Source organism: Caretta caretta, chromosome 14, assembly GCF_965140235.1.
Source record: "Caretta caretta isolate rCarCar2 chromosome 14, rCarCar1.hap1, whole genome shotgun sequence".
Classification (NCBI taxonomy): Eukaryota; Metazoa; Chordata; order Testudines; family Cheloniidae; genus Caretta; species Caretta caretta.
The window spans coordinates 19545667-20699099 of record NC_134219.1 but is presented as its reverse complement, the minus strand read 5'-3'; the positions used below and the strand labels follow the sequence as shown (position 1 = coordinate 20699099).

Genomic DNA, 1153433 nt, shown 5'->3' with positions numbered 1-1153433 from the left:
GGCGGCAGCGGCAATTCGGCGGCGACTGCTTGGGGCGGCAAAATTGGTAGAGCCACCGCTGCTGGGGAGCACTGAGCGGAGTGGAGAGCGGCACTTCCTGCCACTCCCAGCATCGAGAAGATGCAGAAAATAGATGGGTTGCAGAGCCTTAAGTCCAGCTATATCAATCTACTGGCCTCTGAGCCAGCGAGGATGAAGGTGGTGAGTAGCATTATCCCAGAAAGAGGAAGGCCAACATTTCCAAACTGGGATGCCTAGTGTGAGGCACCTGCATCTATATAACAGCACCTATATGTTGACTGTTTCTTTCCAGAAATGCAGAGCATCTCCAGTTCCTGTGGAAGGCCGTTCAGTGCCATCAAACTTTGCTCCATGTCACTGGCTCCAGAGAGAGAGTCAGAGCCAGATTAGAACTCAGGGGTTTCTAGCTCTCACTCCAATGGTCTGGCTTCCTAAGGGACAATGCAACATGCATGTTCCAGCACACAGGGAGAGTGGCTAGCACTTCCCATAATAATCCCCTGTAGAACTCCCCCTGGGGTGGCCCAATTCACTACCACATCACGTGCATGAGCCAGGTCAGTCACATATTCTGGCCCTCTGAGTTATTATTTCTCCTTCTCTCCACATTATAGTAAGCCCTTTCCCTCCCCAAGCTAAAGAAATCAGGGCATTGCTAATTCAGCTGGGCCTGCGTGTTTAGAGAGCTGGTCAGGACATGATAGTTTTCACTACAAAAAACTCCTCCCCCCCCATCAAATTTTGCTTAGCAATTTAGTAAGAAAAAGATTTAATTTTTTTGTTATGCAAATGGACATTTGCTACCAGCTCCAGTGAGGTAGAGGTGCAGCTGGTTTATAACTGTGCAGTACATTACCCTGCATTTCTCTCTCCACGATCCATTATTTCAGCTCCTGCGACTGCATCTTTAAGATCTGACCTGCCCCTTTAAATCCATGCTGCTCACTTTCCCATTGGTCAACACTTCTAAATACAGCACATTGTTCTGGTAACTCAATCTCCGCCAGCACAAACAACTTTTCTTTTTTAATTTATGGAGGGTCAGGGTTGTAATTGTGCCCCCTTCTTTATTCCTTCCTACAGATAAATCATGTACATGACAGTTTAGCAGAACGCTGGCAAATTGGACATGACGTTCTTATCACCACCAGTGTAATAATGTAACTCAAAGGGGGAGTTGCTGTATTGCATGCTGGGAGTTACAGGAAGTACAGTAATGACACCCTTTTCCAGCAGAGTTGTTCTGAATGCCATGGGCACTTTGCAGAGCCAGCCTTGCATTCCTGACTTTTGTTTTAATTTAAATATTAATTTGTGCTCATAAAAGTGCCAGATCAACTCCCCCATTTCCCCCACCCCTGCAGAAGAAAAGCCTGCTTAGCCAGTGAAGGGGTAAATATGAGCACACACTGTGCAAACCTAGTCCAGCATCCACTGAAGTCAATTACTTGGGCCTTGGACCCCAGTTCCACAATGGGAGGACTCCAACAACCTCACTGAAGTCAATGAGACTCCATGTGGGGCATCTATACAGAGTTCATTGCAGGGTCACGACTTTACACTGGGGTGGGAGGGCATTGTAGCATTCTTGACCCTGCCCTGAAGGGACCATCTAAAGGCAAGGGGAGATGAAGGTGCTCAGCACCCTGCAGGATCATGCCCATTGTTACCATCTGATGGCTCTTCAGAGGAGTTGTTGGTTTCAGCCCAGTTACCAAGGGACATCACCACCCTCACGCCCTCTCCTATAGCCGCCAACTGGCATCGTCATCAGTACAGAGGGCAAGGAAACTCGCCCTCTTGCTGCAGGAGATGGTACTTCTAGGCCAGGTGAATCATAGTGTGATGTGTTCACAAATGTTGCTTCCTGTGGCTCAGCAGAGGTCGCTCTCTGGAGCTCTCCATCCGGCACTTTTGCCAGGACCAAACTCCCGTTTAAAAAAAGCAAACCAAACTTTTACAGGTGACACTTCAGAGTGCACTCCCTCCCCAGTCCAGGACAGCTGCTCCCCAGCAATCGGATCCAAAGCAATGGGAACCTTCCCAATCATGTCAGCGGACTTGTAAAAGAAGACACCAGCTGGTGCGTGCTTTGTGGCTGCGCATGGCATCGCAGGCTCTCCTTGTCTAGGGCCCCCTGACAGCTGACCTGGCCCTGCAGCAGTCTGCTTTGTCTCATAGCTCAGTCCTGCAGCCAGGTCACATTTAGTCCCACCCCTCCCAGAGTAACAGAGAGTCCAATAAACTAAACTCAATCAAACATAACTCACCCCCCCTACCTGTGCTCTGCAGGATTATCCTCCTGCTGTCATACAGGGCAACAGCTCTCAGGGCATTCTCACGGGAGACCTGGCTCTAAACTCAATAGTCCTTCTTCCCCTTGTTTCAGGGGTTTCCTCTCCACATTTTCCAGTGGAGGAACCCAGAGCCGTCCCACTCCCTTGAGCTCCAGTCCAGCAACCCTATAGTGAGCATCTCAGATCTTCTCCTCAGGCGCCTCACTGTCTCCGTGCACTTCTCCCTATGTTGGCCTTCCTTCAGGGCCTTCCCCCGGGCCCGGGCTGGGCTTACAATATGCCTGCCTCTCTCTAGGCCTTTCCTCTCCAACAACCAGAGAGGGTCTACAGACTTCTTCTATTTGTAGCCCCTGCCCCTCTGGGCTTCCTCCCTTTATACTCACCACCCAGCTCCTCCCCCAGCTGGGATTCATCTTCAGTTGGGCCTGGCCTACCCTCCAGGTGCATCCAGGTGCCTTAACTGAGCTCCAGTTAACCCTTTTGTGCCAGTGTGGAGTATATGCCCCATCACAGGGTCCCTGAAAGGTCAGGGCTCAGAGTCTAGTTAAAGACTGGGGGGAAATCTTCAGCACCTGCCATAACATCAGCCATGTCCAGTGCCAGGTGGACCATGATCCTTGTTTCAGACCAGGTCATTGTGCTGTTCGTGTCACAGTTAAAATGAATTTTATTTTTATTAGTTTACCCATTGGAAAGAAAATGGTTCTTTGCCTTTCCGTGAGCATAAGGACAACTGGGGTTGTAACAAGAACATCATCAATGAAGGGGCAGCTGGAGGTCAGATTTGACACACAGCTCATTGCATCCCTATAGTCTCACACTGAGTGTTGTCCACATGATCCTCAGGGGCACTTCATATCCCAATAGGGGGCGCCGTGGGAGGGAGCAGAAGGTCACACAGATGTCAGGAGACAAATCAGAAGAAAAGCACCACAGACGATTTGCTGCAAATAGGTGAAAATTGCCCATCTGTTTGTCTCCAAGTTCCCTCCTTGTGTATTATGTCCCTGAGCTCAGATCCAATTAGCTGTGAAAAATATTTGTTTCATGTGAGAGACTTTGAGAGAGGGGATATAGAGAAGAGGCTAAAATAAAATACATAGAGTCCAGGCATTAAGAAAAGGGGGAAAAAAGAGTAGTGTGTGAGTGTACACATGTGGGTGGGTGTGTGCATGTTAATATATGTCTGCGTATGTGTGAGCATTTGTGCATAGACACTGCCTGTGCCCCTTGTTTTTCCTCAGGCACTGTTGGTGGAGGAGAAGTGACATACAGATGGATTAAGATGACAGGAGCTTCATGGTTGTTGGAGGAGGAATGGGCATATTTAGGCTATGGCTACACTACGAGGATTTTAGCGACACAGCTGGGCCACTACAGCCGTGCCACTAAGAGGCGCACAGTATAGGGGCTGTTTGTCAGCAGGAGAGCGCTCCCACAAAGCCAAGTCAGTGGATGTCTAATTGCAGTGTAGACACACTCTTAGTTGTCCTCTCCCTGCCACCACACAGTGTTAGTAACAAGGCTGGTACAGGACGGCACATGGGCAAACTGTCCATTAGGTGGCACAAGCTGTTCAAGCATGGAAGGAGTATGTGAAAGGGTAACAAAAAGCAGAGTTGTCACCTACTCCCTGTCACCAGGACAGTGATGCTTTCTGAGCCCCAGCCATGTGACCCTCAGGAAAAACTGCCCCAAGCAGTAATTTATTAAGGTGATATTTAAACATCCAGAAAATTGCTCATGCTACTTCTTAGAGCACCTAAAATCATAGTCTGATGGGCTCCAGGGAACCCCTTTGCATTTTGTAGCAGGTAATTGTCCTGCAACAAGGCCAAATGTCCTACAGCCCTCCAAGCAAGATGTATTTGGCTAAGATGCTGGCAGGCAGGGAACAGAAACTGTGCTTTGCTAGCAGAGACCAAGGGATTTTAACAACTTGAGCAGTTCAAAAAATGGCAGCTAGACAACTGAATTCCACTGCAGACAGCAAGCAGCCCCAGTGTTCAACACCCTCTGAAGCGCGGAATCCAAGGGTTGGCGAGCTTTAGAGATGAACAAGGATCAGTCTGTTTGTGGGATATGTACAGCCAGCACCAGTCATGCAGACATCTTTTTTCTTTGAAAGACATATGGGAGGAGAGGCAGCTAGAGTTCTAGTCTATCGACAAGGGGCCACAGACAGACAATGTCCTACATGTGGAGTTTCAACAGATCCCACACTACAGCTGATCAGTCTCTGATGAACCATACAAATGGGCTTACCATAAGAACGGCCATAAGAACAGGTCAGACCAAAGGGCCATCTAGCCCAGTGTCCTGTCTTCCCACAGTGGCCAGTGCCAGGTGCCCCAGAGGGAATGAACAGAACAGGAAAATATTGAGTGATCCATCCCGTTTCCTATTTTCAGCTTCTGGCAAACAGAGGCTGAGGACACCATCCCTGCCCATCCTGGCTAACAGCCATTGTTGGACCTATCCTCCATGAACTTATCTAGTTTTTTTTTTTTTAACCCTGTTCTAGTCTTGGCCTTCACAACATCCTCTTCTCTTCACAACATCTTTTACTACTCACTCTGCTGTTGGGATATAGTATAGAACAGTTGACCTGAGAGAGGGAGAGAGAGTTACACACAAAAAACTATGTTATAAGAATGTTAAGGTTGCAAAGTTAAGCACTCAGAAGTTAGGAAATGCCAGAATTAGGATCGCTTCTGCAACCTCAATTCTGCCCCACTGTGTGTGTACATTATGATACAGTCTTTTGTTACAGGATCAAAGTGGACAAAATTTTTTAAAAAAAGTTAGAGAAAGTAGATTTTTTCCTCCACCAAAAGGAAACTTTGAAAATCAAATTGAAAATTTTCATTAAAAAAAATTGACCAAAGCAATTTTTTGTGAAAATTTAATTTTGGTGGAAAAGGCATTTTTCTGTCTTAAAATATGATTTATTCAAAATATTTGATCAGCTCTTAAGTCAAGAGACCTGGGCTTTAGTCCTGACTCTGCAATGACCTCCTCTGTGACCTTGGGCATGTCACTTCACCTCTCTGAGCCTGTTCCACCTTCATCCTATCCTGCCTATTTAAGTTGGAAACTCTTTGGCTATGGCACTGTCTTTTACTATGTGTTTGCACAGTCTCTAGCACAATGGGGCCCTGATTTCGACTGGGACCTTTAAGCACTAATCATGTAAACAATAACTTTGAAGTGTGCACAATCCACTCTGAATTTTACATGTCCAGCAGCACTCTAGTATGTTCAACAATAGACATACGAGAGGAATAAAATAACCCTCTTCTTGGGTGGTTGTAGGGACCTGGACTTTGGCCTCCTAGCTCCTGATGCTTTTGAATCCTACTCGTCCACCTGGTATAATCACACACCTTGCCATGTGTTATTGCTGCCCTGTACCACTGCCACAAAGACATGTCAGCAGAGAGGCACGCATTACAAATGAAGTGAAAAAAGAGCCAAAGAGTCTTTCACTGGATTACTTGCAGCCTTCTGCTGATTAGGTGAGAGGTGGTAAAACAAGCCCCTGCTATCAGCAAAGCCAAGGGAATGTAAATATTTGCAGGTCTAGGTCACTGGATCATTATTTACTGCTCAGTCAAATGCCCCAAGTTTTGACTGAAGCCTCATTTCGCTATGAGTGTCACTTGCTTTCTTGTCAATGAGGTAACTGCAGAAGGGAGGGCAGCTCTTTAAATATCCCACACATGCCAAACAATGATGCTACTATGAACCCAGCTCATTAATTACAGATTGCTGGGTGACATGAGGTGTTGGGTGCTATGAACCAGAAAGAAGTGGCCCTGCTTTCTGTGCTCCCGCCCTGCGCACATACACCTCCATCACAGGGCAGGGCTGCCCACTCTCTGCTATTATCATCAATGATGGGGCAGACATCAGCTTTGCCTACTGATGAAAATCTAGGTGAGAGTAAGAGAGACATCTACTGGCAGAACCAGGCAACTTGTCTCTGAGGCTCAGCTTCGGGAGCCACAAGCGAGCTATGATCTGATCTCTGAAGGGCTCCTGATATTCAAACCCACACACTTACCTTCCCTATAATTTTCAAGCATGGATTATTCTGAGAAAACCTCCCCCCTCCTTCAGTGGTTTATTCCTGTGCCTTCCTTTCTCTCTTAAACAGGAAGTGAAAAAAACTTACAACTTGGATGCAGAACTGTAGACAGCCCAATTTTTGTGAACGGGGACGTTGCCCGGGCGGAGGAAATGAAGTTTAGTCTAACTAATATTCATTCTACATTATGGGGACACTTAACCGTTCTGGTGACCACACGCCATATTTGGCAAAGATTTGCATCAAAAGAAACAAGATGCACTCCATAGACGCAGGAGAATGAAAACCAAAGCACCAAGCCTCGCTGTGGAACCAGGAAACTAGAATCGGAAGCAGCCAGAGGTTTGGAAATACAGAAACAGAAACACCCTATAAAACTGGGAAAAGGGAAACAAAAGCCCCTTATGGAAATTATAGCCCTCACCCGACCCCATAGGCTCATGTTATTTGAACTAAGAGTCCTGTAGAGAATCAGAATCATAAGCCTTTTTAGAAACTAGAGGCTCCATGGTGGAGTTTGGAGTCGGGTTGTTTAACTCTATCAATGGCTGCATTAGGTGGGGCGGTCACATACACAGCAAGCTTGCCACACTCATCGTGACTCTTACACTGCATCTCCAGAGATAGCAGTGAATTGTCCGGAGGGCAGCAGAGGACTTCTGGATCTAAGCACTTAAACAGCCTCTGCAAGCACGGTAGGCAGCTGGTTCCACTTAACTTCAGTGGGCTTTGGATCAGGCCCCTGTGAGGGGAATCCACCATCCCTAAGTACCCACGGTAGACTGATAGATCCCATAGATGGACATCAGATTATGACTTGCTCACATAGCCACAACCAAAAGTCAAATAAGACCCCTCCCGGTATTGAAGTGGTCGTTCTAATTAGGCCAAGTAAGGGGCATGCTAAGCTTCTCTGGGCTAGAAGTCACTCATTTACAGGTACTGAGCCTGCAGCTTCATCACTTTCTTGAAGACGTGGCCATGTGCAGACTGCATGTCTCTTAGCTGCAGTTTTCCTCCCGTCAGTTTTCCTCCCTCTCAGTCCAGTTTTCCTCCCGTCAGGCAGTATGATGATGCCATGTTTTCAAAGTTACTGATTAAACACAAATGTTATAGAGGGGCTTCCCCTCCCCCAATAATGTGCGGCATGTGGATTACAATCCTATCTGGATGCAGGCCTCGTCCACAGAACGCTGCATTAACCCTGCCCTGCTTTCTGCCTAGATCTTAAAAAATAATAACTTCACAAAACTGCTAAGCGATTAGGTATGCTTGAAGTCCTACCCTCTGCTATTTCCCATTTGCTTCAGACAGCCTCTTTAGATATTATGTCAGTCACAAGCAGACCAAAAGAATAAGACATCTTTGCAGTTGGCATTGCAGGAGGTAAAGCCTCAGACATCTAGTGCAGAAGCTGACTATAGGGGCAGTCTTCAGCGGCCTAGCTTGAATGGGGAGTTTGTAACTAAAGCCGGTCAGAAAGTGAGAACGAGTGTGGTTCTTTATGATAACTTCCTACAAAAACACACCATTTTTCATTTCCACTGGAAATTTTTGACTTTTTTGTCGAAAACCCCAAAATCTGAGGGGGATTTGGTTTTCTGAAGAAAAACAGAAAATTTCTGAGGGAAGCAGACATTTCCTGTTAGCCCTTTCATTGAACTGGAAGCCCAATTTTCCACTGGAAAAGTGTTTTGACAGAAAATTTTCCACTAGCCCTATTTCCAACATTCTTATGAACACCTTTGGAGACTCCTCGGTAGCTCTTTAATGACCTGATCCTGCTGTCATTGAAGTCAATGGCCAAACCTACCATTGGATTAAATGGTGCAGTACCGAGGCCTAAATGAACAAGAAATAAACAGGGAAAAGTCAGGTATGAGGGTTGAATATTGTCTGCTTGAGAGCCTAGTCTCCAGCCTGAGCCACAACATCAAAGCAACACCCACACAGCTATTTTTAGCATGCTAGTGCAAGCCTTGCTAACATAAGTCTGTGGACCCAGACGGGGAGGCTTGCTTTTTGTAGGCCAGGGAAAGACTGAGTTTAGGTGATAGACATGAAGGGCTGATTAGATCGTCTGGTGTGACTACCACAGGCTGCAGAATTCTACCCACTTACCCTGCACTGGGCCCAATAACTTGTGTCTGACTAAAGAATACCTTCCACAAAGGCATCCAGTCTTGATTTCTGATTTCAAAAGATGAAGACTCCACCACTTCCCTTGGTAGTTTGTTCCAATGTTTAATCATCCTCCCAGTTACAAATGTGTGTTTTATTTCTAATTTGAATGTGTTTGATTTCCGCCTCCCGCCACTGGTTCTTGTTATGCCTTTCTCTGCTAGGTTAAAAAGTGGGTGTAGTTATACCAGTATAACTCCCCAGGGTTGACATTTTTATTCTGGAATAAGAGAGTCCATATGGGATACCAGTATAATTATATCCGTATATCCCCATATAGAATCCCTCAATTGAATCCTCAAGTTAGGTACGTGGGCATCTAAATGGCCTGAACTGTGGGTGAAAATAATTGCAAGCAAAAAACTGCATCCAGAACTTTTCAGATGTATAAAGGGAGGTTCAGATAAGGTCAACCTAAAAGTCAGACCCTAAATATTCATTATTATTTGTAAAGCACTTTGAAGATGCAAAAGCGGTAAAGAGTCCTGTGGCACCTTATAGACTAACAGATGTATCGGAGCATAAGCTTTCAGTGTGTTAAGTATTACAGTAGCATGGTAAATTACACATCACAGGAATCTCTCTTGGTAAACATCTAACCACATGCACACCTTGGGTACAAATATGGATACTACTGTAATATGCTGGGGTAGATGGGTGTATATGCAACCACTGCACTTTGCTGGATTGACTAGAAACTGCTCAGCTCTATGTGAAGGACTACTAGCTAATGATGATTTACCTTTTGATCAAGAGTAAGGGCCTGTGTTTTTAGGGCCAGGAGGGTCTGATTTCTATCCCCATTTGCCTTATACCTTATAGTTTCAAAAGAGGTCATGAGGTACAGTCTACTGGTAATGAGTAGGAGGTCAGGGTATTTGTTAAAGTCGTTTTCTGTTGATGACACAAGCAAATGCAATATTACCAAGAAATGTAGTTTCACGTGCTACAAGGGGCCATGCTCCCTCCTAAAACTGGAGCAGTGCATGTTGGGAATTGTAGTCTCTGTGAAAATATGCTAATAAGTATTAATATAATATGCTATGAATATATATATAAATATGCTATATGAATATATAGAATATAATAGAATATATAACAATATATGATTAGAATAGAATATGCTATGTATATATATAATATGCTATATGAATATAATATGCTATGAAAATATGCTAATAAGTGTGAATATAAAGTAACTGGAATAGGCTTCATGCAAAAGGTCTCTTGTAAGGTATCATTACAAAGCTTATAATCTACTGAGTGTAGTCATCCAATTTATATAAATGTATCATTCTTGTATCTGAAACTAGAAATATGAAATATAACTGAGGTCCTACTGTAATTATGCAAAGTGCGGGCCTTTAATGGTGACTTGGAATCTTGATGGCTCCCATCAACTAGGACAATTGGTTGTAAATGGCTCTATTACCTTGCAAGCCTTCCTGTGAGTCAGGCCAGGAAGAATGAAGGTTTGAGGTCTCACAGGACATGTGACCATGTCACCTGGTACTGGAATCCATCTTAAACCTGGTGCTTTTCCATTTAGAAGGAGGGGTGGGGACCCAGAGAGACAAAAGATTCCAGCTTTGTGCCAAAGTTATATAAGGGGGTGGAACAAAACAAGTGGCTGCAGTCATGAGAAATCTCCTAGCTACCACCTGAGCTGGAACAAGGACTGTTCCAGGGGAAAGGATTGGGCCCAGACTAGAAAGGAGTCTAGTCTGTGAAAGAAGCTTATTGGAACATCTCTGAGCGTGAGATTAATCTGTAATCAGTTTCTTAATGCATCCGATGAAGTGAGCTGTAGCTCACGAAAGCTTATGCTCAGATAAATTTGTTAGTCTCTAAGGTGCCACAAGTACTCCTTTTCTTTTTGTGAATACAGACTAACACGGCTGCTACGCTGAAACCTGTCATTAATGTATTAGCTTAGACTTGCATGTTTTTGTTTCATTTTGATTAATAACTTACTTTGTTCTGTCTGTTATTACTTGGAACCACTTAAATCCTACTTTTTATACTTAATAAAAACACTTTTGCTTCTCATTGAACCCAGAGTTAGTAACTAATATCTGGGGGAGCAAACAGCTGTGCATATCTCTCTATCAGTGTTATAGAGGGCAGACAATTTATGAGTTTACCCTGTATAAGCTTTATACAGAGTAAAACGGATTTATTTGGGGTTTAGATCCCACTGGGAGCTGAGTGTCTGGGTGCTAGAGACAGGAACACTTCTTAAGCTGTTTTCAGTTAAGTCTGCAGCTTTTGGGGGACGTGGTTCAGACGTAGGTCTGTGTTTGCAGCAGGCTAGCATGTTTGACTCAACAAGACAGGGTACTGAAATCCCAAGCTGGCAGGAAAAACAGGCTCAGAGGTATTCTCAGCACATCAGGTGGCAGTCCCAGGGGGGTTTCTGTGACCCAACCTGTCACAACTTCCTCTCACTATGTTAGAGTTCCCCACCTGAGGCCAAGAAGCAATGTGGCCTGGTGGACAGACCCCTGCACTGGGACTTCAGGAAACCTCAGTTCTATTCCCTCCTCTGTCCTTAGCCTCCTGGGTGACCTTGAGCAAGTCACCATACTTGTGCCTCAGTTTCCCCACCCATTAAATGGAGATTATACTAATTACTTAGCTCTGTTGTAAAGTGTGTTGAGATCTTCTGCTGAAGAGCTAGGTGTTACCTGTAAATGGGTACAAATAAAAGGGTGACAATGTCTAGGGTGCAAGAATTTTGGAACAGGGACTCTCTTAATTTACAGTCCCTAAAGCAATGGGACTCTGACCTCATTTGGGGCTTCTAGGTGCTATCATCATTAGTTCTGTGCCAGACTTTGAGGTTTCTGTTTGTAAGAATTTAATAGGTTTCAGCTCAGGTGGGTTCACACCAGCTAGCTTTTGGGTTTAGCTCAGTGGTTCTCAACCTATTTACCATTGTGGGACACATATGCAGCTCTCTGTGTGTTATGTGCGCCGCATCCACACAATATATACATATATGCATATATACACACACACACACATATATATATATACACATACATACATACACACACACACACACTATCTATATGGCCCTGAGGAGGTCACATGGGCTGCAGCTGTGTGCTGATTGAGCCGCAAGTGGCTCACAGGCTGCAGGTTGAGAACCACTGGTTTAGACAAACCCAAAAGCTCAAAGCTAAATTCCCTCCTAGTTCAAGTCCACACTGGGGGAGTCAGATGGATGTGTGATCTCCCACCACATCAAACCCAGCCCAAGATCACTGAACAGCCTATGGACCTTGCAGTGAACCTGTCCTGACTCTGGGGGCATGAAATGAATCCCCAAACCTCCATGCACATGTGGGTCTGCTATCTTCAAGCAGTTCTTGTAACACTTCTGCTTTGCATAGGTCTGATTTAATTGCCTTGGGAGCAGAGCATGGCATTTCATTTTCCCTCCTATAAGGATCACAAAAATCAGCAAAACAACAAAAATCACAAAAAAGCAAGCCACTCAAAAGACACCAAGCTCGTAGGGCATGGCAGGCACAGGAGAAGGGCTTAATTTATACTGCCTGGAAAAAGAGAAGATTAAGTGGGCTGCCTGATAACTCTATAAATACCTTAAAGGAAATCCCATCAAAGGAGGAATTGGGATGATTCAAATGATCTGTAAGTGGTAAAACAAGGAGCACTGTGGCCTGAAGCTATGAATAGAAAATTACAGACAAGACATTAAGAACAAGTATTTTAGCAATAAGGGAGATTAGGCACTGGAGCTGGTATGGCCTTATCAGTGCAGGTATTTGAAGAGGAGATGAGCATTAGTGGGAAGGATGTAGGGAAATGTCGAAGGAAGGGGGTCAGATTAAATGACCTAAAACAGGCCTTGGGCAGGATTCCATGTTCTCTCTCATATAGATTACTTGCCCCTTTAAAGCTTACAGCAGGGCCGCTAGCTGAACCTTTTTTAAAAATCTCATAAATCTCATATAAAAATCTCATATACCAAATTCATGGCAATCAAAATCATGTCACAGACCATGAAATCCAATCTCCCCTGTGAAATCTGGCTAGTGGCGGGAAGGGGCAGGGCTGGGAGCTCTTACCGTGAGCTGGTCTCCAGATGCTCGTCCCAGCTGGGCTGGGGAGGGACAGGACTTCCTCTTCCCCTGCAGGGGCTGTTCCTAGGGCCGAGTCAGACCCATCTCCGGGAACCTCCCCCAGCTGCAGGTAGCTCCGCAGCTGATGGTTGGGAGCCCTGGTCTGAAAGCAGTGCCACCGCCAGCAGCAGTGAAGAACTAATGGTGGTAATACTGTGACTCCCCTACAATAGTCTTGCGATGCCCTCTACAGCCTCCTTTTGGGTCAGGATCCCCCATGGTTACACCATGAACATTCAGATTTAAATATCTGAAATTGTGAAATTTATGATTTTTAAAATCCTATGGCCATGAAATTGACCAAAATGGACTGTGAATTTGATAGGGCCCTACTCATATAGTTTTTAATCAGTCACCAATCATTTGCACACCAGGCAGCCCTCTAATATCCTGCTGTACTGAACAGCAGCAGTGTCACCTAGTGGGCTGAGCACAGAGCAAGGCACTCCTGAGTTCTAATCCTGCCTCTGCTACTGGGGCTGTAGGTGAGTTTGTGTAGGTCACTAAACCACTCTGAGCTACTAAACCACTCCCATCTTAAAAGATGGATAACAACCCTTCCCTGACCCACAGGGGTGCTGTGACAACTAATCGGGTGCTGTTCGACCATTGCACTGTTAATGGAGAGCATGCATTAGCTAGAGAGAGGTCCAGAGCCCAACATCTCAGAATTCGAGGTGTTTTGAATCCAGCCATTGGCCTAGATCCAAGTTTTAATGCTCTAGGTTAGTTCTTTTTTTTTTTCTTTTTCTTCTTTTTTCAAGTGCAAGAGCTACTTGCCAGATCAGAAGAATACTGGGAGAGGGGTTGCATCATTACCCGCCCCCCCCCCCCACTTCAAAACTCCAGGACCCCTCTCTCTGATGGTCCCAGCCCAGCTTCCATTGCAATCAAGAGGGCTTTTGTCATTAACTTCAATGACAGCAGGAGCTGGCTCCTAAAGTGACAGGCCATAAAAACTGCTGATCGGAGCTGAAGCTCCAAACCTCTCTGGAAGATCAGCTGTCGCTGGCCAGGCTCACTTTAGCTTAAAAATGGTGTTAAAATGCATCTCATTCATAATCAAGACTTCCTGTATCAAGCGCATAGAGTTCTAGGCTCAGGAGCATCTTCTGCAACAACCCAGGACCATAGGTGCTGGAGGCAGGGGTGCGGCCGCACCCCGGGGCTGAAGGGGATTCCATTATATACATGGCTTACAGTTTGGTTCAATGGCCTTCAGCACCCCTACTATACAAATTGTTCCAGAGCCCCTGCCCAGGGCCCACTTCAGTCCAGTGTACCTTCACTGATGGCGTAACTCCATCACAGTCACATATTCTTGCTTTGTCCCAAAATTTCTATTACTAACAGCCCGGGATATCTTCCAATTTGTGATATCAGCATCTATCCCTAAGTACCATCTCGTTGTGTATTATAGCACCACACAAGGCTGCAGAAGCCCTTGACCTACAGGTTTGTGTTATGTAGAGCTGAGCTGAAAACAGTTTTCTCATACCATGACAATTTTCAAGATTTCGAAAACGTTCCTGTCCCAATCTCAAAGATTTTTCATGAACCAAAATACAGGGGGAAAAAACCCAGTTCGGGCCAATTGAAATGTTTCATTTCAATAATTTTGAAATATTTCATTTTGATTACAATCATTTTAATTTAAAAAAAATATTTTACTACAGTTAGCTTATGCTTCAAAAGAAAAGTCATTTCAAAGCAGAAAACAAAATTTTGTTTTGAAAATGTCAATCAAAATGAAATGGTTTATGACACTTATTTCCAACTTTTTTCAAATCCCAAAAAGTGTTGGTTTAGATGAATCTTCATTTTCCAATGAAAAAATGTTTTTCAAAAAATTCCCAACCAGCTCTAGTGTTACGTAGCCTTGTATTAAAACAATCCACCTTCCATGAATAATAAAGTCTGTTCGCCTGCGTGGTCAGGGCAACTAAGAACAGCAGCACTGGTTGATTGAGGCCTATTTATATTCTGGGTCACCTTGGCTTACGCAACAGTTCCTGACTCCCCCCAAGATCCTGGTTTGCAGTTGATGACATGTGATCTGTAATGTTGTTATGAATCCACCCTAGGTCTGTTACCACCACCACCACCACCACCCCCCCGCCTCTCTCCTTCTTTAGCTCTTCTTCCTCATCCACTCTCGTTACCTCCAACATAGCAAAACAAAAGCCTCTTAAGCTATGTGCAGATTTTTTTCCTTATCCAGTGTGTCATTCCACAAAAAAATATTCCAGCCAGCTCACGACTGTATGACTTGGCAGGGCAGCGGAGCCAGCTGATGAGTAAAACTGAAGCTGGCTGTGTGTAATTAAAAGCAATATATTTTTATATGTAAATGGTGAGTTTTCCATCCCAAAGGCTGATAAACATCTGAATAAAAGTTTTCTGCAATCACATTTTATGTAGCAGTGGAGAGGAGGTGAGAAGCGGGGAAATTACAGGTTTTCCCTTCTATTTAACAGGCAAATAATGTAAACACTTTTCTGCTAAGAGGAAAATTCCATTTGATTTGCACTAAGTCCTCAGTGTTAAAAGCCATCAGCTCCAGCCAGGAGCCCCAGATACGGACATGGACTACAGCACCTGTTCTGGGAATCTCCCACTATAGCTTGCAAGGTAAATCAAAACAAAAACGAGCAGAAGCCAAAGGGACATGACTTTCCCTTCCATGGGCAGCAATCAATCTAAGTCCCATGTGTTTGCTAACCAGAACAGCCATGGACTGAAGTCCTGTGACTTCCTCTAGAGGCTGCTCACTGTTGCGATGAGACAGGGCAGAGCCTGATCGCCTCACTTTTCCACAAACTGGCCATTCCATGTAACTTCCAACTGGGGAATGAGACTGAACACCAGTAGCAGTCAAGTGGGGATGGCTGACATGACTAAATGCCCAGCCCAATTTCAAGTTACACAGTTTCTTTAACCTTTGGAGACTGGGGGCATTGGGGAGGAGGGATCTGTAGCCCCTGGGTTTGCAACATGTGTCCTTTAACTAGTAATTAATCATCACTAAGTGAACTCTGGTCTGGTGACACCAGTTTGGCTGCAGCTGTGCTGACAGCAAATAGCCATGTTGTGCTATTCACAGCAGAGTGGCAAATTGATGCTCAAGTTTTAAACCAAAATCTTGGCATGGTTAGATTGAGTTTCCTATAAATTAAAGGCTCTGCCTCTTCCATATGTAACCCAACAAGAACATCTAGTATCACTTTAAAGAGCTGCTGATGCACTGCAGAAATCTCGGAGACACATTCGTTCTCTTCAGAAGGGATTTTGTTCTGTGACTTTCTTCCTGGCCAAAGACTTCTTCTGCCTGGACACAGGATTACTGCAGTTTAAGAGTTCATATCCTTCTGGTGCTTTTTCTTCACCTAACTTTAGTGTCCAGATGAGAACAGGTCAAAATTGCTTGAATATAAAGCTTTTTGGGGGTTTGTTTTGTGTGTGTCAAAAAAAGGTAAAAGAATTTTTCCCCCAAAATATTGTGGATTTTGTCAAAACGGTTCATTTTTCCATGAAAAATTTGGTGCTTTTAAAAATTTGTTGTTTACATTTTTATTGAAGATATTATGGAAAGAGTTATTGACATACTTCTCCAAAAATATTGATTTGCTACTTCAATAACATTTTCCACTGGAAAAAAAAAATCCAAAATAAAGTTGGTGAGAAATTGTGAAATGGATCAGTGCCATGTGAAAACATTCAAAATGTTGACCTTTTTGGCAACTTCTTTGGTTTTTGTTTTTTAAATTAGCTCTAAAGCTAACTATAGTTTCTGTGTCTGATATTTGTACTGCTGTGTGTGCTTAGCTGAACTTGGCTCTGAAAAATCTTAAGTGGCTATTTCTTTCTGTGGCCAGCCTTAACACATGCAGTACAGTACCCACCTACCTGACCTCTAGTTCCCTAAAACTCTGTAACTGAAGCCTGGTTAGGTCTCCTGTGGTGTTTAGGGATCAGTCAGCGCTTGCAAGAGAGCTGCTTTATTCTGTGTCTGATTCCAAATGACTGTGCATAATAGCAAGACCTTCATAGCCCCACCTGAGATCTGGGAAGCTCATCCCTTAAAGGCACAGACTTCCCCCACCTCCCAATGCCACATCCCCTGACAGCAATTTGTACCATACATTACTCCCTGTATTATTGAGCTTGGCAGAGCAGTGTGGTCTAGTGGTCCAAGCACAAGCTGCAGCACCAGCAACTGATGAGTTCTAATCCTAGTGTGGGTGCCGACTCTGTCTATGGCAGTAACCTCTCTCTACCTCCACTTCCTCATCTGAATAATAAAATTTACTCCCCTCCCGGGGGAGGATTGCTTAAAGGGCTCATGCTCTGCACCAGCTGTGCTCCCAGCCCAGTGCAGCACCATAGCAGGTGTGCTGCCTGGGACTTGCCGCCATGCCTGGGAAGGAACCGTCCCTTAAGGGTGGTTTCCCTGCACAGAGGGACCTCTGCAGCTGCCCACAGTCTGAATTTTCATGAGTACTCTCTGTAGGGTCATTGGGAGGATGAGGCATGTTTTGGGGAGGCAGCTGTTCCCCACTTACACCCAGGCAGAGGGAGATTAGTGTACTGGGGGTCTCCTCTGCACATGAGCCTGTGGGGAACAATAGGGTCCATATTCAGTGAAGGTCAGTTCATGATAGCAGTGAGCCATGGCGCTCTGCACTGACTTCTTCCTCTCAGGCTGTGGAGCACATAAAGAGGTCCAGCCTCCCCTTTTCCCCACCTCCTTACCCCCCCCCCCAATGATTGTTGCCCTGTGCTGGGTTTGTTGGGCTATCGTTCTGGGACAGCACAGCCACTGGGAAATTCTGCTGTAGCCCATAACACCCATAGGACCCCAGGAAAGTCGTGGGCTTTTTCTGTCTACTGACAGCCTGTATTGCAGTCAACGGGAGAACCCCGGTGACCCTGGATCAGACCTATCGGGTGGTTTTCAGCCTCTCTCTCCTCATTATATAAATGTATTTCAAGGGGAGCTGGAAAAAGAATTTGGGCATTTTTTGCTGCAAATATTAATACCTCATTCATGTATACCATTTTTCATCGGTACATCTCAAAGCACTTTACAAAGGAGGTCAGGATAATTAAAACCCCTGTTTTACAGATGGGGAACTGAGGCACAGAGTAGGGCAGTGACTTGCCCAAGGTCACTCAATAAGCTAGTGGCAGAGCTGGGAATAGAACCCCCATCTTCTGAGTCCCAGCCCACTGCACTAAGAATCAGCTCCTGAGGCCCACTAAGCCCCAGTGCCACCCTGACTGAACTGACATTCTTCTGTCCATTCTGTACAGTGCTTAACACAGTCCTGTTTCTTCAAGGATTGTCACAGCTTTGGTCAAGATCATCATGGTTCCTTGGGGCCCTAAACCCAACAGGCAGGTGGACATAAGGGGCTCTGAGATGCGGAGGCAGAGCTGTCTGCCCTAAACTGCTGATGCTGTGCAGGAATTAAGTCACCAGTTTCCACCTCCTCCACCCCACCCAAGCCGTATATCTAATGTTGTTCCTTCTCATCTCCATTTTTCAGCCTGGCATATAGTAAGTGCTCAGTCTGCCTGTCTTGCATTGCTCACTAGAAACCTGGATGGCAGGGTAAATCTTGGTTACTATTTATCTGCAGCAGTGCGCTATTCAAAGCATGTTTCCCTCTCAAGCACAACACTGGCTGCTTTTAAGATGCCCACATATGGGGTGGCATGTGTTTTCACCCTTCTGTTTCTATCAATCAGACACTAACAGCAGTGTTTGCAGAATACAGCACAATCATTTCCTTAGAAGAATCAGCGTGGCTTCTGTGATACCTCCCTAGTTCTGTAAAACAGAGACAAAGTTGTACCCCATCGTCTAATCAGATGGACCAAAAAAAAAAAAAATCACTGCCACACACTGCTCCACACCTCTGGCTCTCAGTCTATAAGATTATTATTAATTAGCTGTATCTACAGGCCCCAAGGGAGATCAAAGCCCCATCGTGTTCGGTGTGTGCGCATACACATTGTATGAGACAGTGCTTGTCCCAAAGAGTTTACAGTCTGAACAAAGAAAGGAAGGGCCATCCCCATTTTACAAATGGGGAACTGAGCCAGAAAGGGTTGAAGTGATTTCCCCAAGGTTACATGAGAAACCGGTGACAGAGCCAGGAATTGATCCCACCTCTCCTAAGGGCTGTGGCTACAAGACCATTCTTCTTCTCCTCAACACTGACAAGCCACAAATCCCTCCTTAAAATGAATCAATGTTCCATCTGGTCTGGGATTGCAACTTTGGCCATCTCTATAAGATGCAAAGTAAGATATAACCCCCCTGCCAAGGCACCTAGGTACATTATTCTATATTAGCCTGGAGGAGATTCCTTCCTGACTGCTACTGGTAATCATCTTATGCCTTGAATCATTAGGATAGATCCTGTCATTTTCATTTCCCTTGTGAAACTGCAGCAAATGCTAGCCTGGCGAGCTGCAGCAAACACAGCGTTCTTTTTTCTGCACAACACAATCCTTTGTCAACTGTATCTGTTTGTCTGCACCTATTGCATTGCCTAACCATGATTGCAGCAGTGCATTCTGGGAAAAGTTGGACAGTTTTCCCATAGTGCTTCAGTGGGATAGAGTGCGCACAGGGGGCATGCAATGCACTCAGGGCATCCTAATCTACAGAGAGCAAGTAGGAAGGCATCCTAGTCAAACAGTGCACAGACATGGTTTGGTGCCCCATTGGCACATCAAAAAATGGTGTTAGCACCTAGTCAAAGGAAACTGAAAGCTGGCAGTCCTGAGCAGGCATAGCTGGCTCCTACACTCCCTTCCCTGCATTGCAGGGGGCACACTGGGTGCAAGGAGGAGGACCCAGAGATAGGGTAATTTCCAGCTGGCACAGGTTAAAGGTAGGGTGACCAGACAGCAAGTGCGAAAAATCAGGACGGGGATGGGCAGGTAATTGGCGACAAAGACAAAGCTCCAAATATTGGGACGTCCCTATAAAATCAGGATATCTGGTCACCCTAGTTAAAGCAGCCCTGGGCTGCTCTAAATTGCAGTGGGGCTGAGCAAAGAATGAAAGAGCTGTAACCATGTCCCAGTGCCCTCCCCTTTCCTGCGCTGAGCAGATCTCAGTGCAGGAGAGGATCAGGGCCACAGACAGCTTTTTAAGCAATGTTTAAGCCTCATTATACCATGTGGCCTGATTCTCCTCTAGTTCTCCCTGGCATAAGCCAGGAGCAACTCCAACAAAGCCCTGGCTTATGCATGAGGCCTTAGCATGAGGCCTGGCCTAGGCAGGTGGAGTGAAATCAAGCCAAATCATGTATTGTGCTTTCCTGATGAGGCCGACAGCCTTAGGGGCTGAAATGAGACCATCGGACTGTGTCTGTGTTAAGGGAGAGAAAACTGGACTCGAGGATGAAGGCATAAAAGCAAAAGAGCTTAATGCGATATTCACTGGCCAAAGGAGTCCCCTCTGCTCTGTCTTCACATGAAAAGGAATGGTCCCGTGTTCCCCACATACCTTGCCATTTGTTGTAGGATGAAGTACCTTGTAACCTGCTTGTGGTGGGCCCATGCACAGGAAAACTCCATTTCCCAGCACTTGTGGGTGCAGATGGCTATTTCAGAGCTAGGTAAAACTCCTCCCTCTAGGAAGTGCAAGAAACAGGCTTCATGCTCACTGGTTTTCAGTGCACTCTGGGTGAGCAGCAGAGCACTTGAACCCTTCTGTCTGTGAAATCAGCATGTCGCCTGGAGAAAAATGGTGCGGCCACCCACCGCAGCATAAACCTGGAGTAATGCCCCTTGTCTCTCCCACCAGCACAAGTTGGTCCAATAACAGATAGTACCTCACCCACCTTGTCTCTTTAATCCCACTGAAGGCATTCAATTCATTTCACTGTGAACCAGGGTCTGAATAAGCTCTCCCCTGCCATCCACTGATGAACTGGGGGAAAAGACCTCAGGAGCAGACTGTATTTGCATAGACACCCCTACTTTGCCTAAGTAATCTGCAGATAGATCTGCTTTGCCAAAGGGATCAATCTTTGTAGAATCATAGAACCCATGGAAGCCTATTTGAGAGCTTAACTACCCTTAGAGTTAGAAAGTTTTTCCTAACATCTAACAGAAATCTTCCTTGCTGCAGATTAAGCCCATTACTTTTTGTCTTACCTTCATTAGACATGGAGAACGATTGATCACAGTCCTCTTTATAACAGCCCTTAACATATCTGAAGATTGTTATCAGGTCCCACCTCAATCTTCTTTTCTCAAGACTAACCAAGCCCAGGTGTTTTTATCTTCCCCATAAGGCAGGTTTTCTAAACCTTTTATCATTTGCGTTACTCTCCTCTGGACTCTCTCCAGTTTGTCCACATCTTTCCTGCAGCATCGTGCCCAGAACGGGATGCAGTACTCCAGCTGAGGCCGCACCAGTGCTGAGTAGACCAGGACAATTATCTCCCATGTGTTACATGCAACACTCCTGTTACTACATGCAAGATTAATAATAGCCTTTTTCACAACTGCATCACATTATTGACACATTCCAATTGCGATCCACTATAACCCCCAAATCTTTTCAGCAGTACTACCGCCTAGCCAGCTATTCCCCATTTTGTAGCTGTGTGTTTGATTTTTCCTTCCGAAGTGAAGTACTTAGCACTTGCCTTTATTGAATTTCATCTTGCTGATTTCAGACCAATTCTCCAATCAAGGTTGTTTTGAATTCTAATCCCGTCCTCCGACGTGCTTGCAACCCCTCACACCTTGGTGTCATCCACAAATTTCATAAGCATATTGTGTCCCTTATCCAAATCATTAATGAAAATATTGAACAGTACTGGAGCCAGGACTGTCCCCTGTGGAATCGCACTACATTCATCATCCCAGTTTGACAACAAACCATTAAGAACTCTTTGAGTACAATCTTCCAACCCACCTTATAGCAATTTCATCGAGACCATGTTTCCCTAGTTTGCTTATGAGAGTGTCATGCAGGACTGCCAAAAGCCTTGCTAAAAATCAAGATGTCACATCTACTGCTTCCCTCTATCTACTTGGCCAGTAACCCTATTTTGATTGTTTGAGGCTAAATTCACTTTAAATTCACTCTGAAACACAAGGTTAATGACTAATGGGCAGCAGAACTGTACTTGATATGCCCTAATTGGGGGGGAGGCCTAAATATAACCTCACTAAGCAGGAGTAGTAATGCCAAATCCAAGTGAAAGTCAGAGGGGGTGGAGATAGCATCCACACCTATGAACATCTGTTTAAAGCATCCTGTGTACCATTTCAGCCTCCCCCTCCAGTGTTCAAAGAACCAATCGGACTCAGTTGAGAGTCCTTGTTTCTACTCAGTGATCACTAGAGCTGAAATCAGTGATGAGCAGGTCCAGGGGGCTGAACCTTAGACCTGGTGTGAGGACAGCGTTGAGGTGAAAGAAAACCCAGAGGATGCAGTAGCAGTGAGGTTCCATGCTACCCAGTGAAACCACTAAGAGCTATAACCACTAGGAACTGGGCTAAGTTGTGGAGCCTCAGAACGCAGCATTGCAGCTAGAGGCAGAGGTGTCAGCGAGTGGCTAGCATAGGCAGAGACAACTGTGATAGCCGTGAGCAGCAGCTTCAGAAGCTTTCCTTAACGGGGGTGGGAAGTGAGCCCATATGAACACATCCCTGAATTATGGGACTTTGCTGGCCTCGGACAGCCAACAGGGAGGGGGATGTAGCACAGGAAAAAGGGAGCGATGTGTTAAAGGGACATTTGTCCATCAGATTTCACACCGAAAGGAGGGACACTGAGGCAAAGAACTACTGCCCAAGATGCTGTGGGGCAGGTACTTACTTGTGGTTTGCATACTTTTGAATTATTGCTGCCGTGTTTTCCCAAATTAATGCCGAGTTTCCTCTCCCTTTTAATAAAAGTTTTACGTTGTTATACACAGGCTCAGTGCTTGCAAATGGGGAAGTAATGCCTCTTGGAGGCACCAGGGGTGGTTTTAGTTTTCATAGAATTGTAGGGTTAGAAGGGACCACAAGGATCATCTAGTCTAACGCCCTGCCAAGATGCAGGATTTGTTGGGTCTAAACTATCTGAGATAGATGGCTATGCAGCCTCCTTTTGTAAACCTCCAGTGAAGGTGTGACATTCTATATCTTGGGGGAGCGTACTGCATATGAAGTTACGAGAATTGTGTTGTATGGTAGTAACTAAAACATGCTGTAAATTGGAGAATCAGCCAGATATTAGCTCCCCAGAGGCAATAGCAAGGAAAGTAACCAATACCTACTCGGGGTGTCAAACAACCCATCAACAGCCATTGTCCAGCAAGGGAGCTACGATGCAATGACTCACCTGCATGAGGTCACACCAGAGGAATTGCTCAACCTTGCTTGGAGAGACTCAGCAATGCCCCCCAGACATGTCTGGACTTGTGCTCCCCAAGCACATGGACTTAGGGTATAAAACAGACAGAGTGGACACATACCAGGCCCTTCTTCTGCCCTCACCTTCGCTGCAAGTAACTAAGACAGTGAAAAGAAGACAAGACTCCAACAGAGGAGATTGGCCCAGGTTTAAGGAACAAACCTGTATATTAAAGACTGCACTATCTAGAGGGGTGAGAAAAACTGCTTAATCTAGATGTTGCCCAGTCTAATAGGGTTGACAGTTTAGACTGCATGCTTATATTTTATTTTGATAAGCACTCTGACTTTTTGCCTATCACTGAATATCATGTCAAATCTATCTTGGTAGTTAATAAATCTGTGTGTTTATTTTACCTGATGCAATGTGTCTGGTTTGAAGCATGTCAGAGACTCCCCTTGGGATAACAAGCCTGGTGCATATCCATTTCTTTGGAAAATTGACAAACTCATATAAGCTTGCAGTTTAGCGGGCATAACTGAACACTGCAAGACGGAGATTCCTAGGGTTGTGTCTGGGACCAGAGATATTGGCTAGTGTCATTTGGTTGCACAAAGAGCAGCTTACATGCTAGAGGCTGTGCATGAACAGCCCAGGAGTGGGGGTTCTCACAGCAGAGCAGGGTAAGGCTGGCTCCCAGAATCAAGGATTGGAGTGGCCTAGATCACCAGTCCAGATAACAGAGGGGAACATCACAGAAGGAGTTTCCACAACCCCCCGAGGCAATCTGTTCCATTGTCCTACTGTTCTTTCACGTAGGAAGTTTTTCCTGAGATTTAATCTACATCAGTTTTGCTCTAATTTGAGCCCCTTTCCTCTTGTCCTGCCCTCTGTGGCAAGAGAGAACAACTTTTCTCCATTTTTTTTATGGCAGCCTTTCAAGTATTTGAAGACTGCTATGATGTCCTCCCTCAATCTCCTCTTTTCCTAACTAAACATACCCGGTTCCTTCGGTCTTTGCTCATATAGCTTGTATTCCATGCCTTTGATAATCTTCCCAGGAAATAACAGCAGACTCCTTCCCCCACAGCTCCTTTCTGCTTGCAGCTTCCTGGTTTTATAAAGCTGTCCCAACCCACCCCCAGCTGGACTTAATTCTCAATTAACCTTGGCCCGCCTTATCTCAGGTGATGCCAGGTGACATAACTGGTCTCCCAGGTCCTTGTTAAACCTCTCAGGGCTGATGTGGGGCACAACCCATCACAGGCCTAAAGCAGCCAAGTTTGATTCTAGCCCTAGAGTGGAATTATGACCCCCTCAAAGGCATTCGGCGGTGTGCAGATCCAGGGGTTCAGCTTAGCCTGTTTGAAAGGACAGGCCGGTAGTTAGTGAACTAGTCTGAGACTTAGGAGATCTCATTTCAACTTAACACTCCACCACAGCCTACCTGTGTGACCTCAAAACCACAAGAAAGCCTGCTTCAATAAGGGTGGGGGGGAGGACCCCTCTAACCACACAGCCCTAGTTGTCACCTGTCACTCCACACTGGAACCCACATGGGGCATCAAATAATTACAACCCATTCTCAAAGAGGACCACATCCTGAAAGAAATCTTTCCTGACCCCCGTCTTCCGGCCTTCAAACAACCCCCCAACCTCACCAAGCTCATCATCAGAAGCAAGTGCCCCCCGAACCAGGACACACCAACTCAAAGAGGCACCAGACCCTGCCAGAACAACAGATGCACAACATGCAGACATATCTCCAATACTACAATGATCAACACCCCCCACACCACACCTTTCAAGATCCACAGGTCCTACACACACCTATCACTACATGGGGTGTACCTTATCCAGTCACTAAATGCCCCAACAACAATTATGGGGGTGAAACCAGACAATCACTACACTCTCAAATGAACTTGCACAGAAATATGATCAAAGGCCAAAACACCCTGTCACCTGTGGGTGAACACTTTTCACAAAGCGATCATTCCACATCTGACCTCTCAGCCCTCTTCCTCAAAAGAAATCTGCACAAGACCTTCAGAACCTACTGATGCTAAACAATCTGTTCCACCTTGCATTTAGTAGCGAATAGGACCCTGTGAGGTGGGAGGGTCCCAGAGCTCAGTCTGCAGCTCGGGCAATTGAACAGCCCCTTAGCCTGAGCCCTGCAAGCCTAAGTCAACTGGCATGGGTCAGCCACAGGCTTTTAATTGCGTAGTAGACATGCCCAAAGTCTCTGGCCCAGATCCACAAAGGGACTTAGGTTCCTAACTTCCACTGATTTCCTAAATACCTTTGTGGATCTGGGTCTTGGAGCCTGGGTTTCCCATGCCCTACCTCACTGGGGTGTGGTGTGGATAAATACACTAAAGTGTGTGAAGTGATCAGGTACTGTGGTTAACGGAGCATAGAAACACAAGACCCAGATTCTAAAGCTGACTGGGACCATTGTCACCACATCGTTCAGATATTATAGTAACGAGGATGGTACAAGAACCTGTACAGCACAGAATCTGCTTGGACCTCCTGCCTAATAGAGCGCATAGCATTCCACCCAGTAATTCCAGCATTGGAGAGGGCTATAATTCCCACTACAGAGAGATGCAGCAGCTGTGACATTTGGATTTGTATGTGGGTTCGGATTCACCCAAGGTTCAAGGGACTGTACACCCAGGAGTGTGGGTTAGACCCAACGCTAGTGAACAAATAGAAATCAATAAAAGAAAAAAGGGGGAAGAGGGGGAGCAGGGAGGGGGGCCATTGCTGGCCTGTCAAGGACTGCCTGGTGTTTGTCCCTACCTTCAGCAACAAGCTTATCATCCTGTAACTGGAACATTGCCCCAGTCCATCATATAATAGCACAAACACTCCAGCCAAGCGTGTTTCAATCAAGCTGGGATGGTAAATTACAGTTTAAATTAAATTACCGAGTGAACCACTGATGAAGGCTGTTGGGGACCAAAATCCTGATTTGGCCAAGTTGTGCTTCAGAGCAGAGATTGGGCTTATACAGCATTAAAAAGCAGCTGTCTTCATAAAAGCTAATAAAATACACTGGGATAATTAAAAGACTTAATTAAAAATGCAAGGTCCAAATAGTCTTATATTACCTCCAAAACTTGTTTAGGTGGCTGAAATCACTGCACAAGCTGAATTCCCTGGTATTCTCTCCAGGCCTTAGAAGTTTAGCTGAAAATGCTTCCCCTCTCAGTTCAGTAGTGTGATATTTGCAGGGGATGTGCAGTGAAACTGAGGTGGTTTGTTTTATAATTTAACTTTAAACAATTACAATCTGCCACATTGATAGGCTCATTTGCATGGCGATACCCAGAATGTTTTTTTGTGAACACATAGCAGGGATACACTGCCCTTGCATTCTGGGAATAAAGAGATTTCTGTGCACAGGCAGCTGAGCAGAAATTAGAGATAAGCCCCCAGCCAAGACATTCAGCTCCAGTCTAGGGTGTGATTTGACTTCACAGAGTCAGAGATCTTCAGAGTCAAGATTCCATTATAGAAGCACAGCTCCATTGAGCACAGTGGGACTGCACCCTGGGATAAAGTGGGGACACGACCGAGCCCATAAATCCTAGGTTCAGGTCTAGGTTTGAACCCAAGTTCTGGCCTAACTGCACTTGGGCCTCTCGCTGCAATAGCACTTTCCATTGAAGTAGTAGGGAAGGGTTTGCTCCACCTCAGTTATCACACATTCTTCTCAGCGTCTGAGTGGAACCTTCATTCCATCATCAACTAACTGAAATTCTGTTTCTCTGATGGAGAGGCTGAGCCCAAACAGGGTTAAAACTAATGATGTTCATCCAGGGCCAGGGAGGAGGCAGTTTGCAACTTCCTAATTCTAAAGTTATGGGAGACGAGTTCAATCCCCAGTGCTGGTTCTGCCCTTCCGTGGCTCCTGTAGGTTTTATGGCACTCGAGGAACAGCTGGGGTAATGAAATGCTTTGACCATGCCCTCTCCTATGCTGGACTGCCCCCTGAACTGGGAATCCTGTGCTGGGGTCAATCCCTGGATGGAATTTACAGGCCCTTTGCAATAGCTATGCTAGGAGTGAATAGTTCTGAGATACTATTGTGATGAACACCACAGAAATATCAGTCAGTCAATCAAATTCTGAGGATTCATAGATTTTAAGATCAGAAGGGACAATTATGATTGTGATGCTGACAAACCAGGTGCCAGCTCTCGCCAAAACCCCTAGGTGTCAACTGAACACTGACAAATACAGAGCTGGAACCAGTCTGGCTCACCTGTGTGTTAATATTCTTAAAACAGGCATTAGAGTTAGAAAAATGTGTTTTGTGTTTAGACTTCATGAAATGCTTATAAGTTGCTGCCTCCATTAATCTCACTTATAATACCTGTATCCCGTGTTATAAGGTAATATTTAAGTGTTTGCTTCTGTAACTATAAATCACAGCAACACCAGATGAACCACCGTGGAACTTCAGAAGATGAACGGGTTTGTAGATTGTGCCCCCCACCCCGAAGAGGCGATGTGCAACTGAATTCCTCCCAAGAGCTGAACTTGCAACTTGAAGCAGAAGGAGAATCTGTATCTTTTATGCTGCTTGGACTCTGAGGGGGGCAAGAATTACTAAACCAGCGATCCCCAGGGCTTAGCCTGGGATAGCCCTAAAGGACATATAGAGCTTGCTTACTATAGAAGTTTCTATTACCTTTTGAAACTTAAGACTAACTCGTTGGTATGGGTATGTTTATCTGCTTTAACGTTGTAACTAACTCTCTTATATCCTTTTCCAAGTTGAAACATATTTAGTTAGTTTATTATAGGATTGGCTACAATCATTGTCTTTGGTGTGAGATCTAAGGAGCAATTGACTGAGGTAAGTGACTGGTCCTTTGGGACTGGGAGTAAGCCAAATATTGTGATTTGTGGTGTAAGGGACCATCTATCACAAAGGCCGGCTTGCCTGGGTGCCAAGATAGATGGGAGTAACCAAGGGGACTGTCTGTGACTCCATGGTAAAGCTGTTATAATGCTTGCTGAATTCACCCTTGTTACTTGGTGGGTGAAATCTAAATATAGAACATGCGGCCAATTCCGGTCTGTGCCCTGCTTCTTAACAGTCTGCCCTGGGGTTGCTACTCATGCTTTTGAGCCACTGCAGGACAGCTTGACAACAATCACCCAGGCCAACTTCCTTCATCACACAGGCCAAGCAACCTTACCTGAGCTAGAGCATCTTTTTTTTACAGAGAGAGATTTCGAGAGTTGGAGAATCTACCATGTCCCTTAGAAGTTGTTCCAATTGTTAATTAACCTCAGTGTTAAAAACATGCATCTTATTTCTACTCTGAATTTATTCGCTTCCAGCCTCTGGATCTCATTATGCCTTTTTCTAAAAAAAGAAAAGAAAATTAACTTCAAAATGAAACAAAACATTTTGTGTTTCCGTCCATTTCTCTCTCTCTCTTTTTTTTAAAGCATGAAACATTCTGACAAATAAAAAAATAAGGCTTTTGGTGGGGAGGGTTCAAAAATTTGCATAAAAATTAAATGCTGGTTTTTCTACCTGCCCTGTTGTAAAAAGGATCTGAAGTCAGGGTCTTTTCTCCATGGCAATTCCTTGGAGTCTGTGTTCAACTACCTCCCTCCCCCAGCCAGCTAGCTTTCCATTCTTTTCCTTGCCTTTCCACCTTAGGTTTTGACACTCATCTTACTCAGTGAGGTGACTTAGCAGGTCAGCTCTCAGGCTGGATGTTTTCAGTCCAAAGAGGAGCAGAACTCTTCCTTCTTTTAGGTAGTGTGACCTAGAGGATAAGGCACTGGACTGGGACTCAGGAGCCCTGAGTTCTATTTTTGGCTCTGCCCCTTGCCTGCTGGATGCCATTGGGCAAGTCACTTCCCCTTTCTGTGCCTCTATTTCCCCATCTGTAAAATGGGGATGATACTGACATCCTTTGAGATCAAGGGATGAAAAGCATTAGATAACAGCTAGGTATTCCTGCTCTGCTTCTCAGGCCGAATCCTTAGGTGTGGTAAATCTGTCAGCACTGATGTCAATGGGGCTCCAAAGATTTACTCCAGCTATGGATCGGGTCCATCCATTCTGAAAAGCAGGCGGGGGAGGGACTCTCGCTGCCCTTCCCAACCATTAGCAAATGGTGTTGGCCACAGAAATGAGGGCCTTTGCCAGGCTCCCTTTACAAAAGACAAGGCCAAATTATCACACAGCTGCTCCTGGAAAAAGCCATCTTTGCAGGGGTCCTCCCCACACACACCTGCCCCATATGGCTTCTTATATCTATGCTCTGAAAGCTGCGCTCAGTAATAATTCCTTAAGGCAAAAGGAAGTGGGGGGAGGCTGGGTGACAGGTGGCAGGTTGAAAGATATCACTGAACTGGAGAAAGCTGTCAGCCCGGCTGCTAATTAGCATAGGGCCTCCTGCTAGGTGGGAGGGCCAGTGTGCCTCAGTCAGGCAGCCTGTCAGGAGAACAGGTTCAATTAGCCACAGAGGGAGGGGAGGTGCCAGGCTTGCTGTACAATTAGGAGCTGATGTCTTTGTCCCCTGGGAGGTTTCTGGTAGCACCCCCCTTGGTTCTAAAGAGGCTGAATATGAGGGCAGGGAGAAGATAGGAAGAAACCTGCTGGGAAAGGAGCATCCTGTAGTAGCACACTTTAAAGTGATTGTATCATGGTACTGAGGGCTTGGGGCTCAGAGAACTGGCAGCTGCTCAGAAGGCCTCTGGGGGCATTAGAAGGCAGCCAGGGGACATTCCCAGTGTCTCAGTGTGCCTGTTCTCCCCCAGCTGATGGCCTTCATGCTCAGCTGGCCTTTGTGTTCAGCCATTGTCAGATATGCAGTGAGGGACTCTGTTGCCCTGTGGGAAGCCCTGCTGTGGAATAGCCCTGCGAAGATACTGTAGGATTTCCCCTCACTGGGTCAGACAGCTGCGTAGGAATTGCCCAACTGGATCAATGGCCCATCTAGTTCAGTATTCTGTCTCCAACGGTACCCGCTACCTGCTTCTTCGGAGGAAGATGTAAGAACCCTGCCTAAGGCAGTGATGAAATAACCCGAGCCCAGGGGAATTTTCTTCCTGACCCCAGGGAGTTAATGGTTTGCTTATGACCCGAAGCATGAAGATTTATATTGGTCTATCTAGTCTGGTATCAGGTCTCCAGGAGTGGCCTTCATGATATCCCCCGACAAATTGGGCAATGCATAGACTATGTTCCCCCACATCAAGAGAGGCAACTGGGTTATCCCCATAAATCTGAGACCTGCTTATCTTCATTACTGACTTTGAAGCACTCCCTTCTAGCTCCCAGCCTTGCTGCCTTCATCAAGTCACATTAGTAGGCTGTTTTCTCTCCATATTTCTGTGAAGGGTTTTCCCTTCCCAGGAGCATTTCAAGACCTTTTTCTGTTGCTGTGGGAGGAAGGTTTCTATGCAATTCCCAGTCCACTCTCCCAGATCCTGTAGAGCTGATCCCTTCTGTGCCCACTAACTCTGCTAGTTCAGCCAGAGAGGACTGCTGGGGTGTGACAAAAAATGCTCGATTGCTCAAGGAGGAAGCATGTTAACTCCACATACCTGCTACCCCAGAGAGTTGGTATTCAGCCTCTGACCCTCTGCATGGCAGCAACATTGCCTGGTCACTGAGGTGGTGCTGAATATGCCCTGGAGACAGTTTCATTTAATGAATATGCCCTCAGTTCTCTCTGACAGCAATGACAGCCCCTGTGCAACCAACACAAAAGAGAAGAATCTAGCCTTCATTTCTTCCTGCTTTTCTTGCCCCTGCCTCCTCCTTTTATTCTCTTTGTTCGTCCTTCCTCCTTCTTTCCTCTCCACCTTTCACACCCCTAGTACTCAAATGCCTCTGCATTCCCTGGGCAGGGAGTGAAGTAAAGTCACAGCAGAACAACCCAGCTGTTGCTTTGCTGTGGAGCTGCATGATGAGGTGGGGGGCTCATTAGAAGTGCCGTGATTTCTCCCCACCCCCAATCTATTTTTGCTAAAATGAAGCTCTTTTGCTAATGAAAAATCTGACAGCAACAGAGAAAATGCCAGCAAGAACTAGACGCTTTGAAGAGAGAGGGAGGCACAAAGCAAATGATAAACAGTTTGGTTTTCATGTGGCACTTTGAGCTGATTGTCTTATTCCATTACTGGAGACAGCACCTAAGCTTCCTGCTGAGGTAGCCCTCACAGCAGTCAATATCAGCCACATTCAGCCTTGGTATGACTCCACTGACTCCAGGGATGCATTTGGCCCCAGGGGGTCTTGCAGGGACTCCAAGGACTGCGTGGCAGCATCAAGCCCTTCAGTATTGCAAATGTACAGCATTACCATCACTGGTCTGATTGTGCAGCAACCTCCTGGTGGGACATTAACGTATTTTGTTCAATGGGAACAGCGTACAAATAAAACTATTCCTTTTCTGGGCTTCCCTCTGCCGCTCCACCAGTGCTCCTCCGTCCTGACCTGCAGCACCCCTGCTAGTCCCATTCTGGGGCCCCGCACAGCTCTGCTGAAGCGCCTCACTCGGGACACGCCCCGCCTCCTGACACACTAGCCCTGAGCTTCCACACAGCTCTGCGGCTGCTCCTACAGTATTCACTTCCTCTCTAGGCCCCGTTCCTCTAATGAGCAGGAATCCCCAGTGGTATCAAAGTTTACTGCCTTTTTTCCCTGCTGTGCTGTGCTACCCCATAACTCGCAGGAGGCCTGCTTTTCATGTGGAAATGTGACCCAGATAGGAACCTTGTCCCCCACAGGCAAACACACTGACCCTCCACACAAATTCCTTCCACAGTGACAGGCTTTCAGGTGGATTATTTATCTATTTTTAATCCACACAGTAATTTACTTGCTCCCACAGCAGCAATGGTAGCTTTGTTGTGGGAGAAGAGTGCCCTCTTGTGGCACCACCTTCCTTCTAATTCCTCTTTTCCACTCTCCCCTCTTTCCCTATTAGTCAGGATCTCCTTTGTATTCCCTGCTCCTGCTCGTCATTTCCCTGGGGCATGGGGTAGGATTTCTTTTTCCCTCGCCAGGCTTTTCTATCAGCTTGCTTTTATCATTTATTTATACTGCATTCCATGATCTATATATACACCGGGTCATGATTTTATCACTTGGATCCTTTTCCCTTTGAAATTCTCTTCTATTTCCTTCCCCACATTTTCACTCTGTTCCAATTTCATTTTCTCTTTTATTTCCTCTGCTCCCAGTTTCCTCCCACCCACTCCACTCACCCCAAACCCTCTCCCCTCTGCTTTTTAACCTCTCCAATTCCCGCTGCACATCAAATTCACTTCTTTGTGCTGCTTCAGGATTCTCCCCACCTTTGCACCATCATCACCCCATCAGTCCCAAGCCTTGCTTCTGCTGAGCTGCAGTTGGTACAGGAGTTTGAGAGGTGGGGGGGCAGCCTTTCTGCACCAAGAATCCAAGCACTGGATTGATCCCCTAGGTCTGGGGGTCCCGAGACCTCTATCTAAAGAGCAGGTGCAGCAGAGAACATTTAGTACACGTCTCATCTGCACTGCCTCTCTCTCTGCCCACAGCTACAGCTGCAAGGACCACTGCTTGAGCTGTGAGAGCAGGTAGTTCAGGACTCCAGTTTCATTCAGCCCTGGCCTGTCAACTAGGATTTAGTGTTGGCTTTGTGAAATGGACACTTGCCCATAGGGATAGTACAGAGACCCAGACACTCATCTCCCCCCATAGATCACCAAGTAGTCACTAGATTCAGGCTGGCAGCCTAGGAGAGGAAGGTTATGGATTCCAGGCCGTCAACAGAGGGGATTAAGAAATAAATCTCACACCCAGGATGTGAGTCATCTTTGAAACTCTTTCTCTGTTCAGTGGTGTTTATCCCACGAACCAACCTCTATCTGTCTCTGTATTTCCAGAGCTCCTTCCTTGGTTTTTATATGCAGACCATTTGTTCCTCAGACTGTGCAGTCAGTGCTTCATTGGCAGGGGACTGTGGGATTATGGGTGCTCACCCCACCAGAGATAGGTAGTGGTTTTTACCACTCATGTCCCTATGCTACGTGGGCGAGTTACTTTGTGCTGAGCGCAAGGTCCCCTAGAGAAATCAAGGTGGCTTCCTCTTTGCCATGGTCCTGGCTGGGGCATGTCACAGGCTCCACATGCAGAAGCCAGTGTTGCCAACTCACATGATTTCATTGTGACTCCTGTGATTTTTAGTGTTTCTCTTAAAGCCCCCATCACTGGAAGCATGATTTGCATGAAAGCCTCAGCTTTCATATACAAATAAAGAAGCATCTAGCCCTGCAGTTAGCAGAGCAAAGCTTGAAAATGTGAAGCAAGTGTGCCCTGAGCATTCAGGAACCAGGAGGTAAAAGAAAAGACCCCAACATTCATTATTTTAAAAACATGATTTTTTTAAGCCAGACTCATGATTTTTGAAGGTTTGTAGTTGGCAGAATGAGGAAACCCCACATTTCCCCTAATTTACAGTTACACCCCAATGTCCCTGTATCAACCTGACCTCTGCCCCTACCCCTCTGTCTGGAATAGGGGCAGGACAGGAAGGAGGATCAAAGGCAGTTTTACAGCTTGCTGCCGGAAGGCCAACTCAGATGGTAACACGGTGTATGGAGGGGGGGGGCACTGTGCCTTGGGTTCACTAGCATTAGTGGAGGAAGGGTGTGTCTTGTAAAATGACTTTGTCTATATCAGGGTGTGTGCAACAGAGGACTCACCGCTGGGGCTGCCCCTCGCAGCCAGGCATGGGAGAGCAGCTCTGTAGTGTCCCCATCAATGGTCTGCCTCTTCTCATAACTCAGCACTGCAGCATGGTCTCGGTTAGCCTCACCTCTTCTGGGCTAACAGAGTCCAACAAACAATTCCTTGTCACGTCTCCGGCTCCTGACTCTGGGCCCAGTGGTTTGAACACACCTCTCTCCAGAGTCTGACCTGTCCTTATCCCCCTACATCAGAGGGGAATCACCCCACCCTCCCACTAGCTGGTCGGAGAATCCAGCCCCATGCTGGGTTCCAGTCCAGGGAACGTAGGACAAGCAGCCAAGGTCTGCTCCATCAGACACTTGCTGCTGTCTCTCAGGACTCCTTCCTACCATTAGTTTTTCTTTAGGCCTTTTTCACCAGTCCCTTCCTGGGCTCTCTGTAACAAGCAACAACCTCCCAGGGCTTCCTCCTAGAGGCCTGGTTCTTGCCCTTGTGTCAGGGTCAACCGCAGGAGCTTGTCCCACTCCTCTGTCTTCTAGGTATCTTCCCTCCTTGAGCTTCCTCCTTGCCCTGCAAGCCTCCCTGTTCCCCACAGCACTCTCCCCTCTCTAGGGCCAAGAGAGTGGCTGGTGAATTCTTCCCTCATCCCCTGCAAGCCCTTTGCACTCCAGTCCCAGACACCCCTTAGCCTTCACTGCCTCCAGCTTCCTTCTGGCTCAGAACAACCTGCCACCAGATACCCAGGCTTCCTCCTAACTCAGAGCTCTCTAATTCTAGCCCCAAGCCTCTTTCTGCCTTTCCTCTCTTGGGCTAAACACCCAGCTACCCCTCTGCTGAGTCTCCTCCCTAGTTTCTTTCCCACTACCCTGAGCTCCTTCCTTTATGAAGACCCAGCTCCCTGTCAGCTGGGATTGCTCACCAATTAGGCCTACCACCCATTCTGATGCCACATAATTGGGCTCAGGCTCCTGTTAATCCTTTTGTTACCTGTGTGGGGTACACCTTCCCTCACACAGTGCTTCATAAAGTACCAGGTTCATGGAGCAAAACACCTTATGATGTTGGCCTGTATACTGGTACAGCCTTATTGAAGTAGTGACATTCTAAGGGAGTTCTGGAATTATTGTGTATAACACACCATACATTTGCATGGCACCCTGCAAATGTAGGGTAAGATACAATGCCTTCCCCAGGGTGCTTCCCCTCACCAATAGAACAAAGACACAGGACAACAGTTCAGGCGGAGAGATTTTTAATGAGGACAACAAGGTAGGCATGTTTCAGGAAGAAGAGGGTTTAAGGAGGGTTTTAAGTATTGTTGGAAGGAGGTATTTGGGGGACAGGATGTGGAGATTTGTTCCAAATGTAGAAGAGAGCATGACTGAAGGTACAAAACTGGCAGTGGGACAGAGAGAAAAGGAGCAAGGAGAAGACAGGATAGGGAGTAGAGGAGGTGGAAGGGGAGTCGAAATTCAGAGTTTTAGACAGGAATAGGATTATTTATGCTTTGTTAACAATTGTGAAGGCATGAAGGCAAAGACAGAGCTTGGATTAGATGCAGTATGAAATAGGAAAGCAGCACACATGTTCTGGGGCAGGCCTGAGGTGATGGGCTGAAGCGTAAAAAGAGAATGGTGGTTTCAATAGAAGGCTAGATTAAGTAGGGAAGACTTGAGGGACAGAGAGGAAAAGAATAATAATATTTAGTTATATAGCAATGTAGCACTGCCCCCCTTTTACAATGGTGGGCAAGCATCTTTATCCCCATTTTACAGATCAATTAACTGAGGCACAAAGATGAAGGTGCCCAAAGTCACCCATCAACAACTCAGGAACAGAACTCCGCCCTGCCAGTCCAGTGTTCTACCTAGGGTGCTTAAGCACTCATTGCTGTAGTCTCTGAGCATCTCACCATCTTTTGTGTGTTTATGTTATACCAATAAAATAAAAACCAGCAGGATCTTATTAAAGGGAAAAAGGCAAAATGCCACATTTATTGTGAATACAGAAAGAATCATAGTAAGCAATTAGTTATAGCTATAACATTCCATTCAATTTGATATTTATTCACATATTTATTCATACACACACAGGTTCTGCAAGGTTATTATCATAATTACCAGCCTCAGAGTTGCTCATGCCAAGCCACTGGCCAGGTGGCCTGGACATGAGGGAGCAGGGCCTTGTCAGATGCTCGTCTGATGCTCCTGGAAGTTGGTTTGCAGAATCAGACCCCAAAGTTCTCACTTTCTAGAGTCCATTTTTATAGGAATGTCTTCCTATGCCAGGCTATGGGAATTGCTTCATCATGCTGTTGCTGAATCAATCAGCAGATGGCACATTCCTGATGGCTCCCTGCTGCCAGATGTTATCTTGTTCTTTGGTTCTCCCATTCTTGAGGCTGTTGGGTGGATTCCAATCTGCCCTCCGGGGGTCCTCTGGTTATTTCCACTTGACGCCTTCTTCAGCCGATGGACACTAGATTCTTAGGCTGGCACCTCCCTGATCATTCAGTTATTATCCACACACATCCTCGATCTCTGTTTTAATCACAATTGTTAACAAAGCAAGATGAATACAACAAAAGGGCAGGGAGTCTCTGGGTGCTGTTTCTGTTGTTACAGAGTATTGCTTTGAGTCTCTCTCTGTGTGAGTAGTTGTTGTTACAAAGAATTGCTTTGAGAACAGACTCTATCTTAGAATGTACTAACACAATTAGCAGCTTGCAAGTTTCACACATAGAGGGAGAGAAACAGTACCAAAAACCAAGAGACCTCTTAATTAGTAATACCCTGGAATTTAAACTATGGGGAATCAAACTAATTTGTGATTTTAATAAAGAACTTCTTTAATATGATCCAACAATGGACCCTCTTATTAAAACCTCAGTAGCATGTATCTCCTTGCTGCCCCTGCTGCCACAATACTAATATTGATCCACAACCTAAATACTGGCCAATGCTTCCACCTCAGATGCTGAATGTGTGTTGGAAGGAGCAGCTTCCTCTGAGGAAGCAGAAGAGGCAGGAGTCTTCTCATCAGTATCCTCTGCTTTGATTATTCTGATGGAGTTTTCTTTCTTCGAAAGCCAGAAAGCAGGGTAGAGCGGCTCAGCAAATTCACACTCAAACTTGTGTAACAGAGTCATGGTGTCCAAGGTGACACCATAGAAGGACAAAGTGCCCTTGGGGTAGTCCAGATAGACCCCTATCCTGTTGAACGTGTCTGTTTTCAGTGGCGTCTCCACATCACTGTGCCACACAGAGAACCCCTTGCCATGCCACTGGATGCTCCAGGAGAAGTTATTCCCCGAGATACAGCTGTTGCTTTCTGACCCCTTCCGGTCAATGCTTTTGTATGTCATACCAATGTAAACGCCGGCTCCGCTTATTTCAGCCTCAAAGTAGTAGCGACCCATGTACAAGCTGTTGTCTGACAGCACCTGGCGCCAGTGCTCAAATCTTTCAGGGTGATCTGGGTAGGAGTGTTCCCAAGGCGTGGTGTTAGTCACTTTGTGGTTGTCCTCCAAGAGCCTGAGATATCTGTGGGCTGTGTCTGGGTCAAACATTAACGGGCAAGTGTCTAAATAGAAAAGAAAATTGTTACTGAAATGGCTAACGTGGCCTCTCCAGTGAACACTCTCCATGTTGTTTAGCCCAAGATATGAGCTATGGATCCTACTCCACTACTATACATAGTCCATTAGCTGAGCATCACTGGGCAACTGAATACCTTTGTATAGCCCAGGCGATTGTCACCGGGATTGAAAGAAGCTGTGGCCATGCTCATGTTTCAGTCGATAACAATTAAGACAACTGAGATACAGATAATCCAAGATAAACTACATAACCAGGTCGCTCTCTAGAAACCTCTTCCAAACTCCCATTCCCCTCTCCCCCATGAGCCTCATCTGCTTTAGAGTCATTAATTCCAATACTTACACTTGAGAAAGTCACTCCTAGTCTCTGGATCTGGAGCTGATATGCGGTGCCTGGATGGTACAAGTGCAGACACCATCGTTTTGATCCCACAGTCCTCTTCAACAACAAAAAGACAGTTAGTAGTCCCACAGACCACAGGTTGAAAACTGCTGTTCTGTGGTAACAACAAACTTTCACGGATCCCTTAGACACACTCTGCAACCCACCCAGGGGTCCGCGGGCCACGGGTTGAAACCCACTGCACTGCTGTAACACAAATGACAATCAATAATAATGTCAGTGTGAAGCTGGCGTGGATGAGAATCAGGATGAGGCCCACTGAATCCTGGCCTCCTGGGACTTTGTGTAAGCAGTGAAGGGAAACATGGTGTAGAGAAGTCAAGCACAAAATGTCACCTGTGGAGCCCTCCTAGGCGGCTTGCAGAGCTACATCGGTCTCAACTATGGCTAGGGAATACGTCTGGTAAGTTACTCCAGCCTAAAAGCAGTAGAAGGGCTGAAGAGCGGATTGGGTATCTTAGTGCCTCAAACCCACGAAAAGGGCTGCGCTTAACCCCACATCTCCTCAGACGTGCCTAGTCTTGGTGCCTGCCTTGCCTCTTGCACTCAAGTGTCAGGGAGTAGGGGTGAGGTGAAGCTGAGACTTATTCAGTGCAATGGTCAATGCCTGGTGCTTGATTGTATTTGTGCAACAGTGCAACAGCCTCGCAGTTCCTGCTGCACACCACCCTAGGAAGGGCACTCTTGGCTGGCGTGGCACAGTCCCGGTCATTTTTAGGGCTTTGTGATGCTTCTCTGATCAGCTAAACTCAAAACACAAGACCCACTCTGTACCCTAGGCAGCTGTTTCCTGTCCTTCCTTGCCAGGTGTTTCTCTGGCATAAACCCAATCGTACTCAAGCGTGCAGAAATGGGAGGGAGAACAAACCCAGAGAAGAACAGAATCAAACTGCAAAGCAACCGGTGGAGATGAGAGCAGTCAGGGCTGCAGGTCAGTGCCAATAAAAGTAAAGTCCTTCATTCAGGGAGAGTCAATAAACAGCAAGACAGAAAACAGGAGAGGCGAGACTATAAGAAATCAGCAACAGCTATCACATTGTACCTACTAAAGGGCAGGACTGAAATCACGGGGCAATGGGAGAAGCAATAGCTTGAGATGACAGAGGTAAATTTCTATGCATGGGCTAGGATGGGTGTGTCACCAGCTCTATGCTATTACTAGTATGAAAGGAATCTCCATGTGACTAGTTAAGCTGGCTTTCTGGCTGCTTTGCACTGCCAGAGATAGATAGATCATGGAGGTTTTAGAGTAACAGCCGTGTTAGTCTGTATTCGCAAAAAGAAAAGGAGTACTTGTGGCACCTTAGAGACTAACCAATTTATTTGAGCATGAGCTTTCGTGAGCTACAGCTCACTTCATCGGATGCATACTGTGGAAACTGCAGAAGACATTATATACACAGAGACCATGTATTGTTTCATGGTCTCTGTGTATATAATGTCTTCTGCAGTTTCCACAGTATGCATCTGATGAAGTGAGCTGTAGCTCACGAAAGCTTATGATCAAATAAATTGGTTAGTCTCTAAGGTGCCACAAGTACTCCTTTTCTTTTTTAGATCATGGAGGATAATTGTGGGCAATGTTTATAGAGCATTTGGAGATCCCTGGATGGAGAGCAGTAGAGAAGGACAAAGTATTATTATAAAATTGCAGTACTCATTTATTCCAGAAAAAAACCAGATTTGCTGTAAATGCTACAACTTGTATGGAGTTAAAACCAGCTAAATCACCATGGATTCCACAGCTCCCTCCTCTGTCCATATGTTTCTCAAGGAAATAACTTCAGTCCTGAGGTGGCTGAGTTGATTCTCATCAGGAAAGAGCCTGGTTTCCTTGTTGTCACCTCCAGCTCATACCTGACTTTGTGTCAAGACTGCCAGCAAGGCAGGATTGATGCTGTGACCTCCATACATGCTCTAAGCAGGCAGAGATCGCACTAGCACCTAACAGCAAATAGCCTTTGCTTTACTGGGGAAACCAGGAGTGACTACATATAAACAAGTGGAACTGACTCAGCTGATAATGTTAATGCATGGGAGGGCGAGGAATTCATCTGGATTGTGTCAGACTCATATTGCTTATCAGATTTCTATTGTGGACTAAAAAGGCATTTGGATAGCAACCTAGGTAATATCCAGGCCTTTTTACACAGTAAATCATTAACTGCTGATTGAGGTGGATTGATCATTTGAAAGAAAGAGTGGGACAAAGTTAAATAGTGAGGAGAGGGGGCAATACCTGGAATGTTTCTACATTCTGCTTGCTCTCTTTTCTAATCACAGTATTGTGCTTAAATAGAAACATCACCCCCAACACACACACCCCTTAATCATCCCACTTTTCCCGCATGCTTGGACATCCAGTAAAATCGCAATCTCTACATCCCAATCTGTTACCATAGGAATCAGTGTGTGATGTTGCAAATCCAGCATGATGATCTCATTGCACACAGGAAGGATTGTCTGGTGGGTTTCTATTCCTGACTCTGCCACTGTGACCTTGGGATTCTCTGTTTCTGGGGGCCCGGGAAGCATTTTACAATTTATTGTAATTTACAATTTACAATTTATTGTAAAGCATTTTACTTTATTGAAAGAGGATAAGAAGACACTACCACAGGGCAGGTTCAAGGTGGAAGCACAGCAGAGGGCATTTCTGACAGTAGCAGAGCACAGTTCCTTGCAAAGCACTGGTGAAATAGGGCAAGGCTCTGAGTGCAGACAGAACGGAGACTGCCTTGGTGAGTCTGTGTAAAAAATGCTGATGGGTGTGCTGTACACCTTAACCAGAGGGAGAATCCAAAACCCCCTGGAGCAGGAGTAGCTGAACATCATGGCTTGGAGACAAAGCAAGAGTTCAAGAAAACACAACCAGGATGCCAGGACAGGAACATACACCCACAAGCAAGGATTAGAACAGAGCTTCCTTATTTTGCAGAGAGTCTAATGGAACAGTATGAAGGTAGAGATTAAATATTGCAAAGAATCTGTACAGAGCATCAGACAGTAACAGGGGATGAGGGATTAGTATAAAATGGGACTGAAGTACAACACCGAGAGCTACTCAAATGCACTGTATGGTGTATTCAAAATAGAAGAGTTTGCCAAAGATGGTCCAAAGACATTTGGCCCTTCAGAGCCCAGGACCGGCTTAGGAGGACAGTCCACGCGTGGCACAGAGAAGCATCATAGAATCATGGAATATCAGGGTTGGAAGGGACCTCAGGAGGTCATCTAGTTCAACCCCCTGCTCAAAGCAGGACCAATCCCCAACTAAATCATCCCAGCCAGGGCTTTGTCAAGCCTGACCTTAAAAGCTTCTAAGGAAGGAGATTCCACCACCTCCCTAGGTAATGCATTCTAGTGTTTCACCACCCTCCTAGTGAAAAAGTTTTTCCTAATAGCCTACCTAAACCTCCCCCACTGCAACTTGAGACCATTACTCCTTGTTCTGTCATCAGCTACCACTGAGAACAGTCTAAAGCCATCCTCTTTGGAACCCCCTTTCAGGTAGTTGAAAGCAGCTATCAAATCCCCCCTCATTCTTCTCTTCCCCAGACTAAACAATCCCAGTTCCCTCAGCCTCTCCTCATAAATCATGTGTTCCAGTCCCCTAATCATTTTTGTTGCCCTCCGCTGGACTCTTTCCAATTTTTCCACATCCTTCTTGTAGTGTGGGGCCCAAAACTGGACACAGTACTCCAGATGAGGCCTCACCAATGTTGAATAGAGGGGAATGATTATGTCCCTCGATCTGCTGGCAATGCCCCTACGTATACATCCCAAAATGCCATTGGCCTTCTTGGCAACAAGGGCACACTGTTGACTCATATCCAGCTTCTCGTCCACTGTAACCCCTAAGTCCTTTTCTGCAGAACTGCTGCCAAGCCATTCGGTCCCTAGTCTGTAGCGGTGCATGGGATTCTTCCATCCTAAGTGCAGGGCTCTGCACTTGTCCTTGTTGAACCTCATCAGATTTCTTTTGGCCCAATCCTCTAATTTGTCTAGGTCCCTCTGTATCCTATCCCTACCCTCCAGCGTATCTACCTCTCCTCCCAGTTTAGTGTCATCTGCAAACTTGCTGAGGGTGTAATCCACACCATCCTCCAGAACAAAACCAGCCCGAGGACCGACCCTTGGGGCACTCCACTTGATACCGGCTGCCAACTAGACATGGAGCCATTGATCACTACCTGTTAAGCCCGACAATCTAGCCAACTTTCTATCCACCTTATAGACCATTCATCCAGCCCACACTTCTTTAACTTGCTGGCAAGAATACTGTGGGAGACCGTGTCAAAAGTTTGCTAAAGTCAAGGAACAACACGTCCACCACTTTCCCCTCATCCACAGAGCCAGTTATCTCGTCATAGAAGGCAATTAGATTAGTCAGGCATGACCTTCCCTTGGTGAATCCATGCTGACTGTTCCTGATCACTTTCCTCTCCTCTAAGTGCTTCAGAATTGATTCCTTGAGGACCTGCTCCATGATTTTTCCAGAGACTGAGGTGAGGCTGACTGATCTGTAGTTCCCAGGATCCTCCTTCTTCCCTTTTTTAAAGATGGGCACTACATTAGCCTTTTTCCAGTCGTCCGGGACTTCCCCGGATCGCCATGAGTTTTCAAAGATAATGGCCAATGGCTCTGCAATCATATCCGCCAACTCCTTTAGCACTCTTGGATGCAGTGCATCCGGCCTCATGGACTTGTGCTCGTCCAGCTTTTCTAAATAGTCCCGAACCACTTCTTTCTCCACAGAGGGCTGGTCACCTCCTCCCCATGCTGTGCTGCCCAGTGCAGTAGTCTGGGAGCTGACCTTGTTTGTGAAGACAGAGGCAAAAAAGCATTGAGTACATTAGCTTTTTCCACATCCTCTGTCACGAGGTTGCCTCCATCATTCAGTAAGGGGCCCACACTTTCCTTGACTTTCTTCTTGTTGCTAACATATCTGAAGAAACCCTTCTTGTTACTCGTAACATCTCTTGCTAGCTGCAACTCCAGGTGTGATTTGGCCTTCCTGATTTCACTCCTGCATCCCCGAGCAATATTTTTATACTCTTCCCTGGTCATTTGTCCAATCTTCCACTTCTTGTAAGCTTTTTTTTGTGTGTTCAAGATCAGCAAGGATTTCACTGTTAAGCCAAGCTGGTCGCCTGCCATATTTACTATTCTTTCTACACATCAGGATGGTTTGTCCCTGTAACCTCAAAAAAGATTCTTTAAAATACAGCCAGCTGTCCTGGACTCCTTTCCCCCTCATGTTATTCTCTCAGGGGATCCTGCCCATCAGTTCCCTGAGGGAGTCAAAGTCTGCTTTTCTGAAGTCCAGGGTCCGTATTCTGCTGCTCTCCTTTCTTCCCTGTGTCAGGATCCTGAACTCAACCATCTCATGGTCACTGCCTCCCAGGTTTCCATCCACTTTAGCTTCCCTACTAATTCTTCCCGGTTTGTGAGCAGCAGGTCAAGAAGAGCTCTGCCCCTAGTTGGTTCCTCCAGCACTTGCACCAGGAAATTGTCCCCTACCCTTTCCAAAAACCTCTTGGATTGTCTGTGCACCGCTGTATTGCTCTCCCAGCAGATATCAGGGTGATTGAAGTCTCCCATGAGAACCAGGGCCTGCGATCTAGTAACTTCCGTGAGTTGCCGGAAGAAAGCCTCGTCCACTTCATCCCCCTGGTCCGGTGGTCTATAGCAGACTCCCACCACGAAATCACCCTTGTTGCTCAGACTTCTAAACTTAATCCTGAGACACTCAGGTTTTTCTGCAGTTTCATACTTGAGCTCTGAGCAGTCATACTGCTCCCTTACATACAGTGCTACTCCCCCACCTTTTCTGCCCTGCCTGTCCTTTCTGAACAGTTTATAACCATCCATGACAGTACTCCAGTCATGTGAGTTATCCCACCAAGTCTCTGTTATTCCAATCACATCATAATTCCTTGACTGTGCCAGGACTTCCAGTTCTCCCTACTTGTTTCCCAGGCTTCTTGCATTTGTGTATAGGCACTTGAGATAACTTGCTGATCGTCCCTCTTTCTCAGTATGAGGCAGGAGCCCTGCCCTCTCGCGCGCTCCTGCTTCCTCCCGGTATCCCACTTCCCCACTTACCTGAGGGCTTTGGTCTCCTTCCCCCGGTGAACCTAGTTTAAAGCCCTCCTCACTAGGTTAGCCAGCCTGCTTGCGAAGATGCTCTTCCCTCTCTTCGTTAGGTGGAGTCCGTCTCTGCCTAGCACTCCTCCTTCTTGGAACACCATCCCATGGTCAAAGAATCCAAAGCCTTCTCTCTGACACTACCTGCGTAGCCATTCGTTGACTTCCACGATTCGACGGTCTTTACCCAGGCCTTTTCCTTCCACGGGGAGGATGGACGAGAAGACCACTTGCGCCTCAAACTCCTTTATCCTTCTTCCCAGAGCCACATAGTCCACAGTGATCCGCTCAAGGTCATTCTTGGCAGTATCATTGGTGCCCACGTGGAGAAGCAGGAAGGGGTAGCGATCCGAGGGCTTGATGAGTCTCGGCAGTCTCTCCGTCACATCGTGAATCCTAGCTCCTGACAAGCAGCAGACTTCTCGGTTTTCCCGGTCGGGGCGGCAGATAGATGACTCAGTCCCCCTGAGGAGAGAGTCCCCGACCACCACCACCCACCTCCTTAGACTAGACACCTCCCCGAATGTGCTTCAGGTAGTGGGTTTTGGGCAGCAGGCATTTTATCAGGACCTCACTTTTGCCATCTGGTGACAGCACTAAAGTGTTCACAGAGAGAGAGAGAGAGAGAGAGAGAGAGAGAGAGCTCTGCAAACGTACACTTAAACAGCTGCAAGGCAGAGGATGAGACTCACCTGCCTTTGCAAACTCCTGGAGCTTTTCCTTATAGGTGGTTTGTACAAGCTGTAGCAAGAGTTCTGTTGACTCTGAGATGACCCTTCTGATCCCTGACAGTTTATCTTTGAGTCCAATATAAACACTGGGAAGCACATCATCCCCTGTGTTCTTCTTGAGCTCACAATATTCCTGCCAAAAAAAAAAACAGTTCTGTTTAGGCTCATTTCCTCATATGTTTGGCTGATTTTGTACCAGATCCATCTCACCATGAAGTTACTAGCAAAATCCAAATTGACTTTAGTGGGAGCAGACTCTGACCCTTTCCATTCCATTGAAGCCCTGAAGAACTTAAACTCATCTGATTCAGGAACCTATATTATGGGAGATCCTTAAGATCAGGCTGAATATGAAGTTCACCAGATAAACTTTATGATTGTAAAGCTAAAGCCAAGGAACAGCAATCTCTGGACCTCACTACAAGCTTCCCTGTACTCTGAGGGCATTAGAAAAAGAAGACCAGGGTCATAAAATAATGAAGGAAACAACACACCCAGCATTTATAATGAAATTACAGTGTTGTTGGCTGTAGGCTAATAGTGCATCTCAGTCAGTTCCAGGGAGAATGAAGAGAAGTCTTAGCAACTTCTAGAGATAAAGGTGTAGGGCAAAGTTCTATCATCTTCATCCAGAGCTTTGCACAGTTTAGGCTCAAACAATGTGGCCTTTAGAGATCTGAAACATTTTCCTTCTTTAAAAACAAAGGTGAAAAAATCTCACCCTCTCTCTCCTCCTAGATTTCAGAGCACTTTAGGGCTGAGAGGCACTTTGACAATCTCAGTCTTACACTCCACAACTCAGGGAGGGTCAATCAGTTCTGAATTTGGAGTCAGAATCTTCATTTCAGGTTACAGGAGATGCAGGCCGGTTCTAATGTTCTTAGAAGGCCTGGCACCATTTTTCAATTATAAAATAGCGCAATGCAGTCTGATTGTACTGCACACTTGACCTGAACGCCACAAACCAGACACTTATCTACAGACACACCATCCCCCAGGTCTTTATAATGGAAAGGCAGAGGTGAAAGTAAGCCGGTACGGTCCAGTACGGCGTTCCGGCAAGAGCCAGTATGCCGTGCCGGACTGGACCGACTTCCCCAGGCTGGTGCTTTAAAGGCCCTCAGGCTCCCCGCAGTGACAGGAGACCCAAGCCCCTTAAAAAGCCGCCCGAGCCCTGCTGCCGGAGCCCCAGGGTAGTGGCAACAGGGCTCCGGCGGTGATTTAAAGGGCCGGGAGCTCTGCTGCGGTAGCGGTGGCTGGAGCCTGGGGCCCTTTAAATCACCCCTGAGCGCTGGGGCTCCCAGCTGCCTCTGCAGCTGGTAGGTCCCGGGGTGATTTAAAGGCCCCAGGGCTCCAACTGCAGCTGGGAGCCCCTGGGCTTTTAAATCTTGATTTAAAGGGCCTGGGTATTTAAAGGCCCCACCTCTTCCGGTTGAGGCCACACACCCCTGCTTAGGACTCCAGAGTACCAGTAAGTCCTTTAAGTTACTTTCACCCTTGTGGAAAGGCCTTGTCCTTCATGCTACCTTAAGGAACAGGATGTCACTGGTGTGGAGGGCCATCTTCTCCAGCCTGAGTTTATTCTCTTCCATGGCAGCATGCTTGTGCTCCAGATGGATCTTTATCCCGTTGGCTTGATTCACCGCCACGTGCTCCTTCTCCTCTAGAAATGCCAGTACATCCGAGTGGGCCATCTTGACAGCTTCCAAGAGCTCCCCAAACTGACCGGACACCAGGTTTTTCACTTCGGAAATAGAACTCTACAGGGACAAAAGCCACCGCTGTTGCCTTTTCCAACCAGCCTCGCCGTTTCGCCATTGCACCTTCCTGGCAAATGCATCAGGATGTGCAAACAGCATTTTCTAATCACTGTGGAGATGCCTCCACAGCACAAAGGCAGTGACAGCAACAGCTAATCAGTAAATCCAAACCAAGGAACTGGAACCCATGGCCTGTTTCCAGCAGATCCTGGTCTCTTCCCCTATGCCCCAACACACATACATACACACAACCTGAGAGCAGTTTAGGGCTCTTAGGTTTTGACTGATTAAGAATCATAGCCAGGGAAATACCTTTCTGTGACAGAAAGGTTAAGTTAATTGGACCTGTGGAACTGCTGGATGCTGTTAAAAGGGCAACCTGTAATCCCAATCAAAGTTGTAGGAGGTGGCGAGTTGACCCAGGAAGGGGATGGCATTTCTTTTCAGAACAGAGAATTGGAAGGATGAAGGAAAGCATGCCCATGTAGCGCTGTGTCTTCCTTTTCATTGTGTTATGGGGTTAGATCACAGTGAACCATAGGCCTGAACCAGTTATGCATTGCCCATACATAAGAAGACCAGCTATCTCAGCACCTGGCTATGGAGGGATTTGACACCAACAACCCAACAGCAAGCCTTCTGAATGCACAGTACTGATATCCCAGTTAATCCTCATCATTTATTTATAAGTCGGCATGGAAGGATTCGATTTTTATTGGTAGGTGTCAGTAAAGATTGATTTCGCCGTACGCACGCAAACCGGCAAAAAAATATTTCCATCAACAGTAATCAAAATTCACAGTCAGGCACAGGAAGAAACATTCTGCCTGAGCACGTGGCAGAGTTTGATTTGAGGATATTGACTTTGGCTATTTTGAGATGTGATGCTGACAATTTGTGTTGTAATGGTTATCAAGCTTTCATTTTTTGAATCTCAACGTCCACTGTCATGAAACAATTATTGTTTGACCCTCCCCATTGATGGACACCCCCATAACTTCCCACAACTGTGAACATTTAAATGAATAAAAAATAAAAATGCTTAAAAATAAATATGAACACAGTCAGCTGAAATTATAAAAATGAAAGTAAAATTCTGCCAAGCCTATTTATAAGGCTGGTGGCCAAGTTGCAAAGCACTGAGACTTACTGTGGAGAATTGGGCAGTTGGGGGGGGAGGGGGGCTCTCAAAGTACCAACAGAGAGGGGAGAAAATCCACAGGAGTAACACCTCTGTTCCCACAATGAGCTTCCCATGCGACAAAGCACAGCACACACAGAAACGGACATGGAGGCACTTCCAATGGATAATTGAGAAGGTAACACAGTCATAGGCACCGACTCTGTGGGTGCTCCGTGGGTGCTGTTTGGTGGTGGGAGGTACGGGGGAGGAGCAGGAACGTGGCGCGCTCAGGGGAGGAGGCAGGGAAGAAGCGGGGCTGGGATTTGGGGAAGGGGTCGGAATAGGGGCAGGGAGGGGGTGGAGTTGGGGTGCGGGCTTTGGGGTAGGGGTTGGAATGGGGGCGGGGCTGGGAGCAGAGGGGGGTTGAGTAGAAGTTGGGGCCTATGAACACAATGAGTAAACAAACAGGATCTCTTCTCATTATTGAAGTAGGACAGGTATTGTATGGCACAGAGGATGCAGCCCTGCCTGCACTGGGGCTGGAGCCCTGCTGCTGGAAATGGAAATAAGGCGTAACTTCAATGAATCACAGGGTAAAATTCCACCCTGATTTCTACTCAACAGTCCCTGGGGGGAAAGTACCATGTGGCCTCATGGAGAGGTTACAGGATCTCTCCAGCAGGATGGCTACAACCAGGCTGACTTGGATCCTCTCCATACTTCCTTGTAAATCAAACAAAAACCCTCATTCTCCCAGATTATCAGAGTTGAGGACTGGCTCCTCAAAGGCATTTAAGCCCCTAACTCCCATTTCTGCTCAGACTGCCTACAAAGAGGTGAGTCAGAGCCAGTGGCTGTTGATCTGAGAATTCATCCAGAAATAGAAACTGGACTCAGACCAGCAAATTATCTCACAGAGGCTATCAGGAGGTAACGACTTTCCCCTAGATTTGAAGCAGCCACCTAGAAATGAAGGGCTTCATCTCTCATTAGCCATGTCCTGAGGGTTGGTTCTGGAATTACCATGCAGAAAAGTAACATCCTATCCGAGGAAGCAGCTGCGGAGGCTGTACCATGGAGTGAAGTCTGCGGGTTTACGTGAGTATTATGGCCACAACACAGGACAATTTCAAAAGGGTAACAATTAATATGATTAGTCCGCTTTTCAAACTGTTGAAACGTGACACTGCTCTTTGGAAGCCCTGTGGAGATGTGACTCACCAAAGATGCTTCACATAGGCAGCTGAATGATATCATCAAACAACAGTTCTGGGTGGATTCTCCACAACAGAAGCCGGCACAAAGCTGACCCTGCCCTGGAATACTAAATCTTTTGGCATTTGCAAGTGTTCCCTCACGAGATGAACAAAGCCACTTGGATTAAAGGCAAAGCAGCCCAAAAATCTCCCCCGCAATTCAAAACAAGCCTGAAATTTGGTGGAGTTTTTCAGCTTTTGACAGTCGTGCATTTTAATTGTCACGTGGCCTCTGGACGTTGTGATTCTACCCAGGCTAGGACCTCACTGTCTTTTTATAGTCACTTTTCAGGGTAATACTGCACTGGAGGGGAGTTTGAGCTGTGAAGTTGAGATGTTATCTGAGATTGTCCAAAGAATTTGGGATTCAGTATCTCAGTGTAACCCCTAAGTGAATGTTTGCTACAGGTCCCGTTCTGTGAGCAATCTGCAGAGGAAAAGAGTTAGTTACAGCCCCATGTAGGAAGCTTTAGTTGAGCTGCTGCAGCTCTCTGAGCTCCCAGTTCAATCTTTGGTGTCAAGCTGTTTTTTATGTAATAGTTAGTGGGCTTGATTCTCAGTGGTGTAAATCTCTCTTTCTGAGGTATTTATCTGGTCCCCATTACCATCATGTCTGAGCACCTCACAATTTTTAACATATTACTCTTCACAACACCCAAGAGGCAGGGCAGTGCTATTCTCCCTATTGTACAGGTGGGAAATGGAGCCAGAGGGAGACTAAGTGGTTTGCCCAAGGTCACACAGGAAGACTGTGGCAGAACAGGGAATTGAGTCTCGGGTTAGTGTCCCACCCACCCTTCCATCCAACCTGCCCCATTGGCATGTTATTGTCTTGCTTCTCAGGGTTTTTAATGGAATGTGAGTAGCGGCTTGTGACCAGAGAGGGGAGAGCATGCCAGCGGCATGGAACAGGCATGGAGATGTCTGCAGATGACAGAAACATGGAGGCTTCATACACTTCACACATAAAGGATTGTAAGACCATTATCCAGGCTACCATTAAATATCATACAACCATTTTCATTCCATTATTATGGGTTCAGTTTAATCTGAGGAGGAGAAATAACCCAAGTTCTGTCCTTACCACTATAGACTGTGTATTATTCTGCAGCTTGACAATTGCGTTTTCAGTGGACTTCAGTTTCCAGTCGTACTCTGCTTGAGTCTGCAGAAGTTCTCTCTGTGAATGGATGAAGCAGGTGTTAACAATCCACTCTCTCAGTGACCAAACAGGATAGCAGAGAGAGGGTTTTATGAAACTCTATAGCTGATTTTTGGTACCCAAAGCAGCCAGCTGGAACCCGCTCCACTTCCCACAGACAAGAGCAATCCACAGACTCACAACACTCTGGACATTTTTATTAGCTTCTGTCTGATCTGGGGAGTGTGTCATTTTTTCCAGCAACACAATAAATTAGAAAATTCTGTCTCTGCAGCTCCTGCTACCTCTAGCGGCTGGGAAAGCCTATGACAGCAACAGAAACAGCAAATAAAACATCCTTGGTTACACATGGCTGCAGTAAATAAGCCCTAAGAAGGTCAGTCATCCAGAGCAGTGGAAGGGATATGTCAGAATCCAGATCAATGAGTGGGGAAAATACAAGAGGAAAGGGTCTGGGTTTTGCCTTGATCTTTCATACAAAGACTAGGAACAGATGGAATGGTTAACAAACGTAAAACCAATCCCTCCAGCCCACCCAAATCTTGGAACATTTCTAGACCCAAATTTGAAGTAAAAATTTTCAAGGTTCTGAAAAAAGTTTCCCTCTCACTTCTAGGGTCTGAGTCTGCTCTCATTTATACTGGTTTTCACTCCATTAACTCCATAGGGCGCCTATGTGACTTGGAGCCAGAGGTCCCAGTTTCAAAAGTGACTCATGGTCAGGTTTTGAAAGATATTCAGAAACCTAAAGGGGCAGGTAGGTTTAGTGGAATTTTCAAAAGCACCCAGGCACCAAACTCCCACTGAAATCCCCCCAAACAGCTATCTGCATCTTTAGGCCCCTAGATACCTTTTAAAATTGGGCCCTAAGTCACTTTTGCAAATTGGACTTGGGCTCCTGAATCCCATAGGTGCTTTAGAAAATTTTACCCATGACAAAAAGACCAGAGTATTAACATGAAATGGCCCGTTTGATTCTCACATATCATGCCAAAGCCGGGTTGTTGGGGGGCGGGGAGGGGACAGGTTATAGGCACAACTGGAATTCCCATTATAAAGCATACAGCATTGAGAAACGCTGTTGGCTCATTTTAAACCAGGAAATCTTTAGTCCATTCACAGATAAATCAACAGCATTTTTAAACAAACCTTCTCGAGCAGGTACTGGCAACAGAAACCTGGTCCTGGAATGGAGCCCGTTTCCGCCCCCAGCTGGGAGTGGAAGGGAAGGTAAACACAAGCTGCAAAGGGCACAGATTTGTATCTCGCTCAGTATAGGAAGAAGAAATGCAACTATATACTTCCCAAACCAGTCTTTCACTGCTACACACTACACAGTGGTGCACTCTAGGGTCAAATCCTGGAGCCTTTACTCAGTCCTTACAAAGACAGTGGGCTCGACTCACCCCCTCACTGGGTTTTACTCCTTTGTGATTCTGTTGAGCCCAATTCTGAGCTCAGAATCAGAACAGTAGTGATTCATATCCTCTTGGCACAGGGGGAAGTAGTGACACACGGTCTCAGGCCCTGGGGAATCAGGCCCATTGGTATTAATGAGGTTACTCCTGCTTTACACCAATGTGAGTGGTGGCTTTGACAGGGTAGAAACTGAGTAAAGACTTGAGGATTTGGCCCACAGCCAGGGACAACAAATCCCTCTTTGATATAAAGTACAAGTAACTCATTAATGAAACCAAGAGCCCTATACAGGCTACAAATCAGACAAGACCTAGGGCTCCTCTCCCTTATCACAGCTTCAATCAGGAGCAAACCCACTCATGCCAAATCCTAGTATAAGAGTAAGACGAGTGTATAACGGTTGTGAGTGAGAAGGCCCTGGGCCCCACTCTGCCCCTATGCCCCTCTGCATCCTGGATCACTCTTCCCCAATGAACACCAATAAATACCAGGCAGTGACACACCTCATTGTCCTTCCTGGCTGCCTCACAGGTGAGCAAGTTGTGCCCCTTGTGCTCTTCGGCCAGGCACTCCTCACAGACACACACCAGGTCGGTCTGGCAGAACCACCCCAAGTGGCCTTTGTGAGTCTCACAGGTCTGCAGATCAATGTCCTTCGCGGGGTCCATCAGCTTGTGGCTCCGCAGCTTGCTGTTCTCCAGGTGAGGCCGGAGGTGGTCCTCGCAGTAATTCACCATGCAGGTCAAGCAGGACTTCACTGCCAGGACCTTCTGGGCCATGCAGAAGTCACACAGGATCTCTTGCCCATCCTCCAGACCGTTCCCCTGCTCCAGAAGGCCAGGCTGGCCCGTTGCCATCTCAGAGCCATGTACAATCAAACTGCCCTGCAGGTCAGGTCCTGGGCTAGTGGCTTCTGGGCTTTCATGGCCACTCAACTCTTCACCTTCAGTTTTCTCACCTGGGAAGCCATTGCCCTCACAGACCTGGTGCCCTTTTGCCTTAGGGACAGGGTCACCTAGTACCAATTCCTGGGGCAGCCTGTCTGGAGCAGTGGGGCCACAGTCAGCCATTTCTGAGTTCCTCTGCCTTCCAAGGCATGCACACTGTAACTGCACAGCAAAGGGGGAATGAAAGAAAGTGACACACCTGAACTCACCCAACTGCCTGCAGCTGTTAACTCTTTCCAGCCCCTTTCAGGAAGTAGGAGTGCAACCAGAGCCAAGAAGCAAACCGCAAGTGAGTTTGTTCTGTGAATGACAGGTTGTGTGAGCTGTAGATAAATGCTGCTCCTTAAAAGCTGTCAATCTTGTCACTGTCCCTCTGTCTCAAATCTACAACCTTCCACCCGGACTTGCTGTCCTCTGTACTTCCAGCTACAGTTGGCTGGAAAGTTGTTTTTTTCCTCCCAAATGGAAAATTTCAAATTTTCATCAAGAACCAAGAAAAATTCAGCTGAAAACTACTGAAAATAAACAAAAAATTGGTTTTGGGGTTTCCAACAAAAAATCAAAAATTGTCAAGGATAGGAGACCCCTTCTGCAGAATTTTTCATTTTTTTCACATACCCAGATTCCCAATGAAAAAAAGTTTTGATGAAAAATTTTCAACCAGCCCTCCCTGTAGCCTGATGAAATGTACTATTAATAGTGAGCCAAACCCTCATGTTCTTCCATGGCACACCTGTTGAACGGTCTAAATCTTGATGCCCTGATGAGTTTTTTATTCAAATGGAATTGTGACTGAGCCAGGACTGACTACAATCTGAGTGAGACTGCCAGGACTTGGCCCATTAGTTATATTTAATACTTGTAGGTAGGCACGCTTTTCATCTTGCAACAACCACTGAGCTAGTTCTCTCTGAGAGGCTGAGTTATGGGGCAGAGATTATTTAAATCCACATGCCCTTTGGAAACTTTCTGCACAAAATATTAGCTCATGTTCTTCATTTTGGCTTTTCGCCCCTCCTTTGCTCATGGGAAACACAGCCGATACAGTTTAAGTTCCCAGTTTTATCATGTGAGCACTGAAGGAATTTGCTGCTCTAAATGCAGCTTTTCTCCTGCGTTCCCCTTCCTCTGTTCAGAAAGGCAAGGCTGAAAAAAGTGAAACTGGTTCTTCCAGTGGATGGTGGAGTTGTGAAATAAGAGAACTTCCACTCAGGTGCCATCCCTTTTTTGGCATCGAGGAAGAAGATGGTAATAGGCATCTTTGGTGACTCCAGGATGGTTTGCATCATGCCTCTATATCTGAGGCAAAATGATTTAGGGGTTTGGGGAGGTTACCCTTTGCTATTGTAAAAGACTCGTAGACTTTAAGGTCAGAAGAGACCATCATGATCATCTCGTTTGACCTGCATATTGCAGGCCGCAGCACCTCACCAGTGCCGGGTTTACAATGGCACCAGTGGCACCATGGAGCCAGGCCCATGCTCTGCTTGCACTGTGCCCCAAGACCCTGCCAGCCCGCTGGTTCCCCCCCACCCACCATTTGCTCCTCTTGGTCTGCCCGCCGGCCGGCCAAGGGCTCCTCTCCACCCCCTTGCCCCACCCGCCAGCTTCTCTCTGCCTCCTGGCCGGACCCCAGTGCACCTCCGGCTCCAGGCAGTCTCTGCTTCCCACCACCTGTGGGGCCCCACCTGTCTCCCCGGAGCTGAGCCGCCTGGGACTGATGCAGAAGCCTGGCCAGTCTTGCCCAGCTGGGGGGAAGGGCAGTGGGGGGAGGGGGGGCTTGGCTGGGCCCTTCCAGGCAAGTAGGTCCTGACGGAGCCCTGGCTGCATTGTCAGCTCAGCCTGGCAAACACAGTAGCCTCCCAGCAGGGCTGGTGAGTGCGTCTGGGAGGCAGGGCATGGGGGAGGGGGTCTCTGGAGGGCCTTGGGGGGTGGGTGCTGGGCTGTGAGAGGGCGGGGAAGATCTCCGTGTGTTGGGGCACTAAGTAGAGGGGGTTCTGTGTGGGGTGCTGGGCAGTTGTGCTGTGCAGGGTACTGTGCATTTGTGGCAGGGTCTGGGAAGGTGCTCGGCATAGCGGGTCCAGGGGGGCTTTGGTCATAGGGAATCGGGGGGGGGGGGTGTTCCAGTGTTGGGCAGGGGGCTGTGTGGCACAGCATGAGCCCACTCCCAAGGGGAAGGGGCATGCTGGCAGCACAGGGCCAGGAGGGCCATTGTGCATCTGGCAACTGCCAATTTGTAAATAGTGCTAAGATATAATATGATGCCTCTCGTAGTGGCTTGTAAATATTTTATATTAAACTTATACACAGGGATCATTCATCCATCACCAACATGCAGCCACCTCTTGGGCATAGGCGCCGACATTCCAACCCCTTCCCCAAAGTCCCTGCCCCAACTCCCTCCCCTCCTGCCCCCATTCCAACCCTTTCCCCATATCCCCGCCCTGGCCCCGCTTCTTCCCTGCCTCCTCCCCTGAGCGCGCCATGTTCCTGGCCAAGAAGGCCAATGGCATTTTGGGATGTATAAGTAGGGGCATAGCGAGCAGATCGAGGGACATGATCGTCCCCCTCTATTCGACATTGGTGAGGCCTCATCTGGAGTACTGTGTCCAGTTTTGGGCCCCACACTACAAGAAGGATGTGGATAAATTGGAAAGAGTCCAGCGAAGGGCAACAAAAATGATTAGGGGACTGGAACACATGACTTATGAGGAGAGGCTGAGGGAACTGGGATTGTTTCGTCTGCAGAAGAGAAGTATGAGGGGGGATTTGATAGCTGCTTTCAACTACCTGAGAGGTGGTTCCAGAGAGGATGGTTCTAGACTATTCTCAGTGGTAGAAGAGGACAGGACAAGGAGTAATTGTCTCAAGTTGCAGTGGGGGAGGTTTAGGTTGGCTATTAGGAAAAACTTTTTCACTAGGAGGGTGGTGAAACACTGGAATGCGTTGCCTAGGGAGGTGGTGGAATCTCCTTCCTTAGAAGCTTTTAAGGTCAGGCTTGACAAAGCCCTGGCTGGGATGATTTAATTGGGGATTGGTCCTGCTTTTGAACAGGGGGTTGGACTAGATGACCTCCTGAGGTCCCTTCCAACCCTGATATTCTATGATTCTATGATTCCTGCTCCTTCCCCCCACACCCCAGCTTGCTACAGCTGTTTGGCGGCGGCAAGCACTGGGAGGTAGGCGGAGGAGCGGGGACTCGGCGCACTCAGGGGAGGAGGCGGAGATGAGGTGGGGCAGGGGGGCAGGGAGCTTGGCTGCCAGTGGGTGCAGAGCACCCACTAAATTTTCCCCGTGGGTGCTCCAACCCCGGAGCACCCACAGAGTCAGCACCTATGCTCTTGGGTGAAGCACAGCAGCTGTTTAACAGCTGCAGGCCAAGCCCTGGTCTACACTAGGACTTTAGGTCGAATTTAGCAGCATTAAATCGATGTAAACCTGCACCCGTCCACACGATGAAGCCCTTTATTTCGACTTAAAGGGCTCTTAAAATCGATTTCCTTACTCCACCCCTGACAAGTGGATTAGTGCTTAAATCGGCCTTGCCGGCTCGAATTTGGGGTACTGTGGACACAATTCGACAGTATTGGCCTCCGGGAGCTATCCCAGAGTGCTCCATTTTGACCGCTCTGGACAGCACTCTCAACTCAGATGCACTGGCCAGGTAGACAGGAAAAGAACCGCGAACTTTTGAATCTCATTTCCTGTTTGGCCAGCATGGCAAGCTGCAGGTGACCATGCAGAGCTCATCAGCAGAGGTGACCATGATGGAGTCCCAGAATCGCAAAAGAGCTCCAGCATGGACCGAACAGGAGGTACGGGATCTGATCGCTGTATGGGGAGAGGAATCCGTGCTATCAGAACTCCGTTCCAGTTTTCGAAATGCCAAAACCTTTGTCAAAATCTCCCAGGGCATGAAGGACAGAGGCCATAATAGGGACCTGAAGCAGTGCCGCGTGAAACTGAAGGAGCTGAGGCAAGCCTACCAGAAAACCAGAGAGGCGAATGGCCGCTCCGGGTCAGAGCCCCAAATATGCCGCTTCTATGATGAGCTGCATGCCATTTTAGGGGGTTCAGCCACCACTACCCCAGCCGTGTTGTTTGACTCCTTCAATGGAGATGGAGGCAATACGGAAGCAGGTTTTGGGGACGAAGAAGATGATGAGGAGGAGGAGGTTGTAGGTAGCTCACAGCAAGCAAGCGGAGAAACCGGTTTTCCCGACAGCCAGGAACTGTTTCTCACCCTGGACCTGGAGCCAGTACCCCCTGAACCCACCCAAGGCTGCCTCCTGGACCCAGCAGGCGGAGAAGGGACCTCTGGTGAGTGTACCTTTTAAAATACTATACATGGTTTAAAAGCAAGCATGTGAAAGGATTACTTTCCCCTGGCATTCGCAGCTCTCCTGGATATACTCCCAAAGCCTTTGCAAAAGGTTTCTGGGGAGGGCAGCCTTATTGCGTCCTTCATGGTAGGACACTTTACCACTCCAGGCCAGTAACACGTACTCGGGAATCATTGTAGAACAAAGCATTGCAGTGTATGTTTGCTGGCGTTCAAACAACATCCGTTCTTTATCTCTCTGTGTTATCCTCAGGAGAGTGAGATATAATTCATGGTCACCTGGTTGAAATAGAGTGCTTTTCTTCAGGGGACACTCAGAGGAGCCCATTCCTGCTGGGCTGTTTGCCTGTGGCGAAACAGAAATGTTCCTCGCTGTTAGCCACAGGGAGGGGGGAGGGGGTAGCCACGCAGTGGGGGGAGGCAAAATGTGACCTTGTAACAAAAGCACATGTGCTATGTATGTAATGTTAACAGCAAGGTTTACCCTGAAAGAGTGTAGCCACTGTTTTATAAAATGTGTCTTTTTAAATACCGCTGTCCTTTTTTTTTTTTCCACCAGCTGCATGTGTTTCAATGATCACAGGATCTTCTCCTTCCCAGAGGCTAGTGAAGATTAGAAAGAAAAAAAAACGCACTCGAGATGAAATGTTCTCCGAGCTCATGTTGTCCTCCCACACTGACAGAGTACAGACGAATGCATGGAGGCAAATAAAGTCAGAGTGCAGGAAAGCACAAAATGACCGGAGGAGAGGTGGCGGGCTGAAGAGAGGGCTGAAGCTCAAATGTGGCGGCAGCGTGATGAGAGGAGGCAGGATTCAATGCTGAGGCTGCTGGAGGACCAAACCACTATGCTCCAGTGTATGGTTGAACTGCAGCAAAGGCAGCTGGAGCACAGACTGCCACTACAGCCCCTGTGTAACCAACCGCCCTCCTCCCCAAGTTCCATAGCCTCCACACCCAGACGCCCAAGAACGCGGTGGGGGGGCCACCGGCCAACCAGCCACTCCGCCACAGAGGATTGCCCAAAAAAAAGAAGGCTGGCATTCAATAAATTTTAAAGTTGTAAACTTTTAAAGTGCTGTGTGGCATTTTCCTTCCCTCCTCCACCACCCCTCCTGGGCTACCTTGGTAGTCATCCCCCTATTTGTGTGATGAATGAATAAAGAATGCATGAATGTGAAGCAACAATGACTTTATTGCCTCTGCAAGCGGTGATCGAAGGGAGGAGGGGAGGGTGGTTAGCTTACAGGGAAGTAGAGTGAACCAAGGGGCGGGGGGTTTCATCAAGGAGAAACAAACAGAACTTTCACACCGTAGCCTGGCCAGTCATGAAACTGGTTTTCAAAGCTTCTCTGATGCGTACCGCGCCCTCCTGTGCTCTTCTAACCGCCCTGGTGTCTGGCTGCGCGTAACCAGCAGCCAGGCGATTTGCCTCAACCTCCCACCCCGCCATACACGTCTCCCCCTTACTCTCACAGATATTGTGGAGCACACAGCAAGCAGTAATAACAGTGGGAATATTGGTTTCGCTGAGGTCTAAGCGAGTCAGTAAACTGCGCCAGCGCGCCTTTAAACGTCCAAATGCACATTCTACCACCATTCTGCACTTGCTCAGCCTGTAGTTGAACAGCTCCTGACTACTGTCCAGGCTGCCTGTGTATGGCTTCATGAGCCATGGCATTAAGGGGTAGGCTGGGTCCCCAAGGATACATATAGGCATTTCAACATCCCCAACAGTTATTTTCTGGTCTGGGAATAAAGTCCCTTCCTGCAGCTTTTGAAACAGACCAGAGTTCCTGAAGATGTGAGCATCATGTACCTTTCCCAGCCATCCCACGTTGATGTTGGTGAAACGTCCCTTGTGATCCACCAGAGCTTGCAGCACTATTGAAAAGTACCCCTTGCGGTTTATGTACTCGGCGGCTTGGTGCTCCGGTGCCAAGATAGGGATATGGGTTCCATCTATGGCCCCACCACAGTTAGGGAATCCCATTGCAGCAAAGCCATCCACTATGACCTGCACATTTCCCAGGGTCACTACCCTTGATATCAGCAGATCTTTGATTGCGTGGGCTACTTGCATCACAGCAGCCCCCACAGTAGATTTGCCCACTCCAAATTGATTCCCAACTGACCGGTAGCTGTCTGGCGTTGCAAGCTTCCACAGGGCTATCGCCACTCGCTTCTCAACTGTGAGGGCTGCTCTCATCTTGGTATTCATGCGCTTCAGGGCAGGGGAAAGCAAGTCACAAAGTTCCATGAAAGTGCCCTTACGCATGCGAAAGTTTCGCAGCCACTGGGAATCGTCCCAGACCTGCAACACTATGCGGTCCCACCAGTCTGTGCTTGTTTCCTGAGCCCAGAATTGGCATTCCACAGCATGAACCTGCCCCATTAGCACCATGATGCATGCATTGGCAGGGCCCATGCTTTCAGAGAAATCTGTGTCCATGTCCTGATCACTCACGTGACCGCGCTGACGTCGCCTCCTCGCCCGGTATCGCTTTGCCAGGTTCTGGTGCTGCATATACTGCTGGATAATGCGTGTGGTGTTTAATGTGCTCCTAATTGCCAAAGTGAGCTGAGCGGCCTCCATGCTTGCCTTGGTATGGCGTCCGCACAGAAAAAAGGCGCGGAACGATTGTCTGCTGTTGCTCTGACGGAGGGAGGGGCGACTGACGACACGGCTTACAGGGTTGGCTTCAGGGAGCTAAAATCAACAAAGGGGGTGGCTTTACATCAAGGAGTATTTCAGGCAGGACTTCACGGAGGGTTCCAATAAGAAATGGTGCACCTAAGTTATTGTTCTTATTGGAACAAGGAGGTTAGCCTGGCCTCTGATTGACACATGGCTAGATTTACCTCGCTGCACCTTCTCTGTGAGTGACTGCAGTGTGACCTAGAGGAATGAGTCCCGAGACGGGGGAGGAGGCAAATGAGTACAAAACAAATCTGGTCTATTTCTTGTTCTGACCCACTCCATCTATCTTTTACATCTTTGGCTGGCAGCAGACGGTGCAGAAGGACTGCATGCCATCCACATCTCATGGCTGCTCGGCAGAAGATGGTACAGTACGACTGCTAACCATCCTCATCTCTTGCCTGCCCGGCAGAAGATGGTACAGTACGACTGCTAGCAATCCGTATTGCCTGCCTGCTCACTATAAGACGGTTCAATAGGACTGACTGCAGGACTAAAGAGAATGACCTGGTCAAGTCACTCCAAATTTAGTCCCTGCACCCATGTCTGCCCAGGCGCTCCCAGCCGACGTGGCCAGGGGCACCTCGGACATGACGAGGACGGCTACCAGTCATACTGTACCGTCTGCTGCCACAAGGCAATGGGTTGCTGCTGCTGTGTAGCAATGCAGTACCACGTCTGCCAGCACCCAGGAGACATACGGTGACGGTTACCTGAGCGGGCTCCATGCTTGCCGTGGTATGGCATCTGCACAGGTAACTCAGGAAAAAAGGCGCGAAACGATTGTCTGCCCTTGCTTTCACGGAGGGAGGGAGGGAGGGAATGGGGGCCTGACGATATGTACCCAGAACCACCCGCAACAATGTTTTAGCCCCATCAGGCATTGGGATCTCAACCCAGAATTCCAATGGGCAGCGGAGACTGCAGGAACTGTGGGATAGCTATCCACAGTGCAATGCTCCGGAAGTCGATTCTAGCCTCGGTACTGTGGAAGCACTCCGCCGAGTTAATGCACTTAATGCACTTAGAGCATTTTCTGTGGGGACACACACACTCGAATATATAAAACCGATTTCTAAAAAAATGACTTCTATAAATTCGACCTTATTCCGTAGTATAGACATACCCTAAGACAGGAAGGGATGAAGAATATTGAATCCTATGGAAAACTTCCCTGGGCATTCCAGGAAGGAAGAATGTAGCTACCCGAGCTGGAATCTGGCTGAGATACTGGAGTTAACAACACTTCTACTCCTGAGAAATGTGCCATGGGGCTGGGGCCCGGTCCTGCCAAAGTGTGTCCAAATATGCAATACCTACCGATGGCTGAACTCCTCAAGGGATAGGTTAGATTAGAAACAGAGGGGCCTTAGGAGAGTATGAAAACCAGGCATAGCTGTGCCCTTAATGGGGACCTCCCACCTACCCCTATATGGGCACAGCTATGGATTTCCCCCGGCCCTTCTGTCTGTTGCACCTAATTCAGTGGGGGGGGGGGGTTATGGATGGGAGCAGAGGTGAGGAAAGCCATTAGTCTCTAAGGTGCCACAAGTCCTCCTTTTCTTTTTGCGAATACAGACTAACACGGCTGCTACTCTGAAAATTGTGGGTTCAGGATACAGTTGTGCAGCTCATCATACACTGTGATGCTGGGGCAAGGCTGTGACTTTTCTTGGCATCAGTGACTCTTTTCTTTACAGATGTTCACTGAAGAGGTACTACGGGGGGCTCCCAGCTGAGGGAGAGGAAGAGCTCCCCTTCTTCTTCCATTTGGCCCAGGAGGGAGTGAAACACAAACCCCCTTTGCACAAGCAGAAGCTCCAGGCTGTGGGGAGAGTGACCCTGCCTCCTTTTCACCCTAGGAGCTGCCGGCTCTAACATGGACTCTCTTCTGCTGAGTGTTGCTCAGACTCAAAGCCCAGGCTCTTGCCTCAGGGGAGGGACCCGGTGAAATGCTGGGAGAAGCTGTGGGACTCCACCGAGAGACAGGCCATTGCTAGAGGTAGCTTGGGCCCAGGAATAGGCTCAGCTCTCTTGAAAAAGCTCTGGGTATGTCCACACAGCAAAAATCCCCACGGCAGCGAGTCTCAGAGCCCGGGTCAACTGACGGCTCACAGGACTCACCCTGCAGGGTTAGAAATAGCAGTATAGGCACTTGGCTCCAAGATCCTTCCCCTCGCCCGGTTTCAGAGCCCAGGCTCCAGCCAGACCCAAATGACTACACTGCTATTTTTAGCCCTGCAGCACGAGCCCATGTCAGTTGACCCAGGCTCTGAGATTAGCTGCCACGGGTCTTTGTCTGCTGTGCAGACGCACCCTAAGTCATTGAGCAGAAATGGGACCATTATTAGGTCCCTGCTGCATTGAGTTGAATGGCTATATAAGCAACTCATGCCCATGGACCTGTGTGGCAACAGTGGCACTGGACTCCTTGGCTCTGCTGGCCCCTTTCAGAGGTCTCAGAGCCACCATCCTGAGGCTAGAATCAGAGACAGGAAGGCAGCTCACTCCCTCTTCCATGTAGCCAAAGGTCCTGTAAATTACCTCACCAATTCTTTGCAATTCTGCAGCTGGCTGCAGAGCAATGGAAGGAAGAGCCCTCAAAGATTCTACAAGCAACATTCACAAGAGCGAGGATTTGGTTTCAGGGACCAGTGCCACAGCAAGAAAATGCAATGCACGGTCTATGTCCTCACTCCCTACAGAAAGAGGAAGGCACGTACCCACATCTGCCATGAAGTCTCTTCTAGATTGAGGGAAACAATATGAAAGCACAAAAGCAAAGTCTCCATGAAAGCATGTGGGGTGTGTGTCTCCTCTGAAACAAAGCACCAGAAGCACTGAGAACAAGATGGCTGCTGAACTCTGCACACAGTAATTTGAAGGATGCAGTACACAGGAGACAAAGAGGCATCGTTTTTTCCTAACTGCCTACGTTTCAGATTACTTATTGTATGGCACTCAGAATCCTCTGGGTCTGAGTGTTTCAAAACCATGATTATGATTATTACAGTCCATGAGAACCGCAATCAGAAGAGCAAGTACGAGCAACCAAAGGGAAAATATAATGCTGGAAAAAGCTGAGGTCAGTTGCCAATAGGTGAATGACTCATTTTTCACTTCCAGAGACCTCCAGAGCATCACCCCAAACCCCCAGTGACTAGCCTACTCCACTGCTATTCCAGCTCATGCATTCAGTTCAGCACTGGGAGTTGAAGAGGGGGCAGCTAGGATTTCTATCTTCAGATCTGAACCATTCCCAGGGGATTGCGCAGTCCCCACCCACTCTCATCCATCAAGGCAGATGATAGAGATATTTGGCTAAGGCTTGTGCTGGAAGGAATTCCAATTTCTTGCCAGCTGTGTTAGCTTTAGTGCCTGCCAGATACATGGTTGCTTAATTAGGAAAAATGTAGCCCTGAATAACACAGGCAGTTCTGTCTTAGTGTGGTTCCCCAGAGGCTCCAGCTGGAGGGTTTGCCTGTATATTTCATGACCTTTACCCAGGATAGAGCAGAAGCTAAGTACAAACAGAGTGGGAATGTTTGCAGAAGCTCAGGTATGATCTCACTCTCCTCACCTGTTGTAGAAACATAGAGACAGATCCTTTCTACCAGTATAAATTGCTGGAGCTGCATTGGCTTCACCAGTGGAGAGTCTCTGGCCCATGTGCTACAGATGCCCACGAGCCATTTGATAAAGACAAGAAGAAACATTTCTGTGATTATTTGTTCCTGGATCAAGCACAATGACAGAAGTTCTGAATCCCTCCTAAAGAAACCAGCATGCTCTTTCTTCTTTGCACTATCCCTGCTGCCCCATAAAGGGCTGCTGGCTGCTCTCACAATATTATTTGTTCTGGCTCACTAGGCCCGGCAATTGCTATCAGCCAATATCTACAGGTAGAATGCAAGAAGGAATCAGTAATATCAGTATAACACACTGGACAAGTGTGTCCTTGTCCAGCTCCAGTGCCTGGACCATGGGGATAGTTAACATGTCTGTTCCTGCCTTTAAGCTAAGGGACCTGATTCTTTAGTAGAGCTGGGCGACATGCAGAAATTCACTTCCACAGGAAATCTTGACATTTTGAAATTTCTATTTGCACCAAACTGGAACAAAAAAAAAAAATCAACATTTCCTGCTGAATGCGATTTCCAAACCAAGCGAATTTCAGAAATAGCTGAATGACTTTAGCAAAATGTTTTGTTTCAGTGAGGCTAAAGCACTTTGTTTTGATTTTAGCACTTTGACTTTTATATGACATACTTATAATATAATAAATATAATATACAATGTCAAACCAAAGTGCTTCGACTGTATCAAAATGAAATGTTTCAATAATTTTTCATTGAAAATATTGATGAAATTAGTATGTTCCTGTGAAATGTTGCAATTTCATCCAATCAGCATTTTCCTAAAGAAAACTGTTCCACTGGAAAATTTCTGACCAGCTCTGTTCTTCGGCTCAGGTAGGGAAGGTTCATGTTTTAGCTCCAGAGATCGTGAGTTCAGCCTCTTGATGACCCAGCCAGAAGTGTGATAAGAACACCATAAAAAGATACATGAACACTAGCCATATGCAGATGGCATTTGTCACTAAGATGGATAGTGCTGAAGGTCCACAGGCAGGCTACACAAGCTTCATACCTGAAATGTTTGGATGGAAACTCTGCCAACTCCATGCTCTACATCTACAAATATCTTGTGTTAGGGAAAAGGAAATCTTTCCCATGCAAAGCAGACCAAATGGTGTAAAGGGTACGATCAATGAAAACTTCCTTTACACATGGTCTGATATTCCCCAAGCACAAAATGGACTAATACCCCATTCATTTAGTACATAGCAGAAGGTCATCCAGGTTTGGCTCATCCTGTACTTGACTCCACCATCTAATCTGGGAGTTCATTCTGTCTACTCTCCTCTCTGTGAAATGACTCTTTCTAAAATTCTCATTACATATGTACTCTCTTAACATCTAGTCCCCCTGATTCTCGTCTATCCAACAATCTGAACTAGGTCAGTGACCTTAACTGGAGGGACCCCATGGGAGTTTTGCTATTAACTTTATTGGGAGTATGGCAAAGAGCTAAAGAGTGCTTCTAGAATATGCAGCCTGAGTTTCTCCAGACAATCAACAGAAGATTCCAGGGCACCTGCCCATTCAGTTTCACAACTCACCGTTAGGCAGGTGCAGTGTCCAGGAGGGGAAGGTGATGGGAGAGGGATGGGATCTGTAGAACACAAGTGGGAAATCTGTACACAGACCTCCTGCTTGTGCTTCATTTCAGAATATGTTAGCCCTTGTTTGCAAATGAGAAAGCCATATCCTCTGTCAGCTCCTCCACACCATGTTGCCCAGTCCATGCATCCATTTAGGAAGGGGGAGGACATGCCCAGCACCCAGGCCCTCCTAAGTGTCCTACCCCTCTTTATAGATAGCTTTCAAGGGGATTTTAATTCTGATTTAGCTGCCACTTGGGATTTCATTTACAGTTCTTACCTAACAGCAGGTGCGGTGTGAAAACTGGAATGAGCATTGCAGCATGCTCCACACTCATCCCTAAGCCTTGCAACTGTCCGCAACTTCCTATTATTTCCACTGGAAACTCAGGCTCCCAAATAGCCCACAGAGAGTACTTTACAAACCTGGATTAATTAACCCTGTCTAAATGGGCCATCTTGATTATCACTACAAAAGTTTTTTTCTCCTGCTGATAATAGCTCATCTTAACTAATTAGCATCTCACAGTTTGTATGGCAACTTCCAACTTATCTGTATGTGTGTGTATATATATATATATATATATATCTTCTTACTATATGTTCTATTTTATGCATCCGATGAAGTGGGCTGTAGCCCACGAAAGCTTATGCTTTAATAAATTTGTTAGTCTCTAAGGTGCCACAAGTCCTCCTGTTCTAATGAACCCTTGTAACTCCCCTGCGAGGTAAATGAGTATAGCTACCCCCTTTTTACTGATGGGTAAGTTGAGGTACAGAAGGCAAGTGACTTGCTTGAGAGTATACAAGTCAGTGGCAGATCCAGGAATAGAAGCTTGGAATCCCAGTTACCAGCTCTAACTATTAGATCATGCTTCTTCCCTTCAACCAGTGAATACAGCCCAGCACTCACATGCAACTCTCTTTTTAAAACACCATATTGGTTTACTTTTTCCCCTATGTAGTTTTCATATCTTCTGGTTCAGGTGCCAGAGCAAAAGAACAGGTTCAGAAGGAGTTGGTCAACATAATTATGAAAGGTTTCAGAGTAGCAGCCGTGTTAGTCTCTATTCGCATTTATTCTTTTACGTAGAGACTGTCCAGTTTGACCAATGTACATGGCAGAGGGGCATTGCTGGCACATAATGGCATATATCCAATGAGAGACTGCTGAATTGGAATTAATTTGCAAACTGGTTACAATTAACTTAGGCTTGAATAGAGACTGGGAGTGGATGGGTCATTACACAAAGTAAAACTATTTCCTTATGTTTATTCCCCCCCCCCCGCCCCGTTCCTCAGACGTTCTTGTCAACTGTTGGAAATGGCCCACCTTGATTATCACTACAAAAGGTTTTCTCCCCCTCCCCCCCCCCCTCCTGCTGGTATTAGCTCACCTTAAGTGATCACTCTCGTTACAGTGTGTATGACAACACCGCATTGTTTCATGTTCTCTGTGTATATAGATCTCCCCACTGTATTTTCCACTGAATGCATCCAATGAAGTGAGCTGTAGCTCACGAAAGCTTATGCTCAAATAAATTTGTTCGTCTCTAAGGTGCCACATGTACTCCTTTTCTTTTTATAATTATGAAAATTCTTCATTCTTGCAGCCTTGTGAGGATACATTTATTCCTCTTCCTTCACACCACTAGGTGTCAGCATAGCAACACATTTGGCATTATGTAGTACTGTATTGCCTGCCATACAAAGTTTGGAGGTGGAAGTTTCCTGTCTCCTACCTGTGGTAAGTTTCAGAGTAACAGCCCTGTTAGTCTGTATTCGCAAAAAGAAAAGGAGGACTTGTGGCACCTTAGAGACTAACCAATTTATTTGAGCATAAGCTTTCGTGAGCTACAGCTCACTTCATCGGATGCATACTGTGGAAACTGCAGAAGACATTATATACACAGAGACCATGAAACAATACCTCCTCCCACCCCACTCTCCTGCTGGTAATAGCTTATCTAAAGTGACCACTCTCCCTACAATGTGTATGATAATCAAGGTGGGCCATTTCCAGCACAAATCCAGGTTTTCTCTCCCCTCCCCCCAAAAAAAAACACACACACACACAAACTCACTCACCTGCTGGTAATAGCTTATCCAAAGTGACCACTCTCCCTACAATGTGCATGATAATCAAGGTAGGCCATTTCCAGCACAAATCCAGGTTTTCTCGCCCCCCCCCCCCCCCCAAAAAAAAAACACACACACAAACTCACTCTCCTGCTGGCAACAGCTCATCCAAACTGACCTCTCTCCTTATAATGTGTATGATAATCAAGGTGGGCCATTTCCAGCATAAATCCAAGTTTAACCAGAACGTCTGGGGGGGGGGGGTAGGAAAAAACAAGGGGAAATAGGCTACCTTGCTTAATGACTTAGCCACTCCCAGTCTCTATTTAAGCCTAAATTAATAGTATCCAATTTGCAAATGAATTCCAATTCAGCAGTTTCTCGCTGGAGTCTGGATTTGAAGTTTTTTTGTTTTAAGATAGCGACCTTCATGTCTGTAATTGCGTGACCAGAGAGATTGAAGTGTTCTCCGACTGGTTTATGAATGTTATAATTCTTGACATCTGATTTGTGTCCATTTATTCTTTTACGTAGAGACTGTCCAGTTTGACCAATGTACATGGCAGAGGGGCATTGCTGGCATATGATGGCATATATCACATTGGTGGATGTGCAGGTGAACGAGCCTCTGATAGTTTGGCTGATGTTATTAGGCCCTGTGATGGTGTCCCCTGAATAGATATGTGGGCACAGTTGGCAACGGGCTTTGTTGCAAGGATAGGTTCCTGGGTTAGTGGTTCTGTTGTGTGGTATGTGGTTGTTGGTGAGTATTTGCTTCAGGTTGGGGGGCTGTCTGTAGGCAAGGACTGGCCTGTCTCCCAAGATTTGAGAGAGTGTTGGGTCATCCTTCAGGATAGGTTGTAGATCCTTAATAATGCGTTGGAGGGGTTTTAGTTGGGGGCTGAAGGTGACGGCTAGTGGCGTTCTGTTATTTTCTTTGTTAGGCCTGTCCTGTAGTAGGTGACTTCTGGGAACTCTTCTGGCTCTATCAATCTGTTTCTTCACTTCCGCAGGTGGGTATTGTAGTTGTAAGAATGCTTGATAGAGATCTTGTAGGTGTTTGTCTCTGTCTGAGGGGTTGGAGCAAATGCGGTTGTATCGCAGAGCTTGGCTGTAGACGATGGATTGTGTGGTGTGGTCAGGGTGAAAGCTAGAGGCATGTAGGTAGGAATAGCGGTCAGTAGGTTTCCGGTATAGGGTGGTGTTTATGTGACCATTGTTTATTAGCACTGTAGTGTCCAGGAAGTGGATCTCTTGTGTGGACTGGACCAGGCTGAGGTTGATGGTGGGATGGAAATTGTTGAAATCATGGTGGAATTCCTCAAGGGCTTCTTTTCCATGGGCCCAGATGATGAAGATGTCATCAATATAGCGCAAGTAGAGTAGGGGCATTAGGGGACGAGAGCTGAGGAAGCGTTGTTCTAAATCAGCCATAAAAATGTTGGCATACTGTGGGGCCATGCGCGTACCCATAGCAGTGCCGCTGATCTGAAGGTATACATTGTCCCCAAATCTAAAATAGTTATGGGTAAGGACAAAGTCACAAAGTTCAGCCACCAGGTTAGCCGTGACATTATCAGGGATAGTGTTACCTGTGGTAAGTGACAGTCACAGGGAGGATGCCATTGTAGTTTTCCACTCCTCCCACTGTACACTAACATAGTGCCATGCATGCGTATGTTGTACGTCCATGCCTGATAGCCTCCAGGTGTCACCTCTGTGACGGCACAGCCCCAGAGGAGTGGAGATCTTTGGAGGGTGTATGGAAAACTGAACTAAACTCAAGCACTCAGCCCCGTGCTGGATGATGGTAGACCCATTTCTAGGGCTCTGTTTATCCAGTGATCTCCATGTGCTTTACATGAGGGGAGATGGTTTTACGGATGGGGAAACAGGGAAAGTGACACGTAGCAATTGGTAGCTGTCAGGAAGGGAACCCCTCTCTGCTTTAGCCAATAGGCCCCACTGCTTCTCATCAGCCAGATCCTCAGCTGCTGTAAATCAGCACAGCTCCCGTGAAAGCAATGGCACTATGCCCATTAGCACCAGCTGAGGCTCTGGCCCAGTCTGTGTCGGAATGTTCTGTAACTTGAGTTTTGAGATCCTCATGGAGCCAAGATCGCACGACCTTTTCCCAGGTCAACTCCTTTACAAGGCATTCCTTTGAAAGGCTCATGTTTTAACTCACCACTGGCGGAGCTAGGGGGTTGAAGCCAGCACTGGGCACAATATTTGCATCAGATTAAGCTGAGGTTTGAGATTTAGTATGTGCCCAAACCAGGTCACACAGCCACATCTTCAAACAGCGCTCCCTCCAGCCAGCCGCTCTCCTAGGCCTCATGTGCTCTCCTTTATCTCACATCCCTTCAGGAAGGAGGCCAGAGCTTGCTACAGTGGAGAGGGGAGAGACGTTTGTGAAACTGGTTTGCAAAAATTAGGTCACTTCTGATCCATTGGAAGGCAACTGCACTGCAATTAATTCACAATACCCACTGCCAACCAAGCCCTGCAATGTTTCCACAGCCCTGGCATTAACCTCTCACATTAACACACACACACACACACACACTTCTCCACCATGCTCTTAGGACATGTTTGTCTTCAAAGTGGCCACCCCACCCTGCCCAAAAATTACATCCCACTGCCAATATAAACCAGTCTGTTCCTTTCTCAGCTCCCACAGGGGTCTGAGGAGGCTGCACTGTATTTGAAACAAGGCAATGGGTGGAGTGAGCTTTTGATCTTCATTAATCTTCATCAGACTGGGAACTGATGATGGAGCCCCTCCCATTACAATGCCCTGTACTACCTACGCTGGTTTCATTGCTCAAAGAGGCACTTCTCCTTGGGTGGAGCTTGTCCTGTCTCCACTGAAGGTCTTACGAGACCCCAAATCTGGCCCCGTTCTCCCACTGCCTTGGCAATGCTGCCATCCTCGTGCTGACCTGATCTTACAAGTGTCACCTACATGGGGAGCTAACAAAATTGAAGCATCTAGTGTCACATGCCATGGTGCTGGAAGTGAAAAGAGCTCAGATGCAGCCAGCAGAGCAGGGAGATGCAATGTCTATAGCATTTTCAGGTTTCTGAACAAATGCTTCAAAACGTGCTTTTCCACGTGTGAAAATACAGCTAACCCCCTGCCTATGAGACCTGCATTAGGAGGCCTTGAGTCATTGTCCCTTCTAGTGACTACATCACATGAAAGGATAAGAGCCTACTAGGGCCAGCCAGAGTGAATTAAGCGAAATCAAATTAAGGCCACTTGAATTCTGACTGAGAGCATTCACACAGAGGATTAATGCTATTTAACTGATCTACTTTAAGAGTTAACTTGCATTAACTTTCCTGAGGATCCCCGTGTAGATAAGCCCTCGGGTATGTCTGCACAGCAGCTGGGAGCAATCCTCCAGGCCAGGTAGACAGCCTCACATTAGCAAGGCTCCAGCTCGTGCACTAATAAAAATAGCTGTCTGGCTGTGGCAGCTTGGGCTCTCAAGCCCACCCAACCCCCTGGGTCTGAGTTCGGGTGACTAGCCCGAACCTCTGCCAGAGCCACAGCATCCACCCAGCTACCAGAGGGCTAGCTTGAGCCCTGCTACTGCAAGTCTGTCTACCCAGGCTGGGAGGCTTGCCCCCAGCTGTAATGTAGACACACCCTTAGTGTCTTCTTTAACAGTTCGGAGTGATGTGTTGGGTGCCAGCGATCACTAGATGCCACTAAAAGGAAAAGAAAGGGGCAGAAAGGAAAAACTTTTGGGCAAGTTTGACCTGGCAGTTTCTGATGCTGATCAATTTGCAGTTGCACCAAGCACATTAGACAGCAGAGGGCAGCAGGAAACCGCCTGGAGGAAACACAAAGCAAAGTTTCTCTTTGTAGCATTGCAGATGCCTTGTGTGTACACAAAAGTTGTGCTGTTTTAACTATACCAATAGAGCTAAAGCAGTACAACCCCCCTCCTGGGGGCACAGCGATACCACAGAAAGGTGCTGATAGCAGGATAGCTTATTCATGTACAGGAAAAGGCATAAACTCTCCCAGCATAAAGCACTTTTATACCGGTATAATTGTGCCCACATTAAGGGCTGTTACAGTATAACTAATATTGGTAAAAAAATTACACTCCTAACCCACATAGTTATAGTGATACAGACACTGAGCACAGAGCAGGCCTAAGACTTCAAAGGGGTGTGCTCCTGTGTCAAGGTGTTACCTGGCCCGCACCTCCACCTTTCAGATGTACAGCCAAGGCCCTCCTGCTCTCTGAAGGCCCCTTTCTACCACAGCAGGAGTGGGCATCATGATGTCCTGGGAAAATTCCAATTCTGCCTCCCTAAAACTGCAGTTTCAATCAGATCTCTGTAGGGCGAGATCCTCTGCTGGTGTAACTGAGATAGCTCCATTGAAATCAATAAAGTTACACCAATTTGCACCAGTGGAGGATCTGGCCCATTGGGCATAGTATCACTGTTAAACAGCAGCTGTGTTTCGAAATCCAAAGGTGGCTGCTCTGGGCCCTGTGTGTCAGTTTGCACACTCTGATGAATGTTTTGAGATCTCTGGCGCTGGAGAAAGTAAAGATCTGTCACTGTGGCAGATGTTCCTTTCAGTCAGAGGCCTAACAAACACTTGTGCACACTACGAGGTACCAGCCACCATTTCAGAGATGGGTCACCAGAACATCTCCTCATCTCTGCCCCCCAGCCTCTCCCCTCGCACTCCAAATCACCCTCACTCTGGAACGAGTGGCCAAAAACTCCTCTTCCCTCCTGACTAATCCCCTTGAGAGTGATGGTTTCTGAAGTGCATCATAACCGATACTTCTCCCAGGCAAGGGGTTTCTTCTTTCCCAGGCTCTTGGATTTCAGGCTCCCTTTCTATCCAATCCAAGGTGTCTCCTCCACACTGACCCTCCAGGATGCAGTTCAAAGCCTCAAAACAGGATAAGCAGGAAAAGCTGCCCCAGCTCTCCCTCCGTTGACATAGTTTCGGTCTAGTTCTTGGTGTCAAAGAAGGTATTCACCTCGCCAGCAATTTACAGGCCCTGTGTGCTGTCTGCTGCAGCTGCTGAGGGGCCCTGGGAGGGGAAGAGAGGAAGGAAAGCCTCTGAGATGTTCAGGTGTGGCCTCCATGGCAAACAACCCTTTTCTGTTATTCTGGAGACTGAGACCAGCTTACATCCCTGCATCCAATGGTAAATCACTGCCAGGTTAGGTTAGAGGGCACCATCCCTCTCCCTGGGAGAAAGGAGCTATCGAAAGGCAAATTCCATGTTTCAATTGATTTCAGTATTGTTGCAGCTGTGTTGGTCCCATGCTATAAGAGAGACAAGGTGGGTGAGGTAATATCTTTAGCTGGACCCACTTCTGTTGGTGAAAGAGACTAGCTTTTGAGACCTGAAGAAGAGCTCTGTGTAGCTCAAAAGCTTGTCTCTCTCACCACCAGAAGCTGGTCCACTAAAACAGATTACTTCACTCACCCTATCTCTATATATTTTAATTGAGACATACTGAGGCAAAAACATTTATGTTCCCCTTTAGGCTCAATGGGAACAACACAGCATGTCTTAGGCCGGCTACACAGACGGGCTGTGAGCCAGGGAGACACAGGGAATCATGAGCAGCATTGCTGACGGCCAAGGTAACAGCAAGCAAACAGCAGGGGATTCAGGGTGTGAAACAGAAGTACCTCCTGGGATTTAGGCCAGGATATAATGACTCAGACCAGCCGGTACATCAATGCTTAGGAAAGCAAGCAGCCCTGTCACGCTCAGCTTCACCTACAAAGGCCCCCAGCATTGTTCCTTGGACCAAGCCCTCTCTGTAAGGCAAGATATACAAGCCAGAGGCCTGCATTGCTACATTGGCACACTCCCAGTCCAAGTGCTGAGTGAGCACTGGAACTATGAGAGCCTCCCCATTTTAAATGGCCTGTCAGGAGGGGATCTAACCTGATGGTCTCTGGGGTATGGTTGCCAACCCTGCAGGAATTAAAGATTAATCTTTAATTAAAGATTATGTCATGTGATGAAATCTCCAGGCATTCAGCCAACCAAAGTTGGCAACCCTACTCGGGTTGCAGGTGGGGGTGGGGGGGACGACTCTGGATTCAGGATCCCTAGTTCGTTGTTCCTTCAGAGTGCTGTGGCAGTAGAGGCCTCATCTTGTAGGTGATGGGCCTGAGGCCCCCTCCAGCAGACTTGAGAGCAGACCATCTGCAGCTAGACCAATGTGAGGTTTAAGGAAGGAGTATCTATCGAGGATGCTGGGATCCTTGAGAGGAGGATGGGCAATGGAGCTCACTGCGTGAAAAGGACCTGCAAGAGGACACTCCCTTAGATGGTCTCTAACCTTCTGTTTGGGCTGCTGTGTGCTACTGAAATCCTATGGGGGCAAGAATGGAAGATTGGAACTTAGCTGGTACTTCCTGAGCTCTGCCCAAGTCCTTCTCCACATGGATCCTGTTATACCCCTCCCCCACTGCTGAAACCAGGCCTATTCTATGCCCCCTCTTCTGCTTTGGGCAGCATGCCTGTCCTTGGTATTGCTCCTCAAAGCCCTACCCAATTTCACCATCTTTCCCATCTGGTAGCCTGCCTCCCTGGGCACCCCACACTCGAGCAGTCACCTCAGCTTTCCTCTCAGCCACCATCCAGCATGCCCCAGGAAAAGCAGTCCAGCACATTCAAACAGCCACGCTATGGCAGACTTGGGGGGGAGGGAGGGTGAGAGGAATGCCCTGCTGCCAGCTCTCTCCTGTGGGTAGAGGAGAGAGCCGCTGGTTCAAGCAGGTGATGGGGCTAGGTGTGCTGAAGAACTGGATTCTGAGCCGCAGCCAAGAGCCAAACCTGGGTGCCAAAACCCCAGAAAGCTCAATGCAAGCAGAGAAGCACTGAGAAAGGGCTGGAGGAAATGCCAGGACTGTGTGCCAGAGAGTCCTGAATGCCAAGGCTGAGCACTGCAGCACCTAGCTGGGATGCCAGGTGACCTGTGACATGGGTCCCTGTAGTACTGGAAAGCTCCATATGTCTCCAATACTGTTTATTATTAATAATATTACCTAGAAGGAACACTGAGCTGCACCCACCAGTTGCACTGTGGACATGCTGCTCCAAACTACCCCACCAATGGCAGCAGAAGGAGCTGTATCAGACAGCCTCAATGGCAGCAAAGCAGATAAGATGTAATTCACTAGTACAGGGCATATGAAGATAAACTGGAGTAGGACAGTGAGAACAGCCCCATGTTTCTTCTCCCAACAGATTGTGTCTGTGCTTTGATTTGGAAACCTGTTTCTATTCCCTCACCCCGCCCGCCCCCAAACCAGGTCTGTCACCACCCAGGAGAACGATGATTCCAGACATCTCTGTCATCTCTTCATTACTGTCAGCAGTAACAGTCTATTAACCTCCTGCAGCCCCACCCAGGCCTCAGGCCAAGAGGTGGGAGAGCAAGTTATCCCCAGATGAAAGGAGATTGTATTTCACACTGAACAGGTTGGGGCTGCCCTGTGTATATCCCTGAGGCATGGACTTGCTAGAATGTGTGGGGCAGTGTCTTCCCCAAACACCTGTAGAAGGAACACAGGGGGAGGGGAGCTGGTGTTTACACTCATTTGGATTTTGCAATAACTACGTGACAAGTGGTTGAACTGCTGCAATTGGGTGTGAGGGAAGCTGTGAGGGGAGTGGCACTGACCATACCAAGCCATTCCTAGGGACTCATTGAGGGCGTCCCAAAAAGCTCAGCTCCCAGCTTTACGGCTCAGGGCTTGGCTACACTTGCGAGTTACAGCGCAATAAAGGGTGCACTAGCTCACTACCCATCCACACTGGCAAGGCACGTAGAGCGCTCTGACTCCGCAGCTACAGCGCTGCTGGTACTCCACCTCGGCGAGTGGAATAACGTTTGCTGCGCCCTCGCTGGAGCGCCATGGCGCCAGTGCGAATGAGGTGTTGCTTTACTGTGCTCTGATCAGCCTCCGGAAACGTCCCATAATCCCCTAAAGTCAAGTGGCCACTCTTGTCATTGTTTGGAATCGGCTGTAGGAATGCGGAAATGCCCTTTGAAAGCTCCGATTCTGACATTCGGCTGCTTATCTGCTCCGAGACAAAGCAACCCTTAGTGTGGAATGCTGTGTGTGAGAGAGAGAGGCGGGGTGGGCGAGGGGGGTCTGCTGCTGTCTGAATTTACAAGACAGCATGCTGACATGCTCTCAGCCCCCCGAAAACCCACTCTCTCTCCCTGCACATGCACACAGCACACTCCCTGTCACACTCCACCCCATCCCACCCCATTTGAAAAGCACGTTGCAGCCACTTGCATGCTGGGATAGCTGCCCATAATGCACCACTCCCAATGCTGCTGCAAGTGCCGCAAATGTGGCCACGCCAGTGCACTTGAAGCTGTCAGTGTGGACAGACTGCAGCGCTTTCCCTACTGCGCTCTACAAAGGCTGGTTTAACCCAAAGCGCTCTACATCTGCAAGTGTAGCCAGGCCCTTCACCGTGATTTTTGTGTTGGTGCCAGCGTGATGGATCTGGAGCCCCTGTTTATCCCTCAGAACAGGGACAGTAAGGGCAGGCGTCCCTCCTGCCCTCACATCGCCCTATTAATTAAAGGGGGACTGAGACCACCGGTTCCTCTAACTGTGTCACGGAACATGGTAACAACCCCCACTTGCTGCCAGCCGCAGCCAACCCGTGGAGCTGAGACCTAGAGGGGATGAACTGTCTCCTAGTACCTGCCCCACCCACTCACCTTTTGAAAAGGAAAACACAGTAGTTACCCCACCACCACCACCTCTGAATCCCAGCCAGTCTCCTTGAACTCACTTAACTCTACTGCTCTGCCTGACATCTAAAGACCAGCTCAGGTCCCTCCCTAATACACTCAGACCGAGATCCCACCCTGCTGGGCAGCATATCATTTACACCAGGCATCTTCAGTCTTAGCCACAAGGACCCAGCTCATGCTAATTAGAGATGGGCGCTCTGCAGGGCACGTGACCAGCACAGCTGCTGAGCAGAATGGTTCAATAAGCGCCTTTGAAGAGCCTCAATCCAAGTACTAATTTTGGCTCCGCACACACTAAACCACAGAAAAGATTTTCTCTAACGACCTCGTCTGGCAGGATTCTCACTCTTGGTTCTTAGCTTCCAAGCCCACAACAGGGAAACTCCCTGAGTGCTAAGATTTTAACTCCTGAGGGCAGATGTAGTGTGGAGTAGAGTGCATGTTAGGCTCCTTACTGTGGAGGCTTGTGCATGCCGCACCCTACCTGTCTACCAGGTACAAATTCCACCCTCTCAATGTTCTAGTAGACTCCTTCTTGGCTGCGGGGGGGCAAAAGTCCAGATCTCCCATTACTTTAGCCCTAGCATCTCTTCCCCACTTCTCCTTTCTGTGTCCTCACTCTGTTAAATGGCTCTGTGGGTGCTCAGACTGTGAGGCCCTTGCCTCAGTGCAGGGGTGCACTTTTTCTTTGGTGCACTGGCATGCACCTTAAGTGCTTCAATGCTCAGCCTTGGCACTCTGGCATACCACCCTAGTGTTTTCTCCCCACATCTTGTGCTCCTATGCTCGAGTCCAGCTTTCTGGTCATGCCCACACCTCATCATGTCATCCACTTAGGAGTGAACCCACAAAGGTGCAGAGCTTGTCTACAGCTGTCACCCCACATGCTCAAAAAAGTGGGGACCCCCTCTGCTTCCTCCTCAACACACCCCAACATGAGGCCAGCCCCACTGGTGCAGACTCAGCCTCTCTCTGCAGGGCACAGCAAGACAACACCATGGCCTTTACCACTATGCGACCTCCTTCTAGCAGAAGAGTGCCAAGAAGGGATTCACTAGCTGGCTGTGCTGTTCTGTCGGTCATAAAGTGACATTAGCAATGGCTAGTTTCTGATTCCCATGGGAACGTGTTCTCATTTTGTTTATCTTGAATGCAATAAAATGAAATTAAATTTAAAAAAAAAAAGATGGGGCATTAACAGTAAAGTAAACACACCTATCTCCTGGTTCTCATCATGGTCTGCAGTCAAGCAGCTCAGGTACCGAACTGGTCATCTCAGTGGGATTAAACTCAGTCTCCACCCTAAACAAGAACTGAAACCAAAACGTAGTGCTGAAGTCTTTAGACAAAATCCATTAATCCATTTCACAGTGGCTAGGGGGAGACATTACCTTGAGACCTAGAAGGGCCCTGGCTGATTTCCTTGTTCTGCCACAGACTACCTGTGTGACCCCAGGCAAGACACTTGCTCTCTGTGCCTCAGTCCCCCACCTGTACAATGCAGATAACAGCACTGCCCTACCTCACAAAGGGTGTTGTGAGGATAAATACATTAAAGTGTGAGGTGCTCAGCTACTACAGGAATGGGAGTCCCATAAGTACTTAATCTAGATCTGCTAAAGGAGCCAGGAAAGGCTGTTTTCATGGTATTAGCCTGCCAGACTAAGGCTATCTGCACTTTGCACTGGAGGTGTCAATTCCAGCTCGAGCAAACATTCCCACACTGGCAATGATCAAGTCAGCGCACTAAAAATAGAGCATAGCTGCAGCAGGGTGAGCAGCAGGAGGGGCTAGCCAGTCCCAGGACATACACATTTGAGACCTGGTTTTACAGGGAGGGGACCTGGTTTTGCTGGATTCAAAGCCCCCCATGTCAGATGGGGGATGGGGGGGTGGAAAGAGATACAGAATCTGGTGTTCACACGGACCCATGCCTAATCTGAGCCTCTGGGCTCTTATCTGAGCCAAACCTCAGCTGGTTTACAGGGTAACCTGTCACTCCCAGCTGCTGTATGAGGAGGGCAGCTGTGGATTATTATTGCAGAGACGGAGAGAGGTTTTTAAGGGTTTTTAAAGACCGTTTATTGAAACCCTACTAAATGGGCCTGGTGTTCAGTTGGAAGGCTTTGTAAAAATACCCTTTACATGATCTATTCTCACCACCCCACTGTGCCGGGGGTTAAAGATTAACAGAGTCGCTTTATTACAGCTACTGAAGAGCCCAGAATGGCAAATACTGTAAACATGCCCTGTGCTACACATTTGTAACCCACAGTTGCTCCCAAGGTGTTTGTATTCGCCAGCCCCTCAGCGCTGCTCACCTGCTACCAGCCTGGTGAGAGCGAGAGTTCTGGGAGCATGTTTTATGTATTTAGGGGAAGGGAGCGGGAGGGGGAAAGGTAGCAGAACTCCTTTGAAAGGCTCAGGCCACTATTCGTGTGTTGATTTTCCAGTCACTGACCAGCTCTAAGGACAATGCCTTGGTTTTCATTAGAACATGGTAGTATTTCTGCTTGGTGGACGTACTTGTATTTCAATAGCAAGAATAAATGCCGGTTTATCTCATAGCACGTTGGCTCTTGCATGGCACATTGTAGGTAACTTGCTTGACTGAACTGCAGAAACGGTTGGACTGTGAGTCTCAAGTGGGCTAAGAGTCAAGATGGTGTAACCCACATGCTAGAACACTAGTGTTCAAGCTCTGGGACGTACCCTCGGAGGATAGGGACAATAACATTACCAGGCGGGCAGGGAGGGAGGCAGAAGGTGAAGCCAGCCAGGTATCTGGGCCAGGACAGTAGCAGGGAATTCTCTTTATTTTGGCCATAAAAAGCTTTTTGATCAAATGGTAATATTCAAGAAAAGTTTCCAGTTTTGTTTATTTTTTTTCTGCTTTACATTGGAAAAAAAAGCTAAAATAAAAAGGGGGAAGGGGAGGGCTAGCAACCAAAAGTCAAAATGTTCAGCTAGTTTTTCATTTAAATCCCAAATCTTTAAAAGAATCACAATTTTTTTGTTTTTGTCAATTTTTCACAGGTGGAGAGCAGAGGAGAGAAAACCCTTTTCCAGCCAGTTCTATGCCCCTTAAACATCCTTCCCAGCAGGTGAAATGAAGGGAGAGGGCAGGCGTGGAATGGCTAGTGACTCCCCTGAGGGAAGGAAAGTGTTCAAAAGGCAAAATACTGCTGGCACAGCAGAACCTGAAGAGCCAGTAAACCCTTTACCAGCCATGCTTTCAAAGGTCTATTTAAATCCATGGCAACACAATTGTACTGGAATATGTAGGGACCCTTGTAGATCATTGATTCCTTCTGCAAAATCAGCAAACATCTCCTATCACTCCACAATACCGAGGACTGAAAAACGTATTGCTGGAAGAGTTATGGGGAAGCCAGCCTTGTATATTAGCAGTAGCAGTCAAAGCAATGCCCTCTCCAAGGAGTCTACAGTCTAAGGACTTATCCTCTTCCTTGGACCATGCTGCCTCTTATGGTTTGGATTAATTCTGATAAATTCCAAGTCTCTTGGAGCTTGCCCATCTCTAGTAAGAATAATTAGGGCATAACCTCCACTTGTCCAAGTCCTTAGGGAGCATCAGTTTATTCTCCCCACGCTGGCAGATCAGTGCTGTAACAATCACAGAAACATATTTCCACACTAATCTCCATGCTAAGAGTTAATTTCCATGTCAACATTTCCCTGATGTTCCATGGAAGAAAAGTGCAGAATTGTTTGTCCTTCTCGCTGCAGGGCACGTAGAGGTTGTGAGAGTGAAATCAAGCGATACAGCAGCATGTCACACGGAGGTAATAAAAACACTCCTCTGAGAAAGGTCCACTGATCAAACAAACATGGTTATCATGTAAATATTAGGCTGATGAGAGCCATGGAAGTGACTCTCTGCCGAAGTTTGGGCAGGTAGCAGCATCAGGTTCCAAACTGGCGGCAGCTGAGGGAACAAGGTCCCCTGGACGATTGTTCTGCTGCTGCTCTGAAGATTCCTCCTCATCTTGCTTTGCTGCTCTCCACAGTGTCTCGTTTTCCCATTTTGCCCACGGTGTTTGCACATGCAGAATCCCTGCTAGTGTTAGGCACCCAGTGCTGAGTAGCACTCATGCTGCATTGCCTGTACAGTTTAAATTTGGTATCGGTAGCATGTTGCTGAATGTCACATTTAATTTGCAGAGAAGAAAACTGGGAAGCAGTCATCCACATTTGGGATATCCACCGCCATCACCTCTCGGGCTGATTATTAAACTTCCTGATCCTTGTCTCAGATCCAGAGCAGGACACAAGCCTGAGCAGCAGGACTGGGCAGATGCCCAGGAGATAAGGAATCCATCTTGAGCACAGAGAGCTAGGGAGGCTACTTCAGCCCAATGACTGGGACAACCTCCATGAGCCTTATGCAGCCAGCCCTCCTGCAGGCTACAGCAGAAAGATACATGGAGCAGCTGATTCTCTGAGCCTTCCCCCTCTCCCACTCTGCCCATGCCTCAACCCCACTCCCCCCCCTACACACACACAGACCATTCCTTCTCCCTCCACACCAAGCTGTGCTCTGCCCCCAAGAGAGTTTCACACCACATACGTGCACACACCCCCCACCGGTGCAGCATTCCCATTATGCAGAACCATGGCAGTGCTACATCCTGGGAAGTCTCCTCACCCTCAGAGGAAGGGTCCGGTCTCACTCCTTTATTTCTGGTCAGAAATACCTTTCACCCGAGTATCACCTGCTCTGGGATATCTGCTGCTGGATTTCATCATGTCTGCAGGGACTGAGCAGGGGAGGAGCTAATCTGGCCCTGTATGATGGCTTTAAAGTCCATCTAAAAGGAGCACATGCAGGAACCCCCCTGGCTTTGCTGCAGCTCCAGCTTGTCAGGCTGCCAGCAAAACAGCACATTAACAGGAAACACAGAAGGTCCATACCGCTTCCGACACGAGGTTAAGGGACAATGAAAATCATTAAGACTCTTGCCCTCGATGCAACAACTTTAATTCCATTATGGGATGGAGGAGCTAAATCTGTGTAGTAGGGCAGTTACCCTGGCGGGAGAGAAATGTAAGCGTGGATACTCCCATAGTTAGGTCGACGCAAGGCAGCTTACAATCTACCTAACTCTAGTGTAGACCAGGCCTAAGGCCTTCCCCCTCTCCCACTCTGCCCATGCCTTAACCCCATTTCCCCCATATATGCCCCCATTACCATAGCATCTCACAGCCTTTAGTGTATTTATCCTCACACCACTCCTGTGAGGCAGGGAAGGGCTATTATTCCCATTGTGCAACAGGGAAACTGAGGCACAGAGTGTCTAAGCGACTTTGCCCAAGGTCCCACAGGTAGTCGTGACAGAGCAAGGAACTGACCCTACGTTTCCTGGATCTGAGGCTAGCACCCTGACCGCTGGCTCATGCTTCCTACTGAGACCTAGGGCCCCCACATGGTTACACTTCCGTGCTAGATATCCTGCCTCTTGCTATTGGAGGACTGGATGAAAAGGCAACCCTCTGTAATCCCTGCACTCCTCCTTCATTGTCCAGGTGTGCAGCAAGGTGCCGAGGGCTGGGCGCTCCATTTCTACAGCACTCCCAGCTCATCACTTTGTCCTCAGTAATCATAGGCTGCAACGGACGTTTGAACCCAAGTATCCTGTTTGGAGCGGAATTCATTTTTGGAAGCAATTGGTCCAAAGTACAAGTTTTAATTTTCAGTGTAACTCTAAGGAATACATTAGCCCCATCACCTTGTGGATAAAAGAAGCACGGAAAGTAATCACGAGGTGTGGACAGCTGGTTTTCCTGATTCCACTGGCCATGCTAAAAGGGAGGAGTCATCCTGAGGAGCAGAATATAAGAATGTGAATGAGCAATGCCCCCACTGATGTTATTTGCTAAAAACAGAACCATGTTAGAACTGCATGACCGATCTGCTGTGTATCCATGCAACAGTCCTTTGCACAGTCCTTAAAGTCACATAGCCCTGAGGCAAAGTGATGCCACACACCTACGACATGTGCCATCCCCCTTGTCTGCAAGCCACAGAGAAATACCAAGCTATTGTTTCCCTTTCCCATGACTATAGTCCTAAGAGAATCATAGAAAATACATCCCTGATGATAATTAATGGGAAAAGAAGTCAGGAAACACCGATTAAACTTCTTCTATCGCAAGGGATCATGGATAACTGAACAGATAGGCCATTTTGTAAAATTGGCAGATAATCCCCTGTGTGGGCTAGGAAGAGGTCTAGGCAGAGACAGAAACAGTTTATTATGAACCACGATCTCCTCACTGGGCAGTTGACATCCAGAATTCTCCCATGCTTTGGGGGCACGGTCCCAGTGCAAATAACAAATTAAGTTGGGGCTTGGGTTAAAGCTTGTTCTTTAAAGTTGGATGTAAATTCCACCTTTCAGTCAGGACGAATGTAAAGAAGTGACTGAAATAATAGTCTCCACACCCAAAACACAGGCACATGTCCCTGCCCAAAACAAAGACAAACCCAAGGTTGCCCAGAAATGCGAGCTGTCTAGGGGAAGAGTTTGCTGGGTAGTGAATTACTGGCAGGAGGGACTGTGTAAGAGAAGCAGAAGCCAGAACACAGATGGCATGTTTACACTGTGATACAAGTCCTGGGGCATGGCCATGGCTGGCCCTGCTCAGCTGACTCAGACTTGTGGGGCGCAGGCTGTGGGGCTATAAAATTGTAGTGTAGACATTCAGGCTAGAGCCTGATCTCTGGGACCCTGCAAGCAGGGAGGATCCTAGAGCCCAGGCTCCAGCCCAAGCATTTACATTGCTATTTTTAGCCCCACAGCCCGAGCCTGAATCAGCTGACCCTGGTTCTGAGACTCAGTGCCGTGGGGTTTTTCATTGCCATGTAGACATACCCTGAGACAGACAACCTAGACAAGCATGGTGTGTGATCCTGGGAGAAGCCAGAGACGGGGCTTCTGCATCTGGTACTGGCTGAAGAGGTATGGGGATGTAAGCCAAGAAACTTTCTCCTGTTCTTTGGTTCCTCCTGTATGCAGGGAAACAGGACTGCAGGTACATTCTTTGTAAACACACAAGATTGCACTACAGAACATACCTGACTATCATCAAGTTTTCCTCCTAACTGGAACAACCTGTAACACCCTGGATTTCACTTGGGGTGATCACTCAGGTCGGAGGGGTAAGACCATCACTACCAGCATTCAGACACACCCTTGTCCTGCTTTCAGAGCTCTCCTCCTGCAGCTTTCCACCTGACGGGGTCCCTAATTGGCCAAGGAGATGCTGGACATAACGATCCACTAGGACAGTACCTCCCAGCAGTGTCTACTCTGACAAATAAAGAACATGAGTGGGACTTTTAAAAGTGCTCAGCATTGGCCTAACTCTGCCCCCAATGAAGTGAATGGCCATAGTGGAGTGGGGGTAGAGTAGGCCAATCCTGAGCGCATGTGAAAATCCCTCTTGATGTATAAAAAATGAATAATAGTAACCAAATTAACGGTAACCAATAGATCACTTCAGAATGCCTGTCGTGATGTGTCTTCTCACTGGACCCATGTATCTCGTATAACTCAGCTTCATTTTGATGGCTGTCTCACATGCAAGATAGGTAGGTACCTCAGCGATGTGTGTCAACTGCATTACAGAATGCAGGGTACTGGCATGTTAACCATATGAACACACGCACAGGACCAAAATTCACATACTAAATTGATCCTACTTATGGCAGAATTTAAGGCTATTACAGCCATTGACTCCTATACAAGGTTGCTTAGCTAGTGAGTCAGTCACTAGATTCTGTTGCATGCATAATTCCAGCACGGCAGATCTGCAGATGGCTCTGATTATATTTATTTCTGTTGGCACATGAATGATAGTAAATATCCTTTAAGGCCATATTAAATGACACCTTTTATTAACCTCTCAACACCTGCTTGAAATATAATCTGACAAAGCCCATAAATCTCCACACTCTGTTACTGAAATAACATTTGCCAGCATTAGAAAGAGGTTTCCAAGTAGATGCTACACAAGGAGATGCTCTGCAGATGGACAGTGGGAAATCCATGCCAGTTTAGTAGCTTGCCACACACTACATAATCTTGGAACTCAAAGAAATAGGCCCCTGAAGGATAAGAGCCCTGGAATTATCCAGCAGCTGAGTAATGGGGGATAACCCCACTCTGCCAAAAATACAACAAACCAACTCTGGAGGAACAGAATATTAAGATCTGTCAGTAAAAAGATCCTTCAGTTGAGTGAGGTGAGCTAAACTCTGGAAGGTCACCAAGAACCAAAATGCCAAGGCAGTGGTAATGCAATGTGCTGTCTGATGACATGGGACAAGGACAAAAAACACAGGGAGGATCAAGAACCTGCAACCTGAGACCTGGCATGGTATCGGGACACTAAAGATTTCAGTCTTCATGCTCATGCAAGGTGAGGAGGTCGGTTCAAGCCAGTTCCATGAAGGTCTTTGAAGCTGACCTTCCACAGCAGCTATATTCCACTGGAACGGTCAGCCAGAAAAGCTGGACTCATGCATGGAGGACAGAATTTTCTCAGCAACTGGCTCATGAATACAGAACTTGCTGCTAGAAGAAATCAGATTCCTCAAAGCAATGGGGGTGAAGGATTTACTGAAGGATCCTTCAGTAAATGGGGCTGAAGGACTTACTTACTCTTTACTGAAGGATTTCTGGCAACTTCCTCTGAAGCAGCAGATACTGACCACTATGGGAGAGAAGATACTGGACTAGATGGACTTATCAGATCTAGTCTGGCATTGCCGGTGTTCCTAGGCTGAGCATGGACCTCAGCACCAGCAGAGCAAAATGCAAACCCACTTTCTTGACTTGCCCTTTCCACAATAATGACAACAAAAATTCCAGTCCCTGGAGAGTAGAGTGGAGAAAAAGAGTGAACTCTATCATTATGTGGACAGTACACATCATTTTGTGAGGCACTAAGACATGATGGGTGCTAGACAAGAAGCTAGTCTTCATGCAAATCTGACCCCCTGTTACAATTACATATACAGTTTAGATCTTGTCTTTGAAGGATGATCATGTTTCCACCCTAGTAGAGTAGATTATGGATGAGTGGCCTTCTTCATGAGTGCTGTTACTTAGTCAAAAAGAGCTAAGATCTGGACTGTCCACTCGCTTTCTGCTCAGACACACTTCACAGCAAAGTGTTGCACTGCTCCTTGTTTTCCTTCATTCCACTTTCTCACTTTGCTGGTGTGAAGGTAAGATCTCCATATTGAAGTTTGCAGGTATCTAGAATAATCAATATATTTATCTTCATGCTCTCTGCAATGCTCAGTTAAGCTGAGCTCACTGGTATTTGGTACCATGGTAAACTTCTTAATGGGTTATGCTTTCCAGAAGTTGCCTTGAAAATGAGGAAACATTGCTTTGAACTCGTTGAAGTCAAAAGACATTTTTGCCTACATGTGGACCCTACTCTTACAAAAATAAATGCTGCAGAATTCCACAAAGTTGACCCAAGGGTCGACAGTCTAGAGATGTGATGGTATGGTAGTGGGGGTTATTATGGTACAATATTTATTAACTGAGATGGGTTTCTAGGATAGAACATCTCACAGTGATGCTACAAGAAGAGTCAAGACATGTTTAGACATTTAGACTAAAGCCATTTGGCCAGATTAGCTGATCAACCTTGCATAGGAGTCACTGGCAGCAATGGTTTTATTCTCCCAGGACAGATTCTCAAATGGTGTAAACTGAGGCACTGACGTGATTGGTGCTCCACTAATTTACCCCAGCCGATGATCTGCCCCATAATGCCACAATTCCACCACAAGCACCATAGCAAGTGTCTTTGAGATGAATAGTGATGCAAACTGTAAGGGGATCAGAATCCAGGTGCAATTCAGCAATCCATCCATATTCAGCAAAGCACTTAACTTCAAACACGTTCTTAAAAGGCTCTGCTGAACCGAGATGGGCTTGAGTATGTGCTTTGCTCAGTCGGAGTCCCAGGGCTTGCTATGTTTCTTCCTGTACGTCTATTTTGCCGGAGTTTGCGCTTTAGAGTACAGTATTCTTTAGCAAACAACAACAATCTGTTGGAACAAAATCTAAGCTCAGCTGCCCGCCTGAGGTTTGAAGAATGCTGTATGGGTACCCACACAACTTACTTTCTGATTAACTTTCCCAGTGATAGTAGTGGCACTGAAGCAACCAATTAGTAACCCATCTGCAACTGCATGTAATCCTTTAAGGATAATTAGTGAATCTGCAAAGATTTCCCAGTGAATACTCTCACTGCCAAAATGCCCAAGGACTATATCATCCCTGGTCTGGCTATGGTTTTAGAAGGGTTTTCCTTTTTTTCTTAAAGATCAAAAATTTAGAAACCGAAATGGGATTAGCGGTTAGAGGGGGCAGTGTTTTAAAGCTGTGCAATCAAACGGTTTACTGAGGTTATATTTCAGTCTAATGAAATAAGGTAACAATGGCATTTTGGTGATGTGATGCCATTCACCTCAGCAGATGAGCTCTCCATATATGAAGACGGGGGGCAGGCTGGGGGAGAGAGAGAATTAAAGTTCTAGTTCAGGAAAGTCTGCCACTTAGCGAGTTTGGAGAGCAGGATGAATGGTCTAAGCAGAGTTTAATTAAAGTTCCTTTCTGTTACTGAAACACCTTCGTCTGGCACACTGCTACCCAGGATCCTTCAATAAAGGACTCCTGAATCTGAAAAGGAGCATATCACGGACTGCTTTCTCAAAGAAATAACCAATTATGGAGACGTTTTTCCTCACTATCTGCTGAGGTTCTTATTCCACCTGTCCAAGAGAAGGTGTGGTGCAATGACTGGGATATGAGCCTAGGAATCAGACCCAGATTCTGGCCCTGTCACTGGCACTATGTGTGACCTTGGCCATGTCATTTAATCACTCTGTGACTCATTTCCTGTCTGATGAGAAATGCTATACAAACGCAAAAAGAAAAGGAGTACTTGTGGCACCTTAGAGACTAACCAATTTATTTGAGCATGAGCTTTCGTGAGCTACAGCTCACTTCATCATCACGAAAGCTCATGCTCAAATAAATTGGTTAGTCTCTAAGGTGCCACAAGTACTCCTTTTCTTTTTGCGAATACAGACTAACACGGCTGTTCCTCTGAAAGCTATATAAACGTTAAACCTTATTATCTGACCTCTTGGGGCTGCAAACTTCTGGAAACCTCACAGGCACAGGTTCACTTTCACTTGGGAATAGCCTCTCTCACATCATCACCAGTTCTGTGGTCCTACCCAGAAGTACAAATACACCCAATATTGGAGACCAAGATCCATACCTATACAAATCAGAGCCTTCACGTTTAGGCTTGAGTTTGGCTCTAGGAATGAAAGAAGTTTCAGCAGGAAGAGAAATTGGTATCGGGGAAGCGGGGGGGGGGCGGGAATATATGCTGTGAAATGATTTGTCTATCCCTATTAGTGGTTCTGGTCAGTTACATATCATGTGCATCATGCATATGTGAAGTGCTCCAAGGAGCCAACGCTGCTCCAACTGAGGTCAATGGGAGTTTTGCTGTTATTGAGCAGAAGCAGGATCAGGCCTCGAGGGAGTGACTGTCACGAGTACCAGGACATCTTCACTCCCCCTCAAGAAAGGAATGACAAGACTGCTAAGTAAAGCAGCAGTTGGGAATCCGAGTTACCGCCCAGGCTAGAAAGTAACTAGATTGCTCCTCAGGGTCATATTTGACCTATGCAAGCTGTTAATCCTTCATCTTGCCCATTACAATGGCGCATCTTAGTGGGAATAAGGAGCAGAAGCCAGCCATGCAAAAATCCTTCTTCTCTCCACCTTATATTTATTTTAAATCCCTCCCAACTGCAGAGTCCTCCTCCCACCCAGTCCCTGATTCCATCTCTATTCAAAGAAAAGGAGTACTTGTGGCACCTTAGAGACTAACTAATTTATTTGAGCATAAGCTTTCGTGAGCTACAGCTCACTTCACGAAAGCTTACGCTCAAATAAATTGGTTAGTCTCTAAGGTGCCACAAGTACTCCTTTTCTTTTTGCAGATAGAGACTAACCCGGCTGCTATTCTGAAACATCTCTGTTCAGATGATTATTTCACTGTGACAAAGACAGACAGACAGACATCTACCACCTACCATCCTGCAAGATCCTGTGTTTTATATCTACATTCAGCACCACAGAAATGCAGCCATTTCTCAGGTGGAAAGTGGCAGCCAGGCAGACACCTGGCATACAGCACACTGCAAGGCCATGGGAAAAAGGAAAGGGGAAATTTTCACCAAGTGCAGTGGGGCAAAAATGCTGTAGAATATTGAATGTCCACACACGTGTAGCGGAGGAAATCTTGGTTTCTAAGCATTCATCTACATGTCCTGCATAGAGCTGCATGAAACTCAGTTTATCGGTCAACCCCACTGTAATTTGAACCTATGGTTCCCAAGCGTCCAAACATTTCAAACCTGAGACTTAGATTACTAAGCAATCCAAAAAAGCATAAAGCTGCTGTGAACCCAGCTTCACTCCTCTGGGGGGGATTTCCCCTGTGAAGAGGAATCCTCCAGTGCCATTGGGCCACAACAGCAGCTTCTATACAATCCTCTCTTGATCATTAGCAGAGGGGGCATAACTAGACACAAGTGGGCACGGCCAGGGACCCCCAGCACCTGCAGCTGCTGGATCAGCTCATTAGCTATTCTTATTAACCTTGGGACCAGCCTGGCCCCTGGACAGCCCAGGCCTGGAGGAGCTGACGGGTGGCTGAAAAGTCAGGTGCAAGGTAACTTAAGAATTAGTATAGGGGTTTTATACGGCTATTGTTTTCGTTGTTGCTAGTTACTCAAGCACAAAACCACACAGACACAGAATTTACAGGCCAGGCTTTAGACAAGACACCTTGCGCAATGGCAGACACACAGATGGGATGAAACCAATGGGAGGGGAAATAGTAGAAGGGTGATGAAATAATACCATGCAATTAATCATGGTTGCTCTCAGCTTGTTGTGATGATTCCAGTAACTAAGCTAGTGAGAGTGTGTGTGGATATGCAGTGTGTGGACACACATGTATGCTAACTCTTGGACACCGTGGCACTCGGCCTTGCACATCAGGAGAGTCATGGGGGGGAAGACCTATACAGGGTTCGGTTCTATAAAACCGCAGAGATCTCTTGTCTCTTTTCAGAGCTGTGTCTGTGAAAGGATGTGAATGCCAGGCTGGACTAAAGGAACCATAAGATTAAGGCTATATAGTAGAGACCCCAGGGACATCTCTGGCTCCAGCTGCTCAGCCATATGATGCTAATGCAGCAAGCGACTAACTCACCAAAGAGCGTGTTAGCCCTAGTTCCAATCACATTAGTGATTTTCCTCGGCAACAGCCAAGGGCAATATTAGTATTTGGTCTGAAGTAGAAATGACTGAAGCAGCTGGGATTATTTTTAATGTACAGGAGTTTTGTGCCAGAAACAGTAGCATATTTTTGGGTAGATAAATATACAATGTCTTAGTATTAAAACAAATCACAATGACAATGATCACATAGTTCAGTTTGTGAGGGGTTGAAATCTCTTCCTTCATGGGACATACTCTCCTCTCAGTGACCCTGGTGTAAGTCAGGCAGAATCCCATTGAAATCGGTAAATTACAGTGGTTGAAGCAAGAGGAGAACCTGACCTCGTTCTTCAGTGCTTGTCTCTGGGCCAGAGCCTTAGCTGGAGTAAACCAGGGTAACTCTGTTCTCCTCTCGCTGAACTGCTGTGGTGCATCACGCGAGCCCTTGTCCACAGTGTGCCAGGGGCGATGCAGTCCAGATGAGGAACCTTGCCCATAGAGCAGAATGTTTGCATGCCTCAAGCCTCCTTCAGCTCTCCAGGGGCATTGGGACGGCATTTCCAAATTGACACTTTTCATTTTTCAGATGTTCAGCTTGTCATCGAAAAGTCCAAGCTTGCTGCAGAAAGCAAACACTTTTCATGAAAAAGTTTGTTTAGTCGAAAACCAAATTTCCAGCTAAAAAGATTTTTGGTGGAACATTTTTGGACAGCCAAAGTTGGGCCGGACTTGAGCATGGACTGAGCTCCCCCACCTCCAGTTGAACTCAATGGATGTTGCAGATGTTCTGAAAATCAGACCCACAATGTCTCAAATTGGATGTTCGGAGTCAGTGGACACTTGAAAATTTAGGCCTACCAGACTTGCCCAGTTTCACACAGCTAATCAAGAAAGAAGAAAGCCAAGGAACATTGACTCTCATTCCCCCATGGTTCTTCCCTCATGTTGTTTTTTCTCCAGTACTTTCCTTCACAGGGAAGCTAATATAGCTGCACAATGCGGAAAATTCTCTCCTGCTCGGTGCAGAAGAGCGGCAAGGCATCAGGGGGCCAATTCTGAGAGCCCGTCCTGGTCCCAGCGGCTGAAAAGCTGTTGCCTGGCTGCTCTAAACTGTGCTGCTGTTGCAGGGTCCTTGAACCTGGACCAGAGGACGACTGCTTTAGCAGAGCAGACACCCTCTGGCTCTAGACATTGCCTCCTCCTGTCCTCAACATGCCCCCTATGCCAGGATGTCAAGATGGGGGCAGACACAGAGACCCACCAGTGGCACAGTGTTCCCCAGAAGTGAGTTCCCCTGGGCCATGGGAATTCTATTGAGCATTTTCAGCCAGATTAAAGCCTCCTTACATCAACTGAGCAGCGCAATGGAGCGGTAGAGAATCTGGCCAAATGGCTGAACCATCAAGGCCAAATTTTCAAAGAGTTCAGCCTCCATTAGATCCTCCATTTAGGATCTAATTATGGGCCAGATTTTCAGGTGATTTCAGTCCTGCAGCTCTGACTGTGACAGTGAGGGCCAGATTTTTAAAGAGCACAGCACACAGGGTGAAAACTGGGACCCTGGAACTAGCTGCTTGAGAGTATTAAGAGGAACAACTTGGAAACTGCAGCACTGAAAACAAAACACCTGCCTCTTCAGCAGGAGATGAGTGGGTAGGCGTCACCCAGCTATGACAGAGGCAATTACCCATTTGAATCACTGGACAATTTGTTTACTACAACAAACACTGCAGGGTAATCAAGCAACGGGGCTCTAATGCTGCCTACAAAACAGATTCAAGCTTCCTTTTGGGTTCATTATTTGGGGGGCTTATTTTACTTCCAAAAATTCTCCTCTCTGGTGCAGGGCATTTGTTGGTTTTGGCTTTCTACGTTCAAATGGTGAGGAGAGAGAAAAAAAAAAGAAAAGAGTGAAAAAACGAATTGCAAAAGTGGATGCTTTAAAAATGGAGACGGGTTGGTCTGAACTGCTCCCAGAGCCACAGCTAGGGACCTGAGACCTTCCAGAGGACAGGGTATGTAGGTTTTTCAGTCAGTCAGGTCCCCTTTCAGTCAGGAACGTAAATACCTGAAGTTTGTGACTCACCTAAGAATTTACAAGTCACATTCCTCTGCAGCCTCCTGTTCATTAAGCTCTGGCATGGCTGTCAGCCCTAGGATAGACACCCTTCCCTTGTGTACAACCCACTTCCTGGAACAGTCTGAGCCAGTTCAGGCACCCAGCAGGAACGACCCTTACCCTGTAGGTATGTGAGAGAACCTTTAGCCACAGAGCTCCATGGTCTAGTCTACATGCAATTTTTGTACCATTATCTCTACTTACTTCCTAGTTCTGGGAATAAGCTATAAGCACCTTTATTCCAGTAATAACTGCACTGCATCCACATTAAGGGGGATGTATTGCTTTAATTGAGGGCTTATCTACACAGACACTTTACAGCACTGCAACTTTCTCACTGAGGGGTGTGAAAAAACACCCCCGAGCGCAGAAAATTTCAGCACTGTAAAGTGACAGCGTAGACAGCGCACCAGCGCTGGGAGCTACTCCCCTCGTGGAGGTGGGTTTTTTAGAGAGCTGGGAGAGCTCTCTCCCAGGGCTGGTACCGCGACTACAGCACTGCCATTGCTAGTGAAGACATGCCCTTCGTCAGTTGCTAAGCCAGTTTCGCTGCAGTCATACAAAACCTGTGCATTAGACCAGCCCATAGTGCCTGATTCTCCGCAGCCCCGGCAACCTGTGGTGTCATTTACGTCAGTGGAAAAGCTAGGTGTAAAATACAACCATTCTGATTGGCTAGCATTTTACACCCACTCTGAACAGGTGCCAGTGATGACACATGCAGGAGAATCCAGTACAACCTGCTTTACCAGCAATTAAGCCTCACAGCACCTCTGAGGCAGGCAGAGCTCCATAGCACCTGTTCTACACAGGAATACATTGAGAGCACAGATAGCTTGTGATCTGCCCCAGGCCCCACAGAGAGAGCCAGGAAGAAAACCCAGCAGTCCTAACTACAGCAGCAGCATTAGGCTGCCTGTTCTCCCTTCTGTGATGTACCAGTAAGCAGCACTGGACTGGATTCAACACGTTGATAAAGACCTGACGTCAAAGTGAGATTGCCAAATCAGCTCAATGCTCATTGAGCACAGTGATTTCCCCCCCCCTTCCTTTAACATACAGACAGCAAGGGCATAGGTGCTGGAACTAGGGGTGTTGGCTTGAAGTGGTTTCCATCATATGCAGGGTTTACAGTTTGGTTCAATGGCTCTCAGCACCTCTGCTACACAAATTGTTCCAGCACCCCTGCGCAGGGGGATTTGTAAGAGTCTGGAAACCTCCCCCTAGCTAGTCTATCAGCATTTTCCACCGCCACTGCAAGACACAGACTGGATTCCATCTCCTAAATGCAGGAAGGACTGTATTTGAGCTCATGTTACTGAGCTGTTCCCAAGATGCCTGTTTGCAAAGCTAGCTGTAGGACATTTCCCCAGACCAGCCAGTAGGTGGGGATGAAAGAACAGCCCAAGTACTTGATCAAGCAGAGATTGTCTCGGTACAATCTGACTCTCCTCTGGTCTCCCACACAATGGATCAGACCTTTCAGGAGTTAATATGATATAATCCTGTTTCTCTGGCTGCCTATGTATCATCTGACAATCCAAGAGCCTGGGCATGGTTTAGAGACAACAGGGATTGTGCCCCTGGGCCTCAGGTCTCCATCCTTAGGGCGCTGAATCATAGGTGGTAGACTCTGAACTAGTTTTATCAGGTTATCCTGTGGTCCATTTCTCAATCCTCCTGCCAATCCAGGACTGATGAGACTCAAAAGGTTAAATCCTGGAACCAGTCTGCAGCTTGACTGGCCTGTGTGTTGGGGATCACCGGGGGAGCAGTCCTCTCGCTGTAGACCAGTTGCAGAGCTGCTGCGTCTCCCATGGCCAGTGTGTTCTCCCCTGCTGGGGAGAATGGCCAATGGATCCAGCTAGTCACAGATCCCCCAGCTCACCCATGCCTGCCCCCCAATCTCCCTTGTACCACTGGGGTGCATGGATTGCCAGTGGAACAGGGCTTTGTAGTAATGCAGACTTCCCAAAGTTGGTCTCTACCACGTCTATCCGTACCAGTCTCATTGGGAGAAGGCCCAAAATGGCGCGGACATAATTTAGCCCAGAAGGAAAGAGATTCAGACCTGGCACATCTGAGGCTACAGTGACAACTTCTGCAGCATCAAACATCTCTCCTGAACTGAGGGCTTCTCTGCCATGGATGATTTGCTGCGACAAATTCTCACCTGATGTTCTTACTTGGATAATTACCGTGAATCAGAGGATAAAAATGGCTAGGCCATGAGACTTTCCAACTGACCAAGGGACTTTACTCCGTCCCCGAGCTTTGCAATGTCAGGGACCCTCATTATACTGGACCGTAAAGCTTTCATGAAAACAAAAGTACAGTAACAAATACACACAGCACTAGCATGAGCATTCACACCAGAAGCCTGACTCCTAGGCCTTGTCTGCACCAGCAGGACTACAGTGACATAGCTGCACTTGTGCAAAGTTCAAACTTTGGTGTTAGGCACACTGCAAGTGGGTAAAAAGTGACTTGCCCTGGGTGCAACTCACCCCAGTTTGAAATCAAGCTGAACTCAACAAGTGCACCGTGTGCACGCCACTTTTCACAACAGCGTAGTTTGCCTTGCACTGGTTCAGCTACACCGCTGTAGTTACACCAGTGCAGAAAACTCTGATGTAGACATGGCCTCGAACTAGAGCGAACACTCATCCAAACAGGAAACAGAAACAATACCCCATGATTTACGGGTTTGCGTCCATTCAGACATTGAACGTTTAAAAAGCTCCAACAAGGCCTGAAATATGTAGAGCTCTGAAAACGGCTGTGGTGCATCACCCTCTTATACGCTCTGCTTTGAGATTTAATATGCAAGATGAAACCTCCATGTCCCTAGACACAAATGGAACAGTTCAGAGAAAGAATGTTCCCTGGAACTTTCGCTGCTCACCACATTCTCAACATATTCGCAACTTGAGAGCAACAAAACTAGTGAAGGCCGCAGCCAAAAGGTTCTAATCTTATAACAGCATGGGAGGGCTGGCTGCTGGCTGGCTGGGAGGCTTGCCAGTGGGCCTGTAGAATCTCCCTCCTCCATCCCATCAGTTCAAGTCCAGACTAGCTCCTTCATTAGCAAAAATGGTTATTAATATTTGTATTGCAGTCACTTCTAAAGGCCACGACCAGATTGGACCCCACTGTGCCAGGCACTTACAAACATAGTAAGTCGGTCTCTACCCAAATTTCAACCAGAATAGTTTTGGTTTTCAAATCAAACATTTGAGATTTGGTGGTTTTGTGTTTGAAAAAAATTTCAAAGAAAAATGTTGACGAACAATTTTTTAAAAAAACTCAATTTTTTCCCAGAGGGAAAAAAATTCCCAAGCAGTTCAAGTGGTTGTTTGTGGATGCTGCACTGGGACCCCTCAAAGAACACGGGCCTCTATAAAGCAGAAAACAACTTTTAGATTGTAAGTTCTTTGGGCCAGGGTCCATCATTCTGACAGGTTTAAGCAATTTGCACAACGTCACAAGGAGTTTGTAGAAGAGTTGGGAAAAGAATCCAAGAGCAGAGCTGTACAAACAACAGATGTTTCAGTTTGCCAGCAGTTCCAAAAAATTAAATTAAAAAAAAAATTCCTTTAGGTTGAATCAAACATTTTTCAAAAATTTTGGTGAACTGAAAAGTCAGAAGGAATTTGTTTTGGGTCAAACAAAAGGTTTTATTTAGATTTTGAGCATTATTAACAAAATTAAAAAAAATGTGAAGGAATTTTCAAAAGGAAAAGTCATTTTGGTGTTGCTGAATCTGCATTTTTCACCAAAAAAAGTTTTGGTTGAAAAAAAGTTCACTCAGCTCTTCAAGAGTCCTGACAAGATCCCCAGGCTCTTGCTGTAACCACTGGGCTTCCATGGACTCTCTCTGTAGACCCAGGGTGCTGGAACAATGTTTATAGTGGGGATACTGAGAGCCATTGAACCAAACTGTAAACCCTGTCTATGATGGAAACCACTTCAAGCCAGGGAGTGCGGTAGTACCCCCCGCACAGTGAGGTCCATCACCTATGCTGTAGACTCTGATTACTTGATAGACAGATGGATGCCTCCTGCGCTCCAATGTCAGTGATTTTCTGGTGTGTTACAATAGCCCTGACTTCTAGAACACTCATTTGAGTGGACACAGTAAGAGGCAGTATTTTAAGTTAGCTTTGCAGAAAACATTTGCTTGAAACCGGATCCTGTGTGAAACTCTTGATCTCCCCTTTGCTTTCAGAGCTCGGGGGGCGGGGGGAGGAGAGATAATAAATATATATATTTTTAATTCTGCTGCAAATGCCAGCTGCGCAGCTCTGGGGTGCATTGTGGTTCAGCTGCACAAAGCCAAAGTGTGATTCAGAAGCTGACAGCCTCTTTCTCTGCACCACACCCTAGGAGCTCAGAAGCTAGAATTGGGCCAGAGCTCTTGGATCAGACCCAGGGCACAAAACCACATCTCCCATGTGTCTCTGTCGGGGAGCTGGCCCACACGCATGATGTCCTAGTGACTCAGCCTGTGCAGAAATCACTGGCCTTTGCACACAATGGGGAGGACTCTCAAAAGCACATTGATGCGTCTCTCTCCCCTTGCAGCTATTAAAGGGCCACGCATGGCTCCCGCTCAGGTGTCAGAGGCCAGCCTCCCCCATGGCACTAATCACACTGGTAATGAATGGGGGTCGCATGGGGATGAATACAGATGCAAACAAAATATTTGAGAACCAAGGGCCTGATCCTTCCAGACGCTGAGCACTTCCTGAAAGCTCAGGACTGAGACCAAGGTTAAGTGACATTTGCCTGGCACATGATGCTGTAGCTAAACCCTCAGGGAGCCATCCTTAAAACTACACTGCTCATGTTCCTTTAAGATATTGCTAATCTTTGCAGCCTCAGTTTCCCTTTAGTCCTCCCTTGGTCCGTTCTGTACCAGTCTGGTTAGTCTCCCCTCGGTAGACTGGCACCTGTTGGGAGTCCCCTGGCCCTGACTGGGCAAAGAAATAATTCAAACCCCCTGAATGCAAAGGCCATCCCACCCCTGCACTCTGTTTAAAGGGTCATCAGTACTAAGTCAGAGCGCACCAGCACTATCTTCCAAATAGCGTTTCAGGGCAACATCACCTCTAACCTTTCCACTGGGAACCAGAGGAAGGCATCTTGTTGGAGTTCTGTGGAGTATAGCATCACACAGCTGCTGCTCTCTGTTTGAGCTAGTTACCAGCAAGCCCTGCTATGTGATTTATTCAGTCTAATTAATTTCTCCTTCCCCCCAGGGCTGACTTCCTCCACGACCCAAGACACAAAAGGCTCCTCTGATTTACTAAGTTTGCCACAGAACGGTCTGTTTGAGTGGCCATCTTCTCTTGTGCAAGAGCGGCACTGTGTCCCTTTGCAGAAAGGTGGGTCAGCTTATCTGCCCCAGTTCCCTACAGGACAAATGGGTATTAAAAACACAGATCTTTGCCCCTCCATTGAGATCAGGGCGGATAAAACCCAGCATATGGGGAACTGAGAGAATGGCCAAATTGAACTCTTGCCCCTCTGTGAGCTTTGTGGGTGTTTGTCTGTTGTTGTGTTTTACTTTTAACACTATTAATTATGGAAACTGAAAGGGTTTTGTTTTCCATCTGATTTACTTTCCCTCCCCCTACTTTAGTGGGTGTGTCTCCTTTCTGTGCCTCACTCAGCATGGTTGCTTTTACTCCTGCTGCTATTGTTCATCCTCTAAAGTATTTGCAACTTGCCAGACTCTACAGATGGGGAAACTGAGTCAAAAGAACAGAAGGCCAACATTTTCATTGTCAGCCATTGATTTGGGGTGCCCAGCATGAGACCCTTTGGGCCTGGTTCTTCATCAGCGCTAAACACCCCTGACGCCAGCAGTAGTCAGTGGGAGCTGCAGGTATGCAGCGGCTCCAAAAAGGCAGGCCCAAGTTATCTCAGAGTATGTACCCAAAATCAGCAGCCACATTTTACAGTTTGGGTCTGAGTGACTTGCTTGGGGAGCACTTTGGTTTAGTGCATGAAGCACATGGCTAGCAGGCAGGAGACCTGGGTTGCAGTGCTGATTTAGACATTTAGGCCCAGATCCTCAAAGGTATTTAGGCTCCTAACTTCCATTGAAATGAATGGGAGTTAGGCACCAAAATATCTTTGAGGATTTGGGCCTAACTCAATATGGAGCCCTGGGCAAGTCACTTAACATTCCTGTGCATCAGTTTTCTCACCAGTGAAATGAGGATCAGGATATCTGATCACCTCAAGAGGCCTATTAAGAGGCCTAACTAAATACCATTTGCAGGGCAGTGAAAAAGGAGCAAACAGAACTCCAGACCTTCCTGGTTTCTAGTGCTCATTGCTATAGGCCAGGAGAGAAGAATAAGAGTAGGAGGTATTTTAGTAGAGACCCCCCAACCACTATATCAGAACCATGTACTTCTTAGGAGCTCCCCAGGCTGTTTCTTCTCCCTTTGGAGCTCCTAAAACGCCTCTGTATGCAGCCATATTTAAGTTGGCATGGCAGATGCATGCACTCATTGCCCACGTGCATGCATCACAGGTCATTCATGGCCCCGATGCAGACTTTGAATATGTATAATGGTATTAATAACAAAACAAGCCTCTCTAAACTAGTTACAAGAACAAGAACTCATCAAATCTAACATATTAAGAGTTTGGAGTTGCAAAGTGAAGTTACTTTGGAGACTTGATGAGCCAAACAAAAGGTATCGCAGAAATGAAACCCAGCTCAATGACTGGGCCTCACAAGCCTCCTAAATGCCCAGTCCAGTTCACACCAAGCCTTCCAGAAAATATCTAGCCTTGGCTTTGATCACACTTGTCAGTTTGCTTTTGGCAACGTTGGAGGGGATCAAAATCCATTTTACAAAGAGAAGCAAACTACAGAGAGACTAACATCCCTCTATATATGCACTGAACAGGACCCGCTGGTATGTCCTCAGGATTTGAATGGTGTTACAGGGTGGTGATGCATTAGGGGAAACATTCCAGGCATGTTGTTTTTATCAGCTTTATGGAAAGCCAACATTTCATCCTCACAAACAAATGGTAGGCAGCAGTTTCAATCCAGCCCTGGTCAGTAATAACCAAAAGCTGTTCCCATCTGCTGGCAGCTAGATAACCTGGCCTGAGCGCTGTTCCCAGGGGAGGAGGGTCCCACATCACAAAAACCATCACCAGGAGTAGACAACCCTTCTTAGCCGGCCGAGGGCTGAATTAGGAAACCAAGCTGCTCAGAGGCAGCACAAGTCAGTGGATTTCGCAGAGAACTGGGACTCAGAGCTGGGTTCCATTCCATCCCCACTCACCTACTGTGTGATCTTCTGTTTCCGCTCTCACTCTTTGTCCATCTTGTGTATTTAGATCATAAAAACGATGGGGCAAGGCCTGCCTCTCACTCTTATTTGTGCAGCCCCCAGCACAATGGGGCACCTCCAGGCCCAGACTGAGGGGTTCCTTGCAAGGCAGCACCTGTCTGCACAAGCAGTGTTCTGCATGTAGAAGATTACTGGTTCAAGAGTGCTCAGCCCAACAGCATGCACCAGCGCTAAGAATCATGATCAGATTTTCAGATTATAGAACCATCCCCCCAGCACCTTCCATCAAATTACAATTGGGAGGGTCCTCTTTGCAACACTCACTGCAAAAGACTCTCTTTCCATTGGTTCCAACTCTCTAGGGCCCTGTCTACACTTCGTGTTTCGTGAAAGTCTCCCACCATTGTTGTAGCACAAGGGCCATCTCACTAATTCCAGCAACACAGGGAGTGCTAGCATAGTACACCCACCAGCCTGCTAGCTAGATGTCACATGCAGCCCCGGCCTAGCTGCACTGGTGCAATGGTGGGGGAAGATTTTCACAACAAGCTCAGTGTGGACACAGCCAAGGAGGCTAGATTCCTGTGGGAGAACTGGAGCCAGTGCTGTTTACAGCTCTCAGGTGTTCCAGTGTAAACACTGCAAGCTGTCAGCAAACTGCCTGGCAGCAAAGCAAGGGATTTGGCCGGGTGGGTGTGAAAGAGTGTGTCACAGGCCATGAGATTAACAACTTCACCTAGGCTAGAGATTTGAGGGGAGGAAAGGTTTCTGATTTATTAGGGCTTGCTGAGCACGACTAGATGCCTGTTTCTAACAGCAGCGTTCCCTCACTCCTTGTTGTCAGAGCTATAAATAGCTACATTCACTAGGGAACCACATACTATTATCCATAAAACAACTCACCCAGGAAGTCTGGCCTGGCTGTAGGGATCCTTATCTCAGACACGGGGCAACAGAAAAACATTACTGCATCAGCAAAGAATTCAGTTGTTTGATATTGCATGTAGCATGCTTGGTGGGGAAATAAACATGGAAGAGGCTTTATGAAGTAAAGATTAAAAATATCATCATTAGAGCTGAATGAATTGTTAATTTTTCAGTTTGGTGGCTAAACCAAAAAAATTGATTTTACTTTTCATATTTTCTCATCAAAATGAAAAAGTGAAAACATTTCATTTGGGTCAAATGAAACATTTTGACATTTCCAAAACAAAAAAAAATTTTGGCTGAAACTATTCACTGACTTCAACCCGAATTCACAAACAGTTTTGGTGTCCTGAGAAATGCATTTCTGGCAAGCTTACTATTCACCGGATATTTTTTGCCCACCTCTAACGATCACTGTCACCAGGACTGTCCCTCTGCTGGAAGGGTTGCATTGATTCCCCTTTCCCAACAGGTAAGAGGCATCATCACTGAGCAAGAGGAACAGAAATTGCCACCGCTGCAGAATTCCCAACCCGTAGCAGCTCAGAGAACTCAAAGCAAGGTCTGAGATTCCAAGCATGGCTCTCCTATTTGGTCAGGGCACAGAGCTTCGAGGCTGCCCAGCCAACCCTTTGCTTTTAAACGTATGCACCCCAATTGTCTGGTGTTTGCCTTCAGACACCTCAGAGGGCTGGGGCCTTGCTAGCTCAGAGTCCAGGTTCTCTCTCTCCCCATCACCCACCCCAAAAGCTGCATTCATCAGGGGCTGTATGGTTCTGCCAGTGACCATGGAGAAACTTGCAGGTGTGGGGGTGGGGCGCTGACATTCTTGGCAGAAGGATCCAGGACTCCTTCCAGGAATCAAGTGGACCAGAACACCTTTCAAATCTCACTCCTTTCCAGTAACCTTCTCATGACAATGACCCAGAGGAATGACTCAGTGACAAACTGCAAGGGGAAACCCATGCCTAAGCTGCAGTGTCATACTTTTAAGCCTGTTTTCCCTTGCTAACGGCTTTACCAGCAGCCGTACATTTCATCAGACCTAGCTTTGATGGCCTCCCTTTCCTATCCAATACCTGCTATTCTAAATGTAACAGGAAGCCAGACAGGGCACTGAAAGCTAAAGCAAGGCAGCTGCATGTTTGCAACATGAGTGCCTTCATTGCAGGCCAGCCACACAGAAGCTAAACGCCCCTTTTCATTGCACTAGTCAGCTGGCGGCATCAGTGGCTGTAGATTCACTGTGCTGGAGGCACTGGGAAGAGGGAGGGGTTTGCCAGGCACAGAGTGGAGAGCCATGTTGAACACAATGAGCAGGAAGCAACTTGGAGCAGTGGTTCTCAACCAGGGGTACATGTATCCCTGGGGGTACACAGCGGTCTTCCAGGGGGTACATCAACTCATCTAGATAGTTGCCTAGTTTTACAACAGGCTACATAAAAAGCACTAGTGAAGTCAGTACAAACTAAAATTTCATACAGACAATGACTTGTTTATACTGCTCAATATACTATACACTGAAATGTAAGTACAAAATTTATATTTTAGCTGATTTATTTTATAATTATATGGTAAAAATGAGAACTTAAGCAATTTGTCAGAAATAGCATGCTGGGACACTTTTTGTATTTTTATGTCTGATTTTTAAGCAAGTAATTTTTAAGTGAGGTGAAACTTGGGGATACGCAAGACAAATCAGATTCCTGAAAGGGATACAATAGTCTGGAAAGGTTGAGAGCCACTGACTTAAAACACCTTGGTCAGTCCCCTTTCACTCACCCCAGCGATCTCTGGCCCAGGTCAATTATTTCCATTTGATAATGCGATGAAAGATGAAAGGATGGGGCAAGGACTCGTCCACTGAGAGGCCAAATTCATTCAGGCAGAAAGACCCAGTTCAAAGGGTCATTATTTCTAGTCTGTTGCATTAGATGCCTATGCTTCTGCATCAGCTCAGCTCCCAGGGGCTTCGTAATGAATTTCTGGTCAGGTGACTGTCTTGCGGTAAAGCCCATACAGCTGGGTAGGTGGGCTGAACTGTCCCGTACATAGCCGATTTAATTAGCGTCAGTGACCAGGGCAGGCATTTGGTGCAGAAAACTAAGGCATTCCAGGGCATCATAACTGGTACTGCCCTCCAGACATGCCCAACAAACAAGTGGGTGGAGTAGCCTTTGCTCTGGGGTTAAGGCACTGACTGCACTGGGACTCAGGAGGGCTGGGTTCAATTCCTGGCTCAGACACGGACTTTCTGCGTGACCTGGGGCAAGCCACTGAGGGTCTGACAACACTGCACTCGGTACAGCTCAGGTAGGCCTGCTCAAGTTCGCTCACTTTAAAATAGCAGTGTAGCCAAGACAAGCCACTGAGGGCCTTAAGCAGGACGGTCACAGAGTGGCTAGCCTGTGCTGCTATAGGCAGCTATTGTTAGCGAGTTAGTTAGTACATCTACCCACGCTGCAATCGCACCTGCTGAGTGCTGTGTAGATGTGCCCTGTCTCTCTGCGTGCGTCAGTTCCCATCTACAAAATGGGAATAATACTTCCTTCCTCCTCCCCACTGTCCATTTAGGCTATACACTCTTTGGGACAGAAGCAGTCTCCTCCAATGTGAACGGATAACATCTCACAGGGTGAAACCCGATCTCAACTGGGGCCTCAAAGAGTTATACATGTACAAACAATCATATTCCCATTGCTCACAACTCTCAGCCAGCTCTCCTTTTATATTTGTTTGCACTTATAACACCTTCCAGACCTAGAGATTTATCTGGGTGGCACTCAATCTGCAAGGAGGCTATGTCCCTTTGGGATTTGCCATGATCACAGTGCTGTGTTTGAGTTCACCTTTGGCTATGCTGGAACGGGGGGTCCTGCCCTGGTCCTTCACAGTGGGCCACGGGCATCAATTTAGTTTGCCCTCCTTTTGTTGTCACAGTTTCAGAGTAACTGCACCGTACTCCCCCTCCATGGGCCCTTGAGGACACCTACTTAAGGCTTCGGTGGAGATGCACATCTCTCTCACTCTTAACTGGGGGCTTTCATAGAATCATAGAATATCAGGGTTGGAAGGGACTTCAGGAGGTCATCTAGTCTAACCCCCTGCTCAAAGCAGGACCAATCCCCAACTAAATCATCCCAGCCAGGGCTTTGTCAAGCCTGACCTTAAAAACTTCTAAGGAAGGAGATTCCACCACCTCCCTAGGTAATGCATTCCAGTGTTTCACCACCCTCCTAGTGAAAAAGTTTTTCATAATAGCCAACCTAAACCTCCCCCACTGCAACTTGAGACCATTACTCCTCATTCTGTCATCTGCTACCACTGAGAACAGTCTAGATCCATCCTCTTTGGAACCCCCTTTCAGGTAGTTGAAAGCAGCTATCAAATCCCCCCTCATTCTTCTCTTCCCCAGACTAAACAATCCCAGTTCCCTCAGCTTCTCCTCATAAGTCATGTGTTCCAGTCCCCTAATCATTTTTGTTGCCCTCCACTGGACTCTTTCCAATTTTTCCACATCCTTCTTGTAGTGTGGGACCCAAAACTGGACACAGTACTCCAGATGACGCCTCACCAATGTTGAATAGAGGGGAACGATCACGTCTCTCGATCTGCTGGCAATGCCCCTACTTATACATCCCAAAATGCCATTGGCCTTCTTGGCAACAAGGGCACACTCATATCCAGCTTCTCGTCCACTGTAACCCCTAGGTCCTTTTCTGCAGAACTGCTGCCGAGCCATTCGGTCCCTAGTCTGTAACGGTGCATGGGTGCAAGGACTCTGCACTTGTCCTTGTTGAACCTCATCAGATTTCTTTTGACCCAATCCTCCAATTTGTCTAGGTCCCTCTGTATCCTATCCCTACCCTCCAGTGTATCTACCTCTCCTCCCAGTTTAGTGTCATCTGCAAATTTGCTGAGGGTGCAATCCACACCATCCTCCAGATCATTTATGAAGATACTGAACAAAACCAGCCCCAGGACCAACCCTTGGGGCACTCCACTTGATACCGGCTGCCAACTAGACATGGAGCCATTGATCACTACCCATTGAGCCCGACAATCTAGCCAGCTTTCTATCCACCTTATAGTCCATTCATCCAGCCCATACTTCTTTAACTTGCTGGCAAGAATACTGCGGGAGACTGTGTCAAAAGCTTTGCTAAAGTCAAGGAACAACATGTCCACTGCTTTCCCCTCATCCACAGAGGCTGTACACTGCCTTACACTGCGATATTCCCAGCACCTGCTCTTTGCTTTCTCTCAGAGGGCTACCAACAGCATAGGCCAGCAGCTACAAGCTACCAGCTTTTTTTTAAGCAAGCACATTTATTCCTAAGGTGAAAGCTTTACAGAGAAAACATGTTAAAAAAAAAATCAATAGACATTCCTATATGCATGCTAAAGCTTACTAGAAGTCACCCATCAGTTTGATGGGGCCCTACCAGGTGAAAGACTTTCCAGCACTTCTGCAAGGGTTGGGGCCCTTGGACAGCGGCTCCTGTCCATTTGCTGGATCCGAAAAAAGGTCCCGAGTCAGTTTAAATGCAGCCTTCTAATGCCAAAAGCCCTTTCTTGGTCTCCGTAGTCACTGGAAATCCAGTCTGAACCAGAATATGCAAACTTCCCCAGAGAATGGTACTTCTCCGGAGGTGTTTACAATGCGAGTGATTGACATAATCACTCCCCACTGTTTTAACTCCTGACAGAGCTGTGGTTACCCTCCCACATCGGTAAAACACAATAATACATACAAGTCCACAGTGATATGTAAACCTCATACAATATGTTCCCCCAAACATACCGCAGACAGTTGCAAAATTGTGACAGATCTGCAGCACGGGAGACTACAACTCCCATCAGCCCTCTTGGTTGCAGAGAAAAAGCTTGAAAATGGGACCCAAGAGAGTACCCTAAAGGCTCAATAAACAGAAGGTAATTAAAAAGAACCATGTTTTAAATCTCATGATTTTTTAAGCCAAATATCCAGGATTGGGGGGAGGGGAAGGGTGACTGATGCTTTTTGAACACTTGTCATTAGCAGTATTGCAGCTGGGTTTAACTTCATCAGGTAAAGCCATGCGAAGCTTGGTAGCTTCCAAGAACAAAGGCTTGGGTGAATTTTGTTTAATTTCTGCTTGTTCAGGTTTACACCCCCCGCCTCCCCGAGTTTCACAGACCAGGAGCCACCCAAGGTAAGCCCGTGCCGCAACCCCGAGCCCCCCCCCCCCAAACTCGGAGCCTCCTCCTGCATTCCAAACCCCTCATCCCCCGCCCCAGCCCAGAGCCTGCACCCCCAGCCCAGAGCCCATACCCAGTCCTGCACCCCAACCCTTTGCCCCAGCCTAGAGCCCCCTCCCACACCTTGAACCCCTCATCCCTGGCCCCACCCCAGAGCCCACACCCCCAGCCCAGAGCCTGTACTGCCTCCTGCACCCCAACTCCCTGCCTCAACCCGCAGCCCCTCACACAGTTCAAATCCCTTGGCGCCACACCCCGAGCCTGAAGCCCCCTCCTGCGCTCCAAACCCCTCATCCCTAGCCCCAGCCCAGACCCCACACCCCCAGCCCAGAACCCATACGCCCTCCCAGACCCCAACCCCCTGCCTCAACCCACAGCCCCCTTATAGAATCATAGAAGATTAGGGTTGGAAGAGACCTCAGGAGGTCATCTAGCCCAACCCCCTGCTCAAAGGAAAACCAACCCCAACTAAATTACTCCAAATCATTCTTGCACTCCGAATCCCTCAGCCCCACCCCCCAACCTGGAGCCACCTCCTGTACCCCAAACCCCTCATCCCCAGCCCCACCCCAGAGCCCGCACCCCTATGTGGAGCCCTCAGCCGTTCCCGCACCCCAACCCCCTGCCCCAGCCCAGTCATGGTGAGTGACGGTGGGGGAGAGTGAGCCACTGAGGGAGGGGGAATGTCGTGAATGGGGGGGCAGGGCCTCAGGGAAGAGGTGGGACTAGGGTATTTGGTTTTGTGCGATTAGAAAGTTGACAACCCTACAGCCCCTGGCAGCCTCCATCAGCTCTGTTCCCCTCCTGGAGCAGCAGCCATAGAGCCCCTTGTTCCAGGGACCCACCACAGGAGTTAGCTCCACTCCACTGTGGCTTTCTCCCCAGGGCTCAGCCTCTCTCAGTCTTTCCTCCTTCCAGCAGCCCTTTATAGGCCCAGATGTTGCCCAGCCCTCTTGAATTGGCTGAACTGGGCTCACCTGCTCCAGTCCAGGGGCACTGGGTTCAGTCAATCCACAGAGACCAGCTACCCTGTGGCAGGCCACCATTAACATTATCTGAGCAGTGCTATTATCCCCATTTTGGAGGTGGGCAACTGAGGCACAGAGAAACTAAGGCCCAGATCCACAAGGAGTCTTAGGCACTATGATCCACAAAACTGCCAACAAACCCTATAGGCACCTAAACTCACTTGCCATGCCAGAGAGCAAGTGAGAATGACTCCGCAGTCCAGCGGTTAGGGCACCAACATGGGAGACCCAGGCTCCAGTCCCCCTGCTCCAATCACTCTTCCATTATTTATCCACAGTGGGACAGCTTCATAGGAGAGGGTGAGGGAGCCCCACATCAGACTATCCCATACTCTGTGGTGAGAGCTCTCTCCTGAGAGGTGAGAGAACCCTGTTCAAATCCTTTCTCCCACTCTGGCAGAAATGGGCGGGGGAACTGAACCTGAGTCTCCCACATCCCAGGCAAAGGCTTTAACCACTAAGCTAAAAGTTACAAGGTAGGTGGCAGCAGCACCACCACCTCCTCCTGCTGCTCTTATGTGTGGAATGTGGTTGGTGCCAAACTCATTCCCTCCAGAAGTGGCTTAGGTGCCTAAGCTGCCTTGCTCCAGGTTCCCGTTCATGGATCGCTAAGTACAGATGGCTGCCTCTCTGCAGCCTGGACTTTGGTGCCTGTCTCTGAGATAGGGGCCGGGGTTAGCACACACACCTGCCATTAGCATATCCCATTGGCTAGCTGAGGTGGCTCCTCGCCTCGCATGCTGGCTTGGGTGGATCACATTCTTAAGCGCCTCTCTCCCCCCTGTCCATTGTATAGGGCACTTAGGGGCCTAACTCAGCTTTGTGGATTGTGCGGTTGTCCCTGTGGTTTTCTAGGTGCTAGGACACTCAATGTTGCAACATTTGTTAACAATGTTAAGTCCCTTTGTGGATCCCACCCTAAGTGATTTGCCCAAGGTCACACAAGTAGACTATGGCAGAGGAAGCAAACCCAGGTTTCCTGTGTCCCAGGCTAGCACCTTAACCACTGGACCTTCATTCCTCCAGCAAGCTTATATAGAGATCTTTGGATAAAGAATATTATAGAAGTGCCGAGAGTTATAATTATAACTATGCTGGTCCCCATTGCTACTCTCCAAGGTCAGGGAAACTCTTAAAGAAATGATGGCCTCCCCCTCCTTTCCCATTTCTCCTCACTGAGCTCAGAGACATGGGCCGGGCTAGCGGCTCCTCAGCACCACAACACCCTCCAGAACCCCACGCAGTCTGTTAGCTAATCACAGAGCACTTCAGCCCCAACACATTACATGGGGATGAATCACTCACTGACCTCTGCCTTCTGGAGTGTTCAGTTTCTTCTAATTTTATGGGCTGTATCAACTGGGTTATTGAATCCAGATGTCTGCAAAATGTGACCGCAAAGCAGAGAAACCCAGAAGGAGTGGAGTCAGTGGCAGGAATCGGAGCTGGTAATCCATTTTTCATAAACAAACAATGGCCTAGGAGGAAGAGAGCCACCTAGTCTCCCCACTCACTACCCACTCACTACCTTGGATCCTGAAGGAGCAAGCAGCAGGTTATTATCCCCCCAAGCAATTCCAGATTTCTCACAATAACTATCTTGTCCACTCATCCTTTCCGAACAACTCAAACACTGGAGGCATAAGCCGCATGGTTATTCTCAGGCTCAGACTGTGATGGCTCCCCCCTGGATGATGTCCTGAAATGGCAGCAGTACAAGTGTGGACCCAGCTTGGCTTTGGTGCTTCATTAGGGGCATCAAACCTTCTACGGGAACAGCAAGTGGGCAGGAACAGAGCCTCAGGGTTCTTGAGTTGTCTCCTTCTGTACAACTGAATCATGGCACGAGTTGGCCAGTGACTGGTATCAGCTGACAAGCTCTAGCAGGAATACATGGTTCCGGTAGAAATGCAGCTGGGTAGGAGACAACCGCTGTGTAGTTGTCGCAGGGAGCCAAGCATTAATACACTCAAGCCCTACTTAAAACTACAAATAAAAGCATGTTTGTGACCCCTTTACAACATGGTTGTCCCCAGATACGGGCCAAATGTGGCACCATCTTTGTAGCATACATGGGATCTTGACTATGTCCCTGACCCATCCTAAAGCCTTGGAGAATCAAAGGATCTATTGTGGTTCAGGGACATGGTTAAGGTCCTGTCTACATGACAAAATTAAGCCATGCTTTACCTGTGTCAGGAATGACTGCTGTAACCGAGTCTCCAGTAGAAGTGTATTTACAATGTAACGTAAAGAACTAACTGCTTTGCTGTTCTGAAACATGGTGCTTGACTGCTGTTTGGATTCTGATTGGTAACTTTTTTTAATATAAGGACAGAACACTATTTCACTCTGGCCCTTGTTTAAGGCAGCAAAATTACTTGAAAAATATAGCACAAATTTTGATGGGGCTCACAGCTGTGATGGCCGAGTGGTTAAGGTGTTGGACTAGAAATCCAATAGGGTTTCCCTGCACAGGTTCAAATCCTACTCACAGCAAGGCCATACTTGCTAACCAGGGCAATACATCTCTACAGACCCCTGAGATGCTCTCAATACACTCCCCACCCCAAGTAAACCCAGTTCTGCTCCTTGCATAGAAATGCCTGGGATGGTGCCTCACGCTGTGTCCCTGAGGTCCGAGGCAAACTCTCAGCTCCCGAAGCCTCTGCCACTCACCTTGGGGGGAGGGATAGCACAGTGGTTTGAGCATTGGCCTGCTAAACCCGGGGTTGTGAGTTCAATCCTTGAGGGGGCCATTTGGGATCTGGGGCAAAAATTGGGGATTGGTCCTGCTTTGAGCAGGGGGTTGGACTAGATGACCTCCTGAGGTCCCTTCCAACCCTGGTATTCTATGCTATGTCTGTAACAGTCGCCCCTAGGAGCTCCAGTCAAAGATCAGAACCCCACGGAGCTAGGTATGGTCAAGTAACAAAGAGGGGCCCCCACTCCAGAGAGTGCACAATCTAGGTATCAGACAGGAGGAAGCAAATGGACGAGAGGCAAACGGGTGCGAGGCTGAGATAATAAAACAGCATGAAAGAAGACGTCTCAGCTCCCCTCTTGTCCAGCCTAAAACAGTGTTATTTAAAAGGGCCAGTACTTGGCACTGTGACGATCTGAATGGGAATGCATGTACAGGGAAAGTTGAAAAGTTCCTGGCTGGGTGCACCCCAACAAAGGCTCCTATGGGGGAGGAACAGAGAGGGTACAAGAAAGGTAGGACTGAGGGAGGGAAAAACACTTATTTTTTAAATAGATCCCTGTCCTTTCCCTTTTCTGAAGCTTTGGCATGATGAGCTGCTCTGAGACTATCTTAGCTGGGGATTTCAAAGAACTGTCTACAGATTCCATGTCCCCTGAGAGGGGATTTTTCATCTCATACATCACTGACAACTTTCCACAGGGATGCCAGAAAGCCTGCACAGGCTGTTTTTATACTGAGGACAGAAGGAGCTTCAGGAACACTGCAGGCTGCATGTAGGAAAGGAGTTGTAATAATTAGGCCTCCAAGTTTACCCTAATTGTGAGCTCAACTGTAAAGAGTAAATGTAAGTTCATAAGATGTCACATTAACCAATAATACGTTAATAGGAAAAGGTGCACAAGTGAGACAAAAGGACTAAATTAGTCCAAACAAAAAGGCCTATTGATGTAACTCAAGGACTGTGTTAAAATCATGCCCAATAAACAAAAAGGAGCAGAGGACCAGAATCAATTAATCAAAATTGGTGTGTCAAAATTGATGGACAAACTAATAATGGGATGGGCTATTCTGCCTTTTGGGGTCCTTCAAGAAAGAAACTTTGGGAGAAAAATTGGCTACTGGAGCAAACTTCACTCATCTCCTAGGGCCCAGAGCCTTTGTCACCATGATCCTGAGATATGTCCTCATCAGACAGGGCATTGCCACCTTAACCGGCTCCAGCCAAATCCCAACCACCACTTGGGATGAAACAGGATTAGACTTTAACAACAATGATAGCTCCCACCCATTTCAACTTGCTTCTCTTTTCCCCAAAAAGGACAATTATCTTTTATACCAATCTAAGACCGTCAAACCCAGGGGGGTTTCTAAAAAACAAAACAAAACTCTACAACTAATGGGTTTGTCCTCTCGTTTTCACACACACCCCTTTTCAGTGGTAGAATGGAAAAAGGAAAAAACAAAAGGGGGAAGGAAAACCCCAAAAAGCCAAAAAAAAATTAAATGCCTATAGGAGTTTTTGTGAAAACATTCAAACAAATAACAAAATATTCATTTTCAAAATCTGGAGCATGAAAATAACTTCAAGAAGTGCCGACATTTTGGGGAATTTTCTTTTTCAGTTTCTCAGCCAGCTCTACTGATGTGTAAGCCCCACAGGGGATATTCACCCCTGTGCAGACACAAGGCCTATGCACCACTGCAACCCTGGTGGCTTAAGTGGGATGAAAGTGAGGCATAACACTTGGGGCTGGCTCGCTGTACAAGGGTGAATTTCCCATGTGAAGCTCCTTTTCAATTTGTTGTGCAACCGCTATGCAATGTTATAACACCAGCCATCCAAACTGTACGTCAAGGAGGAGTGTCTCAGGGTAAGAACCTGTTAAATTGCTAACTTTGCATTCCAGTTCATTCAGCACTTGCTGCTCAGAGCAAATGTAAGTTGCCTTGTGGTAGATGAGCCCACAAGATGTTTCTCATTTTCTGTCCAGTCCTTGGAAAGAATAAAGCACAGTATGAAAAAAATAAGGAACAATATGAGATACAAGCTTTGCGTTCGTACTGGAGCTCATTTTATTGTACCTGGGTGGCTGAATCGTTACTGCGCTTGGCTTTTCCTTTGGCTACCTCTGCATTGTAATAATGTCCCATTGTACTGGAAACTCAAATTGTGATTTAAGACGAACTTTGTATCTGAGCCCATAACTCTTGTGCAACAGCAGCGTGTGCATCAAGAAATGTTCTGAGGACACGAAGGGGGATAAGTTTTACATATGCATGTCTTCATGCCAAGGTTCAGCCTGATGTGAATTGAAACAGCTGACTTCTAACACCCCCTCAAAAACCAGAGCTTATTGGAAGGGAATCCCTGCCAGAAGAGAAACTATAGCAACCGCTGCAATAAAATAACATTTCTGCATACAGCTATTTTTACATAGCAGTGCCACTCCTGGCATGACAGTTTAGAGCACCTTTCTGAGCTTTGCTGCCAGGCTTAGCTGGATATCATAGTAGAGAGACAAGGTGAGTTAAGTAATCTCTTCTGTTGGTGACAGAGACAAGATTTCAAGTTTATACAGAGCTCTTCCTCAGGTCTGGGATATGTACCTCTGTGTACCTTGAAAGCTTGTTTCTCTCACCAACACAAGTTGGTCCAATAAAAGATATTACCTCACCCTCCTTGTCTTCCTAATATCCTGAGGCCAAAATGGCTACAATAACACTACATACAACAATGGATAGTATCATAGTAGTCAGAGGCAGAAGAGCCTATTAGATTGTCAAATACATCCTCCTGCAAGGGTAGAAAATACTGCCCAAAGAAAATGATTAATCAGACGTTAGATTTATTCTAGGCTTGATCTTGCCCAAAAGACATAGAACATGTTAGGGCCAAATTTTGAACCCTCTAAAGTCAATGGGACTTTTGCAATTGACTTCAGTTGGACTACCATAAACAACCCCACCATTGGACTGGCCCTAAAGCCTGGAAAAGAGTATTTGTGCCCTGTGGAAAGTAGAGGGTGATGATCCATGGTAGAGATATTGATTTAGGGTCCATCTTGGCCCTATTTAAGTCAATGGAAATTTTGCCATTGACTTCAGGGGGGCCAGGATTTCACCCAAAAAGTGAACCCCTCTGCCAGCTCAATTTCTAGGAAGGACTGACTTCTCATACCCTTTCAGCCTATGGACCACATATGTGCTGCTTTGGCCTCTTTTGCATGAAACAAGTGTCTCTGAGTATTTACCATGGCAGAGAAGACAGATTTCCTGAAAAAAAGTATAATTCTTTCTACCTTCTTGCTAGTATTTCTGATTATGGTTCTCAGGTTGCATTGTGACTCTAGAGACTAGGTAATATTCAGGATCTTATGTTGGACAGAAAACCAAGAGAGGACACTACAGACAAAAACCAACAGGAAGTGAGTGTAATGGCTTTTAGAGGTAGAATCTAACCACAGGTGCCCTGAAAGAATCTGACATGGCACGTTAGCAGGGGTCAAGTCCTAGAATCCTGTTAGTGGACCTCAGGTGTTTTGAGATAAGCAGTGCTGGGCACTATGCATCTAAGCTTAGGATCCATCCTTTAATGGACAGATAAGAGGCATGTAGTATGATTCAGAAGGCCCTCCAACTTTGCTATGCCCTTGTGGTGGGGTGTACCAGGCCCTCTGAGACACCCTGATAGAGGCCTCACGGTTCTACCACACTCCGCCCCAGAAAAGCAGTTAAGGTAGGTCCTCCAGGCCTGCCTATAAAGGCTGCAGGGAAGCAGCCAATCAGAGTTCAGCAGGCTCAGATAAGAAGAGCTGCAGGGTCTGAGCTAGTCAGTTGCTGTCAGGAACCAGAGGAACAAGGAAGATGCTCCTTGCTGGAGCCCAAGGGAGAACCAAAAGATGGGTTCTGGTGACATTGGCATTGCATGAGGAAGAAATTCAGCCCTGAGGTCGGGGTGAAAAGGAAGGGGCTATGTGGGAAGTGGCGCAGGGAATAGCAGGAGAAGCTGCAGCAGTATTCACTGCTTTTTGTAGGGTCCCTGAGTTGGGACCCAGAGGAGTAGCAGGGTGGCCTAAGCTCTGAGAAGGGAATAAGGCTTGTTTAGAAGCCCAAATTAAGAGCAGGACTTAGTCTCCAGGGAGAAAGCACTGGGGGCGGTCCTCTATACCTGGACAGACATAGACTTCAAGCTAGCCCAGAAGGGCGTGAGAACTGAGGCCAAAGACAGGGCTAAAGATGCCAACAAGGGCACAGTGATAGGTCCTGTTGGACTTTTGTTACCCCAGAGGTGGTTCCTTCATGTGATGAGACTCTGTGTGACTTGGCCAGAGGGCTGAGCCACTGAAGAACCACCTGACGAGGGTAACTGCCAACAGTGGACACTGCGAGCAGAGAAATAGAGAGTGCAGGTTCACACACACCCGACAGGAGGTGCTCACGAGAGATGAGTGCACACAGTCACAGTCCTTTACATGATGGAGAATACCTGAACTCAGTTAAAAGAGCAACAGTTATTTCAGATCCAATACTGAGTGCATGCTAGACTATTTGTAGAGAATTATTCTTTCATGCTAATTTGACTTGCATGAACTTGGTGCCTCTGTGAATGTATTGGGCAGATAGCACTGACTAGAACAAGGCAGAGTGCAAACTTGAGATCCTGGTGGTGCCAATGCTCCTCAGCCATGACCCAAAGCATCCCTGCTATTCCAACTTTACACTCCTGACCTATAGCTTTGCCAATTCACATCACTTGTCACCTGCGAGTCTATTCTTGGGCCCAGCAGACCTCTGCCAATGTGTCTCATTCCTAATCCATAATACCCTCTGCCGAGAACTAGGCTCCTACTTTGTCAATGAATCCTGACCTGAAGTGACTTCTGTTACAATAGCCCCAGGCTCCAACACTACTTTGTTGGTTTACATGCTGTGCTGCATGCTATTCCAGTTATGAGTCCCGTGCACAACTCAATGCACCTCGAGTAAAATGTATCCCTGCGCTGAAAGCCAACATAAGCGTTATGCACCACTTAAGTCTCCAAAGGACAGTTTAAGTGGGAACTAAGTGTTGGATAGACCTCTGGATGGGGTGAATTTCAGATTTATTGAAGCTATGGACGATTGTGAATTTATAGCTCTCTCCTTTTTTACTACTTATAGTACAAAATGTGTGTAAACCCTAAAAGAAATCAAAAAGGTAGCCAAATTTTGCCAAGAGATTAAATCCGAGTTTTGTAGGATTTCTTGAGAGGGTAAAAGTAAGGTAGTGCTCTCCACAGTTTGCAAAATACTCTGTGTTTGAGATCTGAAACACATTGACTCCAATAACCTGCTCCTTGTGGAGTCACGTTGTCTGTAAATAAGCACACCTTAGTTAGACTGTAGTAAGCAAACCTTGTGAGCTCCTAACTTAATATTTAGAAAAGATGTATATATCCCACCCTCTTAAGCAAATCTGTTTGTCATACGCCTTTAAGAAAAAGAACGATAGAGCTTCTCTTTGGCGAAGTATTTACCAGAGTCATTAGTGCATGACTCTATTAAATTAGCTGCACAAAACAACCAAATTCTCCAGGGATATGCAGGTAGGGGATGATCCATGGGTTCAAAGTATGTGTTGATGATAGGGTTGCCAACCCTCCAGAATTGTCCTGGAGTCTCCAGGAATTAAAGATTAATCTTTAATTAAAGATTATATCATGTGATGAAACCTCCAGGAGTATGTCCAACCAAAATTGGCAACCCTAGTTGATGATTCAAGCTATTCAAGATGCTGTAAACTTCCTGGGCCTGATCCTCCATTGCCCTGTACCTTCTGTCAACATTTATACCAGCACGAAGAGAGAGTGAAAGGCCTCCTGATCAGAAGGGAAGCATCTTGCACTCAGTGGCACTGGCATAAGTGACCGTACAAGGTGCCAAGGATACCAGGCTCCCTGCCTCTCAGGCTAGTTTTCAGTAGGGCACTATGGCATTAAGGAAAACAATCTGATGTTTGGAAGTTTGACATTGGATCCAAAGGAGGCTGCTCAGGTTGTCTGGTGCAATTTTTAGTCAACATTCCTCAGTAAGTGTGTCTTAAAATTTACCTGAGGAGAGCTGGGTACTCTTGGGCATGGGTAATTGACATTGCTGACTGAAACTAAGCTGGACGTGGTTGACCCACCTGAGCACTGATCTACCAGCTTGCCCCTTACTGTTCTGCCAATCCATCTGTCTTAATCCAGACTTGTTCTCCCATTCTTGGGCCTCTCCTCAGCAGATACGAATAGTCAGGCCAAAATATTCAGCTGTGGCCTGTGATTCTGGTGGCCTCGGGTTTTGGGTGCCCAGCTCAACATATTTGGGGCCTGATATTCAAAGGTGCCAGATCTTATTGACTTCAACTCAAGTGGCAGGTGCTCAGCCCGCCAGAAAAATAAGACTCAAAAACAGAGGCACACAGAATTAGAGATCACTCTTGAGAAGTTTGGCCTTACTGGGAACTCAGTGAAAGAGGTAAAGTAGAATGTGGATAATCAGTCTTGCCTGCTTCTCAGGGAGTTACTTTGAGGATTTATCAGCCAGTGCTTACACAGTGCTTTGAAGAGGAAAAGTTTTATTATGTGTTAAATTGAAACATGATGCGCAAGACTTCTTGGTGAGAAGACCCCAGAGGTTTAAGCTACGTATCTAGCACTATATTAATATGCTACATAACTGAGCATATAAACATCAAAATGCAAAACAAACACTGTGGGGTCAGGTCTCCAGCTGGTGTAAAAGAGCAGTATCAATCCGTGGATTTCAATGGAACTATACCTGTGTACACCAGCTGAAGACATGGCAGTGTCCAAAAAATTGGGCTTGTTACTCGGTCTTGCTAAGGTACTTATATGGCCCCCAGTTACCGTTATCTGAGCACTCCCCAGAATCCTGTGAGGTGGAAACTATTATCCGTATTTTACTGAGGCTGAGTGAAACTACGTAACTTGGCCCAAAGTCACAGAGTCTGTGGTAGAGCAGGGGTCTCCCAAACTAGCATCCTAATCACTTTCTCTCGCTCACACACACGCTGATTTTACATGGTGGTAACTTCGCTGACTGACTTTTAGACAGAGTAAATGAGAGCAGAATGGGGCCCCTTGTTTATCCATGAAATGTAACTCAGCACCCAGGCAGTTGGAGGGAGAAATACATTAATCAAATTAAAGATTACAAAAGACAGCTTCAATATTGACTTACGCAAAGTGAAAAAGAAAAGGTGCGTCAGCCCAGAACTCAAAACTGTGGCTACAATCGAAAGGCAATTCTCCCTGCTCCCTTCTCTACTTTTCTGTGGTTTGCAGTATATTATTTGCTGGATATTTTTCCTCACCCTGTTTACCTCAATCTGCAACTTCCTGGCCTTTGTGTGAATTACTCCCCCACCTAGAATGTCACAGACGAACCATCTGTTTCACCCAAATTTGAGCTCAGCTGTATCCCACTATAGCCCCAAACACCTGGCAATTTCAGTTCAAGAAAGGCCCAAGACTAGGACTACTAGGAAATGTTTCAAGTCAAAACTATTATTTAGATTGGAAACTCTTCAGGGCGGGGACCATCTTATGGTTCTGTGTTCGTACAGCACCTAACACAATGGGGTCCTGGGCCATGACTGGGGCTTCTAGGTGCTATGATAATACAAATAAATTGTTATAATGAATTCTAATCAGACTAGAGTGTGCTGACAGAGGTGCATTGAGAAGGAAGTTTGCACACCACCCTCCACATCATGTCTGGCTCTAGCCAGGGCTATTTGGCCCTCACTTTCTTGTGCACTAAATTCACTCACTAATTTAAAAGAGGCACAGGAAACAAAGGCAGAGCTGGAGTCACTGTATCCTCCACCTGGGAGCAGCAGGGGAGAGCTGTCCTGCCAGGGATTATTTTAACCTTTAATATTTTTGGCAGCAGAATGTCAGTCAAGTGTTTCCTACTGGGTTTTGAGTTCTATTGGTGTGATAAGCTGGCAGGCCCCAGGAAGATCCTATTCTGGGAGGGAGGCAGGTTTGTTTTCCATGCTAATTGGCAACTAGCCAGCTAGCCAGCCAGAAACAGGGGAACTTTCCCTCTCCCCACACCCAACCCAAGGAACCTCCACACACAGAATGAGGTACAGGGGGCTCAACTCCATGTTTCACCTCACAAGAGGAAGGGTTGCAGCTCTGAGCTGCTCTAGGGGATCAACTGTAAATGAGATCAACCTGATGGTTAAACAGATTGAACAGGAGAAGGAGCTCTCACTGCACCAGCTGGGAGGGGCAGTTCTAACTCGGACTGTAGCAGATGTGGAAAAGCTGTGTTCACCCCATCCCACCTCCCTACCCTTTTTATTTTATCCCGTGGAACAGCCCAGGTTGCTGGCCATGGCCCAGAATAATAGGCAGAGCCCAAAGTGTTCTGGTCAAGCCCCCTTTCACCCTAACCCCTCACCCAGCATGCCCCATCACTAGGTGCACCCCTGGTTGCTGGGAATAGAGGATAATGCTTGCTAGTTCTTTACAACTACATCCATCCTGACTGGAGGTCTGGATAGCACTGACGGAGGACTCCCAGCCTGCTCTCAGGACACTGGTTTCTCCAAGGGCTAACAGCTTAGGTTGGTCCAAAGCCTAGCTCAGGAAGCTGGAAGGGAAGGTAGGGGAATCCTTCCAGGGTGTTACATGTATAGCTCTACAGGAGGTTTTCATCTTCAGTGGCAATGGCAGACTTAGTGGAGAATGGTGCCAGCTCTTCCTGTGCCTAGGTTCACAGGACCGGGCTGGAATGTGGTTTGGGGCACAGGATGGATAACAGCAATTTCAAGGCATGTGAAAAATAACTAAAGTGGTTTTTTGTTTGATTGGGGGGGTTCTGGGAGGGCGGGGGCGGGCCTTTATCTCATTATTTGACTCCAGATGCTGACCTTGGCTCTGGGAAACTCATTTGTCATGACTTCCAATTGGGGAACTTTCTGAGCCAAAGGCAAATGTCTATAGATTTATGCCATTTGGAAAAATCAGACAGTTGTGAGCCAAGCCACTTAACATATAAAACAAAAAGTCAATCCTGCAGGGATAATTCAAAGCTGACTCCAGAGCTCTGAAACGTCAAGCCAGAGATGACAGGAGTTGTAATTTGCACCATCTCCTTCTAGTTCACGAATGCCAGAATCTGCTGGATGCTCAGATCTGTGTGGACTATGGAACAGGGAGAAGCCAGAGGGAGACATTTCTTTTCTTTTCTCTGGGCTGTTTGTGCTAATTAAGGCAAAGGGGTCTGGCAGGGCTGGAAACAAACTAAGTTATCTACATGGCCAAGAGCTGCAAAGACAGTCATAGTCCATGTTTTTTCCATTGCGTTCTGCCAAAATACCCCATAGTACTCTCTAGAGATGAGACACAGTCCAGTCTTCCTGCTACAGCAGCTCTGTTATAGGTCTTTGCTTTTCCCCAGAAAAAACGGTGATCAGCAATGAATCGTTCTAAGGTAATTAGGGCTGATCTGGTTGGTGTAGTCTCTAAGCCACAAGCCTCTTAAAACTTAGGTCTGCAGGCTAACCCCACTCAACTTCCCAGAGGTAGCCCATCTGTGCAGTGTTTTTAATTTGCAAGACTCCCTACTGGCCAGGGGACTAAAGGCACCATGGAAAAATGCTGGACACAGCTTCTTTCAGCATAATCACCCTGATGTTGGTGTTCGTTCTGTTAGCACAATTATCAACCCGGTGCAGCAAAAGCAGCAGTGATGGTGCCCTTTAAAAACTGCTGAAAAAGGCAGAGATGGTGAAAGGAAGTTGATAGTCCAGAGACGGGTTGATTGGCTGAGTTCCTGATAAATAGGAGAGCTGTTGGGAGAACACGACAATGCAGCATTTTACTGAAGGGATGCGGGTTTTCATGGTTTTAAGGGAACCAAGTGCTTCTGAAAGGTGCCACACTGATGCCCCTGCAACGTTCACAGTGTAGCTTCACAGAAGAACCATGGCAATGCAAGCCTCCTCATGCTGCCTCACCAATCAGCTGGATTCCCTGCTACCTGGTATTTGTGTTGTCATTCACACCTGTGCCAAATGAGTGCAAGGCCTCCATTCTGATTTGGTAGCATGTTGGACAGGTCTAAATGACGACACAAGGTACAAAGCAGTAGAGAATCAGGCCCATTGTGCTTGATCTCTGATGGGACAACCAGTTGAGGCAATAGGGGAATTTAGATTAGGGGGACCATCTTCGGTCACTGGCTTTTTTGCCCAGACTCCCAGCAATCTTGTCTCTGTCTTCACGAACAAGGTCAGCTCCCAGACTGCTGTGCTGGGCATCACAACATGGGGAATAGATGGCCAGCCCTCTGTGGAGAAAGAGGTGGTTAGGGACTATTTAGAAAAGCTGGATGTGCACAAGTCCATGGGGCCGGACAAGTTGCATCCGAGAGTGCTAAAGGAACTGGCGGCTGTGATTGCAGAGCCATTGGCCATTATCTTTGAAAACTCGTGGCAAATGGGGGAAGTCCCAGATGACTGGAAAAAGGCTAATGTAGTGCCAATCTTTAAAAAACGGAAGGAGGAGGATCCTGGGAACTACAGGCCAGTGAGCCTCACTTCAGTCCCCGGAAAAATCATGGAGCAGGTCCTCAAAGAATCAATCCTGAAGCACTTACATGAGAGGAAAGTGATCAGGAACAGTCAGCATGGATTCACCAAGGGAAGGTTATGCCTGACTAATCTAATCGCCTTCTGTGATGAGATTACTGGTTCTGTGGATGAAGGGAAAGCAGTGGATGTATTGTATCTTGACTTTAGCAAAGCTTTTGACACGGTCTCCCACAGTATTCTTGTCAGCAAGTTAAAGAAGTATGGGCTGGATGAATGCACTATAAGGTGGGTAGAAAGCTGGCTAGATTGTCGGGCTCAACGGGTAGTGATCAGTGGCTCCATGTCTAGTTGGCAGCTGGTGTCAAGTGGAGTGCCCTTGGGGTCGGTCCTGGGGCCGGTTTTGTTCAATATCTTCATAAATGATCTGGAGGATGGTGTGGATTGCACTCTCAGCAAATTTGCAGATGATACTAAACTGGGAGGAGTAGTAGATACGCTGGAGGGCAGGGATAGGATACAGAGGGACCTAGACAAATTGGAGGATTGGGCCAAAAGAAATCTGATGAGGTTCAATAAGGATAAGTGCAGGGTCCTGCACTTAGGACGGAAGAACCCAATGCACAGCTACAGACTAGGGACCGAATGGCTAGGCAGCAGTTCTGCGGAAAAGGACCTAGGGGTGACAGTGGACGAGAAGCTGGATATGAGTCAGCAGTGTGCCCTTGTTGCCAAGAAGGCCAATGGCATTTTGGGATGTATAAGTAGGGGCATAGCGAGCAGATTGAGGGACGTGATTGTCCCCCTCTATTCGACATTGGTGAGGCCTCATCTGGAGTACTGTGTCCAGTTTTGGGCCCCACACTACAAGAAGGATGTGGATAAATTGGAGAGAGTCCAGCGAAGGGCAACAAAAATGATTAGGGGTCTGGAACACATGAGTTATGAGGAGAGGCTGAGGGAACTGGGATTGTTTAGTCTGCGGAAGAGAAGAATGAGGGGGGATTTGATAGCTGCTTTCAACTACCTCAGATGTAGTTCCAGAGAGGATGGTTCTAGACTATTCTCAGTGGTAGAAGAGGACAGGACAAGGAGTAATGGTCTCAAGTTGCAGTGGGGGAGGTTTAGGTTGGCTATTAGGAAAAACTTTTTCACTAGGAGGGTGGTGAAACACTGGAATGTGTTGCCTAGGGAGGTGGTGGAATCTCCTTCCTTAGAAGTTTTTAAGGTCAGGCTTGACAAAGCCCTGGCTGGGATGATTTAAGTGGGGATGGGTCCTGCTTTTGAGCAGGGGGTTGGACTAGATGACCTCCTGAGGTCCCTTCCAACCCTGATATTCTATGATTGATTCAATGGGGCCAAATTAGTGAGGTTCTCCCTTCTGTAGATACCTGCTGACTAGGAGTCTTATTAAAACAACGAACCCATTCCACCTAGGCTGTTGACTGTCCATCAAAAGATGATGTTCAGTAAACACTGATCTTGGCTTTATTGGAACCAATGACCTAGTAGCCAAAGGTTCCATAGCCCATTAATAAATTCATGAGTCATCCCATTCCATATATATCATCCCCCTATGTTCAATCTCTCCATCAATTCTTATTGCCCTTTCAAAAAAAAAAATAGAGACCAAGTGTGAATGTGATAGAGTGACATCAACTTGGAGAAATTCTCGGGGAGGAGGGGAGTCACAGTTAGGCTACTTCTAGCTGAAGCTGGGTCACCATAATGCGGGGCTTTGAGGAGTAGTTCTTGGATGGAACAGTGGGTCACCAGGTACCAAAACAGTTGGGAAGGCAAAAATGTGACAGATTCCACATTGCTCTTTGCTAGGGTGACCAGACAGCAAATGTGAAAAATCAGGACAGAGGGTGGGGGGTAATAGGAGCATATATAAGAAAAAGACCCACAAATCGGGACAGTCCCTATGAAATTGGGACATCTGGTCACCCTACTCTTTGCAAAGTCCATCCAACTCTCTGTGGGCCTTCTTTATATTAAGCCCTTCAATGTCAGCAGCCCAGCCTTCAGATCCCTGAGAAAAGGTTTGCTACGGTAATTGACTAGACACTGCCGTATAGCTTCTGTAAGACCCACTCTATTTGCCAGTGCTCTGTGGCTGCTTTGCACAGCTCCTGGAGGAAAAGCTTCCCTAAAGTGAGTGGGGCCAGCCACCACAGGATGCTCCCAGGATAGGGGAATTCCCAGGATGCACTGAGTCATGATGGTAACTCCTACATCATCATGTGACCAGAGGGCATGGCCAATGAAACGAAGGCCTGGGCAAGATATCCCTGCATCCAGCTAGTGCTCAGCTGCCAGAATGGTTCCTGGGTATCACTGGCACCCAGCAAAGATCAGTGTAGCCTTCAGGCTGCTCTATTTTACACAGGGCAACTGCCCCATTGGTCAGGGTCCTCCTGGATCCACCTCTCCAGACCTGATGAGCACTCCTCTGGCTAGCTGGAGAATCTAGACCGTAGTGTCTAGACCAACACTATAGTACTTCCTAATAAAGGAATGAGGAACCTCATAGTATCAAACTAATGTGCACAGCCCAACACCCACAAGTATTCCCTCCCCCTAAACCCCTGAAATAACAAACGTATGTGTGTGTGTGTGTGTGTGTGTGTGTGTTCATTCACACCCATTGGATGGAAAATAATTTAGATAAGGAATAGGTTTTCATTTCAAGTCGCTAATGGCCTTCAGGATCAAGCTTCTATAGAACCGTGAGCTAGCAATCTACAGCTGTAACTACTGATTAGGATTTCTGATCATCAGCATGCAGCTCTTGAAATTATGATTGTTACATTACCATGCATGCATCATGCAAAGCATGAGTGGCTGAGATCACCTCTTTGTTAATCCTCCTCTTCTCCACATAAGTCCATTAGCAGATGGTAAGAGCCTGCCTGGGTTTTGCTGATTGCTAGCGATGAGAAATTCTGAGCGGCTGAGCTTGTGACCGAGAGCCATTGCCAAGTAAAATATTGGATTTGATGATGTCCTGACTATACAAAGTAGTCTACACCATAAAATAAATGATTGCACGTAGCAAAGCGAAAGGGAATTTGTAACAACTGAAGATTTCAGCAGAAGTATTACTGAGCCTGTCTGAAGTTAAAGGCATCTTTTATGACAAAAACAGGTGTGAACTGTCAATCTTTCCATCACCTCCCCAGCTCCAACCAAGAAAGGGAATTATTAGTTGCAATCAGCCAGCATAGCTGGATATTTTTTCCAGGTTTCATAAATTGCATTTAATAGTCAGAAAAAATAGAAACAGTGAAAATATGCTAGAGACATTCAGAGCACCCGTAAAAGTACAAATAGTTATAAATGTGGACATGACAAAACAGGAAAATTAGAGGTTGCTCCTGTGTTCTGCTAATATGTCAGGAGAAAACTGTACTTAGATCGTAACTCCAAAAACCAAAATCTCCATTTCAAGAACCAGCTAAGGTTACCTAGGACAACAGTGCATTTAGTAATCCCATCATTTACAAAACACCAGCACATAAAAAACAAGGAAATAAATAGCTGAGTATGCCAAAAAAATCTTACACTGCCCACATAATCAACAGAAGCAGATGATTCTCAGGGGGTAGGATTTTCAAAAGGACCCGGTGGTTGGCCTATCTCTGGCTCCCATTGGAGTCAGGTAAAATTCCAGCTGATTTCACTGGGAGCAGAATTGGCCCAACACTGAGCACTTCTGAAAAGTCATCACAGCATAGCCACTGTAACTCTGAGTTTGTCAGCACTGGGACAGAAATCATGGCTTCTACTGCTTTTTTCATAGGAACACAGGACTTGCCAGACTGCATCAGACCCGAGGTCTGTCCAGCCCTGTGTCTTGTCTCTGACAGTGGTCAGCACTAGATGCTTTAGAAAAAAGTGTCAGAGCACCATAATAGTCCTATGCAGGGATCTGGCCCCTACTTAGGCATCAACCTGGCTTCTAATCGTCAGAGATTGGCTAAAGCTCTGAAGCACAAGGTTTAATATCCCTTCCAGAATTTGTTGTAGTTAATTATGACAGCTCCTGATCTCCATAGAAAGAGGCAATCTTTTTTAGAATCTTGTAGTCATACAAAGCCACAGCCTTCCTCACCCAACCCAGCACCCTAATCAACATGCCTCCATGTGGTTTTTTTTGTTAACTGGGCTCTCTATATACCCGGCAAAGTAGAGTATAGACTTGAGATGGTTGTAAACAATTTTTGCTGTAAAAGAGTATTCATTTGACTTCTCATGATTTCCGAGGACAAACAAGATTACAGTAATGATACATTATGTCCAATGGCTTCTCATTCTTTAAAAGACATTAAATTTTTGAACCCGTGAATGTTTGCTATGATTAAAATGCATCTTTTCCTTTTTTTTTTTTTTTTATGATGACAAACTATAAGCCTTACGGACAAGATGGAGGTATATTCACAGCTCTGCTGCCAGCTTCCTATGTGATCTTAAGCCAGGTATGTGACCTTCCTACGTGACTTTCTAGATTTTATGGCCAGAATTTAAACAGAGGTCAGCAGCACCCACAACTCGGGCCAGCACCCAACATGCACTTCTGAGCCCTTTTGCAAATCTGGCTCCTATTTAGGGGCCTAAATGGGAGCTAGGCTCTTTTGAAAGTCTGGCTTGAATTGTGGTTTCTCAGTACTTGAAAGCTCAGCCCTCCTGAGCTTTTTTGAAAAATTGACCCTATGTTACTCAATCAGACCATTTGAAAAATGAGCGTAGCGATTTTGCTCCTTCCCTTTGGGCGTGGTAGAGGCTCGCATTAAATAAGGATTGTGAAACAGGGTACATCTAATCTGCGATAAAAGATCCATGGCAAGGCCATGGCTAGCCTGGGTCAGCAGACTTGGTCACAGGGCTACAAAATTGCAGTGTAGCGGTTCAGGTTCAGGCTCAAGCTAGAGCCCTGGATTGGAGACCCTACCCCATGATGGTGTTTCAGAGGCTGGGCTCTAGCCCGAGCATTGACACTGCGATTTTTAGCCCTGTAGCCCACACATGAGTCAGCTGACCTGGGCTCTGAGACTCATTGCTGTGGGGTTTTTATTGCAGTGTAGACCTACCCACAGAGAGATTTATTCAGGCTCTTCTCTAGAAGAGGTGGACCTAGAGCTCAGAACCTGCATACATTCCCCAAGGGGGCATTTCGGTAATGAATGCAAGAGCAGGAGTTCCTTTTCACTTTTGAAAAGCTGCCCAGGTTGTTTCAAAGGTTGACAATGAAAATATTCCCGTCTCTTGCCTCATCTGCTTGATGGCGTTACAGATACAGAATCAGGTCTAGTTTTCAAATAGCTGCAATTTTTTTAAACAAATCACTATCCCTGCCATTGAAATCAGCCTGTTGAAGAGCAGACTCACCACTGTGCACGCTCTCGTGGTTGGATGTGGCATAGCCTGGTGCTTCTCCTTTGGCACCACCCACGAACAGCCGCTCCAGTTCAGTGGTGATCTACTTCTCCTCATGACTGAGCCCTCTGGCCAGGCATCTATGGCCGCCCCATTCCAGGGTGACCATACGTATGTCTTGTATGTCTATTACCCAGCAGCTTCACACGGGGTCTTCAGCTAAACTACAGACTTAAGTCCTTTCCAGACTTTATTTCCACGGCCTAAACATCACCTTTGTCAGGGGGCCTGGAGGGAAACCCAGGTCCTCCCTCTGCTCTGGGTTCCAGCCCAGCAACCCTGTAATAAGCAGCTAAGTGCTGCCCCACTGCTTCCTACCACAGCCTGTCTCTAGACCTTTTACCAGCCCCTTCCTGGGCACACTCCTCCACAGATTCCAAAAGGAAAGCCCACATAGTCCCAGGGAACAAAGTATATTTAGGAGCCTCATGCCAAGCTTGCCTGTCCCTAGGGAGGCTCCAGGATCTAGACATCCTCCAGCTCCAGTGAGGCATTCCTTCAGGTAGTCCTGGGATATACCTGGCATAAGAAGACCTCCTCTCCTCCCAGCCAGCCCCCGAGTGAGCTGGGTTTTTCCCTTTTTAAACCCTCCCTTCAAGCTTGTAATTTGGAGAAGGGCAGGGCTAATTGAGCCACAGGCTCTCATTAACCCCTTCCTGCCTAGTGTAGGGTGCATCCACCCCATCCCACAGCCTCTTTCATGAGACAACATCAAAATCTATCTCACATTCAGGTTTCGTGGTGTAAGCTAGTTCCTTTTAGCAAACAGAGGGACATGAAGCCAAGTTAGACCCTTTGCAAGCATTTCAAAGACAAGCACTTTAGTTTATTCAAGCTAATCAAAATTTTCAGAACACTGTTGTAGTTGGCAATTCCTGGGGTCACAAAAGAAAATAAAATCAGCCTTCAACAGCTACCAAATGAACCACACTCCTGCAGAGCCAAGCGTGAAACCTGAATCCTCAAGTTCCATGTGCATATGCTCAGAGCATGCATAGATGACAAGTGTTTGCCAGTGCTCCGACTATACTCGGTCTCCAGCCACTGACCAGTAGTTCCGTTGCTGGTGAAACAGTGGGAAATCTCCTCCAAAAGAGAAAGCCCCACTCACCTCCCAGGTATGAGGCATTTTGGTGGGTGGTTGAGATGCTGTGTGCAAAGTTTGTTCTGTCACTGCCTTGACTGTACTTCTACAAGATTTCCATTTCGAGGGCTGTCAGCTTTTCATGAGCACTCAAATCAATTTCCAATGTCTGTTGTAAAAGCAAAGTGACAACATGTGAGGGCTGCACTGTTTACGTTCACTGAGTCTGAAATAACTGCTTTTTTGTGCATTTCAAGATGCTTGAAGTAAGTAAAAGTGTGACATGGCTCAGAATGTAAAAAGAGTAACCAGAGCTTTAAAAGGCCACGAGGAAAACAATTAAAATTGTTCCCTTTCCTGAGCTCAGGCAGATGTTTAAAATTATGTCAGCGACCCCCAAGCAGTAAACATTTCTCTGGAAAATGTAACTGCGGTTTGCAGAAAAAGAGAGATGTGTCCAGCGTAAAGCAAAGTTCACTGCTAAGTGAGCACTGGGAATGTCAAACACGCTTCGCCTCCAAAATAGCAAATAAGCACATTATAAACAATGTGATTAATACACGCTGCTCTCGCTTAGGACTAGGAGCCTCCGTGTTTGTTTAACATAATGCAAACTGGTTAGACTGAAAATTGTTTCATGGCCCAACAATATTAAAGCAGTATGTGGAATTTATTAATATAACTTCCTACAACGTTTCCAGGACACTGCAAGTTCTAGGTGGCATAGTTCCCTTCTGGAAGCAGGACAAAGTGATGCAAGCCACAGACATTTGTAGCATCATGATTATTATTTTTAACATATAGATCTTTATATAGTACCTTTAATCCCAAAGCACTTGAACCATATAACCACTGAAGTTGTAGGTCCCATTCGATAGACATACCAGTTGATACCATGGCACAACAGTGAAGGAGAGAGGACATTTCAGCCCAAGATACTGGGGCAAAAGCATATGAAAAGCACCAGAGTCTTTAATGTCATTCAGAGAAGACAGAGCCCCAGTTTCTAAGATCTCCTCCAAAAAGACCAATGGACCAGATTCTTACAGTGTAAATCTGGGGTGACCCCACTGATTCCGGTGGAGTTAATATGGATTTACAGCACAATCCTAACCACTGATGCCAATGACAAAACTCACATTAGTTTCAGTATTCAGAGTAGCAGCCGTGTTAGTCTGTATTCGCAAAAAGAAAAGGAGGACTTGTGGCACCTTAGAGACTAACAAATTTATTTGAGCATAAGCTTTTGTGAGCTACAGCATTCAGGATTAAGCCCTTATAAAGTGCCAGGATAAATCAGAGCAGAATCAGGCTCCATTAAAGACTGAAAGGGCTGGTCCAGTTTGTTGTGGCGCTAGGGAATCTAATATTTCAAACTGATGCTCAGGCCACTAAGGCTTCCCAAGTGACCTTGCTGTAATGATCAGAGAACCAGACACTAAGAGTAAGGAATACCGGGACTCAGACTGAAAATGCATTAGTTCAAGACTTAATGCCAGTATAGAAGGAGAACGCACAATGGAGGGAAACAAAATTATAAACTATCAAACAGCCCGTCTTTCTGAGCAAATGAGTTATTGATGTTGGAAAACACAGAGATGAAGAAAAGAACCAATGAACAAATCAACAGTCACAGAGAGCATCAGAAGGTAGGAACTAAGAAAGAAAGATTGTCTGGTGGTTAAAGCACTAACCTAGGACTTCAGTAAACCTGGGTTCACTGCCTTGGCACAGACTTCCTTTGTGACCTTAGACAAGTCATTTAGGCACTTAACTCCCATTGATTTCAATGGGAGTTAGCACCTAAAGAGCTATGTGAATCTCCCCTTTAGCCTCTCTGGGCCCAAGTTTTCCATCTGAAAAATGGGGATAATAGCTCTCCTCTATCTCACAGAGGTGTTGTGAGGATAAATATATTAAAAAGACTGTGAGGTGCTCAGCTACTTCAGTAATGGGGACCACATAAGTACCTAAGATATGAGAAGGATGTGAAAGTTCATGGACATTTTGTGTTACACTGTTGATTTGATTACTTTGAAGGATTCCCCATATCTAATGAGATGCCTTCAGTTTGGACAGATTTTCTGCATCAGTAAAGTCCCTTCCACTTACACTCCCATGACCTCAATTTTTATCACCCTCCTTCTCTTTTAGCTACAGGGGGGGAAAACCTGCAACAGACTAAACACCTCCCTAGTCACAGAGACTGAGTGTTGCAACCGGCTCACCATAAAAAAAAAAAAAAAAAAAAAAAAGAATCTGATGCCGAGAGCATCCGAGGAAATGAAAAGCAGATGAAGCTACAGCCTGCCAGAGCATCAAATACATTCAGAAAGGCATGTGAAAGGCAGCATGATGTGGAATCTGGGAGAGAGGACAATTCGCAATAGGAACTGGGATTTATATGCTGTATATATTGCACTTTATTAGAACTGAGGGCTAAACTTTCCTTTCTGCAAGCGCCATTCAGTCACTGAAATTTCCTTCTCTGAGCTCTCCATCTGCTGTTGTGTTAATAACAAAGTTACAGGGAATGAAGTATGTGCACTGGTGTAAAGAAAATAAACAGGGGAGTGCAAAACTGCTAAAAATAATCCCAGGAGCTAGGGAATTGTGGCTTATGGAGGAGAACACAGATACTTATTCCTCCCCCTCTGTCCACTGCAATCAAGGCCTTGTCTGAACAGGTGGTGGGTTTTACAGTAAATCCTTTAAAAAAGAAAATTTCCTTCTTAGTCACTGCATTGGTCTGTCTGTCAACTTGTATCCATCTAGGTTCTTGTTAGGGGCAGTTTAAAAGAGAAAGAAAAAAAATCAAATGTTTCCTAAATAATTTCTGTTTCATTTTCCAAGCTGCCATGCAGGGCATTTATTATAGTGAAGGAAATCACCCACTCATGCAACCCTAAAAATCCAGGAAGATGATGGGGGAGTCCATGTCCCAGCAGGCAGGCAGTGGGAAGGGAGACTGGCTGGTGAATGTACCAGAGGAAAGGATCCGTGAATGGAGCAGAAAGCTGCTGGGCAGGGTGAAGCCTCCTCTGCTGGGGACCTTTTATGGAGAAGACTTCACCACCAAGGGTCCAGCAAAGATGGGAGATGGGGTTGAGTTTATGGGCCCAACTGTGGGGTCCATCAGATCAGCCAATGCACATATCAGTCAGTTTAAGCAGGGAGCAGGTGGGAGGAGGCTGTTCCTGACAGCAAGGACATCAGAAGTAATGGGAAGAGGGAGCTGAGTTAATAGGCAGCAGGTTTAAAACAAACAAAAGGAAGTATTTCTTCACACAACGCACAGTCAACCTGTGGAACTCCTTGCCAAGGATGTTGTGAAGGCCAAGACTATAACAGTTCAAAAAAGAACTAGATAAATTCGTAGGTCCATCAATGACGATTAGCCAGAGTGGGCAGGGATGGTGTCCCTAGCTTGTTTGCCAGAAGCTGTGAATGGGCGACAGGGGATGGATCACTTGATGATTTCCTGTTCTGTTCATTCCCTCTGGGGCACTTGGCACTGGCCACTGTGAGAAGACAGGATACTGGGCTAGATGGACCATTGGTCTGACCCAGTACGGCCGTTCTTATGTCTTTGATGTGACTCCAGAACCAGCAGTGATTCCAGGCCAGACAAGCCAACGGCTAAGAAACTTGAGCACTCTGCTGGTTTTTCTAACTCTGGACTTGAGGCTCGGTGTGGGGTAAATTTCAGAGGAAATCAGTGTGATTTGTGTGTGTTAAGAAATAGCCCTTGCACTAAAATGTTTCAAAGACCTCTTCTGTTTATTTGACTTCTCTTCTAATTCACATTACTCAAATCCAAATATCACTGAGTCTTTCACAAAATAGAATTCCAGGCAAGTATTTCTCTCTCTCTCGCTCTCTCTTTTTTTTTTAAGTCTATACTTAGATTTCTCCTTTCATGCTATTCAAGTTTAAAATTTGCTATAAGAGATTTTAAGGGCTAATTTGGCAATTTTTTAGCTTGTTCCCTGATATCACAAAGCAAATTCTTTTGCAGAAAAAAAATAACTAGGAATGCATTTTGGTTTTCTGTCCCTGATTTTCTAACATGCAAACTTAAGATCGGACCCAAGTGGGGTAATTCTCCATTGTCATGCCCCTTGGGTCATCATTTACTCCTCTACAAAGTGAGTGCAAGGTAGGTATAAAATGTAGCCACTGTGATGTGGTAACATTTTAACCTGTTTTGCACAGGTGTACTTGACTTATATGTCATCCAAAAACATTTACTCCTCTACAAAGTGAGTGCAAGGTAGGTATAAAATGCAGCCACTGTGATGTGGTAACATTTTAACCTGTTTTGCACAGGTGTACTTGACTTATATGTCATCCAAAAACATAGGTGCTTAAAATTAGTGGACACTTTTGAAGGCTTGAGCCCAAATGGACTTGCCCAAAGCTTGAAGTGAGCCTGGGTTCCCAACTCTCTCTTACTTTCAATTCAAAGTTATTTTTCACATGCTTCCATGTGGAAAACATTCCAGTCTCCCAAAATTCAACATTTAGAAGGTACATAATCACACAGCCTGTGATGGTGGGTGAAGAATTCGTCCGGCTCAGTACTGTCCACCCAGCAAGACCTGGCTGTTATCTGCCTAGACAACTACAAAGCTACCTGCTGTTCATATCACCATCTTCCAACACAGGTGGGGTCAGAAAAGTGACTGAAAATAGCCGAGAGTTGCCACACACATTTGCTCACTATGGGTCAGACTGTCCGTTACCTCCTTGCCTGGGGGGCTGGGATGCAAAGAGCCTTTCTCCACCCCCACTCCACATCCCATGGCTAGCCAGGAATTATTGCAGCCATTGCACTTGGGAGAGGACTCAGACAGCTCCCTCCATGCACTGCAGGGACTCACGCCACCTTGAAAGAGGGTGAGGAGAAAATAGGGACTGTGTCAGAAACCCTTCTCTCCACTGGCCTGCAGAGAAAGCTGGCTGCACTGGGGAAGAAGAATCCTAAAAGATAGTGCAGACTGCTTGCCAGGATGGTCAGGTAGGGTCTGTGCATCTCTCAGGTACAGTCCATCCCTAACACACCCTGTTTCCATCCCCCAATGTGGGACTGCAGCTAATAAGCACAATGTAGCCCTGTGTGTTTTCCCATCCTTGGCAGCTTAGTTTACTGATAAAACCAAGCACTGCAGAATCAACCCTGCTGCATTTTAGGCTGTTTCATGCATTCTCAGCTAAACTGCCTGATAAAGGGCGCATACCAATGTATGAGACAATTTGCAATCACAACTTCCTCTGGAGCGGTGGGAATGTCATTGATCAAAGGGCCCTGCAGTTGTATTGCAGGTCTATCAGTTTCATTACTCTTGGTAACGATGAGGTACTCAGCAAAAGGAAAATGGCTGGTTGGCTTATGCAAGGTTGGCTTTGTTGCTATAAAAAAAAAATCTTTAACGTGAGGAAATGTGAGACAAAAGCTCTTGAAGAGAATAAATAATGAAGATCATTTTGTATAACTACATTTTTGACCATATTACCTCATCTCTAAACTAAGAAAAAAAATCTAGCTCACAGCTGGACCTCCAGATTTCTTCTTCCTTCAAAATTATATCCAGATCCCCATTAAACTTGATTTAATGACCTGCTTTATTGGTGATGTTGTTGGCAGTTCATTTGCCATTTTACATCAAGAAAGTCAGCCTGAAATTGCTTATTCCCCTCCCCCTCACAACTCATTTTTCTTTTATAAGACACCTGGTTGTAGCACAATGATTTAATAAGGATGGGCGTGGGTCCGGAACATATTTAAAATAAAGCCAGACCCCTTATTCTCTGTTCATGTCAACCAGTTTTACTGTAGTTTAGCTCCATTGACTCAGTGGTGTTACTTCTGATTTACAATGCTGCAAGTCAGGTCAGAAGCTGGCTTCATAGCTTCCTGACACTTCACAGAATACAGAAACCAGTCTCTAGCTTGGTACCCCATCCTTGTTTCTTGCAGAACAAGGCAGTGACTTGATTGACCTAGTTCTTTCTCCACACAACAGCTGATCACTACTTGGAGTTTTGGATAGTTCTCTGCCATTGTGGGAGATCATTTTGTTAAGGGGTTAAGGCAAGCATCAAACAGAAGCCAGTTAACTGAGCTCCTGGACAGAAGCTGTCACTACATGGCTCAGTTCTGCTGCCCTTACTCACACAGAGTAGCATCTTACTATGTGAGTAAACCCTCCATTGAACCACTTGCCCCAATAAGGTAGGCCCACCCTGAATTCCAGAATGGGATTGTAAATCTTTCAATCCCTGAAATTCCTTGGTAATTACGAAGAAAAGCTGATGCTTCTCACTGGAACTGTTCTGCTCTTAGTGGCAGCTCACACAAATGGATGTAGTGCTAATTTAAGACTGAAATACACTATCTACACTGGAGTGGGAGGTATAATTTCCCACACTAGCTGCAATCCAGCTAGCACACTAAAAACAGCAGTGTAACAGCCTCCATGAGTACAATCCCATCTGAAACTCCAGGTGAGTAGTCTTAGTGGCTAGGCTATGCCATGTCAGTGGCTACACTTCTAGTTTTAGCACACTCACTCAATCAACTACATCTCCAGTTCTTGTGAAGATGTATCCTCAGATACATAGGTACAACTCCTGGTGGACGTAGTGAAGCTTCCATTAAATTCTCTTGGCCAACTTCAGATGTGGCTTAAACAGGGTTGTAAATTACACATCAAGCCAAACTCTGCCCTGCTGCTATATGCTCCAGTGAGTGGTACTATGCCATATTTATAATCATGTAACAGGCAGAATTCAAGCCATATTGTGATCTCACTTACCCCTGTTAACTCCAACGGAGTTACTCCAGGTTTATTTTGGTGCAAATGAGATCAGAATCTGTCTCATTGACTTGGAGTGGGAGTTGTTTGCATTTGAAGCATTATTTGTCACAACATTATGAGATTAAAAAAAAAATACATTTGCAGTCCTTTTTATTTGTCTTCTGGTATTTGAGTATTTAGGGTGCCCTTGGGTCACATTTTCAAGCTTTCCTCCACAGCCGTGAGGGCAAGAAACACTTTTCTTTTCTTTTTTTTAAGTTCAGATTCTCAACTAATCACAAAAAGAAACTCACAAAAGCGTATGCTCAAATAAATTTGTTAGTCTCTAAAGTGCCACAAGTACTCCTTTTCTTTTTGCCAATACAGAGAAACACGGCTGCTACTCTGAAACCTGTCAACTAATCACATGCCTTTAGAAGCTAGGCTTTAAGAAAACCATCAACTATTGCAAGGTTCGTGATATAATCTTGAGAGTTGACCACACTGTGTTAGCTTTGTGTGTGAGAGAAGCAAGACAGACAATGGATATCAACACAGATAGGGAACAAAACCTAGAAACAATCCAGCACTGAAGTATTTTGCTTTCCCCTGATGTTTATAAAGGAAGGCAGGAAATGTACAAATGCTGACAAGATCTAGTGGACAAGCTAACAAATAGGGAACTTCTAAAATGTCACTTCCTTTGGTACAGAGAAAGAACAGACAACAAAAAGAGTCAGTTCTGGTGAAGTCAATGGAGCTGCATCAATTTACACCAGTAGAGGATCTGGCCTGAAGTTCTATTTGTGGTGAAAAGCCAGGCATTGAACCGGGGAGTGCTCCTAATTCTAACCCCGTCGAAGATGAAGGAGTAAAACCTAACTTCAGCCAAACTCTGTGGGCTGTAGGTGGGAGGGTTCTAACTGCACCTGTGTATTTGATAATGCAACAGTCCTGAAGTGGAGCAAGGTCAGGGTGCTGGGGAGGGGGATTTTTCTGTTTGTTTTCTCAAAGCTTTTCTTTAAGAAACCATGGCCTCCTCCCAAAATAACAGTGTTTTTACCAGGCTGACAAAGTGAAATAAGGAGTTTGGCATTTTGTACTGTCTGCTTCCTTGCTCTGAGTCATGCGCTGTGAATTCTGGGGGGAGAAGGGCAAGCGAGGGAGGTGTGCCTGTGTTTGTCTTGGAACACTGCTAATAGGCCCAGCAGCCATCTCCGCTCAACAGAGATGGACTTTCTTACCCTAAACAGCAATCAGAAAGGAACTGACTGATCTTGGGCCCAGAAGCAACCACTGCGCGACAGATATGGTCTTTCTTACCCTCGAAGGCAGGCTAAAAGGCACAGACTGGCTGGCCGTGGCTTTGAAAGTTTCATGCTGCTGGAACAGACTCCATATTTATCCAGGTCTAGGAATAAAAAATTAAGGATTCACTAGAGATGTGGTTTGTAAAAGGAAGAAAAACATGAAATTCAAGGAATAAAAATAGTCAGAAGCCTGCTTAGCTCTTCCAGCACAGTTTGGGCCAGCTGGGATTTCTTCAGGGTACGTTTACATGCTTGGAGGCAAATTCAGACCTGGTGTAAGTAGGTGGGACTCCATGGGCCTGGAGTCACCTGCCACTGCTGCAGGGATGTGTACTTTGTATCAGACACTTAGATATTTCGGGACAGATTCAATGGGAGTTGGGTGCCTAAATACTTTTGAGAATCTAGGCCACAGATCCTACAGGGATAGACATAATATGGGTATATGGAAAAGTAATATGACTCCATATGCTTGTCTCAAGAGCAGGACAAGTGGCATTTCTAGCACCACCCTTAAGGAGGGTTGCAGGAGAAGAAGGAAGTAGAAGCATACTCAGGAGTTCTGGCCACCTGTTATAGTTCCTTTCCCCTCCCTCATGGAGCTTCAATTCTGGCCCCTACCCCTCCCCAGCAGTTATACCACTGCTGGGAGCCCTGAACTCCTCAGGAGTGCATTTAGCCAGGTGGCTTCAATGAAGCTGGCCTATTTAGACCAGATCCAAATTTGGCCTTAGGACTTGCTGCTACTCCCAGTGAAGCCAGTGTCCCTATACATAGCTAGTGAAGTGTGAGTGTAAGTCTTCGCAGGCTCAGGACCCACGGGCGTAACCAGCCCTCTGTTCTCAGATGAATATCACTCCCCATTAGTACAGACAGAGATGAGACTATGCCCCAGGAGCTGCTGGCCCTTACTCTGAAATACCTTTGAAACAAATGGAGATAAAGCCACAATGAGCTGCAGAGCTGAGGCTCACAGAGAAGTATTTAGATTGCACAGCAGCCAAAGCAAATACATTTGCACTGCAAGTTATAGAAAGCTGTTAATCAGCCATGTAACCAATTGCTTTAAGCCAAAAATTATCTTCCTTCTGCATCCTGGAGCCAAAGACCTAACATGACCCTGATCAAGCTAAGCACTATCTAAGGAATTACACTATAACAGAAAGGGAAGGGAAAGATTTTAAAATATTACCAAAAATGTAACCAATTCGCATGGCTATTTGTTTTCACCCCATCAATGTTTATTGTTTGCCTTTCACTGATTGGATTTGGGCCCAGTTTTGCTCACAAGAAACTGAGGGCAGATCTGCTGCTGCTCCATTGATTTCAATGGAGCTATGACAATTTATACTAGGTGAGGATCTCCCCTCTAGTTTCTGCACGAAACCATCAGTTAGTAGAGAAGGTTCAGCCATAAACTGGACCCAGGTTCTCCAAAAGGGTTGACAAAGCCCAGCGATGCTTTCATAGCACCTTGGCTGAATTTAAAGTTCATACCATGAGCTGAAATCAGGCTAAGCTATCTGGGCTTTGGATTTTGTAAACTAAAGTTTTGTGCAGCCATAATAGAGAAGCCCAATCTACTCTCTTATTTCTACGAATTAATCCCTCAGGGTCGGGGATAAGGTAATCAGCGAAAGGTTGTTTCAAATGCCCATGCTAAATCACTTCTTCTGGGGAATGAACAGTGCACTGGGGGTACAACTATACTGGAATAAAAGACCTGCAGCATAACTATGGCTGGCCTGGGTGAGCTGAATTGGGCTTGTCAGGCTTAAAACCTGCAGTGTAAATGTTTGGGCTCAGGCTACAGCCGGAGCTCTGGGACCCTCCCCCCTTGCAGAGTCCCAGAACTCAGGCTCTAACTCAAGCCCAAATGTCTACACAGCAATATTACAACCCCACAGCCAGAGGCCTGCAAGCCCAAGTCAGCTGGCACAGGCCAGCCACAGGTATTTAACTGCTGTGTAGGTGTACCTCTAGAGACCTGGTTTCAATTCCTCTCTCTGCCACAGACTCCCTATGTGACCTTGGATGAGTCACTTAATCTCTCTGGACCTCAGCTCCCCATAAAATGGGGATAATGCCACTTCCTTGGTCTGTCTTGTCTCTTTAGACTGTGATCTCTTTGGGACAGGGACTGCCTCTTACTGTGTGTTTGTACAGGACCATGTCCCCCAAGGTATTTAGGCACCTAATTTCTATTGAAATCAATAGGAGTTTGGTGCCTAAATACCTTGGAGGATGCGGGCCTACATTGCTTAGCGCGACGCTGGATGCTGCTGTCATACAAATTATAAAAGCTTGAAAGTTTTCTGCCTCCTCTTTTTGGCTCTTTACAGTTAGCAGGGAGCCTGACCATTTTCTTGCTGGGTTTCTCATAGAGCTGAAGCCAGTGCTTGCAGGTCCATTTGTTTGCTCCATTCAGTCTGCATGTGGGCACCAATGCCAGTGCCACAGCACAAACAGGCTTAGCCCAGTGGACAGGATTTGCTGCCTCAGTTTCTCCTTTGTGGAATGGGAGTAATAATACCTACCTGGCTGGGTGGTGGCGAAAAAAATCAATCAAGGTTTACAAAGAGGATAAGCCCTAAATGCTGTTAGTTGTATGCATCATTCGCAACATTGACACTAGGCTTAAGGGACCATGGGCCAGATTCTGCACTGCATCTCCTAAATGACATAGTGCAGGGAAGGCAGAAGGGCTTCTCCAACTTACAGCAGTCTATACTAGGTTGCCTAGGGGCTGAGGTCTGGCCTAGAGTCTCCATAGCACCAAGCACTATGGCTACTTCCCTTCTGTAGCTCCACCTCCACCTGGTCCTCTATACCCAGGCTTGCAAGAGGGCAGCATGGAGCTACTTATGTTGGCCCTCTATTGCTCCTAAACAAGGGCCGTTCTCCCTCAGGGTTTTGCAGCCAGGGGTGGCCCTAGACTAAATGGCACCCCCCATCCATTTGTTTCCCATCAAATTGCCCCTTGCTGCAGACTAGATTGCAATTGAGCTTTTCACTTCCTATACTGAGCTCCTGAAGGCTTCTTCAGGGTCATCTTATTTTCTATGCGGGAAAACAGACAGTATTAGGGAGAACAAAAGCTATGTTCCACAGTCTTAGAAAGTCATCAAACATTATGTGTCAAGCATGGCAAAAGAAGTAACAGTATTTCTTTTAAATTGTTGCATGGATAGGTGTTCGATAGATATCTCTGGTGTCTCCTTAAATATGTCCTTTATTAGTTGCCTTAGACTCTGCGAGTCTTAAAACACAAGTACACTTTCACAATTTACACAATAAAACAAGGTTCACAGTATCGCAGCTGGGCTCTCACTTCACTTTGTTCTTATATCTCACTGAATGACGGGTGACACCCCGCCCCTTATATACCCGCGAGGGCATGGCTGACAACATTCTAGGAGGTTTGAGAAAAATGTAGATCTCAGAAAGCCGGGAAGGTTTCACGAGATTCTACAAAGGTCCAGAACATTCTAGGAGGTTAGTGAAAAATGAATCTACATATGAAATACTTGAAAAACGTTACTTCAAACATTCTATTTTCCCTTTTGTCCCTAACAATGAAAACAGCACCCCCAGCCTGGTGCCCAGCACCTCAGATGGTTGCCTGGCTCACCTGCCCATAAATCCTGCCTTGTTTGCAGCTCATTTACAGCCCACCTATGTCACTGGACAGCATATAAGTGCCTATGAGGGGCCATAATTTATCCCTTGTTTTTATTGAGCACTCTACTTGGCATTGTCTTACGTTCTCAAACTGGGGGTCAGGACCCCTCAGGGGGTCACGAGGTTATTACATGGGGGGTCGTGAGCTGTCAGCCTCCACCACAAACCCCACTTTGCCTCCAGCATATATAGTGGTGGTAGGTATATAAAAAAAATGTTTTTAATTTATAAGGAGGGTCACACTCAGAGGCTTGCTAAGTGAAAGGGGTCACCAGTACAAAAGTTTGAGAATCACTGTCTTACAGCCAGAGCCTGAAAATGCTGAATACCCAGCACAGTGCTCTGTCCCATGAGGAGTTCCCTTGAAGTCTCATCTCCTGGGTACTCAAGGGTTTCATGGGATAGGTGCTGATTTTGGAGTCAAAAAGCAAATACAGAATCACAGCACCTGTTTCTTGTTTTACACTCACTGCCATTTTTAGGGATTGTCCCAGTGTAACAGCCTCCAGTTTCTTTCATTCATTGCTTACAGCACTGTCCGTCTTACAGACAGCAGTGAGAAGTCAGGCACTTTAGTCTTGTCTCCAGCTCCATCAGACTCCCAGAGGCTCCCCACTGCCATGGGCGGTGGGATGCTGTTGGGGTCTATGAGACTTTGCTAGTTAGCAAGCGCGGATATCTTTTGTAAGCGTTTGCAAGTCCCTTGTTCTGAGGTCCCCCTAGTGGAAATTCCTTCTGTCCCAGAGCTTGGTTAGCATCACAGTCCCTCTTTTATCTATACCTCGGTGTCAGTGACCCTGAAGTCACCCAGGAGGGCGGGTACCAGTGTCTGCTCTTGTAAACATGTGTAGGAAATCTCCATTCATCACTCCCACTCCCCCTCTATTATTGTGCCTGTCTTTTGATGCCCCATTCTCTAGTGTACTGCCTTTGTCCTGTTAGCCTCTTGCCGCCAGCAACAGTGGGAAAACATTGTGGAGTTAGATGCAGCTGGAGATGAAGCTAATGATAATCTCTGTGCTTCCCTGTTTGTCTTTCCACAACCGTCTGTGAGGGTACGTCTACTCTGCAATGAAACACCCAGGGCTGGCCTGGGTCAGCTGACTCAGGCTCATGGGGCTTGGACAGACAGCAGGGCTGTAAAACTGTGGTGTAGACATTCGGGCAGGAGCCCAGGCTCTGGGACCCTCCCCTCTTGCAGGGTCCCAGAGCTTGGGCTTCAGCCTGAGAATCTACACCGCAATTTTATAGGCCTGCAGCCCAAGTCCCGCGAGCCTGAGTCCGCTGACCCAGGCCAGCCATGGGTGTTTAATTGCAGTGTAGACACCCCAAGAGAATCAGTACCCCGAACAGCAAATGAGACATGTTTTACCCTGTTGCATGGTGAGAGGGTCAAAGTCATTGATTTCCTACCCACTGCCACGCCTGCCCAGAGGCCAGACATAATATGGCACTGCTCTTGGTAAACACTCTCCAGGAGTGCCAAGGTCTCCAAAGGCAGGGCCAGGGCCACACACCCCTCCCCCCAAGGCAGAAGGGAGGGGAGCATAGGCTGAGCTCTCTGCTAGGGTGCCAGAGCTGACACTGCTGCTTGTTCTCCTCTGGAGCCTCAAGAAGGAGTTCCCGCCCAAATACCTTCTGGGATTCCCACTGCAGTCCAACCCCTCCTTCCCTCCAGCAAAGTGGTGATTTAAAGACACGAGCTGCCAGCCCTTGGTCACAGTGGCAGAGCCAGTGTTAGAAGTAGGAGCTCTCGACTTCCAGGTTTTTCCCTCAGTCAATTTCTCAATGAGGTTTTTTTGAGCTGGGCCCCCTGCGGGCTGTGTCACCACATGCTGCTCTTGAACCATGCTTGCAACTTCCACTGGCACCAGTGGACGCTTTGAAGCCAGACCGAGGGCAGGGTATGGTGCCGAGTGTGCTGCAGGGATTGGGGTCTGCTAAAGCCACACCCTATGCAGAAGGAGATGCATGGACTGCTTTGAGAATTTGACAGAGCTGGAAAAACATTAATAGTAATTGTGCTTATGACTTAGGTCTTTTATCTTCAAATTACTTAGTCACCAGTGAGTCGAGTTTAACCTATCACTCTGGCCTCTGCTCCAAGGCTGTTGGCACTTAACTAACCCTAACCCCCAACCAAGACCAGGCCTCCACTGAGCTAGGTGCTGTACAAACATATTAAGCCAGTCCCTGCCCCAAAGAGCTCACAGGAACAATAATGTTGCAGTATCCCTGGGCTACCTGTTACAATGGAGGATTGTGACCAGAGTCACAGCTGACCTCCCAAGTAGCCTACAAGCCCTGCAATCTGTAAATCCATATGTTGTGTCAGAGGGCCTCTGATATATTTGTATAAACAATCCCTGTGCCATGTGCTACTGTAATAGCAGCCTATCTTGTGATCCTAATCTCCATAAACAAAGTTCTAAATGCCAACTCACATCTATGCGGAATCTTGCTTGCTGAAACCCATGCTCCGTGTAATTAGCAGGCAGAGCATTTTTACACCGCATATAATGGTACTCACTGCTACATGATTTTGTTGAGACTAATGCTTGTCAGGATTCAGAAAGGAATTTATATGGATAATAAGAACATCTAGGGTAACATTCGATAGGATCCAAATTTATGAGGGTTGTAAACCCTCCTGGCTTCAAGGCATAAACCAGCCTCTAAGTATCTGGGATTAGGAAGAACCTTCCCCAAATGGAAGAATATTCCACAGTTGCCAGATGGGGTTTCTTCCACCTTCCTCTAAGGCATCTGGCCACTGTGAGAAATAGATGGACTAGATGGGCCCTTATTCTGATCCACTGTGTACCTAGGGTAAGACAAGTTAAAATCATGAACTCTTATTTTTGCTCTCCTTGACAACAGGTGCAAATAAATGGCAAGTATTGCTCTACAACAGTACAATATGGACCACATAATGAGATTTTATTTATGGACCACATAATGAGATCTCCTAGGTGCTATGGGGATAACAATAGTGATATTCACAATAAATATGTGTTTACTGGTATTACAGTAGTGTCTAGAGGCCCCAGCCATCAATGCCTCAAATTTTGCTCAGACATTTAAGGGTGTCTGGGGATAAAGCTATGTACAATACCCAGCATGCAAGCAAGGCATATTGACATTTTATCCAGCTAGGAAATGCTGCTTCTAGTACCAGGGAATAGATTGAAACTTCATAACAGAAATATATATGAATAAATTAGGGGATGTAAAGTCTACAGAAAATGACACGGTCATGGAGCGTAGTCAGAGACTGACAACTGCCTATATTTTAAATGCTCATCTGGTGGAAAATATCCTCCAGGATCAGAGTCTATATACTTTAAAAATACATAGGGCCAGATTCTCAGCTGGTGTAAAACAGCATAGCTCCATTGAAGTCAATGGAGTCTTATTTTATACTTCAAGAGAGCTACGTCACTTTACACCAGCTATGTCCGTCTCCCCCCCCCCTCCCTTTTTTTTTTTTTTTTTTTACACACTGAATTTATATGGGGCTGGCCTGACGACTCAGGGGAATGAGGCAGTTTACCCATGGATGAAACTGCTGTCCTGCTCTTCCCATGTGCTACTGCTTTTATCCAGCCAGAGTACTTTTAGGAGAGAGGTTGAACACCAATTTCCATGGATAATTCAATCCTTGGGTCTTCTGCATAGCCTGCCAAGAAGGCACTTAATGCTAATTGTGGGAATATGGACACTTCTGTACTGGCAACTGCACTGAATCTCACCAGATTTGTTTTATAAAGGCTATCAAACAGATCCCAGATGGTGACGAGTTTGGGTCATTACTGATCTGGGACAAAATCCTGCAAACAAACATGCCAGTGAGTAATTTTGCTTGTGTGAGTAGTCCTGTGGAACTCAGAAGGAAGGAGTCCATCAGCTCAAAATCCTAGAGAACATCATAACATAAGTCAAACTGAGAGGATATTCTTTTATGGAAACTAAATTAATGACAAATCGCAATTAAAATGGAGGGTCCTGGCAGTTTCCTCATATGCCTCATAATGTTGCAAAACAAAGTCTCCAGACAGGGAAAGTCTCTGTCCAGAACTGAAACAGTAGTGGTTGCTATAGATAAAGAGTGCGGTAATTTGCTAGAGCTCTGGAGCACAAGCATTGAATAGCAGGGATGTGCTGCAAGGCTAGAATGAGGAGCATTGCCAGAGCTGTGTGTGGAAAGCATACAGACTACCATCAAAATCAGGGCCCAATTGCGCTAGACACTGTAGAAACGCATGGTAAGAGACAATCCCTGCCCCAAAGATCTTACAATCTACATAGCTCTGTAAAGAAACGTGAGGGGAAACAGAGGGTTGACATGACTTGTTGAAAGTTACACAACTGGTCAGTGGCAGAGCCAGAAATAGAAACCAGGGGCTGTATCCTCCAGCCCTGCTCCTTTATCTGCAGTGCTACTAGTCCTTTGCTTTCACAAGCACTAAATTTACACTACGGTTACAAAAATAATAAAAACCAAAGCAATTTAACTCAAAGTAGGTACACCATTGCATTCTAGGCCATCAAGGAGGAGTTTAAAGGGGAGAAAAAACTCTACAGTCATTAAGAGAGCATGAACACTCAGCGGCAACCTGCATATCCAGAGAATGACAGAAATACCCAGTGGTACTGTACATGTGTGCACAAAGGAGGAATGGGGAAGACTGCCCTACATCACAGACTGAAATTATTCAGAGGGCAGAACAAGAATTGAGAAATAGAAACATACATCAGAAACATTTATCACAAGGTTGAAGGCGCCTCGAATTAACAAGGCAGTAGATCAGGAGAACATATATTTGATCTCCCAGAAACAGGAGATGCTTTTGCAAGTTCAAGGGAGACCCAGAGGCCTTGAACACAGTCCACATAGCTCAGTAATTTAACAAAGTTCCAGGGACACTACAGAACAATGTATAGAAAAGGCACTTTGACACAAGCTGCAGGGCAAGGGGGAGAGGGGGTGTTGCACCAATTAGGTAACCCAGTGAGAGGATTTAGCCTAAATGGAGGGATTACAGTTTCAAGAAAGTGGTGTTGTGCCAAGGAACTGATTGTATCTAATTGGAATATTTTAGGCAAATGAAAGAAAAATCCTATTGGGAGTTTCAGAGTGTAAAGTTATCAGACAAAAAAATTCCCATATTTTGTCTGAAGAGGTAGCAAATGAAAGGCAGCCAAAAGCAGGAGCTTTTCAAACCAAAGGCCAGATGTAATACAAATTAGGCCTGGGGTTTGAGCTACAAAAGCCAACACAGACCTTGGGAACTAGACTGTTCAGGGGACTGCACATAACACAGAGCCTTGTGCTTCTAGGTCACCAGGCCCAAGTTAATAGGGACTGAAACTCGGTGATCCCAGCCCAGTTCCTAGTGGACAGGTGCCTACACCATACAAACAAGTATTGCAAGGGAAGTTTTGTTGACAGAAGCCACAACAGGATAGACATGGCTGGGATCAAGGTGTTGAGCTCACAATGGCTTGGATTAATCTTTTCTTCAGTTCTGGCTGGTTTAGGCTGGAACTCGAAACTCACTGGAAAATTCCATCAACAGCTCAGCATTAAACCTGGTTTCTACACAAAAGTGAGTCCCAGAGGTTCACTCCAAACTGAGCCTAGATTTCCTCAGAAGGTTTGCACAGATGGTGTGGGCATAGCTTCCATCTTATACCTGTTCTGGAGACAGAGCACCACATTTATTTAAGCATACCCCTGGCTAAGCCACAGCCTAAAAGCCATTGTGTAATGATGTGCTGTGGGGATTCCTTTTGTTGAGTCCCTCTTGATGTGTCATGCAGGAAAATAAGTGGGAAAGTGACTTGAGAACAAGGATGAAAGCAGGATCAAGAATAGCTTGACTCCAATGACTTGCTGTATTGTCTGTTGAGTTTTCCAAAGCAAATAGAACTCCAGGAGTGTTACTTTTGCAACCACACATGGTCCATGAGCACAAAGCAGGACCCAGGAATGACTCATGGGCATTTTTCTAAGGCATCTTGGTAAGGTGGGAAATGAAAAGAAAACAAACAATGTTATGCCACTCAATAGTTACGCTGAACTTCTGCAAAGGCCATCTGGGCTCCAGCTCTATGTTATCACATATATCATTTTAGGATTCACGATTGCATTCCTGAAATAAGACCCTCTAGCTCTGCAAAGATATACAAATACTAAGGCTATTTTAGGATTAAGAGCAAGATATTAATACAAATCAACACAAACAAAGTAAAGGTGCAAGGAGCATCCTGCATGCAAACAAAAACAACCAACCACAAATGTTCTATTTTGAGGTACAAGCGAGAGAGTCATAGTGGCAGAGATAATTCTGTCAGCCTCTTGGACGCAACCCAATGTAAAGTAGAAATTCAGGACAAACACACCTGATTGTTTTTATACTCCCAGAGTATGGGGTGCTGCTGCTTCTACTGTAACTGAGAGTCTTACCAGCATAATCTGCAGGGACTCAGTTCAGATTTGATGGAACTGTAACTCAACTCACATACACATTTCAATTCCAGAGTGGGGTTCTTAACTTACAAAACCCACATCAGACCCTCAGTTGTAAGAGCCAGGGTAGTTCCATATTGATTGTATAGCTCCCAAGTGAGGTTGTGGAATCCCCATCATTGGACGTTTTAAAGAACAGGTTACACAAACACCTATCAGGGAGGGTCTAGGTTCTCTTGGTGCTGCCTCAGGACCGGAGGCTGGACTGGATGTCTCTGAGGTCCCTTCCAGCTGTACACTTCTATGACTCTATGATTGCAATGGAACTGTGCAGGTTTACACCAGCTGAGGATCTGGTCCTCTAAATCCAAATTGTCTCTCTAATCCAGGGGTGGCCAACCGGAGTCTGAGAAAGAGCCAGAATTTACCAGTGTACATTGCCAAAGAGCCACAGTACTACGTCAGCAGCCCCCCTGCCAGCTCCCCCCCCACTCCCAGCACCTCCCACCTACTGGCAGCCCTGCCGATCAGCGCCTCCCCCTCCTGCCCAGCACCTCCCGATCAGCTGTTTCGTGGCATGTAGCAGGCTCTGGGGGTGAAGGGGGAGGAGCAAGGAACGAGGGCTCTGCAGGCTCTGGGGAGGGGGCAGGAAGGGTTGGAGTGTGGGGAGGGCTTGTGGCAGAGCCAGGGGTGGAGCAGTGAACACCCCCTGGCACATTGGAAAGTTGGCGCCAGTAGCTCCAGCCCCGGAGTCGGTGGCTACACAAAGAGCCACATGTTAATTTCTGAAGAGCCACATGTGGCTCCGGAGCCACAGGTTGGCCACCCCTGCTCTAATCTGTTTATTCTCATCCCTTACTGCCCCAAGTGGTAGCTGCAGTCCTTTAATGCTAGTGTCCACACTGGGCAGCATTGTCTCAATCATTTAATTTTTTTCTTTTGGCCCATCTTGCCCCAGGGTGGCATCTTGGCAGAATAAAGGCAATACACGTGTTATTGCTTTTTACCATGAGGAAAATTAACATGGGGATTAATATAGCTGAGAGCCATGTAAGGCTGCTACATTCCACCCTACCACCTAGGAATCTTTCCTATGGTCAAGAGAAAGCTTGAGCTGTTAAAGTCATTGGCAATTTTGCCTGAGTATTAACTACAGGACCAAGTCCTTGTTGATGTTTCTTGATGGGAGTTTCAGTACTCTTTGAGGGAAACTCAGTGAAGACATGGCTGAAAGATATCTACCAAAATGAAATCCATTCCCTTCATATGCAGATCCTTTGTTCTGATTTCATTTCTATTTTTGCCATAGAAGAGGAAAATCAAAGGGGAAAACCACTGAGTTGCTTAGTAGATAGAGCACTGGACTGGGACTCATGAGACCTAGTGCCATCTCTGTCCTGATGGAGGACCTTGAGCAAGTCACTTCCCCTCTCTGTACCTCAGTTTCCCCATCTGAAAATGGAAATAATAATAATATTGACCATCAGGGGCCAGCTTGTAGCAGAATCATTCTCCTGGCAACCTAATGAGTGCAGCTGACCCTGGATTATTTAGTTGGTGTTGGTCCTGCTTTGAGCATGGGATTCGACTAGATGACCTCCTGAGGTCTCTTCCAACCCTAATATTCTATGATAGAAGCTGTCTGACTACACCACCTAACTGGCTGCAGGAAACAGCAAGCTGATATTTAAGCAGCAGTTCTGCAACAGCTCAATATGCTTCTTGCCTGCAACTGTTCATGGTCTTGTCCCTGCCTCTGCTATCCCTAATCCTGCTCTAGTCCCAGCCTGTATCTGCTCCTGCCCCAGCATCCATCTCCATTTTGACTCCCAGCTCAGATCCTCAGCTACATCTCCTGATTGTGACCCAGGTTAACCCTTTGGCTTCAGACTCCTGGCTCTGACCTTTGCCTTCACTCCAGGACCTGCCCTTACTGGATTAATCTCTAACTGGTAGGCTGGACTATTGCTCCAACCGTTAGGCCAGACCAGCCATGACTCAGTCACGGACACTGACCTCTTTTGTAGAACAATTTCAGATCCATAGATGATAAGTGATAGGTATTATAGCGAGGGTCAACTGGCCTCCACTAATGCACCTATTTGTATATGCAAGAATCCTCTTTGGGCAGGCACATGCAAATCAGGTCATTAGACACACAGTTACCCAGCCCATATGATTGCTTATGAAGCTGTGTGGCTTTAGCAACACTGGATGGATCCAACTGCATACCAGCACATGGAGGCTGGTTTTAAAATGTCAGGGGGCAAATTTTCAATCTACAGCATAAAGTCCATGTGTCCCCTGTAAGAATTCTAAGAACTTTGAGGTGTGGTGTGGAATTGAAGTGAATTGCAAGACTCCCTTTGGGAGAGGAACAGAACTTTACTGAGAAAAGGCAAAACCTTGAGAGATCCTGAGAAATCCTAAACCCCGCTGAAATCAATGAGTTGTGGGGGCTCAGCTCTGCTCAGGCTTTATAGAATCATAGAACTGGAAGGGACCCTGAGAGGTCATCTAGTCCAGTCCCTGGCACTCAAGGCAGGACTAAGTATTATCTAGACCAGTGGTGGGCAAACTACGGCCTGTGGGCTGGATCCGGCCCCTCAGGGCTTTGGATCCGGCCCACAGGATTGCCCCCCATGGTGCCGCAGGCCACACATTGCTCTCAGAAGCGGCTGGCACCACGTCCCTGAAGCCCCGGGGGGGCAGAGGGCTCCGTGCCTTGCCCTTGCCTCCAGACACCGCCCCCCCCGGAGCTCCCATTGGCCGGGAATGGGAGCTTTGGGGGAGGTACCTGGAGGCATAGCCAATGGGAGCTTTAGGGGAGGTAACTGGAGGCGTGGCAAGAGCAGTGCGCAGAGCCCTGTGCACTCCCTCCCCCCCCAGGGGCTATGCAGGGACGTGGTTCCAGCTGCTTCCCAGAGCGGAGCGGTGCGGTGTGGGGCCAGGACAGGCAGGCAGGGAGCCTGCCCTGGCCCTGGTGCGCACCGCTGCCACCTCAGAGCCGCTTTAGGTAAGCGGTGCTAGGCCAGAGCCCGAACCCCTCCTGCACCCCCATCCCCCAACTCCCTGCCCTGAGCCCCCTGCTGCATCCTGCCACCTGCCCCCCAATCCTGCCCTAAGCCCCTCGTGCACCCCAACTCCCTGCCCTGAGCCCTCTGTCGCAGTCCGCATCCCTCCTGCACCCCTGCCCTGAGCCCTGTCTTGTACTCCACACCCCTCCTGCACCCCAACCCCCTCCCTGAGACCCCTCATACACCCCACACCCCTCCTCTGCCCCAATCCCTTGCTCTGAGCCTGTTCCTGCACACCGCACCCCCTCCCACAGCCCAATCCCCTGCACCAGCCCTGCATACAATTTCCCCACCCAGATGTGGCCCTTGGCCCAAAAAGTTTGCCCTCCCCAATCTAGACCGTCCCTGACAGGTGTTTGTCCAACCTGCTCTTAAAAATCCCCAATGATGGAGATTCCACAACCTGCCTAGGCAATTTATTCCAGTGTTTAACCACTCTGACAGTTAGGAAGATTTTCCTAATGTCCAACCTAAACTGCCCTTGTCCATTGCTTCTTGTCCTATCCTCAGAGGTTAAGAACAACAATTTTTCTCCCTCCTCCTTGTAACAACCTTTTATGTACTTGAAAACTGTTCTCATGTCCCCTCTCAGTCTTCTCTTCTCCAGACTAAAAAAACCCAATTTTTTCAATCTTCCCTCATATGTCCTGTTTCCTAGACCTTTAATCATTTTTGTTGCTCTTCTCTGGACTTTTTCCAGTTTGTCCACATCTTTCCTGAAATGTGGTGCCCAGAACTGGACACAATACTCCAGTTGAGGCCTAATCAGCACAGAGTAGAGCGGAAGAATTACTTCTCGTGTCTTACTTACAGTACTCCTGCCAATACATCCCAGAATGATGTTTGCTTTTTTTGCAACAGCGTTACACTGTTGACTCATATTTAGCTTTTGATCCACTATGACCCCTAGATCCCTTTCTTCAGTACTCCTTCCTAGGCAGTCATTTCCCATTTTGTATGTGTGCAACTGATTGTTCCTTCCTAAATGGTTGACCCAATGTGATAAATTTTCCTCAATGACGATTGACCCAACGGCTGAAAAGATGCTTCTCCTTCCTTTCAAGAGGCAGCAGAGAGATATGATAATGTAACAGGCTGCAGATTAGACTTTCATTGTAAACATCAGACCTTTGTGGCCATTTTCTGCTTGCAGTTACATTTGTGCAACCCCATCATGATCATAAGAATCCTAATATCATGTAAGAACACACCCAAGGAGCAATTCCTGAAGGTATTGTCTGAAGTCTGGGATTTTGGGACTCCAGGGAGGGAAAAGAGAAAAATCATCTCTGCCATAGGTTTTAATAATAGTGAACTGTGCCCCTGCTGGCAGACATTGTTTCTATAACTTAAGAGTGGAGAGCGTGCATGTGTGGATGCATGCGCACATGAGCAGGTCAGACTGTTTGAGTGATTGGGTTTCCTCTAGGGGTCAGGGTTAGTTTCTGTACCAGCCAGAGAAAATCTCCTACCTCCCAGCCTGAAGGAGCAAGTTTACACATAGGTCTCCATTTCTGATGGAAAGGAAAAACATTGCAGATTCTCCTCTCATTTATGCTAGTATAAATCTGGAGCAATTCCTTTGAGGTCTAGATTTACAGTGGGGTAAATGAGAACATAAATCTAATCCCTTGCGTCCTCAGCAGGATAAATCTCACTTTATGTTCAGGGTCCATTTATAAATAGTTTTTAAAGGGTTAATAAACAATTAATAGATTTTTTTAATAAGTGGTTTAATCAACTTACTTATTGTTATGGAGTCTGATAAGTTGCTTATAACCTTATAACACTTCCTATTGAAGTGTTTATAACCACCTATAACACCCCTGCTCATGTCTATAACATATTAATCTTTTATCAACCCTTCATAAATGGAACCTTAATAAAATTGCTTATTCTTTGGGGAAAAAGATAACCAAAGTATAAATTGGAAACGAAGTGGGGGGCGAAAGGAGAGCGGCCACACACACACACAGAGCAAGTAAAATAAATCAATCTACATAGAAACACAGGAATTGCCTGACCAGGTCACCGCCTTGGTCCATCTAGACCTTTATCCTGTCCAAAGCATAGCCAGTAACAGCTGCTTCAGAGAACATACATTATGAGGTATTCATCCACCAATTATGGAGCAACAACCTGAAGCATAGGAGTTGTATCTCCTGTACTTTTTATCCTCTCATAGAGCTTTGTTTTTCTTATTATCCATATAAAAGTCTGTATCAGTTTTTGAACCCTGCTATAAACTGTTGGCGTCAGTGATACCCTGTAGCGGTGAGTTCCATGAGTTGTGTAAGCTCCCCCACCACCCACCCCCCAAAAAACCCCAAACACCACACCTCATATTAACTTTTCAAAGAAAGAATTAGGAGGTGCCAGATTCAGATACCCTGACTCATGGTGAGTACTATCTGACTCGTTGAGCAATTCAGTTGATTCAAGGAATAAGGTTCTACCTAATGTGAATAACTGTGTCAGAATCTGGCCCTGAATATAGAAATGCATGAATAATGGCATTTTGCTGATAAGGTGCATGGCTTAAACACTGGCCATAAAGATGCCAGCCATAGACCCTTAGATCTGACACCCAACATCCTGAAGACATTTATCACTCAGCTCCCTTATCATGGTTTTAAATTCCTAAAGCCCAATGCAAACAACTTATTGGTTCATTTTTCCATGCTTTTGTACATTTTTGACTGTCTCTCTCTTTCCATCTATTCAACAGCCTCAATTAGTTTCTTCACTGATTCCAATCTCTGTTGCTCCTATCAGTGCCACCATTGTTTACCCACAATACCTTTGGTGTCTGCCCCGTATAGGCATGTCCATGCTCGGTTCCCATCAATTCCTGTGCAACTTTAGTGGTGCCATCTCATTCACATCTTTTATGTATTCTCTGATGCAGAGGCCCTAGTGAGTTTCCCGGGATGCCTTAGCATTTTAAGCAGCTCTTCCCAGAGCTGGTCAGCTGAAAAGCCCTTGCTTCTACAAAAGAGGGATGACATCAGCTAGTGCAGAATCACCATGACAACCGTCTGAGATCAGCAGGCCCACAACATGTTGTTTGAATAAGTAAGCAAAGTTTAATTCTCAACAAGTTTTGGACAGGGCCTCAGGCTTTAATTGGCAGAAATGGCTCTCTCTGTGTTCCCAGACATTTTACCTCCACTCCTGTCACTATTTTTATGAATGAAAAAATTTTCTTTAGATGTGGAGAAGGGGAGAATGTTTTAAAAATGGCATTTGGAGTTCAATCCAGAGGTAGGGCCAACATGTAAGCACCAAGTTACACTGAGACAGGAGGCCAGATCCCTTACTCAGCTCTCACTCGGGCAAACTGTCACTGAAATCGCTCAGTCGGGAGTTCTGCCTGGGAGAAGCATTGTGGGTTTGGCATATAAGGCCTGGTTTGACATTCCATTATGGGGAGTCAGGCCCACAATTTATAATCACCTAGGATGAAAGTAATGAAATGAATATAATGAGTGTTAAAACCCTCAGGTTCTGAAACTATTGTGAATGGATTCTGATCCACAGCAAAATTGTCTCCAAAGTGACCTTTATAGGCTAAGCATTCCACATTTTAATCACACACACACACACACACACACACACAGGCTATATTGTGATAAGTAGAACTGGGAAGGAAGATATTTTAGATCCAGGAGGGTAATTCTCCCAATTTTTCAGTTTTAAAATGTGATTACTTTCTGGAAAGCCCCACTCTGTTGTTTGCATCATTGTTGCTTTCCAGCATATAAACTCATTATTAAATTGAATCATGCAAGAAGATTAGCTTTCTGGATCCAGAATACTGTACTTTCTGATTCTTCATATTGGTTAGTTATAAAACATATGTATCCCATTTGGTGTGATTTAAAGTTTGCGTAAACCATGAATGCTTCATTAAAACAGCTGCTCACAATCTGTTAGTATACATATTTTCCACCCTTATACTAACCATGAAAAGGGGCCCAGCCAAACAAACACCCAGCACTTTCGGGGCATTCACAATTTTGGCCTGCATTCAAATTCTGGAGCTTGATCTTATTTTTCATGCTAATATTCCAAGTCTTGGGTCCGCTCTGGCTGCTTTGCACCACTCTGGGTCACAGGGTGTGCCCATGGAGGCTACATCCCAAAGAGGTGAATGCAAAGGGGAACCTCGCAGAGTTTCCAACATGGGTGTTGCCATGTAGGGGTTGTTCTGTGTTCAGTATCAGCTCATTATTGAAAAAGGATGTTCATGCTGCGGAAGGCTCTCAGACACACACATCTCTTCTTGGAAATATAAATCCATTAGCCCTTGCCTATGTCTGTAATAATTTCACTTGAGGTGTTGGATAATTATCTGAGATCTGTCTCATTTTCTCTGACAGCCCTTATGTACAGGGTCCTAAAATCCAGGTTCCAGCCCAAGCCCGGGTGTCTACACTGTAAATTAAACAGCCCCTTAGCCTGAGGCCCGCAAATTCGAGTCAGATGGCACGGGCCAGCCGTGATTTTTTAATTGCAGTGTAGACATATCCAAAGAGTCTAACCCAAAGTGTTGAAATCTCCTCCCTTCTGCCTGATCTCTTCCTCAGCACTGATCAAAGACTTGTTTGCTGGCCCGCAAGGAATGTTTGACTTGGAAAGATTCATCATGCCAGGATGTCAGCCTTCTTGGCGTCAGCAGGCCTAATTCTGCCTTTAATCACCCGGGTGCTAATCTGGTGTAATTCCATTGGAATCAGTGGGGTTACAACAGATTGGTACTGGTGTGACTGAGGACAGAATTTGAATTCTAGTCTCTGATCATAGCTGTCTCCCTACACAAGTTCAGAGAGCAGGATGCCTCCTTATCCGACTTCTGTATCTAATCAGGAAACAATTAAACAGGATTAAAAAACAAAAGACAAAAAACAGCAATTTGGATGACTCAGTCATGCCACTGTCCTCAAAAGAAGAGTTCCTCCTCAGACCTGAGCCCCAGCTTGTATCCCAGTTGACTTATATTTTTGTGCACATTTGCTCATGTCTTTATTTTTATAATAATTGTATTCTTCTAGCCTGACTTGAAGCAGTTCTTCGGAAGCTCCACAGCAAATCAACTCCTTTTGTACAACATCCATCCATCTTCTTCCAGCCCTTCTCAAACTTTGAAGGGGAGGTTAATACCCTATTTCCTACATATTCTTCCAATCTCCGTTTCACATGCCCAAACCATCTAAGCCTGAATTCCCCTCCGCTTTTCTATAATTGGTGCCACCTTCACACTTACCCTCATTCATTCATTCTGAACACGGTCCATCTTTGTAACTTCAAGCATCTTAACATTTTAATTTCCACTGTAGTGAAGATCTTCTCTCGTCTCTTCCTCAGTGCCCAGCATTCGGAGCCATTCAAAAGGGCAGGCCTAATTGCCATCTTGTAGCTCTTACTTTTCAGTATGATGGGAGTGCTCCACTCACTTATCTCCATTTAGTTCATGCCTTTCCTCTTCTGCTTATAAGTTCATCAGTGAGATCATCATTATCCTGTACTATCAAACCTGGATACTTGAACTTCCATATCTTGATAGTGGCTGGCCTCCCAGACTTACAAATCTCATTAGATTCAATGGTACCTTGAAGGAAGACAAAGACAATATACTGTTCTAGATCTACTGATTTTCATGCCATTTCTTTCAAGTACGTGCCTCTATTGCTCTAAAACTTGTTCCACTTTCTCTTTGCTTTCTACCACCAGCTCTCAATCTGCAAAAAGCATTCACCTGAGCACTGTTCCCTTTAAGCTGTGCACGTGTGCACGCGCACACAGATCCTAAACCCCACGCCCATGGCAAAACACCACACGCACAAAAATTTGCACAGAAGCACAACAATTTGCACAGAAGAAATTTTTTGCGCACGTGGCCTGTCAAAAATTAGAGGGAACATTGACCTGAGGGGTGCTACCCTCTGCATGTTTTCCTAGAAGTTCATTGAGCACCAGCATGAACAAGAAGGGCTAAGTCCAGAGCCGGGACATACTCCAGCTATTTCTAGATACTGTTCATTTTTCCCACATAGCCTTCTAACTGTGGTAACAGAACCCTTGAACATGTCCTGGATGCACAGACACCGACTCCAGGGGTGCTCTAGGGCTGGAGCACCCAGGGGAAAAAAATAGTGGATGCTCAGCACCTACCAGAGGGTCCCGCTGATCAGCTCTGCCCCCTCCCCCTCAGTACCTCCCACCCACCGTTGATCAGCTGTTCAGTGGCAGGCAGGAGGTGCTGGGAGGGGAGGGAGAGGAATGGGGGCAGGAAGAGGTGGAGTGAGAGTGGGGCAGGCTCAGGGGAGGAGGCAGAACAGGGAGGAAAGAGGCGGGGCAGAGGTGGGGCCTTGTGAGAAGGGGTAGAATGGGGGCAGGGCCTGGGGCAGAGCAAGGGGTCAAGCACCCCTGGGGAAATGAGAAAGTCAGTGCCTGTGCCTAGATGAGTCTGATATAAATCTTCAGGTATCTGTTTCATTCGTATATGCCACCGGATGACTTCTCTCAGAACATGGTCACAAGCCTTCTCCGGGGTTCCACACAAGGCCTGTGAGCCAACAGTTGGTGCCTGCACACAACACCGCCCATATTCCCTGCTTTTCCATTTCATTACAACATCATTCACACACTCCAATGCTAGCAGGGGTCACACAGATCCTGACTTATCCACCCTTGATACCAACAGCTAACAAGTCACTTTCTTTTAGCAGGTTTCAGAGGAACAGCCGTGTTAGTCTGTATTCGCAAAAAGAAAAGGAGTACTTGTGGCACCTTCTCTAAGGTGCCACAAGTACTCCTTTTCTTTCTTTTAGCAAAGAGCATTGGTAGTGTGGGAGTTTGGGCGAGGAAAGCCAGTATGATCAGAAAGAATGAGCCAGTTCCTCTACGTGCATGTGTCTCTTTCCAAGCTCTTTAGTAGCAAAGGGACATAACACTGAGATAAACGACCTCTTCTCTACCTTACAATCTTCCAGTCAGAGCAATGAGAAATGTGGCAGAAAAATGTTTGTTTGATTCCATATTGGTTCACACATGTGCGCACGCACGCACACACATACACACACACACACAGCTTCTAATTCACAAAAACCACAAAGCCCACTTTAGCCAAAGCCACCATATTTTCCTTGATTTGAAGTCAAAACTGGCAAGTTCTGCTTGTTTTCCTCCTGACACTATCTATCAGCCTCCGCCTCACTCTGCCACCACCTCAGTTTTGCTGAAAGGTTCAGAGACCTAGCACGAGTTTTGGATGTGTGATTAAAACGGTCAGATCTCAGGTTTGATTTATGAAAATTTTCATACCGCAACATTAGCACTTAGAGCTGCTTCCTGTAGTATATGTGGCTGTGGTTCATAGTGAGAAATTGGCCAGAAGGAACCATTATGATCTAGTCTGACTTCCTGCATAACACAGGCCAGAGAATTCACCCTGTGATTCCTGCACTGAGCCCATAACTTGGACTGGAGATGGATCATGTCTTTTTGCTGCAAATGTTCTGAGATTGCTCTCTGTGTAGTGCACCTTTAAATTTGAATGCACCTACTCTCTGCAAAAGGCTGCTACCTCTGGGGAAGCAGAGTGATGCAGATGGTCATTATGGGGGAAGGACAATTGCCAGGCTTTCCCTTTCTGTGGTTAGTCATTTACTCCTCCATGGCATTCAGCAGGGGTGCTAAATGCTGCTGGGAGAATGTACGAAAAGGCAGGATTTTGTATAACTGGGCTTGGGGTATGGAGACCCGTGGGTCTTGTAACTAGAAAAGGGCCTGGGGAAGACAAGCTTTTGGCTTTATACATGTAATCACGATATAGGTTTGGTTTTTAGCTGTAGACTTTAGTTCTATTCAGTATGATCATGACCCTTATTCATTTTAGCAACATGCCTTTCTTTCTACACATTCCCCATTTACCCTCCCCCTGAGACCTGACTAGCACACACAGACTAACAAAGGCATGATGCTGCACAGAATTCCTGATGCATTAGTAGAACTCTGTTGGTTTCAGGCACCTCCCTTCTCAGGGTAGAGGTCATGAATGCTAGTGTGGTTCACCAGCATTTGGGCTAACAGCCAATGCACTGCTAGAGAGGAGTTGTGTGTTCTACAGTAATAGGAGTTGTTAAATTTAGATTCTATCTGCCCATCTCTTTGCTGTCCAGGTGGCAAGTCAAAAAGCCATAACATTACATTTTGGTTTTAAGAATGGGGCATCCTGGCCAACATTCCTTCCGTCAATAAAGCTAGTCTCAGGAGCCAAGCTGTGTGGGAGCTATTTCTGAGCGCACTATGGCTATTCTGTTTGCCTACACAGTCACTGCAAAGCCAGGATCTAACTCATAGATATAAATTTGTGCTTTTCAAAACCAAAACAAAATAAGAATAATCCCACAAGGCAAAATACTCCACTGCACGCACGTGCGCACACACACATCTCCGCGAGAGTGGAGGAAAGAAAGAATAATACCTTTAGTCACTTCATGAACTACTGCAAAGGCACACAGTTACTACAGTGATGAGGCTAGTATGAAAACTTATTTGGAATAAAATAGCTTTGTAAAGCACAATGGGAAAACTTGAATATGCAATTGTGATCCAAATGCTGTTCTAACCATCATACTAGGGGGAAGTGCCTGATGGTTGTGTGCTGCAAAACATGCACTGCTAAGCTCCTGGGTTTGGACCCCCTCCTCTTACAGCCAGTCTCAGAGTGATCTCATCCAGTCACATGCCTTCACCTAACACTGTCTGTCCACTAGCCCAATGACTGTCTCTCTGCTCCTAACAGTTTCTAGAGCTGGCTGAAGTTTTTTGTTTAAAACTTTTTTCCCCCTTCAAAACTTTCACAAGTATTCCATTTTCCAACATTTTGGGGAGTGGGCATAGAGGTTGGACTCACCACCACGGTGCTTCCTCGTGGTCAGGTATGACTTAACAATGCTTTGGTCTCTAGTGCCCCCTGCTGACAGTTGTTCCAGTCCTGCAAGTGGTATGCCTCGTCTTGTGACTCAGCCCTCCAGCCAGGTCACTTAAAAGTCTTTCCCCTTGTGGGGTAAAGAAAGGGTCCAGTGACCTAAACTAAAATGAACATAGCTCCTTGCTCCCACATGGGCTCACTCCTCTGCTGATTCTTCACTCTTTCCTGAGCACTGTGGGGTTTTCCTTCTGCTCTTGTGCAGGGCAATGCCTCCCAGGGCTTTCTCCATAGAGGCCTGGCTCCACACTCAATAGTCCTTTTCTCTCCCTTGTGCAATAGTATTTCCATACCACTTTTCCCGGTATCCTGTGGGGGAACCCAGCCTGTCCTTCTCCACTCAGTTCAAAGCCAGAGACCCTATGAAGAGCAGCCAAGGTCCTCTTCATTAGATCCCTTGCTGCTGCCTCCCTACTCTCCTTCCAGTACCACAGGCCTGTCTCCCAGCCTCTTCCTGGGCTCTTTATAAGGATCAGCACCTCCTCTAGCTCCTCCCCAAATATCTGGTTCTTCCCTTTGTGTCAGGGTCAGTCACAGGAGCTTGTTCCAAGCCTGTGTCTTCCAGGTATCTTCCCTAACCACCCTCTGGACTTCTTCATTGCCCTGCAGGGGCCTTCCTACTCCACATAGGTATCTCTATAACCCAGAGAGTGGCTGCAGAGTTCTTCCCTCTCTCTCACTGCAACTCCTTTCTGCTCCCCACTTCCTCTCTTTGTAACACCACCCAGCTCCTTCCCAGCTGGGCTTCATTACCTCTTCCACCACCTATGTAGGAGAGACATAGGGGGTTCACCAAAAAAATCATACTTTTTATACAGCATTTTTAAAAACAAAAAAAGTTTCAAAATTTCCCAAATGTTTCAAAATTTGACTTATTTGCATTACAGTGGCACCTAGAGGTTCCAGCCAAGACTGGGACTCTAATGTGCTAGATACATACCCTAATGTACATACAGGTAATGAGAGACAGTCTGTCACAGATTATTAGCTTCATTTTATAGATGGGGAACTGAGGCACAGAGAGACAAAGTGACTTGCCTATGGTCACAAGGGAGTCTGTGGCAATCCTAGTCCAATGCTTTAACCACAAGGCCATCTTATCCCTCAATGTGTGGTCAAATTACACAAACTGATATTTGCATTATGGGTTAATGTTAGTTTCTGAGACAGATTAGGGCTAGTGCGTAAGAGAAAGGAATAGGAAACAGCTACCTTTTGTCTCTGCACTGCGTGGCAGACATAAAACCGTTAATTTCTTGCTTTATGAAGTGGCCTTTTTAAAAATTTTAAACTAATCCCACAGCAGTCAAAGGCCATCTGCATTGATCAAGGGCGATTTACTGCCTAGGTTTCAGGAGCTGTCCTAAAGGCCCAGTTTGCAAGTTATATCAACACATTTTATTCCCAATGTGTGGGGAAAGGGGGTTGTTTAGTAAGAGACGGAAGTAAATGCTGGCAGTGAGTCAGGTGGCATAGATTAGTGAGATAATCAATAGAGATAACATACTTGGAAATTGTTTTGCACTGTGGCTTCCGTTTATAAAGTTTAGGTTCTTCTGTTTGGAATGCATGCTTTCCCATGATGCTTTGGATGTCTTACTCTAAAAGGCACGTGTACAATCTCAGGATAAAAACATAATACAGATTAACTCAATTTTATTCTTCTACTCATCTTGGATTAAACTCCTGACTGTATAGAGCATCAGTACAAGGCCTGTGAACCATTTAATTCCCAGCCAAATCCTGATTTGAGGCATTATAGGGTTTTAAGTGGTGCATATGCTTCGCAGGGGCTTTCTGGAGGTGGGAAAAATTCACCCTTTCAACAGGAGGATTCAAAATGTATATATTCTTGCAGGCGGTGGTAGGAAAAATTACAGACTGGAATGTCCACAGAGATATTTTATTTATTAATTTAGATCACAATTGTCACCTGTAGACCCAACATTTATTTCCTGAGAAGATGTGAAGGAACAAAACTTGTCTCCTACAAATGTTTGCCGTAATACCATCCAAGTGAATTCACGATTTTTATTACCATGAATGTCTGATGCAAATCCTTCCCCCCCCCCACATATTTGATACAGTTCTTCTGCTAGGACACCTCCTGGTGTTTTTGCTACATACAGTAGTGTAATATACTGACTGGTCAATATCATCTCATTGTGTTAGTGAAAAACTAGAATAACACAGCCCCCAGAGAAATCAAGCAGTGCTCTTCACCAGCACTCCTGAGAGTTTGTTCTCAACCTGGCTACCTAGAGCAGACTATCAGTGCACAGAAGAGCAGAAAGCAGCTGAAAGGAGAAGTCAGGAGATAATCAGCATTTTCCCTGCACCACAGAATAATTCAAATTATGGAACAAAAGCTGGGCAGGATCTTTTCCCCCCCTCACAGAAAACAGTAATCATTTTTTTAAGGGGACATGGTCCTGATGTGGCAAAACACTACTCCTGTCAATAATCCCATCCTTATTCAGCGAAACTGGATATCATAGAATCTTAGAGTTGGAAGAGACCTCAGGAGGTCATCTAGTCCCAAACCCCTGCTCAAAGCAGGACCAACCCCAACTAAACCATCCCAGCCAGGGCTCTGTCAAGCTGGGACTTAAAAACCTCTAAGGATGGGGATTCCACCACCTCCCGAAGTAACCCATTCCAGTGCTTCCTAGTGAAATAGTGTTTCCTAATATCCAAACTGGACCTCCCTCACTGCAACTTGAGATCGTTGCTCCTTGTTCTGTCATCTGCCACCACTGAGAACAGCCTAGCTCCATCCTCTTTGGAACCCCCCTTCAGGTAGTTGAAGGCTGCTATCAAATCCCCCCTCACTCTTCTCTTCTGCAGACTAAATAAGCCCAGTTTCCTCAGCCTCTCCTCATAAGTCATGTGCCCCAGCCCCCTAATCATTTTCATTGCCCTCCGCTGGACTCTCTCCAATTTGTCCACATCCTTTCTGTAGTGGGGGGGCCCAAAACTGGACACAATGCTCCTGATGTGGCCTCACCAATGCTGAATAGAGGGGAATAATCACATCCCTCAATCTGCTGGCAATGCTCCTACTAATGGAGCCCAATATGCCATTAGCCTTCTTGGCAACAAGGGCACACTGTTGACTCATATCCAGCATCCCATCCACTGTAATCCCCAGGTCCTTTTCTGCAGAACTGCTGCTTAGCCAATTGGTTCACAGCCTATAGCAGTGCATGTGATTCTTTCGTCCTAAGTGCAGGACTCTACATTTGTCCTTGTTGAATCTCATCAGATTTCTTTCGGCCCAATCCTCCAATTTGTCTAGGTCACTCTGGACCCTATCCCTACCCTTCAGCATATCTACCTCTCCCTGCAGCTTAGAGTCATCCGCAGACTTACTGAGGGTGCAATTGATCCCATCATCCAGATAATTAATGAAGATGTTGAACAAAACCAGCCCCAGGACTGACCCTTGGGGCACTCCGCTTGATACCAGCTGCCAACTGGATCATCGAGCTGTTGATCACTACCCGTTGAGCCTGATGATCTAGCCGGCTTTCTATCCACCTTATAGTCCATTCATCCAATCCATACCTTTTTAACTAGCTGGCAAGAATACTGTGGGAGACCATATCAAATGCTTTGCTAAAGTCAAGGTATATCACATCCACCACTTTCCCCATATCTACAGAGCCAGTTATCTCATCCTAGAAGGCAATCAGGTTGGTCAGGCATGACTTGCCCTTGGTGAATCCATGTTGCCCGTTCCTGATCACCTTCCTCTCCTCCAAGTTCTTCAATATGGATTCCTTGAGGACCTGCTCCATGATTTTTCCGGAGATTGGGGTGAGGCTGACTGGTCTATAGTTCCCCGGATTCTCCTTCTTCCCTTTTTTAAAGATGGGCACGATATTTGCCTTTTTCCAATCGTCAAGCACCTCCCCGATTGCCACAAGTTTTCAAAGATAATGGCCAATGGTTCGGCAATCACATCAGCCAACCCCCTCAGCACCCTTGGATGCATTGCATCCAGCCCATGGACTTGTGCATGTCCAGCTTCTGACGTTTCAGTCCATATTCTTTATGAAAATATATTCGTGATATGAATCTGACATAACAGATGTACTTTAGGCAAGACGGGTCTTGTAAGATATCATTGGAAAGATTATAATTTACTGAATGTGATTATCCAATTTGTATGCCTTATCATTTCTAGATCAGAAGTTAGGAATATTGACTATGTATCTGTATTTCAACTATGCTACTTTGGGTGACTCCCACTGCTAACACTTCAGGTACAACAATGGAAAAGCCAAACAGGGCTTATGGCCCATCAGCAAGGACAATGCACTGTGAAAAGGCTTGGCCTTCCTGCAGACTCTCCATACTGCCACTGACTCATGGACACTGATACTACAGATTCGGGTGGTCTTGTCACTGATAGTAAACATTACCTGGAACTTCTTGTAACTTTCCACTGGAAGGGAAGGGGTGGGACGGTCAAATTTGGGAAACAAAGGGATTTCCGCCTTATGTAAATCCTATTTAAGGGTGAGGAGGAAGGCAATTGGGACTCCTCCTCTCCATTGCCTTGTCTGCCCAAGAAGAAAGACTGCTAAAGCAACCTGAAGGGAAGGCAAGGGGGGAGTCCAGACTGAGCCAGGGGTCCAGTCTGAAAAGAAACATTACTGGAACTCTGAACCACAGAAATTTTGCAATCTGCCTAAAACAACATTTAAGGTAAGAAATTACATTTTGCATCCGACAAAGTGGGGTATTCACCCATGAAAGCTTATGCTCCAATATGTCTGTTAGTCTATAAGGTGCCACAGGACTCTTTGCTGCTTTTACAGATCCAGACTAACACGGCTACCCCTCTGATGCTTGATTTTGTAACCTGTTTCATAAGTATATTGAGTTTAGCTTGCGGCTTTTTTTTTTTTTTTGGTCAGTAATCTGCTTTGTTCTGTCTGTTTTCTCTTATATTCACTTAAAATTCACCTTTTGTAGTTAAAAAAGTTATTTCTTGTTTATTATATAACCCAGTTTATGTAATTTCTTACTGGGGGGTGGGGGGAGAGGCAAGAAGTTGTGCATATCTCTCTCCACATTGAGGGAGGGTGCAAATTTCATAAAACATTTGGGTTTGTACCCCTTAAAGGGAGTGGGCACCAGAGCGTTGGGGCAAGCCCCAAGGCTGAATCTTTCCAGAGTGGATCTCTGTCTCTGTGCAACTGGGTGTGGCCCTGCCTGTGTGCTTGGCTGGAAGAGGCTTGTGAGCCTAACCCAGCAAGGCCAGGTAAAGGGGACCCAGGCTGATAGAATAGGCTGACTCAGTGGCATCCCAGCACATCAATGGTCACCCCAAAGGGCCCAAACCCATCACACAGATTTTCTAAATAGTCCTTAACCTGTTCTTTCACTGAGGGCTGCTCACCTCCTCCACATGCTGTGCAGCAGTCTGGGAACTGACCTTGTCTGTGAAGACCAAGACAGAAAAGCACTGAGTACTTCAGCTTTTTCCACATCATCTGTCACTAGGTTGCATCCCCCGTTCAGTAAGGGACCCACACTTTTCCTGACCTCCTTCTTGTTGTGAACATACCTGTAGAAACCCTTCACGTCCCTTGCTAGCTGCAACTCCAATTGTGCTTTGGCCTTCCTGATTACATCCCTGCATGCTTGAGCAATATCTTTATACTCCTCCCTACTCATCTGTCCAAGTTTCCACTTCTTGTAAGCTTCCTTTTTGAGTTTAAGTTCACCGAAGATTTCTGTTAAACCCAGCTGATCGCCTGCCATATTTGCTATTCTTTCTGCACATCGGGATGGTTTGTTCCTGTGCCCTCAAAAAGGCTTCTTTAAAATACAGCCAACTCTCCGGGACTCCTTTCCCCTTCATATTAGCCTTCCAGGGGATCCTGCCCATTAGTTCCCTGAGAGAGTCAAAGTCTGCTTTTCTGAAGTCCATGGTCCGTATTCTGCTGCTCTCCTTTCTTCCTTTTGTCAGGGTCCTGAACTTGACCATCTCATGATCATGGCTGCCCAGGTTGCCACTCATTCCTACTTCCCCTACCACTTCTTCCCTGTTTGTGAGCAGCAGATCAAGAGGAGCACGGCCCTTAGTTGGTTCCTCCAGCACTTGCACCAGGAAGTTGTCCCTACACTCTCCAAAAACTTCCTGGATTTAGATATGATTGTAAAATATATGCTATAGCTCAAGCAGAAAATGCATAAATTATTAAGCGAGGTTCTAGGGCCTGTGTTATGCAGGAGATAGAATTAGATTATTATAATGGCAATTTTCAGCCTTATTTATGAAAACACATAACCATGTGCTTACACTACGCATGTGCTGAATGCTTTGCTGAAATGGGGCCTTTATGCATAGTTCTAACTTAGCTGTACATTGGTCCAGTGTCAATACTTATATTCCAAGGTCCATAGCATATTCCTCATTCCTTTTGTAGCTTTCTGAACTAGCCGTGAGCCAAAGAATTTTACATTCTCTATGGTTCTGTGCATAAATTCTGTGTTGCAAAAAAAAAAAAAAAAATGCTGAGGTTGATGGATTTCTTTTTCCATATATCCATCACCTTAAACTCTCTAACGAGGTCATTTCTGAAATCTGTAAAAATATAAGCAACATTTGAGGCCGGGGGTCATGTTGTAAATTATATCTCCACAAAACCAATGGAGGTCAAAAAAAGAACTTGGATTGAATTGCAGAGCATCTCTGATTCCTTGCCACACTTGTGTATCTTTGGGCTTTTAAAAATATACAACCCTGCTGTTACAAATGGAACATTCTTTTCTTAAGCAAAAAGTTCTCAAAGTCTAGAAAAACATTTTTATTTATTTTTGTTATTGTTAGTAAATTTCTTATCCCAGCAATTAGGGTGAACTAAGCTGGGACAAGTGTTACTGACATGGGCAGCATTTCACCATGGCTATTTTTATATTATTAGAGGTTAAGAATAACATCAGTGTTACTTCCTTCGCCATCTGCTCCAACCACACAGCACTGAGAGTCCATTGAGCAGAGTTCATCCAGGAAAAGAATAAGATCAAAGTCAAAACAGGAAAATAAATTGAGGGGATACCCATGAAATGTAAAAAAGGGTTTCCACTAGAGTTTCATGAACTTAAATGCAGGATTTGGGATTACATTATACTTTGATTCCCTCACCAGACAGAAATAGCAACCAGAAAACTGCTCAGAGATATATAAAGGGATCATGGACCCTATATATAGAGAGCTAAAATATTTTCACTTTCATCAATGCAATCCCATTGACTGCAATGGGATTTCACTGGAGTAACAGAGCAACTTAAACCACAGGAAAGTGGGTATACATTTCTATTTTTTTTACAAGAGCTGTTAGTTGCTTACTTGCTGTTCAGCAGAGCACTTACTTAAAGTTAGGTTTATTTGTAAATCCCACTTCAATGGGATTTACGAAGGCATATGTTTAAGTGCTTTGTTGAATCAGGACCCTAGGTGTTCATGGCAGGGACTGTATCTTCTGACATGTGTACAGTGCCTAGCCTTATGGGGCTGTGATCCTGATGCTATTGCAAGACGAGATCAAAACAGCTTATGGATTTCTTCCTTCATCAGGACACTTATTCAGGCTCTTGGAAGAAAGTAAGGGATTATCCACCCAGGGGTAAGTTAAGAGAGGCAGAAAGAATGATTTCTAAGTACACCATGGTATAAAAATTCAAAATGCTGTCAATAGTTGAGGTGCCACAAAGTTACAAGACAACAAGGTTAAGCCACAAGGTTAAGGGTAAGAGATTTTGCATTCAGGGAACAGGCACCTGGCCATGATTTGTGGGTTTGGTAAGTGTGAAAGTCCCTCTTCCATCTCCAGCACTAGGGTGATATTTTTTTCCAACTGAGATGAATGGGGAAAACAGTCAAACCATGGTCAGCTCTGTAGCTGACTTTACTGAGTGTTGGAATCTTGGCATTAAATCCAAGGTCCTGCTTCTGGGTTCCCTCTCTCCATTTGTTGAAGCTTCACTCTGAGAAGCCAGGCCCGCTGTGAATAAAGTCAATGGTTCCAGTTGCCTGGATGTAGGGCAAACAGGACAACAATCAATTTGTGCTACGCACAGTTATAGTTCTCTTCCCAACCAGACGGGCTAGAAGCTTTAGATTTTTAACGAGCTTCAGTTGTTCCAGAAATCATCAGATCTGCAAACAGAACCTATATCTGCAACACCTAGAGCACTTTAAAAAAAAAAAAAAAAAAAAGTCCTGGCAACCTGATCCTGAATGGTGGGATTTTCACACTGGTTTGTTATTGTAGGGTTGCTTCTGTGCTGTTCACGGTGGTTTGTTATTGTAGGGTTGTTCAAGAGGTTTGGCTGCTGGCATGGTCTTTGGGTTTGTTTGAGTGTTTTTAGACTTGCACTGACGACTGAAGAGAGAGAGAGAAAATTGTGTGACTTTAGAAAGCAGATGAAAGAAGTAAAAGATTTGGTCTCTTCCCATTCTCTCAATTGGTAGAGTAGCTGATGATTTGTAGGCAGACAACAGAAGAGCCACTGCTGTGCTTCAGTTCAATGGAATCCTTCAGGGAGAGGAATTTTAAAAGTGAAACCCCTCCTTGAAAAGCAACAAGAGGATGAACTGTGACATCTGTAGAGCTGTAAGTTCTGCAAGCCCCTTTTAGCACGGGCAAGAAGTCAGTGAGATTTGTTTGGGGGCTCTGTTGATCTGTATCAAGCCCTGAGTAGAGCTGGCTGAAAATTTTTAGTCCAAAATTTTTTTTCAACAAAAACTGACCTATTTGGTAAATGGCAAATTTCACCCCAAACTGTTGAGGTTTGATTGAAAAACTGGAAGATTTTGAAGAAAATCTATGTTTATCTAAGTTTTTGGCAGGAAAAAAATAAGTCGGCTCTTTCCCTGAGACTTCACCTTACTTTGGTTGTACTGTCCTTTGCAGACCTGGGCTGGCTGGCCTCTCTCTCCACCAGGGTGCTCACACACCTCCTTTTCTCAGCCTTTCCTTACCATTTCCGCCCCCTCATACTGTGACTTTTCTGCCAAAATGAGGAACAAACAAAAGAAGTTGATTTCTCCCCTTTCTGAAGAAGGGATTCAACATGAGATCAAAGTACACAGTCATTTAGCCCACAAAGTAATAAACGTCAGTGAGAACAATGTGCTGCTGATGGAGGATTCATGCTATCCAGCAGTTCGGAAGAAAGGGAAATGAAGCCTGGAAACTATTCACTGAAACTGAAAAGATGAGGCAGCGAAAGGGGGCTGGGGATTGTGGGTTTGGGTGTTTTTTGGTTTTGGTTTGGTTTGGTTTTAGAGGGAGGTTTAAAGGAGATTTTATTTTAAAAGGGCTCATGGTTAAAAACCCACAAAACCTACAATATCAACATTTACTGGGACAGATTTGGCAGTCCTTTACTCAAGCAAAACTCCCATTGACTTTAATAGGTACTTGGCCTTCCTAAAGATTGCACACCCATTATTATGCTGTTATGCTTTTTAAAATTAGGTTTCCATTCCCTGATGCTTTCTCCCACTTCCTGTTTTTTTTTCTCCTGCTAATAGCCCACCTTAATTGATTGGTCTCATTACAGTTGGTAAGGCAACACCCATTTTTTCATGTTCTCTGTGTATATATATATATATCTTCCTACTGTATTTTTCACTCCATGCTTTCGTGGGCTAAAACCCACTTCATCGGATGCTTACGCCCAAATAAATTTGTTAGTCTCTAAGGTGCCACAAGTACTCCTCGGTTTTTTTCCCCCACTTCCTGGTGATTCCTGTTCCATAGTCTTTTGCCCTTCATCTCAGAGGACTCCTGGGTTCTATTCTCAGCCCTGCTATTCATTCACTGTGTAGCCTTGAGCAAGCCTTATGCTTCACCCATCTTTGCCTCAGTTTCCCCATCTCTGAAACAGACACAACAATATTTACCTAACTCACAGGACTGATTAATGTTTGGTAAAATCCTGTGAGAGCCTTGGATGGTAGGAGGCAGGGAAATGTGATATCCTGTATTAATGGCTACATTTCCTTTGTGTCCCCATCAATGCCAGCAGATGGCTGGTCCATTCTGATACTCCTTTCCCTGGATCACCCAGTCCTGCGGTATTTGCCCTGGGTCAAACCCCTGACCGTTCCAAACTGGAATCAAATAGATTTACAGTAGCCAGAGAAGAAACTGAATGAAATCAGTTATAGTTACATAACCCCCAACACTGCCCTCCCATAGGTAAGAGAATCAAATTGCATTGCACTGTTAAAAATAACATCAAGTCAACAAAGAGAATGACTCTTCTGTCCCCATCTCCAGCAAATGGTGTCCTCTCAGTTGTAAAGGGTTAACTCCAAATGACTTTATCATATCTTGGGGAGGAGGAAGGGATGATTATTTTAGAGTTATCAATGTAAGCTAACAGCTGATGAGTTAACAAAGCTTCCTCTGACATTGTTAGGTTGGGATAAAGAACCCAAATTAGTCTTCAGCCTGCCATAGATTCCAGAGCTTAATTGTCCCAGAGAAAGTTCTCTTGTGTTCACCTTTCCACTGCAACTTGTCTTGCAGTCACTCCAAGCATGTGGGGAATGGGGCAAGTAAGCAGAGCTCTTGACGTGACAGCCATAGGCTAAAGGGTGATAATTAGATCAAATTATCAGCATGCACATTCCTCGCAGGGTTACAGAAACAGCTGAGGCGTTTGGAAATGAAGAGGGAAACTCTGAGGTAACTCAAACATCCATCCTATTTGGGCACAACGAATGTTGCCTGGTGCCCCGGTGCACCGCTTTTGCAGATCCAAACCAGTGCATTAAAATATATGAAATAGGTAGTGTGGTGTGTGCGTATAACTCACATTGATGAGCCAATGCAAATACTTTTTGTGCTCTGTGAAATAATCCAGAGCTCAGGTTCCAAACACCATCATTTTGATAGAAGGTTGGAAGCACAAATACCAAATGAATCCCCATGTTTGGCTTTGTTTTATGATTTGGATAGAATTCAAGCAATTTCCCATTACACCCATGTGGAGAGGAACAGACGATTCTGACAGCAGCTCAGCAAACCAATGCTATTGCTAATGCCACTCACGCTTTGCGATCAATGTTCGGTTCCTGGTATGGACAAAAGCATCTGGTTTTGGCTAGATCAGATGAAGTAACCTGTCCAAAGTTGAACCAGGCTCAACCCAACACTTTTCTGAGGTTTGAAAATGTCAAGTGAACATTTCTGGCCTTGTTTTATTTCAACATTTTTGCATGTCTCTGAATTTCTTTGGTTTTGGCCAGTACCTGAAGTAGTAAAACCAGAAGAGAAGCGGTTCTCATCATAGTTCCACTGTGGCCAAACCAAAGGAGTAGGGGAAATCTGACATGAGAGGAATCTAATTTTGTGACATTTCCAGATCTCTTTTCATAGTAAGAGCTTCTGATGAGTTTGGATAAACTCTGGATAACCCTTCGAACTTTCAAGTGCCTCAGTAAACTGGAAGCAAAAGGTGGATCCTGGGACTTTCAAAGGAGCCAAAAGGAGTTAGGTGCCCATGAACTTCAGTGGGAGTTGGGGACATCACACCTTTATGATCCTTTGAAAATATCAGCCTGAACCTTTGAAGCTTTATTCATCACCAGTACTGACAAGGGCAATAGGCCAATCAAGTATCTTTCCAGAAATAGTGACCCAAATTCTCCTACTATATACCAGCATAAACCTGGAGTAACTACAGTGAAGTTATACTGAGAGCAGAATGGGGCCTAACAGGTTTAAACTAGATGGAAAGTTGAATGTCAGTTCCCTTGTTGAGAGGGAAGGGTATTAACTCCTCATGGCAAAGACTGTAGAACTGGTTTGTGGCTTTTGACTCTGAGCACCATAACACTGCTTAGTAATCAGGTGGTGTCTGGTTTCGGTGAGGTCATGAGGCTAAGCATGACTATGCCTGTCTATCCCCTAAAGACAAGTTTGCCAGAATAGAACATGATGTAAGGATAGCGCAGGGAGTTGTAGAAAAGAAAAACCAAACACACTGGAATGTTGCATGTGGCTAATTAAGCAACAAAGCAGAAGTGTATTAACCTGACACAGGCTTGGACGTTTTCCTGCTCAATAGCCTCAAATCCTTGTACTTTGCGGGAGAAGGAAATCCCACTTTTTAGTTTCACCTCTTCTTAAAGGTCCAGGTCAATAGGTAGCAATACTCAGCAAGTGTATTCAGTTCTGTACTAGGCACCCATCACCATGGTATCTGAACACCATGGGAACTGGGTATTTAATAGTTAGTGATACCAGAGAGGGAATAAGAGAAATAGACAAATGTTGGAAGGGTGACAAAATGATTGGATTGTACAAACATATGATACAGAAGATCCAAATACCACAAAGATCAGGACAGGCTACCTAAATGGATTGAATCTGTACGGCTGATACTTACTGATATCTCAGTCATGAAAGGAATAATTAAATATTTCAGCTGTTGGATGACAGGATAAGCCATTAACAGAGGAACAGTGACAAAGGGCAACAATCATCTATCCCATCAGTCAATCAGGGCGTAGCAGATTGGATGGGGTCTTCCATTCTCATTTATGCAATCTCCTTTGAAGTCTATGGGAATCTTTGTGTTGACTTCAATGGGCAGTGAATCAGGCCCTGAATGCCCAGTTCTAGGTCAATAACAGTACAGCATCCCTGCACTGTGTCTGGTTGAGACAACTGGATTTTGGTACAACTGCCAGAGACAAGGTTCATTAGGGTGAGTCTTTATCAGGTTAGAAAGTGTTGTAAAAATTGACAGCTATGAGTTTTCGGGACCTGCATTTAAAATCCAGTATCGTAGCTCTTTTGTCAGCAATGGCAAAGCACACAAAGTACCAGGTATACTCTGCACTGAATGCTAGTACATTGCAAGCTTATTCTCAGAAGTGCAGAGTTAAAGAGCTGTGGGGTGTGCATAGAGAATGGGCAAGTCCCAGGAGAAATGAGTTTAGCATGCCAATTAGGTGCTTAGCTAGGCACTCCCGTTTTAATCCTACTAGCAGGTAGGAATAACTTTCCAGCTGTTCAGCATCCCTCTTGACTCAGGATCAAGTTCCTCCACACTCCCTGTCCTCGTTGGCACTTTTGCCTTTATGCACAATGCTCCACACCTCTGTTGCATAGGAACAAACCCTCTGTCTGTTTCCTGTGGAATCATTTGAGATTACCATGCCTTGACTCATGGGCTTCTTACAGGTTGTTGGGCAAGACTGTCCTTATATTTGAAATTGGGACAAAAAGAATATGGCATCATTAATCAAAGGCCTATTGTTGCAGTATTGTTCTCCTTCTTCCTAGGCATTGCCAGCTTCGCTGTCAACAAAGAAACAAACAAGTGATGCTGTGTGTAGCTTTGTTTATATGCAAGAAGAATCTAAAGAACTCCTTCTGTACAAAAATATGTTGCCTTATGCTTCCCCCTTCCCCATATCTGTGGCTCTAAAAGCCACAGATAATCACTGACATTGTGCCATGAGAGAGAGGGGATCAGCAGACCAGCCTCCTAACTGCATAGAACCCAGGCCTTCACGGGAATTCAGCTTTATATTCAGTATGGCATCCCAGTCCATTTACTTTACATGTTTTTTTAATGTGCATATGACTCGAGAAAAAATTGTGTCACCAAAAAATGGAAAATTTGACTTCCCTATTTAAACATGAAAAAAAATCCATCCAGAGTTAGGCTGGCTCAGAGAACTTGCAATACAATATGGAGCTATGACCCTATTGTCACTGGTTCAAATCAAAACCTGGATTGGGAGTGACTGAAAGTTATCACCATCTGACAGATGCTTGGGGACCTTCCTGAAATGAATTAGTGGTTTTAGCACAGATCCTAGTATATAGGAGTCATACATCATAACTGGCAGCCTGGCGGAGAATTTGAACTACTTCTTAAGAGCACAGAGCCTGGACCACTCTGTGGACCTTAGCAATGGTTCCTGCAGGCCAGGATTGAAGTGTTCTGGTCCCAGCAGTCTGGAGATGCTTGAACTGCATCTGCTGTGAACAGTGGCCTTAAGGCCTATCAATGTGACACCTTTCTCAATTCACTCTTCAGACATTCCACTTAGCCTGACTACACTACTTCTTAACCTTCAGGCCCCAGAATTTTTAAATGCCTGAAAAATAAACACCCAAACCCAGGATTTATAATGATAAACCTTTTGGTTATGGCACTAGTAGCATGATGTCATGAGCTATAGACACCAAGCTCTTTGAAAGAGAGACCTTGGCTTTCTAGTATAGACCAAGTCTTAATGACAGCGTTTAAAAACCCTAGCAACTGCCAGGGTCTTGTCTTTTCTAGCGGTCCCTGTGCTGCTGCTGCCAGCAGTTGAGCTGCCCAAGGGACAGTAAAGACATTTTTTGCAGATCCTGAGCTGGACAGTGCCAGTGGACCTAGGACAATCTGCACCAGATAAGGCTCTTCCCCTAAACTTCCAAGGTAGACAAGCCTGCATGAGAAAGATGAAGAAACACCTCAGAACCACATTCCACTAGAATTTTCAAACAAATTTAAAAGAGTTAGGCGTGGCCTAGCAGAGTTCATAGAATCATAGAATATCAGGGTTGGAAGGGACCTCAGGAAGTCATCTAGTCCAACCCCCTGCTCAAAGCAGGACCAATCCCCAATTTTTGCCCCAGATCCCTAAATGGCCCCCTGAAGGATTGAACTCACAACTCGGGGTTTAGCAGGCCAAAACTCAAACCACTGAGCTATCCCTCCCCCGTATGTTGTGTATAGACCTGCTTCTGCACTTCCTGCTGGCTATGTTTGTCAACTAATCAATCAGTTATGACGATAAATAGGCACGGCAGTTAAAATTGCCACTACGATTATGTGGACTGAAGCGATGCATGGAGCACGTCCATTATGTGCTGGTAAAAGGTGGCGCCTGCACTCCATCAACTTGGCCACCCTCCCACTAGCATCCTTGCATATTTCATTCTCACTGCAGAGGGTTATAGTTTATCAGCATCCTTAGTTACAAAGTGATGCTCCTTGCCAGATGGTGGTGAGAATATACAGAAACCTGCACTAAAGCACACCTGTTTATCTTATCAAAAAGGAGATCAAGAGGTGAGTTGCTCGCAGTGGATAGGTATCTTAAATGGGGGGAAAAATACCAGCTACTAAAAGGCTCTTTAATCTAGTGGAGAAAGTGAGAACAAGAACCAGTGACTGGAAGTTAAAATCAGACCAATTCAGATTAGAGTTAGGCACAAAATGTGAACAATGGGGACAATCAACCATTGGAACAAACTCACAAGGAAAGAGGTGGATTCTTTAAATCAAGACTGGATGGATGCCTTTCTGGAAGGGGTGCTTTTGTCAAACACAAGTTTTTGGGTTCAATACGGGACATCCTCTGAATGAAATTTTCCAGCCTGTGTTGTACAAATGGTCAGGCTAGATGATTTAATAATCCCTTATGGCCATTAAAAAAAAATCTCTATGAAACCTCCCATATTAGAAATGAGTGAATAATTTGCAGTAAGCAATTTAGTTCTTTTTTTTTTTTTTTGCTCACAGAAAGTCTATGAACAGATGGAGTAAATCCAAAAATTCAGCATTCACAGTGATTCACCTGTTTGAAGGGCTTATTTATCTGTGGATTTGATCATGAATAACAGAACTGGGTGAACCCCACAAACAATCACGACTAATACAGATTTGAATTAGAAAATAGTTTTCATATTTTCATTTTGCTCACCTTTGCTTGGGACATGCTCTTAGAAGCTAGAACGTAAAATATTTCTGTACTGATTTCACCCTGTTCCACTTGCCAAGCATTGGTCTTTTTCTGGTTTTTTAATGGAGTTTGAAATGAACATGGCTTCTTGTTTATGTCCTTATATGTGCGTCAGCAATGATGACAACACAGCTGTGGAAATAGGGTCAGGCAATTAATTACTCCTGCAGAACCCTAAGAAAGAAACATCTCTGGTTTATGTAGGTTTTACATAAACATTGTTTTTTAAAATTATTTCATCTTTTCCAAAACTGCTTAGTGCTGGATAAATGGTGTTTAAAACCAGCTTATACGGCTGGATCCTGAGCTAATGCAAACTGGTATAGCTTCACTGAGTGGGCGGAGCTCTGCTGATTCACACCCAGCAAGAATCTGGTCCTATGTGTTTAGCTTTAAAGTCTGCTCTGATTTACACCCCAAATGAAATCAAAGGATCAAATTCATCTTCCTGGTGTAAATCCAGAGTTAACTCCATTGTCACTAAGAGTTACCCCCACAATGAATTTAGCCCGATAGGGCAGAATTTGACCTTTCAAATCTAGATGCTATTCCTCACCAGATAAATCACATTTGTATCGGACACTATCACACTTTTGCATTTCCTGAATCATTTCTCTTTCACTCTGACAAACCATGACTCTGGATTGCAATTTACACATAAAATCCTACATGTAAACCCACCCCTTAAGGAACCTCCTAGAGAGGGGGTGCTGTTTGTTTTAGACTTGCAAATGCCATGAGGTAAGAAGGTATCAGCAATTACTGGTTAAAGACAAGAGCTTCATACAATGCTATAGAGGACAGTCAAGTTTCAAAAATGGAATATGAGAGTTCTTTGCAGTAAAAAGGTCAAAATGAAAAAAACCCAAAAACCTCCTGTCCCATTTCTCAGTGGAAGCAAAATATGATTTTCATCCACAAAATTGTTTAGCATCCAACATTTGAGCTACTTTGAAAAGCTGGCCATCCTTATTTTGGTGTCTAAATGGAGCAGAGCTATTTTGCAAAATTGGCCCATACAGATCTAAATGCTGATTTCTTTGATTTGGGCAAAACTCATTATGTCACACTACATCACCTGGAGGAGCATTTATCCAACCTCATCTGTGCAACTGTTAAAAAAAACTTAGGCTTTTTTTTTTCTTTATTACTCAAAATGCTGTCAAATGATTTAAATAAATGAACTGTGCGTGGACCCTCTATGGCAACAGGGTTTCCATGGAAAAGCCACAGTTTTAACAACCAGGCTCCTGAGTCACTTCTTAACACAGAACTGGCAGTTCCCCTTGGGCAGCCACAAGGCGAGTACAATCACCACTTTCTTGCTTGCCTTCCCTTTCTGATTCTTAGAGGTTTATTTTCCTTGGCCTATCCCAAGTAGAAATCTTTCACTCCTGATGTTCTTCACACTTAGGCACTCGCTCCTGCAGCTGTTAGAGGCCAGTAGGAAAATTGTATCAAGTGCCATTTCAGATGGTGAGTGCAAGAAATCAAATAGTTTTCATTGCTTGAGCCTCTCCATATGCAAAGATTTACTGCTGCTAAATACTGGCGTAAGCAGCCCACAGCCTGGCAGGTGCTTCCTGCTGAGGGCAGCACATTTTTACTATAATCTTGTTCCTTTATTAGGCTTAGAACTATGTTTAAAATCCAGCTGACATGACTAGATTATTGATTCCACGTTGAGGCGTGGATTTATAGTTTGTGTTTTGAGAGCTGCAGAAGCCAAGTTTAATGTGCTTTTTAAATGTAATATATAAGAGCTTTGAAGATTGCTGTAAAGCCAAAAAGTCATCTTTTCCCTCTGGTTTTAAGGCAGGGAGAAAACACAATGCATACTACATGACACCTATGAAAGAATTCATATAAGGGAACTTTAATCTCTACTCTAGACCAATGGTAAGGGCGGAATCCTCGGACCAAAGTGCTGCAGCAGGAAGATTCAACTGCAGTGGCTCTTGTATTCCCAGTGCATGGAGGTTCCCAAACCTCTGCTTGGAGGGCTTAACCCCAGTGCACGGGATTGGTGCAAAACAAAGTGAGGAAAGGGGAGAGGCTCCATTTTAGCCATGATTAGTGTAAGGCTCTGTGATCACAGAGGGAGACTCCTACCCCTCATTCACCATGGATCACGTCATAGTCCATTCACTTGGGCTCTGCCCAGGTACCAGGATTTGGCCCATGGGTCAATAAAGTATCTGAGCTTTTCTTCTGCTGTCTATTGGCATAATCCTACATCATTGCTTCCTCCTCCTCCTCCACAAGGGTCCCGACTCCCTTTGAAATTGCAGGAAGTTTTGGGGGCTCAAGAAATGCAAGATCAGGCACCAAGTCCCCTTAAGCCATCGATGGCAACTGCTCTGCATCAAGAGAACACTTAAACTCAACCATCTGTCCTCTTCTCTCCTCCTTCCCAGTACAGGTGAAAAGCAACCCAGGCAGATGCCTACCCCCCACCACTGATAACTCTGCAAAACTGAGGTCAGGAACAAACTGGAGCACACTTTCCCTATTTCAGCAGGGATCTCAAACTAACAATCCATGCGTTGCTCTTATACGGCAACCCCCGTCAGAGGATCTCAGCACAATTGCTAAACATGTAATTATCTTAGTCTCGCAATATCCCTCTGCAATAGGTAGGAATTTTCATCCCCATTTTCCAGAGTCAAAATGTAGACACAAGAGACGGAAGAGACTTTCCCAAGGTCACACAGGATGTCAGGCATTGGCAGAGCCAGGAATACAATCTGGGATCTCTTTTGATGCCCACTCCAGTGCTTAACCACAAAGCTATTCTTGCTCTGTGAGCACCCACGTCTTGTAATGCAAATAATCAATGTCCTCTCCATGGTAAGGAATCTATCCTTTAAAAGTGAAAAATGGCACTTTGCAAAACCAGAGGGGAGCCAAGGCCTTAAACCAGTATTTCTGTCCTGTGTGCAGACCTTTCCACAAAGAGACCATTGGATTAGTCTTGTAACCACTGGGTTAGGTTAGCATTAGAAAGCAGCAAGAAACATTCAGCCAATAATAATAATGCTAAGCAATTATATAGTGCTTTGTACTGAACAAACACAAGCTAATTCATCACAGCCCTAGACCAGCTAAGTCCACCTCTTCTAAAACAGAATATGAGACGCCTCAGGCAAAGACTGACAGAGAAACCGTCAGAGAAAGGAGAAAAGGCTGGGGCTGGGGAAGGGGAAGAATTGAACAAGAATGAGGGTCTGTATTAAAAAAAACAAGTCTTAAAAGCAAACGCAGTGCAGGGCAAATCATTACTCACTCTGAACTCCCGTTGCAGTCCCTGGGCCAGATTCTGCTCAGTCATGCTGGTGTCAACCAGAGTAACTTAATTGACTTCAGTGTAACTGAGTGCTGACCCAATAGCAGTTTTGCCTGAATAATGACTGAAGGCCAAATTGTGTTCTCACTTACAGCTGTGCAACTCCATTGATTTCAATAAGGTTCCACAGGCGTGAAAGGAAAATTTGGCTATGAAGTAGAACTAGAAACCTGTATGAATACACACACACTTCTCCCCAGCCCTTCTTCTGTTTTGTCAGTTTAAAGCACAAGCTCTTTGGAGCAGAGACTGTCTTACTCTATATTTGTACAGTGCCTACCACAAGGAAACCCAACCATAATCAGAGCTCCATACAATCAATGGGAGTACAAATAACAATTATTACTGTTTATATACACAAATAATACTGCATTGGGTGAATTTCACTAGGAGTTGGACAACTAATTCCCTTTGACACCTTTGAAAAATCCTAGCTCAATAGCACCAAACACTACAGTTTGCAATAAGCTATTATTGTAGCAATTATTTTTTGATAAGGGACAGGACTTGTCCTGGGACCATTGGAATATATTTTAATTACAGATGGAGAAATTGGTCTCGGTACATAAAATCCTTTGCCCAAAACTCAAACTAAATTATTTCTGAGACTGGAGGATGTTTGGGTCACATTTTCTCCCCCCCAGCAGTTTTCATTTTGGTGACCTCTGCACTTTTCTAACTGTGATCTGAGCAGAAGCAGAAAGTTCCAGAAATCTTTTGAGGCCCTGTTTCTTGCAAGGCTTCAGATTTTGCAGACTCCAATTCCATAAGGACCAGAGATTCTGGGTGCTTATCCAAACTGCACCTCCACATATTTAGGTTCACTCATTGCAGATTTCAGTGGGATTATAACATTGTCAATGACTAACAACTGAATGATTAGGTGACTTGTTCACCTTCCAGCCACTAAGAGCTATGGCTTGGCTTCACATTGTGGTTTCATACATGCCAGCCAGAATGTTACGTGGCACCTTATAACTCAGCTATGAGTACCTCCAGGAACCTAGAACTGCATATTATATGGCACAGGGAGAGTTGCTGTCCTTAACCATTTGGTTTACATCTGAGCTTTCAGCTAAAACAGAAAAAGAGAATCATGGGATTTTTTATTTTATTATTCATTTGTTTTTTTAATTGCTCCTTTGGTATTTCATGTGTTTGATCATATATCTTTCGAAGTAAATACACACTACCTCATGGATTTCCAGAGGAGGAGGGCACAGGGAGGAAGGGGACTATTTTCTTTCACCATATCAGTTTTCAATGTGACACACAGTTCACTGCAAGAAACAACCAGCCCTAATGAGAACACTTTCACAGTTGTTGTACCCAGTGTCAGTTACTTGGCTCCAAACCCCTCTCTGGAAGGTCAGTGTTTAAAGGAAAACTTGAATCAGGACGCTTCCTTTGTTGCTCATGTTCACTCCCACATCAGTAGCAAATTGAGATATTGAGCCCATAATTTCTGCACAAACCCTGCAATTACTTTTACACAGTAAGGAACTGTCATAAATATAAAGGGAAGGGTAAACCCCTTTGAAATCCCTCCTGGCCAGGGGAAAGCTCCTCTCACCTGTAAAGGGTTAAGAAGCTAAAGGTAACCTCGCTGGCACCTGACCAAAATGACCAATGAGGAGACAAGATACTTTCAAAAGCTGGGAGGAGGGAGAGAAACAAAGGGTCTGTGTGTCTGTCTATATTCTGTCTTGGCCGGGGATAGACCAGGAATGGAATCTTAGAACTTTTAGTAAGTAATCTAGCTAGGTATGTGTTAGATTATGATTTCTTTAAATGGCTGAGAAAAGAACTGTGCTGAATAGAATAACTATTTCTGTCTGTGTATCTTTTTTGTAACTTAAGGTTTTGCCTAGAGGGGTTCTCTATGTTTTGAATCTAATTACCCTGTAAGGTATCTACCATCCTGATTTTACAGGGGGGATTTCTTTATTTCTATTTACTTCTATTTTTATTAAAAGTCTTCTTGTAAGAAAACTGAATGCTTTTTCATTGTTCTCAGATCCAAGGGTTTGGGTCTGTGGTCACCTATGCAAATTGGTGAGGGTTTTTATCCAACATTTCCCAGGAAAGGGGGGGTGCAAGTGTTGGGAGGATTGTTCATTGTTCTTAAGATCCAAGGGTCTGGGTCTGTAGTCACCTAGGCAAATTGGTGAGGCTTTTTACCCAACCTTGTCCAGGAAGTGGGGTGCAAGGTTTTGGGAAGTATTTTGGGGGGGAAAGACGCGTCCAAATAGCTCTTCCCCAGTAACCAGTATTAGTTTGGTGGTGGTAGTGGCCAATCCGAGGACAAAAGGTGGAATATTTTGTACCTTGGGGAAGTTTTGACCTAAGCTGGTAAAGATAAGCTTAGGAGGTTTTTCATGCAGGTCCCCACATCTGTACCCTAGAGTTCAGAGTGGGGGAGGAACCTTGACAGGAACTCACTCTGATGTCACTTAAATCAGTTTTACACTGGTATAACTCCAATGACTTCTACATTTGCATCAGAGAAAATGAGATCAGAATCAGACCTGATGTCTTTACACCTGAAACAACAGCACAGATCTGGTCTAGATAAAACCCTGTTTTCCAAACCTGGTTGATATTTGGAAGTGACAAAGCTCAGGATGTAAGAACGTTAAGATCTGAGATCAGTATAGAGTGCTCTGCTGTGTCTCCATTATGCCCTGCAGCCCTGACTTTCAGTAAGACAAACTGGTGAGAGATGTCCCAGGAAACATTCAGTGTTTGAGCTTGGTTCTTATCACTCAAAGGTTGTATGTCAATCCACCAAGGTTTAGCTGGACTCTCCAAATGTGCAGAAACAGGCTGGAAATCCCATGGGAACAGTCACATGCAGTGTGCCTGGTGTCTAGCGGTGCCAGAAACAGCAGGAGAGAAGCCTTTTTGGCACATTGGAACCCAAGAGTGAGAGAGCTCAGCAGCTAAACCAAATGAAAAAATAGTTAACCAAACGTTCTTGAACCCCACCACATATTCTATTTGGGTTACATTTGAGTTTTGGGTCAATGTTGGGTGAGGAGAGTGGGGAGGGGTTCTTTGGGGTTTTCTCTGAACCATCCCTGACACAAATAGCTTCAATGGACAGACTAATCCAAATAGCTTTGCATCCATCCCATGGGTGAGAGGGGAGTGCAGCCTCCAGATCCCATTCATTCCTTGGCTTCACTGCTGCATCTGCCAACAAGGAGGCCAGTTCTGATCATGACTTTTATGCTGTGGCCCCCTTTCCACTAGGACCCAGCAATGACTTATTATCATAACTGGACAAGCCTTTGTTATGTTCTCATTTTAAGTGTTAAGACTATCGAGGGTGCACAGTCCCTTTTTGTCTTTATTATGACTATTAGTGCAAGGAAGGTTGGCCTGGAGGTTACGGCGTTGGGCAAGGCTGTAGGCAACCCACGTTCAATTCCTTATTCCACCATAGACTTGCCTGTGTGATCTTGGGCAAGTCATTTAGCCTCTCTGTGCCCCACCTGCAAAATGGAGATAAAGCACTGCCCTACCTCACAGGGGTCCCAGAGAGGAAACAGGCACCATCCATTGAAACTTCATGAAATGACACCCTGTGACTAAGTCAGTTCTGGGATACATAAACATTATTAGTGGTAGAGAGGCAGTGTAGCATCATCAGAAGTGGAACCAAAAAACAAAATAAACAGCAGGGAAAGAAGGTGAACAGTTACTTTTCAGCTTCTTTCCCTACTGTTCATTTAAGAAAGGACCGGCTTCACCACTGCGTACCTCCAGTTTTACCCCAGTGTAATTTGATTGATCTCAAAGAGTTTACATAGACTGATGTAAAATCGGAGGAACTCAATAGCAAATCAGGCTCTCAAGTGACCTTTATTCCATTCACAATCGGAAAGCAAAAATCCTGCTCCCAGACAGAAATGTGCTGCTTTCAGAGAAGTCTACAGGAGTCATGCGTGCAAAAACAGGATCTGTCCCAAAGGGCCTCAGATGTATGTCCCTGTTTTAGAAGCCTTAACTGTAGTGATCTGCATGGAACTTGGAAGGATGATCACAGGTTGCAGGAGGGAAGAGTTTGGAGAAAGCGTCAGGAAGTCAGCTTGTGTGCACATGGCTAAAATGCTAGCTGCAGCATCTCTGTCAATAGTTCTCTTAATAAAGATCCAGTTTATTTTTAGTAATTTGGAGTCCTCACCTGTTATTACCCACAGGAAACATTCAGAAAGTTAAGGATAATAAGAAAGAGAGAGAGAGATAAGCTCTCAGGGCCCAGTTCAGCAGTCCCTCCATACAGCAAGGCTCTTAAGCATATCTAATTGCCATGCTAAAGTCCCATTGACTTGAGAACATGCTTAAAAGTTTTGCTGAATAGAGATGGATTTTAGCTGATGCTTTATTGCTTTGCTGAATTGGGGTTTCAAAGTAGAGCACAGCTAGGAAAGTGCAAGTTGAGGAATCATTCAGTTCTATCTTAGTCTCATACTACAGCATTAACCTGGCTCTTAAACCCACCATACTCTTTGGCTTTCCCAGCCTAACAGACCCAAGTAAGGCAACAGAACTGGATCTCTCTCTCGTTCTTGCTGCAGCAGGGTCAGAGTTCATTCTGTTTGCTTTTCTATGCCTTTTCTTAGACAGAGCTCTTTTCACTTTTTGGCCAACAATCCCCTGTTCTAGTTTGACTAGGCTTATCTGTTATTTCCTTATGCATCCTTGCCTTTTATTTGCCCATCAAGGAGCTGACTGTCAGATTTCAGATTCCCCTCAAACCTGTCCTGAGGCTTTGAGAGTCCCCATTGATTCAAGGAAGGATCCCAGGCTGGGAAGACCACAATCATATCCTCATTCTTTATCTAGTTTAATTTACTTCTGACACCAGGAGTCTTAAGCTTCTCATTTTACCCTCACTGTGGACTCTGACCACTGCAACAGCCCTCCACGGCTTTGCTTGCACTAACAGGGGGGGAATGACATCATGAGAAGCAGTTTCCACGGAGACAGACAGTGGTCATTACTGGTTCCCATGGCAGTGGGTAAGACATGCACTAGTGTGAAGAATACACACCCGCCAGGCTATTTGTATCCCATCTAATCATCTTAGAAGTTAAACAGTTTGCCTTTATTCCCTGTATTTTCAGAGTCTAACGGACACAGATGAGCTAGCAGAACCAGTGGGACTGAAGGATTCTTTCTTCCCAGTGCTTTACTGTGCCAACACTTGGCTATGGACAAAGAGCTGAATAATTCTGTCCTGACCAACCCTGCTGAAGACTTAATGAATTCACTAGAGTTGCTCAGGTGTGGCCAAGGGAAGAATTTGGCCTAAAGGGGCTCCCTTCAGCCTGCCAACTAGACCATGAATTTAACAACCCTGTCTCCTGGCAGTGCAAGCCTGGCTCCTGTAGTCTGTGAAGTTACCATGCATTAGAGTAATGTAATGGGCTGCACCTTGGGACCATTCAGAAGCTGAAGTGTGTCCAGAATGCAGCAGCCTGTTTAAGAAGCTGAACTTTTCATGGGGCTCTGTGAGGTGTAATAGTGGCAAATGGGCTTATGGGTGGATTCCAGGTGTCGGTTCTGACCTTTAAAGTTCTAAATGGTTTGTACGCCCGTCACCTGCAAGACAGCCTCTCTCCTCGCTCCATACTACCACAGCAGCAATCTGAGGAATTGTCTCAATATAGAGAGGAGGGAGTGTCTGGCAGGGCATCCTCTGGAATATACTTCCCCAGGGTTCCTTGTTGCTCAGATTTGTTCACCTTCCAGACTTTTCTTTGTACACAAGTATTTGAAGTGGGAATGGATGAAGGCAGGATCAGGGGGTGGGAGTGAGTTGTTAATGTATGGCTGGTTAGAGGTGGGTTTTGGAGGTCCAAGATAATTGCTGTTTTTTGTGTTGTTTTGAATCATAGGACTGGAAGGGACCTCGAGAGGTCATCTAGTCCAGTCCCCTGCACTCGTGGCAGGACTAAATGTTATCTAGACCATCCCTGACAAGTATTTGTCCAACCTGCTCTTAAAAATTTCCAAGGATGGAGATTCCATAACCTCCCAGGGTAATTTATTCCAGTGCTTAACCACCCTAACAGTTAGGAAGTTTTTCCTAATGTCCAACCTAAACCTCCCTTGCTGCAATTTAAGTCCACTGCTACTTGTCCTATCCTCAGAGGTTAAGAAGAACAATTTCTTTCCCTCCTCCTTGTAACTTTTTATACTTGAAATAGTGGAAAGGGGTACACATTAAAGCATGAGATGGCCACTCCCAGTGCGTAAGCATTATGGATACATAGTTTAAATATAGCTACCTTACTGGCAAAGGAAGCTATATTCATTCCTGCTAAGAAGCTCACCATAGCCCTGGAGACTTTTTATTCTCTAGAGTGATCGGTCACAGCCTCGGATGAACAGGGATAAGATAAATACTGAGCCTGCAGAGCTCAATACCAAAGCGTTATGATAACAAATAAAGGTTTGTATTAAATTAAAATAAGAGGAATATGGCATCCCATTTGCTCACCAGTTCAATTCCAGACCAGGTTGACAGCAACTGGAAGTCATTACCATTGGGATCCTGTTTGTTGGCCCGTATGAAATAATTGGTGTATACTAGCCTTTTTAGTTGCTCTCACTGTGCAGCCCCAATGAATAGCAAGAGCAGGAGGCTAGTGTAGACAAGGCAGTGATGGCTGCTGACATTTCAAATACCAGGTCATCTAGACCTGCTCTGACACAGTGATCAAAACAACAGTGACTGTTCTAGTCTAGTCCTGCTCCCACTGATGACAATGAAGGAACTGCACTGGTTCCATGGATGATGGGAAATTTTAGGGGGGGAAAAGGCCAGTACAGATCCAGCTTTTCATTTGGGCCCTAAACCAGGAATAGTATTTTTCATTAATTTAAAAAGTTTTCTCCTCTAAACTGAGCCCTTCCTTCCTTGGACTTTCAGCCTCTCATCCCCCCACAGTTCTCCCCACAAGTGGTGGAAATAAGCTACATAGGTTCAGCCTATCATAATTGAGTGATGACTGCAAGAAGATTAAAAGAATTAATCCCCATAATATATGGAAAGGATCAGGAGTGTTTCATCTCCTTTTCCCTTTACAAACAATCTCAAGTTTCTTTGGGGGAGGGGAGGATAATGGAAATTCCTGTGGATCATTCCTAGGGGGTTGGAGAGATTTTTTTTCAGCTTCTCCTGCCCTCCCGCGTTGCAAAAAGAAACAATCTTTGCAGAGCATGTAACTCACAATGGGCTGAAACATTATCTCTAAAACTATTTGCCTGCTTCCTGCTAATGTAAACATATTAGACGTGTGTATATATTTCTTAAGCAGCAAAAAAAAAAGTAAATGGAGGTAGATGGTCTTTCATGCTTTTGAGCAGAATGTTGTTATAAACTTGGGTCATATTTACAGCTGAACACCGCACGAAAGTGTGCACAGGCTGCTATACATTTGTTATTCGGTCCAATAGTCTTTTTTTAACTGCAGCAGGAATTTGCGTTCCGTTGCCTTTACCATGAGACACACCGCAGCCTTCCTGGAGAAGAAAGAAGAGGCACCAAGGGTCAGTCTGATATCTCAGCACTTAATACACTTTCACAGTACTCGGGGTCACAGCATACCAGGAGTTAAATCCCCACCCTAATGAGCTGTGTGGGGTTAAAGCAGAGAAAGCTGAAACCAAGGTTAAGGAAATGTTTTAAACCACCATCACCACCCACGAAAAAAACCCCAAAGTCACCCTAATTGTAGAATCATCTGAGCTGGAATCAGCTCTCCTGGACCAACTCCTGTAACAGCAACACTAGCCCAGGGGTGGGCAAACTTTTTGGCCTGAGGGCCACATCGGGGTTCCAAAACTCTATGGAGGGCCAGGTAGGGAAGCCTGTGCCTCCTCAAACAGCCTGGCCCCCGCCCCCATCTGCCCCCTCCCACTCCCACCCCGTGACTGCCTCCCTCAGAACCTCCAACCCATCCAAACCCCCTGTCTCCTGACTGCCCCCCAAGACCCTCTGCCCCTCATGCAACCCCCCCCGCCCCCACTCCCCACCCCCCTTACCATGCCGCTCAGAGCAGCAGGACTGGCAGTTATGCCACCTGGCCGGAGCCAGCCACACTGCCGTGCAGTCTAGCACACCAGGGCTGGCGGCATGGTGAGCTGAGGCTGCAGGGGACAGGGAACAGCAGGGGAGGGGCCGGCAGTAGCCTCCCCAGCCAGGGGCTCAAGGGCTGGGCAGGACAGTCCCACGGGCCACAGTTTGCCCACCTCTGCACTAGCCCAATGAACTACATAATACACTCCAGAGTTTGATTAGAACAATACCCTTCACACTCCCATGGCGCCTTTGATCCAAAGATCTCAAAGTGCTTTAACCAATGGGTTGGTGTAATTTTCCCTGTTTTACTAATGGAGAAAACTGAGGTCTAGGTAAGTTAAGAGTCCTACTCAAGGTCAACCAGTAAGTCCGTATCGGAGCTGGTAATAAGTCTTCTGACTCCCAGTTCCCTACCAGACTGAAGTGGCTGCCTCGGGGAACAGAGGACCAAATGCAGATGTATGCAAACTGGTAACCAGCTCTTCCTGCAAGCCCTCAGTAAAGCATTCACAGTTCAACACCTCTCTTGTTGCCTTCTTGAAAAGGATGTTAAATCTTCTTGCACTGTGGCAGCACTGACTCTATGCAACATGCTGAACGTGGGTCGTTGGAACTGAACATCAGCACACAGCTGAGCGTTGGTGTTCTCCGTACCTGGCACTGGTTTGACCCACGGTATCTGATCCAGGAAGGTGCCTGTCTCTCCCTGAACCATACAATGTAGTCCCATTATTCCAAAGACCATGGCTTTACAGCCCTAGCCTGCAGAGACGTAATGTGAAGAGCTCAGTCATGCATATATAGTATCATTTGATATGACTGGGGGAGCAGCTCCATTAACAGATGCTATTCTGTGCTGGTTGTGAATGGGGAGTAGCAGCCTGAGGCCTTGCTAGGCTTCTCAGCCTCTGAACATGCATCCCGATGTTTCTATGCAGCTAATTCAAGGGAGCCAGATAAATTAGAGGGTAAGAACTACACCTTGTCCCCTGGGACATGCCTGAGAAACTCAGGGACTGGAGGGAAGGAATTCACTGCCCTTCCTTCAGGCTACTGAGCAATTGCTACTACAGCCTTAGGGAACCCCTGGGGCTCTTGCACTCTCCGTCTTAGGCCTTGTCTACACTGGCAAGTTTGTGCGCAGTAAAGCAGCTTTCTGGGCTGTAACTCCCGAGGTGCACACCCTGCCACGCCACTTAGTGAGCAGAAACTGCGCCGTTGCAGCACTGTGAAAACACCACCCCGACGAGAGGCGTAGAGCTTTCTGCGCTGGGGGTACAGTGCCGTGGTGCCAGGTAAGACACCCTGGTCCATTACAGCGCTGCGATTGGCCTCCGGGAGGTGTCCCACAATGCCTGTTCTCGCCTCTCTGGTCATTGGTTTGAACTCTACTGCCCTGCCCTCAGGTGACCAACAGTCATCCCACCCTGTAAATTCCTTGGTAATTTTGAAAGTCCCCTTCCTGTTTGCTCGGTGATGCGTGCAGTGGTGTCTGCGCATCTTTCCAGGTGGCCAGGCCTGCTCCACGCACCAGGCGATCCCCCGTTTGGAGCAATGCCGAGCGGCTGGACCTCATCAGCATTTGGGGAGAGGAGGCTGTCCAGTCCCAGCTGCGCTCCAGCCGTAGGAATTATGATACCTACGGACAGATTTCACGATGCATGACAGGAAGGGGCCATGACCAGGACACACTGCAGCACAGGGTCAAATTGAAGGAGCTGCAGAATGCCTACCGCAAGGCGTGGGAGGCAAACCGCCGCTCTGGTCCTGCAAGTAGAACCCATGAGCTGCCGGTTCTACAAAGAGCTGGACGCGATACTCAGTGGAGACCCCACCTCCATTGCAACGGCCATTGTGGATACTTCGGTGGCTCGCATGCCAGTCAACAGTGGACCAAGCCAGGAGGAGGAAATCTTGGATGAGGATGTGGTGGGGGTGAGGGACCCAGAGGCAGAGGACAACTCGGAGGTCAGAGATGCATGCAGCCAGGAGCGCTTCTCTACCCCGGAGAAGGCTACCCAATCACAGCTGTAGGAGCTTGGCGAAGCGCAAACAGGAGAGGAGGCCTCTGGTAAGTGGCTTTGATTTTGGGAATTGCTGAAGTGAGTTGTTGGAGGAAGAAGGGTTGCAGAAAGCAGGCTTGTGTCTGTATGATGCACATACCTCCACATGTCTAGTCTGAGCGGCGGAACAGGGTGTTGATTGACTTCCTCACTTCACAGGAATCTGCCTCAGGGATCGCCAGGAAATTTTCAGGAAGATACTAGGCAATCCACTGCTGCAGGTTCTTTGGCAGAGCTGCTTTGTTTCTTGCCCCATTAAAGGTAACTTTCCCACGCCATCTGCCATCACTGGGTAGGACCATTGCTGCGCACAGGCGAGCCACATAAGAGCCAGGGCGGAAACCGCAATCTTGGAGAAGACCCTCCATTGATTCCCTGCTCACCCTCAGCAGCGAGATATCTTCCATAATAAACACAGCCTGGGGAAAATGTGGGGACAGTAATGATTATAATGCAATGCCCCCTACAGTGCTGGCTGTCCCCAAGAGCCACATGCCAGGTGTACAGTACAGTCCTGGAACACTGATTTCCCCTGCCCCTGCGGCTACTCCAACCTAGACCTACCATTTTGGGGGTCTTGTGGCTCATGTGTGCTTGCCTGGGGTCAGCCAGTTAGTGACAGGTATGTGAATAGTGGCAGTGTTTTAAATCACTGAATCAGTGGTCTATGTGTTGCTGTCATAAATATAAAGGGAAGGCTAACCACCTTTAAATTCCTCCTGGCCAGAGAAAAAACCCTTTCACCTGTAAAGGGTTAAGAAGCTAAGATAACCTCGCTGGCACCTGACCAAAATGACCAATGAGAGACAAGATACTTTCAAAGCTGGAGGGGGGGAAACAAAGGGTTCTCTCTGTCTGTGTGTGGCTTTTGCCGGGACCAGAGCAGGAATGCAGGGTCAGAACTCCTGTAAAGGGTTAATAAGCAATCTAGTTAGATATGCGTTAGATTCTGTTTTGTTTAAATGGCTGATAAAATAAGCTGTGCTGAATGGAATGCATATTCCTGTTTTTGTGTCTTTTTGTAATTTAAGGTTTTGCCTAGAGAGATTCTCTATGTTTTGAATCTGATTACCCTGTAAGGTATTTACCATCCTGATTTTACAGAGGTGATTCTTTTACTTTTTCTTCAATTAAAATTCTTCTTTTAAGAACCTGATTGCTTTTTCCTTGTTCTTAAGATCCAAGGGTTTGGGTCTATGTTCACCTATGCAAATTGGTGAGGATTTTTATCAAGCCTTCCCCAGGAAAGGGGGTGTAGGGCTTGGGGGGATTTTGGGGGGAAAGATGTTTTCAAGTGGGCTCTTTCCTGGTTATATTTGTTAGACGGTTGGTGGTGGCAGCAGTAAAGTCCAGGGACAAAAGGTAAAATAGTTTGTACCTTGGGGAAGTTTTAACCTAAACTGGTAAAAATAAGCTTAGGTGGTTTTTCATGCAGGTCCCCACATCTGTACCCTAGAGTTCAGAGTGGGGAAGGAACCTTGACAGTTGCAAACAGTACTGCTTCTGTAAAATGTTGCATTTTGGCTTCACAGATCTGACCTTGGGAGCCCAGCCTCCCTCTTTGTTATCGCTGGCTGAACAGCTGTGTAGAATTAGAAAGCAGCCATGAAGAACTAAAGAGGACTTTCTGCGTGATGTCATGATGCACTCCACGACCAAAAACCAAGAATTGAAGGGGTGGTGGGACAGCGAGAAGAGGGACCGAACGGAGAATGCGGCGCGGCTCTTAAACGTTATGGAGCGCCAAGCGGACACGCTCCAGGCAATACTAGCATTACAAACTGAGAGGCTCTGCACCCGCCCTCCCCTGCAGCCGCTGTCGCAAAACTCTTTCCCATGTGCCCCTCAGTCACCGCCAACACACTCTTATCAACTTCCTGGCTCCAGTCTGTACCCGCTGCATTCCACTCCTACCCCCATCAGTCCAGCCCTGCGGACTCCCAGTACCCACTGCACTCAACACCCGTCCCTCTGCAGTTTAGCTCTGCAGAAGTACATTACCTGCTGCACTGTACGCTAAAGGAGAAGGTTGGATATTATACCTGGACATAAGCAAATCTTTAACCATCCCGGGACCCCACCTCCTCCTGGGACCCTCCCTTCCCCCATCCCGCTCAGTGCTGATGTGTTTTTTTATTTGTCTCTCTCCTCTGGTTGTTCTTTTCTAATGAAAGAATTGTTTTGGTTTGAAAACAATCTTTATTCCATTAACTGAAAGCAAACAGAGCCCTGCAAAGCAACAGGCAATTTTCTTACTCCTTCATAGTGCATCGTCTGCACCAATCGCAATCACCTCCTAGCATTACAAGCACTGCACTCCCGAGCATAGCAACAAATATCAGTGGCTTTCAGCTTCAAATTGCTGTCTCAAGGCATCCCTGATCCTTATGGCCCCGCACTGCGCCTCTCTAATTGCCCTGGTCTCTGGCTTTTCAAATTCAGCCTCCAGGCACTGAGCCTCAGCAGTCTAGCTCTGAGTGAAGCTTTCACCCTTCCCTTCACAAATATTATGAAGTGTACAGCACACAGCTATAAGCATAGGAATATTGTCATCAGCCAGGTCCGGCTTCCCATAGAGGCAGCGCCAGATGACCTTTAAACAGCCAAAAGCACACTCAACAGTCACTCTGCACTTGTTCAGCCTGTTGTTGAACTGGTCCTTGCTGCTGTCAAGGTGCCCTGTGTATGGCTTCATAAGCCACGGCATTAAGGGTTAGGCAGGGTCTCCCAGGATCACAATGGGCATTTCCCCTACGGTGATCTTCTGGTCCAGGAAGAAAGTCCCTGCTTGCAGCTTCCTGAATAGGCCAGTGTTCCGAAAGATGCGTGCATCATGCACCTTTCCGGACCAGTCTCCGTTAATGTCTGTGAAACATCCACGGTGATCCACAAGCACCTGGAGAACCACTGAGAAATACCCCTTCCAATTAATGTACTCGGTGGCTAAGTTATCTGGTGCCAGAATTGGAATATGCGTGCCATTTATCGCCCCTCCACAGTAAGGGAAGCCTATTTGTGCAAAGCAATCCACAATCTCATGCACGTTGCCCAGAGTCACAGTCTTTTGGAGCAGGATTCGATGATTAATGGCCCTGCACACTTCCATCAACAAGAGTCCAAAGGTTGATTTTTCCACTCTGAAGTGTTTAGCGACCAACCAGTAGCAGTCTGGAGTAGCCAGCTTCCACAGTGCAATCGCCACGTGCTTCTCCAATGACAGGACAGTTCTCATTCTCGTGTCCTTGTGCCGCAGGGCTGGGGCGAGCTCATCACACAGTCCCATGAATGTGGCTTTCCTCATCTGAAAGTTCTGCAGCCACGGCTCATCATCCCAAACGTGCATGACAATTTGATCCCAGCACTCAGTGCTTGTTTTCCGAGCCCAAAAGCGGTGTTCCACTGTGATCAGCACCTCCATGAATGCCGCAAGCAATCTCGTGTCGTAGCTACTATGTGCGGTGAGATTAATGTCGCACTCCTCTTGCCTTTGTAGTTTAAGGAATAACTCCACTGCCACTTGTGATGTGTAGTTAGAGCGAGCAGCATACTGGTCAGCAGTGCGGGATCCGTTCCTGCAGCCCGAAGAGGCAGACTGCACAGTACACAAACCATTGAAAGGTGGCACCAAATGCAGATAGAAGCACAGGGATTACTGAGATGCGAAGCACTGCATCACGGGGCATTGGGACAGGACCCAGGATGACCAGTGACCCCCTCCACCTTCCCACAACTCTTAGTGGCAGAAGAGGAAGAGATGTTCCACAGATTCATAGATATTAAGGTCGGAAGGGACCATTATGATCATCTAGTCTGACCTCCTGCACAATGCAGGCCACAGAATCTCACCCACCCACTCCTGCGAAAAACCTCTCACCTATGTCTGAGCTATTGAAGTCCTCAAATCGTGGTTTAAAGACTTCAAGGAGCAGAGAATCCTCCAGCAAGTGACCCATGCCCCATGCTACAGAGGAAGGCGAAAAACCTCCAGGCCCTCTTCCAATCTGCCCTGGAGGAAAATTCCTTCCTGACCCCAAATATGGCGATCAGCTAAACCCTGAGCATATGGGCAAGATTCACCAGCCAGATATCCAGGAAAGAATTCTCTGTAGTAACTCAGATCCCACCCCATCTAACATCCCATCACAGGCAATTGGGCCTATTTGCCATGAATATTTAAAGATCAATTAATTGCCAAAATCATGTTATCCCATCATACCATCTCCTCCATAAACTTATCGAGTTCAATCTTAAAGCCAGATAGGTCTTTTGCCACCACAAATTAAAACGTTCCGTGAGATAGCTTCTTAGAGTGCACTGCTCCGAATACCGCTGCAAGCACCGCAAGGGTGAACACGCTATTGTGCAGGCAGCTGACAGTGTGAACACACAACAGCGGTTTCCCTTCAGCGCTCTCTGAGCAGCGCTGTAACTCTGCCAGTGTAGACATACCCTTAGAAGGCAATGGCCAGCAGATCTACGGAGCACTGGATCCACACTCAACCGCTGGCCTGCACCTCCCCTGCCTATACCCTATTTGCACAGGAGTGTGCCCTGTGTGGGCCATTTCTGCTGCACTGGGGCAGTGGTTCTCAATCTTTCCAGACTACTGTACCCCTTTCAGGAGTCTGATTTGTCTTGCGTACCCCAAGTTTCACCTCCCTTAAAAACTACTTGCTTACAAAATCAGTCACAAAGATACAAAAGTGTCACAACCACACTATTCCTGGAAAAGTTGCTTACTTTCTCATTTTGACTATATAATCATAAAACAAATCGATTGGAATATTAATATTGTGCTTACATTTCAGTGTGATACTTGAGCCTGATTTTCACTTGTAAGCCAAAACTGAAGCCAGAGCCCTGGAAGGTAGAGTTGAAGCCTGAGTCCTATCGCATGGGGCTGAAGCATGTAATTTACCTTCGTGGGGCTCCCTGTGGCATGAGAACCCAGGTAATTGCCCTGCTTGCCACCCCCTAATGCTGGCCCTTCACTTGTGACCCCCCCAAACTCATTCCATGACCTCCCTGGAAGTCACAACCTCCAGGTTGAGAAACACTGGTCTAGATGAGTTGAGTCTCCCTAGAAGACCTCTGTGTTCCCCCAGGAGTACAGATACCCCAACACTTGAGGCTTTTAGCAGCCTTGACAGAGGAGGATTTGCTCCCTCAGCCTTTCTCTTGTCTGTACCTTGTGTCTCTCAGACTCCCATTCACTGGCTGGGAGTTGCACAGGGAAAGCAAGGGCATTTTCTGACAAAAGCCATATTGCTTGATAGGAGTCCAATGTTGGTATCTTGTGAGTCATTAATAGAGCACAAACCAAGGGCCTTAACCCTGCTGCCCTTGAGTTATCCCATTAGCACAGAGGTACTGATGTGAGCTGTACTGATGTGGGCTGCTCGTGTCCGCCTTGCTTTATGAAACCATTCTACTCATAAACCTCCTAGGGTTTTGCAGCATTTGATGCACCACAAATTAAAGCAATAAACAAAAATTCAGAGGGAAGCCATCACTGCCAATTAGACCGTCTGGATTTCATTTTTATCCAAACCAGACTGGGATAAAGATAGAACTCTGGACACAAAGGCAAACAACACTGTGACTCCACCTCTGGCTCTTCTCCAATTCCTTGGCCCGTGGCACAGAGAGGCAAGGCCTGACTTGGCATCTTTTCAGCCAGATCTAACGTATATTAACCACTCTCTTTGGAAATAAAATACGCGCCAAGGAAGCAGCCACAAGACTCCCCCCCCCCCCCCCCCCAGGCCTTGGCACGCTCTCAAGCTAAGTAACTGTGATGAGTCCTTTCACACTACCATCAGTCTCCTCACTTTATTTTGCAAAGAACATTTAATACCCACAGGTCCTAGCAACATCTGCAAGGTCTGCTGTCCCACAAAGGAGGGGAAACGTTGAGAGTTTCAACTTGCAGAATTCTCTGCAAATTCTCCTCTCAGGATTTGATCCCCTTCTTCCTCTCCTGGAAGTGGCTGAGTATTAGACATTGCACCCAAAAACCAATGGATCCCCAAAGGCTTTGGGCTTCCACCCTGCCTCTTGGCCTCCTCTGCTAGCCCAGTGCCTCCAGTCACTGCTGCCAGACCTCACAGAAAAGACTCCGGGGGTGTCAAAGGAAGATAGAGAAGGTCTGTGCCATGGAGACAGCACTCTTCCCGTCTTCTACACTCTCCAGTTGGAATTCACTGACTCTCTATCCCCTCATTTGTGGGATCTATTACCCTATGTAGTGACACTGGGAGATGGGTGATATTTTTTCAACAAATAGTAATTTTGCCCCAAAAAAATGCATTTGGGAGGCACCAAAATTATTAGTGGATTTGGCTGGGGGAAAAAAAGAACATAAAAAATTTGGAAATGTCAAAACAGTTTGTTTTGAGGGGGGAAAAATCTAAATGACCCATTTAGAGAACACTGATTCAAATCGACATTTCAGATCAACCTGAAAGAATTTTTTTCTGGTTTTCATTTCAGGAAGAAAAAAAAAACAACAATTTTTTTTTCAGTTCAGCCAGCAAACCTGCAGGGAGGAAGGGAGCAGGGAGGAGGCCAGTCAATTATTTGTTCAGCTCTAGTGATGCTATCATTATATAGTGACTTTGATAGACTTAAACCAGGTGTGCCTCCAAGTTTAGATGCAGTTTATCGTGGTTCACGGAGCAAAATAAGCTATCCTGGCAAAAGCACTTTTATTGCATCTAGACTAGCACTTTTGCTGATATAGAAATGTCAACCCCCACCCCCACAAGTCACACTCCTAACCAACATTACTATACTGTCAAAAGTCTCTAAGTGTAGACCCTGGCCCACATCATCACCTTCTCATATCTGAGTGCTAGAAGATCATTTTGAACTAGTATTATCATGGCAGCCAAATCCAAAGCAGCAGGCTCAGGCTACTTATTCCTATTTGGTACCTGTCAGTCCTTTCCTGGTAATTCAAACAGTTATTGGCAATTAATTATGTAAAACAAACAAAGTTCAGAGCTGTAGAGCATTCCTCCTAAATGCTTCTAAGGTTGCCTGTATTAGAACTGGAGAAGGCCTCCTGAGTGGTTCTGCCATTGTGAGATAGAGCCACTTGCATTATGCTCTTCCCTATCATGAAAGGCAATCACAGTTTCATTGTCTGGTTTGGATGCTGATTTGAACCTGTGGAATTAGCCCCTCCCCACGCAGCTCCCTGACAAGCATTCAGTGTGCTATGGCAAAATTCAAACCGCTCAAGGTCTGAATTTGTGTCAGGGTTCTGGGTATGGAGTAAAAGTCAGAAGAATCCAAGTCAAAGCCAAAGTCAATGCTGTGAGCTCAGGAGCGGAATCAGTCATGGCAGTTCACTGGGGATCCACATTGTTGCCTGAACACTTCCTGCTATGTCCAGTTGGCTTATATGGGATCAAGTGGTCAACTGGGAACCTTCAGGGCAGCAGCCAATCAGGTCTCTCAGATGGGAGTTCAGTGTACATCTGCTGCGGTGTGCAGATCATAGGAAGCAGCTGGGTTACAGCTCGTGGTATGGTGGTGTCTATTACCTGATGGCTCTCCTGACCTGTGTTCAAGTCCTGTTAATCCTTGTGCAAGCCTGTTCTCCACAATTACCAAGGTCCCCCAAATTTTCCAAACCCTTACATTTGAAAATTAGTGGCAAGGCCTAGCAGGACATTTGCAGGGCTTTGCAATGGCTTCTTTCAACTTTCCCAGCACAATATCTTTCTCCCAAGCCTGTATTTAGGCTTGGAATGATTAGATTATTGGTAAGTGTCAGTAAACATTGATTTCACCATACACACATCAACCACCAAAAAAATCTTTCCATTGATAATGATCAAAATTTATAGTTAGGCAAAGTGAGAAAAATGCTGTTTGAGAATTTAAGAATAAAAATCCAGGGATTTTTACTTTTAAATTAGGCTTGTAACAAATGGGCTAGCGAACAAATAGTAAAGACTGGTATGAGGTACTGATTTAAGGATATTTGCTCTGGATATTTTGACATGTGATGTTGGCAATTTGTGTTTTAATGCTTTGCAAAGCTCTAACTTTTTGAATCTCATGTCTACTGTAATTAAATAATTGTCTGATTCCTCCCCCCATAATTTCCTGCAACTATGAAAATTTAAAATCTATAAAATTTGAAAAAACTGCTAAAAACAAACATTGATATTAGCTGTCAAAATTATTTTAAAAAATTGAATTCTGCCAAGACTACTTGTATAGCATGCATCTGAAGAGTCGATGCAAAAGATCTGAATGCCCTTTATAGGTTACTGTAGTCTTAATTGCAGCCAAAACTGCTCAAACCACTGAAAGATAATGAGCTATTTCTGTAGAATTATCCTCTTCCCAATGCTAACTCAAATGCACGCTTGTGGGCTAGGATGACTATTATAATCCAGGAGCTTGTTATCCATAATTAGCCATTCCAAGTCTCTGAAACACAATGAATGCATTAAAATTTGGGCCAGCAGCCTTGTATAACAGTCTGATTAACCTTGCACATAGCGGGGTGCAGAAATGGAATTAAAGCTCTTTGCATAAGATACAGAGATTTCCCACCATTTTGTATGTGTAAAATTCATGAGTTTTTGTTGAAAACATTTTATTTTATTTGTTACATAAACCAGACTTAGCCTATGGCTTCCTCATCAGCTATCACACCTCCTAAGCCCACCTGCCTGCCTCTTTGAAGCTCCACATAACGCCACCTTCATCCATGTAAATGTGCTTGGGATCAAATTTCCTGCCGAGGTTGCAGAATTCCAAGGAGCCCAAAGATTGTGGAATGAAATAGACTTTTACACTGGAGGTGTAAGATCCACTGAGCAATTTGGGACCACAGTATTTCTGTTGCCTGAAAGGACAAAAGAAGAAGCTCACTTATGGCCAGATCCAAAGCCCACAGTAGTCAATGGGAGTCTTAAATTGGGATGTATTGGGAGGCTCACCAGTGTGAGTAATGGGTGGTAACTGGGAGACCTGGGTGGCAACTGTCCATTCCTTGGGCATGGGGAACTGTGGAGGGAAAAGACAGTTGATCTACACCCTTCTCTCATTCAGTTTGCATCACTGTGGCTTTAGAAAAGGCCATGTGCCCAGTTCTGCTCTTGATGTTATGCAGGTGACCCCACCAATCGTAATTCGTCATCCACACATTGGCCAGTCTGTTTGTCTGACAATTGACCTCAGCACAGTAGCATCTGTGTAACCGAGAGCAGACCATGGCCCCCTTCCATCTAAGGGAACACGGCAGTAGGGACTGACGGGGATAGATGGAGGCCATAGACAAACAAGTGGGCAGACCTGGCAACCCCAAGGCTGGGTTCAGCTGGGTGCAGAGGGCCAGCATGGGGCCGATGACCCATTTACCACCCATCTACCAGCAGAGCTTGCTCCTGTGTTGATACTAGGATCAACACAGGGCAGCAGGCAAGCTGCTGGAACATGCTCTATTCAGAGTCTCCCAGTGGCTGGATCAGCCCTTGGCACAGGCTAGGGTAATTCTGAGAGTTGTCCTAACTTGTGCCGTTACTGACACAGTTTGTATCAGGCTTGCAGCAGCAGGGAGTTGCCGGACAACAGGACCTCACTAGTCACACCTCTTCCCACCCCTGGTCTGCTCCCACCCTAGATCACTCTCTGGGTGTTTCAGCAGGCGTGGTGCAGCACTGGTGAAATTGTGCCACTGCAGCATATCTGGCGAAGATGCTCTAGGCTGACAGGAGCAGCATGAGCTATGTTGGCAGGAGAACTCAGCCGCCGACAGCGCTGCGCACACAAACGCTTATGTTGATGTAACTTATGTCGCTCAGAGGAGTGGAATATTCACATCCCTGAGCGACGCACGTTTTGCTGACATAGGCTGAAGTGTAGACGTAGCCTAAACCAGGGGTGGCCAACCTGAGCCTGAGAAAGAGCCAGAATTTACAAGTGTACATTGCCAAAGAGCCACAGTACTACGTCAGCAGCCCCTATCCGCTCGCCCACCACGGCTCCCAGGACCTCCCACCCACCGGCAGCCCCGCCGATCAGCGCCTCCCCCTCCCTCCCCGCACCTGCCGATCAGCTGTTTTGTGGTGTGCAGGAGGCTGTGAGGGGGAGAAACAAGGACACGGCAGGCTCAGGGGAGGGGGCGGGAAGGGGTGGAGTGGGGGCAGGGCCTGTGGCAGAGCCAGGGGTTGAGCAGTGAGCACCCCCCGGCACCTTGGAACGTTGGCGCCTGTAGCTCCGGCCCTGGAGTCGGTGCCTAGACAAGGAGCCGCGTGTTAACTTCTGAAGAGCCACGTGTGGCTCCAGAGCCACAGGTTGGCCACCCCCGGCCTAAACCAATATAAGATGGGTTTAAACTGTCATTACAATCCACTCACAAAGTTGCACCAGTTAAACTAAATCAGTTTAAAGTCATCTCTTTAGTTAAACTGGTGCAGTTCTGTGCATAGACCAGGCTGTAGGAAGTACATAGGCCTCATGCAGGCCCTCTGCAAAGGGGTGAATTTCACCCTAAAGAAGGATCAATGCATTTGGGACCTTCTTCACTGGAGTTTTGTAGAAGGAAAGTTACCCTATTTGGTGTTCTTCTGGGGTCGTTTCCTGGAGGTTTCTATTTCTAACTCCCAATGACTTCTTGTGGGGAATGCATTTTTACAAAAAGGTCTGTGCTCATAGAAGTTGACAGGATTGGAAACAGAAGGTCTGTATGTAGCAACAGGCCAGGTACCGCATGGAGAGCAGCAATCGCACAGGAGATAGTAACACCTGAAAAACACAAGAGGAAAGGCTGTTGTTTTCCCCAACCTGAGCATGGTAGTAGGAGTTGTGTCTCCTGGCTAGAACAAGAAACAAGAGCCTCCAGGTTTTGAGCCCTATTCCTACCTCGTGGTCAGAGTAAGAAAACTGACTCCTGGGTTCCATTCCCTGATCTTGTGCGACCTTGGGCAAGCCACTTGAAACTCTCTGTGCCTTGTCTTACCAGTCTGTACAATGGCTATAATCATTCTTACCTGTCTCACAGGAGTGTTCTGAGTCAATAAGTGTTTGGAAAGTGTTCATGGATGATTTAATTGGGTATGGGTCCTGCTTTTGAGCAGGGGGTTGGACTAGATGACCTCCTGAGGTCCCTTCCAACCCTGATATTCTATGATTCTATGATTCTTGGGTGAAAGCTGTTATAGAAGGGCAAATTATTATTCAGTGAAAGGTACAGAAACTTCTTTACTACACTTTCACAGTTTCCCCATAAACAAAAACACACTGTTGCAGCTTCTTCAGTTTCTTTAATCATCTCCTCTTAAAGAATGAACTGCTGGCATAATTCAGAAGGCGCACGCCTTGGAAAGACAGAAAATGTATGGCATTGTGTCCAGTCTGTGTTTGAAATGGTAGAAGACCTTGAATAAGCTTTTTATGGTCCCCACGGCTTTGCTTGACCATAATGTCAGCTTGTAATTAGCAACAGATACCACATCTGTCACTCGAGATGTTATCATCAATCTTCTTGTGTTTCAAAGTGAGGAGAGGCATGTAAATTATGGGCAATTAGGTCTCTGAAATAGGCTTTATGGGGTTTGAAATATTTGCAGAGGGACTGGGATGCCTGGAGTCTGTTGCAAAGATACCAGTCGAGAAGGCAGCGAAACAGATAGTAGAGCAGCTCTGAAACTGGTGGCAGGTCTCTTATAGAAAACCTACTGCCTCCTTTTAGGCCATTGAAGTAGGATTTCTGTAGCTTTGCAGGTAAGATTTAAGAGGGTCTGTACATTTTCAGAGAAGGAGTGAACGGACAAGGCAGTAACTGCTTTCCTGATTCTGTAACATTAAGTGGTTTGCTCAGATTCATTCATAAAGCAGAAATACAGAAATCAGAAATAGGGAAAGACCAATTACCTCATACAGCTGATTGCAGCCAATGCAGACCTGTTTTTTATTCCACATTTTTCTAGTGCCTAGCTAGTTTTAAATATCCCAACTAAGGCCCGTTGGAAATATTCTGTCTGAAGTTTTGTCGATGGAAAATTGGATTTTCAATCAAATGAATATTTTCATAGAAAGTGTCTGCTTGCCTCAAAAATTTCCATTTTTTCATCCGGAAACCAAAACCATTTGTTTTCAGCCAAAAGTTTTTCTGGTTCTGGTCAAAAATGACCTGTGTTTAGCCATATATTTGAGGTTTGGGGGTTTTCTGTCTTTCAGCACAGTTGAAATTTTCCACTGAAAATTTTAACAAAAACAAATAAAAATCATTTTCAGCAAAATTTTCTGCAGAAAAAGAACATTTTCTGACCAATTCTAATCACTTCCCTTGGGAGCCAATCAGATTGCACTCTCAGAGTCAGGTCCATATATCTGATTTCATATCATTACAAAATGCTCTGTTCCTTCCTTGTCTTGGCCTCCCACAAAGAAGTCAAGTTGTCCCCATAACATCACTTCAGTGGGACTCCCCAAGATGCCAGCTAGAACAGAATTTGGCCCCATACTATCTGTGTGGTGTTAAATTCTCTCCTTTCATTTGTTGAAAGAATTCAGACCTTGCTCGTCTGCTCCAATAAGGCATCCACCGCTGGTAAAAACACAGCCAAAAAAGATTATCTGCCTTCAAACGAAATTAGTGTATGTTTAGAAAAGGTTAAATTTTGTTCCCTTTATGGTTGCAACCACATCTTCCAAGCTGTTAACCTGGAGCTGAACTTCAGATAATACAACCCTAACCTTGCTCCTTTATAAAAGCCAGCAGTCAACTGCTACTTTGTGTCCTCCCCAACTCTATAATGTCTTGTTTTTCTTTTCAAGGGGAGACAGCTACTAAATCTAAACTCCCTTCCACTCCTTAGCACTCTTGGGCTTCTCCCCAGCTGCAATGCTTTTCCATCGTCCTTGCTCTCGGTTAAATAAACATTATGACACTTACTGATTGCTTTAACAAACTTCACTGTTCCATGTTCTCAAAAAAGCATGATTATCTTTTTACAAGGAACATTCTTTTCCTGTTGCTATGCCTACTTCAGCATCATCCAGCATTATAGCCAAGGTTTGCAAAAGTGACTAGCGATTTTGAGTGACTCCATTCTTGCCCATCTTGAAACACCTTGAAGAGGGCCTGGTGCCAAATCCTCAGCTGATGTAAATTGTCATAGCTTCACTGACTTACTGGTGTACAACAATTTACACAAGTTGAGGATATGGCCCCTAATTTTCAGAGAATGAGTGCTCAGCATTTTCTGAAAATCTCCCTTTGAGATGACTCAAGTTGGGACCCAAAATTGACAGACAGACAGACACTAACTCCCATTATAGTATCAAGAATAGCAAAGGAAGGTTAGTTAGTTTTGATCCCAAATCCAGGATCCAGATTTGGTTTCCTGTAATTTGCAACTAAATTGCAGAGTCCATAAATATTTCTGGCAAATAAGTTATTTTAACAACCATTCATCAACTTCATATACTATTTCCTTAAGATGATAACCTGTGTTTTAAAAATTGCATGGAGAAGGGAAACTGCAATTTGCTTTAGCCAAACCAAAATAACATTCAGCCCAGCCATTTGGCATGTGTTGGCTGCTTCCCTGCCGATAAGTGCTTACCAGGCCAGCCTGTGAAATACACAGGCTCAGAGACAGAGTGTTTTATCATAATTTATCTTATTATTGCAAGAAATGAGCTTATTTTGATTCCCCTAAAACATAACCGCTTTTCTGTTGGTTCAAACCTGGTGATGTCTATCATCTTTTCACTTTTCCATTCTACTAATCACATCAGAACAACATGATTTCTTTTAATGACAAAAGTCCTAAGAAATGCTTAGTTTTCTCACTTTTCTCCACTTACAATTTTATTCGTGTTTTTCCCCTATAAATAACAGGCCAGATCCTCAACTGTATAAATCAGCAAACGCTCTATTGAAGTCAAAAGAACTATGGCGATTTAGACCAGCTTAAGAATCTGCCCCAGTAATCTCAGTTCATATACAGCATGCAGGACAGCACAAGGAGATGATCATAAAGATAGAGGGGTACTGGGCATCTAATCAGAGAGAAAGTATATTCTATTTATCCAGTTATCAATCAGGGCACTTATATGGTCCTCATCTTCATGGCATCTGAGGCATGGATCCACAAAGGTACTAAGCCCAGTTTTTATACGTTCCACTGAGATCCACAAAAGCCCCTTCCAGTCCAGTACCCTATGATGAACAGCCACCATCTGCTCCATCAGTAACCTTGCCCCTGCTTACCTGGACTCCTTCCTACCATTAGTCTTTCTTCTGGCCTTTTCCCCAGCCCCTTCCTGGTGCTTTGTAACAAGCAACACTACACAGGGCTTCTCCTGAGAGGTTCAGTTCCTACCCTTGTGTCAGGGTCAGCCACAAGAGCTTGCTCCACTCTTGTATGTTCTGGTTATTCTTCCCCTGCAGCCCTGGCATCCTCCTTGCCCGGCAGGAGCCATTCTGTTCCCCACAATTCTCTCCTTTCTTTAGTACCAAGAGAGTAACTGCAAAGTTCTTACCTCTCCCCCTGCAGCCAGCTTCTGCTAACAACTTCCTCTCTTTACAGCATCACACAGCTCCTCCCTAGCTGGGCTTCATCTCTAATTAGGCCTGGCCCACCATCCAGGTGCAACCAGGTGGGTTAACTGGCCTCGTGCCTACATTAACCCTTCCACCGCCTGGGTGGGGTAGACACCCCGTCACACTTGGTTTACAGTTTTATACCTCGCTACATTAAATTGGAATTTTCTGTGTCTTTGGAGGGTAAAAGAAGCATGGCATGAACAGAGAAGAGGATTACAAAAACGCAGTTCAGTGTACTGTCTGAAGCCCTGACTGGGTATCCTTCCCCTTCTGTTTCATACAGAGGGCCTAAGTCTCACACATGGCCAGCACAAGATGGGAGCAGGAGAGAGCAAAAGTCACTTTATGCCACCTCTGCAGCTCTCCTGTTGTGCCTCATGACTTAGGTACAACTGCCTATGGCCCCAATGGGGACATGGTGGCAGCTGGGAGAGCCACAGCACCGCAGAGCTCCATGCCCCATTTTCTAGGCCACGCTGCCATTCAGGGGACATTCTACAGACACGTTACACAAGTTCTGTATCAAGCAAAGGCTCCCACTTCATCAGGGGACTTCCACAGCAGCTGGACCCACCAGTTCCATGGGGCCCTTTGTGCCAGGTTATAGCATGACAAGCAGTCATGCCTAGAGACTGTAAAGCATCCAAGGTTTGGACTGAGAAGCTCTAAATACAGGGACTTGAGGCCTGCATGATCCAAGAAGTGGAGGAATTGGAGAGCTGGAAGATTCAAGGTATGGAGACAGCAGGACTGGAAGGTGAACTGAGGAAGCCTTTAAGAATCTGGGTATTTGAACAACATGTGTTGTGAGTGCTGTGTCTTGCTTTGGTCTCTGTGAATTAAAAGTTGATCTTTTCTTGTGACTCAGAAGGGACTTTTTTGGAATAGTCTCAGTGGATGAGTTGGCTATTTACCCCAGAGTTGGGGGTATAAAACATCTTGAACATCAACAGATTATTTCCACTCTCAACTCTTTGCAGGTTATAACAGTTATGTTTAAAGTGCCACATCCTTCGTAGACATTTGCTTTTATTAAGAAGGATGCATACGTGCACAACCAGAAAATCCTACGCTTAGATGGTATACTGTGGGTTATATAATAGGCTCCAATTCACCTTATGTGAGAACTGCATATCCAGTGACTTTCCTGATATAGCAGAATAAATTATTTCTTTGAGATTTAGCCATTCATGACTACCAGCAGGACCAATCTCAGCAGAACTGAAAAATAGAGTTAGGTGGGACTATTCCAACAGTTGTTTGTTTGTTTGTTTTAAATCAGAAAATGCGGGTTAATCTAAATAGATACTGTTTCTGGGATAGTTTGGTTTCAACAAACCTCCTGATTCTAAAAATTATTTTTCTCAGGTTTTGAAATTGCAGAAATGGGATGTTTTGACATTTTCAGAAAGAAAAGTTTTGGGGGTTTGTTCACAATGACTTTTTGTTTAAAATTGTTAGTTAATTCATACGAAAGATTAAAAAAACAGATGTCAAAATCAAAACAAAACTTTTCAAAATTATTGAGACAAAATGTTTTGATTGACCCAATCCATTTATTTTTGTTTGTTTGTTTTCTTTCATTATGATGATTGGTTTGTGAAACTTTTTCAAGATTTTGACTTTTCAACTCAGTTCGGGCTGGGAACAAATTCCAAAATTCTTGTGGGACAAGAAAACCATTTCCCACGCACCTCTACCACAACAGGATCTTTCTCATCACACTCAGTCTACTAAGCTGTGGTCTGATTGGCTTCTAAAAGGGAACAGTGTAATTATCGACAATTTATTATTAGCATTACAGGAGTTTCTAGAAGCCCTAAATGAGAATGTGGCCTCATTGTGCTGGGTGCTGTACAAACACATGGTGAGAGACTGTAAGATGTTCACAGCAAGGACTATCAACATAGGCAAGACAAAGTGGGAGGAACAGAGGCAGAGAGGGGTGAAGAGGTTTGCCCATGATAAGCCTTTCTGCTGGACCTCGGCACTGAGATGCATTTCACACTTCATACTGTTCTGCTCTGTAGAAATGGCACCTTAAGGATCCATATTTATGGTCCCTCCCTTACTCCAGAGCAAAGCTGTTCATCTTAAAAGTAAAAAGAGAGTGATTCTAATCTCCTGCCCCGCAAACTCCTCCTGGAATCTGAAAACCAAGCAGCATTCCTTCTGGCTCCCACATCACCAGCAATAAAGATTTGGGGTGATCTGCTTATTTAAATATCTACTGATGATGCTCAAGCTGGAGTGGAATCTAGCCCCCTCTCCTAGGGATGTATTGGCTCTGAGCTACTTACTAAAACTTATTTTAGCCAGTGAAGTCAGCAGGACTGACGCTGAATATCCACAAGTTTGATTGTGGATATTGATTAAGGTGTCATTTTTGCATAGTGACTCTTTAATCACACTTTATGTTAAGATCCCACTTCTAAATGGTTAAGGATTAATAAATGATTACTATATGTTTAAATAAATGGTTAATCGATTGTTATAGAGTCCGGCAGGTCAGTGATTTGCGTATAACCATGGCTTATAACCATCTCTAACACCTTCTATCCAAGTGTCTTTAACCATCAACAACGCATTCTACTGATGTCAATGGCATGCTTATCACATCTGTTGATAATTTATTACCCCTTCGCAAACTGTTTATCAATGGAATCTTAATGTAAAATCCCATTTTGAAAAGTGAATTAGGCAGCTGGGGTGGAATTTTCAAAAGCATCTAAGCGAGTAAGGTGTTTAGCTCCCATTGGAAGTCAGTGAGATTTAGGTGCTTTGCTCATCTACATGATTTTGAAAATCCCAGTAGGTGCCTCTCTGCATTGTTACATACCTTTAAAAATATGGCCCTTCCTCATTCCACCATCAGATCATTAAAGTCTCCCCTTCCGCCTTTTGCCCCTCCCTTTCACCCTTGCAAATTGCTTACTTTTCTAAAATCATTTGTGCTCTCTTGTTTGTTCTGCATGTGGAACAAAATTTGCCTTTGTTCAGTTGCCCTCACCAATTTACGTCTACACCTGATATGAAAGATCAAAGAAAACACTGGGCTTCAGCGGCTTGGCGTCATGTTGCCAAATGACTTGAGTAACCCTGATTGCCATTGACAAGGCACTTGCACAGGGAAATAGAGGAAGTTTGTTTTCAAATATTCTCATTTTGAATTGCACGTAGTTAATGAAACCCCTTACATTTTATCCAAAATGTCCTGTGAAAGATGCATTAAAGGAGATTGCAATGGCAAAGACCAAGTGTGCTGATGCTCTTGTGTCCACAACTTGAGGTGAGCCAGATATTCATACCAAGCGACACCTGGTTAAGTTTCACAGCTATGCAAGTTCAGCCAATCAGGATTCAAGCATCCCATAACTCAGTCTCCCATCAAATAACCAGCTGAAAAGGCTTTTTTCCAAAACTAAAATGTGTGTGAATCAGTGCTTATAAAGGAGCCAGTTACCAGCTCCAGAGACTGAAGTCTTCTATTTAGCCCTGGAACAGACACATCAGCAGTAGCAAGACAGATCCTATACGGCCCCACCACTGAGCCTTGACCGTGTCCTGGAGGGACCATGTTTAGGACTGGGAAAGGCATCTATTCTTCCTGTCCATGTAATCAATCACTTCTCTGCCAATAGGGCACAAATAGTGGAGGTGGTGGGGTTCGGGAGGAATGTAATAAAGGTAGGACACAACGGTCTTTTGCCAGCAGTGTCTCTTGGTTCAGCTTTCGTTGGGTTTGTTTAGTTTAGGTGTTGTTTTGTTCTGGGGGAGTCTTTGCACTACTATTGCGCAAAGGCTTATATTCACCAATGGTGTAGCTCTACTTCTCATCTGAGATGAATTTTGTCCCCCAAATTTAAAGAATAAAGATGGCAGAGGAGCCACCAAACTATTCCAGACATGGAGGGGCAGCTGCCTTTATTCCTTTTCTTAAAAACAAAACAAAAAATCAGAGCCACATTTCAGAAGGCACAGAACACTAAATGATCCTTTTGGACAAAATATACAAACAGGTCAGTCTTAACATGTCTTAACAACAACAAAGCCATATGAGAAACTGGGGAAAAGCTTAACAAATGTACAAAGCGATTGAGCAATAAATGAGGTCACATCTATGAAGCAATGGTGAACCCAGTAGAAGAAGCAGACTGTTTTTTGGCTTTTCTATCCAGCAAGAAGCAGGTTGCCAGAAGAGTCATGTAAATAAAATCCATGAAACTGAATAAAGTGGTCTACCAAACGAGAGGAAAAAGAGGCAGTTGCTTATCAAACACAACCAACAATTGCATACTGGTGAACCTGCCCTCGACAATCAGTCCTGGAGAATTTCTGTGGCGTGAATAACTTCTCTCTGTTACAGATGCTCCAGCAGAATCTCTCAGATGCCTGAGTTCAGACTCCACGTTCCAGAAACAATTAAATCACTTCAAAAGAGACGGGGGGAAGCCAGGCCCTGACAGCTACACGTTGGATCTTTACAAATCTCTTAATCCTGGGACCAGTAGGCAGCCAGAATGGCTGATGCTGTGACTCCAAATGCCAATGGATAGAGACAAGGTAGCTAAAGAATGGGCTACAGTGCTGCACTAGCCCCAGTAGCTGGTGATCTTCCCTCCATGGGGGGATGCTTGTTTGACACACATAATGCAGCTTCATTGGCCCTGCTCCTCACTGGCTGATGCCCCTATCCTATCCTCACCCTCAGCAACATGCTGTGGCACTGGGAGCCCCAGAAGAGCAGAGCTGCATCTTCCACCAGGAGGCGAGGAACCCTTAGCAGGATTCACCAATCCTGCCATTCTTCAATGGGCCCACATTGGCACCTCTGGATCAAGGACTCCATTGTTCTGCAGCCAGGGAAGAATTTGGTCCTTAGCACAGAAGGCAATTTCTTTCATAGTAAGCCCAGAGCAAAAGAAACTGTCCAGCATGCAGCAGTGTCAGGGTTATCATTACGTGCATTGACGTTGGTCATAACAGACAGAGAATCTGTGTATCCAGTAGAGAGAATGGCATGACAACATTCATCCCTGCTCATCCTTAGTGCTTCAGGGGCATGCTAAGGGCAGAGCCATGGACTTGTCCCCTTCTGCACCACTGTGAGTATTGTCCCCACGCACCAGGAGCACTTGCTGTACCCTATAAAAGCGTGCCAGAGGCAGCACAAAGTTGTGCACCTCCGCACCTCGCATGCCGCGGGGCTGTGCCTTACGGCACAAATTGACCGAGTCATAAAAGCTGACGTGTAAGTAATAACAGAGGGGAATGTGGCCAGTTTTAGCTCACGTGCCGTTAGTGTGTAGTGAGGCACGAGCTCAAAGGACAAAAGACCCAAGAATGGCCAAGAATGGCCCATCTACCCAAGAATGGCAAGTGTTCCCAAGTCACCTTGCCTCCTGGGATGCATTATTATTGGTGTGATTACAAACACGGCTGGGGAATGAGATGGCTACAGAGCTATGTGGCTCAAATAGACACCTGCATGTGCTAACGCCTTTATAGGCCAGGCAGAGTCCTCCTTTCCACCAACCCATTTTACTACTGTTATAGGCGACAGGTGCACTCCCCTATCAGATTATTTATTAGTGGCTGTTGCTTGCTCCATGGCAAGAAAACAAATGATGGTAATTTGGGAGGATTCCATAGGATTTTACACTCTTCTCAAGAGCGCCCCCTTTTTTAAGTCAATGGATGTTGAAAAGAGACTTTAGTGACTTACCTCTTTCTAACATAAGCAATGCTTCATGCATCAGGAAAGGGAGCTATCAACATATGCCTGTTCCAAAGTAGCTTCTCAATTACAATGGACATGGGACTAGAGACCATGCTTACTACCAACCTCCTGGCTTAAGAGACCTCCCCGAAGTATCCTCAACATATGAGTTACAATTATGTTCCACCTTTTCTAGTAGAGCATCTCTGTTCAACCAGTTTGAGTCCATCCATAGAAACACAGGAAATGCCAGACTGGATTAGACCTGAGCTCCATCGAGTCCAGTATCTTGTTTTCCACACTGGCCAATAACAGACATTCCAAAGGAAGATGTAAGAATGCCGCAGTAGCAGTCTGCATTCTACATTGGGTCTCATCCTATTCTCTAATAGTTAGAGACCAGCTGAAGCCCTAAAGCAGGAGATTTAATATCCCTTCCAAATATTTTCTAGCATTAACTACCATCCCTCTTGATATTCTTTTTATCCATATAAATGTCCAACCTCTTTTTGAATCTTGCTAAGAGTAGTCCCTTGAGTAGTTGCTTAAAATGGCTCTCAGTGTACTTAAAACCTCCATAAAGGGCCTCATCCCACATTGCCTGTACTCTAGTTATTTACTCACTTAGCCCTTACCCGACAATCAGACCAGTTGAAATCAGTGGAAATCTTCTCACTGATTTCTCTGGGAGCATAATTTACTGGGAGCAAAGACAGTTTAGGCTCCATCCTCAGATACACAAAGTTTCTGATGCCCCAGTCTTGGCCCAGCCAGGAGATGAAATGGACACTGGCACAGCTTAGAGCAGCTCCAGGACTGCTCTAAATTATACCATTTGAAACCAGCAACTGGAGCAGCTGAATGTCTGCAAGAGCATCCTATGCTCTGCAATGCTCCCTCCTGCCTCTGGCATGCCACTTGGTGCAAGGAAGGGGTGGGTGACATTATAGCCATCTATACCAGCTTTGTGCCACCCAACGATTCCCTTGAGATAGGGAGAATCCTTGCCTGCCCTTTTAAAGCAGCTTTACCACTACTTTTCACAGCTTCAGAAATATAAAGCAGCCAGAGCTGGGTCCCATCCTTAGTGCTTCAGGGGCATGTTGAGGACAGGGCCCCATGCCTGAATGGTATTTGGGGAATAATACAGATTATTTTTGTATGGAATAATTATTTGTAGCATTAGGCCCCATCAAATTATTTTCTCAAGTGAGACACTCCCATTTTATGTTTGTTTTTAATTTGATACAATACTGTAATCTTCACTTTCCATAGGACAAAGTTCTCCTCGGAGAGAGAGAGATCATCCCCACAGATCTGATAGAGTTATTGCTCTCAGATTGTGAATGTCATTGTTGCTGCAGTGTCCCCTTTAGTCACTCAGAGACAACATTGTTCTGTCACTTTTTGCCAAGCCAACAAAAATACATAAAGCAAGACTGAAAATCTCTGGATGATCATGAAGCAAATACCACATGCATCTCAAAGGAAATCACATTTTACATTCTACAATAGCAGGAGGCTCACCTGGTTTTGTTTAGTCCCAGTAGGACTATATGCTATTGGCTTTCCTCCAATGTATCTCTTTCGATTTTTGACTATGTGCAAGTGGTTCTCCTTACTTATCTAAAGCATTCTGCATGTTTGTTTTTCATTTAGGAACCCTGTTGATTTTTTTTTTTTTAAACATCTGTTGTAAAAGCTGTAAGGGAAGTCAGCAGTTCATGCATTCCGATCTCTGTCCCACAACAAGGTGCTTGAGATAAAGAAATTGGCTTGATGTAATTATTTGATACGGGAATGAAAGATTATATAGGCACTGCACATCTGTATCACAGCTATAGTTGATGGCTCTGAGTGTCGATTCATGTGCCAGGAATCAGGTGCCAAGGAAAATACATACTTTTTTTTAATGTATATCCCCAACATATGCTTATATAAGCCTTACCTAGTGTGCAAAGAAGATGACTTGAAAAAAAAAAACATTACAGTGGTGGAATAACACAGGAAATTATGCAACTGATACATGAACCTGAGAGCTGCAGATCCCATCTGGTAACGTCTATCTTTTTACAAAGCTTTGGTAAAACAAGACAAATTATCCTCGTTCTCAAATCCAAACTTGTTGCTGTAGATTCAAATGGATTTTGCATTGACACAGCACACTGCAGTCTATACAAGCTGCACAAGGCGCCAGTGATTCACTCCTCATTCTTATCTATTGATGCAGGCTGAAATCCACCCCGGTTCAAACATCCGGCTCATGGCCTCTGCATCACACAAGACCCACTGAAATCCACAGAGCTTAAACTGGATTTAAGTGGCACATATACATTGTACTGTCCTTCTGCACAAAGGTTCTGACAGCAAGTTGCGACCTGACGTGGTAGTCACCGATGAGGCCCAGAAAAAGATCATCCTCGTTGATGTCACGGTCTCCTTTGAGAACAGGACCCCAGCCTTCCGCGAAGCCTGAGCTCGTAAGCTGGAAAAATACGCCCCCCTGGCCGACACCCTGAGAGCGAAGGGCTATGAGGTGCAGATGGACGCCCTGATCGTCGGAGCCCTGGGTGCCTGGGACCCCTGCAACAAGCGTGTGCTGTGGACCTGTGGGATCGGTCGACACTACGCATGGCTCATGCAGCGCCTCATGGTCTCGGACGCTATCCGATGGTCCAGGGACATCTACATCGAACACATCACCGGCCACCGACAGTACCAGGAGGTGTGAGCCGGAACGACATTGTGCATCAACTGTGAGAAAGGGACTGAGAGACTTTTTCCATTGGACCATATGAACTGGAACCATAAACTCACTGAACATTAAATCTCACCAAATGAGGGTAAATCCATCCTCATCATCGTATCCATTCATTATATTCCACACCTGAACATAGCCATTATACGGACAACTTATCCTCATATCTCAATTTCTGTACTTTGACCCGTTAACCTTTTACCCCCAATTGGGGATATTGCAGATTATGTATTCCTTATGCCATCCGATCCTAAACCGAACTTTGCACCCCTTGATAATCTGTACCTTATTCCCTGATAACCAGAAACTTCTATGCTTAAACACTGTACCGTTTCTTTTATTTTAACATCATCTTAATAAAATTATTAAATCCTTCTGCACAAGGGTTAATTTCACCCCTTTTGTTTAGCATTCAATCAGGATGGATAAACCAGGTGGGATAAAATCTAAGCTGAACTTTTGACAAAAACTTGAACTGACCCAAAGAAAGATTGTTTTTGAGAAAAGTGCACATATTTTCCCCATGTTATTTTCCATGTTTGCCTTTGAGGTATAGGAGGGTTGCATCCTGCTCTCTCTCTTCTTCAAGGAGTAGTGTCCTGTACTGTGATCTCTGATTCACGTAGGTGACAAGTGTCACAAGACCAGGACATGGGTGATATATGCCTAGTGGTTGGAGCAAGGAATCAGGGTCAGAGCCAAGAGTCACAGCCAGAGCCAGAGTCAGAGCTGGGGTCAGAGGCTAGGTCCATGGTCAAAGGGAGAGTCAGCGGCCAAGTGCCAGAAGCAATGGTCACAGCCAGAGTCAAAAGTAGGGTTGCCAACTTTCCGATTGCAGAAAACTGAACACCCCTGCCCCGCCTCCTGCCCCACCCCTTCCCACGGCCCTGCCCCTGCCACGGCCCTTCTCTGAGGCTTTGCCCTCGCTCACTCCATCCCCCCTCCCTTTGTTGCTCACTCTCCCTCACCCTCGCTCATTTTCACCGGGCTGGGCAGGGGGTTGGGGTGCAGGAGGGGGTGAGAGCTCCAGGGTGTGGCCAGAAATTAGGGGGTCGGAGTGTGGGAGGGGGCTCTTGGCTGGGGCAGGGGGATAGGGAGTGGGAGGGGATACGGGCTCTGGTTTGGGGATGCGGGCGCTGGGCTGGGGCCAGAAATGAGGGATTCAGGGTGTGCGGGGGACTCTGGGCTGGGGCAGGAATGTGGTGGGGGGGGTGAGGGCTCTGGCTTGGGGTGCGAGCTCTGCTGTGGGGCTAGGGCTGAGGGGTTCAGAGTGCGGGAGGGGTGCAAGCTCTGAGAGAGAGTTTGGGTGTGGGAGGGGGCTCAGGTCTGGGACAGGGGATTGGGAGTGGGAGGGGGCATGGGGTGCAGGCTCTGGGAGGGCGTTTGGGTGCAGGAGGAGACTCAGGGCTGGGGCAGCTGGGTGGGTGCAGGAGGGGGTGAGATGTGTGGGCTCTGGGAGGGAGCAAGGGTATGAGAGGGGGTTCCAATCTTGGGCAGGGGGTTGAGGTGCAGAAGGGGGTTTGGGGTGTGGGCTCTGGGCAACGCTCACCTTAGATGGCTCCTGGAAGTGGCCGGCATGTCCCACTTCTAGACACCTGCCTTAGCCCTGCTGCGGCGCCAACTGGACTTTTAACGACCCGGTCAGCTGTCCCTACCGGAGCCTCCAGGGTCCTTTTTCGACCGGAAAATCAGACGCCTGGCAACCCTAGTCAGGAGTCAGAGGTCAGGATCAGAGCTGGAGTCAGAAGCCAGGAGGCAGCATCGAGGGTCAGATCGGAATCAGACACCAGATACCAGAACCAAAACTCACATCTGAAGTCAGAAGTCAGGAATCAGAGCCCAGGGTCAGAACCAGCTAAGTTGGCGGGGAGAGGTAGATACACTGGAGAGCAGGGATAGGGTCCAGCATGACCTAGACAAATTGGAGGATTGGGCCATAAGAAATTTGAGGTTCAACAAGGAAAAGTGCAGAGTTCTGCACTTAGGACGGAAGAATCTCATGCACCGCTACAGGCTGGGGACCAACTGGCTAAGCGGCAGTTCTGCAGAAAAGGACCTGGGGATTACAGTGCACGAGAAGCTGGATATGAGTCAACAGTGTGCTCTTGCTGCTAAGAAAGCTAACAGCATATTGGCCTGCATTAGTAGAAGCATTGCCACCAGATCGAGGGAAGTGATTATTCCCCTCTATTCGGCACTGGTAAGGCCACATCTGGAGTACTGCATCTAGTTTTGGGGTCCCCACTACAGAAAGGATGTGGACAAATTGGAGAGAGTCCAGCGGAGGGCAACGAAAATGATTGGGGACCTGGGGCACATGACTTACGAGGAGAGGCTGAGGGAACTGGGTTTATTTCGTCTGCAGAAGAAAAAGTGAGGGGGGATTTGATAGCAGCATTCAATTACCTGAAGGGGGATTCCAAAGAGGATGGAGCTCAGCTGTTCTCAGTGGTGGCAGATGACAGAACAAGGAGCAGTGGTCTCAAGTTGCAGTGGGGGAGGTCTAGGTTAGATATTAGGAAAAACTATTTCACTATGAGGGTGGTGAAGCACTGGAATGGGTTACCTCGGGAGGTGGTGGAATCTCCATCCTTAGAGGTTTTGAAGGCTTGACTTGACAAAGCCCTGGCTGGGATGATTTAGTTGGGGTTGGTCCTGCTGTGAGCAAGGGGTTGGACTAGATGACCTCCTGAGGTCTCTTCCAACCCTAATTTTCTATGATTCTATGAGTAAGGCAAGGCAGGAGCGGGGCTGGGACAAAGTGGGAAAGGCAAGGACTAAGCAGGTGCAGGAGCTGTCACGGTTGAAGGTAAATGCTTTGGGCTGATTCCTGAACTGCTGCTGGGTTTAAGAGCTGATCTGCTGACTCTTCCAACCAATCAGATGTGTAGCCAATCTGGCAGCCTGCTACAGGCCAGCCACGCTCATTAAGAAAAGGAGTGCTTGTGGCACCTTAGAGACTAACCAATGTATTTGAGCATGAGCTTTCGTGAGCTACAGCTCACTTCATTGGATGCATACTGTGGAAACTGCAGAAGACATTATATACACAGAGACCAGGAAACAATACCTCCTCCCACCCCACTCTCCTGCTGGTAATAGCTTATCTAAAGTGATCATCAAGGTGGGCCATTTCCAGCACGTATTTGTGCTGGAAATGGCCCACCTTGATTATCATGCACATTGTAGGGAGAGTGGTCGCTTTGGATGAGCTATTACCAGCAGGAGAGTGAGTTTGTGTGTGTGGGTTTTTGGAGGGGGGTGGGGGGGGTGAGAAAACCTGGATTTGTGCTGGAAATGGCCCACCTTGATTATCATACACATTGTGAAGAGAGTGGTCACTTTGGATGGGCTATTACCAGCAGGAGAGTGAGTTTGTGGGGGGGGAGGGGCAGAGGGTGAGAAAACCTGGATTTGTGCTGGAAATGGCCCAACTTGATGATCACTTTAGATAAGCTATTACCAGCAGGAGAGTGGGGTGGGAGGAGGTATTGTTTCCTGGTCTCTGTGTATATAATGTCTTCTGCAGTTTCCACAGTATGCATCCGATGAAGTGAGCTGTAGCTCACAAAAGCTCATGCTCAAATACATTGGTTAGTCTCTAAGGTGCCACAAGTACTTCTTTTCTTTTTGCGAATACAGACTAACATGGCTGTTACTCTGAAACCACGCTCATTAGGTTGCCTGGAGACTGGCTCTGCTGCAGGCCCTGACTCCTGACAACAGGTTCTTTAATGGATCTGGGCATCATTTCAGAAAAATTCTGGGGAGAGCAAAGTGGTGTCAGTATGTAGAATATTATATGTGATTATATTACATCCTGCAGAGTTGTGGAGTAGGAGGATTGAGGAGGGAGTTGGAAACATAATGGAGCATATAGACCTATGAAAAGTCAGGGGCAACTGCTCCCCTTACCCCATAGCAAACAATCCCCCCTGGTGCCCAGAAACTAACCTGAGAAAATAAGTGAAAGTCACATGACATCCACACTTATCTACTAAAAGTCACATGTTCTGCAACTAGCCTTGTACAGCATGATTGTGGGGGACAGTCTAGTCATGGCTAGACAAGGCAAATGCATAGCAATCCACTGCCTAAAAAGCCCCACACCTCCTACTCAGAAGACATTCATCAAAGGAGGGAACACATTTATTGTTCACCATCCGCAATCAGACACCAAAGTAGCCAAAATGTTGGAAGCTTTTGTTTTTTGTTTTTTAATGTTGATCATTCATTTCATGCTTGCAAAATGTACCAGATGGAGAAGTGAAGTCTTTAGGGTTAACCCAAAACAGCACACTATGGGCAACAACCGTGCAAACCTCCCCCATCCAACCACGTCCATATGTCTCACTCCTGACTTGGAGGGACCAACTGTAGGAGTGAGAAGGGAACTAATTTTCTTCACTGAGATGGCAATAAAGGATGCCAACTGCAACGGGGATATCCGTCCACTACAAATCATTTCACACAGGCCACTGAACAGCTGCTCAGATGGTGATTTCTGGTGGCTACCAGTCAGGGTTGGATTCAAGCCAGAAGGCTAATGGTGAAAGGTGATGTAATCTGTTAGCAAGTCCTGGAGTCATCTAGTCCTCTACAATGAGCCTACCCTGAGGAAACTGTTTTGTAATGGAAACTCCCCTCCCCACCCTTTTTCTGGATGTGGAGGATGTGCCCAAAAATGTTCTTTGGCTGAGACAAGCTTAGCTGTACAGTTCCTATCGGCTTGATCAGACAGGCTTGTACAGTTCACTTGGTAGAGCTGCTGACCATAAGAGCCTAGTTTCAGCATGAGCCTTGTCCATTCACTGGCCAGCCAACACTGCTGATGGGTTAAGTCTGCTCTAAGCATCTGGTGACCAATTGGCTGCGGTAGCAGGAGGGAAAAAGAAGGATGAGACACATGAATCTGGTGGCCCACGCATATATCAATGGGAAGGAATGAGAGAGACAGGACCAGAGAGGTCTGCTTGCCCTGAACACAGTGTTTGTCCCTGTTTCCTGAAAGAAGACATCTGCCTTCTGAATGCCCTGAATGTGAGAATCCCTCCATTAATATCACTATCTAAAGGATCCAGCCAGAACAGTGTAGGTTTGCACTGTAAGGACTTGATCCAAAGCCCATTGATGTCAGTGGGAGTTTTCTCAATGACATATTTGCTAAGCATCTGGCAGGCTACATATCTTAGGTACTCCCTCCATTACTGTAGCACCTCAAAATCTGTAATGTGTGTATCCTCATGACACCGTGTGAGGTAGGGAAATGTTATTAGCCCCATTTTACAGAGGGGGAACTGAGGCAAAAAACAAGTCAGTGACTTCCCCAAGAAGATTGCGCAGGCAGCGTTTGGTAGAGCCTGGAATCGAACGCAGAAGGAATCCTCCTCCCTGGCTGCAGAGCCCCATGGTCCTAGGCCATGACAACTCATGGGGCTCCTGCTCCCTTGTTCTGCAGGGAATAGGCCTGAAGGATCTCTGCCCCCACTCTCATTGCCCCCAACCCTGCAGAGGCGGCCTCCACCAGTACAAGAGTGTGCACAGCAACCCGGATCCTGCCAACCCCCGGACCCCAGAGTGAAGCCACATCAGTTTTGCACTGTCTGGGGCCCTCCACATGAACTCAGAGGAGGGAGCCAGATGGGAGCCTTTGCGCTATGTAGACAATAATGAAGGAGTTCTGGGTGCCATCCATTCAGAGCATCTGAAGATAATAATGTCAGCTCACGAAACAAAGCACAGACAAACCCTGAATGTATTGACACCCGAGACAGAGAGAAAGAGCCAAGGGGTTGGGAGAATCCTCAGCCATGTCTAGGAGAGGTGAGGCACTGCTATCTAATCAGATATGTCGGCTCATGCAAATGGAAAACAGATGAAAAACAGCTGAATTTCAACAACTATTCTCCCATTTAAAAATCAAAAACTCCTTGGGAAGATTCACTAATGAGCTGTTATCTGAATTTACTGCCATCATCTGACTCACAGTGGTGTCTTTTCTCCTCCTGAAATTTATGACCTGGTGTCTCATCATGCCATGACATCACCCAGTGCAATGGATTTTATAAAGACACACACAGGTCTCCCTGAAAGGACATGCAGCCCACACCCCAGCACTGGTCCCTGGACTTCTGCATTTCTGAGAAATGGGTTGGCACATCTGTGACAGATACGACCAGAGAGAGCCATCCACCTCCCAAGTTTGTACTGCATTTAAGACAGCTTGAGAGGGATTTTTATACACCACCAATTAAAAACAGTATTCACCCTTGTGTCCTCATGCCCCACCCTGACTCTGCACTTTTCCTCCAAGGCAGCTAGACAGTTTTGGGCTCATAAGGATGATTTATGTTGTTTCTTTTGGCAGTGAAATATATTAAATCCTTCAGATACAGGGCGGGACTCAGAACTGCCTTCTCCATCACTTGATCCAAGCTCCAAATCAAAAAGCCAGTGGCTGCAGCATGGAGTATCTAACATATTCCTCAGTTAAGCTAGTAGGATGGGCCTTAAATGAGACAGGTCAGTGGTCTCAATGGCCACTGAACTGGCCAGAAGCTTGACTGCAGCTCAGTAAAGTTTTCTGTGACTTCCTGTATCTGGTATAGGGACACTGATAAAAAAACAGTTGGAACTCTTATGTTTTTATGGAAATATCCTGATCACTTTGGGTCCTTTTGGTTTGTCTGCCTGGAGGTATTCTGCCTAGGCTTCATTTGGTATAAACCTAAAACTGTCTTCGGAAGGGCAAGTTCCACCTGAGTGGAAGGCTCAGCTTGATAGACCAGCAAATGAATGGACATGGGGACCGGACTTCCCTCCCAGGTGGTGGTGGAACCAGTGGAGACACTGTCAAAAGAGGCCAAATTCAGACGCACGAGGTCTGTCTTTATGTGGGGAATTCCTCCCCCACCCCCAAAGTTCTAACTGGTTTTAAAACTGGTTCAGCTAAAATGGTCTGAAAACTGATTGGAGTCATAACATAGACCACGCTTGGGTGTCCCAAACTATTTTTGCTGAGCTGTAACTGAAACTGTTGCAGTACAAATAGTTCAAGCCTGCTCAAGCCTGGTCTACACTAAGTCTCCAACTGCTTTTAAAATTGGTTTAACCGAACCAGTTGTTACACCATTTATGTTTGGGGGAGAGGGGGGAAATCTCCCCACTGTAGATATGTCTGAAAAGACATGAAGGCAGGCAGCCTCACTGTTTTTGGAGAAAAGGAAGAGAAAAGGTTATTTTTTTTGTCTTTATAATGACATTTACAAGGAAGTTCTTGGTACAGATGGCCGGAGGGGATCAGAATAGGCAAGGGATTAGCTCAGATACTTCTTCCAACCATAGACACAGGCTTTCAAAGGAGTAAACTAACACAAATAACAATGTTTAACACTGTTCACGGGCAGATCACAAAGTCTCTTTACCCACATTTTACAGATGGGAAAACTGTGGAAAAGAAAGCTTAAGTGACTTGCCCAATTTCATACAACTAGTCAGTGACAGAAATGGGATTAAAACACGTATTTCCTGAGTGCCAGTCAAGTGCCCTAACCATTAGGTCACACTGCTCCCCTGCAATCACACCTAGAGGTCTTCAGTATGGATTACAATTCATTTAAAGGAAAACAAGCTTTTTAAAATATAAAAGAGTCAATTTGACATTAGATGTAAAAAAAAAGCCCTGGAATAATATAATAGAATGTGGGTTTAAATCTAGCTTTCATACAGTGCTTGGGGATGCCCTGAGTATCAAAGTATCAGGGCAGATGATGCTAACTGTTCTGTAGATAAATAAAAGATTAAATTCTCTAGGACCCTCAGTCTGACTTTGATCACTCAGTAATGGCACATGCCCAGCTTTGCATAAAAGCTCTCAATAAAAATAGTTAAAAAAGAAATGTGGACCAGGCCACTGGGTTTATGCCTTTATTTTTTGAAAAGTACCACATGGGATCTTTAACTTCTATTGGATATCCATCATCAGTTTAACATCCCATTCTGAACTACCTCACCACCATCACCACTACTGGAACTTCACTGATCTATCAGCATTGGGCTTGAGTGTAAATTCTGGTGTTTGATTTGAATCCCTCAGCCTTCTGGCCTAAATTTAAGAATTCTACCAAGCCATTCTCTCTGAGGGTTTCTGAACAAAATGAGCCAAATTCATCCTGATGTAATACCCCCAAAGTCAATGGAGAGGTGAATCTGACTTCAGCAGTCTGGCAGAAATGTTTGTCATATGGAATTCCTACATAAATATATGTAAGGCACCTGGAAGAATTTCAAGACCACAAAAAAGTCTTGTTCTCCAAGGTCTTCAGAATGCAGAGCATAAGAAAATTCTCTTTTAATTGAAGATCTGCATGTCAGTTTCAGAATTCCCCACTCAGTTGATGAGATATAAAATGTGTCCTGGCAGAGGCCAGGCAACAAAGAATTCAAGAAGCCAGAGAGTGAAGGTTATCTATGAACAAGCAGAGCAAGAGCAGGGATTCTTAACCATTTCCATATTATGACTGTCATGCTGTCTGGAGTGGCTCACAACTGTAAGTGCCAACCTCAGGGCACACTGTCCTGAAGCAGGGCAGAGACCCCAAACTGCCTATATGTTCTATAATTAGATTTCACAAACCCAGTAACAAATGTGAACTCCTAAAGCATTACAATAGTCTCGCCATGCAGTCACAGACACTCCCCTTGTGCATTCCTGTCTATCTTGCCACCCAGGCAAGCTGGACTTAGTGACAGCATATGACAAAGATATTATAAGTGGGATTAATACACGCAGCAATTTACAAGCATTTCATAAAGTCAAACACATTATTATAAGATCAATACCCAGCTTAACCATTCTGACACACAGGTGAAACAAACTGTTTTCCAGCAGTGAATTTGTCAGTGCCTGGCAGAGTCCTGAAGCCTTGGTAACAGCTGGCACCTGGTCTGACAGCATAATAATGACCCCCCCACCCACCCTTTTCATAAAAGGACCACCTCAGGACCCCTTCCCTCCTAGACAGGATCTAGCTGGGACATTCCTCCGTTTAATAATATGGGGAGCACAGTGTGGTCACAACCCTCTGACACCTGTTCATGATCACCATGTTGACAACACCAGGCATCTCCGTCCCTGTGGAGAGCAGATGGACATTCTCAGAAACACATAAACCTTGGCCAATGGCTTAAACTGAGCTACAGGAATGTTGATGAATCCTGAGCTGCACCTTCCGGCAAAACTGGTGTTGCTGCCATCTGCTCTGTTCTGTTGGTTGGATTTCTTGAACTGAGGATCAAGACAGACATGCGCTCGAGTGCTGGTGATTGTTTCTGCAGTGTATGTGACTTTGCCTCAGTGCAAGGATCTCTCTGTCCTGTCATATTTGCTGGAGAGTTTTGCAAACACCTCACAGGCCATCCTAATGCAGTCATTGCTGTACAGAAAATCCACTTTGCCTGACATCCTTCCCTTGCACAGTCCTGTCCCCATGGTGTCTTGACAAATAATTTTCAGCCCATGTGCCAATTTGCAACCCCAGGTTTTAATAAACATCATTACATTTCAGCAGAAGACCCCATCTATTTGAGTGAATTCTTAACTAGTGTTAGACCAATAGTGTGACCTAATATACTGGCATCATTTCACAAAAGCCTCATTTTCTCTTAACATTTGGTGCCCAGTCAAATTCAATGGCAAGCATCATAGTACGTATGCACTTTGGCTTGCTCCTGAAAATGTAAATCTCATCAATGCAAAAAAATGTAAATGTGCATTTCTCCACAGCGTCTCCCGCTGCCAAGCAGATAACAAATTTATGTAGGTTCAGAAAAAATTCCCATTTGAATAATTATTGTTTTCTTATAAATTAGCTCCACAGAACTGCACCACATGCAGTAAAACAATCTTACATTACATGGGCTTAAGCGGCAGAACTGGTATAATAAATCCTATGTTGAGTCACCAAATTCCTTGCATTCTTTGACTTCCCATTCTGTGTCAAATGTCAGATTTCTTGTTGGGGTAACACAAGCTACAGCAAGAAGAAAAGGAGGACTTGTGGCACCTTAGAGACTAACAAATTTATTTGAGCATAAGCTTTCGTGAGCTTTATCAGATGCATGAAGTGAGCTGTAGCTCACGAAAGCTTATGCTCAAATAAATTTGTTAGTCTCTAAGGTGCCACAAGTACTCCTTTTCTTTTTGCGAATACAGACTAACAAGGCTGCTACTCTGAAACAAGCTACAGCCAGACCCAGGGGGTTGTGTGGGTTTTAATTGTAAAAGCAACATTCTCGCAGAGAATGACAAGTTCATAACCCTAATCCATGTCTTACTTGTCCTCTGGATGGACTGAAGTAGCTGGAAAGTCTTGTCATCTCTACATGGTCTGGTTTTGTGTTTAAGCTCCCAGAGATCTAGCTGAGGGGGTCTTAAAGACATGTAGTACCCAGCACACTGGGTCCCTGATCCTGGTTGGGACCTCTGTGTGCTACTGGAATCCAAATAAAAATAATAATAATAATAAGTTTGAACTTACTGACCAGGTTGAGAACATTCAGAAACTTGGGGGCTGATTCACCCAATCAGAATGGTAGCATTTTACCGCCACTTTGCATTCACTTTGTACTGGTCTTGAACAAAGGTGAACTTAGTCCATAAAACTGGGTTAATGAATTCCATGTTTTATTTATTTACTTATTGTGACAGTCTGCACCATTATGTTCACCCTTTTTACAAGACTATGATAAATTGTGTATGCCTTGTGAGAGATCATTTAAAACTCACAATCTGCTGAACATTATTGTCCTGGTAAAATATGTGTGGCAACATTGTATGTAAAGTTATAAGGCTCTACTGTATAACATTGCTGTAACATGTTCCAGAGTTAGAAAAGCAGGTCCAAACCAGTTCTTCAGAGACAAAAGACATACTGACACCCACCCCAGGTACCAGCATAATCAAATGGACTATTAGGGACTATCACCTAGTTAAGCAGCCATTCTTTGGGGAAAGGTTGTGAGAGAGAATTTTACATATGGACAATTGAACAACTGGGGGTTTCCGTATAAACAGACTGGCTCTTGCCTGAACCCCAGCTGGAGATAATCCTCAAAGAGAGGAGAAGGGTATAAGAGTGAGAAAAAGAGGCTCCCAAATCACTTCTCTCCTCTAATCTCTCCTCACAGCAGCTACAACGCTTGAAAGAAAAAGGAAACATCATTTAACTGGAGGTCCTGGCTGAAGCAATCCTGACAGACTGATGTAAGCTTATGGTGAGAAAACCCTTTTTGCTTTTAAATTCACTTAACTTGTTAAGTTAGGTGTTATCTTGTGTTTTATCTTTCTATTTTCTTTGTAACCAATTCTGACTTTTATGCCTCATTAATTGCAGTCCCTTAAAATCTATATTTTCTAGTTAATAAACTTGTTTTATTATTTTATCTAAACCAGTAGGTGTTTGGACTGAAATGTTTTGGAACCACCACTTGAGATGACAGTGTTTGTGCATATCATTTTTCTTTGATGAAATGACAGACTTTCTATGAACTTGTATTGTTCAGAAGGAGAGAGCTGGGCAGTATAAAGCGCACATTTCTGGGGATAAATCTGGGACTGGAAGTTGGCTGGTGTCGCTCTGCAGTGTAATTCAGGAGTGGCTTGCTAGAAGTATTCCTATAATTCAGCTGGGAGTGATTTTGCATGCTAGAGGCTGTGTGAGCAGGACCAGGAGTGGTTGCTCTCAAAGCAAAGCAGTGTAAAAGGCATCCCAGACAGAAGAACTGAAGGGGCACAGCTGTTCAGCAGTCCAGATTGTACCCTAGGTAATGTCACACTTATTTATGTATTTTTACTTAGATTGTAAGTTCTTTGGGGTAGGGACCATCTTTTTGTTCTGTGTTTGTACAGCACCTACCACAATGGGGCCCTGGTCCATGAACTACTGTAGTACAATAAAAATAACAACTTTATTATTATTGTTGTTGTTACCACACTTCTAGATCCTCTGGATTTCTATGCTATCCTAGTCCTTCTTTCCTCTGTTAAACTGCTTTGGGTACATTGAAGCCATTCAGACCATGCGGCTTCTGACCTGTGGCTCCCTTGATACCTTTGCATCCTCACCCCCATATGAGGCTCACAATGGGTGAAATTCACCACAGTGTAGAGAGCCAAGGCAAGGCCTAGGGTCAGGGCCATCCCTAGCTATTCTGGGGCCCTACGGGAAGAGGCGGGGCAGGGGCTGGAGCAGCACGCAGCTGTGCAGGGCACAGGAAAAAACATTTACTGTTGCCCTATGCAGCTGCGTACTTTGCGTATGGGTAAGGACGGCCCTGCATAGGGTGGCCACTGACACATTCCCAGAATACCAGACATTCTGGTACTTCCAGGAAGGGCATGGGCCCACCCTACCGGAGTGACCCAACCCCCACCAGCATGACCTTGCACGCATCATGCATGTGATGTCACACCATACAGAGGATGCCATTTTGAAGAGCAACTCTGCCCCCTGCCAGTGTGACTTCGCACCCCAGCAAGGATGGAGTGGTGCACTCTTCAAAAGAGTGCCCCTATATCTGGTTTTGTCTCAGTACCGGATGGGGGACAAAACACCCAAGAAGAGGACTGTCTGGTTTATAATCAGATGAATGGCAAGGCCTATTCCAACTTAAGTTCCAGTTAAACCCTATTTTGAGGACATAAGTAGGATATAAGTGGTGCTTAGGACTGTGCTAACCCCTCTGCGCCTGATATAATTATTTATTATTTATTCCTGGCAGTGCCCCTAGGGTGCTAGGGGCTTTTCTTGCGATCCAAAGATCTCTACAGAGCCGATCTGTATGGAGCATTCCACAGTCTCAGTCTTCTAAAGATGGAGCATGGCAGTTCAAGAATCAACATGGAAGCCTGAAGGCACAAACATTTCATGATGCTTTACAACAAGCTTGAGTTTTTGGAGAGGAGCTTCCACTGTCAGAAATTGAGATGGCACAGAACTGAATTATGCTCCTATAACCGCCACTTGGAGTTTGCCAACTCATGAAACCTCTGAACTGAGCCTCTAACAATAATGGCTACCAGAGCCCCCTGAAAACATTTCCCAGCAGGTTTGGAGTCAGACGTGAGGACAGAATGGATTAGAAACTCCTGCTGAAGCCAGTAGGGAGGATTCTGCATGGTGTAAAGTGGACTGCCGGTTTGCTAGGCCAACGATGAGCTGGTGCTGCTCAGCCCCTCAGTGGGAGGGGACAGCCTGACTCGGAGGCAAAGAGACTCATTTTAGTTTCAGTTTTGAGCTTTGAGTTTGGCTTGGGATCTGAGCACAGCTCAAGGAGAAGCTAATTAACTCCCCCTCTCCACAAAGGGAGTCTTTGCACTGCTGTGGGATCTAGTGAATGGGTCAGGCAGTTCCAGCCCTGCAGAGACCAGAGATCTGACCCAGCATTGGCTACTGAGAGCCAGCCAAGACCTGCACAAGACTCCAGGCCAGGGAGCCAGGAGAGGACCCTGCCCCACCCAGAGAAGTGACACTGTAAGATGACCCTTTTTGTTTGTTTGTTTGTTTGTTTGTGCAAGAAAGTCAGCATTCACAGCTCTGCACTACTTATCTCTGGACTCATCCTTGGGGTACCATCTGCCTGGGAAGGTGCCAGGGAGGGAGCTGGGGGTTGGAAAGAGTTGTGAGTGGTGCGAAGCAGAGAATTGGTTGATTTGTCAATGGTGCTAGTACCTCTTAGTTAATGCTAACCCTTTCCTTCCCCAAATCCTATTCTACTCCCAATAAGTACTGCCCTTGTCATTTCTGAGTGTGTAATTTCTTGCCTGGGGTTTCTACTGATGTACTTTATTGTTTCTTGTGTACGGGGCTATATACTCCTTGCCAGCAGCAGTAGCATTATTCATTTTCCCAAGGGACAGCACCCCCGTATGTCTTGGGCACAGTGAGGAGTCACCTTGGGTGGAGGCACCAGGCATCCCCCAAAAGAACGCAGACCCCAACCCTGCAGAAAGGGCAGAACCCACTGCAAGTAGAAGCCTCAGGGCGTAGGGTTGAGCCACACCTCAGAGGAGGGGTGTAAAATTCCATGAGCTATGTCACACCTGTAAACAAAAAGCCAAATGGCTCTTAATCAGAGAGTCTGCCTTGGTTCACTTCTGCTTCTGGTTAACTTTGTTCTAGGCCTAAAAATTGCACATCATACACACACACACACACACACACATCAGCCAATCACAGGCCAGGACTTTTCATGTGTTAGATGATAGAGATAGTTCAGCCAATCACAGCACTGTTAAGTTGAGTCATACTGCGAAGCTGGGACTCTGTTACTATAAGACAGAAAACTACACTTGTAATATACTGCAATTGCGTGGCTTCTGCAGGCATGAAGATACATCAGTTTTCTTTTTACTTTCGTCATCCCCAGTCTAATAACTTCCTTCTCCCACCCATCCCTAAAGCAAAACCTCCCAGTTCGTGGTTAGACTACGATTCTTTAACACCAGACTCTGAACTTAGATCACATTCTTTTTCATTAAACTGTAATAGAGGTAGATCAGGTAGAGCTGATCAGAAATTTTCAGGCAGAATTTTTTTCTGTCAGAAACTGCCAGTTCATCAAAATCAGAATGTTTCACAGGACTGTGTCAATTTTGACAAAATTCTAGTGGAAACAAGGCAGGTGTTCTGCCAGCTTGCCTCCCTGGCTCCTTGACAGCCCAGCTCTCAAGTGCCATGAGCTGCCTGGCTCCCCACCTAGCAGGCTACTGAGGCCCTGGGAAGCTCAGGGAGCCTCAGAAATTTTTCTGTGTGAAAATTGTGAATTCCCATGTCACAGGAATGTTGGAGGGTTTTTTCTATTTCAGAATGATGTTTTTTTAATTTCACAATTTCCTGTGGAATGGGAATTCCTGTCTCCAACCAGCTCTGGAGGTATTTAGAATTGAACCCTAAGATGCCTGATTCCTGATCCATCCACCAAAGAGACTGAGCACTCTCTCCCCTGACTGGTATCCAGCATATGGGGCCCTCGTAAGACACCTTGTAATTTAACTTTAAAGGCCTTAGAATCACATAGAGTGCAACAGAATGAGCTCAGAAGAGCAAGTATGACACAAAGGCCCCTTGGCAAAAGGTCCCCTGTTCTTTGCAAACATCTCTCATCTCAGACCTGACAAACTCACTATATCAAATACATTGCTTACAAGACATTTGTCCATAAAGAGCAACGTGTAAGGTCTCTACCTAAAGCTTGCAACTTGTCGCTGTTCATAATCCTGGCATGACATGTATACAAGTGATACTTAAGGAATAATGTAACTATATTGAAGATTATGACCCTGGAGTCACCAGGGAGTAATACTACTTGATGACGGTCTATTCATTCAGGAGGGCTTTGCCATGCTTCCCCACCCAACGCCCCAATCAGTACCAAGGTAATACCAGCTCAATTGTCTATCATTGCCCCATCACAGAACAATTCATAGAAAACCATCAAAGACAACTGGGAACAACCAAAACACCTTGGAGGTAAAAAGGAACAGTGTAACAGACCGGGGATTGCCCTGCCTGGGAATAGACAAAAGACTGATTCAGTGTATGAGAGGGCAGAGAAAGATCCTCTGCATCCATTCACTGAGAAGACGTCTTGTGAGTAGGGTGTTTTGCAAGAAAGATTGGATCCATCCTGTTTCCTGGGAAGCCAGCCAGATCTGCAACACATTGAACTTGGGGGGTGGGGAGGAGAACCTACTTTAGTGGATAGGAAAGGTGACTATCAGTAAATGTAGGCCCTAGTTCACGTTTTATGATTTTGTTTTGCACTGTAATAATCTGTTTCCATCACTCTCTCTTGTTTTTAGTGAAACCTCTGTTCTTTCTTAAATAAGCCTTCTTTTGTGTCATTAGACTCATAGGCTCATAGACTATCAGAGTTGGAAGGGACCTCAGTGTGGTGTGTTATACAGGAGCAGTGGTTTAAGGTAAACCTGCTAAACCAGGATACACTGCACCAGTGGGGGCAGAGGATCTGGGATTTCTGTAATTACCAGGGCCAGGGGCTGGATATCATAGGGGAATGATTCGAGTGGATCAGGTACTGTGGAGAACCTTTTGTTAACCTGCAAGGCACACAGGGCTGGCACCGCCTGGAGGAGAGTGGCTGAAAGACTGCTGGTGTTTGGGAGCTAACCCTCAGATACCACAAGCAAGACTCCCTCATGCTGGAGGCAGAGGGTAACAAGGTGACTCACAGTTCTGGGAGCTCAGAGAACCATCACAGTAAGTCACACATGCCTACCCCTGAAAGAATGCAAACTGGAAAAGAAAAGTACCTTACTTAAAACTGACGCTGGTTGTTGATTGTATGAGTGTGCTCGCATGCGTCTGTATGTGTATGCATGTGTGTGTACACACAGAGATGAGCCAGAGCCAGAATAATCAGATCCAGATTCCCAACCCTTTCAAGGCTTGGGACAATCACTAATCTAATATTCCAGTCTACCATTTCAGAAGGGAACGTGACACACAAAGCCGCAGTGGAAGACATGCAAATTCCACACTTGCAATCAAAGTAAAAATACCCACAGTGCTCTGGCAAAACAGCCTGTTCCATTTCAGGTTCAAGTTCTTAACTCCAAATAAAGCACAGGGGTGCCTCTGTCTCCTCTGCAGGCTGGAGAAGGGCCGTTTGCACCTGTGAACGTTTTCGTTTTCATCTTAATTACATGGCCCAACGCCTGCAGTTTTCCAATGCTGACAGAAAGTGGTTTATGATGAAAGCAAGTGGAGCAGTTACAACAGGATCCAACTCATTCCTCCTGTGACCTCGCTGTGGCTTGAACCTACTGTGTTGTTCCAACTGGTCTGTATTTTAGCAGCTTTGGCACAGGCTCAGGAAGGAAAAAACCTGGTATCTTCCAGGCAGGAGACATTTTTAAAAACCCGCAGAGGTGTGGCCATTGTTAGTCACTTTTTCTTTCATTGTTCCTTTTCAAGGAGAGGAAGATAATATGAAGACAGTGCACCAGATAGCCTTAAGCACCAGAGGCTCCTGGACTGGAGAGGATCTGTTCCCTTTCTTTTTTTGAGTCCCACTGTTCCACTGCCTATTTTGCAAAAGCAGCCAATACTGAACTTATTCTGTACATTAGTCTGATTCTGACAAGCCAAGGAAACCACAAATAAAGCACATGGATTTCGAGTCTAAGGACTCTTCCCAACCATGACCAACAGAAAACATCTGTGGAGAGAAGGAACTGTTCATTTACTATCTGAAATGTCAGTGAAACCCAGGAGGAAAGGAACTGAATACAGCAATTCCATAGACCTTGCATAGCCCCTGTTGCAATAATTGAATGTAGCTAATTTGGCCTGATTCATTGCAGCCTTTTCATTCTAACGGAATAGAAATGTAATGAAAGCAAGGGGAAAAACATCACCCCACATGATCATGTTCTTCAGGGGGAGAAAAAACCCAGCACCATTTGAGGAAGAATCCAGCCTAAAGAGCAGGAATTAGAAAAGCTCCATCATTACAGGCAAATACAACACACTCATGTTTCATCTGGAGAATGAATCATAAAAACAGGGCTGTCAAACGATTAAAAAGATTAATTGCAATTAATCATGTGATTAAAAAAATTAAACTCGATTAATCACACTGTTAAATAATAATATAGTACCATTTATTTAAAATTGTTTTGATGTTTTCTACATTTTCAAATATATTGATTTCAATTACAACACAGAATACAAAGTATACAGTGCTCACTTTATATGTATTTTTGATTACAAATATTTACACTGTAAAAAACAAAAGAAATCGTATTTTTCAGTTCACCTAATACAAGTACTGTAGTGCAATCTCTTCATCATGAAAGTTAAACTTACAAATGTAGAATTATGTACAAAAATAACTGCGTTCATAAACAAAACAATGTAAAACTTTAGAGCCTAAAAGTCCACTCAGTCCTACTTCTTGTTCAGCCAATCAGAAAAACAAGTTTATTGACATTTACGGGAGATATGCTTCTTATTTACAAAGTCACCTGAAAGTCAGAATAGGCACTTGCATGGCACTTTTGTACCCAGCATTGCAAGGTATTTACATGCCAGATATGCTAAACATTCATATGCTCCTTCATGCTTTGGCCAACATTTCAGAGGACATGCTTCCATGCTGATGACACGTGTTAAAAAAAAAATGTGTTAAATAATTTGTGACTGAACTCCTTGGGGGAGAATTATATGTCTCCTGCTCTGTTTTACCCGCATTCTGCCATATATTTTCATGTTATAGCATGTTGTTGGCTCTAAAGTTTTACATTGTTTTGTTTTTGAGTGCAATTATGTAACAAAAAAATCTACATTTGTAAGTTGCACTTTCATGATAAAGAGATCACACAACAGTACTTGTATGTGGTGAATTGAAAAATACTATTTCTTTTGTTTATCATTTTTACAGTGCAAATATTTGTAATCAAAAACAATAATATAAAGTGAGCACTGTGCACTTTGTATTCTATGTTGCAATAGAAATCATTATATTTGAAATGTAAAAAAAAATCCAAAAATATTTAACAAATTTCAATTGGTATTCTATTGTTTAACAGTGCAATTAAAACTGGGATTAATCACGATTAATTTTTGTAATCATGATTACTTTTTTTGAGTTAATCGCGTGAGTTAACTGTGAATAATCGACAGCCCTACATAAAAGATTCCCATAAAGTTCTGATTTAATAACAGCAAAACCCGGTGCTGTCAAGGAGGCCTTCTGCCCCTTTACCTGTAGAAGAAACCTCCAGTTTTTACAGAGTGGAACAGCAATAATGACTTGATATAAACAGTATGCTTCCCAGTTAAACTTCCCAGTGAAACAGCGCATCCTGTTATCGAGCCTGGGAACCCCCAGAAGACACAGTACAGAAGACACACCAGGTGGAAAGGTTCTGAGCCACCTTGCACCTTCCAGTTCTGGGCTGTCGTGCGGGCCTAGAGTGGCCACTGACAGGAGCCCTACTCAGTACCTGTGGCAGAGGAATTCTCCCCCACCCTCTGCCTCTCCAGTTATGAATGTTAACCAGCTGTTTGTGTAGCCTCCTCTCTCCATTCCCTCCCTGCTTCTTTTCTTCCTCCAACAATTATTAAAATATTTAAAAATCAAACAGAAAGCCCAGCTGTGCCTGGTAGCCCCCCATGAATCGTGAGCTGGGTGAGGTAGAGCTTCCTCAGGGACCAGGCAAAGGAGTCTTTTTTTTTTTTTTTAGTTCATGCAGGAAGATTGAGGATTTCAAAAAAATAAAAAAAAAAACCTTCTGTGTCCAAGGCTCATATTTTTCAGCAGCTGCAATTGTTTCTGATTCATAATAAATCAGGTTGTCCTGGACGGCCAAGCTGCACAGCATTATTATTGTCTCAATACGTTTGTTGAAAGAAAAATAACACTGTGGCTTTGTGGGAGTGGACAGGATCTGCTCTTCCAACAGGTTTGTTGATATTAGCCCATGGTCTTGTCAGCTTCCATGTATATTCTGGACTCTAAAAGCTTTTCTGCATTCCCATCACTACGATACAGGGAGTCACCAAACCCAAATATTACTCCGTGCAGCTCAGACCTTGAAGGGTCTTTCTTTATTTTCCTCCCCCTCTCTGTTTTCCATTAACTCTTCTGCAGCATTTGTGTACACTGAGTTTACAGAGTTAAGTAGCTGAACTCAGGTCCAGGGTGAGCTATCTCACATCCATCTAAATAACAGCAAGTGTTTGCAATATGCACAATTTACTCTAAGAGAGATTTTCCACGGGTACAGGAGGCACAGATCTCTCTGGCTCAGGGGCAGTGCTGGGCCGCTCCTGAGGGCTGTACAGATCCTGTTTTGTGAATAAGCAGATGACTTTGTTACAGATTGGCCTGAAAATTTAAAGGTTGCTACCTCTCTATGGGGTAATATATGGTAGTCCTGCTTGTACATACATATCATTTATTTCTGCTGGAGCTGCTGCTCCTTCAGCTCACACCTAGGGGCAGCCTCCCCCTTTACAGCTGATCAACCTGAGTTCTCCCTGCAGGGATGTAGTGAGCTGACACCAATGGTGTCCATTTATCTTGATGCTGCGTTTCCATCCTTAGTTACACAAGGGAATGAGTCAGGGGGGTTGTTTTTTAACACTCCCTCTGGATTCCAGGAGCTTTCTCTAGTGTTTCCAGGAGGCATGGCTGAGCCATGACATTTCAAGGGAAACTGTCTCTTATGTAAGGAAAAGAAGTATGTACAAAGAAGCACCACTGAGAGTAGAGAGCAGAGAGTAGAGAGTGGGTGAGATCTTTCTGCCGTGTGCGTGAGTGCTGCTAGTCTGGGGCAGTATCGCACACCAGTCGCTATCAGTTTCTATGTGCAAAGCTAGACATGTATAGACATGTACAACACATACATATTGTGTACATATATATCAACCCCATATAGGGCGGTCATGAGGCCCAAACTGACAAGGGTTTTACTTTCCTTGTTCCCAGGCTTCCATGGATATATCTCTCTTCTCAGCGAATAATGTTGTGTCAGTTTGAATTCTTTGTCGGCCCTGTCAGCCTCAATCACACATTCTGCAGATTTTGCAATATTTTAAGAGATGGATACCTCAGCTTGTCCTGCTTTGCTAAATGCAACGCCCTCACCTCTCAAAAGCTGCGTGGAAGGTGAGGCAAGTGAAGGCTTAATTTTGAAAACTCATCTCATGACTGTTTTGTTCTTTGAAGTGCAATATAAAGAGCAGCTTTTCTCCTTAGTTTACTTCTACTACTTCTGCAGTAACTTCCCCAAAATGGGCTAATTACACAAGCATTGCTTAACATCAGCTTCCCTTCCCTGCTCATAATATGTCTTTATGTTAAGATTCAGCAGCTAGAGCCAACATCAGCCCCAATGAGAGGAGGGGGAAAACTCAGCTGACCTCTGTAGAAATGCACTCTCTAAGTAGGTACCTTTTCTACTCTGCTCTGTTGTGTCCCAACTCTCCCTTTCGCTAGGTTTTCGATTTAACAAACAAAACAACAAAATAAAATAAAGATCAAGCTTTCTCCAAAAGTTTAGATACTCCCAGGGTTCCTCTGTCAGGCCTGCTCAGCCCACACCCTAGATCCTCTCCCGGGAGAAAAACACCCACCTCCCTTATATCCAGGTGGGGAAATAAGACATCTGCCTTGGTGCATCAACAGAACCCACTTAACTTTTTCCCAGTAGGATCAACACCTTCTCACAGAGTATGTATTTCAGGCAAACACAGCAGCCGCATACACATCCACTTACATTGGGGTTGAGTTTGGCTCTCTATGTGTTTGAATAGCTCAGTGGTGTCAGGTTCCTTCACTGTTCTCCTTACTGTTATTCTTTCCTGCCTTTCCAGCTCTCCCACCCAGTACTCCAATATCTGTCATCTATCACCCAACATGTACAGGAGGAGAGTCTACAAGACACACCTATTTGCAGAGTCAAAACATGGCACAGTACCAACAATGGTTCAAGATGCCCTTCATGGTGAAAGGGAGTCACAGAGTGAAGCATCCACCTGGGGTGGGGGGGGAGGGAACAGTTTCAGGAAAGGTGCGCATGGACTGGACTTCGACAGGACAATTCTCATTACATAGGCTGATGGCTTGTTCTTTTGCTGGGATTTTTGAACTTAAGACTCAGCAACATTAGAATTGAACTGCATATCGACTGATTCAGGATGAGTCCTGAGGGAAAAAATGCCACGGAAAACCAATAACACTTCATAGTCAAAAGGAAAAATATTCCCTCATCTAGGCAGAGCTGCCCCAAGATCCTTGCTATAGGGGACTTTGCACTTTCCATGTGATCTTGGAAATCACACCTATATTCATCCCTGTGCTAGGGCAAGTGCACAGGTGCCTAATGCTGGTTCTATGGCTTGTTTGTGCCAGAATTATGTCTCCCTGTGTGGACTGCAGAACAGACAACACACACACAGAATACAGCACTGGCTTTCTGTTGTCTGTCCAATAGCCTCCGTGCAAAGCTTTGACAAGTTGCTAGGAAAATCGTTAGCTTAGACCATAATTAAAAAATAAGTTTGTTTGCATCTAATCTGAGTATTTGTCATCTGTTTCAAACCACAATATACCAGTAATTAACATCTGCTAAAGGAAAGGACAGGACAAGAATAATATGGGCTGTCAGTGGGGGCTGCTATAGGGATGCAAGTTCGTGGCAAAGATCCCAATGACATCAGTGGGACCAGGATTTGGCCTTTTGAGCAAAGGAAGGGCAGGAATGGACTGAGGGGCACTGGCAGAGGAGTGATTACACAGTGCCCATGTGCAGAGTGCCAGAGCTGTCGGACTCTGACTCGAGTGAGCTCTAAATCCATTCCCAAATGGAAAACACTTCTCAATCACTACTCCAGGGCGAGGAACTTGATCTTACCTTTTCTTTTCCTTTCCATGCAAATAGAGCCTGGGTACAAACCAGCTGGACTTTGATTTCATTCAATGCTTCCCTAATTAACCAGAGAAAGTGGTTGGTGAGTCTGTGACCATTCACCATGCCCCTCTCCTCCCCCTCCACACACAAACACACATCGATTATAGACCATTCTCAACAGAGATGACCACGCAGGGAAAATGATGGGCACATGACCTGCCCAACAACACTCCCCTTATTCCCAGCCATGCTCTTTGGCTGTGTTTAGTGTGGAGGCGTGAGTCCTATTGTGACAGGGACCGTGGCTATTCTGAACTCTTTAGCAATGTCAGCAGGGACTCTCGCCACCCTTCCTCTTTGACCTCATATCTGCCTCCACCGTCACACACTTGTTCCAACCCCTCCACAATCCTGGCCTGCTCTCCTGTCTCTCCCCTTGGGTGGGGTCATTGCCACATCTGGCTGGAGATCTTCCGCCTGCTGTTCAATAAGCGAAAGAGAAAAGGAAGGTTTCATCTGAGGCAAAGTGGCCAAGTCACCCCTTTCCTCCGAGCTGCACAGTCCCTCTCCCTCTTTCGGTCTTGTACTAAAACCTTCCCTTTCTCTTAACTTATTATTATGCAACATGTTTATTGGGCGGTGCCTAGGGACCAGTCGAGATCAGGGACCCTTTGTGCCAGGCATTGTACAGAAAGCCATAGACATTCCCTCCCACAAGCAGCTTACAATCTAAATAGACGAGGCAAAGGGTAAAAGAAAGCCTCCTCTTCCTCTCCCTTCATTGCAAAGCTGCCATTGCCATCAGAGGGACTGGGATTTGGCCTTTTGTGCAAAGGAGGCTCACAGGAGACAGGCTGGTCACTGCCTGCCCTGTTCATCATTACACGGAGGATGGGCTGCATCTGGTGCTGTAAGATGGCTCAGGAACACGCTTCCATTTTGCCTGTCAGCTATCCCCTGCCTCCACCAATTTTATACCTCCGCATATTGAGGATGCTACAGCAAAATAAAATGTACTGTGCTACACATGTGGAAATATGAAACCTGTGCCTGTTTCCCATTGAATCCAAAAGAGCAGCACAGGCTAGGCCAGCTTGATTCCAATTATATTTGAGGCAATAAGCTCTACATGCTGGATGTTTGTGATTATTGTTTGTGCAGGATTCTGAACATTTTGCCAAATCTTCACTTACTGTTCCTTAAACCTCCAACTGCCAGAAGCTGGGACTGAAGAACAGGGGATGGATCACTTGAAATTGCCCTGTTCTGTTCAGTCCCTTTGAAGCACCTGTCACTGGCAATTGTCAGAAGACAGGATACTGGGCTAGATGGACCATTGGTCTGACCCAGCATGGCCGTTCTTGTGTTCACTGTCACAAGCTGTGTCCACTCCTCTTCTCCCATCTCCTCCTCCAAGGGAAGATCATCTGTCTGATACTCTCCAGTCAACTGTGAATATTGCCTGGGATGCCCCACTGATTTATCTAAGGACTTTTGCTTGGTTCTGACATTGTCCTGGGCTCCAGGCTAAGAAATCCCTTCCTTCCTGAAGCAGATCATTTTGGGAGCCACTTTCTCTTACTTGAGATACAGCAGCTATGAGAGGTTTCTGAGAGGCTGCTCACCCTCCTCTCCCCGCCCCTTCCATCGCTCAGGCATCCAACACTTTCCAGACTCATGTTACAAATTGCACCAAGCCTGCGATTCATTGGTATAAAAGATAGATTGGTATTTGCAACGGAAAACAGAGCAGCCTATTAGTATCGCATTGTGAGGAGACCTGGGAAGTTTGATGTTGTCTGAGAGGAGCCCTGGCAGAAAGCCTCAACCAAAACCCCATGCTCAGATACCACAGGGAGAGTGGCCAGATAGATTGGCCAGGTAGACCAAGTGACTGACCCCTTGATCTGAACACCCCGAAACTTTGTGCAAGGAGTGTTTCTAAATCCAAACCAAGCTCCTAATCTCAAATGGCCCCTATTTTTATAACAGGAAGAACCAAAATCCGAGATCTTTGCAATGATCAGCACCCCTGAGCTTTATAATGTAGAACTGGATCTCAATGTTGTGGCTTGGATCCATCCCCAGTAAGAGACAAGGCCCAGGAGTGTGTTTATTCCTAGGCCAGTCATCTCACAACATGCTCTGTGACTCAGACTCAGGTATTCCTCCGACCCTGTAGTTTTGCTATAACACGTGCATGACTAGTTATACTGGAAATTCTCTCGTTGGGTCAGAGATGTATTGTAAATCAGAGGGAGAACCTAACGCACTGATTCACCCATTTGCTGGGGGAGGTTATTACATAGGCTGTCTTGCTGTAACACCTGGCCTGCCCCAGTAATTACGCCCGGCAGACGGCGTGTGTTCCACAACCAGATTGTAACATCTGCATAAAAAAGCAGCCCTGAGACCTTCATTTTATTTCTCACCCGCTCCCTTGAGCCATGCAGGAGGCAGCCAGCCAGCCAGCCAGGGAAGGATCATTGCCTCATCCCCACTGCAGCTCCGTGGCCTCTGAATCTGATGCTGATTGCAGGTTTTTCTTGTTTCTTTAGAAGGAGCTAGTAACCGGCAGAACGCCTGAGTCAGCGCTTGGCAACAGCAGGAAAAAACGTTTAGTCAGCTGGCACGGGAGTGCAGGCTGCTGTTCCTTTTCCTCGCTTTCTCCCCTTTGAGCACTTGCAGGCAGCCTCCTCCCTGACTCCACATGCCTGGTGTGGAGAAAGTAACTAAGGAAGTGTTATTTACTCCTCATAACACAAGAACTAGGGGTCACCAAATGAAATTAATAGGCAGCAGGTTTAAAACAAACAAAAGGATTTCTTCACACACAGTCAACTTGTGGAACTCCTTGCCAGAGGATGTTGTGAAGGCCAAGACTATAACAGGGTTCAAAAAAGAACTAGATAAATTCATGGAGGATAGATCCATCAATGGCTATTAGCCAGGATGGACAGGGATGGTGTTCCTAGCCTCTGTTTGCTGGGAATGGGCGACAGGGGATGGGTCACTTGATTACCTGTTCTGTTCATTCCCTCTGGGGCACCTGGCATTGGCCACTATTGGAAGACAGGATACTGGGAGTGGGCTAGATAATGTCTGACCCAGTATGGCCATTCTTATGTTCTTAACTGAGTGTGACCTTACTTATACACAGCAGATATATCCCCTTTAATATCTGCTGCAACATATTTTAATGGGGGAAGGAAGGGAATACCACAAAGAGCCTCCCACTAATTCAACCCACAGCAAACCTGCTGCTTGGTTACATTATTCAAAGAGAACATATCACTCAGTATGCTACACTGGCTTGCCATCCAGTACCTCATCCACAATGAGTGCATATCTCTGATCTTCAAGTTCAAGCACATCAATGGGCAGGGGCCTGCCTGTCATAGGAGCTGCCTCTCTATAACATCATGATAGTTTTCAGAGTAGCAGCCGTGTTAGTCTGTATTCGCAAAAAGAAAAGGAGGACTTGTGACACCTTAGAGACTAACAAATTTATTTGAGCATAAGCTTTCGTGAGCTACAGCTGACTTCATCGGATGCATCCAATGAAGTGAGCTGTAGCTCACGAAAGCTTATGCTCAAATAAATTTGTTAGTCTCTAAGGTGCCACAAGTCCTCCTTTTCTTATCATGATGGTTGTGCTCTCCTCTACAGGTTTGCAAATCCCCACATATACCAAGGCTGTTTGCCAGATTATTACATAGATAAAGGCCATGTATCTCTCCCACTGGAAAAAAAACAAAAACAGGAGAGATTTCTTTTAACCAATTGAAGAATAGGTGTGGTTCTTAAAATTACCCCATGATCAGCATCCCATGAGCATGGGTGGGGGGCCATGTTCCACACCCAATGTGGCTGAGAAGAGCCTTCTCTTTAAAAATCACTGATTGGTCTCAATAGAATTACTGAGGCATTGTCAACATTACAAAACAAGCAAGCCTGGGGACAAATTCCACAGCCCTGCCAGTAAAATGCAGGAGAACACTCTGCCCAACCTGTACCTACCTCCACGTTTTGCTGCCTGACACACAGATCAGAAGGTGCTGGGTGTTTCGGCCTCAGCCTCACCCACACAAAACACTACCATGTTGGGCAGCACAGGGAAAAAAAGCTATGTAGGAGCCTGAGGAGCTATTTATGAGCAGCCTCATTTAATTTTCCACCATTCTGCAGCCCCTTTGACAAAGGTTCCTGAATGCCGCTCGGTGTTCGATCAAGGCAGATGGGTCCCTGGCAGACAAGTGGATGCGAAAAAGCAAAACTTTTTTCACAAGGCTGTTTCATTTTCATCACCATTCCATATCCAGCCAATTCTTGGGATTGGGGGGTTGTTGTCCCCCATAGGCACTCCACCTTGAGATCTTCCAGTGAAGCTGGGATTTAAAGACTTTTTCCTTGTAGAAAGGGTAAAGGAGGGTTTACAGAGCCACCTTTGCTCCAGCACTCCATCTATCATAGTACAGACCTCAGCCGCTACTCAGCACATTGTATCTGGTAAGATAAGGACTTACCTGGAAAAACACAATGGGCCAGATGCTCAGCTGGTGGACTGGCAATGGAGTTAACTTCCAGTTGCTGCCAACCTGTGCTGGCTTCTGACCAGTGAGCTAGAGATGAAAATTTCCACCACCTCTTACTACCTCACCCACCCCCACCCCCAGCTTGCAGTCACAGCTGTCAGCTTTTTCTATGTTTATTTTGGCGCTCTGTTGTTACCATCTCCCCTCTTAGAAGCTCAAAAGTGCCTTTTCTGCTGATTTTGTCATTCTCTATTTGACAAACATTGTGGCTTTAGTTTGATTTCTACCTCAGCATCTGGAGCCAGCCGCTGCCTTTTGTTTACTACTTTGTTCAACCTGCATCACTGACAAAAGTCTTCAAGAAAAGTTCCCAGCTCTAGGAACACGTTTGTTCTCATGAAGTACATCGTGGGCAGGGAGAGGAACTCCCACATTATTTTAGAGGGTGTCATGGCAACACGGTTGGTCAGTGTTTTGATTTTTACAATTCTCAGCAACTGAATGGTAAATTTAAAAGGCTACTAGCAGCAAGAGAAGGCCACACACCACAATGTAGCAATTCCTGGGGGACCTTTCACATTGCAGGGGTAACTTCCATAAGCAGTCATAGGAGATGCATGGAAGAAAACATCACACGTTGGCTCTGATCAAATGAGTCTTACTTTTTAATCCTTTCGCCTCCGCCCATGAGAGTGGGTCTGAGCAAGTTTATGCTTCCAATGGGAAACTGAGGACACTGCTGAAAACACCAGCAGCCTGTCTACACTAGTACTGCTGCTGTCACTGCTACAAGTGGAGCTGCATGGGAAGTAGCAACAGGGTGTCGTTCTAGGAAACAAGGCCTTGTCTACACAAGTTGTATCACTTTGACTATACTGGTATAGTAATATCAGTACAACCCTTCTAGTGTGGACATAGTTATATTGGTATAAAGGTGCTTTATAGCACTATACTCATTTCCATATAGGACAGGGAATAAGGCACCTTTATATCAGTATAATTGCCTCCGCAGTGGCGCTTGTACTGGTATATTGGTAAGAAACCCTATCCCCGCACTGAAATAGTTGTATCTGTACAACTTTCCAGTGTACACCAGGCCTTAGTCTAGCATAGCCAAGAACTGAGAGACAAAATGTAAATGTTACTTAGATGAAAGCTGTTGAGTTTTCTTGTCAGTATCTAGCTAGGCTCAACAGGCATTTCAATCACACTGTTTGCAGGCACACCAGTCACAATAGCATTCCTTCACCTTCCAAAGTGTTTACTACTTAAAGCAGAGACCAATTGCCTGGTCTATAGCAGGCTGGTGCAGTGCAAACTTTCCTGCAAGCCCGTATGTTCTGCTACGTAGATAATACTCCAGTTAAGGGCACCTACACAAATCTGCTAGCCCACCTACTGCAATAAACTCCTCATGTCTCCTGTCTAGCGTTTTAATATATTGGGTAATGGGCTCCTGTGACCCCCAGAACCTTAGTGACACCTGGCAAAGGGGTGCAGAGGGGTTACAGTCTCTTATGGGTCTGGTGCGTACATTCTTGTTCACCATTGTCATGTGACATCTTAAATAAAAGCCGGTGTCACTCTGGTCACCATAATCATTGTACAATTTATGTACAAATACTATGTAAGGAGCTATGTGTATATACAGAAAACATGTTCTCAGAGTCTGTAGGTACTAGTCCCTTGCCAAAATGAAAAACAGGTTTTCTGTCATATGAGATGTTTCTTCAGCTATTTGTTCACATGTAAACGGAGCATTGTCTCATTCATAATGGGTTGCTTATCATCAATCTGAGCTGAATGAAGATGAATGATTGCAGAGGACTACAGAGGAAAAAAATGTAACAGGAAGAAACAAGTGGAGGGAATAACCCTCTCTGTAGGGAACACTTCAAAGGTTTGCTGGACTGTATCTAGGGGCAGAGAAGGCATCCAGCCCCCCCCCCAGAACTGAAGGAATAAAAGGAGAGAGCTTTTACCTCATGAAAAAGTGGTCTCAGCCAGGCTTGGTTGAAAACACTGAGGAGAACTTTGGGTAAAATAAAACTTCTTTAGATAGGAGGTTAACCTGTTAGTTTAGTCTCTAGAGAGCATGTTACAATTTTGTTTTATATGTAACCATTTGGTTCCAATATTCTTACTCACGATTGCTTGCATCTTGAATCTTTGATAATAAACATATTCTTGTTTTCACTAGACATATATCTCAGTGCTGTGGTGTTAAGCAAAGGGCTGATCCTGAGCTGGATCTTACAAGCTGGTGTGTATTGTTCCTTTGGGAACAGCAGGCCTGGTAGTTCTGAGAGTGTTCGGTGGATAACGGGCTGGACACAACAGGGCATGCTCTGAGGATTCAGGGGTTTTGCAAAGAGAGAGCGAGGTCTGGAAGCCAGTGCGTGTGATTTCAGGGAGCTGATCTGCAGCGGGCATAGACAAAGCTGCTCCCCACTAGGAGCAGGTGGTAATGAGGTGCCTCACAACCCTGATTGCCTAGGGGAGAATCACACCTCCTCACCACACCCCTTTGAGGGTAAAAATCAGGGACTGTGAGGGAAGCCATTGACTTAATTTTCACTTGCAACGTGAACCATGATTTACATTTAGGTCCCAGAGTTGAGAGGCAAATGCACAAACCCACACATCACTAGTCTTATACATTGGGTGCCATCAAGCTAGAAGGCTCTTACCAAAGAAACTCACATTCACCATTCATTTTTTACTGGGAAAGCAGCCTGGGATGACCTGGGCCGGCCAATAGTGCGGGGGAAGGGGAGGGGGCATAGTGAGGGCAACCAGCTTCAGCCGTGTCTCTGAGCATACTCAGTACAAGCAAAGCAGCAAATCTTGGGGGCACAGTGACCCCACCTGCTCCTCCCTCCCCCCCCCCCCCCATGCTTCACTTCTTACAGCAGCAATGGACTTTTGTAAGAGGCCCACTCAGTGCAACAAAAATAACCCTTTACTCACAGGACTGAGGCCGAAGAACTCGCTGTTCTATTCAACTGCCCCACAACAAACTGAGCTGGTGGGAAAACTCCCCCTGGTAAAACAGGGAGCAGAGGAGAGGTGGAGCCTGGCGCCGTCCCCAAGCACTCTGGGTAACCCATTTAACCCCATGGTGACCACTTTACTGCATCACCATGCACAATTGATTTGTACTGTACTAGGTCTAGGTAATACGGGGCCCTGTGTCTTCTCCACCAAAATATACTGGTTGGAAAAAAATACTTTGCAACTACCTAATTTGTCCGTGTTGATCTAGTAATCTGGATTGTCTTCGTCCAAATCGTCCCCATTAGGTGGCAACAAATGTACCTCTCTATCTTACAACTTGGCCTATTTGGGGTTAACTCACAGCAGATTCAGAACCTAAATGGTAAGAATATTAGAACTGTAATTTCAGTTTGAGTGGACTCCTCCCGAAAAAACCTTTACTCAGCTTTCACTGAAGAGAATCCATGCATATTACACACACCTATATACCTATGTAAGTGGCAGCAGGCCAACCTGCAGGTGGAGCAGGCTGTAATTACACATGGTATGCTGCAGCATGACTGGCCATCTAACCTGAGTTGAAGACAGAAACATTGCATAGAAAGGTGTTACTCCCAAAGAGCTGGGCTTTGTACTGAGTTATTGCTCATTCAACCACTCCCTTCACTCCCTTGTAATTTTAGTTAAGCAACTCCCAGTAGTGTGATAGGCATGTGGCAACTCAAAGGGCTTTTTCTAACAACGTGTGTCAGCAGTTTGCAGGAGAGGTGACGCACAGCACAACAGCAGGGGCAGGGAGCACTGTGATCTCCCTGACACCTGTCAATAGCAGAAGGTGCAAGGAGCTTTCAGGAGAATGCACTAAGATGTTTTAACTCAGCCTATTGCAGAGCTGCAATAAAAGGAGGTGACGCACTCTGCCCCCTATGCTCCCAGCTTGAGGAATGCAGTGCAAGGGTAGAGAAAGGGAACAACCTGGGCTTAAATCCAAGCATTGATAGTGGGAGGAAGAGGGAAGTGCAGGGGATTGGTCACTGAAATTAAACCACAGCCAAAACCATGTTTTGAATAATAAAGTTGCCTTGCCTTGGTATAGAGTTTATTTATTGTTGCTGTTATTACAAATGCTGGCTGAACATTCAATCCAATTTTCTCTAACAAGCTGCCATAAAAAAACATTCATTTGATCTATTGACTTTTTGTTACCTTTCTGGAAAAACCCCACAGAAATGAATAGAAAGGGATCACCTTTCTACACAGTTTGTGAAACATCCTGCAGGATTTAGTAGAGAATGATTATCTCACAGTCGAATGTTATAGGTTAAGAACTATAGAAAGGATGTAATTCCATATATTCTGTGGATTAGATCAGACCTCCATCAGTCCGTACCTGGAGAGGAACCCCCACCCATATGTGGAACGCGGTGAGCCTCAGCTGCCCTTTTCAACACTGTTCCACCTTCAGGCACTGCGTAGAAACTCATCCACGTAGTCCAGCATCTGTACTGGAGGAGGGGGAAGAGACAGGTTAGGCTGATCAGCACATCATCTCCTGCCCCGCCAAGCTCACAGATATGTCAGAAAAAGGTAACAGTACAGGGCTATTTTTTTCTTCTTCACTGCCTGGGACCCCCCCACGCAAGGATCAGTGCAAGTCTCATACAGCCAAGCAGGTAAGACTGTCTAGAGCCAGAGCCTGTGAAGAGGTACAGGGCCTTAATGTGACTAGCCACAGCCTCCAGAGGATCTCTTGCCAGGGTCTTCCAAGTGTGGGTTGGGCCCCATGGCTTTTTCAACAAGTAAAAGGAGACAAAGCCTGTGACATGGAGAGATCTCTGCAAGAGGATCCTAGTGGGGATTTCCTTTCCAGAACCCCCTCCATCCCCTGGCCAATAATTTCAACAGAACCCCAATGACTTCATTCCTATTAAACCCTACAGGACTTTTCCATAACAATAATGGCCCATTTTAGAACCTCAAGCGGGGGGATCACTGTTGCCCACTGTAGACATGTCCAATCTTGGCAGCTAACCCAATTTACATGCAAAGGGGCAAAGCTAAACCTTAGGGAATAGTTCCCTTAGTTAAAATGGAGGTAAAGGAGATTAGCAAGACAGGGTGAGAGGAAGGATTATCCCTTAATGGAAGGTTTACTCATGGAAGCATTAGTGGAAGAGAGATGGTGTTGATGGGAAATATTGGGGTTGGAACAAAAACAATAGCTATGCACCCCCAAAGTGGCAGCATTAGAAAAGAGTTGACACAGATATGTAGCAACAGGTTACGTGGAATGTCATGGCTGCTTCAGAGAGAGCTACCATATTGTCATTCGGACACCACCACACTGCAAAGGAACCAACCTCTTGTTCATTTTGAAAGGGTTTTATTTTCCAGGTGAAATTGAATAGGAGGGGATGAACCTACCTTGGTGACACATCTTCAGGTGAAAGTGCCCACGTCAGAGAGAGCTACCACAGGCCAGTTGAGGCTCCTAGAGAATGGGAAGAGTGGGGAGGGGGCATAGGCCACTCAAGACAATCTGCTGCCCTAGTCAAAACTTCAGCATGCTGCCCCCCTGCTATCCCCTAGAATGGAGGGGTTTTGGGAGGAACGCGGTGAGCCTTCTGATGGTTCAGTGGTTATGGTAGAAGGGGTGGCGGGACGGGGGAAGCACCAGGTTGTAGCGCCACTCCCTCAGATTTGGCCCAGCTGCCCCCTCTATCATGAGTGGGTCAAGCACCACTCAGGTTTGGCCTCATGGCTTCCTCCTCTATCATGAGTGGGTCAAGCACCACTCAGGTTTGGCCTCATTGCCTCTACCACTGTAGGCAGAATCCACTGATCTAGGCAGCTGCCCAGTTTACCTATAGCTAGAACATGCCCAGGTGGAGGAAATACTTGTTTTGGACTGATTTCCCAAGTAATCTACCATGGGTGAAAGCAAGAGTCATTCAAAGCTTCTTGCCTGGGATATGTTTCTTTAAGAAATCTCCAAAAATAGATCCCACTCCCCCTTTGAAAACCACTGCAGTTCCCAACCCCACATAGGCACTTGGGCTTCAGCAGCCACAAAAATATGCAAGCAGTAATCTATAGCATATGGACGCTTGATCCACATGCACATCTGGACCTGTGGAGGCTACAATTATGGAGAAGGAGAATAAAAGTCGAAACAATGTAGGTCAAATCCAGGGACCTTTATTTCTCTGGAATGGAAACTATTCGCCAGCCTGAACGAAAAATTGCAGGCGGTGATTGTACATTCTTTCAAATAAAAAAGAGGAATTTGGCTCCATAAATTTCTGTCATAAGAAACATCTTCGAATTGTACACCAAGCTTTTTACAAAGCATCAATGTTAAGATGATTTTACCATGTTCTATCACATTCTCGACCATTTATACAGAATACACCATACCAAATGCTACATCAGCTTAAGACATTTTAAACATTAGTATTAAAAAGATACAAAGGCAGGTTGATTTTCATTGGGTTTTTTAAAGACATTGGAGTTTTCTGTTTGCTTGTTTTCCTAAGGAAGTTGCTAAAAAAATATAATAACTTAGTTCATAGGGACCAGATGGGTTAAAAATCCAGCCTTGGTTGCTTGGCAGCCTTCTGAGCTCGTACCTCTGTTGCTTCCATGGACACATTCCGCGTGGCTCTCACTCTGCACACCAGATTTCTCCATGCTTTCAGTTAATTACCGTTTTGTTCAGAGCGTTTACCAGGGCCAGGAATTAGTTCCGGCCAAGCGCTAAGAGCAATCTTCAGCCAAATAGGGGGCGTCAGTCTGGGCCAATTTCACATGGGTTTAGCCCTTTGTCCTTTGCCTCTTTGTACATCCTTTGGAAGTCTTTAAAACGAGGGGCACAGCCTAACCTGGCCTCCCCAAATTGCATGCGTCCCGTGAAGAGGAAGTCTCCATCTCCTGGTCTCACCCCACATTCCAGTGGGGTCTTTATTTGTCCCCGCCAGCTCCCATTTTCCTCTGTGGGCTGAAAGACTTTGCTCTTCTGCCTGTAAAGTTTGTTTGCACTGATATCTATTACAGATTCTTGCTGCTCTGCCTCATTTGTTACATCTCGGATGGAACCCCTGACAACTAGGACACAAACAAAATAAAGGGAGGGTTACATGAAACTGCTTTGGGAGGCTTGGATCCAAGTTCAGCGCCAATATAAGCATCCACTTACATCACCTCTGAATGTGACCTAGTAAGTTCAAATGACTAAGAGAGATATTTATAATCTTTGCAGCCCATCTCCTGGACTACACAGGCCCACTTGCTTCTATTACTTTAAATTCAAGCATGAGAAAGTTGCGTTAAAAATAGTAACATAATAATTATAAGAAAAAAGTTACACCACAGTAAAAAGCATGTTCAGAAAATTCATGTTTCTCTCGGTCAATACATTTTGCTATTAGCTGAACATTAACTTCCCCCTTCAGAAATCTGAAAAGAACACAGCTTTGGTCTTTTGTTAGTGGCCCACTTTAGGACATCAGGGGGAAAATCCTATTGCATGCCCCCAAGAAACCTTTGAACTTCTACCTCTATTATTGTTGCTAGGTCTCTCTTTGTCCTCTATAGAAAGAGCTAGCCAAGTACAATGGCTTTAATTGAGGCCCTTCATGTCTCCTCCCATAAAAATGTTCTCTCTTGGTTCTTTGTGTGTCCCTTTGCCCACAGTTTGTTTACAGAAACCAGTGAAAGTTCCCTGTTTGTTGCAATTTGGTGTTTAAATTTAATCATTGTTTGCAGCAGTTTCTGTAGCCAAATCCAGCAACCACCATAGTAAGGGGGAGTGGATGGGGGAGCAGCAGCAGAGAAGAAAAAAACAACTCACCGAAATCACTAGTGCAGACAGCCAAGAGGACTTCTGTATCACTGCAGGGACGGCAGGGAGCTAGAAAGAAAGGGGGCAGAGATGATGAGAGACTGGAAGACAAGTTGCGGGACTGTTTGTGTTAGCAAACAAGTGGCTTACATTCAAATGAGTAAACATGCAGGGTCCAGTCACCCAAGTGGCTGAGAATGCTCAACAACCCAACTGAAGCCGGTGGGAACTGAATGTGCTCACTGCTCAGCACATTGCAGGATCAGACCTTTAAGATTAACGTATATTCCAGGAGGAATTTTTAAGAGATTCACTATATAGTAATTATACTGTGTATGTATTATAGGTACTGTATAAACCCTTTTAAAGTGTATAGACACATACACACATATTATAGATATATATAGATAGATATCTATGTATCTATACACTTTAAGAGGGTTTATACAATACATATATATGTGCAGATGCAATGTATTATGGGTATGTTTATAGTATGATCCATTGTAGAATTCAAAGCCCTTGTAAAAGCTTTGAAGATCACACTGGATTTAAAGTATTAGGGCAAAACTTCCTTTCTATAATTTATATAAGTGTAGTTGAGTTACTTCTCAAGCCATTTAGCCTAACAACAGATCAAAGATCCAGTATGTTGCCCCGGGGGGGTGGGGAGGGGGGGAAGCATGTGTTTGAAGACATCAAGACAGAATGGAAACTCAAGCCCATATCTGTTAAAACGCAAGTAGTACAAAGACCATTTCCTGTACTGCTAGAAATATCTGAGTATCTACAGTAATCTAATCAATGCAAGAATGTGGCTCCTCTTTGTACTCAGCCAGCTACTTCTGAAGAGAAGGTACTGTAGTCGCAGTACAGATGTTTCTATAATACCCTATTGAGTGAAGGAATTTGCTTACTATCAGGGTCTATACTATCTAGCAATACTAATTAAGTCTGTTTGTTGAATGCTTGAGAATCAGAGCGTGTTCTTGTTGCTTGATGTGATCTTAAGGTTGCACCTGAATATCAGTAAGAAAAATGAAAAAATATCAACTGTACTATTCTCTCTGGATTATTACAACTGCTAAGACAGCTAAATGGAGATCACACAATGGGGACAAGTCTAAGTGTTAAAAAGCAAAGTTTACTTGGTCAGACAATCCGAGATTACGGCATATTAAAAGTTACCCAAAATCATCATCTGAAACATTTAATAAGCAGATTTGCCAACTTTCAACCCTAATAGCAAATTCATCCATTGGACTCAGAGGTACATTTAGACAAATATGAACAAGGCTCCCTGGCTTAGCTATTTCCTCAATGCTTAACTTTTATACTTCTTATTTTAGACAGCAGAACCGTTCTTCAATGTAAAACACAGCAAATCTGTCTTGTTTTCCAAGGTCCCATCAAAGCAGTGATCCAAAGAGAATAATTACTACTACCAGTCGAATGATTAATACATCATGTAATACACTGCTTAATAGGATTAACTGGAACACAAAATGCACATTTCTGGGCAGGAGAGATTTGAGAAAATAACTCAAAGCAGGCTGTGAAATTCTTGAGAGCTACAGACTAAGAAAACAGGCAAAGTGGTTTTGATAAAATGGTCCTGACCTGAACCTTTATCCAAAGACATGAACTAAACAGAACTTCTGAGGATTACAATTAAAACAACCAAACCGAAACACACTTTCCCATACTCAGCATTTTTGTGCTATTTTATAGCATTCCACTTTTCAGTCAAGTTTGGAAGCACTGTACCCAACCCAGCCAAAGGCAAGAAATAGTTGAAGTCTCACAATCTAGCACAATTTCTTTTGATTGGTATCCAGACCAAACCTCCAAACCTTCTGATAGCTAGCAAAACTAACATAGGCTGATCTATAGAATCATAGAACTGGAAGGGACCTCGAGAGGTCATCTAGTCCAGTCCCCTGCACTCAAGGCAGGACTAAGGGTTTGTCTACACTGGCAATTTACAGAGCTGCAACTTTCTCACTCGGGGGGGGGGGTGAAAAAACACCCCCTTGAGCGCAGCAAGTTTCAGCTCTGTAAAGCGCCAGTGTAAACAGTGCACCAGCACTGGGAGCCGCGCCTCTCATTGAGGTGGCTTTTTTAGAGCACTGGGAGAGCTCTCTCCCAACGCTCTGCTGAGATCACACAAGCCACATGGCAGCACTTTAGCGTTGTCAGTGTAGACTAGCCCTAAGTATTATCTAGACCATCTCTGACAGGTGTTTGTCCAACCTGCTCTTAAAAATCCCCAATGACAGAGATTCCACAACCTCCCTAGGCAATTTATTCCAGTGTTTAACCACTCTGACAGTTAGGAAGATTTTCCTAATGTCCAACCTAAACTGCCCTTGCTGCAATTTAAGTCCATTGCTTCTTGTCCTATCCTCAGAGGTTAAGAACAACAATTTTTCTCCCTCCTCCTTGTAACAACCTTTTATGTACTTGAAAACTGTTCTCATGTCCCCTCTCAGTCTTCTCTTCTCCAGACTAAACAAACCCAATTTTTTCAATCTTCCCTCATAGGTCATGTTTTCTAGACATTTAATCATTTTTGTTGCTCTTCTCTGAACTTTCTCTAATTTGTCCACATCTTTCCTGAAATGTGGTGCCCAGAACTGGACACAATTCTCCAGTTGAGGCCTAATCAGCGTGGAGCAGAGCGGAAGAATTACTTCTCGTGTCTTGCTTACAATACTCCTGCTAATACGTCCCAGAATGATGTTTGCTTTCTTTGCAACAACATGACACTGTTGATTCATATTTAGCTTGTGATCCACTATGACCCCCAGATCCCTTTCCACAGTACTCCTTCCTAGGCAGTCATGTGCAACTGATTGTTCCTTCCTAAGTGGCGTACTTTCCATTTGTCCTTATTGAATTTCATCCTATTTACTTCAGACTATTTCTCCAGTTTGTCCAGATAATTTTGAATTTTAATCCTATCCTCTAAAGCACTTGCAACCCCTCCCAACTTGGTACCGTCCACAAACTTTATAAGTAAAAAGTAATAAGCTTTAGTGAGCTATGCTGAAATAAATTTGTTAGTCTCTAAGGTGCCACAAGTACTCCTTTTCTTTTTGCGAATACAGACTAACACGGCTGCTACTCTGAAACTTTATAAGTGTACTCTCTAGGCCATTATCTAAATCATTGACGAAGATATTGAACAGAATATTTTGGACGCAGAACCAATCCCTGCGGGACCCCACTAGTTATGCCCTTCCAGCATCACTGTGAACAACTGATAACTACTCTCTGGGAAAAATTTTCCAGCCCGTTATGCACCCACCTTATAGTAGCTTCATCTAGGTTGTATTTCCCTACTTTGTTTATGAGACGGTACTTTTCTTTTAGTATCAACAGCCTTACTAAAATCAAGATATACCACATCTACTGCTTCCCCCCATCCACCAGGCTTGTTACCCTGACAAAGAAAGCTATCAGGTTGGTTTGACATGACTTGTTCTTGAAAAATCTGTGCTGACTGTTATTTATCACCTTATTATCTTCTAGGTGTTTGCAAATTGATTGTTTAATTATTTGCTCCATTATCTTTCCGGGTACATAAGTTAAGCTGATAGGTCTGTAAATCCCCAGGTTGTCCTTATTTCCCTTTTTATAGATGGGCAAATATAGTGCCATTTTCCAGTCTTCTGGAATGTCTCCCATCTTCTATGACTTTTCAAAGACAATTGCTAATGGCTCAGATATCTCCTCAGTCAGCTCCCTGAGCATTCTAGAATGCAGTTAATCAGACCCCGGTGATTTGAATATATCTAATTTGTCTAAGTAATTTTTGACTTGTTCTTTCCCTATTTTAGACTCTGATCCTACCTCATTTTCACTGGCATTCACTATGTTAGACGTCCACTCGCCACCATCTTCTTGGTGAAAACCGAAATAAAGAAGTCATTAAGCACCTCTGCCATTTCCACATTTTCTGTTATTGTCTTTCCCCCTCTCATTGAGTAACAGGCCTACTCTGTCCTTGGTCTTCCTCTTTAGCAAAGCACTTAAGCGCGTACTTTAATGCCATTAATTTTAATGGAACTTAAGAACACGCTTAAGTATTACACAGTTTGCTATGGCCCCAATTCAGTGCATGTGACAAAGTTAGGGAGTCCAGACCAAAAAAATATTTTATTGTATTAGGTTTTACAAAACCTGATAATGGAAAAGCTGTGATGATTTGTAAAATGTCGGTGAAAACAGTTGTGTGTTTAGATCCAGTTATCTCTCTGTAGCTCTTACAAACCCAAACAAAATATCTGCACATGAGAACAACCAGCCCATTTTAGTTCTCAAAACAGAATGCAATCCAAATAAGAGCATTAGATCTGAAAAGAAAATGATACATTAAAGGTTCTTTTCACTTTAATAGTCTCATGGTAGTAGTACAGATAAGGACATTTGTTAGTATATTTGAAATACGGAACCAGGTCCTGATAACAGTGGGTTCTCAGAAGAATGGACACCATATTAACTTTTTCCTTTCAAATCTAGGCAGCGGCAGATTAGCCACTAGGCCAACTGTGGGGCCCCTGTCAAAATGGGCACCCCGACCCCACTCCCCAGCAGGAGCACCAAGCAAGCCCCCGTGCCCCGACCCCATTTCCTGGCAGGAACACGGGAGGAGGGGCAGGGGGACCGCATATGGAAGGGATGGGGAAGGGACCCCACTTGCTCTGGCCCAGGGGCCCCATAAACCCCTAATCCGCCTCTGATTCTAGGTCAAAATGGGGTGCTTTGTACACCTCCCACTAAACCATTACTCAGAACTCCTTTCCAGTTCCAAGCTGACTCACAGTAGTTTAGTGGTGAGGCAGCACATTCAGAACTACACAAAGCATATTCTAGAACACCTCCCTTCACAGCATCCCGACCACCTTTTTGTCACTTGCATTCAGACCACCAGGTATACTGTGCAAAGAGTGTGCGTGACTGGGGTGGGGGTCCGGGGGAGAGACACCGATCCTTGCTGAGGCCAACTGACCATAAAAGGCAGAATACATTCAAAGTCATTAAAATGGAAAGTTCAATTTCATACAGTCTCATGAAGAGCAAGAAATCACAGGGAGGAGTCAATGTCTGTGGATTTTTTAAAAACATGTGCTTTATTAGGGTATAACACAGGGGTGGGAAACCCTTGAGCTCCTGCTGGGGAGCAGGGTCTAGGGCTTGGCCTGTTCTGGCACTCCAGCCGGGGGAGCAGGGTTGGGGGCCACTCTGTGCGGCCCCCAGAAGTAGTAGCATGTCCCCCCTCCGGCTCCTATGCATAGGGGCAGCCAGGAAGCTCCGCGCACTGCCCCCGCAGCTCCCATTGGCCGGGAACTGCAGCCAATGGAAGCTGCAGGGGCGACACCTGTGGACGGGGCAGCGCACAGCAGAGCCGCCTGGCCGCACCTCCACATAGGAGCCAGAGGATGGACATACCGCTGCTTCCAGGAGCTGCTGGAGGTAAGCACCCCCAGAAGCCTGCACCCCTGAGCCACCCCCCCGGTGCCCAACGCCCTGCCCTAGCCCTGATCCCCCTCCCGCCCTACAAACCCCTCGATCCCAGCCCACAGCACCCTCCTGCACCCCAAACCCCTCATTCCCATCCCCACCCCAGAGCCTGCACCCCTAGACAGAGCCCCCTGCCCCAGCCCAGAGCCCCCACCCGCATCCTGAACTCATCATTTCTGGCCCCACTCCGGAGCCCACTACCCCAGCCAGAACGCTCACCCCTTCCTGTACTGCAACCCCAATTTCGTGAGCATTCATGGCCTGCCATACAATTTCTATACCCAGATGTGGCCCTCGGGACAAAGACTTTGCCCACTCCTGGAATAACACGTACGATGTGTTAAATTAGTGCTGACTTACACATATTACCATACTTAACATCTGATACAGGCTGTTGGCTGGCCACGTTTTCTCCATCCAAGGCCAGAATGCCATGCACACCCTGACCCCATCCTACAATGTGGACAGCATATTTATTTACATCAAAAATGCAAAACACTTATTTTGTCCCAGGAGAATTAGGATCTGATTGAAGTTCTTTTATGAAGAAACCTGCACAGTTATTAGAGAAGAGCATCAAAATCATAGCAGGACGATATTCTACCCACACTCCACATTGCATTCCCTGCTTACTGACTAAGTTTTGTGGCTTACTAGGTTCTTTCACTTTCAACACTGAGCTATCGGAACTAGAGACAAAAGAAACCCCAAACTTCAACCAATTTGATTTTTAAAATTCATTAATTCAACAAGCCTTAATTCATGCAGCAGCAGAAGAAAAAAGCAACATTTTATTAGTTCCCTCCAAAGCCCAGATGCCTGTAACTCAACTAAAGCGCTCGTGGCATAATGCCTGCATTGTGCATGTCGGCTGCCAAATCTATTGGGAATTCCTCTGATGGATTTTGACAGTATCCTGACCTGAAGTAACCTGAGGTAGCCCCCCCAGGTCTGTGCCTCTGAAGGCCTCTCTATTCAATTCACTGCAGAGGGGGATGTAATTACATCATTCCTCACAAGCTAACAGTCATGTCCCAGCTGCTTTGAGCGATTTGCCCTCTGAACCTGATGTTACTGAGGAGGACATGGTGATACTAACAATAGACTGCACTTGTTGGCCAGCAGACTTGTTGAACCTGTCTCTCTGTCCTTCCCATGGGGGGGGGGGGGGGGGAAGGGGGGGGAAAGAGAGAGAGAGACTGCTGATAAACTGCAAATGCAGGTGATCACTGCTTGGTGTTTCTAAGCTCAAAGGGCTTCCCAACAGCATGTGCTGGAAAGGAAGTAAAGATGAATGGGTTTGGAAGAGAGATCATTCGACACAGAGACTAGATTCAAGTGTGATTTTAATACAGCATCTTGTGATAAAGAACTGGTGTTCCCACCATTTAGAGAGCCAAAGAGTCAAGGGCAGGTGCTGGGGAACAATCTAGTTGAGTCCCAAAGCCAGCTTTTGGAATCTGCCAAATCTACAGCTGCAGCCGCCCCTCTTCCCCTGATGTGTAGCAGTTCCAAAATGCATATGGCCATATGTGAGCTGCTGCTACTACCTAAAATTGAGGGAGGTGATGGTTCAGAAGAGATTACATTTTGAGATGAAATCCCTAATAATCTGCTTCCCTCCAGAATCCTCACACTGGCCCTTCAGAACACATACAACCCATGTTACCTACAATAATGTATCATAAGTTTTATAAATAACTATCCTCAGCCATCTCGACTCTCCCATGCCTTGTTCCATAACTCAGTGTTTACACCTGGGCAAAGTAGGTGTCAAATGCTACCAGATCAGAATGTCTGTTTCATACCCCTTCAATATAGAGGCAAATAACTGCACAAGAGGCAAAGCAGAGGACAATCAGTCCAATGACAGGAATTTCCAAACCACTGTGACTAAGCAGAATCTTCAGCCACACTTGTATTTTTGTCCAACCATTCATCGTTAAACATCTTGCCTAGGCCAGGTGTCCAGTAGTGAAAAATTGCAGCTTCTCATGAGACATCCCCTCAACAAGCCCAAGATGTCTGGTTACTGAGTCCACCTCAGTGCCACCCCCTGCCCTATTACATCAGCAGCCTGCATGTTGAAATTTACAAGAACCTTGCTGGTAGACGGCAAGCAGACAGGGTTCCCCTTTAGGCAGAAATGGAAAGGCTTAATGCAAAGTGTTTGCAGAAAACCACTCTACGGAGGCATATCCTTTGGTTTCAAGAAGTAGGAGTGCGTGCCTGCGGTGCAGTGGGAGGGCAACAGTGGTTTGTTTGTACTTCCCATTCCCACAGAAGATGGCATTCTCTCACATAACAACCCTTCAAAGGATTATTTATAAATCAGACGAACACTAGCTTTAACTTTAAAACCCATTGGGAGAACCCAAGCCTTGCTGAAGCTCTTATCCCTCCTAACTAAACACAGACCCCCAAAAACTACGGAACTAACCTAACATTTGCTGCCATCACATTGATCATCACTCTGCTTGTGTGTTAACAGCCTGTTTCCCCATCTTGTGTCTGTCTGGTCTATTTAGATCACAAACTCTTCAGGGTAGGGACTTCTCTGCTCTTTGTTTGTGAAATGCCTAGCACAATGGGGTCCCACTCTTTGTTGGTCCTTAGGTGCTATCACATAAACATGATTCCTAATAATAATGCCTACTAGTCAAGCTCAGCCCAGGAAAACCACTGTCACCACTGCCCCCCTTCTTGGCAGTCTCAGCAGACAGAGCAAGGACTGAAGGGGGCCCTGGGAGACTGAACTGTCCCTTATACTCCTAGAGGTGTTCCTTCCAGGTAGGGTTAGTGGAGTGCAGGCAATTCTGCACAGCAGCAATATGCTCTGTGCCTATTTTGGGGCCCCACCAGAGGACTTCAGTCTCCAGGGAATGTCAGCACCAAATCCACATGGAACAAACGGCTTCAAAATACTAATCATCAGTGATTCCTGTGATCTAAACTTAATTTTAAAATGCACAGATGTGGCCACTGATTAATATGCATTCCTCATGGAGTCATTTCTACTTAAGACTCAGCAAAATGAGTTTTGTCCCAATGATTCTGCTGGTGGTGGAGTATTTGAGAAACAAAATATTCCTATTCCATGGCCCAATCCCACTCCTGTTGGCTCGAGTCAGAGCAGGCTTTTAAGTTAATTTTCCCAAGGCCTTCTTAGGCTCCTTTTGGAAGAGTTCAACATCTTCCCAGGAAATGAACTTCAATCCAAAAAGCCACTATTCTGCACCAGTGGTAGCTGAGGTTTCTGGACAAGTGTTCCATTTACCAGACTATGACTGTACCTGCATCAACCAGTACACCATCTACCTCTCATTCGGTTTGGGGAGCTGTAACCCACCGTGTAGCCTGAGGGGTGGTGGACAAGGAACACACAAGGAGGGGGAAACTGCATCACTTATCACAGAAGTCTGAAGTGCTGCTCTAGATAAGCCCTCAACTCTTCTCCTCCCATCAGCGTTCTGGATCTGGATTCTAAGACCTGCCTGACCCCATCCCAAAATGCGGTCTGAAATGGCGTCAATGCGAATTGTGAAAGGGCAGTCATCTTAAATCTGACGTAAACAGATCTCATGTCAACAGAACTAAATCCAAGCCACCTGCACTTTGGACAATACCTCCAGCCACAAAAATCACATTTCAATCACATGATGGAGAAAATATGGAGGTCTAACGTAGAGAGCTTCTCCACAGCTGTGGCAGAAGTTAATGACTCCTGACCACATGACACAAAGGAGCCATCTCCTCACTCCCTTGCTTTATGGCATTTTCCCGTCTCTTATCTGGATAGTATTACATGAAACTCTGCAAACACTGCAACTTCCCTATACTAATGTTTTATTATGAAGTTCTAAACTGTATAACAAACATACTGCAGTGGAACATGTGCTCAGCTAAATAACATCAGGATGCAGGTTTGAGAATGACTTTGCTTCTTTCACCAGCAGAAGAGGAGAGTCACTCACTTGACATACTGGGAAAAACTCCTGTGTACAGAATTCTACTGCAGTTGATGGAGTCACATGTGGGATAAATTCAGCTCACAGTCTTTGTTGGGAGTTATTATGTCATTAAGCAGGGCTAAGCTGAACAGAGCAGCTAACCTCAGAGTGAAATATAAATGGCAGCCCAGAACAAAGGTCATGATACTAAATACTATGCCTCCCTTCTACAGCTGGCCCATGATTATCTAACAGTTGGCACACATAGTAGGTCAATGAACCAATGGTTGGGGCCTGAATCTTGTCAATCATGACACTAAAGCAGGGGTGGGCAAACTTCTTGGCCCGAGGGCCACATCTGGATATGGAAATTGTATGGCGGGCCATGAACACTCACAAAATTGGGGGTTGGGGTGCACGAGGGGGTGAGGGGTCTGGCTGGGGGTGCAGGCTCTGGGGTGGGGCCAGAAATGAGGAGTTCAGGGTGCAGGAGGGGGCTCCAGGCTAGGGCAGGGGGTTGGAGTGTGAGTGGGGGGTAGGGTTCCTGCTGGGGGTGCAGGCTCTGGGGTGCAGGAGGGTGGGACCGAGGGGTTCGAAGGGTGGGAGGGGGATCAGGGCTGGGGCAGGGGGTTGGGGTGCTGGAGGGGGTCGGGGTACAGGCTCCAGGAGGCACTTACCTCAAGCAGCTCCCGGAAGGAGCAGCATGTCCCCTCTCCGGCTCCTACGCGGAGCCGTGGCCAGGCAGCTCTGCAAGCGCTGCCCCTACAGCTCCCACTGGCTGTGGTTGCCAGCCAATGGGAGCTGCGGGGGCGGCACTTGGGGCGGGGGCAGTGTGCGGAGCCTCCTCGCTGCCCCTACACGTAGGAGCTAGAAGGGGGACATGCTGCTGCTTCTGGGAGTTGTGCAGCATTCCGGCACACATGGAGCGGGGCAAGCCCCGGACCCCACTCCCAGCAGGAGCTCGAGGGCCAGATTAAAATATCTGAAGGGCCGGACGTGGCCCCTGGGCTGTAGTTTGCCCACCCCTGCACTAAAGCATGCATAAAGCGTTTACAAATGAGCCTTTTGCTGAAACTTGGGTGTTATGGTTCCAGAACGGTGTCTACACAAAGGGATCACTGCCAAAAAAGCAAAATAAGACAATATCTAGCCTTGCATTAACAGAATGAAAGTGAGGGCACTTATCTTCTATAACAATAAAAGTACAGCAAGACAAGGTTAAAAACATCAGCTCTGATTCTCTGGCTTAACTTGCTTTCAGCGTTCAGTTCAACATACACAAATCTACAAGCCTTAGGCAGGGACTGGAACTATGGTATTTAATTTTCCAAGAGTAATTTAACCTGCAAATAAGTTTAATGAAATTCAGACTTTAAGATGCTGTGTCATGGATTGTGCCCAGAGGCCTGAGTTCATTTCACTTCCTTCCCGGAGAGAAGGGGTTGGGGAAGCACAATCTAAACCTTATTGTTGGAGACACAATGACCTCTGCACTGTGAGAAATATAAAATCCATGCGAGCGCCTAAATCAGAATTTAACTTTTAACAGAAACTTCTTCCAAGATAGCATTAAAGTTCTAAGTACCGAAGAAGCAGGTTTACGTCAGCAGTTCCTGATGAAGGGATTTAATGAGCCCGGTTTTTAAACGTCATTTTCAAAATGAAACTTCACTTGGCAGAAGCAACGATGGATCTTCAGTACTATTTATTTTTAAAATTGGCAAGCTAACCTCATTCTGCTGTTCACAGCCACAGCACACACTCCAACAGATCCAACAACTTAAAACAGATCAAAGGCCAGCTAGATGCACAAACATGCATTTATTTAGAAAATGCAGAACAGCTCTTTTATTCAAGCAGCTTTACACACAGTGCTAAATTGCACCTTTGGGCTCAGCCCTGAGCAAGGACTTGTACACACCCACACCAAGGGGTTGCACACACATGCACGCACACACACGGGAAGGAGGGCAGAGATGAAACTTGACTCATTCCCTGTTCCTCTCTGCCCACCTATTCCCAGGGGAAGCCTTCAAAGAGGCTCTGCGCCAGCCTCAGACCCAGGCAGGCCTGACTCAGCCACGCAGGGGCGAGACTTTCCTGCCTCAGCCAGGCTGATTACAAGAGGGGCACGAATTCGGATCAACACTCTTGCGCCTCAGCCGTTGCACCACCCCCATTCCTGTAACTCCTATTAAGTCTGCCTGCAATTAGCCCTTTGGAGCAGAGTTGGCTGCACATAATAAATATTCTTCTGTGCTTAAAATTACTTGTGCAGACTGAATTTTTAGCTAAACCCCTTGCATTGTTCCTACCCCAGAGGGCAGGACTTAGCAGAAGTTTTTTTCCACAGAACGGATACTATTTTGTTTCATTTTGCTGTAGAGGTGAATCTTCAACAGCTATTTCTCTGCTTCTCTTCCCCACAACTCAATTAAAAAGTGAACTGAGCTGGTGGGAATTGTTGTGTACACAAAACACTGATATGAAACCATAAAAAAAAAAAAAACACCATGTGTTTATTTATCCCACAGTTCATGCCTCTCTGCTTCACTGTGCATAGCAGCTGCCCCCTTGCACAATCATCATCTCCACACAAGTGACCTAGAACAGCCCAGGCATCTACCAGTTGAATGGACACAGCATGTAGCTTTTACCAGTCCAAAGGCAGTACTTGCCTGAGGTCTATAAAAACTGAAGAAGGGGTGCTCCCACTACCACTGAGGTCCACGGGCAGTGTGCCCTGCTGAGTAGCCCAGCTAATCTCCCAGCTGCTTGAAAACAGAAGGGTGCTGGGACTTCTACAGAGTGTTACTCCTGGACCCAAATGAGCAATTCCATCTTTTATATCAGCCTCTGGCTAGTAAAACTCTCAGACATTTGACGCTCCCCCATCTTTTAGCTGCTGGAAGGGAATATTCTGCCCATAGCATAGCATCCAGTTTTCCTTCCTGCTTTCCTATAACAAGCTCCACCACTACTACTCTTGCCTTCCCTGAGCAGCAGTAGAGTGATATGGACACGAATCTTGTCTGTTCTACAGATTTCTGAACAGTAATAGTGAAACTGACCAGAGTATTAACTTTGCTCTTCCTTGCTGCATAAAATAGCCATGAGCAGTACCAGTGGCATTGGAGCAGTGCGTCTGTAGACTCAGGAAGACAGCTCACAAAGTTATCTTTATCATCAGGAGGACTGGAAAACTTATTTTAAAGCAAGATTAAATTCAGCAGAAATTGATGACTCAGCCACTTCCCTCCCCTGATGAGGACATCTTGGTAGTAGCAATAAGTTTCAGTTTCCCTGAATGATGTGCTAGCTACAGGCTGAGGGGAACATGAAATTATGCATAAAATATTTTTTTTAAAAAGCTGTTTCAGTTAGAAAGAAAGAAATCCTCATATAGGATGTAAATCTAAAGTTGACAGGATATTACTAAAGGTTGGTCTACACTTCCAAGGTATATTGGCATAGCTACATTGGTCAGGGCTGTGAAAAAACCACAGCTCTGACTGAAACACCTGTGACAACAATACCCTCAGTGTAAATGCAGGTATGTCTATGGAAGAGGGCTTTTGTCAACACAGCTAACACCGTTCCAGGAGAGGGTATTCCTACATCAACCGAAAAACTCCATTTGTCAGGACAGGCTGTATCTACAATAGGACCTATGCCATCATAGCTAAGCTAGTCCAGGGTCTGTAGGGTAGACATTCTCCAAGAGGTCACCCATTCATGCTCCTGTGTTAATGAAACGATATGGTAAATCAGATGCTCTGCTCTAGTTTCAGAATTTCCCCATTGCTCTCTGGTATCAGTATAATAAAAAATAGAGAGCTGGTGCCGATTAACACAATTTGGATGCTTGCCAGGAATTTTTCAACCACCCTCCTGCCCCCCATATGTAGTATGGATCTGAGTGGAATGAAATTAATTGACAAGAAGCTGGTTAAAGTTAAACCTGAAAGTGACGTAGTGAAAGATCAAAGGTTAAGTGAGCCTTTAAAGACATAAGAGCCCTTTTTAAGTCCTGTTTTACTAGTGGAATTCCTCTATGGGAGGGAGAACTCTGGGGTCTGTGTATGGAATAAAAATAAAAAATAAAAATCCACTAATTTTTAAGACATTTTCTGAAACATCACTGCTCTTGATGGACACATTTATTTTCCCCTTCAAAGTTACATGCTCATTTCTGATTGCAGGGCTCGACAGATTCATATACCGGAACACAACACAGGAATCTTCTGTGTAATAAGATCATGCTTCTGTAGACTTTCCACACTACCCTGCACCTCTTATAGGCATTTACACCTGGGCAAAATGGGTATAAACTGCTACCATTAACTGCACAAGAAACTTTGAAAGGTTTAAGGCAGTGAAAGTCAGGCCCTAAACAAACTCCAAGTATTTGTGTTGTATTACATTATATATTTTGTGTTTACTGTAAATAATGTAGCAGATTAAAGATCAAGAGGTTTTCTACACTGCAATTTATTAAAACCAGGTCCCCACATGTGAAAACCTGGCCCACATCTCAGTAGTAACAGAGCGGGGGGGGGGGGGGGGGGGGGGGGCGGGGGATGCAATCCCCTTCCCCTCCTCCCATCACCAGTCCTTTCTTTTACTACAGCCTCAGGAATTAGCAAACTAAACAGTTTTGCAGAGCAAGCAAGGAGCATTATTAGAGACTGCCAAGCAACTCTGCTGGTGGGGCTATCTTCTGCTATACATAAGGGTCAAAGCAAACAGAACCCCAGCTGCCTGGATAACATACCTGATTGCTTATTGGTTTTGACTGCCCACTGAGTTGAGAAATAAGCTAAGTGCATTCATGGGGAGTCCAGCAAAAATAAGCTACTTTCTTCTACCCTCTCCCTGTGTATTTGTCATTACAACTCTATTGTCACCTCCTCCGCTCACTGAAGAAGCAGACTGTATTGTGCTGGCAACATCAAAGGGCAGCCACAGCTGTATACTACACTTGGAGTACAGGGAGTAAGGAAGAAAGGGGATCCAGTACCAAATTCCCTCTATATTACTCAGGAAACATGAAAACAGGTAATGGGGTGAAGTATTCTATGGGACTTTATTAATAAAAAATGTTACACACAAGTCCTTTTCGAAACCCTGGGTCTCTCCCTCCAAAGTTTTAAAGGTGTTGATGCAAGCAACATTCCATTTTCTACCTTTCACTCAGGCCCTGCAATGCAAGCCTTCCTCCCCACCTCCCAGTTTAAATAGTTTAAGATTGTATATGTTTCCACTACTTTGGGGGAGCTCAGTTCTCAGCAAAGGGTTCTTGTGCATTCAATCTCACCATCTCTGCCAACTACTGCAAATTTGTCCCAAATTTCCAGAGTCACATAAATGGTTCAAACAAGTTTCTGGGTTCTCAAATCTAATCCTATTGTAGCTTCCCTGGTTAGATGAGCATGTACTTTACAAATGACCAACCAAACTAGATGCTTGCCAATAACAACAGCTTCACTGCAGCTCACACTAAATCCTCCACCTTTCAACTTTTGTTTCACTTTTTAAAAAAAAAAAAGCATGTGGCATTGGATTTTGCTTTGTTCTTTAGCCATTCATTTGCATCTGGCTGGTAGATCTCATCATCTTTTGGGCACAGGTAACAAAAAATAGCTTTAAGAGCATGTCCGCGAAGAGGATGAGCAAAGGGAAGAAAGCACAATTTTGTTTTCCTAATAACCTATTACCCTTATCTGAAAATCTGCCTCAAAAGCCTCACAGCTGGAGGCAGCTCACTCACAAACAATTGTTTCTGGGTGTAGCCTTGGTTTGGCTTGAAATGCAGCTTTATTTGTTTGAAGCCAATTATGCAATCAACAAATGAATACTGGCTGATGAAGTACTATGAAACATATTCCACTGCTTTGTGTGGACACAAATGGACCACAGTAAGTGGTTCTTTTTTCTTGGCAAAACTGAGGCCATGTCTACACTACTACTGATGTTGCTCAGAGATTGTGGGGGGTGGAACCACCCTGAACGACATAAGTTTCACTCGGGCAGCGTGCACAGCGCTATGTCGGCATAGAGCGGCTACACGAGCGATCTTATGGCGCCACTGCAAAGGTGCAGCTGTGCTGCCACAAACTTGCTAGCGTAGACATGGCCTTAATCCCAAAGAGTCAGAGAATTGTTTTTAATGCTTCTATTCTGAGGGTTATTTAGTAAAAATTAACAAATCTGACAGATGATTCTAGGAAAGAAGAAATAGTAAAAAGAAAAGAAATGATTGATTTACAGTGGTGAATGCTTTGAAATTTGAATGAATCCTCACTGGAATTAATCCTGCACAGAGAGCTGGGAAATACCACCAAAGGATTTGCTAACATACTGAATTCCAGAACATATTTCTGATGAACCTATTATGGTAGCTTCATAAGCATCTGATATTCACTGGAAATTAGGGCTGTCAAGCAATTAAAAAAATGAATTGCAATTAATCGCGCTCTTAAGCAATAATAGAATACCATGTATTTAAATATTTTTGGATGTTTTCTACATTTTCAAATATATTGATTTCAATTACAACAAAGAATACAAAGGGAACAGTGCTCACTTTACATTATTATTTTTATTACAAATATTAGCACTGTAAAAAACAAAAGAAATAGTATTTTTCAATTCACCTAATACAAGTACTGTAGTGCAATCTCTTTATCATGAAAGTTGAACTTACAAATGTAGAATTATGTACAAAAAAAACCCCTGCATTCAAAAATAAAACAATGTAAAACTTTAGAGCCTACAAGTCCACTCAGTCCTACTTCAGCCAATCGCTCAGACAAAGAAGTTTGGTTATAATTTGAAGGAGATAATGTTGCCCACTTCTTGTTTACAGAGTCACCTGAAAGTGAGAACAGGCATTTGCAAAGCACTGTTGTAGCTGGCATCACAAGATTATTTATGTGCCAGATGCGCTAAAGATTCATATGTCCCTTCATGCTTTAAGCACCATTCCAGACGACATGCATCCATGCTGATGACGGGTTTTGCTCAATAACCTTCCAAAGCAGAGCGGACTGACATATGTTCATTTTTGTCATGAACATATGTCAGTCCGATGCCACCAGAAGGCTGATTTTCTTTTCTTTTTTCTTTTTTTTGGTGGTTCAGGTTCTGTAGTTTCCGCATCGGAGTGTTGCTCTTTTAAGACTTCTGAAAGCATGCACCAAACCCCATCCCGATCAGATTTTGAAAGGCACTTCAGATTCTTAAATCTGGAGTTGAGTGCTGTAGCTATTTTTAGAAATCTCACATTGATACCTTCTTTGCATTTGGTCAAATCTGCGGTGAGCGTTCTTAAAATGAACAACATGTGCTGGGTCATCATCCGAGACTGCTATAACATGAAATATATGGCAGAATGCAGGTAAAACACAACAGAAGATATACAATTCTCCCCCAAGGAGTTCAGTCAAAAATTTAATTAACGCACTATTTTTTTTAACGAACATCATCAACATGGAAGCATGTCTTCTGGAATGGTGGCCAAAGCATGAAGGGGTCATAGGCATGTTTAGCATATCTGGCAGGTAAATACCTTGCAACGCCAGCTACAAAAGTTCCATGCAAATGCCTGTTCTCACTTTCAGGTGACATTGTAAATAAGAAGCAGGCAGCGTTATGTCCCATATCTGTAAGACAAATCGCTTGTTTGTCTTAGCGATTGGTTGAACAAGAAGTAGGACTGAGTGGACCTGTAGACGCTAAAGTTTTACATTGTTTTGTTTTTGAGTGCAGTTATATAACAACAACAAAAATCTACATTTGTAAATTACACTTTCACAATAAAGTGATTGCACTATAGTACTTGTATGAGGTGAATTGAAAAATGCTATTTCTTTTAATCATTTTTACAGTGCAAATATTTGTAATAAAAAATAATAACATAAAGTGAGCACTGTACACTTTGTATTCTGTGTTGTAATAGAAATCAATATATTTGAAAATATAGAAAAACATCCAAAAATATTTAATAAATTTCAATTGGTATTCTATTGTTTAACAGTGCAATTAATCACGATTAATTTTTTTGAGTTAATCGTGAGTTAACTGCGACTAATCGACAGCCCTACTGGAAATTAAGGAGCAGTCCTCGTAATCCTCCTCACCAATGGTTCTCACCCATGACACTGATTCAGAAGGCAGGTCCTGTAGAACGCACAGATCACTGAGCTTTTAGTTAAAATGCTCTGGGAGCCGTGCTCATTTCTACCACATGTTTGCCAATACAGCCAATAAGCACACACACGGTGGATGGGAAAGTAATCCAACACCAATACTCTGATCCCACAAATTCTTATGCACATGAGAAATCCAGCCTAAAGTTACTCACATCCCTACACGTTTGCAGGATTAATGCCCAGCAGAGCAATGTTGCTTCACCGCCAACTGCTAGGCAGTGAACAATGCAAAATGCACCTGCCCTTTTAGACAATGAGAATCAGCAACGTCACTAGTCCAAGAGGCAGAAAGCGCAATTGATCCCAAATTTAGACCAGAATAGGGGCTTTTCTACACTGGCACTTTACAGTGCTGCAACTTTCTTGCTCAGGGGTGTGAAAAAACACCCCCTTGAGCACTGCAAGTTACAGCGCTGTAACCTGCCAGTATAGACAGTGCACCAGTGCTGGGAGCTATGCCCCCCATGGAGTTGGCCAGTGAAGACGTGCCCTAGGGCACTGCAGTAACTGAAGGCTATTAGCATTTTCATAATGCTGGGGTGGAAGGGTGACCCACTTCTAGTGTCTTGTTGTACCTCTTATAGTGCTCAAGAGAGGCACAGGAAATAGCTGACTGGGAGTTAAGAAAGCTTCTAAATATTTGCATTGTACCAACACTTTCTACCAGCCCGAGCCAGTGAATTAACAGCTTACAGGAAGTAGCTGGATATTGTTCTCAATTAGAAAACTGGATTTATCCAATTTTTTTTTTTAAACATTTGAGTGCTGCACCTCAGTTAGCTATAAACAGTCTCAGCTAGTTACTGGGCATTAATAAAGGAAACTCGTAAAATGGGTAGCAGAACCTGCATTATAATGGATAGATGTCATCAAGATAAAGAACATTTCTGTTAAAGTTTGACTTTGCTAGCACAGAACAACTCACAGTCACATGAATATTTTCAGTGAACTCCAGCAATCAAGTTACAAGAACATAACATACAAACAAGCAGTGATCATACTGGATCAAACCAATCATCCATTTAGCCAAGTATCCTGTCTTCCAACAGTGGCCAATGCCAGATGCTTCAGAAAGAATGAACAGAACAGGGCAATTATCAAGTGACCCATCCCCTGTTTTCCAGCCCCGGCATCTGGCAGCCAGAGGCTTAGGAAACACAGAGCATGGGGTTGCGTCCCTGTCTGTTTTGGCTAATAGCCACTGATGGAGCGATCCTCCATGAACTTAACTAATTCTTTTTTCAACCCAGTTATATTTCTGGCCATCACAGCATCCTATGGCAATGTGTTTCACAGGCTGACTGTGTGTTGTGTGAAGAAGTACTTCCTTTTGTTTGGTTTAAACCTGCTGCCCACTAATTTTATTGGGTAACCCCTCCTGGTTCTTGTGTTATGTGAAGTGGTAAACACTTCCTTATTCAAGTTTGACTACACAGCTGACATTGGGCTAGATACCAATAGCTTAAGTGAGGTGCTTCTCAACATGAATAAGTGAATCCAAACCTGGTCCTTACTCGACAGCTGTAATAGCAACCTTTTTCCAGCTGAAATTACCTCAATTCTCCCCCACCCCATCCCACCCCACCCCCAAAAAAAGATTTAGGATAAGAAAGTTCTATACATTTTATCACTGTAATTTCTTACTTTGGCTTATTTACTAAAAATCAGAGTCCTGAGGAGTAAAATGTCCTAAATACACCTCCATGCTTTTACAAACTGAATGTATTATGTTGTTATGGTAGAAAATTTAGTTTTGGTCTAAAAACATTGGCGAGCATAGCAATGTCAGTTAGAAGTGTGTGGGGGGGGGGGGGGGGAACATCCATTAGGAAGCTTTGTCAGTATAGCTATACTGGAAAATCCTTTCTAATGTAATCAAGGTATCTGTTGTAGGGCTATCGATGCTGGAGCACCCACGGGGAGAAAAAAAAAGAAAGAAAGTGGATGCTCAGCACTCACCAGCCACCCACCAATTAGCTGCTCATTGAGCCCAACTGATCAGCTTTTTGGCAGCGGGTGGGAGGCGCTGCAGGGAGGGGAAAGAGCAGGGGTGTGGCTTTGGGGGAAGGGGAGGAGTGGGAGCGGGGCCTCAGGGTGGAGCAAGTCAGCGCCTGTGGCTATCTAAAATTTAAAAAAAAGCAAAACCCCTCTAAGAAAAGACTTCTACTTTTGTGTGTAAATACTTTCTATACCGTCAAGTAATTCTAGTATTTATCGGGGTAAGTGTAAATATTAAAAGAATCTCATTTAACAATCCAAGCAAATAAGATTTCTCTTGCTTCTCTAAGGCCATTGGTCAGAATTTCACAGTGCATCAATTCTGCAGGTGAGCAAACAACCTTCTAAGAACACAGGACCTGATCCAAAGTCCATTAAAGTTAATGAAAGGATTCCTATTGACTTAACTGAGCTTTGGATCAGACTCAATGATCCCAGTCTAAAATGGATGAAAATTCAGAGTCCAAATTGTGTATCTAAGGGCTCAAGGCAGCAATGCTGCTTCATTGCCAATTGCTAGTGAGCAAAAATGCATAATACATCTGCCCCTTTAGACTAGGAGAATCAGCAATACACTCAGCTACCACTTTATGTATCTAGAGGAGGATGTATGAAATGAAGGTCGCCAAACTTTAACAAATTACATAAAGGCCAATAAAAAGAAAAGGAGTACTTGTGGCACCTTAGAGATGAACAAATTTATCTGAGCATAAGGTCACTCCATCGGAGCTGTAGCTCACGAAAGCTTATGGTCTCTAAGGTGCCACAAGTACTCCTTTTCTTTTTGCAGATACAGACTAACATGGCTGCTACTCTGAAACCTGTCATAAAGGCCAATGTAACCCTTCTTGGGCATAGCTAATTTGCATCAGATGGACCCACTTGTTGTAGCTAGCTTCCTCTTTAATATTAGGTACAACCTGCAGAGCCTACAGGTCCCAGTGTGTAATGATCCATCCAGCCTGATCTAACTATGGCCTCTCAACGCAAACTGGAACATAGCACTGTGCGACCGGTAGTTTATGTAGACTGCGTCCACATATAACAGATGCTTGTGGGATGCATTGTTTCATAATATAGGCCACACTTTTATTCAATGCTAAATTAGAAACTTGGGGTAGCCAATCTTGGAAACCTGTTTTCCTCACTAGAAATGTGGGCCCAAATTCATCCCCATCATAAATGCACTCAAGTCAGGTGGATTTACACCATGGATGCATTTGGCCTCTTGTCTGCTACTTTTTTCCCCATTAGTTAAAAGCACTACGGTATTTTTACAAGTGGTCACATGATAAAAATCACTAAAACAATAAACACCATGCTATAAATCATCCAGTATTGAATTACTGTAATCTGGATTACAACATGTCTCTATACAACATGGACTCTCTACAGCTCTTTAGAGCAGCCTTAGACAATGTGATGAATGACGCTATCGCAGATTTACAGCCAAGGAAAGGGTTGAACTCAGAGACTTAGGAAATCTTAAAGCACAGTGTTTTTTGACTGCTCTAAGCACATTAAGAAGCCTGTTCAGAATCTACATTTTTCACTGTATTATTTGCTAAATTCCAATTAAATGAGAAAGAATGACAGTAAACTAATAAAACTTTGGATCTTCTAATTAAATCACTGGCACCCTGCCAATCACTGCTGATTTATTGATGCACCCTGCAATGTCAGGATTCTGGGGGCACAATAGGTCACTAAAATATTAAACAGATGACTTGTGCTCTTTAATCAGTGCTGGGATGCCAGGTTAGGAAGAGAGAATAAATTCAAGGGCAGAGTACAATAACATCACCAGTAAACAACAACACTATGTAGGGAAACAGTGCACAGAAATTTTAGACTACCTGATTTCATTAAATATTCTAGCTTGAGGAATGGAAGGAGCAGGATAACTGCATCTGGGTATTTGTCATTTAAGTCTTTTTTTGTTTTATTTTGTTATTGTTCTTAATCTTTCAAAATACATTGCTTAGTTTAGAGCACCTGAAAGCGCACTGGCTGGATCCAGGAAAAGGGAAAGCTTCCCTGTGCAGTTTTGCCAGTGCATCTCAGCCTTGATCTGCAACAGCATCTCTAGTCACAGGCATCTCTTCAAGTAGATGCTTTCCAACTATGTTGAACTCTACCAGATTGTGACTAGCAGAAGATCAGATTCACTTTTCCATTTGCAACAGTCACACAACCAGAATCCAAGCATGTGCCAAAGTAACAAACAGTCCCTTCAGCTAGAAACAGGCCCCTCAGATCAGGCTTTCAATTCAAGGAAGGTAAAGGTTTGCTCTGGTTGGGCCTTTTTTCTCCGTTGAAGAAACAGTGGTTGAGAAATCAACTGATTGCAAATTTATCTTCCAGACAAACAGAAACCTAATAAGCAACCAAGTGAGCAAGCATTCAATCAATGATTTTATAGAAATCAGCTACAGAAGAATGGCTGGTCCAGGATCTGTCAAGATGCCCAAGATATATTGATCCTTTAGAGGTGTAAGCAGCTACTTATTTGGCAGCTCCACCAGACATATAGGTATTCACAGAATTTAAATCAGGTTCATTTGACTGTTGGCAGGAACCAAACAGGGTGAACACATATGAGTAGGATGCCTCCAGGGGCTAGGGGGTTCCAAAACCAGACAACAATAATTTAAAATACACCTTGAAGATCCCTTGAGTTTGATCTGAAGACTTTGTCGTGGGATTAGCACCAAGGGAGAAAAGTTCTTCCAAATCACACAGACACTTGATGGCCCATCTGATGCACGTACGCACATAGGTCGTGTCTACACTAGCACTCATGTCAGTAAAACTTTTGTCACTCAGGAGTGTGAAAAACATCCCCCCTCCCCAAGCGACATTACTTTAACCAGCATAAGTCCTCATGTGCACAGCGCTATGTCGGCAGGAGAAGCTCTCCCGCCGACATAGCTACCGCCATCTGCTGAGCTGGTTTTATTAAGTCGATGGAAGAGCTCTCTTCCATCAGAATAACACAACTACACGGGCGATCGTACAGCTGTTCCACTGTAAGCTTGTAAGTGCAGACATGGCCTAAAACACATACGTATCAGATTGGTTGAATTCCAGTGCTGTTTTCCAGAACAGTGGCTATAACAATTAAAGATGCAGTAGTCTTAGAAAAAGTCACTGTTAATATCCTTATCAAAGGAAAAGAATATGATCACATACAGTCACCAGTTTGGCTTCTGAAAAGCTCAAGATAAGATCAACTCCGAATTCCAAAATATCTCCAAGATTTTAACAAACAATATATTTTTATTAGCAACTAATAGCACTAGCATAGCTAATTCTCCAAAAATGTATAAGTTTATGCATTTAGTATATTTGGTCCTGATTCTGCAGTTTACGATATTTGGGTTAACTGCTACGCTCACAGGAAGCCCAACTTCACACAGATTCAGCAGTCTGCTAGTGAACTGTAAACGGCAGGAACAGGGCAATTATTTTTCATGTTCTAACTTTGCCTACATGACAAATTAGCTTAAAAAAAAAAAGAGCTCTTAAAAGCATAAAATGTATGGAGTGGTTTGTTACAATTTTGATTATATTTCCCACACCCCCAAGAAAGACAGAAAAATTCTCAGATTCAGTAGTTTTCAAACACCAGATTTAAAGAGTATTTAGAGTTAATGTTTTCCACAGGGGGATTTTACTATGCAGTTAACATATGCTGTTTTCAGTATATCAGTCTTTGCAGAAGTGATCTTAATGGAAACAGCTCCTCTGTGTATATTTAAGTGACTCCATTTGTATCACTTTTAGCAATCAAGACTCACTAGATAATTCTCTGTAGACAATGAATCCTAGACATCCAGCTATAAAATTGCACAAGTAGCATAATGAAATAAAAGCATTAATAAAATTGCGTTAACTTTTTGGTTTTAATGGCAAATGCGCCACCTATCAGTTATTATGGGTGTTGCATGAGTTATAAGCTTACTATATCACTAAGCTAACAATTCACTACATCATGAATACAGTCATAAACTAACAGCTGTATTCAGAAATGCAATATGTGAATTGACATACAAATACTAGAATTACTTGACAGTATAGAAAGTATTTACACACAAAAGGAAAGTAGAAGTCTTTTCTTGGAGGGGTTTTGGTTTTTTTAAATTTATTTGGCATGAAATGACTGCCGAAATAAATTATATATGCAATCTAAGAAATATGGAGAATAAAAAAAATAGAAGATCATCAGCTATGCCACCACTTCTTAAGTGGTGTCCTTCACTGGGAGCACATGTCACCAGTGCCTCAGAATCTGTACAGACTGCCTATTGCTCTCAGGGTTGAGTAAGTTTAAGATGCGAGTTTTAACTTGTAAAGCCCTAAATGACTTGAAACCTGACTACTTAGGAGACACCACTTTGTTCCTGTGATACTGCCACAGTAGAGATCAGTTTAAAAGAGAGGGGACTACCGGCAGGGGTCTTAACTTTGGAACTCACTCCCTCATTTGGTACAAAATAACCTATATCTGCTGTCCACCAGGGTACACTGCAAATCTCATCTCATAGGTTTTAGAAGGACAGGGAGCTGCAATGGGTACTCTCGGTGGACAAGAATTACAGGACTGATTCCTAGTTCTATGCTGTAACAGCATTACAAAGGTGTTAAAGTGCCCCACCATCTCACTCTGATTGACTCCCAGCAAATACAAAGACAACAGGTACAGCTCCAGCTGAGGAAGGAGTACCACTCCCCTTGTTAAAACAAAGAGTAATTAGTTGTTTGTACTGTTGTTGTAGCCCAGTTGATCCTAGGATATTAAAGAGACAAGATGGGTGAGGTAATATCTTTTATTGAGTAGACCAACTTCTGTCGGTGAACGAGACAAGCTTCAAGTGCTCTGTGTAAGCTTGAAAATTTGTCTCTTTCACCAACAGAAGTCGGTCCAATAAAAGATATTACCTCATCCACTTTCTGTCTCTGTAAAGAGTAATTAGGTCAGCAGAGCAGGAGTATCTGCAGAGAGGAAACACAAAAAGGAGGCATTGCTCCTTGTTAAAATGTTTACTATTGAAAACACACAGCACTGGGGTCTTTTAAAACAATAAAAATGGGAAATAGTGTTAAGCAGGAATTCTGGAGCCTGATTCTGACTCACACTGGCTTTAAATGGGTGTAACTTCACCAAGTTTGTTTACCATTATGGCCTGGGCTACATTTAAAATTTAGAGCAACCTTGTTATGTCACTCAGGGTGTGAAAAATTCACATACCCCAAGCACCATAGTTAAACTGACCTAACCCCCCTCCCTGGTTTAGAGGTGGCTAGGTCAGAATTCTTCTATCAACCCAGCTACCACTGCCAGTCAGATAGATGGGCTAACTACAGGGATGGAAAAACCCCTTCCGTCACTGTAGGAAGCATCTACACTACCGCTACAGAGGCAGCACCACAGCTATCCCACTGCAGCACCCATAGTGTAGACGGTATGTGAGGGGAGAATCAGTGACTCTGTGCTGTTCTGGGTCAGTTCTTTGGAATTCAGTCCATGTTACTAGTTTTCACACAAAACTATTCTTCTACATAAAGAATTTATTAGCATGACCTAAAAGTGGATGAAATTCAGACCTTGATGTGTTCCCATTTATTAACTTTACCATCTGTTAGATATCCAATATAGTATATGAAAACGCAGCCAACTGCTCAAAACTCACCAGAAACTGTGTGCAAATCAGATGCCGTCCCCTTGTTTATCAATTCATATTGGAATCCTGTAATTTTCCGGCTAATGTCCTGTTGAGGGGTGGCCTCAATAAACAAGCCCCCCTGATCATAGCCAAAGCAATACACTTTATTGGGGCTGTGATCTCCATCTCGGACCAACAGTTTCAGTTCTCCAGTTTTTTCCAAATAAATATTTGCTCCCGCGGAGTCCTTGAAAGGCTTTATGCAAACAGTCAAGTGTTTGTAAGAGGCAGATAATGTATTGGGTCGCAGATTGACTATGAGTGCTCCTGTGGGATACATCCATTTTATTGATCCTTCAGAACAGCGGAGGTAGACCTGTTCAACATCCTTCTTATGAGACTCATGAGTTAAGCCACTAGGGATAGAGAGAATAGGGAAATTAGATGAGTAGCAGAACTATTTAAACATTGTTCATAATCTCGGAAAACAGGCAAGTCAGCAAAACTCTTTACAGCACTACTAAGCACTAGGGGCCAGATCCATTGTGGTGGTTGACAGAGATCGTCTTGCAAGATCAAGACCGTGAAATGTGTTGATATTTTGGGATGGGCTTTAAAACAGCTCCAGACAAATCCATAAGAAGTTAAACCATAATTCAAAATGAATTCAGAATTAAACCTTAACTTTTTCCATTGCCTATGCAAAACACCCCACAAGAAGAACTGCAGCAGAATCTAGTGACATCGGAAACAATCCTGAAAACCTGTACACATGTGACTAACTAAAGGGTTTGCAAGATATGGCCCACAATATGCAGTACATCTCCAAATTTTTCAGCATTCAAAATGGTTACGAAGGAAGTGCGGTCTAGTGGGTAAAGCACTGGACTTGTAATCAGAAAATGTGGGTTCTAGGCCCAGCCCTGCCACTAACTTGCCATGCAGATGTAGACAAGTCACTTTGACTCTATGCCAGTGTTTCCCCTCCCATGCTCAGAAACTGCTTCTCCCTCTGTGCTAAGTAGCCTATAAGCACAGTGGGCCCCTGATCTCAGTTGAGGCTCTCCCCTAACAGAAATAATTAAAAGTTTGGCAATGAGGTTTAAGAACAAAAACCCACACCTGTGTTTAATAATGTTTATTCTAAGGCAGTACTGTGTGGGCAGAAAAATACAGTGAATGATTCTGAAGATGGAAGATCATGAAACGTTATAGTGGAAATCTGGTATTGAAAAATAAAGTTTAAGAGCTTCAGCTTCCCTGTAGTTTCCCCTCCTTGGAAGCCTTAAAAACAGTCAATTTCTGCAGCACATTCCATGAGAGAATCTCAAGAGTACTTTACAAATATGAAATAATTAAGTCTCACAACATCTTCATTTTATAGATGTATAAACTGAGGCACAAAGATCACACGGGAGTCTGTAGCAGAGTCAGACACAGAACCCATTTTAACATGGCATAAATCATGAACATGATATTCTGATCTCTCAACACATATCTCCAACACACATCTCCCTCTTCCCCACTTCTTCAGCATATTTAGGTACAGAACAAATGATGCTGGATTTAAACTCAGTCAGCATTTAGACAAGTTACGAGAAGCCATGTGTAAAAAAGAAAAAAAACAAACCAACATATGGTTTGCATTTACTGTTGATGTGACTCATTATTGTTAGTGTCAGTGTAACCCACTTGATAGAGGTTACATGAGGAAGCTCAGAAAAACTCAGTTTTAATAATACTGTCTGCAAACATGTGCTTTTGAACAATCTTGAAAGCCACATCAAGAGCACAAAGGATGGGGGAGAGCGACCAGTCCCTGACCTTTATTCTCTTGCCCTCAGACACACGGTAGTACTTGACATATTCAAGAAAGAAAAGTTTCAATGGGATACCTCATATTGACTGCCTGTTTACATCTTGTCCACAAAAATCAATTTTTCAATACTGGTTTTGTACGTGACACTCAGCCAAAACCAGAAATGAAGAAGTTGGTCTTTTAGTTCTTTGCAGTCAGTGAATAAAGTGTCCCAAAGTAATGTTTGGGGGGTAGGAGTGAAATTCACCCCTGGGCAGAAGACTTATGCATCACAGAACTCTCAAATAAACCTTCAAACTAAGACTAAGGTGATGCATAGGACTTGTGCTGGTCCTCTGTACCGGGGTGAATTTCACCCAAGAAGAATACTGTTAAAACATATGGGGAAAGGTGAGGGGCAGAACAGGGAGCTCAAACACAATAAAAATGCTGCTGCTGGTGATCCCAATATTGAGACGGTGAATTTTTGCATGGCAAAAATATATACACATTCATGCTGTTGTTCAAATGAAAGAAGATGGATTCCAAAATTCTTACATGAAGCCAATTATATTCCCCAGGCAACAAAATGACGCTGTTAGACAGATACAGTGAGTACAGGGAGTAGGGCTGTCTGCCCTAAAGCACCTGGCACTGGCCACTGTCGGAAGACAGGATGCTGGGCTAGATAGACCATTGGTCTGACCCAGTATGGCCGTTCTTATGTACGGGTATCTGCTGTATACATCAAGCTCTATTATAATGGAGGACTCAAATTGAGCAGATTTCAAAACTTGAGGTAAACCTGCAGAATATTAAAGACCTAGTCCAAATGAAATGGAACTTTTATAATACTGCCATCTATCACCATATTGGAAGTTTGTTCAATTTATTTTTACTTCTCAGTACCCAGTAATAAACTGTCCTACATGCACATAATGCAGAGGTCATAAAAGCTATTTTTAAATTAACTTGAGGTTTTTATTTTTTAAATATATGACATAGCAAGAGGTCAGTTGTTTTATGGCTGTGTTGATGAATGAAGCATCTCCCCGCCCCTCCCACAAGTTGTACTGTTTGTTCTAGGAATAGGTTCTAACAAACAATATTTCCTCCTACAGATCCCAAGAGACATATGTTGAGCCACTGCACTTGTCTGCCTGATGTTTAGCCTTCCTGAAGTGTCAAAGGGCCATATGTCTTGGAAGATCCATTACTGCCATTTGTGAAACCAATTATTATATATGATAATGCAACAGGTGATGTTTGTAAGAGGAGAATGTGTCCACCATAGCAATGGGAAAGATGGCCGTAATAGGAGCACTTAGCTCTTATGCAGCGATCTTCATCTGTAGCTCTCAAAGCACTTTTAAAAATGGGAGAAAGTAATATCCCCATTTTACAGATGGGTAAACAGATGCCCAGAGAGGCAATGTGAATTGCCCAAGGTCACAAAGCCAGTCCATGGAAGAACTGGGAAGAGGACTGAGGTGTCTTTACTCCTAGGGTGTGTCTAAACAAACATTTATTTAGTGGCAAGCCAAGGTGTAAAAATCGACCTCACACAAGCCTGCCACACGTTGTCTCTGCAAAGCATGCTGCAGCACACTAATTGTTCCCTAGTGCACTTTGAAATACCCTGCTTTGAAATGGGAGTAGATCAAAGCACGCTAGGGAACTGTTAGTGTGCGGCTGCAGGCTTCATGCAGACACTTAGAGCACAGCAGGTTAGTGTGGGGTAGATTTACACCCAGCTTGTCACAAACGAAATGTTCATGTAGACAAGCCCACAGTCTGAGTTAAAGGCTACATTGGTTAGGTTTCAGTGGGGTCAAAGCAGCACTTTTCACTCAAAGAAAATGAGACATCTTTAGAATAAACAAAATAATTATGAATTCTGATTGGACCACACCATGGTGTGGTTTCTAATTTCCTCAGGGGCTTGGGGGTCTCCACTAGGCCTTTTAAGCCAGTGCAAGATCTTGCTAAAGACAACTGCAGTGTAAGTAATCAGACTGTACATTATGGCAAACGTTCCCTGGGAAATCTGAGACACTGAAAGAAATCATAGCTGATATTTTCAAAGATGCCTAAGATATATGGACCAGGCAATTTTCATTAATGGAAAATGGGTGTCCAAAACATTAAGTGTATAATCTCACCAACTGCAAAAATGCCCTGACTTATCAGGTCTGCTTACCTGCATCTGGCAATACCCTGGAACTAGTCTGTAAGAAGACTGAAGCTCCAATGGCACTTAGACACCAAGATGATAGGCACCTTATAAATAGCTAACGTAGACAGACAGCTATAAAGACAACTAATTGATTGCAAAATGCTATACTTTAAACAAAGAATTCCTTCCTGACCCCAGGGAGCAAACAGCTTGTGCCTTTAAGCATAAGATTTGATTGCCCTGTCCAAAAAAAGTTAGTTACAGTATCTATTTATTCTCAAGAAGCAAAAACATATTTATGGATAGAGTGGATGACACACAAATAGTACCCATAAAGTGACAATTAGATGATAATTGAAGGGTATCAGTCCTAGGGTCACTACCTCTTTTCAGAAGGTCTAGAGGTCAGCTTCAATCTACATGCAATTGCCTTTGTCTCACCCTGAGCTCCAAATTCATTTGCATTCTGGATATAGTAGTGACACATATGCTGCTCAATATGGGCAGTTCCACCTATTTTTAAGAAGTCAGCCCTTATGCTCTTGTGCAACTGAAAGGATCACCAAGGATGTGTCATTTCCTTAATAAGCAAAAATGGGGCTGACCGGTGACAATGGGAAATTCCAAGCCTGGGTCGCCAATTCAGTTCCAAATTCTCTGTAGCAAAGAATGACTCACATTTCTCTCAACTATCCCCTTTGGCTGGCAGTCAAAAAACTGAGTGGCTCAGGACAGAGCCATGTCCAGCCCTGCCTGGTCAGCGGGAGGGTCACCAGCTCAGATAGGAGGAGTAGGGCAAAAGCCCTGAAAAAAAAAAGAAAAGAAAAATTGGATTTTTCTGTGTGTGTACATGACAGTGCCATCCATGCTCTAGGCCTTGTTTATGCAAAGTTGAAATGCTCTGCCCCCGAACTATAGGACCACAGAGCTACCTATGAAAAGCCAGATTGTTAGGAATTTGCTACTGAAATTGACAAGGAACTGTAGGCTTTGTCCCATATCAGTTGTACATTGCAAACACCCCCACCCCCCAACTGGATTAATAGTTCAACATTTTACCAATTGCCAAGAGTCATTAGAAGTTCATAAATAGTTGCCAACTGTATGCATCTTTCAGATTGTATTGCTTTGAACTCTCTCCAAAACATCCTTCCATTCCAAGTTAAACTAAACTCTTATTTTAATCAATTGAGCTTAAATGCATGAATTTATTACATTAACTGTTTTACACTGGTACCCCATTAAAAACAGGTTTAGACAAACAGAAAACCAAATATATGCTACATGAGTACTTCATTTAGCAACAATTTTGACTGTGAATATAAATAAGAGTTTTTAGATTATAAACAGTAGAAGAGGTTGCAAAACCATGAAGACACACTAAAGTTATTACAAAAGATTAAAGTTTAGGAGCCAAACACTTTGAGCATTCAAAGAAGTTTCACAACTAGGGTGATTAGAATAGTAATGGCAGCCAAAGAACAATGGCCTAGAATTTGCCCTAAATGACTCTGGTGTAATCCAGAGCTACTGCATTGAAGTTACTCCACCAGTATAATTAAGAGCAGAATCTGGCCCAACAGCTTTATATATCAGTGTAGTAAAGCAGTGAGTTCAATAAGGGTGAAATCGGAATGAAGCTAGGTCAACTGTTAATGGGAACACACAAAGAGCCTGATTCTCCTCTTACTTACACCAGTGTAACTCCATTGACTTTAGCAGAGTTATTCCTCATTTCCACCAAAGTAAGTGGAGAATTGGGCCTAAAATCTTTACCCTATTACAAACTATCAAGGTGCTTTGAAATAAACATGAAAAATAAACAAGGTAACCAGCAATTAAAATAAAATATCTGAGCCAGACAATTCCTTAATTACCTCTGTGTGTGTGTGTGTGTATGGTGCACATATATACACACACACACACACACAGTCAACTTTCACCACAAAAAGGACTTGCAGGTGTATTGCATTACAACAAAGTTAATGCCAAGTGTAGGAGGTTACCAGACATGAGTTACAAAACAGGTTATTTTGGTGTTAGGTTGCACAGATGTGGAAGTTGTTGTGGATCAGTAAAAATACCCTTCCTATGCCTGCTAAGGCTACCTCCCCCTCATCTCCCCATGGCACATGTCTTTGGTAATGCTGATAGTTACTCCTGGAATGTTAATCAACCCCCTTCTCTATATCCGGCCTCAAAAATCAGACCAAAAGGGAAAGATTCTTGCTACAACCAAATCCAAATTCCACATACACACACGTATCTGGGCCAACTTCTTCCTTCGCCCTCTATCAGGGACAAAACTCTCATTGACGTCAATAGAAGAAGGATCGGGGCCTCTATTTGTTAAAATTTCACACAAGACTATGTAGAGAGGCGCTGGGGACATGTAAACCCCATTATTGATCCACCTTACCATATCTGATCAAGACCTTCGTGCCTTTCAGTTTCAATATTAAACTGCTGACAAAAAAACACCGATTTTGAATGGTAGAGAGACGGGGGGGGGGGGAGGGTCCGAGAGGAGAACCACCAAAGAAACAGTGTAAATAAGGAATCGGTCCACTGAAATCAGAAAGTGACACGGGGCCAAAACTGAGGAGAGGAGACTCAAGCCTGAAAACGTAACCCATGGCCCCGTAGCTCTCAAACAACTGCAGAGGCATTCTATCGACGCAGTAGGACTGAAAAATTATTTGGAGGGGGAGCCGAGGGGGATATCTTTAAAAGGAAAGACACTGTTCAAAATCAAGTTGTCCCATTTCTCCTTCAGCCACAGGGGGCGGAAAGGGCGAAAGGGTGAAATCCTGCCACAGATGGAACAGATCCCATCCGGGGGCTTAAATCGGCTATGGTCTGGGGTCTGCCAACTTGTGACGATTTCAACCAGATTTAAAAAGCGGGGCAGACATCCCGCAAAGAGCCTCCGCTCCCTCCCCCGGATTGCGGAATGTTAAAGAAGAACCGCACATTGCCTGGCTCGTCTGGACACTGAGCTGCCCCCGGAACGGAGAAACTTAACGAAAGCGCTTTAAGAATTTAATCCAAACCGGGGGAAACACGCAGCGCTGACTGTCTCCTTCCCTCGGAGCTCGGGACATGCCCCGCTGGGGCTCGGAACATGCCCCGCTGGGGCTCCTCCTCCTCCCCCCAAACGGCTGGCGGGCCCGGGGGGGGACGGTGGGGGATGGCTCAGTCCTTACCTCCCCTTCCAGTTGCACAGGTCGCTGGAGTACTGCCCGGCAGCCCCCCGGCACAGCAGCGACAGCGCCAGGAGCAGCGGCAGCAGCCCGGGCGCTGGAGCGCTCAGCATGGTCCCTCGCAGCAGCCCCTCTGCTCTGGTGCGAACCCCTGCGAGACACGGCGCGATGCAGTGAGAGGGGTGGAGGGGAGGAATCCGCGGCGTGCAAGGAGGCTTCCCTACATGGTGGGGCCAGAGGGGGGGATTGCACGGACAGCCTGCCCCTGGGAAAGGAAGCGCAGATGCCGGCAGAGTTGCTACCCCGTGCCCATCCCGGCGCGCTGCTCCTCGCTCAGCCACTCGGCTCCACTCTGAAGTTTCCTTCCCCCAGCTCTCCAGACTCCCAGCTGAGGGGCGGGGAGCTGCCTTGCCTCCCGGAGCCACCCACAAAACTCGGCTCCTCCCGAACGGGGCCTGCAGTCAAGAGCTAGCAAAACCCGGCACCGGATTGCTTCCCTTTCGCACTCCTGGCACAATTCGAGGCCTTGCCGCGCATGAACTGGTCTCGTCCTCATTGTGTGGTGTGGCCCCCTACAGTGCTACAGGTTTGTTCCCTTCCCCTAGCAGGACACATGCCCTCCTTCAGTATCACACTCGCCCTCCTGTTGAAAAACCACAGGACAAAGAGCAGCCACTTCAAAGGTACCGAAAAGTAATACAAAAAATGTAAAGCATGGCCTTCAGAGCACTCCCTACTTCTGCCCCTGCTGATCTCTTCCCTCATCTCTACTGGCACCCACCAGCATAAGCCTCATTACCCCTTTTTATGTTTGGTCCATTCCCATCTCTGTCCTTGCTTTCATATTACCCATTCCCCCACACCTGGCATCACCACCCCATTAATAGGAGCCTTTACTCTACTTAAATCCTTATGCCACACATATCAACTGGTATTCAATGCTTGAAGTGGTCTGAAAAAAGTGGGGGTCTCATTCATAATCTGGGAGCAGCAGCAGTGGTAAAACAGCACTTAGCATGCACCTCTCAGTTAACCAGCTTGATTTAAACAAAAGCATTGGTGTTGAGCACCCACTGGGAACAATGGAAGTCAGTGCCTATACTCTGGAGCTTAGTGTATGAGCCTCTATTGCATGAGCTAATAGCTAACTGGCTATTAGCTAAGGCTGTAGAGCAGACTCATTTTATCTCTCTAAGTGGTCTCGGTGCCACTAGATGGGACAGAACACCACACCCAGGAGGTGTGTGGGTTACACAAGCCTTCTGTGGGGGCAAAATGGGGTTTGTCCCAGTGCAACTTACTGTGGTAACTTATTAGAGTAACTCACATGGTTTACATTAGGGATTTATTTGGGCCAGGGCAAGTTTCCTTAATAGAAATAGGCCCTATCTTTCTGCAGAAGGGTTCCCTTTGTCTCCACTTTCAAGGAAGTACTCAAATCCCACCTCATTTGTAAAACTTTCAAACTCTAATGAGCACACCACATTCTGGATACCTTCTTGTCTTGTTTGTAATGTCCCTACCTGTGGTGATTTTAGATTGTAAACCCTTTCTGATAGATACCCAGTTGATATTTGGCAAGTGACTGAAAAAGAAGCCAGCAGCAGGGAAATACATTCAAGACTTTGAACAGGGTGGCAAGAGAAGAACCAGGCCTGAGAAAAAAACAACTGAGACAAGAGGAGAAATGAATGCCAATGGTTGAGGGGAGAAACCTGGGTCTAGCAGCAGTGGGGTGCACAGCCACACAAACCACTCTTTCATTCTTGAGGCACTGCATTTCTCTTGAATGAAATAGCAGTGGAGTGGCAGAATTATAAGGTACTTCTATAGACAGGAAAGGGGTTAAAATATTTCCAGATCATTGAGCTTCTTGGTGTACTGTGTCCTTTAAATTATTAGTCACACAGATTTTGTTAATGGGACTACACCACTTTTTCTAGGCAGCAGTTCACAGATAAGCATTAAACATTCAAATCTTATTTGCAATGTAGTATACCATTATTGCTATTGCTTTATAGGGCACCCTTCACAAGTGTCAGGGGGACATCATACACAAACCAATATATTATAGTTTTGAGGTGGTGCTTCCATTCTGCCTATGTATGAAAGGTAGAATCTTTAACAGTGCATTCCCTTCCATTTCCATTCCATGTAGTTTTTGTTTTGTAAATTAGGGGTATTTATTGTTGATTATAAAGTATTAACATAATTATTGTAATTACATCAAATGATGCAATGCATGTAAATATGTAATTTACATGCAGGGACAACATCCAGCAATGTAATAAAACATGCCATAATGCAAAATTCTTTATTCTACTGAGCATGTGCAGTAGCACAAACTTTAAAGTTCAGAACCTCAATTCTTTCTTCATAAGAAGTTTTTGTTTGTAAGGACATTTTGATTGCAAATAGTGCTGGAAAGCATACAAAAACAGCATTGTATTCTTTTAGTCTTAAATTTGTCCCTCTGTGTACCTCTTTACATAGTCGCATCACTATAATGCATGAATGCCTTTGTAATACATTCATTTCAACCCAGTGAGTTGAGGAAAAAATAAATAAGATCATGTAGCCCGTCACATAAGAACCTGGAGTAATGAGTACTATTTTGAAAATGACCATTAGCTCTGCCTTTCTGTCTTTGCTTACTTCAAAAATTCCAGTGGCAATTAGTTCGACAGACCCAATCACACAATAAAGACATGGAGGCCGAAAGCCACTTCTAACCTCCATGTCTCTATGGTGTTTGTGTTGTACCCTATTATCAACTTCACCTCCACCAGACCAAAGCACTACTGCATGCTGATGGACATAAAAATGGGCAAACCAAGGATCCCCTATTACAAGCCATGCCTAAGTTAAGATTTTCTCAGTTCAAAAGTGACTGTCAGTACTAGATATAGAAATTCTGTAACAAAGTGGGATGCTTGGTGTGTTCATTTGCATATCAATACCCAGAATGCTCTTCCGGCTACTCACAGCTAGTCCATAGTAGTGCTGTTGGCTGAGATCTGGGAACACACTCAATGGGTGAGGCAGTTTTTGGATGCTCTGAGCTTTTTTGTTTGAGCTGTGAAAAGCAAATATTGTTTCAAGAGAAAACATTCTGAACACTAATTTTTTGCACTTATTATTCAGAAACAGCAAAAAAAAAAAATTCCCAGAGGATATTTTTGTATAAATAAGATACATTATACAATATAATAGTGAGCTATAGATATAAAATAATTCCTATGTACAGCATACCAAGTTTTCAGCAGGAGCCATTTTATTTTTGGGACTGATTCATAAAACCCTGAAAACAGAAGTTAATAAGTGACATTTCTGTAATACAGAACCATAGTCTCCAGTACGGCATATTACTGCATGCAGTCAGACACTTGAGCCAATATAAACTCTATTGCCTTCCACTGGATGTCCATGTATGCAGAGCAAGTAGAAGGATTGAGGCCTAGTTACTGACTGGATGGTACTACATATTCATTTACATGAACTTGCTTGAATGTTCACAGTTATGTGTCCATGCCAAAAAAAGGATTATATTTTTAAAAGATTGAGAGAATATGAAGCTGTAGAAAGGGGGATTCTCTGGGAGGAAAATAAGCAATTTGTTTCAATACTGAAAAAAATACTAAAAAAATCTACTGATTATTGGTGATGGGCTCACACTCAGATCTGGCTTTAAACTTTCTCCAAAGGATGTCTGTGTACTAGCAGATAGAAACCATAATAAGGGCACATTCAGATCCAGGATTTTGGTTTAAGTGCGTCTCAGCTGAACATACAAAACTGGTATAAACAGCGTGACAGAGTGAATGCATTGAAAGGCCTCATTCAACACTGTTATTCTGAAGGAAATACCTATGTAGGAAAATCCTTGAGAGCCATGCTACTGATTATGTAACCAATGGGCTCCTTGGGGCATGTGACCATGTGTTTCGCAACTCCCACAACCAGATCTTGCTCTGCTGATTTGTTTTAATCTCAGACAAGGCATGCTATTCTCATTGGAGGAGGTAAATTCGGCCTCCCCCTTGCAGGGGGACCCTTGTGCTAACCTGCAAGATGCTCTCTCGCCACTGGTGGATGATCTTCAGTCCTACATTGGTATGACAGAGGAGGAGACCTGAAGGGGTGACATAAAGGGGGCATATTTTTCAATGAAAGAGGAAAGAACATTTTATGGAGGGTCAAGGCCAGCACATAATGGCCTGGAGAGAAAGCAAGAGAGGAAGGTGCAGATAACATAAGAAGAAGAAATGAGATAAAAGCTAGAAGGAGGACAGAGGATAGAAATAAAAGGAGATAAATATTAAACAAGTAGGACTTGGAGACGATACACACAGTGCACCAATGGGCAGACACTGAGATGCCAAGGGTTGTCTGTCCTTAAGAGTGAGATTTATAGCCCCAAAGAGTGAAATTCAAGGTCAAAGAGTGAGACTTTCCAGGTGGTGTGTTAGGTCGTTGCTTAAGACAGGGACTCTCATCTTTGGTCCTTGGCAACATCCAGTAGTCCAGAGTTTTAATCCAACCAGAATTTAACAGCTTGTTTTGAAATGAAACACTTAAATGTCCTAATTCATACTAAAGTCTAGGGCATGTGACAATTATATATGCAATGCAAACCAGTGGATTTTAATGAAAACAATTATTTGCTGGTTGGAACAAAAACCTGGATGATTGGAGATCCCTGAGAATGTGAATTTGTCCAGTGTGGTTTAAATTTTGAACTGTATTTGCAGAACCTGAAAACTTTCAATCAAGTCCTGCTTGTTTTTTGGGCAAACTCATATTTTTTTGACCTTCAAATATTCATCTCAACCCCTGCATAGCGTCCTCTCACAAGCATATAGAATGCTGGTCTGTAGCTCCATGGTTACCACAGAGCCAGACAGCACATAAGCTTGGAAAGCAGCTTTCCAGGCTCTAAGTCCCATACTTCAGGCCTCAGATCTATTGTTGTCTCTTGTAGTGCCTGAGTAAAAATATTTTAAATCTCTATATATTTACTCAAAACTAGGGAGATAAGCTTAGGAATGTATGTGAGAGAGTGAGATAGCATGCTAATGAGTAACTCTCACACCCAGTGAATGAGACTTGACATGTCTGAAGACAGGAAAGGGTCTGACAATAATGGAGTAGGTGGGAGGTTCAGTGTTTGAACTGAGGGATTTGGGGCAGAGAATGTCCTTGCCTCTGAAAGAGTTAATCTGAGTGGTGGGAATGAACTCAGCCAGAATCACATCTCTTGGATTACTTTTATCTGTCCATGTCTATTAGAAGATCCCATCACCGGGGATCTGAGTAAAGATCTGGTCACTCCTAAGCCATCACTGCTCATGGCTGACTTTTACCTTGGCTCAAAGGTGTTTTTTAGAGCAAACTTTTTGCCTTTGGAATATACCAGCCTGCAGCAGATGACAGGCCTTGTATTTAAAAAAATCAAAACAAAAAATAACCAAACAAAAAAAACCCAAACTTTCCCAGGGGAGGATATCTCGACTGAGTGTCTGAGTTTATATTGAACTCCAGTTACAGGCATCACGATTTTTGGTGCAAGGCAGTCAGTTCCGACTCTGCTGTTTAACAAGAGTAAGATGATATTCATTAAGTGTTGAGGCCAAAGGAGAAACTGCTTTGAGCTGTGCTGCCTTGTCCCCCAGAACACACAGGCAGCATTCTTAGATAAACAAACAACTACCCACTGAACTGGCAGCTCATGCTACAAGCACAATTGAACTTCCGTCTCTGGATGTTTGAATTAGGATCACAATCAGCTACCTCTAGAATCAACGGATTTTGCTGAGGACACAAGAGTGAGGCTTGATTTATAAAATCCAGTTCTCCAACAAACAGGAACCCCCTGAAATTTCAATGTTTGGCCAAGCAAGTTATGACAGGTAACACACCAAAAACAATGGAGACACCCAGACTTGGGATGTAATAAAATCAGATGTATCTTAAAACATACATCAGCTACCAAGCATACAAGCCAAATGTGAAGAGTTGCACTACATCTGAATGAAATAAAATCAGTTTACTCTGAATTTATAAAGGCAGATAAGACAAACCATTTGTTGTTTTAGAGACAAATATCCTTTATCATCTGCCTATCTAGCTACTGGCATTTATACGACCTATTACCACCATTTCCATAGTATTTGAGCAGCTCACAATCGTAGTCATCTCAATGGATCAGTAACTGGTTAAAAGAAAGGTAACAAAAGGGAGGAATAAATAGTCAGTTTTCACAATGGAAAGTGGTAAATAGCAGGCTCCCCCAAGGATCTGTATTGGCACCTGTGCTGTTTAACATATTCATAAGTGATCTGGAAAAGGGGGTAAAGGGTGGGTGGCAATGTTTGCAGACAATACAAAGTTATTCAACATAGTAAGTCCAAAGCTGATTTCAAAGAGTTACAAAAGGATCTCACAAAACTGGGTGACTGGGCAACAAAATGACAGATGAAATTAAATGTTGATAAGTGCAAAATAATGCACCCTGGAAAAAATAATATCAACTATACATACAAAATGATGGGGTCTAAATTAGCTGTTACCACTCAAGAAAAAAATCTTGCCATCATTGTGAATAGTTCTCTGAACACATCTGCTCAATGTGCAGTGACAGTCACGAAAGCAAACAGAATGTTAGGAACCATTAGGAAAGGGATAGAAAATAAAACAGATAATATCATAATGATACTATATAAATCCATGGTACATCCATACATTGAATGATGTATTCATACCAGCTCAAAAAAGTTATATTAGAACTGGAAAAGGTACAGAGAAGGATAAGAAAAATTAGTAGGGATAAGGAACAACTTCCATACGAGGAGAGATTAAATAGACTGGGACTGTTCATCTTAGAAGAGAGACGCAACCGGTAGAACCTGTTGCCATGGGTGTTGTAATGGCCAAAAACACAACTGGATAAAAAAAATGGCTAAATTCATGAAGGATATTGACTATTAGCCAAGATGGTCAGGGATGCAACCCTGTACTCTGGTTGTCCCTAAACCTTTGACTGCCAAAAGCTGGGACTGGATGAGAGGATGGATCACTCTATAATTGCCCTGTTCGATTACTTTCCTCTGAAGCATCTGGCACCAGCCACTGTCAGAAGACACATACTGGGCTAGATGGGCCATTGGTTTGTATGGCCATTCTTATGATATTATCCCCATTTTAAAATGGAGAGCTGTGGCACAGAGAGGTTTCGTTACTTGGCCTAGGTGATAACAGAAGTCTGTGGAGGAGAAGGGAATTGAAACCAGATCTCCCTAGTCCCATTTTAGGGCCCTAACCACTGGACCATCCATCCTTCCAGACCTCAGAGAATGGCCTCCATCACTATGGTATTGGAGTGAAGGGGGAGTGATAGTTAAAAAGTGATTAAAATCGCAACATGGGACAAACCCTATCTCCAGCCAAATCTGAGAAGCCAGGCTTGGGGTCATGAAACCCTACTGTTCTGCTCCCCTGTTCCCCTCACACATTAGGCTGCTGAGCTTCTCTGCAGCATCAGAGGTACAGGCGAGCACAGAACTTGCATTCCCCAATCACACACAGCATTAAGGAACAGGAAAGATAGTGGTGGTTGGACCTATATGCTCACAGTTGATTGAAGCTTCTACTGAATGGATCAAAAAAGTGACCCAAAGTTCAAAGGATGGGTGAAAAACCTAGAGCACCTCCCCTCCCACACAATGATACTACCACAGAGAAATGCGGACCCAGGCAGAAGACTTGGTGCCTAAGCCTCCAGGGGTTGCACGAATGAAACCATGCTCAGATGTCCGCGACTTTGTACCATTAAAGCAGAAAAGGAATTTTTGAGAACAGATCTCAGTATGCTGTTATTTGGGGGGTAGTTCTATGCATTTCATCCATGACTTTTAGTGTTTCCTTTCATTTCACAATAACCTAGGTCTTTAATACATTTGCCAAAAAGTTCTCAGAAACACAGCTTTCAGGAAAAATTCTATTTAATCTGAAACTTCTGAAGAGGAACACTTGTTTATTTCTACCATCTAAAACATTAATTTCCTGTTTTAGAAAACTTAATTTATGCCACTGGTAAAGCTGATATTTATCTGCATGTATATCCTCTTGGCTGGCTTACTTTTTCATTTTCTCCTGTTCTTCCAGCCTACATGTATATTGCAACCTGTGGACTCAGCATGTGGAAACAACAATACTTCAAATATTATTCAAAGGTTTCTAATACACAGCATGAGCATGTGACAGCAAAAGACAGGTCCAAAGCCATCCATAGTCACTTCACATAAAACCAAAGCTAAGCACAATATTTATAACAGTTCTCTGAAAATAAGAATCTATTTTCTTTTCTGCTTCAATATTTAGACAAAATAAATACCACACTACACTGAACAAATGCAACCCTGGCCAGTATAAACAAACAACTGCAGTGTTGTTTGCTACATGCTTTTCATGGAATTAAGGCCAGGCAATGCATTTAATGCATCTTTACTATAAATTGTGAAAAAATAATCTTGTACTGTGTATTCGTTGCTAGGTTACTGGGAGGGAAGAAGGTATTTTTTGCAGACATGATGAGCTAACAAGGTAAATAAATTAGCTCAATAGTTTGCAAATTTCACATGTAATTTTCAACAGCAAGTCTTTTTGAGAGCTAGGGTGAGATTCTGATCTCAGTAATACTGGGGTATTTCAAGAGTAATTCAACTGAAGTCAACGGAGAACTCGGATGGACAGCAGCGTTACTCAGATGAGAATCTCATTCTTTATAGGCAACTGGAGAGCTCACAGATATGTAGCTTTCAGGAAGTATCCGTATTTTTAAGATATTTTAAAATAGTGTAGTATGATGATCACCAAGATGAGGAAAACATGAACTTTATAGTACAAGGTGTGTTTGTGTACAAAGTGACCCACGTGTGAAAATGTGTTTATAGTAACAGGAAACTTTTTTGGTTTCTGCTTTTCAAATATTGTCAACTCTTGTTTATTTTCATTCCATTGAGCACTAGTATAAGGGGAGTTCAGTGCTGTCATTTTACTGTGTAACTTTTCTCTGAGCTTCTTTATAAGGGCTTGTCTATATGCAATTTATAAACGGATTTAGTTAAATTGGAGCTCCCCCCCCAGCACAGACACTCAAACTAATTTAAAAGCTGCACCTGCTTAACTAAACTGGTTTATTATTATGCCTTAATTAAACTGGTGCAACTGTGGGTGTTGACCAGCCCTTATTCTCTCACTGGGACTTCAATATAAAATCTTACTCTCAACATCCTCTTTCTTTACAAGGTGCCATTTCACCTCAGTACTTTACTATAGATTCAGTTCCAAGGAGTCTTAATCAGATTCTTATTTTTCATGTTCAAAAATATCAAGTCTATTGGCGATTCTTATGTTAAGATCGACTTAAAGTTGAGAGTATCTCAGTAATTTATGAGTAAATGTATTAACAGAATATTGTAATTGTTCTAAAACCAAGAATTGCAAACCTGGGACATTCAGTTGAGGTTACACTTAAAAGAAATCCAAACATGTTAAAGTACAGAAATGCACTGTTAAGGCACCCAAATAACTGTAACGTTGTCCTGTAGTGACACCATACAAAAATCTTAGGATCAGAATTAAGGCATATTAGTGCCTGTGGTCCCAGAATAGATTAAATTCATTTTGAAAGTCAGATTGTTTTTCACATTCCCCCCATGTATAGTGTCACTACATGTGGAGGATGTACTGGACATGCTGTACTCTTTTATATATAGCGTTGGCTCCCTGTCTTCAGTGCAAAATAGAACTCAACTTAGTTATGGAGTCAGGACCAGCACCTCCATACAACTAATATACAAATGGCCTCTCTCCTCTGTCTTTGTCCTCCAAGGATTCTGCTGCAGTGTGTAAACACAGTGAACCTGGTCCCGAAATCTTTACACAGTTTTTGTTTGGCAAAACTCCCATTGAGTTCTGTGGAAGTTATGCTTGAGTAAGAACAGCAGGGTTTGGCCCGCTCTTTCTAGAATGTTATCAGTTGTACTTGGATTTTCATTTATTAATCTCAGAGACTCATTTAAAATCCATTTACTAAATGTAGGCTTGTGGGTGGAGGGTAGTGGTGTTTTTACTGGTGACCTATTAACAAACAACATACCATTAACACAGAGTGTGAGATTAAAGATTCATAAATACATTTTACATCTACAATCCAATCTCTAGGGGATGTGATAACATTCATCTAAGGGAAGTTTTGGGATGAATGCAATTAATTACGGTTAAGGCAGGTTTAGGAACTGTATGACCAGCCAATTCTTTTATGGATTTTTCCACATGTCCTAAGGCTGTTGTATATTTATGGAAAAACTTGTAGAAAAGCAATGGTCCAGATCACGTAACAATGTGCCTGAGATCTGTGCATGAAGAGGCCCCTCCACACCTGTCCATGTAAGTAAGAATATGTGGGTCATGTTTGTGGCAATCTACCCCCTTCCCTCAGACCTTGCAGAGGGACCCTGTCTGGAACCTCATGTCTGGTGAGAAAGAGGGTGGGGGCCAAAACTAGAGGATACATATTTTCCTCCTGCCTGGCTATAAGCAGTACATCTTCCGGGAAATGAATGTGACTTTCAATCATTTTTATTTGTTTTAAACCTTGTCTCACCTTCAATATCTTTATTAGGCCAAATTAAGCTCTTAGTTACATAGCTGCAACTCCCACTGCGATAGTGGTCCAATGATTAAGCATGGGACTGAGAATCAGCTGACCAGGGCACTAATCCCATCTCTTCCGCCAACTCATTATGTAAACTTGGGCAAGTAACTTATTGTTCGTATTATGATGTTGAATCTGGCTGATACAAGAAATTTCAAAATTCTTGTCTAGAAAAGAGTGGTGCAACATTATGGTGACTTGCCAATATAGTGTGAGAACAGTGGTAAAGACAAGGCAACATGGAAGCCTGGATATATTATATCAGGCCTTGCTGAGGCTAAAAGAGTGTTAGTTGAAATGATAATGAGGTCCCAGAGAACTATAACTAAATCAATAAATAGTCTCTGGGGCAGTGCTTAGATACCATGTCAACAGGCATTCTGGAAGTACCTAAAGAGAGAGGAAAGGCATTCTTACCATTCTTCCTCTGTGAGCTAGCTTGGATTCTGGATGAAAGTCTGACCAGGCTAGCTCACAAAGAAAAGGACAAATCGTGTTACTTCATACTATTGCACCTTGTTGATGGCAATAGTACATTCTGGGTTCCGGCAAAAAAATGGAGAACCTTTCCTGGCATGCATCAAACACACAATATCCTATTTTTTTTTTTCAGTTCAACTCCCACTGGATTCCAAGCCTCACCTTGAGGTTCTTAATGCTCCAAATGACTAAAGAACTGGCAGCCAAAATAGATGTGTCCACACTGAAGCTGGCATGTGAAAAAGGGCAGGGAGAGGGAAAAACAATGCTGGGGTTCCAGTTAGAAACCCACAGTGACATGAACAATCAAGACGTTCCTGATGCTGACTTAGACAGGAAAAAGCGTTGGTGAGCCTCAGATCCCAGTATCCTTAGACTTCTGTTTTCAAAACCAAGAAGTCATCCTCATTTCCCATTTCTCACTCCCTCTGCACACTTCTATCTGCATTCCTTTAATACTTGCGTAGAGAGCCCTCTGATTACGAGTAAGTTAACAAGGACTCTGATCAAAAAGAGACATGTTACTAAAACACTTAAGCAAAAGGTTCATTAAAAAAGAGACTCTGAATAAAGAGAAGAGAAAAAGAAATTTAGAAGGCTGATTAAAATACTAGGGCTGTCAAGCAATTAAAAAAATTAATTGCAATTAATCACGTTGTTAAACAACAATAGAATACCATTTATTTTAAATATTTTGGATGTTTACTACATTTTCCAATATATTAATTTAAATTACAACACAGAATACAAAGTGTACATTGCTCACTATATATTTATTTTTGATTACAAATGTTTGCACTGCAAAAAAACAAAAACATTGTATTTTTCAATTCACATCATACTGTAGTGCAATCTCTTTATCATGCACGTTGAACTTACAAATATAGAATTATATACAAAAAAACCCTGCATTCAAAAATAAAACAATGTACAGTTTTAGAACCTACAAGTCCCCTCAGTCCTTGTTCTTGGTCAGCCAATCACTCAGACAAACAAGGTTGGTTTCAATTTGCAGGAGGTAACGCTGCCTGCTTCTAGTTTACAATGTCACCTGAAAGTGAGAACAGGCATTCGCATAGCACTGTTGTAACTGGCGTTGCAAGATATTTACATGCCAGATGCGCTAAATATTCATATGTCCCTTCATGTTTCAACCACCATTCTAGAGGACATGCGTCCATGATGATGATGGGTTCTGCTTGATAACAATCCAAAGCAGTGCGGACTGACACATGTTCATTTTTATCATCTGAGTCAGATGCCACCAGCAGAAGGCTGATTTTTTTTTTTTTGGTGGTGGTTTGGGTTCTATAGTTTCCTCATCAGAGTGTTGCTCTTTTAAGACTTCTAAAAGCATGCTCCACACTTCGTCCCTCTCAGATTTTGGGTTGAGTGCTGTAATTATTTTTAGAAATCTCACAATGTTACCTTCTTTGCGTTTTGTCAAATCTGCTGTGAAAGTGTTCTCAAAACGAACATGTGCTGGGTCATCATCCAAGACTGCTATAACATGAAATATATGCAGAATGTGTGTAAAACAGAGCAGGAGACATACAATTCTCTCCCAAGAAGTACAGTCACAAATTTAATTGATGCATTCTTTTTTAAATGAGCATCCTCAGTATGGAAACATGTCCTCTGGAATGGTAGCCGAAGCATGGAAGGGGCATACGAATGTTTAGCAAATCTGGCATGTAAATACTTTGCAACGCCAGCTACCAAAGTGCCATGCGAACGCCTGTTCTCACTTTCAGGTGACATTGTAAATAAGCAGGCAGCAGTATCTCCTGTCAGTGTAAACAAACTTGTTTGTCTTAGCGATTATCAGAATAAGAGGTAGGACTGAGTGGACTTGTAGGCTCTAAAGTTTTAGTTTTGTCTTTGAGAGCAGTTATGTAACCAAAAAAACTCTGCATTTGTAAGTTACAATTTCACGATAAAGAGATTGCACTTCAGTACTTGTATGAGGTGAATTGAAAAATACTATTTTTTTTGTTTATCATTTTTACAGTGCATATATTTGTGATAAAAAATAATAATATATAGTGAGCACTGTGCAGTTTGTATTCTGTGTTCTAATTCAAATCAATATTGAAAATGTAGAAAAACATCCAAAAATATTTAATAAATTTAAATGGGCATTGTTATAAGTGCGATTAATCACGATTAATTTTTTTAATCGCAATTAAGTTTTTTGAGTTAAATATGTGAGTTAACTGCAATTAATTGACAGCCCTATAAAATACATAAGACTTTTTAAATTCTGTCTCAAAGTTTTTCTGTCTTCAGCTTTCCTCAGGTGCTTACAGAGATGGACTTAGATCCCTTTAGAATACTACGATCCAACAACAAGAAAAATTATATATAATTGCTTATTATTGAGGGATTTTTAAAAAAAAAGAAAAAATATCTTCAAGTTCCTTCTTTTATACTGAATTATAATGGTATCTCCGCTTCCTAACTTTAAAATGAGATGATTGCCACCATTGTTAAGAGTGCTGTATATGGATGAAAAGTTTTATGTGTTGGTAAGACTTTTGACACTCTCTCACATGAGTTTCCCTAGTTAGTTTATGACAAGTATAATCTAAACTAACCTACAATAAGATGGATGCACAACTGGTTGAAAAAACATACTCAGAGAGTAGTTATCAGTGGTTCACAGTTAAGCTGGAAGAGCATATCAAGTGGGATCCCACAGGGATCTGTCCCACTTCTGAGTCTATTCAATGTCTTCATAAATGATTTGGATAATGACATAGAGAGGACACTTATAAAGTTTGCAGATGACACCAAGCTAGGAGGGGTTACAAGTGCTTTGGAGAATAGGATTAGAATTCAAAATGATCTTGACAAACTAGAGAAGTAGTCTGAAATAAATAGGATGAAATTAAATAAGGACAAATGCAAAATACTACACTTAGAAATGAATAATCAGCTGCACAAATGCAAAATGGGAAATGACTGCCTAAGAAGGAGTACTGTAGAAAAGGCTCTGGACGTTATAATGGATCACAAACTAAATATGAGGCAACCATGTAATACTGTTGCAAAAAAAGTAAACATCATTCTGGCATGTATTAGCAGGAGTGTTGTAAGCAAGACACAAGAAGTAATTCTTCCACTCTACTCAGGACTGATAAGGACACAGGTGGAATACTGTGTCCAGTTCTGGGCACCACTCTTCGGGAAAGACATGCACAAATTGGAGAAAGTCCAGAGGAGAGCAACACAAATTATTAAAGATCTAAAAAACATGACCTGTGAGAAAATATTGAAAAAAATGGGTATGTTTAGACTGGAGAAGAGAAGACTAAGGAGGGACATGATAACAATCTTCAAGAACGTAAAAGGTTTTTATAGAAATGAGGGTGATATAGTGTTTTCCTTAATCACTGAGGACAAGGACAAGAAGTAACGGGCTTAAATTGCAGCAAAGGTGATTTAGACTAGACATTAGGAAAAGCTTCCTTACTGTAAAAGTACTTAAGCACTGGAACAAATTACATCAAGACCCTTGTAACATTCAAAACCAGTAGGAGAGCACTTCAATCTCCCTGGACACTCAATAACAGACTTAAAAGTGGCCATTCTTCAACAAAAAAACTTCAGAAACAGATTTCAGTGAGAAATTGCAGAGCTGGAATTAATTTGCAAACTTGACACCATCAAATTAGGCCTGAATAAAGACTGGGAGTGGCTGGGTCACTACAAAAAGTAATTTTCCCTCTGTTGATATATTGTCAACTGTTGGGAATGGGCCACATCCACCCTGATTGAATTGGCCTCGTTAGCACTGACCCCCACTGGGTAAGGCAACTCCCATCTTTTCATGTTCTGTATATTTATACCTGCCTACTGTATTTTTCACTCCATGCATCTGATGAAGTGGGTTATAGCCCATGAAAGCTTATGCCCAAATAAATTTATTAATCTCTAAGGTGCCACAAGGACTCCTTATTGTTTTTGCTAAGGAGGTTGTGGAATCTCTGTTGCAGAAGGTTTTTAAGAACAGGTTAGACAAACACTTGTCTGTCCAGACTACAGTACCCCTTTCAGGAGTTTGATTTGTCTTGCCTACCCCCAAGTTTCACCTCACTTCAAAACTACTTGCTTTACAAAATCAGACATAGAAATGCAAAAGTGTCACAGCACACTACTACTGAAAAATCTCTTACGTTCTCATTTTTACAATATAATTATAAAATAAATCAACTGGAATATACATATTGTGCTTACATTTAAGTGTATAGCATATAGAGCAGTATAAACAAGTCATCTGTATGAAATTTTAGTTTGTACTGACTTCACTAGTGCTTTTTATGTAGCCTGTTGTAAAACTAGGCAAATATCTAGATGAGTTGATGTACCCCAGAACACCTCTGCATACCCCCAGGGGTATGAGTACCCCTTGTTGAGAACCACTAGTCTAGATAACATAGAGTCCTGCCTCAGTGCAGGACACTGGACTAGATGACCTGATTAGCACAGAGAGCACCTCTCACTCCTCAGTTAGATCAGACACTAGTTTTACATCTCCCTCCTCTCAGACTGCAGAGAAGAACTGTTTTCCTGTAGCTCCCCATGTTTGAAGAAGTGCTATGTCAGGGTTATCCCTACCTCTCCACCAAGTTATCAATCTCTTTGTAATTTCTTTCTGTTCCCCATGAAAAACTAGCCATTTCAATAAAAGAGACACTACCTTTATATCTTGCTACAAGTGCTTCTCTAGTTCTATTTTGCTTTACACCTTCCTCACTCATTTCACAGTTATACACCTTTTGAATTGCCCTCTGTGATATCCAGTACTTGCACTGTTGACCATCACTCGCTTATTCATTGCTTGTTGGCTCAGCTGGGCAGTCACACAATTAGGCCTTTGTTATGCCTTCAGACAGGCTGCAAGTCACAATACTGAAGCAGCACAAGGACTGCTTCCTCTGTTGGTATTCCTCTTCCATCATATCTAGAAAGATACAGTCCTAAATAAATGACATATATATACATGAAGTCCAAACGTAATAATAATCCCTATTACAACACTGATTTATCGGGCTGCACAATGAAATGCTTTTTCTAGTGAACCAACCTGCACGTGCCATCCACCAACTTAATACTCATGCTCTGAAGAGGTCAGTCAGTACTGCTTTTAGTTTTTCAAGTTGGTCAACTGGGGAAAGACAGTTTGTTTACTTTTCACATTTCACCTGAGTTCAGGTTTCCTAAGCAAAGCCTAGACAGTGGCAGGTAGTGTTCAGTGAGTTGGGGTTTTCAGTTAAATTCCTCACTCCATTCCTTTCTTTGGCCAAACCAGATGTAATTCAATCGTCTCACGATTACTAAGCAATAAGAACAACATGTAAATCATGGCTGAGGAGGTGGAAAGGTACAAGAATGCACACATCAATGCTCTCAAACAGTCTGAATTGTCAAAGTTCAATTTAATATGCAGAATAACCACAACTGGCACATGGGTTATTGATTATACCTATAACTCAGCTAGGCCCCAGCGCTGGAAACACCTACAAATGTAACTTTACACATATGGAGTCATATTTAATTCAATGGGATTATTCACATGCATATACAGTTACTCATGGGTGCAAATGTTTGCAGGATCAAAGCCTAGTTGAGTGTCTATTATCCAACAAAGTGAATGCTAAAACAGAATAAATCTCCATTAATCATAATTATTGACCACTATGGGCCAAATCCTCAGCTGCTGTAATGAGGTACAGCTCCACTGAAGTCAGTGGAGTCATGTCCCCTTACACCAGCTGAAAATCTGTCTCAAAGAGTTGGTCACTGGACAAAACACAGGAAGTCAAGGGACTTGCAGTCTAAGCCAGTGGCTCTCAACCTTTCCAGACTACTGTACCTGTCAGGGGTCTGATTTGTCTTGTGTGCTTCAAGTTTCACCTCACTTAAAAACTACATCCTTACAAAATCAGACATAAAAATACAAAAGTATCACAGCACACTCTTACTGAAAGATTGCTTACTTTCTCATTTTTAGCACATAATTATAAAATAAATCAATTGGAATATAAATATTGTACTTAGATTTCAGTGTATAGTATATAGAGCAATATAAACAAATCATTGTGTGTATGAAATTTTTGTTTGCACTGATCTCTCTAGTACTTTTCATATAGCCTGTTTTAAAACTAGGCAAACATCTAGATGAGGTGATGTACCCCCTGGAAGACCTCTGCATACACCCAGGGGTACACGTACCTGTGGTTGAGATCTAAGCTATATATTATTTATAGTTTATTTCACTTGAAGTCAAAATGAGGCTTCCAGCCCCTTAGATGGTGAAATTAAATATATCTCTTGTAGCAGAAAATAAGAAAAACCTTATTGGAGAGATTGCTTGAGAGAAAAGTGTCTCAGTGAAAGTAGAGTAGCTGGATTGATTATGGAAGGATTAGACAATCACAGTGGGAGTAGATGAGTATATAGTTTGTCTCAGGCAGGGGCTCATCTAAGTAGGAGCTGTGAGGGAGCAGAAAAGCCTCATGCATATCTTGTTTTACCATAATTGTCTCAGATCCTAAAGATTTCAGGACTATATAACCATAGAGTATCTACATAATTAAATCATTTTACTGTATTCTCCATGGACCTGCATTGAAATAGTTTTGCTAACTAAATTTCACTTAGTACTAGCCTAAAAGGGGCCCTTAATAGTGTCATATAAAGCTTGCATTAAAGCAATTTTGCCATTGTTTCTTCATGTCATATTGTGAAATATATATTAAAAAAATAATACAGCTATTGCAAACTGATGTGTACCAACGTTCAACTGTTCTTCGAAATAGTTAAGATATATTAAGAATATAAGACCAGCCATACTGGGTCACACCAATGATCCATTTAGTCCAGTATCCTATCTTCTGACAGTGGCTAATGCAAGAAGCTTCAAAGGGAATGTATAGAACAGGGCAGTTATGAAGTGATCCATCTCCCTATCATCCAGGTCTAGCATCAGGCAGTCAGGGGCTTAGCCACAAACAGACCATGGGGTTGCATCCCTGACCATCTTGGCTAAAACCATTGATGAAACTACTCTCCATGAACTTATCTAATTCTTTTTTGAACCTGCTTATAGTTTAGGCCTTCACAACATCCCCCAGCAACGAGTTCCACAGGTTGACTGTGTGTTGTGTGAAGTAATAGTAAATATCATTTACCCAGTTATGACCAAATACCCATTTACTCAGCTTGTTTGCTTATTTTCTTATGGATCTGGAGACTCAGGGATTAGAACAGCACTTTAGATGGCCATACATTAAATGCCACTGCAATTGTCAGAGTACTCAAAGAGCTTCTTTAAGATCAGTTATGGCTAGAAAGGAAAATATGTAAAAATGGGAATGGCATCTTTTTACTGAAACAGAACAGTTTCCTGTCTCTGTTGTGCTCATATCTGCTTACTTTTGTGGCAAAAAATAACTTACTACTCTTTACTCCTGTTAACAAAGCAGAGCCAATACAGCTACAAGAGAATGAGCTAAATTTTATTCTGGCTCATGTATTATCAACAGAATTGTTAAACTTAGGTTTAGCTGCAAAATCTTTATACTGATTATCCATGAACCTGAAAGAAGAGGATTTGACTGTCAGATCCCAGGATGAGTTTGAGGAACAAAATCTTTAAGACTGGGCAGATCTGATATGGAGTCAGACACAAGCACCAATTATGCCACTGTTTAAAGTCCCTTTTTAGGGCAGAACCACACTTTAATAATATAATAGATAAGCCATAAATAATGAAGGGGAAATATTTAAACATCTTACTGTGTTCCTTTCCAAGGAAGATGGATCAAGAGAAGGTTGTATTGGTCTCTGGGGTCAGAGAGTTTTTGAAGTCTCTTATGTAGAGGCCTATGACTAACCTATAACTCAAAATGTTATTCATTTTCCTTCCTGTTCACGTGTCATAAAAAGATGTGGCATCAAATACATTGTTTTGTGGATCATTGTATATTATAGATGTTCCAGTTCTTGTTACATCTGCATTCCTTTGTAAGGGTATGATTTATTTCTTTAAGCACTCTCCCATCTTAAAATGTCAGATGTTTCCTGCACTTATACGCAAAAATGTTTAACTTCCCAAAGGTACTGAAGTTCAGCAAAATTCTAACTGTATACACTACACATTTACCAGTGCCTTTTTGGAAGGTATTCAACTTCACCCACTCTCCTCAGCTCTCCAGCATAACTCTATTTTATGAGTGCTTTGCACTAAGGTCATTAAGAAGATCAAAAGGATGCATGACTTTGAAAAACAAAGAATGCAAACTGAATTTTCTAAAGATTTATTCTTACTCAAGGAGCAGCTTTGATTCTCAAGGGTTACCACTTGTGGCACACAGGATACTTGTTGAGAATAGGGAAATGGGATTTAAAGGCTAACTTTCAGCTGTCTCCACCAGCTGAATATTGCAGCCTTTTGTAAATAACATCTTTCCAAATAATTCAACCAGTAAAGCATTTTTGGTAAATTGGGGAAACACTATTTTTACTTTAGTGGACTCAGGACTAATTACTTAAGAACAAAACCATACTGTACAACCCCAGATGGATATCCCATAAAGTGCTATCAATAAACTGCACAAAATTCTCCAATAAAAAAATGTCTCCTTAATATCACTGTTTTTCTTTTAAAAAAATTAACTAAATTATTGTGAAGGCATGTACCTTCCATCTGGAAGAGATCAATTAAGTATTAGTACAGTCTGATCATTTGACTATGCATAACACTCCCTCAGCTATGGAGGACCCTATACAAAGAAAGACCTGTGGTGCCCCAGTGTAACTCCCTCAATATATCTTAATAAAATTTTTAAATCCCAGTTCTTTGCCTGCCTCTGATGCCATGGCCTTGGTGAGGAGATAACTCCCTTCATCTGCTTGTAAGGCTTTGAACCAACTCCTACATGGATACATCTAAAACATTATAAAGGGAAAAGACAACAGCATGGAAATATATTCAACATCTTAAACAACAACCAGATAAGACAACAGCTGAAGTGCAACAAAGGAGAACCACCTAAAATGATAGTGGTGCGACATATATTCAGAGAAGGACAACAAGAAATGAAAGAGTACCAGTAGTGGGATGGTAGTTCGTGTGTCAAGAAGAGCCTGCATACAGGTACAGGAATGAGTGGGGTCCTCTCCACCCACACAGGGGCCTAAGGTCAGCACTGCTGATAGCAGCACATTCATAACTTTTATCAGCTCATAAAAGCAACCACAATCTTTTCAGGATTGAGTCATTTAAAAAAAACAAAAACATGTAATGTGATGTACTCTATTATGACAGTGTAACATATTAAATAAAATTATAAACAATTAAAGTGTGGTTCTGCTCTAAAAGGTGACACTGTCTTTGAGTGATTTCATCCAAATTAAATGTGCTCACATTACAAGTAAAAATATTATTTATTTTTACCTGCCAGCCTTGAAAATTCAGCCTGGGATCTGGGGGCTTGTCTACATGGGGAAATTGACTGGGTTTTTCCATACTGAGTACCATCAACAGTAATTTGGCTCTACAGGCCAAAGTATGTCATCAGTGACACCCTTGCCTTAACAGATGTACACAGGCATAACCAATCGTAAATTAGTACACAATTTTGTTGTTGATGCACAAAGAAGACAACACAGCTCACACACTCTTGGCCATTTTGGCTCTGCTTGACTTGAAGGAATAAAAAGCAGTAGAACATTATTATATTCATCAAAGTTATGGATGCCACAACTACCACTTCTTGCTACTTGAATATCTTGCTTTTTAAAAATCACGGTGCGGTCATGAAAATGTATTTAAAAATTAAAAGGAGTACTTGTGGCACCTTAGAGACTAACCAATTTATTTGAGCATGAGCTTTCGTGAGCCACAGCTCACTTCATCAGATGTGAGCTGTGGCTCACGAAAGCTCATGCTGTGGCTCACGAAAGCTCATGCTCAAATAAATTGGTTAGTCTCTAAGGTGCCACAAGTACTCCTTTTCTTTTTGCGAATACAGACTAACACGGCTGTTCCTCTGAAACCTATTTAAAAATTAATACTTATTGTATAAAGTTGATTTAAAACTAGTTACATACTGAATGCCTCTCCTGCATTGTTAGTTGGATCATTTAGTATTTATTTAAAAACAGTGATACAAAAATGTGGAAATTCAAAGTTAAATGTGTTATCCAGGATATTTTTATGCTCACTTATTCTATGTCCACATAATATGTACCGAGGATTAGACAACACTTGTCTGAAATACTGTAACTCTTTCCAGCAAATATAGAAATAAACCAGAATATTAATATACTGTACAATATAAACAAATATTTCCATTTGTAGGAGTAACCTTTCAGAAGCTCCCAGAGCAAGGGGTCAATATTGTACTCTCACCCATGTGGCTAAAACACTACATCCATACAGAACCTGCATGTCATGGGGTGCTTCATAAGGATCTCCCTATCAAGTCAATTGCGTTCCTCACAAGCCCTCACAGATCAGATTACAGGATTGAGGCCTAAAACTGTCCATATGGTAACTGATGTAATTTGTGAACTGTAAGATTTTAGTGTAATCCTACAGCAAAATGTCTTTCTAATTAGAAGTGGCATAACCTGCATTTCCTGATTGTTTAGGTCAAGAGGGTTTGACAGCTAAAACATTTAGAATTAGCAAATTACAAAATGAGAGTACATCATACAGATATTAAAAAGATATAACTATTAATATAATACAAAGTAAGTGTTATACCAACATGACATGACTCCTCTAAGAAACTGTAACTATTGTTATGTGCAACACTGCTTCAGTACAATGTTACTGCTCCCACGGTTTTCTGAAACAGTGTTTAAAGTAAGACAGTTCCTTCTCTATCAATTGCTTTAAAGCTGGGCACACTATGTTCTTGAAAGAAGAACTTGATACAGTTCATTATTATACCTCTCTCCACTGTGATACATTAAAATAAAAAAATAAATCAAGGATAGAGTTTAAAACTATGTAACAAAGGGCTAGATTTGTAAAGGTAGTTAGGTGTCTAAAGATTCAGCCTCTCCCTGCGTCTTTAGGTACCTAAATACCTTTACAAATCTGGCCCACTCTTCCAATAGTACTTATAATAATTTAATAAAGTAAAAGCTTTTATTATATATTTAGAAAGGAAGTTAGTTTAGCTGCCCTCTGTAGCTACCTGTGGAATATAACTCAAAATGCATCTCCAGTTGCCTTGTTTGGGTCTTCAATTACTTAGACCTGGTGTATACCTAAAATTTACATTGATCTAGCTACCTCACTCAGTGCTGTGAAAAAAATCAGACACCTGAGGTGGGCAGTAAATCCAAACTAAGCCCCAGTGTAGACACCACTAGGGCAATGGAAGAATTCTTCCACCAGCCTAGCTGGTGCCTCTTGGAGGGATGGATTAACTACAGTGATGGGAAAAAACTCTTCATAGTTGTAGCAAATGTCTACACCACAGTGCTACAGTGGCACTACTGCAGGGCCATAGCTGTGCCTGTATAGTGAGGATAAGCCATTAGATTGTAAGCTCTTTGGGGGAGAAACAATCTGGTCCATGTTTGTACAGCACCTAGCACAATGGTGTCCTGGTCCATGATTGGGACTCCTAGGTACTACTGCAATACAGATAAATAAATAAACTTCTACATCTATTTTGGATAAAAAAAAAAAGTCATGAAGGCAACAAGGAAGTACAAAGTTAGTCTATGTTATCAGAGGGAAAAAATATTACATTTCCCAACATTGCCCACAGAGTGGGGGGAGGGAGGGAAGTTGGACAGATAATTTTAAATGAATTCCAATGATGAATTATGATTGTTTGGCTGTCTTCCCCACATCCTTCACCCATCCATATTTGCATGCCAACAAACATTTTAAGATAACTTTGATCTCTATGCTTGTTGAATTGACTGTTTAATAGAGTCTTTAAATAATCCAGGGACAATTGGAAGATTTAGGTTGCCAAAGATGATTTTGTATTAGGGATGTAAAAGTTTAACCAGCTAACCTATAAGCTTGATGCTTAGTGGTTTCTATTAACGATTAAACTCTGCCCAGGGTCCCGGCTGCCGGCCTGCATGCTCGGAGACCTGGCTGCCAGCCCCATGCCTGGGGTCCCGGCTTCTGCCATGCCTGGGGCTCTGCTGCTGCCTGCGCCTGGCATCCTGGGATGCCCGGGGTCCCAGCTGCCACCCCACGCAGAGCCCTGGGGGCAGGCCAGCATCCAGGACCTGTGGGGTGGGGCCATCAGCTGGGACCCTGGTGTGGGCAGCAGAGTCCCAGGCTTGGGGCCAGCACCTGAGAGCCCAGGGGCTGACAGCAGGGACCCTGGGCGTGCCAGGCATGGGGCTGGCAGCGGGGATTCCTGGGCACAGGGCTGGCAGCCGGGACCCTGGGAGCATCGAGATGCCAAGTGCAGGGCTGGCAGCGGGGCTCCCCAGGTGCAGGGCCGGCAGTGGGGATTCTGCCTTAAAGTGGGGATCCCCTTAGTTCCCCGGTTAAATGTTTAACTGTGTAACCAATACAATTTTAATCAGTTACACATTATTGTTTTTAAAACGTTACTTACATCCCTACTTTGTATAAATATTTTATATTCTAAACAGCTTGCCATATAGGTCCCAACCTTGCAATCACTTATAACTGTGAGCAATCCTACTGCATAAATGTTTCCAGGATCATTGCTTTAATCAATGTTATCTTTACTGATGATATCATTAAGAAAATACAGTTGTTGGGTTGTTTTTAAAGCCAGTTTAATTGTTATTTAAAAATGTGATACTGGTTGCATTTGCAATACCAGTCCTTAATGAGATACAATAACAGACGAAAGAGACACAGGGAGTATTTTTTAATTGAAAAATAAAAAAAATCAGAAGTTTAAAAGTGTGACAACTAGATAAGCTGTAGGATAAGTAACTACAGGAACCAATGTTACTATTAAAACAAACAACATTTACATGCACACCCATCTAAACTTCATTACATCATGGAAAATAACATGATTGGTATATTTAAAGGTGCATCGTCAGGTGAAATAGGGTCGAAAATTTAGATATTGTAAAAACAGTGTTTAACAAAGCCTGGGGCTAATGAAAACAAGAGAAAGTTTCCATGAAATTAAAGCAGTTTACAGTGGAAACAGCTTTCCTTACACAAACAAACAAGTCCCCTGCCAGATACCAAGGCAACTTGAAAATCAGGCTTGAGATGATCATCCTTTACATCCCCCCTGGCAGAACCTCAAACACCACCCATCCCCCCCTCCGCCCCTAAATCCAAGACCCACCTCTGCTGCCAATAACCAGTGAACCACAGTTCCTCCACCCCCTCCCTCACCCTAGGTCTACAAACATCCAGGGGCGCTGGAACAATTTGTATGGGGGTGGTGTGTGTGTGTGTGTTTGCTGAGAGACATTGAACCAAACTGCAAACCCTGCAGACACTTCATCAGATGCTGTAGCTCACGAAAGCTTATGCTCAAATAAATTGATTAGTCTCTAAGGTGCCACAAGTACTCCTTTTCTAGTTGTGAATACAGACTAACATGGCTGCTACTCTGAAACCTGTATATGATGGAACCCAAGCCAGGGTGCAGCAGGTCATAGAATCATAGAATCTCAGGGTTGGAAGGGACCTCAGGAGGTCATCTAGTCCAACCCCCTGCTCAAAGCAGGACCAATCCCCACTTAAATCATCCCAGCCAGGGCTTTGTCAAGCCTGATCGTAAAAACTTCTAAGGAAGGAGATTCCACCACCTCCCTAGGTAACGCATTCCAGTGTTTCACCACCCTCCTAGTGAAAAAGTTTTTCCTAATATCCAACCTAAATCTCCCCCACTGCAACTTGAGACCATTACTCCTTGTCCTGTCCTCTTCTACCACTGAGAATAGTCTAGATCCATCCTCTCTGGAACCACCTCTCAGCTAGTTGAAAGCAGCTATCAAATCCCCTCTCATTCTTCTCTTCTGCAGACTAAACAATCCCAGCTCCCTCAGCCTCTCCTCATAAGTCATGTGTTCCAGACCCCTAATCATTTTTGTTGCCCTTCGCTGGACTCTCTCCAATTTTTCCACAGGTCCCCCAGTTCCAGCGCCTATGCCCCCATCCTCAACCACCCCAGGCCCCCACACCTGCATCATTCCAGCCTTGCCCTCCAGTCTGCCATAGCGCCCGAACCTCCCACCACCGCAGAATCACACTTCCCTCCCCATCACCCTCAAAAAAAACACCAAATCCTCCTGCTCTATGGTTCCCCCCCACTCCCTAGACTGTCACCTTCCCGCCTCTTCAGCTTCACTTCCGGCCCCTCTAGCCGCTGTCTCCACTCCTCTCCCTGGCTGGCTGGCCGGGGCAGGGAGTTGGGGATATTCCTCTCGCGCGGCGGAGAGCGTTGGGGGCGTGTCGGCTCTGGGGTCGGGGGTCCGGCTCCAGTGAGCGCTGAGCCGCCAACGGCTGGGGGGCCGCGCGCGGGGTCCAAGCAGCACGTGGGGGGTGAGCCGAACGGGGACGAAGAGAGCAGGCAGCTGAAGCACCCGGAGGGGCAGGAGAGCAGCACTTCGCAGAGGGGGAGAGGAGCAGCAGCAGCTTGAGGGAGAGTGTGTGTGGAGGGAAGCAGGACACCCTAGGGCGGGGAGGGGAAAACAGCACCCTGAGGGGGGAAGAGGGCGAGCAACCCCCTGAGTGGCAGTGATTATGCATTTTATGGGAGTGTTGCGTGGATTAACACTGTGCATGGTCTGGACCCACCCAACCCCTGGTACTTTCAGTCTGAGACCTGGACATTTTGACTGGTTCAGAGGCATTTAGCAGTAAACTCTGTGGTTTTCTCACGTTGGCAGCTGCCTGGAATGGGGCCTTCCACCCCCTCTGGAACATAGGCTAGAACTGGACTTGAGTTCCCTCTGCTCTCACTTCTCAGGAGCCACTCCAAGGAAGCAGGAATGAAAGTGTTGTCCTCATGCTCTGTTGCCATGTGAGGACCTCTTTTATAGTGAACCTGCTGTACCCCCTTGGTGGTATACTTCACTCCTCTCCCCAGAGCTTGTCTTGTGTGTGTCCAAAGCGTGAGAAAGATAGAAATGTCAGAAGAAGTTGGGGCTCCTAGGAGCCCCTCCTCAGCAGCTGGAGGTCAAGTCCCCTTTCTGCAGAAAGGACTGTGTGCTTGTGATTCTGTACCTGCCAAGTGTAGATGTCCAGCAACAATATCACTTCCTGTACCAGACAATCCCCAGCTGCAGTCCAGAGCATCATTGGACTCCATAATTGGGCAAGGATGTAGAATTCAAGTGGTATGTTTCTCATTGTTACACTTACACTCTTGAGTCTTCTATACTTGGTGGTCAGTCTCAGAATTTGTAAAGAATTATTCCCTTTCTGGCCAAATCCTTCTTTGCATGCTTACACCAGTTGTCCCTTTGAAGGGGAGATTACTCAGTTTGGGAAAGCAAGCAGGATTGTGGCCCTCTCTTTTTACAACATTTGTACTTACAGAGAAAAGGAATTGCTCTGTTATGGCTGGACATACCCCTGTCTCATCACTGAATATGAAAGGACATTGCCCAAAGTTTCTTATAGCAATTGTTTATTTTGTATTCTGTACTCTTTGTAAGGTGTTTCTTTTGTTTGTTTTGAAGGGGGGGAAAGTATTTTCTTGATGTAGCTGTTTCAGTTCAAAAATAACAGTAGTTTGTGTTTTGCTCTACTGAAACAAAACAGCGCACTAGGAAAAAAATAAAAACAAAGATCTTTAGACATCTAAAAGCTCTTCTCTCCACTGTTTCTAACAATATAAAGTCAGATCAAATGTTGGGGCCTAAAAACCTTATTAACGTAATTTGAAATAAATGGCCATCCTGTGGAAGACAGTTGCCACAACTAATGCAATCTTGCCAGAAGTAAAGGACTGAAATGGCTTGGAATAAAGAATGATATGTTAAAGAAAACCCATGCTGGTTTTCAAAAATTGACATTTGTTTCTGATGAGTAAAATTTTCAAAAGTGCCTAAGTGCCATGTTTAAAAGTGACTAAGGTGCCTAAGTGTCATTGAAAGTCAATGGGACTTAGGCTCCTAAGTCAGTAGGCACTTTTGAACTATTACTCTCTGTTTTTAAATCTCAACTTTTAAAGAGGATAGGGACTGGAAAAGAAGGCTTTTTAGTGCAGAATCACTTGAACAGAGTGCCATTTTAAAAGTGTGTGTTATTTTCAGTACATATTCATGAAAAAATGACTTGTTTGGTTTAGTGACATTTGTAGAAGTAGTGGAGACTTATCATATAATAATCATTTAGTAGTAGTTTAGTGTTGTTCATCCATAGATCAAAATGCCTTTTACAAGGGGTTAAATTTCATTATTCTCATTTCAAGGATGTGAAACTGAGGTTTATAACAGTTAGAACCCAAAACCACACAGGTTCTTTTCCAAAGCTTATTAAATCAATGGAAAAACTCCTATTGTCTTAAAAGGCTCTGGATAAGTTCCACATTGTATAAGTGGCAGACTTGGGTGTGAAACTCTTGTCTCTTGAACTCCCAGTCTTGTGTCATAACCTTGGGACTTGGTGTGAAGTTTCTGCAAGCTTACGGGTCCTTAAAATACTCTTTTGTTGGATTCTGCTACAAATTAATGCCGGCTAATGATGATATGGCTAATTACAAGTTAAACACTTGTGAACTGAATTTGTGAGATGACAATAAATTTATAAGCTATTTGCAAGACTCTTGTCTGTGCCCCTGGAGAGATGTTACCACATAATTATTTTAAAAGTGCATGTAATGTATTCCTATAGTGAGGCATGTTAGAGCCTCTGAATGAAATTTGCTACTTTGCATGGTTATTTTCTCACTTTAACTGAAGCACTTTAACTGGAACACCTGCTTTAGGATTTGTAGTATGGGGTCATTGCCAAATGTAACTTGTAAACCAAGTTAAAAACGGAGAGAAATGAACTGTAGGAAAAATTAAAGGTTTGGATTTTGATATTTGTAACCTCTGTCTCTGGACTTGAGTGGGTCCCGGCAACCACAGAAAACCAGCAAACTGAGTAGGGATGATAGGACCTGAAGCAATGGCACAAAACCCCAAAGTCATCAGTCACTCTGAACTGGTTCATAATCATGTATGTACTGTTATATACATTTAATACTTCTTTTTTGAGACTTTTGCTCAGAGGCATCCTCAGGGATTCCACGACTGCACTTAGTGTGACAGGCATCTATCTCACTTTTGCTGTGGTGGCTCTGAGGAGAGGAAACTTGATCACAGTGGTTTTTTTAAAATAATATTTTAAAAACATTATAAACTATCGTGCAGAGCTCCAAGCACCTTGATGGTGCTGGTGGTTGTTTACAAATTTTGTAATACAGGCTGCACCATGAAAGTGCTGCTTTTGCAATTTTTGACTATTGGATGTAAGTGTGTTTGGGTAATATAACACCTTGCCTTTCTACTTTTGTTTAAAGATAAAATCCAAGAAAAATATAGACAGATTCAGCTAATGCATTTTATGTGTATTTTTTTAAATACTCAAATTAGTGGTGATAGAGTAGTCAGCCAAACAAATTTTGCATTGAGGTTAGTTGGTTAGAAAAGGTTTGAGAACCACTGATTTGCGTGGATGTATTGTGGCTAGTTAGTGCTACCACTAAGCCTATCAGAAGACTTGGGGAGAGTACTTTTCCTTTTTAAAAAATATAATAACATTGGGTTAATGTGGTTCAAAATATGAAGTCTTATTCTAATTGCCATCTTGGGAATACTAAAATCCTTAGTGAATTGAATGTATTGACTGAATCAGACTGTGTAGTGTAGCATTAGCAGTTGCTTTTGAAACAATCTCAGGTTTCTGCTTATGTGCTTGGCAGTCTCAAAGTACTAATGTGAAGCAAAGCTCTTTAATCTCAAAACTTCATTTCTTAATTTGCATGCCATATAATTCTTTGTCTTCTATGTGATATTAATAATTTTATCAAAGCAGAGGACCAAACTTATTTTTCTGAAAATTTAAGAAAAGCAGAGAAGGCATTATTGTGCAAACACGGCCCTTCCACTTGTTTGAAATACCACTATTCCCTAGTAAAACACCCTGTTGAAAACTAGGAGGTGAGTTCATTCATAGAGCTTGATTCCCTGGCACCTTGGAATATAGAATTAGGTTTAGAATATAAAGTCTGAAATGAATATCACTTTGTATTTTGCTGTGAAATACTGGACAGCTTGATATTTGCCAATCATAATATCAGGCCATATGCTTCATCAAGCCTAAAGTAGATGCATTTTGTGCGTATAGAGATGTGTGTATAGATAAACACCTCCCCACACACACACACAACGCAGACCATTGCTAATTTCATTTTAACATTTTTCTAATGTTTTTGCTTTCTTCTTAATTCTAATATAGTGATGACATGAATTAATCTTTGAAAGAAACATGGTCTTGCAGTTAAATCATGGGAATCTGGAGAGCTGGATTCTGTTCCTGGATTCTTCCACAGACTTCATGTGGGACCTTGGACAAGTCATTCAACCTCTTTGTCTCAGTTTCCCCATCTATAGAATGATAAAATTGTGACGATACTTATTTCCCAGGAGTGATGAGAGGATTAATTCACGTGTGGTAAAGTTCAGTAATTTTGTTAGGTCTGTGGAGGGAATGTGCGAGTGAAGTGCGAAGTTATAATTCACATGATTGTTTTCTAGGCATATATTACATTACACAAAAAACTACTCAGAAATTAGGAAATGCCAGAGTTTGTTCAGTCCTCTCATGTGTATTGCATTACAATACAGTCTTTAATTACATGATCACAAACCATTTTTTTCCATAGGACCCCTATCTCATTCAGTGCACAGGGTGAATGGTAGTCACTTAATGAGTAGCTATTCAGTAATTTGTTCAAATGTTGGAAGTATGGTTCCAGATCTTATTTACTGCACACTATTCAAACCATACTTTGAAGACAGAATTATTAATTTCCTCACAGAATTTTCTATGATGTTATCACTCTAGTACCTGAATGCTTCAGAAATCTTAATATTCACAAAGCCCCTGTGAGATAAGGGGGTGGTATTATCCCATTTTACAGGTGGGGAACTGAGGCACAGAGAAAATAAGATCAAAAGTGCCCACTTTGAGACACCTAGGACCTAATTTTTCAGAGTGCTTAGCATATAGCGAGGGTCCTACCAAATTCATGATCCATTGTGGTCAATTTCACGGTCATAGGATTTTAAAAATGGTAAATTTCATTATTGCAGCCATTTACATCTGAAATTTCACGGTGTTGTAATTGTAGGGGTGCTGACCCAAAAAGGAGTTGTGGGGGGGCTCACAAGATTATTTTAGGGAGGGTTGTGGTACTGCTATCCTTACTTCTGTGCTGCTGCTGGCGGCAGCACTGCCTTCAGAGCTGGGTAGCTGGAGAGTGGCAGCTGCTGGCTGGGAGCCAAGCTCTGAAGGCAGAGCTGCCACCAGCAGCAGCATCGAAGTAAGGATGGCATGGTATGGTATTGCCACCATTACTTCAACGCTGCTGCCTTCAGAGCTGGGCGCCTGGCCAGCAGTTGCTGCTCTCCGGCCGCTGAACTCTGAAGGCAGCAGCGCAGGCGTAAGGGTGGCACGGTATTGTATTGCCACCCTTACTTCTGCGCTGCTCCTGGCTGGGCACTGCCTTCAGAGCTGGGTGCCCGGCCAGCAGTTGCCGCTGTCCGGTTGCTGAGCTCTGAAGGCAGTGCAGAAGTAAGGGTGGCAATACTGCAACCTCCCTAAAATAACCTTCTGACCCCCCCGAAACGCCCTTTTGGGCAGGACCCCCAGTTTGAGAAATGCTGGTGTCCCCCCCTGAAATCTGTGTTGTATTGGGTAAAAGCACACAAAAGACCATATCTCACAGGGGGAGACCAGATTTCACAGATGCATTTTTCATGGCCAAGAATTTGGTAGGGTCCTACATATAGGACTTTATTTTTTCAAAAGCACAGCTCCCATTGACTTCAGTTGCAGTTGTGGGTGTTCAGCACTTCTGCACACCAGATCCCAGGGTCTCATGTCAGGCACCTAGAAAACGAGGAACGCAGAATTAGGGACCCCAAGTGAAAGGATTGGTCTAAGTGGCTTGCCTAGCATCACGCAGGAACTCTGTGGTAAAGGCAGGAATAGAATCCTGTTCTCCAGGGCAGCATTCAACTACCTTTATCTCCTTTCTCTTCCTGCAATCCTCTGCCTCATCATTATACACCTTCCCACTTCGGCAACAAATGAGGGAAGGATCCTACAGAAAACAGTTTCTTATGTACAGAATGCATATAAGTTTGACCCCTTCTGCCCTGTCTCCTCCAACTTATTCCCCCAACACCAGCCTCCCCCATTAGTTTCCAGAATCAGTATAATTGCTTAGCTAGTCCCATTCTCCCTCAACCCATGCACTGACTCCAGTCCCCCTCCATCCTCCTCCTGTTCATAGCTTCCAGTCCCAGTCTTCTTTCCAGTCAGACTAGATAATCTAATGGTCTCTCCTGGCATTAAGATCTAGGAATCTGCCAGCTCACAGTCTCCTTGTCCACCCAGTCCCACTCTCCCAATACCAGTTTTCTTACCATGACAGTCCCCGTTTCCCTCTCTTCTCCCCCACTGTAAGTCACTAGTCCCAGTTTTGTGTTCTCCACTCCAGGTCTTTGTCCCAATCTGTTTCCTGTTCCCTTCACTCTCATCTAACCCTTGTTCCCTCAGCATTTGAAGAAACCATCTTCCCTCTCCATGCTGCCTGAGCCCCTTCAGGAGACATTGAGAGCATTGGCAAGATAGTCTTCCTGCTTTCATTTCCAGTATTTGGCTACAGCCTGCAACAGGCAAGAGCTGAAATTGCAGTGAAGTTTCTGCTCAGCCCAGGGTTGGAGGATGCTTAGTGCAAACATAATCTTTTGGAGTTTTTAGCTGCCAAGCTCTAATAAGCCTCTACTGATCATGTGCAAACAGATTTTTTTGATGGTTTATAACTTGTTCAAAGTTGGGCAGATTTTTGTATGGATAGCAAAAGGCACATCTTTGACACAAAGGCCACCCCACTGGCAAATTTTAAGTCCTTGCTTCAAAGTGTGGAGGAACTAAAGCATTTCAGAGAAACGGTCTCCATAATTTTTCAACATTGACAAAACAACATTGTTTTTCACTAGCCTTGGTTCTCTGATTTGTTTTTGCAGAAATTTTCCAAAAAAAAAATTCAATCAGAGACAGATATCCTATATAGAAAATTAGTTAAAGTATGGAAAGTTATAAGCAACTGGAAAGAGGGTTTTTTTCATGAGAAATATTAGGCAACATTAATAATAGATGGTGCTTTCAGTTATGCCTATAATAATGTAATTCCGTTCTAAATGTGTTACCATGATGATAACGGAGTAAGCTGTATTAATGCTATCACACTGTGAACTGAATGAGATCTTTAGTTTGAAATACAGATATTTTGTTTGCAAAACATCATTGAAAACGTTAATGGGTTTTGCTGTTTAGTGTCTTATCATTTATAATTCACAGATAATTTAAAAAAAATTAAATAAGTTCTACATTTTATACATATATGTCCCACACATAGAATAGTTGGTGCAATTAGAGAGGCAATTTTTTATTGGGTGGAACAAAGAAGTCTCTTTGATATTTACTTAGAAGCAGCCTCTCTCAACAGTACATTGGCCAAGTATTACAAAGGATTTCTGAGATGAGATATGTAAGTTGCCTACTTTACAGATAAAAGTTCAAACTGGGTAGCTGGGATAGAAAAGAATAGATCCCCACTGAACTGAGAGAAGATGGAGGTAAAATGGTGAAGCTGAGGATAAGTTAAGAGACTGGAGACAATAATTAGTAGTGCTGCAAGTAAATAACTGGTGGTGTATACATTTTGTTTGCTTTTTGTTCAAAGAATTTTCAAAGGAATAAAACCACAGAAACTAACACATAGTGGGTTTTGCAGAGTAAAAAAATAAAGCTTGGTGGAGAAGAAATACCATTTACTTGTGAAGGAAAGAGCAGTTTTCTTTTTTATGGCCAATGTACATATTTGATGAAAGGATATGAAAGGATCAGGCACTTTCCTTTTTTAAATGAGTATTCTTTGGATAAACAGCAAATAAACAAGGAGAATGGATGCTTTCATGTTTTATAATGTTTGTGTGTTCTCTGTTTGTTCATTGTAGTCTGTTATTCTGCCTGTTCGCAATACTGAATGTTGGTTGGATGAATGCTTGAAGTCAATTGTGGAGCAAGATTTTGAAGGTACCATGGAGCTATCTGTGTTTAATGATGCTAGTAAGGTATGTATATTTTATATTTAGTTTTAAAATATTATCTAACCTAATTCTTGTAAGAATTTTTATTTACTTTAGCTTACCCTATAAGTTAAAATTGTTGCCTCTATGTCATCACTTTCTCAGGACAATTCAATTAATATAATTGAAAAATGGAAGCTCAAGTTAGAAGATGTGGGTATTCGAGTTGTCATTGATGGTCATGATTCACCTCAACCCCAAGGAGGTATGTTGTTTAATAGTGATTTTAAAGAATGACTAAATAATTTGGTTTGGCAGGAACAGTTTATTGTTAGTTTAAGAATGGTCTCTGCAGTAAGATGGAATTGCTATAGAAAATCATTTTCTGGAGATCCACATTCAGAGGCACAGCCCAAATAAAGACAGAATTTGGCCCTACTTTTTGATTTTAGTGGAAGTTGTCTATACATGCAGGAAGGTGGACTATGGCTTAATATTTATGCTTTACTCAGCAAAAGTTTTTTTGTTTATAATGTATTAACAATGTTGCCAATTCTTGCAACTTTATTATAAATCTGGTGATACTTGGTGGTGTTCTTAACACCCTTGGTCCTGGATACAAATGATTACATGAGTATCTCAGCTTTCATAAAAAAAAAAAAAAAAAGTAAGTTTCTAGGCTGCAGAATTGCAGAGAAAACCCTGAGTATCTGAACTAAGTGTACCCAAAAGGTTTAGAAACCAGAAGGCAAAGGTAAAAAGAACTGCAAATTTATTAGTTTGTAAAATATTATGATTTTTAAACCTATCTCATGTTGTTTTGCAGCCAGACTCATGATTTTTAAACACTTGGGGTTTGCAGTACTGTATACATTTAGTCAGATGCATTGGATCTTTTAATGCTGGGCAGTAATATAGTTCTTCTGGTTAATCAGTTGAACTAATTTATTTTTTCAGTATGTGTTCTTGGGAACAAAGTCTATTTTCATGTATAATGTAATTTAATTTAATTTAAAGGCTTTGTTATAGGTGGGATTTTTCCTTTTCCACAGCCGTAGTTGCAGAGTATGAAGATACTAGGCCTGTTTTGTGTGTTAGTTCCAGTACTTGAATGACTCTAAATATGGTTACATTTAGATCCAAGTCAGAAATAAAAAAGTTGCTCTGAAATAGTCATAACTGGCTGGTAAATGACGGATTCAAATTGTATTACCAAGGACAACTACTACAGAATGAAGATAGGCTTAGTAGGGTATGAACTGTAAAGCTTGTGAGATGAGTTTTCAACCTAGCTTTCTTTTTGTATGATGTGGAAGAAAAGACAGAGTAGTTGCTTTCATGAGAAGGGGCAGAGGCCTGAGGAGGAACAGAACAAAATACCTTTTAATTAATGTCTTCTAAAATTTATCTGTTGATTTGTTTATTAAGAAAGTTTTAACTTGTTAGTTAGGAATTCCATCTAATTTCACTAACCATACGACTATAGCAGGGGTGAGCAAACTTTTTGGCCCGAGGGCCATTTCAGGGTTGCAAAACGGAATGGAGGGCGGGATAGGGAAGGCTGTACCTCTGCAAACAGCCTGGCCCCTGCCCCGTATCTGCCCCCTCCCACTTCCTGCCCCTTGACTGCCCCCCCTCAGAGCCCCTGACCCATCCCAACTCCCCCGTTCCTTGTCCCCTGACTGCCCCCTCCCGGACCCCCCCCGCTCCAACCCCCCTTGCTCCCTGTCCCCTGACTGCCCTGACCCCTATCCACACCCCCGCCCCTTGACAGGCCCCCTGACCCATCCAACACCCCACTCCTTGTCCCCTGACCAGGACCCCCAAGACCCCCATCCCTAACTGCTCCCCAGGACCCTTCCCATCCACACTCCCCCCCAGTTCCTGTCCCCTCCTCCCAGGAGCCCCTGGGACCCCACCCCGTATCCAGTCCCCTCCTCCCGCCGCTTCTTGTCTCCTGACCACGCCACCTGAACTTCCACTCCATCCAACCACCCCCTGACTATCCCCCGGGAACTCTTGCCCCTTATCCAACACCCCCCCCCCCCCCGCCCCCTTACCATGCCGCTCAGAGCGTCAGGACAGGCTTATTGGAAAGTCTGGGAGGTGGGCGGGTGGAAGCTGTGCTGCTTGCACGGCTGCAGGGGAGGAGGGACAGCAGGGGAGGAGCCGGGGGCTAGCCTCCCTGGCCGGGAGCTCAGGGGCTGGGTAGGACGGTCCCGTAGGCCGTAGTTTGCCCACCTCTGGTCTATAGCCTGTAGTGTAAACGTTTATAAGGGTACCGTGTGTTCCCTGATTGATCTTCTTGTTTATCTGTCATCATTCTTAACATGAATTAAATGTACGTATTGAATAGGTGGGGAAGCAGTCTCCTAGTAGTTTGTTTTTCTTTTACTCATACTGTTTTTTCACAGTTTTGCTCAAAATATAAGACTACGACAAAAAGTATGTTGCTGTGTGAGGCTTTTGGTGTACAGTAGAATCAAAGTTTGCTTAGCTTATCAAATACAGTTTTTAAAATTTCTGACTAATAATTTTGAATAAAGTTAAGAATAAAATCCTCCTCAGGATTCCAGTTCATTGATGATATTTTCAAGATACATCTCTAATTTTCACATTTGCTGAAGAGGTTCTGCACTGCTTAGTTTGTGGTGTTAAAATCCTAACATGGGCATCCACCCCCTCCCCTGTTTGTTACCCATATGCTCCCAGGATACATCACAGTTGGAAATTAAAAGACTGTAGCTTTATTTACCACAGACTGATGTTGTACAGTGTTTTTAATAGAGCATTTACCCCAGTAGTGAAGTACTCAGTAGATATATAATTCATTCCTTTTGTATGTGGGCAGCCTTCTAGGTCTGCAGTCAACATCCAACTCTGTTGAGTTGGTAAAAATTGCCATTGGTTATTTGCATGGTAAACAGTAATGCCTTCCTCCCCCATTAATATAATTCTTAATTGGGTTTTCTTCCCTTTCCATTCTCATGTGTGATGAGTTAGCCACACTACTCTCCAAATATACTTGCAAAAAGAAAAGGAGTACTTGTGGCACCTTAGAGACTAACCAATTTATTTGAGCATGAGCTTTCGTGAGCTACAGCTCACTTCATCAGATGCATACCGAAAATATCAGAAAGCTCATGCTCAAATAAATTGGTTAGTCTCTAAGGTGCTACAAGTACTCCTTTTCTTTTTGTGAATACAGACTAACACGGCTGTTACTCTGAAACCAAAGATACTTGGTGACAAAACAAACTAGAGTTTTTAAAACATCCCTATTTCATTGCATCTGTATACTCTATGAGCTTTGCAATTTGTGTGTTCTGTTTGAAGAGATCCAGATACTGCTTAAGAAAGAAGCAAAGTAATCCCATCTAATTATTCTGTATTTAAATGTAAACCTTAACCACATCACCTGCAGATGTATCGCTCAGCCCTTCCATCATTGTAGAATGAGACATTGATCCCTGCAATGCAGCTCACATCATTGTTACTCTTCTTGTCTTCCCCTCTCACCTCTCTGTCTATTCCCTCTTCTGTGCTCCACCCAGCTATGTATAACTTTGCTCCATCCACCTCCATGTGTAACTGTGCTCATGCTGTTCTCACACTGGCAGTTCACTTCTCTTTCTGATCTCTTCTTCAGTCTGAGCAGAGAACAAAGTGGAAGACTAGTCAGAAGAGCAGGGAGGAGGATGGTGTGCTGATAGTCTCTGTAGGAGCTGTATAGGCAACAGCCGTGGATGGATAGGGGGCTGGGGACAGAAAATTGACCTTAAACAAATGTTCTGCAATATACCAGTAATTTGAGAGGCATAATTTTGGAACATCTTGAAACAATACTCTGGGTCAGTTTCTACTTTCTTTGATGAAGCAACCTGTTTGCAGCCCAAAAGAAACCTGTACTCATTCTAGGTGATACAGTCCCATTCAAGAAACGCCTAATTTTATTTCAGGTAATTTTTAATTTCCTCTTCACAAACATTTCCAGACAATTTTGGTGTCAATATATGGAAATAAATAAAATTTTGTTTGTGCACTGAATTAATCTGTGAATGACAAAAGCTCCTCTAGTTTTAGCAAACAAAACGTAATCAAAAGGCGTGTTCATGTACATCCCATTAAATAATAATAAAACAAAATACACTTGGTTTTAAAAAACAGATTATTATGTAGGAGTCAATGTGAGATCACTCTTCATATAAGGACCTCTCTTGCTTGAGAGGTTGTTACATTTGGGGAGCCAGGGTAGTTTGAAATCTTTATTATGCTTTTGTCTTCAGTGATTTATTTTGGTATGTTTATGAGTAATTACAACTGGAAGGAATATTTCCTGTGAAAGAAGCCCCAACACAGAAACAATGTGGCAGTCGGTATTCAAGTCTTGGACTATTTATATGGGATTAAAATTCATTTCTGATTCTTTTCAATCATGTAAAAGAAAGCGGGGGGGGGGGAACTAAAAAAGAAAGGGTCACTGGCTTTAAAAAAAATCCTTTTTCTTTCCAAGAGCAAGGAATGTTAATATCTCACTGAGGCTTAAGTTTTTACTGTTGTGACCATAGTAACAGGCTCTTTTCACCAAGTAAGCAGGCCTTACAAAAGAGAGTTCTGGCACAAACATTTGATTTTCTTCAGTACAGTAATATTGAAGCAAATTCTTTGCTTATGCCAAACACAGGATTCATTGTGAGAAACCAATTTTCAATATCTAGTTTCCCCAGGGAGTTAAATCTCTTCTTAAATCACAAAATTAACATACCTTTTTTATTCTTAAGACACTGTTGTTATAAGTAACTGTTTAATAAAATTCCAGACATGTGTTTTAATCTAGAAAAAATATTTTATACCTTTTTTGACATAACATTTTATACTTCAAATTTTCCCCCCTAAAATATTTGATTTAAAAGCAGTATCTTAAAGATTTTGGAAAGTTCCTTATCTATGAATCTTTTAACTTTCATCTTGAAGTTGAATCACCTTGCCTTTTTTTTCCTTGATCACTGCTTCCTTGGACTTCATTCATTTTACAGTGATGACTGTTGAAATATCATGTTAATAGTGAGTGAAATATGTATATAGGCTTAGTTAAAGCTGATCCTGGTAGAATAGGTATTGATCCAGTGCAGGGATTACGAGTGCAAGGTCAACTCCATCCTTCTCTTTTTCCCTTTCCCTTAGGAGGCAACTGTTCAAAACTATGGATTCTCCTGTTTGGCATGTCCAGACTTGCTAATTTGCTTTAGCTGTTTCTTACTGAAGCTGTGGATGCCAGAAATTCAACTCTAGTCTTGTGAGAGCTGTTGAATTTACCAACTCGTTTTGTCGTATGAGTTACTATTACATATAAAAGGTATTAAAAACAACTAATTTAGGTGTAACCTTGAGTGCTACTGTGCTGTTGGTGGTTGGGCCAAAGTGCTCCCAGGAGTTAGTGGAAAATGCAGACAGGAAATGATCTCTTTGCTTTGAATTCTCAGGAAGAATGATGAAGGACCTATCTGTACTGTACTATAACTGACTCATGGAAGTCAGTTACAGTACAGTACAGATGTTATAGTACAGTACAGTCAGAGTACAACAGTTGTTCCTTGATTTACTTTCAGTATGAATCTGTCTGTATTACTAGTTCAGAGCTCTAGCCTGGTTAGGGAACATGCTGAAGGTCCCATAGAAAGTAATTTCTGTAAATACGGATCAAGGATCTTTTAGAATTAGATGAGGTATTATCCTTAAAGATACTCTGTATCTGTGCTTCACTTTAAAGCTTCTCCACCCTTGCCATTACTGTCTACCTGCTGTAGATTTAAAGATATACTACACATATCTTCTAAACTATACAGTGGAATAATCTAGTAACCTGGTCAGGTGACAACCATCTTGTAACAAGGTTCCTGACTTAGCTGCACTTGTGGCATAGTCGTGGCCTAAATTACAGGTATAGTATTAAATAGGACTCGAAAGGTTTTTCAGATTAAATTAGGTGCCCTTGTGCTTGCCTCGTGCAGAACAATCTGTAGAAGGAGGAAAAGTACAGGTACCAGGCTGTTAACTTAGGCCTTATCTACACTGGAAAGTCACACCAGTTTAATTGAATTGGTTAAAATCACTCTTTAAGTTAACCAGTGCAGCTTTCTCATGTAGACAGCATCTTAGATGTTAACTCCTGGAGTTGTGACCACATTTAGCCCTTTGGGGAAAGGGTTTGTAAATGCTCAGAGAAAGGCATGCAACTTTGAAACCCTATGGACTCTAATCATGTATGGAAGATCCAGTGCTATTCTTGTATCTTTCAGGGCATGCATGTTAAGCACTCCTGTGCTGTTCCTCGTCCTTTGTCTTCCACTTAAGAGAGAATGCACTGAAAAGCCATGCTGTCCTTTTTTCTTCTGCCTTTTCTTTTCTAGGGGATGGTAGAATTGGTGGAGGGGGGTTAAGGATGATTACACCAGCTGTTTGGCATTGCTGCTTCTTGGCTTCGCCTCTTTTTTTAAATAGTTTTGCTTATTAGTAGGACTTGTCTTCATGTACAAGTGACTTTTAAATAGATTTAGTTAATCCGGTGCAATAGGCTGGGTGGACACTTTTAATTCAGTTTTAAACAGGCTTATTTTGCTTTAATTTCATTCCATCAGGAATAGATTTAAGCTAAACTGAAATAAGACACTCATAAACAGAAATAGGAATATCCACACAGGTTTTCAGTGGATTAACTAAACTGCTGAAAGTTTTTGTGTTGACAAGGCCTTAGTAAAAATCATTGTACGCTTTTAGAAACAGCCTGGGTCTCCTCTCTTAGAGCTGCACTGTTAAGGTGGGCACAATGGATCCATGATATCAGCATTATAATTTGACGACACTTTTGTGTGTGTCTGTGTTCCCATGGAGAGGTTTCCATGTAAGCATTCCATATTTATGCTCATTGTAACTGTGTGCCTTTTGATTTGCTCCCTTCAGCACTCCATGTAGCTCTAGATAAAGAGAATAACCAATATTATATTATTTCCTGTTGAGAGAGAGGGGCAGTCTGTCTAAAATAGTCTCTGCAGCACTGGAAAATTTTCTATTTATTACAGAACAGGCAGAGTAGTACTCTGCAGGCTTTTTTCTCTTATGCCTTGCTGCAGTCCTCTAAAGGGCCCACACCACAGGCCAAAAAGATTGGCTGGTCTGCAAATTCTTGCCCTTTTGATTTTTTTTGTCTATGATTTACATTAGAATAGCATCTAGAGGGCCCAGATGAGGATTGAGGCCCTGTTGTGTGAAGGTTTGTACAAACACAGTAAAAGTCAGTCCATGGTCTAAAGAACTTGCAGTATTGGTTAATGACAAAAGGCAGATGAAACAATAGGTGGGAATGGGGGAGGGAGGACAATGTAACAATAATACCAGAGTGTTTTAGCATGGACTAGATGTGAATACAGTGTACACTTGACGTAGCTCAGCATTTGCCTAGTTGTGATCAACTGGTGAAATTGCTAAATAAGGGTGATGTGTACATCTGTTCACTAAGGCCTGGACTGAGCCTACCAACCTATTTCATGTAGGCCAGCATAAAATGGTGGTTATATGAGCCATAAAGTGGTGGTGATTTGTACTCATTATTAATTTGCTTCTGGGTTTGAACCAGTATTGTAGATTGACCAGTGTTTTAAACTAGTATGGTGAAAGTCCATTACAGTCCCCATAGGTAGAGAGTACACTATCCATGCTCAATCCTACTTAAGACAAGGAAGATTATGAAAACTGTGGCTATTGAATTTTTTAATTTCTAATGAATACAACTGTAGTTTAAGTTAAAAAAAAATCCCTGAGCATTTTTTTAATCCTTTACTGAAGAATCTAAAGAGAAGAGCACCAACATTTACACTAGTTAGGAAAAAATAAGTGTTATCTTTTTCTTCAGAGCATAAGATGATCACCAGTTGGAGTCAGTAAGAAATGTTCCTCATGATATGCTACCGTATATGCCTTCTTCTTAAGCATCTGCCATTGGCTGTTGTTGGAGGAAGATTACTGGCCTAGACAGATTAATAATCTTTTCCAGTGTGTCAATTTTTATTGTTTAAGGGTAAAGACCTCTAGAGCAGAGGTTCTCAACCAGGGATCTGGGACCCCCTGGGGGTGTGGGGGGACTGTGAGCAGGTTTCAGGGGTTCCACCAAAATAAACCAGAGAGCAGGTCCAGCATTAGACTCACTGGGGCCCAGGGCACAAAGCCCAAACCCGAGCAACTTAGCTTTGCGAGGCTTCCTGTGGTGTGAGGCCCTGGACAATTGCTCTGCTTGCTACCCCTAACACTGGCCCTGGCTGTTAATCTACTGAAAAACAGTTGTTGTGGCACTAGTGGGCCATGGAATTTTTATAGCATGTTAGGGGACCTCAGAAGGAAAAAGGTTGAGAACCCCTTCTCTAGAGCAGAGTGTACATAGGCAAAAAGGGAGCACCCATGTAAAATATGTAGTCCAGTTTGCATCTGAAGCTTTTCATTAAAAACAAATGTTTCTCTGCAGTCCTCTTGGTTTTCAACTTGAATAACAACCCCACACCCCCCCAGAAAATTCAAACCCCTCAAAGAGTCAAATTCCTGGTTGTCTATTTGCTATTCAGAACTGCAAATTACTGTACAGAATATTCTCACCAAATCTGGAGGAAGTCACTTACACCCATAAAGGCAAAGAGTGGAGTGTCAAATATTTTTCTTCCTTTAGTTTCCCTATCCTGGAGAAATATATTTTTACACACATTGGTTGACGGTCGGCCATTTGGTCATCTAAACACTATAAAATATGTAATTTACAGGTGGGGAAAAAAAGATTGCCCCACTGTTACTACCTGAGTGCCCGTGGCTTGTAATTATGGAGCTGTATTGTTAGCACTTGTAGAGCTGCCGTCTTTTCCATCAGACTAAAGAGGGACAAAATCTACTTTAAAATGGAATGCTTCTCTAAGCAAAGGAAGCCATTCCAGAAATAGAAGGCCCAGAAGGAGGAGTGTAGGCATGAAGGACTTGGACGAAACCATGGGCTCATTAAAGGTGGAGAGATCAAAATGAGGGGGATTGCATTCAGGAGTTTGTTTTTCATAGATGTTTTGTGCTTTTAAAGAGTAAAGTTGTGTGTGTTTAAGAAATTCCTTTGCTTTGCTTTTTGTCTCCTCCCTTTATGCCCTTAGAGGGATTAACTAGAAACCTGAGCACTCACTGCCAGGTGGTCTCAGGGGAATGCATTCAAGCAATTGGGGGCTTGGGTGGGCTGAGAGCTGAGCCCAGGCTTCCAGTGTCTAGGTGACCAGACTGCAGGATCCCACTGCTCAAGAATGATTTCAGACATGGGGCCTGTGCCTGGGGAGTGCACCTGAAGGACCCAGAGCCAGGAACAGTGATCAATCACTTCCCAGACCCAGAGATCTTAGCAGCATGTGAGATGCAGTGTTTGGATCACATCACAACAGACTGGTGTTGTTGAGAGCAGGACTGGACCAGGTAGCCACAATACTTCAAAGATTTCTGTTTAAGGCATGTAAAACAAAACATTTTTCATGATAACGTAGATCTCCACTTGTGTGTCTCATTTAATCTTGACTACAGTATAAGTTAAAAAATGTTGCGATAAAAATAATTCTAAAGTTATGTGAAACATTATCTCTTTACTTTCTCTTTAGTTGGCTTTGCTAAAAACCAAGCAGTAATACAGAGTTCAGGGACCTACCTCTGCTTTCTGGATTCTGTAAGTTAACTCTTTATATTTTATTTAGTTTTGTCAACAAAACACTTAGATTGTTTTTAATATGGTGGTTGATTTTTCTTAAGTCAAGTTGTTTAAACGTGTTTCACACATGTTAAGTACTAATTCCAACTTTGTATTAATCTTTCAACCTTGTATATAGCTGCAGACTTTTTTACCTTCTGCTCTGATCCCATTTGACTGACAAGCTGCTGTAAACAAGGCTGAGTCAGCTCAATATTTAGGCATTCTGCAGGAGAGATGGTATTGATGATTCAATAAGACTGAATTTGAGTTGGAACTGAACCAGGCCTTTGTGTAGTGATGGGGCACTATGCTGCTGCCGGAAGTCCAGTTTTTTGGATACAGTGTAAAATCAAATTCCTGATTGCTTGTGGTCTTTATAAAAAGTGTCATGAGATCTTTTAAGAATGGAGATGTTAATGCTAGAGTTCTGGCTAGATTTTTAGCTCAAGTGATCGCATTCTGATTCTATAAATTCCTCTTGCAATATCAATTGGATACAGTATTTTTTAAAAATGTCCTATATTGATCTCTTGATGCTAAACATTATTAAACAGCTGATATGTTTTACATTTGTTCATGGTCCAAGGAGTCTGCCAGTGATTTCTTCTCTCTGCCTTCCCATTCAAGAACAAATTGTGGAATATGTTTTGCTGGCAGTTTCCTGCTTGACTAGTTGAAATATTGCTAATGCCATTTAGTACTGTATTTAGTGACATAGTTACATGTTGCCTTTTTAATTTAATTGCATTATATTAAGGTTTTTCTAATTTCCTACCTAAATAGATTTTTTTTTTAAAGGAGTTTGGTACTTGAGAAAGGTTGTGGAAAGTGACTTTTCAGAATGTGCATGTGAAATACCACACATACAGTCCAGAGGTGACAGTTTGAGCATTCGGAGTTGTAGATCTTATATGAATCCTTGGGTGTTTGGAGATCTCACTTCATTCACATAGCACAAAGTTACTCATTTCATTAGCTTGTACCCAAGTACAGTGCAAAAGTGTGTTTACCAGGTCTCAGTGTTAGTTTCCTAACCATTTCATTCGGAAGCAAATGTTAAAAAAGTAAGTCTGAGGAGATAAGTTCAGTGTTCTAGATTTTGTTCGCTTACAAAACATCGTGTTTTAAGCAGGTTATAGGTGTTTCATGTAAATTGTGCCTATGAAGTGAGTGACTAAGGCCTTCATCCTGCATGATTGCAGTCAATGGGCGTTTTCCAATTGATTTTTGTGGGCTTATGATCAGGCTCCATTTGTATGAATATGGGCAGGTTCAATGCAAACTGCCCCAGGCATAACCAAATCTTACCCATCTTAACTCCTGTGAGTAGTTCCATGGATTTGAGTCCTACTGACTTTTGGGGTTCAATGGCACTACTTGCATGAGTAAAGCAAGCAAGATGTGACCCAAAGTCAGTTGTTATTTGCAAACCCCTAGGTATCCCAGCCTTAGACAATTGCTCCACATTGTGTAGCGTGGTTAAATGCTGGGGATTTAGAATGAAACCACCGCACCAATTTTTCTTGTGAGCTTATCCAGCAAAATCCCATGTCTCCAGAAGTAAAAAGTCTGTTGCACCATGTAGCACAATGTCACATCTCTGCAAAATACATATATATATATATATATATATGTGATTCATTGTGGTAAATATCAGAGGGGATTATTCTGTCTCTTCCAGTACAGACAAATTTAGTTTTAAATCAGGCGATTATAAATCAGAGCATTACTTATATTTTTTATTTGACATTGAAGAGGAGAGAAACTGTGTGTGTAAATCTCTTTTAAATGTTTGAATTCTTATTTACATGTATATGTCATGTACCTTTACACTGCTGCATAATTTCCCTTCACTAGTTAACTCTAGAGGGTAAAGTAATCTGTAGCAATCATTCACAAATATTAAGGCTGAATAATATTTTTTTTCTCCCAGATGTTCTAATGGATGGTTCGGATTTGGTGGAAGATTAATTTTGAAATGAATGTGTGCTGTATACATTTAGGACCATTGGAAGTGGTTCCAAACAAAACTTTTATTGTCCAAGCTTGAAACATAATTGAAAATAGGTAGAGAATATTGGTTCTCTGTTTAATTTCTACATATTCACACTAACAACTAGATGTTTCAAAGGTGAAATCATTCTGAGCTAGCAAAACTCAAGTCCCTGTATACTAGAAGTTATACATCAAATGTGTTATTAAAGATAATGTTCTGCTATTTTTCTTTGTGGCTGCTGTTGTTGGCTAAAAAACATTAATATAGAGGGGATAAAATAATTGCAGAAACTGCTACAAAACTAGGAATTCATCAATATTCTATCTGACAGTAGCTACTAGATACTATGTGGTAATAACCCAAACACAGATGTTTCCAGCTGTGTGACTGAGCTGTCTGTGTCTGCTTCCATATGCCCCCTCACTTCTTAGGTTCAGTTCACCAGCCCAGTATCAAGTTATTTAGAAAAGAATGTTGATATCAGGCATATGGAATGTGCTGCATTATTGCCAAGAAATTGATTTTCAGATTTGCATTCATAGTTGCAAGTTCTGGGTTACTACAGAGCAGGTTACATAATTTATTATGCATTTGGTGTATGTGAGGAGAGAATGTGTTGCTTTTTAGACTTCTTGCTTGTGTATCTTTGAGGAAGTATTGACTCCAGAGAGAACTGTTTACTTGCTATCTCAGCTGAAGTCAAGCTGCTTATATCTCAAAGCAGGAGTAGCTTTGTGATGACAGCAAATTGGGAAGAAAGCAAACAAAAGAGGATACAAGGCTCAAAATTTTCAGAAATTGGTCAGCCCATTCTTGTGTTAAGTGCTGGTGGTTTGACTAAAAGCTAATATGTTTTTGTTTTCTGCTATAACCATTGTTCTTCTTCGAGTGCTTGCTCATGTCGATTCCAAGTAGGTGTGTGCGCACTGCGGGCAGTTTCCGGAAGGTTTTTCCCCTAGCGGTATCTGTCCAGTTGGTTCAGGTGCACCCTGGTGTCATGCCGTCATGGCGCCATGTATATAGTCTTGCCAACCCCCTGCCTCTTCAGTTCCTTCTTACTGCCTGTGACAGTTAGCCAGAACGTCATTTCTCTCTTGCTTCTGCAAGGCTTTCCCTAGTGCTTTTCTTGTAGTTACCTGTAAATAGTTAGTTTCTTATTTAGTCTTAGTGCACCCAGCGTATCAACATCAGTGTGGCGTGCACCAGCATCTATGAGGGAGACCTTGGCATTGAGAAGGGACTCTAGCTCCAGAGACTCTCGGTACCAACAGGATTCTCTGATACAGAGGGGCTCCACCCACGGCTCAGTCAGGCACCGCTCCCAGTCTCCAGTACCCCATAAGAAACAGAAGAAGTTGGAGAGGGAGCACTTGTCCACGCCAACGTCGGGGCGAAAGGCCCTGAGTGCATTGTGACCCATGCAGGGCCACTCAGACACTGCACTGAAGGAGCGGACACAGATCGGAGTAGAGGCACACAAGAATGGATCAGCAATTCCATAATGTGCCCTGGCCTGCGCAGTGGCAGTTACTGGTGCAGTGGCCCTTTTGGACTTCATGGACATTCCATCAAGCCCCAGGGTCTCATTCCAGGAGGTCTCAGTCAGTGATCTCTGAGAGCCGTGCACCTCCTCCGCTTCCCTTGGTGTAGAACCAACCGCACGACACTGAACTAGCCACCTTACCAGAGGAGCCAGCACCGCGAGACCCACTTGGTGTGGAAGGTCAGGAGCAAGAACCTGTTCCCATACCGGCCTCATCATCCTCGTCACCAGATGAAGCTGTAGCAGGATCTCTCCAGCCCCCGCACTCGAGGAGAGTAGTGTTCTCCAATTGCTTTTGAGGAGAGTGGCCCAGAACCTGGTACTCCAGGTCGAAGAAGTCATCGAGTCCTCGGACCCCATGGTGGACATCCTGACTTCACTGGGCTTGTCCTGTATTGCTCTGCCACTAACTCAATGATTCAGGACACCACAAAGTCTCACAGGCAGACCCCTGCCTTGCTGTCCCTGACGGCAAAGAGGACTGAGAGGAAATATTTTGTCCCCTCTAAAGGGTTTGAATTAGAGCTGTCAAGCAATTAAAAAAATTAATCGCGAATCATGTGATTAATCGCACTGTTAAACAATAATAGAATACCATTTATTTAAATATTTTTGGATGTTTTCTATATTTTCAAATATATTAATTTCATTTACAACACAAAATACGAAGTGTACAGTGCTCGCTTTATATTTTTTATTACAAATATTAGCACTGTAAAAAACAAAAGAAATAGTATTTTTCAATTCACCTAATACAAGTACAGTAGTGCAGTCTCTTTATCATAAAAGTTGAACTTACAAATGTAGAATTATGTACAAAAAAGCCCTGCATTCAAAAATAAAACAATGGATTTCAAACCACCAGGCGATCCTCAGCAGATATAGCTTCAATTCGTGGGGAGCTATATCAAAGTTTGAGCTACTGCCATCAGAATCTAGGGCAGAATTCTCCACCTTGGTGGAGGAGGGGAAGCTAGTGGCACAGGCCACACTGCAGGCAGCCCTGGACGTTGCCCTTTCAGCCATTTAGACCATGTCTTCGGCCGTGGCCATGAGAAGGAGCTCTTGTCTGCAGGCCTCAGGACTCCCAAATGAGGTCCAGCAGTCGACTCAGGATCTCCCATTCGAAGGCTCCTCCCTCTTTTTTCTGAAAAGACAGACTCACGGCTACATCACCTTAAGGACTCAAGGGCCACCCTCAAGTCCCTTGGCATGCATACCCTGGCATTGCAACGAAGGCATTTTAAGCCCTAGCCCCTGCCACATGGTTTACCGTTCCCTGCCAATGCACTAGGACCACCTACTTGGCTAAGTGGAGTACTTCTCCCATGCACTCATCAGTACCCTTTATCTTGGACTATCTGTTGAACCTGAAGCAAAAGTGTCTGTCAGTGTCATCAATAAAGGTTCAACTGGCTGCCAGTTCTGCTTTTCAGCCAGGGGTTGCAGGCTGTTCAGCCTTCCCTAACACAATGATTGGCCGCTTTTTAAAGGACTGGACAGAGTATATCCTCAAATTCAACAACCAATCCCTGCATGGGACCTTAACTTGGTGTTTTCAAGACTGATGGGGGCCTCCCTTTCGAGAACCTAGCAACATATTTGCTACTCTGCCTGTTGTGGAAAGTAGCGTTCTTGGTGGCGATAACCTCAGCTAGGACAGGATCCAAGTTTAAGGCCCTAACATTCAAACCTCTATACACTATCTTCTCTATGGACAAGGTTCAGCTTTGACCTCACCCAGTCTTTCTTTCCAAAGGTTGCCTCTCAGTCTCGTGCCAATCATGACCTTTTTCTCCCAGTTTTTTACCCTAAGCCACACGCTAACAGCTGGGAACAAAAGCTCCGTGCTCTGGACGTTTGGCAATCATTGGCTTTTGGTATCGAACAGATGAAGGCTTTTCGAAAATTGAGCCAGTTTTTTGTTGCAGTAGCAGATAGGATGAAGGGCCTCCTAGTGGCTTCTCAAAGAATCTCCTGGTGGATTGCTTCCTGTGTTCGAACATGCTATGACCTAGCAAAGGTATCAGCCCCTGCACTGACAGCGCACTCCGCAAGGGCGCAAGCGTCCTCAGTGGCATTCCTGGCCCAGGTCCCAACACAGGAGTTCTGCAGGCCGCAGTGTGGTCGTCAGTCCACACCTTCACCTCACACTACGCCATCATACAACAGGCCAGGGATTTGGCAGAGCTGCATTTGGCAGAGCGGTATTATAGTCTGCGAATCAATGAACTCCGATCCCTCCTCCTAGGAAATGCTAGGGAGTCACCTACTTGGAATTGACATGAGCAAGCACTTGAAAAAGAAAAAATGGTTACCTACCTTTTCGTAACTGTTGTTCTTTGAGATGTGTTGCTCATGTCCGTTCCAAGACCCACCCACCTACCCCTCTGTCAGAGCCAGCTGACAAGAAGGAACTGAAGAGTTGGTGGTTCAGCAGGGCCCTCTGTGCAGCGCCATGATGACGGGACTCCAGAAGGAATATGAGTGTGTTCAGTTATGAACTACAGTTACTGATTACTCAACCCCTCATACTCTGTAACATATACTATACTATCAGACTTATTTTAAACACCATTGAAAAGCTTTGTGCCAGCTACGTTGTGGTACACGATTTTTGTTTTATGTATGCTTGTTTCTTGACCAATTCAGAGACAATATTGCGTTTACTGCCAGAATGCTGCTGCTCACTAACAATTCAAAGTGATATTATCAGGAAAGGATGTTAAGTTTATTTACCGTACATGAGGAGAAAGCTCAGGAATTAATGTTCCTTTATTTGAATTGGTGGCTGCTGATCTTTTCCTCTTCAGTTGCCTATGATGCAAAACTGAGCATATGGCTGCATATGTTTGTTGACTAACTAGAAGTAAAGGGTCAATACTAGCTACAGTACTATTAGAGAGAGTGTGTTTGGGGATTTCCTCCAAAGCTCTCCATTCCCATTCTCCATCCACTGTATTGTAATTTCAATTATTTTGGTAATTTTTTAAAACCAGTGTGATTATATTGTGTTGTTTTGACAAATAAAATATGCAAAATTTTGCAGAATTTTAAAATATTGTGTGCAGAATTTTTACATTTTTGGTGCAGAATTCCCCCAGTAGTAAGTATTTTTGCTCTGTCAAATCAGTACTCTAAAGCTTAGGTAAAGAAGCAATGATCAGACTTTCTATTGTAGATTCATTTATTTTGTGGGGTTTTGTAATCTATTTACTCTCTATCCACCCAAAAAAAAAAAAAAATCTTTGACATGTGCTAAGGCAAGCTACATTTCAAAATAGACAGAAGACAAGGTGGAAGCAATTTTAATCCCCGTTACCTGTGCAGCGATATGGAGTGAGCTGTACACTGTTGCCACTACTCATAAGCATTAAAAAAGAAAGAAAGAAAGAAAGGTCAGTTGAGGGCACATTATGAGTTCAATGATCTATAAAAGAATAAAATTTTTATTAAAACTTTTCAAATGTTTTTAAAATTTGAATACTTTCATTTAGTATGTAAGAGGTTTAGCATATAATTTAAAACAATAAAAAAAGCAAACATTTAGTTCAAGTATTTAAAATACTTTCTAATAACTCGTAGGTTTATAGATGTTTTTCAGTGCCTATATGAAGTTCAGTTTATTTTTAAGTACATACTGTGAGGAGGGTTTAATTGATTTTCCTATATGCTAATTAGGCAAATTCAAACCTTATCCCCAAATACTAAAATAAATGTAGGAGGCAAAACATAAAATACGTTAATTAAACAAGTGAAAGTAGTGGAATTTGTAGGTGACTATTTTAGCATTAACCTTTGGTTTCATTCTTAATTTAGCACTTAAAATGGAATTGTTCCTTCTGTTTTGTAATACAAGGTCAATCTTAATGAAGAATATATTTTACATGTTGAATTGCTATGTTCAGTCAAAACGTGGAGAAAAATTAAATTTTCAGGCAAATTCTTCAGGAGGTTAGCACTCTGTAGTTTAGTGTAGTCCAGGCAGATTATGTATAGATGTGGCTAAGAAATGCTTGTCATTTTGAATTTGTCCAGACTGATTTAAGAAACAAAAACTTAAACAGAGACAACTTTAAATAATGTCCTGAAGTTCAGATTTTTTCTTCTGAAGTTTTTTTTTTCCCACCAACCAGTGAAATCAAAACAAATAATTTGCGCAGTTAGCAATGTTTGTTTTGTTTTTAAGTGCAGTGTCTTGCTGTAAGGAAAACAGTTATCTGCTATAACTGGCTTTGGATATTTAGCAGCATCTGCAATTGTTCCAAGTGTAAGAACTTGTGGAACTTGACTGAAGCAAGCCAACCCTCTGTGGAAGGGATATAGCAGATATGAGCATGAGCAGGCAGAGTGCCTGTCTGTCTGAAAGGTGATGGAGCTCAAGGCCCCCCAAAGGCAGAAACGCATCTGGGCTTGTTTAGAAATCCCTGTTGGCTCTTCATGTGGAATAAAGACCTTTTCATTCCCCCATCTTTCAGCAAATTGCTTCTCTGCTTAAAATGGACTATGGAGAACAGAAAGCATGTTTGTAATCAACAACATTTGTATAAATTCTGGGTTATTTTGAGCACCTATCAAAGGATTCTATTTTTGGTTTGGTGCCTTGCTTATTGCTACTTAAATAGTTATTTGACAGCATTTACATTTTATATACCTATATATATTTACATTTACAATAAACCACATATTATCTGACATCTTTTCATTGAATTTGTCGGTAAGTTTGTTATGTGATTATTTTTAATAATTTCAGATATTTATGTGAGATTTTTATTAACTTGTAGCAACCGTTTTGTGAATATGTAATAAATCGAGGTGTACACTATTGACATAATAATTGAAACTGCAATGTCCCTCAGGGATGGAAACTATCCTTTTTCTATTGTTTCCATTTTATTTGTTAGGAAGCATTGTATAAATACTTTCCTTTTAGCAGGGAAAATTAATTTGTGAACTTTTTTCTAAAGGGTATGAAAAGCACTATTAGAATGTTATGACTAATAGCTTACATTAGTAATATACATTTCATCCCAAAAGATTCCATGGTGCCTGCAAATTGGAGTCATTTAACTGAAATGCAGACACATTCAAGTAAAATGGGGCAGTTGGTTAACAGCACCTAAGAGCTTTTAGGACAGGAAGTCAGGAATTCCAATCTGGTTGAAAGTGCAGGGAATATTTAAGTGGGTAGAATCTTAATACTAACTTTGACTATGACACTAGTTCCATTTTGGAAAAAAATGGCTTGAGATGCTTAATAGCCACCGGTGAAATTGATGGATTTGATTGATCACAATGAGCATCACATTTCGCTTTGCTGAAGTAAAATATGACTGTGATATTTGCTGTGAGATTTTTCTTATAGTTAATCTACTTCTTGTGAGCCCTTACTGTTTTGAATCCGTAACATGTTCCAAGGACTAATTTAATTGTTTACTGTGATCTGTGTATCAGTCTATGATCCAGTCCATAGCAATGAGGAGAATTTTGCAGTGCTCCTAGAGCTGTATGGAGAGTCACAATCTCTCTCCAAGACTCCCCACGACTCTTTGACATGCTGGCTTTACTATACTGCCAGGTGCAGTGGGGAGGTAGGGTTAAGGCCCCACTCCACACATTCCTTGCCTCCTTCTGCCCATCTGCACAAGGGAGGCATGTGCAACTGCATAGTCTGCTTCATGTTGCACTCAGGAGGTGGTGGTACAATGCGCTGGTGCAAGGAAGTAAAGGGGTGCTTCTATAGCCTCTTAACTCCCTTGCACTCCTGCACGGGAAGGGCCACAATCTGGGCCAGTATCAGTGGAGAGCAGGTGAGAGGAATACAGTGACGTGAGTATGGAATGTAAACACATATTTGGAAAGTGCAGTGAAACTTGTAGCAACCTATTGTCCTGGAGAGGATGAAGGTGCTTCTTGTCCACTGTTGAATTAGTTTGATGTGCACACGTCAATTTAAAATCTTCTGGCATAATCATATAACCTAGGTTAAAACTGTTGTTGAAAAACAGTATTCAGTGGCAGCTCCAGAGGGGTAGCCTTGAAACTAGTTATCCTGTCAGCGATTAGAACTGAATCACTTAGAATATTGCATATAATTCAGGGTACCTCAGAACTGAAAAATGTCAACACATTGGAGGGAATTCAGAGAAATATGCAATTGAAGGGGCTACAGCACGGGTGGGCAAACTTTTTGGCCTGAGGGCCCCATCTGGGTGGGGAAATTCCATGCAGGGCTGGGGCAGGGGGTTGGGGTGCAGGAGGGAGTGCGGGGTGTGGGAGGGAGTGTGGTGTGCAGGAAGGGGCTCAGGGCAGGGGGTTGGGGTGCAGAAGGAATTCAGGGTGTGGGCTCCAGTCCGGCGCCACTTACCTTGAGTGGCTCTGGGGTGGCAGCGGTGTGCAGCAGGGTTAAGGCAGGCTTCCTGCCTGCCCTGGCCCAGCACTGCTCCGCTCCCGGAAGTGCCTGGCATCATGTCCTTGTGGCCCGGGGGGGCGGAGAAGGGGGGCAGATGGCTCTGTGCACTGCCCTCGCATGTGGTTACCTCCTCTGGCCGTGGTTCCCCATTCCCAGCCTATGGAATCTGTGGACGGCAGTGCCTGCAGGCGAGGGTAGCGTGCGGAGCCCTCTGTCCCCCCCATCCCCCCCCAGGGGCCACAGGGCCACAGTGCTGGCCACTTCTGGGAGCGGCACGGGGCCAGAGCAGGCAGGGAGCCAGCCTTAACCCCACAGCACCACGGGGGTGCCAATCCCGGGGGCCGGATCCAGCCCGTGGGCCATAGTTTGCTCATCCCTGGGCTACAGGATTGAGTTCGAAAAGAAAAAATGATAAATGATGGACATAGTAATGTGATTGGAAGGACATGAAAACCAGTATTTGAAGTTTGAAAACAGTAAGGAGAAAGAGGAATTGTTTGGAGTGATCTAGGGATATAACTAGGAGTAATGGGATAAAACTGAGTAAAGGAAATGTTAAATTGGCTGTAAAGAAAATATTTCTGAAAATGAGGTCTCAGACTGTGGAGTAATCTCTTAAGGGAGTGGTTGAAGCCCCATCACTTAAGTCATTTAAATCTAAACTGGACAAACTGAAATGTACTGTAGAAAACAATTTTGCAGTGGTTGATGGATTTACAAGATGCACTGACGGGTCTTTCCCATCTCTACTTTCAGAGCCTTTGAAAGCAAATTTGGACATGATCACAAGCTCTTGGCTACTTTAGTTGCACGTCTGAGAATCACATAGATATTGTAGTCTAGTGAAACTAAGCTACATTAAATTTTCAGTTGAACTTGGTCTATGAATTAAATCAGAAAAAAATGGTTTACTTTTTTCTGAAAAATTAGTCTGGATGCACTTTTTGTTTTTAATTGAAATCTGTTTAGTAATATGGATTGAATAATGTGATTTAGTTCTTAAAATAAAACATTATTTCCAAATTAAATTTAAAATTGTTTCTCAATGTCATTTATAAAATGCCCCCTGAAATATGAAAAAATTAAGGCCTCCCTATTTTGTGATGTGATTTAAATTTGTGATTTTTAAACAAACTGTGCCTAACATAAGAGGAATATTTTCTTTAAAATATGTTTGTCCAGTCACTGCCTTTTTGTTCCAAATTTTAAACCAAAAATCAAATCAAATCTCGTGTCTGTAGTTATAGAAACCAATCTTAAACAGTACATCTGTTATATTCATTATCTTAATTACTATATATTTTTATAGGATTGCCCCATAACAATTCTGTAAATGTACAATAACTATTTTTGCATAAAGATAATCATTAGTATTAGATAACTAGAATTTCCAAAGTTGCTGAAAATTCTCAGAACCTTAGTTTAGTTTCACTATTATAGTGTGTGGTACACAGTGAATGATTTCTGTTGTTTGACTGGATAGTGGAAAAAACTTGAATGCACATGAACTGTGGAATAGTAAGAGAAATCTCATGTTTGTAGTACTTTAGGTATTATTTGGACACCAACTTGTTTAAAAAAAAATAAAAAGATTGGCACCGACCAACCAAAGCACAAGGCTACCAAAATTGTCCAAAGGTGTTCTTATACGGTTTTATTTTGTACTTCTCACTGCATGTTTTACAAACAAAAGATTGTACACAGTAAATGCCTAAGTGCTGAAGATGAGCAGCTGGGTTAAGTTTCCTTCTCTGTCTGGCCAAATACAGTCAGAAGAGGTGAATATACAGAGATACTGATGGTTCTGGTTTGGGGTTTGGTTTGTGGTTACAAATAGATGTATGTCATGTTGTTCTTTTGCTTTACCTGCTCCATTCTTTTGAACAGGCAAGGTAATGACACATAAAAGCCTCTTGGTCTCGCTGTTTTGTGGTGTAATACTACTTTTCTGTACCTATCTCCTTTTCACAAGAACAGAGCAGGTGGAGGAGAACTGAATTAAAGTGCATCATACATCCCCATGTCTGTGATAGCAAAAAACAAAACAAAACAAAAAACCCTCTTCCATTGGAGTTATTGCCAGGGTCACTTAGCAGAAAAGTTTGTATTTTAACCCTCATTTTCAGCATCAGGAGGGAAGTTTGAAAAAAAGTGGGAGGAGAATTTTAAAATTGGGTTACAGTTTGAATTTGTCTCCCTGGGTAGTACTGCCTCTTTTAAAACAAGCTAACATAGGCACTTTAATTAAGAATGTTGCTGACCTCTGTGGAGGCATAAGACAAAATCTGCAACCTGGTTCCTCTGCCAGTGGGGGGAGAGGCACCTGAATGACCCAGCCTATTGGGTGTGGAACCAGTAATTTCTTGTTCTGCCACTTGTTAAACCATGCTAATACCATATATTTCTGTTGGATTTGAAGTGATTAGTTGGGATGGACCCATTCTTCTTATGCAAACCATGTATTTATTTTTCAAATATTGGAACTGGAAGGAATATATCAGGTCAGGTAGAGGTATGGATTTTCATTTTATTTGTCTCTTGGGTAATGCTCTCGTTGGTACAGATACAAATGCTCAGACTGTTACTACATTCATATGGTTGAAATTTAGCTCATAACATGTAACATTTGGGTACTTTGGATGGGGTTTTCAAAAGCACTCAGTGTTGGCCTAACTCTGCTCCTTTTGAAGTCAATAGGAATTTTATTGTTGACTTCAAGCGGAGCAGAGGTAGGCCACTGTTGAGTTATTTTGAAAATCCAGCTCTGTATCTGTAATTGTGCATTGTTGCAATGTTAATGAATAATTATTGCTACCACGAGGAGTAGTGGAGAATACAGTTAGGATACAGACATGATGTACACCCACTTCATACAACTGATGAGATAGAATTCCCCTGCAGACACTTCTATGTGTGGGTTGAGTGGTCCAATTCTAGCATGGAAATGGTCATGGTGGGGACACAGTGAGAATATTTCACTGACAGAATGGCATGTATGGCGTGACTGGAGACTGTTTAATGGCATAATTGATGATTGTTGCTTTAGCAGAAAATAGAGGACATGAGGGAATCAAGTGAGGCATTAGCCCAACAGAAACTAAGCTGGCTCTTTATATAAACTCTGTGTGTGTGTGAGAGAGAGAGTATTGTCATGTCAACAGTGCTAATAAAGTTGCAGCTTATTACCTTTCCACTTACTGCATTTCTGCCATGAAATTGACATTAATTCAGTGCAGTTAGCAATTTAGACTGATGTGTCCCTGCAGTAATAGTGTTAGTTTCAAAAGTAATAATAGCTGAATTATTTATTGGTCCCTCCTTGCTGAATATAACCAGATTATTCATGTAAAGGCACTTGGCAGTTGAACTAATTTCATACCTGCATTTCGAATCCAAAATGTTTTTGGTATTGAAACCAAATCTCACTATGTAGACCTTAGCTGTCAAGTTATCAGTCTGGTTATAAAAAGTTAAATCTAGTCATAGTTGATATATGTGCGCAAGGCCATGCCACGTTTATCTGAATGGTTTTGTCCTTTGGTTTGATCGTGTTTATTTTATTCAGGAAGCCCATTTTTTCTTTGTAATTTGAACGTAAATCAATCAATTTCTGTTAATTATGCTCCCAGAATATTAATTGTGCAGGATCCATATATAAGGAGTCACAAGCACTGAAATTGTTTAGAACAAGAGTATATGTGGAAGGGCTGTGAGAGAGAAAGACAGCACTAACATTCCTTGCTTTTTAGTGGGTTTGTCTCTTACCACTCTTGTTTTCTTTTGTGTTTAACAAGTACTCAGTTAAAAAGCCCTATATAATTCCAATAAGTGGTAGATTTAAAGATTAATATTTTAAAAATGTCTTTTGAAGCCTCTATAAAGTAACATTTTATATTAAGACCCATCTCTCTTCTTGGCATAAAGAATTAAGGTGATGGTTCTTTAGCAGATGAAATGAACAATCTAACTGAAGAGTGAATCCTGTTCTGTCATCCAGATAGTTTGCCTTGTGATTTACCAAGCTTTGTTTCAGGCTTGAGCCTACATTTGTTAATGTGCCTGTTTCCCTTCCTCTCCTCCCCAATTTATATCTTTTTCGTCAGGACAGTAGAGTAAAATTTTACTGGAACACTTGTGCAATAGTGTACCCGGATTCACTGGGATCATGCTATATTAATAACTGTGGACTAGGTGGTAAAAAGAGCTGTCATACTTTTGAAGTATTTATGATCTATGGAGTTTCTAGTCTTCCCTTTTTTTACTCCTGGAGGAATTCTGTGCCAATGCGCTTGCGCAGAATTTATGTCCCCTGCAGATTTCTTTGCTTCCCCACAGAAAAATGACTTTCTGATGGGGAAGCAAAGGAGAGCCACAAGAGCGGTCATGCGACCCTCCCCAGCAGTTTTGGGTGTCAAGGGCACAGAGGTAAATCACTGTGGGGCATGGGGCAGAACTGCGGAAGACCTGGTTGGTGGCTACTACCCTGCACTGGGATCAGCTGGTAGTCCCAGCTGGGTTGGGGAGGACAGGACTTCCTCTTCCCCTGGACGGCATCCGGGGCCATGTCAGACCCACCCTCAGATTTCTCCCCTGGCTGTAGGAAGCTCTGGAAACTGCCCTTCCCCTCCCTCCCTGTGCTTCCTGCACCCATTGCTCCTCAGCTGCAGCGGGACAGATCACTGTATGAGAAGCTGCTCCCCCATCCACCCAACGCCCATGCATCCAGACCCCCTCACACCCAGACCCTCCCACTGAGCCTCACCATTCCTGCTTCCAGAACCACACCTGGTGAGCCCCTGCTCCCCCTGCACCATCCCAATGAGCCATATGCATCCGGATCCCCACCCTACCGAGCCCCAACCAGCTGTACCTGGATCCCCACACACTGAGCCCCACACCCCCAGCATCTGGACCCCCCACTGAACTCCCCACACCCAGACCCCCCGCTGAGCTCTATCCCCCCACCCGCAGACCCCTCCCTGCTGAGCCCCAACCACCATCAGTTGGACCCCCCCTGCAGAGTCCCATTACTGTTGCACCTAGAACCCCTCAACAAGCCCCTCTGTATCCCTGCACTCAGATCCCCTACTGAGCCACCTGTACCCAGATTGCCCAACACAGAACCCTCTCAACCCACAGCTGGATCCCCCCACACTAAGCCCCTCCTGTCAAGGTTCCTTCCCCACTCTGAACTCTAGGGTACAGATGTGGGGACCTGCATGAAAGACCCCCTAAGCTTATTCTTACCAGCTTAGGTTAAAAACTTCCCCAAAGTACAAACTTTGCCTTGTCCTTGAACAGTATGCTGCCACCACCAAGCGTTTTAAACAAAACAGGGAAAGAGACGTCTTCCCCCAAAATGTCCCCCCAAGCCCTACACCCCCTTTCCTGGGGAAGGCTTGACGATAATCTCCTGACCAATTGGTGCAGGTGAACACAGACCCAAGCACTTGGATCTTAAGAACAATGAAAAATCAATCAGGTTCTTAAAAGAAGAATTTTAATTAAAGAAAAGGTAAAAGAATCACCTCTGTAAAATCAGGATGGTAAATACCTTACAGGGTAATCAGATTCAAAACCTACAGAATCCCTCTAGGCAAAACCTTAAGTTACAAAAAGACACAAAAACCGGAATATACATTTCCTCCAGCACAGCTTATTTTACAAGCCATTAAACAAAGGAATATCTAACACATTTTCTAGCTAGATTACTTACTAACTTTACAGGAGTTGTAAGGCTTGCATTCCTGATCTGTTACTGGCAAAAGCATCGCACAGACAGTCCAAACCCTTTGTTCCCCCCCCTCCAGATTTGAAAGAATCTTGTCCCCTCATTGGCCATTTTGGGTCAGGTGCCAGTGGGGTTACCTTAGCTTCTTAACCGTTTACAGGGGAAAGGATTTTGCCTCTGGCCAGGAGGGATTTTATAGCACTGTATACAGAAAGGTTGTTACCCTTTCCTTTATATTTATGGCACATCCACACTTGGATCCTGCCTTGATGAGCCTGCCTGTGCACACCTGGTGCATCTGGCATAGAGGGCCAGGGCCCTGGGGTGTTTTGGGGCAGGCCTGGTCCTTGTGCTGTGTCAGGGTTGGGTGCAGCCTCACCACTGAGTCCGTGTCCTGGGGGAAATCTGCACAGTGATCTCCCACCTCCGTGCAGCCAGTGACCTGTGCTACCCAGTGCCACACTGCAGCCTCCACATTTATTTGACAAATAAAATTTGCAGACTTTGACAGAATTTTAAAATATTGCGTGCAGAATTTTTATTTTTTTGGTGCGGAATGCCCTCAGGAGTATATTTTGTACCACTTGGACTGCACTTGATGAGTAAGACCTTTTCCCCCAGTGTCTTTGCAAATCAGTCATGTTTCCTACATTATTGCAAAATGTTGCCTAATGACTAGATACAAGAAATACTTGTGACTATATATCTTATATTTTTTGGAAACTTGTGTTCATGTGATAAGAAACCGCTTCTGTGATTATTTCATTAGTTTATCTTTAACCTTGAAGTGCATCAATTAGTTGGATCCACTTCCAGGAACTTTTCAATTCTTGTTTTCATTTTTGATAAAGTATGGTGTCACCCTTATATCAAGGTTATTCAACTGCTTGGGTGTTACTTAGATCACTCCTACTGGCATTGGTCTGACTTAAACTTTTAATGAGAAAGGAAGAAAGATTGGTTGAATATTTGTTGTTCTTAGTAGAGAGCTGTGAAAAATGACATTGCTCTATAGAAATGCAAGAGGATGGCAATTAGAGCTGGCCAAAACTTGAGATTACAAATTTATGTTTGCATGACATTTCAGTATTTCAGTTGTGTAGGTTTGAAACAGCCCCAAATCAAACTTTTAATAATTTCTCACAAACTGGAAACCCCCCGCCCAAACTGAGCTTAGGAAACAGACTGACTGACACATGGTGTTTGGGAAACAAAATATGCCACCTGAGACAGGCAGCTGCTGACTGAAACTGACATTTTTGTCAGTTTCACTGCTGAAGCCTGCCTGCAATTTGGGGAGGCTTGCTTTCAGGAGACACTTCTAGTTTGACAAACCAGTATTTCCGACAAAACTCAATCAGAAAATTTCCAACCAGCTCTAATGGCAACTTCTAGGACACAGAATAGGGATTCAGGGCTCCTCTGTTGATTCACTTAGCTCAGTTGCTAGAACTTCACATAGACAAGTGAAGTAGATACTGCTCATCAGGGTGATAAGTGAGTGATCTCTTAGCTCCAACCAAGGTATCAGAAAAGTTGGAATGTTTCTATGAAGTGAAGGGAACAAGGGACTGGAACAGTGGAAACCTGTCAAACAGCTTATCTTGGAGGGAAAGCTTGGGCTAAAGTTTGATTTTATTAATATTTTAAAAACATTAATACCATACCCCAGGCAGAGGGTAAGTTTGGACTATGTAAGAGGTGTTTGTACTCTGTTCAGAGCAGGAAGGGAATTACCCCAGTTTTACAAGACTGCCTATCTTGTTTAAGAAAACACTGTTTCTTTATGCTAGAGTGGAAAGAAGAATGAATTCAAAATCTAAATTTATGGAGTATGTTTTAAGTACCGTCTAATTGCTGATGCATTCTGTTTTAAAAGTCCTGCCAGGAGTAATATTTTTTGTAAAATAATGTTAGAGTATATGGAATGTTTGATGTTTTACAGACTCTGTTTGGGTTTCTTTTTAGTTTTCTTCAATCTTTCTTTTTATAAACATGAGTTTTTTGTGGTCATGAAAGATACTGCATGACAAGACTGAAGTCTTTTACTTACCAACAAAACAAGTAAAGAACAAATAGGCAGCAAAGAACACTTCCTCGTGCTGTCAGCATTTCTTAATTCTAACTTGGAGTGAGAGCCTTTTAGGTTGAGAGGTTAGCTCATTCTCAGGCCTGGTCTACATTACGAGTTTATGTTGGATTTAGCAGCGTTAAATCCGAATTAACCCTGCACCCGTCCACACAACTAAGCCATTTTTTGGACGTAAAGGGCTCTTAAAACCGATTTCTGTACTCCTCCCCAATGAGGGGATTAGCACTGAAATCTACATCGCCGTTTCGAATTAGGGTTAGTGTGGACGCAATTCGAAGGTATTGGCCTCCGGGAGCTATCCCACAGTGCACCATTGTGACCACTCTGGACAGCACTCTGAACTTGGATGCACTGGCCAGGTGTACAGGAAAAGCCCCAGGAACTTTTGAATCTAATTTCCTGTTTGGCCAGACGAGCTCATCAGCACAGGTGACCATGCAGTCCCAGAATCGAAAAAGAGCTCCAGCATGGACTGAACGGGAGGTACTGGATCTGATTGCTGTATGGGGAGAGGAATCCGTGCTATCAGATCTACGTTCCAAAAGATGAAATGCCAAAACATTTCAAAAAATCTGAGGCCATGAGGGACAGAGGCTACATCAGGGACGCAACACAGTGCCGTGTGAAACTTAAGGAGCTCAGACAAGCGTACCAGAAAACCAAAGAATCAAACAGACGCTCTGGGACAGAGCCCCAGACATGCCGCTTCTATGCTGAGCTGCATGCAGTTCTAGGGGGGCCGCCACCACTACCCTACCCCTATCCGTGGACTCCGATGATGGGGTACTCTCCACCATGGCTGAGGATTTTGCAGATGGGGAAGATGATGAGGAGGAGGACGAGCTTGAGGGGAGCACACAGCACACCGTTCTCCCCGACAGCCACAATCTTTTTATCACCCTGACTGAAATACCCTCCCAACCCAACAAAGCCAGAGAAGGGACCTCTGGTGAGTGTACCTTTTAAAATATAATACATGTTATAAAAGCAAGCGTTTTTTAATTATTAAGTAGCCCTGAGGACTTGGGATGCATTTGTGGCCAGTACTGCTACTAGAAAAGTCTGTTAACATGTCTGGGGATGGAGCGGAAATCCTCCAGGGACATCTCCATGAAGCTCTCCTGGAGGTACTCTAAAAGCCTTTGCAGAAGGTTTCTGGGTAGAGCAGCCTTATTCCGTCCTCCATGGTAGGACACTTTACTGTGCCATGCTAGTAGCAAGTAATCTGGTATCATTGCATGACAAGGCCTGGCAGCGTATGGTCCCAGTGTTTGCTGGCATTCAAGCCACATCCATTCTTTATCTCTCTGTGTTATCCTCAGGAGAGTGATATCGTTCATGGTAACCTGGTTGAAATAGGGGAATTTGATTAAGGGGATATTCAGAGGTGCCCATTCCTACTGGGCTGTTTGCCTGGGGCTGAAAAGAAATCCTCCCCGCAGTTAGCCCAGCAGTGGGGGGGGGGGGGGGGGGCATTGGCACTGAGCTGTTTGTGTTTGGCTAGCAGGGCTCTTCCCTGATACCAGCCAGGCGGTGGGGGGAAGGGAAAAGCGATCATCCCAGAGAATTGGATGCAGGGAGGGGGTTAGTTTGGTTTCTGCTGCTGCACATTAACAGGAAAACTGCAGCACTAAATGGCTAACTCAACGGGCTTTGCTTGGTATGGAAAAGGATGGGGCTGCTGTTATGAAGATTGCAGAATCCGAAAGACTGTGGCTTACTATGGCTGCCTGCAAGCTGAATTCTGTTGCCCGGTCCTGCGTGTGTGATCTCTAACACCAAAGCCGCAGGCACTCAACATAAGATGCAAAATGCGACCTTGTACCAAAATCACATGTGCTATGTAATGTGAATAGTGTTGTTCACCGTGAAAGAGTATAGCCATTGTTCTGTAAAATGTATCTTTTTAAAAACTTCACTTCTTTTTTCCTCCAGCAGCTGCAAATGTTTCAAGCCCCCCTTCTTCTTCCCAAAGACTATCTCAGATAAGGCGGAGAAAAAAACGCACGCGCTATGAAATGTTCTCTGAGCTCATGCAGTCATCTGGCACTGACAGAACTGTGTGGAGGGACACAATAGCAGAGCACAGGACGGTGGCCGATGAACGTGAGGAGAGGTGGTGGCAGGAAGATCAGAGGAGGTATGAGGAGATACTGGGTCTACTGCGGGATCAAATGAACATGCTCCGGCATCTGGTAGAGGTTCATGAATGGCAGCAGGATCACAGACTGCTGCAGCAGCTCCTGTTTAACTGCCCTCCGTCCTCCCCAAGTTCCATCGCCTCCTCACCCAGACGCCCAAGAAGGTGGGGTGGGAGGCTCCGGGCACCCAACCACTCTACCCCAGTGGACAGCCCAAGCAACAGAAGGCTGGCATTCAACAAGTTTTAAAGTGGCCTTTTCCTTCCCTTCTACCCTCCTCCCACACCCCACCCGGGCTACCTTGTGAGTTATCTCCCTATTTTTATAATCAATTAATAAAGTATACATGTTTTTTAAATGATAGTGACTTTATTTCCTTTGCAAGCAAGCTGTGATCGAAGGTGGGAGGGCAGGTGGCTTACAGGGAATTAGCGTCAACCAAGGGGGCGGGTTTTCATCAAGGAGAAACAAACAGAAGTGTCACACAGTACCCTGGCCAGTCATGAAACCGGTTTTCAAAGCTTCTCTGATGCGCACCACTTCCTGCTGTGCTCTTCTAACTGTCCTGGTGTCTGGCTGCGCGTATTCAGCGGCCAGGCGATTTGCATCAACCTCCTACCCCGCCATAAATGTCTCCCCCTTTCTCTCACAGAGATTGTGGCGCACACAACAAGCAGCAATAACAATGGGAATATTGGTTTCGCTGAGGTCTGAGCAAGTCAGTAAACTGCACCAGCGCGCTTTTAAATGTCCAAATGCACATTCTACCACCATTCTGCACTTGCTCAGCCTATAGTTGAACAGCTCCTGACTACTGTCCAGGGTGCCTGTGTATGGCTTCATGAGCCAGAGCATTAAGGGATAGGCTGGGTCCCCAAGGATAACTATAGGCATTTCAACATCCCCAACAGTTATTTTCTGGTCTGGGAAGTAAATCCCTTCCTGCAGCCGTTTAAACAGACCAGAGTTCCTGAAGACACGAGCGTCATGAACCGTTCCCGGCCATCCGACGTTGATGTTGGTGAAACATCCCTTGTGATCCACCAGTGCTTGCAGCACCATTGAAAAGTACCCCTTGCAGTTTATGTACTGGCTGCCCTGGTGATCCGGTCCCAAGATAGGGATATGCGTTCCGTCTATAGCCCCACCACAGTTAGGGAATCCCATTGCAGCAAAGCCATCTAGTATGACCTGCACATTTCCCAGAGTCACTACCTTTGATAGCAGCAGCTCAATGATTGCGTTGGCTACTTGCATCACAGCAACCCCCACAGTAGATTTGTCCACTCCAAATTGATTACCGACTGACCGGTAGCTGTCTGGCATTGCAAGCTTCTACAGGGCTTTTGCCATTCGCTTGTGAACTGTGAAGGCTGCTCTCATCTTGGTATTCTTGCACTTCAGGGCAGGGGAAAGCAAGTCAAAGTTCCATGAAAGTGCCCTTATGCATGTGAAAGTTTCGGAGCCCCTGGGAATCATCCCAGAACTGCAACACTATGCAGTCCCACCAGTCTGTGCTTGTTTCCCAGGCCCAGAATCGGCATTCCAAGGCATGAGCCTGCCCCATTAACACCATGATCTCCAAATTGCGGGGGAAGGGGTTTTAGAGAAAATTGTGTTCATGTCCTCATCACTGCCTGCCGTCACCGCCTTGCCTGGTTTTTCGGGTGCTGGTTCTGCATACATTGCACAATAATGCGTGAGGTGTTTACAATGGTCATAACTGCTGTGGTGAGCTGAATGGGCTCCATGCTTGCTGTGCTATGGCATCTGCTCCTGCTCGGGCAACCCAGGGAAAAGGGTGTGAAACGATTTTTTGCTGTTGCTCTGGCAGCAGGAGGGATGACTGACAACATGGTTTACAGGGAATTAAAATCAACAAAGGGAGTGGCTTTGCGAGAAACAGAATGCCCCCTCAAGGATAGAACTCAAAACTTCAAGGATAAAACTCAAAACTGGGTTTAGCAGGCCGTTGATTTCACGGAGGGAGGGAGGAGAAAATGAATACAAAACAAATCTGGATTATTTCTTGTTTTGATCCACTTCATCTATCTTTATACATCTTGCTGGCAGCAGACTGTGCAGTACAACCGCTAGCCATCGTCATCTCCTGGGTGCTTGGTGGAAGATGGTGCAGTATGACTGCTGGCCATCATCTTCTGCTGGCTGCTGATTAAAAGACAGTGCACTGCTGGTAGGACTGAATTGCCATGAGATGAAACTTAAAAGGGAAATGACCTGGCTGAGTCACTCCCATGTTTGCCCAGGTGCCCCGACCTCATCGAGGTCAGTTAAGAGCACCCTGGACTATGTCGACGATGGCTACCAGTCATACTGCACTGTCTGCTGCCAAAAGGCAATAAACTGCTGCTGTGTAGCAATGCAGTACTGCGTCTTCCAACAACCAGGAGACGTACGGTGATGGTTAGCTGAGCAGGCTCCATGCTTGCCGTGGTATGGGATCTGCACAGGTAATTCAAGAAAAAAGGTGCAAAACGATTGTCTGCCCTTGCTTTCACAGAGGGAGGGAGGGAAGGAAGGGGGGCCTGAGGATATGCACCCAGAACCACCTGCGACAATGTTTTAGCCCAATCAGGCACTGGGATTTCTACCCAGAATTCAAATGGGTGGCGGAGACTGCAGGAACTGTGGGATAGCTACCCACAGTGCAACGCTCCGGAAGTCGACGGTTGCCTCAGTACTGTGGACACACTCTGCCGACTACATGCACTTAGAGCATTTGTGTGGGAACACACACAATCAATTGTATAAAAGCGCTTTCTACAAAACCAACTTCTATAAATTCGACCCCATTTCGTAGTGTAGACAAGGCCTCATATTCAGACCTCTGCCTCTCTGCTGATATTCCTAATGAGGTTTCCAGTTGTAGTCATGGTGGGTATTTTTAGGGATGTAAGATTTGCAGGGGTATCTACAGGAATTGTACTGAAATGAAAAGACAATTTTCAGACAGTAACTTTTGGTCACTACTGACCTGGGTAGGATTCAAACTACTGACCTATAAGTAAATATCTTCATATCACATTACAACATTCCTGAATTTTTGTTTTTTGTTGGGTTTTGTGTCTGAGTACTGGGAGCTTACAGTCTCCGTGAAACGTCTTCACAGGTTTTTGGATTTCTCCTTCAGAATTAGATTGCTCTAGTGTTCCAGTGGAATATCCTTTGTTTGATTACACTGTAAGCAGTTTGTATTTCCACACTGATGTGTGGGATGCATTGTACCTGTAATTATTATTCATACACACAAGTTTCCTGTGATACTCCCCCATAAGTTGATGGGAGAATAGACTCTCATACTTCTAATACTAAGAAAACAAAAGCCCTGTTCTTTGTATTTATTTGGTAACAATTCTTAGCTCACTGGGTTACTAAGTTGCATGCCGAAAATACTGTAGAATTAGATATTTTTGGTAATGGGTTTTGTATTTTTTTTTACAAAGACTGACAGGTGCATGCGTTATATATAAAAAATGAAAAAAAAAACCCAAGCTCCTATGCGTCATCGGACTACAGTTTTAACAAGGGGTTCTGTTGTCTTCAAATCATGAAACCAAAGGTCAAGAGGCTTGTGTACTCACCAGACCCCCTCCAGGTCTGGTGATTGCTATTTTTTAGTAACACACAGTGATAATTTAGCCTTTCCCCTCCTCATTGCCTCTACCATGGAGTGACATCAGCAGCTCGGTCACCTCACTGGTTAAGCAGGAAGGCAGCATTTTACTTTTATTCATGGATTCTTGTAAACCATGGGCATTTGATATTGCTGTTTTCTGCATGGGCTCTAGACTGTTTGATGCTACTCTCCATATATCTGGCTGTCTACTGTAGCTATCTATTGTACAAATATTCCTAGTATACCTGCTTACTAAGCTGATTGTGGGAGTTGAAAGGAATGTTTTCAAAAAGCTTGTTTCAAAAGAAGGCTGAGTTGGGTTTGCTAATAAACTTTATAAAGGTTTGAAAAGTTTGATAATATTGATTTCAAAAAATTAAACAAACAAAACCACCAATTGCAAAATAGTTGCCTACCACACAGAGCACTCCTGGACAGGCCTGTGGAGTGTCAGTTCTGTTTGTTTTGTGGGAGCCAGGATGGACACCACTGCTGCATTCTGGAATTCCCTCCTGGTCAGAGCTTTAGAGCCAGAATTTGTCCTAGGCATTTATTCAGGGATGTCCCTACCCATACACGAAATACGCAGCTGCGTAGGGCACCAGGAAATTTGGGGCACCAAATTTCCTGGTGCTCTATGCAGCTGTGTGCTGCTCCAGGCCCTGCTCCGCCTCTTGCCCCTGCTCCACCCCCACCCCACCTCTTCCTGCCCCTGCTTCGCCCCCGCCTGGCCTCTTCCCACCCCCTGCTCTGGCCCCGCCCCCTGCTCTGGCCCCGCCCCCTGCTCTGGCCCCGCCCCCTGCTCTGGCCCCGCCCCCACTCCATCCCTTCCCCAAAGCCCCCGCCCTTGCTCCGCCCCAGCCCCACCCCTTCCCACCCCAATATCTACTTTATTTGTTGTTAGCCTGTGGAGTTGAGGAACTCTTCTATACATGGCTTTATTTTATACATATGTGTCATGATCCCTGTCATACTGTGCACCTAGTGTACAATCTTCAATTACAAGGCTTGTCACCCCTCAAAAATCTACTTAAAAATAGCAGAGTAAATGTGCAAATGAATGAAGCCTACTTTCATCGTCTCCGACTCAAGGAATATTTTCAACACACCACTGAACCGTGCACTGACCCACAGGAATCCTCCTGCCAACACTACAGGAGGAAGAATTTTGCGTGGACTCCTCCTGGTGGTTGAAATGACAGACTGGACTTCTACATAGAGTGCTTCCGCAGACATGCACAGCCTGAAATTTTGAACAAACAGCATCACTTGCCCCATAAACTCAGCTGTACAGAACGCAATGCTATCCACAGCCTCAGAAACAACTCTGACATTATAATCAAAGGAGGTGCTATAGTCATAATGAACAGGTCGGATTATGAACAGGAGGCTGCCAGGCAACTCTCCAACATCACATCCTACAGGCCACTATCCTCTGATCCCACTGAGGAGTACCAAAAGAAACTACACCAGCTATTCAAGAAACTCCCTGCTACAGCACGGGAACAAATCTACATGGACACACCCCCAGAGCCCCGACCATAGGGGTATTCTATCTGCTACCCAAGTTCCATAAACCTGGAAACCCTGGACGCCCCATCATCTTAAGCATCAGCACTCTTACAGCAAGATTATCTGGCTATTTGGACTCTCTCCTCAGACCCTGTGCTACCAGCACTCCTAGCTATCTTCAAGACACCACAGACTTCCTGAGGAAACTACAATGCACTGATGATCTTCCTGAAAACACCATCCTGGCCACCATGATGCAGAAGCTCTTTACACCAATATTCCACACTAAGATGGACTACAAGCTGTCGGGAACCGTATCGCTGATGAGGCCATGGCACACCTGGTGGCTGAACTTTGTGACTGTCCTCACCGACAACCATTTCAGATTTGGGGACACTGCTATGGGTACCCGCATGGCCCCACAGTATGCCAACATTTTTATGGTTGACTTAGAACGACGCTTCTTTAGCTCTCGTCACCTAGTGCCCCTCCGCTACTTGCACTACATTGATGACATCTTCATCATATGGACCCACGGAAAGGAGGCCCTTGAAGAATTCCACCTTCCACCCCACCATCAACCTCAGCCTGGACCAGTCCACACAAGAGATCCACTTCTTGGACACTACAGTGCAAATAAGTGATGGTCACATAAACAACACCCTATACTGGAAACCTTCTGACCGCTGTACTTACCTACATGTCTCCAGCTTCCATCCAGGACACATCACACGATCCATTATCTACAGCCAAGCCCTAAGATACAACCGAATTTTCTCCAATCCTTCAGACAAACACCTACGAGATCTTTATCAAACATTCTTAAAACTACAATACCCACCTGTTGAAGTGAAGAAACAGATTGACAGAGCGAGACGGGTACCCAGAAATCACCTTCTACGGGACAGGCCCAACAAGTAAAATAACAGAACACCACTGGCCATCACGTACAGCCCCCAGCTAAAACCTCTCGACCACATTATCAACCACCTACAACCGATCCTAGAAAATGATCCCTCACTCTCACGGACCTTGGGCTGCAGGCCAATCCTCGCTGGGAGGCAGGCCAGTCCTCGCTTACAGACAGCCCCCCAACCTGAAGCAAATACTCACCAGCAACTACGCACCACACCACAGAAACACTAACCCAGGAATCAATCCCTGTAGCAAACCTCGTTGCCTACTCTGTCCCCATATCTACTCTAGCGACACCATCAGAGGACCCAACCACATCAGCCATACCATCAGAGGCTCATTCACTTGCAAATCTACTCATGTTATATATGCCATCATGTGCCAGCAATGCCCCTCTGCCCTGTACATTGGCCAAACCGGACAGTCTCTACGTAAAAGAATAAATGGACACAAATCGGACATCAGGAATGGTAACATACAAAAGCCAGTAGGAGAACACTTCAATCTTCCTGGACATTCTATAACAGATTGACAAGTAGCTATACTTGAACAAAAAACTTCAGAAACAGACTTCAAAGACAAACAGCAGAACTAAAATTCATTTGCAAATTTAACACCATTAATTTGGGCCTGAATAGGGACTGGGAGTGGCTGGCTCATTACTAAAGCATCTCTGCCTCTCCTGGAATTGACACCTCCACATCTATTATTGGGAGTGGACTACATCCACCCTGATCGAATTGGCCCTGTCAACACTGGTTCTCTACTTGTGAGGTAATTCGCTTCTCTTCATGTGTCAGTATAATAACTCCTACATTTGTAATTTTCACTCCATGCATCCTTTGAAGTGGGTTCTAGCCATGAAAGCTTATGTGCAAATAAATCTGTTAGTCTTTAAGGTGCCACCGGACTCCTTGTTCCAAACGAATAACCAGGGAACTTTAGACTACAGGTACCATAGACAAATTTTATTCAGGTTATTTCTCTGACTTCACAAAACAGTGAACATTATAACTCCTTGTTCTGTACCTTTAGAGGTCTTGTGGGAATTTGGGAGATTTGTGTATACCACTTATGAATTCTGTGTGAGACTGTGAACTCTGTATGTATCTTTACCAAGATGCAAACTCCATTTTGAATGAGGGAGCTAACTGCCTCTCTGAGGTCTCTTTGCCTCCATATTGGACTAAAATTCCAAAGAGACTCATTAACTAGGGATAGTCCTCTATTCAACTACAAATGTCCTAGACTGGGTGAGCTCCCCACCCTCTGAAGAACTAGGTCTTCAGCCACTTTCACTGGCTCTCTCTAAGACAGGGGTTCTCGAACATCATTGCACTGTGACCCCCTTCTGACAACAGAAATTACTACATGACCCCAGGAGGAGGGACCGAAGCCTGTGCTTGCCTGAGCACCGCTGCCCCGGAGGGAGAGGGGGGCAAAGCCTGAGCTACACCGCCCTGAGCTGGGGGAAGTGGGGGGCAAAGCCTAAGTTACACCGCTCTGAGCTGGGGGGCCAAAGCCGAAGCCCAAAAGGCTTCAGACCCAAGCAGGGGGCCTGTAACCTGAGCCCCACCAACCAGGGCTGAAGCCCTCAGGGCGGTGGGGCTCAGGCTTTGGCCCCAGGCGGCGGGGTTTGGACTTTGGCTTTGGGCTCCAGCAGGTCTAAGCCAGCTCCGGTGATCTGTCGCAACCCCCTTTGGGCTCCTGACCCACAGTTTGAGAACCGCTGTTCTAAGGGAAGCTGCTGCCAGAGCCTGATGAGGCAGGGGAGAATATCTGCATACCTGAACACAGATTACTTCCCCCAAGGATTCCCAATGGATGGATGAGCTAGACTTGAGTGAGGGGCATTGCATTTAGGATATTTGTTTTTTTTTCCTATACCATCTGTACTCTTTGTATTTCTCATGCTTAAGTAAAGAGCATTAGTGTGCTAGAATCCTATGCAAAGTGTCTGTGCATTTAATGCATTATACCATGTGCCCCTTGAAGAGGTAAACCAGAAGACAGACACCTTCAGGTAGTGTTCTGGGTAATGGTGTGTTTAACCTGTGGCTGGAGTCTGAGAGCTCAGCACTGTTTGGAGGGGCTGGTTAGTGGGCTGAATGGTCTAAATGCTCCGGAGGGGGTGGCAGATAGAGGATCTTCACTCAAGCGTGTTCCTAGAGACCCCCAAGAGAGGGATAATGCCTAACAAGTAATTTTTAATTCTGCAAAATTTTATTAGGTTCCTTTTAAAATACCTTTTATCTCTATGTTATAGTCCATTTTAAAGGAAACCAAACAATGGTCAAAGTGGTTTTAATATTTGGTGCCTTTGTATTTTTAAAAAGGCTTTGTTTGCAGGCCAGTGAAATGATTATTAACCTAACAACATATTCTAGTGTGTGTTGAGTACTGTACTGTGACCCTTTTTCTGTTCAGTAACAGTGTGCTATTTATTACAGGATGATGTGATGATGCCACAGAGGGTGAGACTGCAGCATGAAGCTGCCATTCAGCACCCAAATAGTGTGAGTACTACTTTCATTAAAAAAAAACAAGAAAACCACCCCAAACCATAAAACTGTGTGGCTGGATACATTTCTTTAAAAGGATGGGAAAATTTCACTGGGCTGGTGGTGGCTAAGCATTCTCAACATGCAGTTTTCCTTTAGCTAGAGCCTTGTATGTAATAGTTACTTTGAATTTTTTTCTTATGCTTGTTTGCTGTTAGGCAAACCAAACCTTTTGACAGTAATATACTAGTTTCAGATAGGTTAGAAAGGTTTCTCCAAACCAGTATTAGAATAGAATGTCATTTAAACTAGAACACTTTTTAATGTAGCACGCTATGTAATATGAAAAACTACAAAGGAGAATTTACAACAATGATTTAAACAACTGTGGTTAATGTTTACACGTCCTCAAACAATCAGAATGTATGGTTTATTATATAAATGGTTGCACAAACCTATAGTTAAATTGACATTTGTTTTTTCCCCAATACTGGCTCTAAAATAAAGTAGTCGTCTGTAGAACAATTGTTCTTTATTCCTGTGATATAAATGTGTTTGTTCAGTGAAATTAAGGTTTTATGAACAGTGTGGTTATTAGAAGCACAGTTTTAAGTGTATTTCAATGACTAGAACCAGCAGTAGAGGGCCATTTGAAGTTCTTATATATGTTCCACTTACCTTCCCGGAGATGGTAAACTTGATGAACATGTTGATGTGTAATATCAGTTTTATTTGTCCATATGTGGTTGACATGAAGAATTCTGCCTCTAAAAACTAGTTGTATCTCTGTATATTTGGTAAAAACAGATTTCACAGTGCAATAAACCTCCCAAGAGAAAATGTTAAAGCTTTGAAGGCAGTGTTCAAGGGATTTCTGTAAAGCAAAGGTCAATTGACTTTATCTGTCAAAAAGGTATTTACTATAGGAGGTCTGGGAACAAAATAGACATTCTTAAAATTACCACTCTGAGAGTTATCACCTTTGAACTTTCCCTCCCAAACACACTTAGTCCAGAATAGAGAGCATTGTAGTTCTTTCAGCTAAGGAATGTCTGCTAAACAACCTGTTGTTCAGTGCTGGGATGTGCACCTGCTCTTCTCCACACCTGTGTGTTCCAAAGCTTCATGCTGTTAGCTTTCTTGTGAAATATGATATTCCTTTCTATATAATTTATGTGATTGGTGGGACTGCTGTTGAATAGTAGTTTGTACTACAAGCATACTTGAATAGAGATAAGTGGAAAGTTGTGTGGGGGGATTTGTGTTCTGATATGTATAAATGAATATAATTGGATATTAAGATACCAGAAATTGAAAGATATGTGGCATCTGTAAATTTGTTTGGGCAAAGACTTATGAAAACTGTCCTGATGCTATACTGAATAGACTTACGCGTGCTTAGATGTTGATCTTTATTAGCATGATTACTGCTAAATAGTGGTTTGTAACCTAACTGTTTTTATAATCACAACACAAATTAGGAAAACTATTCACATCAAGAAAAATCAGTGTCTGAAAGCATCAAAGTCTCTACAGTAGGGAGGTGCAACAGTTCTCAAAAATGAGTTGGGACAGAAGAGACAGGGCTTTTCTCATTTGTGGTCCTTTCCACTCCCCACCCACTTGCTCTCGGGGATTAGTATCTTGCAAGTAGACTCTGCTTTCCCTCCCCCAAGGCTGGAATACAATCTGGACAGGGGAGTAAAAGGGCTTTGCTCCCCAGTGTTTCCGTGGCCGAGCAAGGGCTGTTAATATATGCCACTGTCAGTCATAACCTGTCTTTGTAGCACAGTTACTTGCCTTTTCTCAAATGTGCGTATAGTATACTTGACATTTGCTGTATGCCTAATGCTGTAGTTTGGATTTAGATCAAAAGTTGTAATGCCTAAAGCCATTTTTACACAATATTATCTCACTATATGAATGTGAGTGAACTCCGGCTTGGTTGGTTATATGCATCTTTGATGAAACCTTCAAGTAGCTAGTGGATTGGGTGAATTAGAATAATGCATTAGTTCATAGTCCTGTTCATTTACCACTGGAAAAACTGTAAACAAATATTGTTTAAGCATCAGATGAACTGAACAGAGTTGTCTGAGTTTAATTCCTTCAGGCATAACTCCACCCTGCAACATTACCATGCACAATTTGGCAAAGCGTCTTTGTTCAAAAGAGGCCAATGAACAACTGAGCTCAAAAGTGAATTATTTTTTATTCAGTGTGGGCAAATTTCAATGCATACATTTCTTCCTAATAGAAAATATATTGTGCAGTAGATAAATGTGTGTTCATGTTTTGCTCTGTCTAATTTTGCTTGTCTGGACCTGTTGTGTAATAGTGATATATGTCAGTAAGGATGGGATTGGCACAAAGGAAAGATTTTTTTTCATGACCTTGGACGTGTCCTCACCTACTCCTTAGTCAGAAGTGTGCATGTAGTTTGAATAATCCATGGCTGACTTAAAACTTCTCTCTCGCCTACTGCAGCAATTTCTTTCATTCCTTACCTGTGGGTAGAATTACTGGATTCCATTGCTGCTGATATTGATCAGTTGAGCATTGCAAAGGAAGGTCACGCAGCAAAAGAACCTCCATCTGGGTAGTTGTGGCATAGCATCTCTCTCCCCTGCATGGCACCATATGCTGATGCTTGCTCCGTTGCTGCAGTGATGTTTCTCCCTGTAATTTGGCCTTCTGACCAGGTCATGATTTAGTTGCCCCTTTCAAGATAACAGAAACCCACCATAAAACAGTCCGATTTCTTGAGCCTCCCCATCTCCAGGCCCCTGGTCTTCACACCCTTGCCTTAGGGCTTTCCAGTGTTCTAGTCCCATTCTCTGGACTCAGGCTACCTTCCCAGTGGGCCCATACACTACGCCAGATTTCAGCCCAGGGAACCTATAACCAGCAGCCAAGGTCCGTGCAGTCCTTCTCCTTTCTGCTATTTCCCTTGGCTCCTTCTTACCCAATCTTTCTCAGGCTTACCCTTTCAAACTTCTTAAGTTCCCTTTACTCTGTTCCTCCACAGAACATCTTCCAGGTCTCTCTGTCTCTGGCAGTCCAAATTATTCCCTTCTTTCAGGGCTCACCACGAGGCCTGCTGCACCCCAGTAGCTGCTTTATGTTTCCGTGGCTGTTTGCCAGCCTTCTCCAGTCAGGGTAGGGTCCCAGGACTTATTCTTCCCCTTGGGTTTCCTCCTGACAACCTCTCTGTTCCCAGCGAGTCACTGCAGACACTCCCCTGCAGCCCCTCTTCTGCTACAGACTTTGTCTCTTTATACTAACCAGCCTGCTCCTGCCCAGCTGAGCTTCATCGTCAGTTAAGCCTGGCTCTGACTCCAAGTGCAGCCGGTAACATAATTGGCCTCTCAGGCCCACATTAACTCATTCAGGGCCTGTGTGGGGTACTCACCCCTCACAAGTATCCATATCATTAATTTGACCCCACACCTGAGATTTCAAGTGAGAACTGAGGGTGAGTGAATGGAGGCAGGAAGGAAAGAGTATAAGAAGCTAACTGAATGCTGCTTCTTTGGAGATCATTAATATTAGAGCCAACTTAGTGATGTGCCAAGTAGATATTAACGTAAGATAGAATTTAAAAGCCCAACTTTCAATCTGGATACAGTAGAACTTTGTTTAATTGAGCCTCCATAATTCAGCTCTCCATATTTATTCAACCACCAGTCCCGGGGCTGACAGCAGCGGGGGTCCCGCTGCTCGGGGCTGACAACGGGAAACCAACCGCCCATTTTTCGCTTTATCCAGATTTTTGGTTATCCGATCTGACCCTGATCCCAATTAGATCAGATAATGGGGGTTCCACTGTATTTATATGGCGCTCATCACTGTAGGATCTGATCTTATCTAATTGCTTAAAATATGATGGAGTTTTCTTCCTCCTTTCAATGCCTCTAGAAGCAGGATCAGGGTTTTATATTTTATTTTGTAATGAATGAATTTATGAGAATGAGGATACTATTGTGCGAAATACTGGGCGAACAGGTGGGATTTACATTTTGTCCTGAATACAGCAGTATTAAGGGTCATTCTTATTTCATCTGGCAGTGAGTTCCATATTCCTGATGCAGCTCTTGTGCAGGTTCTGTCTTCTGCAAACACAAACCTATTCCGTTTGGTTGGCAATATCATCGTTCTAGTGAAACTCAGCTGTTGTAGGGGATCATAGTCATGGATGGAGGGATGTGCTCTCAGATAGCCAGGATCAGTTCTGTGCAAGGTTCTGAAAATCAGAACAGTGACTTTGAACTGTATACAGTGGGGAGCCAATCCAGAGAATGGTTTGTTGGGGTCATATGTTCCTGATGAATAGTCAAGCTGCTGCATTCTGAACAAGCTGGAACTGCCCCAGGGCATGTAGTTTGTTTTCCAGATATAGAGCAGTGGTTCTCAACCTTTGCTTTTCTGTGACTGTGTGTTACAATAGAAAAAAAATTCAATATCTCCCTGCCATAGTTTCAAGACCCTGTTCCCAATAGGCATGTAAAGAAAGGGAATGAGGCCTTTTCTTTAGTATGACTGCATGGTACATTAGAAAAAAGTTCCACTACCTCCCTGACAGTGTTTCAAGACCCTGTTCCCACTAGCCACATAAAGAAAAGGAGGGACGTTGTAATTCCCAGGCTGAGATCCATGATATCAAGAATTGCATTAGTTCAGTCCAGATGTTACAAATGTGTGAATCACTGTGGCGAGGTCTGCATTCATTAGGCACCATTTTCTGGCCAGTCACAGATGGGTTGTTAGTGTCTTGCTGCTGTAACTACTTGGCTATCCTAGTACCATGCTGAGTCTAGGGGGAAGCCCAGGCAGTGACCAATATTACAGAGAAAATCTTTGATAAAAGTGATTGTTATGGAGGAGAAGAGTTCATCAAACCATTTCACTCTTCCCACTAGCAGTTCATTCTCATTCAGATTCATCTTCAGCCAGTTGCTCTTCATCCAGCTGAAGATCTGTATTAAAAAAATTAGCAGCCTTGTTGACAGACTGATCTCATGGACTAAAGATTGAATGGGCAAGAAGACTGCACTTCTTTTGCACTGCTAGAGAGATGTGAAATAAGCAGCAGGAGAGCTGCATTTGTCTTACTGCTACATCCATTTAATCTGAGATGGACAAAATTCCAAGAATTTGGAAACTGTCTTGATATTATCCTAATGCTACAATCACACAGTAGAATACTGAGCAGTACCACAGAAACTTTCTCAGTGAAGCCTTCTGCTCAGCAGCTGTGCCACATTGTATCAGATGAATGTGGTGTAACCTGCTTCCATTTGCTTCTGTTGTTATTGCAAATTAATTGGAATGGAGTCAGGAGATTATTTTATCTGCCTTGGGCCAGGCAGAAAGCTTCATGGTGAAATGGAGTGTGAGATGAAAAATGGGTAGACAAGCAGAAAGTCAGGACACCTGCTGTGCTGACAGCAAATAGTAATAATCTTGGGGCATTTGCAGCCAAGAACTTCAATTTTTAATGATTGCATTCCACATGCCAACAGTTTGGTCACCCCAGTGTATGTCTGAAAGGCTTTTGTTTGCTGTATCATATTATTACTAGTCTAGCGCTAGAGTAGGGCAGTAAATACAGATTACCATTTAAGACTCTTCTGTCTGCCCTTCAAACCACACATTACACCTCATCCATATAGTTTGTCTTGGGAGCTGAGGCAGTTATTACGTAGTCTGGTAATTACATTACTCTTAGACATGGATATGCTCTAACAGTTTTCTGAACAAGGTAGCCTTGTTGCAGTGTGGTTAGAGCTGGCAAAATTGAGAATTTGTCTACCATAGATATGTCCTGTTTTTAAAAATATCCTTCTCCTGTTTGTTCTTAATACTGAGTTGGAAGAAAGAACAGCTTTAGAACATGTGACCATATGACGTTCCACACAGCCGGAGACTCCCTTGAAAATTGAAGTCACACTTCTTCTTACTGGAAAGCATATAAAATGGCAGTTTATTAGATGTTCCAGTGTTTTATTGGAGTTACAAGACTTAAGTAAAACTTACTAAAATATGTGAATAGTTTGAAATCTAAACATTTTGATGAACTTCTGTTCAACATGCTTGGATTACAGTATGGTCTAAAATAGGAGCACCACTTGTGTCTCTATATTGTATGAAATGGCTTAAAAGCTTAGACCAGTTCTGATTTATTGGAGGTAGCATGGTCCAGTGGATAGGAACCTAGACTAGGAATCAGTAGATGTAAGTTCTGTTCCCAGCTCTGTGACAGATCTTCTGTGTACCCTTAGGTGACAAGGTGGATGAGGTAATATCTTTTATTGGACCAACTTTGATTGGTGAAAGAGAGATGTTTTCAGGCTACACAGTGCTCTTTGTCAGGCTACAACAACACTGCAATTACCTTAGGTGAATCATTTCATCGTTTTGTGACTCAGTTGGCTTATCTGTAAAATGAGGATAAATATAATTATCCCCATTTGAAGACTGTTTTGAGATCTATGGATGAGATATGCCGCATAGGTGCGAAAACAAGAGTTATGCTAACACCCAACTGCATATGCAACTTCCATTGAATTTCAGGGTAGTTATCTAATTTTGGTTGCCAAAACATAATTGCCATACCTTGAAAAGGAGAAACACTACAGGCTGCATGCAAATTGTTATACAAGATATAGCTGATGCTTACTCTGGACAAATTACAGTAGAACCTCATAGTTATGGACATCTTGGTAATGGAGGTTGTCCGTAATTCTGAACAAAGTGCAGTTTGGGCTCCAGATCTAGCAGCTGACACTCCATGTCAGGCTTCAGCAGCCCCTGAGCTTCCTACTCAGCCCTGGCATGAGTTTGCAAGCTTGTCCCCCTCTTGGCAGGGGTGTGTGTGAAAACAGCGTGTCCCCTGTCCTGCAGGTGGGGGGTAAAAACAGCGTCCCCCTCTCAGCATGGGGGGGGGAAGGGGGAGGAGGGGTGAAAGCGGTGCAGACCCCAGCGCTGCTCCTGCTGTGCTGGCTCGCTCCGGCTGCCTTGGGCTGGCAGCCTCAACGTCTTTCTGTAAGTGGTTGCCTCATGCATGGGGGTGGGGACAGGCAGCACAGATGTGCCTACCTTTAAGATGCATAGTACAGTATTCATTTGGGGGGGGGGGGGGGGCTCTCTGCTGCTGCCAGATTGGTTGCTTCTGTTTTCACATGGTGTCCGGGTGACCGGTCAGTCCGTAACTCTGGTTTTCGTATATTTGAGGTTCTACAGTAATGTGTTTATCGGATACCTACCATGACTATATTGTAATGTGGTTGACTTTTTAGAATCATGTAAAAGAAAAATTTTCAAATACTACAAGATGAAAGGTTTGTTTCAACCTTTTATTTTGGAAAATAATAGATGAACTTCTCAATATTTTGTAACTGACAATATACCTGTAACAAACGGTATCCTGTATACCATCTGATTCTTGCCATCTCTCAAATGTCCTTTGCCATTCCTCACTTGTCATTATGTAAGTAATGTATCAGAGGGGTAGCCATGCTAGTCTGTGTCCACAAAAACAACAAGGAGTCCGGTGGCACCTTAAAGACTCCTCATTATATAAGTAATGAGACATCAGTTTCCTCCAAGCCTGATTTCCTTATTCCCAAGCAGTTGCTCACTTTTCTGTGCCCTAGATAAGCCAGATATCTCTTTTGTTTGGCCTAAATGAAAGAATGAAGTATCTTATGAATAACTTCACAGAAATTAAAAATGGAAGATGGATAGAAATAATTAAGTTGATGCAAATACTATGGAAAGCATTGCTAGAGTTCCATTAAGCATAGTTATGGAGTACTGAAATATGATCTGCATTTTGAGCATGGTAGAAAAATCCTTAATCTCCTACCTCCTAAACTTGTCTCTCTTTTCTGTGCCACAAAATGTTTGGCTCTGAGTAAACCTCCCTCATTTGTAACTCCTGTTTTTTTTTAATTGAAGTCCAAATGTCCCAGGTCTCCCCGGCACTTAATATTATGTCATCCTCTAGTCAGTGCATACGCATCAGCAGATTTTCTTTTTGCAAACTCTGTTTAGAAACAAACACAATTCTAAATTTTCATGGGCTAAACCATGAGGTAATCTTTGTTTCCATTTGAATTACTCTGTCAGGTGGCCTTTTGTTTCCCCTCCTCAGCATGTTTGAGACAGACCTGAACATGTTATTTGGACATGTCCTGGCAGGCACTGATGTAAAGTAACATACTAAAAATTAAGACTTATTCATATAATAGATGTTGAATAGAAATGAGCTAGATAATAAAAGGGCTTGAAAAAACCCACTTGTCTGCTTAACCAGGGTGAGCAGAAACTTTGTCCAAGTGAATGGACAAAGTGGACCTGAGGAGCCACTGGCTTCTTCTCTGATGAGAAGAAAGTAGCAGAATGGCAGGAGTCAGTGTGCTTTTGCAGGAGGGGTGGAGCAGTGACGCAGCTACCAGTTCAAGAGGCAGGGGAGAGTGAGGGAGAAGCAGATTGGCTAAAGCAGGGGTGGGCAAACTTTTTGGCTTGAGGGCCACATCGGGGTTCCAAAACTGTATAGAGGGCCGGGTGGGGAAGGCTGCGCATCCCCAAACCTTAACCCTATCCACCCCCTCCCACTTCCCGCCCCTGACTGCCCCCCTCAGAACCTCCAACCCATACAACGCCTCCCCCCACTCCTTGTCCTCTGACTGCCCCCTCCTGGGACACCCTGCCCCTAACCGCCCCTCCCTGCCCCCCGGAACCCCATCCCCTATCCAACCCCATCTGCTCCCTGACTGCCTCGACCCTATTGGAGTGGGTCGGGGTAAGGAGGGCCCTCCAAATATTCCTGCTTCGGGCCCCAGTGGGCTAGTACCACCTCTAAAACCTAATCTGGATGCAGGCCTTCTCTACACTAGGAAGAGTTTGCCAGTACTGTATAGATAGCCAGGAAAACCTTCCTAGTGGAGACCCAGTTTACCAGGAAGAGAGTTTCTTTGCCAGTTTATACAATTCTCCAAATGAAATAAGCTATTCCAGCAAAATAACTTTTTGCCACTATAACTGCATGTAAACTGGGGCTTTTGCTGGCACAGCTATGTTGGGTAGGGGTCTGGTTTTTCTGCACACTCCTAACCCACACAACTATGCCAGAAAAACTTAAGTGTAGCCCAGGCTGTAGTTATATCATTATAGAATATATCTTATTCTGGTTCAGTAAGTGAAATAAGCAATACTGGTATAACTGCAGCATTTGCATTGGCATAATTACTGCCTAAAAAATTCACACCCCTAACTGATATAGTTATACTGGTGTAAAAGGGTAGATTTTTAAAGGTATGGTGTTAGCTTAAGTCTGTTCTACATTTAATCAAACATCACAAATGAAAAACATTACTACTTATACAGCTTTGTAAGTAAATGTATATTCAGTATGGCCTCCACATGTCAATAACCACATCTAACGTGATATTTATGGATCCATGGTATGATTGTTATATAGACTTTAATCATATTTTATAGTTTATGCATAATAACAGCAGTCTGTGTTAAATATTTGAAAATCAGTTTCTCTTTCTCATATGCCAGACAATTAGACATGAACAGTGTAGGTAATGTGATATCTTTTGCTGAAACAATGTGTGTGTTTAGTATACACACACACACACACACACACACACACACACACACACAGGCGCGCAAGAGAGGAGAAACAGTAATACATATTTTTAATAATTAATTGTCTTGCCCCATACTTTGTGCAACTGAGGGGTATATTGGTATTTTGCCAGGAACTCCAAAACCACATACAATTTGCGTAAAATTGAGATGGCATTTGTCCTTATTTTTAACATATAAGTATAGCCTTTAAATACCGCTGGTCCCAGCATGCCACAGTCTATCTTGTTCTGCGTGAAGGCTTCTCTGTTCAAGTTAGAGAATCACATTTTGGGATCTAAAGTCTCTGCAGCCTTTGTGTGAAAGATTCATCCATTTGCTGAAATGTGTAAAATGTCATACATGATGCCAGCTTTTGAGATTTTACTACAAATCTTGCAATATTAATATTTAGTTTGTTATTTTTAAAGTTTCACATTGTCTCATGATTCCTGGCTTCAAAATCACAATTGTTCCTTTATTCAGGAATAATCTTCAGCTGAGCTGAAGCAAACCTGCCCTCAGCTGAGATGGCCACGATTTCCATACAGTATTTGAATGAAGCTTGAGGCTGTCCCTAGTAAAGATGGCTGCCATCACCCACTGTTGTTTAATTGGGCAGAATCCAGGCTGCCTGTCCATAGTTAGGAACTGGATAGGGAATGTTGAGGCTGAAGAGGTACATCCGGAGACAGGGAGTGCAGTGGTTGGGAGAAAGTGGAAGATTGAAAAGGCTCAGGAAGGTAGTGAGTGGTTTCAGTGGAACGGAAAGTGGCAGAGGATATTGTGAGCTGTAGACAACTGTGAATGAGGAGAAAAGTGTGAGCAGGTGGTTGTAAGCAGTGGGGTGGGAACAGGAGGCTGTGGGAGAGTATGAAGGGAGAATAAAAGTGGGGGGGGGACTGAGTTGGGTAGGGTAGGGAGGGAGATGGGAAAGATAATTAAACAGGTTAAAGGTAAGGAAGGGTTGGAGAGAATGGCAGCTCCCCAGCCCCATAGTGAGGGTGGTTCTGTATGAGGAGGCAACAGGGAGGCCTTAATTTCTGCATGTGTATTTAACATTGAATTTGAGTCAATCATACATGCACTTTGGGGGCAGGCAGCTTTCCCCAAAAGGATTAAAGGCTAAAGGCCCTACATTAAATTGAAATGGAGAGGGGATAAGTAAAGGAAGTATTTGGGACAAGTTTCATCTTGAGCAGTGGTTTGTTCAATTACCCTTAATGTATGAGGGATCAAATCTGTTTAAAGATCCTGGTTAGATTATTATGGTGTGTGAGATTCTTATGGTTTCTGATTTAAGGCTCTTCTGAGTGCATTTTCTTTGGCTATGTGTAAGGTTGCAAAATAAACCTCTTTCAATCCTCCACTGCTGGAAAACAATGAAGAGCTGAGTAGCAGAGGGTGTAGCTGCAAGAATTTTGAAAATTTTGAAATGTTACTGAGTAAGGAAATCTAATGGAGAGAGAGAGATTGGCAGCTAAAGCTTCTATTCCATACTGGCAACTCTTACTCTATGTATTAGGCCTGGTCTACACACACATCTTGTACTGATATACTTTTTTTGGTTAGGGGTATGATTTTTGTTATTGAGGTAGTTCTACCAGTACAACCCGCCTATTGTGGATGCAGTGCCAGTCTAGCTGATTCCCCTTTCTATACTGGTATAGTTAAATCCATATGCCTATTGTTTTTAGCCAAGGATTTAGAGCAGAAACTGTGATAAATAGTAGCCCCCCCCAAAAGAAAAACTTGTTTAAAAATGTATCTGTTACTGACTGCAGAATATTTTAGACTAGAGATGACTGAAAAATGAAAAACTAGTCCCCTGAGAAATTTCAACTTTAATTTCATTTAGCACGATCTGAAATTGAACCATTTTTTGTCTTCAAAGTTTCTCATTAATCCCCCCCCCCCATCAAAAAGGTTATTGAAAGTTCACATTTACTGAAAAATGGAAACCTAACCCCTCAATAATGTATTTCCAGAGCAGAAAGGAGTTAAGGTAATTGAGCTGCCCACTTGGAAATTTGGGATACATTGTCTCTTCAGTTCTGTGTTGATCTGCCAGTGATTACAGCAAGGGAGAATGAGGTTAGTGCCTGCTATGAAGAACTGGCAGCTTAGCTTTTATTCTTGGTTCATCTTTTTTTCTACAGAATTCAGGCTTTAGCATGCTTCTCTAGTACTTTTATAGGGAAGAATCATATTGAGAGCACCTGTGGTGATGCATAATTGCAAATGGTGTGCGCAAAACTGGGTATGTTAAAAATTTCTTAGGGTTAACTGAAAGCATCTGAGGAGTTCTTTAAATTCCTGTGGAGCCATGGGCTTTCCAAGGCTGGTTCTCATGCCCTGCCTTCCTCCGGTTCATATCTACTTAACTTCTAATGTAAAAAAGGCTGAATACAATAACATTTAAGTCAGTTCAGGTGTATAGTGAAAACCATTGGGAGTAATTATGCTCTTACCACTCAGAAAGATGTGAAGCAAGCCCTATATCATGAGCTATACAAATATGTTTGAGTAATCATATACAAAGAGAAGAGGATTTATCCACATTTATTTAAAGCAGTTGTTAGATCAAATTCCTAACTGCAACAAACAGAGATGCTGAAATAACCATATTCACAAGAAGGGATTGAGCTATTGTCACATTCTGGTCAATCCAGACCAGCGAGAGGTTGTCTCACCACCTGCCCCACAACTTGGGGTGCCTCTCAATGTTTTTCTGTTCGAGGTCTGAACTTGGGCTACTCACAAACAGCCAATGTGCAAGTCCACCCTGAGTGTCTGTGTATAGCTATAGCCCTGGTCCAGCTACTCTGACCCCAGCAGCCTGTCAGCAACATTCCAGTCATGCTCTGGCTTCCACCAGCCTTGGTTACAACTTGCAAGGTGACTCCAGCACACTCCCAGTCCTGAATTTTCCCCAAAATATGTGTTCTGCCCTGTCCAGCCCTTTCCTGGACAGTTCAGATATTAGAGGTCTGTTGCCCCTGTAAAGGGTCAATGTTCAAAAGTTTGCTACTTTAATTGGAGTTACCAAACAGTTCAGTTCAAACCCTAAAACTGGATTAGTTTAGATTAAAAATAAAACAAATTTGTTCAACTACAAAGAGAGAGGTTTTAAGTGAGTACAAGATATTAAAGTCAGAAATGGTTACAAGAGAAATAGATAAACACTTTCTAGTAGCTAAAACTTAACAAGTTAGACTTGGTTCAAGGTAAAATCCTTACCACCTATTCCCAGCAACAGGACTGACCAAATTCTCAGGTCAGGATCTCCCCCCAAAGTCAAAGAGCTGGTTCCTTTGTCGTCTTAGGTGAAAGAGAGAGAGTGAGAAAGAGAGAGAGAATCTGTGGTGTTTTTGCCCCTCACTTTTATATTCCAGTCACCTTTTGAAATGCATTTTCCTGAGCGTTACTCCTAGATAAAGTTCATTCCAGCTGTGAGGAAGGAGACATGGAGTCTCATGATTGTTTGTTTTTTGCTAAAATGCAGATTGATCTGTTCCTGCCTCACCTTCATTGCCAAAGAATGGCCACTTGACAGGTGATTGCCAATCAACTTTGATGGCACCTGGCTAGAGGCATTAGCTTGTACTTTGTGCTTGAGAAACCAGTTTACTCCATCCCCAGACTTGTCTGATAAGCACATTGTAGTCATAATTTAGGCTTATGCTCATAACTCTTAATATGCACTTTGTACATACACGAGCATATTGATCAGTGTGTTACTAGTTTTTTCAGTGATACCTCACAAAGCATGTTTTGCACAAAGATTATTACAGTAGTGTGTAGGTGTGAATACAGAGGTGCTTTCAGTGACAGCTATAAAGTGTGGATCTACATCCAAACCTCCCCAAAGTTTGGGATATTCATAATATGTGGTCTTGGTTCAGTCCCAGCTCTATAATCATGAACACAAAGCGTTATTCAAACTGATCTCAGAAGGGCAGCTAGTATGTGGAAATTTTAGAGCTTCCTTTAGTTTTTCTTTTGTTTTATCTTCAAGCAGTACTTCTGAAACTCATTTAATTTGATTTCCATGATAATCTAACACAGCTTGCAATTTCATACTTCCCCATTGAGACTCATTGTATTGCCTCATGGTTCCACTAAGTATGTGGTGTTCCTGATTCATTTTTTTTTGGAGTGCAACATTCTGTTTTTTAGACACAGTTGATGGCCAAATGCCCCACTGTGCACTTTTGAGTTACGATTTTATGGTTTTACGTGTTTTTACAAGGTTTCATCAAATTGGAGCATGCAGTTCAGTGTTTCTTAGTTTTTCATTTTTTGTTTCCTTTTTATTTACTGAAGATACAAAATCCTCTAATGGCTCATTATTATTTCTACTGTCAACTGAATTTTTAACAGAGACTTCTTTTAATTAAAGCAAGGATTACCCCAAGTTGAAAAAAATCTGCAGAGCTGGGCACTGATTGGTCTTGAAAAACTTCTTAGAGGTCTCTGCTGCAACATTTTCTTATGAATTTGAAACTATCTTCAAATATTCACAGCAAATATATTATCAGAAAATATCCACTTTTGTGTGTGTGTGTGTGTGTGTGTAAAATATGATACTTATTATTGCTAAATAGTGAAGGGTTGAACTGGAGACTACATGCTTTTGTTAGGTGTGAAATGCTTGAGTTCATGTGGTGTTTTCCAGTGACTACTTGTTCTCCTATTGAAGTGGAAAGAAGAGAAACTGCAAGCAGTCCTCCCTTACCACCAAAGCAATCTGTTGGGGAAGATTGCGAACTTGTTTTGTTGAATTTATTCCTTCCATTCATCTTTTTTTATTTAAATTGCATTAAGTGATGTTCAGTAGCAGTGTTCCCTCTAATTTTCCCCACACATGTGTGGAATGAATTTTGTTATGTGCACCAATATGGAGGTGATCTGTGACCTCCATTGATTGTATAAATAGATTTTAAATATGTTTGTAACTTACAATCTGAGTTCGTGCCTAGTGAATGCTCATAGTGTGTCAGTGCAAAAGTCCCAGTGCTCCACATATTCTGCCTTACGTAGGTCTCTCTCTCTTCATTGAGTTCTGAGTATCTGTAGTTTTTGTTTCCTGCTGGCAACATCTGTATTTCACAAATTTTTCATTTTAGAGTTAACGTTTCTGAATTTAAAAAAATAATGTAAATGGTTGTTAATGTTTCCTTTAAGGTGTCTCACATTATACATAATGTAAATTACTTAAATGATACAGAATTAGATTATGCATAAACAAAAGATGATTATTGACACAATTTTATTTAATAGTTAGTGTTTTGCAAACAATTAATTCCCTTACATCCCATAGCACATCTGTGAAGAAGGCCATTAAGTAATATCTCTGTTTTATGAAAGTGGGAACTTAGCTGCCAAGGCTTGCCTAGAAACATGCAGAATCAGTAACAGAGCTGGAAACACGACTCACGAGTTCCTTCCTCTCAGACTTGTACTCAATGCATCAGGCTGTTTTAATTCTGCAACGTATTTGAACAAATAACTCCCTCTTATCCTTTCGTGATTTTTTTCTTAATCAACTGAAGCCAAATCTTATGTGTAGTAAAGTTGGTTCTGATCATTGTGCAGCTTTAATAAAACACAGAAATGGACCAATGAAGAAGTGCTGATTTACGTCGTCAAGGAATATGGCCCAATACAAAGATATCATAAATGACAGCATCATAGTTCTGTAATCATGCTAATTAACATAATTAAGTTTTAACCATTTTCTGGTTAAATTATAAATGGACATGTAAAGGCCTGCAGAAGACTTAGAGGTAATTATAATGTTTCATATGAAAATTGAGTGATCTGACTAGTTTATGCTGAGTCACAGCTGTGCCATTATAATAAGGTAATTGAACAAGTTTTATATCATAAACTTATCTGAAAAGAGTTTATCATCCATCAAAAATTCCATTTGGCTGTCTGTATTTCCTTTTATAATGACATGGATACACTTTATAATCACAGTAAAACACATTGGGACGCTGCTGGTCCTGAATCGTAGTCTTCTGTCTTGAGCTTCCAGTCTGCTCAGTGGAATTGTTGCACCATCATGCAGATTCTCATTGCTTACTTGAAGCCTGAACATTATCCTCATGCATCTCCACCTGTCCAGCTGCTTTAGTTCAGTATACACCTGATCTTCACCTCTTGCTTAGTGGACAAGATTATCATGTATAGATTGAGATTGCTACTAAAAATGCCCAGGAAGAGTTATTCTACTATTCAAGTATCCTCTCCAGCTCCTTCACTTCCATCTTATGTTTTTCCAAATGAATGCTGAAAACCATTGCATCATATACAGTAAAAAAACCCACTATCTGCAACACATTTATTAGTGAGCAATTAATTTTTTTCTTGATTCTTTTGATTTAAAAACATTGTTTGAGGTGGGGGTGGGAAAATGCAGATGATATTTGTGTAAGTAAACAAAGACTCAATAGTAGTAATTCAGAATGAATAAGATAAGAAAATAAGGAAGGAAAAAGAAAAAGATATGACAGGGGTTTCCCACCCACTAACATTATAAAAGAAAATAACTATAGGAAATCCTTGGAACAAAACATCTGTAGTACTTAAAATATGCTTTGGGTATAAATTGTGGGGGGAGAGAAAATAATTTTTTATTTTTGTTCATATTATTTTTGCTTTTTGCTTCACTAAATTCCAAAATCCTGTACCATAACTGGCAACTGCACATCAATAAAAGAAGTTCAGAACACTTAAACTACACTGAAAATAATAGAAATAGGATTTGAAGTCAGCACAGAGATGACCCATCAGCCTGCCAGGTTTTATTTTTCTCCCTCATACACCAAGTTTTAGCCAGAACTAGTCAATCTTGAATTTGAACATGTAGCATAAAAGGTAACCGATGTGGCCTATGGCCTTTCTAACCTTGAAAATTCCCTGCTGCCTGTTTGTATTAGAACATGAAATGAGAAGATATCTTGTATGAACAAACATGCATCAGAAACGATCTGCAGAGTAACACGGAAGTATTCCTCTACATTATCTACTTAATGTGTGTTTACATTTGCCTAGTCTTACCCACTATAAGACACTCAATAACCTGGGATCAGGCCTCATGATTGTGTTCATTAAATGCTACATGCACCTACCTGGCGTATGATTAAGAGAGTTAATCATATACCCTTGTTGTAAATGTGCACAAATTTCCATTCTTTTGCCTATTTTCAGGCTCAACACACCAGTACACATTTTTCAGTTAATTACGCTACAAGCTTGGCACGTACACTGTGGGAAGCTTTGCTCTTATATAAAAGCCCTAGTTTCTAATTTTGCAGATCACTTAACAGTATAGATTAGTGTAAGCATTCTGTTTTGTACAGGAATTGTAAGCTTTTTTTTTTTAAATTAGGAGTAAATTTTCTCTCCCCTCCCCCCTGTTCTTAGTATCAATTAAAAAAATACAGAAAAGGGGGACATCAAGAGCTATTTGAGAGAATAATTGATTTCACTCTTTTATCTCTCATGATCTGCTTATTTAAAAAATAAAGTCAGCCAAAAAACACAAGTTGCCAGACTAGTGTGATCATGCCAGAAAAACATATTGTGTTTCACTCAGTAGCACACAAGTATTAGGTGCGCATATGTGTATGAACAACACAAAAGGTATCTTGGTCTGTGAATCCATTCCCAGTTTCGGTGGACTTTGGAGTGACTATATAAGTATAAGTTGCTGTTTTGTGTAATAGGTGTTTTATTTATTTATTTTTGTTTTGTTTCTCTTTCATCATGAATGGACAATGCCAAGTTTAATGAATGGAATAAATAAATCTATTTCCTGAAAGCCTAGCAGTGGTGTAGGTTTTCAGTATCTCTTAATTTAGCTTGTTTTATTATATGTGACAATAATTTAATAATTTACTTCTAGTAGTCCCGTCCCTCTCCCCACTCCTCCCAGCTGAATTTTAACTCACTGGAACCTTGTAATTTGACAGTTCCTATGCTACTGAAGTGGAAAAAGGGTGTGTCCAACTGGAAAGGGGTGGGGCTCCAATAAGTAACCTTTGGTCCAAATTAAAGTTGGCAGCCCAACTACGTACGTGCTTTTACTTCTCTTAGGGCTTGTGTACACTGGCACTTTACAGCGCTGCAACTTTTTCGCTCTGGGGTGTGAAAAAACACCCCCTTGAGCGCAGCACGTTTCAACGCTGTAAAGCGCCATTGTAGACAGTGCAGCAGTGCTGGGAGCCACGCCCCTCATGGAGGTGGTTTCTTACAGCTCTGGGAGAGCTCTCTCCCAGCACTCTGCCGCGACTGCACAAGCCAGGTTAAAACGCTGCTGCAGCAGCGATTTAACGTTGCCAGCGTAGACTAGCCCTTAGTCACAGGTAAACTCTGGCAGAGGAGCTGCTCAGAAAGTTTTTACTCGCCAAAGAACTGAATGTGGCCAGCAACTCAACTGCATGCTGTCCTCTAGTGAAAGGAGTGCTTAGAGAACGTCTTTTAAAGCCACACATGCAGTGTAAATGTATTACGGTGTTCTTGTCGGATTCAGACCTCAAGTTCAAGAAGAACATCGTGTCTATTTCTCTTTATTGACTGTAGTGTCTCATAAGTAAAAGAACCTCTTATCAGATAAATGTATGCATTTCCAACTTACATTTTTAAATATAAATACTTTAAAATGTTATTTGGATAGCGCCAGCACTCTGCTTGGCACTGTGTACTACCCCAAACTACAGAGCCCATCTCACACCACTAACAGTCTAAAGGGTAGAAACACAAGAGACATGACAGCAGGGAATGCAGAGGTGGAGGGATAACTGTGCATCTGCATCTTGGTTTTTAAATTAAGTGAAGCTATACATTCATTTCCTGTGGGCCTTGTGGAAGAAGTGAGTTTTGAGAAGGGTCTTGAATGAAGAGACCATGGTGGCTTGGGAGGGAGAATCAGACACTGCAGAAGAGCTCAGTGCACATTACATCTAGTTTTTCAGGTTTCTTCCCAGAGCTCTGATTCCAGTGCCCCAGTGAAATAGATGTGAACAGTAAAGGTATTCTGCTACTTGGATGTGCAACATGTATCCCACTTTGCTTCTGGAATTTCAGTGTCCAATAAGGTCATGACCCATGGCTCTTGAAACTAGAGGAGGGTTTTCCCGAGCTGTCTGCATTTTTCACCCTGTTGGAGTTCATCTACATAACACACAAATGTGGGTTGGAATAGTTATTATTTAGGTAAGGAGCCAATGCTTTACTTACAAATCCTCCTTGCCAGAGGATGTTATAAAGGCAAAGACTACAACAAGGTTCAAAAAAGAACTAGTTAAATTCATGGAGGATAGGTCCATCATTTGCTATTAGCCAAGATGGGCAGGGATGGTGTCCCTAGCCTCTGTTTGCCAGAAGCTGGGAATGGGCGACGGGATAAATCTCTTGATTAGAATCATCATAGACTATCAGGGTTGGAAGGGACCTCAGCAGGTCACTTAGTCCCCAGTTTTTGCCCCAGACCCCGAACTGGCCCCCTCAAGGATTGAATTTACAACTCTGGGTTTAGCAGGCCAATGCTCAAACCACTGAGCTATCCCTCCCCCCTATTCATTCCCTCTGGGGCACCTGGCATTGGCCACTGTTGGAAGACAGGATACTGGGCTAGATGGACCTTTGGTCTGACCCAGTATGGCCGTTCTTATGTTCTTAAAGGCACAATGGCTTCAAATGGAGAGAGACTTCCACTATTAATGCTTACAAAGCACACAATTCTGATTTAAAGCTGATATGACTCAGTTTTGGTTTGTCCCTTTACTGTTTCACTTTTGATGCTTACTGTCTTGCTTATTTTGACTTACTGGCAGACCTAAATACTTAGTTAATTGAGAGGCTCCTTTTCCTTCCTGCTTCTTACAGTCCACAAAATGGAATTCCTTCTTCCCTATGTAGGAAGGAGGGAGAACTGCAGCTCAGGCTGTTGCCTCATGTGACCTCACTATTTAGGTAAACCAAAGATCTAGTTTTCTAGTAAGGGAAAGAGTAGGTTTTTAATTTTTTTTCTTTTTAAAAAACCTTCATGTTTTTTCATAAATGGTAAAAGATGCAAACTTTAGATTTTTTTGGATTCTTTGCTTTTTTTCATGTCACCTTAAAAGCTAGGTGTTGTGGCAACACTGGATATAGAAATGCTATAAACAAAATAGGAATTTTTGTATGGTAGTCTGCATATTATCCAAAATTCATATCTATTTCTCACAGCCTTTTCAAGCTCTGGGAACAAATGGAAAGATGCAAGTTTATTTATTTCTGTCGCAAACAAGAACACTATAGAGCTGTCCCGCTTTTCATCTTTGCAGCTATTTTATGAATTAGTTGGACGCCAAGGGCCAGATTTGCAAAAGAGCTCAGCACCCTAAATCAGGTTCAGATTTTTCAAAGGGCTCAGCTCCCACTTCAGCACCAAAATAAGTGGCCAGACTTTCAAAAAAGTTCAGCAAGTTGGGAACTGAGCCTTTTTGCAATCTGACCCCAGTTGTGAGTGCTGAACACTTGAAAGTCTGACCTTATCTCTTGACAATCTAGTCCCATGACCCTCATGCTGCTGCTGTTCCATGCATAGAAATCCCACTGCAGCTGACAGGTGGTTGGGTAGAGAATGCTGGCATATGACATGACCATAAGCAATAAAGTACAAATAGTTTGACAGAGCTGACGTAGTCTGTGTGTCTATCTCTATGGTACTTATCTGACCCCTATCACTCTAGTATCTGAGCGCCTCACAATCTTTAAAGTATTTATTCTCACAACACCCCTGTGAAGTACTATTATCCCCATTTTACAGATGGAGAACTGAGGCCCAGAAACACTAAGTGGTCACACAGGAAGTCTGTGGCAGAGTAGTGTGGCTACAGTTATTTCTAAGTGCCTGTTGAATAGAGCCAGGTGCTTCTGTCTGCTTCAGAACTGGAACACAAGCCCAAAGATCCCAAAGCTCATGAAAGGGAAATGACAGCCAATCGCAACTCTCCTCACCTTTGCTGTGAATCCGCAAAAAGCCCCTTCCAGTGACCATCATTCATCTGGGGCATCACAGGCTTTGGGTTATGAAGTATGATGAGGTAAGGGGAGAGTGAGCTTGAAGGACCCTTGCAGTACACAGCATGCTCCCATGTCAACCTGATAGACTTCTACAAGGGCATGTAAATGCTTTTGAAATATAAAGCATAGCTATTTTAGTGCAAATCTTCAGGAGAGTTATACAATGGCAGAATGGCTCCTAAGAGAGCCTGGCTTCCAGAGGCAGTGGAGGGATTTGGGTGCATCGTGGAGGGATCCTGGGGAGTAGGATTTAGAAACTGATTTCCTAGGAATTTTTTGGGTTCTGGGATTTGAAGGCCATGGTTCCTGAGTGAGGAAGGATGGCCTCATAGTTTGTGCATTAGCTACTTCAGGGAAAATTCAGCGCCACTGCGCATGCGCAGAATTCATGTCCCCCACAGGTTTATTTGCTTACCTGCAGGAAAATGACTTTCTGACAGGGAAGGAAAGGAAAACTGCAAGAACGGTCACACACCACTCCCTAGCTGCGCAGGTACATCATTTCAGGTAGCCGGTGGAGAGGCAAATCACTGCAGAGCTGGGGACACCCCAGCCAGTGGCTTCTGCCCTAAGCCAGGATCAGATGCTGGTCCTGGATGGGCTGGAGGCAGGAGAGGATGGGACTTCCTCTTCCCCTGCAAGGAGTGGCTGGGTCTGTGTCAGCCTCTCCCAGCTGCAGGAAGCTCAGCATCCTCCCCTGCTTTCTTCCCCCATAGCTCCTCAGCTGCGGGGGGAGGGGTCACTGCACAGGGAGCTGCTCCCCCATTCACCCAACCCCAATGCATCCATACCTCCCATACCCAGACACCCCACCAAACCTCACCCCGTACACCCAGAACCCCCATAACTCTCCATACCCGAATCCCACCTCATTGAGCCTCAGCCCGTGCATCTGGAGCCCCATGCACCCAGACGCCCTGCCTTTGGACCCCCACCCCTGTACCCAGATCACCCCCCACTGAGCTCCCTGCACTCAAACCCCAGCCCTGATGAACCCCACCCCCTTGCACCATGCTGAGCCCTCACATCCAGACTGCTACGCCACTGACCCTCAATCAGCTTCACCCAGACCGCTGCCCCACTCCCCTAGTACCCAGACCCCCCCGCTGAGCCCCAACTACTTTCACCTGGAAGCCCCTGCAGAGTCCCATTGCTCCTGCACCTGGAACCCCCCAAATGATCCTCTGTGCATCCAGGTCCCCCACACTAGGGCCCCCCCCCCCCACTGAGCTACCTTCAGCCAGATTGTCCCACACAGATTCCTCTCAGCCCACACTGAACCTCTCCACACTTGGATCCTTCCTGGTTGAGCCTGCCTGCCCCACATCTGCTGTGCCTGGCACAGAGTGGCAGGGCCCCAGGGTATTTCTGGGGCAGCCCAGGCCTTGTGCTGTGTCAGGGTCGGGTGCAGCTTCACCACTGAGTCCGTGTCCTTGGGGAGGGAGGTGGGGAGGCTGGAGGATGATCTCCCACCTTCGTGCAGTCAGTGTCCTGTACTCCCCACTGCCGTGCTGGAGTCTCTGCATTTATTTATTGACAAATAAAACTTGCAGAATTTTTAATCTTTGGCACAGAATTTTTAATTTTTTGGTGCAGAATACCCTCAGGAGTAATCAACCTAGGACTTGGTAGACCTGGGTCCACCACAGACTTGCTGTGTTACCTTCAGTAGATCACTTAGTATTTCTGAACCTCACTTCCCTCTCTATAAATTGTGGATGATAGAGTTGCCCTGCCTCACAGTTGTGTTTTGAGAATAAATACATTAAAGATTGTGAGGTGCCCAGATGCTACAGTAATGACTAAGTACCTAAGACAGATAGGCTGATTTTTTTGCTCTATGGGTTTTTTTGTATGAAGGGAGGATTTGGCCATAAGTTGATTTATGAAAGAGAGAGAGAGAGAAACATGTTTGTGCTAAAGAGAAGTAGAGAAGTAAGAAATGCCACATTGACATAATTTCTGTGTCGTATTTAATTGCTCAAAAGTTATCAAATGATTTAATCTTTGTTTCCTTCCACCCTCGGTTTTTTCCACTTGAATGTGCAAGGGAAAATTATAAGAGCTGATACGATGAAAATCAGAAGTTACTCCTACTATGTATCATATTTTAAAAAATTCTTAGTGAACAATTGAAAAAGGTTATGGCACATCAGGCTTCAGCTGTGCTGCTGAAATGGCACATTCATCTTTATGCAAACCAAATATGTGAGGAAGTGATGTAGATATACCTCTGTGTTTCAGTAGAATACATTTTCAGCTTATACTGTGTGCTGTGCATTTTGTTTTTAAGCAACCTTACATAGGCAACAGCTCTTCCTTCCCCATTTTAACTCATTTTTATTTAAAGTGGAGGTCACTGAGTTAGTGGAGGCAGGTCACTTTAACCACTGGTTTTGAGTTAGTGTGGGTGCTATCTTGAACTGATGTGTGTTAGCAGCAAGTTATGAATTTATAATACATGGATTGTGTTTACTAAGCCATAGTTAGATACATAATTCACTGCTGTGTCTTTAGAACAATGTACTGTGACCATTTTAGAACGTTAATACATGAAACACCTGATTCTCTACTCCATTATGTCTGTTTTAACACCACTGAAGTCAGTGGAGTTGCAGTGCCATAAAACTAGGAGTAATGCAATGGAGAATCAGATCTGTGACTTAAATTCTTATTGTCTCAATTAAAACACTTGGCCAGACTCCACTCTGTTACCCTGAAATGCAGGATTATGACAGAGCATGTGATCAGTATGCTAGTGTCTTTTCCACAAAATAGGTTGCTGTTGTGTTTTTGTAGCATGAATTGGAATTTAAGATCATAGAATATCTGGGTTGGAAGGGACCTCAGGAGGTCATCTAGTCCAACCCCTTGCTTAAAGCAATCCCCAACTAAATCATCCCAGCCAGGGTTTTGTCAAGCCTGACCTTAAAAACCTCTAAGGAAGGAGATCCCACCACCTCCCTAGGTAACCCATTCCAATGCTTCTCCATCCTCCTAGTGAAAATTTTTTTCCTAATATCCAACCTAAACTTCCCCACTGCAACTTGAGACCATTACTCCTCATTCTGAGAACAGTCTAGATCCATCCTCTTTGGAACCTCCTTTCAGATAGTTGAAAGTAGCTATCAAATCCCCCCTCATTCTTCTCTTCTGCAGACTAAATAATCCCTCAGCCTCTCCTAATAAGTCATATGCTCCAGCTCCCTAATCATTTGTTGCCCTCCGCTGGACTCTTTCCAGTTTTTCCACATCCTTCTTGTTGTGTGGGGCCCAAAACGGGACACAGTATTCCAGATGAGGCCTCACCAATGCTGAATAGAGGAGAATGATCATGTCCCTCGATCTGCTGACAATGCTCCTACTTATACAGCCCAAAATGCCGTTAACCTTCTTGGCAACAAGGGCTCACTGTTGACTCATATCCAGCTTCTCGTCCACTGTAACTCCTAGGCCCTTTTCTGCAGAACTGCTGCCTAGCCACTCGGTCCCTAGTCTGTAGCAGTGCATGGGATTCTTCCGTCCTGCACTTGTCCTTGTCAAACCTCATCAGATTTCTTTTGGCCCAATCCTCTAATTTGTCTAGGTCCCTCTGTATCCTATGTCTACCCTCCAGCGTATCTACCCTCCTCCCAGTTTAGTGTCATCTGCAAAGTGTCAGATAGAACTGAATAAATATTTTGTGTATTTAATATTTCTCACCCTTCAGTTTCTCCTGTTGCTTTAAATTATAAATTATCTTCGGTGTCTTTCTGAGCTGGAATCTGCCACTTCGATGTTTAGGAGTTAAAGTAAAACATAGTTGCCACTGTTTCTGCCATAAAATGATGGATCTGGACTGTACAGCAACAGAAAATATTTCTGTGTTTTCCTACCCTGCCCAAAGTATCTTCTCTCTTCAGTCCCTTTTCCCCATAAATTTCCACAGCCTTTTAATGTCAGCCAGCCAGATAAATGATTTGTTCCTTTTGCAACCAACATTACTACCTCTTTGGGAAGTCAAATAATTTGTGCAGTCTAGTAAGTTTCCACCCAGGATCTGTAGTACATTGCATCTGCTATGTCTAATTCATTCTCCACTTCACTGGCAAGCCACTGGAACATAAAGTTACCATTGAAATGGTAAATAACTAAACAAATAAAATGCTTAGTCAGTTGGATTAAAGTTTGTATTTAAAAGTTTAGGTTGTTGAAACTCTCATATGAATCTAACCATTTCAAGCAGGAAGGGAATGAAGTGCAGTATGTGCAATACTTACTGGAATTGGGACTTTAAGTACTGAGACTGTAATCATGAGTTATGTCTCGTACTTGCTGGGAATCTAGCTGGAGGCAAACAAGGGAATAGTAAGGTTTTAATGGAAGGTGCCTTTTTAACACTAAGTAGTGAAAGAAGCTGTAATGAGGCAGCATTTGACTTGAATTTAACAAATTCTGAGTAAATATTCAGGGAAGTGAAAGTAGAAGAACCCTGGGGAATGCCGGGGGTGGAGGTGGAGAATATCAACCACAAAATACTTGTATTTGATGCTGTGCAATACAATGAGGATGTAAAAGGAACAACTTATATTTTGCTTTAAATTAGCTCATTTTGATTGAGTGAGAGAAAATGATTAAATGGGCCACACTTTTTAGCAGGCAAGATAGAATGGCAGGGTTGGTTTTTCCTTATCAGTATTGTTTAATTAATGGTTTATATTATTTTATTTATTATTTGTGTTTGTCATAGCACCTAGAAGCCCAAACTATGGACAAGGACCCCATTGTGCTAGAAGCTGTACAAACACAGAACAAAAAGACAGTCCCTCCTCCAAAGAACTTAGTCTAATTATAAAACAACAGATGGATTCAGACAAACAAAGGAGCATAATGAAACAGTATTGGTCAGTATGGTAGGCTGTCTCAGCATACCCCTGGCCTTATCATTGTGAAATTTTTTCTTGGCATGGAAAAGGAGAGTTTTAAGGAGGGCTTTGAAGGAAGATAATGATCTAGCTTTGTAGATGTTAACGGAGTGCTCCTCTGAAGCATGAGCGGCAGCATGGGAGAAAGTGCATGTTTGAATATTTAACAATTGGCAATGGAGGCTGGTTTCACAGGCTGATCAGAGACAGGAGTCAATTTTTTGACACTGAATGATAGATTGTAGGCAGGGTGAAGATAGGCAACGAAGGGCCTTGAAAGTGAAGACAAGTAGCTTACGTTTGATGTGATAGAGAAGGGGGAGCTTGTGGAGAGATGCAAAAAGCAGGGTGACATGGTTAAAGCAATGGGATAGAAAAATTATCTTTGGGGAGCTTTCTGAATGGACAGGAACAGGGCAAGACTGTATTTGTCAAGGCCAAAGAAAAGGATGTTGCAGTAATTGAAATGTGAGCTGGGTGAGAGTTTTAGCTGTGTGGATGAATAGGAAAGGTCTTATATTATAGCTATTATGCAGAAAGAATCAGCATGATTTAGTTTCAGAGGAACAGCCGTGTTAGTCTGTATTCGCAAAAAGAAAAGGAGTACTTGTGGCACCTTAGAGACTAACCAATTTATTTGAGCATGAGCTTTCGTGAGCTACAGCTCACTTCATCAGATGTTTACCGTGGAAACTGCAGCAGACTTTATATACACAAAAGAGAAGGGAATCAAGGGCAGAGCCCTGTCGAACCCCACAGAAAGTTGGACGGCAGATGAGAAGGATCTTCCAAAAGATACACCAGAGGAGTGATTGGAGAGGTAAGAGGAGAACAAGAAGAGGACAGAGTCATAGAAGCCAAGGGAGGACAAGATTTCAAGAAGAAGAGCTTGGCTGATGGTGTCAAAGGCAGCTGATAGTTCAAGGATGAGGAGGATGGAGTACTCGTTCTGAGCTTTGGCTAGGAAGAGATCATAAGAGACTTTGGAAGCATGGTTTCAGTGGAGTGCAAGGGACAGAACACAGATTGGAAAGCATTTAGGATTGGATTGGAGCAGAGGAGCTCCAGACAGACTTTGTAAACAGCATATTCAATAAGCTTAGAGATTAAAAGGAAAAGGGAAATGTGGCAGTAGTTGGAGAGGCAAGTAGAGGTCAAGTGTTTTTTGTTTTTGTTTTTTTAAAGATGGGAGAGACTAAGTCATGTTTGTATTGTGTGATGAAGGAGCCAGAGGAGAGTGAAAGATTAAGAAGAGTAAAGGAGGGGATGTGTGTGTGTGTGTGTGTGTGAGAGAGAGAGATCAGGAAATGAAATGGGATTGGGCAAGTGGAGGGATAAGAGGAGGAGAACAAACAAGAAATGGGAAGAGGAGGATAGAATTGGAGGAGGGGTGAAGGTCACATCATATTTTGTCGGCCTAGAACTAATGGCTGGGGTAGATAGTGCAGTGGCACACTGTCATTGTGGTGTCCTACTGCCAATAATGGCAATAGAAAATAGAATCTTTATGAATTAAAAGTAAAATAATAGATGCTTTGTCAGAGAGAAAAAATTACTAACCATGAAAGCATTCTAAGGTTCTCTACTTGAATGGATTCTTTTGTATAATAATACTCTGTGCATGTTACTGACAGGCAGTACATACTGCTCACCTTGGCTGTACAAAAGGAGGGCTATGCCAGATAATAAGAAGTGTCCTGCTCCGAAATGCTTATGCGGAACCAGTTATTTGTCTGGCATAAACCATTTATTGTAGAGCATGTGTACACTGGTGGCACTATATAAATAATATGACATGCTGACTCTGGGAGAGAAGTCCTGCCACAAACCTGCAATCCTTCAGTGCATGTGTGTTGTGCTACTGAGGTGACCAAGTTTCAAGTGAAGTTTTCTTTTTAAACTCTCTCAGCTTCCAGGTCTCTGTATTTAGTCTTCTGGTCAGTAGTATTGATGTGTCCAGATGAAAACACATTGCTAGGCCAGAATGTTATAAAACTAAGCTGTGTCTTCCCTTTATAAGCCTTTAAAATCCACAAATCTACCAACTGGAAATCATGAATTATTAAAAGAAATCTAGAGAAGTATTCTTTACTTGAAAATCCCTTTATTAAATAAATATCCAGACAAACTCAAAATAATGGTGTTTTTTTGTTGTCCCTGTGGATTACTGAGCTGTAACCTGCAAGCTTGGAAAAATTATTGAAAGGTGATTTTTGCGAGAATTTAAGTTCTGTTTGTCTAGAAATGGTTGTCCCATTATTTTAAGCTGTAAACAATTATGAATATGCACTCATCCCAATGTACAATAAGGGACTCCCCTAATTTCTTCGACTGCCTCTGCTTAACCAGTGAAGTATCAGATACAAAGCAAATCCAACTTTGTAGTACTTACAAAGAGAATGAGTTGCGAGGCAAATTTTCATTTAATTTTTAGCCTCAGACTGGACTTCTTGGTCAGTCAGCCTATCCAAGATTTTTAAATGGAGGACAGCAGACTGTCCGTGGGCTAAGTAAGTACATCTAGTCTGCCCTGATTGGAATTCTTGTTGTCCCAAATGGTCAGGTAGGATGTTTCATAGCCTAGCTTTTAATGGTTCACTTGCCATTTCCATCTCCTTATGAATCAGCAGTACTTCAGTTAAGTTTTTCTTGTTACACCAAGAAAACATTAAGTAGGGGAAAAAAAGCAATCTGTAAAATCAGAGATAAATTTATCATAGTAACTTCACATATTGGGTTTGCAAATTTTCTGGCGATGGAAAGGCAAAATATATTGAAATTTGCTGGTATGTGTAGGCTTTTCCTGAATTACTTCTGAGGAGGCTACTTTGTGTATTTTCTTAAACTTCCTCACAGTGCTTGTTTCATTTTTTAAGCAGGAAACAAAATATTGATTTTTGAGTGCTTGCAGAGATTGAATTTATGTAGGAGATTTGTGCTGGCAGCAATATTTCATTAAGTTAGAAATTTAAGTGACCCTATGTCATATTTAAAAATGTGACTCACATTTTGGTTGACTTTAAGTTCATAAGCAGAAAAAATGCAACATGAAAATTCATTGTTAAACTTGCAGTATCATTCATATTCCACAGAAGTATATCATGTCTTATTTTGAAAGAAGTTTTTTTATCAATTCTCTCTTAGAGCAAAAGGGGAGAGGTGATAAAAACAAATTTAATAGTTGTTTCCCCTCTTTTTCCTTTGCTTTTTGAATTCACAATGACAGTGTTGCAGCTCAGGGATCAGATTTTCAAAACTACCTAAGTCCCATTTTCAAATCAGGCCGTCAACTTTATGTCTGCAAAACTAACTGCTGTGATCACTGAGCAACACCAATAAAAAGTCGTTGTGGCTTGCAGTACCATGGTTGCAGCCTGTGGGAAGCAAATCTGAGTTGTGTGTGTTAATTTTATGTAAAGATTTTTGTTTGTGAAGGTTTATTTACACTCTGGCAGAGGGAAAACTGAAAGGAAGCTGGTATAAATTTCCTAACTCCACAATAAACTAGACATGGTTCCTTGTCTGACAGCCATTTGTTTTAGATTTATGGTTGTTGTTGTTTTCCCCCCACACATTTCATCGTATTCTGTGGCTTAGTTTGATATGTAGCTGCGAGTATTAACTGTAAAAGTGAGACAATTTCATTTTGATCCACGTTTATTACCTTTGATCAAAAAGTTACTGTTATTCATCAGACAAAATTGATTGCCTCTCGCTTTTAATGAAAAAAAGCATGAACAAGCAGTGAGGTCATGTGGATTCATTTTACCTTTACCAAAATCAGTGTAGAAGGCTCTAAAGTGCTAAGGGCTGTACCACATACTCTGCTGATGACTTCACCCCCACGAAGGAAACTTGGTGGAACATGGAGCTGGGATGGAGTTGAGATAAATTCAGTGCATATTACAAAGTTGAGATGGGTGAGGGATGAATGGCAAATACCTAACAATTCCTCCTCCCTATAGGTTGGTTTTGGTCATGAGCCTGGTATTGTAGTAGATGGTGATGACAGAATATTGCAGGGGGTCATTTTCAGCTGGCACCAGAGATACTAAACTTCAAGGAACCTGAAAGTACAAGATAACTTTAAAAACAAATAAATATGCTGAATGACTCTCACAATTTGAGGTGTTCATCTTAATCTTCAGATAATAGAGTTCTTACAATCTGATGTGCAGAACATAATTAAGCTTGAAATAATTAGTTTTTTTTATCAGTAAATGTCCATTTAACCATACACAAACCGATGAAAACATATATTAATCTGTAATGATCAAAATTTACAGATAGGTAAAGTAAGAAAAATGCTGCTTTAGAACTTTATTTAGAGTCAAAATCCAGTGTTTCAGACTTGTGAATTAGGCTTGTTACAAATTGACTAGTGAAGGAATAATAAAAGCAGGTGTGATTTGTTGCTTTCAGGATATTTACTTCATGTATTTTGACATGTGATATTGAACAATTTGTGTTTTAGGTAAGAGAGATTTTTCTACCTGATTCTCTTTCTGGCAGTGTAAATTACATTACACCCACATTAAGGTCCCTTTACACAGCCAGAGTGTGATATAAAGAAGCCTTAGTGTAAATGACAGCCCCAGGCCCTTTGAGGATCCTGACAGGTATAATAGGGAAATGACAAATGAGGGGGATTCAGGTAGCAGACTCAAGGCCCAGACATACATTTTAGAGCTGAACAGTCAAATTAACACTCCAAAACACATGTATGGGAAATGCTTTTTGTAAGATGTTGCTAAAATATATCTTGAGTGGAGCTGGTTCTGAAAATGAGAAGAAAGCAGGAAGTTGTGTGTGCAAAGCATTGCTGTCATGTCAGTGCAGAGGGAAGCATGAACATTTCACTTCTTACAAAATATTAACATTGTTATGAATTGGTTGTAATCATAATTCTTCTGAAAATTTCCATTCTATTGTCAGGTTTCAGAGTAGCAGCCATGTTAGTCTGTATTCGCAAAAAGAAAAGGAGTACTTGTGGCACCTTAGAGACTAACCAATTTATTTGAGCATAAGTTTTTGTGAGCTACAGCTCACTCCTGTAGCTCACGAAAACTTATGCTCAAATAAATTGGTTAGTCTCTAAGGTGCCACTAGTACTCCTTTTCCATTCTGTTGTGTATTGCAAACAATGTTCCCTCTTATTTTTGACAGGCTGTGTGCACAAAAAATTTCTTCTGTGCAAATTGTTGAGCTTCTGTGCAAATTTTTCTGCGCATGGTGTTTCGCCGTGTGCGCGGGGTTTCGGATCTGTGTGCGTGCGCACAGCTTAGAGGGAACAGTGATTGCAAGACATCTGTGAACAAAGAGGCCATACTCAACAACATGAGTGTACATTTGTTGGTAAAATACATAAACTCATCATGATAGTTTCATTTATAATTTGAAGACCATCATTAAACCTGTAACACTTCACATTTAAAACACAGTCTTCTGCTGGCCTGGTAGGTAACTGTAAAGGTAGTGAAATGATAGCTGAGACTCCTTTGTTCAGTGAAGGAGTGGCACTCATTGGCTCAGAAAGGAGTCATGTCATCTTCTTCCAGAAGGACAGAGGCTGCAATTAAAGAAATTCCATGGGAGGGCGGATCTTAGAGGCAATTAGGGTATCCACCAGGAAGGAAAAACACCCTGGCACATCTGTTGTTACCTCCCCAAGTATCACAGGAATTCTCAGATATGTGGTAAAATTAAATTTTTTAAATTAACTTTCAAAATGTAAACAATTTAAGTAACAGTCTAAAAGGCACCACTTTATAGGATAGTGCATTCTACTTACATGTTAAAAAAAATCAGATAAGTCAATATAAATAAAGGATTGGTAAGTATTTATTATGTTAGTTTATTATGGTCTTGCACTAGTGATACCACTGTTAAGGCTGCATCATAATTTTCTGTTTTACAGGGTCGGGACCAGTGTCTCACCTTTTTTCTGAGCCCTTTTTTGTCAAAATGCCATGGTGAATTTGAACCACATTTCAGCCACAAAATTAATGTGTGCATTGGAATGATCTCCAATGTGCCTTTTCTGTGTGTGTGTGTGTGTGTGTGTGTGTGTGTGTGTGTGTATGTTGGTGTTTTTAGGAAATCTGGGAAAGGATACTAAATTTAACTTCATTTCTGTCATAGCTTTTGTATCCCTACATTCTGGTCTCCAAGGAAACATTCTGCTATGTTGACCCATATTACATTACTAGAAATAGGGATTGACTAAGTAGCACTCATAATCACAAAGCGAGCAGGAAGAAAATATAGACACATACAAACACTTATTAAGACTTTAGATAACAATGACCAGCAGAATCCAGCTTTGAAAAGCTGTTTAATCAGAATTGTTGGTTGCCTGTCCCTTGTTAAAAAACAAAACGCACAAGCACACACAAAACTGGACACACCTACTCTGCTGATTAAGTGAAGTGTTAATAGGAATTCCCCCATATAATTTCCTTTGCATTGGAATGATGATAAGAAAGCATTTTGTTCTAAGTCTTTGTAATAGATCCACAAATAACATTTTAACTATTTTAGTTATTAAAGTAGTTATTTTTAGTCATTAAAGTAAATTTAGCTTTTGGAAAAGTTGTCATATGAGCAATCATGCAAAGAAGTCCTTTATGTGCAGAATGTACAGTGTGTGGCCAGGTTTCAGGGTGGTAGTCATGTTAGTCTGTATCAGCAAAAACAACGAGGAGTCCTTGTGGCACCTTAGAGACTAACAAATGTATTTGGACGTAAGCTTTCGTGGGCTAAAACCCATTTCATCAGATGCATGGAGTGAAAAATACAGTAAGCAGTATATATATCACAGCACATAAAAGATGGGAGTTGCCTTACCAAGTGAGGGGTCAGTGCTAAGGAGGCCAATTCAGTTAAGGTGGAAGTGGCCTATTCTCAACAGTTGACAAGAAGGGGTGAATATCAAAAGAGGGAAAATTACTTTTGTAGTGCTAACGAGGCCAATGCAATCAAGGTGGACGTCGCCCATTTCCAACAGTTGACAAGAAGATATGAGTATCAGCAGAGGGAAAATTACTTTTTGTAGTGACCGATCCACTCCCAGTCTTTATTCAGGCCTAATTTGATGGTGTCCAGTTTGCAAATTAATTCCAGTTCTGCAGTTTCTCATTGAAGTCTGTTTTTCAAGTTTTTTTTGTTGAAGAATTGCCACATTTAAGTCTGTTATTGAGTGTCCAGGGAGATTGAAGTGCTCTCCTACTGGTTTTTGAATGTTACAATTCCTGATGTCTTGATTTTTGTCCATTTATTCTTTTGATTAGAAACTGTCCAGTTTGGCCAATGTACATGACAGAGGGGCATTGCTAGCACATGATGGCATATATCACATTGGTAGATGTGCAGGTGAACAAGCCCCTCATGGTATGGGTGATGTGGTTAGCTCCTGTGATGGTGTCCCTTGAATAGATATGTGGACAGAGTTGGCAACGGGGTTTGTTGCAGGGATTGGTTCCTGGGTTAGTGTTTTTGTTGTGTGGTGTGTAGTTGCTGGTGAGTATGTACTTCAGGTAGGGAGGCTGTCTGTAAGCGAGGACTGGCCTGTTTCCCAAGGTCTGTGAGAGTGAGGGGTTGTCCTTCAGGATAGATCCTTGATGATGCGCTGGAGGGGTTTTAGTTGGGGGCTGTATATGATGGCTAGTGGCGTTCTGTTACTTTCTTTGTTGGGCCTGTCCTGTAGTAGGTGACTTCTGGGTACCTTTCTGGCTCTGTCAGTCTGTTTCTTCACTTCAACAGGTGGGTATTTTAGTTTTAAGAATGCTTGAGAGAGATCCTGCAGGTATTTGTCTCTGTCTGACGGATTGGGGCAAATGCGATTGTATCTTAGAGCTTGGCTGTAGACAATGGATCACGTGATGTGTCCTGGATGAAAGCAGGAGGCAAGTAGGTAAGTATAGTGGTCAGTAGGTTTCCAGTATAGGGTGAAGTTTATGTGACCATTGCTTATTTGTACTGTAGTGTCCAGGAAGTGGATCTCTTGTGTGGACTGGTCCAGGCTGAGGTTGATGGTGGGGTGGAAGTTGTTGAAATCCAGGTGGAATTCTTCAAGGGCCTCCTTCCCATGGGTCCATATGATGAAGATGTCATCAGTGTAGCACAAGTAGAGTAGAGGCATTAGGGGACGAGAGCTGAGGACCTCCTTCCCATGGGTCCATATGATGAAGATGTCATCAGTGTAGCACAAGTAGAGTAGGAGCATTAGGGGACGAGAGCTGAGGAAGCGTTGTTCTAAGTCAGCCATAAAAATGTTGGCATACTGTGGGGCCATGCAGGTACCCATAGCAGTGCCGCTGACTTGAAGGTATAAATCGTCCCCAAATAGTTATGGGTGAGGATAAAGTCACAAAGTTCAGCCACCAGGTTTGCCATGACATTATCAGGGATACCGTTCCTGACAGCTTGTAGTCCATCTTTGTGTGGAATGTTGGTGTAGAGGTCTTCCACATCCATAGTGGCTAGGATGGTGTTTTCTGGAAGATCATGAATGGATTGTAGTTTCCTCAGGAAGTCTGTGGTGTCTCGCAGATAGCTGGGAGTGCTGGTAGTGTAGAGCCTGAGGAGAGAGTCCACATAGCCAGACAATCCTTCTGTCAGGGTGCCAATGCCTGAGATGATGGGGCATCCAGGATTCCCAGGTTTATGGATCTTGGGTAGCAGATAGAATACCCGTGCTCGGGGCTCTACAAACTTTCCCACGGTGCTCTGTCAGTGTGCTTTATTCATGATCTAGGGAGACCATCTCTGCAGCTAGTGCAGTCTCCAGGCAACTGCGGAGCCCCAGTATATTTCATCAGAGGATGTTCAACTAGACAATTGCGGGTAGGGGTGCTCGAACAATTTTTACAGTGGGGGTGCCGAGGGCCATTGAACCAAACTATAAATCCTGTATATGATGGAAACCACTTCAAGCTAGGGGTATGGCAGCACCCCTAGTTCTAGCACTTTTGATAGTGGGTCCTTATGTTCAAATAAATTGGTTAGTCTCTAAGGTGCCACAAGTTCTCCTTTTCTTTTTGCGAATACAGACTAACATGGCTGTTACTCTGAAACCCTTCATAGTTCTGGTAGCAGAGTCCTATTGGCCCACATCTATGTAATCTTTGGTTTCTCTACTGATTCATCAAAAAGGGTGAACTAGTCTGAATTTGCATGGAGGTTAATTTCACTAGTCCCTGACCGCTCTCTGCCGTCATTAATAATGTTGGCATAACATTGATCCATCTCATATTAATAATATAAATCTGTATTTAGTGATGATCTCACTCCAGCCCATGCTAGAGAAGGGAGTAGAGATTTTTTTCCCCAGCAAATACCATGTGAGATGATTTCTAGTATAATTTCTTTCATCTCTGAAATCAAGATTTTTGCTCGCTTGCTTATGCGTTGTGTTTAAATTCTAGTTTTAGAATATAAGAGCAACCATACTGGATCAGACCAGTGGTCCATCTGGCCCAGTATCCTGTCTTCCATCCGTGGACAATGCTAGGTGTTTCAGACAGGATGAACAGAACAGGAATCATCAAGTGATCCATCCCCTGTCGCCCATTCCCAGCTTCTGGCAGGCAGAGGCTAGGGACACTCAGAGCATGGTGTTGCATCCCTGCCCATCCTCGCTAGAAGTCATTAATGGATTTATCCTCCATGAACTTATCTAGTTCTTTTTTGAACCCTGTTATAGTCTTGGCCTTCACAACATCTTCTGGCAAAGAGTTCCACAAGTTGACTGTGGGTTGTGTGAAGAAATACTTCCTTTTGCTTGTTTAAAACCTGCTGCCAATTAATCTCATTTGGTGACCCCTAGTTATTGTGTTATGAGGAGTAAATAACACTTCCTTATTTACTTTCTCCACACCTGTCATGATTTTATAGACCTCTATCATATCCCCCCTTTGTCATCTCTTTTCCAAGCTGAAAAGTCCCAGTCTTATTCATTTCTCCTCACATGGAAGCTGTTCCATACCCCTAATCATTTTTGTTGCCCTTTTCTGTACCTTTTCCAATTCTAATACAACTTCTTTGAGATGGTCTGACTAGAACTACACACAGCATTCAATGTATGGATGTACCATGGGTTTATATAGTGGCAATATGATATTTTCTGTCTTCTTATCTATCCCTTTCTTAATGATGCCCAACATTCTGTTCACTTTTTTGATTGCCACTGAACATTGAGTGGATATTTTCAGTGAACTATCTACAGTGACTCCAAGATGTCTTTCTTGAGTGGTAACAGCTAATTTAGATCTCATAATTTTATATGTATAGTTGGGATTATGTTTTCCAATATGCATTACTTTGCATTTATCAACATTGAATTTCATCTGCCATTTTGTTGCTCAGTCACCTAGTTTTCTTTTGTTTCTCTATGCTTTTCCTATATGAACTTAATTGCTGGAAATTAAATTTATATTGATTTTTGTAAGATTAACAGAGACTGCTAGTTAGTTTATTTTGATTATCTGCTCATCTCCAAGAGATACTACAACTTCTTACTGCTGTTCACTTACGTGGTGCCAGATTGAGCCTGCTAAGTGGAAGGTTATTGATTTTATGGTAGGATGTGTACCAAGGGAGTCATCTCCTAGGAGATTCTAGAGAGACTCTGGGCTAGTCTGCTGGGGCAAGTGGGGGTGTGAGTCTTCCCCTGCCTGGGTCTAACTGTCCATGTGCATCCAGCTGATACATCGGTCCATACGAACAGTTAGACCACAGCAGGCTAATAATACAGGGTAGATTTGCAGTGGTCTATTTGTCTGTGGAGACAAGGCTTCTGACTTGGAAGGTATAAATTGTGGGCATATATGACAGTGAAAAGGCTGTAAGACAAGCGAGTCCGTCACAGATACAGTATCTGAGGGTCTGTTTTGTCTAAATGATCAGAGTAGTAAACTCTCTTTAGTATGTTGGACTTTTAAAAATTCTGATACTATTTTGTAAGTGTATTTGATTTTGAAACAAACATTTTTAAAAACTGAATTTATCTGAACTCTGAGGTCATGTATTCTCCTTGTGGTTTAATAGTTTCAGATTTTTCTCCATGGGCACAATGGATGCAAAGAAGAAACAAAAGTTGAAACAAATGTGTGAAATGGAGAAATTATGTGATTTATACTGGAAAAGACTGACAGCTGCAAACTGTCACCTCTCCTTTACTTGGCTAAAGCTGCAAAAACTGGTTCCTGTCTCTTGTTCCACTTCAGCATTGCAAAGTACAAATATTTAGTTCCCAAACTGTGGCATGGGCAGGTTCCTGCTAAAAATATGGGCCAAAACTTTCAAGTGACAGTGATTTTGGATGCCTCCATTTTAAGTTCCCAACTCGACAATTTAAAGAGGTTTGATTTTTCAGAGGATGAGTGATCAGCGCTTTCTGAAATCAAGGCCTTTGAGAAGATTGTCACCAAAAGTTGAAGCACTCTAATCTACTAGTCATTTTTGAAAATCGATGTCCATGTTTCTGTAAAATGTCAAAGAAATTGTTGACTGTTCTTTTGATTTTATAACATTTGTGATGTGTTAGATTTCTTTAAGCATATGGTAGTTTATAAATATTTTAAAATATTATTATTAAGATGAAATAACTAAATGCCTTACTCTGAAGGCAGTAGAGTTCAGTATTAAGTTTCTGTTTTTACATAATTCTGGATGAAAAATCTTGGAATGATAGTATTCCATCAAATATATGCCAAGTTGCTAATTTCTGATATAGATATTGCATTGCGTATGGGATATATTCCTGGTACATGGTGGATGGGAAGGGGTGGTAACTCAAACTGAGCCAGAAGGTGAAAGATTGGGCAGAGATAAGCAAATTACATCCATTAATGAACACAAAATATTAATGTTTTTCAAGCACTTGGTTTGAAAGTTCAGGGAGCTGAAGCGTCATTAACCTTTTCCTCTGTATTTATGGAAGTGGGGTGGCAAAACCTTCCTTCTGCTTCGGATATGCATAGTTTTTTTGTTCTAACCCTTCTTCCCAACTTCCTGAAAAAACACATAGATTCCAGTACCATGAATCTCTATCAGTAAGAGAACTATTAAGGTTTCAGGGGTCTATGTCAGGCTGGAGAGAGGCTATTTTCTTGTTTTTTGGGGTTTTTTGGCGTTTTGTTTTTTTTTTAATTAGGGTTGGGTTAACGATGAGAATTGGTTGTTGAAATACCGAGTTATCACCACATCTAAATCTTAAACGTACACACAGGACCCGCTACACTATCTGGTTTATATTTGTTAGTTTACATTTTCTTTTGGATTAACATAAACATATTGAGACAGCATAATGCATGCCCTGTTTTTACAGTCATTTTGTTAGGTGTAGTGCTTTGCCATGGATAAGTTTTAATGACTACCTGCAGCAATAGTTTTCTCTTCTCTTTGTTTTTTGTATGTAAGACTCTAAACTATTCCCATTCCTCCATCTCTTGCAATTACAGTAACTCCTCACTTAAAGTCGTCCCCGTTAACATTTTTGTTACGTTGCTGATCAATTAGAGAACATGCTCGTTTAAAGTTGTGCAATGCTCCCTTATAACATTGTTTGGCAGCAGCCTGCTTTGTCCACTGCTTGCAGGAAGAGCAGCCCATTGGAGTAAGCTGGTGGGGGCTTGGAACCAGGGTGGGCTGGCAGCCCCCCATCAGCTCCGCGCTCCCCTAAGTTCCCTGTGCGGCAGCCGCCCAGCAGGCTATCAATTGCTGGGCAGTTCAGCTGTCCCACCCCCACTGCCGTGTGGTGCTCCTGTCTTCTGACTGGGAGTTGCTCCTGGGAGCCTCCTGCTTGCTGTGCAGGGGACAATGGGAGGGAAAGAGGGGTGCTAATGTCAGGGTGTCCCCCTCCCCCAGGCTCCTGCCCACCGCTCCTTTACCCCATCTCCATAGAGCAGGGGGAGACACAACAGGGCTCTGGACAGAGGGAGCTTGCTGGCAGCAGCTGCTGTCTCAACTTGCTGATCTACTTAAAAAGGCAGTGAACTTAGAGTGGGGTCAGCGTACTTAAAGGGGCAATGCGCGTCTCTCTCACTCATACTCACGCTCACACACACACACACGGTGTGTGTCTGTCTCTCTCTGCCATGCTGTCTCCCCTCCCTCCATTCATGCTGCCTTGTAGAGTGTGAGGCTACATTAAAAACAATGTGTTAACCCTCGAGGGCTCAGCTGAGTGCTAGTTCATCATTTAGCAGTAAGATATTTCTTGGGAAATATCCTACCCTCTTCCACCCTCTGACTCCACCACCTCAACCAAGCTTCACAATCATCATTGCTATGTACAATATTAAATTGTCTGGTGAAATTTTTTTCCCTGGAACTTAACCTCTCCCTCCCCCTGTTACATTAATTCTTATGGGGAAATTGGATTCACTTAACATCATTTTGCTTAAAGTAGCATTTTTCAGGAACATAACTACAATGTTAAGCAAGGAGTTAGCAGAACATGTGGTAGAGGATGAATTTCATATTCTGGGGAGGGTCGTGGTACCACCCATCCTGGTATGTAGGTGGGATAGGTTAACAGGGTTCAGAAGCCTGCCTTGGCCTAGATTCCTCAGCCAGACTTTGCCAATCCCTAGAACCATACCTGAACCAAACTATTTTCAAATGAAAGTTCAAAATGTTCTGTTAAGTACACCTCTCTTGCCCACCAGGAATGAAGTAATTTGCTTTGGCAACTATCTTTGCTTTGTTACAATAAGAAATAGTGAGCAATTCTTGAAATCTTGTTCTGTTTGTTGGGGATAAAAAATATTCTATGCTAATATGATCCTTTTCATCCAAAAGGATCCAAAACATTTTACAAACTGTATACAGTATGTACCACTGAAATGCAACCAGCATTCGGGTGGGAGGGACAGCAGCAACCAACAATTGTACAGCACCCTGTATAGCAGCATGGAAAGAAGGGGAAATTTTGGCCAGGGACACAGAGCCGAACTTCACTTTTATGAAAAATGACATACTTACATTCAAGAGAAGAGCAGTGGAACCTCATTTTTAAAGGTTTCAATATATGATACATCCCCCACTCCTCCATCTCACACACACACAGAGTAAAGTTCATGGAACTCATTTTATCTGTCTTGGAGGAATAAAGGGCGCACACAGTCCTGCTGAGAGTTGAGCCAGTAGTTCTGTTTAGCTTAGGGGTTTACATGTTAACCTCTCACCTTTATCTGAGAGCTTGTACCTAACAGTGCTCCAGATTTAAGAAGCAGTCTTAAACAGACGGCACATTTGAGTGCTGCTGGTAATGGTCCGGGTGAGCTGGAAGCAGTCCAAAGTGGAAATAATAAAAACAAAAAACCTGGCCTGCTCCTCTCTGAGGTTTCAGGCTGGATGGGGGAGATGACCAATTTTTCTCTAATTGGAAACCAATCTTTTAGAAAACAAGTTTGGGCTCCCATACTAATCTCTCACCTCATGACAGCTGTTCATTAACTTGTATTTGTAGAGCTTAGGGTCAGGGTATTTGTGTATATAAGCTAAGCTTCCTTATCTTTCTGTTATGGAATACCTTTCAGAAAGGCAGGATTGTGTTAGCACAGCACTTTGCATTTTGTCAGCTTTCTTCTGAACTTCCACACACAGTTCTTACAATGCAAGAAAGATAGTCTATCTTGCCTTAATATATACTAGCAAAAGACTCTGTAAATCATTAGCTTTAAAATAGTTTGCTTAAAAATAACCCCCTCTATAGAAAGATAGTGTGAATGTACTTCTAATCAACTTTTGTGAAACATTTAAAAATATGGAATGTTAAATTCCAAAAAAATTGGAAGTTAGAAAACTTCCATTCAATATTAATTTTAAAAAAATTGGAATTAGCATTATTAAAATATCTAGAAATTGTAACTTTGGCCCTTAGGACTCTTTATTTGATTCTGATTTGGGGAGAGCTGACAGGAGGTTTCAAGCTTTATTGTGCTAAGTCAAAAGTAGAGTTGAACAAATAATTCAAATAGTTTATCTGAGCTTCTGGCTCCTCTTTCTGTGGGGTACATAAATCATGATTTTGTTATTTTTTAAAAAAAATTATTCATCACATTCTTCTGTGAATTTTATTAACTGTTGGTTGATCGCTAACAGCCCTCTGAAAGTTTTCTGTGATCACACAGTGTTGATTAGTTAAGATTGGCCAGATAAATCACATGGTATTATTTCTGTTCTGGCTGTGCACACAAGCAATTCCAACCCAGCCACTTGCATGTGTGAATTTAAAGACATTTACATGAATAGAAGAGTTCAAAGTATTTAATAGGGCAGCAGTCCTCAATATGTGCAGTTATATTTCCTTCTGAACATATAAAAAGAGAAGTGGTTTAAAAGTATTCCCAGCCTCAAACAAACAAAATCCTATCATCCCAACTCGATGCTCAGAATTCCTAATGCTGCAATGTTGGTATTAATTTCTGGTGCAAATCATGATCACATCCACAGTGACAAGTATGTCAAAATCTGGAAAAGGAATGGTGCAGCAGGTGTGGAATGTCAGCAATATTGTTGGATACATAATTAATTAGTGGAGTAATGAGAACATTTTTGGTGGCTCAGAGACCTACACAGATTAGTAAACTGAGAGGGCTGTCGGTCTCTCTACTTCTCCAACCCACTTGATTTTGTCAGGTTCTCCCACTGTTTTTATTTGAACAAGGATTTCTAAAGCAAACAATTAAATGATCACATAAAATTCCATGGGATACACATTAATGCATGTGCAGATAAAAACTAAAAAGTGCCTGTAAAATTCTGCCCTCTACCTGTGCACTCAAATCAAAAATTTTCTTGATTTCAAAGAGTTCTGCATACTTAACAAACTCTTCGTATGCAGTAGAGCTACATAGTGGGAATCAGATAAGAGAATCTTGTTCTAATGCTATGGGAATATTATACTTGCTTGAATGCACAGTTATAATTTATTAAAATACAGTATCTAGATTTTTTACTATATTGATGTTTTGATTTGTCTTGTTAAATTCAGAGAGAATAGTTCTTCATGTGATATAAACCACTCTATATTACAGTATATAGGCAGGGCTAATAGCACAACCTTTTATTAAGGTTGCCCAATACTCTCCATTATAAGACTCTCTTTTCAGTTGCTTATAACTTTGTAAGACTGTAACTGCTTGGGCTGAAATTTTACATACCAGATGCTTGCATCTGGCAGAGTTTTCTTTGAAAAATTTCAGCCAAAATTATTAAGACACTTACAAGAATGAGGCTAGGGAAAACTACATTGTTTTGCCCAATTTAAAAAAAATTCTGGTGACTTTTTCTTTGAAAAGCTCAAGTACCCCCATGCATTGGAGCAGGAAGCTGAAATGTAGCAGGGGGGTGACCTTTGTGGAAGAGCTATGTCTTTTGCCATCCCTGTGAAAATCCACCTCTATTTGGTCAAGGTATAAGTAGGGCCCTGCCAAATTGACAGGTCATAGGATTTTGGTCAATTTCACATTCATAGGATTTTAAAAATAGTAAATTTCATGATTTCAGCTATTTAAATCTGCAATTTCATGGTGTTGTAATTTTAGGGGTCCTGACCCATAAAGGAGTTGGGGTGGGAGTTGCAAGGTTATTGTAGGGGTGGTTGCAGTACTGCTATCCTTATCTGCGCTGCTGGTGGTGGTGGTTCTGCTGCCTTCAGAGCTGGGCAGCTGGAGAGCGATGGCTGCTGGCCAGGAGCTCAGTTCTGAAGTCAGAGCCGCCGCAAGCAGCAGCACAGAAGCAATGGTATGGTATGGTATTGCCACCCTTACTTCTGCACTGCTACTGGCGAAGCACTGCCTTCAGAGCTGGATGCCCAGCTAATAGCCACCACTCTCCAGCCGCCCAGATCTGAAGACAGCACAAAAGTAATGGTGACAATATTGCGACCCCCCGTCCCCCCCAAATAACCTTGTGACCCCCCCCCGCAGCTCTCTTTTGGACAGGACCCCCAATTTGAGAAATGCTGGTCTCCCCTGTGAAATCTGTATAGTATAGGGTAAAAGCACACACAAGTCCAGATTTCACAGGGAGAGATCAGATTTCATGGTCCGTGACACCTTTTTTCATGGCTGTGAATTTGGTAGGCCTACTTATCAGTCTTTGAAAAATCACAGTGTCCACATGCTCAGTATCTTAACAGTTATATTCCCAAAAGGTTCTGTCCATATGGTGCGGGGCTTTCCTTGCAATTGCAGTTTTGGGCTGCTGCAGGCCATGCTTGGTCTGGGCACCTGGACTGGGAACATGGAGACTGCCTGTCCTGTGCTCTCCATGATGTCCTCCCTTCCTGTTGCCCACCAAGCTCAGGCAGCCTGGAGGAAGAAGCTGTGTGAGTCGAATGCAGAGGGGACAAGAGCCGGACATGGGCGGGTGAAGAATAGATTGGGACAAATAGCCTGGGAAGGAGAGGGGGTGGAAGCTGGAACTGAGACTGAGAAAAATAGTATGTGTTAATGTAAATTAAAGACTGTATCATAATGCATACACACATGGGGGATGAATTTAGGTTGCAAGGTAACTGTAATTTTGGCATTTCCTAACTTCTGAGTGCCTGACCTTGCAACCTTAATAATGTGTAATGGAGGGATTTTTGTGTGTAATTATTTAACTTCAGATGCTTTTACTGATGCTTGAATGTCTAAGGTTTGACAGTTTGTGATTTTTATTTTGTTTTAGATTATAGGTTGCCAAGTCAGGAGAGAGCCATTGGATTCTACTGAACGATATACTCGTTGGATCAATAATCTGACACCTGGACAACTTCTTACACAGGTATTCTTGTTTCAGTTGTGATTCAATCTGTGATGCTAACGCAATAGACAGAAAGGCTTGTTTAGTTGTGTTTTCCCATTCACTAATGATACTTGGTGCTGATCAGAGTTGTCCTTTGAGAAACTAAAGGCAAAAATACTTTTAAAAACTCCAACAGATATTTGACTGAATAGAAATTATAGAAATATATTATTAAATCTTTTGTTTTAATATACCCATTAAAAGTATAATAATAGTGCCTGTAATTGGAAAAAATGCCTTTGGAGTGTATGGTTATTGCATAGTGATGACCTTACTCTTGAGAAGGTTGAAGCTATTTCACTTTTTCTTTTAGCATACATATTTAAATAAGAGAAAAAAATCCTCTATCCTAAGGAGATTTTAGTTGTAACATTACACCCTGATAATATAAATAATGTGTGTGTGTATATATATATGTATGTATATATTTAGTTAACATTTGCTGGTGATATTTTTAAAATAGTATTTTTTGAAGGCTTAAACACAGGTTGCATTATCCTTGTTTTTAAGTACGACGCATCTTGTGCAACTAAAGACAGCAGACTAGGCTTTAAAAGAGATTGTTTCATTAGGCGGGTGGCCAACACTGAACTAAAAGTGTCTTTGGCAAAAACAAGTTAAACTGTGGAAGAAATCAGTCCAGTTTGTAGAAGAATGTGTGTGCTAAGTATTATAAGACGTCTAATGGGTGGTTAGCGAAAGATTGTCCTAGCGTGCATTAAAAAGCACATATTTTGGGCTTGGTTTTTGTGGTGTTATAGCAGGAAGACATTTGTTTTTAATTTTACTAGGTTTAAGTGGCTCAAGAGATGAATACACCCTTGTTTGTTAGATTTCATAGTGTAAACTCAATTGCATTCCCCACTGCCATAACCCTAAAGACAGACATACAGCCTCTGGAGTGGTAAGCATAACACAGAGAGGAATCCATAGAGCTCCTTTAAGATCTGCAGTGGAAACCGTTGAAATGCACAATAACAGATAATCATAGGTTTGAAATATGAAACAGAGTATTTTGTTCTAAAGGACAATAATTTTATTATAAAGAACTACAAAGTAAAGTGCCAATGGGTGTCATACATCAGCGTGTCTGAAAAAAAGTTGCATGGGGATTGCTCAACTCTGTTTTGGAAAGGATGTGGTTATAGGGGTCATTCATACATGTTTGGTGGTCCTGCCCTGCAATAATAAAACGTTAGTCTCAGATTGTTAATCAAGTAAAAATGGTAAAAGAAAAACAGTTACCAATGGAATATTTGGTGTTGACGTTAGGTTTGGCAGTAGAAGAGGCTTATGAGTTGAGAAATACCGTATGCCTCTGACAGTTCAGCCGTGGGATGCATGATCACAACACACAGTTGGAAATGATGGGGAAAAAGGCCCATGGCTTAAGGACTGATCCCACACCCATTGAAATATTTCCATTGACTTCAAATGAATTTTGGATTGAGTCCTTAATGAACTGGTAAAAAAGTTAAGCCCACTGCAACCCTAAGGGCTGTATACAGTACCATCATTTTTTTCAAGGTCTGATGGTGCTGATAGATTCTATAACTAAATGATGATGATTGAAAATTGTGTCAAATTTCCTTTTATCTCAGGCCCTGATATCACACCATTGACATGACTGAAATTTTTGCCATTGATTTCAATTAGAGTAGAATTAGGGCCTTAACGTTTTCTCTCTTAATATTGTTTTTGCATGAGTTGAAAGTTGGAAAAAGAAATGGGAAAACCAAGCCAGCTCTTTTCTAATATTCACAGGATGATTCTGTTATTTATTATGGGATTTAGTTTGTTATGAATGCCTTGTCTGTCTTTTGTTTTTATTTTCTTTGAAAAAGTAAATAAACTTCAAGAAAATTATAGTTTCACTTCTGGGCCTTTAATAAGAGATTTGTTGAATCTCTGAGATGAGCAATCCTTCAGGAAATGCAGGAAAATTGGCTTTAATTTACAGTATATCGTTTCCAGCCATTTCCTGTATTGAGGGGCTCTTTTCATCTGTGTCTGCGCTCAGTGATCAGCACTTTTCAGCTGTTTCTGCTACACTACTGTATTTGATAGAGATGAACTAATTGTGCCGTATATTGGGAAATTAAACCACTGAACTGCAAAGTGGAGGCCCTCTAACATGCTGTCACTACCATGTAGTTGTCTGTATAGCATTCATGATTTTGAAGAAAAAAAAACCCCTTCCTCTTTTAAAGCAATTGCTTTATCTACTCCAGTGCTCCACAATGATCTGAGTCCAGTTGCAAATAGTTTGTAGATGTTTTTTTTAGGAGAATCTGACCTGGGTGGTTCAGATAAGTGGTTTCTCCAGCAATGCTCATGATGAGAGAGTTGCAATTTTAATAGATTCGTTTTGTGATGGGAATTCTGAAATACGTTTCTGAGCCATGCAAACTTTACCCATTAAAGAAATGAATGAAATAGCATTCTAAATACATATGTTTATGTTAAAAGTCTGATTTTTAAACTGACAAAAGCCAAAGAATTCAGGATGCAAGCTGAAATTCAAACTTCACCTCTCTCTTGTGCATGAGTGTCAGCTGTTTCCATTTTGTGTCATGTGAGTTAATCCCAGATTTCTGGGTGGAGTGCCCTCTCTTCTCAGTCTGGTGGAGGCATTCAGTACAAAAATGCTTTTTCATTTTAATTTTTATTTTCCCCTTTGTGATGTACTCCTGGTTCACTAAATATATCCCACAGTGCATCATTTTGTGACATTCCAAATACCATAAATGTAATTGAATCCCAATATACTTCATGGTATTTATAATGTCACAGAATATATGTTCTGGGCTACTTTCAGGGAACAGGAGAGTACCAAGAGAGCACAATCGATGGTGAAAAACACCTTTTGAAAGGTTAGTTAATATTTATTTTTTTGCTAATTGCCCCCACCGCCTCTTTAGTGGGGGTAATCATTACAGAAATCTGGGATTAATTTAGTTTTCATTTCTTTTTTTGTAGATCAGCATTTACTTCTGTTTAAAAGATATTTGTACACTATTTTTATTGTAATTTAAGGGTGGAGATGGTAATTAAGGGATTAAATAGTATACTCTGTATACTGTAGATATGCATTTTCAGACACATTATTACATGGATTATAAACATTTATAGAGGGTTTTTTTAATGTTTCCTTCTGACCCAATAGATGCCAAGTTTTTAGACTCTTATGGCCATATATGTAATTGAATCACACTAACAGCCACAGGACGAAACACATAAATTAATATTAAAGGACTTAGTTGTTTTAATATGCTGCTTTGGAAACTGGAAAAAATTGCAGATTAAAAAGAATCCTACAGGACCTCTAAATCAGATCCATTTATGAAATTTTGTTGCAGTCTGATCTGGAGATATATAAACTGAAAACTTTACTGAACCTTATAAGTCAAAACACTTATCTGAGTGGTTTTTAATGTTAGTTTAAATTATGCAAATAGTATTTTTAGTAAGTACTTTTTAAAATGTTGTTTTTGACTCTGAGCAATATAGTTTAACTCAGATCCGAGCCTGTTCAACAATTGCCCAGTTAGATCTTTGACAGAACAAGCTATAATGGCTCTATCTCTACATGGACCCTAACAGCTCAATATTGCTCCCTGAAACATAATGCATATGGCTGCTTATCTTAGAAAATTCTTTCTGAGTTGACTGGATTTAGAATCTTTTCAGAGATGACTGTTGGATTGTAACTTTTAACTGTATATTCATACCACACCTGTGGGTACAATTTAGTAGTTTTCTGATCTCTCTGGATCATCTGACAGAGGGGAAGGATATAGCACGTTGGGATTCCTTAACATGCAACTTTCTGTTCCATTAGAGCCAACTGCTGGATTCACCCAACAGATTGCTAAAGCTGCCAATCTGACTCAAGAAGCTTTTTGTGCATCCTGCTAGAGATCTTAGGGGGTTCTGAATTACTCTTGAATAAAAGTTATAGTGTGACATATTTGTAATTGACTTTGGTATTGGGTTGAATTAAAACATGGTGCCTTTATTTATTTAAGCCATTGCATCTGTCTTAAATATGTTCTGGAGTCCAAGTAGTGGCTTTATTAATGCTGAGGAATGATTTCAGGTATGTCTTTAGAGCAAGAATTGAAGCAAATGAGCTAAAAGCTTGAAAGAAAAGATATAGCCATTCACAATGGTGTTGCTCATCATTGCTAGTAAAGACTGAAGTGGGGCTGAGAAAGAGACTTTCTGATTGTAGATTAACAGTGGTACTGTTGTTGAAAATTAGACCCTTATGGACTTTCTCAGGAGAAGGTATACGTGAAGCAGAAAAGCCAGATTTTTTTTTTTTTTGAAACATTCAACATTTGCTTTAAGACAACTATTATGTTTGGTCAGCTAAGGTTTTGTTTGTTTTTATTTTGTTCCCCTCTGCCCTCTCCATTCTCTGATGTGTCCAAAAACTAAGTTTATAGTGAAGTCCTATGAGTTTTGGCCTGGGCAAATGCAGCTGAAGTTACAAGCTGTATGGTTAGAATGCATTGCATTAAACTGTCTGGGCCTAACTAAACATGTACAATAAAAGAAAATTATTTAGCAGCTTCATTTTTCTTCTCGCCTGCAGAGCAGCATGAAAAAAGGCGCACAGGATTGTCAGTGGTTTTATATTTACTTCAGAAACTATACGTCCAAGGGGCTCTTAGGAGTCCTAGGGAGTGCAGAGCACCTAATGAGAAGTACTTACCCACATCTGTGGACTGAAAGCATAATTGGAGCTTCTTAATGAAGCACTGTATAAAGGCATCTCTGGGTTAAATATTCTTGAACTTTTAGAAAGAGATCTGCAATAGCTCAAAATTATTTAAATTTTCACTTATTATTTCAACATTTTTGTTTGGACCTAAAGATGTTCTACAGAAAAAATATGGATATTGCAAAATCTTTTGACTTTGTATCGTTTCTTCATTTATTGTTGAAAAGAAATCAAGTCAGTTTCAGACCTGGTACAAGCATTTGCAGATCCATTAACTTCAATTAGCTATCAGTTCTTATACCAGCTTTGAATTTGATTCATAATTTAATACTTAAATGTTTATAATAGAAACATTGCAATATACTATGAAAATAACTCAAAATACTCCCTTTGGATTGGCTCCTTGTTCCAAAAGGTTCTTGGTAGCTGTGACATATTGGCGTGATGCATGATGTGAAGTTTCAAAGAATTATGAAATGAACCTGATCAACACTGAAATGCTTGGAGTCTATGGATCAGTTTATACCAGCTGAGTCTCTGCTCTGGTATCTTCAGATGTTAATCTTACACAGTATAGAACCAAATAGGTTTACATTTTGTAGGTGTTTGGTTTTTTTTTCCAAAATATCTTGGTGAATCTTTGAGAGCTGTGTTCTGGGGCAGTAGATGCTAAAAGTAAGGAGAAACAGACCAATTGTAAACTTTTCAAAAGTATCTACATCCCATTTGCCTAAATGATGTGGGTGCTTAGCCTCAGTCTCATTGAAAGACAGTGGGACTTGGGAGCTTAAGTGCCTAAGTTCTTTTAGGAAATGGAATTTAAGCTCCTAATTCACTTACGTGCTTTTGAAAATGTAACTATAAATGTTTCAAAAACCTCAACAAGCTAAACTACTCTGAACACCACCTTCTAATTGGCTTAGATCTAGGAATGCATTACACCTCAGACATTTTGTGAACTGAACTAAATAACTTACAGCTTTTGAAACGTTAAATGTTACTGAGTGTTCATTTATGGTTGTTTGATCTTTTATAGTTAGCTTGTTGATATGTTACCTTACAAATAGGGCTGTCAAGCGATTAAAAAAAATTAATCGCGATTAATTGCACTGTTAAACAATAATAGAATAACATTTATTTAAATATTTTTGGATGTTTTCTACATTTTCAAATATACTGATTTCAATTACAACACAGAATACAAAGTGTACAGTGCTCACTTTACATTTATTTTTGATTACAAGTATTTGCACTGTAAAAAAACAAAATAAATAGTATTTTACAATTCACCTAATACAAGTACTGTAATGCAATCTCTTTATCTTGAAAGTTGAACTTACAAATGTAGAATTATGTAACAAAAAAAAAAACGCATTAAAAAATAAAACAATATAAAGTAGTAGAGCCTGCAAGTCCACTCAGGCCTACTTCTTGTTCAGCCAATCGCAAAGACAAACAAGTTTGTTTACATTTACAAGAGATAATGCGGCCCTCTTCTTATTTACAATGTCACCAGAAAGTGAGAACAGGTATTTGCATGGCACTTTTGTAGCTGGCATTGCAAGGTATTTACATGCCAGACATACGAAACATTCGTATGCCCCTTCATGCTTCAGCTACCATTCCAGAGGACTTATAGGCTCTGAAGTTTTATATTGTTTTGTTTTTTAGTGCAGTTATATAACAAAAAAAATACATTTGTAAATTGTGCTTTCATGACAAGATTGCATTACAGTACTTGAATGAAGTGAATTGAAAAATACTGTTTCTTTTATCATTTTAGTGCAAATATTTGTAATAAAATAATATACACTTGATTTCAATTACAACACAGACTACAATATATATGAAAATGTAGAAAAACATTCAAAATATTTAATAAATTTCAATTGATATTCTATTATTTAACAATGCGATTAAAACTGAGATTAATCGCGATGAATTTTTTGAGTTAATCGCATGAGTTAACTGCGATTAACTGACAGGTCTACATACAAATGAACAGACTTTAGTCTTATTTTTGGGCTCTTATCCCATTGCCTCTGTAGCTTGAGGAGACTGATTTTGCCTAACAGATAAGGAATGACTTAAAAATAAGTTTGTCTTCAAATGGTAGCTGGAATAATAAAGTGATCTTAACATTTTTATCTTCAAAAGATAAACTACTGTAAATCCAAAAGTTGCCAAATAATCAGATGCTGTTTGGTTTTCAGTCAGTTCTTTTATGAGAGCCCAGTACAGATACACCCTAAACTTCCTGTAATTTTCTTTCTTCATGAGTTTGAAAGTCAAAATGCTGATTCCACAGATAACAGAAACATCCTCGCACTTAATTTTAATGAAAAATGCTAGCTTCAGCCATGAGTTCACTATTTTTAATTTTATTGAAGCTCTCTATTTTAATTTGACTAAGAGGAAAAATACTTCATTCTACCTCTTGCAACTAAGCTCAGTATAGTGCATATTCTCACATTGAATAATATGCATGAATTCTTAAAATAATTTGCTTTTAAGAAAAATTTCAGCCAAAAAATTGGTCTAGTTTCAAAGCTTTTTTTTTTTTTTTTTTCCCCAAGGCTTCTGCATTTCAGGAGCCCAGACACTTAAGAATTGTTTAGTGATGGTTTACTCCTTAGTGGAAGATAACTCATTTGCCATGTTTGTTTAGTCTACATTTCAGCTTCTGTTGGGTAAAAATCAGTGGACCAGATTTTCAAAAGAGCTCAGTACCTGGTACTTCCTGTATTTTTCATTGGAGCCACTGAGCACAGTTGAAAAACTGTTCTGGTGATTTTATCAGCTCCTGCTATGTTGCTGCACAGTGCTTTCAGCAAAGCTCACTGTTCTAAATTAAATTAGAATCACCAAACTACTTCCTGGTGAAAACAAATTTGGTATATGGAGACCTGTGTCTCAGCTTGTATCTTCATAGCTATCTAGCTTAAACTGTGGTGCCGATCACTATAATATCTGAGAGTAGGGAGCATCACTTGCCAAATTGGACAGTAGGTCAAAAAAGCAGGGACGGACACCTGAAGTTATGTTGAGTTGATTTGTAGCAAACAGTATTTTAGTTTCATACGCAAATCTTTAAAGAAGCGTCAATTTAGCATGTTTAATACCTGTCTTTGTCGTTCTCACTGTTTTAATTGCTTGGGTAGTCAGGGTTGCTTTCTTTTAAGACACAGTTACATCAGCCTGTTCCTTTCATCAGTACTAAAAGTATGTACAGTATTAATGCAGATTTTAAAAAATGTAGGTATTTTTGCATGTGGTAAAGAAAACAAGTTCTAACCCAGTCTTAAAATTTTTGGGCACAAGAGCCTGGTCCTGTGGGGTGTTTTTTCAGCAATCCTAATTTCTTTCAACATGAATGTGATTAGTACCATGCAGGGCTTGGATCAAGATTAATAGTTAAATTTCTAAGGGGTTTGCACTGGTTAAATGCAGCTGTGAATGCTGTGTTCTTTTTCCAAGGTAGTAGATATTTGTGTGTTAAAATATGTAGATAGCATGATCTTAAACATGATTAGCATACATTTAGTTCATCTAAAGTACAGCCTGTATATGCAGATCATATTTTGAGAACAAGGATGTCAGAGAAGGTGGGGCAGGCATGTGGTTAGCAGGAGGATAGCCAAGCCATAGCCCAAACGGAAATCTGAGCAGTTGCAGTGCATGGGGTGTATAACGAGGAAGGAAATGGTCTTGCATCTGGCTGCTAGTCTAATTCTTGGTCCTTTGCCACCTCGCTGGCTATGATGTGGGTGGATTTAACCTTTACATCACTTTCAATGCCTGCCGCCTACAAAGTTAAAAAAAGGAAGTGGGGAGAGAAGTGTACAACCGGCAAGTTTCATGAACTTATTTTAAAAAATGATATGTTACCAAAACGGCTAATTTTTTGACTATGCTAAATGAAGTATCACATGTTAGTCGCTGCTGCTAGCTGCAGTTGTTTTTTGTTTTATTTTGTTAAAGATCTAGTGAAATAGAAACTCTGCAAAATGCTGAGGATTTGCTTTTTAATTGACAGATTTTAAGTGTTTAAAATAATTTCCCATGCTTTATGGCTCTAGGACCTGTTCAGCTTACTGGACTGGCCATAAAGTGCACCTGTTAACATAAAGAATGAATATTTGCAAGAGCCTATGGAAGGCTTTGTACGAGTGCAAAGTATTATTTCTTCTAGTGGTGTGTACACCCCTGTTTGCCCACAGGATTTTCTTTACTCTTCATTATTCATTAACCACCTAAAGGCCTTAAAATGTGATGTTACAATATTAAAATTTATAGTAGTGGTCATTTTCAGGATGGAATGGTTGTTAGGTTTCTTAGACCAGTAAAACAAATAAACAAAACAAAACAAAACAAAAAAGGAATCGAAGTGAGCTGTAGCTCACGAAAGCTTATGCTCAAATAAATTGGTTAGTCTCTAAGGTGCCACAAGTACTCCTTTTCTTTTTGCAAATACAGACTAACACGGCTGTTACTCTGAAACCAGTGTTTGAGTACTGATTAATATTAAAATTTTTACTTCAAGTTTGTTCTCTGTGACTTGGGCCTGATCTATTCTTAAAAGCTTTCCTAGTATAACTATTTGAGTTAGGGATGTGATTTTTTTATAACATGTATGAGTAGAAAAAGTGTTTTTAGGAAATGAAATTTGAAAACAAATAGCAAATGCAATCAGTGCAGTCTCCATTGTGTTATTTATTTTGATATTAAATTCCATTCATATTTTATTGGTTCCAAAATATCAATTTTTAGTGTGTCATAAAGTTTTGCATTGAAAATGCATAAATGCGTTGTAGAAGATGTTGGAGAGATGAGGAAGTTGGAGGTTATGGTAGCCGAGCAGGGGACAGCTGGCGCTTTTGGGACACAAGAAGCTGTGGGAATGGGTTTCTCAGTTATAACAAGAAAAGGAGTACTAGTGGCACCTTAGAGATTAGCTGATTTATTTGAGCATAAGCTTTCGTGAGCTACAGCTCACTTCATCGGATGCATCGGATGCTGTAGCTCACGAAAGCTTATGCTCAAATAAATTGGTTAGTCTCTAAGGTGCCACAAGTACTCCTTTTCTTTTTGCGAATACAGACTAACACGGCTGCTACTCTGAAACCTGTCAGTTATAACAAGGCCCCTTTGCATGACTCAGCCAGCTATACCCAGCTGGCCTCTTTACATTGCCAGAGTGGTATAACTGAGACACAGGGTACATCTACACTTGGAGCTGGGATTGTGATTCACAGCTTGATGAGACATACTTGTGTTAGCTCTCATTGAGCTAGCATGCTAAAATAGATTCTAGCCGTGGCAGCACTATGGAGGGAGGAGCTAGCCATTCCCAGTGCGAGCTTCTGGTCTTGGATGGGCATGCACTCGAGGCAGCTAGTCTCTCCTGCCACTCTCGCTGCCATGGCTATGTTCTATTTATAGTGTGCTAGCTCAATGAGAGCTAGTGTTAGTGTGTCATCTCGAGCTGGGAATTGCACTCCCAGCTCAAACTGTAGCTATAGCCAATGGCCCATCAGTTTTAAAACAATGAATGCTAATATTGTGGAACACAATTTTTCTGCAACTTTACAAAGAAGGGCTATGATGCTGAGATTTGAGCACCCATATAATGGGCATTCCATATAGAAGTTCCACCCCATTCCTTTTTGTCATGTTTTGTCTCCATTTCTGAAAGCCTGGAGATATTTGTTAATTATAAACTCTTTGGGACAGTTTCTTGTCTTTTTTTGTGTACTGTGCAACACCAAATAGATTGTTGACACTTAAAATTAATGAGGTGGGTCCAAGCTGCCTTTTGTTTTGCTCCACCTGTTATTGGCATTGGTGAGTACCACTACTAGTGGACATTTAACATTTCAAGGTGTCTCCATGCAATGAGGAAATGTGGCATCAATCCTTTTATCTTTTACTTGAGTAATTAACTAAGGGACTGTTTTCATGGGATACTCTGTCTACAGTGACAGTTGAGCTGTAGTATTTGGTCAAAAATGAAGGTGCATCAGGAATGGCCCATGGGACTAGAAAATCAGTTGTTGGTCATCCAGAACTATGCACCACAAATCTAACTCAGGAATCTAGCTACTGAGTTTGCTAGATCTGCAGATTCAACACTGATTCCTTTTCCATGAAAGAGTTTCCAACACCCTGAATCCCAGAGACTCAAGGATGACAAAATAGAAACCTTTCTGAACCTTCAGCTGGAGGAAGGCAGAGGGTCTGGAATTTTCAAAGGGGCCGAAGGGAGTTAAGTGCCTAGCTGCCATTGAAAGCCAGTGAGAGTTGAGCACTTAATTCCCTTAGGTCCCTTTGGAAATCTCAACCACGGTTCAGAAGATATACTCAACTTGGTGTTTTGCAGAGCTCAATCTATGACTCTCTTCAAGCAGGGACTAATTTTCTTTGCAGAAATGTGGCCTGGCTTTGTTCATCAGCTTGGATACTAAGCAACAACAATCCAGTTGCAAGGGAGATTCAGAAGATGTGATAAATGTTTACTGAGCAGAGGTGTTGCATGCTTGGTGAAATGATTAGAGGATTCATGTTTATGTCAGAATTAGAAATATTGAAAGGTGAAGCACTGAAATCTAGGTCCTAGTTCCCTATCTCAGTTCCCAACCTGTACTCTGGCTCAGAATAGGATATTTATGTTATTTCCCAAAGGAATTGCTTTGTTTTTTTTAAACACCAGTTAGGTGCAACTCTGAGTTAATGACTGGAAAATTTGCATCACATCCACTGCTACTTTTTCACACCTTCACTCACCAGATGAACAGTGAGAAACGTCTTGGTTAAACCTACTTGCTCACAGCTTAATTGAAATTTACTTTAAAAAGTAAAACATGCCAAACCACAAAACTGAACTCTTTCATCTGCAGGAGACGCTTCTGCCTAACCATCTGTATGATTATTATGCTTTTTTTTTTTTTTTTTTTTTTTGCATTTTATTTATTTATTTTTCAACAGTTTGGCCTCAGGTTTTGTACTGTGTGTTCTCCTTTGTGGTGTTGGATCATTGTCAGTGTATTCCACAGTGGTCTTTTATGCCATTTGTTAGGATTAATACAACAGTTATCAGATTTCACTCCCCCCTTTCCTTTTAGGTTTCACCTCTGTTCCCTCACAGGATTGTGTGTCTGTGATGGGATCCCCAGCATGCAACTTGGACTGTGGGATTTCTGAGCCTTCCAAACCCATCAGCCTGAGTTGTCTTTCACACTGTGATGCTACTGTCAAGTTACAGACCTCTGACAGGCACTGTACTTACTCAGCCATTCACAGGCAAGGATACATGCAACTGAGTTACATGAATGATCTCCTAGCCACTCATGAACCATCCCATAGAGGGGCTCCAGCCAGTTCCCCCCAGCTCCAGCCCTACACCTCAGAACTGTGCCATCTTACGCTGCTCAACGCTTCCTTGGACAGTGTAAGTTCATTAATTAGTTTGCCATTCCTTCAGAGTGGAATGGACATACACTAGCCTTTGTAATCTGAGCTGAGATTTCCCAAGCAGTTCAACCAAAACCACACTGTTTTAGGTAAAATATAAAACAGATTTATTAACCACAGACAGAGATTTTAGGTGATTATAAGTAGCAGGCATAGAGATCAAAGTTGGTTACCTAAAAAACAAAAATAAATTTGTAGTCTAAATTCTAATTTTGACTAAGCAAGATTTGAATCAAACAGTTTCTCACCCTAACAGGATAGTATAGTCAGCTTACAGTTCCTCAATACACAGACTGGATCCCTTTCCAGCCTGGGACTAATCTTCCCCAGTTCAAAGTCTTTGTCTTCCATTCATTCTTCTAGGTGTTGAGATGTGGGTGGGGGAAAGAAGCCAAGTGATGAGGTCATTCACTCTTTTTATACCTTCTTCCAGCTGCTAGAAAGATCCTTGCAGTGACGTGGGTTGGTCCACCCCCATGGCATAGGTGCCTTCTCTGAGGGCTAGTCTACCCTGGCAACGCTAAAGCGCTGCTGTGGGAGCTCTTTAACATGGCTTGCGTGGTCGCGGTAGAGTGCTGGGAGACAGCTCTCCCAGCGCTCTAAAAAACCCATCTCCACAAGGGGCATAGCTACCAGCGCTGGGATTTAATTCTTTCAGATTTAATTCTTTCCTCCTGAATATTTTGTATCCATGCAGCTCTCTGCCTCTATATCATGATGGTTGGGATTCTTGAGATGTCTCCTTAATATTTTGGGAGACACCAAAATCACCAGTGGTAAATTGGTCATCAGGTGCAGGTAACCAGATTGCAGAGGGCTTTCCTGCTGAGGACAAATGTCTTTCAAAAATGTGCTAGGAGCAAAAGTCATTCTGGTGTACTAAAGGTGGGTTTTGATTCCCTTTATATAGAATGCACTCAGGCTAAAAGATTAATATCTGTGCTATTTCAGTCTTCCATTGATAATGGGCTTATTAGGGCAAATATTTTCCTGGAACTGTGCTCTGAATTCTGGTCCAAAGCCAGGGAGGAGCAACAGCTAACTGCAAGAGAATTAGCTGCTGGAATATCCTGGGAAATTCTTAAATTTAAACAACTAAATTTTTAATCAGAAAAGATGGTGAAGAGAGAAATAACAGTGAGGCTAGTTAATTTCCTAGGCTTTATGGTTAAACAGAGGTTGATAACTGTCTACTATGCAGCAAATACAAAAGATAATATTCCACCTGTGCTGTGGTTAGGGCTGGGTGAGGAAAACCCCCTCAGCCAAGTTTCATACCGCTTTATGTTCCAGTCTTGGAAAAATTCCAAACAAAATTTTCTCTGACATTACCACTCCCAGTCTTGATCTGTTCTTTGATTCATTTTCTCTCTGTTTTCTAGTGCTATTGCTGTGCAGAGCTGCTAACACAAACCCCACATCTAGGTAGCCAGTCAGTGCCACTGTGCATCTCAGCTGTCCTATATTTTCCCTTCTCTCTCTTTCTGCTTGTCTCTCTCTCTCTCTTATTATAGTATTAGATAGCATCCTCTAACTCGTTTACCTCTGTAATTGGCACTATGTCACCTGCTGGAATACAGTGTCCAAGTGTGGTGTATGCAATTCAAGAAGGATGCTGAAAAAATGGAGAGGGTTCAGAGAAGAGCTACAAGATGATGGAAGATTGGGAAACATGCCTTACGGTAAGAAACTCCAGGAACTCCTTAACTTAATAAAGAGAGGGTTAAAGTATGACTTGATCACAGTCTATAATTACCTAAATGAGGAACAGAAATTTGATTGCACTTCAATCTATAAAGGTATAATGAGATCCAATGGCTGGAAATTGAAGGTAGACAAATTTCATTAGGAATAAGGTTGCAAATATTTGAACAGTGAGGGTAATTAATCATTTGGAACCACTCACCAAGAGTTGTGGTGGATTCTCCATCACTGGAAATTTTAAAATCAAGATTGGATGCTTTTTCTAAAAGATATGCTCCAATTGAAGCAGGAATTAATTCAAGAAAGTGCTATGGCCTGTGTTATCACAGGAAGTGAGTTTAGATGATAGTCAGCAGCTATCATAGCAGTACCTAAAAGTTAGGCAGGGAGTCACTTGGGCATGATAAAAGGCTAAGGACCTTAGTTAGAGGGAGACCCGTTAAAAGAAAGGACGCTCCAGAGGAGGGGAGCTCCCAGGGAGCCTGAAACAGGCAAAAGCCATGCTCCTAGGATGTAGAGCCTGAATTTGATGAAGCTGTACTCCCAAGGGAGGGAGAATGAGCTAGGCAGAATCTGTGCTCCTGACGCAGGGAGCCTGAGTCCAGCAGAAGCTGAGCTCTTAGGGCAGGACTCCTGTGTTAAGCAGAACACAATCTCCTAGGGCAGAGAGCCTAAAGGAGGATCCTGGAAAGAGAGAGCTCTCTGGGGAGCCTACCATACCACAGAACCTGGAAGAAATGCTTCAGAGAAGGGGAGTCACTGTCAACAGACTGCCCGCAGGGCTTGCCTAGTATTTGGAGAAGCCCTTGAGAAACCACAGTGGACCCCAACGTCAGAGGAAACCTCTACCCAGATGGCATTAGGAGACCTGAGGTGAGAGCAACCAGACGGAGAGCCTCAATGGAGACGAATACTGAACTCAATACAGATGACCGATAGACTGAGTGACTGAGTCCCTTGGCCAGGAAGTCGAGATAGAAAGCTGTACTGTATGCCTGTGTGATGTTTTCTGTTAAACATTTCCTGTTCAATAAAGCAGACCATCTAGGGAGGGTGGTATTTATTACCTGAAGCTGGTCTTGACTTGTTTATACTCTGGTGGAGGGAACTTGGGGCAGGCTTTACCAGTCCAACCAAAAGGGGATGCTCTGGCTGGACTGCACTACAACGGGCTTTGACTCTAAATTTAAATTAGCATAGTAATGAAAGGATAGGTATGCTCCCTCTTTCTGAAGGCATACCGCAGTCATCTCGCAAAGAAACACAAAAATGTACACAGTAAGAGGAAAGCAATAATACTTTATGCACCAGTTGACATACACCTTTTAAAAGGGGATACTGAACCTTTAAGCATTATTATCCTGTCAGCTATGAAACAGAACCAGACCCTCACAAAAGTGACTTTGTACAAGTTAACTGGGGTATAGCCCACGAAAGCTGCTATTGCTGTCACCCAGTGTGCTGACAGGAAATAGTTGCTGCCTTGAGCCTTGATCTACCCACTTGAAACAGAGCTTGCTGGCTGACCACAGACAGGCCTCTGTTCCCTTTAAAATTGTGAACATCTGCTGTGCAGATCTACGAATAATTTTATGACAAAAAAAATTCTCTCCTACTGACTCCAAAGCTTTTTTACACACGTGTAATATGAGGCAGACTTTAAAAGAGATCCCGGTATGTTCACAGGTTAGGATTTACATTCTTTTAAAAACACCATAAAAATGGAATTCATGGTGGGACAAGCCGCTTTGTTGGCTGCTAGCTTTTAAAATCAGGTGGCTGGATAAATGTTGGCAGTGGCTGTAATCACCATTTTCAAACACTGTAAGTGCCGGGGGCAACTCATTTGTAGTGGGGCTCCATGGTAGTAGAAGCCACTGGCTGCAGTTCCACGGATTACTGCAATTGATCCATGCTCAGCTGAAGCAATGCTGAACTCATAAACATCTTATTCTTGAAGGGCGAGTATATAGAACTGCAGCTGGCCGGCATCTAGCATCGGGATGGTGACTCTACTTTAAGTTACAAGAAATAATAAACTGGAAAACTCACTGCCAGAGTTATCACTTGGGAGCTATACTGTTTCTCTGATTTCAAGTACGGTTGAGACACTCTAAGATTATAAAATTTAAATAATCAAATCTAATCAATTTCATTATTTACATTTGTGGTCCTCCCAGAAGAAGTGAGTCATTAGCAGAGATGTGGATGGAAGTATGGGGATTCTGTTGCACTGAAATCACAAATTCATTCCATACTTAAGAGAGCTTTATGAAAGGAGGAAATGAAATACGCAGTGAGACTGCTGTCATTGGCTGAGCAAATGATACTAGAGTGGGAAAAATGAGGGAGAAGATTCAAGGAGTATGCCAAAGCACATTTATGTTAGGCCCTTAAGGTTAAGGGTGAGAAATTTAAATTTGATATGAAGGGCAAAGTGAAGTGAGTGCAGGTCTATTGTCCCGCACTTAGCACAACAGCAAAAATCAGGGAATGGAGCTGTTGTCAAAGAAGGTTAATTACAAAGGGTAAATTTTTCAAACGTGCTTAAGTTGCTTATGAACTTAAGTTCCATTTTCAAGAATAAGTTACTTTTGGGGATTACCCAGACCAGTAAGGGGTTCTCTCATGGTTAGCCTTATACCTTTGGGGACCTTAATGCATGCTGCTATGGCTCAGAGTCTTGACACCAGTAGCCAGTCTACAAACATAAACCAGTCTACAAACAGTCTCACCCCTGGCTTTCACCAGCGTAGTTACTCTTTGCAGAGTGAAACCAATAGCCCTTCTGGTCCCATGTCTCCCCAAATTGGTCTAGCCCAAGTTCTGAACTACCAGATGCTCGGACATTCCCGTCCACCCTCCCACACCGATCATCACCCCCAAAGGAGTGAAATCTGTTCCCCAGTTATCAGTTCACTTTGGGACACATGCACCACACAGTTTGTATAACAGAGACCTGTTTGGAGTTTATTTAACAGAAAAAGGTTTATTTAACAGAAAAGCCACAGATTCAAAATGAAATGGCTAAGGGGAAGCAAACACACACAAACTATGCAGAAAATAAACAAAAATGCAACCTCAGATTTTACACTTATGTTAGAAAAGGGATTTTTATCTAATATATGGTACCTATTGCCTTTGCTCAGTTTCCCAGTGTGCCCTCTATCATAGAGTGGATCCAGTGTTTCACAGATAGCATCTCGCCTAGATATTGCCCTTCAGTTTCTGGTTAGCCTTCACTTCTGGATAGCCTTTCCTTTTAATAGAGTTGGGAGGGGTTTTGTCCTTTCTTTCAGACTGTGGTGATTCATGGGGAGGGAAATTCCCTTCTTTCTTAGGCTATGTCTACACTGGCAATTGAACGATAAAACTTTTGTCTTTCAGAGGTGTTAACCCCTCCTCCCTCCCCCCAAAAACAAAAGTTTTGCTGCGACAAGTGCCAGTGTGAACAGCGTGTTGTCGGTGACAATGCAAACGCTGCTCATTGAGGGTAGAAGTTTTTTGTCAGCAGGAGAGCATACGGCTACACTGCGTGACTTTTAGCAGCACGATACTCCTCTTTAATTGGTTTGATTTAATCCATATTCAGAGCACAATGTAAAATGGGGGAAAAAACATGTTTTTAAGCAATAGCTCAAACAGTGATTATTTTTTGTGAACTTAGTGCTGATTGAAGGTGATTGACATGGCCTTTTGGCCTTGTCTGTATTATCAGTTTTCTTAAAAATTCCCACTATTGCACATAACTAGTACAGCTCCACTGCTAGCAGGAAAGGTGGGGTGCTAGTGGAGGCAGCACCTCCCCACCACTACCCTCAATTGCTGCAGGCACTTCATCCGCCATGTAGTGTTGAAAGCAGAGTTAGATGGCATGGTGTTTAGAAATGTCAGTGCATTGTCTACACTTGAATTCCTACTTTGGTTTCTGCCCTTGGTAGTGCTGCATGGCTGGTGGTATAATGGTGGGAGATGTTATGATAATTACTAGTGTAGACAGAGCATTAGAGTTTGAAGTCCTTTAACAACAAGTACAAGTAGTGATGGAGGAAGCTTCCCTCACACACCACACCCCTTCCATGGCCTTCACATGCAGAAGAGTAGAGCGGGAAAAGGTTAGTTCAGTGGAGGGGAAGGAGAGGATAATTAAGTCTTCTTGGCCTGTTCTTTGTGCTGTGACCACCAGCCAGGGTACTGATTTTTAGTGATATGCTTGGTTAACTTTGGCAGTTTCCCCCCTCTGTCCCAAAAGTTTTTTGTTTCTTTTAAAAGGTCGTACCCCTAAAAGAAAAGAGTTCCTGGGTCGGGAGATATTCAGGTTCAGAAAGTATGTTCTCTAGAACTGATTGGGAATTTCCCACTGGAAAACCATTCAGATGGATAATTGACTTTCTACAAAATTTCAGTTTTGCTGGAAAATTCTGATTTTTTTTTCCATTGGAAAAACCATTTCCAGTTCTCTGGCTCCACTACTCTTCACCAGCCCTGACTCCAGGCTCCTCAGCTCGAGGGCAGAAGGCAAGGCAGACCACATCAGAGTCATGGCTCCCAGTGGTTCCAGCCTCTGGGCTCCTTGGCATCCTGCCAGGTGGTTTGCCCCAGAGGCAGGGTTCCCAGAGACTGGTGGGTCTACTGGGGCTCTGGGCAACTCAGGGAGCCTTGGAAACATTTTAGAAAAGAGCTAAATGACTTGTTCAAAACAAAAAAATTGGAATTTGAGCTCTGCAGGAAATGTTGATATTTTGTTCTGAAATGGAACAGTTTCACCAATCTACCTAGATTTTTGCACCAAACCTATAACCATGGTATCTGAGACAATTAACTTCTGTCTAATAATTATATTAGGCTCTGCATCTTTACAGTTGTGCAGAATAAGGTATCATATAGGGCAGGAAACAGTACTGATAAAATCTAGTGAAATATAAAAAGATTTCTTGTTGTTTTAAATAACTGGTAGGATATATAGTGCCCGTGTATGATGGTGTTGCAATAGTATGGACAGCCTCCCAGTATTCTGGTGGCATCCACCAGTTGCTAGATATATCTCTTAAATCCTACTGTGTTTGGGATTTTATGCTTTGGTTAATAAGTGTGAATCATTTTGGGAGCTATGTAATAGAACAGGGGGCAAAAAAATTACATATTCAGTGGCAGGTATAAGAACATAAGAACAGCCATACTGGGTCAGACCAAAGGCCCATCCAGCCCAATATCCTGTCTACCGACAGTGGCCAATACCAGGTGCCCCAGAGGAAGTGAACCTAACAGGTAATGATCAAGTGATCTCTCTCCTGCCATACATTTCCACCCTCTGACAAACAGAGGCTAGGGACACCATTCCTTACCCATCCTGGGTATAATATATTTGTCTCACTTCCCTCAACTCCTGAGCTTCAGGTTCTACATTCAGATGGTTTAACCTGTGAAAGATGCAGTGTAGAAGAAAGACTCATTTTGTATTAGGTTTAGGGCATTAGATAGGGGCACAAATGAACTTTCTTTTAAGTCGAAATGATTGAATGGCTACAGCCATTATGGCAAATTGCCATTGTTGTTACAAGGTTTGTACTAATTTGTCAGGAACGAAGGACAGGAAATGTTAATGTAACTTTGGTGTAAATACACAGGTGCATGTGCTGGAGTACAAAGTTGGAACAGCTAACACTGAAATGCTTACTTATAAGCCTGCTGAAAAGTGTCGTCATTCCAAATGTGTAGGTATATGTAGAGCTAAATGTTAGGCCATACTGTTGTATGTTATATCTGACTAAAACAAAAGATAGAAACTTGTGGATAAATATTCTGATGAGTGTAACAGTGAAGACAACACTTAGCCAAAACATTTTTCTGGAAAATGTAGTTTCTTTACCTGCATTCTAGTTGACCATTTTAAGGTGGTAGCTGATACTTCAGTGTTATACACAGTGAGGCTGAAATATTTTTTGTCTGCGTAGCACTCATCAGAATATTTATCCACAAGTTTCTATCTCAAGTTACTTGATTCCCAGTCCTCTGTTCTTCCTTCTGACATGTAGGGATCAGCTGAAAGCTGCACCAATACAATAAGCAATGGCAATGCAGACCTGTGTATCTCAATTTAGATTCTGCTCCAGCGTCAACCTGCTGTGAATTACACATTTAAATTTTTGGCCTCTGAGAACAGTAGGCCAGATGTCATGTATTTGTCCTTCAGGGCTATATTGATCAAACTCTATATATTACATTTTTGACATTTGTTAAATTAATTAAAAATCATGTTTCTGACTCCCTGTTGCACTTTTTCATTTCTTTATAATGAAATTGCATAATGAACTACAGGGCAGTTTTCTTTAAAATAGGTGGTAATTTTAGCTGCTTTTTTTGATAAGTCTATAGCATGTGAATTTAAAATGAAGGGTACCTCTAGAAATGATGAAAGAATGCCTATGGAATAATACTATTTTATTTTTAGTGACACTATGTAATTTACTACCTTCTGTACCATCATCTTCTTAGCATAGGCGCAACATGCTTCAGGGGGCATGTGACCAGGATTCATCACCAAATTTGGTCCACTGGTTGGATCATTAGCTTCCCTGGCTTAGGCTAGGAACTGATGGGGAATGGGACATGAACACTGTACCATGTCAACTTGCTGTGCTGTTTGCCCTTTTGAGAACTACTCACAGACAGGCTTTCCACAAAAGTTTGAGTATCACGCATGTTGAGTCACTGCCAATGAAACATGCTTTCCAGGACTATCTCTTAAAATGTGTTTTCTTTCCGCCTGCCTTAACTTGTAAATACTGTTATCCGTGAGTTGTACAATTGGGTCTGCTAGTAGAAACCATAATTGTCAGTGCCTACGAAAGGTCAGGATATGGATAACAAAAGGATATTGATTGAAAAAGGCACAGTAGTTATAGGTGAGTGCTTAGGGCTTTCAGTCCTAGAATCATATGATTCTATCAGAGTCAAAGCTTCCATTTTACAAGGTTGTGAAGAAAAACTTGAAAATGTTACCCAAGTGTAAGTACTGTTGTGATGTCTGCCTGAGTTTGCAGAAAACGTGAAACTGTAGCTCTGAAAGGTGTGAACTACCCCATTAATTTTAATGGGGAGCTTACTAGTGTGGTGTGCCCTGCCAACACCACCCACCCAAGATGAAAGGCAAGCACCTCTACTGCTATTTGAGGGAGGGGCCATATGTGCTCCAGTTGCAGAGTGTGTAGAGCTCAGAATTCCCTTAATCTGTACCCGCTGGACAGATTGCATAGGTCTACTGTATGGAATTCAGCATTTGCTATTCCCTACTTTAGAGATTGTCTATGGCAGGTGTCATAAATATAAAGGGAAGGGTAAACCCCTTTGAAATCCCTCCTGGCCAGGGGAAAGCTCCTCTCACCTGTAAAGGGTTAAGAAGCTAAAGGTAACCTCGCTGGCACCTGACCAAAATGACCAATGAGGAGACAAGATACTTTCAAAAGCTGGGAGGAGGGAGAGAAACAAAGGGTCTGTGTCTGTCTGTATGCTGGTCTTTGCCAGGGACAGAACAGGAATGGAGTCTTAGAACTTTTAGTAAGTAATCTAGCTAGGTATGTGTTAGATTATGATTTCTTTAAATGGCTGAGAAAAGAATTGTGCTGAATAGAATAACTATTTCTGTCTGTGCATCTTTTTTGTAACTTAAGGTTTTGCCTAGAGGGGTTCTCTATGTTTTTGAATCTAATTACCCTGTAAGATATCTACCATCCTGATTTTACAGGGGGGATTTCTTTATTTCTGTTTACTTCTATTTTTTATTAAAAGTCTTCTTGTAAAAACTGAATGCTTTTTCATTGTTCTCAGATCCAAGGGTTTGGGTCTGTAGTCACCTAGGCAAATTGGTGAGGCTTTTTACCAAACCTTGTCCAGGAAGTGGGGTGCAAGGTTTTGGGAAGTATTTTGGGGGGAAGGACGCGTCCAAACAGCTCTTCCCCAGTAACCAGTATTAGTTTGGTGGTGGTAGCGGCCATTCCAAGGATAACGGGTGTAATATTTTGTACCTTGGGGAAGTTTTGACCTAAGCTGGTAAAGATAAGCTTAGGAGGTTTTTCATGCAGGTCCCCACATCTGTACCCTAGAGTTCAGAGTGGGGGAGGAACCTTGACATGGTGGCATAGTGGTGGGATTAACCTGAAATCATTTTGAGATCCAGTTGAGATTTTTTGAACTAGAAATACAGATTTTAAAAAGGAATTTTTAGGAAGTCCAGAAAGCAGCTTTGAAACTGAAAACAGCTTAGTTTCTCTCTGCTTTGTGGCCAAGCAGAGACAAAAGGGGATTATCTTTGTGAATTGCAGGTTTTCTTTGCCTGGAGGCAGGGTACTTAACTCCTGCAGGGAAATTCACAGTCTTCCAACCCAGAGTTTTTTTTTTCTTTTCTTCCTAAAAGTAAATAGGGGGTGTGTGTTCTACCCATTTGCCTGGAGACAAAAGTGGCAGGGTTTTTTTTTTTAGGATTTTGATTTTTTTTGTTTTACAAGGAGCACAGGTTTGAAAAGGAATTTTTTTTTTCCTTTGGGCTGCTGGTAAGCAGGTTTCCAAGTAGTTGGAGGTTTTTTGCTTTGATTTGGGCCCAGAGCAGAGACAAGGGAATTGTCTTTTTCTGTAGGCTGACAATCACTATCAGAGAATAGGTATTCTATTCCAGCACAGCAAAATTTTACAGCCACGTTTTGTTTGTTTATTTCTAAACCTCGGGTGTAAAGTTAGTTAAAAACAGAGAGGTTAGAATGACCAAATCCTCAGCTCGACTACAGCTGGAATTAGCCAAATTTCAGGCTGAGGAAAAACAAAGGGAACATGAAAGACAGATAGAACTCATGCGGCTGAAAATGGAAGCAAGGGACAAAGAAATGGAAGCAAGGGCCAAAGAACTGGAGGAGAAGGAAAAAGAGAGGAAGCATGTGGAGGAGATGGAGAAGATAAAGGCTCAGCGGAATATACCAACAAACCCTAGCAATCCTTCTCCAGGTACCACTTCCCATCCCAGAAAGTTCCCCACCTACAAGGCAGGTGATGATACTGAGGCCTTCTTAGAGAACTTCGAAAGGGCCTGCCTTGGGTACAACATCTCTACTGACCAATACATGGTAGAGCTGAGGCCGCAGCTCAGTGGACCCTTAGCTGAGGCGGCAGCTGAAATGCCTAAAGAACACATGAACAAGTATGAACTGTTTAAATCCAAGGCGAGAGTCAGAATGGGGATAACACCCGAGCAGTCTCGTCGGAGGTTCAGAGCCCTAAGGTGGAAACCAGACATGTCATTTACCCGACATGCCTACCACATTGTGAAACATTGGGATGCCTGGATATCAGGAGCAAGTGTTGAATCTCCAGTAAATTTGCCCTTCCTAATGCAAATGGAACAATTCTTAGAGGGTGTTCCTGAGGAAATAGAAAGATACATCCTAGATGGGAAACCCAAAACTGTAATTGAGGCAGGAGAGATTGGAGCCAGATGGGTGGAGGTGGCAGAGAAGAAGAAAACTGGTCGCAGTTGGAGCGGAGAGCAGAAGGGACCACCCCAGACCACACCCTATTACCGGGGGCCGCCCAAAGCCCCACCTACCTCCCAAAGAGCCCTCCAGACCCCTTATCGTCCCACCACCCCGTTCTCCAGCAGCCCTCCTCGCCCCAGTGACCCGTCAGCTGGACAATGTTTTAAATGTAACGAGCTGGGGCATGTAAAGGCCAACTGCCCCAAGAACCCCAACAGATTACAGTTCATTGCACCGGAATCACACCAGAGGTCCACAGGCCCAGATACCTCCCAGATACCCTTGGAGCGGAGGGAAACTGTGAGTGTGGGCGGGAAGAAGGTCACCGCGTGGAGGGACACCGGAGCACAAGTGTCAGCTATCCATGCTTCCTTAGTGGACCCCAATTTAATCAACCCAGAGATCCAAGTGACGATTCAACCCTTCAAGTCCAACTCTTTCAATTTGCCTACAGCCAAGTTGCCTGTCCAGTACAAGGGCTGGTCAGGAATGTGGACTTTTGCAGTCTATGATGATTATCGCATCCCCATGCTGTTGGGGGAAGACTTGGCCAATCATGTGAAGCAGGCCAAGAGGGTGGGAATGGTCACCCGCAGCCAGGCTAAACAAGCCGTGAGGCCTAGCTCTGTTCCGGAAACTTCTATCAGGACCCAGTCAGAGGTGATGGACCCGGACCCCAGGCCAATGTCTGCAACAGCAGTAGTGGATCCAGTCCCAGAGACCCAGACGGAACCAGTCCCAGAACCGGAACCAGCCAAACAACCAACACCAGACCCCGTGCCAGCACTGAATCCAGTACTTGCAACCTCAACACCAGAGGGCCCCACCGAACCTGAACTGGCAGCAGCCGATAACCCTACACGAGAGGCTCAGCCGGAGCCTGAATCCCAACATAGTGCACCAGCGGAGAGCGGTTCACAGTCAACAGAAACAGCTCCATCCCCTATATCGCTTCCAGAGGGACCAAGCCTAGGTCCACAATCCCATGAGGAACTGATGTCCCCAGCATCAAGGGAACAGTTCCAGACCGAACAGGAAGCAGATGAAAGCCTCCAGAGAGCTTGGACGGCGGCACGGAGCAACCCACCGCCTCTCAGCTCTTCTAATCGATCCAGGTTTGTTGTAGAAAGAGGACTTTTATACAAGGAAACTCTTTCTGGTGGACACCAGGAAGACTGGCATCCTCAGAGACAGTTGGTAGTTCCAACTAAATACCGGGCCAAGCTCTTGAGCTTAGCCCATGATCACCCTAGTGGCCATGCTGGGGTGAACAGGACCAAAGACCGTTTGGGGGGATCATTCCACTGGGAGGGAATGGGCAAGGATGTTTCTACCTATGTCCAGTCTTGTGAGGTGTGCCAAAGAGTGGGAAAACCCCAAGACCAGGTCAAAGCCCCTCTCCAGCCACTCCCCATCATTGAAGTTCCATTTCAGCGAGTAGCTGTGGATATTCTGGGTCCTTTTCCGAAAAAGACACCCAGAGGAAAGCAGTACATACTGACTTTCATGGATTTTGCCACCCGATGGCCGGAAGCAGTAGCTCTAAGCAACACCAGGGCTAAAAGTGTGTGCCAGGCACTAGCAGACATTTTTGCCAGGGTAGGTTGGCCCTCCGACATCCTCACCGATGCAGGGACTAATTTCCTGGCAGGAACTATGAAAAACCTTTGGGAAGCTCATGGGGTAAATCACTTGGTTGCCACTCCTTACCATCATCAAACAAATGGCATGGTGGAGAAGTTTAATGGAACTTTGGGGGCCATGATACGTAAATTCGTAAATGAGCACTCCAATGATTGGGACCTAGTGTTGCAGCAGTTGCTCTTTGCCTACAGAGCTGTACCACATCCCAGTTTAGGGTTTTCCCCATTTGAACTTGTATATGGCCGTGAGGTTAAGGGGCCATTGCAGTTGGTGAAGCAGCAATGGGAGGGATTTACACCGTCTCCAGGAACTAACATTCTGGACTTCGTAACCAACCTACAAAACACCCTCCGAACCTCTCTAGCCCTTGCTAGAGAAAACTTACAGGATGCTCAAAAAGAGCAAAAAGCCTGGTATGATAAGCATGCCAGAGAGCGTTCCTTCAAAGTAGGAGACCAGGTCATGGTCTTAAAGGCGCTCCAGGCCCATAAAATGGAAGCATCGTGGGAAGGGCCATTCATGGTCCAGGAGCGCCTGGGAGCTGTTAATTATCTCATAGCATTCCCCACCTCCAACTGGAAGCCTAAGGTGTACCATATTAATTCTCTAAAGCCCTTTTATTCCAGAGAATTAAAGGTTTGTCAGTTTACAGCCCAGGGAGGAGACGACGCTGAGTGGCCTGAAGGTGTTTACTACGAAGGGAAATGTGCTGGTGGTGTGGAAGAGGTGAACCTCTCCATGACCCTTGGGCGTATGCAGCGACAGCAGATCCAGGAGCTGTGCACTAGCTACGCGCCAACGTTCTCAGCCACCCCAGGACTGACTGAACGGGCATACCACTCCATTGACACAGGTAATGCTCACCCAATTAGGGTCCAACCTTACCGGGTGTCTCCTCAAGCTAAAACTGCTATAGAACGGGAGATCCAGGATATGTTACAGATGGGTGTAATCCGCCCCTCTGAAAGTGCATGGGCATCTCCAGTGGTTCTAGTTCCCAAACCAGATGGGGAAATACGTTTTTGCGTGGACTACCGTAAGCTAAATGCTGTAACTCGCCCAGACAACTATCCAATGCCACGCACAGATGAACTATTAGAGAAACTGGGACGGGCCCAGTTCATCTCTACCTTGGACTTAACCAAGGGGTACTGGCAGGTACCGCTAGATGAATCTGCCAAGGAAAGGTCAGCCTTCATCACACATCTCGGGCTGTATGAATTTAATGTACTCCCTTTCGGGCTGCGAAATGCACCCGCCACTTTCCAAAGACTTGTAGATGGTCTCCTAGCGGGATTAGGAGAATATGCAGTCGCCTACCTTGACGACGTGGCCATATTTTCGGATTCCTGGGCAGACCACCTGGAACATCTACAAAAAGTCCTTGAGCGCATAAGGGAGGAAGGACTAACTGTTAAGGCTAAGAAGTGTCAAATAGGCCTAAACAGAGTGACTTACCTTGGACACCAGGTGGGTCAAGGAACTATCAGCCCCCTACAGGCCAAAGTGGATGCTATCCAAAAGTGGCCTGTCCCAAAGTCAAAGAAACAGGTTCAATCCTTCTTAGGCTTGGCCGGTTATTACAGACGATTTGTACCGCACTACAGCCAAATCGCTGCCCCACTAACAGACCTAACCAAAAAGAAACAGCCAAATGCTGTTCAGTGGACCGAAAAGTGTCAGAAGGCCTTTAACAAGCTTAAAGTGACACTCATGTCTGACCCTGTACTAAGGGCCCCAGACTTTGACAAACCGTTCCTAGTAACCACGGATGCGTCCGAACGTGGTGTGGGAGCAGTTTTAATGCAGAAAGGACCTGATCAAGAATTCCACCCTGTAGTGTTTCTCAGCAAAAAACTGTCTGAGAGGGAAAGCAACTGGTCAGTCACTGAAAAAGAATGTTACGCCATTGTCTACGCTCTGGAAAAGCTACGCCCATATGTTTGGGGACGGCGTTTCCACCTGCAAACCGACCATGCTGCACTGAAGTGGCTTCACACCGTCAAGGAAACTAACAAAAAACTTCTTCGGTGGAGTTTAGCTCTCCAAGATTTTGATTTCGACATCCAACACATCTCAGGAGCTTCTAACAAAGTGGCTGATGCACTCTCCCGTGAAAGTTTCCCAGAATCAACTGGTTAAAATCGTCCTTGAGATGTGGAAAATATTGTTAGTCTTTATGTACTTTGTCGTATATTTAGAGATGCATGTGTCTTATTAACTCTGTTTTTCCTAGAGCTCCAGGAAGAAATCCCAGCCAGTGTTTCACCCTAGCTGAGATTTGGGGGGCGTGTCATAAATATAAAGGGAAGGGTAAACCCCTTTGAAATCCCTCCTGGCCAGGGGAAAGCTCCTCTCACCTGTAAAGGGTTAAGAAGCTAAAGGTAACCTCGCTGGCACCTGACCAAAATGACCAATGAGGAGACAAGATACTTTCAAAAGCTGGGAGGAGGGAGAGAAACAAAGGGTCTGTATGCTGGTCTTTGCCAGGGACAGAACAGGAATGGAGTCTTAGAACTTTTAGTAAGTAATCTAGCTAGGTATGTGTTAGATTATGATTTCTTTAAATGGCTGAGAAAAGAATTGTGCTGAATAGAATAACTATTTCTGTCTGTGCATCTTTTTTGTAACTTAAGGTTTTGCCTAGAGGGGTTCTCTATGTTTTTGAATCTAATTACCCTGTAAGATATCTACCATCCTGATTTTACAGGGGGGATTTCTTTATTTCTGTTTACTTCTATTTTTTATTAAAAGTCTTCTTGTAAAAACTGAATGCTTTTTCATTGTTCTCAGATCCAAGGGTTTGGGTCTGTAGTCACCTAGGCAAATTGGTGAGGCTTTTTACCAAACCTTGTCCAGGAAGTGGGGTGCAAGGTTTTGGGAAGTATTTTGGGGGGAAGGACGCGTCCAAACAGCTCTTCCCCAGTAACCAGTATTAGTTTGGTGGTGGTAGCGGCCATTCCAAGGATAACGGGTGTAATATTTTGTACCTTGGGGAAGTTTTGACCTAAGCTGGTAAAGATAAGCTTAGGAGGTTTTTCATGCAGGTCCCCACATCTGTACCCTAGAGTTCAGAGTGGGGGAGGAACCTTGACAGCAGGGATTTACGAGTGATGAGAGCTCAAGGTTATTTTATTTACAGATGCACATAGTACTGGGTCCACCCACACAATCTTACATATTGTTCTTACAGCTATATTATCATGTCTATCCTATTTTTATGTTCCTTTTTTCACCGTGAGGTTAGTGTTCATATTGTTTATTTTATGACATCATGGTTAACATAAATACATCTTTATGATGCTATTAGGCTCCATTACAGAACTAACACACGTTAAGTGTACAGATATCACAGGAAATCTTGATAGATGTTCTATCTCAAAAACTTTGTCACAGCTCCTTTTCCCTCAGTGAGGTCTATGATCACTGAAATAAATGTAGCTGTTTTGCTGTCTTTTTGCAATTCAGTTAATTAAATGCAACCTGTACTACTCACCCCACCCCCCTTTCTGTTTTCATGAATTAAAAGTTTTCGGGTCTAGTTTTCTAAGTGTATCAGAATGTTGAGGTGGCTTATATGTCTGTGTGGGTGGAATTTATAGAAGTTCACATGTCAGCAGCTGCTTGAAAATGAGAGAGTTTCTGCCTGTGAAGGGGAAAGGGTTGGCAAATAAACTCTACCAGAATGAGATTTGGAATAAATTGGAATTCCCATGCAGGCTAGACACTTATCAAAGAGAGAAAAAGCAAGCTAACTTGAGTAACTTTACACAGCTGTTTCAAGTGAGATCTGTTGCCCATACAGTCCTATGTAACAAACTGATGCCAGAAGTAATCTTTAAAACGTTTTTTATTTCTCTAGCCCGTTAAAATTAATTGAGAACATATAATCAGTCTCAGATGCTGAAAGACTTTTCCATTTAAAAACAAAGCAACCAAATGTTTGGCTTATCCTGTGCGTGCAAAATAACCGAGCTGAGTCACAAATGTATTCTCTGAATCACAGTGTAAACAAGATGCTTATCTAATCATAAATTGAAAGAACTGCTACGCTGCTGCCTTTTTAATTGCATGCAGGTTCATTGATTATGGAAAAAAGCAAGTACTACAAGCATGTTCGGTTTATTTTAAAAGATAATATATTTATATTCTCTCAATGCTAGATATGGTAAAAAATGAAAATGTGAAAATGTCTGTTCTAGGGCTCTGTTAAACAGATATTTTGCTCTATAATCCAACACACACTTTTCTTTTAGGAAGCAAAATAGTTCATTTATCACACCTGTAGATCTCTGGTTCCAGCTTTCTGCTCTGTTGTACCTATACAGAACCGTGAGCTGCAATGCTCTGGTTATAAAAAGAACACTATGGATAACATTGACAATGATGGGACTCCAATGAGCATGTTGGAGTAGCTGTATAATGCCAATAAGAGAATGAGTATACTGGTGAATATTGCAACAGATGCCAAACAGCTGTGGATCATCTGGAAGCTGTAGTGGAAGGACTGAGAACCTCTAGGTCTCAAGTGAAGAAAGATGTTTTTTCCTTAAAGAAAAATGGATTTCTTATTCAGCCTTTTCCTGCATTTCTAATTCCAGTTGTTTAGCCAGTCAGCACTGGATTAATAACTACCTGTTTAACCTTATAGTGCCTCAGAGAATCGTGCAGATGATGCTTTGTTGCAAATCATTGAAAACAAAGTGTAACTTGTGACTTAAATAGAGACCTGGCACTGAGTTCACACAAGCAGCTGACCTTTACACCTACCAGAAAGAGCAGCTTAGGTGACATACTCCAGCCTTGCATATGTAGTATCATTGGTATCAGTAGCTCTTTAACCCCCAAAAAGCTGTGCTCCTGCAGGAGTGCCTTTGCACCTTCTCTTTCCTTTCCTTTGTTCTTCTCTTGAATTAGTGGTAATAGCAGATAGGTTTGTTCCCTCTGCCCTGATGCTTCTCTTTCTTGATGCCTAGTGCTTCCCAGTTCTGACTCCTATTTTCATCCCAATACCCAGGCCGTTCCTGTTGCTTCTTTTCCATATGATTCACAGTCCTTCCTGCCTGTCACCTTTCCTGTCCTTACTACAGACCTCTCTCTCTCTCCTTGTTGTGCATCCAATTTCCCTCTTTGCTGGCTGATTCTTGTCCTCCGTAAGTAATGGCAGAAGAGTTTACATGTGAGCGTTTCAGCAGTCTTTTCCACAGGGGTGACAAGTTAAGCATTTCAACAAGATGTAGTAAGGCACAGGACTGATAACTTTAAAATACTTTATGATCAATAGATTTTTTTTTATAGAATTTGGGTTACAGTTAGGCAATGGAGTGGCTGAACCTCAGTCTTTCAGTGTTGGAATTAAAACATAACATTTTTAAGGCTAAATATTTTCATCTTTCTCTGCAAGCATTAACAGGCTTCCTTCCCTCACCCCCTAGCTTAGTTGATGCAATTGCAAGGTCTAGCAGTCTCTCTGCTGGGCCCAGCATGCTTTTTCAAATCCCCTGCATTAGACCCACCATAGGCACACAGACATGCTCAGATACTTATAGTGGAATCCTCAAAGCATGTCAGATTTGAATGGAATAGTTTCCTACGTCCATCAGACAGCAGAGAAACTGCCAGGTGCAAGACTAGGGTAAAAAAAGTGTGTATATTGGGAGGGTCAGACAAAGGGAAAGGGTTGGGGGAGCCTGTTGAGGAATTTGCACAGGTTTGCATGTCCTGTTGGGAGTTCTGGAAGGTAAGAATCATTTTGGGAGGGAGGAAAGAAAGAAGGATCAAAAAAGGGAATATGAATGCACCAGGATGAAGGGGAAAGATCTCCCAGTGTACTAGATAGTTTAGTTTAATCTTTGAAATCGTCAGAGCTTTTCCACCCCTATTAAGGTTTGTCTACTGTGACTTACAAGGACTTGTTAAAATGGCATTACAGCCATGTTACTACTCAAAGAATATGTGTAATAAATGGGAAAGTGCATTGGACTGTAGCTAAAGAATGTCGGTTGCCTCCAATCAAGAAAAAAACTATAGGACTGTGTTTCACAGAATCATAGAAGATTAGGGTTTGAAGAGACCTCAGGAGATCATCTAGTCCAACCCCCTGCTCAAAGCAGTAGCACACCAACTAAATCATTCCAGCCAGGGCTTTGTCAAGCCGGGATTTAAAAACCTCTAAGGATGGAGATTCCACCACCTCCCGAGGTAACCCATTCCAGTGCTTCACCACCCTCCTAGTGAAATAGATTTTCCTAATATCCAACCTAGACCTCCCCCACTGCAACTTGAGACCATTGCTCCTTGTTCTGTCATCTGGAACCACTGAGAACAGCCTAGCTCCATTCTCTTTGGAACCCCCTTTCAGGTAGTTGAAGGCTGCTATCAAATCCCCCCTCACTCTTTTCTTCTGCAGACTAAATAAGCCCAGATCCCTCATCCTCTCCTCATAAATCATGTGCCCCAGGCCCCTAATCATTTTTATTGCCCTCTGCTGGACTCTCTCCAATTTGTCCACATCCTTTCTGTAATGGGGGGTCCAAAACTGGACGCAATGCTCATGATGTGGCCTCACCAGTGCCGAATAGAGGGGAATAATCACTTCTCTCGATCTGCTGGCAGTGCTCCTACTAATGCAGCCCAATATGCCATTAGTCTTCTTGGCAACAAGGATACACTGTTGACTCAAATCCAGCTTCTCATCCACTGTAATCCCCAAGTCCTTTTCTGCAGAACTGCCGCTTAGTCAGTCAGTCCCCAACCTGTAGCAGTGCATGGGATTCTTCCGTCCTAAGTGCAGGACTCTTCACTTGTCCTTGTTGAACCTCATCAGATTTCTTTTGGCCCAATCCTCCAATTTGTGTAGGTCACTCTGGACCCTATCCCTACCCTCCAGTGTATCTACCTCTCCCCCCAGCTTAGTGTTATATGCGAACTTGCTGAGGGGGCAATCCATCCCATCAACCAGATCATTAAAGAAGATGTTGAACAAAACCAGCCCCAGGATCGACCCGAGGGGCACTCCGCTTGAACCCGGCTGCCAACTAGACATCGAGCCATTTGTCACTACGCATTGAGCCCGACAATCTAGCCTGCTTTCTATCCACCTTATAGTCCATTAATCCAATCCATACTTCTTTAACTTGCTGGCAAGAATACTGTGGGAGACTGTATCAGAAGACTGGATTATCTCTTTGGTCTCACTTGGTGAGGATGCATTTAAATTTCCAGTCTCTGTGATTTTGTCCCTCATGAATTTCTTGAGGAGTTGGATCAGAGGACTTGTGCATGAAAGAGAGATTATTGCAGTCATTGACTTATGGTGAAACACACTGGTTTGTGGATGGAGACCATAAGTAGTGGCCTTCATTTCAGAACTCTGCATATACAATATTGTGATTTTTTCATTTGTTCAGGCCAAAAATCTAAGCTGAATAATTTTTTTAGTAAAGCTGGTTGAGTTTTAGGTTTTTTCCATGAATTTGAGCCCTGATAAAAACAAATATGCACAGCTGTTGCCTGTTTTATCTACTCCTGAGTTTTTTAATCCTATAATTTGCAAACTGGTGTCCACTCCTTTGCCAAACTGCTCTTTATAGACCAGCCTTTATGATTTAGATCAGCTGGGTAAAAACTGAATAGCTACTTTTGACTGTAGAAACGTGGATTTTTTATTAGGCATTGCATTTACTTAATTTCTTATGAGGTATTTAAAGAGAAATATTTATATTTTCTTGCTTAGTTTGTTGAAGCCAGTAGTTTTTAATTTTGATTTTATACATTGTCCTTGTTATGTGAGTACTAAGAATGTTCTAATTCTAGAAAAATTCTAATAAATTTCAAAAATTGTCATCTCATAAAATAACATTTAGTAATAATTATAATGCGTTCCAGGAGTCTAGCATGGTATTATATTGCACATGCCAAGTTTAGTTAAGTCTATTTTATCTTTTTATGCTATGTAAGATTAATGTGTGTATGTTGCATATTAAAGACGTACTATAGGGAAAGTTTAATTATTTGCTTGCTATTTATTTTTATTTAAAAATGCTGAAATGTTTTTAAAAACAAACCATTAAAAAATATAAGAGTGCATGCTTTTAAATCCATTCTCATACTGCAAGTAGAGTAGTCCCTTTAGCATATGGTATAAAGGTTTTATTTGCACTAGATTAAGTAATTTTAAAGAAGAAATTCCACAACTGGGGGAAAACTTGGTGGTATGGTAGCAGCTAAAACTGCCTGCTTTCTATTGGGAGCCCACTCTTCACTAATTTTGTGACTTGTATAATGTGAGGACAAGAAGACTAAAATAAAAAACCTCAGATTGGAAGCCCCAGAATTATTGTCAAACTATGTGTAAAAACACACTTTAAACCAGCCTCAGTTAAGCTACACTGCACATAAAAATATGCTGTAAACTAGCCTCAGTATAGCCAAAATGCGATTGGAGAACCATGAGAGTTAAATATATTACATAATATGGGGATGCCAACCTGGCCATGTGGCCCACTGACTCCACAGAATTCTTCTCCACACCTGTGCCTGGCGGTCATGTTTTGTGGAGAAGGACTAGTGTTCTGCTACACCCTCTTGGAATCTTTGGTGGATGGTCCACTCACCTTTCCAGTGTCTTTGGAAAGTTTTTTCAGATTTTTTTTCAGATTTTGATGAATTTTAAGAATTTCATTTGAACCAATCTTTAACAGTCCTTGAGTGAAATCCTGTCTCTGTTGAAGTCAGTGGCAGAACTCCCATTGATTTCAGTGAGACCCAGATGTCATCCCCAGTCTTTTTAATCATAGATTTCATGACCTGTCAGGAGAGGCCAGGTTATGTTTGTAAAAAGGATGCTTACTTGTTACCTGGTTAGAACCAAGATATTCCATACATTCTTCTGATAATTTGTGGTTTATGGAGAATAACACAAAACCCAGGTTATTTCAGTTCAGAGTCCATCTGCATGGATTAAAATGTACGTTCAAACCTGTTATGATCTAGCTAAATGTGCACTCCCAGAAAGGCTTGGAGTTCACTCTACTGGGTTGCAGCAGTCTCTGCTGTTTGTCCCCGAAATATTTAGATCCTTGAAATTTGTACAGCTACCACTGGGAGCTTAATTCACACTAATACTCTGTGATCTCCAGCACCAGATTGGATATTTGATCTAGTGCTTCAGTTTCTCGTCACGTGGCTCCTGACCCACCTATCAGGGATTGCTGCCATTTGCTAGTCTCCCACATTGGGGATGTCGAAAAGTAATTTAATGAAGGAGAAAGTAATGTTGTTGTTAATTTTTATCACAGTCATGCCTAGAGGCCCCAGATAAGATCAGGGCTCCATTCTGCTAGCATTGTACGAACACATAATAAGAAACCCTTCCACCCCAAAGGGCTTACATTCTGAATAGACAAGACAGACAAAGAGTTGGAGAAAGGAAGTGTTATTAATCCATATGGAAGATGGACAATTGCGGCATAGATTAAGTGACTTGCTGAACCAATGTCATATAGGAAGTGACAGAGCTAGGAATTGAATGGCCTTGAATTGAACATCTCTTCAATGGCCTTGTCTTCACTAGGAAAAAAAGGTGTGTTCTTAACTTGAATTAACTAACTCAAGGTAAAATCCTAGTGTAAACCAAGACAGTTTGTAGTTTTCACAGAAGTTAGCTAACTCAAATTAAGAGTGCACCTTTATTCCTAGGGAAGGCACGGCAAATGGGGCAGCATCATGGGCTAAAATATTTTTAATAAAAACTTTTCTCTTAGTGACATAAAATTTTTGTCACTTCAAAACAAAATTGCTTCCATGTTAACAGTGAAAAGCCTTAACAAAGGTACAGTGAACGTTTAATATGCACGAGATACAATTTTCAAAAACAGGAGCCTAAAGTTAGCCTCCCAAACCCATATTTAGGCACCTTAGAGCGGGATTTTTGTAAGCACCTAAGGGACTGGGGAGCACATGTCCCATTGACTCAATCCTACAAACCCTGATGATGAAGTATAGCTTGGCTGAAACATTTACATTTTTTTTGACTTGTGGAGGTTCAGTATATTGGAAGGTGGTTTTGGTTGCAATGATAGTGTGGTCTGTTTTTTGTAGGAGTTTGTGGTGTTAATGAAGCCGTGAATATGTCTTTTTCAGCATAGGATGGGCATTTTAAATATGATACTTGTTAATCTAAAAGAATATCTGGGTAAAATCTGAAATGCTAGTTACAATTAAGAAATCAATTAAAGAAACAAGTTCAAAATATCTACATCATCAATTTAGGGAAGAAAATAAAGTACTAGCAACAAGTAAATGAAAAAATATATATATTTAAAATAATTTGCATATAAATTAATTTAAAAGATTTTAAATCATGATTTTTGTCCATTCTGCTTAACCGCAGGACCATTCTTCCACTGTCACTAGCTGGACTTCTCTGTTCCTTTTACATTGACCCTCCCTTTGGCTCTCTTCTTCTGAGTCTTTGAACATTGTTTAGGAGGGAATGAGAAGCTGACAGTTGGAAGGGAGGCAAGAGCTTTTATACAGAGGCAACATAGAGAACTACAGTTTCTGCTAAGTAAACATCTTAACCCAGGAGACAGCTCCTCAAAATGGATGTGAAAGTGATGTTTATTAAAAAAAAAAAAAAAAAAACCCATTATGTATATTTACAGAAGAATCCAAATGAGGCAGTGCGTGGAAGATATGGTAACGTAATTCTGGCAGCGACTTTGAACCGTGTTTGTTCTGTTCTCCTAGGGAAAACTACTGTACTTTAGAGGAACATTATTGACGCTGGTTTGCCAAATGTATAGTGTGGTTGATCACTTGTTTTCTCTATTGTGCTTCTCTGCCACATTCTTATCTATAGGCAGCAAAGAGAAAATTAGAATGCTTTTGTTTTCTGAAATGCTCGGAGGAATCATGATCTTAGATATATTTCATATTACAGACTGCACAAAAATATCATCATGGCAGGACATGGACATATCCTAGTTGATGTCATGTATACAGTATCTGTCTGCATTCACTGTACATTGAAAGCTTATGCCCAAATAAATCTGTTAGTCTTTAAGGTGCCACCGGACTCTTTGTTGTTTTTGTACATTGTTTTGTTGTTGTAGGGCTGAATCCCTACAGTTCCAAGTCTATTTATTTTTACTATATAGTTGGCTTTGAAACTCTCATTCTCTCACTACTGGGGTGTTATTTATTTATTTATTTAATATTATTTTATATTATATTTTATTTAAATAGGAATTTTCAGCATCTATGTATTTGGAAAAAAACTATGGTGACTTTTGAAGGTGCAGTGTGCCAAATTTTGGGCTTATTTTATATGACGCTATCCCTTTATAAAGGGGAACTAAATATATGCTGATGAAGGATTTGGGGACAGGAAGGAGAAACAACGGAACAGGATAAAAGTCGTATTGTTTTAAATTCATGCTTATCTGTATCTTTCTCATTAAGGATGAACATTAGAATTAACGTACATCAACCTGGTTTGAATAAAGTTTACCTAAAAATGTTATTTCCTTTATATAAAACATGATAATAGGTTCCTTCTGTATTTTTGTTTACCTTCAATGTATGATATGTGTGTGCACGTGCTCGCTCTCTCTCTGTATGTGTATATAAATATAGTGTTTTTGCTTTGTTATATATCTTTGTTAAACAGTCAGTGATATTAGCCAGGGACCGTTAAACAGGAAAAAGAAGAGAGGCCAAACCTTTGGGGTTTTAAACAATCCAACTATATTTGTTTGAACAGAAAACAAGATCTACACTTACCCATTTCAGTGTAGTGAGATTGAATTTATGGATACCTTCTATAGTTTAATGAGTTTCTGTATTTATACAAAGATGCTTTTGACAGGCTAAATTAACTCATGTAACTGAATCTCCTAGTCAGGGGCTGCTGGTACAGTATGTTGTATGGAGTCTCTGTATCTTTCTTTTTTGAGGGCATGTCTTCACTGCAGAGTTAACCTGGGTGATCAGAACCCTGGGTTAGCTAGCTTTGCTGTGAGTAGCCATACTGCAAAGCCAAACCTCAGTGGTCCATGCTCTGGTGTCCCTAAATCTCTAACTGCTAGCAGCTGGGACTAGATGACAGGGAATAGATCACTGGATAAATTGCCCTGTTTTGTTCACTCCCTCAGAAGCATCTGGTACCGGTCACTGTCGGAAGACAGGATACTGGGTGAGATGAGCCGTTGGTCTGACCTAGTATTATAGCCATTCTTACTTTTTTTTTCTTAATGGTATGAGTAAGGCAATGGTAAGAATAAGGCAATTGATACAATATTCTAATCTACATGTGTCATAAATATAAAGGAAAGGGTAAACCCCTTTGAAATCCCTCCTGGCCAGGGGAAAGCTCCTCTCACCTGTAAAGGGTTAAGAAGTTAAAGGTAACCTCGCTGGCACCTGACCAAAATGACCAATGAGGAGACAAGATACTTTCAAAAGCTGGGAGGAGGGAGAGAAACAAAGGGTCTGGGTCTGTCTGTATGCTGGGTCTTGGCCGGGGATAGACCAGGAATGGAGTCTTAGAACTTTTAGTAAGTAATCTAGCTAGGTATGTGTTAGATTATGATTTCTTTAAATGGCTGAGAAAAGCATTGTGCTGAATAGAATAACTATTTCTGTCTGTGCATCTTTTTTGTAACTTAAGGTTTTGCCTAGAGGGGTTCTCTATGTTTTTGAATCTAATTACCCTATAAGATATCTACCATCCTGATTTTACAGGGGGGATTTCTTTATTTCTGTTTACTTCTATTTTTTATTAAAAGTCTTCTTGTAAAAAACTGAATGCTTTTTCATTGTTCTCAGATCCAAGGGTTTGGGTCTGTGGTCACCTATGCAAATTGGTGAGGCTTTTTATCCAACATTTCCCAGGAAAGGGGGGGTGCAAGTGTTGGGAGGATTGTTCATTGTTCTTAAGATCCAAGGGTCTGGGTCTGTAGTCACCTAGGCAAATTGGTGAGGCTTTTTACCAAACCTTGTCCAGGAAGTGGGGTGCAGGGTTTTGGGAAGTATTTTGGGGGGAAAGACGCGTCCAAACAGCTCTTCCCCAGTAACCAGTATTAGTTTGGTGGTGGTAGCGGCCAGTCCAAGGACAACGGGGGGAATATTTTGTACCTTGGGGAAGTTTTGACCTAAGCTGGTAAAGATAAGCTTAGGAGGTTTTTTCATGCAGGTCCCCACATCTGTACCCTAGAGTTCAGAGTGGGGGAGGAACCTTGACAACATGCTAGACTAGAATAGTACAGTAATATGGTCTAGTGGCTGGAATATGGGACTATCATGGTAATCAGGACTGCTGGGTCTGCTATTGTTGACTATGTGACCTTGAGCAAGACACTTTGTGGCTCCATTTACCCATTTCTGAAATGAGTTAATACTCATAGGGCTGTTTTAAGTACTCTGCTCTCTATACCTTATATATTTTCTTTCAAAAAGCCTTGCCCTGGGACACATTTTTTAAAAATACCTCTTCTGGGCTATAAACATGTCCAGTACTCCTGCTTCACTAATGCTACTGATGCGCTTACTTTTATTATTAGACTATGCTGCTTGCAATTTGATCTGATAGTATGAGAACAGGAAAACATGAACAATTGAGATTTCAGTGAACTTAATGAATTAGTTCCATATGGCCTTTCATGAGCTTCTATTTTCACTGTATGGTGTTAGAATGCTCTAGTGTAACTTTGTAGACAAGTTATAGAATTATAGCTGAAACCACAGATTCCTACAACTGGTTTTCATGGAATCATAGAAGATTAGGATTGGAAGAAACCTCCAGAGGTCATCAGTCCAACTCTCTGCTCAAAGCAGGACCAACCCCAACTAAATCATGCCAGCCAGAGCTTTGTCAAGCCGGGCCTTAAAAACCTCTAAGGATGGAGATTCCACCACCTCCTGAGGTAACCCATTCCAGTGCTTCACCACTCTCCTACTGAAATAGTTTTTGTAATATCAAACCTAGACCTCCCCCACTGCAATGTGAGACCATTGCTGCTTGTTCTGTCATCAGCCACCATTGAGAACAGCCTAGCTCCATCCCCCCTTCAGGTAGTTGAAGGCTGCTATCAAATCCCCCCTCACTCTTCTCTTCTTCAGACTAAATAAGCCCAGTTCCTTCAGCCTCTCCTCATAAGTCATGTACCCCAGGCCCCTAATCATTTTCATTGCCCTCTGCTGGATTTTTTCCAATTTGTCCACATCCTTTCTGTAATGGGGGGTCCAAAACTGGACGCAATACTCCTGATGTGGCCTCTTCAGTGCCGAGTAGAGGGGAATAATCACTTCCCTCGATCTGCTGGCAATGGTCCTACTAATGCAGCCCAATATGCCATTAGCCTTCTTGGCAACAAGGATACACTGTTGACTCATATTCAGCTTCTCATGCACTGTATTCCCCAAGTCCTTTTCTGCAGAACTGCCGCTTAGCCAGTCGGTTCCCAACCTGTAGCAGTGCATGGGATTCTTCCGTCCTAAGTGCAGGACTCTGCACTTGTCCTTGTTGAACCTCATCAGATTTCTTTTGGCCCAATCCTCCAATTTGTGTAGGTCATTCTGGACCCTATCTCTGCCCTCCAGTGTATCTATCTTTCCCCCCAGCTTAGTGTTATATGCGAACTTGCTGAGGGTGCAATCCATCCCTTCAACCAGATCATTAATGAAGATGTTGAACAAAACTGGCCCCAGGACCGACTCCTGGAGAACTCCGCTTGATACCAGCTGCCAACTAGAGATCAAGCTGTTGATCACTACCTGTTGAGCCCGACAATCTAGCCAGCTTTCTATCCACCTTATAGTCCATTCATCCAATCCATACTTTTTTAACTTGCTGGCAAGAATACTGTGGGAGATCATATCAAAAGCTTTGCTAAAGTCAAGATATATCACATCCACTGCTTTCCCCATATCCACAGAGCCGGTTATCTCATCCTAGAAGACAATCAGGTTGGTCAGGCATGACTTGCCCTTGGTGAATCCATGTTGACTGTTCCTGATCACCTTCCTCTCCTCCAAGTGCTTCAAAATGGATTCCTTGAGGACCTGCTCCATGATTTTTCCAGAGACTGAGGTGAGGCTGACTGGTCTGTAGTTCCTCAGATTCTCCTTCTTCTTTTTTTTAAAGATAGGCACTATATTTGCCTTTTTCCAGTCGTCCGAGACCTTCCCCAATTGCCACAAGTTTTCACAGATAATGGCTAGTGGCTCTGCAATCACATCAACCAACTCCCTCAGCACCCTCGGATGCATTAGATACAGGCCCATAGACTTGTGCATGTCCAGCTTTTCTAAGTAGTCCATATCCTGTTCTTTCACCACTGAGGGCTCCTCGCTTCCTCCCCATACTGTGCTTTCCAGTGCAGCAGTCTGGGAGCTGGCATTGTCTGTGAAGACTGAGGCAAAAAAAGCATTGAGTACTTCAGCTTTTCCCATATCATCTGTCACTAGATTGCCTCCCCCATTCAGTAAGAGTCTCACCCTTTCCCTGGCCACCTTCTTGTTGCTAATATACCTGTAGAAGCCCTACTTGTTACCCTTCACATCCCTTGCTAGTTACAACTCCAGTTGTGCTTTGGCCTTCCTGATTACACCCTTGCATGCTTGAGCAGTATTTTTATACTCCTCCATAGTTATCTGTCCAAATTTCCACTTCTTGTAAGCTTCCTTTTTGTGTTTAAGCTCACTGAAGATTTCTCTGTTAAGCCAAGCTGGTCACCTGCCATATTTGCTATCCTTTCTGCACATCGGGATGGTTTGTTCCTGTGCCCTCAAAAAGCCTTCTTTAAAATACAGCCAGCTCTCCTGGACTCCTTTCCCCCTCATATTAGCCTTCTGGGGATCCTGCCCATTAGTTCCCTGAGGGAGTCAAAGTCTGCTTTTCCGAAGTCCAGGGTCCGTATTCTACTGCTCTCCTTACTTTCTTTTATCAGGATCCTGAACTCGACCATCTCATGGTCGCTGCTGTCCAGGTTGCCACCCACTTCTACTTCCCCTACCAATTCTTCCCTGTTTGTGAGCAGCAGGTCAAGAGGAGCATGGCCCCCAGTTTGTTCCTTCAGCACTTGCACCAGAAAGTTGTCCCCAACACTCTCCAAAAACTTCCTGGATTGTCTGTGCACTGCTGTATTTCTCTCCCAGCAGATGTCAAGATGATGGAAGTCCCGCATGAGAACCAGGGTCTGTGATCTGGAAACTTCTGTTCATATTCCACAGAAAGCCTCGTCTACCTCATCCTCCTGGTCTGGTGGTCTATAGCAGAGGCCCACCATGACATCACTCTTGTTGCCCTCACCTCTAAACTTAACCCAAAGACTCTCAGCAGGCTTTTCTCCAGTTTCATACTGGAGTTCTGAGCAGTCGTACTGCTCTCTTACATACAGTGCAACTCCTCCACCTTTTCTCCCCCGCCTGTCCTTCCTGAACAGTTTATACCCATCCATGACTGTGCTCCAGTCATGTGAGTTCTCCGCTAAGTCTCTGTTGTTCCAATTGCATCATAGTTCCTTGACTGTGCCAGGACTTCCAATTCTTTCTGCTTGTTTCCCAGGCTTGCGTTCATGTACAGGCACCTAAGATAACTAGCCGATTGCCCTGCTTTCTCAGTATGAATCAGTTTTCTTTTAATCTTCCTCCCTCTCCTACTCCCCCCCCACCCCCCCAAAAAATGCTTAGTTGGAAATATCTATAATTGGCAAAGGGCACGTTTTCCCATTTGGAGTTGATGAAGGCCAGATAGAATAATCTCAATACTTGAAACAAACTGTGTGTCAAAGGTTATATCAAATTATTTCCAAAGGAAACCTTTTCCTTTCAAATGTTTGTTTAAAAAGAAAACAGGACTTCACCCACAGAATGCTACAGTTTGGTTAACAGCTGGTTGTACTGGTGATCAGAGGAATCCTCTGCAGGTACTTTATTGTAAATCTCTGCAAAATGAATGTGCCCAAGTTAGCAGATCTGGATGTGATAAAAGAAATCTCCATCAAGTAGGCCTTAGCAGCTAGTCTTAACAGAATCTGTCCCTTTCTGATGTAATAAAAATTCAACAGAACCAGTCTTTCTCCCAGCCTGCTTCTGGATCCAGCCTCCCAGTCTTTTAGGCCCCTCTCTGGGTTCTAGCACACTCTTCCACCCTTCTCTGGATTCTATCACTCTAGTCCCTGTTTCAGGGATCACTGAGGAACCTTTGAGTGACACTGGGGTGGGGGGGAAGGCAGACCCAGGCCCGTTGTCTATTGTAGGCTCCAGCCTAAAGACCCTTAACATGCAGTGGCTGTCTGCCTGTCACCCTGGCAGTTATCGTCTTTCCTTGGGCTATTTTCTGCCCATTTCATTCACCTCCTTCCTGGTCACTAAGGGTATGTCTACTGCAATTAAAAATTTGCAGCTGGCCCATGCCAGCTGACTTGGGCTATCGGACTGTTTAATTGCAGTGTAAACATTTGGGCTCGGGCTAGAGTCTGAGCTCTAGGACCCTGGGAGGTTGGAAGGTCCCAGAGCTCCAGATGAAGCCTGATCCAAATGTCTACACTGCAGTTAAACAGCCCCTTAGCCTGAGCCATCTGGCACAGGCCAGACACAGGTGTCTAACTGCAGTGTAGACGTACGCTAAGGAGCACCCACGTGGTGTTGCTTTGACTTTGGGCTCCTAGCGACTAAAGTTAGAACATTCCTTATTTCTATACAGTCACATGATCTCCTAGCCACATGATCTTCTCTGATCATATGCACCACCATCCTAGCATTCTTGGTATCAAACAGTCAAAGGCCTGAACATGTGCACTTTGCAATGCACATGCGTATCAAAGATTGGAAACGTGTTACAGTTAGCAAAAAATATTGTTAATAAGAATATCTTAAATCAATAATTAAAATTCTCACTAAGAGCTAGATTCTCCATTACTCCTTTCTTGCAGGCACAGGTGACTTTAAGCCAGGGGTGTGCAAACTATGGCCCGGGGGCTACATCCGGCCCTCCAGATGTTTTAATCTGGCCCTCGAGCTCCTGCTGGGCAGCAGGATCCAGGGCTTGCCCCACTCTGGCACTCGAGCTGGGGAGTGGGATTGGGGGCTTGCCCCACTCTGCGCAGCTCCTGGAAGCAGCGGCATGTCCCCACTCCAGCTCCTATACATGGGGCAGTCAGGGGGCTCCACACGCTTCCCCTGCCCCAAGTGCTGCCCCTGCAGCTCCCATTGGCCGGAAACTGCAGGGGAGCTGCAGGGGCGGCGCCTGTGACAGGGCATTGTGCGGAGTCTCCTGGCTGCGCCTCCGCGTAGGAGCCGGAGGGGGGACATGCTGCTGCTTCTGGGAGCTGCTTGAGGTAAGTGTCGCCTGGAGCCTGCACCCCTGACCCCCTCCCTCACCTCAAACCCCTTTCCCAGCCCTGATCTCCCTCCGAACCCCTCCACCCCAGCCCAGAGCAACCTCCTGCACCCCCAGCCCAGAGCCCACACCCCCATCTGGAGCCCTCCCCCACACACTCCAACCCCCTGCTTCAGCCCAGAGTCCCTCCCACACCCTGAAATCCTCATTTCTGGCCCACCCCAGAGACCGCACCCCAAGCCAGAGCCCTCACCCCCTCCCACACCCAACCCCCAATTTCGTGAGCATTCATGGCCTGCCATACAATTTCCATACCCAGATGTGGCCCTTGGGCCAAAAAGTTTACCCACCCCTGCTTTAAGCCATCTTGCAACCTTCTTCACTGTGGTCCAGACCAGGCACTCGCCTGGACCCTGCACAACTTGGAGCAGCTCCAAGGCTGCGCCAAGTAGCACCAGTTTGCAATGGCTTACTGTGGGCTATTACACTAGCACAAAATAGCTTCAGTACAGCGCGTTCCAGCCTGTCCCCAGTATGTCCCCTACTTTGGAGTTATTGGCATACAGCCACTACACTAGATAGAAAATCCCATATTGTAGGTCAATCTACACCCCCATTATGGTCCTCTTAAGTGGCTGGAGTGGTGTAAAAGGGGGCCTCAGCATAAGGTTTAATCAGGGCACCTGTTAAAAGTGCATAAAGATAGAATAAAATATAAACACATAAGTAGGAAGAACATTTTAAAGATTAATCTTTGCCTGAAAATTGGACATTTGTGTGAAGTATAGATTGAAGTGATCACAAAACGAGGTCAGGTCTGGGATATCTAAATCTGCTAAAAGTTACTTTGGGTGTATTTGGCTTTGGAAAGGTGTCATTATTTTAGGGCTAAATTAAATGGAAACAGAAAAGCAACTTCTCAGATCTGGCCAAATACAACATAAAATAACAGCAAGCCAACACTGGTTCAGTGGGTTACATGGTTGAAGTGACATTGCCAGCATAGTGCAATTCAAGTGGGAGCTGCTGATATGTGGTGGTGTTGGACCTTGCAGAACTTTAAGAAGAAAAGGCTGTGTTTAAATTTAATCTCATACAGTAGTGAATGAATGCCTCTCTGGCTAGCTGTTGGTAAAGGTTGTTCGCATCCTGTTAAATTCCTTTGCAAGTTTTTTTCACAGGATGGGAGAGTGGAGTGGGGAGGCAGAGAGTGAGAGAGAATTAGGGAACTGTTTACACTGGCACTTTACAGCGCTGCAACTTGCTTCACTCAGGGGGGTGTTTTTTCACACCCCTGAGCGAGAAATTTGCAGCACTGTTAATTGCCAGTGTAGAGAAGCCCTCAGTTTTAAACTGTCTATTGTCACTGCTGGGCAGGAAGCCACACAGGATTGATGGTGCTGTGATTTGCATGTGGGGTTAATTAATTCTGAAGGATCTAGCTAACAAAAGGTACTTTGTAAAGGTTGGTGTACTTAATATGTTTCCTTACACATCTATTAGAAAATGTGTCAAATCCTAAAGCAAATAATGTCCTTATCTACAAGTATTTTAACTCATGCACTAAAACCAGTAATAATGACAGGTTTCAGAGTAGCAGCTGTGTTAGTCTGTATCCGCAAAAAGAAAAGGAGTACTTGTGGTATTTGTTAGTCTCTAAGGTGCCACAAGTACTCCTTTTCTTAAAACCAGTAAGTGATGTTGAGAAGTTCCCAACTTTCTTACCTTCATTGTTCCATACAGCTGTCAAGCTGTGTGGAGTGCTCACAGACATGGGTGCCAACATCAGAGCAGATTGTTACAAACCCCAAAATGGTTGTGTGTTCTATACTTAGATTTCACCAGCCAAGTAACAAGTGTGAACTCCTCAAGCACTATAACAGCCTTAACATGGAGCCACAGACAGTCCCCTTGGGCACTCAGGTCTATCTTGTCACCCAGGCAAGCCTGCCTTTGTGATAGATGGTCCCTTACACCACAAATCACAACAATATTCAGGTTGTTCAGAGTCCCAAAGTACCAATCACTTACCCCAGTTTAATTGCACCTCAGATCTCAAACCTAAGACAATGCTTGTAGCCAATCCTATAATAAACTAACTAAAGGTTTATTAACTAGGAAAAATAAATGAGTCATTTACAAGATTAAAGCAGGTAAACATACACACTCCAATAAGATACAATCTTAATTTCAGAAGGTAATAAAAGCTTCTATAATATAAGCACGCTTTTATGTCCTTCAGGGCTAACCCAAGCTAAGCAACTGGGTTCTTTGATTGAGGGGCAAGGATTCCTAAACCTAGAGCCCAAACAGTATAAAGTTCTTTCCGGTGAGACATTTTTATTCCCTTCCCTCACAGTTCAAACTGATGGGCCCAGCATTTGTGCACGTATCCTCTTCATGAGCGTGGGGGGAGCAATCAACAACGTCTTTTGTTCTCTGGTGTTACACAACGGCTTATCTGATGTTTGTAGACCTTCTTTTGTTGTGAGGAGATGACACTTCTTGTGGTAAACTAGTATTTCACACTTAGGGCTAGTCTACACTGCCTTGTGTAGTCTCTAAAAAACCACCTCAACGCGGCTCCCAGCTCTGGGGCACTGTTTACACTGGCCCTTTACAGCGCTGCAACTTGCTGTGCTCAGGAGAGTGTTTTTTCACACCCCCTGAGCAAGAAAGTTGCAGCGCTGTTAATTGTCAGTGTAGACAAGCCCTCAGTAATGCTTCTCTCCTGACTGGGGGTTTTCAGTTTCATAGCCAACACTTTTCTAGTTACAGAGCAAATACTTAAATGTTACCTATAAGGTAGGATACAGATATTATAAGGGCACGTCTTCACTGGCTACATGGCTTGTGTAGTTGTGGCACAGCGCTGGGAGAGAGCTCTTCCAGGGCTCTAAAAAGCCCACCTCTGTGAGGGGCGTAGCTACTAGTGCCGGCTGGTGCACTGTCTATACTGGCACATTACAGCCCTGAAACTTGCAGTGCTCGGGTGTGTTTTTTGACCCTTGAGCCAGAAAGTTGCAGCATTGTAAAGTGCCAGTGTAGACAAGCCGTAAATGATATTAATGCATATAGTAACTTAAAAGCATTTAATAAAGTCTAAACACATTCTTATAACTCTAATATCTATTTTTACAAAACTAACACACAGGTGAGTTAGATTGGTTTCCAGCTATGCATTTTTCAGTTTTCAGCGAGGCCTATAGGCCTTGGGATGAGCCGTCACCTGGTTTGCCACAGAGGTAAGTGTAATTTGTTACTTTTGGATCCATTCATAAACAGGATGGTCTTCTCAGGAGATGTCTAGCTGTAGCTTGCCTCCTTCGCAGCAGAAGGGAAGAATAGTACATAAAATGTAATTCTCTTAAAAATATTCAGTATGTATCCTTTCATTTTTCCGGTTTGACTTTCTTCCATCAGATCCTTGCCTTCTCATTGTCGGAGAAATCTTTGTAGACAACAACTGTACTCCATTGTATGGCGACTTTATTTATTTGTTTGTTTTCATCTTAGCGAAAGTAAAGAACGAACTTTAAACCAGAATCCAGTGCCATCTAGCCTTTGGACATGATTCTCTGAGTAGAGATCTAATGTTGCCAAGAAAAAAAATCTTTTAATAAATTAAAAATGGCTCACCATAGTTCACTAGTCATTGTGTGATTATGGAGAGGTTGGCTGGACATGTATAGTCCCAAAGTCAACAGGAATTTTGTACCTTATGGGATCTTTCCAAAAGTTTCTTTTCAGCTACTGCTGTGGCAATAAATAAAAAGTAAGACAACAAAGAGAAATATAAAATAATTTACCATAAATCCTTTAATGAAATGGTAAATGTAGCCAGGTAAATCTGTCCAAAGAAAAAGGTTAATTGAAAAAGTGAGCATCTTTAACTAAAGCAGTGGATAAAATATTCTTACTTTAAATTTTGGAAATAATATTGAAGTAGAAAAAAAGGATATACAATTATATTTATTGTCCATTTTGTGTTTTATTTTTCCATTTGTGCTCTCCCTTACCTGAGTTTATTCTCTGTTCCGGAGATACCTATCATGTATCAATCAAGAGGTAATCTGTTTGGGGAAATGTGTGATAAATCTGCGGAAAATAGTAACTATTGTACATAGGAAGAGTACAGTCTGTGCTTTCAGGGCATTTCCCAAGATAAATTTCCCTCATGAATAAGGCCTTCAGTAGTTAACTGTTAAAGGGAATCTAAAATAAAAGACTCTCAGGGTTTTCCAAGTTGAAAACTGCATCAGGGAATGCACTATTATGCATGCACATAAGATCAGCTGCTCAATGTTTAGTATTTCGGTGTCAGTGTTCTACAAGTAGTCATGTTTATTCTTAATTCTGCCAGCTGCATAGAATTCAAAGCCAAATTAAAGATACAATGAATTTTAAGACTACAGTGGGTTTGTTCTATCTTGGGATCAGGTTTTCTGATAAATGTTGGGTATCCTGCTTCATTCCTCTCCTACCAGTAGCTAGTTCAGAAAAGGGGTAAAATAGTGTAGCTTGTATTAACATGGAGTTCAAAAGTAAGCTTTAGTCACATTCAGGCACAATACTAATTATGAAGTAGGTTGACTAAGATTTGTTTCTGGCAGTGGCACCAAGCCAGTTACTGTACACTATGTAATGAAAACTGAAAAGTATGCAAGAATTTCATTTGGAGTTCTTCCATCCTTTACTTTATCTGACAGAAAGAAAATGTGATTTGTGGTATTTTTTTTCCAATGACTGCAGTTGAAAAATGATTGAGATCATACTTTTATAGCACAGACAATAACTATAAGGAGATTTCAGGTGGAATGACAAATATAATGAACTTCTAAATGTTTTGGCTTTTCACACCTAGGGAGCTGCTGTTACACTTCTGTTGCCTCCAGAGGAAACAGACAACAGTGGGCATTGGTTTGTGGGTAAAATACTTGTATCTATAATTAGGAAGAGAAAAAAGAAGCTTTTAGCTCAGCGTTGGGGTCTCTTAACATATTTTGTTAAAACTTTTGTAATTTTTTTTATTGTGATTTCCTGCAGTGTACTCACTCAGGGATCATGTACTAATGATTTTTATATTAAGGTCATTCAGGTGCTATTTGTCAGGGCATTATCAAGACCATCTACTGGACATTTTACTGGCTAAGCAACTTATGTGGTCAATTAGTGAATAGTGAATCAAGATCAATTCGGTTTGTACCTTCATGTACAATCGGGGATAAAATAAGGCAGTGTTTTAGGTATGTTTTTTTTTAGAGAGGAAGTATGCTAGCCTGGAGGGAGAGAGTGGTAGCCTGACACTCAGGAGACCTGGGTTCAGTTGCCTGCTCTGCCACAGACCTCCTGTGTGACCTTGGAGAAGTCTCTTAGTTTCTCTGTACCTCAGTTCCCCATCTGTAAAATGGAGATAAAAGTACTTCCCAACCTCACAGGGGTGTCGTGATGCAAAACTCATCAGAAATTTTGAGGCACCTGATATTACACTTTGATATTATAGTATCTTGTGGTGAAGTAGGAATTTTCTGTAATATAGTTATGAATCCAAAGTGTGCCTCAGTGTCCCTCTACACTTTGAATTGTTAAAAAAAAAAAAAAAAAAGGGTTCAGAGTAGCAGCCGTGTTAGTCTGTATCTGCAAAAAGAAAAGGAGTACTTGTAATTTGTTAGTCTGTAAGGTTCCCCAAGTACTCCTTTTTTTAAAAAACTGTTTGTCTCCTGCTAAACCAGAGCTGGAACATGGGGTATAGGTGTCACCTGGCTGTTTGGGTGGAGTGATTAGAGCCGTTAAACAACTGGCAGAACCGACCCAAATCAAGGGAGCATCCAGCAAGGCAAAGTGATGCCCAATGACTAAACAATCAACACCTAACAGCAGAAAACCCTGGGAAGACAGGTAAGGGAGCATAGGTACTGGAACTAGGGCCACTGGGAGTGCTGCCGCACCCCCTGACTTGAAGAGGTTTCCATCATAGACAGGGTTTACAGTTTGGTTCAGTGACTCTCAGCACCACCGCTATACAAGGATTACAGAGAGGGAGCAAGGGATGGAGTCCATCACACCTTGGCTAGGTCATCAGGGCACTGGTTTGACCAGGGTGGATTCTTCTGCTTCTCTGTGCTACAAGACCATCCCTCATTTCTTTAAAGCAGTAAAGAGGGATTTTCTCTGTTGTTATGGAGGATGTATAGTTCTTTGAGTGCTTGCTCATGTGGATTCCATTCTAGGTGTGTGCGCGCCCACATGTGCAGTCGTCAGGGACTTTTGCCTTAGTGGTATCTGTGGGGCCAGCTGTGGCGTCCTCGGGAGTGCCAGGCTCATGCTGAGGTATATCAGGCGCTGCTGGCCCTGTGCCCTCTCAGTTCCTTCTTACCGCCCATGGTGGTTAGTCTCAGCGCCTCTCTCCCTTGCTTCCCAAGTGGTTAGTGGTTTTTCTTGCCTCATTAAGAGCCATTCAGCCTTAGGGCTTTGTAAATAGTTTTAATTGTTCTTAATAGTTAGTTATAGTTGTAAATAGTTAGAGTCCCAGTGGGACTTTGCCCCAGGCAGGGCATGCCCTGGTCCCCCGGGTTAAAGTCCTACACATATTGTAACAGGCCTATGCCTGTTAGCAGTCCCTACATGTAGCAGCTGTCTCAAATGCTTGGGCGACTCGCATGTCAAGGAGAAGTGCTGCATTTGTAAGAAGTTTCAGGCACGAACTCAGGGGGAGCGGGATATCCATCTCTGAGCTCTCCTAATGGAATTGGCCCTTTGTCCAGTGAATGAACCCTCCCGCCAAGAATCGGCAAGCACCTTGGCATCAGTATGTAGTGTACTCCCAGCGCCGGGCTCTGCCCAGCACTTCTCAACATCTCTGGTGCCTAAGAAGAAGAGGTGGAAGCATGGCTCCCTGGCAGCAGGCAAAAAGGCCCAAGGGTCTTCTGGCAAGGGACCTAGTTCGGCCCACCCAGCCACTCTGGAGCCACGAGTGCGCGCCTCTCCAGTTAGGGCTCTGAGCTCCTCGCAAGGTCCATCACCGACTCAGGGGAGCGGTATAGGTCCCAAACCCCAACTGGCACCCGCCCAGGCCTCCCCAGCGCAGAGAGAGCAAAGGCCTTCATCAGCACCGTCGACGCAGCAGGGGCAGCCGGATGTGGGAAAGGATCCCCAAGGTGGCAAGCCAGCCACCATGACTTCTCAGGGATTAGCGGAGAGGCCACAATCCTCTGAGACGAGACAGCGCTCCCCACCCCAGCACCACAAATCCCCATGGCTGCAGCCCAGGTCCTCTGGGGCTCACTCACCCCCAGTCGCTGGCACCGCAATCACGGTCACTGCCACCTAGGCACGATTCGCCTAAACATCAACATCGGTCTCCGTATTCCTGGCACCGTCACCCTCCTGCTGGTCTGCCTCTTATCGATGTTCCCCATTACGTGGCACATGGGAACGTTCCCCGTCCAGGCTCTGGTCTCCCAGGCCTTGCTACCATTTGCCCCAGTACTGACACCGCTCATCCGGCTCCGGTCACTCCACCCACCTCCGGGCTCGTTGGTCATCTGTGCAGTCAACGAAAAAGACAAGCAAATTCACTCCTCCTCTGCTCCCAAGAATAAAGAGGCTAAAAGACTGGATCTCTTCGGGGGAGAGATTTATTCGACCGCCAGACTGCAATTCCAGTTGGTAAACCACCAGGCCCTCCTGGGCAGGTACTATTTAAACTTGTGGGATACCCACAACAAGATCTAGAGTCCTCCCACAGGGATTGGCTCAGGATTTTGGCACCCTGGTGGAGGAGGGCACCTCGGCAGCCAGGTGCTCCCTGCAAATGGCCTGGAATGCGGCGGACTCTGTGGCTTGGGTAGTTGAATCTTTGGTGGTCCTGGCTCCAGACCGCGGGCCTCTCAAAGGAGATGCAAACTTCAATCCAAGACCTCCCTTTTGACGGGGTGGGTCTTCTCTCTGAGTAGACGGATGCCAGACTGCATGGAGTGAAGGATACCAAGGCCACCCTTCACTCGTTGGGCATACATACACCGCAGTCTGTTGGGAAGCCCTTCCAGCTGCCCCTACGGCCAAGGTCTTGGCAGCCTTGCCAGGGCTCTGCAAGGAGAAGGGACACAAGCTTCAGCCAACGCTGCCCATCTTCATCCCACTTGCCTGCACAACCTGGGCCAGCCAAACACTTAGAAGTCCAGAAGCGCTCATTTTGAGGGTGCACTCTGGAGCGACGTCCCAGTTAGTTCCCTGGATCCTTCCTGCCTGTTTCTGGACTGTCTCCTCTCCTTCCATTTGGCTTATTTAATGGTAATCTCGGACTGCCAGGTCCTGGATATAATATCCCAATGCTATATGCTGCAATTTGCGGCCACCCTTCCCTTCCACCCCCTCTATTTCCTGTCCCTCTTCAGGGACCCTTCTCAAGAGCAACTCCTCGTTCAGGAGATCGAAAAGTTCCTGCACCTGGGGGTGGTGGAGGAGGTTCCTCAGGACATGCAAGGAAGAGGATTCTACTCCCGTTATTTCCTAATCCCAAAGGCCAAGGGGGGCCTAAGGCCCATCCTGGATCAGTGTTACCTCAACAAGTCTCTCAAGAAGTTGAAGTTCCACATGGTCTCCCTGGCCTCCATAATCCCTTCCCTGGATCTGGGAGACTCTCAACTTGAAGGACACTTATTTTCATGTCTCCATATTCCCGGGTCACAGGCGTTTCCTGCGTTTCATAGTGGCCAGGCGCTACTTCCAGTGCCATCTTTTGGCCTCTCTTCGGCCCCAAGGGTTCACCAAGTGCATGACACCAGTGGTGGCTTACCTGAGGCATCACGGGGTCCACCTGTTTCCATACCTTGACGACTGGCTTATCAAGGGCAGGTCTCCCGAGCAGGTGCGCAGCAGTCTCGACCAAGTGTGTTTCACATGCTAAAACGTGGGCCTGTTAATAAACATGGAAAAGTACACATTATCGCCAGTCCAGTGCATAGAGTTAATCAGAGCTGTTCTAGACTCCACACGAGCCAGAGCCTTCCTTCCAGAAGCGCGTTTTCGGGCTGTGTCGGACTTGATCACACATTTATTGAACCATCTGCTCACTACAGCCCACACCTGCCTGCACCTGGTGGGTCACATGGTCACATGCACCTATGTGGTCAGCCACGTTTGGATCCACCTGCGATCCCTTCGGGCATGGCTGGCTGCAGTCTATGTCCCCAGCAGGCACACCCTGGACCGGGTGGTCAGGGTGCCGGGCCATGTCCTTTCGTCCCTGAATTGGTGGCAAAATCCCATTTGATGTTCCCCTCTGGTGTTATCCGGACCGGTGATCTGCTAGGTCACGTCAATCCTTGACTCTGGGAGCCAGCCTTATCCTGCTCTGCTATGAGAACCCCCACTCCGGGGCTGTTCATGCACAGCCTCTGGCATGTAAATAAATATATCAGAGGGATAAAAACCGGAGAGAGAGAGGAATTATTTAAGATAAGTACCAATGTGGACACAAGAACAAATGGATATAAACTGGTCATTGGGAAGTTTAGACTTGAAATTAGATGAAGGTTTCTAACCAGCAGAGGAGTGAAGTTTTGGAATAGCCTTCCAAGGGAAGCAGTGGGGGCAAAAGACCTATCTGGCTTTAAGATTAAACTCGATAAGTTTATGGAGGAGATGGTATGATGGGATAACATGATTTTGGCAATTAATTGATCTTTAAATATTCATGGTAAATAGGCCCAATGGCCTGTGAGGGGATGTTAGATGGGGTGGGATCTGAGTTACTACAGAGAATTCTTTCCTGGGTATGTGGCTGGTGAATCTTGCCCACATGCTCAGGGTTTAGCTGATTGCGATATTTGGGGTCGGGAAGGAATTTTCCTCCAGGGCAGATCGGAAGAGGCCCTGGAGGTTTTTTGCCTTCCTCTGTAGCATGGGGCACGAGTCACTTGCTGGAGGATTCTCTGCTCCTTGAAGTCTTTAAACCACGATTTGAGGACTTCAGTAGCTCAGATATAGATGAGAGATTTTTCGCAGGAGTGGGTGGGTGAGAGTCTGTGGCCTGCGTTGTGCAGGAGGTCAGACTAGATGATCATAATGGTCTCTTCTGATCTTAATATCTGTGAATCTATGTAAGCATATAAGCTGCTTCTTGGATTGTGCAACTGAATGACACTAGCCAATATCTCCGGTCCCAGACACAATACTAGGAACCTCCACCTTGCAGTGTCCAGTTATGCCCGCTGGATGCTGCAAGCTTATGAGTTCGTCAGTTTAACAAAGAAATTGATATCTACCAGCCTTGTTATCCCAAGGGGAGTCTCTGACACGCTTCAAACCAAACGTCCTGGTCTATTTGCTGCACCTCAAGCTCCAGGGCCTGTCGCTCTCTTCGGTAAAACTTCACCTGGTGGCCATTTTCGGCATTTCACCCTCCATTTCAAGGCAGGTCGATCTTCATCATCCTATGACGGCGCAGTTCTTAAAAGGTCTGAAGCACCATTACCTGCATGTCTGGGACCCAGTTCCCCCTTGGGACCTGAATCTTGTGCTGGTATGGCTCATGGGTCCACCCTTTGAGCCCTTAGCTTCAGACTCCCTCCTGCTTTTCTCTTGGAAGGTTGCTTTCTTGGTCACTATAAGTTCGGCCTGCAGGGTGTCGGAGATCAGGGCACTCACCTTGGAGCTGCCCTGTATGGTCTTCTACAAGGACAAGGTCCGGTTACATCCGCACCCAGCCTTTCTGCCCAAAGTCGTCTCCCAGTTTCATATGGGTCAAGACATATACTTACCAGTCTTCTGTCTCAAACCTCATGCGACAGATGAAGAATGCAGGGGGTATACCCTGGATGTCAGACTGGCACTGGCCTTCTACATAGATAGGACAAGGCCATTCCATAAGTCAACACAATTGTTTGTTGATGTGGCAGACAGGATGAAGGGTTGCCTTGTGTCTGCCCAGAGAATTTTGTTTTGGATCACGGCCTGCATCCGTTAATGTTACAAACTGGTGAAGGTTCCCCCCCGCCAGCGATCGTGACGGCCCTCTTGACGAGGGCACAGGCGTCATCGGCAGCCTTCCTGGAGCAAGTGCTGATCCAAGAGATCTGTCTGACTGCTACCTGGTCCTCAGCCCACACTTTTGCATCTCATTACTACACGCTTAGCCAGCAAACGCGGGATCACGCTGCCTTTGGCAGAGCAGTAGTGCAAGCTGCAAGACCATGAACTCTGAGCTCGCCTCTGAGGGTACTCCTTATGAGTCACCTAGAATGGAATCGACATGAGCAAGCACTCGAAGAAGAAAGAACGGTTACCCACCTTTTCGTAACTGTTCTTCGAGATGTGTTGCTCATGTCCATTCCATTACCTGCCCTCTTGCCCTGCTGTCGGAGTTGTTGGAAAGAAGAAACCGAGGGGGCACAGGGCCGGCAGCGCCTGATGTATCATAGCATGAGCGTTGCACTCCAGAAGCGCCACCACTGGCCTTATGGATACCTTTAAGGCAAAAGTCTCCGATCGCGCACATGGGCATGCACATACCTAAAATGGAATGGACATGAGCAGCACATCTCGAAGAACAAGTTACAAAAAGGTGGGTAACCATATTTTTAATCTTATTCTACTAAAGCCCACCACATATCCAAGGAGACAGACTTCACCTTGTGTTATCTAGCAAAATCAACTTCTTCTGAATCAAGTTTAATTATACAACCCAACAGGTGCTGACATTAGGTGATCATTCTCTTTAGTTATCCACTTTCAACATCGTATACAGAATCATTGCATTATTTTGTTCATTTTAACAACTCACAGTCCATATCTTTGAAGGAGATAATGGTCATCTTGTTAGTCAAACCTTGGAAGCCAGTAAAATGCAAGAAGTACAGTTTGTTCATATAAGAATAAATCTAGAGGTCTTTGTTAAATTTTTACTCAGTTTCTACAAAGAAACTGTCATTGTCAACATAGACTTCATTGGAGAGCTTGCTTGAGATAGAACTGAATTTTGCCCATAGAAATATGGAAAATACGCTCAGAAGCTTATTACAAAGCAGCAATTCCCATATTCAGGTATAGTTATTAATCCCATCATGTTATACATGTTTAATGTTCTCTAAAATGTAGTGAAAAGTTACTTCAAGGCAGATGCATATTTCTGTTTACTAATGGGCCACTTAATTTATATATATCTCTCACAAGAAATTGGAGCAGACTGTTTAGAAGACTTGACCATCTTTATAGAATAATATTCTCAAACTTAACGCAATGATTTTCAATAATCTTATTAAAAAAAGAGACTATTGTGATAACGAGCCATATTTCAGTGATGTCTAAAGAGTGAAAAAAAGGCAACTATCCACTGAGTGAGACTGCACTAAATCATAAAATGTTTTTAACCTGAATTCAGGTATACTGAATAGGAACAAATATAACCATTAGGCCTTGTGATTCAGTCGCTAATACATATACGTGTGAAGGTGAGAATGGATAAAGCATTTTACCTACTTACGCAGAACTCAGTAATTGTAACTCCGTGACTTCTGTCTGTTTCTCCCTTAAGGAAAGATTTCACAGTCTAGTTTGGTAATAATCTTGTCCTCTTAAGATCACTTACAACATAGACTTTTTTGACCTCCCAAGTTGAAAGAGAGTCAGCAACATATAAGTGATTTGTTGGGTCACTATCTGAAGCCTTGAATCATTTCTTCTCCACAAATCTGGCTTTTAGGTGCCAGAAGTAGCCTCTAAGCTTACTTCCCCATCTGTTATTGCTGCTGCTCCTTATTAGGTGCTTCACTGCTGGAAGGCTCTCTTCAATCAGCATTGGTAGATCTGGTCATTCAAAAGAGATTGTTTCTAACCTGGAAATGCATTAGTTTTCGCTTTTTTTGTTTTGCTCTGCTCTTTGATAGCATAGGATTGAAGTCAGTGGTAAAACTCACATTGACTTTAGGGAAGCCAGAATTTCATCCCATTACTTACAGTCAAGAATAACTTTGTTTGGCCCCAATACTACAATCCTTACTCAATGTGTTAAACCATGAAGGTTTTTCTTTTAGCCATTGTGTCCTAAATGTTCAAGATACTTACACTCTTCAAACTATAGTTTAAATTTCCCCAAAAGAATAAAAAGTAAGTAAAAATGAAGCATTTGATGTTGAAAAGTAGAATAAAGAACTAGGATAGAATAAGTTTATTTCACTTTAAAAGTAATTCTCTGGCAAAGTTGTGTTGTTGGAACCACTTCTACAGTGAAAAAGAAACAGAAGATACAGTAAAGGCAACTCTTTACTCATGAAATTCCAGGAGAGACAAGTATCCATCATTTATTCTATTGAAAAGCAAATTGATTGTCTCTGCTCTAACTGCCTAAGTATTTATCTTTGCTATTTGTATAGCACCAATCACTGTATTAATATTATACACTACAGAAAGCAGGTTACCTTGTTTGAAAGTGTGCAGAAATACTGGGATGGTATGCAATTAATATTGAAATTAATGTGAATTCTCACAATGAAATTGTTTTGTAGCTGTAAACATTGCCCTTTGCAAGCAACTGTTCTTGGTGTACATTGAGCGTTGCTGAAGGCACAGTGCAGTTACTTGTGGTCTGTTGGCTGATATTTGGTTAAAATTAAGGATAAAGTTTTGTCTTCAGGAAATGGCTCCGAATTTGACTTCAGAATGGAAGGTTTTTTTGAGACACATAAAGTGAATATCAGAAAAGCATGAAAAGTACCTGCAGTTTCTGAAATATGTTCAACTAAGTGTAACACTAGAGCAAAAACCTTGCCTTCAGAATGAATTTGATGCAGTTCATTCTGGTTCCCTTAAGAGAAAGTGGCTTTGGCTATGAATGCAAACTTGTTCTTTAAAGTACCATTTATCCATTATATTTTGTCCATAGTATCACTAAATTTGTTTTTTTATTTTCTTTGCTACTGTAACCAACTACTGTACTTACAAAGTATGGGATGAGTGCCAGTGACATCACTATAGAGCCAAATGTGGATCATACAAGTTAGCCATTGTTTTGTAGTGTACACCAAAGGCTGAATAATGAAGGATTGCTCAGATGCACTATTGTGTTCCCTTTACGTTGTTATCCAACATAAAAAAAGAGAGAGAGACAGTTTAATGTATTATAAGTGGCAGAGGTAGCAATGCCTACTTAAGGTTGTCTCACATGTCCCATTATAATAACCTGTTTTCAGTTGCTTATAACTTTACCAAACTTTAACCATTTAGGTTAAATTTTCCATGCCAGGTAAATTTCAGGAAATATTGTTCAGGCATTTCTGAGAACAAGGCTAGGAAAAAAAATACATTGTTTTGCCTGTGATTAAAATAATATTCTTACAACTGTCCCTGAAATAGGGCATACAAGTCCCAGGCTGGCAAGGAGGGGTCTAATGAGGGCCTCTGGACCCAATTAGCCCCACCCTGTTACACCTGCAACAGATATCTGGTATGGAGGGGGAAGTTAAGAGGAGAAGGCCCAGCTCAGTCCGGGAAGCCTGGTTTCAGCCAAGAGTTAGAGACAGCTTGCTCCAGGACCAACCTCCCAGTGGCTGGGCTCAGGGAGACTGACCAAAGTCTGGCTGCAAGAAGACAAGCCTTGAGTAGAAGGTCAGAAATGATTTTGTGTATTATCTATTTGCCAGCCTCACCCTGCCTCATAGTTTGAGCACAGTCACCACTGTTCTTAAGTAACATCTGTACATTGGAAATTGAAATCATGATCACTGAGTCCTTTGTTCTTTACAACTTGGCCAAAATACAGCAGTGAAATATGATATTTCTGCATGTTATTGGGTAGTATCATTGTGGTGTAGTGGACTCTTGGGAACTTTCACTATGGAAAAACAACGAGGAGTACAAGTTACAGACTAACACCGCTACCGCTCTGAAACCTGTAACTATGGAAACTATCTCTAGCTGTTGTCAACTGACAAGTCATGGTGTACAAAAACTATGACATTTAATGTCTTCAGAAAAGCTAATGGCTGTCATCTGTGCATCTGCTACCCAGAAGATAATTAGCATTATTGCGCCAGTATACCTTGCCTGTGTTTTAGATCCCCATAGATGTGTGCTGCTTCTTTACCTGTTTTAACAACAAAGTGAAAGAAACGGGGGAGGATGCTCAGAAGATTTCCAGTAAATGGTAATATTGAAACACACGCAGAAAATATTCCAATCTTCACAGTTGAGTAAGTGTGAATATTGTGGGTGGGACTGTTGTCTTTTTGGTATTTGCCTTCTATTACTCAAACCAGGAACAAGTTTTTATTTTTAAGAAGCATCATTCAGCATGTTAGTGTCTTGCAGCGAATATACATTTCCAGCTGACTTCAGTGAAATCTAGAGTCTGTTGCTTTAAATAGTTAATTGTTGCTTTTAAGCCTGCACTGAAGACAGATCAGAGGTGTCCAGACAATCTGACACACCCCATTTTAGTTATCCAAGTTTGTGCAAACCCCTCTTTTCCCAGATGATGGACCGAACTGTCGGAGTGCCATTCCATCTGCCTCAACAGGTTGCTTTCCTTTTTGATGGTTTCTCCAACTTCTCCCTATCCTTCCCACCCCAGTTTAGAAAGAATCTGTCTTTCCTAAATGGACATCAAGATAGGATCGATAAACTGGGGTTGGCCTGATGATTGCATTTTGACTTTCCTGTTTTGTATTTGATTTTTTCTATATGACCCTTGTGCCAAAAATGAGTAATACATTTAAATATAGATTTTGACTCATTGTCTTACGATTGTATGGAAAGTTCTGCTTTTCTTCTTGCCTTATCTTTGGTATATTGATATGTGTGGGTGGGTAGCTAGGGTGAAGAGTAATCTCTGCATGTCTGAGGTACTTTCAGTTACAGAACAAAGTGCTATATTTACAGCAAGTCCAAACCTAGCCAATTTCAAGATTTTTAACTTTTAAAATAAAACTTTAACATTTAACAAGTAAAGCATCAACTTCAATTATAGGAGATCATGCCGAGCTCTATAATACCTGAAAAGACTGACCCACATCCTCACAGCTTATTTTTATTTTTTCCACAGTCTCCAAATCCTGCTCTGCCACCAGTTTCAAAGGAGATCACCTTAGAATATATATCTTGCCATGCAAGGACTTGGCTGAGCTACGATACTGAAGGGCTAACTTTGTTCAGTTCATTTTTGCAAATAAAATTACCTGAACAATTTTGATAATGCCAGCCTGTGAATATACTTTAAAAAACACTTAATTAAAGGATAATGGCAGTTAGAAGTGTATATGAAAACCAGATTTGTTTTGGTTTGTGGGTATTATACAAATCATAAATACTGTTCACATTACACCAAGCTTCTGTCTGTTACTTCCATTCTTGTAAGGTGGCATCACAACAAAAGCTACAAGAATCCTTTGCTCTAGCACAAAACTCCCAAAGTAGGAATATGTAGCAAATCACAAGAATGGATCTGGCAGAGAGTGAAGAGCGGACTGTTCAAGAGCTATCTAATTTTGGACCTACCCATGTCCTTTTAAAGTACAGTTCCACTCCAAAAATTAACTTTATAAAAAAGACATGGTTGTGCTCCATGTCTGTTGTCTCTCGATGACTCCAGATCAACTGTGCTCTCTTTCCTCATGGTTTCAATGAATAAGAGCATTTTTGAAGGAAAAAGTTTAGCTGAAAATATGTTGACCAGTTCCAATACATCTCAATGCTCATACTACTACTATGTGGCTTTTAACAGTCATCCTGAAGGTGATACTGACCCACTTAAATGACATAGCAGGAATCGATGGCACAGCATTACAATGGCTCCAGTCATGCCATTGGGTCCCACTCAATTTTTGCATGAAACCATTTGGAGCAGTGGAAAGACATTACAGATTCCAAAGCCAACGATACAGTGATGGCACTTGTCTGTACATCTGATTCCTCACAGATACACCAAAGGCATCACAAGAATGGTAATTCATCTGTAGGTGGAAAAATTAATAAATATTTGTGGTTAGTGTCTCACTATTTGAAAATATGTGTTTATATTGGTTCATAATGCATCCAATGAAGTGAGCTGTAGCTCACAAAAAGCTTATGCTCAAATAAATTTGTTAGTCTCTAAGGTGCCACAAGTATTCCTTTTCTTTTTGCAAATACAGACTAACACGGCTGCTACTCTGAAAAGTGTTCTTTAGTAATCTATTTGTCATTTTCCCCTTAATTTGTATTTTCTTTTCTTTTACCTTGTTGACAGTATTTTCCAATGATTGTCTTTCTTCTCGGTAAAGATTAATCTAAAGAATATTTAAACAAACTTCAAAATGAAATACTTCTTTCATTGCTTTGGAAGGAATGGAGAACAAAGCAAATATAAGGTGTTTGCAAATGCATTGACTAATTGCACATCAACATTTAGGTGACTGCTTTGAAAAAGCAATTATACGATTAGACAGTTACTGTACTGTCAGGCCTGTTCTGTTGTTTCTTTTCTCTTTAATATGCCCAATTATTTCTATTAAGTGCCATCTACTGAAAACTGTAAAACAAGTATAATTGAATTCCTATTTAGAGTTGTGATTTTTTTTCACATGTGCAAAACAGACCTATTTTGTTGAAAATATTGTTGTGTATCAGTTGGTTTTTATTATACCATATTTTCGAGTAGCTCTGTAGCTAGCTAGATAATTTACAAAGCCTTTATCACTATAGGATTTATTTTGTAGAAAACACCTAATTATTATAACAGTTACTATTACTATTACAGAATGGGTCCCCTATTGTATTAAGCACTTTACAAACACATAGGAGACAGTTCCTGCACCAAAGAGGTTGTAAGTAGTTTAACATAGAGACAACAAGCTAGTGTAAACAATGATTGGAGGGGTTGAGAGAGGGAGGGCATGGGTAAAGTTGATTGAACTGTGGTTCCGTAGAGTTGCTATGTATCAAATTAGCATGGCAAATGCTTTTTAAAGATAGAAATAAGAAATTATTATATCATGCAAGTATTCAAGATACTAAATTATATTGTTTAAACACCAAGCCTTTACTTTTGTCAAGTAGAAAGAGATGATAGGAAACTCCACAGAGAGCTTTGTTGACAACATGTCAGAGTCTCCAGATAAAAATCAGTGAGGTCACACCGGTGAAAATGATTTATGGTGAAGGGGCTTCAGTCTGGAATTATGGATCAATGCACAAATAGTTTAATTGCTTTTCAGCAAATGCTTTTTACAGTTGACAGACCCCTTCTCCATAAAAGTTCCACATATTTTTAATATGGGGAAAAATTGTTCAGCATTGTTTGTTATGGTAAGTAATACTATATTATCTTTGAACATAACATAATCCCATAAATTTACCCAGTGCTTTACAAAGCTTTGTATGTTCTCTGCCCCAAAGAGTTTGCAATCTAAGTAGGACAAAGCACAAGGAGCTCATGAGAGGGAGCATGTAGGATTATTTATGAAGACAAAGAAGATAGAAGAGAGTGCTTGACTACTGGGCAGGCATATAGGTTAGCATGAGAAAAGATGCAAAGCCAAGAATATGAGGAAGCATGGCAAGGGGCATAATCACTAGGAGTATAGAGGAAGTAACAGAAGAATGTATAAGTGAGGGCAGGATTTATGGTAGAGTCTTGTAGGTGAGGCTGTAGAATTTGAGTACAATACAGTCTGGGAGGTCAGCGTGAAAGAGGTTATATTAATGAAGATGAGACAATCTGCTTATTGCAGATAGCGCACACACAGTAAGTCAAAACAATGCAAAAATATTGAAACTGGTGAAACAGAAATCCAGACTTAACAGACTACGAGGGGATTGCACTTTTCTCAGTGGAATGGATTTTTACTTAGATTGCTGTAATCGATAAAGTAAAACTCTGTTAAAACTTGGATGTACAACTTTACTCGTGCAAGAGGTCCCATGGGACTACATGCCTTAGGTTGTGCTCACCAGAGTAAGATTTAAAGAACGACATTATGTAAAAGTTTGGGCAAGAATTTTGTCGGGGGTGCTCATTACTGATAGAATACATGCCATGAAAGCTAAAACGCCCTATAAAGCCAATATGGGAAAATGGAGAGAGCTCCATTTAGCAGATTCTGTAGACAGCTATGCATGCTACATTCAAATTTTAATATCACTCAGTCATTCTGCCTTTGCTTGCAGACCTACTCAAAGGTTTAGGAGGTCTCTTCAGAATACTGTGAACCTCTCTGAAAAATTCAGTCCTTGGGGTCTGCAATATTGGATGCTTTAAAGTTCAACAAAGTGTTAAGTAAAAACTATTTTAAAAATACATAGTATTTCAGATTAATATCACAGCAACTAACGGTGGTGTTTCTTGGGAATCCTGTCTTCTTATATTAAAAACTAATTTTAACCAAACATAAATTTTCTATATGACCTGAAAATTTGGAGAATGCCTGATACTTGGGTCTGTTTTGGATACTCGGAGAAAGCATGTAAAATACTATGTTCTATACATTGTCCGGATGTTCTAATCAGATGTGCTCTAAATTCTGTATAGGTACATGTAGAAATTAGCAGACCTGAGATCTTGCAATATAAGGTACAGGAGTTTTCCTGTTCAGAAAGACAGCATGACAATGCGAAAAGAAGTTTAGTTGAAAGAAGTAATATTGCTAGTGGGAATGGTGCTACTAATGGCAGTTTACATGATAAATTAAAGGAACCAGAAAGGAAAAAAATCTGTCTTTATATCCCAGGAAAACACATGGGAATAATACATGTATGTATGATTAATGCTGACTAAATATAAATTTAGCTGTCCAGCTGATAGTTGGGCTTTACATCTGCATTAAGAGCAGCACCCAGTGCTGAGATCTTTTTAAGATGAACTATTTTTCTCTTGGGTAATTCATAGACCTTGTCTACAATGTAGATTTCCATCTACCTGATGCAAGAATTCAAGGGAAAAATCCAAACTAATCCAAATGGCTTCCTTTTTTTGTTTGTTTGTTTTTACATTATTTTTATTTTGAGCTCAGTTCCTATCTTTTAGGAAATTCAGACAATTTCTTCCAAGTGTAGTTGCTGATTCTGTTCATCCTTGATTAGGAAACGCAAGGCTGCTGCTGTCTTGTGAAATCAGAGACATTCTGCTCCACTAATTGGCAGCAGAGGTTGTTGCTGATATGGAGGATATGAGCACCTCTGTAGAACATAAACATATCACTTTCACGTTGCACCAAGTTCCTGCCAGCATGAAGAGCAAGAATCTTAAGGTCACCGTGAACCAAGCCATCAGACTAGTTTGCTCAGATATTATTCTGCTGCATTTTTTATCAAAATTGTCAAGCTATGTACTACTCTTCTCACTCCCCACCCCCTTACAGGGTCTCAGAGCCTGGGTTGCAGCCCAAGCCCGAACGTCTACCTTGCAATTTTTAGCCCCATGAGCCCCAGGCAGCTGCTGTGGGCCAGACGTGGCCATGCTGCGGGTCTTTTATTGTTTTGCAGCATTTAAACAACCCTCATATTAATCTGACACAGAAGGACTCTGACTGCCAGTTACTGGGGGACAAAATAGTAAAATCTGGACAATACAGACAATTGCTTTGATTTTTCCTAAAAGGGCAATAAATTATGAATGGGAGCTAAAGTTCTGGAAGATAGAATAATATACATTAGTTTTGGCCTCCATTCAATATGGTATCCCTTGATAATAACAAAAGCCCACTCTTTTAAGAAACTTCTCTTAGGGAACTTGTATAATTTAGTTTGAAATATACGTTTAGAAAAATTAAGAGGGAAATTCCTTAGTAACTGTGAGTCAGTCCTTTGGAAAATGTATTCTCAGAGGCTAAATCCAATTCCACATGACTGTGTAAAAAGAGCCTTTATTTGTGATGTTGGCCCCGGTTTACAGAGTATTCTCATGAGCCTGGAGTGTCAGCAGAACAGAAAGCAAAATGCTGCTTGTTTCATTTTTATAACTTAATTTTAAGCACTATTTAGATGTAAAAGGGAGTTGAATCTTCTTAATCCGTCTTTCTTTGCATTGTGTAATGTTTTATTTGCTGTCATTCTTACTTCATTTAGCTCTCTAAATGTTGGAATTAGTGCTGCAGTATTTTAAAGCCCATGAAGGGAAGCAGTGGGGACAAAAGATCTATCTGGCTTTAAGATTAAACTCTATAAGTTTATGGAGGAGATGGTATGATGGGATAACATGATTTTGGTAATTAACTGATCTTTAAATATTCATGGTAAATAGGCCCAATGGCCTGTGATGGGATGTTAGATGGGGTGGGATCTGAGTTACTACAGAAAATTCTTTCCTGGGTATGTGGCTGGTGAATCTTGCTCATATGCTCAGGGTTTAGCTGATCACCATATTTGGGGTCGGGAAGGAATTTTCCTCCAGGGCAGATTGGAAGAGGCCCTGGAGGTTTTTCGCCTTCCTCTGTAGCATGGGGCATGGGTCACTTGCTGGAGGATTCTCTGCTCCTTGAAGTCTTTAAACCACGATTTGAGGACTTCAATAGCTCAGACGTAGGTGAGAGGTTTTTCACAGGAGTGGTGGGTGAGAGTCTGTGGCCTGTGTTGTGCAGGAGATTGGACTAGATGATCATAATGGTCCCTTCTGACCTTAGCATCTGTGAATCTATGATTACTTTATAATACAGTTTATTCTTATTCTTGGCCTGTTTGGTTTTTATTTATTTTATTTTCTCTATAGCTCATTTCCATTGAAAATACCTGGAAAGGTCATTTTTGTGACTTGAGCTGTAATGAAATATGCTATGCTTGCCATGAGAAGAATTCTTTCTGTTAGTAAAATTCAATATCTTACAAGTAAGTAATCCCTCTCTCCCCACAAAAAAACAACCCTCCTCCAGAATATGATTTCTTGCACATTAGAGATTAGATTGATGTTTGGACCAAAAAGGAAGAAGCCTGGGGATTCCAGCCATCTCCCAGAAATTTGTATATGAATCAAATCCTGATGGAATGTATTATGAAATGGCGGCAAGTGATAGGCCTCTTAGAATGTCTTTCCAACCTAGTGGTGGGCCTTGCAAATCATAAGGCCTCCCTGGTGTCCAGAAGTTACTTGAGTCCCCAGTATTTCCTAGTAGTCCGTAGTTCTGCCTCACAGGTCCAGGCTGTTGAAAATAATGTTGTCCCTCTGGCCTGAACAGTTATTCCGTATTCGGTACTTTGCAGGGTTGTTTATGTTAGGAAGGGAAATTGATAATATGGGTCAGGTATGTTCTCGGTGTAATATTGTTTATTTACCAAAAATGTCACAAAGTCCAATGTCCCTGAACACAGTATAAAGAAACAGCAGGCAGTTTTCTTTGTCAGAATTCTAATCTATAAAAAGGGGAATAAAGGCCGGTCCTGCGGCAGCCCCAACCCTGGACTCCCACCTTAAGATGCAGCCTTAAACATTAAAAGTTCTCCTAGGCCACAACGGAACAACAGGAATTTGTGGGGCCTCTAGACATCAGGTATGATTTGTGAAGAATTTATGAAGTACATACAGAAGGTGGGATTTTGAAGGGCTCAGGCCCTTACTCATGCTGCACACTGGGTCACTTCCAAGAGGCTACTGACTATAACCAGCCTTTATTAAATAGCTGACTGCCACTTTTAATCCTGTGGCTGAGCTACTGGATTGGCTTGCCTACATTACAGTGTGTCAATCAGAAATGAAATGTTGTCGGTTTTAGCAAGCTTCAAGACTTCACTTTGTACAATCATGATTCAATATTTAAACTAAACCATTGTTGTTGTTGCTTGCCAAAATGTCAAGTGATTGAAACAAAGAGTTTATAGAATTAACAAGTATGTTACAGTACTCTGTGATACATATCTGTGAATAAAATACTTTTGTCATTTCAAATAGCCAAGCCATTAGATAAAAAGCAAAAGTTAATTTAAATAACTTTAAAAGTATTGCAAAAGCTTACCGCAAGGTCCCCATGTGCTATGAATTATTTTTAGTTAATTTATTTTGTGCAGTAGATATCATAAAATTCTGTTAAAGTCAAGGGCAGGAAAACAACTTACCGTAGAAAAGGCTGTATTTAGAAAATAAAGGAGGAAAAGTTACATTTTGAGAGAGGGCAGAAAGTAGCAGAAACACTACTGTTTGCATTCATATGAAGTGTTCGTAATTATTTTATTACAAGTGCTTGTATTATGCAGATTTATACGGAGAATATATAAAAATGTAAGGGAAGTAAATATGTTTTTAAAATGTCTTTGCAGCAGGAGGCCCCATTATTTTCAGTGAGACTTTGGCTCCTAAGAGCTTCTGGCCTTGTCTACTCTTAAAAGAGTTTGTCAGTATATATGTTCTGGTAGAACTATACCAGCAAGCCCCACATCTTATACCAGCAAAACAATCATTTTAAAAAAAGAAAAAGTTCAACCAAAAGAATTTGCTGAAATGACTTGAATTCACAAAATGTTTCAGTCAACCCAAATCTGCATGTTTTGGCCAAAGAAATTTCACCCAGCTCTACTTGTAATTCACTTAGGCAGTTTTAAGAATGTTATCCCTGATCTCTTATCATGTCCCCTTTATCCTTACTCTCCACCAGTTACACCAATCTCAATGGCATACTTTTCCTGTGACACTTGCAAACACTGACCTTTCTTCACCCCAGTGTTACTTTAGGTAAGAGGAGAATGAAATCAAGAAAATAAAACAAATACAAATTACCTCTGAAAGGTGCCTAAAGGAGTTAGGTACTCAAATCCCATTGAAATTCTATTGGATTTGGATGCCTAACTCTCAGGCGCCTTTGAAATCACAGCCTAAATTCCTCAAGGCATGGATTATCTCTCTGCATGATAGGTTAGATTTCTGCTGTGCTGAAACCACTGCGTATCATGCTGACTGATATTGTCTTACTGTTTTCCTTGTACCCCCCCATCTGTCTGTATCCATCTATTATCTCTTGTTTTATTATTAGAGTGTGTGCTCTTTCGGGGGGACTGTCTTTTTGCTCTGTGTTTGTAAAGGGCCTGGCAGCATGGGGCTTTGGTCCATGACTGTGGCTCCTAGCCGCTATCATAATAAAAATAATCAATAATCATAAAATAGTGGTCTATACAGCTCAGCATTGCTGATGTTTAATAATAAAAATAATCCACAGCAGGTATAATTTTACACCTGCAGACTTGGTTTTTTTCAGAATATTTGTTGTGTGGCTGAAATCTTGCATCATATTTCTTGCTCTGGAGTCCCAGAATGCATATATCTTTTATAGATAGTCCTAGGAAAATTAATATTCATAAAAATCTGATTTGGATAAGACACTGAATAGCTTAGAGAAAAAACACAACAGAAAGTTTGATAAAATGTTGCTCGCAGCACAGACAGTGATGTAGTTGTGCAAAGACCTGACTTCACATTTTGGTAAGATAAGCAAATTTCAATTAATGCCTTTTTCATAGAATCATAGAATATCAGGGTTGGAAGGGACATCAGGAGGTCATCTAGTCCAACCCCCTGCTCAAAGCAAGACCAATCCCCAACTAAATCATCCCAGCCAGGGCTTTGTCAAGCCTGACCTTAAAAACTTCTAAGGAAGGAGATTCCACCACCTACCTACGTAACACAACACATTCCAGTGCTTCACCATCCTTCTAGTGCAAAAAGAAAAGGAGTACTTGTGGCACCTTAGAGACTAACCAGTTTATTTGAGCATGAGCTTTCGTCAGCTACAGCGAGCTGTAGCTCACGAAAGCTCATGCTCAAATAAACTGGTTAGTTTCTAAGGTGCCACAAGTACTCCTTTTCTTTTTGCGAATACAGACTAACACGGCTGTTACTCTGCAACCTGTCATCTAGTGAAAAAGTTTTTCCTAATATCCAACCTAAACCTCCCCCACTGCAACTTGAGACCATTACTCCTCGTTCTGTCATCTGCTGCCACTGAGAACAGTCTAGATCCATCCTCTTTGGAACCCCCTTTCAGGTAGTTGAAAGCAGCTATCAAATCCCCCCTCATTCTTCTCTTCTGCAGACTAAACAATCCCAGTTCCCTCAGACTCTCCTCATAAGTCATGTGTTCCAGTCCCCTAATCATTTTTGTTGCCCTCCGCTGGACGCTTTCCAATTTTTCCACATCCTTCTTGTAGTGTGGGGCCCAAAACTGGACACAGTACTCCAGATGAGGCCTCACCACTGTCGAATAGAGGGGAACGATCACGTCCCTCGATGTGCTGGCAATGCCCCTACTTATACATCCCAAAATGCCATTGGCCTGCAATGAGCACTGTAGACATTGACATTGTGTGAGACAAGGTTGGCTAGTTAACTGAAAAAAATCCACTCATTTCTTAATGGATTTTTTAAAATTTATTTGCTCTTTTTTCTATCCGTCACATAAAACTATGGGTATTGGAGGACGGTCTAGTGGACTGATCAAGGAATTGGGACAACCTCCAAAGTTCTAATGCCTAACACTGCAACAGACTCACTCTGTGACCTCGGGCAACTCACTCATTCTCTGTCTGTTTCTCCATGTGTTAAAAGTGCAAAAATAGTTCCAAGGTGGTGTGAATTAATCAATGTTTGTTAAGCATTTGGAAGACATGAAGTGCTATATACAATGAATACTAAATGTTGTTAATGCTATTGTATAAAAGATGGCAGGATCATTTGAGTCACATTTGTTTAAATAACCTTGACAACAGGTTGGATTGGAGACCTTCATAAAACATGATAACTGTAATCCAGTAATTCTCAGCTGGTGGACCACTTGTGGCTCAATCAGTATACAGCTGCGGCCCATGTGACATCCTGAGGGTCATTCAGGTAGTATATATATTGTGTGAATGTGGCCCACATAACACACAGAGAGCTGCATGTGCAGCCCACAATGGTAAATATTTTGAGAACCACTGTTGTCATCCTATTTTTGGGATTTGAGTGTAAATCTTGTTTTCTGAGTCTTTTATAGTCATTTGGAGCAGGAACAGTCTTTATATTTTGGTTCTGTATGATGTTGAGCACAGGGTGGATTTGATTTAAATCACTAGTCAGGAAGACTCGATTTAATCATGGATTTCTACATAAGTGCTGCTCAAACAGTTTCACTTTTGTTTCTACTGCTTGTCTCTCCCTTCTCACATTTATCTCCAGACTTCTTCTCCTTGTCCAGATCTATTCTGCCCCTACCAAACTTCTGTTCATTGAAATTTTTGAAACTTTGCACCTCTAAAGAGAGGAAAGGGATTGACTCTGTGTACAGAAATTAGCAGAGGGACAATAGGGTTGAGGTCTGTTATTTCTCACCTCTATATATTAGAATTTATTTATTTATTTAAAACGTTTTTGTTGTTATCGCTGGAGACACAAATCCACAGTTTGAGAACGGCAAAACTAAGCATCTGATGCTGAGTCCTATTTGGTAGATAGAAAGATTAACCTAAATAGTTTATACAAAAGCCCCTAGAACCCCATAAGATTGGGTCCATAGTCCATGGTGAGCACACACACCTAATATGGAATGGACATGAGCAATACACCTCGAAGAACATCAGTTACGGAAAAGGTAACTGTCTTTTCTCTAACGAGTGCTGTTATAAGGTTCCACCCTCTGAACTGCACCCACCATTGTATCCAATGAGTAAGACTATACAGACTATCCAAGAATGCAGGGCCAGCAGGATCTGCCACCAGAAATTGTTGGAAACTACCTGAAGTCTGGGGAGAAGGAAATGGCCTTGGCAAGATAAGGGTCCAGGAGTACCATGGACACTTTGATTTGTTGGGATCCTTTTGTTGTATTGGAACTGGACTCCAGTTAGGCTTAATTCAGCACTGGCCATGGCCCCATCCCACTGTGGCTATTTGCTTTAAGGCTTCTCTGAGGAAGTACATGCTACACTTGTTCTACAGAAGTAATTATGCTACTAGTGTTCCTACAGCTCCAGTGTTGCTGGGCCGGTGCCCTGGGGGCGCACCCAAAACATCTCAGACTCGTGGAGCCATAATTGAGCAATCTGTGAGGAAGTACTCCCACTCAGAACTAGCCAAACTGATCCATACTTTTCACATATCTTAGCAGTGTTGTGTTGGTTGAAGACAAAGAGCCGACTCGTGAGTCGCCCTCCTTTTTTCAGATAGGACATTATAATTTTCAGGTGGGTGAAGCAGATTATCTGTTGTTGACAGAAGGACTGTACAGAGGACTTGTCCTAACAAGCAGTAATTGTGTAATTAGGGGCTTTTAATCTAGTAAAGGAATTCCATTTCATTCTTAGTCTTCAATTTGTTGACAGTTAATGTCATCCTCATTGAATGAAATCTATCAGTAATCCTTTGTTTTTCAAGCTATTTGCAAGTTGTGGTGGTGTACTGAAGCTCTATTGTTTGTATCTGTGAAATACAAGCTGTAAAGTCTGTAACAGGTCAGAAATTATTGTTCAAAAGAAAATGGAATGCCCATCTTCTGAATCCTTGTCTCAGCAAATGGCCAAGTTCCATCTTTTATTGTCCTAGCTGTATTAATCTGAAATCGTTGGTTCTGTTTGAAGAGGACCAAGCTTTATTTTATTTTGCTTGGGACCGTGTCAAGTGTGACTTTTGGTCCCTGGCAGTGCTGGTGTTTGTGATCAAGCCTTGTGTTGTTTTCTACCCAAATGTTACGCCTAGTGTTGCTCACTGATTTGAATTCAGCATTAGTGATTTTAATGTACAGGAGGGGTAATTGTTTATGTGAAAATGTTGTTTCTGTGGATTGTTCTGTAACAACCTGTGCAAAAGAATCCTTCTTATGTTGCAAGATGGATGATGATTGATTGAATTTAAAGGTTTTTCATGCTAAGCAGGGAGACCCTCTTCTCTTCCCCAGTTTGCATCCTGCTTCTAACCAAGGAGGAAGACATCCTCAGTGGCCGCTGTTTTGATGAGCCTTTTCCCAGTGTGCTTGACAGAAGCACGCTGCCACAGACCACACAAAAAATTTAAAAACCTGTGTTGGCAGCACCTGATGATTGTGCATCTGATCTGAGAAGCCATGGCTCACATAAGGAGGTGGCACAGGACCTTGGCTCTGGCAAGGGCAAAGTTAGCTCTACTGAACTGTATAAATGGGACTGTACAAAGAGGCTCATTTTCTGGCTCTTAAGTCCTTCTTGTAGAAGTAGGAAGCAGTGGAGGGAGAATCAGAAAAGAGGATAGAAGATTCTTCCCTTTCAGAATATAGCTTGTGTCTGTGTGCCAGCTAGGAGACCTAAACTTTCTGCCCTTTCTTCTTTAGTGGAAGTAGAACTCATATGGTGCTTGCTATCCATCATTCTGATTACTCAGTTTGGATGATAGTTGATGTCCTTCCTCACACAGTGTGTCTTGTCTCTTTAGATTGGAAGCCATTTGTGGCACAAGCTGGTTTTAAGGTTTCTATCACCACCAGAATATAAATTACATATATGTAATAATTTACTTTTGCTCAAAGTTTACTTTCATCCATATGGATTGCTGCATCTAATGCACAGAATAAAACAAGTAAGAAATTACTCTAATTACCCTTACTAGGATATTCTGTATTTTGAACTAAATATGAGATACAATAAAGCTTGTATAGTACTGAGTTAAAAGTTTGTTATGTCTAGTTTAATACTTGACCTTGCCTGAATACAATAAAATATGTCTGATTGAAAAATAGATTTGCTGTGGAGGGAAAAGAAGGGCACATCTATAACAAATTAAATATAATTAATCGGTTGTAGAAAAAAGAAATAAATACATGTATAAAACCATTACAGTTAAACGTCTGCAATAAAGATAATTGAAAGCACAAATGACCGGCCCAAAAATCCAGATGCTTTCACTATGATTACACTGGAGAATTATTTTAGCTTTTTTGCCAAGAAATATTTTGTGTTGGAAAAAAGTTTAATTATACTGTAGTTTCAGCTTTTGCTGTACACTCATTATTGCAATAAATGAAATCTGACAGCATTTCTAAATGTTTGAAAATACCTATCCTCTGCCATAATTCCCATGTGATCATTTTTAGATTGTAACTGTCTTATGGTTGGTGGTGGTTGTGTTTCATTCTAATTGTTGTACTCTCGTGGGTTTCTGCAATGAAATCTTCCATTGAGAGCTGTGTGTAAGTATCTGGGGAAAAGAAAACTTAGAATTATATCTAAGTAATTTCAAGAAATTAGCAGTGTGAGAGACTGCAGTCTGAAAAGAGTATGTTATATACCTGTGTTTTATCCGCTCTTCTTTTTGCATAATAGGTATTAAGGCAAGCCCTAAAAATACACTAAATTTGGGTTTGTGGTGAAAAGTGAACTTGGAACATACATAACTTTTAGCTAAAGAAGATGAAAGAAAGGAAGGATAAAGATTGATTTAGAGGGTTCTGCATTCCCATCTGCCTTTATAGAAGAAAGGGAAGGGAGGTTGAAAGTTGAGAGCAATTTACCAACAAAGGAAAAATAATGTGGTAAAACTGACAAACAAGTACATTTTTTGTGTGAGGACATTGGTTTGAACCAATATTGATTTGGGGCTTTTTACATAAATTCATTTTAAACACTGGAGTTACTCTGTTTTTGTAAAAGCTTAAGTGCTAAGAAACAATGTGGAAAACAGCCCCAGAAACAAAACCATTATGAATCATTCAGAGAGGATGACTTCACACTCAGCTCTGATAAACACAGTGGCACTGAGAGGTGATAGAACTGCCATGGTGATAGAAATCTCTGGAACTGAGGAAGGAGTCAGAACCAACATGGAAGCCAAAACAAGAACTGGCAGTGGATCCAAGGACTGAGACATTGTCATATTTGATGCCACACTCAAGTCCATCTCCCTCACTATTGATGCTAAGTGCAGAACTAGTCTTAGTTTTGGGGCCACAGGACCCTTGTCTGAATCAAAAGGATCAGACAGGTCTGTTGCCTAGGAACCAGCATTGCTAACAGTGGCTGTTTTGTCCTAATGCCTCTTTTTGGTGCTGTGACCATCAGCACCAGTGACACTGGTTCTGATGCAATTAAGTCCATCTTCCTAGATCTGGGAGTGGGGGTTGAAGCTGATCCCGGTCCTGCAACTGTAGGAGTTCTGCTGGGGTCGGAAAGCTGTGACATACGAGGTATGACGGCATGAATGAGGCCGAACTGTTTCTCGACCTCTTCCTCTGTTTGGTCATGTGGTACCTCAGAGGCTTAGCTGATGGAACTACAGTCTCCGTGTTGGTGCAGGGGTCTGCCTGTGCAGTTGCAGGATTTTAAGAACATGTTATACATTTTTATAGTTAGTAAGACTATGATTTTTAAAACAATGAAAAACACCTTCATAAATTGACAATTTAATTATAGTAAGTTCTAGGGCCTCCACAGGATGGGAGCTGTCCTGTTTGTTTCCTAAAGTGTATATGAAGGATGCTCCTCTGTACAAACTCCTAGGTGACACTGTTGAAAAGGTTATGCATTCAGCACATAATGCTTCTGTATGAACTTTTCTGCCAGAATGTAAAGAATTGTGCGCATAACACTCAATGCTCTGAAGTTGGTTTCCAAGGCATAAACTCTTATATCCCAAAATATTTATAATGTAGCATAATTATGCTCAATCTACAGTTATGGCAGTGTCACCAGGTAGCATTGTTATTCATAGTCCTTTCAGTTATTTTTTGTAGAGTGATAATATATAGTCTTAGGAAAACATGCTATGGTAGGGTTAATTTTCATTATACAAGGTTCTGTGTAGGAATTAGTGCCCCTTGGAGGGGGAATTGGGCAAGCAGCAGGAGGATTAGTTCTTCTGACTATAGTTCATTCTTGAGGCAGAGTTATTCTTTGGGAACTGGTCACCGGTTTTGGGCAGATATTCCTGAAAGAATGGATTGCCTGCATCCTGTTTGACCACCTCTGTTCCAGGACTGGTGGACATGTGTAAATAAAACAAATTACTCTTAGAATGTACCCACACTCTGTTACTGATTGCTCCTCTGCTCAGAAATTAACTACAAGGCCTTGAATCTTCTGTTTCTCTGGTGTCAATCAGGACACTGGTGTCAGAAGAAGGGGCAACAATGCTGTATAATATTTCTCATAAAAATAAGAAGATGCCAGACTAAAACTTAATTCACTGAAAGTTAGCTGCTGCAGTAAATAATCAATCTTACATAGGTTTCATTGTTTTTCCTAAATATTAAAAATAAGAATGTGACCAGTCAAAATCATTTATATTAATAGTCTGTTATCCTTACAGTTTATAAATTCACAGATATGAAATTTTAACTTTCACATTCAAATAATAACCTTCATTCTGACCTATAAGGCAAAATTATGACGTTCTACATTACCAGTTGGGTGTGTGTGCATGTATAATACATTAGGTTCTGTAGCACTTTTGTATAAGTGTTAGATTACTTACTGTGGCCACAATGTTTGCTTTCAGTGAGTGAACTTTTTGTCTGGGATCAATTAATTACACCAAAACTAATCATTTTCATTGTGTAGGAGGTCCAGATTGCTGTAGCATGGGGAAATTTACTTTACAAAATGAAGTCATATAAATTAAATATTGTATTGCAGACAACTCAACATTCTTGTAAGCTTTCAGGCATTTGGAATTGGCTTCTCGTTCAAAAAAGTACTCATGGAGTGGGGGAGAGTTCCCACAGCTCAACAAAATATGGCCAAAGCTGCATAACAAAGGGGCTTTAACTCTCTGCATAATGCTTTCTCTAGGCAACTTGGTAGGTCTGGCATAAGTAACAACTTTGAACAAGATTTTCATTTCTAATCTCTTTTCCTGTCTCAGTACTGAGCTATATGCAGTGCTTTCAAATTGTGCTTGCAACAGTGTGACATAGAGAAGCTGCCAAAGTCTACAGTCTGTAATCACAGCATTGGATTGGTTATGAAGGGAAGCCATACTTTTGAGTTGACCTGGGCACAGTTGTGTATGAACTATTCAACTTGTGTGCTTTGTGGTAAACAATAAATCATGTATCTAATTTTTTGAAGTGAAATTGCCTTTTCAAGGTAAAGCATGTATTTCAAGCTGAATTTAAGCCAAAGAACAATTAGCTGTTTTAAAATATGCTGTCTCCTTTTCATAAAAATGATAGTAAGACTCTCTTGGCCTTGTTCTTACTTGAAAAATGTTGATTGATAATCCTGGGGAAAGTGTGCAGGTGTGTTTAAATGCACCCCACATGTATGGAATAGATATCCATGCGAGTGCTACATTTTATCATGAACATTTGATCACCTTACCTGTTTTCCACTAGTGATCCACTGAGACATCATAAAACAATTACAATTCAATTATGAGCTGATATCCACAGGATTTAAATGTGGGGAGCCTGCACTAGACAACTAGTTATCCTCATTTATAAGCATTATCACTAATTTTGAGCTAGATTCTGGAACTGTTAATTTTTCGTGTTAGAATAATTGCCAGGGCAATTCAGCATAGATGACTATTTGGATTTGTACTGTGTTTTAACCAAACTGAAGGATGTGTGTCCAGTTGCTGTAATGCAATCTCACAAGGGGGCTTCCTCGTCTAGAAACATCTTAAACAGTGAGAAATAATATGCATTTTAAAATGAAAAAAATATGTTATTTAATTGCTCTTAAAAATAGTGATTTTTGAGTAATTTTATCTAGGCAGGTTTCAGAGTAACAGCCGTGTTAGTCTGTATTCACAAAAAGAAAAGGAGTACTTGTGGCACCTTAGAGACTAACCAATTTATTTGGTACTATGCATCCGATGAAGTGAGCTGTAGCTCACGAAAGCTTATGCTCAAATAAATTGGTTAGTCTCTAAGGTGCCACAAGTACTCCTTTTCTTTTATCTAGGCAATGTTTCCACAGAAAAACTAGAAGTGTAATTGTCAGGGAGACATAAAGGGGCCAGGGGAAACAGGAGATAGGAACAGATAAAGTGAGAGAGAAAGTTAAGGGAGGGCAGATTACCAAATGGCATGTTAATCACTCTTGTCAAACTGGTGCTGTTGCACTCTCCACAATCAGCATTTTTGATGGCTCAAGCTACGACCTATGAAATTCGCATAGAATCTATCCCCATTATGGGCCTTTTCTTATTCCTGTTGGAGTCAATGGCAAAGCTCCCATTGACCTCAGTAGGAGCTGGAGCTGGCCCCATGCCTCTCATTTTCATAAGCATGACATTGACTCACAATTTTTTTGAAAACAAAAAGAAAACAAAACCCCAAAGGATAAACAGTTTTGTAAGTTGGCTCATATTAATTGTTTCCGAAAATTCAAAAATGGCACTTTTCCTCTAGGTAATTAGCAAATAGGCAAAGGCAGCTAGATTATGGCCAAAATGGAACGTCTGGATGTGATTTTTCTACTTTACACAAAAAATACTTAGAACAACAGAAACACTATACTGCTTTTTAAAACACTGTCTCTAGTTTCCAATACAGATTTAAATTACTGTATAATGTTTAGGTTTCTTGTTTTCTGTATATCTATGGGTAGGATCTTTTATTTAATTGACAAAATTTCAATTATTATGTTGAAATTAACTCTGCAAAACCAGTAAAATGACACAAACATTTTAGAACTGTTTGGTCATATTATTTTCTCTCTCAAGCAGGAATTCTATGGGATTTCATTCCTTATCATAAAAATGCACATTTCCCAGGGCTCTCCATGAAATAAATGAATACTTGTGGCACCTTAGAGACTAACTGTAGCTCATGAAAGCTTATGCTCAAATAAAGTTGTTAGTCTCTAAGGTGCCACAAGTACTCCTTTTCTTTTTGCGAATACAGACTAACACAGCTGCTACTCTGAACCATGAAATAAATGAAATTTACACGAAAGAAGAGTCTTTGCCATAGATGCTGTTTTTTTATACAGTAAGGTCCATCTGAGTATTTTCACATACTGTATGTTTGCAAATGTAGTGATAGTGAATATTGTTCCTCCATCCCAATCACTACTTTTACATGGTATTAAAAAGAGAAATAGTAAAAAATATATTTAAACAGCTTATAGGCATGCAATCTCGGGCGTCAAACCTAGTTTTTGGTCATTGGGCCTTTCTGATATGGATGTGGTGTTTCTTTTCTTTTTTTTGTTAATAAATACTGAATGTATGCCTAAGGCACTGGATGGATGGATTTTTTCTGAAATCAAAATAAATAAACCCAAAATTTAACTTCCAAAAAATTCATTTTGAAGTGCATCTTCATAAACTATTTTTCAGTATGTTAACCAAAGGGAGCACTGCAACATTGTTAAAATCCCAGTTCCTCATTCCAGTGACCTACTCATAAACATTAGGATATGTTGTCATGCTGTTTTTTCATTTTCTTTCACAGTTCTTTTCAGCATGTGGGGTATTGACACTGACAGGAATCTGTTAAAACTCATTTTCTTGGGTTGGTTGTTGGTGACTTTCTCAGCTGAGAAATTGTCAAGAATGAAAATGACTAACACCTTGTATTGCTGTTTACACCAAGTATATGTAAAGTACTCCCAAATCAGAATGGTAGCATTTTACATTCACCCCTGGAGAATCAGACCCTCATCTGCTTCAAACAGAATTTCAGTAATTCATGTATAACTGTCCCTAATGGTACATATGAACGCTACTGACCCAAATGGTGCCTACCAGTTGTTGATCAAACTGGACTGCTACGATCCTAATTAGCTTGCTGTCTTAATAGGAACAACCTGTGATGAAGTTCCACTGGAGTTTGAGATAGATAGGAAATTTATTCTAACTGTTTCCAAAAACTTTGACCTGAGGGCAAGACCACCAAGCATGTAAATGAGTCCCCAGAAGAAGCTTAGATGTAAAAGTTTTCCTTGAGTTATTTTTAAAGCTCGTTTTACAACTATTCTTGCATTATTTATTATTTTATTTCTTAAGGTGAAATGGAAACCAGTGTAAATGATGTTATAGTACTTGCTTCAGAGCTAAACATTATCCTACACAAAGATTGTTGCCAAAACACTAGGACACAATTGACTTGTTTCTTGCTTTTCTCGGGTTAGAAGAGTGGATTAAAACATTTCTTAATAAATATAGCTTTTTACTGCCACTATTGTAAATCAGTTTGCATTTGTAAATATTATTTTCTTGCATTAATGTAAGGGTAAAGAACAATCAGTTTCTTTGGGGTCCTTGTGGATTAACTTTTCAACTCCTCTAAATGCCTCTGCAGTTGCTTCTAAATATCAGTTCCTAGAAAGACCAATAAAGAAGTGTAAGTACTGGAAATAAATTATGAAAGTGACCACTTTTCTGTATGTCTTCTCTCAGTGTGTCAGGTACTGATAGATAGAAAGGTCTGGCTGCTCTGAAGACTGAGATCAAAAGGAATAATAAACCTTCTTTAGTTTGATGGTACCTGAGATTTATGAACCCTGTCCTGTTCGTTTTGGTGTTGTTTGTTTTTTAAACTGTAATTCTAGATTTGGCAGGCTGTTTCCTCCACACAGGTCTGTCTGGTGAAGTATAACTTGGTTGGCAACAATAAAATCACATACTAGGAGGACAACATGCAAATGGGATGTTTTTGTAAATTCATTTCCATGGTAAAATATGTTGAATGAAAATTCTCTGGTAAAGAAATGCTAATTTAAAACAGGGATGCTTGACATTCAGCTGTGGCCTACAGAGTTATGGTATGAAGCTTGTGGCCTCTGTAGTCTGTAACCGTATGTGCACCACTTCCTCCCATTGAATGGAATGTTGACTTGAGCAAGTGTGATCATGTCAACAGCTTGCAGCTTTCTGACAGAGGGTACAGGCCAGAAGAGATTCTTCTTTAGCTCTGAGTTTGAGAGCAGAAGTTACCGGACTGTTTCTCAACTGAAAACCATGAGTTCTCATGTGCAATCCATGCTATGTGAAATAGTTGATAGTTTTCAAGTCCGATTGTTACTTTATCTTGTCATTGCAGAATTAGGACAAAGTTGGTGAACTCAAACATCTACTTATCATAGAATCATAGAATATCAGGGTTGGAAGGGACCTCAGGAGGTCATCTAGTCCAACCCCCTGCTCAAAGCAGGACCAATCCCCAACTAAATCATCCCAGCCAGGGCTTAGTCAAGCCTGACTTTAAAAATATCTAAGGAAGGAGATTCCACTTATATTAATCTATGAAGCAAGGTACAATTGTGAGCAGACAGTGTGGTTGTGTGCATTTATTTTGGTAATATATCCATATGTGTAGCCCTCTTGGTAGGTTGCTAATGCAGGCTTCTGAGCAGACCAATGGCCTGTTGGTTAGTGTAGTATCCCTCCTCCTTAGCAGGGGTATGCCATAAAGGGTCTGAGCCTTGAGCTTCAGAATAATTCTTTCCATTGGTTGCATTCATGAAGAGACAACCAGCTTCTGTATGATTTTTTAATTAGACCTTTAACTCAGTTTCCTGCTCCCTATGTATCTACTCTTGTGTATGACAAATAAATGTAGTAGAAGTTTAATATTTGATACATCCGTTTGTATCAAGTTGGTAGACTTAACAGGTTTTCCCATCTCTAATTCTAATGATCCTAGATCCTCTCTATAATACTAGTAGTACTGAGCTGTAGATATCTAAAATAACAGGACAGTGAAGTTTGTTTTTCATTGCTATGGAGGAAACCTGTGATCAACTTTTCAATCGTGTTTCTCAGGCCAGCAGGACCAGGTTATAACTTGCATGATTGTGTTGAATGGGACTAATTCATGCACTATTGGCAATATGGTTTTGTGTGATTAAGTTGTATCAAGTTCCAACATAATGCAAAGTTGGGCTTGCAGGATAAAACATCTCCATCTCATAATCAGGATATTTCTGGATAAAACAGGACCAGCAGCAACCCTTAATCAGGAATTAGGAGTGGAATGGAGGCAGCATACTCACAAGTGTGGGCAGGAGGTGATACTTCCGTATCTCAATTGCAACACCATCACTTCTGCTTAGTTAGTAAGCAGATTTGATGGATTTTGAAGAGAGTCATGTTCAGCCTAAGCTTGCAAAGTTGGTGGATGGGTGGTATAAAGATGGAGAAAAGTAGGAGATGCTTAGGGGTTTCCTTAAGGGAGAACTGCTGCCATATCAGGATTTCATGTGATGTGTAGTACTATGGTGCTGTTATTATGTTGCACTTGTAGAAGAACCAGTTAATGAAACTGCTTCACTATTGCTTCCTCTGTTAAGTGGAATATAGTCTTACTAATACTACACATAGGAGTGAATCCACTGCTGATGTAATTACTGAGATATCTCTTTGGTAATATTGCATCATTGTGATGTGTCCTGTCATTACACAATGGTGATCATGTGCTACCTAAGAAGTGAGTAACAGGGAAACTCCTGGCAGCTTTAAGAGGAGATAGGAGTTGTAGAGAAGCAACAAATATTCTGTAAAGTTTAAATTTTATTTCTGATCCTTTGAATGCACCTTTCACTGTAGACCTGGTTTTGGATTGTATTCCTTTTTCACACTATCTGAAATAGATTAACCCTGCCACTATTCTTGCTATGCAGTGATACTATGTGACTGACTGTCCATTGTGTGTTGCTGCCTGTGTATTTGGGCTCACATATCACAGGCTGAAATGATTTTTCTAATGGAAGGAAAGAAGAAACTTTGAGGGGCAGCAAGGAAATAAAGAGGAAGGATGTGAGAGAAATAAGTATACAGAGTGAAAGGCACAAAGTGAAAGGTGGATGATGATAGGAGTATTATGAGATAGTTATGGGGGTGAGAATTGGATGAGGGAGAGGACACAGGTAGCAGGAAAGGGGTAGATGTAAAGTTGTTGAGGTCAGTGAGATGGATGAAGGAAGTGAGGTTGATGGATGAGTAAGGTTAGGTTAGAGGAAAAGGGTAAATTTTGGGGACTAGAGAGCCTAAAGGTAGAAATAGTGAATAAATGAAAAAAGTGAGATTGTAAAGGAAAGCAACAATAAGTAGGTCAACAGGACAACTATGGGAGGAATGGGTGGATTATATGAGAAGGATTAGGAATTGAGAGAAAAGATTTGGCTCAGGTGGAGGAGCATAATGGGAAAAAGGAACAGAAAACAGTAGCTGAGCAGGGAAAAGGAGGGGTAATTAAGCCCAAGGAGGAGGAAGAATTTTAAAGGGCCAGAATGTAAACTGTTCCTAAAGCAAGCCTTTCTGGCACAACTCATACATTTTCATGTATATGGCCTTCAGCCTGTCAAGGCCCAAACTTATGGGATCAGTGTGAAACAAGGAACTCAACAATAATAGTGTCAGAAGATGCGAGGAACTATGCTGGAATATTTTTAAAGTGTCTTTTTCTGTAATCTTGTTTTAATGATTTAAATAATTTATAATAAAAATGGGAGATTAAATTATATTTGCATAGAAGAGAGATAAACTTGGACCTTCGGTGTTGGGACAATTGAGTGATAGAGTAACATGCCTGTGACATTTTGTTGTGAATACTTGCCACAGAAGCACTATAGAACAGTCCTTTGTCTTCAGTGCTGTAGAACAGCAAATATAATATGGAAACAATGCATTGTGCATAATAAGTATGGTGTGATTAAAATAATGCCTATCCTTATTTTGAGGAAGAAAACTTTTAAAACCATCTTGTTTTCCTTAGTTCTCTTGTGGATAGCGAACATGGAAAAGTAACAGTTCGAGGGTGGTTTACTTAGCATTTGTGTTTTTCACAATGCAGACTTTAGTGTAGATTTCAGAAAGGTTGGGGATTATATTTTCAAATATCTCAAAAGAGTAAATGTTTTATGTAACTAAAATTACAAAGGGGTGTTGAACTGGGAGACAAAGATTTTTTGTGCAAAGCAAACAATGAGTCTTCTTTTTTGAAAAGTTTCTGTCTTGGAGCTTTCTCTAGTCATTCCTTTTATTCAGTGTGGTTCTGTACCTTGCTCATTAGCTCTTGAAAATTTTTTCAAACTCGTAAACTGTCAGGAAAAAAAGAGTAAAACCTTTACTAATGACAAGGGATTAATTTTTGGAGAAGGATAAGGTTAAAATGATCCCATCCATGCGGCATGTATAATACAAAATCTATAAAAGGGATTTTATGATCATCTTCAATATTTATTGCAGATAAGCAAAAGAGTGAGAAACCTTAGGAAAATCTGGTTATGTTTATCTATGTGATGGAGGGTGATTTTGGGTGGAAAAAGTAAACCCAACAATAAAAATGTGTAGATTAAAATTAAATCCATATGTTTTAGTCTGTAAAAACAGACAACTATAAATGACATCAGCATATCCTGTTACTTTTGTTGATCTTTAAGATGACTTCATGTGAATTAGACTCAACGGTAGAATAATGAGATGTGTTGGAACATGTAGAAGGGTATTAGCTCTACACATGCATAAACATATTTATATCTGTGCATGTGTACTGTATAATGTATAGTATGTGCATGGGGAGCTGTCAGAGGGTGTCTATCAATTATGTTACATTTTAATCCTCCTTCATCCACCAGTCTTTTAATTTATAATTCAGACTAGTCTGATACGTTCAAAAGATACTGATGTTTTATCTTTCTTTTCAATGGAAGAGGTAAAATTTGGATTCTGCTTGAAGATGATTTTAGGCCTGGTCTGCACCGAAAATTTAGGTTGACCTAGCTATATCGCTCAGGGGTGTGAAGAATTCTGCCAGTCTAGCTACCACCTCTTTACTGCATTGATGAGAAAAATTCCTTCCATTGCTGTAGTGAGTGTCTATAGTATGGTGACACAGTAGTGTAGCTGCAGTGCTGCAGCTGTGTCACTATAGAGCTTGTAGTATAGATATAGTCTTAATACCTTTCATTAGGTGATTGTACTAACAGTTCTCTTCTTTCATTAAGAAAATTACCTATATAATGATGTAAAAGGCTACTCTTTATTGCAAACAATGTTAATTGTGATTTTCTCTTTTTGGGATTGACACTTGTGGGAAATCGATAAGTAGTAGATGATGGTGTGTTACTTATTAGAGTTTTAAGCACCAAATTCTGCTCCTAAGTGTACTCAGTGGGATCTGTTTTATCCCTGAGGGTTAAATTTGGATCTGTCTCTTTTGTATATTTTAAACCAGATGGAGGCAGAGTCTTTTGCTTCCTGTCTTACAGTGCTTGCACATTAGTAATGTCATAGAATCATAGACGTATAAGGATGGAAGGGACCTTAAGAAGTCATTAAGTCCAGCCCACTGCACTGAGGCAGGACCAACTAAGTCTAGTCTATTCCTAACGGGTGTTTGTCTAAATTGTTCTTTAAAACCTCCAATGATGGGGATTCCACAGCATCCCCTGGAAGCTTATTCCAGAGTTGAACTACTCTTATAGTTAGAAAGTTTTTCCTAATATCTAACAAAAATCTCCCTTGCTGTGGAGTAAGCCCATTACTTTCTGTCATATGAACACGCTTAGAAGAGAATGCCAGATATTACATTAAGTACATGGAATTTTCTCGTAAGACACAAGTTCAATCCTAGAATCACAGTGTTGTGCCCTCTTGCACCACCGCTGAATGTGACTGATTTAAATCCATTAGGAACAGATCTTAATTTACAGTAATAATACTCTGCAGTTCTGTAGTTTGCTCATGCACTTGTGGCCTGGAAAAGGTGCATCGACAGTTGTAGTAGTAATCATTATTTAAAAAATCATAAACTATCTGACTATACACAAAAGTGAGATGAGATCCTAAAGCTTAATCTTGTCTGTGAAAATCCCTGCTAAAACTTTTCTGTCTTTGAGCCCATCTTAAGGATTCTTACTAGGAGCCCTGAAATCCCCAATGCCAGCTTTGTCTACAGTTGCTGTACATTTTGTTTATTATGCTATTGATGTTTTTCTTCATATGGCTTCTCAGATCTCAAAATGGAAGTACTGGTTACTGTTCTGTTTTGATGTGATGTTCCTATTTTTTCACCTCCTTCAAGGAGGAGTCTGTTCCCTCGGCACAGGGAAACCCTACCCACAGAGGGATGAGGCTTCCAGTATCCCTGCCAAATATACATGATTGCTGTCTTCCCTTATCCCTGTTTTCATATGCCCTGTTGTCTCCCCAACAACCTCTTGTGCCCCCTGTGACTCTGCACCCCATATTCTTCACAGTGATATTATTATTATATGATTATGACATAATTATAATGTATTTTATGTAAGATGGGTCATGTGAGATATCATTGGAAAAGTTGTGATTTGCTGCATATGATTATCCTATTTGTATACATGTATCATTTTTGTGTCTGAAGTTATGAATGTTGACTATGTAACTGTATTTCAAATGTAGTTACACCTGTGTAACACCCAGTAGATGAGATGCTTTCAGTCTAGATAGTGGGTGGGGAAGGGCCTATTCAGAGCAATGGGCCATTAGGAAAAAAACAATAGGCCTTAGGAGAAGCTTATCTCCCACCTGGTGAGCCTTCCTGTGAACGCTCCAAACAGCCTGTGAGTGAATGCTGTTATGACTCTACAAGGACATGTGATGAGGCCATATGTCTCTAGACTCCATCTTGGGAAGTCAGTATTTTTCCACAGACCAGTCTGGGAACCAAGCTTTGGGAACAAAGGGTTCCTACCATATGCAAAAGCTATATAAGGCAGGGAGTGACATCATCTGGTGTTCTTTGCTTCCCACACAAGAAGACGCCTGGAAACACCTGAGGAGCAAAGACTGAACTGGGGAAGTGCTGGACCCAGGCTAAAGGGATTTTAGCCTGTGAATGAAACACCTGGGGATTCCAAGCTGCAAAGCAAGTGCAGCTTGCCCCTTAAGAATCTGCAGCCTGCTTGTATCATTTCTTATGGTGAGAATCTACTATTCATATCCAATCTGTTTAGTATATTAAGCTTAGTTTGCATTTTTTGTTTTATTTGCTATGGAATCTGTTTTGATCTGTTTGCTATCACTTATAATCACTTAAAATCTATCTTTTGTGGTTAATAAACTTGTTTTTGCTTTATCTAAACCAGTGAGTTGGAGTGAAGTGTGTGGAAATCATAACTCAGGGACAAAAGGCTGTTGCATATTCTTCTCCACATTGAAGGAGGGGAAAATTTTATAGGCTTATACTGTGTAGTTCCCTGTGCAGCACAAGACGGTATAATTTTGGGTTTATACTCCAGAGGAGGTGCGTGCCTGAGGAGCTGGGAGTTGCCTTCCCATGCAGGGGCTGGTCAGAGAGCCTGCTTGTAACTACAGCTGGGTGTGTCCCTACCTGTATGTATGCTGGTGAAAGTGCAGGCTAGAGGGCTTTGTAGCTTGTCACAGCAGTACAGTGTGAGAGGAAGCCCAGGCTGGTGGGTCAGGGTGCTCAGTGGTACCCCAGTTCCAGGTAGCACCCTGGGGTGAACCCATCACACCCCCTACTAGCTCTGTGCCGCCATGCTCAACACTACCATTGCCCTTGTACACAGTACCCACTCTGCTCCATTTTGAGTGGTTGGTGGAGGAGTAAGGGAATTTGTTGTGGAGAGAGGAGTGGGTAAGGGCACTTGGGAGGCAAGGGCCAGGAATTAAGGTTTGTCTGGTTGCTTGTGTTGCCTTAACTGGTGGTTTCCTAGATTTTTAGTGTTCATATTAAAAGGAGGGGGAAAAATGTGCACAGTCTAAACACCAAGTTTACAAAGTTGTTTCGGAGGATTTTATATGTGCATGTTTGTACAAATGCATATATATTATATAGAGATACATGGAGGGTGTATCTATAATAAACTTAAGTAAAATATATTTATCCTATTAGCAAGGGAAGACCAATATTTTTAATTATGGATATCTTTTCTGACACACGACAGCAAGTTCAAGGGCTTGGATGATCAATCCTCTAAGAATACTTGCATATTTTTCTCAGTTCTAACTAGTGTTTTACAGAATTAAATTTCTCTTTCACTGCCATTAACAGGGTTTTTCCAGATTTCTTTAGGATTTATATGTAACTTGATGTGCTGTCCTTCTAATGAGTAGTCTCACATGTTTAGAGACATCTTTCCATCTCTCTTTTGACTCAGATTTAAGACAAGCCAAAGGTCTTTAATCAAATGGTAACTAAGAGTTGGCCCAGTTTTGTGTGTGTCTGTGTCTACAGTAATATACTGCACTTTGGGAGATGCGATGGAGAGGATTGAACTCATTTCAGAGTTGGTGTGATCATGCTATTAGCCACACCAATTTGTCTACAAAGGCTCAAGTCATGATCTTTTCTAGCCTAGACTTTTAACAGTACTGATTTTTCATGGATCCATTCTTCCTACCTTTTTGAGCCGTAGTAGTAAATAGCGGAGTAGGATGCAAGCTGAACATAGAAGTATAACTGCCTTAATTTCAGCCTAATGTTCTGGCAGGATGAGACATAATCTCTTGATTAATGTGGCAAAAGTATACAGACTCTACTAAAAAGTCAGTATTCACTAATTGTTACTGTGCAGTGGCTACTGAAGAAGTAATATTTCAGATATCACTGGTAATGTTTGGTAAATAATGAGTTTTTAATCTACAAATGAAAACTCACAATAGATAACTGGATTCCAATTACACTTAACAATATCATCAATAATGAAAGCAACACTTCCGAAAACTCTGCAGGTGCCATTAGGCCCTGTTTTTGATGACCTACCTGCATGGCGTTGTGTGAGATAGTGGAATAACTCAACAAGAAAAAATAATCAATTGTAATTAGCAAGGTCTTTGCTCAAGAGTTAATGTTTATGATAAAGTAAAATAAGTTAATGTTACTAGAATGTAAATAGAAAAACTCTCCAGTGTGGAGTTCAGAGCCAGTCCTATAACATCTGGTGTGAAGCCAAACTTTCCTAAAACGTGGTGTTTTATCGTTCGGTCTCCTCAAACAGCCACTGCTTGTTAATCTACCCCTGAATACCTGTACACAGGATGTGGTGCAACAAACTGAAGTCAATCTGTTCTTCGTCTAGAACTTTTCAGTGTCCCTGCACCCAGTCACATTATTCTTGTCATCTTTTAGCCTGGAAGCAACTGACCCAGTGGTCCTTTGCCAGAAAGGACAAATTATGTCTTTAAATATACGTCATCAGTAAGGCTCAGATTTTATCATGGGTATTTTTTTATTAAAAGTCACGGACAGGACATGGGCAATAAACAGTAAAATCATGGAAGTGTGATACAGTAATGCAGTTTTCACTACATCAGTACAGAAGCTTTTAAATTGCCTATTAAACCTTATATAATTTTGACTACTAACAAGGTTAATTGTTAGAGCATAAAATAGTCATTTACTAACAATTAGAGCTTTCCATGATTCTGAAACAGCATGTTGTACATCGCCAGGTTGTCATCTTTGATAGAGCATCTGTCATCTTGCAAGATATATTTGTAAGACAAAAATGAGCTCTCACAGTCTGCACTGTTAACCAGCACCCATAAACATCTCAGAGCTGTCACATCAGTCTTGGAAAGTGATCTTTTAAGTTGCATCAAAATTCCACAATGTCAAGGCACTTCATTTTAGAAACTGCACTGCTGTAGATACAAAACTCGGCTTTTTCCAATTCATTGTCTTCAAACATGGGAATAGACTCAAATACATTTAATGATGCAAGGTCATGAAGTTTGGCCTGATTGGGATCAAACACTTGGCAGGCTTTTAAAAAAACTGGTTGACAAAACCATTCAGAACCTGTTGTGTAGACTTTGATTTTATCGCTCTTTTTGGGAAGGGCTTTGTTAGCTAACAGGTTGTCAGTCGTGCCACTGAATGACTTTGCCCATCTGGCATGATCGGCCAAATCATTTGCCACCTTATGCGATCTGATTTCTGGTTTTTTGTAAGCAGTGAAAATTGCCATTATTCTTGGTATAAATGCTTCAATTGCTGCAACGTGACCGCATCTTCAACAGATGAACTCCAGCTTCACTCCCACTCCTCGTCAAACAAATCCACATAATCCTGCAAGTGGCTGGTATGAAAATGGACACCTTCAAGCCAGCTGTTCCACCACGTGATTACCAGGGAAGATGGAATTGCAGGCACTTTACCATTTTCCTGCACCGATTGACAGAACCATGCTTTGCGGGCAGGACAGGCAATGAATGCATGTTTTATGGCATTGACAAGTTCTTTTACTTTTTCAAATGTTTTTCTCCAATTATCACCCACTAAGTTGAGAAGATGTGCCGTGCATGTTGCATGCACTGCATTCAGAAAAAGTTCTTTGAGGCTTCGTTCCTAGGTTTTGTTCATATATGCAGTCAAAAAGCAGTGATTTTAACCGAAAGGAATTCTGCATTTCTGAACTGACTGCCCAAGCCTTGCCACCCGCAGATGAAGTTGCAGAGGTTACGAAAAATCATGGAATCCATGACCAACTCTTAGCCTTAATCATCAATTTTATAAGTCTTGGCAGAAGCATGAAGGATCCTTCTCATAAGAACATAACATAAAAACAGCCATACTGGGTCAGACCAACGGTCCATCTAGCCCAGTATCATGTCTATGACAGTAACCAGAGCCAGATGCTTCAGAGGGAATGAACAGCACAGGGCAATTTATTGAGTGACCTATCCCCTGTCATCTAGTCCCAGCTTCTGGCAGTTGGAGACTTAGTGACACCCGGAGTTTAAGGTTGCATCCCTGACCATCTTGACAAATAGCCATTGATGGACCTATCCTCCACCTATACAGTGTTGTTGTAGCTGTGTCGGTTCCAGAGTATTAGACAAGGTGGGTGAGGTAGTATCTTTTATTGGTCTGAAATGGAAACTCAATAACATGATGAAGAAGAAGGAAGCAAAATCAATCCTCCATGAACTTATCTAAATCTTTTTTTAAACTGTTATACCTTTGGCCTTCAGAGAATAACATGGCAACAAGTTCCACAGGTTGACAGTGCATTGTGTGAAGAAATACTTTTTGTTTGTTTTAAACCTGCCTAATAATTTCATCAGGTGACCGCTAGTTCTTATGTTATGTGAAGGAGTAATAACCCTTTCCTGTTCACATTCTCCACACCAATCATTATTTTATAGACCTCTGTCATAACCCCCACCCTTAATTGTCTCTTTTGTAAGATGAACAGTCCTCAGTCTTTTTAATCGATCCTCATATGGAAGCTGTTCCAGACCCCTAACTATTTTTATTGCCCTTCTCTTTACTATTTCCAATTCTATATATATATATATCTTTTTGAAGATGAGGTGACCAGAACTGCATGCAGTATTCAAGGTATGGGCATACCATGGATTTATATAATGGCATTATGATATTTCCTGTTGTATTATCTTCCCCTTACCTAATGGTTCCTAAAATTCTGTTAGCTTGTTGGACTGCTGCTGCATATTGAGCAGATGTTTTCAGAGAACTATCCACGATGACTCCAAGATCTCTTCCGTGGGTGCTAACAGCTAATTTAGACACCATCATTTTATATGTATAGTTGAGATTATGTTGTCCAATGTGCATGACTTGGCGTTTATCAACCTTGAATTTCATCTGCCATTTTGTTGCCGAGTCACCTAGTTTAGTGAGGTCCCTCCGTAATTCTTCATAGTTAGTTAAATACAAAGCTATCTTGAATAATTTTGTATCATCTGCAAATGTTGCCACCTCATTGTTTATCCCTTTTTCCAGATCATTTATGGATATGTTGAACAGCACTGGTCTCAGTACAGATTCTTGGGGGACCACACTACTTACCTCTCTCCATTGTGAAAGCTGACCATTTATTCCTACCCTTTGTTTCATAGATTTAAGGCTAGAAGAGACCATCATGGTCATCTAGTCTGACTTCCTGCATATTGCAGATCACAGAACTTCAGCCTCCAACTCCTGCAATAGTGCCATAACCTTTGGCTGAGTTACTGAAGTCCTCAAATCTTGATTTAAAGTCTAAAAGTTACAGAGAATCCACCATTTACTCTGGTCGAAACCAACAAGTGATCCATGCCCCACACTGCAGAAGAAGGAAAAAAAAAACCCTAGAGTCTCTGCCAATCTGACCTGGGGGAAAATTCCTTTCCAACTCCAGATATGGCAGTCAGGCTCTTAGCAAGTAGGTGAGACCCACCAGCCAGGCACCTCTCATCTCCAGCCATTGGAGATATTTGCTAATAGCAAACAGGAATGGGCCATATGCCATTATAGACAATCTCATCATACCATCTCTGCCATAAACTTATCAGGCTCAGTCCTAAAACAAGTTAGGTGGTTTTGCCCTGACTATTCCCCTAGAAAGGCTGTTCCAGAACTTCACTCCTCTGTTGCCTAGGAACTTTCATGTAATTTCAAGCCGAAACTCCTTGATGGCCAGTTTATATCCATTTGTTCTTGTGCCATCATTGGCTCTTAACTTAAATCATGCCTCTCTCTTCCTGGTGTTTATCTCTCTAATGTAATTATAAAGAGCAATCATATGTCCCCATAGCCTTCATTTTGTCAGGCTAAACAAGCCAGGCTCCTTAAGTCTCCTCTCGTAAGGCACGTTCTTCATTCCTCTGATCATCCTAGTAACCTTTCTCTGCACCTATTCCAGTTTCAATTAATCTTTCTTAAACATGGAAGACCAGAATTGCACACAGTATTCCAGATGGTGGGCTTGTCTTCACTATGGGGAGATGTCTTCACTGCTGCAGTCAATTCAACAGGGATCAATTTAGCAGGTCTAGTGAAGACTTTGCTTAAGAGTCCTTTGTTGAGGGACCTTGTCAAAGGTTTTCTGAAAGTGGAAGTACACTATATCAACTAGATCACCCTTGTCCACAGGCTTGTTGACTTTCCCAAAGAGTTCTAGTAGATCAGTGAGGCATGATTTCCCTCTACAAAAGCCATATTGACTCTTCGTCAATATATCTTGTTAATTTACATGTGAACATTTTGTTCTTTACTATAGTTTCAATCAGTTTACCTGGTAATGAAGGTAGGCTTACTGGCCTGTAATTGCCAGGAACACTTCCAGAGCCTTTTTAAAAATAGATGTTACATTTGCCATCCTCCATTCATGTGGTACAGAGGCTGATTCAAGCAATAGGTTCTGCAATTTCATGTGTGAGTTCCTTCAGAAGTCTTTGGTGAATACCATTTGGTGACTTTATTACTGTTTTACCAATTTGTCCTAAACCTCCCTTATTGACACCTCATTCTGGAACAGTTCCTCAGATCTGTCACCAAAAAAATTGGCTCTGATGTGGGATCTCCCCCATATCCTCTGCCGTGAAGACCGATGCAAAGAGTTAATTTAGCTTCTCCACTATGTTCTTGTCTTTCTTGAATGCTACTTTAGCAGGTTGGTTATCCAGTTACTCCACTGACTCTCTGGCAGGCTTTCTGGTTCTGATATACTTTTTTTTTTTCTGTTAATTTTTGTGTCCTTAGGTAGTTGCTTTTCAATTTTTTTTAAATATTAGGTGGTTGCTTATAGAGATGTAGTTCTTGAAACACTGACTAATGAAGATGCAGTAGGCTAAAATAATTTTGTAGCTAAAATTCAGAAAACATCCCAATTAAGTATAGTTGCATAACAGGAATAGAAATGTAGAGTAGTGTACGCCTGGCACACCAAAGCTCTGTGTACCTCTAGATGCATGTCTTTCCAGGGTTATGATGTCAGTTCCAAATGAACAGCATTAGAATGACAGTATGTGTAACATACTTACATATGGATGCCCCTTTACAGGGATGTTTTCCATCCTAAGATAGTCAAGTGGCCGAGAAAAACATAGGGTTTTTTCCCCCCTGAAAAATGCTATTGTTTGCTATTCATAACTCTGTTTTCAACTGCCATCAAATCTCTTCCACACTTCCACTGAACTTAGAAGGGATTTCTGATACTTTAACTCTTAACTCTTACAAATTAAAGACCGAATTCTGATTCCTTAAGTACATAAACTTCAGTGGAAATTTTGCAGAAAATAAGGACTGCAGGATTTGGTTTAAGCAACATGACAATAGATTTCACTTCTTTAAATGTCTGTAAAGATGAAAATTTGAAAGATAAAACAAATTTATCTATATTGGATATTTCTTGGGTGGCCATAGTATCAAGGTGCCATGTATTTATTAAAGGTAGGAGAATAAAATGGAAATATTCTACATGTGTGACATTGCACGGGAAAGTAAAACTTTCCCCAAATTCTAGTTACTGAGGCATTGTGAAGGACCCAATCTATGTTGTGTGCAAAAGAGAGAATTGAAAATTGCTAAGGTTTTCTGCCCAGTGTTACATATTGCTGCATATTATGAGTCTAGGGACCCCTGAGCTATGTAGCAGGAGCCCCAGAATTATGAATCATTACCCTCCCTAGCCCTTCTCCATGTCACTTTATACCTCAAATTCAGTCTCACAGTCAGCACTTTGTCCCTTGTTTATTTTGATATTAAATTCAATTTATTTGACACTGCCTCCAAATTCTCAATTTTCATTGTGCTGCAAGATTTTTTATTGAAAATACAATACATTGATACTTTTGGCTCTGGGAAAGGAATGCACCTTCCCTTTCCCTTTCTCTTTTGGGCAGGCCTGCAGATGACTTTAAATTTTGGGAGATGGTTGAATTACTTATTTCTCCACTTCAGCATAATCTCAATCTCAGCTAGCCACCCCACTGCACTGAATTCTAATATATGCCACTTTGTCCAACGATGATGATAAGTACATTACATATAAAGTCATAAGCAGTGGAATACTTAACAGTTAAAGTACTTTTATTATAATTCATTGCTAACATCACATTGAGAACAGGTCAATTCACTCTTCCCTGAGCATTTGGCATACTCAGATATCATCTCATCATTTTTATTTTGATGGTTATGTTCGCAAACAAAAGCCTACAGCTTAATTTTTTTTAAATGAAAGCTTGGATTCTGAAGAACAAGTGTGTCAATTTAAGCAGCCACATCAATCATTGTGCATATGATACATGGGGCCCTAATAGTAGCAATACCTAACATTATACCATACATTCTATGCAGTGTTTAAAGGGATACTGTCTATCACTATTAAAATATTTTTTTAATGTATCCATTGTCTCCTCAAGGAAGTTTGAAAATTAAGGTCCTGATTCTACCCTGTCTTAAACATTGTGTCTTCATTTATAATTGTGCAGAATTAGTACAAAACGAGTATTAAACATTACCAAATCGTAAACTTCCTTTGTTGCTAGCAGAGTTCTACACCATTTTTGCAAAGATATAAATGATGAGAGGGTGCCAGGCAGCAGAAAATCAGGCCTATGACACTTTTTATTTTCTCATCTTACACACTTATCTCCTTTGTTTCTGCTGGAACTTGAAATCAACATGGCATTTCTGTTTACTTTCTTGGGTGGCCTAGCAGTAAATTTCTGTTAGCATTTGTTAGTTGATTTATGCTCCCTCTGTGTTTTGCAAATGCAAGACACAAAATTTCATAGGTCTTACAAAAGCAATGGTTATTTTTTACATTTTTGCTGACAGATTAATTTCTTTTAAACAAATATATATATACAGAGCCCAGAGGATGTTGCTCAGCGGATGATGATTTTAATGTAGGTCAAATTTTGGATGTAAACTTCAATTGTCCCTTTAATATTTCCTGCTAAAATCTTTGTTAGTTTTAGTAAGCAGCTGCAGCAATGAGAGTGTTTTCTCACTACAGCTGGCAGGGGAGAAATGATGTTTAAGTGTAGGGGGCGAGCTGTTTATCTTAAAACAAGTATGGATGATTCTTGCTAAGCTAAAAAAAACCCAAATTGTGTCTAGAAACATTTACAGATGTGTCTAGTGACAACAGATGGTATGCTTGGAAAAGTTAGTTAAACTGTAAGGTCTTGTTAATGCTCTGTACAGTTTGATTTAAAAACAGGGAACAGCGAACCATTTTATTAGGAACATAAAGAATTTACTTACAATTTACTTTGTGTGAAATGAATTCACTAATAAGCATAACTCAACATTCAGAATGTTAGGAACTCATGAAAATATCAGCTGTGTGATGTTTTTGGTGTCCATTCTTGTTTCATAACGCTTTTGATTTATGATAGAGTTTGTCAGTACATCATGACAAACTTTGGCTTACCTTCTCTTTAGTGAACCACTAATGGTAATGATAAACTAATTCCAGTTTTTATTTAGAGTGTCATTTTTAGTAAATATGGGTGTGGGTTTGTGGAAAGAGAGGAGGGGATGGTATTTTGAAACTTGTGGTCTTTCATATAAATGCACTACAATCTAAGTCCCTGATAGCTATCTACATGACATTTTGTTTCTAGCTGAATAAATATAAAAATACAAATAATCCCCCAGAATAATAGTGTTGTTTTATTTAAAACATACACACTTATTGTAATGTGTACTGGCATCATACTGTTGCAATGTGTACAAGCATCCTTCTGCCAAATATGTTAGATCATAAGTACAATATTTCCCTTGAGCTACAATTAACATTTTGCAATCAAAAGAAACAATTAGCTATCTGAAATTTGGCAAGAAGAGGGGTGAGATCTGAATCATGTGTCAAGGAACTGGTCAGAAAGACAGTATTCCTTTTAACTGTAAATTATTATTATTATTTATTATTTAATTCACTTTGTTTGAATGACAGGTTTTGGCAGGTTTACTTTGCTGCCGTGGAGCAATGACTATAGTTGTTTTAGAGCATATGCATTATGTTGTTTGGAACTGTTTGACTGTATGTAAACAAGTGAATAAAAATATTCAAACAGAATGCAAGCACCAGAACTAGAGCTGTGATGACAGCTGGGCAGTTTGAGAAGTTTCATGTTTTCTCTTTTTATCTGTAAATTCTTATTCTTTTCTTTTACTTGTTTATTTTGTGTCCCCAAAAAACAAAGCCGAGAGCCATATTTTTCCTTTTTTTTTATTCTGAGTTGCAGGCATGAAAGGCAAAATATTATCTGCTGGCACTGAAGCAGTAATCCTGGTGCTGGGTAATTGTAAGAGCAATCGTGTGTGAATGGACCTGAGGGTACGTGTTGCTCTGAAGAGAGACAATGGATATATAGGAGCAGGATACTGATAAAGGCTGAATCTTACAACCTCTCCGCATATACCTTTCTCCTTCATAATTTTCAGTGGTCAGAGGGTCACATGGGAAAAAGGAACAGGTCTGAGTCAGATTAAGTGTTCATGCACTTGGGGAGCACCCGGGCCTGACCATCTTTGCATTCCACTACAGATGAAGGATATCGTGCGCATTTTTGATGAATATGTGTTTTTAAATTGCTTTATATTAACATTTCAACCAGTTTGGGATACTAACGCAAGTCTTATTGATTTGTAATGTCTAGGATAACTGCTAGCACATTTTTAAGGGGGGGATACAACATTTTCTACTTTTGTATTTTTGTGATTCTAACTAAACATTCCATCTAGAAGGGTAGGCCTTTCCAACTAAGTAATGACTTCTTGTAGGTGAAAGAAAATGAAAGGTACCCATCACACCATTTCAATATAAAGTTGAAGGTAGTTAGAAGAAAGTCAGATTTTGCTTTCAGCTTAGTTCAGTGTATCCCATCTGATAGAAGTGAGAATACAAATGTATAGTGGTATTGTAGACAGAAAATCATGTGTAAAAATACTTTCCCAAGGAAATCCAGAAAAGCATGGTATCAGTGCAAGTCTGTCTATTGTTTTGAAAGGTAAATTGTGGCAAGAGTGGCAATATCATGGACAAACCTTATGGAACTGAGATGAAAATTTATGGAATTAAATTAAACTTTATTGAATTAGGTTTAACTCCTTTGGGGTCTATTGAATTAAATATGCAATTGTGTATGCATGATTGTGGAATTGTATGTGTGAGGAGGGAGATGCTAATGTAATTCCTCTGGTTATCAGCCCTTTGAAGCCACCCCCTCAAAAGGTTGCCTATACTAGTTCAAACTGGATTCTCCAAAGGCCAACAGAGAAGGAAAGGATTTTTTGATAAGTAGCCTGGTTTTAAACAGGTTCAGGGCCTTCTTCCTGATCCAGCAAATGGACAGGATCCCTGGTCCACAGAGGGCCCCAATCTTTAGGGAACGTTTGGAAGGACTGGGCCTGAGTCCCAATACTGCTTGTTCTGAACTGAAGCTGTATTGAACTTTGAAACCACAAGGAAACCCCTTAGGTGGTGTGCTGAAGGACTGCTCCTGTCAGACCCCATGTTAGGGTTGGAGTGATCTCTGGTAAGCTTATTAGAATGCATGTAGGTTCTCTTAGTGTTAAATAAGTTCTTTTCTCTGGAGTGCTTTTACCTTAAGAATAAAATAGGCTTGCATAAAAAGAGCTTCATTGTGTCTGTGCCCATGGGCAGTTGCACTATTAACGGTCTGAAGAGAAAGCAAGCAGGTCTGCTTGGGTGGCCTGTCTCTGCTGGGAATAATATAGTGAAGGCAGGGAATTGTTCAGCTTGGAGATACCCCAGTCAGAAGGGAGAGAGGCATGTGTCTTCACCCACGAGAGGTGACGGCCAGGGGAGCTGGAAGTCTGAGAGTGGGTGCCCTTGCTGGCCCACTGAGGGTAAATACTGGTACAGTTGCCCTGGACTGTAACAGTAATTGAGTGGCTTGATGGCTTAATTTTACTATGATTGGGAATTGATGCCAGATCTTCAGTTTGACATACAAAGATCACAATGATCATTAGGAAGAAAATTACCTACATAGTTTTTTGGTGGTGATTAAATTAACATTGTTAGGTCTAAAATTTGTCATCTTTGCCTTGTGTGAATGTTGTCTGAGTGTCATGGAAGGCAGGAAGTCTCTTACCTAATCTTTTGCTGTAGCAGGAAAGCCCTATAATTAACTTTTTATTACTCAAAACACAAACCTGGGATGTGTTCAGTTTCTTGTCATACTGTAACTCATCTGTCTTGGTTTGTTACAGCGAATGGCATGAAAATTCGCGTGCTGTGTGTGTATATTTAAATTTCCTGTTGCAACAAAGATTCAAAATAATATAGAAGCTTGAAGTCTTTCATGCAAGACCTTTTTGATGCCAATGTCAGTAGGGTAGATCATTTTATGAGTCCTTCTACAGTATTTTTTTAACTAAATGCTCTTAGATCAGGAAATACAAATACTGAACAGCTCTCACATGCACCAGAATAACTCTACTGGAGTCTATGGAGTTACTCTGCATTTTCATTGGTCTAAATAAAAACAGACACATTCTCCTTTTAACTTTAAAAAGAGAGGTGTACTTGTACAACATCTTGATGAAATTTTTTAACTTTACATTTTGCAGATACTGTACGTAAACCTGGCTTATGACCCTTTGAAGGGGCAGATGGAATAATCATGGAATAATCACATGGAATGAAATATGTGAGAAGTTCTCCTTGGAAATAAAGGGTATTAGAAGCAACAAAATTGAAATTAAAGTGCCTGAAAGGCCGCACTTGCTTCAACATTATAAAGCTGACACACCAGGGGCAGGGAAGCAGCTGGAGCATGTTTGTGGTTTTAAAATAAGTACATTTCACTGAATGCCTCCACCACTTACATTAAATGGAGCTTTTCCTCAGCCAATTGGGTGTTTTCCTACTTTGTCCTAAAAGGCAAATGTACAGTACAAATAGCAGTAAGGAGGTACATTACCACATTCTTCACCTCTCATCAAAATTAAAATTTCTGACATAAAGTAGAGAAAAGTGGAACATAGTTCAAAAGATTAAACAGGATCATTTCCCTTTTCCAGTGTGACCTTTAAAGAACAAATTCCTTCTAACCATTGTTACTGGCAGGCTGGAAAGCTTTGCCACCCTGTAATTTTGTATATTTGCAAATAGAAAAACATTGCTTAGTTTGAAATTTTGAATCCAGAAAATTGCTGCATGACATTCCTTTCTTCCTTGACTGATATTTCAGCAGCAGTTTTGAGCCAGAGTAGGTTATATTTCACTGGTCCAGCATGGCTGTCATTTTTTCATAGGGTGTTGGGTGAAGTGTGCCAGAATAACAAGTCCTAAAGGCATTATACCTCATTAGTTTTACAGCCTTTTGGGCAGTATTTGAAGTTTTTGAGGGGGAAGAACATGTTTGTTATCATGGAACTCTGTGCATAACTAAAATTTTTCAGCTGCTTTTGAAAGGTTACAAATTGCTGTTCCTCCACATTCAGATTAACAACGGTGACCTGTAGTCAACAGAGAAGACCCAAGTAAACATCATAACACAAATGTAGCTTTTATAGATCAATCACCTTATTTTTAAAAAGCCACTTTTTTTGATCCCACTGCCTTTCTAATCCTGTCCTGTATCTCCAACCTCTTGAATTTGAAATCTCAGGAGGATTTTGTTGGTGCAGGACAGGACTTCCTGTGGCAGGTTACAACTGTTCATAGATGTTCCAATTCACCTAAATACTCAACATATGCTTAAGTCTATGCCTATTCAAGTGCTTAAGTGCTCTGCTATATAAGGATGGCTTCCTGAATCAGTGCCAAAGAGATTATCCATTGGCCTTCTGTTTATTAATCTATTGTATCTCATTTATCTATGGTACAGCCCCTGTTACTGTGGTATTGGATCACTTCACAGTCTTTAGTGTATTTATCTTCAGCATACCCTTGTAAGATAGAGAAGTACTATTATTCCTATTTTACAGATGGAGAAGTAAGGCACAGAGAGACACTAAATGATTTCCTCAAGGTTCCACATGTATTCTGTGGCAGAGCAGAAAATTGGATCTGGGTCTCCTGAGTCTCAGGTTAGCACCCCAGCCACAAAACAATCCTTCCTCTTTTTTGACTTTGCTTCAGCATTTATCTAGCAACAAGAAGACCATTTTTGATGACAATATTTAATTCTAATGAGATTCTGTTTTAAATATAGCAAGATGTTTAAAGTAAATATTGTCTCCCCGTTTGAAAAATATTGTCTTCCAATTTTTTGTAATAAAATAGGAATTTTGGAGGAAATATGTATTAGAATATATAGATGTAGATAACAGAAAGAAAGCAATGTATTGGATGTTATGCCTCTGTGGGGGATTGTGAGTCTCTATACAGAACATATTGCACACAGAACAGTACTGGTTGTTGTTTTTTTACTTCCGGAAACAGGAAGCTTAAAAGTATGTATAGAGAAAGATTTTCTCTTTGTTGTTGGCAGTCTGACCTTCACTAGCACTGAATTTATTATTACAGTTGCCCTGAGTCGCTGTGAGTATTACAGTTTCCAGGACTTTGCATTTGAGACTATAGTGACATTACTGATGAGCGATTCAAGGGGAAACTCTCATTTGTTTTTATAATGTCAAACTAGTAGAAAAGTGTCAGGTTAGAATTGTGATCCATAAAACAAGCCTTCTATCAGCAATGTATGCCTTCACTCATGCCTAGATGTGTTTTTAATGCATTCTTAACTGTAATGATTTCAAGAACATACAAATCACCTAACACTTGTTACTTCAGATTCACATTAGCTGTCTGCCTAAACTCAAGCCAATCACATGTTAAAAGAAAAGTAGCATTTACCTGACTCATGGACTTTATTGTATGTTGTTAAATCGAAATTAATATTCATTGTATAGTATGCTACAACTACCATGAAAGTAAAATCTACTGACGTTTTTCCAACACCCAGACTGAGGTGTCAGTAGAGGAGGTATTAGATCAAATCGATAAATTAAACAGTACTAAATCACAAGGATCAGATGGTATTCACCCAAGACTTCTGAAGGGACTCAAATATGAAATGGCAGAACTACTAACTGTGGTATATAACCTATTGCTTAAATCAGCCTCCGTGCCACATAACTGGAGGTTAGGAAATGTAATGCCTATTTTTTAAAAAAGACTCCAGAGGTGATCCTGGCAATTACAGGCCAGAAAGCCAAACTTCACTACCAGGCAAATTGATTGAAACTATAGTAAAGAACAAAATTATCAGATACACAGATAAACACAGTATATGGGGTAGAGTCAACATGACTTTTGTAAAGGGAAATCATGTCTCACCAATGTATTAAAATTCTTTGAGCTGGTCAACAAGCATGTGGATTAGGGTGATTCAGCTGATATAGTGTACTTGGAATGTAAGAAAGCCTTTGATAAGGTCCCTCAACAAAGGCTCTTAAGCAAAATAAGCTGTCATGGGATGAGAGAGAAGGACCTCTCATGGATCAGTACCTGGTTAAAAGACAGGAAACAAAGGGTAGGAATACAGTATCTCCTCACTTAAAGTCATCCTGGTTAACTTAACGTTTCATTGTTACGTTGCTGATCAATTAGAGAACATGTTGGTTTAAAGTTGCTCAGTGCTCCCTTATAATGTTGTTTGGCCACCACCTGCTTTGTCCACTGCTTGCAGGAAGAGCAGCCCGTTGGAGCGAACTGGTGGGGGCTTGGAACCAGGGTGGACTGGCAGCCCCCCATCAGCTCCCCGCTCCCTTAAGTTCCCTGTGCAGCTGCCATCCAGCAGGCTATCAATTGCTGTTCAGCTGTCCTTCCCCCACTGCCTCGTGCTGCTCCTGCCTCTGCCTTGGAGCTGCTCCCGGGAGCCTCCTGCTTGCTTTGCAGGGAGCGGGGGAAGTGGGGTGCTAATGTCAGGGTGTCTCCCTTTCCCCTGCTTACCCCATCTCCATAGACTTCGGGGGTGGGGGGCGGGACACATGACAGGGCTCAGGATGGAGGGAGCTTGCTGGCAGCAGTTGCTGTCTCAATTTGCTGATCTACTTAAAAAAGCAATGTACTTAGAGTGGGGTCAGCGTACTTAAAGGGACAATGCACATCTCTCTCTCTCTCACACACACAGAGTGTGTGTGTCTGTCTCTCTCTGCCATGCTGTCTGCCCTCCCTCCATTCCTGCTGCCTTGTAGAGTATGAGTACATTAACAACAATGTGTTAACCCTGGAGGGCTCAGTCAAGTGCTAGTTCATCATTTAGCAGTAAGGCATTCCCTGGTAAATATCCCACTGTCTTCCACCCTCTGACTTCACCACCTCAACCAAGCTTCACAATAAACACTGCTGTGTACAGTATTAAATTGTTTGTTTAAAACTTATACTGTGTATGTATATATGTATCTCTCTCTCTGTGTATATATATAAAATATAGTCTTTTGTCTGGTGAAAATTTTTTCCCTGGATCCTAACCCCCCATTTACATTAATTCTTATGGGGAAATTGGATTTGCTTAACACTGTTTCACTTAAAGTCACATTTTTCAGGAACATAACTACAGCGTTAAGCGAGGAGTTACTGTATATGGTCAGCTTTCATAATGGAGAGAGGTAAATAGCAGGGTCCCCCAAGCATCTGTATTGGGGCCAGTGCTGTTCAATATATTCATAAATGATCTGGAAAAGAGGTAAACAGTGAGGTAGCGAAGTTTGCAGACAATATACAATTACTCGAGATAGTTAAAAAGTTGAAGATAGTTGAAAGCTGACTGGAAAAGTTACTAAAAGATGTTACAAAACTGGGTGACTGGGCAACAAAATGACAGATGATATTCAATGTAATGCAAAGTAATGCACAATGGAAAACATAATCCTAACTGTATATACAAAATGATGGGGTCTAAATTAGCTGTTACCACTCAAGAAAGAGATCTTGGCGTCATCGTGGACAGTTCTCTGAAAACAACTGTTCAGTGTGCAGCTGCAATCAAAAAAGCTAACAATGTTAGAAACCATTGAGAAATTATATAGGCATAGAAAATAAGTCAGAAAATATCATAATGACATTGTATAAATCCATGGTATGCCGATACCTTGGACACTGCATGCAGTTCTGGTCACTTCATCTGAAAAAAGATACTGTAGAATTGGAAAAAGTACGGAGAAGGGCAACAAAAATGACTAGGGGCATTGAACAGCTTCCATATGAAGAGAGATTAAAAAGACTGGGACTATTCAGCTCAGAAAAGAGAAAGCTAAAGGAGGATATGATAGAGGTCTCTAAAATCATGCATGGTGTGGACAAAGTGAATAAGGAAGTGTTATTCACCCCTTCTCATAACACAAGAAACAAGGGTCGCCAAATGAAATCAATCGGCAGCAGGTTTAAAAGAAATATAAAGATCTACTGCTTCTCGTAACGGACAATCAACCTGTGGTACTCATTGCCATGAGATGTTGTGAAGGCCAAAATTATAACTGGACTCAAGAAAGAATTCGATAAATTCATGTAGGATAGATCCATCAATGGCTATTAGCTAAGATGATCAGGGATACAGCCTTATGTTCTGGGTGTCCCTAAACCTCTGACTGCCAGAAGCTGGGACTGGATGACGAGGGATGGATCACTTGCTAATTGCCCTGTTCTGTTCATTCTCTCTGAAACATCTGGCATTGGCCACTGTTGGAAGATGGGCTAGATAGACTATTGGTCTGACACAATATGGCCATTCTTATGTTCTTAAATAAAAATAATGAACTAGTTTGGTATCTCAGTGGAGTCAGCTCAGGGTGGGAGATATGCATTCAATATAATAACTATTTAAAGAGATTATAGTTTAAATAGTCATTTACATGCCTTTTGTATTTGAACAGCCCCAAGAATATTGCAGGTGCTTCTAGAAACAAATAATAATTATATATATACATAATTATCTTATATATGGGTTTCTAGTTTTATTTTTCCAGATAATCTATGGGAAGATCCTATCAAAATTCATGTTATTTTCCTCATTTCACCAAATGAGTTTCAGTGGGTTGAAAGTAAAGCTTAGTTTCTAGCTAAATGTAACAAGGTAAGTCATAATTGCCCCAGATTCTAATGGAATAGCTTAAATTGTTATTTCTTTCCAAAAATATTGATAATAAAGTTTGCATAAAAGTTTGTGTTTTTACTTTTAAGAGAGGGAGCAGTACCAACAATGTCATAGCTTTCAGAACATGTCATTTAGAGATTTAAAGCCACATTTAAATGGTAATCATTTTTTTTTAAGTAGGTTATGTGTGACAAACAAAGGTGTTTGTGTTGAATGACCCATGAAAGTTCTGAAGCTGTAAATCAGAAGGACTGCTTAGCAGATCCTAGCCAGCTGTTGCTCTGAGTGTAGTTGAGTTTGAATGCAACCCAAACTGCTGTTTTTTTCTAGTATTAAAATTAAATACAGGTCTACCGTATATTTTCCCTATTCTCCTTCAGCTTTTTAAGGAAAATTGAAAAAATAACATTTTCCCTTTTAACTCAATTATCTTCCATTTGACATCCACTGAAGCTTTTTCATTTGTGTTTCTGAAGGATTTGGAATTATTATTACAGCTCTTTTTGCTTACTTCCATGTTTGTGCAACATCATCACTGATGATATTAGCATGGTGTCAGTGTAGTGGTAGTTAACTGCATCATGTTGACCATATATATCATCTATGACAGAAAAATGAGGTAGTGGTCCAATGGGAAAACACGTATGATTTGCACATGCACAGTATAATGTCTTAGAAACTTGTTCTCCACTTATCTGGATGTTCCATCTGACTGCACTTGCTGTCATGCTCCATAGAGCCTACTGAAGCAGCCACATGGACCAGAACTTCTGGGCAGGACACAGACAAAATAACATTTGCTTCTTTTCTCCATTAAAATATGCTTGGCCTATGGGAAGATGCAGTAGACTGAGAACCACAGGACCGATTCAAGTCTCACTTCTTTGTTGACTGGAGTTAATAATTCTGTGTACTTCACTTAATGATATGAGGCACAGCTCAATAATCAGTATCCTACCATGGAGGCAAGCATGCAGTCTCTCTATTTTACAGAAGGAGTAACTGCGGATGTTGTACAAGGTTATTTATGTTTAAACTGGGAATAGAATCTAAGCCTTTAATATGACAGCCCAAGTCTTAGCCACGTCGCTTCATACAAAGAACCTGCCAAAACTATATGCTTGTGTATCCTCCTCGAGAAAAACTCCAATGCCACCTGCCTCTGCTGTTCAAGGCTTTCCCAAGCAACCACATCTATCTTCTTCTTCTTGTTTCACTGTTTTGCACAGGATACTGATTTAGAGTCTGCAGCTGCTCCCGAAAACTACAAGCAGACTCAGGAATGCATTGCAACAGTAGTTCACATTTGGAGGGGCACATTTTTTTAAAATTAAATCTTACATTCTGCAGGGACTGATGGGCTCACTAAGCAAAGCTCCCTACTCACCACTGGGCGAGTAGTTTTATCAGCCCCTAGAGTGCAAGCACACTGTAAAGAATCTCATTTGATAAATCCACACTTGCAGATGTTGTAGTCCACAGATATCCATAAAGTTTAGACAAATGACATTTAACCCTTTCTTCATGTTGTTAAATTCTAATGATTGAATTTTAATGGTCTGTTTGATCAAATTGGAGTAGGAGGACCCTAAAACTAATGGTTATGAGCATCCTTTTGATGATCTCAAAGTATGGATATCTTCCTTCCTATCTCAGGATCTTAAGACTTCTGAAATGTTTTTTAACACACTCAGTTGATGGGTGGATGGCAAATCATTCAAGCAGTGATAGGTAGCACCAAGTGCAAACAGGATTAAAGCAAGAACAAAGACTGGTCATAGTATGTAGACTCAAGAGTTGATTTTATTGGACGAGGTGGTGTCTTCCAACTTCTGTCCTGATGCTATGAGGATTTTTGTGGTGGAGTAAACAAATGTAAATAGCAGGTTTCTTAACCAGGGTGCTGGGCAAATATTAGTGAATGAAGCTGCAAAGTTTAATCTTATGTGTAAACCTATCAACCTGTTACTTGGGAAGCTAATGCAGGCAAGTGTTAATAGGAGAGAAAAACCTTTTTATTCCTCTCAGCCCTGTGTTTTTGCAGAACTTTACAATTTAATGGACACTATTTTTATTTCCTGTACATTCACAGCGTTGGTTGAGGACTTGGAAAACAACTTCTGCTCGGTTGCAGAACAAATTACTGTAAGACATCAGAGCGTTCTTGGCATGTTATATATCACGCAGACACACATCCCTACCTTTCTTAGGGCACTGATGTCTCCTTTCCCAACTTTTTAATCATCATTTTATGTATATTTCAGGGAAAACAATTTTAAACATAAACTGCAGAAGTATTGAGCTTTTCCCAGTCACATAAAATTATAGTGTCTGTTGTTGGAGGTGGGGGGGGGGGAGTATTTGTCTTTTACATGAAACCTGCTGCTTTTTATTATTGTGAGCCAACTATGTCATTTAAAAAAATTTAAGTGACTTTTGTTTTTATTTTCAATCTTTTCTTTGTTCTTGCAGTTATGATTTTGAAGTGATTATAGAATGTAAATTGAACTCACTCAGGACACTGTAATGCACACAGTACTCTGGCATCCCCCAAAGACTTGTGATGTAATAGGAAGACATCAGGGAAAGATTAGAGTTAAAGGTTGCTTTGATTTCCTAAAGAAAACATTCTACTGGTGAGGTTACTAGTCAAATACTCAGAATCTAGAGTCTCAGATCTGATCCTAATTTATTTATCTTCTGTAAATCCTAAAGGCCTTTGAGAGAAAATGAAATGTAATATCATATATATTAAAATAAATTCAGCCAGGTTACATGAATGTTTAATGATTCTGCTATGGATCTTTTGCATGAAATTTGCAAGTACTGTTTAGTTGGCCAGTTCAGTTTCACAAGTGAATATGTCCAGAGTTCTAGTTGTATATTTGTCTGTAATATAAGCATTCAAGCCCAGGTCAGTTTTTCAAAATTATATGGTTTAACTTGGCTCTTGTAGCCTGGCATGGGCTTCAGTGGTGCAAAAAGCCAATTTTCCATAGCCCCCAAAGCATTTACAGATGCCACATTGTGATCTTTTTCTTTAAACTGAATTAGGCCTGAGACGTGCAAATATTTATTTGCAGAAAACCAAACCTTTTCCCTTAACGCTAGAAAATGAAAACATTGTTTAGTGGTATTTACTTTTCTTGTCTTCATCCCCTAAAGAACAGTTCACTGTTCTGTTAATTTTGTTCTTGTTCAGGATAGGTAATATGCATTTATAGCTCTATCTGAAGACTTTGAAAGTTCCCTTACAATGAGCTAGAAATAATAAAAGGATCCTTTAGAGCTAAATTCAAGAAAGCGGGAATTCTGGGACATATAAAGCCTGTATGTACCTTGAGTGTGGCTAGCAGCTGTTCAGTTTGTGTTACCTTGCATTATAGTTTGTTTCTATTAGCACCAATTAAAAAAAAATTAAATCACTTCCCTTTAACATTTCCCGTTACCCTCCATGAATCACTCTAGTACTTCCTCTCTCTCCCCTGTTTCTATATTGCAACTGATGTAACAACACCAAAAATAATTTAAAATTCAGAACCAATTAAACACATTACATATGATGTAAAGTGCTAACCTGACTCCACAGCCTAGTTAAAATACAGTCTGTTGACTTTATAATCTACAGAAGTTAACAAAGTCTGATATTTTCCCAAGCGGTGCAGGGGATTTAGGTATATGTCAGTTGATCATTCATTTTAGAATCTGTATGTCTAAGTCCCCTATGTTGCTTTTAATATCTCATCCTATTTGTATGAATATCTGTGTCAGGAACAGTCTATGTGGGACTGTCCCAGATTCAGTTGTCGGTAGAGGAGGTTTTGGAATAAATCGATAAATTAAACAGTAATAAGTCACCGGGACCATAGAATCATAGAATATTAGGTTTGAAAGAGACCTCAGGAGATCATCTAGTCCAATCCCCTGCTCAAAGCAGGACCAACACCAACTAAATCATCCCAGCCAAGGTGCAAACGTTATTCACCCAAAAGTTCTGAAGGAACTCAAATATGAAATGGCAGAACTACTAGCTGTGGTATATAACCTATCGCTTAAATCATGACTGGAAGGTAGCAAATGTAACACCTATTTTTTTAAAAAGCTCCAGAGGTTGTCCTGACAATTTCAGGCCAGTAAGCCAAACAGCAGTATCAGGCAAATTGGTTGAAACTATAGTAGAGAACAGAATTATCAGACACAATATGTTGGGGAAGAGTCAACATAGCTTTTGTAAAGGAAAATCATGCCTCACCAATCTATTAGAATTCTCTGGGATGGTCAACAAGCATTTGGACAAAGGTGATTGGACAAAGTTGATATAGTGTATTTGTAATGTAAGAAAGCCTTTGACAAGGTCCATCACCAAAGGCTCTTAAGCAAAATATGCAGTCATGGGCTAAGCGGAAGGACCTCTCATGGATCAGGACCTGGTTAAAAGACAGGAAACAAAGGGTAGGAATAAATGTTCAGTTTTAATATTGGAGAGAGATAAATAGCAGGGTCCCCCAAGATCTCTACTGGGACCTGTGCTGTTCAGTGTATTCATAAATGATCTGGAAAAGAGGTAAAGAGTGAGGTGGCAAAGTTTGCGGATAATATAAAATTATTCAAGATAGTTAAGTTTAAAACAGACTACAAAGAGTTACAAAGGGATGTTACAAAACTGGGTGACTGGGCAACAGAGTGAAATTCAGTGTTTATAATAGAAAAGTAATGCGCATTGGAAAACATCCCAACTATATATACAAAATGATGAAGTCTAAATTGGCTGTTCCCAATCAAGAAAAAGATCTTGGAGTCATTGTGGAGAGTTCTCTGAAAACATCTGTTTAATGTGCAGTAGCAATCAAAAAAGCTAACAATGTTAGGGCCTATTAGAAATGGGATACATAATAAAACAGTAAATATCATAGTACTACTATACATAGCCATGGTACACTCACACTTTGAATACTGCCTGCAGTTGTGATTGCCCCATTTTAAAAAAAATACTGGAAATGGAAAAGGTACAGAGGAGGGATTAGGGGTATGGAACAACTTCCATATGAGGAAAGATTAAAAAGACTGGAACTGTTCAGTTCAGAAAAGAGAGAGCTATAGGGGGATATGATAGTGGTCTGTAAAATCATGAATGGTGTGGAGAAAGTGAGTAAGGAAGTGTTATTTACCCTTTCACATAACACAAGAACAAGGGGTCGCCCAATGAAATTAATAGGCAGCATGTTTAAAACAATCATGAGGATGTACATGTTCACGCAACACACAATCAACCCCTGGAACTCATTGCCATGGGATGTTGAGAAGGCCAGAAGTACAGATGGATTAAAAAACGAATTAGAAAAGTTCATGGAAGATAGGTTCATCAATGTCTTTTCGCCAAGGTGGTCAGGGACATAACCCCACTCTCTGGATGTCCGTAAACCTTTGATTGCCAGATGCTGGAACTGGATGACAGGGGATGGATCACTCGCTAATTGCCCTGTTTTGGTCATTCTCTCTGAAGAACCTGGAATTGGCCACTGTCAGAAGACAGGATATTGGTCTGACTCAATATGGGCATTCTTAAGTTCTTTTGTGTTAATTTTCACAGTGTACTGCCAGATATATTCAAGAGGTTATGTATTTGCCAAATGAGGGACAGTTAGGGTTAATATTACTATGATATTTTTGTTGACCTTTATAACTATTTTATCAGTATTATAATTCATGAACTTCCCATACTAGTTTTAACAAAACTTATTCAAAACCTGTATTTGTTAGCTTTAAAATAACCATTTGTGTTTGGTCAACATCTTATTATTGTCTTTATTATGTGTGATTAAATGGCTTTACTGAGCAGCACAATTAATGGTCTCATAAAATGATAGTTATTTCAAAATGGTCAAAATTAGCTGTGTACTCTGGAAAATAATAATTTGGCCAGATTCTGATCTCTCATACTTTGGTCTAAATAGAGCGAATCTCAGACCTACAGTAATGTAATAAAGATCAGAATATGCCCCAGGTCTATTTTTATGTTGGGGTGTTATTTATTTTATTTCACATGGAAAGCAACTTGTATTCTGTCTGGTGGGTTTTCATTGTAACAGGCAGGTTTTGGAACACGGTACAGTTGAGTACTCCATGAAATACATAAATGGTGGCATCCGCTTTTAACATCATAGTGATCCCAGTTCATGGCTTTATTCCTCCTAGAGCGATGAAATTGTGTGAGCTGAAGGATGCAGAAGGGTGGGAAAACAATCACCCTTGATAGCACGTAGTACTCTGATTAATAAAGTCCTCAGCTAATGGCAGCAAATTGTTCTCTAGAGTCTTTACTCTGGGCTGCAAGCTAAATATGGCTGAGGGGGAAAACGATGTAATATTTATTATTAAATACTTTAAATTACTTTCTTTTTTTTTCCTGTGGCCAGATGGCAAATGCTAGAAAGGAATAGGAGACTAAGGAAGAGATTTTCTTTGTTTTTGTTGCATGACTACACCTTTAAAATAACAGGACAGCCTGACCACAAAAATGAACACATGCAGAAGTTGGCAACATGCGCTTAATTTTCATGTGGCATAAACAGGCTTCAGAAGGGAGTTGAGGGGAGACCAGAATAAATGAGAAAAGATTTTCATAAGTGTTTGATCTAGGCCTGATTATGGAAGCTGCACTGTGGGAAGGACTTTATATAAATATATACACACATTATAAAAAAGAGTGACAGATATGAAAGGAATAATAAAGGGAAATCCAAGAAAGAAGGTAAGCAAATTCCTATAAAAGAAAGCTTCCCCTTACCATTAAAACCACTGAGCTCCTTTCTTAATTGTCAAGCTTATTAGCCCTTAACATTAATCTAAAGTACCAAATAGTTGTCCTCGTTTACTCTTGTTTTAATTATCTTAATCTTTTTCTATCTACTCCTTTCAGCAGTAAGATAACTTACAATCTAAGTAGTGCTTTCTTTGGGGGCAGGGACAGTCTTTTTATGTTCTGTTATACATCACCTAGCACAATGGGGATGTGGTCCATGACTAGGGCTCTTATGTGCTGTGATAATACGAATAGTTAACAATAATAGGAAATACACAGTTGGGAATAGAAAAGGAGTACTTGTGGCACCTTAGAGACTAACAAATGTATTTGAGCATAAGCTTTCGTGAGCTATAGCTCACTTCATCATATACCGATGAAAGCTTATGAAGTGAGCTGTAGCTCACGAAAGCTTATGCTTAAATAAATTTGCTAGTCTCTAAGGTGCCACAAGTACTCCTTTTCTTTTTACAGATACAGACTAACATGGCTGCTACTCTGAAACAGTTGGGAATGACCCTGCAGTAGCCAAAGATGTCCCACATGACCAAGTAGGTTTCTTGTTTGCTAAATTCTACTCCTTTCCCTTCTTTATCCATCTTCATTGAAGATTCCCCACTCCTTCTCATCACAGAAGCTCTAAACCTCACACAGTAGTAACATAAGAATTACTTTGCTGGATCAGGCCAGTGGTCCAATTAATCCAGGATCTTGTCGCAATAGTGGGTGGTACTGGCTGCTTTAGAGGACAATACAAGAAAAACCTGCAATAAGTAGTTAGGGGAGAACCAGTCCCCAAGGACATTTTTAATCTTGTACCCCTCTAGTTAAAGGTTGTCATATGCCTTTATGCATGAAGGGGGTTATATATTTTCCAAAACAGTTACTGTAGAAAGAATACTGTAATAACTCTGGATATTTTTATTATTGATGTAGATATTTAAGCCTTTTCTGAATCTCACTAAGCTCTTGACCTCAATCATATCTCATAGCAGTGAGTTCCACAGACCAATTGTGGATTATGTGAAAAAGTATTTCTTTTTATCAGTGCTGAATTTTGTCACCTTCCGGTGTCATTGAATGTCCCACAGTTTGTGTATTATGAGACTGAGAACTTCTACTCACCCTACTTGCTATCTTTATATCATTCATTATTTTGAAACTTTTATCACGTTATAGATCCATAGCATTTAAGCCTGAAGGGACCATTAGATCATCTAATCTGAACTCATGTATAACAGAGGGCATTAAATTTCATTCAGTTACCCCTGTACTGAGCCTGATAACTTGTGTTTGACTAAAGCATATCTTCCAGAAGAACTTCAAGTCTTGATTTGAAGACATCAAGAGATGGAGAATCCACCACTTCCCTTGATATTTAGTTCCAATGGTTAGTCACCCACTGTTAAAAACTTGCGCCTTATTTCTAACTTTGATTAATTTCTAATTTGGTAAATTTTATTCATCTCCTCTCTAGGGTAAAAAGTCCCAGTCTTTCAGACTATCTTCATATAAAAGTTTTTTCATGCCTGTAATTCTGGTTGCCTGTCTCTGAATCCTCTGTTTCTGCTAAATCCTTTTTGAAGTGGAGTTACCAGAACTGAATGCAATATTTTAATGTTATGCTTTTGATGTATATAAGGGTAATATGTTGTTTGCAGTGCTGTTGTAGTCTTGTTGGTCCCAGGATATTAGAGAGACTCTCTAATAAGGATAATACAACATTTTCCATATTATTCGCCATTGTTTCCTATACATCTTTACATTTCCTTTCCTTTTTAACCACTTATGCACACTTAGCAGAGGTCTTCATTGAGCTGTCTCCATGGATGCCCAGAACTTTTTTCTGTTGATACAGTTAGGCCTGGTCTACACTAAATGGTTATACAGATGCAAGGCAGCTTACTTCAAGCTAGCTGTGGATGTGTCTTTACTTAAATTTGGCTCCCACGGATGTAAGTGCCCCACTATGCCAAATTAATAACACCATCTCCCCAAGCGGTGTAGAGTCATGGTCAATGTGTTTAGGTTGACACAGTAATAATGTAGACACTGCATAACTTACATCGACTGTTACTAGCCTCCAGGAGCTGTCTGCTCCACACTGCCCCACACTGACTGCTCTGATCAATATTGTGAACTCCATTGCCCAGGGGTCAGGTGGACAGGAAGCCATCCCTCCCCTTTAAAACCCCTCAAATTTTTGAAATTCCTTTTCCTAGTTGCACAGCTTGGCGAGCACACCTAGCAGCTCTCCATTGTTGAATATAACGGCCCAGCTGACTGTGCCAGCTACACGTGGCCGATGTGCTCCTGCCTGGACTACACAGGATGTATTGGATCTCCTTTGCCTGTGGGAAGAAGAGATTGTGCAGGCACAGTTCCAATCCAGCTGTAGAAATGTAGACATCTACCAGCGGATTGTTCAGGGGATGTAGGAGAAGAGCCACAACAGGGACCACTAGCAGTGCTGCATGAAAGACAAGGAACTGCAACGGGCAAAAGGCCAGGGAGGCCAACAATCGATCTGCTGCCAAGCCACAGACCTGCCATTTTTATAAAGAGCTGCAAGCCATCTTCGGCAGAGACCTCACCACCACCCCCAAGAGCACCATAGATACTTCAGTGGAGCTTGAGTCACAGGCCCCTCCGTGAACAGCAAGGAGGAGTAGTAAGGGGGACAGGCGACCAGGAAATCCAGCTGCGTAGTGAGCCAGGACACGTTTCTGATTCCACCACAGTCCAGCCAGTCCCAACAATCAAGCACAGGCAGCCTGATGCAGGGGAAGGAACCTCTGGTATGTATGTAGTTTGCTTTGAAATTACAGGGATGGAACCCCCAAGTAGCAGGACGCATGTATTTTAGTTACTCTTTTTTACCTGTGCCAGCAGAGGTAGTGGAACAACGAAGAGAGGTAGAGTTGCTATCTGCTTTTCATTCCCCTCTAGAGTTAGGCAAAGGGGGCCACACAGAGCCGCTTGTTCATATGCACCAGGATGTCCCATCTGTAGAGATGTTGATGAAACTTTCATGGAGGTACTCTGCAATACTGTGCTGAAGATTTCTGAGGAGAGCTGCCTTATTTCTTACTCTGAAGTAGGACATTTTCCCACACCACCCAGCAGTTACTTGGGCTGGCACCGTTGCAGTACACAGGCTAGCAGCATATGGGCACAGGCAGCACCTGGACACCAGCAGCAGTTGTGCTCTCTGCCTCTGTTACCCTCCGGAGTGAGATATCAGCTACAGTCACCGTTGCCTGTATTCAGTTCCATTGCCATATACGCCTATAATCATGCCAGCGAGCTATTCCCCCCTCTCATTTCCCCAACCCCCGAGAGGGCCATACTCACCACGGCTGGTGCTGTGACTGGCACCGTGCTCTATCAATCCCAAGAAGAAGTGAGAATGTAATGCTTACAACTTTTGGGGAGTAAAGGGAGTGAGTTCAATATCTTAAGTTTCAATTTCCATCATGAATACACTGACAGTGGTACTTCTGTGTGTTGTATCTGAAGCTGCTGCCATTGTGGCCTTCAGGATCTCCCCCTCCACACAAGTGGAATGCCTGAGCCAGATAAGGAGGAGAAAGAAAAGGACTCGGGAGGACACGTTTCAGGAGATCCTGCAAGCCAGTGCTGCATCAGAGAACGAGCACAGGGCTTGGAGGACTACCCTTATAGAGAACTTGGAGAAGGATAGAGCAAAGAGGAGACAGACGCAGGACAAGGAGAGGAACATGTAGCAGGAAATGCTTGCACATCTCAGACAGCAAACAGACATACTGCAGACTCTGGTAGAGCCTGCAGATTCAACGATCCCATGCTTACCTACCTCTGCAGCTCATAGAGAACTCAATATCGGGACCTCCTTATACCGCCCTCTCAACATTCTGAGTGGCATCAGGGGTTGGTGCACTATCCTTACCACTCCAGTGGGGTGGTGGGGAGACATTAAAGACAATCACAGCTTCACATGACTGACCTGTGAAAGCCACAGTTGGTGTCTGTATACCTGAAATGGAAATGAATGTTCTTTCTCCTCCATAAGAGCAGTTCCCTTAATTTATAAAAGTTTTAAATGTTTTTTTTAAATTGCCTGGTTCATGTTACAGAATAAAATTCTATTTTTTGGAACAAAATTTATTAGTTCAGAACATATGCTGTCTAATCCTGACCACGTCTGACGCCCTGTTACTGTTCTGTTACTTCACTTCATCACAGAATCCATAATATCATTCACAGACAATATTAATAGGTGCATTGAGAATGTTATATTCCTACATACACAGCAATCATTACAAGATTCATTCAAAAGATTCAGGCAAAAGAGCAAGGCCAAGTAGATCACACTATAGGAACACACACTACTCTGGCTCACCATTAAAATGGTTTTTCAAAGCCTTCCTGAGCCAGATAGCTCCACGTTGAACTCTTCTAATAGCCTTTATATCTGGCTGTATCTAATAGCCTTTGTATCATTGGACAGCCATTCCAACTCCACCCTCACCCCAGCAGAAACTTTTCCCTCTTTGCTTCACAGATATTCTGCAGGACACAGCAGACAACTATAACCACTGGGATATTTTTCTCAGATCCAATTTGGTAAGTAAACCATGCCAGCAACCCTTCAAATGACCAAAAGCACATTCAACTGTCATTCTGCATCTGCTGAGCCTGTAGTTGAAGTGCTTATTTGTGCTGTCGAGCTGGCCAATGTATGGCTTCGTGATCTGTGGGAATAGGAGATAGGCAGGGTCTCCGAGCATTACTCTTGGCATTTCAGTATTCCCAGTGGTAGTGTGCAGATTGTGAAAGTAAGTCCCTGCTTGCAGCTTTCTGACCAGTCAGGTGTCATGCATATTTCCTGATCAGCCCACATTGATGTCAGTAAAGCATCCCTGGCGATCCACCAACTCTTGCATTACCATAGAAAAGTAGCCCCTTCTGTTGATGTACTCTGTGGCAACATGGTCTGGTGCTAAAATAGCAATATTCATGCCATCTGTCATGCCACTGAAGTTTGAGAACCCCATTGCTGCAGAATCATTCACTATGTCCTGCACACATAGCAGGATGCGATTAATGGCCTTGCAGACTTTCATAACAACAGTCCCTGCTGAGGATTTCCTTACTGCAAATCACTGCTGGTCAGTCAGGAATCAATCTGGCACTGCAAGTTTCTACAGTGTAATTGCCATTTGCTTCTTAACTGTCAGTACAGATCTCATTTTGGTGTCCCTGCACTGGAGGCCTAGGGTGAGTTTGGCACACAGAATCCAGAAACGTGGCCTTGTGTAAAGGCCCAGGGACTAGAACCCAGGTCTGCAGAACCTGGGGCAGCTGATATTTCTACACTGCCACCAGGAGGCTATACAGTGGCACACCCAGGGAGCACTGTGTAGAGTAGGCACCGCAGGAAGTACCACCCACAAGACCCTGAGTGACAGTATCTTGTGGCCCTCTGATTGGCTAAGTGCCCCTAGTAAACCCCAGGGGTAGCCCCAGGAAGTTATCTGGGCTACTACATAGACCTTGGCCTGCTGCGATGCCAGACTTCACCTCAATTCCTGATCTCTGGTCTCTGACTCCAGCCTGACTTTGTCCCCGATTTCTGCCTCTCAATTTTCACCTGGTACTGCCTCTGATCTCCAGTCTCCGACCCTGGCCTGACTCTTGCGGTTTCTCTAACTCCAGCCAAGAAGCTCCCATCCCTGGTGGGTAAACCTCAGCCCAGCTGTGACCGCTGGCAAGAGCACCTATGCCCTGGTCCATTACACATTCCTCATCTGAAAGTTCTGCAGCCACTGCTCATCATCCCAAACCTTCACGACAGTGCAATCCTACCAGCCAGTGCTTGTTTCTGGGGCCAAGTACTCGCATTCCACCATCTCCAGCTGCTCCATGGATGCCAACAACAACCTTAAATTGTTTCTTTCTCTGTACCACAGCAATCTAGCCTCCAAAGAATCGTCATGTTCCCTGTGGCTCCTCTTGTGGCTCTACATATACTTCAGGATCACGTGCCTTGTGCTTTCAACACTCATGACAATAATGAAGAGCTGTGCAAGCTCCATGCTTCTGTCAAAGATGGCAGACAGTGAGGAGGGATGTGTAGATTTATGGGGATTTTGAAAGAAGGCGCAAAATATTATTGGATGTATATGAAATTATGATGAGGAACACTGCATTATGGGAAGTTGACCCTATGCTCCCAGTTGCTCCTGCGCAACTTGTTTTGGCCGCATTAGGCATTGCAAAAACTTCCCAAAACACCCTGCACTAGATGGTGATGAGTTTCACAGTGGGATACTAGTCCACAATGCACTGCACTCTTCATCAATACGAGTGCTTCTAGTGAGGATGTGCATCTCCAACACAAGGAGCCAAGTGCTCACATGCACAGGTGATATAATAACTGTGGTGGCTGTATGCCAACATAACTTAAGTCAACATAATTTTGTAGTGTAGAGATGGCCTTAGTTTAGAACCCAGTGTATGAGTAATTCAGGTTATTCTCTCCAATGTACATTAGTTTCTACTTGTCAGCAATGAATTTCATCTGCCATTGTGTTGCCAATTCACCGTTATTTTTAATTAGTTCCAGCCCCTCTTTCCTTGACACTTTTGTCACATCAATTACTTTTAGTTCCTCATTTATATCACTACAAAATAAAAGCCCTAAGGTAGATATCTCTTCACCATCCTCTGTGGTGATGACAGATGCAGAGTAATTGTTTAGCTTCTCAGTCATGTCTTTCTCTTCCTTAATTGCTCCCTGTGCCCCCTGGTGATTCAGCAAACCCACCATTTATCTCAGTCTTTGTTTTTCATATAGTTAAAGGCTTTCTTATTTATTTTTATACCGTTAGCTATTTGTTCTCCAGATTCCATCTTAGCCCTCCTAAATTCCTTCATATATGTTGCCTTCTGTAGCTTGTGCTTATTTTAGGGTTGGATTTCCATTTTCTGAAGGGTCTCTTTTGTGGCTTGAGTAAATTTTTGAACCTTGCAAGTTAGTTTACTTCTTGCCTACCTGCTTCCCTTTGTGTTGAGAAGTATGCATTACTTCTGAGATGGTTACTGTTTTCTTAAGCAGTATCCATGCCACAGCTAAGGATTTTTATTTCTTTGCTTTATATATTAGGGCCTTTTTGACTAGCTTCCTTTCTCTCTCTCTCTGTCTCTCAACTTCTCCACCACCACCTCACTCAAAAAAAAATCTCCTTTTCTATAGCTTAGTGTTATCATGCTAGTTTCTGGCAGTTTTCCTTCCCCAAGGATGTTGAGTTTATATTGTGATCACTTACAAGTGGTGCAACTGAAGTTACTTCTTGAACCAACTCTTGTGTGTTAGCTAGGACTAAGTTGAGTATATTCTCTTCTCTTGTGTACTGTAGAACTAGCTGTTCCAATAAGCAGTCATTTAAGGCAATTGTTTTCAACTTTGTCCCTCACTACCCCTTCAGAGTGTCACCTAATCCTGTCAATTATCCCTCTAAAATAGCATGAAAATCAGTCCTTTCTTATCTATATATTTCTGCACTGATCATCTCATGCCTTTAGTACTGTGACTTCCTCATTTGTCTTCCTGCTTTTTGGTTTGCTCTTCTCCAGTCTTCGTAAAAACTGCAGCTAAACTTATATTCCACTCCTGGCACTCTGTGTCCCCTTCCCTCTTTAAAGCCCATCACTTGCTTCCACTCTCCATCACATCAAATTCAAGCTTCTTGTCCTCAACTTCAAGGCAGTATGTAACTGCTTCTGCCTATATATCTGCTTTTAATTCCTCCTGTTCCCCTCTTGATAGATGTGCTGTTGTTCTTATTGGTATTATGTCAGTGCTTACTGCCAACAGGACTCAGCTGAGATCAGGAACCCATTGGCTTTGCAGTAAACAAACACATACACTAGTATAAGTACACTGATGACACTTTGTGCAGTTAGTAGTAACTATCAGTTATTCTAGAGCAGGGACTGTGTCATACAAAACCGTACTACCATTCCTTTTGTTTCCTACTGCCTCTTGCCATCTTCTACAACATCACCCTCCTCTTGGAATCACCCTCCTTTTTTTTGCTCACCAGACAGTCTCCCTGTCCACATTCAAATCTTTCCTTTAAACACCTTCTTCCATGAGGCCTTTCAGTGGTTTCCCACCTAGTTCTGAATCATGGCGTTCCACATTTTATCTTCTGCATCATGTGTGCTTTACGTAAGACTGTTGAAAGGGGAGCAAGCTATTAACTTAAAAAATTACACTTCTCTTTGAAAATGTTTTACTTATTATAGTTACAGTCGACACCAAAGATAAATGAAAAAGTATTTTTCTCTGTTCTTCCATTTTACTCAGTTAATGTGACAGCACTTTACCTCAGTTTCATTGTTTCTCCCCACAGTCATTCAGTTTCCACTGCTGATTGTGTGGGTCTTTCACACAGCAGCAGGAGAGAGAGAGAGATTTTTAAGAAATTGGATACTGTGATTATACAACCCAGAAATTAACAGGATGAACTGAAGGAGAGGTATGGTACCTTTAAATGACTGACTTTAAGATTGATATAGTCCCTTTTAAAATGTCTATACAGAGTTTTATTTGGACTCTGGCATCTGTGGTGTGATTGCAGCATGTGTAGAGATACCCAAGTTTGCTTTGATTTAGCTAGCTTGAGTAACAATAGCAGTGAGACCTTGGCAACACAGGATAGCTGGTCAAGTACGTACCCAGGATCCTAGGCAGGGTTGGACAGCTCGTGCTGCTACAGCTTCACTGCTATTGTTATGCGAGGTAGGTGGATCAAAGCGGCAATCTCTGATTACAATGTAGACATACTGTGTGTCTGATTCAAATTGTATGCTCCTTGAGAGAGGGACTTGCTTTTCCCTCCCAGTGTTTTGTACAGGACTGGCCTTACAATAGTACACTATTACATAAATAATAAATATCTGACAGCACGATTCACTCTAGGAACACCAGAGCTTGTATGCTATGAAAGGGGATAGCATGCATGTACTAGTCTGTATGTAACAGGATAAGCATGAAGCTGTGGGGTTGGGTTTTTTTTATAATTTAGCACAGCTTCAAGCATAACAGTAGTTTAAAGAAAAACATATGGCTGTAACCTCAAAATAAGAGTGACTAAGTTAAGGCATCTGTAAATTGCAAAGGTCAACCGAAGTGCTACATCCTACAGCAGTTAGGTCCAATAGCATATAAAACGTGACTGAAAAAACAACATATAAATCTATCCATTAACGAAGAAAATTTAGTTTATCTTGTTCTTATAGGCAGATTTTGTTCCAGTATGGATACAAATGTCACTCGTCTAGGCCAAGCTAGGTCAGCTTCTGTGTATGTGGAAAGACATGGATTGTGGAGAAAAGACTATCTATAGAAAAATCTTACCTAGTTATACGCAAAGAGTCAAGGTTAATGTTATTTTTAAATCCCTGCAGCACTGACAATTCTTTGGATCATATCTTTCTTTCATCTACACTAAGACTGGTGTTCGTGGCTTGAGATGGGACTTTCATCTGATATCTTGTAGTATGTAGTGGTGGTGCAGCCATGTCAGTCCCAGGATGTTAAACAAGGTGGGTGAGGTAACATCTTTTATTGGATCAACTTCTGCTGGTGAGAGAGAAGCTTTCAACCCTTCACGGAGCTCTTCTTCAGGTCTGGGAAACTTACAATGTCACAGCTAAATACAGCTGTGAGACTCTGAGTAAGTTTCCCAGACCTGAAGAAGAACTCTGTCTGTGTAGTTCGAAAGCTTGTCTCTCACTAATAGAAGTGGTCCAATAAAATATGTTATCTTACCCCCACTTATCTTTCTTGTAGACTATTTCATAATGTGATGCAGGGAAGATAAAGTATAAGCACTTTGAGACATGGAATGTCTTTTCATTATATGTGTGTGCAGTAACTGGGACAATGGGGCACTGATTTCTGCTTGGGGTTCTAGGTCTTACTGCAATATAAATAATAAACAATAATATGTCCTTCAATATAATGAGTTATGTTAACTGTGCATTTCCCTCTTTCTAGGAAAGAAGCACAATGCTTAAAAAAATCTTTAAAAAGCAGTGAGTTAAGGAAGAATTGTTGGTGTGTGTGGGGGGGTGCTTTTGTGGTCTCAGAGAATCAAGAATTTTGGAGCATTTCTGAGGAGTTAATGCCAATGCTCTAATCCAGTGGTCTCCAGAGTTTTTGGATCGCGCACCCCCCATGGTACTGCTGAAGAAAGGAGAGTGGAAGACTTGCCGCAGGTGGGCCGCCAAAGAAAGAAGACAGGAAGACCTGCCGCAAGCGTGCAGAGCTGCCGCGGAAGAAAAAAACCTCGGAGTGCCATCCGGCGGCGCTCCTCCTACCGCGCATCCCGTGTGATCCTCTGGCGCACCCCCTCGGGTGCACACACCCCACTTTGGAGGCCACTGCAGGAAAAGGACAAAAGCAATACCGTATTTTGTTAGTCTGTAGGTGCTACAATGTAGTTCAACTGAATATGAAAATACTAGCTTCTTCTGGCTGCAATATATTGCAATAATATGTTGCAATAACATAGCAGGTATGGCACCTATCCAGAGTTCACTGCTTACCATGCTGACTTCTCCATCAACGGATGGATATTTTTAAGTCCCATCAGATTTTTTATGTTCCATACATAATAAAACATAAGGCCATTGCCAAGGTTCATAATGAATCCAGACCTCAGTGCTACCACATACTATTGATTTTGTGCAGCAATCCAAAGGATTATTTTTTTCCCTGTAGTCCCATCAGACAATGTGTTCCATCACATAAATTATATAGGAGAATTTTGTTCTGAGAAGTACCTTTAACTTCCCTTAGTGAAACTATATGTTTTATATCAGTGCATTATATTTTAGGTGACAGTGTGAGATTTTTCTTGTCTTCACCTTCATTTGAAGATTTTAAAAAATGATTGTGAAATTCCTGTGATTGTGTTTGAGCTATATCTTTGATACATGTTAAAGGTCTGGCATACAGGAAGTAGGGATGGATAATTTACTGAAGAACCCCGAAAATGTCAACCATAAGAGATGGAAAACATTTTGTTTTCCAGTCAGATACATTTAAATTTCAATCAGGAATGTGTTGATGCCAATAAAATACAGAATTGTCAAGGTGCAGTATAGGTGCCTTTGTGGTAGGAATGGGCCTTCTGAATCACATTGTGCTGAAGAATATAAATTCATGGATTACTACAATGAATCTTCAGCTGTAAATCTAGAACATGTAGAAACACTCAAAAGAAATGGAATGGGCCAGCACAGATTTAACTTAATGCATCTTGGCTTAACTTGGAGCTGTTTGAAGTCAAGTGTGTGATTTCAGAACTTGGATGTATTTGTCTTTACAGTTCCTCATGAAACTTGCATTTGACTGTGGAGTTCTCTATGAAGAAGCACAAAACAAATTTAAACAAAGTTAATTACATACTTCTAGCACAGGCACATCATTTAAGTGAAATTAAATTGTAAATGTGTAAATATTTGCCTTTGATTTTGACTTCTCTTTTGTAACTTCAAGAGGCGATGACTAAATCTCACAATTGGAGAACATGCTCCCCGGTATTTCAGGCCCATGGTAAATAGGTTAAGATAGGTGAAATGGGAATGTTCGTATTAAAATTTCATTTTTGAATATGTTTTAGAGCTCTGTTTAAAAACAAAGCAATTTCTTGAAGTGGCAATCATAGAACGGTCCCCAAGGTGGTCAACTTGTGCATGAATCATCTGATTTCTGTAGCCCACAGCATCTGATTGATTAAAAGTTTTTGTCCTTCTGTAACTGCACACTTCAATTTTTTGGGTGTCTGAGAGGCTTCTCATTTTTAAAATGCTCCCAGCTCATAAAACCAGTGTTGATAAAATATCTTTTTACCTTGCCAGAGGTGGATAGTGTTATGTTCACAGCATCCACACAGAAAATTTAGACAAAGACATAAAAAACGCTTTTTGGAAGGTTCACTACATTGTTTCTTGGAATCCAGAACCCTAATAGGCAAGAACCAAATACAGAGAGAGAGAAAGCAGTCTGCTCCCTAAGGCAGCGATACACAACTCAGCCCACCTTGCTGATTTGCAGAGTGACTCAGATGATTTCATACTTCCTACAGATCCTCCTCCCTGTAAATTAGGCCAGTAAACCCCTTATTCTTAAAGTGATAACTTGTAATTTTAACAGTACACCACAGAAGGTGGTTTTCCTCCTTCTGGCTGAACTGTTTATTTTTTTCTTCTCCAAGCCTAGCTTTTAAATAAAAGTTCACACTAGTCCTAGCATTAGTAGAAGCACATCTCCAAAGCTAGATGAATGGCAGAAGTGAACCTGTGAGTCAGCCAGGAAAAGAGCCCCCCTCTGTATTAGAATTTCTCATTATCAGCCCCTCCACAACTTCACATGTATTTGGCAGATTGCTGTATAGGGAAATGAGACACTTCTGTCAAATTTGGTAGACTTCAGTCAATGAATCAGACTCAGTAGTACATATGGTATTGATGGGAGGACCAGAGTCTTCAGTGATGACTGTTAGTTATACATTCCAAAGGAGGAATAACAGATGAGTGTCAGACTAAGTGACTCTCAAAGGGTGAAATACCTCTTGTAAATGCTGTTGGTAGTTCCAGATGGTAGAGAAAATATGTGTATTGTGACTCAGTCACTGGGGAGAAAGCCTGAAGTGTTCTGAGCATGGAGATTAAGCTTAACATATATTCGTTAAATTCTGACTGATTTGAGAAAGATTACTTTATATGTTGTTCCTTTTTTACTATTCAAATCACATCATGTTGATCTGTTAAAAACCTATTGGTAATATATGGCTTTTTTGTTTGGACAGTTTTTAAACCCCTGCTACGTTTCAGTTAGGAGAAACATATATTCTGGATTTTTCAAACCTTCATATTATCATCATTATTTGTATTGAGGTAACGCCTCGAAGCTCCATTAATGGACCAACTTCATTGTGCTGAGTGTTATGCAAACACAGAACGTGACAAACTGGGCCATAGGTTCAAATCCAAGCCTTTCAATCCTATACAGTAAATAAATTAAGTTCCATGTGGAATACAGGATGATGGGGTTTTATGAGAATCTTTTATATTGAATAAATTACCAAAAGCCAGGCTCTGGCTCACAAATAATTCAAAAGCTTTTAAGTCACAAAATGAAACAGCTTAATCATTGACACCTCCTTAAAAATTAATCCTTACCTGCCTGGTATGAACATTAAAGACCCCATCAGTCTTTTGATAGGAGTTGAGTTTTGTTCTAGTGCTTCTGTGTGGTTGAGGGGCTGGGGTTTTGTTCTTTGTTGGTTTTGGGTTTTTTGTAAAGCTCTTCAGAATGAACGATACTATGTAAATGTAAAATACAATATAGCAACAAGCTCTCCTTTCAGCTTCACTTACTTTCTCCTGATCAGTGTCAGAAGGATTATCTTAAACTGTGAATGACTTGTCCTCAAGAAGTCTCACATTAGAAACATTGTTGCCTGCCATTTATGTGTATACACCTATACACCTGGGACATCATTTTTAGAAGATCATCTTTACCTTTCCTTTTCTACCTTCTGGGTTTCTCAGCATTCCTAAAGCATTTTCCACTCTCCCTTGAGTTTCACTAACTTTAGAGACCTCCCTTCTGTCCTGTGTTGTAGCTACCATTTTTCTACAAGAAGAGGTTGTTACAGTTGCTCTTAAGTCAGCTTAAGTTTATAGAGGTCAGTAAACAGGGGGTCATTGTTTGAGCAACAACTGAAGCAGTGACAGCTTGTTCGCTATTTTATTGTTGTATGCTGCTAGCCAAATTGACCAGTTCATATAGGACAGACAACCGAAGCAGCTCATGCGTTATTATGAACCTATTGTGGCAGATTTCAAAAATATTGCAGACTCAATATGTGAAACTCAGACCTAGCAAGATCTTGCTATTGTTATTCCCATGAAGGTTCTGTCAGCAGGGGAATCATAAGCTTTGAACTATGCTAATAGAATTTACAGAATCTGTACATTTTAACAGAGATTTGTTTTGTTGTGGGCTCCATAAAGGTAAAGTTACTATATGTCGTTATACAGCTTTGCGGTCTGAAAGCTACTTAATGCGTTGCATGTGATGTCATAAAAGTGGGTGTTCTTGCAAAGAATAGGATTTATTTTAGGGTAAATAAAAAACAGACTGAGCTTTCTAATCATGTGCGGACAGGAAATTTATTTTGTACCAGTTGGCTGTTTTGCTCATTTTTTATTTTGCTGGCATTTGAACTATTCAAGGAGTCATAGCTTCCTTTCACAAGAGGTCCGTTACTTTTTGTGAAAAGACTGGAATAAGATTTATCCATGAACACAGAGAATAAAAATGAAGCTATACAATAATTGATCTGAAATCTATTGTTATCCATCCTTATCAGCAATGTTATTCCATCTGAGGATATTTTGAGTCCCCTTGGTGCAACTCTCCTCAGGGTGTGTAGAGTCTAGCTGAAAGGCCGATGTAATTTGGCAAAAGGAGAGAGGAGAAAGATAGACAACCAATTCTAGTCCCCAGCCAACCATGCTATCAAGGTTGAACCTGCCAGAGACTTGCTCCTGGTGGAAGTATAGAGGTTTTGTATTTGTTTTTCATACTTTTTATTTCTGACTCTGTTTTTGCAGTACTGTCTCTAACTTTATCTTAGATTGACCAGGACTAGAGAGTCAGTAAAAAGTTACCTACAGTGACCTCCAGTCTCAGTTTTGGTTGGTCACTATCATTTTGTTTTTTAAAGGTATTACGGTTACATAATTCTTAAGTGTAAAAATTCAGCAAAATATATGTGATTTTTTTTTTTAGTATTCATGATGCACTAAATGCAAATAGTACTGCAGTCACACTAAAACTATAAAAAACTTCTGAATACAAATTATATAAATTAAAGCAGAATGACCAAAGTTGGCAAATATTGCTTTGCTTGCCTTGCAAATAAATGCTCAAGAAATATATTATGAGTTTCATGTATAAAGGGTTCCTCGTGCTTTTACAGATTAACATCAGTAACTGGAAACACTGATTAAGACCAAAGTATAAAATGCTGTTTTTTCCTCAGATACAGTCTCTCAGATCATGTGTGATAATTGCTTTTTTCTAGATACCACCTCCTCTCAGTTTCTACTTGTTTAGCAGTGTTCAATGAGCATCTTAATTCTGATCTTTCAGATGTACTCTTATATGTTGGGTGGTTACTCAGAACTCTCAGAAAATTAAAATATGGAAAGAAATGGTGACTTAAAAATCAGTGATTTTTCTTCACTATCTATTTTCTGTATACTTGAATGTTATGAAACCTTTTCCTTGCATAACCAGCCAATAAAAATACTTTTGATCAGTATAAATGCAGGTTACCCAATTTATTAGGTTATGCTTACGTTGCCACCGAAAAATCATCATTTGCCAATCTGAAATTGCCAGTTGTTATGCTTAGCCCTGCATATGCTTAGCCCTGCATCAGTGATGGCAGTTTATTTTGAATTATATCGCAGTTTTGCTACACTAAAAAGTTGTCTTTTTTTAGGTTATTGCAGGATAACTAATATAGATATTTATCATTGTGCACAGCCTTGAACATTAGAATCTCTTTTACAGACAGAAGGATTGTGTACCAGGAATCCTGAGTTCTCTCTTATTCTTTCTAGACAAGATATCAAAGGATTTTTAACTTTAATGTAAACAGTCACCAAAGATGGAAAAGGAGGAATCTTGGTTTAAGATATCTTTGAAAGACAACACTTCAATTAATTATTATAATAGAAGATCCTGAGACAATTTGGCCCAGAGATGAAAGTGCTACCAAATAATCTACATTGACACTTATTCCAGTGAAAAGTGTGTTGATTTGAGGTGGGCTGGAGAAATTTAAGCATTTTCCTCTTCATGAAACAGTTCTTAAAAATACTAACTTTCCAATGTAAAATGAGTTATTTTAACTTGAATCTCAGAGTGGGAGATGAATCCCTTTGTTTCCTGAAGTTCCTTGGTCTCTGGGTTATATCTTGGGACACTGAAGTAGTCTGTTAACTGGTTATGTATTGTTCAGTTCAGATGAAAATATGAACCTGGCCACATACTGGATCTGCAAGGTCTTTGAAAATCCCTTCATTACATAAAATTCCCATCAGCCTTGTGTATTACACTTAATAGTGGTGGATATTCAAATTTCTGATACATCAGTATATAGTTTTGCTTCTTTTATTGAGACATATAGGAAGGGATTACGATGATTTAGGAGTGCAAGCAAATATATGTGGAAGTGATGGCAAAGCTGTGACTGAACTTCAGAATTTGCTATAATTTACTTTTAAATAGCTTATTTTTAAAAATTTGAGTGACTTTTCTTTCTTCTTTGATGTACTGCAAATAAATCACGATATTTTTTCTGTATAGGCTGGTGCAGGTGAAAGAAATGTATTGTCTCTTCCAAGCCATTTGAATGGCCTCAGCTCTTGGAAGTTATCTAACATTGTCACTGCAACTATGCTATCTATACATGAAAGGTTGAGCTCCTTGCAAAATTGTGTTCTTGAGAGGCCTGGAGTTTGAAGAAATCACATGTAAAACAGAGAACAGTTAATATGTCATTGGCTCTGAAGGGCTTAACAAAACAACCCTTTGTTTAGAAATTCCTTCTTTCCTGTCATTCAATATATACCATAAACAAATAAGAGATAGGCGGGGTTCATATGTTCTCGGACTCCAAAGTTTAGTTGCAATTTGATTATTTCTCTAAAAATCAGAATATAAATGACAGGAATATGCTAACTGTTTATTACTTGATCGGACAGGAATATGATGCGTTAAATATAACTGCTAGGTTTGACCTATGCGTATTTATTTTCTTCTACTGGTTGTTTTTATACTTTGTGTTACTTTTTGTTTGTCCCTGTTGGCCTGTGTAGGGATATGGGGGCTAGTATTTTAACACTAAAAATTTAATGCAAAATAAATTTAAAAAGCATTTTAAAAGTTACTTAAAAATAAAATACATTGCTTAATAATGTTGTTTCAAGGCAGCAGCATTCAAAGACTTATACCGTTCCTTTAAATAAATCCTAGTTATATGTAGAAATTTATCAACTACATTAGAACATGTAGGTTGGCATCTTATTCCGTTGCAGTGCAAAACAAACTTCCCTTTTAACTACTGGATGCTATCCTTCCCCCCCATGACTTATTTAAGCCCACAAGAGTTTATGTACTCCTTGTGACAGATGGACAATATCCTGGACAAATTTCAGTGAATTCAATTAAACCTTATTGAATTAAGTTTAACATCTTTGAAGTTCATTGTATTAAAAATGCAACTGGTTATATACTGTTGTGGGATTGCAAGGATCTTCAAAGGACCTTTTGAAACAATGTGAACTAGTTAGGAGGAGGGGGTAAATGCTACTTTAATTCCTCTGGTTCTCAATCCTGTGAAGCCATTGCCTGGAGAGGTGCACATATACTAGTCCAAGGGTTCTCAAACTTCATTGCATTGCGACCACCTTCTGACAATAAAATTACTATATGACCCCAGGAGCGGGGACCAAAGCCTGAGCCCACAGGAACCCTGCCACCCTAGACAGTGGGGGAGGGGGACAAAGCCCAAGCCCCACCGCCCTGGGTGTGAGGGGGCAAAGCCAAGCCAAGCCTAAGGACTACAGCCCTGTCACAGAAGGCCTGTAACCTTGAAGCCTGAGCCCCACTCCCCAGAGCTGAAGCCCTTGGGGTTCGGCTCCGCGTGGTGTGGCTCGGGCTTCGGCTTTGACCCGGGGACCCAGCAAGTCTGACACCCCACTTCGGGGTCCTGACTCACAGTTTGAGAACTGCTGTACTAGTCCAAACTGGATTCTCCATGGACCAGCAGACAAAGAAAAGATTTTTGGATAAATAACCTGGTTTTAAATTGGCTTGTTGCCTTTTTCCTACTCCAGCAAATGGACAGGAGCCAGTCCATGTTTACTGATGTCCCATAAGATTAAGTGCTTGTTCTGAGCTGAAGCTGTGATGAACTTGTAACCACAAAGAATCCCTCTTGGGTGGGGGGTTTGAAGGACTGCTCCTGCCAGAGCCCATGTTAATTTGGGGTTAATTCTGGTAAGCTTATTAGCATGCGTCTAGGTTCCTGTATGGATTTTAATATGTTTTCTCTGTAGTGCTTTTACCTTAAGAATAAAATAGGCTTCCATAAAAAGAACTGTGAGGTAATTTATAACTGTTGACAATCACTCTGTTATCAGTCTCTGAAGAGAAAGCAAGCAGGTGTGCTTGGACAGCCTGCCTCTGGTGGGAATGACACAATGAAGGCAGGGAACTGTGCCGCCTGGAAAAATCCCATTCAGAAGGGAGAGAGATGTGGGTCTCGCTCAGAAAGGCAATGGCAGGAGAGCTAGAAGCCTGAGAGTGAGTGGTCTTGCTGGACCTTTGAGGGGAAAATACAGGTGCGGTTGCCCTGCACTGTGGCGCTCCTTAGCACCACCTGTTGAGAAACTAAGTATGTGAAAGTCAGTTGCCTGTCCAATTGCCATTTTTACACAGCCTTTCAACAGAGGTGCATCCTTGTGTAAATCTAACTCTATGTGATCTACAATAGCTTGAGATTACTTGCTATTTCAGTTATGAAAAGGATTCTGTCTGTCTATCTTTCATCATGCTAAGGTTGTAAATAACTATGTGGCTCTGTTGCATAAAATGAAAGCAAGTCAAATATTAAGCCCATTCTTAAAGATTTATTACATAAACATTGGTCTTTGTGATGTCTTGACACAAAGATTTTGTTCTCCTTTACAGTTTGTTAATATGACTTTAAACAGGTTCTTTCCTTTCCCTTCTGAGGCACAAGTCCAGCATAAACCGCAAAACTTCTAGAAGTTGTGTAGAAAACCTTTAGGTACTGAGTATTTCATTTTACTGGATGGAATAATTCCTGTTTTATAAACACTTGACTTGTTAAGCACTGGAACCTTTCCAAGCATTGGAGAAGCTTGTTGAGGCACGAATGCTAAAAGATGACTTTTTAACAGTTTATTCAGGAAAATAACAGGGTGCCAGACCTGTGATAACTTCCTGAAACTATATACACAATTCCTTTTGCTAGCTGAGATTCTCTTAATTTCAGCACTAAGCAGAAGGTTAATATGTTATCATCATTAGAAGCTGGCTTTATTAGGGAAAGAGGAGGGGGAAGGAAAGGCATCTGCTGTTAGGTCATACTAGGAACATGCAACTAATTGTTTGGATAGTCCACAATAATTTATTTCCCTAAATTAGTCATACCATTCCACACACTCTGACCCAAATTTTGGGGTTTGATATCCAACTTTTATACTGGATGGAAACTTCTATTTATGTAATATTTCATATTTAAGAATCATCATACAAAGGACCGCCGTGTTTGCTGTCCTTAAAATTGGTGTCCTTGGTTGGCAGGTAATAAACAGTGAGGGACAAGAGAGTTTGTTACACCAACTGATACAAGCAAATCTCTCTCTCCTTTACCCTCCTACCAATTCCTCCAGTCACTTACAGTGGGAAGTGTGGGGATGGTGGGAGTGGAGAGAGGCAGGGATTTATGTGAATGATTCATGCAACATGTCCCTCAAGGCAGTTGGGTTAGATATACTTAACAGTGTTAAAAATGTACTTTAAAAAATTAGTGATAATTTTTCTTTTTAAACTTATAGTTTAAACTGCACATCAAGATAAAATAAAAACCAAAGATCAACTTTTTATGTCACTATATTTACTGCTAAGATTAACCAAAGTTACTATATATGCTTGCAGAAGAAGTCCATGCATGAAATGTAATACATTCACCACTGCTTGCATATTCCTATGTGCTGTTGTAAATAGTATCTAACTGGGATTGTAACCAACTTGAGGCAGTGACCCTGTCTTTTGTTTATTCATGGATATCTATGGCACTCTGTAAATAATCAGTGATGAGGATGATATTTTGTCCAATGCAGTGATATCATATGGCTGAACCTGTGAATCATTAAAGTTTTGTTTTATAGAATACCTTTTATACCTATCCCCAAGTACTTTACAAAGAAATGCCAAAATACAGTGACTTTGTAGGCAAAAACATCAGCTGTAAAATTCTCAGCTATAGCTCACGTACAGCTTTGGACATTCAAACCTATTTTACTGACAAGGGGAAAATTGTCTAGAACAACGGTTCTCAAACTGTGAGTTATGACCCCATTTTAATTGAGTCACCAGGGCTGGCGGGGCTCAGATAACAGCCTCCCCACCTGGGGCTGAAGCCCTTAGGTTTTGGCTTTGGCCCCCCTGCCAGGGCAGTGGGGCTCGGGCAGGCTCAGACTTCATTCCCACCTCTTGGGGTCATGTAGTAATTTTTGTTGTTAGAAAGGGGTCGTGGTGCAATGAAGTTTGAGAACTCCTGGTCTAGAACATTACTTATCACTGACACAGTGCTATGGGATCTTTTAACTTTAATCTGGACAAACACCAACGACGGCCAGAAGGAGGACACCCCTCTATCTATGCCAAGCACTGGCAATAAGCCCTATTACTAGGGTCACAGGATGGTACAGGTATAGGTTGCCTTGACTCACTTTTCCATTTAGTAGCAAAAGTAATAAAGACAAAAACAGGAGGAGCACGTGAGCATGCTGCATCTTTAAACTGCATGACATGACATGGTGGAGAAAAGAAATTTGTGTCACTAGAAAATCAAAATGGGCTTATGGAAAATATCCTGGGTCGTGGTAAATTTTGTGCAACTCAGGTTAAACAGCATCCAAACTATTACCTGAAGCATGGGATTCACATATGATCTTAGTAAGGATAAAGAATTTGGCTGCACCTTTCTGCATATGCCAAAGCTTATGTAGAGACTCATCTGGGAAAACATTAGAATAGTGTTACACTAACTAGGGGGAAGACTGCAGTCTCAGCATCAGGCTGAGACTACAGTGTCACAGTGTTGTTCCTAATATAGCAGAAGCCTTCACAAACCTTACTGGTTTTCTGTTCAGAAGTAGGCTTGCCAACCCTCCAGGATTGGCCTGGAGTCTCCCGGAACCAGCATCAATCTGCTGGTGACTACTGAAAGAAATCCTGGAGATTTTAACAGGATATTTTAAGAAAATGACATTACGTCATGTTGGGGAAAAAAAATATCTCCCGGAATAGCTTCAGTCAGAGTTGGGAACCCTATCCTAGATGCTACCAAAGAAAGCTGCCCATAAAGGAGGAGTGCTCAGTTTCTGAGAAATTCAGCATAAAAAACATGGTGCTATCTTGTTCTCAACATCAGTAACTTAAAGCAACCGAATCAAATGAACTGAAGAGGCATCAGTGAGTAGTGACAGAAGGAGCTTTGTTCCATAAACATTTTTGCATAGCAATGTGAACTTACTCAATAGACTGATGCATACTGCACAGTGTCACTGAATAAAGACACCCACGCAAGTCTTTTAGAGACACGAGGCAATTTATCCATTTAGTTAAGAATGCTCTGAAACACCCTGTCAGTTGGCATTTTCTCTCCACAGCTTTTGGAAATCAAGCTGATGTGACTGACTCAAAAGCCACAGATTGCTAAAAGTATGACTTAAGCTTCCCTAAGGCAAGCCAGAAAATGAAGAATAAATTCATTATCTCATCTGAGAAGCCAGATCTGCACTTACAGCTTAATTTTTGAACCATTTCATGATGAGGTTTTACCAGTTTGTCCAGTAAACTGCAAATCTTGGCATTAATATGTATATATGATCCTCTTCTCATCCCATGATCACCAAACAAAGAGAGTTCCCACCGATCCAGGGTTTGGCTGTAGAAATAGAAATGTATTATTGGCTGGGTGGTTGTTGTCATGTGAAGTCATTCATCTTCACTTAAAGTAGAAAAACACTACTTCAGCAAGGAAAAAGAAAGCAGTTTACTTAGGACTGATAAGTGTCTTGGTTATGGGGCTAACTGCATCTTTGTCCCCTGTCTGGTTTCCCATCTCAGGTGTTTGGCCTCTTGTTCTTACCTGTTTCAGACTGGAATCTCAATTCTTCCACTCTTAGACCAGGACCCAGGTATGCTATTCTGTACTCAGTGCTTATCAAACTGCAATTCTGACTGGGGTTCGGGAAGCTGTGACCAGTGATATTGGCCATCAGCCTCCTTAAAACAAAGGATTTTTATTTAGGAGTTGGAAGTAAACATTAGAAAAAAGGAGATTTTAAAACAAACATCCTACTTGCACATTTAATCTTATCTTATCTTGTGCTTCACTACAAGCTAAGTTAGACGTGCTTTCTTCTTAAGTTGCAGGGACAGAAAAGAAACCAACTTAAATTATTCTAGCAAGCCCAGATCTTCCTGTATCTGAGGGTCTCTCAGTCTGACTCACCCTCTTCAAACTGGTTTCAGTGCTCTCCATGGAGAGGGGGCTTGATTCACAAAGGGTGTGCCTATACTGCAGTTGGGAGCATGCCTCTCAGCCTGGGTAGATAGGCACATGTTAACTCCGCTTGTGCTAGTGCACTAAAAATAGCAGTGTCGACATTGTGGCAAGGTTGGCAGCAAGGGCTGTGTGGACCCAGGAGTTCAGGCAGGCTTGTACTTGGGTAGCTATGATCCCACTCTCCTCTTCTGGCCTCTCTGGAGTGGCTAGTGCATCAGGAAGTAGTGCCTGCCCTTGGGAGAGGATGGGGACTGCTTTTATGGCTGGCCTCTGTCTCTGAGTTGCAGGAGGGTAGGGGGAGTTGCTTACGAATTGATAATCATTTGCTTTGATTTAATTGAAATACCTGGAACTTGGGAGTATTCACACACAGCATGTGAACGGGAAATGTTCAGCAAGAACTAGCTATTAAAGTCTATGATAAGTTGCTTATTTGCTTATATTGGAGAAAAGGACTGACACACCTGTATGCTGAGTGAAAACTGGATCTGTGCATTTGCTGTTGAGTAAGAAATACTACAGGTCTTGGCATGGTGACTATACTGGAGTGTTCAAGATAATAAGCTTTATACAATGATAAATTAAAACACTGGTTTTACTGAAGTTAAAACTGATGACTGGGAAGTGATTTTCAAAAGCTTGTTTTAATAAACAAAACTAAAAGCAAGTTATATCTTGTATGAAACCACACAAAAAACTTTTCAAGTTATCACCTTGACAACACAGTGCACAATAAATCTACTGCTAAAGTTGGGCACTACCGGCAAGATACTAAATGCCTTTGTTGGGGTACTGAGAACCAGCAACTCCTGATTAAGTCAGTCCACAGTTGGTGAAGAAGTCAGTGTGAGTGGTCAGTCTTCCAGGATCTGGCCCAAATTGGTTTCTGGAAGGTGTGGAGTGCTCTTAACTTTCACTGGCTTCTGTGTCTCTCAGGACAAGACCCATCTTTTTGCTGTCTTCTCTTGAATTTTTGTATTAATTTTGCTGACTTTGCCTGTAATAGATCTATCTTATTTATCTTTCACTATCTCATGATAAATCACTTAATTTTCTAGTGTCTAAAAGAAAGAATTTTCCCCTCAAAATTGTTTTCAGGTGCACATAGTCTTGAGACTGAAGGATTAGTAGTGCTGACTTGAATCAAACCTGTATCAGGCAGTTGTTATATGCAGTACAAGCAACAGCTTTCCATATACATTTCAGCAGGCCTTGTTTCTGAGCTTCACCCCCTGCTGTTCCAGTCTGGGGCTTTTCTGGAACAGGGCTTAACAGTCAAGGTGAAGCAAGCGTTGGTTTGGTGATACTGACAAATGTCTGTAAGGGAATAGGAATGGGCAAAATCAGTTCAGATACCATAAGAACCAACTCAGGCCTTATTCTGCACAAGCCAAATCAAACTGGAATCAATTTTTAGGTTTTTAAAGCTTCAGTGAACTGTGTTGTGGTTTTGTTTGATAAATCTTTGTTCTCCTTACTTCAGGGCAGGATGATGATGCCAAATATACACGCATGCAGGTCTGATTCCTAACACGAACACCAGAAGTGAAAGGCTAGTACGCTCACAAGCTGGAGTAGTGCCTTAACCTCTTAAAGTATCAGAGAAGATCACTTTATTTTGTCTAAACCTATTTATTTTTCACAGATGCTGGATGGCAGGTAGAGTTGCTGACTCAATATCTTACTCATATGAACTTGTGAACTGTCCCCCTGTTTCCTGTTTTGCTCCTGCATGAGAGAATATGATAAAGTATCCCACCAGCTGCATTTATCCATTTGACACCTATGTGTTGGATTCTGATCCACTGGGTAAGCAGATAATCCTTTCCTTGAAGACCACTGTAAACAGATGAACATCACTCAGAGTACATGAATTTGTTTCTCGTCAGACGCTGACATCACCTGAAGCACATGCCTCTGTGGTTTTATTCACATGTGATTTTATTCACATGTGATTTTATTCACAATGTTAATGTAATTAAAAAATATTATATGACCTACGTCCTCAATCTGGTTTTGAGGAGTAAAACAATTTATGATATTTTCAGCCCTTGTTCCTAACATTTTCTTTTGGAATTTAGAGTGATTCCACTAAGAATAATTAGTGAGCACAGATCTGATTAAACTAAACCCAGAGACTTACCGCCAAGAACAAAACCTGTTGACAATACAAGATTGTTAGGTGTAGATGGTTTAACAGATTACTTCATTAAATTGTGAAGATTGCTGTACAGTTATGTCATTTTCTATTTGGAACTTTATGTAACTGGATTACAATTTGATTATGATAATGGTGCATGCAGAATCTTGATGATATTGTTTAGGAATTCCAAAATCTGGTTAAGATCTATACCTTCACTGATAGTTAACCTGTACTATTGTTTTTAACAAATTATTGTTTTCTTTTGGCCTGTTGTTTATTCACCAAGGGAAGGTCATGCCTGACTAATCTAATCGCCTTTTATGATGAGATTACGGTTCTGTGGATGAAGGGAAAGCAGTGGATGTATTGTTTCTTGACTTTAGCAAAGCTTTTGACACGGTCTCCCACAGTATTCTTGTCAGCAAGTTAAGGAAGTATGGGCTGGATGAATGCACTACAAGGTGGGTAGAAAGCTGGCTAGATTGTCGGGCTCAACGGGTAGTGATCAATGGCTCCATATCTAGTTGGCAGCCGGTATCAAGTGGAGTACCCCAAGGGTCGGTCCTGGGGCCGGTTTTGTTCAATATCTTCATAAATGATCTGGAGGATGGTGTGGATTGCACTCTCAGCAAATTTGCGGATGATACTAAACTGGGAGGAGTGGTAGATATGCTGGAGGGGAGGGATAGGATACAGAAAGACCTAGACAAATTGGAGGATTGGGCCAAAAGAAATCTGATGAGGTTCAATAAGGATAAGTGCAGGGTCCTGCACTTAGGACGGAAGAACCCAATGCACAGCTACAGACTAGGGACCGAATGGCTAGGCAGCATTCTGCGGAAAAGGACCTAGGGGTGACAGTGGACGAGAAGCTGGATATGAGTCAGCAGTGTGCCCTTGTTGCCAAGAAGGCCAATGGCATTTTGGGATGTATAAGTAGGGGCATAGCAAGCAGATCGAGGGACGTGATCGTTCCCCTCTATTCGACATTGGTGAGGCCTCATCTGGAGTACTGTGTCCAGTTTTGGGCCCCACACTTCAAGAAGGATGTGGATAAATTGGAGAGAGTCCAGCGAAGGGCAACAAAAATGATTAGGGGACTGGAACACATGAGTTATGAGGAGAGGCTGAGGGAGCTGGGATTGTTTAGCCTGCAGAAGAGAAGAATGAGGGGGGATTTGATAGCTGCTTTCAACTACCTGAAAGGGGGTTCCAAAGAGGATGGCTCTAGACTGTTCTCAATGGTAGCAGATGACAGAACGAGGAGTAATGGTCTCAAGTTGCAGTGGGGGAGGTTTAGATTGGATATTAGGAAAAACTTTTTCACTAAGAGGGTGGTGAAACACTGGAATGCGTTACCTAGGGAGGTGGTAGAATCTCCTTCCTTAGAGGTTTTTAAGGTCAGGCTTGACAAAGCCCTGGCTGGGATGATTTAACTGGGAATTGGTCCTGCTTTGAGCAGGGGGTTGGACTAGATGACCTTCTGGGGTCCCTTCCAACCCTGATATTCTATGATTCTATGATTTATAATTAGCTAATTCTCAGAGCTCATAATACATTCTAAATAACAGCAACTTTAGCTGACATAGAGTATAAACATGACAAGACTTTTGACAATGTTTGTGATAGAACACAAAGGCCCTGCTTGCTTTCCTGTAAGCAGGGAATTAACTCCTTATGTAGACCTCACCCAGATGTGCAGGGTCCATTAGGGAGGCAGGACTGGGAACTGAGAGAATACAGGAAATTATAAAACAGCTGTTTGGTAAGCAGAAGTAGGCAGGTCTCTGAGAAAACCAAACCTAGTTATCATATAGCTGTGCTGTAACCAGACTGACCAAGTCTCCCAGTATACCAGGGAGACTGCTGTTTACAACCAAAAAACTCTCACCTCCTGTGTTTGTAATTGTTATTTACTGGCAGAGGTAGCACCAAATCCCCTGTCTCTCATGAGTCTCAACCCCCTGTCAACCCATCCAGTCCCTTTTCCCTTGAGCCCTGTCCCTTTCTTCCCTACACACAGGTGCTCCTGTATTATCATTGCGTTTGACGGCAGCACTGGCACTTGGTGTGTGCGGAGCTTCTGGGCCTCTGATGCTAGTACCTGCATTCCTGATACCACAGGAGTGGCAGAAGCACAGTAACCCTGGACAGTCGGTGCTGAGTAAATTCTCCCTGCCATCAGGGTCTTTGCGAGCAATCAGTCCCACAGGAGACTCTACCTGTGTTTTCTCCACTGCAAGAAGCAGTGGGGAGGGATGCCAGGCTGTGGCTGCTGCTCAGCATGTGATGCCCAGGGGAAACAGTCAGGAGAGGCACCCCGGAAGGAGGCACAGTAGCAAGTGGCATGAGACCTGTTGGGTGGCGGGTGTGTAAGGAGTGGGGGAACAGAACCAAGTAGGAGACAGCTCCTGGAGAGGGTGCAATGCGGCAGCCTTGGGTCGGGATCAAGGGGAGGTCACAAATCTCTCTGACATTAATTGTATAATGTGTTGGTTAGTATGGCTGTAATGCAGACTGTGGAGATTTCTTATTGGTTAACATTCTGGGTATGGTGAGACTGTCTTGTTTGTTTCTCTGGTTGCAACCATTGCAATCTAAAAAAAAAACCCCAACAACAATCCAGCAATAAAACCTGGACCAGGTAACTTACAGAATGTTTTTATTGCAGACCCTATTAACCCATTCTACCAACTTTGCAGTGTTTCAGCAAATATGTACAATGACGGGGGATATGAAAAATAGTTTGGAAAAAATCCAGAGCAGGCCAAACAAAGGCTCTCGCATCTGTCTGAACAAAATCATAACCCAGTGTTCCAATGCTGCAGAAGATGTATATGTGAATGGGTAGGTCTTTAACTGCACATGGTGGGATTTCTTGATAGATTTTATTTCCTGAAGCAAGCTCAGCTTTCAAAACTTTGGGAAACACTGCCAGAACCATTGCAATGGTCAGTGGGGTCCTGGTCCATAACTAGGGCTTGCAGGGGCTACTGTAATAATAATAAGTGCTACTGTGCTTTAAAAGGCTTTTTTCCCACCCAACTCTCCTTCCCATGATTGCCAGTACTTGCAGTTTGAATGTTCTGTCACTGCTACTTAAAGAGCTATCTCATCCCTTCTCCTCTTCCTTGATGTGGTGAAGCACTGGAATGAGTTACCTAGGGAGGTGGTAGAATCTTCATCCTTAGAGATTTTAAAGGCCTGGCTTGACAAAGCCCTGGCTGGGATGATTTAGTTGAGGTTGGTCCTGCTGTGAGTAAGGGGTTGGACTAGATGACCTCCTGAGGTTTCTTCCAACCCTAATCTTCTATGATTTCCAGCCAATGTCCCTTTCTCTCCCATGGTCCTCTTCTTGAAGGAAATCCTTAGCCTGAAGTCAGATGTCACAGTCTTATTACTTGCTCTGAGTCTGAGTAACTGGCAAAATTCCTGACCAACTCTAATTCTAGAGCATTGCTTAGTTTGGGAAGGACTTTAGCGTGTGGAATTGGTTTATGGGGTCATGGCAGGGAAAGCAAAAATATTGTTTTCAAAAAACATCTTAAAAAATCAGGATTAAACTTAAAACGCCCAACATTTGAAAATATGGAAATTCCAAGATAAAGTACCCGACCTACTTTCAGTTGCCCTCCAAGGAGACAGTAGCTTCTTATATCTTCCCTTCTTTACAGGTGTATCATTAAAAATGTGCATCTGCAAGCCCTGGTTTTATAATTGATTCCATAGCTACATGTCTCTGATCCAAAGTAGGATGCTTTGCAGCCACTCTAACCTTTCTGTGCTGTAATATATCATCTGGACCTAATAATATTTAGCTCTTACATAGTACTATACACCCAAAGATCTGAAAGTACTTTATAAAGGAGATGTGTTGTTATCTCCATTTTACAGATAGATAAACTGAGGCACAGGGAGGGAAGTGACTTTGCCCAAGGTCACCCAGTGGCAGAGTTGGGAATTGAACCCAGGTCTCTTGAGTCTCACTCCAGTGCCCTATTCACTAGACAATGGTGCTTCCCTTACCTATGAGGGTTGTGCATACTATCCCTAGCTAATGCAGCTGGCTCGCACAGAGAATCATAGATTCTGATCTTGCAAGGTACTAAGTATTCTTTAATTAACAAGTACACATCCATGAGTGGAGGGGTTTACCTTACCTATGTAAAATTTTGATCTAGAACTACCAAGGTCATTTTTTGTCACTGTTCTCTACATTTGTTATATATCATCCTGATAAAGTTCCTGTGGGGGACAGGCAAGCATCTGAATAGTTTTCATATTTTTCTTATATATGGCAATAGTATGTTCTAAAAACATTGCATTGAAATGTGTGCCCTTCAACTTGCTAGACATTTGTTCCATCATAGAGCTAGACTTTCCTAAATGGCACCATATGGGACCAAAAGTGGCCTTGTCTGATTTCAGTGAGTAATTTGATTTTGTTTTAGTTTTGGATTTCTTTTTAAAAGCGTCAATCAGAAGTGATGTGATCCCGGTAATAACATGTTGTAAATTACAATACATCCATTCTGTTGCATATCATGTCTTTTGTTTGAAATTGCTACACTATAATTTTAGGAGTTTGAGAAACAAAATATTTCAGTCTGTTTGGTTTGATGACAGGTATTCAGCTTCTAGCTTTTAAAAGCACTGGAACAGAATGTTTTGGGTTGTGGGAGACTTTTATTGCTTCATATTGTGTTAATGTTTTTGTTTGTTTGTTTCTTTCATTAGTATCTAACTTTTAGCAGTTAAACTAACTCTAATTTCATCAAGCTGATTATATATGTGTCAAAATCTATTCTACTACATGGAGCTACTAACTGTGGTCTGTAACCTATCCTTTTAATCAGCTTCTGTACAAGATGACTGGATGTGATGCCACTTAAAAAAAAAAAGGCTCCAGAGGTGATCCTGGCAACTACAGGCCGGTAGGCCTAATTTCAATACAGGGCAAATTGGTTGAAACTATAGTAAAGAACAGAATTATCAGACACGTAGATGAACATAATTTGTTGACGAAGTGTCAACATGGTTTTAGTAAAGGGAAATCATGCCTCACCAATCCACTAGAATTCTTTGAGAAGGTCAACAAGCATGTGCACAAGGGTGATCCAATGGATATAGTGTACTTAGATTTTCAAAAAGCCTTTGACAGGGTTCCTCACCAAAGGCTCTTAAGCAAAATAGGTGTCTTGAGATAAGAGGGAAGGTTCTCTTGTGGATCAGTAACTGGTTAAAAGATAGAAAACAAAGGGTAGGAACAAATGGTCAGTTTTCAAAATGGTGAGAGGTAAATAGTGGTGTTCCTCAGAGTTCTTTACTTGGACCAGTACTGTTCAGCGTATTCATAAATGATCTGGGAAAAGGGGTAAACGGTGAGGTGGCAAAATTTGCAGATGATACAAAACTACTCAAAATAGTTAAGTGCAAAGCAGAATGCGAAGAGTTACAAAGGGACCTCACAAAACTGGGTGAGCGGGCAATCAAATGGCAGATGAAATTCAATGTTGATAAATGCAAAGTAATGCACATTGCAAAAACATAATCCCAACTATACATATAAAATGATGGAGCCTAAATTAGCTGTTACCACTCAAGAAAGAGATCTTGGCGTCATTGTCGATAGTTCTCTGAAAACATCCACCCAATGTGTAGCAGCAGTCCAAAAAGCTAAGAGAATAATGGGCATCATTAAGAAAGGGATAGATAATAAGAAAATATAATATTGCCTCTGTATAAATTTATAATACTCCCACATCTTGAATACTGTATGCAGATGTGATCGCTCCATCTCAAAAAAGATACACTGGAGTTGGATAAGTTACAGAAAAGGGCAACAAAAATAATTAGGAATATGGAATAGTTGCCATATGAGGAGAGATTAATAAGACTGGGAATTTTCAGCTTAGAAAATAAATGACTAAAGAGGGATATGATAGAGGTCTATAAAATCATGACTGGTGTGGAGAAAGTAAATAAGGAAGTGTTATTTACTCCTCATAACAGAAGAACTAGGGGTCACCTAATGAAATTAATAGGCAGCAGGTTTAAAACAAACAAAAGGAAGTATTTCTTCGCACAACACACAGTCAACCTGTGGAACTCTTTGCCAGAGGACGCTGTGAAGGCCAAGACTATAACATCGTTCAAAAAAGAACTAAATAAGTTCATGGAAAATAGGTCCATCAATGGCTATTAGGCAGGATGGGCAGGGATGGTATCACTAGCCTCTGTTTGACAGAAGCTGGGAATGGGTGAAAAGGGATAGATCACCTGTTCTGCTCATTCCCTCTGGGGCACGTGGCATTGGCCACTGTCGGAAGACAGGATACTGGGCTAGCTGGACCTTTGGTCTGACCCACTATGGCCGTTCTTATGGAGCAACGATGCAGAGAATTAAAAAACTAAGAACAAAAAATAGTTATTCATCAGTAACTGTACAGCTTCCTTGCAGTGATTGTCCTGGACAATTTCCTTCAGGATAATAAATAATAAAGTTCTTAGTCTCCTTTTCCATAGTCATCATCCAGCTCACTCCCCATTGTTTTCACCATGAATAACTTAATTGGCATGACCAGGTGTTGCTCAAGTTAATACATCTATCATTAGATTAATTTTAGCCCTGTTCTCAACCTAACCATGTAAAAATTATTTGCATCTCCAAAGAAATATACAGAACATTGGTTTATCCTTAAAATGTTGCTTGAATACCCATGTAAACTGACAGTACTGTACTTTTACAGGTCAGTGTTTATAAATTGCATAAAAACATCTGCATTACTGTGCATATGTGAGAACAAATCCTTATAAGAGATGCAAAGAACATTTTCATGCTCTGTCCATACACATAAATGATTTGTTTTGGCTTATAAATAAGGCTGAGAGTCTGTCACGGAGGTCACAGAAATCACAAATTCCATGACCTTCCAGGACTTCTGCAGCAGCCACCTGAGGAGCTGGCGCGGCCCGGGGCCAGCCACACTGGCTGCTGCTGGGGCAGTCTCAAGCCTCCATGCCTCCCTCCCCCAGCAGCAGCAGGAGTTTGGACGTGGAAGGGAGCTCAGAGCTGGGGCAGGGAGTTGGGGCACAGGAGGGGGTGAGGGCTCCGGGTGGCGCTTACCTCGGGGGGCTCCCCGGAAGCAGCACCATATGCCTTGGCCCCCAAATGAAGGTGCGGTCAGGCAGCTCTGCACAGTGCCTCCGCCATGGTTCCTGGCCAATCGGTGCTGCGGAGCCGGCGCTTGGGGCATGGAGAGTGCACAGTACCCCCTGGCCGCACCTCCACCTAGGATCCAAGGGAAATATTGCTGTTTCTGGGGAGCCCCGTGGAACCAGGTAGGAAACCTGTCAGCAGCAACTCCCCCCTTCCCCCGCAGAAGCACGGCACCCCCCACAGAGCACCCCCAGGCCACCCCCCTCCAGAGCACCCACGGTGCCTCTGGGCCGCCCCTGCCCCAGAGCACCCAAGATTTAATCAGGGTATATAGGATAAGTCATGGGCTGTGAATTTTTGTTTATTGCCCGTGACCTGTCCATTACCTTTACTAAAAATGCCCATGACTAAAACATAGCCTTACTTATAACCAGTCTCATTAGGTGTTCTATATGTTGTGATGAAATAAAGGTTGTCCAAAATATCAGCATTGACCCTTAGGAGAATCTGATTAGTCTCATTGGAGTTAATTAGACTATTTGCATTGCTTAAAGTTAAGCACATGCTTAAGTGCTCTGTTGAATCAGGGCCGTAGTGAGCAAGTGGCTTTTCCAGTCTCCTTCACCTTCAAATACATTTAGCATACTTGTCCCGCTTCTGGAATTTTGCTTTAATCATAAAGAAGTTTCCATTCAGTTGCAGTCCAATGTTTCTTCCTAAGCTTTTTTCGTCCTACGGTTCCACCTTGGGCACTCCCACTTCCTTGGTATCTATGGTGGAGCTAATAAGTACTTGCAATAGTGAGTCAGCTGATCAACACCTGCTAATTCGTTGCCAGACTCAGCATCTCCCATCAGAATCAACATCTGCCAACAGGTTGTTTCACAGGAAAATACTGGCAGCATATACACTTTTATACATATAAGCCATGATTTTCCAACTTAGGTGCCTAAATCCATATTTAAGCACCTAAATAAAAGTGGTCTGATTTTTCAGAGGTGCTGAGTGCCCTTCAGCTCCCGATGTCTTCACTGGGAGTGTCTGGTACTTAGCCCCTCTGAAAGGCAGGCCATTTCTGTTTAGTGATGGGATATTCAAATATGCTTCAGTGACTTAGCAGCACAAGTCTCAGCACAGGACTATTGATTTAGGACTGGTCTTCACTACAGGGAGATGGATGCTGCTGCAATTGATGCAGCAGGGGTCGATTTAGCAGGTCTAGTGAAAACCCACTAAATCGATGGCAGAGCACTCTGCAGTCGACCCCAGTATTTCACCTCTCTGAGAAGAAAGGGAAGTTGACCGGAGAGTGTCTCCCATCGACGCAGCGCAGTGAAGACACCTGGGTAAGTCAAGCTAAGCTACGTCGACTCCAGCTACGTTATTCACATAGCTGGAGTAGTGTAACTTAGGTCAACTTACCCCAGTAGTGAAGACAAGCCCTTATAGTAGGACTTGTGTTACAAAGTCACTTAGATGTTTTTAAAAATACTATCCCTAGGTGCCTCAATATGGAACTAAATTTAAAAGACTTGAATCTGTGGGCCTAAAGTTAAGATCCTAAATCCCTATTTATCCATCTAAAAAGAAAAGTGGCCTGAGGAACTGAGCAACCCCAGCTCATATTGTAATTAATGAGAGCAACAGGTATCTAACTGTGGATTCAGAAGGCTAAGTTTATGCAACCAAGATGGAGAATTTTAGCTGTAGAGTAATATTAATTATTGCATCTATAGTATACGTTGAAATGATCTTCTGGAAACAAATATATTTTCATTAGTGATTGAAACTGGCATTAAATTTGTTTATTTTTCTGTTTCCATAAACCTGCTTGTACAAATAACTTTCTTTGGAGCTGGACACAATATGCCTTTTTAACGTCAGATTTCTGTTTGACAAGTTCGGTCTCCTGGTTTGCTAGATATTTTTCCTTGTAATAAAAGTGATAATTTGTTTATCTGACATAATCCGGATATTCTGGTTTATTTCATAGTTGGGTTTATGGCATGTTTGTTTAAGGCAGCAAAGGTTGACTATGTACAGTTCCTTGCTGTGTTGGTGCTAGTCATTGAAGCTGTGAGCATTCAAAAATTTAAAATTAATAACTATATTCATGTTGTCTATCAAATCATATGTTTCTTTCCAAGACTTTTAGTTTAACCAGGTAGCATTAAGTACTGTATTACATATTGTTCTGGTTTAAAATCAAGCTGTACTTCAGTTTCCCCAATTTTCCACAGAAAATCATAGAAGATAGATCAAAGTTTGTAATTTTGTGCTTTCTGAAAGCACACTGGACACAGACTTTCCATTATATATGTACTTTCATTATTAAGATTAGTATTTTTAGTAAAACTAGTAGAATTTCAGTTGTGGTGGATCTCTCAAAACTTGAATTATAGTTTCAAGATTTTTGTAAAACTTGCTATTACCAATCGGAACAGTCACAGTGCTACAGTATATGAAGTAGGAAATACTAGATTTCATTTTTTAGGCCATGATTCTGCAAAGACTTGTGCAGGTGCTGAACTTTAAGTACATGAGTAGTCTCAGTGAATTTAATGGGGCTTCTGATGTGTTTTAAGTCCAAGATAAGCCTAAGTCTTTGCAGGACAAGGGCATAAGTTAATAAATGAAAATAAACTTTATTATCAAAGAGTATATCTGTTAGGACTATTCTTCCTTTTCACTAAGGTTTCACTTTTTTCCCTAGGTGTTTACCTCCCATGGACCCACTGTGATCATGCCTACCTGGTTCTGCTCCCGAGAATGGTTTTGTCATGTGGGCAAATTTAATGAGGGTGGGAAGGTAAGTGCTACTGATAGAAACAAAATTGATACTCCATTCTTGATTCCATTTTGTTAAGAATTGTGTGTTAGCAGGACAATTGGTAGCGTTATGCTCTCAAGAGGTCTTTTCCTATTGCTATTAAATGGGCCACAGAATGTTAGTTCATGTGTGGATAACTAAACTCAAATACTACAGGGGATAAAACTGAGGAAAAGCATTTCCTCTTCTGGCTTGCAAATTTCAGAAAAGACTTCAGTTCATCAACAAACACTCCTCCAGCTTTTTGGTGTGTTTCTAGAGTTAAGGCTTTGGCGCACAGCGCTGAAACAACATTGGTTACGTCTATGCATCAGCTATGGGGTGTGATTCCCAGCTTGGATAGACATACATGCACTAACTGTGCTTGAATTAGGGCCTAAAAATAGCAGTGTGGCCACAGTGGCACAGAGAGCAGCTCAGGCGAGCCACCTGAGTATAATCCTGCCCAACCTCCTTGGTACAACTTGGGCAGTTAACCTGAGCTGCTGCCTGTGCCACTGCAAACTCACTGGTAGTTTTATGTGTTAGCTCAAACAGAGCTTGCAATGTACGTATAACTGAGCTGGGAGTCTCACCTCCAGCTGCTATGTAGACATATCCTGTGTGATGGAAGGACATTCTGATAATTAACCAGCACGCTTATATTCTACTTTGTTTCTGAATACTTCTATGTCATACTGCCAGACATAGCATTGCAGTACTGCTGAAGTAATTCCTACTCTAATTTATGTACTACTTATTACAATACTAGATTATTATCATTGCTGTTATTAGATTTACAGTACCACCTACTGACCCCAGCTGACAGTGAGGCCCCATTGTGCTAGGCACTGTAAAAATATATGGTGAGAGAGAATCGCTATCCCAAAGAGTTTACAGTCCAAATAGAAAAGATGGAGAAGGGTGGGAGGGGAAACAAAGTCCAAGTGGTGAAATGTTTTGCCTAAGATCACACAGCAGGTCAGTGGCAGAGCTTGGAATAGGACCCAGGTCTCCTGAGTCAATCCAATGCCCTATCCAGTAGACAGACCATATGACTTTTCTTTATCTCTCTGTCTCTGTCTCTGTCTCTCTCTCTCTCTCTCGCTTTACCCTGGGGTTGACTTTCCATTATCTGAAGAATACCCATTTGACTTAAATCACCTCTTGAGCCTTGCCCTGTAACCATGCTAATATGGTTTGGGTTTTTTGCCTTCCTACTTTTTAAATTTTATTTTACAGCATACGTGCCTCCTGTGAGTAAAAGTGATCACCTTAAATGGCCGCAATGCCAAGTCTAAGGGTTTTTGGATTTATGATATAGGTAATACACACATAATAGTTACCTGCCAGTCAATAATAAAAAAAAATCCTTAAATTTAGCCTCATTTCCCACAGTTTACTCCCTCCCCGAACACCTGGTGGGACAAGAGTAGCTTTGTTGGGGTGTCCAGGAGATCAACAAATCCAGGCTCTGGCAGACAGACGGGATTGAGTTCTGGAGACCAGGGACCTTCAAAGAAAATGCCCTGCTAATAGCCCCCTCATCTCTAAACCCGGGAGTCTCTTGTTCAAATGCTTCCACTGCCCACAACTGCAGGATTGTGACAAGGGAGGAAAGCAGCAATTTCCCAAGTCATCTCATCCTTTACCACTGAGGTGGGATTTTCAGAAGTGCACAGCGTTGGCCTAGCTCTTCCCTTTGGAATAAATGGGAGATTTGCCATACGCAACAATGGGAACAGAGTTACTGGTCAACACTGGGTTGTCTTTGTTTGTGTATATGTTGACTTGACTCATCATCTGACTTGTTAATCATATCTCTCCACCTTCTTGAGTTAGTATTAATTATGCAATCTACAGGTGTCAGGTTGCTGCCAGTAAACAGAGAAATAGATCAAGAAATCTCTAGATTCTAGTCTTTCCATTTGCAAAACTGTTTCCATACCAAAAAGCTGCATTTCTCACTTGGAATTAAATCTGAACACCTGTTCTTCATATGTCAAATGTTGGAGAGGTTGTGATTTGAAGAACTAAGTAAACAAAGCACATGGAATAATTAATGTTAACCAATGTCTAAATCCTTCTTATTCGTAAAGTATATCTAATTTTCCCAATGCTTCATGGGAGATTTAAAGCTTACGAAGACTCCATTTTATTAACAAACTTCCTCTCCTTCAAGATGTTCATTCACTACAAAGACATATTTTCTCTGCATTAGCATTATTGCAATATCCAAACAGAATTATAAATGACTTCTTCTGAAATGGGGCTTGTCTACTTGTGACTAAAAATCTTGACTGTACATCAAAGGGCACAATTACAAATATACTTTGTGCGCTATCCAAGTACAATGATAAAAATCCTATTACACAATGTAAATAAGGAGAATGGAATGGCTATCACTGTTATATGTATTTAATTATGTTTGTTCAGTTCCATTATATGTAAGTGAGGAGAATATTTACTTATTTAATCATAAGAGCCAGGGTTGAAATATTTTGAAGTAGAGAAAGCAAGTTATCCAGTAAAGCTGACTGACTGACTCTACTAACTTTCATATAATTGCCTTGCAAGTAACTGATTTTAATATATGTTCATGGTATGCTGAGTAATATGGAATACCACTGAAATCTAGGCAAGAATATAAAGATTTTAATGACAACCACTTTATTTAGGATAGTGTCCTCTCTACAGTACATCCAGAGGTAGGAGGATGGTGGTATAATGAATGTATTTTTGAGGAACTTTATCAGAAAACTGAAGAGAGAGACTTCCTGGAGTGCATCCATCCCACACAAATTAAATTTAGTGACCTCTGTTATTGGAACGAGTGGCAAGATTTTATTTACAATTTTTGAGCTTAGTATGTGAAAGTTTTCTCTTTGGGAAACTTGTGTGTGTGACGCCATCTAATTTATTTGATCAAGTGTGTGGCACCTTGCTTGTAAATTTATTCCAACACATAGAAATGTTATTAAAAAGCCATCACTGGCTTCACATATGTGTCACAAAGAGAATGAAGGGTTCCAGCTTTATGTACAGTTTCCTGGTATCATTAAATGACTGGTACATTTCAAAACTTGATTGCCCATGAGAATCGGGGACTGATAACCTTGGCCAGGAACAGATATAGTGGAGGCTGGTGCTCTGTGAAGTTTCCACTATATATCTTTATCATAGCACCTCAACCTTTGGCCAACAACATCTTTTGCTATTCTAGTTATGGGTCTGCACATAGCTCTGCCTAAACATATCCTCCCTTCTTCAGTCATTAGACTACAGAGCTTTGCCCTGTCTCTTGTGGACATCCAAGTAAAAGTTAAAGATCCCATGGTGCTTTTGGAAAAGACAAATAACCTGCATCCTGGCCAACATTTTCTTAATTCTAATGTCTTGTGTGAACTATTTGTAAGTGTGTAATTGTAAGCTACACAATTACTACACTATGATACCCTAACTTACTGCTTGGTAAATACTTTTGAGAAACTTAAAGCACATAAGACATAGGTAACCCCAAAATCTTTTCTGGCCTGCCTAACCAGCAAACTCCTCTTCTTCAAACTTCTGCTGAACAAAGGAGAATCAAAAATGGCAGTTTGCATAATTATGCTTTTATATGGACAAACTTCACCATGAGATTAGAGTGAGAAATACCACAATTATTTTATCCCTGATACCCAGGGCAGATCAGTGTAAAATATTGTCTTCTCTAACTAAATGCTCCGTCTATCCTGCCCCCCTAACCCCAACCCCAACTTTAACATTCCTTTTTAAGTGTATCCAGACTAGAATTTTACGTAAATCTTGCCCCGTTTTAAAACTTACCTAAAAGTGCAAACAGAGGGAAATTATTTTTAATGAGCCCCAGGTGTAATCATGTAGCGTGAGCAGCTAGCATTTCTGAATACAAACTGCAGTTCAGAATGCAGTGGCTCGCTCTCAGCTCTGATCTGTTCCTGTGATAAAGGGTCATGGAAAGGAGGAACTGAGGTGGGGTTGAAATACATCTTGGTGCACAGGAGAATGCAGTGAATACTCCAAATGTCTAAAGGAGCTTTATAGCCTTTGAGGGGCTCGCTAGTACCTTTCTCCATTTCTCTGGGCCAGAAGAAAACTGTCAGAATTCCCTCAAGAAACCAAGCATTTATAATAAGCCCTGGAAGCTGAAAGGTTAAGGAGAAATTTGTGGGGTTTTGGAACATGAATTAGAATATTTTCAGACTGTCAAATGACCTGTCAAGGTGCTCTGGGGGAAAAATGAGGACAAAACACAGGCTCTGATATTCTTGGCATGGTACAGTTAAAGCTGAACAGAGATCAGTATTTGAGTAGTATCCAGGAAGAAAAGAAAGTGCTGGAGTCAATGATAAATTATGCTTACATAGTATTTGAAAACCCACCTCCTCCCCCCACTTCTGAAGACATTTCTTGCTAGTGTATTATTAAGCGCACTTTAGAATTCACCCCGCCCTGACCCTTTGGCTTTCACCTTTTCCTTGTTTAATTTAATTGCTATTTGCCAGTAGAGCAGACATGTTTCTCTTTTAGAAGAAAGAAAATGTGCAGAGTCTCTAGTAACCCTTTAACTTTATTTCGCAAACACTGAAGCAAATATAACATTGTCACAGATTTCCTGTTTTATAATCAGGGCAAAATGATTTAAAGGCCTTATCAGGGTATGAGCAAAGGGACAGAGTCACAGATCTAAAGAAAGATTAAGAGGCTTAAGAGTGTTTTGGATAATTCTGAAGAGAAGCCAATTCAAATATTACTCAGTGCAATAATTTAAGAGAAAAAGAGTACTTGTGGCACCTTAGAGACTAACCAATTTATTTGAGCATAAGCTTTCGTGAGCTACAGCTCACTTCATCGGATGCATACTGTGGAAAGTATGGAAAGTACACAAGATCTTTTTATACACACAAAGCATGAAAAAATGGGTGTTTACCACTACAAAAGGTTTTCTCACCCCCCACCCCACTCTCCTGCTGGTAACAGCTTATCTAAAGTGATCACTCTCCTTACAATGTGTATGATAATCAAGGTGGGCCATTTCCAGCACAAATCCAGGGTTTAACAAAAACATCTAGTGGGGTGGGAGGAGGTATTGTTTCATATTCTCTGTGTGTATATAAAGTCTGCTGCAGTTTCCACGGTATGCATCCGATGAAGTGAGCTGTAGCTCACGAAAGTTCATGCTCAAATAAATTGGTTAGTCTCTAAGGTGCCACAAGTACTCCTTTTCTTTTTGCGAATACAGACTAACACGGCTGTTACTCTGAAACCTGTTATTGTAAGGAGAGTGATCACTTTAGATAAGCTGTTACCAGCAGGAGAGTGGGGTAGGGGGAGAGAAAACCTTTTGTAGTGGTAAACACCCATTTTTTCATGCTTTGTGTGTATAAAAAGATTTTGTGTACTTTCCATACTTTCCACAGTATGCATCCGATGAAGTGAGCTGTAGCTCACGAAAGCTTATGCTCAAATAAATTGGTTAGTCTCTAAGGTGTCACAAGTACTCCTTTTCTTTTTGCGAATACAGACTAACACGGCTGTTACTCTGAAACCTGTCATAATTTAAGAGGTGACTTCTAATGGGTCCTCCAGCCTATTTCTGGTGACTGTCCTAATGGAAGTCAAACTAATAACAGTTTCATGAAATAAAGTTAACAAGATTTTCTTAAAACAGAAAAATTTCATGTAACGTATGCAAAGATAGAGTACCAAGCCTATAAGATCCTGGAGATTTTGGATTATGTTCTGTCAGTCAATGCTCAGCATTGGAAAAAAAATTCAGTGCATACCCACAAATCTAGCTTGCTTGAAACGTCTAAGGCTATGTCTACACTGCAAAGTTAAGATGCGATTGCAGCATGGGTAGGCGTACTTGTGTTAGCTTTAGTGTAGACATGGTGGCATGGGCTTCAGCACAGGCTAGCAACCAGACTGGTGTAGCCCACACTGAATCCCATGATACCACATCTACAATGCTATTGTGTCTATTGTGTTACCTGTGCTAGCTAGATTAAAGCTAAATTGGATCTGCCTACCCATGTTACAATCACACCTTCACTTTGCAGTGTAGACATACCATAAGAAGCTACACCAGGGTGTGCAAGATGGAATTATCCCAGATGGCCTGGGAATAACAGATGGCAGTCTGCCACAGTGCATGTGGTGCCAGCTGCTAGGCCCACCAGTCATATTGTGGTATTCAGTGTCGCTGTAGATCCATGGTTAGCTACAAATGGGACATAATTCCATAGATTCTAAAGCCAGAAAGGATCCGTGTGATTATCTAGACTGACCTGCTGTATACCCCAGATCATAGACTGTCACTGAATAATTTCTGCCTCAAGGCTGTATTTAGTGGTTGAGCTAGATCTTATATTTTAGAAAGACAGGCAATCTTGATTTGAAGACTTCAAGTGATGGGGAACCCATCACATCCCTTGGTAAATTGTTCCAATTATTAATTACCCTAACAGCTACATTTAGGCAAGGTGCAATTTTTTATCTAGCTTCAACTTCCAGCGATTGGACAGCGGTTCACAAGCACATGTGCTCTCATCAGCAGTAAACTCTAGGGCAGTGGTTCTCAACTAGGGGTATGCATACTCCTGGGAATACGCAGAGGTCTTCCAGGGGGTACAGCAACTCATCTAGATATTTGCACAGTTTTAAAACAGGCTATGTAAAAAGCACTAACAAAGTCAGTACAAACTAAAATTTCATACAGACAACTTGTTTATACTGCTTTATATACTATACACTGAAATGTAAGTACAATATTTATATTCTAGTTGATTTACCTTATAATTATATAGTAAAATGAGAAAATAAGCAATTTTCCAGTAATACTGTGCTGTGACATTTTTGTATTTTTATGTCTGATTTTGTAAGCAAGTAGTTTTTAAGTGAGGTGTAGAGGGTACACAAGACCAATCAGACTCCTGACAGAGGTACAGTAGTCTGGAAAGGTTGCGAGGCACTGCTCTAGAAGGCAGCAGTTTTAGCAAGCATGTTCCTGTTGCTGAGATGAGCCTTAAAAAGTCCCCTTCAGTACAGTGTGTTGGCCTGAAGTGAGTGAACTTTCTTTGAGACAGGATGTCTCTTGTGCCAGATGTATATCCAGCAACATGCTGCTAACACCACAGCACATGCTGCTGCTGTAATTTTAAAATTTAGCTCTTGGGTCTTTCTAGGAATAAGTATTTTGATCAATAAGAATTTGGAAGTTCATTCTATAACTGTTTTGTACTATGTTGTTTCCATTTAATCAGTTGAATGGCTTTTAGTGCAACTCCAATGTAATATTACTATTGCAGTGTTTTGGAGTTGTTTTTTTTAAATGCATGGCCTACGGTATAAGGTATGGAATGAATAAGCTTTAAAACTTTGGCAGCAGAATCCTGCTAAAATACTTCATTAATCAGGTAAGTATGGAGACAAAAGTTATTTCCTCTTCCACTCACTCTTTCTCTCAACACTTTGAGATTCCTCTGAGGACTGAGATAAATTTGGCTCCCTCTGGTTCCAGCCTTTTCCATCATACGCTTATCGGTAAGAAAAAAAAGTGTTCCCAATTACAGCCTGATTTCTCGAGTGTTCTGATCAAGAAACTTGGCTAGCTCTCCTTCCACACAATTCAGATTTTCCTAATATATTAATAGCATAGTTGCAATGGTAGATTTGCCTTTCTTGTCCTGTTTTTTTAAACAAGGCATGTAAAACCTAATTATAAAATCTATAGGACTGGATTCCCCAGTTTTGCCAGCTGGAGATTTCTCAATATAGGGCAAATTTCCATCCGCACAAGGCTAACAGACGCAGCTTCACTGCCTCCCACACCAGCTTTCCCACCACCACCTCCTACACTGGAACTGTACTGCTAGGTGTAAAGAGGAAAGGAAGAGGACATAGAGGAAGCAGCGGGATATGTCAAAGTGGGGTGTGGATGCATCAGAGGAGGAGGGAACATGTGGGCATGATTCTCATCTGGCAGAAGATCTTCCACCAGCACCTAACTTAAAGCAGCCTTCTTGCCAGCTTTAGCTTATACTGGAGCCAAACAGCTAAGAATTAGGGAGTAATTGTCAGTAGCACCCCTCCCTGCCGTTCATTATACCTATGTTTAGCTCAGGAACAATGGAGAATTGAGCCCATAATGCAAGATAGGTAGTTCTCTTAAAAGCATTTAGGAGAGTGTCAGACCTATACTCAGTATTACCCTCTACTTTTTGTTTCATTTGCTCTCAAATAAAGGGAATACTGAATACTGTGGTAATGCAAGCTTCTTTTTAATGGCAAGCACCATCATTCTTAGGAAAAGGTCTCAATTTTTATTTCTCCATTTTATACAAATGGAAGAGCAGAAAATGCGAAGTGTGGTTGAGATTTTCAGAGCCAACTAGGAAATTTAGTTACATAACTTCCATTAATTTTAATGGGAGTTGTGTGGCTAACTCCCCTAGTTGACTTTGAAAATATTAACCAGTGTATGTGTGGTGTGCCTATGGTACATATGTAGAGATATGTGATAAATTATAGAATTAAGTGATTTATTGCCTTCTTCATGCAACTTTGTCTGCCTCACCACCCCTATATCCACTGATCCATTGTTCACAATAGAGCCTGGAACACTCAAGCATCTGAATGCCAACCATTTTAAACAAAAACAACCTGCCAGAAGAATAGTCCCTTCTGCTCCCCTTCAAATAAATATCTTATCCCCCAAAGTATATTGCTCAGTGGTATGAAGTGTTCCATCCTGAACCATTGGTATGTCTTGTGACATAGGTCTAGGAATAGGTACTTTATATGTGAAAAATCAGGCCCCCAGTATCTCAAGTTGGGGATCTGGAAATTGGGACTTTCAAAATTGGTTGACACTATTGAAAATATTGTTCTTACTCTCTCTACCTCAGTTCCCCATCTGTAAAATGCAGATATGAATATGTCTCACAGGAGTTGTTAAAGATAAATTCATTAATGTTTCTGAGACACTTGAGATACCATTGTGATGAATGCAATCGAGAAACCTCTGAAGAAATAAAAATATTATTTATTCAGTTCATGTTTAAGATGGTGTGCATTATGGCAATGCATTTACCTACTTTTGGATTTGATGTACTATCTGAAGCCGAAAAAGAAAAGGAGTACTTGTGGCACCTTAGAGACTAACAAATGTATTAGAACATAAATAAATATATTTGTTAGTCTCTAAGGTGCCACAAGTACTCCTTTTCTTTTTACGGATACAGACTAACACGGCTGCTACTCTGAAACCTATCTGAAGCCTCTGCTGCTGTCCATTGTTGGAAATAGGATACTAGACTTAGATGGACCATGGGTCTGATTCAGTCTGGCAATCCCTGTGTTCTAGTAACTTAACAGATAGGGTCATACAGCAAACGTTGAGAATAATAGGAAATATTGAACAGATGCCTCATTTAATGAGTCTGAGGTCCTTTGAGAAAAAACTCTCTTGTGATTATGTAAGTAAAGATTGTATCATAGTGCGTACACATGGAGGCAGAATTAAAGTTTCTACTATAATTCTGACATTACCTAACTTTTGAGAGCTTCACTTTGCAACCTTAATGGTTTTTTAATTTAGTTTTGGTTTTGTATGGAATAATAGTACATTTGGATAATCTGTTCTGAGCAACTGCACAGAAAAACAAAGGAACATTCAGTACAGTAACTGGTATTCAGACAGGATATAGGTACCATGAGTTCTGGAGCCAAAATTCTATTTGTTTTTTGTTTAGGTTTATTTTGAGTAGTTAAAATTCTGCAAGGGTCTAGATTGTTATCTATAGAGGGTTTGTTTTCTATTTGCTGTTGGAAAATTGCCCCCAAATGCTCTTCCTGCTGTTAAATACCAGGATAGCGGTAAACTGGGCGAGGTAGCATCTTTTACTAGCCCAACTTCTGTTGGTGAAAGAGACAAGCTTTTGAGCTGCACAAAGCTCTTCTTCAGGAAAGAGGTAAACCAACCTTTCAAAAGAGATGTGAGATGCTGCTAAGTCGTCTTTGCTACATGGTTCTGTCACTTGGAACCCCCTTTTGAACTAGTTGTTGGCTTATTTAATACATGAAAAAGGTGTTTTTATTTGTCTTTTGTGTAACTAAAAATACACACTGAAGACCTTTTATGAAGCATGTGAAGTTTCCTTGCTGATGATCCATTATTAGTGAACTTTGTGAAGCATGTTATTGAAACGAAAATCCTAGGATAATACATTATATCTATCTTAGCCAGGGCCCTCCAGCTGCAGTTTCTGAGGCAAAGGAGAGAATTCTGCACTAGTTTTTTATAGAATTTATGGCTTTTCTATAGTGATCTGGAGTCTTGAACAATTTTGAGTAGCAGGAGTAGAATTATAACAAAACAAAACCCTAGTAGAAGTGGAAAGGGCCATGGTGTGTATAAGTCCAGGTGGAATGTTAGTAGTAACAAACTGTTCTAAAGAGCATCTGGAGTTATTTTTTGCTTATTTTCTGGGTTGCTGTTACATATTTCACTGACTTGTGATATTGTGCTATTCAACTGTCTTCGTGGAGTGCGAAAATTATTTGCAGGATACATTTTAGCTGCATTACTGTATATCTGGTTATTCTGTACTTTTATCTAAAGCCATCAGTTTTCAAAAAGCATTAAAAAATATCCCTAGAGTGGTTGCAGATCCTTCTACTTTGAAAGGTGATACCAGTGTGAGATGGATTTCTAGTGATTAAAACGGGAAATACAGCTAGAACTGATAATATCTCAAAATGGAAGAAACTGCTATAGTGCAAGCACCGTACATATCCCAGAGCCCTAAGTAGTCCTGTCCCTGCAGGACCCATGGCATAGTCAACATCTTTCCATCCCTTGCAAAATATATGCATTTCCTTTGGCAATGCTGCTCCTTCATTAGCTGAGAGGTCACTGCTGAGCAATGCAAGGCATCTGCTCATCCTTGGGAACTGGGCACATTGCTCTGAAATGCCCCTTTCAGCAGAAGAAATAGAAAATAGGGTCCAAGAATCAAATCCCAGTTTTAGAGGGATCATTTTATTTTGACAATAACTGTTTTTAATCAGTTTATGCTCAAATATGTTGCTAAATGTTTCGGCCATAGCAGTTTTAAGGATGAAAATGAGACTCCACATGAAAATGATTTACCAATATTTGCAAGTGGTGTAATGATATTTCCAAACCAGAATTTGACAAGTGCAGTAGACTGATATTTAATAAAACCATGCACTCAGTCTGACTCAACTTAGTGTGTGATTTAGGGAACAAAGAATTTCAGTCTAAATGGTATTTTATTTTCTTTCTGATGGGAACAGCTGCTTTCTCTTCCTGCACCCTCACCCAGATTCCTTTAGTGACCTCTGAAGCATTAGATATCCATGTAAATTGCAAACTGCACAAAGCTCTGTGAAAGCTTGCTCCAGCATCTGAGCACTAGGATGAGAAAACTGGGCAAGTGTCTCATAATATAAACATACCAATTAGAGATGGGCCATTGTCACCCAGCAATTGGATTTGAATCCACACTTCCCCAGAGTTTGGGAGTGGGATCAGATTCAGTGTTCCAGCTCAACCAATTATAGAGAGAGACCTGAGTTGCAAAATTTAGAACTAGTTCTAGTTCTGAGCTCTCCCAGAATGCAGAGGGGGTTGTATTGTGTGTCCTGGAGTCATCCTTTAGTGTACTAAACTGTTCCTCCATGGCTGTTTAGTCCAGGCCAGTTCTTAGGTATACTCTAAATGTGATGACATTAACAACACATTAAACTGTGTTAGTCACTTTGGGAGCTAGAAAGCCTCTACTGCAGTAAGGTGTTCTGCCCATGGCTGAGGACCACAGAGTGAGTCTGTGTCCAGCAGCCTCCACCAGGAACCCCTTTTTTACTCATTGCAACAAATTGTCTCTTCTCTGCTAAAACAGACACTACAGTTCCATCTCTAATCATAAATTTACACCTCTCTTTCCCCACATACTACCAATAATGTGAACTTGAATGAGGGGCAGGGTCCAAGTTTGTAGAAATTATTTATTTTAATTGTATTTTCTTAATGCTGTGAGGAGCACACAAGCTATGGCAATAGCCAGAATATTTTAATCATTTTAATTAGTTAGTGTATTTATTATTTTTTCTGTAGAAATAAAATACCTGGCAATAAATACATAAGCTTTAGTCTGTTTCTGCCTACCTGATGTCCTGAGATAGTGAATATAAATTTTTCTCTCTTTCTCTTCTTCGTGTTTGTCTTTCTTATATTGCCTCTTCAGCTTTTACTAGGTGCCACACTCAAATACTGAATGAATACTCCTTGTATTGTATGTTTATTTGCATGATAGTCATGTGATCTCTCAGAAACAATGAGTGGGAGGAGAGAAAAACAGTGTATGAAAATGTGTATATTTATACGTTTTAAACCATGTTTTACTTTAATTTTTTAAAATGGTTGCACCATTGCTAAGTACAAACACATACTTTCCATCCTTTATAATGACATATAGAATAGGGCCATGCTTTTCAAGGTGCTTTTGTAATCTGAGGTATGGCTAACATGTAATAGAGTACCACTGGCCACATCACTGCCCCTTTTATGCTTTGTCTAAGGCATGACCTTTTTTTTTTTTTTTTTTTAAGTCTGAAGCAAGGTTGTCTCATTGATCATGTTTGAGATCCTAACTCAATCATTGGAGTATGGTTGGACTGCTTATCCCAAATTCATTGCTCTACAAAGCAGGTTAGAAATATTGCAGCTATTCATAAGTAAAGCTAAGTTTTTGTCACAGATATTTTAGTAAAACTCATGGACAGGTCATGGGCAATAAACAAAAATTCACAGCGGCCCATGACTTGTCCCTGACTTTCACTAAAAATGCCCCTAACAAAATGTGGAGGTGGATTCAGCACCCACTGCTGCTGGGGCTCCCGGGTCCCCCACCGCTGCGGTCAGTGGGAGTTCTTGGGTCCCCCACCACCGTGGGGAGTGGAAGCTGCGGGGTTGTCCTGCCTGTGGGGCTGGGATGCTACAGGGTTCCCTTGCCCCCGGGGCGGCTGGGTAGTCATGATGGGGGTCCCCCGCCAGCGACCACGGCTGGGAGCTGCAGAGTTCCCCAGCTGCCCGCCACGGCTGGTCAGCTGCGGGGGGTCCCCTTCCCGCCCACCATGGCTGGGCAGTTGTGGGGACTGCCCGCTGCATCTGGGCAGCTGCGGGGAGTCCCCATTGCCCCTGGCTGGACAGCTGCAAGGTGTCTCCACCAGTGAGGGGGCTGGGAGCTGGGGGGAGGGGGAGCTGGCTGGGAGCTCCAGCCTGGGGGCAGAAAATATCATGGAGGTCAATAGAAGTCACGGATTCCATGACTTCCGTGACATAATCATAGCTTTATTCATAAGACTTCTAATACTTCTTAGATGGTGTTGGTTCAGGAATTCTGGGAGAACAACTTTTCTTGCATTGCTTCAGCACTGCTGCTTCCAGTCCTAGTCAGAAGCAGAGACCAGTTCATGAAAATTAAAAGGAAAGAAAACAACACTGAACTTTTTCAAACCTTAAATCAGTCTAAGGTTTGAGTAAAGGTTTGGCTCTCATTTTATTGGACCTGGTTAACCTGTCCCTAGTGGGGACCAATATGAAACTTTGAATGGGAGCCAACGAAAGAACTGTAACTCTGTAAATAACACTGTTATAAAGTCACAGATTCCATTAAATAAATTATTTGATTACTTAACATTTTAGGTTTCATGAACTTTTAAGCAGTTCAGTTTGCCTCTTTTGGGGCTATCATGCATAAAGCTTTACAAGCCTGGTCAAAATGAAAAGACCTTTCTTTTGCTATTCTTGTCTCCATAGTCAGCATTGGCTCACAGGGCTTCAGTTTCAAGCAGTGTTGACTGGTTTTCAACAAGCATTATCTTATATTTGGGTAAATTTCTTTAAAGACCCATTAGACAACTTTTAGGTCTACACAAAAAGAGATTCAGGAGACAAATTTTAAAACTATTTTGTGACGCACTCTATATATACAGTGTGAATATAACGTAACTAAAATATGCTTCATGCAAAATGTCTCTTGTAAGGTATCATTACAAAGCTTATAATCTACTGAGTGTGGTCATCCTATTTATATAAATGTATCACTCTTGTATCTGAAACTAGAAATATGAAATATAACTCCAAGGGCCTATTGTAGTTATGCAAAGTGTGGGCCATTAATAGCGGTTTGGAATCTTGATGGCTCCCATCAACCAGGACAACTGACTGTGGATAGATAGCTCTGTTTGCAGGCAGCCCTTCCTGTGAGTCAGTCTGAGAGGAATGAAGGCTTGGGGGTCTCACAGGACATGTGATCATGTCACCTGAACTGGAATCCATCTTTAACCTGGTTTTTTCCACTGAGAAGGAGGGGTAGGAACCCAGAGGGACAAAGGATTCCCGCCTCATGCAAAAGATATATAAGTGGGTGGATCAGAACAAGGATGGCAGCCATCATGAGGAATCCCCTAGCTACCACCTGAGCTGGAACAAGGGCTATACCAGGGGAAAGGATTGTGCCCAGACTAGGAAGGTGTCCAGCTCCAGTCTATGAAAGAAACTTATTGAAACATCTCTAAGGGTGAGATTTTATCTGTATTCAGTTTTTATTACTGTGCTAGACTTAGAGTGGCATGTTTTATTTTATTTTGCTTGGTAATTCACTTTGTTCTGTCTGTTACTACTTGGAACCACTTAAATCCTACTTTCTGTACTTAATAAAATCACTTTTTACTTATTAATTAACCCAGAGTATGTATTAATACTTTGGGGGGAGGGGGGGAACAGCTGTGCATATCTCTCTATCAGTGTTATAGAGGGCAAACAATTTATGAGTTTACCCTGTATAAGCTTTATACAGGGTAAAACGGATTTATTTGGAGTTTGGACTCCATTGGGAGTTGGACATCTGAGTGTTAAAGACAGGCACACTTCTGTAAGCTGCTTTCAATTGAGCCTACTGTCGTTAGGGGTTGTGGTTCAGACCTGGGTCTGGGTTTGCAGCAGGCTTGTGGGCCTGGCTCAAACCAGGCAGGGCACTGAAGTCCTAAGCTGACAAGGCAGGAAAGCAGGAGCAGTAGTAGTCTTGGCACATCAGGTGGCAACTCCCAGGGGGTTTCTGTGATCCAACCCGTCACATATTTATTTGGCAAAACAATTAAATATGCACTCTGTCACTTGTAATATTTTAATGAGGAATGCCAGTGGCTTTTGTATTGAATGAGCTGTTTCTCTACAGGGTGTTCCAGAAGACTTGCTGTTCTTTTATGAACATATCCGAAAGGGTGGTGGAGTCTTTCGAGTTGACCAGTGCCTCCTCCAGTATCGCTACCATCCACAGGCAGCAACTCATTCTGTTCTAGAGTAAGCTGTATTTTTGTAATAGATAAAACTTGCTTGTTTCATGCGTTGTTGGCAGTGGAAGTGAGGTGGTTAATCACTTTCCCAAGTGTAGATGGTCAAGATACTTGTTCCTTTTCGCACTTTTATAGGGGGGCTTAGTGACAAGATAATTAGCTTTAACTATGCCTCAATCTTGCAATGATATGGAGAGCATAATGTAGTATACCAGTAATGGCATCTTCTGACAGTGGCAGGCTGCTTACCTTTTCTTTTCTCACTATAATCCCAGTTTGAGAAAAGTAGTGGGATCTTGGTGTTCGAACTCTTAGGACTTCTTGGGTTCTAATGCTGTCACTCATTCACTGCGTAACTTTGGCCAAGTCATTTAATCACTCTGTGCCTCAGTTTACCAATTTGTAAAAGGGGGATAATTATACCTAACCATAGGAAATTATACTTAATTATTTAATCATTGTAACGTGGTTTTGAGATCCTCTAACAAAAGATGCTCTGTAATTGCCAGGTAGTATTAGGCTTTTATGACTAATCTTCTTTAATTTGCTTCAGATAAAAAGTTGGTACATGAGTCCTGAAATAGGAAGCGAATAAGAAGTAACTGAAATTTTAATTTAAAAAAGAACTACCATACTTAGTATTGAGTTTTGTCACATGTTAACAAAATAGTTGATTTAAAAAAGTAAAAAATTGAGTTAGCAGTGAACTTCTCATCTGATAATTTCATTGTTACTGGTCTATTTTCTTTCCCTCCCTTAAACAACTTAAAAAACTGATTCAATTTCTGAAGTTTGAAAAACACATGATGTTGCAGAGTAATTATTTCAAGACCTTTCTCATAAGTCACTGCATTTACAGTGCTATTGTACCCTGAAAAGAAATTCTGTAAAATGGTATTGGTATTTCCCTATATCATCTTACCCATCAAAAGATGATCTTCCTAACTGGCAGTCGTGTAAGCTCAGCCTGGGATCTGAGAAGCAAACTGGGCTGTTTCCTTCTTGTACATCATATACATACCTACTAATAAAGTGCTCTGTGAACCAAGTTATTTTTTCAGAGAGACCTGTTCCTGCATTGCAGTTGAAGCAGTACACTAAATCATTTTGTTATAGATGCATGAAATAGAATAGGATTTTCACTCACTTTGGATATGTCTGTCTATACTGGGGGGAAAAGTATGTTTCTAACTTGGGTTAACTAACCCACCTTAGCTAACTTGGGTTAAAATAGGAGTGAAGACATAGCAATTCAGCTTTTAACTAGGGTTAGCAACTTGAATTCAGCCCCCAGGGTCTCCTATAAGCTTTAACTCAAGCTACAAACCAAAGTTAAAAGCTGAGTTGCATGTCTTCACTATGATTTTAACCTGAATTAGCTAATTCAGGTAGCTAACCCAAGGGTTTTTTGTTTCTTTGTTTGTGGCAGTCTAAACATAACCTCAGTCTTAGCTGTATGGGCTCTACAGAGTTAATTAGTAAAACTAAAAACCTGGTTTTGTCTCCGTACATTGGTTAGTTCTTAAAGAGTTGCTGATGGTAAGTAGTAGGGTGCAACTATATGCTATTTTTAATATAGATAATAAACTCTGAAGTATTTGTTTAAATCAGATAGAAAAAATGTTAATTTTCAAATAAATATAAGGTGAATGCCTTTTACTATTATTTAAATATAAGGGTTTTTCTTTCTGTTTATATGTATGTCCAATTTGGCAGCTAGTTTCAGACGTCTCAGCCATGTGCCACAGGATGCTAAATCTTCTTGGAAGATTGTTGCTTGTTTCTGTGGGAAAGCATCTTATTTTTGGAAATGAGCATGTTCTGAGTTTATTGCAAGTTATTGCTTATTCATATGTGCAAGGTTGTGTGGCATAAGCATCCTGGATTACAACATTTACTGAGAATGTGGAACTTCTGTAAACTGTTTCAGATGTGCATTTTTAGGCATCCAAATTGGCACCTTCTCTGTCTCATTTTTCTGTCTTGCTATTTTTCCTGTTGGCTTCCCCACCCCATTATTATTGTTGTTGCTGTTAGTATTATTTTGTGAGATTTTTTTTAACATGAAGTTGTGTAATATCTTTTTTCTTGGATGCCTACACTATGCTGTGCCAAAGTTGTAAATAACTTAGGGAACCACTTGATGTGGATGACCTCAAGGTGTGTTGTTGCAGAAACAGTGAAAAACAGAAGTTCATTGTCACCTGTGCAAGAGCCTAACCTTATTAGTAACATCAGGTCTTCATAAGTTGCCTTACAGTATCTTCCACCTCTTCTAGAAGCTCATCCCTCCATGTTCCGTCTCAGTAGTTTTCTAGATCCATAGGGTGTGCTATGTCTCCATCCTATGTACTGTCTTTCTGGGAGTGTACCCTTCTTAATGACAGCCCTGGGCCTCCACTTTGCTAAAGGGGATCCTCTTGGTTATATTACACCCAGACTGGGTCTTTGGCTCTTTCTCACTGTGGCTCCTTCAGCAGGTCCAGATGAGCTTAGTCTCCTGTTGAGATTTACCCTCTTAGAAGCTCTGCAACCAGCAGATGTTTTCAGAGACAGAAGACAGCCTTTTCAAAACAAGACTTTATTTGTTAGTCAGCTGGAACATAGTGACACAGTTTCAGGTTGACTGCCCTTGTATCCCCCACGGTCCACTCCAGGAGTGCCCCAGTCAGGTCTCAAGTCTCCAGCCATCACCTGTCTCTGGGCAGCGATCCTTGTCCCATTCCTTTCTGACCCAGGGTTTTAAGGCTGCACAGCTCCCTGCCTTACACTGTGACTGGGATACTGGCTTGCTGGAGATAATGGGTATTAAAATACCAGTTTTAATGGTTTTCTGAGGAAGTGACCTCATTTAAGTGATGATGTAGTTACCTCATTTCCTACAATGCTATATTCATCCTAAAATAAACATACAAAAAGAATAGCGTAACGTATTTTTTTAGAACTGAAACAAAGTTGAGGTCAGTTACGTTTTTAACTTTCGCTTCCACTTCTGCATTTGGCATTTGAAATACCATAGGAACTAATGACCTCATTAGTGGCTTGAAAAGTAGATGATACTAACATTTCATGGTCTATGTCTTTGCTTAATAAGTCTTTCATGAAAAAGAGGACGCAGTACAAACTCTGTCTCAATCAATGACCCATGACCTGATGATGAACTCAGACAGTAATAGAACCTTTTAACAGTATAAATGTAGTAACTCAGTGGGACATTAGAATCCAGCAATTAAATGAAGTTCACGTGAAGTTCAACAGAACAAATAAACAAAAACAAATCAGTTCATCCACCAGTACAGACATAGGAGTCAACTGAGAAATGGGCTTTATCTGCAAGGTTCAGATCAGGTTCTGAACTTACTGCAAATTCTGGGGTGCTTGGATCCTGAGTCCGAGATAGAGTCCATCTGTAGTTTAGATTGAAAGGTGTTATTTTTTTCTTTCAAAACCTTACATTTGAAAAGGTCTCTCTCCAACCCTCATTGAATTATTTACACTTTTGGATTCATCTCTGTTATAAGCCTCTATGATTCTCTTCTGCATAAAAAGCCAGGCATCCATGGGTAGAATCTCAGGCCAAATGTGGGACTTATGTCTGTGCATCTGGTGGTATTGCTCTGTTGATTCACTTATGTAACCCCATCCAAGGTGTGGGCGGGGTCAAAGAACATGGAGGAGAAGTTAATACTGCTCATAGAAAACTTAAATCATATGGCTTTTATTGTCACTCTGTCTGCCATTTCAGACTAGAAATATGCTGCATAGAGCAGATGTTCCTGATTCTTGCATTCACTCAGCTGGTCACTGCGCATTTTAACACAGAGCTCCATTGTTGCATTATTGGTGTGGATGGGATAGTTATAGCTGTTCAGAAGCAGAGGAACATATTACATAGCTACATTACTACTATGCTTGAATGGCCTCACTTCGCTCCTGCAAAATTTTGGCTCCTGTACTTCTGTCCATCCTGATGGCTTCATGGGAGGCATAGCAAGAAAGATCTTGGGAAAATTATGAAAGACTTAGGAATAATTTTCCAAATGGAAAAATATATACTATCAACAGATTTTCAGTACAAGAAAGTCACCAGAAAATGAAAGAAACAGAAATAAAATCTAGTTCAAGTATTTGGCCCAAGATGGCAAGTTAGAATCCAGATCTGAACTTCTTCACTTTCAGGGATATTTGGATCCAGCCTTTCTGTTCAAGCCCATCTTTCACAAATTGAACAAAAGGTAGGAAATGCAACTCAATGCCACTGGGAAAGCAGTAGCTATTTTGCTAGTGCAGCTTAATCCTTTCCATCACGGGAACCACAATTTGGCAGTAACTGAGCATAATCATACCTTGTAGTTGTTGCTGATGGCTATGAACATGTAGTAATGCAAAGACTGAAAATAACTGTGTGAGAATCTTTTCTGGGAGGTGGTTTGTATAGCTAAAATAATTGCTTTTAGTGTCATTCGTTTCAGGCACTTCCTTTAATTGCTGTTTGCAAGTTGCTACAGTTCCCTTCTACTGCACCTGCACTGGCTCTTGAAGTCTGGGAAAATGGCATTCCCTTATCCCCCAAGGCAGGAATCCCAGCTACTTGTTCTGGGAACATCCCAACATAAGGGGCAACCTAGGTGAACCAGAAACCTAAAGGTGATAACTGAAATTATCTCTTTTGACACTCCTTAAACTACATTTTGCTGAAATAGGTGAGCTACGTTATGGTGTTCATTGCTGGTTCACACAGACTAAGTCTTTAATTATCATATTGATTAGAAGTCAGTCGCACTTTTCTCCCCTTCAGTCCCACATTCACTTAGTGTTTGTTCATATGATGCAGCCTGAAACTGTTAAAGGAATCTCAAGGTTACACCACACAATGCAAACACTCTGGCTTATCTTAAATTTTCTACAAATGGGCATGTAGGATATGGTGATGCCATGCAAACGTTTACCTGTTTGCCTTGTCTTTTGAGGATCAGTGGATCTGCCCATAATAGTTGTTCTTTGGTAATGAATCTTCAAAAGATGCCATAAAAGTGATCTCCCATAAACTATGATGCAGACAAAGGGGATTATAGTTTTTATATTTATTCACCTTATTTATATAGCCTAAAATATGCATTAGAGAAAACATCTTATTGAGATATCACTGAAGCTGGTTATCAATTTTCTTGTGTCCAGGACAATGATCCAATTAGTTGGGAATCTAATGCATTTTGGCATCTACTTGATTTAGTAATGGTGGTGGTCACATACTTTGAACTTTCTACACTTGTCAATCCTGAACACAACACTGATGTAGGGCAGTTCATAGCAAGCATGAAATTTAAAAAAAGGGACATCCCTGGAGTTGTCTTTTGAGAGATGCAACCTGGTGGGTGTTCCCCATCCCCTCCCAAGTCTTCTGAGGCTGTCCACTGAGACCATTCTAATCTTCTGTTTTTCGGAATGGTCATTAAATAAGCCGAAGCAATATACCATGACAGTCATCAGAGTCTTTGGGAACAGGGTCATTTGCTTTTCCCTCACTGGTGGGGCATTGGGACAACCAGTGCAGACTGAGCATACTGTTGGGAGTGGTTTCTCTGTGCAGGGAAATCCCCACCAAATATGGATGCCCAATAGAGAGTGGTGCTTCCTTGAGCTACTGATCTATTTGTTTCCTCATGTTCCTGTCTCTGCTCCTCTTCTTTCCCATCCTGACTCCTTATATTCCCCACCAACCCTATATTCCCTGCCTAATTCTACTACTTTCCCACATACCACCAAAATTTCCTGCTGCCTTCATTGCCTCTCCTGTTTCCCTCATTCCACAACCCCTTGTCATCCCATATTTCTAGTCCCAGCTCCTGTCATCCATTCCTCTCCATGCTATCTGTTGCCCCTACAAATCCTGTCCCCATCCAAAACTCCTATATTCCGCCTGCCTGCCATCACCTAAATAGCATTCTTTTAATGTATTGTTTGTATGTATAATATGTATATACTGTGTTTCTAGGTAGAGAAACAAAGTGAGATAATATATTTTATGTGACCAACTTCTGTTGGTGAAAGAGACAAAGTTTCGAGAAGTTCATCCAGTAAAAAATAGTACCTCACCCACCTTGTCTTTCCAATATTCTGGGACCAACACAGCTACATAACTTCGGAAAGCAGTGTGTGTATATAGATATATGCACTGTTCCTTTATGATCATTGCTGACTTTTTGCTTTTTATATAGTGTATAAATTCTGTTTTATATCAAATGTGGAGAAATAAGCCATGTATCTGCTTGCCAGATTGTAACGTCACTCTTTTTATTTTACTATGAAGAATTTAAAACACAAAAACAAACTTGGTATTCTACTTTGACAGTCCTGCAATGTTTTATCCCACAAATTACATGTTACTGTGCATAGTTAATAACATTGAATCACAGTAACGGGGTTTTTGTGCATTCAGAATAGCCTGGCAATGTGGTACATGGACAGAGAATATACTAGGATATGGTTAGTTTTAATTCTTGTTACTAAAGAAACCATTACTATCATTTTAGCTCTTAGCATTTTTATGTTTCAAGGTGTCTTCTACAGAGCAAATTCTAACAAATTAGAGTATTGGGTATCACTAAAGTGACTTCTCCACAGTGCAAGTGACTGCCTTTCAGTCTTGACCTGTATCACCTACTGATATTGCAGTGCTTAGGGCTCTTTTAAGCAGAAACTGGCAGTTGAATCAAATTGATGTTTTTGAGGGTTTTTTCCCAAACTGCCAGCCATGCATACTACCTCAGTTCTGAGAGTCATGCTGGATTCTTTCTGGACCTGGCTCTTGTAGTAATGATTCTGCAGCATATTCTGCCATCACAGCAGCCGTATAACTGCTGCATCTTCACTGGAGTTGCAGTGATGCAAAAGGGGGCAGAATTTGACCCTACAGTTGGAAGATAATTAACAATTCTGTTGGCGCTGTGTAAAACAGCATTGACTCTGGCTTGTGTTCTCTTTAGCTGTGTTGATTCTTCAGTTCTGACAGGAGTAAAAATGTATCTATGTCACTAAAGTGAGATCTGATTCTGAATACTTACAGAGAACAGATCTGATGTGTTAAGAAGGGGCCATTTTTACACAGTCACTTTTCAGTGTAGAATCTTTTTTTTAAAAAAAAAACTTTTCACTTAACCTCTCTTTTTGAGAAACTAGCAAAAGTCTAGAATTTCCACTAACATCTAATTCTGGAAAAATACTTAACCTTCATATTTCTCTCCATTAACTTTCCTTCTGGGAATATAGCATGCTATGAAGAATACAAAAAAGGCAAATGTCAAAGGATGACAGCAGTAGCTAAAGCCCTGTGTCAGGAATGTGCCTTTATGATTGCATTAAAAGATACTTTGTGCCAAATCCAAGGTTCTTTTCATTAGCTGGCGTGGCTGTCGGGAGTATACCCCTTTGCCTTCAAGACATTGCTGAAATTTCATATGGAATGGCTATTCCTAGTGGGTTCATTTATTTATGGGTATGAAATGTTTCCAAGTTATGACACCACCACCAGTGATGAAGTGCTAAGTAGCCATATATGGGATTGGCTGTGCTCAAAAACTCATAGATGCTAATGTTAACTGAGCTCTCTGAAGCCAACTAATAATCCCCAGCAGAAATCCTCACTCCTCAGTGCTACATGTATTACTTCCTATTTTAAGTTTCTCAGATCACAGGGCTGGTACATGAACAAGACTCTAATAAAAATACAGATTTCCCTAGTATTAAAGTTCAGAAAAGTTTATAAAAAAAAATGCCAGGTCCAGATTAAGGGAAATAGTAGGTTCAGTGTAGGTTCTGTACGTTCAATTTTTGATATTTTTTTTTGCACATAGTTTAACATTACCCACTTTATGAAAATAATTTGGAACAACCCACAGCTCACAGCATTATGCCGAATTCAGGAATGAGGTTAAAGTTGTATCCCCACACTTATTCATATAGACCTACTGACACCATTTACAGATTTATAAGTAAGTCTGAATTGCTATAACACACACCAAGAAGCAGAATAAGGAATAAAAAAAAATCTAAGTTAAAGTAGGATGAGAAATGTATATCATCTTCCAGATCTTTGGCATATAAATTACACACCAAGTGAACAGGGTCAGAAAGATGGTTGAAAATATGAGGTTTCACAGATGAGAGGTAAGGACGATTTCTTGTGAGGAAAAGCAAGATCTTCCCAAGATTCCATTGGGAATGCAGGGAAAACAACAGGCAACTTGGGGATATGGTGAGCAAATTACTAGTTGTACCATAACTAAATCTTAACTACATTTCCAGAGAAAGATCTGACATTTCATACATGTATAATCTGATGATGAGTGTATTACAAATACTGTAAATTAGAACAATCTGGATTTCTCTTAAATATATAGTAAAAATTGTGGTAATATTCCTTTTTACGGTGGTGTTTTTTTTTTTTACAGTTAACTGTGTATTTATCCACGAATGTTTTCCCACACATTTGTTTAAAACACTTCCGATCTCTGGGATACAATCCCCAGCATGTATTCCCTACATATAATGTGCCTTGTGTGTGTGAATCAGTATAAACATTAATCCAAAACTCTGGCAGATAGAAGCATTGCCTGTGTAACATGTTGATTTGTCAGGTCTGTGTAACTTGATAGAGGTGTCCATTTCTGCTGGTGTTCAGTCTGGCTGATTGTGATGTGAAAAAATAGTTATTTTGGCTTTTTTCAGTGTTAAATCTGCAGTGTATGCTGGTAAAATCATTTACTCTCACTTTTATATAAATTTAGCATTTTAAGAATTTGGGAGATTAAGGACAAGTTGTTATTAACTTTATGACTTTCTGTTCTGCTGAAGCTAATACGAAATCTAAAGGGCATGGGGGTTTCTTTCAGATGTGACATTAAAATAAGTACCACACAGCACTTAATTGCCAATGATTTTGGATTTTTAGCTCCAAGTATGTTTTTTCATAAGGTGTAGATGAGAGAGCTCTAGTATTAAAGTTCAGAAAAGTTTATAAAAAAAAAATGCCAGGACCAGATTAAGGGAAATAGTAGGTTCAGTGTAGGTTCTGTACGTTCAATTTTTGATATTTTTTTTTGCACATAGTTTAACATTACCCACTTTATGAAAATAATTTGGAACAACCCACAGCTCACAGCATTATGCCGAATTCTGCCAGGAAGTTAGTGACTGGTCTTTCATCTCTGGAGACCTCACGACAAATCTTGATTTAGGTGAGAAAAAGGAAAGAAAAGAAAAAGCAATTGGTTGTTCTCACCTCATTTCCTATTTGCCCGCATAATTAAAACACCAAATAATTTGGCATAATCAACAGTCTCTGGTCACAAGAGGCCCAAGTTTAGCTAGGATGTGATCGCTAGGATGTGTCTACTACTCCTGATCAAAGCACTTTGCCAGTACTGTGTGTTGGTAGCTCGCTCATCCTTGTTCCATGCTATTCCTGGTTCTAGACAGCACTCTTAGGGTATGTCTACACTACGGAATAAGGTCGAATTTATAGAAGTCGGTTTTTTAGAAATCGGTTTTATATATTTGAGTGTGTGTGTCCCCACAGAAAATGCTCTAAGTGCATTAAGTGCATTAACTCGGCGGAGCGCTTCCACAGTACCGAGGCTAGAGTCGACTTCCGGAGCGTTGCACTGTGGGTAGCTATCCCACAGTTCCCGCAGTCTCCACTGCCCATTGGAATTCTGGGTTGAGATCCCAATGCCTGATGGGGCTAAAACATTGTCGCGGGTGGTTCTGGGTACATATCGTCAGGCCCCCGTTCCCTCCCTCCCTCCATGAAAGCAAGGGCAGACAATCATTTCGTGCCTTTTTTCCTGAGTTACCTGTGCAGACGCCATACCACTGCAAGCATGGAGCCCACTCAGGTAACCGTCGCCTTATGTCTCCTTGGTGCTGGCAGACGCGGTACAGCATTGCTACACAGTAGCAGCAACCCCTTGCCTTGTGGCAGCAGACGGTACAGTACGACTGGTAGCCGTCATCGTCATGTCCGAGGTGCTCCTGGCCACGTCGGCTGGGAGCGCCTGGGCAGACATGGGCGCAGGGACTAAATTTGGAGTGACTTGACCAGGTCATTCTCTTTAGTCCTGCAGTCAGTCCTATTGAACCGTCTTATGGTGAGCGGGCAGGCGATACGGACTGCTAGCAGTCGTACTGTACCATCTTCTGCCAGGCAGGCAAGAGATGAGGATTGCTAGCAGTCGTATTGTACCATCTTCTGCCAGGCAGGCAAGAGATGGGGATGGCTAGCAGTCGTACTGTACCATCTTCTGCCGAGCAGCCATGAGATGTGGATGGCATGCAGTCCTTCTGCACCGTCTGTTGCCAGCCAAAGATGTAAAAGATAGATGGAGTGGGTCAAAACAAGAAATAGACCAGATTTGTTTTGTACTCATTTGCCTCCTCCCCTGTCTAGGGGACTCATTCCTCTAGGTCACACTGCAGTCACTCACAGAGAAGGTGCAGCAAGGTAAATCTAGCCATGTATCAATCAGAGGCCAGGCTAACCTCCTTGTTCCAATAAGAACGATAACTTAGGTGCACCATTTCTTATTGGAACCCTCCGTGAAGTCCTGCCTGAAATACTCCTTGATGTACAGGCACCCCCTTTGTTGATTTTAGCTCCCTGAAGCCAACCCTATAAGCCGTGTCGTCAGTCGCCCCTCCCTCCGTCAGAGCAACGGCAGACAATCGTTCCGCGCCTTTTTTCTGTGCGGACGCCATACCAAGGCAAGCATGGAGGCCGCTCAGCTCACTTTGGCAATTAGGAGCACATTAAACACCACACGCATTATCCAGCAGTATATGCAGCACCAGAACCTGGCAAAGCGATACCGGGCGAGGAGGCGACGTCAGCGCAGTCACGTGAGTGATCAGGACATGGACACAGATTTCTCTGAAAGCATGGGCCCTGCCAATGCATGCATCATGGTGCTAATGGGGCAGGTTCATGCTGTGGAACGCCGATTCTGGGCTCGGGAAACAAGCACAGACTGGTGGGACCACATAGTGTTGCAGGTCTGGGACGATTCCCAGTGGCTGCGAAACTTTCGCATGCGTAAGGGCACTTTCATGGAACTTTGTGACTTGCTTTCCCCTGCCCTGAAGCGCATGAATACCAAGATGAGAGCAGCCCTCACAGTTGAGAAGCGAGTGGCGATAGCCCTGTGGAAGCTTGCAACGCCAGACAGCTACCGGTCAGTTGGGAATCAATTTGGAGTGGGCAAATCTACTGTGGGGGCTGCTGTGATGCAAGTAGCCCACGCAATCAAAGATCTGCTGATATCAAGGGTAGTGACCCTGGGAAATGTGCAGGTCATAGTGGATGGCTTTGCTGCAATGGGATTCCCTAATTGTGGTGGGGCCATAGACGGAACCCATATCCCTATCTTGGCACCGGAGCACCAAGCCGCCGAGTACATAAACCGCAAGGGGTACTTTTCGATAGTGCTGCAAGCTCTGGTGGATCACAAGGGACGTTTCACCAACATCAACGTGGGATGGCCGGGAAAGGTGCATGATGCTCGCATCTTCAGGAACTCTGGTCTGTTTCAAAAGCTGCAGGAAGGGACTTTATTCCCAGACCAGAAAATAACTGTTGGGGATGTTGAAATGCCTATATGTATCCTTGGGGACCCAGCCTACCCCTTAATGCCATGGCTCATGAAGCCGTACACAGGCAGCCTGGACAGTAGTCAGGAGCTGTTCAACTACAGGCTGAGCAAGTGCAGAATGGTGGTAGAATGTGCATTTGGACGTTTAAAGGCGCGCTGGTGCAGTTTACTGACTTGCTTAGACCTCAGCGAAACCAATATTCCCACTGTTATTACTGCTTGCTGTGTGCTCCACAATATCTGTGAGAGTAAGGGGGAGACGTTTATGGCGGGGTGGGAGGTTGAGGCAAATCGCCTGGCTGCTGGTTACGCGCAGCCAGACACCAGGGCGGTTAGAAGAGCACAGGAGGGCGCGGTACGCATCAGAGAAGCTTTGAAAACCAGTTTCATGACTGGCCAGGCTACGGTGTGAAAGTTCTGTTTGTTTCTCCTTGATGAAACCCCCCGCCCCTTGGTTCACTCTACTTCCCTGTAAGCTAACCACCCGCCCCTCCTCCCTTCAATCACCGCTTGCAGAGGCAATAAAGTCATTGTTGCTTCACATTCATGCATTCTTTATTCATTCATCACACAAATAGGGGGATGACTACCAAGGTAGCCCAGGAGGGGTGGTGGAGGAGGGAAGGAAAATGTCACACAGCACTTTAAGCACAGCACTTTAAAAGTTTACAACTTTAAAATTTATTGAATGACAGCCTTCTTTTTTTTGGGCAATCCTCTGTGGTGGAGTGGCTGGTTGGCCGGAGGCCCCCCCCACCGCGTTCTTGGGCGTCTGGGTGTGGAGGCTATGGAACTTGGGGAGGAGGGCGGTTGGTTACAGAGGGGCTGCAGTGGCAGTCTGTGCTCCAGCTGCCTTTGCTGCAGCTCAACCATACACTGGAGCATACTGGTTTGGTCCTGCAGCAGCCTCAGCATTGAATCCTGCCTCATCTCATCACGCTGCCGCCACATTTGAGCTTCAGCCCTGTCTTCAGCCCGCCACTTACTCTCTTCAGCCCGCCACCTCTCCTCCCGGTCATTTTGTGCTTTCCTGCACTCTGACATTATTTGCCTCCACGCATTCATCTGTGCTCTGTCAGTGTGGGAGGACAGCATGAGCTCGGAGAACATTTCATCGCGAGTGCGTTTTTTTTTCTTTCTAAGCTTCACTAGCCTCTGGGAAGGAGAAGATCCTGTGATCATTGAAACACATGCAGCTGGTGGAGAAAAAAAAAGGGACAGCGGTATTTAAAAAGACACATTTTATAAGACAGTGGCTACACTCTTTCAGGGTAAACCTTGCTGTTAACATTACATACATAGCACATGTGCTTTCGTTACAAGGTCGCATTTTGCCTCCTCCCACCGCGCGACTACCCCCTCAACCTTCCCCCCTCCCTGTGGCTAACAGCGGGGAACATTTCTGTTTAGCCACAGGCAAACAGCCCAGCAGGAATGGGCTCCTCTGAGTGTCCCCTGAAGAAAAGCACTCTATTTCAACCAGGTGACCATGAATTAGATCTCACTCTCCTGAGGATAACACAGAGAGATAAAGAACGGATGTTGTTTGAATGCCAGCAAATATACACTGCAATGCTTTGTTCTACAATGATTCCCGAGTACGTGTTACTGGCCTGGAGTGGTAAAGTGTCCTACCATGAAGGACGCAATAAGGCTGCCCTCCCCAGAAACCTTTTGCAAAGGCTTTAGGACTACATCTAGGAGAACCGCAAATGCCAGGGCAAAGTAATCCTTTCACATGCTTGCTTTTAAACCATGTATAGTATTTTAAAAGGTACACTCACCAGAGGTCCCTTCTCCGCCTGCTGGGTCCAGGAGGCAGCCTTGGGTGGGTTCGGGGGGTACTGGCTCCAGGTCTAGGGTGAGAAACAGTTCCTGGCTGTCGGGAAAACCGGTTTCTCCGCTTGCTTGCTGTGAGCTATCTACAACCTCATCATCATCATCATCTTCTTCGTCCCCAAAACCTGCTTCCATATTGCCTCCATCTCCATTGAAGGAGTCAAACAACACGGCTGGGGTAGTGGTGGCTGAACCCCCTAAAATGGCATGCAGCTCATCATAGAAGCGGCATGTTTGGGGCTCTGACCCAGAGCGGCTGTTCGCCTCTCTGGTTTTCTGGTAGGCTTGCCTCAGCTCCTTCAGTTTCACGCGGCACTGCTTCGGGTCCCTGTTATGGCCTCTGTCCTTCATGCCCTGGGAGATTTTGACAAAGGTTTTGGCATTTCGAAAACTGGAACGGAGTTCTGATAGCACGGATTCCTCTCCCCAAACAGCGATCAGATCCCGTACCTCCCGTTCGGTCCATGCTGGAGCTCTTTTGCGATTCTGGGACTCCATCATGGTCACCTGTGCTGATGAGTGCATGGTCACCTGCAGCTTGCCATGCTGGCCAAACAGGAAATGAGATTCAAAAGTTCGCGGTTCTTTTCCTGTCTACCTGGCCAGTGCATCTGAGTTGAGAGTGCTGTCCAGAGCGGTCATAATGGAGCACTCTGGGATAGCTCCCGGAGGCCAATACCGTCGAATTGTGTCCACAGTACCCCAAATTCGAGCCGGCAACGTCGATTTAAGCGCTAATCCATTTGTCAGGGGTGGAGTAAGGCAATCGATTTTAAGAGCCCTTTAAGTCGAAATAAAGGGCTTCATTGTGTGGACGGGTGCAGGTTTACATCGATTTAACGCTGCTAAATTCGACCTAAAGTCCTAGTGTAGACCAGGGCTTAGTCTCTCCCTGGCAGAAATACAGTCCTAACTCAGGCAAAACTCTCAGATAAATGGGATTTTTTAAGTGTTAGAAATGCAGGTTTGAGCCCTGAGAGAATTTGCCCAATTTACTCCTAAGTGTATCTCAAAATTGAGAGGGGGGCCATTGCAAATTGTACAAAGTGGATGGTGGTTTTGCCTGTTAAATGCAGTGCTTTACCACTTGCACACAGCAACAGTGTTTCTGACAGAACTATTCTGGCACACCCACATGCTGTGCACCTTACGAGCATGTTTGTAACACTGTATTCTGGGACTCTTAAAGCACCTACCCCCGAGTACCAAGCACTGCTACTGGGAGCAGAAACTATTGTAAGTTCCCAAATGCTGTGTGCTGCACTGTAGAATGGAGGTAAGAGAACCAGCTGAACTGCTGAGACTACAGTGCTTGTAACTCCCCATCCACACTGGGGAGAAAGTCATTGTATCCCATATCAGGTCAGTCAGTCCTCAGCTAAAGACCATGTTCAGGTGTTGCAGCCAATCTGAATCGCTAATGCTTGTAAAATTCCTGGCAGGGCTGCTGTGTATGAACACAACACCATGTACAGACATTGTATGCTTACGGTGCTCCAGAAAATGTTAGCCTAAGACCTGATCCAAAGCCCACTGAAATCAGTGGGAGTCTTTCCGTTGTGTTCAGTGGTCTTTGGATAAGGCCTCTTAGGAAACATGGGGTGTTTTTTTTTCAATAGTATGAGTAGCATTAAAGTAGTGCAAGCTTTAATGTGCCAGTTTTCAACTGCTTTTATACTTGAGACATAAATTCACTAGAAATCAATTTATTGTACCTAGTAGACTAGTTATTTTTAAATGTGAAGTGGAATCCTAGTTTAAATACTAAAAAAATCCTGAACCTAAATCAATGTTTCAGCTACAATACATTTTCTTTAAACCACTGTAAATGATACAATTTTAATATTACACTATACAGTGGGAATAGTTATTTGAAAAACCTAAGTAAAATGATTGAAAACAGTAGGAAATGAGCACAAATGAAAAAAATAAAAGAAATTGTTGCAAGCATGAAGCAGAAGTGATTCAGCCAAATCGGGATGAAGGGATCAAGAACAAAACGCCTGCCTTGGATTGCCTTCTCTTGTTGAGAATACCCTTTGAACTTGCTGAAATTGATAATCCCACCCAATCCTCAGCATTTACAGATGTTTCCTTGTTATGGTCCCACAGCCATGTGGACTCAACATTTAGTATCAGTCTAATATTTGTTTACATTGTCTGATTTGTATAAATTACATTGTGGAATTTTTTTCAAATGTGCAGACACAGAAATGCACACAGACTTCTGCTAGCTTGCTGACTTTATTTTAGAGCACATTTTTTAGTCATTTCGTCAGCCTTACAACTTTATTTGAAAGAATTGTTTTTCCAATGATTTCTTCCACTGCTCTTTTTCTTTTAGAAATGTTATTTATTATAAATGTTTCCTTCAGAAAAAACAAACACACAAAAAACCCCCCAACCAAAAACCAACAAAAAAAAAAAAACAAAAAAGAGAGAGAAAACAGTTGAATTCTTGGTGTTACTCTTAAATAATCCATAGGAAGTTTCAAAATTGTCACTTTCTGGATCAGTTTCCTTTTTTCTGGTGTGAGTGCACACACACACTGGTTTGTTATTGTATGATTGATCATGAATGTTGGGTTACACATACCGATTTGTGGTTATAGGGTTACTTGTGACTGTTTGTCATGGCAGACTATTTTTTGTTGCAGGGCTGCTCATAGGTTCTAAGCTTTGCATACTTGGTTTGTTGTTGTAGTCAAGTGCATGAGCACCTGCAAACTGACCGTTCTTGTGTCACTGGTTTGTTGCGTTGTAAATGGATATGGTTTTGTAATTTAATGGGAAAATGGACATGGAAATAATTGTGTAGGTTGAGGAGGAAAGGGCTGAGGGAAGGCTATAAAGAGTTAAAAGCATGTTTGGTTGTCAGTATTTGGATGTATGAGCAGATGAAGTTGGAAGGAGGGAGGATTTGTCTTAGAGTTGGTGGCCCATATGTAATAGGTGGGAGGCAGTTTGCAATTATGTATTTACAGTATTTGAGCTGTGAGTCTGTGGTCCAGTATTATGTTATTGTGTGATTGGGTGTGAATGAGTTGTTGATGGCTATGTAGAGTGCTGGCATTGATTCAGAATTTCATGATTTTGAATCTTTTCTTTGTTTTTATAACTGCAATTTTCTAATCAGGCTTTTCTTAAATAAATGATTTTTAAATATAACCTTAATTCTGACTTAATTAACTTTTTTCTGTGAATATTATTAGTGTTTTTAATTCATGTGTCAAAAGCAAGTAGCAGCATCCCTGCTATTTAAATCTACTTATTCTCAATAATATACATCAGATAGGTTAACTGTGCTAATTAGTTAAACTTGTTCTTCTGCATGCTGGAATTGTAGCAGAGTTTTGTCTTCGAGTGCATGCATATATCCATTACACTGTAAGTGCGTGAGCATCTTGTGCACTAGTGCCAGAGAGTTTTCCCTAGCAGTGCCCTTACGGGTGTCCCCCCTACAACTGAGCTCCTTGTGCCTGCTCCTCCCTCAGTTCCTTCTTACTGTCTGTGGTCTGAACGTTGGTGTTTCCTGGGAACAAAACTGGTTAGTGCTTCCCAGTGGTACTCAAATCGTTAGTCATTTCTTTGTTCCCTTTTTATTTCTTTATTTTCTTGTTTTGATTTGAAAAACGTTACTCTCCACTTGATCTTTCCAGTCCAGCAGGTCTCCAGACTGCATCTGTTAAGCAGAGAGCCTATGCCAAAGTCCCGAGATTTTAAACTTTGCATGGGCTGTAGAAAACATGTGCCTGTTAGTGACCCTCACTGCCATTGTCTCAAGTGATTGGGAGAGGTTACAGGTGCTCCATTTGTCATGACTTCATGAACAAAATGAAAAAACTGAGGGAGGAGCTTCTGATGTATTTTGATGGAGACTGTCCTTAAACTGTCATCAGAGCCCCTTGATCATCTAAGGGAAGCTCTTTGAAGACTCCCTCTTGGCATGCTTCCTCAGCCATTTCGGCAGAAAGGGGCCGTAGGAGATCCCCGGCCCCAGCACCATCTTCTCCAAGGCCCAAGATATCAGAATAATCTTGGTCTCTGAAACATAAGCAGAAGTTGGTATCCAGTTCTTCAAAATCTCGGGTCCAAGACACTTCTACAGAAGAGTGTTGCAGTACTGATGGTACAGTGCAACTGTTGGCTTCCCACTCATCAGTAACGGCTCAGTGTGAGAGACCTGAGCCATTGATTCCAGTGCCCTCCCAGGACCGTTCTCCATGGCTTCAAGAAAGATTTGGCCAGAGATTGGGAACTTTGGGCCAGACGTGCTTGGGGGCCAGTACCGTAGCAGCCCCCTTGGTGGCCCTATCTATTGGATGCCTTGGAGGATACCACCAGCATCCAGGTTACTTCACCAATGCCTCATGCAAACAGATCCCCCAAGAGGGAACCCTCTCTTATCAGTCCAGTGAGAGTCAATATTGATCAGCCTTTAGGTATTTGACTTACCTCAGCCCACTCTACAGCAGCAACCACTCCTAGTCCAGCAAGACCAGCCTTGAGAGCTATCTGCTTTACCTCCGCTTCAGCCCTTGATGAGACCCCGATACCACCTCTTCCTCACTTGATGAGACTCTGATACCAGAGACATCCTCCCCCTTACTGGACGTCTTTAAAATGCATCAGGAGCACCTCAGGAGAATGCCAGGATGGGGGCATTCAAGTAGAGCTAGTGGAGGAGAATATCCACAAGCTCACAGACATCTTAATCCCATAGTGGCAGGAAAGATAGCCCTGCCTATAATTGAGGCAGTTATACAACCAGCCAAAACAATCTGGCAAACCCCTGCCTCTATCCCACCTATGGCCCAACAAATGAAATGGAAATACCAGGTTCTATTCCAGGGGTTTGAGCATCCCACCTCGGCTCATTGGGTGTGGTCTGCGTGAAAGAAAAAAGCCTGGACAAAGATGTCAGAAAAATTGACGTTTTTGTAGGAAACTTTATTTCAATGGTAATTCAGTGGATATTCAGTATCCCAGTTTCCAAGCAAGCTGTCCCTTGTTGCTGAGGCACACGTTGTTTCTCATTCAGCTCTTCATGCTTCTCTGGACCCAGCAGATTCTGTGGCCAGGGCCATGGTGAAAGCTGTTCCTCCTGATTGTAGGCCTCTGGGATTCCTGTGGAGGTATAACAGGCTACCAAGGACCTCCCTTTTGAAGGATGTGCCTTGCTTTCAGCCAGAATGGATGAATCTTCCCCTAGCTTTAAGGAGGTTCTGAAGTCCTTGAGCCTCTACACCACAGTGATGAAGAGGACAAAATATTATCCTCAGTACCAGCCTAGAGAACAATACTAACTCTTCCATAAGGCTTACCATTTGACTAGGAAGCAAAGGTCACAGAGGAGAAGGCCAGTACCTCCTTGGTCTCAAGGCATCCCCAGGCCTCAAAGCAGCTGATTTCTTCTTATGGAAAGAATAGCTCGCTACCCAACTTGGATCTCACTGCCCATTCCCCACCTTTCTGGGACAGGTTATCCCATTTCCCACATGCAGGGCAATCCATCACCCTGCACAAATGGGTACTAAGCACAGTGGAGGGGGAGGGGGTGGAGAGGAGTAAGCGGCAGACAGGAAGGCCTCAGGGGAAGAGGTGGAGTGGGGCCCCAGAGTGGAGCATGGGCTGGGCCTCTCCTTGAGGAAGCCAAGCAGGGGCAAAGCCCCAGTCCAGGCACCAGCAGCTCTTCCCACTTCTAGGGAGCTTCCGGCGCTCGCACCCAGCTTCCCCAAATGTAAAAGTCACGCGCTGCCTATGACTGGTCCCTCAAAGGGATATCTTAGTTTGGATATTCTGCATAGGAGATTATCCATAAATACATGTGTCTGCCACTTGGCAGAACAGGAAGCATTCCCGGTCCTGTACCAGAGCATCACAGCCCCTGATCTTTATCAAACACTTTCCTGTTTCCATGAAACAAGGACCTCCTCTGTGCATACCCACCAGTTCCCCTGATTCCCAGGGTTATTATCAAGCTCAAGCAAGATCATGGCAGAATGATCCTTATAGCTCCCACCTGACTGAGACAAATGTGGTATTCAGATGTCCACAAACTGTCTGCTGAAAAATGCTGTTACCAATAACCAGAGACCTCCAAATACAGAATCAGGGTTGGGTGCTGCACCTCATGGTATGATTAATTAGTGACTGAATGCAAAAGAGGCACGCTGCTTGGTGGCAGTCCAGAATTTTCTCCTTAATAGCAGAAAACCTTCAACAAAGGCTACTGACCCTAGTGGAGACATTTTGCCATCTGGATGGGCTCTCTTAGTGTCTTCCCGACTCAGTCTAATTGAGAATTCTGGACTATGGTTTTGCATCTGGCGGCACCCTTGCATAGAGGGGAGAAAAGTTTTCACTCACCCAATCATGGCCAGGTTCCTGAAAGGTTTAGATTGACTATGCATCCACTAGATACAGTTTTGTTCAAGGACAAGGTTCAGCTTAGATCATATCCTAAATTTCTCTTGGTCTCTGATTTCTGCCTGAATCAGTCCATCTGCCTCCCAGTTTTCTTCTTGATGCCACATATGTACAAGGGAGAGTGAAGACTCCACATATTCGTTGAGCATGGGCTTGATACCTAGATAGGACAAAGCCTTTTGGGGTTTCTTTCCAGCTCTTTGTTTCTTACGCAGAACATGAGAGGTCATCCAGTCACAACTTGGGGACTCTCAAAATGGATCACCAGCTGCATTACAGTGTGTTATGCTGCCAAAGGAATAATGCCTTTTGGCAAGTTTATGGCACACTCAGCCAGAGCACATTTGACCTTGGAAGCATTTGTGGCAAACATCCCAATTATGAACATTTGTAGAGCAGTGTCATGGCCTTCGATTCATGCATTCACCAGACATTGCACATTGTCTGCTGCAACTAGGGAAGATGCCAATGTTGGCAGGGTAGTCCTACAGTCCCTCTTCTGATGTGATTCTAAGACCCACTGCCTGGAGTCACCTACAGAGTAATAGATACATGCTAGCACTCAAAGAAAAAAATGGTTACTTACCTTCTTGCTATTGCTGTTCTTCAAAATGTGTTGCATGTGTCCATTACACACCCGTTCTCCTTCCCGAACATCACAGAGGCTATCATTGGTTCCCACTGTGAAGAAACTGAAGGAAGAGCAGGGCAACACCACCTTTTATTTCCCTCACTTTGAGACACAAGGAGCTTGGTGGTGTGTGGAGGACCCCCCCTTACAAGTATTGCAAGGGAAACTCTCTGGTACTAGTGCACAAGAGGCGCACACAACTACAGTGTAATGGACATATGCAACACAGCTCAAGAAACAACAGTTATGAGAAGGTAAGTAACCATTTTTTCCTCAAAGCTTGCTTCAAGCTGAACTTCACATCCTGCAACCTGGCAGGTTTGGCTTTAGATTTTAACAAATCATTGTCAGGCTGATCCTGCAGGTTTATCAGAGCACTTCAAGTTAAGCATATGCCTGGCAGAGTCTGTAGAGAATTCAGAGTTCCCAGATGTGCACAAAATCTTAAAATGAACAATTTGAGAATTAATCACCCAGCCTACCAAAAAAAAAAAAAAACCCTCCAGGGCACGAATCTCATTGAGAATAAATGAACAAATCACATCTGCAGTTTCTAGACCAGACCATTTTAAGCTATGTTGGTCCCGTCCCTCATTGTCTCCCCTGCCAAAAAGAACAAGTCACAAATTCCTTGTCCAGTAAACATCAAAATTCATCTTCCCTCAACAAACAACAACCCACTCTCCTTAGGCCTGAGAAATTTGGTCAGTCAATTTGGTTTTGGCAAAGTTGGGTGTGGTTCAAAATTGCACTTAAAAGAGAAAGTGAGTCACACTCTAAACTCAGAAAGGATTATGGTATAGCTCAACTCTTCATCGTAGATAATTTTAAAGAAACCATTTTAATGCAAGAAGTTACTGTGACTCTCAAGATATTTAATACTATACCACTGTAACTCACTCATTGAAACAGTCTAGTAACAGGGAGCTGTATTTTATGACACCAAACATGTTCTGTTGGGAGTATCATTTAGAAAGAGAAATCCTGCTCAAGAAGAAAATAACTCTGCCCTGATCTCTCTCTCTCACCCCCCCCCTCCCTTCCTGTAGCCTCACTCACTTGCATTTAAAGAATAACATTGTAACTGTTGGGAATGGCAGGGCTAAGTCCACCTTTTCAAATAAAGAGCAGAGTAGAAGCACTAAAAGCTCCTTTATCCCTCAGTTCTGCACTTTGAGATATTTTTGGACTTCTTAAGGCTAAAATATCTAAAACTCTAAAATATCAATCCATTAAAAGCCCTAGAAAATGTCCACGGTGTTAACTTGTGGGAAATTAGTACATGGAAAAATGCTGTATTTATATGGTGCAACTAGTTCTGCTATATTTTAGCGGTGCTCAGAGGCACAACATCTTGAAAGGCAACGTTGAGGCTCTTATATGTAAAAAAAAAAAAAAAAAAAAATACCGAGGTGATGGTAAAGGCTAAGGAGTGGTTTTATATTTAAGTAACATGGAAAGAAATTATAGTTAGGTGGAAAACCTAAATATAAGCAGAACATTTGATATCTGAGTCATGTTTTCAATTAGAACACTTTAGGGTTTTAGAAACTAGTCAAGGGAAATGTAGGAGTTTATTATTTAGAAGGAATTTTATATACCGTAATATTCAGGAGAACTATCAACATTTCAGTTTTCTAAATATAGCTTTTCACTATCCAGATGTCTTTTCAATTATTTTGATTCAGCCAGGGGTGAAAGTAACTTAAAAGTCTTACCGGTACAGGAGCCAGGCTCCGGGCCCCTATAAGGGGTGGGGTTGGGGCGGGTCAGCCTCCCCCGGCCAGCCCTTCAGCACTGCCCGGCCTGCGCTGCCTGGGGCTCCGGCAGCGATTTAAAGGGCCTAGGGCACCTGCCTGGCAGCAGCAGCAGGGAACCCCAGACCCTTATAAATCACCAGGCCCCACCCCACTGGCCCTTGGGGGGCAAAAGGGGCTTTAACGTCAGCTATGCACAGGCCCGTACCAGTGGCCATTTCTTACCAGTATGCAACACCGGCCCACTTTCATCTCTGGATTCAGCTCAGCAGTATGGTTTTCAAACTTAAGTATTCCTAATTGTAATAGTATGTTTTTTTAAAAATCCGAACATCTTTGTGAGCTATCTTAAAAAAATCATCTTATAAAAGAATTACCTCAAGTCAAAGTCTCTTGTTATTACTCCTAAAATCCTAAAGTCCACGGCATGCATCCGATGAAGTGAGCTGTAGCTCATGAAAGCTTATGCTCAAATAAATTTATTAGTTTCTAAGGTGCCACAAGTCCTCCTTTTCTTTTTGCGGATACAGACTAACACAGCTGCTACTCTGAATCCTAAAACAGTAACATTCATGCTGTGTAGAATGAGTATATAATGGCAGTAGGCTCCACTACTGGATATTTTGAGACCCAGTTCAAAAAGCTTTGGACCATTGTAGACCTGTCGCATTTTACTGTCCATTGCCATGAGGCGCTGAGCTCTCTCAAGTGTAGTTGAAGGTGCTCAGAACCTCACAGGTTTGGGCCCTGAGTTAGTTTCTTGGGAAAAGTGGGAGCCATTTTTGGAAGACCAATTAACAATATCTTTCAGGGCAGAGACTGCATGTTCCACCCTCAGTTATTGAAGGAAATTGCCAAAAAAGGGTTGGGGTGTGGAGCAAATAGGGAGGCTGTACAGGCCTAAGAACAAGGGGGTAAGAATGACATTATTCCAGAAGTTTGAGATCATGGTAGTCAAAACCTGTCAATAACAACTTTATATGTGTGTACCATCCAGATAAAAATGTGTGGGTGGGTGTATATACACGTGTGTGCACATGCACACTCTCTCTAGTAACATAAATACCCATCCTTTGAGGATATGGCGTGCTCGGGGAAAGGGGGTGGAGCAGGGGTGGGAAGAGGTGGGGCGGGGGGTGGAGGTGGGGCCTCGGGGGAAGGAGTGGAGTGGAAGCAGAGCTTGGGTTGAGCACCCCTTGGCACTTTGGAAAGAACAGCAAGAGGAGCAGCCGGATGATCCACCCTCTTTCAACCTCTGACTCCACCACCTCAGCCAAGCTTCACAATCATCATTGCTGAGTACAGTATTAAATTATTTGTTTAAAATTGTTTAAAACTTATACCTGTATTACATTGTTTGTTTTAAATTGTTTAAAATTTATACTGTATATGCATATAATGTCTTCTGTCTGATGAAAAAAATTTCCCCCTCCACCCCATTTACATTAATCGTTATGGGAAATTTGATTCGCTTAACATCGTTTCTCTTAAAGTCGCATTTTTCAAGAACATAACTAAAACATTAAGTGAGAAGTTACTGTGTATCTCATGAATATATTTTAGGCTTTAGAAGACATGTAGGTTGTGACTCTAGTGTGTTCAAAATCTTTCAGTGTGAATTGAAAGAGCATGGCATATGAACTGAATACTGTAAATAGAACATAGTCTCCCACCCCCAGAGGCAGAGACAACAAGTTTAACGTTTAAACAAGAGATTTTTTTTTCCAGCCACAGAATTAATTTCCACTGGAATTGTTGCTAGTGTGATCTTTCAGTGTGCTTTTTGCATCAAGAGTGAGTCTGTGTTGACAGTGCTATTTCTTACATTGTTAATCCATTTAGGGGCCAGACTCACATCTTTTCCAATTCCCCAGGGGAACCATCTGGAATCACCGAGTCAGGTTTCTGGAAGACAGAGCCCTCAAGCACTGGACATCTTTCACCATTTGGAATGCTGGCAAACAGGGCAGGAAGCTCTATAGAAGCTTATCACCAGCTAATCAGAAAAAGGTGAGATGTCAAGAAAATCAAGTGTGGGTAAAAGCTGTAAAAAGCACAGTTTCTTCTCTCCTTCCTACTAGCTCCTTGATAGTTAAGGGTGTTGTAGCACAGTGGTTCACAAACGGGTTCGCGAACACCTGGGGGTTCTCCGAACGTTACAGAAGGTTCTCCAGACAAATTTCACTCATGGCAGCCAGAGGACCCTGGGCACTGGAGGCAGCAGGTGGGACCCAGTTGCAGGGCAGACAGCCCGAGCCCCAGGGAGAGCGGAGCAGGGCAGTTGGGGCTGGCAGCCCGAGCCCCAGGGAGAGCGGCGCCAGGTAGTTGGGGCTGGCAGCCCAAGCCCCAGCGGTCAGCGGGACCTGCAGCCTGAGCTCAGTTGACCGGGGCGGTCAACGGGGTCCAGCAGCAGGAGCCTCACGGAATGGGAGGAAATTTAAACTTAAATCCCTGGAAATATTCATTTTTAGGAGGGGGTTCACAAGATTTCACAATGTAATGAAAGGGGTCCGCGGGCTGTTAAAGTTTGGGAACCACTGTTGTAGCATAATGTGTCCCCCTAGCATTTTTAAAAAATGTACTTAGTTTCCCAGTCTGTGTGTTAGCTGTGCTGCTATCTTTTTTTAAATCATGGTATTCATCTCTCTTCCAACTGATGTACTGTTATATTGTGTTTGCCTGTTGGTGACTGCATGTAATAAATGATCAGACCGTATGTCACAGCTCATGGCCTTGTTGCTGTATAAGCTTCACACCACCTAGCAGTTCCAGGTGAACTAAAGGATAAAAGCCTTTCTGGGTGGGACAGTACTAAAATATCGTGGCTTGAAATGTTTCATATGTGCATAACATTCATCTCTGTCCTGAGGTGAATCCTGGACAAGGGCCTCATGACGTGCTAAATAATCTGGTTTGTGTTATGTGGAATAGACACCTTATATCCCCCAGTAGAAATCATGATTGTTAAACATAGAGGAGAAAATGTTTTATATGAATATAGGATTTAATTTATAATGCATTTCTTTCCGAACATGGTAGTTACTTAGAATTGGCAATGAAAGAATTTTGCTCAGGAGAGATTTGTATGGGAATTAAAATACCTTGCTCTCATATCATTTTCTTCTTGTCTTATAACTTTTTGAGATAAAGGCTCCAGGGTTAATGTCATATGTCTGTTTCCTATAAATGGTCTTGAAACATCAATTTTAATGAAAAATATGGAAGGAAGACAAGAGAATGAAAACATGAGAACCTGATTAATCCAGTGGTCCTCAGACCACACACATCCAGTAAGAAAGTAAAACAAATGAGTACACCCACAGTTTAATTCATTGGGTGGAAATGGGAGACAGTCACATAAGGAGTCTGTGGTAGCAGGTATTGAACCCCGATCTCTTGAATGTGCTTCCAGTGCCATCCTTCTTTATCTGTGAATGAGGCAGTGGGTAAAGTAACTTGCAAGTAATGAGAAGTTTAATGCTGGGCACATAAGAAAAATTACTTCAGTAAAAAGGACAGAACAATTTGCTTCAAAGTGTTGAGTCATCTTGGCTCCTCGATGCAGTGTGCATGAGTCTGTGAGGTTTCTATAAAAAGGCACTCTGTATATCGTCAGTGTTTTGCAAAGTGCTGTGTGAATTCCCCTGACTCTCTCAAGTTCACCACACTTTCCAGCTGATGGCCCTGTATGAATTAGGAAATAATTTCATAGGTAAGAGATGGGAGGGTGTTTGGTGACACTACACAAAAGCAAGAACTTCTGAAATGAAAACCAGAAAACAGTCTGTGGTGTCTGTGTTGCAACCCATCTCCTCCTTAGCTTTGTTAAATATGTACATATAACCAATTTAATATGCAGCTGGATTTAAGATAGAATGATTCTCTAATTCTGTGATGCAAGTGACACCTACTTCTATAGAAGTTAATATCCTGTGCTGTAGGAAACAGTGATAACTTGAGGATGCCATCACAAAATAGATGAAAAGGGCAAGAAAATGTTCATGGTATTGTTTGAGCTGTTTTGCTGCTGAGAAGCTAAGACTTATCCCTTGTGCAGTATGGAGCAGCCCTGCTTCAGCAATACTCTAGCACTGTTGATGTGCTTCTAATTAACCGGAATCCTGATGTTCTTTCCATCTGACCTTTGTATCATGTTTGCTTTGGCAGTGCTTCAGACCATGATATTATTTTGCTTCTGTCAAGGTTGTAATTAAGCATATTTCAGTATGCTGTCCCTGGGTACTGAAACATGGCTTTAGCCATTAACCCATTTGTTACTAAATGCTATACCTGCTACATGTAGGAAACACACTTGCCTGTTGCAGGTGTACATGCCAAATGCACACTACTGTCTGATTCATTTCAGTGGTGTTCTGCAGAAAAATTCTGGTAAAATATAGGCGTGTCATGGCAGTTTTTAAGAGGGAGTGTCAACTAGCAATTAAAACAAAGTATCTGTAGCTATCTCAGTTGGTTTCAGTTGCCGTTGTAGATTCTCGGGCTTGATTTTTAAACATGCTTAGGTGTCTCAGACTGGGTACCCAAAATCAGTGGATGCTTTTCAAACTTTGGGTCAAAGTGACTTGCTCAGGATCACACAGCAAGTCAATGGCAAAGCTTTGGAACAAAGCCAAAGTCTCCTGACTCCGAATACCAAGCAATATTCATGAGTTCATGCTGCCTGCCTTTAAAAAGACAAGTTACTATAGTTTGCTATATCTGACTCAAAGCAGATCAAATTCTGTCTAAATCAACAGAGAAAAGTACCCAAAGTATCTGATCTTTACTTTTCCTCAAAAATCTGTCAAAGACTTTAAACAACAAAATTCCACAAGCTCAGAGGTTGTAAATAATTCTTGCTTCACCTTTTACAGCCTAAAATCATAAAATGATCTTTTCAGGGTGATATAGGGAAATTATCTTTACACGGTAATCCGAAAGATTTAGTATGGTTTAGATTATAGACATGAAAGTGGTATTCCATGTTCTTGAATCTCCAAATAGTCAGGTACTGAATCATAATACTAAGTGAAGGTCCAAATGAAAATGTGTCACCTATTTAAAATAGCCTACTTTAGTATAGAACATTAACAACAAAATCTGTTGTACTAGACCAGTGCAACACCATTTTCTTCAATGAAGTTGTGTTCGCATAAATAGGTGTAGAATCTGGTACATCACCTGTATGCTAATGACTTTTAGACATATATGCTTTGGGCCTAAGTCACTTAGATGCTTTTGCAAATTGTACCCATATTCAACTTTATTACTGCTGTATCCTATTACTATTAAAGTATTATCGCCTCATTAAAAATTAGACTCTGTAGTGTATAATTCAATTTTGAAAATGGGACTTAGACTTCTTAGTCATGTAGGCACTTGTGAATATTTTATTTATAGATTAGATTCTGGTTGGAGCAATGCAAAAATCTAAATATGTCTGACTTTTCATTATGGGGATTAATCAGTTTGGGCTGTCCAGTGAAAAGCATAATGTGGCCACTCCTGAGCTTTTGAAGCAGTGGATGTGTCTGGTATACTTAGGAGTGGGATATCCTATATTTATTAGATGTATATGAAGCATTTGAAAAGTATACTAATTGTGTACTTAATAGCACTGCTGCTTCAGAAACGGAACTTGGCATTTTCTGGAAGCATCAGTCTTCCTTTGTTCAGAGATACTTGCAAAATGTTATCCAATTGTGTTTTGAAAATAGTCTGAAATGGCATTGTGGTAATGTCCTAAAGAAAAAGGACACCTAGCTAATATCCTCCTCTCCTCCCTAAGAATGTGATGGTGATTAAAAGAAATAATATTTTGTCTCCAAAGAGTCCAGGCATGAATTCAGAGCTCAGTGTTTATGCTAGCCTGATAGTAACCTAGCAGGAACAACACTTGTTTAACTAGTATTTTTTTAATGAATTGATTGCCAGTATCTCAGTATTCTTAAGGAAATGCTGCTTCCTGACTTTACCCTTCTTGATTCAAACAGTTGACAGTGGGGTAGTGTTAGCATTTCTGCATGAGTGAAACTGAACAGACCTTTTTTTGTTTAAAACACATCCGTTTTGTCTGTAATGTGCAGTTGAAGATGGAAACCAAATGTTTCTGGGATGCTATGTATGCCTAGAGGGATTTTTTGGTGCTGTCTTGTCTATTCTATTGTTGTTTGTCAAACCTCAGCTAAAAGGAATACTTTTGCACTGTTTCTGTACTATTCCGCTAAAGCCACAGCTGGAAATAGTGTTCCAAAGAGAACAGCACATAAGCAGCTAACTGAAAAACAGTGAGAGAAGCAATGAATAAGCTCTTGCTCTAGTTACGCAAATTAAGCTACTAGGGGAGAGCATCTTTAGAAGTGCGCCCATAATACCATGGCTAACCCAACCCCATAAAGCCTCTGTATGACAACCCTTTTCATCAATAGCATATCAGGAAAGTATCTTGTGAACCCCCTCTTTGTAGCATGTTATCTATCCACTTAATGTTTTAAATCAAATGTTTGAGTCTGATACTGACCTTTTTTATCTGCAAGGTGCTGTGGTTTATCAGTAACAGGGTCATCTGTCTGTGCTGCGACTACAGTCCTGTACCTGTACTACAGGCTCAGAAAACTTCTAACTTTTGCAGTGGTTTCAAAATATTTAAAATATATGAAGGGCCTCAGAGAGTGAAAAGGGGAGAACTGAGACTCTAGAGATATAAGTAGAGGAAACCAAACTTACACCCCTGCTTTTAGTGAAGCAACAAATCGCACTGTTACGAACCTGTTTTACAGGAGAGCTTAAAGAGAGATGGCAACAAGGAAATAAGAATGGGGAAGAAGTACAAGTTTCAGTAAAACCCAGGTGAGGAGAGCCTGGAAATGGAGACTCCCTGACTCCAACATCCATGTTATTAACTTAACAGAAATATGACTTATGAATTAAAGATAGCAAGGAAATCTCTTTGAAAACTATTATGATGCTCAGTATCTGAAGCACTTACAGTACAGATTCTGCAGCACAGTGACTGCAGTTTACGCCTAGTCTGCAATTGAAAATATTACTGTCATAGATTCATAGATATTTAGGTCAGAAGGGACCACTATGATCATCTAGTCTGACCCCCTGCACAACGCAGGCCACAGAACCCCAGCCACCACTCCTACAAAAAAACCCCTCACACCTATATCTGTGCTATTGAAGTCCTCAAATCGTAGTTTAAAGACTTCAAGGAGCAGAGAATCCTCCAGCAAGTGACCTGTGCCCCATGCTACAGAGGAAGGCGAAAAACCTCCAGGGCCTTCCAATCTGCCCTGGAGGAAAATTCCTTCCCGACCCCAAATATGGCAATCAGCTAAACCCTGAGCATATGGGCAAGATTCATCAGCCAGATACTACAGAAAATTCTTTCCTGGGTAATTCAGATCTTACCCCATCTAATAACCCATCACAGGCCATTGGGCCTATTTACCATGAATATTTAATTACCAAAACCATGTTATCCCATCATACCATCTCCTCCATAAACTTATCGAGTTTAATCTTAAAGCCAGATAGATCTTTTCCCCCCACTGCTTCCCTTGGAAGGCTATTCCAAAACTGTCATAACTCTTCTTTTGGGATCTGATTCTTTTACTGAACTAGTTATACTTGTACAAGCCCCTTGTTATCTATAATTGTAGAAAGATACCTCGTGCAGCTTATTTTCTGTCCCTTATGGGAATAAGCACTTTTATGCCTATATAACTGCGCTCACACTAGGGGAGTTTTACCACTTTAACTGTACTATACTGGTACAACTTTTATGTTGGACAGACCCTTCCTGTATAGGGTAACATGCCTGTGTAGCCCAGTGATTAAGACCAGACCACAAGAGTATAATTTTAGAGAAGGTATTACATCTGTTTCAAAGCATTTTAATGATTTTGGCCATCGCATGTCAGGCTTGGGTTTTCAAGCTATTGAATCAGTTAAAACAAACTAGAGGAGATGACAGACAGAGGCACAAGAAGCAGTCTCAATATTTTTAATAGGAATTGGCTGCTAAAGAAGTGACCAAAGGCCGTCCTCCATTTCTGGAGAATAGAAACTTACCAGTGGGTCCCAAGCTGTTTTCTGTGAATGGAGCTATTTGTTGCATGTAATAAGGGATTGTGTTTATGCTTAGAGGTGTTTACGTTGTATGTTGGCTGCAACATAGGCACTGGATTCTGGCAGTCAAGTGGTTTTGCAGCCTTCTGATGAGGGATATTGTTATATTTATATGTGTTGAGGGGAAGTAATGCTGTCTCTAACTGAGCAGTGTCTCAGATCTGATAAATGAAGCACATGCTTGGAATTAAAAGGCACACCGCCTTCCTGTGGTTCAGCAGTAACGATGAACAGGTGGAATGAGATTGGCACTTCAATGCTGATTATGATCTTTGGATCTTGTGTAAGAATGGTCATGCTTATTAGCTTTGTGGTTCCAGTTGAGACAGACTGGAAGGCCTGTACATCTGGCATGGTGTCTCTTTTTGTTTGAGATTAACTTGACTTTCTTTTATTATACTATGGTGCTTACACTCTGAGTTATTTTTTTCTGAGGTGCGTGAAAAGAATAGATTTTACTTTTCCAGAAACGTATATTAAAATAATCCCTAGGCCTTCAAGCAACTATCAGTGTAAGAAGTTGGAACAAAGAGAAAGATCATGAAGCTCATTAGAGATTTAAAATATATGAAAGATGCATGAGCCCAGGCAATAAAATCCCCTATCATAATTCTGCAATATATGATCTAGGGAAAATGTGCTAGAGAGGACTTGGTAAGTGTTTTGTACAGTTTTCTAAGGCTTATTCACATGGGACTAACTTACAGTAAAGCAATAGAGGTTCATTATAGCTAGCATTGTATTTTTTGTGCATCACAGTGTTTAGGGAGGTGGTAGAGAAAATCAAGTAGCAAAGTCATTGTACTTCATTGTAGAGTTCACCGTCCCAGTTTGCTATAATCAGGTTCCACAGCATGCTGGAAATCATCAGCCTACATGTAAAGCACATTGCAACTGATATCAAGCTCATTATCAAAGTGAAATATAATTTTGAGGAAAGAAAATACTGTGAAGAACACCCTGCTAACAAAAGTAGTGTTCTTAGGTTGCTAAACTCTGCATAGGCCTTACCACTGGAAATTTGAATACAATGATGAGCAGAGGAGAAAGTGTAAAAAGCCATTTCCTGTAGTGAACAAGAAATCAGAAGGCACATCAAGTATGAAATGAGCTACTGTTCATCTTGTTACAACTATTAGACACTTTCAAAAAACTAGTTTTGCAAAAATAATAATAATTAATATATTCCAAGGCGAATCCTCTTGATTTCCTGTACTGTATATTAGTATTGGGGGTTCCAGGAAGTGCTCAGTGTTGGCCCAACTCGGTTCCCATTGAAATCAATGGTAAAACTCCCACTGACTTCATTGGCAGCAGAGTTAAGCATTGTCTTCACTAGAAACTCCCACCCTAGATGGATTTTCAAAAGCAGCTAGTGATTTGGGGTTCCTCAATTTTGGGGTCCCCAATTCGAGAGACTTTAAAGAGTCTTGATTTTCAGAAGGTGGGTGCGCAGCACTATCTAACATTTCTAGTCTCTAACCGCCTTCAAACAACTGCCATTTTTGTTAAAAACAACCTGCCAGAAAAATGTTTCCTTCTTCCCCAAATGTGGAATATCTCCCCCAGTGGGAGATTTGTCAGAGTTAGGATTTTGGAATTTGGTCCAGATAGATTTTTTGTTGTGAAAGAGTGTTGTGTTTTGGTTTGGTTTTAATGCTACATTTGTTTACATATGATGTAAGCCCTGCCAATAAAGCACTGTTTCTCATAATAACAGTATAACTGATGACTTATGTGTAGCTGCTGGAATTGTGCTTTTCCCTTCCTATATTTTAGCTTGGAAAAGTAGCAATCTTTTTTTTTTCTTTTGGAATTGTGAAGATTTGAGTAAAACACAGACAATCAAAACAAAAAATATTTTGCCACTCTCTCATTTTCTTACAACCAAAGAGTGATCTGATAAATCAATCACAGATACTCAGAAGCCATTGCAATATTGCATTCTGTTGTTTCCTAATAATGGTTATTTTGGCTTTTGAGCCAACTGAAAGCAGTAAATAAGCCTTAGAGTAACTAACTCATTTACTTATGATCCAGCTTGAGAGTATTTTTCAGTCATTACATTATTTTATAATTCATAGGTTTCTCCCCAGGATACAGTACTGCAGACACGGATGGTCTTCATAAAAGACACAAGATTGGAATTAATTGGTGGAGGAAAATAAATGAGAGACTGTGTTAAGCCTATTAGTCTAAAGTAAACAGGTCATGTAAGCCTGATGCTCTGAGTTCTGCTTATTGCATAAACAGTTGGGTGCAAGTTCTGTATCCAGTTTCCGGACACACATCTTTTTAAATTAAAAAATAAATAGTAGTGGCAGAAAAATAATCAACTGTCTCTTGGACCACCCACATGGTGTATAACCCAGTGGAAGAATTACCTATTCAAGGCTAATGTGTTTTACAGTTCTATAGTTATCAGGTTTAAACTGCCTAAAACCATTGGAAGTTACATATAAAGATACCTCTGTATTAGGCATTCATCTTTCTGAAAGAAAACTTTAATTTGGGTTGAATCAACCCATCTTCCAAGGGAAATTTGTCTCATATACTTACCTGCTATGTAAAATCATACATTGTATTAGCTTGATTCTTTCATGCTTTCTTTTATTGCCTTTACTGGGAGTTTCATATGTCAGATGACCTCAGGATTGGATGTGTAGTGTGGCCAACACATGGTGTTTATACTTTGCAGCAGGTAGTGGCCATAGTTGGTACATGGGGGAGGTAATATGCTGGTCAAGGACCCTAGTCATACAGGAAAGGTCGTTGGGTACATAACACTGAGTGGCTATAAATACAGTCCATGGACAGATCAAGACTTTTTTGTAGTTATTTAAGAACAAAATCCTGCTGATGCTCAGCACAATAATGCTCTTCATTTCAGGGCCTGGAGTTGAATTTTCAACTTCATTCCTTGGGAATTAATCCTGGATTATGCTTTTCCTTTTATCTTAGCTGAAAGGTGAACAGTTTATTCTTTGATCACAAAGTTGGAAAAATAATTAAATACATTATCCATAACAGCATTGATATTGCAAAAAAGATAGCTCAGGTCCTTGGAACAGAAATCCAGGGTATTGTTTTATATTTCCTGCAAGAATTAAGTTCCTCTACCAATAACTTTTTTGCACTAGGAGTGGGAATAATAATGAGATAATAGTAAAGCAAAGTTTAACAAATATGATCCGCTGCTAGTAATGGGACGTCTTTTATATTTGTTAAATGTTGTTATATTAACCCTATTATACCATTCATTATTGCCATTGGTAGTGCAAAAAAGTTTGGTGGGGGGAACTTAACTCTTGCAGGGAAGTGAAGAGTTTGAAAGCAGGTAAATGCAGCATGCAAAGTACCAATACATAAAATGTGCATCCTAAATTTGGCAAGGAAACATTAGCCTGTTGCCACACAAACTGAGATGGGAAACACATAATTGTTCCCTACAAGTATTCTCCATTGGTTTGTACACTTCCATTTTAAATTCCTCATGTAATGGGGAACCTTAGAAGATTATTGCACAATCAGATGGCTCCCATCCCATGGCTTGTCCGCACAGAAGAGAAGCACAGAGGGAAAGTTTAGGGTGCCACTACCATGCCCAATCCTGGCTGTCCTATAACATGTGTAATTGACACTCCACAGGCTCTTTACATGCTGAAATATGGAGGAGTGTTTGGGGCAGAGCTCACAGGAATGAAAATTATGTTAATTTGTGCATTTGAGAGAGTAACTCAAAGAGCTAGAATCTGGACCTTAAGTGTTTTGGCTTCAAGTAATTGATCATGGTTATCACATGCCAATGTCCTACCCACCCCCATCAGTCACTGTGTAAATTCTTTTTGCAGACATCAATCCCACTAGCTCCTTAATCACTTCTGCTTTACTCTTGGGTTCCATCCAGTTGGTTGATCTTTCTCTTGTACTGAGGTGCCCAGCACTGGGTGCAATATTCTCAGTGTGATCTTACAACCGACATTGTTGGGGGACTCTCCTCTTGTTGGTCTGTGATGTGATGCCTCTGTACTCGCAGACGGAAACTCCATTAGTTTGTTTTTCCATTCTCATCTAATTAGCAGTCCATTGTCACCCTCACGCTCTTCCAGCAGTCCTGCTTTCCAAGCAGAAACATCTGCCTCCCATGGAGTGTTTGATTAGTTTCCTCCAGATTTTAATAGCTGTATTTTTCCCCATTGAGTCTCATTTTGTTATGTTCTGCTCATGTTTCTAGTTACTCTGTGTTCCTTTATTATTTATCTTTTTTCTCTGTTGTTCACGGATTGGCTTATAATAGAAGGGCTGATACAACAGTGATTTTACCTAGGGCTTGAAAAGAGCCCCAACTGATAGTACTTGGCTTCCACCCCAAAGACTTTCTGCATGAGACAGTCTTTATTTTGTAACTGAAAAAAAGTTCAGTCTGAGAATTGCCTGAAGGCACTGAGGGCCTAATTCTGTTGCCAAGGAATTTTGCCCTGGCTTGGAAGGGCAGAGGGCTGGCAATTCCCTATTGCTTTTCACCTTCAGACCAAGAGTAGAGTAACAATGGGAGATTGACTGATTTACTCCATGTAAATTATGTCACTCAGGTGTGAATTAGCCACCCTGCTGAGTGACATAACTTATGCTGATTTAAGCGCTGGTGTGGACAGCGCTATGTCAGGGGGAGAAAGTCTCCTCCTGACATAGCTGCTGACACTTGAAGGAGCTGGAGTCATTAAGCCAACGAGAGAGTTCTCTCCTTTCAGCTTAGAGTGGCTACACTAGAGTGATTACAGTGGCGCAGCCGTATCAGTGCAGCTGTGCCTATGTCAGCTCTCTAGTGTAGCCATAGACGATGGGACTGATGTAACTCCCACTGAAATTAATGAAAAGACTTCCATTGTCTTCAGAGGGAGTGGGGATCACTAGATTAAGGGAAATGATTATCTTAATCATAGGAAGAAAATGAGGTGGCTGCTGCTATGAAAAGAATCCAGCCTTCTGCAACATTATGTGACTAAGAAATAAAAACCCAGCTGTCTGAATTTTCAAGCTTTCTAGTTTTTAAGTCTTGTTAATCAATTTTTAATGCAAAAATAAAAAGGGTAGAAAAATGCCGCCCATCCCTCCACAGAATAATTGATTTCTATGAGACCTTAACTAAATATCTACAAACAAATGCTCTGCTTCATTCTGACAGGCCTGAGAGGGTAACATGAACGGGGCAATGGAAACCAAAAGAACACAGGCTGCGTTTGTAAAATTCTCTGGAAAATGTTATTGGCAACCCATGCTTTATTTTGGAGCCACCATATAACTGGGATCACAGGCATATTTGTGAGGAATGCAAATAAGGAAACATTTGAAATATTTGGCAAGTTTGCATCCAGAAATAATGCTTCATTACAGCGTACAATAAGAGAAACCGAAGTATTTCTGTGGTAATTTACAATGCTCCTTAAATCTGTTTAACTTGGTCGTTTTAAAAAAATCTGTTTGCATTTTCTAAGGCGGTTTACAAGTACATAGGTGTGTATGAATGTATGAATTTAGGTGTAATATAAAATAGAGGTGAGAATACAGGCTCCCCAAATTTTGGTACACTGTGGTTAAGAATTTATTGTACTGTTACAGAAATGTTCTCAGGTATTATTGCACTCATGTTGTACACAGGTATCTGGTGAAATCTGTTAGCTCCACAGGTAGTTTCTGTAGTGTTTTAACATATGTAGGTTAATGGATATTTAGTTCAGAATTGTTATACTCAGGCAAATGTGCAGGTATTGGTTATCCAGAAAGCAAATGAGAGGTACATTTGTCTAGTGGTGTTACAGTGTAATTTGAGCTCAAGGTCCTCTTGTTTTGCTTTTGTTCCTTGTACATTACAAGTGACTATAAAGCATGCCACTTGCCACCTAGAATTGAAATTGTCCAATCCAAACTATGGTCTGTTCTGTGTTCTGTATTTCTGGTCTATTGTTGAGCCACATTTTAGAAACAAGCTTTCCTATTCTGAGCCATAAGGTTGTGATGTGCTTACTTGATGCTGCTGTTAATATTGTTAGTTGTCTTGTGGCTCTGAATGTGTGTGTTTGGCAGCAGGAAGTCTCTTAGGCTGGATTTTTTTTTAAATTCAAATGTATGTCAAAGATTTTCTGTAGCTTTTTTGTGTGTATGAGCAAAATGTTTGAAATCTGTCCCAGAAAATGTGTGTGTGTGTGTACAGTGAACTACTAAATCACCTTAAAGTTATCTTTAAAAGTCTTTAATTAATCTTTAATCTTTAAACATTTTTTCAAGGAATGGGATAAAATGATGGATTTGTTGTCAGCGAGGTTTAACATGCTTCTTGTTAACTGACATCTCTCAGGGGACATTGAAGTTTTTTTTCACCACGTGCCTACATAGGGGGTTATTCTAGAACTTTAGAAAGGACAACGTGTTATAACTTGACAATGCTTATATCAGGGGTTCTCACACTTTTTCATAATGGGATGGTTTTTCATTCAGTAGAAAATCCTGCTTTCCACTGGAGAAAAGTTTCAGACAGAAATATTTTGATCAGCCCTACTCATAATGTAAGTAGAGTGCATGTCTCATGAACACCTTCCCTCCTACTGGCAATCACACAGAGCACCTGCTTTCCCATTCCCAGATGCATAACACCTCTATGGCAAACTACAGTAATTGTCTGCCTCAACAATAGAATACGGAAAGCTGTCTTTAATGTGATTCAGCAGCTCCAAGCAAGGAGGAGAGCCAGAACCATCGCCCCAATCTTGCACTCACTCATACATGCGCTCAGCTTTACTCATAAGAATAAGCATTTGCAGGATAAAGGCCCATGTAACCAGCCCACACTCCTCCAAGTACCAGCAGTCACTGTGTGGACCATGGTGATTCATAGACAGTTTGAAAACCACCATCCTGCACTCTTTTCAGAATGGCTCGTGAGAAGCTGAAGATCAGATTCCTTTTGAGGGCTTTGTGAAGTTGAGAAAGGGAATAGAGGGGCAAGTTTAGTGGGGGAAATGATAGCAAGTGAGACGTTTGCTGGTAGTACTGAGCTTTATTAAATCCTTTGTCTCCTTTTTCTGTTTTCACCAGGTAGCTGCATTTTGTGATGTTGATGAAAAAAAAATAGCAAAAGGTTTCTACACTTACCAAGAATCCAAGGTTAGTAACAACTACTGTCCTTTCCATTACTGTCAACTGGAATTATCTTGTGAGAAGTGACATTCTAAGCTCATTGGACAAACAACAAAAAGAGGGTCACTAATTTTAAATATAGTGAAGAATTATAGTATGCAGTCCATACTGTATTTATTTAATTAGGGGTCTAGGTGCTGGGGATGGGTAATGGAACGCGTGGAGTTTTTCTTCCTGTACAGTAGGGAGCCAGAGTGACATTCAGCACCAATTGTGAAGGTGTTTTTTTGTAATCTGAGAACTGAACGAGAGCAGCAACTCATTTCACATAGTGTATAGAACAGATGGTAACAAGTTTTGGTCAGTTCCAACCCATGCTAGAATGAAACCATTGGCCCCTCTTATGTTAGCAATCCTGCACCCTCCAGTCTCCTCACCAATAGCTATCGCTACAGGTGGGGAATAAGCAGGCAGAAACAGAGACTCTTCAGGAACAAGGATCCTGTTTTCATGTAGATATCTCTAGAAATGCAGAATAAGAAAGGGAATTACGTGGTTTGGATGGGGAGGGAAGATTTATAGAAGCAGAATTATTTCCCTGAAGACTGTTTTCCACGAAGATTCAACTGCTCTTTAGTAGGAGAGGGGAAATGGAATGATGTGGGGTTTCATGACTTAGCATCTCCTGTGTCAATAAATTATACCAATAAAAAGCATGATCACAGCAACTCTGTGTGGGAGAGAGGTCAGTTTCTAGGTCTAAGGTAAGGGAAGTTCTTTGTACTATAGTTGAGAGGTAGCCAGGAGCACACTGCAGTCACTGAAAATGTGGTCAGTTTAGAGGGGAAGAAAAACAAATATCTTTTTAATGTATTCTGTGTATGGGGACAAACTCCTGTTGAAGTGAGTTTTGCTACTGACTTTAGTGGGAGCAGGATTTGGTCCATGATGCATAAAAGCTAAAATCTATGGTGAAAGAAAGAAAGAAGTTTATGGTTATTTATAGACCCATATTCAACCTAGCACAGTATTTCTCTTTGAAGAAGAGTCCAAAGGATAGATTGTAACATGCTCCCTAGGTGACATCTCTCTCACTAGCCCAGCTGGGAATCACCTGGACAAAATGCAGGCAGCAGGTTTTTGTGCCACTGAAGATAAAGGACGAAGATATTTAAATGGCAGTAAATGAACCATCTAAAATGAAAATGTCACAGTCCTGGTGCAATATCAATTTTTATGGTAATAAAACAATTTAGCTCCACTCTCGAGAATCTACTGTAAGCATAAGGCCAGATTCAGTGCTCTTGATTTCACTGGGCAGTCAGACCCTTGGAGCTCAGTACTCTGAGAAGCTGATGTATGCCGTCAGCTCGTGCTGAAGGCAATGGGAATTGAGGTGTTTAGTAACTTTGTAATATCCAGGGCCTTCATTCTTGACGATCCAGTTGAAATATTTGTGTAATAAGCTCTGGCCTGAAATCATGTGTGTATCTGTCTACGGCATGTATACATCTCAAATTAGTGGTCATATAAAAAAGTGCACCAGAAACAACATTCTGTAGGTTGGAGTTAAGAAAGCTGATTGTATGAAAGATGAAATTAGTTATTGGGTGTTACAGAAAGTAGTAGTTTATGGTGACCCAGAAACTACATTGTATTTGAAGTGAAAGGCAAAATAATGAGCATGAGTATATAACCACTTGAGCCATTCTAATACATGATCTTTGAATACAATTTCACTCTTTAATGCCAAGCAACCCCCATTACTGAGCTAAAAATAACCCTTTGTCTTCTAACCAAATTTCATTGTTTGCAGGAGAGACCAAAACCCAAAATTCCCATACAACATTTCAGAGACGCGACCCCACCTTTCGTTATCTGTGTAAAGTTGGTGAGTACAGTTTTTGGCATAAGCTAAATGAACCACATCTGTATCTACAAGCATTACCCTAATTAAGGATGTGCTTTTGTTTTTATTGTAAAACACATTTTCCAGTGGTTTATAGAAGTGTTTTTAGTTGGGCTGTCAAGCGATTAAAAAAAAAATCTACATTTGTAAGTTACACTTTCGTGATAAAGAGATTGCATTATGGTACTTGTATGAGGTGAATTCAAAAACACTATTTCTTTGTTTATCATTTTTATAGTGCAAATATTTGTAATAAAAAATAACATAAAGTGAGCACCGTACACTTTGTATTCTCTGTTGTAATTGAAATCAATATATTTGAAAATGTAGAAAAGCATCCAATAATATTTAATAAATTTCAATTGGTATTCTATTATTTAACTGTGATTAATCGCGATTAATTTTTTTTTAGTTCATTGCGTGAGTTAATTGCGATTAATCGACAGCCCTAGTTTTTAGTCAAAACTCATCCGAAGATGTAGAGGCCAATTTTGTGAAATTGTTTTTAGAGATTATTGCAGGGAGGGAATGGAAATGTTGGAGTAATATTAAGAGTAATAAAAGCAAGGATATCTTTAAAGGGTCCTTAATCTGGTCTCCCTTTTTGACGTACAGTTTTGTGGGCACAAATGTGGTTGCATGTTGCAGACATGGTTGGTCACTTGCCCTTGTTTATACCGAAAATATTGCAACCATAACTGTGTTCAGGCACACAAACTGTGGGTGCGGAAACAGAGACTTTGTTTTATAAATCAAGCCCTTAAGTTATCATGTGCAACATGCCCATCCTTAAGCCTCTTTTGCGTCTGAGTACTGCTGAGAGTCAAAGACTGCAACTGCTTTCTCTTTCACTCATTCGATTGACTCCTGAATTACTAAAAGATGAGCAGCAGATATTCTGCTATTACATTAAAATAACAACATAGCACAACCCAAATAAGGAACAACACAAAAGCATCAGATCAGATGCTGAAAGGCATGATAGCAAATACACTCTTACTGTGAATACTAAAAGTTACTGAAACTTGCAACTAATGCTACATATTTAAATACTATATTGGCAGGTTTCCTTCATATAAACAAAGACATTTAAAAAACCTATTCAGTTTGTATGATTATTTAGCTGAAACTCGTCCCCTATAATCCCTTTTGACCTTAGCGCCCCCAAGGTTAGGGTCAGTACAGAGATCAAAGTACTTCACAGTTGTAAAACCAGACTGCAAGTACCCCAGGGCATTATCCTGTAGACAGGTTGGTACTAAGCCTGACATTGACATTGGTAATATTGCAACTAATTTAATTTTTCATATGAAACATAATGGTGGGTGGAAGGCTGAGGACAAAACAGCTGTGTAACCTATTATACAGTGCATCTAATTTCTGAAGCCCTGACAAGGAAGCTATTATACAATATCTTGTCTGCTCTGAAAACTCTGATCCATGATTTCAACTGTAATTTTACAGTACTTTTCTCTATCAGTGACTGTATTCTGTGTGCAGACTACACTATACTGCATAGCACCTTTAAAGACACTGTTTTTGGAGCCACAATTTTGTCTACTTAGATGGAATCTTTGTGAAATGGCCTCTGGAATCTCAATATCTTTTAATCACCTTTCTGTTGATGTGAAATTAAGAATGAAAATAGTCACAATTTTGGTGTCAAATACCCAGAGACCGTGGCCAGGTAACATCCTCATTTAAACTTTTGCACCCTACTGTCTGAGCTGTCTTGTTGGCTGATGGTAACACTGATGTTACTTCCTGAAGAAACTACAATCCATCGGTGATCTTCCTGAAAACACCATCCTGGCCACTATGGATGTAGAAGCCCTCTACACCAGCATTCCACACAAAGATGGACTACAAGCCATCAGGAACAGTATCCCTGATAATGTCACGGCAAACCTGGTGGCTGATCTTTGTGACTTTGTCCTCACCCATAACTATTTCACATTTGGGGACAATGTATACCTTCAAATCAGCAGCACTGCTATGGGTACCCGCATGGCCCCACAGTATGCCAACATTTTTATGGCTGACTTAGAACAACGCTTCCTCAGCTCTCATCCCCTAATGCCTCTACTCTACTTGCGCTACATTGATGACATCTTCATCATCTGGACCCATGGAAACGAAGCCCTTGAGGAATTCCACCATGATTTCAACAATTTCCATCCCACCATCAACCTCAGCTTGGACCAGTCCACACAAGAGATCCACTTCCTGGACACTATGTTGCTAATAAGTGATGGTCACATAAACACCACCCTATACCGGAAACCTACTGACCGCTATTCCTACCTACATGCCTCCAGCTTTCATCCAGACCACACCACACGATCCATTGCCTACAGCCAAGCTCTACGATGCAACCGCATTTGCTCCAGCCCCTCAGACAGAAACAAACACCTACAAGATCTCTCTCAAGCATTCTTAACAACTACATTACCCACCTGCTGAAGTGAAGAAACAGATTGACAGAGCCAGAAGAATACCCAGAAGTCACCTACTAGAGGACAGGCCCAACAAAGAAAATAACAGAATGCCACTAGCCATCACCTTTAGCCCCCAACTAAAACCTCTCCAACGCATCATCAAGGATCTACAACCTATCCTGAAGAACGACCCATCACTCTCACAGATCTTGGGAGACAGGCCAGTCCTTGCTTACAGACAGCCCCCCACCCTGAAGCAAATACTCACCAGCAACCACACAACAGAACCACTAACCCAGGAACCTATCCTTGCAACAAAGCCCATTGCCAACTGTGTCCACATATCTATTCAGGGGACACCATCATAGGGCCCAATCACATCAGCCACACTATCAGAGGCTCGTTCTCCTGCACATCTACCAATGTGATATATGCCATCATGTGCCAGCAATGCCCCTCTGCCATGTACATTGGCAAACTGGACAGTCTCTACATAAAAGAATAAATGGACACAAATCAGACGCCAAGAATTATAACATTCAGTCGGAGAACACTTCAGTCTTTTTGGTCACTCGATTACAGACCTAAAAGTGGCAATATTACAACACAAGGCTTCAAAAACAGACTCCAACGAGAGACTGCTGAATTGGAATTAATTTACAAACTGGATACAATTAACTTAGGCTTGAATAGAGACTGGGAGTGGATGGGTCATTACACAAAATAAAACTATTTCCCCTTGTTTGTTCCCTCCACCCCACCCCCCACTGTTCCTCAGACGTTCTTGTCAGCTGCTGGAAATGGCCCACCTGGATTATCACTACAAAAGGTCCCCCCCCCCCCCCCCCCGCTCTCCTGCTGGTAATAGCTCACCTTAAGTGATCACTCTTGTTACAGTGTGTATGGTAACACCCATTGTTTCATGTTCCCTATGTATATAAATCTCCCCACTGTATTTTCCACTGAATGCGTCCGATGAAGTGAGCTGTAGCTCACGAAAGCTTATGCTCAAATAAATCTGTTAGTCTCTAAGGTGCCACAAGTACTCCTTTTCTTTTTGTGAATACAGACTAACATGGCTGCTACTCTGAAAACTGATGTTACTGGAGCTGAGATCATAAATTCTGCTAGTGAGGTAGCAGAGAAAGAGGCCACTGCACAGGCCTTGAGCAATATTAAAACCATAAGAGAATATAATAGCGGCCAAGTGGACAAGGACTAAATTGAAAAGAGAAAGGGCTTCTTTTGAGATTTCTTTCTTCTAAGGATCTCAAATCAATTTGTACACATTAACGATGGGGCACTGAGAGCTTAAATGACTGTCCAAGGATACAGAGGAGGTCTGTGGCAGATCCAGGAATTGAAACCTGATCTTAAGCCCTGTTTATTATTATTTATTATTATTATTTATTTGTTGTATAATAGTGCCCAGAGGCCTTGACTAAGATCAGGGCTCATTGGTGCTAGGCACTGTTCAAATGTATAGCACGGGTTGGTCCCCAAAGAGCTTGCAGTCTTCTCAGACAAGACAAAAGATGGGGTGGGAGGGGAGAAACAGAGCCAGAGAGGTGAAATGGCTTGCCCAAAGTCACCCAGCAAGTTCAGTGGTTTCCTGAGTCCCATTCCAGGGCCTTGTCCACTGGACCATTCTGCCTCTCTTTTTTTCTCTCTCCCCTTTTGCCTTTGCAGGTCACCTTTATGTAGTGTTCTTCCATCAGCCCTCTTTCTGCCAACAATACACATAGTGTAACTTATGTTAGTATGACACCTTCTTGCAGAGGCTGCATGAGCTTGATTTAAATTGAAATCTAATTCTTACTGGCTGTGCTATTGTGGCTGGACTTGAATGACCACACCTTTCGGTAGTCATTTTTAATCTGCTCTGGAAAGCAGCCCTACACCGAAAACAAAACAAGCCTGTAACACACTGTGGTTTAAAAGATTTAGGTCTCCTGTGTGGAGAAGTCCTCATACTTTAGACCTGACCACTACAGGAAATGGTTTCTAAACTGATTGAAATCTGCAGAGATGTTGAACTTTCATTGATCTGTGATGATATTGTGCAGACTTAAGTATAAAGCTGAGGATTCGGTCTTTATTATATTTTTAGACTGTTTGAACTTGCTTTGTTTTCTGTGGAGCCCACATCTGAAAAATGAGCTGAACAACAGACCTACCTCACTGCTATTTATTTAATTCACCTCCCCCCAGAATGTGCTGTCAGATCTGAGCTTTCACAATCCCATCTCTGCTGACGATCACAAAGGAGTTGGAGGTAGCAGAGCAGCCTGTAGACACAGTTATGCAGCTCATCAAAAACAAAGAGTAAACTAGGCGCAATAGCCAGAAAAACAGTGATATAATCAGTGATGGAATGGGAAGGGAATTAACACAAACTAATATTAAGGCTGATTATATGAGAAGCCTTTTCCATAGTCATGGATATCTTTGGCGTTGTAGTGCTTTTGACACAAATTAATCAGTGGGAACAATGCAAAAAAAGCACTGATTTAATGAGTCACACTACGATGTAAGCAGGAGATTCTTTAATTTTACTATATTTGAGACATGAAATTCCCCTCTAAAAGAACATCTTTCTTGTGTGTGCCATATGGAAACAAAATGCTTGTTTTAGAGAAATTTTCAAACCATTTGGGCAAATCATTTTGCCCAGGTGTGTGTTTCAGGTCACGCAGACAAATAAAACAACCTTACATACCCTATTCTGAAATGCTTAAGAGTAACAGTTCTCAAATCTGAATATGTGCTCTTGCGACAAGTATGACCTAGCCAGATATTCCCTGCTGAACTTGTTACCTGCAATTGTCAGAGATTTCTGGAAGGCAGAATTAGCAGCACATCCTCTCAGCTCTTAGACAAGTTTTTCTTAAATAGAAGTCATTAACAGGCTTCTCAACATCCTGAGCTGTTGCACCCATACATCCCCATTGACAGACAGGTTTCTCCCCCCTATATTGCTGTACAGGGTGGGCATAATATAAATTACATAACCAAATATGAAACAATTATCCCTACATCAAAAACTTGGCAGGACTAATCACCCATTCATCTTACTGGTTTAGCATTGTGAAGCTAAGCATGTTACCTATCTATGATTCCTTCAGTAGCTCATAGAAGAAAGGTCTCACACTAATTAAAGAGCAGTTTTGTTCTGACGAATGACTGTGAAAAAGTGGTATCTGTTACATGCAAACCTTGAAGGCTAATGAAAACAATGTGATTGCGCAATTGTATAATTGGGTTTCAGAATCTCCTGATAAATGAGCAGGAAAAACCCCAGCTTGGCTGTCACATTCCAGTTTGAATTTGCAGAGCTGTTAGGAGTCTCCTTTTACTGTACTTGTAAACAGTGCTCATGAATTATAGTCAGAGAGATCCAGTAAGCAATGGAAGCCCACAGTACCATTTATAGAGGGACTTTTCAGAGAAGTAGTAAGTTCTTGGCATCTTTTCAGGGATATGGAATAAGTTATGTTTACTAACATAAGATGGACTAGTCAATAATAATATAAAGGAAAATTTCATGTATACATACTATGAAACTAAATAAATGAAATGTGCACAATAAGGTAGGACTGTACAGTACAATGTAATATAGTCTGAGGCCTGACTCCGATTTCCCTTTAAATCCTGAAGTGAGGCCTTAGTAGCATGTAGCAGCCCTTCCAAAGCATCTCTACATTGATGCTGCTTTCCTTTGCCTCTTTCTCCTGCTGCCATAGGCCCTCAGTACTATATTTCCTTTAATCTGCACAGATTTCTACTTTTTGTATGGAGAGCCTCTATATTCCTCTGTTTATTTTATTTGCAAGATTAATCCTTTCTATGTTGGGCTATCTCTCACTCTCAGTTTTCTTTCTATCCTTTAACTGTTGCTGCCACAATGCACAAGTCAGTATCCTGGAACAGGGCCAGGTTCACCTTTACTCAAGAGCTGGCATTCACCCTTTTCCTAGAGCCTGTCCTAACATCTGGAGAAGAATACTCTGTCTCACATAATTTTAGTATGCAGGCCCCTTCTTCTCTCCATAATTTCAGCCATGTTAAGGCTTCATTGATTTAAAAATGGAGGATAACATTTTTGAGGTGCCTTTGTCTCCAGGTGCATCAAGTACCATAGAGGTGTGATAGATTTTTCTGGAGAGACAGTTGATCATGGCAAGGTCTCTTTATGCTGGGCTCCAATATCCTGTGCTCTGGAATGAGATGGCATTTCTCCTGAAGACTTGTCCTGTTGTTTAAAATATTGTACAAGAATACATTCCATAGGCTTGTTTTACTTTCTTTTGTGACCCAGGACAAGAAGAGCTTTTTTTCCGTTCCAGTGTAGATTTTAGCTGTTGCAAAACATGCCTAGTTTGTGCCTGCTCACTTGAGAAGATTAAATAATTTTAATAAATGGATTGTTTATGTAGAAATTCCATGACTGCCATTTACTCAGTATAGTGCTTGCTTGCTCACTGGATTTTGCAGGCAGCACCTTTCTGGCTTATGCTGGTATTATTTGTCATTAACGTTAAGATTAGTTCTTGAAAGGAAAAGCTACACTATGCAGTCCCTGCTCCATTTGTAAAAAGCTTTCAGCACATTTAGGCCAAAGAGCTATAGCTGCAATTCTGTGGAGGTAGAAAATGGGTGTGTGTGAACTGGTGTGTTTTGCTCATTGTGAGAATAAAATCTTTGCTCTTGATGGTCCAAATTCTATTCCAAAACCTGAAAACCTGCTTCACCTACAGCTTTGCTTTCTTTTTTTTTCTTACTTTGCCCAAAGTAGGAGAGAGGAGCATGCCCTTCCTTGCTCCAGTTCTATTCCACCGAGTGTTGTGGCTCAGGTTGGATTCCAAGTGCTTGAAGTGAAAAGGGCTTTTCTACTTTCAAATCTCAATTAAGAAGCCAAAAGCTACAGTGTGTGAAATACAGTAGGTTTTCCTGGCAGCTTCCTGCTTTAGTTCAGCTGTGTAAAGCCATGCCTCATTTCAGCTCCCCAACCTGCTGCTCAGGGAATGATGGGATTCCTTTTAACCACCCTGCTTAATTTAACATCTGAGTTTTAAAAAACAAAACAGAACTTGAAAATAAACCTATATACAGCACTCTGACAATGCAGTGGGAGGCTCATCCAGCTCCCTCTGTCCTGGCTTGGGAGAGGTGAAGACCATGGGTCATAACTTAGCCATACATTCTTATGTAGAATTCCCCATTAACTTGAGCAGGGAGTCTTGCACATAGACCACTGACATACATGGTCTCAAGTGAATCGCAGAACTAGGGCCCAGTCCATCAAACTGCTAAGTGCCCTCAACTACCACTGATTGCAATAGGTGAAGCGGGTGCTGAGCAAATGAGAGAGGCAGGGCCCTGAAGCTACTGGTCTTCTAAAAAAGAGTGGGATTTTGTGTAGAAGGGGAAGAGTCTGCTCTGTTTATAAAGTGTACACTGTTGATATGGGGTCTACCTTGTCTCCTGAGTGGGAGGAGAGATGCTCTGGCAATGACTGGATACCAGGGGGAGGCGGCACAGGAGTTAACTGTATCCTGTGCCTGGCCCTTACCTAGGTGTGCCAAAGAAAAGAGGGCACAGCTTCCCCCACATCTTGGGCTCCTTGTGCCAAGGACAGGCACACCAGCAGTCCCTGTAGTTGGGGAGAGGGGTGTCTCTCCAACGGAATGGGAGATGGTTAGTGCGCACACAAAAAGGGCCTTTCCCAACACCCCAGCTCAGCAGTCTCTAAAGAAACATAATGAACCTGTCAAACAGTTTTGAGCAATTGGGCGTTGTTTTTGTAAAGCAAGGACTTCCTTGAAAAAAAGCTTCTCACTTCTGAAGTCTGCAGATTCTGTGTTTAGTGTCCATGTGTAAATAGCCACATTTCATTTTATTTCACATTTCCAGCTGGGTGTGATAGTCTGTACTTCCTGTCCTAAATGGTTTAGTGTTGCTGTGTCCAGCTGCCACATTCTGCCCCAGAGCTAGCAGTGTTTGGGTGGTGAGTGGCCTATACCCTACTTAGGTATTTTGTTGAGCACTTTGTAAATTGCTTTAGACTCTTTTGGGATGAAAGGTGCTATGTAAATTATGTATTAGTTACTACTATATTACTCTCAGGCACAGAAAGCATCAGAGTTCAATAAATACTAGCATTAGGGCTTGTGGTTACCATGTTGCTGAAATGGTGCTGCAGGAGCTTTCTCGATACTTTTTGCCGTGCAGGCTAAAGTGGAAGAATGAAAAAAGGTAATTAGAGCCATATGATTTTGAGGCACAGTTCGCTGGAGTGGGTTTGAGGTCTAAAGCAATGTGCCTGCAGATGTTTCCTTTCATCTGTCAGTTCAAGCAGGAGAAAGAATGAAGAGTTGTTCTTTAAAAAGTCAGAACCACAAACCTGACCCTCTGAGAAGTGGAGGAGCATGGAAGGAGGAGTAACACCGCTTTATTGATGCTCACAGAATCCAACATTTATTTCCCCAAAGGCAGTAATGATCCAGATTGTAGACATGACATTAGCACTGCTTGGATCCTTTTGTTAGCATTCTCACATCTCATGTGCTAAAGCAGGAATAGGGCAGTTCACTGCTTGAATGGGAGATCTCCAGGGAACACTTATATGCTATGAGAAGTCATGTTTGTAAGAGATTCTGTTAATGTCACTCTTCCTTGACTGCCCCTCAGTGATATGGGAAGCAGGAGATGCCCTCAGCTGGGTGAGAAGTAAAGCTGAGGTTCAGATAGTTTGTGGTCATTAAAGATCCTGCAGCAATTTTTTTCATTAGATTTTGACCAGGACAGTTGAACATTCTGCCTCCCGAATTCTTCCGGCTGTTTCATTGTACATATTATGCTTTACTTCTTTCCTGTACGATTTCGTAGTGGTGGTGTGTGTTGTTAAAGCCCTTAACACAGCTGCTGTGTTTCACTCAAAGGGAGGCTGCAGCAATCCTGGCTTATCCCTTACCTACATCATAGGGTATTGTCATGATTAATAAATTATTTATGAAGAGCTTAAAGATTTGTGAAATTAAAGACTGTAGGAGGGCAAAGTATCACATCAGAAATGCTGAGGTTGGCATGTTTACCTAATGACATCACTATTCCACTTGAGTCTGTATCACTGCCTTGCAATTTTGTGCGTGGAACAAAAATACAAAGTTTCTGTCCAGACAGTAAAAAGGATTTGAAGGAAACACCTGTAACTATGGTTAATATGCCAGTTGCTTGATGAAAGGTGTATTGCATCAGACAAGCACATCATTATGCAAAATCCACAATTATTACTATTTTGTTAAATAGCATCCTCGTTCCAGTCTCTTAAAATGCATGTACTTAAAAAAAGCACTCACACATAGTCCTCTGCAGAGCTGATTTCAGTGCAAACCTATTCTGTGCTTAGCAGTTAGAATGAGCTGTTTGCCACCCGTCTGAACTGGTGACCATCCCCCCTGGGCTAGCTTGGAAAAGTTCTTGAACATGCCGGCTTTCACCCCATGAGCTGAGGATGAAAAGAGAGTCTGAAAGCTGCCAGTATTTCTCTCTGGAGCTACAAGGTTTTTGTTTCCAGGGGTTGGTGGGGGGGTGCCTTGGGGGTTGATCCGGAACATGACCAGTTCGGGAAGGAAAGAACAAACCAGACTCTGAACTCAGAGATACAAGTAAAACTTTTTTTTTTAAAGCTTTCTCTATTCTCTGGAAATAAGCTGTCTAGGCTCATGAGTTTCTAAACTAATGCAATAATTTTAGAAGGGGGGGGGTGTATGCACAGATAGATTTCTCAACTCTTCTTTTATTAATTTTTAGATCAACAACTGGGCTTTTCTTCATTTCACCTGAATGAACTGCTGTCTCTCATCCCACAGGATCTGACAGGTGGAGCATTTGAAGAAAACTTGAACACACTAGATTTGAAAGAGGGACTGGATTATCATCATTTCAACTGAACACTGAGGTACAGCACTGAAATTGGTGCTTTATATATCATGAGCGATGTGTATGTTAAAAACAAAACTGTGTCCAGAGAGGGTTAGGTTTTATAGTTAGTAATTTGAACTTCACCCAGTGTATCTCTTCTGATCATGTATTCTTTTCTAAAGGCAGGATAAAACTATACTTTTGATATCTATATTTACCAGTTGTTAATATGGCACATTACTGGCTTAGTAGTCAGTTTATAATTGTGATTCTTCCTGCTTATTATCACAAAAACAATAGTGAAATGTGCTATATTTGTTGCTAATTTTAAGTATACAAAATTTGTTACTGCTGCTTATACTCTTGGTGTAAGTAGCCCATCCAGTACTATCCATTAGATTACAGAGCAAGCTGCTACCATAAGGAAACATTACAGCCATATCAAACAAAATGTACACATCAGTTTAAATGTTCACAACAATGAAAGTGTTTAGAGACCTTGGTGACTCAGGTTCTGTCCAGAGTGGTCAGGGGCCCCACGCCATTCCCTGGAGTTGGTTAATCTCCTGCTACTGACAACAGCAGCTGTTGTTTCCTGAGGTAAAATCTTTGCATTACTGCTTTGTATCTATGTGAACTGCTAGTGCTGAGGGATTAAAGAGGCCCTAAATTATGGCATCCCTGTGATTCAGGCGTGTTAGGAGTATAGTGTATATGGGAACTGATATGGAAGCCAGAGGATAACGTATATAGATGCTCAGAGCTTTCACTCAGCCTCCTATTGTGTATGCTTAAAAATAGGTAGATTTTTGCTAACACAGAAGTAATGTTTTTCTTGCACTGAGTACCTCAAGTTATAACTTTGCTCAAGAACGAACTAAACCTCAGATCAGCTTCTGCTTTAGACTATCCCTCAAGTGAAAGATGCCACTTAGTGGTTTATTAGATGTGAATTAACATAATGAAGAGAAAAGGAGTACTTGTGGCACCTTAGAGACTAACCAATTTATTTGAGCATGAGCTTTCGTGAGCTACAGCTCGAGCTGTAGCTCACGAAAGCTCATGCTCAAATAAATTGGTTAGTCTCTAAGGTGCCACAAGTCCTCCTTTTCTTTTTGTGAATACAGACTAACACGGCTGTTACTCTGAAACCTGTCATAATGAAGAGGTAATTTACCTTACCTAGTAATTCTGGGGGCCCAGCTTGACACAGTAGACAGGTCTGGTTCTAATTGTGTAGCACTTAAAAAACCTTAAAGGGGTCTAAGCTTTATAAAGTAGGCCACCTAAAATCACTAATTCTTTTGGAAAATCTCTACTCTGGTTAAGTAACAGATATTTTGGTTGCTAGTTACGCTACTTATTTAACCACAGAATAAAGAGTTGTCTTAGTTACTGTTGTTCCTTTATCTTTTGTGTTCATCTTTCTTGTTTGTTGGGTGATTTTGACAGCCTGAGAATGGCATAGCATTGAGGGGCCGTACAGTAGATGCTATCTTTTGACTTTTTTTCTCTGTCTGCATGATACTAGGCTGGACAAGAAGTGTTGCCTATTTGAATGGTAGTTGGTCTGAGCTGGTGAAATGGCTCACAGCATCCAGAGCCATTCCCTATCAAGCTGTATGTTATACCATCAATATACTCAAATTTATTACAAAAATATACTAAGTTTAAATTCTAAAGAATTCCAGCAAGTGCTGTCACTCTGTTTAGTAAAAGGGTACTGCTGCCTTTGCTTCCTTGACCAGCTGTGCAGAATTAAATTATAAAATCTGTGTGGAGAAGAGTGCCTCCCCACCTCAAAAACCCCTGGTTAATAATGGCTCCTTTCAGAAAAGAGGCCTGTAACTTTGAGCCTGCATCTCCATTTCCCTGCTACTTGCATGCATATCCTGTTTTGAATTGAATCACGTGCATCACTTCACTCTTGTTCCCAGGACCCCATTCCATGTATAGATTATCAATACTGAAACCACCATTTCATTGCCCTCCCCAGTTGCTGATCATGTTCTGTGCTTCTGGTAAATATTTCTGATTTTCCATTTACATGGAAAAGAGCCTGAAATTGCAGCTTTTGCCAACCAGCTAGAAGCGGAGGAAAAGGCTGTTATAAACTCACAGTGTTTATCCTTTGCTGCTCAGAATGTAGTATTTATATGAAAAAAGTGGCTGCAGCTTTCTTTCTAGAATAGTGCATAAACCGGTGGTGGTGGCCTCTCAGCTTTCTTTCTAGAATAGCGCATAAACTGGTGGTGGTGGCCTCTCAGACCAGGGGATTGGTAATTTAAACCCCTCGGGCCTAGATTTTAAAGAGATGGTGATCCCGTCACTAGAATTTTGCATTGTCAGTTTCTCATAGAGAGATGAAATGGCTCAATTTTTATACTCATCCCACTGATATATAGGTGACTGCGCAAAAGATCTCCATACCTACATATTATTTAAAAGCATATTGGCTACTGAGCTCTTTTGAAAATCTGGCTCTAAGTGGCCATTTTAAAGCCAGCCTGCTTTAGTAGTGGCTTTGTTTTGATCTCACTCCAGTTAGCAGCATCCCTAACTATTATGCTGCAGCAGATTGGTGTCTATTCATTGAATTTCCATTGGGACCAGACTTGGTAATCTCAGCAAAGCTAACAATTGTGAGACCTATGGAGACCAAGTTTGTCACTCATATAGGTGGGTCCTGTTCAGGATTGGGTACTTTGTCCTATCATTTTCCATGTCATACCTGTTTTGTGGTTTAATACAGGGTGTTGTGCTGCATGGCTGTGAAGCTAACCCCATTTCAGGAGTATTACCTTTAAGATACAATGCTGAGGTTCATAGCACAGAGGGTATTTCTCATTTGAGTTTCATATGACTGTTTTTTGTATGTTGATTGAATATTTTTATACCACAATCTTTATAAAACTAAAGCTTCTGACAGTGTGGGGATTCCACTGGAGCTTTATTCATTTTGACCTTGAGCCACAGCTCACACTCCTACTTTGGAACGTACTCTATAGCAAATCTTCAAAAAAAAAATGTCCCATTCTAAGAATGGGAGTGCCAGGATGAGCATTGGTAATGAAACAGTAGTAGTATAGGTGGTTTGAGTCTACTTGGAAAGAAAAGGAACCATGTCAGGTTTATACAGCCACCTGCCAAACTGGGCCACAAAGTTATTCTTACAGTCAATCATCATCTTCAGCTGGTACAATTCAAACAGTGATTATACAACATAACAGCAGTTTCCAAACTTTTTGAGTTGCCCCCCTGGAATTAAAATTTTGTGTTACGGCCCCCCGATCCCCCAATCCAGACAAAAAGAGGTGAGTCAGGAGATGGAGGTTCCATTCCCTCCTTGAGCCCTGCTATGCTTCGCTGAAGCCCAAGCTACGTATCATGGCCGCTCACCCTCTGGAACGGTCCTCTGGGGATTCACCCCACTGTTTGAAAACCTCTGTTCTACAAGCTACACAGCCACCTTCTATAAGGAGTGGCATTTGAGGTGTGAGCCATTCCTACACCTGTGAAGATAGGTCCTCAAGGGTAGTGGGCCATTTCTTTGCAGCGTGTATGTACTTGAGATCTAGCCCGAAGTCATTTTGGTATGAAGCTATTTTCTGGGCTTGTTCACTTGTGCAAAATTGAAAATCTTGCCACCTTAGCTTTTGGATATTTCTCCTTTCCTTCTGCTTCAGGAAGAAAACTATTTAATACACTTGTTGAAAATCATTCATATAATGAACTTCCCTTGTGACTCTAGAGAAAGAATTGAATGGGTTTATATAGCATACTAAAAGAGCCTGTGCTATCCTGTTGTATGTCAGATAAGCTTAAAAATCAGTTTCCACACCCCCTCTGTTGGAGCAAAGCATCCTACAAATGCTTATCCTGTCACTCACTCTTACTTAACTATACAGTAGGGGTAGGTTTCCTCAATGTCAAATGCAGTTAAGTTATGGGTTTTTATAGTTGGCCTTTCTGGAGGAAAAAAAATCAGCTGTCGTATCATTTCTTATTAGGTGCCTCTTTATGGAGAATGACTGGTTGCAATTTTGGTTTTGAAAATGCGGAATGAATCGATTCACTCTGTACAGAGACTAATGTAGTTCATCACTTTCAGTGTCCTGTGCCTGCACTCAGAAGAACAATGGGGCTGTCTATTTTCAAGCGCTGTCACACCCGTTTCAAATTGCTAGTGGTATCATCATTTAACACTGGTCCTTTCTCATCCACTTTGTTACCAACACTAGAATCATGGCATGGTGAGACCTCAGTTCTTATTTGCACCAGTTGGTTTGCACCAATACTGAGAATTTATTTTAGTATGTTGTAATGCTTGTTTTGTGGAATTAATTTTTGAACATTAAGTTAAAAACAAGCAGGTGTTAGTTTTTCATAAGAGCTGGCCAGGTTCTTGGATGTGTGAGCACTTATGTGGATGTTAAGTTAATTGGAGAACTGCAGCTTGTCGCAACAAACAAGAGTTTTTTAAAATTGAACAAATGTTCAAAAAGAACCATTTCTGATATTCACAAAGTGAACAATAAATGTGGTTATTCTACCTGATAACCATGGCATCTCTGAATTTGGCTCTTCATGCTCATAAATTGGCATAATCTACTATAAATTGTTGTAATACATACATGAAGGGGGTGGAGTTTACATGAAACAACCAATAAAAAGGTTTACCTGTACTATCCTGTCAACTCTCAATGTAGCCTGCAATCACTGATCTATTTTAGAGGGCCAGGGGGCTGCTGAGGGCAAATGTGACTAGCTGATAACAGATGATTGATTTTTAAAAATTGCTAACAGTAAGGGCATTGGCTGAAGCACTGACCTATCACCTCTGTACTCCTCAGTTGGAAAAGTGAGGTTCTGCTTGATGTCTCTGGAACTCTAGCTTATAACACAAAGTCACCACTCATTTACACTATTCAACAGTCTCTGTTTATTTTAGGCTTTGACCTTACCCAGAACGAAGATTGTCTGCTTTTGCTTGCAGACAGTAAGTCAGGGCTGAAGGCAATAAAAGAACAGTTTATTGAGAGAGGTATTACCTGAAGGTAACGATGAAAGATTTAATTACCATTAAGTATTGCCACTCTGAATTGTTACATTATCTTAAATATTTGTTTTGACCACAAGCATTAGCCACAACTGTAAATGGTTAATACACCAGGACAAGCTCAATGATTTTAGAGGAGACACACTAATTCAGGTTTTATAAGGGGAATGCAAGACACTGGCATTCAAAAGCACCTCAATTATGACAACGATCATGAGGACAAACTGCCATCTTGTGGCTACAGATAACAAATTTAAGAACTGAAAACATAATGGACCTTTGTTGCCTTTATATTGTGGTCAGAGATACTGACAGATAAACAGGCTGCTTTTTCACTCTTTATGTTAATTTTGTTAATCATATTTTGTAGCTCAGTCTGAGACTCCACTTTATCAAGATGCCACAGCACAGATCACTTCCTCCTTCATGACGCAAGTGCCAGAGAGCTTCAGTTTTCAAAGCAACAGAGAACACTGACTGCTTTACTATGCTGCACTCTACATACAGGAAACAAAAAAAGAAGAACTTATGAAATTCCTTTTAGGTAGGGTACTCAGTTACTTTTAATCCAACTAATAACTGAATGCATGTTATCAATTAAAGGAAAATAGGACTTTGTTTTAAAAGTAAATTGCATTTTAACAGATGGTAAATATCACAACTGCTAGATTTAAAAGAAAAAACAGATGAATAATATTTTAAATGTTGATTCAACTGACACATGTTTTTCAAAAAGATAAATAAAGTTCAAGTGGCTTGTATTCAAATGTTATGCCTGGTTTTATCTAATCATGTTTGTATTTTTCCTCTACTTTTATGAGGCGAGCTCTCAGAGAAAGGTAGAGTGTGCTGTGTATTTTCTCTCATACACCCCGCATCCCTATGGAAAAATGTTTGTGTCACTGGATTTAACTGCTGAGAAACTCCTCCACTAGTAATACACAGTAGGATTGCAAGTGGGATTGTCATTCTTGAAAACTTCTATTTGTTCTAGCTAGTATTAAAGTAAACTGCAAGGCTATTTATTTCTGCAAGTGTTTAATTAGCATTGCTAGAAAACATAAGGAGGAGGAGGAGGAAGTAGTAAAGCACCAAATTCTGCCCTGTAACTTTACTGACTTTGATGGGATACTAAAGGAAAGATTCGCATTACAGTATTTCCAATAATTTTTCCCCAGACATATGTACACATTAGGTGCCTCGTATTATCAAAGTGGAGGGTTCACTTTTCTTTCCAATCTTTCATATGAGTCTCCAAGTGTTTAAAACTCACCTGGCTCTCAAGACAATTTTCTTACCAATTATCTTATACCCTCTACATTTTGAAATGCTTAATCATAACATTTATGAAGCAAAGAGCAGTCAACACTGATAGTAAAACAAGATTCTTAATCTCCCAATTCATTAAAACACCAGCACTCACAAGTTTAGCTTTCACTTTAAACAAGAGTGATTTACCAGATGAGAACGTTAAGAATTTTTCTTTATCTGTTCTGGTTGCTGTACAAATTAACTAAATGTATATCAGGGGAGTAAGAATCACTTCAGCAGCTGGTTTTCTTGGCCCTTTTACTATCAATGTTTTCAGAACAAAACAAATAACTGGTTTTGTGACTTAACGTGTTACATGATAATTTCCTTTCGGAACCTGGCTTCTTACAGCTCAACACACTTGGGTTGTATCTCTACTTACAAACACCAGAGGCAGTTAAATCTTATCTGATGTTCCAGGGGTTGGCCACAACTCTTTTACCAGTATGAATACCTCCAAAACTGTGTGGGAAATGCTGCATTTTAAGTAAAAGATTAAGTATAAATTAACAGCAAATCCTTACTTCCCACAGTTTGCCCCATTTTAGCACATTTCTGTATCACAATCTTTCCCCCAGTCTGGGACATAGGGATGGAATGACAAATGGGACAAAAGAATGTTACCCTTTCCCAAGTAGTATTAATCTATTTTAAATCCATAGCTGAGAGCATCCTCCTGCTGACATTTTTCTTCTGAAGAAGAGTCAAGTATGTGAGGTGATGATGGATGACCAGGTAGCCATTTTACAGATTTTTGTTCTGGCTGCTGATCATGGAAGCGTTGAGTAGGCGCCAGCTTCTTCTGCTGATGAATGTGCTTCAGCAACGCTATTGAATCTACCTAAGAATGGATGATTTTAGATACTTTCAAGCACATGCATGGAACTTATAGGGAGAAGAATAAAAATGATGTTTTACTAAGCTAATTGATTCTACTAAGGAATACTTGAACTGCTCTTCTCACATCTGCCACAGGCCGTGCTTTTTCTTTTGGTGTTAGACTTTGGGAAAAACAAAAGAAGAATTACCCTAGAGCCATCTGTACTCGAGATTAAGACCAGCCATGTGTCCTCACAGAAGATGCATTATGGGTAGTATCTGAGAATGAAGATTTTGAAAACAAGTAGTTTAAGTATGCAAGACAAATCAGATTCCTGAAAGGGGTATGGTAGTCTGGAAAGACTGAGAGCCTGCTCACTGCTCTGACCTTGCAATACTGAAGTGACAGAATTTTGTCTCCAGTCTCACACAGGCAAAAGAGGTGGAGAACCTGCAAGTCTTAAAAACCTAGCTGTCTGCAATGAGATGCAGCAGACAGCTCTGGTGTAGGAAATCCTGCCAGTTGGGAAAATGAAGTGGAGACCTCTCTGGAAGCTGAACTAGGTCTGGGTATCCCAGCATTCTTGGTGGCCCCTGATCTTCTCAATAGTTGAAGGTGGGAGAGGAGAGATTTGACTATCTATGAGCTAGAGTCTAGTCCCAACAATTTTGGTCCGCTTCCCTGATCACAGAATCATACAATATCAGGGTTGGAAGGGACCTCAGGAAGTCATCTAGTCCAACCCCCTGCTCAAGGCAGGACCAATCCCCAATTTTTGTCCCAGATCCTAAATGGCCCCCTCAAGGATTGAACTCACAATCCTGGGTTTAGCAGGCCAATGCTCAAACCACTGAGCTATCCCTCCCTTCTGATGAGCCGCCTCACCTTTATATTTTGGCTGGATTACTTTTGTTCAGAACCATTACCTATACTTCTCCAAGTATACGTCCCAATGGGTATTCCACCCTATTTGAGAATCTCACTGGAATATGCAGGTAAATTTCTGCTAGACCTTCCAGAAAGACTACAATAGTCCTGAAATTTGTTTTCTTCATCAGGCTGTTCATACTCTTGCTGATACCTTTCTTCAATGATGATGGAAGAGAGCCCTGGGGGTGCCTTAAGGGACAAACTCTAGTGCTTTTGGTGTGGTTTGTTTCTCATCTCTTGAAGCTGCAGAGCCTGGAGCTCCAGATAATATTCATCTTACACTATCACCTCTGTGAACCAGATTGAAATCTGATGCCTGCAACACAGGATATCCTAACCTGGGTCCTATTTTTGAAGGGAAGCAGGCCCTATCTCAGTCACTGTGTTCAAACGGGAAGAAAGGTTTGGATTTTATGGGACTCTGAGCCCAGGTGTTTCTCCTGGAACAGGAAGAATCTCTACTCTGGTACTTTTGCTGTGAGTAGGGCTGAAATGAGATTCTGCCCCCTGTCTGTGTCTGATCCCACAGGAGTAGAAAGTTAATACTTTGTTCATATAATCGGTTACCATCTTATCAAGCTTCTCCATGAATGGGATTCCAACTAAGACTTTTGAGATACAGATAAATTTTACACTTGTCAGGGCTTAAGTCAGAGTTAGGGCCAGGACAACTGAGAGTCCATGCATCATCTTTTTATGAATGCAGCAGCTACTGGTATTTCTTTAGGTATCAGTCTGAGTTCTTTGTTCTGAAGGTAGAGGTTTTTAGTTCATCACAGCAGGACACTGTAGCATTCGCAAGCATGTGCTTGCTAGTGACAGTAGGGCTGCTGAAGAGGCTGTGAAATCTGTTCTAAGAATGGCATCTCTCTTTGTGCCTGCAGGGTCCTTTAGTAAGTAAACTCCCTCTGCAGGAATTACCTGTTGCATCAAGTTTAGACAGTGAAGAGTTTGGCTTTGGGTGACTCTGTAGAATTTCAGGACCTGCCACCTGAACCATTTTCCATGCCTTCCTAACAATTTGCATAAAGAAAGAATGAAGGGGGAGGACAAGTGTATTTAATATTTGTCCTTGGTATTAGTTAGCCTGCTTATCCTGGTGGCCAACATCTTCCTCCTCATTGTCTCGCATATCTGGAGGAAAAGAACCTCTCTCATGCTTCTCTGGCTTAGAGGCACGGTGATCAAAACAGAGTTCTCCTCCTGTGGAGAATGAGCTGTACTCAAAACTGCGCTGGCTTCATGCTGCATACTTCTGCAAATCTGGCCCACCATGTGTATATTAAACTGAGTAAGGAAATTCTTTCCTAAGGTTACATGTTGTCACTTCTCAGGAGTACTTTATTTATTATTAGGCTTTAGAATGTAACTTTCCTGAATCTTTCAATACCATTTCTATCCTAAATGCAGAATCAATGTATAGGAAGTCACATAAGTCATGGAATTTTAGTTTTGCTATTAAATTTGAAGGGGAAATTCTTACCATTCTTTTCCACAAAACACAGACACACACACTGTACACACAGGCATCTGTGCTACATTATTTCATGCTTGCATTGTCTCAGTAAGTTGAGCTTTGCACCAGAAGTCTGGAATGTTTTCAAGGAATGGGATTGGAGGGTTTTATAAAAACTGTTTTAGACAACTCCATACATTCTGTACTTATCTCTAGCACAATCCCATGGGTCTTGGATTTCTAGATGTCATTAACAAGTACAGGATATTTAGTAAAATAACTGATGCTTTTTTTTGTTCCTTCAGGAAAATTCTATAGCAAAAACCCCACACTCTACCTTGGACACTAGTTGCGGTTTCGGCACTTTCATTAGGTCACAGAGATAGTTGCGCTTCTCTCTCACAAGTGGTAATTCAGCATCCCTGTAACCAAGACAAGAGAATTTCTTTTAATGTTCATGCTTTCCAGAAAGAAAATAATTTTCGTGACTAAATTTGTAACATGCAATGAAAAGAACAGCTTAATGAACAGTTTGAAAGGATACTATATTAAAAATACAGTTAAACATTAAATAGTATTATCAAAGTATAGTGAAACATATTTACTCTTAATAAATTCTTATTTGATTGATACAAAAAAAGTATAACATTTTTACTGCACTACATTAAACCAGAGGACTCTTTACAGTATGTCTGTTAGAAGTGTCATTGTCCCCAACTGATTATTCGATACTGCAGGCATTTCCGAGTCTAAAATAAAGGGAAACCTTTGGTACCTCTGACACAACCATGTACATAATTTTGATTTTGTAAAGGTAGCCATGGTACATAGAATCCCATACCCAATTAATTCTCTGGGGAGGACGACACTGATTCCAGTACTACAGAAAAGGATACATACAATCTAAATGTTGAATACCTCTGGCCTTTTTGAAAGATACGTGACAACTTTGGCAAGTTGCAAACTTGCTCTGAGCCAAAACAAAAGGCACATTTTGTTATATTATAAATTCAACAATTGTACTCTAAACCCACGGTGGTTCTAACAGGGAGAATATTTCAAATATGCATATCCTGGTTATGGTCTTTTTAACCAAAATATTTGAGGCTGGTTCAGCTTCCTGCTGTCAACACAGATTTATTTTAATTCAGAAGTATAAAGCCCTTCCTGTAGTGCCCAGAGCGTCTGAGAATTTTAACATACTCTTGATGATCCCATGCAAGGTGTCATAAGTCTTCTTTAATAAACATTACATTCATCAACTGCTTTATCTACCAAGTCTCCCCAGGTGAAACAATCACATTTCAAGTGATCTAGAACTCTATCTTAAATCTCAAAGTATTAGACTTATATTTGAATTTGGGGTGTATACTAAGCACTGGACCAACAGAGAATAGAACAGGCAGGCAGCCGCATAATTTTAGTGAGTACAGGGCAGGGTTCTGATGGCTGACTAATTTAAGACCAGGCCTGTAACCACCATATTTTCCATAGTGATTTTGATTTAAATATTCCTCTTTTCATTTGATTACTTCAGTGACAAATTAATAAGGGGGAATCTACCATACAAACAACACTGGTCTCAAACCAGTTGCTTGTCTCAGCATTATTTCTGAGCTTGTTCTGTATATGACATAGCAACAGCCACTGCTCCCTCCCTTCTTCACAATTTATGGAGATGAAAGAGGGATTTAATGCCAAAATAGCTAAACAACCTTTAACTTTCTGAGTGAGCACTGAAAGATATTAACACAAGAGGAGCAATTTCAAAAGTTTGTGGAAACAAATTATTTTAACTGTAGAGTTCATGTGGTAATGTAAGACATAAGACTGAAAAGAAATAGATTCTGCAAATCTGAGAAAAGCTCATATAGCTGTTCTAATTCTGTACTGAAAGATTAAGAAAAGTAGTAGCAGCCAATCATTATACTGACAGCCTTTAAACAAACACGACACATCATTTACTTTAAAATCTATCACCAGTCAGGAATTTCAGAGCAGAATGAGATTAAACTGTGGCATAAAATAATTCCCCAGAGTTTCAGATCCAGCACTGTTTAGCTTGCCAAAAACAAGCTGTCCAAATGGAAATTCCACTTAAGTTCATGCAGAACAATTATCCAAAATCAGTGACTAATGCCAATGTGTTTTTACATGGCTTCAGAGAAACTGTGAAAGCATGTCCTAAGTCTACTTGTTCCTTGAAGACAACAAAATTCACGAAAAAGGGAAAGTTTGGAAATGTTTAAGTCATGAACACATCTATTGTAATACAATGATTAGAACATAACTTGTTGCATTCACAGAACTAAGAAAATACTGGTAAGGAAAAGGGCATCAAAAAGGGTAGTCAAAAAATGAACTAATTTATCTTTTAAGCAGTGAGACCTTTAAAACACCTATGCTACATCCTCTGTGGATCTAGAACTATATAATCAGTCTCTCTCGCCTAATGATTCATATTTCAGGCTCATAATGCAACACTAAGTAAAGCTGTGAAAAAATGAACATTTAGGCATAAATATAATCAGCAGTTCTTACAGCATTCAGTTTTCCTATAGTCGTGTTTCTGTTCTGTTATTTTGTTGTGTGTAAGACTGCTAGAAGTCCTTTTTTTCACCACTAGGTGAATTTCAAGTGAAAGACTACAACCAGAAACTGAGCCCACACTACCTCTGACTGACATTTTAATACCTTTGGGTCAGTGATAACCCACTGCACCTGGCATGGACAAGACAATGTTGCCATTACAGCAGAGCATTTGATAAAAGAGTTCTTCGAAAAGAGTAATAGAAATTACTCAAAATTCTGGCAAGTAGTTGTGGTACATTTAGCTATATTAATTCACAATTGCATGCCAGGCCTTCTTTCCAGAAGAGGTTTAATGACAAAGACACCAGAAGGTAGTTTAAATTGTATTATTTAATTAATACTACAGTATGAAAGTTCCACTGGGGAATGTCAGACTACTCTATTTCAGAATATTTGTTTGAAGGAGGTTTCAACATTTCTGAAACCTATATTTCATAGGAAAATAGGAGTAATTCTTCTCATTATGACACTTTTCAACTCTTTGCCCACATACCACTCTTTCTCAGAATACTGGAAGTGCTCAAGAATGCCAAGAAAACGTGTCTGCAATTGAGGTTTGTCTGTTACACAAAAGAAATGCATTGTGGAATCACAACGAACTTCCAGGACTTCCTCCCCTTTTTCTTTATTAGAAATTATGGGTATTTTAGTAAACACCATTGGACAAGTAAAAATAAAACCATAGCACCTTTATTTACCACCAATATATGATATACAATATACAAGCTTGCAAGGCAGGAAGATCCCTTTCAGCAATACCCTTTTTGGCCTAAAAACTTGTATAAAGCGATAAGTGGATCTTGCTAAAGATGTCACGTCATTTATAGTTCCTTTTCCACTTTTCCTCATGAACAAAAATTTCATAGATATGAGAATTATTAAAATTGGCCTTATTTTTAAACATTTCTCGGACAATGAATTCACTTACCAGTTGGTATCACTAAGTACTGTCATGACCTCATCCAGAATATCAGGATCAACAGTATCACTGTAGGTTATCAACATTTCATACACTTGACTGGCTGTTGTTTTCCTTATCTAGAGAAGGGGTGAGAGAGAATTTACAGTTGCTGAAAACAGTGAAATTATCCAGACTGCTACATAAGAGCTACATGTTATTTACAGTTGTTATGCACAGTACTTTCAGAATACTTTAGTGGAAGAAGTGGTATAATGTTCAGAATGCAGAACTGGGAGTGATATTCCCGAGTCTGCCAGTGATATGCTGTGGAACCTGGGGAAAGTGACTTCACCTCCATGCTGCAGTTTGAATATCTCTAAAATGGATATTATAGCATTTCTTCTGTATCTCAAAGAAGTGTTGTGAGTGTAATGTTTATTAAATGTGTGGCGCGCCTAAGATGAAATCACTTATTCAGAGATGGCTATTTGATGATTTATGTTCTACTTTAATACTTTGAGCTCCTCAGATGGAAGATGCTAAAGAATTGCAATGTGCTTTACAAATAGTACCCTCACAACAAATATATGAGGCAGAAAAGTACATCCCTGATTTTACAAACAGGAATGCTAAGGTAGAGAGAGATGAGTCATACAGGCATTTTTTGGCAGAACAAACAATATACTTTGGATTTTCTTAAGAAAATGTCTCCTTAATGTTCCCTGTGGTTCCTCAAAATGTGGCTTAAAATTCTGAGCGTTATATTCTATAGATGCATATTCACTTATTCATTGTAGAATATATCATGTTCTTCTCTAGCATGCAATTTTCATGCAGTGTTGTAGGGCACTACTGTACAGACAGATACACTTACTTTTAGGGCACCCAAAGAAAGGTTCATATTATTTGCCTTCTATTCTGTGCTGGTATATACTTAGTTGTGGACAAATTAGCCAAATACACAACAAACAGTCTAGAAAGACAATACATTTTTAGATAATCTCACTGTTCAGAACCATAAATACCTTATTTTTTACTACAGAAGACAGGGAGCCTCCCAGCTTGTTTGGAAGTAATTATTGCAATAGGTGATGCTTCCCAATCTGCTCCATCCAGTATCTATTCAACACACACTGCCTTGCTTCATCAATGAAATCCAAGCATTGATCAAGGCACCTGGAGATCCCTGCAACAGTCAGTCCCTATCTCCTGGTATGCGTAAGGTCCAAATGACTCCCTTTATGCCAGCCTGGTTCCCTCATCCATCTACTCTGGCACCTCTCAGGGCAGAGAACAAAAACAGAAGGATGCAATTTGAAAGAAATTTGGATTTCTTCACTTTTGACTTCTGTAACAACCTCAGTGTTTAAGCAGAAGGATTTCTGCGCTTATTTAAATATTGATTAACTAGAGGCCACAAAATACTCTCTCATGGGAATATGACAGTGTTATTGCAATATGGTAGTTTGGGTTACCATGTAAATACCTATTTAAAACATTTTAAAATCATATATTATTTACACAACAGATTATAATGGCTACTTTACAATTGTTATATCACCATATACCATGTACTATAAATATAGATTTTGGAAGGTACATTAACCATATGTAGTAATATTACTTATGAAAACTACTTCCTGTGCAAACACAGTATGAAACTTCTTATTTTAAATGATTCGGATGACTGTATTCTTGAAAATAGCAAAAGTAGTAAAATTTGTTCTTCAAAATTTAAGTCACTTTGGAGTTATGAGACACAAGATTACACTTGAATATTATTAACCTCATCAGTTTAAAACAGTCTAAACTGATTTATTTATTTTTTTTAGATCACCCTGGGCTTAAGATTTTGTAAGCCAAATTTCAGCCTATATTCAACTTTTACTGCTAAGTATTGTTTTGGGGTTGTTGTTTTTAAACATTATGTTTCAAAAGGAGTTTGTTTTTATAGGAAGATACATAGATAGCACCTGAAAAGTACCTAAGCGGGTACTTAACTTTAAGCACATGAGTTGTTCTACTCGATGCCAATGGGACAATTCATATGCTTAAAATTTGGCATGTACCATATTGAATGGGGACCTAAATCTGCAGAGAGATAAATAGGTAACTGATAATAGGTAAGATGGGTGAAACCTTGGTAGTTACTGATGATACTGATAATACGTTAATATGGTATTTAAAAATATGGGATTATAATGAACATACTGACATACAAGCTGTGTGAACAAGTTTCAGAAGTTCTCATTGTTGGTCTAATTCTGCTCCCATTGAAGTCCATGAGAATTTGACCATCATCTTCAATGGCAGCAGACTTAGGCCAAAGGTGTGTTCTTTTGAAATCCTCATCTTATACTGTATTTAACATACATAATTAACTGGAGTTGGTTTGGATTCTTAGATTTAGTATGGACTGTTTGGATTTTAAAGTTACACCAAAGGTCCTTGGATGAGTGTCTTTATTGTATAGTTGCAGATCTGCAATTAAAATTTTGAAATGTTGCCATATGAATTTACTTTCAGGAGGTAAATTAAAATTATGTCTATTTATTTTTATTACAAAGGTCATGACAGATGTGACGATTAACCTGAGCAGAAGGTTGGCAGCCCGATCATTTCCTTTCTAGGAGTGACCTCTCCCCTCTTGGAGATATTGGGGTTGCACCTCTCTCCCAGTTTTTTTTAAATCAGGATGTTGGTCCCTTTTTCTGAGGACAGTGCTGCCCTTTGAGTCTTAACCCACAGAGGGTTTCTGAGCACAAACTGTCCGAAGTGGAGGAAATATAGGGGGACCTATTGACAGAACAAGGAGTAATGGTCTCAAGTTGCACTGGGGGAGGTTTAGGTTCGATGTTAGGAAAAACTTTTTCACTAGGAGGGTGGTGAAGCACTGGAATGGGTTACCTAGGGAGGTGGTGGAATCTCCTTCCTTAGCAGTTTTCAAGGTCAGGCTTGACAAAGCCCTGGCTAGGATGATTTAGTTGGGGATTGGTCCTGCTTTGAGAAGGATTTGGACTAGATGATCTCCTGAGGTCCCTTCCAACCCTGATTTTAAAAAAAGTAAATAAAAAAAATCCAATTTTTTTAATTTAAATTGGATTTTTTTGGTAAAATGTTTTTTGCGGAAAACACCTATCTAAAGATAGTTTTAATTAAGATACATTATAGCTCAAAGATATCTCATCATGCAATAGGAATTATAAATTTTAATTCTATAATATGAGACAATGTATTCATGTAATGTTTAAGAAAAGTTTTGTAAGTGAGCTCCAATAGTTCATGGATTAGGGACCCAATTTTATGGGGTTCCAGGGGCTTCTGTATAGATTATTTAGGTTAATCTTTCGATCTACCCAATGGGACTCAATGCTCAGTCTAGCATATATCATCAGAGATGCTTAGTTTTGCATTTCTCAAACTGTGGATTTGTGTCTCCAAAGATAACATGCTTGTTAACAGCAAAAATGTTTTTAATTAAATAAATATATATGGAGGTGAGAAATAATAGACCTCAACCCTATTGTCCCTCTGCAAATTTGTGTACACAGAGTCAATCCCTTACCTCTCTCTAAAAGTACAAAGTTTCAAAAAGTTCAATGAATACAAGATTGTTGCGGGCGGAATAGATCTGGACAAGAAGTAGTAGTCTGGAGATAAATGTGAGAAGGGAGGGACAGGCAGTAGAAACAAAAGTGGAACTGTTTGAGCAGCATATTCCGGAAGTCTTGAGGTCCTTCCGAGTGTCGTCTTCATTGATTTGAGATCTACCATTCCATTCTCTCACTAGAAGGGAAAACCTATAATGGCAACAGGCTGTAAAAAGAGACCCAATTTGAGAACCATTCAAGAAATATATGTTTGCTGATAATGTTTTAAAGAAAGTCACACCAGTGAACTGGTAGAAGTCACTTAAGCACTTGGATTCAGAGACTGTTGAAGTGATAATCTCACTTTTAACAGCAGTAGCTTCTGCTGACGGTGTAGAAAGAATATTTTCTTCCTTTGGACTAATTCATTCCAAATTAAGAAATCGTTTGGGACCTGAAAAAGTAGGAAAGCTTGTTTTTCTTTTCCAGATTATGAACAAACAGGAACATGAAGGTGAAGACAACTGAGTTAGCTGCAGAAGCCAACATTTTAAGTTTCTCATGTTGACTTGGCTGACAGTCTATTTAAGGTTTTTTTTTAAAATATTTCATTTAACTATTTTAGTTAAACAATTTTAACAAAAACAAACGATTTTAAAAAACTTGAATATTTAACTAAATTCAAAAATTCATATGCTTGTTTTGTTAAAATATTATATGTTCGCTGTTGAAGAAAAAAATCCAGAATACATAACGTTGTTGTTTTAGTTAAATAAAACAATTTAAATGTCTGTTTGGTGATGTTCTCCTCCTAAAACAGCATGGCAAGAAAATCCTCCAAATATTAATGATTAACCTGTTGAATTGGAGATAGTTCACCTCACAATTACTTCATAAATATCTGCTTCAATCATCTTTGGTAAATGAAATAACCAAACAATCATTCATTTTTTGATATAGCTATAAAACTAATCTGAAAAGTTTTCAAAATAAATAACTTTAAAAATGTATAGTGTTTACCTTAAAAATGAAACTTACATCTATCTCTGAGTTGTGAAGAATATGTATTAAGGTTATAACAACCAACAAGAATGCACTTTTATGAAGAAAACCATGATTAAATTGAGTCTTCCTAACTAGTGATTTAAATCCATTTGATTTAAATCAAATCCACCCAAGAAGATAGCCCTGTCTGCTCTTGCAGAGAGGTTCCAGGGGAGCCTTAGGTGGTGTGGGGGATGCAAAGGCCCCAACAACTCAGCAGACACTGAGTCCCTTTTCCCTAGCTGAGCAACTGTCCCACAGTTGCTGGGAGCAATTGTGGCCAAGTTCTCTTTCTGAGGCTCCTGGAAGGACTGCTCATCTTCTGTATGCTCTTCCTTGCTGGGTGAGGAGGGACCACATAGAGGAAAGCAGCATGGTGGGCAGTTCTGGTCTGGGAAAGATCCCAGTTTTGTCTCCAGAGAAGGGCGGGGGAGGGAGGAAGACAGCTCATTCTTGCACCAAATTGGCTTTAGAAACTGGGAAACAAAAAGGATAGGAAGGAGAGCTGGGCCCCACTCTGTGAAGATGATCAAAGACAAAGAATTTGGAGAGGGACTGCCTACAGCATGCCAAAGATCTGAAGCCTTCATGAAGATATATGGGAAGGGAGGTGCAACACACATATCCCAGACAGAGGGTGGGGTCCAGATCCATATCTAAATGCTAAATTGAGGTGGAGACCTTGGATTCTCCAACACATTTTGAAAATTATCTTTACAGAATTAAATAATTATATAGAATCTAAAAGGATGTCTGTTAAGAGTTTCTACTATGTAATGAAAAAAGCACTGGAAATGACTGAATAGTAATTAATTTGTAACTCTGGAATTCAAAAGTGCATTTTTAGAATATTCACTTTCTAGCCCCTTAGTATTCCTTCACTGAATCTGCAGTGCAGGGGTGGCCAACCTGAGCCGGAGAAGGAGCCAAAATTTACCAATGTACATTGCCAAAGAGCCACAGTAATACATCAGCAGCCCCCCACCAACCCCACCAGCACCTCCTGCCTGCTGGCAGCCCTGCTGATCAGCACCTCCCCCTCCCTCCCAGTGCCTATTGCCCCTTGCGATCAGCTGTTTCACAGCATACAGGAGGCTCTGGGAGGGAGTGGGGAGGAGCAAGGGTGCAGCAGGCTCAGGGGAGGGGGCCTTGGGGTAAGGTGTGGAGTGGTGACAGGGCCTGGGGTTGAGCAGTGGAAAGTTGGCACCTGTAGCTCCAGCCCCAGAGTCAGCACCTATGCAAGGAGCCACCTATTAACTTCATGGCAGCCCTCAGTTTGGCCACTTTTGCTAGTGGCTCAAACCTGCCGTTCACTCAGCTAACCTCATTACTGGCCAGCATGGGGAAAAGGAAGGAGAACAATCCCCACAATCTCTGCTGGTCCACCTAGTGGGTCGGGCAACATGCCAGGGACCTTCCCCTCTGGTGGGACCCACAGTCCAGGTCAACTCCTCCTGTATCCAATAGGGAGTTGGGGGGAACCCGGGCCCCCCCTCTACTCCGGGTTCCAGCCCAGGGCCCTGTGGATCACAGCTGTCTATAGTGTTTCGTGTAACACCTGTGTGACAGCTACAACTCCCTGGGCTACTTCCCCATGGCCTCCTCCCAACACCTTCTGTATCCTCACCACAGGACCTTCCTCCTGATGCCAGATAGCATTTGTACTCCTCAGTCCTCCAGCAGCACACCCTCTCACTCTCAGCTCCTTGCGCACCCCTCACTGTCTGAAGTGAGGTCCTTTTTAAACCAGGTGCCCTTTTTAGCTTGCCTTAATTGATTCTAGCAGCTTCTTAATTTGCTCCAGGTGTCCTAATGAGCCTGCCTGCCTTAATTGGTTCCAGCATCTTCCTGATTGTTCTGGAACTGCCTTGTTACTTTACCCAGGGAAAAGGAACGTGATTAACCTGGGACTAATAGATCTGCCTTCTATTACTCTCCTGTAGCCATCTGGCCTGACCCGGTCACACTGTATATTAACTGGAGTTCTTAGAGATGTTTTGTCCCTATGGGTCCTCCACATGAGGACATGTGCATGCCCATGCACTTCTGATCAGCATTTTTTGTCCACAGTGCCCATGGGTCTGTGTCTGCGCCCTGTGCCTCTTGTGCTCCAGTACAAGGGCATATAGGTGACAGGCAGAGACACCACCACTACAGTTCCTTCTCAACCTCAAAGCCTAGCAAGATTCCAAAGCAGAGGAGGAGGGAGGGTAGTGGAGCACCACAGAGACGAAAAAAATCTCAAAGCAGCACAGTTATTGTACCAACTGAATAACCTCTCCTTCTTGGAGTTATTGTCCCTATGGGTGCTAGTAAGGAGATTCCCGAGCACGGCCTCAGTTACAGAGGAGGGAGCTGAGGAGCAGGTATGGTACAGATTGAAGAACAGCTTTGCTAAAGGATGCATCCTCTCTGGAAGCATACATTGTAGAATAGTGTTGTGGAAATATGTGTACAAACACCAAGCTCGAGGCCTTATACAAATGTTGATGCAGGGTATGTTTTTCGGTAGGGCTATAGAAGTGGATTGAGCAACCTAAAACCCATTTTGACAATTTTTGGGTGGAGGAGGCTGGCTGTCCCCCTCATTCTCTTAGTGACAGTAACCAAGAGTCTGGGAGAAACTTTGAAGGGTTTGGTCCTATCTAGGTAGAAGGCAAGAGCATTTATCACATCCAGAGTATGAAGACTGGCTTCCTTTTTCAAAGAGTGAGGATTGGGGTAAATCACTGGTAACTGAATACCTTGATTGATATAGAAACACAAGACTTTAAGTAGGAAACAAGAATGGGGGCATAATGTCACCTTATTGTGGTAGTACACCACCTGTGCTGGATCAGCCATAAGCACTTCTAAGGTCTCCTATCCTCCTGGCCAAGGTGACAGCTATGAGGAATGATGTTTTGAAGGACAGATGAAGAAACAAATAGGTCCCCATGGGCTTATGTGGAGTTTTTCCTAAGACAAGGCATTAAGAATTGAATTAAGGTTCTAACATGGTGGATGTAGGCTCTTTTACAGGAGGAATTAGGTTAGACAGACCATTAAGGAATCTCGCGGTTGTAGGATGTGTGAAAACACAAGAAGCCTTCAACTTGTGACTGAAAAGCTGTCTTAGTGGCTGGGTGAACCTTAACAGAACTCAGTGACAAACCCAGAGTCCACAGATTCAGCTGGTAATTGAGTATGTTCAGGATAAGACACTCGGAAGGAGATACAGACTATTGGACACACCAGGGTTGGAAACTCTTACACTTCTGTCGGTAAGTATTCCTTGTGGTGGGCTTTCTACTACTTGTCAGTACTCTCTGGATATCAAGAGAACAATCTTGTTTCATACCCAAGAGCCACTGAGACAAATCACACCTGGAAATGCAGTGATGAGAGGTTGGGGTGGATTATGGAGCTCAATTCCTCAGTCAGAAGGTCCGCTGTCAGAGGAAGGAAAAGACGTGGACACAGGTAGGCAAATCAGGTCTGGGAACCATACCTTCATGGGCCATGACAGCACTATGAAAATGATCACTGCTCTCTCTTGAATCAGCTTGTTCAGAACTTTGAGTAGCGGCGGCGTTTGAGGATACGGAAACAGCAGAAAGAGAAGCCAGGGGAAAGAAGACGTCTCCCAACAAGCTGTGAGTGTTCTCTCCCACTGAGTTGAAGCAATGGCACTTCATGCTGGACAGCATCACAAAGATCTATGGCCAGAGAACACAAGGTGAGTCAAATCTCCTGAAAAACTGAGTCATTCAGCTTTCACTTGTGGTCCTGATGGAATGCCTGCTCAGTGAGTCCAGCAGGTAAACCACTTAGCTGTATATTTGATGGGATATGCAACAATTCCATATGTTTACTGACTCTGAACATAAGGACTGGGATCTTGCTCCTCCTTGGCAATTTATATAATACATGGCTGCTTGGTTTTCCATCATTACTCTGAGTGGACCCTGATATTGGGCAGGAAATGATGGTAAGTGCCATGACTGCCCGGAGTAAGAATGTTAATATGGAGAGAAGCCTCCTGGGAAGTCCATTTGCCTTCATCTGTAGAGTCCTGGAGATGGGCACCCTAACCTAGCAGGGAGGCATCTGTGGTGATGATCTTTGCGGGGAGTAGACGCAAGAATTGAACTTCTACCCAGACCTTTCGGGGGATCCTTCCACCAGTTGACGGATCGAGGACTCTCTACGGTGCAGACACCTACTTGGAAAGTTTGTTTTTGTTGGTGATGCCATACTCTCTCTGGCAGTACTGCGGAGAACCTCCCTTTTGATATACCTGAGCCAGGCTCAAAGACGTCAGGAGTGTAGTCTTGCATGGAATGTTACAAACGTACAGTCCACCAAGTGGCCCAAAAATTGAACTTGCAGTGTTTTGTGGGCTGTGTTGTAGAGTGAAAATGAGGCTGGACATTGTGACAAACCTGTCTGTGGGTAGGTACGTTCTGGCTGTTGTGGAGTCTAGAGTGGCTGCATAGGTATCAAAGTAGACTTTTCCATGTTGAGACAAAGGGCCAGAGAGTGCAAGAGGCCCAGGGCCTTTTTGGTAGCTGACAGTACCTTGAGGAGCCAGTCAGTCAGCCAGATATGGAAGATTTCCCATCCAACAAAGGTGGGCCACAAAGACTGAGAAGGCATTTGTTGATAAGCCAAATGGTAGAGCACAGTACTGGTAGTTCTTGCAAACAATGAATCTTAGGAACTGCTGATGCAATGGCTGCATGGCTATATGAAAATAGGCATCCTGGAAGTTGAGGATGATGAACCAGTCCCCAGGATGTAAAGATAGAATTCTCACTGCTTGACCATCCAGAATCACTGTTTAAGGATAAAAGTGTTCAGAGTCCTAAGATCCAGGATTTGTCTCCATCTTCCTTTTTTCTTGGGAATTAGGAAATACCTAAAGCAGAAACCCTTCATGATGAAGACTAGAGGAAGGGATTCAATCGCCCCCAAAAGCATGAGAGATGCATCTCTTGCTTTGAGAGACCCTTCTGAGAAGAGTCCCTGAATAGTAATGGGAAGGAGGGATAGAGCTGAACTGGATGGAATAGCCCACTGATACCACCCTTTCACTCCATCTGTCTGAGGTGAAAATGGGAGGTGATCTCCATAGGGTGGATGGAGGATGGGTTGCTGCAGCAGAAGATCCAGTATAAGGAGTGGTTCATGACCCTCGACCAATCAGTCAAAATGGTTATTTGGAAGAGGTCGCCGACTGAGAGGTCATTGTAGACGACTGCCCATTCTTGCGGAACCTGCACCGTATTCTGGGAGTTTAGCTCATCCTAGGAAGTTTGGGTAGCGGACTAGTCGAGAGTGCTGTACTGTCTGTGCCTTGCTGTATGTTCTCCTTTTCGAAGGCATATAGATGCCAAGAAATTGGTCTTTGAGCAAGTGGAGAGATCTATGACATCACTGAAGAGCTTAGGCCCATCAAAAGGGAGGGTCTCCACAGTACTGTGTACCTTGTTGGGAAGGTCAAAGGATTGCAGCCAGGAGACTTGATGCAAGACAACAGCAGTTGTCACAGAACATGTTAAAAAAAAGCCTGTAGGGAAGCCTTTGTGATCATCTGTCCTTCCATAATGAGAGCTTGAAGTTGCTCCTTCTTCCCTTGATGTGAATGATTAATAAAACGTGAAAAGTTGCTGCCATTTGGAGTGTAATATTTTGCCATCAAGGCCTGATAGTTGGCAACCCTGAGGAGCAGCCAAGAAGATTCAGGCACTTAAGTTCTTTATCAGAGCATGCTGATCTGAATTAATAGTCTATTTCTTTTACTGACAGCAACAACCACCAAAGAGTTAGGGGAAGGATGGGAGAATACATACTCCAAACTCTTGGCCTGCACACAGTACTTATCAACCTTTTTGCATATGGGAGGGATGGTTGCTGGTGTCTGCCATACCATATGGGCTGGTGATAGTAAGGCCTCATTGATATGTAAACCTATCTTACCTTGACAGGAGGTATGCAATATGTCCACCAAAGAATGCCGAGGTTCATGTACTTCCTCCAAAGGGACCTGTAAAGCTTCTGCACTATGTGTTTCATTAGGTTTTGAAAAGCTCCAAAGTCATCCATGTAGGAGGCGGAGGGGCATAAGTGCCTCCTATGGAGAGGAGGAGAAGGAGGTCATCTTTCTATCCTTTACTCTTGTTTCTTCAGAGGGTCTTCCTGAGGAAAAGGATCCTGAGGTGGCAGTTGATTTTGGCAGGTCCTTCTGTGTTAGAGCACCTGTAAAACTGGTCACCATAAGGAGCTCAAGGGTTCCAAAAGGCCAAATGGAGTTGGACATAATGGAAAGGAGTTGGATCTCAGGGATGTTCCTGTCAAGGCTGACAGGTTGTCTGTCAATTGGTTCCTGGGGATCTTGTCTTCAGGAAATATCTGAAGGGAGGGAGAAAGGCTGGAATGGAATGGGAAGGCAGTGGACTCTTGGAATGGAGATTTCTGAGTCATCTCCCACATCCAGTGGATGAGCTATAGGTGCCCGTAGCAGGGCTTGTGTCAGCAGAGGGGGCCAACGCAGACTAGCGACCATGTCAGTATCCACGGCTAAGTATTTGTATGAAGACACACCAGCACCGAAGGGGGCTCTGAAGAGTATGTCAATACTGGCTGGAAGTCCTCTTGGTATCCCTCAGCAGAGGGGATTTGGGCTCCTCCATAGTCTGGAGATCCTTATGGGAGAAGAACCTGAACGGTACTGATGAGCCTAGAGCCTGGCATAGTTCCTCAGGGTGAAGCACATCTAGAGGTCCTGGAGATGGCAGAGCTGTGCGCTCTTGTTGGTTGTTGCCTTAGGGAGATGGTACTGGAGAAGGAACTGAAGCAGATTTCTTCGAAAGTCCGTGTGTTTGGAGGGCTCCAATCCTGGTACCAACAATGATGCCACGTGTGGGCTACTTGTCAGAAGACTTAAGTATGCGGCTTACTTTCTAGGTAGTCCTAGTATCTCAGTACTGGGAGAGGTAGGAGCCTCAACAGGACCCACACAAGGATGTGAAGTCTCCTGACTCCTTTGTCTTAGGATGACTTTTCTCTCTTGAGCTCTCTCTCGGGGGAGGTGGGTCTTTTCCATTTAGAAGGCTTTGAAGAGCCTGAAGTTGCTCATGATCTCTGCTTAATGAAGCTGGTGCCAAGGAAATTACTGGAGTGCTCTGAGCTGGTGAGGCATATTTATCAAGAGAGAGGAGGATGTTGGACCCCGCAGATCTCTCAAGGATGCTCCATAAGGAACAGTTTCAGTCTATCTTTCCTCAGTATTGTTGATCTGTCCTTGAAGTTGGAACAGACCTTACACATGGACAGGACATGGGACTCTCCAAGGCAGCAGAGACAGCTAGAATGCCCATCACTGAGGGGAAAAAACCGATGACAGGTTCGGCAGGGCTTGAATCCTGTGTTTTTTTGGTATAACCCACTCGGAGAGGCTGCAAGGCTGGAGGACCATGAAATAAAAGGGAAAGGGGTAACCCCCTCTCCCCCTGAAGCCTGTGCTATATAATAAAAAAATAAAGAAATACAAAATAAAATAGATAAAATAAAAGGATAAAAAAATCTGTATCAACTAGCAAGTGGAAACTATTATACTCCATCTTAAACCATAGGTGGTGAAGTAACCGGAGCAGCGGTGGGTCCGCCCTTCCCTATATTCCCTAATACCACAGCACAAGAAGGCATAGGGTGCTGGCGCAGATCAAAAGGCACTGCTAACAAAAATCTCCAATCAAAAGCACAGACACACACACACACCCCCTCACACAGAGCACCAGTAGGGCCAGTAACTCAAGGAAGAATTTATTATGGGTGACACCAAAATGGAGATTGGAGCCTCATTGGGCTGTACAAACAGAATAGCAGCAATTTCTGGATCGTAAATGCTTTGTGGTAAAGACTCGGACAAAGGGGAAAGAATATGGACACAACATACAAGCAAATCAATAAGGTCAAGAATTGGCAGGCACTAAGATTTCAGATGAGTAACATCCAGAGAAAAACCTACCCAAAAATATATGTTTTTTTTAAATATCTGTGAAAAAATGTGAACACTGTATGTCAAATGTACTTTCAATCCCTTTTCACTTGAAGTAGTATTTAACAACATTATTTCTTGGTAAAAAAGATTATATTCTTTTCTCCAAAAGCCTTATGGCAACACCTCCAATACTTACCACAGGAAATGGATGGCAAAGAAGAAGAAACAGCTGAAATAAAACTTTCTTTCTCATGTCACCTTGAAACTGAATCATGCCACAAAACCTAGAAAAATAAGAATGTATAGAACTTGAGTGGTTTCCTTTCACTAGTTAGTCACAAAGGTACATTTTATTGTTGAGGTTAATAATTAAGACTTATAAATATGTATAAATAAAATAAAAGTTTTGCTTCCCTCAAAAAGTCTCACTTTATTTTCCAGCCACCGTGGGAAAGCAAACTAAAGGAAAGTATAGTAAAAATCATTAAGGGTTAGTAAACAATGTCTGGGGTGCCACACAGGTATGCCAAATACAAATATGGTTTTAAAACTACTGACAGGCAGCACCAAAGAATGTGTGTGAAAATCACCACAAAGAGAATAAGCTCTCACACAGGGAAACAAAGACACAGTGTAAGCTAATGCATGATTTGGTTAGGAGTAAAGGATAGTTCGGATATGTGGCTTATTGCTCATTTTAATCTTTCTAGAATGCTTTCAAATACTGGAGTAGAAAAAGTAAACTAGTGGTAGACTAAGAGCATTGACACATTCAGTCAAGAATATCCTAGCTGTATCCCGTGCTTTCAGCAGAGTTACAGCTGACAGTGTCATACCAGCTTCTGCCAAGGAACATCAATTCAGACTAACATCACTGTTTCCAGGGCCATGATCTCACCCACCCACCTACAACGCTCCTGATGCACCTCAGTCCTGACTTGCAACTTCTCCCTGCTATTCCAGACGTAATTTTCTCTGGAGCAGAAACATCCAAACTGGTTTTGTGTTCTAGCTCACAAATAGGATTCAGGGTGATTTACTTAATTATGTTTGTTATCTAGCCAGCATTTGAATCAAATTATTAGGTTTTTACTTCTGGAGAGCTTAACACACCCCATAGGGCACCAGCAGTTTAATCATTTTGGTTGGGGACTCCTGGAATCAAATCTTTACTGATTCTTTGTGCGTGTTTTTCTTAAAACACACTTATAAAGATCATGGAAACTTTGAGTTACATTAATTCACATGTGTTTTTTCAGATAAATTTCATGCCAAATAGACAAAGGAGAACAATTCTCCAATCACCCCATCCCACCTCACTGCTCGATGTTCGGAAGTTGAATCTTTCTCCATTCCTTGAGTTTAAAAGGGAAGATTTTTATACCAACTCACACTGCAATGCTGGAGCGAAGTTTTTGAATGTCTTTGGATTTCTTGATCTCTTCTTTGCAAAGAGTAAGTAACTTCAGAGAAAACGGATGGCTGAAATTTTTAAAAGTTCATTTTAGTTATTCATTTTACAAGGCAAACAGAACTCTTTTAGGTTTCTATTTCTAAATGAATATAGTTGTCATGGAGGGTGCCAGATAAATAGTATTATTCGTAGAAGAAACAGCAGTATAGGAAGCTTCCCCAACAATGCTCTACCAATCTGATTCACCCCTTTCTTGAAGGACCTCCTTTCTAATGGTGAGGATTTACTTCAGCCTCAATGCTTACTCAGTCACTGACCTCTATATTGACAAGGGAGAAATAAATACTAATTGTTTTGTGCTGCGATTACCTGTACACTGGGGGAGTGAACTATAACCAAATTCATTCCACATATGCCACCAAACAATTAGATGCCATGTCTTGTTATTACTACCAACCTGTGTTGGATCAGAAATGGCAAAGGAAGAGAGAGAAAACATTCTGTATCCACATAAAAATCTATTTATGTTATGCATTGCTATGTTAACTAGCCCTTAATCATTCCCTGCTGTTTTAAAATTCCTCAAACTTTTTTTTGTATCAAGTGAGGATCAATGCACTTTAAACTATTGTACTGTCATGATCTCTTAGTGATTCCTAAGTGCCTTAGTTCTCCAAAGCTTTACTGCTGAATGCAATACAGTTTGACACCATCTTGAAATATATTTAGCAAGAGTGTTTTTTCCACACACCATATGGGAAACGTGGTTCTCACAGTTCTTTCCCAGATGCTTACACAAACAGTGTTGTTTAATATTCTGTTTGTTCATATTTCATGGGCTCTTAGAATATATCCTTATAGTTGCAGCATAACTTGTTTAATCTTCTGCTCAATACTCTTAGGCATCCGATAAAAAAACAGCAGAATAATTTGCTGTGTCATAAATGTAGCATGACACCATTTCATATTTGTTTAGTAAAAAACAACACTGGCAAAGAAATACTTTTGTTTTATTCCTAGATTGTGCATTTAGGAAACCTCCACTGTACTATGTATGAAAAGCATAAAGCAAAATCCAGACATTTATCTCGGTTACGTTGAGTTAAACTGTGGATCTAAAAATAAGATTAAAGTGTACAATATAATTTAACGTATCTATTTTGCAACAATACAGAAGTGATAGCAATGACAAGTTATAATTTTCATACAATAGGCTTCAGCGTGCTTTACATTATTTTAAAAGGTAATTTCAGCAAAAGCACTGGTGTAGTTCTGTGGAATTGGCGAAGATCTCTAACTCAGGGGCGTGCAGTGGTAAGTTCTGTGCTACCACCACAGCCACATTTCGCATCAGCTCTGCTCCAACCCTGCAAAGAGACTGAGATTGGTGAGAAGTGTGCACGTGTGAGACATTTGAGGGGGATGGTGTCCATGCATGCATGAATTTGAGAGTTCATGTGTATCCATGTCCAATGGTGTATGTTTAGGTAGGTAGATAGGAAGATAAGTAGGTGTGTGTATTAATCCCCAGCTACATGTGTATGGCAGTATGCATGGGGTGAACTGTGTGTCGTTGAATAATAAAGGCTGGGTATCTTTTCCTGGGCCGGCAAATTACACAAGGCTATTTTCCAGACTGGCTGAAGGTTACAGGAGTTTAACTACAGTATCTGCAGTGTGTGCCTGCCTTTCAGCACAGGATAACAGCAATATGGTGAATTAGGTGAGATTTTAAACTGTTTCAACAATATAGACATTGCTGAAAAGCACAGCAACAAAGAGGCCAGTTGGAACAGAGCATCTGGAAAAAATTTAGTTCATGTAACCTTATGTGCAGCATTTGGTGTTTAAAACAGACCCACTTTCCTTTCTGTCATCTGCCAATTTCACATTTGTAATAACTAAACCTAACCTATGTGTGATCTCAGATGACTCAAATAGCTTGGCCTCTTTAAAGGAAATTGAGAAAATTCCTTCTTCTGTGTGGGCATGGTTCCAGCAGAAACAGAATCAGTATCTGGGGAAAAGAGATCAGTCTGAAGTCTTTACATTATGTAAATTGGGCACACGTGTTCCTGCAAAAAGAATTTTTGTTTTAAGGTGAGCTGCATTTCAATTAGATCAGTCATGACATTACTTGGGGTGGTCTTGAAATCAGCGGAGAGCCATGCTGTGCCCCTTTCAGCTTAGGCTCTATTAAGGAATGGAATTACCACTACTTAAAGGAATCGCCAGTAGTATTAAAATCTAAGAGCCACATCAGTAATGACATGCCATTTTATGGCACTTTATAAAACCTTCTGCAAATTGTTATATTGACAGTTTTAGAAATGAGAGCACCTAATAGCTGAACATATACAGACAGTACTTATGTGAAGTTGCCAAGTGCACACTATACCAATAGAATGATGATTTAGAGACTATTCTGTTCAAACTTTGCCAAGTGCACACTATACCAATAGAATGATGATTTAGAGACTATTCTGTTCAAACTTTGTAGGTACTGTATGCTAGAATATGTCTAGGTATTTTTAGCTCCAGGAATTAGATATTTCTTCAGTGGAACTACTCCTGAGGATAAGAGATTCACAATCTGGGCCTGTTGTATTACAGCCCAGTCCTGCAAGATGCCAAATGCCCCCATCTCCCACTCAAATCAATCACTAAGCATCTTGCAGGATCAGCCTTCAGCAAGCATTCTGGAAACCCTGCCACACAGGGCCTAGACTATAATGGACTTTAAAACCACTGTTCAAATGTGCTAGCCTAGGCCTCTGCCACCATTCCTGACCAACTAACAGTCAGCCAGAATTACATTACTCTTTAAAATGAAGAGGAATGGTGAAGAGGCCATATGAGTGAATATGAATTCCATAAAAATTCACAATTGTATTAGGTTAAAATTCAGAGTTTTATGCAACAGTGTATGTCTGCAGAGAGGAACCATTACACTTCAGTGGAAAAGTACTGCAGCTATTAGTGAGGAAAAAAGGAGACTAGACGGTGAATGAGAAATGGCAAACAGACTTTTCACCTCAATAGCACAGATTCAAACCTTGCCAAGGGCAAGAGCGAACGAAAGTTGTTACTGGCAGCCGTTTGGTCACCTAGGAAAATAGTTGGTTTATGCCATTTCCTATTAAGCAGGTATCCATTCTATAACTGGCCTCCTTGTTGGCAGCCTCAGCAGAGGTGCAAAGGACTGAATGGATTATGAAGATTCAGCTCCGCTCTCAACCTTATAGGTTATCAATCTAGTCAGGGTTGAAGCACACTGACAGGACAGTTCTGGGGAAACTGTCAAGTGATGTATTTGTCCAGTATATACTAAAGAAACCTAGCATTGTCAGCCCAGCACATTTCATGAGCACTAAAAGTCAGTTAGACAGAGCAATGAGAATGCTTTCCGCTATCTTTTCCAAACCCAGCTTTAGGGGGGCATCTTCTGAATAGTCAAGAACATGCTCTCCAAGCTGTGTTCCTGTGAAGCAAGAATGACATCCAGTGGCAATTCAGGCTAATGCAAAGTATTTATGTCCCAAGGGGTATCAAACCATTAATCCAATAGCTATAACTTAAATATAGAATTCAGCAACAATTTGGATATTATTTACCTGCTCTGGACAGCTAATATTTTTTGCAACTGCTGTTGGAAAAAAGGAGGTCTGATATAGTATATACAAACCTCCTTTTTACTGTAACAGAATAGACATTTGCATTTGCAAATACTCATTTTTTATAACGAAATTTAACAATAGTCAGCTGAAGGCTAAGCAGTCATTGGCATCATAATCATAGGTGTTGGAGCATCTAAATCCAAGACGAACTTGCCAAGACGTAGTTGCCCAGATTAAGAAAAAACCCCAACAAATAATTTTGTTCCATGTTCCAGGCTTTTGAGCAAGAGTTGCATACTCTATAGATCAAATGTAATGTACTGTATAACAGGACATTTTTCATGTTAAAAAAAAAAAATCAACCAGCACTATAATTCTTAGCTGATGTTTTCTGTCATACACATATTGACATTAAAAATGAGAGAAAGCATTCACCTCCTAACCCCCAGCACTTTTTAAATACATTCTAGCTCTAAAATTGTATGCTGTATGTTATAGGGCAGTGTGTCTGCAATTCAGTCCGACTCATTCTGCATTGTATTTTTGCATCCTTTTTGGCACATTTCTTTGGCTGAGGGGGCATACAAGTGGTTCTGCTCGAGGAATCCGCTCCAGCAGTCACACACTCCCATATTCTTTCACACAAAAAGCAGTGATTTCCTACACTGCAGTGCAGCAGGCATCGGTGAGCCAGGGCAGGTATTTAACTATCTTTTAACCATCCCAGAAAGATTTTCCCAGAACAAACTATAATTACTGCAAACATAGGGCAGCACTCTGGAACTCTTTCCAGTTAGCTTAGAGTTTTCTACAGCACCGTCTAAGCTCTTCCCAGATAAATTAGATCTGTATTGCAAGATTGCTAAGTGAACTTCTTGGAGTCTTTATCCTCTAAATAAGGAAGGGAGAGAAATTCATCAGATTAATTTATGGTTTTATTTTGCCTGAGGGTGGTGATGGTTTATTAATTCTTAATATTCCAATTTCTACCATTTAGAAATATGTTACTAGTTTAAGAAATATACCCTATACATATAATTGGAAATATTCGTATAATTAGTTAAAACTTTCAGACCAGTAGAAACTTTCAAAGTGCATCCACTGTGAGTGATTTTAACATTAAAATAAAGAGAAACTTTTTAAAATAGATGCCAAATCCAGTATAAAATTGCATATAACGCCTTGAGTGCTGTAAAGCTCTGCCAGGTATCTGCAGATGTGCAGACATACTACTTGTCAGACTTCAAACTGGAATGCTTATTCACATTTATTCAGTCCCAAGATATTACCTTCCAGAATATTTAACTTGACTGGAAACTTTGGGCCTTGCACCCTGCAACTCACAGAACAATGAATTTTTAAAAATGTTGGCAAGCAGAGGCATTTTGCCTCAGCATGTCACACTGGGAAATACTGCCCGTGAAATGGACATGGCATGGTGAACAATATATTTATTCCCAATAATATGTACAGCTAATTATGGCTGTACAGCAATTCTCAGCAATTGTATGAATCTGTCACTGCCACACCTTCTCCAGATGAAAATATGCAGATTGAATCTCGTTCATTTGCTGGTCATAAAACAGTGATAAAAAGAGAGCTAAAATGGGTTAAAGGGATATTGCCAAGGCTCTTAGCCCCAGTATTTGACCTTTGGATTTGACCTTTCTTGATAGTCGCTCAATGGATTATTGCAGCTTCAGGGAAATTTAAACAAAATGATTAAGTTGCCTAATATACAGCGTAGCAGGCACCTCAGTCTAAGGCAGCTGTTCTTTGGCACTACCACTATACGTACATGAGTTTGTTGCAAGATTTAAAAAAGCACATAGCACACTGTGAAACCAAAAGTACCCCCGCAATTGTAATTATCAGGGTTTTTGATGCATTTTTCAACAGAAGAAAAGATCTTCTGAGAAAGGACCACTGTCAAGGTACAGATGATCAGATTTTGGTTTTAAGAACATTGACATTCAACTGGTAACAACATTCTCACTAGTAACACAAAACAAACATGTAAATTAGCCACAGCAGCAGCTATCCCCTTCAGTGTCCTCCGATATAAAACAGCAATTTCAAAGCAGAATAATTAGCACTTACTTCTCTTCAGTGGTGAAGATATCAAAGCAACCATTGGCCAGCATTTGATCTAGCATCTTTAGCAAGGGTACAGACACCCTAATGTAAAAAAAAAAAGTACACACTGTAAAGACATTTCTTGGCACAGATTTCATTTATACACTTCCCCCCCCTCCCCCCCACTCTTGCTTCCTATAAAAATACCTCTCATCTACATACATCTATTTAAATTAGAATTCCACTCCACCCTAGAGGAAGGTTGCTAGGTAACTTCTGTGAGTTGGCAAAATCATTCTAGTTGGCTGAGATGGCTGCATTCTGTTGCAGCCAAAGGGAAGATGCAGGTCAACAGCTAGTGTGGGTGTAAGTCTGTAGGGGTCTGGAAACCCAACTCAAACCTGTACAATAATTTTTATGCATCTGAACAATGTACTTCACTGAGTTTATTAAAAGTTGCAAAAACTTTTCATTTAGCCTAGTTATTGAATGGATTAGAGCACGTGTCATGGCAGCCAAAACAGCTACACGTGTATTCCCAGCTACCACTGCTGAGTGAACTCTAAAATGGAGACTGAAAATTCTGCAAAATTTCATGAACAGAAAAAATTCCCCAGGAAAATAAAGTAGCTCACAAACATGTCTGGTAGTGGGGTTTAGGTGAATAAATCTTGCTATGTAAAAAATCTGGTCTTTCAACTGGCCTGTTTTATGTTACAGTTACAATCTGCATATTCCTAAAGAAACCCTTCCTAAATAAATACATGGTGGATTGCACTACAAATTGCACATATATTTTATCACATCAATATCCGCTCCATCGGGCATGGTGGCACGCGCCTATAATCCCAGCTACTTGGGAGGCTGAGGCTGGTGGATCACTCAGGGGTTCTGGGCTGCGGTGCACTATACTGATCAGATGTCCGGTGACACTGACAGCCTGGCCAGCAGGTGGCTGAAGGACGGGCTAAAACAACACAACTGATGTGTTGTGATCAGTGCTCTCTCTGTGGGCTGATAGACCAATCGATCAAGGTGAATATCAGCTCCCCCAAATACTGCATTACATTAAAATATTACAGCTTATCACAATACGTTCAGCATTGCAATAAGGTAAATGCTTCCTTCTTTATATACTGCACCATACCATAACTCTGTCTTTTCTGGGGGTTTTGTTGAAGGTATTTTCTTTCTTCCCCAATATCTTAAAACATTTACATGGTACAACTTTAGACAACTGTTCATACTTTGAAAGATCTGCTCAGTGCACATTGTTTCAACTAACTCCTTTATGAGAGAAAGATTACCTGTCATTCAGCAGGTTATCCTCAAAGACCTGTAGCAATGTCTCACAAAAGTTATTCATGGCGCCTAGATCATTTTGGATTTTCTTCATATAGTCAAACAAGCTCTGTGCAGAGTACCTGACCTATAAAAGAGAAATATTTCAAGTGAAGCAGTGTGCAAAACACACCTGGCTGTGGCTGAAATAAATTAAAAAGATTTAAACATCCATGAACTGGACATGAATATGTTCATTCCTGATCATGTGAGCCTCACATGTTTACCATGATTAGATACTCCTTTACATCATATCCAAGAGTGACTGAGTGTACAAATTCACTGCCAGGATTTGACAGGAAGACAGCTATTTCACTTTCCATTTAAACAATATTGTTTTTTCAAGTTAAAGTTTTGCCACTGTAGGAGCTTGAACTAAAAGGGGAAAAAAAAGATTCAGTAAAGGGTTCACATGTAGACCAAAATAACCTAGAAAACCCATTGTGCTTCTATACTTCAAACTTGTGCACAGCTAACCTGCACAGAAATCAATGGCAGATATGCATGTGCATTGGAGCATCAGGACTATAGCGTTTTAAACATTTATCAGACGGAATTAGTTTTCAAATACTTCAACCAATATGTAAATAACACTTTTCTATAATGTATTTTAATAAGTTTTAACAGTAGTATACAACACACTATATAAATAGCATACCACAGTTCCCCCAAACTAGCAGTAGTTGGACTACCTACATATAGATGTCATTCAAATAAGTACATCATTACTGAGGTATGCTGAATTTCAAAACCCATAATCAAGCTTTGATGGCACCTAGGAGTAGATGTTTGTAAAAGCCAATTGTCCTCAAAGAAAATTTGAACTAAATTGAGTAAATATTGTACTTTCATACATCAAAAGTAATTTAAAGGAGTTTCTTCACATGCTGAAATTATGCTGCATATTTATGTTTATGGTCTTCAGAGTATATAAAAAGATTTAAGGTACAAGACATTTACTGAAAAATTCAATACCTAATGAATTATTTTATACTACATTATAAAAAAATATTTCCACTGACTTTTTGCAAAGGAAAGAAATGATACACAATTGCAAACAGTTCTCCTTTCTTTGAGTAAAATAAAATTTTAATAAATCAAGCACTTTCCCTATCCAAATATTGCAGAGGGTTGACATGAAGAAATCTGTAAAGTCTCATGGAAATATTTCAGAAAGCATGTGTCTAACCATACATTTTTTTGCCACATTCCTAATTTATATTTCATACTGACTAATTTCCAGCTGTCTCAGATTACCACCATAATTTTGAAGAGAGCCAAGTCCCCAGATGTTTTTCCCTGAAAGTCTCAAAAAATTAACAATGCAGTTCCACAGAAATGTCATTAAAAGACAACAGTGAGCAGAGTCAATATAAGCATGTAGAATAAGCTAACAAAACAGAGAAATGCATGGAATAGGACTCCATAGAAATGGGGGAGGGCAGATTATGAAATGCACATGAACACATCTCAAAGATTTACAGTTTTTATAGGACAGGGGTTCTCAAACTGGCGGTCGGGACCCCTCAGGGGGTCACAAGCTGTCAACCTCCACCCCAAACTCCACTTTGCCTTCAGCATTTATAATGGTGTTAACTATATTAAAAAGTGTTTTTAATTTATAAGGGGGGGTCGCACTCAGAGGCTTGCTACGTGAAAGGGGTCACCAATACAGAAGTTTGAGAACCACTGCTATAGGATAAGTACCATTCATTCTTCTCTGACAGGTTTCAGAGTAGCAGCTGTGTTAGTCTGTATCCGCAAAAAGAACAGGAGTACTTGTGGCACCTTAGAGACTAACAAATTTATTTGAGCATAAGCTTTCGTGGGCTACAGCCCATCTCATCGGATGCATAGAATGGAACATATAGTAAGAAGATATATATATATATATATATATATATTTATATACACACACACACACACACACAAATACAGAGAACTTCCACAACTTCCACCTTCTCTGTATGTAAATATATATCTTCTTACAATATGTTTAATTCTGTGCATCGGATGAAGTGGGCTGTAGCCCACAAAAGCTTATGCGCTAATAAATTTGTTAGTCTCTAAGGTGCCACAAGTCCTCCTGTTCTTTCTTCTTTGAATAATTGTCCTCATAGATTCCATTCTTGGTAACTAACAAACAGTAAAGTGTTTGCTTGGAGGTGGGTAGGAGGAGTCCCCTTTAAACAATGAAAAGAAAACTGGGAAGTGATGGTTCACATGGAACTCAGACCAGAGACAACGCTGGGCAGAAATTTGGGATAAGGCCTGAGAGTGACTGTCCCTTATGAAACTGCGTAAGAGGGACTCACCACGAGAGTCTGAGTCTCCCCTATCGTTCGAGCTGATGTAATGGCTACTAAAAAAGACTGTCTTCATCAAAAGTGGTAAAAGTGGTAAAGGTACACATACATACCAAAAGAATCTAAAAATAAATGAGCATTTTACAGTTTTATCAGAGTTGCTCCAATTTACAATTTTCATATCACTGATATATATACATTTCATTGCACAGATAAAGACCTATTCACAGAATCAGAACGTTCCTGCACATGTGCAGGAAGGAGATGAAATGTACATTAGGGTATGTTATGCTCAATAAATAGCACTGTTCCTGGCTCATTTCAAATCCTGACATATTTACTATACTTAAGTGGCAGCAGGGTGTTTTCCTTAGAACTAAAAAATAATAAAGTCTAGTAGTTAGCACAAGTGAGCCCATGTCTGCATGGTCCTGCTCACAATACTTCTTTTAATACTCCCAATCTTCAAAGGCAAATAACCCTTCTGAAGTTCTATGTCAGTGACATTTAATGTAAACTAATAAACAATTCACAGTACTTTCTTTTAAAAGGTGTCTGAAATCAGTCTCAAATGTATTCTGCTTGATAACAAACTTGCAAATTCAGAATATAGACCCATGGACCCACTCTTGCAAACTTTTCTAAACCAGTGGACTACTTGCCAGTGTAAAGGATTCTCTTCTGATTATGGGTTGCAGTGTAAGGCAGCATAATTGGATAATGTAGAACCACACTTATTTTCTCAAATTTCAAACCATCTAAATATGTCCTTGCATTTTAATTTAGTAAGGCAACTAAGACAAAACTGTTCAAAGAAGCAGCAGTTTTTCCAAAGCAGCACAAGAAGTCACTACAGTGTTTGGCAAGCTCTGAGTCTATTTCAGAACTTTACTTTTGAGAAAGATTAATGCTCCTACACACGATAGATTCTGTGCATACAGAACACTTACATAAATCTGGTGTGGTTACAATTTTTATGTTTTGTCATTTGACTCATTAACTCACTTAATAGCTAGACAGATCCAGCAATGGCTGGTATAAATCTTATTGCTGTACTTCAGCACAGCTCTCTAGAATTGTTTTATATTTGTGGCCAGGCAAAAACCTGCAGTCCTCCAATGAGACTGTCTTACAAAATAGTATCTTCTTGAAGATATCATGTCTTTACTTATTAAACATCTATAACATTTCACACTGTATTTTTTTATTTGTACTGAACAAATCCCAGGAGGACATTCTGTGATTTAGTGTAGACTGATATAATACAATATAATAATCATGTAACATCATCATGCAATATGTCTCAGAAGCACTGATCACGCAACATGCTTGAAATTACAGTTTGAATCTTCTAATAGTATAACTGGCTTATGATAATGCATAGTTCTTATGGTTACGTAACAGAAAACTTCCTGATGTATGAGGTCTTGAGAACATCAGGAAGTTTTCTGTTACGTAGCCATAAGAAATATGCATTATCATAAGCCAGTTATACTATTAGAAGATTCTTTTCTAAAAAATATCCTTTGAAACAAAAGAATGCTGCAGAATGCCAAAACTCAAACCCCAAATGACAACTACTTTTTCAGATTACTTGAAATACTTGGACTAAAATTATTTCAAAAGAAAACATCTGCTATCAAAATGCTTCTGAGTGAGACATATTCCACACAGTTCCTCTAAGCCGACTTCTTTACTTTTCAAAAAATGAAACTGTACCCTGTCTGCTCTATATGACGAATGTTACATGCTAATGCCATATTTTGTTGTGCTCGTTTCTGCTACTGACAGAGAGAGAACAAACTTTTTTCAGTCTTAGAGAAACTCCCTTTTGGAAATCAAGCAAAAATATCAAAAGTCTCAAAACATCCCCATCTTCACTCTCTATAAAGCTATTACACATAAGAAATAGTCTCGATTTCCTTTCCCATCAAGAGTCTCCTCAACTTGTGCTCACAAATAATTGATGGAAGTTAAAGTGAAGTTTTGCTACCCCTACCTACATATGAACACAGCACGCACACGGGCGCGCGTGCACACACTCTGTGTCTGTGTGTGTGTCTCTGTGTCTTGGGAGGAGCCATTTGAGTTAGTGGGAGAAATTCGTTGTCTACCTGTTTACTCTTGAGAACAGAGAAGCACCAGTCCAGGTGAATGGCTGCTTCAGAAGCACCCCTGCCAATGACTTTGGTGTACTGAAATACAAAAGCACCAAGAAGAGCCAAACAGGTGGCTTCTAAAGACCTGCCACCTTCTTTCCTAACTAGGGCAGAAGCTAAAAAGTAGCACACTCCCATAGTTACCAACCACGCTTTTACTAAGAAGACAGGATTACAGTAGTTTCCTCAACTTCACCCTACCACTCTTCTCATCTCCCTGCTGCTTTGCTCATTGCCCCATCTCCTCCACATCACAGAGAGGTTATTTAGACACAGGAGGTAGGAGCTTCTTGGAACTCTCCTTTGCTTAGTTTTTTCATCTCTGGAGCTACAGGCAGAGTAGCATAAGTAGTTACATGGAACTAATATGCCCTCCTCGAGTTGTCTCACCCCAGAGACCTACCCCACAGGTTGGAAATCACTACCTTAATAAGAAATCTTAAAAACTTTGTGTAAAGAACTCATGGATGAGCTGATATTTTTCATTGTCAAATATACCTTACTGATAAATTAAGCATGTTCTTACCCTTTCAAATATGGCATTCTGAAGCCAGAACCCCCTCATTAGAAATGTGACTTTCATTCACAGCATACTGAAGTTATTACACTTGGACCCTTGAAACACAGGGAAAAGTGGAACATGCAACATTACACCGGCTGAATATTTAATAACTCTGATGATGAGCTGTGCACTTGTTTGAACATTTTACAGCGGGAGTTTCCAGGTGTTTCATGATTCTACCAGGAAACTGTATTTATAGCAACATTTTCTGGGAAGACAGAAGTCTCCTCTTTACAGTGTATACGCTGAATTAACTAAATTTTCACTGACTGATCTCTCATCTCAAAAAATCTCATGGACTAAAACTTCAAGCTCATAAAAATTATTTAGGCACAACCTGCAGTCACAAAGCAGTTTGAGAACCACACATAACTGCAAAAGAAACACACCAAGACTGAACACACAGTTATTCATTCTACACATAGAAAAAAGTAGCCCCATAATTGCAATGAAGGATTCCTGAAATTGAAAAATATTTAAAACTGTTTCACATAACTGGAATAATAAGGTATTGACCCTATATAATCTTAGACTGGGTCAAGGGTAATAATCTTATGTAGGATCCAAAGCTAAATATTGACCTTCTTTTGCATTTAAAAGAAACACTATGACACAGTGGAGAAGATTAATTCAGTAATAGGAGGGAAGGGGAAAGCCTTCCGAGTACATTTCCCTAGAGTTCATTTCCATAAAGCATACATGAAGGCTAAATAGATTATTTTTGCCTGTTTTTAAACATTGACTGGACCTTTAAGTATTCAAGATGCAAAGTGTTTTGAACTACGTTTATAGCATCTTTGTACCTACAAACAAGACCATGCCTGTATCTTATTCTTTGAAATACATCCTGAATTGAAAAAAACTGTTCCATTTCAATCCTGGATAGTGACCTGATAAGTAGGACAAATTAAAGCATTTGCTGCTGCTGCAATTGCTGCTGTTCAACTGCAATGAAAGTAAACATTACACTGTGTTAACACATGCACGGCATCATTCTGCTTTAAACCAGGCTGATTATTTTGACGTTCTTAGAATCATTTAAGGCAAATTACATATGGTTGTAAATCATGTTTTTTTTCTAAAGTTTGACAGATTGACAGAGCCAGAAGAGTACCCAGAAGTTACCTACTACAGGACAGACCCAACAAAGAAAATAACAGAACGCCACTAGCCATCACCTTCAGCCTCCAACTAAAACCTCTCCAACGCATCATCAAGGATCTACAACCTATCCTGAAGGACGACCCAGCACTCTCACAGATCTTGGGAGACAGGCCAGTCCTTGCTTATAGACAGCCCCCCAACCTGAAGCAAATACTCACCAGCAACCACACACCACACACCACAACCACTAACCCAGGAACCTATCCTTGCAACAAAGCCCGTTGCCAACTGTGTCCACATATCTATTCAGGGGACACCACCATAGGGCCTAATCACATCAGCCACACTATCAGAGGCTCATTCACCTGCACATCTACCAATGTGATATATGCCATCATGTGCCAGCAATGCCCCTCTGCCATGTACATTGGCCAAACTGGACAGTCTCTACGTAAAAGAATAAATGGACACAAATCAGACGTCAGGAATTATAACATTCAAAAACCAGTCGGAGAACACTTCAGTCTCTTTGGTCACTTGATTACAGACCTAAAAGTGGCAATTCTTCAACAAAAAACTTCAAAAACAGACTCCAACGAGAGACTGCTGAATTGGAATTAATTTACAAACTGGATACAGTTAACTTAGGCTTGAATAAAGACTGGGAGCGGATGAGTCATTACACAAAGTAAAACAATTTCCTCATGTTTATTCCCCCCGCTGTTCCTCAGACGTTCTTGTCAACTGCTGGAAATGGCCCACCTGGATTATCACTACAAAAGGCTCCCCCCCCCCCCCCCCGCTCTCTCCTGCTGGTAATAGCTCACCTTAAGTGATCACCCTCATTACAGTGTGTATGGTAACACCCATTGTTTCATGTTCCCTATGTATATAAATCTCCCCACTGTATTTTCCACTGAATGCATCCGATGAAGTGAGCTGTAGCTCACGAAAGCTTATGCTCAAATAAATTGGTTAGTCTCTAAGGTGCCACAAGTCCTCCTCTTCTTTTTGTGGATACAGACTAACACGGCTGCTACTCTGAAACCTGTTTTTCTGAAGTGTTACCTTCCCTAAGCATTTTCATCTGACTAACCAAAAGGCCCGTGGATACCATATTACACCAGGGTTCAATTTTTTAAAAAAAAACTTCCCATAGGATCAAAATTTGCTATCAAGGTCCTCCAGCCTGACAAACTTTCTTCTACCTCTCAGTTTTCCCTAGTTTGCCTTACACCCAAACTCAAGAAGAAACCCAAGTTATTTCTTTTCCTCTTCCCCTTGTCATCCCAGAACTTCAGCCTTCTTGGTAATATGCCATTCTACCTAGAAAGCCCTCTCTGTCTTATTACCTGCTCCCTGTCAAACCTATCCACTGCTGAGCAACATCTCTTAATGTGGCTGCCTGGTCTTTATAACAACAGTGCTAGGGAGACTCAGGCTCAGCTCCTCTCCCCTCAATCTCTAAAGCTAATGCAAGCACATGTACTTGCCACTACATTTAAAGATGGAGCGAACACACACAAAAACTACATAAAACAGTGCTGTCCACCTTCACAAGTATGGAAGCCACCCAGAAAGGTATACTCAGCATTGAGATAACTGGCTCACTCATATAAAGTAGCTGCTGGTTGTCTGAAACCTTGTACATACTTCATTGAACATCCAATCATCCTTATGAAAAGCATAGATTTGGGTTATAGTCAGTTACCTTACTGCAGCGGCTTCATTCATGTAACCAATCACCTATTCCCAATATTTTCTAGCAATCATTCATGAACTCATTATCTGCTCAGTTATGTTACTATTACACTCATCATCTCTGTTCTCCACTTGGTAGGCATTCCTCCTTTAGTACAGCCTAGGGAAGTTGTGGAAGCGCCTTCACCCAAGGTTTTCAAAAGAGGCTGGATAGCCATCTGTCTTGGATGGTTTAGACACAAAAACTCTAGTTAGACCAGATGACCCTTGCAGTCCCTTCTAACTCCCTATGGATCTATGATCCTCCTTTACTGTACTACCAGAAACCTATACAGATGAAAGAAAGATTACCTACTTTGTACAGTAACTGGAGTTTTTCTAGATGTTGTGTCCATGTCGGTGCTCCACATCCAATGTGTGTGCCCATGCCCTCTTGAGTCAGGACTTTGTCAGCAGTGTCCATGAGTCTGCACCTGCACACCCAGCACTTTGTGATCCAGTATGAGAGTACATAGGGAGGGACAGACCCACCACTGCCTCAGTTCCTTCTTAGTCACCAAGTCCAGAGAGAATGATGGCAGATATTGCAGCACCCATAGGGACAAAACATCTTACTCCAGTTATTGTACAGGTAAATAACCTCTCCTCCTCCTCCAAGTTATTGTCCCTGTGACTGTTCCATGTCAGGAGATTCCTGAGCAGTACATCAATATGGAGGAGGATGCTGAGGAGGCAGATTCAGAATCGATCATAGAACAGTCTCACCAAAGGCCATGTCTGTTCGACAAGCACACACAACAACACAGTCTTGGGAAAACGTGCACCTAAGACCAGGTGGCAGCCTTACAAATGTCTGAGATGAATAACGTTCCTCAGTAAGGCAAAGAGGTAGATTGAGACCTGGTGGAATAGGCAATCACCCTAGGTGGAGGATGCATATCCCAAGACATCATATCAGGTTAAGATGCATCCTGAAACCCATTTTGACAGTCTTTTGGTGGAAACGAGTTGACCTTTCATTCTTTCCACAATGGATATAAAGATTCTAGGAGAAGCTCTGCCAGACTCAGTCATATCAAAGTAAAAGGCAAGATCTCTTCTTACATTCAGTATGGAGATTAGCTGCCTTTCTCAAGGAGTGAGGCGTGGAGTAAAACACCAGTAGGTGAACGTCTTGATTAATATGAAATGTTGATAGAACTTCAGGTAGAAAGCAAGGATGGGGACACAATGTCATCTTATTGCAACAGAACACCATATACCATGGGTCAACCATAAGAGCTCCTAGTTCTACTACTCTTTTGGCTAAAGTGATGACTATGAGCAACAAGGTCTTAAAGGACAAATGAAGAAGGAACAATTTCCCATTGTTCAAATGAGGTGTTTTCAAGGGCATCGAGGACTAAGTGGAGGTCCCATTGTGGAATAGTTCTTTGACGGGAGGAAAAAGATTAAACATATCCTTAATTAATCTCTCAGTGGTGGAGTGAGTGAAGACTGAAAACCTTTGAAAGGTTGTAATGGCAGCCAGGTGAACCTTAACTGAGTTCAGAGATAAACCCATGTTTTTTAAATGTAGCAGGTAATCGAGAAAGTGCATGAGGAGACTCAAGAGAAGATATGAATTGTTAGGAACACTATGATTTGAAACACTTCCACTTCTGCAGGTAAACTGTCCTTGTGATTCAACAGAATTTTAAAGTACCTCTGCAGAGCAATCCCATTCTATGCCAGCATGCCATCGAGGAGCCTGGCCTTAAGGTGTTGCGACAAGAGGTTCAGGTGGATCTTGGAGCAGATGGTCTATTGTTAGAGGGAGGTGAAGAGACGATCACAAAGAGAGGCAGACCACATCTGGGAACTGTACTTATCTTGGCCAAGATGGAGCCATGAGGATGGCCACCAATCTCGCCTGTTTCAATTTGTCCATGATCTTGAGAAGCAGCAGCATTGAGAGGTAAGCATACAGTAGGGCATGAGGCCAAGTGGTAAGGAGGGTGTCTCCCAATGAGTTGTGACCATGACATCCCTTTGAACGGAACACTGACAGCCGCAGAGGATGAAGCTATGTCAGTCACATCGAGTGAGGCCTTATGGGAAGCCTTGGCAATCGTCTGGCGTTTTCCAATGAGAACCTGAAACTGTTCCCTCTGATCTTGTGGCACATGTTCAATAAAATGAGAAAACCTGCATAATTTGTTTTGTCATATTTTGCCATCAATACCTGATACTTGGCCATTCAGAATTGTAAAGTGACTAACTAGGGAGTAGCTTTTGTGGCCGAGAAGGACCAGGTGTTTAAGCTCCTCATCAGAAGGTGTTGATCTAGACCAATACTGTCTATTTCTTTCACTGACAGTATGAATGACCAAGTTAGGAGTAGGATGGGAGAAAAGAAAGTCCAAAGCCCTGGCCAGGATATAGTTGTTTTTAATCATCCCACTTACAGGTGGTGTTTGCCACACCATATGGCCTGGCAACAACAAAGCATCATTGATAGGCAAAACAATTTTGCCCTTTGGAAAGTGTGTAGAATGTCCAGCAAAGAATGTTGAGATTCCTGTAACTCCTCCATCGGGGACCTGTAAGGCCTCTCTGATCCTTTTCATGAGGTCTTGAAAGGCCTTGAAATCATTCATGTAGGGCTGGGGCGGCATAAGAGCCTCATCTGGAGAGAAGGCAGTTTTGTGAGGTGGTGTCTCCTCTTCTGCAACTTGCTCCTACTCTTTGGGGATTCTTCTGCAGAAAGGGAGCCACTGCTGGTGTTCTTGGTGGGACCTCTTATGTGAGGACACCCTGTAGAACTGTTCACCATAAGGGACCCAAAGGTTCCAAAACACCCACTGTGGTGAGACATAAGAAAGGGGGCAAGACCCCAAGGCTGCTCTTGCCAGGCTGACAGGCCAGTCATCTGTTGGGGGGGATTTTCTTTGGGATGCACCTCAAGAGCGAGAAGCTGGAAGGGAAAGGTGGTGGAATCCTGTACCAACACATCTGAGTCAGAAGAAGCATCTTCACCTACATCCAGAGGAGCAGCAAGAAGTGTCAATACCCAGAGGTTAGTGAGGTATCAGTAACTGGTGGTCAAGCATTTGTGCAAGAATGTAGAAGAACCAGAGGGTAAGCTTGCTCTGAAGTTAAGTCAGTACCAGTGGGAAACTTCTCTCGGTACCACTTAGTGAAGGGGATTCGGGCTCTTTCAGGATTTGGAGATCCCTGAGAGAGGAACCTGGACAGTACTGGGGAATCTGGATAGTGTTCCTCAGGAGTCTACATGTTGGGAGGTACCAGGGAAAGACAGAAGGGCAGTCCATGCTCTCTTTACCATAGCCTGAGGGGGACGGTATGAGGATCATTACTTTGATCTTCGAGAAATCCTTGTGCTTAGAAGGTACCAATTCCAGTACCACCACTGATACTGCTTGAGATTGCTTGCTCTGAGGTTTCTCATATGCAATATGCTAGAGGTCTTTTTAGGTGGTACAAGAGATACCAAGCGTCAGTGGTACGCATATCGGGGTGCAAAGTGTCCTTGTTCCAAAGTCAAGAACGTGACTTTCCCCTTCTTTTGGTCTCTCTTTCAGGAGAATGAAGTCTATTTTCTTTTTAGTCTTGAAGATTTTGTAGAGTCCCAGGGTCTTTGCTTACCAGAGCACTGGAGCAGACTGCATGCCTGAGGCTGATATAATGGGGCGGGGGTAGGGAGATCTCAGAAAGCACTCAAAGCAGTAGTTTCAGTGTGTCCTCTCAGTTTTCTGGGTGTGCTTTTGAATCTGGGGCAAACCTGGCACTTGAAGAGGACGTGAGTCTCTCCAGAGCAGCTACAATGCCCATTGCTGAGAGGGAAGGTCTTGTGACAGGTCCGACAGAGTTTGGAGCCTGGGCTCTTGGACATAATCCCATAGGAAAGGCTTCAGATAAAGAGATCATCTGGAGCCTAGGCTCTGAGCAGGTGAAAAGGAAGCATGGAGCATGACCTAGGCACCCCTCCAGTCACACCCTATATACTATTGCAATGATTTTTGTATAAAATATGCCTTGTGAGGTATCATTTGACAAACACCACACTGGTCAATAACATCATTATAAAATATACATAACAATGCTGTGTGTAAAATTATGGATAAAATTATGCTTTAAAGTCCGTGACAAAAAAGTGTTTCAACCAGATATGTCAGGGGGATTTGATAAATACGTTTTCTTCAGACAATGGAAAGATGCTGACACCTCAAACAAGGTGTCCCCCAAATTCAACTGGCTATTCATTCATATCGGAGGTTGAAGTAGGAAAAGATAATTTTCATAGTAGCAACCACCATCAGAGGATAAACCAGCATGGAGCCTTATCTTCCAGACCTCATGGCTCCTTTACTAAGCAGAAAGTAATTCACTTTATATAGAGGTACCCTTCAGAGAATACATCTCAAAGGTTCATTGAACTATAAAGAGAGGGGGAACAAACACCTAAATTATCCTACACCTTAAGGAGACAAAGAAACCAAGCGATTTGACCTCTGTGAACAGGTCCTAGTCAAGCCAGCCAGTAAAAAGCTGGTGGGTGAGAGAAAAAACATCTTGAACATCTTGCTAGATTAATTTTGTGTATGTTTTCACTTTTATTTGTTTGTAACCATTTTTGATTGTATCCCTTATACTTGAACTCAGTTAAAACCTCTGTTTGTCAATACATTTGTTTTATTATTAATCTAAACCAACCCAGTGCTGTGTTTGAACTGGAGTGATGGTTAACTCCAGCTAAGCAACAAGCAGCTGTGTTTTTATCTCTTTAAAGGAGCAATAGGCTTTATTACTTCTCTGGATGTTCCAGGAAAGGGCTGGACATTTCAAGGCAGACATTTCAGGATACTGGGGAAAGCGTTGGAGTCACCATGGCCAGGAGTAACCAAGGCTGGTGGTGACCAGAGTATGTGGCTCTGGTGTAACAAACAGGCTGCTGGAGTCAGACCAGCTGAACCAGGGCTGCTTAACACATACAGTCTCAGTGCATGCTTGTATGATGGCTGGGAGTGTCCAGACAGAGAGCTACAGAAGCAGAGCATTTTAAGGCACTCAGGGTTACAGGACAAGCAGTGACATCCTCTCACTGGTCTGGGTTGCACCCCATAACATGACATGGAGAACCCCTCGAGAGCATAAGCTGTGCTAAAATAAAATTGGAAAATAATAAAACCATAATTACATATGCCCTAAAAAAATACGCATTTCAACCACACCTATGCCTTTTAATTAAGAATTTGGAAGATAAGGCAAGTAGTAATGGCCTGAAGAGTAAATTTAGGATAGAATAATATTGTTAACAGAACGATAGTGGCAGAGGAATAGACTACCAAAAGCAAAGATAAATTTACTGTCTATGTGAATAATGTAGGGAATGCAAAAAAGAGGGTCAGACTAGATAGAATGTTTTTTTCCTGGTCATTGTATCTAGAATATGCTTTTTTAAAGAAATCCCAGAGATTGTTTCTGCTTTTGAGAGACATCCATCAAAGACACCAACCATACTGTCATCTCAGTGTCATTAAGGGTGAATCTCGGCCCCTTTGAAGTCAATGGCAGTTTTAGCATTGATTTCAATGGAGTATATCATCCCAGCCACAAAGAGCAGAAGAGGACTTCCTCCAGTGCTCTTCAATGCCGTTGGTCAGATAGAGATGGACAATACTGAGTAATCTCCTTTAGGTCTGACTGCACTACCTACCTGTGTGACATTCCTAGTTTCTGCGAGCCGAAGGAGTGAGTCACAGGTGTCCTCACTCCTTGTCTCCTGCACACTCAATGGACCAAGAACATATTTATGAATAAAGTGAATATGCTTCCCAGACAACTTTTAAAAGCTTGTGATTGGAATTCACCAATAAAAGTTCTACAGTGTTCACTGAAACAAAGTATGGATTTTAATCAGCATGTAGTTATAGGGGATATAAACAACCTCTAGCCAATAAACAGCCTGTGCCCTGATATCTTACCGTTGTCTCTGTTAATCCACCGACAGACACCGTGAGACCCAGCAGTACATAATACTGATATGTTGTCAAACCCAAAAGCTGTGTGATTCGAGGGAAGGCTTGTGAGGGGGCATTCCAGTTTAAAGTTACAGCCTCTGACCTGTCCAGAGAAAAGAAAATTATCATGCGTTTGTATCTTAATATCTCTCTGCATAGAATCCGGGAATGCATCCTCATTGTGAGAAAGCATATGTAATGGAAGAAATACACTCAGAAGTGTATAAATCACCTTAATCATTGTTATTTCAGGATATGGGAAAAGTGCAATGAAAAATGAAGAGTACTTACCTTGTAGTAATTGATGTTCTTTGAGATGTGTGATCCCTATGAGTATTCACTGTGGGTGCACATCCACTCCATGTGCCTGAGACCAGAAGATTTTTCAGGAGCAGTGTTCACTGGTCCAAGCCTGCGCCCTACACCACCAGCCCAAGGGACTCTCCAGTTCCCGCCCTACCACAAATCAAGCATGATCTGAGCAGAGAGGAAGGAGTGTGGGTCGTGGAATACCCATAAGGACGACACATCTCAAGAACTCATTACTGTAAGGTAAGTAACCTTCATTTCTTCAAGTGCTGGTTCCTATACAGACATTCACTGTGGGTGAACCCCAAGCAATACTCATTAAGGAGAGTGTGAGGATATATGCTGCACCACCAATCACAAGATCACTAAACCAAAGGACACATCCAAGGATGAAGCTTGAACCAATTTTTCAATCATTTCTCAATCAGAGCAGCCAATAGTTGAGGTAGGGGAATATCAGACTGCCTTGCTGATGAACACTGGATGCTACAGGAGAGAGTACCTTTGTAAACGCTGTCAGGAGGCCAAAAGGAAGACCCCTGTACTGAAAGTGTTCCAGGCCCACCATAAAGCACAGGAATCACCAGTGTCCTAAATTAATGTCTATATGGAAGCAGGCATCCTTCAAATCAAGGGCTGAAAAGCAGTTGCCTTCATTTAAGGAGATGACTGAGGCCAAGATGGTTATCCTGAATCTTAAATGACATATGAAGACATTCAGCCATCTGAGGTCCAGGATAGGTTTCCAGTCCTCCTTTTTGGGAGCCAGGAAATATCTGGAGTAAAAGCTCTTGTCCCAGTGTTAAGGGTGACATAGTCTGTATCTCCTCAGGTGAATTAGGGAGTCACCCTCTTGTTTGAGAAATGTCTCGTGAAAAGGGTGCCTGAAGAGAGGTTTTGTAGAACGGGCAGAAAGGAATTCTACAGTGTACTCTGCCAAGATGGTTTCCAGATCCTATTTGCCAATGTGTTATGCTGCCACATCAGAAGGAAACAGCCCAGATGGCCACCGAAGGGTGCACTGAGTGGTTGAGTGGAGAAAGGTTGACTTCTTGGTGGGAGGCTGGGAGTGAAAGGAGGATGGTGGTGGAGTAATTCTGCCTCTGCACGGCATACTTTGGAATGTCTTACATGGTTCAAAGACCCTTTGATGATAGAAGAGCTGAGAGGTAGGATAGTTTCTATGAGAATATGGCCTAGAATATTTCCTCCGGGATGCAGGGGGATATATTCCCAAAGAGCTGAGCATGCCATGGACAGTCCTTAAGGCAATGGAGTAATTCACCAGTTCTCTAACTAAACAGATTTTTACCCTTGAAGGGGAGATTTTCCACTGTTGCCTAGACCTCTCTGGGGGACCCTGAGGATTGCAGCCATGAAGTCTGCTTATGATAACCAAAATCATCATGGAGCATGAGCTGTATTCACTGCACTGAGTGACGCTTTGGCAACTAGTTTCCTTTAATCAAGGATGGCCTGGGGTCTAAACTCCTGTGGCAGTTTGTTAGCGAATTATGACAGTTTATTGTAATTAGTAAAGTCATACTTGGACATTAATACCTAGTAATTCACTACACGGAAAAGGAGGCTGGCAGACAGGAAGTTCTTTCTGCCAAAGAGATCTAGCCTCTTGGTATCCTTGTCCAAAAAAGTGGAGCTAGATGGCATAATCTGTTACGTTCTGTGACAACCTGGGCCACGAGAGAGTTCAGATTACAATGGGAAAATTAATATTCCCCACCATTGGATGGAACAAAATACTTCTTTTCTGCCATTTTCAGGATGAGGTCAAATGTAGCTAGGGTGTACAAACCTTAAGAGGTCCAAATAGTGCCTATAATCATCTGGTGGTGAGGATGAGGCCAGTGTCATTTGCTCGTCTAGAGAGAAGGAAGAAAGAGCTGCTGGTGGACTGGCTGTTCTACTTCCTAACCCTAACCCAAAATACAACATGGTTTTACAAAAGGTAGATTGTACCAAAGCCAACCTTATCTCCTTCTTTGAGAAGGTAACAGATTTTTTAGATAAAGGAAATGCAGTGGATCTAATTTACCTAGATTTCAGTAAGGGCATTTGATACGGTTCCACACGGGGAATTATTTGCTAAATTGGAAAAGATGGGGATCAATATGAAAATCGAAAGGTGGATAAGGAACTGGTTAAAGGGGAGACTACAACAGGTCATACTGAAAGGTGAACTGTCAGGCTGGAGGGAGGTTACCAGTGGAGTTCCTCAAGGATCGGTTTTGGGACCAATCTTATTTAATCTTTTTATTACTGACCCTGGCACAAAAAGTGGGAATGTGCTAATAAAGTTTGCGGATGACACGAAGCTGGGAGGTATTGCCAATACAGAGAAGGACCGGGATATCATACAGGAAGATCTGGATGACCTTGTAAATTGGAGTAATAGTAATAGGATGAAATTTAATAGTGAAAAGTGCAAGGTCATGCATTTAGGGATTAGTAACAAGAATTTTTGTTATAAACTGGGGACGTATCACTTGGAAGTAACAGAGGAGAAGGACCTCGGAGTATTGGTTGATCACAGGATGACTATGAGCCGCCAATGTGATATGGCCATGAAAAAAGCTAATGTGGTCCTGGGATGCATTAGGAAAGGTATTTCCAGTAGAGATAAGGAGGTGTTAGTACCGTTATACAAGGCACCGGTGAGACCTCATCTGGAATATTGTGTGCTGTTCTGGTCTCCCATGTTTAAGAAGGATGAATTCAAACTGGAACAAGTACAGAGACGGGCTACTAGGATGATCCGAGGAATGGAAAACCTGTTTATGAAGTGAGCTGTAGCTCACGAAAGCTCATGCTCAAATAAATTGGTTAGTCTCTAAGGTGCCACAAGTACTCCTTTTCTTTCTGTCTTATGAAAGAAGACTCAAAGAGCTTGGCTTGTTTAGCCTAACCAAAAGAAGACTGAGGGGAGATATGATTGCTCTCTCTATATATATATATCAGAGGGCTAAATACCAGGGAGGGAGAGGAATTATTTAAGCTCAGTACCAATGGGGACACAAGAACAAATGGATATAAACTGGTCATCAGGAAGTTTAGACTTGAAATTAGATGAAGGTTTCTAACCATCAGAGGAGTGAAGTTCTGGAATAGCCTTCCAAGGGAAGCAGTGGAGGCAAAAAGACATATCTGGCTTCAAGACTAAGCTTGATATGTTTATGGAGGGGATGGTATGATGGGATAGCCTAATTTTGGCAATTCATTGATCTTTGACTATTAGCAGTAAATATGCCCAATGGCCTGTGATGGGACGCTAGACAGGGTGGGATCTGAGTTATTACAGAGAATTCTTTCCTGGATGTCTGGCTGGTGAGTCTTGCCTACATGCTCAGGGTTTAGCTGATCACCATATTTGGAGTTGGGAAGGAATTTCCCCCCAGAGCAGACTGGCAGAGGCCCTGGGGGTTTTTCACCTTCCTCTGCAGCGTGGGCACGGGTCACTTGCTGGAGGATTCTCTGCACCTTGAAGTCTTTAAACCACGATTTGAGGACTTCAATAGCTCAGACATAGGTCAGGGGTTTGTTACAGGAGTGGGTGGGTGAGATTCTGTGGCCTGCGTTGTGCACGAGGTCAGACTAGATGATCATAATGGTCCCTTCTGACAAAGTCTATGATTCCTTGAGGTACTCTGCATGAGGAGATTCGCTAGGCTCCTCCCTGGTAGGGGACCTCTATCCATTTTATTGTCCAGGGTCCTCATCATCAAGGGACCTACTGTAAGGGTCCCAGAGATTCCGTATGGCCAGTGGATAGGATTGTATAGGTATGACGGACAGACCCATGGAGTACCATTGGTCCCTAGGCTAATGTGCTCCACGGGGATGAGATGGGACCTGGAAGGCTCTGAAAGCCCTGTCAGGGGAGCTCCTGGTATTGCCGATTGTGATCATCGGAGGAATAAGAATCATCTGAGTCTACTGATGGAGCCAGTGGTACTACTCATAACACTCGGACTAGAGGAAGGAACTGGCAAGTGGCATACCAATGTCAGCACCTCTACTCCACAACTTGGGGCTGGTGAGTGACGTGACATCAGTGTACAGGTATCCCTGGACAAAACTGGATCTGAAAGGCTCAACAATTCTGGATCCATGTAGATTGCCAAGTCCTCAAGCAGGGAATATCAAGACTTATCAGGCGGAGGGTGAGAGAGGCTTGTAATGTAGGTGGATCTGCCGTTGCAGGCTTGGGTCCGGCAGTCTTCTTGCAATTCAGTACTGCTGCTACAGAAGCTGAACAGTTCCTTCTGTCCTTAGATGGTGCAAGGAATGATCCTGCCCCTTGTGTAGATGGTTTTGGAGTGTTCACTGCTCTTGGTATGGTCAGTGCTGGCACATGTTCTCCGTGAGCTCTAGACACACCTGTACCTGGGTGTGAAGTCTCATTTGGTACTGAGGGTAACAGAAGGGTGGAATCCCCCTCCCCCCACCAATAAAGAAAACTACCTAACACCAACAGCTAACTAAGAAAAAAAATTACATACATGAAATTCAGGTAGAAAAGCTAGCAGAAGCCTGGGACATTGGAGGGTTCGGTGTCAAACCATGAGCAGTAGAAAGGAACTGGAGAGTCCGTCTCCCCTGATGCCCTCGCTTCACAGCATAAGGAAGGCAGAGGGTGCAGACACAGACCAATAGACATTACTACAGAAAAACATCTTCTGGCTTCATGCACATCCACAGTGAATGCCCACTGGGACCAGCATTAAAAGAAGAACTTCAATCACTGCAATATCATTAAGGGTGCATCAAATTAAATCATATGACAAAACTAACACTTTTTGAGTTAAATGCCCATTTTATTTTATTTTGTCTATATTTCATAATTTTTATACATTCTTTCAATCCTTACCATATATTCAGCCACATACCGCAATTTCCAACTCCTCCTTAAATACTCTATAAAATCTCATTGTGCATTTGCATACAGTAGCTAAATTAAGTAAGTTTTGCTATCTACATTTTAAATTTCCATTGGCATAGAGCACCTCCTCCAATGGAATTGCCCGTAGAAAGAAATCCTAGTTTGCTTGGGCGTTTTTACACACTAATTTATTCATTACACTGACGTAGACCGGGAAGGATTTTCACAGACAGGTTCCAACCCACAAGCCCTCCTTAATAAATTAGAAGGTGATAAAGATCTAGATTACCTTGGAAATATCCTCTCCAATTCTTCCCGGTGGGGTATGTACGAAATCGGAGGGTTGTCAAAGTACAGAAGAGTGAGGAACACAGATCCTGCATGAGCACGAAATCTATCTATTTTTTCAGCCGATTGCTGGGCCACACAGCACATAAGCTGTTTACAGCTACAAATTAAGAGACAAAAAACTAATTCAATCCATCACATCACAATAAATAAATAAATGTACATACTTTAAACAGAAATTGCTTGAAATGGTTAAAAATAATTTCTTGCACCCATTGCACTATCTAAAATATTGAACTGTGGAATGGGATTGCTGTTTTATTCTATTTGACTTTTTATAGTGAACATTTAGATAATGCATGACATTACCTACTGTGGTAAAGAATCTTTAAGAACAGCCACAAGTTAATTTGTAAAACACCTCCAGATCCAAACAACTAGATGATAGTAATATTAACTATACCTTGCACTCACGTAGCACCTTCCATCCAGAAAGATACCAAGATGCTTTTTATGGACTGGATGTTGTATATGGATCACCAGTGAAATTCAGCCACCATTAAGTTTGGAATGTAGCAAAAACTCTGTTGTAACTGTTTAATTGAGTCATTACTTCACCTTTTTTATGTGTCTGTCCAACCCAACCTGTTTTTCTTCCCCTAACTCATGTATCTAGATTGTAAGTCCTTCAGGAAAGAGAACTCTCCCTTCTATGAGGCTCCACCATACCTTTGGGCATGGCACAAATTACAATAGTAGCAAATGAGAGAAACAAGACAGGTGAGGGTAATATCCTTTATTGGGTCGGCTTCGTTTGGTGGAAGAGACAAGCTTTCAAGCTTTACAGAGCTCTTCTTCAGATCTGGAAATAGTAACCAGTGTGTTACAGCTACATACAAGATGGGTCAGATAGTTAAGCACAAGGGGTTAAAACATGTTGCAGGAGACCACTTCAAATAAAGTGGGCAATTGACACCACTGCAGTCATAGGACAAAGGAGGGTTAGTGGGTTACAAATGCTGTAATGAGCCACAGAACCCGATATCATAACGAATGTGGAGAATTAGAAGAATTCTTCCACAACAAAGATACCACCACCCACAGCTACTACAATTAATGCCCCCCAACAATCATAAGAAAGAATGAATAATCTCATTGGACACCCCTACTGGACAAAACTACACAGCTGATCATTATATCAATTGCTTAGGGGGGAAAATCGACTGTGAAATCCTTAACAGAACATCACATCCACCACAATCTCTCCACTGTGGACGGGACAGCAATACAGTTCCTGAAATCCAGACATCAGATAATGATCAAACAGCACACAAAAGGGGGGAACCCATTGTAGTCTTCAATTATGACATCAGTGAGGTCAACTGACAACTGTCAGACACCACGTACTATAAAGAACTCCACCTCATACCACAATTCACCCAGGAATATCAAATCCTTCCCAAAACTTCAAGAGAAACTCTACAACCTCATCCCCCAAAAACCCAACCCAGGGACCTTCTACATGCTTCCCAAGATACACAAACAAGAGAACCCAGGCAAACCCATTATGTCTGTCCATGGCTCTCTTTCTGAAGTAATATTAGGACTCTCAGAAACCATCCTCAAACCGCTCAGCACACAAAGGGCCAGTTTCCTCCACGACACAACTTACTATCTCCAGAAACTCCACAACATTAACCATCTCCTGCAGAACACCATCCTTGCCACCATGGATGTCACCTCCCTATATACCAGCATCCCTCACCATGACAGCATTGCCTCAAATATTTACAAGGCAATAGACAACACTTATATATCCATCCCAAACACATCACCACATACTTCCATTTCATCCCCACCTACAACAATTTTACATTTAAATAACAAACTTTGTCCAAACTATGGGAACTGCCATGGGTACACTAGGGTGGCTCTCCAATATGCCAACCTCTTCATGGACCACCTCGAGGAAGAATTTCTTGAAAAATACACACAAAACCAACTATATGCCTGAGATACATTGAAGATATTTCCATTTTCTGGACAGGTGACCTAAACTCCCTCAGATTTCCACCACAACTTCAACCACCACTGACCCATCCATCAAATTCTCTCTAGAACAGTCACACACCACCACTGACTTCCTGGCTGCCACTATGAGCTTCAACAGTGGAACCCTACAGACAACTACATACAAGAAACCCATGGATCGCTACACTTACCTCCACAGATCCAGTAACAACCCCTGACACACCAAGAAATCGGTTATCTACAGCCAGGCACTCAGATGTCACAGAATATGCTCCCAGGAAAAAGCCTGGGATAAACAGCTTAACACTCTTAAAACCACTTTCATCATAAAAGGGCACTCCACCAGAGAAGTAGATTTCATCATGGAATAGATCACCCAAATGCCCCGAGAGAACCTGTTTCAATACAACTTGGGAAAAAACCCAACCAACTGCACAACCCTAGTTGTCCCCTACCATCCCACACTGGAACCCATATGGGGTATCAACAAAAAATTAAAGCCCATACTTGATATGGACCACATCCTGAAAGAAATCTTTCATGAACCACCTCTGTTAGCTTTCAAACAACCCCCCAACCTCACTATGCTCATCATCAGAAGCAAGCTCCCCACAGACCAGGACACACCACTCAAAGCAGCACCAGACCCTACCAGAACAACAGATGCAAAATGTGTGGACATTTCTCCACTGCTACCCTAATCAATATCCCCCACAAGACCTTTCAAGATCCATGGGTCCTACTAATGCCTATCACAACATGTGGCACAACTCATCCAGGGCATCAAATGCTCCAACAACTACTATGTGGGTGAAATCAGACAATCATTCCACTCTCAAACGAACTCACACAGAAAAATGATAAAAGACAAAAACACCTCATCACCCATTAGTGAACACTTTTCATAAAGCCATCACTACATATCTGCCCTCTCAGTTTTCATGCTCAAAGCAAATCTGGACAATCCCTTCAAAAGACGAGCCTCGGAACATAAATGAATCACTCCGTTAAACACTGCAAATCATGACCTCAAAAAAAGACACTGACTGCAGAGGTATTAATTGCTCACTTCATTTTAAGTGGTCTCCTGCCACATGTGTTAGCCCCTTATGTTTAACAATCTGTCCCACCCTGTATATAGCTGTGACACTCTGGTTACCTTTTCCAGACCTGAAGAAGAGCTCTGTGAAGCTTCAAACCTTGTCTCTTCCACCAAAAGAAGTTGGTCCAACTGAAGATATTACCCTCACCCACCTTGTCTTTCCCATATCCTAGGATCAATATGGTATAACACCACTGCAAATAGTAGTAGTAAATATAACTAGAATTACTTGCATTATAGTTTAATCAAGACACCCAGGCTAACGCACCTATTTTAGCAAATATGACAAGATTTTTCATCTTCTGTCAAGCCTTCAGGCTTACTATTTTAAGTATCATCTAAAATTTAACTTCTGGGACAACGAACTATTGCATAGAATCAGTTGAGTCATAGGATAAGTACCGTTTCAAAGAGTTCACTTACTACAGCACCAAGAATTTTCTGTACAGGTCTCTCAATAAATAACTAATAATCATAATAAAAGGAAAAGGTGCACTGTCAAGGTTCCTTCCCCACTCTGAACTCTAGGGTACAGATGTGGGTACCTGCATGAAAGACCCCCCTAAGCTTATTTTTACCAGCTTAGGTTAAAACTTCCCCAAGGTACAAACTTTTACCATTTGTCCTTGGACCTTATGCTGCCACCACCAAAGTGTTACACAAAGAACAGGGAAAGAGCCCACTTGGAAACGTTTCCCCCCCCCCCCATAATATCCCCCCAAGCCCTACACCCCCTTTCCTGGGGAAGGCTTGATAAAAATCCTCACCAATTTGTATAGGTGAACACAGACCCAAACCCTTGAATCTTAAGAACAATGAAAAAGCAACCAGGTTCTTAACAGAAGAATTTTAATTAAAGAAAAGATAAAAGAATCACCTCTGTAATCAGGATGGTGAATACTTTACAGGGTAATTAGATTCAAAATATAGAGAATCCCTCTAGGCAAAACCTTAAGTTACAAAAAGACACAAAAACAGGAATACACATCCCATTCAGCACAACTTATTTACCAGCCATTTAAACAAAACAGAAATCTAACGCACATCTAGCTAGATTACTTACTAAGTTCTAAGACTCCATTCCTTTTCTGTTCCCAGCAAAAGCATCACACAGACAGACAGACCCTTTGTTTCCCCCTACTCCAGATTTTAAAGTATCTTGTCTCCTCATTGGTCATTTTGGTCAGGTGCCAGCGAGGTTATCTTAACTTCTTAACCCTTTATAGGTAAAAGGACTTTGCCTTTGGCCAGCAGGGATTTTATAGCACTGTATGCAGAAAGATTGTTACCCTTCCCTTTATATTTATGACATGCACATAGTTAGCTGACTGGTTTATCCACTCTATTCTGTAGATCCATATTGATTTCTAAAGTTCTTATGTAGGTTCTGCTGCAGGTGAACCTACATCAGCTCTAATGTCTGGATTCTGTGGGTTATTAAGAATACAACATAAAATAAATCAAAATATGGAGAAATTGTGTTTCTGGCTTGTGTTTCCTTTTTCATTATATTAAAAAAGAAGAATTAGGCCAATACGAAGTCAGCTATGCTCTCTGTCAAGTTCTAGGACCCTGATTAGAGATGCAATACTCTAACAACTTTCTACCAAGTTAGTTCCAAGACCCTACATAAATATGCAAATCTGTTCTTCTGACTCATCCCAGTGTCAGAAAAGGTGAGTTTTATTGCCATCAAACCAGAAATATAAAAGGGTAAGAGTCTCTCTGAGGAAAAGAGAGCTAGGGATAGGAACAGAAAAGTTCTGCAAAGAAATATTTGGGGACCAGTATTCCCGAGGCCATGCACCCTGCTCACTACATTTCCCCTCCCTCGATGGCTTGCTCTCCAGCACCCTCACTCACTTTCACTGGGCTGGGGCAGGGAGTTAGGTGCAGGAAGGGGTGAGAGCTCCTGGGTGAGGCCAGAAATGAGGGATTCAGGTGCGGGAGGGGACTCCGGGCTGGGGCAGGTGGTTGGAGTGCGAGAGGGGGTGAGGGCTCCAGCTGGGGATGCGGGCTCTGGGGTGGGCTGGGGATGAGGGATTTAGGGTGTGGGAGAGGCTGCGGGTTGAGGCAGGGAGTTGGGGTGCAGGGGAGGTGAGGACTCCATCTGGGAATGTGGGCTGACGATGAGAGGTTTGGGGTGCAGGATTGGGCTCTGGGTTTGGGGGCGGCTCAGGGCTGGGGCAGGGAGTTGGGGGTCGGGGTGCAGGCTTACCTCCGGCAGCTCCCAGTCAGTGGCACAGTAGGGGGGGCTAAGGCAGACTTCCTGTCTGTCCTGGCACCGCGGACTGCAGTGCGCCCCAGAAGCGGCCCGCAGTTGGTCCGGCTCCTAAGCAGGGGGGCCAGGAGGCTCCATGCACTGTTCTTGCCTGCAGGCACTGCCCCCACAGCTCCCATTAGCTGCGGTTCCTGGCCAATGGGAGTGCAGAGCTGGTGCTTGGGCAGCGCATGGAACTCCGTTGCCCCCCTGCCTAGGAGCTGGAGCTGCTGGCCACTTTCGAGGTGCAACACAGAGCCAGGACAGGAAGGGACTACCCTGCCGTAACTCCGCAGCACCACCAATCGATTTTTAACAGCCTGGTCAGCAGTGCTGACCGGAGCCACCAGGGTCCCTTTTGGACCGGGTGTTTCGGTCAAAAACTGGATACCTGGTCACCCTAGCTGTGATTTTTATGAAAAGCTTTGTAAATACTTGGTAAGAGGTATTACATACAGTATGCAGGCAATATTATACGTATGGTCACATACTCTCTAACAGGGACTGGAAATTACCAAACATGAAATCACAGAACAGTATGCAAAAAGCACAAGCTACTTACATGTTAGCATCCAGCAACTCTGGTTCATTCTGTACCAAAAAAAGTGTCACCTCCATTAAACTTGTCATAGCAGCTTCTCGTACCCTGTGGAAATGAAGTACAACAATTTTAAAATAAATGCACAGATATAATTCATCTAATCCAGGGGTCGGCAACCTATGGCACGCGTGCCAAAGACGGCACGTGAGCTGATTTTTAATGGCACACTGCTGCCTGCCGGGTCCCAGCTGCCGGCCCCGCTCAGCCCGCTGCCGAACCCAGGCTGGGACCCCAGCAGGCAGCAGCGTGCCATTAAAAATCCTGCCAGCCCCGGCCCGCTCTTCTCTGCCCCCCGCCCCCACGGGGGCAGGGTGAAGAAGCTTGGTCCTGGCAGCTGCTGCAGGGCAGGCAAGGTCCCCCTCCCCAGCCTCTTCCCCCAGCATGCTGGGTGCCTGCCCCTCCTCCTCTCCCTCCCTGCCGCCGATCAGCTGATGGCCCTTGAGAGGAGGGGGAAAAGCGGAGTTGTAGCGCGCTCACTGCTCCGGGGAGGAGGCGGAGAAGAGGTGGGGGTGGGGACGGGGCCGTGGGGAAGGGGGGTGGAATCAGGGCATATCCCCTCCAGCCCCCTGCCGTGAGTCACTCTGGGCAGGGGGCTGGGAGCACCCCCCATGACCCTAGCCCACACCCCCAGCCCTCTGCCCTGACCCCTGCACCCTCCTCACACACACCCCAGCCTCCTGCCCTGACCCCTGACCCCTGCACCCCCCCGACCCCAGCCCTGACTCCAGCACCCCCCCACACCCCATGCCCTGACTCCTGCACTCCCCTCACATGCCCTTAGCCCTCTGCCCTGACTCCTGCACCCTCCTTGCACACCCCCAGGCCCCCCACACCCCATGCCCTGACTCTTGCACCCCCCACATTCCCACCCCATCCTGAGCACCAAACGAGAGCTCCTGCACCCCCACCACCACATTCCCATCTGCACCCCTCACACCAAATGGGAGCTGCCCAGGTAAGCACTCCACACCCAAACCTCCTGCCCCAACCCTGAGCCCCCTCCCCCATTCTAGCTCCTGGCCAGACCGTACACCCCAACCCCCAGCCTGCACCTTCACCCCCAGCCCTGTGCTCAGTGCATTCCCACCCTCAGCTCAGTGCAGAGAGAGGACGAGAATGGGCTAGAACCAGGGAGAAGGTAGATACCTACTCTATGTGGGCAGGGCCGGGATCCCAGACCAGGAGCGGGCTGAGAGGGGCCGGCGGCCGAGACCCTGGCTGAGCGGGGCAGACGGACAGAACCCCAGACTGGCCGCCGGCCCCGCTCAGCCCACTGTTGGTCTGTGGTTGTGGCTGCCAGCCCCTTGCCAGCCGTGGTCTCGGCTGCAGGCCCCGCTCAGCCTGCTGCCGGCCTAGGTGAACGGAACCCCAGGCTAGCAGCAGGCTGAGTGGGACGGCAGCATAAGATCAGCATTTTAATTTAATTTTAAATGAAGCTTCTTAAACATTTTGAAAACCTTGTTTACTTTACATATGGCAATAGTTTAGTTATATAATATATAGACTTATAGAGAGAGAGACCTTCTAAAAAGCATTAAAATGTATTACTGGCGTGCAAAACCTTAAATTAGACTGAATAAATGAAGGCTCGGCACACCACTTCTGAAAGGTTGCCGACCCCGATCTAATCAAACAGATATGTTGGCAAAAAGTTCAAGCTTGGCTGCTGAAAGTAGGCACCTAAAAAATAGTATGATATTCAAAATGGCTGAGTACCCCTCAATTCAAAAGGATGAGCTCTCCCATTGACTTCTGCCAAAATATGGATTTAAATACCTAGCTTTAGGCACCCAATGTCAAAGACTGTGGCCATTTATAATGTTTAGTTTGATATCAGTAAGCTTCATATATGTTTATGTCACTTCTATGAGTAGCACTTAATTGTCTTAAACTATTTAGTAAGTATTTGACATACACACAGTGCCTAGGTATTGTGGAATATTTATATATAAAACCTTTCCCACCTTCAGAAGGAAGGGAGGAAAGTGCTTTAAACTTGACTATTAATTGTTTAGAATCTCTCTTTTAAAAAAAGTTCAAGGAAATGTAAAGTGATTTTTGAAACATCATTTCCTTTTATTATCTTTCTGTGGTGGTTGTCTTAACCGTGTATGTTTTATTGAAGTCCTGGCTAATAGGCAAAGGGAAGTGAGCCTCTGTGATTCTATTTATCATGCAAGAATTTAAAGATTTAGCTGGAGTTTGTGTATCAGTACTAAAATATAGTATATTGTCTGCACTATCATTTACTGTGTATTATACATCCCTAATACTCAGTGTAACCTTCATGGAAATTAGCCCTGGTCTACACTAGGACTTTAGGTCGAATTTAGCAGCGTTAAATCGATGTAAACCTGCACCCGTCCACACAATGAAGCCCTTTATTTCGACTTAAAGGGCTCTTAAAATCGATTGCCTTACTCCACCCCTGACAAATGGATTAGCGCTTAAATCGACGTTGCCGGCTCGAATTTGGGGTACTGTGGACACAATTCAATGGTATTGGCCTCCGGGAGCTATCCCAGAGTGCTCCATTATGACTGCTCTGGACAGCACTCTCAACTCAGATGCACTGGCCAGGTAGACAGGAAAAGAACCGCGAACTTTTGAATCTCATTTCCTGTTTGGCCAGCGTGGCAAGCTGCAGGTGACCATACAGAGCTCATCAGCACAGGTGACCATGATGGAGTCCCAGAATTGCAAAAGAGCTCCAGCATGGACCGAACGGGAGGTACGGGATCTGATCGCTGTTTGGGGAGAGGAATTCGTGCTATCAGAACTCCGTTCCAGTTTTCGAAATGCCAAAACCTTTGTCAAAATCTCCCAGGGCATGAAGGACAGAGGCCATAACAGGGACCAGAAGCAGTGCCGCGTGAAACTGAAGGAGCTGAGGCAAGCCTACCAGAAAACCAGAGAGGCGAACAGCCGCTCTGGGTCAGAGCCCCAAATATGCCGCTTCTATGATGAGCTGCATGCCATTTTAGGGGGTTCAGCCACCACTACCCCAGCCGTGTTGTTTGACTCCTTCAATGGAGATGGAGGCAATATGGAAGCAGGTTTTGGGGACGAAGAAGATGATGATGAGGAGGAGGTTGTAGATAGCTCACAGCAAGCAAGCGGAGAAACCGGTTTTCCCGACAGCCAGGAACTGTTTCTCACCCTAGACTTGGAGCCAGTACCCCCCGAACCCACCCAAGGCTGCCTCCTGGACCTAGCAGGCGGAGAAGGGACCTCTGGTGAGTGTACCTTTTAAAATACTATACATGGTTTAAAAGCAAGCATGTGAAAGGATTACTTTTCCCTGGCATTCGCAGCTCTCCTGGATATACTCCCAAAGCCTTTGCAAAAGGTTTCTGGGGAGGGCAGCCTTATTGCGTCCTTCATGGTAAGACACTTTACCACTCCAGGCCAGTAACACGTACTTGGGAATCATTGTAGAACAAAGCATTGCAGTGTATGTTTGCTGGCATTCAAACAACATCCATTCTTTATCTCTCTGTGTTATCCTCAGGAGAGTGAGATATAATTCATGGTCACCTGGTTGAAATAGAGTGCTTTTCTTCAGGGGACACTCAGAGGAGCCCATTCCTGCTGGGCTGTTTGCCCGTGGCTAAACAGAAATGTTCCCCGCTGTTAGCCACAGGGAGGGGGGAAGGTTGAGGGGGTAGTCACGCAGGATTCAATGCTGAGGCTGCTGGAGGACCAAACCAGTATGCTCCAGTGTATGGCTGAGCTGCAGCAAAGGCAGCTGGAGCACAGACTGCCACTGCAGCCCCTCTGTAACCAACCGCCCTCCTCCCCAAGTTCCATAGCCTCCACACCCAGACGCCCAAGAACGCGGAGGGGGGGCCTCCGGCCAACCAGCCACTCCACCACAGAGGATTGCCCAAAAAAAAAGAAGGCTGGCATTCAATAAATTTTAAAGTTGTAAACTTTTAAAGTGCTGTGCTTAAAGTGCTGTGTGGCATTTTCCTTCCCTCCTCCACCACCACCACCCCTCCTGGGCTACCTTGGTAGTCATCCCCCTATTTGTGTGATGAATGAATAAAGAATGCATGAATGTGAAGCAACAATGACTTTATTGCCTCTGCAAGCGGTGATTGAAGGGAGGAGGGGCGGGTGGTTAGCTTACAGGGAAGTAGAGTGAACCAAGGGGCGGGGGATTTCATCAAGGAGAAACAAACAGAACTTTCACACCGTAGCCTGGCCAGTCATGAAACTGGTTTTCAAAGCTTCTCTGATGCGTACCGCGCCCTCCTGTGCTCTTCTAACAGCCCTGGTGTCTGGCTGCGCGCAACCAGCAGCCAGGCGATTTGCTTCAACCTCCCACCCCGCCAGAAACATCTCCCCCTTACTCTCACAGATATTGTGGAGCACACAGCAAGCAGTAATAACAGTGGGAATATTGTTTTCGCTGAGGTCTAAGCGAGTCAGTAAACTGCGCCAGCGCGCCTTTAAACGTCCAAATGCACATTCTACCACCATTCTGCACTTGCTCAGCCTGTAGTTGAACAGCTCCTGACTACTGTCCAGGCTGCCTGTGTACGGCTTCATGAGCCATGGCATTAAGGGGTAGGCTGGGTCCCCAAGGATACATATAGGCATTTCAACATCCCCAACAGTTATTTTCTGGTCTGGGAATAAAGTCCCTTCCTGCAGCTTTTGAAACAGACCAGAGTTCCTGAAGATGCGAGCGTCATGTACCTTTGCCGGCCATCCCACGTTGATGTTGGTGAAACATCCCTTGTGATCCACCAGAGCTTGCAGCACTATCGAAAAGTACCCCTTGCGGTTTATGTACTCGGCGGCTTGGTGCTCCGGTGCCAAGATAGGGATATGGGTTCCGTCTATGGCCCCACCACAGGGAATCCCATTGCAGCAAAGCCATCCACTATGACCTGCACATTTCCCAGGGTCACTACCCTTGATATCAGCAGATCTTTGATTGCGTGGGCTACTTGCATCACAGCAGCCCCCACAGTAGATTTGCCCACTCCAAATTGATTCCCGACTGACCGGTAGCTGTCTGGCGTTGCAAGCTTCCACAGGGCTATCGCCACTCGCTTCTCAACTGTGAGGGCTGCTCTCATCTTGGTATTCATGCGCCTCAGGGCAGGGGAAAGCAAGTCACAAAGTTCCATGAAAGTGCCCTTACGCATGCGAAAGTTTCGCAGCCACTGGGAATTGTCCCAGACCTGCAACACTATGCGGTCCCACCAGTCTGTGCTTGTTTCCCGAGCCCAGAATCAGCGTTCCACAGCATGAACCTGCCCCATTAGCACCATGATGCATGCATTGGCAGGGCCCATGCTTTCAGAGAAATCTGTGTCCATGTCCTGATCACTCACGTGACCGCGCTGATGTCGCCTCCTCGCCCGGTATCGCTTTGCCCGGTTCTGGTGCTGTAGATACTGCTGGATAATGCGTGTGGTGTTTAATGTGCTCCTAATTGCCAAAGTGAGCTGAGCGGCCTCCATGCTTGCCTTGGTATGGCGTCCGCACAGAGAAAAGGCGCGGAACGATTGTCTGCCGTTGCTCTGACGGAGGAAGGGGCGACTGATGACACGGCTTACAGGGTTGGCTTCAGGGAGCTAAAATCAACAAAGGGGGTGGCTTTACATCAAGGAGTATTTCAGGCAGAACTTCATGGAGGGTTCCAATAAGAAATGGTGCACCTAAGTTATTGTTCTTATTGGAACAAGGAGGTTAGCCTGGCCTCTAATTGATACATGGCTAGATTTACCTCGCTGCACCTTCTCTGTGAGTGACTGCAGTGTGACCCAGAGGAATGAGTCCCCTTGACAGGGGAGGAGGCAAATGAGTACAAAACAAATCTGGTCTATTTCTTGTTTTGACCCACTCCATCTATCTTTTACATCTTTGGCTGGCAGCAGACGGTGCAGAAGGACTGCATGCCATCCACATCTCATGGCTGCTCGGCAGAAGATGGTACAGTACGACTGCTAGCAATCCTCATCTCTTGCCTGCCCGGCAGAAGATGATACAGTACAACTGCTAGCAATCCGTATCGCCTGCCTGCTCACCATAAGACGGTTCAATAGGACTGACTGCAGGACTAAAGAGAATGACCTGGTCAAGTCACTCCAAATTTAGTCCCTGCGCCCATGTCTGCCCAGGCGCTCCCAGCCGACGTGGCCAGGAGCACCTCGGACAAAACGAGGATGGCTACCAGTCGTACTGCACTGTCTGCTGCCAGAAGGCAATGGGTTGCTGCTACTGTGTAGCAAAGCCGTACCGCGTCTGCCAGCACCCAGGAGACATAGGGTGACGGTTACCTGAGCGGTCTCCATGCTTGCCGTGGTATGGCGTCTGCACAGGTAACTCAGGAAAAAAGGCGCGAAACGATTGTCTGCTCTTGCTTTTACGGAGGGAGGGAGAGAAGGGGGGTCCGATGATATGTACCCAGAACCATCCGCGACAATGTTTTAGCCCCATCAGGCATTGGGATCTCAACCCAGAATTCCAATGGGCAGCGGAGACTGCGGGAACTGTGGGATAGCTATCCACAGTGCAATGCTCCGGAAGTCGACTCTAGCCTCGGTACTGTGGAAGCACTCCGCCGAGTTAATGCACTTCATGCACTTAGAGCATTTTCTGTGGACACACACACACACTCGAATATATAAAACCGATTTCTAAAAAACCGACTTCTATAAATTCGACCTTATTCCGTAGTGTAGACATACCCTTTCATGCACATTCTCATTTCAAAACAAAGGACTATCATTTGTATTTAAAGGATTCTCAGAAGTGTCATATTTGTGTAAAGTTCTAAGTTTAATCTTCTCAACCAGAAAAAAATTCTGTAATTCAAAACATGTTAACTGCATATAAGCAAAAAGAAAAGGAGTACTTGTGCACCTTAGAGACTAACTAATTTATTTGAGCATAAGCTTTCGTGAGCTACAGCTTTCGCTCAAATAAATTGGTTAGTCTCTAAGGTGCCACAAGTACTCCTTTTCTTTTTGCGAATACAGACTAACACGGCTGTTACTCTGAAACCTGCATATAAGCAGAGTTCTGTAGTTTTGTGGCTTAATTATAAATACCAGAAAATTATGTACGTAACACTATGAGGTACTTGTAATATTTATCTTTTCTATATCTTAAGTATATTGAATATGGTGCAAAAGTTTTCTGCCTTCATAATGATTAAATATGATCATTTCAATATAAAGGCTACAAGGTAAATAAAGTAACCATTTTAAAGAACAAAATGTCCCCATCCCTAAAAGTCATATCATCTTATAAACTCACAGGTACTGAAAGTTAACTTCTTTCTAGCATATGGGAAATACAGGGGTAGATCCTCAGCTGGTATAAATTTTAAAAGCACTCAAGGACCACCTGCCCCATCAAATTTGCCACATCAACCCTCCTGGCAGCATCTTCCCTTTTCAATACAAACTCATCATAATTCCTCAAACTTTATGAGAATTGCACCTATATATTGTGAACAAAACATACCCTTGTGCTTCTGTAGAATTTCCAAGGGCAATACAAGGTGATTGTGTATGAAGTCTAAAAATGGGTGATCCACTTATAAAGTGTTAGTAAGAAAGTTATACTACTTAGAAAACAAATGATGAAACTCAATATAACAGCTTGGCAATCTTTCATCACGGAGTATTTTCTCTTGTTCATACAGTAACTTACTATTAGATATTCTTTTTTAACATCTGTAGACAGATTGTTTGCTGGGACTTGTCCAATCTGTCATAAGGAATGTTAAGTTCTCATATGAAAAGTAAAGTTGATTAACTTTCCCACAAAACCTTCAAAGAAAAAAAACACACACTAAAGAAAAGGTCTCTTTCACGCAGAAATTGAGATTTTTTTTCTACAGTTCTTCCACCTAAATCTATTTGTTTGAAAGAAACTAAACTAGAAATACTCACACTTTAGGGGCCAGTTTTTCAAAAGTATACAGCTTTTAACAGTCTCCAGTGAGAACTGCTTTCTTTAGTTACATGTTATTGTTGATTTTGGCTGGCATTGTCAAAGGAGCTTTATGGGAGGTTAGCACCCAAATCTCACTTGAATTTCAATGACAGCTACATCCCTTAGGATCCTTTGAAAATCCCAGGCTCTACTGAAGATTTTATTTTTAATTAATGACAAAAGTAGAGGGAGGAATGGGAAAGTTAATCAGGGCGAGTCTACATGGGTTAATTGACCAGAACAGCTACTGCAGAATACGCTACTCCACACGGACACTCTTATCCCGGAATAAGAGGCTGCACACACAAAGAGCTATTCTGGAATATTCTGCAATGTTTATTCTGCAATAGCCATTCCAGTAATTGCCCCATGTAGACAAGCCCTAACAGTGAGGAAGTAGGAGGGAAAAGGGACCGGTCCAGATTACCACCAACCTAAGTATGATTACCAGTCAGGGATTTGTAACATCACAGCAATGGTGAGTCTTCGGGAGGTGTAGGAAGGAGGATTCTTGTTTGTTTCCAGTTGCTGTATCCTACTTAATGCAGCACAAATCATCATCAAATAATTCCCTAATATTAATTTTTCCACATAAGCAATTAATGTAGTTGCCACACAGATGTTATATGATTGTGAATGAGAAATAAACTGGTTCACAAGACAATCGCTATGAAGAGGTGTTCCATTCTGGGTGAGAGAACCCATGTCCTAAACTTATGGCATTGAATTAAAATTGCAATGTTTGGTCAAACTCCTATTAAAATGTCTGTGCAGCTGCATTTACTATTGAATGTACTTAAAATGGCTTCTGAAAATTTCAGCACATTAGGAGGCATGTCAAATACTTTTGCCATAAGGCTAGCATATCAACAGCTGAATGGTAGATGCTGAAAAAGGGAGGACTGTGTATGAGAAAAGTATTTACTCTTAAACCTTCAGAAAAGAAACATTAGCAAATGCATGTTTCTGGGATCACGCTCCCATCACATAAGTAGCAGGAAGCGGAGAGAGTTCTAAAGGCGTCATGCCATACCCTCAGGAGGTGCTACATTTCACCTCTGTGAGAAAGTGTAATAACCACCAGCATGCAGCAGAACTAACCAGTCAACCGCACACCTCATTTGGAACCAGAAGTACGCAATCAGGCAGCAGCAGAGACCCCCTCCCAAAAAAGGCAAATACAGTGGAGTACTGTGCTAAACATAAACTACTAAAAAAAATAATGGGAAAGCAGCATTTTTCTTCTGCATAGAGACGTTTCAAAGCTGTATTAACTCAATGTTCAGTTGTAAACTTTTGAAAGAACCAGAACATTTTGTTCAGAGTTACGAACAACCTCCATGCTCGAGGTGTTCATAATTCTGAGGTTCTACTGTATGTTAGTTCCTTTTCTGCTCCAAAGATTCAAATATGCATCACCACCTTTGCCAGGAAGGTGGATGGGAGTGTGTAGACCTGTTATTACTAAAAAGCTCTAGGGATGGTCACTATAGTAAAGTGACCACCAGCCACAAGGAAAAACTATCAAATGCAGGTTATCGGTAGGCCAGCATAGGTCTCTAACTGTGACACAGAAATATCACAACTAAAATATTTACAAACCTTACCATATATAGGACAGCCTTACAACCGTCCACTTGCCCTTTAACTTTTTTTTTTTTTTTTTTGATGGTCACAAGTTATTTTCCTTCTCCTTTCCATCATCATAAGGAGCACATACTGTGCCTGCAATGGTAAGCTTTTACAACAGTTTTGAAGGTGAATATAGGAGAGCTGGGCACTCTCACCTCAGATCATGTATTGACAAACACAAGGAAACAAAACTGAACTTCAACAAGGGGGATTGTTGCAGATTGTTTTATCCCTGTATGCTTTTCCAAGGCATTACTAAGCATTGTGACAGAGCATCTTGTAGAATTAGATCTGTCAATTAACAATGAAGAGTACTGATTCCATATTATCATGGCTCTCAAGGAAATATTCTGTCTAAAATTCCACTTGTAGTTTAGGCTAGATGACTTATTTTTCACTTCTTGTCCTAAACAGAGGTGTAGTGTTATTGGACACTATTAAATAATTGCTACAGGTTCATCCCAGAGATGGCTAGATCTCAGTGGTAAATTGGATGATCCCTGTACACTACTTGTATATGGCAGGGGAAGGAGGAAAAGAGAGTGGGTTTGTTCTTGTTTTAAACTGTATAGTGATCTGCTGGGATGAAAAGCACTATAATAATAATATATAATCTTACAAATAAAATGTGATTGTAATTCTTCATATCTAGATTATGTGGTTGGTTATAGGCTGTTTTAGCATTCATGATGGCAATTACATATTTAGCTTAAGGCATCTGCCTTTGTGTTCAAGCTAAAACGTTTAAGGCCCTTAAGGATGAATTTGATTTTTATTAAATCACAACAGATTCTTGGCTGCTTGACAAAGTATGGGAGACAGACTAATGTTTATTTAGATAATGTAGTACTGTAGGTTGCGAAGTATGGATGAGAAAAAAAGACAGTTTGAAATGTTCAAACTACTTTCACCTCATTCCTAATCATTGCCAATATACATTTACATAATTTTGGCATATTTTTGAAAGCATGCTGAACATGCATTCTTAACCATGCATTTTTACCAGCATTCTGTATACTCCATGTTTTTGCAGCTGTAGAATTTGCTGTAGAATCTACCTTGACTGAAGCAATGTTCTCCAGAATCTAGGCTTCTATTTGAAAAATGTAAGTGTCTAGCCCTCATGGTTGATGAGAAAACTTTTCCAAAGGGAACTAATTGTAACTAATATAGTGATATTTATGTGAGAATGTAAACTGTCTAAAACAGTAACTTAAAGGAAAATGTGAAGTGCCCCAACCATCTCAATGAAGTATTAACACTTAACTTTTACATCTAATTATCAATATTGCCTAGCACTATAAGGCACTAATCAATTAATCATTCTTGTAGCTCTTCTCTGAGCCCTCTCCAATATAATCAATGTCCTCCTTGAACTGTGGACACCACACCTGGACATACTATTCCAACAGCAATCACACCAGTGCCAAATACAAAAGTATTTCTACACCTACTTGAGATGCCCTTGTTTATGCATCTCAGGATCACATTAGCCCTTTTGGCCATGGCATTGCTCTGGGAACTCATGTTAGCGGATTATACACCATGACCGCTAAATCTTTTTCAGAGTCACTGCTTCCAGGGTCAGAATCCCCTATTTTGTAAATATGGCCTACATTCTGTGTTCCTAGATGTACACATTTACATAAAGCTGTATTAAAATACATATTTGTTTGCTTGTATCTAGCTTACCACATGATTCAGGTCAGTATCAGTGACATGGCCTCTTAATTACTTACCACTCCCCAAAGCTTTGTGTCATCTGTAAACTCTGTCAGTGATTATTTTGTGTTCTCTTCCAGGTCATTGATAAAATTGTTAACTAGCATAGGGCCAGGAATATATCCCTGCAGAACACCACTAGAAACATACCCACTAAATGAAACAGCAGATTGGAGCAACATGCCTCCTTTTTTATTTCAGATTTCTGCACAGGGTTGGATTGGAACTCTCGTTACCTGGATGGGGTTCAGGTTTAATGGTCACAACATTCTCCCTGGAGCCACTCAGGCCCTATAATCATCTCTTGACGCTTTATTTGGGTGCATCTCGACACAGACTATATAGAGTCTTGCCATCCACACCCACTAAATTAACAGGGAGATTTAGGGTGAGTTAACTCTGTGTATATGGAATGTATCCATAACTGAATAAACTGAAAATTGCCAACATAGAGAGAAATACCCTACCTGGAACTGAATACTGTGGAGGCATCGTGAACAGTCCATAATAGGAGTGAGCAACTTATAATATTTCATAACAACCTACTCTAGCTCACCCAGCTCCCTGGCTAGAAGTGCAGGTTAGCCTTACCCAAGACCTTTTAAAGGTGGGGATAATGGAAGGTGATCCCCGAAAAAGCTCAGGACCAGAATGACACTAAATTTCAAATCTGAATAATAACAAAGAAACATAACTCTGTAGACAGCTTGTCAGACCTCTGAGGATAGTGCTTAGCACTTACCTGTCTACAGAATTCTGTTATTTTAGTTACATTTAGGTAGACAGTAATGGTGCCTTGATGCAATAGCTGGAGAGATGGCTTAAGAAGTGACATGTATAACTGAACTCCAGCAGACAATTACATTAACAATCCTGATTTAGGTATGCATAATTTGAGTGTATAATAAAGAATCCATATAAGCCAAAATGTATTAGAAAGACCCACAGTGAAAATACAACTCGCTGCATACAGCATTAACTGTGTTAAAAAATACCTCCAACACAAAATAAGCCAGGAGACTCTTCCATAAATGTATTACACTATTTCAGACATGCATGAAACTTTACTACCACCACAAAGAAACCTATTAATAAAAACGTTGTTACTTAAACAGAAAGGAAATAAACTTTTATAGCAGAAAAGCAACAAAAGTTTTCTTCTCCCCTCTTTTAAAATTGCAGCTAGCAAAGGTTTACACAATACTGAACAACATGAATACTGAGTTCAGAAATTGGCTGGCATTGCTGGGCTAAAGGTCAGCAGAAACCAACTACATCACAGATGTCTTAGTCTTCAAGAACTCAATCATCAGTCTTGTTGCAGAAATCCAAGGATCAGCCTTGGGGGAGCCACTCACCCACTCAGTCAGAAGTAGGGCTTTCAAACAACCTTTGAAGTACTTTATTGTTTTTCAGAAGGTATATAAAATGCAAAAATGCAAAAGAAAAAGCATTTCAGAATTATAATGTCCTGTTTTATAGCTGGCTCACGTTAAAAAAAAAGGAATAGGTTGAATTGAAGCATTTTGTGTTATTTTAGCTCAAGTTGTTGGTGGGGAAATGGCTCTGTATGTGAAAGAAAGCATAGTAAAAATCTTAAATGAATCAAATTCTACCACAGAATCTCTATGGACAGAAATTCCATGTGTGAATAATAAGAGTGTAGCAGCAGGAATATACTATCAATCACCTGACCAAGACGGTGACATGATTGTGAAATGCTCAGGGAGATTAGAGAGGCTACAAAAACAGAAAAAACAGTAATAATAGGGGTGACTGGGAAAATGTAACCTCAGGAAGGGATGCTGTGATAAAATGTCTAGATACCATAAATGACTGCTTCTTGGAGCACCTAGTCCTGGAACCCACAAGAGGAGAGACAATTCTTGATTTAGTCCTATGTAGTGCACAGGATCTGGTCCAAGAGAGGAGTATAGCTGAACCTAACGTTAGGAATGATTAGGAAAGGGATAGATAGAAGACAGACAATATATTGCCACTATATAAATCCATGGTATGCCCACACTTTGAATACTGCATGCAATTCTGGTCACCCCATCAAAAAAAGATATATGAGTGGGAAAAGGTACAGAGAAGAGCAACAAAAATGATTGGGGTATGGAACAGCTTCCATATAGAGAGATGAAAAAGACTGGGACTACTCAGCTTGAAAAAGAGGTGACTAAGAGACAATATGATAGGGATCAACAAAATCATGAATGATGTGTAAAAAGTGAATAGGAAAGTATCATTTACCCCTTCCCATAAGAAAGGCTAAGATTTAGTCACACGTATTTTTAGTAAAAGTCAGGGACAGGTCACAGACAAACAAAATTTCACAACCCCTGACCTGTCCATGACTTGTACTATAAATACTCCTGACTAAGCTTAGCTGCTCCTGGGGTGCCGCTGCAGGGCCCCCTTTACGCCCTTGTTCTAAGGGGCCCTGGGGCCAACAGCTGGCCCCTGCTCTGGCGGCGTGAGCTAAAGTGCCTCTGGCCACCCCTGCGGCCACTGCTCTGACAGTCCCTGCAGCCGCAACTTGGGCCCGCCCCAGCAGCGGCCAGTGCGGCTGGCCCCTGCGCCCGAGTGACTGGCTCCAGGGCCACCACAGCAGTGGCCAATGCAGATGGCCCTGGGGCCCACTCAAGCGACTGACCCCAGGGACTGCCCCAGCAGCAGACAGTGTGGCTGGCCCTGGGGTCAGCTGCACTAGCCGCTGCAGCTTTAGATGTTATGGTGGTCACAGAAAGTCACAGAATCTGTGACTTCCACAACCTCCATGACAGACTCGCAGCCTTACTCATGAGAACCATGCACACTTACAGTGGGATCCATCCTGACACATATTCAAAGAAAGTAAACTAAAGGGACAGGTCCCCCTGTAAGCAGAAGCGGTCATGTAAATTTGCACTGGCAGATACTATTTTTCCCCCCAATTCAGAGGACAGCTGTTTAATTCCTGAAAAATTAGAATTATTTTGGTTCCTGCAGACTTACATATACATGGCCTAGCAAGATGACTTTCTTGTTTCTTTATTGGGTATCTATCTATCCCTTAAGGCTCACATTTTACATGTTTTTCCCCCCAATACTTCCTTCTGGATTTCACAATATGAAGGAAAACAACATGCAGTCCCTACACCTTTTTATTGCCCATTGCACTCAAGGAATGCAGGGATCTCCAACCAGTGACTGATCTCATATCCCAAATTCTATGTACACTTTAGTGTCTAAGTTCAAGTTCAATTAAGGAGAAAGCTTCTTACAATGTCTTTGGCTTTTGTCAATTTAAAAAACACACTTTCTGTCCCATCTCACTGAGGGAATAGCACCAAATCTTCTCTTTTCACTAATGTAAATATATGTACTGAACAATTTCTCACCATGTTGTTACTCTGTACATATGATTTCTCACCATTTTGTTACTCTGTACATATGATTTGACGACTAAAGCACCCAATCAACACAAAACATACATTTAAAGTTATTATTTTTAGATGCAAAACCTGAAGCCACTGAAACCTAAAGTCAGTATAGCCAGAAAAGACTACTATGCCTTTAAGAAATATACTATTTAATTTTTTTTAAAATGGGCGTTTTAAACTCAATAATGAAATAGGAGCACCTAACAAATTATACAATGGCTCCCTCTTCTGGCCAGTGGGCCACATATGAAGCTGTGATAGGAAGAGTTCCTGTTCGGCTACTCTTTTAGTCAGACGCATGATTAAGAGCATATATGATATTTTAAAGTAACTATAAGCATAACATGAACACTGGATAGATGTCATGACTTTATTTGTTCCTGCATCCGAGTAAAACACCCTCACAAGTGATTCTCATTTACCTTGATGCTTTATTTCATCACCTGGAAACAGAGGACGGTATAAGCTAGAGAAGGACCCAGTGTGGGTTAGTTTTTTTCTGAGGCAAAGGAGAAATAATTACTGTCCTCATTTGCTGCACAATATTTACTTCTAGCCTTACTAGAATCTCCATGTGTCTAGCTACATCCAATTTTTCCCTTCGTAGCTTTTGGAAAACCACTGAGTCTGAATGACTTCTAATTACAGACTTACAGTAGACCACATCAGTGGTAACAAGTACCAATAGAAAGAGACTTCATTTTCTTGTCTCATGTGAGATGCCTTACCATGCTCCAACATCTCCTCGGCTGTCTGTGGTATAGTCACTCATACCATTAAGTAACATCATATAGATCTGAATAACATTATCTTTGCAGACAAATTCATCCTGTGGTCCTTCTCTCTTCACACCAACTGTCTGACAAACTCTGTAACAGAGAAATACAGAAGAAATTCTAAAGAAAAAGGACAAAAATCATGCCAGGCTTTGTTTTCTTCACACTCTTTTTCAAAAATGTTCCAGAGGTGATCCCAGCAATTACAGGCCTGTAAGCCTGACTTCAGTACCAGGCAAACTGGTTGAAACTATAATAAAGAACAATATTGTCAGACATATAGATTAACATAATTTGTTGACGAAGTGTCAACATGGTTTTAGTAAAGGGAAATCATGCCTCACCAATCCACTAGAATTCTTTGAGGCGGTCAACAAGCATGTGGACCAAGGATATCCAGTGGATATAGTGTATTTAGATGTTCAGAAAGCCTTTGACAAGGTCCCTCACCAAAGGCTCTTACGCAAAGTGAAGGTGCTCTCATGTATTGGTAACTGGTTAAAAGACATGAAACAAAGGGTAGGAATAAATGGTCAGTTTTCAGAACGGAAAGAGGCAAATAGCGGTGTCCCCCAGGGGTCTGTTCTGGGACCAGTCCTATTCAACATATTCATAAATGATCTAGAAAAAGGGGTAAATAGTGCGGTGGCAAAATTTGCAGATGATAGAAAATTACTAAAGATAGTTAAGACCCAGGCAGACTGCGAAGAGCTACAAAAGGATCTCTCAAAACTGGGTGACTGGGCAAGAAAATGGCAGACGAAATTTAATGTTGATAAATGCAAAGTAATGCACGTTGGAAAGCATAATCCTAACTATACATATAAAATGATGGGGGTCTAAATTAGCTGTTACCACTCAAGAAAGAGATCTTGGAGTCATTGCGGATTGTTCACTGAAAACATCCGCTCAATGTGCAGCGGCAGTCAAAAAAGCGAACAGAATGCTGGGAATAATTAAGAAAGGGATAGATAATAGGACAGAAAATATCATGTTGCCTCTGTATAAATCCATGGTATGCCCACTTCTTGAATACTTTGTGCAGATGTGGTTGTCCCATCTCAAAAAATATATATTGGAATTGGAAAAGGTTCAGAAAAGGCAACAAAAATTATTAGGGGTATGGAATGGCTTCCGTCTGAGGAGAGATTAATAAGACTGGGACTTTTCAGCTTGGAAAAGATACGGCTAAGGGGAGATATTATTGAGATCTGTAAAATAATGACTGGTGTAGAGAAAGTAGATAAGGAAGTGTTGTTTACTACTTCTCATAACACAAAAACTAGGGGTCACCAAATGAAATTAATAGGCTGCAGGTTTAAGAAAAATAAAAGGAAGTATTTCTTCACACAATGCGCTGTCAACCTGTGGAACTCCTTGCCAGAGGATGTTGTGAAGGCCAAGATCATAACAGGGTTCAAAAAAGAACTAGATAAATTCATGGAAGATAGATCCGTCAATGGCTATGAGCCAGGATGGGCAGGAATGGTGTCACTAGCCTCTGTTTGCCAGAAGCTGAGGATGAGCGACAGGGGATGGATCACTTGACGATTCCCTGTTCTGTGCATTCCCTCTGGGGCACTTGGCACTGGCCACTGTCGGAAGACAGGATACTGAGCTAGATGGACCTTTGGTGTGACCCAGTAGAGCCATTCTTATGTTCTAGTATTTTGGGCATACAAACTTCTTTGCCATATACATTCAGAAAATGTCTAAAATACCTTTCACAGAAGGACAAAGACAGCATCAAGCATGACCCTCTGTGTGTGTGGCTGTTGCATTCTGATTTTATAATTTCTGATTCAACACTGAAATAGTTACGTAAACAATATATTTGGAAGACTTAAAGTGACATGCTATCAAGGCTTCTAGGTCTAAAACTAAGGGCTTGTCCACACATATGGTGCTGCAGTGGTGCAACTGTGCTGATGTAGTGCTTTAGTGAAGATGCTACTACACCAATGGGAAAAGTTCTCCAGTTGGTATACTTAATCCACCACCGTAAGAGGCTGTAGCTATGTCAGCGGGAGAGCTTCTCCCATCGATATAGTGTTGTCTACGCTGGGGGTTAGGTCGGTATAACTGCAGCTCTCAGGGGCGTGGATTTTTAACACCCCTGAGTGACACAGTTATACTGATGTAAATTTGTAGTGTAGACCTCGACTAACACATTGTTTTTTATTTGTAGGATAAATGCAAAAAGAAGCAGGATTATTTTACATCTCATCATCCTACTCACTATAATGGACCAAACAGGTAGAGCAGAGGACCAATGTGATGTCTGTACACATGATCACAAAGAAATCCCTGGCCACTTAATAGATATTAATAGCTAACTTGGTTTTTATATGCACTGCACACCTAATTTATACTGATGAAAGATGTAATAGAATTATCTGAATTGTATATGTGAATGATACTTTTAAAACTGGTAACATTTTGGACTCATCACCCTTGAAAATATCCCTTGAAAGAAAGAAAATGCAGGATATTTGTATTATTTGGGGCTTTGTATGTTATTGAAAGTAAAATGAAGAAACTCAAATTCATTCCGGTTTCTAGTAGCCAAGGTTCGTACCACTGAGCTCACTAACTTCCAGTTCATGAAAAGAGAGAGCTTCCCAACATGCAACCGGCATGCATTTGGCTGATTAAGAAACTATGCTGACAACCTCCAAAAATAGTTCCACACACTGCTTCTCAGTCTGAAGAATAGGATGACATGTGGCATCAAGGATGGATTTAAGTGAGACAAATAGTGGGGATCCATATGATCGCATCAAGAATGTATAACCACCCCTCTGGGAGTGAATTTAACCCATCACCAGGTTAGAATAGAAAATGACATGAACATTGAAAATCTTACATAGAGTGATTTAAAGTCAGATAAAAATAAAGCTGACAAAACATACTTTGCAGTTGCTTTCAGGCCATCTCTTCTTGATTCTGCAAAGCTCACATCTTTGTGGGAAATGCAGATAACTTTTTTCAAACCTTCTAAAACCTGAAAAAAGACAAATACATGCTCACGATGGACACTAGATTTAAAAAAGCTGGAGAATGAAGTTAACCATATGACAAGTGCTGCACAAGCAGCAGGCAGCACAAGCTTCTACATATTACCCCCTCAATGCACTTTACTCCCACATGGACAGACAACTTCTTTACCCTTTGCCCAAAGCCCTTCATTTCCATTTTTTTAAAAAACATTTCCAGGAATTTATAAGTGTTTATTACAAAAATTAAAATTTGCATGCAAATCAGTGCAAAAGATTAGCTTCAGTTTTCCAGGTAAATATTGGAGTTAATATTGTGGGATGGTAGGATGGAGGGGAATAAAGCAACAAGTAGAGAAAAGTAAGGGTTTGTGAACCCGCTATTTCTAATCCCCATTACAAAATAAAGTGTATCTTTTTAAAACCATTTACTGTTGGTGACAAGAAATATTACCTGAACAGAACCCCTATCCCCAAGTCACCATCCAGCCTGTCACAGAGCTGGGATGCAGGAGTGGGAGCCAGGAAAGAGCAGGGGAAAATGGGGCAGAGGGGAGAGGAAGAGCAGGAGGTTGGGAGCCGTGACTGGGAGGGGGACAAATGAATAGGAAATAATCCTACCACTGACACCCAGCATTGCTCCCGCAAATCCCAGTCACGCTGACACACAGACCCACCAGCAACAGGGGGGACATCATTGCTCCTCAGCTCCATTCCCCTGAGTTGCAGGGGGATTAGTGCCCAGTTCCCAGCCCTGGGGCAAAAGAGCCAGGGATAGGAGGGAGCACTCTCCGGAAGGGGAAGTTGACAAGGCTCTGTTCCCTGGTGCTCCTCTCTGGGTGGTGACACGTCCCCAGGACTGAGCTGAAGGTGAAGCTACTCACAAGGGCTATTCACAGAGGCCAGTACTGATGGAGTGCAGCAGATAGGGAGGGGAAGGGTGCAGCAGGCTGAGGATGGGGTGTACCCAGTATCCACTGGGACCTATGGTTGGGGGTAAGGGATGCCCAGTATTCACCATGATGTAGTAGTTGAAGAAGCCTTCCACTTCCTGAAGGCCTGTCACTGCAGCAGTCAGATAGCCTTAGCTGCCAGGACCCAGCTCCCTGCCCATCTCTCTCCCCACACTGCAGAACAGCAGCCATCAACCAGTAGCTACCCTACTCTGCACAGGTGGACTGTACCATTCAGTGGGAACTCTGCAAGGGGGGATCAAGCTACCATCTCTCCTTCTGGAGGAACGGAGTCCAGGGAGTTCCAACACATCCAAAATTCGGGGGACAGGGGGGAGGACGGTGAGGGGGAAGAAATCAATAAAACCAAAAAGACAGTTCCTTTTCCGTAACTGGTGTTCTTAAAGATGTGTTGCTTATGTCCATTCCATATCAGGTGTGCGCGCACTGGTACTGGAAGTTTTTCCCTCAGCAGTATCCATAGGGGACCAGCTGTGGCACCCTGTGGAGTGGCGCCCGCATGACGCGGTATAAGGGGTGCCACCGGCTCCCCCCACTCTCAATTCCTTCTTGCTGGAAACTCCAACAGTGGGGAAGGAGGGTGGGTTATGGAATGGACATGAGCAACCCATCTCGAAGAACACCAGTTACGGAAAAAGTAACTGTCTTTAATTCGAGTGCTTGCTCATGTCCATGCAATATTAGCTGACTCCAAAACACTACCCCTGGAGTTGGGTAGCAGTTCACGGACATGTAGATTACAACATAGCTCTGCCGAACCCAGCATCATCTCTGGCCTGCTGAGTGATGGCATAATGTGCAGTAAATGTGTGAACAGAGGACCACGTTGCGGCTCTACAGATGTTCTGGATAGGGATGTTCACCAGAAAGGCCACCGAAGATGCCTGTGCTCTCGTCGAGAGGGCTCTGACAATCGGTGGCAGCGGAACCCCTGCCAGGTAGTAACAGGTCCTTATGCACGAGGTAATCCAATTAGAAATCCTTTTGAGAGGACACCGGGTGACCTTTCATCCTATCAGCTGTAGCAATTAAGAGTTGAGTCGATTTTCGGAAAGGCTTGGTACATTCTAAGTACAAAGCCAAGGCCCTCCAGACGTCCAGGACGTGCAGATGCCTCTCCTCACTGGTCTTGTGCAATTTGGGACAGAACACCGGGAGAAAGATGTCCTGGTTCATATGGAAGGTGGATACAACCTTTGGCAGGAAGGCCGGGTGGGGCCGCAACTGAACCTTATCTTTGTAGAAGACCGTGCACAGAGGTTCTGAGGTCAAGGCTTTAATTTCAGAGACCCGTCTTGCCAACGTCACCTCCACCAGAAACGCGACCTTCCGTGACAGGTGGGAAAGGAAGAGGAACCCAGCAGCTCAAAGGGCGGGCCAGGGAGCCTAGAGAGAACCAAGTTAAGATCCCACTGCAGGACAGAGGTCCATATCTGCAGAAAGAGTCTCTCGAGCCCTCTCAAGAATCTGACCATCATGTCACTGTGTGTCCATGGATCGGTGGGTGAAAAGCGGAGATGGCCAATAGATGCACTCTAATGGAAGACTGTACCAGGCCCTGGCTCCTCAAAGGGAGCAGGTAGTCCAGGACAGCCTCTATGGAAGAACGTGAGGGAGAGATGCCATGCTCGGACACTCAGCGGGAAAACCTCATCCACTTGGCCAGTGGGGAGGGATAGCTCAGTGGTTTGAGCATTGGCCTGCTAAACCCAAGATTGTGAGCTCAATCCTTGAGGGGGCCATTTAGGGATGTGGGGCAAAAATTGGGGATTGGTCCTGCTTTGAGCAGGGGGTTGGACTAGATGACCTCCTGAGGTCCCTTCCAACCCTGATATTCTATGATAAGTCAGTCTAGTTGCGGACTTCCTACTCCCCAGGAGGACCTGTTGGACTCCCTCCGAACAAGTCCATACTTCTGGGTTCAGCCACGCGGCATCCACGCCAAGAGGTGGAGGGACTCGATGTTCAGGTGTGGAAGCCAGCTGTGGTCCTGTGATAGCAGGTCTGGGAAGTTGTGCAGGGGCCAGGCAGGGGCCGCTGACAAGCTCATGAGCGTGGCGAAGCAATGTTGACCAGGCCATGCCAGAACGATCACGACAACCTGAGATTTGTCTCTCTTGATGTTTGTCAGGACCCTGCTGATGAGTGGAATCGGAGGGAACATGTACATCAGGCTCCCTGACCACAACAGGAGGAAATCATCGGAGAGGGAGCCCCTGCTCAGACCTTGCCGAGAGCAAAACCAGCGGCATTTCCTGTTCTGTCTGGTAGCGAACAGGTCCACTTGGGGAATTCCCCACCTTTGGAAGATCATGCAGGCTACCTCTGAATGGAGCAACTACTCGTGGTGAGAGGAGAAATTCCTCCTGAGCTGGTTCACCAGCGTACTCTTGACACCGAGAAGGTGACAATCTTCCAGGTAGATTTCATGGCTGATGCAGAAGTCCTATAGATGGAGTTTGTGTGTGTGTTTTTTGGAGGGGGGCGAGGGGGTGAGAGAACCTGGATTTGTGCAGGAAATGGCCCACCTTGATTATCATGCACATTGTGTAGAGAGTTGTCACTTTGGATGGGCTATTACCAGCAGGAGAGTGAGTTTGTGTGTGGGGGGGTGGAGGGTGAGAAAACCTGGATTTGTGCTGGAAATGGCCCAACTTGATGATCACTTTAAATAAGCTATTACCAGCAGGACAGTGGGCTGGGAGGAGGTATTGTTTTATGATCTCTGTGTGTATATAAAGTCTGCTGCAGTTTCCACGGTATGCATCCGATGAACTGAGCTGTAGCTCACGAAAGCTCATGCTCAAATAAATTGGTTAGTCTCTAAGGTGCCACAAGTACTCCTTTTCTTCTTGACAGAGAGTCGACGACTACGCTCCCCCTTGCCTGTTGATGTAGAACATCGAGGCTGTGTCAGGACTCGTACCACCTTGCCCGACAGGTGGGGCAGGAAGACTCTGCACGCCAGATGGACTGCTGGACTACTCGGAGCTCTTTGACGTTTATGTGCAACTTCGCCTCCTCCGGGGACCACATCACCTGTGTCGGGAGGTCGTTGAGATGCACACCCCAGCTGAGGTTCGAGGTGCCGACACCAACTCGATTGAGTGAGGGGGATTGTCGAACCAAACCTCCCCCAGAATTGTCCTGCAGTCAATTGTCCTGTCAGCATTGCAGTGAGATAAGTATCACCTGGGGAATGGTAACATCTTTTCCAAGAGGTCTCTGGACCGGGAATAGACTGTCCCCAGCCATTGTCACAGGGGCCACATTCAGAGCCTGGCCTGGCGGACCACGCAAGTGCATGCTGTCATGTAACCCTGGAGGCGCAGACAGACCCTGGCTGTAATCAGAAGAAACACTGAGACTTCCGCGATGAGGTTCATCAATGCGTGGGACACCCTGGCACAGGTCGAGTCGATGACCGCTCCGATGAACTCTATCCTCTGCACCAGCACGAATGTCAACTTTTTGTTGTTTACCAATAGGCCCAGAGAGCAGCACATGGCCTGAAACACCACGACATCCCTTCGGACTTGAGACCTGGAGCTGCCCTTGACAAGCCAGTCATTGAGGTATGGGTAGATCTGAATACCCCAGCACCTGAGGTAAGCCCCCGCCACCACCAACATGCACCTGGTAAACATTCTCAGTGCTGTCGCCAGGCCGAACGGAAGGACTGCAAACTGGTAGTGGTGGGGCCCCACCGTAAAGTGTCTGCGTCCTTGAAAGATCACTATGTGGAAGTATGCGTCCTTCAAGTCGAGGGAGGCATACCAGTCTCTGGGATCCAGGGAATGGATAATAGAAGCCAGGGAAACCATGCAGAGATTTAACTTCTTTAGGTACTTGTTGAGGTCTATGGTCCACGACGGGCCGTAGGCTGCCCTTAGCCTTTTGGATTAAAAAGTATTGGGACTAGAACCCCTTGTTCCTGTACCCGAGAGGAACTTCTTCCACCGCACCCAGCTGTAGTAACCCCTTTGTCTCCTGCACAAGGAGACTCTCATGAGAGGGGTGCTGAAACAGGGATGGGGAAGGCGAGTGGGAAAGGGGGGTAGAAAGGAATTGAACGGTATAACTCCATTCCACTGTGCTGAGGACCCAGCAGTCCGAGGTTATAGCCATCCAGGCAGGGAGGAAGAGGGGAAGGTGGTTAGAGAACACAGGGAAGGATGGATCCAGGGAATAGTCTGGTAAGTCGCCCTCGGTCGCACCCTCAAAATGACTGTTTGGCCCCCTGCTTATTACGGGTTGACCCCAAAGGGGCAGAGAGTGGAGGCGGATGGCTTGGCGGCACTTGTAGCCCCTGGCTCATTTATGGGGCTGGTCCTGCCAAGGCTGACTCCCCTGGCCCTGCGGCTGGTGAGGTTTGAACTGCTTACGCACAGGGACTGGGACGTAGACACCCAGGGTTTTTAGGGTGCTGTGGGAGTCCTTGAAGCCATGCAATTTGTTGTCTGTTTGTTCCGCAAATAGGGCCTGGCCGTCGAAGGGCAGGTCCTGCATTGACTGCTGAGCCTCGGTGGACAACCCAGGGAGGAGCAGCCAGGAGGCCTACCACATGGAGATAGCAGAAGCCATGGTGCGGGCAGCAGCATCTGACGCCACCTGGAGGGCCGCCTTGGCCATGGATGTGCCCTCATTGAGGATCGCTCAGAACTCCTTCTTGGAAGCCTCGAGGAATGACCTTTCGAACTTGGTCATGGCTTGCCACATATTGATGTCATATCAGCTAAGGAGGCCTTGGGTGGTTGGCCACTCTCAGCTGAAGACTGGAAGACAAATAACCCTTACATCCGCAAAGATCCAGCCTCCTCGAGTCTTTATTTTTGGGGGTGGCCCTGGGTTGTCCCTGCCTCTCCTTGTGGTTAACTGCCTTGACTACAAGGGAATTGGGGGCTGGGTGGGAGTATAAGTAATTCTGCCTTTTGGTTGGGGCCACTTGCATTCGGCCCTTTTAGACATATGGGCCAGGGAAGAGGAAGTTTGCCACAGGGCATTAGTGATCTTAGAAACCCCTTCACCGTGGCAGGAGCCGAGTAGCAGAGGACATCAAACAGAGTCCGAGGGCACTTCCAATTCCTCTGCCTGAAGCCCCAGGTTAGAAGCGACCCTCTTCAAAAGTGTCATCCTGAGGAACTGGGTGAGGGGGACCCATGATGTCCTTGTCGTCACCAGACGAGGCTAAAGCAGTGCTGTGGGAACCTCCACGTCCATTGGTGGTCCAGCAGCTTGCTCCCCTGGGTCCTCCTTGACCTGCGGGGTCTTACCCCACAAAGTATCCAGCACCGGAGGGGGACAGGATACCAAGGCCGCTAGCCTCTCCGAGGCTCCCAACACCAATCGGCCAACCTAGGAAAGCTGCATGAACCCCCCAAGTGCTCCACAGGTACCATGGCACCAGCCACCGCACTTGAGGCCATGGGACAGATTTCAGTGCTGATGATGTAATCATCACCATCAGTACCGGGGCTTGTCCCACAGTCAGGGAACCTTGCTCCAAACTGGAGCTACCAGTGGAGCGGTCGGTCCAGGGCAACCAGGATCGGGCTAAGCAGTGGCTCTTGTCTGACCGGTGCCGGTTGCTGTGTCCCAAAACTGACCTGTCCAAGCGAGACTGTCTTGGTCAGGCTCTCGGGGACTGACGGCGTTCAGCAGATCTGCGTCAGATACCCGGTGATCCGTGCCTCGCGCTACTCGACCGGTACCAGGATGTTGAACAGGACCGGGGGCTACCAAGAACCGATTGCCAGGAGGATCATCCTGAGTAGGGTGACCTTCCTTTTGGAGATGGACGACAGCCCAGAGATCGGTGGTCTCTGGTGCCCGATCGGTCCTGGGATCGGTACCGGGCCCTCACAGTCTTTTTCGGCTTCTTCCCTAGAGCCGTGGAGGGAGATCAGTGCCGGATCATGGCAGCGCCGAGGGAGCACTGCACACAGAGGCGACAGTGCTCGAGGCAGAGTTGGAACGCTGCTCCAGTGCCAGAGTGAGTGCCGACTCCATTTGGAGCGCTCTTAGATGGATATCACGCTCCTTCTTTGTTTGAAGGAGGTTTGAAGGACTTGCAGATATGTCATTTGTCACTTATGTGCCTTTTGTCTAAGCACATTAGGCAGCTGGTATGGGGATTGCTGACGGGCATAGCCTGTTTGCAGAGATCACAGGGCTTAAAGCCTGGGGACTGGGGCATGCCCTGACCCCAGCTGGGTCCCGTTCGGGACTAACAGAGTTTGAGAACTAGTACTCAGGGTAACAAAGAAAACTAACTATGTGTAACTATTTTACAGGATTTCAAAGGTTGCAAGAACAGAGAAGGGATCAATGCCAGCTGAAGCAGCAGATGTTCCTGCACCGTCCCTGGTAGTAAGAAGTAAGAAACAACTGAGGGTGGGTGGAGCCGGCAGCACCCCTTATACTGCACCATGCGGGTGCCATGCCAGAGCCAGTCCCCTACAGATATTGCTGAGGGAAAAACTTCCGGCACCAGTGCATGTGGTGAGCACACACCCCTAATATGGAATGGACATGAATAAGCACTTGAAGAACAATGGCTTTTTTTTTTTCTTTCTTTAAGCCACAAATTTTGCATGGAAAATTGTTTAAAAAAATGAAAACAAAGGGCTTTAGCAAAGACATAGCTCATTCTCCATATCCAGTCAGTCTTTCGCTTCTACACTAAGAATGTGAAGAAAGGTCTCGATTTTAATTATCTGAATATATGTTAAGCCAAAGTCATTACGATTGACTGGGTTACTGTATTATAAACTAACCCCTCCACATCAACACCCATGGCAATGATCTTCTATCATGTATTTGATTAAGTACTCAGACTTCATTCAAACTATTTCCTGAATCAGTTAAAACTTGTACCCCCTCACGTTTTTTTTCTTTTCTTTTTTGTGGTAAGGGCCACACTTTATCTCACCTGCTGGAGCTTGCCTTTTAACAGAAATCTTGGAAGGGCCCCCAGGGCTAGCGAAAACCCACAACGAATCATTTCCTCTGTGTTCTGAAGTTCTGAAATATATTGCTGCAACAGTTCACCTAGAAAAATACAATTGCAAAGTGGAACCCAGCTACTGCATCACTATATTAGCTAGCCTACCAGTAGAACAGGGAGGCTAGATGAAGATTCTCTTCAATTCAATAACCCTAAAATGGAAGATAAATTAATATTCTGTTTTCTCAGAAAAAGTAACAAAAATTTTAAGAATTGTCAGTTATAGTTCTCTGAATACTATTCATGTAACAAAGTCAGTTTAGACTGATTTTTAACCTCTTGGTCATTTGAGTTTGAGACCCCCTGCTATACAATATAGGCCAAAGGACTTCCCTAAAATAATTCCTAGAACATATCTTTTAGAAAAACATCTAATCTTGATTTACAAATTGCCAGTGATGGAGAATCCACCACAACCCTTGGTAAGTTGTTCCAATGCTTAATGACTCTTACTTTTAAAAATGTACTCCTAATTTCCAGTTTGAATTTATCCAGCTTCAACTTCCAGTTGCTGGATTGTATTATACCTTTTTCTGGTAGACTGAAGAGCACATCATCAAATATTTGTTTCCCATGTAGGTATTTATAGACTGTAATCAGGTCTCCCCTTAATCTTTTCTTTGTTAAGCTAAACAGATCAAGCTCCTTGAGCCTATCATTATAAGGCAAGTTTTCTAACCCTTTATTCATTTTCATGGCTCTTCTTTGAATCCTCTCCATGATTCTGCCACTGCTGCTCTGATCATGATAACTGTCTATCCACAAATCTTTAAAAATCCATAGGGCTTCCTTGAGGCACAGAGTACATTCAAGATGGAAATCCTCATCCTCCAGAACTCAGGATCTCTACACTGCAGTCTGTAGTGGCAGGGAAAGTGGCCCTAATGAGGGTAGAGGAATGAGAAGATGCACCCGCAAACTGAGAAGAGGAACTAGGAAAGGGAGATTCTAGGAAAGGGAGAGAAAAAACTGATTTGGAGAAAAACAGGATCCAACCAGAGGGGGAAGTGACATGTAGTTGAAAATGAGGATATAAAATAAAATAAAATAAAAAGAGAGAGAGAGAGAACAAAGAAAATAGAGATAGGGAAGAGAAGTATGTGGAACCTTCCATCTCTGTATTTTTATTGCATGTTGTCCATGCATAAAGAATACAATGTACTGCACACAGCCTACTGCCACAATAAACTGTATGTGTAGGAAATGTATTTCTTACTGTAGACATCATGCACCAAATGAGATGTTCTTGACTGACCAGATTTCAGCTACTGTACCAAACTTTTTCTTAAACGAAGAGCAAAATATATGATCGAGTAAAACCTGTGTAATTTGTAACTATGCAGAACTAAAATACTTCTGACTGAGAGCTGCAATTTACATAATCTCTTTTAAAAAAAAAGTTAAGTCTCAAAAATAAGTAGCTTTACTAGATAGGTACTTTCTTTTTAGCGTTTGCAAGGGACACAGAAATCAGAATGGCTATGAAGATCGAAACAGTGAAGTTGCTACCTGTCATGTTAAGGGTTAAATGATTATGCAATATTTGCCAGGGGAAGACAGATAGTTTGCCATAAGGCAATGCATTTAATCACAACTCATGACTCCATTCTGGTTTGTTTTTTTTTTTTAAATCCCCATACAGTCAGCAGGTCTTAATTACTGTATCTCATCAGGAAACAGGAAACTAGCTACCTATTCAAGAGCTAACACATTTTCATATAGACATATTTATTATTTTAAAACCTTCCTAACCACAGGCCCATAATAGAGAGCCCTGAGGCCATATGCAGATACCATGCTTGCATAGGCACTCAGTGACAACATCTCAGATTATGGAGTTGCAGCAGCATTGCTATGATTGATGTTAATTTCAAACTGACAGTCTTAGTCGAATGACAGAAAATTCAGAAGTGACAGAAAGCAAACCAGCAGCTATTTACTGATAACTGCAACTGATAACTGCTAAGCAGTAGTAATTATTCTACCTCCAGCAATGTGACATTACATGCCCCCTACTGATGTGTGCTTGGTAAAATAGCACAGCCCGTGAAGTTTCTACAATTTTCATTAAACATGACCTGCAGCTACTAAGAGGAGATCAGAAGGGAAAAATTTCAAAAGTGAGCTGCAGGCATACAAGAGAAACAGTGAAAATAAAAACGCAGACGAAAGAAAATAGATACAGCAGATGAGAAGTGAGAGTGCAAAGGAAAGAAAGTAGAAAATAAAGAGAAATGAAAGAAGTGATGTGATAGTAACATTGCAGGCTAGTTGGGACTTGCTTGTTGTGAAAAAATTCAGATTCTTATCCACTAAAGTTTATGGTATTATTTAGCTACCATGCAGTCATGTAACACTGGTGCAATATTACCAAAATCCCATTTGTTTAACCCCTCCACTGCTGCTTGGACCTGCCCTAATAGGAATATCTATTATCATGGTACCTATGCTGCTCAATGGAGTATGATATAGTCTCTGCCCACATAACTTTTTCAGGAATTCTAGGGAAGTTCCTAGTTCCTAGAAATAGATTATAGATATATAGTATGTACATGTTATGGGTAGTACAGAGAAAATGATAATTTCCACAGAAATATACAAAACTAGGCATACTGACATTTTTAAAAATTGTTTACATTCTTGATGCAACTTTTATCACCATGTGTATGGATGTCCAGAAAACCTTGGTAGACTACAGGTATTCCGATGCAGCTGCGCCGATGTAAGATCTCCCATGTAGCCACTCTATGCCAACGGGAGAGAGCTCTCCTGTCAGCATAATTAGACCATAACAAGCAGCAGTAGCTATGTCAGCAGGGGAGTTATGCTGATAGAAGTATTAGTGTAGACATAGCCAGTGTAGGAACACCTCTTCCCCAAATGACGTTACCTACATCTATGGAAGCAGTCTTCTGCTGAATAAACCCCAGTGTAGATGCAGCTATGTCGGCCTGACTATGTTGGTTGGAGTGTGTTTTTTTCACATCCCTGACCAATGCAACTAAGTCAATATAACTTTTCAGGGTAGACCAGACTTAAGTCATCTGCTGCCCTCTTACTTTACCATGTCCACTCTCCTTTCTGATTTTGACACCTTCCTATCTTCTTCTGCACACAGTCCCCTACCCTCATCTACCAAGACTTCAACAACAACGTTTATGTCCAGTCTGACCTATTCGTTCTCCTTGTATGGAGGGACGGTTAGGGGAGGCTCCGCCTCCCCAAACAGCCAGGTGTGGCCTGGCCCCCGCCCCTTATCCAACCCTCCCTGCTTCTCGACCCCTGACAGCCCCCCTGAGACTCCTGCCCCATCCACCCCTCCCTGTCCGCCACTGGACCTCCCACCCCTGACTGCCGCCACACCGCCCCATCCAACCCCTCCTCTCATTCCTGACTGCCCCCCTGCACCATCCAACCCCCCTGTTCCCCACCCCAAACTCCCCTGCCCTCTATCCAACCCCCCCCCCGCTCACTGCCCCCTTACCGTGCTGCCTGGAGCACCAGTGGCTGGTGGCACTACAGAGCACCAGGACAGGCAGTCGTGCCACCCGGCTGGAGCCAGCCACGCCATCACGCAGAGCAGAGAGCACAAGGTCAGGCTGCGGCTCTGCACCTGCACTGCCCGGCAAGAGCTCGCAGCCCCGCTGCCCAGAGCATTGCGCCAACAGCACAGTGAGCTGCGGCTGCGGAGGAGGGGGAACAGCAGGGGAGAGGTCAGGGGCTAGCCTCCCGGGCCAGGAGCTCAGGGGCTGGGCAGGAGAGTCTCGCAGGCTGGATGTCCCGCGGGCTGTAGTTTGCCCACCTCTGATCTAATCCAACAGCCGGTCTTTGATGATGGTCAACACCAGATGCTTCAGAGGATGGTGCAAGCAACCTCACATTAGGCAAGTACGGGATACTTTGCCCCCCAATGAATGTCTCACCCAAACCCCTGATAATAAGTGATTGGTTTAAACCCTAAAAGCATGAGGTTTTATATTAAACAAATTAAGCATTAACTATAACAACTCTGGTTAACCTTGTTAAACTTGCAAATCGCCATTCCGTCTTTGAATCTTGCTACATTTTTGGCCTCAACATCTTGTGGAAATATGAGTTCCAAAAAGACTAATTAAATATTATGTGAAAAAATATTTCTTTTTATTAGTTTTGAATTTGCCACCTTTCAGTTTCACAGAATGTTCCCTTATTCTTGAGGTCTACAACAGAGAGAACAAAAGCTATTTGCCTTCTCTGTTCCAGTCATTATTTTGTACATTTATTTTCCCCTGTATTCACCTCCTTTCTAAAATAAACATTTCCGCTCTTTTCAATCTCTCTTCATGAGGGAGTTTTTCAAAGCCCTTAATCACTTTCATTCTTCTCTGAACCCCTTTAAAGTCCCTTGAATCAAAAATAGTCACATTCCATCATTTCTTTTTAGAAAGAATATGACCCAAAAAAAAAAAGAGATGTAAACTAGTTCTTGGGTATCTATGTATCTCTCCCTGATCTGTAAATTATTGGTATTTCTAAGCACCTTGGTTTGGTTATTAAAGGTAAAATGTTCAAATTACATGGAATTAAAAAGAAGAAAGAGTATTTTCAGGAGTGCACACAAATAATGAGCTTGTATACTGAGAGCAGCAATTCAAAAAGTAAATACCCAAGACATTATAAATAACATTGTCCTATACACATGCAATCTTTTTCTTTCATCCCTCCAAGGCATTTTTCCATATGGAACATAAGGATGGTGTATATTAATTATATAAATGTGTACACCCAATTAAATGTATTTAAAATGGTACAGAACTGGGCTGGGCCTTCAGAATTTGCTAATCCACTGTGATGCTTTTTAAACAATCTATTTAGCCTCCTTTGAATCTCTTCTACCTGCATAACCAACATGAATAATTAAAAGACATTCGTTAATGAAAACATACACAATACATATGCATCATTACCCTGAAGAGCTGGATTGGCTTCTCTCTGTTCATTGATGTAATATTCATTACACAATGCAGCAAGTGCAGAGACTGCAGCTTCCTGAAATAAAATTGTGAGCTTTAATAAAATAATAAAATGTCTACTCTAATATAACTGTGTCCAGAGATAGGATAATGGATAAGAAAATGGAACTGAATTCTTTATATTAATCCTATTTATAATTATTCTTTATACTATTCTCCAAAATTATTGAAATCAACTTCTTTTTTATTTTGATTAAACCTCTTGTACATTATCGTCTAGGAGTATCTTTAAACCAGTGTATCCTTACAATTGTCATGTTTTCTTAAGACGACATTATGAATTATACTGATTATATATATTCTATACTAATAGATTATACTGATTAAAATCTAAGAAATTATTACTGATTTCTGTGTACCATATTCTCAGTTCATTTTAGAGTTTTCCTGCTGTACCTAGAAGTGTACGATGCAGAAATCTTTTTCTCTATTCTATAATCTACATTATTTCCAAATTCATATGTAACAATTGTATTTCCTCAAAAAATGTAAATTGAACTCAGAAACAACATCTAAGAAATGCTGAGGGGTATAAAAGATGTATTTTCCACTGAATGCATTGGATGAAGTGAGCTGTAGCTCACGAAAGCTTATGCTCAAATAAATTGGTTAGTCTCTAAGGTGCCACAAGTACTCCTTTTCTTTTTGCAAATACAGACTAACACGGCTGCTACTCTGAAACTTAAAATCATAGAAACCGAATATACAGCACAGCTTTTGTCTGACAGTCCCTCAACATGATTACATAATTTCAGTTTAGAATGGGGATGGGGAGCAGCACTGTACACATGGACTTCCATATCTTTAGATGACGGATCTCTGTGACAGGTGCAGCAAACAATTCTATCACAGACATTGCTTGAGAAATTCACAGTAGAGCTACATTTTTCAGCCAATAAAACAGTGATGACCAATGTAGTAATAAAGTTGAGAGCATATAAAAAGAAAAGAAACATGTGCTCTTCATTCCGTATTAATAATAATGATACTTTCATAATAACATAGGTGTTCTCAACTGTGAATAATAAGGACTGGTAAAAAGAAAAGGAGTACTTGTGGCACCTTAGAGACTAACCAATTTATTTGAGCATAAGCTTTCGTAGAGTTTTCCTGCTGTACCTAGAAGTGTACGATACAGAAATCTTTTTCTCTATTCTATAATCTACATTATTTCCAAATTCATATGTAACAACTGTATTTCCTCAAAAAATGTAAAATGAACTCAGAAACAACATTTAAGAAATGCTGAGGGGTATAAAAGATGTATTTTCCACTGAATGCATTGAATGAAGTGAGCTGTAGCTCACAAAAGCTTATGCTCAAATAAATTGGTTAGTCTCTAAGGTGCCACAAGTACTCCTTTTCTTTTTGCGAATACAGACTAACACGGCTGTTACTCTGAAGGACTGGTAAAACAAGAGTTTCCTCTGTCATCTCACAATTCTACCCCAAAAAATATTTAAGAGATGAAGCAGATCAGGTAATATCTTTTAACTGGACTAACTTCTATTGGTGGAAGGTACAAGCTTTTGACCTTGAAAGCTTGTACCTTCAGGTCAAGAAGAGCTCTATGTATCCTGAAAGTGTGTACCTTCCACCAATAGAAGCTTGCCCAATAAAAGATATGACCTCACCTCCACTTTTTCAAGTATCCTAGACCCAAAACAGCTGTAACACTACAAACACCTCAAAAATATTCATCAGATTTTATCTCCATGCTGAGCCAGAGATTTTGAAGAAAGAATCTTATTTATTTTAATATTGCTGATTACTCTAAAACTCTGTATTAGGCAGGTACTCGGAAACATGAAAAATTATCTTCTCACTAACGTGGAGCCATATCTTAGCTTCACATAAAATATCTGGATGTAAAAACCTTCACTATTCACTGTTTATTTGCATGAAACTGCATTATGTAAGTAAAGTAGATGTTCCCATGCCAGGAAAAAAGATTAACTCTCTGTCCTTGAAACATTTTTTTTTTAAATCGGGGAAGGATTCTCACCCAGTAGGCAACATCCAACTAAGGTTAGCTTGAAAATCAAGAGTTTTGGTCCAAATTCTCTTGACTTAAGTCTATGATCAATTGTCTATGAGCTCAGTGTCAATTTCCTACAATAAATCACCTGTCAAACTTCTTGGCTACATCTCTACAGTTTTCATGGGTAAATCAAGAACTCCAAAATTTCTGATTTTAGATTCTTCTCCAATGATTTGGATACCTTCCTGCCTTCTCCTCCTCTCCTGACTTTGTATGTATTTAAAAAACTGGGCCACCAGTACTCATGCATTTTTGTAATTAAAAGGGACTATAGAAGGGAATTTTCTTAAGCTTGTCTATTGTGAGAAAAGTAGTCGTGTGAAAATGCTACCTTCTACACAATGAAACTTGTGTGTTTTGAGTTATATTTGCTTGCTTTACCAACAAAAACTTTTTTTTAATTCAGGTTAGCACTATGGAGTCAACAAAAGTATGTTCCAGCAAGCTGGATACTATTCTGCTTCACACATCAGTAACATTGTCAGAATGATGTTAGAGGTAGGAGGACTACAGCTGGATTTTTACACCTCTGAGTCTGTAGTCCTGGTAAATTGGACAGTCACATTAAATCTGATTTGCAAAAGTCATCAGGAGAGGATAATTGTGGCAGCATTTACAGGAATACCCCGAGTACCCTCCTTCCATCCCAATAATCCCCCAGTCAGCATACTTTATTCTATACAGAGCACAGATAAAGCAATCTCAAACCAGAGTCTCCTGGTATTAAGAGGGAAAGACAAGTCTAGTGAAATGTCATCCTTTCTCCAATTTTTGGGAAAGCAGGGCAGAAAGTTCAACACATACTATTTATTTCTGTATGCATAACAACATTGCATTATACTGTCACTCCCATCATGAAAATTGAGACCTACAAAATAAAACAGGAAAGCCAAAGTGAAGCCCCTTAAACAAAATAAAATCAGCAAAGCAAGATTGCTTTTGAAGTTATCATCAAATGGCAGACAGGTAGAAGACGTCAGCTTGAAGCATTACTGTCAGTAAGTGCCTTTACAATATCAACTGTCGAAGGTGGAAAGTAACACTCAAAAGATGATTTTTGGAATTTTGGAGACTGGATGGTTACAAGAAAGGAACTCCTTTAGCCAACTTAAGAGATGAACATTCAGGGATCTCTCATATCCCTCAGGAAAAGAAAATGAAACTTTCACAAGACAAAACACACAGACCACTCAAGAGCCTACAAAAGAGTTGTCTGTTTAAATGAGCATGCAAACAAATACAAAACACAGGGTATTAAGAGAAAAGGAAACTGGAGAAACACAGAATAAATCATTATGAAGGGGGAAATTTTTCGAAAGCAAAGATGATACCGCTTGGTTTTAAACTTGAGAAAGCATTTCTGATAAACTCCACACAGTCAGGTTACACCATTCCACAACAGCAGGAGACAGAATTCCAAAAAGGACAAAACCATTAGTCTTACTAGTCCTTTCAGCTCCACTGTTAATTTCTGTTTTTTTTAAAACCATTAGTTTTCCTATCCCACACCAGGAAGCGAGAACTTCTAGTAGAACAAAGGCTATAATGCTGCTGAGAGCAACAAGGAAAATATATCATCAGGAATGTTTGCCTTCATGGTATTTGTTTAATAAAGCCAAAGAGGATAGAATTACTGTACCTTTATTTGCTGTCTTGCAGTGCTTGAAACAAGAGGCAGACTTCTTAAACTGTCATTTATCAACCATTGCCAGCCATCTGGAGTGGCAGAAAAGATATTCAGTATAATTTTAATGACATAGTCTTAGGTATATTGACATCTATTTATAGTGATCAGCAATTAATTAAAACTACTTATTTTTTCTTGCTCTTTCTCAAATAACTGAAGGTGTGAATTACAATGAATGTAGTTATCTTGTTTCCATTCACTGAAGGGGGGAGGGATAGCTCAGTGGTTTGAGCATTGGCCTGCTAATCCCAGGGTTTGTGAGTTCAGTCCTTGAGCAGGCCATTTGGGATCTGGGGCAAAAATTGGGGATTGGTCCTGCTTTGAGCAGGGGGTTGGACTAGATGACCTCCTGAGGTCCCTTCCAACCCTGATATTCTATGAAGTGTCATCTATGAAATACACAAGCTATAGGGCTCAGTGCTTTTCTCCTGAGCCTGTAATGTGATGAACAGATAGGAAGAAACAATTTGTAACAACTTATTCAGGACAGATGCTGCTAAAGGTCCAGGCCAGGTCTACACTACAATTTATTTTTGTATAACTTAGGTCATTCAGGGGTATGAATAAGTGCCCCCTCTCCTCCCGAGCAGCATAAGTTATACCACCTAAGCACTGGTCGGGACAGTGCTATGTCGATAGGAGAGCTTCTCCCACCAAAATAGCTACCACCTCTCGCAGAGGTAGATTTATTATGCTGACAAGAGCGCGCTCTCCCATTTGCACGAGTGTCTTCATCAGACATGCTACATCAAAGCAGCTGTGCCAATGAAGCACTTCTAGTGTAGACTAGCCCTCAGTCAAAAATAGTCACCATGATGCAGGATTTCATAGGTGGGGAGTACAAAAAAGGGCATTCCAACAGGAACCCTCTATTTGTTGAAAAAATAATAAATGTTACTGACCAACCCTTAATCAAGCAGAAATGCTCAAAAGGAGAGTCTTATCTTCCCACTGCTAAATATTATGATTTTCAGAGACTTTTTGACAACTTTAAGAGAAAGAGGCTTGCTTGGGGGTGACACAAACAAAAATTTTCTTCATACACTGCTATATGCAATATCTTCAACCACAGATTTGTGTACCTTTTTGAGATTTGTTAACAAGATGTTAGTGAGTAAGGGTAGGTTATCAAAACTTAGTTTCCTTGAATAACATCACTGACTAGTACTATGTAACTTCGAGAATATAATTAGAATGATGCCATAATATAAGACCATTGAAAGTAGTATTACATACCGATTATGGGATCCTCTCGAAATGGCATTTTTGAAAGTGACAACTTTTCAATTAAAGTGCAGACTGGGGGGGAGGGGAGGAGAGAAAAAAAGGCAATTATATCATTTCTGAAAATAGTAACTTGCAATAATGTTGACAAAATGCAGTCATACCAGTACTGATGTAATATATACAGTTGTAAAAGAGTGTACTTAAAACAGAAGAGCAGAAAATGTTGCAAATAGAAATATTCTAACATTATAGCTCAAAAATAAATATATAACAAGGAAACTGAAATGGAATTATTCTTGTGGTTCCAACATCAAAAAAGAACTTACACTACAGTAACTGGGGTCTTTCCAGATGTGGTAGTCCCACTGTAAGGCATGTGAAATCAGATTTTATTTTTAATAGCTGTGTCTGTTGGGGCCGTAAATGCACCCTGTGCCTCCTCATGTTCCCATGCGAGGATATAAAGGGTGGAGTGGCCAGGAACCTCCCATAGTTCCCTCACAACTCAAAGCCCATCTTGGTTGAAGACTCCAAAATGTGGGGACTGGAGGATGGGTAATGGGATCTATGCTGGCTACAATATCTCAGAGAAGTACAGTTATTGTAGGGTAAGTAACCATTCTTTCTTCTTCGAGTATGTGTCAGTGTGGACTTCATCGTAGGTGACTGGCAAGTAGTATCCCTATGGGACAGTGGGAATGAATGAGGAGTTTCAGTTGTATCAGTCAAATAGTGATTGTAGCACTGCTCTCCCAAAACTGGCATCCAACCTATCCACTAAAACCAAGGAGCAGTCTTTGACAAAGGCCAGGGGAATTACTCTACATAGCCACCTTGTAGATTTCTGATAGCACATGCCAGCTAATATCATGGCAAGACGTACTGTGTTATCCATTTCCATAGCTTTTGTGATGAGATGGCTAGATCTCTAGAACACCTGACTAGGGCTAAAAGTACATAGGGAAACAATCTGAATGGTTTCATCCTGTCAGTGTAATCTAATGTGTGTAATTTCTTTTCCCCCCCATTGCCAAACATAGGTTCAAGAAGAAGACAGGTAGGTTGATTAACTAGTTTAGGTAAACTTCTGAAATAACCTTAGGGTACATCTTCACTACCCGCTGATCCGGGTAGTGATCGATCTATCAGGGATCGATTTATCACGTCTTGTCTAGTTCAAATCCCCCCCAGTGTAGCCCAGGCCTTAGGAATGAGCTTCAGGTGAGGTCTCAGCAACACCTTGTCCCTATGTAATGTCATATAGCAAGGTTCAGCCATAAGTGCCTGAAGGCACTCATTCACTCTTCTGACTGAAGTAATAGCCACAAGGAAGATCATCTTTCAGAGTGAGGTGATGCAAGGGGCATTCTGATAGAAGTTCAAATTGAGGTTCCATTAAATTCTAGAGGACTATTGAGGTCCCAGACAGGGGTGGGTTCTCAGACTGGTGGCTAAAAATTTGGTAACAGTGGGTGAGAGAAGACCAAACATAATTGCACAGGTGCATGCTAAGCTGAAATTGCTGTGACATGGATTTTAATCCATGTTGAACTAAAGGCCAGCCTGCTATAAGTGCAATCAGTAGTCAAAGAACAGACTACAGAGAGTCCAGACCATGTTGGACTTCCCATATCAAGAACCTCTTTCATTTAAAAGAATAAGTTTTCCGGCTCTGTATCAAGATTTCCTGGATCTGTAGGGAGCAGTCCTGGTCCATGGTACTAAACACCCAACAGCCACATCTTCAGATGCAGTGACTGCAAGTCTGGATGAAGCATCTGGCCATAGTGCATAAGCTCAGTTCCAGGTGGTTTGGGAGCTCTTTGAAAAGCAGTGCCACAGGATAATGCCTCAGATCCAGCTCTGGTGCCAGATGCCACCCCAATACCAATGATGTCTCCTTCACTACACTACCCTGATTCATCTCCAGAGTGGTTCTATCCTGTGCACTGAATGAGGAAGAAGGGTTCCTGTGCAAAAAAATAGTATGTGATCATGTAATTAGACATTGTCATAATGCATATGATACCGGGGCCAAATTTAAGATTGCATTGACAACCTGAATACTGGCATTTCTTAACTTCTGAATACTTGACTTTGCAACTTTACTGTTCTTTTAATGTAGGTTGTGTAGGTGGGTGGGTGGGATGTGCAAGCAAGGGAGACAGAGAAAGAAAGAGATCTTATATATACAGTGTTGATATTGCAAGAAAACAGTGGAATGCCAAGAGATGCAAAAGTTGACGTAAATAGAGTAAATTAACTAACATATATTTGCTATTTTAATTCAACAAAAATAGCACCAGCCAGCTAACATGCAGAGGGACACCTACCAGCTGGTCTCATTAGTTCTCCACCTAAACCCCTGGAAAATAGAAACAAAAATGCAATATTTTCAGATGATCGATTACTGCATACAATTAGGTAAGCTGCTTACTAAAGCACAATAAGTTTTCAAATGAAAAGTAGCCACAGAAATACAACAAGTAACACTCAAGTCTTCCCAAGATTAAGCTTGTAAACCCTCCAATCTTACGTTTGACCAACTCTCAACTCAAACAGCACTGTACCGTCTACTGCCTTAATTCACTACAAAATGCTCCATACAAAACCTTATTGTACACTCCATCTTTTCTTTTCCAAAGAACAAAGACCTAATTTCTCTAATCCTATTTGAAAAATAAAAGGCACTCAGGTTCATGCTTTTTTCTGATAGCCTCACTTTAGAAGTACTATGGCCCTGTGGAATTTACCACAGGATTTTTCAGTCACAAAATCTGTCACCATCCTAGAGTCTTTCCACTTGAGAAGCAATTGTTTGAAAATCTTTTCAAAAGATATTAGAACTTTATTCTCTAGTTTATTCTTTTATATCAGAGCATAAAGCTTCAAATCCTCTTTGCTTAGTGTTATTTGGTAACAGAAAAACAAAGTTTAAAGCTTGAGAATACAGATGCATGCCTTCTATACAGCATGGATTTTTGGAAGAGCTCTCCTACAATATACCACTCAGCAAAATTACACTGGTGGTCCAGGCAATGCAGACCTGCCAACCTTACAGGTTTTCCTCATAAGTTATGGATTTGCAGACCGTTCTATAGGGAAATCTGCTGTGTTTGGCTGCTGTTCCTCATAAACCCTGCCTCCTAAGGAAGAGCAATCAATTTATTACTCAGCATTTCACTAAACTGACACAAAATATCAGTCCACTTTTATTCTAAGTGTTACTGTAGTGTTGGCACTTCCTATTTCCCCCCCAAAAAAACCTACACACTATCTCCAAACGTCATGACCTACCTGAATGTGCTTCCTTCAAGGTTTATAGATCAAATTCAGTCCTTAAACTGACTACTGCAGTACCAGTTTCCATTAGCCAACTGTTTTCCATACAATTTTGGAGCCTTAAAATGCTAACACAGTTCTACAGAAAGTGACTTTTTAATAGGAGCTCAGTGTAATTCAGTGAAATTCACACATTGGGGTAGGAAATTCCTTGCAGCAGAGATGGAATGGTAAAGCTCCCAGATCGCAGATCTAATATCTTATTTGAAAATGAATATTCACTTCCACTTTATTTAGACCCCGATTGGAACCAAGCAACAGTACTTTGTTTTTAATTTACATGCAAATTCAAATTACTTTCACAGAATTGTTTTTAAAGTCAATTTTGGAAGAAGTTAGGAATCTCCTTTTCAAATTACAAGGATAACGTTACATAGAGTATTTTAGAACTGAACAGCTTCTATGGCATCATAAGCAGTAAGTGTTATTCAGGTGTCTGAATACATTAAATCTGGAAGTTATCCAAAAAGCTAAGAACCTCTGCTGACATACATTATTCCATATTAGCGTTAGTCTTGGATTAATGGTGATGTACATGGTCTTTGTTTAATGGAAACTATTAAACATGTCCTGCCATGCTTTCACAACATGAGAATCCCAACGAGAATGCTTCCCCCTTCCCAAAATTTAAAAAACTGCTTTCTGATTTCCAACTTAACGTACACATATACACAATACCAAAACATTTCATACTTTCGTTATATAAAGCAAGTGCTCACTGATATTCATATTATTTGTTGATTCTGTTTTAACTTTAGGCGACATAGTTAATGAACCTCTATGTGGAAAAGAATTTACCATCTTTTCTTCCCATATGTTACATATATTAGAATTTCTTCAGAGAATTTTACAGCTCACCTATTTGCTAACAGACCTAGAGTGCCAACTGAGGATAATTAAACATACTTAAATAATAAGAATTAAAATATTAGTAGCATTCTCACGTGCACAAATTCCTCAAGTGGTAGAAAAACACTACCAATATATATGATGGTCACCCTTACCTAAAAAATACAAGTATAAACATAAATGTACTATACTGAAAAACGTTAAGAGACTTATCAAGCCAGATTAAGACTGAAATTGAGTTTGGACATTTTAGCTGTGAAGTGTAATTTATAGAATAGGCAGAACAAATCTGACAATTCGAAATGCAAACAGTAACTATTTTGATATGAATCCCTTAAAACATACGTTCATCACAAAAATAAATTAGATCCATTCAGCTTCTTAAGGGACTTTGTCCACTCAAAATAGAATTACAGGAATATTTTAAGGTTTAGTTTATACATTATAGGGCTGCAGAAATATAAAGCAGTGTGACCAATAATATTTCAGTGATCATGTCATCTGTATAAAAGATTCCAAACTGAGGTGGAGGGAACTAGTTTTCAGTGGTCAGAGATGGAATAGCTGAGAATCTGATGGGATTTGTTATGCTCATCTTCAAATGATGTGGAAACTAAATTTCAACCAACCAACATGGAACCAACCAAAGGTCACAGAATCATAGACCTAAATTTGGATCACAGAAAAAACTTTTTTTTTTCCTGTAGACACAAGGCTATGGGTGAAATCCTGACCCTACTGAAGTCACTGGTAATTTTGAAAATGATGTGGAGTCCTCACTTTTTGCCTCCTTTTCAGACATCTGACAAAAAAATAGGTTTCCCTGAACACAAAGAAGCTGAGCACAAGCTGATCTACATGCTTGTAGAGGGACTTATCTTTCATAGCTACTAAAACTATTTACAATCAGTCTTCCTTCTAGCAACCACTGAAGTCTCATTAGACATTACCCTATTTCAAAACTTGAAGGCTGATATAAAACACTTTGCTTGTTGATATAAAATACATCACCGCCATCTGAATATCAGTTTAAACAAAAGGCAATTGTAGGACACCAAATTTCTAAAGGTTGCCACAGTATTATGAATGTCCTCCCCAAGATACTGTTGTTAACATGAATTCCTGGAAGAACCAGTGTTGCTGGGTGTAAAATTATTTGAAAATTATTTGGATTTGTGGGAATTGAAAGAGCAATCTTTTCACAAGACTGGAATTTGTCTCCCACTAAGTTTATATGCCTCAGAGTCTTTCACTGGGATGCATGCCAAGAGACATGCTTGCCCTGAAACTACTGGGATTTCAAAGACCTTTGAGGCTGTTAACAATGAGGCAAGCCTATTATCCTTAGCCTGGTACTTGCTGATACCTGCAGGCTGTCTTACCCTCTCAAAAAAGCTGAAATATCCTAGACTTTTCATTGCAAGCACAAAGCTTTTGCAACACTTGACCCATGTCTAGGAGGTTTGTTAGGGGAAAAAAGGGTGGGATTTGGAACACTTTATTTGGAAATTTTGTCACACCAGTAATCAGGGCCATGATACATACTTATATTTCAACTCATTGCAAAACAGCTCTGCTTGATCAGCCAGTTCTTAAAAGTTAGGCAAGTCATCACATTTTGTTGCATAAGGATGCTGCCACAGCAGCTGAACACATTAGTTAACACATAAGGAACAATCCCAACACAGAACACAACCGTCTAAACTCAAAGTTCCACGATTACCATATTACAGATATGAAATACCTTCTTATGTGTATAGCCATCTACAACACACAGACAGTCTCTGAATTCAAAGCAATGAGATCAAAGCAAAACAATATGCAGTATGTGGCAACAAATGACTCATGGATCTGGGAGTTGCTCTTCACTAAAAAGGTTAAGGGTGGCCAGATACTCAACACAATTAATATAAACAAGGGGGAAGAAATGAAAGCCAAAATAGGGAAAGAACAGGTTAAATTATATATAGATAAGTTAGATGTATTCAAGTAGACAGGCCTGATGAAATTCATCCTAGGGTACTTAAGGAACTAGTTGAGGCAATCTCAGAACCATTATCAATTATCTTCAAGAACTTATGGAAGACAGGTAAGGCTCCAAAGGACTGGAGAAAAGTCAAACATAGTACCTATCTTTTAAAAAAGGGAACAAAGAGGACCCAGAGAATTATAGACCAGTGAGCCTAACTTCAATACCCGGAAAGATACTGGAACAAATTATTCAACAATGAATCTGTAAGCCTCTAAAGGATAATAGGGTTGTAAGGAATAACCAACATGGATTTCTCAAGAACAAATCATGCCAAACGAACCTAATTTCCTTCTTTGAGATACTGGCCTAGCAGAAACGGGGAAGCAGTAGACATGATATATCTTGATTTCTGTAAGACTTTTGACACAACCCATGTGACATTCTCATAAGAAAACTAAGGAAATGTGTGTTAGATGAAATTACTGTAAGGTGGGTGCACAAGTGGTTGAAAGACTGTACTTGAAGAGTAATTATCAATGGTTTGCTGTCAAACTGGGAGACCAGATCTAGTGGGGTCCCAATTACTTGAATAATGTAGTGGTGAATATGCTGGTAAAATATACATATGGACACCAAGCTGAGAGCAGTTGCAAATACTCTGGAGGACAGGATTAGAATTCAAAACGGCCCTATCAAACAACTGGTCTGAAATCAACAAGACGAAATTAAATAACGGTAAGTGCAAAGTACTTAATTTAGGAAGGGAAAAATCAAATGCACAAATACAAAATGGGGAATAACTGGCTAGGTGGTAGTACTGTTGAAAAGGATCTGGCGGTTATAGTGGATGAAATATTGAATGTGTGTCAACAATATGATGCAGTTGCAAAAAAGCTAGTATTCTGGACTGGATTAACAAGAATGTCATATGTAAGGCCTGGGAAGTAATTTTTCTGTTCTATTCGGCACTGATGAAGTCTCCATTGCAGTACCATATACAATTCTGGGTGCCACACTTTAGGAAAGATGTGGACAAACTGGAGAGAGTCCAGAGGAGAACAACAAAAATTATGAAAGGTTTAGAAAACCTGAGCTAGGAGAAAAGATTAAAAAACTGGGCATGTCTAGTCTTGAAAAAAGACGACTGAGGAAGAACCTAGTAACAGTCTTCAAATATGTCCACCGAAGGTTGGACAAATAGTAATGGGCTTAATTTTCAGCAAGGGAAATTTAGGTTAGCTATTAGGAAAATCTTTCTAACTCTAAAGGTAGTTAAATTCTCCCTTCCAAGGGAGCTTGTGGAATCCCCACCATTGGAGGTTTTTAAGAACAGGTTGGACAAACACCTGTCAGAGATGGTCTAGGTTTACCTGGTCCTGCCTAAGTGCAGGGGGCTGGACATGGTAACCTCTCAAGGTACCTTCCAGCCCTACATTTCTATAATTCTATGATTAACACTATACATCATGGCATATTCAGCACTGACTGAAACCTTGAAGGCCTAATAAATCCACAGTTAGTAGTATAAAAGCCAGAGACAAGTATCTGGAAGAGGCACCGCATTTCAGCTTGTATCAATGCTCTACTCATCTCTAAATGACCATGTTACCCCAGTCTTTATGGCAAGACCTATATCAACTTCAGAACTGGAGTCAAGAAATGAGGTACAAGTTAATGTTCAGAATTGCTCTTCAACCTGATATCTCCTCAAGAGTCTCAACAATCATATGCAAGACGCCGCCATTTAAAGAAAAGGATCACTATTGAAAATGTAACTTTATTCAAAGCTTCTTTGATAATGAATGCTACTACAATGCCTCAAGTGCATTACGATAATGTCCCAGCTAACAAGAAAAGATATCACCCATACTTGTTTCATGGTGAACACCATACAGATTGGATTTAAAATGCTTCAAATATAATTAGGCTGGGATATTGGCCTCTTTTCCCACATGAGATATCTTAAGACATAACTCTCCACATGTGTCAAGTTGGAAGCTTTTGTTTGCACTAGGTAATGCTTAAAGTAGGTATGGGTATGTCAATTTTTCCAAAACTACAAAATATCATACACACACAAAAAAGGTATACTGGACCTGATGATCAGCTCACACTGATGTAACTTCATTAGCTTTCCCTCGAATTACTCCTGATTTACATTAGATTGAAATCAAAACCAAGCTCACCGTATCATATGCTTAACTAAAAACATACATGAAAATTCTTCAGCCAACCAGCACTCTTAAGAAAGCTTTTGGACAGAATTAATCAATACCATGTCTAAAGGAAAGGAGAATGTAGGCAAATACTGAATTTGTGTAGACTTACTTTAACTTTTTCATGACACAATAGTAAATCTACAAAAGCATTTAAGTAGGAGGTAAGGGAGGAACTAACGTATGAAAAAAAATGATTAATGAAACTGAGGGCAGGGAGATCTGGCTTAACAGCATATAAAAACAAAGATCTGATTACAGCAAATGTATTACATAATATCTCAATTTCTGAGACAATGCAAAATCTTGTTTGCATATTAAAAAAAACATGATCTGCCCTATAATTTTTTCAGGCATAACCTAAGTCCACAGTTCATAATTAGGTCAGTCTTACTAATGGTAATCATTAATAAAAAGTTTCAGAATAACAGCCGTGTTAGTCTGTATTCGCAAAAAGAAAAGGAGTACTTGTGGCACCTTAGAGACTTACCAACAGGAGAGTGGGTTTGTGGGGGGGTGGGGAACACCTGGATTTGTGCTGGAAATGGCCCAACTTGATTAACATACACATTGTAAGGAGAATGATCACTTTAGATAAGCTATTACCAGCAGGAGAGTGGGGAGGGGGGAGAGAAAACCTTTTGTAGTGGTAAGCACCCATTTTTTCATGCTTTGTGTGTATAAAAAGATCTTCTGTACTTTCCACAGTATGCATCCGATGAAGTGAGCTGTAGCTCACGAAAGCTTATGCTCAAATAAATTAATAAAAGGCTAATTTACATGTAATACTAGGTAAACCAATGCCCCATTTACAGCATTGGGACTTTTACTAAATCCTAGACAGGAGATATTAGGTGTATGAAAAGACCGTGAGATATAGCTGACTAGCAAGCTCATAGCCTCTTATAATGCACTTTACAGCTATTAAAACTTGTTAATGACCACTTTTTAAACATGCAACTCTTTACACTTTACCTCAACTTCATTTTCTGGCAGGCCTTTGCAGTTTTATTGTGAAACTAGCTTATTCGACATGTTAGAATTCATCAGCATCAGAAAAACTAAACACTTTATTACAGTTTCACTTTTGGCCAGTATTAAATATACATTTATGACATTCATGAATACATTAAAAAAAATCTTTTGAGGTAGTTTAATTTAAGAACCAGAAAGATGGAAATAAAATTCACTCAGGTGAAGCAATTTAATTTTCAATATTCTTACTGGGTCTTGTTATACCCTGAAGATTCCAGGGAGTTATTTCTCAAATGGAAAGCATTATGTGCAGTAATTACTCATCATCAAACAAGTTCAACTTGTTCCACCAAGTGCTTGCCTAGTAATACCTAAGTCAAATTGCAGGTTTGCTTCTGGAACCTGAACCAAAGGTTTATTTTTCTTAGGCAATTTTAAAGAATTTTGTTACCCGTAACAATAATATTTTTAAAATGTGCTTTAAATTATGCATTTTTGTCTTTTATACAACTATTGCTTAGGGCAAATTATGGTTAATCAAGTATGCTACTTGACAGAGAATCAATTTTAGAAGCCTATCTGTGATGAAAACACTAGTAGGCATCTTATAACACCAGTAAGTGCAAGATGTGCACTTTGTGACAAAAACAAAATTATACCCCAGCTCCACCCTGGCATTAAAGAATTTATAACAGCCAAAACAGCCACCCACGAAGTCACTGCTAACACGTAGCACCAGTGTTATAAACTAAGGCACATTAAGCCATGAACTAGTAGAAGCTAGCTCAAATCAACAAATACAACCTTTAAAAAGCAAATTTTAGTATCTTGAAACTTTGACAAATCCTAATGCGTTTTCATGGAATGTGAAACATTTTAAGTAATGTTACTGTCATAGATATTCAATTTTATGCTACAAATGCACCAACAAAGACAATACAGCATCTCAGAGCTTGTCTACATTACCCGCTGGATCAATGGGCAGCGACTGATCCAGCGGGTGTTGATTTATCGCGACCGCCAAGTGCTCTCCTGTGGACTCTGGTACTCCACCAGGGCGAGAGGCGCAGGCGAAATCGACAGGATAGTGTCAGACATCTAAGTACGTGGACTTCAGCTACGTTATTCATGTAGCTGAAGTTGCATAACTGAGATTGATTCCTGCCCCCGCCACACACACACACAGTGTAGACCAGACCTCAAAGTCAAATACTCCATGTCCAAAGAGCTCAACTAGATAAATATCAAGAACATACACTGCAGTTTTACGAAACACAGGTTGTTTATTTGGATCTTGATTCCCTTAGATCAAAGGGCCAAAACTTGAAGTCTGATTTCAGTGTTAACTCACTTTTTACCCAAATTCTCATGCAAATTACCCTTTACTTACTAGAGGCTTTCCTGAATAAGAAGTGAATGAAAAGGAAGAAAATTCAAAAAAGCCTCCATCTGGCCCAAGAATTGAAAAACAGAATTAAACTGCTTGTAGCACTGCTGACAATCAATTACAAAAGGATGCAGAAATTAAAAATATACCTTTGACTACAAGGCAACCTTTTGGCCATTTTAGCACTTTGTAGGATAAGGAGAGATTACAAATCACTTCTCTCGACTAAGTTCAGGAATGCAGAGCTCAGGCATAGTAATGAGGAAGAAAACTACAAATTACTGAAATTGTGGACTAGCAAATATGCTGCTTTATTTGGAGTGTTTTCCCCTCTCTCTTTAGCTCTGTCTGTCCCAATCCCATCTACAATATAGCATCAAATGCAGTTCTCACCACCTTTTAATTCGGATTGACCCCATAACATGCATCAACAATCCCAATTCCAGTTCAACAACACTGTTTTAGAACAAAGTCCTAGGTACAGGCAGAGTCAAAAAGAATTTGAGTTTTCCCTCCAGTGAATTGAGGTTCTAAGGTATATTAGATGTAACCAACTTTAAAAAGCTGAATTTCAAATATTTATTGGGTCTAAACAATATTAATTGCCACAATGGAAAACAATGGTTTTGGTTTCAAATTTCTTACCTGTACAACTGACGACTGCAAAGCTGTAATAAAACAGATGAAAACGTTTGATTTATAAATTAAGCCTTTTCCCCCCAGCCTAATGTGATTCTTGTATAATACGTATTATATAACAAAAGTGTTTCTTTAGGACTTGGGAATTCAAAGGCATCATTTGAAAAAAAAACAATATTCTTCTTTCACAGAACTAATTTTCAAAAAAATATAAACTTTAGAAATCCCGTCAGAATTCATACTCAAGCCAAACAAATATAGTTCATTATTACCCATCATTCCACAATCTGTTTGCTTCTGCATTTATACTGGCAGCTAGGTGCACTTTTTTTAAACATTTACTTTCAAAAATTTGGTCCTTTTAAATAAAGACTCCACAGTGCAGAGTTTGAAAGAACACAGGATAAAAAACTCTGCTCCAAAGAGCTTACAAGGGACAAGTGGAAACAGACAGGAGTGCACAAGAAAACAATACTAAACAGCATGACAGGCTGTGGTCTCATCACACTCATAACCACTGCCAAGTTTTTTGTAGGCATCACAGCAAAGGAGAGTTTTAAGGAGGGATCAGGAGGACAATGAGGTGGCTTCATGGATGTTTATGGGCAGTAATTCCTATGCATGAGGGGCAGCATGCAAGGAAGTACAAAGGTGTTTGTTTGAAAATTTAATATGCAGTCAATGAAGGCTGGTCGCATTAGCTGATCGGAGGTAGGAGTTGACACCTCAAAGCATATGAGAGATGATAAATAGCATGTAATTAGGCTGTGAAATGTCCTTAAAGTAAAAACAAGCATCTTACATGTGATGCAATGGAGAAAGGGTAGCAAGAGGAGTGATGAAGAGAGAGGGTGAAAGCGATGAGCTAGGAAAGTGATTTTTGCAGGAGCATTTTGAATGGATATGAGTGCAACAAATTACATTTGTCAAGGCCAGGGAAGAGAATGTTGTAAAATGATGAGAGCCTGGATTACATTAAAGCTGTGTGGATGGACAGGAAAGGCCATATCCTAGAGATGTTACGCAGAAAGAATCTACAAGATTTAGACACAGCTTGGATGTGAGGATCTAGAGAGAGGCCTATGATGAAGATCAAAAAAGGAGGGCGGGGGAGGGCTTGCAGTGAAGATTAGGAGATCTGTTTTAGCCACGCTTAGCTTGAGCTAGTGGCTGGACATCCATGAGATGTCAAAAAGTCAGGCCAAGATTTTAGTCTGAAATAAAAAGACAGGTCCAGAATAGATGTAGAACTGTGAGTTGTCCTGTGGATGATAGCTGTATTTGTGTAATGTATTTGCAAAGGAGATAACCCAAAGACAAGGTGTAGCAAGAGAAGAGAAGTAGACCACAGGGCACTGCCCTGTGGAACTCTCACAGAAAGTTGGAGAGAAGATGAGGAGGATCCTCTGAAGAAGATGCTGGAGGAGTAATTAGAGAGGTAAGAGAAGAACCAGGAAAAAAGTGCATCCCAGAAGCAAGGAAAGACAAGATTTCAAGAAGAAGAGCATGGTTGATTATGTCAAAGCAGCTGACAGGTTAAAGAAGAATAAGTCATTAGAGACTTTGGTAATAGCCATTTTAATTAAATGCAAGGGACAGAAACCAGATTTGGAGAGGGTCTAGGGAGGAAGTGGAGGAAAAGAACTCATTCAGTGAACTTAAGGAAGAAGGAAGATGGGGCAATAGTTGCAGAGTCAAATGGGGTCACAGTTGGGTTGTCCATAAGATGGGAGAGACTAAAGCATGCTTGTGTCGTGAGGGGAAAGAATGACGAGAGAGTGAGAGATTAAAGAGAAGGGCAAGAAAGGGGATGAGAGTGGTTTGCAAGGGAGGTGAGGAGATTGGATAGGATCACTGGAGTAAATGGAGGAGGTTGAGGAGGAGAGCAAATGAGAAACAAGAGAGAAGAAGAAGAGTTGGAGAGGAAGGGCAAGAGGTGAGAGGGAAGGGAGAAGTTCATGTGGTATTTTGCAGATATTTTTCTTGAAGAAGTGAGAATCTGTGCAGAGAGAGAAGTGGAGGCAGGAGGGCACCAGGGTGCAAGGAGGGAATCAAACGTGGTGAAATGGCCACTGAGATTTCAAGGGATTCAATTAGGATAAAGAAGTAGAGTTGCTTAACTAGGAAGACGGCAGATGTCAAAGTGGAGAGAACAAATTTGTAGAGAAGTCAGTCAGCATGATCACAGGATTCCCACCAGACACACTCAGCAGTGAGAGAGCAAAGGCGGAAGAAAAGGATGTCGGGAGGACGCGAAACATTTGCAGGATTTGGGGGAATTTTTTAAAAGGAAAAAAACACCTTTCAACATCCTTTGTATAAAAATGAAACAACACATTTAAGATTCCAACGCTATTTATACTTGGCACAAACCTCCCAATGGATCTGCTTAAGTCCCTCCAACGATTTTTCATTGAAATAATTCGTAACTGATCTGCAATGTTATAAAAAGATTTTAAGTCCAAACATGGCAATTTCTTGAATTTACATTCAGAAACAGCCCTGCATCAACAGATATATGTTGCACTTTTAAAGTGACAGAAAAAACTTAAAAGTTTATGACTAAGTGATTCTCGGAACAAATGTGTAACATTCATTAATGTTCATTAAACGGGTTTAGGAAACATACAAACAGCCTATTTTCTGACGAGCACTCAGATATATTATTTCTGCAGAATTATACAATAACATTTTTGTAACAGAATATGGCTATACGTAATGACATAATTCTAACACTTTTCCAAATTCCAAATTTCCAAAACTCAAAAAGTTTCCAATTTTCTACTTTTCCAAGTTTTTTTTATTACAAAACATACTTAGCTTCTATGTACAATCATTACTTTAATAAAATAATTACATTAAGTGTCATTGTTATACTGCTGACATGCACAAGTACTTTTCGTAACAGTGCATCTGAACAACTTCAGGAGTCAAAAAAGCAGACCTATTTACTACCTACTTACCTCTTGTTCCCCTGCCTAAGTTCAGCTCCCCTGGGATACAAGAGTTAGGTTGGATGTCAGAGCTTTGGAAGAAATGAGACTAAAACTAAAACAAAATTCTGTAAATGCATTTGATTAATAAACATCTGAAGAATTTTACAGAATTTTGTTTCTTTACTTTTATTCAGATTTACATTCAAAGGCTGCACTATCCACTACCTTGAATCCTGTATAATTATTTATACCTATCAGAACAGAGTAAATTTAAAATGCTACTACTAGTGTGAGTGAGTGGCAAATTACAATTTGGTAGTGTTTTACAATCATTTTGCACAGTTGTACACAACACCCATTCCAGTGAAGGTTGAAGAGAGAGTCAGTAACTCCACCAACTAATTTATGGCAATCATGCTGGATACATATGCTAAATTTAATATCTATAAACTGCATTTCTGGGCCAAAATTAAGTAAGTGAAAAATTACATCAATCCAACCCAAATAGCAATATGAGGGATTGTCTCACAGCAAAGAAGGAAAGATGCGTCACTCAGTAGTAGTCTGGCAAACTGTTGTGGTTAACCCACACTTGTGACAATGTCTTCTCTATTCTTTTCAGAGTAACAGCCGTGATAGTCTGTATTCACAAAAAGAAAAGGAGTACTTGTGGCACCTTAGAGACTAACCAATTTATCTGAGCATAAGCTTTCGTGAACTACAGCTCACTTCATCGGATGCATACTGTGGAAAGTGTAGAAGATTTTTTATACACACAAAGCATGAAAAAATACCTCCCCCCACCCCATTCTCCTGCTGGTAATAGCTTATCTAAAGTGATCACTCTCCTTACATTGTGTATGATAATCAAGTTGGGCCATTTCCAGTACAAATCCAGGTTTTCTCCCCCCCACATACACACACAAACCCACTCTCCTGCTGGTAATAGCTTATCTAAAGGAGATTGTAAGGGGGAGAAAACCTGGATTTGTGCTGGAAATGGCCCAACTTGATTATCATATACATTATAAGGAGAGTGATCACTTTAGATAAGCTATTAGCAGCAGGAGAGTGGGGTGGGGGAGGTATTTTTTCATGCTTTGTGTGTATAAAAAGATCTTCTACACTTTCCACAGTATGCATCCGATGAAGTGAGCTGTAGCTCACAAAAGCTTATGCTCAAATAAATTGGTTACTCTAAGGTGCCACAAGTACTCCTTTTCTTTTTTCTCTATTCTTGCTTGAGAATGACAACAGGTGGTCTCACTTTTATGATTACTCATGGATTTAGATCGGAGGTATATAACCTCACCAAGTAAAGCGTGAAGGCTTGGCAGCACTGATGAAAACAAACAAAAATCACAACAGAAGAGAAGTTCTCGAAGATGGAGATTTTCATAATTATACTGGAGAGGTTTCTGAAAGATTATACATGAGAAAGAAACATAATAGTTTACATAATGTTGTCTTTATACCTATTATTTTCTGCTGCTAGTTTGTACAGTGCGTGGGTGATCTCAGCACAGGCAAGAATGGCCCCATGCCGAGTGTGTAAATCTGTGCCCACTGCTAATGGTAGCAGTCTTGGCAAAACTGCAAGAAATGAAATAAAAAATAATAATTACATATTATATTACTACATGTAAACACTTCCGTCTAGAAATTAATGTAGAAAAATCATTTCTAGAAGTCATCTTAGAGAGATATAGAGCAAGAACTGTATCTTAGAGAGATACAGAGCAAAAACATTTTCAAATCCCTAAATCTGAAAATCACTTTTAGATCCCTAAATCTGAAAATCATTTTTAAAAATGGGAATAAGATTTGCCTGTGTTATCAAAATATACCAAGAATTTCCATTTCCACAGTTAGATTTTTCAGTTTGGTGTAACAAAAATGGTTCCCCACCCAAAGACACACGATGAGCAAATACTTCCTTTAGTTCTCTATTAGCCACATATTAAATGCATTGTATTTCATTTTATCTACCCTAACCACACATGTTGGAAAGATTTACACAAATCTGTAGGTTTCAGAGGAACAGCCGTATTAGTCTGTATTCGCAAAAAGAAAAGGAGTACTTGTGGCACCTTAGAGACTAACCAATTTATTTGAGCATGAGCTTTCGTGAGCTACAGCTCACTTCATCAGATGTTTACCGTGGAAACTGCAGCAGACTGCTGCAGTTTCCACGGTAAACATCTGATGAAGTGAGCTGTAGCTCACGAAAGCTCATGCTCAAATAAATTGGTTAGTCTCTAAGGTGCCACAAGTACTCCTTTTCTTTTTACAAATCTGTAGCTTACTAGCTGTTACATGTGCTAGTTGAGATATCTTTGGGTTTCAAGATGCTCTCAGACATTTCTTGATTTTTTTAGTTTATGCATAAAGTGGTTCTTCAGTTGCTTTAGAATGTTGGTTTAAAAACATTAGTCACTTTACATTTTGGAGTGGCTTAAAGCTGAACTTGAAAATTCTGCTGCCTTTTCCCCTCCCCAAATTCATAAATCTCACTGCAATTCATAAAAAGAAAGTTTTAACGCCATCAAAATTACAGCACCACTGTGGGAAAAACCTTGCTTAATCTCTTATTAAGCCATATTAACTTGTATTTTGTTTAAGTCTTGTTTGTTGGTATGTTTTTGCTAGGTGCCCAGAAACACTTGATATGGGGTGCTACCTAAAACACAGATATATTGCTACTCACCCACATTTGTCATGTACTCAGGGACCTGTGGAGTGAGGTTATGTAGAGCCTTGGTTGACAGTTCTCGAATAACACTGTGGAGATTAAAAAAAGTTTTTGTTCAGCTTCCATAAATCACTGTAGTATCAGTTATTGACTGCTGCTCTTCATAACAAAAGCAGTTACATATTATGACCCCGTCCTGCAATCAGATCTGCACAGACCGACCCCTGCACAGCACAGAATCCTGCTGAATTCAACAGGCTCCATACAGGCCTAGTAGTACACCCTTGTTTCAGGGCTATTTCAGTACCTCAAGCTTCCTCTATCTTTTTGTGTGTGAGAGCATTTAACATTTTTCCAGTGAAGAAATGCATTTCTGTTATTAAATGGAGGAATGAAAAATTAATCAGCTTCATATATATTGTTTGAATTATATATATTAGGACTCTCTTCAGTAAATACTGTATCCCGTGCTAGCCCACACACACTAAAAGACCCTCAGAGGGCACAAAAGGATAGAAATGTTGACTAAACTATAAGCTACACAATTATGTAAGACACAAACATGCTCTGAGAAACCATGTTAAGGAAATCCACAGGTGCCTTCCATAGATAATGAGAAATGTTTTACCTTCATTTTTAACATTGTTATTCTCCCTTGCTGATTACTACTCTTAATTCAGGGAGAGTCAAACTACCTTTTATAAAGAATACTGGCTAAATTATTTTTTTCTTAAGTGTAAGGAAATCAGAAAGAAAAAAGGAAAAAAATTTGTTGCTGCAGATGCTTTTTGTCATGGTCTAGCAAAAGAAACGGATAATTGTGGTCCCAGAGCAGCTAGACCATAGTTACAGCTTTTTAAATTTAAGTTTACAGGTACCTCATTCTTACTTCAAGTGATGTTGGTTTTTATTTCTTTTTTAAAAAAGAAAGAATATTGAAAAACCTAGTAAATAAGCTTAGACTCATTTTAAAATACGTATATCTAACAGCTCACAAACTCAATAAGATTAATCACAAAAGCTCTGTGTAACATGTATATTATCAAATATACATTTTCACCACATCGAGCAATACCAATAATTATTACAAGTTGATGAATGCTAAAGGGGAAGTTTCTGGAAGTCAAAGGAAATCCAACGTATACCAGACATGTACAAACTATTATGGCTTCACTTATGCGTGTCATTCTATTTGCAAAATAACATTTAGCAGACTATTTTGTGTGATCATTCTAGAAGAATGAACACCTACATTTGTTTTTTTTAAACATAATAGGTCAAATATCAGAAATCTTAACTAAACAAATCATCCATTGGTTCCAAGATCAAAGGTTCCATAACAGTCAACATATTTTGTGCAACCTACTTTTAAAAATACTACTTTACATAGAAATTAATCAATTAGTTTACTCCTCAGAATTGATTTACACTGGGATTTCAAAAGGAGCCAAGAAGAGTAACGTGCCCAACTCCAATTGAAAATCCTTAGGCTTTTCTGAAAGTTCAAGCCTTAAAATACATCCTCACAATTATCTAACAGAAGTTTCTTATTAGTCTACTTCTAACATTTCTTGATTCTGCAACACTTACAACATAGTGAAATTACAACAGAAAGGACAAACTTGTGAATTCTGAGAGTCCTACACAGACACATGTATGAACAAACATTTAAACAATGTGAACTTAAACAAAACCGTGACTAAGACAATAAGTCTCACAAAGAGATGAATGGGTGCTTTGTTTTTCCCCTTCATTTCTCCATGACAAAATGAGAGATTTTAAGGAGAACCCTGTTTAGAATTCCTGGAGGTAAATTACCATTAAAAAATGTTTCTGATAGTTAATTCAAATATCCAATCCAGTTGAGAGTTGTCATGTAAAAAAGCACGGCTACAGTGTATGACTGTATTTCCACACCACAAATAAAGACACCACTCAATGTTATGGAATATGGCATTTCCCAAACACTAGTGGCCCAAACCAGGCAGCCTGCAGTTAGCTCTTGGCTACATGAATAAAAACTTACTGCTGAAAGAGACAAAGGGAGAGGAAAAGCAAAACAAATATGGATGGTAGCACTTCAGGGCTCATCCCATATCTGCCAGGAACATCATCATGAGCAATAAAAATAGTTTATAGTACTGTTTCATCACATCTGTGTTATACATACACATTTCAATCTTCATGCAACAGCGAATATAACTACATTTATCTTCATGTATTAAGTCTACTTAATTAACAATAATTATATGGCGATGATGTTTACACTCAGATATACTACGTAATGTATTAAATAATGATGTGTTTTATTCACCTCCTAAAACTAGGTTTAAATGTCACGAAAACTAAAAACATGTTTTAAGTGGGGAGGTACCCAGATCCAACAGTGGGGAGATACCCACATCCACCTCTCTGCTATTGAAAAAAAATCAGAAGTGTTGGAATAATTTCATTATGTCCATGCAATCCATGATGTCATTACAGAGGGGCCAAATTTCAGTGCTGTTGTGACTCCATGAGTAAGTGCGAGTGCTTTTCATGCCACACTAGAAAGTTTAGAGGCCCCTCCCCACATTGAGAACCACTGATGTAAGCCATTGCCTGCCCAATCAAATACATTAGCAATTCTAAAATGTTAACATTTCTTTTTTCAAATGTTATCATTCATGGAAAAAAGTTATTACAAATTTCCAAGATTAAAAAGGAGCACAAATCTGTTAATACTTTTAAAAACGGTTTTCAGAGGGGCCTGTTTTATTAAAAAATAATTACCATAATATGATTTTTAGACATTCTAAGGAATATGATTCAGTCCCTTAGTCCCTGATTCAGGAAAATATAACTAGCATTTGTAAGCCCCAGCACAATGGAATCTGATCCTGATCGAGGCTTCTAGTTCCTACCATCGTACAGATAAGAACAAATAGACAACTACCACCCTCTCCCTTTAAAGAAAGATAACTGAAGAGTTCCGAAAAGTAAAATTTACAGAATTTTTGACTTCCAAATAATATAAGTTACATGTTTGAAACATACCCATCCCAATGGTTGATCTTCATGTTAACCAGGTGGTCAATCATTGATTGTGTATATTCAGGAAAACTAGCAATGTACACACTGAAAAAGAAATAAGTACATCCATATATATAAAAGAATACAGAATGTATATCAGTTTGAATTTTGGCACATACAGTAGAACCTCAGAGTTATGAACACCTCAGGAATGGAGGTTGTTCGTAACTCAAATATTCATAACTGAACAAAATGCTATGGTTGTTCTTTCAAAAGTTTACAATTTGAACACTGACTTAAATGCTGCTTTTAACCATCTTCATTTAAATTAAACAAGCACAGAAACAGTTTCCTCACCTTGCCAATTAAAAAAACAAACAAACATTCTTTTTATTTTTTTTAGCACAGTGCTGTATGGTACTGGTGCTACCTCATGGCGTATTTCCCGTTCCAATTGAGGTGTGTGGTTTACTGGTCAGTTGGTAACTCTGGTGTTCGTAACTCTGAGGTTCTACTATACTGCTTTAAAGATTTTGCCCCCATTGCTTTTAATGCAATAACAAAAAAACCTTCAAAAATATACTACCCGTTTGTCTATTAAAGGGGTACATAAAAACATGATATTCCATATTATGTAACATTCATTATGTTAATATTTACAATATTTTTCTTAACTATTTTGAGATCAGTGAACACCATTGCATACATATATAAAGAATTATAAGATCAATAAATACTAGTAAAAATAAACTGCTTATAGATTTTACTGTTTAAATCCAATGATTAATACATTCTACATTTATAATTATTTTCAAGATTAGATTGGGGAAAAGTGCTTTTTTTTTTTTTTTTTGGAAATACAGTAATATTATACTATATTGGCATAGTGTGTGCATCATCCCCCTCTAGTGCTGGTGTACATGGAGGACAGTCTATAACTATTATTACTATGAGTTACTCCATTAGCTCAAGTGACAGATCTGTGCAGTGGATCTAAAGGTCCTAACTCTACTGCTGACCCACATAGTGTTAAAAAAGCAAACTGAAAACACGAACTCCATCATGTGGCATCATGTTGACACCCACATACCTCCACACCTCTTCAGGTCTGTCCACCTCCACATTCCCGTTCCACTGGTTTCAGTTCCAGTCCTTTGCCCAGTCAATTCCAGTTCCCCAAGCTCCTCGTCTGATTGATCTCAGTCCCCCCACCCTACCTACGGACTCCCATTCTCCAATCCCTATTCCCCTACCTGGATACCAGTATCCTGGCCCAGCCATTTCCAACCTCCTATTGCCCAGTCCCACTCTCCCTGACCAGCCAGACCCCATCTCCTTGTTTAGGCCATCTCAGTCTCCTTGCCTAGCCAGTCTCAGACTCCCATATATCCCAACTCCCAGTTCAGATACCCGGATCCGGCATGACCTGCATTTCACAGTTGCAATTGCTCACTCCTGGGCTGGAACACACCCAATGCTGACAGAATGTTTGGGGAATTAGCTGCTAAAATCTACTGAGTACATATGAGCTGTGATTTTGTAAAGGCTTATTAACTTGGCCACATTTGGACAGATTTTCACTGGAATGGCAAAAAGTACATCTCTGATACAAAGCCCCACCCCGCCCCACCCCCAGCCAAATTTTAAATGCCTGCTCTAAAACATAGGTACATCAGAGCTTCTTAAAGACAAAGTCACCAGATTTTTTTTATATGGACAAAACACTGTTTTTCATTGTTCTCAGAAATGGCTGAAGCATTACTACTGAAATTTAAAAAAAAAAAAAAAGAAAAAAAAAGAAAAAAGTCAGCCTGAGGTAGACATTCAGCAAAGAAAATTTTAGCCCAATATAAGAAACTAAAACCTGGGTTTTTATTGGAAGTATTGGGCAACTTTAAAAATATGCAGGGCTACCAGTCCATCTAATAATAATGTGGCAATAGCCATACAACTTTTTATATATAATATTGTACCTCTGAAACATGCCTTCATTAATGAAAACAGTCAAATGCAGAAAATTATTTCTATCAGTTCAAAGATATAGAACAATAAACATCCAGAGTCAGAACTTTATTAATGTTATGATTGCTCAAAGGAAGCAATGTACAGACTTTTACATCTACACACAGTCCCTTTATAGTTAATGGGAATTTATGCAGGCATAAGAGTCATGTGACAGACCTCTGAAGGGCTGAGATTCTAAATCAAAACTATGGACTCTGTACACCATGTTACTGCTTTTTAAAACTACCTAAGAAATTATACCTAAGCAATCAAGGAGAGAGGCCCTGGCAGAGAGGTCCATTCTTCCATCCATCATGTAATGGTGCATATTTTCTGTATAGACAATTAAATATAACCTATCCCCTTGTGCTTTGATGCCATTCACACAAAGAATTAAGGAAGTAATGAAGTATTGACCCAATTAATTACAGCTCAGATGGCACACACACTTCAGGATGACACACACACTTTAAGAACAAAATCTCGATTAAGAATAGTGAATATGGTTTCAAGGAATCACACTTCAGTAACTAGGTGAAATTCCTCTTAAAGTGATCAGTGCAGCAGAAATTAAGGAAAGAAAAGAGCAGCCATAGGATCTAGAGAGAGCTGGGAAATACTTTGTTATCTGCTTTGTAATCAGGCAAAATAAAGCAGGACTTTTTAATTTACAATATTTTTGCCCTTAAGCAAACGAAACATTTTTATCATGTATGCTTAACACCACACTGAAAGTTACAATGAAAAAGAGAGCTGAACCAGAGAGCATGGAAGAAAAGACAACAGCATAGGCATCAACAAAATAATGCAAAAAGTGAAGAGAAACAAACTTCTCACTACCCCGAAGCCAGAAAAATCTACTACTTCTTTTAAGGCTGTGTACATTTTTAAAGTAATAGGCCATATGCTCTGCGGGTGCAAATTGGCGCAGTTAAACAGACTTCAGAGAATATGACCAATTGCATTTCCCTAGTTTGGTTTGGTTGAAGATTGCTTATATCCCCCAACTAGCCTATGTGTAGAAAAAGGATGTGGAGTAGGGGAAGGAAAGAGAAGGGATAAGGTGGGAATTATGGACAAATACAAAGAAGGATCAGTTAAATGAAAACAAAACAAAAACAAAACACTATATAGCTCAAGCAAAGGGAATAGGATCATAATAAGATAACTAGAAAACATTAAACCTGTCGTTCTGCTTTGTGGGAATTAAAAAGCAGGTATGTGTACAGTGTGCGCCATTTCCCCATTTGTTGTCCTGGCATTTGGTCTGTACCTCTATACTGTCTGAGTGGGCACGACGCCCCACATTGTTATATCTGTTATATTTTAAAATGCATAATTCCTTGTATGATGTGTGCAACAGCCATTCTTTTTCACCTCTCCTTACTGAGATGGAACAGAAGACTGAAACAGAGAGGGGGGAAATACAGGATGGCCAAAACTGCAACATGCTTCTGATTTTAAGATGGCACTCCACATAGTGCAACAATAAAGAGAAGTGTAGTCACAGAGATAAGGGAATATTTAAATCATTACACTGCTAGCTGAGTAGGTTCAAGTCAAGATATAGAGCACACAGCAGAACACCACATCCTGAAGCAAACTCAAAAAAAAAAAAAAGCTCAATATAAAGAAGTTAATCGTCTACACTGCAACGTAAGACTGTGCTTGAGCCCAGGCTCAAGCACAGTCCCCCTTGCATCTACACTGCAACTGCACTAACCCAGGGCTTGGACCCAGGTTCCCAGGACCTTGCAGGGCTGGAAGGTCCAAACTTGAGTTAAGTATGGCTTGGACCCAGGATGTAGGGTCCAAGCCATACTGCTTTGCAGTGTAGATGCAGCCCCACTTGACTCGAATCCCGGAAGTCAGCCAGAAAAATCCCACAATTCCATGGGACAAGTTCCTTAGTCCTCTCTATCCCAAAAATCTGCCGTCCACTTTTCTGAAAATGAAAGACACGCTCACTTTGCGAATGGCAGCAGCTCCGGTCAGCATTAACCCATTCTCTTCTGATCACCAATCCACAAGCACACTATCATAGAGCCTCCTGGGTTTGAAATGGAGAGCGAACTGACCAAATCTTTTGCTAAGCAAGTTGCTTCAAATTTCCTGTAACATCAGGACGGGCAGCAAAGTTTTCCCACAGTGCACCACGGTCCTAGGACTAGAGCTGCCACATTTGGGGACTGGGGGAAAAGGGGATGAGGCGCTAGCGAATCTGGCATATGGTTACTATAACTCAGGTCTGTGTATTGCAGCATGGATGCCAGAGCCCTAGGTTCAAGTACAGGTTAGAAAAGTCTCAATGTAGGGTTAAAATACAATGTAGACGCACAAGCCCAGGGCTCCCTAACATGGATCAGCTGACTCAAGTCCACTAACCCTGGGCTTACGCTGCAGTGTAGACATACCCTGAATCTTGCTAAGCTCTTGGTCTTGATACCTTCTGGCAGTGAGTTCCACAAATTAACTTTGTATTGGGAAATTAATATTTCCTTGTATCAGTTTTAAATGTGTTTTCTGTTTCACTGAATGTTCCCTTACTCTTGTATTAGAACAGTAATAGGAGACCCTCTCTAATCCATCTCCTCTCTAAACTAAACAGTCCTGGTCTTTCAATCTCACTTCACAAGGAAGTCTCTGTTGTACCAGTCATTTTTATCACCTGACTTTGAAACCTCTCTATTTCCATGCTAGCAGTTTTTTACACGGGTTAAAAGAATTGAACGTAGTATTTCAGCTAAAGTCACACCATTGATTTACAACAGCATTTTAATTATTTAAATATCAGCGGGGTAGCCGTGTTAGCCTGTATCCACAAAAACAATGAGGAGTCCGGTGGCACCTTAAAGATGAACAAATTTATTTGGACATAGGCTTTCGTGGGTAAAAAATATCTCTCCACGCATCTGAAGAACTGGGATTTTTACCCACAAAAGTTGATGCCCAAATAAATTTGTTAGTCTTTAAGGTGCCACCGGGCTCCTAATTATTTAAATATTATTCACCGTCCAATTCTTTAAACAGCCTACTCTACAACATTTTGTTTGCTTTTTCAACTACTGCTGCACATTGAGTTAAGATTTTCAATGAGCTGTCCACCGTGATGCCCTGGTCTCTATCATTAGTGTTTACAGTTAATATAGAAATTATGGTTTGTCTATATGGCAAGCTACTGCACAGCATGCCAGCATGTGAATCTAGAGTACCAGCTTGCTGCACAGTAACGTCCTATGTGGACACTTCTACAGCACAGTGAAAGTCTCGTAATGCAACTTAGAGTACTATGCTTTGAAGTAGTAGCATACTAAGCCACAGTCCGGGACTTTCACTGCACTACAGCAGTGTCCACACAGGACACTACTACACAAGAAGCTGGTGCATTGTAGATTAACATGCCTGGCTTCCTCACAGTAACTTTCCATGTAGACAAGACCTCAGTAATGAAACTAATAGTTCAAATTACTCCTTTCAATGGGCATTACCTTGCATATGTCAGCAATGAATTTGTTCTCCCATCATGCTGCCCGTGCACCTAGTTGTGTTAGGTTCCCTCTAAGTCCCTCACAGTCTTCTCCATTCTTGACTAACCTAAATAATTTTGGGTCACCTGCAAATTTTACCACTTTGCTTGTTACCCCCTTTTACTGATAACACTGAAGTTAACAATGAAGAACATCAGACCTAGTTTAGAACCTTGGGCCAACTCACTCAAACTTTTGCCATGTTCTGAACATAATCTGTGTTCACAGATAGGAATAAGAAAAATAAGTTTCCTGTTTATTAAAAAAGATAATATTATAAGGTAATATAACATAATATAAGGTAATAAAGCTCTGTTAAGTGTAGGGAAACTAATGCATGGGAACTTACCTTATATTAAGGAAACAATTAACTCTGTTACCAACAGCAAAATAATCAGCTGCAGTCAAAATGTCAATGCCATGTGGAAAAGTCCCCTATCAATATTAAGAGAAGAAAAAAAATGACGACTGATCAAATTTTGTATTAATGGTCAACAACAGTTGAAAATATCACCTATACTAACAGGCACCACCTATACACACTAACTCCTGATTTTGTGGAAAGTATATCTACACAAGAGAGATATCTGATGTGCTGAACAGTTGACTCCACTTAAAAGAGGATGGCCAAGAGACAGAGTAAACAATAGCAGGCAGTAAGTTTAGTAATGTTAAAGTATCATTTGAAATGATTAATTTAAAATGTTTTTAAAATATATTTTGGTGTGGGTCCTCAAGTTTGGATGCTTCATAACTGCATTTTTCTAGTTCATTGCCATGTTCCTTAAAAGTGCCATAATACAACTAAGGATACGTGGCCAATTTCAATGGAAGCCATGTGTGTATCCGAAGTCAGAATAGAGCTCTAATTGTTTGTAGATTCACTTTGAAGGTGAAGGGGCGGCACGAGTATTTGGATTCATAATGTTTGTTTTCTTTGTTTTGTTACTCATCTTTTTCACACCATGTGTATCTATCTAGACCTATACCTCTAGCTACACTCAGAATGATATAGACACTGTACCAAGATGCCCACCACTTTATAATTTAAAATTTCTCCCCTAAACAACACTGTATATATCATATTTATCTACTTTCCCTGAAATAGGTTTATCATCTTAATCTTGGCCTGTAATGGCATCCAATTTATCCATCACTGACCAACCAAGTATTTCAGACACCACTTCCATTTGGCCTTGGAGGAGTTTCCTTGCCCCAAAAGTCACTCCCTTTGCCACCTGCATTCATTATGATTTGCTCTCATGGTAGCCTCTTCAGATTATTTCTGTCCATCAGAGACTGTTTCTGTTTTCAGGATACAGTAAACGTCTTAATAGTAAATTATAGTGGAAAAGCTAACAGCATTACTTATTGTGGACCTACCTATTAACACTGCTATAAGAAATAAAGTCCCTCTATCTTCATATTGTATAAACTTCATGTGTCAAGAATGTGATAAACTTTTTACAAGACAACACATCATTCTTAAGATACCACCCAAAATGATTCTATTACAGCAAATTAATTAACTTGAGATGTGATCTAGGTCTCATGGCTAAGATAACACAGTGGAGAAAATATCATACAGTGACACAGAGCAGTGATATCACAAAGATGAAGCATAACTTCTTAGGATTTCTATCAAACCAAAAATGCCATAGTTTTACTAAATATAATCTATATCAATCAGGGTGCACAGTAAATACATTCATATCAGAATGTGTTTGTGCTGAAATTATTTTTAGAAAAACAGTAGGATTGGAATATCCAATAACACAGGAAGTTTCTTAAACACCTTCATCTCTGTAAAAGGATTTATTTTTAAAAAAATCAAAGGTGGTATTAGAAATTAGGAACAATGAGCTCAATGCTAAGAGGCACTGATTACCTTGACAACAAACTAAACACCCTCAATTCCTGTGTCATCAATTGGAATTGAGGGAACTGCTTATCAGAGTCATGCCTAAATCCACAAAGCTAATTAACTATACTTTCCATTGTAATGAAGTGGTCACAGAGGCAGTGAGCATTATTAGAGAGAGTAGATATTTACATTTAAGACAAATTTCATTATAAACGAGAGCTTTTCCTTCAATTACTTGTTCCACACTAGCAATATTGTTACCATTACAGAAAATAATGTTGTATAAATCTTGTATATACAGACATATAAGCAGAATCAGGTTTTCAGGTCATATGAAAGGAACAACACCCAGTAGAGACTGTGTAGGAGAGGACAGGTAGAAAGAAAATCACCACATATAAAAAAAAAAGTAAGAGTTATTTACTAGTCTCCATTTATATATATATTTCATGATGTGTTTATCCATTAACTAAAGAAAGTTTTCATAAAACCCAATTTTTCAACAAATTTAATTCCATAGTAGCAACCACACTTCTGATTGTGCTATGCAAATGTATTATTGCTTTTTTCAGAAGACACTCATAACATATGATTATGCATGCAGTCATCAGCTGTAAATTCACTGCCAGTCATGTCTAATAGCTCATACATAGCTCAGATTTTCAGAATTTTGATTGGCTGACCGGGATTTCATTTAGTATAATGGTATGATACAAAGTTATATTTCCTGATGGAGGAGACAGCATGGCCTACTCAACCTATAATTAAGGGCAAACGTAAACTAGCCAATAACCAAACATACTACACCCAGTTACAAAAGGGATAGGTCACATGATATGTAAACAATGAGTGCTGTGCAGGAGTAGAGGTTCTGGGAAATCTGGACAATTTCTTTGCTTTACATCCCTTCTCCATTGGGGCTACAGGAATGCAAAATAATCTAGAAAGTGTCCATTGTGTCAAAGGATTTTTTAAAAGTGCACTTCAATATTAAAATTAATTTTGTTAAAAAAAGTGCCTCTACTTTGATTTATTCTTAGATATATTCTGGGACTTTTTAAAGAAAAAACCTTTCACCTCCATGGAATCTTCAAATCCACCCTAACAGTGAACAGCAACATATTTGCTGTAGCACACACACATACACTTCTCTTCCCTCCAGGATAGGAGGCATTACAGAGCTGAAGAAGTCAGGAACAAGAAAGCAACAAAACTGCACTTTTCTTCTCCTCATCTAATTACTAAAAGTATTAAGTGCTTTGGATGGAGAAAAAGTACTTTACTTCCCACCTACGCAGAAAAAGGATGTCTGTTGCATCATATTATAAAGAGATATAATGGGTGTATCTGATGGTTGAAGTAGCCATTCTCCTAGGCAGCAAGAAATGGTTCACTACTCCTCCCACAGGAACAAGGTGAGTCATGGATACTGTTCCATTCCACTGTCAGGTTCTGTGCCCTGCTAATTTACGATTTCATCGTAGATCCCTCCAGAAAATGCCAGAACATATCCAGTATCTGTTGTCTATCTGTGCATTAGCTAAATCTGTAATGAGTTCAAATGTAGACCATATATATCAACATATGCCTGGCAATGAAATTTTTTGGCAATAGATTAATTTGGGATTGAACCTTTTTGACTGATCTATAAACAACCCTACAAATCTTTCATTGAATGAAAAGGTGTAGCCAAATATTCATTCAATTAGCTCACATCTTTAAAAACCAAAGAAACAATGCTAAGATGCAACAGGAACTTATTTTCTGGATGTGGCATACATGTAAGATGCATAAACTCTCACAGTGAAAACTGAAACTGGTTTAGTAAATTTAGTACTGGGGACATGAAAGTGTCAGATAGCGTAAGCTTGTGTGTAGTTGTCTTGACCTCCCTAGTAAAAGGGTGAAATAAAGTCAATATTTTCAAAAAGGAGCATAAATGAATACTTAACCCACAGGCCATTCTACAACAAATTGCGTGGATGTCTGGTTCTATCTATTCAGCCTAAGTCTGTTATAATGTATTGAAAACATCTAGATCTGATAGAGAATATCCTGAAATCTTGATATTATGGATAAGACAAAAATAATTTTAGCCATTTATACAAATCACTTCCTTTATGAAATAAGTATGCATAATCAAAACTATCATCTCACCAAGACAAGTATTTTCTTAGCTTCAGGTGTTGACAGTTCATACACTTTTTTTTTTTTTTTAAAGCCGCATAGTCATCCAAAGTTCATTGGAATTGCCTCGACACTTTTAAGAAGTCATTTAAACAAATCTGACCTATTAATGTATATCCAGTACTTTTCAGCAGGGCTGGCTTAAAAACTACAGCATCATTGGGCTGCATCCCACCTGATATAAGCTGAAATCATGGGGAGGTGTTTTATTGCTTTATCCAGTACCACATGACATGGAGGCAGTGTGAACTGCTCTGCAATGACTAGACGCTCTGGAGAATCAAGGAAATCATGATGTCCTCTTTACCTCAGCCCTAGTTGGGCCACCATCACAGAAGAAGCCCTCCCTTGAAGCTTTCCTCCACTATTATCCTAACTTCATCTTGAAACACACATTCCTTATTGCCCACCTCCCATCACTAGGGGAGTGAACACCCAGCTCGTGTGACAGAGAATTTGGGGCAGCTCGAGTACAGAAAGCCTAACACTGAAAACTGACCTTAGAATAGGGGCCTTTTGAATAAGAACATAAGAATGGCCATACTAGGTTAGATCAGCAATTGATCTAGCCCAGTATCCTGTCCTCCAACAGTAGCCCATGTCAGATGGGTTTGCAGCCCTGACCATCTTGGCTAATAGTCACTGATGAACCTATCCTCCATGTGAAGTTCTTCTTCACACAGCACACAGTCAACCTGTGGAACTCCTTGCCTGAGGAGGTTGTGAAGGCCAGGACTATAATAGGGTTTAAAAGAGAACTAGATAAATGCATGGAGGTTAAGTCCATTAATGGCTATTAGCCAGGACGGGTAAGGCTAGGTGTCCCTAGCCACTGTTTGTCAGAGGGTGGAGATGGATGGCAGGAGAGAGATCACTTATGAAATTATCTACTTCTTTATTGAACCTAGTTATACACAAACATATTTATATCACAACATCCCTTGGCAACGAGTTCCACAGGTTGACTATGAGTTGTGTGAAGAAGTACTTCCTTATGTTTGTTTTAAACCTGCTGCTGCCTATTAATTTAATTGGGTGACTCCTGGTTCTTGTGTTATGTGAAGGAGAAATAAGACTTCCTTATTCACTTTCTCCACACCATTCATGATTTTACAGACTTCTATCATATCCCCCTTTAATTATCTCTTTCCTAAGCTGAATAGTCCCAGTCTTTTTAAATCTTTCCTCATATGGAAGCTGCTCCATACCCCTAATTATTTTGTTGCTCCTCTCTCTACTTTTTTCAATTCTAATATAACTTTTTCGAAAAAGGGTGACCAGAACTGCACACAGTAGAATAGGTGTAATATGGTTTTATGCAGTGGCATTATGGCATTTTCTGTCTTATCATCTATCCCTTTCCTAATGGTTCCTAACATCACCTTTTTTTTTTCCCCCCCTTTTTTTTTTTTAATTACCGCTGCACAATGACCAGTCTTTTCAGGGAACTATCTAAAATGACTCCAAGATCTCTTTCTTGAGTGGTAGCAGTAATTTTAGAATCTATCATTTTTTATGTAGAGTTGGGATTATGTTTTCCAAAGTGCATTACTTAGTATTTATCAACACTGAATTCAATCTACCATTTCATTGCCCAGTCACCCAGAATTTTAAGATCCTTTTGCAACCCTTTGCAGTCAGCTTTGGACTTAACTATTTTGAATAATTCTGTACTGCCTGTAAACTTTATCACATTACTGTTTGCCCCCTCCCACTTTTAAAAGTCCTGGGCCCATTGCCCCCTGCCCCTCATCCCTGCTTCTGATTAAATCCAATGAAGGCAAGATGAGACCATCATTAGCTCCATGTTGCTTTGACCTTAATACAGCAGCTAACACATACCCAGTACAGTATCACATTTACACACACTATAAGGCCTTTTCACACTGCCAAAGTGGCATAAAAGAATCTTAGTAAAAATGAGAATCAAGATAACACCATGCAATGAGGAAATACCATACCAATGAACACCACAAATAACCTTTTAACAAGATACTGGAAATGTGCTATGGTGAGAATGCATAGTGCCAGGAGTATATTGGCACTACAAAATAGTTTAAAATCAGGTTTTTAAGCTTCTGCGCTTCTTTACCTACATGACATCACTAACACCTATATTAGTGTATGGAACACAGCTCCCTGCTCTGCTGTATATGTCAGTGATGTCAGCTCTTAGAGGAGAAAAAAACATCATGAGGGCCTGAACACAGATTCCTGCAGATAAGAAGCTTCTCAGATCACCTTAAATGTGCTTGTTTGTTTTTTTTTATATGTGAGACACATGATTTGCAATCTCAAAGATTTTGTTAATGTATTTACACTATTTTAGTATTATAAATGGGAAATAATTGCATGGCTAATTTTTTCTCTTTCTTCTAGACTTCAGGCAGAAACCTTAGCAGTTAGTGTATTCAGCACACAGATGAAGAGATTTTTAGTTAGTGGTTTTCAACCTGGGGTCCATGGACTCCTGGAGCAGTGTTCCCTCTAATTTTTTCCATCCATGTGTGGAATGAATTTTGTTATGTGCACCATATCAAGATAATGTGTGGATGTGCACCACCAGTATAAACCAAAAACCTAGATATAATATATACTTTTAAGAAGTTACTATAGGGATAATTACTCCAGCCAGGACAAGTTGGGCATTTTAGAACTCACTACTCAAAGAATTCAATTTAAGCATAATGAAATGCATAGACCAGTAAAACAACTAAAAAAAACTGTGAAAAAGACAGACACACGCATAGCCCCTTTAAGCATGCTGCCCCCACTTTAAGCACGCTGCCCTATTAAGTAGATCAGCATGTTCAGACACAGCAGCAACTGCCAGCAAGCTCCCTCTGTCCTGAGCCCTGTTGTGTCCCCCACCCCGCTCTGTGGAGATGGGGTACAGGGACAGGGGGGAAGGAGGACACCCTGACATCAGTGCCCCCTTCCACATCCCCACTCTGCACAGCAAGCAGGAGGCTCCCAGGAGCAGCTCCAAGGCAGAGGGCAGAAGCAGCATGGCAGTTGGGGGAGGGACACCTGAAGTGCACGGCACTCGATAGCCTGGTAGGCGGCCACCCAGCCACGCACTTTAGAGGGAACTTAGCCCTGGGGGGTCCACAGACTAGGTCGAAGATTTCCAACGGGGTCTGTCCATTCAAACTTTTTTAGTGGTCCGCAAATGAGAAAAGGCTGAAAACCACTGTTCTAAGTCTTTTATGCCATGAAATATCTGCCTGCCAAGTGACATGGAAATAAAGTGGACTTTTCTACTTGAACAACTCATACTTCAAAACTAACAAATTTCTTGGAAAATTCAAATTATGGTTTGAGAAACTGCATGACCTACTGGACAAAGCACAGGACCAGAAGTGAGGACTCCTGACTTCTAGTGCTAGCTATGCGATCAAATTGCTGTGAGGCCTTGTGTAGTTCACTTAACTTACCTTAATGCAAGTTAAGGCATATTGTGCGACTTTACATCAAGGTTTTGCTTTTTAGAAGCAACTTGCTAAAAGGCTTCTGGAACTAATGTCCTAAAAACTCTCAATTAAGTTTAAAGGGGAAAAAAGTACACAAGAACCTGTGGTTCAAATGATGAAAATATGTTACATGATTGTTTCAAAACAGTGTTCCCCAAATTTGGTTGTTCTTTTACTCATTTGGTTTTAGGAGTTACATGTTACAATGTATCTACAAGAAGCCTAATGAAGAATCAGAAAAGTTACTATACCTGTCTTCCAACATTCTCCTGGAAGGCAGCCTACAGAACAGAGAGAACAAACATACAAAAATGAGTCAGTTTTCTTTTTGATAAACACCAGAGGATGAATTCAAAACAAACACGCAGCAATATAAATGACCCATGGCTTTACTTTTTAAAATAAAGTCACCTTTGTTAGTTGAATAGGCCCTCAAGGGTTGTTTTTTGTTTTTGGTTTGTTTTTTTGGGGGGGAGGAGGGAAGGTCACTGATGCTTTATGTTCTAATGCGCTTTCAAATCTGTCTGTTGCATGACAACAGTTTAAGAATGCAAGTTGACTAAAATAATCACACCCATAAGAGTAGTCTTTGATTCCTAAGAGAAGGCTTCACAGTACAATCAAAAGTCAGTAGCCTGCGACAAAAGGAATCAGGACAGCTCTGTCTTGTTTATCTGCTTTGGGAAAGTTTCAGATATCTTCCATAAAGACTCTGCTATGTCTATACTACAGACCTTGCAGCAGCACACCTCTATGCCAATGGTAGAGAGCTCTCTTGTTGGCATAATTAGACCACCCCCAACGAGCAGCCGTAGCTATGTCGGTGGTAGAGCATCTCCTGCCAACATAGCGCTGTCCGCACCAATGTTTTTGTCTGTAAAACTTATGTTGGTCAGGGAGGTGGGGTTTTTTTTGTTTTTTCCACACTCTTGACTGCCAACAGTTTTACCAACGAAGTGCTCGTGTAGACATAGCCTTAGATAATATCATGGTTATAATGCCTTGTTTATGTGATGTATAGGCTTGGAAGGATTCATTTTTATCAGTATATGTTGGTAAACAACAGTTTCACCAAACACACACAAACCAATAAAAATTTCCATCCATAATAATTGAATTTTACAGATCGACAAAGTAAAAGAAAAATGATGCTTGAAAACTTAGAATTTGATTTAAGGATATTTACTTTGCATATTTTGACATGTGATCTTGACAATTTGTGTTTTAACAGTTATAAAGGTTTAATTCTTTTAACTGCAAAATCAACTGTCATTAAGTAATTGTCTTACCCCCTCATTGCTTGACACACCCCATAATTTTTCACAACTGTGAACATTTAACTAGATACACACAGAAAAAAATGCTTAAAAATAAACATCAATATTATCCATCAAAATTATAAAAAATAAAAATTTAATTCTGCCAAGCCTAGTTAAATACAATACTTAGAGGCTGTTGAGAGCAGCATGATTGGGTTTGTACTGCTTTAGCTGTTTATTCTTGAGTACTGAACACTGATATTTGAAACATTCAGGTGTGAAAGCATGTTAAAATATCAGTCTCTGAGCCTGCAAAACTTGAAGGCATCTTAATTGATGTACACTTCTTATGTCTGGCAATAAACAGATCATAAAGAAAATAGAATATATGTAATTAGAGCATTACATATATATCTGCATCAATGCATTGATCAATCTGCATCAATGTAGTCCCCCACACAGTATTTACTTTTTCCAGTATCTTCCCCCACTCCCCACCAGTTAGTCTGGAGTAGAACTGTCCCTGATATATACTACATACAAATTTTAAAATTTCTTTTTATAAAGAGGCAATTTTTTTTTAAAAGCAAGAAGTACAAATACTGGCAGAGGTTTTCTAAATTGTTCAAAAAAAGTAAGTATCACTATTATCTGGATACTAATAACTATTCACCTCATTTATGTAATGACACTATGTTTACAAACAATTTCTGGGAAAAGACAGCAGCAGCCAGCTGACAACTGATGTCCAACACAGTGGGAAATTTTGGCCAAGAACACTGGGGCAAAAATCCTATTCTTATCAAAAATACCATGGGATCTTTGGATTGCCACATAGACAGACATCACTTATTTGTAAGATTCCTTCCAAAAGAAAAACAGAGTAAATACTGAACTCTGGAAAAATGAAAGTTTGAGTTCGCTTGCTTGGATTTGAACCTGTTACTCCAGGGAGAATTCTGCGTCAAAAAATTTAAAAATGCATACAATGTTTTAAAATTCTGCAAAAATCTCCATATATAATTTGTGATAATAATGCAATAGAATCATGCCAGTTTTAATTATTTTGGTAATCTATTTCCAAATATCTTGCAGCAAGTATTTCTGGAACAAAAAAGATTCCCCCAGGAGCAGAAAGTTAAAGGAACCCCACATGACAACGCAATTTCTGTTTCTCTGTTATGCTTTTGTTGGGTGCCTCCGTCTGCATGTGTCACACATGCCAGCTGGGCGCATCTTGGGGGAAAATTCTGCCTCTCTGGTCTTTTAGTTGATTCTCATTTTTTCACCCTGCCCCCACAAGGTTACCAAGAGGTTCCCAAATACAGGACACTGCCGGGGGGGAGCAGGAGCTGGAGGTGGGTACAGTTGGGTGGTCCTGAAGGGGTCTGTGTGTATTGGCATAGGGTATTCAGGAGGTATTGGGAGTGTTGAAGGGGGTGCTGAAGGCGGCTGCACAGAGCCCCTCAGCCCAGACACCCATACCTCCCCCAAACCCAGCTGCAAGCCCCCCCCAGCCCAGACCCCCGCACACCCCTGCAGAGCCCAGCCATAAGGCCAGATACCTGCATCCCCTCCCCCCAGAGATCCAGAGGCAGAAATATCCTGATGCTGGTCAAACCACGCTTGTATGGAGTTTCCTGTGGTGATTTCAGTGTTGGACTGTGCAGGGCTGATGCTGGGCAGGGACTCCATTCCCGCTGGGCCGGGCACTCCGCTCACTGTGGGGCCACAGCCCACACATCAGCTCCTTCCTTCAGGGCATGCAGGGAACAATACCTGCCAGGAACCCTCCAGCTAGCCCTCTCTCCCCCCCACCAGGGTCCTTTATTTGTGCACTGGGAAGCCAGGCTCTGCCCGGTCCAGTGGCCCCTACTGGCAACCAGCAGCTCCTCAGCACCAATTCTTCAGGAAAAAAATGAAATTCTGCACAGAACATTAATTCTGTGCAAATTCTGCATTGTGCAGTGGTGCAGAATTCCCTCTGGAATAACCTATGGTTCCAAGGAATCAATGTGAGCCACACAACAGGTGAGAACTCATAGCACAGGGATGCGGTAGCAATCTAACTGTACTGGAAAGGCCCCCGGTGTAACTTCTTATAAAGCCCTGAGAGCATGTCTAGGTTACAGCGACTTGCCAGGGCAGGAACATGGGCTGTAGTGCTGCCTGACATCTTTGCACAACTGCATGCTGTAGCCCTAATACTGACAAGCTTCTTCCACCTTCAGCCTCTCCTCCAGTAGGGATGTAAATATTGTTTTAAAAAGTTAACCGTTTAAATTATTAAAATTTATCATTTAAGCATTTAACCACTGGGGCTGCTCCAGCCAGCCCGGGGCTGAGATCCTTCTGACCAGCTGGCGCAGCTGGAGTTAACAGTTAGGGCGGTTAACTGGCAAGACTAATTCTTACCGGTTAACCTGTAAACCATTTACCATTTTACATCCCTATCCTCTAGCATACCCTTTTGCCATGACCTGCAAGGAGGTCCTCAGAAGACAACATACAGAGGCCTTTCTCAGTGCCTAAATCAGGGTAATTCTTCCTGGTCAGATAAAGGGCTTTTATAGGGCTCCTTTACACACTGCTCAGGCCCTTTTCCCTGGCATAAAGGGGCTGCAACAGAGATATGGCTCTCACCCTTAATGCCTACACCCCTAAGTGACTAAGCAATTCAATCACTGACCAACTGCATTATGATTACCTTAGGAAATGTTTCAATTGAGTAAGTGGCCAGATTATCCATAAATATACAGGCCTAAATTCAACAACAGCTGAGTGGGACATCTGTATTTTTAAGCTCAACAGTATTGATTTCAGACTGCCAGAAATTTTTTTTGTTTTATTTATAAAATATCTGCAATTCATAGAATCATAGAATATCAGGGTTGGAAGGGACATCAGGAGGTCATCTAGTCCAATCCCCTGCTCAAACCAGAACCAATCCCCAACTAAATCATCCCAGCCAAGGCTTTGTCAAGCCTCACCTTAAAAAACCTCTAAGAAAGGAGATTCCACCACCTCCCGAGGTAACCCATTCCAGTGTTTCACCAGCCTCCCAGTGAAAAAGTTTTTCCTAATATCCAACTTAAACCTTCCCCACTGCAACTTGAGACCATTACTCCTTGTTCTGTCATCTGGTACCGCTGCGAACAGTCTAGATCCATCCTCTTTGGAACCCCCTTTCAGGTAGCTGCATGTCCTTCCTGAACAGTTTATATCCATCCATGACAGTACTCCAGGTCACGTGAGTTATCCCACCAAGTCTCTGTTATTCCAATCACATCATAATTCCTTGACTGTGCCAGGACTTCCAGTTCTCCCTGCTTGTTTCCCAGGCTTCTTGCATTTGTGTAAAGGCATTTAAGATAAATCGCTGATTGTTCTGCTTTCTCAGTATGAGGCAGGAATCCTCCCGTCTTGCGCTCTGCTGATCATGCTTCCTCCTGTTATCCCACTTCCCCACTTGCCTCAGGGCTTTGGTCTCCTTCCCCTGGTGAATCTAATTTAAAGCCCTCCTCACTAGGTTAGCCAGCCTGCTTGCAAAGATGCTCTTCCCTCTCTTCGTTAGCATCTCCGTCTCTGCCTAGCCATCCTTCTTCTTGGAACACCATCCCATGGTCAAAGAATCCAAAGCCTTCTGTCCGACACCACCTGCGTAGCCATTCGTTTACTTCCACGTTTCGACGGTCTCTACTTGGGCCCTTTCCTTCCACAGGGAGGATGGACACCACTCTTCACCACAGAGAACACCACTTGCGCCTGACTGAATAAGTCTCCATTCAGTGTAATATATTGTAGTATAACCATAAACTAGTCATTAATGGAAAGAAGAATTTTACACTGAATATAACATGTTAGCCAGATAGGTATTATAAGTGAAGACTTTGCAGAATAACCATCCTTAATGTACTGTACGTTTTTACGTTCTGCTATTGTTTTCCTTTTGCATTTTCTATGTCAGTTTAAATAACGTCATGCAGATGAAAATCTAAACAGAATTCGCTAAATTAAACATGGTGGAAACATCATTCCTCTAACAAAGTAAAACATGAGACTTCTCTAATGAATAAATTGGTTTCATTAAATATATTAATTAGGTAAACTGAAAAGAAAAGCACCCAACAAAAGATAATTTAGTAAGAGACTAGTAAACTTCATAATTGACTTACTAAGGACGAGTTCTGCCTTCAAGTAAACATGCACAATTCCCACTGACTTCAAAAAGTTTTCTTTTCATGTTTCTTAGTCTAGATGTTAGCATTAAGTATTTGCTTCATTGGACAATGAAACAATCTAACATTTCAGTCCAACAGCCTTTGAAAAATGTATGTTTCAGTATATTGTACAAGCATTAGACTCTATAAAGATTACAATTTGTAAAATATCTAAATGTTTGCTTTATTTGCCACACACAATTCAACAGCTCTTTGAAACTTTCCATAACTCTAAGCTAAATTTGGTTAAAACTATGACAGCCAATTTCATTTGCAGGGAGTGGTTATTTAGGATTAATTTTTATTTTTATTATTTTTGTATTTGTGTCAAGTTGAACCTGTCTTAGCTTGAACTGTTGTTAAGTATCCAAAAAAGCCAATGGATACGTTCATGCCTTCTATCTTTTGTTAAGTCTTGGGGAAATGTGACTCATTTTAATGAGAAAAATACTGTCAACAGAATTCAAACAAAAAGCCAAAAGAAAGAAAGGCATGTTAAACAACGATAGTCTCCAGAAGTTTATTTCAACTTTATATTCAGAAACCACCTGGTTACTACACACATTAATGCATGTACCTCATAAAATGAGCTTTATTTTTCACATCACTCAGGTCAAATTGTGTCAGCACTTCCATTAGATAGCCCTATTTCTGGAGTTCTACAAAATTTGGGCTTAAAAATTAAAACTTGGTATAAATCATCTCCCTTGGGAATTATTTTTTCATTTGTTTTTACTCAATATTAAAATTAAGGGGTTCAAAAAATCAGATTCTCTTAGATGCTTTTTTATGTTCTAACTCAATCACACCTTCCCACTGCTCAATGGAATTCTTATAGCAAGGATCCACACATGTTTATCAGCATGCAGGACTAGGGCTTAAAAAGAGATAAACACACATAGTATGGGTACACAGAGATACATATAAGTAAAACATACAACAAACACCTTTCTCACAAACAGAAGTTAATCTAATAAAAAGGTATTACCTCACCCACCTTGTGTCTCAAGAAAATATTCTCAGCCCTGCTTCCAAATTTAAAGCAGAAAATGCTAACAAACATCTAACTAAGTATACTAAAAAGCTATAATAACTATACATTTCCAGTTCAAGCAATAGAGCAATCCAAACAGTGAAATCAGTGGTACCAGTCCTCCCTTAAACCAACCACTGATACAAGAGGAGGAGGAGAGACTAATTTAAAAAACATGATGCCAGGTGGTATTATCAAGCCACCAAGTTAAGCAAAAGAAATCACCTTTTAATTACACCAAGTTAAAATTGGCAAGAAAATAACAGAAGTGGAAATATACAAGCTATGAATTGGTCATACTTTAAAAAAAAAAAAATTAATTCAGCACAATATTCTTAATGACTTTCAGTAGATACCATTTTTTACATTGAAATACATTTACAGAACACAATTTAATTTGTTTTGAGAGAGATATATGCTTCACCATATTTCCACATTCTTTATAGGGTTTCCAATTTGAATTGACACTAGTAACATACAAATCAAAACAATCCACCTTATATACACATTCAAAATGATACATGTGAATACTTTCTTAAACCCACTAATTTAGATATTAAACAAATCCGTTGCAACTGTGGTTCTGCCCTCAGTTTATTAAAGAAATTCAAATTCTATTTATGTATTTGTTTTGTCGTTGGTTTGTTTTTTGTAAAAGCTTAAAAATGCAAGAGCTTCAAGAATCTACTTGATATCAACTAGAGCATATTCATAAGGACATTTACCACACTGGGTGACTATTTTCTACAGACTTCCTCTTAAAACAGTTTCAGTTCTCTATGAGAAGCAATTCTTTGGTGCAATGAGGAGTGCAGTTAGGGTGGGACTTAACAGACACACTGTACGCAACGTTACCCTGCAGCTATGATTACAGCACAATCTGAACTGGGAAGGATCAGTATGATTAAATTACCAAAGCCTTTGATTCCTTCAAATAGTGTAATCTTCCATCCAGAAACTAGCCAAAGCACAGCTCACAGAAGGTACACTTTACCATGAGTAGACAGTAGCACTGCTTTCCATACCCACCTACAAAAACCACACCTAACCCAAGGAAGGAGATAAACAGCACACAATAAAAATGTGCCAAAGCCTTATATAATACACTAACTTTTTAGTGATGAACCACATTAAAATCACGTTTTCAAGCTGTCTGCTAGGTATACAAGGACAGTAATAGCAGAAACAACCAAATCATTGTATTTTAATTTGTATCCATTTGAAATACAGAAAGGTAATCCACACTGAGCCTGATTAGTAAGTATTGTTCTAGTCAGTATTAATTTTGGCACCTTAATTCACAGTCGAAGTATCGGTTTTACTATTTAGACACAGAATCATAAAACTTAAGAGACAAAAAAAAATCCCATTAGAGTACCAAGCAAATAATCTGCAAGGACAGGGTACATACTCTGGAAAAAAATTATTTAAACAGCTTCACTTTACCCAAGGCTTACGTGGACAAGTTCAGATGTAAAAATGGCTCTGGGAATCAATCTACAATCAGTCAGCACAAAATGTTCTTTCAGAAAAGAATGCTGAGAATCACTTTGTTCTTGAAATTAGTTAATTAGTGGCATCAATGAATAAAGTATGAGTACGGAGCATTCATACAAAATTCTTTTTAGCAGTGCACTCAAAGAGGCAGTCAGGTTGAAAATCATTTTTTTTACATATGTAACAACTAATTCTTTGGATTATTAAAACAATATTTTTAAAATTTAATTGATTTTTCACCATTTATGCTACTAGGTTTTTTTTCCAATATTTCTCAGTTTGAAAAATGAAAATTAACTAATTAGTTTCTAGACAATTTCATTCTCAGTGCTTTTTCTTCATCTATGCCTGGAATAAAGAGGGTATAAATCTTTAGTTTCATACACAAACCTTACTGTAATAATTTGTGATTTTGAAATTAGTCTAGTACAATGCACTCTACGTGGGGCAACATGTTCTGATTATACAGAAGCTGAAACTAGGGCAGTGAGCGTAGCTGCCACCCATTTGTTGAGAGACACATTACGCAGAGATCATATTATACCAGTACTCTATGATCTGCTCTTGTTCCTATTAACTTCTAGGTGAAGTTACCACACACAGGTTTTGGTTTTAACCTATAAAGCCACAAATGGTTTGGGATCTGGTCACACAGACAACTGACTCCCTCTCCAAGTGGTAACGTGGCAGCTTCAGTCAGCAGTTTGAGCTTTTAAATAGAGGTGGACTGTAAGAGACAGAGATGCTACTAGGGCATTTTCTGTGAGGAATCTTTCTTGGCTTTGGAATACATTAGACCCATTAAGAGACTAGATTTCTTAACTTTCTGGGTACACTACAGAGCCCACCATTCTTTTTGGGCATTTGGAAAGATGGTTAATTTGATAGGGACATGTGGGTTTGTTGATGGATATTTTTATGTCTTTTGTATTATTTATATGGACTATTCATTAAGTATGTTATAGGTTTTTAATTTTTGATGAGATATTGTTTGTTCTAGTTGTTGTAAGGTTGAGACTCCTTCCTCAGGGCTAGGATCTTTATGAGGAAGTAAAAAAATCCAATCTAATCAAGTTACATATACATTACATCATATGGAATTACATCCCCAGACATAACAAGCCTCTCCTCTCCTACCCTTCCTCCCACCCCACTTGAACATAACTTCCCCTCCATACACTTCCTCCTCCTCGACAGTCAAGCTATCTTCCCACCTTTTTGCCACCATCACAGTGTCCTGCATAGAGTTTCTATAGGACACACTTGGTGTTCCTGGCCCTTCTTTCTTATCCTATCCTAGATACTTACATAGGTGACTTACTTAAATGTCCTAGCTCTACAGAAAGAGCTTCATCTTTACAAGTCAACCTCTTTCCTTCTACAGAAATGAATTTTTTTTAAATTTATTTACTGCAGTTAGAAAATGACAATGGACACACAATGAGAACAGAACAACTTCACACTAGATGCCACATAGTATAGTTAAGATTCAGTAGAGTTTTATATATTAGCAGTCACCATTATGTATTATTACATAGTCACAGTATATTACTAAATAGCTCTTTCTGAGAAATATATTGCACTATGGAACTGTGGTAACAATAGCTCAGATTTTAACTATGGATCCATTATATGAAGTGTAAAGCCATGTTTTTTGTATTTTTAAATATGCACTATAGAGGTTTTACAAAATACTTACTGTTCATGACATACAATATTTTGTTCAAATACTCTAGCTCTACATTATTAGCTTGTATTGCAAGCAAACTATAAAGGAATTTTTAAAAAAAGAAAGGCATAAACAAAACCGATAACTTACTGAGGCAGCTCTTCTGCAGTTAATATCACGGTCAAACACCGCAGCTATTACCAATGCACTGAAAAAGAAAGATACAGTGTATAAGTAATAAAATATTAAAATTAACAATTTACAAACAGCATACCAACGTTTAACCTTCCATTTGAATACTCAGTATTTCCTGGAAAGAAGTTACAATTTCTTAATGCAAATCAGAGTTATAGTTTAATCAGATCTGGCTTGCTAACCAAATATTTCCCTGTATTCATAGAATTGTTTCCCACCTCTTCGGAAATTAAGGAAATGTGCAAGCAGCAAGCCCGGTTCACATTACTTTGTAGTGAGTTGGCAAAAGAGAGTACTGGGACAATCCACAATATGGACACATTATTAAACCACTCTTGCAAACTTTTGTTATTATTTGTAGAATGGAAACATTCATAAAAGAATATCTGATAACAGAAAACCTTAAAGGCAATAGCATAGCTAGTCAATTCACAGTACGAGTTGTTTCTATTTGCATACCAACAGACAGAAGATTAGAGCATTAAAGACACACTTTAGACAGATGGCAGCGTGTAATCTCTGGAGTTTCATGACGCTTCATTAACAAACAGAGTCTTGAGATTCTCAGATGAATGGAAGTTACACATGGACATGACTATATTTTAAAGAGCAAACTTCCTTGCCCCTTTTGATACACTGAATATGAACAAATGCACAAGTGATTTTTTTTAAGATAGCTCATTAGGGGGGAAAACAATCCAGAGACATGATTAGGCATAGTTTAACTCTCTGCAGCATAGGATATAATATTTCACAGTTCAAAAATAATCAAGTTCTCTTCCCACCTTGGCCAACTGACAGCAGGAAGTTAAGGGGAACACAAATTGAAAAACCCAGCAACTGGCCTGCACTGGCAATTCTGATTAATGCTCATCCACACTAGACATCGTCCATTGGGTAGCTTAAGGATGATGGACTAGCAACCAAGCAGCACTGTAACATTGTTAATATTATCCCATTGCTTTTTCAATACCAAACTTTTCAGTATTTTAATGTATAACCTTCACATTATATAAATATATGTCTTTAAATATATGTATGCCAAAAATGTTTTAGACATACACGAAAATAAAACTAAATTAGGATTTCAAGACATTTTAAGAAGACTAACTTTTAAATTCAATTAAAATCAAAGCTCTACTTGTCATTGGTGTCAGTTCAATAGCGTCTCAATCAACTCTAGAACAAAGAATCAGATACCATTCTCTGTATAGTATCTCTACTGAGACATGGTGATAGGCAAGATTACAAGTCTGGAACATAAAATAATTACTCTCTGCTCTACTATGCTATCTTTTAGATTATAGAGCTCAGCAATTGGTGATTATTCCCCATCTTTCAGTAGTGATTTCATAGAAGACAACTCTCTGACATCTCAAGTCACTAAAGCTGACTTTTTTAAACCAAGTACTGTATGCGCCAATACACTTACTAGTATACCATTTAGTAGTATGAAATACTGAAAACTGAACTACAGTTGACAAAAATACAACTTTTGTTATATTATCCGGGTGCAGGTTCACTGACTCCCCTATTATGCAATAGATCTCCCACTCAATGCAAATGAATAAAGTCACACTGTATCACAATATTTGATTAATAGTCTATGAATATATACCTTTTTATAAAGTGTTGTATTTAAAACAAAAGTAAATCTATGTATTAAGCTGTCAATGGCAAACACTTACAATTGTGCCCGGATTCTCTGACAAGTTTTTGGTTTTTTAAACTTAGCAGAACATTAGGCTTGCACACAATTGCCAAACTTTTCTGGGTTTGGAATCAACAAAGCAGCTTTTTAAACTAATATTAAAAAGTAATAGGTTACTAACTACCCCACACGTCAACACCGCATGTCAAATGTATTATGTAAGATATATCTAAAACAAACCAAAGTAATGAGAACCATACAAGACATTCCAATAACATACACTACACCTTGAAGCTTAGAAGGAGTTACAGAACCACAATACAATGTAAACACTTTGCTACAAAAAGCATGAGTAAACCATGCTTCCTAAGGATTAACTGCAAAGCAAATTTTTAATATCTGAAAAGACAGTTACCTTTTCCGTAACTGGTGTTCTTCAAGAGGTGTTACTCATGTCCATTCCATAGTAGGTGGAGTCAAGCAGCACTCCAATGAACTCTACCCTCTGCATAGGAACTAACAGACTTTTTGTCATTTACCAGCAGGCCCAGGGATCAGCATGTGATCCCTTTTGACTTGGGACCTGGATCGACCTTTGACCAGCCAGTCGTAGAGATACATGTAGATCTAGATACCCTGATGCCTGAGTTAAGCCGCTACTACTGATATGCACTTCGTAAATACCCTCGGTGCTGTCGCTAGGCCAAAAGGGAGGACCGCAAACTGGTGGTGGTCAGATCCCACCATGAAGCACAGGAAGCACCTGTGTCCTTGGAAGATGAAAGTACGCATCCTTCAAGTCATGGGTGGCATACCAGTCTCCTGGATCCAGGGAGGGGATGACGGAGGCCAGGGAGACCATGCGGAACTTCAACTTCTTTATGTATTTGTTGAGGTCTCGTAGGCCCAGGATGGGCCATAGACTGCCCTTGGCCTTTGGGATTAAGAAGTACCGGGAATAGAACCCCTTGTTCCTGTACTCCTGAGGAACCTCTTTCACCGCACCCAGCTGCGGCAACCTTCTACCTCCTGCGCGATGAGACTCTCATAAGAGGGGTCCCTGAAGAGGGACAGGGACTGAGGGGGATGGGGGTAGACATAAGCTGGAGGGTATAGCCCTGCGCCATTATACAGATGACCCAGCGGTCCAAAGTTATAATGGTCCATGCTGGCAGGAAAAAAGAAAGGTGGTTGGAGAAAGGCAAGAAAGAAAAATCTGGGGTATAGTCTGGTAGGTTGCCCTCAGACGCACCCTCAAATTCCTGCTTGCTCCCCTGCTTATTGCAGGTCAAGCCCAATTGGGTGGAAGGAGAAGGTAGGTGGTTTGGGCAGCGTTTATAGCCCCTGCTCTTTTTGTGGGACAGCTCCTGCCGGGGTTGCCTCCCTTGGCCCTGAGCTGGCTGCAGTCTGAACCACTTACAGGCTGGACCAAGGACATACAGCCTGGAGTTTTCAGGGTAATGTAGGAGTCCTTGAGTCCACGCATCTTACTGTCCATCTGTTCTGCAAACAGGGCCTGGCCATCAAAGGGAAGGTCCTGCATTGACTGCTGAGCCTCTGTCGACAGGCCAGAGAGGAGCAGGCAGGATACCCGCTGCATGGAGATGGCCGAGGCCATGGTGCAAGCCATGGAATTCGCCGTGTCTGAAGCTGTCTGGAGGGCCACCCTGGCCACAGCAGTGCCCTCCTCGAGGATCACCTGGAATTCCTTCCGGAGCCCTTCAGGAAGCGAAACCTTGAACCTGGCCACGGCCTGCCACATGTTGTAATCGTAGCAGCCGAGGAGGGCTTGGTGGTTGGCCTCTCAATTGAAGGCCAGAAGACGAATAAATTTTTCACCCAAATAGATCCAGTCTCTTCGAGTCTTCATTTTTGGGCGTGGGCCCGGGTTCCCCCTACCTCTCCCTTTGATTAACAGCCTCAACTATAATAGAGTTTGGGGCTGGGTGGGTGTAGAAATACTCGTGGCCTTTAGCTGGCACAAAGTATTTACGTTCAGCCCTTTTTGAAATGGAGGACAGGGAGGAGGGGTTTGCCACAGTGCATTAATAATTTTCTATACCCCTTTGTGTAGGGGCAAAGCCACCCTAGCAGGTGCCGTGGAGCAGAGGACTTCAAATAAGAAGTCCAATGGCTCCTCTAGTTTCTCCGCCTGGAGCTCCAGGTTGGAGGCAACCCTCTTCAAATAGTTCCTGATGAGTCTTAGCACCATCTTGTGGAACTGGTTGAGGGGGACTCATGATGGCTTCGTTCAGCGACGATGAGGACGAAGCCATTGCCGTGGGAGAGCCACCATGTCCCCTGGTGGTCCAGCAGGCTGTTCCCTTGACTGCTCATGGACCTGGGGGGTCCTGCCTTCAGGGGCCTCTGCCTCTGGTGGAGGGCGGGATGCTGAGCCTGATGGCCTGAGGCCCCCACCAACGAGTGGACTGTCTGCGAGGGCTGGGGAAACCCCCACACACATTCCAGGGGTACCAGGCCGCCAGCAGCCACTGGCTTTGGGCAACAGAGTGGGTTGTGGTGTCAATGATGTGGATCGTACTGCCGGTGCCAGGGCTTGTCCTGCCATCAAGGACTCCTACTCAGTTCCGGAGCCGGAGTGGTCACTGCCAGGCGACCATGATCAAGCAGACCAGTGTTCCTTCTCCATGCGGTGCCAACCACAATACCTCGACATCGACCTCACCGAACTAGACAAGTGCCTCACGCAGGAACCTGGGGAACTATCAGCGCTTGGCGGATCGGTGTCGGTAAACCGGCGATCTATGACTTATGCTGCTTGACCAGTACCTGGAACAGGACCGGGAGCTGAAGCGGGCCGGTCGTCAGGAGGATCTTCCCAACCGCGGGGATTCACGTCTCTGTGACGGGTGTCGGTGGGGCAGTAACTGGTAGCCGCATTCAAACAATGGTTCACTTGACCGGTGCCGAGGCCTTGGAGACACAAAAGGCCAGTCTCAATGTTTTTCCAGGTAGGCCTCAGTAGGTCTGCGCCAGGTTGCCGGCAAGCCACACAGTGAATCCTGCTCTCAATGCCCAGGGTCCGGAGACCGAAGAGGGCTTAGTTGAGCCTGCCTCCCTGCTTCTGAGGCGTGACGACTCCGAGCAGGTGAGCCCTGGCGGGCCGTCCCCTGCAAAGGGGAGTGGTGCCGCTGAGGTGGGGACACATGGTAAGGTCCCGAGGCGGGTTTACCCTTAGACCAGGGTACCACTGGAGCCAGTGTGGGTGACACCAGTAGCGTCAGGATCTCCTGCACTGCCTGCAACGCCTCCTGTGTCAAAAGGACATCACTGTCCAGGGTGGCAGGCATTCTACAAGATAGGCTGAACTGCTCAACTTGAGCTGGGATCTGACTCCCTGATGGAGGCGTTGAGCCGCCCGGCACAGGTCTTCGCTCTCCTCCAGCCCTGTTCTTTTCCCTTACGGGAAGTGGGGGATCATCCCCTCATAGTTCTCTTTGGCTTCTTGGGCAGAGCCAGGGAGGTGGAATCAGTGCCGACTCGAAGATGGCGCCGGCGGGGTACTCTACACCAATGCTGCAGTGCTCGGGGCCAAGTCAGACCTCTGCTCCGACTCCATCAGGAGTGCCCTGATATGGATCTCTCTCTCCTTTTTCATTTGGGGTTTGAAGGATTTACAGTTGCGACACTTGTCGCTTATGTGTCCTTCGCCTAGACACCTCAAAAACTTCTAGCGTGCATGTTGCTGATGGGCATAGGCCACTTAAAACGATCACAGGGCATAAAGCCTGGGGACTGGGGCATGCTCCGTCCCTAGGCTGAGTCTCGTCCAGGACTGACTATATTAGAACGAACACTAAGGGAACTATTAGCTGTCAACTATTTTACAATTATTTTACAGTAAACGTTTGGAAGAAACACTGAACTAAACACAATGCTAACCAAAGCAGCAGACATTTCAGCACCATCACTGGTGGCAAGAAGGAACTGAGGGTAGGGGAACCAGCGGCGCCCCTTGTACCGCAGTATGTGAGTGCCCTTCCTGGGGGCGACAGAGCTGGTCCCCTACAGATACTACTGAGGGAAAAACTTCCGGCACCGGTGCACGTGGCAAGCACACACACCTAATATGGAATGGACATGAGCAAGCACTCAAAGAAGAGTATTTACAATGGCACTAACTGACAAAACAAAAGAGGAATCTTTATGCACAACACATCATGATTTTGCACAGTTCAGTACCCATTCACGTTAACAGAAGCTGGTGTTTAAATGTGCCATATAACAAGAGAGGTGTAAAGTATATCCCAGAAGATCAGGTCTACATCTCTATAAACCTACCTCCAGCATTCAACTGCTTTGGCAAGTAATAGCCATTTCAGCAGAATCATTTAAGCAGAAAATTATTCCTTTCTGACTCTGAAATTCTTCATTATGTTATTTATTGACTCTAGGCAATACAGGAAATAAATATTAGCTGAAAGGTAAATTCACAATGGCTTTGCTTCAGCATAAAGGTATTAATTACATGATGCCATCAAATCACCCTGTATTTAGAGTACTCATCTGCAAAAATATACATAGTTAATCTTTTCTTCAAAAACTATTAACTCTTATTGCACTGAAAACAGCTAAAGAAATATATTAAATACCTTCCTAATATTACTCTTCCATGTGCACAACTGCTATCCCCACAAGGATTTATGTGATTATAAACGAGGAGGGGTGATGATGTGTATAATAATGAGTGGAAGACTAGTTGACTACAATATACTCTCTATTAAAATGTAGTCTACAAATCTACAAGTCACTACAAAACAGTGTGAAAATTCCTGGAATAGATAAACATTTCCCCATTTGGGGGACAAGGAAGGGAATTTGAGGGATGTGTTTTTTGGTGCAGCAACCCTTTAAAACACAAAAGTGGGTATGCACAATATTAGGAAAAAATTATGCTGGTAAAGAAAAAGAAGCAGATTTCTGTTTCAAGTTTCCAAAGGGTTAAATGTGACCCATCATAAGGTCAAAACATTAATTGTAAATTATGAAACATTTTGACAGTGTCTTTTTGTGACATGAACCATCCAAGCCAGGCAGTTCAGCATTATGTATGCTGTCCTGAACTCAACTGTGAGATAGTTTTGCTAAAACAACAGTTACAGACCGAGTATCAGTTTTAGCTTTTAGTTATCTACACTATCCTCAGTTTCTCTTGTAACAATGGTACCTTTAGTGAGATTAAGGTGCAAAAAGCAGCTTCTATTAAAAATATGTCATTTTATTCTCTCCCAATAACTTCATAATTAACATGCTGATCTTAAAGGTTAGAATCAAACATTACAAGTTTTCAGCTACCAGCTGAAGTGCAAGTCCTGTTCTTTCTGCTTTGTAATTAAAAGGGAAAATGTAAACTTGAAATCTAATCAATTCCAAAAATTGAATTCAAAATAATTTCACATTACTAAACCTAACAGAAGCCCTGGAGCCAATTTTTTTAGTTTTGCCAATCACATTTTTTACACGTTTTTCCTCTCCTCTGTTAGTGTATGAAAGACCCACATAAACAAAAGGGGAAATTGACCTACTGACCACACAAGAGAAACCATGAAGCAGACTGTACACTATTTTACATGCATAGAAGTGAACACTGAGCAACAGTACAACAGAGCTTACTGCCCCTTCTTCACTGTTGCATTCACAAATCAAGCCTTTTCTCTATGATCATAGTTGTGTGTTAATCCTTTCATTAAGAACATTTAAAACCCATCAAACGGTGTTAATGAATTGTTCAAGTTCATTTCATATTTCAAATAAGTGCACACACACACACTGCTGTGATATGCAATACAACTAGCAATGAGAACAGTCTTTCTAAGATTAAACATGTTTAAGGCATCTTCTGTTTGCTTTCATTGTGGGAGTTTATGCGATACAAACAAAGTAAAGTTTCATCCGATGAAGTGAGCTGTAGCTCACAAAAGCTTATGCTCAAATAAATTGGTTAGTCTCTAAGGTGCCACAAGTAAACAATGTAAAGAAACTGTTCATGTCAAATAAAATGGGATTTTTTTTTTTTAAGGCAGGTAAAGAAACTTGTCTTGACTTGTTTGGAACTTACCGCACCTGATTTCTAACAGGTAGAGCAAAGAATGGCTCACTCATTTGAGTCTCCAGGAGACACCTTTTGTAGTTCCAAGTATATTTAACTTTTTGTTACAATACTATCTTTAGCTTAACTTAATTTGACTATTAGAAAGAACTGTGTTGGAATCTTTAATGATACTTTAGTCCCAAGCAGTTGTGGCAGCATACTAGAAAACAGAATTTAGTAGTGTCTAACTTTTAAAAGATACCTCAATATTAAAAGTAAAGAGATATGTATCACTTCTTAAATAAAAATTTCAAGAGGCCATAGCAATGCCAGCTATATTGTGTGAAAACTGTGTGTATTGCAGTAAATAAATCTTTTGAAAGAATACTATTAGTAGAGATTGTAACACTGGGACTTAAACACAACACACTAAATGAATAAAAAAGACGACAGCATTTAAATTCAAGATTAACTTTTAGCAAACAGCTCTACATTACAGAAAAGCAAGACCAACCATCAACGTTGCAAATTCTATCCAACAGCCCTCTTCTGAAGACAGCATTCAATCAACAAATAGATTTTTCTACATAGAAATTATTCTCATTGTTTCATCCGGGCACAAGATGTAGCTCAGAGCAATGCTTCAAACTTCCTGATTCTACAGGACAATCTTGCCCTGGAGCAAGCTACCTCAGTTTATCCGATAGCCACACCCTCTTTTTCTTCTTACCACAAACAACGCTCTACCGCAGGGAAGACTAAACTGCTTACACTCCTACACTGCATGCACTATTTGTATAGTACAGTGCTATGCTGAATTGGAGGAGGGGGAGAGAGTAGTCAGTAATTATAACTTAATAAAAGAGGTACAAATGCTAAGAACAATTAATTTATTGATCAATTGTGTCATTTTATTTAGGGACATGAAAATGCATTCCAACAGCTCAATGTAATTAAATAAATCGAGAAGGTTACAACTGAAGCACAATTTAGAAGTTACTCAAAAAATTCTACACAAATGGCTTTAGACAAACTGCCAGAACAACTCTACTTCGTAGCGCAAAGCTGCTGCTTAGTACAGAATGCATTTCTTTGGATTTTTTCTGGGGGGGAATGAGAATAGAATTATTTTCAAATGCCTCACAGTTCTTAATCTACACATTATTTGCACTCTCCTAGTACAAAAGAAACATTCACTCATTTTAAGTAAAACAGTGGGGGGCGGGGGAATCAAGCATTATAAACAAATGGTAAATTCCCTAAAAAATACTCCCAATAGGATACTTTTGGTACATGCAAATACTCCAGAAGAAGGTAAGGCAGTCCTGTAATTAATTCAACAGGTTACTTAATTTTTAATTATCCATGCTCCCAACAATTTTCTTTTTGTGTTGCATGTGGGCTTGTAGTTTGGATAGTGCAGGGAAGGGTTAGAACTACTGTTCCTTTAGAAACCAGTTGAACCGGACTTAAAAAAAATAAACACTCCAAAGGGCATTTGTGTTGGTTCAGATACCAAAATAAGGACAGAAATAAAAATAGTCAAGATAAGTATCCAGATAAAAGTACTATAATTCTGAGGCAAATACTTTGTTCATCTACAATTTGATTAGTTAGGAGGAGTAGTACTGAGCTCAGAGTAGGGGTAAATAGTCTAGGTCCTACTGGCACCTTAACAAGTTTGTCACATCAGTATGCTGAACAACGCTTGTTAATAACACAGCACTTATGCCCACAAAAAGGCAGAGGCGAGTCACCATTTTGTGAATCAAAGGATTTTTCCTGTATAGCAGAATACTTCGTTATAAAAGAAGATTATTATATATTTTTGTTTAAAACATTAACACTTGTGGAAGGTGATAAACCTAAGTCCCCTATTTAACTACAGACCAGGTTCAGCACTGGAAGTGACAGAGCAAGCTTCCCCCACAAATGTAGAGTGGCTCAATTGAAAAGTTTTCCCTTTTTGTCAATTGGTAAGATGTTATCAGTTCTATCAATGCTCTTCATTAGCAGTAAAGGGAATGCTTGTTCACACCAGTAACGCTTTAGGTTTCAGTGAAGGGTCAAAAACCCACACTTTTGGTCTGTAATCTCAATACCACAAGCTGAACTGGTAACGGGGCAAAAATGTAGTTCAGTTCACATGCTGCTTCTCTCCTGAGACTCCCAACAAGAACATCAATTTACGTCAAAATTGAAGTAGACATGAAATGGATCATCACTTAATTTACATATCCAATCAACATCCATCAAGCAGTACCAACTTTTGGTTATTACCAACCTTTCAATGCACTACTCTATGATTACCCCCTTGTCCTTCAAGGCTGATACCTACCTATGTTGCTACACTCCTCCCAGGACAGTAGTATGTGAGCACCTCCATCCAATTAAGTAGTTTTAAAGGACTATGCAGGACAACTCTGTGGTGACCTAGAATCCTATTTTCGATGTCTCCGACTCAAGGAATATTTCCAACACACCTCTGAACAACATACTAATCCACAGAGACCTCCCTACCAACACTACAAAAAGAAGGATTCTAGGCAGACTCCTCCTGAAGGTCGAGACAGCAGACTGGACTTCTACATAGAGTGCTTCCGCCGACGTGCACGGGCTGAAATTGTGGAAAAGCAGCATCACTTGCCCCATAACCTCAGCCGCACAGAACACAATGCCATCCACTGCCTCAGAAACAACTCTCACATCATAATCAAAAAGGATGACAAAGGAGGTGCTGTCGTCATCATGAATAGGTCAGAATACGAACAAGAGGCTGCGAGGCAGCTCTCCAACACCACATTCTACAAGCCATTACCCTCTGATCCCACTGAGAGTTACCAAAAGAAACCACACCATCTGCTCAAGAAACTCCCTGAAAACGCACAAGAACAGATCCGCACAGACACACCCCTAGAACCACAAGCAGGGGTATTCTATCTGCTACCCAAGATCCACAAACCTGGAAATCCTGGATGTCCCATCATCTCAGGCATTGGCACCCTGACAGCAGGATTGTCTGGCTAAGTAGACTCCCTCCTCAGGCCCTACGCAACCAGCACTCCCAGCTATCTTCGAGACACTACTGACTTCCTGAGGAAACTACAATCCATCGGTGATCTTCCTGAAAACACCATCCTAGCCACTATGGATGTAGAAGCCCTCTACACCAACATTCCACACAAAGATGGACTACAAGCCGTCAGGAACAGCATCCCCGATAATGTCATGGCAAACCTGGTGGCTGAACTTTGTGACTTTGTCCTCACCATAACTATTTCACATTTGGGAACAATGTATACCTTCAAATCAGCGGCACTGCTATGGGTACCCGCATGGCCCTACAGTATGCCAACATTTTTATGGCTGACTTAGAACAACACTTCCTCAGCTCTCATCCCCTAATCCCCCTACTCTAATTGCACTACATTGATGACATCATCATCTTCTTCATCATCTGGACCCATGGAAAAGAAGCCCTTGAGGAATTCCACCATGATTTCAACAATTTCCATCCCACCATCAACCTCAGCCTGGACCGATCCACTTCCTGGACACTACAGTGCTAATAAGCGATGGTCAGATAAACACCACCCTATACCACAAACCTACTGACCACTAGACTTACCTACATGCCTCCAGCTCTCATCCAGACCACATCTCATGATCCGTTGTCTACAGCCAAGCTCTACAATACGACCGCATTTGCGCCAACCCCTCAGACAGAGGCAAACACCTACAAGATCTCTATCAAGCATTCTTACAACTACAATGCCCACCTGCGGAAGTGAAGAAACACACTGACAGAGCCAGAAGAGTACCCAGAAGTTACCTACTACAGGACAGACCCAACAAAGAAAATAAACAGAACACCACCACTAGCCATCACCTTCAGCCCCAACTAAAACCTCTCCAACGCATCATCAAGGATCTACAACCTATCCTGAAGGACGACCCAGCACTCTCACAGATCTTGGGAGACAGGCCAGTCCTTGCTTACAGACAGCCCCGCAACCTGAAGCAAATACTCACCAGCAACCACACATCACACAACAGAACCACTAACCCAGGAACCTATCCTTGCAACAAAGCCCGTTGCCAACTGTGTCCACATATCTATTCAGGGGACAACATCATAGGGCATAATCACATCAGCCACACTATCAGAGGCTCGTTCACCTGCACATCTACCAATGAGATATATGCCATCATGTGCCAGCAATGCCCCTCTACCATGTACATTGGCCAAACCGGACAGTCTCTACGTAAAAGAATAAATGGACACAAATCAGACATCAAGAATTCTAACATTCAAAAACCAGTCAGACAACACTTCAATCTCTCTGGTCACTCAATTACAGACCTAAAAGTGGCAATTCTTCAACAACAAAACTTCAAAAACAGACTCCAAATGAGAGACTGCTGAATTGGAATTAATTTGCAAACTGGACACCATTAACTTAGGCTTGAATAAAGACTGGGAGTGGATGTGTCATTACACAAAGTAAAACTATTGTCCAGTGTTTATTCCCCCCCCCCCAACTGTTCCTCCCACGTTCTTGTCAACTGCTGGAAATGACCCACCTTGATTATCACTACAAAAGGTTTTTTTTCTCTCCTGCTGATAATAGCTCACCTTACCTGATCACTCTCATTACAGTGTGTACGGTAACACCCATTGTTTCATGTTCTCTGTGTATATAAATCTCCCCACTGCATTTTCCACTGCATGCATCCAATGAAGTAAGCTGTAGCTCATGAAAGCTTATGCTCAAATACATTTGTTAGTCTCTAAGGTGCCACAAGTACTCCTTTTCTTTTTGCAGATACAGCCTAACACGGCTGCTACTCTGAAACCTTTCAACCTTTGTTACCCAGAACGATAGTATTTGTGATGCAGGGTTCATATGTTTGAAAAGATTCAAGTGCAGCATTTTAAAGTGTGTGCTTTAAAAAAAACAAACCAGTGTTCTTTTTCTGTAAAAATTTACCTACTTATTTTTAGAGACAGAGAAAGAATGTGTTTTTGCTGTGTAACTGAACCCATAATGAACATCAAGTTCTTTGTTCTGAGATGCTGAGTTTCACATTTTCAAGTTAGCCAACAATTTGCTTGTGGCTAAAAGTATGACTCTTCTTAAAGTGAAACAGCGACACACCTAAGGCTAGATTTAAAACAACAAAAGAAAAAAATGTGTGTGATCATTGCATTGGCCCCTAACCAAAGTGTGCTGACTGTGTGTCACGGTGAAACTGTGTGTCATGCTGTACTTGAATATTTTTTATTACCTGTTTCTACTCAGAGTGGTAACTTTACTTCTGAGAGAGCTCAAACTAAGTTATTATATTCAGAAAAGACACTAACAAATCTAACTACAAGAACCTTTCATCATAACATTATTATGAAACTAGCACTAGCTAAAGTATACTTGTCAGACTCTGTCTATCGCTATTTGTGTGCAATCTATCACTACTCAAACCAGTCCAGACCCTCTGGAATTTCCTCAGCTTCTTCCCACTCAGCTGAGGTTAGCCTGGGCTAGCATAATTGCACTGTGACTTGGTGTTAGTATTGTAGGCATAAAAGATGGCTTATTTGGGTCTGGCCTTTTATTAAAAGGGATACCTTTAAATCCCTTCTGAAACCGTTCCCAGAGACCTGAAAGCCAAAAAAGATTTTTTTTTTCCCAGTCTAGTCAACTAGAGCTTACTCAGCCCAAGGTCGTGCCAAACAGTTTCATGCCATCAAACAGTGCATTAATTAGATAAAATCTTAATGGAGAATCTGCATCCCATATATAGACCCAGATATTGCTGTTCCATGATAAAGCAAAGGAGAAAATGGCATAAGTACATGTCACATCCCAGACAAAAGAAAAGTATGATAAAAAAGAAGACTGAGGAGTGCTCAGACATTTTGCTGTAACTGATTTTAGATTTGACAAGGGATGAGTTTGTTGGACTCAAGAGAGATCCTAGATATGAGCACCCAAGCCAGGGGGTGGAAACAGAGGCCTCAGAATAAAAAAAACAATAAAAATTAAAAAAAAGATTTACGACCAGATTTTTGAGGAAGGCAGCACCTTTGACCAGGATCCTCATCTTTTTAGTTAGCCTTGAGATTAAGAGGCAAATTTGGCATACTTGTCTTTCTAGACCACATACCATTTATGACAGGTCCAGTTGGACCTCATAGGTCTGCATACGACCCCCTTGGACTCAAGGTTTTCCCTCTGGGAGCCTGGTATGGGAAAGACTAGCTCCTCTGTAGATTTCCTTAGCTTGAAAGAGTGCCTTCTGGAGATGACTGTTTTATTCACCAGCTCCTGAAAAACATCTATGAGAACTGGACTACCAGGCTTCCCCATAGGCACTCCTCTCATCAAAGACTCTTCCCTCAACAAAAGCATCCTACAAATTAAAGGAGCAGAAGATCAGAACAAGGTGAAACTTCCTTATCCACAAGGCAGCGACCCCTATGATCTCTGAATTTTCATGTACTTATTTTCTTTGCCTTGTGTTTCAGCAAAGGAAATAAATTTGAGGAGATGACAACTAAAGTTCATTTCAGTTGGACATTAGTATAGCAACCACCGGGATCCTGGAAGGCAAGCTGAAACCCAACTGGGCACCACTGCTTCAGAGCCCTAAGGACTAATGTGACTGGCAAGTAGTAGTGGGCCAGGGCCAAGAAGGGAAGCCTAGAATTAAAGAAGCAGACAGTACTTTTGGAGACCAGTGCCAGCTGGTCAAAAGTTACTTCAGTGGAGACAAGAAAAAAAGCTACTTGAGCTGTTGCTATAGATGAGGAGCACTGGAAACTTGCCAACAAGCCAAGCGGAGCTACTGCTACAAGCTTATGATGCAAAGTAGCCATTAAAGAACTCCTAAACCGCCAGTCAGGGGCAGCAGCGAGAAAAAAACCTGTATCTCGGAGGAGAGAATCTCACAAGTCAGGCAGAAAGAAGACAAAAGCAAAAGAAGGAAGGGTAAGAGTTGTAGTAGAAAAGCAATCCCAGCAGTGGAAGAAGAAAGCTGCATTAGTGCCTAGTCATCTGCTGGAAGTTTCTAGTCTATTTTATGCACCAAGGGCTGGGTCTTTATGGATACATCTACACTACATCTGGGAGCGAGCCTCTCAGCCCAGAAAGACAGACTCACACTAGCAGGGTTTGGAGCTAGGATGCTAAAAATATCTGTGTGGCTATTGCAGCTCCAGCAGAGACTCAGGCTAGTCTCCTGAGCTCAAGCATAGGGGACTGGGTGGGCTTGAGCTCAGCTGACTAGTTCTAGTCTCTGCCAGAGCTGCAATCTCCATGAAGCTATTTTTAGCATGCCAGTTCAAGCCCCACTGGCATGTCTATCCACCACACTTTGGGAGGCTCACTCTCAGCTGCAGCACAGATATACCCTAAGGAACAGGAGGTGGCACATTTCTCCATCCAAACCTCAGAGAGCAGAGTTCACTCCGATAGTGACTCTGGACTGGCAGAGGACTATTCCATGAAAACAAAAGAACTGGAAGGCACAACATACTTTGACCCATTATTTGTTAATTTTGATTTAGTTTCAATTATTTATAATAAAGCTTCCTGTTACAAGTAGGAAAACTCTACAGGATATTCTGCAAAAGAAATATTTTTACTAACACAAGACAACACTGTACAGCTCAGTTCTTAAACATTTCTGAGAAAAGGGGAGAGACTAAGGCTGAAACATGCAATATCTAAGAAGTGGATAGATAAATGAAGTGCTATTAAGTAAGATTTACTATGGCTAGACTGTCATTTCTCCAGTTTCAATTAAACAAGAGTGAAATATTGCTGGAGCGTATTATGTAATTCAATCTGATACTTTGACAATATCTTCCAGTACAAGTTTTTCCAAAGTAAGCCACATCTAGTATCTAAAGCAAAAAATTGTCCCACAAAGGCTACTTAAGAAGCCTGCATCAGCTATTCTTCACAGGAATTTTTTAACTGGATCGGTCAAAGGAGAATCAAAAGAAATATGGGTATATAGAAGCCAAAAGGATCTAAAAATGGCTAATGATGGGTTGCACCTCATCATCTAAGCAGCAAAAAATTCTTGCATCACTAGAACTTAGTGAGTGTCTGAGAAACTAAGGGGAAAAAGAAAAGGAGTAACTTGTGGCACCTTAGAGACTAACCAATTTATTTGAGCATAAGCTTTCGTGAGCTACAGCTCACTCACGAAAGCTTATGCCAAATAAATTGGTTAGTCTCTAAGGTGCCACAAGTACTCCTTTTCTTTTTGCGAATACAGACTAACACGGCTGTTACTCTGAAACCTGTCATTATGTAAGGGGAAAAAGCAGCTCTGCGCCTTAGCCTTTCCCCTTGCTACTGCTTCCACCCCATACCACTCTGCAAACCTGCAACCCAACTCTAGAAGAGAATATCAGTTCCACCTCTCCTTCACTTTGATCTGAGGCAGAGGAAGCAGTACTGGTTTCACAGTCCCTTGGAATGGCGTTGCCCTAGAGCTGAAGACTGGGCAGAAAAGCAGGAGAGATGGAAGGAGCCTCCACACCAAGCAGCATCAGTCCCTCAGTAATTTTTGCTTGTGGATTTCTTGACCTTTGTTTTGTAGCGACAGGGAAATACAAGAAAATGAGTCACCACACACAATAAGAAAATATTTCGGCCTCTTAAAAATTGATTTAACAGTGTTCTTTGAAAAATATCAAATAAAATTTAGATTTCAATGATGATCCTTAAACTCTGAAAATCTGAAGGAAAAAGGGAGGGAGGGTCTCCCAGAACCAAGGACCAAACATTATACTGCTGTTGTACCTTGATTAAGATGTCTGGTATAATTGTTATTACCACCAAGAGCAGATAATTTTTATGCCTTTTTTTAAAAAAATTCTGGACAGCCACAAATCTGTTCCACTGAATACAAAGATAAAAAAGTGAGAATTTTCACAGCTCATCTAATCTCATTGACATCACCTGTGACAACAAAGCAATTTTTTAATGGAGAGAATACTTCCCCTGACCAGATGTTTTCCTCTTGAACAACATTAACAAATTATCCTTACTTCATTTTTAAATGATTGTCTTAAAGTTTTAGATGCACAGTAATTGTAACATTAACCTATGTTTTAAGTCTCTGAAATCTCTTTTAGCGGTCTTCCATTCTCTGTACTGTAAATAGCCTAAAGAAAAAAAAATGAATTCTCTCAGTCTCTCACTGTAGCAACCCACCTTGAAATTTGATTAACAAATGGCTTCACTTCTAAGGGATCATAGGCACGAGCAAAGGCCCAGCAAACATAGCATGCTGCATCTCTTACGTTGGAACCCACACTGCAGGCTCCCCGCTTCTCGTCATATGTCAATGCTTTTAAAATAACAGGAACAACTGTGGAGTGAAGAAATTCACAACAGTTAGGAATATGCACATACAGTAAACAACAAAAACACAAGGTCATTCAATATAAAATAAGTTTTAAATGAAAAGACATAAGGAAAGGTACATATTTGCCTGCGTTCATTAGAACAAACTGAATGCTGTTCTCAGGGGATAGAGGCTGTGGTTTTAGGGCTAAATTTTAAAAAGCAGGATTTTGACTTTACATGGCATTTTGTTTCTTGACTAATAACCTCTGTTTCTTTTCTCATCCCCTTCAAGTGTATTTCATTGTTCTCATACTCAAAAGTACATAGAAGGCAACACCCTAGATTAGCAAAGATTTACGAGATGGTACATGGGTAAAATACTAGTGAGTCCACATAAGGAATATCTTGCACTGTTCTAAGTATCTTGTTAGAAAGGGGATAACAAAATAAGGAAGTACAGCAGAAAGCTGCTTCAAATGATAAAAAGCTTGACTCTCTAGTCTTTTTACACTGCTGAAAGACAAAGTTGATAAAACTTTTTACAGATTTGTTTTATTAATTAAAATGGACACTCAGGCCTAAAATTGATACATTGTATGGCTTTGGCAATAACCTTTAGTTCCTAGACTTTCCTTTGAAGATTCAAAGTACAATGTGTACATTTTTCCCCCAACCTACACACAACATAGTGTAAAGACAGGTGTGGTGAAAGGTAAAAGATTTACTTATGGAATACAAAATAATATGCATGCTCCACTTTGACAGAATTGTACTATACGTCATGTAACTGCACCTATTCCACCACCACCTGTAAACTACAGCTGGCACTGCCTGTGGTGAAAATGGCATGTCTGAAATTTTGCCTTCAGGTGCCTAAAATGGAACTATTTTCATAGTTTTGTAGGTATATTTTTTGGCCATATCATATTTGACAGCGTGCTCTAAATTGTACATAGAATATTGACTTGACTTTTAACACTGAAGAACTCAGGGTAAGCTCAAAAGCTATTACTTCACCCACCTTGTGTCTCTAATTTACCACTGAGTTTAGTAAAGTGCAAAGTAATCTTTATGAGATGAGTGACACTTAAGAGTTGATGTTTTAAAAATACATCTGCCTATTAACACTCAATTTCCAAGTTGCCTTCCAAATGAAGTTAGACCCATACGTATAAAATTGTCCCAAATTCCCCTAAACTTTTAGAATTATTGAAGATGATCCAAATCTCTCTAAATAACCCTGACTAGCTTACAACAACGAGGAAGGAGATTCACTGAAAAATTAGTTTGTCCACAAACTCCACAAATTGTGCAATACCACGGAGAACCACAGAATACATTCTGAACAGTTTGCATGACAACTCTGGGTAATGGAGAGTTCCATTCAGGTAAGGATCAATTTCTCTCTGCTTTTTGGCCTTTTAGCCAAGGTCAAGTGTATCTCACGTACCCTTTGTTGGAGGACTACATCATACAATTTCAGGGTGGGTTAATGAGATCTTTTTAACCAATAATTACCATGATACCATTTGTTATGGGAATTATGTATTAAACATTCCACAAGTGAACACATTAACACTGCAAGTAATTCCTGTATAACATTTCTCTGTGGCAACAGCAGACGTGAAATTGACAGATCTTCATCCAAGTCATTTATGCAGCTGCCAGATATGAGAGAGAGAGAGAGACTGACTACTGAGCAGGCGCATACTGTGATCCACCTAAGTTGTTTCTTCAGCTGCCAGTACCATGAACATTCAAACAAAATACACAATATTAGCAAAGACACAGACAGACATGTTGTTCAAAACACAATTTTACGACTAACTCAGGGATTTAATTTGCCAAACAGAAATAAAATTCTCTATCTACCCACACAAGTTCTCTCATAGCACTTTAGATAAGAAGCATAGTTAGCATTTTCTCCTTCCCTCTCTTCTCATCCTCCCTCACTGTATTGAGTGGATAGCCTCTGTATACAACAGAAGCCTGGTGAGTAGTTGCATTTTGTACCATTTGGAGCTTTTTCATTGTGTGACTTCATTCCAAGATATAAGAAGATGCAACAAACAGCATTGTCATGAAAGCACAGATCACCTGGACTAAACCATGACCAGAATATGTCTGACAGGATAGAATGCAGATAGAAGCAGGTGGGGTTTTTTGCTGCCATAGCTATTTGGGCTTCCAAGAGTACTATGGAGTCAAACAAAACACCCAAAGCTGCACTGTAACAATGTGAGGACAGGGGCCCTTGATAGAGAGAGAGGTTACAAAGGAGATAAATTCTTCAATGCATTTTTCTCTTCCTGACAGCAATCTTGCCTCATTTAGTCTTTAAATACCTATTTTTCATCCAAATATTCATTTCAGCCAGATACTGAGAAAGATGAAAGACAATCCTGTTTATGTTTGACATAATAAAAATGTGGAGCCAGGTGTTGCCTGTCATTGTTAGTACTTCAGTCCCTGTCCCCCCAGCTCCAAGAATGGCTTCATGGAAATCTTCAATATTGAAGATTAAGTCTTGTGGAGGTGGAGTGTAGTTATCCACAACTACCTCTATACCCTAACACATAGGGAGGACCTCAGGCATAAAGCCTGGCAGAGAAATTTAGGACACCAGCAGCTAACTGTCATTTTTGGAGATTCTTTTGCTACTTCTCAGTTGGCTTTCTTAGAAAATGGAATTTAGACACAAGGCATTATTTAGCAAAGTCTCTGAGTTTCAGCAATGGGGTTTTTGTTTTCTTAGTATGGTCATACTACCGCACACTTTAGAGAGTGAATGGTACAGTCCCCTTATCAAAGGAGGCATACCAAGTGTTTTCTTCTTTCTTTTACTACCCAGGAAGGGCGGGGTTACAGGTAAGTGGCTCCTATTGCCATCAATGTTTCTGCAACTGGTTTTTGGGCAAAATTCTTGAAAGGATCCTGTTGTGTTTCTGTTCCTGCTCTCAGCTTGTTCGTCTCATTTATAAGGCTATGCTTGTTTCAGGCAATGGTTTCTGTGAAATAACAGGATTCCGGACAGCATGAGTTGTGTTCTGGAGGTGGAGGGAGGTAACCTGGGTTCAGAAAGCTATTTACGATCCAAAAGTATTCTGCAGGACATTATTTGCTTACCTCTGGGGGCAGATTGGGATGGGGTTGCCTGTAGGGGCTTGTTAACTGGAGCAGCTCACTGTGGATTTAAACCAAGTCTTTCTGCTTTACTGCTGTCTGTGAGTTTCCAGGTTGAACAGAAAGTATTTGTTTTGACCTACAAAGCCTTAAAAGGCCTAGGACCTGACTATTTATTATACCACCTCTCCCACTCTGCCATATTGCAAAGGCACACAAGCTAGAGCTCACTCAATATAAAAATGGGGACACTACAGCCAGAGTATTCTCCATAAGCCCCCTCAAACTAAGCTTTGCAGATCACCACCCTACCCCCCACCCAACAGCCACAGCATTTGGTCCAAGACAGCCTGAATTTGTTGACCTTCAGGGTACACTAAAAAGTTCATTTTCTTGCAGGACTTTGTGAATGGGGATGTTGCGTAAGGCATAATTTTGAGGAAGACGCACATTGTTGTTAGGTTGTATCAGCTATTCCTGGATATAGTAAAAACTGCTGCTGGTCTTATCTTCATGGTTATTTGTGACTTTAGATAATTGTTATATTCACCCAGATTTTATGATATGTGCTTTTTTTGTCTGTTTTATAAATATAAAATAAATAAATAAAACTATGAACAGTGAAGTGTCAGCTTATTATAAAGTAGCTGAAGTGCTTTGGCTTCTATTCTTGATTCCCAGTCTGAATAAAACAAATCATATACTTCATGCATAACAGCCATGGACAAGTGCTTTGCTTTCTTAGTCACATGGGAAAAGTGATAACAACTGAGTCAGAGTAAAACAGAAATCACCAAAGGGAAAGTCAAATGAAAACCCCAGAATCTAACTAGACTGGTCAAATGATCCTACAGTAACCAGCAGTCAAGTGGTGAGAATATGGTAGAGACAATGGGCAAGTGAAAACCTCAGCTCCGATGTCTGTAGGGGTCCCCGTCACAAACAAAACTGGAAGAGATGATGCATCCTTTTTCCTAAACCTTACTGCCTCTATATTATGAATGGGGAAAAAACGGTTTTTAAAAATAAATTTACAGCTCTCAGGTCCTAATTTCACTCCTTCAAGAATGAGGAAGCTTCAGAATACCTTTGAATTAAGTTTTTTTCATAGTTCCTGTAATATACTGTCAAAGTTTGTTACATCTACTAAGTTTCCTGGAGGGTTTCCTTTTGTCAATGAGTTCAGTAATATAGTTTAAATACATTTCTCTCTAGATATTAGTTTATTAAATTACATGCTAACGCCTGCAGAAACAACAACCTGTGGGGAAACAGAAGTAATTTAACTCCTAATCCTCTCTTTTTGATATCAGATTTGCAGACTACATTGTTTCTCGTAATACATGGGTCCAAAGGTCCTTATGGACCTAACTCTAAGTGTCTATACTAAAATGTAACTCCCACGAATGTAACTCGCCCACTACTCCGACTTAACTCCACCTTCGCGAGACGCATAGCACTGAAGTTGATGTAGTTAGGTCAATGCAGCATCAGTGTAGACACTGCATTGTTTACATTGACTGTTGTTGCCAACAGAAGGAGCATAGTGTGGACATGTAAAACCGATTACTGTGGTGACTGTACATCAATGTAACTTAGGTCGACTTAATTTCGTACTGTAGACTTGCCCTTAGTGAATTACCCTTGGATCACAAGAAGAAAAAAATAGAATAGTAATTAATTTAATGTCAATATACATAAGGTCAGTTTATGACCTTTACTTCAGTCACTAACTGTTGGAAAACACTAATGCCAGAACAAATGGGAAGGGATGTATTCAAAACAACTTTTAAAATAGATTTTAGCCTGATAAATAAAATAGAATAATAATCTGAAAAGTATTCAAGGTCCAATAGGATGACAAATATTACATAAAAGAAATACAAGGCATACAACCCCTCTTCAAAGGAAAATGGCACAGCAAAGTTGATATTTTGGTATTTTCTTTTCCATTTCTGAAATAAACAGCAATACCACCATCTTCAAAAATGCAGTCAAACTCGATTTGAAAAATGCTGTATTAACTGATGGAAAAATGGAATTAGCTGGTTCTACAAGAACGCTGAAACAGCTCCCAAAGGCACTTTTACAAAATTACTATAAATTTCCTTCAACAAAGACTGATTATGCCCCCTACTTTGAACATTTATGGCTGTCCTGTCCTCCCCCTTTAACTGAACAAGACTAGAGAAAGGAACAAGTGGCTCCTTAATCATCTATCTAGAATATGTAGAAAGAAAAACTGGGCAATTTCAAAATCGGGAACACATACTGGAGATCTTATGATGCCAGTAGCATTTCTAGTGCTTCTACAGATTAGAGATGAGAATTTTCTAATACAAAACTGCTTCCTAACACAAAAGTGTCCCCAGTTTGGGGAAATTCTATAATCAGACCTCATTCTGATGGATAAATATGAATTGACATTGAACTAAAAATCAGTAAAAAGAAAAGGAGTACTTGTGGCACCTTAGAGACTTACTCCTTTTCTTTTTGCGAATACAGACTAACACGGCTGCTACTCTGAAATCTAAAAATCAGTGTTTGCCTAGGTACAAGTTATGACTTGTTTACATTAATTATGTGCAAAAACAATACAATTGCAACTAGTAATACACATACGTGGGGCCAATTTCCCAAAGCTGAAAACAATCATGAGCAACTCTGACTGGAAGGAATAATTTTAATAGAAAAAGGAGAAAGATAATTGGGAGTCTAAGAATATTGCCTGCCCAGGCCAGAAGTGGGGATGGGGCCAGTAAGGAAGCCGCAGCCGCGGGCCAAGATTGGGGGTAGGGATGGGGCCAGGAGCGGAGATCTGGCCGGGGGCTGAGGCTGGGGGTGGAGCTGGAACCAGGAGCAGAGCTGGGGGTGGGGAAGGACAGCGCTCCCTCCCCGCCCCCAATGGGGTCTGGCCGTTGGGTCCCGCCGCAGCCTCCCCCCGAACATTCCTCCAAGGCCTCCTAGAGGGGAGCATCCCACAGTTTGTGGACCACTGCACTAACCCAAATGGACCAGCTGTCACTCAGCACTCAAACTCCAGCTCCGTTCTCTGAATCACACAGCAGCAGGCTGCAATTTGTGGCAATAGCCCGCTGGGCATTCTGGGTGTTGTAGTCCCCAGCTTGCTCAGATGTAGGACACAAAACTACAACTCCCAGAAGGAAGTGCAACTGTGTGCTCCTCTGCAGTGAGCCAAGCGCTGCATGCGTTAGAGCCATTGCAGCTGCGGTGGGGTGGAGTGTATCCATGCAGAATTTTAGAGAAGCTCTCTGAACCACCGATATTGATTTTTAATGGCTCTGTGAATACTGGAGAAGTCCTATGGAACTAGAAAAAAAGCTAACATTGTGCCAATATTTTAAAAGACTAAACAAAATAACCAGGATAACTAGGCCTGTTAGCCTGACGTCATCCCTGGACAAAATGGATATGAGAAAGGTCCGAATGAAAAGCTGGTGACCAGCTTAAGCATCTGAGTGACAGACAGGATGGTGCCACTGTCCATACTGATCGAGAATGAAGGTATCGTAGAAGGCTTTGGGGAGAAAAGATTAAGAGCTGTGTTTCAGCCATGTGGAGCTTCAACTGATGGTTCGACATCCACAAGGAGACAGAGACAGGCTGAGATTTTAGTTTGGACAGGAGACAGGCCTGATGTTGTGGTAGGTCTGTAAGTCATAAGTACAGAGATGGTAGCTGAACTTGTGTTCACGGATGACACTACCCAGAGATGAGGTGTAGAGAGAAGAGAAGAGGGCCAAGGACAGAGCCTTGAAGAATCCGCACCAAAAGTTGGAGGGGGGGATGATCCCCCCAAAGGATATGTTGAAGAAGCGATTAGAGAGGTAGGAGGAGAATCAGAAGACGATGGAGCCACAGAGGCCAAAGGAAGCTAAGATTTCAAGAACAACAACATGGTCAGCAGTGTCGAAGGCAGCTGACAGATCAAGGAAGATGAGGATTGAGTATGGTTCTAAGATTTGGCTAGGAAGAGGTCATTAGAGACACTGGTGAGAGTGGTTTCCCTGGAGTGCGAGGGACAGAAAATAGACTATTGAGGAGCTAGAACAGACTTGGAAGAGAAGAATTCCAAACAGTGATTGTAAAAGCATGTTCAGTGATCTTATGGATTAAAGGGAGAAAAGAGATGCATTGGTAGTTGAAAAGACAACTGGAGTCAAGGGTGAGTAAGATGGGAGAGACTAAAACATGCTTATATTGTGAAGGGAAAGAGCCAGAGGAGAAGAGGTTAAGGATATGAGTAAGGGAGGGGATGAGAGTGAGCATGAAGGAGATTAGAAGATTGCATGGGTCCATGTGGCAAATGAAGGGGCAAGAAATTCTGCACTTATGACAGTGGAGAAGGAAAAGAAAAAGTTGCAGGTGGAGAAGGGAAGGCAAGCCAAGGTGAGGGAGAAGGTCCCATAGTATTTTGTCAATTTTCTCTTGGAAGAAATTGGTGAGTTCTTGTGCAAAGAGAGTGGAGGCAGGTGGAGGAAGGGTGTGGAGAGTGAGTTAAAGGCAGCAAAAAGGACACCGGTATTTCATATGTGGGATTCAACTGTTTTGAAGAAACAGAGTTGTTTAGCAAGGAAGATGGAAGAATTGAAGGAGGAGAGAACGAATTTATAGTGGAGGAAGTCATCCTGGTCAAGAGATTTCTGCCAGAGATGCTCCACAGTGAGAGTGCAGGAATGGAGGAAGCAGGTGTTGAGGGTGCACCATGGCTGCGGGTTGGCAGAGCAAACCTTGTGATGAGAGAGAGGAGCAAAGAGATCAAGTGTGGAATAGAGTGAAGCATGAAGAGACTCAAAAGCCATATCAATGGAAGAAAGGGAAGAGATGGCAGGGAGTAAAGGGGTGAGTAAAAGTTATCAGTGCTAATGGACTGAAAGCCACAGAAAGGCTGAGTGACAAGACATGAGGAAGGGGACTGATGACTTATGCCGATACTTTGACATTCCAGTTAAAAATTAGCTCATACAAAATCAATGTAGTACATATTACAAGCTTGCTAACTGATAGATATCAGTAAGTTATTTGATGAGACTTTCATCAGTCTAAGTCATCATCAAATGGGGATGTTTCTAGTGAGGTCCTACAAAGATCCATTCTTGGCTCAATGCTATTCAAATTTACCAGCAATGATGTTATAACTTTTTCCAGATCCCGAGTAAGTCTGCAGATGAAACAAAGACTGGTGGAGTGATAAATAATGACAATTCATTTATACAAGCTATCTGGATCTCAGTCAAACATGTGTTTTAATACAGCCAAAGGCAAGGTCAAATATCAAGGAACCAAGAACGCATGTCCCAATTACAGTGGGACTATATCCTAGAAAGCAGTGATTCAAAAAAGGATTTAGGAGTCATGGTGGATAACCATCTGAACATGAGCTCCCAGTGCCATGCTGTGATTAAAAGGGCTAATGCATTCCTAGGAAAACACTGAGTAGGAATAAGGAGGTGGTATTATCTTTGTATAATACACTGGTGAAACCTTCATTGGAATATGGTGTTCAGTTCTGGCGTTTACAATTCAAAAAGAATGCTGAAAAACATGAAAGTGTTTAGAAAAGAGGTACATGAATGATCAGAGGTCTGGAAAACCCACCTTACAATAAAAGAATTGTGACTTATCAAAGGGAACGTTATTTAAACTTGTCAAAAGGAATGTTACAAGGTGACCTGATCAAGTCTAGAAGCATCTCCATGAAGAAAACATTTCTAATAGTAGGGAGCTCTTTAACCTGGCAGACAAAGACATAAAAGATACATCTCAAGTATATTAAAAGAAAATGAGAGTCATCTTCTGATATTATCATGTAAACTCCCTAAAGCCAGCTAAGGACACATTTGTCGCTATTCTAAAATCAAACAAACCAGTTACTATTTCTATTCCTGGCAGGATGAATTCAGCCAGTTATCTTTCCAAAGCAGATGAACCAAGTACTACATTCTTGTGTATGAGGGCCTACAGTGGTTCTGTCCTCTGTTCAAAGTGTCTAGATATACCATGGCTTTTTGAAAGTAATTATTCTGGAATAAAGTCATAACATAATTCCATTATTAGATAAAACCCTATAATTTTTAACAAAATTAATTATTCCTAGGCCTATACTTGTTGAAAGTATAAAATACAGTAAATTTTATCTATTTTATTCTGTAAACAGTATTTAGTTCACAACAGTTTGTACCTAATCATTCAAGATGTCGATATTTGCAAATTCTGATAACTTCAAAATTCAATGTGACTTTTTATGCACCATACACAACATTCTGTCTCTAAGACACCTATTCACTGTGGTACCTAGTTATTAGGATTATAGAATAATAAAAAAGTAGGACTGAAAAAGCCCTCGAGAGGTCATCAACTCCAGCTCCCTGCGCCTAGACATGACCAAGTAAACCTCGTCCATCCCTGACAGGTGTTTGTCTAACCCATTCGTAAACATCCCCAATTACATGGATTCCACAACTTCCCTCGGTAACCTATTCCAGTGCATTACTATCCTTATAGTCAAAGTTTTTCCTAATATCTAACATAAATTTCCCTTGCTGCAGATTAAGCTGATTACTTCCTGTCCTACCTTCAGTGGACATGGAAAGTAACTGATCATTATCCTCTTTATAACAATCTTTTACGTATTTGAAAACTATCAGTTTCTCCCCACCCAGTCTCCCCCCCCCCCTTTTTTTTTAAACCTTTTCTCATAGGGCAGTTTTCTAAACTTTTTATAATTTTTGCAGTACCGTGCCATGGCACCGGGCCCACACTCAGCAGGGGCCCTGCCAGCCCAGCCCGGCGCTCCACTTCACTTGCACTGCAGCCCAGCGGCCACAGCACTGGCTCCTGCCCTAGTCCTCTCCTCTCCAGCCCTGCACTTCTCTCCCCCTCCACCCACTCACTCCTCTCAGCCAGCCAGCTGACCCTTCGTCACTGTGGAGGGACTGTGTGGAGGAAGCTGACACTCCTCTGGGCCGCCAGTGACAGATGGTCTGCCACTTCAGGTTCCCCCGTGGAGCCCGAAAGCCACGGACCGTCACTGGCATCCCGGAGTGGAGCCCCTGCCTGCCACTCAGCTCTGCAGCGGAACAGTGGTGGGCAGGCAGGGCCCCTCACCTCCGGGGTGCACCTTCTCTGCCACAGGCAGTGGCCAAGGTGGGAAGTAATGGGGCAGCGGGACCAGGGTCACTCTGTGCACCCAAACTTTCCCGACCCACTCGCACTTGTGAGTCAGGTGTGAAGTGGTGAGGGGTACCGATTTCAGGGGTCCCCAAGCGCAACAATGTGCTGGGAACGGGGATCCCTGCTCTGTGCTGGACGTGGGCTGGGACACACTGTCTGTCAGCTGATCCCCACAGTCTCCAACCTACCTGGGCAGCACAGACATGGCCCTGCCCGCTAGCTTCCTCCCCCCACCCACCCCCGGCTCCATCCCATGACTTGCTCCTTCTGGGCAGCCTATCTAGGGCTTCTCTCCGCCCTCAGCTCCTCCCCTCTCCCACTGCTTGCTCCACCCCCTTTCTGCTTGCCCTTAAGCTTAGCCTTCCCACTTTTAAAAGGCTGTTCTGGCGCCTGTTGCCAGGTATCCAGTTTTTGACTGGAAACTCCGCTCCGGTAGGAAAGGGGACCTGGCAGTCTCCGGTTAGCAGTGCTGACCGGAAACTAAAAGTCCGGTTACAGGAGAAACCGCATTTAGTCTCAACCATTTCAAGCCAGGAGGTGCTGCAGCACCCTTAGTTCCAGTACCTATGCTTGCCCTCAGCTCCTGCCTCGCTCTGGCCGGGGACCAATCCTCCCCACCATGCCCCGCTGTGCTCTTACCCCCGGCCTCTGCCTCGCTCTAGGGACCGACCGGGCAGCCTCCTGCAGCCAGGCCAAGCCCTGGACTTCCCTACACACTCAGCCAGTGCCCCTCACTCCCGCCACAGCCCTGCCAGCCCTGAGCCTTCTGCCCACCCAACCCTTTCATTTTATAATCTCTTACAATCATTCCCCAACGGGGTCCACAAATATGTTTGGCGCCAGGCCCACAAAGAGTTAATCCAGCCCTGCATTTTTGTTGCTCCCTCTGGACCCTCTCTAATTTAGTGACATCTTTCCTAAAGCATGGCTCCCAAACCCTAGCATAATACTCCAGCTGAGGCATCACCAGTGCCAAGTAGAAAAGAAAAATTACCTCCCATGTCTTATGTATAACATCCCTATTAGTACACCCCAGAATATTAATCTATTTGCAACTGCATCACCCTGTTGACTTGTATTCAGTTTGTGATCCACCATAACCCCCAGATCCTTTGCATCAGTACTATCAGTTATTCCCCATTTTGTAGCTGTGAAGTACTTTGCACTTGTCTTGATTGAATTTCATTTTGTTGATTTCAGACCAATATTCCAATTTATCAAGGTCATTTTGAATTCTAACCTTGTCCTCTGAAGTGCTAGTAACCCCTCCAAGCTTGAGGTCATCCACAAATTTTATAAGTATACTCTCCACTCCATTATCCAAGTAATTAATGAAAATATTGAGTAGTTCCAGACCCAGGATGACCCCTTGCAGGACCCCACTACATACATTCTCCCAGTCAGACAGCAAACCACTGATAACTATGCTTTGAGTACAGTTTTTCACCAGTTGTGCACCTACCTTACAGTATGGTAATTTTATCTACACCAAGTTTCCCTAGTGTGCTTATGAGAATGTCTTGCAGGATGATGTCAAAAGCCTCACTGAAAATCAAGATATATCAGATCTAGTGCTTCCCCCCATCCACTAGGCCAGTAACCCTGTTAAAGGAGGAAATTAGGTTGGTTTGGCATGATTTGTTCTTGACAAATCTATGCTGGCTATTACTTAGCACCCTATTATCCTATAGGTTCTTGCAAACTGATTGTTTAATAATTTTTTCCAGTATTTTTCCAGGTACTGATAACATATTTTACATTAAGAGCAAAAGATATTAGCCTAATTCTTTATTATAATGGAAAAAAGAACAAACAGCTTTTGAACAGAATGCATATTTTCCCCATGAAGGAAACACAATGTAAACATTTTAAAATATTCTTAAACCCCCATACTTTTACATCTGCTTAATATGTTTTTGTTGTACTAGTTTTGACATTGTATAATTTTGACAATGAAACGTAACATAAAAATACCCACAGGATTACATTACTAGATAGTTTAAGTGCTTAGGACCCAATGCTACAAATTCTTCCATTTGTGTGTGTAACGTTCCATGTCACCTGATTTAGTTCAACAGGATTATTCAGGTCCTTAAGCATTTGCATGTTCACAATCAAACTTTAGAATAAATTTTAAAGCTTGCATTAAGAGTGTTTTATCTTGGCATTCAAGTACCATAAATATAAAAACACACCAAAACTACTCCTAGTATACTGATGTACTTTTTAACCCAGGGTTCTAGCAATACAGAAACCAAAGACTGGTGCCGTAGATGCTACATACATGAGATTCCATATGAAGTTAACAGAGAGTAGTGTGGACAGAATATTTGCAGCATCTGGCCCTTTGTTCATAACACTGTTTCCCAAAATTCTTGACATTGTGCAGCTTATCATGTGATTATGTGGAGATTATTCACACTTCCTTACATGCACACACTTTTTTAAATTAATTAAATCTTGCCAAAGCTTTTTCTCAGAGTAAACAGATTAGGTTCATTCTCTCCTACAGCTTTGTTTGGCATGTTGAGCAGTAAAAGACTCTAGTGCTTTACAATCAGCTTTTGTATTTGATCAGTGATGTCATTTTAATTCGTTATGCAGCCAACTGTCAAATATTCTCTATTTTCACATTGTGGTGTGTATGTATGTCTACATTACTTCCAATTTTCACAAATTCAAAAGAATTTTGTTAACCTGTAGCTAAAATCAACTTCCAAGAGAAAAAAAACAAAAAGGGACTAGAAATGCAGGAGCTAGTGTGTTTCATCATACTCTGAGAAAACTGGGAACAGGATAATTTATTTTGAGTAACTGAACAAATGTGGTTGAAATGAACAAGTTTTGAATTTGTAAAATTGCTATGTACTGGATGTACATCTTCTTATTCAGATAGGAAACAGAATCCATTCTCGATCCAGTTATTAAAATAGTATCCACCTGCTGAGCTCCGAACATTCAAGAAAATACAGTCACCTTTAGCTATAGCCTAGAGGTATTAATAAGCACCTGTTACACTCCACCCTACCTAACCTAACAACATAACTGCAGGTTGCAACACCACATTTTGTTCAGGTCCTGTGAAAAAACAAAGTAACAACTTCTGTCCTCCCATCTTTACAGAGATTAGAAGATTCTCTCAAAGACTGGAGGGACACAAGAATATAAAAAATATTTTGCTTTTTAATACAGGTTTTAGACAAATACCACCTTATAACAACTTGCACAGAAAATCTTAAAGCATTTTACTATTAATGAAACTAACAAGCAATATTAGTCAAGTCAGACATTTCAATCTAAACAAACAAAAATCTCTCTAGCTTCAGTCTGATTTTTCCAAAAGTGTTCTGCATGCAACTGGAAAATAGCAAGTATCATCAAGAATAACAAATGCACTTAGACCTCACTATCACACATTGCTGTGCTTTCCATTTATTCCAATGTTTATTATATAAGACACATCGATAGGGCAATTTTTTAAAAAAAAAAAAATCTCCCTTAGCCTTAGGGCTTGTCTACATGATAAACTTGCACAGGTTTAACTGATTATAAACTCTTGCAAACCCCTGTGTTGACAGACACTATTTTGGTTTAAACCATGTTTATTTCAGTTTATCTTAAATCAGTTAGGAACTGGTTTCAGCTAACCTAAAATAAACCACTCTTTAAAAAACAAATTTGAATTCAGCTGGTGCAACTTTCTTAGGCAGGTCTTTTTCTCTTACTTTACTTGGGATTATGTAATTCAGATAACCTAAATTAGTGTAAGAATAATAAGCAAAGTTCCTACTATTTTAGGATCATAAAGAAGACGGAAATACTAAACGGATATATAATTATTTCCAACAAAAAGTAGGTGGCTACTACGAGTAAAGTACTTTGTAAAACGCACTTTTTAAAAGACTAAGCATAGATAGATTCATAGATACCAAGGTCAGAAGGGACCATTATGATCATCTAGTCTGACCTCCTGCACAACGCAGACCACAGAATCTCACCCACCCACTGTCAGGATTATTAATGAATCACAAAGTATAAAAACTAAGCTGTAAACATAGGTAGGTAGAATTAATTTTGTTCAAGAAACATACTAAATTCATACATTTGAAGCACAAAAATACTACTCCCTAAAACAAACATATTGTGGATTTATCCTTAGTTGGGTTTAACTTGTTAAAGAGCCTAAGACAATAATGAGTGAAAAGATCATGCACTCTGTGCAGCAAGTCAACATGCCACATTTTACATAGCATATCCATCATCATTACTCAAATATCAAAGAAAGTCTCTCATTTTAGATCATAAGCAATTTTAATTTTGCATTCACAAGCAGTTTCAGGATTAAGACCAAAATTTTGAAACCTAGGTACCTAAAATTAGGCTCCTAAATACATATTTACACATTTAAATGTAAGAGGCCTGATTTTCAAAGGTGCTGAGCATGCAGCTCTCAGTGACTTTGATGGAATTTGTGGATGGTCAGCATCTGTAAAAATCAGGCCACTTATATTCATTTCAGTGACTGAGGTTTGAAGTTTTCACTTTAGTCTCCAGCAAAAGAATGCATTTAATATTTATGTGCAGTGGTTACTTTTGAATATTTGGGTTTTAGGCCCAGATTTAGGAAAGCATCTTACTCAGGACAGCATTTAAGTATGTGCTTAAGTGCTGCCCTGAAACAGGGCTTGGGGGTAGAGGGTTAAAAATACTACAGATATGAAAGCAGCAGCCCTCCCGGACCACTTCCTACCCCAGTCTCCTTTACCATCAGAGAGTAAATCACAGAAACTGAATGAAGTCTCTGATCTGTACACTCAGGGCTTGTCTACACTACCCCTGGATCGGCGGGCAGCGATCAATCCAGCAGGGGTCCATTTATCATAGATGCAGTAAATCGACCACTGAGAGCTCTCCCATTGACTCCGGTACTCCACCAGAATGAGAAGCGCAAGTGGAATCGACGGGAGAGCATCAGCTGTCGACTTAACACAGTGAAGACACCATGGTAAGTAGATCTAAGTACGTCGACTTCAGCTACGCTATTCACATAGCTGAAATTGCGTATCTTAGATCAACCCCATGTGGTAGTGTAGACAAGCCCTCAGTCACCTGCCTTTCCTTTGCAGGTTTGTACAGGTTTGTGCTGTCAGGTCTCACACAATGAGCTCCTGGGTAGTACTTTCTTCTAAGAGCTCAGAGCAGCCATCTGCTCTGTTCCACTGCCTGCCTGCCTGCGAGCTCCTCTGCTCCCTTTTAAAGCACTGCCTCCAGCACATGCAGGCTTTGCAGGTGTGGCTGGGCAGGGCCACCTAAACCCAGAGCTGTTCCTTAACCCCTTGTTCTCTAGTGCGAGATTTGTACATCCCATCACAATGCCCAACAACTTTTCCTCAATATATTATTTTTAAAACCTTATATCATTTTTAAAATACTTCCAAGAGTTAAAGGACATAATTAAAATAATTATCTTCCATTTCTTCTTTTATCATAGAATCATAGAAGATTAGGGTTGGAAGAGGAGACCTCAGGAGGTGATCTAGTCCAACCCACTGCTCAAAGCAGGACCAATCCCAACTAAATTATCCCAGCCAGGGCTTTGTCAAGCCTGGCTTTAAAAACCTCTAAGGATGGAGATTCCACCACTTCCCTAGGTAACCCATTCCAGTGCTTCACCACGCTGCTAATGATGAAAAAGATTAAAAGTACCTGGATACCTGCCAAAAGCCTCACAATGAACTAACACCACAAAGCAGAATAATACACTTCAGTAGCCTGACTTCCTGATGGGTTCTCTTACCAAAAAACCCAAGGCCCTTTTAATAAGCAACCTGCTCTAGAGGCTGAAAAGAGAAAGGAATCAGGATATAGATGGAGTAAAAATGACATACATAGAAACTATCATCCATTTCCATAAGAACAGAATACCAGTCCATAACACCACCAGCACTCCTGGTTTCCCATTCCCAGTTCTAGTTTTCTTGCCAAACCACTAGCAATCTCCTGCTCCACAATCCTCACTTGAGTCCCTGTCGTCTTCCTCCCTTTCCCCAGCCTCCTTGTTCCAGTCTCTCTGCCCTGCCAGTCTCAATTTCCACACTACCTCTTTGTCAAATCAATCTTCCTGCACTTACCCACTTCTGCTAACTGTGTCCCAGTCTACCCACCTCTCCAGGTTCCTTGTCCCAGTGAACTCCCCACAGCTAGTTTCTTCCTCCACACTGCATAGACACCAGCAGGGGGCAGTATGGAGAGCACCAGAGACACTACTCTCTTCTTAATTCTGGCATCCTGAACCACATTGGCCCCTGGCTGCCTAGAGGAACAAGGGTAGGCAAAGTCTTCCTCAAGCCCTGCAGACTCAGGATGGAACATGCTCAGTACAGATGGAATCTTTGAGGAATTTAGCTGCCAAACTCTAACAAGCCTCTACTGAGAATGTGCAAACTGATTTTTCTAAGACTTCTAACTTGCCCAAATTCTGGCAGTTTTTACATAGGACCAACAAAAGACACATTCTTGACACAAAGGCAATCCCCCTGCCAAGTTTTCAAGACCTTGCTCCAAAGCATGGAGGTGCCAGACCTTCTCAATTAAACAGTTTTAAGAATTTTTTAAAATGGGCAAAACAACGTATTTTTCCCTTATCCCATTTTCTGAAACACCTCAACCAATTTCACTGAAACTTGCCAAAAAGTTCAGCCTGGGGCATCCACCCAGTATGAAAAACTTTAGCCTAAACAAACAACATTTAGCAAAAATTTAAACAACTGAAAATAGCATCTGTGTTCGGCAACCTTGACTATAGTGGGCATTACCAGCTCTGCTGACAATATATGTTCAATCCTACACACATTTCTAGCAACTGTAAATTAGCCACTAATTTTTTTGAAGTATTGACTTTAAATACGAAAACCGCTAAAGGTCCTTGAAGCTCTTTCCAAAACACTCCTGACAACAGAAGTTTGGGAAGCTATAATGTAAGAAAATGGAGCTCTCTCACAAAGGCAGACATCATTCAACAGATTGCATCTTTCATACAAAACAACCACAAGCCAGCGCTTCAAAATTCTTTAAAGTGACCTGTAAAGAGGAGGCAGGAAAAGGAGCCTCTCTTTTCAATGTTCACACATAGTGAGGTTGTCAGGCTCTTTTTTATACATCAGAAAAAAGAAAAAAAGAAAAAGCCCAAGTTCTATAAAATCCTTTGCAAGTCACCTTTAAAGGAAATTTCCTTCTGACAGAGATTTCTACTTTTTTAGCTTCACTTCAGATACACTCTTTTACAACTGATTACATCTTGGATATATTTTGTGTAATTCTGATAGTTAAACAATATTTTTAGTTCCCAAAATGGACTGTTTTGAAATCTGAAGTCTATTGTAGTAAGCAGCTATATTAAATTGAAGATTTAAAGTAAGATCTTTTGAGTTTACATTCTTCTTCCTCATAAGCAAGAAGTGGCTAACAACTTTCAAATATAAAGGTGTCACCAATCCTTTAAAATACCGTCAAAGATTTGAGCACCCACATGGAAGCTAGATTTTCCTGTTACCTACTTTAGAAAGAACATGGCTGACATGAAAATCAATTCAACTCAATTACCTATAAAGACAAGTATATCATTATCAACAGAAACTATAATACTCTTGGATTATTTCACTCTTGGCTCCTGTTCTCCTAGGCTACAAAGTCTGATAGTGACCTTGCATAAATATACACGCACACCTTGACACCAACTGCTGAATCAAGCTTGCTTCTAACATCAAGGATCACCATTCTGCGTACTACCAGATCAAAACACATGAAGGTTTGTTACGTTACAAACATCAACAAGTGTGCTGGTATCTCTCTCTGGGCCTCAAAGAATGCTAACAAAGATTCTGCTGTTATCACAGGTCACAGAGGACATTTCCACTTTAATCAAATTAATAATACCTTTCACAGTAGCTGGGAAATTTTGTATAACATAAACACAGCATGTTACACATAGGTGGATGTTTCTTTAAAGCCAGAATGTCTGCCATTGAGATTAGTGAAACCTCAGCAGAGCAATGATGGCAGCATATAAAAGCTCTCATTTCATATATCTATTTAATTGGTGATGGATGCATACATTTTGGGAATAGAATAGAAATGACAACTGACAGGTGGCTGCAAGGACTGAAAAGCTGCTTAATTACATAAGTATTTGCTGAAATATTGGTCCAGGGTAAAATTTTCAAGAGTACCTAAGAAATTTAGAAGCACAAGTCCCATTGCCTTTCAGTGAGACTGAGGCGTCCAAATGTTTTGAAAATGGGACTCAGGCTAAGTCTCTTGGGTGCTTTTGATAATTCTACCCTAGATCTTCAGTTGGTGTAAATTGGTGTAGTTAATGGTGCTCTGCCAATTGATAGTGGCGGAGGACCTGGACCATTCTTTTCAATATCTTACAGAAATATTTATTAGTGTACTTCTAGATAGTATATACCTTTATGCCTCTTACAGAAACAATACGCCATGATTGCCATTCACTGGAACAGTACACAGTCAGTTTATTCCACTAAATCAGCACACTGGTCTTTTCTGTACTGACAGCATTAGATTCCATGCTCTTGTTTGGAGGCAGTAAAGCAAGGAGCCCTAGAGATAGAGCAAGCTCTAGAAGCTATAGAGAATCCCTCCAAACAGCAACCTGAGCCACAGCAAGGGCAAGAAATGAGGCCAGCCAAGATCCCCCTATATGAGATCAAGAGAGACATCAAGCCCTGATCCTAGCTTCATGGAATTACAAAAAGGTAAAAGCAGGCACTCCCGGGACAGAGTAAGCCATCGGAGGTAAAGCCATTCCCCAGAAGCAGCTGAATGTCCTTCTCAGTCCCTGGACTTATCTTTTACGTGCTATCTGTTTATTCTGATTGCTTCCCACCCCCACCTCTCATAGTGACTCTCCTCTCAGACCTCCATGTTCCACTCCTCCTTCCTTCTAGCCTCTATCCCTTCTCCCCACCTCCTCTTCTCTCCCTCCCTCCCTCCCCAGAAAATAGTTACTTCAGTTTGTAAGTTATTTCCTTCCTCCTACCATGCACTGAGTGCTAAAGAAGTATGCAAAGCATTTTCTTCCACCTTCTATATCAGAAACTGATTCTAGTGCATCCATAATGTTCCCAGATCCCACTAGTTTGGGAGTGAGAAACCAAGTTTAGAACTTGGATCACCTACACTGAGTCAGTAGCCTCTGAGCCAACCACATAGTCAACTCTTTATGTATATAATCAAAGTGACTGCTTTCTATATGAAATGCTGAAAAAAAAGTAGCTTTCATTGTTAGACACAGTACAGGAAGAGAGATGAAATTCATCCTCTGCGAATGAATAAGTGAGTATGAATGTGTAGGCTAGTTGACAACAAAAGTGTTTTCCTTACTGGAATCCTGCCAAATTAACACCAATCCAGTTTCATGTTCAACCATGCAAAATCATTCTGCTGCGCCTCTCACCTCCCCTCTGCTTCCCTTCCTCTAACTTCCACGAAGCAACTGCTTCCAATCTTACTTTAACAATTAGTATGTTTAAATAAAAAAAGAGTAGGACTGTGCTGGACCATACAGTGCACTATGCAAAAATTAAGTTACCTGAAATATCCAGGACTTGATCAGGCTCCCACTGAAATCACTGACAAAACTAACATTGACTTTAATGGGAGCAAGATCAGCCCCCTAATTTTACGGCTGCTAATTAAACATAGGTGTGACTATTTGCAGTGGTCAAGAAGCTGTGGAGACTTCAGTATAAGCACACTTTTAATCTCACCGCTGGCATATTAGGAAACCCTTGGCATTTTAAAGTTCCTATAAATTCCATCTTATTAATTAGAAAGTTTATACTGTAATGTCATCAAGAGAAATTTTAATAAGGTCCTTTCACAAGCAAACCGGAAATTCAAGTAAACAAGGATTCTCTTGTTGGTTTAGTATTTATCCCCACCCAATTAAAAAAACAAAACAAAGGCTGAAGGCTACAAAACCACAAATACAGCAGCAAGACCAAAGAGATGTGAAATCATACAGCAACTAAGTGTGCATATTAAGATTTCATCACCTACAAATGCTGTAAGGTAAGGAGCCTTTCATTTAAGAGAGCTACAATCCTCAGTGTAGTAGTCCACTCTAGTTCTCCTATAGTGTTTCCTGGTATTAACATTTTAAATGACATCCTGAAAGAAACCATTCCTAAACCCCCTCTTTTAGCCTTCATCAAACCACCCCCAATCTCACTACACTCATCAGAAGCAAGCTCCCCACAGACCAGATCCACCAAATCCTGTCAGAACAGACGCAAAACCTGCAGACATACATCCAACTGTTATGATGATCAATACCTCCCACAACACACCTTTCCAGATCCATGGGTTCTACATGTGCCTATCACAACATGGGATGTACCTCATCCAGTGCACTAACTGCCCCAATCACAACTATGTGAGTGAAACCAGACAATCACTGTTCTCCCAAGTGAACTCTCAGAGGATAATGATAAAAGACAAAAAACACCATAGTATCTCTGGGTCAACACTTTTCACAAAATGATCACACCATATATGACCTATTGGACCTCATCCTCAAAGAAAACCTGCATAACACCTTCAAAAGACAAGCCAGGGAGCTTAAATTCATAATTTTGCTAGATATTAAAAACCATAGACTCAGTAAAGACACTGGATTTATGGCTCATTACAACAATCTGTAAACCACTAACCCTCCTTCATCCTGTGACTGCAGAGGTCTTAACTGCCCACTTCTCCTCAAATGGTTTCTTATAACAAGTTAACTTCTTAACCTGTTCCACCTTCTATTTAGCTGTGCCACTCTGATTACCTTTCCCAGACCTGAATAGCTCTGTGTGAGCTCAAAAGCTTGTCTCTTTCACCAACAGAAGTTGGTCCAATAAAAGACATTGCCTCAACCACCTCATCTGTCTAAATGACTTCTAGTAATTTTGCTTGAAGGAGTACATTTTCAGTGTACAAGAATTTAACCTCACAACTACAGTAAGTTAATGGAAGTCATGTGGCTAATTGCTAACATGCAACATTTACCTACACCTAAATATTTAGAATAGATCACATGATATAATCAATTAGTAAGAAACAGTACTCTTAAATAGAATTTCACTCTTAAAATCTTTTTCAGAAGTAGGACAAATATCTTATTCAACTAAATATGTTTAAGCTGCTGATTTATGCGCTTTATTATTGCAGATTTCTGAGGCAGACAAGAAAACACACCATAAAGGGATATTTCCTCTGTCCAGTGGAAAGTCTTTAAAAATTCTATCTAAATTTTTAACCTATTGACATCTTTCAAGGAAGCAGGAGTCAAATTTCTAGGAGGGAAAAAAAACCAAAGTAAGTTATACCCCGAATCGTACTTGGAATATATCACATAACTAATAAAACTAGCCCCTCAAGTTTAGACTGAACATGAAACAATTAAGGTACGTACAAATTAATTCTAAATGAAACACTAGATAGTATATCAGCAAATGGATTTGTGCCAGAAATCCTAAGCAAACATGGAGATTGGAGCAAAATAAAAAACACAAGTGCCAACCACAAATAGAAGCAAGGCATATTTTGGTTCTCTGCTGGAGTGGTACGCAAAGACAACAATGACTACTAAAACCCCTTATTATAAACAGTCTATAACACAGCCCCGAGCATCTACTTCCAAAGTAACCTGCTTCCCCTGTGTTGGTTCACTACCCCAGGGAGATGTTAGGAGCCAGCACAAGAATCATCTTAGTTTCCAATGCCAAAAAGGCAGTTACAATATAGGCCACAACAAACACCTGAAAATATCATTTGTAATCTGGTATTAAACTTCTGAATTTTTATGTATTTTCTGTATGGATAAGTAGAACTGGTGAGCTTGGACAAATGGCTTACAAAAGATTGCCAAGCTAACATGCCCAGACATATCTCCAAAGTCAGGAACTCAAAGTCTTTAGGAAGAATAAAGATATGTTTCAAAAGGTGTTACTGGAGAATCATTAAAACTAATAACTATCCATATAGAACTGGAAGAGGATATTGTGTAAAATCCATGCATGTTTTGAGGCACAGCAGAAGCCATAACATTGGAGTCATACCAAATAGATTAAAAGAAGATTGTGCTATTTTGGAATTGGCTAGGGTAATGTAATCAAAGACATGCTAATTCTTACTGGATCTGTCAACACTTAACTACATCTACAGGTTCTGCAGTAGAAAGCGAGGGGACTTCCTGGACATGTGATTATGTTTTTAGGTAATATTTCCATTCTTAAATGAAAGCATCATAGTATCCAACCAGATGAGTTACCTTACGGTTATCTTTTATGATTCTCTGCATTATCTGTAGTAGCTGCTCAATATATTTATACTACTAAGACAACTTTAGTAGGATGTAGAAATGTAATACTGGAGATTGCCATCTCTTTTGCAGCTCTGTTTGGCGAGGGGATTCACAACTCCCTTTACCCTGGACAAGATGCCTAAGCTATTTATACCCTTTTTGACTCTGCTTCATCTGAGGTGGGAACTCAGATTCCTGCTTTCAGAGGAGCCCCAACAATGGCAAAGGTAGAATGACTGTGGAAAAAAATAACTATCAGTGGGGTAGTGGCTATTGTTACACAGACCTTGAAGGTCTGTGGAGTTATAAAATAACTTGATGGTGGCATTATAAAATAAGAAAATTTGTGAGGGAAATTAAATGTAGGTGAACAATTTGCTGTATTAAAAATAGCTCTTTACAGAAAAGACAGACCAAAGATTCCTCACCTAAGGGGGGGGGGGGGGATCATAAGCTGTTACAAAAATTCCCTACAGCTTTTCTCTGACCAAGACAACTACACTTTTGAGTCTCCGAAATAAAGGGATAAATTAAACAACATAGATCTTCAGCTACCTTCCTTACTATATAGAGAGCACCAATACTTTAGTATTTAAGCATCTTAAAGAAAGGCTATTTGCTACCGTACAATTGTCAACAGAAACCAACTATGGTCACTGGGTAACACTTATTTGATTGTCAGGAAGTCTGGTCTAAATTCCATTTAAGATTCATAAGAATCATTTCCTAGCCTACAGAGCGGGCAGGACTTAAACTATAGATACAGACCTCTGCAGAAATAAAAGGCCATTTAAAACAATGACAAAAGGACAGCTCAGTAATAAACACCAGTGTGTTACATCAATCCTGGAGTTTATACCATCTAATATGACTGTTGTGCTCATCCTCGTTTAAACAGTGTCACCCATCAGGTGAATGGTTAGGTTTATCTAATAATGATAGAAGCTGCAAGTGCAATGAATTAACAAAAAACAATAAAATAAATATTGGTTATCAGCTTTTACTAGGTCTTTGTGTTACCAGAATTTATTATTCCTAGCAGAGATTATACAGGAGCTATCCTATCACTTAGGTTCTACCACTTGGAATTTTCCTAAGGCTTTGGATTTCATGTCTTTTGTACCCTTTTAACGTATACATAGTACCTCCAATTTCTTTAGCTGTTCCCTGCTGCAGCTGTACTTCAGCCACAGCTGAGTTGGGCTGGCCTGCCAAACAACAGCCATTTCTAGGAGTGGCTAAGTGTTTAATAGCTCCATGATATATCTGGATCAAGGCAGAAGCAGGACAGCACTTCACTGCCTCCCTCACACTTGCGAGAGCAGGATCAGAAAAACAAAACAAATCAACAGTTTCTAAAACTTAACTGCCTCTCTGTCCTTTAACTTTCCTTTAACTTTCGGAAGCTGAAAAGTTCTCTCAGGTACTTAAAAATATTTTCTCAGAATCTATCCAGGAAAACATACCTCAGTTTCCCAAGAGTCAAACAAATCCATCACTCTTAAGGGAATGAAAGAAAGACAAAAAATGTATCCTCTCACTCCATGGAAAAGGAATGGAAAAACAAATACATGCTGCAAGTTTTAGAGAAGACACAAGGAGACAGTTAAGTATATCGTTCATGTTCCATTTCAGTCTCACAAGCACAAGAGAAAGGCTTCCTACAGTGGGAAAAGGAATACTAAAGGAAAACCTCCCAGATATTTGAGGAAACAAAGGACCTCTCCTTTCAGGAACAGTGTTTTCAGGGAAGTACTAAACATAAGCAAACATGGCAAACTCCCCTTGGGAAAAATTTTTCTTAAGAGTACAAATAGACTAAGACCTCTCCTTCCGAACTAAGGGGGAAGAGAAGGGATGTAACAGTCCTTACAGACAAATGGTGCAGGAAGAGCTTGATGGTAACACAATGCTGGTACTCCTTTTCAAACTGCTAAATTGCATTAAAAGAACCTAAAAATACACTTCCTAATGTTATTCCTCCACTGTAACTGCCACAGAGATGCTGTGCAATTGAAAAAAGGAAGGGACGTGATCTGTGCAACTGTGAATAGAACCGGGGATGTCCACAAGTCAATCCATCTATTAAACTTTGGGTTCCACTATAAAAAAAAAAGGTTGGAAAGCTTCTGCTTTAATTTTTTTTTTTTTTTAAATTACCTTTACCTTGTGGACAAGGTCCTACATCCCATGTCAAGCCAAAACATTTCTTTTCTTAGCAATAATTGCACAAGGGAATCATACCTTTTTAGACAAGTATAGTTTTGTATTTTGTATGATGTTTGTAATACAAACGTAACATTGTCTGCTGGGCCTTAAAATTTATTATTTATCTATTTTGCAGTAGCACCTGAGTGCCTCAGTGAGACTCAGCACCCTATCATGTGAAATGCTGTGCAAACAGAAAGACAGACCATACCTGAACCAAAACACCTTACTGCCTAATATGAAATTAAGTTGCACATGCAGAATTCCAATTTTAGTCCACAGGAGATATTAGTGCAGACGGATAACAGGATTCAGCACACAGATCTTAAACAACTATGGAAGGCAAAAATCACTGTTGGTGTACACAGAGAACTCCCAGAATCATGCCTGTTTATACCAGCAGTGAACATGGTCTACACATTAGGAAACAGCATTTACATAACTAATTCTCTATTGGTCTCCATATTCCTGTTGTAGAGGTCTGACACAACACTCTTGTCAAAAAAGCTCTCTCAATAGCAAATTACCAAACTCATGTTCATTCAGAAACATTCCCTCTGGTTTTTCCTTTCTTGAAGTAACACACCCAGCGAGAAAAACCCACCCTTCCCTTTCACATCAGCAGAAACTCTTTCGAAATTCCACAACTGATTCTCACGCTGGGGAAAAAAAAAAAAAAAATCAGACAAAATAATTTGTGCCCAGTCTGAAGCTGACTGCCTGAATTCACTATGAATTCACAGGGGAAATAAATGAAGGAATTTGTTAAACTAAATTTGGAGAGCAGTTTCATAGCCCTCTTTTACATGAACTTTGACTCTGCCTACATCCAGTTTTGACTTTCAAAAACTGAGGAATTTATTTCAGAGAAAGTATGAAGCATCATAAAGGCTTTTAAAGGGATAGAATACATGAGCTATGTTCTCTCATTTAATAGCTTTGCAAAGATAACTTTTAGATATCTAATTTAGTTCTGGTGAACGCAGTAATAAATTTGTCATATTTATAAATCTAACTAAAAGCAAGTGTCAATGCTAGCCAAGGGTTATAATTTGGTTTGCTCAACAGCCATAAAGTTAAACTGCAAAAGGAGTGAATGCGTGGATGTGATAATCAATTTCCTACTGAGGCGTCTCCTTTCCATTTACAGTATCTGTGCATTTGGCTGTCAATTATAAGCAAGCTTTGGCAGGTTCCTGTGGCAAGCAAGCTTGGGGTTAGCTGAGTCCCGCCTTCACCAGAGAAGAGACTCATGAAGGATAAACCAATTTCAATAAAAGGAAAGAAAAAAAGATAATAAGCAAATGTGTTAAAAAGCCAAACATACAAAGGCATTCATACAAAACTATGGTTTCTATAGAACTAAAACCAAATATTGTTTGTTGCAGCTTGCTGTGTTTTACATGCAATTTTTTCTACAGTTTACCAACACTTAATCATTATGATCTGTGTCCCACCTAAATGGATTTAAAAGATCATAAGCTAAGCACATATCTACACCATGTTTCACCTCACTTACAGTAGATCATTATGCAGTGGCACAAACATGACTGTGGGAACAGAGAAATGTGCTTGTTGGAGGGCACAAAAGTGACAAGAGTTTTGTTTGATAGCTCAGACGCTGAGCTAATGCTGAACGAAAGCAGTGGATACAAATACATGAATCGTAGCTTCAGGCTGGAGTAATATCAGGTGCATCTCTACACCCTGAGGGCTCAACTCCTACACTTTTTAAATCCCTCCCACTGAAACAGCCTCCTTCAGTTTCACTTAGCCATCAAGCACAGAACAGGTACTTCTCTCTCCGCACTGACAGCTACAGCTTAGCAACAGTGATCACCTTGAACACTTCAGCCATCTACGTATCTGGTGAGTACTTTTTTAAACGTAAAATCAATTAAAGAGTAATGGTAATCAGACTGACACCCAATACGAAAGGATCAAAATGTATTCCCTTATTCTTTTAGCATTTATATTTCACTGCCTCTGTAAGCAAAATAACTCCTCTTCTAGCAGGTGCACTTATTGCATAGAAGCTTCTGATAAAACTTTAACATGACTTAAGTGAAATAGTTCTTTTATTTTGTGAGAAAGGATTTTTTTTTCACTTTAGCTCCCATTGACTTTTTACATTAATTACAACATTTTTCCAAAAAAAATATTTTAAGCACCTGTTTACCGAGCACGTTAACAACAATTTAAACTGTGGTATAATTATGACAACAAAAATATTTTAGTTACCAGATATTCTTTTGATTATTCTCTAACTATAAAATATTAATATTTTGACCAATCTATAAATTTGTGCAAAATAAGATCTTGAGCACTTGTTTCAACTTTTTTTAAGCTTCTAGGAGGTATATTCTACACAGTATGAGAAAATACAGCTGTTTTATTAGTCACAATCATCTGTCTCTTTGGTTAATTAAAATGAATCATGATTAAGCACATACAATGTAAGAACTTCAGTTTTAAATTTAAATTTCTATTTAAATGTGCATCACTGATTTTAAAAAATGACTGCACTCAATTTACTTTGTGTTTGATTAACTGAGGTTTGACGCTATTAACCTTGTATTTACACCACAGATTTGGGGTACTATCTTGTGCTTCCTAGCTGAGCTATTCATGCAGCCTTAAACTCTTCTCTCCCCAACCTCCTATGTCCCATCCTATTTACCCACGAAACGACCCCTCTTCCCTATGTTTCCTCCCCATCAACTAATAGTTGTGCTAACATTTATTTTCCTGTTGAAAAAGAACTGAAAGTGTAGGAGGGAGTGGCAGTTAATCACTGGAAAATCTCAACTGGAATAAAACTCACAAATCTTGTTCTTGCAACACACAAGTTAGGTGACAATGGCATGTCCTTGAGTTATGCAATAATGCCACATCACAATATTTTAATTATAGCATGCCCTTCAAAATGTTCCACCCCAATGAGTACTCCTGGTCAGTAACATCAGCAAAAGGAATACTGCAACAACAATTGAGCACATATATTAATGTGTATGACAAACTGTAACGCAACCTGTCATAGCAATGTCCTACAAAGAAAGATTATAATTACCACCACTGTTTGCAATAAAGGAATTCTGGAACTACCCCTTTGGTAGATTAGACTTTTTTAAATAACTTTTACCACTTAGAATCTCCATACCAACTATTTATATGTATAGTGACAAAATCACAATATTCTTTCTTGTAGGATTTGCTAGCATAGTATGAAAATAAGAGGCTGGTAACAGTTTTGTCTCTTTAAAAACCAGGACAAAAAACTTGTGGCCAACCAAAATGACACACATCTAGGCTGAGGAGTAGGAGTGAGGGGCTGTTATGCAAAAGGACAGTCTAGTACAGGGATATTCAACAGGCAGACCATGGGCCAAATCGGAACCGCCAGACACTTTTGAACAGACCTCGAAACCTTTTTATTTACTTAGTTATTGCGATATGAAAAATGTTTCTCTGGAGTCTGGACCCTGACCAAGAAATTTGGACCATGACAAAAAATAATTGACTACCCCAGTCTACGTTAAAAGACCTACCATAGACAAGCAATTCATAAAAGGCCAATGAACCCTTCTGTTATAGTTTCACCAAATAGTAACCGAATGTATTTTCCATTAAAAATACGAGCTAGGTTGGAAACTAGGGATAAGAACTTTGTTATAATAATTACATAATTATCCAATGTGAATTTTAAAAATCAGATAGCCACAATAATAATGAAATAGAGTGTTACTTTAAAATTATGACTGTTACTGAAGATCATGATAAATTTTAGATATTATATTTGTGTTATTCAGATTCTAAGAAAAAACTAATTTTTTTCCTCATGACAACATTGACAATGCTATTCTAATATTAACAGTTTAACTTTTAATTTCCTCAGCACACAAATTACATATAGTACATCTATGAGGTCATTTTTTTTTATGTACTGTGCATACAGCAACTTTAAACATGTACAGCTATTTTGGACGATCTAATATTTTTCCTAGCTGTATTATTTTGTGAATAATTATTTTAAATTATGAAATATATTCCCCTGCAAATATTGTTGGGTTTTACTTAGAGAATGGAACTGGATTTCTCAGTCTTTGTTGGAACCAGAAGTATTTTATTCTTGGAATTTTCAACCAGAAGAGTTTTAGCTAGTGCTCCTCAGGGAAGCACTGAAAATAAGGAGGAGAGGATAGATACAACAGGCAGACACTGGCCTAAAATTAAGAGAGGTGAAAACCTCAAAATAACCCTCAGTGTACTTATTCGTTGTCTGAGGTGTCAGGGCAACTTCCTCTATAAGCACTACTGGCATCATGCTGGGTAGGTAAGAATCACGCTAGGGTAAAATAAACTTTAAAAATATATATATACACATGTAAAGCTTTTATAGTTCTCGCCCTTTTATACACACATTGAAAGACATTTCAAAACTAAAAATTCATATTGTAGGAGTTGGCAAGGTGCAGCAATCCATTTACATGGTTAAGAAAGGATAGTTAAAACATTATTCAAATTATTCCTGTTCAACAACAGGAAAAAACACCATACACAAGGAGGAAAGTATGAGAATTTACATTATTAATCAAGGAGAAACTAATTATTAAACACGAAAAACTAATTAACATTCTCTTTATAATAAATATTGTCATCTGAAATTCAAATACAAACTCAAACTGTTGATGTAAACTGCTCAAGTATGCATGCCCAGAGTAGTTTGTTTTGACAACACTATCTTCAAGCATAATTATTTCTGGTACTTTCAAGAAAGCACAAAGACTAACATGTCCAAACTGAGTTGACCAAGTTATTATAAGCACTCCACTTTAGTTATACATTAGTCAAAAATGCAGCAAACTTTATTTCAGTCAAAACAATGGCAAATCACCCAACTTTTTTTTCCATTTCTTATTTTAGCAAGAGCAATGCTTACATATTTCAGAGAGATTCTAGCTAAATTTCATTTGTCTGGCAATTTATTTTCTGTGTACTGAATCATAATTCTAACAAGTGACTGATACTGACAAAATTTTAACATGCTGGCATGTATTTTACTAACATCATGCTGAGATAACTAGGATCTAGGTCTGACAAAAAAACAAAGAGCTTTAAATTTTTTTCCTGATGTAGAGAAATACATTAAATATTACCATGCAGTTATTTGTTTCTAGTTATTTAACTTGTTGTAAATCTATATATTTAAAATACATACTTAATGAAATGTTTGTAAGAATCAAAACCATTCTTATAGGCAAATCTAAACGTAGCTATTTTTTTCCCATAAAGTGCTGCGGAATTTATTCAAGCTGCCTTTAAGTTTACAATTCTACTAAAAACAGTAAATACTTAAATGTCTATGATAGCAGAAACACAAAATATATTGAATACAAGAACATTTTTCTCAAATTACTATACCTGTTCAAATAAGCAGCAATTTTCTAGCTTTGCCTTCAAGTTTCAATATTAATGTCTTGCACATAATTTTCTATTAATAAAGTGACTGATTTGAGAAATGCAAGACATCTTGATACATTAAATAAAATCTCAACAGCATGTAGTTACCAGTAGTTATTTTCCTAAATTTAATATTTTAATACTTCTAATTCAAACTTTTATGTAAGTAAAGCTTTTAGAAAAATATCGAACTACACTAGTCACTCACAATTAGTATTCCTGAAGTTTCGGGTAACACAATAGATACAGTACGTGGTTTTGCAACAGTCATCATTTTGATAATGATGCTTATAGTTCATGATGAAATCATCAGTTTTTAGATCTCTGCCATAACACATCCTAAAAAATCATGAGAACTTGACTCTGAGAGGTTCTCACGCCTTCAGAATCAGTGAACATACTGGAACAAGCTGATACAAGCCCTCCTGACTTATCTACCCGAAAATCATCAGGCTATATAAAGTATCCACTTCTTTAGTTTTCTGAAAGAAAGCAAGTGGATCATACCCCTATAAATCAATGGCTGTCTGACACGTTTCTACCTGAATATTACATATTCTACACACACACACACACACACACTCACACTCACTCAATCCACCCCCTTACCTCCAAGGTCCACTACACAGATGACTAACATTTAACATTCTTCATCTGTGTAGGGAACCTTGGAGGTAGGAGCCAGCATGGGGGACATGCTGCTGCTTCCAGGAGCCGTGCATAGCACGCGTGCAGTGGGGCAAGCCCCCAACCCCGCTCCCTGACTGGAGCGGGGCAAGCCCCAGATCCCACTCCCCAGCGAGAGCTTGAGGGCTGGATTAAAATGTCTGAAGGGCCAGATGCAGCCCCTGGGGCATAGTTTGCACACCCCTGGGCTAGTGTCTTGGGGATAAAACCAACTCCCATTTTGGGTCTTACTTAATTCAATTAAAAGACATAGGCATTAGAAAAGACATTAGAATCTATTAGCTTGAGATTCTAATGCCTATTCTAATGCCCATGTCTTTTAATTGAATTAAGCAGGACCCAGAATGGGAGTTGCTTTTAAGCACGACCCAAAATGGGAGTTGCTTTTAAGCAGGACCCAAAATGGGAGTTGCTTTTAAGCAGGACCCAAAATGGGAGTTGCTTTTATCCCCGAGACACTAGCCCAGGGGTGGGCAAACTACGGCCCAGGGGCTGCATCTGGCCCTTCAGACATTTTAATCCAGCCCTCAAGCTCTCGCCGGGGAGTGGGGTCCGGGGCTTGCCCCACTCCACGTGTGCTATGGCTCTGCATGGCTCCTGGAAGCAGCAGCATGACCCCCACGCTGGCTCCTACACATAGGGGCAGCTAAGGGGCCCCGCATACTGCCCCTGCAGCTCCCATTGGCCGGGAACCAAGGCCAATGGGAGCTGCAAGGACAATGCCAGCAGATGGGACAGGGCACAGAGCCGCCCGGCCACGCCTCCGCATAGTAGGCAGAGGGCGGACATGCAGCTACTTCCGGGAGCTGCTTGAGGTAAGCACCGCCTGGAGCCTGCGCCCCTGCCCCCCTTCCATGCCCCAGCCCTGGTCCCCCTCCTGCCCTCCAGACCCCTTGGTTCCAGCCTGGAGCACCCTCCTGCACCCCCAACTCCTCATCCCCAGCCCCCCCCACCCCAGAGCCTGCACCCCCAGCCGGAGCCCTCACCCCATCCTGCACCCCAGCCCCCAATTTCATGAGCATTCATGGCCCACCATACAATTTCCATACCCATATGTGGCCCTCAGGCCAAAAAGTTTGCCCACCCCTGCACTAGCCAGTCCTAACATATCCATTCAGACATTTCTTAGACTGCCAAAAGATGCTATGCCAGGCAGGAGGGAGTGCTGTTTGGTCTCTGGAAAGACTGGGTCAGCTCTCAAGAGTGGAGCCCATCCCACTCTCCACCCTAACATCTCAGCCAGGGAAAAGAGGAGGAGGGATTCCAGCTGGCCTGGCAGGCTTGCGCCATACCACCTGCTGCTGCCAGAATCTACCCCTTGCCTTCTTCCATCCCTCCCTACAGCTCCACCTATCTATACTCTTTTTTTTGTCCTATTTACCTTCTGAATGAATGTTCCCTCAGCTTTCAGAAGAGCTTTTTTTCGGAGTGTCTCTCTCTCTCAAAAAAAGTCACTTCTTTAGGTGCCTAAATATGCACATGGATGCCTAACTTTGGGCATCCAAGTCTGAAAACGTTCACTTCAGCTTTCTATGTGCCCACCTGATATTACATATGGGTAATACATGTGCTTGACACATTTCAACAAGGAAAAAAACTTCAGACAGATGTGGTCAAAAGAATGCATTCTTTTTTTATTTAATTATTGTGTGCCAGCATATTTGACTTAAATTTTTCTGTTACAGTTCCTGTACTATAAATTACTGGAGAGTTGCTTTTTCCCTAACATCTTGCAACAGAAGAGCTGGCTTCAAATCAAATTTTCCTTTCTAATGTGGAGAACAGATTCTTGAAACCTGAAAAACTGAAAACATCAACAGTTTGAAACTGAAGAGATCTGCAAAAAAATTATTTTATAAAGGAACATTAAATATAAGCTTTAAAGCAGAAAAATGAGTCTCCTCAAAGAGCGTAAGCCAAAGAAACCTCATTATATCCCAAGGCCTCCAGGAAAACCATTTAAATATAAGTGTTTTCAGTGCCCCTTTACCTGCAATGAGAAATCCCACCTTTTTAACCATATGAAGTATGGTCTCTGCAAAAACTCAATTACTTTAGTATCAGAGCAGGATCGAGTTATCAAGTGCCCAAAGTCCAGTTCCTTGGAGCCCAAACAGCTCAATCAGATAGAACCTACAGCTAAACCAACTTCTTCTAAATCTATCACAAACGGTCTATCAAATCTTGATTCTAAGTCTCAATATGCTTTTGCAAAAGATGATGCCAAGGAAAATGTAGAATTACAAAATCAGACAACAAATAAATCAGCTCAAGAACAAAAGTCTGTAATACAGAAGGAATTAACTCCTGCCAGTACTACAGCAGAAAGTGTAATCAACATGCAGCCTGGTTTGGATGGCATTGTAAGGCCCTCAGCTTTTGTTCCTGTAGGAGAACACAGACATAGTAAAGGCCCAGAAACTAATGAGGTTGCTGAAATGATATCCCTGTCTAATTCGAACAAAAGCTTGCCTTTTCATGCAAAGTCTGCATTTCATACTCCAAACCACCCATGGAAAACAGGTTCTACTTTTATCCCACCAGAGTTTCCACATAAAATTCCTCCCACAAAAGGTTTTGGTCCCATTCCACCTTACATGCATCCAATGATTCCAGAGTATTCACCCCCTTTTTATGAGCATGGACTGGCAATCTATGCACCTTACTTGCTTCCAAGTAACTCACCAGAGTGTGAAAACTCTGTGCTGTCTGTCTATGGGACCCAAGATCAAAGACATTTTCTTCCCCACCCTGGGCCACTCCCAAAGCCAATAAATCCATCATCATATGAGCACTACCGATTACTTCCACAATATCATTCCAGTCCCCCAGTGCCATATGGATTTTGCAGACCAACAGATCCTCCATTTTATAGATTTCCACATGTAGCTGGTATTAGCAGAGATCCAAGTTCTCATCTAATGGAGGAAACTACCTTATTGTATCCAAGTTCTTCAAGTCCATCTCAACAATACTCATTAAGCGCCCATAAAAAGCAGACTGATTATGAAAAAGAAATTCCACTGCTGCATGCCAAAAACCATTCAAAAGAAGACCCAAATGAAAGAGAGAATGCCAAAATGAGCCCCCGTGCAGGGAGTGCAGCAACAGGCTCACCTGGTAGACCCAGCCCAACTAACTTCACTCAGACAAGCCATGTCTGTGAAGGCCTGTTTGACCTCTCTAGCAAATCACCTTCCACTGTAACTGGGAAGTATGACCAACAGGAAGAAAATTTCTCAGCCTTCAGACTTGCAAGGAAAAGCACAGATCAATCAACTCTACTTCAGAATTTGCAGAAACAACAATATAGAGATTCATCTACCAGGTAATAAAAAAACAAACCCTCGACAAATTGCTTTTTCAAGATTTATTAGGGGAAACAAAGACAACTCTATTCATATTTTAAATGTCTAGTATATGAAATACTATCAACAATGTTGAGATGTTTAAAAAAATTTTTAAAAACTATATGTATATCTATGCAAAGTATAATACCAGTTCCCATAAAACCTGTAAGTACAGTGGTCACTTAATAGAGCTTGCCAGCTTTCCATAAATATATAACTTAACTCAATTGTTCCATTAGTATCCACATTTCCCTCTACCTACTCTAAAGAAATATCCCGAACACTACAAAATCTGATATTAGCCACAGTGATTTTCACGTTTAAAGGCTGCCCAATGTAGTTAGAGTTCTGGTCAAACAATTCTCCTTCCCCCTCCCCATTAGAAAATAAAAAAAACTTAATGAATTTTGTTTTTTGTTTCCATTTCTTTCAGTGTTCACATCACTGGGGAAGATACACATATTCAGACTGAAAGTCAAGCAAAGAATGAGGCCTCTCTATCCAACACAGAGGACGACACAGGGATAACTCCACTTAATCTTTCAAAGAAGCCTGACACACACACAGGAGTTGTTCATGAACACCTGTACAAACATGCTTCCAAAATGGAAATTCAGACTTTAACTGAATTGCAAGACATGCCTCTGAATCTCTCAGTGAAAGATTCCGTTAACATCATCAGCCTGAAAACTTCATTTCAGCGTTCATCATATGATGCTGGGACTGCAACCACTCCAAACAATGAAAATGAAAATTCTGAAGATGTATACAACACAATGAATCCTAACAGTGCCTGTGACAAGCCTTCTTTCACAGCACAGAGTACTGAAGTCCAAGATTTAAGAGTAATTGACAATTCTGATGAACAAAAACAAACAGCAGCGGTTGCTCTTTGTCAGCTAGCTGCATATAGTCCTAGTAAAGTAAGAATGGACAAGGAAGAGCAAAGTTCTCAAGACTGTAGTATTCCATGTACAGAGCCCATCCTCAGTTCTTCAGATACTCAGGATAATCACCGCAATCACAAAGCAAAAGGACAAAAAAGGACAAATCAAAAAGATTCAGCAAAATCACAGCAAGGGTCTAAAAGAGTAAGACCCAACGACTGCAGCAGAGTGTTTACTCTAAGAAAGAGAACACGAGTATCATAATATTATTTCACTTGCTAATGTATATCCTTTTACATCATGGAGCAACTGTTAAACTTATCTGTTAGATTACACAGTTTCTCTGTACTGACTTATTTTTTCGGCTGACTTTTTTGTTTGGGCCATAAGAAGCTATGTACAAACTACCATGTAAATAGAATGTGTTTATAATTTTGTACTAATATTTTTAAGTAATTGAAATTTCCTATGTGTAAACTCAGATTTTCATGAGTAACCTTTTGCATTCATAACTTAAGCCAATCGAAGTACATGAGATGGATGTTTAATGTTTTTGGGAATTGCAATATGGTAAAATACCTTTTACATCTGCTTTTATTACAAGACTTATAAACTTTAGAAACAATGTACTGTTCATCATGCGCTCTCATATCATATTTAACTTAATTTTGTTTAATGAATCTAATTTTTTTGCCTAGCAAATAATTTTTCTTTAATTCTGCAGTAGTTTAAATTCAGCTTAAATTTAAATTTGTTATTTAGACCTTAGTTTAAAAACTGTGTTTTGAATGTGAATACACCGCAATGGTTGTACTGAAGAAACACTGCTAAATTTTAGATCTTGGGTATGCACAAACTTGCACCAGTTTAATTAAACCAATTCAGTTAAAATAGTGCAAATCCCTGCATAAGCACTTTTATTCCATCTTGAGAGGCTTACTTTGCTTTAAATTAAATCTGTTCTTCATAAAATTAGTCCTGCAGAAGAACACGGACATAGCAAAGGCCCAGGAACCAACTTCGTCAGCTAAGAACAGGTTTAAATTTAAACCAAAATAAGCTTCTCAAGTTGAAATAAAAGTGCTCATGCTCACACAGGGTTTGCACCAGTTTAACTGAATCAGTTTAAATTTATAGCTTGAATTAAACCAGTACAACTCCGTGTGCAGACAAGTCCTAAGGCTGGGATTTTCCAAAGAGTTAGGTGTCCAAATTCCACTGAAGTTCAACAGTATTTGGGCACCTAACACTCCTAGGCTCCTTTGGAAATCCCAGCCTAAAAGGATAGCTATGCCAATAATTTATTTCACTTGAGGAAAGCACTGCTGGTGAAGGTTTCAATTTCAGTAAATATGTATCACTAATTCTGGAACTTAATGTGCTTTTGCAGACAAACTATTTTCTAATTCTATAATTGTGTATAAGAACTTCTCATTTTTCAAATAAAGCTAAGAACTGTACTTTAATTATTAATTCCATATATTTTAATGATTAAGGAACAAATAAATTGTCTATGTTATTATTGTTGGTAAAATGTGTTTTGCACAAAAAATAATCAATAGCATGTTACACCAATATTTGATTTAGAGCTAGCAATTGAAGTAAATCATGGCCTAGCATATCAGCCACCTATCTTATGATATTAAGATGAGTTTCCTTAACTGGAAAGCTACAGGTGAATGAATCTGCATACTGTACATCCCAGGCATTTGGGAAACTACAGGCACTCCCGAAAATCCCACAAAGATGTTATCCAGACAAGCTTTGCCAAAGGTTTAACAAAAAACTGTACTACTTATGATTCATAAGTAATCATGTTTAGACTTGTACAGCAGCTGCTAATGTAACTGGTATTAAAAAACTGAAACTGCCCAATCAGTTTGAGTAAAACAAAGGAAGATCATAAACCAATTTAAACCATATATACACCTTTCACATCAACTAATTACTCAGATACAGGAGAGCCCCATTTATACAAAAGACAACAATGGCCATAAAATGATTTTTAAAAAGAACAGATGCTTTTCAATGCAACTGATGCACTTTGGGGGCATAATCTAATTTCCAAATAATATGGTATCTTGGGATAAGATGGATTTGGCTAGGCAAGATTCTGCTAGATATAATATTAACTGCAGACTATACAAATTAGATGTTTGATAATTCTAACAACCAATGCTAATAACTTAGGTACATTATATAAATTAGCAACCAACTGTATAATAACAAGCGACAGAGAGAGTAGGAAGAATTTCTCCCTGACCCTAGCTGGTATTCAGTTTAATGCCTTGAAGTATGAAGATAAATGACAAGTGTTACTTTATCCTTAGTACTGTACATATAGTTGTTACTAGAGTCCAATTTTTTTATTTTTATTTTTTTTGAGCAGGACTAAGCCAACTGCATCAATAATATACCAAGGCAGTGAGTTCCATAGATTAGCTACACATTGGGTATGTCTACACAGCAATGCAAGCCCGGGTTTGAGCCCAGACTAAAGCCTAACCACCCTTGCATCCACACACCAATTGTGCTAATCTAGAGATTGGACCTAGAGTCCTGGGGCCATGCATGGCTGTAGGATCCAAGCCCATGTTAAGCTGGGACCTAGGGTCCTGAGCCCTATTGCTTTCCTGTGTGCATGTGGCCCTGGCTAGACTCAGGTCCTGGAAGTTCTCCAGATGTATCCCAGAGTTCCCAGCGGAAGAGGAGCAGCACTGCCAACGTTACTCAACCTAAACGTGGAGAGCCAATTCTCAGATTACGTGGGAGTTCAGTTTAAAGAGTTCTCAAACTGCAGTCATTCTACTGCGACAGCCACCAAAGAAGATAATTATGCAGTTTATGTACTCATGTGCTCCTTATGGGCACCTGAGTCCCATCAACAGCAGTAGTGTTTTCCTGCAGTGCAACACATTCGTAGGACTAGAATGTCGACACCATGGGGGGTGTGGGCATGGCTGCTAGGAACTCTGGGATAGGACTACTTTGACTCAGGTCTGTGTACTGCAATGTGGACACCAGAGCCCTAGACCTAGGGTTAAAATGCAATGTAGACAATCAAGCCCATTGTTCCCTGACACAGGCCAGCTGACTCAAGTCCCACTAACCTTCAGCTTACACTGCTGTGTGGACATACCCAGAGATACTTTTGAAGATCCCTTGTATCCATTTTCATGCTTGTGCAAGCTTGCTTGCAGCTTTCTTCACATGTTCACCTATTGGAAAGCATAGACCTGAGCAACTGGCTGATCTCCTCCATCCCATTCATTACTGACTCTCTTATATTTTCATAGGCAAACTTCATCATCTTAGTTTATAAAAACATGTTCTCATGCCTCTTTACCATATGTTCTCCTACCACCATGCCTCCAAAATTCCTTCTGCCCTTCTCAGGATCTCCTTCCACACTGAAAACAGTCTATTCTTACTCTGTATACCTTATCCCAAGCCTTTTTTTAAAAAAAATCCTTTGCAGGACTTCATCTTCCACCCACCTATTACTCATTTTGCTCAATGGCCTTCTATGAGGAACTTCATCAAAGGCCATTTTAAACTCTATATTAAACTACACCCACCAGTTCTCCTTTACCTGTTTCAATTTTCAATAGTGTTCTAACACAGTTAAAAGAGGCATAGTTCATACTTAGAGGTTAAATGCTAGTTTGCCCACTATATTCAGACTGATGCTTTATAACTAGCTAGCTAGACTTTTCTAATTTTTTCCCTGTTATTTAAAGCAAGATTTAGCAACCTACAATTTCCCAAATCACCCTGAGCACTTTTGTTAACAATAGATAGGTACAATGTTGACCTGCCTTCCTGAAGATTAGTTCTTTTCTAATGATAAGGTACATGTTTTTTGTAAGTAGAACAGATACTGCGCTCTGTAGAACATTAAAGCTCTTGTATGAAATGCCCTCCAGCTCACAGTGGTGTAATTTATTTTCTCAAGTTATTCTACATCTTTAATATCCACCCCCCTAGATAGTGCCTCATCTTCAGTCCCTGTAAGGAGTCCTCTTTAAAGGCAGCCTGGTGTAGCATAAAACACAGGGGGTGAGAAACAGGAACATTTTATGCATGCTACTAACCTCTGTATCAGATAAGTGATGGTGACTGCAGAATGCTGAGAAAGAGACAACAACCTACTAAACAATAACAACAGCCAATTCAATTACTGGTACAAACTTGCTGAATGTCACATCAGGACATGGTTTAGAGAAGTTATGTCTCCATACCATCAGCTATTGCTTCTTGAAACAGTTTGTTCTGGGCCCTAAAAGAAGAGAGGTTACTCTTGACTAGAGCTGGTTGAAATTCAAGATTTCCAGTCCAGGGGAAATTCTGACATTTTGAAGTTTTCTTTCATCCTAAATCAGAATAAAAAGTCAAAATTTTGAAATTTCCCACAAAGCTGTTTTGACAAGTTCAAAGTGTTTCATTTACAGTATATCGAAACAAAAGGTCGAAATGAAGTGCTTCGGCCTTATATAAACAACGCACTTGGTGATTTTTCAAGGGAAAAATTTCAATCACCTCTGAAATGTGCTTTGCACCCTGCTGTTTGAAACTGCAGCAGGTCAATGCACAGTAGAGAACTTTTTATATGGCAGCAGAACAGTCCATATGGAGAGTTACTGCATAGCACACTGAAGCAATGTAGATTTATATTCCATGTAATAAGTGCTCGTGTACACATGCACTTAGTCTGAGTCACTCAGGAGTTGGTTCCGAAGTATGGTTGCACAAGCAGATCACAGTAGGAGTGGATGATGATACTCTTGGGGAATTCCATTCTTTACTCAATGAGTATTCACAGAAGGTGGGAAAGGACAGATGCTTCTTCCTCCTAAGGGAACTGTATGCAGTTCACCTTGTCTCCCTTGCCCATGCAGTGTGCACACAGGGAGCTGCTTAAAGGGTTACTGAAGAGATACGGAATCTGATATTTTCAGTATGCTGATAAACATCCAGTGCTATTGAGTTCCTGGCCCAATGTCTGAGGGAAAGTGGGGCATCAAGGAGAGCTAGCTGCCTGAAGCTTAATCCAGAAAAAACTGAGATTGTGACACTGATTAGTTGGGAGAAGCAACTGGAAGATATGGAAATGATAACATCTCCTTTAATTGAGAATACATACCCTCCATTTGTGACTTATGTTTGCAGACGGTAGGACTGGGGTCCTAGTTGCTTTTAGATGATCAAATAGCAGCAGTGTAGGAATACTTTCTTCTCTAATCTGTGTCTACCTAGAGATTGTAACCATTTATTTCAGATGTAGACTTTGCTACCATAAACCATGTTTCTGTCACCTCAAGACTGGATTACTGTAATGCACTCTTATATGGGGATACACCTTACATCAAAGTGGCAAGACAGAGCAGCCCACTTATAAAGCAGGATTTTTTGGTGAGAAACCATGACTTCTGTGCTGCATATCCAGCACTGGCTGCCTTCAGGGTGGAGTTTGAAAATGTGGGTTTTGATCTACAAAGCCCTAAATGAAAAGGAAGAGAGGAAAAAGCGGGGTTGGTGTTGTTATGAACCTGTTACAGGGCCCTGTTAAAGATTACCCCTATATTATTTTATCAAGGTTCATTTTGAGGTTATAGGTGTTCAATTGTTTAAATGAAAGTATCGTAGCCAAAAGATATAAAGACAACTATATCATAAGCAGGAATCCTGCAGGAGAGTCATTACATCCTCAGATCACAAAATGTAGATGTGCAATCGAAGTAAACAGGCTGCTGCAAAGCGTAATTTTTTTATTTCCATCTTTCTTTACCCCTCAGAACGTCCATGAAACAATTTGATGGTCAAAAACCCACAGATTACTACATATATAGCCCATGCATATTCAGATAAGATTTACCGATGTTTGTACTGTTAACATCTACGTGAGGGAGGAAGGGGAGGTATCATTGTCATCCTCACTTCATACATGTTGAAAGCTGAGGCTAAGAGGTAAAGTGATGTGGCTCAGTGGCATACAGCAAATTACTGGCAGAGCCAGGATTCCAACCAGCCACATTTGATTCCAAACTTCCTGACACCCCTTAATTTACAGTTGACATTCTCCATATTATTACTGAAAAATGTTGCATTATCAGGCTATCAGATTCCAGGTATAAAGGTCTAAGCCTCCAATTCTGTAAGGACTTACACACATGCTTAACTTTTTGAGTTCAATGGCACTATTCAACTTAATGTTAACCATTATATATAAATTTGCAGGACTGGGGCCGAAGTAATTAGATAGTGGTATAACAAGAAAGATATTTGCATGGTACCAAGATTTTCTGTGTAGGAGGAAAACCTCTAAAATTATACAGAAATAAAAAAAGGAGGCTCTGCCAAATTATGATAAGTGAACCATTTTAAGCAATGATAAAAGACATCCTGTATTCCTGACCTATACAGTTTTGGCCTTTGTCATTTTATGGAGACAGAGAATGAAGAGGAGCAGTACTGAAATAAAGAGAATATAAAGAATCAATAGATTTTCAAAAACAGGACAAAAGCTTGAGGCCATGAAGCTTTCACTGATGTGATCCTGGAGCTTTTCTATATATATATACACTATGTACGGCTTTGAAAATTAACACTTTATCCACTCTGTCTCAATCATTTCAACAGTATGGCACATTACTTTAGTAGTGAGGCAAGACAATTATTTCAAGCCAGTGCCCTTCTCTAGGCACCTAAAACCAAAGTCTGGTGCACAAAAATTCGTTAACATAGAAAATAGGCAAGCTTTTCTATCCAGCCTTATCTTCTTCCAGTACAAGCACTTCAACAACATCTGATAATCTTAAATTAAGCGACTTAGGTGATCATTTTCGTTTGTTCAGTTGTTGGGTGGGGGCGGCAGTTTGTTTCAATTTGTATTTTACAATATATAAACTCTGCCAAAGTTCTTTACAACACCACTTGGTAGATTAGAAAAATGTGGCACTTTTTAGTAGTTAAAATACACATAACAAAAAGACAGTGTGATACATTCTACACCTTGGGGGAGCATACTGTAACCCCCATATTCCTCATTTTCATATAATCATGATCTTACATATAAAGCATGCCTTGTAAGGTATCAGAGGAAAGGTTATGAACTGCTGAAAATCACTACTCTATCCATATATGTGTATCATTAATGCATATGAAATTACGAGAATTGTGTTGTATGGTGGTCACTAAAATATGCTAGAAGTTGGAGAATCAGCCAGATATTAGCTCCCCAGAGGCAACAGCAAGGAAAATAACCAACGCCCGGGTGGGGTGTCAAACCACCATTGTCCAGGAAGGGAGCTACAATGCAATGACTCACCTGCATGAGGCCACACCAGGGGAATTGCTCAACCTTGCTTGGAGAGACTCAGCAATGCCCCCCAGACATGTCTGGACTTGTGCTCCCCAAGCACATGGACTGAGGATATAAAACAGAGTGGACACATACCAGGCCCTTCTCCTGCCCTCACCTTCACTGCAAGCAATTAAGACACGGAGAAGAAGACAAGACTCCAACAGAGGAGATTGGCCCAGGTTTAAGGAACAAACCTGTATATTAAGGACTGCAATATCCAGTGCGGTGAGAAAAACTGCTTAATCTAGATGTTGCCCAGTCTAATAGAATTGAGAGTTTAGACTGCGTGCTTATATTTTCTTTTCTTTTGGTAACCACTCTGACTTTTCGCTTATCACTTAATATCACTTAAAATCTACCGTTTATAGTCAATAAATTTGTTTAATTGGTTATCTTTACCCGTGAGCTTGTATGAAATGTGGGGCAATCTGCTCAGCTTCGCAAAGGCTGGTGTATGTCCACTTTCCATTGCTGAAGTGGTGAACTAATTAATAAATTTGCACTGCCCATCTTGAGCAGTGCAAGACAGTATATTCCTGGGGTACAGTGCTGGGAACCGGGGGGATTTGGCTGGTGCCTTTCTCTGTGTGATTCACGAGTGGCATTCATGCAATCTAGCTGGGTGTGGGAATCCACATGCAGTTGTGCTGAATGATCACAGCTCCTGGAGGGGTTGCTGCAAGTCTTTGTGAGAGACAGCCCAGGCTGGGAAGAGTTCAGGGGGCACAGTCCCAGGCTGCAGCCGAGGGGGGAGCCAGTCACAGTGTCCACAGGTTATATCATATTACTGTATATATTATTGGGGTTCAAGAAACTTACCATCTGCGATTCGGGAAGGGAGTAACAATCCTCTCCTGCCTAATTCAGCCAGAGCCAGACATCCTCCATGCCAAGAATTGTCTGTTTCCTGGAAACTAATTTTAGAACACAGAAACACTGTTAAGTTTAACTTGAGCATTCTGGGTTTTATCATGTGTAATCCAAATCACTATTTGTCTACTGCAGTTCGTATTCACAGTATTAGAGTAGACTTTTTTTTTTTTTTAAATACAGGAACCACTGCATAAATATTTTTTTAAAATGTTTGTTCTTTCCTACTTTAACTACCATGTTAATGGTGCAATTGTTCAACTGAATAAATAACACTGTGCTTAAACCATTTATTGATATAAACATACTCACCCTCAAATACAAATAAAAAGTTCAACTTCAGATACTCGTGTGCCAATTATTATCAAATCTCATTATCAAAAAGAAAATTATTTTCAGTAACCTGGTGCATGACAAAAACCAGGAGTATAAAATGGGTAGATGGTACAGTGTATTAATATAATGGCATTCTATCTCCAGAACAAACACGTGCTTGTCTACATCAGAAGTAAAATATGAGAGAGAGCAGACTTCACACTAAGCCATAGTGGATTTTTATCCACAATACAAAAAACATCAAACAAACTGGCGTGACCTGCAGTGGCTGATAATTAAGATCTAGAGCAAGAATACCAAAAGTGATTCAAGATTTAGACACTTTTGCAGAGATAGCAGAAACAAATGAGGGGGGGACTTGTAGAATGCAACATCATATTCACATGAACATTTTATTTTGTATTAAGTTAATAATAAGAAAGAAAACCTAAAAACAATACGATACCACTAAGAATTCTAAAATGTTCAAATTTAAGATCCTCAAGGATCCTCAATACATTCACTTTTAATATTTAGTAATAGCACAATATTTACAAAGTGTAGTTTCTTTGAACTACACTAATCAGAGCATAAATCTAATTTTTTAAAACAGAAAAATGCATAGTTACAGCCACGATTAGAATATGCATTCCTCCTGGGATTGTCAAAGGTGACCCAGGGAGTTGGGCACCTTGGTCTCCTTTGCAAATCCCAGCACCTCAGTACAGGTAAATCTAGTTCATTCTAAAATACAAAACACAACACATTAGATTTTTACCTTACAATAGCAAAACACATACCAAAAAATAAAATAAAAAAATTCTAACAAAACAACAAAATAAAATAACTCCTATAAACTAGTCAAGCTGTTTCTCTAAAAGGCTGGGCAAGAAGAGGAGAAATGATTATTTTAATTTGTAAATACTTTGGAGGAGCCCATATACTGTGGTGATATAAGCACATATAGACATAGAAAATCCCGCATATTAAAACCACAATAGACAAATTAGTAACTGAAAAAAGTAACAGAATATTTTCTTATCTTGGACACCAACCAACATGTGCAAAAAAGTTTGTAAACCTTTGTAGTCCAAAACCTTGCATATTAAAAAAAAATATGTTTGTGCTGCTTCAATTGCTAAGGTATCACACACTTTCTAAGTCATTCAAAGTAAATATCACATACTAAAGTCTAATCAGAGTTTTCAATGAGAATAGTTTTCTGTCTATGCCACTAGGTACATATGCAGTGAGTATGAAGGAAATAATTTTCTTCTAGCATTTCCTTATAAAAATATTTTCTAAGAGCTTTAAATTGGTGAAAAATAAATACTTTGGTGAATTAATTAGCTTCCTGAGACAAAAACACAACAGATATCTAAGTGCAAAAAAAATCATTAACTTAGGTTAATTCCATCAAGTTCTGCTGGACTTCAGATCTCATATTAAAGAGAAAGATTTTTCTCCCTCATTATTGTGAAGGCAGTCTTCATACTCAAGCCTTTTTTTTTTTTTGCTCTGCAACCACACAGATAGAAACAATAGCCCTAAAGAAGCAATCCTCCCCATCTTATAATGGTTTACTAGCTTCCACACGTGAAGCCAAAACATTCAATTTATTATTGAAAATCATTACCAAAGTTGCTGAACTAAAATTAGATGCCAATCTAAGCAAGTTAAATGTTACTTCCTATTAGATAATATTAATTAACAACAATAATCTGCATTACTCAGTGCTTTCACATAGATATAAAAGTAGTCATTAAAAATATCTTTAATCAGTAACAATATTTAAATTAGGCATAAGTAATGTGGATTATGGATCCCTATCAAAAATCCCACCATCACTCATCACAAACATGTCTGAAAAACTATAAGGTAGGCCCCTTTCAAAAGTCATGTGTTGAAATATATTTTATCATATATCTGTGCAGTTTCAGAAAATATCTACAGATTATCTAACCATTTATTTTGACCTAGTTTTGTTTATTTTTTTTTATTATTCACATAATTAAATTAACATATTTCAGAATGACCCATCTTATATCCAGCAATAACTGGCATTAAATTATAAAAGAGTAGGGCCAAGCAAAATACAAAATGAAAATCCCCATTGGTATTCAGTTTTTTTAGGAGAAATTTTGTGCAAAATTCACAGCAGATTTCTATTTTCCTTGCCTACAGTACATCCTATTAATGTCTGAGAAAAAGGAAGTCACCTATTTACTAATTAGATTATTAATCACCCAGATTTGAAAAACAGATCTTTTAAAAAAAAAAAAGAAAATATAGCAACTAACTACTGGTCTTTGAAGCGCCGAGTATAATTTATAGAGTGGCATTGGGACCTGGTGTTTGAGGGGCTTCATCTCCTACAGAGAGGTGGATGGGCCAAACCTGAGCGGTGCTGTGACCACATGATCCAGTTTGCAACACCTGGACAAGAGCAGCCCCAGCCCCGCGGTACAGGAGCCACCGCTGCACAGTGAGCTCACTCTCCAACCCCTCGACCAGGCTGCACCTTTCAGCAGGCACACTATATTTTTGTGTATGTTGATGAAGCAAAAACTACATTATTTAGTGACCTGTGACTTATTTTTTTCCCGTCCCTCTGATGTGAAAGTTTCCACACCAAAATCATAACCTTACTAATAAGATATAGCAGAAGTGTGATCAAGTGCCAAGAATACAACCAGTAAACGTAACTTGACATTCCCTGCAGAACAACCTGGGGAGGGGGAGGAATACCATATTACCACCTGGTACTGCCTCCAATACCACCCTGCACCACAGACAGGTCACTGCAATTGGTCACTAAATCTTCCCCCCTCCCATCCTCTTGGTATGAGCTTTTGCTTCTACTCAGTGATTCCACAGAAATTCCATTCAGGCTGATGAAAGAGTAGAGAACAAAGTGGCCAGGATTTCAGCAGAAGTCTTTAAAAAGGCTGTCTTGCTTCAGTCCTTTTCAAGAGCAGCTCTTACAAAACCTGTTCCCTCTGCCTGTCCCGTCTCCACACAGCACCTTTCTACACAGTCCTATCTCACAGTAATCCTGGCCACCAGGTTCATCATCTTCATTCCCACAACAGCACTGCAAGCTTCTCTTTGTCCAGGACCATGTGGCATCCCAGCAAAGACAACTGGAAACACGAGATGGAACAGCACACCAGTGGCAATTCAAAAATTTTCTGTACTCCGTACCAGGGCTGGAACTGCAGTTGATATGATGCTTCCTCATTAGCCCATGCTAAGGCAGACTGCAGTCCAGTTCAGTCCAGACCAGCACCACTAGTATAATCTCTCTGATCTGTTTTCCAGCTAAGCATACATCTTGAAATCAGTTTTTGACTTGGATTTTGTTGTTTATTAAACTGTTAAATAGCGAGACTCTCAAATATACATTTGAATCTGTACATTTGCACATTTGTCATGGAAATTCTTCATATTGACTCAAGTGACTCTTGTTCAAGTAGATCAGTTCCATTCTCACTTCTCTTTATGTACATAAACTAGAGTATCTCATCTTTACTCTTCAATTCAAGTAAATGTTTCTCCAATTTAATTTATTCACCATTGCCAGCTCATCACAAAATCCAAGATGGCAATCCTGTGAAGGAGAATCCAAGGAAGCAACTGAAGCTACTTATTACCTTGGATAGTTTTATGAAATCTAGTTGTTAATTAGAATTCATCCAGACAGCTAAAAAATACAAACAGGCTGTGCTGAAATAGTAACTTATACATACCAAGCCTGAAGTTGGACACATTGAAGAATTTTCTATTGGGTCTACTTGCTAACCAGTTTGCCACACTTAGTGCTGATTTACAAGTCCTAGCCTCTCTGCATAAGGTCTAGTTATATCCTCCAGCACAAAATGGATATGTACCTACCAGATGCTTCTCCATTGCAATTTCCTTGCTACAATACAAAACAGAGGAAAATGTTTCCCATGTGTCCGTTCTATACCAATCTCAGATGAGATAAGCCAAGGAATGCTAGAATTATTGCCATTGCTGACTGAAGTCGATATTCCAGCATTGTGTCAACCACCCTAAATAAGGCATTTTTATTCTAGTATTTTGGGAGAAGCCATGGGAGAATAATTGTGAAAAAAGTCTAAGTAAAGTGCAAATCAGTAACTAAAAAAAAGTCAAGTGTTGTGAACACTTAAGTACAATTAACTAGCCATGCTCATATTGTGTTAATAGCAGGCAGCTATATAGCTATACTACCCAAGCCCATCTCTCTCTGAATTTGATTTCTGAAATGTTTTGAGGTTGGGTTTTGTATCTTTTTTAAAAAAAAAAAAACCTTGAGGGAAAGTGAAGCTTTCTAACCCTGGAGCAATGAAACATCTCACTAGTCTGGTTCTTTTTGTTGACACAGTGTGGTTGCTTAGCCACCTAAGCTGGACAATTTTTTATTGGGCAGCTCAAGATTCTAAGCGAAACTCATTCACATGCATAGTATATCATTAATCCACAGGCCAAAAAAAAATAAAAATAAAAATAAGCCCCACAGAATATCAACTATCATGATGGTTTAAAAAAAAAAAAATTGTATGTGGGGGGGGAAGAATCACAAAATTTGTGACTCCCATAGCAAAAAGCAACATCATATGTATTAATTAGTTCCTTCTGTTTTTTATTATTCTTCTTACTCACTTACTCTCTGGACTGAAGTGTAATATATAATATGGTTTCCCTCTTCTTGACCCAGACAAAAATACATTTTCTACATATTTTGATTGACATTCTATGGAGACCATTATTGCTAACAGTTTCTGAGTATCCTCAGAGATTTTAAAAGGTATCTCTAGTACTTTGTCCCCAGAGTGAGATTATCTGAGTATAAAGTATTTACAAATCTACTCCAATATTCAAAAAACAAACCAGGTAAGACTCAGTTTCCTGCTACACAGAGGGCATGTCTATTTGGTGAGTTAGTATGCAGCAAACTGGGGTGTAACTCTACAATGCTCTAGCCTGTTGCAGAATAACTAGCTGGGTATACCATCCAATCATGTGCTAAAAAGTGTCCTTTGTCCTACTGCTGTTTCATTCTTAGAAATTTCTTTATTTGAATATTCCCATTATAGAAAATTCTTACCATGTTTTATTTAGTTTGCAAATGGTAATCTGCAAGCCAACATCTGACACACAAAAACAACAAGGAGTCCGGTGGCACCTTAAAGACTACCAGATTTATTTGGGCATAAGCATGACTCCATGCATCTGAAGAAGTGGGGTTTTTAAACACGAAAGCTTATGCTCAAATAAATCTGTTAGTCTTTAAGGTGCCACTGGACTCCTTGTTGTTTTTGTGGATACAGACTAACATAGCTACCCCCTGATATCAGACACAGTTACTACACTCCTTAAATTGTCCCTGGGCATGCTAGAGGCTACAGAAAAGAAAAAAACACATCTAAGGAAGAACATTTAATACAGACTGGATGCTTGCAAAGTTGCCTACGCTGAGTAACAAAAGGCACATATGGATCCTGAATGCAATAAGCTGATATAGTTTTTAGCAAGACAACCATGACCATACACTTCCACCTCAGAAAGCCAAGCATTACTTATGAATGTTTAACGCTAGGACAAGTAACCTGTAAACCAAACGTACACGTACTCCTCAGCTTTTCTGCTGATTCTAAACACAATAGGCAACTTTGGATGGGAAGAAAAGGGTTTCATAGCAATTTAGTTTTCACATATGCAACAATTCTGCTCTTACATGTACAAGAAAACATTCCCTCTTTCTTTTTATACTTCTGAACCAATTTTGCGGTGTTCATGAACATAATACATCAGTACTAGCCAGAGTCACAAACAGTGTAGGAGGACACTGTTCAAACTTTCCCACACTGCTCTGCCAATGCACCTCACCCCGACCTGAAAAATGCCACATTGCAAGTCATAGCAAATTATGCCTACATAATTTGCTGTGTGAAGAAATAGTCACTGGATACTAGGATAGGAAAAACCATCAAGTTCAATTTCACATACAGCATATCAGAACTTGAACACAGATCTGTCATGAAAAAGTTAGTGCACTAATCCAAACCACCTCCTACCACCACAAAATTCTGTTTTATTCTTTCAATGAGACCCTAACAATGAGGTCCAAACTTGCATGGACATTAAAGTTCCAGTAGTACTTTTCACACATGTAGGTGTTTGCCCCATGCCCTTGGCCAAAATTCCAATTCTCCTTATTGTTTTATATGTGCTATGGGCCAGTTGCCTGCCTGAATGTTGCCCTCCCACTCCAGAAATGGCCACATGGCAGCTGTGAAATTATGTACACAGCATAGGAGCATTTTGAGATCCAAGGATGCAAGCTTTTGCATAAATACAAAATAGTATTACCTAAAGCAGTCCAACAGAGATCCAACCACATCATCAGCTAACTCTTTTGGAAGCCTTCCAGTTATTCTACCAATCCTGCAAAAAAAAGAGAAGAAAAGTGATTTGCTGTATAATTACAAAAAGAAAAGGAGTACTTGTGGCACCTTAGAGACTAACCAATTTATTTGAGCATGAGCTTTCGTGAGCTACAGCTCACTTCATCGGATGCATACCGTGGAAACTGCAGCAGACTTTATATCCACACACAGAGAATATGAAACAATACCTCCTCCCACCCCACTGTCCTGCTGGTAATAGCTTATCTAAAGTGATCATCAGGTTGGGCCATTTCCAGCACAAATCCAGGTTTTCTCACCCTCCACCCCCCCACACAAATTCACTCTCCTGCTGGTGATAGCCCATCCAAAGTGACAACTCTTTACACAATGTGCATGATAATCAAGTTGGGCCATTTCCTACCAGCAGGAGAGTGAGTTTGTGTGTGTGGTTTTTGGGAGGGGGGTGAGGGGGTGAGAGAACCTGGATTTGTGCAGGAAATGGCCCAACTTGATTATCATGCACATTGTGTAAAGAGTTGTCACTTTGGATGGGCTATCACCAGCAGGAGAGTGAATTTGTGTGGGGGGGTGGAGGGTGAGAAAACCTGGATTTGTGCTGGAAATGGCCCAACCTGATGATCACTTTAGATAAGCTATTACCAGCAGGACAGTGGGGTGGGTGGAGGTATTGTTTCATATTCTCTGTGTGTATATAAAGTCTGCTGCAGTTTCCACGGTATGCATCCGATGAAGTGAGCTGTAGCTCACGAAAGCTCATGCTCAAATAAATTGGTTAGTCTCTAAGGTGCCACAAGTACTCCTTTTCTTTTTGCGAATACAGACTAACACGGCTGTTACTCTGAAACCTGTATAATTACAGTAATTTAAGATAAAAGTTTACACTAAGATAACAGTATTCAAACTACAGACGACACAATGCATTATTTCAACAGTGTCACACTAGGACACAAATGTCAGACTACAAGCTGAAAAGCTACAAAATAATGTGCCTAACAAAGAAATAAGATTTTCAAATGGAAAAGACGAAAACGTGGACCAGCCAACTGGGAAGAAACACTATTGCAAAAAAGCCCCACGTAAAATCCTCACACATCATTCCAAACTCAACCCTAGTTAAAATTTCCTAGTTCGCTGCCCCACCACTTCTACCTCCATCCAAGAACACTAGCAGACACGGGCTCCATGTCATCACTTGTGTTGCAACCATCATAAATAACCGATAACACTGAGAAAACATGCAGTTATTTAGCCCTGGGAAACATTCAGCTGTTATGCTAATCTATTAGTTTTAAATTAAATAGAAGAAACCTACCCTTTTGCAGCAGACCATCTCACAATGGTGTCTTTGTCTTTCAATCCAATCAGCAATTGTTCTGTAGAGAATATTATTTTAAGCAAAGCAGATTACTCCAAGTTCTTTAGAGCAATTCTCCACAAATGTTCAAAACTCATTTCCTTATGATCACAACCAGCTCTTAAACAAAAACATTTGTACCCATACTTGTTGTGACTGTGACAAAAATGAAATTTGAAGCCACAAAAGCAAACAAGGGGTATTAGTGCTTTCTGAATAGATGGTAGCTCTGTAATTTAGCACGGCGATTAAGGATACATCTACACTGCACTCAAAGTTGTGACTGCAGCACGCGTAGCCATCCTGAGATATCCAAGCTATCTAGATCAAAGCTAACAATACCAGTGAAACCAGAGCAGCAAAGGCTAGCCTCTTGAGTACATACCCAGGAAGGGGTCCCAGGCAGGCTGGTATAGCCCAAACAGCTAGCCCATGATACCACAGTTTCACTGGTATTGCTACCCAAGCTAGATAGTTCAAAGATAGCTTGGGAAATGTCTACAGGTGCTTCAGCCAGACCTCTGCTTGCAGTGCACACATAACCCTATGTCTGCTTTTGCATATCTTAGCTGAGGCCCTGAGGCAAAGGTGAAAGAGAGGAAAGGGGTAATAGGCACTCAAATAGAAGGCTACACTGTCCTGCTAGAGAGCCTACAAAACAGCCAGCACAGGACAGAGGGAAGGAGGGACACATCGACAGACAGTCTCCAGCACTAGCCAGAGAAGAATATGGCCAAATGAGTCAGGGAATACAATGAATCTGCACATCTCTCTTGCCTATACTGTCTGGACTATTAAAGCAGCTCCCACTGTGCAAACTCCCAAAGCGGGGAAATCAGTGGTACTGCAACCTGTTTTCTCACGCAATTAATTGTCCCTGGGATGCAGGGGACAAGGTTGGGGCAATGTTTACAGAACAGTTACTTAACCTACAGTAACTGTGGTTCTCTGAGATGATGTTGTAGTCAACATGGATCCCACTATAGACACACATGCACCTCAATCATGCAAGTTCAGAAACATTTTAATAGCTGGGACCTCTGGATCACACATGCAATATTCCTGTGCTCCCAGTGAAAGCAAAAAGGGCTGGGTGGCTGCAACCCTCTCAGATGCCTTGCAATTCAAAGACCGTAGTTGCTGAGGACTCCTAAAAGCTTCAATAGCAGCAAGCAGTCAATTATTTTCAGTATTCAGGCTCTGTTGCATCTAGATCATGTTGGACTGCCCATATAGAGAACCTTTTCCATTTTGGTTAAAAGGACTTTCTTATAAATTGCTTTCTGCTCTGTCCAAGAATTTCCTGAACTTGTCAGTCTCTGTGAGTAATGCTGAACCAGACAACATCCAAGCCCTCAGACTTAGTCACTGTAGGTCCAGGTGCAGTATCTGACCATGATTCTGGGATATTATATTCAGACAAGCTGGGAGATTGGAAGGAGGGAAGGGAAGCAGATCACAGCAGATTGATATCCACAATAAGTCTGACAGCCAAAACTGCCTTGGTCAATAAGGTGTGGCCTTGTCCCATCTGTCATTTGGATATCAGCCTGGAGTTTGGGGGGATCTGTGGAAAGGGATATATGACATCTTTATCCACTGTAGCAGAAAGGAGTTGGACAATAAGCCCAGGCTCATGCCTTCTCTGGAGCAAAAGATCAGGCATTTGGTATTGTCTTTCATGGTGAAAAGGTCTATTCTGGGAATCCCCCAATGAGCCAATATCAGCTCTATGATGGACTTCCAAAGTAACCATTCATGGTTGATTGCTGCATGTCTGCTCAAAAAGTCTGCCAGGCTGTTGCTGACTCATGGAAGGTTCAGAGCCAATGGGGTTATCCCAGGGCGAAGACACCACGTCCACAGCTTGATTGCTTCCGGCTTATATACATAATGCATAGTAGGCTTTTGCCAATTGAGAGTCTAGCACAGTCCCTATTAACTCATTTGAGGGTGATGGGGACAGAGATGATTTCTTGTAGTTCACCGGAAGGGACTGCTGCACAAACAAGAGGACGACATACTCTAGGGCTATCTCAGTCTCCTGCAGAGACCTGCCTCTGACCAGCCAATCATCCACATACAGGTAGACGTGAGTGCCCTGTTTCCTTAAGCATACTGCTACCACCTCTAACCATTTCATGAAGAATCTGAGTGTCGTTGAGAGTCTAAATGGCAGTACCTTGTACTGGTAATAGTTGGGCCTCACTGTGAATCTTAGGTACTTCCTCTGGATTGGGTAGGATGGCTATGTGGAAGTACACGCCACACATGTCAAGAGCCACAAACCAGTCGTGAACTTGAAGAGATGGAGTGATTGAGGCAAGCATTACCATCCTGAACCTGAGATGTCTTATGTATTTCTTGAGTCTCCCAAGGACAAAAATTTTCTGAAGAAGAAAGGGTAAGAAAATAGCAGAAGCAGAAGCCTCTTCCCCTATATTCAGGTGACAGCTTTTTTATGGCTCCTAGCCAAAGCAACAAGGACACTTCTACTTATGGTAGGCTCTCATAAGAAGGGCCTCTGAAGAGGGAAAGGGAAGAATGGAGGGTAGTAAGGAATTAAATTGGATAGAATAGCCATGAACAATGATGTATGTCTGAAGTTATAGCAGACCATACCCAGCAGATTAGGATAAGGTGGCTTCCAAAGGTTCCATGCTTGGAACTGCTCCTGATGCAGTTCCTGACAGTCCCATTAAATTTGTTGATGTGATGCTAGCACCATGTGCCAGAAGAGGAGACTGGCATCCCCTGCTATTTCTGGGCTTTTTCTTGGAAGGATAATCAAGCATGTGTGACGTGCCTAGTTCCTCTCTAACATCCATGGTTACTAGTGACACAATTTTCAGTAAGGGGGCTGGGTATAGTTTCCCAAGGAGAACAGTGTAGCTTTGAAGTTCATAGATTCATAGATACTAAAGTCAGAAGGGACCATTATGATCATCTAGTCCGACCTCCTGCACAATGCAAGCCACAGAATCTCACCCACCCACTCCTGCAAAAAACCTCTCACCTATGTCTGAGCTATTGAAGTCCTCAAATCATGGTTTAAAGACTTCAAGGAGCAGAGAATCCTCCAGCAAGTGACCCATGTCCCATGCTACAGAGAAATGCAGAGCTTTGTGTGTTTGCTAAACAACTCCTTCCCTTTGAAAGGCAGATCTTCTATCATGGCTTGCACCTCCTTGGAAATGCCTGAAACTTGAAGCCACAAGGCCCTTCACATCATCAGTGCCCTTGTCATGGATATCATCAGTGTAATTGAACAACCTGAGAATCTTTTTAGCTAACTGACATCTCTATTTCTAGATTGTCTGTTATTCTCATAAGCAGATCTTGGAACATCTTAAAATAGTCCAGCACCAGTATCAGTGCTGAGGCTACTGTCTCATTTGGTAACAAGGACAACAAATCTTTGGAAGGTGAAGTAGGACTGTGTTGCTCCTCTGGTCCCATGTCAGGCATTATCTGGCATTTTTCCTGGCTCAGCGACAGTGGTCTGGCCAGAGATGTCACCAAGCAGTACAACCTCCTCTTCCAGGAATGGAATGGGGATCCACTCCTGGAAGTATGTGAAGAAGGATCCCACTGAGTCCAATAGGACTATCGTGGTATTCCAGAAGGGTCCTGCTGGCTTGTGTGATGGTTGCCAACCCAGTGCCAGTTCCAGAGGGATTGCAGTAGGGCCTTATAGGGAGAACTGCCTTGTCTGTCCATGGTCTCACCTGCTGACCTCAGGGGAGAGGGTTCCCTACTCAAGGAAGGCAAGAAAGAATGTCCTAGTGACAAGGATGAAGAATAGATTTCCTCTAAGGGCAGCACTGATACATATGGCACTCCTGGTATCAGTGGTACCAGTAGTTGTCTTGGTGCGAGGGTAATTTCCGACAGTCTCAGAATCACATGCGAGAGTCTGCAATGACATGCACAGTGGTACCATTAGCAACTCTGCCAATTAACACGACACAGATGATTGCGCAGTCATCTGGATCAGAGGAGATGGAATCATGGTAAACTTCATGGGTGCCATGATAGTAGATGGCACCTTCTCAATAACCCTGGATTCACTGAGGGGCTTAGTGAGTTTTCCCCCAGAGGCTTTATGTGATCTCTCTATATTAGAAAAAGGAGTACTTGTGCACCTTAGAGACTAACCAATTTATTTGAACACAAGCTTTCGTGAGCTACAGCTCACTTCATCGGATGCATACTGTGGAAAGTGTAGAAGATCTTTCTATACATACAAAGCATAAAAAAATACCTCCCCCCACCCCACTCTCCTGCTGCTAATAGCTTATCTAAAGTGATCACTCTCCTTACAATGTGTATGATAATCAAGGTGGGCCATTTCCAGCACAAATCCAAGGTTTAACAAGAACGTCGGGGGGGGGGGTAGGAAAAAAACAAGGGAAAATAGGTTACCTTGCATAATGACTTAGCCACTCCCAGTCTCTATTCAAGCCTAAGTTAATTGTATCCAGTTTGCAAATTAATTCCAATTCAGCAGTCTCTCGTTGGAGTCTGTTTTCGAAGTTTTTTTGTTGAAGGATAGTCACTTTGAGATCAGAAATTGAGTGACCAGAGAGATTGAAGTGTTCTCCGACTGGTTTTTGAATGTTATAATTCTTGATATCTGATTTGTGTCCATTTATTCTTTTACGTAGAGACTGTCCAGTTTGACCAATGTACACGGCAGAGGGGCATTGCTGGCACATGATGGCATATATCACATTGGTGGATGTGCAGGTGAACAAGCCTCTGATAGTGTGGCTGATGTGATTATGCCCTGTGATGGTGTCCCCTGAATAGATATGTGGGCACAGTTGGCAACGGGCTTTGTTGCAAGGATAGGTTCCTGGGCTAGTGGTTCTGTTGTGTGGTGTGTAGTTGCTGGTGAGTATTTGCTTCAGGTTGGGGGGCTGTCTGTAGGCAAGGACTGGCCTGTCTCCCAAGATTTGAGAGAGTGTTGGGTCATCCCTCAGGATAGGTTGTAGATCCTTAATGCGTTGGAGGGGTTTTAGTTGGGGGCTGAAGGTGACGGCTAGTGGCGTTCTGTTATTTTCTTTGTTAGGCCTGTCCTGTAGTAGGTGACTTCTGGGAACTCTTCTGGCTCTATCAATCTGTTTCTTCACTTCCGCAGGTGAGTATTGTAGTTGTAAGAATGCTTGATAGAGATCTTGTAGGCGTTTGTCTCTGTCTGAGGGGTTGGAGCAAATGCGGTTGTATCGCAGAGCTTGGCTGTAGATGATGGATCGTGTGGTGTGGTCAGGGTGAAAGCTGGAGACATGTAGGTAGGAATAGCGGTCAGTAGGTTTCCGGTATAGGGTGGTGTTTATGTGACCATCGTTTATTAGCACTGTAGTGTCCAGGAAGTGGATCTCTTGTGTGGACTGGACCAGGCTGAGGTTGATGGTGGGATGGAAATTGTTGAAATCATGGTGGAATTCCTCAAGGGCTTCTTTTCCATGGGTCCAGATGATGATGATGTCACAGTATGCATCTGATGAAGTGAGCTGTAGCTCACGAAAGCTTATGCGCAAATAAATTGGTTAGTCTCTAAGGTGCCACAAGTACTCCTTCTCTTTTTGCGAATACAGACTAACACGGCTGTTACTCTGAAACCTGTCTCTATTGGAAGGCACTGAGTTCCACCTAGAGTTTCTGTCCTTATGCTCAGAGAGATTTCTCTCCATGTTGGACTTCAGTACTGGCACCAGGTCTTTTTTCATTTCCAGGATTTTCTCTGTGCTGGCCTTGGGTGTCACTCATCTGCTGGGGGGAGGGGGGAAGGTTTCCAGACATTGTTTTCTCCAGTACCAGACTCCTTCAGTCCAAAGAAACCTTCACTGACTGCTCCAATAAGTGGAGCTTCAGTTGGGCATTCTGTGACTTTCAAGTCCTAGAAGAAAACGATCAGCATCCTAGGTATGTTTCTGGTATACGAGTCTCACCCAAGCAGAACAGGCATGTGCTATGCTCATGTTTGCAGGATTAGCCCATCGGAGGAAGCGCAAGGTTTGAAGCCTAAAGGCTTTGAGTCCACCAGGAGTGGTTGAGCTGCCTTGTCCCACCTTTTACGCCCTTGTACAGGAGCACAAGGTGATACAAGAGCATGCACAAGCTCAGACATGGCTATTTGAAAGACTCCAATTGTGTGTGTGTGAGGCTTATAAGCACCTCAAATGAGATCTACCCTGACACATACTCAAAGCAGCAGTACTGGTATTTTTTAACAAAATTTGGTATTTTGAGTGGCTTGTTACATTGCCCAGTGCTGTGAGCCCTCTATTGCTGTTAATGCCTACATATTTATAACATACCAATCAATGAATTAGCTGAGCACTATGTTTATGACCATACACTATATGTTAGGATTCCTAGGTACAATAAGCTGTACCATTGATTCTACCACAGCTTAAAATTTCAAATCAGACCTACCGCAGGCCTTTAAACTTTATTTGAACACAATCTGGACCTTTTTTAAAATCATAATATAATTCATTCTGTCCCACTCCAAAAGCAGAAAGATCTGAATCATGTTACTGAATAAGATTGGGCAAGTGTGTTTCAAAGTAAAATAGTTCCCCCCGCCCCCCCCATGGGAGTTATTTGTTTTTGTTTGTGGGAAAAGTGACATGCTGAAAACCATGGCATAGTTTTACAAAATATGGTAAACCCTGTCCAATTATATACAGATACATCATATTATAATTTTCTCCATTACTTTACCAGCGGTTTGTGTAACCATAATTCTTTCTTAAGCCCATCCCAGGTTGTTGCCAGTTGTAATGCCTGCTGGCTAAACAAAATATTTCTATTTGGATCCAACACACCTATAACATTCTCAACCTCTCCTGGAATGTCATATTCCTCTTCATCATCAGCAGCATCAACAGCAGCAATTCCTATGTTCTGTGCAACTGGAACCTGGGCAGAAAACTGCAGATTGGCAGCCAAAGATCTGCAACCACGTTGATACCTGTACAGAAAACAAAGTTTATTTGCAATTTTTTGTTTAAGTGTGTGCCTACCAAGTTGATCCTGGAACACACCATATGCCATCCTCAAAACCTTCTCTCAGTGTAGTACATTTTCACGGTAGTATTTTTTAATCTACTGTAGAAAAACACTTTTCTAGTACTCAAAGAACACCATATATATGTTCATACAATAGCACTTGTGTTCTCACAGCACCTTATACTGTGAGCTATCAAATTTCACAAGCAAAACAGATGCACTTTGAAACACCTAATTGCCTCAGAAAATATGCTAGAGATTCAGTAGGTAGCATCCTTCCTTCTATGGCTATGTATACACTATGAGCTTGGAGTATGATTCCCAATTTGCTGACATGTACTTGCGATAGCCCAGTGAGAGCTAGCACCAGTATAAATAGCAGCGTAGCCACAGTACCATAGGCAGTAGCAGAAAAGCTTAGCAATGCCGATTGCGGAGTACATATCCACAGGTTGGGAACGGTTTGTATTCAGCACAGCTAAGCCATGTCGCTGCTGCCCATGCTACCACAGCTATACCACTATTTATACCAACAATAGCTTAAGTACATGTATGCTACCTGGGAATCACACCCCTAGCTCAGAGTGTAGACATAACCTAAGACAACAAGAAGTCAATATTCCAGCACAGTACCAGGAAGCACTGTGCAACTGAAGGCATCATCTTTTGGACACGATGTAAGTATCAAGTTAAATGTGGTAATTATTTTCCATCTTCAAATTTTAACTACTCCTCAAGTCCCTGCTTCTCTCTCTCAGCACATACTATTGCCATTTGGACCCTGTACTCCTCCAGGCCTCCTTTCCTTCACAACTGTCCTCAGCCAACCTCTCTATACTTCTCCAAATCTCCGAAATGAAACTATATGCTATATAACCTCCTTCACCTCTTTCCGCTTCCATGCCAACTTAGATACATTTTTTTTTAAATTGAACACGCAAAGACTAGAGAATTTGAGAGCTTATAATTTCTCTCCTTTTCCCCTCCATTTACCTTTTAACTCAGACATTTATCTCAACTAGACGACAAGTCTCTTGGAGAAAGGGGACCATATATTTTTTTGTTGCCTGTAAACTACTTTGTACACCCATAGTGTAGGATAATTGAGACACAGAGAGAACAAACAATAATTAAGATTAAGATCCCAAGTCACCTATAGCAAAAGCAGGACAGTTAGTTAACTCCAGCATCCTGGAAAAATTATAAGCTGAATGACTACTTTCTGCCTCAAATTCCCCATCTCAATTCACGTGGACATAGTGTTTATCAGCACTTCCCACACTAAATTGCTGTGCACTGTAAAACAACTGCCAGATTCTACCTCAGAGATAGGTCTAACTCAGCGGCAAGTGAAGTGATTCCTATATGAGTTTTGTCCATCAGTTTACATTTATTAAGTGATCCAAGTTTCTTTGGTAAGAAAGCTGCCCAACAAATGCAAATCATTATTATAAAAGACCTAGAGAGACTCAGTATAGTTAAAGTTGAATTCCAAATTCAATTCTAATCTTCTGTCAGTTGCTCACAACGCTCTGAAAAAGGTTTCTTTTGAGCAGTAATTTTCCATGCTTGGTCTTCGCTGTAATACATCTTCACTTATTCAAGCATTTACACACCCTTTTCTTATTTTTTTTTTAAATCAGAAATTTTATACTCCAATATCTCAGATAACTGAAGCTTCAAAACTTGGCTTGTTTTGTATTCCATGGTGCTTGAAAATCATGCCAAATGTGAGAAAAAGGTACAGAACTGTGGAAATGTATATTAGAACTTTTCCATTTCAGTCACTACATTTTATTACCATTAGAGGTTAATTAGATAGAAATTAGCCATGGTAAGAGCTAAACTGTAATATTAAATAATGAAGTTATCAAAGGCCAATATGATTACATACACTACATGACTGATAATTTAACTTTTTGTACATTCAGACATACACAACAATTACAGATATCATCATTCTTCACATGAGAGCTAAGTTTGTCATTTATGTACACAAAATGAAGCAAATAATGCTACAACATCTGACACGTCCATGTTTAAAATGAAAAAAATTAGGGATAAATTCTGCACTTACATGAAATCTCACCTCAAAGGGTGTGGTGAGCAGACAATTTTTGACCCTTACCACTGAAAGCAAACTCTTAAGATGGTAAAAAGGAAAGACATAAGAAAGGGAATTTGATTAACTGAAAGATTAAAAAAATAGATTAGAGATTAAAATAAAGCTGAAAATATAAACAGTTTTCCACTACTCCTGAAACTGAAAAGGTTTAATAAAATTAAATACTTTAATAAAAGACCATTTACTCAATGCCACTACTATCACCATTTGTGCAACTTAGAGAAAACACAATATGCAATGAAGTGAAAGTATTCAGCTTGCTAAACAAGTAGATATTTCTGGCAGTCAGGAGGGGAACATTCTACAACTAGAAAGAATTTCCTAAGCCTAGGGACTTTCTCAAAGGTGAAAGATACAATCCAAATGATAAAAATAGCTGACAAGGGAGCCTGCAATTTTAAAATATCAGTGCGAGAAATCTGAAAAAGGGTCTGCCCTGTGGCAATAAATAAAACCAGGCACCAGAGGAAAGGTGACAATAGAATTTCACTAAACTAAATAATCTTGGTTTATGAATAGGTTTTTTTTCCAAATGGGCATTACGTTTGATCAGGGAGTAAGAATTCTGTAATACAGTATTGGGTGTAACTTTTATAGTACACTGAACTAAATACCTTGGTGATGAGGTCACTACATTTCCAAATTTGCAACATGTTAGAAAAGTTTTCCACTGTATATGAATATGTTTATGCTTGTACTTACTATATGCAGAGGTGAAAGTAAGCCAGTGCACCGTACCAGGGCAGCCCGGCTTCCCCAGGGGGCAATTTAAAGCATCTGGGGCTCCCAGCAGTGGCTGGAGCCCCAAGCCCTTTAAATTGCCTCCAGAGCCCTGATGCTGGAGCCCTGGGGTAGCAGCTGCAGGGCTCTGTCGGCTATTTAAAGGGCCCAGGGCTCCCCTACTTCTACCACTCCGGCCCTTTAAATAGCCGCCGGAGCCCCACCGCTGCTACTCCAGGGCTCCGGGGGCTATTTAAAGGACCAGGGCGGTAGAAGCAGGGGAGCCCTGGGACCTTTAAATAGCCCCTGTAGCCCCAGGCTGCTGCTACTACCCCGGTGGGGGAGGGGAGGGGGGGAGGAGAAGGAGTGGGGGGGCATTTACCTTACAGGGTGGGCTGGGGATGGCTCTGACCCCCCTCAGCCCCACCTCTTCCGCCCTAGGCCCTACCCCTTCTGGGTGCCAGAGCTGGCCCCAGCGTACCGGTAAGTCACTCAACTTACTTTCACCCCTGACTACATGTAACAAAAAAAGGGCACGTCACAGGACTTTAATTTACACTGAAATCTGCTATATAATTGCTAAGTTAAATATGGAACACTAACTCCAGGCACTGACAAGAAGTTATTCAGAGTGCAACAAAGAAAAAAACCTCCTGTATTCAAGTAACATAGATGAAGGATATCTGACTGAACATTTAAACTAGACAATCTTGTAATCAAATGAATATGTACCAGTTTTATTACTCATCCACTGTATAAGTAAATCTGAATTTCAAAATCCAATACTGTTGTTTAAAGGACTAGTGCATGTAAGTTTGCTCTATTTCTTTTAAACTAACCTCCACTTTGCCACCTTTGGTTTTAGAAAGGTCAATCCAAGTCGTTGAACAAGTTTCACCCCTAGTTTACGAAGAAGCGTCTGGTTACTTTCTGACAGCTTGCAATTATCAAGGCATTCAAGTACAGTAGAAGCTGTAAAAGAGAAAGGAAATGTGCTGAACAAAAATGCTTCTTGCTGCCCATCAATATCATGAAACAACAAATGTTTAATACATAAGCATAATTATAATTAAGAGAAGGTGGTCTAATGGTTTGAGCAACAGACTGAACCAGGAACTCCAAGTTCTAAAACCTGGTTCCATCACTAACTCACTTTGGTTTTAGAGGAGGAAAAAAAATTTTGGTTAAGGCCAGGACTGCACTTACAAGATCTAGGTTATATGCCTGGCTGCACCACCGATTTCCTATTTGACTTTAAGTAGGTCACTTAACCTCTCTGTGGCTCAGGTTCCTCATTTGCAAAAGAAAAGGATAACGCTCATCTCCCAGGAGAATTAGGTAGCAAAATTCATTAATATTTGTGCTTTGAGGTCCTCATCTTACAGTGTTATTTAAGTGCAAATAACTTATTATTACTATTTAACCACACTGCAACAGTTTCCCCATTGATAAAATGGGGGTAACATTACTTACATACCTCACAGGGATGTCATGAAGGATTCATTATAAAAATGTATGTTAAGAGCCTTGAACATGAAAAGCGCTAAATATTATTATGAGTGTTCTGAGAACAGGACAGAGGCAGGAATTCTAATCCTGGCTCCAACACAGCCTTCCTCTGTGTCCTTGAGCAAGTCATCCGTTTTCCCCATATATAAATTGGGGATAATACTTCCCTACCTCTCCTCCAAGAGAGTTTTGTGAGGATTAATGTTTGTAAAGCACTTTGAACATGAAAAGTGCTATTATATATATATAAAACTGACCTAGAGTATTGTTACAAGGTTTATGGGGGGAGGGATAGCTCAGTGGGGGGGGAGGGATAGCTCAGTGGTTTGAGCATTGGCCTGCTAAACCCAGGGTTGTGAGTTCAATCCTTGAGGGGGCCGTTTAGGGATCTGGAGCAAAAATTGGGGATTGGTCCTGCTTCAAGCAGGGGGTTGGACTAGATGACCTCCTGAGGTCCCTTCCAACCCTAACCTTCTATGAATCTATGAATCTTTAATCACTGACATACAGTACATTCATGCATCACAAGTTTCAAAATCTGGTGGAAAGTGAGAGCTGAGGGAGGCTCTTGCCATAAATGAGTAACTCAAAACTCTCTCAGTATAAAGTTGTAGTGTTAAAGGTACTCAAGATGGATACTTCGTTTTTGATTACAAATAAAAACAAAGCCTTTTATATTTGCAACCTAAAATGATTCCTGAATACTTTGATGTATGATCCTAAGAAGCAATTAATATGGACAAGTAACTCTCTGCCATGTAGCTATCATTCTTAGCAGGGCTGTCAAATGATTAAAAAAATCACGAGATTAAAAAAATAGTTGTGATTAATCACACAGTTGATAATAGAATGTCATTTACTGAAATATTTTGGGTGTTGGGGGTGAGCTGTCTCTTTAAGCAGAACACTCAGGAGTCTGAACATTTTTGAGCTGGGCAGCACTCACTCCTGAGCCAACAGCAACAACAGACAGGCTTTCCCTGCTCCCGGACCCCAGCAGAGCAGCGACCATAGACAGGGGGAGGAGGACACCTTGACATCCCCACCCCACTCTGTGCAGCAGACAGGCTCCCAGTCCAGAACAGCTTGACCAGGGCAGCAGTGGAGCAAGGCAGCAGGAAGAGGGGCACTCCTGAACCAGAGGCACACAGATGTCCCTCCCGAGCATGACGCCCTGGTGTGCAATTAACGCTTGCTAAAAAAACAACATGTTAATTAGTTTTGAGTTAATCGCTTGCATTAACTGTGATTAATTGACAGCCCTAATTCTTACAGAATGTGCTACAAGTGTAAAGATTTAAACATTACACTGGCCTAAGTGTTCTGCAACTTGTTATACTAGTCCTGTATAAAAGTGATTAATTAGTATCTTTAAAAAAAATAATCCCTTGACCTAACAGTAACAGTTTCAAAATCCAATTTGCAAGCCATCTACAAGTTCCTAACTTTCAAATGATATAAAGCATCTCTTTCTAGCCCTGGCAAATTTCAAAATAGTTTGTCTTAAAAAACACATCTTTCCGATCACTCTCTTTAATTCTATTATGGTTTTAGTGGTTACTATTTCAAGTTATACAAATTAATGCTTTATGCCTTCTGAAAGCCTGGGACCATTCCAGCTTTACTACTGCATTAACAATTTATCTCTAGCAGTTCTAGAGAGAGAATACTGAAGTCATGTCAAAATTCAAGTTGGGAAATTCATAATGACAATTTTAAGGATGAAGCTTCCAAGTCTTTAGTAGCCCAACACAAATGTTTTCAAGACCAGGAAAATTTTCCCAACCACTGGTCCAGGATTAGTGATCAAAAAGAAGAGAGTGTTTAATATTGAATTAATAGGAACGTCTCTTAGCCAGGCTGCTGTAAGCCTGCATAATACAGGAGCCCAAAAGCAGATTCAAGGTGTCACACCTAAAAGCACTGAAAGCGAACTATATAACATATTTCTTTTTTAAAACAATTTCTCTTAACTATAGGTTTCAGAGTAACAGCCGTGTTAGTAACTGATAATAGTTCCCCTTAAGAATAAATATCACAGAGCATATGAGCCTTGACATTGGTGAGGCCTCATCTGGAGTACTGTGTCCAGTTTTGGGCCCCGCATTACAAGAAGGATGTGGAAAAATTGGACAGCGTCCAGCAGAGGGCAACAAAACTGATTAGAGGACTGGAACACGACTTATGAGGAGAGGCTGAGGAAACTGGGATTGTTTAGTCTGCGGAAGAGAAGAATGAGGGGGGATTTGATAGCTGCTTTCAACTACCTGAAAGGGGGTTCCAAACAGGATGGATCTAGACTGTTCTCAGTGGTAGCTGATGACAGAACAAGGAGTAATGGTCTCAAGTTGCAGTGGGGGGAGGTTTAGGTTGGATATTAGGAAAAACTTTTTCACTAGGAGGGTGGTGAAGCACTGGAATGGGTTACCTAGGGAGGTGGTGGAATCTCCATCCTTAGAGGTTTTAAAGGTAAGCCTTCACAATGCCCTGGCTGGGATGATTTACTTGGGGATTGGTCCTGCTTTGAGCAGGCGGTTGGACCAGATGGCCTCCTGAGGTCCCTTCCAACCCTGATATTCTATGATTCTTACCATATGGTAAACAGTCGTCTCTCTTGCCATGTTTAAATAACTGCGCCTAAGGGGAAAAAAAGAAAAATGTTTGTGGAACATGGTAATTACAACTTATAAAGCACAATTTACCAAACCCAAAGATCTAAAGCATTCTTCAATGTTCCTGCAGTAATACAAAATTCTCAACATACAATATGAGATACTGTGATGCACCTCAAAGGGTATCTCTATACTGCAATCGGAGGTGTGACTGCAGCACATATAGACATACCTGACTTAGCTTTAATTTAACTATCTTGGATACAAATAGTAGTGAAGCTGCAGCAGCACAGACTTCAGAGTGGGCTAGCTTCCTAAGTACATAACCAAAGTCCCAAATGGGCTTTGTATAGCCCATACTGAAGCCAGTGATGCCATGGCTTCGCTGCTATATGTGCTGTAATCACACACCCAGATTGCAGTGTAGATGTACTCTAAGAGGCAAAGCACACATCTTGCAGACACGGGGGAGTCCCAATGTAGCTTTAAGCCACATCTGTGCACTTCTGACACTGGGCTAGTATGCGGGCTGGAGATGCCCATGACCTAACTTCCGGTATGTCTACACTGCAGTAAAACACCTGTGGCTGGCCCATGGGAGCGGACTCAGACGCATGGGGCTCAGGCTGAGGGGCTATAAAATAGCAGTATTGGGCATAACTTTTATAGTACACTGAACTAAATCAACCTTGGTGATGAGGTCACTACTTTTCCATCTTTGGAACATGTTAGAAAAGTTCTCCACTGTATATGAATATGTTTATGCTTATACTATATGTAACAAAAAAAAAGGGCATGCCACAGGACTTTAAATTTACACTGAAATCTGCTATATAATTGCTAAGTTACATATGGAACACATTAACTCCAAGCACCAACAAGGAGTTATTCAGAGTGCAACAAACAAAAAACCTACTGTATTAAGTAACATAGATGCAGGATATCTAACTGAACATTTAAACTAGACAATCTTGTAATCAAATGAACATATTTGAATATTCAGGAATGGGCTGCATCTACACTGCAAATTTTAGAGCCCCGCACATCCAACTGAGTTGACACAGGCCTACTGCAGGGATTTTATTGCAGTGCAGACATACCCCTAGACAGCCCTGGGGGCCTGTCTAAATGACACCAGTCACCCCAGGTCACTCAATGTGACACAGTGCTGGAGTGAATCTATGTCAGTCTGTGTATTACAGCCCCACTCCAAGCCTTCCCTTACCAGTCCCTATGTCAGGACTTGAAGGCACTTTCTCACAAGCAATCTTACAACTAGTTTTCACACTGCCTGCATCAGAGGAATTCTTTTCCAACCATAACCAAGGTTTTTAGAGCCCCTTTACACCGCTCTGGCCCTTTTCCCCAGCATAAATGGGCCAGAGCCAAGGCAAGGATTTCAATCATGATCTCTTTCCTAGCGTCAACAAAAAGAAAGATATCAGTAATACTGAATGCCTAAGAGATTAAAAGTTCCATGTAGACTGCCATCTAGTTCGGACAGCACATCATCTGTATATTCAAAGCACATTATACATTATTGGAGTAATTTATAAAAATACTTTATCTTTCTGCATAAAAGGCAACACAGCCTATATATCCCCACACACTCAAAATGCATTTTTTCCAAGACTTAATTTGACAATCATAGAACCTTCTTTCCCTGGACATATACTATGAGCTGAAATGGTGAAATGTGAGCTGGGGGCAGAGGACAATCTAGAAAGGAAAACAAAATCTGTTATAAGCCAAGACACCATAAAAATATATTGCAATCCACAATATGCCATCTGATATGCATGTGGGGCTCCCATTAAAGTTATGGGTATCAGAAGGCAGAATTTGGCACGGGATGCTCACTTATGGTCTGGCAAGTAGAATAAAGTCCTCTCAAAACAAGGTGCTATGTCAAATAATGAGCAAAGTCTACGTGTCTGGAGGGTATAAGGTCATTGCCTAATTACATTTCTCAATGTTGTACATTTAATAGCTTACGAAGAGATACCGGCACAAACTCCTACATCACTCATTTTTTTAAACAACATTCTTGCTCTTCATCTTCTTTTCCTAGTAAAAAAGTAAGTTATTACAATGTGTTCCGTTTACACTTTCACTGAAACCAAAATTAATCAATTCTATATGATTTCAGTATGTCCAGCTTTAGTATCTAAATTCATTACAAATTTATACGGACAACAAAAACCACATGTATATTCAAACTACAGTATTTTTTTGTCAGAATACTGAACCTCTCCAACCTTTTTTTTTTTTTTTTTTTTAAATCAGGAGATAATTTTTTGTCATAAATCAAAACTAACGCAGGAGAACAGCACCCCACTAGTTTCAACTGGCTACAGTTTCCTTCACTTACTGTTTTAAACTGTTGCTATATTAAAGCTCAGCAACTGAAATTCATGAGTCTCTCACACAATAAATGCTATATGCTTTATGTTTCAGTTTCAATTTCTATGGGGAAGATTATCTTCTAGTGAATGGCAAGAGTTGTGGGTGGCTGGGGGGGAAGGGGGCTGTTTAAGCCATTTATCACATGTAACAGGCATCTCTATGTAACAACCTCCACTGAGTTACAGATCATTTTGGATGAACAGCAGACCTGCTTGAGAAAATTACAACTGAAAAGCTGGCCAGTACACACACAAATTTCAAACGTGTAGCTACACCCATGGTGTTGTGCAATATACAGCTACAAGAAAATATATATTACACACACATATACACACACACACACACAGCTTCAGCTACAAGAACTGTGGCTGTGTCCCGGGGCCTTTAGGATAGTAGCACAGAAAAAAAAAAAGAATATAACAACCTTGTATTTATTCAGCTTCATTGCTTTATTTTGGGAGCCTCTATAATGTAACAAGTTATAGGAAACATTCTACCCACTACTGAAATGCAGCTACTGTACATCTCGAGCAGTGGTGGGCAAACTTTTTGGCCAGAGGGCCACATCGTGGTTCTGAAATTGTATGGAGGGCTGGGTAGGGAAGGCTGTGCCCCCTATCCATCCCCTCCCACTTCCCACCCCGACTGCACCGCTCAGAACCCCCAACCCAGCCAATGCTCCCTGCTACCTGTCCCTGCCCCTAACCGCCCCCCCAGGACCCCACCCCCATCCAACCCCCCAGCTCCATGTCCCCGACCCCTATCTACCGCCCCCCACCCGCCAACAGGTCCCCGGGACTCCCATGTCTATCCAACTCCCCCGTTCCCCATCCCCAGAACCTCCGCCCCATCCAACCCACCCCGTTCCCTGTCCCCGACTGCCCCCAAGAACCTCCGCCCCCCTCCAACCCCCCCCCGCTCCATGTCCCCCGACTGCCCCCCAGAACCCCCTGCTCCTTATCCAACCCCCCCGCTCCCTTACCATGCCACTCAGAGTGGCAGGACTGGCAGCCACGCTGTGGCATGGCTGCAGGGGAGGGGGAACAGCTGGGGTGGGGCTGGGGGCTAGCCTCCCAGGCCAGGAGCTCAGGGGCTGGGCAGGACGGTCCTGCAGGCCGTAGTTTGCCCACCTCTGATCTACAGTGATATGAAGCAGCTATTAGCAGCTTACAGCAACACTACATAACAATAATCAAGAACCCAAAATGAAGGAAAATAGCATTTCCCATAAATTAAGGATTTAGTTAAGGTTTTAATAATCTATAACTCTTATATAGATGTCAATTCTAGAAAACAGAAAATGGAGTAACCAAAAACTTGTGTCACTTCACAAATATATATAATTTACTTTCCTATCTTATCCTTTTGCCCACCCAGTCAATAATGTAAATAAACCTTTTTGAAAATCAGAACACAATACTGACCCACATAAAAATGAAATCTCTTCTGGAAACAGAATTTGCTAAGGCATATTTAGAGCTACTGTTAAAAATCTCAACAGGATTAGGCTTCACTTAGCATTACAATCAAGAGAAAGCTACTTAAGCCAAACAAAAATGACCAAAGGTACCCAAAGACTTTCTCTGCACAATCTGTAAACATTCTCTAAATACGCAACAAAGCTACTGTATCGAGAACCTTATTTTTCCTTTTTGCTTTGTCATTCACAAGGAAAGAAATCTCCAAGGTAAATATGGCCAGGAGTTAAAGTAATAGGAACACAGCCCTACCCTAGAAATATTTCCCCACACGCACCAACTATTTACATGCCTATGTCATTTCAAGTATAGTTTAAAAGCAACAAAAATACCCTGAGGCTATGCACCTGTTCTTAGTTTGTTATTAAATTGCATTTCAGGATCCTAAATTAGTATTTCTGATCACTGTATTACAAGCTACACAGTGGGCTTTGAAGATTTATATCAGTTTATTTCATATTTGAACATAAGAGCTGCCATACTGAGTCAGACTGTGGTCCATCTTGCCCAGTATCCTGTCCCAGACAGCTTACATTAGTAGTAGGGAAATTTTCAAGCACATGACTGAGCCCTAAATAACTTATGAAGTGCAAACACTACAGAGTCAACTCTGGCCCTCAAAAAGGTAGTCAGTAGCAATATGAAAAGGAGTACTTGTGGCACCTTAGAGACTAACCAATTTATTTGAGCATGAGCTTTGAAGTGAGCTGTGGCTCACGAAAGCTCATGCTCAAATAAATTGGTTAGTCTCTAAGGTGCCACAAGTACTCCTTTTCTTTTTGCGAATACAGACTAACACGGCTGTTCCTCTGAAACCTGTCAGTAGCAATATAGTTACCATCATAAACATCATTTTATAAAGGTACTAAATCTGTATAAAAAATCATTAATTTTCAGATATACCCAGTTCTGCTCAAACGGCTATCACGACAAACTAGTCTAAATTGTCTATGTTTACTAAAGAAAGATCATTGCAGCAAGCTACTTAGGCCCATTTCATCACAACCCCGGCTGTGTGGACACTTCTGCTACATCATCTGCCATCTACCACCAAGTCCCCAAGATCATGAGGAAGCCATTCTGCAGAATTTGGGGCAGATTACTAGACCAATCATTAGCCACAGCACCATCTTCTACTCATCAAAATACTCAACTCTTCTACCTTTGTATGATCTTAGCACAATGTAATTATATTCTGATTACAGCTTCTGGACACTACCATAAGAGAAATACATTATTTCTGTGCAGAAATACAGGCAAGAGCAAATGCTGTTTCAAGCAACAAACTCCTGCAGAGTTATAATGAGCAAAGGGGACTCAAGCCAAGGGCAGTACATTTCCTGCAGGAGTACAGATGGGTAGCTGTTCATGAAACTCTGCGGTTGCCCTTTTCCAAGGATCTCCTTGATGTCTGGATTTTGGAGGTCTACTTTCACCCTCATCTTCTCCACAGGACCCCTAAATCCTCCAATTTAGAACAATTTTCTGAAAAGTCCTTGAGATGAAACTTGGATTTTGTAGTCCCTCCATTCTGGCCTCACACCACAGGCTTCTCCATGAGAGAAAGTGAACCAGCCTTTAAGTTTCACATCCTCAATGGCCACTGTGAAAGTTTTATCCTGTCCCCTCAGGAAATGCAACTAGAAGGTACCTCCCCTTACATATACACAAGCAGCAGCAAGTATTTAATAGGTGAGCAATTTTAAGTTATATAATATTGGGGGATATTGCTCTCAGGGCGGGCGGGCAGGCAGAAAGACCCTTCTAGACATAGAAAGGAGAGCAGGGAAACTCAAAATATTTTAGAGGATTTTTAAAAACTGTTCAGCACATACCATTTAAAAGGAAACTTATTTTCCTATAGCCAATTTAAAAAATTCAAGTTGACAGTTTCTCTGTAATGCTTTCCTTCATGTCACATTCTCTGAAAGGTGAAGAGTGGAATAAAACATGCACCAATTTTCCTACAAAGATTTTGCTAAATAAATAAGTGCTGAACTACTTTATTCCCTACTTTCCAGTAGAGAATCACTCCAGCACTAGTTGCAGCAGTGAAGGAAGGCTACCATTTACAGTATATACACAAGTGTTAATAAAATAATTGAGACAGCTCTGCTGTAAGTTATACTAGAAAACCTGATGGCTGCTGTCTCTTTTCAAAAGGCAAATTACACTAAAGGTAGGTCTACACTGCAATTAGACACGTGTAGCTGGCCCATGCCAGCTGACTTGGGCTCATGGGGCTTGGGCTAAGGGGCTGTTTAACTGCGGTGCAGGCGTTCAGGCTCAGGCTGGAGCCTGAGCTCTGGGACCTTCCCACCTTGCAGGATCCCAAGGCTCAAGCTACACCATAATTAAACAACCCCTTAGCCCAAGCCCCACAAGCCTGAGTCAGCTGGCACGGGCCAGCCGCTGGTTTTTATTTGCAGTGTAGACATACCCTTACACAAATATTACTGTGAATGTTCAAAAGAATAACCCTGCATCTACTCTACGTCTTGAGTTATTGGATTATTCAGTAATAGGAGGTTAATTCACTATAATTACCAGCAATTAATAGAATGAAATAGTCATTGTAGTGGGCCTACAGCACAATGCGCTACATAAAGAACATATTTTTCTTGTCTACTCCTATGAATGGATCTTTCTGTGTTCTAATATATATGTATATTCCAATATACACTGCACATAATTATGTGCTGTACTTAGAGCTCCTTTTGAAAAGCATCCAAAAGTTCCTGCTGCTACATAATGCAGTGACTCACCTGCTTAATAGGGTTGGAGGCTCTGAGTACATAACACCAAGCTCCATGCTTTGCATTGGTGACCCACTCACTTCATGGAACAGTCTAAAAGGAACTAGGTATTGTCTTTGAAGACCTAATGGTCTGGGACCAGTTATAGATGAGATTATCTCCCCATATCTTGTTTCATTTATTGATACTGGCTAGATCACTACTGCTATCAGTTCCTGAAGTCTTTAGGACCAGTGGTAGGGCACTCAAATTGGGTGCTGTACCTAGAGAATCAGCTTTCCTTGAGGTCCACAGCAGCTCTGAGTTTAGCAAGCTCTGGACACAAGGAAAGGCTTCCTTCCCACCCCTTAACTGCACCAACACAAGTAGGCAGCAGTGACACAAGGCTGACAAACATTTGTTGTTTTTAATATAACTACAAAACAACTAGTTAACACTAGAGCAGGTGTTATATAAATGCAAACGTTCAACCAGACAATTCATTTTTAAAAGCTCTGTCCACCTAAAGAAACCGCAACTTAACAGCTAGCATGTTTTCACCAGGAGATAAATAAAATGGTCATGGCTGTAGAGATGCAGCAAGTCAGAAAGATCAAAAGATTTCTTTTGCACAAACAAAAAATACAATACAGGGACTGATAAAACCTTCCACTAAATTATCATGCTCCCGTAAAAGATGTTCTAGATACATTTTTCTCCTCAAAATAAACAAACAAACACCCATATCACTTTCTCCCAGCAAATTATGCTTTAAGATGCCAGGTAGAACAACCACCAAGTTGTGAGAACTCCAAATAAATGTGTTCTTAGATGCCCAAGAGATCTTCCAGCAGAGCTAGGGAAAACCTGACTTTATATTCCAGATATTTCTGACATAAAAAACAAAACAAGAAAAGAAAAACTTTCCAGCTTTCTTTACACATCATAAACAAAAACAAAAACCAAGCACTGGCCCCAATTTTTAAAGAAATCCTTTTTGTATCACCATTAAATAACTTAAAATGTACAAGATTTATTTTCCAGGGAAAATAAAAGGCATTTTAATTGCATGGTGGTCTCAAAAAAGTAGCATACATATTTTCTCCTGGCATATAGCATCGGTTGTTTATATGTATTAGGTAAAGTGATGGACTCAGAACAACTCTGAAATCCTAGAGCACACATTGGATGGTTTTAAAAATTAAAAAAAGATTAAAAGTGAAAAATTAAATTTCGCTCCAATGAAAGGAGAATGGAAAAGAAAAGAGAAGGAGAAAAGTCAGAGAGTAAACAGAGAGCAAATAAGATTATTTAGATTCAGTTTTCTTGCCTTTAAGCAGGAAAAACATCATGGCACATCATTCTTAGAAAAATATGATACAAAGGAAACAATTAATATGCTTCGTTTTCCTTCTATTTAGAAAATTTTAAGGTCAGCAACAAATAATATTGAACGTAAGGAAGCTGCCTATTGGATGCACCAGGTAATCATAAAGTTACACCATGTTCCTTCCACTTTAATAAGAACATAAAATATATGCCAACTTAACCAGCTTGTTGAAAGGTATGTAACTCCCTCTCCCTTAAGTAATTATGCCACCTACAAATTAGAGAAAAGCACTGCCATATAACTAATAATCTGACTGTCAAGTCTCGTTTTGTTCTTTTAGAATCAACATGGTGTATGGTACAAACAAAAAACTAGTTTTAGTAATCATGAAGGGGGGGAAAAAAAACCACCATACACAAACGCACCTCACCTTCCAATTGTCTACATATCCCATTTAGGCCTGGCCTTTATGAGATTATGAATCAGTACTACCTCTGGGACATATACCCCAAGCTATACAAATCATCACTATTAAGGGTGGCCTGACTGCTTGGCAACAAGCACGTCCTGCTGTCAAACAGGAGACACAAGTTTGAAGCTATCCTCCAGCTCTAATAAACCAAGATGAAGAAGGATAATCCCAACGTTCAGAGGGAGGCGAGAACACAGCATATTCTATCACTCTGGAGCAACCCCTAGAGGTCAAACGAATAATATCCAGAAAACTATCAGCTATGTCAGCCTCTGGGCTAGGTACAGCAACGTAGACAAAACATTAAGATGAAAAACAGTCAAAATAATGGTCCTCACCAAAACGAAAAGATTTAATGTACTACACGTGTAATTTATGGTAAAGTAACTCAATTATGACCCTTATTTTATTCCTCATATAATTTCTGTTTACATCAGATGGGAAACTAGCATATTTCAGAAATGTGTTCCTTCAGTAGAGCATTCACATTTACCTCTATGTAGCTATATGCAGCACATTTGAACTTGCTGTTTAGTACATTGTCATGCAAACTTCAATATGTAGCAATTTTATGGAGAGTGATGGAAACAGTACAAATTTTACAAGTTCTCTAAATTTTGATCAACTGAAAGCTAAGTTTGTATTCATCTACTTTCAAACTTCAGACTTGGTGATTTTTAAAATCTTTTGAGTTGAGTGGCCCTGTACAAAGACTCCGTAAGTACATAAGAAAGAACTAGGGCGGTCTCATTACCTCCGAATAGCTTAACTATATCAGACAGTAAAGCAAGAGAATAATTGAACCTTTTGCAATAGACAATCCTTAAAATCATGTCCTCATGCAATATATTATATTAAAAGTTCTTGGTTTGAAGTATAAGAATATTTTAATAGCAAAACTTTACCACCAGGAATTGCTACAGTCTGGCTCTACACCACACTCAACATGGCATTCAAATTATTCTTGTGTGAAACTCTGCACAACAACTAATTCAAAGGGTAACAATAAAGTGTACAATGACCTGCTTTTCATACATTAATAGGAACACAGGAAACAGATCCGGGGAAAAGCAGAAGTTATAGTGTGCTGTCCCCTACAAGAAGTTTGAAGGTACAAGCAACGTTTTAAAACCATTGGGGGCAGAGGGAATTTATCTGCCTAACCCATGTCCATGTTAACGACAGAGGTCAAGGGATGAGAGTAAATGAGCACATGCAGATTTTAACGACTACAACTTTAGTATCAGCAGCCCAAGGCAGCATAAAGGCTTGGCAAGAAACGAAGCAGGTGTCTGATACTTAAAATTCTGAACTTCAAACTAATCACTCTGAAAACTGCCATAAAAAGTTTAATTAAACAAGTTGTTTATTTGAGAAAAAGAAAGGGGAAAAGTTGCAAAGGTGACACAATGGGAAATTGGAACACTTAACCCCATCAAGAAGGGGACAGGGATATTACTGCAGTGAAGAGGCCAGTGGCCTCCCTATCTACAGGGTTTGGAAAGATATGCCCTTCTCTCTTTCCCCCCACTTCATTCTCCTTATACTTGTGCAGCTTTTTTTTTTTATAGCCCTGAACTAAGCAATTTTATTTTAAAAGATAAAATCCCTAAGAGCAATAGACAGTCCCAAAATCACTAATTATCTCTTAACACCAAAATTCTGAAACAAAAATATAAAAAGACTTGGGCAATGTTTACACCAAATATTTATTTTTGTGCCTCTGGGTCAGAAAGGACAGTGTAGCAGAGCTGTCTCTTCCCTGAGGCATAATTCATATAAGTGTGAAACTATTACCAAGCAATCACTAGAGGCAGCTCAGGGAAATGCCCTGTTCTTAGATACAAATAAATGTAGTTCTTAAGGTTCCCAAGTTTCTTCAAATCACCGTGTAGGGTGTTTTATTTTTAATTATTATTCATGTTTGCATCTTGAGTCACTGATAAATCAAATTAAATAAGGTTTAATAAGTTTCAATGCCCTAAGCTACTTCAACATTAGGTCATTTTTGTCACGCAAGAACTGGGAGTGCTACACCCTGCAGCAATAACTAAAAGGCTACTTGATATAATGGCAGGTTTAAAAGCAAACTTTCAGACCAAGATAATTTAGAATGCAGATCCTTGAAATACGTTAAATGTTTCCATAAATTAAGATTTTAAAAATCATTTCCTCATAATTCAGCTTTTGTGACCTTGCCTATTCTATATAAATAGAAAATCATATATACATACACAGTACATTTTAATCTACAGGAAAATTTAAAAAACGTTTTTAAAAACTAAGTGTGACATACTGCAAGCAGTGCTTCCTGCTAGGGCACACCTGTTGTGAAATGATGTATTACTGTCAGCAGGTGTAAAAAAAACCAAGCCCCTCAGTGGAATTTAGATGTGTAATGCAGAGTGCATGTTTCAACAAGAATCATGACACAATAGTACCTGCTCCATTTAAAATGCTGAGTTAGATTAAACAGTAACATAACCAGTCACTGAAATTTAAATCCATGAAGAGGCAGACTAAACAGAAGCAATGTAAAACTCCCCCATTTGTGTGTGATCAGAGGAATATTCTTAGAGCCAAAGTTTTCCCACACACAAAGAGAAAGTTTTTGCAGTAGGTGGAGGATAGTAGGATAACTAGAATCGAAACTTGCACACTGCAATGCACTGAAACAATTTGTGAGTTTCATTCTAATTCAAAACAGTCTTGCCATATCCAAGCCCACTAAAAGCAAGTTCCAAAGTACATTCTTTGAATACCAACCTCCAAAAGCATTTTCATCATCTTCCCAGTGATATCATAAACCAGGAGACTAGTTTGCCTCACTTGACAAACAAGAGCCTAGATGTAATGCTAGATTACTCTTCTCCAGAGAATATGCAAAAACCTATGACTTCTATGTAGAAGAAATATTTAAGACTAGTTTGTGTCTCTCTCTCTCTCTTATATATATATATATACATACACACACACGCTCTATGTTTGGGACACCACACAGCTGCCCTACCCCAGAAGCAGCCCAGGAAAGGAATTGTCCTTCTCTCATCCTTGCTCCAGAAGGGTAATAAATTTCTGACCATCCCTTACCAGAATCCATAACTATCATGCTAATTCAGCATGATTGGGGAGTGGTCTTTGCTCATTTATTTGGGATGGGACAGACTCACAGTCAAGGGAAACTGTGCAGGTGGAGCTATCATCACAAAATAACAGTCAAAAAGGATAGCATAAAGATTTCTGGAGATTATTAAGCAATCTCAGTGCTCACATGCCAAGGCTGCATTTTGTTCCACGCCATCCAGTAATGATTTATTGAATATCAGTTATACAAAATTCTAACTAGGGGGAATAGTACGAAGAAATCTATATAGCCTCTCCAAGGGAGAAGGAAAACCTATATTTTGACTCATGATTTTACTTTAACAAGTGTGCAGTATAAACAAAGTAAAGCTTCCTAAAATGAATTTCCTGAAAAATACTCATTTACTCATATTCTACTCTACTTTTAAGATATTAATATTTTTTCACAAAACCTCTCTTCCTTTTGAGTCCGTTTGTTTCTCATTTCTATAATTGATATTAAACCTTTTCTTGCCTTCAATCCTGAAGCGTTTAAGGGCATTTTAAACAATTAATGTCAATAATGATTTGAATGTAAATTACCAACAGTAGAACACACACGACATAAATTTGCCAAACACTTGCTCCCTTCCCAGAAGGGGAAGAAAATAAATCATATCAAACCTGTTGCTTCCAGGGATTAAATCATACTCTGGTTTCGATTCTACTTGTTAAGTGTTCACCTGTTTCGCTTAACACGCATTAATGAACAGGTGGATAAAGCCAAAGCCAAACCCAAACTCAAAGGAATGACAAAACACTAAATGTAATATACACCCTGCAAGTTTCATCATGCACCTCAGAACAGTCTACAGTCTGCTTTTCCAGGTCTGACAAGGAGATGATGAAACACTGTTCTCTAACTCTTTTGAAAAAGCACTGCAATGCCTACGGAGCAATACTTCCCCTTTCTTGAACAACAAGGCTTAACACAAGTTATTCTAAATGTAGCTCAGGGTCATTTTTTCTGAATTGGGGATGCAAGCGAAGACCAAAAAAAGTCAACTACAGCCCCACAAACTTGCTTCAATATTTAGTAATGCACCACAACAAACATACAGTGCTGTATTTGGGAGTGGCAAATTTATGCAAGTTATGTAAAGTCTCACTGCACGTTAGCAAATCCTGAATCCAATAAGACTATGCAACACCACACTTTATTTAATGGCACTTATGTTACTTCAGCTTTGATGAAAAACAGCCAACCAAAACAAAAAACACACTCCAATATATTTGGGCACCAAAAACACCAGACAATACATTGTATATTGTAAAATGTTGCATCAAGCATGTATGTCACCCTTAAAGTTATCTATATGTAATAAGGATAAACCACAAACACGATCTTATTTACATAGGATATCTTGGACATTTGTACATATGAAAGGAGTGTGCAATCACCCAAAAGATCACTGACAAAGAGCATGGTTACAGTTAGACACAATATGAAATTAATATACGATTCATAGGAGAAAAAATATTTTAGTCTTTAATGTCAATCTTGGAATAAACCCCTTCAATTTATGGGCTCAGTTAGTACTATTTAATGCAAGCAATGTCACTGGAGGAAGTAACAGCTGAAAAACAGACTAATGCAAAAATACTACATAACATGTGTTTTCTTTTTTGGATTATTCAAAGACAGTCTAAATAAAACAGCCTGTTAAAAATGGTTAGATCATTATTCCAGTTCAACAGAACACTGGGCAAAGACTGTCACAAATCACTAGCAATTTTAGATATCCAATCTGAATGATCTTACAGGGGACACAGACTTTTGAAAATCCTGGGCTTTCCGTTTTGGACATTGTCAATTAATATCACTATTACGCCACTTTTTTAGCTTTTTGTACCAAACCAGAAATAAATGGCGAATTAGGAAATGACCACTTTGTATTCAAATGCATATTTTAAAAATTAGGATGGGTACCAACTTTTATATTCTATTTTATCTGCCAATGGCAAAAAAAAAAGTGATTCCCCAATGATAGAACCTGCACTAAGGAAGTCACGTATTTAGAAGTGTTCTAATAGAAACCCAAATGATATATACAAACAAAATTCTGGACGTCTTAAAAATTTAACAGGAATGTATTTTAGTACCAGCAATAGCACATTGTGGAACAAAACACTATAAATGCATTAATTTACTTGGACGATCTTTTATGGTATCAACAGTGTTTACCAGGGCCTGAAGCATGCCATCCATTACAATAGTCCCTTCCATGGTCTGGAAGGAGGACTTAGATAATGTTGAAAGGGCCCAGTCCAGGAAGTCTGCCATTCTTTTTTGTTTGACATCAGGGCGGGTAATAAACCTGTCACAGAAAAACACATTGCAAGTTACCCATTCAGAGCAATCCAATTAGTAACTATTTTTCCTTGCTACCCAAACTGATTTCAGTTCCTAAAGGCAACAGTCAAATGGACATTTTCCAAGACATTTTTGGTATGAACATTCCAAATGTCAGATGTTTAACCCTACCATTTCCAAATGAAGTCCTAACCTATAGTATTTCATTTCAATGCACCATCCTGTAACTGGAATTAAGAAATTTATCAATTTAACTGTCGGGAACTACAAATTGTTAGATTTTTCAGGAATCCCCAAAAAGATGCTTTCCATTATTTTTCGTTTCAATTTTATGGGAAGCCACTGCACTCAAACAAAACAAAATGATCAACCTCTGCAAATTTGAAGAATTTGATCAAAAATTGTAAGATGCGTCACTACTGCTCAGTGTTAATTACCAGCAGTTTAGTCATGTTAGTCTTAGATATTGCAAGTAATATATCTGTATTTGTAGCACCTTTATTTGAGCATCTAAAAAACCTTTTATGATTTAATCCTCACCACATCCTGAGAGATATAGTAATATACCCATTTTACAGAGAAACAGACAGACTCAGAAAAGTCACAACAACTTCCCTAAGGCCACAAAGCCACAAAGTATCCACAGTCCCACAGACAAACGGATTCCAGGGGTCCTGGTTCCCTGATCTGTATACTAACCATGTGATCAAATTCCCTCCCAAGTAAAATGTAAGGCAAAGAGTCACTGGAATTTATCTCCAAAGGATAATTTTGCTAATGATACAACCTTACATTAAGAATCAATAGATCCAACTGTGTATCAAAATATATTCAGAATGTTCTCCAGTTCAATTATCTGGTATTTGTTATGAGTGCATATCCATATGCAAATTAGGTTTTAACTGAAAAGGTGGTGCGGGACTGACAACAAGGGGGCAGAATAGAACCCTGCAGAGAAACACAGGGCTTCTTTGTGGTGTCATCCTGTTAGCAGGTGCTTGAAACTTACATTAATGTACTGTATTACTGGCAAGTCATATTGGACATTAGATTCAGTCCAACTATTAAACTACTCTCTTTTCATGAATAACTCATCTTTATGAATGCCTTATAGTAACTGAACTTACAGTCCAAAGGGGTGGATGAAATTTAAAAAAAAATTTGGGGTGGGGGGGGCAAGGATTAAAAAAGATGCAGATTAGCTCTTTTGAAGAGCTAGGTTTGTTTTTTTGGGAAGTGGCAGGGTGGGAGTGCACATTCAAAATTTACTAGAACAGGAGTCGGCAACCTGAGGCTCCGGAGCCAGATGCGGATCTTTGGCTGCCCCCTGATGGGCAGCCGTTTTTTGAGGGGGTACAAGGTGCAGGCTCTGGCCGGAAGGCGCTTACCACAGGCAAGCTCCCAGTCGGCGGCACAGCAAGGCTCTGGCCCCATGCTGCTCCCAGCAGCGGCTGACTGCTGGCACATCTCTGCGCGCCCCTTCGGGGGGAGGAGGGCAGCAGATCTCCGTGCGCTGCCCGCACCCGCAAGCACTGCCCACACAGCTCCTATTGGCCAATTCCTGGCCAATTGGAGCTGTGAGGATGGTGTTGAGGGCAACGCACGGAGCCACCTCCCCCGCACAGCATGCAGAGACGTGCCAGCAGCCAGCCGCTTCCAGGAGCAGCATGAGGCCAGAGCCTTGCTGTGCTGCTGACTGGGAGCCGCCTGTGGCAAATGCCTCCCAGCCAGAGCCTGCACCCCGCACCCTCACCCACACCCACACCCCAACTCCCTGTCCCAGGTGAGAACCCCTTCCTGCACACAAACTCCCTCCCAGAGCCCGCACCACCTCCTGCACTCCAGCCCCCTCCTGTTTATATTCAAATTCAAATGGCAGAAGTCGCATTACAAGTATTGGTGAGTAGTAATAACTTTAATTTGTTTAATTATAATTAGTTATAAATTCTAACTCTACAAGTAGCTTTGCGTGTGATACGGCTCTCGAAATATTTTGGTCAAAGACAAAAACAAAAAAATGGCTCTTCTTCATTGAAAGGTTGCCAACCCCTGGACTAGAACAAGAAAACATGACAGGCTACTGTCAGTACCAAATATACATCCACTGGCTTATTAGAAAGACAAGGTAGGTGAGGTAATATCTTTTATTGGACCAACTTCTGTTGATGAGAGAGACAAACTTTCAATCTTATAGCTCTGTGACAGAGAATTATTGTACCTTCCTTACAGGCCAGCTTATTTGGTGCTTGAACACGTGTTATGTAGGATAAGTGGTTAGGATGTTCCAACATCCTATGTCTAATTCTCACTTTAAGGCTTCTTTGACAGTAAAAAAAAACAAAGAAAACAGCAGCACTACTTTTTGGGGGAGGGGAGAAGAAAGATGAGAAAAGTACTGTTACACAGAACAAAATTTAATGTTACTAGTCCATCTGCATGAATTTAGTGTTCCAAGAAGGTGCCAGATTAAAAGAACAGAAAACAGAAACCGTCTCATAATCCACATAATATACTATGTAACCAGCAGCCGTAGGGAATAATTTTCCACCCTTTCTGAATCCTACACTAAAGAGCACTCCTTACAGGCAAGAGAATGTAATTCAAATTTCATTTTCTTGGCAGTACTGATGAAGACTGCTAAAAGCATCAACTGTGATAGACACCTCTCCTCTCATACAGGAAGGAATATGCTTATTTCAGATAGGCCAAACAGCTGCCTTATGGCAATGACTTTTCGTCACCATATATTGGGGCTACATTCATACAAGTATTCCATGTACTACTACCAATACTGTAAGTCCACCCAGTACTGCCAATAGAAATCTTTTCAAGCTAAGAAATTAAAACACTTTCCATTTTGCCAAGATCAGCACAAGACTTACCTGGAAACCAATACAGCAGCTGCATCTCGAGCCTTATCACTGACAACCAGGTAAGACTGAAGGTAAAAAGAAAATTAATTGTCAAAGCATTTGCAGAGACAGAGTTAGTAATAAAACTACACAACAGGTTTGAAAATACGTACTTCTTAATGTTTACTCTTATGAACATTAGACTGAGCCAATGAAAGAAAGAAGTTTAAACAACTTTCCATTTAGCAAGCCACATGCCAGAAATCAAAGTTCCCATGTCAATGTCTTTGAAAGTGGGATCATCTTTTCTATACTGTTGCATTAAAGCAATACAGACTAATGTCAATAACATCAGCTATTCATTTTTTGATGCTATTATAAAACCATCCTGAAGGGATTTGTAACTTAACCATTTCAATTTACATCAGGTTAAACTTTGTGGGAAAGTTTATCTACACAGATGCTACTTTTCAATCAAGCTGGCTGTAGCCTGTTGAGCACTTTTTCACGTCTATTTCATATATCATTTTTTGCTCTAGTCATAAACTTAGGACTGTAAATTGACTAACCGGGGTTTATAGCATGAAAACACTACCCATTTATTTCTGAAATCAATTAGTCTAACAAAATATGCATTTAAACTACATAGTCTTAAAATTAAATTGTCTACCAGTTTAGAAGAATGAAAAACTTAATTTCCTTCTTACATTAAAGAATGGAAAAAACTGTATGCAGGATTTGCAACTGTGGGCTAAACCCTTTCGTATTACATAAGCAAAATGAGGCCTCAAAATTAAGAGGTCAAAATGTATCACATATAATAAAATACAGTGACATCTTTGTGTACAAAACCAAGCAGCACTTACTTTTGCTACTTTGAGTATGCGATCCATTATTGGCATTCGAGTGTGTCCTTCTTCAGAAAGGATATTTCCATCAAGACGAGCCAAATCAAAAGGTATCAGACATGTCATGGAGAGCCACAACAAGAGCATGTAGCGAGTCTCCCACGTCTAGGAAAAAAATATAATAAAACAAACTTTGTTTGCTCCAAATATGCTGTTGGAGCAAAGACACAACCCATGCTCTCAGGAGCTTGCAGCCTAACTATACAGGGAAAGCCATTCAGACATGAGATGCCCTAGAATACCGAAGGAGAGAGAAGTGTGGCAGCACCCCAATACTAAGAACTACTGTGACACTGAGCCAGAAGGGGTTAAGCAACTAACAGGATAAAATGACCCAAATTCAACCTTTAGAGACATATTAGTAGATAGAAAAGGAGTACTTGTGGCACCTTAGAGACTAAATAAATTGGTTAGTCTCTAAGGTGCCACAAGTACTCCTTTTCTTTTTGCGAATACAGACTAAAATGGCTGCTACTCTGAAACCTGTCATATTAGTAGATAATGATTGTAATTTTTTGTGCGTGTACAAACATATTGTTAGATGTTGACAACGTAACCAGACAGTTCCTGTCTGTCACTATGTTCTATTGATTAAAAGATCAAAAGGGAATATTAACATTTTGATGAAGTTTGGGTGTAACAATATCATTGTCCTTATTTCTCTTTGAAGTCTGTAGTAAACTACCTGTAAATGGCTGGAGATGGGCAGTTGTCATATGCTAATCAATGCAGCTAATTACCAGTGAAGAGGAAATAGGAAGTCTTACTTCAAAGCGACAATGCTTCACCCAAGGAATACCGGTTATCAAGAGGCTGCCAGAGAACTACAAAACAAACTCTAGGGCCCTGATCTTGTTATCTCAAATCTGCTTAAGCATTATCAAGGGAAGTTTCAGTCACAAGACTGAGGTCTCCGGCTCCAGTCTGGATCACCCCGATACTGGACTACAACCTATGGAACTAATTCTGAAAGAACTCTTCGCAACTCTAAAGCTCACCTAAGCTTTGACCTCAGAATGAAACTGACCTAAGAATTTTATTCATGTCTGTATGTATAATGATCTTTTAACCTATACGCTCACTTCTCTTTTTCAATTGTAGTTTCATTAATAGGAATTGGCTGTAAGCGTGTATTTGGGTAAGATCTGAAATATTCATTGACGTGGTAGGAAAAGTATCTGATCCTTTGGGACTGATAGAACTTTTCATATGATGAACAAGATTGTCAGTAATCCTCATATTTGACTTGGCTGTCTGGGTGGGAGCCCAAGACTGGGTTGCTTTAACAGAACTGTATTTCTAGCTTCTCAGTAACTAGTAAGGTATTGTAGAAGCTGTTTTGTTGCTGGTTTGGTGAATCTAAGTATTAGAATAACCACCAGTTTTCGGGATCATCTGCCCCATTCTTTGCAGTTCGCCCTGATTAAGCAATCTCAGGGTGGCCCCTCTGGGATCCCTGTCAAAGTTGTTATCAAGTTGAAATCTAGCAAATTTATAAAAATTAGTTTAAAAGTAGTGTCAGGTACCACACCTGTCCTGAGTGTCCCTATAAAAATCACATGAATTAGCTATCGCCATTTTCCTGTTTGTTTGGGTCTTTTTAAAAAATCATCTCTCTCTATTCTTGTTGTGTGAAAGACCAACAAAAACAGTAGGGGAACTGATTATACAGGAGTAAAAATGAAATTTAATGTAGACATTGTCACGTGCCACAAAACTGAAGAGAAATGTGTTCTACTTTAATCTCTTACAGTATTTTTAGATGTTACTTGTAAGAACAGTAGACAAAACATTTTCAGACAAGAGTATGGTTTAAATTGATAATGTCTCTTTAAACACTGAAGGGCAATTCCTACATAATTGAAAATGAGTAACAAGAAGAGAAAACATCTGCAACCTTTTCATAACTTCTCATGTCTATGCTTCCCCAATATAATCACTTGAGAAATCAAGGTTTTACTGTGCAACCAAATTCATCCTTTATATATGTATTTCTATGATCTGGAAAGATACTTATTCACAGATTAAAGTGTTAAGAAGTATCTTTGAATAATTTAGTAGAAATTGCCAATTTTGAGAGAAAATATTTTCTTGTATTTTAAACAAAACATTGATATAATAAAAATCCCACACCTATGTTTGACCGCTTTACCATTGTGTGTTGGTCAATAACAACAATGGTATACTTGTGGCACCTTAGAGACTAACCAATTTATTTGAGCATGAGCTTTCGTGAGCTACAGCTCACTTCATCAGATGTATACCGTGGAAACTGCAGCAGACTTTATATACACACAGAGAATATGAAACAATACCTCCTCCCACCCCACTGTCCTGCTGGTAATAGCTTATCTAAAGTGATCAACAGGTGGGCCATTTCCAGCACAAATCCAGGTTTTCTCACCCTCCACCCCCCCACACAAATTCACTCTCCTGCTGGTGATAGCCCATCCAAAGTGACAACTCTTTACATAATCAAGTCGGGCTATTTCCTGCATAGATCCAGGTTCTCACATCCCCCCCACTGGAATTGAAAAAACTTCAATTCCAGACTCCAGCGAGAAACTGCTGAATTGGAATTCATTTGCAAATTGGATACTATTAATTTAGGCTTAAATAGAGACTGGGAGTGGCTAAGTCATTATGCAAGGTAGCCTGTTTCCTCTTGTTTTTTCCTACCCCCCCCCCCCCCCCAGATGTTCTGGTTTAACTTGGATTTAAACTTGGAGAGTGGTCAGTTTAGATGAGCTATTACCAGCAGGAGAGTGAGTTTGTGTGTGTATGGGGGTGGGGGGGATGTGAGAAAACCTGGATCTATGCAGGAAATAGCCTGACTTGATTATGTAAAGAGTTGTCACTTTGGATGGGCTATCACCAGCAGGAGAGTGAATTTGTGTGGGGGGGGTGGAGGGTGAGAAAACCTGGATTTGTGCTGGAAATGGCCCACCTGTTGATCACTTTAGATAAGCTATTACCAGCAGGACAGTGGGGTGGGAGGAGGTATTGTTTCATATTCTCTGTGTGTATATAAAGTCTGCTGCAGTTTCCACGGTATACATCTGATGAAGTGAGCTGTAGCTCACGAAAGCTCATGCTCAAATAAATTGGTTAGTCTCTAAGGTGCCACAAGTACTCCTTTTCTTTTTGCGAATACAGACTAACACGGCTGTTCCTCTGAAACAATGGTATACTGTATCATAGCACAGGCAGGAACAATAAATGGTATTAATAATGAGCAACTTGCTCATGTAAATTTTGAGCACCAATGCAATCCAATTCACTGTTTCATACTGATGAGCCTTGTTGCTTGAGCAGTATAAAGGAAGTATTTTTTAAAAAAATTCAATCTCAATAAGACATTTGTATAGTTTTCCTCATTTATAGGTCAAACAGCACAAATTTAAACTCAATCACCACCTTTGGCAGGAATTCAAGAACTACAGTTCATACCATGTCATTTTGTTGGACAGAAAGAAAAAAAAAATAAGCAAACAGACTCTCCTGCCTAGAACATTCTCAGCAATCTCAAACATAGCATCAGCTGGCTACACGGCAAAATCATTTTTTGCCGTTTCAGAACTCAGTCTCCTGGATTTACTCCTCAGTGAAAAGACAAAAGATACCAGCAAATAAATAGTTTAACGTTTTGGGTTTTTTCCAAGACTGGGCACTCAATAGTCGAAAAACGTAACTGATCTGTTTTGCCCAGATACGTTATGATTTTCCTCAATGTCCCCAAAATATCATTTGTTTTCTGCCAGGGGGGCTCACACACTCCCGGACAAGAGTCCTTTCCACAGAGAAGTCTGCATCTCCTGTCCGAGAGCATGCAAGCCACTTGCACACACATGCAAAAAGGGACAGCTGCCGGTGAGCCTGGTGCCCGCTCCAGTGGGTGGGGTTGGGGGCGGTACAGCCACACAGGAAGAGCTGCCCGCCTGAGACACTGGCTCCTACAAGCAGCAGCGGCCTCCGACATGCTGCTGCTTTCGCCGCTGCAGTTCCAGGTAGAGCCCTGCAGCTCCGTGGATATCCGCTTTATATCTGCGGATATACATTTTGTATCCACACAGGGCTTAAAACATACTCAGTTGATGCTGAGTTGTCTGGACAGGAATTAAGAGCTTACAATCTGACAGGACTGAACTATCCTGTCTTCTGTGATTTTATTTTCACAATTTTCCATCATTTCGATGTAACAAACTATAACTATAAACCCCCTTTATCTGGGATAGAAATTTTTTTTTAATTGTTCCTTAATCCCTTGCCTATTTTCTCTCTGCCCCCTACTTAATTTTTTTTCAGTATTTAACCCTTTCCTATTTTCCCTTTAAATTTAGTTTAACCCTTGTCCATTATAGTTTATTTTAGCCCTTGCATCTTCTTTTGTTGGTGTTTACACCAATTTTACTAACACTCAAAACTCCCTACACACCTCCCTGCTCCCAAAAATAAAAATGGAAAAATCCAACAGAGCATCTTTTAGTAAGACCACATTTTTCCTCTGAAAAGGATACTTCAGAATGTTAAATCTAGCTATCCAGTTTGACATTTCTAAGTGTTTCATGATACATAGTGACATATAAATATATACTTTTATATCCAGTTTAAGAATAATTACATCAAGCTATGTTGCTCCATTTTCATTTCTGCACAATACTTTCTTTGGCTTTTTTTCTTTTAAAACAAACAAAAGGGGGGGGAGGGGGGAATCTCACCTCATAGTCCTTAGGATTCTGATCTGCAAACATATCCAAGACAGGCTGTAGATCAGCTACTTCATGAGGAAACAGTCGGAGGAAAATTTTATACCCTCGTACCTACCAAAGAAACAACTTAATAAAACATGTCCAAGGAAAATAATACAAAGACGACTTTTGGAAGCATCTTACATATGATGTTCAGTAGGTACAGTAGTGATATGAATTAACTTTCAAATAAACTGGTAATATCTTAAAATACTACATATCACAAACTCTACTAACTAAAGCTGTTACTGGCTGACAAGTTGGAATATCCTGTCTTTTGATTTTTCACCAAGTAATTTAGAGTCAGTGGCAGAATTTAACAAAACCATGTAATTGTGAGATCCACGACATTTTTCCATCATCCCTTCTTTTGCTCGACTTTTATGGCAAAATTTCTTCTCCACTCCACCCCTCCCAACCAGAACTATGACCATACCATTACCACCCCTCCGCTAATAAGACAGCAGGCAAACCGAAGAGATGAGCAGTCAGAACACTACCTACATGATACCATCCACTGAGTGGGTGTCTCAAGGTCGCTCTTAAATTCAAGTAATGGAGAGACATGCCACTGCCATACAAAATGGACACCATTCTAGAGTCTCCAAATTCTAGCCCCACTGAAGTCAAAGGTGAACTCCAAATGACCAGGATTTGGCCCCGACTACTTCAGCATTAACTTAGTCTGCAACCCTACTAGTGGGAAAATCATACGAATTACTACTTTGAGCCTCATGAGCAACTAACACTTTTGCTGAACAAAGGTTTTATATTTTGTCTTCTCTGATTTTAAGATCTTGTACTGCAATGATTCAACACTGAGAGGTGATAGGTCACATGGTACCAACTTGTTGTTTCCAACTGCTTCTACGGTTATCCAGCATCATCAGTGCAAAGAAGGGCCTGTAAAAACAGGCAAATCAGCAGGAAATGGGAAGGAAGAGTCTACTTAGTCCCCTGCACTAGGGACCACAGCTATGTAAGAGGAGGAAGAGAGGAAACAAAATTCACATGCTGGGATCAGATTCACCAATGTGACTAGAATGTCTGTGAGAGAAGGGCCCAAGTAGCAGAGAAACATATGCAGAGAAAGAAGAGGAGGAGAATGCAGCAAAAGCATGAGCAAGGGTGGAGATGGAAAAAAGAGAAAACAGAACAGATGGGAACAAGAGATAAAAATGAAGAACACAAGCACACAGTATATGGATCTTTTTTCAAAAAGAGACTAAACACTTATCACATTTAAAAGACAGCTAAACATATCTAAATACTTTGCATGTAGAGAACTGCTGCTGCAGCAGCCATAGATACATTATGGGACTGCAAATGGGGGAAGTGAGCCTCATGGCCACAAATGGGAGGGGAGGTGCCCATAAGATAATTGCTCTTTATTAAGCTGTGATCGACACTATGAAAAAAAAAATATATATATATATATATATATATATATATATGGGTGAATACCTTCTAGGATCTTTTAAAATCTATTTTAACATGTTCTAAAATACAACAGTGTAAGTCAGAAAACTACATTGTGTTATTTTTCATTCAAAACTCAACTGCAATATTTTGAAATATAAAGTCACTCCAAATATTCTAAGAAAGTAAGTAATTCTTAACCAACAAATAAGTTGATGAAAGTTTCTACATTATTAAAAAAAACTCATTTATACCTTTGTAATGATGTAAAGAAATTTAAATGCCAGATGTTTTAGTGGAGAAGGAGACTTGTTATCCCGCACCACATCCAGCAATAAATGCATCATCCACTCTAGAGAAGGAGGAAGGGTGGGGGAGAAAACAAAACACAGGAAGCATGTGAATTAGCTTGCATGTTTCTAATCACAAAAAGTTAGGCAGTGGGTGTATAACAGTACATTGCACACTGTTTAACACCAGCCACAGCAGGCTTACAAGGCAAACATGAATCATTTCAGTTTAGCAGCTTGTGTCAAAAAATATTCACAAAAAAACAGAGATGATGTTCCTACCTAGGTGTGAATCCAACAAGTGAGGTTGTTCCTGGTACTTGTCCATTATAACTGAAAAAAAGAGATTTAAATTATTCAAGTGAGATGTCCTTAATTAGGCTAAATCTACACTATGAGGTAGGGGTGTGACGTCCACCTCACGAAAACACCTATATAAATACCAGGGTAGCCGCAGTAGCATGGATAGTGGAGGCACAGCTTAGTTGCGCTGAGCACAAACCTGCCTGAACCCCTGGGATACGTACTCAGCGCCTGCCTGTGCTGCTATGTGTACGTGAGCTGGGAATCATATCCTTAGCTCGTAGTGTAGACATATCTTTAGAGTGCAGAAAGTGTTAACTTTATTTAAATATACTCCCTGCTACAAAACTTTATACTAAAGTGTTTCCACCTTAATGGCTAAATGCTGACACTGCCCTCTACTGCGTATCAGAGTACCAAAGAGTACAAAATTCTCAGAGAGGTTACCAGTATCATGCATCCTGTCCATTAATGTAGTATGAGGTTCGTAGTAAAGACAACCACAGACCCATGCAGTTCCCTCTAGGCCTCTTCCACATTGCTAAAGGAAAAACCTATAAGCATAGAGATGAAGAGATGTGAGTGAGGTCACTATTATACCTCCCCACCCCGTGTGCTGCTGTCCTCAACTTGCTGATCTCACTATAGTTCTCCATTCCCAAGATTAAGCAGTCAGCCATATATTTCTAATGGAGCACTGCAAATGAAGGACACCATTATACTGAGTGTGCACTGTAGCTGCTGCAAGTAGAACAGCCCTATCCTGCACCCCAATAGCTCAGACATATTCCCCTTTCACCCCTCCCATTGCTCGTCCCCTTGACGGACTCCTTTTCCCACTTATCTTCAAGGCTATTGCATTCTACTCGGTCCTTCACCATCAACAGCTGCTGATTCCAGCTGAAAATCCTCATACACAGACTTCTAGAGTCCAAGCAGGGTAGGAAAAAGGCTGCTGGAGCCACTATCATGCAGATCCAACAGCAACCAATGGATCACATACGAGAGGCTACTCCAGTGCTCGGGAAGTGGACACAGGAAAGCAGCCATGGAGCAGCTCCACCATTGCTTCTCTCCAGGCTGGAGAAACTCTTCAGCATACAGCTCAGCTACTCTGGCTATGCGTTCAAGCCAGGATGTGGGCTTTGTGCAGTTCACACCTCTACTATTTCAAGCTGCCTGCCTGATGGCAGACTTCAGAAGACAATAATGCATTGTTTCACATTTGGAAGGCAAAACTGGATCATCTCAGCAATAATGAACCATGCTGAGACGGAGATGTGTAACATATACATATTACTATATGACATAGCTGCCAGGGAAATCAAATTATAGCCTATATCAGTGCTGCTCAAGCTATCTGATATGTGGGACCAGCAATTTTTCCCCCCCAATGTGAGCGCAGACCGGCAGCCGATGACTCACAGACCGGCACCGGTCCGCAGACCACCACTTTGAGTAGCACTGGCCTAAACGATGTTGTTTTTCCCCCCTCACTACGCTCTAATATATCGTTTCTTCTTTTGGCTGTTTCCTTCTCACCCCATCAGGTTATTCTTCTATCTCTTTTAGGAAAAATGTACTCTTTTGTCCTTTAAAACCAAAATAATATCCTTCTAACCCTTTCTTTTTTCTGCAAACCATTCTGCTCTTTATTCATTTGCTCCTCCCCTTGTGTTTTTTCCTCTCTTCACCATACCAATTGTTAGGACCTAGATGCAATGCAAGTTTAACAACATTGTACTAAAAATACCACTAGATGGCACTGTGGAACTAACTTAAACCAATCCACTAATATTGTTATTTTCACACCTATAACTCCACTGATATGGTAACACAATGCTTATCTATTAGCAACAATCACAATTCTGCAGTTCTTACAAAGGCCAATATCCTATTGAAGTCAACGGTAGCTTGAGATCTCCTGTCAACTTAATTACTCCAGTCTCCATGAGCAGCAGTAGCCATGTCAATGGGAGAAGCTCTCCTGCCAACATAGCACAGTCCACACCAGCACTTAGGTCAGTGTAACTTGCATCGCTTGGAGGGGTGGGGGCAGACACGACTTATTCACACCCATGAGCAACATAAGTTATACTATAGACAGTGGTAGTGTGTACATAGTCTCAGTACCCTGACAAATTGCATGCCCATGATGCTATCCAGCAACTTGAAACAAGCCCTAAAATCATGTTAGAAAGAGTGAACTGGAAAAAAAGTTTTTTTCCATGCTATAATTTCACTCTTTAGTGTTCAACAAATTAAACTGGTACCACTGGATAGATCTTCATAGGAATTCCCACACCAGATTAGACTAGTAGCCCATGCAGTCCAGTACCCCGCTTCTGACAATGCCCAGCACCAGATACTTTAGAGCAGTGGTTCTCAACCAGGGGCACACGTACTTCTGGGGCTACAAAGAGGTCTTCCATGGGGTACATCAACTAATCTAGATATTTGCCTAGTCTGACTACAGGCTTCGTAAAAATCACTAGTGAAGTCAGTACAAACTAAAACATCATACAGACAATGACTTGTTTATACTGCTCCATATACTATACACTGAAATTTAAGTACAAAATTAATATTTCAATTAATTTATTTTACAGTTATATGGTAAAAATGAGGAAATAAGCAATTTTTCAGCAATAGTATGCTATGACACTTTGGTATTTTTATGCCTGATTTTGTAAGCAAGTAGTTTTTAAGTGAGGTGAAACTTGCGGGTATGCAAGACAAACCAGATTCCTGAAAGGGGTATAGTAGTCTGGGAAGGTTGAGAGCCCCTGCTCTAGAGGACAGTGTCAAAAAGCCCTATAATGGACAATTATGGAATATTCTGCCCACAGATTAAGTTTCTTCCTATCATTAGGCAGTTATTGGTTGGTTTATGCCCCGAAGCACAAAGGTTTAGATCCCGCATAATGTTTTTCCTACCTAATGTAACTGTAGAAAATTCTCATTTTACACACAAAGTGTCTAATCAGTTTTTTAAACCTGCTGAATTCTTGGATTCAGTGATACCTTTTGACAGTAAGTTCCATAGGTTATGCATTGTGTAAAAAAGATATTTCTTTTTATCAGTCTTACATGTGTTACCTTTCAGATTCACAGGACAACCACTTGTTCTTGTGGTATGTTTTCTGACTGCCAAAGGACACTGAAGATAGATTTTCAGTGTGCTGTACACAATGATGACCAAGTCTTTTTCCTGAGCATCTACAGTTAATTTAGAACCGAGCAAGCATCCATGAGTTGTTCTAGTAATTCCTTCCAAAGTGCATTACCTTTTATTTGTCAGTGCTGAATTTTACCAAGTAGACCCACCGATTCTTTTGCAGGCTTCCTGCTTCTGAAATACTTCGGGAATCTTCTGGGTTTTTTTACAACTTTAGCTATTGGCTCTTCAAAATCCATTTTGGTCCTTTAATTTCCCTCATATACTGCATGCTGTACAGTATGTTCCTACCTGTGGGCTTCACCTGGATCAGATTTCCAAGTTTTAAAGGATTTGTTTGGCTTGAATAGCTTCTCAGACCTTCCCATTTAGCCACACTGATTTACTACTTGCCTGCCTGGTTCCTGTTTTGTTCAGCAACATGCATACCTTCTGAGGCTCTTCTTGGTTTGGTTTTGTTTTTTAAGTAGCATCCATGTCATCTCAAAGATTTTACTTTTTTTACTTTTAACTTCAGAGCCTTTTTGACTAGTCTGCATTTTACCAAAGTCTCCCTTTCTAAAGTTTAGTGTTACTTTATCCCTTTTAATGGATGAAAAACTGGCTTTAGTTTGATATAGTTATCAGTCTTTGAATATCACAAATTAAACAGGCATGGCAGACTTTTTGTAAACTCTTGAAATACACAGCTAAGTAATATTTCACTAAAAGAAAAGGAGTAGTACTTGTGACACCTTAGAGACTAACCAATTTATTTGAGCATCAGCTTTCATGAGCTACAGCTCACTTCATCGGATACATTCAGTGGAAAATACAGAGGGGAGATTTATACACACAGAGAACATGAAACAATGGGTGTTATCATGCACACTGTAAGGAGAAAAGGAGTACTTGTGGCACCTTAGAGACTAACCAATTTATCTGAGCATAAGCTTTCATGAGCTACAGCTCACTTCATCGGATGCATACTGTGGAAAATACAGAAGATGTTTGTTTTTATACACACAAATCATGAAAAAAAATGGGTGTTTATCACTACAAAAGGTTTTCTCTCCCCCCACCCCACTCTCCTGCTGGTAATACCTTATGTAAAGTGATCACTCTCTGTACAATGTGTATGATAATCAAGGTGGGCCATTTCCAGCACAAATTCAGGGTTTAACAAGAACATGGGGGGGGGGGGTGTTGGGAAAACAAGGGGAAATAGGTTACCTTGCATAATGACTTAGACACTCCCAGTCTCTATTCAAGCCTAAGTTAATTGTATCCAATTTGCAAATGAATTCCAATTCAGCAGTCTCTCACTGGAGTCTGGATTTGAAGTTTTTCCGTTGTAATATCGCAACTTTCATGTCTGTAATTGCGTGACCAGAGAGATTGACTTCAAATCCAGACTCCAGTGACCTAGAATCCTATTTTCGACGTCTCTGACTCAAGGAATATTTCCAACACACCTCTGAACAACATACTGATCCACAGAGACCTTCCTACCAACGCTACAAAAAGAAGGATTCTGAGTGGACTCCTCCTGAAGGTCGAAACAACAGACTGGACTCGAGGATAACAGACTGGACTTCTACATAGAATGCTTCCACCGACGTGCACGGGCTGAAATTGTGGAAAAGCAGCATCACTTGCCCCATAACCTCAGCCGCACAGAACACAATGCCATCCACTGCCTCAGAAACAACTCTCACATCATAATCAAAAAGGATGACAAAGGAGGTGCTGTCGTCATCATGAATAGGTCGGAATACGAACAAGAGGCTGCGAGGCACCACTTTCTACAAGCCATTACCCTCTGATCCCACTGAGGGTTACCAAAAGAAACTACACCATTTGCTCAAGAATCTCCCTGAAAAAGCACAAGAACAAATCCGCACAGACACACCCCTGGAACCCCGACCTGGGGTATTCTATCTGCTACCCAAGATCCATAAACCTGGAAATCCTGGATGCCCCATCATCTCAGGCATTGGCACCCTGACAGCAGGATTGTCTGGCTATGTAGACTCCCTCCTCAGCCCTATGTTACCAGCACTCCCAGCTATCTTCGAGACACCACGGACTTCCTGAGGAAACTACAATCCATCGGTGATCTTCCTGAAAACATCATCCTGGCCACTATGGATGTAGAAGCCCTCTACACCAACATTCCACTCAAAGATGGACTACAAGCCGTCAGGAACAGTATCCCCAATAATGTCACAGCAAACCTGGTGGCTGAACTTTGTGACTTTGTCCTCACCCATAACTATTTCACATTTGAGGACAATGTATACCTTCAAACCAGACACTATGGTGCTAATAAGCGACCGTCATATAAACACCACCCTATACCAGAAACCTACTGATTGCTATTCCTACCTACATGCCTCCAGCTTTCACCCTGACCACACCACATGATCCATTGTCTACAGCCAAGCTCTACGATACAACCACATTTGCTCCAACCCCTCAGACAGAGACAAACACCTACAAGATCTCTATCAAGCATTCTTACAATTACAGTACCCACTTGCTGAAGTGAAGAAACAGATTGATAGAGCCAGAAGAGTACCCAGAAGTCACCTACTACAGGACAGGCCTAACAAAGAAAATAACAGAACGCCACTAGCCGTCACCTTCAGCCCCCAACTAAAACCCCTCCAACGCATTATTAAGGATCTACAACCTATCCTGAAGGATGACCCAACACTCTCACAGATCTTGGGAGACAGGCCAGTCCTTGCCTACAGACAGCCCCGCAACCTGAAGCAAATACTCAACAGCAACCACATACCACACAACAGAACCACTAACCCAGGAACCTATCCTTGCAACAAAGCCCGTTGCCAACTGTGTCCACATATCTATTCAGGGGACACCATCATAGGGCCTAATCACATCAGTCACACTATCAGAGGCTTGTTCACCTGCACATCCACCAATGTGATATATGCCATTATGTGCCAGCAATGCCCCTCTGCCATGTACATGGGTCAAACTGGACGGTCTCTATGTAAAAAAATAAATGGACACAAATCAGATGTCAAGAATTATAACATCCATAAACCAGTCGGAGAACACTTCAATCTCTCTGGTAACTCGATTACAGACCTAAAAGTCGCAATATTACAACAAAAAGACTTCAAAAACAGACTCCAACGAGAGACTGCTGAATTGGAATTAATTTGCAAATTGGATACAACTAACTTAGGCTTGAATAGAGACCGGGAATGGTTGAGTCATTATAAAAAGTAACCTATTTCCCCTTGTTTATTCCTTCCCCCCACCACTATTCCTCAGACTTTCTTGTTAAACCCTGGATTTGTACTGGAAATGGTCCACCTTGATTATCACTACAAAAGGTTCTCCTCCCCCCCCCCACCCCCCCAACTCCTGCTGGTATTAGCTCATCTTAAGTGATCACTCTCCTTACAGTGTGTATGATAACACCCATTGTTTCATGTTCTCTGTGTATACAAATCTCCCCACTGTATTTTCCACTGAATGCATCCGATGAAGTGAACTGTTCACGAAATCTTATGCTCAAATAAATTGGTTAGTCTCTAAGGTGCCACAAGTACTCCTTTTCTTTTTGCGAACACAGACTAACACGGCTGCTACTCTGAAACCTTCCATGGAATGTATGTTCAATAGTAATTATGTCAAAACATATAGGGCCCTCCTTAGGCATATGCAACATACGCAGCTGCATAGGGCACCTGAAAATTTGTGGTACCACTGGGTCTTAGTGTCCACCCTCTCGGCTTTCCTATCCCTGTTCTGACCCTTCCTGCAGACTCCCACAGCTGGCTGCTGCAGCCTGGTGAGTCTTCCTCTGGAGGGGATCTAGTAGTTAAAAGTGAAAAAGCCTTCCAGCCTGCCAGACCTATTAGCACAACACTGAAACTATTAAAGAGCCACTCAAAGGGTAATAAGAAAAGGAGTACTTGTGGCACCTTAGAAACTAACCAATTTATTTGAGCATGAGCTTTCGTGAGCTACAGCTCACTTCATCGGATGCATACTGTGGAAACTGCAGAAGACATTATATACACAGAGACCAGGAAACAATACCTCCTCCCACCCCACTGTCCTGCTGGTAATAGCTTATCTAAAGTGATCATCAAGGTGGGCCATTTCCAGCACAAATCCAGGTTCTCTCACCCTCCGCCCCCCCATACACAAACTCACTCTCCTGCTGGTAATAGCCCATCCAAAGTGACCACTCTCTTTAAAATGTGTATGATAATCAAGGTGGGCCATTTCCAGCACAAATCCAGGTTTTCTCACTCCCCTACCCCCCTCCAAAAACCACACACACAAACTCACTCTCCTCCTGGCAATAGCTCATCCAAACTGACCACTCTCCTTACAATGTGCATGATAATCAAGGTGGGCCATTTCCAGCATAAATGTGAGTGAGTTTGTGTGTCGGGGGGCGGAGGGTGAGAAAACCTGGATTTGTGCTGGAAATGGCCCACCTTGATGATCACTTTAGATAAGCTATTACCAGCAGGAGAGTGGGGTGGGAGGAGGTATTGTTTCATGGTCTCTGTGTATATAATGTCTTCTGCAGTTTCCACAGTATGCATCCGATGAAGTGAGCTGTAGCTTACGAAAGCTCATGCTCAAATAAATTGGTTAGTCTCTAAGGTGCCACAAGTACTCCTTTTCTTTTTGCGAGTACAGACTAACACGGCTGTTACTCTGAAACCTGTCAAAGGGTAATGAAGCCATTTACCAGGCACTTGCCAAACCCCAGGTATATACTGTCAGTTTCTGACAAAAACAGTTGCACATTACTGTAGCATTTACTCAGAACATGTTAGTCTACAGGACCTTAGTTTAAAATTTGCTTTAAAAATATTTCATTAGTGAGTTGGTGAAGATTATAAAATCACATCTCTAAAAAATCCTTGCATAGATTTTTAGATGCAACAATCGTCTTTAGCCTTAAATGCTTGAATCTTCAGACATATCGTTTTTTAAATAAATCCTTCAAAAGACCACCCTTATCCAAAATACACATTTTAATTACTAAAAAAAAAAAAAAAAAACCACTTGCTTCTAAAGTCTTCCTGTCCATCTCTTTCTCCCTTCACTGCCTCTCCCTCCAGCCCCCACTGAAGAGAGCCCTTAAAGGGAAAACACCCCTTTCCTTCCAGATAGCTGGACAAAGAGTTTCCCTTTCTTTACTTCTGACTATCTGATGAACTAGTTTTAAGAGAACCCTCCAGCAAAATCAGTACCTTAGTAAGATATAAAATCCTTTGTTATGCCTAAAATCTTTGGAAACATTTTTTAAAGTTGGTGAAATTTCATAAACATGTCTATTGTTATGGAGATCACACAAACTAATTTAGTGTTCCCTTTTTCTAAAACCAATGAACATTGTTATGAACACACTAAACTTCTGTGACTGATTTAAAATAACGTCTTTGTTTCAGTGAGTTAAATACATAGAAATCTGGAATGATTACTTTATGAAGGCTTAAGAGTACATATAAAATATAAAATCAGCTTAGAAATACTGATTAAGAAAATGTAAAACAGAAAAGAGCTGCATCATGTATTCCATAATATTTAATGTTGTATTCAGCAAGACAGCTGACTCACCCTTACTACAAAGTTTTTGCAAATAAAACTGACAAACTTCAGGGCATATCAAAAAATCTGTGACTGATTTTTTATTCCCAATACGTGCTTTTAGTGCTTTTAATTAGGTATCTTCTGCATGTCCATTCTGCGTGACAGAGAGGATACGGGGTCTCTGGGGGGAACTGTGACTCACCGCCACCGTGAGGCAGGACGGGCATCTTGCTATCCTTTGCTGCCTCATCCCTCCCAGCCCCCCTCAGGCTGTGAGCCTGGGCTGCCATCGGGCATAGGGGCACCAGTTTAATAATACTGCATAGGACCCCATAAATCCTAAGGACGGCCCTGACAACATACAACCTCTGGAATAATATTTTAAAAAGCCAAAAATATAATGTTTTCTTGACTTATCTAAATAATTGCTGGAGAAAATAAGTCACTTCTTCACTATTTCCATATTTGTACAGAGCTGAATGTGTGTCATGACAATCTGGCCCAACCAATTGATATCTCCCTCACGTATCTTTACTGTAGGTATCACCTTTGGTAACTGTCACTTCTCTGTGATACTTCTCTTAATTTCATCACAGTAGCTGCCTAATAAACTCTATACACCTACATGACCTTCTATACAAGGATCTCAAACCATCTCACATATAATAGTGATTTAATTTTCACAATACCCCGTGACATATTTAAATATTAGTCATATTTTACACATAGGGAAATACACACAGAAGACCTAAGGCCCAAGTTTTCAGAAAGCATCCACTAATTCTGGGGTGTCTAGTTTGAGAGACAGTTCTTATTTTCAGAATTGCTGAGCACCTACAATTCCTGTTAACTTCAATGGAAGTTGCAAATGATCAGCAACTCTTATTTACTTTCTCCACATCTTTCATGACTTTATAGACCTCAATAATATCCTCCCTTAGTCGTCTCTTTTCCAAGCTGAAAAGTTCCAGTCTTATTAATCTCTCCTCATATGGAAGCCATTCCATACCCCTAATCATTTTTGTTCCCCTTTTCTGAACCTTTTCCAACTCCAATATATCTTTTCTGAGATGGCGTGATCACATCTGCATGCAGTATTCAAGATTTGGGAGTACCATGGATAGAGGCAATATGATATTTCTAAAGGCTCTTTTCTAAAGCATATTTTTCCTTCTGCTTAACACAACAATGAACTCTTACTTCCATGTTCTTTCCACTCTGATGTTCTATTCCATGCTCATCGTTTTATCCATCTTTATATCCTCTATGCACTGAATTCCCTCCCACACCCCTGATACCAGGGCAACCCTTTCCTCAAATCCCTCCAAGAGATCTACTTTTGTTAGCAATCAGACCCCAAAACAAATGAACAGAATTTAAAGTTTGAGGAAAGTTACCTAACCAACTCCTTCTTCAGGGCCTCACACTATCTACTTTCTATGCCCCTCCTAGACTAAGCTTTTCATAGCACTTGTCAATTGTCTTGTACAGTCACAAGCATGCTGTCAGTACTTGGAAACAAGAATAATCCAATCATGAGACAACTCAGTCAGACAAGTGGCTAAAGTGGGATCAGAACTCACATCTTCCAACTCCAAGACCTGTGCTTTAACAGCTAGATGGCAACGCTTCATTTCATGAAACCAATAATCAAACAGCAGTATTACCAGGAGAGGAACTAACTAAAAAGGTCCCCTTCCTGCTTACGTTGATTTCAGTGGGACTAGGACCAACTCCAAGGATAGATAATTCACCCTTAAAATCAATTATTAAAAATATATATCTAAACCTACTGCTTGTTCATTCTGGAATGGTTTCCTTGATACACTGAGAGGATCTTGTGCTATATGACTGTTCAGACAGCCAAGAGAGCACTGACTCCCATTATCATGACTAATAAGCTTGGTACATCTATCTGGAAGGTAAAGTGAATAAATAATAAAACTAATCTTCCTCTGAATAATTGTAAGAGCAAGAATTGGTGTAAAAGCATTTGTTTACACTGTCCTATGAGGTTATTTCAACCAACATGAAAATATACTCCCTATAGGTTGTACATCTTCAAACCAAGAAAACTTACCTATGAATTTTTCAATTGTCACCTCTCGTGTTCCCAGGTCCCCATATATTCCTTTCAGGCTGTTAATTAACCCTCTGATTTCCTGACTCTCTGCAAAACTCTCCAATATATTTCCCCTGGCAATGACATCTGGCTCCTGGCATCCTCCTTCCTCTTGTTCAGAGCCATCCCCATTCATCTCACTCAAAGCCATTTCCAAAGAGAGCAGCCAATTCTTCCCTGGTAACATAAGAGCAAATAATCATTTACAATTTAATTAAACCCACATCCGGCAGGGTGATATAAAAGAGGGGCTGCCACCACCCCAGACCCAACATCCCACAGGGGGGAGTGGGCAGGACTAAAAGAGGGGTCACCATCCCCTGAGACCCAACATCCCATGCCAAGGGGTGGGTGGGACTGAAAGAGGAGCCACTACTCAGGGGTGCTGGAACAATCTGGTGCAGAGAACCACTGCACCAAATTGTAAACACTGGATATAACGGAATGTACTTCAAGCCAGGGGTGTGGCAGCACCCCTCGACCAGCATCCCACAGCTGGGGAAGGAGGTTTGAAAGAGCCGCCGTCCCCCCCAGGGGCCGTTTTTCCCCTAGCTGACTCCCGCTCCATCTTACACTAGGAGCCACGCCCACGCTGCAGGTCACTCTCTCGTGGGCTCCTCCTCCCCGCAGCCCCAACACGCGGGATGCGGCTGCTCCGCTGCCCTACCCCATCCCGCCGTGTCCCGAACTCCCACGGCTCGCCCCCCAGGGCTGGGAATCACTACCGGAGCGAGAGTTCCATCTCCCGCTACCCCATTCCCCGGGGACCCCTCACGCCCCCATACGCGGAGCTGCTGCACCCGGAGCCACGGGCGGGGCTCCCCGTCCCCGTTGGCTGGGGCAGTCCAGAGCCAGGGGCCCAGGAGCTGCCACGTTACCCTAGCAACCGCTGCTCCTCTACCAGGGGCCTCTCAGCGGACAGAACCCTCCTCTCCCGTGCTCAGCCCTGGCCGACCTGCCTCCCGGCTACGGGGCGCCGCGCGGAACAGAAGAACGCAGCCACGGCTCAGTTCCTGAACGCGGCCACTCCTCTCCGTGCTGCGGCAGCTGAGAGGGCGGGGAGTAGGCGGGCCTTGCAGAGACCCAGCTCCATGAGCTCCACTCACAAGCATGGAGGGGGTGGGGTTGTGGGAACAGCCTGTCTCAGACCAACAGGGGCTTGCCAGACAAAAGCAGTGTGGGGCGGCCTTAAATGTCTCCTCACGCTGTGAACTTTCCTTTGTATCACAGTTCCAGGGCCTGAAACGTTGGTGACTTTGGGGGAGCTAGCAGCCACTCCACTGTCCCCCCTTAGCTATGTAATCCTCACACTGGCTCTGTGTGCCAGGCAGGTGTTCTCCCCCCTCCGCACATGCAAGGTCAGGCCTCCATCCAGCATTTGATAATTCTAGATGCCCGGTTTGAGATGCCTTGGGCCCTGTTCTCAGAAACGCCACACATCCCCAACTACATTTGAAGTCAGTGGGAGCGGCCAGCGCTGAGCACCTCAGAAAATCAGGACCTACGTATTTCAAAGCTGGGTGCTCCACAACTGAGGCATCAACATTCACTGACCCTTATGAAAATGTTGGCCCATATCACTTGCCATATCACTTTGTCAAAGCAAAAAGAAAAGGAGTACTTGTAGCACCTTAGAGATGAAGAAATTTATTTGAGCATAAGCTCAGCTCACTTCATTGGATGCATCTGATGAAGTGAGCTGTAGCTCACCAAAGCTTACGCTCAAATAAATTTGTTCGTCTCTAAGGTGCCACAAGTACTATTTTTCTTTTTACGGTTACAGACTAATACAGCTGTTACTCTGAAATTGTCAAAGCAGGCATTAAAATTCAGGTGTTCCTGGCCCCTAGCTCTGGGGGACATCCGCCTCTAGTTTAGCAGTTATGCCAGGTGTTAGAAAGCAGACCCATCAGTCAGAACCCTTCTTTGACAGCTTTTGGAAACGGGTACACATGCTATATGAGGTGATTGAGCTAATCAGTTATAACTAATACTGTTACACTCCAATAAAAACAGTGTGGTGTCTGCCAACCTATTAGTCAGCTGGTAGACAACCTACTTGTAGAACTTCCCTATCAAGCCTTGGATTTGCTCTGGATGCATGTGACCTGTTTGCTATGCATTATTAGACTATCCAAAATTCACACTAGGAGGTCTGTGGTCCCAAGATAGCAGCTTTGTCCAGCTCAGCAAATGCAGAACCCTGCTCATGCCAGTAAGTGCTGCACAGAGTTTGTCTCAGAAGTCACTCTGCATAGGTTGTAAGCAGAATGGCTAGCAGACAATCAGATCACTCCATTTATGATCCTATTTCATGAGCAGTTGTGTGTTATCTACATAGATGTTTAGTCCATACAGAAACATGCATTATATATTTTAGCACAGAATAAGACAATGTCCAATCCTGAGCCAAATCATATTCAGTTCTGGAAATAAAATGAACTGTTTTCATACAGTCATGCTCGGGGGGAACAAATGTCATTGTGCTGATACTAAAAACTGCTGCTACCACATGACAGTGATCACTTACGTTCGGAACATTTCCCTCCTACTGGCTATTACCTATCCCCAGAAACTCTCCACCTCAGTTAATTCCAGCTCAATAGCTCACCCTCCAGCCACATTTCAGCTCTATTCCAGGACCTTATTCCCATCCACTGCTGTGTTCTCTCCTAGACCCCAGCATCCAATCTTCCACTTGCTCCTTCCTGTCATGCTTCCTGGTGTTGAGAGTCCCATTACCCAACAATTCCACCCCCTCCCAAATAACAGTCCCATCTTTAGTTTCAATTTCACTAACACAGAAAAGCTGTAATCACAAGACATAGAAACATCAGGATCTTGTTACTGCAGTGCAAGTATCTAGATTTTATTTGATGTGCACATATCTTAATTTCACATTTTACAAAGCAGTACATGTATTTTAGTTCACATTTTAGGTAATACATATTAACTCTCATGGACTTTGTTAGCTCAGACCTGGATTCTCCACCTAATAACTACACTATCAATTTAGTTATAAACAAGATTATTCCACCTTTCCATTTCAATCACAGAAGCATAATCACTTTAATTACTTGTGATAATCTGGACTAATTTTAACGGAATTCAGAAGCAGCATGGTTTTCAATCTAACCCTCTGATTCTGCCATTATATATTTGAACAATGAAAGAAAATCCACTTGATTACTGTCCAAAGTTTCTGAGAGTTTAAAATGAGACTATATACATTAAACAAAATAAAAAACAAACAAAAATGGATAAAATAATCTACATTGTTTCAATAGCTGCTGTGATTTACTTCATTGGAAGGATGGTGTTTTTCAAGTTGATTCATAATAGCAGTGCTAACACTAACAGAAAAGTGGCAAAGCATATTTAATCATTTTAACTCTGGTTTACTCATTTGGTCATTATAAATCTTTGGAAGCCCTACAATTACAGGCAGTATCCCTCCCATATATATATTCCTATTCATGTATGTGTTTGTGGGATTTTAATTATAACTGTTTTGTTTACTTACCACTTCTTTTCTTCCATTAAAGGGTAATTAGGTTTGTTATTCTACGGTTGCTCACAATTCTGTGCTGCTAATATTACACATCTATTTTGTTTTTTTAAAGATAAAGAGAGCAAGCAGAATATGTTTCAAAAGAAAAGCTGCTCAACAACTGGAAAGAGTGCTAGGAACCTAGTGCTAACCCATCATTATGGTGCTAGCTATTCCCCCTGGAGTGGATTTAATTGGGAGACAGTTGTTAATTAGGCAGGAGGCTGCTGAGCTACTGAGAACAATCAACCCATCATCAGGGAATAGTGGAAGAAGAGGAAGGAAGTACAAGGGGAGGAGACTGGTAGGGACAGGATACAGAATTAAGAGGTCTTTCCCCCTTCCTCCCTGGAAAGCAGGCTAAGGGGGAAGTTTACGTTCACATGTACGTTGACTGCACAAGCATATACTGATGAACTGTTAAATCCGAAAAGCAGCCCACCTGTTTGTGGTGGAGAATGCAGCCCTGTCATAAACAATTACAGGGACTCTGCAAACAAGTATAAAACAATTAAATTTTGGACCTCACCATTTTGACAGGGTGCCTTTACTTTAGTAAATCAGCAATGATAGAATAGGTTAGTTTCCCAATTCTCTATTAAGATTAATTCTGTATAACTCATATGTATTGAGTGAGTACCAATCAATATAGTATCTGGAATTGCTGATTTCTTCTTCTCAAACAGCTAAGTCTGTTACATTGCAGGGAGTTTTTTAGTATGTTTTTCAAAAGGCTGTTTTAAATAAAATATATTTTTATCTACATCTTATGTAGATAATCCATTTTCTGCCTATATATTTCATTCTCCAGTAGGCGCTGAGACCTACTCTTAGGGGGTATCTGTTGAACTGCATTTTTCCTTTAGAAAGGAGAGTCATAAAAATGTCTAGTACAAAATTTTTAATTTAAAATAAATGTAAGAAATACTAACTCATAGACTGCACTATACAACTGAATTAGGACACAGTTCAACTACCCTCAAAGCCAAAAAAGTCTCCCACTGACCTCAACAGATGTTGGAGTTGATCCTTTAGGAGGTAGGTAGAGGGGAACGGAGGAGAAAAGTCAAATGGAAAAGTGGAGGAGGAGGAAGTGATAAATGTAGTGATTATTTCCAATCCCACAATAAGATCCTTATAGGGCAGGAAGGGCAAAGAGTGATGACAGAGTGGGGAAAACTGGGTTATCCTATGGAGAATGAGATGAGGCTGTCAATCAGACTGCTTTTCAAACATGTAGTTTCACCAACTGGATAACAGACTGTACACAATCTCCTAACTCACCAATGTGGATGTGTGCTAGTAAACGAGAACATGATGCAGAAATTATACAACCACCGCAAGCATTTATTGGGTTTAAATGCGTACAAAGGATCCTTCATCTTTTATATCTGCCGTGTGGGTTTCTCATCAATGTGTCACTCTTTCTAGCTTGTGTTGCTATCAACAAGTAGGCAATGTGAATTAGTAAGAGGCTGTGATAGATAGATTTTCTTTGAGGAACACCCTCTAAATGGTTATTTTAAGAGCTCTCTCATTATATTTAGAGTAGATCCTCTGTACTCTGTCCCAAAATGGTTCCAGTGGTTTATATAATTAAAGAGCTTGTACAACTTGTTTCGTTTTTCAAAACCTGGAGCTTTGGGAATTTTACTGTGGTAGACAGAGAAGAAAGAGCTGCTAAAGCCTCCAAACATCCCAGCAATTGCTAAGTCAAATTCAGAATGGCCATAGAAGGAAGCAGGATCAAAGACAATTGGGCCAAAATTGTCCTCTGCCACATTTCCTGCCCACAAATCCCCATGAAGAAGAGCGGGAACAATCTCCATGTCGCAGAACATGTCAGGAATCTTCAGCTGGAAAAAGCATGAACAATCAAGCAAAAACTATAATTTGACCAAGGAAAAAACTAAAAGGCAATACAATACAAACAACAGAATAAATAAAAGTCACTGTCTCTTTTTAGTCATTATGAAGCCCTATTCAAACTACAGTCAATAGATGCAGAAGCAGGTCAAAAGTGTTAATCAACAAGAATAATTCTGATTCATTTCAGGCAGAGTTTAATGTATCATTCACTAGTACTCACATTCACTATTGTCATAATGCTTACAGGCATGGACAATACAGGTTATCACAATAAATAAAGAACAGCTTCCTTTCATTGGAACAGTTCTAAGAAGTAAACAACTTTTAGCACCAAAATCCTGAGTCTCCTGTGCTCACTGAAGTGCCATTATGGAACAAAGAGCTATAAACTTGGTGCTTTAGTGTCAGAACAGAACAGTGATTCTGAAAACCAAGCAAGCAGCCACTTGATTACACTCACTTTCTCTCTTACTTTCCCTTCCTGAGCTACTGAATCCTATCAAGGAGCAAAGCGTAGGAAGAGGCAACATTTCCTCTTATTGTGCGCCATCAAAGTAAGTCCTCCATGCAACTGATTCTCTGTACAATATTATTTTGAGCCTGTTTATACTGTTCAGTTGTTTTCATTGAGTGCATGGTTCCACAGACAGTTTCAAAGCATTTTAGACTCATTTAACAATTCACTCTTGGAATTATCCATTGTGCTAAAGCCACAAAATGTTCAACTCCTCTGAACCTGGGGAATTATATCCCTACCCATAGCACTGTAAAACCATGGAAGCACAGGATTCACAGGACATATTATGGAATGCTTCTTTTATTATAATGAGAAGCTCTTCTGTTACACCTTTCATCCCTAGATCCCAAAGCTCTTTACAAATACTCATTAATTAAACTTCATAATACCAATTGCATAGATGGGGAAAATAAGAGAGGGGTTAAGTATCTTGGCAAAGGTCATGGAGTGACAGTGGCAAAGATGGGACTAGAACACAAGAATCCTGACCTTCTCTTAACCCTATTCTAACCATCATAGAACGGGAAGGGACCTCAAGAGGTCATCGAGTCCAGTCCCCTGCACTCATGGCAGGACTAAGTATTATCTAGACCATCCCTGACAGGTGTAGAGTTGCCAGGTGTCCGATCAGCGGCGCAGTGGGGCTAAGGCAGGCTCCCTGCCTGCCATGGCTCCACGCAGCTCCCAGAAGCTAGGGTTGGCAACTTTCTAATTGCACCAAACTGAACACTCTAGCCCTGCCCCTTCCCCTAGGCCCCATCCCCTGTTCCACCCCTTTCCTGAGGTCCCACCCCTGCTCACTACATTCCCCCTCCATCAGTGGCTCACTCTCCCTCACCTTCACTCACTTTCACTGGGCTGGGTTGTGGGCTCCAGCTGAGGGTGTGGGCTCTGGGGATGAGGGGCTTGGGGTGCACGAGGGGGCTTCAGGCTGCGGGGTGGGGCAGAGGGATTTGGAGTGTGGGAGGGGACTGTGGGTTGAGGCAGGGGGTTGGAGTGCAGGAGGGGGTGAGGGCTCTGGGGTGGGGCTGGGCATGAGTGGTTCAGGGTGTGGGAGGGGGCTCTGGGCTGGGGCAGGGGTTGGGGTGTAGGGGGGTGAGGGCTCTGGGCTGGGGGTGCAGGCTCTGGGGTGAGGCCAGGGATGAGTGGTTTGGAGTACAGGAGGGGGCTCAGGGCTGGGGCAGAGGGTTGGGGTGAAGGAGGGGGTATGGGCTCTGAGCTGGGGGTCTGGGCTCTGGGATGGTGCTGGGCATGGGGACCTCCATATAGGAGCTGCTTCTGGGAGCTGCTTGAGGTAAGTGCCACCCAGAGTCTGCATCCCTGACTCCCTCCCATGTCCCAACCTCCTGCCCCAGCCCTGATCCCCCTCCAACCCTCCGAACCCCTCAGTCCCAGCCCAGAGCATCCTCCTGCACCCCAAACCCCTCATCCACAGCCCCACCCCAGCTGGAACTCACCCTGGGCCCCAACCCTCTGCCCCAGCCCTGATCCCCCTCCCACCTTCCGAACCCCTCAGCCCCAACCTGGAGCCCCTCCTGCACCCTGAACCCCTTATTTCTGGTCCCACTCCAGAACCCACACCCACAGCCCAGAGCCTGTACCCCCTCCCATCCCCCTACTTCAGCCCGGAGCCCCCTCCTACACCCCAAACCCCTCATCCCCAGCCCCACCCCAGAGCCTGCACCACCAGCCAGAGCCCTCAGCCCCCATGCCCCAACCCTCTGTCCCAGCCCTGATCCCCCTCCCACACTTCGAACCCCTCAGCCCCAGCCCAGAGCCCCCTTCTGCCCCCCAAATCCCTCATCCATTGCCCCACACCAGAGCCTGCACCCCCAGCCGGAGCCCTCACCTCCCCACACCCCGACCCCCTGCCCCAGGCTGGAGCCCCCTCTCACACCATGAACCCCTCATTTCTGGTCCCACCCTGGAACCTGCACCCCCAGCTGGAACCATAGGCACCGACTTCCCCTCTGCCCAGTGGGTGCTCGACACCCCTGGCCCCGCCTCTGCACCGCTCTCGCCCCATCTCCATTCCACCCCTTCCCCAAAGTCCCTGCCCCAGCCCCATTCCACCCCCTTCCCCCAAGTTCCCGCCACTGCCCCGCCTCTTCTCCACTTCCTCCTCTGAGCACGCTGCATTCCCGCTCCTGCCCGTCCCTCCTGGAAAGTCCTAAATGCCGCCAAAGAGCTGTTAGGTGGCCGGAAGTGCTGGGAGGGAGAGGGACGTGGCGCACTGCGCGGGGGGAGAAGAAGGTGAGGGGGGAGTTTGGCTGCTGGTGGGTGAGGAGCACCCACTAATTTTTCCCTGTGGGTGCTCCAGCCCCAGACCACCCAGGGAGTTGGCACCTATCGCCAGAACCCAACCCCCCCCCGAACCCCAACCCCATGCTCCAGCCCAGAGTCCCATTCCACACTCTGAACCTCTCAGCCTCAGCCCAGAGCCCCTCCTACACCCCAAATCCCCCATCCCTGGCCCCACCCCAGAGCCTACACCCCCAGACCAGAGCCTAGACTCCTCTCCCACACCCCAACCCCCTATCTCAGCCCAGAGCCCCCTCCCATATTCCAAACCCCTTGGTTCCACACACACCCCAGTCCAGAGCCCCTTCCCGCACCCTGAACTCCTTATTTCTGGCCCCACCCCAGAGCCTGCACCCCCAGCCGGAGCCCTCAACCACTCCTGCATCCCAACCCACTGCCTCAGCCCAGAGCCCCCTTCTACACCTGAACTCCTCATTTCTGGCCCCACCTTGGAGCCCGCACCCACAACCGGAGTGAGCGAGTGAGGGTAGGGAGAGCAAGCAACAGAATGAGATAACAGGGTGATGGAGTTAGTGGGGGCGGGGCCTCAGAGGAGGGGCAGGGCAGGGCAAGGTTGTTCAGTTTTGTGCAAATAGAAAATTGGCAACCCTAGACAGATGTTTGACTAATCTGCTCTTAAAAATCCTCAATGATGGAGATTCCACAACCTCCCTAGGCAATTTATTCCACTGCTTAACCACCCTGACAGTTAGGAAGTTTTTCCTAATGACCAATCTAAACCGCCCTTGCTACAATTTAAGTCCATTGCTTCCTGTCCTATCCTCAGCAGTTAAGAACAATTTTTCTCCCTCCTCCTTGTAACAACCTTTTATGTACTTGAAAACTGTTATCATGTCCCCTCTCAGCCTTCTCTTTTCCGACTAAACAATCCCAATTTTTTCAGTCTTCCCTCATAGGTCACGTTTTCTAGACCTTTAATCATTTTTGTTGCTCTTCTGTGGACTTTCTCCAATTTGTCCACAACTTTCCTGAAATGTGGCACCCAGAACTAGACACAATACTCCAGTTGAGGCCTAATCAGCACAGAGTAGAGCAGAAGAATTACTTCTTGTGTCTTGCTTACAACCATTAGACAGCAATCTAATCCTACAATAAGTTCCGGGAATAAAAGTGTAGCTGATCTATAAATGCTCAATCTACTAAAATTAACTTATATTTATTCACAGATGCTCTGGCTTTTTAGCAATAATGTAGAGTCTGGTCAATACTAGGTGGGGGCTCTAAGATGTACATTTCAATGCCAGGATGCAATGCTAACTTCTGCACCCATTTTAAAAGCCTACTACAGTAACATGCACCCTTTTTTCTTAACTCTGGCATCTGGACCTTAAGTAAAATTAGACCTGTTTACTAAAAGCCATATAAAGTTTGCCATAAAAATTGTGTAAAATTCCACTGAAGTATTCATCTTGTATATTTTTTATAAGTACAATGGACCTTTTATCTCTATGAGACACATTCATGTATTTATTTACCTACCTTAAGCTGTGACCACAGTTCTCTTGCTTCTCTGTCTCCATAATCTTTCTCAATCAAATCCATTTGAGCTTGGAGTCGGTGACATATAAAGAAAGTAGGCCAATCACGTTGCCATTCATTCACCTGGAAAATAAGATATCAAGATTCAAGTAATCATGATCAGTTGAAGAGGAAACAGCACTGTAAAGATTTTCTGCTGATATATCTGTAAAATTAAACTGTATATTACTGATACTATGGCCTGTTGCCTTGCTACCAGGGTGCTTGTAAACTAAACACGGTCAAGGCCTACTCAGTTCTGGGATGGGTGACCACCAAGAAAAATTTAGGATGCTGTTAAATGTTTTGTTGATCATTCATTTAAGGCTATTCTGCCTTTTGCGTCCATGTTAAGGAGGGGCTATCTTTCATATGAGAAATAAACCTAAGGCTCTGGGCACTTGCAGATATTAAACATTGCTTAACCTTTTATTAGCTCTGGATAGCCAAAATTCCCTCTGACATTTCAATTAGATAATGGTTCTCAATTTGTGGTTCAGGGACAACTAGTAGTCTGCAAAGTCCTTCTCAATGGTCTGCACAGTTAAATATTTTGGTTGAAACTCACCCCTGTGCAGAGAGCCAGCAGAAGGCCCATGCACCATATGAAGCCTGCTCTGAGGGTTTTAAGTTGAATTTAAGTGTTGCATAGACTTTTCCACTGGTCCTTCAGATGGGAGGGAATTTCACCTTTTGAGAACTATGTAAGTGAGTTTTGGGAGAGGATGGAAGTAATTTGTGAAGGGATCCTTTTCTTAGCAAGAGGTCTGAACATTGGAGAATCCCTGAGTAGTTTTCATTTCCTGTCCAAAACTGCTGTGTAGGCTTGCTGTGTGCTGCCAGGTTCCACCTCAGAAGTGGCTGTATCTCAGGAGTGGTTAAATTATTCCATTTTTTTTTATACAGACACAAATAAACTACATTAAAAGAGTATTATTACAGTTGCAAAATTAAGCACTGAAAAATATTAGGAAGCTCAAACAAAACTTTAATTCTTCTTCCTCATGCGTGTGCATTAGGATCACGTAAAAAATCATATACCTATTTTTTCATTGCACAAAATAGCCACTGCTCAGTGAATGAGACAGGGTTATGTAGTTAATAAGGTTTTTGTCTATCAGAACTCTTACAGTTTTGAATTAGGAACAAAACCTTATCAGTCCAAGAAATTAGCAGTCCTGTGCAGGAAAACAAACCCCATCTTTTCCCAAGTTGGAGGTAAAATTTACGTTTTGTTTATACTTTAAAAACTTTTAAGATGAAAATGAAACAGCGAGAACAAAACTGGTGGTTAAAACAAGCCATTGAATATAGAATTAGTGTTTGATTTTAACATGTAATAATAACTTTCACAGAGCTGGGACTTACCTGCTGTATAAAGCCACAGCATGTGACTGTATGGAATCCATATTTATCCACATACTGAGGTTCAGAATGTCCTGCACCTTTACCTAGCAAACAAAAAGACTGATCATGTCCAAAGGGCAAACCAGCTTTTTTTTCCTCCAATCCTGAACTTTGCAAGAGCAATAGATTTATTAATCCAGTTCTGATATGACTAGGCAGAAAAAATTGGGGAAAATAGGTAATTAAACAATAGGTCAACTAAATACTTTAAAACACAAAGAGTAATAATTCTGTGCATGTATATGTAGCTTTTTTTCTTTGGAGAATCACAGACCTATTAAAGATGGAAGTAAAAAACCTGGGCTGTTTTTCAGCAAGGAAAACTGAGGTACAGTTAGGTTCATTGACTTGCTGAAGGGCACAGAGCAAGTCAGTGGCAGAATCAGGAACAGAACCCAGGTCTCCTGATTTGCACCCACACTTTTCTAAGCACTTTACCCTGCTGCCTCCTAACCAAAACTTTTAACTGTGTGTCTCATACTGTACATTATTTCAGACAGATCAGCAATCTTGCACCTCACTCACAAATAATGTAATTACTTGGTAATAAGCATACCACTATAGAGCACATTCTGTCCTCCCCAGAAATCGGTGGGAACCATGCATACACAACTAGGTGCAAAATCTGGGCATTAGATTTGAACACTACTAACCCTGACATAGCAAATGATCTTGCTGTGCTTCATGTGTTGTTCAGTGGGAGTTAGATCAAGCTGTAGAAAAAGTCACTGAAAAGACTCCCATTGACTTCAGTGGAAACTGGATCAGAACCCTACTGAATTAACTTTGCCCTCAAGATGAACAGTAATACTCAGTAGAACTAACTTGTCTTTTTATTAACCTAAAGATACATTCCTTTATTATTTTAATAAAAAGTGCAATGTATTTTACTGCAAGTGTAAAATATCTCTAGTGTAAGTAAATGTGAATTTCTGTATATTTTGTATTAAATGGTATTACATGTTATAATAACAAGTTAACTGTACCTGACCTATAGACATGTTTAATAGTTGTTGTTTTTTACTTGGTTGGTTCAAAAACCTTCAGGGGATTATCTTGATAGTACATGATGATGAAAGGCTTACAGGGATACTGAAAGGTAAATCTGACCCAAATTTTTTGTTTTTAAAAAATTACAAAAACTACAACCAATAGAAATCTTTTTATTGTTAGCAGTTTTTTTTTTATTTAGTAAAGGCAAAGTAAAAAGTTACAAATTATTTAAGTTTAGTGTTCTATGGATCAAAAGATACTTTGTATATATATTTGGTATTTTAGCAGACAGGGGCCCTTTAAATTGGTTTTCTCCATTCATAAGGATTATAATGCTACATGTATTAAATACTGTGTCATATCCAGAAGTGATTATCGCAGTATTGCACTAGTACTTTAAATCTATACTCTACCAACAGTGTTTCCCTCCTTCTTTAATTTCTCTCCAAGTTTCTGGTTGTGAAGGTGAAGATCTGCTATCTGCTCTCCAAGCTTTGCAGAGTGTCTGTAAGATCAGAGAAACAAAACCATACATTCTTTATCTGTTCGTTTAAAATATGCCTTTAAACACCATTTATTAAACAAGAGAGAATTAAAGACCAGAGAAGGCAGGGAGCAACTCTGTAAAGCAGGAGGCAATTTAAAAATCAGGAGAAAGAGAAAGCAATGGAATAGTTTAACTCAACAGAAGCTTAACAGAACCTCTCAAAGACAAGTTAATTGTCTGAGAAATGTACAGATATATCACATGGCTGCTACCTGTGAGTAAAGCTGCTCTGACAAATGTGAACAATCAGGTATAGACCACATATTCCTGAAAGAGATAAAGGGCCAAATTCAAGAGAGAATTTGGCCTAGAAGCTTGATTGTTGATTTGAATTTCACTTTTACTTTTTATTTTTACAGTTATCAGACACACGAGTGATATCATTTGCCGAAGATAGTGAATAGACTCTTTCAGAGATTCCCACCAACACAACAGAATTATAAGCAGAGACTCTCAAAATCATAGTAACAAAGACAGTATGAAGTTCAGACATACTTGTTGAGATTTTTCATCTTCAGGTACTCCATGACAAACATTGCACCCTCTCCTGGAAGGTCAATCACTTTAATGGGCTGGGGCACTCTCAGGGTGTTGGTTTTCTGGATAGCCTCTAAACTTGCCATTTCACCTTCAAACATTTTTCTAGCCTATTCAGAAACAAGAATTTCACTGGGGCAAATATCCTTGGGCTAAATGATGTGATTTCTGCACTAGGTGTATTGGAAAATATTTGTTGTTTATAAATCTGTGAATCTATTAATCCTTCATAATAAAATGTAGCAGCAAATTAGCAAAGCTTCTGTCCCAGCCAGGATAGATTGGTTTGATTGTATTGTTATTGCTTTTCTTGCAAGTTCAGCGTAGTTCAACACATTACACAACTTATCAGTGTAAATACTCAAAACATCTATGTGTAGTTAATCTCTGGCCTCAAACCTAGGTACAGCAGGGTTACCAGTGGGGCTAGAACCCAAAACTTTCAACAAGAAAAGCATAAAAACCTGCCACTTGAAATAAAGGAGTAAATCCTTAGACTGTGACTAAGCAGCAAGTCCCAAGTGGGAGATTGATCACATTAATTAAGCCAGTGTACTGCTGAACAGTTTGGCCTTCTAAGTGACAGTATTACTCTTTCTGCCCATTTTTAATTGTATGTTTTAGAATGAAATAACCCAGACTTATCAGTTTCCCATGTACTGAACTACAAATTTATGGCTGAATTTTTTGTTCTGCCTTTATTTAGTAACAGAACAGCTAAGAGTATTTCCTGGAAAATTAAAGCCTTTTCTTTCCAACTTCCCACTGAGCGAAGACTGCAGCTCCCACATTTTCTTCTGTAAGGAAATGTTACCTTTCTGCTAGATGCTTCTTGCATACCTGATTTCTGGGTTCAGCAATAGAAATTTGAGTACTTTTATGTTATTTTATTCTCTCTTAGGAGGATAAGGAAAGGGTTTGTCTATCTTAGGTGTTCACATGTCTCTTATTACCATAGTAGCTAAACACTTCCCAATCTTTATCCACACAACACTCCTGGGAGGTAAGGATGTGCTGTTATCCCCATTTTACAGATAGGAATTGAAAGATTAAGTGACTTGCCTATGGTTATACAAGAAGTCTGTAGCAAAATAGAAACTTGAACCCAAGTCCCATAAACCCTAAACTAGTTCCTGAGGCACTGGACTATCCTTAATAACAGCAGAGAAAGGCTTTTTACAATAAGGAAGAGACTGACTATGTGCCCAACCTTACACTCCTCGCACAGATAAACCCCATTAAGGTCAATGGACACTTTGCTTCAGTAAGGATTATCGACAGGATCAGGCCTTTAGCCCCCAATCCTACTACTTATTGTGATTGCCTTATTGAGGTCAGTGGGGCTCCACACAGAAGGAGGAACCCATTTACATGCAACAAGCTGCAGGTACAGGTATTAGTAAGAAAAACAAGAAATCCAAAATTATATTGCACATGCAATCTCTGCATAAATTCCTTGGGTTGCAGAAAGATTAATCTTTACCTAAAAAGGAAGAGGAAGAATAAAACAAGTTTATAGATAGCCTGGAGATTTCTTTCCAATTATATTTCAATGATCTTTTAAATAATTTTTAAACTCTTACTTGGTTGTACTGTGTTAATCAAGGTTTTTACAGCAATCAACTGATAGCTAATTTAATTATTGCATGCACACACAGAACCATCCGGTAAATGTAAACAATGGGGATCTGATGACTTAGCCCTCTCAGACTGTTGGCTAAAACATTCTAACTCAGCAAAATGTTACCAACCACTTAAAAAGCTCCTAAATGCGATAGAAACAAAAATCTCAACATGCACATTTAAACTGATTTCTTTCTCTTCTCCTGGCTGAGTCAGTCTTTCTATTTTTCTAAGGCAGATTCCACAAATGTGGCACCAATACCACTTACCTGAAAGCGGGTCCCAAAAGAGTCGATGGCAATTCTGTGTTAAAAATCAGCCAGCAGACAGTGGTCAAGCAGTTGCCCCTAGGGTGGATCTCCCTCAGTTCCTCTGTGCATCTGGATTCCACCAGGCCACACGTTTCCTCCTAAACTCCTATTTCTCAACTGTAAATTGACTGATAGCCTTGTTCTGACTAGAGAATGTCCCAATCCACAAACATCACATTTGAATGCCAATATTCCCAAAGTAATAGGGTGCTTGGAGCCAATGGTTTAGTTCAAGTATTTTTTCTAGTTTTGCCTTAATACTAACCAATTATTTATTATTTTAGAATTGTACAAAACATAAGAAAGGGTACATACGCAGGGCTCTAGGCATCCTTCTCACAAGTGATTAGGTGCCGTGGGTAAGTGGCAATGCCTTAACCATATGTGTGTTGAAAAGGCCACTACAACTCTCCCACCCTTATCAAGGTGAGTGCCAACCTTCTCTCCTTTCGTATCACACAATTTAAATAATAATACAACATAACAGTGGCCCACATGCTCCCTTGCTTCTGTGAACAGAGGGTAGGAAAAATGAGAAGATCCAGGATGGTGGCTCACCAGCACCACAGCACACTCCCTTCCTCCTCCCTATGCCATGGGGAACAGACTCTATGGGTAGGATCAGGATAGGTGGAAGTGGGGTTTCGGAAGTAATCCCTCCTTCTCCTACAACCATTCAAGGATTCCTGATACTGTCAGTATTAACATATTTCAGTTTCCACTGCATCAAGTGAAACCACTTTCTTAAGGGGGATTGAGGAGCAAGGATGAATACGGAAGCTGATGGGAGCATATCTCCTGTAGGAGTTATGTTGCCATGGTGCCAGGAAGCACTGCAGATGCTCAATGCTTCTGCTGATCTCAAGATATCCTGGGTTTTGTGGACCAAAACCCTTTCCCCAATAAAAGAATGTACTCTGCTTTGGAGGGTGGGAATAGCCATTTCAGGGATAGTATTTGGCCCAATAACAAATTCTAAGCATGAGGGCAATTGCTCTGCTCTATGCTTTTTTATGCAGCAATGTAAATTATTTTGCACTTAGTATTGCAAAGGAATGTCAAGTTGCTTTACAACAGCATTACAGATAAACATTAACTGAGCCTACTGTCTAAAATGTGCTTTAAAAAGATTTCAGTTCTTAAAAGGAGAAAAATACATTAAGCTTGAAAACACACAATTTACAATCATCAACAAACATCTCCAGACAATTAAGCACATTGCAGTGAACATGCAGCAATATTATCAGCATTAACCTGAGGCTTGTGATTGATTTTCACAAACACTTGCCCGCTGTCAGTTTCATAGCTCTGCCCTCGGCTAATATACCCTCCTCCTGAGCTCCCAAACGCCTTCAGAATGGAGGTCTTCAATTCAGTTTTCAGGAGTTTTTCCATTGGTTCCCCTGTTGCAATTGTTTCTTCTTAAATCCACTGCAAAACAGGATTAAAGGTCTGGGTCCTTCCTTTTTTGCTGTGTCTTTGCTATGAGGTTGAAACCGACACACACCAAAGAGAAAAATAACAGCTGAGAGAAAAATCAAATCAGTCAATAATTCCCAGAAATATTTATTTCTGGAAATTAGAGCTTTACTTAAAAAAAAAATAGATATTTAGGAAATATTGAATTTGTTGGAATATCCTGGGGTCCTTCGATGGCTGTCCTGAGAGCTTCTGGTATTTGTAGTTCCTCTCACTGGGTAATCAGTATGGACTGTCCTCTTCTTCACCTCCCCCCACCCCTCTACAGCACTGCTCACATGAGTACCAAAGAGATAACGTTTAAATCATCAACCACCAGAGGGAGCTCAGCAATGAAAACTATACACAATAACATAAACTGGTTGTATTTTATGGAAGACTGTGCAAGAGGCAGAGTTTTGTGGTGGTGGTGTTGTAAATTAGGATGACCAGATGTCCCAATTTTATAGGGACAGTCCTGATATTTGGGACTTTGTCTTATACAGCCACCTATTCCCCCCATCCCAATTTTTCACACTTGCTGTCTGGTCATCCTATTGTAAATGTTTAAGATCAGGCGACCCAAAGGCCTCAATATAACCACAAATCAGCAAATTGGGATATGGGAAAAGCAATGATCTTTCCCGTTCATACCTGCTTTGTATAGACTAGGAACCATTGTGTCTCCATTGACACATTAGACCACATGCCTTCTTCAGGGCCTGGCCCTGCTCCCATTAAAGTCAATGGAAAGATTCCCATTGCCCTCAGTAGGAGCCAAGTGCCACCAAAGCCTTTTATAGACAATGGAGGTTGATGGAACTGAGCATTTTTCAGGAAATGCTCAGGATCAGGCTTGATTACAGAAGGATTGTGTTGTCGTCACAAGCACATAAATTCAGGAGATCTGGATCCTATTTCTGGTTCCTCCACTGATTTAGCATATGACTCTGAGAAAGTCACTTTACCTATCTGTATCTCACTCCTCCATCTATAACGTGGGAGGGGGGTGTCACAAATTACTTACTTCATAGGGGTGTTGTGAGTTTTAATTAATTTTCACTTGTAAAGTTCATTGGCATCCTCAGATAGAAGGTGTGAAGTATTATCATAGCCCTGATCCCATAGCCTTGATCCAAATGGTAAGCCCCACTGGGGTCAACAGAACCAGTCATATGAGTTAGGACTGGATTCTGTAATGTTACAATCTATACAAAAGGCCCTAACTATTGTCTCCATGTGGAGTAGATGTGTGCTGCCATCCATCCTGCTAATGATTCTCTGGATTCTGATGCCACTCCCCTCATCCTCAGCACCTGGTTCTGTTATCATGAGTTTATCTTTCTTTACAACTTTGTTAGTTTACATGGATAATAATAAGCAGCTTGTGTGAATCACTAAAGGTTAAGGAATGATTAGGTCTACTAGAGAAACACTGATTTCATCAATGTAGACTACTTTTTATGTTCAGAGTTAACCCCTTTGACCTCTGTCCCAAAATGGTTCTAGTTCTCCAAGGAATGGAAAAGTGGACATAGTTCAAATAATGAAAAACACCATTTAAGAGCTGGGTATTAACAATTTATTATTCATTTATTATTATTGCTCAAGCTCTGAGATCTTGAGCAGTTTCCTGTGGTAGGTGGAGAATAAAGACCTGTGATAAGCCCAAGCTTTCCACCTTTTGTGAGCTCTTTTCTGTATAGCCATAGAAAGCAGCTTAGTCAACAGAATAGAGCAAGATTTGTCCCTTTCAATGGTTCCTCCCTGTAAACTGCCAGGAAGATGAGCTGGAATGCTTTCCATGTCATGGACTATGTACAGAATCTTCATCTACGAAGAGCACAGAAAAGCGCAATGGCGCTTACTGTATCTCTCTCTCTCATACACACCTGCCACAAGTTCTTTTCTTTTTCTATCATTGTTTAAATGAGATAAAGCTGGTACCCATTAAACTGAGGATCTGAAAATACTGAGTTAAGCCAGAATGGTTCAGGGAGGTACTAGGCAAGGGCTGTTGCTCCCCTCTGTGTCCCTAGATCACCTAAATTCTGACCTGCATAATTTATTATTTTTTATTATTGGTATTATTATTTTATGTATTTAATTAGTATTATCATAGCACCTAGGAGCCCCAAGTCATGGCCCATTGTGGTATGTGTTGTACAAAGAAAGAACAAAAAGTCCCTACCCCCAAAGAGCTTACAATCTAAGTATAAGACAAGAGACAACAGATGGATACAGACAGGTTGACAGGACAGTACATGTGAACAATAAGACAATATTGGATAGTATGATAAGCAGTGGTCTCAGCATACCAGGAGCCTAACCATTGCTAGTTGTTTTTTTTAGGCATTACAGTAAAGGAGAATGTTAAGGAGTGATTTGAAGGAGGATAATGAGGTAACTTTATGGACGTTTAGAGGGAGCTCCTCCCAATCACGAGGGGCACCATGGGAGAAAACGCAAAGGTTCTTTTGAAAATGTAACAAGGGGGTGATGGAGGTTGGCATCAAGGTGAGAATTGAACTTTCAATACTGAGAGATGTTATCCTCTGCTATGCCAGTGCTGGACCTCAACATAGCTCTGCTAATAAATCTCAATGTTAAAAGTTGCAACCTCTGTAGCTATTCCAGATCCTGGGTCCCCACAAAGCTCTGACAACACATTTCCATCTTGAGGGACAGCAATCCCTGATATTTCAGTACTGGGCCTCACCTGAGCAGAAACGGACAGTAGAAATTAATTGTTCCAAATTATGGAGTGGTTTTATGATGCTGACCAACATCCAACAGGGTCAACAATTCCTGTTTACTAGAATGAAATTGTTCAGTGCAGGATGCTTGTACTGAGATCACATCAGTGGTTTTATTCTAAAAGATGTTGGTACTTTCAGACCAACAAAATTTAACAGTTTGTTTTTCATTCCCCTGGATCCTGGACTGTTCCTTTTGGGCATTTAAAAAATCACATGGCTGTGATGTGTGGCTAGTGGAGGGCCAGTCTATTTGACTACCAGGAGTGTGTGGAGACCCTGAAGAAGGCTCCATCACTGGAGCAACTATGGCCTTTCCCTTACAAGAGGAGAGGGACCACAATGATATGGAAACCAAGTGAGTATTTTGGGACCACTAAAAAAACGGCAGGAATAGGAGTGGTTATAGGGGAAAATAAGGGAACTAGTTGAGGACACTGGTTGAATGGTGCCAGTGAAAAGTGCCTGATTGTCAAGCCTGGAGACTTAAATCCTCTCTCTACCCACTGAATAGACATAGCAAAGGATGCAGCAGGGCACATTTCACCCAGACTGCAATGACCGTTCCTGAATCCTGCCCTGGACTTCACTTTCCATTTCCACAGTCCAAATAGTCCTTGGCTTCTTTGGTGAGATTTCTAACAAGGTTGCCAATTGCTGCCAATTGTGGTGTCTTTTTGTGCTGTGGACCTCTATCCACTTAGAACTTGACTGAGATAATCCAATTATTTCACATAGGTTATAGAACATCCCTGAGATGGTATTTACTATTGACCTGGGCTGGAATTGAATGGATGACCTAGAGGTGAAAGGCTTCACAACCTATGATCAAGTTGTGTTGTTTTTTAAAATCAACATGTTTAAATCATCCTGATTTAATACACTGGAAACAAACCAACTCAGAAATGTCCCAGATGGGTTTTTAATAACAGAAGTGCCTGAAAATAACCACCTTGGAGTAAACCCAGCCCTGTCCCATCAGCAGTTCAGCACCATGGTCAGATCACAAAGGCTAAAATATAAACAATGAAATATGAGGGGGGAATTAAAGGAGAGCAGTAAGGAGCTGAGAGAAGGGGTTATTTATTGGAGCATTTCTAGACTCCCAAGCTCAGAGTCTACCCTCTGGATTATGCTACCATAGATTGGAGTGGAGTTAGCTGCAGGTAGGTACAAGCTGTTTTTTCCCCCTGCAAGTTCTGTAGTTCTGTTTGTCTCCTATTGCTGTTGCCTATGATGTTCTAACTGGCAGTGAACAGAAAACTGAGCAGTAAGGAGGGTGGTGAGCCTTGGCTTTATTCAGTAGCTTGAAGGTCAGTTTATGTTACACACATGTGATGTTACATCATATCATTCAGCTTACCTGAGATGCTCTGCAAAGTATGATGCTTCATGATCAATCACCAAGCAACCTGCTTGTATTGAGCAAGCGGAAGAAAAAAGCTTGCCAGCAATTCCCTGAGAAGTGATCCAGAAGGGCCATGCATCCATCAGTCAGAGCAGCCAGGAGCTATGTATACCAGCTGTTCATTATTCCAGGACAAAGAACTGAGACAGACAATGTGGAGAAGGGGAAAAGTCTCAAGGTATATTACAGCACATCCCTTTAACCCCTTTATTGTTGTTTGTAGTACAGTGGAACATGGCAATATTCTTCTACATATTGGGAGTTCAACAGGGATGTAGAAGGGACATTCCAGTGGCTGCACCAGGATGCACCTTGTCCATGTACCTGGAAGTTAGAGACACTGAAATAGCAAAGCATCAGCAGTTCACAAAGTCCAGGACTAAGTGCATGAGACCTGGGGAAAGGCAGTCTCACTCAGAGGATCTGGCTATGGAACAAACTCCCTGAAGAGATTATGTGAATCCAGAGTCAGACCAGCTGTAGGAAAACACTCCAGAACCTTCCTCTTTAAAAAGGCCTTTCTACCGTAAGAATGACATTCATTACAGTGATACAGACCCCTTTTACTTCAAAAAACCCAAGCAGCAAGCAAGCAAACCACCCCTCTCTCCCAACATGTATTTACATTTTCATTTTGTTTGGCATTTATAAACAAAGGCCAGGTAAGATGGGTTATTATTGTATAGTATACACATACAATGACAGACTAAAACACACTAGCTTGTTTGAGATCTGGAGAGGCCACAGTGCTGTAGGTTTTAATTTGCTATTAGGCATGTGGTATATATATGTGCTGAGTGTGGTAGTGAGGGCAATATAAGAACTTGAATAGAACTTAAAACGCTTTGTCTCTTGTATTTGGCTCAGCTCAGATGTAATGCCTTCAACTTAAGTAGTTTAGTTCCCCCCACCCTCAAAGAAACATTTTGAAGCTTACAAGTAAGTATTATGCCTCATAAGCATATGGTAATCAGGTTAGAGGAACGAGGCATATGGCTAGATGCATAAAGCCAAAATTGGCATGCTATGGCAAAGGGGCAAAGATCCCTCACAAAAGGGAGCAGTTTCAGTGACTGCAAAGCCCAGGGACATGGGCTGCTGTCCAAAAGTACACTTATTTTCAATGGTATTGGTTACAACCATTCAAGCTGAAGCTGAATCAGCACTCTTGGGGATGATTTCACTGAACTACGTTTCTTATCATATTGAGAAAAATATTGGTTTGTGCTGGTGACCATTTCTGCCAATGGATTAATTCTGACAACAAGGAGTAAGTGCCTGTAACAGCAGTGATGTTGCAATGGAATAAAAGCTCAGTAGAAATATGAAAATACATTTTCCAAAGAGCTAAACCAGGTCAATGTAATTAATTTTTCATATGTCATAATCTCATATACTGTGATATATAGTGTCTCCTCAGTGTTGCTGGAAAAACAAACACAAAGTAACCTTGTGGGTTAGGGTGATTTTGATATGGCTTACAAGGTCACAGAACAAGGCGATTTTATTTTACGTATAGCTAAGATATACATGAGATATATTCTTAAGGTTGCTGAGTGGATGTGGGAAGTATTTTCTGCACTGTACATTATAGATGAATACCATATTGTTCACTTATACCTCTAAATGCATGGGTGACTTTTTTCTTTTATTAAGATGTATGATTAATTAATTAAAATATAATTACAATTATGAGATAAAACAGAGGCACAGCACTTCTCAAGATCAAACTGCAAACTCTGGGCCCAGCTGAAGCTGCTGCAAATGGAGTTGCACCGGAATAAATGAGAGCAGAATAGGCCATCTCTCGACAGAACAGCAAACAGCAACTGTAGTAACACCCTCTCGTGGCTGTCACTTAATGTTAGCAAGCAAATGGCTGCACTGAATATTAATAATGATGTGAAGTTTGCTGAATGACCCTTTAAAACATAAAATGTAACTTGTTTATATAGAAAGTATATTTTCCTTAAAGGCTGCTTTTGAAATTCATAAGTGTTGCTTTGCATTTAGATATATATACTGTAGATTTTCACTATGTTATTTCTCCTCTCTGGTTAAGAAAATTACTACACTAATTTATCACTAATAAGCAGCAAATTCAGGGCCAAATTCTGCTGCCCTTATTCAGGTTGAGTAATACTTTAATTGTCAGGCAAACCCACTGGGGAGTAAGGCACTACTCAGTGTAAGGGTGGCAGAACACAATCCACTGTAAGAAACAAATAAAGAATATTATCATGGTTGTGATGGGTAATGATATAGGGCCTGATTCTGATCTCACACCGGTGAAAGTCAGATGTAATTCCATTCAAGTCTGTAGATGCAAGAGTAAGAGGAAACTCAGGACACATCCAAGTCATTAAACCACTTACAAAACACATTTCAGGTCTGATATGCCCTATCACTATGAACTTGTATTGTAGACAGGGGTAGTTGTAGCATAAACAGATTTGCCCCAAATCCTCCATGCTTGTCATTAAAAAAAAAAAAAAAAAATTCTAGGCCATCAAAACTTGAAACTTCTACTGCTCTGGATGTATAGTCTGTGTTTATATTTAAAAAGGAGCCCGTGCCAAGAAAGGGTTTCTGATTTCCATTTGGTTTTGTAGGTCAGAGAAGCCAGGAAAACAACCCAGTCTTCAAGTCTACAGTATCTTCCAGTCACCTGCATAAACTAGGACAATAAAAGAAAATTAATCACTTGATTGGAGAGGAATGGCTACTGTTTGAATTGCAAGAAATTAAATGTCACACTACCAAGTAATGTATTTCAGCAGGATGAGCAACAGATACTTTCCTCTGATGATTTGGTGTCTTTGGGAATGGAGAATAGATTTTATGCAAGAATGTGTGGCATGGAGGAAAGCATATTTTGTTCTCTATTTTCAGCCACTTCTATGTACAAAGTACTGCTACAAGTTGATATGTTTCAAGAACTGATACTCTCCCCACCAGCTGGAGTTTGCACAGATCCTTTTTCACTGTGGTATCCAGGGTTTGTCTAATTTGCTCTATTCCCAAAACAAAGCTCAAATGACAGGCCCAAAATAAACTCTTCCAGCTGTCTTTCATGTTCGTTATTTTCATTTGCATCCAGCAGAGCCATTTTCATTGCAACATTTGCCTAGTTGAAGTAAATAAAAAACCTGCCAGTTTGATTTGAAGACATTTTTGCCCTATCAAGGAGCAGAAGATTAGGTATGTACTGTAATCTTAGTAAAACAGGTGTGTGAGATCATATTTAGAAATCTGGTTTTGACTTCTAGCAACCTCTACTTAGTTACAATGAGGGCTGGACAGAAAATTTCCAACTAAACAGGTTTTCATCAAAATATGTCATTTCATCAAAGCTGAAATTTTCATGGAGAAATATAAATTTTGATGGGACGGATTTTGAGGTCCAGGGCGCTCTGACTCCACAGAGAGACCCAAATAAAAAAGCTGAACTTTTTGATCTTTCAACAATTGTTTTGCAAAAACTGTTGAAAGGTTTTATTTGCATTGCAATGCAAAACAACAAATTTCAAAGCCTTGAAAGTAGTCACAAAACAGAACTGTTGTCCACTCGCCAGCTCTAATTGCAATGACAGCTCTAGAAATGTTTGCAAAAAGATTTTATCTTCACAGAAGTCTCAAGGCCACTCCGAAAGAATGCAGAGGCCCCTCTACTTTCTATTTGAGAGGGATGCATTTTTCTTCCTGGGAATAACAAAGATCTCTAGAACCACAGGAAAGCGGACTAGCCATCAACACACTACTAAGAACAGTGTGAGCCATGGGACAACAATTTCTCATTATAAAATCCAGGCTTGTCCTGGAAAGCCTTTACAATTATTCATCTAAGTTTTCAGGGGCCAAATAAATCAGCACTCCTTTAATCCTGTAAACCCCCTGGACTTCACTGATGATGTGCAGGCTATAGCTCAGCATATAATTTGGGACCTGCTCAGAGATGGAAGATTTAAACCAAGAACATGGTAACTCTCTTGAGTGTAAGAGACTATATTTTTGTTTTGTAAAAGAATAAAAAGAAGTTATTCTGGTGGCAGGATACAGGCAGACTGGTATCATGAAGAAAAGGGTTTTTTTACCTCCTCTCATGAAAAGCATCTGGCAGACCAGCTCATGAATATTGGATTTAACCAGTCTTGCTTATTTCTGTGAGAACCACCAGTGTCCAACAAGATCACTGAGTGAGATCCATTCTGAAACCCAAATAGTAGAGATGAAGGACATGAAGAAAAGTAGCATGGAACTGCAAAAATCTACATCCCCAGGCAGATTTTGCAACTGTGATGGTGGGTGAGGTCTGTATGAGTGAAAAGATCAAACTGAAAACCAGGGACAAAGATGAGTCCACAGGTCAGTGACCAAGAGAGGTGTAGTCCTAGGCTTAGGGAGTCATGATATTATAGGCAGGACTTTCAAACACACTCAACACTGACTTTTCTCTACTTTTGACTTTGATTGGAATAGAGTGAGGCCAATGCTGTTCTTGAAAATCCCACCCTAAAACAGAAACTATAAAAAACATTCTAAACCTAACGGTAGTTATATTCTGGAATAGACTTCCCAAGGAGGCTGTGAAATCCCCATCATTGGAAGTTTTTAAGAGCAGGTTGGAAAAAAAACACCTGTCAGGGATGGTCTAGGTTTACTTGATCCTACCTCAGTACAGAGGCTGGACTTGATCACCTCTTGAGGTCTCTTCTAGCCTTATATTTCTATGATTCTGTCACTAATATATACAGTTAAAAGCCATCCCACTGTCCACAAGCTTTTCATGCATCTGTTTGCCAGGGTCCCTGCATGACTCCACAATGTGGACACGTCAGTAATGGGCATCTCAGCCTGACATTCAAAACCATAGGCCTATTTTTAAGACACCTTATGTATAGATATATATATACTCCACCATCACAGCTGTAGTCCGCAGAACACATTTCACCCTTTTTGCAGTTATTAACACGAAGGGATAGCAGTCTGTAACCTGAGGAGCACGTAATCCTGGAGGCCCAGACGATTGTTTGTTAGCCAGACTTGGCAGGTCCTGGAAGTGTTTTCTCTTTTTTTAGTAACTATGTTAAACTGAAGATAGGGTGCATGCTCATTTACAGCAGCTGTATACTTTTTGCTACACTAATCATTATGCACATGGGAATTGGGTATTAAACAGCATTAAAAGCAGTCAGAGAATGCATTAACCACAGATTCATGATAACTTTTTAAATTAGCATCTCATTTATTTCTTGCACTTCACCATCAGTTTATCTGTATCCACCTGGTGTCTCATCATGTACTTACATTATAAACTCTTTGGGGGATTTGTTTTGTGTCTTTGTACAGCATCTAGCAAACTGGGGTCCTGTCCTTGACTGGGGGTCTTACATGTTACCCCATTATAAATAAAACTCCTCATTATTCATTTTTTCAGTCTGTTCCTGCCTAACACACCCTCCTTTTAAATTTGTTTCTAGACAGGAAATGTTTTACTTGATATTCAGGCTCTTGGTCTTACTATGAAGGTTCAATAACTGGTTCACATTAATGGTTGAAACCAGCTCCCCTTTATAAGCCCAGTCTTCATTCCTCCACCATAACTTCCTCCTAGAGAAGCTAATCTTTCTGCAATTGTGCAGATTGCATCTCACCCCAGGGTGGAATTGTTCTAGGAAGTTTCATTCAAAAAGTTCATTTTAAATTTTGTTTTTTTGAAAATTTACTTGGAGTTCTTTTTAAAAAAATAAAAGCTTTTCTTATTGAATTTCCAAGATGACTTGTCATAGACATGCTGATTCTGTGGGGGTGGTGACCTTGCTAAGAAGCAACTTCTACTTTAAAAATAAATAAATAAATAAAAATGATGAAGAGTGGATGCAAAAAGATAAGAGAGTTATTTTAAAGTGTACCAGTATAAAGAGCAACATTCATACATCTCAACTGATTTTCTGCCTCCAGCTGCTCAGCAAAGTAGGCAAGGGAACTGATTAGAAACAGGAGCCCCAGAAGTCGGGGTGTAGTACCATTTTGCCTTTACCAGAGTGAGGGTACAGGCAAAATGAGCCAGGCTCCCAAGTGTCAGACTACAGAAAGGCTGAGGGAAACATGGGTGGAGCATACAGGGAACAGGACATTGATCAGGCATGTAGGAGGGAGATAGGAGAACTTAGGAGCATGGGGGGTGGGGTAGTAAGAGAGGGCAAGAGAGAGGACAGTCATAAAACAGTAATGTAGAATTACACATTGGGGAAGAAAATATCTGATAACGCTTAACACTTTTTTACCTTATAGGATATAGCAATTCCTAAGAAAATCCACTGGCTGCCTCTCTCCAGAAGAGACCCTAGCCACCCTTTGAGACTCTGCGGTCACTTATTGGGTGAAGGAAGCACTGCACCCAAAGATTAGTGGTACTGCAGAGCCTGATGCCACTTTGCATGTCAGATATATTCTTGTATAACAGACTGTGGTCCTTAACTATAACAGAATGTAGATTAAAAAAGTTAACCAAATGCTAGAAAATTGTTATTGCTTTCAACATGGTTATTTCTATTTGCAATCTTTGCTCAGTGCCCGCACACAGTATAATCATTTTTTCTAAAATTCTGTTGCGTGTGGGAGAGCTATCATCTCTGGAGGGATTTATTGCTCTGGAAAGTGACTGATCCAAAATCTGTCATTGTTTTCAGATCAGAGTTGATCTTCTGGTTGCAGGCGATCAGTTTGAGACACTTTTTTTTTTTTTTTAAAGTCCCAATTTACTGAAGAGATTTGTAAACAAAATGAACAGTTAAAGAGTGCTCAGGTTAGAAATGCATTGCAGTGGAGTCCAGACAACACCCAGAAATAATATGACCCTTAACATGAGAGTCTGGAAGTGAACACTGAGGGCTCCAGCCACATTGGCCACTGCCTAACAATCATCATTACTGCCCCCACCACTACCCAGGAAGCAACCATTAAGTTTGAGTGGATCTTGTAAGCCAGCTGGAGTAATAGATTGACATCATCACCCCCTTAGAAACAAACAGGGCAATGTCACTTGCACGTCTGGCAACATGGACAGGCACTCCCGCAGCTACACTGTATCTAGGTTAATTTATTCAGTGACAGACTCCACAAATATGCTGTCTTTGAGCTTACTTCAGCTCCAACTGAAGTCAATGGGAGTTTTGTCCTTGAGTAAGAAAGCAGGATCTGGGTGTGACACAGAATCCTTGGCAAAGGGTCCCATTCTGTGAAAATACCACCTCAGACCTGACAAACTCACTACACCAACCGCATCTTGCAGGATATTTATCCACAAAGAGTAATGTGTAAGATATCCACAGAAAGCTCCCAGCATGTCAAGATTCATAATCGTTGTGAAATCTATGTACAGGTAATAATGGAGTAATAATATACTGAAAGTATGCTTTATGGACTTGAAATAAAAGTTAGTCACCAGGGAATAATGTCTCTGTGATGGCCCATTCAAGCAGGAAGGAGTTGTCACCCTACCCTGGGTAGCCAGAACCAACTTTCTAGCTTTGCTCCATCCCAAGATTTTAAATGGAAAACCCTCAGAGACAACCGCAAACAATCAAAACTACTTGGGGGTAAAAAAAGAAAAACTATAACCAACAATCACCTTGCCTATGAATAAAGACAAAAGCCTCTTTCAGTACATGGAGGAGGGGTTGGGGGGGGGGGGGGGGAGGCACTCTTGATCCTTTTATTGAGACACATCTTGAGAAGCAGGGATGTTCATGTGAAAAATTGGATACTGGCTGCCATGAAGCCAGCCAGTTCTGTAACAGACTGAACTGGGAGTAGGGGTACAGAATCTACTTTATTCGATAGGAATGGGGGTTTAACAGTTAGTAAGTACAGACCCAGGTTCACGTTTTATTCTTTTGTTTTGTATTGTAACAATGTGTTTCCATCATTCCCTCTTGTTTCTAGCAGTATCTCTATCGTAAATAAACCTCTTTGTGTGTCATTACAAGTGTGGTGCACTATACAGGAACAGTGTATAATGTAAAGCTGGGGTACACTGCACCTTTGGGGGCAGAGGATCTGTGATTTTTGTGAGTAACCAGTGTCAGGGACTGCATAGCACAGGGGAACACTTCAAAGAAACTCAGAGACTGGGGTGTGCTTCTTGCCAACCTGCAACGCAAGGCGCACAGGAAAGGGCCTGAATGATAGAGCTGGTGGTGTTAGGAAGCTGACACCCACCTTGGCAAATGCAAGACTACCTCAATGCTGGTGGAAGGAGGTAACACGATAAGTCACTGTCCTGGGTGCCCCAAGAACCATCACACCGGGTTTTTATTGGGAAGGTTATAGGACCTTCCTATTCTCCAGCAGTTTAGAACAGCTTCCCAGTTGTGAAAGTAAGCCGAAAGCTATTCATACAGACAAGAGACAGACAACAATAATCAATTAGGAAACTAACATTTTATTTAAACAGCAGGAGATGAGGAAAAACCTTTGCTGCCAAGCAAGGTTTGGGGGTTTTTTTCAGCCAACAATTAATAGCCAGTGAAACTACTACTAGGATTAGGGGGAGGCGAAATATTCTAATGGTAGTCACCAAAATTCATATCAGTACTCACTGCAAAATCAGCGGTCAGAGAAATTCAGCAGATCAGAGTACCAACTTAAATCCAGTGAAAAACATTTTAGTTAAATAAAAATCACTCCCATATGCTTAACATGCATGTACGGAATCATGCATCTCTCTCACCTACCTGGTGTCCTTTTGTCGAAACATCACTAGAAGCCCACAGCTAGACAGCAGAGCTATTGTTTTAGTTTTACTGTCCTGCAAGCACACAGGGAACAGCTACTATCCTGCAACCTAATGTTTTCCTGCATTAATTCTTTGAAGAAATTTTAGTGACACAGGTATTAAGTGGTGAGGTGCTCTTACATGCATCCACAGTCCAATTTTGACTTCCCTTGGTCTTGAACGCCTAGTGCCAACAGCTAAGTATTGCAGCTAGTGGGGCTCTCGGAAATACAAAAAGACACATCCTGGCTCCTGCAGTGTGAATTCTGGACAACTTATGTGGAAACCACCCACTGATCTGATGGTACTGAACTAATGGCCAAATTATGTGGCAACCACAAAAATGATCGTCAGTTGTGTGTGCCAGCCAGCAGTATCTCCCCCGAGGAACGTACATGCAGCCAGCCCTGCCTGAAGACATCCAGCGGGAAAGGAAACCCTATCAGACAACAGCTCCATTCAAAAAGCAGGATGGTATCAGCTGTGAATAGGCTCTAGCCAGAAGCTGGTTGACTAGCAGATACGGGACTGCCTGGGAATGTGCCAACAAAGCCCAAACACATGGTGTCACACAAAACATGAAACATTTGAGAAGTCTGGACACAGTGCTTTGTAACAGGATGGGCAGAGGACTCCACCCATTTGAACCATATTAAAATTGTTCTGATCACTTTTTATTCCTTTCAGGATTTCATGTTAACATGCTATTGCTTTGGTACCTGTACCTAGAAATGCATGGCTGAAAAGAATTTGGCTGAACAAGCAACCAGAAGGAAAAGTCCCAATGAGCAACTCCTTCAGCCATTTGCATTGGTATGTAAGGAAAGGCCATCCTTCCATTTCACCAAGCTTTTTGTGTTGATTTTTGAGTCAATGTTCAAGTGCAAACATTTAGCAATATGTGGCACAGTTGGTCTCTATCAGAGGACCTCTTCCAAGTCATTTACACTCAAGTTTTCTTCTCTGATTCAATCTGCCAAAACAGAATTGTTCAACACTACCCTGACCCTGCAAGTTCTTTCATGTAACTCTGGAATTAGCACCTCCTTAGATAGCAAACTAATAAATTATTCCTGCAACAAGTGATTATATCTTAAAGGGATGGAAAATGCCACAGTTGGGATTCAGCAGGACTCTCCGATTCTATATCTTTAGCGTGCAAAGAGGGAGAGGGTTAAGTATCTGTTTTAATATTATTGTAGTTGCTTCACCAAGAAGTGTGGGTTTTCCTAAGTGGGGGGGGGGGGAGCGCAAGATACTCTGCTTGAGGATGAAGTCATTTTACCAGGTTTCTCATGATGTTTAGAGAAGACCCTCTGTACCCTGATCCAAAATGGTTCCAGTGGTTCATATAGTGGAAAAGCTGGTAGAGTTTGAGTCGTTTCTCAAATCCTGGAGCTTTGGGAATTTTACTGTGGTAAGCAGAGTAAAAAGAGTTGCTGAAGCCACCAAACATCCCAGCTATCGCAAGTTCATATTCTGAATGACCATAGAAGGAAGCAGGGTCAAAAATAATGGGGCCAGAGTCATCCTCAGCTACATTTCCTCCCCACAGATCCCCATGAAGGAGAGCAGGAACAATCTCCATGTCACAGAACAAACTAGGTATCTTCAGCTGGGAAGGGAAAAGAAAGCAAGAGTTACCAGTGAGATGCCTCAAGATGAGGAATGCTAGGGTGAGTTTCAGAGGAACAGCCGTGTTAGTCTGTATTCGCAAAAAGAAAAGGAGTACTTGTGGCACCTTAGAGACTAACCAATTTATTTGAGCATGAGCTTTCGTGAGCTACAGCTCACTTCATCAGATGTTTACCGTGGAAACTGCAGCAGACTTTATATACACACAGAGAATATGAAACTTTCATATTCTCTGTGTGTATATAAAGTCTGCTGCAGTTTCCACGGTAAACATCTGATGAAGTGAGCTGTAGCTCACGAAAGCTCATGCTCAAATAAATTGGTTAGTCTCTAAGGTGCCACAAGTACTCCTTTTCTTTATTCTCTGTGTGTATATAAAGTCTGCTGCAGTTTCCACGGTAAACATCTGATGAAGTGAGCTGTAGCTCACGAAAGCTCATGCTCAAATAAATTGGTTAGTCTCTAAGGTGCCACAAGTACTCCTTTTCTTTTTGCTAGGGTGAGTGTTACTTCAGACAGCAGATGTTGAAATCATCAGAGTAGCATGCACACACATAAAGGTTATGAAATATGAATTCAACATTCTTAAAAATTAGCTGGTTAACTGCCAGTCAAAACAGACTGGCACCTTTTGACATTTAAAATAAAAAACTTCAGAGGGGGATCAACATGGATTCTACTTTTACTGAATCATAGATATTAGTGGTTGAAGACCATAGTCATCCAATCGTATATCCCATCCCCAAGCCTGCAATACAGGGGAATGTCTCTGTTAGAGATTTCATCTTGCATTTTTGTCACTTCTTCCTAACTTCAGTATGTGTCGTAATCACTTTTCCGTGTTATAAAAAGTCCAAAGTTAAACATTCACTTAGTACTCCAAATTTAGCCATTTGCAAACAAATTCAAAGATACTGTTCCACTGGAAGAAGGGGTAAGAAACCTATTATCCATGAGTAGAGGATGGTGTCCCTACCCTCTGTTTGCCAGAAGATGGGAATGGGTGACAGGGGATGGATCACTTGATGATTCCCTGTTCTGTTCATTCCCTCTGGGGCACCTGGCATTGCCTACTGTCGGAAGACAGGATACTGGATTAGATGGACCTTTGAACTGACCCAGTATGGCTGTTCTTATGTCATGTTCCACAAAATAGTGAGAAAATAACTAAAAGAGCATCCACTCAAAAAGATGAATGCAACCCATACGTGAAATGGTGATGCTGTTGAGTAACCCATGGCATTCCCCTACATGTGTTTCAGGTAGTGAGCATGTACCACTCCCATTCCAGAGAATAGGAGATATGAACTTGAACTAAGATCTCTGGACTGGCAATGCAAAGCACTACCCAAAGGACTAGCCTACAAGGATTTGCTTTAGAGTATAGCATTGGGGAGCACTGCATGAAGCCATTCTACCTCCACATAAAGGGTGTTGTAGAGTCTTTGGGTATATATGTTCCCTTCTCACAAAATCCTAGAACATGCCAACAGAAGGTTGGACCTAATTTCTTTATTAAAAGAAAAACCAACTAACCCCACCTAGCTATCAGTAAATTAAAAGTCACAGGGAGCTCTTCTACCTGAAGCTGTGCCCAAAGTTCTCTTGCCTCCCTGTCTCCTGAATTCTTTTCAATCATATCCATCTGGGGCTGGATTCGCTGCCTGGCATAGAAACTCACCCAGTCATTCTGCCAGTCATTCACCTGGAAAAGCAGGATCAGAGGTTAGGCATTGGACACATAGCATAACACAGGGCAGCATTTTTTAAATATAGTCTTTTAGGAAATAAAACAATTTGTGTCTTGATGTCTGTCTAGTGCAAGGTGTTACTATTTCAGTTGTCTATTTTAGCCAGTGTTCAGGAAAGGTTCAAGTCTTATTTAAAATCTCATTTCACTGAATAAAAGCAACAGCAGAGAGATCACAGTTACCCAGTGTAGCTCCAAACCCTGTCTTGGGCTGTTGCTTTCCAAGCTATCTAGAACATATTAATTCCTCGTGTAACTCCACTGAAATCAATGGAGCTACATCCAAAATAATCTTGGCCCTTTATGTTTTCCAAACCAAAGCAAAAACTCATCTCCTACAATCGAAGCATTTGCTCTTCCACAATTAGAAAAATGTGCAGCAAAGTCTTAAAGTGTTACATTTAAATTCCTAAGAACATAAAACAACAGAAGTGTCAATAGGTTAAATAAGTTCCAAGACTTAAGCAGAACCTACTTGTGGGAGATAGCCACAACAGGTGACTGTATGGAAGCCAAATCGATCCACAAACTGGATGTCTGTTTGCCCCTCACTTTTACCTTGCAAACCAAAAAAATAAGAAGACTGATTACAAAGATTGTAAACATGTTCAGTGTAGGTAGGCTTTAGATCAGATGGAGATACAGTAGTTTGCTGGAAGCAGACAGCTTACACTGCGGTATCTTTATTAAACTGCCTTCAGTTAACTTTAGGACATGATCGAAAATGTTTAAATTTTAATCTTAATCACATCATCTGATGATATCTCTCCTTTGAAACAAAGCTTTTGTAGGTAACGATCTGGAATAAATAGTGGGGATAGCAAGTCTAAGAAATATTTTGCCCACGAAAGAGATAAAGAGCTTTTTGCTATTTTTGAATCTTGCTTCAAATACTAAAAAAAATGTGTTCCAAGTTTATTTGCATGGCAGTGTTATTGGAGCCAAATAGATGTTCCTGAAATAACAAAATCATTTTAGCAACTGCCTGTTTTACAGGTTATCTGTTAACTAGCTTAAGGTCATTAAATTTACAGACAACTATGTACTCTACCAGCAGTATTCCCCTCTTTCTTCAACTTCTCTCCAAGTTTCTGGTTGTGAAGGTGGAGATCAGCCAACTGTGTCCCAAGCTTTGCTGAATGCCTAAGAAACCAAAATAAGTTCTTTTAGCATCACTGAAGCATATAGTAAGCAGTGAATTCTCATCCTGATATGCAGGGAATTACTCATGTACTTTGCTGAGAACTTTTCCACATGCTTTACAACAGGGGTCTCAAACTCAAATGACCATGAGGGCCACATGAGGACTAGTACATTAGTCCAAGGGCCGCCCCACTTCCACCCCCACTCCACCCCTTCTGTGAGGACCCAACCCTCCCCCGCCTCTTCCCACCCTGCCCCTTCCCCCATTCCAACCCCTTCCCTGAAATCCCCACACCAACTCCGCCCCCTTCTTGCCCCCAGGGGATGTAGGAGGGGTGCAGGGTGCGTCAGGAGGCTCAGGTGCAGGGGGTCGGGGTGCAGGATGGGGCAAGAGGTCAGGGTGGAGGGTGGAGCAGGCGGCTCAGGGCAGGGGGTTGGGGTACAGGAGGGGTGAGGCAGGGGGCTTAGGGCAGGGAGTCGGGGTGCAGGAGGGGGTGGGGTGCAGCAAGGGGCTCAGGGCAGAGGGTTTGGCTGCAGGAAGGATTCGGGGCGTGGGTCCGGCCCGGTGGGCACCGAAGGCAGGGGGGGCTCCCAGCCTGCCTGCCTGCCCTGCCCCGTGCCACTCTGGGAAGTGGCTGGGACCTGGGGGAGGGGGGAACAGGGGTCTGTGTGTTGCCCTGGCCGCTCCTCCAGGTACCTCCCCCGAAGCTCCCATTGGCCAGGAACGGAGAACCGCAGCCAATGAGAGCTTCAGGGGAGGTACCTGGAGGAGCGGCCAGGGCAACACACAGACCCCTGTTCCCCCCTCCCCCAGGTCTCAGCTGCTTCCCGGAGCCGCGCGGGGGCAGAGAAGGCAGGCAGGGAGCCCACCCTGCCCCCAGTGCGCCCCAGGCTGGAGCTGCTCTAGGTAAATACTGGGAGGGGTGGGGGTGCCATGGGGAGCTCGCGGGCTGCAGAAAATAACCTGGCGGGCCGTGTGTTTGAGACCCCTGCTCTACAAAGACATCTTTTTGAGGAGGGAAAAAAAGCTTAAGACCAAAATGTTCTGAAAATTGCATTTATTAGGACACAATGGCTATTTCTCACAATGTGACATTGAAATGAAAGTGAGAGAAACCCTAACACCAAGTAATTACTGCAATACAACATTTCTGCTATGTATTAGCTCTACATGAGGCCTGTACATTTAATAATCAGCCTGAGAAGATCATGCATCATACAGCCTGTTAGTTTTTGCACCTCCAGCTACATTCCAGAGGCAGGGGATAAGTTGGATTCACCCTTTCCTGGGCTCTACCTCTGCTAAAGTGTCTATTCTTTTAATCATTTCATACCTCATCTATTGCAATTTTATGGCTCTCTGAGACCTCTACTCTCTCAAAGTCAGAGACCAGAACGCAAAAGCTAGACTGCTCTCACGCTCAAGGAAACAAGACCAAAACTCCTGTAGCACCATCACTGGCTTCCTATCCATCTCCAATCAGAATTAAAAGTTATCCCTCCACTTAAAACTCCATGTGAATTTGTTCCTCTTGACTTCTGAGCTTATATCCGTCTCCTCTGCCCTCTCATTCTAACCCTCCATGCTTAGACTTTTTCCAAGTACAAGCTCATATTCTCTTGAAAATTTTGCAACTCCTCCCACAAGATAGAAGCCTACCATGTAATACTCAAGATACTAGCCTCCCACATTACCTTATGCTCACTCTTAATCTTCACCTGCCACAACAACATCTCCCTGAATTCAGTGCATTGTCATCTCTTCCTGTTGTTCCTATTCTAACATGGGGCCTGATCACACCTCTGAAATTAGTACATCAAGGTCATATTCATGCTCATCTCTGCCCAACTTTCACAGAAAGGGAGTTCAGCCACCTTTGCAGCAGGATCCCTTTTATTCCCTGGACCTCCCGGTGGGCTCCTCATCAATCTGAGCATTCGCAAGATAGGAGGGGGCAAGAGGAGGAGTGAGCAAACTGAGCAGACATGCATGTCTATCTCCTGAGCCCAGCACAGATCAAGGAGGACCCGTAGCGCAATCAAACACGATTACATTTCTGAAGCCCTGCTACTTGATAGGTTCTCTAAGCCAGCTGCAGAAGCCCAGAGAGGTGAGGAGGGGGCAACTCAGCACCCTGATGGAACAACTGAGGAACAACCTCCATAGTGGGTCTTCTTCCAGGAAAGGGGACAATCAGGCCCTCAGATTTTAAGCTATCAATATTCAGGACACAAACTTCATCTTTATCTATTTGGAAGTGCAATGTACACCCCTCCTGTGCTATATAAGAAACAATAAATAGAGCTTCATTTCCCACAAAGGTAAGAATCACATGGTAAGATGATCTCCGAGTTCTTTTCCCTAACTTCCACAATTCTTACTGCAAAATCTTCATAAGAACAGCCATACTGGGTCAGACCAAAGGTCCATCTAGCCCAGTATCCCGTCTTCCGACAGTGGCCAATGCCAGGTGCCCCAGAGGGAATGATCAGAACAGGTAATCATCAAGTGATCTACTCTCTATCGCCCATTCCCAGCTTCTGCCAAACAGAGGCTAGGGACACCATCCCTGCCCATCCTGGCTAATAGCCCCTGATGGACCTATCCTCCATGAACTTATCTTTTTTTAACCCTGTTATAGTCCTTGCCTTCACAATATCCTCTGGCAAAGAGTTCCACAGGTTGACTGTGCATTGTGTGAAGAAATGCTTCCTGTTGTTAGTTTTAAGCCTGCTGCCTATTAATTTCATTGGGTGACCCCTAGTTCTTCTGTTATGAGAAGGAGTAAATAACACTTCCTTATTTACTTTCTCCAAACCAGTCATGATTTTATAGACCTCAATCATATCCCCCCTTAGTCGTCTCTTTTCCAAGCTGAAAAGTCCCAGTCTTATTAATCTCTCCTCCTATTGCAACCGTTCTATACCCCTAATAATTTTTGTTGCCCTTTTCTGAACCTTTTCCAATTCCAATATATATTTTTTGAGATCGGGCGACCACATCTGCACGCAATATTCGAGATGTGGGCATACCATGGATTTATATAGAGGCAATATGATATTTTCTGTCTTATTATCAATCCCTTTCCTAATGATTCCCAACATTCTGTTTGTTTTTTTTTACTGCTGCTGTACATTGAGTGGATGTTTTCAGAGAACTATCCACAATGACTCCAAGATCTCTTTCGTAAGTGGTAACAGCTAGTTTAGACCCCATCATTTTATACGTATAGTGGCGATTATGCTTTCCAATGTGCATTACTTTGCATTCATCTGCCATTTTGTTGCCCAGTCACCCAGTTTTGTGAGATCCTTTTGTAGCTCTTTGCAGTCTGCTTGGGACCTAACTATATTGAGTAGTTTTGTATCATCTTCAAATTTTGCCACCTCACTGTTCACCCCTTTTTCCACATCATTTATGAATACGTTGAATAGGCCTGGTCCCAGTACAGACCCCTGGAAGACACCACTATTTACCTCTCTCCATTCTGAAAACTGACCATTTATTCCTACCCTTTGTTTCCTATCTTTTAACCAGCTACCAATCCATGAGAGGACCTTTCCTCTTATCCCATGATCGCTTTCTTTGCTTAAGAGCCTTTGGTGAGGGACCTTGTCAAAGGCTTTCTGAAAATCTAAGTACACTATATCCACTGCATCCCCCGTGTCCACATGCTTCTTGACCCCCTCAAATTCTAGTAGATTGCTGAGCCATGATTTTCCTCTACAAAACCATGTTGACTTTCCCCCAACAAATTATGTTCATCTATATGTCTGACAATTTTGTTCTTTACTATAGTTTCAACCAATTTGCCCAATACTGAAGTCAGGCTTACTGGTCTGTAATTGCCAGGATCACCTCTGGAGCCCTTTTTAAAAATTGGAGTCACATTACCTATCCTCCAGTCATTTGGTATAGAAGCTGATTTAAATGATAGGTTACAAACTACTGTTAGTAGTTCTGCAATTTCACATTTGAGTTCCTTCAGAACTCTTGGGTGAATACCATCTAATCCTGGTGACTTATTGTTTAGTTTATCAATTTGTTCCAAAACCTCCTCTAATGACACCTCAATCTGGGACATTTTCTCAGATTTGTCCCCTAAAAAGAATGGCTCAGGTTTGGGAATCTCCCTCATATCCTCAGCCATGAAGAATGATGCAAAGAATTCAATTAGTTTCTCCACAATGGCCTTATCTTCCTTGAGTTCTCCTTTAGCCACTCAATCGTCCAGTGGCCCCACTGGTTGTTAAGCAGACTTCCTGCTTCTCATGTACTTAAAAAAAATTTTGCTATTACTTTTTGAGTTTTTGGCTAGTTGTTCTTCAAATTCTTTTTTGGCCTTCCTAATTATATTTTTACACTTCATTTGCCAGAGTTTATGCTCCTTTCTCTTTTCCTCACTAGGAATTTAACTTCCACTTTTTAAAGGATGCCTTTTTGTCTCTCACTGCTTCTTTTACTTTGTTGTTTAGCCATGGGGTGGCACTTTTTTGGTTCTCTTATTATGTTTTTTAATTTGGGGTATACATTTAAGTTGAGCCTCTATTATGGAGTCTTTAAAAAGTTTCCATGCAGCTTGCAGGGATTTCACTTTTGGCACAGTACTTTTTAATTTCTGTTTCATAACTTCCTTGCGTAGTCACCTTTCTGAAATTAAATGTTGTGCCATTATAGTGTTTTCCCTGCCACAGGGATATTAAATTTAATTATATTATGGTTACTATTACCAAGCGATCCAGCTATTTTAAACTCTTGGACAAGATCCTCTGCTGCACTTAGGACTAAATGAAGAATTGCCTCTCCTCTTGTGGGTTCCAGGTCTAGCTGCTCCAAGAAGCAGTCAATTAAGGTGTCAAGAAACTTTATCTCTGCATCCCATCCTGAGGTGACATGTACCCAGTCAATACGGGGATAGTTGAAATCCCCCATTATTATTTTTTTATTTTTATAGCCTCTCTAATCTCCCTGAGCATTACACAGTCACTATCACCATCCTAGTCAGGTGGTCAGTAATATATCCCTACTGCTAAATTCTTATTATTAGAACATGGAATTACTATCCATAGAGATTCTATGGTACAGTTTAGTTCACTTAAGATTTTTACTTCATTTGATTCTATGCTTTCTTTCACATATAGTGCCACTCCTCCACCAGCACAACCTGTTCTGTACTTCCGATATATTTTGTACCCTGGTATTACTGTATCCCATTGATTATCCTCATTCCACCAAGTTTCTGTGATGCCTATTATATCAATATTTTCATTTAATATGAGGCACTCTAGTTCACCCATCTTATTATTTAGACTTCTAGCATTTGCATATATGCATTTAAAAAACTTGCCACTTTTTAGCTGTCTGCCATTACATGATGTAATTGAATGGGACTCTTTTTCGTTAGACTGTTTCTCATCAGATCCTACCTGAATTTTATCATCTTCCATCCTCTTCTCCTTACTAGGAGGTAAAGAATTTCCATTAATAGATCCTCCCCTAAGGGATGTATCTGTCCAAACCATGTGCTCTTCCGCACCTGTCGGCTTTCCCCCACCCCTTAGTTTTAAAAATACTCGATGACCTTTTTAATTATAAGTGCCAGCAATCTGGTTCTATTTTGGTTAAGGTGGAACCCATTCTTTCTGTATAGGCTCCCCCTTTCCCAAAAGTTTCCCCAGGTCCTAATAAATCTAAACCCTTCCTCCCTACACCATCGTCTCATCCACACATTGAGACCCTGCAGTTCTGCCTGTCTAACTGGCCCTGCACATGGAACTGGAAGCATTTCAGAGAATGCTACCTTGGAGGTCCTGGACTTCAACCTCTTACCTAGCAGCCTAAATTTGGCCTCCAGGACCTCTCTCCTATCTTTCCCTATATCACTGGTACCTACATGTACCACGACCACCGGCTTCTCCCCAGCACTACACATAAGTCTATCTAGATGTCTTGAGAGATCTGTAACCTTTGCACAAGGCAGGCAAGTCACCATATGTTTCTCTCGCAAACCCAGCTACCTATGTTTCTAATAGTTGAATCTCTCGTAACTATCATCTGTCTCTTCCCAATAACTGGAGCTTCTCTTCAGTTTATGATTGATTCATGGTTTAAAAGTATTGGGAGATACTAAAGGGCACCGTATACAGCGTGCAGCTTCCCCTCCTTTCCAGATCTAGCAACAAAACCCCAACATATCAAAATGAATTTTCATCCCCAAAACAAGTAATTTAAATGGTTTCCCTTAAATCTAAATTTCTGGTCACAGCAAGAAGCAATGACACAATTAGAATTTACCTGTTAAGACTCCTCATTTCCAAATGCTCCATCACAAATAGAGTGCTGCCTCCTGGCACGTCTATAACTTTGATGGGTTTGGGCACCTTTACTGTCTGCGTTTCCAGGATGGCTGATAAACTTTCCATTTCTCCCTCAAACATTCTTCTGGCCTGTCAAATACAAAGGAAAAAGTCACTCCCTTTGAATGCTCTTATGGCTAAATGAAGGTCTTTCCCCAAGTAAAGATTTTAAACAGACAGTAGCGTGTTTTTTGCTAGAGCGGGTACAAGATTCCAGTGGTCCAGAGTCGTGATACCTACACTGCTAAGTCTGACCTATAGACCGGACATTAAATTTCAGAATTACAGAAGTTCCTATCCATAAACCTGCCCCTATAGAAGCAGCGTAGCTTCTAGCATTTTGTAGCGTCAGGCAAATAACTCAACAATCAAGGCTTGGGTAACAGGCTCCATCTCCATTCATGGAACAGAGTTCACATGCATACTGCTGACAAAAATACTGTATTAACGTGATGTGCAGCATCTGAGTAGAAAAATGGATACAAACATCATCAATAGATACATTAAAAGGACAGTGTTACATGTTGGTATTCTGTGTAGTTTTGCATAAAATCAATAGTCTACCTAAAAGTCTAGCTACAAATATCAAAATAACTGCTGCCATCCCTTAAGTTTATGTTCTCAGCAGAAATATAAAGAATGACTTTGTGGCTAACCTGCAGCTGTGATGTTCTTTCAAATGAGAATCTATTCAAGTTACAACTTTAGGGCCTGATTCTTCCAATGCCATACATGTTGAGTAGTACTTACTCTCCATTGACTTCAATGGGACTAATCACATAAGTAAATACTATCGAGGAGAGAAAGGATTGGACAAAAGGTCTCTTAGCCCTGTTCTACACTACGGGGTTACGTCGAATTTAGCCGGTATTAGGTCGATTTTAAAATGGATGCGTCCACACAACCAATCCCGTTCCGTCGACTTAAAGGGCTCTTAAAATCAACTTCTGTACTCCTCGTTGGCAAGGGGAGTAGTGCTAAAATCGACCTTGCGGGGTCGAATTTGGGGTAGTGCAGACGCAAATCGACGGTATTGGCCTCCGGGAGCTATCCCAGAGTGCTCCAATGTGACCGTTCTGGACAGCACTTTGAACTCCGATGCACTAGCCAGGTACACAGGAAAAGCTCCGGGAACTTTTGAATTTCATTTCCTGTTTGGTCAGCGTGGCGAGCTCAGCAGCACAAGTGACCATGCAGTCCCCCCAGGATCGCAAACGAGCTCCAGCATGGACTGAAAGGGAGACACTGGATCTGATTGCTGTATGGGGAGAAGCATCTGTGCAGGCAGAACTCCGAGCAAAAGAAGAAATGCGAATATATTTGCCAAAATCTCACAGGGCATGATGGAGAGAGGCTACAACAGGGACACACAGCAGTGCCGCGTGAAACTTAAGGAGCTCAGGCAAGCCTACCAAAAGACAAAGGAGGCAAACAGGCACACCAGGTCAGACCCCCATACATGCCGCTTCTATGATCAGCTGCATGGCATTCTGGGGGGGACCCTACCACTACTCCACCACTGTCTGTGGACACCTGCAAGGGGGCAGTCTCACGCAACATGAAGAAGGATTTTGTGGATGAGGAAGAGGAGGAGGAGGAGGAGGAGAAGAATGCGCAGCAGACAAGCAGTGAATCCATTCTCCCCGGCAGCCAGGACCTTTCCATCACCCTGGACCCAATACCCTCCAAAGGCGGGATCCCCGACCCTGAGGCCAGAGAAGGCAGCTCTGGTGAGTGAACATTTGTAACTACAGTACAGGGTTTAAAAGCAATAGCGTTTAATGTTTGATTTTCCCTGAAGAACTGGGATGCATTTGCAGCCAGTACAGTTACTGGAAAAGTCTGTTCACATGTCTGAGGATGGAGTGGGAATCCTCCAGGGACATCTCCATGAAGCTCTCCTGGAGGTACTCTGAAAGCCTTTGCAGAAGATTTCTGGGGAGGGCTGTCTTATTTCATCCTCCACAGTAGGACACTTTACCACGGCAAGCCAGTAGCAAGTATTCTGGAATCAATGAAGCACAAAGCATGGCAGCGAATGGTCCTGGGTTTTGGTTGCATTCAAGCAACATTTGGTCTATATCTTTCTGTGTTAGCCTCAGAAGAATGATATCATTCATGGTCACCTGGTTGAAATAGGGGAATTTTTGTAAGGGAACAGTAAAAGGACCCCGTTCATACTGGGCTGTTTTCGCTTGGCTAAAAGGGATCATCCTGGAGAATAGCCAAGTGGTGGGGAGAGGGGTGAAGGGATCAACCCAGAGAATAGCCACACGGTGGGGTGTGGGGAGGTGTGTGCTGCATATCTACCCAAAAACCGCAGGCCCTCCTTTTAAATGTGAAACCCAACCCATTGCTTGCTATGGGAAAGGATGGTGCTGCAGTTTGAAACCATTCTCACATGTTATGCGTAAGAAGCCAACCCCACGTACCCTGTGCCTTACCATGGCTGCCTGGAAACCGAATTCTGTTGCCCAGTAGCGTGTGATGTGTCACCATATCAGCAGGCACTCAATATAAAAGGCAAAATGCAACCTTGTACCTAAAAAGCACATGTTCTGTCTGCTGTGAACTGCTTGATTCACTGTGAAAGAGTATCCCTTTTGTTCTCAGACATGTATCATCTAAAATTTTACTCTCCCTTTTTATCTCCAGGTGCACATGTTTCTACGCTCCCCTGATCATCTCCATCCCTGAGGTTATCGCAGATTAGAAGGTGAAAAAAAACCACACTCGCGATGACATGTTTTCCGAGCTCATGCAGTCCTCCCGCAGTGATAGGGCACAGCTTAATGCATGGAGGCATTCAGTGTTAGAGGCCAGGAAAGCATTAAGTTAGCGTGAAGAGCGGAGGCAGGAGCACGAAGAACGGAAGCTAATGGGGGAGAAAACGGACATGATGAAGCATGGAAGAGCTGACGCTCGTCTGGTAGAGCTGCAGGAAAGCCCACAGAAGCACAGATCCCCGCTACATCCATTGTATAACCACCTGACCTCCTCCCCAAGTTCCATATCCTCCTCACCCAGATGCCCAAGAATGCTGGGGGGGGAGGCTCCAGGCACCCAGCCACTGCACTCCAGAGGATGGCCCAAGCAACAGAAGGCGGTCATTCAAACAGTCTGATTTGTAGTGTAGCTACAAAAAGCAATGTGGCCTTGTCCTTCCCTCCTCCCCAACCCCACCCGGGCTACCTTCTCAGTTAACTCACTTTTTAAAAAAATTAAGAAAGAAAGAATGCATGGTTTCAAAACAATACTTACTTTATTTCGAAGAGGGGAGGAAGGGTGGTTTGGTTACAGGGAACTAAAATCAACCAAGGGGGGCGGGTTTGCATCAAGGAGAAACACACACAATGGTCATAACGTAGCCTGGCCAGTCAGGAAACTGGTTTTCAAAGCCTCTCTGAGCTGTGCTCTTCTAATCACAGAAGAGCGTCTGGCTGCTCAAAATCAGATGCCAGGCAATTTGTCTCAACCTCCCACCCCGCCATAAACGTCTCCCCCTTACTCTCACAGATATTATGGAGCACACAGCAAGCAGCAATAACAATGGGAATGTTGGTTGTGCTGAGGTCTGACCTAGACAGCAAACAGCATCAGCGAGCTTTTAAATGTCAAACAGCACATTCTTCCACCATTCTGCACTTGCTCAGCCTACAGTTGAACTGCTCCTTACTACTGTCCAGGCTGTCTGTGTAAGGCTTCATAAGCCATGGAAGCAAGGAGTAGGCTGGGTCCCCAAGGATAACTATTGGCATTTCAACATCCCCAACAGTAATTTTGTCGTCTGGGAAGTAAGTCCCTTCTTGCAGCTGCTCGAACAGCCCGGAGTTCCTAAATATGCGAGCGTCATGTACCCTTCCCGGCCATCCCACGCTGATGTTGGTGAAACGTCCCTTGTGATCCACCAGTGCTTGCAGCAACATTGAAAAGTACCCCTTGCGGTTTATGTACTGGTTGGCAAGGTGGTCTGGTGCCAAGATGGGGATATGCGTTCTGTCTGTCGCCCCACCACAGTTAGGGAACCCCATTGCAGCGAAGCCATCCACTATGACTTGCACATTTCCCAGAGTCACTACCCTTGACAGCAGCAGCTCAGTGGTTGCACTGGCTACTTGGATCACAGCAGCCCCCACAGTAGACTTGCCCACTCCAAATTGATTCCCGACTGACCAGTAGCATTCAGGCATTGCAAGCTTCCACAGGGCTATCGCCACTCGCTTCTCATCTGTCAGGGCAGCTCTCATCTTGGTATTCCTGCGCTTCAGGGTAGGGGAAAGCAACTCACAGAGTTCCAGGAAAGCGGCCTTACGCATGAAAAGTTTCGCAGCCACTGTGAATCATCCCAGACCTGCAACACTATGCGGTCCCACCAGTCTGTGCTTGTTTGCCTGGCTCAGAATCAGCATTCCACTGTATCAACCAGTCCCACTGCCGCCATGATGTCCCATTTGCCACAGCCCGTACTTTCAGGAACATCTGTGTCCATGTCCTCATCAAAATCCTCCTTGTGCTGGTGTCTCTTAGCCGGGTTCTGCATATACTCCAGGATAATGCACAAGGTGTTTACAATGCTCACAACAGCAGCTGTGACTGTAAGCTGAGCAGGCTCCATGCTTGCCATGGTCTGGCGTCTGCAGAAGAGCAGAGTTACAGCGGAAGTGGTGGATGACGACGGTTAGCAGCACCCAGGTGGACCAGAATGGATCCCCCGAGCTGCAGGAGAGCAGAGTTGCAGTGGAAGCGGTGGATGACGACGGTTACCAGACCTACTGCAACATCTGCTGACAGCAGCACCCAGGACACAACAGCCGCAGTGACGGTGAGCTGAGCTGAGTGGACTCAATGCTTGCTGTGGGATGGCGTCTGCACGGAAAAAAGGCGCGAAACGATTGTCTGCCGTTGCTTTCATGGAGGGAGGGGCAACTGACGACATGTACCCAAAATCACCCATGACAATATTTTGGCCCCATCAGGCACTGGGAGCTTAACCCAGAATTCCAATAGGCAGCAGAGACTGCGGGATAGCTGCCCACAGTGCACCGCTCCGTAAGTCGATGCTAGCCACAGTAGTAAGGACGCACTCCGCTGACTTAATGCGCTTAGTGTGGACATATGCAATCGACTGTATAAAATCGATTTCTAAAAATCGACTTCTATAAAATCGACCTAATTTCGTAGCGTAGATATCAGCGAAGCTGCAGTCTATGCTATAAGCATTAATGAAACTAATAAAATATAACTACCTAGTGAATAAAATAGCAACAGAACAGTTTGGGGCCAAATACAGGAATTAAAGTCACAGGACAAACCGCAGTGGGCATAGAGTACAAACTCCCCAGACTGGAGGCAAGCAAGAATTCTTGAATTATCTATTAAGGAGTTTAATACTTTATGACTTACAAATGCCTAAATTGGTTAAATAAAATTGTATCTCTGCCTGAAACACTATGCCAGGCTTAAGCCAGTTGCAAATTTTGATAGCATAAATAACTAAAAACAAACCTTGATAATAGAACTGCTGATATAGTGCATTGCTGCACACACAGCACAGCATTATAATACAGTCAGGTGACGTTTGCTTTCATCAGCACTCGGCATTTATAGACATGCAAAAGCATAGAAAACAGTGGCCGACTGAATAGCAAATTAATCCAGGTCTTCTGACTTTTTTGTTTAAAGCAACATCTCTCCTTTATTACTCAGCACCATCCTGCTCCTAGTTCTTTCAAGCACTCCCAAATGTGCTGAAAAAATTATTGCCAGAGTGTTGTATGTATTAACTGAGGCCCAAGTGGAAGTACTAGGTTGCCATCACAACTAGGTGCTCTAAGTCTACTACTAGACAACAAGCCCTTTCATCACCTTTCCAGCTTGGACCTCAGCATGAGTGACATTGTTACCCTGCTGCTCATACCACCAAGCAGAAAAGGGTAGGAAGACTGGAAACAGACATAGTGGACACTTTCTTTCAAATTTTCCCCCCAAAGCTGTTGTACTACGGGTAGATAGTTCTTTCTTGCATGTGTCCACTGTTCTCCTTCCACCTAGGGCCTAAATGAAATGTACCCTTAGAATATCTTCCTGTTATAATTTTCCTCACTTCCAGCAGAAACACAGAACTACCACTCTGTATAAGACCAATGTTCCATCTAATGCACTATCCTGTCTCACACAATGGCTTGTACCAGATACTGAAAAGGAGTACGCAAGAAACCCAATCAAACACAATTATGGAAAACTCTGCTCCATAAGGGAAATTTCTTCCTAAGTCCAGGCAGTTGCAGACTGACTTACATCCTAAAGAATCACAGAAACATAGAAATGTAGGACTGGAAGGGACCTAGAGAAGTCATCGAGTCCAGCCCCTTGCGCTGAGGCAGGACCAAACCATCCATGACAGGTGTTTAGCCTGTTCTTAAAAGCTTCCAAAGACTGGGATTCCACAACCTCCCTTGGAAGCCTATTCCAGAGCTAAACTATCCTTGAAGTTAGAAAGTTTTTCCTCATATTGAACCTAAATCTCCCTTGCTGCAGATTAAGCTGATTACTCCTTGTCCAACCTTCAACAGCCATGGAGAACAATCAATCACCATCTATCTGCTTAATAACAGCCATTAACATATTTGAAGATTGTTATCAGGTTCCCCTCGGTCTTTTCTCAAGACTAAGTGGGTTGTTTTTTGGTTTTTTTTTAAACCTTTCCTCATACATCAGGTTTTCTAGAGCTTTTATAATTGTTTTGTTCTCCCCTGGACTCTGTCCAAATTGTCCACATCTTCCCTAAAGTGTGGCACCCAGAACTGGAAAGGACACTGCAGCTTAGGTCTCACCAATGCCAAGTGCAGCTGTCTTACATAGGACACTCCTGTTAATACAGCCCAGAAGGATATTAGACTTTTTGCAAATGCATCATTGTTGACTCTTATTCAATTTGTGATCCACTATAACTCCCAGATCCTTTTCATCAGTACTAGCCAATTATTCCCCATTTTGTTGTTTTGCATTTGATTTTTACTTCCTAAGTGAAGTACTGAATTTCATCTTGTTGATTTCAGAACAGTTCTCTAAATTTGTCATGGTTGCTTTGAATTCAAATCCTGTCCTCAAAAGTGCCTGCAACCCCTCCCAGCTCGGTGTCATCTGCAAATGTTATAAGCATACTCTTGCTCCATTATCCAAAAATGCTGAATAGTACAGAACCCAGGATTATTGTAAGCAAGTCATGAGAAGTAATTCTTCCACTCTACTCCGTGCTGATTAGGCCTCAACTAGAGTATTGTGTCCAGTTCTGGGTACCACATTTCAGGAAAGTTGTGGACAAATTGGAGAAAGTCCAGAGAAGAGCAACAAAAATGATTAAAGCTCTAGAAAACATGACCTATGAGGGAAGACTGAAAAAATTGGGACTGTTTAGTCTGGAAAAGAGAAGGCTGAGAGGGGACATATTTTCAAGTACATAAAAGGTTGTTACAAGGAAGAGGGAGAAAAAATGTTCTTCTTAACCTCTGAGGATAGGACAAGAAGCAATGGGCTTAAATTGCAGCAAGGGCGGTTTAGGTTGGACATTAGGAAAAACTTCCTGGTTCAGCAGTGGAATAAATTGCATAGGGAGGTTGTGGAATCTCCATCATTGGGGATTTTTAAGAGCAGGTTGGACAAACACCTGTCAGGGATGGTCTAGATAATACTTAGTCCTGCCTTGAGTGCAGGGGACTGCACTAGATGACCTCTCGAGGTCCCTTCCCATTCTATAATTCTATTATTACATCCCCAATACATTAGAAAGGATAAAACAGTCTATTTCAGATCTTTGTAGTAAGGTGATGGGGCACAATAATATCTGTAGCAAGCATTGCCATGTTATCCTGTAGGACATTAAATATACCACTGTGCTGCAGTCTATGGCTAGCTAATATTGCGAGGTGCCTGATACAAATATAGCTGCTCACCCCAAGGACCACCAGACGTTGCCACCCACCCTAGCGATCAATGAAGATAGATACTTAATTCCATCCCACCCAGAAGATGGAGTCTGTATCTTCAAGCATGTGGCATAAGACTAACTATGCCCCAAACCAGCTCTTAGTTAGGCTAGCAAACATCCACCCAGCACGGTCCTTCAAACAGGAAGGTTTTTTTACATTTATAAGTGAATTTATTTGCCTTTCTTATAAGACACATACATACAAGTACCCAGACAAACTCTAGCCAAATGCAGTATAAGCAAAGCGTTGCCATCAAGAGGAATGTCTCAGATCTACAGTAACTGGCTTCCAGATGAAATATTTCCACAAACAGGAGTTACTAGGCATTTTGCTGACCCTAAGCAACCGCCTACACTCAGCCCTAGATGGTACAGACAGCTCTACAACTACTCACTCTTACACCCGAGCCTATGCAGTGCTCTCCCCATCCAATCCTGAGAGGTGAAGCCAGCTCATTTTTAGCACGAACAGCCCTCCAATTAGTCCCCTTACCCTTAAAGAACTACCAGCATCCTAGCTCCCAGAGAGGAGGCAAGCCCCCGAGTGAAACCCCCTGCCACTCTGCCCAATTGCTCGCCGCTAACCCAGCCCACAGGGGAGCCCCGGGCCGGCCACTAACCCAGCCCCCCGCCCCGCAGGGGAGCCCTGGGCCCGCCGCTAACCCCCGCCTTGGAGTTGCTCTTCACATAGACCCGGCCCCCGTCGGTGTCGTAGCTCTGGCCCTGGCTGATGCAGCCGCCGCCCGAGTGGCCCGTGGGCCGCAGCACCGAGGTGCCCAGCTCCCGCTTCAGCGCGGCCTCCATGCTGCTCCCGCGGCGGCCCGCACGAGCCAGGGCGGGCGGGGCGCGCGCGGCGAGCAGCCCGGCCGCTAGGGAGCCTGGAGCCTCCTCCCTTGCTGTCACTAGGCATGCGCAGTGACAACCGCCTGAGCGAAGCCTGGGCAGGCGCCTGCTGGATCTGAGTACCCGGGCGGGCGCGAGGCTGCCTGTGCTGGGGGCGGCCAGGGCCGGGGGACCGCGGCTTTGCATTCGAGGAGGCTGTGCGGCGGCGGCGAAGGACCGAGGGGGAGGGGAGCATTGCATTGGGGCAGAGGAGAGCTGAGGGGGAGGGGAAACTGCTTTGCAGTGGGGCAGGTAGATAGTGACACATGCTGGAGTCAGTGCGTTGGAGGGCAGAGAGGGGCTGTAGGGGACGGTGTTGCTGCTTTGCAGACTGTATGGGGGAGAAAGCTGAACCCCAGAACAAAATGTGAACTAAAGAGTAGTCACTGCTTTGCCTGTGCTTTTTTTTTTTGGGGGGGGGGGTGGGGTGGTGTCACGGCCGAGAAGAGGGAATCATGGCCCAGCAAGAGATGGGGACCAAAGGGGACCCACTGTTTTTCTAGTCACCTTCCTTCCTCCCCCCCCCCCCCCCCCCCCCCCCCCCGTCTCAATGCAGTGACTAGGCCAAATAATTCTGGCATTTTCCCTGGTTGTTTGGTCCACACTGGGCAGCTACCCAAGCTAGTCCAGTTAATATTACCAACAGTTGCCCCTTTTCTGGAGTGTTTTATTTCACAAACAGACTGTGAAAAGGGTTCTCTTTCAACTTGTTTCCCTAGGGTGCGTTTAGATTCTTTCCTAATAGAAGTGCAAAGGAAGCACATGGGCAGGAAAAACAGTTTGTAGGGAAATATATATATTGCTACTGTCACTGAAACAAGATAATCGCAAAATACTGTGCTTTTAAAAATATTTGGAGTCAGTGCTTTCCGGTTATTACAGAATAATATATTAGATTTGTTCTCCAACAAGAATATTTTGCTAATAGTAGGAACTAACCAGAGCAGCTATAGCAATATGTTGTCTGAAATGATGCAGAATGATAGTGTTCCTTTCCTACTGAAATTGTTTTCAGTAATTTCACAAAGAATTTTCTATGGCAACTAATTGACAAATTTAGAAATGGAAAAGATCCTTTAGATAAGGACAGGTTTCAGAGTAGCAGCCGTGTTAGTCTGTATCCACAAAAAAGAACAGGAGTACTTGTGGCACCGTAGAAACTAACAAATTTATTAGAGCATAAGCTTTCATGGGCTACAGCCCACTTCACTGAATGCATGCAGTGGAAAATATAGTGGGAAGATTTTATCTACATAGAGAACATGAAACAATGGGTGTTACCATACACACTGTAACAAGAGTGATAAGTTAAGGTGAGCTATTACCAGCAGAAGAGAAAAAAAAAACAAACACCTTTTGTAGTGATAATCAAGATGGGCCATTTCCAGCAGTTGACAACCCTTGGAAGAGTGTACCATACTTGACTACATTTTACTGTCATGATGACATTTATCTTGATATTCAGCCCATTTTTCCCTTTCTTAATTTAATCCCATTATTTCTGGTTCACACACTAAAATAATCCTTCCCTACTTCGTGTGAAAATTCTTCTGATAGCTGTAGAAATGTACCTCCTTGCTTTGGACTAGATTAGCTAACCTAGACATATTTAATGCTTTTCATTTTTCCTATATTAAAGCCAGAATGCAATTAATGGTTTTTTAAACTCAAAATTACTGGTATGTAATCTTATCCTTAGCAATGTTTTTATCCTGGTAATTTTTCTTTTATTTTTAATTTGGAAATGTTTATGCTCTTGAGGCCCAATGCAAGGGGAATGTGCCTTAGTTTCTTCACAGCTTGGGGCCTGCCGCAACAAGGATCTGGGGCAGCAGGAGCACTTGGCAGGTGGGAAGGGTACAGGGGTGAAAGTAACATTCAACACTTACCAGTACAGGGGCCGGCTGCGGCCCCTGGAAAGGGCAGGGCCTCGGGCGGAAGGGAAGGGGCTTGGGGTCAGCAACATCCAGCCAGCCAATACGCATGGCCTAGCCTGTGCCGCCTGGGACTCTAGCGGCTAGAGCCCCAGGCCCTTTTAAATCACGGCCCCAGGGCAGCTGCTCCTTTTGCCGCCCCCGGCAATGGCCCGGGGGGGGGGGGGGGGCAACAACATTAAAGCACTGCTGCAGCAGCATTTTAAGCAGGGTCCTTTGCCACGGCAGCGCTTTAACATCAGCGGAGTATGGGCCAGTACCAGTGGCCATTTTTTACGGGCACGCTGTACCGGCTTACTTTCACCCCTGGAAAGGTAGCAGGGGTGGTGAGTTATATGGGCCTGTGGTGCCTGTGCTTCAGCAAATTCAGGGCACAGGGGCCCAGCTCCACCAGTGTTTGGGGCCAGGGTCTCTCTCCGCACACCTTCCTGGAGCATCCCTGCCTGCGCCCTGGGGGGAGGGATAGCTCAGTGGTTTGAGCATTGGCCTGCTAAACCCAAGGTTGTGAGTTCAATCCTTGAGGGGGCCATTTAGGGATCTGGGGCAAAAATTGGGGATCGGTCCTGCTTTGAGCAGGGGGTTGGACTAGATGACCTGTTGAGGTCCCTTCCAACCCTGATATTCTATGAGTCTATGAGCAGGTGGCTGCCCTGCCGCTCGGCAGCAGGCTGAGGCGGCAACTGCCACCTGCAGGGAGAGGAGGCGCACACACATGATAGCAGCCTTCCCTCCACCCCTCCCAGCCCCCCCCCCCCCCCGGCACCCACCACAGGGGCGGCAAGGGGGCTTCCTGGACCTGAGAGGGGCCCGGCCCCTAGGAGCACATATACAGTGACGGTGCTGGGTGAGTGTGCTACCGCGGGGGAGAGGGCTGGGGGGACTGTGGAGTCCTCCTTTCTGGCCCCAGCTCCATCATTGCCTTCACCCCCAGCCAGAGCCCTCTGCCCTAGCCCTGGGCTCCCTCCCACTCCCCTCATCCCCAGCCCCACCTCAGAGCCCTCATCCCCAGCCAGAGCCCTCATTCCCCCTCATCCCCGACATTGTGCAATATAGGGAAACTGTTAAATGCTTACTGTTTCCTGTCCATTTTTACATTATTTACAAAAATATCTATCAGCTTACAAGGCAGGTGTGGGGGAGACGGGACTTGGACCCGTTCTGGGCACCACCAAAAATTGTACACGCCTGCTGCCCCTGAAGGGTAGAGATACTTCACTCCCCAGGAATCTGCTTCTTACCTTACCCCCAACTTGTCAGCCACCCCATGAGCCTAATTAGGATCAGAAGCCTTGATGAGCCTATTGTGGAATGTTGAATGGCTTTCCTAGATTTGGTGGCACCACTTGGATCATCTAGTCTGACCTGCTGTGTACCACAGGCCAGAGAATTTCACTCAGTGATTCCTGCAGTGGACGGTTTCAGAGTAACAGCCGTGTTAGTCTGTATTCGCAAAAAGAAAAGGAGTACTTGTGGCACCTTAGAGACTAACCAATTTATTTGAGCATGAGCTTTCGTGAGCTACCTGCAGTGGAGAGAATTATGCTTCCCTGTTTTATAAGCGACGTTATCAAGCCCAACAACTTGCATTATTGCTTCCACAGTTGAAGAGCCTACTGTGGCTTATGGGGAGGAGAGGAGATAACGCGGAAGAAGTCTGGACCCCCTGCATGGAGCCTGGGAAACAGCAGGAAGAATGGAGGATGGAATCAGTCTTCACTCCCCTGGAATTTCTCTACAGAGGTCAGGGAGCAGTAGGAGGCATGGGGGAATGTCTCCTCTGCAATCCACACATCTTCCCCTCCTCCCTGGCTTCCCCTCTGCAGAATTATAAAGAATAGTACCAAAGAGGCAGAGCACTTTCCAGGATAATTAAACTAATTTGTCCAGTTTGATCTCTCCCTATTCTCTATGGCTCCAAGTTATAAGGACATATGACCACTCAAGAAAACTGACCTGAGAAATGCCCAGTGTCAAGTATGTGAGATGCTGTCTCTGTGTTTGACACTGGGAGCTTGGAGAACACATGGGCTGCAAAATTACAGGACTAGGGAAAAACTTAAACCTTGAGTAATTTTTATTTAAGTAGCACTTCCTAAATTCTCTGGGAAAATTCCTCTCATGCTTGACTTTTAAGCCAAGCAATTTGAAAACAAGTTGGTTATGCCAACCAACATTTAAAGGGAGCTAGAAAAATGCAGCTTAGAATGGAAATTCCATTCGGTTTTGTGACAGATGCACCAACCCTGCACCAGACATGAAGAGGTTAAAGAGCAGCTTTGGGCTCAGACACGAGGCATGCCAATCTTGGAAGAGGAGCCTTCAAAAGCGAGAAGCTCAGTTCAGAAAGCTCTAATGCGGGGAGGGGAACAGAGTGTTCATCCTCAGCTCTTAGGAAGGAGTATAGTGGAGCACCCAGCTAGCTTAGGTTAAATGCAAAAACCAAACACTAGGACAGATGGCTGGAGGCTCAAGGTATGAATGAGAAGGTGGAGCTGCTTTTTATTTGGGTTAATTTGGTTTCTTTTCATTTGTTACCTTGAGGACTGAGACTAGGAACTGGGCTGCTGCTGAGAATATGAGCTCTCTGAGGAGAGGGTAGATGCACTGTAGGAAGTAGCCCCAGGAAGAAGCAAGAGTTCTGACCGAACAGACCTTAATCACTTGCCACAAGGATTCTTGGGCTTGAACCTTGGGTAGAGGGAGGGCTGGGTTCCCTTACCTCCTCATAGGAAAATCTAGCCAGAAGATCCCAGACACAAGAGGCTAGAACAGGGGAGGGTAACTTGAGCCAGAGAAGGAGCCAGAATTTACCACTGTATCTTGCCAAAGAGCCACAATAATTAGTCAGCAGCCCCCCTATCAGTGCCTCCATGATCAGTGCCTCCTGCTCCCTCCCCCGCCTCCCAATCAGCTGGGAGGCTCTGGGGGGAGGAGCGAGGGCATGGCAGGCTCGGGGAGGGGGCGGGAAGGGGTGGAGTGGGGGCAGGGCCAGGGCCTGGGGCAGAGCAAGAGGTTAAGCAGTGAGCTCCCCTCAGCACACTGGAAAGTTGGCGCCTGTAGCTCCAGTCCTAGAGTTGGTGCCTATACAAGGAGCCACATGTTAACTTCTGAAGAGCCGTATGTGGCTCCGCAGCCACAAGTTGGCCACCCCTGGGCTAGAAGGATTATTGGGCCTGGATGAGGTCTATCAACTTGTGTGAGGGCCTGGGAGTACTAGATGAAAACCCTGATTCACCCCAAACGGGATGAGACCAAAGGTAACCCAGCTGGAAGGCTGAGTCACAATGCAAAAGAGGACCACTAGTGGACCCGAGCAGCAGGACTACAGAGAACAAAACCCTTCAATGCTTCTCCTAGCCAGGAGGCTGTGCTCCAGCTGGTGTTGAGTCACTTTGCTGCCGGTCTTAATTATGGAGTTGCAATACGCTCCTCCATAATGCCATCAGTAAATAATTGTATTGCAAGATGTACTGGAGAATAGCTTAATATTTAATCGTAAGGGATTGGAGTGCAGTTAGCTCAACATTTGGGGGGATGAACTGGGTTGCTGTAGGTATAATAAGTGCTTGCCTATTGGCCAAAGCTGTAGTGGTATCCTCATTAATTACATGTTGAAAAGAATCTAAAGAAACCATCGGACCATATCCCCAATCTTCACGTAAAGATGGATAAAAATAAATCTTAACCAAATACTGACGTTAAAGTAATACAATGCAGATTCCTCTTGCTGAGAAAGAGGACGTTAATGATATACAAGGCCGTGCTGTGAAGGGAAAAGAGTGGGTTGACATTGTATATAATCATTTTTTTCCTCTTCTGTAGATTGCTTGCTCCGGATTTTGAGCATTTAAAAAAAGTTTGCCATAGACTCTTGAGACCACACCCTTCCCCGGTGCTTAATTTGTGCCAGGGCTGAGCCCCAGCACCTCTAGGCTTGGCAGTTGATAGCCCCGGCACCTCTGGGCTTGCTGGATCAGTTATGAATATAAAAAAAATTATTCAGCTCCGGCACCTTTCATTACAAATTAAGCACTGCCCTTCTCTAAACCCTGAGGGAGTTCTTCATCAAAGCTTCTCTCTTTTTTTGATACATGTCGGCATTCCTGTGATGTCCTTGGTGGTTAACTTTCTGTTTAAAATAGTGTTTCCCTCTGTAGCGGAGGAGACAACTGGTACCCTGGGCTGTGAATTATTTGGTGAGTCATCAGTTAATACATCCTGAATAAAACACTGCAGCAGCTGCTAATTTCTGTTTACTGCTTGACAGTATGTACAAAAAAAGAAAAGGTAATTGACATTTGGAGCTTTTTATTGGTTGGGGTGTGTACATACAAACACACACAGAATTTTCTTTATGTTTTTTCAGACTCCAAGTCTCTATTTGTGTGAATGTAAGGCAAATATGCTTTGCGCTCCACTCCCCCCATCCATAGATGGTGGTTCAGGAAGGATGTAGGAATTTCCATTCCAGAAATAAATGATTTAACACTGTCACAGATTTGCTGTTAATGCTTGTTTTCATCATTCTTTAAGTGTAGCTCACACCAAAAAAAGGAAAAACCTGGTTTTAAAAAAGGCTAAGTACAGCTACACTACCACTTATGTCACTCAGGGGGGTGAGTGACATAAGTTACACTGACCTAAGCACCGGTGTGGACAGCATCAATCAGTGGCAGAGTTTCGCCCGCCAACTTAGCCCTGGTCTACACTATGAGTTGAGGTAGAATTTAGTAGCGTTAGATCGATTTAACCTTGCACCCGTCCACACAACGAAGCCATTTTTGGCGACTTAATGGGCTCTTAATCGATTTCTGTACTCTTCCCTGACGAGGGGATTAGCGCTGAAATCGACATGTGTGGACGCAATTCGACGGTATTGGCCTCCGGGAGCTATCCCGCAGTGCTCCACTGGGCAGCGCTCTTAACTCAGATGCACTGGCCAGGTAGACAGGAAAAGCCCCGCAAACTTTTGAATTTCATTTCCTGTTTGGCCAGCGTGGCAAGCTGATCAGCACAGGTGACCGTGCAGATCTCATCAGCAGAGGTGACCATGGAGTCCCAGAATCGCAAAAGCGCTCCAGCATGGACTGAACAGGAGGTACTGGATCTGATTGCTGTATAGGGGGACAAATCCGTGCTATCAGAACTCCATTCCAAAAGACGAAATGCCAATATATTTGAAAAAAAAAAAAATCTCCAAGAGCACGAAGGACAGAGGCTATCACAGGGACCTGCAGCAGTGCCGTGTGAAACTTAAGGAGCTCAGGCAAGCCTACCAAAAAATCCAAGAGGCAAACTCCCACTCGGGATCAAAGCCCCAGACATGCCGCTTCTATGATGAGCTGCATGCAATTCTAGGGGGTGCCCCTACAACTACCCCACACCTGTACATGGACTCCTGCAAGGGAGTCTCACACAACAAGGATGAGGATTTTGGGGACGAGGAAGATGATGAGGAGAGGGAGGTTGAAGATAGCGCACACCAGGCAAGTGGAGAAACTGTTCTCCCCGACAGCCAGGAACTGTTGATCACCCTGGAGACAGTACTCTCCCAACCTGGGCTCCCAGACCTTGAAAGCAGAGAAGGCACCTCTGGTGAGTGTACCTTTGTGAATATACTACACAGTTGAAAAGCAAGCAGGTTTAATGATTAGTTTGACCTGAAGACTTGGGATGCATTCGCGGCCAGTACAGCTACTGGAAAAGTCTGTTAACATGTCTGGGGATGGAGCGGAAATCCTCCAGGGACATCTCAATGAAGCTGTCCTGGAGGTACTCCCAAAGCCTTTGCAAAAGGTTTCTGGGGAAGGCAGCTTTATTGCGTCCTCCATGGTAGGACACTTTACCACACCAGGCCCGTAGTATGTAGTTTGGAATCATTGCATAAGAAAGCATGGTAGCGTGTGGTCCCGGTGTTTGCTGGCATTCAAGCAACAGCCGTTCTTTATCTCTCTGTGTTATCCTCAGGAGAGTGATATCATTCATGGTCACCTGGTTGAAATAGGGGAATTTTATTAAGGGGACATTCAGAGGTGGCCGTTCCTGCTGGGCTGTTTGCCTGTGGCCGAAAAGAAATCATCCCCATTTTTAGCCACACAGTCGGGAAGAGGGGTGAAGTGATCATCCCAAAGAATTGGGGGTGTGTGTGGGGGGTTTTGCTGCATGTTAACCTGAAAACATCAGCCCCTCCTTTTAAATGGCCAGTGTGTCTTTCTGAATTTTACTCTCCCATTTTTTCTTCCCACAGCTGCAAATGTTTCAACGCTGCCACTAGCATCTCCATCCCAGAGGCTAGCGCAGATAAGAAGGTGAAAAAAAAACAAACAAACTTGCAATGAAATGTTCTCCGAGCTCATGCAGTCCACCCAAACTGAAAGAGCCCAGCAGAATGCGTGGAGCAGACAATGGCAAAGTCCAGGAAAGCACAAAATGAACGCAAGGACAGGAGGGATGTGCGAGAGGACAGGTGGCAGGATCAAGAGGAAAGGTGGTGGCAGCATGATGAGAGGAGGAAGGATGCAATGCTGAGACGACTGGAGAACCAAGCAGATATGCTCCAGCATATGGTTGAGGTGCAGGAAAGGCACAGACCGCCACTGCAGCCCCTATGTAACCAACCAGCCTCCTCCCCAAGTTCCATTGCCCTCTCATCCAGATGCCCAAGAATGCCGGGGGGGGGGGGGGCGCACTCTGGGCACCCAACCACTCCACCCCAGAGGACTACCCAACAACAGAAGGCTGGCATTCAATAAGTTTTGAAGTGCAGTGTGGCCTTGTCCTTCCCTCCTCCCCCACCCCACCTGGTGCTTCCCTCCTCCCCCACCCCTCCCAGGCTACCCTGGCAGTTATTCCCCTATTTGTGTGATGAATTAATAAAGAATGCATGAATTTGAAACAACGAGTTTATTGTCTCTGCAAGCGGCGATCAAAGTGGGGAGGGGAGGGCGGTTGGCTTACAGGGTAGTAGAGTGAACTAAGGGGGCAGGTTTTCATCAAGGATGAAAACAGAACTGTCACACCGTAGCCTAGTCAGCCATGAAACTGGTTTTCAAAGCTTCTCTGATGCACAGCACGCCCTGCTGTGCTCTTCTAACTGCCCTGGTGTCTGGCTGGGCGTAACCAGCAGCCAGGCGATTTGCCTCAACTTCCCACTCTGCCATAAACATCTCCCCCTTACTCTCACAGATATTGTGGAGCACACAGCAAGCAGTAATAACAATGGGAATACTGGTTTCCCTGAGGTCTAACCAAGTCAGTAAACATTGCCAGCGCGCTTTTAAACGTCCAAATGCACATTCTGCCACCATTCTGCACTTGCTCAGCCTGTAGTTGAACAGCTCCTGACTACTGTCTAGGGTGCCTGTGTATGACTTCCTGAGCCATGGCATTAGGGGGTAGGCTGGGTCCCTAAGGATAACTATAGGCATTTCAACATCCCCAATGGTTATTTTCTGGTCTGGAAAGTAAGTCCCTTGCTGTAGCTGTTCATACAGACCAGAGTTCCTGAAGATGAGAGCATCATGTACCTTTCCCAGCCATTCCACGTTGATTTTGGTGAAACGTCCCTTGTGATCCACCAGTGCTTGCAGCACCACTGAAAAGTACCCCTTTCACTTTATGTACTGGCTGCCTTGATGGTCCAGTCCCAAGATAGGGATATGCATTCCGTCTATCGCCTCCCCACAGTTAGGGAATCCCATTGCAGCAAAGCCATCCACTATGACCTGCACATTTCCCAGAGTCACTACCCTCGATAGCAGCAGCTCAGTGATTGCATTGGCTACTTGGATCACAGCAGCCCCCACGGTAGATTTGCCCACTCCAAATTGATTCCCGACTGACCAGTAGCTGTCTGGCGTTGCAAGCTTCCAGAGGGCTATCGCCACTCGCTTGCGAACTGTGAGAGCTGCTCTCATCTTGGTATTCTTGTGCTTCAGGGCAGGGGAAAGCAAGTCACAAAGTTCCATGAAAGAGCCCTTATGCATGTGAAAGTTTCACAGCCACTGGGAATCATCCCAGACCTGCAACACTATGAGGTCCCACCAGTCTGTGCTTGTTTCACAGGCCCAGAATTAGTGTTCCATGGCATGAGCCTGCCCCATTGCCACCAGGATGGCCAAATTGCTGGGGCCCGTGCTTTGAGAGAAGTCTGTGTCCATATCCTCATCACTCTTGTCACCACGCTGCCATCGCCTCCTCTTGCAGGTTCTTGTTCTGCATATACTGCATGATAATGCACAAGGTGTTGACAATGCTCATAACTGCCGGGGTGATCTGAGCGGGCTCCATGCTTGCTGTGGTATGGCGTCTGCAGGAGAGCAGAGTTGCAGGGGAAGCGTTGGTTGGATGACCAGTTTTGCAGACCTACTGCACTGTCTGCTGCCAGGACACAACAGCTGAGTGGGCTGCACGCTTGCCGTGGTATGATGAGACAAGAGCAGCCGAGCAGAGTTGCAGTGGAAGTGACCCTGTGAGACCACCAGGAGAGCAGAGTGGCAGCAGAAGCTGTGGATGAGGACAATGGTTTGCAGTCCTACTGCTCCATCTGCTGAAAGTGGTATGGCGCCCGCATGGACAAAAGGCGAGAAACGATTGTCTGCCATTGCTTTCCTGGAGGGAGGGGCAACTGACAACATGTACCCAAAACCACCCACAACAATGTTTTGGCCCCAGTAGGCATTGGGAGCTTAACCCAGTATTCCAATGGGCAGCGGAGACTGCGGGATAACTACCTCCAGTGCAACACTCCGAAAGTCGACACCAGCCTCGGTACTGTGGACGCACTCCGCCGGCTTAATGCACTTAGTGCATAGTGTGGGGACACACACAATCCACTGTATAAAATTGCTTTCTAAAAAATCGACTTCTATAAATTCAACCTAATTTCGTAGTGTAGACATACCCATAGATACTGCCCCTCATTGGGGGTGGATTAATTAAGTCAAGAGGAGACTCTCACCCATTGGCTTAGAACATCTGCACTAGCAGCGCGGCTGCACTGCTGTAAACTCTCTAGTGTAGCCATAGCTTCTGACTAGCTCTATGAGCAAACAAACAAGCAGAAAATCAAATGACTCAGCATAGAATCATAGAATATCATGGTTGGACGGGACCTCAGGAGGTCATCTAGTCCAACCCCCTGCTCAAAGCAGGACCAACCCACAACTAAATCATTCCAGCCAGGGCTTTGTCAAGCCTGACCTTAAAAACTTCTAAGGAAGGAGATTCTACCACCTCCCTAGGTAACGCATTCCAGTGTTTCATCACCCTCCTAGTGAAGAAGTTTTTCCTAATATCCAACCTAAACCTCCCCCACTGCAACTTGAGACCATTACTCCTTGTCCTGTCCTCTTCTACCACTGAGAATAGTCTAGAACCATCCTCTCTGGAACCACCTCTCAGGTAGTTGAAAGCAGCTATCAAATCCCCTCTCATTCTTCTCTTCTGCAGACTAAACAATCCCAGTTCCCTCAGCCTCTCCTCATAACTCATGTGTTCCAGACCCCTAATCATTTTTGTTGCCCTTCGCTGGACTCTCTCCAATTTATCCACATCCTTCTTGTAGTGTGGGGCCCAAAACTGGACACAGTACTCCAGATGAGGCCTCACCAATGTCGAATAGAGGGGAACAATAACGTCCCTCGATCTGCTCGCTATGCCCCTACTTATACATCCCAAAATGCCATTGGCCTTCTTGGCAACAAGGGCACACTGCTGACTCATATCCAGCTTCTCATCCACTGTCACCCCTAGGTCCTTTTCCGCAGAACTGCTGCCTAGCCATTCGGTCCCTAGTCTGTAGCAGTGCATTGGATTCTTCCGTCCTAAGTGCAGGACCCTGCACTTATCCTTATTGAACCTCATCAGATTTCTTTAGGCCCAATCCTCCAATTTGTCTAGGTCTCTCTGTATCCTATCCCTGCCCTCCAGCGTATCAACCACTCCTCCCAGTTTAGTATCATCCGCAAATTTGCTGAGAGTGCAATCCACACCATCCTCCAGATCATTTATGAAGATATTGAACAAAACCGGCCCCAGGACCGACCCCTGGGGCACTCCACTTGACACTGGCTGCCAACTAGACATGGAGCCATTGATCACTACCCGTTGAGCCCGACAATCTAGTCAACTTTCTACCCACCTTATAGTGCATTCATCCAGCCCGTACTTCTTTAACTTGCTGACAAGAATACTGTGGAAGACCGTGTCAAAAGCTTTGCTAAAGTCAAGAAACAATACATCCACTGCTTTCCCTTCATCCACAGAACCAGTAATCTCATCATAGAAGGCGATTAGATTAGTCAGGCATGACCTTCCCTTGGTGAATCCATGCTGACTGTTCCTGATCACTCATGTAAGCACTTACACCCTGATTCTGCGAACATACTACTCATGGTAGTAAAGTTAAGCACATGCGTTAAGTGTTGGCAGGATCCAGGCCTTAGTAACACTCTAACTCTCTGCAGCCTTCTGAAGGTATCGTTTAGGCAGAATGTTAATGAAAGTGGGACCGAAGTCAGAAGACCTATCTGTCTGAGGTGCAGTCAATGCAGGAACTGGTGAGAGGAGAAATCACCTGGCCACCCCTTTGTGTCCAGTCCCTGGCCCCCAGGCTAAATTAGAAGTAGTTTGGTTTGGGCATTGGTCCCATGGTCCATTTCATGTGTGGCAAACCCTGCCTCATTAGGTTCCATTCTTTCCAAATCACATTTTGGTGAGAAGTTTAGATAAAATTTTCATGTTCTGACTCACTTCTAATAGGGAGACTGCTGTTCTGAAACTGCACATGGTAATTCACAGGACAGTTGTTTGAATTTTTCATAACAAAAGGAAAAAAATAAACCAAAAGGATTTATTGCAAAGCTGCCACTTTTGGAAATCAATGTTTGTGACAGGTTTTAGAGTAGCAGCTGTGTTAGTCTGTATTCACAAAAAGAAAAGGAGTACTTGTGGCACCTTAGAGGCTAACAAATTTATTTGAGCATAAGCTTTCGTGAGCTACAGCTCACTTCATCGGATGTTTGTGAGTTATTCTTTTATCTTGAACTGTAGGTAATTAATTTTTTTGCAACTCAGACTTGTTCTGACTTGATCTACATATAAAACAATATATAATCTGGGGAATTTTTTTTATGTCCTCTCCTGTTTTTAAAGCCATTATTTTCAACTGTTGCTAACCAGGCAATGAGGATACTTTAAGGTGGATTAGCAGATAAGATGTTTTAAAAAAAAAAAAAAAGAAAAGTTTTTTTAAAACATCTTTTTTGACATTTATGTTTTTTTACAACGACTAATGGGTTAAGGAACTGTGGGCGTATTCCTAGTCCACTAGTTCATGTATAAAGTGTAACTATGAACTGCTGTGCAAAACAAACCTGGGTTCATCCCAAGCATTTGTTCCAAACATGATTACAAGTAAATGTCAAAGGTAAGTGGAAATATTCAGGAAAAGGGAAACACTCTAGTGCTTCATAGTTTGACATCAAAATAAACATTTGAAAAGTGCAAGTTTTATTGCTATAACTTAGAAACAATTGAAAAACAACCACTGCAAATGTAAGGACTAGAATAGATAAACAGAACCCACCCACTAGGTTTCCCGTTGCCTGTTATAAAAATGATTATTTTTAGTATTTTATTTTCATATGTCTTACAATGTTTCATAATAAGCTAAACAATCCCAACACACAGTAAAAATCCAGTGAAGTACAATTTAACCATCAGTTCTACCACTTCAAGAATTTAGCTGCTGTCCTTCCTTTAGCTGTCTGCCATAGCAAAACCTGAAGAAATGTAAGGAATGAACAGATTACCACCAGCATGAAGGTTTTAACACTATATAAAAAACAAACACAAACTACACACACAATTGTTACATGTAATGTATATAATTTATCATAACTAATACTTAGCATTTGTAGAACACTCTCCATATGAGGATCTCAAAACACTCTACAACCATTTGTGGTTTAAACCTCAGAACACCTCCTTACTTTAGGTAAGTAATTTCTTTCCTTTATGTTAAAGATAGGAATGCTGAGGCACAGAAAACAGAAATAACTTGCCTGAGATCACAAAACAAGTTAGTGTTAGAACAGTAGTCTCCTGCTCTCCAGTGTTGTGCTATAGCCAGCACAGAAAGTTGCCTGCATAGCAAAAAGATTGAAAACTACCAAGACAGCAGAATGTCCGTTAGCTCCATTTTAAACATTAGAAATACATGATCCGACACAGAGAACAGCTGGGAAAAACAGTACACTTCTCACATATACATATAGAAGCAGTAGTTCGAGCAACATGCTACTATATGAGGAAGTTCCACAGTCAGCTTATGCATTAAGCCAAAGATCACATTATCAGACCATTGAAACTAGGATTTATTGCAGAAAACTAATTTGCAATACTCTCAGAAGAACTTTGAGTCTATAAAGTAATGAATGGAGCAAACAGAGCCACAACTATCATCTGACTGATTATGCTAAATGAAAATTCCTGATTTAAAATGAAAGACAGGAGTGCAGTATTCTGTGCCAGGTCAGAGAAATAAAAGCACATATATTACAAACACAAATGTTTCCGGTTGTACTATGTTCACATTGTCATGGAATGGTCTAGAGTCATTCACAGTGTTAGAAGTTTCTATGGAAATCTGATATATGTATATTTAAAAAAAATAAGTTTGAAAACAAAAGTTACTGTGAATTTAAGTTGGCCAGTTTTCAGACCTCAGCTTCCAATTGTGTTCCTCTGATTGGGGCGGATAGCCAAAACTTGAGCAAAGAGTGCTATAGAGTAACTCATCTCTTTTAAATAATTCTAACTGAATGTTACTAACTGGAAAGCTGGTAAAATATCTCTGAATATTCCTATTTCTGCAAATCGTGCAACAACACATCTGCACATTTGTATGCCCCTAGAGATTGACATGGATACACACGGCAAGGTATGTGTCTATGCACAGTGAATTTCATGTCCTTTGTAAATATTACAAAAAAAAGTTGCATGTTTAATTTTGAGCCTGCTAACCCTTACCATTCGCTAGTCTGTGCGTACTGTACAAATGTAAATCACCCCTTTCCCCAACACCTAAATGCTCTCCTCTATTCCAAACGGGGCTGCTAAAACTTTATCACTTACCTACTGGTCTATAGAAAAGGAGTACTACTTGTGGCACCTTGGAGACTAACCAATTTATTTGAGCATAACCTTTCGTGAGCTACAGCTCACTTCATCGGATGCATGCAGTGGAAAATACAGTGAAAATACTATTGGTCTATGTCACTCCTTTGAATCCTTCCATTGGCTCCATCTTTTTTACCACATCAAGTTTAAACTTCTCATCCTTGTCTTCCATACCTTACAGAGCTCTGCTGTTACTTAAATCTGACAGTTTTAGTGTGTCACACACCTATCTCCTGTCAAAGTAGCCTAGATTTTTCTTTCATTTACACAGGTGTCAATTAGAAGTAAAATCCATTGAAACCAATTATTTACAGGACCAGTATAATGGTATAATCCTATTATGTATTTACAAATGAAGGGCCCAGTCCTGTAAGATGCTGGATAGTTTCAATTTCCACCTTAATCAACCTTAATCAATGGGAGGTGAAGGCACTCAGCACTACCCAGGAACAGGCCTAAATGTAAACCCTGTGCTCTTGACAAGTTGCTGTTTTAGGTGTATGCATTGCAAAGGTTGGGTGCATCTAATCCAAAGGTGTTAAACAAGCAATTAAATAGTTTGGTCCAAGACTGCGGTGAAGCTTTGAAATACAGCTCCTATAGACTGGCTTTCTGCTATACCTATGTGCACAGGATTTAGCAGTGAAGAAAGTTATTTTGTTATCAATAAAAAGTACAATAAGGGAGATGACCCAGAGTAAACCCTGACTGGCTGTATTTGCTGCTCCTCCCAACAGCAATATGCTTTTGGTAATGATGCTTAGGTTTCCAACAAAACAAAACAGAGCAAAACAAGATTTCCTTGTTTTTCTAGTTCAAAGGGCTTTGTATGCTGTTGTATTTTGTAGTTGCACAGAATTATGCTGTTGTGTTTACCAAAGCTCTTATTATCTTAATAAGAAAAGGAGTTCTTGTGGGCGTCCGATGAAGTGAGCTGTAGCTCACAAAAGCTTATGCTCAAATAAATTGGTTAGTCTCTAAGGTGCCACAAGTCCTCCTTTTCTTTTTGCGAATACAGACTAACACGGCTGCTACTCTGAAACCTGTTATTATCTTAATGTCACCTCTAATGCAACTGTATGTCTTACTGCTTTTAAAAATATATATTTTATGCCATCTACGCAGTTCTGTATTTGTCCTGCATGTTAGAGAAACATGTTTATATTGAATGCTACTGGATTTATGAACATGTCAAAACTGTACGTATTTGCTATGAAATGCTGCAAACAAACAATATAAAACTACAATTTTAACAGTAAGGCTTTATCTACTTCTGTTTTTGTTTGTTTACATTGGTCTAGTGACACAAATCTAGCTGCACTAATGCTAACCTCTAATGGTAGATGTGCAGAGTTTATATTACTGATGGGGGCAGGATGAGGGTGAGCACTCATTCCACAGCATGACACTTCCAGTACCATACTGTCCTGTAGTACCTTGGTGAGATACTGTTTCAGTACTGAATCCAAATGAATACTACAACCACTCTTTTCAGCCACATGAAGATTTTGTTTGGCGGTCTGTTATTGGCCCAGCCCAGCCTAAGCCTGTGAGATCTGATAAAATCACACTTCAATTGAATACAGGCAGCTTTAAACAACTTCTGTTTTTTAAAATCCTCCAGTTTCCATTTGTGCCCATTGTTATCTATGTTTAGTGCTGACTCTTCAGTTCCAGACCATAGCAATGAGCTAAACACCCTTTTAGATTTGTTTCTTCCACGAAACCATTAATTTCTAACTATTGATTACCTTAGTATACAGACAAACAGCATTATGTCTAAGAACTAATATTACTTGTAAATAATTTACATAGAATCCCAGCCATTCTATTTAAGTTAGTGATGCATTTCTGGTGTGTACATATTTGATGGTATAAGATCCTGCCAAGCAATCAGTTATAGCCAAAGATAGACATTTGTTGTAGGGAGAGACCTTGCTTATTTGTGCCAGGATCACCTATAGCACTATATAAATAATTAACAATTCTAGCCTCTAGGGGAACCATCTCTAGACAAACTCTGTCAGTGAAAAAACTGAATTTTCTTAATGTCTACTTTGAATTTGTACATGGACCTGAAGCTACCACTCCTTTGACTTCCTCCCTGACTTGGGTACATTGCTACTCATTAACCCTTCCCATGTCCCTAGAAAGGTAGAAATGCCTCTTATGCTGACATCCCAACACACTTAATTCTCACATGCGCTTTCTGAGGTGTGAGCAAGGAGAGCCATTGGGTCCTGATGTGAGCAGGCCAGCAGCCTAGGTTACAGAGCCAAGGTCTCCTGCCTCCTAAAACCAGTGGGCTCCTTGTTATGTTATTCTTAGGGCGTGTTCATTGAAATGACCTGAGGACAGGGTAACGAGATAGCAAGTGTGAAAAATTGGGATGGGGGTGCGGGGTAATAGGCGCCTATATAAGAAAAAGCCCCAAATACTGGGACTGTCCCTATAAAATAGAGACATCTAGTCACCCTACCTGATGGGCAGGTGGGCACACGGGTAATATGTCACACTCGTGGTGGGAGGCGCTCAGAAAAGCAGCCAGTACCCAGCCCTTTGGGAGTCGTACCCACAGGATGAGGACTGACAGGACCAATGGCTGCCCAGGCCTCATGTCACAGTTTCTGTTTAGAGACTCCCAATGGCCAGGGACAGCTGCTGCCTATGTGGTCACTGCACTGCCCAGCTCTGGGGGTAGGGCTCTATGGTCGCAGGCACAAACCCTGCAGTTCCATGGGGCCCAGCTTTGCTGTGAGTGGGATCGGCCCCCCCTGCAGCCTCTAATCGCAGGCGTGGGAGTAGGCTGGGATCCAAGCGGGGAGGGCTGGATTCGAACCCGCGGTCCCTACTCCAGTTTAAATACTCCCAAAACTCTACTCTCAATGACAGGTTTCAGAGTAACAGCCGTGTTAGTCTGTATTCGCAAAAAGAAAAGGAGTCCTTGTGGCACCTTAGAGAGTAACCAATTTATTTGAGCATGAGCTTTCGTGAGCATCCGATGAAGTGAGCTGTAGCTCACGAAAGCTTATGGTCAAATAAATTGGTTACTCTGTAAGGTGCCACAAGTCCTCCTTCTCTTTCTACTCTCAATGAAACAGGCCGCCCCGCTCCTGCAGGGGGCGTGGAAATCCGTGATCGACGGGCGGCAGCATCAATAGCGCGGGAGAACTAGCCTAGCAACTAAGCCGCTGTGCCCCCATGGGAACAGGAGGAGGCGGGATTCCGAAGACCCTGCCCCCAATGGAAAAAGAGCAAGGCGGGGCTGAGGGTTTCGATATCCCAATAGAAGAAGAGGCGGGCGAGGCTGGGAGACCCGTTGCCCAATGGAAAAGGAGGTGGGCGTGGCCCTTAGCGTAGCGCTGCAATAGAAGAAGAGGAGGGCGGGGACTAGGATCCCCAGGCACCAATGGGAGCCGAGTTGGGTGGGGCTGGGGCTGCTGTCACGGTGCTGCGTGCTGGGGCAAAGCGGGGGTAGAGAGTCAGTGCCACTGCAGTGCCGAGCTCGCTGCGCTGAGGGGAGGCAGCGGGGACCCAGGATCGCGGCCAGGAACGGCGCGAAACGCAGACCCGCGCTTCGCTCGCGGCCGGAGGGACCGAGCTCCGGCTCGGCCTGGGCACCGACTCCCCCGATCCCCTGGGGAGCCAGGGCGGTGGCGCCGGGACCGGGCGTCGCGCACCTACACTTTGGAGCCCCGCGACTAGATCCCGCTCTGGCCCGGGCTTGTCCCGTGACCCCTCCCTGCCAAAGGCCACCCCCCCCCCTCCCCCGCGGCTGCCCCCTGTGATAGCGGCCGTCTCCCTGATAGGTCGCCACCCCCGCCCCTGAGGCGATAGACGCTTGTCTCTCCTCTGTCACGACATGACGGGTGTCCCCATTGCTCGGTAACGACCCGCAGCCCGCTGCAGGGGGTGGCTGGACCCCCAGCGCCATAGGGTGCGCGTCCGCATCTCCCTGGCTGCTGCCGGCGTGTGATACAGCAGCCAGCCCGCCGTGCCTGTGCGGAGTTGGGCTGTAGCGAGTGCCCCCAGGCCACGCAGGCTGAGACCGGTCCCTGGCACCAGATGCGTTTTCATGTCGCAGTATCTAGCCCTGCACCACCTGTTACCTCCTTCCCCGTGCGTGGCTGGCGCCCCCTGCCCCACTGCAGCCTGCCCTGAGCGGCGGCGCTGTTGAACATGCCTCTGTTTGTCTCCTGTTGCTGTTTGCTGCTGCTGCTCCCACGGTGACTTTTTTTCCTCCTGGGTTCCCGTGATGGGCTCTGGGAGCTGATTCGCCGGAGAGATTTTTTTCGGGGGGTAAGGGAAAAAGAGGATGAGCCACGTGGGCAGCCCAGTGAAAGCCTATGACTTCTTGCTGAAATTTCTGCTGGTGGGGGACAGCGACGTGGGCAAAGGAGAGATCTTGGCTAGCCTGCAGGATGGAGCCACTGAGTCGCCCTATGGGTACAACATGGGTAAGTAGGACAGAGGCCATACCACTCCTGTAAGTGTTTTTTGAGATGGTAACTAGTTTCCCACTAGTTCCCTTCCCAGTCTCCGTTGTTCAGTGTTGCTATGCTTCTCCTCCCTATGACAATGATGAACTTCTCGTCTGGCGCTTCAGTCTGCTGCTGCCTGCCTCCCCTTTAACTATGTGTGCTCAAAGGCACCATTAGGCTATTCCAGATTCCAGCAATCAAGTTCCGTTGTAAATTAGAGAACTCGCAATTGAGTGGGAGGCAGAGGAACTATCTCCTACACCTGAATCCTTAGACTGTCAGTTGCTTGACACGTTTGAAACGGCTGCCTCCACAGATCTCTCCTGATATGACTGTGGTGTTCCCAGGCATAGTTGGAATGGGAAGAGTGCATGGAAAGTAGAGGAGGTGTGATGTTTTCCTATGCCTATGCTCTTGAAGAGGGGAGTGCAATCACTATCTGTTTTGGTTTCAAATCCTATGCCAGCAAGTCTCCACTTCAAAACTACTTTGGGAGCTAAGACTTGAGAGACATGCTTCATCAATGACAAGTAGAGATCACTGATCAAAGAAGTAGGGATCATCTGACCCAGAGCTGTCCTAATAACATTCTGTTCCGTGTTCCCTGTGACCAATAAGTAAAGAGGGGTGTTGAGCATTGGTAGAGTCGTCTTTATTTATAAATTAGAGTCATTTGCAGCAGAATGTTTTTGGATGTTTGTTCCTCTGTGGAAGTGTTGCCTTTTAAAGCAAATCATTTTTAAGGGATGGGTTATAACGCTCCTAGCCAACCTCCCTTTTACAAATTCATGACATATTTAACATGGTTGTACTTAGGTATTTTTTTAAACAAAGTATAACTAAACAAGATATACATTATTTCTTGTAGCTGCAAACCCAGCAACTGTTGAAATAAACACACATTTTATTTTAGGATGGTGTGTTAAACAGAGTCAATATTTTAGGATGGTGTGCTACACAGAGATTCAAGGATGTGCTTATTATAACTTTTGTGCATCACAGAAATGTGGTTTTTTAAAATTCTTATACAAAAATACTTACTCTAAAATGAATTGTTAGTCAGCAAATGATGCACTGATTGCAAAAAGCCAAAAAGGTGGATTACCAATTTGAGTGATTTTAAAAGTAAGGGAGGAGGGAAGAAAAGGGCATAAGACTGATAAGTTGCAATGAAATGTTACCATACGTCAATTCTTTGGAAAGTTTTATATTTTTGGAATATAAAAAACTTGTGACATCAAAGCAGTGGTCCTCTAAGATGGGGTTTCTATTTGTAGTTTGTTCCTTCATTTAACCTTTTAAGGAATGAGACTGAAGAGCCCACATCAATACCAGATATATTTGCAAAGGAGAGAAGTGTGAGCTACATAAACTGACTCAAAACTGAATTCTGATGGGTTGTGTGTAGGCAAAAGAGATGTCCTTTGTGGATTTTTTGTTTTGATGTTTTGATAGAACCCAACTCAGCTTCGCCATTTAGCTCTTCACTACAGTTCTAACATACCTTTATAGATCACCTTGCAAATTTGCTGACTGCCTTAAATGACTATCATTATCTTACCTCAGGTCTGCACTACAAATTTACATCTGTATAACTACTTCACTCAGGGGTGTGAAAAATCAACATCTGCCTAACCCCCGGTGTAGTCAACAGGAGAACTGAGTATTTAATATCCCAAATAATATGGGCCTGATACAAAATCCATGGAAGCCAATGGAAAGATCCATACAGACTTCAATGCTCGGTGTATCAGGCCCATACTAAGGGCTTGTCTTCTTATACAGCACTGCAGCAGTGCAGCTGCACCAGTGCAGTGTGCCGCTGTAGCTCTTTAGTGAAGGCGTTACTACATTGACGGCAGAGCTTCTCCTGTCAGCATCGTTAATCCACCGGTGCGAGAGGCAGTAGCTATGTCAACGAGAGAAGCTCTCCCATCAGTGTAATAATCATATACAAATGTGCACAAGGCAGTAAGTTTACATATCACTTCACAAACAGATAAGACACTTGACAAAGAAATTACACTCTAAATTATAAAAATTAAACAAACACAGTGGTTTGTGCCCACCCAAGGGTAATAAATCAGAAGGAGGAGAGTGAAGGAATTATTGGATATAAGAAGGAGAGAATGCTTGAAGAGGTGGGCCTGAAGAAGGAGTGTGGTTGGTGATTATTAGCAAGAAAAGGGGGGTGGAACCTAAACCAGAATAGGGACAGAAAATATTAAAGAATATTTAGATAAATTAGATATATATAAGTCAACAGGGCCTGGTGCAATTCATCTAAGGGTACTTAAGGAACTCACTGAAGCAACCGTGGAACTATTTTAATGGTTATCTTAGAGAACTAATAGATGATGAGTGAGGTCCCAGAGAACTGGAGAAGAGCAAACTTACTACCTGTCTTTAAAAAGGAGAACAAAGAGAACCCAAGGAATTATAGAGCAGTCAGGCAACTTTGATACCTGGAAAGATATTGGAAAAATTATTAAACAATCAGTTTGTAAGCACCTAGAATATAATAGGCTGATAAGTAATAGAGGTGGATCCTGAGGTTGGATTTGAGGAAAGAGAGGGTAGTTGATGGATCAGCTCAAAGAGGGTGATCCTTGGGTAAAGGTGGTGTGCTAGAAGGCATGGAGAGGTTTGCATGAAGCTGACATGGGTGGAAGAGGCTGGCATTGATGTCAGAAGTAACAGAACAAAAAGCAAGGGGAGGGTATGGGAAGCAAGGTTGGGAATTCTGTCTTGGCCATGTTAGGTTTAAGCTGACTGTGTAATCTTCGAGAGGAGATGTCAGAGAGACAGGCCGCAGTCCAACACTAGATACAGGGGAGAGCTGTAAGTCGTTGACATACGATTGTCAAAACCAGATGGGATTGTCCAGAGAGCATGTAAAATGAGAATAGGAAGGGGCCATATATCAAGTCCTATGCGACTCATATGAATAGAGGAGGTGGGGGACTCCAAATGGGACACTGAAGGTATGATTAAAGAGGTAGAAGAAGAACCAAGTGAGGACAAGTCATGATGGACAAGGGAAGAGCAAGGTTTTAAAAATGTGATTAGCAGTGTCAAAAGCAGATGTGAGGTCTGAAAGGATGAGGATGGAATAGAGGCCCTGAGATAGAAATTCTGAGAACAGTTTCAGTGGAGTAGTGAGCACAGAAGTCAAAGTAAAAGGGATTAATGAGTGAGCAGGAGGAAAGGAAGTTGAGGTATTGGTTGTAATAGAACATTTGATCAGTTTAAAGGTGAAGGGAGAAGGGGCAATAGTTAGCAAGAGAGGTGGGCTGAAGGGTGGATTCTTTAAGGATTGAGAATATGGGCATTATGTGAGCAGCCAGCTCTCTGCAGACCACCCATGGTCCACAGATCAGTTAGAGCACCTGTAGTTAAGTAGTCATAGTAAGTTTAGTTTCCCTGAGGTCTGTCTTCGCACTTTGTCCTGAAGGACAGATGCACTGTCAGGCTCCGAGTTGCCTTAGCACTATGTTTAAAGAAGCATTCCATTTGTTTACATCAGTGCAATCTTAAATGTTTCTCTCTTAATTTCTCATTAATGGGGAAATTCAAACTTCAAAACACTTCTAAAAGTCATGGTAGCTGTTCCTTTCTCAGTACTCTGAAAGAAAGCAGGGCTGTATTAGAACTGATCTTCTCGCTGCTAAAACTGGGGGGAGTAAATGCACATGGTTTGAATGGCAATATATTACTGATTCTGCCTGTGCTGTATGAGAACTGTCTTTGGTGAATAAAACTGCAGTGTTTTCCACTTACGTAACTAGCTTTCAGTTTATGCTCCTGAATTCCTATGAGCTTTGCTTGGTGGGGTTGTGGGTGCGGCCTGCTGGGTTGAGTTTAAAAGTTTTTCCTAGGAGTGTGTCTCTGAGCAAGAAACTACTAAAACCATTGTAAAGAAATCTTAGTCCACATGTTGTTTTTTTTTTAATGACCCTTTTTATGTAAAGGAGAACTGCTCTGTTGTTGCCTAAACATCAGTGCTCTTACACAGAGGGAAGCTTGCTCATGAACTAGTGTAAATTATATGTTGCTGATGTTGTAATTTGACAATTTTCATGACTGACATTTTCAGCGACTCACAAGCAAAGGAAAGGTTGCATTATGGGTATTTTAGGTATGACTCTAATGCTCTTGCATCTGAAATAAGGGTTTATGAGGGAGGGCACAAAGAGAGAATAGACTCAACAATGAATGTGGACCTAAGCCTTAATTTCTATGGAACATGAATCTTCATTATTAAAAAGAAGTTGCATGGATCCCTTTCCAAATGTAAATGAATGCAGTGATGTCTTTGAGTCTGCATGACTCACGTGCCTCTGCTGCTGCTAATAGTGGCAGAGTGAAATTAACATATTAGAGAGACAAACTGGGTGAGCTAATATCTTTTGTTGGACCAGCTTCTGTTGGTGAGAGAGACAAGCTTTTGAGCTACATCGAATTTTTCCTCAGGTCTGGGAAAGGTACCAGTGTCATGGCTAAATACCAGATCAAACAGATAGCGTCACATAAGTAGTTAGCACATTCTAAAGGACCATTCAAGCTGAATTGGCCCATTAAGACCCATGTAGTCACAGGACAAAAAAAGTGGTATTAGTGGGTTACAGATTGTTGTAATAAGCCATAATTTGTGTCTTTATTAAGATCATGATTTTTAGTGTCTAGCAAATTTATGAATTTAAGCTTTCACGATCATCTTTTGAAAGTGCTGCGCAGGTTTCCTTTGAGGATGAGGACTGATATAGAGTGATCACTTTGCACAAAGTGTTTACCCACAGGTGATGGGGTGGGTTTTTTTCATTTATCAACCCCAAACACACTGCCAGACTCCTCATCAGAAGCAAGCTTCACACAGACCAGGACACATCCACTCAAAGCAGCACCAGATCCTGCCAGAGCAACAGATGCAAAATGTGCAGACATATCTGTCACGCTCTCTGGAGCGGCTTGTGCCTGTGAGTGCCTACCTCAGGACAGACTGTCAAAACCAGGGCAGACACCCCAAACTAGTGGTGTGTTCTATAATTAGATTTCACCAACCCAGTAACAAATGTCAAATCCTGGATCATTGTAACAGTTATACCATGGAGTCACAGTCAGTTCCCTTAGACTCTCCAGTCTATCTTGCCACCCAGACAAACTGCACTAGTGATAAATGACAGGTTTCAGAGTAACAGCCGTGTTAGTCTGTATTCGCAAAAAGAAAAGGAGTACTTGTGGCACCTTAGAGACTAACCAGTTTATTTGAGCATGCCATCATGGGCAGCGGGTATAATAGGGCAAGGGAGGCTAAGCATTCCCAAACAGGACGTGGCGCACCTCTCTTGGGAGGTGCGGCAGCCTGCCAGATTTAGAGCATCATTGCTTAAAGGGCACTTGGGCTGTGGCCTTCCCCACGCTCCGCCCTGTGGCCCTGCCTGCGCTGCTCCTCTTCCCACACCTATTCTGCCTCTTCCCCCAAGGCCTCCTCCACCTGCCACTTGCATGTCTCTCTCCCCAGCAAGTGTGTGCGTGGAGGTTTCGGGGAAGGGTGCGAAGAGGCGTGACTGGCAGGGGGTCACCCTCAGGGGAAGGGGTAAAGAGGCGCTAGCGGGGGGGTCTTGGGGAAAGGGGCTAGTTTTTTGTTGTTGTTGCTTCACTGCACACCACATTCTTCCCACTTTGACTCTTCTGTTGATCATCTATCTGTCTTGACATGGTGTAGCTCAGGTACGTCGGTGTGATAGTATCTGTTCCTCCATACATTAGATGTATGCCACAGCGGCATATTTCAGCACAGGACTGGATCTCTAGACAGATGCTTCTCAACCAAAGTGATCAATAGGCTTACATTGTCTGTGTCCCCCTCAAAAACAAGGTGGTTTGTTTAACTGGATCGTTTAAATGGTTAACCTTTAAAATGCCTGATTTTCACGAATATCGTTTTTATGGTTTAACTGACTTTTCCCCAACTTATCGTTTTTAAAATTAAATGTGTCTTTGATCAAATATATTCTACATGATGTAGTGTTTTAGAAGAATAATGAGGTGCTAAAATCTGACACTGGTATCGTGTTTCTTATTTCAGATTCTGTTACAAAATTCAGAGAAGTGACTTTAATTTGCTATTATTACACGTAGCACCTAAGGTTACTATAACTGAAAGACACTAAAGAAAAATACATTGGTTTTCTTTTTTCCCCAGTTTACTTTGTGCATTCAACATCTGTCTGCATGTAGCCAATTTCAGCTTTTGTCATGTGCAGTCAGTCTTCCTGTTGCTTGTATAGGTTTTTCACAGCTGCAAGAGAGAGGAAAAACATGGGGGGGAAAAGAAGTTGTAAAAACACAGAATCGGCAAGGGCTTCAGGACAGGTACACTATTTGAAAGTATCTTGACCTTTTTAAAATTAATCAGACTTCAATCTGACTTTGTCCCATTAAACCACTAGGACTGAACTCTGACTCAGGCTGAATGTGGGCCAGTGTATTGGCTAATTTTTAATGTGTTACTGGAACCTATTTGTTTTCAGATTTGAACTCTGAATGGAAAATATCTGAGATCATTTGCTTGAAAGGTAGAAATCAACTTACTAATGTTATGTCTTCACTAGCAACGTGGCTGCGCTTTAAAGTGGCTGTGCAGTTGCGGCACCAGCACCGGGAGAGCTCCACGAGGGGAGTAGCTATCAGCACTGGAGCGCGGCTCCCAGCGCTGGTGCACTGTCTACACTGCCAGCACTGAAACTTGCAGCGCTCGGGGTGTATTTTTTCACACCCTTGAATGAGAAAGTTGCAGCGCTGTAAAGTGGCAGTGTAGACAAGGCCTTAGAATGTTTTATTTGTGTCAGGCTCTTACTCGGATTCTCTGGATTGTTTGTTTTCTGGAACTCAGGTTGAGAATTGTGAGGAAGAAGTAATATTGGGCTATATATTTACCCAATATGAGCTGGGTGTGTTTGCCTTATGGTTGTGTTTGTTTGTTTGTTTTGTTTTTTTAAAAGAACATTTGTACTTTTATCTGGTGTGGAGAATCTACTTATGTAATAGTCCCAACATGTTTCTTTGTGGTTGGCTATTGTGAAAACCACCCAGGTGGCTGAATTTTTCAATGGGGAACCCAAAACTGTTTAGTGATTAAGTGGGTTATACACAGGTAAATAATAGTTTTTTCTCTTTTTTCTGTTTCCATGTGTTGTAATACATAGGTATGATAGTCTAGACAACTAGTGTTAATGCAGAATTATGGTTGAGAAGAAAACACTCAATTCCAGAGTTAAGACTGAAAGTTTAATACTAACTAGCCCTGTATTCTTACATCTTAAATTATAGCTTATTTATTAGTATTGAAAGAAAAATTTTAAGTAGTATAATGTAATTATACAACCCATCAAATTTAATGCCTAGTCTTACATTCAGTGCCATAAATTATAGCCTAGTACATACTATTTTAATGTTTGACTTGTTTAAATGAGATCTACAAAATTGGCTTTGCATAGTTTTGAATATGAATTGATAGCCTTTAAACCTTTATTTATTATTTTATTGTAATAGTACCTAGGAGCCTGAGTCATGGACCAGGACCGTATTGTGCTAGGTGGTGTATGGACAGAGAACAAAAAGACAGTCTCTGGCTATGTTTACACTAGACACCTTAGAGTGGCACAGCTGTACTGCTGCAGATGCAAGGTCTCCCATGTAGCCACTCTATGCTGACAGGAGAGAGCTCTCCCACTTGCATAATTAAACCACCCCTAACATGTGGCAGTAGCTATATTGGCGGGAGAGCATCTCCTGCCAACATAGCACTGTCCACACTGGTGCTTCTGACAGTGAAACTTATGTCAATCAGCGGTGTGGTTTTTTTACGCCCCGACCAACAAAAAAGTTTTACTGACACAGTCTCTGCCTCACCTTTAATTTGGAGGCTTGTGGCTTTAAATATGGGCTACTTTAAACTCCTACCTAGAATCCACACACGCTAACTCACAAAATGTTCCACTCACCCACTGCTACAATTTTCCCTTTCTTCCACATCTCAGAAAAGAGAGGAGAGTTAAGATCTCATGCATAGTTAAACTGTCTTAATTACTTAAATCTTCACAACAGCTTGTGGCAGTGGACAAGAAGATGGTGTCTCATCTGGGCTGGGATAGGGAGGAGAGAGAAAATTGTGTTGGTAGCAGAATTTGGAGGGGCTATGTAAGCTGGATCCAATGTGCTGAAGTACAAAGGCCTTGGGCTATAACGTGTACTACCCACTCTTGGTATAATTACATTCCTATCTAACATGTTAATTAGGCTGTTAATCTGTCTGTACACTGGTCATGGGCTTATATTTTCCAGCTATCTTCAGCCAGTAGTAACGTATTGGTGCTGCTTTCATTAAAACAGGGGTTTTAAACCAAAAAGGGAAATCCTTAGAGAACTGGTGAGTTCTCAGGTACATGTAATGTGGAGATTGATGAGGTCGGTAGGGGATTCTCTGCAGGATGAAGAAGGTGAGTCTTTGGCAACTGTGACAGGGAGGGGCAAGATTTAGAAATGTAAATACCCTAATTTCCATATAAAAGCACCTTCTGCAAGCTCAATAATTTGTGATTGCTGTGTAGGCAGAGACACAGCTGTGATAAAAGGCGTTGAGTCTTTTTGGTGGGGCGGGCCGGGAAATGGGAGAGCTATTTATTTCTCATGAGAAATTGGCTTTCTGGTTATAGCATGACTTTAACACTTTGCTGCAACTTGTGTTGTTTTACCATGAAATACCATGTATTTCAACATCAAGCTTTTGATGTCGAAATACATGGTAGATGCAAATTCTCTCATTGCACATATACAGTAATTAACAAATGTGACAGAAGTTTGTAATCAATTTCAAAAGGGGATGGTAACTAAGCAATAATTGGTGAGCCAAGGGTAGAAAATATACACAGTTTAGATGGACCAGTGGTATTGCTTCAAAATCATAAGTGAACATTAAAATCGTGCCTGAGCATGAAGAAGTCCTGGGTTTCAAGGCTGCTGGTAACCTACTCCATGAGATGAAATGAGTAAGCTCAAACTGATTCTTGTTGCAGAAATTTTATATAAAAGCTCTTGAAATAAGCAACTAGGGTTGGATGGAGTGCCTGAGTTGGGAGGGCTGCTATCCAACACAAGGGTAACAAGACTCAGGGTAAAAAATGACTTAGAGATCCTAAGCCTCATTGACTTTCAATGGGACTTGGGTGCCTATGTGGCTAGTTCATTTTTGAAAGTGGACTTAGGCTCCTAATTAATTTAAGTGCTTTTGGAAGGTTTTACGTAGGTCTGTTCTCTTAGGAAGAGCAGTATAAAATTATAATGAAATACAAAAGCCACTTTGGTTTCTTTTTTCTTGTATTAAACAGAATTTGATGACTTCTTCTGGAGCATTCAGCATTGACCAGAGTAAGTGGATGACTGGTCAGTTTGTGTAGCCGTTACTGTGATCCTAATTCATAAATGCAAACTACATTAATGCAGCTTCAATACTGAGATGTTGAATACCCCAAAGTCAGAAGATTCAAAGTTATGTTTCCCACGGTACCAGTAACTAGGGTCTCTCTTCACATATGCAATATATTCTTCTTCATATAGTGTGAACTTCAGTGCCTTAAATCTGCCTGTTAACTACAGTAGCTTCTGTAAAAATGCCATGCATTCTTGAAGTGCAAGTAACTAAAATACTTTTTTGATGGATTATATCTACTAAAGGACAACCCATCCTAAATGCTCAATTACTGAGGGACAATCTACACTCATTCCTATATTTGCTTTCTACAACTAACTCTCTGTATAACTTTTCATGAGTGATGTACCCGAGTATTTGGATTCTAATGTCCAAACTATATCATTAAATTTATCTAAATTTGGGTTATTGCAGATTATGTACTATATGTATTTTATGAGTTTTTAAACAAACTTTGTATCTGTGGATAATCTAAGCACTATACCGAGATGTACAGACACTCTTTTCTCAACCTGTGTATTATATAATTTTAACATTAGCTTTAATAAAAATTTTAAATTTGTGGAGAGACAACCTTGTCTGTCTGTCATAAGGATGGGACCAAGCCTCTATTAAAATCCAGTCTTTTACCTTGTTTATTGTAGGAGACGGAAAAGACTGCTAAAAATGTGGAAAAAGAAAAGGAGTACTTGTGGCACCTTAGAGACTAACAAATTTATTTGAGCATAAGCTTTCGTGAGCTACAGCTCACTTCATTGGATGCTGTAGCTCACAAAAGTTTATGCTCAAATTTGTTAGTCTCTAAGGTGCCACAAGTACTCCTTTTCTTTTTGCGGATACAGACTAACATGGCTGCTACTCTGAAACCTAAACATGTGGATGATTACCATTAGGATGGAGTATAATGTAAAAAAGGAAGTAATTAGATGGTTTTGAAGTTAGTAGTTAAATTAACTAACCCCTTGCATACTTGAAAAAGTGGTTTTGGTTTTCAGAGTTCCTGTACTTAACTTTTGCATGTCTAGATCTTAGTTGGCAAATGCCTGAACAAAGGGTTTTTACATCTTTACGTATACTGTCTTAACTTATTTCTTCTAAGTAAATTTCCCAGTATTTTTCCTAACATTGTTATTTTTATTGTATCAACCTTCACTTAAGCAACATTGGTTTCTGGCTAGGTGTGATTAAATATATACAATGTGGCTCAGTTATGGGTGCTGTGGGGAAAGCCAAACTACTTTTCTGGAGTTCTAAAAGGGCACTATAAACTTGAAAATCACATTTCCATCTGTTGCTGCAAATAACATCTGAGATTAACAGAGAAACACGTCTCTATTTTTTCAGCTTTACTTTGCAGTCATCAGCACTTAGTGTATAGTCAGTTTCACTGTTTTGTTGATGGTCAGTTGCATCACCCTCATCCACTGCTCTGGAGTGAGGTTGCATGAAGGATATTCCCCGGGCTCTGTAAATAGGTGTTTCCCAATAACTGCAGCAGTAGAACTGAAAAGGCAGCAGGTACATATGTGCACAGAAGGAAAATATAGAAAGTATGTTTAGTGGTAGTATGAGCATGGTTAGGTCTGCCCAGAAATCCTTGCTGGAAAAAAAACTTTTATAACTGCATGAGAATAGAAAAGTGTTACAAAACTTAATCCACAACAGAAATTCTGTACTTGCTTGTCAAAGGTAGATTTATCAGAAAAATGAATCTTTTAATAGGTAAATGTAAAATTAAAGTTGACCATATCCCTTTAAAATCTGTGACAACACTGTATGAACACAAATTGCTTGTCCCTAAAGAAAAAGGGGAAAGAAGAGGTGTCCATATGTATTCACAAACTAATCTAAAATTTCCCATCCATAGTGCATGAAATTTGAAGCTGCAGCCACAAAACTCCGGAAGGGACCCAACAAGTCTGGCAGCTTTTTAAGGGTAGATCTGGGAAGGGAGATACAAGGGGCTGTGCAGAGAAGGAAATGATTGACTCAGGCTGGAGAGAGACCTGTGGATGAAGACCCAGTGTGTTGGTATCTGGATAGCCACACTCTGTGCATCAGCAAGGAAGAATGTTCTGTGTACACAATAATTATCTCAATCATTCTTGACTTAATTCTTATCCATTCTTATTCTTATTCTATCTTTCCTCCCACTTACTAACACATACTTTCTGAGGACTGCATACAGGCCAGCCTTGTCTCTTCAAACCACTTTTGAGTTACTGGTGTGCAAAAAATGCATGTGGATAACTTTTATTTAAATAAAAAATCAATTTTTCATGCTTTAAGATTCAAATAACTTAAATGGATTTTCTTCACTTTTTGGAAAAGTGCATCTCTGGACTGAGACAAAGTATGAAAGATTTCAGCTTGAAGAATAGGAGTACTTGTGGCACCTTAGAGTCTAACCAATTTATTTGAGCATAAGCTTTCGTGAGCTACAGCTCACTTCATTGGATGCATACCGTGGAAAATACAGAAGATGTTTGTTTTTATACACACAAATCATGAAAAAATGGGTGTTTATCACTACAAAAGATTTTCTCTCCCCCCACCCCACTCTCCTGCTGGTAATAACCTATTTCCCCTTGTTTTCCTATTTCTCCCCCCCCCGCCCCCCTCCCCCGATGTTCTTGTTAAACCCTTGTTGGATTTGTGCTGGAAATGGCCCACCTTGATTATCAAACACATTGTAAGGAGAGTGATCACTTTACATAAGCTATTACCAGCAGGATAGTGGGGTGGGGGGAGAGAAAACCTTTTGTAGTGATAAACACCCATTTTTTCATGATTTGTGTGTATAAAAACAAACATCTTCTATATTTTCCACAGTATGCATCCGATGAAGTGAGCTGTAGCTCACGAAAGCTTATGCTCAAATAAATTGGTTAGTCTCTAAGGTGCCCCAAGTACTCCTTTTCTTTTTGTGAATACAGACTAACACGGCTGCTACTCTGAAGCTTGAAGAATGTCTTTAAAAAAACTACTTAAAGCCTATATACTCTAAGTAGAGGCTGAGAATGCAAACACCTCTTTAACCATAGCATTGCTAGTGAAACACTCTAATGCAATATTTTTCTTTTAAATGTTAGTCTTTAACTCCAAGCAGGGCGTGTTCTTGCTTAAAGTATTTGAGAGAAGTGTAATTTAGTTGACAGCTACTATCTCATTTCTGCCTACATAGGATTTTTCTCTGACATCTGCAAGCCAGACAGTTGAGTGTAGAAGATTACATGGGAAATAATTATATGGTCTTTGATTGACTAAAAAGCTGCAATTCTAATAACTTATACTGCAGTCCAGCGGAACACAGGTTTTTGTCATCTTTCTATTCAACTGGAAACCAGTGTATTTAATTTGATTAAAAATCCTTTGGTGCAGACTCATTGGGGAATAACACAAATGTTTTTATAAACATTTACACTAGAAGTACAGGCTCTTTCTCTTTTACTCCTTCAGATTGATGATAAGAGGTTTTGCTTATCCATCTAGAGGACAATACAGATCACTGTAGGAAAAACAAATGTGCGCATATTGCATAATGTTTTCTTCACTACAGAGATCTCTCGGCTCTATTCAAAAGCAGTGCTTTATTTGATGGTGGGAGAATGGCGGAAGAGCAAGTTTACTTTTATGACATTTTCAGTTTTCTGTGTTTTCATTCATCTTGACACATACATAACCGTTTTTCTTTTAAATGTTTTGAATATAAAAATACAGACCTCCATTTTGAATATGAAAAATGTCTACTTTTACATTACCCCACTGAAGTAGGATTCTTACTGGTAGTGAGAAACTGGTTTATACATGTCTCTGTATAATGGGAAACTTTAGACTTTCTGCCAGTAAATAAAGATATTTAAACAAGTACTTGTAGCTAAAGCTAGTATCTGTTTTTTCATGCAGTAACTGTCTCTAATCAGACTTCATTGCTTGAATGGATACTCAGAGTTTGTGTTGTGATTAATTTTAAGATTGCGTATTGGTGTTCTAGAGCAAGTTAATGAAGATGATCTACAAGTGTATGTGCTCATGTAGCAATGATAGCCATACATGATTTTAGGGTTACTTTTTTCTTAGTTTGTAAAGCATTTTTAATAGAAATTGGCATTAAGGCTTGTACACATAACTAATTACACTGAAATTATTATCTTGCTTTAAAGACCACACTCTGTATAGTTCCCAATACTTGTAATTGTTTGCTGTACTCTTTTTTTTGAGATGCCTCTTGTATCTCACCCTTTTTCCCCATCCTGGAAAAGGCACATTCTCTTAAATCTTTTTGGCTCTTTGCTTCCTAATAAATCTCAGCTGGTGTAAGAGAAGTACAGCACTAGTTCTGTGCAGCAATGCTTTTGTTGCAGATTACTTGTGAATGCTAAGGTGCTGACATCAATGGTTCCTTCAAAGTTAAACATAGCAATGACAGGTTTCAGAGTAGCAGCCTTGTTAGTCTGTATTCGCAAAAAAGAAAAGGAGTACTTGTGGCACCTTAGAGGCTAACCAATTTATTTGAGCATAAGCTTTCGTGAGCTACAAGTGAGCTGTAGCTCACGAAAGCTTATGCTCAAATAAATTGGTTAGTCTCTAAGGTGCCACGAGTCCTCCTTTTCTTATACCAATGACAGTTGTGGCACTACACATTAAATGGAAATAACTGTAGGGTTTGTAGTGGATACATGATAAAAGTTGCTTTGGTAAATATATAAATCTGTTTATAACTTATTCTGACTAGGTGGGTCATGACAGGTTATACATTCAGTCTGCCAGGACAGATTAACCCACTGAGTGCATTAAAAGTTTTCAATTGTCTGCTTTCTTTCACTTTCCATTGCTGTCTTTAAACCTTTTAGTTTTGATACGCTTCTAAAGTGACATGTCGACATCCTGATGATCTTTCCACAAAGCCAAATGTCCTCTGCTAGCTCCACAGATCTTCCCTGAGAGGCTTCTCCCCGATTATACGTGCCCTCACGACCCCCATTAACTCCAAAAGAAGACACGTGGCTCCTTCATTGTGCATAACCACCATTCAGCTGCAAAAAAGCTGCCTCAAAATTAGGGTACAAATAATAGTTATGCAATGCTAGCAACTCTGAACCTGAAGACTCAGCTTTTTACTGCTGCTTCTCTCTGCTCGCTTGGCATCCTCTCCAAAGTCTCCAAAATTGCTGTGCATTAGGCCTGATTTTATGCACCTGTTTGTTAATATGTCCCTGTAGATCCCAGTTGATTTGAGAGTTCCGTCCTTGATAGGAAGGATAATTTTGTTGTATTGGGAAGGGGTTGCGAGATGTACATATTGTGTTCCTGGTTCTGCCATGGATTCTTCAGTATCATGAACAAGTAAATTAACCTGTGTGCGTCAGTGTCTTCAGACTTGCCAGCATTGCATGACTATTATTTGTAACATAATTTTGCGGCACCTTTTTTTCCCACACAGTCCAGGATCACCTGAAGGGCTGTGAACAACTTGGATTTTCTGGATCATTTGCCTGCAGTTTCTGCTGCTGACTTCGGTTCCATTTCCTGAGCAGACAGCTCACTGATTCCTCTGCTCAGAGTAGCTACAAATAAGTGGAATCTTGCAGAAACAGCAAGATGGGAGAGCACAAGGGAGCTGGATCTTTCTCCATTGTACTAAGGAAGTTTGGGAGGTAATCCATGTCGAACCTCAGGAAGTGCTGGAAAAGATACCTACCTTGCTTACTCTGTCAGAAACAGAACAGTTTCACTGGCAAGCTGGAGCTTGCTGGAGAGGGGATAAGAGAAACTGGGAGACCCAAGGACTGGAGTGTGAACAGGGGACCACGAAAGAGAGGCTGTCACACCATAGGTTATGATAGAGAAGTTCTTGTTAAAAGGAGAACTCCATTTTTTGCATGCATTTTGTGTTGCGTTTTTGTCCTGAAAGGTGAGTGCACAAACAGGTGTAGAGAGGCTTTCTACTGAAAGTTAAATCAGAACCAGAACCCAAATGCATGGGATTAATTGTATGTGTGTGTGTGTGTGTTTTTGAGGGGGTCTCATGACTTTTGAACTCTGAGATTTGCAGGATTGTCATCTGTAAAGTGGGGCAGCCAAGTTTTATCCCCATAACATTCCTCATGGGGTGTTTAAATTCATTAATATTTGTAAAGTGACTTAGAATATCACATTTTAGAAGTGCCAAAGTAGTTTTTCTACTGCGCTTGGAAACATACAGTTTCTGGTGAAATCTGTCTTTGTAAGTACCAATGCTGCATGGGTGGTGTCTCTGACTTTTCAGGACAGTAGCTTTTAGCCCGGGGAGTCATGGTGCCAAGGTTGGATGCAAAGGTATTGTCTAGGGCAGTGCTTCTCAAACGATCTGATGTGGCGGACCGGCAATTTTTTTTCCCCAATGTACCAGGGACCAGTACCATATTTGCCAGGGACCAGTACCATATTTGTGCCATATCATTATCGTTTTCACATGGGCACGTAGCACATCAGATCAGAAAAACTGATATACTTCTCTGTATTAATTGGAATGGGAGTGTGGCGTACATGAGGAGATTAAATACATTGAAGACTGACTGACTGAAAGGCTTAGTGCGGATAGTATAAAATGACTATTATTCGTTTATGATCCAAGAAAATATTACTTGAACATTCGTAGTAATATTAATTTATATCAGAAACAATATAATGAATAAAATAGAAGTTGGCAAACATTTTTTATTTCATGTTTATTTTGTAAACAAATAATACAATATTACAATACAATAAAAAATATTAAAAAATCAAACCAGCAAAGTCTCCTAACAAAGATATTATAAAAAAATTTATTAACGCAATAATAGGCTTTTAAAATCTTAACCTTTACTAATGTGAAAGGTGAGCTTGCTTCTTCTTTGTCAGTTTATCCAGTCGTGGTTCAATTGAGGACTGTACCACACGCAATGGAGAATGACTATCCATACTGTTCCTGTACTTTGTGTTAATGACGCTCATGGTTGAGAAGCCAGTCTTGCAGAGGTATGTTGAAGGAAATGGGAGAAGAGTTTTCAGAGCAATTTCAGTAAACTCAGGATATTCTGCTTTCACTTTTATCCAAAAGGAAGCAAGTGATGTTCAAACTCATCTTTAGTCTTTCGTCAGCAGCCAGCTCCAACAATTTATCCTCCATAGTGACAGTTAAGTCATCTTTCAATGGAATAAACGGATGTCGGATCCATCCAGTCCCTTTCCATGGATCTTCTTCTGCTGGAAAGTAAAACTCAAAACGTTCCGCCAAATTTGTCAAGTGTTCACTGATGACATTTCGTAGAGATGTAACATCAAGGTCTTCACCTGCATCAGCGATGATTGTCACTTAGTTGTGAAACATGTCATAACAATCTCTTGACACTCGACTCTTCCTTGCTTTTAGCTTTCGTTTATGTCCGTCAATCTTGTCTGCCATTGTAAGACACAAAGCCATCCTTCCCTGCATGGAGGTGTTGAGATCATTAAAAATGGCAAAGATATCAGCCAAATAAGCCAGCTTGGCTATCCAATCCACATCTCGGAACAGTTGTGACCAATTTGGTTTTTTGTCCTGAAGAAACTCGGAGAGCTCGTTTCGGAGCTCAAATACTCTTGGCAGGACTTTTCCCCTCTATAACCAACGTACGTCGGCATGCAGTAGGAGCTGTTTATGATCAGCTCCCATATCATCACATAATGCAGTGAATAGTCTCAAATTTATAGCATTTGCCTTTACATGGCTCACAATTTTTACGACCTCGCTGAGCACACTGTTTAGTTCTGTTGACTTTTTTTTTTTGTTGCAGGACTTGCTTGGTGAAGGAAGCAGTGCGTTAACTTGCATTCGGGTGCAAGCGCCTTAATCTGGGTAACCACTCCAGAATGCTATCCTGTCATTGCGGCAGCGCCATGAGAACATATGCCTACACAAAACTTGAAGTCCAACCCCCATTTGTTAACAATGTAGTCGCTCACAGTCTTGAACACTTCAGAACTAGTTGTTTTTGTTGGTAGTGAAACAGAAAACAAAAACTCTTCCTTCAAATCACCCTCATGTTCAAAGCGCACATACACCATCAGAATTGCCGTATTAGCAACGTCCGTACATTCATCAAGCTGCAAAGAAAAGTACTTTGCTAATTTAATCTGTCCTATGATCTGATCTTCCATATTGTGAGCCAGATTGTGAATTCATCGAGCTATAGTGTCATTTGAAAGTGGCACCTGAGCCACTTTCTTTGCCACCGGCTCGTCCAGCATTTCCATACAGACATCTTTAATACAGCCTATCACTAGTGTCTCACTGATTGCTAAGGCTAAAAAGCCATACACAACGCAAAACGCTACTTTATAAGAAGCTCGCAAAGCACCAGTATTTATGTGTGACACTTTAAAGATCTGTTTCTCACAGCCTTTTAAATCAACATGCTTCCTTTCGAAGAACTCTTTTGGCTTTGAACTAATTTCATTATGTTTTGTATTTAAATGTGTGGAAGTATAACATTGTATAAGGGGACATGCTGGATACATTGTATATGAGAGGGCATGCCAAAACATGTTACAAAGTATCTGAGGGAGCACACTGTAGGGACAGTTAGCTTTTGAATGGAGAAGAAATTAAGATAGAGCCAGCACGTCTAAGAAGCAGGCATCAGAATGGAAGGGGTGAAGGACAATTAGTTAAGTTAACTGGAAGCTGTTAAAGGAGATTGTTAAGGGTGGCAGGTAATTGAAGATACGTGACTGGTCTCAGGGATCTCGAAGGGTGGTGACTAAAATCTTTTTCTTCTTTTGTCTGTAACTTCTCTGTAACTTGTTCTCCAAAAAACTGTATAAATTAAAAGACACAAGCCCCACTCGGGGGCTCACTTCTAAATGTATTAGCAGAGCAGCTTTGCTAATAAAACAGAGTGGTCTGATAAATTGTGAGTCTGAGTCAAACTTTGACAAATGCCTCTTGAGGTTTGACGGTGTCATTGCGTCGTTAGCCAACACGTCGCCACAAATAACGCACTGTGGTTTTGGCACTCCACCATCATTCATGGCTACAAAACTGAACTGAATGTATGAGGAGTCATATTTCCAAGTAAAGCTAGTATGAATTCTTTTTGTTGACAATACTTCGGTTTCATTTATATTGCCGTCATCTAATTCAGAATAACTTGCATGTTCAGCAACCGGATGTCTCTGCTTGCTAAATATGTTGATTGGGCCTCGCTTCGCCCTGTGTAAATTAGGCATAAAAATAATTAATATAAATTCCATTACCCCGGGTATATACTTAATTTATGATATTAGGATAAAAGCCGAATAAATGCAGTGGGAATGCTTTTAATTGAGAAATATGTGCGGAAGAACATTGATTAATAGGGTAAGTAATGTTAGGATAAGAAAATATATAAATTTTAAAATTAAATTGAAAACAACATAATAATTGGAAAGTTAAGAGGGTTTGAACATATGGAAAGAATGAATAATGAACGTCAAAAATAAGATTTACCTGTCTGAAAGATATGGAGTGAGAAAGCGAGGAATTTCGAGAACTTCCTGGCAGAAACACGTAGGTTTGATTCTAGAAGAGGGGAAGGCTATAAGTAAGAACAATGAGAGCGTGTATGAAACAATTTATAGATATGGAGGAAGCGAGGACGTTATGCTCATACAAAACACATGGGATCTTTTCAGGGGGAAAAGGCAAATATGCCGCATTTATTGAAAATGCAACAGTTAGCATATGCTTTTCAGACACACACACACACACACACGTCCTGCCAGTTGTTGTTTATAGTTACCAGTCTATTGTAGCTCGAATCAATGTAATGGCCGGTTAGATTGAGGACGAGTGAGAAACTGGGCTCTGTTGGTTGCAATCCGATGCTCCAAGGCTTTGCAGGACTGAACCCAGAGTCCCATGGCAAAACACCCCGGCTTTATAGTAGTAAATTCCCATTTGAGTCCATGCATTTTGCAGTGTCATCCTGTAATTGTTAGTCCTTAAGTGGTGTTAATCTTGGGGTTTTCTGCTGTTATCATTTGATGGTTATTGTCGGGCTTCCCATCGTTATCTCCTATTTGTTGTCTTGCCTTCAGGGGTGCCTGTCTCACCTGTTAACAATGCTGTTAACATGTTTAGCATCCAATACAATGGATGTTTTCTGCTCTTTCCAAGTGTCTCTCTTTTTCTTTCAGAGTAGCAGCCGTGTTAGCCTGTATCCGCAAAAAGAAAAGGAATACTTGTGGCACCTTAGAGACTAAACAATTTGAGCATAAGCTTTTGTGAACTACAGCTCACTTCATCGGATGCATTCAGTGGAAAATACAGTGGGGAGATTTATATACATAGAGAACATGAAACAATGGGTGTTACCATACACACTCTGACGAGAGTGATCAGGTAAGGTGAGCTATTACCAGCAGGAGAGAGGAAAAAAACCTTTTGTAGTGATAATCAAGGTGGGCCATTTCCAGCAGTTGAAAAGAACGTGTGAGGAACAGTAGGGGGGGAAAATAAACGTGGGGAAATAGCTTTACTTTGTGTAATGACACATTCACTCCCAGTCTTTCTTCAAGCCTAATTTAATGGTGTCCAGTATGCTCAAATACATTTGTTAGTCTCTAAGGTGCCACAAGTACTCCTTTTTTCTTTTTCACTTTTTCTTGACCATCTGGACAAGATGTAATGGCTTTTACACCATATCTTTTTCTGATGCATTCATTCCTCATTCACACAAACAGTCTCTCACAGAAACCTGAAAAGGTATACAGACAGCAGTATTTTATATTCAGCAGAATACATTGTAAATCAAGCCTTGCTAAATCTTATAACTAAAACAATTCACAATGGGGCTTCAGGCCCTCAACATTTCTCTAATCTATTTATCATAGACACAATACAAAATCCTGTCTCTTACTAACTAAACTTTATAACAGGTCCTAATTGTAATGCATATTGGAAACAGGATCCCAGTCTCAGACAGTCATTCTTTTCTGTTATTCAAAAAGGGTGGCTGGCAGAATGAAATCAAAGTTTACATCAGTTCTTATAGTACAATTAGTACAATTATAAAATCCTGCTCCTACAAGGACTGTCTATTTGGCTATAGGTGTGTGGTACTTAATTGTCTCTATCTACTTCGTAAGGGATATGGCAGAATAGGACAGAAAATAATTTTTATTAAAATTTATAATATTATTAGTACTTACATTCTCAGATCAATGGGTTTGGACGGGGTCCCAAATGACAAACACGCAGAGATCCGTATGATGCTCTTTATTCAACTTCTTGATGGTAACTGCCGGTGGGGCGGCATCTTTATATGCGAAGGAGTGGGGTAAGTGCGTGTTCGCACGTCTCATGCAAAACATGCTGTAGCACTATGGCATAATTATCAATATTATATATGTGCTTCTGAAAACATAATATTATTTAATATTGTCGACTTTTATCGACTGATAATTATTCTTGGTGGAATTCCGGTGCGATTTTTAAATTATCCTATTATTTCTTTCTTTCTTTCCTGGAAACTCGCCGCAGACCGGCAGCCAATGGCTCGCGGACCGGCACTGGTCCACGGACCACTACTTTGAGAAGCACTGGTCTAGGGGTCATGAAACCTTCAGGGTATAAAGAAACCTCCTCAATGGAGACTGACTCAATGACAAGGCTTAATGAATGGGACATGAGTGAATTATAAATTTATCAATAAGAATTTGTTTGCTAGCACTTTTTAAAAGAGTTAAATGACCATTGTATATATATGCACTGGCTGGGAATACCAACTTTAGCCTTCTTTTACTATAGAGGATGAATTTCATGTGCAGCTCTTTAAGGTTAAAGAAACAGTTTTCAAATATTCTCTTCTTTTTGTCATTTGAAGGTTCAGGAGAGTGCTGTCATTATGACCCTACAGATGTACTTTGGATCTCCCCTTGCTCTGTCAAAGCTTGCTGCGTTGTAGCAAAGGTCATCACAACCTCTGAGAGTGCTTGTGGTAGCACAGTGTAGATTTACAAAATACAAATTAGGAAACTTGGCTGCATCTTGTCCATTTCAGAAACCTAGCTTGATCTTTTTCACTGAAATGGGTTTGTCTTTTCCTTTAGAATCAGCTTCTTCATATGAGGCCTGATCCAAAGCCTGAAGAAATAATTGGAAAGGCTCTTGCTGACTTCAGTAACTCAGAGTACATGATTCTCTTGAGCCAAATATCTTAAACTTGTTTACTATTAAGTGCCAAGATATGAGAGGCCATTGTGTTTTTCTTCTGGAATATGTTGCACAATGTGAAGAATTTCATCTGTTTTCAATATTATTTGCGTTTCGAAGCTATTCTCTAGCACAAACTCTGGGTGTGTTTTAAACTTTGTGTTTTCAGAAGTAAACTAAAGTTTCATAAGAACTGGAAAGCAATCTTTTATAGTTATTGTAACAGCTCTCTGTACATCCCTTCCAACCTTGCCTTAGTGTAAATGTACAAGAAGCTGAACAGTTACAGTCAGAGTTCCCTCTAATTTTTCTCACACATTTGTGGAATGAATTTTGTGATGTGCATCAATATGGAGGTGATGTGACGATGCACATCACAAAATTCATGTGGTGGGGGTGGGGCAGAGGGGTTCAGAGTGTGGGAGGGGGCTCAGGGCTAGGGCAGAGGGTTGGGTTGCAGGGGTGTGAGAGTTCCGGCTGTGGGTGCGGGTTCTGGGGAGGGGCTAGGGATAAGGGGCTCAGGGCCGGAGCAGAGGGTTGGGGTGTGTGTGTGTGTGTGTGTGTGTGGGAGTGAGGGTTCTGGCTGGGGGTGTGGGCTCTGCGGTGGGGCCGGGAATGAGTGATTTTGGGTGCAGGAGGGTGCTCTGGGACTACGTCAGGGAGACAGGACTCCCCCCCTCCCATCCCCCCAGCGCGCTCCCCCCCCACTCCCCCGCAGAAGCATCTGGGCTGGGGAGGAGAGGCGCCTTTCGCCACCATGGCAGCTTCAGGGCTGGGGCCACAGGATAGGTGCCCCTCCACTGGCCACGGCAGGGCTGGGCCAGGGCAGGGTTGGGGTTGGGGGAGGGGTGTCCCTCCCCTAGCCGGGGCTGAGTTGGGGCCAGGGGAGGGACACAGCTGCAGGTCCGAGCTGGGGCTGGGTTCAGGCCACCCCATCCCTGGCAGCGTCAGGTCTGGGGCTGAGTTAGGGCCGGAGGAGGGGCGCCCCGGACCATCTACAGCAGGTCCAGGCCGGGCAGGTTCCCTGAGCGCCTGTGCGGCACTAAATAGACTGCTATGTGGCCATGCAGCTGCACAGTTTACAGGGAACTTAGGTTACAGTTAGTAGCCAAATGAGCAGTTATTATGCCTAAGCAACTGGGAAGCTTAGATAAGACAACTTTTCATAAAGTAATTGTACTTTTTGTGGTGTCAGAGTACTTCACGTGTGCCAAGCGTCCATTTGCTGTTCTTTCCTGGATGGGCAGAATGCCTGATCTTATGTTGTTTGCTTGTATTGTGTTCATAGAGATTGTGTATACCACAAAAAGGGGGCACAAGATAAGGGGGTTGAAGTTGTGTGTGTTTTCAGTATAACCCACAACATGCTAGGCACTATAGACGCACAAAGAAGACAGACTCTGCCCCGGAGAGTTAATATTATTTTTAAATTGAGGTTTTAGAACTGTAAGGCACTTTTACCAACAGACTTGAAGTATGCAGATGAACTAAAGGGGAGGACTGACTCTCCGCTGGTGTCATAATCCCATCATCCACTATGAAGGGTTGATCATAAGGCAGCAATAGACAGAAGAAGGTGTAGCGAAGGCAGAAAGCAGAGTAATCCTGATGAAATGGCTTTTCAACTGATAGTACACTTTAATTTCTAATCCAAAATGTTTTCCTTCAGAGTGGAGTAGGGTTCACAACCCTTCCAGTTTTGCCAGGAATCTTCTGGAATCAAACCAATGTTCCCTCTAATTTTTGACAGGCCGTGTGCACAAAAAATTTCTTCTGTGCAAATTGTTGTGCTTCTGTGCAAATTTTTGTGCGTGCGGTGTTTCGTCATGTGCACGGGGTTTAGGATCTGTGTGCACCCGCACACGCTTACAGTTTAGAGGGAACAGTGAATCAGACCCTATCTCCCAGAGGCTACTGAAGCCAAACTGGGAAATTTTAGGCACTAAAAATCCAGCGGCGCAGCAGGGCTAAGGCAGGCTGCCTGCCTGCTTTGGCCCCACGCCACTCCTGGAAGTGGCCGGCACGACCCTGTGGCCTCTGGGCGGGGGAGGGGGGAGCGGATCTCTTCATGCTGCCCCGCCCCAAGCATTGACTCCGCAGCTCCCATTGGCCGAGAACTGCAGCCAATGGGAGCTGCAGGGGTGGTGCTTGCAGGCGCAGGCAGCATGCAGAGCCCCCTGTCCCACCCCAGGGGCTGCAGGATTGTGCTGGCCGCTTCTGGGGGCGGCGCGGGACTGGGACAATCAGGAAGCCTACCTTAGCTCCCCTGCGCCGCCGACTGGGAGCCGCCCGAGGTAAGCGCCTCCTGGCTGGAGCCCTCACCCCCTCCTGCACCCTTGCTCCAGTCCTGATCCCCCTCCTGCACCCAAACTCCCTCCCAGAGCCTGCACCCCACACCCCTTCATGCACCCCTGCTCCAGTCCTGAGCCCCCTCCTGCACCCAAACTCCCTCCCAGAGCCTGCACCCCACACCCCTTCCTGCACCCCAATCTCCTGCACCAGCCCTGAGCCCCCTCCTGTACCCAAACTCCTCCCAGAGCTTGCCCCCTCCCACACTCTGAACCACTTGGCCCGAGCCCAGAGCCCACACCCCCTCCTGCACCCCAACCCCCTGCGATGGAGGGAGAGGAGATGGAGTGAGTAGGGTGGGGCCTTGGAGACGGGGCTGGCCTGGGCAAGGGTGTTTGGGTTTCTGTGATTAGACAGTTAGCAATCCTAGAGTGGAGTTGTCTTTACTTTTGCCATTAAATGTACTATTTGTGTACGTTATTGTAGCTCCTAAGCCCTGGTCTGCACTAGGAGTTGAGGTCGAGTTTAGCAGCGTTAAATTGATTTAACCCTGCACCCGTCCACACGACGAAGCCCTTTTTTTCGATTTAAAGAACTCTTAAAATCAATTTCTTTACTCCACCCCCGACAAGGGGATTAGTGCTGAAATCGGCCTTGCTGGGTCGAATTTGGGATACTGTGAACGCAATTAAATGGTATTGGCCTCTGGGAGCTATCCCAGAGTGCTCCATTGTGACCACTCTGGACAGCGCTCTCAACTCAGATGCACTGGCCAGGTAGACAGGAAAAGGCCCGCGAACTTTTGAATTTCATTTCCTGTTTGGCCAGCGTGGCAAGCTGCAGGTGAGTGCAGAGCTCATCAGCAGAGGTGACCATGAGGGAGTCCCAGAATCGCAAAAGAGCTCCAGCATGGACCGAACGGGAGGTACAGGATCTGATCACTGTATGGGGAGAGGAATCCGTGCTATCAGAACTCCGTTCCAGCTTTTGAAATGCCAAAACATTTGTCAAAATCTCCCAGGGCATGAAAGACAGAGGCCATAACAGGGACCCGAAGCAGTGCGACGTGAAACTTAAGGAGCTGAGGCAAGCCTACCAGAAAACCAGAGAGGCAAACAGCCGCTCCGGGTCAGAGCCCCAAACATGCCGCTTCTATGATGAGCGGCATGCCATTTTAGGGGGTTCAGCCACCACTACCCCAACCGTGTCATTTGACTCCTTCAATGGAGATGGAGGCAACATGGAAGCCAGTTTTGGGGACGGGGAAGATGATGATGAGGTTGTAGATGGCTCACAGCAAGCAAGCGGAGAAACCGGTTTTCCCGACAGCCAGGAACTGTTTCTCATCCTGGACCTGGAGCTAGTACCCCCCGAACCCACCCAAGGCTGCCTCCCGGACCCGCCAGGCGGAGAAGGGACCTCTGGTAAGTGTACCTTTTAAAATACTATACATGGTTTAAAAGCAAGCATGTTTAATGATTAATTTGCCCTGGCATTCGTGGCCAGTACAGCTACTGGAAAAGTCTGTTAACGTGTCTGGGGATGGAGCGGAAATCCTCCATGGACATTTCCATAAAGCTCTCCTAGACGTACTCCCAAAGCTTTTGCAAAAGGTTTCTGGGGAGGACAGCCTTATTCCGTCCACAATGGTCGGACACTTTACCACGCCAGGCCAGTAACACGTACTCGGGAATCGTTACACTGCAATGCTTTGTTCTGCATGTTTGCTGGCGTTCAAACAATATCCGTTCTTTATCTCTGTGTTATCCTCAGGAGAGTGATATCATTCATGGTCACCTGGTTGAAATAGGGTGCTTTTCTTCAGGGGACATTCAGAGGTGCCCGTTCCTGCTGGGCTGTTTGCCTGTGGCTGAACAGAAATGTTCCCCGCTGTTAGCCATGGGGAGGGGGGAGGGGTTAGCCACGCAATGGGGGGAGGCAAAATGCGACCTTGTAACGAAAGCACATGTGCTATGTATGTAATGTTAACAGCAAGGTTTACCGTGAAAGAGTGTACCCATTGTTCTATTAAAATTCTTTTTAAATACCACTGTCCCTTTTTTTTTCTCCACCAGCTGCATGTGTTTCAAGGATCACAGGATCTTATCCTTCCCAGAGGCTAGTGAAGATTAGAAGGCGAAAAAAACGCACTCGTGATGAAATGTTCTCTGAGCTCATGGTGTCCTCCCACAGAGCACAGACGAATGCATGGAGGCAGACAGTGTCAGAGTGCGGGAAAGCACAAAATGACCGGGAGGAGAGGTGGCAGGCTGAAGAGAGGGCTGAAGCTGATAGATGGCGGCAGCGTGATGAGAGGAGGCACGATTCAATGCTGAGGCTGCTGGAGGATCAAACTAATATGCTCCAGCATATGGTTGAGTTGCAGGAAAGGCAGCTGGAGCACAGACTGCCGCTACACTCCTGTGTAACCAACTGCCCTCCTCCCCAAGTTCCATAGCCTCCTCACCCAGACACCCATAGCCTCCGGCCACCCAGCCACTCCACCCCCAGAGGATTGCCCAAGCAACAGAAGGCTGGCATTCAATAAGTTTTAAAGTTTTAAACTTTTAAAGTGCTGTGTGGCCTTGTCCTTCTCTCCTCCACCACCCCTCCCAGTGCTTCCCTCCTCCACCATCCCTCCCGGGCTACCTTGGCAGTTATCCCCCTATTTGTGTGATGAATTAATAAAGAATGCATGAATGTGAAGTAACAATGACTTTATTGCCTCTGCAAGTGGTGATCGAAGGGAGGAGGGGAGAGTGGTTAGCTTACAGGGAAGTAGAGTGAACCAAGGGGGTTGGGGGTTTCATCAAGGAGAAACAAACAGAACTTTCACACTGTAGCCTGGCCAGTCATGAAACTAGTTTTCAAAGCTTCTCTGATGCGCACCGCGCCCTCCTGTGCTCTTCTAACCGCCCTGGTGTCTGGCTGCGCGTAATCAGCGGCCAGGCAATTTGCCACAACCTCCCACCCCGCCAGAAACATCTCCCCCTTACTCTCACAGATATTGTGGAGCACACAGCAAGCAGTAATAACAGTGGGAATATTGTTTTCGCTGAGGTCTAACTGAGTCAGTAAACTGCACCAGCGCGCCTTTAAACGTCCAAATGCACATTCTACCACCATTCTGCACTTGCTCAGCCTGTAGTTGAACAGCTCCTGACCACTGTCCAGGCTGCCTGTGTACGGCTTCATGAGCCATAGCATTAAGGGGTAGGCTGGGTCCCCAAGGATAACTATAGGCATTTCAATATCCCCAACAGTTATTTTCTGGTCTAGGAATAAAGTCCCTTCCTGCAGCTTTTGAAACAGACCAGAGTTCCTGAAGATGCGAGCGTCATGTACCTTTCCCGGCCATCCCACGTTGATGCTGGTGAATCGTCCCTTGTGATCCACCAGTGCTTGCAGCATTATTGAAAAGTAGCCCTTGCGGTTTATGTACTCGGCGGCTTGGTGCTCCGGTGCCAAGATAGGGATATGGGTTCCGTCTTTGGCCCCACCACAGTTAGGGAATCCCATTGCAGCAAAGCCATCCACTATGACCTGCACATTTCCCAGGGTCACTACCCTTGATATCAGCAGATCTTTGACTGCGTTGGCTACTTTTATCACAGCAGCCCCCACAGTAGATTTGCCCACTCCAAATTGATTCCCGACTGACCGGTAGCTGTCTGGTGTTGCAAGCTTCCACAGGGCTATTGCCACTCGCTTCTCAACTGTGAGGGCTGCTCTCATCTTGGTATTCTTGTGCCTCAGGGCAGGGGAAAGCAAGTCATAAAGTTCCATGAAAGTGCCCTTACACATGCAAAAGTTTCGCAGCCACTGGGAATCGTCCCAGACCTGCAACGCTGTGCGATCCCACCAGTCTGTGCTTGTTTCCTGGGCCCAGAATCAGCATTCCACCGCATGAACCTGCCCCATTAGCACCATGGTGCCCACATTGCCAGGGCCCATGCTTTGAGAGAAGTCTGTGTCGATGTCCTCATCACTCTCCTCACCGCGCTGACGTCGCCTACTCGCCTGGTTTCGCTTTGCCAGGTTCTAGTGCCGCATATACTGCTGGATAATGCGTGTGGTGTTTAATGTGCTCCTAACTGCCAAAGTGATCTGAGCGGACTCCATGCTTGCCGTGGTATGGCATCTGCACAGAAAAAACGTGCAGAACAATTGTCTGCTGTTGCTCTGAGGGAGGGAGGGGCGACTGATTACATGGCTTACAGGGTTGGCTTACAGGGAATTAAAATCAACAAAGGGGGTGGCTTTACATCAAGGAGAAACAAAAACTAATGTCACACAGAATGGCCCCCTCAAGGATTGAACTCAAAATCCTGGGTTTAGCAGGCCAATGCTCAACCCAATGCTCAACCCACTGAGCTATCCCTCCCCCCGGTATTTCAGGCAGGACTGAATCTCCATTAAACTTTTCAAGGTGCCTCTGACAGACCACACCGAAACGATTGTCGGCTGTTGATTTCACGGAGGGAGGGAGGGGGGAGCAAATGAATACAAAACAAATCTGGTGTATTTCTTGTTTTGATCCACTCCATCTATCTTTTTACATCTTTGATTGCAGCAGACGGTGCAGTAGGACTGCTAGCCATTCTCATCTCCTGGCTGCTCGCCAGAAGACAGTGCAATAGGACTGCCAGCAGGACTAAAGAGAATGACCTGGTCGAGTCATTCCTATTTTAGTCCCTGTGCCCATGTCTGCCCAGGCGCTCCTGATCGACCGTACCAAGGCGGCCAGGAGCACTTTGGACATGATGACGATGGTTATCTGGCCTATTGCACCGTCTGTTGCCAGAAGGGAATGGGCTGCTGCTGTGTAGCAATGCAGTACCATGTCTGCCAACACCCAGGAGACGTATGGTGACAGTGAGCTGAGCGGGCTCCATGCTTGCCGTGGTATGGCGTCTGCACAGGTAACTCAAGAAAAAAGGCGCGAAACGATTGTCTGCTGTTGCTTTCATGGAGGGAGGGAGGGAGGCATGATGACATGTACCCAGAACCACCTGCGACAATGTTTTTGCTTCATTAGGCATTGGGATCTCAACCCAGAATTCCAATGGGCGGTGGAGACTTCGGGAACTGTGGGATAGCTACCCACAGTGCAACGCTCCAAAAGTTGATGCTAGCATTGGTACTGTGGAAGCACTTCGCCGAGTTAATGCACTTAGAGAATTTTGTGTGGGGACACACACAATCGACTATATAAAAACGATTTTTGAAAAAATGACTTCTATAAATTCGACCTAATTTCGTAGTGTAGACATACCCTAAGAGTCCTAGTCATGGACCAGTATCTTGTTGTGCTAGGCGCTGTTCAAACACCGAACAAAAAGACCATCTCTGTCCCAAATAGGTTGCAATCGAAATATAAGATAAGAGACAACAGATACAGAGAGGCCAGCAGGGGAGTACAGGGAAACAATGAGACAGTATTGGTCAGCATTAAAGGCAGTGGTTTGGGCATACCAGCGAACTGCTGGCATTATTTTTTATTTTTTTTAATAAATGGCAATGTGAACTAACTTGATGTATTACTTATAAGATAGTAACCACATTTTAGAGTTACAATGACTTTAACTGGGACCCGCTGGGTATAAACTATATTAGTAGGCTGAGTTACTATGTTGGCTTAAGGATTTTCTTTCTCTCTCCCCCACCAAATCCTGTGTAAATGTGCATATGTCCTTGTGCTTTGGCGAAGTGTATTCCCTACCGTAGGTGAACTAGCCAACTCCATAAATGAGGTGAAAACACCATAATACCATTTGACTAACATCATTTGGAAATAAACAGGTAGCAGAGGAGCATTCAGATGAAAAGTGCAATACAGGAGGTAGGTAAGATCCATAACTTCACCTCTGTTTTATTACTCTTCAGAATGTTTGTTACTTTGCACTACCACACACAGACCCCATTGTGCTAGTTTTTCTACCAACATAAAGCAAAACAAGGAACTGTGGTGTTTTGAAAAGTTATTATTATATAAATGCTATCACTAAAAATCCTATGGCCCTCCTGATGAAACGACAAAATCTACCTATTGGTCTTCAAACTACTGCCAATTCAGTACAGTTTTGGCACTCTTATCATTGTGCGCAGTTGCTTGCAGATCAGGAATAAATTTAGTAGTCTGTCTAGAGCTGACAAATTGTGCACTTCTTGATTGTTTGCTTTTGTATAATAATGACTCTCTGAGACTAAGCCCCTTAGCATTGTGTGCATTCAAAGCCATTACAAATAATTGTCACATACATTCACTTTGCTGGAGGATTTAAAAAACAAAACACCATAAAAGCATACATGCGCTTGTTCACAGTGTCAAATTCTCTTTATACTTGCCCATATAGTTCCATATCTTTTATGGTCTAAAACAGTTTTCTCTTCTCCCTTCACCCTCTCCCAAGCTCCCCTCCCCCAGCCTATAGCAACAAATACTGGAGTGTAAATGTAAAAAAACAAAAATGAGCGCAAACCAGCCACTGATATGCCAATGTGAAAAGGATTGAGACCTACAAATACTTGACAGTCTTAGTTAGGAAACCATTCCTAGGCAACACTGGCACTTTCTTATATTAGATCTTGTATCAGTTTTGGATAGGGGAAGAATTGCTTTTTGAAAAAGATTTTGAAAAAAAAAACCCCCCAGATAATAGGATTTTTAAAAAACTCTTAGATTTATAAAAAATCACGTTATTTTCTCTAATTTGTAACATGTTCCGAAATAAACTTAATTCTGAGCATTGCCTACCAGAGGGGTAGCCCCAGTGTGTCTGTCATTTTTGTGATAGTAAACTGCTTTGGGATTAGCAAAACACATTTGTGTGGAGATAATTAGTGAATAGTAAGTTAGATTCTCTGTTGGTGTTGATTGGCAAAACTACACAGAGAGCGAGAGAGAGGGGAAGAGATGGTATCATGGTATATACAATATGTGGGAATACACACAACGTATTTTATCTGAGTGGCCTTGTTTCTTACACATACCAAGATTTATAAAAATGCTGGTTGGGAGTCAGGCTGTCTTTTGGTTTGGAAGAAATGCTTTTTTTTTTTTTTTTTTGGTCATGTTGGAGGGATTAGCTTGGAAGAGGGATAGTATAAAATCCTGTGGTCATGACCATAAGCAATGAGTGCAAACCTCATATAGAATAAACTGAAGGAGGACCACCTCTTTCATACATTCCCTTTGAGGGGAGAGAATGAACAAAAATACCATTTCTGTATAGTATCCTGTATCTTTCTAAAAAACAAATCTTGATGAGTTTTCTGAGATTTCTGAAACTTGGAGGGTGATATTCCCTTCCAGCTTTTCTGAAAGCCGTGACTAAAATGCACCAAAATAAGGAAAACATGTTTTTTCCCCCCTGGTAATGCTAATAATACTTCTACACAATAACATGCTATATATAGCACCTTTCATCTGAGGATGCTAACTGAAATCTGTAGTAAACATTCAGTTAAGGAGCTACTGCCTGATATCTTTTCCTTTAGATGAACGGAGGAGAGGAAATGCTGAACTGAAGTTTGTAATTGATGCTTCCTTTTGAAGTGGAAAGTTTTTAGTTCTAATTCCCATGGCAAGATAAGTCTGTAGAGATATGCAGATAAAAACAGACTGTTTCATCACTTACGAGTAAATATTAGGACAGGATAGAATTAAATGTGATTTCAGTTATGCTCTCTACTTCCTTTCTATTTATAGTGATAGGCATGGTTCACTGGCTGTTACTTCAGTTAAAAGACAATTCACTAGCTGATGCTAAATGGAGTTTCCTTTTCTGAACAAATATTTTTCCTATGTGTTTAGTGTATTTAGCCATCTTAGATTACATTACTGTAAACTGAATCTGGATTTTAAAAAGCATGTATACCAAAATACATTATATCCATCAAAAATGTCTGGATTTGGTGTACAACGTGACTATCAACAATTCAGTTTTTCATCTAGTGGCACGAATAGTGAGAGGAAAACAAAAATAGTTCTAAGTACACAGGTTTTAGCCCCTTATTCTTTTAATCAAAGGTCTGTTTTGGTTTCAAATGGGGCTTTTTTGGTTTAGTACTTGTTGCTTTCTGTTTTGTTTTTTTAATAAAAAAGGCAACTGATGGAAAATACACAACAAACTTTATTTACAATACTGGTTTGATCTAGAATTGGAGTCAATAATATGGGTTAAAACTGATGGGAAGTCTTCTGGAAGAGTTGCCAAAGTCTGAGTAACCTGACTCTTAACATTTATGAGAGAGGCAGTGTAGGTGAGGTAATATCTTTTACTGGACAAACGTCTGTTGGTGGAAGGTACCAGCTTTCAAGCTTCACTGAGCCCTTCTTCAGATCTTCACTTGATCTGAAGAAGAGCTCTGTGAACCTCGAAAGCTTGTAGCTTGTACCACCAGAAGTTGGTCTTTAATAAAAGATATTATCTTGTCAACCTTGTCTCTCTCATTTTCTGGGACCAACATGGCTATAACAACATTCTTTAAATTTATGTAAGAAAGTGCTCTAGCTATGAAGGAGCTTTTATCTAATGACTGAAGAACACCCCCTTTGAGTGTAGAATTCTTGTAAATTTCAATATTCCGGCCACTTAGAGGGAAGTAGGCAGTCAGAGTGAAAGGGTGGAAAGAGTTCTATCCATGTGCCTGCCAGCCAGAACATTGTCTTTTTCAAATAGCATCTGTTGACAGGTGGGTTTCAAAATGAGAAAATTGTCATATTCAGGAATCAGCAAATTGTGTATGATTACTTTCTTAATTGTGTTTTATGACTGAGTTAATGAATCAAAGAATACATTTAGGATTTAAAATATTGTAGATTAGTTTGTAATTTCAATTGGCCCTATTTTTCTTTTTTTAATTTATATTTTATTGATTTTTTTTTCAAAAATAAGGGGAAAATGGGGGCAGGGGGAGACAAAAGAACAACAAAATAAAGGGAGGAAGGGAAGCTGGGAGAGAAAAAGGGAGCGACATTGCAGTTTCCATCTGCTCGAGATTAATCAAAGGTTTCTAAAAAAAAGTCATATTTATCTAAGATCCCTCTTCTCAAGAACGTTACCTGCTTTTCATGTCAGCCAAGTTGCTGAGCCAAGCTTCTGTGCCTGGAGACAGCCTGCTCTTCCAGCTGAAGAATATGAATTGTTTGACTACAAGCACTGCTCTAGAGAACCAAGCTTTCCATGAGTTGGATAGTTTCTAAGATGATGGGCTGTATCCCAAAACACTGTTTTGGGAAATGAGATTTAAAGAGATACCTATTATCATATTGACAGGTTTCAGAGGAACAGCCGTGTTAGTCTGTATTCGCAAAAAGAAAAGGAGTACTTGTGGCACCTTAGAGACTAACCAATTTATTTGAGCATGAGCTTTCGTGAGCTACAGCTCACTTCATCAGATGTTTACCGTGGAAACTGCAGCAGACTTTATATACACACAGAGAATATGAAACAATACCTCCTCCCACCCCACTGTCCTGCTGGTAATAGCTTATCTAAAATGATCAACAGGTGGGCCATTTCCAGCACAAATCCAGGTTTTCTCACCCTCCACCCCCCCACACAAATTCACTCTCCTGCTGGTGCAAGCCCATCCAAAGTGACAACTCTTTACATAATCAAGTCGGGCTATTTCCTGCATAGATCAAGGTTGATACAGATTGATAGAGCCAGAAGAGTTCCCAGAAGTTACCTACTACAGGACAGGCCTAACAAAGAAAATAACAGAACGCCACTAGCGGTCACCTTCAGCCCCCAACTAAAACCCCTCCAACGCATTATTAAGGATCTACAACCTATCCTAAAGGATGACCCAACACTCTCACAAGTCTTGGGAGACAGGCCAGTCCTTGCCTACAGACAGCCCCGCAACCTGAAGCAAATACTCACCAACAACCACATACCACACAACAGAACCACTAACCCAGGAACTTATCCTTGCAACAAAGCCCGTTGCCAATTGTGCCCACATATCTATTCAGGGGACACCATCACAGGGCCTAATAACATCAGCCACATTATCAGAGGCTCGTTCACCTGCACATCCACCAATGTGATATATGCCATTATGTGCCAGCAATGCCCCTCTGCCATGTACATTGGTCAAACTGGACAGTCTCTACGTAAAAGAATAAATGGACACAAATCAGATGTCAAGAATTATAACATTCATAAACCAGTCGGAGAACACTTCAATCTCTCTGGTCACGCAATCACAGACATGAAGGTCGCTATCTTAAAACAAAAAAACTTCAAATCCAGACTCCAGCGAGAAACTGCTGAATTGGAATTCATTTGCAAATTGGATACTATTAATTTAGGCTTAAATAGAGACTGGGAGTGGCTAAGTCATTATGCAAGGTAGCCTGTTTCCTCTTGTTTTTTCCTACCCCCCCCCCCAGATGTTCTGGTTTAACTTGGATTTAAACTTGGAGAGTGGTCAGTTTAGATGAGCTATTACCAGCAGGAGAGTGAGTTTGTGTGTGTATGGGGGTGGGGGGGATGTGAGAAAACCTTGATCTATGCAGGAAATAGCCCGACTTGATTATGTAAAGAGTTGTCACTTTGGATGGGCTAGCACCAGCAGGAGAGTGAATTTGTGTGGGGGGGTGGAGGGTGAGAAAACCTGGATTTGTGCTGGAAATGGCCCACCTGTTGATCATTTTAGATAAGCTATTACCAGCAGGACAGTGGGGTGGGAGGAGGTATTGTTTCATATTCTCTGTGTGTATATAAAGTCTGCTGCAGTTTCCACGGTAAACATCTGATGAAGTGAGCTGTAGCTCACGAAAGCTCATGCTCAAATAAATTGGTTAGTCTCTAAGGTGCCACAAGTACTCCTTTTCTTTTTGCTATTATCATATTGATCATCCTGCTATGTTCTGGAGCCACAGGACTGCCTGCCTGACTAAGAATACAGGCTGTATGATAATGCTGCAAGTTGGGGAAATGGAAGCTTCTGGATGTTATTGGGAGTTGCAGTTTACACAAAGCCACTCTTGGCTTCCCATTCACGAGAGAAATGTTTTTAAAATGTCATTAATTTTCCTAAAATAAAGCCGACAAATAGTACCTGGGAAACCTCTCAGGATATACAATAGTCTGGGAAACACATTCATTTTAATAATACTAATTTTGCCTCAAAGGCTTAGGGTTTACCATCTGCCCAGATCTCTTGCTGCCTGGGCTAAAATGGGCTCTAGATCATTGTTGACCAGATTCTCAATCTCACTGGGGATGAGCATCCCTAAATATTTTATATGTTTGGGATGCCACCTAAAATTCCAGTTGTCAGAAATTCCCTATTAGCATTTTGCTTATGCCCAGAATTTGCTTTTTCCCTATTGATTTTATATCCCGAGAGGTGTCCAAATGCATTTATTAGTTTTAATAGAATCTTCAGGTTTGGATAGTCGGCCAAGAGCATTGTCAGCATAAAGCATGATCTTGTGCTCTGTTTGACTTATCTTGATTCCATGTATATGTTGTTTTCTACGGACAGAAATAGCTAACAGTACTAGGGGTAGGTCAAACTACAGAGGTCAAACTGCAACCCTGTTCGTGTACCCCTGTGAATTGGGAATGGTTCTGAGATAGTGCTATTAGTAATCATCCTGAAAAATGGATTCATATAAAGAAGTTTAATCCAGAAGATAAATTGAGTACCAAATCCGAATGTAGCAAGTATGTAAAAAAGGTAATGACAGGATACACAGTCAAAGGCCTTCTCTGCATCCAGGGACATGGCAGCAAGAAGATCCTTTGACTCCCTCGAAACTGCAGTGATGCTAATCATTTGACTCAAATTGTCAGATCCATGTCTGTGATGGATGAACCTCACCTGATTTACACGAATAATTTGGGATAGGATTTTATCAAGCCTTCTGAAAGGGCAGTAGCTAATATTTGGGTGTCACAGGTGATGAAGGAGCTTCACCTTTATTTACCATGCATCCTTGGATCTTTAGCATATCTGGGGATGACTGAAACAACAGCTTCCCTTAAAGTGTGAGAGAGTGTATTATAATTCCTGGCTTCATTTTACATATCCAATAACTTGGGAGCCAAGACTCTATTTTTCTTGGTATGTGTACAGTCTGTACACTTTAAACAGATAGTTTTTAGTACAGTAATTAAGTTTGACAGAAGGATTGGAAGTTAAAGAATGATCATTCTGAATGGCAAGTAAGCAGAAGGCAAAAATGGATCTGACACTAAACCTGACCTTTGTTTTACATTAACATTAAGACAGGTTTCAGAGGAACAGCCGTGTTAGTCTGTATTCGCAAAAAGAAAAGGAGTACTTGTGGCACCTTAGAGACTAACCAATTTATTTGAGCATGAGCTTTCGTGAGCTACAGCTCACTTCATCAGATGTGATGAAGTGAGCTGTAGCTCACGAAAGCTCATGCTCAAATAAATTGGTTAGTCTCTAAGGTGCCACAAGTACTCCTTTTCTATTAACATTAAGAGATGCAGCCCAATTTTATTTTATTTTAATTTGATTTGATAGATTTTTTTTTTTTGCTATAAACTTTCTGTGGAATGATATTCATAAGTATAGGACTTGGTTTTTAACATCTTATTAAATGTCTCAATGTTGAATTCACTGACTAGGTGATGGTCTCTTGTATCAACTGCAGTAAGTATGAAAGTTGCTGATCAGTACTTTGATGGGTGATTGGGGTCTGACAAACACCAGTGTGTGAATTTAGCTGACATAATAGGCATACAGTTAAAGGAAGAGGGAAATAAGTAAGTTAATGAAAATGGAGTTCTTTTAAAAAGTAAAATTTAAATATTATCGTGTTAAGTACAAAGATGAAAGGATTAATTTTTATCTCAAAAAGTACAGAAAATTGGTTTCTTTGGATTTGTCAAGCCCAAATATGGCATTGAACAAAATCTTTCACTACTGAATCATAGGACTGGAAGGGACCTTGAGAAGTCATCTAATCCAGTCCCCTGCACTCATGGCACTCAAGTATTATCTAGACCAGTGGTTCCCAAACTTGTTCCTCCGCTTGTGCAGGGAAAGCCCCTGGCGGGCTGGGCCGGTTTGTTTACCTGCCGCATCCGCAGGTTCGGCCGGTACGTCCCTCAGCCGCCGCTTCCAGCAGCTACCATTGGCCTGGAGCAGCGAACCGCAGCCACTGGGAGCTGCGATCGGCCAAACCTGCGGATGTGGCAAGTAAACAAACTGGCCTGGCCCGCCAGGGGCTTTCCCTGCATAAGCGGTGGAACAAGTTTGGGAACTACTGATCTAGACCATTCCTAGTGGAAGAAGTGGTCCTAGTGAAGTGGAAGAACAGAATATTGAGGGGTGTGTGTGTGATCCTGCAAGTGAAAGAATGAATGAAATATGAGTATTTTTAAAAATCCACTCCATGTGGAAAATGTTCATTGAAGAAAGTCAAGTAATCTAATGTACCTAAGCAGTTCTGCTGAAGAATAGACTTTGGCAGATTTATATGAGGATATCATTTAACAGACATTGCTGTATGTGTCTCAGAGTGGCATTCTGTATTTTTATGTTTCATTTATTGACCAATTTCTCTTTACTTGGTGGTTTTTTGTAAATATGCCTTTTATTATTTTTAGGAAACTACTTTGTTACTGAGACCCAAAAGATATAGAATGCTTTTATTTAAAAAAAAAAAAAAAAAAAAAGCTTGCTTGTAGCAACATCCTACACATGAATATTAGCAGCTGCAGTGGTAAACGTATACGCGGCCAGTATTGAATATCATCAGAAATAGCCACAAATATTTGTATAGCTCTATACATGGAAATGTTTCTCATGGCACTGTTAATGACTGCAGTAATGCTAGTTTGGATTATGAAGCAATGTTAGTCACACTGTAGTTAAAATAGCAACTGAGGTTGTCCATTTGTAAGCCTGTTTTGGGGGGGGGGCAGGTTTACACTCCTTTAAAAGCACAAAAATCTCAGTGACCTCACCATTGGTAGATTGGATCTGGGGCCAGGGTAAAGCTTTTTTACCAAATTTGAAGTGAAATTGACAAGGGTCCCTGAATTAAAAGTTCCTAAATTTACAGGTGTTCCCTGGATTTAAAAAAAAACCCACTATTTTTTTGCCATTTTGTAGCAGAAATCAGGCAAGAAATAAAACTTGCTTTATTGGATTTCCCTAGCAGTGATCTAGAAGATAGTCAACTAAATTTCGATGCTTAAGGTCTAACTTCAGAAGTTTAACTCTTGCATTTGTAACATCTCTAGGGAATGTCAGCTAACAAACATTTCAAACTGTGGGGTCCTCCCTCTGATGGGGCACAACAAGCTGAAGGACTTGACTGGTTATGAATTTTTTCTTGTTTCTTCAGGGTAACCAGTGTGTGTTGGTCCAAACTGGACACCATCGAGGTTCCCCCCTTTGCCCTGTGCCAAGGGGGCTGTGTCTGGGACATGAATCTCCAAAGGGGGACTCAGCAAAAAAAGTTTGGGGACCTCTGGTCTAGCACATTCAATGACTGCTGGAGATTGACATTCAGTTTTTGTAGAGGGAAAAAGTTTAACCCTATTCCATAGAGGGAGACTTGAAAATGTAACCCAATCACTAGGGTGATTGTCAGTGGAGGACGGGTGAAAATTTTTCCTTCAGAAGGTTCCTAAGGCTGTAAAGTGGCACAAGCATAAAGCATTCTGTTCTTCATGATCACAGATAAAATGAGGTTATGGTTGAAGACAATAATATGACCTGATTTTTCTAAAGGTATCTCTTACAGGAGTCAGAGTATCAGCCATGTTAGTCTGTATTCGCAAAAAGAAAAGGAGTACTTGTGGCACCTTAGAGACTAAATAAATAAATTTGTTAGTCTCTAAGGTGCCACAAGTACTCCTTTTCTTCTTACAGGAGTGGAGTTAAGATACTTGTTTAAGTGAAGCCTTAACTTTGCTTTTCCTTGGTTTTATAAAAATAAAAAGTATTCTTCTAAAGTAATATACTCTCAGACAACTGCACCTTTAATGAAGCTTTATGTGAAGGGACTAGTGCATCCTTTTGTGCCATATTTATTAAACTATAATTGATTTTAGAGCAGGTCAAATTTTATTTTCAGTCCTGAAATGCTGTTTTGACTATGTTTGTTCTGCCTTGTTTGCTTTTGAAATTATTCACGTGACTCTTGTTTGGAGAGGAATGGCTACTCTATATATGGATACCTGTGTTTACATGTGAGCAAGGGCATTTGTGTGCAAACAGGAGTGTTCACTAGTTATCTGATTTTTTTCCCCCTCTCCCTTTTATTTAAAAGTTTGCCATCCAGCCAAGGATCAGAAACAGTATAGTGTATCTTAGGTGATCTCACATACCACAAATAGTAAATACAGTATTCAAGTTGAACAGTTGAGCACAAACAACCCATTGGTTGAAAAATGTTGTTCCAAGCTACCCAGTGAATAGTTACTAATAAATGTTAATTGAAATTGGGAGCAGTTAAAGTATGATTTACAAAAAGAAAGGTATAAGTTTCCCACAAATAATTACCTCAAAGAAATTGTTCAGCTGTATGTCCCAGTAAGGTATGTAAGCACATGCTTAACATTAAACACCTTCCCAAATTGAGTCCTTAATTGTCTCTCTGTCAATGACCCTGTCTGATACTCACATTTGTGAATGATATGCTTCACTTGAATTTTCCATCGCAGATATATTATAATTACTGTTCCAGACTCTCTTACTGTTTTGCGAATGTAAATACTAATAAGGCATAATTACTCCAAAGTGTGACTTGGAGTTCAAGTACATTCTTTCACAAATTGGGCCAGAGCCATAACAGTTTAGAACTTACAACAAATTAAAATGTTGTTCTTTAAAAAAGCAAAACCAAAACTTAGATATTGCTCCCAGCAGAGTTAAAGGATTTATTTTCTTGTCTTCTAATAAATGCAGATTGGTTCAGTAGAAATTATGTAGAGCTCTTCTGTAATCCTTATTCTGTAATAGGAAGCTGAAGAAACAAATTATCTTATTGTTGCTTGCACTAATAGTAGGCTCTTGACACGAACTGTACCCTTTGCTCTAACAGCTTCATTCATTTCCTTCTACTCCATAGAAATAGATTTCAGGTTGTATATTCTTAAAGTTGAAGCCAGACAAAGCTATTCCGTAGAAGAACATTATTCATTCAGAAGAACATTAGACTTCTACAACCACACAATTGACATCTGTTGGTCTCATTGTTATGGTTTCATGCTGTTTCTGATTCATAACAAAAACCTTTGCCTTTCATTCTAAAAGTCACATCACAGTGACTAATGCTAACTGTAAAGACGTTCAGATTCTGTTATTAGCTGTTCGTATACACAAGCTAAATTCATACCTTAGTTTATTTTTCCTACATAGTCTTGCACAGCCAGGGTTCTGACCTGTTAGAGCAGGTCAAAATGGTATCTAGGTAGGCTTTTATAAATCAGAAATATGTAATATAACTTCATAGAGAATGCACTTCATCTCAGTTGAACTGAAGATTTCAGCTGTGATAAAACCCTATTCCCTGAATGTTTGTTTTTTCCACAGCAACACATTTTTCCTTCTTTTCAGTCTTTTGTTTTGCTTACCTAGTACTTTGCCTTCAGGTAATAAAATATATCATCTTTAGTCTTACCCGAATGTGACTTGACTCATATTTATGAAGTTCTCAGAGCTAGTGTCCACCTTTGTCACTGATTTAGGGAAATTCTTGAATAAGCATGTTGAATTAAATAGGAAATGACTGACCTACAACAAAGCCAAACGTTTAGAGGACACTTGAGAAGTGCATTTACCAGTGCTACTGCATGGTTTGGCTCAGTGGTCAGACTGTTACATATTTGTAAAGAATGTTTAAAAATTGAATTTGAAAGATCTGTTGTATTTTAGGGACTTTTTTTTTTAAGGTCCTTAACTGTGTGCTTTGTAGATGTAGTACCCAAGCCCAGTGTTTCAGAGCACTGATGCTAGCTTGCATTATGGTGGGTTTTTGTAGTGCCACCCACAGCCTCATAGCCACTTCTGACTACTTTTTTCTAAGCTTTGAGAGGTCTCCATAACTTCAAATCCACAGAATGTGTTTGACCCATACATATTGGACTAATGGAAGTATTTTTTCCTTGCTGTTAACTTCTTTTAAAGATATAAATATCCAGACTCTACTTAATTCTGTAGGTCTAAGATTCTAACTCTAAACAAAATTTATTTTCCAGGTATTGATTACAAGACGACGACAATACTTCTGGATGGCCGTCGAATAAAGCTACAGCTGTGGTAAGTGTTTGTTCCATTGTTCTTCCTCAGTGCCTTTTAAACAATATTAGTCAGTGGACTGTAACTCTTCAAGGCAGGTAATATCTTCTGCACTCTGAAAGTACCTAGCAAAGCGATGAAGAATGGTCTAGTGGTTAGGACGCTAGCCTAGGACTTGGGAAATCTGGATTCAATTCCCTGCTCCGTCATAGGCTTCCTTTGTAACCTGGCCTGGTCTACAGTACGCGGTTATTTCAGAATTAGCCGAGTTACCTCGAAATAAAACTGGTTCTGTCCACATGACCAAACCAGTTTTTTCGATTTAAAGGGTCTTTACTCCGATTTCTGTACTCCACCTCGGCAAGTGGAGTAGCGCTAAAATCAAGATCGCAGTTCCGGGTTACAGGTACTGTGGACACAATTCGACGATATTGGCCTCTGGGAGCTATCCCAGAATGCTCCCTTGTGACCGCTCTGGACAACACTCTGAACTCTGATGCACTAGCCAGGCAGGCAGTAAAAGCACCAGGAACTTTTGAATTTCCTGTTTGGTCACCATCAGCACAAGTGACCATCAGCACAGTCCACCATCACAGACGACCACGTAGTACCGGATTTGCAGACGAGCTCCCAGTCTGAACGGGAGGTACTGGATCTCATTGCATGTTGGGGAGACAAATCTGTTATGGCAGAACTACTTTCCAAAAAAAGAAATGCAAATATGTATGCTAAAGTCTCTAGGGCCGTGACGGAAAGAGGCTACTCCAGGGACACAGAAAAGTGTCGTACAAAAATCAAGGCGCTCAGGCATGTGTACCAAAAAGCCAGGGAGGTGAACGGGCGCTCTGGGTCACAACCCCATACATGCCACTTCTACCGTGAGCTGCATGCAATTATGGGGGGTGACGACACCACTATCCCACGACTGTCTGTGGACACCTACAAGGGGGGAGTAGCACGGAGTGAGGATGACGAGGAGGAGGACAGTACACGGCAGCAAGTGGGGAATCTGTTTTCCCCCCAGCCAGGAACTGTTCTTAACGTTGGAGCCAATAGCCTCCCCCTACTCCCAAAGCATGCTCCCGGACCATGACCCTGGAGAAGACACTTCTGGTGAGTGACAGCTTGATTGGAGCCGTGCGGGGTGGGGGGAAACCCAGCTGCTCTGGGCTGTTCGCGTTTAGTTTAAAGGGCTCATCCCTGCTCAGAGCCTCATCGGAGCCCCGTGGTGCGGGGGGAGGAGGGTGTTGTGTGAAGCGATCATCCCAGAGAACCCGCAGGCTGAATTCTGTTGCCTGGCCGCTGCCTGCAAGCTGAATTCTGTTGCCTGGCTGCATGTGATGGCTTACTCACACCAAAGTGGCAGGCACTTCAGTATAAGAGGCAAAATGAGACCTTGTACAGAAAGAACATGTGCTGTGTACTATGAATTGCCTGTTTCACTGAGAAACAGTGTCCCCTTTGTTCTCTAAAATGTATCTTTTAAAATGCTACCCTCCCTTTTTCTCCTCCTGCAGCAGGCGCAAATGTTTCAATGTGGCCCCTATCTACTCCGTCCCCAGCGCGAACTCGGGACAACATGTTTGCCGAGCTCATGTAGTCCTCCCGCACTGATAGGGCCCAGTTGAACATGTGGAGGCAAAGAATTGCAGAGTCGCGTGATGCGTTACATGAATACAAAGAGAGGAGGGACGTGTTCGATGAGAGCAGGCAGGATGCTATGGTCAAGCTTATGGGGGAGCAAACTGACATGCTCCGCTGTATGGTGGATCTAATGTGGGAAAGGCAGCAAGACCACAGACTGCTGCTGCAGCCCCTGAATAACTGCCCTCCCTCCTCTCCAAGTTCCATAGCCTTCTCACCCAGACGCCCAAGAACATGGGGTGGGGGTGGGGAAGCTACAGGGACCAACACAGTCAACCCCAGAGGATTGCACAAGCAGCAGAAAGCTGGCATATCCTAAATTGTGATTTGGTTTCTGGACTTGTCCTTCCCTCCTCCTCCACCCCCCTAACCCAATAGCCTCCCCCCATCTAGCTTCTGATTTCTCTCAATGTTTTGTGCAACAAATAATAAAGAATGGTTTTTAAACAATTGTGACTTTATTTCCTTTCATATATATATAGGGGGTGGGTAACTTTAAGAGAAACAAATACAACTCTCACACCGTACCCTACCCAGTCATGAAACTGGTTTTCAAAGCTTCTCTGATGCGCACCACTTCCTGCTGTGCTCTTCTAACTGCCCTGGTGTCTGGCTGCGCGTATTCAGCGGCCAGGCGATTTGCATCAACCTCCCACCCCGCCATAAACGTCTCCCCCTTACTCTCACAGATATCGTGGAGCACACAACAAGCAGCAATTACAATTGGAATACTGGTTGTGCTGAGATGTAACCGAGTCAGTAAACTGCGCCAGCGCGCTTTCAAACGTCCAAATGCACATTCTACCACCATTCTGCACTTGCTCAGCCTATAGTTGAACTACTCCTTACTACTGTCCAGGGTGCCTGTGTATGGCTTCATGAGCCATAGCATTAAGGGGTAGGCTGGGTCCCCAAGGATAACTATAGGCATTTCAACATCCCCAACAGTAATTTTCTGGTCTGGGAAGTAAGTTCCTTCCTGCAGCTGTTCAAACAGACCAGAGTTCCTGAAGATGTAAGTGTCATGTACCTTTCCTGGCCATCCCACGTTGATGTTGGTGAAACGTCCCTTGTGATCCACCAGTGCTTGCAGCACCATGGAAAAGTACCCCTTTCAGTTTATGTACTGGCCGCCCCGGTGTTCCGGGGCCAAGATAGGGATAATGTGTGAGGTATTTATAATGGTCAAAACTGTAGTGGAGATCTGATCGGGCTCCATGGCTATGGTTCCTGCATGGGTAATCCTGGAAAAAGGGTGCAAAACGTAGGAGATTAGAGTGGCAGGGGAAGCTATGCTGTTTGGTTCATGGTAGCTGAACAAAGGCTGAAAATGGTTGTCTTCTGTGGCTTTCAGGGAGGTGGGAACCCAGGACAGACAACATGGAGAAGCTCGGAAGCATGGCAATTGCAGGAGAGCAGAGTTGGCGGCAGAAGCTGTGCTGCTTGGTTCACAGTAGCCGAGCAGAGTTGAGCTGGAGAGGTGGATTCATAGTAGCAGGAGAGCAGCGGTGCACCATCTGCTGAAAGCAGTATGGCGTCTGCATGCCAAAAAGGCACGAAACAATTGTCTGCCATAGCTATGTGCATGCTACCCACAGTGCACCTCTCCGACATTCAATGCTAGCCTTGGTATCGTGGACGCAATCCGCTAAATTCACGCGCTTTAGTGGGGACACAGAAGACCGAATGTATAAAATAGCTTCTGAAAATTCGAATAGAATAATTTTGAAATAATTTCATACTGTAGACGTAACCTTAGTTGCTCTCTGCCGCACTTCCCCATCTGTGAAGTGGGGATAATAATGCTTTCCGACCTCATGAGGTGTTGGGAGGATAAATAAACAAAAGATTCTAAGGTGCTCAGACACTACAGTAATGCGGAGAGGGAGGTAATATAAGTACCCTGGTCTACACTATGAGTTTATGTCAGATTTAGCAGGTTACATCGAATTAACCCTGCACCCATCCACAAAACGAAGCCATTTTTTCGACATAAAGGGCTCTTAAAACCCATTTCTGTACTCCTCCCCAACGAGGGGATTAGCGCTGAAATCGACATCACCGTTTCAAATTAGGGTTGGTGTGGGCGCAATTCGAAGGTGTTGGCCTCCGGGAGCTATCCCACAGTGCACCGTTGTGACCGCTCTGGACAGCACTCTGAACTTGGATGCACTGGCCACGCCAGGTGTACAGGAAAAGCCCCAGGAACTTTTGAATCTCATTTCCCGTTTGGCCAGGCGAGCTCATCAGCACAGGTGACCATTCAGAGCTCATCAGCACATGTGACCATGCAGTCCCAGAATCGAAAAAGAGCTCCAGCAGGGACCAAACGGGAGGTACTGGATCTAATCACTGTATGGGGAGAGGAATCCGTGCTATCAGAACTACATTCCAAAAGACGAAACGTCAAAACATTTCAAAAAATCTCCGAGACCATGAGGGACAGAGGCTACAGCAGGGACGCAACACAGTGCCACTTAAGGAGCTCAGACAAGCGTACCAGAAAACCAAAGAATCAAACGGACGCTCCAGGACAGAGCCCCAGACATGCTGCTTCTACCCTGAGCTGCATGCAATTCTGGGGGGGTGGGGTGGGGCGCCACCACTGTCCCACCCCTGTCTGTGGACTCCGATGATGGGGTACTCTCCGCTATGCCAGAGGATTTTGCAGACGGGGAAGATGATGAGGAGGAGGACGAGCTTGAGGAGAGCACACAGCACACCATTCTCCCCAACAGCCAGGATCTTTTTATCATCCTGACTGAAATACCCTCCCAACCCAACGAAGCCGGAGAAGGGACCTCTGGTGAGTGTACCTTTTAAAATATAATACATGTTATAAAAGGAAGCGTTTTTGAATGATTAAGTTCCCCTGAGGACTTGGGATGCATTCGTGGCCACTACAGCTACTGGAAAAGTCTGTTAACATGTCTGGGGATGGAGCGGAAATCCTCCAGGGACATCTCCATGAAGCTCTCCTGGAGGTACTCTAAAAGCCTTTGTAGAAGGTTTCTGGGTAGAGCAGCCTTATTCCGTCCTCCAGGGTAGGACACTTTACCACACTATGCTAGTAGCAAGTAATCTGGTGGTACTGCATGACAAAGCCTGGCAGCGTGTGGTCCCAGTGTTTGCTGGCATTCATCTGTTCTTTATCTCTCTGTGTTATCCTCAGGAGAGTGATATCGTTCATGGTAACCTGTTTGAAATAGGGGAATTTAATTAAGGGGACATTCAGAGGTGGCCGCTCCTACTGGGCTGTTTGCCTGGGGCTGAAAAGAAATCCTCCCCGCAGTTAGCCACGCAGTGGGGCGGGAGAGGGCGGGCATTGGCACTGAGCTGTTTGCATTTGACTAGCAGGGATCTTTCCTGATACCAACCACGTGGTGGGGGGGAGGGGTAAAGCGATCATGCCAGAGAATTGTATGAGGGGGGTTAGTTTGGTTTCTGCTGCCGCATGTTAACAGGAAAACCACAGCACTAAATGGCCAACTCAACGTGCTTTGCTTGGTATGGGAGAGGAGGGTGCTGCTGATATGAAGGTTGCAGAAGCCGAAAGACTATGGCTTACCATGGCCGCCTGCAAGCCGAATTCTGTTTCCCGGCCCTGCGTGTGTGATCTCTAACACCAAAGCTGCAGGCACTCAATATAAGATGCAAAATGCGACCTTGTACCAAAATCACATGTGCTATGTAATGTGAATAGTGTTGTTCACCCTGAAAGACTATAGCCATTTTTCTGTAAAATGTATCTTTTAAAATACTTCACTCCCTTTTTTCCTCCAGCAGCTGCAAATGTTTCAAGCCTCCCTCCTCCGTCCCAAAGGCTATCTCAGATAAGGCGGCGAAAAAAACGCATGCGTGATGAAATGTTCTCTGAGCTCATGCAGTAGTCCTGCACTGACAGAGCTCAGCAGAGTGTGTGGAGGGACACAATAGCAGAGTACAGGAAAGTGGCCGATGAACATGAGGAGAGGTGGCGGCAGGAAGATCAGAGGAGGCATGAGGAAATGCTGGGGCTACTGCAGGATCAAACGGACATGCTCCAGCATCTGGTGGAGGTTCATGAATGGCAGCAGGATCACAGACTGCCGCTGCAACCCCTGTTTAACCACCCTCTCTCTTCCCCAAGTTCCATAGCCTCCTCACCCAGACACCCAAGAACGTGGGGCCGGGGGGAGAGGTTCCGGGCACCCAACCACTCCACCCCAATGTACAGCCCAAGAAACAGAAGGCTGTCATTCAAGAAGTTTTAAAATGGACTTTTCCTTCCCTCCTACCCTCCTCCCACACCCCACCCAGGCTACCTTGTGAGTTATCTCCCTATTTTTATAATCAATTAATAAAGAATACATGTTTTGTAAACGACAGTGACTTTATTCCCTTTGCAAGCAAGCTGTGATTGAAGGCGGGAGGGCGGTTGGCTCACATGGAATTTAGAGGCAACCAAGGAGGCGGGTTTTCATCAAGGAGAAACAAACAGAAGTGTCACACAGTACCCTGGCCAGTCATGAAACTGGTTTTCAAAGATTCTCTGATGTGCAGCACGCCCTGCTGTCTGGCTGCGCGTATTCAGCGGCCAGGCGATTTACATCAACTTCCCACCCCTCCATAAACGTCTCCCCCTTACTCTCACAGAGATTGTGGAGCACACAGCAAGCAGCAATAACAATGGGAATATTGGTTTCGCTGAGGTCTGAGCGAGTCAGTAAACTGCGCCAGTGACCCTTTAAACGTCCAAATGCACATTCTACCACCATTCTGCATTTGCTTAGCCTATAGTTGAACAGCTCCTTGCTACTGTCCAGGGTGACTGTGTACGGCTTCATGAACCAGGGCATTAAGGGGTAGGCTGGGTCCCCAAGGATAATTATAGGCATTTCAACATCCCCAACAGTTATTTTCTGATCTGGGAAGTAAATCCCTTCCTGCAGCTGTTTAAACAGACCAGAGTTCCTGAAGAAGCGAGCATCATGAACCTTTCCCGACCATCCCACGTTGATGTTGGTGAAATGTCCCTTGTGATCCACCAGTGCTTGCAGCACCATTGAAAAGTATCCCTTGCGGTTTGTGTACTGGCTGCCCTGGTGGTCCGGTCCCAAGATAGGGATATGGGTTCCATCTTTGGCCCCCCCACAGTTAGGGAATCCCATTGCAGCAAAGCCATCTAGTATGACCTGCACATTTCCCAGAGTCACTACCTTTGATAGCAGCAGCTCAATGATTGTGTTGACTATTTGCGTCACAGCAACCCCCACAGTAGATTTGCCCTCTCCAAATTGATTACCGACTGATTGGCTTTGCAAGCTTCCAGAGAGCTATTGCCACTCACTTGTGAACTGTGAAGGCTGCTCTCATCTTGGTATTCTTGTGCTTCAGGGCAGGGGAAAGTAAGTCACAAAGTTCCATGAAAATGCCCTTATGCATGTGAAAGTTTCAGAGCCCCTGGGAATCATCCCAGAACCGCAACACTATGCGGTCACACCAGTCTGTGCTTGTTTCCCAGGCCCAGAATCGGCGTTCCACGGCGTGAGCCTGCCCCAGTAACACCATGATCTCCCAATTTCTGGGGACCGTGGTTTTAGATAAATCTGTGTTCATGTCCTCATCACCACGCTGCCGTCGCCTCCTCACCTGGTTTGTCAGGTGCTGGTTCTGCATAAACTGCATGATAATGCACCAGGTGTTTACCATGGTTATAACTGCTGCAGTGAGCTGAACGGGCTCCATGCTTGCTGTGCTATGGCGTCTGCTCGGGCAATCCAGGGAAAAGGGTGCGAAATGATTGTCTGCTGTTGCTTTCACGGAGGGAGGGAGGGTTGACTGACGACATTTACCCATAACCACCCGTGACAGATTTTTGGCCCCATCAGGCATTGGGAGCTCAGCCCAGAATTCCAGTGGCAGTGGGGACTGCGGGAACTGTGGGATAGCCACCCACAGTTCCCTGCTCAGAACGTCAATGCTTGCCATGGTACTGTGGATGCACACCACCGAATTAATGTGCTTAGTGTGGACGCATGCACTCGACTTTATATGATGTGTTCCCAAAAATTCTGTAAAATCGGAGTACTTTCATAGTGTAGACATGGCCTAACACAGAATGGATGTAATGGAGTTGGGCTTTGGCCCTCCCACCCAGGGCAGTGGAGATCAGGCAGGCTCAGGCTTCAGGCCCCCCGTCCTAGGGTTGTGTAGTAATTTTTGATATCGGAAGAGGGTCATGGTGCCATGAAGATTGAGAACCCCTGTTTTAGAGCAAGGGGTAGAACACTAACACAGAAAGCAAGTTAGTGTGTAAATAACTGCAGAGCGCTGAAAAGCTCTTATGTGTATTGGTGACTGCTACTGCTTAACAGATGGGAAGAGATTGATGCTGTCCAGTTAGTATGAGCTGGTGTGTGTATAAATTGCTAATATTTAACTCTTAACGTAAGAAGTTGCCCTGCTTCTCTTAATAAAAACTTATTTTGTTTAGGGATACATCAGGACAAGGGAGATTCTGCACCATATTTCGTTCCTATTCAAGAGGTGCTCAGGTAAGCTCAAAGCTGTCTTCATTGTAATGTATAATTGCTGGTGGATGGATGGATGAATAAATGTAGAGCTGGTAAAGACATATCACAAGAGTAGTGAACCTTATTACACTGGCTCTTAGAGTTCACTGTATAAAGTAAATTAGCACACAGATACTGTAATATTCCTGAATACAACACAGTGTTTTCTGGGGGGAAAGAAATGAGAGCAATCTCAGGAAAGGGACAGTATCTTTTACTTTCTTATTAAATAAATGAAGAACAAGACTAAACTTAGGAAATGATAGTGTAATACACTGACTTGATGCATAATCTTATGTCTTACTCCTCCCAGGAAGCCCCAGTGACTACAATAGTCTGTTATTGCCCAAAGCTAAAGTAACTTTCCCTTTAGCTCAAGCATTAGGGCAGGGATTCTCAAACTGGGGGTCAGTACCCTTCAGGGGGTTGCGAGGTTATTACATGGAGGGTCGTGAGCTGTCAGCATCCACCCCAAACCTGGCTTTGCCACCAGCATTTGTAATGGTGTTAAATATATTAAAAAGTGTTTTTAATTATTTGGGGGGGTCGCACTTAGAGGCTTACTATGTGAAAGGGGTCACCAGTACAAAAGTTTGAGAATCACTGCACTAGGGACTTGTACTTCTAGACTGTATTTCAGCAGTCCGTCCCTATTCGGTAAAGCATGTGCTTAAAGTTAACCACATGCTTAAGTGCTTTGTTGAATAGGAATGGATTTAAGCGTGTGCTTAAAAGAGGGGAAATTATAAGAAGATTGTAAATTTGCATAGCATGCAAAACAAGATTAGCTAATGCCAAAAGAGGGGAAACTGATCCCAAAAGGGAAGGTATGACTTGCTGTAGCAGAATGTCATTATATTGCGTAGGATTTTATGCTATAGGAGATAATCAGGTCCTTAGTCTGCTTTAACTTATCTTTGTTTTTTTCCTCAGACTCTCTCTGTTTAGTTTTCAGAGTAGCAGCCGTGTTAGTCTGTATTCGCAAAAAGAAAAGGAGTCCTTGTGGCACCTTTAGAGACTAACCAATTTATTTGAGCATGAGCAGATGAAGTGAGCTGTAGCTGTAGCTCCAGAAAGCTCTATAGCTCTGAGCTGTCTGTCTGGCCATCCAAAATATTTTATTGCACTACATTGCCCCTCCTACCACAACTTCAATGCCAGTTTTGATGCACCATTCATCTGCTTCCCCCACAACACTCTCTGTGCTGCCCCATCCATAGAATGCCCTTCCATTTCTGGTCTTCTAATCTGCCACCTTTTCCTCATTTAAATCCCCCAAGGCTCACTCCTTCCACAATAGCCACAAGGCAAATAAATAATAATTATAAATTAAAAAAATACTACTATTGAACCATCATGATTTTTATATGCCTGACCTGAGTCACTGCCTGATCATATTGCTGTAAACACTGGCCTTCCTCCCCACTCCATAGTGTTGATGCAACAAGCCAGGATAATAAAATCTAAACTTGGGCCTGATCCTGCAAGACCCATGCAGATGAGTCCCCATTGACATCAGTGGGACTCCATCTGGATGCAGGGTTCTGCCTGCACGGTTCCCCTGGCAGGATTAAGGGCTTTGATTGTAAGTTCTTTGAGGTTGGAGCTGTATATTTCAGAAGAATGGGAGTTTCTTCTAAAATGCCAGATCCACCTTTGGCTGCTATAAAATATATATATATAAATAAATGTGCTGTATAAATAAAGTACTTTTGTAAGTTTCATGCTCATGTTGATGTCCTAGTTCTCATAATTTTGCTGTCTTCATTGAGAAGGAGAGTATCAGGCCTAACAAGATGCCACAATCTGAAGCTACAGTAAGAAAGGGAGGAGCTCTTAAGGAATTATTACATGCCTAATACTGCCCTCTAGCAACCACTACATCTCAACCAAAAGAGGGAGCAGAATGTATGTGCTCTACAGACATATGCAGTCCTACTTATCATTACACCTCTGAATAGAGGCTGCAGTAAAAGCTAGAAGTAATGGGAGTTTTAGTTAAGAAGCAAATGTCCAAGTGGACTTTATATGCTAAACTTTCTCAAATTTTGTGTAACTAGAAGGATAAATAGTTAATGGAATTTAGTCAAGAATTGGGGGAAATTATAAATCCAGTTTATTAGCAAGGACTCCTTGTTGTTTTTGCTGATACAGACTAACATGGCTACCACTTTGAAACTTATTACCACAGACTCAGATGTTTGTGCAGCTACATTATATTTAGTGTTTTTGCATTCTGACACATCAATTCATTAGCTGCAGGTTGAAAACATGGGGTAGGCTCCTAAAAGTATTGCTGTAAACAGTGATAATGTGCATTGATTACTTCTGCTAGTGAGGTATTTGGATCTCCATAGAATTTGAGGCCCTTAGCTTTTGGACACTATACAGTGTAACTGGAAGCAATATGTCTGTGTTACTTGTGATGTATACATCACCCAAACATGTTCATAATTTGGTTTTATAATTGAATTAACATTGACCACAAACTGATGAATCTGGGTTTGATCCTGCAAGTTGCTAAATGCTTCCCACCCTCCATGCTCCCTTCCATTCCCAGTTCTAGATCGGGACAAAGGTGCTGATTCTGGAAGATGCTGTGAGATTCCACTCCACTCAGGGAGCACGCAGCATCTGGCAGGATTGTAAACCCCATAATCCTGATACAGATAATAGAATGGTGATAGAGTGAGGTAGTACTATGTATTATGCATTTTGTATATGTTAAGTGATATTCATGTTAATATTCTTTCACATAGGGGGTGATACTGGTATATGACATTACAAATCGCTGGTCATTTGATGGTATTGATCGATGGATAAAGGAGATAGATGAGGTAAGATGTATCCTAGAACATCACTTATGTATAACAAGATTAGTGATTAAGCATGTGTTTTGCTCGTGGTGTTTTCCAGTTACTGGTTTATACTGTGTAACTGCAGTCAGAATTCATTACAGGAATCCAAGATGACAGACTTGTATTTTTGTTATACTTTTAGACTGTAACAAACAAGTGAACTGCCCACTTATTTAAAAAGATGTCAATTCTAGATGAAGAAAATGGAGATGGAGATCAAGATTCCTAGATTCAGTGACCACTTTTGCCACAGACTTTCTGTGTTACCTAAGCAAATCACTTTACCTCTGTCTCAGTTTCCTCTTATGAAAAAAAATGCTTTCCCATCTCATATGGGGATTATGAGGTTTAAGTCACTATTTATAAAGCCTTAAGCACTGTTATAGTGCATTTAATCCAAAGATCTCAAAAGACTATCTTGGATTTTTGAATGCAAGTGACTACTTCTCTGATACATGCAAACTGTCTTAAATTAAAAGCAGTTTACTTGTATAATGTGAAAATATATATTCTGTAAAAGAGGAAAATGGACCTAAAAGGTCCCGCACATGTGATGTGGGATTTTGATACTGTAATAATAATACTATTTGTCAACACTCCTAGTTCATAGAGTTACATATTCTAAATCCAGAGGGGATTCCTTTGATCATCTCATTTGACCTCCTGCATGACACAGGTCATAGAACTTCTCTGAATTAATTCCTGTTTGAACTAGAGCATTTTTTTTAGAAAAATATCTAATCTGACATATCTGAGCCATGACGTGCTGTCTGTGTATGCAAGGCATGCATTGCATGTCCCAGGACATGGTGTGCCCAAGGGATGCCTCTGTCGGGCACCCAAGTGTGCATGGAGGACACCATGTTGAACAAGATTGTATCCTCCGCACATCATAACCTTGTGTGCACCTTTTGTGCGAGGTCACGCCACATGGAGGGTCGTAGAATCACAGAAGATAAGGGTTGGAAGAGACCTCAGGAGGTCATCTAGTCCAACCCCCTGCTCAAAGCAGGACCAACCCCAACTAAATCATCCCAGCCAGAGCTTTGTCAAGCCTGACCTTGAAAATCGCTAAGGATGGAGATTCCACCGCTTCCCTAGGTAACCCATTCCAGTGCTTCACCACTCTCACAGTGAAATAGTTTTTCCTAATATCCAACCTAGACCTCCCCCACTGCAACTTGAGACCATTGCATCTTGTTCTGTCACCTGCCACCACTGAGAACAGCCTAGCTCCATTCTCTTTGGAAATGCCCCCCCTTCAGGTAGTTGAAGGCTGCTATCAAATCCCCCCTCACATGTCTTTTCTGCAGACTAAATACGCCCAGTTCCCCCAGCCTCTCCTCGTAAATCATGTGCCCCAGCCCTCTAATCATTTTTGTTGCCCTCCGCTGGACTCTCTCCAGTTTGTCCACATCCTTTCTGTAGTGGGGGCCCAAAACTGGACGCAATACTCCAGTTGTGGCCTCACCAGTGCCGAATAGAGGAAATGCCATTTTCCATGCAAGTGTAGAATTGCATGCCTGACTAAAAATGTCACAGTATTCCACTAATCTGAGCTATCTTTAAGATAGCTAGCTTGAATACTGAGAGTAGTGAAACTGTGGCAGCACAGGTTTCAGTGAAGGCCAGCCACCCCAGAGTCCCAGGTGGGCTTGAAGAAGCTTCATGGCTATTGGAACATGAGCTAGCTAGATTAAAACTAGCTTGGGTATGCCTACATGTGCTGCAATCATACACCCTCTCTGCAATGTCGATATACCCCCAAAAGAGATCATTCTGTCCTGAATTTAGCCATGAAGATACAGTACTTATGTTTTTTAAAGAAGCAGCTTAACAATGAACATTTATAATGTTTGTTCTCTGTAATAAACTGAATGAGGAAGCTTTGAGAAAAGACGGGTTTCAAGGATGGGACAAAATAACTACCGCCCCATTTCCCAAGAACTAAGCATAGTCCCTTCATTTCTCCTCCCAACCCAGTCTCTTATAGATATGAGTGTGACAGGTTCAGTCTCAGAGATCCCCTTGGGACTGTCACTTGATGTGCTGAAATTACCTCAGAGCCCATTTTCCATGCCAGCTTGCAACTCCAAAACCATGCCTTGTTGAACCAGACACGCTAGCTGGCTGCAACACAGACCCAAGGTCTGGGCCACGCCCCCAGAGCTGCAGACGTTAACTAAAAATAGCTCATCAGGTTACCTGTTTCCAGCACCCAGACACCCAGCTCCCAGTGGGATCCAAACCCCAAATGTATACAGAATAAAACGGATTAACTTATACAGGGTAAATTTGTAAATTGTGCGCCCTCTATATCTCTGCTAGAGAGATATGCACAGCTGTTTGCTCCCCCAGGTATTAAACCCAGAGTAAGTGATTATTAATAAACAAAAGTGATTTTATTAAGTATAAAAAGTACGATTTAAGTGGTTTCAAGTAATAACAGCCAGAACAAAGTTAGGCTATGTCTACACTTGCCGTTTAAAGTGCAAAATGTCCCTTTTTTGCACTAAAACCATGGGAGCATCTACACTTGTTAATGACTTTTTGCGGTGAAACTTCTGAGTTTCACCTCAAAAAGAAAACCACCTTCATGGGAGACATACAGCTCTTACTGCTGTTCTTTTTGTGCTGTTGTGAAAGTGAAGACACATTCTACCAGCGTAAACACCTTTTGACCTCCGAAGGATATCCCACAGTTCCAAAAGTGACCACTCTAGCCAGCATCTCCGCTGCTGTGATGCCAGATAAACGGACATCTGCTCCTCCCGCTGTAAGCCCCGGGATATTTAAAAGTCCCTGTCCTTTTGCTTGTAGCTTATGGTGGGGAAAGAAGCCAGACAGCAGGGTTTTTTTAAAAAAATGCCATGAAATAAACAAGGAAGTAATGGGGCTTCTGGGACATGAAGCAGGGCAGCACAGGGCACTGAGCAGGGACCCAGAATGCCTTCCGCTCAGCCCCCCCTTCCCACAAGACCTCTGGAGAGCTGTACTGTGGGATAGCTGCCCTACAGCGTTGCTCTCATTGGTGACGGAAGTGCTGCTAGTGTAAAAACTCTGACGCCCAGGGGTGAAAGTGAGCTGGTCCGGGCCGGTACGGCATACTGGTAAGAACCCGCACCAGCCCATACGCAGTCCACATTAAAGCCCTGTCGTGGCAGCGCTTTAATCTTCCTGACCCTTTTGCCTCCCCCGTCGGTGGCCCTGCTGGTAGGGTCCGTACTGGCAGGGCCACTGACAGGGGAGGCAAAGGGGCAGGGACGTTAAAGTGCTGCCGCAGCAGTGCTTTAAGGATGGTCCTTTGCCGTGGCAGCGCGTTAGCATTGCTGCGACCCCCCATCGGCGTTAGCATTGCTGCGGCCCCCCTACCAGGAGGGCCACTGATGGGGGCATGGCGGGGGATTGCAGCAACATTAAAGTGCTGCTGCGGCAAAGGACACTGCAGCGCTTTAATGTCCTTGCCCCTTTTGCCTCCCCTCAGCCGCCGACGGGCGGGGGCGGGGCAAAGGGTGCAGCTGCCCCAGGGCCGGCGATTTAAAAGGGCCCGGGGCTCTGGATGCTGCTGCTGCAGTAGGGCCCTTTAAATCGCCACTGGAGCCCTGGGCGGTGCGGGCCAGGCAGCCTGGAAGGGCTGGCTGGGGGATGCTGACCCCCAGCCCCGCCCCTTCCACCTGAGGCACCGGCCCCAGCCCTGTATCAGTAAGTGTCTGGAATTACTTTTGTCCCTGCTGATGCCTGAGGAATTAAGTGAGTACACAAACCGGTGCTTTTCTTTCACCAGTTCCCTATCACCGGTGAAACTTACAGCTCAAAAACTCTGCAAGTGTAGACATACCCTAAGTCACAAAGCAAAATAAAATAAAACACACAAGTCTAAGCCTTATATATTTAGAAACTGATTACAGGTACTATCTCACCCTCAAAGATGTTCTAATAAGCTTCTTTCACAGACAAGACTCCTTCCTAGTCTGGGCCCAGTCCTTTCCCCTGGTACAGTCCTTGTTCGTTCCAGCAGACATCTCAGGTGGTAAGCAGGGGTTTTCTCATGACTGGCAGCCTCTTTTGTCCTGCTCCACCCACCCCCTCTTATAGCTTTGGCACAGGCAGGAATCTTGTGGGTGCTTGTCCCCACCCCCGCCTCATCAACGGAAAAGTACAAGGATTAAGATGGATTCCAGCATCATGTGACATAATCACATGTCACTGTGAGACCCAGCCTCCATTCTTCCTGGGCTGGCCCACACATACACAGGAAGGTTTGCAAGTAAACAGAGCCATTTACAGGTCATTGATTCTGAAGCACCCTTAATGGCTTCCACTTAATTTGGTTACATCAGTAATACAAGTTTATATCTTATTCTCCTAACTCCAGACATAGAAATAATACATGCAAATAGATAGGATGAACACACTCAATAGATTATAAGCTTTGTAATGATACCTTACAAGAGACCATTTGCATAAAGCATATTCCAGTTGCATCATATTCACATTCATAAGCATATTTTCATAAAGCATATGGAGTGCAACGTCACAGTAAGTATGCTTACTTTTCCATCATGTCATACATCCTCTTGCGACTTGACATGCTTCATGAGTACAGCATTGTTTCTGAATCTTTGTGAAAAGCTTACAGTATTTTATTGGAGGATGAGGTGAAGGGTTATAACACTAATCTGTTATTGCTTCTCTTCACTCAGCATGCTCCTGGTGTACCTAAAATCCTGGTTGGAAATCGCCTTCATTTAGCCTTCAAGCGTCAAGTCTCCACTGAACAAGCACAAGCCTATGCCGAGAGACTAGGCATGACTTTTTTTGAAGTTAGCCCACTTTGTAACTTTAACATCACAGAGTCTTTTACTGAGCTGGCAAGGATAGTGTTAATGAGACATGGGATGGACCGGCTCTGGAGGCCAAACAAGGGTAGGCAAAACACAATATGCATTTGTTCATTCTTCTTCATTACTCTTAGAACTGTCAGACTGAACCTCTGAAAGTCTTAAAAGTAATAGTGAAAAGCTGAAAACCTTGAGACATGTACCTTAAATGCTTTATTAATTTATTTTTGTTAAATAAAAATGTAAAGAGACCAGGTTTGCTAACAATGTTATTAGCTGATCTTTCCTTAAATGCCACATGCTGACAGTGAAACAAGGTGAATAGAACCTGAAAAAATTTGTGTTTTTGTTTTTACCCTAAATAAGAGGTAAGGATGTGATAAGTGTACAAAATAATGAATAATTTAGGGAAGATTAAATTGAGAGCTTCTGTTCACCCTTTCATAATTCAAGGGAACATTCAATAAACTGAAAGGTGACAGATTCAGTTCTGGTAAAAGGAAATATTTTCCCCAGAGAATGCAAAATTAGCCTGTGAAACCCATTGCCACAGGATATTACTGAGACCAAGGGCTGAGCAAGATTCAAAAAGAGATTATTTAGGAATAATATGAATATGCATAGTTGTTACAGTAATACTTTAAAAAATGTTTTGGAAGGGATATAAACCCTCATGCTTCAGGGCTTAAGACAGCCTCCGTTTACTGGAGGTAAGGAGGAAACGTTCCTTGGAGACCGCTAATCCCATAGTTACTTAATGGAGGGTTTCTTGCATTTTACTCAGAAGCATTTGGTAGTGGCAGCTGTTGCTGAGATGTTACTGGACTTGAGAGACCCATTAGTTTAATCAAGTATGGTAATTCTGTATTCTCATTACTTCATTATGATGAACTTCTTGTTACAAGCTTTTTTTAAAAGCATCTGAAAATAATTGTGCAGTGACAGCCATCTACTGATTAATTTGGATCTATTAAGTATTTAATTGAGTCACTGGCTTATATGATTCATTTTTAATAGCAATCAGACTGTATAGGTCTGATCCTGCAAGGTGCTGAGCACCCTCTATTTCCATTTGAAGTCAATGGGAATTGAGGATGCTCAGCATCTTGCAGGATCAGACTCTGTCTGAGGATTACTACAGTTTATGCTTTAACAAAGTAATTTTTGGAACAGGTACATTAGTAGATGACTCACCTCAGCTGATTCCAAGATAAAAAGCATGGAAATGGTTAATGGAAAAACTGGATCATAGAGTACAAATAACTGTTTTTTTAAATGAAAATAGGCTCAGTTGACCTAATTGTTGGATATCTAAATAGGGTTTTTTTATTGGAATAAAAATTGGATGGGTTTTTTTGGTACAAATTGTAGCAAAATGTAAGTGTTTTTTAAAAGGACTTACTGGCTTTGAAGAAGGTTTATATTTCCCTAACTTAAGTAGGTACCCTACCAAAAACTAGATTAACAAACTGGTGTAGGTTTATTTTGATTTGTGCAGTATTACACTCCTTATTCACTTAAGCAGTAAGACAAGAATATTCCTCACAGCCTTAAAAAAAGGCATCGGACATGCCAAAAATCATACAAGAGCACCAGAGCCTGAATCCCAAATTATCCCAATCTCTGAAGAAAAGCCTGGAGATGTATGAATGGGTTGTAGCGGCAGCCTCATATAATGGCACTTTTTTGTATTCTGTAGAAAATTGTGGAGCAGGGAGTAGAGTTTTTAGGAGTTTGTACTAGATGCAGTCTTTCCTAAGCTTTAAGTCTTAGGCAGGGGTGAAACTAATTTAAAGGACTTACCGGTATGCTGGAGTCCTTAGCAGGGGGCGGAGCCTTGACCAGAAGGGGCATGGCCTCAACCAGAAGAGGCGGAGCCTTTAGAGCTCCGGGATCTTTAAATTGAGATTTAAAGGGCCCCAGTCTCTGGCTGCGGGCAGCTGGGAGCCCTGGGCCCTTTACATCACCGCCGGAGCTACCAACTGCAGACGTGGCTGGGAGCCCCGGGGCTCGGGGGCCATTTAAAGGGCCTGGGGCTCTGGCCACTGCTACCGCCCTGCTGCCAGTGTCCCCGGCGTAGTGGCGGTAGCCAAGGTCTCCAGTGGTGATTTAAAGGCCCCAGGGCTCCCGGCTGCTGCTACTGCAGCGGAGCCCCGGGCCCTTTAAATCGCCAATGGAGCCCCGGGGCTCCCGGCTGCCTCCGCTACCTGGAGGCTCCGGCAATGCGGCTCTGGGAGCAGTTTAAAGGGCCTGGAGCACCAGATGCTGCAGGGAGCCCCAAGCCCTTTAAATCGCCACCTGGGGAAGCCAGTCCGGTATGGTTTACTGGCTCTTTCCAGTACACCGTACCAGACCGTACCAGCTTACTTTCACCTCTGGTCTCAGGAAGCATTTGAGGGGGGGTAGGGGTGTGGGAGTAAAAATATTAATCACTTCCAACATTAATTCTTTCCTTGCCAAATGCCAACAAGTGATTTATCCAAATAAAATGTATTTCCTGGCTCTGAGCAATTAATATGCAGATAATTTAATTTTTTGAAAAACATAGATTGAAGTTGTCTTTTGCTGGAGTTTGTAGTATAATTTAACCAGTAACATTTACTTATGAGCTTGAATGATTCCCTCCAGTTCTAGATGAAATAAGGGTACCAGAGTGAGAGATTCAAAGCTTCAAAGAATAGTCTTGCTATTCAGATGGGATTCCAGCTGAGTGGAAAGCAGTGCAATGAGAGTTCAGTATGAGTGTTAGGCAGAGTTGGGGTAAAAGTTTTCAAAATCTTTGACATTCAATGAAACTGAAAAGAAAGTAATTTTTGAAAATGGCATTTAAGCTTCTAAGTTACTGAGAAAAGGAATACAGACTAACACGACTGCTATTCTGAAAGTTACTGAGGTATTTTTGAAAATGGTACTCTTGGTCTATCCAACTTGGGGGAGAGGGGAATAATTTTGCAAGATCTCTTATTGAAGCCAATGAAAGTTCCATGTGTGTAGGGCTTGTGAGACGGGGCCTTTATTCTGTAAGGCGGGTTAGTGTTATGGGCAAGTATCTAGTACTGGAGGAAGGGTATAATGAACTGTAAAGAGAGGAAAAATGAGAGGATTGGTTTTAAAAGTACAATGGACACGCATGATACTGCGTGTGCTGCCACCATATGGCTGACAAAAGCATACTATGTATTATAATATGTTTGTTTGTTTTTTAAAGTACTGAATCTGCAAGATCTCTGCTGCCGTGCCATAGTTTCATGCACCCCTGTGCATCTTGTCGACAAGCTCCCGCTCCCTGTTGCCTTACGAAGCCATCTAAAATCTTTCTCTATGGCCAACGGCCTTAATGCCAGGATGATGCATGGACGCTCCTACTCACTCACTGCCAGCAACAACAACAAAAGGAACAGCCTAAAGAAAGCTAAAATCATCCGTCCCCCACAGAGCCCACCAAAAAATTGTACAAGAAACAGTTGTAAAATTTCCTAAACCTGATGTGGCTGAAAAACAAGGTTGACTTTCCTCACATGGAGCCTTGAACACAGGGAGTCCTGTTGAATAGCTGAGCATGCTCCGTGTATCACATGACATTGACAAAAATAAGGAAAGACTTATTTTACAGTGTGCTCACTATAACAATGCTGCTTTGGAATGAATGATGTGTTCTGTGCAACAGAAGTGGATGTGACACTTTGCTTTTGGACTTTTAGATTGGAATTTTTGTTGTGCACAATGCTCGTGTTTTGAGATGTGTGTTTTTTATAAAGGGAATAATTATCATTTTATTAAGTTGTTAATTACAATAGATCTTGGAAGTGACTTGTGTAATTCACTAGATAAAAATCTGTTTTATCACAAACTTTATTTGCAAATAGGCAAAAATTAGTGTGTCAGTTTGTAGATTCAAGCAAAGATTTTTTTAAATGCAATGTATTGTATACATTGAAACTTTACAAATGGTGAGACATTCTAGTACTATTGAAGTAGTGGATATGATTATTTTTTGTACAACTTCCTTGGTAACCTCGAAGCACTAATTTAACTAAGCTGCAAATGTGTATATAGAATATTATGCACAACATGTTTTTGTCCATTAAGTGTATGAAACAGATTTGATAAAGTTTTTGCTATGTTATTTAATACTTCTGGGGATTAATCTGTGGTTTATATTCTTATTTTTCTGTAAATCTACATTTTTTGTACCAGATGTTCTACAAAGTGTAGTTCTAAGAAGAAAATGCCAAAGACAATAGTTGCAACAACAGTAAGAGGAATGTGACTGAAGAGCTGCTTTATAGGGAAAGAACAATATTATTTAAAAATAAATGTTCCTGGAAAAACAAAGCCTGTTCTTTATTCTTCAGTCGGTGGCTTGCCCTCCTTTTATGGCGAGGCTGTTTCATAGATCATGGGGATGCCCTTCTGACAGCATAATCTTCAAAAGTGGCATAAGAAATTTTGAAAAGCAGTATGAGTTAAATCCTCAGTTTGTGGGGAAAGGTGTCTAAGTGATGGAAATGGTGTGGCACCGTGTTCCTGGGCTCATTGACACGCAGAGGAGTGATAACACCAATTTCCAGCACCTTTGGTGAGAGTGGTATGTAGGTAGCTTCCCTGCAGTATTTACAAGTGCCTCTGTTGAAATGTAATTTGGTAACATCTTGCAGTAGCAATAGTTCTGAATCATCATAGATGTCCCTACATCTCCATAGCAACAGACCACTAGTGGTGCAAGTCTATCAGGTACAAAATGCCAAGGCTATACTGGGATTCTAGCTCAGTAGGTTATGCACAACAAAAAGATTAATAAATGATAAGATGCAAATGTGTTAGAAGATCACTCAAGTACAGTGGGGCTCTGTTATAAAGATTAAATTGGGGGGTGATCACCCACCCTCTCTTTTTTTTGTTTTCTTTTTGAGAATCATTACTTCTGAATGATCCTTGCAGGTGAAGCCAGAAGCAGAGCATCTCAAAGCAGGCATGTGGATAGAAGCAAAGTCTCCATTTTGCAAAGGCAGAGCAAGTTCTGCTAGAACTCTTAGTACCAAAGCAGATCAGTTGGGTTATTATTAGCTCTGACTCTCCCTCAAGTTGGCATTCTTTACTTGTGGTCCAATAGTAAAAGTGTAAAATCTTCATTCTCTTAAAAACACCAAATTAATTTATAGTTGGATACTGAAACACTGCACCCCCTTCCATCTCTGCCCTCACTCCTCAGAATAAATAAGGGCTAAACAAACAAGCCCAAGAGGGAAGTGGAAAGTTTGGACTGTGAGATCATTTTCCAGAATAAGATTTGATATGTAAAGCCAAATGCCCTAAGCAAACCCTAAATGGTAAGCAGTACAACTGACTTATACTTGTATCTTTAATGGTGTGTTTATTTCAGGGGATCAGTTTAAAGCATTATCTGAATTGGTAATAGATCACTTATCTCTCATTGTAGTTTTTAATTACTGTACATAAACAATATGTGCTGTTGCATTCTTAAACTGTATATATCAACTTGTGATCAAAAAGATACTTTAAATATTTATATAGTAGATGTTTTTAATATTGCTCTACTGGCTCAATTAAATTTGTTTCAAGAGAGTGCAAAAAAGCACTGACCTTATTGATATAGAAACAATGTGAAAAGCATGACCCTTTCTATGTTGGAGGGAAGGGAATGGCTTTTAATAATAGTGCTGTACATGTTCAAAGTGTTCTGCTGACTTTACTACCACAATACCCTTGTGAGGTAGCTCGCTATTTTTTACTCATGTTACAGATAGAGAAAAAGAGTCAGGTTAAGGTCCACATTTTCCAAAGGGTCCATTAAATCTAAATATCCACAACTTGAGATGCCTGATTTTTGAGAGATGCTGAGCACCTGCAACTGAAGTAAAAGATAGTGGAAGACACAGGTGCTCAACACCTCTGAAAATCATGATCTAGGTAGCTCAGACTGATCATTCAAATGTAGTGGATACATTTAAAAAGAAAATCCCTGGCCAAATTGATGTGACCAATTTCACAAAGGAAATATGGCAGTGCTGGGCCTAGAACCAATTTTCTCAGCTTCCATACCTAATACAACAGGCTGTCTTGTCTCAAATCAATAACAATCATCCACATTCTAAGACCTATTCCTGCTTCCAATAGGTTCACTGCTACTAGGTTCAAACTGCTCGCTAGATGTCCAAAACTATACTCTTTGAGCATGGTGTTATGGAAAAGTTCTACATAATTTAATAAGGATGGAACTGATAAATACTGTAGAAATTATTTCATCTACACAATTTAATAGAAAATAACTTTTTCCTGAGGTGGATTTTTTTTTTGAACCCTTCAATAAAACTCTATAGCGGAGATACAATTTTCAATTAAATGCTATAGGCGGGCAAAAAAAAAAAAGAGAAATTCTCTTTTTTGATTACATTAGATGGGGGGGGGAAGCTAAATACTAGTGATGGCAGAATCCTGCCTCCACAAACTATCAAAGATAATTATTATTTTATGTAGTGGCATTTTTATTATGTAGTGTGCATGTCACTTTATAGACAACCTTTAAAAAAGTTCCTTGTCCCCAGAAGCTTACAGTCTGAATTTGTTGGAGAACATAATGAGAAATGATGACAGACCACAGAGGCTGGGGCGGGGGGGAACAGGTTATTTATAACATATTTTAATGTCTGCCACTAAGGATTTCTCAGCACTTTACAAACCCTGAGTAAGCCTTGCAACCCTATCAGGTAGGTTGTATTATAATCTCCATTTTACAAACTGTGGAACTGAGTCCCAAGAAGGTTAAGTAACATGCCTGCTCTAGATGGCACCAAGTCTGGGACAGAGGAACTCAGATCTCACAGGTTTCAGAGTAACAGCCGTGTTAGTCTGTATTCGCAAAAAGAAAAGGAGTACTTGTGGCACCTTAGAGACCAACCAATTTATTTGAGCATGAGCTTTCGTGAGCTACAGCTCACTTCATCAGATTCTCTGTGTATATATAAAGTCTGCTGCAGTTTCCACGGTATGCATCTGATGAAGTGAGCTGTAGCTCACGAAAGCTCATGCTCAAATAAATTGGTTGGTCTCTAAGTTGCCACAAGTACTCCTTTTCTTTTTTCAGATCTCACAAAATTCCGTACTTTTGTCCTATACAAATTCTTTCCCTTCAACTATAAAGAAATTGTTTCCCAAAACATGGGTGACGAGAACTTTTTTGCTCACTCTTCATTTACTTAAAAAAAAAAAAAGAAAAAGAAAAAGGAAAGATAAGATCCTGTTTGGTGAGAGGAAAAACATTGACTTGCTCAAGGGTGTGTCTGCAGTTGGATGCCAAAGAGAAAATTAGCCACAAAAGAGCAAAGTTCAGTTTTTGTTCTGTGGCAAACTTTATACTTGTCTTAATTATTCCAAAGAAAGGGTGTTCCAAAGAAAGGGTGTTTCCAGGACATTCAATAGCCTTAGCTGTATGAGGTGTGTCTTCTTGTGTGTGTCTCTTTCCCTCTGCAAAGCTAGAGCGCTTAAGGAGAGGATTTCGCTATTGTTCCACCTCCCAACTGTAATTTCAAGGAGACAGGGTGTGCTGGCTAGTAGGCAGAGAGAGGTTCTTTGCTTCACAGTGCATGCTTATTCAAAAATGTATAAAATGCAACCAATTCAACTTTGCCGGGTGCCTGTATGATATTTAACATAGATAACTCTTAAAAACAAAAGACTTTTACCTAACCTCTCAAATTACATTACACACCCACTTATCCAACTTCATCCTACCCCAGAGACAAACATGAGGCTGATAGACCTTACACCAGGCCATAAACACTAACAGACAGTTTGAGTAGTTGCTGGGTGGAGGGAAGAGGATACGGTGGTTGGGGGCCATCCACCGAGAACATCTTTTCCTTAGGAGATCTCAACAATGGCAATACACAGGGGGAGAGAGAGCCTCCCAAAGAGACAGGGCTCAAACCACACAGGATGTTGAAGATCAAAGCAGGCATCCTGAATTGCACTTGAAAATGAACAGGTAGTCAGTGCAGTTTTTAGAGAAATGGTGTAATAGATTTTCTGTATCTACCACCACCAAACCTGTAAGCAGTCCGATTCTGCATTAGTAGCTCTAGAATGGTCTGTAAGGAGAGGCCTACCATAGAGCACATTGTAAAGGAAGGGTCACAGATGATAAAAAGTTCTTTTGGGGATATCATGGGAAGCTGGGGGTCCAAAAGGCACTCCCTAAATGTGGACCTCTTGGGCAAATGGTAGCCAAAGCCTCTCGATAAGAGGGATGAAAATTCATCTCACTTCTCATGTTCCTGGTAAAGGCTTCCCTGGTACTGCAGAGTGCATACATTACACAGCAAGGGGGCTGATATGGCATAGCAAGAAAAGATACAAATAGGAGTGTATAAAATTAAATATGGGTCCTCAGGATCAGATTTCTACTCTGCCTCTCTGTCAGTACAAAGGAATCATAAAGCCAGTGGATTTGGCCAGCTAAGAACTCCTGTGTATGGGACATTGTTGAGAAAAAGAGTATGTGGACAGAATGTCCCTGTGCTCAGGTGATCCCCAACTAGTATAATGGTCCTTTGTGGCTGCAGCCAACTGGCAGAATTTAGAGTGTAATCAATAAGGCCTGGGCCCTCACAGTGCATGACAAAGATAAAAATAAATCTTGCGTGGCCACTCATTCAGTAAGTACTGTTCATCCTGACTGCTGAATGAGGCTGAGTCCCTGTGGAAAAATTAGTACATGAGCATGTAAGTGTAAGACTACACAAGGAGACCACATGCCCATGCCACTTTGATTCTGGCATTGTCTAACTTTTGAGAGCTTGACTTTATAGTCTCAGGCCTTGACTCTTCAAAGACTCAGGTACATGCTTAATGTTATGGACTGTGAGCAGTCCCATTTTACACACAGTGGCTTTGTTTTGGGAATATTCAGTGCATAACATTAAGCATGTGCAAAAGTCATTGAAGGATCAGGGCCTTACTTAGTAACAGTATTTTCATTTTTTTTTTGGGGGGGTATGGAATAATAAATATACTGAGATCAGCCAAGCAAAACAGTGTTTTCCCTTCTTCCTCTTTTTAAATGTATTGCCCTGAACATCCTCAGCTGTAGCTATTTCAGCAGCAGACAGGTAGCTTGCATCCTCTGTAATACACACACAAAAACTCAATAGTAATAGCTAATAACAATAACAAAAAGCCAGGCAGTGGTTACAAAAGAATAATAATAAAATTGAAATAGGCAGTGATTGGCTGAAAGTGGTTAGAACAGTGTTAGACTGTTAGTGTTTTGTCTTTTTGTTTTCCCATCCTCATCCCCTTTCCCTCCTATTGGTTGTTATATTTCCTTGTTGCACCTTGTCTTAAACTAGATTACAAACTCTCTGAGGCAAGGATTGTGTCTTTTTATGTTTGTACATTGTCCAGCACTGTGGGATCCCTATCCTGAATGGGGTCTATAGGTTGTAACCTAAATAGAAAAATCATGGATGAAGTGAGCTGTAGCTCACGAAAGCTCATGCTCAAATAAATTGGTTATTCTCTAAGGTGCCACAAGTCCTCCTTTTCTTTTTGAGAAAAATCAGTAGTAGTGAGGTCCACAGAGATTATAGGTCCCTGAATGTGACATTTTTTCTTGAGCGAAGGGAGGCAGTGTCACAACCTGCAGCCTCTGTGGGCTGGATCTCTTTATTAAAGATGAGTTTAGCTGCAGCAATCTGCTCCATTTCATATAAATTAAAGGTAACCCTTGAGGCTTCCATCCAAACTGCTAACATGGCTCTCATATGAAAAGTTTTGGTGTCCCTGTGGCTACATAGAAGGCTACGAAGAGCGTGATTTATTTGGCAGAAAGTTCAAGTGACCACTGTGCATTTAGTTATGACCGGCCAGGCGGTGGCACTCAGATCACAACGGGGTATTGCACACACAAACCTGTGTTAAGATACAGCCATTGTTCAGATCAAGATGGGTGATGATATATCGGTATCCGGGGCAGAGTTTGGATTGAGATGGGGCACAGCATGTTGGAGAGCTGTAGCAATACCCAGGGAGAGATGGGGATGTTCCATACCTGCCACCATTTGAATGGTGTAATCAGGGACATGAGGGGAGAAAAGGCCGGGCACCCCTTTGTACTCCACTGAAATGTGTTGAGCTGGCGAGCACTGAGAATAACACAACAGAAACAGAAAATTCCTGCCTTAGCCCAGCTTGCATGGGTGCTACACAGTGGACTTCTAGGTCCTCAATGCATACCCAGAGCCAGGCTCCACCTTCGCCAGCCCCATATGTGGGCCTCCCTCAAAGCAGCCCCAGAGGGAATCATAGAAGATTAGGGTTGGAAGAGGAGACCTCAGGAGGTCATCTAGCCCAACCCCCTGCTCAAAGCAGGACCCACCCCAGCTAAATCAGAGCTTCCCTCTCGGTTGTGAGGGGAGATTCCTCAGGGGGTAGAAGACTCCCCAGGCCAGTCCCGGAGGGAAGGGGAGTAGATCCCCCATGACAGCCGCGGGACGGCAGCAGCGGCTCCCCCGTTCCAGCCCCGGGGGTGGGCATTGGATCCCCCATGCCAGCCCCGGGTCACCCTACCCCGGGAGGGGGCAGTGGATCCCACATACCCGTCGCGGGGGGTGAGCCTCCGCGGGCGGCGGTTCGATTGCTCGGCGCTCCCCGGCCTGGCGGGTGGATGGTATCTGGCTCGGCGCGCGGCCTGACGGGGTCGGAAGCAGCCGCTGGCCTGCCTCTGTCCCTGCGCCTGCCCGCTGGCCGCGGGGAGTGTCGGCGTCCGGGCTCAGTCCGTCTGCGGCCGCGATGGTTTAAAGGCCTCGGGCCAGCTCCGCATCCGGCAGTAGCCATGAACCTGCTGCCGGCCAACCCGCACGGCAACGGGCTGCTGTACGCCGGCTTCAACCAGGACCACGGTGAGGGGGAGCGGGGAGCTGCGGCCGAATCAGGGGAAACGGCTGTGGGGGCAGCTTGGGAGTAGATGGGGTTCCGGTGGGGTTTGTCTGGGGGTGGCGGGGCCTGGCTGGGAGTGTGGGGGTGGCGGGGGCCGCGGTGGCGGGGCCTGGCTGGGAGTGTGGGGGTGGCGGGGGCCGCGGTGGCGGGGCCTGGTTGGGAGTGTGGGGGTGGCGGGGGGGTGGTGGCTGGGAGTGTGGGGGTGGCGGGGGCCGCGGTGGCGGGGGGGTGGTGGCTGGGAGTGTGGGGGTGGCGGGGGCCGCGGTGGCGGGGGGGGGGTGGCTGGGAGTGTGGGGGTGGCGGGGGCCGCGGTGGCGGGGGGGGGGTGGCTGGGAGTGTGGGGGTGGCGGGGGCCGCGGTGGCGGGGGGGGGGTGGCTGGGAGTGTGGGGGTGGCGGGGGCCGCGGTGGCGGGGGGGGGGGTGGCTGGGAGTGTGGGGGTGGCGGGGGCCGCGGTGGCGGGGGGGGGGGTGGCTGGGAGTGTGGGGGTGGCGGGGGCCGCGGTGGCGGGGGGGTGGTGGCTGGGAGTGTGGGGGTGGCGGGGGCCGCGGTGGCGGGGGGAGGGGTGGCTGGGAGTGTGGGGGTGGCGGGGGCCGCGGTGGCGGGGGGGGGGGGTGGCTGGGAGTGTGGGGGTGGCGGGGGCCGCGGTGGCGGGGGGGGGGGGTGGCTGGGAGTGTGGGGGTGGCGGGGGCCGCGGTGGCGGGGGGGGGTGGCTGGGAGTGTGGGGGTGGCGGGGGCCGCGGTGGCGGGGGGGGGGGTGGCTGGGAGTGTGGGGGTGGCGGGGGCCGCGGTGGCGGGGGGGGGGGTGGCTGGGAGTGTGGGGGTGGCGGGGGCCGCGGTGGCGGGGGGGGGTGGCTGGGAGTGTGGGCGTGGCGGGGGCCGCGGTGGCGGGGGGGTGGTGGTGGCTGGGAGTGTGGGGGTGGCGGGGGCCGCGGTGGCGGGGGGGGGTGGTGGCTGGGAGTGTGGGGGTGGCGGGGGCCGCGGTGGCGGGGGGGGGTGGTGGCTGGGAGTGTGGGGGTGGCGGGGGCCGCGGTGGCGGGGGTGGTGGCTGGGAGTGTGGGGGTGGCGGGGGCCGCGGTGGCGGGGGGGGGTGGTGGCTGGGAGTGTGGGGGTGGCGGGGGAGGAGTTGGCTGGGAGTGGGTGGGCAGCGGGGGGAGGGTGTCGTAATGGGGAGATATTCCATCCTTTTGTCCTCAAACCTTCCCTTTATTCCCTTCTCCAATTTTTTTTCCAATCAAACAAAAGTTTTGGGATAACACAGACTAGCCCCCCGGCTGGTGAGGGAGTGGGGCTCACCATGAGGCAAAGGGGAGTGTGACCTGTTGCGGGTTGGAGTGGGGCTGAAATGCCTCTCCAGGGCAGCCTGTGTGTGGCAGCATGTCCTCCTTGCCGCCATGGTGACACGACACTGCGCTGTTTACCTGCGGCCCCAGGCACTGCCTTGACCTCTGACTAAATTCAGGGCCTGTGTGGCTTTACTCTGGGGCACCACAGCTGTAAATCTTCAAATCCTAAAGCAGGTTTGGGAAGTGGTTTGTGTTTTGGAGTGTGATTGTGGTTAACTCTTTTAGCTTAAGTGCTGTTAGGGAAATGTCAGAATTGGGACCAATTCATAATGTGGCTTCTGCAATAATCATGTTTAGAGATGCTTTCTGGCTTTTTATATACTAGGAAAAATCTGGTGCATAGTTCTATACATGGTAAGATCAGTGAAAGCTATCACACTGACAAAGTGCTAGTGTTTTTGCTACCATCTTGTTTACACTACAGTTTCCACTCTCACTACACCTGTTGGAGCATTATTTATCTGGGTTTTACCAGTGTAGATGCAGCTGTTGTGTCCCTTAAAGTAGAGAGATATTTCTATATGGTGTTGGCAGTACCATGCCCTCATTTGTGTTTCTCTCAGCCATCAAGTCTGAGAAGAATGTGTTGGAGCCAAAGTCCGTGACCAGAATTTTCAAAAGTGGTTAGTGATTTTTTTTTGGGTGCCCCCGCTTTTCAGTTAGCGGGTTCTTTGGCACTTTCTGAAAATCAGATTCCTTTTTATATTTAGGCACCTAAAAACACTAGTCACTGAAGTGAAAGATATTTAAGTTGTAACAGCTTCTTATGTGGCCTTAATTTTCTGTTTTAAAATAAGGGAGGTTCTCCTGAGATTTACTGGGGGAGTAATTTGCCAAATAGTATGTGTCACTTTAACACATTTTTATGTTGTACAAATTAGTGGTGGAGATTTGGTTGTGCTGTCTGATTTTTGTACTCTACATCATGCTTAAAAAGACACTGACAATATAAGTAGATCAATAATTATACATTGTATACATGTAACATTATACATCAATAATGTTCTAATGATATCTAGAGCCCGTTGGGTGGGGAAAAAAAAACTAATTAAAGCTTCACGTCCTATGCTTGGCTCTCCGTTCTCAGGGAAACTGGGGGAGACTTTCTAAGGTACAAGTGAAAGTAAAGTGCCTAACTCTGACTTTTAATAGCAGCTAGGTGCATTGCTGCTCCTAATGCCTTTGAAAATCTCCTTCATAATCTGTTCCAAGAAACAGTGCACGTATGCCTAATCTTGCTGTCTCAATGTACAAAGTATCAGTCTTTTGAATAAGTGTCTTTTTCTTGTGTTGTGGGGGGAAAAAGATTTGTGGATGAGTACCAGAATTTTCTTCCAGAGTGCAAGGAAATAAGTCTTATAGCTTAAAACAAAGTTGTTAAATATTTCCTTTTTTTCCATTTGTAGCCATAGCAAATAAAGCTGATTTAATTTTTTTAATAAGTGAGAATGAATGTGAATTGTTCCGTGACACACATAATGTTTCACTGTCTTTGTAAGCAGTGTGGTGTGTGTGTATGTGGTTTTTTTGTTTTTTAATGAAGCTGCACCTTTGAGGTGTTTGAGCTACCACGTTGGCTGGAAAAAAAACCTAAATTGATCTTAATACCTCCCCTGTCATCTTATCTCACATTTGAAATAGTGGTAAGTGTGGGCAACTTGGATTTTGGGTCAGTTTCAATCTGTGTATTCAAACAGTTTCAAATACAGTTTCAATCTTCAACTTCATCGGATGCAGTGAGCTGTAGCTCACGAAAGCTTATGCTCAAATACATTTGTTAGTCTCTAAGGTGCCACAAGTACTCCTTTTCTTTTTGCGAATACAGACTAACACAGCTGCTACTCTGAAACCCATCTTAAGCTTGCACCCATTTGTGAGTGCTACAAGGTTTTGCCCATTGCAGCATCAGGTCCTCAGTTTAGAATAAATTTGTTGGTGCTGTGACTCCCATTGTTTTCAGAATGAAGTGTATGCCAAACGGGGGTGTCATTTGCTATGGGACAAGAGGGGGCGGTTTAGCCTCCCCCAACTTTGAATGCTGTCATTAGGAAAGAAATAATTGCCTAGTACTGTAGTTATTCTTGATGATGCCAATTGGGACAAAGAATATTGTATATGCTGATGCAACTTTTTCCCCCACCTCTTGAATTTGTCTGAAATGACACCCCTGATGCTGAGCTTTATTTAATTATGGTAGCATCCCAAAATGTACGAAGGAGTTGTACAGACTCTTAGGAAGATAGTCCCTGAGCTGAGGAGCTTACCTTAGCTACATTGTTAGGTACTTTTTCTAAATAAACTGGCAGCTTAAACAGTTCCCTAGTTATATAGGCAAAAAAAGTGAGGGAGGTTCTGTTTGCAAGCTACTGTAACGCTTTCTCGTTATAAATGGTATATATGTACATTTTAAAAATAGCCTAACCAGTATGATACCTGATAGCATTTAGGAAACAAAAGTACTTATCTTAGGGCTTGTCTACACTGACCACTCACAGTGCTGCAACTTTCTCACTCGGGTGTGCAAAAACATCCCCCTGAGCGCAGCAAGTTTCAGCATAGTAAAGTGCCAGTGTAGACAGTGCACCAGCGCTAGGAGTTACACCTCCATGAGGGGCGTATGTTTTGTTTTGTTTTTTTTTAAGAGCGCTGAGAGAGCTGTCTCCCAGCGCTCTGCCGTGACCACACCAGCCACGTTAAAGCGCTGCCATATAGACTAGTGTTGCCTGTGTAGACTAGCCATGTTAAAGCGTTGCCAGTGTAGACTAGCCCTTATTAGTTATTTTTCCTGGTTATTGTGAATGTAATTCTAAAAACAGTAGCTAGGAGGAAAACCTCACTACTTCCATTTTGCTACTAACTAAAAATAGAAATCTGAATCACTGGAGTGCTGAAACTTAGTGTGAGTGCCTGCATATAATTTTGCAATCACCTCATTTCTCAGTAACTCAAGAATAGCCAATCCAGTACTCACAGGAAGATGGGAGGGATGATCTAATAGGGCTGGAAAAGACCTTAGTTCTATGACTGGCGTGTTTCATCTGAAGTATCAGAAACCCATATTTACCTTTTAAGCTTTGAGAAATATTACTATTGGTTTTTTTTATATAGGATAGTTTTTCATTGTCTTACAGAAAAGGTTAAGTGCTGTCAAGTACTTCACAACAAACTTTTTTGTCAAAGTTTTTATTAATTTAAAATTTGATATAATCTTAATTCTAGTCACTTCTGTAGTGTTTTCTGTCCAAGGATCTCAAAGCACTTCACAAAAATTACTGAACGAATGAAAGAAACCTCATAATAACCTTGTCTCCTAAGGAAGGAGTAATTTCACATACTGAGAGGGATTCCTCCCCTTTCACTCCCCCTGCTCCCTAGGTGTCATACTGCATATGACAGAGTTGGTAATGGAATCCAGAGATTATCTGTCAGTCCTGTGTTCAAGCTATTAGGCTGTTCTCCCTTTCTTGAGCCTGCCTAACAGCAAAACAAAATGTCTAGACCTCATGATGCAGAAATGACTTTGCAGCTGACCAATTTTAGACAGTGTGTGCAGTCTTAGGTAATGTGCGCAGAGCAGAGGATGCTGTTAGACATCAATATAACACATCTGTGTCCTCGATCCTAAAGTAAAAAGATTTCCTCTATGCAGCATGGCACTTCCAGGACAGGCATTTCAGCCCCTTCCAAGCCCTCCCTTTTTACTTTGGCACCACTGGGTCAATATGGGCAGATAGTACTCATTCCACCAATAATAGTCAAATTCAAGTTATAGTTGCAAATTAAACAACGTACTGCTTTTTTCTTTAAATAAGAAAAAGGATAAAAGTAAAGAAAATAATACTTACGCTTATAGATGCTGTGTAAAATTTTCAAAGGCACCTAAGTCCCATTGATTTTCTTCAATGAGACTTAAGCTTCTGAATGCCTAAGCCACTGTTGAAAATGGGACTTAGGCTCCTAAGTCACTTGGCATTGTCACAGGAATAAGAGCTACTGTAGGTTATGGAAACACAAGTTACAGAGTTGAAAGTGTAGTAGTGGTACCTCATGTCCGAGTCAATGTCTGTATCTTTTGTTTGGTCCATTCTTTCATCCGAAAGGTTCAGAGCAGGTTGTCATGTGAAGAAGAGATTGTCACCTTGCCTCCGTGGGTCACAACTGAGAATATCAAATTCAGGACAAGTTGCTGGAGAAAAGGGCAGACACACCCCAAAACTGGTGGTTATTCTTCCATGAGATATACCAATCCAGCAACAAAAGTAAACTTCTGTCTTACCATACTGGCTATCAAGAAGTCAGAAATGCAGCCTCCTTAGGTATTCTGGTCCTGGATTCAACACCCAGATACTAGACTTAATGATGAGTGGTTTATTTAAAACCAATTTCCTCAAACAAAAGGCTTCTTCTGATCCTAAAGGACCAGACACATACCCAGGTCAATATATAACTCGGATCTTACCCAATAATCACACTGTTGCCAATTCTTTAGTATCTAATATCTAAAGGTTTATTTATAAAAAGAAAGAAAGGTGAGAGTTAAAATTGGTTAAAGGAATCAGATACATACAATAATTGCAAAATTCTTGGATCAGGCTTGTAGCAGTGATGGAATAAACTGCTTGCTTGTTAAACTTCTCTCCTGCTCAAACCTCTGGACTATGAACTTAGAGTCCTCTTGTCTTGCATAGATTTCACTGTCAAGAAAAAAACCCCCAAACCCTTAAATATGGAAGCTCATTTTTGTTTCCTTCCCTCTCCCACTCCAGCCACCTGTTGTATTGGTCTCTAAAAATATTCCTACACTGCAGCTTGGAGCATGCCTCCTAGCCCAGGTAGGCAGACTTACGCTAGCGTTGCTTGAGCTAGTGCACTGTAAATAGCAGTGTGGACATGGGCATTGGCTCAGACTAGCCACCCAAAGCCAAGCCCGTCTGAGCTCTGGTGGCTAGCCTGAGCTGCTGCTCATGCTGCAATGTCCACACTGCTATTTTTAGTGTGCTAGGCCAAGCAAAGCTAGTGGGAGTCTGTCTACCGGGGCTGGGAAGCACACCCCCAGCTGCAAGTAAACATACACTAAGTATATTGTGTTCAGTTAAGTTTCCTGGGAATCTCTGAGCTTTCCTTCTAGTTCCCTTACTTTGGGGAGTCTGCCTTTGTAGAAAACATGCAGTGGCATTATAGCAAATTTTAATGTCTGCTAACATAGTCTATTCGGGTTTGTCATAAAATGTTGGTCCTTCACTAATATTAAAGCAAAATTTAAATTTTTTTTAGTATCTAACAGGTTTTTTTTAAGCATTACTTTACCACCACAGTATACTGGAAATATATCAATCATTCTGTAGAGAACCTCTCATAGAAAGGAAATGTAATTTGAAAAAATAGTCTCCAAGAAATATCAGCTCTCATCCAGAACTATATCATCACCATACCATGCTTGCCATTACCTTGGAAAGATAATTTCTCCCTTATGGGGGAAAAAGCTACAGAGCCTTAGAGCCAGTTATAAGGTTTGTCAGATAACTTATCAATTTATTAACTCCATAGTTGCAGCTCATGGAATACTATAGCCATTTGCTTTATCAGCTCAATGTATGCTGCAAATCAATGACACATGGCAAAATGAAGCTGTGGCTCTAGCTTGACTATAAGCCTCTCAGTTCAACACATTAAAGTATCTTCCTCAGACATTCTTGTCAACTGCTAGAAATGGCCCACCTTGATTATCACTACAAAAGTCCCCCGTCCCCCCCGCTCTCCTGCTGGTAATAGCTCACCTTAAGTGATCACTCTTGTTACAGTGTGTATGGTAACACCCATTGTTTCATGTTCTCTGTGTGTATAAATCTCTCCACTGTATGTTCCACTGAATGCATCCGATGAAGTGAGCTGTAGCTCACAAAAGCTTATGCTCAAATAAATTTGTTAGTCTCTAAGGTGCCACAAGTACTCCTTTTCTTTTTGCGAATACAGACTAACACGGCTGCTACTCTGAAACCTTTAATATTATAGTTAGTGAAAAGACTTTCTTGATTGGTAATATTCACCATTTGCCCTCTTCCATGTGTATACACTCTCAGACATATGGAACTTTTTTAGAAACTGGGTCAAGCAGAAATCTCAAAGCCCAGCTTGAAGTTGTGCTCTACAAACTAGTACATCAGTGCCTTTGAAGAAAATCATTGGTCTGTCTTTTCTATTCTTGGGAGATGACTTTTGTAGTACTGAAAGCAGATGTAAAGGTAGCTGCTTGTGTTGCCCCGGGAGTCTGCTGGCAATGAGTGCCTGCCAAATAGGAGTGACACTGTAACTACTGAAAATCAGTGGCAAAGCACCTGTTGACAACAATGGGAGGAGCAGTGCACCTGTTGTAATTGTTGCTTTCTGTGAGCTCAGTCAGCAGGAATCCTATGGATGCTCCAAAACTTGCATCCTGTGCATGGTATAATGGCTCCCCTCCAACTAATCAAGCTGGTGTATGGTCATATTTGAGAAGAAACTATCTCTTACAGTAAGATGGCAGTAAAACCTAGGAAAAGAGAAGGAATACCCTAAAAATCCAGTGATTTAACCATTCAAATTTTTCAGCACAAACTTCTAATGTTCACCACCTCCTTTCCCTCAACCATTTTTGTTGACATACACTTAAACAGCTTAATAGGCTATTGGGTTACTTTAAAATTCTGGCAGTATTTCAGCCCCTTGTGAGAGGGGAGGAAAAACAAAAATGTTGAATCCATTTGTTTTTCAGTGATTGTGCCATATCAGCCACGCTTATCTTAAAATTATCTGTAAAATAATTCCAGTATATAGTTGATAATCCATAGTCAAAAGATTCTGAATATCCTTGGTGCCATGCAGATGCTTCACCGCATATATTTATGTGGCATAATTTAAAGTAGTGTTTCTCAACCTTTTTGGTACTAGGGACTGGCTTGCTGCCTTCCTAAACTATGTCAGGGAGATCTCATGGTCTAGTGACAGTTCATGGACCAGTCATTAGGAAACACCAATCGAGAGTACCCAATATAATTTTGGGGATATGTCGCTTCATTAATTGTAGATTTCCATAATAAACATATGTACTTTATTTATAATAAAATCATAAGATGTCTGCTTGCTATTAAGGGTTTACAAAGAGAAAAATATGTAGTCTGAACCTTCTTTTCAGGCTCTGTCTGTCTGCCATTTAGCTGCAGAACAACCAAGTTATTTTGACATGCAGGAACAATTGGACATAGGGATCTGAGCAAATAGTTTGGCAAGATGAAGAAGGAAAGTGCGAAGTGAGGTTTTTATTAATAGTTTTGTAGATATTAATTTGGGGTTTATAACTCTGAGCCCAACAAGACCCTGGTTTTTATTATTTTAGAGTAGATGTTTGACATTACCCAGGGTGCAATCTGTTGAACAGCAGTTTCCTGTCAATTCTACAACCTGGGGGTGCCTTTTACACGGCTTTGCTGTGAGAGCAACTACCTGGTCTACGCTCACACCACCTCCAGCATGTAAATTACTCCCAGCTATATTGTGTGAGTGCTGTGGTCAGGTACTTTTGAATTATGCTGCAGAGTAACACCAGCAAATTCCCAGGCCCAGACTTTCCCTCAGAAATGCATGTCTTGTGTTGCCCAGGACAGGGCTGGACACCAGAAGCTCATATAAATCCGTCAATTTATTAATAGAAAATACAGGATTTGTGCATATCTCAAATGGAGTTTCCCAAACACTTCAATCCAAGCACACTGGTTTAGATAAAACAAATTTCTGAACTACAGAAAGATTTGAAGTGATTACAAGTAATGAGGCTTAAAAGTCATAGCTTGTTGCATTTTACTTTTTATTTCCTTGTAACCAATTAAGTGCATTTAAAACAGTCTCTCTCACCACATAATTCAGCAGTCTTACTGGCTGAATTCCTTTCATACAGGATCCCTCCCTCAGTCCTAGGCTTTTTCTTTGTTTCTCAGGTGTTGTGGCTGCTGTGGGTAGAGAGAAAGGGAGGAATATTTTGGGGCATCTGTTCTCCTTCTTACACCTTTTCCTCTTCTTTGAGAACTCTCTCAAGCTGGGGTTCAGGAGACCTAGTCTGTGGGGATAGGAACCTCCAACTGTTTCTTTGCCAAGATGTAAATTTCTCACTCATACCCTTTTTCCTGCCAAAGAATGGTCACTTAACCAGGTGACAGGTTTCAGAGGAACAGCCGTGTTAGTCTGTATTCGCAAAAAGAAAAGGAGTACTTGTGGCACCTTAGAGACTAACCAATTTATTTGAGCATGAGCTTTCGTGAGCCACAGCTCACTTCATCAGATGTGTACCGTGGAAACTGCAGCAGACTTTATATACACACAGAGAATATGAAACAATACCTCCTCCCACCCCACTGTCCTGCTGGTAATAGCTTATCTAAAGTGATCAGCAGGTGGGCCATTTCCAGCACAAATCCAGGTTTTCTCACCCTCCACCCCCCCACACAAATTCACTCTCCTGCTGGTGCTAGCCCATCCAAAGTGACAACTCTTTACATAATCAAGTCGGGCTATTTCCTGCATAGATCCAGGTTTTCTCACTTCCCCCCCACCCCCAAACACACACAAACTCACTCTCCTGCTGGTAATAGCTCATCTAAACTGACCACTCTCCAAGTTTAAATCCAAGTTAAACCAGAATATCGGGGGGGGGGGGTCCATTTGATTTAGTTGACACCTGGTTGAGGCATCAGTTTGATTTTTGTCTCTGAGGAACTGGTTTGTGGCTGTGTCCCCAGATTTGGAATATGTCTTAGGGCTTGTCTACACTACAGGTTATGTCAACATAATTTGTCACTCAGGGGTGTGAATAAGCCACCCCACGAGTGACCTAAGTTACACTGACATAAGCGCTAGTGAGGACAGTGCTTGTTGGTGGGAGAGCTTCTCTTGCCAATGTAGCTACCATCTCTTGCGGAGGTGGTTTTATTATGCCAATAGGAGAGCTCTCACATGTTGGCATAGAGTGTCATTGCCAGACGTACAGCTGCACTGTAGCACTTCTAGTGTAGACTAGCCCTTACTAACATCATACAGTAGAATCTTATAACTTTACATATAATGTTGGCACACACATTACTAGGACAATAAAGATCAGCAAATCATGAGTTTTCAGATGATGCAGTACTGGCATATTTTGTAAAAATGTATCATCTTGAAAAAGGGGTGGACATAGAGATGGGGAGTGTCACAATGTTCCTTATGGATACACACCAACACACACATTCTCAACTTTTTTATTAAAGGTTGTTTAAAAAATTTCAGATCATTGCATAGGAAAATAAACTTGTTCCAATTATTTTGTGCCCTTGAATCTCAAAGTTCTTTATGAATTTTGGTATGCCACTTGTAAATTATTGTTTGTGCTGTTGTAGTTGGGTTGGGCCCACGATACAAGAGACAAGGTGGGTAAAGTAATATATTTTATTGAACCAGCTTCTCTTGGTGAAAGACCAGCTCTTGAGCTACCCAGAGCTCTTCTCACCCACCTTGTCTCACTTTTAAATTGTGTATTTGTTTTATCAAGTTAATTTTTTTCTGTAACAATCTCTCTGCATGCACAATAATTAGAATCTCTGGATGCTTGTTAATGGCTTCTGTGTGTTCTGCCATTTGTCCAATACTGGCAGATAGTATGACTCGCTACTTGTGATAAGTAGAATCATTAGTATTTACTAACATAAATCAAATAAAACAGCAGAAGAACTCACTCTGGGAGTATGAAGGAATCCATTTAAAAGTCATTCTCTTCCCTTCTTCCCCCGCCTCCTCCCCCCCCCCTCCCCAATCTAAGAGATCTGCATAACCCAATTCTGGGCTTCAGCTTAAAAAAAAAAAATGGTCAGAGCTGTAAAATCTCTGTATATTCAAAACTCTTTAGTTTATAAGTTCCGTTGCTTGAGTTGCTCTAGTTCCCCACAGTTAAGTGGACCTGATGGACTTCCAAGTTGCACTGTGCTATCCTGCATGCCACTATCCGAGTGTGATAGATAAAGAACTATTCTCACCTATTTCAGGAACGAACCTGTTAGATAACACAGTAAAGTTTTAATTAGTAATCTGAATATTTGAAATAGGACTCCTTTTTTAGTACATGAAGTGAATATAGGGGTTTTCTGTGCTAGCTGTTACTGGGGAGTGTAAGTTTCAGTAAGAATACACCAAAACTGATTTCCTTCTCCCTGGTATTGACTCATGATCAAACTGCCTCCTATGTGATACAGTATCTCCTTTCCTTCCATTGTTTCTTCACCACCTGTTTAAACAGAACACCAGGGACTTCCAACATTGAAACAAAGTGGAAAAAACAACTTTGCACTGTTTCCACTCTTTCTATTTTAAATTAAAGACGCAACATTCTTCTTGAAATAAATTTCATTGACATTAAAGCTCTTGAATAGTGACCCCCCCAGCCCTCCGACTTGCTCTATTTTGCCTGTATTACATAATTAATGCATATTTTTCCATTTTGTGTTTTAGGATGCTTTGCATGTGGAATGGAAAATGGATTCAGAGTTTATAATGCAGATCCTCTCAAAGAAAAAGAGAAACAAGGTGTGAGATGCTTTCTCATTTTTCAGCTCACTTCATCGGGTGCAACTGTAGCTCACGAAAGCTTATGCTCAAATAAATTGGTTAGTCTCTAAGGTGCCACAAGTACTCCTTTTCTTTTTGCGAATAAAGACTAACACGGCTGCTACTCTGAAACCTGTCATTTTTCTATGCTAGCTCTGTTTTGAAAGTCCAGCCTACATGTCTTCTCCACAGGGCTCTTGCCTGGGTTACTTTCTTCCTGCATTGAGCCCTTGTCCAATGACTTTCCTTCCAGCCAAGGAGGGCTCCACTGGCTCCACAGCAAGTCTCAATCATGTGTCTTCTAGATCGGCAATTTAACTTCTGGTAATCCTCTACTGCCTGAGCTAACAGACTCAGGTGTGTGATCTTGAAGCTAGTATCAGACTGAAACCTCTGTGGACTGGTCACTAGAGGGGGTGAGCAACACATTGTAAGTGTGAAAGAACTGGGGTAGCTCTCTAAAGTCACAGGTTAAACAAGTTGTGGTGTGTTTTATAAGGGAGAGCGCCACATCAAGTGGCTAGAGGATTAGGCTGTAATCTGTACTGGGCTTTTTCTGCCTGATCCTGTCATGTAAAAACTGCTTTGGTGGTTCTGTTAAAGCCTATATACAGTTTTTGCTCAACAATAAGACTTGACAGAAACTTAGCGAAAACCATTCTTCTAACCAGTGGAGGGAGACAGACTGCATCTGTTCTGAGAGGAATGGCAGTGTTTTCTGTACCTCAGATATAACCCTTTCTCTCCCTTTGACTACCAGTGAGGTCTCTGGGGTTTCCTAACAGCCTCACTGATTTTCCAGTCCTCCTTTCTTAAGCCTTCTCTTCTAACTTAAAGTGTGTGGAGGTCTCTGATTCCAGTCCGTACATCCTTTAGTTGCCCTAAGAGGGATGTAGCTCCTCCTAACTGCTAGTGATGTCTATCTTTAATCTCATCCCTGCTGAGTATACTCCTACTATTCCTATTTTGCTTCCCATCCCTCAGGTTCTGTGTTCTTTAATCTGTCGCGTCCCTAACCTTTCTGATCCCACTCCTCTTTCTGCTCCTTCTGGAATTCCAGCTCTGCCTTCAGAAAGCTCATTGTCATTCATGACTTTCTAACTACTTAAACTCCATTTCCTCTCTTCCTCTGAAACCTGGATGTCTGCTTCTCATTTGTGTTTTGTCTGAGACTCACTTCCAAAGGAGAGGTCTTTCCTAAACCTCCTGTCATGAAGGCCTTGTTGGTGGCACATGCTCCTCCACATCTATCTGTAAATTTGAATTGTATATAATCCAACACTGTTTTCACACTGCCCTCAAGCATAGTGGCTGTCATAACTTTACATTAAACATAGACAGCACCATCACTCTGGTTTCCTGGTATCTGAGTCAGAGAGAGACTTGGTTAAAAAGCAGCTGACTGAAGCTTAATCTGTGCAAGACAGAAGTGATGCTCATATTATTGGGGGGTAACTGTCTAAAACCATAATGTTAGGGCACTTGTCCACTGACCATCAGTGTAATGCTGGACTAAAGTGTCCTTCTGGACTTCTACTCTTGGATACCCAAATGGCGCTTTTAGCTAAAAGTTCCTTCCCATTGGACCAAAGCATTCATTATTTCCTAGTCCAGATGGTTCACTGCTACTTGGGGATGGAAGTGAACGCCATGAAGAAGCTCCAGATGGATGTGCATGTGTTTGGTTCATCTTCAGAGCAAAACAGATTGAGCACATTCCCCCTCAACCCCATTTTTCTGCATGCTGTACTGGCTACCTGTCCAATACCAGATCCAGGTCAAGATCCTGATCTACTGTGCCCTGCCCAAGAGAACTTACTTACACACTCTAAAAGAAGTATATACCCTACCATATGCCAAGTTATGTTTCTCAGTTTACTTGAATTGAGGTGCTTATAGCACTGTTAATACTAATCAGAGCTTTGTACTTAATTGCAGAGACTGGAGCCAATAAAATTAGTAGTTTTGAAAATGATTATCGGGGTGGAAGGGGACTGAACTTTGACTGGCTGCCCTACAGCTATGGAACTTTCCTCCACCAGATATTGGTGACCATAGAGCTCACTGTGCAGAGTGAGATTTAAGAACAGCTCTATTTTGCCCCTGAAGACTGTATGAAAGGATGGTAGAATTTGAGAACCAAAAAGTGAAACTGACTAGAATACACTTTTACTTTTGCTTAATTTAATTGCATAAACGGAGAGGAAAATCAAAAAAGTAAATGGCATAAAATAGTGACAAGTGCCTCTACCCTTTTCTCTTGCAACTCTCCCATCACATCTGATGCTAGCTTTGATATCTCCTCTGCTTTTTTCAATACTGCCCATAAACATGGCATGCCTACCTAATCTGTATTCACTAGCCACTTTTTCTCTCAAAATCCTTCCTAAAAAACCTCTTCTTTCTTGTTGCCTGCAAGAAGTGTTAACATACCATAAAAGAGAAATTAATTTTAATAGGATCATTGATATATACATACCATAAATGAGTAACTTCTTGTTTTCCATTTTAAAAAGTATACTTCAGTATTTGTGTGTGTGTGTGGGGGGGGGGGGGAATTGTACTTTTTTGCAATCATAAACAACTTTGAATATCTAAGTATCCTGTGTTGTATAGTTTGTTTTTTTTTAAATGTAACTTGTGGTCTCTGCTGAAAAAGCTGTTAATTGTAGCTAAGAGTAATCACTCTTTGGATTCTCTTAATATCCAGATGGGGACAGGAGGAGATCTTTCCATAGTGTAGATAACTGAGAGTAGCCGTAGTCATATACTGAAGCATTTTCTTGTGACAATGCAGTAAAAGGCCTCTTAACATGGGCTTGACCTCAGTGGTATTTTGCACTTCTGTAGTAAATCCTAAAATGTCACACTTTCTGTAAAGAAGAAAATGTTCCAATGCTATCTAAGACCCATTTTGCTGTGAAATTAAGTGCTGAGTATATTTACAAATTTCATTTTTTGTTTTACAGAATTTCTAGAAGGAGGCATTGGCCATGTTGAAATGTTATTTCGGTGCAACTATTTAGCATTAGTTGGTGGAGGAAAAAAACCAAAATATCCACCTAACAAAGGTACAGTGTTTCATAAATGTGTTTCTGGCATCCAACAGACTGCAAACTAAATTTTTTTTATAGAATCCAGAAAGTCTGTGTGTAGTCTTGGTTGCAACCTGCCTAAAATTCTTTTAGTATTTTAAATTCAAGGAAGATATGTATCTTCCTCTTAAGCCATTGGGCATTATGCCTGCTCATGAATTTGACCCCAGACTCTCTATCTCTACTTCTGTCATGCTTGTTTTGGAATATCTGTGGTTCTTATGTCATTTTACTTGGTGAATGGCTTGCTCACCATTTTCTAAGATATTGAAAATAAACTCTAAAGAAACCTACTCAGACCTGCATGCCAATAAAAATCAGTCATACAAAAACAGAAAGAAAACCTGACTGAGCTGCAAGCCTGGCCAATGATTTGTAAATTTGCTAAAACTTTCTCATACATTTTAACAATTTAAAAACCTTTGTCTGAGAGGGCTGGGCTGGGGGAAGTCTTCACAGATTTCTTGCAGTAATGGTTTTACAATTCACTTTCAATCTTGACAAGATTGAAAACTTTCCCAGAAGTCATAGTTATACTCATTATTGTGCCTGACCTATTTAGAGAACTTGACAATCGCTAACAAAATAGTAAGCCCCTCCACTGTGACCAAGTCTTTCTGAATTGGAGGACTTGGTGTTCTGAGATGCACAGAGACTGAAATATTGGCACTTAGTTTTGGAGGTTTTTCTATTGTTTGCTAAGCCCTTGTTATCAAGTCAGTGAAGCTGGCCTGCTCTCGGTGCTAAATTATAAGGTGCTGGCCATTTTAGTGTTTAATTTTTGACACTGTCAGGTTACAATGAATGCTCATAATGTGGTAGTAGTGAAGTGGCCTGTATTTCATCATCATTTGCTTCAGCTATTTGTATTCATGTATCTTTAAATCTGATCAAAACCATCAACACTGATGTACCTACTCAAAGCAGTTGACCTGAAAGTGAGACTGCCTCTGCAGTTAAGGCATCCAGTCCCCACATCTTAGTTTTCTTTTAAAGTGTCAGCCTTTGTATTGTATTAGGCAACTGTACCACCTAAGACTTAACTAGAAAGCTCAATTTGATGGGAGACAGCAAAAGAAAACACATGGTGATTCAGTAAGTGGTTTGAAGTGCATGGAGTTCTTTCCGTTCATATTGAACCAGCTCACTGGTGTTAGAATTTACTGTTGTACTGGAGGTGCTATCTTTTTAGATAGCATTTACAATGGGGGTCTTGACCACTTGTCATTTTTGCCCTTGTGTCTTGGTTGTATTGCATATCCATAATTAATCTAGCTACCTAAATCCTCTGTGGTTTCAATTACTTGTATTCACTTCCTATCCTAAAGTATTTTATACTGGTGTATACTCTTAAACAGATGCAGTGTTCCTCTACAGAGTTGGTTACATTTCAAAGATCAGTAAAGTGATTGGTTTTTGTTTTGTACACAGTTTGTAAAGCACTCTGGAAACACTTGAGATATTAATGTTCTAGTAATACCTTGACAATTGTGCTTCTGTCTTAATTCTTTACTACTTAATTTAGGGGGGGAAAGCAACCATCCACTGCTGTAAGCCCAGGCTGAATACAAACCCAGGATCAATGTCCAACAAATAGCTTTTCTTGTCACTTTATCAAACTGATATAAGTGCTTTCCAGTTAGGAAGAGATTGTGTCAAACATCTTAGAAAACTGAAATGAAATATTACTGGTTTTCTGATGGGATCTTTTCCACCATTTTAGTGATGATCTGGGATGATCTGAAAAAGAAGACAGTTATTGAAATAGAATTTTCAACAGAAGTCAAAGCCGTTAAATTGCGAAGAGATAGGTAGGTATGAGTAAAAATTTATTCCATGTGCAAGGCATTTTGTCTGCTATGTGTAGAGGTATTTTTGAGAGATTCTCAGTTGTTTATGGAAGGAAATTCTTTAAAGCATGTCTGCAACTAGAAATCTACTTAAAATGGTGCTTTTGGACAAGCTTTTTAAAGGGAGAATGGATCAGAGTTCATGTAGATTGGTGTATAGCTTACCACTGACACGTTCTGCTTTGCCATGTACAGAAGAAGAATGTTACAGGAGTTCCTGTTGGTCTGTAGCAGGAACCTGTGCTTGAATTTATGAACAGCTGGTTTATCTGTCTTGTTAGTTAACCCACAGTCATGACTAAGTGGTTTTGCAGAAACTGCAGTTACTGTTCGTTGGGAGGGTAGGAGAGTGTAAGGATCAAATTAATTAAAGTATGTTGAAGGCATTGTACAATTGAAATAATTATGCATTAGTAGGGGTGTGAGTGTGTATCTGTCTCTGTCCCCTTTCCCTGCTCTTGATTGATAAGACATAAGTGCTTCCCTTTTTATCTGTTTCAGAATTGTGGTAGTTTTGGACTCCATGATTAAAGTTTTCACATTCACACACAATCCCCACCAGTTGCATGTCTTTGAAACCTGCTACAACCCTAAAGGTTAGTAGTGTACTTAAAGTGGGGGAAGGTAGGTGTTCTTTTTTGGCCCTTGTTACTCTTCTTTTGAGTCTGTCCCATTTTTATCATTATATTCCTCTAGTTCAAATTCCTTGCTTTATTCACTTTGTTTAATTTCATTAACAATGACTTGTTTTGAAACATTCTAATCATACCCTTGTGGGAAGATACTTTTGTGGCAAACTGTTAGCATAAAGTTTATTTCACAATGCTTCATAATACTTTATTGCAGGAAAGCTCTCACGTAATCTACATTTCATCATACCTGGGTTTGGTTTGTCAAAGTAAGGTGGTGCTGCCCTTTTCAGCACAGTACTTGTAAAGTTGCAAATCTGTGTGCTCTGAAAATGGGTGAGTTTTCTAGCACAGAATACTAATGATTAAGGATAGTTCCTACTAAAGAGACAGCAGTAGATCACATCACGGAACAGGCCACCCAAATAAGAAGCGAGTCTGCTCCAATATGGAAATAACCCCCTCCCAACTGCACAGTCCCAGTTGTCACCTACCACCCCAGACTGGAACCCATATAGGTATCATTAAGCACTTACAAACCAAACTCGATGGGAACCACATCCTGAAAAATCTTTCCTGAACCCCATCTTCTGGCATTCAAACAGCCCTCCAAGCTCCTCAGAAGCAAGCTCCCCACCGACCAGGACACATCAACTCAAAGCTGCACCAGACCTTGCCAGAACAACAGACGCAAAACCTGCAGACATATCTCCACTGTTACGATGATCAGTACCCCCTCACCCCAACACACCTTTCAAGATTCATGAGTCCTACACATGCCTATCTCAACATGTGGTGTACCTCATCCAGGGCACTAAATGGCCCAAGAACAACTATGTGGATGAAATGAGACAATCACGGTGCTCGAATGAACTTGCACAGAAAAATAAGACACCCTATCACTTGTGGGCAAACACTCCCTCCCCTCCCCCAAGAGATTCCTCTATATCTGACCTCTCAATCCTTGTCCTCAAAGGAAACCTGCACAACACCTTCAAAAGATGATCCTGGGTTCTTAAGTCATATGCTAGACATTAAAAATCCTGGACTCCCTAGAGCTGCTGAATTTATGGCTTATTACAACAATCTATAACCCACTATCACCTACCAGCTTCTTTTTTTTTTTTTTTGCCCTCCTTACTGCCCCATGGCTGGGAAGGTGTTAATGGGCCACTTAACACACATTAATCTGAGACCATTCAAGGTGAACTAATTACAATAAACCAGGGGTTCTCAGGACAAATTATTTGGTGGCCTCAGAGTGCGGCCACCAACTCTTCCTGATGGCTGCTTTAACACTCTCCCCCCCATACTTAATTAGCTTTAGGAAAAATACAAACAAATACACACGTTTTACAATAAAAAAAAGAGTACTTGTGGCACCTTAGAGACTAACCAATTTATTTGAGCATGAGCTTTCGTGAGCTACAGCTCACTTCATCGGATTTCCACGGTATGCATCCGATGAAGTGAGCTGTAGCTCACGAAAGCTCATGCTCAAATAAATTGGTTAGTCTCTAAGGTGCCACCAATACTCCTGTTCTTTTTGCGAATACAGACTAAAACGGCTGTTACTCTGAAACCTGACATTTTACAATGATTAGGACGTGTATTTATTTGTTTGCTAGCTAGTAAAATGGCAAAGTGATACTTGTATGTTTGTTAATATCACTTTTCACAGCAGACTTACTCAGCCCTGGCAAGTTTGAGGACAAATTAAGCCCTGGATTGGGGGGGATTGGAGGAGGCAGTGGGGGCCAGGGAGGCAGCAGTGAGCCAGAGCCTGAAGCTCTGTGGCTGGAGGACAGAGCCCAAAGCCATGCCTCCAGAGCCCAGGGCTGGAGCCTGAAGCCCCACGGCAAGAACCTGCTGCCCCAGGACTGAAGCTCAAAGCCTGAGTCGCACTGCCCCTGGGAAGGTAGGGAACTCACTAGCTGCTCCTCCAGTGTTGTGCCCCACCTGTCTCCAGAGGGGGGCAGGGTCCAACCCCTGCTGGTGGCCCCAGCAACCAACACCAAACTGGTATATCCAAGAGCACCAGGGAGGAGCCACTGTTCCCCCCCCCCCCCCTCACTCCTCCTCCCCCAATAACAGTCCAGAAGGCTGTGGCCACAAGAAAAGCCCCTGGTGGTCATATGCAACCACAGTGGCTGCATTTGAGAAATGCTGCACTAAACAATCTCTTCCACCGTGTATGTAGCTGTGATACTCGGAGTACATTTCCCAGACCTGAAGAAGAGCTCTGTGTAAGCTAAAACACTTGTCTCTCACCAAAAGAAGTTGGTTCAATAAAATATATTACCTCACCCTCCTTGTCTCTACAAAGAAGACTGCCCTTAATTACCAGTCCTTTCAGTCTTTATAACACTGGTATTGTCCGTAATACAGTCTCTCTCCACATAGTTCTCCAAGACAGCGAGGAGTAAGTGCTCTTAAATCACTGAGCTTTTCAGATTAAATATCTAAGTGTGGTGCATGCTATAGAAATACTACTTGGATCAGGGCCTCATTGAGCTAGGGGTAGGCAACCTATGGCACGCATGCCAACGGCAGCACGTGAGCTGATTTTCAGTGGCGCTCACACCTCCCGGGGCCTGGCCACCAGTCCGGAGGGCTCTGCATTTTAATTTAATTTTAAATGAAGCTTCTTAAACCATTTAAAAAACCTTATTTATTTTACATACAACAATAGTTAAGTTATATATTATAGACTTATAGAAAGAGACCTTTTGAAAACATTACTGGCACGCAAAACCTTAAATTAGAGTGAATAAATGAAGACTCGGCACACCACTTCTGAAAGATCGCCAACCCTTGAGCTAGGGGGTGTGTGTGTGTACACGGAGGCATAGCCCTGTCCAAAAGTACTTAAAATCTATGAAGGCTGAGATATGGACTTTCAAAAGGCTGCCATGGCTGATAGTGTCACTGGTATTTCTGGAGTTGATGTGTGCATGGTGGTGTAATTTGCATATAAATTGCACCAATTTAAAAGCCAAGGAGCCAGAAGGTCTAAATGAGAGAGTCTCCTATTTTAATTTGATCCTTGGTTATACCTTCCTGTTTTTTTTTTTCCCTGTCAGAATGCACTTCTGCCCCACTGGTGTGACTTGCACCAACTTACCCCTTAGACTTAATGGGCCAAATTCAGAAGAGATGTAAGTTCCATTTCAGTAAATAGGTACTAGCTTGAAATCTGGGGGGCCAGAAGATGAGGCATCTTAGTCTGGCTTCTGATTTTTTTTTTTTTTGGCTCTGAGTTAAAAATGTAGTTGAAATTAATTTTGCCCCTCCAACTTAAGTTTTATTCTAAAAATATATTTTGTTACCCTGCTTTTTAAATTTTGGCAAGGTGATATTTTCTTCAGACTTCTATAGGCTTTGGACCATCTTATGGTAGCTAGTACATAAGACCTGTAAAACTACTTGCTGAAAATGTCCAGATTCTTAGACAGAACATGGGCTATCCTGGTTGCATTGTAGGATGAACTGCAGTCCCAGAGATCACACTGTTAATTTGCTACGCTCCTTTTTAACACCCCCTCAACCCCCCAAATATTTGCTTGTAAGTGCAGTGCATGTATTGCTGGATTATATTTGGAGACATTAGAAGCTTGTTTAACCTTATGTCTTCACTTTTTGTAGTACAATTCAAAAATGTATTTCTAAATTTAAGATGTGAAATTTAGGATTTCCTTACATTAAAATTATCGTGTATTGTAAGAACTTGTGTATTTTTTTTTTAAGGCTTTGAAAATAAATTGCTTCTTTTTTGTCAATTTTGTTTTTAGGTCTCTGTGTCCTTTGTCCAAATAGTAATAATTCCCTTCTTGCATTCCCTGGGACACATACTGGGCATGTGCAGATAGTGGATCTGGCTAATACAGAAAAGCCTCCTGTGGACATACCAGCTCATGAAGGAGTCTTGAGCTGTATAGCTTTAAACCTGCAGGGAACAAGAATTGCAACAGCATCAGAAAAAGTAAGCAAATAATCAAATGTTCTATTATCAGTGGCTATATTTATGAATATACAATATGGTCCTACTGTTAATGGCACAAATGCTTTGTTACACTGTAACTACTGGAAAACTAAGTCTTAAGGAACCTAGTTACTGAATTGTGCGCACAGAATTTTTCCCATTGATCTCTACTGCTCCTTCAGCAAAAACTGGATACTTCCCTAGAGATCTGGCATGACTCCAGCAGCCTTGAGCTGAGACATTACTTCATTCTGTAACCCAATGGACTTATTCAAATTGAGTCCAGCTATCTTGAACCAAGAACAAGCTTTGTTTACTATACTGGACTCATGGGCGGCGGGTGAACCATGGGCTTCAGGAGGCTATCCCTGGGCCAACCTACCCCTTCTGCCCCGGGCCCTGCCCCTCCCTTTCCCTGCTGGAGCCCAGAGGACTCCCCCCTCCAGAGCGCCCGGCGGGCAGGCAGCGCAGCCCCTGGGTGGGCGGGCAGCACAAGCACTGGCTGCAGGCCAGCCCCCAGTAGCCCCAGCCCAGGACAAAGGCACCAGAGCCCTCCCCAAAGTAGGGGAGGCTGGGGGCCCCTGCCCGAGGTCAAGGCAAAAGCAGCCCCCTGCCCATGTCCCAGGCCCCCAGCCCAGGGCAGGTGGAGGGTCCATGGCTCCTCACAGCTGCCCGCGAGGCTCTTACTGTGGCCAGGCTGTGGGTGTGGCTGTGAGGCCCCTGCATACCCTGTCCAGAGCTGGGTTGGGGAGAGCCGTGCAGGCAGCTGTGAGGAGCCAGCATGGAGTTGCAGACCCTCGTGCCCTGGGTGGGGACACAGGTTCTCAGTCCCCCTGCACCTCAGGGAGATACAGGGTCTGCTGCAGTTCCCCACAGCTGCCTGGGCTCCCTGGCTGGGCTCCACTGTGGGAAGGAAGAGCCACAGCAGAGCACAGTGGGAAGCAGGAGGAGGCCTGGGGGTGGAGGTTGGGCGGGGCCATGCTGGCAGTTTGGGTAGGTTTAGCCTTCCCCTGCCTTTGATACCTGCTGCCCATGACTGGACTCTTAAGTTGCTTCTAAGGAATCCATGGATTTGCTGAAAGACAACCTCCCTTGAGCCTAAAGCCTCAGAAAAATGTCCTCTTCCACTAACCCTGACTGTCTTGTACATGGACATACAAACCAGTAACAGATCAAACTATTAACTTAAAAAGTTGACTTCTGGAAAGAGGGGCATTCTACAAGTCTGTCAGGTGCTGTACTATCTAGTCTTTGCTGGCTTTCGCTCAGCTTGAACTTGATTTTTAGCTTCAGATCCAGGAACGTATTTGATCACTGTGTTGAAATGTTGGAAAATGTGTTCCAAGCTTTATACATTGCTAGAAAATATTTTACAGCTCTACCAGACCCTTTGGAACTGCATAATTTAGAAGTTACTACCATATGGATTTTCACTGGCATGATGCCAGGAGCTTTGCTCTTAAGGACTGTCGTCATTTCATTGTAAAAACCTTTTTAACTTCTAGGACTGGAGGACTATAAACCTATTTGGTCATGCTGTTTTTTTAATATTGGTATCACAATCAGAGTAACTTTACTAGATAACAGCTAATCACTTCCTTTACATAATTTTTGAGTGTAGGCTTCCAAAAGCACCCAAGTGACTCAGAACAGGTTTCACTGAAAATCAGTAGGATTTGTACTCCTGAATCAGTTAAGTTTCAAAAGCTCTCTAAAGTCAGTCATTACGTGAGGAGGAGGGAAGCAGATTTCCACTGGACACTTTTCATGCTGCTATGTCAAGGGATGTCTTTTTCAGAAAATGGTAGTGTATAGTCCTAACTTTGCAGGGACAACACTTTCAAAACAGGAGCTCAAAGTTAGGACCCTAGAGCCACAGTGAGGCATCTCAGGGATGAGCTTTTTCAAAAAATGTTGATTTCAGTGCTCCAGATTCACTTAAACCAGAGGTGGGGCAAACTACAGCCTGCGGGCCACATCTGGCCCGGAGGACCGTCCTGCCCGGCCCCTGAGCTCCTGACCAGGGAGGCTAACTCCCCGGCCCTTCCCCCGCTGTCCCTCCTCCCCTGCAGCCTCAGCGTGACATGATGCCAGCGCTCTGGCCTGCTGCTCCTGCTGGGCAGCGTGGCAGCAGCATGGCTGGCTCGGGCTGGGCGGCGGGGCTTTGCTGCTCTGAGCAGCATGGTGGGGGAGGGGGGTTGGATAAGGGGCAAGGGGTCCTGGTGGGCAGTTGGATTGGATGGAGGTTCTGGGGTGGGCAGTCAGGGGATAGGGGTTGGATAGGCGTGGGAGTCCTGGGGGGGCCTCTCTGGGGGTGTGAATAGGGGTCAGGGAGTGGGGGGGGGGTGTGGATAGGGTCCCAAGGGGCCTCTCAGTGGGCGGGGGTGTGGATAGGGGTCAGGGCAGTCAGGGGACAGGGAGAAGCAGGGGTTTGATGGGGGTGAGGTCCTGGGGGGGAGGGTCAGGGGACAAGGCGCATTGGATGGATCGGGTGTTCTGATGGGAGCGGGAAGTGGATGGGGGCAGGGGCCAGGCTCTTTGGGGAGGCACAGCCTTCCCTACCCGACCCTCCATACAGTTTCTCAATGCTGATATGGCCCTCGGGCCAAAAAGTTTGTGCGTCCCTGACTTAAACACGCAAATCTCACCTGTAGGCTCCTAAATACAGACCTAGGATCCTAAACTTAAGCTTCTGTTCTTGAATACTTCGGCTGCACATTTCCTGTCATATCTCCACCTTTGCTCCCATTTGTGGATTGTGCTGCTCTTTACCTATATCTCCTCTGCCATTTTGAAGAGCAGAGTAGAAAGAATGCAAGGCAGAGCACTTCATAAGAGGCCCCATGTGTATGGAGGTGGCAGGAAGACTAAATAGTATGGTGAACTCCACTTTAGAGAAACTGGGGGAATGAAAAACCAAATCCTAGCTTACTCTTTGCTATCTTTCCTCTTATCATTCAGCTGAAATAAGCTCTCAAACCAGTCTATTTAGAATCTTGGCTGTATTAATGTACATTCCAATAGCACCAAATGCTTAAAAAAAACCTGGCAGTCTTTCCTAAATTAAGATTAAACTTTTAAAAATGATTAAAAATCCAATCCTGTTCCTAAAGGGAAGGAGAATGACAGAGATGAAAGGTAGTGATTGCATGTAGACCAGGGTGGACTACTGTTCTCCTCAAGGCCTAGAGCTTAGCTCCTAATAACTTTTAAGTGGCTAACCCATATGTGTAAACTGAGGTAAGAGCATACGTAAGGGACCATCATTAATGATCGATAAGGTAGGCAACCATTTCAGACTACACTACTTATTTAATGTTCTATAAGCATTGTCCAAAAGTTAGTATTACTTACAAAGTTAGATTAACTTGATAAAAGGTTGTTACCCTTTACTGATGTGGGCTATGAGAAATAATGCATGCAGTAATTTTGGCTGTAACGCCGTTTTCAAGGGACCGTGTTGTGTACTAGACTTCCGTCAGATGGAAGTGGTACAGTACTTAGAAACAAAGTAATTAGGACTGTTTCTTCTTTTAAAAGCATTGTCTTACTGTACATGTATTTGGTCTTAAATAGCAGACCAATTCAAACATGACGTTCCTGAGAGATCTAGTCCAGTCCCCTGCACTCATGGCAGGACTAAGTATTCTAGACCATCCCTGACAGGTGTTTGTCTAACCAGCTCCTAAAAATCTCCAATGATGGAGATGCCACCACTTCCCTTGGCAATCTAGTCCAGTGCTTAACCACCCTGACAGTAAGATTTTCCTAATGTCTGGTCTAAATCACCCTTGCTGCAATTTAAGCCCATTGCTTCTTGTCCTATCGTCAGTGGATAAAGAGAACAATTTTTCTCCCTCTTCCTTGTAACAACTTTTTATGTAATTGAAAACTGTTATCACATCCCCTCTCTGTCTTCTCTTCTCCAGACTAGACAAACCCAGTATTTTCAATCTTCCCTCATAGGTCATGTTTTCTAGACCTTTAATCATTTTTGTTGCTCTTCTCTGGACTTTCTCCAATTTGAGCATATCTTACCTGAAATGTGCTGCCCAGAACTAGCCACATATTCCAGTTGAGGCCTAATCAGCACAGAGTGGAAGAATTTTTTTCTCCTGTCTTGCTTACAACGTTCCTGCTGATACATCCCAGAATGATGGTGGGGTTTTATTTTAAACAGTGTTATACTGACTCATATTTAGCTTGTGATCCACATGACCCCCACACCCCTTTCTGTAGTTCTCCTTCCTAGGCAGTCATTTTCCATTTTGTATGCATGCAACTGATTTGCTCCTTCCTAAGTGGAGTGCTTTGTGCTTGTCCTTACTGAATTTCATTCTATTTCCTTCAGACCATTTCTCCAGTTTGTCTAGATCATTTTGAATTTTAATCTTCTCCTCCAAAGCACTTTGCAACCCCTTTCAGCTTGGTATCGTCCACAAACTTTAAGTGTACTCTCTATACCATTATCTAAATCACTAATGAGGATATTGAACAGCACTGGATCCATAATAGATCCCTGTGGGACCCCACTTGATATGCCCTTCCAGCTTGACTGTGAACCATTGATAACTATTCTCTGGGAACAGTTTTTCAACCAGATATGCACCCACCTTATAGTAGCTCCATCTAGGTTGTATTTTCCTAGTTTATGAGGTCATGTGAGACAGTATCAAAAACTTTACTAAATTCAAAATATAGCACATTTGCTGCTTCCCCCTGACCACAAGGCTTGTTACCCTGTCAAAGAAAGCTATCAGGTTGGTTTGACATGAATGTGGTATTCTGAGGGAGTGCAGTTTGACTTTCTTATTGGGTCTCTCTTGAATGGCTTGGTTTACTGAAATGGGATAATGCTTTGCAATGGGGATTGCCTGATGCTAGGTGGTGTGAGAAATATTCGCTTGGACAACAGTACTTAGGGAATCCTTCCAGAAGATTCCAACACAAACTAAACTTTGGATTTTCCTGCTTTATGCTGTTTGGTCTTGGTTTAACTGAGAAATATGCAGAGTATGACTGAGGAAGTTGAGTTCTGAATGTGAGAAATGGATGATTGGAATGTTTGCCCAGCTTCTTGGAAACACGTTCCAGTAAACCAATATCAGGACTCCAGTAACATTTCAGAACGTTACAGCTGGTCATCTGTACATTACTAAATAGTTTTTCTGACATTGGTCAAAAAAGTAGACACCAGTGGTGTGAACAGAAGACTCCAGTACTTTCAAATCTTAAGCATAACCTTATTGAGGGATCCTCCTGGTTCATAATGGGATAAAAGTAATCCACACACAAGTCAATTAGGATTTGATCCTCTTCGCAAGATACTAGGTTTCAGAGTAGCAGCTGTATTAGTCTGTATTCGCAAAAAGAAAAGGAGTACTTGTGGCATCGTAGAGACTAACTCACGAAAGTTTATGCTCAAATAAATTGGTTAGTCTCTAAGGTGCCACTAGTACTCCTTTTCTTTTAGCAAGATACTAGTGTTTCTGAACGTTGGATTGCATGGGATGTGCTTGTAATCCTTTTTATGAATATAGGATAGTTAGACTTCTTCCTTCTTTACTAATAAAATGTTTCATTACTTTTCCAGGGGACTCTCATAAGAATATTTGATACTTCATCGGGGCATTTAATCCAGGAGTTACGAAGAGGTTCGCAAGCAGCTAATATCTACTGGTAAGCTTAAAATTGTTTCCCCCTTTTGAAGTAATGTACTTCCTCCATCTTTTGATGCATCTGGTATCTTTTTGTGCTGAGATTGGAAAAAAAAAACTTCCCTGTGGTTCTTTGTGCAAAGGCACAAGGTGCCTAGCCTAACCACATTTTGTGCCTTTTTAAATTCAGGTTGTGTGTGCAGGTCTAATTAGTGTTTGTCTCCTTTTTCTATCTGACTAACTCTAGGTTAAATGCAATACATGTACACCTTACAAATCAAACTACTATGGTATATGAAGGCTAAATAAAAATCTGTTGCAATTATTTGTGTCTACAGCATTAACTTCAATCAGGATGCTTCCCTAATTTGTGTATCAAGTGACCATGGTACAGTGCATGTTTTTGCAGCAGAAGACCCCAAAAGGAACAAGCAGTCTAGGTAGGCTTTCATCCATTCTCTAGCCTATTGGTTTGAGATTGTTTGGGTTTTAATTTTTGGTATTAAACACATGCTAGCAAGACTGTTTCTCCCCCTCCCCCAAGTTATTTCAAAATGAAGTTATTTTTTTCCATAGTAGCATTTAATGAGGCAAAAACTTAGATATCTTGGGTTTCGTATCTTACTCTTGAAGATTAATCATTGCTATGTAGTGTATGGGTTTTATACTGCCACCTAACAAATACAAATATGTGAGTGCTTTCCATAGAATCTATATAGCACTAGTGGAGTCCCTAGTGGACCTCATGGTGTTTCTGGTATTCCTGTTTTGGATCTTACCATAACAATCAAGGAAGTGGCATCAGAATCATTGTGGTGGATCTTTTATGTACATTTTTTTTCTTTTCAGTTTGGCCTCAGCCAGCTTCCTCCCCAAATACTTCAGTTCCAAATGGAGCTTTTCTAAATTTCAGGTTCCCTCAGGCTCTCCATGCATTTGTGCCTTTGGAACAGAGCCAAATGCTGTCATAGGTAAGTTGTCTGAACTTCCCCAAGGGTTCTGTTTGAAAAGCAAGCCCTGGTAAGCTCTTCCACAAGTGACAAGGTTATTTTTTTTTTGCTCTGATAAATTTATTTTATTTAAATACTGTAAAGGATGACTGGCTAAGACATTAGAGCCCCTCAGTTTGAGGGAGGGATCATGGTGACAGCTTTGACAGTGCTGTCTGGAAAAGTGAGCAAGCAAACCTTCATGGTGGGTCAGGCCTTCAGGCTTGCATAGGATCTGTGCTAACAAGAACTAGGGCAGGGGTAGGCAAACTTTTTGGTCTGAGGCCACATCTGGGTATAGAAATTGTATGGTGGGCCCTGAATGCTTGCAAAATTGGGGGTGGGGGATGTAGGAGGGGGATCAGGCTGGGGCTTGGGGCAAGGAGGGGTGGCTTAGGGGTGCATGCTCTGGGCAAGACTTACCTCCAGCAGCCCCTGAAAGCAGCAGCATGTCCTCTCTCTGGCTCCTAGGCGGAGCTGTGGCCAGGGGCCTCCACTAGGCGCTGCCCCCTCAACTCCTATTGACTGCAGTTTCTGGCTGATGGGGGCAGTGTGTGGAGCCCCCTGGCTGCCCCTACATGTAGGAGCTGGAGGGGGGGATGACATGCTGCAGCTTCCAGGAGCCACAGAGTTTGGCCCTGACCCTACACTCCCGCTGGAGCGCCAGAGTGGGGCAAGCTCCAGACCCTGCTGCCCAGAGGGAGCTAGAGGGCTGGATTAGAACGGCTGGTGGGCTGTAGTTTGCCCACGTCTGAACTAGGGTGTGTGACCAATAATGTGGGCTTTGAGCAAACAGCAAAAAACTCCTTGCACTGATGCTTAGGACAAAATCTTGTAGACAAAAACAACGGAGTCCTTCTAGCATCTTAGAGACTAACAAATTTATGTGGGCATAAGCTTTTGTGGGCTAAGACCCACTTCATCAGATGCATGGAGTGTAAAATACAGTAGCAGGTATATATACATAGTACATGAAAAGATGGGAGTTGCCTTACTGTCTTGTAGACAGTAACTTTTCTCCAGGCTACCAGCCAAACTAATGCTCAACAAGGTGTCCTATTGGGTTGAGAACAGTGAGTTTCCAAAAAGGTGCGCACTGAAGAAATGTGCTGGAGATATTGCTTTTTTAGGCTGTAAAACAAAATGTCTTTGGTTTTTTTGTTTCAGCAATATGTGCAGATGGTAGCTACTACAAATTCTTATTCAACCAAAAAGGGGAATGTTCAAGGGATGTCTATGCTCAGTTTCTAGAAATGACAGATGACAAGCTTTGACTAAACTGAGGAAGAAAGTGTTTTGGTCAAAGTACTGCCTTGGTTATTCTGCTTCTTTAGAAGGACTGGGTATGTATGTCCAATACTGATCAAGATGTGTAACAGACCTCATTGAGAAGCCTGGCCCAACATGAGCAGAACAAGCTCTGATGTAGAGGATTTCTACCTATGTTAAACTCATATGCTATTTTTTTTCAATATTAGAAGGGGGAAATAACGGGGGTTCTGTCAGCTCTTCAAGAAGTGGTGTTAAACTGTGAAATTGAGTGCAGATGAATGCCTGCCACATACCTGAGGTGTTTTGTACAAACTTCAGGGAAGGAGGTGGATTTATTTCAGGCACCATATTACATCACTTCCACTGAACCTCTCTGTGGGGGCAGGAAATAACTGTAAATACTAGGTAACTAGGTTAGTTATACCAGCAGCTTGCCTTAGAACAGGAGGGATTTATTTCCCTTTTCATACACCTTAACATGCAGAAGGGAAGAGATGACACAGGTGGCTATAATAAACCCAATCTGAACTGCACTTGCCCTCTGGCCTGGAGTGTGGTGCAGTTGTCTTGTGGCCACAGATTGATAGTCAGTCATGTATACACTGATGTTCTTGGTTAAGTTGAATTAACTATCAGCACTACGGTAATTTTCAGTGGTGCCAAACTATATATATTAGACACACAGGCACAGTTAGGTACTGCTGATGTGGTTAACCACTACTCAGCATATGAAGTAAATTGCATAGGATACTATGACAAATGAAGTTCATGTTTGAAGGGGATGCTGCTGCTTCTATAATGAAACACATCCATTCCAGCTAAAAATTTAAGTTGGTTTAACAGTTGCATTGGGTTGCTTCTAAAATACCAACTCTCTGGGCTTCAACCAGGAGACTTTACAGACCACTTAATACACAGTTTAAAGTTGGTGATGTGAAGTACACTACCTTGTGATGACTCTAAATCTGCAAAGCATTTTTTGAAGTGTTGCATATTGAATGGTGTTTGCTTAGGTGCAGTTAGGTCAAATCAAACAGCTATCAACTGACTTGCATCCAGCTTCCCTCCCCACCCCCCCACAACTATTTGGACAACTCTGTAGCCTTGATTTTGGAAATAAGGCATATACCGTTTTCTAAAAAAAAAAGTGAAATAGAACACAAGTTCTCAATTCCTAGCACTAATTACATGAGGCATATTCATACAATGCCTCAGCTTTAATTTCACAGATGCTTCAAAGTTGAAGTTCTAGTTCACTCAAGATTATTTAGCTGCAAATTAAATTTTTGGCAGGTTTCTTTAGCATCTGATAAAATGGACCAAGGACTAACTTTTATGCAGATTGTGTGGTCAAGTTTGCATGTTGCTTTTACGTGTATTTAATCATTTGTTTTGCACACTTATTTGTAATGTTTCTTTTTAAATAAATGACTAATTTTGCTGTATTCATTTAAGGTAAGCACTGGATTAACTTTTTTATACACACCCCTTTAACAGCAATGTTAGACCACTTCCTTTAGGATGGACAGTCTATTATAGGAAAACTGCCTTATAAAGTCTCAATTCTCAAGAATAGCTGATGTCCCCTTTTTAATAAAGGGTCTAGGGATAAAAATGGTAAACTTTGAGTCTGAGTGTAAGATCTGAAACTTAGCCAAAAGTACTTCATATTAAAACAAAACTGAGGAACAGGCTCTAACATCCACTCCCCATAGGATTGAGGATTATCTGGCCCTCTGCCTACTCCCTATTCTACTCATCCATGTGGGCACTAATGATACTGCAAAGTATGACCCTGAGCAGATCAGACATGACTACAGGTCTCTGGGAGTAAGGGTAAAGGAGCTGGGGACACAGGTGGTAGTCTCTTCAATCCTTCTAGACAAAAGTAGGGACCATGCAGAAACAGATGCATCATAGAGGTGAATGTCAAGCTGGGGGGGTGAGCATGGCTTTGGTTTCCTTGACCAGGGGATGCTGTTCCAGGAAGGAGGACTGCTAAGCAGAGATAAGGTCCAGCTATCAAAGACAGGGAAGAGCATATTTGAATACAGACTTGCTAACCAAGCAAGGGGGGCTTTAAACTAGGTTTGAGGGCAAGAGATAAGACCACAGGTAAGTGGGGAAAAATATGCAGAACAGGGTCAGAATCATAGCAGAGATAAGAGAATGTGGGTATCTAAGTATGAGGAAGAAGCAAGAACGTGAAATGCTAGTTAATAAACAACTAGGCATAGCTGGCGTCCCAGACTTGGTGTGATAGAAGGGTACAGCTTGCTCAGGAGGGAAAAAGTGTTCTCTTACAGATCAAAAGCTGTATACACTTGGACTTGTACAAAGTCTCTGGTAAGGTAAAAGGGATTAAAAAAAACCCCACAGGGATGTTATGGTAGGGGTCTATTACAGACAATCTAACCAAGAGGAGGAGGTGGATGAGGCTTTTTTTAAATAACTAAATCCAGCCAAAGCCATGGTCATGATGGGAGATTTCAGCTACCCAGATATCTGTTGGGAAAACACAGAGCATCAAACACATTCTTGGAATGTATTAGAGAATTTTTTTCAGAAGGTGGAGAGGCTGTTCTAGATTTGATTTGGACAATCAATTTGCAAGTGATCATGAAATGATAAAATTCATGATTCTAAGGAATAAGAGGGAAAACTGCACAATAAAAACAATTTCAAGGCGGCTTAGCAAATGCAGGGAGTTGGTAGGTAAGATCCCATTAGAAATAAATCTAAGGGGAAAAACAGTTCAACAGAGTTGACAGTTTTCAGAGACATAAGGGCATACCATCCCACTGCATAGGAAAGATAGAAAGCATGGCAGACCACTTTGGCTTAGCTAGGAGACTTTTAATGAGCTGAAACTCACATAAGCCCTACAAAAAGTAGAAACTAGATCAAATTACAAAGGAGGACTATAAACTCTAAAGGGATAAAATTAGGATGGCCAAGGCACTAAATGAGACTAAACTAGCTAGAGACAAAGTGTGACAAAAAAAATTCTACAAATACATTAAGCAAAAGGGGAGGGGTAGACTTGTTACAGTCAGGGGGGAGAAAGAGTATCAAACTATGGAAGTGGCAAAAGTCCTAAGACTTTTTTTTGTTTCAGTTCTCACCAAAAAGTTCAGTAGCAAGTGAACATCTAATTTAGTGAATGTCAGCAAAAACGAGGTAGTCAGGTTAAAATAGGAGTTAAAAATTACTCAGACAAGTTAGAGGTCTTCAAGCCATCAGGGCTTGCTGAAATACATCCTAGAATACTGACTGAGGAGATTCTTTGAAAAGTCATGGAAGAAGGGCATGACAGGCCAGGCAGCTTAACTTCAGTACCTGGAGAGATAATGGAGCAAACAATTTAAGCAATCAATTTGCAAATACTTAGAAGGTGATAAGTAACAGTCAGCATGGATTTGTCAAGAAGAAATCATGTCAAACCACCCAAATAGCTTTCTTTGATAGGGAAACAAGCCTTGTAGATGGGGGTAAGGAGATGATGCAGTATATCTTTACTTCATATCCTGGGCCCTATTACTAAAGTCATTGAGTGTCCAACATGCTCACACCTTTCCATTACCAGTTAATAGGTCTACTCACTACAGGTTAAAAATCCAAGGTTTAAATTTAAGATTTTGAAAGGTTTGAGGTTGTTACTTTACAATAACTAATAGATCTAAATAGCATTTAATCTTTAAAAGATAGTAGAGCCAGTTGTCTTAATTAAAAAGCAGCTATACTCCTGGTGGAACTCTGTGCTAAAGAATTCAAAATTCTGCATATTTTATTTGTCAAAACAACACTATAATCACACCAGTTTCAATTATTTTGGTCATTTATTTCAAAATACCTGTCAACAAGCATATCTGTAACAATACAGACAAGATTCAGGAAATGTTTTTTGACAAATAGATTCCTTACTAAGCATATTAATACAGAACTCTAATAATTAATTTAAGCTACACTACAGAACCATATTCCCCACACCCCTCAGAAGCAGTGCAAAGGCTTGGGGGTAACAGAGGAGCTGAGGGAGAGGGAAGTAAATTGCTGGGATGGAGACTGGGTGTAAACTTGGAAGGTTGTTGGGTATCAGGGATATGGAACAGTTTGGTTTTTTTAGGTGCAGGGAGGGAGTGTTAGGGAGCTTCCCCCATGCAGACCGTGGCTGACCCCTTGCCTCCCATTCAGTCAGGCACATCTGCCCCTGTCCCAATGTATTCCTGCACCCTTATGTCTCTCTGCCTCCTGGGGCCTGGTACCCCCTCCCCATGTGTCTGTGTCACTACTCAACCACCCCCATCCCTATGTAACTCTACACCTCCCTCATCACCATGTGGACCTGTGCCTCCACTCCCATTTAGCCCCTGCCCAAGTCTGTCCTCCCCTATGAGCCCATCTAAACCCCCCAGCAGCTCCACACTGTCTGTCTCCCCACAGCCCCTGTCTCCTGACCTGGCCTAACAGGCACCCTGAAGAAGTGGCCAGGAGCTGCAGCTTTGTTCTATCCCCACAGCACCCTCTGGTGGGCAAAAGTGGAACTGCAAAACTTATTGTCTGCTGGGAGCTGCTGCTGCTCTTGCACCACAGCACCCTCTAGTGGGAAAGGCAAAACTGCAGCAACAGTTCAGCTTTTTTCTGCACAAAAAAAAAAAAATCTATGGGGCTCATTAATTATGTGCACACAGAGAAGTGCAGAATTCTCCCAGAAATATAGCTAGCTCATAAAGCTGATAATAGATAAGGGGGCCTTCTTGACTTGATGAGGAGGTTATGTATTGGTTGCCATAGTGTTGGCAAGACCCACAGATGTTAATCTATTGCTGATCAAAAGCACATGTATACTCTTAATCCAGAAGACATTGCAGACCCATTACAACTTCAGAGAACAGGAAATGCTCTGACACCATCTTAACATCTACAAGACAGTCCAAAATCCTGAAAAGAAAAATTGTTAGCCAGTACAATAAATACAGTGACAGGGAGTTCCCAATTCAATTTCTTCAGTGAAATTTCTACACATTTGCTAACAGCAAGAGTCACACCATAAAAGGATCAGTAAGAATTAATTTTCTTCCAAGTGGGTACTCACATTTCCAATAGGTCTCCTTTCAAAATGAGAAGGTAACAAGGTTTCCCACACTCTTCTTCAACTGCGATGCTTTGAATACTACTGTTTTTCTTACAGTTTCAGCACAAGAATGAAAGGAAATAAATATTGTCCCTGCACCTCCAATCAATGAACCAACCAGGGGAGATCATACTAATCTGATTTAGATTTTAGAAATAAATTTAAAATTATAGCAATTTATATTAAGGCCGAGATTTACTGTAATCTATTGAACTCTAAATTAAAGAAAGCCAAACTGCTGGATGAAACTGACCAACACCCAGAATCAGGTTGCTGAAACACTAATCTGGTTTTCGATAGCAGTATCATCTTCTGCAAGTTCAGAATGTTTTCATTTCAGTTCAATGACTAGTTCATTCAAAACTAAGCAAGCAGCTGTAAGTTAAAGCAGAAGGAAAGCTTGTTTTTTTCTTCCAATTTATGAATAAAAATGAGATAAATATCCAAGACATGACTACCAGAAACAAATCAGTTCAATTCACTCACTACACAAATTCAAAAGGTTTTTGGTAACCCTGTTTCCCCTTTTGTGTCCAGCACATTTAAGGTAGGTTTACTTAATAAAAACAATTTGAAGTTGCTGTTTATGTGCATTTTTGATTGAATTCCAACTTCCATCCATTTGCAGACTGACACAAATCACAAGTAAAAAATTAATCTACTAAATAAATGCATCATTCACCATTTTGGAACAATAAAAAATCTGAATAAATGTATGTTAAGCTATATAATTGTTTGTATAAATATACTTTATCTTCTTGGTGAGCAAAAAGTAGTACCAAATTTAGTGTGAAGAATGTGTTTAGTTGCAAATCTACATGTTTAATGGTTAACATCCAATGAGAATCAACATCTCTAGAAAAATGACTGAAGTACAAAACTGATACTTAAATCAAGACTTCCTACTTTCTGATTTTAATCAGGATTAAAATTGGTGATTTAAATCATTTCACTCTGGAACAAAAACAATGAAAATTGAAAAAAATCTCTCATCCCTATTTTCTCTTCTGTCTAGTAATCTAAACTGGAAAGTGATTTACTCACCCAAGCACTTTCACAGATATCCTTGTGGTTAGTACAGGCTGCTGTACCTAAATCAGTGAAATCAAGAACAGTGTAATAGTAAACTGTTGTGCATTTATGCAAAGTGACAAACAGACAAAAATCTGTGTGAGGGCTCAACATTCAGCTAACTTCACTTACTAGAAAAAAAATGAGTGTTTTGTCCCACTGTAGCAGCAGTCCTTTCTGGTTGTATTGGGCTCTGAATGTGGCCCGCACGAGGAGAGGCCTGAGAATATTCTTGTTCAAGGTCTAAAAGAGGATCCTATCTCCCAGGGGCTTCGGTTAAAGTCTTGCTGTCTGGAGTGAGTGCCACCACCCACTCCACCCCAATTTCATAAAAGCTAGTCTTCTCCTTGGAGAGGTGGGGTTTTGGAGACATTGCCATAAAGAGTCTCATCTCACAGGGAAGTCAGAATAAGAGCAAGACACAGACTAGCACTGGGTGCTAGTGAACACTTTAATCTTCCATATTTGAATCAGCAAAGTTAGAGCCAATTGTAAACAAGCTCTAAATAAGGCGTGAAGTTATAAAATGCTTTGGTCAAATCCCATTTAGAGTACTACAAGCTGGGTTGCTTATATTAGACACTTTCACAGCCTTTTTCGTAAAAGCAGGGTTAAAAAGGAGAGATGGACACTGGAAGGAATCCAAGGGAAGGTAGTTAGCATAATACAGTACATCACAGTCATAAGAGGCAACTGGATCAAAGACCAATCACTATTAGACGGAGGCCAAACCCCCATATTTATGGCACATTTGGGCAAGTTTTTGGTCAGTCAAAGCCAAAGCAAGGTGGCTGTGAGATTCTACTCTGACTCAGTTCTACCACCAAATGTGTTTGACATTAAGCAGAGTATAATATATTGAACTACCAAAGGAACAGTTTGATTTAAAAATAACCTGACATTGTCAATTCATTTACGAATGAATTTTAAGTAGTTAAATCCTGTACTGCATCCGTGGAAGAGGTTATGCATTTTTGTACTTGAGTATTTTTAAAGACTGCTTGGAAACCCACACATTAAAAGAAAAATATATCCCACAGTGTTCATGCACAGGATTTATCTCCTTTAATGAAGGCAAATTCCTGTGACAAACTCCAGGTGGCTAAAATTGGTTTTAGTCAAGATCTGCTACCAAATTTCCATTTGCAGAACCTTCAGGGTATGAGAGAGTTAGTGCCAAATCTGTTCCATACTCGTGGGATCAGGAAGAGTATGCCAGCACAGCCTTTGTCTGCTTAAACATTCAGGACCAAGTCACCACTTGCTCTGCTATTAGCAACTATATTGGCACGGCCAGTATAAACTCTGACAAGCAGCACACCTAAGTGAACGCTTCATAAACACACTTGTTGAGTAACTGTTAGACTTAATTTAGTGACATATTTTGAATAATTTAACATTTATTAAAAAGATTTCACTCATTCACTCATTTCTAGTTGTGAACAGACTCACTTCTGAATATAAACCAAGTTCTAATCAGTAGGTTTATATCCAACTACTGCCTTGATTTTAAATTAAATCTACATGGCTGTGTATAAATTATGAAGTGTCCGATAACAAAAACCAGATTACTATCGAGGGACGCTTATTGTTCTACATTTTTTTAAAACTCCCATTAACACTTTGAGTAACATTCTGGAGTTTTACATCATGGATTTTTTAAAAATGCCTCTTATAAACTCAGCTAGTGTACAGTATTTTTCATAATTTTTAATATGTATTATCTGCATTGACATTGTAACAGCTCCATTTTGTGGATTAACATGATAGTACAGATTTCTCAATTTGGTCTTCAGGTATATAGAGTTTCCTAAAGCTGCCTAAATATAAGCCATTTCAGTCCATCATGAAAATACAGATTTTTCTTTTTGAAATGGAAAACAAATATTTATATAAATAATGGCATAATAACAGAAAGTAACAAACTGGAATTCAAAGTTTAAACCCACTCTCCAGCCTTCACTCACCTCGCTGTATGAAGGAACAAGACATTATGTGAATTAAAGACTGAACAGCCACCTAAACTTTTAGTTTAATTTGGAAATGTAAGGTGGAATCTATTACCACAATTAAAGTGAATAATTACCAATACATTTTAAACTGTTCAACCGCAGAACACACACTTTAAAAAAAAACAAACTTTTATTATAATAATATGGTAGCCACTGTTAGAAAACCACAACAGCTACTCTTAATGGAGACCCCAGAGGGTCAGTGTATGACATCGAAAGTTTTATGGATAAACTGGTCAGATTAATTTCTACAGATGGGTGCTTAAGCTTAAAAATACTGAATATACCTCTGACAAGATAATTTTTTACTCTCTTTTTAAAAGGACTTGTGATAAAGAATTTTATCTTTTCTAAATGAAGAACAGTCTGTTATCTTAAACATACACAATATTAAGCGAGACTCTTGTTTTACTTTCGACTGGAAAAATATACCAGGGACAGTCAAAGTCAACACAAAGTAACAAACAGCAAAAGGTAGCAAGAAAGAGAAACAGGTAAGTGCAGCTCTGGTCAAATTCATAGCAGTTCTTTACGTCAGTTAACGGCTCATTTACATTGTAATTTCTAATCAGTTACATGCAAGCCCGAAGAAGCATTTGATCACTACACATGGTAATAAAATTTGATTAAATTTATCAGGCAACTGCTAAAATATGAAAATTTGCAGATGTAATAAAGTAGCTTTATCTGAACTTTAACAGAACAGACAAAAGTAAATCATTCCATTGGTTAAAAAAACCCTACATTCAGTTTTTTACGAAACAAAATTTCACATGAAAAGTATTGTGTGATTCCAAAGTTTCCGGAGTAGAAATGGAGTGATTTGAAATGTCGAAGACCCCATTATTTTGCAAAGAAATGAAAATACACCTCAAAAATTTCTAATTCCACATGTGAACAACAAAATACTGCATATCTACCAACAACTGCATTGGGTAGGTCATTATGAAAGGCTAGCTGCCAAGATGTAGGAAATGGCTCCTTGCCTCTGTTCCCTTTAAGGAATATACAATCGTTTGAAACCAGTTCACACTAAGCGCTTATCATGCTGCCATTACACTGAGATACTCAGTCCTTAAAATAATCCAATAAAGATTTTATAAAGCTGCGGACCTCCCCAACACTGGATTTCTCCTCAGTGTACACAGAGTTAGTTCAGTAGGGGGTGGGGAGGAGCAGGGTCACAGCCTCTGGAACAAGATGTTTTGCAGTTTGATTTTTTTAAATTATTGAGTTTTAAGGCCACCTGTGTTGTTTTTTCAGTGCTGAAAGTTGAAGTCTGATCACAGGGCCCCTTTCCCCACTGCGTGAGAACATGTTCCAATGTTTTAGGTGTTATATTTAAGTGTCTCCTTTTGGCACCATGGAGTTGATTTTTTTTTTTTCCCCCAAGAAAAAGAAAAAAGAAAACTCCACTAAGCTTCTAGTTCTGGCTGCCTTGATCACTCACTGCAACAGATGGGGTGTCCACATTAACAGCTATGACTATGCTTTCTCCATCCTCTGTTTTGATACGTTTAAGTTCCTGTTGTTCTGACTGGTCTCCATTCTGGCGTTTTGTTGGAAGAGATGCTGATGCGGATGCATGGGTTGCTAACATATGCAAAGGACTTGCAGCAGCTGTAAGAATGATAATGAAAAACTTCAGATTCCAAATTAATTTTGAAACAGACAATACAAGAGTCAAACTCTAATTAAACATTATGAATTCCTCTATTATTTGTTTTACAGCAGCGCATTAGAGGCCCCAATCTGGATTCAGGGCACATTCTTCTAGTCACTGTACAAACGTAAGAATCCCTGCCCTTGAAGAACTTACCATTTAAATAGTCAAGAAAAAGGGTGGCAGAAAGGAAGCATCTTCACTCTGTGGCCAGGGAACTAAGGCACAGAGAGATTAAGTGACTTAACCCAGCATCACACATGGAGTCTCTGGCACAGCTGGGAAGTGCTCTCTAGTTATTCCCCATTACTTCCTTTGGCAACAAGGGACTACTAGCATATTATGCTGAAGTTATGGTTTTAAATGTATTTTAAAACTTCACTCTGCACTGCATTTGCAGATTTCCCCAATATACTGATGTAAACAAGATGAACAGAATCTGGAATTTCTAGAAAAAAACATTTACAAAATCAAAACCAAACAACAAAACTCACTGTTCTGAGAGCAGGGTTTGAATGGTGAACAAATAATGCAATGCTGGCCACACACTGAACAAGAAGGATAAAACGAACTATTGAGTGGCTGTTCATTCAGTAAGCACTGAATGAGGCAGGGGTCCTGTAGAAAAAGTAGTATGTGATCATGTAATTAAAGACTGTATCATAATGCATATGGAGGCTAAACTGAGGTTGCATGGGCAACCTTAATTTCAGCATTACCTAACTTGTGTGCTTGCCTTTGCCACCTTCATTTTTTAAGCATAGTTTTTGTATGCAACAGTGTAATGTATACAGCAAATAAAACACTGATGCACTGTAGTACAAAACCTTTCATCATATTGCTGACTTCTCTTTTGAAAGCAGGATCTTCTACATAGCAAAGTTCCACAGTCCTGTATAGCTAAATTAGGGTGTAGCTGATTAATATACATTTAAGTGCATTGCTACAGTTTAGCACAGTGAACAGTTAATGCTACATAAAAGAAATTTAGCAAGGTATTCTGCACCATCTGAAAAAATGAAATGTGTGTATCGTGCTTTTTAAAAACAACTAACGTTTATAGAAATGTGTGCACATACACACTCAATTTGGCACAGTGAAGACAGGAATGTTATGTTGCTGGACTCTTGCCAGGTTTGGTTGTATTTTTATTACTCATTATTTGCAGAGATTAAATAGTATGAATCTCATGCACCACATCCACCACAGTCGCTTTTCAAGCTTTCATTCATTTCTAATTAGGCATGTTTAAGAGAGCAAGGCACAGATGGAAAATTTACAAAAGCAGTTTTCCTCTCAAAGTTTTTTCGTTCAATTTTTAGATTTAAAGGACCAGATTTGTTGACCTGGCCGAGCTGAGCTCAGCGAAGTATCAAGGGAAGATAGCTTTAAGTCACCTTTGCTTCTCCCAAATCCTGAGGCCACCTTTGGTTCCCAGCGTAAGTTACTGTGGTCTGAAAGCTACATAGCTGATATCTGACTGTTCGTGCCCCAAAGTTATTTTGGTGGAGATTTTGCTCTGTTGCATGATGTATGAGTACTGAGTGGGGCCCGCTGAAGACTGAGGATTCTGTAAGTGGCTGAACTGTTGCTGTGTAGTGTGTTTGACTAATCCAGCGTTTCTTAAGTTTTAGTGTTTAGGTTGGTGGTAGCTGTACTTGAGTAACCCCCAATTGTTACACATTATATTGTATTTCCTGTTGGAATATAGGAATAAAAGGGACAGAAGAGAGACCTAGCTGTCCTAGGAGCGGTATATAAACTGCATCTGAAGTCATGTGGCCAGAAAGGAGCCAAGGTCCTAAGAAGCTCTCTACCAAAGCAGTTGTCCCGCTCTACTACTCAGCATTTAGGAAAAAATCACAGGTCCTAGTAGTACTGTATAACGTCCACTGCAAATACTACTAAAATACTAATTATTATGTGAGACAATAAAATATCCGAGGACTTGGAAATGACAGATGATAACTTTGAATTTAACAAGGACACCATCAGGCTACATACAAGAGCTTCCTTTCGGCACTCTCACAGCTCTGGTGAAAATAAAATTTCAGTTGGGGGGAGTAAATATGTGACTGAAAAGTACACAAACCTCTCTAATTTTATAGACACAATACACCTCTGATCCTTGTAAATATGTCTCACATAAAAAGGATGACATTATAAAGATGATAAAATGTAGATTTTTAGAAAGCAGCTCATATTCTTTGGTGTTTACACCACAATAATCAATGAACCCAATGGCCAGGAATGGGGGCAATGTACAACAAAAATAATTATTTGGCCAAAAATAGGATAAAGAATTTAAGGGCAATGTTTCCTGCAGCAGAAAAATCCAGCTCCCAATCAGAATAAATTAATGGGCAAAGGAAAATAAATTTCAGCATCACCTTGAAAAGGCAGCTAGACAATATATGCAGCACCATGGTTTGTAAAATCAATTTCTGTATATAGTGACTGAATCACCAGCATCTGGAGTATCAGCGTCAGTATTTTAGTCAAGATCAGTTTAACATCCTGCAACACTAATTTAAATGAACAGAAGATTGTGCAAAGACTGATTTTGCTTTTACCCATTCAGGAAAGACATTAATGGTTGTAATGGAAAATGAAAATGAAATAGAGATGAGTGTCTATAGGAAATTTGGTTTGCAGACTAGACAAGATTTCATTAACACTTTATTAAAAAGAGTTAAAAGCCACTTGTTCATTCCAATAACAGAAACATGCATTTCAGATAGATACTCTGATTTTAAACTTCCTTTATGGATCTCAGACAAGTACTCCTTTTCTTTTTGCGAATACAGACTAACACGGTTGTTACTCTGAAACCTGTCATTATGCAAGGCACTGCATTTAGCCGTATGGAGTGGAAATCTATCAACTGCATGAAAAAACTTGTACAGATACAGACAGACATCATCTTCCTTTCCAAATGCAAACAGATGGACAAAAGGACTGAAGGTAAAAAATCCATTACAATCTACATACCACACAGACTATGCTGACAGCTTGTGCTACACGCTCTCAAAGAAACTGCGGAACCACCTGATCAACATCCTCTACAGCGAACAGGGAAAGATAAAGAATGAGCTCTCAAAAATGGATACTCTCATAAAAAAACAACCTTCCACACAAACTTCCCCGTGGCTGGACTTTACTAAAACTAGACAAGCCATTTACAACACACACTTTGCTTCTCTACAAAAGAAAAAGGACACTAAACTTTCTAAACTACTACATGCCACAAGGGGCCATAGCAATGGATCCCTCAACCCACTCAGCAATATTGTTAACCTATCCAACTATATACTCTTAGCCCAGCAGAAGCAGCTGTCCTATCTTGGGGCATCTCCTTCTGCCCCTCCACCCCCACAAACATGATACAGTTCTGTGGTGACCTAGAATCCTATTTTCGACGTCTCCGACTCAAGGAATATTTCCAACACACCTCTGAACAACATACTAATCCACAGAGACCTTCCTACCAACACTACAAAAAGAAGGATTCTAGGTGGACTCCTCCTGAAGGTCGAGACAGCAGACTGGACTTCTACATAGAGTGCTTCCGCCAATGTGCACGAGCTGAAATTGTGGAAAAGCAGCATCACTTGCCCCACAACCTCAGCCGTGCAGAACACAATGCCATCCACAGCCTCAGAAACAACTCTGACATCATAATCAAAAAGGCTGACAAAGGAGGTGCTGTTGTCATCATGAATAGGTCGGAATATGAATAAGAGGCTGCTCGGCAGCTCTCCAACACCACTTTCTACAAGCCATTACCCTCTGATCCCACTGAGGGTTACTAAAAGAAACTACAGCATTTGCTCAAGAAACTCCCTGAAAAAGCACAAGATCAAATCCGCACAGACACACCCCTGGAACCCCGACCTGGGATATCCTATCTACTACCCAAGATCCATACACCTGGAAATCCTGGGCGCCCCATCATCTCAGGCATTGGCACCCTGACAGCAGGATTGTCTGGCTATGTAGACTCCCTCCTCAGGCCCTACGCTACCAGCACTCCCAGCTACCTTCGAGACACCACTGACTTCCTCAGGAAACTACAATCCATCGGTGATCTTCCTGATGGCACCATCCTGGCCACTATGGATGTAGAAGCCCTCTACACCAACATTCCACACAAAGATGGACTACAAGCCATCAAGAACACTATCCCCAATAATGTCACGGCTAACCTGGTGGCTGAACTTTGTGACTTTGTCCTTACCAATAACTGTTTTACATTTGGGGACAATGTATACCTTCAAATCAGCGGCACTGCTATGGGTACCTGCATGGCCCCACAGTATGCCAACATTTTTATGGCTGACTTAGAACAACACTTCCTCAGCTCTCGTCCCCTAACACCCCTACTCTACTTGCGCTATATTGATGACATCATCATCTGGACCCATGGAAAAAAAGCCCTTGAGGAATTCCACCATGATTTCAACAATTTCCATCTCACCATCAACCTCAGCCTGGACCAGTCCACACAAAAGATCGACTTCCTGGACACTACAGTGCTAATAAACGATGGTCACATAAACACCACCCTATCTCGGAAACCTACTGACTGCTATTCCTACCTACATGCCTCCAGCTTTCACCCTGACCACACCACACGATCCATCGTCTACAGCCAAGCTCTGCGATACAACCGCATTTGCTCCAACCCCTCAGACAGAGACAAACACCTACAAGATCTCTATCAAGCATTCTTACAACTACAATACCCACCTGCGGAAGTGAAGAAACAGATTCCTCTGTTCCTCAGATTGCCACTGTTCCTCAGACGTTCTTGTTAAACCCTGGATTTGTGCTGGAAATGGCCCACCTTGATTATCATACACATTGTAAGGAGAGTGATCACTTTAGATAAGCTATTACCAGCAGGAGAGTAGGGTGGGGGGAGAGAAAACCTTTTATAGTGATAAACACCCATTTTTTCATGGTTTGTGTGTATAAAAACATCTTCTGTATTTTCCACAGTATGCATCCGATGAAGTGAGCTGTAGCTCAAGAAAGCTTATGCTCAAATAAATTGGTTAGTCTCTAAGGTGCCACGAGTCCTCCTTTTCTTTTTGCGAATACAGACTAACACGGCTGTTACTCTGAAACCTGTCAGATTAGTCTGTTCTTACTAAACTATAGTAGACAATGCCTGTTCACAGTTATTTTATGTGGCCAGCAAACAGCTTGATACCATCGATACTGTCAAGATACTTTTCTGATATAGCAGATACTTCAGTGTCTCTTCTCCCAGTGAAAAGACTGCATTCCTGCTATATCCTTTTTTGCTTGGTTTTGCATAAATCATTTGCTCTCTAATCAGCACTGTGATTAACTCCTAATCTGATCTCTGAATAGCCAGCAAGGAAGATAGTCACTTCAAATGGGAAGAAAAAAAAAGAAAACAGACCACTGTAATTATATAAAAAGCTGTTTTAAAACCCAGATGTTTAAAAAGTCTAAGCCTTACTTTAAAGATGACAGCTTCTACATGAAAAATCTCCTATGGAGAGAGTAATGTATTCTAAACACAAGCAACAGTAGGGGACTTCAGTCACCTGCATATAAACCTGTTTAGAGAAGTAATTCCTTGATTCCATAAATATTTCCTTCTTGGAACAACTAGTTTTAGTGCGCACACAAGAGCAAAGGGTGACTTTGGATTTGGGGTAAAATTTTCAAAAGCTCCTATGATTTAGGAACTTAAATCCCATTTTCAAAAGTGAAAATGAAGGGAAAATTGAAGTGTCACAATGACAAAATTTAGGACACTCAAAAAAAGACAACTTCAGACAGACCTATCAAAGCAAGGCAAATGGACGTGATGATAGTAGTTCAATTGCAATTTGGAAATATGCGAAGTAGTGCACACTGGACAGAATAATTTAAACTAATAAACATTACAGCATTCTATTTTAACTGAAACCACTCACAAAAAGGACCTAGGTATTTCAATAAAATACCTATTCATATCAAGAATACTATCATGCCATTATATAAAATGATGTTATACCCTCATCTTGAACACTGCTTTTAGTTCTGGTCATCCCATCTCAGAAAAATGTAGCAGATACAGAAGGGACACAAAGATGATCTACTACGACAGAGAAATGGAAAGGTTTCCATACAAGACACTGAAAAGATTAGGACTCTTAACTGAGGAGACAAATAAGAGGGGGCACATAGCAAATTGTTCAGAGAAAATAAAACAGATGGTCGAAATCATTACCTGCTGGTAATAACTCACCTTAAGTGATCACTCTCGTTACAGTGCGTATGGTAACACCCACTGTTTCATGTTCTCTATGTATATAAATCTCCCCACTGTATTTTCCACTGAATGCATCCGATGAAGTGAGCTGTAGCTCACAAAAGTTTATGCTCAAATAAATTTGTCTCTACGGTGCCACTAGTACTCCTTTACTTTTTGCGAACACAGACTAACATGGCTGCTACTCTGAAACAAATCATTACCGTAATTCAAAAGGATACATCCAATTAAACTAAATGGCAAACAAAAATTTAACTGATAACAGGAAATGTTTTGTTTTGTTTAGAAAATAAGGTATTAACCTGTGCAAACTACTAGCCACAAGACAAGACAGCATTCAAAAAATGACAATCATATGGACATGACCATCAAGTTACATTTAATAAGAGAAAATCTATGAGATATAAGCCCCCATGCTTCTGGGCATAAGCAAATGCTTCAGTTAACACAACAACTTCCCGTATGAGTAGTTACTCCAGAACCGTCCATTAAGATTCTTATCAGCTTTATCTGAAGCACCTGGTACAGGCCACTGTCAAAAATAAGATGCTGACAAAAAATGGATTGCCCGTCTGTTCCTGAATGGCAAATTCAGGGTGGAGTGATGAAAGTTAAGGCAATTTTAAATTATTTAAATCAAAGATTAAATCAGGTTGAAGCTTTGTAAAACTAATTGAAAATGTGTGCTATGGCAATTTTAAATTTAGATTTATAATAAATTATAAATAAAGTGGTTTTTGTTTTTAAATGCCTTTACTGAAAGGGGTCTATTTGAATTTTACAAAATTGCTGTGGACAAAAAAAATGAAATATTGAAAATTAAGGCTCTGATTCTGCAAGTACTGTACATACACATCTAATTTTACTCACCTGAATTGTCCCACTGACTTCAATGGAACTACTCATGTACTTAACTTTAAGCATGCATCTAAATGGTTATAGCATCAGTGACTAAAACTGTACTTTTATTAAAAACTTCTCCTAGTGACAAAATCTTTGTCATTTCAAAACAAAACTGTTTCAGTGATAATATTGAAAAGTTACTCAGATTTTCAACAACAAAGTTATTGCAAACTTTTTTTTCTATACAAAGGCCAATATTTTTAAGACAGACGCCTAAAATTAGGTTCCTAAATACAAAGCCAGACACCCTAGAATGGCATTTTCAAGAACTCTTAACTGACTTCAGACTGAAAACCTTGATGGAGGAATATAGCTTTGTTGAAGCATTACAGATATCTTGACCTGTGGAAGCTCATTATATTGGAAGGAGGTGTCAGCTGACAACCCCAATAGTCTGTGCTATCTTTGCATTTTATGTTTGCGTTTGTGTTGTTCTCATAGTAATGATATTAACAAAGGCCTGGACTTGACTTTTCCAAGCATACTTGAACAAGTTAAGTAGGAAAATCTCTTAGAAAGAAGTTCCTTTGTAAAATCTGAAATTCCAGGAACAATTAGGAAACTTAATTAAAGAAACAAGCATGTATAAACTGAGAAGAAAGCAAAGAATTAGCAACATGTAGATTAATCTTCTTTAAATAATCAACAGAAGATTTTTTTAAATCATAATTTTTTAATTCACCTTGGGCATATTTATTTCAAAGGGAAACTGTCAAAACAAATAGGTACGAAATTAGATTTATCATCAAACCAAACCAAAAGCTGTATTTGATATGAATGTACCTTTGTCCTGCCATCCAATCAGATTGCCTACTCAAAAACTGAGACGTCAGAGGGTATTAAGACAGGCAAGCAGCTTCAAAAGAATCCTTTAGAATTCCTGTAAATTTTAATATATTTTTTTTTCCACAAGCTTTGGAGAAAGGTACAGCAGAAGAATGACCTAAAAAGCCGACCCACAAAGAAGCCTTGCACCCAGTTTGTTCTTGACCACCCAGAGGACTGGTTGTCCATTTTAGTAGTACTGCAGCCCTTGCTTTGCAGGAACGGAGTTTTCAAGAACTAAAAAAAACATTTTAAAAGTTATTTTTAGGTTGGGTTTAATTTGGGAGTTGTCATCCCTGACAGTGCCCCTTTAAAAATTCCAGAGATTAAATTCCTATTCTGGTAACAATCGGTGAAAGGAGACACCAATTGTCTATCTGTTTGTCTGTCTCACACACACGTACGTATATCTATATATACTCTCTCTCTCTCTCTCTCTCTCTCTCTATCTATCTATATAGATATATATATAAAATGTAAAAAGGCTGCAGATGGCAAACTGAAACCGTATGTGCAACTCTTGTTGCTTTCAGTGAGGGTACAAAGGACAGAGGGAGGAATCTAAATAATGAGATTTTACAATGGACATTCTGAGAAACTGTACAAATTTGCTCATTCTGAAGGCAGTTCCTACACTGGAAATGTTTGTGGCTATACGAAATATTGGTCAAAAGCTTACCAGTGTTGCCCTGTCCTTGTATCGCTGTGGTGATAGGTACTATGTGCGTTCCATTCTGGGTTACAGTTTTTATTGGTAGCTGGTGTTGACCTAGAGGTGCCTGTTGCACTATAGTAACTGTCTGTAAGGGCGTGGTCTGAGATGTCTGAATGATACGACTAGCAGCTCCTATTGTAGCATGGCTAATAGCAGGTATAGGTTCCACTTTAACTGGAAAACAACAAAAGTTATTTAATATGTTAAGACAAGACGGCTTAAAACAAAACATGACAAAAAGTGATTTAGTTACTTTATCCCTCCAATGAATATAATTAATCTTACTAATAACCTCAAAGCATCTGAAAAAGCACGGAACAAACATTCTATTTTAATTAGGGCTGTCGATTAATCACAGTTAACTCCCACGATTAACTTGAAAAACTTAATTGTGATTAAAAACATTAATCACAATTAATCGCAGTTTTAACCACACTGTTAAACAACAGAATACCAATTGAAATTTATTAAATACAAAGTGTACACTGCTCACTTTATATTATTTTTTATTACAAATATTTTCACTGTAAAAATTATAAAGAAAAAGAAAAAGTATTTTTCAATTCACCTTATACAAGTACTGTAGTACAATCTCTCTATCATGAAAATGCGACTTACAAATGTCGATTTTTTGTTTGTTACATAAGTGCACTCAAAACAAAACCATCTAAAACTTTAGAACCTGCAAATCCATTCAATCCTACTTCATGTTCAGCCAATTGCTCAGACAAACAAGTTTGTTTATATTTACGGGAGATAATGCGGCCCGCTTATTATTTACAATGCCACCTGAAAGTGAGAGTAGGCATTCGCATGGCACTTTTGTAGCCAGCATTGTAAGGTAGTCACATGTCAGATATGCTAAACATTCGTATGTCCCTTCATGCTTTGGCCACCATTCCAGAGAACATGCTTCCATACTGATGATGCTGAACTCCTTGGGGGAGAATTGCATGTCTCCTGTTCTGTTTTACCCACATTCTGCCATATATTTCATGTTATAGCAGTCTCAGATGATGACCCAGCACGTTGTTAATTTTAAAACACTTTCACTGCAGATTTGACAAAACACAAAGAAGGTACCAATGTGAAATTTCTAAAGATAGCTACAGCACGCGACCAAGAATGTGAAGTGCCTTCCAAAATCTGAAAGGAATGAGGTGTGGAACATGCTTTGAGAAGAGTTAAAAGAGCAACACTCCGACGCAGAAACTACAGAACCCAAACCACCAAAAAGAAAATCAACCATCTGCTAGGGGCATCTGAGTTAGATAATGAAAATGAACGTGCATTGGTCCGCACCGCTTTGGATTGTTATCGAGCAGAACCAGTCATCAGCATGGATGCATGTCCTCTGCAATGGTGGTTGAAGCATGAAGGGACATATGAATCTTTAGTGCATCTGGCACATAAATATCTTGCGACACCAGCTACAACAGTGCCATTTCTTACCTTCAGGTGACATTGTAAACAAAAAGTGGTCAACGTTATCTCCTGCAAATGTAAACAAACCTGTTTGAGTGACTGGCTGAACAAGAAGTAGGACTGAGTGGACTTGTAGGCTATAAAGTTTCACATTGTTTTATTTTTGAGTGCAGTTATTTATTTGTACATAATTCTACATTTGTAAGTTCAACTTTCATGTTAAAGAGACTGCACTAAAGTACTTATATTAGGTGAACTGAAAATTACTGTCTTGTTTTTTTACAGTGCAAATATTTGTAATAAAAATAATATAAAGTGAGCACTGTACACTTTGTATTCTGTGTTGCAACTGAAATCAAAATATTTGAATATGTAGAAAATATCCAAAACTATTTAAATAAATGGCATTCTATTATTGTTTAGAAGTGCAATTAATTGTGTGATTCATTTTTTTAATCGCTTAACAGCCCTAATTTTAACAAATGTTTTTTTCACTTGCACCTATGAAGTGATTTTTTAAAGGTAAATAATGTGTTAGACAACCACACATATTTATATGAGACTTACTGAACTCAGTCAATTCTCACCTTTTACTTCCTTGTGGTCTCCATTCTCTTGAGGTTCTACCTTGGGCTGGGTTAGCATTGCAGCTTGTGTAACCACTGCCTGTCCAGCTACAGTGTAAGTGTTTGCTGGTGCTAATCCAGTCACATTTGTGACCGACACAGCTGGTATCTGGTGAACAACATGAACTGTCTGAACTACAGGCTGCTGGGATGTTGATGTTGTCACAGGAGTTGCAACAGTGTAGGTGACGGGTTTAATAGTTTGTGGTAGCTGCCGTTGTACAGTAATTAAAACAGGTTGGCTAGATAGAGGTGATCCTAACAAAAAAGACAAAGATAAATTAGACTGGAAGTTTGAATCAAGTATGCTGTTAGTTAATCATCCCAACACACTGAAGCCTTGTAAAAGCAACAACCCTTGCTACTCCCTTTCACTGGTTGCTACAAAAGCTAAAACGTGGAAAATAAAGACTCTTATCGCACCTTACAATTACACCTTACAATTTTAGCATGTAGAGTTGGAATGATCAGACTGCTGTTGCTGACTCCATGTATCCTGTCACAAGACCTATACAGGCCTTCACTGTATCATTAGGAAACTTGATAGCTAGAACACAAATAAAACTACCAATACAACACAGATAAATATGGGGGATTAGGGGGGATGAATCAGTACAAAAGAAATATCCCACCATTCAACTCCTCAACCCTTCCCAATTCTAGTTCTCTTGTCCTCTGCTTTGGGTAAGAGCAAAATGGCTACAAATGTGTACTGTAAATAAGACAGACATTTAATTTAGTATAGCAACCCTTGATCCAGGAAATCACTTTGGTTTTCACCAACCATTCTTAATAGAGCTTTTAATCCAAATTCATGTTCTGCGCATGGAGAATCTGTGCTGCACAAAAAGATAGAACAGTTTTCCAGAAGAAGAGATGTCACTGATATACCACTATTTTCCTAACTGAGATAGAAGTACAGTCTCTGCTTACCAGCAAAGTAAGCATCTATCTGTGCGGAATGAACATACATAAATACCAGGAAGAAAATGTATCGACCGTATTAGCCATTTTCAGGAAATATTTCGCACACTGATTTTCTGCACTTCTCCATGCTTTGCCTTAAAAGTTTATTATCTATCTGAAAACATTTACGGATTTCTTAATTTAGGTGTGAATTCCACCAAGACTGTTTCAGGCAACATATTTTACAAATTTTCCCTCATCACCCCAAACCAAAAAAGTATTTTAAAAATTCTTACCTGGGGCACTCTGTGCAAATCGTGCTTCTTGTATTACTGCTAATTTTGGCTGGATAGCACTAGACTCAGGTTCCATTGGGACTGGAGATCCTTCCCTTGACAAACTCTCTGGGGTCTGTACGCCACTGGAGTGGGCAGACAACACTCCAGAATGATTAGGAGAAGCTGGGGCACTTCTGTATTTTAAGAAAATGAAAGCAGCAGCTGGTATGTTTTAAGTTAATTGTGAAAGATGAGTGACCTTGCCTCTAAAAATATTGACAGGTTTCAGAGTAACAGCCGTGTTAGTCTGTATTCGCAAAAAGAAAAGGAGTACTTGTGGCACCTTAGAGACTAGTCTCTAAGGTGCCACAAGTACTCCTTTTCTTTCTAAAAATATTGTAATATATCTACTTTCCACAAGGGGGAACCCTTTGCCTTCTACCAAACAAGTACCCACCAAATCCATGATTTGATTCTGCATAAAGCCTCTGTTAACCAAGAGGAGAAATCAAAGGCAGACTTTGGCTAAGGTTAATGGAATAGAAACATTTGGACTTTTTCTGATGGAGTGTTTCCAAGCAATCCATGCAACAGTACAAATGTTTTTTCTAGGGGGACAGAATGATGAGCGGCTCTATCTAAGGGTAAGTCAAAGGAAGCCAGCAGGAGCAGAAAGGGGACACAGTCTTTACATAGCTAGTAATTAAGTCTATATATTTCACCATTAAGAATACTGGTAAAGCATTATCAAACTAAACACAATTTTTAAAGGCATGAGAGGGATAAAGTTAGCAATTAAAATCGTAACTGTGTAACACTGAAGTACAGAAAGCCCTTCTTACGTTAACAAGCTAACAATTACTTATGTAAACTGAGCCAGTACATTAGCACTAAGAAAAGCAATAGAAAACAAACCTCGTGCATGAGGGTAATCTTTACTGGTGTTTTAAATTAAATAACTAAACTTGTGATTTTAGTACTGTATACAAAACTATCTAGTTTGTATGAGCCTGAAGGTTAAAAACAGCGATCGTTTTTGGTTCTATTATAGAATTATAATTCAGTCTTACCGTACCAACATATTACTATTTAAAGTACTGTTCTCTCTTACTTCCAGCAGGAAATTTAACATTTAAGGTAAACTTCTGAAAATTAAATGTCTTTTTGTTCATCTGTTTTTCCTTACCTAGAAGAGAGTGGTCCCAGAGGGGTTCTAAAGCAAGGTACTCCCCTAGGCCGCCTTTTCCTAAAAGCCTGCTCTATTAATTTGCTTTCAGAGGCAGGGTCTATCCTCCAGAATGAGCCTTTGCCTGGTTCTTCCTGGGAACGTGGTACTTTGATGAAATAACGATTCAGAGAGAGATTGTGGCGTATTGAATTCTATGGAACATAAAAAAATATGTAGAATTCATATATATTTTTTCTAAAAAGTCAGAATGTGGCCTAGTGCAGTGGTCTGTAGTACGGGAGACTCGGGGTTCAGGTCTCTACTTCCTTAGAGCAGCAGGTGCCTGCTCGCGCTATAAAGGCAGCATACTAAAGCCTGGGGAAGGGAGCCTTGGCATTGCTCAAACCTCTCCCAGCAATTAAAGAACAATGCTAACAAGCTCCTAAGGGAATCTCATTTCAATCCTCTCATGAGAAGGATAGTAGTCACAACGCATGGTTTCAAAAGTTGTGTGGACATAAAGCAGTGGATAAAAAGAAGAACTAGTAGTACCTGAAACACCATACCTTCCTCCACTGCTCAAATGAAAGTCAAAACTGTTCCCATGGGGCTGCTAAAACATACTATATTCACTGATTCTGATACTGATCTTATACAATAATACTCTCATTATTTCATAGTAAGGAAAGGAAAGGTTTTATTAAAGAAATTTCAGATACAGCTAGATACTTGGGAGTTCACCTTTCCTTACCAGAAGCCACACAAAAGGAGGAAGATTCTTTCGGCAACTTCAGTTCCCAGTTATTCTTCCCCAAAACAGGGAAAGATATCGATTACCTGACAATCTCAACATAGAGGCCAAGGATTTAGTGGGCCTAGGAAAACTCTGAATGGCAGTAGGTCCAAATGTAGTTTTCTAGAATGATCATCATACTATGCTGTGGTCTGCATATTACCATATGTCCAATATGCAGTGTCATCAAGACTAAAATCCGTTGCAACTTCATAGAGGACTTGGATGGAAATGTATGAAGGTACTGATATTCTGATGCAAGCGGGAAAAATCTATCGTTGACTTTATATGCTTCATATATACACACACATCACACTGAGACCTTTCAGAATTTGATAACTCAAGTGGAGGGAAACAAATACAACCATTTAAGTTTGTACTAACTTTAACTGTCCAGTTCTGATCCACTGAATGTTAGCACTGAAACATCTGGGGAAAATTTTCATAACATTCCAAATCAAGGCTCTTTAAAATCCTCAAAATTAAATCCAATCCTAGTCACAGGTCAGCCTCAGATGCGATTCATGACCTTGACAGCAGGCTTAGAGAATTTAGGGCAATGTTACCCATGTACAGTTTCTTCAATGCAATCTGATGCTAACAGAAGCTGTTTCCCCTGCCAATGACAAACAGAACTAGCAGGTGGTGTGAAGAATATAAGTTTATCAGTTGTATTTGTGTCTCCATCTGCTAGAAGAGAATATTAAATCCAACTTTTCTAGATTGGAGGAAAAATACACGACAGAATGAGTCCAACATGATGGGCCTTCAAAAAAAGTTCTAGAATATACATGAATATATCCATAGCCTCATTAGGTATTGAAACAATTATCTAAAACATAGCCTGAAGCATATAGGTTAGTTAACAAAATTGTTATCTATTGCCTGAAGCCAAAGGCTAAGAGTATTGTTCACAAATGAGGTAAGTTACCTACCATTATGGTAATATTTTATAGGACTACTGACCAAAACAGCCACTCCATTTTATTATATTTTCCTATTGTTATGCATTAGTGTAATTCTTACTCAATTCTCTGAAACAGAAGGAGTGTGCTGTGCTTGCCATTTTGTTTTTGCAACGTATTATGCATCTAAACATGCAGCGATCTAACACCTAATTTTAAAACTAGAGGCCATAATGCAGATCTGTATCAGCCAACTAGTCTCTATGGAAAACAACAGTACAATAGACACAAATATAGATGTACTTTAGACAAAATCCTGAAATATATCTTATATAAGGCATGCAAAAATATTTTAAAAAACAATTACTAGTGTTAGAATAGAACTGACCATGGGCAAATGGAACTTTCTAGTCACCTGTGTGAGCACAATCAAAAGTGAGGTAGTTAACAGTGCAAGATAAAGCAAGATATGTACACCTGTAGTTAAGGAGCTGTAAGGTCAAGACCACAGCTTTCAACAAGCTTGTATTCCGAGATTTTGGGATCTTATTTTGGCTTGTTGAGGTAACACAAGCATGTTAACGCAAGAAGAAATTCTAATAAAATATTCATTCTTTTATGGCAAACATTTAAATCCATTTCTACCTATGTTTATATTTTTCTCCAACAGAAGTCCTATAAATTCCACTATTGCAACTCTAGGGAATACTAAGGCTAGAGAATGATGCTGCCATAGTACACCTAAGCTCCTGCCAACCTAGAGATTTTAAGATTAGAAATCCATTACATATGAATTTATGACCCATTCAGTCCACCAAAAATCTACTGAAGGGCTGTCATGGTCACTTAATATAACCAGTATAAATAAAACAAGTTGACTTGGTTTATTTACTATCATTCATTTATCATACTAATAGTTGTTTTTATTCATGACTTTTAAAAGAAATACTAGATTTACCTGCCAGCCCTTGTCTGCTGTTCTGTAGTATGGATAGTTTTTAGTTATGTGCGTATAAATTCCATTTAGTGTAAGCTGCTTATCAGGTGCCATTGTAATTGCTTGTACTATTAGTTGTGCATAGGAATAAGGTGGTTTTGAGTCATCCTATAAAAAAAAAAAAGAACCCTTAAAACATTTGCCTCCATAAACTTTACAGTAGTATACCTCTTTTCTAAAATTACAAAATGCAGTAAAATCAACTTCATTTTTCAACACTTCTGGATGACTTGAGGATTTCAAAAGAAAAGCTAAAACCAAACTTACATCTTCCAGTTAGGAGGATTTAAGATGACAGTAAAAATCAAAAGAAACTAATACATTTAACCAAGGACTATGAATCTAAATGTCTAAAAAATGATGGTCATGCAAGTAACTAAAAACCAATACAGACATGAAACTCTTCAATGGAGATCTACATTTAAAAAAAAAAAAAAAAATCAAGATACAAGGCACATCGAAACACAAAAGATCTCTGGCTCCAATCTGTTTTCAATTTCTAAATGCCAAATCATGTCTAAGTTCATATACTTTGGACAACAAATTTCCAACATTGGTACATTGGGCTCAAGGCTTTATTTTTATTTATGGTTTTATTCTGTGCAACTTTTACCTTTGGGCTATCACCACCCGATGCTTCCTTGTCGTTTTCTGACTGTGAATTGTCAGCCATTAAATGTAGGTCAGATGGCATTACACGACTCATTTTGTACCCTGAAGAGCCTGCACCACGCGGGCTAGATGGGCAGGAATTTGCAGCACTGTAGAATATAAAAAGAGGATCCTACTATTTTGTTATACAGTATATCACCACATTTTGTCTAATCAAATAGCTCTAATTGTAGGAAAACTCACTAGTGTTCCCAGACTGTCGTTAAGGGTCTGTCAGTATTTCCATTATAAATGCTTGGAAAATGGGATTTATAACTCGCTGTAAGAATCAAAATCACTCCAGGAAGAAACCTGTCAAATGAGGTTTCAGCCTCTCTCTTCAAAGAAAGAAGATTAACTGTTTTGTAGGCTATATTGTATTTATGTAAGCTTTGCTGACAATATGTCCATTTTAGTTGGAGGTTCGGTCTACTTATACAACCAAAAACTCTGGATTCTCGTCTGAACCGCTGATCTGAAAGTTTTCAGAAAGTAGGTCTACGTGAGATTTCCACCACGTGCTTGTTTTTAGCTTAGTCAGAATCACTCAATAATGTGTCTGGATGAAACAGCATGCTTCCGAAAATATAATAAAGGAAGAGTTCTGGGTGATTCTTATTTAATCAAATATATATATTTCAGGTAAATTGATTTAGAATTATATACAGACACTGAGCTGTATTAACACTGTAAATCCTCATGTAACGTAATAATCGAATAGGCCAAAGGTTGGGAAGATGACGACATAAGTGGAAAGGACACCAACAAAACAGTAGCCAAAGGTAAAATTTGATAATTGGCATTTTGCTAAGACTCATTAGTGTTGGGAAGGTATAAAATATAAATCGAAAATTCAAATAAATTTCTACCATATCTTTTGAAAGTTTATGTTTTTTTCCACCTTTTATAGTGCACCCGAATCATAGCTGTATAAAGAGCTATTCTTCCAGAATTTCCTTTGTCCCTTTACGTTTGAGACACAGTCATTGAACAATCTTTTCACTGCTTACATATTTTCATGTAATGCAATAAGCCCCCAAAACATTTACATAATGACAGGATTCAATTCTGCCCTCAGAAGCATCAAAAAAACGCATATACGAAAATAAAAGTAGGAATCTGAGAAGTCTACCAGATCCCCATCCACTAGCCTTGTTCTAAATCAAAGATACTATTTTAAATTAATCAAAATATATAAAATTTAAGACTTTAAGGAAAACTAGAGTTAAGGGATACCATCTGGACTGGTGGGACAAAAAGTTGTATCTGCCAAGATTTGCTTTGCAAGCAGACAGGAACATCTTGCTGTCTACACCCTTTGCACTGCCTGCTATGTTCTTACATGTAGACAGAGTAACATACAAAACCACTGTTCTTGAAGAGAAACTTATCTCCACAATTCCAACATTTGAGGTTAGCTGTTAGTGGACTGTCCAGCAGGGAAGATGGAATTTTAGTAATGTTGTGTGAAACAGGCCTTGTTTTGAGGGTTAAGAGTCAGAAGGTCAGCACTTTTTAAAAAGTGTTGGTCATTGCTGTGCTATGTAAGTTTTGCACATATCAACTGACAGTATCCCTTTACACTTTGCTCACTGTACCATGTATTGACACAGCAATATATATGATATAATCAAAGCAAGTTTAGAAATCCTCCACACAACTTGGTGAATTAAAGAAGAAAATGTCAAGCTAGTCAAATAGACTCAGAACTGCTTTGATTTTTAACGGTATAGTTTAACAGTTGTTTAATAGCCTTGGGAGATAATTGCAACAGCTGAGATAATGCAAAAAGCAATGGTGAAATATTTATGAATGCAGTCATTTCTTGGGGAAGATAAATTTTTCCTGGTTTAAATAAAAAAATGCAAGACTGCTATACTATCAAATCACTTTTTCCAAATGCACCATTTGCAAACAACATCACAAAACTGGAATCAAGATCTCTGCTCTTGTTAAGTATCAACAGATTTACCTCTGAATTTAAACTTCATAACAGGATCCAAATTTGAAGATCAACAGAATTAGACACACTAGCTTTATATTCCTTGAATCAAGCATATCTACCAGAATCTGTGAGGAAAAGGTGGAATTTTCAAAAATATTTAAGTGACTGTGGTGCTTCTGAAAATTCTATTCAAAATGCTTTTATAAGTTTGCAAGAAGAGCAATTAAGCTTTTTGTTCAATTGAACTTCAACCCAACAACAAGCCAAATGATGGCTCTGAGTCTCTAATCTATACAGCTAAACTGACAGACCCAACCAAATTAACCACACCTACCAAAACATTTCTCAACACTATACTTCTCCTGATGCTATACTGAGATACTATAAACAAGAAAGGTAGTTTACTGACTGCAGTCATTTGTCAATAAGAGACTCTTTTTTTAATCATTAGCTTTCAAAGTAAGCATTGCCAAACAGCTAAAACATATTTTTCTGCTGACAAGCTTACCAAGGAAACTAGATTTTAGTCAACTGCTTAAGAATAGTACTAACAATGGAAATAAAAATAGAAACTAAATTAAAGTGTTGTCACAGGTATAATGAAGACCAACAATGGCAAGAAAATTGTAAGTTAAAATTGATGCTTAATTCTTAAACTCACTCTAGTGTGTCCAAATATTTCAGCCACTGGGAAATGTGGGCTCATTCACTGCTCTAACCATCCTAGAATACTAGGAACAAAAGGATGCATTCAGAGTACAGCCCTAACACAATTTTATTGCTTTTGTGAATTTAAAGTCAGACTTTAATGACAGTAACAGATTTGTATATTTATGTGAATAGGTAGCCACTGAAAAAAAACCACAACACTTATAGTTTTACTCCAAGGCTCATCTGAGGCTACTCTGAGCTCCAACTTAAGCATTATTACATAAGGAAAGCAACATCGAATGAACTGCATCTCTGTACTGATTCTGGAACCATATATTACCCTACATGCAATTTTGCAAATTTTAAATACCTGATAGTTCCTGTGGGAGAAGGGAGAGGGCTGATCAGGTGAGCCATGTTGTCTGGAATGTTTATTGTTAAGGGAGAGATCTGGGGTTGCACAGGTTTCACTGGAGACTCTGGGGACTCCTGTTTTTCTCTCTTTTCATTGGACAGAGCTGTGAATGTTATCTTGATGTTTGTGCTGGGAAACCTGAAAGTACATCTGAAAAATAAAAACAAATATTTATGCAACTTGTTTACAGGTAATACATAACAGACTTTTTTGCGTAACTCACAAGCAACATTTAACCCTGATTAAAGTAGTAAAAGCCTATCTTGGGTAATGATTTGCAATTATCTTCATTTTACACACAGGCACAGAGATCTAGTAAACACTAGAAAGTCAAAATTTTAGACTTCAGAATACAAATATAATTGTATTAAGTCTATACATTATTTTACCGCTGTAACTCTCTCTAGATTTCTGTAGTCCATTTTGAGATTGAACTGGAAACATACTCCAAATGGGGTATTATTTCAAAAACATCTGAACAGCGAGTCACATCAGAAGGAATGGGTTTTGTGCATTAACAATTTACAGTATCCCAAACAATCAGTACTGCCACAGAAAAATCTCAAACCTCAGTTCGTTTAAGTATACTGAACTGTCAGTAACTACTTAAGAGAGCTAACAAGTCCTCCAATATCCATTCATCAGTAGTATTTTGTTCACTATGGCCCTGATCCTGCAAACCCTTATGAAGTTACTTAACTTTACTCTCTGAGTAGTCCTATTGCGAAACTATTCAGAGAAGTAAAGTTAAGCAGATGCATAAGTGTTTGTAGGATCAGGACCTATGTAATTTCACTCGTATTAGTTAAAAGCAATTTTTGTTCTTTTTCTCCTAAACCACTTTATTTACTATGCATACAGCAATGCTAATGGTGCCTAACTGTAAAAGCAATAGGTACTACCAGAAATGAACAGTCATGGCAAATGTAGCCTTAATTTAGACTCAGAAAAACAGACTGTTTAAGACAGATTTAATGCAAAAATTGTCACTTATAAACAAAAAGTTAAACCGTAAGTCTGTATGTTTGCTTTAACTGTTAACTGTTTTAAATTTGATAAAATCCAGTTATATAAACAATATGCAAAAATGTTTAATTTTTGTATACATTAATTAAAAACCCATCTTTAATGAACTTTTAAAACATTCCCCCCCCCCCACGCGCGCTCATTAGGCAAGCACTACAGCTTTTAGAAATTAACCCAATTAAACAGGAGAATAGGCTATTTATAGTTTAACTGTACACAAACAGATTGAGCATACCTACATTTAATTCTGTTATTAACCATAGCACCAACAAAAACCATTTCAAGTAATTTTACCTTTTGCTCATAATCAGCAATAAGCTAATAATGTTAGATGTACTGCTGCCCTCTCCTCCCTGGAAATCTGTCAGATATGCACAGGACTGAACCCATGTTAGATATGCAAAGGACCCAATGCATGGCCATATTTACATGCCCCTCAACGAGAGGCTTTGTCAATGACAATCTACAAACAAACTTTAGAAACCATATTGCGAAGCGATCCTTTTACACGGATCTATAGTAGAACCTCAGAGTTACAAACGTCTCGGAAATGGAGGTTGTTTGTAACTCTAAATGTTCAGAACTCTGAACAAAATGTTATGATTGTTCTTTAAAAAGTTTAAAACTGAACACTGACTTAATATAGCTTTGAAACTTTACTAGGCAGAAGAAAAATGCTGCTTTCCCTTTATTTTTTTAGTACTTTACTTTTAACATAGTACAGTACCATGTTTGCGTTTTTTAACATCTCTGCTGCTGCATGATTGTGTACTTCCAGTTCCAAATGAGATGTGTGGTTGATTGCTCAGTTCATAACTCTGAGGTTCTATTGTAGTTTTATTAAGAAAGGAAACAAAGCTGCTTTGGAACAGGTGCAAGCAGCATTTGTTCCAAGTGTCACTATAACTTTGGCACAACTTTTAAGGATAGATGCATCTAATGCAAACATGGACATTCACTGCTAGTGAGAATGGATCATGTTTTCCTATGTTACATGCTTAAAGAGTAAGAGGGGGGGAAAATGTGACTGTGACCTTCCTTTCAATCTCATTTCATAAGGACCATGTCTGAGTTTAACAGACAACTTGATTCCGAAGCATGCTTGATGTACTAAATTGGGAACAGAATCTATGCCAAAACACTGCACATGGGCTGCAGCAGGAAAGTGAAATGGACTAGACTCTCCTTGTTTCACTATGCAATCCTAGCTAATTGTTTTTAAACTAACAGCCACAATGAAGGACTGTAGCTGAGAAATGTAGAAAAACTTGAGTATACAGTAAAGATGACATTACTGCTACACCATAAAGCTGGAATTCCTTGCTCTTTCTACAGAAAAGGAATAAAGGAATAAAGTTTGTTTTGTTGAAAGCCAACCTTATCCCAACCAACATTTCTCTTAACAACGACATCATCACTCTTCAAGAGCACACAAACAGAAAGCAAGCAAAGGCATCCATTTTGTCAGCACAGAAGAATAAGCCAGAATGTTTACTTTAAGTAAACATTAATAACAGAAATTGAGTAGCAATATTGTATGTTTGAAACCTAAATATTTAGACTTTTGTGGAACAGACTTTTCTACATATTTTATGTAACTATTTTGCAGATTCAAGTCTATTTACTCCTCAGTCTCAATGACTGAATACTTTGTAGAGAAGACTCACTTCAACTGAAGAGCAATACAGAAGCAGCTGTACATAACTTCAAGTGCTGATTCAGTGTTCAGACTGGTTATTGCATAGTACAAGGATACCATCTACTAGTAAGCAGGCAATGCTCCAAAATGCTGCTGGGCTTTTACTGGGGAGCGGGAGAGAGGCTTCATAACCTAAACTGAAGTACAGGCAAATCCAAAGACACAAAATTTGAATTCCAGGTCAGCTTCAGCACAAACCCCCTCTTCCTACATATCTATCTACACTCCACTAAAAATTCTTCCCTCTTGTGTTGCCATTCTGTCTCCTGATCGCTTCTTAGCCCCTGGCCATCATACACAAAGATACGGAACAGCTTCCCCCCTGCCAAGTCCAAGGCCCTGATTCCAAAAACTATATCTGAGACCACTGTGGCTCTCAAGTGTTGGTCAAGTGTGAGAAGATAGGAGCTTTGCGTAACCAAAGCTCTGTACTGGATATTAAACTCTGTGCCAAGCTTAACATCACTTGTAACAAGCTAGGTACTATATTTATACTGTGTGAGCATTACCACCATACTTTTCAACATTTCAAATGCTGGGCTCTGAGAGGATGGTGTTATACGGAGAATATAATATGATTCCAGCTAAACTTCTAATCTAGTTAAACATGTGAACACCTAAATATTTGCATTTCATCTTACTGTACCACTGAAACCTTCCTGCTCTATTACGCATGGGAAGGTATTGCAGTTCACAGTGAGAAATCAAATGGGTACATTTGGGATTGATCAAAAACAGTTAAAATATTTTCAAACCACCAGTTACAGGGTGAAAAGTGTGTGTCATATTTCTAAGTGGTGAAAATAAATATTTCCAAAAGCTACATAACAACATGGTTTTACCAGCTCCAAAATTCATAACTGATAGCATACACTTTTAGGTCATTTAAAAAAAGAAGAATGAATCAGGACAACAGTACTTGTGTTGTATTTATTATTTACATAGCTCCAAATGGAGGACAGGTCCCTGCCCTAAAGACCTTATCATCTAAACAGAAAACATACCGAGCACAGACTAGAGGGTGGGAGTAAGATGTAGCACACAATATTTTTATTCTACACAAATAAATCCAGAATGGATTGAGTAATGAAATTGGGGAGGACAGAGGGGTAGAGAAAAAAAGCAAATCCACAGATTGACTTTTCCAATCACTCCTTGGGAGCAGGGACTGCCATTTACTATGTGTCTGTATAGCACGTAGCAAAATGGGACTGGGCAGGCATTACTGCAATGTAAGTGTTAAATAAATAAAAATAATTTCATAGGCTGCTAGATAATGGTTTCATTAGAGGAGCAAATGTGTACAGTATGGTTGTACTTGTCACATCCACATTTCCAGCATTCCCTCTTTGCTTCACAGCTCTGTCCATGCTGTTGGCGGGGGTGGAGGGGGGCAGAATTATACTCTTGTAAAATTTATCACCTGACTGGATTCCTACTCCTGTCTCAGCACCCAGCCATGAAACAGGCTAGAACTCCTAGCTCTCACCGATGTGTCCTTTGTGGCACCAGTATTTCAAGTCCTATTGTCAGACCCAGCGCTTCAATATTCCCTAGAACAGTGGTTCTCAACCAGGGGTAAAAGCACACCCCTGGGGGTACAAAGAGGACTTCCAGGGGGTACCTCAACTCATCTAGGTATTTGCCTAGTTTTATAACAGGCTACACGTAAAGCACTAGTGATGTCATTATAAACTAAAATTTCACACAGACAAAATGAGAAAGTAAGCAATTTTTCAGTAACAGTTTGCCATGACACTTTTGTATTTTATGTCCAATTCTGTAAGCAAGTCAGTTTTAAGTGAGGTGAAACTTGAGGTACGCAAGACAAATGAGACTCCTGAAAGGGGTACAGTAGTCTGGAAAGGTTGAGAACCACTGCCCTAGACCATTCAGTTTGAAGCTGTCTTGTAGTGATCAAGACATGGTTTGGCAACACCATTTGCCCCTACAGAACGAGTCAATTCCTTCGATCAACACCTCCATTTTTCAAATGGAAGTATATTATGAGGACTTAGCACTGATAACCCTACGAATCATCCCGGTATCAAAATCTTCAGGGGAGATTCCTTTTAGAAGACGTTGTAAAACTTTTACTAAAAAAAAAATCTGGAAAATAGCTAGGAACAATAAAGGGATAAGGAGTGGGAATGACAAGGATCCTCTATCTTCCCCACTGTACTTTATTTCAAATAGAAATGAAAGTAATCAACAAGAATCTTGGGTCACTCTGTAGGTTTTCACTTAGGATTTCTTTGATAGCAAAGTAATCACCAATAATGTGATCCACAGTCTCTGTTCCTCCCCTTCTACGATTGTTGAATTGACCAAGGGAGAGAAAGACAGATCACAGTATTTCCCAAGATAAAACCATCCTTCCCCTGGAGTGTCATTTACATCATAACAAGGATCCCCTTTTCTTTTGGCTTCAGGATGGCTTCTCAATAATTTAGACTTTCATCCCCAGTTTGGATTCCTCTCCTCTTTTACACAATTTTCTTTTACCTCGTCTACCCTTCAATATACCAGAAAACCACCATGATCTTCACTGAAGATTGTTCAGCCTACAAGGAAGCATGACCCTTCAAAGGTACATTGTATATAAACAGCACTTCCATCACAGGCTGACAATGTTGTGTGATACACATAGCTGGGGGGAGGGTGTGCCTGGAGATGGGGTAGTTGCTCTTAAGATATTCCAGTGCATGCTTGCCCACTTCGAGTCCTGAACTGTTTTTCATTTATATTTTACATAAAGCAACTCAACTGTTTTATCCAAAATAGTTCTGGAAAGTTTGTAATGTTACACAGCATTTTATTTCTTCCATATTACAGTACTACAGCAATATTTAAACTGTTAAGTGAAAAGTTTTGCTACCAAATTTATGATCAAGGTGTAGAATTGTCTGCCATCCAGGCTTACTTAACATTACAAATTTAGGAAGTTAGGATTTTAAAACATTTGTAAACTGTTTAGGTATTTAATTCATCATGAAAATAGTTTATAGAAAGAGTCACAATAGAGTCTTTTCTCTTTTTGCTGCTTCATTGATTACTAGTTTGATAGGAAATGGCTGACAAAAAACGTATTACATTATAAACAAAATACAACCCCCTCCCCCCATTTAAATTTGCAGTTTGGTAATGTGAACACACTGTTCAGTTATCACCTAAATTAGACTGTAGGAGTAGAGGGGCTGTTTGGAGTCAAAGAGTTGTGCTCAGTTTGCTTCAAACTCCAAAGCGAAGCATAGAAACCACTAAGAAATCCCGGAGATGGGGTAAAGCACTGCATTTTTAGATACTTAAAAGTGATAAAAGTTTGTCAACTTGAGGAGTAACAAGTTTATCCCTGAGGGAGAAAGGGATTCTGCTCCTTCACTTATCCTTACCACCAGTGCCATCCCACACCTCCAACAGAAGGTATCTTATGTTTTATACTACATCAGCTAAATTTTGTACCATGGAACTTCAGGTTCATGGGCACTTTGCTTGGCGTATGCAAACTGAACGATTCATTCCCAGAACATTTTGTAACATTAGCTCAAACAAGTTGGGATTATGTTTAAGAGAATTCCAAATTGACATATTTTGCAAGTCACACACCAATCAACTCAAACAACAGACTTTAAGAGCAGAGGAGCTGTTTTTTTTTACTTCAGCCCTCAATGGAACCAACAGAAATGAAATTTATGAAAAACAGGAACTGGGATATTATGCTTTGTTTTAGAGCTAAATTTACAAGATATTCTTAGCAAGATTTTACATTCTAGTATTGTTGCTGAGTTTACAAATTCAGCATTGCTTAAAGTATTTCTGCTTAATATGGTTCATATGAACATGTAGAAACAATTAACTAAGTTACAAATACAGTCAGTCTTCAGAATGTGATCTTCTCTGGACACTGAAAAATATTCGTAAAAAGCAAAGGTCATTTTAAAAAGTTTTAAATTAATTTAATAATGTAATAACTTCTATAAAAAACTGTTAAGGTAAATTTTAACACTAGCTCCAAAGCAGCTCCCAATTTAAACTATATGTAGATATGTAAATCCATCTAGACAGTTCCATAAAATTAATTCAAACAATCCCCATTACTGTTTTAGATTTTTATCTCAAATTCCTCAGCATTAAATGTTTTATTATATTAATAACTGAAATGCAAACTATTCAAAATATTTAAATATATTTAAAGAAAACAAATAATTGTTCAGATATTCTTGTAAAAATTCCTTCTAGGAATACCCAAATAAGACAACTGCTAACAATGTAAGAAATGCTATAATGGAGACTTACAGGGGGAAAGAGGACTCATTTTCTTGCAATAAAAAAAGGGAATGACATTGAATCTTCTCCCTAAATGATGAGGTTTTGGTGTATTTTTTTAAGCTGCTTTTTAATCGTACCATTTATACCCATGTGTTTCCACTAGAAATTCCAGCTTCAGGGATTTTGTGACTAAGTCGTAAAAATTCACGCACGGTGTGAAGAGATTTATGAAAAAATTCACTGATTTCACAAAATTTGTTTACTAAATATTACAAGTCAAACGCGAGAGTAATGAAACATGAAGATTTCAAACACTAACAGCTTTTAAAAAAGGAAGTTTTCATGCCTCTTCTATTTGCTCTAGGCAACACCCTTTGCTGACAATGTAAAAAACTACCTAAGTAGAAGAGCAGTGTTGCTTCCTATAAACAGGAAGACAAATTTTGGATCAGGGTATGGGGTGGAATTTTTAGTGTGTGTGTTTTTTTAAAATAAACCCTGATTTGGGTAATTTGCCACCAGTTTCCACTTCAATTACGTTTGGCCATTTACTGATTATGACTCATTTTTCTAAATGAAATCATCAAGAGCAATTGCATTTTAAGTAGGGGCAACTAGTTCTTAGGGGCAGGGGAGGAAAGCATGTCCTCCTGGATGATTCTCTCAACTACCTCCACAGGCTGATATGCCTTAGTGCAGTGGTCTTCAAACTTTTTTCTGGCAACCCAGCAGAAGAAAACTGTTGATGCCCGTGACCCAACGGAGCTGGGGATGAGAGGTTTGGAGTGTGGGAGGGGCTCAGAACTGGGGCAGAGGGTCGGGGGTGAGGGCTACGAGGTGGAGCCGGGAATGAGGGGTTCAGGGTGGGGGAGGGTTCTCTGGGCTGGGGCAGGGGATTGGGGTATGGGCTTACCTCCAGTGGCTCCTGGTCAGCAGCGCAGTGGGAGTGCAGAGGCAGGTTTCCCGCCTGTCCTGGCACCGCGGACCACGCTGTGCCCTGGAAGCGGCCAGTAGCAGGTCCGATTCCTAGATGGAGCTCCACAGCTATTGCCTGCAGGCACCGCCCCCCCCCCAGCTCCCATTGGCCAGTTCCCAGCCAATGGGATTGCAGAGCCAGTGCTCGTAGCAGCACACAGAGCCCTGTGCCCCCCCCCCCCCCCGCCTAGGAGCTGGACCTGCTGATGGCCGCTTCCGGGGTCAGCATGGTGTCTGAACAGGTAGGGACTAGCCTGCCTTAGCCGGGCAGCACTGCCAGCAGAACTTTTAATAGCTCTGGTCAGGACCACCAACTGGGCCGCCATGACTTGGCATCTTACATTCCGTGACCCAGTACTGGGTCGCGACCCACAGTTTGAAAACCACTGCCTTAGTGAAACTTCCTTCCAAGTTTCCATTAACTCTACATATTAATTGGCAAAGGGCTGAAAGTTGCAAAGCATATTCTCCCACCAATATCAGAGCATCAGTGCCTCTGCAACAATCAGCTTCAAGATAGTCTAGGGAGCAAGAGGTCAGGACCATTAAATTGACAAGTAGCTCTTTTTTGCATGAGGCACATTTTTCCACTTAAACATTTCAGTATTTTAGCATATGCTGTTATTGTTCACATGCTCTAACAACCATGAAAAAAAACTACCACAGTGTCCGATTTGTGATGCAAAAACTTATATATAAATTAGGACTCAGCACAAAAGAAGTGTCCCACTATGTCAAGATAATATTCCAGTTACACATTTGCCCAATCTGGTCAACATAATTTTGCAGAATCTCAAGAGGCAGGCACAGAAATGTGCCAGTAAAACCACGCACTACCACACTGGAGATTCAAGGTACAATCTTGCAGCTTGAGTGGGGAAGCGAGTACCTGAAAATCTGTAGAGATCTCAGTACCAGTTCTAAAATGGCTACTGACTACTTCCAGAAGGATCTGGAACTAGCTCTCCTCTGCCAGAGAAACAGGATGTCACTATGACACAAAGATATAGACGGTGGCTGAGGAAGAGGGAAAAAAAATAAATATTCACAAACATGTTTACCTTTATCAGCTAATGCATATTTGGGAATGAATGAATTTCAAACATGAATACGGGTATTTAATACTTCTTTCCCTCTCAAAAGGTAATTAAACCACAAACAATATATAGTGACATCCCAAATTTTCAGCCAACACCATAATTCTTCTTTTGCAGTCAGACATTTAATGCTCTTCAAGCATCAGCCATACAAAAATTGGCATTCATCAGTTGCAAGTAATACTGATGCTAGTCTACATTCTTGGAAGTGTGCTTTGCTTAATTAGAAATACATATACTGAAACTATAAATTCCCACCACAAGATCTTCTGATTCTTACATGGTAAAATGTTAAAGTCACCAAGGGGGTGGGGAAAGAAACAACCCTAAAGAAACCTAATACAGTAGCCCTGCATAGGCTACAAGGAGTAGTGAAAGAAACTGGCCTGCAGGCAGGAATGTAGGCAGCAGTTACTGTAGAAACCAAGCTCTTCACTGCTTTTCTCTAAGCAAAAGAAAGAGACAAAAGAGCTGGAAAACAGCGATCGATGGGAAGCAGCTTATAAAGCTGCTTGTCACATCTGCTGCAGCAAAACCAGACACTAATTCATTAAAACTGCTCATGTAATGCCTCTGGAATTTGAGGCTCCCCAGTCTGTGAATACAAAAGAAACTCCGCCTATGGAAATAGTACATTTTCAAGTATTTAGCATCTCTGTATACAAAAGCAGTGTGCAGTCTGGTTGTGTGGTCTCCATCAGTAAATTTCATCCTAAACTGATAAAGTTTACTTCATTTTTAAAAAAAGATGCCCATACCTGTATCAGATTTATAAATGGCTATTTCAGCACCTGACAAACCATACATCACTGCACTATACTATAGCTTCTAACTAAAAATAAAAAAGTAAAATCAATTCCTATTTCTTCCTTTCATACAATTGCACTATAGAATGATTCTCCTATTACCACCAAATATTTAAGCCTACATTTTCAACTGTTCTGAAACACTTTAGCTTTTTATAAAATGTGTTATTTTTAGTAAAAGGAAGTAGACACTATATAAAATAACAGTACTATATTCCTTTACTATTGTGCAGGCCAGTCACAGATATCCACGTCAGCATTTTCCCCCGTCAGCACATCTTGGGGGTACTGCTTGGCTGCAAAGGAACATGTGGAAACACCGCACTCTAACAATATCATCATTCACTTCTAAGTAAACTGTCAGCAACAGATTTGCCTGCAAAACCATATTAAAACCAACAAATCCTTTAAAACCGAGTACTTTAGTGTTGTAGTATCCCTTACAATGAAAACAAAAGGGGGAAGTAGAGAAAGTGCTGTCATGAAATGTTGAGATACGTGCACAACTATAAAAGGCACCTATGACTCTCAGGTTAGAACAAAGTGGTATATGTATTACCTCATCAGATACCTATATTCTATCACAAGTTATGCCAAAACTCGCTTATCATTAAAATAGCTATCTGTAGAGGCAAGTCTGCATATATGCAACTTTACATCTGAATCAAGAGAATGACGTCTACTTAACACTAGGGGTTTGTCTACACTATACCCGTTACAGTGGCACACCTCTGGCGGTGCATCCGTGTTGTTGTAGCACCATAGTGTGTAAACAGCCACAACAGCAACAGAAGTAGCTTTTCAATCACTGTATTTAATCCACCCCCCAAGAGAAGCAGTAGCTAGGTCAACAGCTGGTCAGCCTAATGATGTTTAATTTTTTATACTCCTCAGTGACACAGCTAGGTCAACCTAAGTTTTATGTATAGGCCAGGTCTAAGCTTCTGAGAAGCCCAGTCTCTCTGTACTTGGTAATACTGTCCATTACCTCATCTGTTAATCCGCGATTACTGCAGCCCACTGAAAAAGTGAGCCAGAGGCCACAAGTAGTACTTCATATTTATCCCAACTTCAAACAGAAATAATTGTTATTTTTTCCTCTCTAGATCAGCACTGGGATGATCAGAAAACAGAATTTTGTCAGACTCCTCTCCCAGCTGTATCCCTGTTAGGTCTACTCCACAACTAGCCCTGCAGTACAGAGTGAAGTGCTAAAGGACACCCATGGTTTTAGCTGTACTCTGAGCTCTATGTTTTTAACATAACTGTACTGCTAATGGATTTGTTTAGACCAGTGGGTCTCAACACACAGGCCACTTGCAGCCCAATTAGCACACAGCTGCAGCTCATGTGACATCCTCAGGGCCATAACAAGCTGTATATATATTCTGTGGGTGCAGCTGACATAACACAGAGAGATGCACATGTGGCCGACAATGGGTAAACAGGTTGAGAACCACTGGTATAGATCCATGTACAATGTATGGATTCTCCATGCCTCAAGAGAGCTCCTGAGAGGATACAACCTTAAGTATGCGTAGTCACAGTTCATAATTACAGTATGCATAACAGGCAACAGAAAAGTACAATATGGGAAAGATTAATGAAGATGAAATATACAGTAATCATAATACTAAATCTAACAAGACATTCATGTTAGAAAGAATAAATACTTCGGACATAGATCCTTGCATCGAGTTTTCTGAAGAAGTTTCATTATCCCCATTTTACAAATGAGGAAACAGACACGGAGAGGTTAAGTAACTTGCCAAGGGTCAATGGGAGAGTCAAAAACAGAACCCAATACTCTGATGCTAACTTAAAACTTATCATATAGAAACCAATTCTTAGAGCTCTTAGTTTAATGCTTTGATTCTAATTATACCTATGAGTTCATGAAACAGAGAGGCCCTTTGTGGCCTGTAACCCTTTGTTCTAAGCTTTTCATCTGCATATACCCACCTTCTCTCGAAGATGACAGAGTAAAGTTGTTAGAATCCATGACCAGACATCATGTCAGGTGAATTTAAAAGCCATATTGTAAGAATGCCCTACTTTACGTGACTGCTCTAACCATATGCTTGGAAAAGTTATGAGAAACTTATGCCTTGATTTCAGGAAGTCCAAGCTCCTAGAAGTCACCAATTGTGAAAGGAAGTCTTAACTCTTGTTTACAGGTTCTATGCTCAGTGCTGAACAACAAAGAGCCTAGTTACTTTAAGACATTTTGAGAATCCCACTTTCTTGGTCAAAGCCAATGTCAAGATGTTAATGACATGCAGTCACATCACTTAAGATGAAACAACCCGCCCAAAAATACCTGGACCAGTCTAAGCACCCTCCAGTAGCAGAAATCAGATTAAGAATAAAATTTATAATCAAACTAAATTAAAGAGGAAAAAATGAAATATTTTTGATATACAACCATTTTCACATACACACATGCTACGTTCAGTCACATCTGTGACGTAATAAAAACAAACATCCATTTACATTTCTATACCACCTCCCACCAGAGGATCTCAAAGCACTACAAGAATCAACATAATGAATTAAGCCACACAACACACATGTAAGGTGGGTATTAACCCCACATTTCAGATAGGGGGAACAGGCACAGAGAGGTTAGTGACTTGCCTGAAGTGTTACAAGAAGTATGCAGCAGAACTAGGAACTAGATTTTCCAACTCCTGGTCTTTGCTTTAACCCTAGGATCATCCCCCTCCTTCCCAACCTCTCCCTGATCCCACCTTGAGGAGAAAAATTTATCTATGTCCTGCGAGCTGAAAAATTCCTTTGAATCAGGTTAAACAATTTCAAATGTACGAGCTGACTGCAAAGGAACAGTAGAGCGACTCAAAGCAGTTAAGGCTAGATGGTAGACAGCAAGGTGAAAAAAAAACTTGAAGTCTGAAGTTTGTAAGACCTCCACTTTCAGATCAATGTATTTATTTTCTTAGATTTGTTTCTGTGTTAGTAGACTACCTCTCCCACATGTCCTTCCCAAAACCACAGCTGAGAGAACGTGTAGTCTCCTGCACTTCACCCTCAGGCAAAGTGAGCATGATGGCAAAGCTACATATGAGGTGCATGCATTCTCTTTAGGAGCTGGACATACTCTGCTTGTGTTGTGGGGCTGTAGGTGTTCATGTACAGCAGTCATAGACATCTCACTTCTTACGCATCTATTGGAGCTTACACAACAAATTTCTGGGAAATTGGGAAGATGACTACATGCTGAATTTGCCACTGTTTCTGCCTCTCTGAAAGAGCTTCACTGCTGTAAAAATGATGAACTAGTAATAGGAAAAATTTGTCTAGACCATGAGAGAAAGCTAACATCAGGAATGCATTCTCAGAAAATAAAAGTAAAAATTCAGGGCATCAGATTAAGACACAGCCATCAAACAACATACTGCTTAAAACAGCTTTGATATTAAATTAAAATGACTCAAGAAACAGAACTTGCTTCTGTCCGGGGCAGCTAGCAATAAAGGAAAGGCTCATCAGCATTTAAATACATTTTTGGGTTTAATTAGTCCATCTAAAAAACTTCAAGCTGACAGTATCTCTAAAAATGGAACCTTCTCCAAGTCAACAAAATGAAAGTTAATCTCTCTAAAACGAACTGATATTTATTTAAAAATGCAGTTATATCCTTAAAAGTAAGTATCTAATATTTTGGGGGGTAGTATTACTCTTAACACACAGGTTGTTGGACATATAACTGAGATCCTAAACACTTGGAATAATTAAAAATCCCAGAAGACTTTTTCACAAATCCAGTCATGTTAGACCCTTGTGTCATGGCTAAATTGTAATTAAAGTATTTACATTCCGCCTACCTAGATTCCCCCATATCTTTTCAGCTAGCTAAGCAAGTGATACTTGGTGTGGGAAGAAGTGAGTGATATTGAACTATATCAGCTTCAGATAGCCAAAAACAGAGCTCCTAGCTTGTCTTACGCTGGAAGGTGGAGATTTAACACTGGGATTCATTTCATGATAGTATCTTTAAATAAACTGTTGTTCAACTCCTGTCCTAAATGACTGAACACAATTCACCATTAACTGTGTTCTGCTTCAGAGGCAGATGCATTTCAGTAGGTGGGTAGCAAGGTATACAGTGCTCAGAGTGATCCTCCAGGATGAAAGGTTCTATATGAAATCATATTCAAAGATAACATTTAGTCCAGTCAGACATAATGAATCCTCATCAGACATTTTTGCTTTAAGTCATACATTTTGTGCTCTTTTAGAAGCAGTTTCTTTTGGTTTTATTGCAGGATTCTCTGAAGAAAAACAAAATTCACACTGTGACTTAGCTTTGCTGATCCATTACATTCCCTTAAAAGCCAACGGAGAACAGCTTTCCACACTAGAAGCACTGAATTTCTACTGTCTCCCCTGAGGCATTTTGGAGGATCAGAAGAATCTCTGAGTTTTAACCTGAAGGTGTGAGGATTTACACCATTTTTAATCCATTTCCTTTAAATTCTTTCCACTGAATGCATCCGATGAAGTGAGCTGTACCTCACGAAAGCTTATGCTCCAATAAATTTGTTAGTCCCTAAGGTGCCACAAGTACCCCTTTTCATTTTGCAAATACAGACTAACACGGCTGCTACTCTGAAACCTGTCCCTCTTCAGCGGACGCTAGACCTAATCCAAGACTGGAATTCCATTAAACCAGAGTTTAAAATTATGGGGTAGATAACAACTAGCCCTGTACTATTTAAAAGCTTCCACAACAGCAACTAACCCTGTAGCACAGAATCCCCCCTTCCCTTCTGAGGAAACCAAGTTGGTATAGCTATTTAAGTTGGTAAAATACTTTGGGGACCCTTTTAAACAAAGAACACTACAAAAATGCCAGATACAAAATCTGCAACAGCAAGGACACCATAGCACCACTAAACCAAAGGGAAAATTTTTGCTCACTTGCTCCAACAATTAAGTTGCCGCAGGTAAGCAAAAATTTGAAAAGCTGCTCTAAATGCATTAGAGCTTGCTATAAAAAAGCAGCCAAGTTTGCTCAGCCCAGCTTCCCCAGCATATCAACTGGGCTTCATTTTTCACTGAATGGGACTCTCAAACTGACATGCAAACCACTTGTCATCTTGAAAACTCTCAGACAAATGTGTTCATATATTGTGAAATATCCTTTTCCTACCCTTTCACAGCTGAAACCTTTTAAGAAAGAACTGAAAAATACTTAATTTTTCCATGCACAAATATTGGATAATCTAAAAGTAACAGTTCATATTACTTTGTAGCACAAACAATGAAATCAAAAATATATTTGCCTATTTTTTAAAAAGTCACCATTAATATGTTCTTTTCAAAATTCCACAGCAGAATTTACCCTTATGTCAAAATAGAGGAACATGGAAGCATTTTAATTATACTTTTAAAAAGGTTTGTGCATATATTTCACTACCACTTAAACCAGAATTCCAGTCATTCTTTATAATATGCCCCACCATATTAATATAGTGTCACGTTTACGCTCACACATGAAGATGGTCAATGTCTGAACATTCAGAAAGCTTGATTTAGGTTTCAGCCAGATGCCACGGTAATGAGAAAACTTACACTTTAGCAATAAAAACTGCAGTTACCTAAAGCTTCCTAATTTCCAAGCACCTGCCACTGATGGCAAAAACTGTCTATCCTGAAGATGTTCCAGGAAAACAAAAAAACAAACAAAACCCTTACAATTGCTAAAGTAGGTGCCTTTGAAAACTGGATATTTACCACATTATTTATGGCAGTTCCTGTTTAAGCATATCACAATACAGTGGCAAAGGTAAATACTACCAACCAGCAAGTATCCATTTTACCCAACTTTCCTCATTTTTAACTCATACTTCACAATTTATTTGTACATTAGGATGATCTTAGTTAATATTGGTACCTGGAACAGTGAAAGACTATATACTATTTCTATTTGTACACTTTACAAGAACTAGTACCAACAGAAAGTTGGGAGAGGGGGAAATACAAAAAATAATAAAATAATAATAATAATGGTATGTACATTTGTTGGGGGCACTTGTGTGGCTTTATCCAGTATTAAGCTAGTCTCTATGACCCTATATATCCTTTCCAGCATTTACAGAAAGTGGTAAAGGTTTGAAATCAAATGGGAGCTGAAAAGGAAGACCACAGACACATGGAGTACTTAAAGCATAAGCCTGTAAAGACAATTGTTTTAACATCTGTAACAATATGTAAAAAACTTCAAACTTTTCCCATATATCACAAACTTGCCATAAAACATGAACTTATTTTTCATTATTTTCTATACGAGTCAAAAAGTTTTAATTGATATTTTAAAAGTAATTTTCCCTTCATTATCACCAGGAATCACAATCACTAAGAGCTTAGAACACTAATTAGCTCAGTTACAAAATTGTATCTTAAAGCTAATTTGCACTCTCATGAGACAATTCCAACAACTTTAGAAAAAAGTCATTGACTTTCACCTTAATTTATGGGTTAGGAAGGCAGTAAGGGAAGAGACCACCCAGATGATGCAGAAGACTGGCAATGGGATATGAAGCCCTTCAGCTTTAAATCACCTATTCAAATCCACCACAGTTTAGTAGTGACAAGAAATCCTTATCTACCAGCATTTTTGTTGGCCTCTTTGAAATCAGTTGTGTCAATCCAATTCTTAGTGGATCAGAATCCCCATTAGAAAGCTACCAAATAACTTCATAGAAAGTTTCAGCAAAGAGCACAGACTTTCTGAATAACAAGGTTACTGCCATATCTAAGTGTGAAAGGGACCCCAGGCTGGCAGCATTTTGGAAGCTAAGGGAAATGCTACACTGCCTTAGAAAGGGCAGGATGTACATCATATTTGCTCCTTGTCTCACTCACCATTTTCTCATGGAATGGGATACAGACCCCAAAGGGGAGCTATTTCTCCCAAGACTGAATAGGTTTTTTTCCTCTAAGATTTCAGCATCATCTTCAGATAGTTGCAGGACTGTGGACTCTGACAACTCCTCACAGAAGCAGTATCATCAATGCACTGCTCCCTCCTCCCGGCCACAAAACAGGAGTTTGATGACCGGGACTATGAACAAGATGCCTCCCCCTAAACAAGTGCAGTGGGCTTGTTAATCACTTCCAAACTGGTAAGCCACAGAACTGCAATATTTAAACGCACTGCCATGCTAAAGTATTATCTGAAACATCAAAGATTAGAGCTTCCTCATACAGTCTTCTCTCATGAACACCTTTCATGCCATCTCTACATCTCAGTGATTCATCTAGGTTTATCAAGCATCTCTATCTCTCCACAATGCTTCCACAAGCTGTCATCGCTATATAGCAGCTTGTGTGTCTTTCATACAAGACCATGAAAGGAATTAAGAGTCTGATTCTCATTTATTTTAAGACAACTTTACAGCACTCTGGCAGTGTACAATGGTTAAATGTCATTTACATCAATTTTACACCCCCCTTATTTTGCCAGACTGGGGGAAAATAGCCTTCATGTAAATACTATCAGGACCTCAAAGTTCAAGGTACCAAAAGGTTGCCATGAAGCACTACTGAAGACAGGCAGGGACTGTGGTAGTAGTAGGAAACAGGTGGAAGTCTTGCTTTTGAAATGTGCTGCTGCTGGTTGTCCTCAGCAGTGATTCCCTAGCGTGTACGTCACTTTCATTACAGAGTTCATTGCAAAAAGCTAACCAGTAGAGCCCTGAAAATCTGTGGATATCCGCTTCATATCCGTGGACCATTTTCGCAGATAGTGGACCATTTTCGCAGATACAACCATGCAGAGCTCTACTCACTGGCTGTGCCTGGCTCTGGCAGTCAGGGGGCGGAGGGGACAACACGACACTAGGGGCCAGAAGCTGGGGCTGGGCAGCAGGTTTGAGTCAAGGCTGTCCAGCACCCGCTCACTGCGCTGCTTCCTGTCCAGCAGCTCAGGCCCCTCGGGCAGCGCGAGCATCCTCACCATGGCCCGGCCACACTGGCTGCGCTCCCAGACCCGGCACCTGAGCAGTAGGGCCCGCCCCTGGCCACGGGTTTAGAGCAGGCAGGGCCCCGCCACCTCACCCCACTGTGATGCAATACGCACTGCTGCTGCCGCGTACCATCGCTCGCAAGCCATGGGAGCAGCACGTGATGCGAGGCCCCTCTCCACAACCCCGTCCTCCACGATGCCCCTTCTCCTTGAGACCCAGCCATTGCGTTGCCCCTTACCCCCAGTCCCCACCCTTGTGCTGCCTCTTCCCTGCAAGACCCTGCCCCCCACTTGCTCCCTTTTCCCCCTCCCTCCTCCGTCGCTAGCCCTTGTAAGACAGCTTGCTGCTGCAGGTACAGATGCAGATCCAGGTAAAAGACAACTAGCAGATCTTGGGCAGATGCGGATCAGATGCAGATCCACATTTTTGTACCTGCGCAGGGCTCTACTAAACAGAGACAAACAGCAAAGCTTAGAAAAGACAATAAGGGTGACTCTTCGCACTGGAAATGATTGGTGAACCTGAAGTTGAACAGGATGACTGTACCCCCTAAATATTTTTAAAATATGCTACCAGTTTCTGAATCACGTTGTAAATGAAAAAAACAATTAAAAACATTTTATAAACGTAATATAGTAATGTACGTCAAGGAGACTGGTTTTAATTATGACAAAATTCCATTCTCCTTCAGTAGTTAAAAGTAGTGGATCCCCCTCAGTTATAAATATCGCCACTGCTTGAACCTTCCATCAATTTTCTCCTTTCATAATGTTACACAGATATCAGGGACTACTCTTGTCGTTTTAATATTTCTTGTCCTATGTAAGCAGCTAACTTTCATAAGAAGAGAAACTCAAATTCCCTGTTAAAACAAAGAGGACGAGAGTTTATGAACAGAACTATTGAAAACTTAGAGGAATCAACTACTTCAGCAACACAGAATACTAGGAGCAAAACTGTATCCCCTTCAGGGTTTACCATACACAATTCAAGGAGTAACACACACTACCTTAGCTGACTGCAAAATTTAACAGAATTGTATGTATTACAGCAGTATCTGGAAGCCTCCATGTGCTAGGCACTGTATGGAGACAGTGAGAGAGAGTCTTTACCCTGAAGAAGCTTACAACCTAAACAGGAAATACAAAGGATGGGAGATAGAAAATTTTCCCATTTAACAGACAAGGAACTGAGGGAGAGATATTAAATAATTTGCTAGAGGTCACATAGGAAGTATGTGGCAGCCCAAATGAGACATACATGTCACTCAGCAGATTAATATATACTAATTTTGTTTGGCTTGCCTGTTATCCCACTGTACCCCAAACAATAGCTTTGCTTGGCATGGATTCATTTAAAGGAGTTCTGTCAAATATCACATGTGGCGGCAGTTAAACTAATTTCTACAACTGCTAGATTCAAATTATATAAAATGGCTATTATAGTATCTGTGGATCTCTGAGGCGATTGCCTGGATAGATCCAGGAAGGGTGCATGAGCTATGAACTTTTGAACAGTAGTGACCTCTGACTGAGCACACGACCTGCCTTTGTCCTCGTGCCTCCAAACATGACAATATAAAAAGTGGCACAGACCAACCATCAATCAGATCACTCTTCTAACACAGTAAAACTCCAAAATATAGAAAGTGTGTGTGCAATATGGGTGCAACTAATTTCTGCAGTCAACTTTGAACTGGTTATGTATATTGAAGAACAATCTGAGGCTGCCAGCAAGGGTCCTTGCCAGCTGGTGTCAACAGTGATATGAACCTATGTCCACTACAAACAGATACAGACCACCAACTAGCCACCAGATAGTAACTTTTGATCATTTGGGCCCGTTCTGGATTCAGACTGATGAAAGGATCTATTACCAATTCCCCCACATGATAGTATTCGAGTTTCACGTCTCTCCAATTTTATACATTTCTTGGGGGAGGGGAGTCTACCTTTCCTATATAGATGTTTGTGATGTTATTGTAGCTGTATAGTCCCATAAGACCACAAGACTGGCCATACTGGGTCAGACTAATGGTCTATCTGGCCCAGTATCAGGTCCACTGACAATAGGCATCAGAGGGAATGAACAGAATGGGGCAATTACAGAGCGATCCATCCCGTCATCCAGTCCCAGCTTCTGGCAGTCAGAGATTTAGGGACACCCAGTGCACTGGGTTGCAACCCTGACCATCCTGGCTAATACCCAATGATAGACCTATCCTCCATGAACTTAGCTAATGCTCTTTTGAATCATTATTATTTTGGCTGTCACAGCATCCCCTGGCAAAGAGTTTCATAGGCTGACTGTGCGTTGTGTGAAGAAGTACCTCCTTTGTTTGTTTTAAACCTGCCGCCTACTAATTTCGTTAGCTGACCCCAGTTCGTGTGATGTGTGAAGGGGTAAACAACACTTCCCTATTCACTTTCTCCACACCATTCATGATTTTATAGATCTCTTACCTCCCCCTTAGTCATCTCTTTTGTAAACTGAACAGTCCCAGTCTTCAGAGTAACAGCCGTGTTAGTCTGTATTCGCAAAAAGAAAAGGAGTACTTGTGGCACCTTAGAGACTAACCAATTTATTTGAGCATGAGCTTTCGTGAGCTACAGCTCACTTCATCCGATGAAGTGAGCTGTAGCTCACGAAAGCTTATGCTCAAATAAATTGGTTAGTCTCTAAGGTGCCACAAGTACTCCTTTTCTTTTAGTGTTCAAAGTGTGGATGTACCCTGGATTTATACAGTGGCATTATGATATTTTCTATAATATCTATCCCTTTCCTAATGGTTCCTAACATTGTTAGCTTTATTGACTGTTGCTCCACACTGAGCAAATGATCTCAGAGAACTATCTATGCCAGGGGTAGGCAACCTTTCAGAAGTGATGTGCCGAGACTTCATTTATTCACTCTAATTTAATGTTTCGCATGCCAGTAATGCATTTTAACATTTTAGAAGGTCTCTTTCTATAAGTCTATAATATATAACTAAACTATTTACTTTGTATGTAAAGTAAATAAGGTTTTTAAAATGTTTTAAAAGCTTCATTTAAAAATTGAATTAAAATGCAGAACCCCCTGGACCACTGCACAGGACCCGGGCATTGTGCCACTGAAAATCAACTCGCATGCCGCCTTTGGCACGTGTGCCATAGGTTGCCTACCCCTAATCTATGCTCTGGTCCCAGGATATGAGAGAGACAAGGGTGAAGTAATATCTTTTATTGGACCAACTTCTGCTGGTGGAGGAGACAAGCTTTCAAGCTTCATAGAGAGGTCCATTTAGCATGTCTTCAAGCTGGCTAGTCTAACAACTTCTATTTAGGTACTATTACTACTCACGCCATCATAATATTTGAGAACCTCCCAGATATTTAAAAATAAAAGCCACTCACAGGGAATAGATTTATTAGCCCCCCAGTCTTTGCTCCCCATTAGCGCTCTTCAGTAAGGCCCCAATCCTACAATTGTTCCTGCATGGTCAGGATCAGGGTCTAAATCTCCCTACAGGCTTACATACATTCTCCTCCATAACACTGCCACAGAAAGTTTGAGCAGGCAGCTCCTACCAAGACTAATAATAAGTAGGACAAAAGTGCATTAGTATTAACACATCCAACAGCCAATGGTTCCTTAATTGGAACCCAGGGACCTCTAAGTTGAAGTGCAATGTCACTGTAACAGCAGCAGCCCAACCCCCAGGGTATTTACCTATATTTATCTGGAAATAATTAGCCCTGCACTACTCAATCTTCCAGTGTATGACATCCAACTGGAACAAGAAGCTAAATCCAGGATCAGAACCAGACTAACAACAACTATTAAAAAAAAGTTTTAAATCCAGCAGAACACCTCTGAAATAGGGTAGACTTAAAACTAATACTAGAAGAGTCTTCTACATTAGTTACACATCTGGAATCAGTTACAGTAAATATTACTTGTAGAACAGTTTATGGTTAGAATTTTTTTTATTACATTAATTCCGCAAGAGCAGAGACTAAAGCAAACTATTTCAACAGTTATTCCTTCACTTCCATAACTGCAGTATTTTGCTATACTTTAATAGTAACTTTAGAAACTCCAATGTACACTACTTCGTGCAACTGTCAATTTTGGTTAAACTGTCAAAGATGATCATGATGAAATACTTTCTTCCTTGATTTACTCTCCTCAGCCGAACAATCTGTCCCTCAGCTTGATACCTTAAATAGTCAAACCACGTTCTCTCTCATCTCACGACTTTTCTTCTCTAATATACACACTTCATTTTTAGATTGTAAGCACCTCAGGGCAGGGACTGGTTTTGTTTCACAAACCTAACCTACAACACAGCATATTGTGTACACCAACAACAGACCATCCTCTTGGTGTAGATATCGTAGAACACTATTCCTCTTGGTCCCTGTCAAAGCTACTCCTAAGAAGGCCAGAGGGATTGCTAGAGATAATACTCCCATACTCAGAAACAAAACCACATTTTCTTTGATTATACTTTTATACTTCCCTTTGGGAGCTGAGTCAGCTGCATCAGCATGTGTGTTTTTGTGAGAAACAGACTTCTGCAACAACCATTATTTTTTTTTATAAAGGCTGATGTCTTGCTCCATGGAAAGTGAAGCAAACGCTAAAAGCAATGACAGCTAGCATCAGCAGTGTATATAAGGAACAACTTCTACTGGTGCTTTCTTTAGAGGGCTTAAAGAACATCCATTTTGGCAGTAACTCAAGATAACATTTAATTCTCTCAAACAAGATTCCTGGTTACTTATTACTGCCACTCAGTCCTCACAAGATCAGCTTTATTTATAGTCAAGTAGTAAGCTGGAGCTAGTGATCACTTCCAGCCTCACCAGTCTTCTAACCTCAGAAAAACAACACTGTTATAAGCAGGACTGTCCTACTGAGATAGAAACGAAACATACTCATGGATAAGGCGGTATATATGAGGGCTGGGTTTGACTCTATCTAGCAGCAGCAAAGAGCAAAGCCATTCCATATTGTCTGAGATTGGGGTTAGTAACTTTAGAGTATTCCAAAGGGTTTACTGGGAAAATAAAAGTTAGTGGAGAGTTGTGTGTTAAAGACACTGGAAAGGATTATTCATCTCCTGTGATTCTGTCATCAGATATCTAGAATACTCATGCCCATCTCCACAAACTGATGCTCTTTCTGTACAGACCCCACACTCAATCAAGCAAGAAAGGGCTTCCTCGAAGTAGAAGATCAACCTGCCTTGATCTAAAGAAACTGCCAGTTGCCAATCATAAAGGCAGAAAGCTTTAGCAGGAGTTTATTATGGGGCAGGATATAAAGAGGAAATAGTACTAGGGTGAGAAATGTAACCTCCCATCATCATGTCCAAGGAAGGATTTGATAAAGGAAAGCCTGGAACCAACAGGGACAACCTGAAACTTCTGGGAGGAGCTACACAGCCCAACATCATGATGGCTCATACAAAGTGGACATTACTGGAGAATGAAGCCAGTCAGAGACTATTTGGAAGTAATTTCCCCTGCCTCTGGAAACTATGGTGAGTGTCTGCCTGGGCCCTGATTAAAGCAGAGCCTGTGTATTGGGAACTTGGTCCCCGTTTCTGAGGGTAAGGGATTGCATTTAAGGGGGCATTTTTATTTCAGTTTCTCTAAGAACAGGTAACTGGTAAATCCTTTAATAAAGGCCCTATTTCATATTCCAAGCCAAGGCTAATAAGTAATAAGACACAGGAAACATACAGCGCCACTGTTGCTGAAACTCTTCATGGAGTGTCTGAACAGAGTCCTGTGCTGCCACCAGAGATACAGCACCAGTACCCTCTCTGTAGGGCATGGCTGGCTGAATCATGCCACTACCTAACTGCCATTCCACATTGTAAAAATTCCTGTTGAGAAGAAAAAGGCTCATCCACAGCAAGCATGCTTGATCAAAATATAATTTCAACAACATTTAAATATGCTGTTTCCTGGAAGATAGCTACGTTATTACTGAAAAATTGGACATTCACAGATTTCAATATGGAAACAGAGAAAATCTGTCAAACCCAAACAGTTTTCTTTAAACATTTTGGGTTTGACAAATCAGCACTTTCTGACTAAACTGTTTCTTGACCAGTTCTATTCACTGCTCACTTTGACATTGTGTTTGAACAATTCTGGGACATGCTGGGAATATGAATTGGTTGCATTTCTCAATCTTATGAACAGGCCAGTACCAGCAACACTTTTTAAAAGCAGAAAGGCCTACACTTCAATTTTTAAGAGAACAAACAACTGAAGCTGTTCTGTGGTTTTTACCTACTGCATCTCCTTCCTGTATGTTGCCAATGTGCTTGTTATTTGATCATTTCAACTGACAAATGCACTGTGGTTTTCAGGTCCAAAATCTGTTTGTTGGGATTATCAATATCTAGAAACCTGAATGAATAACTACAACTGAAAAGCCTACCCTAAACTCAAAACTCATTTCTGCCTTCATTTCAAAAGACATACTCATATTGAAAAGGTAACTATTTTAAACCATGGTATTTACCCTTGATCTAAGTGATGTGGTTGCAAACTTGCTGTAAGGAAAAGGCAATAAGCTAGCACTCAAAGACATCATTGTAAGTCAGACTGTATGACTGTGGGTTCCATAATTCAGGTGATTTTAATAAAAGTTAGCTAAGATTATATTGCAAACTCTTCAAGACCAATACTGTTTAATATGTATTTGTACAGCATAGAACACAACGGGGTCAACATTTTGTCTAGGGCCTCTGAGTGCTTCCATAAAATTATATTAATTTTATATATTAAAAAAAAGAAGCAGAAAAGGGAGATGGAAATGCTTGCACCATCAATCCTTTCTAGTTGAACAAAAAAGCATCCCGGGTCCCTCCTTTTTGGGACCAGAATCTGCTGCAGTTGGTGACTGGGCCCCAAGACAAAAAGAGGTGAATTGATGGCTGTCAAAGTTTGGAGCTCATCAATGGGACAGTGTCACGGGACAGTGTCTACTTCCCCGATGGACCCAATCAGTCAGACCAGAACATTCACGCATCATAAGAGATAGATTGTTTCCTTCAATAGGGCATTACTCTTGATGCATTTGGGGTATGTCATGCTGACTACCAGCGCTGTGTGTACTTATGCTGACATGTCTGTGGAGGCAGCAAACTGCATTTAGACAGATTTTTCCCAACTGATTTACATTAAACTCCTGCTGACTTTATTTGCCAGCTTGAAAGTCCAAAATCCTGTCACAGTGGCTACAGAAATGAAAGATGCTTACTGATGCAATTTGAGCTCCTTCTAAACCAAAGATTTTTCTTAACTGCTCCATCCATTTTCCTGTCTGAAAGATCCTTGAGAGTGACACTACTCTCACTCACAATGCAGTGAAATGAAGCAGTCTGCTTAGGGTCTGCTAACCAGGTGTCCTTAAAGGACAAATCCCACTGTAAAGCTTCTACAATTTCTAGGGCATAGCCAAGTGTGCATCAGAAGTGGCAGTCTGTTTCTACCATTTGCATAGAGGGGTGTGGAAGAAGAACTCTCTTATTTTTCTTCCCTTCTTCAACCATATAGAAGGTAAGCAGTGTCAATTCTTCCTGCAATTTTTTTTTGGTCCTTCAAGTGGTCCTGAAGACCTAACTTATTCAAGACATCAAACAGGAATTCAGATGACAAAATGGTAGACAAGCACATGTCATCTAGATCCAAACCACTTCAGCATCTTCAGTTATTTCCTGCTTAACTCAAAGGATGTGTGTGGCTCCTGACTGGAGGACACCAACCAAGCTGAAGAGGGTGCGGGGAGAATCCTAAAGGACTTTTAGAAGCTTCTTACAGGTGAAGGACATGGATCCTTTCACGAGGAAAGTAGGCAGGTGGCATAAACCTTATTCAGTCACCTGCCCTGTAGGCAGAAAATCTCCCTTCTGTGATAAGTGAGTGTTCTGAAATAGAAACCAGGGCCACCCACCTCCTTTGCATCCTACTTCCCCAACAACTCCTGTAAGTTGTCATTTTCCTCCTGTCTGCAGTATGCTCAAGCACTATCTGCACAGTGAATACAGAATAGGTACAGGCCCTGGAGCATACCAAGATAACATGTTACCATCACCTTGAAGCAGAGCCTGCATTTGAACTAGATCTGCAATGACCTAGAGCACAAGGTACAAACAGGCCCTACAAAAAAAGGGCAGTCAGTGGTGGTGAGTTGCAATCAGGGTACACGTGCCTTTTCTTCCAGTGATCTTCTCCAGGTATTTAGATTTAGGCCAAGATGCAAGAAAAATAGGCGAGAAGGTGCATCTCAGCCAAAGGCAGGAAGCAGCTGAGGAGCTGACTTTTGGGACAAAGGAGGAACAGTCATAAAATTTTCTTCTGACTGAATACCAGAGGTAAGGAGGAACACACCCAAGATCAATGCTCCTTGAAGTTCCTTCTTGAACTATTTTAATAGTTTAAACAAATATTTATAACTCCCATCACTTTGAGAAGCTCTCCTTCAAGTGCTCTCATGACTTTGCACTCTGTTTTCTCTTGCATGGCCAACATGCCTTCAGTGGCTATTCTGATTTTCCCTTGCATGCCTCCACAGCCTATTTACAGCATCTCCTTTTGTCTCACCACACTTCCCTCATGGGTGAGCTTACCTGCTCTTATGGCTGAAGTTACCACCTTTATGACTGATGAGACTCCAGATCCTCCTCAATAATGATATTTCTTCAAATTAAATGCCAGAAACCAGAAGCCTCTTTACTCTCTTCTAGGTTGACAACCACACATCAGTCACTCAAGCTCTCATCATCTTCAACTTCTCCCTCCATCTTTACCTCTTATCAAATCTTGCTACATCTGCCTCTTGAACATTTAGAAAAAAATCTACCACTTCCACTTCATCCCCAATGTAAAAATATTGGCCTATGTTTTTATCTTTATCATATGACTACTGCAACCTGCTCTCTCCCCTCTAATCCACACACACTAACCATGAGGCTAAAAATCAACTTCCTTGTCTGATGCTTTTGTTATATTCCCACTGGATCAAATCCCCATGCTGTTTACCAGCTCATTCCAAATCAAGTTTAAACTCCTTATCCTTACATTCAGGCTCTGCATGAGGATGTTCATTCTGAGTTATCCTTCACTACCTCCCCATTCATGTTCTGTGCTCTATTAACTCCTTCTGCCTCCTCCCTCTCACGTGTGGCCTCTACATGTTAACGCCCCGGCTCTTGTGTTCCAGGCTTCCTAGATATTCTCCTCCAAGCACTTCCTACAAAATCACTATTGCTTCATCAAAAAGAAAAGGAATACTAGTGGCACCTTAGAGACTAACCAATTTATTTGAGCATAAGCTTTCATGAGCTACAGCTCACTTCATCGGATGCATCCGATGAAGTGAGCTGTAGCTCACGAAAGCTTATGCTCAAATAAACTGGTTAGTCTCTAAGGTGCCACTAGTACTCCTTTTCTTTTTGCGAATACAGACTAACATGGCTGCTACTCTGAAACCTACTGCTTCATCCTTCACCATTCTTACACCCAAACACATTAACTTTTATTTACAAAACTAAAAGAAATGTAACACCTGGAACCAACACATTTGTGTAAATCCAAATTATCTGATTTGTGCGCCATGTGCCTCTTTTGTCTGATTTATACTGAAAATTTACTGGGGCAAAAGTTTTGTCCATAAAGCACCCCCCTATTATCATATAAAATGACAAATTATATTTCTCACTCATAGGCTTTATTTAGCACACCCAGTCTGGATTTAAGTCTTTACTGTCCTTAACTCCATTTTTAGTTCTTTAAAATAAAAAAAAAAAAAAATGAATAGCTGACTAAGTGCTTGTAGCTCCACAGCCATATAGGATTTTTAGCTTCAGCTTGGTACAGTAACATTTTATAACACTGAGATCCATAGCCTTAAAATATCAAAATTCCAGGTCCAAGTTTTTGCAGAAATATTTGTGCTTAAATGACAATTTCACTTATTTTTTTTTTGTGCTGTAGTAGTTTTGGATTCTTAATCCAATTACATGTTCTAACAAACATTTTAAATCAAATACTCTAGTCCAGCTCTCAGATACACAAATATACTTTTCTTCTGACCTGAACAAGCACAGGGAGTGATTTACAATTCTGAAAATATTGGTATTATAAATAAAAATGTTTAGCATGTACATAGCAGTTTACATGCTCAAAGCACTGTATGTTTGCCCCCCGCCCCAAAACCCTTTTGTGTTAAGTCATCATCCATATTTTATAGATGAGAAAAAAAGACAAAAGGTTAAACAAATTGCCCACTGTTGCAAACAATTCCGAAGCAGAGCTAGGATTAGAATTCCCTACCCTGTGCTCATACCTCCAGATCATAAATGCCTTCTCTTTTTAATTTTCGTATTTACTTTTAGAAAATCCAAATTTAATGTCCATTAAATGTGTAAAAAGAAACAATCTTCTCCAGTCTGTTTACTTGGTGACCTGACTTACTACCAGTATCAGGACTAACAGAAAGGTTTTGGCCTTACCAGCTGTATTTCAGTTCATGAATTTGCCACAAGAGTTGCTGTATTTTTATACGGTTAATAAGCAACTGATCTTTGACATTTATTGGTGTAAGCCAAATTACATGATTAAGAAAAATGTATAAATTACCAATTTGAATCTAGAGCAGACAAATATAGAGGCACACAGCCGGGCTCAGAAGTGCCAACCTAGATGTTATTTAGTTCAAGAATGATATGAAAAAGCAAGCCCAGACTACCTCCGGTGCCTACTATTACAGGTAAGAGATGTACTTCACTTTAGAGCAGTGGTTTTCAACCTTTTTTCTTTTGCAGACCCCTAAAAAATTTCAAATGGAGGTGCAGATCCCTTTGGAAATTTTAGACAGTCTGCCACTGTTTCACTGCCACTGAAAACCACTGTTTTAGAAAAATACTTCATTATAACGCAACAGGAGATAATTAGGCAAGGATCTACTGCATTCTTTCATAGATTTCTAAAGTTTAATGCCAGACGGTACCATTCGAAGCACCTAATCTGAGAGCAGATCTACACTTAAAACACTGTAGCAGAGCAGCTACATTAGTGTAGTAGCTGTGGTGGTGTAGCTGCACCCGTGTAGTGCTTCAGTGAAGATGCAACTGTAACAATGGGAGAGCCTCTCCCATTGGTGTAGTTCAGAGGTCCCCAAACTGTGGGGTTTGACCCCTCGGGGAGCACGGAGGAACGTTCGGGGGGGGGGGGGGGGGGAGCATGGCTGAGACACAGGCCAGCCCCCCCGAGGGGCAGGAAGGGAGTGTCATCCAGCTCTGCGCCTGGGGCCCCAGCACAGAAAAGGGTAAGGGGACACACGAAGTAAGAAGTTTGGGGATCACTGGTATAGTTAATCCACACGAGGCAGTAGCTATGTCACCGGGAGAAGTCCTGCTGATGACATAGTGCTGTCTACACCAGGGGCTAGGTTGATGTAACTGCATTGCTCAGGGTGTGGATTTTTCATGCCCCTGAGCAATGCAGTTATAACTGTTAATTTATAGTGTAGACCTGGCCTGACATATCCACAGGCCACATTTCACCCAATTACCCCATAAATGATCTCCATGACTTGGGTTTGACTAAAGCATAACTTGCAATTTGGCTAAAGCGCATCTTCCAGAAAGACACCTAGTCTTCATTTGAAGACATCAAGAGATGGAGAATCCACCATTTCCCTTAGTAGTCTGTTCCAATAGTTAATCACCTTCATTGCGAAATATTTGTGCCTAATTTGAATGTCTGACTTCAGCTTCCAGATACTGGCTTTTGTTGTGTTTTTTTCTTCTAAATTCAAAAGCCTTTGAGTATCTGGTATTTTCTCTCTGTAAAGGTACTTATACACTGAAATCAAGCGACCTCTCAGAATCTTCTTTTTCATAATTAAATTTTTGGAGCTTTTTAGCCTTACCATGAGAGTATTTTCTCCAGTCCTCAAATCATTTTTGTGGCTCTTTCCTGCATCCTCAGATTATTCAATATCCTTTTAAAAATCTGGACACCAGAACTACACACAATATTCCAGTATAAGTCTCACCTCCTTCCTCCCATTTATTACTCCTGTTTATATATTCAAGGAACAGACCAATCCTCTTTGCAACACTATTGCACTGGAAGCTTAACCACTATGACCCCTACGTCCTTTTCAGAGAGTCACTACTTTCCCAGATACAGTCCCTCAATACGCTGGAATGGCTAGCATTCCATTCCTTATTTCTAGAGTCATAACTTTGAATGTGGTCTGAATGGTTGGTAAACTATGCCCAACCTCAACTGCTGTGTATGACTGTCCTATCCTCAACCTTATTTACCACTCTAACAATCTTTGCATCATCCTCAAATTTTGCCAGCACCAATTTTATATTTAGTTCCAGATCATTGATGAAAAGACTGAAGAGCACTAATCCTGAATCCTGCAGAGCCCCACTAGAAACACTCTCATTCAATGACGATTCCCCACTGATGATTACTTTTTTATATCTGTCAGTTAGCCAGCTCTTAATCCATTTAATATGCACTTTATTGATACTGTAGAAGGCTAATTTTTTAAATAAGAATGTTGTGAGGTACTACATCAAATCCTCACAAAAGTCTTAAATACATTCCATCTACACAGTTACCTTTATCAACCAAATTTGTAATCTCAAAGAATGAAATCATGTCTGTTTAACAAGGTCTGTTTTTCCATAAAACCATGGTGACTAACATAAAGTAAAGGATGGGACTATAATTAATCTATTGAATCCCCTCCCCACTAATGCTTTTTCTTTATTTTGCCTAGGACAGATCTCAGGCTAACAAGCCTATAGTTACTAATGTCACTAATGCCATACTCCTAACGTCAAACTTCACTTTTACAATGCAATATACTAGTTAGAGGGACAAAATTATATTTTTTAAAAAATTTTCACTGTTTTAGTAATATCTCAGTTTATTAAAATGAACACATTTTCATTCTAGTTAACTTCTCATCATTTTTCCAATAAAGTTATGTTTTTTTATTCTATGTCTCTGACTCTGCAAACAGATAGGTGAGATGTCCTACTGAAGTCAGTGAGAATACTTTTATGTTTAAAAATTAGCATGTGCTTAACTGATTGCACATTCGAGCATATGTAATTTTTATTTTCTAGTTCTCATGAACTAATAAAATGGTGATATGTTTGTTTCCAACGGTGCTAGAGAAAATAAACAAAATTAAATTCAGTTTAGTTATTCATGAAGACATATCTAATCTTATTTCCCACCCCTCACAGAAACCTAAACTGTGGAACAAACCATACTTGACAGTGCTTCTCTAAGAAGCTTATATACCATTTCCAGTATTGTAGCAAAAAGTACAAAATAGAAGCACATTTAAAAGCTGTGATACAAATAACACAACCAAATGAGAAGAGACTTACAAAGGCTTAACCGTTTGAGCTGAAAAGAATTTTTGAACCTGTCTCTGCTACCTTGGAATGTGAGGTGCTACAAAAAAATCATAATTTCGTATACCTTGCTTTGATGATCTGCTGGGGTTCCCAGAAGTGTGAGACAGTGTTACCCCTCTCAAGGTCAGTAAGTGAGAGCTTTGGGGCTACTAAGTAATGTGCCATCTTCCTAACACACCAGCTTGCCTGCCCGGCCAACAAACTCTTCAGGACTCTGCAAGTCATAGAATCATAGAATATCAGGGTTGGAAGGGACCCCAGAAGGTCATCTAGTCCAACCCCCTGCTCAAAGCAGGACCGATCCCCGACTAAATCATACCAGCCAGGGCTTTGTCAAGCCTGACCTTAAAAATATCTAAGGAAGGAGATTCCACCACCTCCCTAGGTAATGCATTACAGCGTTTCACCACCCTCCTAGTGAAAAAGTTTTTCCTAATATCCAATCTAAACCTCCCCCACTGCAACTTGAGACCATTACTCCTTGTTCTGTCATCAGCTACCACTGAGAACAGTCTAGATCCATCCTCTTTGGAACCCCCTTTCAGGTAGTTGAAAGCAGCTATCAAATCCCCCCCTCATTCTTCTCTTCCGCAGACTAAACAATCCCAGTTCCCTCAGCCTCTCCTCATAAGTCATGTGTTCCAGTCCCCTAATCATTTTTGTTGCCCTCCGCTGGACGCTTTCCGCCAACTCCTTTAGCACTCTCGGATGCAGCGCATCCGGCCCCATGGACTTGGGCTCGTGCAGCTTTTCTAAACAGTTCCGAATCACTTCTTTCTCCACAGAGGGCTGGTCACCTCCTCCCCATGCTGTGCTGCCCAGTGCAGTGGGAGCTGACCTTGTTCGTGAAGACAGAGGCAAAAAAAGCATTGAGTACATTAGCTTTTTCCACATCCTCTGTCACTAGGTTGCCTCCCTCATTCAGTAAAGGGCCCACGCTTTCCTTGACTTTCTTCTTGTTGCTAACATACCTGAAGAAACCCTTCTTGTTACTCTTAACATTTCTTGCTAGCTGCAACTCCAGGTGTGATTTGGCCTTCCCGATTTCACTCCTGCATGCCCAAGCAATATTTTTATACTCTTCCCTGGTCATTTATCCAATCTTCCACTTCTTGTAAGCTTCTTTTTTGTGTTTAAGATTAGCAAGGATTTCACTGTTAAGCCAAGCTGGTCGCCTGCCATATTTACTATTCTTTCTACACAAAACCTTACCTAAAAGATAACAATCAGTGAACTCCAATTACCAAGTTCCTCAGAGATGCTTTTCTCTGCAGTGTTCAGCCCCTCCTTACTGTACCACCCAATAAACCCTAACAAGTGCGCTGTTCCTTTAAAGAAACAGTACATATCAGCTTATTAAGTGGAGCTGCCAAACCCTCCACTTAAATCAAAGCACAGAGTTAGTTTATAGTAAAAGTAAAACAAGTTGGTTAACAAAAGGACATAGGTGTAAGTGACATCAACTAAAAGAAATAAGGATAGAAATGATTACAAACAAAAGTAAAAATACACTTCTGAGGCTATGTCTACACTACCGCTTATGTCGGTCTAATTTAAGTCACTCAGGGGTGTGAATAAGCCACTCCCTGAGCAACATAAGTTACAAACTATGAAAGAGATGATGTGGACAGCGCTGTCAGTGGGGAGCTTCTCCCCCCGATTTAGCTACCACCACTCATTGGGGATGGATGAATTAAGTCAACGGGCAAGCTCTCTCCTGTCAGCTTAGAGATCTTACAACGGTGCGGTTGCAGCTATCTACTGTAGCCATAGCCTGAGACTAAATCACAACTTAAACTAGAATCTTTTGTTCAGTGAAGTTTTTTTCACCACAATCCTTTCAGCATGGCCGGCCTCCTCTTTAGCCATAACCCCAACACACAGAGCTCAAAGTGTATAGTTTATTTGATGACTCAGGTAAAGGATACTATAGGGTTCTTTCCCATTCTTCTTATAGTCCAGTAAACCTTTGAAATAAAAAAGTTTCTCTCTCTTGCTTGGTGTAGATACCATACTGCCTTCTCCCCCACTTCTTAGCTTGATATCTTTGTTTACCTTATATGTAAATATACCTTCACCGTCTCTGCCTGATACCCAAGCTTGTCTGAAAAACAAATACACATTCGTTTGTCTAGGGCAGACTGGTCTTATGCACTGCTTGTCAAACACATTTTAAGGATTTAATTTCAGCACACATTTATGAATTTTTGCACGCACCCCATACATATACCATGCAATGATTTCTGAGACCAGCATATTACAATTTGTATAGGTTACCTTACATGACACCTGTTAAGACACAGATTATGACAACAGTATGTTAGGGTTAGTGAGTATGTCAGGCCTTCCAAGAGTTGCCAACAGAATAGTGAACCACCTATCTGTGCCACACTCACCTATCAAACCCCAATCATTCCAAAACAGTAAGGAAATCTCAACTAAGGAATATGACATTCATTTCCAATACCATCCAACAAGGAATAGTTGCAGAATTAACAAGTCGTCCCCCCCCCACCCCAAGCTATAACTAGGTTAAAAAACTCCTCAGCGGCAGATCACCACTGTAAACAACTGTCATTACATTTCAACTTTGCACAGTCAAAATAAGTGAGGCAGTTGATAAAAAGGCACCTTCTCAAAAACTTAGCATGAAATTTCATGGGAGATGTCAGTTAGTTATTACACTTAGTCCACTAAAAACTCATTAGATGTAGTAGAAGAGATGACTCAAATTACTGCATGACCTAAAGGTTGAAGCTTTTTTCAAAACGTATGCCCTTTGATTTTCTAAAATGTATACACTTTTAGACAAGAAAGTTAAGATTAGAATTTCTTGAAGACATTCTTGTATTTTTCAATATATGTAGCAGAGGCACAAGACAACTGACTTTCATACTTTGACTGGTCTAGTATTGGTATAGATATGAGGAAAAAAAATTTGTATTGTGCACAACACAATTAACACTTCTCAGAAGTACAGGATAGACCCCTACAATATGATATTATTTCACAGGAGAGGACAATTTTCTAAAATACAACCTTGATTCAGGCTTAAAACTTACATGGCATGTCCTAATTACTTTGACATCTTTGGGTTGTGATATATTATGTACAACTGTTCCTAATTGGCCATAACTATTCTCCTGATGAGGCATGGCATAACGCAACAATACAATATTACTCCATTTTGGAAGGGAGGGTGGAAGATACCACAGTGATTATTTTCCTATTTTCCTCTTAAATTCCCCATATTAATCTAGTAGCAACAGAAATATAATGCAGAACAGTTTGTTACTCTTCTTCTCCCTTATTTCCAAAAACAAAAAAACCTCCAACACATTATGGTTCAATTTCAAAAGAGACACATTGTAGGAAATCATCATGTTTACTATATGCATGTATTATGCTGAAAATGCAATTGTGAAGTAGGGATTTCAAAAGCATTCTTGTATTTCTACAGTATGTTGGTCAATTCTGAAAGGCAATGGGTATTTTTCAGGCTTTATAAAACTGATATAAGATGTCTTCCATTTGTCTTGTAACATTTACGGCTTCTAAAGCAAAAGAACATCCCTCTTCTCTCACATGATTAGAATCGTAATAGTGGGACAGAAAAACTACCAATTCTTGAATGTATTTCCTGGTTTCTACTAATTCATGTAACAATACAAAGAATACATTTCCTCTTATAATTAACTGAGGTGTATGGTCATGAGTAAGCTTACTACAAAAGGCAGTAAAATTCTCCTATGTGAAATCATTTTACAGAGAAATACTGAGGGCGCTATCACATCATGGATATAAGGCACCATAAACAGATTTACGTACACAGAAAGTATAACATTGTATTAGTCTGACTGCATACTGCACTCCATACCAACAGATTAGTGTCTGAATATTTATATTACTGTAAAACTTTGAACAGATACTCAAATTGATAATCTCAGTGTTGAATTGTGAAATTTTGTCTTTTGCATATTGCAGAAGACAACTGCTACATAAAAAAGACTTTATATAAATATCACATTCATTGCAGTCTCATTTCAAATAGCATGTGCTCTACCTTTACTCACAACACATTCTTTTGCACCTTAATCGGTTAATGATCAGCGCAGTGCGGCTTCACTGTGCTTGATGTCTGAGATTCTACTTCTGCTACACACAAGTTTAAAGTAGCCACAAACTCCAATTAAATATATTCCCAATTAACATAAGTCATTGTTGTCAATAGACAACATGTTACCCATTCTAGAAAATAAACTAAAAAATTCTGAAGTCTGATTCATAGGCCACAGCCAAAACTCTCACTTTTCTTAATATTATACTTAAATTAGTGGTCAACTGTATGAAATTCTCAGCCACCCCATCAAACCCCCAAATGCACCTCAACCACAGGCTTCAACAATATTTCAACTTTGAGTACCTTTCAGACAATTTTATCTAGGGAAGCGGTGTCAAAAACCCTGTCCGTATGTCAAATACAGCTTGCTTGAGGTATTTATCTAGTTGCTGTGACACTCTTATTTTTTATAAAAAGTTCATGTTCTAAAAAAAACTAAGTATTCACTTCTTATATTCCTCAAGAAAGCCTTTAAAACATGAACTGAACATATGACAAGAAAACTAGAAGAATCGTCTTCTGAATCTGCAGACAGTGGCCATCAACTCCAGGAGAGCGAGGTTACCCTCCCATTCATCTCAACTGTTACCTGAATCCTGGTGACACTTTTCACCTCGCATGTGTGCAATTATGAACCTAATTTACACAATAACTGGACTTGTGCACATAAATCAAGCAATTGTATCCACTAGTGTCCAAATAAACAAAGGGCACTGAAATAGTGTTGGCTTTGGCGTGCCTCATATTTTTTTTCCTAATTAACTGATAGTGAAATTACTGTTATGTTCAGCAAGTAAAAGTTCAGTTAGTGTATACAGCCTTATTCTTTGTACAGAACCTCTTAGTTTTAATACATGGGAGAGATGCTGTAATTTAATGGCACTAATAGAGCCCCACCTCTGTAGACCTGGACAACATACCATAACTAAAAGTGTAACTTAGTCCTCTCCACAGAATAAGTGAGACTCTGGTATATAAATATTTTAACATTTGTAATTTTCAGAGTGGTGCGAGTTTGGGGGAGGGGGGGGTTCTATTTCACAGCTAGAAGAGGAGACTGAGTTACGTGGTGTGCCGAATATCTGTACTTGTCCAAAAAGAAAAGGAGTACTTGTGGCACCTTAGAGACTAACCAATTTATCTGAGCATAAGCTTTCGTGAGCTACAGCTCACTTCATCGGATGCATTCAGTGGAAATGAATGCATCCAATGAAGTGAGCTGTAGCTCACGAAAGCTTATGCTCAGATAAATTGGTTAGTCTCTAAAGTGCCACAAGTACTCCTTTTTCTTTTTGCGAATACAGACTAACACGGCTGCTACTCTGAAACCTGTACTTGTCCAGTGAGTTGGAAGTATTATATGCCTTGCTACATTATTTTCATACTACTGTTTTGCATACTAAATAGTATTTTTTATTACTTCATTTTTAGGATACCAAAACCCATCAGTAATCCTTGATATACAAGTCTATGGTTTAATCAAAATACACTAATACCAGATGTGTTGTATTAGGACACTTAAGGCCAAAGTTTCAGGTACCTTCAAGCACTCAAGTGTGCATTACTGCCTGTCTAAAAAATAATTCCTAACTAGTGACAGCAGTATGAAAAAAATTCTATAAAAACTTAACTGCTTCTACTCCCAGCAAGAAAGATAATTTTCATTCTTCAAATAAACTGCTAAAATGCTGTAATGTACTTTGAGCTCCTATTGACCAGCTGACAGAAGGACTGAACTTGTGGCTCCTTCAAAACAGTGATTCATACACTCTTACAAGTATAACTACTGATTTTACTTCCTTAAGACACGCAGCAGCTATTACATCACACTTATTTTCAATATCCTAGATGTGCTGTAGTTGTCCTCATCTGATAAAAAAAATTTGTACCGCACTATGGTGAAATCTACACCCTTGTCAGGTGAAAGAGGTTTACGATTATAGGTAATATAATAAATATATGTAATACATTCTGTACTTTAAAATTCAATTCTCCAATTTCATTACTATTTATTGGCCCAATCCAATTTCCAATGAACCCAGTGGAAGTTCTGACACAAACTTCAACTGGAGCCAATTTAGAAACTACTTAATAAAAAAAGTCAAACTGTGCGTCTTTCAAAGGTAATTACAACAGGTTTTACTTAAAGCTATGCAAACTCAAGTAGTTTAACAGGTTTCTGAACACTTTATGTCATGCTTCAGAATGCTTATACTGAGCGAAGCGCTATTTATTGTTGAGTGTAAAATTGCGACTAATTTTTTCCCCATTTTGTTCATCTAGCAAAGTGACATGCAGTTAGTATATATGCAAATCTGTTAGGCCTAGGAACAAAAACCACACTGCTCCCACTAATAGTGCCTCCTGACTGAAAAGACATTTACATTGTGATTGAAAGTTTCAGAGAAGTATAATCAAAACAAAGTTGCAGTGACTAAGACAGTCAACTAATCAACAGTAATTAAACATTACATGGTGTTCATCTTTGTACCACTCTTTATTATTGAAACAAATATGCCACTTTGTTTACCAAACTGTCAAAGCTTCCCTTTTCCCAGATTCTTAAGGTATGTATTCTGCAGGAGACTGACAAATTTTATTTCAGTTCCCCACTTCCAGGAACAGGTAGGACTGTAACATTAAAATGTTAATTATATCATGTTCAAATATTAATTGTACTGAAGTCAGAGGCTATGAACCTTGTAATTTTAGATGCTCAGCTGGGACAGTGACAAAAATTAGACATTTCAATTATTTTTTCAAGAGTAGATGGGTTTGTGGTATTTAGTTTTTGTTTTAAGTTTAATTGTTTGCATTACCACTGAGAAATTGGGAACGGTTTTCTTTCATCTTTACTAATTGTGCCCTTTACCATCAGGACACCAATTTCCCTGGCCTTTTACTAGAATTTGAAACTACCCTGGATTTTTGTTTACTTCCCTGTTACTGCACAAGCACTTAGATCAAAACTGCTCTGGGAATAAGGTTGCTGAGTTATCTACTGCAATTGGTTGAACACACACAACGTGTTCAGATCCTACAAAAACAGTGGCCATTAACAGCAAAAACAACAAACAAAAAAACCCACACGTATATTCAGGAGATTATCCCATAGCATCCCAAAGCTTAATTCCAGAAGACATTCATATTCAGGTGTAACAGTTTAAATACAAGTAAACTTCCAGGCCTTAACTAGTGGAATACCACTTTGGTGTAAAAGTTTACAGCAGTATTTTTTATCTTTATGAAATACATATCATACATCTACAAATATTCTTTATAACAATGGAAATGTAGGATTAGTCTCCAGCCTCTTAATCAGGTTGAGACATATTAAAAAACTGAAACAAAGAGGGGACAAGCAGGTTTCAGATTTGCTTAAAGCATATTTGCCACTGGACAATTTTTAAAACTACAATTTTATCACAAGCCAGGAATATTGCGGGCAATTTACTAGATTTTTTTTTCTTCTTTTTAAGTCTGAGTAATCACCTGGGCCATAGGTAGGAAGATATGAAACTTGCATCACTCACTTTGAAATTATAATATATTTTTGAATTAAAATACATAACTTGCTATTTAATATATTTAGCTCACCTGGACTCAAAGTAGTTTTATTTTTATTTAAATCTTTGCAGATAACATTCAATGTGTCAGTTTAAATCCACAGTGAAATTCAAGGACATGGCTTCAATGAACAACATTAGTCATCAACATTTCATAGTAATTACTTGGTATAAGTAATTGATGTCTGCTTTAGATTTGCCTAAGCACTGCTGTAAAAGAACTTTGCTAAACTTAGAAAGCTACAAATATGCTATACATTTTTTGAAGGCTTAACTTCCACACAAGTGGGCTTTTAAATATTTCAGCAATGATACAGATCATAAGCCATCCAAAAGCATTTAGCAGAAAGCAGATCTCGTTCAACAGCCTACTGGTGACATTATCAATTTTGCCTGCTCTTACAGTTTTAAAAGTTATCCTCACATCTCTCAAAGAAATCACAATCTACTTAGCGTACAATGTTGTTCTACAATTTCTGATAATGACTGCAAGTGTGCTACCCTGTTTACCAGGCTCAACTTAATTACATTCTGTAGCCAGGAAATATTACTTTAACTGTCAAGCTTTCAAGTTAGTTAGTTAATGTTAAAAGTGTACAGTCCAAATAATCATGCAATCATTTGCTGCAATCACTTTCAAATACTAATTTACTTAACTCCGCCTATGCTCACAAGATAATTTAACCTTATATAAAAATTTCCCTTTGTTTACTATGCAAAATTTTGTGATGTGTGTAAAAATTACCCTGAACACAAGTTAACATTTTCTGCCCCCATTAGAATTATGTGGCAAATTACAGACTTAAAAGGATTAAAGCAAAATACAATTCAAGACCCACACTGATAACGTAACAGGAGAAGCACACAGTGACTGTAATGTGTTTTGCTTCTGATGACCTTCGGTTTTTAGTGGAAATTTGCTACCAGATTAAGTTGCTCAAATTAATTTTAAATCTGTTTGCAGTACATCATATACCAATTTAAAGACTTGTTTAAAATTAAATACACAGATTTAAAAAAATAGTGCATTCTTGCTCCTGTATTTAACAAATATCCTGAGATAAAAATATTTTAAAAGCCAGTTATAAAGAAAAGAAAAAACAGATTAGCCATATGACAGACATGCTTATTACAATAGAAAAAAAAAGCAAAAATAGAAATTATAGTTGTTAAAGGTCAAACAAGTCATCCAACTGTATTTATGATTATACAACACTACACACACAGCTCCTTAACAAGCCCTTTCAGAATTATAGCATTTCCTAGAAAGCACAGGTTTAAGATAGTATGATTTTTATAGGTGAATTGCTTAAACTGCATAAAAACATCTAAATAGCAAAGCCACACTCTCATTCTCCAAAATAAAGTTAAAAACCTGCGCGGTAACAAGATTCTGTCAGTGACAGCATGCTTCCTGTGAAACACACCCCTAAAACATTTTACAACTACTCTTCCGGAAATAATGAAAAACAACATTTTCATATATTTTAGTTAAGATATGCTATGTTTTTGAAATATTTTGGATGCACAGACTGTGATAAACACCTCACTTTTCCCACATAATTCTTCAAAGGATGGAATGTATATTTGTAGTTCAGTGCACCCTTAAAAATACCAGGCCTCACACACTTCACCAGAAAAATATTCTGCAGAAACGATTTGCTAAAAGTGAAGGAATATATTGTTGTTTGCAAACTCTCTTCATTGTTAAATTACCTAAAGAACTACATGTTAAAATTCTGAGTATGAATATTTTAAACACAATTCAATTTAGCTAACCACAAATATAAAACTAGTCTTAAAACTACACAGAAGATACAGAAAATACAACAAAAACTTATTAAAACAGTACAAATGGGACCACAAAATTTGCTTAGTGCTGATCTGAAATCCCAGATACGTGGATAAACACATAACTTGTGTTCTCCTTTGCAACACACAAACAATACGCAAGAGTGTATTCAATTCTGTTTACCAACAGTAATAGCTCCAAGCAGTGGTGCAGGCTAGTTTATACCCACAAGGCACTATTATTGCACACTTATGTGCGAGAGAAGCAGAGGGAAAACGGTTATTAGTGGCCAAAAGACAGCCCTAATGCTCCTGTAATTTTATGCTTGCCACCTGTATCTAACAGGCCAACCCAAAGGAAGAGGAATGTTGGTGGAATGGACACAGATCAGGGGCACCAGCCGGGGCACCCCGCATGGGGGACAAGGAAGCAAGGACCCACCGCAAAGCCCGTTCACGGGGATGGCTGCAACGAGCCCTGGCTGGCTGTCGATGGGGTGCTCTGGGGGACGTACCGATGGGGTTCATGATGCGTGGCCCCTGCACCGAAAGGACTCCCTGCCTGTCATGCACCATGTGCCAGCAAAATGGAAACGGGGCAGCCGGCGTGCGGAGGCAGCACCACCCGCCCTCCAGCAGGGGGTCCCCGGGGAGGCAGGGGCAGCGCTCCCGAGCGATGGGGATGGCTCGCTCCCCGGGGCGGCCAGGCCGGCCCAGAGGATGTTGGGCTGCAGCCGGCCCGCTCCCCCGTACTCACACTCGGGGCAGCTGCAGCGGGGGCGCCCCCCGCCTCTGGAACACGCCGTCCACGAAGACCCCGTTCTTGCCAAGGCAGCGCAGGTAGAAGTCCCCGCCACCGGCGGCGGCGTCCCCCTGAGGCGGCGGCGGCCCGTCCGCCCCGGCCGGTGGCGGCGGGGGGGCAGCGGTGAAGATCTCTAGGTGGCGCCGGGAGATGAAGCTGGAGTGGCCCATGCTCACGTCCACCGAGCCCTGCGACGAGTTGCGGCCGATGGTCACCGAGCGCTTCTTCATCAGGTACTCGAACTCACGGCCCTCCAGCCGGGCCACGGCCGCCGCCGCCGCCGCCGCCATCTTAGCGAGCGAGCGAACGGGCCGCCCTCCCTGCGCCCCTCCGCCCGCACCGGCGCCGCAGCCGCCGCCAGACACTGAGCAGGGAAGGGGACGCCGCTCAACCCAACCTGACGCAGTCCGCCGCTCGCTGATGGACGGCCCGGCCCGGCCAATACACGGCCCGCACGCCCATGGGGCTATGCCGCACCGGCCAATGGCAAGAGGCGCTAGGGCCAGCGCAGCTCAACAAGTTAGTGTGGTAGCCCCAAGAATAAGGCACACACCCGGACGTCAGGAAAATGCGGAGCGGAGCGCAGCGCGTGGAAGGAGCGGGAGCGGCTCCGCGAGGCGCCTGCACTGCCAGCTCCAGCCACACTGAAAGCAACGGCGAAGCGCTCGCTAGGGAAGACAAGGGCCAGCCTTAGCCGAGGCTGCAGCAGGGGCAAGGGAGGCACAAGTAGGCCAGTCCCGAGCCGCCCAGAGGCGGGGCGAGACAGTCCAGCGCACAGCCCCCTCTCCCTCGCAGGGAAAGGGCACTGTGCCCGCTGGCCTCCTACCCTCAAACCTTTCTCCTTAAGGCAACGGGACAACTGCTTCAGCCCCGCAGTGACAACTCACACTCGATGCCCATGAGGCATAGGGACACGCTAGCCTGTCCCTTAAAAGGGGACTGCTGTCACCGGCCATGCTTCCAAAGGGATGATGTATTTCTCCCAGCCACCATCCTGGGTTGAGCTCCAGTCTGATGCGGGGAGGTGGGGGGGGAGAGGAGGAGGAGGAGTTGTATAGTCCCACACCACCCTGGGCAACTGACTAGGGCTACACCATCATTAAGCAGGCATCACCAGTCTTTTAGTACAAAAGAGCAACCAGTCCAAAAGAAATAGCATCTTTCAACAGGTTTTGAGGCCCTGTTCCCTCTTCCATGGATGCTTTCACAAACAGGATGTTCTTTTTCACCACCGAACACCACTAAAAGGAAATAAAACAACAAGAATAGAAATACCTAAGCTTCTGTGCACCAAGGTAATGATTCAAGCACAAGACTCGTGCTTTCCCCCCCACACACACATTCAGCCTGCTTACCCCCCACCCCAGCCCCCACACACATTCAGGCTGCTACCAAGAACTACTTACATTAAATCAAGCTTTTCAATTTCTGAAGACAAACTATCTTGCATTGTACAATACATACACCACCATGAACAGAAAGCCTGTCTTTACCATAAGATATGAGGTGATGCCAGCTGCACCTCCTAATATCTCCCAACAGTTGAAGGGCAGGATGGATCAGAGCAGGCCTAACAATATGACTCCTCCCTCAGCACACAGGAGATTTTGCTGTTAGTTCCAGAGGAAGCTAAGTCGGGTGTGAAAGAGACTAACTTTCCCATGTTTCAGAGGAACAGCCGTGTTAGTCTGTATTCGCAAAAAGAAAATAAATTGGTTAATTGGTTAGTCTCTAAGGTGCCACAAGTACTCCTTAACTTTCCCATGTGCATCCTCACACTCAGGCCACAGTTTTGCCTGTAGTCTGTTTCATAAAGGAGTTACTTCCATTTTTTAAAAATTGTACTGAGAGCTCTGCTGTATCTTTAAGTATGTCAGAAGGACATATGTTACCATCATCTCTTTCCCATCTATATTTACAATGCAGATGTCAGATAAAACATGACATTCGCTAAGGATTGTTCATGGTTTTAATATATTAGGAGGAAGGGCCAGAAGTATAACCATATGAAAATATTAAGGCAGGCCCTCGCTAACTGCATTCAATACTTCAAATGTTAAACTTCTCTTGAAACACTTGCACTTACAGAATGCTTTACATACTCAAAGCCCATACAAACATTTGCAAATTAGTTCTATTCAACTATAATTAAAACATTGATCAGGACATTTTCTTGGTAAGAATACACACAGTGAGAAGGTAGATGCTGTAGCTGGTAGAAGGGGAAGATGTGAAGTTCAAAGAAGGAAATGAAGAGAAGTGTGTTGGACAGGTAATGAATATCTTAATTATTGATTTTCCTACTTTTTAGGGTTTGTGTTATTGGAACTGCCAGCTGAAAAAGCAATTTTGGTAAGGGAATGTAATTTAAATGTTGTACAAATTTAAGACATATGTAGCTACATTTAAACAATGCAAATAGGTGCATTGTCTTTGCCTTCAAAAGAACAAGATCTGTGTACTTAAAGTCTGAATTGGGACTTTAGATAACAGAGCTATACATTGCTTAGCTTCTATCATTAACAGCATAATGTTGCACACTGATGAGGAAGCCTATTTATATTTATACACGGATATAATCCCCACGAACGCTTCAACAGAAGATCCTAAAAGTCCTCAAGAGATTTTTGTTTGGCTCTTGGATGACATCCAGATATTGATGAAATAGTGGCTAACAGTCATTTTATTTCCAAACAGAATGTTTGAAAATATTAGATATTTAAGCAATCTGTCAAGGTGTTTAGAGACACAGGTATGCTTCTACTACAGAACTTAAAATACATTTGGAAATATATTTTTTCATGCTCTAACCAAAACACAATTCACTTATTAAAAGGCATAGCCGATATCTAGTCCAAAACTTGAAGTCTTGAGCTAAAGTTTTTTTTAAGTTTAAATTAACAGGTATTTAACTGTAAAAGTGGATACTAAGAATATATGTTAACTAACATGCTTAAAAAAATCACATTACATACTATGTGCAAAGTAATGTCAAGCCAATGTTCTGTGATCTTAGGAACAAATTCACTGCTAGTGTAGGCAGGTGCTACACCTTTCAAGCCAGTGGAGTTGCCTGCTTACATCAGCAGTGAATGAGGTCGTAGACACTCACATATTTGTTACTCTGATGTTCACAGAGATGTGTGCATTACCAGTTCCAAATTAAAAAAAAAAGTCAGGCATACAGTAATATATTGCAGTGGGTTAGGATTAAGCTCTTTTGATTAATCTTGCACATATTTGGGGATTTAAGGACAGATTTTCTCCTCCATCAAGATATGCTAAGTACAGACAAAGCGGGGGCTTCAAGGAGGCAGTTATGACTTCTGATTCTCAACCTGCCCCACCACTGGCTCTAATGTAAATTAGAGCAGCCTAGGGGATGCTCTAGTTTACAACAGCTGGCTATGGTCCTTAATGTAATACCAGCTAAAAGTTGCCATAAAGGAGCTCCACCTCCTCCACACCACACCACCTACACCCAGGGATGGAGGGAAGAGGAAGGTTGGAATAGGAGCTAGGTAAATTCCCAACTGGCCAGCTGCAGACAGGTCATTTTGCATTGCTCTTATACCTGTACCTTCCATCTATTAATGCTAATTTAATAGTGGATAGCAGTCACAAATTAAAACTGTTAAGAAAGAACATTAAAAAGCAGTTAGTACTCACACTGTGGAAAATATAAAAATATACAAACTGAACTAAGTTTTTTTTCCTTTGCATAAAGACTCTACAGAAAAATTATTTAAATATCAACCACTAAATTAGAATATAGATTACTAAATGCAATCATAAATTCTCTTTTGAAATGTCCTGTAGCTAGTATGCTACTCTGCAAAAGATTATACACAACATTCAGGAGAAAGTCATTTTACTGATGTATTAGTAACAGCTATTTTAATGAGGTGACAGGAGGAATTTTTCTGCCAGTGCTTTCGTCACTGAGTAAAAAATTCATCCCCCTTCTCTGTAGGGAAAGAGGGACCCATGACAACAGGACTCCCATTTGTGGTTCTGCATTCTGTTCCACAAACGGGACAAAGAAGCTGGACACAATGGAGCCACACCCTCTGCACAGAGCTCAGCAGTTCTGTGCTTGGCGTCTGTATCGGTGGGGCCAAAAGATCCATCACTGCATATATTCTCTTGTCCGTAGGGGGTCTACATAAGGGACCTCAAATTATTCCACAGCTGCTTCACAATCGGGGTGGAGGAGAGGGGGATTCATCTGCCCAATGCCCATCCTGGCTATTTAGGCCAGGATCTGGGCTGTAGATATATAGAAGCTAATCTTTTGAGAGGGCTGAGCATGTGTGACTCCCACTGAAGGCAACTGGAATTGTGGGCAAATGGCACCTCACTGGCCTGGGCCTGATTTGCAAAGCAGCTGAATGTTGTCTAATCCACTCTGACATATTATAGCAGCACCTGTTAGCATCATTGTAATTAAGGATCTGTCAGCAATTCCATTAAAGAGCCCTATTTTCAGTGTTTACCACTCAACCTTAAAATGAACTAACTGATACTTGGTATATAAGGTCTCATCCAAGAAGAGACACACTATCCATTTTTAAATTAAAATAATTCTGATTTTTTTTCAGTATCTTGTTTTATACTCAACACACAATGGGTATGATTTACAATATATTTTCATAGACCGTTGGTATGATCGATAACACTCCAAGCCTGTATTACTAAGACAGGAAAAAATAATTTTAAGAAAAGCTAGAGGATTTCTCTCATGCATTCTTACAGTATGTATGCACCCTATTTATAGATAAAGTATCATTTTCTAGAAATACATATTTCCACTGACATGACAGAATGGGTTACAGACAGCCCAATTGATCAGTCCATTAAGAGTCCCTAAAAGTACACATTGGCAACTGACGTTAACAGCTCCCCAAACCATAATGATCTATCAATAATCCCCGTGTTACAGAAGTCTCTCATATAATTCCATTGAGATTGTTTTTATTCACAAAAAACATTGACATATAAACCCACATAAGTAACATTATGGATCCAATTTAATACAACAATATATTTCAAATTCAGAAGTTGCACTCTATCCTTAAATTATACTATTTCACAGTTCTCAGTTTCACAGTTTACAAAATAGAAAACATTTACACTGGCCTCTTGTAGAATGGGGGTGAGCTGAAGAGAAACTTGATGATCCTTAAATTATGTGAGTTTTTCCCTGAGGAGCACACACATTTTCCTCTGCTTATCATCTTGCAAGGCCATTATGAGGAGTAATAACAGCTCCCCAACACAGGCCCCAGTCCTGCTGAGAGTTATGGACACGTTTCATTTTAAGCGTGCGAGTGATCCCATTAACTAATGGAACTACTCTCATGCTTAATTGTTTAAGTCTTTGCAGGACTGAGGCCATAGTCTAATGGTTTGCTTTGCAAATGGCAGATTTTAGTGAAAGGCAAGATTTTTAAAGTTAAAATTATGGGTGTAATTCTAAACAAATCTATAAAAAAATCCAACGGGGTGAGGTCTGGTATGGAAATCTCTCCTTTAATAGAAAAAAATTGCCATTTGCACACTTAAACATCTATATGTTATTGCAAAGACTTGATATCCAGCAAAATCAAAAAATGTCATCCCAGAATATTTTTATTTTCAAGAAATTAATTGTACAGAACTTTAGAAAAATAGCACTTTTCTCTCTGAAGGCAGGAATTTTAGCCTTCACAATACAGATTTTAACTATCTTAAAAAACAGAACAAAAATCTAAAATCAAAAGGTGTGATAATATTTAGGCAGTGTTTAAAGTAATTTAAAAGACACAAATAAACATGTCTCCTTCCTCTAGTTTGCTTGCATACTCAGTTTCAATTTGTTTTTGGTTCTTTTTGGCAGGGGTTTTTAAACCAGACCCTCTAATCTGCATCATGCTTCTGTACTAATCTACTTGGTGTTGAAACCACAACATAGGTGGGAAAAAATTTAAAATAAATTCCAAAAATATATATGTCATTAGTTATTCAAAAAAGATCAATACTAATCAGCTGTCCTTGATATGTAAATGCTAATTATCATCACTAAACATTTAAAGCGAAGTAGTATATGATACCCCTGAGAATAAGGACAAGTCAGGTTTTCTCTGCTGTAGTTTATAACCCTAGGTTAGCTATAGTCCAGCAAACTGAGAAATCCACGCCAGTTATTTTATCCAACACAAATGTCTGCAGTTGGTTTACAAACCATGTTACCCAGCATGCTCTAGGTCCCAAGCTGCTTATGGAGGTTGCAACGTGCGGAGCAATAATCTCTGATTAACCAAAACCATGTAGCATGGGAACAGCGAATAAGATGTATGGAGATGTCTGCTTCATCAGTAGGGTACAAGCTGAACCCCTGCCCCTTCAAACTGCACTTTATGCCACCCTGCTGGGAGAAATTTGCAAGCTTTGAAGCTGCAGGGAGACATGTGCTTTCTAGATGACATCATCAGCAATGTCTGGGCAGTGACCTAGGCAGTGTGTGTTTGTAAACAGTGAGAAGGGCCCTGGGGGTGGGGCAGGCAGAACAATCACCACCTGAGCATACACTAGACAGTTATGTCAATGAAACTGCCTGCAGTTGCCCAAGAGACTGTTTGAGAGGCAATAGTATGTGTTTTTAGAGATTACAACAGTTTCTAATGCAAGAAACCATGTGATGCAGCAGAGCCAAGGGCAGCTGAAAGGGACACTGTCAACTTGAAATCTAGTTAAAATCTATACCAGCCCCAAGTTCCTATGCCAATTTTTGTAGTTTTACAATCCCATTTCCCTGTTTTTAAAAATATTTCCCCTCCATTGTTACAGTGTGAAAGATCCACACAAAAAGGGAGAAATTACTATGCAAATGAGATAGTGAAACTAATGCCAACCAAAAAGTAATCAAATGCAAAAGCAAAGTAAGCTAAAAAATAGGGGGGAAATGGTCTTCTAATTTCTACGTTGTTACAAGAAACAGAAGGTTAAAACATTCAGACAGAAGTATGACTTTTAAATATGCAACATCCCCACCCACAGAGAGTAATAATTGTGTTTAAAAAAGAGCTGCAGATCCACATAGGCACTCAAGGGTACGCAACAGGAGGGTTTTAAACAATGTATAGGATTATTATGTTTTAATTGGAAATATTAACCCCACTGTTCAATACTTTTGTAGTTCAACCTAGTATGGGATTTAAAATAATGTTTGTCAAATAAAGCGGCAATAGGGTAAATTTTTCACTGTTCTATTTTATTGTTGCTATTTTAACAATTAATTGAAGATGGGGATAGATTGTTCAGAGGCATTTTTAATCTGGTATTTCTTCCACTTCTACACTGCAAAAATGTTAATTTTGCCCATAAAAAACAAGTCTTAATATCACAGAAGCAAAACACACAATGATTGCAGCACTGCCTGTATTTAGTATTGATTATCATGGTTAAGGTTGGATGTTTATCACAACCATTGGCAAAAGTGAACGTCAGTGTTTTTGTTCCTATGTTAGTCTTATTCACTCCAATCAAAATGCTACTGAGCAAAACTTTTCTATTATTTTGTGACCATATTTGGCCCTTTACATTAATTTGGTGTTTTGCTAACTGTACACATTTAATAATTATTATTGACACCTATGGATAAGCAGTTACTAAAATACCATGCCATGAGTTTCTTTAAACTGAAATTATGACTTTTACATTTTTTTTCTGTAAGAATTAACCAGCCCTACTCATGCTGTATTGTGAAAGCGCTTCAAGGAAGCATCATATATTGAGACTTATTAAACAACTATTTTTAAATCTTTAGGCACACTTCAGAATAATTTCTACATATCCTCAAATCGAGAGATGAGAGTAACATGGCAGAATGTACTATGACAATTAAGAGTGGTTAGTATTTCTGTATTAAACCCTTGATAGGATCTTCCCCCATTGTAACAGTAACCACTGGAGTAATGGGTGGTGACCCTGCCATTTAACAGGGGTTTTAACCTCTCGTAACTCTGACCCATGTCAGGTGATAAAGTTTCAGTCTCTTACCAGTCAGCACAGCCTTATTACATGGGGTCAGACGTAAATTAAACCTTGTAAAAAATGGAGTAAATGAAGTATACACCATTCAATCTGTAAGGGATCCTGACCGAATTGAAGAAAGCTGTAGTAGCGGTTGTAAATTATGCCAGTATAATTATATCAGTTTTAACCAACAGTCAAATATCTACAAACCCTAGTGTAGATGTAGTTGTAGTATAAAGGTGCCTTATATCAGTGAAATTATTCCCCTTCCCACATGGGAAAAGCTATAATTTTAAAGCATCTTTATACCAATAAAACTGCCTTCACCGTAGGGAGATTATACCACTTTAGACTATATTAGTATATTAGTTAAAATAGTGTAACTTCCTAGCACAGACATGGCCCAAGTTTTCTTGGAAGCTAATGGTATTAAAGAGAAACTAGATAGGGTGAATCCCTCCACAACTGCTGCAAGTGAAAGGCCTTGAGGCATTTGAGATCTATAATACTTTTCTGTGGGAGCATGAAGGAAGTACAAGACAGCTTGAAAATGTCATTCAAATATTTGAAGAATACTCTGATCGATGCAAGTATATCACCTGGGAAAGGCATATTTTCAAAACCAACTCCTAGGTGAGTCAGTTGACCATTACAGGCCTACGTAGTAAAGCTAAGTCATGAGAATTGGACCTGTCAACAGGTGGACTAGGAATGACTGAATTATTTTTGATAAAACCAGTAACCAGACCAAAGAAAAGTTATGATGAAAAATGGACTGGATTTTGCAAAGGACAGTGGATATTTGTAGGGCTAATGAAAACTGTACCTCCCTCATGACAGGGTATTAGATGCACTCCAATTATTTCACTTTTTTTTTATTAAAAATACATACCAAGACGTTAAAGACAGCATAAAAGAGTAAACAAGCAGCAGGAACGAGATTCGTTTGCAATAAACAGGAAATCGTGACACAAAAGTGTCTGAACGGGTGCTCAGTAATATATGCAACAAAAACAACTAGTTCACAAATGTGTGTTACTCTCAGCACAAATACAAAAGCAAAATACATTTAATGAACATACAGTTGGAGTGCAAATTTCTGGTAACACAGAAACAGGAGTTGTTTATTGCTTAACTTAATACGTTTTATAAAGTAAGGTTCCCTAACAGATTGGTTTGTGAAATTAGAAATAAAATGAATGACAAGTGAATTTAAAAAGAATGGAGTTATGTGCAACATACACATAGCAATCATATATAAAAAGATTAGTTAATGCCAATATTATAATTCCTAAAATGCCAACCATTTTTCATATGGCAGGTACAAAAATTATCCCAAGTGGTAACACCACACCAGTATGTCTGTGTAAGGACGGCTATCACTCAGGGAGTTTAAAATAGTTCAACAGGAAGTTCCATATGTGCTTGGGTTGGACAGTATTCTACAAACGCAGACGAGCAAATATGTGCATAGCTTATCTACTCAGCAGGATGCAAAACATGTTCTCAAATTATGTGATGAAGTGTTTAATGGACTGGGATGCATTAAGGATGTAAAACATCACAGTGATAGAGGTCCCAACGTGCTGCCTATAATATATACACCACATAAAGTGTCTGCAGCACCAATGGAAGATAAAAACCTGAACATAACCAGATAGTAAAATTAAATGTTATTGAGCAGATTCAGACAACATGGACCCCATTATAAAAAGACAAATTACATGACCTAGAAAGTAGAGAAAGTAATGAGGTAGCAAAATTTGCAGATGACAAAAGTTATTCAGGTTACTCAGGACCAGAGATGACTGTGAGGAACTTCAGAGAGACCTAAACAAGCTAGGTGAATGAGCACCATGATGGCAAATGAAATTCAGTGTCAATAAATACAAAGTAATGCACGTTGGAGGGAACTATTCATACACCATATAGGGTTCTAGATTAACTGTATCAACTCGAGACAGAGACCAGGGCATCACTGTAGGTAGCTCAATTACAAAAAAAAAAAATTTCAACAACAGATGTGTATTGAACTAACAAGATGCTAGTATACATAAGAATCGCGATTGTGAATAATACAAAGTACTATAATGTCTTTATTTTAAAATCAATGGTGCAGTCTCTTCTTTAATACCATGTGCAGAACTGGTCACTCCAGTTCAAAAAGGATATTGCAGAACTAAAGGGATATCAGGGAGGAGCACAAGAATTATCAAAGGCATGAGAAAAGTCCATGAAGAGATTGAAAAGATTGGGATTGTTTGCCTCAGAAAGCAAATTAGTAAGAGGGCACATGACACAAGTATATAAAATAATGAATGGCATTGAGAAGGTAGATCTGGAGCTTTTTTTCTCCGTGTCTCATAGCCCAGGATAAAGGAGACATTCAATGAAATTAAAAAGTGGGACATTAAGAACCAATCAAAGGAAATACTTTTTCACACAACATGTAATTAATCATTGCCACAGGAAGTTGTTTAGGCCAAAAATTAAAGACTCAGGAAAGGACTTGATAGTTATGTGGATATCAAGAATTACTGGTGTTATCATAATTAAATTACAATAAATTCTACGAGATAGCTTAAGCCAGTCTCTAGACTCTAAGCTCTTTGGGGCAGGGACTGTCATTTTCTATATTTGTATGGTGCCTAGCTAACATAATGGGGTCATGGTCCATGACTAGGGTTCCTAGATACTACAGCAATTACAAATATACAGTAACTATTAGAGTCCCGGATGAGTGCTTTTCAGGAGGTGGGGAAAGAGAAATTATCCCATATCTGTCTATTGCAAGTTCTTATCCCTTCCTCCGATGCATCTGGTAGTGACCACTGTCAGAGACAGGATAATGGACTGGATGGACCTTGGGTCTGGTCCAGTATGACAAATTTTACGTTCCTATAATGACTCAAAACCTCTGAATAAGGCCAGACAGAGCGCTATACCATGGGAACAGTTGAAGAAAGATCATGTCTAAAAGTTCGGAATGCATAACAAGGGTTATGACAAGTCCAACTAGATAGAAAATGTGCAAAACTCTGCATCTTCAACTTTCTTTTTAGAAGGTGTGCGTTTAAGAAACTTCCATTTGGGACTGAATGCACCTGTGGTACACCAAAGCTACATGTCCCAGATTTCTAAAGATCTGGACAGGGTAAACATACTGATGATATGATTTGGGGAGAAAATAAGAACACAGTAAAAGACTACAGAGTGATCGGAAGCAAGCCAAAGGAAAAAGCCTTAACAAAATCAAAAGGAACACATGCCAAATTGGTTTGAATGAGATTAGTTATGCAGGACACACATATATTTAGTGACAAAGGATTTCAACCAGACCCAGAAAGGTAGAGAAAATTGGACAACTGCAAAGACTTCAAAATGCACGAGCCTTTCAGTGTTTCATGGGCACATTAACATACTTAGTTTGTCACAATTAAGTACTCCACTCAGAATTCTGTTTGAGGACATTAAAGAGTGGCACTAGGATAATCAGCAAGAGAAAAAATTTGCAAATTAATAACAGTCACAGAAGCACCAGTACTGAAATATTTTATAAGCATACTATGACAAAAATGTCGTACAATTTACCCCAATTGCAAATGGGGAAGAATGTTAAATTCCAAAACATAAAGCAGGCAATATAACATTTCTATCATTTTCACCAAGGTCACATGTCATAATCACCCTAAAAGTCTCATGAGAAAAACAAAACACCCAAACAAAAAGTAGTATGGCAGTGGTTCTCAACCAAGGATCTGGGGCCTCCTAGGGTGACTCGAGCAGGTTTCAGGGGGGCCTCCAAGCAGGACCAGCATGAGACTCGCTGGGGCCCAGAGCAGAAAGCTGAAGCCCCGATCCCTGAGCCCTGCCACCCGGGGCTGAAGCTGAAGCCTGACCAATGTAGCTTCATGGGGCCCGAGGCAACTGCCCTGCTTGCTAATGTTGATCCTGGCTTTTATATGCAGAAAATTAGTTATTGTGGCACAGGTGGGCCGTGGAGTTTTTAATCGCATGTTTGGGGGGGGAGGGCGGGGAGGCTCAGAAAGAAAAGGTTGAGAACCTCTGATCTAGAACACTACTGACAGAGCTCCTGTTCTACCAGTTGTAAGAAACACTAATAACTAAAACACCAGGAGCAACAAAGAGAAGCTCCAGGTATCAGATCAATCTCAGCAATCAAAGAGGCCACTGCAGAAGGAACTGTTTTAAAAACAAGAAATGCCTGTGTGATCAGAAAGCCACTGATGTTCAAAGATAACAAATACTGACAGACATCCAGTAAAAGGCAGAATAATCCTGTCATCTTGCAGGAGTTCAAGTATTCTTGCCTGGCCTTCATCCTACCCACCTGCATTTGTGTATTGTATTAATAAAATGAGTTATTTTTAGCTGGTTTTATTGTATTTACATTTGATTTTCAGAAAGGAGGGAAGATGCAACAGAAGTTGCTGGAGTCAGTAGATACTGCTCCTTGTCATGATTGGGGCCAAAAAATAAAGGTAAGCAAGCAAATGTTTCACACATTTATTACACCTAGCATGTTTTGAAACAGTCCCCTGTGAACAGGAACTGCCCTTCTGGAGCAAGATTAAGCTGAACAGAAGAAAAATATAGAACAATTCACTTAAGTTTGATTTTTAGAGGTGCTTCACTTTCTAATAAGTTGTCATTTAATTAAATAACCTTCCTCAATGCAGTTTCCCAATAACATACATATATGTTAGAAGAAAAATGCCCATTTTGCTAAGCAAAACAATCTGAGTTCACATAATGAAAAATCCTCCTCACTGTGTGTAATCTGTGGAAAATGAAGGTGGAGTGGAAACCTTAATTTAAAAAGGAATTTCTAAGAGTGGAGTACAACAGCAGAAAAGATAGCTGCAATGTATACAAGCTTCTTAGTTATGTTTGTACATGTGTGGTTTGGTATGGGCTTGTTGGTTAATGGCAAAAGATACCTGTGCAAATCCTGAGCTGAAATCTTGCTACTAAAAAACTTTTTCAAGTTTTCCATTTGAGAATACAGTGTCACAATTATAGCAACCGGGATAATTAAGCTGGGTAAAACAGAAAGTAACATTTTCTGACTCAAGAAATAAGAAATTTTGAAGCAGCAAAAATGAGGGTTGAAGTGCTAGCTACAGAATCTAAAATACTGTTTTTCCTGTTCCAAGTGCAGAAACTCAAAATCGAAATAAGGCAGTGTTCTCTACTTGCATTTGTAAATACAAACATTTCTGCAACACTCTTCTCACCATCAGAACACTTTCTGGAACAAGATGGCAGTAAACAACACAAAATCTATACTAACCATTCACCACAAAAGGAAATCAGTACAGTTCATGAAGCACAGGTGATTTTTCATGCTAATACATACTACCAAGATGGTGGAGTGCTGCATTTTATACTAGCTGAATCTTCCAAGTGGTCTTCTAACATAACCCAAGGTAGATCACATTGCAGGAATACTCTCAAATGGCTCTATGGCTGTGTAGTTCCCCCATAATGCTGACTAGATCTCTTGGTGGCAGTTGTGTTAGGATTTTGAAAGCTTTTGTTGTTCAACATTTAAATGCTCTTCTTTGGAAAAAGATTTTCTTTCCCCACAGTCAGACACGGGCAAGATTTTACAGATTTATCCAACATAACAAACTTTGTCAAAGCAGACCAAATTCATCCTTGGCGTAAATGCAATAAAGCAAAGTGACCAGTGAGAAGTATGACCCACCCAATGCATTTATTTTGTCTCAAGCTATAACCACAAATCAAACCATTCTATGACCTGAATCATAGAATCATAGAATATAAGGGTTGGAAGGGACCCCAGAAGGTCATCTAGTCCAACCCCCTGCTCAAAGCAGGACCAATTCCCAGTTAAATCATCCCAGCCAGGGCTTTGTCAAGCCTGACCTTAAAAACCTCTAAGGAAGGAGATTCTACCACCTCCCTAGGTAACGCATTCCAGTGTTTCACTACCCTCTTAGTGAAAAAGTTTTTCCTAATATCCAATCTAAACCTCCCCCACTGTAACTTGAGACCATTACTCCTCGTTCTGTCATCTGATACCATTGAGAACAGTCTAGAGCCATCCTCTTTGGAACCCCCTTTCAGGTAGTTGAAAACAGCTATCAAATCCCCCCTCATTCTTCTCTTCTGCAGGCTAAACAATCCCAGCTCCCTCAGCCTCTCCTCATAACTCATATGTTCCAGACCCCTAATCATTTTTGTTGCCCTTCGCTGGACTCTCTCCAATTTATCCACATCCTTCTTGAAGTGTGGGGCCCAAAACTGGACACAGTACTCCAGATGAGGCCTCACCAATGTCGAATAGAGGGGAACGATCACGTCCCTCGATCTGCTCGCTATGCCCCTACTTATACATCCCAAAATGCCATTGGCCTTCTTGGCAACAAGGGCACACTGCTGACTCATATCCAGCTTCTCGTCCACTGTCACCCCTAGGTCCTTTTCCGCAGAACTGCTGCCTAGACATTCGGTCCCTAGTCTGTAGCTGTGCATTGGGTTCTTCCATCCTAAGTGCAGGACCCTGCACTTATCCTTATTGAACCTCATCAGATTTCTTTTGGCCCAATCCTCCAATTTGTCTAGGTCCTTCTGTATCCTATCCCTCCCCTCCAGCGTATCTACCACTCCTCCCAGTTTAGTATCATCCGCAAATTTGCTGAGAGTGCAATCCACACCATCCTCCAGATCATTTATGAAGATATTGAACAAAAACCGGCCCCAGGACCGACCCTTGGGGCACACCACTTGATACCGGCTGCCAACTAGACATGGAGCCATTGATCACTACCCGTTGAGCCCGACAATCTAGCCAGCTTTCTACCCACCTTGTAGTGCATTCATCCAGCCCATACTTCCTGTGTCCTGAATATCTAAAAAATCACCTAAAGCTCTAAGATAAAGACTACAGGGAACAACTGTGCTGTTCTGGCACAGTGGGACTTTCAACAAGAAGTGTAAAGCTTATCTGTGTGGGACCAGAACTTTCTCCTAAGGTAGGCACCGAGACTGTGCAATGAACTCCCCTGGAACTCAGGACCACCATCACAAACTTCACCACTTCGGATGCATCCGATGAAGTGAGCTGTAGCTCACGAAAGCTCATGCTCAAATAAATTGGTTAGTCTCTAAGGTGCCACAAGTACTCCTTTTCTTTTTCCTTAAAGTGGCCACAAAAAGGAATATCTCCCATGGCTACAGGAAAACCTACACTCCCTGCTGGTTGGCAGACAGTGAGGCACTCCTAAAGGAGTACAGGACAATGGGTAACCCCACCACTACAACCGTTCTCCTGAAATCACTTAATTCCACTAGATGAGACAGATGGGCAAAAGCCTCACAGAGCCTAGATTTTACCCACTCAAATAGGAAAATCTGGAGGCTTCTCTGTAAACTTGGTGGTCCTAATCCTCCTCAAAGCAGAGTGCCACCTATCACAGCCGATGCCACCGCCACCCAGAATTCCACGGCTCAAATAAATCATCACAAAAGTAAAGTGAAGAAAGAGCTTCATCGCTCCATGCCCAACAACACTGAATCCATCAAAGCCATTAACTAGAAAAGAAGTGGATAAGGCCATAACTCTCAACAATCTACACAAGACTGCAGGCCCAGACAGTATCTTCCCAGAATTTCTGAAAAGCCTAGATAAGCATAGCCATGACTGGCTGACACCCTTCTTTACCAACATGCACGGCCTTGGCCAAATGGCATGGAAGCAAGCAAAGCTCACTGCCACCCAGAAACCAGAGACAGAAGCCTGCATTCTGAAAAATCTACTGGCTAATATTATTACTATGCATAACATACAATATCTTGGAAAGACTCTTACTCCAGAGACTTACAACCATCTTTGAGGACTACAACCCTACGGAGTAATCCAGATTTAGCCTGGGACAAAGCACCTGCAATCAGGTAATCACACTGACAACCTACATGGAAGCTGGCTATCAAAGTGAGCTCAAAATGAACAGTGAACTTTGTGGCCCTATCCTCAGCATGCAAAATGGTTTGGCGGGATGGTCTGCTTAGAAATTGCCAAAATAGTGTATGCAGAACAACACTGCATGTACTGACAGTCATGTCACCAACTGAAAGATTTCTGTACACTAATGAAACAGACTAGCAGACCCTGTCTACTAACAACAGGCTCCCACAGTTATTTATCTTGGCACTATCACTCTTTAATATTTGTATCAGCAATATGCCACTGACCCAGACACAGATTTTTGGACAGCGGATGATCTCACATTTACCATCCAAGTGAGCACTTTTACCCAAGAGAAATGCATCACAGAAGCTCTGAAAAAACTGGGGAGTATTATTGATTATGGAGACTGACCTAAAAAAAAAAAAAAAAAAAAAACCCAAACAAACCTGTCTCCGCATTCCATCTGAGCAACCACCATGCAAAGAGGCACCTAAATGTCACTTTCTGCTAAATTAAATTTAGGCACAAGGATTTCCTGAAATATCTTGGAGTGGTTCTCACATACAACATCTGACAAAGACCACAGCCAAAATAAAGGCGAAGGATGATAAAATCTACAAATTAGCTGGGACCAATAGGGGAGCAGATGCTCACACTTTACAGACAGCCATCTTGGCCCTTGTCTTCTCAGCAGCTGAATACTGCACACAAGTATGGACAGACAATGTATATAAGAAACTTGTTGACAAGCAATTGTTCACTGCTATGGGAATTGTCACAGGAGTGCTGAAGTCAACAACAGTCTCACGTCATTGCACATATCTCACCATCATCCCTCCAAAGAGGAGCAGCAATAATACAACACGATGACAATGCAATAAACAAATCCAGATTTGCCCATTTATGAAGATTTCTAAACTTGCCCCCATAACCCACCTGAAGATGCTGTGTTAGGTCCAGGAACCCTGTCTGGGTAGCAGACAAAGCTCTTAAAACTTGGGACTATCATCAAAAGACAACTGTCCAAGCCTGTGAGAAGACAGCAGGATCAAGAACAGATTATGGATATTACAGACCAACAACTGCGCTTCACCGTGCCATCTAAGATATGGATCACAGTGAACCATGTCGGAACCTCACACAGGTGATGCAACTATCTACTATACAACTAGAAGAAGAAGGACAAACCACTATGTGAATGTGGAGAAGATATCCGAACTATAGAACACCTAGTCAACTGCTGTCCTCTAAGATCCTTCTCTGGAGGGACAACCTTGGTTCACACCATGTCACTACAAGCCACAGAGTGGTTGACAAACTTGAACGTCGACCTTTTATGTTGCTTTTCAAGTTGCCACATGAAAGAAAAGAATAAATCACTTTCCATCCTGCTTTTATATTGGTTTAACAACCAGATCAAGAAATACATGGTTGAATCTTGTCCAGTTCTCAGCTAGGATCTTGGTTGTGGCAGAGAGCTTTAAAGGTGGGAAAGCTAATGGTCCAAATAGGGATCCCTAGGTACTGAGATCTTGTATCAACAGAAACCAGAGTACTTCCTGGGAAAACACTGTCTCAGAAGCATTTTAAGTCAGTCATCTTTGGGTTTCACAAGGTATGATCTTAACACATCACTATGGACATGTCTACACTGCATTGTAGTCCTAAGGTTAGTGGAACTCCAGTTGACTGACCTGTATTAGGGAACCCTGGGCCTGAGCATCTACATTGTGTTTTAACCCTACATTAAAAGACTTCTCTAATCCATGCTTGAACCTAAGGATCTAGCATCCACACTTCAGTGCACAGAGCCAAGTCAAAGTAACCATATACCAGAGTTCCTAGTGCCCTCCTGAAATGTGTCCACTCTCGCCCTAGGGCCATGATGCACTGTGGGAAAACTTTTCTTGTAATGTGCAGGGTGAGCAGTAGTTTGAGCAGCCTGACAATACAACCTGCTGAGCAGTCATTTTGGTCCTTGCGTTCCCAGTTAGCAGACCCAGCGACATGGAGGAGGCACCTTTTGACAAACTCCTCTTGCTTGCACTTTCACTCCTGCATAACTGACAGCACATTCATGAGGTGCCAATTTCAACGGTGGAAATTTCAACGGTGTTTTCTGTCCCACCAAAGGTATCTTACAGATTCCCTGAGGGAGTGTCAGGAGGAAGCAGAATACCTTGGCATTGCAGATCTGCACTGGCAGATGCTGATCAGCATAACTGGTGTAGCCACTGATGCCCCCTACGTAGACTGCTGCTTCTGGCGCAGGGCCACAAGCACAGGCTGGTGGGACAAGGTTATCATGCAGACCTGGGAGGACCAGCAATGAGTCCAGAACTTTCGCATGAAGAAACCCTCATTTCTGGAGCTTTGTGAACAGCTCACTCCCAACCCTCCAAATGTGAAGAGGGACATCTAACGGCACCCTGGCTGATCCAGAAGCGGGTTACTGTAACCATCTGGAAGCTGACTACCCCACACTGCTACAAGTTTGTTGCCAACCAGTTTGGGGTTGGAAAGTTGACTGTGAGTAAAGTAGTGGCAGAGGCAACTGAGACAATTGAGTGGCTTACCCCAAGGTGGCATGCATTAAAGATATTCCATAGGTAATTGCTGACTTTGGGAGAATGGGGTTTCCCAATTGTGCTGGGGCCATTGACGGGACTCGTGCCCATAGTTTACCCTCCTCAAGGAACACATGTGTACCTAAACCGCAAAGGGTCCTCATTAGTTATGCAGGCACTAGTGGACTATAGAGGCAGATTTCTGAACGTCAGCGTTGTCTGTACTGGAAAAGTTTGAGATGCCAGAGTTTCTCGCCACTTGAGAGTCTGCGTTCATGGCCACACTTGGACATTATTCCCACCAAATGACATTGACATAAATGATGTTCCCTTCCCCACTGCTATTCTGGAGGACCCCACATACTCCCTTTTGCCTTGGCATTTGAAACCATTTCAGAGACCCTGGCAAAAGAAGGTTTAATTACACACTCAGCAGGTGTAGAATGGTTGTTGAATGTGTTTCTGGCAGATTAAAATCATATTGGAGGTGTCTACAAAGTCATTTGAATGTCAGTGTCATCAATTCTGTCAATTACTGTGGCTTGTTGTGCTCTTCACAGCCTTTGCGAAGCCAGAGGTGAGCTATTTCCCCCTGATTGGGCCTCCAATAGCAAGGGGATACTGGATCAGTACCCTCAACCAGAAAGTACAGCTACCACTGTGGAAGCTGATGGCACCGGGAACCAGAAGTCACAGATGCTGTGTTCTCATATTATGAGCCTGCATGGCCCTAAGGAAGAGGAGGAATAGTACCTATAAGAATGAGCTTGTGGGGAAAAAGGGGCTTATTACTTTTTTTTTTTTTTTGGGAGGGGGGGAGGGGGCAGAGCTTGGGAGGGATGTAGGGGGGACTGACATGCAATGTAAGTCTGAGTGACATGATGAACAATGAACTTGGCTGGAGAAGAGGCTGGGGGGGACGGGACCAGAATGGGTGTACAGCCAGTTTATTGAAATGTGAATTGATGTACCATACCTAAATAAAAGAAGCATTGGTAAGCAAACCTATTAATTGTTCTTGAACATTTTTTAGCTTTACTTTCTCAAGCCATAATTCAATGATGCAATGCAGTATCAATAAATGTTCTTGAAAATATAAACAGGCTTTATTTGGAAACATGTTCTAAAATAGTAAAACAGTCACACAGCGTTGGGCAGGCCAGCTGCCATTACAAAACCACACATCCAAAAGGGCAGGAAATAGTTAATACATGACACAATCCCCCTATCACTACATGTTCCCTGGCTCAACATTCTCCTGTCCCTTCTTTACATTTTCCCCTCACTCTGTGGTTGTTGGGGGAGGGGAAGGGGGATATTTCCACCAGACAGGGGTTGAAGGTGGCAGGGGGGATTGACGAAGGAAGGCTGCCCTGCCCAGCCATTCATGAGTCCTGAATGCATAGGCCACTCCAACACAGAATTATCGAAGTTACTGCTGGACTGAGGTATGTTGCAGGAACATCATGCCATGGAGTTGGAGAGGCAGCCATTATGGACAGGAGTTGCTGAAACAGTTCTCTCTGTTGAGCTCTGTCCTCCTCCCTTAGCCTTCCTTTGCCAGGCACTGCTTTGCAAGTGCCTGCTCCCTAGTTGAAACCTGTCCTCCACCTGAACAACAAACCTCAGCCTGTCCTCCTGCCTGTCAACATGCCATTGTTCCAGTCTTTTGTCACTCTTCTTCTGGTACTGGACCTGCTGGTCTGCCCTCTCAAGAACATCAACCATAACTTCATCATGGAAACAATTCCTTTTGGAACATGAAGGTACGTTGAGCCAGGGATCGAGTTCCTGAAGAAGAGCAGGGGGTACATAGGTTGAGGGTCCTGAAATAGGACATGAAAGAGGATAATTGTCTAAACTAGAACACAGAATTAATTTTTGTGGAATCTCAAGGACAAAATGTAACATTTCTGAAGTGAACCAACATATAATGTGAAGGGGATGCTTCAGTCCTCAGACTGTCTCTGGATACAGCCTTGTTAATCGAATCATAGAAGTGCAGAAACAATGGTAAGTTTAAAATTATAACCCTTTTTTGTGTTTCATAAAATTTTCCTAATTTCCATGAGGGATGGAGGGCTGGTATGTATAGTGCCCTTGCTGCAAAAGGCTTTTTCTGTCATTTCAGGCCTTCTATATTGTGAAAGATAACTGTTCTTGTGGTACCCTATTGGCAGAGGGAGATGTTACTCCAAGCGGCTGGAGGGAAACCTGCAGTTTATGCAGCTGAAGTACTCAAACATATAGTGACCAAACAGCAAATCTGTTAGTGGAGTGGACTAGTCAGCTATACAGAGGGAGGGGTCTAGAAAATACACCCTTCCCTGCAATGTGATTGACTATCTGAAGTCCAGCTTCAGGAAAAGTTTGCAGCTATCAGCAGCCAAAATTGGGTCATAACCTATGAGGGAATTAACATGATGCTGTGTTAGCTCACATGTGGCTTACTCTGTTATTGCTGAACACGAACATTCTGAAATCTGCAGCTTTCCTCCATCCACCACCTGGCATAGTTCTGGGGGAAAACTGACACCCCACTCATACTTTGGAGAAATGATTTTGTGACCCACAGACTGCATGGATTACCTCTAACTGAAATGGACTACATTTGGAAATAGAATACTGTTTCCCAAATACAACACACTCAGTTCACTGTTTACAGGCTGCTCCAGGGACCCCAGAGGAATGATTACACAGTGGCAAATTTATTACTGAAAGGAAAATATGAATGACCCTAGCAAACATCTGTGACTTAACAGTTAAAATAACAGCTGTTTATGAATGTTTGAAATTCCAAGTTGCCATTTTGAATTCCACTTAGTGGGGGGAGTGGTGACACCAAGGCACTGTGATATAATCTGCCATTGATGGCCGCACACTGCTAGCTGGGGCTTATCATTTTTGCATTGCTTCTTACAGCAGAAATCCCTCCCATTACTGTAATAATAAACTGTAAATTTCAGTCATACACTTACTGGGCTCTGGGGTGGCTTCTCTCTCCACCAGGTTTTCTGCAGACTCGGCAGCGAGTTGTTCCTTGAGGGTGGGGAGGGAAAACTATCGAACAGTTCTTCAAAGTAGGGACCAAGAATTTGCTGTTGATCCTGATCCGCAGCCTGTTCTAGGAATGATTTCATTAAAAGGGAACTTCATGCTCCTTACTGGGAGCCTAGTGCTGGCTCCCATCAGTCCCCATGCTGGATTCAGGGACCAAGAAGGCACATCCTGGCTGACCAGATCTTCATGAAATACGGTTGGCTCTGTGTTGGGTACAGTGCCCAGAACCTTGACAAAGTCATCATAAAGTGGGCATGTTGTTGACCAGTTGCCTGAGGTGTGGTTCTTGTCCCTGGTCTTCTGCTACTTGCTCTTCGACCTCTTAATACGCTCCCTACTCTGATCACCTGTCCGGATAATCTGCAGACCTGCCAACTTTTTAGCTATCCGCTAGTATGTGTGGTCATTTTTGGTGCTTCTGCTGAAGTCCACAGTTTTACTTGCTTCACATCAGAAATTCACCAAAATTTGGCTGTCCTCCCATGACCATGAAGCAGCTCACTTTGAAAAAAGCTTGATTGGCTTACTTTCCATTGCAAACCCAGGAGGTTCTCGGATACTGTGCTTTCAGTTTGATGATCAGAAGAGAATGGGTTTACGATTATCTGTGTTGCTGCCATTCACCAAGGGGTATGGCTTCTATTTTCAATACAGTGGGTTGCAGATTGTTGGGACTAAGAGAGGACCAAGGAAGTTGTCCCATGGAATTGTGGGATACTTCTGGCAGACTCCCAGGACCTGAGTAAAGTGGGGCTGCATCTACACTGCAAAGCAATAGGTCTGGGACCCTGGATCTCAGGTTGACTTGTGCTTGGACCCTCCTGCCCTGCAGGGTCCTGGGACCCTGGGTCTGAGCCCTGGGTTAGCACAATTGTAGTACAGATGCAAGGGGGAGTTTGGCTTGAGCCCAAGCTCAAGCAGGGGCTTACGTTGCAGTGTAGACATACCATGTAAGGTCTTGTGCATGCTGGTGCAAGACTTGTGCATGCTCACTCTCTTTCATTCATGCTCTGTTTTGATTAAACAGAAAGGAAAGAGATACAAATCATAAGAGCATGCTTACCATAGTTTTTACCCAGGACTCATTTCTTGGCTACATTTACACATTCCATTTTTGCTTTAGGATTTTCATAACTTTTTTTTTTCTGAAGCTTAGACATACATATCACATTCTATATGCTGTATATCTATTATACACAAAATGTCAGAAGCCAATCAGTGTTGACAAACCCAAAAATCTAATGCTAAAAAAAAAAAAAAAAAAAAAAAGACACCCCACGAAATTCTACATTTTTGAGACTAATTTCTCTTACAAGAAAGGCAGACTATTACTCCAAACTAGGAGATGCAATAACTTCTCCTGAGCTAGGGCTTTAATAAGCAACACAAACAAAACCCAGTGTGTACTGGGATCACAGATACATCCTACACCATTTATCACTTATCACTGCTGGCTCCATGTTTCAGAGCCAGCAGGGGTCTGAAGTTGGTAAGAATCTTACATTCAGACATTGGAAAGCAGGATTTTAGTCAGTTTCAGTTCCCTTCTGGTTCACAGGAAAGGAGCTGACAACAGAGAGCTGATGGACTATGCAATGGGAGTGCATTCATCAATAAACATCATCCTGGATGATGATGTTGTCTGAGTTGCCCAGCTCCTGATATGGAATGTTAACACTGCCGTAACTCGTTTTTGATGTTTTTACAATGAAAGGAAGATATTTTAGAACGAAGGGGGGAGGGGGGGGTTGCATTTTGGAAATCATCCTACCTCTTTAAATAATACGTATCTAATTGACATTCTAATCTTAAAAGGGGATCTGGAAAGCTGAAACTAAACTAAAGTTGACTTAAACCGCAAAACATCCCCTGAATTGCACCACTAACTGCACTTCTTCCAGGGAACCGTGCGAGGAGAAGGAGAGAAAGGGTCATTGAGCACAACGTGTTCATTACCTTAAGTTCTTTCCAAGAGCTCTCACTTCCCAGTTTAATCAAGACACTAAAATAAACAGTTCATTCACATAATTGATACATAGATCCTGTACAATTCATGATGCAGAACGATCTAAAGTGTCTTTAATGAATTAATAACTGCCAAAGGATTTCAAGAGGCAGAGATAAAGGAATTACAAAAAAGTTAGCTAAGATATTTCTTTGCTGAATGCCCTATGCAACCTGGTTAATACAAGCTGTCAGCATTACATCTCTTACTCATAATGCTCAGAAAAAGGCAGCATTATTTTTTTATTTCCTGAAGTTTGTCATTTTAAAATTGGATCCTTAATAGTACTAAGTTTCTACTACTATTTTTAATTGGTCACTGAAAGTTAGCGCATGTATTTATCTAAAGCAGCGGTTCTCAAACTGTGGGTCGTGACCCTGTTTTAATGCGGTTGCCAGGGCTGGTGTTAGACTTGCTGGGGCCAAAGCCAAAGCCTGAGCCCCACCACCCAGGGCTAAAGCCAAAGCCCGAGGGCTTCAGCCCTGGGTGGCAGGGCTCAGGTTACAGGCACCCCGCCTGGGTCTGAAGCTCTTGAGCTTTGGCTTTGACCCTCCCCCACCCCCAGGGTGGTGGGACTCAAGTGGGCTCAAGCTTTGGTTCCCGCTCCTGGGGTCATGTCGTAATTTTCGTTGTCAGAAGGGGGTCGCGGTGCAATGAAGTTTGAGAACTCCTAGTCTAAAGGACCACAACAATACAAAGGTTACCTAAGCTTCCAATTGTTTTTGTGAATGACTGAAAGGTTTGGAGTTAACTATCTTAGACTGGAATAGCTAAGGGTTTTTTTTACTACAAAAAAGCATTATCTAGACAATGTTAAATATTCATAATTTAAAATCTTACCTTAATAGACAATAGCTTACATAATTACAGAGCATATGCTACATGTAGTAGAAACTTATAGAAATATTGTGCACATATGCAATAGCAATTTTTAAGATCAGAAGAGTGTACCTTGGAATTTTCTGAATGTATATTTTCACAGAACCAAAAAACCCAAGAGACTATATCAAATGCCAAGACAAAAAATTCCTAAACTGGAGTTACGGTTTAAAAAGAAAAGTTACAGAAAATTAAGAGGAAAACAATTTGGAGAGCACTACTGAATTAAAAAAAAATGTGTAATGCCAAGAAACAACAAGTTACGGTTCAATTATAAGAAGTTTGAAAATCTGGAAATGCACAGCTGGAGTCATCCAAACCACCTTTGCTCTATCCCCTATGACCAGCACTCTAGGCCCCTGCCATTTGTGGCACATGCAAGTTTGATATTTGTATCTCAGTTTGACAAATCCTGAGTCTTATACCTCACGGGACTGGTCCTAGTCAATCTTGAAAGTGTAACTAAGGATTTTAAGAAGTTTGCCAACTCTAGATATCTTAAATCTACACTATTCTAAGAATCTCCCTGGAATTTGTATTAAGACTCAAGCTTGTGGTTTTTGTAGACGTATCTTAAATAGAAGTACATGATCCTCACATATAGCATCTGTGATACACCAGATTATCACTATTTAATACTCTGAATGCTTTGATAGGTCAGTTGTACTTCTTTTCAGTCTTGTAAGAAGAGCACACAGAAGTTCCCGTGGACGTCTTAAATCCAGTGTATTTTCAACTACAGACTACTGTATAAATAGCCTGAAAGATTAGTTGTATGGATTACAGCACCACCCACTATGTATTAAGTGCTTTCTACACAAACTTGAAGAGAAGTCCCTGTTCTGAAAAGCTTACATGTTGCTGCTACTGCAGCTATCTTGAACTAAGCAATACTTCATAGTACACAAGCAACGAGTAATTAACTGAGCTACTCATGTACAAAATTAAAGCTGCATACATCCACAGTTGTCATAAACTATTAAAGAGTCAATACAATATCAAAAGTTTCAGGATGTGGCAAGATAATGATCCAACATTTTCATTTGGAATTACCCATGTATAAGGCATTCATATGGATTTCAATAGGCAGGATTTTTAGCTCTTCCAGCATAATCTGTGGATATATTAATATTTTAGTAGGTTAACTGAGGACCATTTGGTGGGATATATTCTGCCTACATTATTAAAGCTTATTTTTGTGGATTTATAGTTCCTGCTATTAGCATTGCAGCTGTCTGATGTTCAAGCATAAAGTTACATGCAGCGTTATGCACATTTTTAGAACACATGCATGCACCCAGCATCGACAATACAATAGATGCATTGGATCTATGCACATATTTTGTAGTTTGCATCGGCTCCATGCACATTTATTAACATATAATGCTTGCCAGATGTACCAGATAAGAATGCCACCTAAAGCAAGCTGGACTCCCTCACGCTTTAAATAAGGGCTCAATGATGTGTATTAGAGGGATGTATTAGAGGGAGTGAAATCTATGACACCCCACTAAGTGGCTGCAATTCTATCCTACCCATGCAGGAAGTGCAAGGGGGAAGAAGTATCTTATGCTTCCAACCACACTGCACAGCTGCATAAGGGGTAATCTACAATCTAGCCCCAAAATAGTTATCTTCTCCATCCACCCAAAAATTAGTCAGAAGTGCTTCCCCCTTTTTGAAATTTCCTCTGATATTCTAATGGTTTTGAGCTGTAAAGGGGAAAAATAAAGAAATTTCAAATTTCAACACCCATGCCTCAAAAATGCCTTGGCCAGTTTCTCCTTAAACTACCTAGAAAGAGTTTTGTCCTAGCAGAGGATCCTGCATGCAGGGTTCCATTTATCATGGTTAGAATGTGATGAAATAATGTAAGGAGAAATCAACTTTCGCTATATCATTAATATTTCCAAATTCATATAAATATGGAGATAGGTATGCAACCCCATGCTCTATGAGCTCCTACACAGTTTTCACAGTGATATAAATGTGCACTAATCAATGCACCAAATATACTTAAAAACAAAATAAGATGTCTTAAAAACAGACATAGTATGCAAGCCCCACCCAGCACAGCCCTTGCTCTCCCTAAATGCCTGAGAAATTAATGCCCTTGCAGTATATATCTGAAAATTCATAGAACACTTGTTACATATACTTGTGGAGATAGTTTTTTTTGCACGTGCACAACAAACTATCTAAATCCAGTATTTTTTTATATCTGCACAATGCAGACATCCAAACATATTTATTTTAAGTTGGGAAAAGAAAAGAAAATTACTCCTATGCTGACAAGTTATGTCTTTTTTTAACTTTGTTACAGTAGTTGTGAAAAGGGCAAAGAGAAAAGAATATAGTAAAGCAAGATGAGTGCACATGCTGCATCCTATTCTTTGTAAAACTATTCCAGCTTTCCAAAATAAAAGAAATTGGAGTGTGTGTATACACAAATAAACAAGCCTATTGTTTCATTGACTATTGCACATAAAGCAAGATTAAACCAGCTGCATTTCATATATTAATAACTGATTTAGTTCCATATATAAAACACAACAACTTCAGAGGACAAGTGAATTTTCCATAATAATTCTTGGTCAAAGATTTAGTAACTTTGGTAAAGAAAGTATTTCAATATAAACACTTGGGTCTTGTTACTAAAGAACGAGCATCACCACAAACTCCAAAATTCTCTTGCAAACATTTTGATATCACACATAGAGCAGTTTTTAAATTTTACATCCAAGTTATTACTCTTATTCAATATAAGGTAAATTACATTTGAAAAGAAATGAAATGACAAGTGCTTAGATCCACCAGCTACTTTCACTCCTAGAAGTTGCCTAGTCTATTTCTCAACACCCCAGGTGAATTCCACACATATGTCCACTCACCATGGACTCTGGGTGTCATGGTGATGAGGGAGAATTGGAGTTCTGTTAAAGAGTGGAGGGGATGGGACAGCAGTTTCTGGAACAGGGAGAGGAAGCGGAATAAGAAAGTAGCTATGGCTTAGTACAAGCCATAAAAATATTCAGATTGCAGTTCCTCTTCTACTTCATTTCCCCCACCACCAAACTGAAACCCCACTGCCTGCAAAGAATGATCCCGTATATGGTCCTGCTCCTTCCATGCCCCTCACACACAACTGCTTCTCCTCTGGTGCCACCAATCATAGTCCTCCCTGTCCAAAACTTCCTACTATGCCAACTCTCCACTATTCTCAACACCAATCACCCCCCACCCCGCCCCTGCAAAAACACCCCCTGCAGCCTTTCCCTCCTCTCTACTCCCTGCTTAACATTAACTTGTACATAATTCCTGCACGCAAAAAAAGCTTTGTAGAATTTAAGAGCTCACTGAGATTAAGTAAACTGGTTTATTGCCCAGCTGCAGTGCTGTCTCTAACCACCAGTTCTCTTCCATGCAGTCCATGGTTGAACTTTGCAAGGAAATTTGTTTTAAAGTGTTGTTATATCCAGCCATTCATAACAAAAATCCTGAAGGGCCTATCAAGGACACATTTAGAACATAAAAATCATTGACCAAGATTTTCAGAAGTGACTTGCGATTTTCTGTGCTCAGCTTGACACACTTTAAAGGGGCTCTTTTAAGGTATCTTGAGCTAGGTACAGGAAAAAAAGCAAAGCAATCACTAGTAACCTTTGGAAAACCTTGGATCCCACTTCTACAACAATCATGGTTAGAGCTCAGCCTTATTTACTAAATACTTTGTACTAATGTGACTTCCTTCTAAGGTTCAAAACACACTTGAACCTCACAATTCCTCTATGGTAGATATTCTTCCCACTGCACTGATGAAGAAATGGAGGCATAGAGAGAAAATTGACTTCCACAAAAATCACCCAGCAAGTCTGTGGAAGAGCTGAAACTAGAACCAAAGACTTCTATATCCCCATTATATATCCTAAGTAACATGTGTGACCAGTTTTCCCTTGTTGATTTATGACTGCATGATAAATCCTGAGCATAGGCATTTATAATAGAAACAGAATTGTTAAGGTCTCACAAAAAATGGATATATATTCTATTTTAAAACCAACTTTAATTAACTACCCTATTTTCTTTATTCTTTACTGTATATAAAGGAATAGGCCTGCATTTCTCCAAGGTATATCTGCTCCCACGGCTTATTCCTCACAAGAACTACAATGTAGACATCCAAACATGTTTATTTTAAGTTGGGAAAATAAAAGAAAACTACTCCCATGCTACGCAGACATCAGTTGTCATGTTACAGGGCTGATTATTCCACACTTTAAATAAAGGGCAAGAGCTATTAAAAAGAAACCTGTTCTCATTAAAGTTTTATAATAATTAACTAAAAAGAAAATCTCAAAAAATACAGGACAGATTATCAGAATTATTTCTAAACTAAACGTATTTGAAGTAGTCCATTTCATATCAACAGTTTTTATGATTTTAAAACAAGAAAAAATTATTTGCCAACGCAAACAGGCGAAAGAACACAACTACCAAATTTAGTAGTTATGAAAGTCTGTATTTTTGTACTTAAATTCCCATGTAAATGATTGGTAAATATGCCTGCATTTAGAAGGAGGTTTCCAAATGTATCCCAGTTTAAATACAGCTAGAACACTTACATTTCAAAGATTCAGTAGCTCTTTCTGAATTCCAATAAAGGAATTAGAAGACCTATGGCTACACAGAAAGCAACTGTAACAGTAATGCTGCATTCAAAAAAAACAATGTTCTATAGCAAACCATTTTTTTCCTGTTTAAAACCATACTGGTGATGTCTACGCCCTGTAGCTAAATAACTATTCATCTGAAATGGAACACTTCAAATGTGTTTAGCTTAGAAAAAATTCTGATGATCTATCCTGTGAAAGGGTGGAAGTTAAGTTGAAGACTAAACCTTTCTTTTCGCTCTTTCATCACTGAAGTGACCGCCACCAGTTATGATGCCATTTTTTCTAGGCCAGACTAATTCAGCAGTTAGACTTGCATTACTGAACATCAGGCAGCCAGGGACAAAATTTTGAAAGAACAGGGAGAAAGATATAATATAAAGCAAAGGAGTACTTGTGGCACCTTAGAGACTAAGAAATTTATTTGAGCATAAGCTTTCGTGAGCTACAGTTCCCTTCATCAGATGCGTCCGATGAAGTGAGCTGTAGCTCACGAAAGCTTATGCTCAAATAAATTTCTTAGTCTCTAAGGTGCCACAAGTACTCCTTTTCTTTTTGCGAATACAGACTAACACGGCCGCTACTCTGAAACCTGTCATAATATAAAGTGTTAAACGTTCCTTCTCAATAGGAAGTTTCCAACAAATACCACCACTTTCTGTTTTATTTCAACAAGTTGGTGGCCCATGTAACATTTATTGAATAATACAAAATAACTATTGTCAAGACACAGAATTTCCTCAGTGTTACTGTACTTCAAAGCCAGCAAAAGAAGAGTTAAAGAAAAAGGGGTAGCATTTGCTTTTTAACAACAGCTGAACTAAAGTGCCTTTTAAAAATTGCATATTTTATGTAATGGTCTAGTTGGAAGAGTTTGTCTCTAAGGGCTTGATCCTGGTCTCATTCCAGTCAATGGAAAAGCTCTGATTGACTTGAAGGATGCAGGATCAACACCTAAATCCCCATGAATGTGTTAGATTATATGACTTCATTCTCTTTGGCCAATTAGGCTCACAGTTTTATCCAAGCCATTTTATAAGCACATATTGAACATACACACATACTAGTTCACTATTGCCAGATGAAAACTTTCCAAGATTATTCATATTTAGTAACTACACACAAACTCACAATTATATACAGAATCACTACTACTCTATTGAGCTTTAATAATTATTGTGATGTTCAATGCTGATATGGCCTTTGTAACTGAAACATAAGTAATCAAAGATTAAAAAAAAGCACTATTTTGGTTTTAATAAAATGAAAACTAATACATGAGCAATCAAAATAATTAACACTGAAATTTATCAATGCATGTATTTGCCACATGCATGTCATCATTAGCTATCAAAACTCATCATTCAGTGCACAACCTCTCTGCAGAAAATCCAGGCATGTATTGAACCTGCTCCATAAGGAGGAGGACTTTAGGGAAAAAAATTACAGGAAAGAAAACATGATCAGATGGTACTACCACCACCTCTAGAATGTCATTTGAACATTTCAACCACATATTTGAATGTGAATAAAATGTTCAAAGATTATAGAAAGTAAGCCATCATTCTCAAGCTGATCAGAAGTTATCCTACCAGTGTTAGTGTAGTTTGCTGTTTCTCTTTCCCATCAAAGAGCCATGTCTGACATTGATGCAGTTTTCACTATGGACTCCCATAATAAACAGTCCACTCCACACTCTTTATTAATGTTAACATACCACAATGAAGTTTCAGTTAATGAATTTTAATTTGTTGTTCGCAATTAACATGGAATTTTATACTACAACTTACAATAAGTTCTCCATAATAAATAACATCCTCACAGCAAAACCAGAAGAGATCAAAAATGTCTCAGCACCATTATGTAAACGCTTGATATTCTTCTTGTTGGCCAGCCTGAAAAGTAATGTGACAATGATCATTAACTTGCTTGTTTTGTGGCCTTCAGAAACCTAAACAACAAATATGGTTTTATTTTCACATAATTTATATTAAGACAAGTACTTCTCAGTGGAATTTTACATGAACTATTTGTTTCCAATTATTTTTGGATTATGTGAAACTAGTTACATTGATAATGATTCATATGCATTTTTGCGCATGCAATACATACTTTTTACCATACTGGTATTCTACACTTTCACAATATTTCTTCTCACTGTGGTTCAATACAGTTTAACATATATTGTTCCAATCAAAATAACTCAATGACTGTGGTATTTTACACTAAAATACCCCATCTTATTTTTCTAAGGACAAAAATAGTTACACATTCACTTAAAAATGATAGTAATAAAATAGTGATAGAAGATACAATTTACACACATTTTCCAAGGCAAAATATGAACAAAGTAGCCTGAAAAAAAGGAAGCTGAATACATCAGGGCTCATTTTACTTCAGGTCGTAATTTCTGTGTTTGGTACTGACTGTACTTCAGCTGAAAGTGTGCTAGCAAAAACTGCCAGGGCTTGAAAAATAACCCACTTGCCAGTGATGAGCAGAAAACTTTCCCTGGTGACCGTGACATCTTATCAGTTTTCTCCATAATTTAAGCCTTTTAAAAAAAAGTATCTACCCTTTATGGCTGCAAAGATACCCCTTCAATTTCTGAACCAGTGTTATGTTGTCTTATTGAATCTATCCAAAACGATGAGAGGTGTGAACTGACTTCAGTTCAAATCCTAGCTCTGCACTCAGCCAGAGTAGCCAGGACCAATATTGGGAATTTCTGTAGGGCTGACAGAGTCATTCTTTTCCCTCATATTCCCAAGGCTACTGTACAGCAGCAGAGATACCATGTGGATGTTAGTTCAGCCACAGAATAGCCTCCTCCACACCATTTGCCATTCTGTGAGAGTGGAAGTGATGCACTGTTAACTAGATCCATCAGCACCTTATCCAAATACCTACTGTTCCAAGAGGTACTCATGTCCCATACAGGCTCCCCAAAATCTTGTTGCATCCCCACTGAGGTTGAATTACACTGTTTCCACTAGTGGATCTTATTTACTTTGAGGATTCTTAGAATTCTTCCACCATCACTCCAGATTGGCAATAAGCATTTTTAATCACATCATTTAACACTGCCCAGAGAAGGATGGGAGAATTTCAGAAAATCCTCAGTGTAGGCAGAGCCAAAGAGAGTCCTCTATAGCTGCAGAGAATGGGTGTAATATGTCCCTAAAAGTGATATGTATCATTTCCATTCATCTTAACAGAGTGTTTATTCTAAAGATTTTAACCTCATGAAGCTGTAATATAACTGGAACTTCAAGGAAACTGCAGTGCACCACCCTCCCCACACACTGTTGGGGACTAAGTCTCCAGCTTAGTAGGCTACTGGATGGTTTGCCAAGATCTGAACTTTGTTTAAACACGGTGGTGGTCACCACATCTAACTGAACAAACTGGACAGAAATCTCCCAGCCCTCCCAAAAAAAAAAAAAGAAGAAAGAAACTACTTGGGGAAGGAGGGTTCTATATAGAGTGGTTCTCAGAAAAAAAAAATCCACAACTGTCAGGGAAATTGTCTTGGAATAACCATTTAAATAGTTGTTGCCAGAACCACTTCAGCATGGACAGGAACAACTAGACCCAGAAACATAGCTTAGTATTAGTATGTTACTCTGTGAGCAGTATCAATGAGCATCACCAGTTTATCTCACAGATTTGATGTTACCCAAAGCAGCAACCCAATAACTGTGACACTGGTGGGAACAGGATTGCTGAACAAACTGATTGTTAATTTGTAGTATTGCTCAGGCAAAAAAAAAAAAAAAAAAAACAACCCTGTAGAACATGAGGACAAAAGGTATTTGGTCTGGATGTACAGAGCCACCTAACATTATGTTCCAGGATTAAGACCCAGAAAAAACAGTCCTTTCATCTCAGGAGAGCCATCTTCTTCCTCTCTTCTTTGAGAAGAAATGTCAAATAGGAAGAATAAATGTTTTTTTAAAAACTTGCTGGGATAGCCCTATACTCAATGTAATTGAGCTATAAAGACTGTTAGGCGATCAGATACTAAAATAAAGAGGGCCATATATGTACTTAAGATATAACGGTAGTATTTTTCTGGAAAAAAAAAATCCATGTTCAGCCATTCAAGTGATCCAATTAAATAAATATTCTTAGGTAGTTTGTAATTACCTGAAATGCTTCTTGTTCCATAAATGAGAGACTTCACTTATATTTCCAACTTTCCTAGTACTTAAACATAGCTAACATTTATTTGAGCATGCATATGCCCAGTGACCTGGCCTGTTTATTAACAATCACTTGTCCAGCATTTTCCATTTCAAAGCACTGGAGTAATATTAATTCATATATTCATCTCCATATAGATGAAGATTATAAAATTGTTCCAAAGTACTGTATACCTATCTAATATTAGACTATGAGGAAATTTTAATGATCAACCAATTTACGCAATATTTCTGACATACTAAAAGGCCATAAAACAAGTATTCCATAGAAAGTTTCACTTACCCATGATATATCAGTCTCACAAAGTTAATCTCAGATCCTTGCTGCTTTCTAAACCACATTTAAGTTCTGTTGCCAGAATAAGATGCCAGTTTGAATGTACCTGAATTTATCCGCTTCATCCATTTTGTAATTTGCTCTGTTTTTCCACACAACATTCTTCTGAATCACAAGAGGAATCACTTTCAGAAACTCCAGTTTGTTAATCTGTCAAAATCAAAGTAGGAAAAGTTAACAAAGTTACAAAAAAGAATAGGGGAAAATAAGATTCATGCAAACACATGCTTCATGCCTTACGTACTTCACCATATTAGCGAGGGGTTTGGACACACCATGCAATGCCATTGTAATGTCCTAGGCTCTCAGTGTCCCCTGCACACATTAAAAATACATTTTTAAAGAAAGTTAGATAACTAAAATATGGACCAAATTAAAGTATTCAGTAACGCTGTTGTGGATAATTGAAACCTAAAGAAAGAGTAATGGACAAGCATACCTATTTGAGGCTCCTTTGATCTCAACTGTGAATGCCTCAGTTACTGTTGGTATTGCAGTAAAAGAAATCAGTAGAGTCGACTGATGGTGTGGTTGCCTCGAGGAACACGGCACTATTTTAGATAGGTTAACATGTCACTTTGTATGTAACATCATTCCAAAACAGGCAACAATGAAACATTTGTCTTTTGAGCAAAGGTAACTGCACGCACAAAAATCGCATTAGTCTGCAGGCTGCATTCTGCTACAAGTATCAAAATGTACTGACAATTTCACGGTAAAATACCTGAGACACTATATTTTCTTGTTATATCAGTGAGCTTTACATACAATTATGGAAGGCAGCAAACAGAGATGCACGTTTGCTGTGTGTGCCCCTTGAGGTTTTCAACTTTCCCACAACATACTTCAGGTTTTCCCCTCATCTGGACCATCCAAAAACATTCAAGTTGTTTTTAAACAAGGGATAAGAGCATGAATGGTATGGGTTTCTAATAAACAAAATTAAAAGTGATAATAAACTGATGCAAAATAATATATTCAGATATAAAACATGCAAAACCAACAGTGTCACTAACGTGTCATCGGTCTCTGTTGAACAGTCATCAGGCAAATCCCGCTCTTCTTTCACAGTTATGATTCTAACATCTTCGGGTCCAGAACAAGTAGATTCTTTAGACAACTGGTCATCATTGTCATACCTGTATCACAGAAATATGCATAATTAATTAATATTGCTTATGTCTACATTTATTCTCTTCAAGCATTCTGAAGGAATACATTTAACTTTGAAATATCATTAAAAGTTCTAAAATCTATACATAATGGGAAGACCAGCACCTGTTTTGTGCACATTCTGAAGTTTCCAATTTTATTAAAATGGACTGCCGATTTTACTGTACATAAACTTTCTGAACTTTAATTAAAAAGACTCTCCTGTGATCTTTTTAAGCACAGATTAAACTTTGTTTATACCAATCATGTAAAAATAGAGAATGTCACTAACGTTCCATCCGCTGCTATTAAAGAAGTGTCATCTGGTAACTCTCTTTCCCCTTTCACTGTAATTCTTCTCACATCTTCAGGCAGGGAACAGATTGATGCTTTTGACAATGGGTCACAGTTGTCATATCTGTATTACAAACATACATTTGGTATTAAATTAACTTTGAGAATAGTCTTTGGCTCATTCAATTGTAATAAAATGTGGTGATATTTTACTTACAAATCTAGTAAAAATCCTGCAACTTCTGCATCATTTCTGAAATCCAGTTTTTCCTTAAGTGTCAACCATCTATCAATATGGTTTCCCACATAGATTCTTGTTTTTCCTCTTCTTCTATCGAGACTTTGCTTCCTCTTTTTCTTTTCCAAGCAGGACAGTACAGGAGGTCTACCACACCTCTTTGCTGGTAACGACATTGTAAGCTTACAAAAACAAGAAATAATAGTAAAAATGCAGTTCATGGCAATTATGCAGATGTCAGTGTTCTAAGTCATTGCTGTAAATGCTAATTTCAAACACTGCAATATTTATACACAAACACAGGACCAAATATACCAATTAAATCAGATGGTTCAGGCTCTAGGAGAACCGAGGTTATCCTGGAGCCTGACCAGAGAGCTGCTGAGCACCTCTATCTCCTATTGACTTTAAACAAGGATTCAGCACCTCTCTGGGGAGCACATACATAACTGAACATAGATCACAATATACACCATAAGCAACATCCATGCACGCATATGTGTAGTAGCGGATTTTCAGAAAAATGTGCATTCTTGTATATCCCCCCCCATCTTAGAAAAAAAATCAACTGCTAATTTTTTTAACCCCTGTGTATCCACTCCCCTTTAGTTCTCTCCCTTCTCGGGGCTCTCATTACTCCTGCAGCTCCCCCCTGCTCGTAGCAACTCTTAACCTCCACTTTCCCCCCCGTCTGCCCCATTTTGCAGCTCTTCTTCCCATGGTGCGGCTCGCTCCCTCGCGGGATGCAGGAGCCTTCTGCCTCGGGCTGCCCCGCGCGGGCGCCGTCCTTAGCCTCGTCTGTCGCTCTCACCGCGAGGGCAGGCAGCCTCAGGGCTTCACTCGGGAGCAGAGGGAGCCCAGCTCCCGGCCCTGCCGGAGCGGCCGCTGCCCTGCGGTGCGACTCAGCCCGGGCAGCGCCAGCGGGACGGACCCGTGCGGGAAGCGTTGTGTCCTGGGGCCCCTCTCCGCCCCCCGCACACGGCGCTGCTTCCCCATCGCCCCGCTCCCCCCGCACGCCCGCCTCCCGCTCCCCCAGCCCCGGAATCCTCTCACCACCTCCCCCTCCCCCACCGATCCCTTCCGGGCACCTGGCGGGGCAGGGTCCCGTCTCCCAGCCGCGCCCCTCCCCGTGGGGCCGCTCGCTCGCTCGCTCACCAGCGGGGAATCACGGCGCCGGAGCCGCCGCCGCCGGCGGCAGCCGCAGCAACAGCAACAGCAGGTGCGCGCGGCCCAGAGCGACGAGGTCGCGCGCGCGACCCGCCGAACCGAGATAAACACGGGACACGTGACCACCCAGTCCTGTCGCAGGCTGATGACGCACATTTGGGGTGGGGAGGGGTAGAGCCACGCCGCGCTTACCGTCTCGCATTTCAGGCGAGCCGCAGCCGCTGACCAAGGATCCCTGCGGGCCGCGCGGACCCCGGGCAGCCCGCCGGCAGGACGTGGAGGCGGCTCATCGCGGAGAAGCGCTGCGGACACAGAGATGGGGAGCGTAAACTGAAGTGCCCCACTCACAGCTCCCTGCTCCGCACCACTGTATCTCCCCAGCCAGGCTAGTGTCATTCATCCCCCTGCTCGCCCGCGCCTTTGTCACACTGTTCAATGCCATACGCTAGCAGCAGTGACTAGAAAAAAGGTCACGAAAGGAACTCACCAGACACTTTGGCTGTTCCTCTTGGTTACTAGGCTCTGTGGAAGAGGGTAAATGGGTTCCTGGTATAAGCACACATCAGATTCATAAAACCCAGAGAGTCCACACCACTATTTTGTGATAAAAAGTTGAAACTTTGCAGTGCCGCTATCTGATAAAGTGCCAACCCTACCATCTAAATTATGAGGAAGTGTGGTCATTTTTGTTGATCCATTGCAGAAAAATGAATACATTTCACTACTTAAGTGATTAACTTAATTAAAAGTTCGAGATATTATTCTTTTATTTATATTCAGTATAAGTTTTACATAATATCTTCTATGTGGATCTAAAACAAGTCCATTCTATACAACATTCTTCTCGCAAATCAATATTATTGCTACTGATACTGCAGTAGTACCTACAGCCCAAATAGGGATCCAGGCCCCACTTGTGCTAGCACTGCACAGACACACCACAAAAAGGTGGTTGTTGCCCTGAAGGGTAAGCCATTGTATGTTTGCTTTCTTCTATTACTTAAAGGCTATATGAGCAAAGCAGCATTTTTGGCACTGAACTTCTGTAAACATGGTTATCTGTATGTACACACTCACACACTTTTCAAGCACTGACTTTGGATCACAACATCTACAAGAACTTAATTCTGTCTTATGCCAGAAGAGTTCTGGCCAATCTACAGGAAGAGTTCTCACACTGTACTCTAAGTGGCAAATATTCAGACTTATTTGATGTACGTTAAGAGATAAGCATGGCTGTCTGCAAGGGAAATTGGGAAGTGCGAAATCTTAAGGAAAACAGTGACTACTCACAATCTTATTAATTAGGTCGAACCTAAAACCAGAATGAAAACAAATCAGAAAGTAGGAGCTTCTGAGTTGGATGACTGATGGAAAGTCTGATCTATTCAAAGCAAGAATGAATTGCTTTGAGATAAAAGACTGACAGCCATGAACTAGTGACCAAAGTTGACATGGAATTGAGAAACCAGAATTAAAGGTTAGAACTAGGTTCTTAGAAGTCCAACAGCTTAATTAAAATAAAATTTAAAAAAAAAAAAAAAAGCCTGCAAAACCAAACTGAATTGTCTGAGTAGTAAGAGCTCTCCTACCCTTCACAGCCTGGAGTGTCCTGAAGAACATGAAACAATACTGTTTCTTAAATCTGCTATTAAAAACTAGGAGATATGTACAATAGATGATCAAATGGGTATGAAATAGGCAAATACTTGCTACAAAGGCTCTGAAAACAACAAGACTGTAGTTACAAGGTTAATAAATAGAGTAAATAGTGGAAGCTGCTTAGATTTAAAGGAAGTCCTTAAGAACGCTAACTATTCATATCCCAAAATGCCAGCCCCATGAACCAGAAGAGAAATTAAAACATTGAGACAATATAATTTTAATATTCATTTAATAAGAATATTTAGTAAATACTTTGCAAACAATATAAAATATACTGCTCTTCAAAGTACCAATTCATACTATGCACCAAGGAAATACCTTCTGTATTCAATAAGTTTACCTTTCTGAAAGGTCAGATTCAGAGCCAATAGTAGAATCTTCACCTGAATACCAGGAAACCTCATTGTATGAATGCTGACTTATCTGTTAAAAGGGAAATATTCAAATTAATCACATTAGGAAAAAATCAGAAATAGAAGATTCAGGAATAATAATTTTGAATAGAAAACTTATATTTAAAAGGTAGGCCTATGTTCTTGGGATATATTACTGTATATAGAGACTGGACACCATGAAATTACAATAATTTCTTAGGCTCTCTAGTATCCCGTGCACATATTAAAAGTACATTTTTAGAAAGATCACTAAAATATGTAACAATTAATTATCAATTCTTATGGATAACTGAACCTAAAGAAAGAAATGGATAATCATACCTACCGGAGCTTTTCTTGGTCTCTACTGTCAAGATGTGAATAGGTTTGGTGGAAGTCTCCCAAGTCGACTGGCTAAATTATACTACCACCTCCATGAGCACCACACTATTTTAGACTGATGTTATAACATTTTATAAGAATCATTAAAAGTAGACACAAATGGATACAAAGTAAATGTAAGCTGAGCAAAATGAACTGCACACAGCTATACCACTAGTCAGCGCAATGTTTGCTGGATTGACTATCCAACGTTTACTCAATCTCAAAACTAGAGGACTTGACTTGAATGGAACAGAATGTGGCCCTAAATACATTGGAAATATTTTCAATATGGACTTCATTAACTAGCAGAATCACATATGCTTTAAAACTGACAGTTACCTTAAGGCAGAGGTGGGCAAACTACAGCCTGTGGGACCCTCCTGCCTGGCCCCTGAGCTCCTGGCCCAGGAGGCTTGCCCCCCGCCCCTCCCTTGCTATTCCCCCACTCCCACAGCCTCAGCTCACTGCACCACTGGTGCAATGCTCTCGGCGGGGGGCTGCGAGCTCCTGGGGCAGCGCAGCTGCAGAGCCTGGCCTGACCTGGTGCTCTGTGCTGCATGGCAGCACGGCTGTAGTGCTGCCAGCCACCGGTGCTCTAGGCAGTGCGGTAAGGGGACAGGGGGGCAGGTGGATAGAGGACAGGGGCTGGGGGTGTGGATAAGGATCGGGGCGGTCAGAGGGCGGCAAACAGGGGGGTTGAATGGGGGCAGGGGTCCCAGGAGGGCAGTCAGGAAGGAGAGGGGGGATTGGATGGGGCGGCAGGGGAAAGTCAGGGGCAGGGGTTCTGGGGGCGGTCAGGGGACAGGGAGAAGGGGTGGTTGAATGGGGCAAGGGTCCCGGGGGGGGGCAGTCAGAAATGAGAGGAGGGGTTGGATGGGGCTGATAGGAGCAGCCGGGGCGGAGGGTCCAGGGGCAGTCAGGGGACAGGGACCAGGGGGTGGTGGATGGGGTAGGAGTCCCAGGGGGGCCATTGGGGGCGAGAAGCAGGGGGAGGGTGGAATAGGGGTCGGGGGCCAGGTCATGCCTGGCTGTTTGGGGAGGCACAACCTCCCCTAACCGGCCCTCCATACAACAGAAACCCAATGTGGCCCTCACGCCAAAAAGTCTGCCCAGCCCGTCTTAAGGGATTGTAGAATCCCTCATTGGAGTGCACGCATTCAGTGTCATAATGCACACGTAAAAAGACATCAGTAGTACAGGATGGAATGTTAGTAAGTGGTGTCTGGCCATTCCATCTCTTTCACAGTTACTTTATATATTTGGTTATGACCGTCACATGTATGTTAAAAGACTATGGCTGTTAAAGAAAAAGTTTTATATTCATTTCTGTAGGTGCCCTGAACAAATATATTTAATGCGTTTGTTTACGCAAGCTTCACAATATGGAATGGATTGTGTAGACCAGCAAAATTGCTCTGTGCACCTTTAAATTGTTGCTTAAATGACTGAAGTCCTTCCCTCCCTTCCATTCCCCCCACTCTCACTTGATCTCTCCAAAACATATTTCTGAAGTCAAGAAAAAGAGGTGCAGAGAACATTTCAGTTTGTAATAAGCAATGTTAAAGGACCAACATCAGATTCAAAATGATATTTTTAGAGATACTAAGTTTCTTCATCTGTGTTACTGAGAACCACTTACATTACTAAAACTTGAAAGATTTAAAAGACCACGTTCTTTTTCACTGTTATTTATGCAATTTATTTTGTGTAGTTCACTCAGCATACCTAACCAAATAGATTAGCTAGTTTGAATTTCCAGCTCTTGCGTCATTATGTAAAGCTTCAGTGTCTGGGTTGCAAACACAGCAAGGTACTGTTTCAATTAAAACAGTTGTTTGGACTTAATCTTCCCAGTCTATTTATTCACTTTTAATAATAGTGATTTTACAACTTTTTGTTGTGTGTGCGCGTCATGTATCCTTACATTTTGTCACTGAAGTAACTGATTCTAGCGCTTTAAAATACTTAGTGTGTGTATACACACATGCCACCTCTATATGCATACATTATAAATACAGCAGCAGCTGCCACTCAGAATTGGATTTTCAAGACCAACAGCTCTGAGTGGCTTACAGCAGCAACCACTCCATGCACAGCACTGCTGGGAAGACAAGAGTTTGGATGCTCACTTCTCCTCACCCCAGAGACAGGGGAATCCAACTGAGCACACTAGATGCAGCAACACTCCCCGCAACCTGTGGTCCACACCAACAGCCACCCAGGGAGGAATTTCAAAAGACGATATTGGCTAACAGCAGCAGCTACTCCAATAGCAGCACTTCACTGTACTTGCACTCTTCTAAATCCACTCTGTCCTTCTGATGTCAATATTACACTAAAAATCCCAGAACTCAACACAACTGACTCTTCATTGTTACCTGTCTTAAATCTGTTAATCATTAATTGATTTTGCTTTGCTTCATTGCTCTGCTGCACAAAATATCCCTGTCAACCACCTGATCCTTAACTTCCTGTGAGTATAAATAAATATTTCTAAATACAGAATTGAAATACAAGGCATCTAACTCCACAAATCTATGTGGCCAATTAACCCTACTTTGGTAACCCTCATCCTGCTTTCTCTCTCAGTCTCCAACATTTTTGCGCTCACTTGTTACATATGTCTAATTGTCACAAACTAAGCTCCCTGCAGCGAGGAGAGTGGCTTTTTTATTTTGTGAAAGGTCCAGCATGCTTTCAGGAATATATAAACAATATATACATACTTGTTTATAACTGAAAAATTAATTATGTTTAATCCATTCGTTTTAAACTTTTGAAATAAGCAGCATCATTTTCATTGTCCTAACTGTTGTGCTCTGCATTGCTGCATGAGAGAGACTTAGTTTTAATTTTGAAACCAACTTTCTGACTATACAGACCAGAAGTGATAGGGCATACTGTAAGGAGGGAACACATTCAATGATTGCAGGCTCTGTAGTACCTCACATGGTTCTATTTTAATTATTTTGGCCAAATGAGAAGCAGTACTGATGTGCCTCTTGACTTAAAGGATAGCAGTGTTGATGTGTTCACTGACTCTAGACCAGGAAAGAAGTCTACTTTTGAGTATGTAACAAGTTTTAAGAGACACAACAGAGCATCTCTTGAAACACTGAGTGAAAAGATTATATACAACTGCTTCAGGTTCTTTCCAGTTTGATTGAACCACAGCTTCTTTTTGACATGAGTCATTTAAAAACTGTTACACTATTGTCTGGAAATTTTCAGCTAATAAACCAAACTCAATTTGGATTACTAGGGAAGTCAGATTTCAGTTTAAATTGGAGAAGTAATATGCATTTCTAACATAGAAAAAATATTTAATATAAAATCCAGTCTCCAGTGGTTTAAGGAAGCAACACCATCTAATAAAACAGAGCAATAAAATTAGCTACTTCTTGCTTTCAATAAATTGCAAGTACCAGACTGAAAAACAACAGTCTTGTGAGAATCCAAGAAGAGCAGGTGTCTCAACAGTCAAGTTAACTTGTTTCCCTTTTAGAACATTTGTTGTAACTAGGAGATAACAAAACCTGGCCCTTCCAGTTATTTTGGATACCAGCAAATATTTTAAAAATATTTTTACTTCATTGAAAATTTCAAAATGTAGGGGGAAAAAAATGTATCACTAACTTTTCATCACTCTGTACTGAAGAGGAGTCATCCTGCAATTGCCTCTCTTCTTTCACAGTTCTGATTCCCCTACTTTGTGGTACAGAACAGGCTGATTCTGCAGTCAGTTGGTCCTCACTGTCACATCTATATTACAGAAGGCTTGATATTAGTAAAATATTTAAGAAAGGTTAATGTTAATTTTATAATTGTTGTCTTTTAAAGTCCCATGGCTTGAAAAATTTCCTCACAACGCCTACTCAACCATTAACTCAAGCTGCTGCCTGAGGTGAGATACTCGGGTTGCCAAATGCCCTGCCAAAATCATGCATATTTTATGTCTATTGACCCATCTTCAAGCCGCCTAATGAAATACATTATCATTACCCCATCCCACGCACCAACCAACGCTCTGCTTCTCTGCTGCTGCCTCTGCTCCTCTCCTGGAAATATGGATAGCCGTTGGCCTCCCAGGTCCTGCTTTCCTCGTAGGCCCTCTGCTACTCACTCCATCCCCTTCTCTTAAAGGAGCAGCAGTTCAGAGACTATTCTGCGACCCACTCTCCCCATCTCTAGTTCTATTAAAATAGCAGTGGCTCAGAGTGCACTCTATTCCGTTGTTCCCCCACCCCAGCATATGGAAAAAACATCACTGGCTCTAACTACTCTTCTTCTTGTCTCTCCCTCACATCCTGAAAGAGAAATAGTGGCACTTGCTCCCAGCCTCTCCATCTCTAACAGAGCCAACAGCACCATGGGCTCAATTCCACCCATTCATTCAGGCAGATGTTTTACTTACATTAAACAGATTTTTTAAAGCCCTGAAGAGTAAAATACAGTATTTAAGAAGGGGACTCTGACAGGCAGACCAATGGGTTTGGTGTGGACACCTTTTAAAAGAATATGCATTCTTCTTATTAGGATACACCAGAGCATAAAATGCCATAAATCTGATATAAGACAATAAAGCAAAATTAACTTAAGAGAAGGCTAGAAGACTTGTATTCTACATCTATCTTTATGAATATCAATTGCATAAAATAAAGTAGTATCACTAACATTCCAACAATCTCTGCTGAAGAGGAGTCATCATGTAAATCTCTTTCTTCTTTTGCAGTTACAATTCTCATATCTTCAGGTAAGGAGATTACTGCTTCTTTAGGTAATTGATCATCATTGTCATAGCTACAAGAATTAAAAGGATGGTAGTTATATGCAAGCAGCACCCAAAACATGGTAGACACTGCACAGCCATGAGATCACACAGTCCACATCCCAAGACCTTACTGTCTAAAAACAGAAAGATGCAGGGTGGAGGTAAAAAAATACAACCAATCAAGCAGAGTGGTCAGAGTGATGACTACCACATGTCTAATTAGAGAAGGTGGGTGAGGTAATATCTTTTGTTGGACCAACTTCTATTGGAGAGAGAGGCAAGCTGTTGAGTCACATGAGCTCCTTTTACTTCCTCCCCTTCACCATCTGTCCCTGTTCAGCCTTCCATTCAACAAAACCCGTCCTTCTCCACCCCTCTTCTTCACAAACACTGCTGAGTGCAACCAGATCCACAGCATAAGGAGATAAAAGAAAAAAAAAGGAACTAGCCAATCATGAAATGTCTTACCTTAGATAACTGTGGTTCTTTGAGATATGTTGTCCATGTGGATTCCACTCTTGGCACACATGGACTGCATGCACGCAAGATCAGATTATTTGGCGAGCCATGTCTATTTGGGCCATGTCTGCGCCCTAGATGCCCTCATACCCCACCCAACCATAAAGGGAAGAATGGGCCCAACCATCCTCAGTTTCTTTGCCAATACCGAATTCCAGAGGAGTAGGATTTTGTGGTAACAGGGAATGAGGGTGGATCATGGAATCTATGTGGACAACCTCTTGAAGTTAGTGTAAAGTAAGTAACTTCTTTCTTGTTCGAGTGACTGAACAAGATTCCACTCTTTATGACTAACAAGCTTCTCTTTGCTTGGAGACGTGTAGGAGTCCAACTTAAACAATGACTGCAGAACAGCACTACCAAAGCAAGGATACAATCTGGACGCCTCTACCAAAGGGAAGCATCCTGTAAAAGTGTGGGTCAAGCAACACGTAGCTGCCCTAGAAGATTTCAGAAATCGACAATCTTCAAGCAGGCATTAGAGGCTGCCTAAACTCTGGTGCAATGAGCTCTTACATGGCTGGATGTAATGGACCTAATCTACCTAAATCATAACATGTCCTTATATAGTTGGAGACCCACTTAGATAATTTCTAAGAGGATATTTGACCTAATATTGCAGTCACCTTTTCAAAGGCCACTAACAGTTGAGGTATGTTTCTGATTGGTTTTGTCCTGACAATACACACAGACAGTTAACTTACTACATCGAGTGTGTGAAGTTTAGTTTCCCTGAGGGCTGAATGAGGCTTGCAAAAGAAAACTGGGAGATGAATGAATTGTTTTACATGGAATTTCTAAACAAATTTAAGCAGGAACTTGTGATGAGGCCTGAGATTTACTCTGTCCTTATAGAACACTGTATAAGGTGGACCTGCCACGAGGGCCTGAATCTCTCCAACCCTGTAAGCTGATGTAACAGCCACTAAAAAGGCAAATTTTATAGATAAATGGTAGAGGGAACAGGTTACAAAGGGCTCAAAGCAGGGAACTCACCAACCCTGCCAATATTATACTGAGGTCCCAAGAGGGATGGGGAAAAAACATGAGTAAAGCCCTGAAGGAACCTTACCACTGTATTGCTGCTAGACAGACCCTTATGATACTGACAGGAAGGCCCAGATTGTTTCAGGACTAAAAAACAAACCAATATTGCTGAGATGTTCTCAGGACAGAAAGCTGGTGCTGAGATGCTCAAAAAGCAAACCTCTCCCACTAGGTTTTTTAAGTTAGTCTAGCTGAGGCTTTTCAGCTTTGGAGCATAATGTTCTGAACTTCAGCTGAATAGCTTCTTTTGGTGGGTTTCTACGAGCCAGCATCCAGGATGCTGCAGGAATTTGGATCCAGATGCAGGGTTTGACCACTGGTCTGCAAAATTAAGGAAGATAGGGCTGCCCTTAAGTATTTAATTAAAAAGGTTTTTTTGTGCCAATTACAAAAGACTAACACTAACTATATAATAATTAACTATCCTAAAGACACACACACTATACTAGTGAAGTGTGCAGAGAAGCAAGGAAACTGCAGCGGTTCAGTCTTTTGTGACATGGGCGGTAAGAAGGAACTGAGAGCTAGTTGGACTCACGCTGCCCTTTATGTCCTCAGTGAGGGGGCATAAGGATATCTAGTGAGTTGGTACAGCCTCAGTAGACACTGCTGGCCAAAAGAATATGATATTGTGTACCTGGGACATATGCACAGCACGAATGGAATCCATGTGGACAATCACTCAAAGAAGAATCCCAATATTCAACATAGCACAAGGTTAACCGTTGAGTACAGCAAGAACGAGTGTTTATTAGTGATCTGGAAAAAAGGCAGCGAGTAATGACATGGCTGAATTTACAGATGACACAACATTACTTGAGTTAGTGAAGACTAAAGACTATTAGGACCTTCAAAGAGACCTAATCAAGTTAGTTGAATGGGCAACACAATGGCAGATGGAATTCAGTGTTGCCAAATGCAAAATAATGCCCATTAGAATGAATAATTTAGAACTCAGTGTATTTAAACTTATCTGCCAGCTCAAGAAAAAAAACCTGTGCATCAGTATGGACACCTCAATGGAGACCTGTTGCTCAGCAGCAGTCAGAAAAGGACAATTGTTAGGATGCATAAGGAATAAGATGGAGAATAACTAAAACTATATATAGCTATTAACTAATGGTACAGTCTTACCTAGAATACTCTGTTTAGTTCTGGTCACCCCATCTCAAAAAGATGTAGTAGAAATAAAGAGGGGATTCAGAGATGGACAATAAGAATTATTACAGCCATGGACTATCTTCATAAAAGGACACTAAAAAAAATTCACACCTTAGAGAGGGGGTAAATAAGGAAGAGATGTAGTAAAGGTGTACAAACTAATGACCGGTTCTGAGAAAGTAGATCAGTCACTGCTACTCACCCTCTCATTTTACAAAAACAAGGGATCACTCACTGAAACTGAAAGGTGACAAATACAGAATTGATGAAAATTTAACACAACACTATTTGCCTATCAAACTTGCTAACAAAAGATATAATTGAGGCCAGAAATATAACAAGATTCAAAAAGAGAATTGAACATACATATAACAAAAATATCGAGATGTTGAAGAAAAAATTTAAAAATAAAATCAAGAGTTTTGGAAAGCTTCAGGGCATAAATCAATCTCTGGGGAGTTAAGACGACAATCTACCTGGAGTAAGACTATTCCATAATTGGGACTGCAGGGTTTTTTGGAACCTTCCTCTAAAGTAGCTGATACTGATGACTACTAAACAATAGAGACAGCTGGTCTCCTCCAGTATGGTAATTCCCACATTCTGAAATGGTACTATGATGGAGTTGGATTTTGAGGGGAACAGGACATCAAAGGCAAATCCCTCCTGGAGTCTCCTGCCACTATCCTGGGAACCTTCTACCACTTCTATCTAATACGCAAAATAATAATTATAATAAAAAAAAAAAGGTGATTAGTTTCATATTCATGCAGGTGAGGTACTATTTTACTTACAGATCCAGCAAAAATCCTGCAAGGTCTGTGTCACTTTTGAAATCCAGTTTTTCCCTTAAGGTCAGCCATCGGCCAATTTGATTCCCCAAGTATATCCTTGTGTACGCCACCCTTTTATCAATAATTTCTCTCCTGGTTTTCTTTTCTGAAGACGGTAATTTTGTTGGTCTTGCGCATCTTTTTCTCGGCATTGTTGGCTTTTAAATATTAAAGAGAAAGAATGTCAGCAAAAGCAACCGTCATAATTAGTGCTTACGTAGTGCTTCACATGTTCAAAACAAAGACCTTAACTAATCACTTCACAAATTCTTTGCGATATTCAATTTGAACTCCCGACCAAAAGCTCCAAATTAAGTGTTTAGCATTAATACTTTGAACAGTTAGATTTTTACAATTCTGCTTTAGCAACACACTGTCTTGCTCTTCATGAACATGAATCAAGCTCATCAATTTATTTCATATTTAAATATAAAGGATGATTTTACAAACAGTAGCAGACCCTATGCCAATGCTGCTAGAGCTAGGCAAAGATTTGGTAACTGTTCACAGAAAAGTTTATACAAACATTTTCAACCTACTGATTGTTGCCCAAAGTGTTTGGTAATAAAAAAAATTCAAATAATAATATAAAAATACAATACGTAATTGAAGATTGATGTCACACATTACTGATTCCAACTGACAATTTGTTTATGGACATTCCAATTACTTGTTTTGTTCAAGAGTATTAATATGAACAAAATCCTGTTTTGAGAATGTTTGCAAACAAAATAAATAGATACACAGACATAGAATCACAGAACTGGAAGGGACCTTGAGAGGTCATCTAGTCCAGACCCCTGCACTCATGGCAGGACTAAATATTATCTAAAACATTCCTGACAGGTGTTTGTCTAACCTGCTCTTAAAAATCTCCAATGATGGAGATTCCACAACCTCCCTAGGCAATTTATTGCTTAACCACCCTGACAGTTAGGAAGTTTTTCCTAATGTCCAACCTAAACCTCCCGTGCTTCAATTTAAGCCCATTGCTTCTTGACTTATCCTCAGAGGTTAAGAACAACAATTTTTCTCCCTCCTCCTTGTAACAACCTTTTATGTACTTGAAAACTTAAGTCCCCTCTCAGTCTTCTCTTCTCTGGACTAAACAAACCTGATTTTTTCAATCTTCCCTCATAGGTCATGTTTTCTAGACCTTTAATCATTTTTGTTGCTCTTTTCTGGACTTTCCTGAAATGTGGTGCCCTAATCAGTGCGGAGTACAGCGGAAGAATTACTTCTCGTGTCTTGCTTACAACACTCCTGCTAATACATCCCAGAATGACATTCGCTTTTTTTGCAACAGTGTTACACTGTTGACTCACATTTAGCTTGTGGACCACTATGACCACGAGATCCCTTTGCGCACTACTCCTTCCTAAGCAGTCATATCCCATTTTTGATGTGTGCAACTGATTGTTCCTTCCTATGTGGAGTACTTTACATTTATCCTTATTGAATTTCATCAGACCATTTCTTCAGTTTGTCCAGATATTTTGAATTTTAATCCTATCCTCCAAAGCACTTGTAACCCCTCCCAGCTTGGCATCATCCACAAACTTTATAAGTGTACTCTATGCCATTTTCTAAATCATTGATGAAGATATTGAACAGAACCGGACCCAGAACTGATCCCTGCAGGACACCACTCATTATGCCCTTCCAGCAGGACTGAACCACTGATAACTATTCTCTGGGAAGTTTTCCAACCAGTTATGCACCCACCTTATAGTAGCTCCATCTAGGTTACATTTCCCTAGTTTGTTTGAGAGACAGTCATGTGAGGCAGTATCAAAAGCTTTAGTAAAGTCAAGATATACCACTACCACTCCCCCCATCCACAAGGCTTGTTACCCTGTCAAAAAAAGCTATCAGGTTGGTTTGACATGATTTGTTCTTGACAAATCCATGCTGATTGTTGCTTATCACCTTATTATCTTCTAGATGTTTGCAAATTGATTTCTTAATTATTTGCTCCATTATCTTTCCAGATACAGAAGTTAATCTGACTAGTCTGTAATTCCCCAGTTTGTACTTATTTCCCTTTGTATAGATTGGTACTATTTGCTATTTTCCAGTCTTCTGGAATCTCTCCCATCTTCCATGACTTTTCAAAGATAATCGCTAATGCCTCAGATATCTCCTCAGTCAGCTCTTTGTGTATTCTAGAATGCATTTCATCAGGCCCTGGTGACTAGAAGACATCTAACTTGTCTACGTAATTTTTACTTGTTCTTTCCCTATTTTAGCCTCTGATCCTACCTCATTTTCACTGGCAATCAATCACCACTAACCTTCTTGATGAAAACCGAAACAAAGAAGTCGTTAAGCACCTCTGCCATTTCCACATTTTCTGTTATTGTTTTCCCCCCCTCATTGAGTAATGGGCCTACCCTATCCTTGATCTTCCTCTTGTTTTAAATGTATTTATAGAATGTCTTCTTGTTACCCTTTATGTCGCTAGCTAGTTTGATCTTGTTTTGTGCCTTGGCCTTTCTAATTTTGTCTCTACATACTTGTGTTACTCATTGATATTCATCCTTTGTAATTTGATCTAGTTTCCACTTTTTGTATGACTCTTCTTTGATTTTTAGATCATTGAAGATCTCCTGGGTAAGCCAGGGTGGTCTCCTGCCATACTTCCTACCTTTCCTGTGCAGTGGGATAGTTTGCTCTTGTGCCCTTAATAATGTCTCTCTGAAAAACTGCCAAATGTCTTCAGTTGCTTTTTCCCTTAGACTTGCTTCCCCTGAGTTTGCTGAAGTCTGCCTTTTTGAAATCCACTCTTTATTTTGCAAAAAGAAAAGGAGTACTTGTGGCACCTTAGAGACTAACCAATTTATCTGAGCATAAACTTTCGTGAGCTACAGCTCACTTCATCGGATGCATACTGTGGAAAGTGTAGAAGATCTTTTTATATACACACAAAGCATGAAAAAATACCTCCTCCCACCCCACTCTCCTGCTGGTAATAGCTTATCTAAAGTGATCACTCTCCTTACAATGTGTATGATAATCAAGTTGGGCCATTTACAGCACAAATCCAGGGTTTAACAAGAATGTCTGGTGGGGGAGGAGGGAGGAAAAAACAAGGGGAAATAGGTTACCTTGCATAATGACTTAGCCACTCCCAGTCTCTATTCAAGCCTAAGTTAATTGTATCCAATTTGCAAATGAATTCCAATTCAACAGTTTCTCGCTGGAGTCTGGATTCAAAGGTTTTTTTGTTGTAATATAGCAACTTTCATGTCTGTAATCGCGTGACCCGAGAGATTGAAGTGTTCTCCGACTGGTTTATGAATGTTATAATTCTTGACATCTGATTTGTGTCCATTTATTCTTTTACGTAGAGACTGTCCAGTTTTGACCAATGTACATGGCAGAGGGGCATTGCTGGCACATGATGGCATATATCACATTGGTGGATGTGCAGGTGAACGAGCCTCTGACAGTGTGGTTGATGTTATTAGGCCCTGTGATGGTGTCCCCTGAATAGATATGTGGGCACAGTTGGCAACGGGCTTTGTTGCAAGGATAGGTTCCTGGATTAGTGGTTCTGTTGTGTGGTATGTGGTTGCTGGTGAGTATTTGCTTCAGGTTGGGGGGCTGTCTGTAGGCAAGGACTGGCCTGTCTCCCAAGATCTGTGAGAGTGTTGGGTCATCCTTCAGGATAGGTTGTAGATCCTTAGTAATGCGTTGGAGGGGTTTTAGTTGGGGGCTGAAGGTGACCGCTAGTGGCGTTCTGTTATTTTCTTTGTTAGGCCTGTCCTGTAGTAGGTAACTTCTGGGAACTCTTCTGGCTCTATCAATCTGTTTCTTCACTTCCGCAGGTGGGTATTGTAGTTGTAAGAATGCTTGACAGAGATCTTGTAGGTGTTTGTCTCTGTCTGAGGGGTTGGAGCAAATGCGGTTGTATCGCAGAGCTTGGCTGTAGACGATGGATCGTGTGGTGTGGTCAGGGTGAAAGCTGGAGGCATGTAGGTAGGAATAGCAGTCAGTAGGTTTCTGGTATAGGGTAGTGTTTATGTGACCATCGTTTATTAGCACTGTAGTGTCCAGGAAGTGGATCTCTTGTGTGGACTGGACCAGGCTCAGGTTGATGGTGGGATGGAAATTGTTGAAATCATGGTGGAACTCAAGGGCTTCTTTTCCATGGGTCCAGATGATGATGTCATCAATATAGCGCAAGTAGAGTAGGGGCGTTAGGGGATGAGAGCTGTTGGCATATGCCATCATGTGCCAGCAATGCCCCTCTGCCATGTACATTGGTCAAAACTGGACAGTCTCTACGTAAAAGAATAAATGGACACAAATCAGATGTCAAGAATTATAACATTCATAAACCAGTCGGAGAACACTCCAATCTCTCTGGTCACGCGATTACAGACATGAAAGTTGCTATATTACAACAAAAAAACCTTCGAATCCAGACTCCAGCGAGAAACTGTTGAATTGGAATTCATTTGCAAATTGGATACAATTAACTTAGGCTTGAATAGAGACTGGGAGTGGCTAAGTCATTATGCAAGGTAACCTATTTCCCCTTGTTTTTTCCTCCCCCCCCACCAGACATTCTTGTTAAACCCTGGATTTGTGCTGTAAATGGCCCAACTTGATTATCATACACATTGTAAGGAGAGTGATCACTTTAGATAAGCTATTACCAGCAGGAGAGTGGGGTGGGAGGAGGTATTTTTTCATGCTTTGTGTGTATATAAAAGATCTTCTACACTTTCCACAGTATGCATCCGATGAAGTGAGCTGTAGCTCACGAAAGCTTATGCTCAAATAAATTGGTTAGTCTCTAAGGTGCCACAAGTACTCCTTTTCTTTTTGCGAATACAGACGAACACGGCTGTTATTCTGAAACCACTCTTTATTTTGCTGTTCTTCCTCTGACCATTCCTTAGAATCATAAGCTCTACTGTTTCATGATCACTTTCACCCAAGCTGCCTTCCACTTTCAAATTCTCAACCAGTTCCTCCCTATTTGTCAAAACCAAATCTAAAACAGCCTCTCCCCAGTAGCTTTCTCCACCTTCTGAAATAAAAAACTGTCTCCAGTACATTCCAAGAACTTGTTGGATAATCTGTGCCCTGCTGTGCTATTTTCCCAACAGACATACTGAACGTTGGTAAATAATTTAATTCACTGATCCATTTGTGAATAATCTTGATCTGCATTAACCCAATTTGTACATTTGTACTCTCATATAGTCACATATACCAAGTATCCCTTAATATTGCAAAACTACGAATGGGTTTCCACAGGTAACGGAAATACAACCATCAATATCAGGATTTGTCTTCATTCCCCCCAAAAACTTGTGTTTTTAATCTCAAGGTAACTAAGGTACATGAGCGACACCGAGGTGAAGACACAGGGAGGACAAGGCACTTCAGATTTATCGGAGGTAAATTCACAGAAATCAGCACCAGACAGAGCTGATCTCAGCAAATTAACCTCACATTAAAACTGATGTACCACGATGTCTTCACTGTGTTTTTACCTTGGGATAGCTCAAGCATGCTAGTTACCGGGAGATAAAAAAATTCCAAGGTTTTTTAACAGCAAAGACAAGCCCTGCCGCCCACTGTGTTCCACTTTTCTGTTCGTCCTGCCACAGCATCCAGGTACCGTGACAAAAACATTATTACTAGCTCTGCTGCCTACATCACCCCTCACCTCACGAGAAGCAAGGGACATTTGTAACAGGAACCTGGGAGGTGCAAGAGAGGCACGCAGCCCGAGGGTGGGGAGAGCAGAGAACCCCTACCCCATAACCGAGCACAGACTCCAGACCCTGTTCTTCACCCTGGTGCGGCTGTCCCCGCATCCAGCCCCGCCAGCACTCCTCCCCGGCTTCTCCCACAGACTCACAGCTCCTCACCCCCACAGCCTGACTCTCAACCGCCCGACGCCCCTCCCCGCGCGGTAGCTCCCCCACCTCGGAACACCTCCCCCTTCCCATGACTTTAATCCCCACCCGAACCCCACGCCCCGCTCTGTCTCTCACCTCCTGCCGGAGTTTCCGGCCCCGGCCGCAGCAAACACGCACGGGACCAACGAAGAGACACCGATGCGCTGGCGGGGGGGGGTTGTCGCCCCGACACTACCACAGAGACACACGGGCCACGTGACACCGCGAGACTGGCGCTGACGGATGACGTCACGGCAGGGCCAGGGCGCAAGGAGAAACCCAACGCTTCGCCCAGCTGCTTCCCCAGCATCGAGCGAGGACTCCAGACTCCGCCCCATGGGACGCCAGGCTCCGCCCCCATCCGTTTGCCACGCCCCTTGCGGGGCAGGACTGGAGGCGCACCGGTCACCTGCAGGTCGATTTACGCCCCGAGCCTCGGGCTAGACGCCGGGCTTTTCCCTCAGTAGCTTCCCCGGGCTGATGAGTGTTTTCTCAAGCACTTCCCCCCCAGACAAGGGGCACCAGGAGCCCGCAGCTGCTGCTGCCTCCCCGCGCCCCAAGCGGGGTGCGCGAATCCCCCTTCAGCAGCTGCCATCCCCTCTCCAGTGGGTCCTTGGAGCTTCCCCACCCCCACGAGACGCCTCTCCCGTCAGCTTCCAGCAGCTGAAACAGGGCAGAGGACGGACAGAAGAGCCTGCAAAAGGCTGCAGATCTCCGATGCAGGGCCCCGGGCCGTCTGCAGTTCCTTTGCTGTGCAAACGCCATACGTGGCGACAGAAGGGTGCTGCGCGATCCTGGCTTTCCTCTCAAATGTTTACTGGTGCCGTGTTTCCAACATGAATGAGCAGTTTGTTACCAATGACGGTTTTTTACTGTTTTTCCAAGAACTGCAGGCCCTGGACCTCATAATCGGAGTATTCATTAAAAAGAAACATTCTCGCCTTAAAAGGTTCCACAGAGTAACGCCTGAAAATTTGACCCAAGAGTAAACTATTTGCTCAGAAATGAAAATGAAATTTAAAAAAAACACCCATTTTTCTCATGATTCAAAATTCATAATTTTAAGCAATTATCATGATTGGGATGGGGGCCCAGAAAATGATCTCTAAATTACTTAGAATGAAAATACTTCTGTTTACACAAAAAACATTTAACATGAGAAATGCTCACAAAACAGCGTGCCACCCTGCTCACTCAGCAACAAAATTTAAAAAATTGTTCTCAAACAACATCGATGCCAAAATGAAAAAAATACATAAAATGAAGTGTTGACTGAAGACCATTACGAGTTAGTCTGAACATTTCTTTCTGTCAGAACATGATGCACTATTTCACCGCAGGAAAGCAAGGGAGGCGTGGGAACACAATGGACATGCATGATGACCAGAGTGAACTCCTTCGCATGGTTTCACAAAATGCCCCTCAGGGATGAGAGGAAGGATGTCTTGGTATGCAAATGAGAGCAAGGCATCTTAGAAGTCAGAGTTCCAAGAACTTTCCGGACTCCAGTCCTCTGCGCCTGACAGAGGTGAAAAGGCATCTCATAGATTAATTACCTCAATTAATTACCTGTGAATCAGGGCTGGGTGGCGTCTGCGGCAGCGGATCCTTTTGTCTCTGCGAGCCGGCTTGGGAGGCAGCCGGGTGTGGGGTATGCGGTGCCTGCCCAGCGCAAGGCGCAGGAGATGCCATTGCGCAAAGGAGGCCCCTCGGGTCCCTCCCAGGAGAGGCGAGGGGCAAAGCGGGGAGCACCGCAACAGGGTGCCTGCCCACCCAGCGGGACCTCCCCGGCTGCCGAGGGCCCTGCAAGCAGCACCAGCGAGGCGGGAAAAGAAAATATGGAACGCTTCACGAATTTGCGTGTCATCCTTGCGCAGGGGCCATGCTAATCTTCTCTGTATCGTTCCAATTTTAGTATATGTGCTGCCGAAGCAAGCACAGGGTGGGGTTTGGGTCCTAAGCTATAAATACCTCACAGAAGATAGAGGCTTCCCAGTTAGGGCGAGAGAGGCAGGCCCGGGAACTCCAGGGAGACACATGTGGAGCAGAGCCCTTGATTTTCTCCGTGTGTCCTTGTTCCTCCAACTGGGTATGGTTTGCCCCTGCCCAGTGGGGCAACACAAAACGCCCCTATGGGAGGAGAGGACGGAGGTCTTGGTATGCGAATGAGAGCAAGGCATGCTGGGAGTCAGAGTCTCCTGTTTCAGAGGAACAGCCGTGTAAGTCTGTATTCGCAAAAAGAAAAGGAGTACTTGTGGCACCTTAGAGACTAACCAATTTATTTGAGCATGAGCTTTCGTGAGCTACAGCTCACTTCATCAGATGTTTACCGTGGAAACTGCAGCAGACTTTATATACACACAGAGAATATGAAACAATACCTCCTCCCACCCCACTGTCCTGCTGGTAATAGCTTATCTAAAGTGATCAACAGGTGGGCCATTTCCAGCACAAATCCAGGTTTTCTCACCCTCCACCCCCCCACACAAATTCACTCTCCTGCTGGTGCTAGCCCATCCAAAGTGACAACTCTTTACATAATCAAGTCGGGCTATTTCCTGCATAGATCCAGGTTTTCTCACATCCCCCCCCACCCCCATACACACACAAACTCACTCTCCTGCTGGTAATAGCTCATCTAAACTGACCACTCTCCAAGTTTAAATCCAAGTTAAACCAGAACATCGGGGGGGGGGGGGGGTAGGAAAAAACAAGAGGAAACAGGCTACCTTGCATAATGACTTAGCCACTCCCAGTCTCTATTTAAGCCTAAATTAATAGTATCCAATTTGCAAATGAATTCCAATTCAGCAGTTTCTCGCTGGAGTCTGGATTTGAAGTTTTTTTGTTTTAAGATAGCGACCTTCATGTCTGTGATTGCGTGACCAGAGAGATTGAGTGCAGTCCTCTGTGGCTGGCAGAGGTGAAGAGCCAAGTAGGGAGAGGGCGGGAGGAGAAGCGGGCCAAGTGTGTGTGAGGGCTCCTGGCCAGTGTGTGTCCGGCTAGATCTTGCCGAGGGCAGGCGGGCGGGCCGTGAGACGCCAGGTGCGGTGTTCTGGGCCTGGTGGAGGTGAAAGGCGAAGCAGTGAGCCCCCAGGAGAAGAGAGCTAGGTGCTGTGTGAGGGCTCCTGGCCAGTTTGCCTCCTGCTAGATCTTGCTGAAGGCAGGCTGGGCACGCAAGATGCCAGGCACCGAGGAGGGATCTTTAGGGAGGTATAGGGCCAAAGGCGAGCCCTTCAGAGAAGGCATAGGCTCGGTAAGTGGGGTCTGAGTGGTGCTGCATTACCCCCAAATTTTCTGTGGGGGCTGGGTGTTGTAGCTGTGCCCAGCTGCATACGTGGGGTCCTGGCTGCTGGCCCCATGCCCGGAGGTCCTAACTACTGGCCCCAGGCTGGGATTTCCTGCTGCCATTCACAGAGACGGGGATCTTCTCCTGGCCCCGTTTCTGTCCCCAGCCGTGGCCACAGCCTGAGCTCCCTTACCCCGTCCGTGTCCTCTGCCTCCTGGAGAAACAGCCCTAGTCCTGGCCTTTGCGGGGGCAGGGTGTGGGGTGGGAGCATGAGGTAAAAAATTTGGGGATAGTTTTGCTCACTTTCAGCATCCTCACTATCAAAAGCATTCCGGCGCCAATGTGGCTTTCCTTTCCCATCCTTCAGCTCTTCCTCGATGTGGGAGTCCAGGTACTTCCCACCTCTAGGTAGTAGGAGAAGTGAGGGTGGCAACGGGCTCCCTGCGGAAGGATATCCTCCTCTGCTTCTTCTTCTTCCCCCTCTTTGTCTGTCGTTGGCCAGTCCTGAAAAGGGTCCTTGCCAGGCAGGGCTGGGTCCTGTATGCTTATCGGATGTGGTAGCGGGTCACCTGAAATTTCTCAAAGTCAATAGCTTACAGGCCTATGATCTGAGTCCCTTAATCCAAGGGTTTTAATCTTAATGATGGTCAGACCAGGGTTGAATGGCCCATTATTAATTATTATTATTTAGTCTTGCATTAAAATAAATATTTCTGAAATATATATTGTTAATCATCCTCTTCATTTTTTAATTCGTCTCTGATTGTTATCCTTGTTACAATAAGATCTGGTAGGTAGTTAGTGGGGTTTTTTTATATTTGTCCATCTCCTAACGTAATGAGGCCTCCATCCCCGGGATGGGCCTCTTTTTCCTCCTTTGATAATTGTGATGATTCGTAGATTTCCATGCCAGAAGGGACCTTTGTGATCTGAGCTTATGGTCTGAGCTTGTGGTCATAGAACTTCCGCAAAATAATTCCTAGCACATATTTTCCAAAAACAATCTAATCTTGATTTCATAATTGACTGTGATGAAGAATCCACCATGACTCTTGGTAAATTGTTTGACTCCTGAATTACTCTCACTGTTAAAAATGGATGCCTTATTTCCAGTATGAATTTATTTATCTTCAACTTGCAACACTTGGTTCATGTTATAGCTTTCTCTGCTAGATTCAAAATCCAATTATCAAATATTTCCCCCCATGTAGCTTGTTATTAGCTGGGTACAACATTATTATGGGTTGGGTTAAAATTCACTGTAGTTGGTAAATAAAGAAGAAAGCTTAGGAGTTTACTCTCTGAGCACATTTTGATCCTGGGAAAAACTAATTTGAGAGTTTTTGGGTCTGTTGTCTAAAGAGGCTTGGGGCTAGGGTGACCAGATGTCCCAATAAAATCAGGACTGTCCCGATATTTAGCTGTTTTTCCCGCATCCCAACTGATGTACGATCGGGGCGCCATTTGTCCTGATATTTGGTGCGGGGCTGGACTGCTCACCCGAGCTGGCAGGCTCCCTATCTGGCTCCACGCAGCTCCCGGGAAGCGGCTGGCAGGACCCTGCAGCCTCCCCTTGCCCCCAGTTCCCCTCCAACAAGCCCCCCCATTGCCTAGCACCCCAAAATACACAAATCTCCCCCACTTCCCAGCACCCTCCACCTCCTCACAGCCTAGCACCCCCCCACAGACCTCCCAAACACTCTCTCCCACTCCCTGCTCCGTCCCCGGGGCCACACTCCCAGCCCTGCTGAGAGGTGAGGTGATTGTTAGCTGGACTGAGCCAGCAGCGGGGCGGGGGGCTGGAGCCAGGGCCCTGCGCCCCTGCCCCGTGGCTTCTGCTGGGGGCTGGAGCTGGGGCCATGAGCCCCTGCCCCATGGATTGCGGCAGGGGGCTGCAGCAGGGGTGGTACAACCCTCTCGAAGCTTCCTAGGGCTGTGCGCCCCCCTCCCCTGGCTCCGGTTGGGGCTGTGCGCCCCAAAATGCATCCTGATATTTTACTCTTGCGATCTGGTCACTCTACTTGGGGCTGTGAGCTTAAAAAAAATGCTCTTTTTTTTCTTGATTCCTTCTGCTTCGGAGACACAGGACTTTGTATGTTCTTTGTAAATAAACAAAACTTCAACATAGAAAATACCAGATTTAATCTATTTTTACCTGTCAGTGGAACATCCTCAAGGCCCTGAAATTTGGCTATCTGCTTGAGTGAAAAGGGGCAACATAGGTATTTGTAAACTCTGATCAGGACACCTCAAAATAATTATTTAATGATTCATTTCTGTATAGGGGACTGGGACCACCACAGACTTCTGTTAGATACTTTCATGGGCCCATAGAGGGGAGTGCTAGGGAGCCAACATTTTCACCTTTGGACCTAAGGAGCACAGAACTGCATTGTGCTTTCCTCCACCCTTTGCTTGGGGGAGGAAAATATTGTCCCAGTGTTTATTGCTGCAAAAAATAGATTTGAAAGAGTGTAATTTGTCATTGTTCCCTTATAACT

The 1153433-nt window shown here is 42.1% G+C and overlaps 11 protein-coding genes, 3 long non-coding RNA genes and 3 other non-coding genes across 45 annotated transcripts; 6 read left to right on the top strand and 11 right to left on the bottom strand.

Annotated features, from left to right (window-relative positions):
* Nucleotides 1-35720: 35720 nt before the first annotated feature.
* On the bottom strand, nt 35721-149672 carry TRIM16 (tripartite motif containing 16). 3 transcript variants are annotated; one of them, XM_048818368.2, is made up of 6 exons: nt 51950-52516; nt 49950-50045; nt 46253-46486; nt 44688-44859; nt 37786-37881; nt 35721-37426 (listed from the first exon to the last, which is right to left on the bottom strand). In XM_048818368.2, the coding sequence occupies exons 1-6, from the start codon at nt 52514-52516 to the stop codon at nt 36789-36791; spliced, it is 1803 nt and encodes a 600-aa protein (XP_048674325.2). In that variant the 3' UTR covers nt 35721-36788. The 3 variants fall into 3 exon arrangements, with proteins under 3 accessions (XP_048674325.2, XP_048674327.2, XP_048674326.2); XM_048818369.2 differs by lacking the exon at nt 51950-52516 and adding an exon at nt 149498-149672 and having other exon boundaries at nt 35728-37426; XM_048818370.2 differs by lacking the exons at nt 49950-50045; nt 51950-52516 and adding an exon at nt 149498-149672 and having other exon boundaries at nt 35725-37426.
* LOC142069303 (uncharacterized) lies at nt 56426-57810 on the top strand. The gene is made up of 2 exons (XR_012665067.1): nt 56426-56713; nt 57295-57810. It is a non-coding gene; the product is annotated as an uncharacterized LOC142069303 (long non-coding RNA).
* TRNAS-AGA (transfer RNA serine (anticodon AGA)) lies at nt 107954-108035 on the top strand. Its single transcript has one exon. It is a non-coding gene; the product is annotated as a tRNA-Ser (tRNA).
* Nucleotides 149673-193619: 43947 nt separating the features above from the next.
* On the bottom strand, nt 193620-195744 carry LOC142069302 (uncharacterized). Its single transcript, XR_012665066.1, has 3 exons — nt 195557-195744; nt 193944-194010; nt 193620-193849 (listed from the first exon to the last, which is right to left on the bottom strand). It is a non-coding gene; the product is annotated as an uncharacterized LOC142069302 (long non-coding RNA).
* Nucleotides 195745-241193: 45449 nt separating this feature from the next.
* METRNL (meteorin like, glial cell differentiation regulator) lies at nt 241194-275764 on the bottom strand. Its single transcript, XM_048818289.2, has 4 exons — nt 275385-275764; nt 268232-268620; nt 242861-242920; nt 241194-242115 (listed from the first exon to the last, which is right to left on the bottom strand). Exons 1-4 carry the CDS (start codon nt 275492-275494, stop codon nt 241799-241801), a joined length of 876 nt encoding a protein of 291 aa, XP_048674246.2. The 5' UTR covers nt 275495-275764; the 3' UTR covers nt 241194-241798.
* Nucleotides 275765-301233: 25469 nt separating this feature from the next.
* Nucleotides 301234-606010, top strand: QTGAL (queuosine-tRNA galactosyltransferase). 6 transcript variants are annotated; one of them, XR_012664925.1, is made up of 14 exons: nt 301234-301914; nt 308818-308934; nt 309055-309154; nt 318555-318619; nt 347073-347138; nt 390431-390526; nt 534838-534933; nt 550221-550345; nt 574514-574649; nt 587868-587936; nt 589726-589800; nt 600128-600216; nt 604291-604432; nt 605609-606010. XR_012664925.1 is itself a non-coding variant. In XM_048817362.2 (13 exons), the coding sequence occupies exons 1-12, from the start codon at nt 301705-301707 to the stop codon at nt 600206-600208; spliced, it is 1236 nt and encodes a 411-aa protein (XP_048673319.2). In that variant the 5' UTR covers nt 301234-301704; the 3' UTR covers nt 600209-600216; nt 605609-606010. The 6 variants fall into 6 exon arrangements, 5 of the variants coding, with proteins under 5 accessions (XP_048673319.2, XP_048673322.2, XP_048673321.2 ...); XM_048817362.2 differs by lacking the exon at nt 604291-604432; XM_048817365.2 differs by lacking the exons at nt 347073-347138; nt 604291-604432.
* On the bottom strand, nt 605098-866847 carry TBCD (tubulin folding cofactor D). 10 transcript variants are annotated; one of them, XM_075119355.1, is made up of 40 exons: nt 857877-858030; nt 856957-857175; nt 846101-846151; nt 845783-845880; nt 844080-844181; nt 839320-839466; nt 838484-838539; nt 835473-835605; nt 821723-821768; nt 818462-818594; nt 814594-814739; nt 807716-807776; nt 806345-806419; nt 799601-799695; nt 756002-756158; nt 739024-739081; nt 729447-729476; nt 722021-722106; nt 716165-716245; nt 713144-713217; nt 711912-712029; nt 709874-709934; nt 707507-707529; nt 698454-698485; nt 696130-696192; nt 694846-694922; nt 691100-691181; nt 686079-686197; nt 678090-678181; nt 675130-675270; nt 659619-659702; nt 653665-653823; nt 648134-648272; nt 634281-634402; nt 632998-633075; nt 627259-627348; nt 626063-626150; nt 613276-613385; nt 610093-610177; nt 605098-605735 (listed from the first exon to the last, which is right to left on the bottom strand). In XM_075119355.1, the coding sequence occupies exons 2-40, from the start codon at nt 857147-857149 to the stop codon at nt 605724-605726; spliced, it is 3597 nt and encodes a 1198-aa protein (XP_074975456.1). In that variant the 5' UTR covers nt 857150-857175; nt 857877-858030; the 3' UTR covers nt 605098-605723. The 10 variants fall into 10 exon arrangements, with proteins under 10 accessions (XP_074975456.1, XP_074975458.1, XP_048673311.2 ...); XM_048817354.2 differs by lacking the exons at nt 605098-605735; nt 857877-858030 and adding exons at nt 607578-607647; nt 866736-866847; XM_048817360.2 differs by lacking the exon at nt 605098-605735 and adding an exon at nt 607578-607647 and having other exon boundaries at nt 857954-858068.
* On the top strand, nt 782813-792844 carry ZNF750 (zinc finger protein 750). The gene is made up of 3 exons (XM_048817371.2): nt 782813-782903; nt 788867-790509; nt 790965-792844. The coding sequence occupies exons 2-3, from the start codon at nt 789074-789076 to the stop codon at nt 791680-791682; spliced, it is 2154 nt and encodes a 717-aa protein (XP_048673328.2). The 5' UTR covers nt 782813-782903; nt 788867-789073; the 3' UTR covers nt 791683-792844.
* On the bottom strand, nt 859838-873886 carry FN3K (fructosamine 3 kinase). Of its 2 annotated transcripts, none has more exons than XM_048817369.2 (6): nt 873447-873886; nt 870217-870368; nt 869588-869679; nt 868143-868225; nt 866736-866858; nt 859838-862404 (listed from the first exon to the last, which is right to left on the bottom strand). In XM_048817369.2, exons 1-6 carry the CDS (start codon nt 873585-873587, stop codon nt 862066-862068), a joined length of 930 nt encoding a protein of 309 aa, XP_048673326.1. In that variant the 5' UTR covers nt 873588-873886; the 3' UTR covers nt 859838-862065. The 2 variants fall into 2 exon arrangements, with proteins under 2 accessions (XP_048673326.1, XP_048673327.1); XM_048817370.2 differs by lacking the exon at nt 873447-873886 and adding an exon at nt 872151-873439.
* On the bottom strand, nt 872531-872652 carry LOC125621912 (U6atac minor spliceosomal RNA). Its single transcript, XR_007352624.1, has one exon. It is a non-coding gene; the product is annotated as a U6atac minor spliceosomal RNA (small nuclear RNA).
* Nucleotides 873887-886240: 12354 nt separating the features above from the next.
* FN3KRP (fructosamine 3 kinase related protein) lies at nt 886241-906330 on the bottom strand. The gene is made up of 6 exons (XM_048817929.2): nt 906129-906330; nt 897417-897568; nt 891030-891121; nt 890454-890536; nt 889811-889933; nt 886241-888208 (listed from the first exon to the last, which is right to left on the bottom strand). Exons 1-6 carry the CDS (start codon nt 906267-906269, stop codon nt 887870-887872), a joined length of 930 nt encoding a protein of 309 aa, XP_048673886.1. The 5' UTR covers nt 906270-906330; the 3' UTR covers nt 886241-887869.
* On the bottom strand, nt 900722-906116 carry LOC142069053 (uncharacterized). Its single transcript, XR_012664923.1, has 2 exons — nt 902984-906116; nt 900722-902344 (listed from the first exon to the last, which is right to left on the bottom strand). It is a non-coding gene; the product is annotated as an uncharacterized LOC142069053 (long non-coding RNA).
* An 18598-nt stretch (nt 906331-924928) lies between the features above and the next one.
* Nucleotides 924929-987398, top strand: RAB40B (RAB40B, member RAS oncogene family). 3 transcript variants are annotated; one of them, XM_048818018.2, is made up of 6 exons: nt 924929-925920; nt 967127-967187; nt 975286-975346; nt 978124-978201; nt 982926-983148; nt 986272-987398. In XM_048818018.2, the coding sequence occupies exons 1-6, from the start codon at nt 925779-925781 to the stop codon at nt 986541-986543; spliced, it is 837 nt and encodes a 278-aa protein (XP_048673975.1). In that variant the 5' UTR covers nt 924929-925778; the 3' UTR covers nt 986544-987398. The 3 variants fall into 3 exon arrangements, with proteins under 3 accessions (XP_048673975.1, XP_048673977.1, XP_048673978.1); XM_048818020.1 differs by lacking the exon at nt 924929-925920 and adding an exon at nt 972594-973117; XM_048818021.2 differs by lacking the exons at nt 924929-925920; nt 967127-967187 and adding exons at nt 970206-971616; nt 972594-973117.
* A 6057-nt stretch (nt 987399-993455) lies between these two features.
* On the top strand, nt 993456-1024887 carry WDR45B (WD repeat domain 45B). 4 transcript variants are annotated; one of them, XM_048817249.2, is made up of 10 exons: nt 993456-993982; nt 1005873-1005947; nt 1008938-1009039; nt 1010787-1010874; nt 1011415-1011509; nt 1015334-1015524; nt 1021118-1021203; nt 1021520-1021621; nt 1022095-1022152; nt 1023338-1024887. In XM_048817249.2, the coding sequence occupies exons 1-9, from the start codon at nt 993628-993630 to the stop codon at nt 1022150-1022152; spliced, it is 1152 nt and encodes a 383-aa protein (XP_048673206.2). In that variant the 5' UTR covers nt 993456-993627; the 3' UTR covers nt 1023338-1024887. The 4 variants fall into 4 exon arrangements, with proteins under 4 accessions (XP_048673206.2, XP_048673205.2, XP_048673204.2 ...); XM_048817247.2 differs by having other exon boundaries at nt 993467-993982; nt 1022031-1022152; XM_075119350.1 differs by lacking the exon at nt 993456-993982 and adding an exon at nt 999708-999798 and having other exon boundaries at nt 1022031-1022152.
* Nucleotides 1024888-1027262: 2375 nt separating this feature from the next.
* On the bottom strand, nt 1027263-1131044 carry FOXK2 (forkhead box K2). 5 transcript variants are annotated; one of them, XM_075119346.1, is made up of 12 exons: nt 1130890-1131044; nt 1129781-1129983; nt 1129562-1129687; nt 1129134-1129256; nt 1052773-1052967; nt 1049769-1049916; nt 1049117-1049263; nt 1046479-1046672; nt 1045311-1045486; nt 1044070-1044366; nt 1042022-1042231; nt 1027263-1033279 (listed from the first exon to the last, which is right to left on the bottom strand). In XM_075119346.1, the coding sequence occupies exons 2-12, from the start codon at nt 1129975-1129977 to the stop codon at nt 1033083-1033085; spliced, it is 2010 nt and encodes a 669-aa protein (XP_074975447.1). In that variant the 5' UTR covers nt 1129978-1129983; nt 1130890-1131044; the 3' UTR covers nt 1027263-1033082. The 5 variants fall into 5 exon arrangements, with proteins under 5 accessions (XP_074975447.1, XP_074975450.1, XP_074975448.1 ...); XM_075119349.1 differs by lacking the exons at nt 1129134-1129256; nt 1129562-1129687; nt 1129781-1129983; nt 1130890-1131044 and adding exons at nt 1125366-1125470; nt 1128164-1128267; nt 1128362-1128435; XM_075119347.1 differs by lacking the exons at nt 1129134-1129256; nt 1129562-1129687; nt 1129781-1129983; nt 1130890-1131044 and adding exons at nt 1125366-1125470; nt 1128064-1128267; nt 1128362-1128423.
* A 1801-nt stretch (nt 1131045-1132845) lies between these two features.
* LOC125620976 (uncharacterized) lies at nt 1132846-1149733 on the bottom strand. 3 transcript variants are annotated; one of them, XM_075119351.1, is made up of 5 exons: nt 1149213-1149733; nt 1141684-1141880; nt 1138066-1138191; nt 1137028-1137153; nt 1132846-1133056 (listed from the first exon to the last, which is right to left on the bottom strand). In XM_075119351.1, the coding sequence occupies exons 1-5, from the start codon at nt 1149333-1149335 to the stop codon at nt 1133053-1133055; spliced, it is 576 nt and encodes a 191-aa protein (XP_074975452.1). In that variant the 5' UTR covers nt 1149336-1149733; the 3' UTR covers nt 1132846-1133052. The 3 variants fall into 3 exon arrangements, with proteins under 3 accessions (XP_074975452.1, XP_074975453.1, XP_074975454.1); XM_075119352.1 differs by lacking the exon at nt 1149213-1149733 and adding an exon at nt 1147740-1147896; XM_075119353.1 differs by lacking the exon at nt 1149213-1149733 and adding an exon at nt 1144830-1144922.
* On the bottom strand, nt 1149476-1149582 carry LOC125621916 (U6 spliceosomal RNA). Its single transcript, XR_007352626.1, has one exon. It is a non-coding gene; the product is annotated as a U6 spliceosomal RNA (small nuclear RNA).
* Nucleotides 1149734-1153433: the final 3700 nt, after the last annotated feature.

Excerpts from the sequence above, each read along its gene's own strand:
- WDR45B (XM_048817247.2), top strand. The coding sequence starts at position 993,628 with ATGCCAGCCCCGGGTCACCCTACCCCGGGAGGGGGCAGTGGATCCCAC. Across the intron at positions 1,005,948-1,008,937 it reads CAAAGAAAAAGAGAAACAAG|AATTTCTAGAAGGAGGCATT; the intron begins GTGTGAGATGCT and ends TTTGTTTTACAG. Across the intron at positions 1,015,525-1,021,117 it reads TTGCAACAGCATCAGAAAAA|GGGACTCTCATAAGAATATT; the intron begins GTAAGCAAATAA and ends TTACTTTTCCAG.
- LOC125620976 (XM_075119351.1), bottom strand. The coding sequence starts at position 1,149,335 with ATGGCATCTCCTGCGCCTTGCGCTGGGCAGGCACCGCATACCCCACAC. Across the intron at positions 1,138,192-1,141,683 it reads GCAGGATTTTTGCTGGATCT|CTATGACAATGATGATCAAT; the intron begins GTAAGTAAAATA and ends TAATTCTTGTAG. Across the intron at positions 1,137,154-1,138,065 it reads TCAGCAGAGATTGTTGGAAT|ATGTGACAGTGAGGACCAAC; the intron begins GTTAGTGATACT and ends TCTGTAATATAG.
- METRNL (XM_048818289.2), bottom strand. The coding sequence starts at position 275,494 with ATGCTGAGCGCTCCAGCGCCCGGGCTGCTGCCGCTGCTCCTGGCGCTG. Across the intron at positions 242,921-268,231 it reads TGATTTGCACACAGTTTCTG|CTCCCTGCCGTCCCTGCAGT; the intron begins GTGAGTTTTGAG and ends CTTTCTTTCTAG. Across the intron at positions 242,116-242,860 it reads TGTCTGCACTAGTGATTTCG|TTGTCAGGGGTTCCATCCGA; the intron begins GTGAGTTGTTTT and ends TTTGTGTCCTAG.
- TBCD (XM_048817354.2), bottom strand. The coding sequence starts at position 857,149 with ATGGCTTTGAGTGAGATGAATGGGGATGGCTCTGAACAAGAGGAAGGA. Across the intron at positions 694,923-696,129 it reads TCGAGAGGATCCCATAATCG|ATGGCTGGCAATGGTTGATA; the intron begins GTATGTAATACT and ends CTGCCACTCCAG. Across the intron at positions 613,386-626,062 it reads TTTGCCATCCATTTCCTGTG|ATAAGGAAAACAACAGCCAG; the intron begins GTAAGTATTGGA and ends CCCCTTCTCTAG.
- RAB40B (XM_048818018.2), top strand. The coding sequence starts at position 925,779 with ATGAGCCACGTGGGCAGCCCAGTGAAAGCCTATGACTTCTTGCTGAAA. Across the intron at positions 975,347-978,123 it reads CCTATTCAAGAGGTGCTCAG|GGGGTGATACTGGTATATGA; the intron begins GTAAGCTCAAAG and ends TCTTTCACATAG. Across the intron at positions 983,149-986,271 it reads GCTCTGGAGGCCAAACAAGG|TACTGAATCTGCAAGATCTC; the intron begins GTAGGCAAAACA and ends TGTTTTTTAAAG.
- TRIM16 (XM_048818368.2), bottom strand. The coding sequence starts at position 52,516 with ATGGCTGACTGTGGCCCCACTGCTCCAGACAGGCTGCCCCAGGAATTG. Across the intron at positions 50,046-51,949 it reads CAGCCAGGAAGGACAATGAG|AGAGAACTTCTGCAGACTCA; the intron begins GTGTGTCACTGC and ends ATCCATTCACAG. Across the intron at positions 37,882-44,687 it reads CCAGGAGTTTGCAAAGGCAG|AGGACTGTGGGATCAAAACG; the intron begins GTGAGTCTCATC and ends TTGTTGTTGAAG.
- FOXK2 (XM_075119346.1), bottom strand. The coding sequence starts at position 1,129,977 with ATGTCGTTACCAGCAAAGAGGTGTGGTAGACCTCCTGTACTGTCCTGC. Across the intron at positions 1,049,264-1,049,768 it reads CGGGTGGTGATAGCCCAAAG|GATGACTCAAAACCACCTTA; the intron begins GTAAAAGTTGCA and ends TTTTTTTTATAG. Across the intron at positions 1,046,673-1,049,116 it reads CAGCAGACAAGGGCTGGCAG|AATTCAATACGCCACAATCT; the intron begins GTAAATCTAGTA and ends TATGTTCCATAG.
- FN3KRP (XM_048817929.2), bottom strand. The coding sequence starts at position 906,269 with ATGGAGGCCGCGCTGAAGCGGGAGCTGGGCACCTCGGTGCTGCGGCCC. Across the intron at positions 890,537-891,029 it reads GAAAGAGGGGAATACTGCTG|GTAAAAGTGAGGGGCAAACA; the intron begins GTAGAGTACATA and ends TTGGTTTGCAAG. Across the intron at positions 889,934-890,453 it reads GTTGTGGCTATCTCCCACAA|GTGAATGACTGGCAGAATGA; the intron begins GTAGGTTCTGCT and ends CTGCTTTTCCAG.
- ZNF750 (XM_048817371.2), top strand. The coding sequence starts at position 789,074 with ATGAGTCTCCTCAAAGAGCGTAAGCCAAAGAAACCTCATTATATCCCA. Across the intron at positions 790,510-790,964 it reads TATAGAGATTCATCTACCAG|TGTTCACATCACTGGGGAAG; the intron begins GTAATAAAAAAA and ends CATTTCTTTCAG.
- FN3K (XM_048817369.2), bottom strand. The coding sequence starts at position 873,587 with ATGGAAAAACTCCTGAAAACTGAATTGAAGACCTCCATTCTGAAGGCG. Across the intron at positions 870,369-873,446 it reads AAATCAATCACAAGCCTCAG|GCTAGAAAAATGTTTGAAGG; the intron begins GTTAATGCTGAT and ends GTTTCTGAATAG. Across the intron at positions 862,405-866,735 it reads AACTGTGGTCACAGCTTAAG|CTGAAGATTCCTGACATGTT; the intron begins GTAGGTAAATAA and ends TGCTTTTTCCAG.
- QTGAL (XM_048817362.2), top strand. The coding sequence starts at position 301,705 with ATGTCAGAAGAAGTTGGGGCTCCTAGGAGCCCCTCCTCAGCAGCTGGA. Across the intron at positions 301,915-308,817 it reads AAGGATGTAGAATTCAAGTG|TCTGTTATTCTGCCTGTTCG; the intron begins GTATGTTTCTCA and ends TGTTCATTGTAG. Across the intron at positions 308,935-309,054 it reads TGTTTAATGATGCTAGTAAG|GACAATTCAATTAATATAAT; the intron begins GTATGTATATTT and ends TCACTTTCTCAG.